Genomic DNA, 1,153,433 nt, shown 5'->3' on the forward strand with positions numbered 1-1,153,433 from the left:
AGCCCATAGCTGCGGTTTCAGGTGTGAGGCACAGCTAAATCATAGCAGATCTGAGATGGGACGTTGCTCTCGCTCCTCAGCCGGGTGCTTGTGAGCTTGTGCGGGTGCCTAAAAGTTAGATACCTGTAACCACAGAGCAAAACGAAAAGGTACTTCGGGACCTAGAAGGTCAGCAGAGACTACATGATATCAAACCCCAGGTGGGTTGAAGGTGGGACTCAGACTCCAAATCTTTTTTCTCCTCTTTATCCTCTCTGTCTGGTTCCTAATTCATTGCAAAGTAAATCAGTGTCACAGCTAAAACTCAGAGAAATGAACCATCATGTGTGCTTTGCACAGCAAACCCCCCCCCCAGTTTCTGCTCCAACCTGCCTGCCTTCCACGCCAGCCTGTTACACGAGGATTGCACCCCGTCATTCATCCTTCTGTCGTCACCGCTCATTTCAAGATAAACAAGTGTCACTTTGGTGAATGGCACAATCCTTCATTATTTTTCTAACCACTGCCAGCTGAATGTATCAGCCAGACTGTAACAGTGCTATCATTTATGGTACTATTGTTCTGCTCTTACGGTTCTTCTCAGCACTTTCAGGATAAATCTTTGTAGCCAATGCTTTTAGACAGAGGTCTAATAAAATGTTGGCGATCTCAAGGTTTTGCAAACACTATCTCTGCCAGAGGTTGGGGGTTTTTTTTGAGGAACTGACACTCTTTCAAAGTAAAAATGTATTTATTTTATCACCTAATTTCAGGCAGATGTGACCATCCACCACCCTCATCTTATTGAAATAAAGGGTGTTGTATTATAGCGTGTCCTGTAGCAATTGCTAGTATCTCCATGGCTGGTACGTATTATTAGTTACACTTTATCAGTGCTAAAAGAATGTGAGATACTGTGTTTGGGGATGATAAAGTGGCAGAAAACTGAAAATCTCAAAAAAATATTGAGCATTGGCACTCTCATATTTATAAAATTCTGGGTTTGCTAGTGATTCATAGTGAGACGTGGATGTGATATCTTTTCGTTGGGTATTGAGAAATACTAATTGCCTGTTATGGAATTCAACAGAATGCTGAAAACATCAGCTTTTGATCAGGATGGGAAAAAAACCACCAGAAAATATCCATGTCTGACTCACAAATGAGAATGGCAAGTTCAGAGAGGGATTGCTTTATTTCTCTCTTTTCATATTGTCAAAAAGTATTTACCTCACAAATGTGGCACCACCCAAATTCTCAAGAACACTTCTACCTCTTTTTGGACAACTCAATTTATTCATCTATTTATTTTTATTGAGATCAAACTAATGGGCATTGAAATAACCAAGATCCAAAATAGTGAGAGGATAGATTATTGTCACTGTAGCTCTGTGGAAGGACAGACCACATCTTAGAGGGTTGTTGGCTCTTTCAGACGGACTGATTGTGAGGATGCTGGGAGGATGCCGTGGAGAGACGACGGCCAGGTTTGGGGCCTGACTGGCGGGATGCTGGTACACAACGTGCTGGTGGAAGGACGTGGCCGAGGGAGGGAAAGGTGGGAGGAAGCCAAAAAAAGGAGGCAAAAACTATGAGTACGAACAAAGAAAACTGCTATCCAGTTGAGACAATAATAGCTACCAGCCCATAATGATATGCTGAGGCATTAGACAGAAGAGTTGAACCCTGCCAAGCCCAGCATCCAGCCCCTCTCAGAGTTCGTGTCCTTTGAAGGCCACCAACAATAACAGGTCCTGATCTGGCAGTGCCTCACACCTTGTCTTGTCCCTGGCATTCAGGCAGGACTAGGAAAAGAGAGACTGGTAGAATTTAATACTTATTTTCTACTTATTTGTAATTTTCTACTTATTTGTAAGTATTTTACAGATATTTTCCACAGGTGCAGTGCTTACACCTCTGGCATACGTCATCGCAGCAGCACAGCAGTATTGCTCTAACACCTGTACTTTTTTATTCTCACAGGTTCACAACTGGATGGTCATGGTGGAAAACTGGATTCAATCCGCAGGGATGACTCCGCTGTTCTATAGAAAGTGTTTTTGAGGCAGCTGTTTCCATGGTGTTTAAGCATTAAATACAGTAAGTGGGATTCCAGCAGCTCCTTGCAAGGCTGCTGGGCAGTCGCTGCAGCTAGGGGTTGAAAACATGTAAGGACTTTCATTCAGATGATGCTCAAAACTTTATAAAGCAAATGGAAAATAAATGCTAGTAAATCCATGATGTTTTTATGCATGATCCAGCACTACAGTCTGTTTAGTCTATGCATATGTCAAGACACATTTCACTAAACTCCAAAACTCTCTGTAGACAACTTTTTGCAATTGGATATATCTGCCTATTCTTTAAGCAACCTGCATAAAATATTTCCCCTTTCTTTCCTTCCTTCTGTTGATGCTTTTATTCTATGTTAGAAATGTTTTTTAACAAAATGTTAAGTGATGCTACTGCTACTATTGCAAATTGATATATGTGCTATAATGCAAACAGCCTGTGGGACAATCACTGTGCTTTTGACTACATTTTAAAGGCGTCACAGTGATTGTTAAGTAGGCCATTATGGATGTTCAACTTTTTAAAATGTATTGATTTAAATTATGTATGTTAATGCACCTATCAACATTACAAATGTAGTTTGTAGCAAACTACTCATAATATATGAATGATAAGCCATAAATAATAACTATGACTGCAAATTAAATTACTTGATTATGCTGCAAAGATACACTCTAATTTGGAATAGAAAACTACTTTGAAGTGGTTTCAGCAGCTGAAAATGCTTTTAGAGTAGCAGAGCTTTATGAGCCATAGTCTTTAAGTCAAGCATCAAACTTTCTGACGGATTTTGCCCAATAACCCGGTTTGTTGGGTATTGCTATGCCCTGAAAGCAATGGATGTGACAGACTGACAAAATAATGAGTGAAGACATTTGTTAACCAAGATATGGAAGCGCTTTAAATCAAAAACATGAATGCTTTTCTGATAGAAAGTGAACAACCATGGGATGAGTATCAGTGAGAGCTAAGCTCTTAGAAGGACCTTAATTTTGAGAGACGACACAGATGCAGTGTCTCCAAAGGAGTTACAGATACCCTTGGATTTTTTTAATATGCACAAAGAAATAATGGTATTATTAAAAAACCTTATAGCAGAATTTAGTATGAGGATCTGAATTACAAGCTGAGCAGAAATGCAATGCTTAAGCACTAGTCGCATCACGTCTTACATTGCTGGTATAGTAGATTAGATTCTGGATGAATTTCAATAGATAGAATAACCAAAAATGACTTACCAAACATGGACTTCTGTACCCAAAAGCTGCTTTGATAGTTTGCATGTACCTAAATGGAAAGGGATGAGGTTGTGGGAAAGTACTGGAGAGCTTGAGTGAGCAGTGAGCCTTTTCTGTACATCCCACGTGAAGTACTGCACCTGCCTTCAAATCAGACGGTCGAAACCCGGGAGCGTAAAGGCACCTGGTAACTGCTCAAGGCTTACCTGGAGCTCAGGGCAGCGGTAGCACTGCTGTGTGTCCATGAGGAGACCCCTTCTCAAACCTTCTTGGCCCTAAGGACTGCCGAGATACTTGCTGGGGCGTGTAGATCCCTTGGGGATTGTTACACAGTGTGACAGGGGTTTTTGTAATTCGTGAGCTTCTCATTCCGAGTCACCGTTAACACACACCAGGCAAGGGCAAACTAGCAGTGATTCATCTGGGCTGCCTGAGCAGTCAGATTTCTCATTACAAAGTGACAACAAATAGACATAATAAACAAAATATAAAAACCAACCCACTTTAAGAACTGTGGGTACTTCTAGCCATTTGGTGCATTTTTTTTGAAATTTTTTTTTCTAATCCAGTATCTCTAAATGTCCCAGCTATTACAATTTGTACATTTGCTGCTCTGAAGCCAATTACTAGACACTTTGGATGTGGGTTGTTGTGGGTTTTTTTCCTTTACTTCGGTAAATGCAAATGCTGGGAGGTGGTGTGATCATGCCTCATAAGATTTTGAAGCATTCAACAGTGCTTCAAGTAAATGGGACCTGTTTGATCACTCAGCTTGATATTATAAGTCATTCAACAGCATGATTTGTTTTTTTAATTATATTTTGATTTCTCCTCTGCAGGATCTGGTTGGGCAACGTTGGTTCCACAAAGGAACAAATCAGAAATTTGGAAAGCTTCATCATTTAACCATTTGTGGGTTGTAGTTTGGGCAGTTAAGATCATATGGGCAAGATACAGAAACAACTGGTGTGAAAGGAGGGAATGTGCAGCATGAACATATAGCACCGGCATGCTCTCCTGCTCCTTCCTCCTCACCAGCACGTGGGTGAGCTCCCCAGCTTCGTGTCCTTCCTCCTTCAGTGGCAGCACCCCAGGGTTCTTCTGTCCCATGAGGAGGGTAAGGAGGAAAACGGCCCTACGATCCTGATCCCCTTCTACAGCAACACAGGCACCTTTCCTCTCGCTGCCTCCTGCCATGCCGTATGGAAGCTTTGGTCTTCACCTTCACCATGGGATGAAAGAGATTAAAGAGGCAGAACAGATGCCTTAGGATACAACCTGCGGGTGTATCCCTGTTATACCGTTGGGGTCTTCATCTGCTTTCTCAGCAGCCATTGCAATTATAGATCATCACAGACACCAGCGGCCCCAGCAGCCAACCTGGTGTCCTGAGATTCCCCTCAAAAAAGTAGTGGTGTTTCAAGTAGTGCTTCCAGAGGAGAGCTTTGCCAGATGTCTGAATGCAGGTGCTCAGTCTCAACGTTCCCAAGGTGCAGTGTGCAGGTCACTGGTTGAAGTGTTATCCAGTGTGATTCTAATGCAAACACCCCAAATCTGTGCTCATTTTTTATTCTGGGACACAGCAGCACCACTTCCCTCCACTGTCATGCCCCACAAATTCCATGTTTTTTAATGCAGTCAGACTAGTGATGGGGGTGAAGAAAATAAAGATTTCAAATCTACATTCACACAAAGGAAAACATTTATTAAATATATGCACCTACTAATTTTGCCTTGCTGTTTCATTTCATTTGAATCATATTACTTTTACTATAAACTTTTCCATTCTTGGAGATGAGACATTGAGATCCCCTGGGAGAGCGTGTTTTAAGTCTCACTCAGCTGCTGAATGATGCAAGTTTTAGAAATATTGCAAATGACTCTAATATCGTCAGGCAGAGCTGCATAAGCCTGACATTGCAGATTTGCCTTACGTAAACCGTCAGCCTTTTAGATGCCCTGTGGCCCGTTTGCTATACATACCTACAGTGCCTGCCCATGGCGACGGTATCAACTTCAGCACAAGCTGGCTGAAAGGCAGAGCAGTGAACAGTTGCCTTTCTGAGGCAGTGCCAATTGCTCTACGCTGCAATATTGCATATTTTATCTCTAAGAAATGTGTTGCAGAGAAACCACTAAAACAATGTTTCAAAAACTTCAGTTTCAGCAGCTTTCCATGATGAAATTTTTATCCAGAACTGGTATCTTGCCTCTGTTGTTTGAGATCTGGAGGTAAATTAGATTGTTATAATGAAACCCCTAGTCTGTCAGACTGATGATGGGATTTCAGATCCACATTGACATAGATGAAGACATTTATGAGATTTGCAGTGACTAATATTGCCTCAGTCTCTCTTCATTTCTTTTGAATCATGTCAGTCGTACTGTGCCACAACAAGCTCCAAGAAATGTCATGGAGAAACATTTTTCTCCGTCTTTGAAATACATCACCCTAAAGTGCATTATCTTGGGACATTCCAGGAACCTAAGAGAATGCCGAATCCTAAATGTGGCTTGTTTTCTTGCTGTGCATAAGTGACACCTCTTGCCTGGCAGAGGCACCAGTAGTGCCTGTCCCTGGCCCAGGACCGAGGTCCCCCAGGTAAGGGCAGGCTTGACTTCAAGAGGAGGTAATGGCCACAGAGCAGGTGGTGCCTATGTTTACAAAGCAGCTTTTAAACCTAAATCTAAGCAGCTTTGTAATCTAAATTAGATCTCTAAGTTACCTAAATGTAGATATCAGGTGTCTACGTTTTAGATACAGAGAAATATATATATTCATTTATACTATTCAATTAGCATTTATATTTAAAACTTCCATTGATTTGAAAATGTGTTTTAAAAACAAGGTAACTATACTTTTTCTTTGATTCTTTCTTAGGAATTGAATGTCACTCTTCTCCACGACCTTTCGACTTCAATATTGATCAATACTGATCAACAAATTGTCATTTTTTCCCTACAATTACCAACAAACTGGTTTAGAGCCAGTTTAATCCAATAGCTGCCAGTTGCTAATGTGTTACACCTTGACTCATTCTGATAGTCTGATTTCCACCTGAAAAGATTCAAAATGGTAATATTATGGATCAAACAAATATTATTTACATTAACAAGATGCCTACTGAGGCATGATTAAGACAAGGAGAATTACTATCTTCTATAAAGTCAAAGATAATCTGTTCCTTTCTAAATAATCACAGCCTTTCCACTGCATTATGCAGAGGACTCATTCCCCCCACGTACTCTACCAAGCCTCCTATAGCTAGCTCACTCTCGGATATCCATTTGGTTTTAGTTTTGCACTTTGAAATGGAACGTCTCTCTGGGGACATTGAAAACCAAAACACTAAAAGGACATACATACTTACTGTTGTCAAAATGATAAATCTTTCTAATGGTCAGTCAAGCAGTCAGCACCCAAGACAAAGATAGTCTGTCCTTTAACAGATGAGGCTTACTGGATACATGGACAGCTATGCCGAAGGACCATCAGGAGTCACAAGAACCTGGAGTTTGTCTGTCCCTGAGGCGTGTGCAGATTTGGATCCTGTAACTTAGAGTTCACAAGCTCAAAGCTTCCACTGGATGACAGGGCATTTGTTCTTTGCCAGGTTCTTTGTCTAAGGATGGTAACCCCTCCACTTGCTTCAGCAGTCACTTGTCCTGCCCCAGCTGCAACATTCCTTCCTTTCTGTTCTGCTTTGTTCAAGGCCAGGTTGGATGGGGCTTTGGGCAACCTGGGCCAGTGGAGGGTGTCCCTGCCCATGGCAGGGGGGCTGGAACTAGATGATCTTTAAGGTCCCTTCCAACCCAAACCATTCTATGCTTCTATGATCTTCAATCTCTAAATGAAAGCTACCTTTCTCATTTCTCTGGGGTGACCTACCACATCACTAGCCTTATTCTATGCCAAAATATGGATTCCTTATTTTAAAAAGTAATCACTTTAAGAGCAATGACATATTCCATTACTGACCTTTTCTGGAGTCAAATAGGCTACATCTACATTGTGCAAGGGCTGAAGCTCCCAGGCTCTGTTTGGGGCTAATTTCCACACACATCTACTTTCCTTATCTCAACATGTGTCCTTGGAGCAGGGTCTGATGCAATTTACTGGTATTCTTAGGTGTGACTATTACAGAAAACACCTTTGTAGCTGAAAGTGAGACAACATTCGAGCCTAAATCATGCTCTAAACGCAACTCACCTCAACACAGAGATGAATGATAAATATTTGGAAGAGTTTATGAGTCGTCATTAAGACAGATAGTATGGGAAATAGTAAGATCTAGGACATAGTTAATGTTCAGTATGCTTAAACCAGAAGTATTTGTTTACATAGTGTGATTATTCAGTGGAATATATTGCCACAAAATTTTTGGAGGCCAAAATAAAAATAGTTTTTAAAAGCTATTGGATGAATTAATGAGCAAAAATGCCTTTCTTTCTCTTAAACACTGTGATCTACTACCATCTGAGTCATAAAATTCCTATGCCACAAATTGCCAGAAGCTTGGAAGACATACCATACTTGGAAGAAAAGTATCATTGCACACTTCCTGTGTTATTCTGTATTTCTTTCTTCAGAATTTGCTATTGACCCATGTTGATGGGAGATCAACCTGTTGTCTGAATATGGCTATTTTCAGTATGGATAGATTTTTTAGAAAGACCTTAAACTTCAGAGATCAGTAAAGATTCTAAGGAAGGGAAGTTGTTTTTTTAAAGACATGGATGCAAGAATACAAAATGTAGTATGTTGTGAAATCCTTATCTTTGTAAAACATGAAAAGAATGCAAATTGGAGCTTAAGCAAATAGAAACTGCTCTTAATGTCTTTGAAGATTGTGGATAGGTAGTTTTCAGTTGTATCTGTGCAGCATGGACCCCATGCAGCCACAACACAATTAGTAATGTATTTGCTTAATTAATTGATCTTGCCAAACTGCCAAAATGCTAAGTATTGAGCAAGTTAACTAAAAGCCTAAGGTAGCTTAGGGAATCTACAGTAATGGACTGTCTTTCTGTAACCTAGGTCCTGTGTTCCAACCCCAACAACCCCAGTAAAGGAATTTCATTATACTCAATGCGAATGTCATCATTTTGGATTAATTAATTTTTAAATGAGGCCCTTTGACACTACTTTATAATGTGAAAACTAGTTAGATGGCTGAAGTAAACTCAGTGTCATGGGTTGACCCTGGCTGGACACCAGGTGCCCCCCAAACCTGCTCTGTCACTGTCCTCCTCAGCTGGGCAGGGGAGACAAAATACAACAAAAGGCTCATGGGTCAAGATAAGGACAGGGAGATCACTCACTAATTACTGTCATGGGCAAACCAGACTCAACTCAGGAAAATTAATTTAATTTATTACCAATCAAATCAGAGTGGGGTAATGAGAAAATAAAGCCAAATCTAAAAACCCTTTCCCACCCCTCCCTTCTTCTTGAGCTCAACTGCACCCCTGATTTCTCTCCCTCCTCCCCTCCCAGCGGCACAGGGGGACGGGGAATGGGGGAAGCTTCTAGCAGCTTCTCACAGAAGCCACCCCTGTAGCCCCCCCCCGCTACCAAAACCTTGCCACACAAACCCATACGCTCAGTAATCCCTAATTTTATAAATGAAGGTTATAAAGGGCAGTTTCAAATCTATTTTTTTCTTTATCCTATTTTTCTGGTATTAACCAGGCTGTCCTTTGCAAAGCTCAACTGCATGGGCATTAAGAGTATGTGTTACCATTGCAAATAAATGCAGCAATCAAAAAAAGACCTTCACTTCTTCATCTACATCATATAAGCTCTGTGAGACAAAGATTCGTTTCTTGGTCACTTACTTCAACAGCACAATAGAACTTGAGTCCCAAATGGTTGTCGAAAATTATTCTAGGTGAGGAAAGTTTATTACATTTTTCTCTTAATTCTTTGCCCTTATGATATGGGATTCGACATCTGCAGTACTGAGTGCAGTCATGGTAATTCACATCTTTAAGAAACTCATTGTAAGGGTTCACCGACTCTGCTATTTTAAAATGATAGCAAATATCTGATTATGGACTATCCATTCTCTAAGCCTCTGGAAGAGTTTTTCCATGTCTCTAAACAACTCTATTTTACCCAGCTCTCCGTTCTTCTGTCTCCAAGATCAACCAACTGGATTAAAAATGTGGCTTTTAAAATATGTGTCTAACTGGCTGCTGTGTTATGTCTTTTCTTCTATAACAGAGAGAGAAAACATTGCAGTTTGAGTTAGAGGCAAGTTATGAAATCCCTGATGTGCAACAACTGTGTTCTATACGAGCTGAATGGTTTTGCCTGGTCACAAGACAGACAATAAAAAAGGAACAGCAGTGAAATTATCAGCTGGTGAAGGAGAACTTTTGGCTAAGAGGAAAGATCTCTTAAAGTACATTGTAGCCACCTCAAGGATTGACTAAAAAGACTAATAATGTATTCTAACTGCTTTTTATTTATTGTATTAAACCTATGCAGCAGCAGCAGATTGTCTGACCTGCGCGTGGGATTAGCTTCCAATGAAGCTCTTGTATTTCAGACTCCTAAAAGCAAAACCCACTTGACATCTGGGAGAAAAGGGCAACAAATATATTACAAAATGTAATGAACCCAATAGAAGTAAAGGTGAAAAATAATCATGTTACAAATGTCAATGGGTAGTTTAGGCTATTATAATATTACTTTATGCCTGCTTTTACTAGGGTATCATCACTGTTTTCAAGTGGGTTGCACCCGTGTAAAACTGGAAAACAGAGTACTGAGGCCACTTTAATTTATAATAGGACATAAATTATTTGGAGCTGAAATTCCACCAGTTTAATGGCACAGTGTCAAAAAGTTTAAGCTACATTCATGAAAAAATATAGATTTTTCTAACTATGTGCAAGCATTAGTGTGCTTTTATTCAAGTCTGTATTTGACACTATGTCAATAACCCATATGAAGAAAAAAGCACAGATTTTCTTGTGCTCAAAATCAAGTCCATCAATGTTACCAAACAATTAGACTCTAGTCTACCCCCATAAATCTGATCTGATGCCCTCCTGCCAGTCTAAGTTCAGTTTAACTCAGGACCACATAGCACCAAGCCACTGAGATCGACAATCCATATATTTTACAAAATGGAAAACGTGTACGCAACGCAGCTACTGGAATGTCTGAACTAGCCTCGTCACAGAGGACAAGGCGGCACAGTTAAACCTGTGTTTCACAAGTTCCCTTCTTGTCCCAAAAGCAGACTGGATGGCAAGCAGGATGCTCTGAGCTGGCCTTGTCTTGCTGCAAACGCTGAGGTGCACCAAGGTCACACCAAGCGGCAGCCAGGCAAGAGCAGGCAAGGCCAGGGAGAGCCAGTGCTCCCTGTAACGTGGGAAGTTTTGAGAGGGATGGAAACCGAATCCAGATCTCATAGACCACTACACTTCCTCACGCCTCATACTCGTGTAAGTATCCGAACAACACCGGTAAGTGACAGTTTTCAGGATTTAGCATAAACCACTGTTGCATCCAGGAGAAGGATCTCCTGAGTGCAGAGCTGGCACCTCAGTAAGGAGGCAGGGTGGCCAGGTCTGGCAGCTGTTAGCAGCTGGAAATTGATCTCACACTCACCCGAATTTTCCTCATTTTGTGCCATTCAATTAATTCTGAGCATTTTACTGGATTTACAAATTACTTCCTTCAGCACTTATTCAGAGAATTTTTTCCACCTAAAACACCTTGAACTATTGAAAATAGATCGAGTGCTTTTACCTCTCTCAAGTGGTGGTTGTTGGCATCAAACCGATATTAATGTTGACCATCCGAGCAAAAATAATATAGTTTTTGAAACCAAACTGAGAAGAAAAGAATGTGTGTTGGGGAGGGAGCAGGGGCATAATCAGTGCCTATAAATACATGTATGCAAATACAGGAAAAATAAAGACCTGCAGTGAGAAATTTACTTTGTTACTTTTCACAGCCTATATAGGAGAAACGTAAGATATATTATCAAAACATTTCCATTGATGTTGGCTGACTTCAATCCGGTCCATGAGCTATAAAGAAATTACTGCATTACGGACTGGGTCGCTATTGCACGCTGTCAGACACAGAGAGAAAGCCTGCATTGCCACTGCCCACACAGCATCTGCTGTGGGGGCAAAAATCTCCAGCTTCTAGTGCCAGCTATCAAAATACTTTAAACCATTCCAGATCTCAGGTGATCTAGTTAAGGGACGTCTTTTCATCCCCAGTATAGTGGGCTTGGGACCAGTGGCTGCCGAACATAAGAAGGAAAGGCTGAATGAATCACTGCGGTTGTAGGGCAAGGCTGGGGAAAACACCGCAAGGAGGGAAGGAAGCATCTCCTTCCTCCCAGCCATAGTCAGCAGCTATTGGCATAACTGCATTTGCTGACTTCTTTAAAAGTAGTTAATGCTGGGCATGGCTGATCTAAATAAAAAAATATTATTTTTACCACTAAGAGTATATGTAAATACTTCCCCCTTCATGCTAAGTTTTTGCAAATATAATCAGAAGTGTAATTTTGCTAATTGATATGATTGTCTTGCTTGGCTTGCTGTCACTCTATCTTCGCCCGTACAGTCTTGTGGGATGTAACCATTACTGCGTCGAGTGAACTTTGGTTTTAACAGCTTAAAGAATGGCAGGTGCTGCGAACTACACTGCAATTGCTGAAGCATCAGACACTGACAACGTATTTTTCTTTCCCTTTGTAAAGATGACATGGCTGGTAACTGGAAGGCTTGAGTGAGGAGTATCTCCCCAGAGCAGCAAGCAGGTATCCTATTTATTCTATTTCAGAACAGCCTGAAGAATGTCCAGCCTCCAGGAGCGGGTGACCCACAGCTCTTCTCCACCTTTCATGCCAATGACGAGCACGTGAGAGGCGAGCAGGGAAACCCTGCAGTCTTGCTAACAAGCTCTGAGTAATAAAACAACCTGAAATATAATCCATACTTAAATAGCTCCAGTGGGATATTTCACGTAGCATTAAAAAAAGGATAAGTAATTCCACATGCTACTCGGTTCTCACAGAGCGGCACCTCAATCACCAGTTCCTATGTTGGAACATCAAGACGCAGGCCCTCCTATAGCAGTTTGAATAATGGAAGAAGTGGCCTACATGAAGAATTAGGGTAAAAGGCTTTCTATTGATATACTTCCCAAAACCTTCAGGAACTGCTAGTAAAAGAGAAGTTAACTGATTTATTTTAAGGGGAGCTGTAAATGGAATTGCTGTCTTCCTTCTCACAGCTGAGGAGGCTCAGAAACACATTTGTTCATAGAGTCCTGATAAGCCTGATTGGAAATTAAGCTTGCAATGAAAATCTGGCAAGTTCGCCATTTTCCTGTCCCAGTATCTTCGTAACTTTTCCTGGTTTGCATGCCACCTCTTATGCCGCTGATGGCCAAGTTCCAGTTACTTCCTAAGTGACTTTTACAAACAGGCCTATTCCAGCTGTGTGGCATTCAATGACACGTTAGTATTTGCTGTAGTCCAGCCAATTTCTACACCTAGAACAAACCTAGATAGACTTTCCATCAGGAAAAAAACATCTGCCTTTAAAAAAGAAGAACTATTTTTTATGTTTTAACTGTGTTCTGCTAAAAATATTCCAGCTAGTAAAATATTCCCTCATGGCTATGAAAGCTACAATGCTCCTGTAGTCTTCAACATGTCTTAAGTAAATGACAGCTATGATTAATTAAGGCAAAACTGCATTGGGTAGGATGGTCACCTTCTGTACAATTAAGCAGAAATGTTCTGGTACAAAAGAAGAATCATGCTATTCCTGTTCTCCCAAGCTCTGCTGCAAATATAGGCTGACAGGTTAATAAAAGCATTTCTAAACAGTTGTAAGAAATCAGCCATCTGATTCAAGAATTCTGTTCCTCAGTTAACTTATTATTCAGCTACTGAAAACTTCATTTTCCCATCTGTGAGATGACAAAATCCAATGAAAACAATATTAATATTTATGTTCTAAATTGAAAAGGCTTTCAAAGCACATTCATGAAGTGGAAAATAAAACAGAAGTTGATCCAAAACTTTCTGGCATTTTACATACTTAAAATTTTTCATCCTTGCTGCCAGGATTTGTTGGCTTAAGAGCCAACAGGTTATATTTTACAGAAGTTATTAATATGGGTGGATAGTGATTTAACTTTTATATCATTTGAATCGTAAGTCTCTATTATATGGGTCAGTTAATTTTAACAACAGTTCATACTGTTAAGAATACATATTCCAAAATTTGCTACAGGTGGGAAAAAAAATATTTATTGAGGCTATTTTAAATGTTTCATGATAGTAGTGTTTACATCCTATATAAAGATCATTCAATAAAATGTGCATATGCACGCGTATCAGAGCTACTGGTAAAAATGATATGGATATGAAAATACTTTGGAATAACAGTGAACCTTCTTCTTTCCTACACAGGGTCTGATTTTTAATTAATCTTGTTGCTTTCTGATGGAACATGCGTAAAATCCAGTACCTTATGTTAACAATATTAACTTGACAATCATTAGAGGTAGCTGATGGAAATATTTTGTTTGAAACAATTTTGCAAGTCCTTATACATGGAATGCTTTGCCTGTATTGCAGTCTACCAACACTTCCCACTTCTCTCATCATATACCTGCTCAAAAATGTTTACATCAATACGTCCAACTGCAAAGATTACATGGAGTGTCACTCTAATGGTCTGCATTTACCCAGTGAGACAACATGCAAACCAGCAGCAACTTCTACACATTTTTTCCTCACATTCTTGTAACATCAACTGTCAGCCCAGGGTACATTTGTATTATTGCATTAGTTTGCAGTTCGAGAAACTCATCTTTGAGGCAAGAAGCATAGGCCCAGTGCAAAAATTGACTCACACTCAGCTCTCCAGGCCGTACAACTGGCCTAAAATATTTGGATCTTTGAATTCAAGCATACCTATCAACAGCAGCTCAGAAGCAGCCACAGTACTGCTGTGTGGTTGACACTATTTTTTTCCTTTCTGCAAATTGGAACTCCCTCCCTGCCCCCCACTGCACACAGCACCAGGCAGAAGAAACTCAACCCTTCGGTGACAGTTTCCATGTATAGAAGTGGGCGCAGTAAGGAAATTCAGGATGCTAACTCCTGAAAGTGATGAAATGATAATAAGAGATTTCTTTCAGAAAACTACTATAATTTCAAAGATTAATTTTGGTTTTAAATTGGGGAGAGGGAGTGGTGAAGCGTGTGTCTCTCCTTTGAGAGGGAAAGAGTGAGACATTTGGGTTTGGTTTTTTACTACGGGTCTCAGTAGTGATGCTCTGCTACCTTACTGTGAAAAGTACCTGCCATTTCTTCTTTATCTGAATTACTAAAGCTATTCGAATTTAACTTGTAGTGTATATTATTACCATATAAACCCAGCAAGATGAGAAGAGTAATTAGTGTTTATGCACATAAAAAAAAAAAAAAATCTAAATAATCCATGGCTGACCAGGGAACTAGGAGAGTGAAAATGTTCTCTGAAATATGTATCTCCCAGACAGTTCATTGGACTCACTGGATTGCAGTCGCTGTTTTTGAGGATAGAGGAATGCGCAATGGACTACAGCAGCTTCATTCCCCAAGTGGTGTGTGTTGTTTGTAGACACTCATTTTTTTACTGCTGTGACTTGGCACCATCATGTGGCCACATCCAGTTTGCTCAACTTAAGTAACAATTTACATAGAATAACATTTGTGATTAATTAATTAGAATTTACAACTTATTTCAGTCTATTTTTAGAAGGAGATGGTACATATCTTAAATATATGTTCACTAAATTCTTAACATATTGTCTTCCAATTGTCCTTTTTTCCCCCAAATCCATACTCATTTAACAATGGTTTTATTCACAATCTATAAATCAGAAGTTGCTAGGCTACAAAAATTAAAGACATTTTCAGTACTTGGTCTTGGTCCAAACTTTACCAATAGTATACAAAAATTATAATAATAATATAGACGACTATCCTTTTCCTCACTACAAGAGCTTTGAGAATTATTTGCAGGATTAAACAGGTCAGTATTTTCTGGTTTACATTAGAAATCCCAAAGGATTGACAACTTCAGTAAATCTCACAAGCATATTGGTTACATCATTTGATCCAAACAGGTACCGCACATAACAGGACAACTCCAGTTAGTCAGGTATTCCTTTTTGCAAAGTTTCAGGCTCAAAAGCAGAAGTTATCATGGGATGTAAATTTGTATTCTGGTATGCTTGCATGATGTTTTTTAGGTATGTATAAGACAGTTTTACCAAGTGTTAGTGTGTAAAAGGTCCAGAAGTAGAAATCTCCATACATTCAGGTTGCTTATACAGAGGCACAAATTTATGCTCACCAGACAAAAGATTGCTATCATTTACTTCAGAGTGGAATAATGAGAAACAGCAGCATAATTTACAGGAATATATTTTTGATATTTTTTTTGAAAATATATACATCTAGAGTACTTTCAATAATGAAATACAGTTCACCTTTTTTTTGAGTACAATAAAGCTAAATTTTATTCTGTCATTTTTATGATAAAATACATAATTTTAGCCAAAATACTGCATTGATATTCTTTAAAATATATACAAGCTATATACAAATATAAAATTACATTATAAATCTTTTAATTGCAGACAAAAATAATCTAAATATTTTGCAATAATGAATACATCCAGAGAGGTGTACCGTTTCTAAACAGACTGCAATAAAAGCAAATGAAATTTTTCAGATTCCTCAGGCTGAGGTAATGCCCACTTCTTCTTTACATACTGAATGTCTATCTGTCCAGATTCTTTAGCCAGAGCAATTCCTAACAATCCATTTGTTTTTTCTGGTTCTCCCAGTAAAGCCATAGTTACAACACTGAAATCAAAAGATCAGGGGAATGTTTTTTAATTGAGACAAAATGAATAGAAATTGGTGTTTTCAAACGTGGTTTTAGCAGGTTACTTGTAATTAACTAAATGATTCCTTTTTTCTGCTCATCACAGTCCAATATTCCTCACTGTTTCAAGTCCCAGCATGTTCTTTAGCTTTTCACCAGTTGCAATCATTTAATGCAAATATAACAAGCAATTCTTCCCCTGTTCATAGATCCCATCATCAATTGCTAATCCTGACTTAAAAATTTTTTCAAGCTTGCAAAAAATGAACTATGCTTTGTGGTATTTTCCAGTACAGTGTAAGAACTTTTGAAATTATATTATTTTCTCCCCAGACTAGCAGCACTTCGCTATAGTTTACAAGGCTACAAGGAAAACTTTTTGTTAGAGAGATATTCACCAAGACTAACTTAAGCCTAGGGAAGACAGAGTCCCCCAGTAGAGCTCCCATCAGGGAGGAAAGAGAATTCTCAAGACTGTAATTCAGAAAGGCCAAATTAAACTCCTTTTCTGCATCAATCTACAGGACATCCAGATCTCTGCACTGACTACAGAAACAGTACTGTGAGTCTTGGTGAACATGGGCTAGTCCAAAAATATTCTTATTTACTTTCTGACAATGAACACAATATATTTCTTTATACTGGTAACCATACTATATATAGGCATTTAAAAATGCTGTCCAACATATCTTGCCTATTTTAGGAGTTGATCATGATCCAGCAAAGCTTGAACTTAAGCAGCCCAGTGATTTTAGTGGGAACAAAATTCTTCTCGTCATATAAACAGCAGCTGCTCCATGTACAGACACCTGTCCCAACTGATAACGCTGTACCTGATTTTGATTTATACTAACATTATTTCTCCTTTATCAGACTGTATAAAATAGTAAATAAATAAGGATAAACTAAAATTTAGCTTATTATAGTCTCTTTCCACATCTCCAACTGTTTAAAAAATACAGTTAGAAAAGCAAATTCTTACTTACTTCTCTGATGGAACAGTCTGCTTTGCCACAGGCAACAAATCATTTTCCAGAAGATCCCAAATGTAAACATTAGATGATGCATCCAGGACAAAAAACACAGCGGGTCTTGTTAAAGCCCACTGCAGGGCAATAATTGGCTGGCCATTCGTGCTGTCATTCCACTGCATGAGGGGATACTCCGAAGTCATTTGGTGTAACCTAATACTTCCATCTGAACAGCCAACCTATATCACAGTCAAAAAGAACATACTTCCTGGCAACAAAACAAACTAAGCAGGATAAAAATTACAGTTCAATTCTTGAGAATATCAGGCATATAAATAAAACTAGTTATCTGACTCAAGTGGCACATATCTCTCATATCTCAGTCTATGGAGTATCTAGATTTTAACTTTCAATGTAAATTCTAGTTCCAAAGTAGTAACTCTGTACTGACCATACTAAAGTGATCCAAAGCACTAATCCTAAGATGAAGTCCCAATTTCCTGTTTTAAAAAAAGTGCTCAAACTATCACCTTCACTAGTACTATGATCCAGCACAACTTGACAGTAGCCTGAATCAGAGCGAGGTCAGAGCCTGGAGACCAATTCAGACAGCTACTTAGTGACACATGTCATCTCTAAAACCCAGAATAGCTTTCAGTAGGACGGGCTGTGCTTAACAGTATAATGATATTAAACTGATTCATAATGAACAGCTAAATCAAAGACAGGCACATGTCACTGCTTCCAGGTATTTCGTTATAACCTTTGTCTTGCCTAGTATAACATTTACAAGTTTGCTCTGATCCAGGTACAAAAGAAACTATTCTATGAAAACAGAAAATAACTTATTACCCTGGGCCATCTCTACATCAGGAAGACTTCCTAGAATTTTCAAATTATGATGACTTTTTACAGTGACTCTGTGAATTGTGCTGACACTGTGCTTACATTCAAAAGGACTCTGCAGATACCAACTTGTAGAAATCAGTATCACTCTAAATAAATGAATTCAGGAAAAAGGTAAGAACATCCACACTGGTAAAAGAAAGTTCTGACTGTGCAATGGTAACACAAAATATGTACACCGTAGCCAAACGCAATTCATTTTGTACCTCGGGCAATCTCAATGAAATCATGTAAATCATGGCAAATTTAGGAAGAAAGCGTTTTTTAAGAGAGGATCAAGTACAAATATATGCAGCGATAAGCAGACAGAAAATCCTACCAGAGTTAGATTCAACTCACTTTGAATAAACTTTCAAAAGGGAGACAAGTGGTGAGTCAATACGAAGTGCTGAGGTCAGATTTGAACACACCTGACCACAGATCAGAGGGATGTGTTCCCTCCAGGCATACCCTGAGGGGCTGTCAGCAGGCTACTGCAAAGCCGCAATATGGAGAGGAAAGGAAGGCAGGAATGCCCAGAGCTGCCCCACAGACCTTTCCTTACACAGCGATACAGGGATCTTGTCTCCGAAATTATTCTATCACTAAGAGATGCACGCTAAGAGTGAGAAACAGCTGAGGCTTCATTCACGGCAGAAGACCTGCTAGCAAAGCTGAATTTCAGTAAAAACAAAGAGTAAGTTATAAAGGTAATAGCTGAAGTGAAATTGCCATTTGTTTCTGTGAGCCAGATGCTCCACCTTTCACGTAAGCAAAGTCCTAACAACCACAACACAAGATTTGTTGCCACCCTTTGTGGCATGTCAGAATTAGTGAGGTAAATCAACTATCACATCTAGTTAAATATGTCAAATTAGAAATATTCCCTCCGTAAGAAATTAAAAAATGAAACTTGTATTAAAATGTTTTCATACCAAAAACAGTGGCTTTCCAAAAGGGGAGAAATCAATTGCATTGATGCTTATTGATCTTAGTCCGCTCTCCTGGGGTCTGAATAGCTTAGGAAAAACTCTTAAATCATGTCTTGTACCATGGCCTACCAGACCCTATGAACAATATAAAGAAAATTAATTAAACAAAAGAAAACAACATTTGCATTACAGTATTACAAGAAAAAGTTAAATAATTCACAGAGTTGTTACGTTAAAAGATCCTTAATAGCTAACAAATTTTAATAGCTAACAGATTTTAATAATAGTCTCCAATCATAAATTTTATATACAATCTACTGCTAAAATTCCAAGTAAATCGGGCAGCTTCCAAAACCAAAAAACAATGAAATTAATTTTACCATATTACTCACAATGTTTGTTCCGACAATGAAATGATTAGGATTAGAAGACAGAAATTTAATAGCCAGCGTTTGGGGCATTCTCTGGCGGACATCCTTTGGGAAAAGGCTAGGAAAAACATAAAGGTAGAAAATGACATAAATACAGGAAGTTGTCTCCTAAAGTCATGCAAGTACATAAAGAAAGTCTTGATCTAAAATATCTATGAATAGTTCTAGGAAAAGTGTGTATTAAAAAAAGCAACAAACAACTAATGAAAATGTTGTTAAATATATAACAGTAATTTAATAAAGTATAGGAAAAATTAGCTTTGTGAGATACACATGTAAAATCCGAGTGCCCCTGTTTTCTTACCTGTTACTCAATTCCATAGTAGAACTATGTACTAATTTCACTTTCCCTCCAGGAACTAAACCTGAAATTACATAAAATAATTGTTTAAACTGATTTAAGCATCCTGCATTAAGAAAGCACTATCATCAAATTAAAATCTAAGCTAAGAAAAAGGATACGTCAGAATTGTTTATTGTAGATATAGCTTTTAATATGTAAGAATCTTACATCATTTAGAACTATTTACTTCAGAATTCAAATCTGAAGAGTTGTAATCGATCAGAAATTAAAAAAAAAAAAGGAGGACAGAGAAAGGGAAGCACAATTATATGTTTTAGTTTTACGGTATGCATATAACATGATGCAATATCACTCTATAAAACCCAATTCTATTACTGGTGAAAATGTACATTTATGTCACTTGGGTCTTTGACAATGAATTATAACCATGAGAGACTGTAATAATGCTTCCATAAAGGTGGTCTATGTGACTTGTTACTAGGGAATAGCATAAATAATTGAAATCCTTCAAACACAAGTATTTTTTGAAGAGGAAAGAAATGAATGCTGGCAGCAGTAAAACTGTGTCAACAAGCAACCGTAACTTTAAAACGTACCTCTCCGCTGACATGATATCCAGCTTTAGCAGCTTAATATAGCCAGACATTGCACACGAGCTTATAAATTAGAAATTCTAGTTTGTTAGCATTACTTCATTGTTCATATACGTATTTTAAAATGTATCAGTTGTAATGTAAAATTAAAATACATGTAAATGTAAAATTAAAATTTAATCACGGCCTTTTCCAGTTAGGTAAGTAAGGGCTGAATGGACTTTGCTCTTTACTTTTTTCATGGAAACTTCTTTCCTCATGCTAAATGTATTGGGTCTAGCTGAGATGGAGTTAATTCTCCCCACAGCAGCCCTCATGGTGCTGTGCTGTGTATTGGTAGCTAGCAAACTGTTGATAACACACCAGTGTTTTGGCTACTACTGAGTAGTGCCAGCACACATCAAGGCTGTCTTTCCAACATTTCTTTTTCCCCAGCAGCACGCTGGGGGTGGGCAAGATCTTGGGAGGGGACACAGCTAGGACAGCTGACCCAAACTGACCAAAGAGATATTCCATACCATATGATGTCTGCTCAGCAATAAGAAACTGAGAATAGGGGGAGGAACAGGGCGGGGGCGTTCGTTGTTTTTTTTTACAATGTTTGTCTTCCGGAGTAAGGGGTAGGCATACTGAAGCCCTACTTCCCAGGAAGTGGCCGAACATCGCCTGCTGATGGGAAGTAGAGAATAATCTTTTGCTTTTTGCTTTGCTTCCGCGTGCGGCTTTTTTTGCTTTAGCTACATTAAACTGCCTTTATCTCGACCCACGAGTTTGGGGTTGGTTTTTTTTTCCATCCTCCTTTCTCCCCTCCCTGCCTTACTGAAGAGGGGAGTGATAGAGCGGCTCTGGTGGGCACCTGGCCCCCAGCCAGGCTCAACCCACCACACTAAATTAAGTACCTTACCCAAATGAGAACTTTCAGGACAATTATCAAAATAGAGATACGAGCAACAACGAAAGCACATAACAGATTTGGTTAAAACTCAAGAAAGAACAGGACAACCACGAGGGACATAAAATCTCATATTCTTTGGAAAAAAGCTGTTGAGGACACAGAAATCTGCTTTGACATTATAAGAAATGTGGTCATATGAGGTGGCAATCGCCAATACAGAATTAGCAGATGAGGTTCAGGTAGCAGTGAAAATAAGTCTCATGATACCTAACTAATAGCCCCAAATATTAGATATAAGTCCTATTGAGAAAGAATCTTTTCCTCAGTAATTTTGCCTTCTTCTAAACTATTTTTTGTCATCACTGATTCTTCCTCTCTCTTCTAACTTCATAATCTCAAAACTTAAGCACTTTATTCTACCTCTAATGTACAGTACTCACCTAAATCAGTTTGTGAACCGGCTACATCCACTTTTTGTAATTCAACAACTACCTGAAAAGTCAATATTTAACATTAATAAGCAATAAATATTTACCAGACTTCTAAAGTTTTTTAACTAGTTGTAATAACGTATAACTCTAAAAGAACATTTAGACAGGTAAATCTAACATTACAATGATTACAGGTAGATTGTCTATCCCCTGTCAATGCCTGCAATGTTAAAAGTAGCTTCACATTCCTGCTGGATGTTCCCTGCTGGAAAGCAGAATATGGGAAGTGACATTCTACGCTTAATCAGTATTTGGCATCTTGTTGGTTTGGTTGGTAAAAAACCCCAAACACCCAAATAAGGAATTGTAACACACTTCCTGTGCTTTTCAGTGTTCATGAAATAAAGGGTAGATCATTTGGCCTGAATCTGTTGCTACTTAAGTTACTTAGAGCTTTAAGGGACTTAACTAGTGATATCGAAAGGAAATACTTTTATCCCCTTATTATTCACTGAGCCATTCAGTTCCCCAAGCAAGATTAATTCAGATACAAACAAGTTCAACAGCTGGGCCAAAGCTGCATCACAAGGAGACTGAAAACATCCGACAGAAAGAAGAGTTGTCAGGACAGTAATTCGAACCATAGAATAGTTTGGGTCAGAAAGGACCTTTAAAGGTCATAGAATCACAGAATGGTTTGGGTTGGAAGGGACCTTAAAGATCATCTAGTTCCAACCCCCCTGCCATGGGCAGGGACACCCTCCACTAGACCAGGTTGCCCAAAGCCCCATCCAGCCTGGCCTTGAACACTTCCAGGGAGGGGGCAGCCACAACTTCTCTGGGCAACCTGTGCCAGCGCCTCACCACCCTCACAGCAAAGAATTTCTTCATAATATCTGATCTAAATCGACCCTCCTTCAGCTTAAGGCCATCACCCCTTGTCCTGCCACTACACTCCCTGATAAACAGTCCCTCACCAGCTTTCCTGTAGGCCCCTTCAGGTACTGGAAGGCTGCAATTAGATCTCCCCAGAGCTGCCTTTTCTCCAGGCTGAACAATCCCAACTCTCTCAGCCTGTCCTCACAGGAGAGGTGCTCCAGCCCTCTGATCAGCTTCGTGGCCTCCTCTGGACTCGCTCCAACAGCTCCATGTCTCTCCTGTACTAGGGCCCCCAGAGCTGGACGCAGTACTCCAGGTGGGGTCTCACAAGAGCGGAGCAGAGGGGCAGGATCACCTCCCTCGACCTGCTGGTCACACCTCTTTTGATGCAGCCCAGGACACGGTTGGCTTTCTGGGCTGCAAGCGCACACTGCCGGCTCATGCTGAGCTTCTCATCAGTCAATACCCCCAAGTCCTTCTCCTCAGGGCTGCTTTCAATCCATTCCCTGCCCAGCCAATAGTCGTGCTTGGGATTGCGCCGACCCACGTGCAGGACCTTGCACTTGCCTTTGTTGAACTTCATGCGGTTCACACGGGCCCACCTCTCCAGCCTGTCAAGGTCCCTCTGCATGGCATCCCTTCCCTCCAGCGTCTCGACCACACCACACAGCTTGGTGTCGTCGGCAAACTTGCTGAGGGTGCACTCAATCCCACTGTCCATGTCGCCGACAAAGATGTTAAATAGTGCCAGTCCCAGTACCGACCCCTGAGGAATGCCACTCGTCACTGTTCTCCACTTGGACATTGAGCCGTTGACCACAACTCTCTTGAGTGCGACCATCCAGCCAATTACTTATCCACCGAGTGGTCCATCCATCGAATCCATGTCTCTCCAGTTTAGACACAAGGATGTCATGTGAGACAGTGTCAAATGCCTTGCACAAGTCCAGGTAGATGACGTCAGTTGCCCTTCCCTTATCCACGGACGCTATAATCCCATCATAGAAGGCCACCAAGGTTGTCAGGCACGATTTGCCCTTAGTGAAGCCGTGTTGGCTGTCACCAATCACCTCCTTATTTTCCATGTGCCTGAGCACATGGTCTGCTCCAGAATCTTGCCAGGCACGGAGGTGAGACTGACCGGCCTGTAGTTCCCTGGGTCTTCCTTTTTACCCTTCTTAAAAATGGGGGTTATGTTTCCCCTTTTCCAGTCGGTGGGATCTTCACCGGACTGCCAGGACTTCCCAAATATGATGGAGAGTGGCTTGGCCACTTCATCTGCCAGTTCCCTCAAGACCCGCGAATGCATCTCACCAGGTCCCATGGGCTTATGCACCTTCAGGTTCCTTAGATATTCTCAAACCTGATCTTCTCCTACAGTGGGTGGTTCTGCATTCTCCCAGTCCCTGCCTTCTGCGACCTGGGCAGTGTGGCTCAAGCATTTGCCAGTGAAGACTGAGGCAAAGAAGTCGTTGAGTAACGGTCATCTAGTCCAACCTCCCCCTGCAATAAGCAGAGACATCTTCAACTCCATCACGTTGCTCAGAGCCCTGTCCAACCCGACCTTGAATGTTTCCAAGAATGGGGCATCTACCACCTTTCTGGGCAACCTGTTCCAGTGATTCACCACCCTCATCATAAAAAATTTCTTCGTTACATCTAGTCTAAATCTACCCTCTTCTAGTCGTAAAACCATTACCCTTTGTCCTATCGCAACACGCCATGCTAAAAGTTTGTCCCCATATTTTTAAAAGCCCCCTTTAAGTATTGAAAGGCTACTTTAAGGTCTCCCCGGAGCCTTCTCTTCTCCAGGCTGAACAACCCCAATTCTCTCAGCCTTTCCTCATAGGGGAGATGTTCCATCCTTCTGGTCATTTTTGTGGCCCTCCTCTGGATCAACTCTAACACGTCTGTGCCTTCCAGCCTTCCAGCACCTGAAGGGGACCACAGGAAAGCTGGAGAGGAACTATTTACAAGGGCCTGGAGTGATAGGACAAGGGGTAATGGCTTTAAGCTGAAGGAGGGGAGATTTAGATTAGATGTTAGAAAGAAATTCTTTACCTTGAGGGTGGTGAGGCACTGGAAGAGGTTGCTCAGAGAAGTTGCAGATGCCCCATCCCTGGAAGTGTTCAAGGCCAGGTTGGATGAGGCTTTGGGCAACCTGGTCTAGTAAAAGGTGTCCCTGCCCACGGCAGGCCAGGTTGGATGGGGCTTTGGGCAACTTGGTCTAGTAGAAGGTGTCCCTGCCCACAGCAGGGGGGTCAGAACTAGATGATCGTTGAGGTCCCTTTCAACTCAAACCAGTCTATGTTGTGGAGGACTGTGTCAAAGGCCTTACAGAAGTCCAGATAGATGACATCCGTAGCTCTTCCCTTGTCCACTGACGCAGTCACTCCATCATAGAAGCCCACTAGATTGGTCAGGCAAGACTTGTCCTTGGTGAAGTCATGCTGGCTGTCTCAAATCACCTCCCTGTTCTCCATGTGCCTTAGCATAGCTTCTAGGAGGATCTGTTCCATGATCTTCCAGGTACAGAGGTGAAGCTGACAGGTCAGTAGTTCCCAGGGCCCTCCTTTCTACTCTTTTCTAAAATGGGTGCAATGTTTCCCTTTTTCCAGTCACCGGGGACTTCACCTGACTACCATGTCTTTTCAAATGTCATAAAGAGTGGCTTGGCAACTACATCAGCCAATTCCCTCAGGACTCTGGGATGCATCTCGTCGGGTCCCATTGATTTATGTATGTTCAGGTTCCTCCAGTGGTCACGAACCTGTTCTTCTCTCACAGTGGGAAGGACTTTGCAGTCCCTGTCTTGTGGTGTATCTACTTGAGAGGTGTGGGAAGAGAGGTTGCCAGTGAAGACTGAAGCAAAAAAAAGTTGTGGAGCACCTCAGCCTTCTCCTTCTCTGTTACGACCAGTTTGCTAGTCTTGTTCATGGGGCACTACACTTTCTTTGACCTTCCTTTTCTGGCTGACATACGTGTAGAAGCCCTTCTTATTATTTTTTGCATCCCTTGCCAAGTTCAGCTCCAACCATGTGCCTGGCCTTCCTGACCCCATTCCTACACACCTGGGCAGTGTCCCTATACTCTTCCCAGGATACCTGTCCCTGTTTCCACTGCCTCTGCATTTCCTTCTTGATCTTTAGTTTGACAAGCAGGTCTTGACTCATCCATGTCGGTTTCTTGCCTTCCTTTCCTGATTTCTTACACCTGACAATTAAGAGCAACAGACCCAGTGCTTACCTGCCTGTCATATTTTAGGCAGGGTAATCTTATCCACAGATTTTCACATTTTGCCTCTTGACCATTTATTTTATATAAATCAGGAATGACATTTCTCACATACATTCAGTACAGTCTCTGACACCATTGTGATTCAAATAAAATAAGTGGGTGAAAGAGGACCCAGGTCTATTATTCAATTAATGTGAACATATTCCTATGAAGCAGAACTACTGATTGCCTGTTTTCATTAATTTATGTACCTGTTAATAGTTTTGCCTAAGGATAACTTCGTGGCATTAGGGAGTCAGGGCAAAAATTTTGAGGAGAATTCTAACAGAATGGCTAGTGTTGCTGTACTTTTCAGGGAGGAAATTCTCATCAGAAATCCCGGATTTGGGTTGGTATATTTGAAGAAGTATTTTATTATTCCAACACGTGATGCTCTCTCTTTTCATATGTATATTACTCACCCACATATTGAGGATTCCATTTTCATCCATTGAAGCTATCTGAAATGGAGGGCCTGACATTTCTATGGAAGGAATAATAACAATTTATATTCATACACTGAGCTTCATCCTGAACAATATCAAAGGTTAATCCTCTGAAACTTCTATGATCCTCTCAGCTTCATAAAAACCGGAAAGTGCCCTAATTCTACCAAAGAAGAAAAAGGCATGAAACTAGTATGTTGAGTTTGTCCTCCCAGACAGGCAGGTGATTTCTGTCTGCATCTTTTAAAGTGTCTGAATTCTGCATTGACTTTGGAACAGAAAATAAAGTGTAATAGATGAAATCTTGTAAAACCTGCAATATGCAGCACATTTCATCGGACTACTATGGATTTCAAAGTGAAAATCTGCAATGAGAGTAATAATGTCTCCTCTAGCGAACTGCCTGAGAATTTAGGGGCATAAGGATTAAAGTCTCTTTGCAAAGGCTGGTCATAAAAAAAATTAGGCAAAAGGCACAGGAAGAACCACCAAGTACAGTCCCACATTTTAAGTGCTTTCAGATATAAGCAAGTTGCTCTGCTGATTTGGACCGGGTTTTTCTGGACATTATAGAAGCACTAAGACTTATCTAAAGGCAGTTCTTGAGTGGTAACTTGTTTTATCATGGAAGAACAAAATATTGTCTTGAAAACAAACATTATAAGAAGCATGCACCCACACCTGATGTGAAACTGCAGTGAATGAACGTTACATAAAAATAAGAGCAGAAAAAAACATGAATGTTGCATGCAATTCATACTACAGACAACTTAAGAGGCAGAATAGAATTATAAACTGGATTTTGGCTATTATATATTTATTTTACTGGATATGTAAAGAAAGACTCAGACACAATGATGCTTTCAAGAGCAGTTGACATACCCTTCCGATAAGAGAAGCTTGAGAGCCCATAATTCTGATCAGTGTAAAGAGAGGTTGAGACAGGTTCCACTGCTAGTATAGGGGAGGTGTGGTTTACTGAGTTTAGAATGCCATCTGTAATTAAAGATAATGAAAAGTAAACACTGTATTATTTTCAACAAAACCAACAACAAAACCCTAATCACTTTTCCGCTTATAGGAGAATGATGATTGCAAAGAAAGAATGGCAAATAACGAACTCCATAAGAAATTACTTTGTAAAAGTCTGAAATACAATAATGCAAACTGTTCCCCAAATTAACAAAATACTACTAGATAAATCAATGTTTCACCATTTGTATTTACTTCTCATTTTCCAAATGACTGCTGCACCATTTATGCCAGTATACCAGACATTTCATTAAACCTGCCATTTCAGATTTACCATGAAAAGAATTATGTTAATTTCAAGCTCCATAAACTACAGAGGTAGAAATAAATCACTGCCTACTATAGAAAAGACAAAATTGAAGAAAAATTACTCTTACAAAGTATTATTTAATAGAAAGTAACTACCCTGAAACAAACAATTCACCACAAGAAAATATGTATTTATGCTTTAATAACATTTTAAAATAAATGTATATTTAATTTCAAAATGCATTCTTTCTCAGATACTCTTGATTCCTGAACTTTCCCTGTGCACTGATTTTAATCTCATTTAAGATTAAAGGCATAAAGCTTCCTAAGTACACAGCATTAAAACCCGCTTGTTTATATAAGCAACTACATGAAACTGTATACACACACTTGACTACTAGCCCACTGTGACACTTGACTACTAGCCCACTGTGCAACACACGATCAAGCATCTTTGATCTATTAAAAAAATTAAGTCTATCAACTACCAACTAATGTTTACTTTAACATGGCTACTGCAGTTAGACACATTTGTAAACAAAAGATGATTTTGTGCATGTGTGCAGCGGGTCTTTTTAGAAAAATAATATGTCGGTGTCAGTTAAATGGTAGCACTTGCACACACACACAAAAAAGGAAAAATACATAAAGGAGGACTTATTTTGCAATAATAAAATAATTTTTAAAAATATTGCTGTGTGTTATTTTTCACTCCAAGGTACAATACAGTGCCAAGAAAAATGGCACCAATTTTATAATTAAGATTGAGAAAAATCAAGGGTCAAACTGCTGGTACGTACACCTCATTCCCAATATCTCAACATACTACTACATGCATTGAAAACTTCAGTAAGATTAATGATTTCCTGCTCTATTTAAATTTGCAATGACAAACATTGGTATAGGCATAAAGATCCATTCCTTTCCATCAGATAAAATTGTAAGGATCTCATACACCAATCCAAACGCAGAGTGAAGTACTTTGTACTGAGTATCTCACATATCTAGAGATACTGAATCAGAGAGCTTTTGGGCCCCAAAGTTTAGTCACAGCTTCAGAATCCCTTAAATAAAAGAGTAAAAGTAACTGACTGCTAACTGTGGAAGTCGGAATTCAACTTACTCCATTACATAGATCACCTCTGACATTTAGCCTTCATAAACCACTTGTTTCCAATGATGTGATCCCCAAAATTATTCATATATGCTAAACTAATAGTACCATAAAAAGGACAGTTGTGTACGTGATGAAAATATGAGAAATTCCTAGATCTTATATTGCTACAATAATCGATAAATTGGCAATAAACAAGCACAATCCTGACTCAACTTTTAGTGTATCTAGACAGAATCCAGAAGTTACAGAAATGGAATTTTAGAAATGCATAAGGGTGAGATTCAGGCCAAAGATACAGACATTTACAATGCTATCTACATTTAAGACAGCTGTATAATATCTCTAAGTGAACTAAATCTAATCAACACAATCAATCCAGCTAACCATATACAGATATCTACATTAGGATGAGATGAATAGCTCTCTAGATCCCACAGACTAGCACCGCACTGATTCCAACAGAGGTTATGCATGCATACACTTCGATAGGTACCTTGCATGCAACCTCATAGAAACATCAAGACAGGTGACAATTTGTACAGATTTCAACCTTTAAATGACATTTGAAAAAGTGTGTTTTACAGTCTTAAATTACTTTGACTTTTTTAATACATCTTAATATGTGTGTTTAGATGTAGATAAAAAAGAAACGTAGGTTATATTAAGGGAAACGTAGGTTATATTAAGGGAAACGTAGGTTATATTAAGGGAAACGTAGGTTATATTAAGGGAGATAACATGATGAAAATTGATTAAGCTAATCATTTCAGTAGTTGAGTAGCCCATTTCAGTATTACAATGCTCCTTAGGTTCTACATCTTCTCCACCCCTCTATTCTCAGTGCTTGATGCGTATTCAGCTGGCTTACATTTCTTTACAGCTATTACTGATTGGTAATTTTTACTTGACTAAATACAATATCTGAACTGGATAAACTTGGCTACTGAGAAAGAGTGTTCTTAGCAGACTTAGTAGTGGAATTGTTTCACCGTCCACAAAATGACTAATCAGAATGCATAGATACTGACCAGTGGAAAATGTTGGAACTCTAAACGTCCAGGCAGTTTCACCGATCGTTATATGAGGGTGCATTCTTGAGTCTTCTCGAAGATCCCACACCAACAACGAACCATCTATTGTCCCAGCAAAAACTAATGTTGTTTTATTGGGACTAAAGCAGCAACATATCACCTGTTAAGCAGTAAAAAGATGCATAGTTGATATTATGAAAAAGACCAATGACTTCATAAGCCTGAAATATGTTTGATTTTCCTAGGCATGCAAATCCCGAAAAGACAGCTTAGAGGTGTTTGCGGCAGAAGGACAATTTATTTAAAAGGGAAGTACAATACCAGACTTTCAGTAAGCCTTTCCTTTTCAAGACAATTGTGTAATCTGCATCTGCCAACACAAAACTGAAGGAGGTGATTCAACTGTATGATGGGTAGAGATAAGTCCTGACAACATCTGAAACAGCTATTTTACTTCTGTTCACTATTCAACCAACAAATGGAGTAAAAATGAAAAAAAAACCAAACAAAATCACCTTCACTACATTCTAGTACTGGAGCATAAAATGGAATGAGAAAGTGTTTTGCTCACTAGGTTCAAATGTGTTTCTCAAAAGATCTTGCGGCAAGACTAGAAAACAAAATACACATAATAAAGCCACTTATTCAATGGGCAACTATACAATGCTATAAAAACATACCTCTGAGTCACATATTAAAACTTTCTGTGGACTGGAGGGCTGCCAGATGTTCCAGACGCATATGATGCTTTTTCTGTTCAGTAAAACAACACCTGCCTTTTCAGGTAATCCATGAACAGAAAGTAGTGTCTGCCTCTGAACTTGAGAGACATATAGGCAGGATATTTTTCGGTCTAAACCATTTAAAAAAAACCAAACAAAACAAACCACAAACAAACAAAGAAGAAAAATAAATAAAGAAGTCCCTGCAGATGAAGAAGCATATTTAGCTGCTATAGCAACATGCAAGGAAGCTAAGATGCAATTATGAAGAATAATTCTATTAACAGTGGGTTGCTTTTGATGCTATACAAGAAAAAAGGAGGGACTAGAGAAGGAATCAAAAAATGTAGAAGTAAGTAGAAAGCAAAAAGGAGAAGAGCCAGGAAGTTTATAGAATAATTATTCTGGACATAAAGCAAACCAATCTGATCTGATGTCAGTATATAGACTGAAAATTAAGCTAAATCTCAAACAGGAAACAGCACAGGCCAGGCTTTTCCTGTTTCATCTCATGTGTTCATGTTAGAATACGTATGGTTTTGTGTTATAATATGTCTTCCTGACATAATTACAAATGTTTTCTTTTTCATATTTCTTTTCATCTGAACTTTCACTGTTTATATAGGGAAGATACAGCTGCAGTGCAAATATATCAGCCTATATTCTTCCTGTTCAAAAACCTTGCTTTATTTGCACCTTTGGCCCTACTTTCAGCGTAAAGAGCCTAAACAAAATGACACCCCTTGGGATGGCCCTTCAACAACAGGGGCAAGAAATTACATCCAGAGCAGCCCTATATCATGCTAATCACTGGTTATATTTCTGGTTTCACAGCAACCAGGATGCTCTGATGTTCCGTATGCGAAACCAATCTGCAGAGTTACAACAAGATTAGAACAATTAAAAGCAAAGTGGGGTTTACATCATCTACATACCCTGAGATGTGCTCTTTGCGTTTCATTCATGACAAAGAACATGGTATTTTGCATAAGAAAGAAGAGCACACACTGTATAGTAAAAGGTGTAGAATAAAGTTCCCTTACCATGGAGGAATGGCTGGTTAGTATTCAACCGGGAACAGCTATCACTAATAGACAGACTGGTTTGTTGAGATCTTATTTTCCACGTGGATTCTGTTGCAACTTGATCTTCTTCTAGCAAAACAGCAATCACCTTTCAAACATAATTACATTTACAGAAATAAAAGGGTCGTCTTATCTTTCAGCTTTGCTATTTGTAGCTTTCTAAAGTATGTGGATTAATTTAATAAACCTTTATAACCTCTTGTTAATTTTATATCTTTGCAAGTACGGCTTTAGAGATGTAAAAGCTGCACAGCGCTGGTTCCATTCCTTTGCAGAGAGATGAATCTCACTGATAACAAGTATTACTTAAATTAGTCAGAACGAGTAGCGTAAGTGATATATCACACTGTATACTTATTCACACATCTCATAAGGGATATTAAGAGCGTAAAATGTACCTGGCAAGCAGACCGAAGGAAGTTTGCTAATCTTTGTGAATCAATTTTAGGTGTTAGAGCTCCATTCACTGACATATCCTGGCTATTTATGGGACCTAAGAGAAAACAAAAACCAAAACCAAACTTGAAGCTTCAAAAGGGAATCAATTAAGAAAACCGTAAGAATAATTTAATTTTTAAGCAAGATGAACGTGGCAGGAATCAACTTCTCTTCAGCAGCAATAACAGTATTGAAGAACAAGATCTGTTGGGGAATTGCATCTGCTGCCAACAGCAATCCAAGAGAAAGAAACTATTTCTGCTACTTATTCTCCACCCCCTCCACGACAAGATTCAGTGTGCCTATAGCTGTTTGCTACTGATGCAGCCTGCCACATTACAAATTCTGCCAATAGGTGGGTTTGAAAGAAAAAGTTTACAGGCATACATCCGTAAACGACTAAGATTAACATGTTCTTCACCTCCGGATACAAGGGCACTTTCTCCTGGATGCTGTGTCCATTTCTCCAATGTCTCAACTTCTTCAGTCTGAACGTCTCTCTCAAGATTGTCCTCGTTACACTGAACATATGCCTAAAGGAGAAAGATAAAGTGATCAATATATGTGCTAAGAATGACAGCACATAACTGAATAGAACTTAATCATTTTAAAACTGATGTGCCCAACCTCTTCTGTTTGTAAATTCAGACCTAAGCATACTGACACAGTGTCACTATTTTGTGCATGCACTCTTCACCACATTTTGCACAAGAGTGCTAGACCTACTGCAAAAATACAGAATGTCTTACATTATGCGTAAACACTAAACCCAGCATACCTGGGACAGTGAGCCACAAAGATATAGAAAGTACTTCACAAAATGGGGAAGGAACACAAGAGAGTCCTCTTCCAACACAGAAAGGAAATGGTCTGTGTGGCTAAAAAGTTTTGATATCATTGCTTTATGGTAATTAAGACTTAGAGATGAAAAATATTATTGTATTACTTTACTGTCCTATTAGCTTCAGTAACTTTCTTTTGTAAAGGAAATTATTTTCCAGAACAGGAATCAGCACTTTCAGGATTTAATACTACTACATATTTGTTACTCACCTGCTTAGTGTTCATTTTACCGAAATTCCTGATGTACATGTCGTACTCATTTACAGGAGGCAAATCCAACAAAGAAAAACTAACTGAGAAGTCCAGATCAATTAGCGGGAGAAGTTCTGAACTCCGTTTTCTTTAGAATGAATTACAAAAGAGAAAGAAAAAAGTGGTTAAGACCAAGTATTTGGCATTCCAAAAGAAAATCAGCCTGATTTTGTACAGTACCACAGATCTAACAATCCACTGATCTATGTGAATTGAAGCTGTATCAAAATTAATCGTTAAATAAAAACACATCAATAGAAATACATATAATACTGTTATGAGTTCTCACTTAATATTATACTGAGATAATTATCATATTTGAAAATGTAATACTGATTGCAAACAGCAAACTTACATGGTTTATTATAAAATAAACCCAAACTCTCAAAGCCTAGCACCATCATCTTGCCTAAGTATTCAAAAGCTGTTCTGTGAGGTAGCAGATGAATGTCACTTTTTTCCTATAGTTAGAGTGGTGATTAATTCTCCTAAACTCATTAATTTACAACATCTATATGTGTACATCTATAATGTACTGGTTTTGTTAGACTATTCAAATGTATTCTGAATGACCTTCATTGGTAATAGACTGCCTGAATTTGTACCACCAGGGAAACAAAAATAGCAGTAATCCTAAAATGTATTTTCAATATATACATGAAATAAATTCATTGCTGATTCATAACCTGTGGACATGAATATTGACCCCCTCAAAAGTAGGCCTCTCAAAAACATTAATTTGGACTACTGGACTTGATCTAAATTGTATGAAAATGAGTACTCAGGACTGAGATAGACTATGTATTTTCCCACTTGCATTTTTTGTTGAGAATAAGATTAGCACATTGTACAGTATTTGAGATACGTTAATCTCTTTGTACTACGCAATGCCAAATATTTCCATCTTCCTAAATTCTGTATCTGGAAAAAACCCCATCTGCCTTATCCAGCTTCCCTCAATCCTTTTACTTTCTGCCTACCTCAATTCTTAATTCTGCCATCTTTGCTCACAAATAAAACTATATTTTGATTCATAATTGGAAAACAAGTCTATATACTGTATCTTATTCTGACAAGATGCTAAAAACATTTATGGGATATTTCTTACTATCATTGACTACAAAGAGATTCCTAACGCTCCACTTGTATGGATGTGTGGATAATGAAAAAACAGTCAATTTTTGTCTCAATTTACACAACTATCTATCTGCTTTAATGTCATAAAGCTATTATTTTAAGAGTTAATTGCTTGAATTACATACAGATGTCTGCTTACAAGTTAATTCCATGGCCTCGCTATAGTACAGATTTCTTGGAAATGAGAAAATTTTTTGTCAGTTTTACCCTTTCTCTTTCTTGCACTTTAAGGGTTTTTTTTAATATCTTTAATATAAATGCAACCCAGATACAATTATGGATCTGTAGCAATTCCATATCTAAACTGTCTTCTAGATGTGTATTCTAGTTGCAATTTCTTCTTCGTAAGATGGTCCTTGTAAAGGGAAAAGACTACAGCAACATGAGCTGGAATTGCTCCTCCAGTATTTTAGGCTGGATTTTTCTTTACGCATAAGGACAATTTTCACATCTCTTTTTTTGCTACTTAATGACATCGATTCAGTTTTCTTATCAACATTTTATTTTTACTTCTACTTCCTAATACACCACTTCTTCACAGACATTGTGGGCACAGATTGCTGAGATCTAATTCAAATGTATGAAAGTTGCTTCCTAGTTACAAATCTTAATGATACATGCAGACAAATCCTTAAAATAAACTAATAAGCCTCATATTCATACAACTCCAAAGTGCCACAGCTTATTTATGGGATGCTTTCAGTCTATTTACTGGTAGAAATGTATTATCACAGCATTAATTTCCACAAACCCTTTCTCCTTCCATGAAAATTCTAGTTATCTTCACAGGCTATATACATTGTTAGCATGTACACAAAGTTATATACATAGTCATAATCAGTCATAGCACTTAATTAGGAGAGGCTGACAAACATTTCAGAAGGCAATTCTTCAGCGAGATGCCTCCCTGAATTTCTGCCCTGGTTTTGGCAGGGATAGAGTTACTCTTCTTCCTAGCAGCTGGTATAGTGCTGTGTTTTGGATTTAGGATGAGAACAACCTTGACAACACACTAATATTTTAGTTGTTGCCAAGCAGTCAAGGACTTTTCAGCTTCTCATACCGCCCTGCCAACAAGAAGGCGGAGGGTGCCCAAGAAGCTGGGAGGGGACACAGCTAGAACTGCTGACCCAAACCGGCCAAAGGAATATTCCATACCATAAGATGCCATGTTCTGTATACAGCTGGGGGTTGGCTGGGAGGTGGGGCAGCTCAGGAACTAGCTAAGCATTGGCTTTGGGTGGTGAAAAATTGTGCTGCTTATCACTTGTTTTGTATATTCTGTTATTATTATCATCATCTTCCTTTTCTGTCCTATTAAACTGTCTTTATCTCAACCCACAAGTTTTACTTTTTTTTTTTTTTCCATTTTTGTTTCTCTCTCCCATCTCACTGGCAGGGAGGGAGTGAGCAAATGGCTGTGTGGTTGTTTTAGCTCTGACCGGGTTCAACCATGACGATTTCCTAATCTGTCTCCACTGTCTACATGAACTCATGTAAAATTTGGGCATATAAATTTAGGCAAGGTGAATTAGACAGACTAGACAATAAAATCTCCTTTATGTGAAGATTAGCCACTGATGTGCAGTCATGGAGCAGTGGAATCTAGTATTACCAATAAAAATTAATATTCTTGCTTTATGCATCCAATTGATGTAACAGAAAATTGGAGATACATACAGTGCTTCAGATAAATCTGGAGCTCCTGGCAAGTTCCACAAGAAACAGGCATCAATTTGTTTCTGTAATACAGAGCTGTCTGAGATGTCTCCAATCTAGATCAATTTTAGATCAGTAATAATGTGATTTTACACCAACTGGTGTTACCCCTGAAAAGGAACATGCTATTTTGGCAACAGTATGTACCATATAGAGTCTTGATTATTTCAAGAAATTACAGTTCTGCCAAGTCCTGAGAGCAGCTAAAAGGCCTGCTCTTTAGTACTACAAGTCAATATCTAATTAAGTGACTGAAGAATCACACAAAGAGATTACAATCCTGGCAACTCATTCTGTAATAAAATGATACATATAAACTGTTATATAGATAAATTTCTGTCATAAAATGACATGTAGCAAAGCCTGTAAGTTTTATTTATTTATGAGCTAATTACTGTTAGCTTACAAAACAATATTTGACTCTAAAATCTTCAAGTTTATAAACTTCAAATATTTCAAATATAATGAAAAAAATTACATCTCACATAGTGAATTGCCATTTTGTGTGGATTACTTAAAATATACTTACTTCTGCTTACTAGCCATACTTCGGCTACTTTGTCGTTGGTTTGCCATTTGAAAATCCATGAATATTCCACAAAAAGAGTTTCTGACAGAAGGGTATTGCCTTTCTGTTATATTATAAAACATTGTTAGTGTTATAATTCACACTTTACAGTGCATTAAAATGTAAAGTAGTATGCTAAAAAGCAACAGATTTATTACAACACAGCTACTAAAAGTTACTAGTTCACACATTACACAACGTGCTTTAGCACAATTGTCAGTACAATAAGCTTCTTAACTTCGGTAATGAGCCAGCATTTTTCCCTTATTATGGTCCTTTACCAATCAATTCAAAATGACTGACCATTGTAATTTTTATTTTAGAAGACTATGATGCAGTAGTGCCTCTTTCTTTCTCCTGCCATTAGCAGGTCCCTTGTTCCCCTGTGTACAGTAAAACATTCTAAGACCAATTCTAAAAATCATATCAAATTCACACAGACTGCATCATGTGCATGCTACAGGTCTAAATAAGAATTCACCACTACAGCTAGAGAACCTCATCAACAGAAGCTTAACTGATGCCCCTGGATGAATAAGCGAGACATTGAAAATTGTTGCTTTAAAAGTCACAGTTAATAGAACAACTACAACATCTGATGTCATGTCAATTTTACTACCTTGCCTGGCTAGATGGTAGCTAATTGACCTTAATATCCAACTTCCAGTGAGGACCACTGGTCTTTCACTTCCTCAGCGGAAGACTGCCTTTTTAGAGAATACTTGTAAATGCTTTTAAACTTCAAAAATCATTACCAGAATGATCAACAACCATTTTAACCAAGCGAGATTAAAATTTCATTACAAAAAGTGTTGTGTAACTTACAACAAAGCAGTAAGTTCTACAATTCAGAATTTAAAAATCCGATCCTATATTACAATTCCATTCTGTTCATTAGATCTATAGCATTAATGGAATTCTTTCATTGATTCCATATTCTTTATTAGAAAAATAGTAATTGCATAAATCTTCTGCAAGAAGAAATTCATATTACAGTATATTGGTTCTGACTTAACTGAAAATACATTGATACTGTAAAGACTTACAGAAACTCCATGCTATTTTTCCATGACTGTACTAACTTTGTATGAACTAGAGTAAAAAGCTGTTCAAGATTCTTTTGCACAATGATTCTATACTGCCATTCATGTATGTGAAGAGTGCAAAGGGAAACCACAGTTCTAGTTAGTTAAATAAGTAGATCTGGTATTCACAGGTATCAGATCAACTGAATACAAGTCAATAATTCCATAGTCATACTTCAGAAAAAACCTGCATTTTAAAAGTGATACAGAACTATATATTTAAGTAGTGTCTGTATTTATCTCGCCTTCCCACCCAGAGCAGTGGCTTCAACTTTGCTTAAAAGAAACAGGCAAATTAATGTCACCGGAAGCCCCAGACTGTTCTAGCACTCCTCCAGTTTTCGAAATCCAGATTCTCATATCCTCCTCTTACCCAAAATAAGGCATATTAAATGTCAGTCTGTAAATTTTTATACTTCACATTTTCAATGATTAGTAATGCCTCTGAATCATTCTTTAGCAATGTGAAAGTTACAGTACTTACCCACAAATTTAAGTGACTCATCCAGAGGACCAGATTTCTGCCTTTAGGCAGAGTTCTAGAAAAAGTGGCCTGTTTACTCGTATATTGTATGTGTTACTCATACATTTAATAAAAAAAAAAAAAAAAAGGGACTGGTATCTAGTCACATACCCACGATTGGTTCCTTTTTTTCATTTTCAGTTTTCTTTGGCAGTGAAGTACAAATTCTATCATTTTCTGCACTAATTGCTCTTTGAATTTCTTCAATTTCTGATGTTCTGGAAAATGGAATCTCTCTTTGGTTTTCTTCTGCACCTCCTTCACCACTTTTGTCTTCATCATCATGAAAATCATCTTCATAATCCTTTAAAAGTAACAGGACTTTCAATAACTAATAAACATGAATTATAGATGTATTTTTCACGGTCTTTTTAAGAAATTACAAAATGCTGTCAAAATAAAAATAAAATTTTCATACAGATGGCTATAAATCCTCATTTTAAAATAACTGATAGAAAGAAAATGGCATGTCTTGATTGTGTGGTAATTTTAATCAAGAGAAGACAATCCCACAGTGTTTTTCTTCAGTGCCCAAAATAGATTCCTTTTTTTTAAAAAAAAAAAATCTTAAAGTAGTAACTATATGTTTAAGTACATTATGTGTTCTTTAAAGAAATAAAATTACAGCGTTCAGTGGCATAAATGCTTCATAGATGTATAAAGTTGTTTATTTGATAGTTTTAATTCAAGCTGCCCTTGAATGGCAGGCTCAAATTTACTAAACTATCACACTATCTGTTTGCAAGTCCATGCATAAGGCTCATACTTTGATAATTCTCTTAACCAAGACAATTGATTTCATGCTAAAATAATCACCTAACAAAAATTATATGAGTAAGTCTTAAATGTGCTCATTTCTCTCCACTGAATGGTAAAGGGCTACTATAGTAAACAGCTCAACAGTCAACATCACTCCTAATGTAAGTGGAAATGAATTCAACTTGGCTGAACAAAGATGTAGCTGGCTCAGCTAGCAATGAAAGCACATTCGACACACTCTTCCATCTTAGTAACTTTAAAGTAAACAAGAGAGAGCTAAAAATAACAGAGTTCAACTAAATTAGTGAAGGCACTGCTGCTTGTCAATACTTTTTTCTACAATACTTTTGCAATGAAAAACAACAAGGCTTTTTCCCCTCCTGAAACTGATTATTTGCTCTCATTATTTAAAAAAACAAAATCAGCATTTTTCACAGAAAACCATTTAAATAATTGAAATTGAGGAAGACAGAAAGAGCATCATGTGAAGACTTCAACTCAAAAGCAAAAGCTGGTTCCCAACCCCTGATGAAAAATAAGTAAATATATAGCAGAGAGTTTCTACATAACATTTTAGTTACTGATTATCTCCCGTTAGGCAAGTTAAGGTCACTGTCACCAAAAAAGAATAAGGAAAAAACATATAACATCCTGTAATTTTTATTTCAATAAATAAATATTTTTGATACTTGAGAATTATTTCAAAAAGACAATTGTATGCTTTTACTTACTTCAAAATCATCTTCATAATTTGCTGAAAAGTTATCAAATCCCATGTCTGAATTATAGATGCGTGTATCTCTCATTTCCTAAATGAGAAAAATAAATGAAACTGTTAAATAACCTTACAAAAAATAGAATCCTTATCTGCCAAATCTTAGCATAAAGATAGATGAATATTTCTAGATTTTCAAGCAAACATACAACAAATTCAGTTTAGGAATATAAATAAAAGTGTATTAACAAGTGATAACTATTGACTTAAAACAGTAATACAGGAAAACAAAACAGAACTCAACCCTATCTTGGGAAGACCAACTGTTTTCCCACCAGTATTTTTACTGGGAAAGACATAAAAACTGCTGTGTTGCCTATAATTTCAATAGTATACAGTAGCTCTTATGATGGGTGTAGCAATAAAATAAGACTCTTCTACTTTTTCGAGGATTAGACAAAATTATCCCTATACCTGAGTTATACTAGGGGGACTCAATCCGTTAACAAAATAGTGCAGATGTTGTAAGCAGAAAAAGAGAGATACAGATACAACAGGTAAATAAGATATTTTTATACATAAATAATTTTGCTAACATTGAATCCTCTACTGTATTTACACGGAATAAGATTTATGGCATTCCTGAAATAACTTCAAAGAAATTGCCTTTCTCTAGCTTATTGAACTTGATTAAAATAATGCCATTCAATTACCCAACATGTACCCAAAAGAAACATAAAGCTTAAAATGACACACACCAATCTATACAATCTTTAGTCGGCCTTTTCCTTCAATAGCGTCTTCAATTATCCTTCAATAGCATCTTCATTATCCATGTGTAAGGGATTTCAACAGATTTCAAAATGGAAATAAGTGTGAGGTTTTATGAAAATTATCTAGCATAATAGCACACCTATTACCTGCTTCTACATTTACCACCAAAGGATAGCAGCTGGTTGTCAAACGCCAAGTTAGGCACACTTTTGATCCTTTCATGACTATTCATGAGCTAGAGCCATCTAGTTTCCACAGAATACAGTAAATTCAAGAGTATTAAGGACATTATATAAGAATAAACAGCTCCTATGGATACCTTACATTTCAAAGTCCTCAGACTCCTAAAACTAGGACTACAGAACTTCTATCTTTCTGGTTGCCACTTTTTGTCATTTCTCAGATCAATCACAGAATCGTCGAATGGTTTGGGTTGGAAGGGATCATCTAGTTCCAACCCTCTGCCATGGGCAGGGACACCCTCTACTAGACCAGGTTGCCCAAAGCCCATCCAGCCTGGCCTTGAACACTTCCAGGGATGGGGCATCCACAACTCCTCTGGGCAACCTGTGCCAGTGCCTCACCACCCTCACAGTAAAGAATTTCTTCCAACTATCTATTTGAGCTAAATGCTAGCACTAAAGCAAAAATAATGGAAATGTATCAGAAATTGGAAGAAAAGAACAACAGAGGTCTTAGAACATCCTTGAAAGAAAAGTATTTCTGGCATGAAAATAGACAGGTTTTAACAGATATTAGTATGGTTTTGAAGGATACATGGCTAAAAGATATACGGCTGCCCATAACATGAGAATATGGAAAAGGATGTCTTCATTAGGTACTCCTACTTTCTCCTAGATCAGGACCATAATCCTACAACATTCCAAAATGGAATGTGGATTTTGGGGCATGGTTACGAATGGCTGAAAATATGATAAAATATTTTAAAACCTTTTCTGGTAAAGTTAGGCTGGCTGCACAGACTGGTCCAGACTTGCTGAAACCTTGGTTCTGTCTGCACCTGTCCATTTAAACATATAAATGTTTCCTTTTCTTATGGCAACTGTTTTAAGAGACATATATGAATGACATTGCTAGCTGCATTTTACTGGGCTTACACTACATACTGTTTGCCTATGTCAGCTGTTTATAGAAAGAAACAATATAGGTATGTGTAGATGATTCGTAGATGATTTATATTACACAAATATGTATTTCCACTCACTGAGAATTATTTTTAAAGCATAGAAGATACTGAAATACAGTTAAATAGATGGGTGCCTTCAACGTTTACCAAATTTATGCAGAATAAATCAATTTTCTAATGCTGTATCCAGAAAGAGAGGTTAGGACATACCTGAAGACCAATATACATAAATCTTATCTTATCTTAGAATGGTATTATATTGAAATACATATTGTAATTGTTATTAATCCCAAGAAAAACACAACATTAATTTCCAAAACCAAATAGTTTTACCTCTTGTCTTGGGTTCTTTTCCTCTTTTTCTATGAGTTTTCCTTTATCTTTTACAGTCCTGCTGAAAAAGAGAACATCAATTTTATTGATTAACTCAGAAGAAAGCACTAGTTTTGTTTTGGTTTTGTTTTCTGGTTTTTTTTGTTTGTTGGTTTTAGAAAAATAGGTCTTTTTCCCTGAAAAGGAAAAAATAGTTGAAAATTTCCAATAAACTCAAATATTGCTACAAATACTTTTATAAATCTCTATTTATGATATGAAATGATAATGAAAGAGCCAAGTGGTTAATCAGCTAAGAACTGCAAAAACCTTGTCCAAATGTAATGCCTATAATTGCATCAAAACAGAAGAAAAAGGAGGAAAAAAACCCCTATTAAAAACACATCTATTAGTTGTATTAATATCTGTGGCAAACTGGAGGTCAAGAACAGGTTGGTGTCATGTGCTCTAAAGCTATAGATCATAGACTAACATTCAAATCTGGTCTTTCATTCAGGGGTTTTATTTATGAGGACAATACAATCAGGGTCAGAGAGCAGGAGAAAATCAACAACCATTTCTGCTCCTTAACAATTTATTTGATTATTTTTAAGTAGAGTATTGGACTTTAAGAAGAGAATGTTCTGACTTTTACTTAAGAGGATATTCACATATACTGCTGTTGGGACTGACAAACATAGGAAAAGGCAACAATAAAAATTAACTCATAACATATCAGAATGATTTAACATCGACAGTGCTTGAGGCTGAACCAGGGTTTTGGGACATCCCGATAAACCATATTGCCTTCCTTGTCATTCAGAAATGGCTAACTCCTTTTCCCAGCTATGCACAAGCAATGACTCCCTCACAACACCTCATCAGCAACAGCTTCAAAATATAACCTGTATATTCCTCACTGCTTGATACAGTCGAGTGCTGCTGCTAGGAAGCACCCCAACATATTTATTCTGAAATATTTAATTTTTTCTTTTGTACAGGAATACACTTCCACAACAACAAATTCACTGTGACTAAACTGATCTGTCCTATGCTTAAGAAACAGTAGTAATACTTGTCCAATAGTGGTAGTGACTTCACTATCTCTGTCAGTGTCCCCAGCAGCCAGCATGCCAGTTTTCTATTTCGCTAGGAAGCTAAACTAGGGTTTAAGAATGAGAGTTGTGACTGACAACATACCCAGAAAGTTATACTTCAGAAATTTGTATAGGAATTTCACATGGCTGAAACATTAAAGAATGCAGAAAGAACCAGAATACATAGAGAACTTCTGTAAGATTTTATATTTGCTAGTAATAAAACTTAGAAATATCATCCTGAAATTTTACTGATCCTACTGAGGATGACCTGGACCTATGTAGTCCTATGGCAGTCCTATGTAGTTCATTATGAACCTTACACGTGTCAACATGACTGCATAGTGAATTTCCAGATGGTACAATACAGCATTTCTGCCTCCCAAACTAAATGCCCAGATTAATATATACGTAGTTGGCATGGACTGCAAAATATCTCTTTGCTATCCTAGGGTAGAAAAATATAATTGGAATACAAATACATACATTTTTATATGAATCCTCTTAAAGGCAAAACGCAGATTATTTTTTTAATTGCTATAGTATTGTGTATGAAAAAAATTATATTCACCCTAGATATTTGAGATCAAGAATTCATGCTTATTATTTTGGTGGTGACTGAATCTTAGTAGATACCATACAGTATATACTTATTTTAAATCTCTGAATTTACCTGACATGCTGATGGCTCATTTCTTCTTGAATCATCTCCTCTTTTTTGTACTCACTGTTCTGTAAAAGAAGCCACAATATTAATGTGTCAGAAATGCTGGGAGGAAATATGTAAATGAACCTGTATGAGTAGAACAGATATTAAAGAGTAAGAAAAGTTTCTAATGAACTATTTCAATGACACACACTATTTTTTTATCAGTCATTGCTTGTAAGAAGTTCTGTGTATGAACTAACATCAGAATAATCTCTGCCTTACAGATGTGGTAGGCAAAGTAAATAAACACCCATAAAAGATATGAACTTCTCCTGAAAATATTAAATACTTGGGAACAAAGTTTGGCTACATCCCTTTCTGCAATGCATTTCAGAAAGGAAACAAGAAGGGATCTTGAATTTTCTCCTTTGCTTAACAAAATCTTTTAATGTTTTACCAGAGTAAATTCCAGCTTTTTTATAGGATACCTTCAAATTAGTATATTAGTAAGAATGGTTAAGAAATGCTCTGGGACCAGTGTATACTGCTTAAATTGTGAGCCGAAACCACTTTCCTAAATAACCCCTAGGCGTGGCTGAAAAACTGATAGGCACTAAGGGCTGCAGCCAGCCTGTTTCACAGAATGAGATTTTAACAGCATGGACTGCAACAATTCACACCAGTTGGACCCAGGGACAGAGAACAGTCTCAGGCACTTTTAATCCCCAGTATAGGGACTTGACTCTTAAATTCCGTATTATGAAGGTTTGTCTATGTTTGAAAATGTATTCAATAGGTGGTTTAAGATAAAGGCACTTTTCTCTATCCATGAAAAAGAAACATAACTCTTGAGACAGAAGCATCAGCACGAGTGTATATATTCTGTAACAACTACTTGAGTAAATTTCCAAGGCAGTCAAACCTTGAGCAAGCTCCTGATAGACTTCTGAATTCTGCTGCAGAAATTCAGTTACAGAAATCACTTGTGGTGGGCCCCTACACTACACTGAAGATGCCTAGTATTTTCATTAGAAAATATATTTCTGAACTTTTCTTTGAGAAGCTTGTACATCTTCACTCTTTAGGCAGCAGAAGAAACTACCCAATACAGTCTGAATGGTTCTATGTTCCATAAAACTTATCTAATTTTAAGCGTTACAAATTACTATATATTTCTTCTCTCATTCTTGTAGAATGAATACTTGTAAAATGTCAAAGTTTTGATTAAGTCTCTAGATATAACATCATGCTCTGTATTACAAACATGAAAGATACTCTATGGCTTCAGAAGTAGAGGCAAAACCCATATATGTGGTGCCTACTTGTGAGGTAGACATCCATGCTCCATTTATAGGCAACATCGAAAACAGCTTCTATTAAAATTGTTTTTTTTTCTATAAAGGCAGTCAATACATTTTAATGGACCTCTAGCCTAATCTCATCTCCACTTCAAAGCGTTAGTAAAAATTTCAAGTCATAGCAGTAAAGAATTGTAAGAATAAAAGACATTTCTAACAAGTTTTCTAGCAGGTCCAGAGGAAGGCCATGAAGATGATCAAAGGGCTGGAGCACCTCTCCTATGAGGACAGGCTGAGAGAGTTGGGGTTGTTCAGCCTCGAGAAGAAAAGGCTCTGGGGAAACCTTAGAGCAGCCTGCCAGTACCTAAAGGGGCCTACAGGAAAGCTGGAGAGGGACTGTTTACAAGGGCCTGTAGTGATAGGGCAAGGGGTTATGGGATTAAACTAAAAAAAAAAAAAAGGGTACATTTAGATTACATGTTAAGAAATTCTTCTCTATGACGGTGGTGAGGCACTGGAACAGGTTGCCCAGAGAAGCTGTGGAGGCCCCCTCCCTGGAAGTGTTCAAGGCCAGGTTGGATGGGGCTTTGGGAAACCTGGTCTAGTGGAGGGTGTCCCTGCCCATGGCAGGGGGGTTGGAACTAGATGATCTTCAAGGTCCCTCCCAACCCAAACCATTCTATGATTCTATGATATAGACAAGTTTCTAGTTTAAATTTCATAGAATGAATCAGCTCTGGGTTAGGATACTTAAATGCAGATGTAGTATTTTAAACTATCACTTCAGCCTCAAATTTCAAAAAATGTTGACTTACAATCCTAGAATTTTTATTAGTCACCTTATCAATGATGATATATCAACAGTTAAAGTAAGTTATAAGGTAATGTTTTAAAATCTTAACAAAACTAACCCTTAGATCATGCTTCTTTCTTTCATTTTCTCTACTTTTTACTCTCTCATTAACTTCTGGTTGCCTTTCTTTGTCTCCATGCGAAGATACCTCTTTAGATCTCTTTGATTTATGTTTTTCTTCCTCTTCCTTTTCATAACGTTTATGACTTCTCTCTTTTGAAAGCCTATCTTTTCCTGGCCTAACAGAATGTTCTTTTTTTTCTCTGTGTCTTCTTTCTCCCTCTTTATCCAACTCTTGTTCTTTCTGAAATTTATGTACATGGTCACCTTCTTCAACTTTGTAGGCTAAAACTTTATCAATGCTCTTTTTGGTATCGTTATCCTAGAAAGAGAAAAATAACATTAAAGAGTTAGAAAGTTCTCCAAGACTGTCTCATCTTCACAAATTTATCCATTTTTGACCATTAGAATGATGGAGTTGTAAGTCTCTAATCTCCTTCTGTCATGTGGATCTTCCAGCCAGATTTTTTAAATCTCCTACAATGGCAAGTTTCAAATTATCGTATCACCTGAGATTCTGACATTTCTTCTGGGACATTGCGTACTTTGCTATAGAAAATTCTTTGGATTATGTTTTCTTCACACGAAAATTTAATTCTTTGTTTACTAGGTGGTCTAATATAAAATAGGATCTATATGTACCAATATCTTTGTAATTAACGTGTAAATAGCAGATGGAAAATTCTGATGTAGCTGTACAAAAATAAAGCTCTGTTTGCTATGCAAATTTTATTTTACTTTCACATTAAAAGAAGAATGAAATATGCCCTTAAAATAGAATGGCTCAGATATATTTTGTTGGTGTGTGTTTTGTACACTTGTGAGGACCTTACTATCTATGCATCTCTTGAATTTCTTGGGAACTGGAATCTGATCCAGTTTCTTCATTATTCTACAATTTTATCTTATTCCATTATGAGACATTTCGTTCCTTTCCCTTCCTTTACCTTCTTTTCTGTACGTCTTCTTTCTCGCTCTTCACTTCTTTTCTCCTCCTCTAGAAAATAAAAATATATGTATAAATCAATGAACAGATTTTATTATAGTCAAACTCTGTACATAATTAACTCTAGCATATAGAAAACAGTAATTCAGTGAAATGGGTTATAGAAAACATAAGAACTTTCCAAAAATAACTTAATATGCTGTTGAAATTCTCTCTCCAAAGCTGGTTACTCCTTTTCCTTTCCTAGTGAATCAAATCCTCTGTTCATAACTGTCTCGTGTAATGGTAAGAGTAATGATGACACATGCTACTAACTTCAGCAATCACCCTGCAACTTGGGGATTCAAATGATTCAAATGGATCACTCAGTAGAGAGTGTCTAGGCAGGAAGGGACTTACTCTCTTCAAGCCAACTGACCGACAAAACCAGTGACATTCAGCCTCTCCTCAGAGGAAGGGAAGCAAGCATCAAAATTTTTAGAAGTGCCAAAATAATAGGTTACCACAAGATTCCGAGAAGATACACATTTCAGTAGCTACTCAGACCTACCTGTCTTCATCCTCTGGGGGTATGGTTTCAGAGTATTTCTATCTAAATATCAAATATTTCAAAGTACAATGGCAACTCAAAGCAACTTACCCAAATGATGCCTGCTTTCTCTTCTTCTGTGATGTTCTTTATCTCGTCCTTCAAATGATTTCAGATTATATTGTGTATCTATTTGCTTTATCTCATGCCTTTTATGCTTTTTGTCTCGTTCCCTGTTGCTCTCCCTGTCTTTTGGTACGCTGTATCCTTCCTTCTCCAAACTTGACTCTTGAAGATTATCTTTGTATCTCTCTCTGTCTCCTTCTTTCTGGTGCTCTTTTCCCCTTTCTCTCTCTCTCATTTTATCCCTATCTCTTTCACCAGATTTAAATCTCTCTCTCTCTTTCGTTCTTTCCTTGCTCTTCCCTCTGTCTTTGCGTTCATGTTTATAAGTGCCTGCCTCATAAACAGACCTCTCTTTCTGCAGTTTCTTTTCTCTGTGCTTTTGGTCTTCATTTTGACTATCTGGTTGTGATGCCTGAAATAAAATTAAAAAAAAATGTATTATTATAATTCAGCAATCTATTTTGATATTGTATATTAATATGGGGAAAAAAATAGTGGATTGCTAACTATGAATTTAATTTCCCAAACTGTATCAAAATGCTGATATATTTCTAGGCTTACTTTGTAAAAGTAACATTATGTCTGTACTTATTGTAAAAAGACCTAATAAATGAAATAAATAATAAGCTGCATTTTCAATGTACTTGCAAAGAATTTGGTAAAAAAAAAAAATAAAAAAGTTACTGTGGAACTGTGCATTCTGTTTAGAGCTAGGTTGAAAAATTAACTAAGAATCTTAAAGCTGTTAGCTCACGTAGACAGAAGCTGTCATCTTGTAAAATATGTTACTGATATAAATGACAGATAACTGGGCATCCCACAACTGCCTTTAGAATAGATTAGCTTTTACTCGAACAGAAAACAGCATACAAAAACTGCAAAAGAAAGTTTTTGGCCTAGATCCCTTGAGCATGCAACTATTCTTATATTTTTCTAAAGTCATAAGACATTATATTTTAACCTTCCTGAAGCAAATAGCACACCTCCCACTGATTTCACTACATCCATGATTTCAGCTATTTACTCAATGCAGAACAAACAGAACTTGCTTTGATTATAGTCAATGAGTAAAGTGAATTAAACTTTATCCATCTGTTTCACAGAAATGAAAGTCCAACCACACCACTTCTGTTGGAACTAAAGCATTTCAACTCAAACTTGTTTGCTTTAGCCCACATGGAAATAGTGGAAATGTTATTGAATGGCTTAAAAATGCAAAGTACTTATACTGTAGCACTCGCACTGAAATAATGGGGAGCTTTGATAGAGAACTAGGTAATAGATTAACAAGTAGGATGCTTTAAGTTATCAGAGGACTAATGAAGATCTGCACAAGACATAGAAAAGAAGATACATATTGGAAAACATTTTAAAAAAATACAGCACAAAACTAATATGACTATCAGTGGTGTAACTGACTGGAGCCTGAATGCCTATTTGACCAGAGGATAAAGTAATTAACCTGTTTAAAAGTGCATAAGAAACACAATAGATGATGATAACAAATACAAAACATAATACACATGTAGGAAAGTGAGTAAGTATATATAAAGCAGAGCTGTAACTTGGATTTGGGTGGCCAGCAAGTGAGACCCCATTGTGTACTACGTGATTACCATAACAATGGTATTTTTCCCATTTACCTAATTAAGAAATCTGTAATCTTATATGACTTGTGTAGCTAGAAACAGTTGAGTGGACCAGCCTCTGGACACACTTGGACTAGACCAATTCCAGAACAGCCAGCTGTGGCAAGGAAGTTAGCAGCTACACATTAAAGATCTGTACAGTCTGTATTCAATGATGAAGATTTAAAGTGTCTGGTGTACCACAAAGCCTTAAAGAGTGATTATAGAATCTCACAAGGCAGAGTGGCTAGTAAAACAGGCAGTCAATCCTCTATGTTTAGACCATCAATAAATTCCACTTCTGTAAGGTAACTTAACATCAAAACTAATAGAAATAAAATAGTCACCCTAAGATGTTTCCTAAGTTCTTCAGATTTCCAAGTATCTTCTTTGGTTCTTCTCTAGAACAGAAAAGACAGCAAAAGACTAAGTAATCAATTTGCAGGGAAAAGTAAAAATTTAACAATTAATAGTTTTTCAAAGGAAAGGATCATGGTACATATGGCAAGTACCACTGACTTTTGTAATGTAAACATTAATTTGATTTAGCCCTAATGTGTATACTCACAGCATGCCTGACCTGACTGGACCTGCAAGAGGCCTGAAGCTTAGACTTCTGCTGGGTTATCCAGCTCTGTACGCACACAGTAACCAATTTTGAGGTTGATAACAGCGCATCCCTTCAAGATAGACTTAATATTGGTCTTCCAATGATGGACCAAATGGGTACACAGAGTCAGATCACTTTTGGAAAGTAATCAATGTATCATATCAATGTCATTAGGTTCAACCTCCTGCTCTATTATATCAGCTTCAAAGTCCTGGGCAGGCACTTATGTAGGTGAGGTTTTAATATCTCTGGAGTTTTTCTGGGCAACCTGGTTCTTGGGTTTGACCACTCTCAATTAAAAATGTTTTCCTTATAGTGAGTCATAATTTCCCTTGCTGACAGTTAGGGCCACTACCTTCTGTTCCCTTACCGTACGTCTTGGAGAAGAATTTGGCTCCATCTTTTCCACAGATCCTTTTCAGACACTTGAAGACAGCAGTTAGATCCCCTCTTAGTTTTCTTTTCTCTAGTCCAAACAGCCCCTTAGCCTCCTTCCCACGTACATCAGGGCTCTAGCCCCATAGCCATCTCAGTGCCTCACTCTAGAATCTCTTTAGTACCGAGGGCCTTAAAACCAGACATAGTACTGCAGACAGGGACTCACAAGTGTTGAGTAGGGGAGAAGTCTTCCTTACACCTACTAGCTGTGGTCTTCATGATGCACATAACCAGTATGCAGTTAACCATAAGCACCCGAAGAGCACCCTGATGACTTACGTTCAAGTTTCTGTCCATCAGGACCCCCAGATCCTTTTTCTGCAGAACCACTCACAGAGCCCATTCACACAGCAAACAGTAAATACAGTATTTTCCCCTCACTTGAGCCACCCAAACTCAGCTGGAAGAACTTTTCAGGGGATAAATAACATGGGCAAGCAGTGAATCTAAAGATACCGTGACAAATGTAATCCTTTTCTTTTTTTCATCACCAGGGATCTGACATAGCCACAACACATTTTTGTTAGACTTTTAAAAACTAGAAGTTAAAAATAGATTACTGTGCATTTCAATTGAGCCAAGGAAGCTTCTGGTTTAGTAATTGTATGCATCTCAAAAAATGCTGGCAGTATTCTTCAATCAACTGTCACTTAGTATTTAAAAATGTTTCAGCCTGTGTAAGTTGATTGCCATATGAAATATTTGCATGTAGCACTGAAGAAAAAAGATAATGAAAATAATCAGAGTATACATGGACATTGTTTCACTAGACTTCTCCCTAGTTAAATAGGTTATATTTCTTCTATCCTCATTTGCAAAGTTACTGCCCTTAACTGCTTGTCTGCTGCTAAATAAACTAAAAAAAAAACCAAACTAAAAAAACCAAAACATATTGTTTGAGACCACTACAGCAAATGAGGAATTTTAATCCACTGAATATTTTTAACTAGTTCATTGAAAGATGATGACTATATTCAAAGTGACCTCACTAGGCTACACTTATTCTCAAATTTAGACTTGGTAAAAGTTACTAAAGATTACGCTCATAAATATTTGAATGATTAGCTGTACTGGTGGGAAAAAACCACAAACATGATGCCCATTTTTTGCTAATTTATTATATGGAAGCAGCATTTTAATAGTATATTTTAATTTTTAATTATTCTACATGAAAAAAAATCTTGTCTTTTCAAACTTAGATTTTTTAGAAGAATGCAGTAGACTGGTAAACTTCATCTAAAGTCGATCAGAAGTACCAAGAAGGCAGCCTTTGTAACAAAAGTGCCCTTTAAGTTTTATTTTCTTCTAATCCTTAAAAAAGGCAAAAATGTACAAATATTTACTACTGCAGAAAGTCAGATGAGAAAGTAAAACAAAAGCTGATTTTCGTGAGTGAAGTTTTAACAAAGCCTAAGAAACTCAACAGAACTTGTGTGAGGGTAAGCTGGAAGGAAGAATATGGATAAGAAGAGAGTGCTGTATTATAGTCTCAAACAGTAACCTATTTAAAATCCCTAATATATATACATGATTATGTTCTAGGTTTAGACAATATTTAGGTACATATCAGCAAACAAAGAAAGAATGCTAATGATGTTAATAGCGTAAAACTAGTACAACCAATAGACAATATCAGATAAGGTAGTTTGAGATTTCTTTCAAAGCTGAGGCAAAAAGCATGCAGCAAACATTTAGAGACGATTCTCTAGTGCCCAGAAAGGTCCATTTGCCACTTTTCTGCGGTCTGCAGTTTTCATCACCACTATAATGTGTTACTTTTATATATGATGATTTTCCACTTACTTCTCTGCTTTTGCAGGAGACTAGCACAGAAATAAATAGAAAAAGATCTTCTATAAAGCTTAAATAAACTTAATACCTTTGAGATCACTGTCCCTCTGTAAGTAATCATTGTACACACAAAAAGAAATGTTTAAAACATTTAAAAGGTTTTATTTATCCAACTTTAAAAGGATTTATTGAAGTTTCTCACCCGTCTGCTAATTTAGAAGTCCTTACACACTCACTTAAATCCAGATTAAGATTATTTAAACCATGCTGGGGTTTAACTTAATTCATCCACCTGTGAGCAACATAAAAGGCCACAGATTTACTGAACTCAAATACTGCTATGAAAGTTTTTAACATTTAAGAATCTGTCCTTTAAACAATAAGTATGTTGCACTATGAAGTTAGTGGAACAGGAGGCCTTGCTACTTTAGACAAACTTTTCAAGAGAGGCCACTCACAACCAAGAAAGACTGGAGGTTTTCGGAACTTAATGTAAGTTTTTAACTAAGTTAAGGACTCAGTTAACTGATTACAAAGTAAAAGAAACACAGTAAAATGCCTGTAGTTTTTAAACCAGAGAAAAGCACTTTATTTTTTACATATAAATAATTATTTTCTTTCCAATATGAGCTGTCTATTTGAGAGCCCTCAAATACATAAACAGCATGAGTGATAGACTTGATTTGATAGCCTCCTTTTGCTGTTTCTATTCTTTCTCATCCAGTGTGGCTGTAGTACAACTGCCTCTGGGTCTTTCGCAGTGTTATACCAACACACCCGAAAAAATTTAGATCAAAGTTTAACTTTCCATCACAATTCACTGACCCACCTCTTTACAGTAAAAAGGTTATTGATGTAGCACAGTTACTGAAATGATATCCGAATGAAGGTTTTCAGTGGTCCTAACACACAATTTCACATGCCCTGCCCAGTCACTCTACTTCCTACTACACTCTACTCACTTCCTACTCCATTTTCTATTCAGCATGACCACAAAGTAATTAGCTGCAAAATCCAGATTCACACACACAACAGTAATAAAAGTGATTTCATAATTCTGCTCTTTCAAGTGACTATGTAACACAATAATTGATGTTAGCATGTCCGCATGGTTTCATTTCCTTTATTTTGGAGCTCTACAAACTTTCCATAATTTAACACCATCATGTAAAAGTTATGTGGGTTCCTAAAGGACTAAACCCCAACAACTAGCAGTTACAGAAGTATCAGTTGTTAAATATACTTTATCCACAATCTGAAGCATTAACAGCTTTGGATATTTTCATAAACCACCTATCCTCTCCTGCAGAAGGATCTGTGGCTGCTACTCCCCTAGCAGAAGGATGAGGCCGTAAGGACATCCTTACTACCGCTACTTGGGTGAGAGTTTCATCAGCCTGCTGACAAACCAAGGAGACTTGCGGTGCCCAGGGAGCGCCGTGGGGGTTCGCAGGGGCAGCAGAAAAAACACTAGGGCTGGCTCCTGCTTTTGCCCCCTCAGATTCCCTGGCTTAGTCAACGCCAGGGGACACGAGTGGAAGCAGCGAGACGCGGCCGCGTGAGGGGATCGTATGAGGTATAAAGGGCCGGGGGAGGCCGAGCAGACCCCGGCGCCTCCTCAGGGCCCTCCGGGAGGGGAGGGAAAGCGGACGTGCCCTTCGCGCGGTGTCCGCGGGGAGTCGGGCCTGGGCGGTACCGACAGGCTCTCCCGACTCCCCGGAGCCCCGACCGCTTCCCAGCGGCCCCTCACCTTGTCACCCTCCATGCCCGGGGCGGGCGGGGCGCCGCGACCCGCCTCTACCAGCCGCTCCGAGCGGGCAGGAAACCGCGGCGGCTGCGTCCGGGCCTGCCTAGCAACAGCCGGCCAGGGGGAAGCAGCCGATCGCCCGAGCGATGGATGAGCGCTGGGGCCCGCCGCGAGAGTGGGCGGGTGCTGCTTGCCGCACAGGATTGTGGGAAAGGGAGAGGCCGCCCGGCTGTGAGGTGAGGCCGGGTTGCCTTTCGTGGCGTGGGGGGATGGCGTCTGGCTATCTGCACCCCTTTCTCAGGCAGTCTGCGGCGCCTCCGGGACTGTAGGAAGGTTTTCTTCCTCGACCCGGTGCCCAGCTGGGTTTCCTCAGGTGGTGGAGGCGGCCTGGGGAGGGTTCGGACTCGCTGAGCACCCGCCTGTGAGGCGGGGACGGGGCGCTCACCCAGGCAGCCCTTCAAGCACCGTTGTTCTCCTGTTCACTGCTGACCTCTTATAGGCTAAGTGTACCATGAAACCATTCCTAATAGTAGCTGGTTTACTGTTAGTAATTCATGCAGGGTTACTTAGGAAAAAAATGTGAACAATAACTTAACCTGCCTTTTACCCAGATGTTAGGTAGAGGTAGGTATGAAGAATACCTGTAGAAATAAAAATGTTAATAATATTCCCACAGTATCAAATACCGGAGCTGTTTTCTGCAAGAAAGAGCAAGTGGCAGCTTACCAAACACGTGAAACAAACGTGACATAAACGATGATTGCCTGCAGGAAAGGCGTGTGCTATTTTCACAGCAAATGTTTACAGCCTATTAACACTTAAAAGAACGGGTGAAACATCCTCTTGGCACTTCTAACATTGCTATTTTTTTCCTTCTACAGTAAAAAGGTTAATATGTAACTGTTACTCGTAAAATTATTAATATTCATAGAAAACTGAGTACTGAGGAGAAAAAAAGGCAAAGGAAAAGGCATTCTTGCATTTGAGAAGCATTCTTGCCATAGTTTAACAGGAGTTTGTCATGCTGACCTCAGAGAGATAAAATTTAACCCCTTATACTTGGCCTTAAATAGGCAGTTGACAAATACATACAAAGCCTTGATACAGTTGCCTCCTATTCGTGTTTTCAGAATAGATTAAAAATGCTGTAGAAGCTGCTTCACTGTCGGGACTATGAAATATTTTCCTTTATGTAGCAGAAAAGCAAAGGCAAATGAAGCAAGCAATTAGGAGGGGAAAAATAAACAAACAACAAAGCCCTTATTAAAAAAAAGCAACAAACCACCATTAACTGTAAGTATGACCTTTAAGGGCTAAACTACATCCACTAAATATAAGCATCTATGGATATTGTAAACATTCTTATGAATTATTTAGATGTCTTTGGCAGAGCAATAATAACCTATAAGCATTCTATATCTTGTCCCTGCAGAGATAAAAATGCACTCACAAGCCATCTTGGATTAACTCAAAGAGCTTTTTAGCCAAAGTGGCAACAGTGTTATGAAGACATGGAACCAGGCATCTGCTTAGTAACGGATACTGTACAGAAATACTGTCCTACATATACATGCTGAAGGAGAAAAACTACCTTGAAGTACTCTAACTGAATTTTGGTTTTAACCACAATATAGCAAATACATATAACTAAAAGTGGCAAATGTGACAGTCATGGCAATGACTGGACAGAAGAAAAAGCTTTTTTTCAAGTTCTGGTCCTACTATCTACTCTTTAGAATATGCATAGGTATTTGTTACAAAAAAACCCAAACCAAACCAAAACAGTTTTGGCTGCCAATAGCTTTTTCTTACCCCTATTAGAGTATACTAGTCAGGCAGCTTTATAGCAAAATTACAGGTGTGGGAAGGCACCACTAGAGGGTTTGGAAAGAACTTTTCAAATCTTAAAGCCAGGGATCAAACTGAAGTTTAACTGCTGCATGAGAACACAAGCTAGAATAACACCTTTGGAATAGCAGAACTAAAATTTGTGCATGTTTAAGTGTTTCCACCATGTATTGAAATAAACTACAGTTTCTCACCAATGTAGTAGAAAAAATGAATACTTCAGTAGTTTTACTGGTTTTATAAAAACGGGTATTAGAATCACGTGAAGACAGGCAATGAAATGGCACATATCTGTTGTATTACTAGACAGCATAAAAGGATGCTGTAGCTTTTCTTGGAAAGAAAAGTGTTGTACACAAGGCTTTTGGTAGCCCTGGGAATTTTAATACAATTTTAGCTTCTACATACTTTTCTCTTGTCTGGCTTGGTACACATATCTTCTTCACTGGCACTGTTACCTGAAAAACAGGAATATAAAATAATTCACCTTTTTACATTATGTAGTGATGAGCTATTTTTTGTCTTTGGATGTTCCTCTAATCCTGTGAAGCAATTTTACTTTTTTCTCCACCTCTGTATGGAATGACACACCACAGCATTACACCAAAAAAATATTTGAAATATCACCCCTCATAGGGACAACATGGCACCCCTACACCATGATTAAAAATGATAATTCTTTTACTATTTAAAAAATACTTTTTTTTTTTTTGTATGAAGGAAGAGACTTGCTAGGATCTATGCTTCGTAGCTGTATTTTTTTCCATTTTTTAAACCATTTTCTGCTGAGGCCTTGTGAAGATCAGAAGAAACTCAAATATTATTATCAGCATAGGTTCATAAATGACTGTTCACAGTGTTCAAAATGCTTATGGTAGTCAGTCCTCTGGGTTCATAAATGGCAACAGCAAAAACGTGGATCTCTCAAGTAAACTTTGTGCCTTTAGTTTTCAACTATAACTTGTAAGAATCCCATGAGGGAAAAAAAAGGAGATGATGATTATTGTGAAAACTTACTAAGAAACACATTTTAGTGAAGAGTATTTATGTCTTCAGGAACAATAAATATTTGAGGATCTTATCATGAGAGTACCATTTATGCATTCAGTGAAACTGAAGCCAGATTGGGTGATAGCAGGGATCAGACACATTTGGTTTTGTTCCAAACAACAGAAACTCTCTGCACTGAACAGGTATAGTAGAATCTTCTGACTCTTCTTTGTGCTATATATCAGATAGTTAGACGCAGGCAGAAAATATTTGTGCTATATAGTAGATCGTCTGAAGCAGGTTGAGACAGCTGGATAAAATCAAACACAGAAGTAGTGAGTATTCCATCATAAGAATTTACTAGGATGAAACTTCATGTAAACTGTTTCCATTAATTATTCCAAAATGTTTAGGAAAAACCTCCTGAGTAAGCATTCTCAGATTTCTATTCAATAAAGATTTCTATTCAATAGTTAAAAACCTGTAGAAAGAAATATCAGACTGAAGGAATGCTGTTGGGTAAAATAAGGTATAATATCAAATTGTTCTTCAGGAAGATTAACTGCTACTGAAAATGGTCAAGAAACAACAATTAAAATTGCTTCTAAAACATTTTTTCTTGTGTGAAATCCAAAGAAGTCGGGGAAATTTAGATTTTCTTTTTCACCATATAAACTTCATTTTGCCAATTTTTCTCATCCTCAAGAACCCAGATGTATAAAAAAGATGTTTTGGGAAGTTATTCTGAAGAATAGTTTTGTATGTAGTGGAAAGAAAGCATCATGGCAAACTGATGCGATGCGAGGTAAAGATAAACATAGGATGACACCACTTCGACTCTGATGCAAGCTATTGAGTTTGAAAAAGCAAAAAAGTAATCCAGTAAAAGGAGGAACAAACACATACGGCTAAGAATGGGTATAAAGGAATACTGCAAGCAAAAAGTATTAAAATTCTAAGAATGCAACAGACTTCCAAAGCAGGATATGAAAAGAATAAGTATTGTCTAAATAAGATAAAGATAATCATGTCTGTAGTTGATAGAATTCACTATAGGATACTTGATGAAAAGCCAGTGTAATCTCTGTGCTATACGTGACTATCTTCAAGAATTCCTCATACATTGAAGACTGCTTTCATAAGTGTTAAAAAATAGGATCAGGAAATACGTGAATTAACAATTCCAAGACTCTGGGGAAAATTATTAAATGATTTATCAGCACCAAAAAGATTAGAATAAAGAACTTGTGTTTATGCAGAACATTTTATCAAAAACTTTATAATAGTAACTGACTCTAGTTTATCCCCTAGCAGCTGAGTTTATATCTTGATTTTAACAAGACTCTTTTGTCCTATTGTAACAGTGGCATGCTAATTTCATACCACCCGGTTTCTTCAGCAAAATACTGCGCGGGACCAAGGCAGTTATCTACAGAAGTTCTAAGAAGTCAGTGGTAACCTCTTTATCAGAGCTTTCTATTAATGTTACAGATAAATGCTATCAAATTAATGCTAGAATATCTTGTTTCTGTTTGTCTATTTGATTGGTGCAGTATCATCCACCTTTAGTTCTGATCAATCAAACTTCCATGGCAACTAATTAATTACTCCACCCAGGATCAATGCTAGACTGTCAGGCCTACAATTATGTGTTTGTCATCCTAAATGCTACTATGAGATTATTTTTTTACATTTAATACAGTCAGTATTAATACAGGGTACTCCTCTACAAATTCTATATCCAGCGCACTTGCAGAATACACACCGAGACATAGAGCAGAGTAAGACGCAGCATATGGTAAAGTGCTAGTTGGCAAATGTCATTTAATTCAATCACTTCTTTTTTCTCATTTTTAATTTTCATTTTGGTTTGTGGTATAGTTGCATTCTGCATCAGATACTGTGAAGCCAGCTAGGGAAGGAAAATGGAGCAATGGAGTCCAAGACTGAGAACAAAGGGCTTGAAAAAATGAGAAAATATTCATATTGGTTGTAATGGAGGGAGCCAACATACAATATGGGCATGTGTACTAGGTGTTAACTGAAATTCAGGAGTGAGGAGTTTACAGGAAAGTCTATATAAGCAAACTAAGTAATTAGAAGAGGAATACAATAAATGCAAAAACCCACCCACATTTACTGTAGTTTGACATTACTGGTATCCAAAGGGGTCACAGAGTCATTCTCGATACCCCCAGTTTAAGGTCACAAGCTTTTATAGGGTCTTACGCTGCTCTGCAGTCCCCTTGCTGTTACAGCCTGTAGGTGTTCTGAGTTCTCTAGAGGTAAAGATCCAAAGTAAGTAAATTGTCGTTTCAAAGCTTGGATTACCATATAGTTGTAAATCATTGATTTTGCTACTCCTTTTTTATATCATTTGGTCATTCTGAATTTTCATCCTGACTAACCTGATAATACAGGTGGAGAACACACTGTCAGTGGTGAAGAGCAACATGAGTCTATGGCCAGAAACTGGTTTCTTGAGAAAATGAAGTTTATTCAGCTTTCCTATTTGTCTGTTTGTACGTGTTTTTGTAACTTCTCAGTCTATTGGCTAAATTTGTTCTCCCCTCTTCCCTGCCTGCAAATACTAGCCTCAGTGTCCTAAAAATTTTGTGAAGATTGGCAGCTGAAGAGAGGAGAAAGGACCCTTGTTCCCACTAAGTGAAAGGTTGGCTATTTAAAGCCAAAAAGAAAAAAACCTCCTGGTAAATGCTGAGTTTAATCAGCAAGTGCGTACCAGCAAACTGATTAGCACACAGCTAACAACAGGCAACAGCTGCCTCTTTCAAAACTGGTGGTTACATAACAATTATTGAAAAGATAAAGGAATGGTAGGAGGAATGATGTGGGAACCAGGTGTTACCATGATAAAGGGATACAGGGCACAAGCCTGTTCCACAGATCAGGGTTGTGTAATCCCCAAGAGCCTGGATCTGGGTGCCACCCGAGGTATCCTCTATATTAACGAGATGACAGAGAGTCACCTTTGCTTGAGGATGCGTGAGCAAAGCCTTAGGAACACCTGTTGTAACCAAGGAGTGGAGTGACCTGCCTCTGGGTCCTCTGAGCCACTGATGGGTTGGTCCTTTAAAAATATCCCTCAGTAGAGAACAAAGACAAATACGAAGCTTGTTACTGAAGGATGTCACAGGTAGAAAGCACTCAGGCGCACAGGTGAGTGCAGAGAGTGGGGAGATGATGTGGTTTGCCCGTGAGGAAGCACACGCCAGCAGGGTGGCGGTCCCTAACGCCTTGGCAGCAGCCCGTTTCCTTGTTACCACCCTCTTCCCGCGGCACGCTGCCTCCTTGCTCCTGCGAGGCCAAGCAGCGGTGGCCGATGGCCGTTGCGGGCGGTTGGGCTGGCTGCCCCCAGGCGAAGCTGGGCCGGGGTTCCGAGGCGACGGGGGTCCCGGCGACAGTGAGGAGAGCTCGGCGGCCACGATCTCCTCCTGGCCCGGATGCCGTCGTGCGGGGCGAACCCGTGCTCCCTAGGGCAGGCCTGGAGGGGAAAAAGGAGAGAAAGTAACGACAGCTCGGGCCCGGCAGAGGGGAGGGGACTGCGAAACGCCCGGCTGCCCGCGGCGGGGGAAGGCGACAGAGCAGAGAGGGCGTTCGTGCCGGGCGCCAGTAGCGGTGGCTGGGGACGAGGCGCCTCCCCGCGGTGGCACGGCACAGCCCACCCCCCGCGGCACCACCCTCTCCGCCGCGGCGGCGGCAGTTTGGGCCGGGCTGCCCCGAACCCGGAAGCGGGAGGCGGTTGGTGTCGGTGCGCGGCGAGCGGGGCCGGGCGCAGGATGCGAGGCGCCGCTGCCGCCCTGCCCCCCTGCCCGCTCGCAGCCAGCGCCCGAGGAGCAGGAGGAGGAGCAGCAGCAGGAGGAGCGGCAGCAGTAGTAGGAGCCGCCGCTGCGATAGCATGAGCGGGGCCGCGGCTAAGCAGTCCCCTGGCGCGGGGTCCGCCACGGATCCTGCCGCCGCGGAGAAGGCGGCTGCTGGGGACTCGGTGCCGGAGCCGCCACCGCCGCTGCTGAGCGTAGACGTGACGGGTTTGGTGTCGCAGTTCGCGAGGAGCTTCGTGCTAATCTTCCCCGTGTATGTGCTGGGCTACCTGGGGCTGAGCTTCAGCTGGGTCCTCATCGCCCTGTGCGGGCTCTTCTGGATCCGCAGGCACCGCGGCGGCAAGACCTCCCGCCTGGGCCGGGCGCTCGCCTTCCTGGAGGACGAGGAGGAGGCGGTGCGGCTCAGCGTCTCCTCCGCAGATCTGCCTGCGTGGGTGAGTGGCCAACACCCTTCGGCGCTTCCGAGGGAGCACCCGCGCCCGGCGGGCAGCGCAGCCGCCGGGCGGGCTGGGGCCTGTCACCTCCCCGGGAGCTGTGTGACGCCCACCCCCGGGGCGGCCCTCTGCTCCCCGGGCCGTGGAGGAAGAGGCTCGCTACAGGCCGGAGCGCCTGGCGGGAGGGAGGGGGTGAGGACATGGCATCTCCCGCACCCCCAAGCTACTCGTCCCGGTTTGCCAGCCTCTTTAGAGACTTGGCGTCCAGCAGCGGGAGCCGCTTCGCCGGACGCGGGCGGGCCGAGGGACCCTCCGTCGGCCGGATCGCCTGTCCCCGCGGCCCGCCCGCCCTGGCGCGGCCACCTGGTCCGTTAGCACCCGCGGCAGCTGAGGCAGCCGCGCTGCCTCTGCCGTGCGGTGACAGCCCCGCGGCGCTGAACCTGTCATGGCCGGGGTTTCCCTCGCAGAAATAAACTTTACCTCAGGGTTTGGGGTTTTTTTTCCCCTCAGTGCCAGTGACACGCACGACTTGGATGTAGCTCAACGGCGCACAGATCTCACGACTCGGGCAGGAACCTTTTCTTAAAAAGTTGAAACTAGAGGCAGACAAAATCGGTATCTTAACGTTTTTATGTTTTTTAGTAAAGCGTTAGTTAATAGGGAATGACAGAAAAATGAGGTAGTGTTTCTGGCTGGTTTCAGGGTTGTGACGTGAGCACTAAGGTAAAGGGGCTTTGGTGACCTTATTTATGCATTGCTGTGGTTGGTTTTAAAAGCCTTTCTTCAAAAGCGGAGTTTTCCTTTGAAAGGTTCAGGCTTTCTAAAAAGTCTGTAGGGCTACTTTTTTTTTTTTTAGCTGAAACTCAGCTTCAAAGTTGAACACTTTTTCTGTGTAATTTTTACTTTGGAGGATTAACAATTTTTTAAATACAGCTGACAGCCAGCCACCCCACAGTGTCAGTGCTCATCCAGGCATCTGTACGCCCTTGTCTGCCCCGTGATCTGCTGTGCAGAGCTTGCTGCTCTCTCAGTCCCCATATCTGAAGCTTTGAGGGTTTGCTACATCTTTCCATGTTATTTCTTTGTTGACTGCTCTCCGCTCCTCAGTAACAGCCATCCACATCTCTGTTAGGTACTCTTTGCAGTGACTGTGCATTGAGCGGAGTGGCGATGATAATTATCCAAGTAGGTGTTTTCATGTGATCAAATTGCTATACCTGATGTGACCTGTCCCAGCTCTGCTAAGGAAGTTACAGGAATATAGTGTGCAGGTGTGAGATGGGAGTCTTTTTGACTCCTATTTCTTCATATCTTTTACTGAAGTTCTAGTGGAAGATAGTGTTTAAAAATAGGGACAGTGTTTAAAAGAGATGAGGTGATTTTAATACTTGGAGATGTGAGTCTTAAATAATGTGGTTAATAGCTCTTATGTTAGCTCTATGTTGTTTTGATGTTTTTTGGGTTTTTTTTTCTTTTCCCTGTAATCCTGCAGCCATATAATGGAAGTGCTCTGATTTGATGCATTTAAAATGAATTAATTGAAGCTAGATTTGTTGTGGAGGATTGTGTATAGTAACTATCTACTGGTTACTAAGCAGTAGATATTCAAGCTTAGTGCTGTGTGTAAATTTTATTTTAAGTCACGGTTTGTTACCTTTGATAAAATGGCAGTTCATTCCTGTGTGAAGTTGTCCAAATAACTGAAGATTTAGAAAGGGGCCTCTTGGCTGAAGTCAGAGGCAAAAAATCAGAGAGAGGAATGAGTGCTGGCTGCAACCACCTGCATATCCTATGGCGTTATGAGAAAGCAACTGATCAATACGCAGAGTTTCCCCAAAAGTGTGACCTTCTGATACACCGGTTGCAGATGTATTTAAAAATCACTATTGATTTTTTTAATTTTTTGTTTGTTTGGGTTTTTTTCCTCTTTGATTGTGTTCTTAAAATTTAAAAGTCTTGGTTCTTTTCTTTCTGCTGACATATATGCTATATTCTGGAAGTATCATGCTTCCAAATAAATGTAGCTTCCAGATGAAATACCATCTGGAAAACAGAAGCTTTTTGAGAACTGAAGGCCCACTTTAATCACAAGTGGTCTTCAATGTCTGCTGTCATAGTCATTAAGCTTTATGAGTCTTTTTGCTGCTTCCATAATGTGTCTTGGAAAACTACTATTCTCCTTCCTTCTGCTTTATGTGTGTTGTCTTGGAGATTCATGGATTTCAGTCGTATTTCAGATAAGAGCTACTAGATGGTATATCAAGCTTGACATCTCTTTAATAGGTATCGAGTTTATCCATCTCAATGTGAACTCCAAACTGGAGTATGTTCCCTTGGTTTCCAGTCAGGGAAATAAACTTCAAATTGCTTGAGTAGGACAGTGCTGTGTTTTAAACATAGGATTTTTTTAATTCTTCTGGGACTGAAACTGAGATGTAATAAACCATTTTTCAACTAAAATTATGTAACATCCCAAACATTTATTTGACATGTGGTATCTTTCTGGGCTCTTGATTGGAAAAGAACTGTAGCTGAGCAGCAGTGTATGTAAGGTGTGATTTCCTTCCCCCCTCCACCTAATTTGGGATTGATTGCTGCTTTAGTGGTTCACGTTAATTATTCAGTAATACTGCATTGAGTTATTTATTTTTAAGAAAGTGGTTATTGCAGGAGTAATGAATTAAGATTTTTCTGCTGGCAGTATGCTCAGTTACGATTTGAAAGTGATACTGTTATCCTATCACACTAGAGTTTGTAATGTTTCTTATTAGTTTCCTAAATTAGATTTACTTCCTCCATAAGCAGGTGGTTATACAATAGGAATATTACGTACTGTGCATGTAAAATGAATTAATTCAACAGGAATACAAGTTATGATATTTCAAATGTCAACACTGAATTATTTAAAAGAAATATGCATGTGCTAAAAAATATTTCGTTTACTGTCCTAAAAGAATAAGATCTGTACTCATAGACTTGCTAACAGGTAGTTATAGTTCTGCTGCATATTTGGAAGTTGTCACTGATTATATGGGGTGAGAGGGAGCAGAGGTGAGTGCTTTTCCAAGGCTTTTAAAACTAGGCAGCAACATTTACAATGAGAAAGGATTGGAGATCCTTTGGTCTTTAAATAAAGTCGACATTTCTCCTTTCTTAGCAACATTGTTATATACTAGATGTCATTCATCCCAATATAAAATACATTAAGACGCAAGCATATGTAAGCAAAGTGGCAATTTAAGTGTCATTACTTAAAGGAAACCAGGACTCTAAATTTTTAAAGGCCAGGTATCATGTTGCCTTTTATTTTTAAAACAGTAATGGAATTTTATAATCTAAGTGGTATAACAAATTTACTTTGTTCTTTCTCAGAACAACAAAAAAAAGTTAATCTGATTTTGCTCTTGTGGGAGTTTTTGGTTTCTTAATGTGACTTCTATAACATACCAACATACCATGTTTGACATCTTTTTGGATAAGTGAAACTTTGACTCCTGTTTTCTTGAACGTACAGATAAAAAGCCATGCTGAATTTCTTTCCCCAGATTAGTTGTAACTTTGGCCTGATATCAGGAGCTGTATCTGTGTGCAGTCTGTCAGTAGTCAGCAGGAGACCAAAATAGGAATAAATCTTAATGCTTTTAAATAATTGATTCTGAAAACAGATGTAGACAATTTTCTTTGTATCCCTAACCATGTGTTATACAGAAACTGAAATACTGTACATCATTGTGGTAAAAGTAATGCCATATTAAAGCACTAATTACAAGTCTACTGTAGCATTTTGGCTCCTACACACCTGTTTGAGTTTCTGCTCTAGTTTAGAGTGATTTTTAGGGTTTTGTTTTCTCATCTACTTAAGGTAAAATCTGCCTAAACCTAAACAGGTGTTGAGTCACCTTTTTAACGAAACCGATTTACAGTCCTATTGTAAAGAAATCTGGTAGGTCATCTTCCTCTTGGGAAACTACAAAATTCTTGCAGACTGCGAGTATTGTGAATTACCATTAAACTGCTATACGACCGCCACACCTAGAAGAGCGATTATGTCAGCAGGTACCCTTTTTACTAGATGCTGATGTATAGCTACAATAATCAATAAGAGTTATCAACCCATGTTTAGTTGAGTGTTTTTGCAATGGCGATGCTCAGTAAAGCATGACTTCAGTGGCAGTTGCATGTTTCTTAGTTGAATGTTGTATTGAATGTTGAACAAACTGCTGGTGTTTAAGGGATGAGGAACCATTCTGAGTAAAAGCAGACTTCAGAACATGTGTCTGAAAAAGGAAATTGTGATTTATAATTATGAAATTATTTGTATTTAGTCTTGTGTTAGAATAAATTATGCATATATACTTTCTTTGTTTCCCCAAGCTCTTCCATGAGCTTCTTGTCAAATATGCCAATTATGTGGTTAGAGCAATAAAACCTTTGGTATTTACTGATATTAGGAAGGCAGACCCAGTATGTTTGTGGAAGAAAAATGGTTACGTAGCTCTAACTGCAGGGTCATATCCTGTACCAAGTGATATCTGTAGGGGAGGTTGGAGTGGTTATGCTCTTGCAGGTATTTGATATGAAGATTTCTTAATGATGTAAAATCAAACTTGCTAACTGGATCTTAGATTGATAGTTCAGGGCAGGAATCTCCAAAGAATCCCTGCTGATGGGTGTTAAGTATGTACTCAGTAAACCCGATAAACAAGTGAACTTCTGCAATGCAATGTTTGTTTTTAATTCATACAGAACAAAAAGATCTTCCTCTTAACTTCTAATTATACCTTTGGTTAATGCTGTTATTATGTAGCTGTAGGAATTGTAGGTGGCTTTTTATACAACATAGTAAAATATGAAAAGGAAGGCCGTGAGGCATTGTGACGCATTCTTCTGATCCTTTCTCCAAATGTTAGTTGAGCGTGTTAGATTGAATTTACCGAGGGGTGATTTATAAGAAAAATTACTTCCATGTATGGCTACTTAATGCTAAGCTGGATCTAATCAGTTTATATGGTTAGTATTGCAGATGGCCATATACTCTAGGCTGCCAGCCTGCATCTGGAAAGTGTGAAGGGGTGTGAGTAAGAATAAAAAAATGACTTGTGAGTACTTAACAACTGAAGTCCATGTCCTTCTGCCTGATTATTTTTTTTCAAAACTGCCTTCTGTTCTAGGTGCCTTGTAGTGTACGTATACATACATATGTGAATTGTAGGTTGTGTGATTTTATTTTTTTTTAAGGAAGTTTAGTTTGGTTCAATATTAATTCTTGTAGTTGAGAAGATAACCTGGGTGACTTTCTAAGAGTACTCCATAGTTAGGAGACATGTAAATGATGGCTTTAGGAATGGAGAACCAAAGAAGGGAAAAAAATCCAACATGTATCTTGGACAATTGATCATATCTTTCTGTTTCTCAAATAAAGTTTTCAAATTTAGTGCATTAAAACTATGCTGAGGTGATGTCTCTCCCATAACACATTTTCTCACATAGTAATGTGGTAAACGTCACTATGTGATTCATGTGTAAAGATCTTTTACCACAATATTTATGGTGGAAGGCCACATGATGAACTGATGTTTATGAACATGATACCAGAATACTAAAGAAACATATTAACCTGAAAGTATTACTATGCTTCTTGAACTGGTTTTGGGTGCCACAGGCCTTCTAAATATATGTGTATAATACATTCTTTTTTCATGTAACAAATTGATATTACATAACAGTTATTACTGATTTTGGGGACTATGGCAAATGTGTTCTTGAAATGTGCTATTTGTCTGAATAATGAAGGAAAATGTGTACAAGTCTTTTTAGGTTTTTTTTCCTTAATTTTTATTTTAGTCTGTTAGTGTTGTTTCCATGCCTAAATAGTTTTGCATATAAGGGCTGGCCCAGCTTTAGCCATATTTGAAAACATTGGAGTCATAAAGATCTTGTAGGTAAAGACTGAGATTTTATGGAAGAAAAAACAGTCTAGAGTTAATCAGTCGACCTTTCCTGCCTCTTCCACAAGATTCTTCTCACTTTAAATTACTACTACTCTTTGATATTGTTGGCACATCACAGAGTGTGGTTGGATATGTGTTGTGCGATTTTTTTTTAAATTTTTTTTTTTTTTTTTTTTGGCACATGAGGGCCTGCTGGGAAATAGGAAGATGAATCAAAACACTTTCATTGTAGCTTTTAGTAATGAAAGCCTGTTCTGGAATTTTTAACTATTCAGAACAATTATTTGGTGTCCTGTTGTTGTTTTTTAAAATGAAAGAAGAGGCAACATTTTGTTTCTGGTAAGATAAAAATCTTTGACTTAAACTGCAATATAAATCAAATTATTTATCTCCCATTTATCAAATCATCACTAATTATAGCACTGAAAGGGTTTTCTAATTGCTGAAGTTGCCTTCAGCATAACTTCTTTCAAGCTTTACAACAATTTTGTGCTGACCAAATGCCTGTACTGAATCTGAGGTGTGGGTTTGTGGAAGCTGTTTTTAAAACTTACTTGAAAATATGAAGTTTTAAAAGAATACTAATTTTTAAATATAATCTGTAGTGTCTGAAACCAGTTTGTCAGAGCCTTACAGTAGTATATAAGATTCTGAAAGCAGCAGTTAATGATTATAAATTAACCTATGCCATTGATTTGGTATGTTTCAACATATAGATACAAGGGAATCAATAAAAGAGTATGATCTTTCTGAAAGGATTACAGAAATAAGAGATTTTGTATGAGACACTGGTGGTTTAGATACAGAGTTTTTTTGACCTGTGAAGTCTCATCTTTCTTTTTGTTTTTCCTTATTGTTGGACAATATAAATTAAATCTGATACTACCCTTTCCCAAGGAAGTTTAGAATGGATGCCCCACCAGCAGCTCTAGACCTTTTCTGTGGCCTAGCAGGGGCCAGCTTCTAACTTTTATGTATCACGCTTGACAGGCCAGCAGCATTTCAAATGTAGCATATGTAGAGCTGCTTTTGCATATTTGCTGGAAATACTGCACTGCTTCAAAGAAGAAAATTAAGTCCTTATCTCTGGCTGATGTTTGTGAATTCTTAATGAAGATAAAGGATGTACAGAGATGGAGTATTCAATGTAGAATCGAATGTGAATAAGAACAGTGGGGAAACAGTATTTTGATAGGAAGAGCAGAGAGTGTTTTTATTTTAAACAACTGTTTGACTTAAGTAAATTATGAAACTGAACTATTTAGGGAGGTCTGGCATTTTATCATTTGTATAACTTTTGGCTAATACTGCACTTTGATGTTTCTGGGTAAGATTTGTTTCAGTTGAATGAGGAGAGAGTTCTGTAAAGTTTAGAAGGAAAATGTTGGATGAGGAATAAGAGGGAAGAATCAAATCAAGAATTTGCTAAAAGTGACCATGTGTGAAATGGTGGAAGCTAGTTGCGTTTGACAGAGTTTGTAGTTGTCCAAGGTGGCATGAACTGACCCAGCTTCTTCTTCAGCCCCATCTGCCATGTGCTAAATGCTGTGTCCCATCTCCTCTTCAGTCCCATTGGTATGGGGCCTGGGAGAGGGAGGAAGAGAGGAGCTCCTCAGCTGCCTTGCAGTCATTTGATCCCCATCCCCAACCTCCTTCTAGTTTTTTATTCCCAATAGCTTCTACCAAGCTTCATGTCCCAATCTTTGTTAGACTGGTGGAGTTCTTTTCTTTGCAGTTTAAATGGTGCAGCCTTTGTTTTGTTTGGTTTTGTTCTATGTGTTTCCTGTGATACTGTTAAAATTTAGAAGAGCAGTGAGAGTTTTAAAGCTTCTTCCTACTAACGGTTCATAATTCATGAGAATATATAAATAGCATCCCTAAATCTTATTTGTAGGCTTTGTAGGCTTTTCTCTGCATTCAAATATGCTTATTGCAGTGAGAATCAGGGGGTTTAGTAGTTAAAGAGAATGATTCTGCAGTTTCAAAACAAAGTAAATGTGCACTCCTGACAAAAGGGTTGTTCTGCATCCAGTTGCATTTTCCCACTGCTTGCTTGTGCCAGCATTAGAATTTTCTTGGCCACCTAATTGTAAGTTTTTTGCCAGGTTTAGTGTTCAGCTGGATTAGTTCCTTGAGTTAGTTTACTGTGCAACCATGCAAGCGCTAGTGCCTACAAAAAGGAGGTTATGGAAGCCTGTGGTCAGGTTTAAAGTGAAATGGAACAATAGTCTGCATGAAGGGGACCTTCGTAGAAAGAAGTGGCAAATAAGATTGCCGAGGTGTCTTTCTGGGGAAACAACGTTGGAACTTGAACAGTTTATAATGTCAAGTTGCACGTTCAGGTTGTTTTATAACATTTCAACAAACCCGTTAACGTATTTAATCATCAGACATATAAACTCTCAGTACTTTGATCCAACATAAAAGTTGACCCTATTTTAGTGCATGGTTGGATCAGATGAGCTCCAGAGGTCCCTTCCAACCTGAATTATTCTATGAATTTTGGTTTTGTTTTAAGGTGTCATTTAAATTAGCTTTCAGTCTCCAGTTATGGCTTGCAAATGGTAAGAAACCTTTTCTGCATAAAATACCAGTATTTTCTTAACTGTTAAGTGTACTAGGAAAAAAAAAATATGGCTATCTTTAGAGAGGTGTTTTGTGGGAGGTAGTGAGAATTTTTAAGTCGTTCAGATGCCTGTCAGCTAAATAGCTAGTATTAAAATTGTGTGCAGCAAATTGTTAAAACATACAATTTTTCAAATGGAACTCCTGTTATAAATAACCTTTGGAAGAGGAGCGTTCCCATATAATGGGTCATTGCACAAAGTTTTGTCTGCTACACCCTGATATGACTACAAAATTTTCCTTAGGAGTTGAGAATTTGAAACAGGGCTAACGGTTTTCAGCTGAAGCTGTCTAGAATTATGTACCATGAAGTTGTTACTGGAAATACGAAACTAGTTTTACTTGGCTGAAAATAACTGTCATATGACAGACAAGCATTACATTGTCATTTGGCTGTCCTTATCGTATAGCAGCATGGGTCGAGTTTACATTAGTTCAATTGCAAGCTCTTTCACCTAAGAGATTTATATTTGCAATGTAAATTGCATACCTTTTTGCATCTGTTTTAATGAAGACTTTAATTGAGAGGGTGTAGTATAGACTCTAGCACTGTTGTTTTCATAACCTTTGTTTGCATTCCTTTGGTTAGATACTGGCTCATGTGAATTATCCAAATTGACTGAAATAGTTTCCTTCGGGAAAATTTTGCAAGATTTAACACTGATTGTGAATGTATTGACAATCCATTGTCTTGTATTCCCTCAGTGTCTATGTTAAGGTGGGAAGAAAGCGGGTGAATCTCTAAAAATGCAGAGTATTCCTGTTTAATTATTAAAAGTAACCACAAGATATGTTGAAGCATGAAGGTAGCTATAAAACATGAATTGTTCTGATTTGAATTAATTGTGCAGTATTATGATCCACACTTCTGCTCTTAAAGTTTGTGAGTGTTCATTTTTAAAATAGCTTACTAAAAAAAAAAAAAAGGATTGTGGAGAGGAAGACATTGGGAGGAGACAACATGGGACTGAAATGGAATTTACCAGCTCAGGAAGCTCACACTTGGCTTTATATTTAAGCATTATTACTGCTTCTTTGTAATGCATGGTTCTTCATGCCTTATTTCAGATCTGCATAGCTCGATATAGAAAAATCTACCTGTATTTTCTCAGATGCCCTTCTTCACATAGGATATTCTGTAGACTGTTTATCAGCTTTGAAAAACAATAGTGAACAAGTTTACAATTTTATATCCAAAAACCCAACAAGAACTCTTGTGGCGTTCTTCTGCAGGGAAGAGTGTTACAAGACATGCTCTGAGCTGTTAGTTTTTGTGCGGGCTTATAGAGCAAACTCTCAGGACTTGTTGGTAGTTTGCAAGTTTGGTCTGTCTGCATGTTTCAGGCAGACTGTTAGTGTAATGAATGTGTGATACTTCAAATGAGGAAATGTCTTTTCTTGATTTGTTAATATTTCCTAGTACAGTAAACTTGCTGTTCCAGAACTTTGAAAAAGTGTAATTTGTGTAGAGGCCAATCTCTTCCCTCCTCCCCCAGTCTATTGATTCATCTTGTTAGTTGTTGAACTAGAATGCTGAATTCTCTTGTATGTGTGGCTAGGAAGTTGTCTTAGTCTAGTAATCAATTTTATGAGGCAGACTATATTTTAAAATGCTGTGTTCCTCACCCAATGACTTTCTCCTAAAATACTTGAACTAGAAAAAGAATGCTTTTCTACCCACCCACCCACCCTCTGTCAGTTTAATGTCAAATAGCAGCAAGGAAATAAGAGAATGTTTCATGGGGGGAACAAAAAACTCAGTGTTCTGTCATTTGACTTGCATGTGATATAAGAATATTCAATAGGGATTGATATATTAGTTTAAATTGTAGTAATTTGTTCATAATAGTTTTTATTTTGCTTTATATTTTAGGGAAAATATTTGGGCCTTTGAAAGTTGTTGGTTTGTGGTTTGTTGTTTTTTGTTTTTTTTTGTTCTTTTTAGGGTGTGTTAGGTATGAGTAGGGTGTTGATCTGAATGTGCCTAAACTGTCCATGTTCTTTTGATAAAATTAGTTTTCTTATTTCTGTCTTGTTCATGTAAGTCTTTATAATGAGAATTAATTTTCTACTAAATTCGGCTATGCATAAAGCTTTTTTAAAAAGTTGCATATAATATGTGCTTGTGTTGTTTTCAGATCTTAACATAGATGTATGATAACAGAAAACATATTTGGCAACAATTGATTTTTTTCAGTTCAGTTGTGTTTTGAAAGTTTTGCAATTAGAGTCTGAAGTTTCTTTCCTATATGTGTCCTATCTTCCATGAGTTCTCTAAAGTAAATAACAAAAATGTTACCAATCTGTTCACTTTGTTACTTTGATTTACCAAAAAAAAAACCCCAATGAAGTTTGGGGCTTTTTTTTCCTTTTTAATTCATTAGAGTAATCCATTACACACAGAGTCATAGTAACAGCCTGAAAATAATTTGATTAGGAAAACACTTTTTTTACAAATCAATTTCTCATATAAGAATACAAACTTTAATTTTACTATATGAGAGATGAGGAACTACAAAAGTGTTCTTTTAAAACAGTAATTAAGGGTTAAGTGATTTGCTTCCAGAACATGCATGTTGTTATCGGTGTACCTGCTTCCTTTATATTGAATTTTTTGGTTTTCTGGTACAGCTTGGAAGGAAGTCTATTGTACTAGTAATACCATAACAATACTTCTGACAAAGCTGTCAGTGGAAGTACAAGTGTATATACCTGAAGTTAGGTATTTTTCCTTTTTTTTTTTTTTTTTTTTTTGCTAGTGCTTAAACCTCTGTTGGGTTTGGGGAGGAGGAGAATGTTGTTCTGAATGTTACACAGGAGTGGTGGGCAACTATGGTTGGCAGTTCTTCTTTGGGAATAAATGTAGACAGGACCACTAAGGCCTAATGGACAATTTTTGAAGATGTTCCAACACCTGGGAAATGGGTAATATGAAAACTCTATGGAATACCGGGTGATGGTCTGTGTTGGTTCTGGCTGAAGACATCCAAACTTTCATCTTCACTTTAAATGAGTGTGCTATTTGAGGTGTGGAATATTTGGCAGATATTTTCTAAACTTTTTTTTAGAGTAAGAAGTGGAGGCATTTGTTCTTGAAGTGAAACTCTGCCAAAGGGATGGAAGGGATTGTAGCTTTTACTTACAATTGCTTTAAAGCATTTGTCCTTGACTTAATAACATTGATTCACATCTGTGTCCTCAGAGCACAAGCTGAAAAACTATAGAATACCATTTAAGCTTCAATTTATTGAAAAGCAATAGAAATTTTATCTATTTGTCAGAGAGAGGAGATGAGTTCATCAGTGTTCCTAAAATTAATGGGTTTTAGGCTCTGACAAAACACTTTGGAATTTCCTCTGCTGTAAAGTTCTGATTCTTGATTCCCATGTAACACATAAGCTTCTAGTGTGGATGTAACGTGTAAGAACTTAGAAGGTCATTTGTGTTCTTGCTTGAGACTTGCAGTGCTTGGGGAAATGATTTCTCTGTCAACCCCAGTTGTCTTGCCGGTTTTCGTTTGTTCTAGTTTCTTCTTCCAACAATCAAAATGATGAGCTCCAGCTCTGCTTTCTGCTGCTGTGATTGTTTGCATTGCCAGGTACATGGAAAAAACATTCCTGTCTGTCGTACTCTAGCAAACACAGTGTAGAAGTAAAGCTGTTACATTGCAATCTCCCACTAAGTAAGTGAAATGGAAAAAACCTCTGATTTGGAGCAGCTCAGATTAGTCAATCTGATGTGAGATGTCACTATTTTAATAGAAAGTAACTATATAAGCTCCTGAGGATAAAAGAGAACATTGAGACGTTGAAATACATACTTCTGACTTTTAATTTTTTCCAGTATAGTTTACAAGTTACTTTTGATTGCATATGTTCTGATTAAATCATTTCCATAGGCAAATAGATCTTCAACTATTTAGTTAAAACCAAAGTCTTCAATTTCTGTAGTTTGGAAAAAAAAAAAGTGGTGTAGATGAATGTTAAGCTTGTTGTTTGATGTCCTAAAAACGTTTCAAATAAATACATTGAGCAGAGTCGGGACTGTATCGGATGCAGCAAATCATGCATGGCAACAAGAATGGTGGATTTGATTTCAACATCCCTTTGATACTGACAAGAAATAAAATCCTTGCTTTTTTTCCTCAGAGGCTAGTTGTACATGGAAAAGCCTTTATCAAATTCTTGAAAATAGTTTTTTCAGCTGGAATGATATAGTTGCAAGTTAACTGCTATTTATGCAAATCTCTGAAAATAACTGTGGCAGTTTACTCAGGGGGTTCGATTTCATTTTAACTGTCATCACTGCATTCTTCTAAACTCAAGTGATGTCTTTTGCAAGAAAGCTATTACATGTGATTAGGAGCTGCGTACAGATCTTAGACTGCTGAAAAAATCTGTTGTACTTGGGCTGGGATTCAGGCCTAAAACAACACAATCAACAGTAAAAGCTATTAAAAAAAATCTATTGCCAATTAGTGCACACAATAAAGTTTGCTGTAGCAAACTGAAATGTAGATTCATCCTACTGGACTTAGGCACCTCATTTCAGAGATGTAAGTCTGTTTCTGCCATCTGTCTTTAGTCAGTGGGAAGGGATAAGCTGAAATTTTTGCAGGAGGTCCCTTTTCTCTGTATAATAAGAACCTAAAGTAATGAGGTCACAACTTCACTGCCACTTTTTACATGCCTAAATTTAGCAAGGAATAATGTGGGCCACAGCTGTTAGATTTTAATTAATACATGTAGTAAATATTCTGTTGTAGAACTTCTAAAAAAAATTATTAACACTGTGCAGCAGCATCTGTTATAAAATCTTCTGAGAGTTTAGGACCTAATGGTGACTTGGCTGCATGTGCACAAACATGAACTTCTTCAAGAGAAGTGCAGGCTAAGGAGGGTTCTGCTTAGGAGCAGTCAAATAAAGTGGCATAGTTATTTTGGCATTGCCACGGGCAAGATTTCTTGAAGCTAGATTTTAGGGAACTGATCAACTTGGTGGTTGATTATTCACAGTTCAGGCAGTTGTCATTAATTGGCAGAAATTTCTTTCCACTTGTAGAATTAATATTCAGTTTCCTTTTAGGTACAAGATGTTTGCTTTCCACTTAGAGCTAGAATTTGCTGAACCTAAATTTAGGCGTAAGAGACTGAATTCATTGGAGATTTTCTTTATGATCAGTACAGACATCTCCAGAGAACTCTATCTGACCATAGGAGAAATGTTTCAAGATGTCACATGTATCTCTCCAAAGGCCCTTACTTCTATTAATGATAAAGCAGGTGTAGAATAACTAGATTATTCTTGCATAAGTAAAAGATAGAATTTTGAAAATTAGAGAAGAATAATTCAGCAATTGCAACTGCCTACTGATCACCAATATTTGAATCTTTAAAATTGGAAAACCTGTGAAATTGCTGTGAAGCCATATATAGGTAAAAAGGGGTGCTGAGATGTAAAAAGAGTCTTCCTGGTTTTGTGCAGTGCAACCAGGATCTAGTGGGTATGATCTGATTATCTCTGTTCCAGCTATACACTGTGCAAATATCCAAAGTGGGACAGTAGGTGTGGATTAAAATGTAGAAGTGGTGAGCTTAAGTATCAGTTATAAGTAACTCAATCTGTGCTTAATGTTATGATTCAATGTGTTTATAAAGTTACTTACTACTGCTGTCATTACTTAAAGTAGCAGTGATTTATGATGGCTATTTTTACTGCTAAATTTGGAAGTAGAAGAATATAGACTGATTGTAATGGTTGAGTTTGGGGTAAGAAATGTTCAAGGGATCTCCGAACGCTTGGGTTGTTTTCAACATTGATGATAACCAGTAATATGAGAGAAGAGGTTACAGATCTGTGCTGCATTTGTAAAAGGAAAAATATATCCAGCTCTTCTTTCTTCACTCTTGCTACCTCTCCATCCTGTCTATCAAACACCCAACAATTCCAGCAGTCTAATGCTGGAACGTTCCCCCTCTGCATCCAAGAAAATACTGAATCTTAATCACTCAGCTGCTTGCTACCCATCATTTGTTTGAAGGGCAGTAACTGCCTTTATACAAGGGCTAGTTTCAGTTGCGGGTAAACATCTTCATGCAAGCACTTGCTGAGCATAAGCAAAGCCTGTGTGTATAGAAACAAGTTTTTGTGGTTCGGGTTCAGCAACTATGCATACTTGATTGGGTTGGGCATGCTACCTGGAAGTACCTTGATGGTATTGTTGAACTTCTTTGGTATATACTCAAGATGGTAGTTTTTCCACTGTTTACTTTCCACTTAAGGGCTGGTTTTGTAACTGCTTATGTGAAACCTACAGTATATTCTTTCAAAAAATATAGGAACTCCTCTGTAAACATATGCAAATAAAATAAGTGAATTGACATTAAAAGCAGAGAAATTAAAATGGAGTTTCATTAAAGATATTTATGGCCAAACATTAAATTTCCCAAACAACAGGGGAAGGCAGATTCTTTAGTTTCCAGTATTGTTTCAAAAAATAGCTTAGCTTAGAAAGAAGATTTACGTTTTTTAGAGTTGATGATCACTTTCCCTGTTTTTTAAGATGGAAAAACTCTTCAACAGAGGCTGGAGAATGTTTTTCTGCAGAGCATTGTAAGACAACTATTTTGAAAGATGCTATCAATGATGGTTTGCAGTCATAACATGAGAGAAGGTGTCTGTGTCTGCAGGAAGCTGGAATCTCGGGGGATATTTCCTGGAACCAGGGCCTGCAGGATGAAGGGGTAGAGTGAAGGGGAGCATTGCATGCTCACAACTGGGCTTTTTATTTTTTTTTAGTCATTTGTATTTTTTTTATTTACTACTGATCTCTTAAAAGATGTTATCTTCTTGAAACATTTAAAAAAAAAAAAAAGTCAAATGTTGGTTTTAAACTCCAGATTTCCTATGTATAGCAGTACTTTTTTTTTTTTCCCCCCTCGGCTTTGTTGGTTTGTATAGAGTTGCATGGAAGGATAAGTGACTGAACAAATGTTGCTGTGTATGCAAGTCAAAGGATCAACAGGACTGTCAAATAACAAGGTGTGTTTTAACTAAAATGTTGCAGCATAGTAGTTGTGTTGAAGAAAAGGTACCGAATGCCCTTTGGCGCTCGTTTACTCATTTCCTTCAATGCCACTTGAGGGGCTTAATTTTCCTTTTTGCTGTGTGGACTTGATTATGTTGCAAACTCCAAGGTGTCTGCCAGGCAGTATTGATCTGTTTATGGATAATCGTAAAACTTGTAGTGCTGTGGATGGTGTATTTTTGGTATTGAATTCATTTTCTGATGAAAATTATTGTATGGTTCTAGAGAGACACTGCAAGCCCACTTTGTCCTCCTACTTGTTCTGTGTGCAGTCTATAACAGCATACTTCTGTAAGTGCGAAATTCTGTTTATTTAAATTTTTTACTATTTTTAATGAAAAGCAAAAATTTATCAGTGCCGTTTTTAAGTTTCAGTACTGGGTTGTCTATATATTTAATGTTATATTTGTCTTAGGCACTGTATCCACATTCCAGGGCATAACTGTATGTGTTGTGTCCACTTGCTGAAGGATTCTTCCTCTGAGCCTACTGAATTCATAGCAGTTTGGCAGCTGACTTGACTTGGACCAGGATTTTACCCACTTTTCTAGTTCCAGAATTAAAAAACCCTACAACTTTGCATTTATATATGAAAGCCTACTGCTTCTGACCTTCCCTCAATATTTTTCTCTTGGTGACTGTGTGGCTGACAGAAAGCATTGGTCTTGCAGGAGATTTGCAACTTGCTGGATGTTACACTGTATAGATGCCATATGTGTCAATCCCATAGCATAAGCATGCATGTTTTCCTCAGAGGATGCAGTTCCAGTAGTATCCTTTTCTTCTGCAGGTTTGATTTAAGTACACTTACTCCGCTTTTTCTAAAATAGCTTCTTGGATAAGAGGTGCTAAGCTCAGTCATGGGACACAGCTGAAAGATAGGCTATTGAAGCGGATCTGTGATTTGGATGGAGGAATTACAAGCTGTGGATGCAGATTGAAAGCATGCTTTTAAAACCTTTTCAATATGTCATGAAAATACCTTTTCTATTTCAAAACCAAGTGATGTTATTTGTGGGGATTTTTATTTGTGTTGAACTTTAGCTTGTGTCATTTGATGAAGATTTTTTTTCCTCTATCTTCCGTTGCTAAGACAGAGAGTCAAAATAGTAAGACTGATATTTAAGGATGAGGATAATAGTTAATTTAGTTGGGAGGCAGTCTGAGTTTTGGTTCCACCTTGTAACTCGAACATATGATGTAGCATACCTAAGTTTAGAAACTCGGTTTAGCAGAGAGTGCTTCAGTGTACTTCCTTAGCAACCCAGCCTACCAAAAACACACCAGAGCTGCCCTTCCTGGTCTGTACTGGGCAATGGTAGCAAACTCCATGGTTTTAAGGTGGAGTTTATAAACAGAAATAGGATAATGATGCCTGCAATTGCAGGGGATTGGAATTCAGTGGTCAGAGTGTTTTCTAGTTATTTCATTGGTCTTGTATTTTCAGCATGATCCTGTGTGAGGATAAGGGCTGCCCTAAAAATCTGGAGTATCGGTTTTGCCTTAAGTAAATTTATCTGATACAAGGGAATTTGTAAAACAGAATTAATATTTTCTTTCTTTTTTTTTTTCAAGGAGCTGAGTATTTTGGGGGAAGAAGGGGTGAAGGAGGGTGACAACAGCTGCTAAGTGTTACAGCCAGCCTTTGCAGAAGCTGAGAGCATAGTCAGAGAAGGATAACTCCATAGTACTACTTTGTTTTTTCTTTTCCTTAGACATCACTTCTGGTTGCTGTGTTAACTGGCCTTTGATCTCTAGTGCAGAAGTTTCTACGTTATGTGTTGCCAATGTGTGATATATTTTGAGTATCTTTTTCTAACAAATATCACCATACTGTATTCTGTGCTAAAATACAGTCCACTGGGGGGACAAAATTGCTCTAGAGAGGATAGAGAACAAATGTCATAAACCTTAGAAACTTTAGATTATTATTAGAAATACTGATCTTTGTATAAGAACATGGTATAAGAATCTGGTTAAATGCTTGGATGGAAGAACCAGAGAGTTACACATGTAAGCTCTTTGTCATCTGATACCTCATGCTATCAAGTTAACTAGGGCTTTCCTCCCCACCATTTGTTATCACTATGTTAACTGAGACCCAAATTAAATATTACCGTTCTTTTTGGTTTCACATTCTAATAATGTTCTGCTTTCTGTTACTTTCAGTATACTTTCAGAGAGAGTTTATCACTGAATATTTACAGGTTCAATAAAACTGCCGGACAGTCTGTCTATAGTCTTTATACTTTCTGGATTTTATATGGTAAGTTTCTAGTGTTTCAGCTAGAAATGATACAGGGGGATTTTAAAATGCATGTTATTCCTTGAATGATTTCTGATTATGTTTAAAAGTGTTTTAATACTAAGAATAAACTCCGGCAGGATAGTACTGGATGCAGTGCACTACATAGAAGTTACACACTTTTGCTGGTTTTAGGAGTCAGATTCAGTCAAAACATGAGTGTGCATATATTTTTTTTTTTAGTGTAAGAACTAAATAATAAGCATATAAGAGCTAAGTAATGAGCATATTCTACAGACTTGTTTGGCTTCTTAGGATGAAGGTTAACTCATCTTGAATTTGCATGCTCTGATACTGTATTTTAGCTTGAATACCACAGAGTTCTCCATTTTGCTCTTTTGTATTTTCAAGCACAAATTTGCAGTTTGCTCACCCTCAAACCAATAAAAAGTGAATGTCTTGCTAGAGTTCACATAGATCCGTTTCAAATCTATTGTAAGTTATAGGTTACATTTTAAAAAAGTAAGAAAGAAAAGAAAAAGATTAACCTGTAAAATTTGGGGTTCAGTAGTGGAGATGTTCCATGCTAAAATGCAGACATTGAGTCATAGATCACTTTACTCTTCAGTAATTAGCTGCTGGTAAGCCAGTTAAAGACAGGAAAGGACATTTGATCTGCCTGAGAAAGAGGACAGTCAGTCCTGCAGAAGGTGGTCTTTACTTCATAGAATCACAGAATGGTTTGTGTTGGAAGGGACCTTAAAGATCATCTAATTCCAACCCCCCTGCCATGGGCAGGGACACCCTCCACTAGACCAGGTTGCCCAAAGCCCCATCCAACCTGGCCTTGAACACTTCCAGGGAGGGGTGCATCCACAACTTTTCTGGGCAACCTGTTCCAGTGCCTCACCACCGTCACAGCAGAGAATTTCTTCCTTATATCTAGTTTAAATCTACCTTCTTTTAGTTTAAAGCCATTACCCTTTGTCCTGTCACTACTTACCCTTGTAAACAGTCCCTCTCCAGCTTTCCTGTAGGCCCCTTTAGGTACTGGCAGGCTGCTCTAAGGTCTCCCCGGAGCCTTTTCTTCTCGAGGCTGAACAATCGCAACTTTCTCAGCCTGTCCTCATAGGAGAGGTGCTCCACCCTTTGATCATCTTTGTAGCCCTCCTCTGGACTCACTCCAACAGCTCCATGTCTGTCTCAAACCCCAGAGCAGTACTGCAGACGGGGTCTCACGAGAGCAGAGTAGCGGGGAAGAATCACCTCCCTTGACCTGCTGGTCACGCTTCTTTTGATGCAGCCCAGGATCCGGTTGGCTTTCTGGGCTGCAAGTGCACACTGTTGGCTAATGTTGAGCTTTTCATCAACCAACACCCCCAAGTCTTTCTCCTCAGGGCTGCTCTCAATCCATTCTCCATCCAGCCTGTAGTTGTGCTTGGGATTGCCCTGACCCATGTGCAGGACCCTGCCCTCCCTTTAATCCTGACTCATAAGCTCTGGTTCAGCTCCTCATCCATCCCCAGGCAGAGCTCCATGCACTCCAGCTGGTCATTGACATAGAGGGCAACACCCTCTCCTTGTCTCCCCTGCCTGTCCTTCCTAAAGAGTCTGTATCCTTCCATTCCAGCACTCCAGTCATAGGAGCCATCCCACCATGTCTCTGTGATGCCGATGAGATCATAGCCCTGCAGGCATGCACACATCTCCAACTCCTCTTGTTTATTTCCCATTTTCATAGAGGCATTTAAGTTGGGCCCCAGTGAAGCTGATTGATGAGCTGGAGTGGCTGGAATTCCATGTGCTGCACTTCAGATGCTCTCCTGTTGACCTGTGGTCCTTCTCCCATCTCTGGGCATCTGTTGCTGGCACTGGCATCAAACTGGTAGGAGTGGGATGGATTGAGGTTCCCCTCCCTGGCAACTTTAGTTTAAAGCCCTCTTCTCCAGCTTGGCAAGCCTGCGACCAAAGATGCTCTTCTCCTTCTCTGACAGATGCATTCTGTCAGCCCCCAGTAGACCAGGTTTCTCAAAGTGAGTCCCATGGCCTAAGTAGCCGAACCCCTGGCTGTGGCACCAGCCCTGTAACCATTTTGACTCACCAAGTTCCACTGACCCTTTCGTACCCCTTCCTTTGACCAGGAGAATTGATGAAAAAACTACCTGTGCTCCAGAGTCCCTTACTGCTGCTCCCAGGGCTCTGAAATCCTTCTCGATGCTCCTCAGACTGCTCCTACCTGTATCACTGGTGCCTACGTGAAACAACAGCAGTGGATAATAGTAGACTGTACCAGGAGAGGCTTGGTAGTCTCTCAGTGGCATCCCTGATTTGAGTCCCTGGTAAGCAGCACACCTCGAGAGAGAGGGAGCATCAGGTCGGCAGATGGTGCCTCTGTACCTGTCAGAAGAGAGTTGCCTGCTATTATTACCCGTCACCTTCTCTTAGCTGTGCTGGTTGTCACATGGGGAGCAGACCGGGCTGCCTTACTCAGCTCCAGCCTCTCTCCTGATGTGGCGGGTCTTTCCTCTTCAGTCTGCAGAGTGGTGAGGTGGTTCTGCAAGGGCTCCTCAGGCTTTCGGGGGAAGTCTCTTCCTCCTGCTGGTCCTTGCCGTTGCAAGCTTCCATTCTTGTGTATTATGCCCACCCTCCATTCTGTGGGTGCTGATGGGGGAGTTTTTGGCTGTGGGTCCACTGCAGACTGTGCTTGGAACCAGCTATCTAACTCCTCAGCCTCCCTGATGTTACGTGGCCTTCTCACCACCTCCTGCAGCTCAGCCTGCTGCTGCAGGAGGTCCTCCCCCCTGGGCACACCTTCTGCAGGCAAGTCTGCCGCCTGTCCCTGACCCGGGAGAAAGGTCTGGGCACATCCTGCAGCCTGAGGTCTGCACTGCAGCCTCTCCTTCAGCAGCTCGGTCTGGGTGGAGGCATTGGCCACCTCTGGAGTAGATGGTGCAGATGCCCCAGCCAGAGCCCAGCTGTGCTCTCAGATGAGTGCCACCATTCTGCCTTGAGGATCAGGAAGGATGGGCACCCTTGACCTGTGCAGATGGTCACAGAACAGTGCCCAATTGCTGGCTTATGTGTACTTCAAGTCTCCCACTTGGCCAGTGGAATGCCCTTCCTTTGAAGAGACACCCTTCCTGCGTGCCCTCCCTTGCAGTGTACTTCTTAAACACTTATCTTTCTTAAAAATTGATGTCCATTTTAGTCTACACAGAATGCCTGCATGGTTCTCTTAGAGCGATTGGCTATGTAATATAGCAAGTGTTAACAGGAGTAAGATCTCCCTGCTCAAGGAACTTTTAGTGAATCGGAGCTCCTGACTACCAGGATTAGTAAAGTGGGTGGTGGGTCAGTAGAGTAAAAGGAGAAGAAACCGGTGTTTTAGTTTAGATAGCAACAGCAAGGATGGCTGACAATTTGGTGCAGAGCCCGGTGCTTCTTTTCATAGCTGTAGACAATTCAAAGGATAGCAAGTTGTGCTGTGACACTGGTTGTGTAAGCTATTTTGAAAGCTAATATTTAGCAATCCAGAAAGGAAAATTTTTCATCTGTTGACCATCAAGAGAGCAAGGCACTCTGGCACGCAGTGGAGTGGGAACATGGCTGGATCCTCAAGGGAGCTGAAAAGGAATTTGTTATACAGCCTTAAAATGTTTTTGAAATGTAACAAATTGAAAATAAGGTGCTAATGCCTTTATAAAATTTTTAAAACCTGAAAGCTTGAATTTCAAGGTATTAAGACTTTTTTTGGGAAAGGAGAAGAAGGAATGAGATTACTATTGAGACTAAAAGGGTGAAGTTGATAACGTGTCAAAAAGTAGTACTATGCAGGATTTTTTCAGTGAGTCATTACAGCTATGGTTCATGCTACACCTTTCAGCAGTTTAAACATTTAAAATCTGGGTTTCTGCTTTCAGTAATGATTGCAGTGCTTGTGGGAATTTGGAGATGTGCTAATGTGGGCCGTCATGAAATGTTTCATTTTTTTAAACTTTGGTTGCACTAGATGTCTATAACCTGGTGTGACAGCAAGACTTTAATCAGTATAAATCCAGTTTTTTATATTTTGCTTGTGTAGAGTGTTATGCTATTCAGTTTTTGATTTTTTTTTTTAACTCTGCTTGTCCTGGCCTTTCATTGGACATCAGCATTTAAAATATAATTGTTATTGCTGTGAATGCCCACTGAAAGTGAGTTTGGAAAAGAGCATCCTGCCGTCATAACAGTTGATAATGAAGTTTGATCTTCTGAATAAGGAAGTAGTGTAGATAAGAGCACTGTTGTAAATGTGGGTAGTAAGCGATCAAAATGTTAAACTTAAGTTCTTATGTTGCCTCACTTTAAGCAGTGCGCAAGGTCACTTCTGTTCCAGCTGACAATTTAGAAGAATGGCAAACTGTTAGATGAAGAATGCCTTGAAATATTTTTGTTAGGAGTCTTCCACTCCCTGTAAATGTGAAGACTGCTGTTTTTCAGTGAGTCTTTATTCTTGATGGGTTCTGAATATGGATATGAACTTCAACGTTGTAATTGAAGGATTGGCTCTTGGCAGGTCTGCCAGGCAGCAGACACCAGTCAGGTGTCGGGGAAAATTTATATACAGGTGACTTGTTAGGTCTTGGTGGACCTGCATGCTGAACATAATGATTGTGTTAGTCTGTGCATTGCTAGTATATCCAGTGATTTTGTGAGTGCTTTTAAATTTAAATCCCTTTATACGAAATACAAAGGATTTTTATTGTTATATTAAAAAGATTTTAAAAATTAAAATAAAAAGCCTAGCTATCAAACCGTGAGAAGTATAACTTCATTTCCTCAGTCTATTTATCATGATGATTTTTTTTCTTGTAGAGGAAGATTAAGGCAAGTTTAATCTTTTATTTAGTGAAATTAAGTTCTAAAGGCTGTATTTCTTGTTCTCAATAACTTGTTTTGAGTCCTAGGTATACTTCCTGTCAAATTTGACATGTTGTGCCACATTGCTGAAGTTCCTTGTTGGAAATCTCCCACTTTGGGAAGCAGAGATCTTGTTCTAGACGTGGTCCAGAAATCTTCATTAAATTCTAGAGAAAAATACTAGCTAGGTGTGAAAAATATGTGTCTCTGTGTCAGGATGTCAATCTTAAGTCAGAGGCTCTGCATGTGGATCCTTCAGAAAGTGGAAACCATTAAGGTTCCTGCAACTTCATGTCCCCGTATACCTTCTTTTTTTTTTTTTTTTTTTTGCTGTCCTGTCACAGTCCAAACTGACCACTGAAAACCTAACATCCTTTTCCAGCTGGAAAGTAGAAAAGAAGTGTGAAAAATTACAAGATCTTAAACTGCAGTGAGAATAAAGCAGTTTGGTTACAGAGTTGACTTCATTTCTATATTGAAGCCTGAGTTGCGATATATAGTACTAGTATACTAGTACTTGAAGGTAATTCTGAAATTAGGCAGCACTAGAAAATGAATCTGTGGTAGAGGACTGAAGGCTTAAAGGTTTCCCATTTAGAAAGAGATAACGGATGGGTAAAGGAAGCTGCGTGGTTCCCTCTAGCAGACAGAGTATGCTGTGTTTAGAGTATATTCTGCATCCAGATATGACAGAAACCCATGCCAATGTATTTCCAGATGTTTGGAAGGAAATTGTGTAACCGCTAGTGGTAAAGTGAGGGATATCTGGTTTATGGGTTGTTCTTCAGGTGATTAAGCCAGGATGCTTTTATAAGTTAGGGATGCTCGGCTTTTAATTTCTAGGCTGAATAGCTTTCCTCGAGTTGGGGTTGCAAAGGCTCAGTGTCAGGCTAGAAGTACCATTTCCCAGTTGCCTTACTAGCAGACTACTGTTCTGTCATTCTTCCAGAGCAGCTGCTTACAATGCCTATCCCGGAGGATTTTGTTATGGCAAGTTGCTGCTAAGTAGGAGGTTTCTGGGTAGCTTTGTATTGCAGCACGCTTGCTCCAGCTCAGCAAAAATAGCAGCACTTAGGCAAATTTTATCTAGTTTTTGTACTGGTGAGTCAAATTACTGAAAAGTAATGCAGTTCTTGACAAGCCTTGCTGCCAGTATGAGTGAAGCGTATTTAATAGATGTTGAAGTGAAAGATGTGCATGGAGAAAATGAAACTATTGTGCTTTGTAATGTCTCAGCACCCTGAATTCTGAATTGCATGACTGGCTTCTGGGCTGCCGTTTCAGTCGTATTAGAAATGTGGAGCCTCTTTTAGGCAGGGCTTTTCTTTTGCAAATAGAGCATTATTTTGCATTGCCAAAGCCATTTTTTTGCCACAGAAGGTGGGGGGGAATGTCCAGGTGAGGATATTCTGGTGGTATTGCAGGGCTGCAGAGGTATGGATTCTGAATCCAGAGCTACCACAACTTTAAGCTGATCAGATTTTTGCTAGGCTGCTGGCAAAAATTGGAGGATTGTTAATTTTCTAAGTGCTGTTCCAGTGAATTCTGTAATGAGAAGGAAAACGGAGGGACAACTTTTTCAATTACAGTCTTATATATGTATTTTATGAGATATGTGTTTTTTAAAAAATACATAAGAAAAGTAGTATCTTTGTATTATTTAAATGACAAACAGAGGCACATTTATGGTCATTGGTGAAATTAAAAAAAATTAAATATTTTGAATCTAATTTTATGTTTTAATTCTAGCACAGCAGAAAGGTTGGATGTGAGATCCCTCTGTATAGTTTGGGCTTTAGTTAAGTTCAACAGTGCATGTATGGGTGACAGTGACTTTTCTTACCATTTGCAGCATTTTACGAAGACCTTTTTTATGTTCATTTAGACTCACTTTGCAAAAACCAGCCTATTTCCTTGTCTCCTAGATATGCTATCTGCAAAAGTAGACATACCAGGACGTACCAGGATGCTGAAGTATCCTGTGTATGTGAGCTACTGTTTATTCCAGGTATAAACTGGTCAGTAAATTAGGCCGTTCTTTAGATCTTAAGAAGATGGGGAGAGGAACAGAGCTAACAGAAGCCTGTAATGAAATAAAACTTTCTATACCATATGAAGAATCTCAGTTTTATTATTTGAGGTATATTAATTCTATTATAGTAGCTTTCCTGTGTTAGTATTGAAACCCGGAGGTGTTGAAAAGCCGTTTGTTTCACTTTGTACAAGTGCCAACTTGTTTTGTGTTTAATTGCCATGTTGTTGAAAGAATTATTTTTCCCTTTGATGCTCACACTGACTCTGAAGCAGATAGCTTGTGAGGCAGTGGAGAATATGGTAGAGATGACACAGGGAAGCCTTGTGCTAAATAGCTGTCTATAATTTGTTGTGGTACCTCTTACGAATTGCTGAACTGATAGTGGCAGTTCACATGGGATGGAGATGTTTGGGCTGGTAGAATGTTTTAGGAACACCAAGTATGTGTTTCTAATACTGCTCTCGTCTCATAGGTGCAAATCTTACTCAAAGGGCATGTAATTCCTTTTTTTTTTTTTCCCCCCTTTTTAATTTTTAAAGGTTTATTTTGTTTTCCAATGTGTTGTCCAAGCACTTAAATGGCTTATGTTCCAGTTTATAAATAAATACAATCCTTAACCTTGCTTGGCATTACAACTGTTTCTTCCATGTAGATAGTTTCCACTTTTTCCAATATTTTCATTTTACTTTCAGGTTTTATAGTGATCAGAGAGCCATGACAATGACTCCAGGGCTCTTCCCACCTCCTCTGTCTCTGTCTCTGTATCTTACACTGTGTGTGTGTGTGTGTAGGGTTTTTTTTTCCACCCTCCCCTTAATTTTCTGATGTTTGATTTTTATTTGTTTGTTTATGGGCAATTACTATCAAAACCTGTACTGCTTATTTTACATAGCTTTTAATTTTAGGTTAGGCATACTGATATACACAGGTCCTTCTAACTACCGTTTTGTGAAGTACTGTGTGGGCTTTGATAGTGTATTCAACAAAACTGTTTTTTCTATATTCAGCCTGCTTCCAGGTCTTCCAGATGTTTCTGTTGAAAGACATTACATATGCAATACACCCTTAATGATTCTCAGTAAAACTGTTTCAAGAGTCCTTGCTTATTCCCCAGACTGAAAACGTACAGCATTTGTAATACTGAATATGAATTTTGCTGCGCAAAGGCTAATAATTTTAATATACTTAAGACTACAAACACAAAATCCATGCCAAAGCATGCTAAACAGAAGCAGAATCAGATTACCAAAAAATAATGGCAATAGTAGTTGTTTGTTAATTTAGTAGCAAGTGCCTGCGGTTAATTGCAGCATTTTTGAGGAACCCTAATTATGAACAATTTCACCTTCTCTTTCAGGAATACTGAATCCTGCAGTTCTGCAACAGTAAATATTTAGCGTATTTTTCCTTGTAATTCAAAAGATATGGGAACTACAGTATCTGGGGTTGAAGAAGTTGGGGAAAATTGCTGGGACTACCCTGGAAGTGGATTATTGAAATAAGAGAAGACAGCCTGGCTGCTCTGCTTTCCCTTCCAGCCCCCTCTGCTTTATCTCCTTTTAGAAAGGAGCGGTTGTCTGTGTTTGAGATAAACCTCCTCGGGTTATGACGAGTAGCAGAAGACTCTACATCCATTCCTCTCTGGAAGGGAACAAATACTTCACCTACCGCTGCTCCTTGTTTCTCCAGAGAGAGAGAGGGGATTGCTGGTTGGAATGCATGGGATTAAGCCATTAGCCCTGCTCAGCTCTGTTTTACCTAAAATGTCTTTAGGCCAGCCTGCTTTACCGGCTGGAAAACACTGGAGTGAATAGCTGTTAAATTGAGCTTGAGTACCACTGTATGACACTCTTTATTCTGTTCATGCTGGGATGCTTCTTCATTCTTTTAGTAAATTTCTCTGGCCTTTTTGAGTTACAAGTGTGGTGAGTTTAGACAAATTAATCTGGCAGTAATAATTCAAAGGATCATTTAATTTTAGTGTATCTCTCTTCAGCCACACCACCTAGCTTTAGGCTTAGTAGTTAAATAGCTGCTTATGCTGTGTGTTGAGAAGGCGATGTAGAGCACCGAAGTTGGGCTTCTGTTCTGAATTTCCTTTGGTGGGATGCTCTCTGCGTCCACTGATGATGTATGAACAGATTATGAAGACTAATTGAGATACCCTTTTATATGGCACTGGCATAGTTTCTTTACAATTTTCATCTGGAGCAACAAGTGCAAATAGAAGCAAACAGTGCAAGTAGAAGGAACTAGACATAAGCTACGTAACGTTGACTCAGACAAGTATCTGTTAAACATAGCTATTACAAGACATTATTTTTAATGTACTCTAAAATTAAATTCTCACCTTTAATTCTTGAGGGGAAATAGAAGGGGGGAAAAGCCAATATACAGTGGTGTGTGGGTTTTGTTTATTTTGGTTTTTGTGTGTTGGTTTTTGTGTTGGTTTTTTTTTAATCTAATCTGCTTTTATTGCTTCCTTATGAACTGTTTATTACAGCAAAGTGAGAAAGTGATTGGTTTGTATCAAAAAAAGTTTTCACTTTACTGCTATTAGCCAGAGTATTCCATAGTTTTGTACTTTCAATGTAGGTGCCATTTTTGTTTCAGTTCATGTAAGTAATACATAGCACCTGTGTACTGTGTTAATAGTAATCACTAAATAGAAGTTAAATATAACAAGGGTTGGCTGATAAATAGCTTTAAGGATGAAGAAGACTACAAAGAAAATTTTAAAAAGAAAAGTATTTTACAGTGAGGGGATCATTGAATACTAACAACTACTGTGCAATTTATATTTTAAAGTAGATTATTAATACCTGTAATTTGTGCTAAGAGCAATTCACCATTACTTCAGAAGGGTGTTGTAACTTCATTCTTCCTGATTTTTCTTGTCAATGCTTACTTTTAGTGACATTTATGTAGATATGTGAAACCTCCCTTATCTGAACAAAGAATTATATTTAAGGCATTATTATTATTACTACTACTTTGAAACTAATTTGATATCATTTGCTGATTACTGTTTGTTCAAAATTTCCCACCAGTCCTTAGTCTGTGGGGTTTGAGTTTACTGGTTATTACTCTTTGGCTAGCTTTGTTTCCTTAGAAAGATGCAGATGATTGGGCAGCAAACTGTTAATTTAGCCAATATGAAGAGCATATATAGAGAGTTTGAATAATAAAATAATTGTGGGTAAGAAATATTTCTGCTGTTACTACAGAAATAGGAGCTTGTTAGTGGTTGTTTTTTGTCCATGCTTTGTGTTATAATCTTCCAGGACAGAACAAGGGACTGTGTTCCTTGGGCTCTTTCTGGTATTTTATTGATCATTAAAAAAAAAAATGTGTTCTGAATTGAGTTTTTGATAGTGCAGGATACGAGCGCATCAGCAATAGGAAGTAAACATGACAGTTGTTTAGAGCCGAGCACAAGCAGTTATGTGAGAAAGCTGAATCGTGTTTTTAACGTGCAGAAACACATCTTTTGAGCACTTTCAAGTATTATGCAATATAACTTTTAATATTAGAACATTCCTGGAACATATAATATAATGGTTTTGGTGTTGAACATGGTCATTAGGGTATTTCTTGCAACAGTTCTCTCTAGTTATACTTTCCTTTGAATAATGAATAACTACGTCAAGTGGTTGAAATGAGCCAGTACTTTCCACACCTGCATGAGTAATTCAATAACGGAAACCAAGTGGAAAATGCTTTTAGTCTTTGACTGTCTGTGCTGAAATCTTGACTTTGTCTCTTTCTGTCATGCTTGTCTAATAGATTTTATACAGGAGTTAACAGATTTTGCATATCGGTTAGTCTGATTCCTGCTTCTGTTTCTGGCCATAAAATGTTTGTGCAGTTGCCTCGATGCTCTTGCGTCAGTCCTGACTGATCCTGAGTACCAACCTCCATCCCTCAGGCTTTCCCCAGTTGTCTTTGCATAAGACTATGTTTGATATCAAAAACTCTTAAAGCAAAATATAATGTTGCCATTAATATTGCAGTCTTGTATAGCAGGCTAAAAATGTATGGAATTAGTGAAGTGATAAATGTTTATGCCTTGTTTTCAGGCTACCTGGTTGTGGAGCATCTAAAGATTAAACAAAGCTCAACTTTTGATTCAAGGTTGACAGGATTAAAAATTTTGGAGTCTGGGAGATGGAAGATTGCATTCTTTTCTCTCTATGATGTCAGAGTAGACACTGAATACAACTGAATTATGTTAAAAGCGGAGCGAGTAGAAAAGCAAGGATGGAAAAGGGATGAGAAACAGGAATGGAAGATAAAATTAATTGTATTGTTTGTTGCCTACTAACACGTGCAATGGTAGAAGTAAACTAGGCCTGTATAATTAAAGAGTTGACCTAGTACTAACTCAAATAATGTTAAGAGCATGATAGGTGTGGCACACTAAAGGACAAGTAATTATTAAATCTGTGGAAAAATTAAGAGCCATGTCCTGTTAAGCAAGGCCTTAATAAAGACTGTACAGTAGATAACATATGCTAATTGATTAATTTTAAATGTCGCCTCTTGCTTGTTTCCCAACCTATCTCAAGTGATTCTGCCTAATTGAGGACTGAATGTGAAGGGTGGTTGATGAGTGCAAGAGAGAGACGGTACTGGTTTTATTCCAGTCAGATGTATTGAATGATGTCAGCCATTTGCATAGTGCGGGGAGCGTGGCCTATGCCTTGGGGAGTTTATACCCTAAATCTGGGAAGTTGGATCACTCTGTGGAGGAAGATGACTTTCATCTGGGCTGAAGTTACGTTTAGGATGAGAAGTCTTTCTCAGTCTTGTGTGACTGTCCTGTTGACATCAACTGGATACTTGCACAAAAGACTAAAAATGAATTGTGAACGTGGTAACTCTGTTACATCTTGCAGTACTCACAGCAGACGGGTTTGCTTTTGGTATTTCCATTAATTTTCTTTTCCTTTCCTCATCTTTGTGTTTAATTTGTTTCTTTTTAATTCATTTTGTTGCTGTTCATTACAATGGCTGTAGTTCATGTTCTCCCGTGTGGAAGAGCTCTTGAGTTCCCACCCTGCGAACATCACTGATCTCTCTCCTAAGCAAATCAGAATGAAATATTGATCCAGCATCATGCTTAAGAGATAAGTAATTATTGAGAATTGGCACATTTTCTGTCTGCAGATTCAGAAGGCAAATATTTTTATGAGAAAGATCAAAATGTTACTTATTAGCATTGGGGTTAACATAGTGTTTGTTCTTTTTGCTCCTTTAACTTTTTGACTGGAAGCAACTTAAGAATCCCTCAAGACAAAAATTGAGTGTAAGCTCTGTTCAGCTATAAATTCATCTACATACAGTAACTGCTTGTGTCGCAAAAAGAAAAAAAAAAGAGTAGTTTTTGGTTTTAAGAAAGAAAAAACCCCCCACCCAACCCTCTAAATACAGACTTCTAACATTCTACCCACCATAATTTTCTAGGAAAGTAATTCTAAATAAATACAATATGATGATATGGTTCCAAAACTGCTCCATCCATTATTAATAATTCTGTTCTTTGAACTCATTGTCATGGTTTAACCCCAGCCAGTAACGAAGCACCATGCAGCCACTCACTCAGCCCTGCCCCCAAGGGGATGGGGAGGAGAATGGAAAAAAAACTTGTGGGTTGAGATAAAGACCATTTAATAGGATAACAAAGGAAGAGAATAACAATGATAATAAAACAAGTGCTGCACAAATGCCAACTGCTCACTGCATGCAGGAAACCCTCCCTCTCCCCCCAAAGCCCAGCCTGTTTCCAAGCAGCGATCCCGCCTCCCAGCTCACTTCCCCAGTTCTATCCGGAGCGTGAGGCTATATGGCAGGGAATATCCCTTTGGCCAGTCTGGGTCAGCTGTCCTGGCTGCGCTCTCCAGCTTCTTCTGCACCTGGCAGGGTGTGAGAAGGTGGAAAGTCCTTGACTTGGTGTAGACATTACGACTACCCAGCAATGACAATAAACATCAGTGTGTTATCAACGTTATTCTCATACTAAATCCAGAACACAGCACTATACTGGCTACTAGAAAGAAAATTAACTATATCTCAGCTGAAACCAGGACGCTCGCTAAGTACAATAAATCCTATTGAATGTTTTTGTTACAGTCAAGTAGATCATTGGTCATTCTTGTACCAGTTTTGATAGATATATGATATACTTGAAAATAGTAATTTGAAAAAGATGGCAAGAGCCTTTCTTTTCACAGTGGAAGACAGCAGTATTTGCAATTGTTTAAGAATCTGTAAAAACCTATGGCTTACCTTAGTTATGGACCTGGGAATATTGAGAAAGGAACAGATGGGAGAAGTAACTGACAATATTGATTATGCTGTAGGGGCTGATCCTCCAGCATAGCTAAAACATGGATGCTTAGATGAAATTAGGGACTGCTCGGGAGGTGACTTGAGTATATTCAAGAATATGTTAATGCAAGAATTTAATAAAAACTAAACAAATCATGACTGGGCCTTGTTTTCAAATCCAACGTTGAAAATACAGTTTAAAAGTATGTATCTAACTGACTGTTCACATTTGGGATATATGCATAATAAAAATAACCAGTAGGCACTGCTGTTAAACCCAGTGGTACAATCTGTTATGCTATGAAGAGATTAAGACTTCGCAATTCAATTAAGTAGAGACATTGCTTCACGAAAGTCAGTATATGTAGGTCACAGTTTTTTAGTGTGTTCAAAGGCTCTTTGTGTTTCAGAAGTGTGATCTGCATCTCGTAGAAGCTGTTTGTTTCTAAAGACATGTTTAACTCTGCTTCTACTGAACTGCTTCAGGTTTTTGTTTTGGGTTTTTTTTGGTTTTTGTGTGTGTGTAAGATGTAAAGCTACTAACCATGCTCTCCTTCTGTGTCTGGAAAACTGTGTCTGTTCTTCCAGCATTTAATTGGTGTTTTCCTGTTGTAATGAGTACTTTATACCATCATACTTCTGTCTTTTACTGATTTCTGCAGTTGTTTAAGAAAAGACTAAAAATGTCTTCTGAAAGGCTTTTGGTGGAGCCTAAATCCATATTCCTGAGCTTCAGCTTCACCGATTAAATATTTCTAGCCATGATTTATTGATATTGCTAAAGATCTGGCATGAATGAAAGGAAGTAGAACTGCAGTCAGGACTCTGGCAATCATGTGTGTTGTGAAAAAAAAAAACAAACCCTGAAACATAGGAGGTAAATTTGGCTGGTGTTAGCTGTGTCAGCTATGCTTATTATTTATTTTTAGTTAGTTTATGGTGTTAAAGCAATACTTTATTCCAGATACCACTATTAAATATATGCTTGGGTTTTATCTGTGTAGTTCAGAAATGAGTTCCTATTTTATCGGCTTGAATTTTAGTATTCTTATCAAGAAGGTTAACTGCTTAATATGTTGTTCACTGTATACATTGCTCAAAGGGGGATCCCTAAGCTTTCCTGTATTATAAATGACTGGACAGGATTAACTAAAAAGTGTTTTGTATTTCTATTAATTTTTTTGTTTGATGTTTTTGGTTTTTTTTTTTTTCAGGTCCATTTTCCAGACACAGAGAGGGCAGAATGGCTCAACAAGGTAAGGGTAGTCGTTAGTATTGCTTCCAAATGCGAAGGGGATGGAGGGAAATCTGAGATAAAAAAAAAAAAAAGGCAAGAAACTGAGAACAGAATAGTTTTAACGTTCTGTGTTCTTTATACACTTGAAGCTTCTAGTTGTTGATCCAGTTAGTCATGAGAAAAATTAAATCTATTTTCATGATCTTGAAACTGTGAGTTTTGGAGAATGACTTTAAGTGGCATTAAAATAATGACAGCTATAATTGTGTGGAAGTCATAGCAGCTGTAAACACAGTCTTTTATGTTCTACTTGTCTGGGATACTTTCCAGTTACTGTAGGTTCCTGACCTACAATCCAAAAATAAATCAGTTTTGCAGTTTTGATTTGTGTGTGTGATAATCTAAGATATAGATCTATGTAGCTTTTTTTAAAAAAAATCTTTCATTCAAAGAGCATAGAAGAACATGAGTTAATTAGAAAATAGTGAGAAAAATAATACAGCATTTTTAGATGTGACAGTAAAATACTGGTTTTTTTTACATTTATAAACCTTATGCATGTATTTAAGAAATGCACTTGACTCATTTTTTTCCTGTTCTTCTCTTTACATGCAAATAAATTTAACCCAACAGTCAGCATCAGTGCCAAATGCATACACATCTGTGGGATCAAAGAAGAAAATTCTTAATATTTTTTTTCTCCTCCTCCAGTGCTTCAGATTTGTGCAAGCGTATAACACACACAAATTTTAAGAATTCCAGAAAGCTTTCCTGTATGTAAAAAGGAACCAGTTCTTATGTCTGTAATGAACTGTATAGAAAACTTGTATGTTTAAAACTTTGTCCAAAATTTTTTATATATGCCTTAAGGAATATTTTTACTTACATGTGAAGCTGTGTTCCATGTAGATTTCTTTCTTTTTTTTCTTTCCGTTTTTTTCCCCCCTCTTAGACTGTAAAACAGATGTGGCCTTTTATTTGCCAATTTATTGAGAAACTCTTCCGGGAGACCATAGAACCAGCAGTAAGAGGAGCAAACAACCACCTCAGTACCTTCAGTTTTACAAAGATTGATATTGGTCATCAGGTCAGTGTCTACTGAAGTTTTTCTAAGAGGCTCTGTCTCACATACTGTTTTCATGTAGCCTGTTTAAATATACACAAAAATATTTCTCGGTGACACTTGGTGGTAAGCCTGATTCTGGTTTCTGTTGTAACATTACAATAAAAACGTGTGTGGCTTTTTTAGCAGAGGCTTCATTTTTAATATTTTTTAATTTTTTTCCCTGGGGTCTCTGCTTCAGAAATTTGCCTGAGAATTGGGAGAAGACTCAAAAGTAGAGTAAATCCTAGTCATATGAAGAGCTTATAGCAACATGATTTTAAAACTGTTCATGTAATGCTTTATAGTAAGTGAGCAGGGACCATTTTCCTTTTCTTGCCAGATGATCAAAAGCAATTACCTTTCTTGTAAAAGATGAACTTTCAATCATATTATGTACAAAGTCCAGTGACAAGGCTGCTGGCTCAGCTTTCCAAAGAACCGCACATAACATAGTATCAAGGAGCAGATAGGTGTTTACTTATGTTCAGTCCCATGAAATAAGGAGTCATAGTATATAGCTCTTATGTGCCTGCAGAAGAGCCTGTTTTACCAGTCCAAGCTAAGAATAAGTTACCTCTGCTTGCAGTAAGTTCGGCACTACTTATTCTTACCTGCAGCAACCAGAGCTTTACTGCTGTTGAGATGTAGCTAAACAGCTTTTTTGTGAAGTTACCTTTTGTGTTTCTTTTGTTTGTCATAAACTGGATTTTAAGTAAGGGTTTTTTTTTCTTCTCCTCCCCCCCCCCCCAAATGTTAGGAAAACATTGGCAGAGCCCAGAGGGTTGTGACAAGTGGCACAGAGTCTCGTTGGAGGCCTGTAGCCAGTGGTGTGCCCCAGGGGTCAGTGCTGGGTCCCGTCTTGTTCAACATATTCATCAATGACCTGGACGAGGGGACAGAGTGTACCCTCAGCAAGTTTGCTGATGATACTAAACTGGGAGGAGTGGCCGACACACCAGAAGGCTGCACTGCCATTCAGCGAGACCTGGACAAGCTGGAGAGTTGGGCAGAGAGGAACCGTATGAAATTCAATACGGGCAAGTGTAGGGTCTTGCACCTGGGGAAGAATAACCCCAAGCACCAGTACAGGTTAGGGGTTGACCTGCTGGGAAGCAGCTCTGCAGAGAAGGACCTGGGAGTCCTTGGTGGACAACAAGCTGTCCATGAGCCAGCAGTGTGCCCTCGTGGCCAAGAAGGCCAATGGTATCCTGGGATGCATTAAGAAGAACATGGCCAGCAGGCTGAGGGAGGTTATCCTCCCCCTCTACTCTGCCCTGCTGTGAGGCCACATCTGGAGTTCTGTGTCCAGTCCTGGGCTTCCCAGTTCATGAAGGACAGGGAACCACTGGAGAGAGTCTAGCAGAGGGCAATGAGGATGATGAGGGGACTGGAGCATCTCTCATATGAGGAAAGACTGAGAGAGCTGGGTCTGTTTAGCCTGGAGAAGAGAAGACTGAGGGGGGATCTCATCAGTACTTAGAAATATCTAAAGGGCGGATGTCTAGAGGATGGGGCCAGACTCTTTTCAGTGGTGCCCAGTGACAGGACAAGGGGCAATGGGCACAAACTGGAACACAGGAAGTTCCATCTGAACATGAGGAAAAACTTTTTCACTTTGAGGGTGACCGAGCACTGGAACAGGCTGCCCGGAGAGGTTGTGGAGTCTCCTTCTCTGGAGAGATTCAAAACCCGCCTGGATGTGATCCTGTGCAACCTGCTCTAGGTGATCCTGCTCGAGCAGGGGGGTTGGACTAGATGATCTCCAGAGGTCCCTTCCAAGCCCTACCTTCTGGGATTCTGTGAAAACTGAAGTTTCAGGTGTGGTGGAGGGGAATTATTTTTCTCTCTTTGTGACTCTATTTCATAGATACTACTGTTCGTTTGGGCTTTTTCATGTTTGTTGGTTGGGTTTTTTTGGGTTTGTCCTTTTACATAGGGGCTCTGTCCTGCCCTAGATAAGCTTGTATTTGCAGACTGTAGAATAGCGTTCCTTTTAAGCCATATTAAATTTAAGTAGGGTTTAAATTAGCTTCCACACCTCTATATGCTTCTGTAGCTGGACTGAGTTACAGCTATTCTTACTTTATATTGCAGCATTGATTGAGTTGCATCCTGTGAGCTGCACAACCCCAAACACAGTGGGAATCTGACAGCAGTGAGATTTCCATTTTACTTAAATTACTAAAAAGCTGTAAATAGAAATATGGCAATTTTTCCAGAAAGGAAAAACTCAAAATGTCACAGGAGGTTGTACTAAGTAAGGTCATTGGTCGTCCTTTCGCACCTAGTATTTGATGAACGTTTGAGTCTTCTCGATGTTTGATGCATGTTATTTCCGTATGAGGGAGGGAGGGAGAGCGTGAGCACAGCGGTTTAAAGAGAGAGCATAGAGTGGTTGACACAACTTTTTGTGGGATTATGGATTATTTTCCATCCATTCCAACTAAATTCCACTTCAGGCAACTACATTTTTGGAAATAAATTTAGCTTGTTGTTTTAGTTGCACAGAAAATAATGCTTTGTCTGGGAGTGTTAGACATATACTAGTACAGAGAAATTAGATGTTTATTGGGGGGGAGAGGGAAAGCTTGATATTAAATCTTTGGTAAATCTTGAAATCTAGTGGTCTAAACCCAGGGTGATTGCCAGAAGGGTTGTGCTTGAGTGGATCCTAGCAAGGTAATTTTTACCCTTGAAATAACATTTTGAGCTAAATTGATAGCTTTGCTTCACACCTTTTGATAATGCTTATAGTAAATTCTTAACTTCAGGCATGAATGTTGTATATTCACCTTTATTTCAAAGTTAAGAGTTTAATATGGTATAGCTCAGTAGAAGGATCCAACTTTTACTCGCTTCATTCTTTCAGCCTCTGCGGATAAATGGTGTAAAAGTGTATACTGAAAATGTGGACAAAAGGCAGATCATTTTGGATCTTCAAATCAGGTAAACCTTATTATCATATTACGATGGTGCCCATGCTTTATTATATCTGCTTTGTTTGTTTTGGCAGTTATGTTGGCCTGAAAGGAGAAAAATTGCTTCATTACGCAAATGTAGTTAGTTCCAGTCGTGTATGAATGGAGGATGGAACTGTACAGTGTAAATAGCATTTATCTGAGGGAAACAGTATATCAACTGAGTGTGTCTGCGTCATTGCAGTAATGTTGGTTAATAAAAAAGTAATTTCCAAGGCTAAAACACTATCTTTGAAATTTTTTTCTAATGTATTTAAACTTTGCTATGAAGTTTAGTCTAGTTTAAAATTTAGGATGTAAGATGCTTGGGTTTTTTTACTTTTCTCAGTTACTTAGATTTTTTTTATAGAACGAGTGCTACTGAAGTACTTGTGCTCATACCACTAACTGAAGTAAATCTGTGTATTATATAATGCCAGAATGACTGTCCTCCGCTGCTTCAGGTTTCTTTGCCCTTTCGCCGTGACCCTTTTTATATAGGTTTATAAATAGATCTGCCAAACATTTGCCAAAGTCTTTCTCAACACAATCTGCAGTTACAGAGTTTTTTGAAAATTCAGGCAGTGAACCCAGCAATGTTGTTATATTTGACCATCATAGATATGTGTTACAGTGACTACTTTTGCCTGTTTGTAGCTTGTGGAAAGGCCAGATTTCTCAGTCACTGACAATCCAGCAAAGAGCAGCCTTCTGGGTTTCTTGTGCTTCCCTGGCAGTAACCAAAAGGGTAATCAGGCCTCTCAGGTTTTCTTTTTCAAAGTAATTTCCACTCCCAAGACGGCTTCTTCCATTTAAAGCAGAATTATTCTCACAGGAGTGGGAATCTAGTGTTTCTTTCTCTCTCTCTTTTTTTTTTTTTCCTCCTGCTCATATTGAAGTAGATTGGGACAGATAAACTTCAAAAGGACAATAGGTTTGTACAAAAATTTCAAGAACAATGTCCTGTTACCTAGACCTGAAGGAAATCTTTACCCATATGTCTCATTGCATTACATTGCAACCTACTTAAAGAAGTAATAATAGCTGGAGTAGAATCTGGTCTAAAAGGCTGAAATAAATTCCTTTAAATCACAATAATAGTGCTGAGTCAGCTAGGCACTCCTTTATCCCAACAGCCTGTCCCTACTGCTAGTGGCATAGGCTTCCAGGAAAGAAATGGAAACAGGAGAGCTATGGAGTGACTATCATAGCTTCTAGCAATTAAGGCTTAGACAAAACCACCATCAAAGGAAGTCCCATTTCATATTTAAGACTTGTCCTTGACAGCTTCTCATTGGGAAAGGGCTTTTTTACTTCTGCAAGTTTAAGAGGGGTAGTACCCCAGTATCAACTCTTACTGTTTGATTTTTTTTTTAATTTCTTTATTTTTTCATGTTCTCTAGAGATCCATCACTCTGATTATTTCAATAGTGACAGGAGGGAAGAATTAGAGTCTATGTAACAAATATTCTTGGCATGTTTAGATACAGAGTTATGTACAGATATCAACCCTAAAGTATTTCTTAGGAAATCAACTTTAGTTCATTTTTGCAAGATGATAAAGAACAGTCTTACTGCTGGAGAAGAGTCTGTCCTTTGGAGTATTTATCCCTGTAAATTTAATCTTCAGTTAAATTAGTTTGTTCTAAATTTAATTTATTTTTAAGTTTAAAGTTAGATGCTTTCTATATACCCTTCATTCCCTAAATACAGTTGAGAAGGAAAACAATCTCTCTGAGCATTCATAAGAATATCTGTACGAAGCCAAGCCCTGTGGGGGGCTATGGCAGGGAGGAGGGAAGGAAAGATTTTATGCTATTTATAGTTTTAATTTTTTTAAAGTACATTCATTCTTTTAATAATCTCCTTTTATCCTACTGTTTCACCATTGTGGCTTCTTTTAGCCCTTTCTACTCTCAGTTGTTTCTGACTGGGTATGTGCATTTGCTTTGGACCTTCTATACAGTACTTTTAAGTAGTTTCAATGTGTCTCCAAAACACTTCTTTAGTATTTTTTGCATCTTCCTTGAGGTTTTTTTTTGTTTTACTTTTAAGTTTAATTACAAAAGGAGTGCATTTGGGTTTAGTTTTTATTGTTTCTGCAAGGATATCAAGTGCATTATGATCATTGCTTTCAGAGTGTTTTTCAGAATCTTTTGAAACGGGTCCTATGCATCGCTTAGGATCCATTTAAGAACTCTACTCTTGTAAGCAGCTTGACTAGCTAATCCAGAAAGCAGTCATTGGAAAATGTATTTAAAGATTGAATTTCAGGACCACGTTTGCAAAGGGAGCACTTTACCTTACTTACTGTGAGCTTTATGTTAAAAAAATTGTCAAAACTCATGTTACAACTTAGAAGTCTAGTTTCTGGTGACAAAGATGTGCAAGAGGGGGAAAAAAGAAACAAAAACTACTTGAGCAAATGAAGATAAAGTCTAAATAAATAGAAATCTTACATTTGCTAATGTGCATGAATGTAGTAAACACTTAGGGAAAATTAAAGGTTATGGATCAACAGAAAACAAGATAAACTCTGTCAAATGAAATGTGAGTTGTAGTAAAGAAAGCCAAAAATGATTGAGAGATTGAGGAAATAATTGTTACTAGCATACAACTGAGTTTTTTCATCTTCTCATGACACAAAAAATAGAGGCACTAAAAGAAAGTTTTAGCCTGCAGATTTAAACACATGGAAATATTTTTTTTTTTCATGTGGCATACTTGAATGGAGAAACTTGCTACCATTGTACTGGCAGAAGACAGATGTAAAACTGGGGTCAAAAGACCTTCTAAAGAGCACCTAAAAATAATTAAGATAGTCCAAAGTACAGAATCACAGATCATTGTAATATGGCCCTATTCTTTGTTTTCCTTCTGGGTATCTTTTTTGGGCTACAGTGTCCACATAACAGTATACTGTGCTTCTCATCTGATTCAGTACAGCTGCTGTTATATTCTTACAAGACTGTCCTTAGTAAACTGTAGTCTATCTCAGTGATCTGTACATTACAGGGGTCGTAAATATTTCTGGGATATTATGATCTGAATGCATAGAATTTGCTTACTAAATGAGCATTCAAGTTGTATGTTATGTTACAGTGGAATTCTGTACAGCATCGACTGTTAATGGACGCAGCCAAATATCTTAGGGGATAAAACCATGTTTAACTTTATCATAAGGTTAAAAGTGTTGACCTATTGCCCTCAAATGCAGTTTGATACTATTTTTACTTCAATTTGTCATCATGTTGTTATGGATTTTCAAATGAGCATATTACTTCCCAGTCTTCATAACACAGATAGTTCTGATGCTATGAAGTGCCAAGATTGAGGTTTCAATTGCAGGTTTTAATTGACCTTGCTTCTCTGTGTCATGTTGTTATGCAATTATATATGTGTGTATTTATATATATATAGAGAGATATATACACACTATCTCTATATATAGTTAGATAGGTAAAAATAGAAATTACATCATTTTAAGTTGTATATTAAAAATTATATACCTATTTTTAAACTGTACAGTCACACAACATTCTTTCCGGGGAAAGCAATGGTCATCTTCCTTTCACATAGACCCCTGTCATGTTGTTGTCTTCCAGTTCCCCAAACTGGTCATTGTACGGAAATGATTCTGCATAGTGTTATCTTTTGAATAGTCCAAAATAAATTCCAGTGTTGAATGTTTCGAAGAATGTCTCAGGACTATTGTTTATTTCTGTTTAAGGGATTGATAAGATTTGTGTTTGCTTGAAATCCCATAGATAGCACCATCACACAGGAGGCTGCAGATGATTTGAGTAACGGATATCCTGAATGCAGCAACTCTCACCTTGGTTTTCTTTTGATAGTACCTTATGGACATCAGTTGTCAGGGGGGAGGGGGCAAGGATCCTGCTATTCTGCTCTTACTGTGAGAATAACTTATTTTATCTTGACTTGATCCTAAAATGGCCCCATGAGGAGAACAACTCCATTTTCTTCATAATTTCCCAGACGTTTCTGTAATAAAATTCCATCAGACTCCTTAACACAGCTGAACAGTTTTTCACTATGCGGCTAGGTCTGAGGAACCTGATGTGAGGACCCCTGGGCTCTACTGCAGAACCTGGAACAGGATGCCCTGTACAGGAAACAAATTCCCCTCCCTCCATAGCAGTATCTGGCCTTGTTTAAGCTGCCTTTTCTCCTCCCCACTTAGTTCCTTCTTCCATTTCCTTTAACTGGGCAGTCTGTTCAGAAGGCTCTTCAGATTTCATTTGTCTTTTTGTTATAACCTGTATCTTCTTAGCAGGTCTCCTTGTCCAACCAATGTCTCCCTATCTGTAGCTTGCTATTCAATCCATTGGCTTTTGGGTTTAACTCTCATTCTGTAGACTCATTGACCAATTCCGTTGCTAAATCAGAGTCTCAAGCTTTCTTCCTAAATTCCTTGTTGAGTCTTGGAATTAGTTTCTTTTCAGACCCAGTGTGGCTCACAATAGCAGCAGTTCTTGGAAAAGATCTGCTCAGATCTGCTGGTATATGCTTGACTTGCTGCTTTTCCTGAAGCTCCATGCTGCTAAAATCTGAGTCTGAGTTGTGTGCAATCAATCTTTTAGCTTTGTAGCATGAGCAAAATAGATGGGGTTTTTTTTACCATCTTCTACAAATCTATCTCTGAAATACAGGGCAGCATCTGCAAAATTTCAAGCCCTTGACCTTGCATCCCCAAGAATGGTATGCAAGAACCATTTGGGAAAAAATTGCATCATTTCTAATACATTACTTTCCAATTTGCTTCCCGCCTCCTCTCTCCCTTCAGAAAGAGCTCAACTGTTTTTGGCTTAAACCTTGCTTAGTGGATCATCCAACTCAGCATGCCCAGCTTACTGAATTTATAAATATGACTGGTTTTGCAAGTCTCTGAATATTTCAGACAACTTCGATTTTTAGCAAAATAACCATCTCCTGTCTAGTGCTTCTCATGAGTATAATAGATGAGAGTGGATTTGGGAACATGTACTATCAATGAAATCTATGTAACAGCTTTCCTGAAGTGGAGTATAAATTCTATGTCCATTATTTCCCAAAAGTACAGCTACCTGTGCGTTTTCTCTCGTGTGCTTCTGGAGATGATAACATACCTCTGTATTAATTTGAATGAATTTGATGACAGTGGTGATGTTTTGAGGGGGATGTAATTTTTTTAACAATCTTGACTTCGTTATGTAATGTAATGTTTTAACAAGCATTTTTTGTGTATAGAGTGAGATACAAAATAGATTGTCATGACAGTGCAAAAAAGAACTAACAGTGTATTGCAGTTTAGTCCATAAAAATGAAATGAATACTTTTTTGTTTTAGTTTTGTTGGAAACTGTGAAATTGATTTGGAGATCAAGAGATACTTCTGCAGAGCTGGTGTGAAAAGTATACAGGTGAAATTAAAATTTTTTCTTTTGATTTTGATACTGAGTCATCACTGAATCGTTGTTTTCTGATGAAATAGTTTATAAGAAAGAACCAGTAATTGTGTAGTTTTATTGCTTACTATTTTTTTTTCTCCGTTGCACAATATTGATATTGCATGATATTTCAGTAACATGACTTAACTGAAAGAGTAAATTCCTTTCCAGTGTAGGACTGTTTTAAATATATAACATTTTCTACTGGAAAAGATGGAGATAATTCCACATTCAAGCCAATGTTCATGTGGTGTGTAGGTTCGTAGAGGGAACATGGATCTTAAAATTTTGTTTTATTTAATAATTCAGTGTTAGATGCAATTATTATTAATAGCCTTGCCTTTTTATAGTTTCTCCAATTTCCTGAACTTTCTGATAACAGATCTGTCTAAAAAGGAAAAATAGTATGCTTTTTGTGTGTGTGTATGCCTTGACATACCTATAAGTATTTACCTACTTTTGTTCTAGTATCTGTGGATGCCATTCTATTAGTTTGTGCCACATTTGTGTACATTAAGCTGTATAAATAATCTACTTCTTATTTTTAGCAGAATTGCCATTAACATGACACAACATCATGTAGATGAATGTAATGAATTTGTAAGCCCAACTATTTAGTGCCTGTGATAATTTCTTTGGGTTTGGATGAGATGTAAAACTATACACACACACACACATATATATATATATATATAAAAAAACTATATATGTGTATATATATATAATTCTTGCATAATCAAAAATTTAATGAATTAGAACTATGAGCATTGCCAGTGAAAGAATTTTATTTAAAACCTGAACTAAAGTCAATTCATTTGCCTTTTTCCGTCCCTTTCCACAGATCCATGGCACTATGAGGGTTATCCTGGAACCACTAATTGGAGACATGCCCCTAATTGGAGCGCTATCCCTTTTTTTCCTTAGGAAACCTGTAAGTACTGTTATCTCTGTTTCTACTCTTTTTTTTAAGAGTGCTGGCAACAGCAGTCAGAAAACAATTGAGCAAGAATTAAGCAGCAAAAAGAGAGAATTTGGGAAATAGCTACCATTTGGTTAAACTTTCCTAGAAAAATAGTGGACAAATTTTATGAATACTAGAAGAAACCAAGATGAATAATTATTACCTTGGAATTGTGAAGTGTGTTTTGCAAGGCTGTCAAGTTTTTCTTACAAGCCTTCTGGATAAGGGAAGATCAATAGATACCATCTAAGTTGTTTGTAAAAAAGCTTTTGTTGCTGTGTCTCGTGACAGTCTGCAGGTAAGCATGGTCAGAGTTAAAATTCCACAAGATCTGTGCAAGGTTGTTTTGAAAACCAGGCTGATGTTACTGCAAATTAGAACCAGAATGAATGTATTAAGATTACCCGCTACAATGATTGAAGTTTTTACCTCAGATAGCAGGTGGGCAGTTTCCATTACATTTACCAACGACCCAAGTATGACAATGGATGAAGCACAGAGATGCAATTGGAATTCAAAGTGATCTCATGACAGTAGCAGAAGTTGGAAGGGGAGAGGGTGTCATGTAATTCCACTGGAGTATGTGCTAGGCCAAAGTGCACATTCGGGCAGGAATAATAGTGAAATAAAGGTAAGCCAACAAGGTCTTGCTGGTATAAAAATGATATAGCTAGACTGGCATGTGTAAACAGGAGGATAACCCACAAGATGCTTTCAGTTTTAGGCACAGCACTTCAACAAAGATACTGACTGGTTGGAGAGTGTCCAAAACAGGGAGATGAGAATAAACTTGACCCTCGAGGACAGACCAAAAGAGTGGGAATTGTTTAGTTTAGAGAAGACAGAGGAGAACACTAGTCTTCAAAAATGTGAAAGGCTCTTACAGACAAGAAACACACAATCTGTTATCCTATCTGCCATAGATATATGGAATAAAGAATCATAGCAAGGAAGATTCAGGCTGGACAAGGGGAATGAGGGAAGGCCTGAACGGTAGTGGTAGGGAAGCGCTGCAATAGGCTGCCTGGAGACACTGAATCTCTGTCACTGATGTCTTTTGAGAACAGATTGGGCCTGCAGCCATTAGGATTGACGTAAGTATAACTCTTCCAGAACCATTCACACAGATGGGCTCTTGAAGTTGTCAAGATTTAAGAGTTTCAGACTGTGCTAGGCCATAAATTACAAGTGTATGGGTTTACGACTTTGAAACAGTCTCAGACTGATCATCTTGGTTTCCTCAGCAGTATGTAACTCTAAAAAGGTGATTTAGTTTCAAGGTTTGGAGGGTGGGAGTGAATTCTTTACTTCAGCAGCTTTAGAAGGTGTGTTGTTATTTTCTTCAATGAAGTCACGTTCTTGTAACACAGTTCTTTTGAGCAAATGCCCTATGATAAATTTTTGCTAACTTGTTGAAAAGTTAGGTTTGTATGGGGGTTTATGTATGGCCTAGGAAAACTTATGCTGTCACAAGTGACAGCATATGTGGCTTGTTTCATCTGTCTAGAGAAACCATGTATGCTTGGGTAGAGGGAATGTAGACTTAAGTCTTAGTAAAACATGCAAGAATTTGGAAATGTTTTGTGGATAATTTAGTGAGGGTTTTTTGTAAAAATGAAATAGTTCATGCAAAACTGATAAAACATCATTGCTTTTATTTAGAAAAGGTTGGGGAAGTACATTGGGATGAACCAAATTTGGTTTTCCACATATTGCTTTGAAGCAAGTCTAAACATTAGGAGATGTCTGCTTAAGTTTTGTCTCATTTTTACCCTCTGGCTGAGCAGTATGAGTGTAGGGCATCTGTTAATGTTCATGTTTATGCTAACAAACTAAGCAGGGCCATGACAAGGATTGAACACTGCCTGAGGGTAGTCTGCACTGTGTAATTGTTAGTGTACTCTCTGATATTATTTTACTATTTAGTGCTGTCCCAAACAATTTCCAGACTCAGCACAGTGCCCAGCTCTTTAGGGGAACCATCCAACAAACAAGTTAAATGCAAACACTCTATTTTAGAGGAACAGGGAGAAGAGTTTAGCTGTGTGGACACAGCTTTACACTTTTTTCTGCAAGAATGACCTTTCTTCGCGTTGTACATGTGGTTTGTGTCGTCTCGGTTCTGTTTTGTATTCACTTGAGAAAGAAACCACTGTACAGTCCTTCTGCAGGAGCCGTTCTGATACACTTGGTGCCAGAGCCATAACCCGATGCAGTATGTGTGGACTGCTTTCCTGGGGTACCACCTCCTGCAGCTACTGCTGCTTAGTTGCTTTCTAGGGAAGAGTAGGAAAGCTGGCAGAGGACAGGGAGAGAAAGATCAGTAGCAGGTGTGCTCGTAAGCAGTTCCTGACACTTCCTCTGTTTCCTGGCATTGTGCTCTGGAGGCATTTGTCTGAACCTTTCATTTCTGGTACTCCCAGATACCTCTCCAGCCACTGTAGCTCCTGTACCAGTGCCCGGTCCTTTCTGTCCCTGATCCACTCTGTGTCATGTATTTGCAAAGTGCTTAACTCTGACAACTTGCACCTGAGACAGTAAACTGAAAGTGTATCAAATGAAACACCTCTTATTTGTGGTTGGTAGTTTTCTGAAATTTGGGAAAGACTTTGTCCAGAGTCATTTTGTGTACTGCTACCCCATGCCACTTTATTGGGGGTCTCGTTGACTTAGTGGGACAAAAAAGGATGGGAAGTAAACTAGAGTATGAAAATTAAAAAATCAACCCCTCCCCAAAAATATTCAATTACAGAAATATTAAAAGCATTTTTCACCCTCCTTTCATTTAAAAACTAAGTTAGAGGTCAAGGTCCGAGCAAACGCAAGGGTGGATTGTTCAAAAAATGTATCTTTGAATCAAGTTATTCCATAATTTTGAGAGTTATACATGGATGTTTAGTTTTTTCCAAGCAGACTTCTCTCCCCGCTGCAGTGTGTCGTCTTGGTGTTTATTTTTCTAACTTCCGTAGAAAAATGTAAAATAATGCTTATTATAGTAATAACTACATTCTGTCCTCTTACTAGAGAGCAAGTGGCTGCAGCCAAGGAAAGCTTTTCTTCAGTATTCTTGTTAGAAGAGAAGAGGAATTAGTTGGCAGCTAGCATTAGATTTTGTTCTCATATTTTCCAGTCTAAAGTAACTGGCAACAATTCCTCTTGCTCTGTATCATCTGTTTGCTGGCCTTAATGGCTATATAAGGCAACACTGCCTAAATTAATAGTTCCGAGCATACTTGTTTAATGAGTTTACCAGTCTCATATTTCTGAGTAATGCCTGAAGTTTTTGATGTTGCAAGAGATCGATCTTTATATTAAACTTTTAAAATACTGTCCTTTGTTGTTATTGTTGTGAAGAAGGTACTAATAGTTTCATCAGCTTATAAAGTATGTCCAACTATGTAAGAGATTTCAAGAGAGAGAAATATATGCATTCTGATGTTTTGAAGTAGTCTTAAATCTCTAAGCTTTGATGCTAGAGAGAAGTTAGCACTGTGTAAATAATCAGGATTTGTACGGGGTTTTGCATTACTTCTCATTATGTTAACATTATGTATATTTATCACATATTCTGCTTCTCTCTAGTTATTTCTTACTTTTAGAACAAAATATCATGTAGTTAATTATTTTGATTTTTGGTTCAGTTATAGAAGTGTGTACATGGCTTATAGCTGTACTGCAAATAGGTAATTTTCAAAAGCTTGTTTAGTGGCGTACTCAATATTGAAGGTGTGTTCTAACCTAACCCTTTTCTCTTTTTTTTTAAAAACAACAAAACGGACACATGAAAATACCAATACCATTGTTCTAAGAAAATAATGGAAACCAGGATGCCTTCCAGGAAAAGTGGACAGTTCTTCCAGAGCTCTCATTCTTATATTCACAGTTTTGCCCTCCACTTGCTGATTTGAGCACTGCTCTCCCTCTACTCACTTTACAGATTGGTTTTGTCTTGTAGTGTTGATTTATTTAATATTGGTTTAGTTTCATTTAATATTGGCTGCTTTTGGAAAATTCAGTGCTGGGTGTGACTTTCAAAATTATCAGTACTGATGAAAATTAGACTCAAAAGGAGTCTTGTACCAAGAATAAGCGTTAGTGAAATGGCCAGAAAAAAACCATGAAGTGCTTATGTAGAATGCAGAAGAATGTTGTTTTGGTTTGGCTTTAGTGGATTAAAAATGCCTTCAGAACGTACGAGACTGTTGGTATCTTTGCTTCAAAACTTTTTAACTTCTTTTAAAGGGGTTTGTGGAACACCTGAATAAATTCTGAAGCGAGGTACTGTTATAATAATATTCGTTAAGAGTTAATCTTGTTGCTTATAAAGTGAGAGTGTTTTGCACTGTTACTTTGTGTGCTTACAATTTGTTATAACTAGATTTTTGTAGTTTTTAATTTTAATAGCTTATGAGATGTTTTAAGGGCCATCACAGTTGGTGTTTCCAAAGTACCGTATTCTTCTCTCCCTGTGCCCTCCCATTCAGTGTTATTGTCTCTCTTACACCAGCGTTGAAGCTTCTGTTCCCGAAGGAAGCTGCTTAAGGGATGTAAGCTGGCACAGTATTAACCACAACAAGAAGCGACTGGTTTCCTATCCTTCAGATGTATTTTAGCATCTTGAGCTGGCTCACTGAGGAGGGTGAGGGTGTGAACCAAAATGCAGGACTGATAGAAGGGCAGAAAGCAGTAGGAAGTAGAGGGAATCGACTTGAACCATAGCTTTGAGTAGTTGACGCTATGGAGAATAGCGAGGTGCACTGCATTTTTGTAAGACCAACTGTGATCCTTCTGATCGCTTTAACTCAAAAACTTGCCTGCTCTCTTACCCCCACAACTATACATCTTATCTCTGAAGCAATCGACTCACTTAAATCTTTAGACAGTTACAACTGAAAAACTTACTGTTACACACAGTTCCTGAGCAGAGATATGCTGTGTTTCCTACAGCAGTGATGAAAACCAGTGTGATTTCTACTTTCTATTGTATAGTCAAGCCTTGTTTGAGAGGCTGAGCTTATTATACATTTCCCGGGGAAATACACTGGATAGTGTTACTTATTACATTATTACAATAATATTAGCACTTTAGCATTGTAGTAGTAATGGGCTATGCTCTACTAACAGACAACTTGTACTGTTTTTCTGCATGACCATTCACAAGTAGCAGAAGAAGGCATGTTAGTCCCCTCCTTGTAATAAATTTCTGAGAACACAACTTATCCCATGGAATTGTATCATCATGCCCTGTAGCAGAGCTTAAATTCGTCCTGCAGAAATCTTAGACTTCCATAACTTGATTAGCAGGAAGTTGTTCATCAACATTTTAAAATACTTTGTGGCTTCTTTTCTGAGAAATAGTAATGCTTATGACAGGCAAATCAAGCCACAAGCTTGGCAGTGTTTAGAGGCTGCCTTTTGTGCTGCTCTGAACTTCAGTTATGACCCTGTACATTCTACATTTCCAGTACATTCTTTTCCCTTTGTAAAGGCATCTAGGGTATTGAGGACCCCAAATGTGTAAAAAATACTCATCTGTTTTTAGCCTACCTTTTCCTAAAGGCTGCAGGGATATATATATATATATATTTAAAATGCTTTCAGTGTATGTCTTGCATTAGTTCTCGGTACAGAGCCATGATAAGACACAAATTTCTTGGCTTTCAGGGAGGAAACATAATTTGTTTTCACTACTCTGAGCAGAGGAAGAATTGAAAGAGCTTTGAGTAACATGACACACATACTACCTCATTGGAAAGTGTAACTGGTGTCTGAAATCCCACTCTAGGCCAGTGAACTGGCTGGTAAAAGTCTCTGCAAGGCCTGTCACCTCTCTTAGTTGCCGTGTGTTGTGGAAAGACCACGTTGTTTCTGGCTCCTGGCAGAGTTTCACTTGGTGACAAATCCTGAACACAGTCTTTCCAGTGCCCTGTTAGTTCTGCTGCAGAGAACCAGCTGGCATTCCCTGAATTTAGCTAAACTAAGAGAATTACGCATTGCTCAAAGTGGTGACAGAGAAGGAAATTATATTGTTAAGCTATTTTGGAGAATTTTTTAAGTATGGAATTTTTTTATATTCGGTGCTTCATAAAATGATTCATCAGCTGGCAGTCTTTTGCTTGTTCCCTTTTTCTCCATAGGACTCTTCAGTTCGTTAGGTTGGTGATGTTGCTTTAATATACTGTCAGAACCACAAGTTTGGGGGTAGTCATCTTCTCCAACAAGTCATGGCATGGTAATGCCGAAAATGTAAAATGAAAATCCTTGTTGTTTGGCTGGACTGACTGGAAGGGCTCCCTCTTGTGTATCAAGCAATACTGTAGATTTGACCACTTTATTCTCTGTCTACTGTGGGTTTGTCTGCTATTTCCATACTACTGCAGGTACAAGCTTTTTTGCCTGAACTTGGTGTTGCTTTCTGGAAAACTCTTCTCTTCTTAACGTTACAAAAAACCCTGTTTTATGCTGAAGTCTGATTATGTTTAGAAGCCAAAAGTGCAGACTTGAAACAACCTTATTGAGAGGAATGTGGGGGTGGTGGGAACACCAAAACAAACATGAAAAGAAAAAAGCATTTGCACCAATATCTGTAGCCTAAGATTAGAGAATGTGTGTTACTGCAGTGATGTTGGTGTGCTTCTTTACTGCTGGGCTCTCCTGGTAGAATTGGAAAGGAAACACTGTGGTGGGCAACCGTAGCAAATCCTGTCTGCAAGGAGAACTTACCTTCAAAGCCTAAAAAGTGACAGCTTGATTTATGCCAGGAGTTTGAAGGCTCGTATTCCTTCCAAAACATTTAATGACTTAAGATTTATTTGCAAAGCTTTTCTAATAATCCTGTAAAGTGCTTAGCCTTAATTATGTTTTTTTAATTTCTTAGCTCCAACTTTGAATGGAAAAGGATTTGTCTTTAACATTTCTGAAATTGAGCTCTGTCTTTTATATTTATTCCTGTACAATAAGTGGATGAATAGAAGTTTCTGATATTATATGAACTAATGGCATTTCTTGTCTAAATGGCCACTCTTAGTGGCACTGTTTTTTCAGTTTCTTTATGTAATTATGTTTTACATACTTCATGGTCTAAGGACTGATGACAGAATGAATTGGTAGCCTTGTATTTGAAAAGAGGTGTGTCATAAGCGAAGTATTGATAATGAGTTTGTACCATAGGCACTGTATGTGTTTCATATGTTGTGTTGCAACCTTTTGAAATGCTTTTTGGTCACTTAAATTGAAAACCTTTCAGTTCTCAGTGGTATCTCATAGGTTGTTCTTGGTTTTGGGTTGTGGCAGTTAATACAGAGACCACTATGGTGTATGTTTCAGTCTAGTGTAGATGTTTCTCAGTGCTGAATTTCAACATGCATTATGTTGCTCAATTCGGTTAAGTCTTTTTAGGAGACAGCACAGGACTTTGCCATGTTAACTGCTGTATGCAATATACCAAACAAAGCATGAAAACATCAAAAGGAAATGCAAATATTTTCTCATTTTCTATGTATTCTGAAAACATCAGTATGTAAACCTGTTAAATATGGGATGCAGGTATGACCACCTTAGGATAGGGACCACTTTTTTTGAGGTATTTATGGTGTGTATTTGCCTTCTAATTTACCTATGAATAATGAAAAAGGGAATAAATCATGTAATAAATTGAGTTCTTTGTCTTAAAACAGTATAAAATTACTTCTTCCTGAGCCTTGGTAGCCTACATAGATTTTTAAAGTGTGACATAACGTAATGTCAAAACTTGTGATTAGAACATGAGAACCGGCCTGGAAACACAAGTTGTAGTTAGTCTTATCAGCTACTACAAAGCTACTTGTATGTTATATTACTTAAACATTTGTGGGTATGCAGGATTGAGGTAGTAGTACAAAACCAAAATTATTCATGCCAAGTTGGACTTCATCCTGGTTCAGTTATTTCTTAACTTTTTTCAGATTTAAGATGAGCATGAGATTTGAGAGCATGTAATTTGCACAATTAATTTTCAAAAAGATCTGGGGTGTCCTGGTGGACAGAAAGGTGAACAGAAGTCAGCAATGTGGCCTTACAGCAAAGAAGGCCAAGAGCACCCTGGGCTGCCTTAGGAAGAGCATTGCCATCTGGTTGAGGGAGATAGATGATCTTTCCTCTCTGCACAGCGCTGGTGAGGCACATCTGGAGTGCTGAGTCCAGTGCTGGGCTCCCCAGTACAACAGACATGGACATGCCAGAGTGAGTCCAGTGGTGCACTTCACCAATGCTGTAAAGGCTAAAACAGAAGTGATACCAGCAACTAATGCTGGAAGTAATTTATCTTATTTATATTTATCTTTCTTTATGCCCTAAACTGCAAAAAGAAATTATTGCTATTTAGTAAAAAGTTCAGAATTCTGATACTTTTTTTTTTTCATTCTTCAACATACTATTTTCAGTGTCTGTTTGGGATATTGTGCTGAAAAGTAAATGAAAAGGAAAAATTAACTTTTCAATGAAACTTGTAAAATATGGTTTTAGAAATCTCGTTAAAAAAAAAAAATCAACCTGAGTTTTCACAGTAGCATCGATTGTGCAGAGAGCTCCTGTTGTTTCCTATAAGCTTAATTCTATGGCTTTAGAAATATGTTACATGTAGTTCAATGAAGTGTCTAAAGCTTTACATTTCAGTTCTCTCTACTGCTGCTACTTTATTGTGGATACTTTGGGAAAGTATTTTTTAAGGGTCAGAGCAAAACAATAAAAATTGTTGGGTTTTTTTTTCTGCTATCATCATTTCATCGTTATAGTATCTGTTGAAATATTGAATATAATTATATAATTTCTGGGCAAAAATCAGTATATGAAATGGATAGATAAAGGAAATACTCTGTAATTGGCAAGGGGGAAAGGGCAGATGCAAAGGCATAATTAAATACATACAACTGGCAGAAATTTATTGTTTACTGCATTTTAATCCACACAACATAAAATTACATGAAGTAAGAAAATGAATAGAACCAAACCATGAAGTTTAGCTGTCATTCTGAGAGCTCTTCTCTTCTGTCTGATGCTGTGATGACAGAATGAAAAATTGTTTTGACTTTGATTGATTCTTTCAGAGTCTGGGAAATGTGAATATCCTGAAGGGTTTAGAAAATTGCATTTAGAAGCAGCAAACAGATAAACTGCAATGATCTGTGTAAATTTATAATTATTTTGTTCTAAGTGCGTTAGTTTCTAATTATTGAAATGTAGCAGGTCTCCATTGGACTCCTTTTGGTTGATGGAGGTAGAAAAAAGCTTTTTGCAGTCATCCACTGGAGTTTAAGTTAGATGCCTAGATTAGAAGAGCCTCTGTTTCTGTTTTTCTCCTGCCTATACAGAGATACAGCAGTGTAATATGGTAAAAGAAAGAGGCTAAGAAAAATCTTGCAGCAGTTTTCTGAATGGATATCAGCAGGGACAGTGCTAAATTTTAAGCTTTCAATTGAAGTATGTAGGTTTATTCACCCTTCTGAATGGCATAGCTAGGAAGACGCTAATTTTATTCCCTGGATGGAACCAAATGTTTATTTTCTGTTGTAATATGTTCACAGACTCAGAATAGTTGAGGTTGGCAGGGACTTCTGGAAGTCATCTAGTCCAATCCCCTTGCTCAAGCAGGGTGACCTAGTGCTGGTTGCCCAGGACCGTGCCTAAATGGCTTTTGAACATCTCCAAAGGTGGAAACTCCACAACCTCTCTGGGCACCCTGTGCCATTGCTCAGGCACCCTCACTGTAGGAAAGTGTTTCCTGATGTCCAGAGGGCACCTCTCATGTTTCAGTTTGTGCTCGCTGCCTCTGGTCCTGTCACTGGGCACCACTGAGAAGAGCCTGGCTCTGTCGTCTTTGCGCCCTCCCTTCAGGTATTTATAGACATTAATAAGATCCCCGTGACCCTCTTCTTCTCTGGGCTAAACAGCCCCAGCTCTCAGCTTTGCTTATGGGGGAGATGCTCCAGTTCCTTAATCATCCTCATGGCCCTTCATTGGACTCTGTGCACAGACATGCTGGAGAGAGGAGCCCAGTACTGCAGGTGTGGCCTCACCAGTGCTGAGTAGAGGGGAAGGATCATCTCCCTCAGCCTGCTGGCAATGGTTTTCCTAATGCAGCCCAGGATAGCGTTAGCTGCCTGCGTGGTAAGGGCATGTTGCTGGCTCGCATAGATTCTTGCAGTACGTCCCATGATATGTCTTGCCTTTTTGTTTTGAAATATTCAGCTGTTAAATCTTACTACCTTTCCTGTTGAAAGGACAATGATTTTTTTCTGCTTAATTGTTTGTTACAGGTAGGCTAGGTGCTTCATAGATAACATTGTTGAAATATTTTGCCACCATTACAAAAGTGTATTAAGTAACAGTGCTCCTTACATAAGTGAATGTATTACGTGTGTGTAATGGTTTAGCCCCAGCTGGCAGCGAAGCGCCCCGTAGCCACTTACTCACTCCCCCTTGCAGTGGGATGAGGAGAATTGGAAGAAAAAGTTAAAACTGGTGGGTTGGGATAAGGACAGTTTACTGGGACAGCAAAGGAAGAGGAAAATAACAACAACAAACTAATAAAAGAATATACAAAGCGGGTAATACACAATGCAGTTTGCTCACCCCCGGTAGCCCGATGCCCAGCCTCTCCCCGAGCAGTGATCCCTCCTCCGCGGCCAGCTCCCCCCCTTATATACTGAGCATGACGTCATATGGTATGGAATATCCCTTTGGCTAGTTTGGTCAGCTATCCTGGCCGTGTCCTCTCCCTGCTGTTTGTGAAAATTAACTATCCCAACTGAAAACCTGGACAATGTGTTATCTTTAGTCAAAGTATTCACAAAGGAAATCATTAATTGAACTATTAATAGATCCTTTATTATAAAATGGTATGTGCTGGGGTTTTTTTTAATAGAAAATGAATGTAGGGGGACTGTTCTTGCCTGTTTGTGGAAAGATGCAATATACATTCTTTTAGAGATTTGTTGGTTTGTTTCAGCATTTAACTGAACCACCACAATTAGTTTCTTAACTGAGGAATCTCAAAATCCTTCTAACTTTTTTCATACAGTTATTCTTAGATTGGGTTAGTTGGATTTGGAAGCATGGTGGTGCTTTAGATTCGTTTGTTGCTTATATTCAATTAACTTCTGTGCAGTTATTAGACAGTTTTCAGTGAGAAGGGAGATAACAAAATTAACAGAACCAAGTTTCCTTATCTAAAATTAGAAGATTATAGAATTGAAAAGGACATTAGAAATTAGTCATTAGTGCCAGCAGCCCTGAAACAGAATTATACCTTTATAACCTTCATAGCATTTGTATGTCTAATATTCTGTAAAGATTTTTAGTGAAGGAAGTATGTATCATCTAGCAATGAGTGATCCCTATTAATTATTTCTGAGGATTTTTCTCACTTTGATACTTAATCCTGTTGATACCTTTCTTTGTTACTGCATCAATGGTAGAATGAATTTGTATCTTTGTCACTGAAAAGAGCCACCTCTGAGTTTGCAAGGTGTTGTCATGTCCTCCTTCCACCTTCTTAATCCCAATCCTTCATTCTTTCCATTGGTCATGTCTTCTCGATCTCTTATTTTCCTGATCTCAGATGGGATCTTCATCAGCTTATTATACTTGGCAAATTCATGTTGGTGATTGTTCATCTGTAACAGGTCTATGGTGAATATGAAAATATTTCTTCAGCAAATAAGACCACATTTCTTTATTTGATATTGGTTGTATGTAGTAGATAATATGTGCATGTGTATATTGGGGTGTGCATGTGTATACTAATATGTATCTGTGGAAAGGGGAGTTGTTTTTATTACTCTGTTTTAAAAACCATGGCTAAAAGTTATTTAGAATGGAAGAGGTTTTGGTTTTCTGTTTAAGATGATCCTGGAAACTGGTTATTAACCCTCCACTGATCAGAATCTATAGTGATCAGCTTTATTTCTTCAGTGTTGTGAATTCTAAATTGCTTTTCTGGTTTTCTTCTTTTTCTTTATTTTTTTTTCCCCTCCCTCTTTTCTCTGTAATTCACAGCTCTTGGAAATTAACTGGACTGGACTGACCAATCTTCTGGATGTTCCAGGACTGAAGTGAGTATACATAAAGCAGTGTTTGATATTCCTCCACCCCAGTAAACCCCAGAAAATCTGAAGACCATCAGCTAAATAATTTTAGGTAAAATGACTCTGAGTAGTTATCTCTAAATGTAGAATTACATGAAGTTGCTCAATATGCAGGAGATAGTGATTTCACTACATGTTAAAGTACATCAAAAGTATATCTAGTAGGTCTTGTTAAAAACATTTTGAAAAGATAATTTTTAATCTGCCTTTTTTAGTGTTCTCAGTCTTTCCAGATTTCCAGATTCTTGTGACTTTGCTATCTGTCATCTCCTAGGAAAGCAGAAAGACAAAAAGCCTTATTTTTCATGCCAGTGGGTTTACAACATTTTGGCTCATGGCTTTGTATGCTGATATATCTCTAGTTGCTTGTATAAAGGTAGTTAGAAATACCTTAAGATAGTAATCAAATTAAAAAAACTTCCTAATCTCTCCAAGTACTAAAGCTTTCAGTTTATTATGTGAAGATCAAATGGAGTAGCAAAAATGTTGACCATATATAGCTAGAAAAAAAAAATGCTTGGTTTTAGAGCTTTTCAAAATAGTACAAGATAAAACCCCAAAGAAAAAAGCAGAAGTAGAGGTGAAAACCAAGCTGCTTTGAATCATTGAAATCCTGATAAGCTCAAATCCATGTATATATTCATAATTATCAAGTTGTAATAGTTACCCAGGAGCTTTTGAATATTGAGACAATGGCTAAGGGGATAATGGCGGATCTGATACGCGCTTGGATTTTGTGACTAGTCCTTTTATTGAATCACAGACTCTCAAGAGCTGGCTGACTCCAGAATTATTTTTTCTTGTTTAAAAACAAGAGTTTGAATTTAGATTAAATTAATCCTTTAGTGCTCAATTGCATGACTGAACCAGTTTTTGCTTTACTTAGACGTATGAAGCCATTGCATGGAATCCCAGCTGAACAGTTTGAAATTAGAACTTGCACTAAGTAGGTTAATGGCTGCAAGAATTGCTTATGTTTCAAGCCCAGTTAAGACTGCCTCCGAAGAAAGAGGTCTTCTTGATGAGTAAGAAAATGGCTTCCAAAATACAGCTCCTGAGTAATAATTTGCTATTTTGACATAACACCAATAAATTTACTTTAGTACTTAAGCTTACTAGGCCCCTGAGATTCATATCCTGCTTGCTGCATATTTGCCTGACTGCAAATGCAAAACCTCAGATGCAAACAGTCTCGCTAAGTATTTCAAGTTTATGGTTTCCAGAGCAACCAGGCTTGGCCACATATGCATATAATGGTGCCATCTAGTTGGGGTATAGTTTCTATAGTAACTGTAACTGGGGTGACTCATGCTCTGCCTTACCAAGAGATTTCTCCAGTCCTGTATTTGTTTTTCTTTTCTGTATAGATAGTTTGTATATTTTGTTAGGACAGCTTGACATACTGTCGTTGTTAGAAACAATGATGAAAAAGAGATTGCTGCCACCACAGGTACCTTTTTCATCCTGTGGCTGTTGGCTGCACGCTAAACTACTTATTTGTACTCTGTTTGTAAATGTCTTCTGCTAAATGAATTTCTGCATTTGCTGCTGGAGAATTCCCTGTCAGCTGTTAACATCTTCCATTGCTCTTCATATATGATTCCACAAGGAGAAGGACACAAAAGTAATTCAGATTCCACCATTAGTATAGCTTACAGAGGAGTGGAATTCAAATCTCTATATGAGGAGGAGCCAGGCTGTGAGAATACTCCTGCTGTCAGGAGGGGATGTGGATGATGGGAAGATGAATTGTATTATGGTTGCTTGAGATACAGTAAAAATGCCCTCTGGAGTCAGAGATGTGCTGTCCCTGCAGTATGAATAAAGACAGTGAAGGAAAAATACATAGCTGCTTATCCTGTCACTAAAAATTCAGTAGAGCTAAATAGAGAGCAATGCAACAGAGTAGGTAACTGCCAATTATTTTTCTGCAACGAAATTGAGCTTTTGAAGACATTTACTATAATAAGCTATCTGAAGCATTTCACACTTCTCCCATTTTTGGGAACTGAAAAAATAATTGTACTTAGAATCAGTGACTTAGAGTTTTATGATCTTAAGCTTTTTATTGATGATGCATCAACAGAAGGATTTAAATTGATACATCTTTCTCTGTTGCTTGATCAGTGATTTGTCTCTGTTTTCCCTAGATTGGACCTCTGAGTTTAAGTAATAAAATGATAGAGATCATAATTTTTGTATTAATGAAGAATACTTTCCAGCTGGGAGCATCCCAGTTGGTTAATATTTGGTTAGATAAGTTTTAAACAGCTCAAAAGTGTCATGTTGTTTTAGAATTCATTTAATTTATTACTTAGTTACGATCTTCGGTGTTCTTTTTCAGCTCCCTATTTTTAAAGACAGAATATCTGCTCCCTCCTGAGTCCAGTTTGTTTGTGTAAAATTCTGTGACTTTCCATCAATGCTGGCTAATTTTTCCTATTCATTTGTCAGATGTTTTATTGAAATTCAAGCATTTGTGTTGGGATAAAATTGTGAGACTGACCTTTGGAACCTCAGGGTTAGGGTTCGGTCCTAGCATAAAGGACTGCAAATCCTCCCAGTGACTGGGCTGTCTTGTGCTTCAGGCTGTTTCTTTCTCTTATTTAAGGAGATTGCCTGTAGCTCCATGTGAATGTTAGTCAAGCTCTGAACCTTTTGCTAGTCTAGGATAGATTCATTTATGCCTATTGCTTATTTCATAATGTATGTGCTAAATACATAGAGAATATAAATACCAGAGAAGAGGACAATAACTTTTTTTTGAAGACAGCTCTGGTACCATTGCCTCCCTGGCACTGTTCGTTTGCTTTCTGTGCCCTAGGTCAGATAGTTTTCTCCATTAATTGTCTGCTCTTAAGGCACGTGCTTTTACTCAGCAGAAGGGCAGAGCTTTCTCTTCTTGCCGGGTAGGGACACTAACAAAAGCAGGTACAAAACAAATTTATCTGATCTCTGATGGAGATTTGTCATCAGACTTGTATTTTGAAAAGTGTGACTGTTGGTTTGTGTAGTTACCGTCACCTCAGCTTTTTTATTCTTTTCTTTTTAATGTTAAGACTGTTTGAGATGTTTATCTTAAATTTTTAAGTCAGCTCTTAACAAAATAATGGGTTTACTTTTCTTGGCTCATTTTAGAGAAAGCTTAGCACACAGAAGTTGAAAACCTGATGTTTAGCAAAATGGAACTGAAAAAGTTTGAAAAGCAACATGTGTTACAATGATGACTAAAGGAAGCTGCTTTTTTTTTCAAATAACATGATTATCTTCTTGTAGTAGTTGTCTCAAGAATTACTGAAAGGATAAATTTATAGGGTTCAGTGTTCTTGTAGAACAAAAACCTTTGTAAATATGCTTGGATAAGCTCTGCAAGAAAGGAAGGGGAATGAAGACTCCTCTTTAGATGTGAATTAACTCACAGAAGTGGAGAGGAAACTTTTCCTCTGAGCAAATTCTTAACATTGTCCACTACTGCTTCTTTCAGAGAATACACTGAGGTCTGCACAGACCTGTCCATTGATCTCGATGCAGCCTTGAGTTTCTTCTGCTCCTATTGTACTGGATGCCACTAAAAAGTCAGCCGTGTTCTATCATGTCTCATAGTTCATCTGGATTTACAGTGGAAGTGGGCAGCCAAGGGGATGCAGGCTGTACAGGTTGCAAATCTCTGGCATGAAAGATCAGCGTGAATTTGAAACAGGCCAGATGGTATTTAATGAGTTAATTCTGTTACGCATCTCTACCATAATTTGTTTATTGCACGCCACGAAATTTTCTTCCCAAATGAAAATGTAATACATATTAGATTTCGCTTCAGCTTTTGTGTTCGTATGCTAGCTGCTGAGTCAGAGCTACTCCCAACTGCAGATTCAGTCTTAGAAAAACTTCAGAATATCTCTAGTATTTTTATAATTTTCTCTCTGAGCCTTTGTATGTACCCCTAAACTCTTCCTGGATACTTGTTTTCCATAGTGAATTGTACTACTCCAATTCTGCCTTTTTGCCAACGCAGGCAGTGCAGGTAACCAGCGGCGTTGGTCTGAAAATGTACTGATTTGTTGTCAGTTCGGGCCCCAACTGGGGGAAATCTTCTTCTATTTTGTGCTTGTGGGGTGTGGGGTTTTTAGTGATTCATTGCCAATGTGATTGTACTGCCACTCCCCTTTTGCCAGAACAAAACCTGTTTTGCTGCCCTAGGCTGTGTTTTACTCGGCCAGGAGCACGTTTTCTTTGTGTTTCTGTTTTAAATGCGGGTCCTCCCAGCTCCAGAGGACAGCTTGTTTCATAACAATACAGGAATGGTTAGCCAAACTTTCAGGGACAGTTAAATCATTATTGAAATACAAAAGTAGATTAACAGTTAACATCTGCTTGGTTATATGCAATGCAGGCAAGAAAACTTATGCAATAGCCTTTTACCCTGGGTGGCTTCAAAAGGCGGGGGTGAGGGGGAACTTGTGGCAGGGAAATGAGAAATTTATATTCATCTCTGTGGTTTCTGCTATTCGGTGTCAGTTGGTTCCACCTGGTGGTCATTTTGGCAAGAATCCTTTATTTAAAAAAAACGTGTTTAAAAACCCAGATGTCTTCTACCCCTGCAAAAAGGCAAATGTTTTCTCCATTTAGGTTGTTGAGCAGCAAAAGGAGTATATTAGTGTGACATAACATGTTTAATTCTCATGAAGTAATCGAGGATTATTTTCTCCAACAGTGGCTTATCAGATACGATAATACTGGATATAATATCCAACTACCTGGTCCTTCCAAATAGGATTACAGTCCCCCTTGTCAGTGAAGTGCAGATTGCTCAGTTGCGGTTTCCTATACCAAAGGTAAGCATGTTTCTGTTAATACTAATAATTTGGCATTTAGGTTTTTTCTGTAGTAGTAACTGTTAAAGATACGCACATCTCTGTAAATGTCTAAATATAGTTATTGCAGTAGTACAAGTTATCGTGAACCCAGTCACTTGAAATATTTTATTTAGTTTATAAATAATTTCTGTGGAATTAATGTTTCATAATAATACCAAGAAGGATTTTTTTGTTTTGCTAGAATCTTAAACATATGACTTGTTAAAATATATTTCAACTGTATAGACTAAAAATTAAGTAGCACATGTTTTATATTATCACTGCAAATTATTGCTATATTATATTGCTCTTCATTTGAAAGTTGTTACTACTTATCGGTACTCACTTCCAGTAGCATGGCATTTTTAACTGGCGTGTTTCTGATTGTTGAGGACAGTTTTTCTTTTCAGGAATCTCTTGAGTTCTAGGTCTGCTGTGTATGTGGATCATCATTGATATCCCTCCATTTACAGGGTGTCCAGAGTTTCATGTTAAGGAAGTCACAATGGAAATTATAAAACATGTATTGCATAAATTGTGATGGCATGGAAGCTTTCAGATTATTACATAAACTCATCTTTTCCTTTTTTAGGGTGTTCTAAGGATACACTTTATTGAAGCTCAGGACCTGGAGGGGAAAGATACTTACCTAAAAGGGATTGTCAAAGGAAAGTCAGATCCTTATGGAATCATCCGTGTGGGCAACCAGATTTTCCAAAGCAAGGTCATCAAAGAAAATCTCAATCCAAAGTGGAATGAAGTTTATGAGGTATAAGCAATAAAAATACCTTGTTGTACATTCTGTAAAGTTGTCTTCTAAAATGTCTTTTGTTAAAAAAGATACTTTGAGGACTTCCTTTAGGACCTTCTTGATGTCTCTCTCTAAAAGCCCAAAGTTCTGTAGCAGAACAGACATTCTCCATTGATGTATATACTTTTTTATCTAGACTAAGCATCAGTAATTCTGAAAAGAAGTCTAGTATCTTAAAGCCAACATTATAGCTATTGTACTTGCTCTACTCGTTAAATTGCATCTTTTTTTAAAGCATTTGCTTATTGCTATGTTTCAATACAGAAAGGCACTGCTGTTCCATGTTTTACTACTACGATGCCATTTAACACAAAGCTAGTTAGTTTTACCATTGACAGTGCCATCTTACTGTACTTCCAGGCCTTAGTATATGAACATCCAGGACAGGAGCTAGAGATTGAGCTCTTTGATGAAGATCCAGATAAAGATGACTTCCTGGGAAGGTAAATGTTATGGAGAATATGTTTGTAGGTATTGAAAAGAAATGAAATATTTTGATGTGACTTCTTTTTTCCTTTTTGCATTTTATTGCAGTTGTAGTTCTGCTGTATTACTATATTTATAAATTAATTCTCTTTTCAAAATGGTGGTAGTAAGTAGTTCTGTAATATATTTCATATATGTAAATGTATGTATATAAAAATGCGCTTGTATGTGTATATACACATCTATATGCTTATATAGATTTTTTTTTTTTAAATAAGGTAAGTATTGTAGGTACCCAGGAAAAAAAAAGGGTAATTTTTTTTTTTTTTTTTTAAGGAATTGTACCCTACATGCTTTAATGTTTGTAAGCTAGTGCTAAGTCTTAATTATTTCTTCAGGCAAAGTTAATATAGCTTTATAACTGTGTATCTTCTTCATCTTCATAGTTTTTAAATGGCTAGCTCACAGTTTATTTTTCTCTAAGAGCTGATCCTAACTATTTGATTAAAGAAGAAAATTTGGTGTAATGCTTTTGCAAACATTACTTGCTCTTAGATTCCATAGGCCTACCTTTAGTGTTTACCCATAAACATTTCAGGGTTTTAGTCAGGTTCTTTCTCCAGTAATTTGTCACCTTTATTTCTTGCAGAGTTTTGGAGCTTCCCATTGTTGCTTTCCATACAGAGTAGAACTCCCTTATCTTTCCAGCTCCTTCTCTCTTAACAGGAGCAACAGTACCTACTTCTCTTCTCATTAAAATAAAGAAGTAGGTAGTACAAAGGCTTCTTTTCTTTGCACTTCCCTAATCTTACACTGAAGTGGTGGGGGGGGAAAGTGGCATAATATGTACATCAGGACTAATAAAATATAAAGCCACGACAAATGTTCATGCACTGGCATGCCGTTGTCTGCCCTGTTTAATTTTTAGCAGATTCCCTGGTACATTTTTAGCTTGTGTGAACTAGTGGTCTCCCAGACAATGCCAAAGCATGAATTCGGTCATAGCGTATGTCCAGGGGCTATTTCCAGTGGGCAGTTTGGATGTGGTCACTGGTTTGAGAGTTCGGTCGTATGTATGTGAGCCATATTGTGCCAGTTGCCCTCGTAGCTACAAAATGGGCTCTACTATAGGCATATTTTCTGTTATCCTGCATTCATCTTCATTCAGCCATTTCATTCCCTACTTCTTCCTCTCTTAGGGTCTAAAAGAACAGTATTCTGCTCTTTTGATCTCAGTGGAAGCCTGGATACTCAGCAAGCACAGGCTTGGGGTTTGAGTTCTGTGTTAGCTTTTTTACTTCTTGGCTAAAATACTGATTGGGTTTGTTTTTTCTCTTCTTTTTTTCTAGTTTGATGATAGATTTAATTGAAGTTGAAAAGGAGCGTCTTCTAGATGAGGTAAGTGTTCAGTAAGTTTTGAGTTAAAAAAACCCATACGTTGTATATGTAGTAGTTCTTGTATTATTATTTTTTCCCGGGGATAGTTCCTGCATGTGCATGAATAACCATAATGCTAGAACTAGATTCCCTGATGATCAGTACAGTGGTTTAAGGGACATCTGAATTGGTGAAATCCGAAGAATAATACCATTCTTCTTCTGTTTTGGGGTTTTAAGATTACTAGTATGTACATGCAAAAAACAGTAACGTGTATTTGGTGAGAGCTTTTTCTTGCAAGAGAATAGTTACTTGCCACGTTTAACTACTATTAGACTTAGCAGACTAGTTTTTGTTCTATACGTAAGAGAGCTTTTTATAGTGCTGTTGAGTTTGTACGTCCAGAACATCTTTACAGAACTTAAAGAATTCTCTTAATATTTTAAAAAAATGCTTTATAACATAGAGCTTTGTGTGGCTGGTTTTGATATTCTGTGTTGTAATATCTAGTGTGAAATAGGACATTTTAAACAGTGAATCAGATCTTTTCAGGTTGTGCAGACTTCAGTTCCATGAGATTTCTAGTAGAGCTTCCATTTCCTAAATGTCCTGAAAAGCCAGCTGCAATCATGTATTTGTTTGATGTCAGATTATTTCACGTTGTTTTGCTTAACTTTCAGTGGTTTACTTTGGATGAGGTATCCAAAGGAAAATTGCATTTAAAACTGGAATGGCTCACGTTGATGCCAACTGCTGAAAATCTAGACAAGGTATTAAAGGAACACGTTACTTTTATCCTAATCTTCATTGTTGTGGGGTGGTGTTTTGTTTTGATAAATTTGTAAGTAAGTGATTTAATTCTCTAGCTGTTGTGAATTTGGGTGAACCTGAACTGTTCCAAGCTATCTGTATTTAGAACTCTCAAACCAGTCATAACTGTCAATGTAGTCTTGTGGCATGGGATTTTAAAATGCTTCCGTTGTCCTCTTCTTTTCTCTTAATGTTATGGTTTGAGAATATCACCTAACATTTAATTAGCTTGGGAGATAAAGCTGGATATCATATTATAAACTGTCCAGTCTAAAAACAAAAAAAAAAAAGGAAATGGGGTGAAAATTTCCATAAAAATGGGTTTGATATATCTGTATGAGTCTTGAAAACTTACTACTTGTGCTTCATAGTATGCATTTGTGAATGTTTGCATTTTGGAGATGTTTTTAAAATATTTTTCAGGAACAGGACAGTAATAATAATATTATTTGATTTTTCAGAAAGGCTTACAGTATGTTTTTGGTTTAGGTGCTAACAAGCATTAGAGCTGATAAAGACCAAGCCAATGATGGGCTTTCTTCTGCATTGCTTATTCTCTATTTGGACTCAGCAAGAAACCTGCCCGTAAGTTATATTCTGGTGGATGCCCTTTTTCATGGGTGTCTCTTGCCTACTTTCAGCATGTCTTGCTTGGTAGTATGGCACACTGCTTTACTAACACACATTATGCCATGTTTTCTATACTTTCATTTCAAAACGTGTAATGTAAGGTCCACACTTCTAGTAGTATAGTATTATAGACGTATATGTAATAAAACATTACTCTTTAACCAGTGTGATTTTTCTTTAAAGACTGCTCCTTTCCTGGACTTGAAAGGCTGCATGTTTTTATTACACAGTGTTTTCCATAAATAGTATGGGATTAGCATGAGGAATGTTAAGGAACTAACTGGGGAAAGGCCCACTTCCTTGAGTTCAGGTAAACTTACTTGCTTTGGCTTAGGGTATCTGTGGTAGATTTGAAGGTACTAAAGTCCTCATTGTGAAGTGAATACTGTGCAGTTGATGTTACAGTGGCAGAATGCCTCTATGAGTTTTCTGTCAGGTTGTCATTTGGAGTATTGTTTATTTTCTGGTGCAAAACATAAAACCAAAAAAACTAATGGTTCTATCATTATATGGATTATACTATAGGACTGTGAAATAGCTTGTTTATGACAAGCACAGACTGTTTTGTAGTTTATTTCAGGTTGTTAAGTACTGTTCTTGGTTGTAAATGATAGCAGTAATAACGTAAACCCTACCATAAATAGGTATGTGAAGCATAACTCTGAGTTTTGCTGTTTTTCAGCATTGCTATTAGATGAGAAATTCTGGAAGTGATGACTGAAATACTAATCGGAGGATAAAGGTTTTTTTGTATGCATTTTGCAAATTTGTCCACTCATCTTAAATTTAAGTTAAAATGCTGCATCGGAGTGGTAACAAATAAAAGCTTAGTAGCCTAAACAATTTACATCACTGACTAGTGATTTCATGTCTGTTCCAGGGTGTACAGAGCAGTGTTTGGAAGTAGTATTTATGGGTTATTTTAAAAGCTAAAAAGATGCAGCTCATTTGGAATAGAGCCCTGCATTATCTTTTAAACCTCACTGTATTGAATTCAGGGGAATTCTGTAACTTAGCAGAAAAAGAGTAGAATTACTCTAGTACAGAGAAAGCAGAAGCAGAATAGAATGACGGTGTGCTTAACATCAGTTTCAGAATACTGCATTGCACAGAAAAAGTCCGTCTGCCATCTGTTTTGTGCGCTAGATTAAATTGAACCCATTTCTGTATTTTCTTGTTCAGCTACTGGATTTTACTCAAACTGTTACAAGTTTAATGTATTTGTTAAAATACACTAAAGCCTCTTACTTAAAATCAATAAAATTCTCTCATCCACAGTTTCCATTTTTTTTTTCCATACAGCTCTGCTTCCCTATATTAGATTAGCTTCTCCAGCAAATACTCAGAGGCTTTGTCATAAGTTTAGTTTTTTCCCTTCCTGTTTTAAACAAACATTCTGTGATATTTTCTCTCTCCATCAGAAAGGTTAGGCTGCAAGTCTTGAGTTCTACCTACTTTTGGGGACAGTATTTTAATTTCAGAATAGGATCCCAAATTTCTTATTGCTGTGTCTGATGGTCTGTCTACGGTACAAGATTGTCTGGGTGGGTTGAGAATAAGGATGGTCATAGTGTGGGACCAGTTTAACCTTCTTGGGTTTTTTGTTGGTTTTTTTGTTGTTGTTGTTGTACTCTACCAGTCCAGAAAAGTAGTTGCTACAAATGACTCAGTATTTAACTTCCAGTAATTTTCTTTCCAGAAATGTGTTATAAAGAATATGATAGAAAGTAACATTGAACACTTGAAAATTCCATTTACACATTTATAACAACAAAATAACATAATGCTGTATTAAATTCAAGTTGTCCAAAACCAGATACAAAAAGGCTTCACAGTTAGGTGGGGGAAAAAAATATCGTGAGAAGACTTCTTGATGTGGGAGAACTGAAAAGATTCTTATAGATTCTATAAAGGCAATGCTTAGACAATGTCATGGAGCTACTAGACAAACTGCAGTGAATTTTAGCAAATACAGCTTTTTATGACCATCTGATTTTAATATGGAACAACATTTACAAGACTAAACACGAAAGTCTGCTGGCTTCTCGTATGGTGTTCGTATTCACTGATAGTGGTCATGTAGTGTAATAGCAAAATAAATCGCTCTTTTGGAGTGCTTGTATTTATGGGGAACAAAAAGTTCAAAGAGAATGAGCTGTTAGAATTACACTGACCCTTATTAATAGTTTGGAAAACTTTGTCCACAACTTTAATGTTACAACTGAAATATTTTCTATATGAATAAGTACTTTTTATTACCTTCAAAATGGATTTCTTAAGTTAATGCTTATCACTGGTACATTTTAGATCTTGTCATCAGTCTTGTTTTCTTTGAGTTATAGAGGATAATTCCCCGCACAGGCATTTCTTTTGCACAGATGCATTGTAGTTGTGGGTTTCTGAGACACTGGGATGATTTATCTGAAACATGTTTCATGTGAAATAGAAATGGTGTAGAAGGCTGGTCTCTAAATTTCCTTAGATGGATCTGCCATAAGACTCTGAACCACCAAGAGGAAACTTGGAAAGTGGGTTAATATATTTGAATAATTAATTAAAAATAAAAATAAAAAAACTTTTCACCTTTCTGCACTGCAGAAAGTCATTTAAGAGATGAAGCTCTTTGTAATGACAAATATTGATTTACTTTTTGTTATCTGTTTTCTCTGGAATCCTTTGACTGTTTTCCTTAACTTTTTTGTGTAGTAAAGCTGCTTATGCATTCATTCTGCCACAATCCCATCACTCTGCTTTCTCCTTCCATTTCCATCTTCCTAAGAGTATCTACGAGGGAAACTTTGGGTGTGGATACTTAAAAGAGAGGAGAGCATCGGGACTAGTCTTTTGTGAAAACACTACCTCACTCTATAGAGCACTATTTGTGAGTTCTCTGGTATTATTTGTATTGTACTTTTTATCTGCCAGAGTGTGGATTAGTGCTACTAAAGCCACTCACTCTAGTGGAATGAGAGCATGCAATTTGTTTTGCTGCATGGTTTCAACAAGTGTGCATTGTTTTTGTGCTATTTTATTGCATTTTAAAGGCTACTTAAATTTCATTGATCAGCATATCATTGGGTAAGTAATGAACTTTTTATGATAAAAACCCAAGATAAGTTTGTTGTAAAAGCTCTTACATTTACCTTAAATTGCTGATTCATTGAGAAATAAAATGCATACTATGCTAGCACGCTGTGTGCTGGTGAATTGTTGCCTTTTATTGCAAAGAAACTAAATTAATAAATATTACAACCAACATCCCTGTAGTTTCTTTAAAAGGTGATGCACTCAATGTTTGTAAGAACTTGCAACCTCTCCACACTGGTTCAAGTATTGCTTTAAAAATGGGTGTGGTTCTTTGTGCTCCCCTAACTATCAATTCCCTTGTAAATTCTATTTCACTCCATGATGCTCCTTGTTTTGCAAATTCCCAAGCGGCTTTTCTTTTTTTCAAATTAGACTGTAGTTAGGAAAATCCAGGGTAGGGAGAACCACCAGTTAATATTTTTTGTTTGAATTTAATGTTACAAGATTATTGCAAACTAAAGAGCCTCTGGATATCTTACACGTAAATCTGTAAATACAACCTTAGTACCTTCAAAAAGAATGAGCATCTGTTCAGAATAAGAACTCTTTTGCCAGAGGGAGGTGGGTATGCCATTGTGGATGGTGTCGATAAATTTGTTGCTGGCTGGCTACTTTTGGCTTGTATCATAAACCTTGATTTAAAAACACCTTTTCCCCTACACTCCCCAAATCCCAACAAAACCCTCTTCTGTGGTCCTTTCAGTTAGTTTCTGTTTAGAAGTTCATTTTAAAGTCTCAAAAAAGTTACATCCATTACCAAATCTTGTTAAAATGTAATGAATAAGAAATGCAGTTCATAAGCTGTGGTTCAGTTATCTTGTTATTAAAACTGATACCAGCAACTGTTTCTTTTAGTTCTAAAAATAATAGTAATTTTAAAAAAATCAAAATGCTTGATAGAGTGTAGCCTTGATATTTTTGTTGTGCTTAGGGTCTTTGCATTAGGACATGTCATCTACAAATAACAGCATCTGTTTAGACATTAGACAAAGCTTTCCAACTCCCCAAAGTGACTTGAGAGTTAGGGTGGAACAGCAACCATTTTAAGATAACCAGGTCTGGATTTCCTGTAACAGCTCTTTTAACTGCCTGGTTCTGCAGTTGCAGGGGTGCTAGTCTTGCAGCCAGCAAGAGGATGAAATTTATGGCTGGAGGCCAGGAGAGAGGAGAGGACTGTAGTAGCCCAGAGATAACAGCTTCAGCAGTCATAAAACTGCATCTTGTTTTCAGGACATGTTTAAACGCAAGGTACTCTGCAAACATTTACACCTGCAAGTTCAGATATCTAATTGATGTGTAGAATGAGTTACTGGGGGGTGCGTGTGAGTGTTAAATAGGGGGGTCACTTTATATAGGGAGAGGAAAATCCAATGCCCTGAGCGCTGTCTGTTCCTTTCTAGACAGTTTTACTGACTGCTGCGAGCCTAGTTTCATGACACCTAATTCACACATTTACCTATCTAAATCTGATTTATAAGTTAAGTAGTATGATTAGTGTCAGTAGAATTTCTGAAGTGAGTAACGCTAATTTTATAAGTTATCATTAGTTCATAACAATTTTTCTTTTGGTGTCTGTAAAACATAAATTATCCATATTTTAAATCAGCTCTTACAGATCAGTGACTCTCTTCTGGTTATTAATTGAGGATGCACTCACAGATTTAGACTCTTCCAAAGCCCCATTTTAACCCCAAGCAAGACTTAATAAGTCAACAGAAGTAATGAGTCATAGTCCAAAGCATATTGAATTCGGATCTGGCTTAATAACAAAAAAGCTTGCTAGTTGCGGTGTAATTTATGGGTTTGTTATTAGGATTTACTGCAAATGTCACTGGCTGTTACAGAATACTAGCCTGACATCTGATGTATTCCACTGTATCAGTTACCAGTATAGTTCTTGGATACCCATCCCCTTTTCCTGTAACTGCAGAGACACTCGGAAGCATAGCAAGACCATTTTGTCACCCAAGGCAAGACCTTTTCTTGGCTTTTTATATTGAATACTCCCTTTTCTTCTCCTAGTCTCTTCCCGCCCAGCCTTTCAGCCTCCATCCTCATGGACCTGCAGTTCCTTCCCTTGAAACCTGAAGTCTGGCTTAAACATATTTGCCCCAGCTGATGTCCCTCTTGGCCTATCCTTGCTATGATTCCAGAGGAATTGAGACATGTTCAATATCCAGGAATCATTGGTTGCCTGCCTTTATAATTGATCACATAGGTTTGTTTTTAACTTTTAAAATTCTTTGAAATAATATAGGGGAAGAAAAGATGTGTACTGAATGTGCAGGTTCAAATGTGAAGGACAGATGGCCAGTAAGTTGAGGGGCAGTTTGGGGTCCAAAATGATGAATTGCAGATATGATCTGGAAATTTAAGGTACTTTTCCATAGAGGATGGTCATTGCACCCATATAAATATGGGGTGGAAGTAGTTGTCTGATGGGTAGCTCTGCAGAAACAGATCTGTAGTCGTGCTGTATCATGCTGTTACGAAAGAGAAGCACCATTCTGCATATAGAAAGAGGAGTGTAGCCTGTAAGATGTATGGACTAATCCTTCTGTTCTATTTAGCCATTGCTAAGGCCCTGATTTTGGCTGTAGCAATTTAAGATCTGGAGGACAGCAGTGATGATAATGAGAAAGCCAGTAAATGTGACTAGCCAGAGTAACTAGGATGAGTTTAGCCTTAGGAAGCAAAGATGGGGTTGAAAATGATGCAAGGCTGCTGCAAACAAATTGACTACTTCTTGTTTGTCAGAAAGTAAGAAACAGTGCTTAAAGTCCTGCAAGGAACATACCTGTTGGGCATGAAAAAACAATTTCTAATAAAAAGGATAGTTCAACATTAGGATTGATACGTCTAGGGATATTGTGCAGTCTCCATCTTTGGAGGTCTTTAAGTACAATAGTAAGTCTCTAACATATCAGATAAATAGCTGTGGAAGATTCCTTAATTTTATTTTAAGAAAAGTAATGGTTAAAAAAATCCCACAAACCCACCCAAACCTTACTTCTGGTTTTCAGCAGTGTCATCATATTGTGTGTTCGTTCTGAAACAGAAATCTTAAAGCTGAATGCCAGGAGTCTCCTCACATATATATTGGCCAACTTCAGGATAAGACATTCCAAAAGAAAATGTAAGAAAGTATTTCTGCATAAAGGTTAAATCTCTCTTCAAATTTTAGTCACTTGGATTTGAATTTCAGGAAAGCATTTCTTTTGGCAGAGTATTAATAATATCAATTCCTGTTCATAAACCTGCGTGTTTAAAAAGGCCATTACGCAATTTTTTTGTTGCCACACACTACAGCTTTTAAAGCAGAATTCTCCTTTGAAATAAAAATTTGTGCTTAAAGAAAAAGCCAGCCATAAGTATACTAACTTGAAGTCTGTTTTATTTCAAAACTGTATTTCTTGAAAATTTGCAAATTTTCTTCAACATTTCTGTACTTCACATGTGTCACTTCAAGCACAATACATTATTCTTAAAATAAAATTTAAAAATTTGCTTAATGGAAAGTAGTCAGAGGTTTTGTTCTGCTAAATCAGTTCAAATTCCTATTATTAGTGTATTTCCATGTCTTCATTCAACTAAGTAGTAGATGTTCATTCTAGTTAGCATGCAGTGTTTGTATCATTCATCTGCTGAAGATCATTTTATAATGATCTAAGCCCTATCAATACTTTTAGCATAGTAATTTCTCCCATAAAAGGACTCCTTCACATAATTACTTGACTTACCATCAGAGAAACTTCTATGTTGTGAAAATATACTTAGCCAAATTTAAAAAAGGTTCATTCAGAAGGCTGTCCGTAGGACATCAGGCATTCAATAAAACTTATTTTCTGAAGTTTCTTTATTATGGTAAAAAACACTGGTAAGGGAAATATAAGTGCACTGACAGTGAGTATACTAGTTTTAAAGCAGAATACAAACATTCAGAGAGGATGAGAAAAAAAAGGTTTTGTCATACTTTTTGTTGTTGTTGTCATGGTTCCTTCATTGTTTTGTTTGAAATATTCTTGGGGTTTTTTTACGTTGATTTTTTTCCTGCTTTGTCCTATGTCGTCATGTCATAATTAATTAACCTAGTGAAATTGCTTCATTGCATGACTTATTAACCCTTCCTATGTTCATTCTCTCCTGACTTAAAAGCATAATCCATTAGAATTTAACCCTGATGGCTTGAAGAAGGCTGCTGTTCAGAAAGCCCTAAAGGTAAAGCTGATATAGTTGTCCATTTAAGGTCACGAAAGTAATTGGAAATGCACAAATGCTTGCAACACTTCTCTTCCAACAGTGGATGGCATTTCTGTTGCCAGATATATATTTAGTGCAATTCCATTTTACTTAAGTTTGGTTTCAAGAAGCAGTCAAGGCATTGGTAAAATACTGTAGTCTGTGGTAATCTGAATTTTAGATCAATTGAGTGGATGTAGACTGCTTTAGAAGACTGGGAGGAAAAAATAGTCCTGAGAACTAATTAGAAGTAGCAACTAAAGAACAAAGCTGACATGAAAGCTAAACCATCTTTTACATACTGAGTGATACTTTATTGGTCAACTCTGAATGACTAACCAATAAAGTCAATCTCTGACATCTTTGAAATAATCTTGTTTCTGCTAGATGTTTTTAGAAGGCTTTACATCTTTTATATAAATGCTACATAAATTTAGCCCAGCTAAAGTAGACTTGAGGGGCAAACTTGGAAGGCGTAAGCCAAGTTCTCAGCTGGAAGAACTTGGACGAGAGGCAGTCTCTAATAGACTGTCAACAGCAAATCTGTCAGTGGCAGGTGTTAGAGGTGCATTACATGTGTGTGTACGTATTGCTGCCTATTTAGCAAGAATTAAAATTATTTATATTTACATATCAGCATAAGCAACAGAGTCTTTTTGTCAACTTCTGTAGTTTAATCATTTTATGCAGAAAAGGGAGTTTCGGGCACCTTTTTATGGACAAAGAAAAAAAATGAAACAAATTTCACCTACCATTTTTAAACACCATCAGTTGGAGTGTAATCTGACTTACTTTCTGTTCCTTAAACCTTTGTATTCTGTTGTCTTTGAGAGCTAAATATTTTCGATTAGAAATCATGAAAAAAAGAAATGCGGCGTTCATCCAAGAAAGGAGTGCTTTCTTAACAGCTTTTTTCCTAAAGGAAAGTATGGTTATAAGCAGTGTGTCACGTTAAAGTCAAGTAATATTAGTGGAAGTATGATGTCCAAAATGTAAGTTCAGACCCCAAAATACCTAAAATATGCACATTCTTAATTTAAAAATATAAAATATTTTAATCACTTGGTTCTAATTGTGACCTTACATGCATTAAGTAGATTTTAACTAACTTTCTGTTTACATACCCGATCTGTACAATTTCCTACATGGTAGAATTCCAATGTGTTATTAACCATGTATACGATATTTTCTAGGCCTTTTAAACTGCATTAACACCTGCTTGAGAGGATTAACTTTCATGTCTAACTTTTCTTTCTGACTTAAATTTTTGTTAGGTTAATTTAAAATTTGTGAAAGAAACAGGTAGTTGGGAATGTTCCTTTGTGTATGTAATTTGTTTCTAAACTGATGTTTATTTTCACAGTTTGACGTAATGCTATACACCTGGTGAGCAAGGCTCAGATATGGCAGATGGTTGATTCTCTAATAAAGAGTATTTGGTAAACTGTAGAAATATACATCAGGTACATTATAGCGCATATGCTTTCTCCCCAGCCTGGCAAGGGGGGAGTATCAATGCTCTGATATTATATCCAAATGAATACTACTGCACTGTAAATAAAGTGAGCTTACTGAGTTTGTGCTTTCTCCATATGTCCCATCTGCATGCAATATTCATTTTGCTTCATTACCTTTGGAGGTTGTAATGCTCATTAAAACAGAAGAATTTGCAGCTTAACAATTTAATTTGAAGAAAATGGAAAGGAGTCCGAAACTCCTGCTTATTTGCAGCATTTTGCTTCAGCATATTAGGGTGATGGGATGCCTTCATGTTAACGTGTTCACGAGTTACTAGCCAGTCTGCCATTCAAGCCTGTTGAATAAAATATTGAGAATAATAGCGTATAGTAGAATGCATATGATTTGTATTTTTAAGATTCAAAGATTCGAGAGGCTTTGCTTTAGTCTGAAGGCAAAGTTTTTGCTTTTTCTTTACCAGTCAGGAAAGAAAATAAACAGCAATCCCAACCCACTTGTTTTGCTGTCAGTTGGACACAAGGCACAGGAAAGTAAGGTAAGTTCCTCCTCTTTATACTTGGCTCTGTCTACAAACATTTGGTGGCTCTCTGTGCTTGGTGTTGGCTATTAAGGCATTGAGCAGATCCACTGCGCTAAAAGTTACCACCAGAACTGAAACTGCCAACAAGAAGCCAAGGATTGAATGGGTGCTTACTCAATTTAAACTGTCTGCGAGTAGAGACCAGGTTTTTAACTATTTGCAGATATCCTTCCATAGTAGGTTCTGATCTGCAACTGGGATTCCTACAGTAGTGATTATATAAATAACAGTGTGGGCAACCAGCAGACTTCAAAACACTGATCAAGATTTGAAAATTAACAGAACCACAGAGTTATAGAAATTCCCAGGTCAAATGGGACCACTGAGGATCATCTGCTTGAACCTTCTGTTTAAAGTAGGGCCTCAGATTAGCCAAAGTGCTGCTTAGCTCTCAGGAGCTCGAGGTTTAGCCAGGCTACTTTGTTGTTACATCTGCTGTTGTGTCCCCCCGCAATTAATAGGTTGCTGAAAGCAGTGAGATTTGGCAGCGAAATCTTCCACATGGGACTTTGAGATTAGAAGGAAAATTACTAGTTTCTGGGAGTTTCATTGAGTTAGTTCAGCCCTTATAGAGAAGTGCGAGAAGAGAGAGAATGTGCCAGTCTGAAGACCTTGCATTTGTTCATAAACTGGTATGAAGTAAAGGTTCTTCAGCAGGAGTTTTACTTTACATACAGTAGTGTTATAGCAAAACGTATTCTATTACATAGCCTGTGTATAATTTTATATGTCTTGAGTAGATCCCACTTGGCCTTTGTTTAACTATGTCAGGTTTCAGATATTAACTTTGCAAAGCCAAAATGAAAAATGTAGTCAACTCTTGACACAGACTTTACTAGACAGAAAACTTTTATAATTTGTATGCTTCCTGTTCTCTAACTTTAGATTCGATACAAGACCAATGAACCAGTATGGGAGGAAAACTTCACTTTCTTTGTACACAATCCCAAAAGACAAGATCTTGAAGTTGAGGTATGTTGTCTCACTCTCTTTAGATACCTTTGTTTTCTAAAACATTTCAGTAGTAACATTCAGACATTACAGGTGGTTATGAAACTGAGTATATTGTGAACACCATTAAGATTATACTTAAAGTCATTTTTAAGAGCAGACTATGAAATGTGTATTTACTTTTACTACTGAAAGGTAGAAAGACTATAACCAATCTCTCACCAGAAGATGATAGTTGATGGTTGTCTTACTTAAAACAAAGGAAAAAAAAAAGGGAAAAAAAGTAAATTTTGATACCTGTTTTGAATCTTAAGTCTTAACTGCTAGCAGAAATTGCTGTTACGTATGGCTGATCTGTTGCGTCTCTCATCCTAAGGAAGTCTTTGCTTTATTCAAACACTGTATCCCTTTACACTGCTGACATGTCATTTACATAGGTCAAAGAGACTGAAGTGTACATGAGTACTGTCCTAGTTACTATTCCTCTAACAGGTGTGGGAATTCATTTTCACATAGACCATTTGGAAACCTTGTAGTTATTTGATGAAGGGTCAGGTAGATGTAGATGTGATGGCTGGTTTTCTGTCTGCTTTTGCTGTAGATTGGGATGAAGAACCTAGGCATTGAGTATATTTGCTACTTTCTTCAATGTAAAGTAATCTTGTGATCAGGGAAATTTGGTTTAAGAATAAACTATCTTCAATATTGTTTGGGTTTTTTGCTTTTAATTAAAACTGTCATTTCCTTTTCTTTCTCTGAATTCTTACAAAGCAGATGATACAAAATGACTTAGCTTCTGTGTTCCTTCAGGTGAGGGACGAACAGCACCAGTGTTCTTTGGGGAACTTCAAATTGCCTCTGAGCCAGTTGCTGGAGAGTCAAGATTTAACTATGCATCAGCGGTTCCACCTGAGCAACTCCGGTCCAAACAGCACTATAAACATGAAGATTGCACTCAGGGTACTCTAAAACTTTTCCCGTTGTAAATACCTGAAAGCATATTTAAGATTATTGTGACTTCTGGTCTTGTAGCTTTATGAAGAAGATAGTATGTTTCCTTGGGTGTCACAATGCCATGTGTCCTTAGTTGTGGCAGTGCTATCAAGTGCACAAAGATAACCTCTAATTTAAATAAATTCTATTTCAAAACCAGAAATTTTTCTGAACAAAACAGTAATCAGCTGTATTAATTAAGACTGAGGCTCCCCATGGTTTTAGGTTTGGAAATCATGCGTAGAATCTGAATTCCTTCAAGTGTCTTATGACTCGTAGGCTACAGATCAGTGAAATCACCTTTGTCTTACAGAAATGGAACTGAGGTCATGATGGTTTAAAAATAATAAAGTTTATAGGGAAAGGAGGTACCTTTATAGTACTAGAAAAATTCAGACCAACTTTCAAGCACGTTAGAGTTTTGAAGATGAGATTTGCGTACCTGAAAGTTCGTTTGTCTTTTTCTCCAGCTAAACTATTTGGTTTAATAAGGTAGCATATCTCTTTGCGAACACTGTCAAACATCTGTTAACTTCTGCTATTTGGTCTTTTCTAAAGCATTTTCTTGCTTACTTGTCATTAATAAATGAAAATAAAAGAGAAAATAAGGACAGTGAGTGAGAAGAACTTGTGATGTAGGATTAAATTTCAAAAGATTAGAAGAAAAAACTTAGAGCTTTCCAGGTGACTAGAACTGCAAAGTAATTAGCACCTGCACCAGAAGCGTGTAGAGTATGGGAAGGAAATAATGAGGAGAATAATTCTAAATGAATGAGAATTTCACATTGTTTTATAGTTACTGCAGTTGCCACAAAGAAGGTGGAGCTGTGTTTTGCTGTGCAAAAGGTTTCCTGTTGTAGAGTGAATAAGTGTGAATAGTTTTGGTTCTGCATTAGTGTCTGAACTTAACACCTTGTCACCAACCAGTACTCTTGTAGAAACAATTTTTCCTGTTTTTTATACTGGAAAATAGTAATATTATATGTATATCTACTGTATCTAGATCCTTTCTCTTGAAAAGCAAGCAAGATCTCCAGATCATCAACACTCAGCCCAAGTAAAAAGGCCGTCTCTTTCCAAAGATGCAAGAAAATCATCTTTTAAGCCTCAGGTTCCTGTCTCACCACCACCTGATTCAAACAAGCCTGTTCCAGCTTCCCCAGTGACTGACAGTGAAAAAAAGACTGATACAGCTGAAAAAAGTCAGCCTCCCAACGCCAGCCCTCAGTGGCCAACAGATCTCAGCCGAAGTTCCTCAAGTCTTCATGCCTCTAACTTCTCTTATTCTCCCAGCCACCTCTCAGTCAAAGAACCCACTCCTAGCATAGCCTCGGACATATCTCTGCCTATTGCCACGCAGGAGCTACGGCAAAGACTACGACAGCTTGAAAAGTATGCTGTTAATTACTTGTTTTTGCAATACAGCTAAGTTGAGTTATAAAAAAGGTCATCAGTACAGCCAAAGAAAGAGTGCTTAGTTTGCATCTCAGTAATGTTTTTTTCCTCTTGCAGTTTGAGCCTGGCATTTGAAAATAAGTCTGTGGTTTTCTGCTTCCTCCCAGTACCTCAGTTAGGCAGATTCTGCAATTAGAAGTTACCTTAGCATTGCGATGATGTGCAGGATAAAGCCCGCCTTGTTCTCATAGCTACACTGTGTAGTGCTAAAAAGTGTGGGATGGCAAGAGGGAAGGATATTTTTCAATACATCATTAATCACTTTCATGCCAATAGCTGCCTGTTTCGCCACTAAATCTTATTATCATTAATATTAAGCCAATTAAGCTGAATATAGCTGGTCTTTTTAAATTACTCAGAGGGATAGTTGACTATAAAGAATGTTAAATGAAGTCAGTTACTACTCAGTTGAGGATTGCTGCAGCCATGCTTTCTTAAATTCTCTAATTTTTTTTTTTACTTGCCTTAATGGGCAGCTCTACTTACCAGTAAAGATAGCTGGGCAGCCATTCTGCTCTCAGAAGGAGAATGGAAACCATTAATTCCCTATTCATGTAGCTTCTCTGTGAATCTAAGTAGGAAGATTTACATTTCTTATTTGTAAGGGATTGAACCGATTCATCTTTTTCTCTGTCAGAGCTGATAGAATCAATAGAGCAATATGGATTGGAAGAAACCTCTGGAGGTTGGACAGCCCTCTGCTCAAAGCAAATCCCACTTCAAAGTTATATCAGGTTTCTTGGGCCTTCTCCAAAAAAGTTTTGAATATCTCCAAGGATGGAGATTCTATAAACTTTCTCAGCAATTCTGGTGCTTAATCACTCGACTGTGAAAACATGGGGGTTTTCGTATTTCCAGTTGGAATTTATCTTGCTGCAACCTGACTGTGGACTCTTGTTCTTTTATTGTGCACAGCCACAAGGAGTCTGACTCAGTCTACTCTACAATGTCTGTTTCAAGTAGTGAAAGACTGCAACTGAATCTGCTGTTGGCCGCCTTTTCCATTTGTACAAACCGTTTTCCTTCACCATCTGCTTGTGTGCTCCAGGCCCCCATTTATCTTTATGGTCCTCTGCTGTGTTGTCTTCAGTTTGTCAGCCTCTCTTCTGGCCCAAAACTGGGTTAGACTTTGTTAATTATGATAAATGTTGAAATACTACTCCTTATTTGATACACAAATTTCATACTTGCTCATTTGCTAAGAGTGGTAAAGCTACAGCTAAGGTGGTCCTTTATTGTAGGCCCCATGTTTTTAGGTGCTCTGATTTAATTTTTATTTATTTTAACTAAGAAAATACTGAACTGAAATGCTTCATTCTAGTTTTTAAAGTGAATGACTTGGGAATTTTAATGGAACATTCTGCAACTACTTTGCAGTAGCTATTCACAACAGAGGCACACCTTGAGGTTAAGATATCCTTCAGGTGGCTGAGAAATGCCATATACGGCATTTCTATGTGGAAACGGAAAATACTTACAGTCAGTTTACACAAACTAAAATAAGCATTTAATAGAGATGAGGGAACTCTGCAAATATTGGCCATTCTATAAAACAGAAATTCTTAATCCTGGTGCTTGCTTTTTATTTAAGCGTGACCTGGTTTGTAAATGTAAATTGATTCTAACCTTATTTTCAATGTGGCATGAGCTACACAAAATTAAAATGGCTGTGTTTCTACTGTGATTTGAGCTTTTAAGACAGTAAGTGGGTTTAAGTATCATTATTTTAAGCCAAGAATACTTATATTTCTATGTTAGAGAATTTAGAAAAGAATGAGCTGGTCTTCTCACTGGTTCCCGGCCATAGGTAAGAATGGCACATCATGGAGGTTTTCATTGCAGTTTGTATCATTATTCTTTCCAATTTCCTGGATACTGCTTTAACAGTTGTATTAGAGTAAGCGAGTTCTTTACTGATGATGGTTTTCAAAGTACTGAAGAGCAGCTGACCTCTAAACTAACAAGAATACCTAGCTTATTTTGGAGAGTAGAGCTGTTGGACAAGGAACCGAAGTACAAGAACTGATGAACATATGCTCATGTGCTAACATGTGCTCTCTTCTTGCACATTGGTCTAACGAAAAGTTAAATGGATGATACATGATTCCTGGGAAAACTACTCAGCATCTATTTTGGTTAGGTCTTACTTTAAATATGTGTTTTAAAAACTAAGCCTAGTGTTCTACTTTTCCTTGCAGTGGAACAACTCTGGGGCAGTCTCCATTAGGACAGATTCAGCTAACAATTCGTCATAGTTCACAAAGAAACAAACTGATTGTGGTAGTGCATTCCTGCAGGTGAGCAGAAAATATCAATTTCTTTGTAAACTTTGTCATATCTTGACTTATCCTCTTAAATTGGTTGTCTGGATGATCTTTGTTATTTTTAAAATAACATGCTGATTGTAATTATGTGTAAAAATAAAACCATACAGAGCTACACTCAGAATCAGTAAAAACTTTGTTGAAGATTTTGCTGTGATTTTGTATTTGTCTACTATGCCTCTGTCAGACTTTAAATGAAAAGGGCATGTAGATTTTTATCAGCAGTGTCTGAAAGCTATCTCTAAGAGACTGCATTTTTTGTGGAGTGACAAAAACGCATAACTTTTTTGAAAGCCATATCTAAACTTTGAATTGGAATTCAAGAAACATTGTATTCCTACCTCTGCTGTCTGCTCACCATTTATCTGATCTTGTAGAAGTCACCGCTTGGCCTTTTTTTTTTTTTTTTTAAGTTTCTTTGCCACTGCTTTTAGCTATGTGTTGTATCCCACACATCATACTTTGTGTGGGATGTCCCACAACTGATTCATGTACTAAATTAAGCGATAGTAGTGTAGACACTTATATTCAGCAATGTCTCATTTATTTTCTAAGTGTTTTTCCCTGTTTTTCACTGGTCACAGAAATCTAATAGCGTTTTCAGAAGAAGGATCCGATCCATACGTGCGAATGTATTTATTGCCTGATAAGAGACGATCAGGAAGAAGAAAAACACATGTGTCAAAGAAGACATTAAACCCAGTGTTTGATCAAATGTATGTTCTAAACTATGTGTAGTAGCTTGATATCATGTAATTACAAAGCTGTCAAATCAAGGTTTCTCAGCTTACCTGAGTGGGTGAGCTGTTGAAACTCCTAGTTGGCACCACCAGACTTGCTCATATTCTTCTGCTATAATAGCTCTTCCCATCCTTCTGTTCCCTGTTACCACTGTAGCCCTTCTTACTCTGTTACCAGCCACTTCTCTCTTATTTTCTGCCCTGTCCTATGTCAGTTACCTCCCCTTTGTGCTGGTAGCTAAGCAACAGTGTGCACTCTTCTGGCAGGTGAGTGCCTTTTAGCTGGGCAATGCTGTTGGTATCCCTTCCTGCCAGGAAGCATGTCGATTGTGACAGGCCGATTGCCTGGCTGATAGGTGCTGCCTTCTCAGGAGGACGAGCCAGACATGCATGATCAAATTGCTCAGTCAATCTCCTTGGTGACACTTCTCAGCATCCAGGGAGTCAGGAAATTCCCTCACAGGTTATATCCTTGCGCATAGGTTGGAAGCGGTGGAAGTTGTGCAACATTATGTTGCATAAAAATCCTTATCTTTGCACGCAGCTTTTTGATGGTAGTTTCCCTCACACATGCAACCCTTCCTCCCTCACCCATCACTTATCAATAAAGAAGACCTTTCTCTACAGACAGAAACTTGGCGAAAACAACACTTTAGTCCATTCTGTCCAAGCGAAATCTGTAAATCATTAGTTAGAGGCTCTTGTAGGTTTTCCTGGTACTGCAGCTCTCTCCTGTTTATTCCAGGTAATAGATCTGTTTTGCTGTGCCTTTCCAGGTAAAATGTATTGCTAAGTAATAAAGCTGTCTAAGAACTGTAGTGACAAATAATGTAGATTGTGGTATAATCATGCCCTCACTTTCTGTAAGTTTCAGATCTAGCAAACAAAACGTGTTCGTCCCTAAAAGCTGATAGGTTTCCTTGGTGTGCCAGGAAAGAAAAGGAGCTCTGGTTCTAGAGGACCGAGGATCAGTAAGACTGACCAGTCTTTCCCTTTTGGAGAACAGTGATACTGAGCTGTCAAGATAGTAGGATTCCTCATTCTCTTCTCTGTAGAGTTAGCAGTTGACCTTTGTTTTGTTTTGTTTGGTGTGTGTTTGTTTTGTTTTACCAGTGGCTTTTAGAGACTGAAGGTAACAGAAGTCTCAAGCATTTGGTGTTGAAATTGATCATAGTATTGAAGAAAAATTTTAGGCAGAACATTGGGATTTTTTCTTTATTTATCTCAGACCTCATTTTTTGTTTGGGGACGGGGATAGTTTGGTTATGATTTGAATTGTTGTTTAGCTGTAGGAACTGAACTTGCACTTTAGGTACAAAATTCTCTCTAAAGCATCACTTTGCCTGTCAGATTTGACTTCAGTGTTTCCCTGCCTGAAGTACAGAGAAGAACACTAGATGTTGCAGTGAAGAACAGTGGTGGTTTCTTGTCCAAAGATAAAGGGCTGCTTGGCAAAGTAAGTTGACAACAAGCAAATTCTGTTAATACAGCATGTTATTATATAAGACTAAAATCCTCTTGTGATAGGAGCTTGTTAGTGTTGACTGAAGCACCTGCTTCAGGCACAAAGTTTTTGAAAATTATAGATGGCTTAGATGTCAAGCTTCAGTAAGGGAAGGAACAAACTGCAGAGACTGACATCAAAAGATGAGGCAGTAACGTCTTCTAGAGAATGGTAATCATAGAACGGATTGGGTTGGGAGGGACCTTAAATCCCATCTAGTTCCAACCCCCCTGCCATGGGCAGGGACACCCTCCACTAGACCAGGTTGCCCAAAGCCCCATCCAACCTGGCCTTGAACACTTCCAGGGAGGGGGCATCCACAGCTTCTCTGGGCAACCTGTTCCAGTGCCTCACCATCCTCATAGTGAAGAATTTCTTCCTAATATCTAATTTAAATCTACCCTCCTTCAGCTTAAACCCATTCCCCCTTGTCCTGTCACTTACAAGCCCTTGTAAACAGTCCCTCACACATGAGATTTGGAGCATGCAAAAAAAGAATAATAATTTCCTACACCCTTGCAAATTGCCATGTTTGAGCTCTGTAAAGAGGAGGAGAGAGAGCAGAATCACGGTCAGTTCATGGTGAATGGTGTTCTTAATTTTCCTGTTTACTAGGAAGGCTGTTAGCATCAACATATCAGATGATTGCCATTGTCAAGATATGCCCTGGTCAGAATTTAAGCCTGTGAGGTGCTCTGGGACCGTATCACTAAAGGGTATAGGTTTTTAGGTCAAAAACAGCAACTTGAAACTTTACTACAAGTTGGGCAATTAGCTGTGATGACAAGGATGTAAAATACATTGTTTATTAATGGCATTACTTGTATTGTAGTTCATGGGATTGTCAGATTTGATCTTTAAAAGTCATAAAATGAAAGGCATACATAATGCATTCATTGCTAATTTAACTTTCCACAGTTACTAATACCTCTGGCATCTGAAGAACTTGCTAAAGGCTGGACCCAGTGGTAAGTGTAATATTTTCTTTATTAATCATAATAGTACATATTAATAACTGGTGTGTTAATAATGTAAAATGCTAAATGTAAGAAAAAATTCCTTTGTTTTTTTTTCATTTTCAGGTATGATTTAACAGAAGATGGTACAAGGCCACATGGTGCAAGTTAGGCCCATGGATACCGGGAATCCCCCATGCATAATTTTGCCAACCTTTATATCTTTTTAAAGTGTTGTTCTCACAGATGTACCAATATTATTTTTATAGCTTTACTGATTTAGTTCTTAGACACATCCCCAATAATTTTATAACACTTGGTCATTTTATGTAGACGTAGCCTCTCTCATTGTTAAACTTTGTATTTTAATTTGCTAAACAATTGTATGTGTTACTGTAATGTGCAATAGTACAGTAAAGTAACCTTTTGTGTTTAAATTGATCTTTGACAGCTGTACCTATTAGAAAGTGAAAAGATTATGTTCTGCTGTTTCCTTGCCTTGTTTTATATCTCACCAAGGTATACTGTACCATGTAAATATATACTATTTTTTTATAATTCTTTCATGCTGGTTCGAATTCAGAAGAAAATTAGATAAAGGATATAGATATTTTCTTCTAAATGCATGTTAATTTCTTCAGATGAATCTCTTTTGTCTTTGCAGCACAATGGTCTTAATCATTTTGTGATACTCTTCAAAAACAAACTGCAGAAAAAACATTTTTACTTTATTGTGTTTCTGGCCCAGTGTGGCTAGCTTAAAATGTACAAAACATTAACATTTTAATATTTATATATAAATGTATTATTGAAAAATCATGCTATAGAATATTATAAACAAAAATGAGAATTCTATAAATATTGTATAAATAGAGGATGAGGTCCATGAATCACCTGATTCTAAACCTGACTTTTCATTTGATGGAGTACACGTAACAAACAGTACAGCTTTATTATACAGGTCCACTTGGATTTTGTTATTTATTCCTAGACATGATACCTTTTGAAGGTATGAGGGCATGGATTTTTCTGTATTATGAACAAAATCTCGAACCGCTTAGACCACTGTCCTTACTGCCATGTTTCACTGATGTATAAGGTATACAAATCAGCTTGCAATGTAAGTTCATATAGTAGGCATATGTACGAGACGTTATTTTTATTACACAATACTGTGCTAAATAGTATATTATGCTTTACCTTCTGTAATACTAAAGTGGAACACCAATCAATAGGTAAGAAAGTGTGAAGCCAAGTTGAAACTGACTGTCTTTACAGTTGCTTCATTGCTACTTAGTGTGTTTGGTGCATGAGAAAAATGCACTTCAGTGGTCCACGCAGGTTCCTTGTGAAATACCGGCATTCTCCTGAAGCATTGCCATAGTCTGCTGCAGGACTACAGCAGTGATACCATTAGCACAAACTGATAAAAGTAGACAGTTGAGAGTTGAAGCGAGACTATCAGCCTAAACAGCTGAGCTCATAACTCTTAATTTTATGAATTCTGGGGAATTTTTTTGTATTCAGAACTGATTTTTCTTTTTCTGGTAAGTTTTTCTCAGACTGTTATAAAAACATGCATTAAGAATCCAAGAGAACAGTTCAGCTCTTTCAGAGCCAACACCCTCATTCTTGGATAAGTATGCAATTAGACAGACAAAGTATATTATTTAGCTAAGATTCTAGAATGATCTCTCAGCCAAGAAAGAATTTTAAAGCAGAATAACAAACTCCTGAAATTAGCTTTATTGTAAGATTACTGACAGAACCTTAATTCCAGATGTAGAATATGCCTACATGACTAGATGTACCAAAGTGCCTACCATAGATGTAGCTTTTTGTCTTTTTCAACTTTAAGAATTGACTCATTTCAGTTTGTCTAAGTTCAGTTTAACATGAACATTTGTCACGGATGAGTGTGACACGCACACATACACCTCTATACGGTGATGGCCTTCTTATTGCCACATTTTATACAAGATGATTTTAGCAAACAAATTTACGTTGTGAATTTTGCTGCTGTTACTTTCTGATGGATTGGGCAATAGAGAGAGGTTCTCTGTAAGAAAAGATTTCCATTTGAAGGCTTCACTCTATATTGGAATGTATGAGTATCTCTGTATATATACACACACACTCATTTCTTCATATAAAATGTAATATATAATAAAATATGTATTTTCTTTGCTAGCTCTCCATTAAAATGTTAAGAATGTAAAGACAGAGAATTATTGTTAATGCAATGAAAATGCAGAAAGCGAAAGCTGATCTAAATAAAGGAGGTCTAAGTGCAGCAGTTCAGCAGAATTATCTTTTGCCTTGGTTCAGCCCGAGGTAGAAGGACTTTTGCTGTACGTCCTGGCCCGTGACTCCCCAGAGTTTGATCCACCAAATCCACAGCCAACTGATTTGGTGCATCAAGTCTTAAGTGAAGTCTGGGGACAGATGTTAGAAGACTCTGCACTTAAACAAAAAAAAAGTGCACATTTTGTCTTCCAGAGTCTTGGAGGAGGGGGGGGAAAAAAGCTCTGTTTGGGTAAATGTGATATGATAGCATGAAGTGAATAACTGAATAAGTTTATAGGACAGGTTTCCAAAATAGCTCACAACCTAAAATTAGGGATAGGTTCTTAAGAGAGCCCTGTTCCCATTTAAAATTAAGAGATTGAATTGTCATTGTAATTCAGGAGCAGTAATTCCCACTGACTGTAATCAGCCCTGGATGCCAGACTCTTTAGAAATGTTCTCCTGAGTGAATTTGGATCAGAACATGACTGCCGAGATGAGATTGATTAGATGGTGGAAGCAAAGCTTTGTATCATAGTTACCAAATTCTGAGTGTGCTGTCTACATGGAAGTAGGAAGGCCGAATATAATTTTTCCTCTGGGCAAAAATTGCACCTCATTATCAAGTCAATGTATTCAATATCAACTGATAGCTTTTCATGTAGTTCTTGTTTATCCTGTGCCTTAAAATATGAACATATGAAGATGTTTAAGAAATGGCTAAAAATAAGCTTTGTTACCTGTATGTACCAACACGTGTTCTCTTCTATTGAAACTGATTTTAGAATTACTCTGCTTCACTGACAAGAAAACCAGCTTTCTTAAATATAGCAGTGGTATAACCCAAACTCAAATCAGCATGCATATCACTTGGATTTGGATTAAAAGAATTTTCATTTTATGTCTTGAATCCTTTATCAGAGCTGCAGCAAATGGTGAGAGTTGAAATGAGAACAAAGGGTAATCAATTTTGTACAGATTGCCTTTTTTGCTCATGTAATTCTACATTATGATGCATGTATTTATTCAATAAATGGTTCATATGGAAGTCAGTCTGTTGCTTCCCTCTATACATACACTCCCTTTTCCCCTCTTTTACGTATCGCTGTCCTATTTAGTGATGCAGCAAGGTGAATTTTTAAAATAGTCATGTGTGCTGACTGCTCTAACCTAAGTAACCTTGCTGTTAGGTGTGTAGGCAGATTTTGGGGTTTTACATGAGAGAAAGTGGAGTGAGAAGTACAGGATACTCCACTGGGGAATTCCTTACTTGTTGGTCTGGAACAGATTCACACATAAGAATTAGTAGGTCCTTTGTTGAACTTCAGTGTCTGAATTTTTTTTCTCTGAAAATGAATAATTGAACAAATTGTCATGATTGTAGCACTTACTCATCAATTGTCATGAACGATGTTTTCAAAAGGACCTAGAGCTGCATGTAATCACCTTAGATTTAGAACCAGCAGATTTTCATGTGTGGCAGTCTTTCCTGTACTTCCACCTGCTTGTTAAGGCAGATATCGCTAGAAACAACTATGTACTGCATAAATAAGAAAAGGGGTATCGGATCCTCTATCTATTACAGAAAAACAACCATAGAAATTACACTGTTTGCGTTAGCCATTATTTTTCAATTATTTATAATCCCATAATTAATTATGATACCTCTTCCCTTCAACAGCTGCAGCTTGTCTGAATTTCTAATAGTCAGTTTTCATCAGCCATAAATTAAAGCTGCAGAAGTTCCATCACCCAGTCGCTATCGCATTTAGAAGGGACCCCACTGGATGATTTTATTGATACTAACTACACAGTTATGTTCAGGTGTTTGGGGTTTTTTTTCTGTGGGAGATATCTTCCTTTTTTAGGGGAATAAAGGGCTTCTGCTAATCCACAGGAAGGCAGCTAAAGCCAAGTAAGAGCATGCCCATGTTCCTAGCTCCCTCATGGCAAGGTGCTTCTGGATGGCATGCTCCCTGGCAGCACCCGTGCTGATCAGGTGTCTGCGTCTTCCAGACTTGGATCAACATCAAACCTTCCAGTCAGTCCCGCAAGACAGGTGGTAACTGGATCAGCACCCACAACAGAATGCTGCCGAGGTATTCACAAAATCTTGTTAGAGAGCAGAAATAATTGTGTAAGACACCGGATGGATTGGGTATTAAGTTGATGGGCTCATCCACGCCTAGACTTACTAATATTTGCTGGACTGTTTAAACTGTTCGGAGCCATCATTTAGTTCATCCAGTCTCCACCTAAGAGCAGTGTTTGCCAATACAGTTACCAATACGGTTAATTCAGGTATTTTCTCAGCTAAGAATACAAAATTGGTTTCTGATGAGGTTTCTGTTTTAATCAGTATAATTATTTATATTCTCCCCCAAACAAACTGAATGTTGGATGGTGCCTTTGATATTTGGTAGAAAGAACCAAAACTTCAAATGGTCCCAGACCTATTTATGGCTGTAGCTGGTTGCTGAAGGAGTCTGTTTAATCACAAACGATGTTTTAATACATCTTAACAAAGTATCTAACTTTGTCATTGTATGCTCTCCCACTGATTGCTAATGCTAACTGTCAGGCTCTCAACAGTGTTCTCAGCCACCTTCCGAAAGATGTTATTTGAAAAATGCAAAGCAGCTCAAGTAAAAAAATCCACTTGTATTTCTTGCAGTGTTAGGCAGTGAATTTAGCTGCCAGATTAGATGGCAGCTCTGGGAGAAAAGCTCTCTAATCTGTATTCATGTGATAGATGTGATGCTCTGTGTTCTCACCGTCTGCAGGGCATATTGCTTGCCAGTCACCTACAGAGGAATCCAATTTGAGCAGACTACTGCATATCCATTTCCTCCGCTGCTCCCTAAGTGAAGCCAACCTCTCTTCCCCTGTTGTTTCTTGGAGTCCTCAGTGGCCGTAAATTTATTGCAAAGGAATTAAAGGCGAATAGTGACCATTCTTCCCTTTAAGATCCATACAGAAACAGGTTCATGGACAAAGCTAGTCAAGATTCCCTTTCCTGCCCGGGGTTGTGGTAGGGCTGGTTCTTGGATTGGGGTGGTTCTTGGCTCAGGGACAGCAGGGTCCTTTCCTGCCAGGACTTGAAAGCCCAACTGCCCTCAGAGCTGGGTGTGTACCACCTCGGCCTGGCTATAAGAAATGACATACAGAAGAAAGTTGTGAAGTCCCAGCACCCTGGCTGTCCTGTGATTTCATCCGTCAGGTGCGTGGTAAGAATCTGTTGTGGCACTGATGATCAGTTGTATTTATTCATTTTCTAAGCACAGTAGTTCCTTTCAGCAGGAGGTTGAACTGGATGACCTGCTGAGGCCCCTCTCAACGTGAAGTCTTCCATGACTCTTGAGTGCATTTTTTAATGCTAAAATAAGATCAATAAATGTACTGGAGCTCTTGGGCCCGTGCAGTAGGTCCTCCTGGGCATTTTGCTGCCTGACCCCAAGCTCTCAGAGACAGGCATGTAGCAACTTCAGCTGAGAGAAAAAAGGGGGCACATAGCAGGAAGATGCAAGCTTTCTTCACTCAGGGTGCAAAAATTGTGTAGTGATTAAAAATACAACTTGAGTTGCAATGTAGCTAATGCTAGCAAAGTGTCTGTAGGTACTCAGTGAAGGTCATTCATTTTACTGGATAACTGGGATGAGATCCCTGAAACAAAAAACTGGTGCGCGTGTTGAATGGTGGTTGTTTCCAGCACGGAATTTCAAATAAAGTTTTTTATTCTTGAGCTTAACACAAGCTAATGTGTTATTCTACAAACTCTCAGAGACTGACAACTGGAGCTCACCGAGCATTGCACAAAGATTAATAAAAAAATATTCTGCCAGACAGTTCCATGCAGACTCCAACTGATAGGCTGACGTCCCTAACGTATTTTGCATGGTTTTTTCCATTGCTATCTGGAACTTTGGTTCATGTTACCATGTTGTGATGTTTTCAACCTAGAATTGATAAGACCCTTTACCCATTTTTGCATGAATAGTGAAATGTTCTCTGAGCTACAGTAAATCTGATAACCACCGAACGGGTGCTCTATTGTAACTTTCAGCTGGATAAATTTCACGATCTGTGACAAGAGGATCCAAATGAAGAGCTCTGATTGTCTCTGGACTTGTCCTTCATACAGGTAATGAAAATTAAATTAAAAGTAATGAAAAGGCGTTAATGGAAATGGCTGGTCATGACTCATAGAATGGTATTTGTAGCAATGCTGGTTGTTTGTGTTTTAAATCATTAATTAATGTGCATGTGAAATAAGTTGGAGGTTTAAAATATTTAAGATGCGCTTTCTGAAAAGAGGTGTAAATCTTAGAGTTTAAGGCAATTTTGTTCTAGGTAATTTTTTCTTATTTATTTACTATGCTTTTTCAAGTTGAAATTACTAAAAATGTAAAAAAGCTTCATTTTTAGCATTTTTATAAAGCTTTTTCGTTTCACTTGTCTTTCACAATGAGACTTCTTGGATTTATGCTCATTGCTGCACAATTTTTGTTTTCTGAAGACACCATTATATTCCACTAGATGGTAGTGCAGACCTGATTCTGAAAAGCCTTTTTTGTTGCCTGTGCACTTTGTTTCTTGTACAAAAACGAAGTGGTCAGGAGTCCAGGCATCTGTGGGAGTGGAGCCTGAAGTCATCCTAGCTTAACAGCAGTGGAAAACGGGCACAGTCCCCCCCACACTCTGCTCTCCCTCTTTCCTCTGAGGCATGGGCGATACTGAAACAATCAAGTTTCATAATGGGAGTTAATAATATTGGGATTCAATTTGCCAAAATATTTTTGTAAAAGTTTCTAGTCGTGAGGCACTGGGGAAAGAAAACGACTGGTCCATGATTTGAGGAAAAGTGAAACTTCTCCTGGAAGATTAAGGTTCTAAGTTCACCATAATTGTCTCTATCAGAAATTTGCATAGTGTTTTGTGCCTAGGCAATTAGAGTTAATTATAGAACTCCCCTGAGGAGCTGACACAACTAGAAATTGCAAAAACTTGAAATTAATCAGAGGCAGGCAGGAGTGAAATTGCAGTTTAAGACATGGAGAAGGGCCTTGACCAGCACATTTGAAACATCATCATGCTTTAAGTATTTATTTTTACTGTTGGCTCAAGCATGAGGCTAGAAACTCAGGATATCCAAGAGTGAAAACCATCATGGAGCTGTACAATAAACACAGCGGGGAGAGGAGGCAAAGATCAAATCCTACTAAAAAAATATCTTACAAAACAGTTTTCCTTTGTTTAAGGACATGATCAGAAAATATTTGCCAAATCACATCGTCACAAGGTCAAACTGTCTGGTGCGCAGAAGAGGAACAATTCACAGGTATGTCTGAATGAGTGAACTTGTGAGCACTTCCAGGTGCCTGACTCCAGCCGCATCCCCCAGCCTGGCACCGCACAGAGCAGGTCCTACACCGAGCAGGCAGTGCACTTGTGCAGGTCCCCACTTGTCGGTTTTGCATGCAGGAAGCTGGACGTGCAGCCTGGAAGAAAAGTGCGATGGGCTTAGGTTAGGTTCCTGCTCTGGATCAGGAACACGGGGAACAGCCGTGTCTCAGCCTTGACAGAGCCAACACTGATGTGAGAGAAGTACACACTGGTATATTCTCCAACCAGTGTCAAGTACTTTGTGGTGTGTTTGTGTACACATGTACATACACATAGACATATGTGTGTATATATATATATAAACTAATATGGATGAGCAAATCATGCCCATTCTGATATTTATACAGTATTTTCATGTTTCATGCTAGACAGATGGAACAGAGATGGTGTCATATCTACATGATCCATGTCTATCACAATGAAACCTCTAAGAGCACTTGTAAAATTAATAACAACAGTATTTTTGTACTTTAGAAGCAATTCCCTGTCCATAAAGACTAGAATGAGAGCTGAAGGGAGACAGAACAATTACAAGACCTGTAAATTTGAGAAGTCCTGGCAGTCCGGCGAAGTTCCCGCCAACTGGAAGAGGGGGGACATAACCCCCATTTTTAAGAAGGGTAAAAAGGAAGACACAGGCCGGTCAGTCTCACCTCCGTGCCTGGCAAGATCAAGGAGCAGACCCTCCTGGAGACTATGCTCAGGCACATGGAAAACAAGGAGGTGATTGGTGACAGCCAACACGGCTTCACTAGGGGCAAATCGTGCCTGACAACCTTGGTGGCCTTCTGTGATGGGGTTATAGCGTCCATGGATAAGGGAAGGGCAACTGACGTCATCTACCTGGACTTGTGCAAGGCATTTGACACTGTCCCGCACGACATCCTTGTGTCTAAACTGGAGAGACATGGATTCAATGGATGGACCACTCGGTGGATAAGTAATTGGCTGGATGGTCGCAGTCAAGAGAGTTGTGGTCAATGGTTCAATGTCCAAGTGGAGAACGGTGATGAGTGGTGTTCCTCAGGGGTCGGTACTGGGACCGGCACTGTTCAACATCTTTGTCGGCAACATGGACAGTGGGATCGAGTGCACCCTCAGCAAGTTTGCCAACAACACCAAGCTGTGTGGTGTGGTCGAGACACTGGAGGGAAGGGATGCCATCCAGAGGGACCTTGACAGGCTGGAGAGGTGGGCCCGTGCGAACAGCATGAAGTTCAACAAAGGCAAGTGCAAGGTCCTGCACGTGGGTTGGTACAATCCCAAATACTGCCACAGGCTGGGCAGGGAATGGATTGAAAGCAGCCCTGAGGAGAAGGACTTGGGGGTATTGATTGATGAGAAGCTCAGCATGAGCCAGCAGTGTGTGCTTGCAGCCCAGAAAGCCAACCGTGTCCTGGGCTGCATCAAAAGAGGTGTGACCAGCAGGTCGAGGGAGGTGATCCTGCCCCTCTACTCCGCTCTTGTGAGACCCCACCTGGAGTACTGCGTCCAGCTCTGGGGGCCCCAGTACAGGAGAGACATGGAGCTGTTGGAGCGAGTCCAGAGGAGGCCACAAAGCTGATTGGAGGGCTGGAGCACCTCTCCTATGAGGACAGGCTGAGAGAGTTGGGATTGTTCAGCCTGGAGAAAAGAAGGCTCTGGGGAGATCTAATTGCAGCTTTCCAGTACCTGAAGGGGCCTACAGGAAAGCTGGTGAGGGACTGTTTATCAGGGGGTGTAGTGACAGGACAAGGGGGAATGGGTTCAAGCTGAAGGAGGGTCGATTTAGATTAGATATTAGAAAGAAATTCTTTACTGTTAGAGTGGTGAGGCACTGGAACAGGTTGCCCAGAGAGGTTGTGGATGCCCCATCCCTGGAAGTGTTTAAGACCAGGCTGGATGGGGCTTTGGGCAACGTGGTCTAGTGGAGGGTGTCCCTGCCCATGGCAGGGGGTTGGAACTAGATGGTCTTTGAGGTCCCTTCCAACCCTAACCATTCTATGATTCTATAAATCTGTAATAATTCAGAATATTAAATTTAATAGGGTTAAAGTAATCTAGACATGGCAGATGTAACTGGAGTGTTTTACATCTGAAACAAATTAACTAACAAACTAGTATTACACATTTCCTCATCGCTACACAATATTCTGAAAGATGTTAATGACTTTATACTAGAAAATGTTTGCTTTAGTTATCACCAAAAGTGATACTCCTTATATTTACAGTGGGATGGATTTAGCTATAAAATATTGTTATTGTGATTTCTTTTTGTGTTTTATAGCATTTCAGAAATTTTTCAATTTTCATGGTACTAATAGTTAGCAGAGTAAAATTTCTGTGATTTATAGCACTGTCTATAAGGAAAGAGGGATAACTGTAAGAGCATAATCATAAAGCAAATAATAACTATCTATTTTATAATGAAGCACAATAATACAACAAAATAAATAAAACTGCACTGTTTTCACGCCTTAAATTCGCCCTGGTATGGCTGAGCTGCAGGACACCCAGCAGTAGCGGCGAACTCCCACGGGGCGGCAGTTCAGTACTTTGACAGCACCTACAGCGACTCCAGGGAGTGGCTCTTCAGAAAAGCTTTTGCATTCCCTCTGCGCATTTTATTTCCTTATTTTTGTTTGAGTTAACAAGGATCATTTTTTTTTCTTCTGTAGTGAATGGGGTTTTTTTTTCTATTTAATCTCTTAAACTCGAAAATCGTTCCGTGTTAACATTAATAATTTAAAGGAAATAAGCAGTTTCACGGTCTAATCACACCAACCATTGAAAACTGACAGTTGCCTCTGAATAAAGGATGGCATGATTGGCAGCATTACCTTCCGGCAAGGGGAGATCTGGAGAAGTGGAATAGTGTGAAACTTCATCTCTCTCCCATGCTGTTCGGATTATTTATCAAAGCATGTGAAGATGAAAAAAAAAAAATCAAGGGAAATGAATGCATGTAAATTATTAACAGCCTGCCTCAGAGGATGAGCAGATTTCATGGATACTGTATTAACTGTAACAAATTTTATTATATATTCAAATGAAAAGAAATAGGAGTAACAATTCTAACGTGTTAGGAGATAATGTGTACAACCACCTCATCAGAAACTATTATCTAGAAAATAACATTGTAAATATGAAAAAAAGTCAACAAAGCATCTGACATTCAGGGAATTACTTGTTTATTTTTTACAAGTATTTATAATGTTGAATCACATAGGTTAAAATAGAATACATGCTATAGTCCAAACTATGATATTCTTGTGAGAGACATTTGTAATTGAGATCTCTTATACAGGCCACCAACAAGACTAAAGACTAGTTTATGAAGCGGTAGCACAAAAGCAAATCTTTATTTGCTGTTGCTCAGCAACCATCTGTGGAAGGACCATTTTTCATTTTTGCCTTAACTTGACTTGACAGGAAAATGATAATAAATATGAGATTATTATCACAGGGTATAGATTATTTTGAACAGATGAACAGATATGTCAAAAAGAGGCATGTAATTTGGTGCTCTTGAAAGGGAGAACATTAGAGAAACTGAAAATAGAGTTGTAGCTTCATTACTAGCTTGCAGTTCATGCACAATTCTTGAAAAAACCTACAAAACACTATTCTGCCTCTCTGGTTTCTCTATGTGGTCCTTTAAAATGAATCATTTGGTGTTATTCAGTCTGTTGTTATCCATGTCAACTTCTAGTTTCAACACTATGAAAAAATCATTCTGTGGTTGCTATGCAACACAAATTATAAGCTAAAATATGTTTTAGTTCGTTTGCTAAATGGGTATGTGCCTGACTAAATAAACAGTAACCAGGTGACTAATGTAGGATCTAATTAAAAGACTAATCAAGGTATTAATGAAATATTCAGTCCACACAAGACATAAATAAATCCATCACTTTGGATCTAAAATGGCAACGATTTTTAATATATGCAGAAAGGGAAGACATTATAACAATGTATAAATGTCAGTCTTCATACTTTTTTATTTGCTCTTACTATTCTACAAGTATGACGATAGCTCATACAAGTTATTTCAAGCAAACTGTACCACAGGCTTCTTGCACTTAGCTGAATACCTAACCTAAGAACTAAAGTCAGGTCCATAGGAGCTGAAACAACCCTAATTCTTCATCCTTCTTTACTGTACAGAGGCAAAATGCTCCCTTCTTCTGGTAAGTCTGCTTCTGGAAGTCAGGCTGTGACAGTGTGGGGATTAGGGTTGGAGGACACATGCTATTTCAAGTGACTATCCAGGGATCTGTCTGTCCTGGGACCTTCCTCTGTGGTTGCTAGTCGGTGGATGTTGGTAATTTGCTGGATTGCCCTTTCCACGCCTCAAAGGAGACAGGCCTTTGTCTAGATGGAAATATGATGTGGGGAGGTACGTGTGTTTGGCTTCAGGTGCAGACAAGGAGTGGCAGTGAACTGCTGGTGTGCAGTTACATTGCTCAGGAAGATGAGGTTTTGGCTGCTCACTCCTTCTGCCATGTTGTTCCTGCCTTGGGTACGTGTTCATCTCAATTATAACTTGTAAGTAATGTAACGCATTCTCCTACAGTGCCTACAGTACTTTCTATCTGGCACATATGTGTTTTAAAATCCAGTTATTTCAGAAGTTTCGCATGCATTCAGCTGATGATTCAGGAATTGAAACAGTTTGTGTCTTTCAGTAACATTAGTCATCTGTTATGTGCAATTTTTAAGCAATACAGAATAGCATTAATTTTATGGGCTAAGCATATAATAAACTCTTTTTCATCCTATAGTCTTCAAACTGTATAAACCCCTGGTAAATAGTTTACTCAAAAACTTTAAAAAATAAACCAGGAAAAGTCAGTAAGTCAAATATATATGGCAGAAAATGTGACAAGTCTTAATTTTGAATATAAACTAATACTTTGAGAGGTAGGATGATGAAAGAAGATTCTATGATAAAAATGAAAATATTAGCAAAAGATAGAAAAACTATTTTGAAAAGCAGTGAATTTTTACATATAATATTAAATAAAATCTGAACTACATCATGTTTTTAAAAATTACAATCCATAAAGGTCCAATCAGATGTGAGAACTTTTATGGAAATTATTGCTGGCTTGTGCTTGTTTGCATACTGCTCTTGCAGACTGAAAGTAAACGATTTCAGTCAAGCACCTACCTCAACAGCCAACAACACTGAGAAATATTATGCTATCGCAAATGCAAAATTGAAAGATATAAATTAAGCCCTTAACAAGACATATTTACTGGTTTTGGTTTGCAGAAGAGGTCAAATAAATTACACGATCTGAAAGCTGATTATGCTTAATTCAAGGAATTGAGCCCAACTATTTCCAAACACTGCAAAAGAAGTTTGAGAAGAAAAAAAAGCAGCTATTTCTTGATATATTAAAAAATCCTGAGTTATCAAAGTGTAAATATCATCTGGCTCCATAGTCTCCTGAAAGTTCTGGTTGAGTAGCCTGTTTAGAGCTTCATTGCTTTGGATGAAGAGTGCGTAATGCATGTACCATTCACCATAAGGATTAAATGCATAGCTGTCAATACTACAACAACATTCTTGAAGAAAAAAAGTCACCAGTGTAATCAAATGGATGATGTAGGCTTTGTAAGCTAGCAGAAATGTTTTTCTAAGAATAAATTTCCACATGACCCAAGATCCGTGGAAGAAGGCATACTGTTTCTTAAGCCTACACATGAATTAAGCTAAACATGTCTTCTCCCTGTTGGACGGCACTGAGACTTAAGAGAGCTACAGAAAGGTAACAGTAAGCTGGTACGTAGATTTACTCCCTGTCAGCCACCTGTGGGTAACTTCCTCCAGGGAAAGATGTGTAAGCAAGCCGGCCTTTGTTATAAGGTGAAAGCAGCAGAAAGTATCATTTCAGTGTAGCCAGATCTAAAACCGAGAACTCCTCACTAACGCCTGGGCTGCCGCTGCCCAGATGCGCCCGTTATTGGGCCTGTCCTCTCCAGGGAGATTTACTACCTAGCCTGTCTCCTCCATCCCAACTCCTCCGGTCCTTCTGCCACGCAGGCAGCAGCACCGTGTCCTTCCCCCCCTCCTCCATGAACGGTGGCCTGGGGACGGGGATAGCGGCGGTCTCGCCTGGAGGTAGCAGCGAGGAACCAAAACTCACCCAGGTATACAGGCGGCACCTGACTGAAAACAACTCTCCGCTTCCAACAAGGGCGAACGCCCCACTCGGACAAGCGCAAAACGGCGAAAACGTGGATTTTGAACACAGCCCCGTGTCGGGGCACCACACGCCGGGTTCACAGAGCCCCGGGCGGCCGCCACCTCCGGGACGCGGCCGCACCAAACCCCGCCCGCCGCGCGTGGCGGTGGCGGTTAGAGGGCGGGGCCAGCCCTGCGGCGCGCACCGGGGAGGGGGCAGGAGGCGAGCTCTCGCGAGACGGGAGTTCCGCGCCGTTCGCGCGTCCGCCCGCCCACGCTCAACGGCCGCCGCGGGAGAATTCGAAAGTGCTGGCAGCGCGCGTGGCGGCTGGCTGAGGTCTCGTCTCAGCGCCGCGTCAGCGAGTGCAGGCAGCGGGGCTCCGGCCGGGCAGCGGGGCTCGGGGGTGCTGTTCCGTCCGAGCCGCACCCGGGGCTGGCGCCTCTTCCGGCGGCGGGCATTCGTACGGACGGTTTTTTCCGTGGTCAGTGCTACTGAGAGGCTCAGGCTCTTCTCCTGCGTGTCAGTACGGGCCATCGCCGGGTTTGTTTCCCTCCTGTGCAGGCACCTCTGCGTCGTTGGAAACGTAACCCGTAGATCCATGAGGATTTCTTTCTGAGGAAGCGCTAGGTAAGCGGCCCGTCGGTCTTCCCACTTCCTCTTCTGCCGGCGGCGTACGGCGGCCTGTGGGGCCGTGCCGCGGGGCTGGCGGTAGCCCGGCAGGGGCCAGCCGCTGGCTGCTCCAGCACTGTTCCTGGGTCGGCACCCGCCCCGTTCCGTGGTAGGGTTTCACGCACGGTAAAGGCGATGTAAGGCAGTCTCCCAACTGCTGGGATGGGTAAAGTACGTCAGGAATCACCGAAGGTGGAAGGAATGCTTAGGTGCGTAAATTAAGTTCTTGGTGTCAGAAAGTGGCCTTGCCCTTTTCCCATAGTCTTCGCTTGACAAGAGAGAAAATGAGAGATTATTTTACTGCCCGTCAGTACCTTTCATTTAAGTAAATGCTCTCGTTGGGAATGACGGCTAGCTAAATAGGGCATATGTGCTGGATGTACTCTTTTAAAGTTCTTTTTAAAAATAAAAGTATCCATTAAAAACTTCTGGTTTAAGACTTGTTTAGTAAAAAAAAGAACTAAGAAGAAAGCATGCAAATACTGCACCCTCATGCTGTTATGAATCTAAATGCTGATTCAGATAACTGTAAAGTATTTTGGAGGAGAAAACATCTTTTGTGTGTAATTGTGTAGGTGAAGAATTTAAGTTCATACGTTCTAGGCTAAAAATGATCTTATTTTGAGATACAGTACTTTAATGCTTTGTTTTGTTTATAAAGCAAGGAAAAACAAGACCACAATGAAACGCGAAGCATTTCTACAAGTTGTGTCTAAGGAGTCAATTGAAGACTTCTTGCGTTATACTCAGAATCCTGTAAGTAAGCCATGATACACCTGCATGACTAACAGTATCTTTAGTCTGCTGTCAGTGCAGAATTTTGTAACACAGCGACAGAAGCTATTTCTCTGATACCTGCACATGTGATAGCAGAATTGCTGTAGAAAATAAGGTCAAGTGACACTTAGTGGAACACAGCTGGAAAGGTTGTAAAATCTGAAATTTTCCTATTTATAAACAAAATAATTTTGTAACACTTGGTTGTTGCATATACAGTTTACATTTTTTAAAAATGACTGTTTAGTACCATGGTAACACTAAAAAAAAAAATACTCATTTGATGTTGATGAAGTATTGTTTTTTTAAGTTTCAACTTATGAAAGAGTTTATCGCTGTGTAATGAATATGAGCTAATATACAAACATAGCAGAGACATGTTTCACCAGTATTTTTTCATTTGATGGTTTAGGTTGTCCACTTATTATTTAGTCTATGTGTAATTAGAATCATAGTATCGTTTAGATGGGAAAAGACCTTCAAGATCATCAAGTCCAACCGTTAACCTAACACTGCCAAGTCCACCACTAAACGGTATGCCTAAGCACCACATAGAAGCCTTTTAAATATCTCCAGGGATCGTGATTCAACTACTTCCCTGGTCAGCCTGTTCCAGTGCTTAACCCTTTTGGTGAAGAAATTTTTCCTAACATCCAATCTAAACCTCCTCTGGCAGAACTTGAGGCCATTTCCTCTTGTCCTATCACTTGTGACTTGGCAGAAGAGACCAACACCCACCTGGCTACAACCTCCTTTCAGGTAGTTGTAGAGAGCGATAAGGTCTCCCCTCAGCCTCCTTTTCTCCAGGCTAACCAACCCCAGTTCCCTCAGCCGCTCCTCATCAGACGTGTGCTCTCGACCCTTCACCAGCTTCATTGCCCTTCTCGGGACATGCTCCAGCACCTCAGTGTCCTTTTTGTAGTGAGAGGACCCAAACTGAACACAGTACTCAAGCTGCAGCCTCACCAGTGCCGAGTACAGGGGGACAATCATTTCCCTAAAAGCGGGAACGAGAACAAAAGCGGGAGGAGCAACAAATCAAATCCACTGAAATGTACTAATTAAAAGTTCATTCTCATGTTGTGTATAGGATATTGCATAGTAATCAGAAGTAATAATTTGCATTGTGGTATTTTCCACTAACCTTCAATTTGTCTGGTATTAAAATATACACAATTTCTCCTCAATGTCTTTTGCTAGCTTTAATAAATGATATTGTCAGGTTAGTATCTTAAGCTTTCTAATCGGTATTTTCCTGCTATTACCTGCATGAGCTAATTAACTGATGTAGCAGATGTGTTAAACCTATGATTTCTATGATAGAGTTTGTGTTCTATGTAATAAGTTTAGAAATGTTTGTGTCTCAAACATCAATGAATCTCTTTTTCCAAGAAATTTGCTAATTTTTTCATTTGCACTTCTGTATGTAATTATAGATGACAACTCTATTAACGGATTGCCTTTGCTTGTAGTTTCCTTCCCTTTTTTCCCCAAATTTAAACACTTTAACAAGAAACTAGGATAACATACAGTACTTGCAGCGTTTCCTTTTAGATTAATTTGGTCATGTTGTTTCTTCCATCTTCATGCAGTAATCTATCTTAACATGTCTTGGTCTATTTGGATTAAAAATTGTTTTTTCATCCTTTTATTTTTCATCACCAATTCACAAGAGTTGAGTGGCAACAGTTGAAAATATCTCTGGAAACTGTGTATCACTGCCTATAATGAGTATATTGATTAAAACTGTCTTCATACTTCCGTAGCATAAGAGGACATGAATATCCTGATTACTTTTTGATTGTCTAAGAGATCTGAGTTATTAATTTCAGTTTGAAACCTTCAGTGGTGGAGGGTGTTTGACCATGTCTTATCTTAGGATAAGGATCCTCATGTTGGGATCTCCTTTGAATAATTCTTGACTGCTTTTCTGGAGGAAGCTGTGGTAGTGTATTCTGTCCTTTAGAACTGGATGTATAAATGTAGAGAGAGGAAAGCATGATTAGAACCTCACTGCTTTCCTCAGTTTTCATATTATAACTTTGCCCTGCTTTTTCTACCTATTTTATACCTTAGCCTCAGAATTTGCCTTTTAAACTCTTTAAGTTCTGTTCTTATCATCACTACTTCTTTCAATGTATCTCATTTCTACACACCCCACCCTCCTTTAATTTTCCTTTTCCCTCCTCTCAATGTTTTGTTTCATTCACATCTTCTAAAATTCCAGGGGTTTGCGAATTTTCCTTCAAGGTTTGCCTGTGGCTTTTCACTTTTCTTTCTTTGTAATCTTTTTAAAATATTACCATATTGTGGTGCTGTTCATCGAAGTCTTTATCAGGTGCTGTTAAATTTTTCCACTAAATCCTGTTCCAATTCAAGAAAATACATTATTTCTTGGACAGGAAAAAAGGAATCACAGATATGACAATCATTCAATGACATCCTTTTTCCTCATAGGTTTTGGAATAGTTCTATCTCATATCATCCCAAAGAAAGATCAGAAAGCTCTGGTCTTATTATGGTTTCACTCTTTTTGTTCAGAACAGTACGATCTTAATATCCTGTCTTTTGGGTTTGTTTGAATTAGAGGGCTGCAGAACTCCTCCTGTGGCTTTGGGTTTATTGTATTTGTTTCCAGCTGTAGAATAGGATAGAATTTCTGCTATAAATATGTAACAGGATCTATCTTCTCATACCCTTCTGGGAACCTTCTCATACTTACTGCTGCTTCTTTCATTATTTTCTATTTTTCTATTTCCTTTCAACTTTTTTCTTTTCCTTCTTGATTCCTGTTTTATAGTGTATCTGCAAACTAAAAATATTTTTATTTCAAGATCATGGACATTCTCCCTCTTTCCTCCAAAGTGTTTTTGATCTGGTAAACCTTCACTTCAGTATTGCAAATTACATCTCAAAAATTATCTGTACTTCTTGGCTGTGTCTGTTTTTTCTTCTCATTTTTTCTCTGCATACTGCCTTTCATAGCAGGTTGCCTACCCTTCCTTGATGCTAACAGACCCTTTGTGTTTCTGAAGTAAAGCCTTCTAGCAAGGTTCTTCTGAGAAACTAGTTCACATCAGTCTCTTAGTGAAGTCTCTGTAAGGACTAATAGTGGCTTCCCATTCAGTAGAGCCAAGGAGAGAAGTATGGGGTTAATGTGCTCAGGAGTTAGGTTTGATGGGGGGCATTTAAAATAGTGTGATATGCAGAGCACTGTTCCATGCAGATTGTACTCCAAAATCTGTAGTGCTGTCCCTAAGGCTGTACTGACTGTTATGTTTCTAGTCCTTGCGTAAGGATTTTTTTTCTACAGCCATCATCAATCTATATTTAAGATAGGAAAGATATGATTAGGGACTTCAGTTCTGTGCACTCGTGAACTTCCTAGCTAAGGGTATGAAATTTTCTCCTTTGGGAACGAAGTATTTAGAACATGTGAGAGACAGAAGTTGATGTTATGGGGACATGATTTATGTTCAGTAGTGTTGCAATCAAGGGCTAAAGACTTTAGTCTAAAAAGAAGCACTCTTGTTTCACAGTAAAGAGTTAGGCCACAGGAATTTCTCGTGCTATTTTTTTAAAGAAATATAACTTCTAGAATGTTCTATAACTGCAGAGGAATGGAAAATAATCCTTAATGTAAAAAAAGCATTAATTTTAGGAAATATGATTATGAGATATAAGCCACTTCACTGATGTGGAATTGTGTGATATCTTCTGACCATTCACAGAAAAATACATTTAGTCCTTTTGACTTGAATGAACTACTTCAAGAATTGCCAAGAAAGCAAAAAGAAATACTATGGGAGAGGCTGACACAGCTATTGACAGAGACTTTGATGGACAACCCTGTGGAAGCATGGCAGAGGATTGAGGATGATGAAAGCAATGATGACATGGAAGTTGAGATAGTTCCAGAAATGGTAAAAATCTTTTAAAATAAAAATATGATGAGTATTTCATATTTTCCGAGAAATAAAATGAAATATTTTTATAGCAACTGAAAACATGCAAGGGTTATCAAACAAGGTTGGTCCCAAACGTCATATCCCTGCCCCATTCTTAACTGACTTCTTAACTATCATGCTTGGGTTGAGCTGAATTTATGATTGGTCTATACTATAAAAGATTAGATCTGCTGATAATTTTAATTATGAAAGATGGGACGTTTCACTAGACCTGAGTGGGCTTTTTGTTTGTCTTATTATAGTAAACAAATGTTGATCTCTCAGATGTTCTGTAAGTATCTGACATATACTATAAGAAAATCACTACCTGTTTTATTATGTCATTTTACTGAATGAAGATCATGAAATCTAGAATTGAATGCCCCTTCCACAAATTCTTATACAGAATTTCTGACTCAGACCCTCATATGCTACCTTCTGCACTGAGGTCCATGTGGTCTTGAGAATATTGGGGGAAATGGTTGTTTAATTTTGGAAGAAAAAAATGCAGTGGGAAAATCATTAGGGAGATCTAAAGGCTTGTAGAAAATCTGTCATAGGTAGGGAGGCCTATAGAATCATGTACCTGGATCTAAAGTCACCAGATCTACGTGGTTTTGGGTTGCACAAGACCCTGCTAGTTGAGGTCTTTTTAGTTCTGAAATGAATGTGTGTTTGAGTAGTTTTGTTGCAGGTGAAGTTTTTCATGGAGGAATGGATAGACGTGTACAGTCACAGAGTTACGTACTAGCTGGAGCTGAAAGACATTTTCAAACTTTTGAAATGGATGTACTTTAGAATCTATGCTTTTGCCCCTTCTTATTTGATAGGTTTTGGGTGCTGGTATACTGTTTGTTCAAAATGGAATCAAAATAACCATTCAGCTTTGCTCTCTGTTGCTAAGGTTTATTTCTTGTCATAATTATCTTCTGAGTATAAAACAAACTGCAAAATTGTTTCCTCGACATTGCTTTCTTTCAGAAACAAACTGTAGCTGTGATCCAAGGAGTGACAGCTGTAGTTACTGCTTCCATACCTGTAGTGGATGAAACTGCAAACTATAAAGCTCTTGTAGAATGTGCTTTTATCTTAAACGGTGCGTACTTATCCATATTAGAATACAGCATTATACTGGGGTTTTTTTTAGTGGATGAGTATACTAGGTTTTTGTTTGACCCGACTGGCCTATGGAACAGAATTTATGGGAGAAAAGTTGGTACTGATGCGAGTTCTTATTTATAAAGACAAAATTAAGGGAGCATTTACTTTAAAAATCAGGTATACAGTCTAAAAGTTGGAACTTAAATAGTTTTCTGTCTTCCAAATGTTCACCCAATGATAGATAACTTTCCTTATTGGTTGGGTTACAGTATTTTTAAGGCAAAACTTAAGATCATTGTTAACTTTTGTTCGTTGCTACCGATCCAAAAACTTGGCCAAAATCTTAGAGTTAACAAAGCTGCCTAAATACCGGTGGTGAAAATGAGGCATTAAGATCTGTAAATGTGGCAAGAGCTGGTTGACATTGTGTGAGGTATAGTTACTGTACTAATAGGCTGGTGTTTTACAGGAATAACTTGGTTCCTTGCAGTAAATAATTACTTTATTACTGTTGTAGGTATTCTTCCTGCATTACCTGAATCTGAAAAAATCCTACAGGGTGCTATCCAGCATGTATGTGAAATGTGGTGGGAGAAAGGACTGGAAGGGAAGGAGCAGCTAGGGAAGACTCTGTTTATCATTCTACTAAGAAAAAGCCTGAATAAAGCTGCTCTGGTATGCTGAAGCTATATTGACTTTTAGGTTACTATGGAATATTCCAAGAAAGATTATCCCTCCAAAATACCTGTTATTTCAAGTTAACTTGTTTTCTGCATTCTAGCACTTCTCAATTAATGAAACCTAGGATACATTTTGGTTACAAAGTGTCTTTTTGGTGTTGCTTCCATAAGCAACATGTTAAAATGTTGCCTTCTCCAGAACAAACAAAGATTTTTGGCATCAATTTCAGAACTGAACTGGGTTGTTGGGGTTTTTTTACGTCCTCTTTTTTTTACATCCTTTTTACATTCTTTCTTTTTATGTTCTTTTTTATTTCTTCACTCATTCGTAAAGTGCAGTGACTAAGGTTTAAATAGCAATTAACGCTTTTAATTCAGGTTTTAGGTAGTATGTTCAGCTACTCATTGAGACTTCTTATGTGAGAAGCTTCTTTTTCTGTTACTCTGTATCTCTCTAAAAATAACTTCTCTATTAATGTACTGAAATTCTTTTTTTTAAATGTGTGAGTTACTTAAGAGTATTGTGGCATACATCTTTTGCACTAACCCAATAAATATCTCCTTTACTTATTTCTTAGTTTTATTTTTCCCTGTTAAATGTTTTCATTGTATAAAGTTTCAAAAGTGGAAAAATATACTTTTCATCTATTTAGCATGAAAGCTTTCTTTCTGTACTTGAGCATGTCTTCAGTTGTGGGAAGTCAATATTTTTACAGTTACACATATTTTTTTATTTCTCCCAATCATGTGGTGAAAGTCAGTTAATTTTTGTAATTTTACAATCTGAAAATCTTCTACCTGTATCAATGCATTTAAAATCCATTATTTAAAATCCTTTAAATACTTCTTCATGTTAAATCTATACCTACTTCACTATAATGTGGGGTTTTTGTTTTGTTTTTTTTTTCCTGTCAGGGTGCAGATATAATTCGTCTATGGAATCTACATCAGACGTTACTTTGTTTTGACTATGATTCAGAGGATAGTAATGAAGTCAAGGACTTGTTGCTTCAGTGTTTTATGAGTGTAAAACACGTTAAAAAAGAAGAAGTAAGTAAACTTTTATCTTACTATGATTTTATGTGAGTGGGCTTTGGTTACTTTTAATGGTTTTGCATTGTCTTTTTTTACAGTACAGTAGGTAGCAATACAAGACAAATCAGCTCTGACTCCAAGTTATAAATGGTTGATATTTCTGTTTCATTTGGAAAACCCTTTATTCCTATTTCTGACATAAATATAAAAGTATATGTCTAAATCATCACTCAAGTTCTTGTATCCCGAGGTAATAAGAACCAAGTGCCTTACTTCTAGTGCATGTCCCTCAATACTTAAAACCATTCTCTGGTATAATTCTCTTCTTTTAGACCAGTTTTTCTTTTATTGGAGACAGATAACTGTAGCAAAATAATTTCCCTTCTAAATGATTCCATTTAGAAGATTGCATTGCCATAGTCTGTTTTAAAAGTAGCATAAGAAGAACTCAACTTTATAGCAAAATGAGAGTTATTGTATTTGACTACCTATAATTCTGTTGGTGAAGAATAGCTGTACTGTAGTTTTTAGTGTGCACCAAGATAGTAGTATCCAAGCTTTTTTCTTCTCGTTAGGTGACAAGACAACCTGACATTGGCTTTAAAGTTCTAACTGCTCCTTGCCTGTTTAAAATACATATATACCCTTTCATGGAATACATGAACTTCTGTCATAAAGTGAGCTCTGAGATTGCTGTATGATTGTGGCACTATGGGCATACGGGATTTTAAAAATGGTGTTAGGGAGTGAATTAGGTGAAATGTTTGATAGACCAGGTTTTGGATACCTGACACTAAGATTTTTTTTTTTGTTACTTGCACATTGTATTTTAAGATGTTTTAGTTTAGACTAAAATTGTGATGTACTCAGGTAATGGGTTTGCATGTGTGTTGGGTTTGCATGGCAAGGTTTTGGTAGTGGGGGCGGGTCTGCAGGGGTGGCTTCTGTGACAAGCTGCTAGAAGCTTCCCCTATGTTTGACAGAGCCAATGCCAGCTGGCTCCAAGACGGGCCCGCCGCTGGCCAAGGCCAAGCCCATCAGCACCTCTGTGATAACATATTTAAGAAGGAAAACAAAACAGTTAGAGAGAGCTTTTGCAGCCAGAGAGAGGAGTGAGAAGATGTAAGAAACTCTGCAGACACCAAGGTCAGTGCAGGAGGAGGAGGAGGAGGAGGAGGTGCTCCAGGTGCCAGAGCAGAGATCCCCCTGCAGCCCGTGGTGAAGACCATGGTGAAGCAGGCTGTCCCCCTGCAGCCCATGGAGGAAGGATGAGGGGGTGTAGAGATTCCACCTGCAGCCCATGGAGGAAGGATGAGGGGGTGTAGAGATTCCACCTGCAGCCCGTGGAGGACCCCACGCTGGAGCAGGTGGAGGCACCTGAAGGAGGCTGTGGCCCGTGGGAAGCCCACGCTGGAGCAAGTTCCTGGCAGGACCTGTGGACCCGTGGAGAGAGGAGCCCACGCCAGGGCAGGTTTGCTGGCAGGACTTGTGACCCTGTAGGGGACCCCACGCTTGGAGCAGTCTGCTCCTGAAGGTCTGCACCCCGGGGGAGAGACCACGCTGGAGCAGTTTGTGAAGGACTGTCTCCCATGAGAGGGACTCCATGCTGGAGCAGGGGAACGATGAGAGGAGTCCTCCCCGTGAGGATGAAGAAGCGGCAGAAACAACCTGTGATGAATTTACCGTAACCCCCATTCCCCGTCCCCCTGTGCCGCTGAGGGGGGCAGAGGTTGAAGCCAGGAGTGAAGTTGAGCCCGGGAAGATGGGAGGGGTGGGGGGAGGTGTTTTAAGACTTGATTTTCTCATCCCTCTACTCTGTTTTGCTTAGTAATAAATTAGATGAATTCCCTCTCTAAGTTCAGTCTGTTTTGCTTGTGACGATAATAAGTGAGTGATCTCTCCCTGTCCTTATCTCGACCCACAAGATTTTCGTTATACTTTTTAAGATGTTTTAGTTTTGACTAAAATTGTGATGTACTAAGGTAATGGGAAAGGAAGGAGAGAAACATGGGTGGAAAGAGGGAAGACAGGTAAGACTTTATTGACTGATTTTGCATTTGGTTTGATATCCTTGCAGTACTTAATTTTAGGTCATTTTTTGTCCTCTTGAAAAAGTGTGTACCCGTATGCGTTGTCACAGTAGTTAAAATGCCTTAGCTGTATTTGATTCCATATTCATTATTTTCTTCTGGTTTATTTGAATCCACTGCATCACTTGAATATTTCATATTCATATAGGCACACTAAATAACTGGGAATTATATATGTAAAATGAAACTGCTATCTAGGCTTCAGAAGCAATTTCTTGTAGTTTTTTTCTTCCACATCTTCTGAGTTTTTTTAGTATAACACATGTTAACTGCTACACGTAGAGTTTTTGAGAGAAAGTTTATGCCTTGAATCTTTGGGCAAAACATGGCCTTCAGTATGAAACTTTTTTTAAATTTTTTTTGGGGAAAAAAGCAGTAATAATCTGACTTGGTACTGAAACTTTCTTCTGCCATATCAAAACACATGCCCTTTGCTCCCCAAGAATATGCATATTTGGCAACACTTTGCACATTTACTTTTCCGCCCAAGCTTTTGTTCTTCCCTCCTCCTTGTGATTTCTGGTCTCTTGGCATTTAGTCTTTTTCATATGTCTAACTCTTTCTAGGTAGGTATAGAGAGTGCCTTACTGCATTCTTTGCTCTGGCATGATTATTAGTGATTTAAATTCTTAATCCTGTATCCTTAGCTTTATGGCTAGAAGGAGTGACTGAAAGTAGCAGCTCACAGCTGGGAGTTGAATTTGCATTCTGTTAGTCCATCCATTCCTTTCTGATAAAGGTGAAAAATCTAAACCACTGTTCACAAATATAGTCTCTGATTATGTCCAATCTTCTCATCAGTTCTTTCCATTGAATTGCTAGTATTGCCTGCCAGGCATCAATTCTGAGTGCTTAAAACTTTGGCTGGGCTTAGGGAGCTTTCTTAATTTCATAGAATACTTTCTTAATATTATTGATGTCTGTTTATTGGCCTAAACCTCTTTACAAAAAGCTACAAAGACTGTCAGCACAGCTGACAGATCCATAGACACTGTTGTCAGATTCAGTTCTGGACCTGACCTGCTTATAGATTATGATAGTGAGTAGAACTTGATAGAGTATCTCCCTTTTCAGGGCTTCCAAGGCCCTGAAAGAGCTTCAGGCTCTTCATCTCCAAGCCTGGTAAGCTCTGACATAATCAAGGATACTTCAGCTGTTCTCAGACTTTTTGCTAGTTTTAATCTGTACCTGTTTAGGAATGCCCTGGGTTTGTTTTTGTTGGTTTTTTTTTTCCCCCAAAAAAAAGGTTAACCATGGGAAGGAGAGGAAATAGTAGTTGTTCCTCCTAGTTCTTCTTCTGATTATTCCTAAGTAATGTTGCTGAGCATTCATGTTAGAATTACAGAGTTTGAGATTGGAAGGGACCTCGGGAGATCATCTAGTCCAACAGCCTTGCCCAAAGCAGAGTCAGCTAGAGCAGCGTTTTGAATATCTCCAAGGATGGAGATTCCACAGCCTTTCTGGGCAATATGCACCAGTGTTCAATCACCCTTACAGTGAAAGTAAAAAAAATAAAATTAAAATAAAATAAAAAATTCCTGATATTTAAGAGGCATTTCTTGTATTTCAATTTATACCATTGCCTTTTGTCCTATCACTGAGCACCACTGAGAAGAGTCTGTCACCATCGTCTGTCAGGTATTTATATACATTGATAATATTCCCCCATGCCTTCTCTTCCTCAGGCTAAACAAACCCAGCTCTTGCAGCCTCTCCTTTATGACACATGCTCCAGTCCCTTAATCTTTGTGGCCCTTCAGTGGACATGCTCCACCATGTCCGTGTCTCTGTTGTACTGGGGAGCCCAGCACTGGACTCAGCACTCCAGATGTGCCTCACCAGTGCTGTGCAGAGAGGATTGATCACCTCCCTCGACCTGCTGCCGATGCTTTTACTGGTGCAGCCCAGGAAGCAGTTGGCCTTTGTTGTAAGCTGTTGTGGTTTAGGCCCAGCCGGCAGCCACGTGGCCGCTCACTCACCCCTCCCCCAGTGGGATGGGGAGGAGAAGTATAACAAAAGGCTTGGGTCAAGATAAGGACAGGGAGAGATCACTCACTAATTATTGTCACGAGCAAAACAGACTGAACTTAGAGAGGAAATTCATCTAATTTATTACTAAGAAAACAGGGTAGAGGGATGAGAAAATCAAGTCTTAAAACACCTCCCCCCACCCCTCCCATCTTCCTGGGCTCAACTTCACTCCCGACTTCAACCTCCACCCCCCTCAGTGGCACAGGGGGACGGGGAATGGGGGTTACGGTCAGTTCAGCATACGTTGTCTCTACCCCTTCTTCCTCCTCAGGGGGAGGACTCCTCTCAATGTTCCCCTGCTCCAGCATGGAGTCTCTCACACGGGCTACAGGGGCTTCACAAACTGCTCCAGCGTGGTCTCTCCCCTGGGGTGCAGACCTTCAGGAGCAGACTGCTCCAGCGTGGGGTCCCCCACGGGGTCACAAGTCCTGCCAGCAAACCTGCCCTGGCGTGGGCTCCCCTCTTCATGGGTCCACCGGTCCTGCCAGGAACTTGCTCCAACGTGGGCTTCCCACGGGCCACAGCCTCCTTCAGGTGCCTCCACCTGCTCCAGCGTGGGGTCCTCCATGGGCTGCAGGTGGAATCTCTACACCCCCTCATCCTTCCTCCATGGGCTGCAGGGGGACAGCCTGCTTCACCATGGTCTTCACCACGGGCTGCAGGGGGATCTCTGCTCTGGCACCTGGAGAACCTCCTCCTCCTTCTGCACTGACCTTGGTGTCTGCAGAGTTTCTTACATCTTCTCACTCCTCTCTCTGGCTGCAAAAGCTCTCTCTAACTGTTTTGTTTTCCTTCTTAAATATGTTATCACAGAGGTGCTGATTGGCTTGGCCTTGGCCAGGGGCGGGCCCGTCTTGGAGCCGGCTGGCATTGGCTCTGTCAGACATAGGGGAAGCTTCTAGCAGCTTGTCACAGAAGCCACCCCTGTAGCGCCCCCCTCACTACCAAAACCTTGCCACACAAACCCAACACATAAGCACACATTGCTGATTTCTGTTCAACTTGTCAACACCAGTACCTTTTCTACAAAGCTGCTCTCTAGCTGATTGACTCCCAACTTGTCCTAGAGCATGAGGTTATTCTTTTCCAGGTGCAGGACTTTGCATATTCCTTTGTTCAACTTCATGAGATTCTTGTTGGCACATTTCTCCAGCTTGTCAAGGTGCCTCTGAACAGCAGCACAACTATCTAGTGTTATCAACAACTCCCGATGTGGCTGCAAAATTGCATGTACTTTTGACTCATAGTTAAACAGTTTTGGCTCCAGTACTTACCTCTGGGGTACGCCACTACTGTCTTGATTGTCCCACTCTACACTGCACTGGTGGGGTCCCACCTCGAGTACTGTGTGCAGTTTTGGTGCCTCAACACAAGGAGGACATTGGACTATTAGAGTGTGTCCAGACAGGGCAACCAAGATCGTGAAAGGTCTCAAGGGCAAGACTTACAATGTGTGGCTTAGGTCACTTGGTTTGTTCAGCTTGGAGAAGAGAAGGCTGAGGGGTGACCTCATTGCAGTCTACAACTTCCTCAAGGGGGGACAGTGGAGGGGGAGCTGCTGCTGATCATTATGGGTTCCTTCTAACTTGAGATATTCTATGATTCTAAGTCATAGGTTTTTTTCTGTCCTTTTCTTCCATTTTGAAAATGTCTTGCTAAGCTTAGTGCTATGTTTGAGTATTGCTTCAGTCAGGGAAGCTTTTTGTGTCATCCAACAAGGCACTTTCAGTTAGTGCAGTATTCTGCTATCACTTAGTTCACCCTTGCAATTTCTTCAGTAATCTGTCTAATTGGAGTTTATTTTAGTAGGAAGTGAACTTTCTTATGCCTCTGTTTACCAAGTTGTGGTGGGTTGACCTTGGCTAGCTGCCAGATGCCCTCCAAGCTGCGCGCTCACTCTCCATCTTCAGCTGGACGGGGGAAAGAAAAACTGACAAAAGGCTCGTGGGTCGAGATAAGGACAGGAGATGATAAAATATCTCACGTTGAAAGGGATCTATAAGGATCAAGTCCAGCTCCGTGGTCTTGCAGGATTATCTAAAACTAAACCATGTGACTAAGAGTGTCATCCTGATCCTCCCTGAATTCTAACAGGCGTGGTACCACGACCACTTCCCTCAGCCTTCTCTTCTGTAAGCTATACAAACCAAGATCACTCAGCAGTTACTGTCATGGCCAAAACAGACTTGACTTGGGGAAATTAATTTCATTTATTGACAATTAACAACAAAGTAGGATAATGAGAAATAAGAACAATCTTAAAACACCTTCCCTCCACCCCTCCCTTCTTCCCAGGCTCCACTTCACTCTGCACTTCTCTACCTCCTCCTCCCCCCAAGCAGTCCAGGGGGATGGGGAATGGGGGTTGCGGTCAGTTCATCACACGTTGTTTCTGCTACTTCTTCCTCCTCACGCTCTTCCCCTGCTGCAGTGTGGGGTCCCACCCATGGGAAATAGTTCTTCCCATGGGCTGCAGTTCTTCATGAACTGCTCCACCACAGGTTGTTTCCATGTGATACAGTCCATCAGGAATGGATTACTCCAGCGTGGATCCCCTGTGGGTCCACAGGTCCTGCCAGAAGACCCTCTCCAGGGGATCACAGCTTCCTTCAGGCCATGTCCATCTGCTCCAGTGTGGGGCCCTCCATGGGCTGCAGGTGAATATCTGCTCCACCATCAACCTCCATGAGCTGCAGGGGGACAGCCTGCCTCACCATGGTCTCCATGGGCTGCAAAGGAATCTGCTCTAGCACCTGGAGCACCTCCTCCTCCTTCTTCACTGACCTTGAAGAAGGTTAGTGTGTCTGCAGAGTTGTTTCTCTCACACGTTCTCACTCTCTTCCATGTGTTGTTGTGCAGCAGTTTTTCCCCCTTCTTAAATACGTTATCACAGAGGTGCTACCAACTGTCACCGATGGGCTTGGCCTTGGGCAGTGGCAGGTTTGTCTTGAAGCCATCTGGGACTGGCTCTGTTCAACAGAGGGGAAGCTTCTGGCATCATCTCACAGAAGTCACTCCTTTCCCCCACTACCAAAACCTTGCCATGTAAACCCAATACACAAATCACTTTACATCCTTGAGGATCCTAGTTCACAATAAGAGGGGAACCACAACCCATTCTGAAAAGACCCCAAGATAGGATTCAGTTAAATTAGGTCTGAAACCAATTTAGACATCTACACAGGAGCCTAATCTGCACAAGTCCTGGGAAGGATTTAACTGCTTAAGTATAAGTGAACGATCCATGCTGCATTAAATGGCCTAAGTTGCTTCAGACATCCACATGGGGCTGGCACGTAAAACACAGGATCTGTCATAGATCTCTGCCTTCTGGAAAACCATCTGAGTGTTTAAAATTGCTCCATGCTTGGGTAATGGCATACTGCGCCTAGTCAATGCAGTCAACAGAGCAATTCAGCTTCATAAAGAAGTTACTAAACAGCTAATCACCTGAATCACTCTACAGGCAATTAGCATCCTAGGGACTTAAATATCTGAATTGAGATGTCTCAGTTTGTGAGCTGAAATCCAACTTCAATATGTGAACTGCAGTACAGATCCAGAATGGTAACTGTCTAGGATTTTTCTAGCTCTGCAAGCAGGAGATTATTCAAACCATTTTCCTGTTGCTATGAAAGTATTATACTTCTGTTGCAAGTCCTTCTGTTTGGGATTTTGCATCCTGAGGAAGTTTAGTTCTAGTGACAACCCACCTCGTGTATTCTCTAGTTTCCCTGCCTGGCTCATTTTGCTAATGGTAGATTTCTTGTTGCAACATGTCTAACATGCCCCCAGTATCTGTGCCGGACCTTTTTCTTACTTTCTGTGTCTAATTCTAAAATGCTAATAGTCATACCAAATATCAATATGACGTATGAATTGCCTTGAGATGAAACTGAACTTCTATATATCAGGGATAATATTCCCTTTTAGTGTCTGCAGGCTTGTTCTACAGTCCTGAGAAAAGTATACCTAATTCTTTTTAGGGTACACATCCTAGAGTGTAGCTCCATAGCAGCTTAAGCTGATGGAACTCCAAGTTGCAATGATCCTGTGTTGCCATGGGTTAGCATTCCTATTTTCCTCTCCAGAGTATGAATGCTCAAGCAGCTCTGTCATGGGTTGATTGAAGGAGATAGCTGATCAGTTTTTTTCCTAATAAGATTATTTTTCAGCCAGATTAACTGCCTGAATTTGTTCATCATATGCAAGGCTGAAGGGGAGGGTCAGGAATGGACATGTACAATTTCATGGTCATGTAGTGATAGGATGAGGGGTAATGGCTTTAGGGTGAAGGAGGGGAGATTTAGATTAGGAAGAAATTCTTCACTGCGAGGGTGGTGAGGCACTGGAACAGGTTGCCCAGAGAGGTTGTGGAGGCCACGTCTCTGGAAGTGTTCAAGGCCAGGTTGGATGGGGCTTTGGGCAACCTGGTCTAGTGGAGGGTGTCCCTGCCCATGGCGGGGGGGTTGGAACTAGATGATCTTTGAGGTCCCTTCCAACCCAAACTACTCTGTGATTCTATGAATGCAGTATCCTGGTTCTAGATCAGACTAAACTGATATGAAATTGCCCATTTATGCTTTAATGCAAGATCAAGGAGTTCACTTTTTCTGTCTTCCTAGACTGTGCTATTCAACACAGAGTAATGTTTCTCAGAGGCTTATTTTCAGGCTGCATTAGTGGAGTGATCCTCTGAATTTATATCTCTCTGTGATTTCTGAAAACATTCTTGCTGAGGTGGGGTTTTCAATCAAACAGCTGGAGGGCCCTGCAGAGCATATATTATTGTGTTTTAGAGGTACCCTCTTCTTCCTTGCTAACCTTTTGTGTGTGTATACAACTGGCAAAGTCACATGTACTATGCCCACAAGCACAGCAGTACAAGATGCTCAACTCTCTGTTAATGCATTAGCCCCGAAAATGACAAGTTCACAATCTTATTCACCTATCTCCGGTTTACCTGTCATGCTACTGAAAATGTTGATAACAGTAATTGTTTCAGATCCATTGGTCACAAGCAGCAGATTGGAGGTACTTAATATCATTTTCAGGATCAGGGTCGATCTGTTGAAATCTAAGGCAAAAAAGAATTGGTTGAACTGCTGAAAGCTACTTTGTGACTTTTCTTCATCTGTCTTGCTGCTGGGATTGTAGTAGATGAGATGAGTTTGAGTTTGGCCTCATCTTTGCCTTGTTGAGGCAGGAGCTGTAGGTCAAGACTCCCTTGACCTTTGGGTTTGTCAGGGATGTTGATGGAAAAGTGCACCACTGTGACTCCAACATATGTTTTATACCACTGAAATTGGAGATAAGTGACTTTTTTCATTCAATTTTTTTCTTTCTTGGTAGAAGAAGCTCTCATTGACAACAGGAAGGATTCTATCAGACCTGTAGACAAGGGTCTTGACACTGTATTTAGCCTTTAGGTCTTGATTTTTATGATCTTCTGAATTACTTCTTGACCTGAGGGCATTTAAGCTATCAGTTCCACCAAAGGGCAGTTTCTGCCTATGTGCTTCCTTCCCTCTACCCATACTCTATGATATTCTAGCTCAAAGTGTGTCTGGCATTATCAGCGTTATTGTCTCTATTTTGTCATAGGTCTGACCCTAACTGTTGGTCCAGCTCTCAATGGAAGTGCCTTTGAACCTCTGCTAGTTGTTCAGTGCACCTTTTGAACTTCTGCCATTGTGCTCTTTACTATTGCATCTCCTTATTAATTTTCCTGATTTTTTTTTTTTTTTTGCTAGAAAGCTGACAGGTACAAAGGACTCTTGTAACTGGCTGACTTGCCCTTATGTATGATCAAACTTTTCAAAGTCTCAGAAGCTGGATGCCTTCATTTCATCAGTAAGATGAGCCAGAGTGAGGCTGTCTGTAGAGATGCTGTGCAAGGCTCTAATTCCATGGGCAGATCTTGCTGATTCCGGAAAAGCAAGGCCTTACTTCTTCCATCCACAGCCTTCCACTGCCTTTTCTTGCAAAAATTCCGTTGCTTATCATATTTGTCTTCACCATTTGTAACTTGCTAAAATGGAAGAAAACTAGTTCAGGAAAAAAACTGAATAGTTTCTTTTTCTGTTTTCATGAATTAAAGCAGCTCCAGGAGGTTTGCAGTATTACCTTTCATGAGGCAATAGGAAAGGAATTGTCGTTGCTAATCAGAACGTTTCTTCTCCTCGGTGGCCCAGCTGTTCTCTGTGACTTTGTTCAAAAATGTTTCCATATCCAAAGCTGGCAGAGTTGTTGTGCTATTTTATTTGTACGTTCACTGTCATTACAATGTCATCCTGGAATGGCATTGCACTTGACAGAGCTCTGATGGTGTGGCCTTGATGAGGGTCCTGAGTTGCACAGTCCCTTATTATGGGATACTACTTGAAGTCACACCAAAACAGAATGGACATTGAAAAAAATGCAGGCAGATATGTAATCCATATCTTCATTTGTTTTGTGTTTTCTCTTCAATATAAATAACAGTAATGCTTGAATTCGGTTTAAAAATTAAGAATCTTTTTTTTTTCTTGCAACAATCTCATCTATGTTTTTAAAATTAAAGGTGTAATTCCTTTTGACCTTTAAGCTCTGTATTTACTGATTTTTGAGGTGGCTCTTAAATTGGATATTCCTCTGGGGTTTGACTTTTTTTTTCTTTTTTCCTCTTTTTCCCTCCTAACAGGGAAGAAGATTCTTGAGCTTTTTGTTCAGCTGGAATGTAAACTTCATTAAAATGATACATGGAACTGTTAAAAACCAATTACAATATTTTCCAAGGTATGTATCACAGTTAGAGTTCTTAATGATTGTTAAGAGCTTGGCTAAAATCTTGTTTCATGCTCTAAAATACCTAGTATATTGATAAAATACATCAGAATCCAGAGATCTTCAAATGTGCTCGATATAAGTACTGTATTGTTACAGCAACTTCATTTAATAGTTGCTCTGCACATGCCTATGTGTACAATTATGGGTGTAGTAAAATGCTTATTTAGCATTAGCTAAAGCAAATGACTTTCATAAAAACTGTGCTGCCTTACTTGCAGTGTTTGTGTGAGAATTGCAGGTCCATTTCTGCTTCTGTAAGGTGTTTTTATTTTTTTCCTGTGAGCAACCTCTAATTTAATTTGGTAAGATTCTGTATAGAGACATTATAATAATAAGTGACTTACAGGAGCATAGCCTGAGAACTTAACTGCTGGATGAAAAACATAGATTTTTTTTCCCCTTTGATTATTCAGTAAAATATTACAGAAGTAGTTCTTCATATTAAAATCAGAGGCTTTCTAATGCTTTCAGTTAGAATAATGTATACCTGTACATCTTTATAAAGAATTTAAGGCATTCATTGTGAGATAAATGATAAAAAATTGTGCTAATGTTTTGACTTTTCCACCATAAGAGATATTTCCCATGGTTTTTTAATATGGCTTGGGTTCATTAATTAACAATTAACTTTATTTTTCTATAATTATCAGTGTAGACTTTAAAGTTATTTGCTGCTTCTAAAAATAATGTTGATGCACAGAAGTAAAATAATACTGGTACTTATCAAAAACTTCATGATATTACATTTATGAATTTTATATAGATATGGGTAGGATGCTTGCATGAAAGTGTTTCTCATATGTTAATACAGATCCTTGATGGAATACATTTCAGAAGTTTACTTCAGAGCCTGGAAGAAGGTGTCAGGAGAATTCTTAGAGGTAATACTATGCTCAAAATTTCATTTGGATAGTTTTGAATTGTAAGGTGGAGAAGATACATGACTTTTCAACCCTGGAAAGGCTCCTAAGCAAGCCTTAAGGAATTATTTCCCAAAGGAAAGGGCCTCCTTAGCATTGTCAAGGAATAAGAGCATGTCATACTTTGAATGTTTGCCCACTGTGATCAGCTTGGTTGCATCTAAACATCTTTAATTCTTCTGCTGAAATATTGATTCACGCAACCATGCATATACACAAAGATTTTTGTAAACATACTAGTTATCCGAGTTATTGAAACTTTTCTTCAGTATGTGCAAGTCTGTATATTTGATAGCTTAGATATTTGTCTAGTTTTTGTGGGTTTCCGTGGACACAATCAAGAGCATAATTTCAGCATCACAACAATGCTACAGCCAAATTTGAGATACCATGTAATTCTTATTTACCATGTGGAGGTGCTTTTGAATTCCAAACTTGGTTCTGAGAATCTGATTAATTGTATATTCTGAAATTTTGAAAATCAGTTTAAGCAGACAGAGGCCCCTAGCATGGAGAAATTTGGGCAGGCAGAAGCCAAGCAAAAAAATAATATCAAAGACTATTTTCAGTTGTTTGTTTCAGAGAAAAATATAAGTTGCTGCACAGCTGACAGTACTTATTATTGTTTTACTGTGTGTTAACAGTAGCATGTATGTGTTTTTACTGTAGATACTTGAACATAGCTGCATTCAGGATTTCATGCATCATGGAATCCATCTTCCCAAAAGTTCTTCTGTTCATTCTAAAGTTAGAGAGGTAAGTTCCTGTAAAGCATGACATGAACTAGTAGCGTCAGAATCAGATCAGTTACTATAAAGTAGAAAATTTCCATTTTATACTGAAATACTATAATAGATCTGGCTGGAATGGAATTACTTTTCTTCATAACAGCCCATATGGTGCTGTGTTTTGGATCTGTTGACTAAAACAGTGTTGATAACACAGCAGTGTTTTGGCTGTTGCTGAGCAGTACTTGCATGGTGTCAAGGCTTTCTCTTTCCTGCTCTGTTTCCCTAGCAAGTAGGGGATAAGCAAGAAGTTGAGAGGGGGGACAGCTGACCCAGCTGACCCAAACTGACCAAAGGGATATTACGTGCCATATAACAGCATGCTCAGCAATAAAAACTGAGGGAAGTGGATTTGGGGGAGATAGCCAGTGCTTTCTCTTCCAATTCTCTCCCTTACCCCACTGGGAGGGGAGCAAGTGGCTGTGTGGTGCTTAGCCGGTGACTGGGGCCAACCCACCACAGATACTTACTTAAAAAAAAGGTATATTCTGAGAAACTATTAGACCAAATTTTAGGAGGAACCTGCTTAGAGTTTTGCACCAGATTTGTCTTTGGTGCTCAAAAGTAGAAATAGAAGGGGATTTTTCAGAGTGCCAGAAATGGATTTTGCTGTCTGTTGTCTAAGTTTTTCTTTACCTAGAGAATTGACCTTTCCATAGCAGATCACAGGGACAAAAAGTCGTAAGCTCCTTGAGGCAAAATTAGTAGATGGGACTAGAACTAAACTTACTTTTTCTTTTTTTGTTATATATGGGGGTTTTGTATATATGTTTATAGGGAAAAGTCTAGATTCAGTTACAGATTCTAGTTGTCTATCTGTGGCTTTTATTCATGAACAAAACATTAGAAGCAGAATGAGAAGTGCACAAAGGTTTTAAGACAAGGCATTTGTATTTGATCTATGCCCTTTCACATCCCATGCTTTCCCCCAAATATATAGATACTGGAGTGTATATATGTGCAATATATAGATTGATATACCAATATACAATCCTGTGTTTGTTTGTTTTGATTTGAATTTTTGGATTTTGCTTTGTTTTTAATAAAATGTAAATAGATAACTCATACCTATAGCAGATTCCTTTGTCCTTTGATTCCTGGTTGACAAAGTAGACTTTTGACAGGGTGTTTCGTGTTTTTCAGACTCAGAAGCTTACGATCTTGAAAGAGGACAGTGGTATAAATAAATCTGTCTTTGAGTCATGAGGGGAGTGGGTCTCGGAATAAATTTGAATGGTGCGTTCTTTTTCAGTATGCAAGAATTTGATTTAATAGTGTCCTCTAGAATCCAGAAGTTCCTGTAGCAATTAGAAGAGTAACCAACCACAGTCATTCACTTGAGCAAAGTTTAGGCTCTTTTATTGAAAGAGTAGGGGAAAATGGGAAAGCAACACGTGCAACTCTTCTGAATTCAAAGTTCTGATTATAAAACCTATGTGCATTTTGCAAATACCTGATACTCACTGTTCTAATAAAATCTATTACAAAACAGTACTGATTTGCCATTAGTCCTGGGTTAGATTCGTCATTCTCATGTAGAATTAAGAGCTACATAGTCTCTTATAAATTCTATCATGTATTCAGTATATTTCAAAATCAAGGGAAAGGGATTCTTACCCTATAGCATTGTTTCTGTAGGTGCTATTCAGAGGCTTCCCTGCCTAGCCATAGCTGAAGTTTTCAGAGTTGCCACTAGAGGGGTCAACTTCTTTTCAACTGTGGTGTTTTGCGTGGAGGAATCCGATCAAGTTACATGATGTCCTTTCTCATATTCTGCTCTGGTCTTCTACTTTCCTTTTTCGTCTGCATAATTGAGATACAAAAATAAAAGGGGCTTTAGCTATCGAAGCACAGTTCTGAGTCAAAAGGGGTGCTGGTACTTGCTTTTCATCAATGCATACAAAATGTATTACGTTTGTAGATTTGTCTTTGGATAACTCCAGTTATCAAATAATATTCCTTTGTTCTTAACAGAGAAGTGGGTTATTTATCTGTAGTTGATAATTACATGGTTTCAAAGTATTTCTGCTAGTTACTTTAAAAATAGAGTTTTTTACTGTAACAAAAACTGAGTAGTTGCTGTGAAACTGACTCTCTAGCCATGATTTTATTTCAGTTGTAGATATTTATATAGATTTATTGATCTATAAAGTTATAAAATGTGATATTTATTAAATCAATTTCTTTTCTTATGATTTTTGAGATGGTTTAATAAAATATAGGGTCAATTAATCTGTCTAATTTTATCATTTTCCATAGAATGAAAAACTCTTTGGTCTTATATAAATGATGAAATGAGACAAATCCTGCACACTTCATGAATGTAAAGTACTGTTAAAAATGGTTTTTGGGATTGGTTTGTTTGTTTTTCTCAGGTGCTGAGTTATTTTCATAAACAAAGTAAAGTTCGTCAAGGAGTTGAAGAAATGCTCTATAGATTGTACCAACCTATCCTTTGGAGAGCACTGAAGGTGATTATCCTTTTGACAATATAGGACTATATTTCTCTGACTACTAAATTTTGGGTCCCTTCCACACGTTCTGTTTTTAATAATTGCTTTTAAAATAAAATGGCTATGGAAAAAAAAATCAGTGTGTTTAGCATCTCAGTTGTAGCAGAGTAACTTTGCAAGTTGTAATTAGGCATAGTTTTCACAACAATATTCTAATTTGTTAATATAATTTACTTCTAAAATTCAGTTTTGTTTACAGGTACACAGAGTGCTTTCCAGGTTGCAGTAGACAGTGGGGCTAACACTAAGTTTGTTCTTCTCATCTTCTCAATTTGGGAATTTTGTGTGATCTTGTATTCTGTTTTCCAAGTTCTTTATGGAATGATCAGTGCTTTATTGATCAAAGCCAGAAATGTTCAGAGGATGATTTAGTCCCATCTTCTGATTAATTACCAGCTTTAGAGTACAGCTCAATTAATTTATTAGAGTATTATTTTAGAAAACCTTTTATTCTAGTTTGATTGTATGTACAGACATTCATGCTATGGATGTGCTTTTAATCAAGCATTCAGAATGAAATTACTGACTTCTAGTACTTTTAAGGTGTGTTATGTTTTCCTGTGGATTGCATGCATAGACTAAAGGGTACCTACTGCAGTTTACCTACTCAGCTACGCTCTGTGATTAAGATGAGACTCCTTCTTTGTGAACAGCTTTTATTTCATCTAAGGTTATGAAATTGCTTCAGTGAGAGCATACACATACCATTTGTTACAGCCAAATTAAATGCCGTTTAACATTTACTGAAGTTTCATTTACTGATTGGTCATATAGCATCTTCTCTAGCCATGAGAAAAGTACTTAAAAATGGTTAAACATGAAAGTATTTAAAAAGCAACTTAAGTTGTTTAAAATGAATTTTGTGAGTTACAGGAAGGAGTTGAGAGCTGTTTGGTTTCAACAGAACCCTGTGGTAGAAGTGGGAAGATGGACAGACTCATTGCTAGAGCAGTATCTTGTCTGGTCTTACATTAAGGATTGGATCCCATCCCTTTAGAATTAATATAAACAAGAATCCTTCTGGATGTAACATAAATGTTCTCAGTGCAAGAGAATAACAGCTACAAAGCATGGCTTTCTTTAATGTCTATGTTTCTGTCTCTGAAAAGAATAGGGTTTTTAATTGACTTTTGATAGCATAGCAAAATTCCTGACTAGTGTCTCAGACAATTTCAGAGTGGTTAGCAAGACATGGCATTCCATTCTTAAGGGAGTTGCAATCTGTAAATGGAGGCTAGAAGTTCACTTTCCAAAGCCCAGGACTCAACTCAAATATAAGATTAGAGTACTTTGGAAGAACTTTCTGTCAAACTTTATTAAAGCTGCATAGATTTGTTTGAAGAAATGTAACAGAAAGGTTTGGCTTGAGGAAAAAAGGTTAATTATTGATTTGCAGCAAGACAGTGGGAGAAATTCCTGATCCCAGAAGTGGTTCAGATTTTTAACAGCTGCAATTGATAGTTATCACATCACTAATGGATCCATTGCTAGAACAAATCCAAATTTTAGGAAGGGTTTTTTTGGTTGGTTGGGGTTTTTTTCCTTGGTTGGTTGTTCTTTGTTTTTTGGGTTGGGGTTTTTTTTTGTCGTTTTTTTATCTTGACAGCTTCTACATGTGTAGTTAAGCACTTTAAGCTTAGATGTTAACAGGTGTATCAAAAAGATCATGGCGAATTTTTTTTAATACAGCAAAATAGTCTAACTGCTGGGAACATATATTTCAGAACAGTAAAGGGAGGATAGTAAAAAAATGAAAGCAGCAATTATATGAATCATGTAATGATTCAGTGCAAGGAAATATTCTGAATTCCAGATGATTCAATACCATATTTGTGATTGGTGAAAGGAAATACGTGACTGAACGTCAAAATTTGGCAATTTATTTTTGGATAGGCCACTGTCTTGCTGTGTGACTTTTGTATAGTTAATTTTTCTTTTTCATATCGTACTGCTGAAGTATTTGGCATTTTTAAGATAACTGTTGTGACTCAGAATCACCAGTAGTTTAAGATACAGAACTAAGAATGGAAACTTATAATTGTCCTTACTGGTATGGATTCTGCTCCAAAGCTTGAAATGTCAGTTTAATTTTAGATAACCAGTTTGATGCTCCTATTTTAGCCAGTGTACAAATCCCTAATTTAATATAGTGAAGAACAAATCTTGTTCCAGAACACTGGTTACAAAGCAGAAAGAGAACTCGTAGAAGGACCTCTGTACCCCTTCTTGCAGAAAGGAAAAATATTTCAGTTGTAAAAATACAAAGGATTCCACAACTGTTCATGTTGAAGCTACTTGATTTCATCTCTGAAAACTTTAAACTGAGAATACATATTTGTAATGCATAGTTCTTGGTTTCTTCTTAAATTGCTTGTTTTGCAAATACATAGATTGCACAAGCTTCCTTTGTGGCTTTTACTCACACATATTTTATAAGCCTTTATGCAACTTTAAGTTTTTATAATATAAGCCCCTATGTAACTTCTTCATCTTTTCTCATGTCTTTATTATGAAAAGTAAGTCTCATACAAACATAGCAGAGACAGTTGCGTGGTGATTGGTTGTTAGTATAAGAACCTATATAAATATAAAAATATGGATATTTATAGTTATTAAGCTATTTCTTATCAAGCTCAAAAAGTCAAGAACCACTCCTCCAGGAATTCAAGCTGTTAAAGGAAATGATTCCTTTAAAGCAGTGTGTTTAGTTTGTGGTTGGTTTTTTTATCATCCTACACTTTTAAACTAACTTTTACTGGGGAAAAAACAGTGTCTTAAATAAGTGGAAGTGAATTTCAGGACCTATAAGACCAGATGAAACTTATAAGAAAGATCTGAAAATTAACTGAACAAAAAATTAAAATCTTGTTTAAAAAGGTTCTGAAAGTTCCTCAGAATAGTACAAGCGTAGTGTAAAGAAACATCAGTCATTTAAATGACTGCAGGCTCCTCTTGCATGGAAAAGTGAGTGTGGAATAAAAATAGGATATGAATTTAAAGTCCTGGGTTCTACCTCTGTGAAGATATTTACTCTATTATGAGCTTGAATATGCAAATACATTTGGGATAAATTCCAATTAATTAAAGGCAGGAATTTAAACTGTGGGTACTCAGTTCAGAATTAAAGTCAGCTTAATGGAATTCAGTGTAATGAACTTAGAAATTTTATTTAAATTAACTTTCTGGAATGGCCATGGTATACAAGGTCTAGGTTATTGCACAAAAACATACTTGAATTAATTTTCAGATAAAATATTAGTGCAGAAGAGCTCTTTCACCCTGACTTCACATATTAGCTTGTTATGCATTAATTCTTCAACATAGACAAGCTCAAAGTGAAAGGATTTTCTACAGCTTCATAGGATTCAATTAAGAATTATAATCTTTTCACTTTTAGACTGTTTGTATTATCCATGATAAAGTAAACCACAAGTTCCTAACTAAAGAGTGTATATATGGGCGTTATTTGCCTTCATAGTATTAAATGTAGAATTGCTATTAATTTTGTTGGCTCGAAGAATTTAGAATTTGGTTCTACCCAGAGATGTGACCCACCATCCAGAAGGGAAATACAAAATAAATTATAAATGAAATAATTGTTGGTCATTTCTTTTGTGTTTTTCTGTTTTTATTTGCCATTAGTTTATTTAATTCTAAATATTACATGGTTATCCTCAAGTTTTTTTTCCCCTGCCTTTGATCTGAATGTCCCTTATGACAAGGGACAAAGAAAACTGGATGATTAGAATAGTCAGGAGATTTCCTTAACTATCTCCTAACCTGCGGTTAAAATTAAGTCTGCTTTGCTTGTGTCATTAGACTGTGTTTGTGTAGTCTAAAATATATACGTACACTTTTGTTTGTTTTAACTTGGACCCAAAATCTGAACAAACTTCTTCCTTCCAAGAGAAGTGAGCACAGACTCTTATCGTTGCACTGCTGTCTTTGGTAAATAATATGTAGTCTGATGGTTAGATTTCAGGTTTCTCCCTGAGATACCTTGCATTACATCTTTCCTTCATTTCATCGCCTGCTCTCTTCTATCCTCTAAGAGTCCACAGGGCCAATTATTTTTCACTGACTGAGTGTCTACACATACACTTGTTTCATTTTTCTTTACATTTGGGGCTCTACAACCAGCAAAATATATAGTGTAACAACACTGAAAACTATTACAAATGGTAAAATGTCTGAGGGTTATGAGGCTTGCCTTTGATTTTTGATGAGCTGCCTGGAGCTGAGAACATGGTCCTATTACTTATGTGCATAGATGCAGAACTGAATATGTTTATGTTGGATAAGTTACTCTCCAGGCTTGCTGGTACTTAGTTTTTAAATACTCTTCTCTTGAAGAAATAGGCTTGAGCTTTTCAATTAAATCACCTGTCTCTTGACAGGTAATTTAATTAATTCAATCTGCTTGAATTCAAGATTCTTGTATTCTGAAGAGAAGCTTTAAAGGTGACTAAGAGAAATCCCAACAGCTTTTAATTTATTCAGCATTACAGAGAGTAGAAGGGCTCTGACTGTGACTCTTCAGGATCATTGAAGCTGATATGCTTTGAAAGCTGATTGTACTAATATCTTAGGTTTTACTGGATGGGCAGAAATGTAAAAATACTAACTTGCTAAGTGTTTGGAGAGCAGTATTTGACAGGATATGCCTTTTGATATTAAAAGTCTACTTACTGAAAAAAATGTTTTCCTTCATTGTAACAGGCCAGAAACTCAGAAGTTCGATCAAATGCAGCATTTTTGTTTGTTGATGCTTTTCCTGTTCGTGATCCCAATTTTAACACTGAAGAGATGGACAATGAAATTCAGAAACAGTTTGAAGAACTTTTTGTAAGTTATAATGAAACTAAAATGTTAAAAATGAAACTTTCATCAAAACTAACTCAAAAAATAAGCTGTTGATGCAATAAAAATTTATGAAGTTTCAGGATAGTATTCATAGGCAAGTACAGGCCTGTGATGCAGAAAATACAAAAATTAAATAATATTTTAAATTTCTGTTATATGTTGACAACAGATGACGTGCATCATTTTCAACTCTGAGGAGGAAATAGTTGGGATTGTTATTCATTAATCTGTGAATGAAAGATGCTTTTGAAAGACTAGATGCATAAGTAATGGATCTTGATCCTTACTTAACCTAGGATTGGTTACATTTAATATGTAAGCATTCAATGGAAGTTCAGTACTGTATTACTAAATACTTCTGAAAAGAAGTTTAATGGAGATAAGAACCTAAAAAACTCTATACCCGTCTAGATGGGTGAGAATGAGCATAGTATTCTCATTAAGAAAATGTTTGGGAAATCCTGATTATGGTCTTTAAAAATATAAACATCAGATAATTGAATGAATTTCAAAGTTTTTATATTGTTGCATAGGAACAGTGGCCAGTGTAAACTCATATGTAAACAGAAGTCTAAATATTCTTAATTGTCACAGATGCAAGACTTAATGTGAGCTATTTTTTTTAAAAAAAATTTCAAAAATCCAATTAAAGAAATGGCTAATATTTGTCTTAATTTTGCTTCTGATTTAAATTTCCTAGTTTGCTTCATAAGAAAGTATCTTGAGGGAATATTAATATTACATTTCTTTCATAGTATCACAATTTGCATAATGATTAAAAGGTAGTGGAATGCTATTTGTTTATAATAGGTTAATGTCAAACGGCAGTGGAGTCACAATAATGCGTATACTCACATTATTATTCTTCTGTTTGCTTTAGAATCTCTTAGAAGATCCTCATCCAGTTGTCCGCTCTACAGGGATACTTGGAGTTACTCAGATAACATCCAAATACTGGGAGATGATTCCTCCAACAATTCTTGCTGATCTTTTAAAAAAACTAACTGGAGAGCTGACATGTGATGTAACATCTGCTGATGTTCGATGCTCTGTTTTTAAAGTAAATCTTTTTTTCTAAATTTAAAATCATTGTAATTTCTATATTTTACTTGATGCACACGTTTCTAGTATAGGCCACTTTAAGTCAAGGAAGTTACTTATTCTGCAAAATTACTTATGCAATAAAGTTCCTAATGCATGCAAGTTTTGCACACATTGTATAAAAGCCAAACATTTGGGATGAACAAATGCTGTTTAAAATAGTGACTGATTGGCTTTGTGACTTTCAACCCCTTCACAGAGTTTGGACCTGATAATTTAGTTATTTTAGCTGTTAGAAGTTATGCTTAGACTTGAAAATGTATGCAGGCAGGTTCCAGTATGTTTCTCTGTCACTGGTTTTAACCCATCCCTAGGCCTGCACAAGTATGTTATGATTTTGTACCCCACTTGGTGTTTCAGAGATTTGGATGAATGTAATTACATACTGTTTCTCTGGGAATGCTGGCCTCCCATGCATTGTTCAGTATGTTAGGATTAGTTCTACATCTACATCTTTCTGGCATCTGGTAAATAACTAATAGCCTGGACAGAAAAATTAACTCCTTAAGCAGTATCTTCACTTTAAAATACTGTGTATGTGTCAGTTCAGCCTTAATTTGGAGCTATCTTCGTGTTAATCCTCACTTGCTCCACTACAGCTGCGTGGGGGTCTATACTGGATAAGCAGAAAGTGCTGATTTAAAAATAACTTGGCAAAAAAAGATGTATTTTTAATCTGAAATCAGCAGTTTAGGGAGCTGGTATTTCTACCACAAAAAAGTACTTGACATCGTGTCATCAGGTAGAAGGCAAGACCGTGGCCTCAGTGTAGATCTGAAGCTGCTTCATGTGAAATGAGTTCACTGAACACAGTTCACTGGCAATATGAAATAACTGTAGAAATTTTTGCTAAAGAATATTACAGGAAAAATACGCATACATGGTGTCTGTCCCTACTTAATTTAAGCTTAGAAATGTCGTAGTCCGGTTCAACAATTTTTAGCTACCTCTTTTTCCAAATCTACTCTTTAAATTTTATTTTTTTTTTTTTTAGCATAATCTTTTTTCTTGCAGTGCCTACCGATAATTTTGGACAACAAACTAAGTCACCCATTACTGGAACAGCTCCTGCCAGCAGTCAAGCACAGTCTTCACGACAATTCAGAGAAAGTGCGAGTGGCTTTTGTTGATATGCTGCTGAAAATTAAGGCTACCAAGGCTGCTAAGGTAGGATAAGTGACACTTGATAAGTAGCAAGAAGGAGATAAAACCAAAGCATTTATTTAAAGAAGAAAGTACCTTTTGAGACTACTGCAGTATTCCTAAAAGGAAAAAAAATACATGCTCGATGTAGTTATACTCTCAACTTTAGTTTTTCCCCTCTTCATGTGTTTAAGCATATAACTGAGTTTATTTCTAAGACTTGTGCATTCTGTTGCTGTTAGTCACTTCTGTCCATTTTAAAGATTTTGATCCAAATGTAGGTAAGTAGTATAGAAGTACTTCTTTCCAGTGATTTTGTGAATTCTAATGAAATCATGATGTCCATGAAAAAACTTTAAAAATAAATAAAGAAATTCTGACCATTTCTGGTGAGCTTTCAGCCTTTCCATAGCTGTTCTTCACAGAAAAATTAACCATAGGAGATAGTACCATGTCTGGATATTACTACAGCTGAGATTTTATAGACATGCTAGAAAGTTTGCTTTTTTTGTTTAGCCAAGTACACTCTGCTCCTTTTCCTCCCACCCCCCCCCCCCATTTTTGACTAGCTTGGGACGATGAGTAGGTCCAGTGGCCTCCCCGTGCTTGCCTGTTTGTGGGGTTTTTTTCCGTGGCTGCTGCTACCACAAGCACCGAGCATCTGCTCAGACCTTTTTCTCGGCATGTTTCTGCCTTCCCTGCCCTCTCGTGGCCATGCCAGGACAGAGCAGTAGTTACAGCCACACTGCTTTCCCGCTGGTAGCTCAAGTCAGGACTCTCTCACCTTCTAAATGCTTTATGCCTTTACCAAATTGCTTTTTTAGTTTTATTTAACTTTTTTTTTTTGTGGGCGTGTCCTTCAGGCTTTTGGTTTCTTTTTTATAGTGATTTTGAATGAACTTTGTGTTCTGCTGTGGACTCTTATTTAGGGTGATACTGTCCAGCCTTAGGCATTATAGCATCTTTGAGCTCTTTCTCCACTCTCTGCTATTGATTGTTTCCTAATTTTAATTTTACATTTTATTTTAGTCATGGTTTTGTCTCTTGCTAAGCATAATTATTAGCACATGCTTATCTTGTGTTAGGCACATACGCTATATGAAGTCAGAGGTATGTATCTCTGTTGTTCAGGAGAGAATTAAATCAATGCTTGGTTTGTCAGATTTTTAAGGCTTCAGTGCTCAAGGAACACATCTGTCCCTAACACGAGAATTACCTGTTTGCCAAATGTGTGCATTCCAGCTTTGATGACAGGACCTCAAAGACATTATATTGAGATTAGACCGCCTCAGTACCTTCCAAATTCCCCAAAATATGCTCAGAAGAGAAGATAAATGTGAGGCAATTTTGGAATTGAGGGCTTTCAGCTTCTTGCATACAGGTTCAGGATAAGGACTACAGTAGTACAACAGCAAGTTTGGTACTTCCATAATACATACCTCAATAAACTGATTAGGCAAGTCCATAGACAATGCGAAATGGAGGCAAACTCTGCAAGTACAAGGTATTTTCATTCAGACTGTCAGCACAAAAAGTTTCCAGTAGGGTCCTAGTAGTGTTTGCAGATCTCCTGAGATTAACAATGCATAGCTGTACCTTTACTTAGATAGTTGGTTCTGGTTGTTAAGATTATTGGAGATAACTGGAGGAGACAATTCAGAGTTATAAATAAGTGGTAGTACTCTAAAGGATAGCCTTTTTCCTGACATTTCTGCTTCAGCAGATCCTAAAGCCAGGCTTTACCAGGTAAATCTGAGGGAGACTGGCAGAAGTATCACTGTGACACTGGACCTCACACTGATGGTGCCTCTGTGTTAGGAGATGTATCACTTGGTTCACAGAATTGGCAGAAACAAATCACAGAACTGTTGTTCTGAAAGTGTTGGACTCTGAAATCTTAATCATAATTTCTATCATATTCTTGTGTTGTTATTTTAAAAATATTCAACAAGCATATTCCCCATATAATCTGATTACGTGTCATTTTTACAATCTTATGTATTTTTTAATATTCATTTCTACATTATTCTGTAACCTCACAGGCACTCAGCACTTCTTCTTGTGCTGAGTTTTAACTCTTCATAAGATGTGATATACAAGTATGGTTAAAGGACTGGCATCTACTGTCGTGAATGGATTTGTTAATATCTGTTATCTGTATAGTAAAATTCAAACAAGCTTTTTTTAACTTGTATTCAACATCAACAATGCTTTAAATTGATTTTTTAATGTTGTTGCTTTGTGTACAGTCTTTTAAAAACAAAGTATTCATGCTGCTGTTAAATGTATAAAAAATTCTTGTTTGAAGTTTTTTGTCATTCAGTATGAAAGTACAAGCAAACAATCTTTTTGGCTTTCCTGAATTATTCTGAATTTGCTGCCATTAAAGACAGAGGAAAAAGATAATTCTTAACTTCAGGGATTTTTTTGGGCGATATTAGTTCATTCTTTAGGCATAATGGATATCTTTCATCGACTCTGTGCTTTATTTTTATAAGATTAAAAGATTCAAATCTTCTAAAGGAAGGATCAGGTTTACATAAAAGAAAAAAAATCCTAGTAAGTGTTAGATGTTTTGTCAGTAACTTCCTATTTATTTAAAAACTGTAATATATATCTCTGGTAAGTCCAGGGATTACTTTAATGCTTACTCCAAGGACCTTATTTTTATGATAATTTTAGTAAGGGTGCCCATAGTTTGAGATCACAGGGGACTCAGCTGCTGCAAATATTTCTACTCAAGAATAAAATAATATTTTTCAATGCCAAGACAACCTATTTTTGGCATTGATTTTTTTTTTTTTTGTTAAATCTGAAAGTGCACAACATAATTTAAGATCTTCTCACAAAAATTACAAATGTGAGTAGTATTACTGCTGGCATAACAAGCTGTTTATTCTTTCCGAATGTCATAGCCTTCAGTTACTGTGTTACAAATAAGCTAGAGCTCTGCTGACGATGGAATGCACTTATGGTTTGGGACGGTTTTGGAAAGGGTCTTGTTCTATACAGGTTTTTAGGATGTGTACCATACTTGTAGGTAGTTTGGTCCTACTTTGTCCTATGATGAGAATATGGCATATAAAGACAAATAATTATATTCTGTGATGATATCCTTGCAGGGTAAATATTTCTTCCTTATACCTGTGGAATTGCATTAGCATTGCAGGTATATTGAGCTGGAATTGCTTTAACCAGAATTTTACTGATCTATCAGAGATACTGGGAGATTTAGAGGTGCATCAGAACAGTAAAGTAGCGTTATTGCAGCTCAAGTAAATGCTGGTATTTTGGTAAACGTTAAAAATGCTTATGCTTTTCCGGTAAATGCTATTTATATTTATTGAGTCTTTTTGTGTATGAACAACGCTTCATACAACACTTAATAATGTGATTGGGTTTTCCTCTTTTTTTTTTAATTCCTTTAATATCTTTTTCTCTTTTTAAAAAGTTCTGGCAAATCTGTCCCATGGAGCATCTTCTGACTCGTCTTGAAGTTGATTCGCGGCCTGTGTCACGACGCATAGTGAATCTCTTATTCAACTCTTTCTTTCCCATTAACCAACCTGAGGATGTGTGGTGTGAGCGCTGTGTTACTCTAATCCAGATGAATTCAGCAGCAGCTAGAAAGTTCTATCAATATGCTTACGAATATACTGCCCCCACCAATATAGGTAAAGTGCAAAACCTTATGAGTCTGTGGAAATACTAATATCAAGCCATGTAATTGCTTTTTAAATTTTTTCTCTAACAGTGGTACATTGTTGCTAGATCTTTTGTTTTTACTATAATATTAGTTTGTACTTTTTGAAATTCTTGATGTTAGCAACGAACCCTGGTGACAACAGTCGTAAGCTTTTCAACAATGAAGAGACCAAAGCTTTTTGTTTCTGCTCTTAGGTGCTATGCTATTCTCTCTAGCTGGTGTCATTATTTGTTTTCTCTTTTCCCCTTTCTCCTCACACGTACCTTAAAACTATCTAAGAGAAATAAAAAACTCAAATCACTTGAGACACCAGGGTATTTTATGTGGAAGATTCTATAGCAGGTGAAAAATATTTATGTCTGATAACCTGATTATCTGACATTTGTGGATCAGTACTATTTTCAAGTTGCTCAGACAAAATGAAAAAGTCTTCCTTCCTATTAAAAACTTCAGAAACTTTCAGTGAAAAGGATATGTACTGCACAGAGTACAGTTATTGAACCAAGTAAAATTGGGAAAATTTTGTTTCAGAGGAGTTCTAGTACTATAACCACAAAGTAGTCAGCATGGAGTGACTTGGGTAAAATGCCCAAGCCATGGCCCCTTGACTGATCATATTACCTTGGAAAGGTAGTTTTGAAATAACATGTGCTAGTGTATTTCAGCTAGTCATGCTTCCACTAGAGTGGAGATGACCCTTTCACTTTTATCTAGAGCTAAGCTTCTCATTAAGGAGTGCAATGGTCAGGCTACCGCATCTTTTATAAATAATTGTAATTGACTTTTGAGGGAATGTGTTATTGAACATAGGGCATTAAATTAATAGCTATGCCAGATGAATGTAGGAGCTGTGGGAGCGGAGCTTCCTCTGATCCTGATCTGATAAGGTGATGGTTGGTTTTATTTTTGAGTAGACATTTTAACAATAAAATTATAGAACCTGGTGATAATATTGCCATTTGTTCATACTTGAGGATATAAAACATTTTCACGTTTTTTCCATTTCCTTTTAGCAGGAAATTTGGTATCTTTTTTCCTAGTTATTTCTGGTTCTGTTGCCTACTTTTCATACTGGCTTTCCAGCATTACACTTAGAAGCATTTACTAGCAACATTCTTAACAAATAGTAAATGTCTAATTTATTCTTCTATATTGAAATGTAGCTAAATTGATGCTTACTATTCGGCGCTGCTTGAATGCCTGCATCCAGAAAGCAATGAAAGAGAGTCTTCATGATAGTGACGATGATGATGAAGAAAGTGAAAAGGAGAATACAAGTGTAAGAAAGTCTACTTTATGATAAGTTCTGGTAACTTTTTTTCAGTGGTGCTTAATTTGAGACATAGGTAGTTAATGATACAACAGGAATCTGAAGGAAAGCACTTGGGCATTTCTGAAATTAGAAGGGGAGAAATGTCATTATGGTGTTTTCATGCCCTGCAATAGCAGAAATTTGGTGAAGTAGCTAGAATAAGATAGAAGGAATATGAATAGTACTCATATTTTAAATGAGGGCTTCCTTAATTCCAGTGTTAATTATAATTTGGTTTGATTCTGCAATTAAATTATTAAAAAAATTAACATTGCAGGATGACTCAAGTTATATATATAACGAATGATTTGTGGAGTTCATGTTCTACAACAAACATAATACCTTTGTGAAATGAATAGAAGGATTTTCATATTTTTGAAACCTTATTTTAACATAAGTTTATATCTGAGAATATAAAAGGTGGTATCACTAAGTGCTTGTATTTCAGGTGTTGAATAATGTATTGTCAATAAATGATGTGGCCAGCATGGCAAGTTTGTTGGAGATCACTGTCATTCTCTGGAGAAGTATTCACAAAGCACTAGATCACAATGAAGATGCCAAAGATTATGCTGTCAGAAAATTTGCTTCTGTACTTCCTGAATATTTTAAAGTATTTAAGGTAAAGAAAGCCTAGATTTTTCTGTAAGTGCTTAGCATTTTCTTCAGATGCGTTCATGTGTTATGTCTTTTATCTGTTTTCATGGCATTCAGTATTCTTCTTCATTGTTGCTATAAACCATAAACAATACCAAGTTTCTTGAAATTCCACAAATGGGTAGAAGCTACTCTCCAATTGCAATGTCTGACTGATGAACCATTATCTAAATAGTCAACACAGACATACTTATGCAATAAATTGCTCTCCTTGTAGTGTTTTTATAGGATTCCATTCTTTTGAATGTTTTTGGAACTTTTGGAAATCAATAACTGAAAATGTGTCATTGCAGAATAAATAGTGTAGATGAGAGTCCACATGTTTTTCTACCCGTTCTCTCTCAAACCCTTCCACCATCGCCACTTATTATGATCCAACTGCTGAAACAGACAGCTGAAGCAGCTGAGGCTCCTTTTTTGCTTTCTTGTGTTTAGTTTCTCTGATTTGATTCTACTCTCTAATGACCTTTTGATGCACTTATTTATTATTTGGGTTTGATATAAGCAATTCATTAAAATAGTAATTTTCACTCTCTTTGGTCTGTTTAATTGTTCTAGTGTTGTTCTTCAGGATGCTATCTTTTGATAGTGGCTAGTAATATCTGCTGCACCCTGCAGTGCATTTGGAAGGATTATCTACTGGACATCTTTTTTTTGTTTATGGCTTTTATGCTGAACTATAGTGAGTTATGCTGGCTGTTATCCTTAACAACATTCAAGTTTGCTTTAGATAATCAGGGAGTAGAAATCAATTCATTGCTACATAATATTCTCTCTCTACCCTGAAACAATTTGGAAGCTGTCAAAGACATTCCAAATCATTTTGGGTAGAGGATGTAACATCCTTCCCGAAAGGTTCAGACAAGATATCCAGCTTTAGCAAGCACCCTCTTTGACTTTGATATTCTTACAGTGAGTAAGCAGCTTGGATCTAAAAAGACCTGTCATCAGAGGCTTAGTTTCTAAAAGACTACATATTGAAACAGCATGTCTTTTTCCTGGAAAGCTACAAATATATTTTTAAATGTACTTTTAAAAATCATCTTTAAAAGGTTTTAGCTCTTCAAATGTCTAAATAGATAATAATTTCATTTGATTGTATTAATGAAGCTTGCACATACAGTTATACTATTTTTGAGGTCTTTAACATAGATTGGTTTCTATATAGTCCGAGTGAGACTGTGTCGTGGTCTAAACCTTGTATCATGATGAGTTGTAACAACTTATAGTGCATTTTACGTTACCATTGTTATATTAGCACCCTTTCCTTTAAAGTATTTTTTATAAATTTCTGATGTGAATGAATATTCAAGGCACTAGTTACTTGAGAGGAGTTAGATGGTGTCATGATTGTGCAATTAAATATTAGCCACTGTTGGAAAAAAGGTAAGTTATAGCTGTTATTTCTTTTGCAATGGTTATTAAGCTAATGGAGCCGTAATTATTCATGGCAATTGTACTGACAGTTTGTCAGAAAGCTGAATGATAAGGTAATTGATAATTGACCTCTGAGAATAGGATTCGGAAGTTTCAGATTGCAAGCCACATGTTGTTATGAGCTTCTTTCAGTTCCATGTCTGGTGAAAAAAGGGAAATCCTTAATTTGAGATAATGTAATCATACTTTTTTGCTACTCTCTTTAGTTTTGTGTGCATGTGTATATCTGTACATGTACATCATATAGCGTACTTTTTTTTATCCTAGGATGAGCGTTGCATGATACCGTTGGTTATTCTGGCATCCTTTATGCCCCCTGCTGCTATTCCTACATTCAGGTACTATTTTTAAATCCAAAATAGGAATGACAAGAAATCTCTTGTTGACTGTATTTCTTAATTTTTCACAATTTGATGTATTAAATGCCCGTTTGAATCAATTCATTAAACGAATTCAGTAAGTTAGTAAAAGCTGTGAGGTGCAAATATGCCTTTGAGCCATTGGTGAATCTTTTTTGGTATTATACTGGTTGATTTTCTTTGACTTATTTCTTCACTAATGGATGCAAAGCTAATGCATCTCTCTTTGGTTTTTTGTTTTCTTTTAAGCTGTGGTGTGATCTCCAGACTCAGAAATGTCGACAATGGAGCTGACCAAAGCAAATATTCTACCCTGATAGACTGCTTGTGTCGCTGGGGTCAAGTGGGACATATTATGGAATTAGCCTGTGATTGGTTGTCTGACACGCTCACCCCAAGAAAGGTGTGCATATGCATACTTCAAACAATTAAGGAATTGCTAGATTACGTAAAGGCATCATGCTTTTTTTAATAGAAGAAGCCTCTTTAATGTCATATTATTCTGCTTTGGAATTAGTTGTAAAGTAAGATACTAACAGTATTGTACTGGTTTTGTGCTTTCTTCTCATTTAGGGTATTAAAACATCTGAACGACGAGTACGTATCCATGTAACAGATGAATCGAAGCCAGAATTAGCAATTGATTACATTGAATATTTATTGACTCATCCTGTTAATCGTGGTTGCCTACTCTCTGTTCCTAAAAAGAAACTGAAGAAGCTTTTGAAAATTCTCAGTGCTGCAAAGGTAGTATTTTACTTACCATAAACAATGCTTATAAAAGTGTGCTTAACATCATATATTGCCTGAGTCAAATCAAAGGCCTGCAAGAATAAATAAATAAATAAGATTCATGGTCCTGTCTTCCTCTCTATAAAAAAGTTTTTCTTTTGATTTGTACTTCAAACAAATATTCTAAACTAGCAGTATATTAGTTCAGAATTGTTTATAGATGACATATTTTAACCAGCTTGTCATTTTTAGGTGTCTCTCAAAATTTTTGTGATGTGGTGTTGAGCATTTTTAAGGGACCTAACTTTTGGAATGTACATGAGAATGTCTGAAAATCAGTTATGGCATTGCAAAATGAAAGTAATTGAAAGTATGCGGTTTGGGGGTTTTTTAGGTTTTGTGGGGGTTTTTTTGGGTTTTTCGTTTTTGGTTTTTTTTAAATATTTTGTTTAAAGTTGTTGAGAAAAGAAACATTTGAAAGGATTTTCTGGAAAATATGAATGTAAACCTTGATATTTCAGGAGGTTCTTGGCTCAATTCTGAAAGCAACTGATGCAGGTTCTGACAGATGCAATCAAGCAACTGGCCTAAGAGCCTTCAGCCTCTTTTGCAGGTTGAGTATTCATCTTCAGAACAAGGTATGGTTATACCTTTTCAGTATAAGCTGGAATTATAGCTGATTTCATAAGGAAATTCCAAAAGAATTGGAAAGACAATTGGTAAACAACTGTTAATTTTTTTTCCAGTTTTCTGAAGAAGGAAAAGATTACCTCTCGCTTCTGAAGGAGACAGGTGCTTGGATAGAAAGTCAAGTTGTACCTTTTATACTAGCAAGCGATCAAGAGGATGGCATTTCAAAACACAGTAATGTTTCTGAATTAATTATCCAGGTTAGAGGTCTCTTATAATGTAAATCAAACTGCTGCCAATCTGAAAAGCCATATATGTAGCAGTTGTATACTGACAAACATAGTGCGCTGGAGTTTCTATAGCCCAGCAAGTGAATGAGCTAATGAAATAGTCCTGATTGTTCTGAGGTTATAGTTTTGTGGTTTTGCTATTCCTTTGATTGTGTAAAATCACACATATTTTTTTAAAGTGCTTTGAGTTTAATTATAACCTTTATATTTTATAAATATATAAATATAATTGCGCATACCTTAGCAATTAAATCAAGTAGTTGGAGTCAACAATACCTTGTTCTTCTCTAAACTTTTTTCACCAGCACATAGTATATATTCTGATCATATCTGTTGAAGTGAGTATGGAACATGTTTTGTGTTTCACTCTTGTGAAAAAGCCCATTCAATAAATGTCTAGTACAGCAGGTGATGTAACCTGGGTCTCCCAAATTTTAGGTTTCTAACAAGTAATTCTTGTCCCCAGTCTCTCATCCCATGTATTAAATAAAGGTAATGTTATGCTGTGAAATGGGCATGAAATGCTGTGAAAAGTACATTAACATAAAGTTAAGATTGTCACTGAGTCTCAGTTTTGAAAAGGAGAAGAAAATTAGTTGCTGAAAACAAGGGTGTAGTTATGTGGTATGCTAGCACTTAATAGCCTGTTCTGTAGTGTAGAAGGTCCTGGAAATGACATAGAATCACTGCAGCTGCATACATTGTGTTGAATAGCACAATAGATGACTTAGAGGACTGTGAAGGGAGTGTGATTATGAGAGAGGATTTAGATCTAATCATGTTTGCTTGCTTGCTTTCCTCCTTCCTTCCTTCCTTCCTTTACGCCAAAGTGGATTTTAGCATTGAGCTATGGGTCCTCTCGTATTTTGGTCAAGGGAAAGATTTGGACTGACTAGTCACAGTGTCCTTGAACAACCCAGCTCATGTATACATACACTGGTTAAAAATTCTCTACTCTGTCTATACATTAGTATTATAATAAGTTCAGTATGTGTCTCTGTAGGGAAAAGTTCTTTTTGTATGCTGTTTTTAATTTTGTTATTCAAGATAGGTGGAGATGTCATATTCTGCCTTGGTAAATGTTACGTATCAGTGCCTCTGATCTGAGCCCGAGTAAAAAAGATAAAGGATTTACTGCTTTTGAGTAACTGTGTTTACTGGAAGAAAGGGCAATGGAAGCATTTGGAGAAAGGCAACTCAGCTAAGATTACATGTTTTTATTATTTTTAGGTTTTACTGAATGGTTACTTTATATAAATTTGTTTCTTATATATTTTTTGCATCTCTTTTCTAGGCTTACCTGACAGTATGTAAAGATGTCATAATGGTTGGCCTTGGCAATCTCACCTTTCAAGCACAGCTTTTAGATATGGCTCTTTCAGTTATACAAACAGGTACAATGTTTTGTACTAACCTCAACATCTTCATATATACTTAGCTGACTTTTCTTATATTGACAGAACTCTTGCTTTTAGCATTTTGGAATCTGTTTCTCAGAAAATGGTGTTTACAGCCTATGCTAGCTAGTGCCAATAATGTGGTCAAAAGTCACAGCAGTTTTCAGAAAACTGAAAACAAGCAGAGAACCAACCCAGAACCATGACACTGCTGATAACTAAGGTTTCTTCCTTGCTCTTAGATTCCAGTTATTACTATATAATTCAGGGGGGTTCATATATATATATATATATATATATGTCAAGTGGGTTTTAACATATATATTAAAAAGTGATATATGTACATTTTTTTATATATATATCTATATATATCAGTATGCCTTAGGAGACAACATTGTAGCACTATTTAAATTTGGTTCACATTTGGAAGTTATGTCTACAGTATAGACAGAATTAGAGCTCAGTTCCTGAAGAAATCTACAGTTTTAATCCCTATACTTCAAGAATTGGAAGGAACACTGGATTTATACTTAAAATGTTGAACTGTATGAAAATTTCAGCAAAGGATGCTCAGAAACTAAATATATCATCTGCACTTGTGAACTATAGCTATTTATGGTATATAACTGAGTTTCATTCTAAGGTTGTATCTGAAGAATATTTCATTATAATTTTTATATCGTGGTATTTATCTCTTTCTCTAGAGAGAGGTGGCTTTTGTGCTCCAGTGTTACTGTATACTCTAAAAGAAATTATTGAAGCTTCTTTAACTCAGAATACTGAGACAGATGAAGTGGCAAATCTTTTCCATGCTGTACAGACCGTCTTCCAGAAAGCTTTAGAATGCGTGGCTCGTAGACTCAAGAAACAGCAGGAGGAAGGGATTCAGGTATCGTATTACACTTGAAATTGCTACCTAATGTGTAGATGAATCCATATTTTTTACACAAATATGTATAGGCACTTTGAGGTTTTATTCATCCGATTAAATTTTCAGTTAAACTTTCTAAATTTCCTCATTACCAATGCGGGGTTTTTTTATCCTTTGTTGGTCTCATCATGACAGAAAAACTAGTAAATTGGAGAACAATGGATTCTGTTACCGATGATCCTGAACTACCCTAGTACTCACAGGTTATTAATCGCATCTGCAATTAAATGAATTTTCTCAATCCAGAGCAAAGAATTTGATTGTATATATGATGATCTTGGGAGGGGGAAAAAATTGTTGTTGTTTTATTTATTTCTTTCAGCCTGAATTATATCAGCTTCAAAATATATCTGATGTCCTAAAGTTCTTCAAAACCTCCTATCTTCGCAGAAAAGTTAGCTTCTTGTATTGTATAGCTGAGACTAGATAGTAGTGAGATGAGTGGATCAATTCTGCTCAAGTCATCTAAAACTCTGATCTAATTTTCTTTGGTTTTAGTTGATTCATTCTATTCAAATGCCTCTTGGAGAATTCGTACATGCAGTCCAGTGCTGGCATTCATCTTGCCCAGCAGTTCACCAAGGTGTACTCTCTACTCTCCTGGCTGCAATAGTAGCAGAGATAAATTATGTGCTACAGAAGGTAAAGTTAATGCTGACTTTTTTCTTTTTTTTTTTTTTTTTAATACCTACTGCCTTTTAAATATTATGTTGGAAGAATAGAGCTATGTTAAGAAAGTGTGATCTTTGGTACTGCTGAGCAAGATTTTGTGTGTGTCAGCATGGAACAAACAGGAAATTTTATTTGCAATAATTTCATATTACAGTGCATCTCTCAGATTTATGAACACAGCTGTGTAAGAACAGAGTTGTCCTGATACCAGGTTCACTATCTGCCTCTGACAGAAGAGTTTAGAAATTAGGCAGTGTTGGAGATTAACGACATGGTTTTTGAGATGTTCTCTCTATGTGTATTTGTGCTGCATCTGGCTGGGAAGGAGTTAACTTTCTTCACAGTGGTCCCATGGTGCTATGGTTTAAATTTGTGTCTAAAACACAGCTGAGGGCACACCAGTTAGTTTTGGCTGTTGCTGAACACAGCCAAAGCTGTTGACCCAAACTGACCAAAGACCGATTCCATATCATATAATGTTGTGCTCAGCAATAAAAGCCCAGGAAAAGGAGGAGGAAGGAAGATCGTTCTAACTCACCTTACTTCGTCTCTCCCAGCAATAGAGAACTTGAGAAGTGAACCACTGATCTCTGAAAGATTCCAGTTTCCTATTCTTGGAACCATCTCAGAAGGTTCTGTAATCCTGTTCCAAAGCAGGCTGATGTCTTGCTTGGCACTGATCACTTCCACATTCTCTGCTTCAATACAGATCCATTTCTCATACCACATCTTTTTTCTTTTTTGGTTCCTCTGATTTTTGTCTAGAGGATTTCCAAATATCTGATCTGAGTTTCTTTGGAAAGTAAAGAAGGAAGCTCTAAAACTGAAAAGAACATATAGACAGAGGTTATTGTATGGGCTAAAAGTCCAAGGAATTATTACTGTCCTTGAAGGAGAAGGGTAACATTCTCAATGTGTGTTCCTAATGCATGTAGTATTAGGAGCAAATACGACTAGTAACACTGGAAGCTTTCAGAACTAACAAGAAAGAGCAGAGGTTCTTGAGCAGAGGCTGTATTCTTACTGTGGTTGCTGGATATGTCAGAAATAGAGCACGAAACGGTTGCCAGAAGGTACCAAGTACAACAGAGCTGCTCCTAAGATTCAGCGTTACAGAAGGAACTGAAACAATACAATCTCTGCAAATATTAACGTATCGGCTGAGGGGCTGTGGGATGAGAGCATGCTCTTTACAGATGCTGCAGAATAAAATTTTGTGGTCTTGAATGCTACTGCAGATTCAGTCATAGATTATGAATGTTCATTGCAGTAAGTCACCTCAGCTGGGGTTTTCCCTGTCCCCACGTTATTGTACTATAAATCAAATTTCAGTTCTAACTAAATACTTGCCATGCTATTCACAACTTGATACCAAAAAGAGCTGACACAGGGAATCAGGAAATCACTGTCACCTAAGTTATTTTTAGAAATGATGTATGCACACTTAAACTTGGAGACACAGAGGGTACTCATTTGTGTTTAGTAGGCTGTGCCTTTATAAATAGTGAGCAACAATGTAGTTCAATGAAACTTCTATTCAGAACATTTGGTGAATATTTGCCTTGGTACAAATACTGTTTATTTGTTTTAGTTTTAGCCTAATTTAAATTTGTTTATTTGTACAAAACACAATTGGATTAAGGCTATTCAAAGAACACACGTGAATGTTTCTTCTAATTATTTTAGGATAGGTCTTGGTTAGTATAATTATGGAAATACAAATTTGCTTTGATGTTTTCTGCATACTTATGTTTCTTGATCTACAACAGTTGTTGACTTTTTTCTTTTTTAGGCTTCCAGTGAAAAAGACTTAACTATACCAAAGACTATTTCAGACCTTCCTCCTCTTTCAAGCAGTTTAATGGCCATAATCATGAAGTCAGTTAATGTTGTCAGGTAAATGTTTCTATGTTAATTTGTCCAAGGTTGTTCCTAATGTAGAAGAGTTTATGTGCTGTCAAAGTTTTCTAAATTCAAATAAATTTTGAGGAACTAGTTGCTTACTAAATTTACCTGCACTACTTCCTAATCCCTTTTGCTTGACATATTGCTTGTAGGTATTGATTGCAAGGCTTAGTTCCATTTTTTTAACTGCTTCTAAGAGTGCTTCTTATTTACTAGACTGTTCATCTAAATGAGTTCTTTAATCATACATCTTGACTTGCTTCCTTCATAAGGTACTTATAAACGTTAGTCCCCTCAATATAGAGGAATTTATATGAGATAAAATATTTACCAGAAATAGCATCAATCCTTTAATTGAACATCTGCAATCAGGTGACAAAAGTACTATAGCTGTATTAAAATCACAAAATTCAAAATAGTTTTAAAGTATCTGAGCCCTAAAAGCCCCCAAAAGTAGGGTTACATCATTATTCTTTTTAAGACTTAAACTGTTGGGTTTTTTTTAATTTGCTATATTTAGTGGGTACTCTGACTATCTTCTAAAATTGTCACAAGTGAATTTCATTTTGCTCAGTTTGTTCAGATTCAGTTTTTATTTACATGACTATCCACACCAGATTTATGTTAAATGATCAAGGGGCTAATGTGTATTCCTTAGAAGTCCTATCATTCTCCATGACTTATCACAAGTAACTCCTATTCTTAACTTTTTCATCTGACAGGCATTGAATATCCATGTCTCTGCTGTCATGAGGGTTTTTTTTTCTTCTCAATCCTTCTCTAGTTCTAGTTGAACTTTTTAAAAAAGGACTACTTTTAAAGCTGTTTTCTTTTAGTAATCTGTATCGATAGGCTATTATCAGAGTCCAGTAGTAAATCATTATCTCAGAAATTCCATCCAATGCAAAAGCCTTTGACATTACAGAATCTGATGTGAGCTTCTATACTGTGAACACACAATCATCTTGCACCAGGTTCTGCAGTGTTGATTATGTTTTCAGTTACTAATTAGTCAATCTCTCGCACTGAATTTCAGTCCCCATATCAGCGATAATACTGAGTGACTTGGCAATATCTGACCAATTGTGTGAGTATCCTTTCCTTTAGTAGGGAACTATCTATATAGGAACCAATTACTTATCTCTTACTATTTTTTTCAGAACCTGAAGAGGTTTCATCTTTCTCAGCTCTCTGAAGCAATATTTGAGCTTCTACAAAGCTTATTTACTGAATCACTAGTGGAAGTTGGTTCTTTTCTTAACTGCATATTTCATTTTGATATCTTAGCACAATAAAAGCCTGAAGAACAATTAAAGTTGGAACTGGGTATTTATGGTGTTCAATTTTGGTAACAGATAATAATATTACCTAAGGTATTTTGATATATTTTGGGGAAAGTTAATGTACCTTCTACTGCTCTCAGCTTCCCCTTTAATTCTTCAGAGAGCATTTAGTTTTGTGCTCTGAGGAGTAGGAGGATTACAGATCCTGTCCATCTCCTGCTTTATCCCTCTTGTTCTTTTATTTTTCTTAGGTTTTGAGAATTGCTTCTGAGTTAATTTTGTTATTTTTACCATAAACACTATAATGACCAATTAGTGGTTTCATTCTGTAGGATTGCCTTATTCCATATTGCAGTTTAGATTGGTTTCTAGACCTCTTCCTTGACTCCCTTGTTTCATTTTTCTTAACTTGATATATGTCCCAAAACACCTCTAAAGTTTGTTGATAATACTATTATCTCTTGCTACAAGTGAGTCTCTTAAGATACATATAGAGTTAGTATTTATCTCAGACTTTACAACAAACAGTTGTTTTGGTTCTGTTAGTCCATCCATACTTTCAATATCTAAAATGTGTTTTGGAAGTGTTTTGGGGCTCTATTTAGTTATAAACGTTCTCTGCTGTTTTGTGATTAGAAACCCATCTATTTTAACTTTTATGAGATACGCATTTTAGACCAGAGTGTTAATTAAACTCCAGTTTGTAATCAGGCTATAAGTAGTAATAGTTTTAAAGGCATGAGTAGTTACCAACAATTCATTGGAGTCATATAAAGTATTTTTTTTAAACTAGAAATTGAAATTAGGAATTTCAATACAAATTTCATAAGTTAAATTCCAGTAGAACCAGTAGTTTTTTCATGGGATGGCTTCCCTAAAGTAGTCCATGAGCTCTTAATTTCTCTTAACAGCTACTTATTCTGTGCAGAAACTTTTTATTTTCTTCCCAAGCAATTTACCATTCTAACTCAGATATTCTCAGTTCCAGAAGCAGCATGTAGTCTTCAGTTACCCAATAACCACTGCTTTGTCCTGTGTGGTGTCTTTGAAGCTGTGGTGGCAGGGTAGCATAATCACAAACTTGTTCTGTTCAGTTCTGTCTTGAAAGAAACACGATTTATAACATATTTTTGCTTTATTTTTTCCTTAGCTCATTTTTAAGTGAATTAATGGAAAGCATTCTCTCTGAAGAAATTAAAGGGATTTTTAGTCTAACAGCCACTGTCTGCATTGTGATTATAATTAAAGGTCAGTAAAACCACTTTGGTCCAATTTTTTTTCTTTTTTTTTTTTATATGCTACATTTTGAAAGATGAGTTCTTATACAATTCAACAGGCACTTTTTCTCATCCTGTTAAGTTGTTATTTTTCTACAGGATTTAAGGTTATATCACTTGTAAATTATGTTGTTAAGCTTTGGACTTTCAATCTTTGTGTAGTGAGTTTAAAAATACAACTGTCTGCTAACTGATAGGGTTCATCTCTATTCTGATTTGCTGAAATACATTAATTATTAATGTAATTAATAATTAAACAGTAATTAATCCAGGACAGTGAAAATCTAATTTAATATCTAATCTTTCATTAAACAATCTTTTATGTTAAAAATATTTTACAAAAATATGCAGGTGGTGGTGATAAATCATTATTTTTGTCCAACTTTTCAACATAATCATATTTCAAATAGGAAAGCACAAAACTTCACTTCTAAAGGATATTGCTTCTGCTATTCAAAGGAAACTGATAACATGCAGGGATGCTGCCACAGAAGAATCTAGCAGCACTGAAAGGTAAATGGGCTGTGGGAAATGAGCACTAACCTCTCCTGTACCCCCTCTGCAATAATTTGCCGTGTTTTGTACTTACATAATACAGTTAGAGCATTCTGAATGATTGCAAGGTTTAAAATAGCAGGTAAAAAAATTGTGAGGTACTGAGCCCAGCACGGTATTAAATTTCCTGCACGTACATTTGCTGTGATTGCAATCTTTACATATTTAGTTTGGTTTTCACGTTGAATTTGAATGTGTTATGACTCGATCCTGTGTATTGCAGGGTTCAGTTCTGTTAGCAGCAGGTGCAGAACAAAGCAAGTAGTCTGCTATTTCTTACCACTAGAAGATTTTTCTCCCATGTTTTGGAATTAGGCATATGAATCCGTACCTATGCAGATGGTAAAAAATTTAACTGAATATAACAATGACTTTAAGACCTTTCCACAGGTGATTTTATTTTGCTCTTTGGTGTCATATCTGGTTGACTTTCAGGTCTTTTGGGATAAGTTTCTAGAAAGCGATGGGCTACATTGTATTTGCAATCTTTAAGATATAATGAATGCTTTAGCCTTAAGGGTTTCAAACTTGCTGAAGTCTAAAAATGTGTTAACATTTGATTTGTGCCTAGTTATTGAACTGCCCATGGAATTAGAAAATGTGCAAAGTAGACATTAAAAAGCACAAACATAGAATATGAAGAAAACAGACTATAGTTATGGACATTCATCTAAAAATACTGGGAAAGTTAGTAATGCACCACAGTGGCCTGAACATGCAGACACCCTTGCAATCTTTAATTCTTCAAATTGATGATCCTTACTGTTCAGTTAAACAATGGATGTAGAGCAGACAGAGTTTAAATTAAACACCAAACCAAGCTAAACGCCACTTCATTTTACTCAACAGTTTCTTGCGTGGCCCCTCAGACCTAAGCACACTTCCACAGCGTGTTCCTCTCAGGGATCGCTAGCCAGAGGCATGTTGTTCTCTGGCATTGTAATGACTAGACACAGACCTTTGTCGGCTGTGCAGTGACTGAATTGGTGCCACTCATTTAAAGCCAATACTAAAGTTATGAGATGCTACTGTACGAGAAGTAAGTCAAGGAGGCCACATGGGCTGCATCCCTTTCCTGTTGTCATACTTCACATCCTTAGAGTTTGCACTTGAGTTGGATCAAGAAGTTCAACAGCTAGACTAAGTGTTCTGGCAATAGTAGAACTTTGAGGGCTATACAGTAAATATCCATTGGGAATTGGTTCAGAAGTGCAAAAGGTAAATTGGATTTTTCTAGGGAAAAAACCCAACACAGAACACCTGATATTCAGGATAAGCGAGCAGCTGTGTTGTTGCTAACAAATATGCATTCATTCATTTAAATCTGCTATTATACCAGAGCCAAAAAGGTATTATGTAACTCTCTTTAAAGGGATATATAATCTTAAGAACTAGACTAGAAAGTTTTATGATATATATGAGCCACTGCAGTTGCGTACCATCAAAAATGAGATTTATTTAAAAAGAAAAAAAAAAGGAAAAAAAACCAGTGCACCCTTCACTTCCATTTCTTGTCTGACATAAGTAAATAGAAACCAGAAATTTTGCTGTCAAGACTTTGAATGGTTTCCACAGAGGACATTGTGCTCATGTAACATAAAATTGATAAAGAACCAATCTTATTAAAAAAAAAAATAAATCACTACATCATTACACTCTGCTTCCTGGGTAGATTGTTTTAATTAGTTGCTTGGCCACAAACAAATTTCTTTTGGTTGGGACCTAGCTTAGAAACTAAATCAAACAAAAATAAACAACAGACATTTTTTTTCCCCAATGAAATCATTTAACATTGGGTTGCCAAGTGTCCTACTAGAATATTTTGTAAAATAATAATAATGATCTGGAAAAGGTGAGCAGCAGAGTATCATGATTCAGTGTGCACTTATTTTAATCAAGACAGTAGAAAAGGCTGAGAAATTAAAGCAAATCTTAATGTGATTAAATAAATAGGCACATTAAAATGAGTAATTGCTGGCACTTGAGTGCACTACTGACTATAAATTTCAGTTAGAACACAGATAATTGCTTTATGAATCTATATGATCATCTCTGCCCAGTGAACAGGGACAAATCAACCTAGAAGTTGGGGCAGATGAAGAGCATAAGATGCTGCACAGTGTTTTAATTTTGTGATATATGAATGGCTCCCTTTGTATAATACAAAACCAAGACATAGTTGCAGATAAAATTGAAAGATTAGGAATATGAACATGATGATGGGAAGTATTTTTAATGAGAATTAGAATTGCAATATGATAACAAAATTCAGAAGTTATCACACAGCTTTGCAGAATTTGGGAGAATTCTTATTTGTACAAAAATGTTAGGAATTTTTTCTCTCCAGAAGGGTAAAAGAATTTGTGCTGAACAAAGGTTAGGAGGAACTTCTTCAATTATTAGGTTGTGCCTGACTAATTTAAAGCAGGCTTGCACTTTCTCAGACAAAATGTTGGACCAGGCTGGGCCTCCAAGTGTCTTCTGACATGCCATTTGTAGTGCTGTGGTACTAATGTGCTAATGTATAACTAAAAAGTGGTTATATACAGTCTGCAATGTGCCCTGTTGTTTGTAAACTATTTTATCATCTTAGTCTACTTACCAAACACCAAAATTTTAGTTACGGAATGCTGCAAGCTAGATCTCTGATCGTTATTTGAGCACAGTCTTATAACACGCAGTGCTGCACTGATGCGTGCTAAAATATATTAGTGGGGTTTTTAAACTCATACTTAATAGTATTATTACTTTTTGCTTCTGAATGCATTATCTTATAATAACTCCTTGAGGGATTATTTTATTTAATGCCCAGGTATACCAGGAAATAGTGACATTTTTTAATTTCCCAAGAGACTTGGCATTCTGTGCCAGCATCTTAAATTTAGACTTAGAAGTAATCTATTACATATTAGCAAAGAAAGAAAAAAGTAAAAATGCTGTCTGGTATAGTAATTAAAGTGCTGCCCTTAAACAAGGAAATGTTGCACTAATTCAGAAGCAAAACTTTGTTGTAATTTAGTCTTCCCTCTTCAGCTGAGTTAGCAGTTTCAGATGGCCCTGTGGGTCCATTATTTTAAAAATGCTGTTCAGTGCACTTAAAAATTCTGGACAACATATTGTATATTGAGAGAATTTCCTCAAGAGTAATGGCACACACATTCGTTTAGTTTATAAAATGCAAATATTTATGCCTAGCAAAAAAATGTGAATAAAGCTGTCAATGCAGTGATTTGGAGGCTAGAGAAAAATGTTCCATGCTCTATAAAACCAAATGTGCTATAGAAGAATACCTTTTACTTAATATTTTGTACTTACTTTAATTAGCAGTTTGATATATGGGTATTAGAATTTAAATTTAGCTAATGGCTGTGCTGAAAGATATTTCTTTAGTATTATCATTTAGCTAGCTTCCCAAACTCCTTATTGCACTCTCATTGCATCTGTAAATAATGAATCTTGAATTGTTTTGTAATATAACTTTCTGTATGATTTGTCTGCCACCGATCTAAAAGTTCACTACAAAGGTACCTGGTAAAACTGACTGAAATTTGTCTGTCTGGAGACGTGTACAGTTATTCTGAATGATGGCTTGCTGTCCAATGTGCGGCAGGTACATGGTCCCACATTACAGATCTGTTGTTTTATTAGCATTTAATTGTAACAAAATACAATTTATACAAAGTAGCATTGTGTCTAAACCCATAGTGCTTTAATTATACTAACGTTACAATACATTATATTACGCGCTTATTTTGACAGTTGAGTTCCATCATGGCTTGAAGGATATAGCATTATAAAGAGGAGCATGTGACGCACCCATGGTGGTGTGAAGTCAGGGAGCCCTAACATCCGATACACTGCTATGGAAATGCAGAGTTGTCTCTTGTATTTCAGGTCGTGGTGTCTTGTGATGATTGCCCTAACACATCATGATTAATGACTGACTAACCTTGCTTATTTTGGGGATCAGTCTAGGGCTATAATAATGAAAATATGGAGGAAAAAATGCTGGAGAAATACAAGTGACAGAATCTTTTACAAAAGGAGCATGAAGGATGAAGTTGGTAGTGGTTAACAGGGAAATAATGTTTTGACAGAAGACCAAAGTGCCCATTTTTGTCTTTTGAGGGTACTTTAGAGGAGTATTAGAAGTTGTGTGAGAATGCAACTACAAAGGCTAGGTGAGTGACTATGTCAGGGAATGCAAGAAAATGAAAAGGGCTTGCCAAATGGCAATTCCAGAGGTGGCCTTTGAGATTGTTTAGGGAGCACTGTGAGACAAAAGAGAGTCAGAAAGGGACTAAGATGGGCGTATATGTAGCTGAAGGAACCAGCTAGGATAAGATAGAAAGCTGAAGTTTGGAAAAAAATTGCCAGAGGTGAGGAGAAAAATTATGAAGACTGAAGAATGAGGGGGAAAGAAAGAAAGTAAAAGAATGAAAAATGGCCTTAGCATGAATTAGCGGTAAAGGATTTGACTATTTATTTTTGAAAAAAGAGTAAAAATGCAGTGAAGAAAACAAGTGGGTTCTTTAAGTAGATGATGAAATATTAGAAAATAGGATTGAATTGACATAGTAATTTAAACTGGCTTGCTGTAGATTACATTATAACTAGAGATGATCAGCAGAAAAATGGAAAAGTTGAAAGAAAAAACCCCAGCTATTTCAAAAGTAATTTGTAAAGGCACATTTAATATTTAAACTAATACGGAATACTTGTCAAAGAAATCCTGTGGTAGCTATACCCTGAGAATCAAATAGTCGAGGATGGATTCAGCATTTGGCATATCTAATCCTGTTGTCCATTGTTTTCTGCCATTTCAGAATCCTGTATGAGTCATCTCTGAGAATTTTGGATGAATTTTTGAATCCTTGACCATGTGGAAGCTTTTGTCATGAAAATTGAAAGAAGGAAGATGTATTTTTTTTTTTAAAGATTAACTTGTAAACTTATTAATAGTTAAAGTTTCTTTTCTGTTACTCTGTACATTTAAGGCAGGCAAAATGTATAAAAGTGTGTATAGAAATCATGTAATAGTAAAGATTATTCAAACAACTGTAAAGAGGTTATTCTGTATAAAAATGTCTTGGGGGGGAGGATGTAAAATCAGTATCTTTGTTTTTATAAAACAAATAATAATTGTATCTTATATGCTTTGAGATTGGGGTACCACGTAACCTCAGTCCCTGGGAAGACTGTAGAGCATATTCCTAGAGGTCATGGAAATGAATTTCATTTTGACACACGTGAAGGACAAGATGGTGATTGAGAACAGCCATCATGAATTCACCAGGGGCAAACTCCGCCTAACCGCCCTGATTTCCCTCCCTTTTGTGAAAGAAGAGAAGGCAGAGAATGTCATCTTTCCTGTCCTTAGCAAAGGTTTTTACACAAGCTTATATACTGGCCTTATAGCCCAATTGCAGAGAAGAGGACTGGAGGACTTAGGAGGTGGGTGGGAAACTGGCTGGACTATCAGACTTGATGAATAATGATGCTACAAACTCAGGTTGAAAGCTGGTTACTCGTAGCATTCCTCAGGGCAGGTACTGTTGCCAGTACTATTTAACATTTTCATTAAACGCTTGGGCAATGGGATGAAACGCAACCTCAGTGCACTGGTAGATGACACGAACTTGGGAGCTATGGTTGATATGCCGAGGGGTAGGGTTGTCCCATTCAATGGGATCCTGACAAGCTGGACTTAAGGATCAACAGATCTCATGACGTTCAACAAAGACACTTGTTGTTCTACCTGCAATGGAGTAATCCCGCATACCAGCATAGGCAAGTGCAGAAGGGCGATCTAATTGCTGTCTTCACCTACCTGGATGAGGATTAAGAAAAGACTTTCCTCAGAAGTACACGTGAAGACAATACGAGGCAACTGAAACAACTTGCAGCAAGATAAATTCCTGGACATAAGAGAAACATTTTCATTATGAGAGTGAATTGAAACTGGAAACAAACAGGAACAGGTTGCTCAGAAAAGCTGTAGAACATCTGTCCTTGGAGGTGTGCACAACTTGACTGACAAGGTCCTGACCGTTGTGTTGTAATTTTTGAAGTTAGCCCTGCTTGAGCCAGGTATTGGACCAGATAATCTCCTGAGCTTCCTCCCAACTGGAATATTCATGTGATTCAGTGACGAGTGTACTGGAGGAGAAATGCCTGAGCTATTAAACATATACTTGATGTATACAAGTTAAATTGTTTTATATTTAGCTATTTTTATAAATTAATACCAATGATGCAGATAATGCAGACATGTAAGCCACTTATTTAATTTCTTTAATGCAGCCAGATGCCGTCCTAAGACTAGTAATAGAATTCTGATTGCAGAATGTTATCTTGCCTTAACTGAGATATCTGTAAATTAGATGTCTAAGTTCATGGTAGGGTTTAACCCCAGCCAGCAACAGTACTGCACAGACGCTCGCTCACTCCCCCCCAGCGGGATAGGGGAAGAATTGTAAGGGTAAAAGTGAGAAAGAAATTTGTGGGTTGAGATAAAAACAGTTCAATAATTAAAAAGGAATAATAATAACCTAAAAATTGTGAGAAAAAGTGGAAAAAAATAACAGAGAGGAAAATAAAACTCGAGACAGACAAGTGATGCAAATGAAAACAACCAACTGATGCCAGTCCCCAAGCAGTGCCCCCCTCCCCCCCACCTCACCCCGAGCTTTATTGCTGACCATGACGTCATATGGTATGGGATACCCCTTTGGTCATTGGGGTCAGCTGTCCCAGCTGTGTCCCCTCCCAACTCCTTGTGCACCCCCAGCTACTGGCTGGTGGGGTGGGGTGAGAAGCAGAGAAGGCCTTGGCTCTGTGTGAGCACTGCTCAGCAGGAACGAAAGCATCAACGCTGGTTGCAGTACAAATCCGAACCACAGCCCCATGCTAGCTACTATGAAGAAAATTAACTCCATCGCAGCCAAACCCAGCGCAGCTCTAACACTATCTTTTTGTCTATTTTAGAAGGAGATCTAACAGGAATCCCCAGAAAATGTTTTAGCTGCAGACAAAAGTAGCATATGGTGACCAGTTTAGACCTTGATACCTAACGCTCGGTTACCTACAAGTAAGTGAGGTGATTTTCACTGTGTGTCTATGCAAATGGTTTATTGAGGTCTGCAATGTTACTGAGTGGCCCTGAAATGGAAATTAATAAATTTAGCCAAATTAAGAGAGACTCCTCACTCTTGATTAGGATTTGTGCACAGTGCTGTTCCCCCGCCTATCTAAACAGGCATCTACTGTGCTGGTTTTCTTTCTGTCATAAGAGATTGTCAGATTTTTTTTTCCCTAGTAGCTGCTCCGTCAAGTGCAATGAACTACCTTTATCCCACTTCACATCAAATTTTCTTCGCATAAAACTTCCCTACTGGATAAAAGCTTATTTAGCTGGAATGTTGATATTTAAAAGCAATCAAATTCTTAATAAAGAACTGTCAGGCTTTGCAGTATGTGTATGGAATCATGAATTCCGGAAGATTTACCTTATCCACAACAGTAGCCTGAGCCAAAAAGACTAATGCTGCCACAGCAGGCATCTGCAGATCTGCCAACTGTTTATCTATCAACATCTCTATAAAAACTGTGTTCTTTGGCCTTCGGTCTTCTACACCTGCTAACAGGCAGGTGTTCCAGTAATGACCTTTTAAATCTTCTGATTATACAAATTACTTAATGAATATGTAAATCACACTTTCTTTTTTTCTGCTTCTCAGTCTTTCAGTATTTGCTCATATTATTAGATTAGAAGAGAATCCAGATTTACTGCCTTGTTTCTCCTCAGTGTATAATACTGCTTTTTCCGTTTTCACTTTTCATGGAATACCTGTTACAGATCCATTGTGCCTGAGCCTGAAAGAAATAAAGGTAATATCAACATTAGAAATAGGCAGATTTCTTCTGGAGGAACTCAGAGATGAGACTGCTAGGAAGGGTAAGAAAATTTAAAGATAACCCTTTGGTGGTGGGTACTTAAGTGGTTCTCAAGAGCATTGAAATCATTTTGTTAGTTGTACAGCTGGTGTATAGATTTTAGCTCAAGTTCCAGTCCAGCTCTATTATAACTGCTCTGCCATATAGAGAAACATTGGCTTTCTGCAACACGAGCAATGATGTTCTTAGGATTCCTTCAGCCAAGGTCTGTCAGGGCTTTCTCCTCGGGTCTTTGTGGCAAATCTCACAAAAATACCACACGAGTTCTAGGTTTTACTTGCTGTTCTCATTGCAAATTAAGTCTTGCCAAAATGCTCAATCCTTACATTTTCCTTGTTTTGAAGATACAAACAAACAATATGTTCCTTAAGCTGAGTTACCTTTTGGAAACCTGTAAAACAGATTTGTTTCATCTTATTCATTGAAAGTGCTGTTGAGTGCTCTTGGGGAAGAGGGGTTGGTCTTGGGGTTTTGTCGTGGAATAAATTGGATAGTCAGCCAGCTGCACTGTCCTAACTGTATGTCTGAAAACTTCCCATCATTTTGAGACAGATCTGTTGAGATCTGTTCAACTTTTTCAGGAAGTTGAACTTGACCTTGATTAACAAACTTACTTGACATATGAAGAAGATAATGCCATTCTAAGATAGTCCTTGGAGCAATTTGCATGGGCAGTCACTGTTCATGTAAAACTGCCTGAAGAATAAATTTTCTGGTCACAGCTGTACCTGTAAGCGGCATGCCTATAGCTCTTCCCTTCGTGCATATATATTCAGTATAAATATTACTGAAGAAAGCAATAGCTTAAAACTATTTGCAGTAATCTTCTATGGTTTAATTTTATGTGTAGGGACTTGGTCCATTTTTTGATGACAATGTTAATTTGCTCTGTTGTCTGGCGGGAAACAAAGTCCAGCAGTCTTCCTTCTATCACAACTTCAAATTATGAGCTAAGGAGAAACCAGGAGATGCTCTTATGCTTCTTCCTCAGCAAATAAATGTCTTCAAGTATGGATCCAAGCACAGAAACTTTCAGGATTGCGAAGGAAAAGAAAAAATATGCCTTGCACCTGCTGTTTACTCCTATGATAGCGGCAACTCACTTTGCATTTAAACTCACGTGTGCTGCTGCTGTCAAGTCCTTTGAGGTCTTCTGACTTACAGAAGGAAATCAGAGAGACAAATTTTGATAAAATCTTTCACCTCACTTGATAAATGCTCAGCAAAGAACACGTACAATAGTGACTGCAATGCGAAATCGCGAGACACGCCAGCTACCTTGTTGTATTACTTCCTGATCTGGTCCAGTGCCTTGTGAAGCAAGACCATGGTGCAGCGTCCTGCCGTGTCTGTGCCGTGTCTGTACTACAGGAGTACCTGGAGTGGCAGCTGCCCATTCCAGAGAGAAGAGCATGGCTTAGGACTTAACGTCTTGACAATTAGCTGGTCAAGGGCAGCTTTCAGGAACAGCTGCAAAACTTTCCACCGACAGCCAGTAGTTCTCCAGTTCCATTAAGCCATTCAACTAGGCACAAATCTTGCCTAATCTACTTCAGATAAGACTTAGTCCTAGGCTCTGCGTCGTTGTATTGCTGCTTGTCTGAGCACGACCCTAGGCACAGCCCTAGGCTTCAAAAAGCCATCTGATTTTACCTTTAATTTATTCAGCAATCACTGGGATTTTTTCACTGGGGTAGGTTGTTCGGCACAGATGTGTCCTTGGTCGTCTCTAATAGCAGTGGGCCATTTTTTGTCTGTCCAGCTCCACATCACGGTTCTAGAGAAGCTGCAGAAATGATATGCGTTAGTCCTGAGGAAACATCAGCACTGGAAATTCACTCTCTGTTCTCTCTGTTAGCATTTTTTGAAAACAGTATCGCAGTAGGAGTTCCGTTACTATTATTTTCTTACTGCTTATTGCTCTAGGAAATAGAGGATGTTACCAACCTTTTTCTCCTGTGTCTTTTTTTTTAAACCTGAGGACTACCTTGTTTTCAGCAAAATAACTTGGTTCTCAGAGACTTTACACTTATTTCTTTCATGGTGCTTTTATTACTTCAGACTTCACATTGCTGAATTCTTATTATTTAAAGTTCTGGTCCTTTGTTCAATATTGCTGTCAACTTTGTCCCAGTTTCAAATATACGTTCAAATTTCATTAGTTTGTGCATAGTTTTTGTACTATCATTAATGAAAATATTAAATAAGGTGCCGTTCCAAAACATCATTAGTAATTCCTTTTCAGCCTGATCTATTTCCCTCTTCCGTTCAATTAGTTCCTTACCCATCTTACTATTCCTGTAATAATCCTTGTCTTGGGTTAATAATTTTTTTCTATGCTGCAGTAACAGATGCTTTGCTGTAAAGCCTTACATTTTAAGTAGGTACATTTTAGCGGCTCTTTCTGGAAAGGTACGTGAATGCTGTACAGCCATACGCCTACATCGAAGGACATAGAGGATAGAGCCAGCCCACCCCCTTTTGGGTTCTTTGCAATCAGTGTGCAATGACACACGCCTCCTGCCTTTTGGGGTAATTATTTAACACTTAGATAAACTGTTTGTGCTAGCTCAACCTTCATGTGAGTAAAGAATATTGATTTGGCTTTTTTTTCCTTTTGTTTCTTAATGTAACAATCCTCACTTACCGATTGCCTGAAATGGTACCTGAGTACCAGCTTACTAACAAGAAACGTAGGCTTTGTGCGCTGACCTTTGTGAAATCTCGCCATGCTTATTAAAAAAAGGCAAGTATTAGCAACTTTATAGTCTCGGAATAGCATCGAAAGGAAGAATACAGCATCTGTAAGACCCTATGAATCCAATTAGACCAATCTAAAAGAGTACTTAAAAAAAAAGTGAATCTAGTTCCTGCTGTAGGCTACTTAATGACAGTGTAACTGAAGTTCTCCCACTGCTCCATTGAAGGAAAAGCTCCTTTTATTGAGGGAGCTCGTTTTACTGATCACAATGGCAAAAGCAGTGTCCTTTCTTACACTGTTCTCTAAGACTGGACACTTCTAATACACGGTATAAAGAAAATTATTTTACTCTCAGTATTTTCTCAGTTCCACACAAAAAGAAGTTCTAAGGCTTGTCGTTTATTCAAAAGCGATCCTTTATTAAAAGTGACCATCCTTCATGACAAAAATAGTTACCTTTCTCTCACCCTCTGTCCCCAGATTCCCTCTCTTGGACCACTGCTCTTGATCTGCAGGATGCCTGTTTTCATGTGGCTGTCGGCTCACTCTGTGTAAAATACTTGTTGTACAGTGAAAGCCATTTCTGCCTTAGCCGGTCACAGAGCTGGGCAGGTGAATTTGCCCGCGTACAAGAGCTGCTAGGGGAATGTGCAGTTTGATGACCACAGCAGCCTGTCTTCAGGTGTTCCAATCCACTCTGGATTCCTGCAACAATATTCAAACTCAAGGACAGTAGCAAAAATGTCTGAGACTCATAATGCCTGGCCTATATACATCTAGGATGCAAGAATCTGATTTTTAAATGAAAAATTTAAACATGGGGTTACTAACTTTCAGTTTTTATCAGTTTTGGTTTTTTTTTTACTTTTTCACATCTGCTGTTGTCAGAATTTAAAAAGTCAAGGTTATGTCCAGACTGAAAAAAAAAGAAACATAAAACTAGTCCATCTGCAATGAAATTGAGAACTGTTTGATGGAAGAAAATGAGAGAACTTATCAAGGGATCTGGTTACAGCCCCCTGATTCGATCTGCGCTGGAATCAACAGCAATATTTGGCTCCTGAGCCATCCATCACAGGTCAGCCAGCCTCTGGGGAATTCTTATCTTCCCAGTTAGGATCATAGAGCCTTAAGCTGCCTGAACAGCACACAGAGATCAGGGAATCAAGCTTGCAGGTTTTAATTTATGAGTGTATCATGATCCATTGGTCGAACGCTTAAGAGCAGAGTTGTTTCAATGTGATCTAATACTAGAAAGCTCTCTGTGCTATCTGATGAAAAACTCTCCTGTGCAATTAGCACATCTGAGCAGGTGTGATGCTTTTGGCTCTGGAAATACATTGACTTTGTGGAAATATATATATATATATATATATATATATAAAAACGGGGGGGGGGGGGTGTTGAAATTATGGTGAGGAGGAAGAGGAGGATTCCTTTTGCACAAACCTATTGTGAAGACCATCTTTGTCCCTTTAGCTCTCAACTTTCCCATTGCAGTTCCAGATTAGGACAGCTTTTTTAGCTCTAATTTTATTCAGCTGCTAATGAATGAAAATGCCAGTTACAAGTTTATTTTTGTCTTAGTATTCTTTCTAACTGTGTTTAATGTAATTCTTGCAAGTAGAATTTTGTACCTTTGCCGCTTTCTCACGGTGATATTCCCTTTTTCATTGGTAATATAGGAGATGTAGTGATAACATACTAAATATCCATTGTAAACCTCAAAGCAAGAACCTTGTTCATCTGCCTTATGAACCATCTGGAGAAATTCGCCTTTCACAAGGTGGAACTTCCGCTCCGGGCAGTGGATTTCTTTTGAGCCCAGTGGGGCTCCCGAGAGTGGCTAGTAAAGGACGCAGGGGGCTGCGAGGGAAGGAACTCCTCGGGACAACCCCCGGTCGGACTGCCCTCCCCGTTCCTCGCCAGGCTACTCCTGTGTGCTGCTACTGCTCAGCCACCCCACCCCTTCACTCAATGAGTAGGAGGGACCCCGGCAGAGTATCTTTGCTTTCCCCCGGTTCCCTTTTTTTAATTTTTTTTACAGGCTGGGGCTGCCAACCTTATCACCATTTTCTCACACTGAGGAGGCTAGCTGTAGCTTAGGATGGCATAAGGAGATATGAATTTTTAAGCAGTAATATTTTTGCAATAGTGGTCTACTTTTTCAAAGTTGGTAGTTGCTCCTTGGTTTCACCAAAAGCAGCGCATCCAATTTATTAACACTATTGCATAAGAAAATAATTCTGTGTGACTCAACCCACTTAGTCATATACAGTAGAAGCTCTATTATACAGAGCAAAAAAGTTCACGGAAAATGCTCAGCCTAGGAGGAAGATTCCCTTGAGAAGTCAAGTAAGTGTTTTTGTTTGGTCTTTGATGCTCTATTGGAACACTCTGCACTACAACAGAGAGCAAAGGGAAGGCTTTTTAAAGTAGTGATTCAGAACAGAAAAAGAGCATCCTGTCTCTTCTATTATTCAACTTTAAATAGTTTCACCAAACCCTGTGACTATTCTTAACATAATCTTCTATTTACAAAGACACATAATGTAATTTCGGTGTAGTCCAAACAATGTTGCTTTCCCCAGCTGTCATTACCATGAACTTTCCCTACTTTTTTTTTTCCTGGTCACGGCATACCCTCAGTAACCTTCCTTTAAAAGAAACACATCACAGGCAATGGTCCAAGCAGTCTTCCACTCTGAGGTATCAGAATGCCTTGAGCAAGATTTTCCAGGTTTTTTACACTAGAAACTATGTACTTAATTTCTTTTTTTATTTTTTGCTATTCGAAATAACCCATGTCAGCAAGCATTAAGCTATAAAACTGAAGTGAAAATGATCTGAGCTCTGTTGTTCTTGCTCCATTCTGAGTTGCTATCATCACGTGCGTTGTTCAACTCTAGATTTCCTCCCAGTATATTTCTCAACGATACTCCAAGTTTATAGTCACACAACAGCTACAGCAAATTTTCTAGCCTCTAGGTCACCACCAGCTTGGCCTCTGCCTATTACAGTACGTAGGACAATAACGTCTCCTGGATAGGACATAGATAGAGGATGGGCTTAACCCAAAAGTGTATTAGGTCTTCAGGAATAAGCAGCCAAAGAGAGAGAGATATGTTGGAGAAAAAAATGGAGAGGAGCACAAGTGGCTTCTTGACTGTCTGCTGTCCCGCGCTTCCTCTCACATCACAGCAAGGGGCTGGAAAATGCGAGCATCCGCACTTCGCGCTTTGTGAAACCAGATCCTCCCTCACCTGTAACACTTCAAAGTGTGGTTTAAGAGCACTGCTAGAGCTGAAAAGTCAGGCACTCAGAAGTCAGGAGGTATCAAAATGAAGATGTGCACTGCTTTAACCTCACCTTTGATGACATGTCAAATAACACGATATCTTTAATTACATCAAGACAAGTTACTTAGTCCACACAAACTGTTCCCAGCTCAGTGCTCAGTCTGTATCTGCTCTATGGATGATTCAAACCCCTGGCTGTTGATGACACAACATTCAGTGCTTTTTCTCCACTCGTTGTTCATCATATAGCTCTACATTTAATCTGCTGCATGCTATTCATACCAAGCTCTGAGGACAAAACTGTAAACTTCCACAATGGCGTTACTATGGTACTATTCGCTGCAGTCCCAGAATTTCCCAATGATTCATGTATCTTTCCAGCTCCCTGTAGGTTTACTTATTGCCATTTTACAAATGTACGGTGAGACTAAGTTAAAAAATTTCTATGAATTTTGGGAACTCAGTATGAAATGTCACATTGTACAGCACTTGTCACCTCAAAGTACCCTTCTCCAGCTGCAGCTGTGGGTGCTAAGCACCCTCTGAAGCAGACTGCAGGTTCCCAAGTCAGACACAGAAAGTGAAGGGGACAGAACTAGAGCTCCCCGGCAGCTTTAATCGACTACAGACCTGTTCTTTCAGAATGACAAAGTGCATCAGTCTCATTCATCCTTTAATTTAGCACAAGAGGAGTGGGTATCTCAGGGGATTAGTTATCATTGCAAAATCCATTCACCAGGTATCAAATCTTACAGATTAGCAAAGATGGACAAAAATAGAATTTTTTAACTGTTTCTGACCTCCCTCCCATTAAAAGCACCTAATTAATTAAAAAAATTGTCTCCCTATTGACATTTCAAATCAATTTTGATCAATGGCAGCCAAATCTAATTATTGATCGCATACCTAGGGGTTTCAACCTGGTTTTTGAAGAACAAGAACCCATTCACAAAAAAACCAGTTATTAATGTCTAACCATTTAGTTTGGATCTACCATCGGATGGTATTTTTTTCAGCCATGCTGAGAACTCTAAACAGCCATGAAAATCAATAGGAATTCACATGGCTTTGATTTTGAGATCTTCCTCCGGTGGCGTCAAGATAGGTAAGTCACAGTTTAGCCTCTTGATCTGAGGTGACGGTGGGCGTTAGCAAGAAATCAGGCCTTTCTCAGTTTAAAGGGGCCAGCTCTAGTGCACGTCAGGCACCTGTGCTTGTTCTTATGGAGGCCATCCTTCTCCCAGTGAAGCCCAAATTCCCTTTGATAGCCTGGCACTAGACAGAAAGATGTCACAAGTGGCCTCCGCATGTGGATTCATCAGTTACTGTGTCCCCATCTTGAGACACCAAAAGTCTGTTCTTCACAGGTTCTGAACGTCCATACATCTCTACTTGCAGGTTGCTTCATGACACCTTTTCCTTCTCTTCCACCAGTTTTATTTCAAACACAGCTTCACCACCCTGTTTAATATAGATATTTGAACAAGTCAGCTGGAATTTTAAATGAAGCTCAAACAAATTTGGGTTCAGTCCAGACCTGCAAATGCCTACCATTTACAGAAGCTGCTCTCTCCGGCATCCCTAGCAAACCAGCAGAAGAGGTAATGGAAACTTTCCTCAGAAGCCCAAACTGCCACGCACGCTGAAGTGGCTGGTCTGCTACCAAGGGTTCCTACAGCCTTAGAAGTCAGCTCAAAGCAGGCTGCCCTGAGCACTCATATACACAGACGTTTAGGTCTTCGGTTAATGTAAGTCACAAGTAGAGTTTTCCATTAATGTAAGTCACATCTCCTGCTATTCTCACACGTAATTTTCTCGAGCTGCATTTCATCTCTTAGGCCCTGAACGCTATGTTTTAGGCTCCTTTCCAACTGCTCTTTCCAGCAACACATAAAAACCATTATCATTCAGTTACAGCATAGGGAATAAAAGACCAGCTCACAGCTTACCAGTCATAACTAAAATCAACCTACTTTTTTCTTTTCTTTTTTTTTTAAACTCTATCAGTCGTACAGCTGCACAGTTCTCAAGGATTTTTCCTTCTGGCTCCATGTTGAACTCCTGTTCCTTGGTGATGCAGAAGTATCTAGAGTAAAATTTTTAGCGTGCTCCAGAGTAAAGACATTCTCTAATACAATTTTGGAAACAAGAAGAAAAGGTTTAAAATAGCTGAAATCCAGAGTACATTAAAATATTATTCCTAGATTGCTAGGATTCCTAGATCCTATATTGCTGTGATATTCATAAAATAAATCCTACCACACTCTTGCATCAAGCAATCTGACATCTTCTAGACCTTGCAAATACTTATTTTCATGCTAAACTGAATTTAGTATGAATTAATTTAAAAATCTCAAAGGCTCTGCTAGTTTTATAGATACGAAATAACTAATACTGAAAATCAGTAATCTCTGTGTCAAATGCTAAAAACCTTCCAAGTACTTTTAATTATACTATGAAATGGTCAATAATTGAGACAGAAAGACCACAACCACTGCTGATATGACCTGGGGCTACACCTTTTAATACCAGTTAAAGATTTCCTCTTTTAGGAGCTTTCTATTCCTTTAATAAACATAGTGCCTGAATGTAGAATACAACCACCAAATCAAAATTTAAGTGAATATTTGTACTGCAATGGGGAGAGTTATATGACTTTAGCTCTCAGTAATCCTGGCTTCTGTACAGCTTCTCATCCTCTAAACACTCTTAGTGTGTCAGGCACTGGATGGCATTTTAGGCATATTGCTTATCAGTATTGCAGGGTAAAAGCCTTCATCCTTAACTGCTTTAAAATATTAACTATTTTAATTCTATATTTTGAAAAATGTGGACATGGAATAAGTGATATGTTTTCTCTTAATGAAAGGGTCAAATATACAGAGCAATATTACCATGCATGTATTTTTTCAACATACACAAATAGAAGAAACTACTTGTAAGTGCATAGTGCAAAATTTCTGTTAACTGTTTTGATACTTTTTAATCCCAAGAACTATGACAACCTCTACAATACAGTTGCAATACCCTCCCTCCATAATTTAAAAAGAAATCTTTCACTTTAAACTTTCCATCAACAATAGTGAATAAACAACATCAACATATTCCAGGATATGCAAGTGTGAATGGTTCTGCAGTCGCCATTCGAAGAGTGTCTTTGACAGATCATCCTGAAGAGACTCCAGTGCTTGTCAGCCTCCTAAAACGGAGTTTATGACTGCTCACACCAACAACATGCAAAGCGACAATCGGTACCGTTCCTCTTGTGACCATGGTACTCCAAGACGGGGCTCTAGAGATGGTTCTTCTAGCCTTATTTTTCACAGTCTTCTGAAAGAAGTCCTCAAATCACAAGCAAGTTGCAGGAGGATTACTGCTGCTCAGCCAGCTCTTTCCGCCCTCAAAGAAGCATGGTGAAGGTTACGTGTGCAGCACTGAGCCTCCAAAAGACTGCCTTTGTGTCTGAATATTTTACCTATGTCCTCTAAAGCCAGAAAATGTAAATAATAAAATAGTCTAAATTCTGCCTTGTCTGGGCATGGATACAGCACAAACCTCTCTCTCTCCTTCTCTCTTCTTTTGCCCATACACCCCCCCCCCCCCCATCTTAAAGCTCTGCCAAGATATCTAGGTTACTGAATCTTAGATAAACTGCCTGATAGATATTGTTCCCTGTGGATTTTGGACCCATTAACAGGACAAATGATCTGCAATTAATATGCTCAGGAGCTTTGATTTGGGGAGGGGGAAACAGGGGGGATAGGAGGGATCAGAGAAAGAAAGAAAATGAAGAAGGTAATTTTAATGCTTTTTTTTTTTTTTTAAGGATGTGTTTGCCTATGCAGGTAGACTGTACTTAGTATAGCTGGAACTGACCTTTTGTTCAGGCTCTTCTTTATACTTGGATAAACTGACAAATAGCTTGGTGATCTTTAGATGAAACATGCAGTTCTATCCTGTACAAATATACATATACAATTTCTACAATCATGCAGGTGTGCCCATGCTTGTGTATATAATTCCCATTTGTAATTAAAAACCAGACCTGCAAAGGCTTACAAACATGACCTCAGTAGCTAAGTACACAGTACAACACAGATGCTACCTTTATGTTTTGTACTCCTTATACTTAGCCTTTAACTGTCGTGTATTATTTTAATCCTGTTTACAACATCTTATTCCTATCACTTAATTACTTATATGTGTATAACTATTAAGAGTATTTCCCCTTTGTGTATTTTCATGCCTAAATTATTCTCTGGCAATGTTCTACTTCAACTGAATCCTACGTTTATCTTCTTTTTTAGCCCCACCTAATTTTTAGTTCATGTAATTTTGGCACCTTTTCTTCTTACATCTCTAAAAATTCTATCAAGTAAGTTTCCATCTTATTAATCATTACTCCTACTATTTCGTTCTAAACAGTATTAAATCAACAAAATAAATCCTATACTCACCTTCTTGCCTCTTCCATGCTATATTATTTCTGCCTACCAGTGTCTTTTCTAGCAGGGCTGTTTGCTTTTAATATAATCTTGAATGGCTCAGTGAAATTGAGAGAGAGAGAGAGGCTGACCTTATTGTCCAATGGTTAGATCATGTCCTTGAATCAACCAGAGTAAAAATTTGAACGTTTAAAATCTCAGGCCACGCAGGTGTCCTGGCTACTGGAATCATTTCTGGCCCTTTCTGGCCCTTACTAATGGATTTTTGATTAAAACATGTATGTTTCTCACAAAAAACCTTAGTCAGACAACACAGCATTTTCAATCAGAAAAATGTTTCCTTGAAAAACTCCCTTTCAGCTGTGGTTACCATGGATAGGGATGTAAATCTTTCATACATATGAAAATCATACAGATTATCCAGCTCTTCTTTCACTTTTCCTGGCATGTTTTCCACACCTATATGGTGTCATAAAAAGGCTCAGCTCCAGCAATTAAGGACATGCTAAACTTCAATGTTATTCACTGTGCTGAAATTTTCAGATCTATAATTTCCAATGTCATTCTTTCATATAGGCTCACATTCACCTCCAGACACCCTAGCAACGGCGAGCTGGTATTGTACCCTCTCAGCCACCATTCAGTATCTTTGGACTCCCTCACCAAAAAGATTTCAATATGCCCTCACAGAAATAACTTACCGATACCCTCTTCTATTCCTCTTTCGAAACTATCAAGTCCTGCAGTTTTGTTTGAGCCCCACAACATCCCTGACTTCATGAATGGAGTAATTTCTCTAGTCTTTCTAGGAATTTTCACAAATTACTTATACTCTTTAGGACTTCTTTTTCCACAGTTGAGAAACTTGTTGAAAACATGATAATAAAAACCACAATCAAAACAATCTCATAAGGTTGGTAGACCTAAACAGGGATGCTTAATTTATTAGACAAACTATTAAAAACCTTAGCACTGAGAAATGTCTTCAGAAAATGACTGTGAACCAGCAAGTAACCTGCATGTGTCATAACATGTTATTTACACCGTGATACTGTTATTCATCTAATTTACACACGGACTCAAGTCTTGGAGTTTTTACACAGCATTAACAAAATTCATTATACCTAATATCACTGACTTCAATCTGTCTGTTCCTGGGGCTTTAAGACAGATCTGTGTATCTTTGCTAGGTGCAGCCTACTATAAACTGTAAAATACAACCAGGTAGGGAATGCTTTCTACTTTCCAGTCCTAAGAATTGCTACTTGAGTTATTTCCAAATGCCCAATTCACGTACCAATTGACTCTCTACTCTTTCCTTGGCACCTTAGTCCTGTCTTTACTAACCTTGTGTACTCAAGGATTTCTTCCTGTCTTCGATGAATGCCCTTTCTCTCTTGATTTTTCACATTGCTTCACACGCATTTGAACAGATGTCATTATTTTACTAATCCTCTGCATGGAGTAGCTATAAGAATTTTAATTTCCTTTTAAAATCTGCATAGTATTTGATCATAAATTCACAGAAACTATGCAAATCATTCGCTGCAGAGCTGCAATGACTTCCAGTAATACCGCTGCTATTTTGTATTTTGACGAACAACTTGTTCTTTCGCTGTGCCTGCCATTTGCTCCTTTCTTACCTTCAGTTGTTTTGCAGTTCTCTGCTAATTCAGATGACCTTTTCCCTTGTTCCCACTACTAGCTTTTAAAGCCAGATGGTTTGCATAACACATGAAAATATACTAATTTATGTTTCAGCACTTTCATTTCTCATCTTGTCCTTTCCCTAGAATGCTTTTCCCTCCTTTTTTGGTTCTCCCCTTTCAGTGCTCAGATTTCTTTCAGAGTCATCCAAATTGATTTTCCTGAGGTAAAGGGACCTTTTGGGTTAGTGAAACCACTCCCCAGCAAGATATAAGCAACCATGTAACAGACCTCAAGGACAGAAATACTTGAAAAGACCATCCAACTCTTTTGCAAACCCTGGGCCAGCAAACACCATCCAGTATCTATCTATCTATCTATCTATTTTAATTTCTGTTTTCTGAATGAAGTATTGCCCTTTTTTGCATCTGAGTCACCAACCTTAACTGCAAAGAAAAGGAGGTGACTTTGCCCCAGCTCTGGAAGCCATGACTCCTTCTCCCCAGCCACAGAGGCTCACATTTTTCCCACAGAGCAAAACTGAGAGGACAAGAGAAGCCCACAACTGTCTGTCAGGGCTCCAGGAGCCCTAAGTGCCTCGTGTGGCACGCCAACCCCCCCCTCCCCGCCCCCGCCCAGCTCCCCTGCCCGGAGCCTGAGGCAAAGCTCCAACCTGTGCCCCCAGGCTTGGCTGAGCACCCCAAGGCAGGTCCCAGCTGGTCCCAACGTGGTGGCTGGACTCCTTGTGTCCACCTCAGTCTGGAAGTGAGCCTTGAGTGTGAGTCTGTCATGGCTGTACCTGGTTAAAGCCAGGGATGCAGCATGTATCCCATGTATACCTCAAGTATGACGAGGATCATGAGAATCTGAAACTTCAGGGAGGAAGAAAGCAGATGCCAGGGTGACAGAGGGGGCTGGGACCAGCCATCACTCACCATGGCATGGAGCTGGCTGTCCCAGTCAAAAACACATCCCCCACCAGGAGGCATGGCAGCCGCGCTGTTTCACCTCAATGACTGTGACTGCTGCGTTAAAGGCTAAATATTATTACAGCGTGTTTGTGAGAAAATGAGAGCCTAAGGAGGAGGGAGTCAAGGGGTTCATGCCTGAGACTCCTGCTCCCTCCCGGCAGCCCAGACGGAGCATTCTGGCTCACGTGGAGTGAATTCGGGACAGGAGGTGGAGGATGAACACGTCACCCATGCGGACGTCTCCCAGGCAAACACGCACACCTCAGCTGTGGGAGGTGTTTACCTGAGGGCTCATAAAATCCTTCAGGATGGCAAAGAATTTTATGTGGAAAACTCGGTTGTAAATAAACCACTACTTAGGAGGCCGCAGGGAGAATCCACCCACCTAACGTGTTTTTCAGGACAAACTTTGTCAGGGGCCGAATTGGTTTCACGCACAGGTGTGTGCAACAAGCACATTTAATAACTCCCTCCCCATTCTCAGCCATATTCAGGAGGGATTCAAGCAACAGCCTTTCGGGCGGCAAGGATCGCCCCCTGCCCCTCGCCCGGCGGCGCTGGGGTCGGGCAGTGCCCGGACGCTCACGGCTCGCTGAGGCGGAGCCTCCGTCAGGGCCGGTGACGGTTTGGGGCCGGGGAACATCCCTTGCTCTCACCCCGCCGGAGGAGGGGGCTGCTACCCCGCCATCCCGGCAGAGAGGGCAGAGATCTCGCCCGCGGCCGGGCGGCGAGCGGGGAGCTGGGGGGCGGCGCTGCGGAGCGGGAGCGAGCTGCCCCCCCGCCGCGCCTGCCGGGCGGGCGGGCCGGGCCGGGCCGGGCCGGGCCGGGGCGGGGCCGGCTCGGGGGCGGGCAGGCGGCGCTGGTCGCTGTCCTGGGTGTTGAATCTGCTGCGGCTGCCGCTCGCCGGAGCCGGAGAGCGGCTGCGGGAGGCGAAGGGCGGGCGGCATGGAGTGAGGGCTGGCGGCGGCGGGCAGGGGAGCGGGACAGCCGCCTGCGATGGGCCAGGCATGATGGGGGCGCTCGGCTCCGTCCTCCCGCTGCTGCTGCCGCCGCTGCTGCAGGTCCTCGCCGCCGCCCCGCGCAGCCAACCGCCCTCCGCCGGAGCCGCCGCCGAGGCGCGGATCGGTGAGTGGGGCGAGGGGCGGGAGGCGTGGGGCTGACGGGGAGCGGGGCCGCGCCGTCCCCTCGCTCCCTCGGCTGCTGCCCGAGAGCTTCCTCAGAGGCAGCTCGACAGGCCCCCGGCGGCCGCGCCCGCACGGCTGCCGGTGAGGGGCCCGTCGTTCGGTCCTTCACAACCGGCTCCCGCTGAGGGGCCCCGTCCTCCGGCTCCTTATGGCGCGGCTGCCCGCTGAGGGTCCCTGTCCCCTGCCCCGTCACGACCAGCTCCCGGCCCCTCGCACCTCCTGGGTCCCGCCTCTCCCCGCCGGCCCCCGGTCACCCTGAGGCCGGCTCAGGGCCCCAGCTACCTCAGCGGCGCGTCCCGGAGGGACCTCTGGGGCCACCTCCGAGGAGCCGGTCTCACCGAGTGTCCCCACATGCTGAAAACTTCCGCCGAGACAATCACGAGGCCCCTAAAGTCGAGGTACACGGGCAGGGAGTCACCAAAAATGCATCCAGCCTCCACCTATTTAACCCTCCTCCCAGTTTAGTGGATTCAGCCACAGAATCCCCAGGCCACAGCCCCCCAGATGCAGCCCAGCCTTCACTGGCGCCCACCCCAACTCATTCTGCTGGAGGTGGACGCACTGCTCTGGCTGCACTGGCTGCACTGCCTCCTGGTTAAGGCTGTTTCGGAGGTGTCTAAAAATACCCAGTGCTGCCCAGTGAAGACCATTAAACAGCCTCCTTCTTCTGAGACGTTCTCCAACCAACCCCTTCCTCTTTTAGAAGATACCATCTGCACTAAACATTCCCACCTGCTGAAATGACCCACACTAACATGAAGGGATCCTGAAAGCAAACTCTGTGTGTTGAAGATCAATGCTGTTCTCCGGTGCCACTCTCCCTGGCAGTCCTGCCCTTGCACTGAGACACTCATGACTGTATGCTCACCAGAATTATCTCCAATGGCACCTACTAATACAGTCGGTCTCATTTCACTTACAGTATCTTTCTGAAACTCACTTTAAGTCAAGAACGTCATAACTTGGATAATTTTCTATTTTTTTCCTGGTTTAATACCTACCTAGAGTGGTTATGGAGATCAGAGAGTGCAAGCTAAACTAGCTGTCCCTTAGAAGTCTTTTTTTCTAAGACAAAAAATAAAATTGCTTTAAGAAACAAAGGAAGCCTCCCACAGAAGTGTCAGTGCAGTCTTCCTCATGTACATTCTGTTTATTAAGGAGGAATTAAAATCAGCTGACCATGTTTTTAATGAGGCTTCAATCAAGTGGCAATAAAAATGAGCTATTAAATGCTTGCTACAGTGAAGGTAGTGATGCAAGGTTTTGAAGGAGAAACGGTTTGGACTGGATATATCCCTCCCTCCTGGTTGCTATAGATATAGACTGTTTCCCCTAATCTGCTGAGGAGAAAGCTGGCATAAAAATATTGAAAGTAATAGCTGTAATTTTTACCTTGAATAATGCAATAGGCTAGACACTGCTTTCAAACTAGTCAGATTTTGATTCTCTCTCCCTAAACATAAACTGCAAATCAGTCTGGGCCACAAAATATTTTTCAGCATGTTGTAGCTACAAACCAATGTTTGTGTGTTTGTCACTTCCCTGTGCTTCTGCCGCGGCAAGGATGCCTGCCTGACTGTCAAGGCTGTCCTTGCGCGGAAGGGAATGGGGGAAGAGCAGGCTTGATTTTACATAGTGAATCCAGTGGTCTGGGAGGTATAATTTGGAGGTATTTCAATAGCAAAAAACCAAATTGAGCCTTTCTGCTTCTTGCTGGGATAGGGAACTAACTGATATCTCATGGATTTCTGTGAAAGATGGGAAAGGATTTATTGTGTTTGAGAAGGTGCAGGGACATATTTACATTGCTGGAAGTGAAACAGTTTTAGCTGTCTCTTCCCTTAGAGTTCCTTTATTTCTTTTATTGACTAGTGTTTCAGATCTCATTAATCTTGAGTTCAAACTATTTATTATGATAGATTCTGTTCGATTTTAGACTACAATTTTTAGACACAATATGGAGATGCAACTGTAGTTTTACAAGGTATCTGAGTTCTGGGATTATCTGTGGTTATAGGTGGAAGATACTCATTTGGTTTCTTCCTGTGCACAGTCCCATTTTCTGTAATTGAAAATGGAACACAGATGCATTATAGACCTCTATAATATGTGCTGGAAACTGCTTTAAAAGCCATGTAATTCTAAAAAAAAAATAAAAATTTATTTGTTCCTGTTAGGTGTTTCAGAAAAATCTTCCTAAAAGCTGGTTCAGAAGTAGAAGTTCATGACCTTTACAATTTCATAGGATGTTTTCATCCAATTTAATTCTTTTCCTCTCTTTTTTTGGTCTACTTTTGTCTATGCTTTCCAATATAGTAATAATCTCCAAATGATGACCTATTTACTTTGTAACGTACTTAGAAACTTGTTTAAGAAATGGGAAGTTTCAAAGTTACAGTTAAATAAGATAAAAGATTTGGATTTGTGCTTCTTCTGCCTCTATAATTCATGAGGCTTTGTAGATTGTTGCGGTGGGAAGGTGTTTTTATAAGATGCTATTATCAACAAAAGCACATATTCTTCCATTTCTTGACATTTCAAGTAGCATTGTGAATGTGAACAACTGAGAAAAAGTATAGCCCTTTCCCTCTCTCTGTCTCTTGCCCAGGTTTAGCCCAGGAGAGAGATTCTGATCTTTTCCACAGAAAAAAATCAGCTGAGTACATAATAATGTTCATTAGTCTTTGATGAAACAGTAGGGCTGGGAGTTTAATATTCTAAATAAATATTTATTTGTTTATAAGACACAGTCCATTTAAGATAAAGGAACTTCTTTTTTAAAAGTGTTTTACAAAGTAATCATCTGTGAACAATATATTCTGATCATGTTTGCTAAATTCCACAGATTTGGGTTATTCTGCTCCTGTAGCGATGGTTGTATGGGTGGGTTTTTTTCAATGAGACATTTTCTTATTAGCAAATAATTATGCTGAGGAAGCAGTTAAACTTAAAATACCTTCCAATAAACACTAAGCAGTTACTTCAGTAAAAATTGCAGCTCCAACAATTAAAGTGTTTTCATGCAGTTGTACAGCTTTTTAAGTAGACACATCTCTTCAGAAAGTTGCAGCGGTATTTTATTTTCATATTAGATAGGCTGAGTAAGGTAGAGAACTTTGCAACAAAGTAAACTGTGAGGGTGGTTAATCACATTATTTCAGTCCTAAAATACCAATACTTTAGAGCAGAAGTCACCCTCATATGTATTAGAAAAGAGAGTGTGTGCTTGCTGCAGTGCCTTCACATTGACCTCTAATGTGTAAAATGATTCTTATAACCTTCAGTGAATATGAGTACAATTTTGCAATATAATTTGATCTTTTGTGCTGCATGCAATCCCATTTTTTTGGTCTGCATTTTCTTCTCAAATGAGTACATTAATATGCTGTGGTAATTTCTGGAAACAGCTGTTCCATGCACCATGTAAGGAAAAGTTCCCTCAAAGTTGTATTCAAATGATCATATGCAAAATTTTTGCAACTTGAATGCCTGTGAATTTAGTTTTTAACTAACTAACAAAAAGACAAGTCGGTCACATTTCAGCTTATAAACATGAAAGGTTCTTCTAAACCTGTGAGTTCCTGACACATACAGTGAGCAAAGACAGTGTCTTACATTTCACTAGGGCTTGAATACGGAAACTTTACTCAAAGACTTTTAAATAATGTTGCATGTTAATTGTAGTACTTTCACAAAGCACAGTCCGTATGTTTAACAGCTGAAAAAACAATTTTAGATATGAATTAGGAATTTCAAGTGGTGAAAGTTGAACAGAAGTAAGAAATTGCAAGGGCAGGGACTTAATTTACCATTGGTGGAAAGCATTTCTCCAGTGTTGATTCTTAAATTACAGGAGGATGAAATAAATAGTAGGACAGATGAAAAAATACAAAATTTTTTGCTTTTCATTCAGTGCTTCAAATACAATCTAAAGGAAGTAGTGATAAAGAGTTTTTATCTATGGGTATTTAATGGGGAATAGCAAAAAAATAGGTCTTGGTTCAGTTCTTGTTGGGTAGATGTTACCATAACAAAACTACCAGAAATTGTTCTCAGCCATCATTGTCAACTGTCCTGGAGAGCCATGAGGATGGAAATTTTGCTTCTTGCAGCAACTCTGAGCTAAGCTGAAGCTCACCAAAGGCAATGTCTACCTTCCCATTGACTTCAGTAGCATTTGGATCAAAATGCTGGTTGAGGGTTGTAGGAGACTGGCTGAGAAAGTAGGGGAATTACAGTGCTGCCATATGTTCAGTAGATCAAATTGTCTGACTTTCCAGTTACATTAATTTGGAACTTCTCATAGGCACTGAGGTATTTTGATAGAATCGTAGAGTCATAGAATGGTTTGGGTTGGAAGGGACCTGAAAGATCATCTAGTTCCAACCTCCCTGCCATGGGCAGGGACACCCTCCACTAGACCAGGTTGCCCAAAGCCCCATCCAACCTGGCCTTGAACGATTCCAGGGATGGGGCAGCCACAACCTCTCTGGGAAACCTGTTCCAGTGCCTCACCACTCTAACAGTCAAGAATTTCTTTCTAACATCTAATCTAAATCGACCCTCCTTCAGCTTGAACCCGTTACCCCTTGTCCTATCACTGCACTCCCTGATAAACAGTCCCTCTCCAGCTTTCCTGTAGGCCCCTTCAGGTACTGGAAAGCTGCAATTAGATCTCCCCAGAGCCTTCTTTTCTCCAGGCTGAACAACCCCAACTCTCTCAGCCTGTCCTCACAGGAGAGGTGCTCCAGCCCTCTGATCAGCTTTGTGGCCCTCCTCTGGACTCTCTCCAACAGCTCCATGTCTCTCCTGTACTGGGGCCCCCAGAGCTGGACGCAGTACTCCAGGTGGGGTCTCACAAGAGCGGAGTAGAGGGGCAGGATCACCTCCCTCGACCTGCTGGTCACACCTCTTTTGATGCAGCCCAGGACACGGTTGGCTTTCTGGGCTGCAAGCGCACACTGCTGGCTCATGCTGAGCTTCTCATCAATCAATACCCCCAAGTCCTTCTCCTCAGGGCTGCTTTCAATCCATTCCTCGCCCAGCCTGTAGTTGTGCTTGGGATTGCGCCAACCCACGTGCAGGACCTTGCACTTGCCTTTGTTGAACTTCATGTGGTTCTCACGGGCCCAGCTCTCCAGCCTGTCAAGGTCCCTCTGGATGGCATCTCTTCCTTCCAGCATGTTGACCACACCACACAGCTTGGTGTCGTCGGCAAACTTGCTGAGGGTGCACTCGATCCCACTGTCCATGTCGCCAACAAAGATGTTGAACAGTGCCGGTCCCAGTACTGACCCCTGAGGAACACCACTCATTACTGTTCTCCACTTGGACATTGAGCCGTTGACCACAACTCTCTTTGAGTGTGATCATCCAGCCAATTCCTTATCCACTGAGTGGTCCATCCATCGAATCCATGTCTCTCCAGTTTAGAGACAAGGATGTCATGTGAGACAGCGTCAAATGCTTTGCAGAAGTCCAAGTAGATGGTGTCTCTCACTCTTCCCTTGTCCACCAATGCTGTAACCCCATCATAGAAGGCCACTAAGTTTGTCAGGCACGATTTGCCATTAGTGAAGCCGTGCTGACTGTCACGAATCACCTCCTTATTTTCCATGAGCCTGAGCATAGTCTCCAGGAGGGTCTGCTCCTTGATCTTGCCAGGCACGGAGGTGAGACTGACCGGCCTGTAGTTCCCTGTGTCTTCCTTTTTACCCTTCTTAGAAATGGGGGTTATGTCCCCCCTCTTCCAGTTGGCGGGAACTTCGCCGGACTGCCAGGACTTCTCAAATATGATGGAGAGTGGCCTGGCCACTTCATCCACCAGTTCCCTCAAGATCCGTGGATGAATCTCATCGGGTCCCATGGGCTTGTGCACCTTCAGGTTCCTTAGATGGTCTTGAACCTGATCTTCTCCTGCAGTGGGCAGTTCTGCATTCTCCCAGTCCCACATTTTGATATGTTGATTTAATGTAATTATTGATGATGGAGTATAACTTATGATATAATGCTAGCAAATAAAAATATCAACAAAATAATGTAATTAAAACAGTGTTATGTGCTCAGAATGTGAATTATTCAGTGTAGGAAGCTGTATGCTTCTCTTTGTTGAAAGTATTTTTGTGTATTCTAGAAATGTTGCTTAAGTCATCAGTTATGTTAGAAAGCAACTTGAAAATAGCTTGGTATGAAAGCATGTCTATCTGTTAGTTCCATTGAATTAAAGGTAAGAATTTAATGGTTTTGGCATCATGCCATGACTGTTCTACAATACCCTTTTCTACAATGTCTTTTTACTATCTAACTTGTATTTGTGGAAAGTGTCAAATGGACAGGAAGTGAACTATTTCTCTGTCAGTAAAAGGAAGTCATTGCAGAGTGCTTTACAGGTTGCTCATAGGATGGGATTTCTAGGGAGATTTTTTTCCTTCTGTTTGGTTTACTGATTGAGAGAAAACAGACAAGACTTTGGAAATATAAGACCCTTTCTGCTTCCTACCTAGTGTACCCCAACATTTCTCTGTATTTGGTGAAATGAAAGAGAATATTTCTACTGTCTTCCTTCTTAGTTTGCTACCAATGAATCATACGAGTCCCAAACCCATCATCCAACACCGTCATCAGACCATGCCATCAGTCAGCCTACTGAGAGGAAATTAGGTTACTCCTAGTTGTTAGATACTGGAATACTTGGGCAGTTCTAAAATAGCAATGGGTAGTTAATGTTGACACCTTAATGATAAATAGGCAGTTGCCTGTGTACTTCATCACAGTGAACTGCAATGTTTATACACATCAGTGTGGAGAGACTGCCGTTACTGAGAAAAGGGCAACTGCATCCCTGAAGGCAGTGGAGCCCGCTGGTAAGCAGGCAGTTGAGATCTCCTGCGTCCATCAGATTTCCATTGGCTGGAATGAGAGCATAAGAATATGAGCTCAGATGTAGGCGATTACCATTGGTCATACGTATCCAAATCCATAAGAAGACCTGTGGAAGCCAAAAGGCAGTGTATATTCCAACTTCCTGAAAATTATATGTATTTTGGCTTCATCCCACTTACATTGTAGCCTAAAATTTAGATAAAATCTCTGAAGTTATTCTCACAAAATTAGTATATATAATGTCTTGCTAAAATCTGTGTTGGTGTTTACAGGTAGATTTAGGAGGGCATTCAATAAAGATTGGAGGAAAGATCAATTTGGGTTTGGTGACAAAATTTGCAAAGTAGGGAAAGTATCCGAGTCAAAGTCCACTGCTAGTCTCTGTCAAAGACAGGATGCTGAGCTGGATGTACATTTGTTTAGGCTTGGCCCAGTCACTCTTAATAAAATGAGGAAAGAGGTAGGTAATATTGTTGCTGGTGAAACAGTTTTATGTTTACAGATGAAGAATAAGCAGGTGAAGATGCCGATGAAGAGCATGTTTGCAGGGGAACAATCAAAAGAGGTGCCAAGGAATAGAGGCATGTTGGTAATGTGGATGTTTAAAAGAGGCAATGAGAGATGAAATGGTTAGTAGAAGTAAAATTATTAGAATTGGAGATCAGGAATGGAGATTAGTGAGTTGTATACAATCTGTAAAGATGTAAACTTAAGATTAGGTGGAGTTACTTCTTCTCATGAAAGAGACAGTCAAATGCAGCAGCAAAACTGAGATGTTCAATGGACCAGTTTGAGGCATGAGAAAATGAAGCAAGGTGACCAGAAGGAAAAGGGATTCACAAAATAGAAATATTCATTCATTCATTTAGGCCAAAGCTGTGGCTAATATGGAGTCAGGAAATGCATGTAGAATATGAGAAACTGCTCTGTGAATAGAAAGAATTTTTTTTTTTTAATGTAAAGGGTGGGATTCATCTAACTAAATGTAATTATTTGAGCTAATCACTCTAGGGTCCTTTTAGCCTATATCTAGTTTATAAATTTCCATTAATTTTACCCAACTGTACATATCTGACATAGGTCAGATAAATGTCTCCCTGAATGGGAGACACGTAGTATTGTCTTAGTATGTTTCTGGAAACAGCTGTTAATATGTTTCCCAGGCTAGGGTGAGTATCTGGCTCTAAATACGGTAGGTGTGGTAGGTACTACACCGTAGCTATTCGAAAATCAGTTGCTCTGGTTAAACTTGGGGAGAGGAAAGCACGTTTGGAGACTGATTCACCTGTCTTGACCCACTGAGGTGAGACTAATGAAGTAGCTTAAACTAAAGTTAGGTTGGTTGAGGGTCACCTACTACATTACTTCAAAACCACAGGCATGACTTTGAGATACATAGGTCTTGCAAGTAAGCTGTTTAGGAAGGTCCTGTGAGTAGTCAGGCAGGTTTGTCACATAAGGGACTGAAACAAGTGAGGTGGCTGAAGGATATTAGGAGTCCTGGAAAAACTTTCTCTGAGAAAGTCACCCTCTAGTAATCTCAAACAAATGAAGGTGACCTCTGAATGAGACAGAGGAGAAACCAGCATAACAGAATGAGCAAGTGAAGGGAAAAAATAGGTAAATGAACAGGAGGGCTGCAGGTAAGATAGACAAAAGGGAAGGTAGTCTGGTTTTGGAGAGCTGAAGGAAGGGGACCACAAGAGACTTACCAGTTTTGGACAGTCAAGAGAAAGCATGAAGGGCATGGATGTTAGTGTGTACATAGGGTTACTGAATTTTCTTACGGGAGTTTTAGGGGCTTTACTTGTGAGGGGGGGGTGGAAGGGGTCTATTTATATCTCAACCCTTTCATAGTGTCAATACACTATAGCATTCCCAGTAACACTATGCCATTCAGAACAGCTGTGCTCACCAAAAAATTAGGGAACTTTTTCCTGAAAAGATTACAGGGACTTTTAGCTTTATATAGTTTTTTCCTTTTGAGAAGGAATTTTTGAGAAGTAACGTAGCTTACTAAATTACCGCCTCTTACTGTTTTTTCCTATAGTTTCTTTCAATAAAACATACTTAAATACTAAACATTTTATTGATGCAGTTTCTCTGAACAGAGAGTTAGCACTTACCATTGCATACCTATTTTGCTTTAAACTAATATGTTGATAAAACAAGCTATTTTAAGGTATAACTAGAAGTTCTAGGGGAAGTACAGCTGGTTGTAGTGGGTGTAAGGTCTTTTCTTTCAGTCATACCTTAACAGCATGCAGTGATGGTTACGCAAGCTTGAAATCATAGCTAACAAGTACAAGGTAATGAAGAGAGCTATATGTGCCTCCCAAAATGTAATATACTTCCAGATGTCCTCATCTGGACAAACACACACTACGTATAATAATAAAATTACAAATTTCAACAAAAGGGAGGAAATATCTGGATACATGTAAAAAATCCATTTTTACCCGCTTGCCTCCAATTAATCTTTGAAGTCTCAGGTTTGAACCTCAACAAATTCTGCAAAATACCTTACAAAAATCAATCTTGGATGCTGAAAATGTGATAGATACTTTGGATTTCTGGCACACAGAAATCTTCTGCTCTCATTATTCTGCAGGAGGTAATTACCTGTCTGTCTGTTGCTGTCCTAAAAAAGCTAAGGATATTATAACCTCTTCTCTTGTTAATATTCTGCTCTGCACCAGGAGGGCTATCTTTTCTCTACAAACTTTTTTAGTTAGTTAATACAATTCAGTTAAACTCAGAACAGTTGTTTCAGACAACTGCTTTACTTCACCTGGAAGGTCATATCTCATCTTCAGGCCCAAGGAAGAGTTTGTGTGTTAAGAAATTATCTCTGTTTTTTGAACTATTATCAGGTGTCCTGGTTTCGGCAGGGATAGAGCTAATTTTCTTCCTAGCAGCTGGTACAGTGCTGTGTTTTGGATTTAGGATGAGAATAATGTTGATAACACACTGATGTTTTTAGTTGTTGCCAGACAGTCAAGGACTTTTCAGCTTCTCGTACTGCCCTGCCAAGGAGAAGGTGGGGGGCAACCAACAAGCTGGGAGGGGACACAGCCAGGACAGCTGGGCCAAACTGGCCAAACGGATATTCTGTACCATATGACATCATGCTCTGTATAAAACTGGGGGTTGGCTGGGAGGTGGAGTGGCTTGGGAACTAGCTGAGCATTAGCCTTGGGTGGTGAGAAATTGTGCTGTTCATCATTTGCTTTGTATATTATTATTATTATTATTATCCTTTTCTGTCTTATTAAACTGTCTTTATCTCAACCCATGACTTTTTTTTTTCCATTTTCCATTCTCTCCCACATCCCACTGGGAGGTGGGGGGGTGAGTGAACAGCTGTGTGGTTCTTTTAGCTGCTGGCCAGGTTAAACCACGACATCAGGCTGCAGCTTTGCAGTACAGAATGTTTAGCAATAACAAAAGTTTATGGCATTCCTGCCAGTGACTGCTTGATCTTGCCTGTGTAAAGGTTATTGGTTTGGCTGAAACAACAACAAAAAAATATCACCTAAACCACAGCCCTGCTTACAAGCAGTGAAAGCAGTGCTGGTATTAGTGCTGGTATCCATGAAATGGCAACAGGGAGATGAGTTTAGGGATAGGATTAGTTTATGCCACTATTGGTCCTGAGCTCTCTGTGGCATGAGACTTGTGTCCTTATAAAAGATAGTCTCCTATTAACCTGACCTCTCTTACAGAATTTTTTTGTAAAAGTTAGACATTAAATTCTCTTTACTCTTCAGTGCTGAATTAAAAATGTGTTGTCAAAGATTATAACCCTTGATTAATGCAGATAAATCACCACCAAAGAATGTGAATGTCTATTCTATTTTTTAAAGAATGCATACATTATGGTGTATTTCTCTTGGCAACATGATTTGTTATAATTTTAGTTTAGATTGTGGAATACTTTATATACTTGCTGTTTATATTTCAGCTTTATTTGATATCTGATATGATAGATGTTAGGCTATCAAATATCTTCAGTGAGCTATTACTCATAAAATCTTTCCTTTTCTAGATTTTAGCAGAGCTCAGTATTCTCAGTATGTCATCAGTATGTCGCCTTACTTACACTAGCAAAATATTATAACCAGCTTCCGTGACCTGGCCTCACCTCTCATCCCAGCTTCTCAGCTACTTTCATGGTATGACCCTGTGGATTATAGCAACTCCTTCCATTTGTTGGAGAAGGCTGTAGTTACCGATGACTATCCCACTTCTTACTTATGTCCTAAAGGAAGATAAAGAAGGAGGGGAAAAGGGAAATTTGGTTGTTATACATCTGTCATGACTTTCTGGAAATATCTGGATATTAATGAAGACAAGTTACCAAGGTAAATATCATCAAGCATTTAAGTAGGTGAACACATCTTGGAGTTAGCAACAATTGGCAGAGATAACCCCCCTCTAAATTCTTCAGCACAGGGTATTCCTTGTAGATATTTGATTGTTATTTGATCTATGTTCAAGAAATGTCTGGGGGTTTTTTTATCCTTGAAATCTGGGATCAGATTCTGCAATTTTCCCTTTCCTCAATTATGAAGTGAAATTTCAAGTTGGTAAAATATTCTTGTTAGTACTACCTATCTGGAGGTTTATTTTGGTCAAGTAGGTCAGCTCATAATTACAATTTATCAACATACATTATATGCAGGGGATGATTTCCAAGGACAAAGGGCAGCTATAACAATTGCATATTCAAAATAAATGCAAAAAAAGAAATTTTGAAGGAAAAAACAAAGTTAACTGATGCTATCTGGTGAATTTCCATCTTCAGAGCTGCAGAAAAATAAAACAATCATGTTCTTTGGGAGCAATCACTCACACTTTTAGACAGTATAAAATTTATAATGCTATAATCAAATAGCATTTAAAAAGCAGAATGGGAAGGTTGTTTTAGTAATATATCTGTTTGGTTTTGTGCCACCCAACCAAACAAAGATCTACCGTTGAGGGCTTTTTTTTTTTTTTTTTCCTGTCCATTTGCTTTTGTTTCTCTGAGTAACACCTGCTCTAATGAGTTTATAATCTGAAAGTAAATAACTGAGGAGGGAGGAGGAAATGGACACAGCACACATGCTTGAGAATAAACAGCTGTCAAATGGCTGACATTTTAGAAAATAGAACACACAGCTTTTATGAAAGATCTGATTCAGCTTGAATGAAGGAGCTGATCACACCCGGTTGTCAAACTTTCCCAATTAAAGAATTACTTGAGAGAATTTTAGTACAATACTTTTTATCATCTTCAGATTATGGAAGTATTTTCACAGTTTAGCAGCTAGGGAAGAGCTCTGACATGATCAGCTACCCGGTGATGGGGTGGCTACACAGGTTGTTAAAAGGGGCATGGTTGTGCTTCTTTCTCTGAACTTGCAGTTTAGGGAGGTTCGTGCCAGAAAGACTAAATTAAACAGTGGTGCATGTAAAGGGGGGATGAGCCTCACCTAAGCCTCTGCATGAAGCTGCCAGAATCTGAATTTGCGTGTACATATGTTTGGCCACCTAACGCTCCTTTAACAGGGTGGACTTCTTGTCATTCAATATCTTTCTTTTTGTCCATCCAGTATTAGAATAATACTAACTTGCTTTCAGGTGAGAGTTCGTCACTGCACAAGGAGACTGTGTTATCAACAGAAGTATATAAAATGCAGCATTTTATTAATAGCTTCGCCAGTTTTCCTGAAGTTTTTTTTTGTGTTTGGTGTAAATAAGGATGGTTGCAGATTCAGTTCCTTCTGATGTCACTGGTGTTAGTTCAGGGTTCCTGGATTTAAGGTGATTTAAGGCATCAAATATTTGAATAGGGCTTGCCTAGAGCTGGTTTTATAGAATATGTTTAGTTCTATGCAAGGCAGAGTACTAGAAAATAAATATTTGAACATTTTATTTCTAGTCAATTTGTCATTGTCTCTGTTGCAGTTTGGAAGATAGTCTTGGCTTGGGAGCACCCATATTTTCCTGCTCCTTGACAAAGATACTCTGCTTAACTCTTCTCAGTTGAGAGAATTCTTGCTAAAGGATTGGTTTTGGTGGTTTGGTGGTGTACCTAGATCTTGCAACCCTGATCCTGTAGAATGGGGTGTGAGCATTACTTTATTTGGGATTGTCACTCCCTGGAAAACAGAGGGTGCAGAGTTCTGTAGTTCGCCAGCCACACCTGAGTCACTCCTCAGTGTTAGACAATGTTCATGTACAAATGAAAAGGAACCAAGTATTCTACTCTATGCCAAGTTCAGTAAAACAACTATTATATAAAGAAATAGATGCAGAAAAAGATCACATAACATTCTTATACCTGTAATCCTGGTTTGGCTTCACAAAGCTGTCAGATTAACCCAATTATCAGAATGCTTAATGAAGTTTACTACAGACAGATCATTTTTGGTCAGTTTTCTTCCTGCAAAATGGGTACTGACTTGAGGTGAAGAATCTACCTTTCCACTGCGGTTTCTGTTGAGTGAAGACTCATTCATACCTGGGATTTTCTTCCACCTTCCAGTCCCTTCAGATCTTGTCAGCTGTGCTAACAGAACTCTGTTTGACCAGCTTCACCATTGCCATGTAACCTTTGGAAAGTCCTTCCCAATTGTGCAGATGTCAACTAAATGCCAAGCAAACCATTTACAGACTGCAGATACGACACTTCCTGAATACACATTAGGTTAAATACATAACTTTCTTATAAAGTAAGGCTTCAGAAATGAATTATATAAATGTGTATAAATGAAAGCAATGAATGCTGACAGAGACCAGATATGGAAAAGAAGAGGGAGAGAGAGTGTTAGGAATAGATGGCCTTTAAATGTGACAAGCTGGACATTAGTGTACTATTACTGTAATGCTGGAGTCAGTATACAACATCTCTTTTTCCTAGTCTTTGTAAGTAAAAAATCATTGAACTGGCAGCTTTGTTGGAAATAGAGTCATTTCATCATGTAGTTTGTTAATGCTAGTTCATTCCACTGTATTTTATGTTATATTTATTCAAAATCTATTTTAGTCACATTTCATTTTTGAATAACGTATGTCAGGTGTTATGATGATAGTTTTTTCACGTCATAAATCACAGGAGAGCTGTTTCTATAATAGTTTATTACCTAAAAGCTATGATTAAGTCTTTCTATTTAATTTTGGTTCTGATTACCAATGCAAATACTTAGGCATGTACCTGATTATAGGTAAGTGCTATTGTCACTTAGTAAAAACAGGACTGTTCACCCTTTTTGCTTTCAGCATGGGAAAAAATAGGGCACAGCAGTTTTGATTATACCTTGAGTTTTTGTAGAATCAGGACTTTTATTTTACTAATTTCTTTGGTAATTGAGCAGTTGAATGGCATCAAAATTTCACACACTAGAAAAGTCTGTAACAACGAACTTCATAGTACTGTCACCTGTGTATGTTTTTAGGGTTACTCGAAGAATTTGTGGCATTTCCAAATAAGATAATTAGAACAGTTTTTTTAAAAATGAAACTAGATAGGAATTCCTCAAATTACTTTGAATCTGCTATTTGGAGTGCCTTCTGCAATAATAATACTTTGTGTGTTTCATTTACTTTTTAAAAATTGATATGGCACACCACTTTAGGATGAGTTAGAAGCTTTGGTTTTCATTCTCCTCTGATGAATAGGTATCTGGTGACATCTGGGAAGGACTGTAAAAACCTACATTTGAGAAGATCCAAATTAACTGAACATTTCTCTGAAACCAGATTGGTGCCAAAAATCCACTAACTGATGCTTTACAACTGCATGAAAACTGAAAGACGTTGTTCCTCCTTTTCCGAAGATGATCCTCAGTATGCATATTGCCAGTTCTCCCCCCAGAAGAATGACTTTAACTCTGGACCTTAAAGATCAGCGAGAGAACACCAGATATCATGTAGTTATAGAGAAAATAAATATAAATTCCTGTTATAATCCCCAGGTGCCTCATGAATGATTTTTGTATTCACTCTGCAATTTCTCAGTTCATATATTATCTATGTGTAGTTATTCTCCATATGTGAGAAACTGGAAATAGCTTTTTATTCTTGGTCTCATCTCAGGAGGTGCAAACTTATATCTGCAAATATATATTTTTGCAAATCTAAGCTTTTTTTTTTTTAATGAAGATGGTATGTTGCTATAGGATAAAAAATTATTGGGAATTTTCCCTTAGAGGCAATTGAGAATTCTCGCCTCAGAAGAAAGACTACTGGGTGGTTAAGGGGAAAGAAAGTAGGACAGACCACAGCAAGTGAGAAGTCATTATGGAAATAGCTAAAAACTTTAGTTCACCTTTTCTGTTGCATTCTTACCCATGCTGAATATAAACTTGATTCCTCTGAAGAGCATACCTGTGTTTCTTAACTTGACCTACAACTCTTTTAAGATAGCGTTTAAATTTAAAGGGCTTATTAGGAAGATGTTACTGTAGCAACAGTAAAGTAATATTTTTCAGATTTGATAAAAAGCTTTAGTGTCCTTCTTGACTGAATCTTTTCCAGATTTCACAGTAAGAATTTTTTTCAGTGTCATATATGGTATTTGTGGAATGAATTATCAAAAAATAGTCAAGTGCCAAGAGGGAAAGGATAATTTCAGATAGTGACTTTTGTTTTTAAGAATCTTACCTACAGTAATATTTTGCCATTCCAGTATATGAGGCTTTAAAATATTAATAGAGTCATGATTTCCTTTTTCTGTGCATCTGCTGAGGCACACATCTCTGTTGGTGGTTCAACCCTCCGGGCTGGGATGAGGCCTCATAGTTCTGAGGGTTGTCTGACAGTGGCGGATGGCTGGCAAATGGGAAGGTCATACCAAGGTGAGTGTCGTGGTGCGTTGCCCCATTCTTACCCTCTTTCCCTCAGCAACTGCTACTGATCACTATCAGAGACAGATTTTGGTCTAATCTGATATGGCACTTTGTATGGTTTGCACCTAAGAAACTTTTACTAGAGCAAACAGAGTGAGCACAAATAGCATCCCTCTGAATAATGCCTGTGTTCCCCTATAGACTGATGGGGACAAGAGACTCGCTGTCCTGAGGATATTCTGGCTAACGATAGAACAGTTCTGAAGCGGGCAAATATTCTAGATGCAGATATACACAAACTTTCCTCAAAAGAAGAAAAACTTATAGTCACAATAATTGTGAATCAAAAATTATGCTAGTTTCTCATTAGGCCCTGAAACAATAATAGTCTATAAGAAACAAAATGAAGTAGATTTTTGCTAGTAAACTGTTAATACAGTGCTAAGTATTTTTTGCCACTGTGGGCAGAAAATACACTAGGTTAAATGTTTTTTTTTTTCTAGACTTGTGTTCCAGCCAGAAGTCTCTAGTCTATATTAAAGTGCTCCTGTTGGGTTCCCATAGCCATGGAAAGTATATAACTGACTTTGGTAGCAGGAAAAAAATACATGCATTTGCATTATATGTTGGGTTTCAGTATGGATGAGAAAGTGTGAATGGAAAGATACTACCTCAAGACAGAAAGCACATTTCAAGTATTATGGGCTTTTGAGCTGGATCATTCTACCCACCGAAGCAATACCATCACTTCAGCCTTTTACCTGTTGCAGAAGGCAGCAATTTAAGACTCCATAGCGGTTCTCATGTGAAAGTTGTTGGAATTACCTGGACTTTTGAGTAAGCGAATGTAAGTGGGATTGGGTGTGCCCTTCACCTAATTTCTTTGCTCTTGGCATTAGAAAGGAACAGCACAAGGATTTGTTTTACTTCTTGTTTTAAAGACTTGTTTTTTGATAATCAGTTACCCTTCCGTCTCATTTTGGAACAACGGCCCAGTACTATTCCAGAAGGATGTGTGCCATTTGTAGTATTACGGTTTCTGCAACAGTTGTGTAATGTGGAGGTTTTACGTGAGTACTGGTGAGATCCATCCCTATTCAGTTTATAAGAATTTGTGAACTACTAACCTTGAATACTGTATTTTGCACATAGAGAAATATATATATAATTCTCAGTATAAAACGGATTTTTTTCCCTCAAATGAGTGTGAAATTATAAAAGTGCACCATTGTGCATGACATCCATGTGAGAGGGAACATTAAATTGCAAGCAAGCTGAATTTAAAGAGAAAATATCTCTACAGTGCAAAAAAATGTAATTGAATAAAGTAGAAAGAGGTGCAGTGGGCATATATTTTACTGATTTATCATGATTTTATACCAGATTGGTGGATATTGTAACCTCAGCTGAACCTATTTTTTCATTGCTTTAGTTCACTTTCATAAATGAACAGTCTTAAAAAACAGTCAGGTGTGTAGACAAGCAAACAAAAGATGATAATATTGATGAGAAACACCATACAGCTTCAGGAAGATCCATTAATATTTTGTAATCTTGCAGTCAGTTAAAAGAAGTGTAACTTTTGAAGGCTTCTTTAAAAGAAGAAGGTGAGAGATTTTAATTAAAATGAAGGATCTTTGCTCTTTTTAATAGTACTTCTAGTTATCTGAACCTGTTGTATGTATGTTATTTGAACAATGACTGTGAGTTTTTGCTAGAAGAGCAAGAGATCTCAAATTGCTCCCAAGTGCAGTATGGCTATTAGATACCGTATAGCTGCTATTTTTAACCACTTGAGCCATTAGTTTTGTATGATTATTGGATTAAAATTCTAAGTGCAGTACAGATACTAAAGTTATGTTTTACAGGAGTCAACAGAACAGGGAAATAAATAGTATTTTGGGATGGTTCTGCCTCTATACCTTTTTTTTTTCTTTCACTCCTTAACTGCAGCAGAGGGTGTTCCTTGAAGACGTTTTAATTTTATCTGTTCAACATTTGGAATTTTTTTCTTATGGGAGCTTCTTATATTTCAACATTTGGTTTTGCTCCATATCATGACAAAAATAAAAAATAAGGATGTTTTAATACGATAAAACATTTTAAAAAAGTTATTTTTTGGACAAGGCAAAATACTGAAAAATTTTTTTTAAGGCACCAATGGACTTTGTCAGCCTGAACTGCCAGGTTTGTCAGCCTGAGGGCAGAGAGAAGGTTTTGCTACTCCTGACGCTAGAATATTTACCTTCAGATCGTCGTATGCCCATGATGGGCAGGAGGGAAATTGCTGGGCTACTGCTGTGCATCAGAGGTCCCAGCCTTGTCACTGGGTCGGGCTTCCTTATTCAGCTCATCCATGAGGCATTGCCACACTTTAGAAGGGGGATTTGAAACACTTGAAATCAAAGTCCCAATGTTCATATCTGGCTCAGATGCATTGCAGTGTCAAATTGACCCCAAATTAAATATTTTGATTCAATTAACTGGAATACTTTTTTTACAGTTTACCCAGTGAAGTGTTTCATTAGAAGTGTCTTGTAGAACCTCGTTTTTCTGAAAACTACATTTTTAATAGAAAGACCTGTTGACAGTCTTCAAACAGCTTTAGTTTATATAATGATCAGAATGTTCAGAGAAGTTAGTTGATTTTGGTTTAAAAAAAACCCCAAATAAAGCAATCTTTTAATTTTGCTTATGTAAGAGCAGAATGTGAGTGGAATTGTCATGGAAGTGCTATTTCTAAGCTTTTACTTCTCCTTCTTGAGGTATCAGCTGCTTGGTCTGGTTTTTTATAGCAGGGGAAAAAGCCTGATGCCTGTTTTCCAACTGTCTTCAAAGAATATGCTGGTTTCAATAAAATTGGTGTGGTTTTTATGTACTTTCAAAAGCTCCAGCTTTTTCAAAAGATAGAAAATGTGTAGATATCTGTCCTCTAGTGGAATCAGAGCAAAAATGGGTTCTGCTCATTTTTTTGATTATTTTCTAATCCCAGACAGACTGGAAATTATACCTATTGACAAACACTATGAGAAATAACAACTTTCAACAAATTCTTTTTCAGCTCTATCAATTTAGTAATTTTTCAGAAATTAGACTCTATTAGATTAGATATTTAAAATTCTAACCTTATTTTCTTTGTTTAATTATCCTTTTGGTAAGGAAAATTTTGACATTATTTTATTGAGAAACTTTTTGCAGGATAATTAGTTGTGGGGTGTGGAATTCATCTCGCTTTAGATGTCTGTATTTGAGTCAGTCACTCTGCAGCCCATTTATAGTCATTGCAGATATAGAGGCACTTATGGGACATAACTGATCTGATCTATTTTATGTGTCTGCTTCAGGATGAGGTGAATGGTACTCCAGGAACATTTGGCCAACCTAGATTTCCATCAACTGCAGAAGCAGCATGGTGTGAACAGAGACTGCGTTGTCGACAGAGAAGTGTAGAGGAGTATAAATTCCCATCCAAACTTTCTAATATATCTCTGTGAACATTTAAAAATTGAGATCTGCATCTTACCTTCAAATGGGATGATTTCCAAATCCTCTCTCTTAAGAGTACTTTGTAATGCTGAAGTTTATCATGTTTAGCAATGTCTCTGTTGTTCCTAAAACCCATATCACATAAAAGGCAAATATATTCTCTTGCAAAGTTTTTAAAACGTAAAGAACAATAGTAATAGGAACTCTGTAGAATGATAGCGTGGTCTTCCCTCTCTTGAAGTACATTTTAGCTCTACAGCAACGGAGTATATTATAGTTTGGGATTAAATGACATTATTGAAAAATCAATTCTTTTGAATTTTTTAAGTAATCTTGACTTCTTTATAGATTATTTTTTTTTGTTTGAAATAAAAAAAAAAAGATTTTCCCAAGTAAATTCTAAGTAACTCTAAACTGAAAAGATGCAGTTAAATTCTAGTTTGTTTCTAATCTCAAAGAATTGTTGGCCATGAAGAATAATCATGCAAATGTATCAGCAACAGACACTCCCGACTGAAAATATGTTCCTTCCTTCTTGTTTTACAGTATAACAGACTTCATGATTTTTTGATGATTATTTGCTTCATGATGCTTTTCTCGTATTCAGCATATTTTTATTTTGTCAGAGTACTAACTTGTTTTGGTATTGTGAAAAGTGCAGAGATACTTTTTAGGGATTTTTCTTTCACCTGTGTTCATTAAAAAACAAACCTTGTCTTTACATCTGATGTAGAGTACTTTATTTATAGAAATAATGTTGTTTTTTCAAATTTCTATAATGAACTATATAGTGCTTATTTATTTTATGTTGCCACCAAATGTGTTGGGAATTTTAAAGACCTTTGAAAAGATACACTTCCAGCCTGAAGGGGTTGACGAATTAGGTAGACAATATAATAAATGCAAGGATTTAGACGTTGCATAAATGAATAGTAATATAAAGATGGTTAACAATATGCTGTTTACATTAACTTCTTATGAAGTTCTGACAGTGAATGCTTTTCTGTAATAAGAAGAAAGATGTTTTAGTTCATTGGAGTAAGAGCGATATGTAGTTATTGTGTGCTGGCAACCCAAATTTCAGCTAGAGGGGCTGAAAAGTTGTCTGTAGATATGGGTAAGGTCCAAGAATTGGTTACACACAGGGACGTCTTCTATGATGGTCCATGACAGTCATGAAGGACTGCATTTTAAGCTAGGCATTGATAAATAAAGGAGAAGCTGTATCTTGGTTCAGAAAGGGAACTCCAAATGTATTAGCAGCATGAAAGGAAACAGTGAACAAGAATACAAGAAGTCGGAGGACTCAAGTTGTTTGAGTGTTGAAAGAGGAGGGGGTGACAGGAGAGAAGAGGAATATTAGGAAGCAGATTATGAAGGGCTTTGAATGTCAAGTGGTCATAGAACAGGATTTGATTTCTGTTTCCTGCTATGTGACATTAGGCAAATCATGACATTTCTCTATTTTTTATGAGCAGAAATTGTGGATAATGCTTGCATACCAAGTAGAGAACTATGGTGACACCTCTGGTATTGGCGCAATGCAAATAATATAAGATCCAATGCAATAAAAATCCTCTCTATACTTGTACAAAAAGCAGATTTTGAAACATGGAGGTTTGGACTGAGGAGAATTTGGGGAGTTTCCTTGATGGTAGCTTTGGAGTTCTGATAAAAGAAGGAAGTTGTTAAATTTGTCAAGAAAAAAGACATAATAAGTAATGGAAAAATAAAAGCTGAAGCTGAATAAATTGATGCTAAAAAATGAGTATTTTTAATCACTGGGATGATAAACCATTGAATTGATTCCAACGGGGTGTATGATGCAATACTTTTACTGAAACAGAAACTGTGGACTGATTGCAGTGACCACCTGATGCTACTTGATGACATTCTCTGATCTTTTTAATACAGAATGTGCTCACCATGGTCTTTACTGACCTTGAAATCTGCCAATCACACTTCTGTTTATCATCTCATACATTAGAGAGCATTACTATGCAATATATTCTGCATAGATTTTTCCTTCTTCACTGTTCCTGTACTTTTCATGCAATGTGAATGGTGGTACCTATTAATTCCACAGTAAAATGATTTTATGATGATTTTACGATTAAAACAAACCAATTTTTACTTATTCTAAATAGTGAGGTCTAAGAAAATCTAGCCAATCTTACCAGCATACAAAGACAAAAATGCTTACCAGCTTCAGTTAAAATCTTATTTGATTGCAAATTGTTGTTTTCCTTTAATGCATTTTGTAATGGGTTGACCTGTAGGAAGTTGGTATGGATGATGATTTTTTATTCATAATTTTTACATTGACTGCTTGTAGTCATATAAGTAAGCATATCTAAATGGTACTTACTATTTCTGTAAAAATTGCAGAAGCAAAGGATGGAGGTCCTCATTCTACAATAATGAATGCTAAACAGAAATATTTTTTCCCTTTGTACTGTTTTTAAGTTGATGTTTGAGGACTTGCTCCTGAAACATTCAAGTCAATAGGAACAAGATCAAATCCTGAAGTAGTGAAACAGAGAAATAATTTCTTAAATAAACATTCATCAGAATTCTTCCTAGTTCTTGCTTTTCATCTGGGCCAATCTTGGAGAAGAGTGGATTCTTCCAAGGACCGTTTTTCCCTGGAGGACCGTGGTTTTCATCTTCGCCAGCACTTTATACACTTTGCTAAAATCTTTCATTGTTGTTCTGTCTTAGTAATGTAGCCGCATGTCAAGCGGAGTTTCAACAGAACACCACCAGTGTGAGTTATTTACTGTCAAGATAGCACTAAGAGGAGACCATCTAGTTGTTTTACGGTGAGAACCAGAAAGAATGAGCGTTACCTTGTAGCACTCTATTACATGTCACTCATAGTGCTCAGTCTAAGTTGCTACATTTTGGGATAGACAGTGACATCCTCAAGATGTAACAATTTTCTCTGTGTGTGTGTGTGTGTGTAGCTATATACGGCTATGCTATTAATATTGAAATCCAATTCAGGGTTCTCACACATTCAGTAGTGCTCACAGCTACTCACCGTTTTCTTAAATACTCACTGCGTTACAGACACATGCACGCTGAAGTCTTCAGAGTTCTCTGTTGTGATTCACCACCAGTATTAGCATTACAGCCACCACTGGATTCTTCTACACTTGTCTGTTTAGTTCCCTCTGCAGTGTTTGCAGCCAGGTAATCCAACTATGGCTGGCTGATGTTATGGTAACTGGAAATGAAATTACACATAGAAAAATCTGACTAATCTGAATTTAAAATGTAGCAATAATAGCTTTTGACCCCAAAGCACTGAATGAATTTTTATTCTTTAGATGGAAAAAGGGATCATTATTCTTTTTGGCCTGGTATTTTGCTGCAGTGCAGCTTTCTATGCCTTCTTCTGCAGCTTTTCCTGGTGGTTTCTCACTGAAGATACAGAATGAATCCTGTGACTTCAGGTCAGTACAGGATCACACCCCAGTGGGCACTGTATCACTGGCTCATCTAGACTCTTTAGTTTTCTTATTTATTGCCAAAATCTACAACAAAGAAAAGGAAGCCAGCAGGTGTTCCACGTCTAGCACGGAGAGAAATGTATCTGAGCTTCTGTCTTGTAGCGTTCTGCAACTGCTGCAGAGATTTTAGGGAACAAGCAGAGGCTGACGTATGGTTGTGTTTAAAATATGAACAGAAAGTTTATTCAGACACTACTCTGTCCATTACTAGTTTTGATGATTAAACAATAGAATTTTCTTATTTTTTGAAATGGCTCCTAATGCTCACCCCCTGCTGTTGTCTTTAAGTTTCATACAAATGACAGGGAAAACAACTGGTAGAAAATACAGTAATAGTAAAACAATAAATAATAGCCATGACCATAGAAACATGAAAGGATCCCACCTGCCCTTAGTTTGTTTGAATTAGACTCTTATATGTAACAACAAAAGTATACCTAGAAAAAAAAAGAAAATGTATTTTTTAAGACATTTTCCTTGAAAATATCTGTGCTGTCAAGACAAATGGGATATGAGTCATGAGGAGGAGTGGTCTAATTTACATGCAGCTCATGTCATGTTTTGCAAGAATAGATTAAATGCTTTTCAGTAGCACTAAACTTTTCTTGTTGACAGCAGGAGCAATTGTGGTTTGCATAATAAAACTGGCAGTATAAAATAATTTCACCGTATTTTGCTTCCATTTTACAATGCAGGAATTTGTGTAACTGAAAGTGTCAATAAGGAGATAAATTACTGGCTTTCACTGTGAAAAAATAATAGTATGATTTTCTCATGGCAAAAGATACATCAGATATCTGTGAAAAAGTAAGACAAGAACAGCTATTTTTGAAGCAGCAGAGATTTCTTTTACTCCATATTCTTGCACATATTTTTTCTAGATATTGAAATGTTACAAATTTTTTTTAGCTATTGAAGTAATGAAGCTACTGAAATATTTTTGTCCTTTCAAAATTATTAAGAGATAGCTGTGATAGGGGGTACTTTAAGAGAGGCATGTCCTTATAGACTGAGAGTCTTAATGTATGGCCAGCTTCAGCTAGTCTGAGATAATGGTGCATAAGTGTCACAGCTGTTTTGCTAAATGACAAGAAATGCTGCAAACGAGCCAGAAAATGTTTAGACAGTGAAAGCAGCAGAGAAAGAATATATTCCATGATCACTAAAGAAGGCTGCTAGCTGATATCTGTAAGTGCATGACTGAAGCTACAGAAAATGCTATTATATGTCTGGTGATATATAGTATAGCTATTGGTAATGATCCACTTTGTAACTGTCATCCAAATACTGACCTACCTTTGTTACTCGGGGGCAGACAACTTGCTGGTTGTTTTCTGGGAAGGATTTTTTATTTTGGCTAGTAAGACTGATTCTTCCTTTCTTCTTCTTTTTTTTTTTTTTTTTTTGATTAAATGTTACCAGCAATGCAAAAAATGTCATCATTTAGAAATAATTGCATACCGTTTAGAAGGTCTTATGTTTTAGAAACCTAATGGACACACCTCAGTGCAATACAGACCTATGAAGCCAGCTTCACTGGCAACTGTGTGTTGATTCTGGATCTGAGAATTACTGAAATAGTGAGGGAATTGTCTTACTAGCAATGAGTTGGCAGATTTCCTCTCAGAATCATGGGGTAGTTTTAGTGAAGTTTTATCTGACATAGCGCACTGTCACAGCTCAACAAATGAAGGCTAGAAACATGTTGTGGGGCAGATTAGTATAGGAGAAAAAAGAAAACAAGAAAGTTTTTTAAAATCTAAATTATGAAAAACCTAAATCATGGACCATATGTGTATGCTTCTATCTATGTAATTAGGGAGATTTGAAAACTTTCCCTATCTAGCAGTTCTAGTCAACACTAGTGAATTAAATCCAAATTCTTACAAGATTTGCTTACCTATATCCAGAATAGAACTACCCTGGTGATGCATCTACCTGTGATGGAAAGCCCATGTTCTTGACAGGGATGTCACTCATTTCTAGAGGAGAGGTTTCTGATTCTATTAGTCAGGAGTTTGAGTAACTTAACATCATTCAAGGTTATATCACCTTATGTAGAACACAAGATTACGGGAGATGCAAAAGTAAGATTTAAAGGCGGGACATTGTTAGACTAGAATCTTCTGTATAAATTTGAGATATAAAACTGCTTTTACTGAAGCATAATAAAAGGCAGTGTGGCTAGAACAACATAAATTATTGGTGACTGAATTGTGACAAATTTATGTCAACCTGAAATTAAATTGTTTGATTTTTAAAGATGCTTTGTTCGATTCATTTTTTAGGAACAAATGCAAACATTTCATAAATAAGAACAAAAGAAAGGTGGAAATGAAGAGCTGGACTACCAAGGGGCTTTAGGCATAATTTCCCAAATGGTAGAGATGGTGCCTTCTGCCTCTCTCACCAGGCTACTCATCTGGCCCATTGTATTCTAAGCTCTAAAGATACTCAGAGTGAGTTGGTCCTGTTGAAGCATCCCCAGGTATTAAGGAGGGCATAGGACCAGCTGGTAGTCTGGATTGTCCACGGAAACTGGGTTGCAGGTCTTTTGTCTCAATGAGGCCGCAAGGGCATTTTTGCTTAAATTCCTCACATTGTCTTTGATAGACCTAACTGCTAAAGTGCAGTATAGCAAAGGACACCAGCCACTTTGCGCTTTCTCCATTGGGTCTATTAGTAAAATTCAGCTCAAATTACTGAAGTAATTGGACTTATGAAGCTGAGATTGCCTTGAAGTTCTATCTTTGGTGAATGAATCTTCAGTGAAAGAATTCACTAGATCTAGTATTTGAGAACAAGGGTTTTTTGTTGGTTGGTTGGTTGGTTTTGGGTTTTTTTTTCACTTTTAAATTGAGTAAGAAATCCATGCTTTTCATGCAGACAGTATTTCTGCCATGCAGCACTAGGATAAGATTCTAGGAGTATGGCCTAGGAGTACTACTCAGATAAGACAGTAATGGTTCATTTTGTCCAGGAGGGAGAATTACAAGCAGCTATCATTACTAGAGGCAGATATTTCCATTTGTCACAGTAATAGTAGCTATTTTTAACTGCTGACAGTTAACAATCCCCTGGAAAATGGAAACACCTATAGCCAGTAATTACAGCCTCTTCTCACCCTTCAGCCCTGGAGGATTCTAGCCCCTGCCAACAATTACAAAATCTGGCACTCCTGGACCGTGCTGTATATTAGGTTAAACCTAAGTAGCTGTCAGGAAGGGGAGATATCATGCCCAAGACAGACAACCAAAGTAGGGTTACGTTTCCAAAAAGTTTGAGAATTGCTGCTTTACTCAGTCCTAGAGGCATAGGTTGGAATGAGCTGTCAAATACAATTTTTCACAGACTATTGTTGAGTTTATATAATGAGGTGGAACCTACCTGCAGAACAGCATGAAGAAAGAGAAGATTAAAAGAGACATTGAGCTCCACTGGCTGAACTCAAACAAGAAAAAAGCTGAATGAGGTTTTTTATACACCTAGCTGAAAACTCTGTATCTAGGTATTATACAGGCTGGAATAGTAAAAGTCTGAGGTTTTGGGGTTTTTTTCCTTTTTCCAAAGCTTTATATGATAAAGTCAGAAATCCAATAATGGAACATTTGAGGTGGCCATTACAGAACACATTGCATCTTCTGCAGGTACACACAGTTTGCTGATGAGCTGGTAGCATGCACATATCAATTTGAGTGTGATGTCCAAGCTTGATGTTTAAGTAGATTTGCTTTATATTAAAAAGCAGGAATTTAATTGTATGCATATACAGTTTCTTCCAGTAAGTATGGCTTTTTTAGCTTCCAAGCAAGATTTTGCTACTCTCTGGAACTACAGTCATGCTTAATTGCAATGCTAATAGTAGTTTACCATCCCTGGAAAACAGATGTCAGTTTTCCAAGCATAAACAGTGCAGAAAGAGATACAAATGAAGGATGCAAATAGGTGAACAGTGCCTGGCTGGAGGAGCTATATCAGGTTGAGTGATTCATGAACATATACTGAAAGAATTTAATATGTGGTAGTCTGAATCAGTGATTTGTAAGAGATGACAGATGTAGCCAGAAACACCTTGCTAGATGAGGACTGAACATAGTGTTTCTGACCATCTGAAAGTGTTGTTATAAATGTCAACTACAGGCTATGTTTTCCTTCTGCTGCATATCTTTGTTCAGACAGTATGTACTCATCAATTATTCTGATTTGGATAAAACTGCAAGTGTCCATGTGCAATGTGGTTTCCTCTGTCTTTCTCTTCCTACAGGAAACATGCTCTTAATTCAAATATTTCCTGTCTTCTTGGAGTGAGGACCAGTGATAAGATGTAGAAAGCTAGAATTAGCAGGTTGGACTATCCATTCTCTTTTGCTACAGGAAAAAATTTATTAGATGGGTTTTGATACATTTTTATGGGTTGGTTTTGGTTTTTTTGGCTTTTTTTGGTTTTTTTTTTTTAAGAATAGGAAAAAAAGCAAAATGCAGTCTGTTGAGGTGTGAGACCTAATACAAAAGCAATATGAGACAGACTGTTTTGCATAGATTTTAGATTCTTACTTGACTGGCCAAAATCCCAAAAAAGTCTCCTGTGATTTAGTTTTAACTAGTTGGCAGATGTTGAATGATCTCAGCAAGTGTCTTTGTTGCTGTTCCGTAGTAAATATGTAGCAGACTGATTGTTTATAATCTTTATAATAGGGGATTTGTCAGTCTTTCTTTATTAACTGCAAAATGGATTAGAAGAATAGTAAGATTGCGCTGGTTCTCTTAGGAACCTAAGAGAGTTATATGCCCATCCTTATTGGGGATTTTAATGAAAAATATGTCTTCAGTGATTATATCAAAAATATCAAGACTACTGGCTCTGCCTCAGCCTTCTCTATTTCTCCTCATCCAACTAGATCATAGTACTCTCGCAGTTTCCACCCTTTCTAAAATTACTGGGAAATTACATTCATCTTTGGACAGAAAGTGCCGAGCATCTTACTAGAGCCAATTTATGATTTAAAGTCTGTTCTCACTGATGCAGTAGTAATGAAGATGCAGATCCGGCTGGGCAGATAGAAAAGGTTTATTTTTCCACAGATGTGTGCTTTTCCATCTCTTATCTTTACATGTTTTTTTCTTTTCAAGCTTTATTAGAAATGAGTTGAAAAGATCAACATTGACACACGTGATGTGTCCGTGATTCCAAACTGGAAACCATTTCTAGCTTCCTTGCTGTGGAATCACAATACTGTTCAGCTGAAAAAACCCCCTTCAAATAAGTCCAGTCAAATATAAAGCAGTTGCATGAGAAAATGTACATTTTAATGAACTGATTTTAAAACATCACATAGCAACTGGGAAAAAATACACAATTTAAAATGAAAAAGAAAAACTAAACCACAAATAGTCATTAGGCATATCTGATCAGTTAAAATGTACACATGTTGTGTTGGACCTAAAATGTGTACATGTAAAAAAAGTATATACAGTAAAAATAAAGAATCTGATAGACCAATCTGGATAAATCACATAGTTAACAGTAAAAGAGACATTCAAGATTCAGGTTTTTATTTCATCAATGTGAACGAATCATCCTGTGGTTCTCCTTTGCAATCTAAACCAGTTTGTCTTTCTTACCCGCTGCTGCTAATAGGAAAAAAATGTGTGTGGGAGTTCATTTATATGGTATAGTAAGAGAACAGAAGACAGGCAAAATAATTGATTAGAATGAATATAGTCCATTTTGCTCAGGAAATAGATAGCTCACAGTGAAACACCAGAGTAAAAACAGTGCTAAGACTGTCACACGAGTAAGGACACCCTGATTAACTGTTTATCTGAAGAGATATTCACAGTTTCAGCTCTTCCAAAGTAGCAGCTAAATATTATTGCTGATACATTGGTTCAGTGTTGTCTGGGAACACAGAAGATGGCTGACAGCCAATGTGGAGTAGAAAGTAAAACTGTTTTATTTACTGAGGTATTAAGCAAACTTCAGCAATCGTTGTTAATGCTCTGGATGATATCCAAGGCAGAAGACAGGAGTCCTGTTGGCTCAGGAGTATAAGGAAGCTTACTGGAAAATGGGAAGGTTAATGAAAAGACTTGACAAAAGGCTAGAGCGTTAGATGGAAGTTCAACAGCTTTTTTGTGAGACGTTCTTTTTTTTCTGAGAGGTTCTGACTTCTTTTGGAATACGGCACCATAGGATCGGGCCCATACCTACGTATTTATACTTTAAAAATAGATGAGAACTTTTAAGTATGTTTGAATGGTTGTATAAAAATCAATTTGAAATATACCTAAAAGACAAATATATCACAGACATATCCCCGACTTGGTCAACATTTTTGTTATAGTTCAAGGTAAATAAGACTTGAGGAAAGGCAGGTAAAGGTTGTATCTGTAATAAATTGGGAGCAGCCGGAGGGTTTTGTCAGCAATTTTCCACTTAAAAAACCCAAAACAAAAACTTGCAAAAATAATGAAGTTAGTGACCAAAACTCATGTGAAAATCTTGGAAATCCCATACCTTTTCCAGGCAGCCTGCAATGCTTGGAGTCTTTGAGGGAAAAAATAAGATTTATAGCTTTTATGTGCCCTAAAGTTGCACAGGTCATTTAAATGATTTGTGCAAAAAGTTTATGTGTGAATGCTGAAGGCAGCTCATGAAAACCATTTTGTTGCTAGTTCTCTTGATGAATACTTCTCTGAAGTGCTTCTGTACCACAGGAAGATCGTATACCACTAATTTAACTTATAGATGGTTTGAGGTGGATGAAATGAGCCCCGTCCCTTCAGAAAAACTGAACTGGTTTAAAGTTTCCTTTGGTTTTACCCAGCTGCCACAGAAAAATCTCTGAAATACATTTACATTCTATTTAAATTAGTTGCCATCCACTTCAGTAAACAGAACTCTACAAAATTCCTTAGCTTACAGAGGTTCAAAACCAATAAATGTTACATGATAAATTCTGAAATCTTTACAAAATAAATGTGTGTGAGGATTATTCTAGTAAGAACATACTAATACCTACACTACAAATTCCCAAAGGAACTTTTGTCGTACTCCTTTATTATTTTTAAGAACATTTTTGCTTGCTTTCCAGATGCTGTCATTCTGTTGCTTCTATTATATTACATTTTTTTTCTGTTCAGGATTTCAGCAATGCTATTAGGTACAGATTTACTTGAAGGGATGAAGGAGTCTGTACCCTCTACTTAATCCAGCCACTTCCATGTGATACCCATGTGCAGATATGCAGCTTCCTCAGTCAGGCGGGCTGCATTTGTTCCTGAAGCTGAAAGGAATATTGTTCTCTTATGTTGCTCTATTTACTTTAAAAGTTTAATTTACACTTAAGGAAAAAAGAAGGTTTTACTTGGAGTTTTTAATATGGATATTAGCTGTGATTTAGAATACTTTCCATGATTAGAAATATTAGAAGGTTAACGGGCAACTTTCTGTGAAGTTGCATGATATAGTTGCATACTATTGGCAATTGGATGAGATGATCTTTGAAATATTCTATTCTATTCTATTCTGTTCTGTTCTGTTCTGTTCTGTTCAACTGCTGAATATCTATTCCAGAATGCCTCAAACCACTTTAAGTAATGCAAATTTTGGAAGGACTAGAGAGAGGGCAAGTTCAGAACAGCAACAGTACTAAGAAGAGTGTGAAGGCAGCGGGACAATAGTAGGATAGAAAAGAATCTAATAAAAAAAAATAATTAAGATTGTAACAATATTGGAAAACAAATAGAAAAATCTACAAATATTAAGAAGAGAAGTGTTGATGTATATTACCACATCTCATTAAAATTGAGGAATATTTTTGCCTATGCGTTACTTCCTGAAAAAAGTTTTGCTTTTTCTTTTTCACAGTAATAGTATTACTGACACATTTCCTTCAGCTACATGAGATGCCATTTATTCTTAGCTGGAGGGCATAATAATTTATTTTCTTTGGCCATACTGCTCTATAGGCAAGCTATCTTCTGAGCTAAATAGGCTATTCTTAATCCTCTAAAAATTAGAAGGTATTTAATATTAAAACAGTCATGGAAGGGAAGTAGGTGTCAAAAGAAGTACCTTTCTATGACTGCAGTGAGAACAGAGGAGCAATATGGCAGAAAATAAGGGTTAGCGGTAATTATCTGCTAATGATGAAATCCTGTGCAAAACCTGCAAGCGAATGGAGTTACAGAATCATCAATACACATGAAAGGTCTTCTGTAGCTCATTAAATAAAAAACTAAAAATGAACTGAGAAATTGGTTCTTGAATTTGTGGCAAAACATCGTGATTACAGTCTGCACTAATAAACCAAATGTCTGACCCATTGTCTGACCCACAGTGACAGACTATAGACAATTAAACCAGAATTTATTAACTTCTGTATTTCACACAAACTGCCATCCTCATTTTTGAAAGTAGCACAGATTGATCACTGCATTGTGGAACAAATCCAATATAAAATCAAACTCTGAATAATTTATGACAGTGCTTGTAAGCCTATATTAAAAATCTCCTCAAGTATATAAGTCCTCCAAAGGCCAGAGAAAAATAATGAGTTTATATTTGTCTTATTTCTGCAGTGTAGACAGATTCTTCAGTGTATAATAAGAGACTATTCATAGCTCAAAATCACAGAAATGACTTTTTAAAATACAAAATTGCTAAATCTCTATCTTTTTTACAATATTTTAGTGATTTTTTTCCCAATTTTATCATAATGCTTGACTAAGACCAATGGTATTCCAAGCGGTTTCCTATTGTTATTGGCATATGTAGATTGAAAAGAACTGTTTAAATGAAACTTTATCAAATCCTCAAAAAATCCCCCAATATAAGTAGAAGTACTCCTCCTCCCATTAAATCTAGGGTATGTAGATCTCATTCTAGAATGGGCAGTCTAGCTATATGATAAGTTTCTAGTTATCTTACTGCCCAAATACAAACAGCATAATGAAAAAAGGATATAATACTAATTTTCCTGGTCAGATTAGAAGTACAGTTCTGATTCAGAATATATTTCACCAGTCATGTTGCCAGAAATGCACATCTGCCATTATGCTAATGAAATAAAACTATGTGGAGATGGCAGACTGAGCCATGATTGTCTTTGTGATTGTCACCATACAGTTTGCAGGTGAGATCCATGGCTATTTATTTAAGACTTATTGAAAATATGAATGTTTTACCAATAGGTTTCATATTTTTCTCCAGTCTTGGAAAAAAATTACTTATTGTTCTGTCTTCTCTGCCCCACCCGCCACCCAGAGTCAGTACAATTTTTCCATATTAAAAAGTTTGAGAGTCTAATTCATCATAGTGGTAAAGCCACTAATTCTCATGATGAACTTGGCTCTGTGCTTTGCTGTGAATTAGTGACAAAATTAGGGCAATTTAGGAACGCTGCCTAGTTCTGCCCTGCTGAATTCTGAAGAACACAAAAAGCAATAAGAATATTAGCAATAACCCCATTCCACTCCCCCAGGCCCTCAAAATTTTGCTGCTTGTCTATCTAAATTTCTCCTAGTTCCTTCTCCCTTTATTGTATTTGGAAAACAATATATAATTTCTGCTTGGAGCTGATAAAGATAAGGAAACCCCTTTGCTGGGGATATTAAGAGTTGCCCTCCCTCGCCTTTCTTTGGCCTGTGTTTAATATACAGAACCTGACAGAAAGACGAAATATCAGAAGGAGGAAGAAGAAGGGGAGAAGATGAAAAGAAGATATTGCACCCTCTGTTACTTTTGCTTATCAGGAAAACCTCTAATTTATCACCAGGTTTATTCATTGCTCTGAAAAATAAATGAAAACTTTCATTTAACATTCTTTTTCAATATAATAATAATTCTGGTGTTAAAGATTAGATTTCTGTGATCATAAGACTAACTTTTTTTAGACTGGATCGCAACTGACTTTGGAAACTCAAGAAAACCTTAAATTTCTCATGTTATGTGTCACCCTGTTGTTGAGTTCTGGAAGTTTGCTGCACTGCTCACATATATTTAATGTCTATTTTATGGTAATACATCTTATGAGCCAAAATGTGATATAGGCTTCTTAAATCCATTATTCAAAACTTACATTTCTGTCACTGCAGTAGATTTGTGGTGAGTAATTCCAGTATTTTGGAAAGTAGCCATCGGCTGAATGACTCAGAGCAAAGGGTTTTACACAAATGCAGATCATAACAGTATAAATTCTTTCATAAAAAGATTGAATCATTGACAGTAAATGCTCTCAATAAAGACATATTCCGAGAGCCCAATTAACAGGTTTTTTACATGGACTTTCTAATTTAATCTCGTTTTTGCATAAGTATTCTGCATTCTCCATAATAAACTTATGGACAAGAATAATGTGTTACTGTACGTGAAAGGACAGGATGGGCTTTAGAAAACCATTGAAACTTTCAGGTGGAGTAAATAATTAGATGCTTGCATTTAATGTTTCCATTTTTATTTGTAATGTCTTTGATAAAAAATTAGATAAGAACAACAGAATGGTGTGACAATGAAGTTGCTTTTGCAACAAAATGAGTTGGTGACTGTTCAGTCTTTTGAAGGGATGTTAAAAGGAAATAGATGTTGAAACAGAAATGAAATCGTGAAAATATGGAAAAATGTAGTAAAGTAAGAGACAAAACAGTATTTGTAAAAGCATTAAAAGACTGAACAGTTCATACCAAGTCCAGATCTCATAGTACATCTTCACATTTGAATTATAAGAGGAGTGCAAGTGGATAGAAAGTAACTTTTAAGTAGTAGTAAATAAAGGTGACAACTGAAGAAGACTAGGATTTTCTTAGTTTATATTTGTGTTCAGTTTGTCTCCATGAAGTCAATAGAACTAAACCAGTAGTAAAGATACTGGAGAAAAACTGGGAAGGCATGTTTTCGATTTAAGAATAGAAACTGTAGCTCTGAAGAAGAAAGCCTCTTTAGAAAAGGCATGTGAAAGAAGGAAAGCACTAGAAAGTACTAAAAAGGAAATTGCTAGACTCTTGGGAGATGCCTATTAATAAAGGAAAATGATTATAATCTCCATGTTTCCTGAAATGTTGCTGAGAGAGAAAAGAGAAAAAAAATTTGATTATATGATTGCAAACTCCAAACCTGCTTCTATCATAAAAGGTAAGATTGATACACACTATCTAAATAAAGTAGTTAAGAACAATAATGAAAGAAGCAAGAGCTTTTTGAGTGTATTTGTCTCTCAGATGATAAAAGCCAAGTGCTATTTCAGCAGAAGTAAAAGCCTGGATGAAGAATGGCTCAGAAAGAATCTGCCAGGGAACCGCAAAGGCAGGCTGCTCCCTGAAGGAAAGTCAGCCAGAGGCTGACGATGGTAACAGGGCTGGCAGAGGCAGTAGCCTCACCAACAAGGACCCAGTCCCACTGCACCTGAGCAAGGCGAGCAGGGCAGATCTGGAGACCTTAGCCAGGTTTAGCTGAGAGCCCAGGTCACTGGGCAAGTCCATAGTGATGAGAACAGCCTGAGATCAGGCTGGGATATTAAGTCTGAAGACCCTGGGGCAGGGTCTGGATCAGTAGGGTGCATGCCCAGGGATCAATACGGTGGCAACACAGCTGCAGCGCAGTTCAGGCTAGGGCCCAGGGTCTCAGCTTAACAGCAGCTCCCAGGAGACAGAGCAGGGAGCCCCCACTTCCAGCTCCTGTCCGTGCACTGGCCTCGAGCTTCTAGGAGGAGGGGAGGGAACTCAGGGCCCTGAAAGCATGACAGTGAAATGGTGACTTGCATAATGAAGAACTCACATATAAAATACATTATTTAGGTATAGAAGAGGATTGGGTGAAGGATAAAATCAGAATATCATAAGGCAACAGGTGATTTTTTAAATGTGTGGCAGAAGAGACAGATAACAGACCTAAGACAAGGAAAACCTTTCTCCCAGAAAAGTTACAGAAGAAAGGAAAGGGGTTAAAGGGAGGGCATGAGATAAACAAGCGTGTTGTTGAAGGAACAACTGATGTTTTCAAAAAGAGAACTGAAATCAGAGAAATATGAAGGGGCTGAGAATGAGAATAGTATAAGAAAAGCAGAAATGATATCTGAATTAGGCAAGAAAAGGCTGCAAAAATGTTGAGGACCAGAGCCAAAGAACTTGCTCACTGTTAGGACCACCTGTGCCAGTAATGCATGTAAATTAGTGTTTGGCTAAGTAATTTTGGTTTAGGCAAGAGTTTTCTGAACAAGGAGCAGGAAGAGTTAGGCAACTGATAGAAATGGGACTCAAGAGCATACAAGGCACCAAGACTGGAAATACATAGCAGTAATTAGGAGAGGAGAAGAAGCAACAGTCTAAACTCTCTGTCTTGTCTGGATTTGGGCACCTGTCTCAAAATGGCAGTTAAACTTCCATGTAGTTGAGACTGTAGGTCTTCACCTTTTTACATCGACACTTAAACTGTGCAAGTGAATTAAATAGGCACCTCTCAAAATATTTTTGTTAAGGGGTTTTTTAAGGTTGTCTTCTGAAACTCACATTGCCACCCCTCCACAGAAAGAGCCCACCACACTGAAGAGATGACTAAGTGATTTTTGAGTGATTTCTCCATTTTCAGAGAATGTCATTATGTCTTCAAGCTAAGAAAGGATAGAGAAAGCTACATCCCCAGGGAAGAAGACATACAATTACTTTGGGAAAAAAATCTTCAGTGAAATGTATCCATCAAGAGGTCTACTTCTCCTCACAGTTCCAGACTAAAAAAATCAACTGGCACCCAAACTGCATCATACTCTAGGAGCATGAGGTTACGTCTTTGTGAATAAACTAATCATGGACAGAATTCGGGCCTCAGCACAGATATATGATCATCCATACTGCTGAATTGTTAGCATGGTCATGTCCGTGGCAGAGTTCGGAGTGTTAAGTAAGCACTTTTCCAGACAATACCCAGGCAAGGATATATTGGAGGGATATATTACGGACCAAAGACCACTGCAAAGAGGCAAGTAGGATGCAGTTGCTCTCTTTTGGAGGGCAAGGAGATAGGAGTAGAGCGAGAGAAGTCAGCCAAATGGATGTGAGCCATGCTGTGCTAATCAATACCAGGGTGAGAGAACTGTTGCCGGCCCATTTCATTTATTTTCAGAAGCAGCCCGAAAGGACACGTCCCAGCATCCCAGGGTTATTTTGACATTTGAAGTTTGTGTATCATAAGACTGGCTAGCAAGTTTTTAATGGTGTAGGCATCAGCTTTGGTTGTGGTCAGGTAAGTAGGTCCTCCATTTAAAACCAGTCCTTTAAACAACGCTTCGTGTCAGTGATTACCTGCTGCCTGTATTGAGTCAGAGTTGCAGAATGTGCAAGCTTACTGGAGTAAGATAAGGAGTTTCAAAGAGTTAAAAGCCCAGTTCCCAGTGACTGCTAATGAGAGCTGAGAAGTCTAATCCTTTAGGTCTCTGAAAATCCTATCTGAAAATAAAAATTGGATGAAGTGTGGGATTTATTGGTTCTGACTAAAAAAAATGAATAGTAGCAGCAAGTTTTCAGACAAGCTGCAGACTGGAATAACAGAAGAGAAGTGGTATGAATTTTCTAACAAGACCTGTCAGTTTTCCTGTCCTTATTAAGAAGAACAGAACATCTGCAAATGGGTCAGACATGATCTTGAAAATAAGTCCTGAATCAATCAATTCAGCAAAGAACAAGCTGTACACATGATTTTGGTTTTGGCAAATCATCAAACAGCTATTAACTGGAAAGCTAAATGGGGTCAGCAATCAAAGCCTGGCTGGAAGATAATAAAATCATTAAAGCATTATAATATGCATTACTTAAATATGAATAGTCAAGGCACATTTGAATGATGTGTGGCAGGATTCAGCTACAGATTAAGATACCTATGGTGAGATGTCTCCATGTAGATGTCTATATGCGAATTAGTTATCCAAGCTCCCAAAATAATCTGTCAAGTCTAGAGAGCTTTTCAGCTGATCAGGTGTGGGTAGTTAAGTTGGAGTGAACTGAATAGCTGTTGGCTTTTGTGTCTACTGGTTACCTATCACTGCTATTTCATTCTTCATGAAGAATATGCCTTTAGTCAAGTTCGTGACAGGAAACTTCTGCAATGTTTGCATTATAAACAAAGAATTTAGGATTATTTCCAAATAATCACCATATTAACCGTTTCTTCAAGTTAAAATATATATCCCTTCACCGCAGTATCTGTATCCAGCTGAACTTCCATAACCATATGCTACAGAGAAATAATACCTGGAACTGAATAACACATACAACTTCTGTATCTATTTTTGGCTTCTATTTACTTCTGTGTAACCTTGGTCCTATTTTTAACTGTGGAACATCACTACCTGCCAGTGAACCTGATGAGAGCTGTTCTAGGTCAGTCAGGATCCATGCAGCCCCATACACTCTCTTTGCCTGTTGCCCATGGCGTTTACCTAAAAGAGTACAAAAGAATAGAACAAGCATATAGTCACATTTCTGTGGTATACTTTGCCAGCCTTCAGAAATTTTGAGCTCAAGGAGTCCTAAATCAAAGATTATATCACATTATTGGGCACTAATTTCTAGAGTTTTATAAGAGCCATTTTTTTAAAGAAGTGTGCTGTTACTTTATTTGATGTCCTGTGATTATTGTGGTTGAAGGGATGGTGAACTTAGTTCTTCCTATTCACTTTTTCCATGCTGCTTATGAATTTTTAAGCCTTCTGTCTTACCCCTCTCCCTCAGCTGGGGAACAAGCTGAATCTTTTCACTGGTTTTTTTTAGATTTATTTATTCGACCATAGCTGAGGACAGAGATGATGTTTTCATGGAATCTTGTATCATAAGTCCAAGATCTTGTTCCCTATTCATAACAGTTAGTTAGCAGGAGAAATGAGTTCCTAATCATCTAACCTCTATGTTGGCACACACCATTTCCATCCTAAGTGTGGTTAATCTAATCTTAGTTTGCACTAACAGCAAATAAACTTTGTAGGAAGCAGGTTAATAAAAGCAGTTTTTCACAATAATTGTGGTTCTACCTTTGGGACTTTGCTAAAATTGCAAAATATTTTGTAATCAAACCTTTCTAAGGGGAAGAAAATTAAGGATAACAAAGGTTTTCTAAATAAATAAGAAACAGATGTGGTTCCCTAGAAAACTCTTGCATTCAAGCTTCTTTAGTATTTTGTTCGTAATGTTAAAGTAAATCAGCTCTAAAATAAATAGTACTGTGGAGCAGAGGATACCGATGAACTACCTGAGTTTGGAGGGCAGTTCTACTGAAGTACAATTTTATAAGCATCAAGAGGAGTGGCAAATGAGAATAAAAGAAAATTGTTTAGAGTATGCTAAAACATCTTTTTAAATATAAAAGATCTGACATTTCTTACTCTAGTCGGACTGAAAACAAAATTTCAACTTGTGTCAATAGTAGCAAGAAACCTGTGGTTTATTTGTCCTATAGCAATATATACTCCACTGTGTATTTTCCTTTTTAAGACTATACAAATTGAGAATGTTATTCATTGGTTTTTGCTTAATTTCTATATTAGAGTAATAAAAAGAGCAGTTGTTCATGAGATTACACATAGATACTAATCCTAACTAAAAGCGATTAATGGGATATACTTTGAAAAATTAAATTAGAATTTAATGAAACGTGAAGATGCTGTTGCCTGAACTAGTATGGTTCTAAATCTCCAAATTATGCTGATAATTGGAAAAATTAAGAAACAGTAAGTGTGTGTTATTTGAGTAGAATTAGATTAATTGCTGTAGCTTGGAAAAGCCTGACACAGACAGAATGGTTGAGGTAAGAAAGATCATATAACTTCTGATGCTTTTGGATGGAAAGCAAATGGGAAAATAGTTCCGGCAAAATTTTGATCATAAATAAGCTAGCTTTTTAAGTGTAACAAAACAATATCAACATGAAAGTTATATTTTGCTTTGGAGATGCTAATTTTCTTTGTTTCATTATGCTTATGATTATAGTCATTAATATGAATAATAAAATGTCAATAAGATGATTGAAATGTGATTATAATTTTACATTTACATTAAAAAATGTGACAAAATCTAGAAAAGTTTTAGCCTAAAAATATCAATCCTTTCCTTTTTGGATTGATTTGCCATAATTTTTACTTTTCTTTCCACTGTTTGTTAGGCTTAATTAATCTTATTTTGTCTTCTTTTTGCCTAAGTAGCTAATTTTGCACATAGCCTGGAGCAGGGCCGGCAGCTTTGAAAGTAAATGTTTTAACTATGATGATATATACCAGTCGCATCTGAAGTGAGGTCGTCTGGGATTTTTTACCTCTCTTTTTGAGCTCTGGGTGAAGTTGGATCACCCCAGAGAGCATCACTGTGGCAGGATACCAGGTGCTCTCTGTCCTCCTTACCTGTCCCATCCCAAAAGATTCAGCTTTCTGCCTCTGCACCGTTACCTTTCATCATCGCAGGCCCTGAGTGACTGCTTTGATTTTCATTCTGCATAAAGTATGTTTTGATAGAATTTGGCCAATAATATTTGTTTCCACTGAGCTATAATAGTAATTCTGCATTAGATCTTAAGGAAAAAACTGCCTTCATTACAAAGTAGTATAAATTTTATATTTAGAGACTTTTTTTCCAAAGTGGAGATAAATCACAGTGACAAGTAAGAGCAGCTGAGATGTATTAGTGTGGAATAACTGATTACTTATTGGCAGACAGAGCAGTGATTTACTGGTGAGAAAAATTCCTCCTCTGTTCCTCTGACAATCACCAATAAATTACTGTGTCTTTTCCCTAACTTTAAATATTTACAAGCAGCCCAGGAGAAAAATGTATTCTCCATTCTCTGTACATATCTTCTGTGTCTTGTATTGTCACTTACTAAAGGTATTTTGACACAGTGCTATTTAGTATCTCTCAGAATCCACAGCTTAGACATCTCTGTCTTCTGTTCAGCTATATCACAAATAAGGTGACATGTTTCTGTTTCCTTTTAAATATGTCCCGTGGATGTGTTAAATTTAGTTGTTGAATTTAATGGAAACCCAGAGATGAGTTAAACCACTGACCTCCTGCAGCAAGCAGTTATCATTCATCTTGCAGTTTTGGCAATGTCACGTTCGGTTACTGAACTGCTTTCGAAGCCAAGCGCTCGGGACTCTTCACTGATAGGAATCGGAGTGGACAAAAAAGTAATTTCTTCTATCTACACTCCAGAATTTTAGAGCTTTATAAATGTGCTAATGCTGCCGCTCTAACTTGACTACTCAGGTTTCTACATTTGGAATCATGTTTAATTTTGACAGAAACTATGTGACCATTTGAAAATTTAATTTAGCACTTTAGTCAAATTTGATGCCTAGGTTGTAATTCATTTTATCATTCTGTTTCATACAATGCTTGTTCCTCTAATCCTGAATGCTTTTTATGCTGCTGTAGTTTTTCCACATCCAGTTACTTTTGCCATTGCTCGTAGTCTACATTTTAGAATGCCGTTCAAATACAGTTTTTAAAACATTATCTACTTTTCTGTGAAAGAATTTTTAATAATAGTTTCCAAACAGAAGTGGGGATAAGACATGCCATAATATGTTAGGAATTTAGAAATTTCTTTCTAATAAATAAAAAAGTAGAAATTATGTAAGTCTTAAAAGATTTGAATAGTCATAGCCACTCGGTATTGCAAAATTTGGAAAAAACTATGAGATGCTTCCTAAAATCAGGATACAATTTTTATGTACTCTAGATCATGTTTTACAGCTTTCTTCCATAATCTTGAGTGGTGGAAATTTTTTCTCAAAAATATTTTATTTTATTTTATTTTATTTTATTTTATTTTATTTTATTTATTTTTCATTGCTGGCAATAAAATCTGATGGATTGGCTGCACTAGTAATCATTTGTTTGTTCTGATTAAATCTAAAACCTCTTGGATAACTGTGATTTTTGCCTGATTTCTATGATGTATATAGGTGTTTCCAGAAACTGAAAGAAGGCATAGATCACATTCTACAATTAAAAAAAAAAAAAAAATTAGAGACAAAGCTTTTAATATTTTGGAACAGATGTCTGTTTTACATCAAATTTGTGCATTCATACAGGAGGGCTACAAGCTAGTGTAACTGAGAAGATTTTTATCTCTCAAAAAGTTTTCAGGTTTGAAACTTCTGACAAGTTAGTGTTTGAGCCAGGGAGTGTGCGGGGAGTGCTAGACAATCTTTTCAGGTTATTCGAAACAATAAAATTAATGTTACTTTACAGTGTATATGTATGTTTACTTTAACGTGAATGCCTATGGTTTTATATGTAGTCGCAAACTTGACAAAACTACACAGAGTAATGAAAATGCTCGGGATTAGGATTGTTTGCTCATCCTTTTGGACCTGTCACTGTCTTGAAAGAGTAACAGCAGCAGCTAAACTTATTCTAGACAAATGTATAACTGCTGCAAAGAATGACCTTGATTTGGAAACAGTTCGTTCAGCGTTGCTTGCTAGCCATAATGAAGCACAAGAAGCGGTCTGGAGTAAGGGATCTTTCCATGGAGCTCAGATCAGCCTGTGGCAGGCAGCAGGAAGGCGCAGGGCTTTCAGCAGAGATAAAGTCATTTGGAAGGAATACAGGTGCTGAGTTGAGCTTCAGTTTAGGTTTGGCCACAGCCTCCTGTCAAGGACCTGGAATAGTGCATCTGACCACTCTTCCTGCGGAATTCCAAGGTTTTTATAGGAAGCAAACTACAGAACAAAATAGTACTTTTCAGTTCTGGCAACAATATAAAAAGTATTAATCAGGGTAGTTCTATGTGCAATTTAAGCTGGCTCAAAGATACCCTGCTGCCAAACACGCGGTCCTGCTCGTCCACCTTCTACTGAGCCGGCAATCATTTCCTGCTCCCGCCGTGCTGCCCTCGCGCTGCCCCTTCCTCTGCTGCTTGGGAGAACTGATCCCAGCTAGAACTACCCGGGGCTGAAAGAGGCGGGAACGAACAGTCAGGGCTGTGATCATGGCGCTCTATGCCAGTATTAAGTGCTCATGGAATTGCTGTTTTCCAGAGGTTTTTTCCTTCTATCTATCTCTGCAGATAATGATGTCCTCTTCTTCCCGAGCCAGAGCCACAGTAAAATCTCCTCAAGGCTACTCATCATCAGCCAGCTACTATATTCTAGTGTCATAGCAAGATTTGCTCCAGGACAGGTATTTTTTTCTTAGAAAATGAAAGTAGCTGGAGCTGGTAATGGGTTGCAAATGACTCAATTAACTTGTCAGGTGTCAGAAGTTCAAGATGGTTGTCAGATCTAGTCACAATGAAATTTCTACCAGCTAGCAGGATTTTCTGCCAACAGTGTGTTTTTAAAAACTTTAATTACATATTCTTATTGTCTAAAACTATCAGGATTATTTTTATTTTGCCCTCTGTCCTTTTATCTCTTTTTACTGCTTTATCCTGGTTGTGGTTTCTCATATCTACAAGGCTGTTTTCAGGTATTTGTCAGATCGACAAATTGTCCGGATTTGTAACTCATAAAATCATAAAACTAATTAAAATACTGGTTTTGACTACAAGAAGGCAGAATGAAGAGAACAATCTAGCGAGCAGCACTACGATTTTAGCAGCGGCTTATTTAACTTTAGCCCAGAGCCTACACCTAAGGGGCTTTAACAACATGGTACTTGGCTTCAGGAGGAGGGATGCAGGGAAAATGGCAACACCACTCTGGCATGAGAAAACTAAGAAAACCAGCGTTAAAACGGCCTCCTAGTGAGAAACATTGAGTCAATGAACTTGGCTATCTTCTAAGAGCATTTCTGTGTTGAAAGTGGAGCCATATACTCCTGATGAATCATGCTGCATCTGTAGTATATCCACGTCCCGATGTGTCACATCAATAGGGGATTCAAAGAGAATGACAAGTAAAAGCAAGGAGTAACAGTGTGATGGAATGTAAGTAACGTTAGAGCGTCTCTTTTTTTTCCAACATGCTATTTAAGAGGTCTGTGCTTTGATGTATAATACAAAAGGGCACTAGTGGAGTGAAATGTGAAGGATGGGTAGGCGTTCATGATGTGCAAAATAGCAAGCTTGCTTTTAAATGGTTTGGCAAAGACCCAGCTGTGAAAAATAAGGCACTGTTGACAACTTGGAATCCCCCTAACTGTGATGTCCTTTCTCCTTGAGTAGTCTTAAAATTGAAATAGTGATATGCTTTTAGTTATGTGCGTTTGCCTTCTCGTTACTGAAAATAAGCTAGGAAAATTTTTATTAACTTATATAAGGAAAAGCTGAAGGAACGCTTTCAACTTGAAAATTATGTTTCCGTTTTTATACAATGAAGGTGTTTTATTTACGTGTATACCCGTTTTAAATAAGGAGTATTTACTGTGATTTTATTTTTGTTGCAACATTTTGTGACAAACCATGTTAATGTCTTTGCTGATGATCTCTTGCACTTCCTGGCATGTGCCCTTCATGTTGTTTTAGCTTAAATTATTGTATGTAGCTTCTAACTTCAGCTAGAAAATGTTTTTAAGAAATACATACGATCATTTGCTACTCAGTATTTTTAAAATGAAAGTACTCAACTGCTCTGCTACCTCAGTTTGTGGAATAAATGTTGTGATGTAGTTAGAAATCTAATTAAACTTTTAGATAGAAGGAAATGTTTTGTTATGTTTTGATCTGAAAGTGTTCTTCCCACTTTTATCTCCAAAATGGAATAACGCAATGAACCACCCAAGTGTAACTGCACACAACCTTTGCAGAAATAACCCTCCTTGCAGAAGGAAAGCCTGAAATCTGTTAAAGCCCGATGAGGGGACAGCATGGACTCCTGGAAATGAATTCCCAACTCAAGGTCTTCTACTGCTTTTAGCAAAGAGTATAGTCCTATAGGTTAAATGTTAAAGGCCTCTTCTGCAGAGCAGACGGCTGCTGATGCACAGGATTTGCTACAGTTGCAGATAATTAGATTTTTTTTTTCCTTTAAAACAAGAGTAAAGAAAACACATTCCCAAAATATGAAAATATTGCTTCTTAGCATTGTTCTGCATGTGCACACATAAAAAAGATAACCTGAGTTTTTAAAAGTGTGAATTTAAAGGGGATTTGTTGTGCCACATTTGTTACACACCCACTCTGTGTGGGCACTCAGAAGCGAAGTAATTTTCTTTGAGCTCAGCCTAACTAGTGAGTTAGCTTTTTTTCTCAGAATCACAGAGTGATTGAGGTTGACAGGGACCTCTGGAGGTCATCATGTCCAAGCCACTTGCTCAAGCAGGGCCACCTAGAACCCAGGACCACATCCAGATGGCTTTTGAGTACCTCTAAGAGAGGGAGATGCCACAACTTCTCTGGGCAACCTGTGCCAGTGCTGTCACCCTCACAGTAAAGAAGTGTTTCCTGATGTCCAGAGGGAACCGCCTGTGTTTCAGTTTGTGCCTATTGCCTCTCACTGGGCACCACTGAGAAGAGCCTGGCTCTGTCTTCTTTGCACTCTCTCTTCAGGTATTTGTACATATTAATGAGATCTTCCCCAGTCCTCCTCCTCCAGGCTAAACAGCCCCAGCTCTCTCCACTTTCCTCATAGGAGAGATACTCCAGTCCCTTAATCATCTTTGTGACCCTTCGCTGGACTCTCTCCAGCATGTCCATGTACCGAGGAGCCCGGCACTGGGTGTAGTACGCCAGGTGTGGCCTCACCAGTGCTGAATAGAGGGGAAGGATCACCCCTTCAACCTACTGGCAACACTCCTTGAACGTAGCTCAGGATACCGTTAGCCGCCTTTGTGGCATGGTTCTTATATGTGGCCAAGTCTTTGGCTGTAGCATTTGGCACTGTAAGCTGGAAAACACCTGTTTTAAATTGCTCCCTTTGCACACATACACTGTGGTAGTTTTTTAATTATGTACTCGGAGACCATTTTCCCACAGATCTCTCTCTCTCAATCAATCTCTGTTCAGCAAATAAGTCTTTATTTAAAGTTACATGGTCACATCCACCGCTCTCTAGCTTTCAGAAGTTTGATTTAATGAACACCTGGAACTTAAATTTACAGAAATGTTAATGTATAATTAAGGTGTATATTCTCTGAGGCATGCTTGGAAGGGGCTCACTGTTATGGGTTCTTCTCTGTATTGGAACTCCCACAAGTTACTTTAATGGAAATAATGACATGTTCTTCAAAAGGCTTCCTCGTGCTTTCCTGGCTTTGGGATTAGCCATCTGGTCTTCAGTCAAGTGCTGACTTCAGCCAGGCTGTGAGAACAGTAGGAGAATATGCCATTCATATCTGAACCGAAATAACTGCAGTTACCTGCATTGCTGATAATTCTGTGCAAATTACCTCTCTGGCTTTCCCAGGTTGGTGTTCAGTTATATATTGCTGAGGGCTGAGACTTGTGGGCTCTGTAGGACTTAGGACAATCCTTTGGATTCATTCTGAGAGGGAGCATCATTTCAGGTGCTTCTATTTATCCCTGTAACCACGAACACCTGAGGAGACTGCCCTTTCCTGTACTGCAGAGTAGCTCAATGGGATGAGCCTGGATGCATTTTCCTTGTTATTTGTCAGAGCAGCGGATGCTGCCTCAAAACGGCCCTGGTCTGAAGCCTGGTGGTTACACAATTATGGCAGCTGACTAGGAGACAGTGCTTTTTTCGTTAATGTCTTAATTACTTGTCTTCTGTAAAAGGGTCACTCAAACTGAGCTGTTGTTCATGGGGTCTTTATTATTGAAGAAAATTGTCCTTACTGCTGACTTGTACATATTTATACAAATGTAGAAGTTTTCTTTCCTAAAAGAGGAGTGGATAGTCTTTGCAGAAGGCATTGGTATACAATCTACCATCATGTTATCGCGCAAGAAATGCAAGTGTAGGAGTTGCAGGTGATTGTTCTGGTTATTTTGAATGGTGCCATGACAACTCTGGCGCTTGCTCGTAGAAAAAATTTCCTCCCTAAGGCAACTGGGCTGTCTGTAATGCATTCAATCTATACCTACTCCATTGCCCTTGTGCGCCGTGTTTTTGGGAGTTAACCTCCTGTGGTAATTTAAATATTTTGAAAATTGTTCCCCACTCTTTGCAGTGAGCTGAGTGGGAACAGGAAATTCAGTTTAAGCATATAGCAGCTGAGGGCTCAGAAGGCCTCTCAGACTCTTGGATGTCCTGTTGACCCTCCTCTTTATGGAAAAAGCGTGCTATAATCAAATGCAGATGTTATTGACCAGGTTGGGATTTGGGAGCAGTACACCTACATGCTAACAAAGTGCACTGGCTGAGGTAATTTATTGGGGTTCCAGTACACAATCTAGCACAAAAGAACCCGTAAAGAGATTCCTAGCAAATTAAGATGGTGGTGTTAAATGGCATATGGCAAATGTGCCCTCTACAGCCTTTTTTTGTAGAGGAAAAGATGTGTGCAGCAAGATGCATTGCTACCTGGCAATTTAAGAACTTACTAGGGTGACTGCTGAAGGCTTATTTAGGGTGTAGATATTTTAAATAACCTTGGATTCATTAAGCTTTTCTTTCTCTAGTAGAGCAGAGAACTTATCTCTTTATTTATTTATATATTAATTTTTGCTCTTGGCATGGAAAAGTAATTGAACCTATGGTATCTAACTTCTTGCACGCTAGAAAACTATATAGATTAATTAAACCAAGGTGAGCTTTAAATATTTCACTTAGAAAAAAATCAACACTAGGACCTTTTTTCTTTCAAAAGTCTCCTTGACTGGAAAATATATAGCGCAAAGTCTGTTTAAACATAGAAACCTGTGATAAGACGCTTTCTGACTTGTGCTCAAAGTATGTATATTATTAATCATCCTCAGTGTTTTGTTTCTGCTATTCTTAGCATGTGGCTTTGTTTCATTCAAGTAGTATATTGTCTGGGAGGATTATTTAGGAGGAAACTGTACAAGGTAATGAAAATATCTTTTAATTTTTATTTTAGAAACCAACCTTTGCATGAGAAAAATTGTAAGGTGCAAGGATTGCCCAAAACAAAATTGCTTGCATTTTGGTTATGTATTTATGAATACTAGAAATATGAGTTCAAGTAAAATCTTCCATTTTTCTGTTGTGTGTTTACCTCTCTTTGCATAGATGATGCGTGCCATGAAATGTGACCAGTGTGCAGGGAAGTCTGAAGGTAATGTAGCTGTAGGATGGAGAAAAGACCTTCAATACAGGTTTTTAACTGATAGTAAACTGAATTTTGTCTATTTTTATTTTATTTTTTTAATTCACTAAGAAGTAAAAGCAAATTCATTTTGTAAGCATTTCTTAAAAATCGTAAAACAATCTTCTGTAGCACTCGGGCTTCTTACACATTGACAGTTTGATTTTTGGTTTCGAGTATCTGGGTGCTTATGCTTTCTTCCAAAGCACTGAATAATACACTTGCTTTAATTTAGCACTCCTCCAGACTCCTTTTTTTGATTTGCTAATTTTTACTTTAGTACAATTTTTCTACTTTGGCTTCTGATCGCTTGTACACATTATTACAGGGAAGTTAAACGTCAAGAGTTTGTGCTCTGCTCTTTCTGTAAAGCAAGGTTCTCTCACAGTCTGCTTTGTTTTCTGTATTATGGCTGTCACCTTTAGTTTGCTCATGCTGTGTTTTCTGTTCCATTTCTTGTTTGTCGAGCATCCGGAACTTGTTCTTGTTATCCTAGTGGGGATCTGCACTGCTGATTAATAGCACAATTGGCTAAAACCAGGTGGAGTTCAAGCAGGCTGCATTTACTGATCATAATTTTTTTATGTCTTTTATCCAGTGTTCTCAAACGTAATTCTAATCAGATGACAAAAGACCACTAATACTCATGAACTGGATGAACCATTATATCATTTTCTTAAAGTCATCCTCTGCAGAATGAAAATTTCTTGTGTGTGTAACGGGGAAAGCACAAACATGGTAATCAGTTTAAATGTCGTCTACTGTTATTTTTCTGCCATCGGTGAGAGGCTCCAGCTGAGGGATGCTGTTGTGAGTGTTGTGAAGAGCAGCAGTTGCAAACATCTTTCATTCCTTGCAAACATCTTTTATTCCTTTCCAAAGTGGTAGACTTGCTTGCTTGTCTAATAAAACATAATGAGTTTTGGTTTCATTTGCAATTCTGAATTCTATTGAGCAAATGCATGTGTAATGAAGACACCAGTCATTATTTTGTTGCTTAGCTGGAAATATACATTCTGATACTTATTTATGGTTTTTCTAAATCCATGTGTAAGTTGTAATTATTCTTGCAATGAAGTTTACAGTTATGGTTGTCATTAATTATCATGTCGAAATCCGAGTACAAGCAACTGCAGGCAACTGTTATACCCCTTGGCATTTTTCTTCAGTATTACTACAGTTAGGTGCACTGTGCTGTTTTGTAGGATAAATTGTCTGTCCTAAAAGTGATAGACCTCTAGTGCACATTTATAAATATTACATGTTATGCTTTAGATGTAAACTGGCAGTATTAATTAATCCTCAGATGTATTGAAAAGATTCTACTGACATAAAACTTGTGAAGCAATTCAGAGGAAAACTGAGCACTTTTATAGGAGAGCAGGTGGCACAGGTTACGTAGCGAGTATAAAAAGTTTCTGTTCTTGCCCCCTTTTATCACATGCTGATACATTTCCAAAAGTTTCACCTCTAGAGTTTAAACTTTGCAAGTTTTGTTCTTTTCTGAAAGTTCATGTGCTTGGGAAAACTGTGGCAAGTCCTTTCAAATGTTTTAATTAGATGTATATGTTCATGTATTTGCGCACTGGAAAGGAAAAGTCAGAAATTTTACAGTACCTCAAAGAGTAGGAAAACCATAATATATGAACCATAGATTTTGTGTTTTCCTTTGGATGCACATTACTGCTGGATAAATGAAATATTTATTTATTTATTTATTATATTTTAAATTTAATTATTTTTGTAGTGATAGGACAAGGAGTAATGGCTTTAAACTGAAAGAGGGTAGGTTTGGATTAGACCTTAGGAAGAAATTCTTCACTGTGAGGGCAGTTGCCCAGAGAGGTTGTGGGTGCCCCCTCTCTGGAAGTGTTCAAGGCCAGGTTGGATGGGGCTTTGGGCAACCTGGTCTAGTGGAGGGTGTCCCTGCCCATGGCAGGAGGGTTGGAACTAGATGGGCTTTGAGGTCCCTTCCAACCCAAACCATTCTGTGATTTATGAAAATGCTCAAGTTGAAAATATTGTTCGGTGCATAAAGGAAGAAAATTTCATTAGCATGAAACATACTGTTAGTTGGGTATAATCTGTGCATGTTTGCATAACTTTCCTCACATCAACACCAAATACCCTACCCTATCTAAATCTCCTTGGCGTTTAGATCCCATAGGACTATCTCTGAATTTATTGGAAGTAAAAATTGCTGTTCGAAGGTAGAAAGATTAAATACACTGAAACCTGATTTCCAGCCTAGCCTAAATTCTAGTATTTGAACCTTTTATGCCTTAGCACTTATTTTATGACTGAAGAATAGGAAAACAATATTATCTTCACTTTACTGATGATCTAATTGAACTGTAATGAAGATGGTAGTGCTTTCTGGCCTGTAAAGTAGTTTTTCTTTTGCTGATGGCTTAAAAAAATAATTGTTTAACTATTATACATGGAAAAGGTAATGTACTGAGAAAGTAAAAGAAAAACAGGGAAGCATTTTGGTCTAACAGTACTGTATCAGATATGATAGGCTGAGAGGGTTGGGATTGTTCAGCCTGGAGAAAAGAAGGCTCCGGGGAGATCTAATTGCGGCTTACCAGTACCTGAAGGGGCCTACAGGAAAGATGGTGAGGGACTGTTTATCAGGGAGTGTAGTAATAGGACAAGTGGTAATGCGTTTAAGCTAAAAGAGGGTAGATTTAGATTAGATATTATGAAGAAATTCTTCACTATTAGAGTGGTGAGGCACTGGAACAGGTTGCCCAGAGAAGCTGTGGATGCCCCCTCCCTGGAAGTGTTCAAGGCCAGGTTGGATGGGGCTTTGGGCAACCTGGTCTAGCGGAGGGTGTCCCTGCCCATGGCAGGGGGGTTGGAACTAGATGATCTTTGAGGTCCCTTCCAACCCAAACCATTCTATGATTCTATGGTTCTACGATATTAGGAACCAGAAGGCCTAATGCATTAAACTAGAAGAAGAAAAAAACCAGTAATCCACTCCTGTATTTAAAAAAAAAATAAAAATAATAATAACAACTTTACCAAGTGTCAGTCTAGACACTTTTTCTGTTCTCCTGGAGTATTTTATACCATCTGTCTAGACTGTAAGATCTTTAAGGCAAAAAGATACACAAGTGGCACATAGACCATTGCTTACTTTTCACAACATCTGGCACACATCATATAACACATTTTCTTCTGCCTGTTAAAAGTAGATATTTATTTACCTGCCTGTCACAAGGGCTTTGAAGAGTCTCATGGAAGCCAAAAGAACAAATGAGCTCTGAAGGGGAATTGATACTTCTCAGATATCACAGTCCCGATACAGCCTCTAACTTTAGGTTTTTAAACATTGTGTTGCCACACACTGGAAAGGTTTTCCCTGAACATCTGCTGATGGCCACTTTCAGAGTCAGAATCCACGTCCAGAGAGAGGTCCCCTGATGCAAATGGCCAGCCTGATGTTCTTAAAACTTGCATCCTATGGGGGGACACATTAAGTTTCATGCTGGTGGTTTTATTGTGCTATTGGTGCCACCTCAGTTGACAAAATGGCAGCTGTCATAAAAGGGGAAGAAAAACATTCCATCTTCTGTTGCCTGTGTTTCCTTCTGCTGAGCTGAGGAGATATAAAAGAGCCCTTGGAGTATGGAAATTAAAAAAGTCTCAGCTGGAAATGGTCGATAGTGCTGCCTTCTACAGAGCAGAACAACAGGAAACAAAATGGGAGCAAAAAGTTCACTGTGAATAGCATACACAGAGTTAAGCTTGAACTGGGTCACATAACAGGAATTTATTCTTTTTTTCCTTCCTCATTATTTCCTTTGGCTTTGAATCATTTCCATTAAAAATGAAACTTCTTCAGTTAGTCGTCATAAATTAGTCATCCACCAATGTTTGAGGTATTGGCCCCAAGTGAACTAGCCTGCTACGGTAAAGTACAATTCAGATCCCGTGTAGCCTTGCTTTGTGAACCGGGCAAATGAGCTTGGATGCGGTCTCTGTTTCTTTGTGCTTGGATTCCAGCTGCTGTAACTAGTTATGGAGGGCTCATACGTTGCTGTTCTCTATAAGGACCTTACTGTGGAAAGTAACCTGCTGGTGCTGTTCCTTACATCTTTCTGACTGCGTGAAACATCCAGATCCTATCTAGCCATATTTATCTGCATGAAGCTGCAGAAGCTAGAAAGTCATCCCACGGTGTTTTAGCATATGTTGAAAAATGAAATACTGTCAAACTCCTACAGTACTTGAAATAGACTTGAAATAGCCTTACAGTTTTGCTCCTTCACACTTTTTCTGTAGAGATCATTCAGGGATTCAGATGCAGTGGGGCACAGAAATAGAGAATGAATCTCTCACTTGTCGAACTAAAAATTAACCTTCTGAACTAAGCTAGCTTTAGATAACTAATTGCACAGTATTAGAGCTTCTTTTTGTTCTGTGCAGAATGGATAATTCAATAAGCGATACTCAGGTTTATGTTTTGAAAAGAGAAAAGTCTAAAAATTTTGTATGAATGAGATCTCATCAGTTTTTAAGTTTGATTACTACCAGCATAGCTGATGGTCTAAAAATATGCTATTTGTTATTCTATCACACCTATTCAGTGTGTCTGGCAATGAAATTTTATGTTCTGATCAGCGGTATAAATCTGGAAAATAACATTCTCAGAGCAACAAGTGGGAGTTTGCCATTAATTTGAAGGTGGCAAAATTTCACTGCTCTGTGTACAGTTAAAACAACTTTAGAGATGGGAGAAATACTGAATATCAATGCCTTACCATAAACAGCTATGAAGCTGTCCATCCTGGTTTGAGGGTGGTGGGTGCTGTCCTGCTTGAATTTTGTAGTTCAATTATTTTATCTTTTGTTTGTGTGTGTGTGTGTGTGTATATATATATATATGTATGTGTTTGTGTGTGAGTTTGATGACAGTCTTCTCTACAGACTGGTTTGCTACCCCATGATTTTACAGTGATTAAACAGTAATGCAAGGAAGATTGAAGTTAATTTCCTTTATACTACTGTTCTTTAAGCAGCCAGCATAAAGTAGGGTAAACCCCATTAAAACAATTTCAGCTCTTATATTGGCTGCAGAAGTACAGAATGAGATTCTACCTCCCATTGTGTTGAAAAGAGAAAAAAAACCCCAAAACCAGCTAATGTTTCTAAATCATTGCCTTACTTCCACAGATGAACATTTTTAAGTTGGCAGATGAACATTTCTAGAATCAAAAATCTTAGTGCTCCCTGAGGGACTTTGTTAGTTTTCTAAACTGTCTTTTAAATACTGTTTAAGTATACATAACACACACAATGAAAAACTATAATCCCAAATACATAGGCTAGAGGCAGACCTGTGAGGAACGTTCTGATTTTTTCATGTATGCAATGATTATTTGAAACCATTCCTGGCTTTATTCAGTGGATGATTTGGGGGCTGCAGCTGTCTTGCTGAATATTCATTATGAAATGCTTGTATTTAAAAATAAACCCATTAGATTTGTTTTCTTCACACAAACTTGTCTTTCATTATGTGCCAGTGACCTGGCATGGTGACTGCATCTCGGAGCCTTAGGTGTCCATGGAAAATCTTCATGTTTTAGATTTATTTTTCTAAGAATATTCAATGATATTTAGATAATTTCAAGTGTTTTTAAGAATGGATCCTAAAAAATATAATGCAAAGTTATTTAGCTGTTTCCTACCTTCTCCTTTAAAAGGCAAGGTGGACCCACTTTCTCTTGTGCTACACTTCCATCTCTACCATAACACTTCCAGGCAAAATTGTGTGCCTTTCAGAGTGGAGTTTTTTCTGATTCACAGAGTTGCTTATAAATAACAGAAGGCATTCTGTGCGACTAAAGCAAAATATAGGGATGGGAAAACATATTTCTCTTTTTTCAAGTAGAAAGAAAGGTTAATTCACTTTTCTGTTCCTAGTTTAGTTGAGGAGCAGTATCCCTTCTGTAAGGCAGCAAGAGCTCTTTTCCAGTCTGCTTTAAGTCCTATTCCTGTTCTGAACATTTAGGATCCAGACTTGTTATTTCAAATATCAGTGAAGACTTGTCAGTGCCTATACCGGGAACAAAATATTCCCTTGGTGACTGTTGCACTCTGTATTGTGGGAATATGACCACCTGCAACACTGGAAAATGAGGCACGTAGGAGCAGGCAAGCAAAGGTTACAATGCCAACAGAACTAGTATCAAGTAGAGGCATTCAACAAACCTTAAAACCTCATGAAGAAGTTAAATACAGCGTACAGTGCCTCCTTTTTATTTCTTCCTTCCTCTTGAGTCCTTGTATCTTCTGAAGCTGTATTTTTCAAAGGTATTCAGACGATTGAGTCTCCACAAAATTACCAGTTTTGAAGAACTAGAGTTTTGTTTTTTGACATCTCAAAGAAGACAGTACAAGGGACTCATCTCAGGTAATTGTAGTACTTAGTTGACATTTACCTCTAAGATCACTACAGAGACACCTGCAAGACCAATTGACAGAAATAGGACTTTTATGGCATGGCTCACCTAAATTACTTAGAAAACAAGGCTGGATTCAGTTGCCTAAAGAAGGGCACCTTGTATTGTTTCAGGTGCTGTGGGTATTCTGCCTAACCTCCCTGACGCTCCAGAAAGGACTGAATCTCCCACAAGTTCTGTGCCTTATCTCTCAGTGCTGTGTGGGTATCTTAGTCTGTGGTATCTCAGCTTGCACTAGATGCCAATGTTTTGGCAACAAATTTCGTCACTATTTTAGTATAATAATAATTAAAAAAATCCTATGTATATAATACGTGTATAATATAGACGTTTGACATATGTATGTTCATACATGTGTAATACAGATATATAGCTGTAGTTTTCAAAGGTAAACATTGATTCTGTTTTGCAGTTTGGATGGCACTGATTGAAAATGGGAGGACTGACATGTAGCAGTTAGTAAGATTAGCAATCATCTTTGATCTGTAATTGCAACTGTGCAGTTAGTGCTTTTTATCTGCCATGCCTCCTACTGATACAGGTGGTACACATGCAGGAGCTTCTCAAGTAAAACATAATGTACGTTATTATTCTTAGAAAAAGGGAAGGTAGAAACTAAGCAGAAAATAACAAGAAACAAAAGCAAAGTACTTTTAGCTTCTCTTCCTCATAAAGGAAGAAACACACAGGAGGAAAATAGCTTCCATATTTTTAGGCATTTGTGAGTCACCTTAAATCTCCTAGGATATTTTAGTAAAAATTATATTAAAAAAGCTTCTCTGAAGTAATGAACCAGTAAGTTTTTCCTTCTGGTATATTTCACGGGTTTTTTTAACTTCTTCAGGGTATAGAAACAGTTATCCATCTGGGAATGCAAATGTTGTGAAGTGAGCTATGTGGATTGTAAAAGAAAAGAAGACTGGGTAATCTTTTTTGAGGCTGGCTGTTAGCATTCTGGAGTTATATATAGTTATGCAGTAAACTAGTTGTAGCAATAAAGGTGTTCACACATCTGGAAAGGTAGTGGCTGGAGGGGGATAATCCATAGCCTAAACTCACTCTCCTGCCCACAAGGTCCTTGTTGGTCAACTGTACAGTCCATGAGATGAGGTGCTATGGAGGTGTGGTGGAGATCTCAGAAGAGAACAGGTTAGAGCAAACTTATAGTGTCATCAAAGAACAACAACAAGGGAATCACATCCCCTGAGGAGGCTTTATTGACAGTGTGGGTAAAGGCTTGGGAGTTCTGAGATGATAAAAGGCTCTAGTACCAAGTTGTTTTGAAAGTGTACAGACACTTTTATATCTCTTTGTAAATAAAGCATTACAACTAAAAGGAGGAGTAAATGTAGATTTTCTATGTGTGTTCTACCTTTAACCCAGAAATTTCATGCTTAACATAAATTGCATGTTATTATATCATCAGATGTCAATGGACAGAGCTGCTGAATATAAGGAAAGTAAGGATTTTCTGGGAGATAGGGAGGATGCGGGTATGTTCACGTACTGTCAGCCACGAGCAGCCCTCTCCCATTCCATCACATTTGCACCCCATCCTCATACTCTGTTTAAATTGGGAAGACAAAGAGCTGGGTTACTGCGACGTAATACTCTAGCAGACTTGGGCCACTCTGTTTTTTCCTTGAACCTACACAGGTTAGCTTCATATTTTTAGCTATGAAAAATTGTTAAAGCTGTTTCTGTTGATTACACAGAAAGTAAGTGGTGCAAAGTATTTTTTGTTTTAGTTGTTCTGACTTTACATTAATAGCTAAAGGGAAGTTGAATTGATAGACAAAACCTCTTAGCTGTAAAAATCCTGAGGCTATCCTGAACCAAGTTCCTGCCAAGAGTCTGCCAGTGCACGTTTTTCAACAGCAGAATAACAATACAGCTCATATTCTGTGAACTCCATTTTTTTTTTTCCATGTCCCCCTCAGTGAAAATGTTCCAGGAAATTATACAAAAGGAAGAGAACTGTAGATACAGTGATCATTGGCCTGGTCCTTGACCTGATACTCTTCGACTGTCTGCAGGAAACTGAAGACACCTTCTCAAAAAGGGTAGTACTTGATGTGAATTTGATAGTTAAGCTTTATTCTCAGCAAAGCTAAATGAAGAGAAGTAGCTGTGCGTTGTTTCCTTGTACAGACTAGTGTGTAATAAGACATCACTCTTCCAGGTTTTGCATTTTTTGACATATCTTTTATGTAACTATTTCAGAGCTTTCAGACATTCTTGTTGCAATCTCTATTAGTTTGAAAGAACACTTCAAACGAAGTTGTGCTGTAAAAAAAAAAAAATTATTTACTCATTTGGGCATAATTTTAATAGTCTTGTTCCTGCACTTCTGCTGCATGATGTATAGCTTGTAGAACAGAGGATAAAGGTCACAAAGCTTTGTTTTGTTTGGGTGATTTATTTGCTGGTTTTTGTGCTTTTTAAAAGAGTCTTATAATTAGTATTTTTTGTAAACACTATATTGATGTACAAAACATTGCATACACATTGTTCTTTGATGTCTGCAGAGTATTAAATTCAGAAAAAAACACAAGATCAGATTTGTAAGATTTTCATCAAATAGAATGTCTCCAAGAATACTTTTAAAGATTATGGTTTAGTGATTTGGCTGAAGTTCAAATCCTGAAGGAAAAAAAAATATTTTTTTGAATAATACTGGTTCATTAAAATAACTTAAGAATTCTTAAGAAAGCTCCCATATGAGGTGCCAGACTGATTCTAAACCTCATTGAATATCATGTCTCACAGAATTATGCAAATGCCAGTCAACTTACAGTCAACTGTAGACTAAAGACTCATGTCTGGAACTTCATGAAATATTATCACCAAGCATTTCTGAAGGAAAAAAAAATAAAATCCAGTCTTGAATTAATGAAACTTTGGAATAGGCTTGCAAACTATCAATGGGATTATTGTAAAACAACTTCTGTTCTCAGGATGCCTGCAAGAAATGAGAGCCCCCTTCTGCTAAACTCTCTGAAATCCCACGGCAGCACTCCTGTAAAGTCAGTGGAACACGCTATCAGGAAAACTCAGGTCTGTTCTTTGCCAAAGAAAAAGAAGCCTCTGAAGTAAATTTTGGTAACTCCTTTGTGAAGTTACTATGCCTCATTCTTTTTTCATTGCGTAGGCTCTGGGCTAATTATTGTTACTAGTGAGAGGCCAGATTCAGCAGACACAGCCAGCTCTGGAGTTCAGAGCAGCGTTGTGGGGCAGTGGAGGAAGCTGGGAGGCAGTTTCCCATTGGTGAACAGTGATGAAAAATCCCCATTCCCTTCTCTTTTCATTATGTGCCTCCTACCTGGTAACTCTCAGGGCAAGGAATATCCACGACGGGATAGAGAGTGAGCACAGAGGAGGCTGTAATGGTGGGAATAAAGATTGCTGCAAGCAGTAAAAGGTATTTGGCTTTTTATAAGACATGCTGGTATGATGAAAAGTGTAGAAATTCAGTGCATATTTTTTTAAGATATGTTGCCTTCTGTATGGAATTTTTTTCAGCAAACATGATTTATAGACTTTGAGTGATGCTAAAGAAATGAAAACGTCCTTGACTTCAGTTGTCCGCCTAAGTTCAGATGGGAATATGAAAAATATGCAATAGTAGCATTCACTTGTTCTCAGAAGTGGATTGTTATCCTCAGGTGGATCATGATACAACTACAGTGTGCTACACATAACGTGCATAGTACAGGTTTTATGAGTTGTAACTGCAGTGTAATCACGCTGACTGCGGTTCCTGCTTAACCAAAAGGAATATGACAGAGGATGGACACAAGATTCAGACATACTTTTTCCTTACTTTATATATGCCTTATTTTCCCTCTCATTACAATCAAACTGTTAGATAAGTCAAACTCACAGTAAAAAGAAGCAATCTGAGCCAAGACTTGAAGAAGAATCTATCACTTCATTAGAAGTGTGTGTATAACAAGTCAAGAAAGAATGACAGGTAGTGCTCCTGAAGCCATATAGAATTTTGTACAACTTGTCACTTGAGGCTTGCAGGTCTCCTTGCCTGACACTTGGCCACTTCAGGGCCCTAACTACAATTCTTGTTCCCGCCATACTTTTCAGTCTCCTGCCACCACCGCACCCTGCTTCTCGGGGAATATAAACTCAAAAGCTCATGTACTGTAGGGTTCAGCGGCAGGCAAGGAGCTGTTTCACATTGTCTGTTGAAATCCCTGCCCTTTTTGAGAAGAGGTGGAGGCCATTGGCTTTACTTAAATCACCATTAAAAACCATACTCTTTAGGAAATGCTTGTTTGCATTGTACTGAATGCTTCCTAGTACCTTTATGCAGCTACTTCCTTTTCTTTAACGTTCAAAACATTTCTGTGAGATGTGGCGAAGTTTAATAAAGGCATACAAAGGTTATTATTTGTATTACAATGATCATTAGCACTCCAAACTTGACCAGATCTCCATTTTACCAACCACTTATAAACACATGATAACGATCATAAATTTTAGCATTTAACTAGACAAGACACACAAGATACAGAGGGAAAGTTGTGGTGAAATGATTTGCTGAGGCCAGCAGCAAAAATCAGGACCAAGACTAGAATTCCTAGAATTCCAGTCTGCTGGACTGTAGGCTGGAAACCTTGCTAGTAGGTCTGACTTAGAAGCAGCTTGGTATCTCCTCTTTATTCAGATATCAGGGGACATGCAACATTAACTATTTGCTAACATATTTTTCTTTTCTGTTCAATAAAAGTTCTAAATTTCTTACTCCTATTGCACAAGTTTTGCACAGCCACTTTGGAGGTTATTATTTACAGAAGAAAAATAACAAAGATAATAAACATGAACAAAAATCCTAGGCATTTTGGCCCTAATTCACAGACACTTTGATTCCATCAAAATCAATAGGCATTAGAGGCTAAGTTAATGAGAGCTGGTGACTATATGGCTGTAATATAGTAATGACTTTTGGCTTTCTTAATGGTGAAAGGCACCTACATAAACTCCTGAAGTCATCCGGGCTTCAGATTTTTTTTCCTAAATAAATCAATTTTCTCAAGGGCAGTTTTTCCTTGTTGTTTAAAGGAGTTTAACAGTTATATGAACTTCTAGAATCTGGGAGGTTTAGTCTTCTAATGATCTTTTTTTTTTTTTTTTTTTTCTAGAGAGAGAAAAATTGGCTTTGTGTACATTTTAGGAAGGAACCAGAATATGAATTCTGGTGCTACTCCACCTGCATCGTATTTGTCATGTTTCAGAATTATCTTTAATTTTCTTGGCTTCCTCCTCAAATTGCTTTAATCATTAGTCTTTTTCTTGACTACTTCTCTGATATGTGCCATTATGGTGCCTGCCTCTCAACAGCTATCCTGGGGAAAAAACCATCTCACTGGTATCACAGGGTAGGCAGAGCTACTTCACGGAGACAACGGCGTAATATATTCTGGGACAGCTGGTTCTAATGCTAGCCTCAGATACATCAGGGTGAGTCAGGAGTAATTAGAGACCAATTACTGGTCAAAATCAGGACCATTCACTCTCAGTTCTACATTTTCTTTGAAATTGGTGTAATTTCACAAAAGTAAGAAGTGGTGGATGATTTCACTCTGTAATGAACTTAAACTACTGTATAAAATGAGTTTTGAATCAATACAGGATAGATTTAATTCATTATCAGCGTAACAAAGTATTTTCCTAAGTCGGCTCCTCAACGTCAATCCCAAGACAGGAAAGTGGAGTGACGTCCCTGTACGCGGTTACATACACTACAAGTCCAACAGGACTTGAACAAAGCCACATGGTGCTGCACATTGATTAAATGTCAAGAGATAATTTGTACTGATTGGAACAGCTGAGTTCTTGGTAGCTCTTAACAAAAAATCTAGTACATAAAAATTTATAACATTATTTCATTTTTCTGTGGAAAGAGAAAAGTTTTGGTATCTTAGAATCATAGAATCATAGAATGGTTTGGGTTGGAAGGGACCTCAAAGATCATCTAGTTCCAACCCCCTGCCATGGGCAGGGACACCCTCCACTAGACCAGGTTGCCCAAAGCCCCATCCAGCCTGGTCTTAAACACTTCCAGGGATGGGGCATCCACAGCTTCTCTGGGCAACCTGTGCCAGTGAATTTCTTTCTAACATCTAATCTAAATCGACCCTCCTTCAGCTTAAACCCATTCCCCCTTGTCCTGTCACTGCACTCCCTGATAAACAGTCCCTCACCAGCTTTCCTGTAGGCCCCTTCAGGTACTGGAAAGCTGCAATTAGATCTCCCCAGAGCCTTCTTTTCTCCAGGCTGAACAATCCCAACTCTCTCAGCCTGTCCTCACAGGAGAGGTGCTCCAGCCCTCTGATCAGCTTTGTGGCCTCCTCTGGACTCTCTCCAACAGCTCCATGTCTCTCCTGTACTAGGGCCCCCAGAGCTGGACGCAGTACTCCAGGTGGGGTCTCACAAGAGCGGAGTAGAGGGGCAGGATCCCCTCCCTCGACCTGCTGGTCACACCTCTTTTGATGCAGCCCAGGACACGGTTGGCTTTCTGGGCTGCAAGCGCACACTGCTGGCTCATGTTGAGCTTCTCATCAATCAATACCCCCAAGTCCTTCTCCTCAGGGCTGCTTTCAATCCATTCTCCATCTTCACCAAATACTGTTAACTTTGATGTGCTACCAGTATTCTTGTATGACCTATTTCTCATAACTCTGTCCCATACTAGAGAATGCTGCAGCTTCATTTGCAATTCAGATTCCCAGGGTAAATTATATAGATAAATCTTGGTGCCACAGTCCATTGAATTTTACTTAATATTATTCTTTTTCCTTCAAGAACTTTAAGAGACTATGACTTTCTGCATTGACTTTCATTATTTTTCTCCAACACATGAATAATTAATGTGGATTACTCTAGACTGTTTAAACTTTTTATTACAGAAATTACCAAGTGTATATAATAGTGTCTCTTTCATGAGATGATCTCAGGTGATTTCAGCACTCTAAATAAACATTATAATGTGATTCAAAATTGCACAATAAAGGTATGAAGCTGTTTTTCCAAACACACTTCAAATACTAGCAATAATAGCAATTTGAAGTGTTTTCAATACGTAGCAGGCCTCAATACGGATACACAGAAACAGACAGATTCAGAGCACTGGTTGGGTCCTATTTGGAGCTCATCTGTTAATTGTAGCTCCCATATCCATGTCTGCCGTTGTCCAGGTTAGAATTATTTTCCTGCAATAAATGACTGTGGACTCTCCCCTTGCACTTCAGACTATAGAATTCTTTTTTTTCCTTCCCAAGTTGTTTTTGCCAAGTCCACATGATAATTTAACTGTGAAATAGAGATGGAGCAAAATGCAGTGTAACTGTCTAAGAAGAATGAGGAAGGGAAAAAGAAGGGATCGTATGTGACAGGTACTGGTCATACTGCAGCTGTTGGTACAGGAATTATTGGTTAAAAGATGCTGTACTGTTTTCTAAATAGAAAAGCCAATCATTCCAAAGAGGTCTTCTGCAAAAAATTGTTTCTGCCTTTGAAGTCTGCTCAAGACAGTGTTGGGAGAGGGGCATTACTCCTAAATATTGTGTAATTACTTACTTTTACAGGCGATATAACTGGATGAGAATTGCTGTGAATTCCAGATATGGTTTTTTAAGCACCAAGGAGATACTCATTAAGATTCTCTGGTGCTTGTTAGAGGAAAATGATAAACATATATCTTTTCCTTCCTTTCATTATGCTAATAATGGGAGCTTTCCCAAAATATGAGGCACAACTTTGAAGAACTGTTTTAAAAAAAACACTCTTGGAGACTCATTAGCTTCAGATGATGGGACATAAGCTTCTTCACCATCTAAGTGTTTTGGAAAATTTTGTCTGAAAGAACTGTTTTCCAAAGCATAAGGCATACTTCTTATTTCCTCTAGCTAATGGTTCATTACTTCTTTGACCCAGCCTGTCTTAACCCTGACTGTGCAAGAAGGCTAGAATTATGTTATAGTTGGGACTTCGAATTCACTCCCATTCTGCAGTTTTGTAAAACAAGTCCACAGGAACAGACTGACAGTTACTGATGGCTAAAATGAGGTTGACAGATATAATCATGACAGTAGTTCTTTCACAGAATAAATGACAGAGGCCGTTGAACTGCAGTGCCTGCTGGCCTTTTTGCAATAATATTGAGGAAAGCTTTGGGGGTAACATCGTACTCTGCTGTATGTAAGCCTCAGCGTTACCTTTTTAATATCTTATGGCTGTGAATAATGCTAGAAGGCTTTGATGCCCACAGATTTTGTGGGGAAGGATATTGTACAGACCATAACAGGTAAAAAAAATCAGGCTGCTTGTTGATGTATTTAAACAGCTAACAGAGTCAGTGGTGTTCAGCCCTCAAATTCTCTGTTAAGTGCAAAAAAAGTTTTTCTTAGTCACAGTTGTGATTTTAGTATGTGTTGGGTGATTTCAGTTTACTGCCCTGTAAGGAAATTAATTTTAGCAGCTGGTGACCAAAAGAAGATATTGAATCGCAGTTATTGAAGGCCTGGTCTGGATCTTTATGACATTTTCTATACAGCTTGTGAGGACTTCAATTAACAATTTCTAATTTTGAAGGAACAGATCATACATTTTATATTGTAGCAATGCTAATTTTGTCACGATGTTGGCTACCAACATGGCAAAGATCTTTTGTTTGGCGCTGCGCTACTTGAGCAAAATCACATTTGACCCCTCCTGCCACAGTTAATAGGTGCGGGTAAAAGATTTTGGTCTTGATCCTTGTTCTCCAATAATGGGTTTATCTGCAATTTTTTTATTTAAATGGAGAGCATGTTAGTGTTCAACGTAACTAAGTATTAGTGGAGCTACTTGTTTGCCAGATTATATCTGTGGTCCCCATTTGCTGTGTGAGCTAGTGGTGCTAAAGCAAGACTTGGAAAATGTAGCATTAAGAGAATTGTAATTTTTCAGGGGAGGCAATGCAAGTTCTTTTAATATTTACTGTGGAAAAATGACAAAAAGGCACCCCAAAACACACATTGCCTGTATCAGCCATGTTCATTCTGAGCCCTGCACAAATGCAAATGCTGTTCTAGAGCTTTCCTAGTGATGGTCTTTCCTTGTCTCTTTGCCTCATGAACTATTATTCCTGCTCACATCTTCAATTATTCTTAGTATTGACCTTTCCTCAGTGCTCCTCAGAAGAAAAGCCCTACATCATTGCAATCATGGCATTAGTAATCAGATAAGTTAGTAGTATTTTCACCACGAAGCAATTCCTTCCTTTAGTGGTGGACAAGCTCAGGCCTAATTACATGCAAAAGAAGACATGTAATAATTTTTTTTTTTCCTAAATGCAGAAAGGACAAAGTACAGCCCTTCCTTAGTGAGAAATAGTATCATACATCACAACATTTTGTACTATTTTGCCTATTTAGTCCGTCAATCCATACATGTTGAAGGGCAAGTGATATAAAGAAGGTAATCGAAGCACTAATATGTACTGTCATTGAGGCTTCAGGGACAAATCTTGGCTATAAATAATGACATATTCTCTTTTTGAATGAAAACTCTATTCCATGGTGAATTATTCTGGCTAGGGTCATATTTCAATACACAAAACTCAGTGTATGAAAAATGATTGAAAGAAAGAGTGATTCTGAGATGAAGAAGTGTTAACACCATATGGTAACGCTTATGGGAAATATTTCCTTACTTTAATTTGGAAACTTTTCATGTAAGAAATTGTACAGTCCTCCCGTTAACCACTGGAAGGATTTCTTTTGTCAGCTTTATGACTGTTAATTTGGATTACAGTAAGGCCTGGATTCCTCACCAGGGATCACTGCTTAGTTGTACTAGGCTTTGTACATGCACAGAACTAAAAAAAAAATTTTTAAAAAATCTGCCCTCAAGAGTTTACAGTCTTACAAAAACAGACACCTATTACATTCAAGGCACATAAAAGGTGGAGTAAAGGAAGAAGATCAATGCTCAGTACTTATTATGCTGTTATATATTTTTCTCACTTTCTCTCTTGGGAGAAAGAGGTCCGTTCGTTAGTATTATGTGATCCTTTAATATTATTTTTGACCAAATTTATTTACTTTTCTTTCATAGTTAAACTACTATTCCAAGCAGTGTTGATAAACCATCACAAATTCTGCTGTCTTGATAAAATGTCTTTTTCAGTGAAGAATATTCTGGATATCCTGAGAAAGAGAGAACATGGCTGAACCTACTCTACTCCTGAAAAGCTCAGAACAGAGAGAGCAAGATGGAGCAAATTCTGCCCCTCTCTCACCTCCTGTCTCTTTACCTCTCTCCTAGTCAACACACCAGAAAGGAGGTAGATGAGGAACGGTTCAGCATGCTGCAAGAGGGGGAGGGCACTTCCACAAAAGAGTGAGACTGGAGATCCAGAAATTTCCAGCAATCAATAACAATAAAAAGGTGTCAGACTTGCTGTTTACCTGCATGAGTGAAAGGAGAGCACATGGGTAGGAAGGTCAGTGCCCAAGTAGGGAATGCACGTGCTTGGGAGGGACAGAAAGGGGTGACATTGGTGGAACAATGGTTTCTTGGAGAGTAGAAGAGAACAGGTAGGAGTTAGAAATACACTTCTTGCAAAAAGAATGCAGGAGTTTGGAACAGAATTAAAAGAGAAACAGGAAAAAAATCAAAACAAAACAAAGGAAAAAGGGGCTTAAAAAGGAAAATTTAAAAATTAGGGCCAGGGAATATCCAAATTTATTATTAAAGTGAATGTTAAAATGAAACTAAAGTAAAGAAACAGTAGTTGATTTTTTACATGCAATTGAAAGGGTTTGAGTAATGAATAATACTCATGTTACACATGTATCTACACCTATAGCACCTATGTAACAACAGAGCAGGGAAATCAAGAGGAACTCTGCTTAAAATCCATGATCAGCTTAAAGTACATTTTTCCCAGCCCTACCTGCAATTTTTTTTTTTTAAGTCTAGGCTTGGTAGGCATATATGTACAGCAGATCAATAAGGATGTGTTGAACAGATCACAACTTTAGCGGACTGAAGAAAATTTTCTCTTCTCTATTAGTGAGAAGAATATGTCTCCATCAGATGACTTCTCTATTCAGTTTTCTGCAGGGAAACCATGTTTGACTTTTCCTACCAATCAGTTTGCTCGTTGTTATGCACTATCTTGACTTTTTTCAGTTAGTTAGAGCTATCCCGGTTGTGTGAGCTGAGCATTTTTTGTGTGAGGTTGGTATGGTCTGCAAGTGTGAAGAGACATGAATTGGTGCCATGGCGGTTGAATGAAGAGCATGAAAGGAAGAGGCAGAGAACCCCCAACAACAGAAAGGATTTAGGAGGTTTGTATTTTGCCAATTTCTGATTGACAAGAAAAACTTAGCTGTTCTTGCCTATTGTTTGTTTTCTTGTTTTGATGGTCATAAGGTCATTTTTGATAAAGAGGGGCTATGGCCTGGTATTTATGTCAGTTAATAATAAAAATGCTTACAGATTTTGGGCATTCTTAGAAGACACATTTAATGTATAATCATCGTGGGTTGGCTTACTGGGGGAAAGGACAGAGAAATAAACACAATGCAATCTGTCTGATTGGTGGATTTTTAAAAAATTATTTTCCTCATGAGTGAAGTACTACAGCCTTTCCTAGATGAAGTTCAAGTGACTTCAACTGGTGCCTGATTGTTGTAACTAACCTTCAGAGGCACCTCTTAAAAATTCAAATGAACAGATATTCTGGTGTGGTTTAAACTTTTCCCTATTTTGTCTTTAGGAAAGCAGAACTGCTGTATACCTCATGAAAGGAGGAAGGGAATAGTTTTATTAGTGTCTCATGAGAATAATATCTTGACAAAGACTTTTAAACTTTTAGGTGCCATACTTGAAGACTATTTTGTGATTATGTTGTGCTGATTGCCTGAGAAACAGTACTGGAGATGTGGGGCAGAGGGAGAGGAAAGGGAGGTAGATTTTGTGAGACCCTGTGAAATCTGCTTTCCTGGATAGTTAACAGAGAATACACCATGTAAATGTAATATATAGCATAGATGCCTGCCCTTATTTTAAGCAGTCATAAAATTAAAAAAACATTAACAAAAAGTGTGTATATTTGAGTGGGTTCAATACAAATGGTCCTCATACCTGACACAGTAGAATTGCAGGCTACTAAAGTCTGTGTTTGGCTTGAGGGATAAAGTTAGGTATTTACTTATTGTTCTTGAATTCTCTCTGAGATACCTATTTGGTGTACGGAAGTTCACTACGCTGGTTTATATTACACAGTCAGTCTGTGCTTTTCTGACCTGTAGTGAGCTCTACTCAGGTAAGCTCTCCTGGAATTCACTGTGGCAAATCATTGAGAAGATAGTTTGTAAGCACGTGATTTATGTCCGAGGAAGTCAGTGGACATACACCACACCTTTGCAAATCCTTATATTTAAGAATGTGAAAAAAAATAAATAAATTATCCATGTATATGGGATAATCCTTACTGCTGTATTAATTGGATTTCAAATAGCTCCACTATGTGTCAGGGAAGTACTCTCCCTATATTACGAGATGCACGGCATAGACTTGTGTGCCTTGGTTACATGGGGAGAGCATAATCGGCTGAACTTCTTGTAGGTGCTGGTGTACCTGTGCACAACTACGTCATTGCTCCAAATTTCTTTGCCACTAGATGTGGGGACCATATACATGTTAGTGAAAAGGTGATTCTTTCATGCAAGTTAAGAAATAAACCTGTATTTAAGTTCTAGGTTAAGCAAAGCAATATACGTGCACCTGTTCAGTTTTAGTCTCCGTCAACTACTTGAATACTTACATCGAGAATTTGTTATTTCAGGGCCACTGCATAAAGTAGGATTTGGGGTTTTGGGTGTTTTGGGTTTTTTTGCAGGGTTTGAAGGTATTGCATCAACAGTTTATGTGTTTTGGGAGAAGATCTCTTGTAGAGGGGTTGTTTGATAGAAAAAGAAATGTAATTCAGTTCATGCCTTATGGGATCAAAATTAAGCGCTTTTTGGAGACAATGCCACTTCAGTCTTCAGTGGTGACTTATTTACCCCCATTACTATTAGTAGGTAGATGATATTTAAAATGAAATATGATGCTTCTTAATGTCACAGAAAATAACACCAAAAGATAAATTTGTAATTAAATTAGCATATTGACTGGTTGGGTAAAATATGCCTAAGAATAAACTCTAGCAATAAATAGCTTGAAATACAATATTTTTCAAGGATTTTTGGAGGTCCTTGTAAGTCTGTTTTAGGGTAATCACAGATAGGTACAGTTTGTCATGCATTGACTTTATTAACTTGCTCTCCAAGACACAAGTTTTCAAGGCTAATTGTGTCAGATACCTTGCTGCAGTAAGCATAAAATAACTATTATTAAAAGAGAAACTAAAACATGATAAAATCAGTTTTCTTTTGTGCTTTTAATGGAAAATATATTAGGTGATAAAGCAAAATGTATCAAGCAAAATCAGAGTGCATTTCAGAGTTCTGTGCAGAGGTAGTGTGGCTGTTTATTTCTCTGTATCTGAACATACTCATTCTGTTCATCTCGAATCTGGGCTTTTCTGCTTCTGAGAATATCAGTACGCTATAGGATGGCCGACCTCTAGCAGGTGGCCATGGGCAGCAGGTGGCTGTGATCCAGCTCCTAGGTGCTTCAAAATCAGCAGGGTCTGGGTGAACCCAGGGTCACTGCTTTAATATGCCGCTCCACTAGAAACATTCCTGGTTGAAGCTTCTCATCTGATGCCTTTTGGATCTACAGCCCAGCCGCTGCAGGATGGGAAGTCAACTACAAAACTGCCTGTCGTCTTGCCATCACAAGGCACCTTCTGCAGTCCACAGACATTTCAGGCTTCTGGTTTTAAGTCTTTTGTGAACTCTCAGGAAAACAAGGCAGAAAGATTTAAACAGGGATTTTTCCTAACCATAAAAAATTTGATTTTAGAAGAGGTAATATTCCTGTTTTCAGAAATCTGAAGTTGAAGTATATCTTTCATTTTTCTGTTTTATATTAGCACTTGAAGTCTTTTACCTTCTTTTGTTTTCTGCAAGTGTTCTTTTTTTTAAGTGATCATTACTATGCTTTGAATTGGAGCTGCTCTTATGCTGTATACTCTGCGTTGATGTGTTTTGGTCACTGCCTGTCATCATTCTTATGTTCTTTATGAGTCATTATATAGTTAAGGCATCCTTCTGCTTTGCTCGGTCAGTACCAAGGCTGCAATCAGATATCTTCAGTGAGTTTGCGGACACTGTTTCAGGTCAAATGGCTGTTACAGTAGACTTGTCTGGAGCAAAATTATACGCATCTCAAATATGTCACGAACCACAGTTTGTGGATTGTGTACACACACACCTTTCTACCATACTTTCCTTGCAGAAGCTTTACTGGTCTGAAACTTCCTCTACCTTTCAAAAGCTACCAAATGTACATCCACAGCCTACTGGTGTGTAAGTAAAAGGACAAAAGAATGTTTTTATCGTTGTGCGTATTGTAGGCTTGCATTACCTCCTTAAGGTTACGTATATGTGGTCTTTGCAGGCAGGTGTGGGACAGATGTAAGGGACTCTGTTGGAGCTCCAGTATGCCTCCAATTCACGTAGATGTTCTTGCCTAGCTCAGACCTAGCACTGTGCTAATAAATCCTGCTGAGACACACAGTATATTAGTTCTGGCTTAATGATGTGCTAATACAGTTACCTGCTGAAAGGCTGTGCAGGCATACATAAGTCACTTTAGCCCCCTGAACTTTTCTTTTAGCAGGGTTAGGTCGCAGGTAATTCATAGGCAGAGAGTCTTGAGCCTTTCAGGTTTTTTGATAAGAATAGCCTACTTAATCCGTTTGACTCTCTGATGAATAGAGATGCTTGTACTCTGTGCTTCCATGGAGATAGGCACAGCTGGGGAGAGAGGACTTGCTCCTGTGTTTAGATGTGGTGAAGTTCCTGGCTGGTTTTTGATGCATAATGTGAAACTGTTCAAGATTGCTTAATTTCTATAACTCCCTGTGTCCATTTATAAACTTAAGGTACTTCTCAAAAAAGTTGAAAGGCTTAATTGTGAAACTCTGTTCTCTAGGACAGTTTCTGTGTTCAAAATACAGCCTCATTCCTTGGATTGTATCAAGTCCTGGCTCTTTATCTTTGTTAGAAAACAAAGTAAAGAAACTACTGGTTGGGCTAACAGAGTGCATGCCCTTAGCAGTAGCACAGTATTTCATGCTGCTTCTGTACTTGGTTCTTGTCCCCGTTCCTCATTGTGGAGTGACCAGAGCAGAGGTGCATCTTTCCCACTTCTCTGCTGCCCTCACGAATATCAGCAGTCCTTCATTTTATTCCAAGATAAAGGGGATAATAACTAGTGTCTCATTACCTGTTTAGGTGATGCTAGTAACAGGAGAACAGAGTACTTCATTTGTAAAGATGTGTCTAAGTGGATGAGCTGGGATTGCCAACCTGGATGCAGTTTCTGGGTGAGGTATGGGTCTGGCATAGCAGGGACCCATAAAGCACCATGCTTTGGAATAAATTTCCTGCTTTAAATGGAGGAAAAAAAAACCCAACCCTGACCCTAGGATATTTTTCAAAGACCTGTACTGATTTGTCAGTTGTCTCTGGAGGTATCACGGTGTTGGTATGGGTGGCTTAATTTTTAAGCCTTTCTCCAAAGAGTTAGTGCTCCTGATGATCTAGGCATGGTCTATGGCTGCACTTACTAAATCCAAGCCTAATTTGAGCAATTTATACCCGATTCCTAGGCTGGTCTCATTGCAGCAGAAGTATCTTGAGGAAACTCCTGATTTCTTGGTGTATATTTTTGTAGTGTGTTGCAGCATTACTGTGCTGTGGTATAATACCATATGCAAAATTGAGAGAATGTAAGGTTCCTCAAATTATTAAATGAGAGAGACATGCACTGAGAAAACTGAACCCTCAGTAGAAGAATGAGGGGGGAAAAAAGAACATCAAAAGTTATTCTGGACATAACCAGTTAATAAGATGTGCTGTCTAACCAGACTTGCTTCCATGTTCTTTACTTTCTGTACTGCCCAATTTAGACTTCTAAGGCCAACGAAATGTCTGACTCTTGCTGAGCATTTAATGGCCTGAGAGGTCTTCAGTCTGAGCTGATTATCCACAGTTTGAAACCTGTATTAATTTTTACCTTTCTATTGTGTTTTTAGGCTGCCTGTTTGAGGATGACCTTTGCAAATCTTTTGAAATCTGTGTAAATGGTAAGTCTTGAATGTTTTGTTTGCTGACTACTCTGTCCTCTACCTCGTAATTGCGATGTGGCTGATTCAATAAGCCATATCTATATATGAATGAGAAGGGGGGGGGGGGAAAGAGTACCAGTTATGACTATTCTGGTCAGCAGTTCGGGGAAATTTAATAGATTTTAAAAATATATAAATATTCTCTCAACCTTGAACAACATAATCTCCTTTTATGAGAAATAGATTGTAATTAAATTAAACACACTGAAGTATGCTAAAATTAATTTGTCTTAATACAGGGTGAAAATAACTGTCTTGTTATTTTCAGATTGTTCACCTTTTTAGAGGATGATCTTGAGTAATTATCAGTCTCCTTTTCTTCAAAAGGTTATTTATTAGAATAACAAAGGTCTCAAAGAAATACCACAATTGTTCTTGATTATGCTGTTTCCTTTTTTCTGTGATTTTGAACTATGCAGAAGGAGCTTTCTTCTGCTCTCCTTCAGAATTTCCTTTCAGTAAATAAAAAAAACCAACACAAATGTATGAATGAGTCTACTGGAATAGTACGAATGACTTTTCTGAGAATATTGTTGAAGATTGTTAATGTTCTATATGAAATCATTTAGGTCATGGTGAAGGACAGATCATGTTTAGAGAGAGATCTCTTGAAACAATTGCTGTTGTAAAATATGTACATTTGTAATTAGGGATATTTTTAAGTATTATATATGCAATTTCTCTTTGTAAATGTATGGTATAAGGAAGAAGTAGTTTTGTTTTCCATCAAACACAGGACCCAATAATGTGAGTCTATTTATATATAAACTTTAATATCCTAATTTAACAAACATTTGAGATTAAATTCTCAATATTGTCATACATCAGACAAATGCATGCAGGGGAGGGAATAAAACCAGAAATATGGTTGAGGAGTTCAGAGGAATTAAAATAGGTAAAAGGTTAGAAACAATGCCTTTATTAACATGTCTGAAGATAATTATTGTGTAAAATTGTTATTGGAAGTTGTTACAATAATATTCAAAAATTCTGCACTGACGCTTTCCATGATTTGACACCAGGAAGGGTAGTGGCAGTTTTCTACAGCTGTGCGTTTTGCTGACTACCAATGGTCTTCAGTGCCTAGGTGTAGTTTTCCCCAATGCAAGTATCTTTAATTGGGTTTTATGATAGGTCACCCTTATATCTGGCAGGCAATGTATAACAGGAGTTTATGCAACAGATGAGAGTAAAGAAGTATATGTACTTTAACTGACAGCAAAAAGTCTTCAATAAAGGTTACTTCATAGCTTCTTGCTCCACCTGTTTCCTTAATTGAAGATGCAGTTTTTAAAAACTCAACATGACTTTCATTAGAGTGCAAAATTAAACTATAGAAATCATATCTGAATTCAGAAAGGACTACTTCTGTAGATGTGCTCTTAATTTGGCATAACTGTAACTTAAGGAAAGGTCAGTAATGAATAAGCCAGTTGATCAATGATATTGCCTAATGGCTGATCTTAATTTAAAAAATACATGCAGGGTTTCTGCCAATGTGTTTAAAGTCATGGCAAAGTATTTCTTTTTTTTTTTTTTTTTTCCCCCTCCACTAACTGGGCAAATATTTTCTGGAGTGGATTTTAAATACTGTCCTTGATGCAAGTAAAAATACACTATTCTTGAGAAGATTAACAGAATCTTTGGAAGATCATACTTTGAAGTACTAAAATACTATCAGAATTTACTTTTTATATGTACCAGAAAAAGAGGGCCACTTGATTCTGAGCAGTCCTTCCCATTTTTCATGTCCAGTCTGCTTCTGGTTCAACTGTATCTCTGAAGTTCTTCAGAAATCCTGACATATTAAAATGCAAGTGCTTTGCTGGATTGAAAGCTCAGGAACTTGTCTGTGGAGGTCACTATGCTTGGGAGCAGAGCTTTGTGTATTGCAAGGTCACGGAAAGGTTTGCCTCCTTTGTTGTCACACAAGTGCCTGTTTCTGAAGTATAGTGTGAATGTGGGTAAGAAACAGCAGCTGCTTTTGGGCAGCATCTTTGAAGCATCTGTGATCTGCAGATCTGAGTCTGACTCCTGCAGGAAGGCTGGTAATTTTGATCTTTCTCTCAGCCTCCAGCAAAGGTAAGTGAACTGACTGCATTTTCAGAAATGAAACTGGGGTTGCCTATTGAAGACATAAGTATTTGCTATCTTGCGTCATGTTATCAACTCGGGACTTCAAGTACTCGTCATGCGTCAGACTCGTAAAAGGATAACCAGAACACCAGTAACGGAGCTGTTGCATAACTTTAAAATAAATGAGAAGGAAAGAATAGATTCTCTTAAAGAAGAGATTAAATACCTAAAAGATTTTGATAAGTCTTCATTTGTATGAATAAAAAAGGGATGTTAAAAGAAATTTATTTTATTGTTAAAAGCAGTATAATCCAGTTGTAAGATCTGATACAAACAGCATAACTATCAGTTGCATCACTTCCATCTGGTTAGGTCATATACCATTTTCGCAGTGCAAAGAACCTGCTGTAATAATGATTGTTGACTTTGCTGCTGCTTTCCCTCATCATAAAAAGGTCTCTCTTGGCTTCAGTGATGGGTTCTCACTTATGTTTGTTTAATAGCTCCAGCAGCGTTCATGCAATATTAATTTATTTCCATAAACCTTTTATCAGTTTTCTGAGCTGCACGGAGTCATCAAGTGGTTAAAAAGGAACATATTGTTTCATGTTTATTTTAATGGCATAAGAATAAGCCAGGCAAAAAAACTGAGTTAGCTTTCCTGGACTCTTCCTTTGCAAAGCTAGAACTTTGCGGGGTAAAGTGGCTTAGGCGTCGCTTATTTCACTTCTGCTACATCATTACCTCTATTTTACAGTTGAAGGAACTGAGATTTTTCACCCATCTAAAATGCTTGAAAGCTTGCAGCTAAACAACTTGATATGAAAGGTGATATGCTTATGAGCTGCAGACCCTAATAGAAAATAATCTGGCATGCTATAAGCTTGGAAATACTTGCTCCCTAATAAGAGCTGATAAGCTGCTACAGATGCCAAAGGAAGCAAATAACAGTGTCTTAATTAAACAAGTTATGTAGAAGGGAAAAGAATAATATAAGGAATAGAATTTGCAGTGAAGGTATGTGTAGTGACACAGCTGTGGGTAAAGAGGGATATGGCATTCACATGGTCACATACGTTTTGCTGTCTGGGTTTGAAGTTTAAGCAAATGAGTTTGCCTTTGTGTATATTTTTATTTTTTTGACCATTATGCCTAGAATGAGTTTGGGGGGGGGGAAAAAGGCATCAAGAAGGAATTTTTAGACTATCTCTGAGAGAGATATTCTTCACTTATCCTTGAATGCTCCTTGTATTTATATATGAAACCTAATACAGTTGGGTAAGTGGGAATATGTCATGTTCTGTTTTGCATTTTAAGTGATAAGTAAAGCAGTTCGTGTAAAACATCAGCTCACATAGCTTCCTCATTGGAAAGTTTAAACAAACTGGCTCCTCAAAGCAGCAAAGCAAAGACTAGTTCTTATCCTTTCTTATGAAATCATGCTGTTGAATTTGGGTAGTGCCACTGGGAAAGACACCATGTGGTATAGATAAAAGCATTCATTTCAAAATAACTATTCCTTATTGTCCTCATTCCTTCCTTTATTAAACTGTTTGAACTGCTCGTTTAGAAGGATGACATTCTTTCCTTTAGGTTTAATCTCCAGATATTTTGCTTCACAAAGAAGCTTTGTGCCGTGTTTTATCCGTGCGTGGATACCACGATATCTTTGCTCCTTATCAACAGAGCCTTTATAAATCAGGGCAGTTTTATTTATGAAAGATGTTGCGGCTGCAAGCCTCCTTCCTGCATGAAATCATAACAGGGTTCATGCAGACGAGATCAGATTGTAGAAAACAGCTCTGTGAGGCCAACCAAAAAAGTTAATTAAATACAGTCGTTGGCGCAGGGTGCATCATTAAGTCAAGCCTCACTGACAACCACTAAACCTCTCCTAGGAAGACACGGTCTAATGTCTGCAGTGGTGTTTGAAGATGCCGTGCCTCTGAAAGGCTGTATAAACAGCTATGCACAGCTGAATCAATATTGCTTTATGTATGCAAGCTGCACTTGTTAGGAGGGACTAAGGTTAGCATGGTGTGTCAAAGGCGTCCAAGCATTGCAGTACAAAGTCATGAGCCTTCCCAAGTTTGGATGTCTCCAGATAGTTCAGAATATTAATGTACTTTCTTCCACAGCCACAGAGCTCCTTGAACGTTTGGAATATAAGTGATTGCATGTGCTGGTGATGAGCCATAAATGGTAAACATGTGCTACAGATGATAAGGGAGAGGAGTCAGGATCCCTGAAATGGTTTCTTGAACTTAATGTGTTGTGCCAGGTTTTCCAGACCATTGCCTAGTAGGATGGAATTACAGGGGGAGATGCACCTCGGCATTGTTTAGCTAACAGATGTCTGCAGCTACATCTGCATTTGCAAGGCACTGCTCTTACAAAGGCTATCAAAACTTTGTCAAATGACACTATAAATCTGTGCCTAAGCTTTCCAAAGCCTTTCAGTAAGAATCAGTGCTTGTTATAACTCAACTCAAACTTCAAGGATAACACCAAGTGGAACATCTATATACTGTCGCTTTACTATATGTACAGAGAATTTCTGTGCTTTCCAAGGATGTGGGAATTCTTCACAAGTAACTGAAGTCCTAATACCACCCTATAAGGTAAACCTGATGTTGTAATTTCTAACCTGAATTCTGAGGTAAAAGGGAATATGTATACATGTAGAGTAAAAATTATTTGCCAATTATTTACATACAGGGATTTACTTTCAGTGGTTCTTCCATACCAGTTTAAGATGATCAAATTTTTTCAGAGACTTTAATTTTTTTTTTTAAAATATGCTTTGAAGAAGTATGTCAGAATCTGGTATGATACTTAAGAAGGAGCAAATTTTAAAATCTGCCATTGTATCATGGTATCCTGAAAACCCCACATCTTCAGAAGTATTTACAAAGTTCATTCAACTGAAATCAGGGATGAGTTACCGCCTAAATATTCTTGAGAATCTGTGGCTGTGAGGATGGGTGTCTTAAATAAGAAAACTTAATACACACTTTTTGAAATAATTCTGTGTTTGCACGTGGAAGTAAACACCAAGACTTGCTCATTCCCCACCCCGCACTTGTTCCCCGTTAGGTTACGTAACAGAATCATGTAATCAGAGCAAGTCAATGATATGGAGTTTGTTTGGGAGGGAGTCTCTGGTTCCCCATCGGCCTGTGTACTCGCTCTCCCCTAACGTCAGCTCCTGCTTCCTCTTGTCTTGTGAAGCTCTGAAGACACCTGTATTGGTGATGGTGTCAGACCTCGTCAGGATTAATGAGTGGAAGAGAAGTTGCAACGCATAACTAGGAGTATGAATGGTGAGAACGTAATGAAAGGGAGCGGGAGATGGTGACGGTAAAAATTTCAGAGTTTGTCAGCTCTACTCCAGCTAACCATGCCACTGCTTTGTAAATAAATTGTACCGTCTCGGTTTCTAAATGAGGGGGTCTGGTATGCAATTGAGTGTACACAGCCCACTGTTGGCTGACAGGAACACTTTGACAGCTGATGCTGAACACTTCTGAGCTATTTGAGGTAAAAGCACTGAGAGGAAAAATAACATTATAGTTTTACCATGAGGTTAAAAACAACAGGCCAGTGATGACTTTGTCTGCTTTACCTTGCAATAGAGTGTGGTGCTTTTTTTCTCTTCAAAGAAAAGACCCATCTATCTTCCAAACTGTCTATTTGTGTGTTGGTTTTTGTCTCAGTGTGGTGTTAAAATAGCTACCTGTGTGATAGTGGGGTAGAATTGTCTAGCACAACTGGCATTAAAACTGGAGTAGTGATCAAAGGTGAAGTTACAATCTTCTCCTGAGGAGAAGTCACTTAGCGTGATAACGTAACTATAGTTATTCACTATCCTAGCTGTCACTAAAAGCTTTATTGTGGGGGTTTTTTTTTTGTGGAGAATCTCAAGTTGTACCTCCTGCGGGGCACAAAACCATCGCTCAGACTTCACTGACAGCCTGCTGTCCAGCAGCAAGTGCGAGGCAAGTATGTACAATCATAAATCTACCACCAGCCGTAGGTAATCCTTTGTGTTTCTGTCCTGTGCTAGTAAATAAGTCTTGGAGCTGCTGAGCGTTGCAGTGTTATTTCATGTGGACAGACCTACTTTTAATTCCAGCTCAGGCAAGAATGCTGCTGTGTTGAAACTTTCATTTCTGTCTTAGCATTGTGACTTCTGGTAGTGTATTTTCTTGCTCCAGATATTAGCATTTGGTTTCACACAACCAGGGCAAGCACTGCAAGTAAAACTGTTTAATTGATGTATGTTTGAGAGATTTTTATTTTTTTTAATGGAGGGGATTTTGGTGTTTGAATCAAGACGTTTGGTTACAAGACTCCACCTCCCCGCTCATAGGCTGGGGAGGTGTGTGTGGGGGGGCTAGATTATTGAAGAATAAACTTTGGTATATCTTTCTCTGTTACCCAACTTGTGTATTTGCAGTGATAAAGTGGATGACTGTCAAAATCTAATGTAATGATCTGATTTTAAGTCAGACTGCAGTTCTGGAATTTTGGGATTTGCTATTTTTTGGGGAAAATATTCTGTATTCCTCCATTGAATATTTGAGTTGATATGGAGTCTTCACTCTTACAGTATGTGTGTGTATTTTTTATTACAAAAAATAGGCAAATCCCATTTGCTGTTTTTCTGGAACTTGTTCTATATACAATATAGGGTAACTTAGGAAATGTATTATACACTAGCATATTAAAATTTTCATGAAAATACATTTGGGTATTTGAGTAATTGTCTGTATTGTGTATCTTATTACTGTGCGGTGGACCCCTTCATTAACCCTTTTTGGGCAGGCTGTGTAGCAGCTGTTGGCACATTTGTTGGACATATTCAGAGATGTTCCCTATTTCATTATCTAATTACTCTTTTTTTTTTTTTTTGAGTGTAATTGTAACATTTGGGAGACCATGGAAAAGTACAGCCTGTCTGAAAAAAAGCGTTAGGGAGGCTCAGTAAAACTTGTGCCTGATGAATCATGAAACACAAGAGCCTGAAAAGGACAGCATGGTCTGTAGAGAAGAAGAGAACACCTAAGGATAATGTTCTGGCAACCAGGTGGAAAGCAAATTAATCCTGGTTTGGAGTGACACTGCAGCAGTGTGCCTCTGCTGAAAATCCATCATGCTTTCTCCCTTCCTTGTGTAAAGGGGCATTCAAAAGTGTTACGGTTTACTTTGTGATTAAGATGTTTGCATTGTGGCTTTTTAAAAATAGAATAATAAGGGGGGGTGGGTGTGTGTTTCTTTAAATTGTTCACCTCTATTAAAAAAAAAAAAAGCCCTCCAAACCTGCATAAACATTTTTATGAACAAAGAATAGTAATAAAAATTGTCAAAACAAGGGAGACGTGAAATGGGTGAGATTGGTGAGTTGGCAGTGACAGCCACCCAGTTGTATTGTGATTATTGGGCAACTCCAGATTTGAATGAGATGTGAATTTTTTTCGGGTGTTAAAAGGATATCTTTTACTTAGCGTGTTGGTTACTGATGCACTTTGTTTTTGGAATTACACATTCATAACTTTGGATCTACTTGCTTATTTTGGGCTTCACCTAATCTCTGTTAGGTGTGAAACCGATATTTGCCTTTGTCCCCTTGAATATCAATAAGTTAATATTGTTTCAGTGCAGCATTGGTTAACTGGGTTAATTGGATTAATTATTATCATTAATTATCAAGGTACTTTGGTAATTAACTGAGGTATTGACAAGAGTGTCTAAAAGAGGATAGACTAGAAAGCTTTGACCACGTTTCCTGCCTGAGAAAATTACATGCTTTTTTTTTTAATAATCATGCTTCTTGTATCTTTCTTTTTTATAACTTCAGTAATCCTGTGTATTGGTACATATGCTTAAAATATGGGATCATGAATCAGACTATATATTTTCAAAGTGTACCAATTTACAAGGCCATTAATGAATGACTCTTGACTATTCACTCTCTGCATTTTCTTGGGTGTGTGAAGGCAAAGCTGTAGATTTCCTAAATGTCTCCTGAATAAGATCCTTTTGGATATTTCTTTACAGTTAGAAGTTTCTCTGTGTTTAAATTGCCATACTTTTGTCCTGGTTGTTTTTGTTTTGTTCAAAAGTTCTGTCAAAAGTCCTCCCTGTTTGCTGGACAGACTGCGCATTGGTTGACTACTGTTGCATTACAATAATCACTTAATGAACAGCTTTTTGTTGCTGATTTCATAGTATTTGACAAGCACTAATAGGTTTTTGACTCTCAATCTGCCTTTAGACCATAAACATAATGGGAAAAAATTAGTAATTATGGTTTGCAGGGGGGAATGTAGTCCTGGCTAAGTAACCTCTCAAAGAATATCAGAGAACGGAGTAGCGAAACCTTATGACTTTTCACCTGAAAGTATATCTGCCTCACAGAGCAAAACTGATTGCAGTTTCTGCAAGACATAGTGAGTTTTTTGTCTGAAGATAACTTGTATGTGAAAATATATTCCCTAATAAATAACATCCATGATTTCATGTAAGAAGCTAAGGAGGAGGGAATTACTTTAATCTATAATATTCTAAGTGTGAGATGCAAGTTCATATGCACATGAAAAACATAAATATATAATATATATGAAAATAACTTTCAACGTCATTGTTCTGAACAGATGAACTAAACAGATACAACATTTGCTTTTTTTTATTATTAAATAAAGAATGTGAAAGTTATATCCCAAGTTGTGTACCTATTACTGGAAGTCCTTATTTTGGACTGGATTAGGTCCAAAGTAGAACATTTATTCAAAGAGCTGGAAAATATATACTTTCTCTTTATTCAGATGCTTAGAATTAATGTTCTGTAATAAAGAACAGTGGCAGGCTTTTTTGTTCTGTGCCCTCATTTAATAAAGAAGAAAAATCTGAAAGTGAACTAATTGTAGTACTGTTGATTAACAGGTAAAGACCTGTTAATGAAAAGTCATTCTCCATTATAAGCTGTTTGAAGCCTTTAATTTAAACAGAGTTTTCTTTCATACCCTACAACATCCATGGCAACAGCAACAAAAGTTGCTCTAGAAGTAGACAGAACAATACAATAAATAGTTTGGGACCATAAAATAGGTTTAATTTAGTCCTTTACTTAAATAACTTTGGCTGCTGGTCTGCATTAGTTGGGAAATATTTGGTTGCTTTAGCTGCTGTGTCAGCGTGTTCCTGTATTGGCTCTAAGGTAGGATCAGCATGGTTCCAGAAGGTTGGTAGCAGCAGACGATGTTAAGGGGAGAGTAAGGGAATACCACATTTAATGTTTGGACTCTAAACTCTTCAAGGGAAGATGCCTATCAAAAGGAAAATGTTTTGGTTCTTAATGTAATGCGTCAAATATTTGTGTTAATATTGAATTTGCAATATTATGACAAGGTTGAAAATGCGTACCTAATTTATTCTATTTAATCTTACCCTTTAAGATTGTATTTAGCCTTTCAACCGCATTATCTCACTGACTCTTTCAGAGATTAGACGGTACCATCATAGTTGTTTCCTGAAAGTAACAGAACAGGTAGGAATGAACAGTTGCACACTATGCAATTTCTCAATGGCAAGAATATCTTTTGTTAACTTCATCTGTTATTGAGCTGTAATTGATTCTTTCTCTATGGTGAACTCTATAATAGATGAGAGAGAGGTGCATTATCCAACCAGAAACTATATAATGTGCTGGTGATAGTGAAATAAAATGAGGATAGAGTTGAAAACTAGAATCATAGCATGGTTTGGGTTGGAAAGGACCTCAAAGATCATCTAGTTCCAACCCCCCTGCCATGGGCAGGGACACCCTCCACTAGACCACATTGCCCAAAGCTTCATCCAACCTGGCCTTGAACACTTCCAGGGAGGGGGCAGCCACAACCTCTCTGGGAAACCTGTTCCAGTGCCTCACCACTCTAATAGTAAAGAATTTCTTCCTAACATCTAATCTAAATCTACCCTCTTTTAGCTTAAACCCATTCCCCCTTGTCCTATCACTGCACTCCCTGATAAACAGTCCCTCACCATCTTTCCTGTAGGCCCCTTCAGGTACTGGAAAGAAACAATAAGGTCTCCCTGGAGCTTTCTCTTCTCCAGGCTGAACAACCCCAACTCTCTCAGCCTGTCCTCACAGGAGAGGTGCTCCAGCCCTCTGATCAGCTTCGTGGCCTCCTCTGGACTCGCTCCAACAGCTCCATGTCTCTCCTGTACTGGGGCCCCCAGAGCTGGACGCAGTACTCCAGGTGGGGTCTCACAAGAGCGGAGTAGAGGGGCAGAATCACCTCCCTCGACCTGCTGGTCACACCTCTTTTGATGCAGCCCAGGACACGGTTGGCTTTCTGGGCTGCAAGCGCACACTGCTGGCTCATGTTGAGCTTCTCATCAATCAATACCCCCAAGTCCTTCTCCTCAGGGCTGCTTTCAATCCATTCCCTGCCCAGCCTGTGGTTGTGCTTGGGATTGTGCCAACCCACGTGCAGGCCTTGTTGAACTTCATGCGGTTCGCACGGGCCCACCTCTCCAGCCTGTCAAGGTCCCTCTGCATGGCATCCCTTCCCTCCAGCGTCTTGACCACACCACACAGTTTGGTGTTGTCGGCAAACTTGCTGAGGGTGCACTCGATCCCACTGTCCATGTCGCCGACAAAGATGTTAAATAGTGCCAGTCCCAGTACCGACCCCTGAGGAACGCCGCTCATCACTGTTCTCCACTTGGACATTCAGCCGTTGACCACAACTCTTTGAGTGCGACCATCCAGCCAATTCCTTATCCACTGAGTGGTCCATCCATCGAATCCATGTCTCTCCAGTTTAGAGACAAGGATATCATGTGAGACAGTGTCAAATGCCTTGCACAAGTCCAGGTAGGTGATGTCTAGATGACTAATGAGGCCTTCCTTCGTATTTTTTCCTTTGTCCTGCAGTCCTCTTTTTTGACTCTATGTCATGATTCTGTATATTCCTGTGAAATTCAGATAAAAAGGGTCTTGGGGTAGACTGACAGTTAGATGGATGGATATTTGGTTGGTATGATTGCCAATAGTTTTATAGTATATTGGACACTTACAGAAGGCAACCTGCAGTACCCAGTCACAGTGGAAGTAGTTTAATTGGATTGAGGATTTCCAATATTAAATCCATTTGTTTCCTTTTGAGGTGGAGTGGTTTTCAGGGGAGTGTGGGGTGGTGGCATTTGTTTTGCCTTTAAACTTTAAATAATTTTCTAGCTTTAAGTAATAAACTTGATTGTTGCTTGTAGCTTTTGTGACAAACTCAAAACCTTTCCAAATTATAATAGTCTCCTGTTAGTCTGATTTCATCTCTCTTTCTAGGATGTTGTTTCATTTCCGTTCAATATTTAACTTCCAAGTTTGAGATGTAAAGATTTACTAGACTTCTACAATAATTAAGAGTTCCTACTTTACTGACAGCTTGCCTTCATTTTAATGGGATTTTGCTGATGGCTTTTGCTGGGTAATTTAACGGAACAAACTGTTCTTTAGCTATTAGAAAAGTTTCCTCTTGAATTTGTACCTATAATTTTGATTGCTTACATATGTTTGAATGATTGTGTTCTAAATATTTGGTTTTTAAATGAGGTAATCTTTTTTTTATTATTATTTTCAAGTCCTTCCACTTATTTTTTCCTTAGTTCAAAAATTTCTGTGAATGTTGTTTGGCTAAAAATGGGCCAGTATGTTCCACGAAACATAAGATAATGTAAAATTGATACACAGTTGAGAAATCTCAGTCCTATTGCATGTCTCATCCTTTTCACTCACTTTGGTTTTGTTATGGTAAACTTAATTTTAGATGCCAAACTTCCACCTAATGTTTTTGTTAAAAATGTTCAAATAAGTGTAATACTTAGATTTCCTTTTCTTTTAGTAGACCAGTCACTGTCTTTCTGCTCCTCCAGTTAGACCTCACAGATACAAGCATGTGAGTCAGAAATTATTATAACTGAAGAAATTAAAACCTCTGTAAGAAGTTTGGGCAAAAAAAAGAATCCTTGTTTCAGTGGAGGGTGGAGTGCTCGGTGGGAAAAGGTTGATGGACATGTTTAACATTGCAGTAGAAATTATAAATCCATGTTCACTAAAAAGGTAATCAGCCAGTTAGTGCCCATTTCAAGTCTCTAGATGTAATGCGTTTCCAGTTAGAAGTCACTCATCCTTGCTGGGCTTTATTTCAAATTATCTAAAAAGAGATTTACATTAGGACCCTAAAAGTGTGTTGTTTGATTCCCCCCCCCCCCCCAAGGGATTAGGTCATTGGGTAAAATTATCTTGTTATTTCATGAAATATTACCCTCCACAAATCATGCCAAAAAAGATTTACAGGTTTCAGTGTATTTTGTTGGCATGGTAAATAAGTTATGACCAGAATAGAGGTTAACAGCATATTTTCAGAATGGAAGACATCTGTAGCTTCAAAAACATTATTCCACCTCAAAAATCTACCACAAAGAATCTTTTTCTAGCCTCAGATGTCTCTTGGCCAACACACATTAACTAAAACTCAGTTCTGGAGATGCCATACTTTCTCAGGGCTGGAATGGCTTGTGAAGTTATTGTGATGGTTCCTTTCTGCTTTGCTTAAACAAGTAACCCACAAATGCAGATCAGCTTGTTCAAATAACACCTTATGATTTCCCTTCAGCTATGGGGAGAATGACTACATTATTTCATCACAGACCAAAGGAAATGATAGTTCAGAATTCTAGAGCTAAGGGCTTTATCATACATTTCATTCACATACAGTAGCACAGAGTAAATATTTCCCTCTTTTTAATCTGAAAGTCTCTACATGAGATATAAATGGGAAATGGGTATTCGTTAATTAAGCTGCAGTAAGTGCAAATTTCAGTGCCATTACAAGCTGCTTTTTTAGAAACCATGACAATGACATTAAGCATTTGCTAAACAAAATCTGCTCCTGTATGTCATGCAGTTTGCATCCTGTTTACTATTAAGAAGTTGTTGGCACAGGCAGAAGACATTTCATTAAAAACAATAAATAAACAGAATTTTCTTGGTCTGAAATCAGCTGTTTTCAGAAGTGTAGGTTTAGATGCAAAAAGAAGAGGTGGCATAAATAGTTTTCTTCCTACTTGCTTATGCCTAGCTTTTTATAAGCCGGTGCTTGTACATCAGCTGTTATAATTTTATGGAGCTGCAGCTCTCCTTACTATGTGAACCTGCACCTTCAAGCAGAGAAATACTTTCTAACCATGCGAAAGTACAAATCCGTTCCATCCTCACAAGGAAGGCTTACAAGAAGCCATTTGTACAGGTCTTCTGCAGGCCATGGGGGCCCATGGTTTCAGGTCCCTGTCTGCCTCACAGAGGTGGAAATGTTAAATCTTGCTCCCAGAAAAGCAGCCTGGGGTAATGTCTGCCCTCCCCATGGCAGCTGGTCATCTTGCAGTAACATGGGTGGAAATTATGCAGCCAGGAGAGGGTTTAATCCTCTTGCACAGAGTTTGGGATGCTCGCTTGGATGCCAGTACATATACTACAAAGAAACTTTTGGGATTTTAGAGGGAAAAAAAAAAATCCAGAGACATACTAAATCTCCTGAGGTTGAAAATTGTACGTAAGTAAATGGCTGTGAACTGCCTCTCGTCTTCAAAATGGTGTAAAACTTAGTTGGGTCCTCTGTCCATATCCCCTAGACTGTTCTTTATGTTGTTTCAACTACGCAGGAATTGCTCTGCAGTCTGTCACCCCCAGCTGAATTTTTTGCTGGGAAAAAAAAAAGCACATTCTGGCTATATAATCAATGACATAGTCTAAAACCACTCCATTAGAGGAGAAAAAATGCAAACAATGTGAGAAAACTCATCTCTCTGTTGTATAGAAAGATTATTATGATGATATGTGAAGTTTTCTTGGTGGAAAAATACAAATAAATGCAGGTCATTGATTTTAAAAAGCATTATCCTTTGCAAGACAAGGAGATTTTGTAGGCAGACTAACGTACTCGCAGAGGAGCAGAGCCATATGTCACTGCAGCAGGGTTGTCCTTTGGCTTGAATAAAATGAGAATGTGAAAGATTTTATTGCTTTGGGTGTTAATACTAGTTGTAATCAAGACGAAACAGAATTATCTACAATATCAGTGTGGGAGATACTGCAGTTCAAGTGGCAACAATTTTATGGGGGAACAGATTGATTTATTTCTACTTGTTTACTGTCTGTGCCCGTGAGCCGTGCTGTCTGCACGGCTGGGTCCGTGCTCCGCAGAGGTCTGTGAGTGGTGCGTGCCGAGCGGCTAACTCTCCCCCCCGCGAGCAGCTTCTCAGAAATGTCTTACACAATTGCACTGGAAGAAACTGTGAATAGTATTGATTAGTGGCCCTTTTCACAGAAGGTGGAGGAGAATCTGAGTAGGGCTTTAACCACCCATAATTTCATCATTTGCTGTTAACAATATCTGAATCAACTTCAGACTCAGCTGAAGAATGCCGCTCTTTCTGGCAAGGCTGAGCAGATGATAATGAGATATTCTGATTTCAGCTGCCCCTTACAGCAGTTTTGGTGCAGGGGACAGGATCAGCAAAAGTCGTGGTTTGCTGCTCTTTCAGCTGGGCCAGAGTAAGCTCTGTTCTCCGGAGCTCCTCAGCTCAGTGTTGTTCCAGGTCTGGCCATGCTGTCCTCACCGTATTGGAGTGGTCTGACCGTGACACGACGCTTTTTCTTCTTGGCATAGCCTGGGATGCCCTGTGTGAGCAGCGTTTGCTGCTTGAGGGAAGGAAAGCTGACTTGTATACAAATCAAGTGTGGGGATACTGAAAAGACGCTACATGGGGGGAGAGAGATGCCTTGGGACTGTGGAGAGAGCCTGGAGCTGTGAAAGAGAGGGAGGAAGAAGTTAGGGAATCCCAAAGGTGGTAAAAGGCTGGGGACACCTTGGTTGCCCTCAGCCCTCCTTCCTGTACATGCCCTCACACCCTCATCTTTCCTTCCCAGGGTGTCACCGAAAGTGAAATGGAGTTTTGCCTCCATGGCTGAGGGATCTCCTCGGCAGTGAAAGGAGCCTCAGAGCTGGGTGAGCAGAAGACATGACTCTGGGTACTTTTCAGGAAAGGACACCTATGGAGAAAGTGTGATGGTGGAGTGGTGTGGAGGCAGTGCAAATAACTCCCCCCCCCCCCCCCTTCATCAACACTGGGATAAAGAAGCAATTTCTGTTGGGATTAACTTGCATATTGTTTTCTGCAGCAGCCAGCTGGGTCAAAAGCACAGAAATTAAGTCTACCAGATCCCTACAGAGAAACCTTGGGCATTGTTTCTGTTGACACTCCCTTATACCTCCACTTCCATCCCCAAATCTGTTACTAACACAAATTAATATTAATCTCAAATATTTGTTCTTTTGATTCATAGGAGCCCTCCACACATCTTACTGTGCTAGGTCTTGACTTCTGAGTCAAATGTCAGCGTGTGTTAGTAGCCTAGGGAGTTCTAAAAGCTTGTTTGAACTTGAGAGATGTGTCATGTTTTGGTAAAGCAGCAACTTCGAAGAGAAAACAGTAAAAAATAGTACTTAATGAGGGTTATTGTATATATTCAGAAATATCATGTAAATATTATTTGCTGTAGGCATGCTTTGACTTTTATATTGGAAGCAATCCATAATTTCGTAGAGTTTAAAATATAGCAAATATTATTTTATTTTCAACTTTTTAAAAGAATATTTGATTTCAAAATAGGAAACCTGCCCTTTTTTTATGTGGGAAAAGTACAACGCTCTTGGGAAAATAATTTGTAGAGTTGGTCCCTAATTTTATTCTATGAGTCATTGTTTGGTCATTTGCATCAAGAGTGCTCGTGAGAGGAAAAGGTTGAAAGTCTTGGTTTACTTGAGGAGTGAGTTAGCTTCAGTGCCAGGGATCTGGAAGATCATATAAAAGATGCAGACATATAAGGGGAAGACAGTTCATTTTCCTGAATCTTCCATATTCTTTTGAGGTCTGATAACCTTATTCTTAGAGAAAGTTAAGTATGAAAAAATAGTAAATGAAATGCTTTGCCTAAAGTGAGAGTATAGGAAAGAACGTGTCAGAAAAGGCTGTAAGACACAGCACTTGCACGGACATCCCTCTTGTTCTGTAGGTGTTGTGAGAGTTCATTTTTTTTAATTTTTATAAAGCCAGTAGGCAGGTATAGCAGGTTAAGGTGTCTGGGTATCTCCAGTAATCACTGTGCCTGTTTTAACAGGTTTAATCTGTTATCGTTGTCTTGCCCTGCCCGACAGTGGTTCGACAGTAGCTGGATGAATTAGCTAATCTCTAAATCCCATTACTGTTTGTTTTGCCTGACGTGTTTGCTAGGTCGCTAGGGTAGGATGAAAGGAGCTAGCAGTGTAGAGCTGCAAGCCTGAGAGAGGCTTGATTGACAGCCTGACAATGTCAGGGTCATGATTGAAACTACTGCAAAGAGAAGCATAACTGGAGGAACATAATCTGTGATTCTGCAAAAAATACCATTACTTAAGTAGTAATGGGATCTGTCAAGGGTTGGTGCCAGTGTGATATGTGGAGTTGTGGATGGGTGCCATAATGGCAGTTCAATCAATATTGCGGGAAATTCTGAATGAATGGATAAAGCCAGATGCCAAGTTCCACTCCAGAATTACCTAATAGCCTTCTTCGTGTGTTGTCTGCCACCGCCATAACGATGGACGTGAAACTTGTAAGCAAGAATGTTACAGAGGTAAAGTCGCTGCTCTGTCAAGTTTTACTGTCTTAAAAATACTTGCTTACTCTGAGAGGAGCTCGAGTAACAATAACGTGGCTTAGAAAGTAGCTTTCAAATACCTGATGTATGTTCTCTTTTTTGTTCCTGAGAGATAATTGAATTATAAGATGCAGTGGCATTATGTATGATGGAAAGGAAATGCAAAGCAATTGTTTTGACTGAGATTAGTCTAGAAATACTAGTTAATTTGCCATTATTCAGCCATGTACTTTTTTCTGTTAAAATTAGTTGTCAGAGAATGGAAGAGAATTGGTGAAATTGGTGTGCAATAACAAGGAGTAAAAACATAATGGGGTGTGGAAAGCTGATGGATTCAGGACTGGTTTTGATAATAGGCAATAAAGGTAGCAAAGAATTTCATAGCTGCAGAAGATTCAGAGAATTTGATAGAGCTGGCAGATACAAGAGAGAAGAAAGAACACAAATATCAAGATTTGTAAAAGTAATTCAAGATGGCAAAGTTTTGCAGTATTGATGCGAATGCTTGCAACTTTGCAAGGCTTTGCTGTTTAGTGATTCAGTATCAGCCACAAGTGGCAGCAGTGACTGATACTTTTCGGTTTTTGTTTATAAGTATTTGGGCTCTCTTAGTGACACTGCTGTTAGGTCAGGAAAAAGTTTATTAGTTTGCTAATGTCTTAGAAGTAACTTGTTGAAATGCAATTTTTTTTTTTTTTGTGGCATGCCACCTCTCTTACCACAATGTTCATGTGTACCCTGTAAGCAACATAAACGTAGTCAAACATGATGTGTAAAAAGTCGTAAAGAAAATAGGTATTGAGATGTTCTCCTGCTATATGAAAGGAAAGTTGAAATTATGTCCGTATCTGTGATATAGTTTCTACAGGTTTTGAAAACTTGCATGCTTAAAATAAGCTGTTACCTGAATAATAAGAAGATATGGTCGGCTGATACAGCGCTCTCAATTCTGCCCTGTTTGTGCTGTTGTGGCTGGTATGCCCTTTCCAAATCCTAAGCTTTGCTTGAGATTCTTGGCTGCTCTCTCCAGCTTCCAGATACTCCCTCCCCAGTGTCTTCACAAGCAAAAGCAGACAGCTTGGCCAGTCTCAGGGGTGTCTGCCTTTTCCCTTCCCTTCCCTGGTCAGAAATATTGCTAATGTGAAAATTGCACTTGCTCTTTGCTGTTCCCTGAGCAGCGTAGCTGGATCATCTGGCTCGGAGTGTCTGTGGCTGATGCTGCCAGGATGACGTGGGTTTTCCTTTCTACTTTTGTACCCCATGAGGGTCCTGTGGGCTGCGCGGTCTGGTGGGCAGTATGACGGAAAGGGTTGCCTGTTGGGCTAGATACTCCTATAAAAACCTGTCTGGCCCATGGCGTGTGCCTCTGCCTTCACCTCAGGAATACCCTGGGTCTGGGTTAAGTAATCCTCTTGGTGCGTTCTGGAGGATCTGGGTATATGCCAGAAACAGCGTCCCCTCTGCCACTCTGAACAAGCGGCAGGAGAGAGCAAGGTATTCCCCCAGGCTTTCATCTTTTGGTTTGCGTGGAGAGAAGGTGGAATAAGATTGATTATGAAGCTGGGTTGTGTCTTCTGCTTGGCCAGAGGCATGCTAATGTTGGCCAGACGTAGTTTGCACGTGACCTTTGTGCAAATAGAAGGTGATCTGCCAGAGGCCATGTTGTAATATCTTATATGCTAACATCAAAAATCTGTGAGCACAGAGCTAAGGTGATACTGGGATTGAAACCCAGCTTAAGGAGTGTGTCCTTTCATAACACGGCTCCATATCCCACTAAGGATCTCTTCCCCAATGATCAGAAAATCCATAAACAGAAGAACAATCTCCATTTTTGTTCCAAGGAAGGTCCTTCTTGCCTTGTGACCTGGCAGAGGCCCAGACTTGCAGCCCACTGCTGAGTATGGTAGTGTGATTGCCAGGTGGGACAGAATATGTCTTTGGGGGTCTCGTGGATGAAGGCATTAATTTGGGTAGTGAAGTTCCTCCAGGCTGTGGCTGAGGCTGTGCCGCTGGTGCGAGGCGTCTCTCAGCTGTAGGTGATCCTGACCAGCTGGGAAATCCTCCCGTGGCTGGAGATGTGCCCGCAGCATGAGGCCGTTGTAGGTGCCCGGATATTTCCCCAGGCCCTTTCAGTGAAGAACAGGGCAGAAGTGGCTTTTTTTTTTTTTAAACCTGAAATTGAAAACTTTCCAAAAATACTTTTTTGCTGAATGTGCTTTGGGAGCATAATTTGGACCATAACTCTAACTACTGGTAGTCAATCCTTATGTCCCTTTTCGGGGACAGTTCTGATCCTTCTTCCCTTCTCCCATACAAAACCAGGTTTATTTTGCTGTAATAATCACAGATGCAGAAATAAGGAAGGTTCCATTTTTAGACAATCCAGGGGTATACAGTGCTCACTTCCAAGAGTATGGCTTTAACAAGCTAAATTATTTTTAAAGGAGAAATTATAACAGTATTTGCTATCTGGAAAATGCATAGCTAAAATGACTTGGTCTGTAATAAACTTATATATAGCGTCATAGTTATCTTGTATGTGATGAGAGTATTGTCTGGGGAGCAGTTGCAGCAGCAGAGCTACCCTGTTTGCTTTGCAGTTCTCTGCTGACCTGCTTATTAGATGACATTCTTATTAAACAGATGAATTTGAGCAAGGTGTTTAGGGGTACTGTTGCTACGGGTCTGTCAGCACTTTTTTGTTTTAAATGTTTTATGAATATACGCAAACTGTATTTTAAGCAGCTGCTCATCCTTGGTCAGTAACAAGGGAGAATACAGCCTTATACGATCAAAATGTTATGCTTTCTTTGCAATTTTGTATGAGAAATAGTTGTGAATAAAAGTGCTAAAATACATCAATTTTATCCATAATTAAAAGATTGTATTTTTTCAATGATGCATTTTTTCCAATTTATAGTATTTTTTGGGTATTAGTAGAAGGGAAATTATGACATAATTATTTAGTGGGGTTTTATTTCATACTTTTTTTCTGTATTTTTTAAATTATAATAGGACTACTTTTGTTAAAAGGGAATTGGCGTAGCAGTATTGTTGTATTGGAAAAAAAACCATTTAATTTTGAGAGAAAATTCTTAACTTCCCATGAAAATTAAAATAGCGAACAGTCTGTTCTCCTCCAGAATGAATTGCTCTCTCCTCCTGTTCCCTTTCATTAGTCCATCCTTGAGTTCTGACCTTTTCTTTTCCTGCATTAATGCAGCTCTGTCTCTTGACTCCCCACCAACCTCTCCCCCTCGTAGCCTGCTGCGGCAGGCATCCCTCAGAAGCAAGTGCAAGAGTGGATCGTACAGAAGCCACAGCTAGGTACCCAGATCTGCCCTCTCAACCTCATTGAAGGGTGCTGACAGGTAATGCTGATCAGAAAGCAGAATTCATAGTCTGTGGTAAATCCTGAAATTTCACAAGGAAAGGGAATTTTGAAACTCAAGTTTTAAAAACACAACGAGCCAGCCCCCTCTTCCCACAACTAATACAGCATCTTGGTTCAGTTTTTTGGAAGATGACTGACTTCTCCATTCTGAGGTTGTTTTCAATAGAAAAGCAACCTGTTGGAAGGCTGTGGAGCTGAGCTCTTAAAACTAGGATTGCTATAGCACGATGACGGTGTCACTAGCCTGAAGTGTTATGCTTCTATGGTAGCTGGAGCAGATGGTAGCTGGTAAATTCTTTTATTATACGGTGTGATGGGTGGTTACATATGCACTGTAGCTGGGGAAGCCTCTCAGTAATGCTTGTATACCTTAGAAAGTCTGTAGACAGTTTCATCTTAGTACTGATGTGTTATTTATTGGTAAGTCAGCATGAATAGGTGTAAATTACTTCGATGTTACATTGTGCTGACCCTGCTTATATCATAGATGAGCAGATGGTACGGAAAACATTTAATACTTGTGCCAGAGAAAGGCTACAAGACTGAAAAGTAAACCTTAGCCTGAAAGTCTTGGGCACGATGAGAGCTCACCGTTAACATCTCTGAGAGAGCTGGCCGGAGAACAGCCCGGGCATCGTGACTCCACAGCATCTTTTCTCAGGAGCCGCAAACCCTGCAGAAGACGTGGGCTTATGGGCAAGCACCGCCTTGCCAAAAGAGTTGGGGGAAAAACAACGGTGAGCTGTGACTGGTGTGTAGCAGTGTGAGGAGGCTATTAATTACCTCCTTGTCAATCAGTCGCAAGTGCAAGTGGAGTGGATTCAGGATGGTTACAGGTCATTTTGGGCTTGCCCTTTATTACCACTTTTTCCTTTTGTCTGCATGCAGTTGGATTTGGGAAAGGCAGGGAACGTGCTGTTGAGTGGGGAAGGCTGGTTCATCTTGATGCTCTGGTGTGGGAATTGGGTTTTCAGGTTTTGGGGTAAGGAATGCAGTTGATGCTTTTTTTTAGCAGTGTGCAGTGCTAAAGATCAAAATGTGGTTCTCTGACTAGCAGTCGGTTGCTAGGAGAGCACAAATATAACACAGAAATGAGCAATTTAATTCATACGCGTGCAAGTGTGTAATGGGACAGGTTTCTAGAGTACCTAAATATGTTTATCAAAAAATTGTTCAGGTGTATGTCAGCACAAAGTTATACCTGATATGACACATATAAATGAGCAGAGATATATTGTGTGCCATAATCGCTAGAGGTCCAACTCAATCACATACAGAACTGCAGGAGAATATTTACTTCTAAGGCTATCTGAATGGTAACCCCTGCTTGTACGTGCTCTTTGATGGCTGTATCCTGCTTTTTATCTTAGATGCTATAGTGGAAATCCACAAGGAAATGATATTCCTGAATTCATGAAAGCTTTTATTGAGCAAGAAATCAGTTCACACCCTCTACAGCCACAGATCAAGATGGCTAGTGATGAGCCTTCAACTATATTATGAATGGGGAAAGAATTCTATAGGGATAAAATATTTTGTGTCATAACGTGTAGGTACAAAGGACTGGGTTAAGGAGTGTAACCTATGTATTTTATTCTTTTTTTAGATGCTTGACCTTGCACGTAGAATTTCGAAGCACAATGCTGTGTTTCTGAGAGATGCTTTGAAAAGCAACAGCAGTCATGTTATATAGTAAATGCTTTAATTTCCAATGCTTGCTCTTTTTTAGCAGAAAAACACTTCTGCACTAAACGTAAATGCCTGACAGGTGGCGTTTCCATCTGAGCTCCTGACTTACTTCATAAATGACCGTACCTCTGAGGATTATAGATCAGCTAATCACCTAAGTATGTGGTTTCTGTTTATTGGAGAGGATGGGAAGGGGCATATTAATAAATTAAAACAGACTTGTGCAGATCTCAAAATTCCTTCGATAGGTGTTTTCAGCAGCAGTTGGAAAGGCAATTGTCACAACTGCACAGTGTGTCTAAAATTGGAGATGCTTTAAATATTAGTTTGGTTTGTAGCTGTTACTGGTTCACAATAAAAAAGTAATAGAGTAGCTGCTGAAATAAGCCTTTCATGTGTATTATGTTGTAGATTTGTACTATCCAATGCCATTGATTATGTAATTTGAAAGACTTCTATGCAAATATCTTTCAGGCGATCTCACATAATGAAACAGAATAGCTCTGTATGCACAAAAACATGACATGATCTGTGATGTGGCACAGACTAACAGATGAACATAGATTTATATACATTAAATACTTTGCTTTTCTTTGGACTTCTTGGTATTCAGCTAGTGATGCAGTTTGCTTTCTGAAACTTGAATCTTCTTGACAGTATAATGGCTGTTCTGATTTGGAACAAATCTGCTGTAGTAATTGTAAAAATTAGTCCTCTTCTGCGGTGATTTGGCAATGTTTTTCTTCTCATTGTTCTCCTACCATTTAGACCTTAATGAGAAGTGCAGTACTACTGACTGCTGGACACTTCTCCGAATGTTTGGAGACGTCCATAGTGTGAAGCAAAAACAACTTCAAAAGCATGTCCTGTTACAAATTTTTGATGAAAAGTAGTGTACAGTGTTGGAAGTTGACGTGGCATGGGATTGCTGTATTGCATATGAAGAAGAAAACTGTAGAGCAGAAGTAAGGAAGTGGGTTGCGCTTTTAGCACGAATAACGTACGTTTGTGAAGTCTTCTGTATTTTGTGAAAGAAATTTCAACACTCAGATTAAGCACTTTACCAGAATTCTGTGAATACTGTGATACATCTACTAATTTCAGACTTTCATTTAAATTTATGATCTACCTTTGCAAAGGAAACACACCAAATTATGCCTGCAACACATGAAACTTTTTATTTAATTTGTTTTATAGCAGAATGAAGCTGACCATGAGGTCTTGAACCTGGAACCTGTGCAGCTGCATAGTGTCATAGTGTTGTACTTGACCGAAGTAGGTCTTCTCAGGGGTGAGTTTCAGGGTGCAGTTTGCTATGGTTAAGCCAACCGGATTGGGACGACTCCTGTCTCTTCTCCCACTCCATCCATAAGCACTCGCTGCTTTCCTTGTGCCAGATCCGGGCATTTCTCTGGTTTCAGAGCCCTTGTTTCAGATCTGCTTTGGGTTTCAATAAATCTTCCTGGTGGGTAAGTAATGTGCCTGCATAATTATGTGAGGGAGGGAGACAGGCAGGCATCCATAGCAGACTGTTGGGGGAGAGGGAACTACTGTCTGCTGTCACCAATTTTGTCCTACCTATGATGCAAAGCAGCTTCCTTATTAGCTCAGTTCCAGAACTAGATTTTTTTTTTCCCCACGTTTTGTGGACATTTCAGTTTGTCTGGTCCTCACTGCAGGGTCTCTGTGCCATAGCCTCTGCTCCTACAATTCTGCAGCCTAATTCAAAATAATGGAGTTTAATGAACTTACTTGTCATCTGCTTTGTTCACGTGCTGCCAGGGGAAGTGTGGCTTTTTGACGTCGTCTTTTTTTTTTTCCTTTAGAATTTAAATAATAGAAATGAGCAGAGGGTCAAAAGCAAATTAATTTAATTCTGGCTTTTTCAGCGGGTGTAATTGAGAGAGTTGAGCAACAAAGCAAGTCTTTACCATCTTTTATTAAATGGATTTGAGTCAGTAACCTGAAACACAGTTTTAGTTGGGAACATATGGAAAAGCACATCCTTATCTGTAGTAACAATGTATTTTAACTGGATTGTAGATTCTTCACAGAATAAGCTTGTGCCTTTAATGATAGCATTAGGAAATAAATAGTTGTGCTGTTAAAAACAAATCTAGCTACTTTCAATAAGAGATACATTTTTCTAAAACTGATTTTATCAATTGAAACAGAAAGAATGCACAAAAATAATCTCTTTTGCAGGAGTTGAGCTTTTTGTTTGGAAACAACATGTTGGATTAAACTTTCTCTATTTTGAAAGAATGTGGATATTTAATATTTGCTAGACATAGAATTATTTTTTTAAAGATTTGGATTTACATACTTGAAATGGAGGATACTTGAAATACTTTTGAAATTCTTTACCTCAAGTCTTCCCAGTCCTAGAAGAAGACAAAAGAAGACAAAACAACGTGTGCTATTCTGTCCATGTAACAAGTGTTGGATTTGTGGCACTCCTTTGAAGGCTTTATGGGGCTTCCAATCTCTAAAATCACATCCTGATTTTAAAGAGATTATCCAAAGTTGTAATTAAATTGCATAACCATTTTGGTGTGGTTGACTTACTGTAAGGTGTGCTGTGTAGGAGGTGTGTAGCTACTTAGCTGAATACTTTTGTCTTGCAATGCATAGGCTTGTAAAGGTGCAAGTTCAAGTTCAGAACTGGAACTCATAGGAAAATGCTGCTTGTCTGGAATTCGGGCAAAGAAATGGCCCTGAAACTTTGGCCAAACTTCAAAGTGAAGCTTCAGTAGTTGGAATAGGTAAATATATATTTTTAAACTGAATTTTGAGTTTTCATTTGGATTCATAAGAGAGTTTCTGGGGCAGCTGATCAGAAAGGATTCAGGCTACTTTGCAGAGCTGGGTTCAGCTGAATGCCTCCTATGGGGAATGAAAAGAGAAACCCATCTATATCCAGGTCTTCACTGATCTTGCTGCTACCTGCAACTGTGTTCTAGTTGGGATTTTCACATGCCATATGTAGGGATGATTATTTCTGTTCCTTAAATGTTGGACGAGGCTCATCAGAGCACTTGAACACTTCTGGTTTATGGCAAAGGCCTTTAAGTTCCAATATGACGATATGATGAAAAACTCAAAGTCCAGTTGCCTCGGTGTGGGAAGTGCTGAGCTGTGCAATGGCTCAAACTCTTGACGCCTTCAGTAGACTCTGGATCTCTTAATAATGGTGTAAGACACCCCTGCCAAAAAATAAATGTTAAGTCTTGACAAGTATTTACAGGCCTGTAGTCATTAGGCTTTTCTGGAATTACTTGTGCTTTTCTGAAATTAACTTTCTCATAATTTAATAAATAAATAAAATCTTGCCAGTAATGCAGGGGGCAGCAATGCCAAGGCACAGCCCTTCTGGACTTAAAGGGTCAGCTTTTTCTCTCTTTTTTTTTTTTTTTTTTTGGGGGGGGGGGTTGGGGGTGGCGAGGTGGGTGTACCTACTGACAACAGAAAAGTGCAGGTGTACAATATCATAATTACATTTAGCAAGCTTTGCATATTGAATGACCAGGTGTGGGAAATGAAGGGGAAAAAAACCCAACACCAAACCCCAACAAATTTATTTATATATATAAAAATGTATATGTATGCAAATATAAAAAAGTAGACATTTTCATTAAGATATTGAAGCTCAGACTAAAAAAATCCTTCTTGATTTGTCCTTCCTTATTCAATGAATTAAGCTCCTGTATTGTAGCTTTTTTTTTCTTCACAAACATATAGCAAAAAGCTCAGGTTCATGCATAACTTAAGAGGGCAGGGATGACGCTGAGCCAGAGCTTAGTTCTGCTTTATTGATAACAGAGCTGACAGTTAAGAACAAATCTACCGAGTGTAATTGCAAATCCTTTACCCAAGCAGCATGCTGAACATCTGCAATGGAATTGGCACCTAAATTAAAGTTAAGCATTAGTTTAAGTTCTCAGAAAGCAAATTAGGAAGCTAACTAGATCTGTAATTGCAACAGAGGTTGTAATGAACACAAAGCTGGACTTGGGAATTCATTTGGGTTTTTAATTCAATAGTAAGCAATTGTAAACATGCTAATTTGCAGGTATGGAATGTGTTTATGTAAATGAATAATCAACATATATTGCACATCTTGCGCACTTGTATGTTTTCACTATTTATATAGCTACAGCAGCTACAACAGGAGCTCCAGTCGTGTAGTAGATGCAATACAAGCAGAAGAGAAATGAGCTTCCTTGCCTGCTTCCTGTGGCAATAAAAAACCAAAAAGAGACAGACAGGGACTGTGAGGATGTAGAAAGTATACACAAAAATAACAATGATCATCTATTATCCAGGTTACTGAATACATTGATGTGAATGTACAATTGTTAAAAACAGAATGCAAGTCCATACAGTTTTTGTTGATTTTTCTTAATTTCTGCTCTTTAATATATTTAAATTAAATGTTGATTAAATTAAAATACTAATTACAGTATTTGAATTTATTAATGAAGTTAAATATATTTTTCCAGTTGTGCAGAATGTAATTATCCTCTCACGCTCTGTGCTTTCTCTTGCCTTCCAAGATCTCTTGTGAAGGAAAAAAAAATATCTGTAATGTCACCCTTGTTATTAAGGGAACAATAAATCCTTAAGAGATATGAGGGCATGAATCTGGTGTAACTATTGCGGGGGGACGGGGGGATCTAGCCATGGTATGAGTTGATTTAACAGATAGATACGTACATCTATTTTTATTTTTTTTTAATAATAGCATAAAGCTAAAAGACTGTAAAGGAGCTAGCAAAGAAAGTAGGGATATGGCTTGTTTGATTTGGCCTTGTTCTCAGCCAGAGTCGACCAATATCAAACTAGTCATGAACTGTTTTGTAAAGTAGGGTTCAGCTTTATTCAGTTTTAAAAATGATTAGGAAAAAATATATAATTTCTTCCCTAAAAATAAATAATCTGCCCACAAGGAGTGGGCAGAATGGTTTTTGATGAGGATATGGCTGCTTTTGTGCTTTCAAGAAAAAATTGTTTTGGAGCACCCAAATGTAAAGATGTACTTCTGGAAGGGGAGAATGCATGCTGTACGAAACAGGGAAGAACAGTCTCCCAAACCACTCCTCTGTAATGGATATAGGTGGAAAACAACTTCACATAGGTTTTACTCTGGTATCATGGCAAAAATCTTAATATTATTCATGATGTGAGAACAAAGACTAACTTGGGGATGTAGAGGCTGTCTTTCATTTAACTTTCAAGGATAATGGTAAGGCCACTATGAGAATGTTGCAGAAAACTGTCATGCCAGTGTTTAAAATGATTGTCAAAAATTGGAATGGGGACTGAAGAGAGTAGCTGAAATAATTTTAGGTTCGAGAAAATGTTAAGGCACATGAGACTCGTTCAATTTATCAAAGAATATTGTGGGATTGCATGACTACAGTGTGATAGTATTTTAATGCTCAGCAAGTACCATGCACTAGATCCTCTTCAAAGCGAGAAGACAGTTGTAATGTGAACTGGTGGGCAAAAACTGAAAGTAGATAATAAATTATTTGTCACTTGCTTCAAGGGAAGACCTGGGGAACTACAGGGTGGTCACTCTCACATCTGTGTCCAGCAACATCATGGAGTATATCCTCCTGGAAACTATGCTAAGGAACATGCAAAATAAGGAGATGATTGGTGACAGCCAACATGGCTTCACTAAGGGCAAATTGTGCCTAACAAATTTGGTGGCCTTCTGTGACAGGGTTACAGCATTGGTGGATAAGGGAAGAGCAACTGAGGTCATCTGCCTGGACTTGTGCAAAACATTTGACACTGTCCCATATGACATCCTTGTGTCTAAATTGGAGAGAGATGGATTTGATGGATGGACCATTTGGTGGATAAGGAATTGGCTGGACAGCCACACTCAAAGAGTTGTGGTTAACGGCTCGATGACCAGTGGAGACCAGTGACGAGTGGTGTTCCTCAGGGGTCGGTACTGGGACCGGCGCTGTTCAACATCTTTGTCGGCAACAGGGACAGCGGGATTGAGTGCACTCTCAGCAAGTTTGCCCATGACACTAGGCTTTTGGTGTGGTTGACATGCTGGAGGGAAGAGGTGCCATCCCGAGGGACCTTGACAGGCTTGAGAGGTTGTGAGGCACTGGAACAGGTTGCCCAGAGAAGTTGTGGATGCCCCATCCCTGGAAGTGTTCAAGATCAGGCTGGATGGGGCTTTGAGCAGCCTGGTCTAGTGGAGGGTGTCCCTGCCCGTGGCAGAGGGACTGGAACTAGATGATCTTTGAGGTCCCTTCCAACCCAAACCATTCTATGAAATAAGCCTGATTGTCTTTTTGGTTTTGACTGTTTTTTAATTGAATGTGTTTTTTCTGTAGCATTGGGTAGTTAATATGAAGAGAGGAATGAAGCTGAAGGCTGAGAGGCATGACCAGTTTGGTTAAACGGCCAAATGATCTCTTCTGGCCTGAACTCTGGCTTTTCAGTTTTTATAAAGCAATGAGCAGTTTGGGTCACTTGCTGTATCAGTGCATAGGAGCACTCAGACTGCAATCCAGGAATAAAAGTTTCTGTAAATGCAGTAAAGGACATCTGGAGTATAATTTGAGAACCAGACAAATCATGCTCTGCCCTTTCTGGCCTGTTTCTGAAGTGCATGCAACTGTGGGGACACAGCTTGTCATGGTGGAGTTTAAGCCATCGCTAACATTTTAGCCTTAATCAGATCTGACCATCTCAGATCTAAATAACCCAATTCCTAGGGCAGGAACTGTCGTAGTCATTGTAACCCTGCCATTACTAGCAGAGCTGCACTTTATAATGATGGTGGCGGGGGAGGATTTTCATTAAAAAGTCCTAAGCAGAGAAGGTTTGAGAGACTGAGAGAATTTGATCCTGGGTCACTTTCCAAATTAATTCTTGGTTCACTGCTTGCTTTGTAGGGAGCATTTCTTCCATGGGCAACAGTCTAATGCCTCACTTTTGGAGGCATTCTAGTCAGGTTTCTTAATTAATCGTTTCTGCTTTAATTTTGTCGCAGAATAATTTATGGGTTTATTTCAGCTTTCTTAGACCGTTTACCATGTATGTTATCTATGATAGCCATTCCTAGCCTAGTCCATCCAATTGCACTTCTTTTTGAAAAGAAATTGGCCCTGAAGAGAATATGCTTCCAGAACATCAATGGTATCAGCAAGGCACAATCTGACATTCGAATTTAAAAACCATCTTCTCTAACAGTTAACAAAGTAGATGTCTGTGTGTTTAATTTCCTTTGCAAAACTAGTCATTGGCTTTTGAAATTTTTCATTAGATCTAATGGGTGAATTGCTCTCTCTTTTTCCTTTGGGTACTATATATGGTTTTAAGTTTATGGTTGTTCTGCAAATTTGTGATAAGTACTTGGACTGTCCTGATGATGACAGTTACTTCAATTTACTGTTCAAATTACTGAGTTGAATAGGGAGTGAGAAACAGAAAGAGAACTTCTAAGTTTATAAGGTTTGATCCAATGCTTATTGAAGTTGAAACCTACCCCAAGCATTATGAAATAACAGTGTATTTTTGGGAATGGCTTGTCTTCTCCTTTGGCCCAAAGCAGGATTGCGGTCAGTATATTCATGTCAGCATATGGGGGGGCTGAAGGATGAAGTCTCTGCTTCAGAGACACGTAGAGGGACATTCATCAGGTTTAACCTTAGGTATTTGCAGTTTGGATGTCAGTCTACGAGCTAGTTGCCTAAAATTTTCCCATGTAGTTGAGAGTAAAATAGGTGTTTTTAGGTGACAACTGATCTAACATACTTCAGGTCTCTTCTGTAAGAGGAGATAAATTGTTCCCTTAAATACATATCTGCAAAAGAAGTAGATAGGATGACTAGGTCTGCTCTATATATGAAGCCTACTTTTAACCATGTGAATCCCATCCATGCCGTCTTGGATAGTGGCCAGTTTCTGGTACTGGCAGGCAAAAAACCAGATCTGGCAGGTACAAAGTACCTAATGCAGTCAGCACTCCCCAGGATAACCGCCGTCCCCTTCCTTTGATTGTCTGAAAGTGAAATTGAAAACCTACCCACTGTGAAGGAAACTTGCTTTAATTAGGTAAAGCAAGTACCAATAATATTGGGTAGGTCAACAACAAAACTTGGTGTAGCCTTGGCCAAGGATTCTGATACTACAAGAAGCCAGGGAGGATAGACTTTTGCTGGCACTAGTAGCTGTCACCTTGTACCCTTCCCTTCTCAAACCATGGTTGATTAGACATGCCAACAGTTTAAAAAATGTCAGCAGGAACATCCAGAAGTACAGTGGAAGTTCTTATTAACTCTTAGGAGAAGCACGATAATTACTAAGCTACAGACTGCACTGAGTGAAGACAGACTTTCCCTTTTGCTAAAGCCATTGTATAGAAAAGACGACAAGATTTGCAGAGCTGGAAAAAGAGGACAAGAGAGAACAGGATTGTACTTTTGTGGTTATGCTGTGATTGAATCCTGTTCCCGAGATTATGTCAAATTTTCACTGAGTAGCTACTGAACGTACAATGCATTAACAATCTTGGGAGCAGAAGATGGAAATGATAATTGCACACTTTCCAGTCGAATATCCTATTAGGGTGCAGAGTTGTGCTTTTCCTTTGCTCTCTTACTGGCTCTATGCAGCTTTTCTATTCATTGGCATGGCTTCAGCAAAAAGGAGAGTTGTCCCAGCCCCTCTTAAAGCCTAATAGCTAGGGACTAGCCAGTCATATGGCAGATACAGGAGTGAACCCTCTTCAGACTGAAGAACTTAGGCTTTTCATTTCCTGAGCACAAGTGCTAGTCAGTAGGCTACATATGTGTGTACTTATATATAATATATATATAAAAATATGTGCATAAATGTAAGTCCTTGACAGTTCCTACTAGCCAAGAGCTGGTTTTTAGAAAGGTACTGAGTGTACCCTCACTTTGAGTATTTGGATCCAGTTGGTGCTCTCAACACACTGAGTACGCTGGGCTCCTGGCTTCTTCAGAGGCAGTTCCAGTTTGTTACCAAGAATGATGGGAGTAGGGATCATGGTTTTTTAAAGCAGAGAAATACAGGGTGTTACTGGTATTTTCCGGGCATTGACTGGACTTTCAATTGCAGTCTGGCTCCTGGTGAATTAGTATAGATGATTTATGCTAACACACAGAAGCAGAAATGCAAGCACTCATAGAGTCTTCAGGTCAATCAGGGTGACACTCGCGCTGCGTTTACATGAAGATGTATGTTGTGGTTTTGATGATCTGGTTATTCCTATTGGGGTACGCGGTGATCTGATTTCTTACCGAATGCGGGTTAAGAGCAATTTAACAGTTAAAATACTCCCCCTCAGACGGAAGGGCTTAGACTGTGTGGTGGTAGACGTTTTTTATCCTGAGGTTATCAATGTTTTTTGCAATGCATTTTACGTTTTAACATAAATACAACTACTATTTTATTTTCTGCTACTTTGTCCTGCCTCACAGACAAATACGCAATGCACCAGGTGACACTCTTTTAAATGAACTATGTAAAGCTAGAAAAGGGAATATATTTTCCTTTTAGTGACAACACACAATGCTTTTATGATGGAGTTTTCATTTGTTCCCAGGTGACTGTTATTGATGCAAAGTGAATAAGTTCAAGGACACTTGATGATGGAACAAGGAGCTGTGTTCCACATACCATGCTAAAATTTATTCCTGAGTAGAGCGGTGCCTTATTTTGGGATTGCTCAGCAGACCGATTTGGATGTTGGCGAATGTATATAGCTGATTCAAAAGTCTTTTCTTAGTTTTAGTTAAAGAGCAGCAATTAAGACACCTAGTAGCACATTTGTTTATGAATCATTGGGCTTTATCATCACTAAATACACTGGCATCAGTATTGTGGGAATTGCAGCTACTCGTAAGTGGGTTTGTTGAAAATTTGTTGTGCAAATACTGAAATATTTTATGGAAAGCTGTTTGATTTTCCTGGCTAGCCTAAATAATTTCATATTTTGAAAGTGACTGGATTTAACCTTAACTACTTGGTTGGCATTGTACTGGGATCTGTTCAGAAATCTGTGCCAGATCATGCGTTTTAAAAAAAATCACTTCCAGTGAGTCTTTAGGCATTGTATTTCTGGCTTTGTTTGCTTAGTTGATAACACTTTGGCTTACAAACCACCTGAGGATGTGGCTGCTTTGAAGCTGCTGAACACAAACCCATGATCTTGCACTTGGGACTAGAGCGCATGGCCAGGTGAGGCCACCAGACCTGGAATCGTACCAGGTAAAGATAGGGCCAGCTCCTGTATCTCGGGGACTGCAGGTGACCACATCCCTACACCCCTTAGGAAGGTGAGCAAAGTCGTCACGGGTTATATTCGTCTCCTGATGGAAGATAAAAGGAAGCTCAGCCGCCTGTACTTCGATGACTGTTGTCATCTTAGCCAGCGCTAGAACTGGGAGCTGGTTGTGTGCCACCCTGCAGCTGGGATTGACGAGCAGCGCCTGTGGCTGGCTGTAACAAATTTGCATCCTTCTTTGGAGATATTTTATGCAAGAAATGAGGGAAATCTTTTAGTTTACTAAATTGTAGTAGGGAATTGAAGTATGTGGTCAATAGCAAGTAACACACAGGGCTCTGTTTCTGCGTACCATAGGAATGTCTCTCAGATCTTGAGCTATATTTATGTATTAATTTCATTTCCTGCTCTTTAAATTTTACATGAGCTTAATGTGCTTACAAGTTAATTGAAAATGTATTGCCAAGTTATATTAAGTTACGTGGGGGCAGTTAAATTACATGTTGAGATCCTCTTGTTAAAGGTGATCAGAACATCTTTTCTGACAACCCCCTGCCCCCTGTATTTTCAGCGAGGTTAGTTACGCTACAAAGAACCTGTTTTCTACAGAAAGGAGCTCCATTCAAAAACCAGCTGGATACGTTGTCAGACAACAGAATAGGTTTCGGTTAAAAAAGAAAACCAAACAAAAAAGGCCAGAATTGGGATTTCAGTTTATGCTACTGCTATTGATTGATATGCTCGTATTTCAAATACGATACATAGGAATATAATACTTCTGTTGGAAAAAAGATAGTTAGAAGGTGATTCGGTATGGCATGTTTGCATTTATGAGAAATAGAACAACAGCTAGTTGAAAAAAATGAAGAACCAGAAGAATGAATGAAAACCTTTTAGGCCAACTGATGCATTCTCTCACATGTGGGGCGTTTCTAGAAAAACTTTAATTTAGCATCATGTGAATTTAGCATCTCCCAGTCAGACTTTGCTTAATCTGGTTGTCAGAACAGTAATGGACCACTGCAATATGGATGCTTCCTGACTGCAACAGTAGGAGCTTTGTTAAGAGTGGTTTTTTGCTATTGTTCTGGTTGGCAAGCTGAGCTTTTCTGTTGGGATAACGTTTCTCATGCTCAGCACAGCCAGTGTTTTACATGAGGTAGTCCTTTTCATTGGGAATGGACATCATGGGCACTACTATTCAGGTAGCAAATAGCAGTAATTTGCACATAGGTTTGTGTGTATATGTCAGATATCTTTAAAATTCCGTTGGAGAAAAATACTTGTATACTGATGAATATTATGTATATTTTCTATTACATATTTCATCTCGAGAATGAATGATCTTAAATGTAGTTATGCAAACCTTGCCGACCCAGTTACTTCCCTGAGAAAAGGGCTAGTTGCACAGCAGAGTATGTGAAGTATACTTTACCCAAAGAGCTTTTACAAACTCTATATGCTTATTTGTAATGAGCTAAACAACCTAATATCAACCAGCAACTAACTTGGCTTTAAATGTTTAAATATTTAACTCTTTTCAGATACTGAATTTTTGCACAATGATTATTTTATTACTGCTGTTCTGCCGTATGTTTTACTTGTATATTAAGCTTTCATTTCATATATTTTAATTCTTTTTAAAACTTTGATTTTATTTTAACAGGTTTTTTTTGCCTAAGCTGGAATATCAATAAATGCACAAATGAATTATTACTTAGTGTTACACTTAATATCCCAGAAAGCATGCATATATCTTTTATGATATTATCAACTTGTCAAATGCGCAGAGGCTGTCTGATATGGTTACTGTTATTAATAAAGACCATAATATGAAATTGCATTGACAAATGCACACAGTTTCCAAAGGGAAACCACTTAAATTAACATTCAACATCCAGTACTTCAGTTATATGACGTATTTGATGCTAGCTAGCTTTTACGTATTGACATACATTTTTATTTAACTTTTACCTGGAAATGTCAGGAGAAGAGTTCAGGGAAAACAGAAGAGAGATTTTAATTAATCTTGCTCACGGTGGGATGCAAGCATTGTTTCAGTTTCAAATTAGAGCAGTGCTCGCTCAGGCATGCACTGCTAATATGTTATAATTAAGGACTTGTAGAGCAAGGAAAAATTAATGGACAGCATCTCTAATAATGATGCTGTACTTGATTCCTGAGTTGCATTACAGCAGAGGGAATCAATATGGCCTCATGGTTCATCTGCCATTTGCCTTTGCTTCAGATTGCTCTGTGTGCGTGTGGGGAGTTAAAATTTATACGGGTGTGTGTATATGATTAAAAGTCACCAAAGGCCAGAAGCTATAGAAGGTATAGAGATTTCCTGTATATGTATGGTCATTAAATAATCAAAAGCTACTTTTAAAAGTCTAGATATACGCTTGTGTTTGATGTTTTGCTGTAAGAGGAAATTTAGCGCACTTATAAAGCTTTTGTCATCTTATATCCCGAGGTTTAATAATGGACTAAAATATTCCCTACAAAAGCCTTATTCTCGTAAAGAATCCTGTGCATTATAATTTTATAGGTAGACAGCTGGAAGGAATATTGGTTGTGGAAACTACTGATATGAGGAGGACTAGTTTTATCACTTTTGCTATTTCCCTTGGTCTATCACAAGTCAAAATCAAACTGTTACTTCACAGGTATATACTTAAAATTGTAATCATTAGCTACGTTACAGAAATAATAAAAAATTACTGTAGAGAAGATAATTCAGGTAGGTGATGTTTCATGGAAGTCCCAGAAATGGATTTATAGGCATGACAATTGTAACAAGAGGGATCCACTTTGACTTGCCATGCGGAAGGTTATTTAAATCATTGATCTCTTGGGTTTTGTTCAGATTTTTAAAATAATAGCTAACTGACTGGAAGCATTTCTTCTTGTTTAAAAAGCTTCTTCCGAGAAGCATGCTCATGTTCTGTTCGTATTATGGATCTGAGGATGGCATTGCTGCTGTGAAGGTGGGAAGCTACCTCGGTTTGAATTATCAACGGAGTATCTGAAATTGCTGCGACCAGATGGTTAGTAGCTCCTGCTCCATCTACTTGTGAAAAGAGATTGTCAGACCTTGTTTTGGTGGTGATTCATCCCTGACTGATAGTTTTACATAATTATATCATTCTCTGCCTAACATGAATCTGATATTTTTGTGCTATGGGATAAACACATCTTTCATGGCAAAAAAAAAAAAAATTATAAACTTGCAGTTTAACTTGCATCCAAGGATTTCCAAACATTTTACAAACTTTACATACATTAGGACTTGTAACAATATCTCTTTTAAGAAAAAATAAAATAGACCTTAAATAAGACATCTAAGGCTGGTAAGAGTCTGAATCGACCATACAAATTGAACTTCGAAGACTTGTTGATTCTTGATATCTACTTGTACAGGACTTCACAGAAAATGTAGCATTAAAAAACCCCCACCAAACAACCCACAAAAAAACCCCCCAGAAAACTAATGAGCAAAATAAACTTGCTATGAAGTGAGTTTATAGAACTTTTGCTTCTATGATCAGTTGTATGTATATAAAAAGAGGGTTAAAAGGGTTAGCAATTTGTTCGCCTAGCATTAGAGAGGAATCAGGAGGAACAGATTCCTTCTTGCACCAGTATAGTGTTAAGCCTGTAAGGGGCCTATCTGAGTTCCAATGACAGGATTCAACTAGCGTGGCAGGCCTAAAAGCTGTTGTCTGATAGCTCTGCGGAAATAATCTGTGAGATCCCCATTTAAGCAACATCAGAGCAGAATGAGATTCTTGCTGTTCAGTGTTCCTTAGCCATTTTGGGTGGTGGTGACATGCAATAAAGTGTGATTTTTTTTTTTTTTTGTAAATTTTTTTTGGGGGTGGGGTGGGGATATATTATCTCCAGAAAAGCTATGTTATGCATAAAGTTATTTTCCATAGCAAGATATCAAGTTCTCGGTTAATCTGAAAGAGTTGTCAGTGCAAACAATCCAGGTATCTGTTGATGTTTACTGTTTCTCTTCCACCCCACCCTCCACAAAAGACACACCGTGATAAAGCTGCCTCTTAAGAATGTGTATGTACAAACCCAGTATTTTGGCAATACCTACCAAATCATAAATGCAGCACAGCAGTGTCAATCTAGAGTGAAATCCTCAATGTACTGAAATCGAAACAAACAGAACTTGTGCTAATTATTGTACAATTCTCATCCCTGTTTTGGAAACTCAATAGTCTCCTGCAGTTTGAGGCTTCCCTTGAAGTGTTCGATCCTGCCTTTTTATTGGAAGAAACTTTTAATCCTACCAATTTCGACTTTCATATTTACCTCATTTATTTGTTTGTTTCATAGCCTGCATAAATGTGATGATGCAGGGCTTATAGGAGACAACTTCTAAGGATCTTCAGAAAATAAAGTGTACCAGCATTCTCTTATGCAACTTCTTTGATTCTCCAAATACTGATTTTTTTTTTTTTCTTTTTTACATGACTGTTTTGTGGTAAGAGAATTCAAAGCTGTTTGAATGGCTTTAGTATTATAATGCCTATTATCTTTTCACTAAAGATAAGGTCTGATTTTTGATGCAAAATTTGTTAAAGTCACCTAGGTTTGTAGATGCTTATCTGTAAACATATTCTAAAGCCTACTAAATCATTTAAATTCCTCACCTTAATCTTAATGTATTTTTTGTAAGTCCTCCATTACTGCCTTAGAGAATCTCTCCTACGTACCATAACTCTGAGAGCTATCTCCCAGTCTAGTAACACATGACTGAGGTGCTTCAGGAATTTTGTGCTAGGATAAGTGGAGCAGAAAGCTCAGCCAGATTTCCCCTCAATCTACTGTCTGCTGTTGAACTGGAATGTGAGTTTGCATTTAGGCTCTATGGAGCCTTAGAAACTGTATATATTATTTTACTAAAACTCATGCATTGTAAAGCTATGATAATGCTGATTCATGTAGGTAACCCCTTACAATCCCAAAAATTCTCATCAGGAAGTGTCATGTGAGCCAACAATTCCATATCTTGTACTGCACGGCTATTATTTCTACCTATAGTATCTCACATTTCTCCCTATTGAATCATGTCCCTTTTTTTATGCCATTTTCCAATTTGTCAAGATTATTTTGATTCCAGTCTTGTTCTCTAGGGGCTTGAAAGAAGCTGCAGGCCCCATGTTGTGTGCAGACAAATGTCACATTTAATAAGTAGTCACTCTCTTCTATCATCTAAATGATTAACGAAATTACTGAATAAATACTACTAGACCCAGGACAGACCCTCTGCAGAATCCTACTTGATAACATCCTTTTTTGACATGCTGTTTTGACAGTTATCCATTGATAGGTCTAAATGTGGTTTTCAAAACAGCTTTACCCATTTTAAAAAGGGTTCATCTAGACTTGCTAATGAAAATGTCATGTGAGAGAGTACCAAAAGCCCTGTCTACTGACTCTTCCTTTCACACAAGGGCTTTTATGCTGTCATGGAGAAAATCGACTCGATTCAGCAGTCTGTTCTTTAAAAATCCATGTTGACAATACTTATGTAATCTGTCCTATCTTCTAGGTGCTTTTTATTTGCGCCAGTGTTTTTCTGGGAGTTCAGTTTAAACAGAGTAGTCCACATTTCCCCAACTTGAATTTTCTCTCATTCTGAAGATATGTAGTTGGGTTTACTTTTTCCAACCTGCTTGAGCCACACTTCTTTCCCATGAGTCCTCATAAAAATAAGTGCTCTAAATTTCCTCTAGTGTGCTTTCTAAGAATGAGTTTCATCAGGCCTGTGACTTGAAAATGTGGAATTTGGTTAAATGCTCACTTACCTTCTTCTAGCTTCCAATTTCTTCTTTTTCCTAGTGTATCGTGACTAATTGCCTGATCACAGTTCTCTTTCTAATGCAAAATGAAGCCCAAGTAATTTGAATGTTTTGTCATGGTCATCTATTGATAATTCTCCTGAGTAACATGCAGTTCTTATTTTCAGTATACTTATTTTTCTGCGGGGGAAAAAAACCCCAGAGAAATCCATGCATTGCCTAATGATTTTAAAACAACCTATGTATTTTTCATGCAATGTAACTATGATGACTTTTATTTGTGAACCAACTGCAGGATTTTTTACCTTTTCGTTCCTCTATTTCTTTCCCTGCTAAGTTCTGCAGAAAATTGTACAAATATTTTCAGTCTATGTGGGCCTCTCTTGTCACTTTTCTCCACATATTATACGTGAACCGTCTTCTGAGGGACCGCAGGTGATCTACCAACCGTAGACAGAGAAACTGGGGAGGATTGAGCCATCTATTTTCTGTCCGTTTTGATACTATTTCTGTGTCTTTATGGCATATCCTTTTTACCCACTCCATTATGTTATGTGCTATACTTCAATCTTTCTGACTTTTGTCCCACTGTGCTCTTGCTATTTTTATATTCCTGCTTACTAACTTCCAAAGTGGTTTGTTTTGAAGAGCTCGTGATTTATCCACCTACCAGATCTCTAGGCACAGTGAAAATGGTCTTTCCAGGATCCAGCCTTCGCTTCATCCTTTTTCTCTTATGAAGCATTCAGGACCTTTGCCATTTTACCATCTTTTGCACCCATAGCTCCCTTGGCAGCTCTTGAAAAGCCCTTTCTTTTCTGCCAGAACGAGCTGATGGGGGTTTGCCTCTCTTGCTTTTTCCAGCTTTTACCTGCTTTTATGTAAATAGATAGCCCAGTGTCCTGCTGCATTCTGCTTCCAACCAGCATTTGGTAGTTCTCTCCTACTTTGTACTTAGTCTTCTCTTTTTTTTTTTTTTATGGTGTAGTTGATGATAAAATGTATTAGAAACCTATAAAATGTTGTTCAGTGGTGTACCTAAACATACAAGTATATGCCTACAGAAACGTATATGTCTATACAAAGTGCAAACCAACTGCAATGAGAATGTTGCTGTTTTGCACTCGGAATTGGCAACGGTCAGTACCTGCTTTGCACCACTAAGTGTTACTTGAAGACTGTATATTTTCATGATGTCTAGCCAAGTTTTATCAATTACAATGAATGTAAAGAGTTAAACACTAAGTCAATGTCTTGGTTTCTTTTTAAAAAACAACCACTTTTTTGTAGAAAAGGTTGTATGCTGACAATTTGCCTTCCTCTGAGTATTTTGGTTTGTGTTTTCAATACAATTTCTATACAGCTGAGTGAGGTATAAATCATTTTACAGTAAAAACTGAGATTGTCCTCTTGAAATGTTACAGGATTTTTACAGCACAAAAATATTTTGGGATTTCTGGTAAAAACTATAGTTTTCGAATAACCTCCTTATTTGGGCAAAGTCACATAACAAAAAATTATTTTTTTTATTAAAACCAGTAACTTGGTTACATTCTACAGATTGTTTTTCTTCTCTAGGTGAAGGGAAATGCCTTAAGTGTTCAGTTTTCTTCCCACTCTTTTAATGATATACAGAAGAGAAAAATTAGGAAAAAAAATAATTTAAATAGGGATGTCAAGGACAGAGACTTTATTCAACTTTCCACTGATACTGCTTACCTATGGTATTTCTATTCCTATAATCCCTGCGTATTAGCATTTGGATTTATGTGTATATCCTCTGCATCGGCTGCCAATAGCCCTGCTTGTATAGAATAAACGCATTTTTGCTGCAGCAAAGCCTCTTTTGGCTCTTTCATTTTATTTTCTTGCTGGTTTGCAGTTGAACACATTTCTGAGGTACCAGATGGCCAGGTATTAAATGCATAAAGTGCATTATTTCCTCCTTTCCTCCCTGCAGCAGTCTGTTTCTGTTTAGCTATGCAAATAGGAGTAGTTGAGATTAAAAGCAGGAGTTGCAGCTGATATAAACCCCAATAAAATCAGGTGGCATTGAATATCTTTGAAAAGTAACCAACTTTTGACATTTTTAAGCTGCTTAGAATAGTGTTAAGCAAAATTGTTGGCTGAAGAGACTATTTCTTCATTGTGTGTTTCATGCTGACTAGAGGGAGCGGGGAGTTTGGAGGAAAAGCTCTTCTTTAGTTGGCAATAACATCCGTTACCAGCGAGCTGGGGGGTGATTCAACATCAGTGTGATGGATTGTGAGAGAGAAGTCACTCTCAGCTGTTAATGAGTTGAGGAGAATTTTAGCACGGCAATGAAGAATATGTAGGGAGTTCAAATAGTTAACTGTGCTGCTTTGGGCTTGACATGGTAAGGCTACGGTAAGAAACTATTATTCCCTTATGCTGATTTAAAAACCTTGTGAAATGCAGATAAAACTAACTCCTCCTAAGACGAGCAGTGGCTCATCTTATCTAATATCCAGAGTTAAGCCTTATATAAATAGGGTGCATCTGAATGGCAGGTACGTATAGATAACATATGGGTTTCTGGTGTTTTATAACTTAGTTCTCAAAGAGAAAGTAGTAGAGTGTTTTTGCGGACATGCTTTAAGCTTGTCTCGATAGGCAAAGTCACATAATATTCCAGCTTTGCCAGGTAACCTGTATCCTCGGCCCTTTTCCTTTTTTGGGTTAAAGTTGTAGATTGCCTTTTAGCTCTTAAGATTTTGCAAGTAAGACAATGTACTATAGAGAGAAAAAAAATGTAATAACTAAGATTTTTAAGGTATCTTGATCTTTCATAAAAAAATATGAGGTATAACTTTTTATGACTCTCTCTATATCCAAATATCTGAGGTGAATTTCACAGGCTTCTGTATATTATTACTGTTTCCAAAATATTTTAGTTCATCTCAGGGAGGTGCCCCTGTAAAATATGGGGCTTGCTTTATACAGCCATGGAGGTTGTAGTATACAGGACTACTGAAATTACTTGTGACCTTGCCTGTCATTCGTTTGTGAATGTAGCAGCAACATTAATCAAAATGTACTCATTGGAGGATTTTCATCTATAGCATACCGCTCCCATAACTCTTCCTCTCTTTTTCCTAGTGTCAGCAAGATCTGACATTTTTAGAGCAGATGTGTAATTTCTGCAAATATTTGTAATTCACTCCAGCCAGGGTCAACCCACCACACCATCACATAAGATGCTATGATATTCAGGCTTTAATATGGACAACATTTTATGGCTGTTGTGGGCTTGACCTCAATTTATTAGCAAAATAATTTTTTGAATACTAGCACAGAAGCTTTATAATACAAAATATTTAAGTCTCCCATACTAAGTTGGGTTAGTGATCTGTCATAAAATAGCAAACAATACCTTTTAGTCCATGAGAATTACTCTGTGGAAATGCTGGAGCGTAGGATCTTGAGTCAAGTTGATGCATAAATCCTACTGATTTCCCCAAAGTCAAAATATCACCTGCTGTCTCTCTCACCCTAGTGCCGGTCGTGCTTGGCTGTGAGACCTCAAGCACCATGCTCTTTTTGAATCCTGCTTCTGATGATAATGTGACCAGGCTGATGGCGTATTGCTTCTCATCATATGTGTTTGTCCCAGCACCTCTTCTCTGTACGCTAAATTATGTCACGGAATTTCATTCTTATTTTCTCAGAAAAGTAGGTCAAGAGTAGGTACGTCCCTGTTGTCATCCACAGTTCACACTGATGGAAGGAAATCTCTTAGCATCTCTCTAATACATTGTTATTCTAAGATTCATCTCTTGCGCTCTCTTTCTTTGCAAAGAGCAAAATCTGAAATTTCTAATGTAGTTCTGTATTAAGCAGCAGTGTTAAAATTTGTTTCTTTAGGAGTTTACTCAGGAAAATAAGTGAGTTCATTACTGTACAAGAAATCCTTGTGAGGATAGCCTTGTGATAAGAAAGGTAGGAAACGTGAATGGAAAGCCATCTGGTCCGTGCCACTACCCCTGAGGATACGTCTGTGCAGACTGGAGCGACTGTTGTGGAAAGAGTGTGTTCCAAACAGTCCTGCTGGATTGTTTCTCCGTGTGCCCTACCTGTTCCTTGACCGTAGGTCTGGGGCGCCTGGTGTGAAACACTGCTGGGGACGTTACAGCTTCGCGGTCGTGCCGCCAGTCAGTTCCTTTGAAATGTGAACAAACAAACAAAAAATACTATAAAGCTTAGTTTATTGTTCTCTGCGGTCATGGACGTATGTTTTGCATATACGTCGAATCATACATTGTGAAAAAGGGTATTAGGTTCAAATATTGTCTTGCGCTCTCTTGTATAACCTCAGCCCCTCTCCCACAAGAGGGAGACAGAAAATGTGATCAAATCAAAGGAGGAAAGCATCTGGTGTGAGGAAACCCTAATTAGCAAGCAACTTTACCATTCCTGAGGAAACAAAATTTGCAGAATGAGTAAATATCAATAGTGTGGGACCATTTGGTATGACAGAATGTTTTCTTCTAAAGGAGAGAGAAAGAGACTGTGTAAATGTGATTGTAGATTTTTTGAAGCAAGGCAAAATGTTTCTCAGCTAGATTCTGGCTGAGTTTATGTTCGCGCATAATGTGGTGCAGTTGGAACAGACCTACCAAGCAAAACACTTGATATGCAAACCTGACATCCAGGCTTACATGGATTTCAGGAGGTGCTTTCCCTTGGAAGACCTCTAGCCCGATCCCGGGACTGACCACCACTAGTGCTCATTTCCTTCAAAAGGCTGAATGCGAGCGCTCCGCTATGGAAACCAATGTGTGTTCAGTGAGGGCGAAGCAGAGGTTTGCTGCAAAAAACATGACTCGTGTGAAAGAAAATACCGCTGTAAATACACCTTCCTCCTGCCATTTTTTTAAGTCTTTATGCCAAAGATTGTGTTTGATGTGAAATCTCATATGGAAACCCTGTCCAAACTCAGGTTTTGTCTGATATATGTTTCCTAGGATGAAATCAAAGGATTTTCTCAGAGAGAAAAGCAATGGAGTTGGTAGTGCTATGCTAAAACCATATTCCATTACTGAAATGCTTAGCAAATTCTGAAATATATAAATGAATATAAGACCGTTTTGTAGAAAAAGAAGGCTGAAGAGATGAAGTCCAGTTTGTTTGGGTATTTTTTTAAAGCTGCTTACACAGGGAGCAGTGCTGACAATCTCCCCTAAAACAGAGCAGTCCTATCTATCCATTCATCTGCAGAAGTGCTCTCAATACCAAATTATTATTGATGGTCACTGCTACATTTCTCAGTTCCTGGGGTTTTTTGTTGTTAATGGTATGTTTTTCAGCAGTGGTCCTCCTTCTCGGGATTATTGATTGGTGCCTGCAATCAGAGCTGCACTGCTTTCTGCAACGCTGTCTTCAGCTGCTTCTGCTTTTTTTCTGCAGGTTTGTACATGAACAGCCTGATTTCATCTTAACCTTTATCATCTTTTGCGAACAGCCTGTGCAGGCACTGCAGCAGCAGGGACCTGAGATTCTGGTAGATCATCCAGAGTTTTCTTTTTTTTAATTTTTATTTTCCCAACTTCTTAAATCTTCATCAGGAATAAAACCAAAGCTAAACAAACCAAAAACCCCTTCCAGTGCAATAAAATTGTGAATGATCTGAGAAAACTGACATGAAATGAGAACATGTACTTCCTTTTCTTGTTCCATCTATTGCTACATGGACTAATGACAAAGTTGTTTTGCTCCCCAATGGAAAGATAAGAACAGAAGATTACTAGGAAGGTGACAGTGTTTTGTTCTCCCTCCTTCAATACTATGTCTGCAAAAAAGAGTAGCTCTGCATAGTTGACACAAGCAGCAGAGGAGTAACAATTCTGCTAGAACAGGAAAAAGAAAAGTCAGAAACCATTTAAGTGAGATGATTAGAGATTGCCTCACCCTATTTCCAGGTGCTTTGCAGTGAAATTTATTCAATCCAGTCTTAGAGTAGCAATCTTAGAGAATTCATAGAGAGGATCTGGTGTTCTGGGAAAAATAAAGGGTAGCATAGAGGTAACTCAAAAAAAAAAGGAGGATGCAAGATAGGGAGAGGATGCATTCTCAGCTTAACAAATTTCTGGGAAAAGGCTGGAATATGTGTACTTCATCTGTGTGTTAATAAGCATCTACCTGGTTTAAAAAAAAAAGTAACAAACAAAACTTGGATTTGTCAAAAAAACCCCAAAATGATTTCATTTGACCTAACTTCTTCCTTTGACAGGGTAACAAGCCACAGGGCTAAACATACACAGTAAACATGATTAAATCATGACTTTAAGGAGAATTTTGATACTCACATTCTCACAAGCAATTTGTACTGATCCTGTCCATATGAAAGTTCCTAACCTGGTACATGCATCACTAAGGGAGCAAAACCCCACTCCAGGATGGGATGTGGTGCTGGTGGAGACCTGGTGGGCAGCAGGATTGCCTGGTTTTGCCTGTGCTGATCCTTTCACGCTGCGACTCCAGTAAATGCCTCCATGGGGGCAGCTGCTGACCAGCCGTGTCTGCTTGTTTGGAGATGCTTATCTGGTGCTTTTCAATGTTTTCATAATGATTTACATGATACAGCTGAGAGTGTGCTTATGAAATCTGCTGGTGATATACAAGCCAGGAGGGCCTGTCAACATGTTCAAGGACAGGCTTGAAACCCATAATGACTTAAAAAAAAATAAAAAAATGGAGAAATGGCTTGAAATAAATGCAGTGCAATCCAGTAAAGTGTAAAGTGCCACACTTATCTGTAGTGTACCCCACATGGAAAGGGGTAGGCTAGATAAGAAGCAGAAAATGCTCTGGGATATAAAATGCGTTGCAAGCTATGCTTGAGTCGGTCCCATCATCATATCACACAAATATCAAGTGTCCTATTGGTATGTTTAAGGGGGAATGTTATATCAAACATATGGGAGATAATAATTGTACTCCAGTCAGCACTTTTGTGAAGCTTATTCTGGAGAAATGCCCGGTTTTGGTGCTGAAATGGGCCCATTCGGAGTGATGTAGGAGTAATGTGAGGAAAGACCACTGAAAGAATTGGAGTTCTGAAAGAGAGAAGCCTGAGAGGAAAGAAAAAAGGTCCCCCTGTACTGAGAACAAAACCTTGTAGTTTGTAGAAAGCATGAGTAAAAATTTCCAAAACCTACAGGCATTGAGTATGGAAATAGATTCCTGGTTTAGGGATTTTTGCTCCTGCCTGGAGGTGGGTGATGGGCTGTCTGATCTCACGAGGTCTGAAAGTACATCCCATTTTTCCTGAGATACCAGCTTGCCTGGGTGGAGACCTCAGAGAATCGAGAGCCAGAGGAACTGTGTAGAAAAGACAAAAAATGGAAGCAAAATATGTTCAGCTTCCCAGGACTTTAATCTTTGAGTAGAGAAAGACACAGGTGCAACTAAATGATAGGCAGTAACTAAAATGTGCCAGAATACAAGGGTATGCTGTGCTCTACCATCTGTTATATTAGTTACGATTCTCATTGCAGCATCCTTCAGGCCTCGCTCTTGCAAAGGATTTTGCCTGCCTACACACTCATCTTGTATGCCAGCCTCAAGCTTTAAATTGTCTTTAAACTTTGAGACATGAAAGTTTTTTGTCACTTTGGTCTTCTATATTGCAAATCGTTTGAGGTATCATATGGCTTGTGGGGAAGTATTTGGATGGTATAGAAACCTTCCAGATAAAACGGTTCTTATAGGATGCCTGTTCTTGTAGCGTCTCCCTCGTCCATTCTAAACTGATGTCTCCAGTAATGTAAATCTAATTTTCTAGGCACTCACATTTTTATTCACCATTGTCACCACGGGTCCTATTCAGTTGGATGCTCCAGCTTTGACTATGGGATTAATCTTGCCTAATTTTAGCAATTTAGAGGCTTAGGTATTTAGCCTAAACAACTCTAGGCTTCTCCGCCATGTGGTGGATGGCAATAGGTGCCTCTGGACAAGGAGGAGGATTTAGTCATTAATGTTGAAGGAAAGGACTTTGTGTCTGGAAAGAAAGGGGACTAAAAGCTTTGATGACAAAAGAATGGGGAAGTGTGATTTGTCTTTGATGTGGAAAGTGTCTATTTTTTATAAATTTTCTGATGTATATATGTGGTTTGTTAGTTGATGAAAAAAGATGAGAAACAACTGAGGAGCTTTTATAATATAATTTTGTTTTAACTTAGTCATACATATATTTGAAGGATATTATGACTTATTAAGACATAATTAAGTCATTATTCTTACTGTGATGTGAATGCAAATGGAACTGCATTGAATAGAGTAGCTACTTGTATTTTGTTGTGTGATCACGTATACAACCTGTGATTGAGTTGTTACTGTGTAAATAAGCTAGATGGAAGATAAAGCAATGTCAAAAAATAGCTTTTACATTCTCTTTCCCCCAAATTTCCTCACGACAGCTGTAGTTTAATCTTTTTCTCTGCTACATCAGAGTCTGGAAGAGCTTGTCTGACTTTTGTAGGTAGAAGTTACAGAAGATGAAGCCTATCCATGGACTTTCTGTTTATTTCTATTCACGTGCGAACAGTTTGCGTATTATTTAGGGAGGAAAGTAAACTGCTAGGCCTTTACTTTGCATAGTGTAGAAGTGTACTTAGCATAGTCTCAGGTGACCAGCAAGGTCGGTGAAGTTTAATGGGGATTAGTGTGATCCAACTTTGTAACTGAAATCTGGTTTTTAGCTGCTGCCCCATAAATTGCTATATAGCCATACAGGTATAAAATTTGTCTGTTTATGGGAAGAAGCATTGATTTCATTTTTGCATGGTAGAGATGTGAATAGTTCTTGCGTGATCTTACATGTACGTATCAGCAAGTTTTACTTGTAGATTTTGGTTGTGGAATAGTAATTGGTATTTTTGCCTTTGAAAGAAAAGCTTGTTGACAAGTCGTAGATGGAAATATGCAAAATATTTCCCATAAGGTACTTTTAATATGCTTTGCTCTTAATGAAATACATCTTAGCTTCATATTTACTTCTTGGCTTTTATTCATGATTTCTGTGATTAATCTATATGAAAAGCATGGTAAAGTTTGGACTCTTGCAGTCCAAGACCTACTGTCACTATGAAAAGGTCCATAATTGTTGGAAGGGATTTGGGACAACTTCCCATTCCCTTTTGGAGGCTGCCATCTTGTGTTCTGAAGTCAAAATTGCCATTACCGTTATCTCACTTGCCACTTAAAATGGCTTTTGAATTGCGAGCACAGTGTGGATAAATACTGCAGTATTTACCCGAAAGTGCAGACAGTCCGATACACTCCCATAGTCATTCTTTTGTCTTAAAGCAATGTGATCCTAAAACTCTTTGAAGAATGTTTACTCTGAAACCCATTGCTGGTCATTGAGAAGACAACTGATATGAAGAGCTTTGCAACAGACTGTTGGATTTGATACTGAAAGATCATTTTCTTGTAGATTTTCCATGAGACTGCTGGCAATATTCTTCTTGTAAAGTTCTTACTTGGAGTTAAGAGTGAGGCATGCAGGATTTGATATTAAAGAACACATTTTTGGGCTACCTCTTCCAACTTTCTCCATGACTTTGTCTTCAAAAATGTTTAAATTTAAAAGTAAAAATTCAACTGCAGATTCAAAATTCACTAAGGTTCTTCTATTTTATTGTTTTAGACTTGCTTCCAGTTTTAGGCTAACTCTGTCTTCTGCAATATTTTCTTGTGTGAAAAGTTGAACGAGCAAACACAAAGGTTCTGTCATGTTTACTAGTAGATTATCAAATTGGGATCTTTCAGAGCTTTGGGGGTCAGGGAGGACCTGTCATGAGGCCCCAAATCTAAGAATGCAGTAGATTTGTATCTTCTGCCGTTTACTGGCAAAGGTGATAAGCAATCTTCTTCACTTTGTAGCATGAAGTGAGTTACGTTTGGAATAAATTTAACATCAGGGAAAACGTTTAGGGGAGTTTTCAGTGTCTCACATACACAAAAATGAAAGCCAGGGCTGGACTTTTGAAAGTTGATGTGAACAGGAAGCTTTTGGTTTTTTGCAGACATCAGAACTGATTGGCACTATGCTTCTTGATAATAGTGCTATATTTTCCCAATCTCTTTAAAGAGCGAGTTAAGAGGAACTTTGCTGAAATATCTGCTGCCTATCTTTCTGAAATGAAATTCAAAGTGATATTTGGAAATTCACTTCAAAGTGGTATTTTCCCCACCCGTCAGGATGTAAGGACTCTGAATTATTTTTGATTCACGTACTAGGAAAAAAGAAAGTATATGTGCTACACTCAGTGAAGAGGTGTTGCAATTGTTCTTGATTCATCCATGCTCACGATACAGGTATAATTTTAACACAACTGCTCCAGTGTATGATGTGCTTTTATGATGCTTTGCTTATTATGTAAAGCCTTTCATGTTTATTTTTAGCACGAATTTACACTGGGCTGAACATGAAAACATATTTAATATTATGGTCTGTATTCTCAATCATTAAATAAATTAAACCTGCTTGAAGCAATCAACGGCAGGTAACGGAAAAGCAATGCATTTCAATTGTGAAACCATTAGGAAGCATGTGAGACTGCTTGAATGCAAATTTAAACCAATCACTGAATTATGAATAAAACATAACCAAAAAGCAGTTAGAAAAGCTACTGTTTCTAGGGCTAGTATATAGACTCTACTGTTGCTTTTAGGGTAATCTGTGTAATTGTTAAGGTTCACTGAAGGAAAGAAGGAGAAAACAGTTCACAGTGCCAATTTGTGTACATCCATAAGCCAGTGAAGCAAAGCAGACTTTTTTTTTGAGAAAGTCAAGTAAAATGCACCATTGTTTATTAACAAAAAACCAAAAAACAAAACCAAAGGAATGAACGTCCCACTTGGTTTGAGTTCTAGAAATGACTCTACTGTTGAAGGTCTGCCTGTTCCTGTGTTGCTGCAAGATCCCAAAGGGCCAGCTGAAATCCAGGATGCGTTTGTTTATCCAAACATAGCAACTTTCAAGCCTAGTTAAACAAGAAAACTAGGGCTTGCAATGCTGGAAAATCAGTAGCTTGTCAATGGTGCTGTGTAAAATGAAGTTGCAATTGTAGATACAAACACAGGACATGTTGAAAGCTGGTACTTTCCTACCACACCGTCAAATATTGCCGTATGCGTTAAAGGTGCAGATCTGTTATCATCAAAAGTACCGGCAACAGCAAAAAGTCCCTAGGCTTGCTGTTATGCTGGCAGTCCTAGCAGATGGAAGAAAATTGCAGTCATGTATCACTCTTAAAGACAATGCTAAAGGAGAAGCTGCCACAAGGTGCCATCTTCAGATATCAGGGGAAGGGATGGATGACATTGTAATTAATTTAAGACTACTGTTGGGCTGCCTCAAATTGGTTAAGCTGGTGCCTTATTAAAGCAGAGAGCAGTGCGCGATGCTTTCCAAGGAAGAAGCAAGAGGAAATGAGTAGTAGTCTGGAAAAATGAAAGCTGCTCTAGAGGCTATTGGCTCCCGTTAATTCCAGTTGGGTAAATCCAGAAACAGATTTTTCTGCTGGGGAAAAAGATTCTTACTACCAGCTGAACATATCTAGGGAGCCTGTTGCTAAATGACTGAAACTATGTTACGTGACAAATACTGCAAAAGGACTGACCGGGGGTATAGTTAACATTTTCCTCAAGTTCAAGAGAAGAAACTTCATTTCTTTGGATTAACTAAAATACAGGAATTGTTCAACTGACTGAACTTGCTGAATTCTTATCCTTGTGCAAAACCTAGAAAAAAGCTATTCTTCTTATCATTATTCGGAAATGACTATAAATTTGTTCTTTCAGTGAGTAGCAGTTTTTCCTCAGCCAAAGCCAAAAGATCTTGTCTGCAGTATCAGTTACTACTTTGTCTTTTTTTTCTTTCAGCGGCAGAGAGATGCAGCAATTTTAATGTGAAAAGTCTTCAGTTTCGTAGGTAGAGAACAAGGTAGAAATGAAACCAAACTCAGGCTGTGACTTGATCCAGCAAGAGAGATGTGTCTCAACTGTTGTTTCAACAGACATGCTAAAATTACATGGCCTAATAAAAAAAGTAGACTTCATGATTTCAGTGAGGATCAAAAGCATCAAGATGAAATCTTGTAATATTCCTTTCCAAGGGGGAAAAGTGTGTCTAAAATCTCTCTTGGAGTCTGTGATGAGGGCACTCTCAGCTTGCTAAAAAAAAAGATATAAGTATGATCCAGTAATCTTTGGTTAAAGAAACAAAGTTGTGGCTACTTTTTCTGAACTTCTAAAGTTCAGAAAATTTCCCCCAGACTTCCTTCCCACATTTCCTCCCTGTGGAACATCAGGCTGCTGTGGCAGGAGCAAAAGGAGAGGGATGGAGACACAAACTGCAGCATCCTGGAGTCTCCCCATCGCAGTGCTGTAAGTAAGCAGAAGAGTGCTGTAAGTAGAGAGCTGGGTAAACTGGTGAGCGGCCGTTTCTGATAATTCCTAGGCTGTTGCTAATCCTGTGACTGCAGGAATAACATCCCCACGCAAGGCTATGGGACCAAGGAAGGCAAACATCCCTGTAAGCAAACTCTTCTTTTAGGGCGCACATTGCCTTAGTTCAATAATTTATCAAGTGACTCTCTCCAAGTTACTCTGTCTCTTGAATACCTGTTAGTGGTAGTAAACACCTTGAAAAGAAAAGGAAAAATAAAATACCTCCTGAGATGACTTTCTGCCTGACGGCAAGAAGCGCTCTTTGATGCGAGTGCGCTGCTAGTTCGTTCTCTGTAGCATCCTGGTTCATTCTCCAAAATGAAGTTAGCATCCTGCTTTTCCTTTGCGTTGTGTGCAGACAATGTGTTCCTGGAACAGGAGGCCTGAAGATTTGTCTGATAGAGCTTTCCATCTGTGGGATTGTGTGCTCGGAGGCGCATCACGCTGTAATTTTGCTGTAAGACCAGCACAAGGGGATGTCCCACCTGCCACGAACTGACTGATGATACTGTTTAAAAATGCAGCTGAGTCTTCTTTTCCAACGAGGTATAAACTGCAACTATTTTTGTAGCTCTTAAGAGATTATAATGTGGAAATGAGTAGCACTAAAGCTACTCATAATTCTTACAGTGTTTAAGGCTTTTCACAACGTCGTGTAAGCTTCTGCCGGTGAGACCCTGCATGTAATTGGCACTTCTTCGGCAAATGCAACAGAACGCGGGCAGCAGAGGATTCAGCTGGTTAGAGGCTTTCACCAGCATCTGGGGAATTTGCAAAGCCGGTGAAATTATCAGGTGTTCTTTCTGCCATCCTGTGGCAGTACCGATATACTGCAAAGGGCCGATCTTGGCAAGTTTTGCTTAAACATGGACTACAGTGTGATGCTGGGGCCGTAATAAATCATGCCCTGATCCTTGTTTTGAATGGAGCTGTCGTTATTCCTGGTGTCATTCCATGCGACGCGTACTCAAAGGTGTGAAATGAATAATATAGAGAGATGGAGTTTTTTCCCCTGTATATGCAATTTAGCATACACTGCTGCTGGCTGCAATTGTTATTTGCTAGTGAGCAAACAATGATATTTATTGTGCTCCCTGGAGAAAAATGCAAAGGGAATTTCTTCTGAATACTGCTCTCTGGATTGTTATATATTCTTGACATATTTCTGAAATAAAAATGAGTTATATCAACTATTAATGTGTAAAATTAAAAAACCCACAGCTGGTTACTACTTCATACACTTAAAAGTAATTAATGTTTAGCTTTTACTTTAAAAAGAATAATTTTAATGGAATTTCTGGAAAGAAATTATCTTTGGTTTTGAATTCCCAGATAAGCCAGCATTATTACAGTGTTTTCATCTTTCTGCCCTGGAATGGCTAATTTCTGTAAATTATCTTCATGACAGCTAGATAAAATTTGAATTTTTAATGACATTTAATGCATAATGACGATACACCTTAAATTAGACCTCAGAACTTAAATTTCTTAACACCTCTGTGGCATAAACTCAAAACATATATAATGAAAACATGAAGTGCAGATGATTTTGTTCACCAATTACTGTTTTCTTAAAGACATTTCTGTGAGTTGAAATTGTATGAGTGGAAGAGCCTGGAGCAGAAAGAAAGTGTTTGTCAGGCACTACCAATGTAAATGAAGTAGATTAGTGAACTGTCTCAATGCAAAGAAACCTAATCTCCATCCTTAAAAACTAATTTTAACTTTTTTAAGGCTGCAAATTATACCTCTCTTTATGGATGATGGTGTTAGGAAGAAATTCTTTACTGTTAGAGTGGTGAGGCACTGGAACAGGTTGCCCAGAGAGGTTGTGGATGCCCCATCCCTGGAAGTGTTCAAGGCCAGGTTGGATGGGGCTTTGGGCAACGTGGTCTAGTGGAGGGTGTCCCTGCCCATGGCAGGGGGGTTGGAACTAGATGGTCTTTGAGGTCCCTTCCAACCCAAACCATTCTGTGATTCTATGGTTCTGTGGCTACGCATGTACTTTGGTGCTCTCCTAGGAGAAGTGTTCAACTTTCTGGGGGAGAGGTTGTGCACACTAAATATTAAAGCAGATTTGTGATGTAACCTTGGAGAGATCATTCCATGTTCTGTGGCGCAGAGACTCTGTGACACATATGGCACATGGATGGCACGTGGATGCCGCTCCAGGATTTCCCTTACTGCAGGTTGGCCTGGTTTTACGTGGCATGGACAGGTCTTCGTTCTGGTGTACTTGGTGCAACCGTTTCAGTTTGTTCCAGGTGTGTGGTCTCCTGAATGACTTTGGTTTTCCAAGTCTTTTTATGTAACTTGGATTACATCATTTCTAAATGGAAAATTTATCTCGAAAGATTTTTCCAGCCCATAAGAAATGTGAAGCTTTCCAGTCTTGTTAACCACCTTACTATTTACTATAGAGGCATGATGAAACTATACAGATAGAGCAATTTTAAATTGAGGCAAATTCTGGGTATAGAATAGAAGCAGTAAAATACAAACAAAACAAAACTGTGGCTGAATACATTCCTTCATTCTGTATTCCTTATATTTAGATATTTGTAATTGGACCTATATATGTCTTAACTGGGCATTTGACCCTTTATTTTCTACCATTCACTACAAAACTAAATGATTTAAGAATGTTATAGTCTTTGAGGCCTAGGTACCTATATAGGTTTATACCTCAGTATATTCATCCTGTTTGTTTGAACTAAGTCACAAGTTACTTTCTGTTGGGTGGATACAAATGATATTTCTATTTTCAGCAAGGCCATTCTGGAAGAGTGAATTGTTTCTCTGGTTTACGAAACCTATCTATACCCATGACCCGTTCATAGTTTAAATATGTATATATGTGCATTGGGCTTTATGTAACAGTGTGTTTTGTACAGCAGAGGGAGTATTTTGTCAGGAATAGCGAAGGCTATTTGTCACTGCGTCACTGAGTACTTGGCACATCACCGGCTTTAGCAAGACATGCTATGTCTTTTTATCAGAAACAATCAGGCACTAGCATGTTAAACAGTATACAAGTGCAGAGGTTGGATGGGATAAGCTTTGAGTTACTGAAACCTTTCATTTTGTCAGCTTGTACAGAATAGATATAAGTTTTTCTGAAAATGGAGTGGGAAATGGATATGCATGTTAAGGATGAAATGTTCAGTTGTTATCAGTATTTATCTTTTCTATGGACTGGGATTTTTAAATGTTCTTTATGAATTAATTACTTTTGAACAAGATTTCTCCTCTTTCTGTTCCCTAAATCAGTATTTCCTAATGGCTAAGGTTTTGTGCTCTTTGTGACTTTTATGTCTTTGTGTATAAGTCTACAACAGTCCAATACCTAGTGGACTTTATGGCATTTGCCACTTTTCTGCTGGAGTTAAAATGCTGTATTTTGGGCATTGGTAGGAGGTCTAAACTGCACAATGAGAGATGTGAACAATCCTCTGAATATTCTTCAATTCATGGTTAAAGGAAACAAACAAAAAATTTAAAAAGGATTTACAATGAACAGGTTGAGCAGCAGGAAGGAGTGGGACCAAATTAATCTCAATATTCTTGTTACTTATTTTATTAGCACGTTGCCCAGGATTTCAAGTTGTAGTTCAGTATCTTTTGTACAAGACAGCTATTAAGTAAAACCCCCAAAGAACTCTTTGCTGATGCTATTACAGAAGAGGTGTTCATTTACAGCCTAGTAACCACAAAGGTAAATTGACTTTAAATTGATGATGTCTTTCTGCCTTGTCCCTGTGCTCCCCTCATCAAAACTGATTGTTTAATTCTATTGGAATTCTAGGGAACAAGCTGTCATTGTAGCTCTGTTTATTGTGTTTGGGTGGTTGTGTGGTTTTTTGTTGCTGGGTTTTTATTTATTTATTTTATTAGAAGCTATAATTTGTACTTTCAAATCTTTATACTGGTATCAACTGCCGGTTAGAAAAGAAAGTGGATACAGTATGCTAATGGCTTAAAATGTTAACTCACATTTCTGTTATTTCACATTTCCTATTGGAGTTTCTTTTGAAAACCAGATTTATTGTTACCTGGCATCACACAAAGAACTGGACAAAACTACTGTCCTTAGCAGAAGGCTCTTGGCAATTCAGCCTCATTGCAGAAGCGTGTGTCAGCAATGCAGGGCTCAAATCCTGGTGGAGTTTATTAAGTCTTCATTCCTGTAAGTCAGGCTGCTTTTAGAGATGTGTCGAAACAAGATGTGTTCCGTTCTGTGGTGATGTGAGAGACCTCACCTTGCCTTTTTATGTCAAAGATATTTTTTTTTTTTATAAGAAGATAGCTGAGTTAAAGATACAGAGAAAACTTCTCCACTGAATAAATAGGAAGCTTCCTGGCTACCTCACGCACAAAAATTTTGTTGACTCCTCTACGTATATTTTATGTAAAAGCATTGATTTTCCTTTTATACTGAATGTCAAACAGTTTCTTCTTCCCCGTGCGATGCAGATCACTCTATTACCTGGTTGAATCCAGCTGGTGCACAAGTCTCGTCTGCAACTGCACCCAGACTTGGGACCTAGCGTGCTTCCAGGGCAGCTGGCTCCGGTCCCAGCTCACTTGTCATTTCTAGTTCGGGCTCTGTAAGGCTTCTCGTTGACACAGATTTGCTATCGGCTTTTGCATCTGAAACAACAAAGACAAACTCTCCTAAGCCTAGAAACTTGTGGTAAGACATCCCGAGGTTTCTCAGCTAACTGTGCTCAATACTCCATCGCAGTACAGGAACTCTGATTTACACTATAGCAGTTTTGAGACCTGCCTTGCCAACAGAATAAGAAACCTTTTGTTTTGCACTAGCTGTTACTCAAAGCTGGTCTTTAGGAAAAACGGTAGAAGTCTGGACCTTCTCTCTAGCCTTTACTTACCTTCTTTTGTTTCTTGGGGCCTACTGAGTGTGGCATGTGCCTGGTGAGATGACTGTAGCCACCATGGACTCCAGTCTGGGGATACTTGTTCCCCTCAGTCCAACTTCTCTCTGTAGCACGATTTGTGGTCTAGTGGTGGAATTTCCCATTTAAAGGAAGATCTCAGCGCATAGACATGTTAATCCTTCATTTTGATGTCCTCGATAGATGAAGTGAGACAGTGCAGTGCATCATGCCATTTTCTCAGAATAATACATCCATTTCTCATGGTTTTGTTTACAACTTTGAATACAGCGTGAGGCAGAGATCCCTGAGCTACTGCTGAATAATCTAGCTCCAGAACCCAGAAGCAGCAGAGCGCTATCAGTATGGTGCTGTACTGGGAATAATTAGCCTTGCTTGAGAGGCAGGCCTAATTAGCCCGTGCACAATGTTGCTCTAATGAGGTTATATTCTCTCTGAGACCTCAGCTAATATCCCTGCATGGTGCTGTATAAACGTGCTACTTTGGCTAGCTCTGACATGGTGTTGCATCGCACTGGTAAATATGCATTTGAAAGGGTAAATGGGAGTCCAGAAAGAACTTCCCCCCCCCCCCCCTTTTTTTTTTCGTTTGGTTTGCTTATCATTTGCAAGGGTATCGTATGTATATCTGTGGGGCACTATGCTGTCATCCTTGCTCACCAGGAGCATCCTACTGAAAGCAGTGGAGCCACTTGCTTATAATTCACTTGGAAAAGAGCTGTGTCATTCAAGGTCTTAAAGTTTTAGACTTACAAAAATGTTACTTTTCATAGACATATTTATAAAAGTGACTGGCTTATAATCATGTAAGTTATCCGATCTCTATTAACATGCCTCAGTTGCAGCAACAGACTTTACTTCTCTTTTTTAATTCTGTCAAAATGTTAGACAGATGTGGTTTAGCCAATTAAAAAACTTCCATTAATTTTTCTTGTGCCAAGTTGAGAAGTGTTGCTGCTGACCTAGTCTCAGTGCAGCCTGTCTTTCATCATTGTTTTCAGTTTTTAGTCCTGTGGAGTCCTCCTGTTCTCCATAACTTTCTGGCACAGACTTGTAGAAAATACGTCTGCTTAAGTGCCTATTGATTATGGGATTAATTTGTGCTTCTTTTTCAGCATTGTTGAGACTCATTCGGTTTCAACTTTGGTTTCATAAATTTTTTTCCCTCCATTACTAATACACGCGTCTAAAATATTTAAAACTAGTCCCAACGCACGTGAAATGAAGTGCCCTGAACGATGTGATGACCCAAGCAAGCCCCAGATATTTACCTTGTGAATTTCTAAAGCTGTAATTGGGCAAAGTGAGACATTTGGTACTGGAACACATCTATGCCCTAAGGCTGAAAGCTTCCCGCGCAGCAAACGGCACAGGCACGGCACCAGCCAGAGCGCTGGGCACCGTCCAGGTTGTGGGTGCTTAGCTTCCCACCAAGCTGTCCAGCCATTGCCACCCAGATAATTGACTCTGAGAATAAAGCCAGCAAAATCATTTCAGAAGGGCAGGGAGGAAGGTAATACTTTTCTCTCCCTTTGTCAAGCTCTCTATCCACTTTGTGGAAAATGTCATAAAACTTGTGGCTTCCACTGAAGTGCTGATTGCCCTGGACCAGTCCAGTCACCTCCTCTCACCCGTGTGGAAGTGACACTGCTGCTGGTCCCGGCGCTAAGAGAACCAGGGTTTGGGGTTTTTTTTGGCCCTTGTAAAAAAATGTCTCCTTTCATGTGTGCACAGATTAGTAGCATCCCTACAAAAGCTGGTCTTGTATGAAGAATGAACTCGGATTTTATGTGAGAAGGGCAGCCAGGGACATTAAGAAAAGAGTGTGACAATGCCTTAACATGGCAGTGTCTGAGATGCGGGGGCTGCTTTTTTCTTTTTTCTGTTGTTGTATTAGACACCACAAGTAGAATTATGCGGTGTTTGCAACGAAGAATTGATGAACAATGGGAAAGTAAAACACAAAGTGGAAGCGATCATGAAATAAGCCTTGTCCTGGCTTTGTGGCTCAGCTTACAAATTCTGGGTTTATCAGTTAGCAATGCAGTAGTTTGTCAAATGGAATACTTTTTTCCCCCCGAATAATTTTTTTGTAATGTCACTTGAGAAGAATTTTATAAACTAAAGTTTTAGACAGGGAAATGGAAACTCACCATGACTGCATACTCCATGACTGAGACGCAAATACTGAGGGCAGACTTACACTGTGAGAATGATTTTAAAGAATATAGACTCCAATATACAGTACTACTTACGCTGAATGATATGATCTCTTTGGTGGTTTATGAAAATGTTTACCTACTATTAAACTATTATTAAGAAAAATTGATTCCATGTTCTCCATTGTAATTCTTGCTTTAATGTGGAAGGAATTTTATAAAGTACCAGTATAAAATATTATAATCCTTTGTGTCTGGATATAAAAGGAAGCTATGAAATACCTTCTCACATAGTGAGCATAGTTGCAATCTTTGAGTTTCTCCTGTTACATTTATTGAATATTTTGATGTTGGTCTTCCAGTGCATATTTGTATAAATTCTTACTGGTTTCACTGGGGATCACTGTGAAAGGAAGAAATGTGGATTCTGAAGCACAAAAATATTGCTCTTCTTCAATATTTCTGTCTATTCTTATTCAAGTGTGGTTTTTTCTGTACATCCAAAGTTGTTTTATGTGTCTTTTATCTCAAATACTTAAACCCTTCTGAGATTTTCTTTCATTCTTTTCTTGGTCTATTTGATTATGTTTTATGTCTGTTTTCAAGGATAATTTTCATCTAAAAAAAGCCATGGTGTCTTAGTATGAAACATGATTTATTTATTTTATTGTTGATAATATCATTTGGGAATTCAGTCACACACTGAGTGCACCTTGCCAGAATATTAATTTCCTACAAACATGAGAGCAAACAGTGATATGTACTGTACATTTTGATCGTGAGATTAAGTGAATTTAGTTTACTGCAGAATGGAATATTGCTCCACAATTGTCATTTGGTTTCTTCCTGTTGATTACCATATTTAGATCTAGAAGGAAGCTTTTCACAGGAAAAAAGCTGGAGAAGGTATGAGAGAGAGATTTCAGGGTTGGGGAAAAGAGGGGAGTTGCTCAGTAATTTTCTTATGTGGGAACTAAGCATGTTAAATATTTCAGTATTCACTTTAAAAGCAAATTAGATCATACAAATCACTATACTTTTGATCTGTTTCAAAGGCTACAGACATTTTCAGACTTTTATTCACCAGCTGCCCCAGCGTGTTCATTGTCCAGGTACTAAAACCTCTATATTGAGTTCGAAGGTTTTTAAAATTTAAAGTTGAGTCTTGCTGGGGAGATGCCGGCTAGCATTCACAAGGCAGGGGAGTGGCTTAGGTTGCAGTGTACAATCTGAAGTAAGTCTGCACATAACTGCATTCCCACTATATCTCCCAGCACCTCAACAGAAATGTTATATTGCAAATCGTTTTGATATCCTACCAGGTGATGAAAGGTTTGATGCTGAGTTTCCATGAGAGCTCAGTGGGAACAGTAACCGGGAATGACATGGGTGTGTATCAGTGAACTGGGAGAAGAAATTTACCCAGCAGAGCACCATGCAAAGAACTGTCTTTACTAAAAATAGGATCTACTGAGCTGTAGAAATCTGAGGTAGGTAAGCTCCAGATAAAAATATAATAACAACAAATTACGGATCACCTGATTGCGCTCATCCATAATTCTGCTGCCAAGAAGAGGAGACGGGCTTCTCATACTAAATCTTGTAGGTCACTTTGCTCACACAGGAATTCTCAATCCGCTGCAGGCATCGAGCATTTGTGGTCGTGCTCCAAAACTTCCAGGCTGTGCAGGATGTTATTCTTCTACGAGTCCACTCCGTCAAATCACCATGGGTTATCCTTAGCAGAATACGCTGTCCTGTCCTCAGAGAGGGAATGGAGGTGTGCTGTTGCCACGTGCTCCTTGTGTCTCCAGCCGTAGAGCGGCTTCCTCTCAAAGGGATGCTTATGTTAACATCATTTTCTGCAAAAGCTCATAATTCTTGGTGACAAGCTAAAATTCAGCTCAGAGACACACGGTAGCCAGAGACTGTTTCTAGACCATTTTAAGGCTGAAGTTGTTAACTGAATTGGTGAGGAAACTTGTGAATGGCAGTGAAGGAGATGAAGCAAGATTTCTGGTAGTTGACTGAGTTACGTGGCTGGTGCCGGTAGCCTTGGGATAATTGACAGAAGCCTTTGTGTACTGGACAGTTGGGTGTAAAACTGGAGTGGATATGAGCTGAGTGTAGATGTGCATTGTGGATACTTTTGCCAAAGCTAAGAATAAACTGGATGTAGCTCTAAGGCTAGCCCTACAATGAAAGCTCTACTTAGAAAATCACATATGAATCTGGTAATTGGAAGAGGAAAGGGAATCAGCCAGGACGTAGGAATCATGGAACTAGATTAAGAACTATAGTGATCAACTCTGAAACTCAACTAAGTTGTTATAGGTTGATCTCCTCTGCTTTCTCCTTTTTCTTTTCTCATTTTGTTTGTGCTTTTTTGCTTTTGGAGCAGACTCAAAGGAAATGTGTCAAACTCATGGCAAGACCAGTCTGGAGTATCTCAGCCAGCTGAAGGGAAGCAGTTCCCCAGAACTTGCATCTTGTTCAACACTTTAAACTTCTGCTCTGGGCATAGTAACAAAACTTCAGAAAGCTAGAAAAAACCCTACCAGTTGCATCTTTTGAGTCTTGCCCAGTGGTTACCCTTTGGATTTTGAACTGAGTTAATGATTTTTCCAATGTATATGTCTCTCTTTTTTACACAGGAAATTTTTGTAAATAAAAGTACTAAACACAGAAGAATAATCAGAGACAGCCCGTTCTTCCTGTCAGTCAGTGTATGTTGCAATTTTTAGATTAACATTTAGAATTCCATTATTTAAGTCAATCATTCAGATCTTTGTTAGTTTTGGTATCTAGTCTTAAACCTCATCTAAAGAAACTGAGGAAAATTAGCATAGCTTCTTTTAGGAACCGTTTCAGCACTGTATATTCTTATTTTGATTTGATCTACAGGAATACTTTTATAAATAATATATGTATTACATAGATATAAAAATAGATAATTTCATAAAGTATATAGCCAGAAGGGTGGTCTCATGGTTGGATGAAGGAATGTCTCATAATTCAGCACAAATTTGTGACCTGTCGCATTACTTAATATCTTAAAAATTTAAAAAGTTCCACAGTCTGGTGTTCTCCATTTTTCAACTAGAGAATTAATTGAACTGACAAGGTATGAGGAAAGCATTATAAATCTTTTTCTAATGAACCTACATGTCTGAAGCTTAGACTGAAAGCTATAGGCATAGGTTTGACTTCATCTTGGCAATGTATTTGCTAGTATTCTGCTGCAGCCACTTCTTTTAAAGTTGGTATTTTGCATGTAGTATCTTATATACATATAGATCATAAGGATGCCATGCCAATCTTTGCGCTCTGTACAGGAGTACATAAAAAATGCAAGGCAGTAGAGCAAATCTTTAGCAGAATGGCTGGCTAGTAGAATTCCAACAAGAAATAATTTCCTTTCTTCTACTAATAGTATTTTATGTACACTCGAAATATATATTCAACCTTGTTTTTTTCTTTATTTTTTTTTTCCTTGGAAAGTGGTGGTTCTAGCATTTTTACCTGTAAAATTTAGACATGTTTTGAAATAAAGCATCCCAGGCAGACATGATTTTTTTTTTTCTTTTCTGTGAATAGCAGATGTCATAAATTACTGGCCATACTTGTGTCTGTTGTCATCAGTTTGACTAACACTATGTGGTTATATGAAAATGTTTGCAGCTACTGAATGAAACCAGCTTATTTTCTTACCATAAGGATTTTGAGGAAAATAGAGAAAGATAACTGTATCACTAGTGAGCTGTTGGCTTTGTATGGAATTAATTACTGCTTTTTAAATATAAAATATGGCACTTTTATGCCAAAGTCTTTTTAATGCCAACAATCAAAAAAATTCCATTTATGAAACAACTATGTTGTTTCACTGTTGATGCCTTCAAATCTACTGGAAGCTATATCCCCACTTCAATTCAAGTAGCGAAATGGCAAATTTAATTTGTGCAAGAAAGTAGACCCATTAGATTTTACACTTGTGGGTTTTTTTATGGCACTATGTGAAATAAATAAAATTATGCTGAATGTCGTATTTTCTTTAGGATAGAAGAGGATGAAAGAAAAGTGATGGAAATCTGTTAAATATTCAGTAATGCTATTTAGGCTGCTAAATTCTTGGTGAATTCTTGACAGTGAAAGTCCATAACTGTACAACTGTGGTTTCAAAAAGCTAGGATTTTTTCTGAACATTTTACTAAGTCTCTATAGAGGAATGAGTTATAGCATCCTGATTTTTGTCCTGAATCTTAATACAGATTTAGCATTTTGGAAGCATATCCTACTCAGTCCTGCCCACGCTCCCTCTATCTTCCCTCTGTGGAAATACTCTGCAAGTACAAACTGCACGGGGTTGTGTTCACGTGTTGTCTGCTCCGAGTGGCTGCAGAAATGCAGATGTGTTATCCCATATGCTTCGTGAAACCATTAACAGCTAAGAAGCCCCCAACCTGAATACGCTTTCCAAATAGCAATTTAAAGAATAGTCAGAGGGGAGCAAGAGGATTAATTCAGGTGAACATTCATATCTAGGACTGCAGAAAATTCTGGTTATTTGCGGGGCGGGGGAGGGGATCTCAGTAGTACCACAGCAGTTTACTTTCAGTAAAGAACAGTCAAAAGCAAGATGTAACTGCATGGGCAAGAAGAGTCAGGGGCAGAAAAGTCAAGGGCAAAACATAAAACTTACACTCAGATCTTTTCTCTTACCACTTTCATTTTCTTTCTTACCTTAGAAAAGCTTTCAGACCATGGAAGCCACTTCTTCTCTCTTTTTCATGATTCCTGAGCTGGCTTTTCTCAAGGTAGTTAGGCTGGTGTGATGAGAAGCACTGCTTCTGGTGGGAAATATTTCTTTTGTGCATATTAATCTCACGATGTCTGTGCACAGCATTCCACTTGTGTTTTGTTTGGTTCTGTTCGTCTTCCCATTCCTTTTTCTCACCCTCACTGCTCTTTGGGGAAAAGCAGCAACAGCAAAACCCTGTGCACTTGTTTATCTCCTGGCTTATAAAATTATTTAATCATTGGAAATTAACAGTTGCCCAACGATGCTTATTGGAAAGTGGCAATGTAGTAAACCCTTCCTGAGCGAGGTAAAGGCTATACAGGAAAAGCAGAGTTTCAGTAGTGTTTTCCATTGAGTTGCAGTACTGGCGCTCTCCTAGCTACCACACCTTTCATTAAGAGCAGTTTAAATTTAGGAGAATTATTTTGATCATCAGAGAGGTCTCCTAATTACCAGAGCTTAATTCTGATAATTAAGGTCAAACTCATTAAGACAAAAAATCCTGAAGAAAAAAAAAAAAAAAAGAAAAAGAAAAATGCAACTCTGCTGCTTAAACTCCAAAATTTAGAATTTCCAGAATTCTTCTATTTCATACCCATATGCAATGTCATGAAAGTCGATCACGCTTGCTGATCCTGCTGATATAGTTTGGGGTGAACAGAACAATTTCTTTATTAAATCAACTAGAAAGCCAATCTCTATCAAAGTGATTTTTGCATGCTGTGCTACTGTGACTGCTTAGTGTGAAGACCCCGACGCATTTCAGCACAGAGTCTAGTTAGACCCTCACGCAGATCCCACAGTCACGTTGAACGTGAACACTGCTCTTTGGTGAGCGAGTTTGGTTTGAGGGCTGGTACGATAACTTCTGGCTGTCAAGGTCTAACATTCTCAGGAGAGGGAATTGTAATAAACAGCGTAAAGTCAAATAGATGTCCTGGGTGCTTTGCTGTAATGAATATCGAGAAGAAGCATAGTTAAACAGTTCCCAAATCCACTTTATGCACTGCTGACCTGCTTTTTTTCCTCGGAGATGTTTACTTACTAGGTATGCACCATGGTCCGAATCCATTTCCCTGCCAACATAAAACTGCAAAGTCTGTTTAAATTAAATAGGTAACAATAATGACATTGCTTTGTTTCAAAACCACAGAGAGTTTTAGAAAGTTAATGTTTATAGCCCTGGCTTACAAACCAGTTTAATAGATGTACAATCTTAAATTTAAAAACTACTTTTTATTTTCTTTCAAGTATTTGTATATTGTTGATGAAACCAAGACATTTGCCCTTTCGAAAGATGATCAGGTGTGTAAATCTAGTTACCCAACACAAATGTTAGCAGATGTGTATGTTGATACCAGTTGGGCTGAAAGAAAATATCTTTGAGAGACAATTTTTCTGTTAACATTAGAGTTCTGGTTTTCACATGAAGACATTTAACATATTCCCATAGGTCATATTTGTCCTCCATGTCTATTCATATAAATATAAATCACTTCTTACCCTTTAGGATGATGTCACAAGTTATATTTATTATCTAACATTCAGAAGTGACTTATTTTGGGCATGAGTGGGAGAGAGAATTGCAGTTTTCTACCCTGTGGCCTCATACCTGAAAGAGGTTGAGAATCAGTGGACCAGATCCCCAAAAGCACTTCACGTGACCAGACCTGTGCTTATGGAAGTCCACATTCAAATAGTTATTTGAACGTAAGCACTGAGGGTGTCTCTTTGTGCTCAAGGAATAGTACCTATTCCATATTTCTTTTTATTTTTGTCTGTGTATACTGCACACCATGTCCACGCTCTATGCTGAATACATAATTATTAATTTGCTCTCAAGTGTTTCAACGTCAATCACTACTCTACTATTTACATCTTTCAACAAGATTAATGAGTTTACTCAATGGGGGAAAGTGATATTTCACCAATTGGGAAATTGGACACTAGGGAGAATAAGGCTGAAACTGTCAACACCGAGCATGGACAAACAAGTATTTTTTTTTTATTTTTATTTTTTCAGTCCCTGAGGCTTATAGGTACATTAAATGAGAGTGGGTTTCCACAAAAAACCGCTCTTGGAGTTTAGAATGATCATCTACTATATTCTGATCTCACTGCAAAGTGTAGAATTATTTTGTTTTATTTATTTTTTAAAAAGTATTTGCATATGAGGCTGCACAGGAAACTGAACTGCTAAATCAGCTGCTTGTGTGACAGTTTCCCTGCCAGGAGCTGCAACCAGACCCAGCAGCACTGCTGAAGGCGATACTGGACTGCACGACGATGACAGTGATGCGCTCCAGGGCGCGTTCCCCAGCACGTGCTGGACCAGCCACCCTGGCACATCAGAAGGGAGCTCCAGATGGAGGATTCGGCCATCCAGGTCTCAGGCTGTATAGACTGCCTAGTGCCTCTGCTGGGGCTGGCAATGATGTTGGCCTTCACGGTGAGAGACGTGCTCAGATTGAGACAGCAAAGGAGCTGTAGGAGATGCTGTGCAGCCGATGGAGATGAGCAGGGTTTTTGCAGAGAATGTGCAGGACAAAAGCCCAAGCCCTGCATTGCAGGCAAGGAGGAATGGCTCGAGGGATGGCTCAAGGGATGGCTGCACCTTAATGAGTGGAGGCTGGAGGCTCCTAAGATGGGGGAGGTTGAAAACTTGCGATTTCCAGGAGGAGGAAGGCTCTTTATCTATTTGCAGAGGTACCCTTACAGAAGAGATACAGGACTATGGTAAGAGGTGAAGGGGATCTGATTCCCTCTGGGGAGACATCAGCTAAGCCTGAACCACTTAAAAGCACCAATAGGAAATTCATCCCATCTTCTCATCTCTAGGATCCTCAAAGGGTGGTTCGGTGAGTATGGTGCTCGGACATGCACACCGGCTGTGCGCAGAGTCTGGGGCGGCTGATAGTGTCTCTTCATTTGGGTTCAAAACCTTGCCTGCTTGCTTCTGCCTTGCCAGTGAGGACCGTGTTGTTAGAGGAGAAACGTGGCTTTAGCAAATGGAAAAGGTGTGGTCAGGAACCATTTTTGGACAGGTCACTTGGCTGATCTGCTTCATTCAGCGTCTCTGTTCACTGTCTCTCTGTATATAACCTGGACCTCTATGTTATATGAGACTTTTGAGAACAAATTCCACGTTTCCTTACTAGTAAACTTTTCAGTTTGAACTGTGCACACATATGACACAAAACATATAACAGAAAATTTGAAATGCATGTAACTGGCCTCATGAGCGAGCTTTGTAATTATATTGAGGTCCTTTCTTTGCCGTGTTGATTGCTTTTTGAGCTATCTTTGAAGTATCAAGAGTTTGTTTATCCATTTGCACTCATATGCATCATCGTTCTCCTCTTTCTTATCTTATTATTGATACTTATCTGAGATGTTTTCAGGCAAAATAAGAGATTCAGTGTCCTTTATCCTGAAGAACAGGCAATATTTTCTCCAAAGGTTGAATGTATTCATAAAGTATACTAACATTGCAGAACCAAAGGGCATCCTCTTAGAAAGTCATAAGCGGCAAGTGACTGGTTTATTTTTATTGCACATGCATACTGTCTCAATTTCTTGAAGTTTTGATAATTTCTAGATCCTGAAAACATGGTTTTTCCTTCTGTGTTGTCTAATACATCTGTGTTTTGCCAGTTTCTCTGACTTCGGTGTTACGGCAAGCATTCTTTCTCATTTTTTATTGTTGAATAAAATGTCACTGGGTGGTGAATCCATGCTTAATTCATACCATGTTATAACTTAACAGTATTATTATGAACCAGTGCCCAGCTCTAAAAGCTTTCTCATTGTGATATTAATTCTTACTAGTTTGTTTTTTGAGAGCTAACAGTTATATGTCTAGCCATAAACATTGATGCGATCGGGTTGAACTCAACCATTAGACTTTGGCTCATTTATCTCATCTCCTGTCCTATGTCCAGCAAAAATAGTTTTATTATATATAATTGCCTATTGGTAACACTTATGGGGGAATCAGCATGGCTCCTCCTCATAATAACATGGCCTGAATAACCACGGAGAGGAATGCAAGAGTAAACAGTGTGTGTGAATGGAATACTCGAAATGGCCTGAGAGGATGTTTGCCTAAAAACTGGTAGTGCTATAGTGCTAAAGCAGAAAGTAAAAAGAATAAAGTTTGCTGAACAGAACTATCAGCTTGTTTAAATGGTAACCGGGGAGTTACGCAGAGACTTTGGAGAGCTTAAAAAAAGCCTGAGCCCCAGATGGTGCATCCTCCCTGACAGAGGCTGTGGGTATCCAGCGCTGCTGGCACCCACCTTGGGGATTCACCGCTGGCTCTGGGAGATCTTCTTCACTGCCTGCAAATTATTCAACCAAAGACAGCAGGACAGGTGGGCACAGAGCTGGAGCCCCCACATCTCCCAAAGGAGGTGCTTATAAGTGGGAACCTGCACCCCAGAAGAGGGAGGTCCTCGTACGCTGCCTGTGAGTAGGCTGTGTGTGCGCGCAGCCAACTGTGTGAATGTGGCCACGGGGATTAGAAGTTTTGGGAACTAGCAGTAGAAGGGTGTTTAGACAATTGTAAGCATTTGCTATCATTATGTAAGTGCCTGGTATTGTGGTTTATCTGTTCTTTTGCTGATATTGATCCTGAATGTATAGCTCACTGATTGCCAGTTAATTACATACCATTAATAAATCAATAAACCACTTCAACCCTGATTTCATTTAAACCATGTGACTTGGCCAATTTTTTCCTGTGACAACACTGTATGTAAAATTGAGGTAAAGGAAAATAATATCTCCAGAAAATATATAATGAATGCCTACTTTATTTAGCACATTGTTTTAGGTCATGTGTTTTTTTAGCATGCGTGTTGTGAGAGAACTCCCTCGGTGTGGCTATTTTCATAAACTCAATATAAAATAGCCATAGTCTTTCTTTCCATTTAGAAGTTTTGATCCTTAATCAAAAGTCTAATCTTTCATAGTATTTTAGCATCTGTTGTCTTGTTTCAACCACATTTCCATTAAAACTTCAAGAGCCTCTTTGAATTGGAAAGCACACCTGGGAACATGCTATTCTGATCACTCTGTGTTGATAGCCATAATGACTTTCTGCAACATCTCGGTCTAAGCCACAGCTCTGGCAATCACTGTCTACCTTTTGTCTGAAATTGGATGATTTAAAAACAAAGAAAAAAGAATCCTATTGGTATTTATAGTACCTGATGATAGACTTTGCGCTTTTACCAGGTGAATTACACACCCAACACGTCTGTGTCTGTAGCTGGTTTGCATATCATATGTTAATAAAATTGAAAAGTGTTTTGTTGGTCAAGGTTATATATAAAGGCCAAAGCACCAGGAAGGCATTCAAAATGTATTTACTTTCTAATTATATATGCTATTTTCAAATACCTAGAGCTTAGGATTACAGCATTAATGGCTATTTTGAACTTTTACTGCTGTTAGTGGCATTGTGCTTTGTGTTTCAGCTATGTAACTCTCATTCGTGCTGTGATTTTTTTTCTCTGGTGGGGTGATGTTCAGAGATCCCTCTGAGACAGTGTTGCGTAGAGAACTGCTTCATTAAATTTGTCAGTTCTAGCTTTAAATGAGTGTCTTGAAAATTAATTCGACTCTAGGATAAGAAAATGCTTTTAGATATGTAGTTCATAAGGACTGTTTCTTCAGGTGAGTAAAGCTAAAGGCATTGACACATGCGTGTTTTGCTGTCTCCAGCTAATGACTTGTAAAGGATGAGAAGAATATGGGAATTCTAATGTTCATTGCTAGTGATAAATTATACCCATTAAATAATTACAATAAAGTGTATCAACTTATGTAAAACCTCTCTCAGAAAATACCAGAGTAATTTTTGGTATATAAAAGGCTCCTGTCGCTCATCTGCAGGCTGTGACTTCAAACTGAACTAATGAATTAGAGGGGCAAGGTCTAGAAGGAGAAGCAGGTTTCAATGCTTATTAGGCATATATATGCAAAAAAAAAAAAAAATGCACACACTTTGGGATGGATGTTTAAGCAGTTTTAGAGAACAAAACATATAGAGTTAAAATATTATTCAGAGGTAAGCTGGAATTGTACCCTCATAGATGCTGTCATTTTGCTTAACGTTTGCCCTTTAGCTAGTGGAAGCTATCTTCCTAAAAAAGTTGCAGGTTATTTGGAAAATTGAGAACAACGCATGCAGGTGAAATTCTTGTCAGCAGGGTGCTTTTGCTACTGCAAACCTTCAGACTTGATTTAATAGTAGTCTGCCCAGAAAATTAGCTTCACTCTGGACGGTGTAACATTGACATGTACTAAGAAAAAGTCTGCTGTGTTTAATTTTATGACCTCAACTGGCTATTGCTTGTACATCAGCAGATTAATCTATAATCAGGAGCACTTAGAAGTTCTTTCCATTATTGGGTGTTTTGTGACCACTGTGGTGGCTGCTGCGTTCTTGCATCCCACATCACAAATTCAGCACAACCTTTTAGACTAATTGGCAAGATGATCCAGAGCTTCACGGGTTGTGGAAGTAGAACTGCCCTTCGATGACACCGGGAATAAACTCAGACTTGAGGCAGGCTGGTGGATAGTTGTACAAAGAGGGCTTTCTTTAGCTCTGTAGAAAGCTGGAAGCTTGTACTCAGGTCTGCCCAATAATTTCTGAAACGCTTCACAAAGTTGCAGCTCCTGCACGCTGCAATGTGGACTTGGAAGATGGTTTCTGGGGACTGCGCAGAGAAGTCTGCGTGTTGATAGATGTTGTATTCATCTTGGCAGGAGCTATTCAAACTTAATTATTTGTATAAACTATGAGCGTTTTTATAAAGCTAATAAATGGTTGTTATGGCTCAATGCAGATGGCATCAGTAGCTGGTTTTGGGCTTATGAAATGCATATATGTATTTCTATAGATAACGTTTCTCGGAGTTTAACAAACTATTAGAAAGAGCATTACGGAAGATTTGTATGCTGTATACATATTTCTGAGACCTGAATTCTGCCCTTGGGGAATTGACACTGCTACTGCTCAAAGGAGAAGCTATCAAGGGAAAAAATATTGAAAATCCAAACATGAGCAAATAAGAGATGTTTTATTTCCCCTTCCCCCTTTTCCATTTGCAAAAGATTGAAAAATAACTGATATTGCAACCGTAGTGGCAGAAGCCACTGAGAAGAAAAAAGATCTGAGAAAAAGCAAATAATATTAGTGCTTTGCTTTGTATTATATCTTCATCCTAACCTGCTGGAATTACAGTTGTATTGTGGCTCTGACAATGGCAGGGTTGTTTTTCTCCTAGATTAATGTTATTTTTCTTTCAGTTGTTGTTACAGGCTATAAATTGCATATATTTGCAAATTTTCTGTAAGGTACTGCCAGAGCAACTGGAAATATATTTTTATATTGCATGTAATTGCTGTTATTTTGGATTTCCTCGCCCTATAACCTGAGTAGATTCTAGATCCCATATATGAATATTTCTTATATTTAGAGATTAATTTTCACTCTGTCCCTAGAAGATAAACAAAGAACATGCAAGAGAAGAATCATTTACTGCATATTCAATTAGCTGAGAACTTTGAATTTTCATGAGAATATTTCTCCCCATTTCAAACACTATATCAAAAGGCCTTGGTCCTGCATGTTTGTTACTTGGTCAATACAGATTATTTCCCGTTCTGAATCTTTGTGTGTTGAGAACTCATACATTTGTGTAACAAAATGCACAAATTGGTTTGGTCGTAATTACTTGGTGGTTTGCAATCTTAGAGTAATGAGGTGAAAGTATATGTTTTTTCCTGAGGTACAGTTGTTGCCACAAGAGCTGTACAATAAATGGATTTTGTGGCAGGACCTGGGCATTTTTTGCCGTACGGAGCAATATTCCTTACTGTCAGCCCTTAGTTACGGTTTACTGCTCACTGATTTGGAATTAGTCAGCGCCTCATCGAAAGCCTTGATTCAGCAATCGCAAGTGGGAATCTGTGTGATGTTTTGTTGGTTTTAAAGGGCCTTTGCACAAACACAGGAATTTATCAGCACAATCTGATTAGAAGATTTAGGGCATAAGAAAAAAAGATGCCTGCTATAGAAAGGAAAAACTCAAGGAACTACGATTGGGGTAATTTTAAGTACACTTCTTACTGGTTTAGTTACAGAAAAGAAAACTTTTTTTTTTTTGCCGGCGGCCTCGTCAGCTTCCATGTTAAATAATTCTCCGGTACTCTGTTCCTATTGCACACTGTAGATTGAAACCCAGTGTGAATAAATAAATGACAAGTCAGATGGTATCTGTTTTAATCCAGGGCGCTAGAAATAGAGACATGACTTTTAATGCAGGTGCAGGCACAGCCCCTGGCCAGAAAGGCTATATCAGCTCCTGCTGCTTTTTTTGCTCCCCCTGCCCCTCTTTCCCATGAATAGAGTCATGATGGAAATTGTGCCACAGCTACGTCTTCGCTTGGGTGATTTGTCCTCTTTTGGCTGCTACTGAGTAATTCTGGGATGCAGACAGAGAGCACATCCCAAATGAATGTTGCTAACCTATGTGTCACACCACGTGCTCAGAAAACGACTGTCGCAAAATGTTCACTTTCATTGAGGGCCTTAAAGTCATTGGAAATCTAATGATAAATATTTAGTTACTATATATTCTACAGTCAAGGGCTCGCAGTCATTAAAATCTTCAAAAATGCCTCAAATCTATGTTTAAAAATATTACAACATGAAGATCTGGCATCTCTCATTTATAGAGGTCAGTATCTCTTTTGGATGGTCGCTATCTGCAGCATCCAGCTTAGCAGACCCACCAAGAAGCTGATTTAAAAGCTTTTCATTTTTACACATAGGTAGTAGTTGCTGGTGCTGGACCAAGATGTCCAAAACTGCTGTGATTTGAATGTTAGCCTGCGTTATGGTAAGAGTACAATGTATTTGTAGCTATGCTGTTCTGTATGTATGCAATACATAATGTATGTTTCTGTAGACAATATCATATCTCATTAATAGATACATAAAATATCGTATGTCAGCATTACTGTGGCAGATGTGTTGAAAAGGTTGAGCCTGCTTATCAGGCTTACATATAAATATTTTGATTCTGAATCTATCACAGGGATACAGGGAGAGTGTGCAGGGATCCAATGAGTGTGTGGAGCACGGCGGTATCCTTGGTAAAGTATAAAATTGCTTCTTGAGATTTCTGGTACTAAAATAACCAACCAGTATTTCTGAATGCCAAACTACACAGAAAATATCCAGAAGGCCAGATATTAGAAAATCCCTTTTATCTGAGAAAGCAGCCTTCACTTCTTATAAGTCTTGGCTCACTGATGTTACCGGTAGCGGAAGCAGAAACAGAGCTGTACTGCTGTTGAAAAACCGATTTAAAGGCAGAAAACAAAACGCTTATCTTCCGGGGGGTGACAGAGTATTTTCTTTTCCAGTTGCCCCTCTCCATTTTGTTTGTAGGTATGGAAATTGTTCAGGAATAGATGGTAGCCGAGGTGAGTGCATGTGTTGATGTGCAAGGCACCATATCCTTTGCTTGACCGTGCTTGTGATCTGGTCTTGAGTCCCAGCTGGTTTCCCAAGACCTTTCCAAGGGCAACCAAGCCTGAATTCTCCACAGCGCTGCTGTTCCACTTTCGCCGGCCCTTGGCAGGAATGCAGTGCTCATAATGAATTTAGGGTCAAATTACAAAGTCCTTATTAAACTAGACTGCACTGGTTGCACTGCATTGTGAGTAGTTAGCTAGAGAAAAAAAGTTTTTATGAGCTCTTGCTTTAATATTTTCCTTTCTTAGTATGAGGTCCCCATCCTCACCCTGACTGCCAGTTTTCAGGTCCCAGGTTTTTTTTTTTTTTTGCATTTTGGGATCTAAAGCTGAGGAGCACACAGAGAAGTTCATTCAGTATATTCACATATCTGATGCAAATAGATTTTTAAGTTAATTAGCAGATGGCTTTTCAGTTCCTCAGGAGTGCCTGATTTAGCAACTTTGCATTCATGTGAGTGATCCCATTGACTTCAGTGGGAGGCTGCATGAAAGGCTGTACGCTCAGGAGCCTTTTGCCAGCAGCTGGCAGAACTTAGAAGGGTATTTCCTCCGGTCTTTTCTGCAGATATGAAAATAAAAAGATATCTGTATCCAAAAGGCAACGCGCTAGAAATCTCTACACCTTCCTGAGCTCGGTGTCTCTGTCAGCCTATTGTCTGCTGTCGAGAATGAGACTGCTGGCGGGAGGGAAGCACAAAAAAGCGGCGTAACACTTGTGGGCTCTACCAGTGGTAGACCTGTGAGTTAGGACAGGATGTTGACTCTGGTATCTTTTTCTTTCTCCTCTTTAGAAGCCTCAGGCCCCCTTTGGGAGCGCTGTCTATATGCTATTAAGCAGTAAAAGCATATGTTAATAGCATCTTTCTTTTTGTTCCTCGGAGAGATTGACAAGTTCTATCTGGCATACACAGAAGTGCTATAGTGTGGGAGAAATTGGAAATAGAAAGGCGGGGGGAGGGACCGACTTCTTTAGAGTTACAGTCCTCCTATCCCAAGACCTGCCAAAGTGGCCATCTTGTTGTTCGTGGGCTCCAGACGGAGAATCGTCTGCCCGAACTTACAGAATCGCTCCTCTCTTTCAACATCACAGGCACAATGCTGCCTGTGTCAGAGCCGGAGGCAAACCTAAATAGCTGTAGATATATAAAGGAACAAAGTGAAGGAGTCTTTTGAAGCCCAGAAACCACTTTGAATAATTTAGGGATCTTCCTTCTCCTCCTACTGTTTTCACTGGCAGTTTAGATGTATGGATTCAGTGGCTTAGTTTCTCAGAAAGAAGGCAGAGGTTGGGTGAATGAAACGACTCAAGTTTGGTTTTGTCTCTAGTTCATTATGCACAGCCTCTTTCTCCCCCTGTTGGAAATAACCAGCTTTTTCTGAAGATTTTAGGTATTTATGAATTATGAAAAACACTTAACATAAAGTTGTGGGTTGGTTTTGGTTTGTTTTTTTTTTCTTCCCCCCCCGAATGTGTTTACTGAAATGGTGCTGAGCTCTCGGCAAGTGAGTTTATGACTACAGATTTGCATTTTGCAGTTTCATGCAAATGTCTTATTTCTTGTGAAATACCTTTACTTACAAGGTGTATTTTGTACTTAAAATTAATAATCTGTCTTTTACTGAAGAAAGTGAGAATACTTTTGGGAAAAAGGCTCACAGAGGTTTGAAATATTCATGAAGGTCTAAAAATGACTACTGACTTTTGTTTACTATAGATTGCATTGGCTTTCACAGCGATGAGAATTGGCTTTTAAAAGAGAAACCCAAATCCCTCTGAACGCTTCATTTTGGGAAGGAGGGGGAGAACAGACCCTGTCTGATGATTTGTTTTCATGAGATGTCTGCATTAGCTCTCAAATTACAGAGCTGATTCGATGGAAAATTGCAAGAGGCTGCTCATTTGTGACTGACCCTGCCATCTAACAAGAAGATAGACCTTAGGCATAATTGGGTTGATGCTGATTTGATCGCACACAAAAAAAAGCTTAAAATAAGTCTTAGATCTGCAGAAGCAAGGCAATGCTCCGTCCTTAAATTGCCCCTTTTGTTGGTTGTCACAGGATTGTGCTACACTGGATGACTGCTTATTAGAAATCGTATGCCTTGTTCAGTGGATTGAGGATAAAGTTATTTTTATTGATGCTCTGTGCAACTACATTTTATAGGTATGTTTGGGGAAAGTATTTACCCAACGTCCTACCCCAAGAAATGCCACGTACCTTACACTGTGTAACTTGAGTGGAAGCCATAAATCCAGTGAGATTAGACTCCCTGAAAACTTGTCACCAACGCATTTTTTTTTAAGCAGCCTTGCATTAGCAACAGGGAAGATATCGGATTTGGCTGATGAAGGTAACACGAATCTTGAATAGTTTACGGGGAATTGATATTACGGATTTGTTTCCCTTTTCACTGGAAATCCAGGAATGCATGAGACCACAAACAGAGCGTGTGTCTGGGAAGGAAACACAGTGCTTATTTCACTGTATACTGTATACATCTTGGAAGACAGATCTGGATATTCTATGTTACCACGTAGATATGAAGATGGCCAGCATAATCTGGAAGCCCTGTGTGGGGGCAGGGCTGGCTTTATAAAGCAGAGAACGAGTGAGGGCTGGGAAATCTGTGAGATGTGTTAATTCTGCACCTCTCCAAGCTGGTCTTCGCTGCTCCCGTGGAGTACGGCCAGCCAATTAAACTGCCGCCACTCAGCCACCGGGTCTTGCTCGGACGCCCATGTGGATGCAGAGGATTGTAATTTGCAACTGCCCATACAGGTGAAAATTTTATCCAAACACCCTGCTGCTTAAGGACCTAGATTTCATGCTTCCAAAAAGGTTCTTAATTATTTGGGAGGCTCGCTACTTGTGCTAGTAATGACCTTGCAGAACGACATTTTGCGTGAGGTTGAGAGTGTTTAGCTCAGAGATCTGATTAGAGATGTATACAAACAAAACATTCCTGTAAACATAAACAGATATTTCAAACAGCTATTATTTTGAGTCCTTATATATTGCAACGGAGATTTTTTGGGTTCAGTCTAACAACAGTGCTGCAAATAAGTTTCAACTGTGTTTGAGCACAGTTGCGGCAAGCATTGCTGTGTTTGTGACAGACTCCTCCCTTTGATAAGGGAGTAAAATTGCATGGCTGAGTTAAGCCCTCTGAAAATAAGGGCTTACAATGAATAAAACACCAATGTACTGTACCCCTTTAATTACCATAGTTCTAAGACAGCATAGTTATAACATGTAATTAAATTTCATTGTATAAATGGAACATGGGCTGTGGTAGGCACATCTTTCATCTTTTGATGTATAATGACATTCAAAATATTCTCTAGTACTCAGTTGATAAACAACTTGAAGAGTCAGGGTCTACAGAGTAGCTTGTTTGATTTTAAATTTGTAAGATTGGCACGTGGTCTCTTTTGACGATACTGCATTCTGATGTGATCCATTTATCTAATGTCATTAACAGTACACGCTGAATGTACAATTAAGCTTGAAACTGTCAATGTCAGTGGCTGTTAAAAAAGGGTTGATAAAAATGAGAAGAGGAACCGCTGTTTTGTAATAAGCATCTGTGTTGCTTTTAAGTCAAGAAAAAAAAATCAATGAATTTCAATATATTGCTGTCTTCATTGCCAATGTAATTCAATAAATATGTTAATTCACTTTTCTGAACACTGAAGAGAGTTGAGAGCTTTTTGTGTCATTTATTTTTGTCAGTTCTGTTTTTCATGTTGGTTTTTTGTTTTAGTTAGACTTCCAGCTTAAGTCTAGTAATAAAAATACTATTAAATTGAAATAGAGAGGAAATATTCTATATCTCAGATTTGTAACAAACCATGGGATTTTTTTCTCTGTTTGCTGGCTTGCTATTTCAAAGATAACAAGCAAAGAACGAATGTATGCTTTCATCATTAACAATTCTCTTCCTGCTAGAACAAAAAAGGAGCACTTCGAGGTTCAACAAACAATACAACTTTCAGTCCGCATGCAAATTTCAGTGCAGAAATTTCTTCCCAACCACATTGCTGGTCTCTACCATGAAACATGATAGATAGACTTCATATATTTTAATCCTATTTAGAAATTTGCATGTTCTGTACTTGCATGAATCAAATCTGAAACATTTCTTTAAGAACTTTTTGACATAATTTCATTTTTTGGTAGCGAATTATATAAACGGATATGAGAAATACCTGTATTTCTACAATACTTCTACAATTGTTCTCTTGTTTTGTAATAGTTACATCTGTTTGCTGAAGAAAGTATTAAAATATTGTTAAGTGCAACCATAGAGGAAAGGCACAGAAATCATGCTAACTCCTGTAATAACTTTTGCTGTTGTGGTTTCCAGAAGAACTAGTAGGTGTGCAAGTACTGGAAAGGAGATGCCGACTCGTGAGTGTGCAAGCTCCTGCGTGTCTTGCCAACAGCTCGGTTGCTGTATTTTGGAAAAGACGGAGAGGTGATTGCTGAGTGCGTAGGAAAGAGTGCCTCTGTTAGAAGCACAGAGTGCTCTTAAGGGGCATCTACGTATCAGATTTTTCTTTTACCCTGTGAAATCTGTTGAGAGATGCCGTTGTTATTGCATCAGACGTCTTCTGATTCTTCTCCCTTAATACTTTCCTCATAATCTTCTAAATAAGAGCCAAGAAACTTAATATAATGATCAGAATATATATATATATATATATTTCTTTTGCCTAGTTAATGGCTGTGGCTGCTCAGACCATGTGTTACTAAAATATCTGTCTGGAAGTAGTTATTCAAAACGTGGCCTTGTACATGGACAGATCTACAAACAAAGCTTCTGTTCATAAAATTACCCTCACCAGTTAATATTCCAGGTAATAAAGTAGCAACAGATTTTTCATGCTGATGAAAGTTTTCAAAGGAGACAATCTTATGCCTCTGTTAATACTTTGCCTTGATTTTTATAAGATTGATGTTAACTGAGATGAGTAATCATTAGCAAAAATGAAATTACTATAACTAAAGTAAAACCCATTTAAGGGACTTGACGCTGAATAATCTCCATCACAGTCACAGTTTGCTGAAAGAACTGGCACACAACAGCAAGTATCCTGAACGCAGCAACAGAGACTGGAGAAAAGATAGTACTGCCTATATTTAAAACGCAGAGAGTATGAGGCAGGAAAATGCAAGCCTGTAAATCTGATCCAAGTTAAATGGGAAGAAAACAGTATAAATCTACCCAAGGTGCATCATACCAGTGGCCTGAAAAGGTTTTCTTGGTTTTGTCCTGTTGCATTTTTGAAGGAGAGCTGATTTTCTAGATAGGAAATGGTGGCAATGGCATCAACTGGACTTCAGTAAAGCACTTGGTTGGTCTGCATAAGAAAAGTTATTTAAATTTCAGAGTACATGAGAGGAATTGTAAAATGAATAAAATGTCTTAATAGAACATGGCAATGGGTGGTACTGATGAGAGAAGTACTTGCACTGAGTTTTGTAAAAGAATTTCTGAAGAATTGGTTTTGTAAAAGATCTCACTTTATATTTTTATTAGTGACTTTAGGACAAATATTAAGATAATGCTGACAGAAAACTGAACTACTTTCTTGATAAAAAGAGAAGAGGAATATTATGCTAAAAAGAACATGTAGCTCTGACAAGTAGAATGATAGAATCATATGAGGAGTACGAAGTGAAAGGTCGTGCAGTCAAGGTCTAAAAGCTTGTCGGTTAGAACATTCTCAGTTGGAAATGGCAGAGGAAGAGAAGGGCCTGAATGTGTTTTTCAGCTGTGGGATGATTGCGCATCCTTACTATGATTTTACCATGAAAGACCATGGACAATTTTAGTATGCCTCTCTAGGCACGTGGAGGCAGGGATAAACAAGTAGCAGTGTATATAGCCTTAACGAGATCACCTGGAATACTCATATCCACATTTTCTTTCAAATGTATTGAAGAAGATTTAGTTGAAACTGGAGTGTGTGCAGAAAAAAAAGACTGGTAATAAGATTAGAGAATGAAGTCTCTCATCAGTGAGGAAACTAGAGGAGGATATCCTATTTAGCCTTGCAGATTAAGCTGGAGGGATGATACCTGATGATGCAGCTGATATCTGTAAGTATGTTATTGATAAAATACCAGGGAGAGAAAAAAACTATTTAAGCTAAAGGCCAGTATTAGCATGAGAACAGATAGGTACTAATGACTCATGGGTAGCTTCAGAATCAGACTTAGAGGAACCTTCCAAGACTGGGCTCTGGAGCCTGCCTTTCAGGTAGAAACTTTGAAGGAAAAAGTGAGAAATGTCTTGAAGATGAAGTTTGATATATTTTTATCAGAGGAATTGCGTGATGTGCAACATATATTACAGGTAGTTCCTTTCATTCTTCTTATCCTATACTTGGCTTTAAACTCAGTTGCCATGCTGTCTGTTACACAAAATCCCACTTCTGTTAATGGTCTCAGATGCTTGTGAGATGCATAAGTGTTTTGAGAAAAAAAATCTTAAGAAAATCAATATCCGCTGCTGTTTATGCCGTGTGCTTAAGAGTACGTGGCTATATGGGCTACGAATGACCAGGGACCACTGTCTGGCCCAGCACAGAGTGGTCCCTCTCTGGTCGACAGGCAGACAGATATGCACTGCCTTCTGTAAGTGCGCCTTGAAATGTTGTGGCTCATGAGCTATCCACATGGTGAGCGTGGAAGAGTTATTAGTTGGGACAGAACCGTGCCAAGACCGTTCCAGCGTTACCGGTGCAGGCCACGTACCGGTGCCCAGGAGGATTCCGTAGCGTGGTTTAGTTTACCAGCGCGTACGGAGCCATTGGGCGCTCTGAGGCTGGGGCTGTGGCTTCATGAGCATGTGAAATATAAATTGTATTGCTATGTTATCTGTGATGTAAAGCAATAGATCAAACATTAATCTACTGTAGAATGAAACAAAAAATTTTGTTTCTTAAAAGCTTGCTAAACTGCCACTGAATGGATTTCTGAAAGGTTTTTGCTGTTTGTCCTTGATTCCCCTTTATTGAATGAAAGAAAATCAATAATATGCTGAACAATAAGATTTTTGTAAGAGGTTGATAATTTGAAAAATAGGGGATTTTTAATTTGAAGTTTTATTTTTAATTTGAAGTTTTAGCAAATTTAGAATCTCTGTGTTTAGACATGTAATTTCAGATTTTTTTTCATCTTGAATACAGGCTCAGAATGTATTAGGCTTGTTTCTTATAAATAGTACAGGTTTTAATTCCTTTTTCTGTTTTACCAGTTACCTCAGGCTTTATGTTCTTTGTATTCATTTTCAAATAAGCACCTTTGCCCTTCTCCCTTATATCCCCCATGTTTGACAGAAGCTGTTTGTAACCATTCATAAGCCAACTTAAAGCTGTCCTTCAGATTCCTTCTTGAAATTCTCCTCCGGGAAGCATACAAAGTATATTCAGGGAACTGGACTGTGTTTAGTATTTCTTGTCGTTCTGGCTGGTATTGCCAAGCTCTTACTTGTGTATCCATGTCTGAATGCCATAAATACTCATTTATGAATGTAATCTCCTTGGGGGGAGAGTTTTTTAAATTATTATTTTATTTTATATGTATATATAATATTACAATATAATATATGTATGCACATATAAAATATGGTTATACATAAGTATATACAGATGGATTTTTTGTTGTATATTTGCATTTCAAACATATTCTCAGAACAATTATTGAGGACGCTAGGCACTACTGTGATATCAATAATTAAAACTACTGGTGTAAAAGGCATACTGGAAGACTTGTGGATCTTATAGCACATGTTCCTTTCCTTTGGTTCTTGGTGCTATTTAATATATGCCTGGTACCTTCAAGGACAGTACTGTATGCAAATTTTTGACTTTGTGTATAGTATGATCCATCTGTGACTTGCGCTTTGTTTTGATTTATTTCAGTTCTGACTTTAACCACCATATTTTGACATTTACCCATTCCCTGAAATGGATGCACTGATGGCCATTATTAAATAAGTCTCATGTTAAATAAAACTATGAAGCTTGTATTTTTAGCTGTAATTTTTTTCTATAACAGATTATAATTTTTTACCATTATTTGAAAACAATATGATTATTTGAAGGAATGTCCTCGTGTTCTGTATTTCACATTCACTTATAGTATCAAATGCTCAGACCAATGGATCCTGTTAAATCAAGAATAAACACTTGATACATAAGTATGGTGTATCCAACTGATTCAGCTGTAGCGGGTACTTCTCTCTGAAGTGATTTAAAAATTAACTGTTAGAAATTGACTATGATACAAATCACAGAAAACCAGTTCTGTTTTTCTAAGAATAAAAATAAGACTTGAAAATGTATTTCAGTATACTTAAATAACTATATTTAAGAACACCCCGCTTAATGGTAGGAAATTAACAGTCATTTTATTCATTTGGAATAGAAATGCCTTCAACCTTTTAGGGAAAGCAAGAGCAAATTACAGCCAAATTTTCATTTCACAAGTCATCTTCATCCAGGATAAGCCAGGGCCCCAAGGTCAATTCTTCAATTTGGTATCCTATTTCCATAATGTTATTCTGCAGTGTACTTTCATTATTACTGGAGCAGTGCTCGCTTTCCTATTAGTTTTATAAATGGCTATGTTAATGCCTTTTTGCAGACAAAACCACCTTTTGTTAATATCCCAGTGGATTTCTTAAGGATTAAAATATATTTTTAAGCAGCCATTGGTTCTATTTATATTTTTTCATTGATGATTAGCCCTTGTCACCTACCCAAAAGTGGCATTGTTCAAACAGAGATCGAAGCAGTTTTTAAGAAGATATGTTGAGTGATTGGCTTGACTGACAGAAAAGAAATAATTAGAAGCGGAAAATTCTAAGAATCTTTGTAAAATTTAGTAATAGCTAAAGCAATGCAACAGTAGGAAAAAAGAAAAAAAAAGGGTGAGGGGGAAAATGTATTCTGGCCAGGGAATAGCCTTTTGTTAAGGCATGGAGTTCTACAGATAAAACTGTTTTCTTTGTCTTTCCTGTACTGTTAGTAGTGATAAGGTACCAGTTCAGCTCAGCTGCGGTATAGCTTTTTTATCCCTAAAAACTCGCCAGTTTTGTTTTAGATATTTACTTCTACAGTTGTAATATGTACATAAATTAATACATTTAATATCATATCCAGGACAAAAATGGATGGAAAATGTCTGCAGTGTTCAATAGTGTACATCCTTGCTAGGAGGATTTGTGTTTACTGCACAGCCAAGTATTGAGTAAGAAGTTCTCCTCAGACCTTAGATACAGTGGAAAATACCAGTTCTTGGGAGCCATATCAATGATTTATTTATTTTTTTCCTGGAGTGTCTTTTGATAGGAGTATAAGTGATTTATATACATAAAATATAAATTTATTAAAGAAAGTATGGTGAAAGGAGTTATTGATTGATTACCTTGATTTTCCTTAGTCTACTTATCTTGTAAACGCTGTACAAACATTTTAGTAAATATACAACAAAATTCAGTTCACAGTAGCATAGTATTCTGTTTTGCTTTGAATGTTAGAATAGAATATTTCAGTTGGAAGCAACCTGCAATGATCATCTAGTCCAACTGCCTGACCACTTCAGGGCTGACCAAGTTGAAGCACGTTGTTAAGGGCATTGTCCAAATGCCTCTGAAACCCTGACAGGCTTGGGGCACTGAGTGCCTCTCTAGGAAGCCTGTTCCAGTGTTTGACCACCCTCTCAGTAAAGAAATGTTTCCTCACGTCCCATCTGAACCTCCCTAGGTGCAGCTTTGACCCATTCCCACATGTGCTATCACTGGATCCCAGGGAGAAGAGCTCAGCACCTCCCTCTCCACATCCCCTCCTCAGGAAGCCGTAGAGAGCAATGAGGTCGCCCCTCAGCCTCATTTTCTACAAGTCTTAGATACTACTAAAATCCTTATCTGCTCTTCATAGGACATTCCTTCCAGCCTTCTCACCAGCTTTGTTGCCCTCCTCTGGACACATTCAAGGACCTTCAGGTCCTTCTTAAACTGTGGGGCCCAGCACTGCACACAGTACTCAAGGTGAGGCCGCACCAGCACTGAATAATCCCCTCTTTTGACTGGCTGGTTATTCTGTGTTAGGTCCAACTTAATATGTTTATGAAGTGAATTTTTGTACCAGAAGGTATGTCCTAAAAGAAACTTTATCTGTCTGAGAACAGTTGTCGAAAAAACTACGTTTAATTTCTGAAATCAGACTGATAAATGTTTGATACCTGACCTGCTGCAGCTGGAATAAAACAAGTGGGCTTAGTACCATCAAGACAGAGAGGGGTCCTTTGGCTTTGCTCAGCATAGCTGCTTCTTATGTTTTAATCAGGTCTTTTTAAAAAGAGAAACTTTTCTCAAATTTTTTTTTTTTTGGTACATCCTGACATATTTTTAGGTCTTGGAGACATATGGTCTAGTAATTTGTCATGGCGCTTAAGCACCTCTGACACGTTACCTCTGATGAAGTTATTTAGGTTGAAATTTTCAAACTTGAATGCTTAAATATGAGTATGTATAACAATATGACAACTTAATAGCAATCTGCTGAGTATGGTTTGCTGTTGTGACGATGGCAACTTGGGATAAGCACACACTTAAAAACAAACAAACCAACCCCCCCCTAAAAAACTCCCCCCAAAATCACAACAAAACAAAAAGAAGAGCATTTTTCTTTTAGTACCTAACACTAATTCAGGTTTCCAAGGTATACCGTACTCTGATTTGGAGCAAAGTTCAGAGGTCCTTGAAGCGGTGGAGACTTGAACTAGCATCCCACACTGTATGGATGGAACCAGTTTAGATCCTAAACATATTTGCATAGTCTCAGAAAGGCTTATTAACACATGTGAAGGAGAGCACTATTGTAGTTAAATTGCTTCTAGACCTGCTCTGCATGCGTTTAGCTAACTCCAGTGCACCTACTTTTTGGGCTTTCCCCATGTCCTGTTCCTAGCCAGGTGCTGGTGTAAACATCTGCTATTGGAGATATGCTCTAGGTTCACCTGACCTCAGTTTAGACATTCTGCTGAGTGCGAGTTAAGAATTAACGGTGTCTCCAAAATCAATATAGAAAGGCACTTTTGCAGAGTGTAATCCACCCTACCTAAAATATGAAATATTTTCTAAATGTACTCCCCTCTCTCCTTCTCTTTTGGGGAGTCTCCTCTTGGAGACTTTCCCCATAGTGTTCTTTATTTCTTCTGAAAATTTCCATAGGTCTTGTGGCTTCCAGTGTATACATGCTGTCTATTAGTTAAGATACTTTATATTAAAAACTGTCAAAGAAAGGAAAGCAATTTCATACGGTTCCCAAATTAATGACAGTCTGCTTGCACATTGGTTGCTTTCTGTTGGCATCTGGGTCCTAGTACAGACTGCCATTCTTAATCATATTTTAATTTTCAAATAAATTGCTTTCATTATCCTTTCATTTACAATACCATGTGTGCATTACTGCTCATTAATGTTTGTCATCTACTTTGCTGAGACTGGGTTTTTAAATAGCCATGGTTGCAATGCAGTAATTAAAGATGATCCATGTTGGTTTTGTAGAAATTATTCTGAAGCCTTCTTACCAAAAGGAGAGGAAAAAAAAAAAAAAAAAAAGGAAATCCAAACCGGAGTGCTGTTGAAATCAATTCCTTAAATGTATGGAAGCAGCTTAGCATAAGTGCTTTGCCTGTAGGTAAAAAGAAAGCATTTCTAATGGTTCTACTAGAATGAGGCCTAATGATGGATCTGTATGGGAACTATATTCCTCTGTAATTACTGACAGGCCTCTTGTTTTTGAATATAAGACTTTATACTTGATATAAACTAAGATTATCTTTTTCATATTGCTTTGCAAATATTTTATTCCAATATCTGCTTAGCGTTGTGAGCTTCTCTTCAGCCAATTTCTTCCCTCTTTTTTCCACTCTAGATACCAAACCCATGAAAGGACTAAAACAACATGACAGGCATTTTAAAATTACAGTTTTGGAACAGAATCCCTGTGGGATAGAAGTCAAAACAGTAGCAGTAACCTCTGCCCTGATTTTGGCCTAGCCATCTTCCCTAGGTTGTACATCATAATATGGAAACGCGTCCTGTATCTGCACTTGCAGTTAGCATTTGCTTGCCTGTGACAGAGCCTGTATGACTGATTTTATGCACGCACACAATTGTGGATCTCCATACCTGTGCCTATCCGATACTTTTATTCCTTTGCTCCTTAAGCGTATGTGCTCAGCTTTGACAATCTGGCCCTTGGGGATCCTGATGTGAGTGTTCAAAAGTAATCTCGCTACTGATGTGGCATAGGTGTGAAGGGACAATTATAAATTATTCAAAGAGAAATTTAAATGGATTTTTGAGCTATGATACTCTTTATGAACTGCTAGAGAATTAGTTGTTTTTCTTGCACTAATATTTCAAGAAGCAACTTCAGGTGATGGGTACATCCTAGCATAACAGTGTTTGGCCCCAATAGTTGGTGCACTCTTCTTGATGGGACTTGAAACTTGAGTCCTGCAATGACCTGCAGTGCTTCTGTGTCACACTGCGTGGTCATGGCTGAAGAGGCCTCTCATTTATATCAGGCTACATTTGGTTCTGAGATGAAAAGATGAAATACATTCTGCTTCTTTCAGTCTATGCCATCATTTGCTCTTAGTGAACCTGGTCACCTCTCCATGATTAAGATCTTAACACTCTCTCCCTGGCTCAGAGCAAAAAGCAAAAGTCTTAAGAACCAAAATTATTGACATTCCCAGTTTTTTTCTACAGTTTATGTATCTTCATGGAAGAATAGTGAAGGGAATACATTTGGAAATATGAAACCGTAGTGAAGGGAATATATTTGGAAATATATTTTTTTTGGGGTGTTGTCACGCTCTGGTTAAAATAATGCTCTATAAATTATTCAAATAATTTCATAGACTCATAGAATCTTTGAGGTTGGAAAAGACCTCTAAGATCATCAAGTCCAATCATCAGATAGATTCATATTGGTAATAAATTTATAAATGTACTTAGTTCAGTGATAGAAGAAAACTCAACACCTCTATTTCAACCTTCTCTTACGTTGTTATTGTACTTAAGCAAGTTGAACTAGGTGTAACACCTCCTCTTAGTGTCCATTAGCTGAAGAGCCAAGCTGGGTGAAAACTGATAGTAGCACCTCAGCTAAGGTTGAATCCACACATTTTTTGGAGTTTGTTCTTTTGTTATGCCTGATCCATTCATCAAAGCCTTGTGACTTTATTCATATCAAGGCATGTATCTGTTTGATTTAATGACTTAGATTTTAGTTTAGCCAAATCACCTTCAGCATGTACCCCTCTCTCTTTGTTAGCTCTGGAGGAAACCTGTAGCAACCACACTCCTAACTTACCTGTCGAATCTCATATGCAAGGTTTGGTGAGCTGAATCAGATTTAAAAACACTTTTTCCTAAAACTCAGGCCATTTAGTATGAAAAGAAACATTGCCTTTATTTGTTGTTAGAAACAATACTTTCTCTCATTTGAAATTTCTCTCTTCTCATCAGTAGTGAAAAATGGAAGGAGATGAGTAGGTGGAGAAGTTGATAACCCTCTAGGTCATCTAAATACATTGCCTAGATAAAACTACAGGTTTACTAGTGAGAGTGTGGTGAGCTTTAGGAGTCTATCTCCGAAGTTATTTTTCACTGAAAGAAGGCTGACAATTATGCCTTTGTGAAATGAATTCGTCAAGTGCATCCTGAACGTAAGAGAGCCCGTAGCCATGTCACGCTGTTTCATGATCACATAAGACATTTCAACCTAAGCGCAATCAGTACTTTGAAATCACATCTGCCTAGGAAACTTCAGTGCCAAAGAAAGGTGTGTTTCTGCTTCAGTAGATGATCTTCATCCTATGAGCTCCATATTACAGCACAGCTTTAAAATTTCCTGAAGGGCATGATATGATACTTGCAGCATTTTGCAACTGCTTTTATTTTTTTCAGGTTTTTCTAAAATTGTGGAAAAGCAAGACACCCATGGAACACTCAGGCTGCAGCAGAGAGAACTGCTTAAGCAAATGGTTATTTTTAAGCATGGAAATATTCCCAGTAGCATCTGGGAGGCTTGCAATGAATGTAAATTTAGGCATGTGCTTAACAGTAACTGAATGCATTGGAGTTTGTGCAGAAAGAGACTGGGTAATGACATCCTTCAGAAGTACTTGCAACCTCAAATGCTTATACGTATTTGCCTTAAATCCAAAGCTGAACCTGGTGTGAAAGACAGAGAATTCCATGAGTGTAAAATTTATTGCAGGATATTCCTGCCATTTTCTGGGCATGGGTAAACATATCAAAGAAAACTTTGAGGGGTCATAGCTCTCTGAATATCAGGACTTTGGGATGGTTAGTCATTCTTTGGGGTGGAACAAAGGTAAACAAATATATTTCCTAATTTGGGTGGTGTATCATTAGGTTCTCTGATCCAGTGAATATGTCTAAGCATATTCTCTTATTTACTAGTTTTTCTTGTGATAGGTAATGATATAATTCCGTATATGCTGATTATAACATGCAAATACGATGACAGTTACAATTCATCATAGTTCTGGATGGCCCCAGATTTAAATTTTAGTAACCAGATATTCAGAAAAGATGATTATACTAAAAAAAAAAAGTCATAATCAAAAGAGATACAATAAGGCTTTGCTATCCCTGTTCCAGTATGTGAAGAGTATCAATATTCGAACAGAAAATCAGAATCTCTGCAGAGATGAAGTCAGGAGAGAGAAGTAGTAATACTGTTAAAGAAATGTAATGTTGTCAGTTTTGCATAGATTGTCTTATGCTGGTCATGGTTATCAAGGTTTGAGGAATATCCCACCTGCTGTGAGAAGACATCCCGCAACACATTGAAGCTGCTGCAATAGCTTTAGAATAAGCAGCGAACGCTTGCTTTTCAGTAATGTAATAGGGATTTGCGCAACCCTTGTCTCTCTGTATAAGAGGTATCAGTAATGTCGGTGAATTGCTGAGGACCTGCCAACAATGTTAAAAAAAAATCTTGTTTATGTAGATATATTTTTCTGTTTGTTTTGTGATATTAAAATAAGCAGAGCAGAAAATGATAGATGATTTTTTTTTTTTTTTGAAGTAACAGTCACTGTCCAGATAAGGTGAGGGCTAAAAGATTTCTCTTCTTCGTACCACATAATATGCCATTTTCATTTTGTGCTGCTTATAACCCTGAGTGTCACAGCTTTCTATTCTAGTCTGAATAGTCAATGAAACATTATGAAGCCGATAAGAAAAGCTGGTCCCCGTTACTTGGCAACGGCTGTTAAGCAGAGCTGAGTGCTGTTGATTGAGGAGATTAGCTGCCATAGATAAACCTCCTCTTTTTGCTGCCCTGCTGCTTATCTTTCTACCCATAACAAGTTGCACCAAATATGACAGCAGTCAGTGGTTTAGGCAGAATATGAACTTTGCGGCAAATGAAGTTTGTGCAAAAGACTTAGGGTGCCGACTTTAAAATCTTGAATTTATTAAAATTTGTAGGTTGTTTTCTGAACTGTCCTTTCTTGACTTCAGGGTGAACATTTTTATTTGAAAGGGTGATGCTCCAGATGTGAGAGAAAAGGGCTGTCCTGTTCCTGCCTGTTCCATTCATAAACACTGAAAATAGCAGCAAATATTTTTAACAGTTGTCTGTGGCTCCTGTTCTTAGTGACACTGAAGAAATATTAAATACACTCTAAAATTACTGCATTACTAAATATGCAGATCTTGGATTAAAAGATAAAAAAATGACTATTTTGGTTGCTTTCTTTGGGAGAAAATGCTATTGTAGATTAAACAAAAATGTCTGGATACATTGAAAATTGTTTATATCTGTACATGGCATGGAAATCTTTCTAGATCTGGAATAGCCAAGTTAAATTTCATCAGAAAAGCATTTTGTTGGCTGGCACATTGGAACTGAAACACAGCTAGGGATAGAAGGTGGTGGCTATTTCCTTCCTCAGGATTCACATTTCTTTTGCCTCTCACATTTTTAAAATGTTGGTTTCTCCCTGTGCTTTCATTAGTGAGCGTGCAGTTCTGTTTCCGTTTGTGCCTTTGGAGAAGTCTTTGGTGATGTCCATACCACCACCCTGGAGCTGCTCTCCCTTTGCAAACCTTTCTGCTGGCCAGACCGGGAGCGTCGGCTTGGCGGGTTGAGTAACCGGGGCATGGCAAAGCGCTGGCAGAAGCGTGAAACTCTGAGGTGACATGCTTAAGAAAAGTAATGTCTGTGCAGAGATCCGGGTGAATAGTTATCCATCTAATAAGTGTCATATGTTCAGCATTATTGTTTAAATGAGTGTTGGTATTTTCAGTAATGCAGCAGAAGCTTCAGAATAATAGATTTTGGGTAGAGGCATTTTCCTTCTCTTAGGATTGCAATCCTTTTTGTTAGCTCTATCAAAGCCATACTAAAAAAAAAAAAAAAAAAAAAAAAGTGATTATTTCTGCCTGGAAGAAGAAGAGACAACACAGATATACGATCTTCTGTGTAGTTTTGTTATCCCAAGAAAGAATCTAGCACTTCATAAGCAATATAATATGAGGGAGAAATTTAGAAAGATACAGAATGGTGCTCATTAGAAAAATATTATTTCAGGGGGGTTTTTTTGCTGATCCTGTAGTCCTGACTTTCAAAGTTGTGTGTTTGGTTTTTTTTTTTTTTTATTTTGCATCTTTAATGATTTCTTCCTTTTGTAGCATGAATACTTTGTTCAAAATTATTCTTATTTATTCTGTCTCCTTTTAAGAAGTACATATGCTGAGCATACAACTTCTGTACTTAACCACTCAAATTGCAGAATCTGAAGCTGTAAGCAGCTTAAATTCTGTCCCCAAATTCCAGTTAAATAATGGCTTTTAATTGTATACACTGTTTTAAAAAGCACATTACAACTTCTAATTATGCTCAAATGTAAAATATTTCCTGTGAGTTGTATGTATTCTGGGAATAAAATAGGAAGCAATTTAGGGTTGCACATTTCACATGCATTTAGGGGTCTCCGCACCTGTTGCAAAAGCAGAAAAATGCTGCTTTTCAGATCCAATCTTATCATAATTTCAGGCATTACAAGCCTTACAAGTTGTTACAGTTCATACCACACAAAACTGGGCAGAATTAAATACTTCTGCGACTGCTCCCAGTCCTGTTCCAGCTCCCTGTTCCCATATCATCTCATCTGTCTGCGGGCTTGCTCAGAGACAAAAGATCATCCTCTATTCGGAAGACTTCTGCGCTGGAAAAGACATTTCACCGTAAGGCTTTTTCCAGCCCGTAGATAATCTCTTTGGCTTCTCTCAATGTCCTTTCCAAAATTTATCACTGATTTTCAAATTTGGACACCAGAACTCTGTATTCCCACAGCGACCTCGTCAATGCTGCATACTGAATGACATCACCTCCTTATTCCAACTTTTTGCTGTCATGTTCATATATCCACAAACCTTATTAGTGCTTGTGCTCCGGTGGTGTCTCAGACTGAACGCTTGGGTCTGAACCAAGCAAGGAGGACTGTAATGTCTTGTGCCCTTCACCTATCGCCGTTAGCAAAGCTACAGGTGATGCTCAGGGTCTGTCACACGCCGGGGGGACAGTGGTATCCAGACCTCTAATTCATTGTGATAGAAATAATTTTTCCGAATGCAGCTTCTGATGGGTGATCCTAGGTACGTAACATCATATTTAGCTATTTTAAAGCACAGTTTGCTTGAAAACCGTCAGGTTTTTCACGCTTTCCAGACTGTTCAGCAGAAACTGTTAGCATCCCTCTGTCAAAGTTTGAGGTGAGGTTCTTGGCTGTTCCAGTGCCCATGTGTAAACTGCCAGAGGCAGCTCGATGTGCCGTGGCTGCTTACAGGCATGCCGATATTTCGTACTCGAGCAAGGTGCAGAGATTCCTGAGACAGCTCCAAACAGTTTTAATCAGTCCACAGGGTGCAGCAGTCTGTGAAGTTACCCTAGTTTATAAGGGTTCCCCTCCCCTTCCTAAAAGAATGCATTTAAAATTTCTGCTGATGTGTTCAGGTTTGTATAACATAATTTTTCATAATTTTTGTAATACTTTGCAGCTAGGGAACAAGATGGAGATCTTTATTACTATAATTTCATGCATGTCTGAAGTCAATTCCCTTTAGAAATAAATTCAGTAGCTCAGATTACAGAAGTAATCTGCTGTCTCAATAAATATTGTCCCGCAAAGATCTAGAAAGCTTCAAGTTGGGCAAAGGTCACAAACAAAGCAAGTTTGCTCCAGCTATTGGATACTGCATCTGATGAATATGAATGGAATGGTCATTAGTCATGTTTTCATGAGAACACTGTCTCCTGCAAACCCGTAATAACTAACTCTTAAAATACAAGCTCTTGGCACTTAGACAGCACAAGTTAAAACTTTCACTACTTTGTTTTTAATACAAAATGAAAATTACTGCAGAAATCCATTTTGCTGAACGTGTTTCCTTGCGGAGTTATTTTTGCCTTGGGAATACAGATGCAAGAGCAGCTACAGTCTGATCACACAGTGAAGACACTGCCAGCACCAAAGTGGTTCTTGGCACCAACCGAAAACGTAATGGGGATCCTTGAAGTGACTGAAGTACATCTCGGTGATACTTGGAAAATTAGTGTGCATAAATAAGCATTAGTATATTTGCATCTCATTGCTTCCATAAATAAATTCTTAGTCCCTCCAGTAACCTCTGTTCATAAATGCATATTGAGTAAAAAAAATTGTTCATGTTTCATCATTCCCCATTGCTCTGGCTTAATTTTAAACAGTGCAAGCAATAGGAGCTCCATTACTCTTCCAGGAGGGAGTTGAACAGCTTCAGAGTAGTTTCTCCCTGCTTGAAACTTGTTCTGATTCAGAGTGTTCATTTTTGTCTTTTCACTCCATTTCTCCCAATAATGTCATAAATAATTAATCAACCAGGTTGCATAAACTTTTAGTCTTTTCCCATAAAGAATCAGGTAGTTCAGTGCTTAAGGATCTATGTGGCTACCTCCTTTCATTCCTTTTTCTCTGAACTTCCCTAGTCTATTCATATCTTTCAAGTAATGATGGGGTCAGAATTTGGTGCAATATTCTTTCTTCTGGAAAAAAGAAATAGCTTTTTCTAGATAGGGGGAGGTACATGGCTCAGATTTCTCATTTATAAGATAGCGATGTGTGGTATAAGCTTGCATGTTAATCTTGCAGTCCAATGACTAAATATGCTAAAGAAAAAGAGATAGCTTTATTGCAAGCCTACTAATATTTGACTTATACTTGAATTTAAAGTGTTTTTCCTCTTGGAGGAGGATTTATATGTTTGTCTTTCCTTTCTTTTCTCTTTAGTACCAGTACTGACAAGAAAAGAGAGTTACTGTTCAGGTGATTCTGATTGTGAGCTCTTTTTTCTGAGAGACATCATAGCTAATATGAAATACGTAGTTTTGCTTAGAAAAGTCCTCTTAATATATCACAGTTAGAGCTTCTTGGGTTTTTGTCAAAGGCTTTCTCAAGTCTGGATCGGTCCCTTTGATCTGAAGTAGAGGCAGATAGTTTCCGTGGCTTACAGACTGTAGCGGTCATCTGGCTGTGGAAGATGTTGCTTCAGTCACCACTTTGTCGTGCTTTCTTGTCCTCATCGTGGAGCCAAGCCCCATAGCTTTCACTCCATGTAGTTACCGAGGCTGTGGAAAATTCTCTGGGAAGTATCAAGTTATTCAAGCATTATTCAACTGGAACATTAGCTCTAGCAGCAAAAATTTAAGACTTGCTTTCTTTTCATCTCTACTTTTTCCTTTCCTGAAACTCCCTCCTGCCCTTTCGTCCCAAGGCCCAGCTGTTATTTCTGGGGCTGGGAGGCCTACGGACGACCTGTTAAAACTGAGGTTCATTTCTGCGCTCTGAATTGCAGAAAGTAGGCATTGAAATCTGGACCTCTCATTCTCTTAGCTGAATAACTTAACTTAGGGGCTTTTTGGAAGCAGGCAGCACTTCTTTTCATAGCGAGCCTGCTCGCCTCTTGCTTTGTTAAACTGTAGCTAGATTTTCCCGGTCCTTTCCTTCCCTCCTTTTGCTGTACTCAAGAGAGAGCAGGATTTTTTGGTTACTTTCTCTACAATTTACATATTTCTGTTGTAACTTAAGAAAACCTCACAAGCGAAAGTGTGCGTAATATTTTGCGACTGTACAATCCACCACTTAAATTAGCAGGTTAGCACAGAAATGGGTCCCAGAATGATATTTTCCCTCTGTTGAAGGTTATATCTTTTTTTGATGAAGGCAGAACAGAGTCCTCCAGAGCTTGCTCTCAGAATTACTCCTCGAGACAAGGGGACCGTAAGCCCCAGCGGAGCTATTTGCTCTCGGACGTGCCTCGGGATGATTTGGAGCTTTGCAAATCCCAGCCCTATCACAGTGTTTGCCCAACAGCTAACTAATGCCGCTGTTAATGTGAACTTTTATCTTTTAATACGAGCACTTTCGTAATCACTAACAAGCCATCCAGTTCTTTCAGTAAGCAGAAATATTCTGGGGTTTTAGGTTTTGGTTGGTTTTTTTTTGTGGTTGAAAGCAGACTGGCCATCCACTTTCTTCCTTAAATATCTGTGTCCAAAGAGGTGAGGAAAGGCATTAAATGTTGTTGGAGTCCTTTTAGGGGGCTGTGAGGTGGTTTGGCTTGCAGCAGAGTTTACAAAGTTACCTTTGCCTTCCAGAGGAAGAGTGTATGTACTGGGCTGTTAGTAAGAGTATCCACTGCATGGTATTTTCTTGTTGGATAAGAAAAAAAATTTTCAAGTTTAGAACACCTTATGCTATTGTTTTCTGTATCTTATGGTGTTTCCATTAAATCTACAAGATAAATCTACAAAAATAAGCTTTGTGTTTTATTTACAGTTGAGAATTTACTTTTCTTGCATAATGTTTTGTGCCTTACACGCTAGCAAAAGCAGACTACCACCACAATTTTAAAACAATCTGTACGCACTTTGCTTACTTGTCTTAACAGTGCGTTACTGCTAGAAGCAAACAGCTTAGCCTATTTATTTATTTATTTAATTTATCATATTTCTTAATTTTAAATAACTGCCTTAAAAACTTCCATGGGCCTATCAGCCGTTAGGATGGGGAAGCCCGGGGGTGGCTGTAACTGCATAGCTGTGTGTTCCAGCTGAAGGCAAACGGATGTGAAAGCAATAAATTTAGGTGGCGAACAGCGTGTGCTCCGGGACCGATCCCTCAGCACGAAGCTGTCTGCTAGATGCCACTATTACTGCTCTGAAACGGAAATGACCCAGGACTGCTGCACAGAGAGAAGCACAATAAAATGGTAAAAAGGTTTTAAAAGTTTAACCTGGAGAGATTGCCTCCTAGGAAGGCTGCAGTCTCCGAGGAGCGCTGCAGGTTTGCAGTGCCGTTAACTGTGAGTGCAAGCGGCAGCTTTTGCTGACAAACTGCTGCAGCGAGACTTGTAAGCAGTTGCTGTTTGAAAGCATTGGAGTAATATTTTCAAAACATTGCATGGCAAATGGCACTGTAGAAGCCACTGTTGCTCCACCTGTATGATCTCTACCTCGTTTGTCAGGAGAATTTAAAAGTAGAGGTATAAATTATGAACAAATCTTTTTTTAATAAATGGAATATTAAAAACACACTGTATGCTGAAGAGCTTGCTTGTAAAAGTTGAAAGTGCATTTGTGGACTCTGTCTTCTGGACTAAGCCTCCTGGTATGCAACTTAATGTCCTCTTCAAAGAACTGTAACATTTAAATTTATTTATTTATTTATTTATTTATTTATTTAACAGAATTTTGAAAACAAACACCATACTGGAGAGAAATAGCAGGGAGAGAGGAGTAAAATACTTTAACAATCTCCTTCACAGTTCCTAAAACATTAAACGTCTGTGACCTTGAAGTCCAGTACCATGAGACTTTTGAGATGCAAATATTACGCTTCCCATTGGAAAATGATTTAATCTTTCCAGTAGGCAACTCGGGCTCTGACCTTGGGTTGTGAGACATCAAGCATTGGCCTTTTCATTAGACCTGGACTACTCTTGGACCTTACAACACCAACAGCTAGGGTAAGGAGTGTGAAGTAATGTCCATATTCCATGAGAAGAAAGAATCCTTTCCTTTCAGCAGGTTGGCTTGCTGAAGAACGATGCCCACTGAAAACTGCAGAAACATTAGAGGAAGTTCACGGATGAACTGCAAGAGCAGAAACGGTACCGTCAAAGGCGGCAGCAGGTGCCATTGGACACACTGCTGGGTCTGTGGACTTTCTTGTTTACATGACAACGCAGGAACAAAGCATGATGCCTTCGATCTGGGGCAAAACTTATGTTTCATACAAAGCTCTACTTTACAGGGTTTTTTAACAAATGTCGGGTAATTAGAGCAAGGAAGCTGAAGCATTGGTCAAGCCATGTATGCAAATATTGTCACTGTCTGGAGAGCTGCTTCCTTTCCGGCTGCTGTAGGAAGTTTGAAGAGCAGAACTGGGTGCTTCAAAGCATCTGTTTGAAGGCCCCTTTGCAAAGGTCACTTGTCAGCACCACGTGAAAATTTCACTGCATGTAGATCTAAATAATTAATTACTGCAGAACACAATCTTTTAATTTACATCTGTCAAGCTTTCACCAGCCTGCAGACAAATTCCAGTGTCTCTACGAGTCCTCATAGTTTTGCTCAGTAGCACTATACGTTCAACAAGAACTCATCCTTTTTTTGTTGCTGTTCAAAACTGTGCCAAGTCTTGTATACAACTTAGTTTCGATTGTCCGATTAGCCAGACTTGGTGATTCCAGAGTGGCATATGTTTCTCTAGCTAAGGACAGCTCATTATGCACTGGGGTTTTTTTTTGTAGGAAATGCTACTTAAAAAGAATTGAATGAATCGGCTGCCCACAAGTATCCTTGCCTTCAAGGTGAAGGCAGTCACTCGGTGCAAGTTTCTGAAGACTTTTTAGTACTTGTTAAGCATGTGATGTCTGTCTACCTTACCAAGTGTACATATTGGAGCAATCAACTGTTCAAAACTGTTTCAAACTATAGTTTTTTGTGCTCTCCTTTTACATAATTCAGTACCTAGATGTCAGTCATGAATGTAATGTGGTGTTTCCTTCCTCAGTAGCTAACAGAGGTCATAGATATCCACTAATTCATGGCAAATGGGTAATAATAATGAATTAAGATGGGAGTTTTCTGTTTGCTTCTAAACTTCTCTCAAAAATCACCCTTTCAGAACTTGTGTTTTGACTTGTTCATGGCTTAATCTATCAGTTATAATTTTTTTCACTAGAAGTTGATAAATATTCAGTGTAAATACGTGTACTGTGCTTCAGGGTGCAGTTTCTAATAAAAGAGGTTCATCTGCCACTGTTTGAGATTTTATTGGGCACCTGGGTTACATTAAATTTGTGTCTTTTAATCTTAGCATCTAACTTTGTAATATATATTTGTCAGAATTCAAGATTTTAAATAGCGGCTTGTAAAAAGTTACGCTTGCATTTTTTTTCTCAAATATTAAACCTATTAGCAAAATAGCCAAATACATAAAGAAGCATCTCACTGTCTCCTTGGGTATATTATTCTTCTGTTTTAGTCTCTTCTTTGGAAACAAATGTGGAAGCCGTCTAAAAGTCAACATTACCATGCTGTTAACACAGATGTTTGCAGGTCTAAGTATAACTTATAAGATGCTACTATGGAAATTTCAGATACTACTTTTTGCTAACGGTTAGCAAACGATAGCGCTTTAATAGCAACCATATGTGTATATTGATCGGTTGTCTCAACCTTCCCTCATTCTGGGCATGTGTAAAGAGCAGATGTCTTTGGCATATTACGTTCCTTCTCAGAATATAATTTTAATCAAAGTTCAGAATGAACACAGTCTTAACGGCTATAGGCACACAGTGGATGGCTGTTATTAAAGCATCACTCATGCTTTGAACTTCCTCTGCCGTATGACATTTGCTGTAAAATCTGGGAGCTTTTCCATTTTCCGTTTTGCTTCATGACAGCTTTGGGAAATTTGCTCATTGGAGGCTTTGAGAGGTCGAATGGGTCCACAACAGGGTGCTCGGACACCGACACACTGCAACAGCCCCCCATCGCCCTGCGCTGGGGTGGGTGCAGCTGGTCTGGAAAGACACACAGTGTATTTACTCACTGTAAAGATCACAGTGCTTTGGGGTAGTCCATGGCAGACTAAGCTGGACAGTTTTTAAACATTAGCTGTAATTTAAGTGGAAATGAGGTTTGTGCTGGACCAAAGCTGTTTCTGAATTTAGGCCATATCGGTCAAAAAGATTTCTTGGAAAGAAAAACAGGGGGAACTTTTACAAAAGTTTTTTTTTGTAAAATCACTCTCCCCTGCCTTTCCCCACCCCCCCCACCCCCCCCATCCTATGAATTTTAAGAAGGTCTAATTAAAAGGTACCCTGAAAATTGAATACTCAACCTGAATTTAATTTTTTTTAGGTTTTAAATCTTGCCACAGAAACCTTGCAATCAAATAAAAAATAAAAAACCCAAGCAAAGCAATCCCAACCAAAAAAACCCCCAAACAAATAGAAAAGCCTAGGAAAATTCCTACTTTTTTTTTAAGAAAAGCTACTGAACTGAACTATGAAATCTACTATTTGCACAACTCCAGTCCAACTGTAATCCCCACTATAAAGACCCTCTGTATTTTGGAGATGGTATTTGCCAACCGCTCCTTGGGGCATACTACTCCTTCTCCACTCTCCTCGGACTGCATTTAGCGGAGCAGAGCGCTATTTGTGAGTGCAGCCTCTTCAAAGCTTATAATGCCCATATTTCAAGTACAAAAGCCAAAATAACTTGCAGTTTCTCCCTAAGCAGTCGCAGTGGTTTTGGATAGATGGTATAATGCAGCTCAGCTCATGTGCTAATTGCTAATTTTAGAATTTAAATAGGTTTTGTTCTATTCAAAGGCAGTAGGCTAAAGGTTTCTGGAAACTCTGGGTTTAGGGAAAAAAAAAATAGGTGTCTCTTAGAGTTTGTGAGTGAATTAGCTTTTGCATCCTTTGAGATATCTTTAAATGTTACTTCATACAAAAAACTTTAATTCATGCTGAATGTGTATCTTTTATGGACTGTAAAATAAGATTATAAATATTTTTTAAGGTGCATTATCTTTAAAAAATCATGGAATATTAATTGTGTATATAAACACAGATTTTGTCCTAATCATTTGTAGCCAGTAACGGTGGTATTCCAAAGTAGAGCTGGCTATTTCCAGTCATGTTTCATTTTGTACAATCTTGTTCCTAAGCGCTAAAATGTTCTGTTCCTTTCTGAATCAGGACCTTATTTATTCCTGTTATCCATCCATTTACAAGTGACTGATATTTATATACTTTGCTTATTTCCAACGGCAACAGGTTTTTAAATGGAGATGAATATTTTAATCTGCTGTTAGGCTGCTTTATACATTATATGGCAGAAAACCAAACCAGATCTGTGTATGAGGTTTCTAAATCAAACCCAGTTTCCAACAACAAAATTAGACTTGGAGGTAAGTTTTTAATTTGGATTAACTTAATGTGGCAGTTGCAAGTGACAGGAGGATTGGAAAGGCAAAGAAAGCAAAAGTTGGCTAATTTCAATGAGGTATTTGTGTTTAACAGGGCAGGCTAATAATGCCCTTTTTCTGCATCCTGGATTGGTTTATTTTCTTTTATGCCATTATTTGTGTTTAGTGAACAGCTGGGCCAGTAGTTCCCATTTGGAGTCTTTTAGGTCTGTGAAGTAGCAGAGAAAGTAACGGGCGTTTGCAAATTAATACTTACCGTTATTTTCTGCTAATCTGATGTAGCTATCCTTTTTGAGCAGAGATGTAATATCAGAGCAGAAGTAATTACTGTGTTAAAACTACTACTGCAGTAGAATATTTTGCTAATTAAACTTGTTGCATTTAAATTGCTTCCTTTGGATCACTATATAGAAGAGAACTGTTTTGAACAATAAATGAAACCACTTTCTTTCTCGGAGGCCTAGAATTGCAGATGGTCAGATTGTATGTGAAGCACCTAGGCTCTGAATTAGTCTTTTGTACGAAAGAGAGAAAGGTAATTTGAATGTTTGAACTCCCTGTTCCTCCCACACATACACAGGAAGCTTGTCTCAAAATGGACAATTCTCTAAATAAAGACTAATAAGAAGCTAAATTAATTAGAAGGTGTGATTTGAAAAGACATTGATGAGAAGAGTCTGTCATTTTAGACAAATGGAATGGAGCTAAATAAATTAGGCCACATTAATATCTCATTGTTCCGTGAGCAGCTTTCTTTTATTGCATTCGTTAGAGGGTACTTCTTGAAATGAGCCTTTGCTAGCCATTACGGATTCAGTTCTCATTTACCAAAGCCTAACACACAGCTCCTGCATTAAAAGTGTTTCAGCAAATCCTCATAGTTTCTGCAAATTAATATTTATATTTCTGGATGCTGCACTTTTCATCTGCAACAGAGTAGGCACTGAACATTATTTTTTTTTTTTTTTTTTTTCCCACTGAATTGTCAGTAAAGAAGTCTTACATCAAAAGATTTGGGAGGCAGAAGTCTGAAATTACTTTATAAAATAAACTGTATGCATAACTTGTACTGTAGAATCTTCCTCCAACTAATATTCTTTCCAGTATTTATTTATTTTGATAGAAAATACCCTGCTTCATGACTTTCAGTAGTCCTTTGATAGCTTTTTAAAGTGTCTTTTAAAAGGTTCCTTCAGTATATAATTAGGATACATTGGAAATGCATATCTCCTCACGCATTTCTTCCTCTCAGAAAATGAAACGTATATTTTCCCTTTTCTTTTTCTTTCTCCTGCAGATGGAATATTTGGGAGATGTCAGCGAATGCCAGTAATAGACACCTATAAATATGACATTTCACCCCCTGTTCTTCAGCGCCTAAGGATCATCCTGGAGAAGCTCTCACACAGAGGTATAGTAAAAACTCTGGAGCAGGGTTACTTGCACGGGGGGGGGGGTTATAATTATTTTGTGCTCCTTCTGAGGTGACGTCTTCAGGGGTTTTTGAACGCAGCGTGTTTCAGGCCCGGTAGTGCAGACTTTATAAAATAAAAGATTTGACTCACTGAATCTGCAACGAGGACTTGGCAAAGCAATTTCAGGAGAGGTGCTTCCTCCCTATGTAGTGTAGATCTGTGACCGACACTCAATACAATCAAATTTTAGCATCTGGGAATGCTGGTGCCATACAAATAAATCAGCAGGAAAGAAAAATAATTTACTATGTATACTTTTGCACCACAGCATATTTCAGGGTGCATGGACAGAAAACACACAACTTGTAGTGATCTAGAAACAGTTCTTAACTTTCTCATTAATTCAGATAAGTAGAACTGCTCTGATTTCATTACAAGCTGCATCTACTGTGTTGCTATTAATTTTTATTCAGCTTTCTGAAGTTAATCTCTCTGTTCTCTCCAAAGCCAGAAAGGATGTTCTAGCTTCTGAATGGCATAACTTGAACTAACAAATCAAAACTTGGATAAAGTGAAAGCCAATACGGTGAAAAAACTTTAGGTATTAATACATGAAATATACATATTGCCTCTGTTGTCGATAGCCACAGGACCAAGAAATCTTTGTAATCTAAGTTGTTCCAAGAGGATTGTTGGAATGGTTAATTTTGCACTGGCATCGTATGTGTGTGTGTTCCTAAATATTTTCCAGTCGCAATCTCAATTGCAAACTAGTAATACTGTATTAGCACAATGCTGGTTTAACTATGAGAAAAAATGGATTTCTTGCAAGTTCATGACTATACTTAGAGGCTGGGCTTCTAGTTTAGAAACCACTGATTTAGAGGATTCAAAACATTTCCAGGGATTTATTTCCTGTCCAGCAGCCCTTCTAAATGAAGCAAACTCGGCAAAACTTGATTGTAGTAAGTCCTGGCTGATTAACAGTGGCATGTGAATAGTACTTGTGGATCTTTCACTTAGCATTTTGTAAAGGCTAAGTTATGCAAGCAAAATTATGAAAAGACTATTTCATCAGGGCCACGTTCTATGCGTGGGAAAGCTAGTATCTGCTCTCTGAATACACTGAAGAAGGGGGGGGAAATTCATCTAAGACACCTAAAATGCTATCTGAATTGATCATGCTTGCATGGACAGCCAGCACTCATTTACATCGCCTGAATATCGGTGATGAGTCCTATGTAAAGCGTCCTCCGTGGGGATGTCAGAGGTGAGAGACCCATGACCTGCTGGAGGGACACATGTAGAGGCTGATGAGATACCCCAGGCCATCTCAAATGATGCTTACCTGTCTCCATCTCCCTGACTACTGTAAGATTTTGATTAGTTCAGCTGAATAGAGGTGACTTCCCCCTGCTAAGGGCTTCTCTGATCAACAAACCAACCCTTCCCAGGATCTCTGTTATCAGCAAGCCACCTCCCTGGATGTACCTGTTGCAGTAAACTGCAGTATGCTTCTTTTAAGAAAACTTGGGCATTGAAGTTTGGACTTGTCTCATACTTTTTCAGAGCAAGAGAATGACAAGGGGCACACAGATTGAAACTGTGGTGGAGAATGAAAGCACTTTTGCTGTTATCTTTTCTTACTTATGACATTGAGGTGCATACACAAATATGTATATGCTTTGAACCGATACAAAACTTTTGCAGGCAGTTTTCGTGGCCTGTGGGTATCCCAGTGAAGAGAATCTTAAATATATCTGTAAAAGATAATAGAATGCTAGAATGCTCTTGTTCAAATGATTGATGTGATAAAATCAGGGGTTTTTTTTTTTTTTTTTCTTTTTTTTTTCCTCAGTATCCTTGGCAAATTCTAAAGTGTTTAGTGAGGACAGAAATATGGAAATAATAGAATCAATACAGGCTATCAGATTAATGGATTACTGACATCAGGTTTCTCAGAGAAAACTCTGCTGTTTGCTAGTGCTATCAGATGTATTACATCCAGCCCTTAGGTCATGTTTTCTGGCCGCGATGGTCACTTGCACAGTTAATGCTGTTCTCCTGGAAATTGTGTGCAAAATATCATGACCATTTCTGCAGTATAGATAAGCAAGGCATTGTCAAGATGACACAAATGTTTCAGGTGACCTCAAGAAAGGGCTTGATTTTTTCAGAGGTTTTATTTCCTTTATCTGTGTAATACCTTGTTGTTCTTGGCCTCTCCAAAAGAGTACTGGCTAGCTCCACTTGGTGATGCCCACCTTCCTTGGAAAGGATAGGGGACAGCATCTGTTCTCTCCTTTTTGTAAGCAGCAGGACAAGTTGCTCGTGGAAGGCTATATAGTAGGTCCCATGATAAGCAAAATTTTTAGTAATGTCTATATTGAACACTTTCTATTTTTATTAGATGTATATACGGTTAAGGACCAGATATTTTAGAGGTTATAAACTTGAGTGGTTTTCTAGGTTCATATTTATTTATTTTTCTAATGTGGCTTGGTTTTTTTTTTTTTTTTGTTTCCTTCCTGATGTCTTCTTGCAGTATTACTCATCTGTTACTTTTTCTAGCAATATTCTGTTGAGATCTATTTCCATAAAATTAAAAAAAAAAAAATCCATAGAAAGCCTCATAAAATTTATGTCCCCTTTCTTTCCCATATGCTGATCACTTCTAAGCAATACCTATATTTGAATCAAGATCCAAATGGAAGATTGTATGGTCAGGTGCTATAAAACAAAGGACAACATGATATGAATAGCAAATATAATTTGTGATTCTGCCAGCTCAAAATGTTTGCTGCAATACGGAAGCATATGACAGAGGCTTAGATGAGTGACACACCTGATGATAATCTGTTTAATGAAGGACTTGGACTAAAATTGAATTCAGGATGCATAATGATATAGTTTTTATGTCTTCTTTACACATGGAGTCTACCTTCATCTACACTATCTACCAGTAGATTGACGATAGAAACTAATGCCTTGGCATATTAGATAGTTTCCCACAAAGAAATGATCTGTTAGCATTCAAATACCCTTGTTCTTGGCATTTTCACTCACACTGTCCTTGAATCAGTCAAATCCTTCAAAATACCCTTCATGTAGAAGATTTTCAGAAGATTTAGTTTTTATAAATGTGACTGTATGGGAAAAGCCCTTCTCACGGTTGGTGAAACCTGATGAATCAGCTTCCGAAGTTGGTAGTGCTATAATTTATAATTTATGAGGAGCTGAAACATTTCTCATTGTCTGATAAACAGGACAATCAAAAGCATGCTGTTTACTTAGGACTAAATCATTGGAAAAGGGAAATGAAGGAAGTATCAGCACAGAGGGGTGAATGAGTAGTGCCTGAAGGAAATGGAAATACTTATCCATATGGTTGGTCTTCTGTGTCCTCTTGTCCAACTTGGGAGAAGATACTTCTTGAAATATACCAAGAATGATAAATCATCTATGCACTTTCCTGTTTGAGCTTAAATATACAATATACTCTCTCTTTTTTTTTTACCTAAATGGATTAAATAGGCTATAAAATGTTTTATTTTCTTCTTGTCCCGACAGTACTATCATGAAAGCAAAGTGATTGCATCACTAAGATTCTTAGCAAGATTATGGAAACAGTTTCACACTGATGATTGACCTATAAGATTAGAAGCATGGAAAACGAGATAGGAGGACTAATTGTGGTACATTATAACTCAAGCGTGAATACATAAATAGTACTTGAAATATCAACATAAGCAATAATAAAAGAGATCAGTGGTACTTCTCAATTTGCTTACTCCAAGAGGAAGTCACATTTGTTTCATAGAAGAGTTTCTAACCAGTGGTTCAGACCAGGTGATAACATGGTGCTAAGTCTGGGAAAGTGCAGCCGCCATGGCAGTGAGCATTACTTGAAGAAAGAGCTCAGAGATGAAGCCTGGAGGACACGCTTTCTTAAAGACATCAGAACAAGGGTATTTGCGCTGGGTCACAAGAAAAACCCATCTGACTTTGGATTCTGCCTCTGGCAGTGGCTACTGTGCCTATTTAGGGAAAAAAGGTAAGGAAAGTTCAAGCATACAGACGCATTTTGCAGGGTTTGTACCTCCTCGGCGTTATATGGTTGGTGGCATATGGTTATCCCGAGCTAGAAGTCATATTTTTGTGTTTGCTGTGTTCCCGGTGGACACTGTTTCTCACACAGTCCGAAAGGACACTGTGTATTAGAAACAAGGCACATTAGACTAATAATCGGTAGTTTAGCTTCTGTCTCCTGTTTTACTTAAATTTTCACTTAATTACAGATGTTGCCCCGTTACTGCAGGAACCGTACAGCATGCCTATTTGGAAAACAGTTTTGTTTATGTAAGTTGGAGTCATTACTAAATGATTCCTGAGCATGCTTGTTGCTACTTAATTTTTGCTATAAGACCTTCTTGTTCTAAACTTTACTTTCAAGGAAAGCAATTTCTTTTACACTATTATGATGAAAGTCCTTTTAAGGTATTTTAATATCAACACTGTTATTAGGAGAACCAAAAAGAACAGAATACACCTTTAAATTCATTTAGCTCAAGTCAGCAAGATATTCTTGGGAGGCTCATTGGCTGTGGAAATAGGCAACAGATTTACAGACTATTTGAAAAAAAACAGCCCTTTTTTCCTCGTTTGTCTTCTTTGCAACCCAGTAAGCTCTAGACAGGGAGAAAAAAAAATGTTAGTTCTAAATTAATTTTAACCAGTTAAGTGTAAGGTGATTAATATAACTTTTCTAGAAATAATTTTATACTCTTACAGCAAATTTGTTTTAAAAACTAAAATGATTTACAATCAGTTAACTTGAAAATTGAAATGAATGTGACTTGTCACATGCAGCTTGTGAATTACGAAAGAGTTGCTAAATATTTCAGTCAGGACTATTTTTCAAGGCAAAGTATCATTTGTTACTGCAACGAAGGTAACGGACTTGAAAGTAAACCTTTATAAGCTCAGTTTTGAAATAAACTTAGAAGGAATAATGCAGTTCTTGCATTTGCAAGGTGATTATCACATCATTATGGAGGTATATGGAAGGCTGAAAACAAGAGAGGTAGGAGAAAGCAGGTTTTTCTTTAAATTCAAATATTGATATAAAGGAAGGCAAACTCTTCTTTCGGCCTTCAGGAAAAAAATATGGTTTTACCTGGATAGAGCAATGCGTTTACATCAAATTTGCTCCAGACATCTGTGTAGTTAGCAAATTCTTTTCCTAGATGGCTGCTGAAGCCAGGAATTGAAGCATAAACCCCATGACATGCTACACTGGAGGAACTCGACTGGGACTGGATGTGTTTACCTTCTCCTGGTATCACTGTCACGCTGCCTTAACTTTTTGGCTCAATGAACAATAACGCACTGAAAAGGTTGCAAAAAATTCCTGCCTTTGTTAAGTGCTAAAGCACCACTGATATTTTTTGGTCTTCAAAACCTAAATAGAACTTTAGAAACTGAGTTTCAGAAAAAGTAAGAAGTTTTATTTTATAAAGCAGCAGAAAGAATACACTTTGAAATCCCTTTTTGAACACCTGGATTAGTTCGTGTATGTTGCACAGCACATATTTTTTTTTTTTCTGTTTGGTTCCTTGTATGTTTGGACATATGTTCCTTATGTTCAGACATAATGTGATGTGGCATTGACTTGTTCTTTGCCATACAAGACATCTATGAAAAATGTTCTTTCCAGGAAACTGGTATTTATGAAGAATGTATTTGCATTACAAAAATTGATTATAGGAGCAAAGCAGATTCTATGTATTGTGGGAACAATATTTGAAAGTACAGAAGAAAACTTTTTAATATATATTTAGTTTTATCTGTGTTCACAACACCGTTGTATAAAACTTTTTGATTTTGCATTGTTTCAATATTGGTTTTTTGTGAGATAGGTATGTCAACCCTATGGCATCATGTTCCTTTTGTTTAAAAAGAATGATCAATCAGAGATTTTACTTGTGTTTTTGATAACATAACACATTAACTAATATGTTTGATAGAAAGGAGAAAAGGTCTGCGTGTCTCTTTGTCTCATGTTTCTGTCAACTAGCAGTGACAATTGCCAGCTGGGATCAGAATGTATGAAATTCTTTGTGGCCCAGATAACTTTACAGCTTTTCTTCCAAAGGAAACACAGTGATAATATAACACAAATATCAAGGGCTGTCGATAAATTCCTGCTTTGCTTCCTTTGTTTCGAAGATCTCTGTGGCACCTCGTGGATTTTAACATCTGCGTTAATGCTTAGTCTTTTCCATGAAGCGCTCTGTGCTGCCTCTTCCACAGTTTGTTCTCTTTCTGATCTTTGAAATTCGGAGAGCGTCTCTGTTTCTTCCTCCTGTGGAAGAAACCAAAGATGTCTCTTGTTCCCGTTGGACTTCACTGAGCAAGCTCGCCAGGCCTCCTCGGGATGGCCTTGTTCTCAGCAGCAGACTGAGCAACAGCTCAACAGCAGAAAGTCTTTGTATTTGGGTTATTCATTAACATGCTGCCCTGTTAATGATGTCACATGCGGCTCTGAACTTTGTTCTTATTCTCTTAGATCATCCTTTAAAAAAAATTAACACCTTCCACAGGACCATTGAACTGGGCATACACTGGGCTTGAAGTGATATGGGTACATGATATGGTTTTAAAACACACTTGAAAACACAGCAATGAAATTGCAGTTCATTATCAGTTGTTCCCACACTTGGAATGTCAGCAAATATCAATTCAAGCATGAGATTACTTCTTTAGCTGCTGTATTCTCTAATAACGCTACTTTTGGAAACTGTGAATAACAATATAGCATATACAAACTAATTATGCCATTTTGTACCATTAATCTATAATTATAGCACATTTACATATTCCACATAAGACCATTTTTTATCATTGCACTACCAGTGTTTTCCTCCTTACTTGTTTTTTACTAGGGAATTTGTTTTCCTTTTCTATTTCTATATTCCTTGCATTTCTTTATCTACAGATTTTATCTCTATCTACATTGCCTCAAATTCTTTTAAGATATCAACTCTTAATGACACCTAGTGTTTGACATATTTTTAGCTTGATAATAGGTACTCTAAATTCTGAAACATTTAGACTTACTTTTTGAAAATCATGGTTTTAATCTTATTCATACAAAACCTCAATAAGTAGATCGTGTCCCCCACAGTACACAATGGTATGACTGAAATTTAGTTGGTTTGGTAATCAGTATGAATTCCCACAAAGGTAGGTTTTTTCCCTTTGCTATACACAAAAAATACATATGTATATATGTACACACACACAAATGCTATTTTTGCTTAAAATTTTTTCTTTCTTTATTTTACAGCTTTGTCAGAATGTTTCTGACAAATCGACCAGTTTCCCACAAAGGCTGGTTGAGATTAAATCTCTTTTTTAATTCCATGTATGTTTTCTTTCATGCTGATTCTTAGCATATACTCATTGCATTTCACAAGTTTCTGTTTTGTTTTGCTGGTTCGTATGTGTATGGTCATGGATAGATAGTGCAGTTCACGATAATAAAATTGTACTTTCCCTTGCTTGTCATTTGGACACTTGTCCAGTGCTCAGTTTCTCTTTTGCAGCTTCTCACAGTATTAAAATTGCAAAAAGGACTTTCCCCCCATTTTGAGTCTTTTATTCCTATTGCTGTCTGGTTTCTAATTAAGCATTGCACAGACCTGCACTGCATATTTAACTAAAGCGTCCCCAATATTTTAGCAAGACTTTGAATATTCCTCCTGTGTTTGACGTAGCATACGTCAAACACATAGCTATTAAACCACTTCTTTTTTCTTTACCCCATTTTGGGGTTTGTGTGGGGGTTTTTTTAATGCGGGGTTTTTTCACATTTCTTTAGCGTGGTCAGATAATTGCTTTTCTTTTTCTTATTTTACCTGTGAGCTATCCAGCAATGCAAAACCTCTGACTCAGAAAGAAAGTGTAAGGCTGCGGAGTCTGCAGTATGTTAGAAACTTACTTTTTTGTCCCTTTTAGTTTTTTGTAGCTCCACCTGCTTTTCTGAAGAGGCAAAATTCCTGCCTGAGCATCCTCTGGTGGTTTGGTGCATTCCTAGAAAGCTGTGTTGAGTCTTTAGATGCTACTTCATCTTCACTATTCTATTACTTTTTTTCTTTGATAAAAACATTCTGTTAGAGATGGAAGCACACTCTGTCCATCTATCACTCTCCCTTCTAGTAGTTTTTCATATGTGTTCCCAGTTCCAACACCATTTGACCAGACCAGTTCTAAAGTCTTTTCACTTGCCTACTGTCTTGCTATAAGTAAGGGGTAGAGAAGGAAAGAGAGCATCTGTACCAAAAGCAAAATCAGCTCTCAGAACAATGGAGAAAAACAATGCCATCTAACAGTACTTACTTAAATTCAAAGAATAGTTTATGAAAGAGGTAGTGTGGCCCAAGGAGCTAAAAAAATAATAAAATAGAATTTATTCTAATAGTCTGTATTGGACTACATTAAGAGAATAGGAAGCAGTTCAAAGGAGAGTATTATCCCCCTCTACTCAGAAGCAGTGTGGCCACATCTAGATTATTTGTCCATTTTTTGATCCAATACCTTGAACTGGAGTTCAGTAAAAAAATTGAGACACTGAAGAAAGTCCACCAGACTTTAGAACTCCAGCTCAGCTATTTCAAGTAGTTTGATGAGTTTCAGGTCTTTCCATGTAAACTCTAACAGTACTATGCTCATTTCTGATAATATTATTAATAGCGACATTCAATATAGTGTCAAACATCAAGCTTTTCATTTTGTATATAGTTATTAGGTTTTGGCAGGCATCCAGCTAATAGTCGCACTCAAGATGTTAGAGGGACTTATTATTAGCCAATACTGCAAAAAAAATGTAAAAAACCCCTCCTAAATCAAAACTCTACGTGATCAAAAGGTCAGTTATTTTGTTCAGCAACATACCTTTTCTCTTTGTAACTTTTCATGAGATAGGTCGGTTCTCTGTAAAATTTCTGCTTTCCCATTTAAGCAGCAGTGTAAATATATAAGCAAGATATAATTTAAAAAAAAAAAAAAAAAGACACCTCCTTTAATCTCCTATGTTTTCTACCCCCCAAATGTTAGCTGGAAGAGCAGCACTTCCCTGCTTCCGTGGGGTCTCCCTGCTGTTACCCACCCGCCCTCACCCCTGCATGGGGGAAGCACGTGGGCAGTGGTCTCCTGCGCACAGACCTGAGCTGATCACTTGATATACGGAGCCCTGTGAAGCTTCGCTTCACTTGTCTCTGAGGTCATTTCTAGGCAGCGTCCCCACTCTCAGGCTCCCAGCCTCCTTCATCTCCTGCAGGTTGCTTGCTGCTCCTATAAGCACGTTTTTCCATACAGCACATTCACGGAGTGCCAGCAACCTCTTCTTATCTAGGAGGAGGGTTGGTGCAATAAAGGCAAAATTTTAAAGGTTTAGACTTTTCCCCTTTGAAGAATAATACTTAGACTCTTCAAGCAATATTTGAGATTCATCATCCATAAATTTCTAACCTGATAGGTTTATTATGTTTATCCTCATTTCCAGAAAAAACTCTACATATACTAACTTTAATGAGTGTCACCATGCGCTGAAAGGATTTGCTAAGGTCAGTTCTATGTGACTTGGGCCAGTTACTCCCAGTGGAAAAAGAAACAGAGATTAAAAAATTCATTAAGTTTAAAATTGTTCACCTAAACACTTCATAAAATATTTATGAATAATGAATACGTTTACAGAAGTCAGAAAGAAATTGGAAACAATTTATAAATAGAAGAAGAGTTCGACTCACCATCTAATGAAATCATAATGAATAAGTCAATCAGCCTCACATAGGAAGGAAAATGCATTATCTTATGTTTTGAGTTATAGTTCTGACATTACCACTAATCTTCACTGGAAAATCTCTGCAAGACCGGGCATTAGCATGTGTTTGCATATATGTGAGAGAGATGGTGACAAAACATTCTTCCCTTTCCTTCTGTCGAAGTGAATTTTGTTCGGACACTGCCTGCAGGCTTGAGAAGAGGGCAGTGAATGCTCAGAAAGCAATACACTGATTTAGAATTTAAAATTAAAATGTTCATCGACACTAAAAGCTTCTTACTAACATCTTATTAACCTGTGAGGTAATTCCACCAGTCAATAAATACAAATGGAATGAGGTCCTATGTGTGAGTTGCTTAAAATGGGAGAATTTTCTTAAAGCTGAGAATAGCATTAGAAAGACTGGATACCAAATTCAATTCAGAAATGAGGAAAATATGCTTGAACCCATCTCAGTGGAACGCAGCTTTTTCTCCCTTGTGGCCAGTGCAAAACCTGTCTTTTTTTAAATTTTAATTAAAACTTAGATTAGTTATGATCATCTAATCTTTCCTTTGCACTGCAGTGGCTGATCACTACGTATAAGTATCCAAAGTTTAATCTACTTCTGGTCCTCCTAGATTTGACAGTCTAATTAACTGCTTAACTTTAGCACTTATTATATAAGAAATCCCACTTCATGTTTTGGTAAGATTTTAGATAAAATTGGTCACTTACCTGTTCTGCTGAAATCTTTCTGAATAATTATATTGTTTCATCTTTATTACTGCATTCATCTGCTTTAGGAACCAACAGATTTCCTTCCTCCATTATGCTAAAAATTTTTTTTGAAGGCTCAGCCAAGCGTTGATAGTAAAGCATTACCGACATCGTACTGAGCCATCTTAAAGATATACCTTCAGTATCAAAATTAGTATATAAAAATATGTGAACATAAAAAAAAATGTTCTAAAGCTAGTGGCTTGTTGTTTATAAAATCCACTCTATTTTTCTCTCTAGGAGTGGTGGCCTAACAGCATGAGCAAATACCTCTCTGTTGTTTCTCATACGTGACCTCGCCCTTCTCCGTGTTGGCCTGTTCTTCAGTTTTCTTCTGTCTAGGACTCTGCCCTTCACCTCATACCAGGTTCCTTGTGACTATTTTTTCTCCTTTGAACTTTGGGAAGAGATGACAATCTCTTATTCTTACGCTACCAGCTAATCATCACAGAAAACTCTAGCACAAGTCTACTGTCTCTTCTTAAAGAAGCAGATCTTTTTCCTTCTGCCACTTGGCTCAATGTGTACTTGAGGCAGGTGATCCACATTCTGTTAATGCCAGCGCATATTATCTGGATGGAGATGTTATTTCCACTACTCTTAGCAACTCTGTTGACAGTAAGCTTAAATTTGCTCTACCGGGGTACATCTCAACTCTAAAAAAAATTTACAGGGTTGCAAATTTGAAAAATTGTTAATCCTCCAACCCTCTCACTCCCCCCATGTTGTGGTCTAACCCCAGTCAGCAGCTAAGATCCACGCAGACGCTTGCTCACTCTCCTCCAGTGGGATGGGGGAGACAGTCAGAAGGGTTAAAGTGAGAAAACTTGTGGGTGGAGATAAAGGCAGTTTAATAGGGAAAGCAAAAGCCGCACAACAGCAAAGCAAACCCAGGAATTCATTCCCCACTTCCCATGGCAGGCAGGTGTTCAGCCATCCCCAGGACAGCAGGGCTCCATCACACGTAATGGTGACTTGGGAAGACAAACGCCATCACTCCCAAAATCCCCGCTTCCTTCTTCTTCCCCCAGCTTTATATGCTGAGCATGACATCATATGGTATGGGATATCCCTTTGGTCATTGGGGTCAGCTGTCCCAGCTGTGTCCCCTCCCAACTCCTTGTGCACCCCCAGCTGCTGGCTGGTGGGGTGGGGTGAGAAGCAGAGAAGGCCTTGGCTCTGTGTGAGCACTGCTCAGCAGGAACGAAAACATCCCTGGGTCATCAACGCTGTCTGCAGCACAAATCCAAAGCACAGCCCCGTACCAGCTACTATGAAGAAAATCAACTCTAGCCCAGCCAAACCCAGCACGGTCCACACCCCCATCCCATTCTTAATGGTAGTGAGTCCCAAGACGGTGCTTCAAAGACTCTACCACCCTGGGTTGACTCTGCTCTTGCTGAACTGAAAATGTGAGCTCCGATTGTGTGGATGGCATCTGTCTCACACGGCCATGAGTCTACAGTCTCCGTCTACTGTGGCTCTCTCTATAAACAGTAGAGAAACAGGCACTCCTAGGGCGTGATTCAGCTTTGTAATTTTGGGCAGCTGTAGGATGAAGTGAATCATATCCTACATTTCACTGACCATATTGCTTAGCTTTCCATTGACTAGGGAGTCCACGGCTGATCTCCTCTGCTGTTTCGTTTAGTCACATGAATTTTGTCCTTTGTGTCTCACTGAATGCGATATTTAAGTTCAGCCGTGTTCCAGGCCCTGTGGAGAGGTGTTTAGAGGAATTAAGTTGTACTTTAAGGATAAGTAGCTTCTGGTACAGCTCTAATAGTCTTATACGGACACAGACTGAACAGAACCTGAGAAACAATTTGAAATTCCCAGTACCAGTGTCACTGAAAAAAACCCAACTTTGCTGCGGTTTGCCCTGGCCTATATTCTTGCAACACTTTAATTATTTTTTCTGAAATCCTCTGGGTACTCATCAGTTATCCATGTAGCAGCATAAACTAATCAGTGCTCAAATTCTGACCTTTGTTGAATAGCAGGCGCTCAGGCAATTTCTAATCCTGCTGTATTTTTTTGGCATGAACTTTTTTGTGCAACTAATGCTAGAACAGATCCTGGATTTATCTTTAACTTCAGTTTGACAGGTCATAGTACAGGCCCTTTCCTGACCACTGATGGTATGAACTCATCTTCATTGGAAGGTAGTTCAGCTTTTAGTCTTGAGAATATTCTTGTGATCTTAAAATTTCTGTTATTTTATACTTCACCAGCTTTCTTTAAACTAGGGACAAGATAAACCTGTTTATATGTCTTTTATTTTCTAGTGACTCCATGTCACATAGTATTATTTTCCATTTTCCTTAAAACAATACTTCAAAACTATGCAGTAGATCAACTTGGATCTTTCACAATATTCAATGGTTTTTGTGGGGAAAAAACCCTATCGGATGTTCATAAATTTCACAAATGCTGTAGTAACAGATCTGTTGGAATAGGAAAACTGCAATATTTTCCCTCTTATAAAGAAAGTAAGTCTGGAATGTCTTTATTTGATACTATTTCATTAATTTCAAAATACAGCACCCATCTCTGTGTTAGTCATTCTTTGCTAAGGCTACTGAAAGCATCAATTTTTATAATAAACCTTGCCATTTGAGAGGCTTTCACCTCCCTGCTGTTTTACTGAGCAAGTTGCAGCTGAGGGTGGGTGATGCTGAGAAGGAAATGGCATTGATTTTCTACATTTTGTCGTACAGGAGTATTTGGGATGTTTCTCTTTATTTTTATTTTTCTTTTTCAAGGGTTCAAAAAAATTGGAACAAAAGTACTCAGAAGTACAAGTCTAGAACTGTGAAATCAAAGCATGCCTGAAAAAAATTCAAATGCCCTTATTTTCTGGAGGATTTGTGCTGACGCAGTGAGAGGCTGGATGGGCTAGATTTTCTGGACTGCGTTTTACAACAGTACAACCGCTTGAGAGATCATAGGGCAAGAATTACGAGTCTCTTGGTTCCCCACGTGGATGACTGAGCAACAGGCCAACAAACTCTTCCCTTGAAATGAAACTTCTTGCAGAAGTGTAACAATATTCATTCCAGGAAGCAGCATGTAATTAAATCAGTATGACCTTTTGTTACTGCGCTACTAATGACTAATGGCATAGACAGTGCTTTCCTTAAGAACAAGATACAAGTGTAATAACTTTATTTATTTTTACTGATATTATTTTATCTATTTTTGAAGATTTTTTAACCTGATTTCTCTTTTAAGTTTTCTACCTGCATAAATAATTTCGCAACTGTATCTACATAGAGGTCTGATTAGCTGACTGTGTGTCCTCCGACAATGTTTTTAGGTGAGTTGGTGAATTGCTTTTACAGGCAATTCTAGGTATGAAAATCAGGCACGATGTCAGAAACCAGGTGAAACCTTTCAAAAGAGTCAGAGCATTTATAACCTTTTATAAGAATTTCCAAAACATCCAACATCACCCTGTGTAGATGCTGCAACTTTAGCGGTGCAATAAAGAGCGAGCAGCAGGTGGAGCTTGCATATTGATTTTTGCACTGCAGGACATTGAATCCCACAAAGCAGAATTTAAACAAAATACAGGAACACTGAGAGTAGTGTCACCAGTCCTGAGATGGGAGAAAATATCCCGAGGCTATTATGCGTGTTATAAGTGGTAGTATGGACTTAGAATTTTCTTCTTGGTGGTGCTTGCTGTATTACTCAATACTTTGAATAATGATTCTTATATTTTCCATGTGCTCTTTCAATTTTTGGAGGATTCATCAGGTGTCTGCATCTACTTTTGAAAGAAAAGATATTGATCTGAGGTTGAATCACAGATACATAGAGAATAATCAACAATCGGTATCCTTACCTGCTTTGCTAGGACTCTGATTAATGGATTTAAGTTCAGTATTTCTAGGTGTAGCTCTCATATTAAGCACAGTCCTTTGCTGCACAAGTGATGCTTATTTTCTTTAAGATTTCTGAAATGCATGCTACAGCTTCTATAAATAAGAGATTTAAGGAACTTTAGATCAAATTAAAGTGGATTCTTCATCTCCAGGCTGCAGAATTGCTCAGCTTTCTTTCGTTGTTAGTTAGGCAATAAAATGTCAATCACTGCAGAGTGTCTGTATGTTTATAGGCTGCGGTGCTGGAAGGAAGCTAATTTTTATTAGTGGTTTTACTGTAGTTGGACCACATACAGTGAGTGAGCTATATTTATTCATTCCATCAGAACTGGTCTTATACAACACCAGTTAAGGTTACATGGCTCTTTGTGCCAGTAATTATTTTGTAACTCATAGCTTTAGAATTGTGAAAATTACATTATCAACCTCAGTAATCATTTTCATTAACCTCTGTAGCTATTTGCTTTGTGTACAAGTTAAAGATGAAGGGCCATTGGGACTTTGGCGATTTGCTTCAATTGTCCCCATTACATCCAGTGTTTCTGATATCGAGCGTTGAGAACTTGACCTGCAGGAGGAGTATTCAAAGAGAGTCTTTGAGCTGCTTGAATGACTCAATTCTGTTTCGCTTCCCTACTTAACACAGGGTGCAGAATAAAACCCAACTTGTTTTCATGCATTGGGAAAGTGGGGTGAAAACTTTGTCAGAAGATACCTGGAAGATGCAAAAAGCACAGTTCCATCATGTCGCTGGCATTTTTAGTTACAGGCGAGCTTTGTCCGAAATAAGCTTTTATTCTTATTACCCTATGGCAACAAAATACTGCTTTGAAGTTTTACATTTGTTCCTGCCCTCCCCTTTAAGCCATTAGGTCTGCTAACATATTTCTGCAGACTGAAAGAACAAATCCAGAAGCAATTGTCTGTTGTAACCACCTAGCAAGTCTGGATAGGCATAAACCCCCATTGCTCTGGGCTGTAAATGATGATGAAGTGCAGTATTAGCTCACTGAGATGATTCATCTAGCTGAACATCCTCCTCTGACAGTGATCGGTAGCAGATATTTAGGGTAAGAGTGTAAGAGACAGAGCAAGTGTAGAGTAAGCTTTTCCCTTGTACGACTTCTGACAGTGGTTTAGGGACTTCACGATTCTTGTATATTACTAAGGAAAAACTATTTGTAATACATAGAAGCAACTAAAATACTAATGTTACAGCAAAGAAGTCATGACCTATAATGAAATAGGAGGAAAGACGAGTAATAATTGCAGCTAGTCAGCACAGATGGTGTTCCCTTAAAAGTCCTTTGTAGATCAGTGAGGTTCAGTCTCTCTCTCAAATTCAGTCTATGAATATTAGACACATTTTTTTTGGAATATTGCCTTTCCTCAAGCAAAAAATCCTTATTATTCATAGTGACTTGAGTTCTCTCAAGAAAATGATATGGCATATTCCTGGGATAGCTGTCCTGTTTTTCATTAAAATGACTTCTACAATAGTTGATAGTTTCTTCTTTCGGCCAGGGCTTCCAAAGCTCATTATGAACACCCCTTGGCATCCCTCAAACAAGCCTGAGTTATTCTGAAGTAGAGCCACAGTTGGAAAAAGTTCTGCATTTCCAAGGACAAACATTGCAGTGGTGCCAGAGCCCAGGGAGAGCACGCTACTCCCCTGCCCGCTCCACCAGAGCACGCTTTCTCCTTAATTCTAATTACTGCAGCACGGTGTGCAGGAAACCTGGATCTACTGCTTTATCCTGATGGTTTTTTGCCTATCAGGAGTAAAGGTTGGTTTTCTTAATAAATGAAGCTAAGTGGTTTCTTGAAGTCACATTTCTAACTGATGAAATGCGTGCTAGCGGTACGTTTCATAGGAGGCTTGCGTTAGGTTTTCACAATAACAAGCCACTGGGCAACTGTCCCGCCCTCACTTTTCGTGATATCACATGGACATTTCCATGATATGTTCTGTTTTCTTACTTTGGCTGTATCACCACTGATTCTCGTTATGAATTTTTCATACATCATGTGTTTATGCTTTTAATGGAAAGGGAAAACATCAGCACCTTCTGGTTTGGGTAGTGAAACAGATGGACTGATTTCGCTGAAATGATGACGTTGTGGAAAAGTACAAGAAAGTTTAAGAGCAAAAATGAATCTGCCATGGATCCATTTCAAATCCTGTTTTGGCACCCCAAGATTAACTATGATCCAGCTGTGGAAAGGGCCCAATTATTTGCCCCTTAATCTTTTGCAAACTGAGTTCCTGGAAGCTGCGTTCCATCTGCCTTGAAATCTGTGTGTTGGCTTAACGTTCACTAGGAAACGCTACAGCCTCTAAAGATGGACAGCTTTGGGATTCAGAGTGACTATGCCATATGATACATCATTTGACTGTTAGACAAGCTGTTTCTTTATGGACAGTATACTTAGTAGATAATCTAATAGGTCCATTTACCCTTTAATTTCTTACATTGCTGTTAATTAGTATCAAATTCTGGCTGCATTGAAACACTGCAGTTGGCCCCATCTCCCGTTGCTGAATCTGGGATCAAGTTTCGTTTTTAATGTTCTATAGTGAATTTTCATTACTATGGAAGAAAAAAGGATTTTTTACTACACCAAAAAAAAAAAAAGATTGATTTTTTTTCTTTTTCTATATTTTTTTTTCTTTCTGTATAGAAGCAGAGTCAAGGCTGGAGCTTAGGGAGAATATTCTTTGGAGTCTAATATTAGCAGAAAAGTGGTGTTGTGATCCTGCCAGACAAAGCGTGCCAGTGTACTCTAAATGCTGCCCCAAAACACTTCAGCAGGATCTGGGCTTGCTGTGTCTTCCTCACCTATGTTCTGTTTGCGGTCATTGCAGTGGGGTGTTATTTTGGACAAGATGCCTTTTTAAGCCACTTTTGGGTTATCCACTAACTCTCTAGAAAGCTGGCTACCTGTAGTAAGCATAGATTGTAACAGATGCTCTTCTAAAAGTATTTTCACCAGATTTTTGCCCTATGAATTTTTGAAGAAGCTGAGCTCACTGAAGAACGGGACTTGCTGCTGGCGTACTCTGCCTCAACTCCGCTCAGAGAAATGATACAGAAGGTGACATCAATTCACTCGCTGCTGTCTGCAGCAGAGCGCGCACATCTCAATGGAAGGCACCTGGGTATCTCTTTGGTCTAAGGAAGTGCGTTAAGGATCTCTATCCCTTGTCCTCAGAGACCCCAAAAATGTTCAGGATCCCCTGAAAATAGGTTACCAGGCAAATCATGCAAAACTGAATTAGCTTTAGTATTTTGCTTCTGTGTTTGCGTTGAAGAAGCATGTTTATCTAAATGGGGCAGCGTAAACATGAAACAAAGTGGTTGGGCTTAATTGTAAAATTTATGTAAAAAATCATAACTGTCAAAGACTTAAAAGGTTCGGCATCTGCTGTATCATATACTGCCTGACTGTGGGGAGATTCAGGGCAGCATATTCCAGAAAAGCAGCAATAAGATAAAGGCACGATTGAAGTTAGAATCCTTCCTTTGTATCTGAGAAGGTTTACACTTAAGACTAACACGTCACCAAGTCCACCTATGTTTCCCTCCCCCCAGCTCCCTCCTCCCCCAGTTTTAAGGCTTTCTCCCATTTAACATGTGGGGTTTTTTTGTTTGTTTTTCTACTACAGTGAAATCTGACCACATTTTAATTTTCAGTATCTGTTTTCTCTATCTCTGGTAGATAAAGAATAATGTTATCCTCATTTTACAGAAGCGACGTGGAAGGACTGAAGGGTCAGGTTCACAGAGATATGTAAATGTTTATATTTCCATTGATTTCAGTGGCAAGTCTCCTACCTATATAAGATGCTTAAATATGTTTTTGGTTATGAACCTTAGTGATTAGCCGAGATTTTGCAGGAAATCAGTAGTGGCACAGGGATCTGAACCCTTTAGTGTTCTTTGAGTTCATCTTTTTTGTTGTGTGCTTGCTGGGATTATGTGAAGTCTAAGCCTTCCATTCTCACCACGCTGGTTTTAGCATAATGGGACAGGGGTGGAGAAAGCTGCTTTGATAGCTGTTTGCCTTGGGCATTATAAAACAGAATTGACTTTAAAAAGGCATTTACAAGTGACTTAATGCTTGCAGGGAGATGGCCACTGCTGTTGGATCAAAAGTTAGAGGAGATACAGCTTCAGGACAGAAGTAAAATCTCTCTGTACTGTTAAAAGAATCAGTATCAGAAGAATTGGAGAGAGGGTGAGGGGAAAGGACAGAGAAGGTAAAAGTAATAGTTTCTGAATATTTATAACCTCTTTTGTGCTATTACACAATTGCAAACAAAGGAGGTGGAGCCTGTGTTCATAATTAAACTCTAATCTCCAGGTCAGAGGCTAAGGTGACCTGTCTGCGCTATCTGCTTTTCAGGACAACATATGGTGTGATTGATATTGGCCCTACAGAACAATCCTCATACAGCTGTGATGATGGGGATGTGAATATAATATCCGTTCTCCAGGGAAAACTCTAAATTTAACATTGGGGGATAATGTGAATACAGTATCAATAAAAAGATATTGCTGCTATTTTTGTCACTTGTGCGCTGACACTCGCAGTATTGGCAATAACGTGCAGGTCAAAACACCTTCCAAAATGTGATGAAGAACTGTTGCTCTATTCTTCGGTTTCACCAACTGGGAACACAGATCTGATTTTAAAATAAATAAATAAGGTCGCTTGCTTCTACTTTGATGTAAGGGCTGTTGATACGGTAACAAAGGTTACTTGAATTAATTCTGGAGAGGAATGTAAATACCAAAATGTAGGATAGCAGGGTAATTATATTGATAGTTATAGTAAGGGTATTTTCTTCCCCTGCCTGAAACAAAATAGTCTTTTCTGTGTTAAATATAAAAAGAAAGAATAAAGGAGAAGCTGTGTAAAAAACAATACAGAAAAAATAGTGACCAAAATGTGTACAAAGCTGCCTGCTACCAAACGTATGGTCTCTGAATTCAAGAAGGTAATACATGATGCAATCTTACTGATTTAGACTGAGGTTGACTTGCTCCTAAAAATAGCAATTTTTAAGTCCTTTTTATCTTGAAGGATAAAATGAAAGATAATTACTTATTCACTATCTATATCTTTATAATGCTTCCATTTCTGTGATGAACTTTTGTGAAGCAGACTTTTCTTGTGTATTAGGCAGATATTTTTATTTAAAACCATGAGCGCAAAATTAAATAAATAAATTCAAAACCATAGAATTGTGATTCTTTTAACCAAACTCTACAGTATTATCATAGTGCTTAGGAGCTCTACTTGCGGACTTTGTTTTGGTTATTACAGTGTAGAATCAGTACAGACAGCTTGTGGAGAACCTGCAGGTTAAGAGACAACAGAAGGACCCTTAAAGACCACCAGCACATAGGGAAACTATGAAACAGCATGGGTCAGTGTGTAGACAGCAATTTTGCTATGGCAGGAGCCCTGCGGAGATGAGGAGAGGGTGATATGTCTTTGCATGAACAATACACTCTGTCAAGACTTGAACGTACAGCTGTAGGCAAGAATGTTAGATACCTCGAGTCTGATACATAGAAAGGCATTTTTCCCAGTTCAATGGCTGCTGTACTTTCCAAACGATTGGTGAAAGGAAATCAGTGGGTTATACCTGGGGGTTCGGGCTCGTTTTTCTTTCCATTGAAAGTGCGGAAGAAAACTGAGAACTTAGCTGGGTATTTTAATGGTGAAAATTCAATACTGCAGCCTCATTACCATTCTGTTACGGATTCCCTTCATCCGATATCCTGATATTACCACTTACAGCAGTGAAATTGTTTCAGTTTATTAAACTAAGTGTTTAATAATGTTTAGTTGGAGAAAATCAAAAGTGCATGCTAATGTCACTGTATTGACAACCCTTCATCCTCGCCGCTGAACTGCCCGTATTTCTGTTCCGTTCAATGGGAGGTTCTCTAAATGTTTGAGGCTGAAGCGGCAGCGAAGACATTTCTGTCAGGTTGCTGCTGCTTAATTAGACAATGTTGCTTTCAACAATTCCGCCCAATAGTTGTACTCTTTAAATAACAGGCTTTTCCAGTGACTTGTGTACGTTGTCACTTGCGGATCATGGTCTCCAGTCTGAGTTATTTCTAAAAACTCAGTACATAGACATACACAACGATTTTAAAAGTCTCCTTTTCAGTTAGAAAACTGGAAGTATAAAGAAGAGTTTTAGTTTGCCTACTTTTGTAATGTGTTTGCACATATTTTTTAGAAATAAAATTTATATGCTGCTAACTAATTGGCTGCGGCTTGATTGACAGACCAAAATATTTTTAACTGCAAATCCTAAATCTAATTTAAATCTGATTTCATCTGTTCTAAAGAAGCTTGACTGATTAAAGGCATTTCATTTCATTGCCATGCAGTGGATGTGATCCTGGTGCCACATTTTATTAGCTGGCTTTTCAAGGCCAGCCGTGGAAGTGAAACCTGTCGTCCTGACGGGAGACAGAAAGTTACGTAGCCTTCTGAGTATAAAGTATTAGTGTCTCACCCACAAACAGCGATGACAAAATATGAAGAATAAGACAGCTTAGTGCCCCATCTCCTTTAAAAATACACCTTGAAACTATCTAAATAAAAGTTATCATCATCATAAGGGCGAGTGTCAAGATAACATCTATCGGAAGAACAAATGTTTGAGAGTGGCGATGGTAAGAATGCAAGTGTCTCATCTCTGGCCCAGCCAGCCTGGTGATCTGAAGTCGCTTATTGTCATATGATCTGGGCAGTATGGAAGAAGTTGAAGTTAATATCAGTTTGAGTGATGTATGCTTTGGAAGAAGAGGTAATATGATTTTTGTAATAGCTGATATACTTGCAAAAAAATGGACAACTTTCTGATGTGTCAGCTTTTCTTCAAAAGTAGGAAGGACGGGCGTTGAACGGGCACAGGACCTGAGCTGATGTGCCCCTAGATGGAGACATATTGTCAAGGCGTTTCAGGATGTATGCTTTGCTGTTTCCCATGCACTAATTCTTTCATGGGTGAGATTTTAGCCTTTAATGTTGACAGTCTGTTAGAAGTCACATGAATCTTTCTGGGGGAGAACAAAATGGCTCTGTGTAACTGTCGGGAAAAAAGTTTCTGTACATGGAATAATAATGCAAATTGCAAATGGATCAAAGAAATGTACTGGTCCATATAAATCTGTGTACTTTGTTCAGGAAAGTGGGAAAATTCCTGTTCCTTATTGGGTCATTTAAGTCAGTATCTTATTTTTGGCAGTGCCAGTGCAAGATATGTGAAGGAGACGTTGGAGGTTCTGTAGATGCTGTAATTTAGACATTTCCCCCTCCTGTGTTAACTAGCAGTGGAACGGTGCTGCAGGGCAGAGCTCTCCTACGTTACAAAGGAAGTCTGTTGCTCCTGTCCAGTGCAACTTTGGATATCTTTTTATTTACTCAAACAAATACCTAATGTTTACTCTCCTGCTGGGATATCCTTGAAGTCAGATCTCAGTGAGCCCCTCTCAATTATTGTTTGCCGGATGTGATTTTTTGTTCTTTTTTTTTAACATAGTATTGCAAGGGCTGGCACTGCCTGCCCATTGCATTAGTTCAGCTCAGTCCTTCAGTAATTTTTCAACTTCTGAGCCAATTTGACAGAAAGGCAAGGTCTCAAATACATTCAGTATCTAGGAGCTTTGTGGAAATTGGTAGCTGGGTCAAGGAGAGACTCTGAAGTGAACACTCCTACAGAGGGAGAGACTACTAAATATTTGGGTGATGTGTTTGGCTGGGTGACACACAGATATTTTAAAACCACCCACAGGATGCAGGGAGGCACCTGAAAGAGAATGATCATTTTAGAAGAATGAGAGGACCAAGTAAAGGCGAGAAATAGAGATACTGGGGGAGGAGCTGTGGTGACATAAGGAGAACGGGTCAGAATTGTAAGAGAAAGCGGCAGAGAACCCTTGAAGGGAGTTGGCATTTCTGTGGAGGTGGGACAAGTACCTGAAGGAAAATAGGCTTCATTAGTGTTTATTCTTGCTTGAAGAGTAACTTCTAAAATATACTGTTAAATATATGTTCATATTCTACATTCTGAGACAGTTTACTCCCCTTTGTAACTGGTCCTACTTTATAACATTTCCTCTGACTCCCTCCTCTCCCCCAGGCTGTGAGGAGCTGTTCCAGTCTTTCTCCATGAAGCTGCTCTGTTTCTTTCATCCCTCTCATTGTCTCTGGTGTTCAGCCTGTTCTGCCTTTGGTTTTAGACAAGCAGGGCAAAACTGCTCAGAGTATTTAGTGAGGGTATTCAGAGTTTTTAATGTGTTGGGACTAGTAACAGCCTTCCCGTGCTCCTCAGCATTTTTTTTATTGTCCATAGCTGCAAACTGAGAAGTTTTCCATTTATTTACACACACACACCCCCTGCCTTCTCCCCCACCCCCGGCAAAAAGAACAGAATTGAGTTGGTTCCCAGAAAGTATAGTGCTAGATTATTCTCTCCAATGTATAAAAAATTGCATTTTTCAGCAGTGAACTGTATTCTCACACTCCCACACATTGTCAAGAACCTAATTCTTCACAATGTTCTCTGATTTTGCTTAATCTGAGGATATTTATTAGCTTGTGAATATATCCATACCACCTGTCACACTTCCTTTATAGACCATTATTAAATAATGCAAAGATCCTAAGGGACCTTGTACGTAAGCAAGAGCGCTGAAATAGATTCATTATTTATATCATTACAATTGCGAGAGGAAAAGGGAATTCTCCTTACTGCCATTTTTAACTTAAATATCAACATTTTACATAACACAAGTGTTTATTGGTAGCAAGTGAAAAATGTATTGATGGAAATGTTTAAGATAAACGGCGGGGAGGAAATGCTTGCATGGGACTAAATGTGATTAGAATATTTTTGGTCGCTTCTCTCCTGAATTTATGTTCTGGAAATCAAAGTCATAACTACGTACAGTCCAAAGAAAGGGGTAGGTAACAAGCATGTGGCATTCACACCGAGTGTTTGTAGGAGGTGGTGGACGCTCCCCCTTCTCCCCAAGCTGCCCAGGTCGCCTTTTATTGCCTTTGCTGAGATTGTCCTGCGCGAGGAAACCTCCTGGAAATGGATAATGGTAGGAGTTTCCCGACCAGTACAACTGCAACGGAGATCCAGTGTGCCAGCGGGAAAGGGGAATTTAACCCCTATTCATATAGCTCCTTTCTTATCAAATGAAGATGTGCTGTGAGAAACAGAATACATTTGACACTGTATTTACCATTCATGTCTACTATGAACAGAATTATTTTATAGACAGACACATTGTTCTCTCACGTATTAATTTTTTTAAATGCATTTCACTTCTGCTGACAAGCCATTAAAATTCAACATTTAAATGTCACACTTTGGCATGTAATTTGCTGTCATGAAAACAACTATGGATTTATTTTCTGGTGAGATTCTCATTAAGTATTGAGTAATATGTCAAAACCAAAAAGTGTCGTAATTTCTTAAAAGGGGGAAAAGGAGAAATCCCAAAATGGTATGGAATAATAAAAATTGCCTGCATCGATAGGAAGAGATTCAACAGCATTGGCTATTTTTTTTTCAGTATAGAAAAGGCAATATAATTGTTCTGGTAGGTTGCAGTTTTGATATAATTCTGAATAGGTCAAGCCAATAAAAATGTAAGAGTTAATTATTGAAGCCGAGTTCAGTCAATTCTTGAATGGGAGACCACCAGTGATAAACTGAAGATGCTATACAAAGTAGCTGTTTTGTTGCTGTTCCTTTTTATCTTTTTTCTTCTTTCTGAGGCTGTTTAAACATTAAACCCATCAGCCTGCATGGCTTTAAAGAGGAGTGTGCTGTTTCAGGCACAGATGCCACTGTGGAGCATAATGCCTTGATCCCCTCTGGATTTTAAAGATGATAGACACCTTTTGCAAGAAGAAGAATATAAATTTCGGTGACTGACACAAACTTAATTTGGACAATTTTCTTTCCTAAATTCCTCCCACACCCGTATAAAATCCATTATACTTATTTAATCGTTGTCCTTATCAGATGTTCAGTTTTCCTTTATACTATCAGACAGGCACTGTATTCCAGCCCACATAGGGCAACATATTAATCTCAGATAAAAAAAAAAAAAGCTACAATTTTCCAGTGCTTTCATACTAAAAGTTGTCGGTAAGAGTAATAAAAATTATGGTATGCTCAATACTTTTTGATTTAGTAATATTTTTGAAAATCTAGCCAAAAGCTTATTTTTCATTCCCACATTATCCATAGAAATTGCTTTATTCCTTTCATTTTCTTAACACTAAAATATATATGAAGTGAAACCAAATAGCATATTTGTTATTTCAAAGTATTTTCACTGTAAACTATTTTCCATGATGTGCAATAACATATTTAATAACAGAGAATGTGATTACTTTCTTAGATAAATGTTATATTATCTTCCAGGCTTCTCTAAAATTCCCCCCCAAGTGATTTCTCATTTTTTTTCTCTTCTGTTTTTCTTTTTTTTTTACTGGAAGCTCTAACAATATGTGTAGATTCGGTGTGGCTAAGCCACAGATTTTCACATGAAAAGTACTTTGAAAGATTTTTAGTAACATTTTCTTTCTGTCAGGTTACCCTTTCTTTCAAACAGTTCTTTCAGAAATTCTGTTAAAATGTGTGTGTCTAGTGCCAAGAGCATCAGATACAGGCAGGGATGGGCAAGCGTTCAAAATGACCTGTCATTGCGAGAGGGAAGTGGTAAAGAACATTATGCTGCTTCGAAAGAAACCTATCTGTGCTAAAGACTATAAGAGCTCCTGTACTGAATAATGGGGAAAAAATTGCACATCTAAAAAAATTTTAAATGCAATTGTGAGTTTTATTTGGGATATAGAATATTTTTTAGAAATAAAATCAATATGATGGCAATGGTTGTTACAGAAAACTCCCAACCCGAATTTTGCTTTTAAAAGTCCTTCCACACTCTGTTGCAGAAATCAAATATTAAACAGAGAACAAAACCTGTCTTGTGTAAGGAAAGATGCCTGCATTATACAGGCACGTCAGCTGCCGGTTGAGATGGGGCCCAGGGATTCGGCACCAAGGGCGCTAACCTCGTTACTGCAGGCAAAGAGGCAATCATGTAACTCTACGAAGAAGTTATAATTGTTAAAGGAGTTAATGAACAAAGCTTCTTCCCAAGGCCTCATTGGCATCCTGGTTGCTTTTACAGCAAAATCACGTTGCAGTTCTAGCAACGCTCGTGTTCTTTGAGACCCAAGACTGCAACTGGCTGAACAGAGAGAGAGATACATGAAGGGGAGAAAGTGTTATACTCTGCTTCTAACAAAGGAAGAGAAATATGGTAAACTGAGAGTGAGAGCTGGAAAGCACCTGATCCCCTTCTTAATCAGACCTCCGGTCAAGGCAGGCTCACCTGGACGGGATGCTCTGCCTGGCGCAGAAGGGCGGGCAAGGCGAGCAGCAGCGGGGGGCTGTGTGAAATCTCACCATGGTTGTGGTAGGCAATTGGGCTGCAAGGCTTATGGGGTGAATTCATCAGGGAAAACTGATCTGCATGATGGCCTCCATTTAGAGCCCGTCAGAGACCAAACCATGCTATGGCAGGTAGAAACAGCGTAGTAAGAATTTACCTAATAGCATAAATAGCAAATAAAACAGCACAATAAAGTAAATAGCTACCATTAAGAGTATTTCAATTTACCTTCCCTTTTTCATTGTTCCTACTGAAGACAGAAGTTCAGAGTTTTAATCTATTTCTTTTCCCTTTTGCTGTTCATCTGGGTTTCAGAAAAGGTGAGATTAGTGCAGGAAGGAGAAAATTCAGTGTCCTCTTGTGCTTGCTATAAATACCATTTAAGCAAAAACACTGTTAAGAACACTCTCTTCCTACATCTGGTTCCTGATTTTCCTTCCCTATGCTGCCACAGAGATGAATACACAAATATTTTTATTAACAGGTCACCAGGTTCAGCTTTCAGCATACTCGGCCACTTCGAGTGAGTGAATCCAGGTAGAAATTGTAATGTTAAAATAATTAGTTAAAAATTTCCAAGATGTTTTTGTCTTTGTTAGAGAAGAAGAGTATGCTTTTATGTCTTTGCATCCTGGTTAGCACTGAACAAGATAGCTTGGATAGGATTCAATATGACTGTGTCGGCATAGTGCTCTTCCTGGATTAATTAGCCCTACTAAGCTCTACAGGGCTTTGTTTTGTCCACATTATAGCTTTACCAGTGCCAATTTAAGTATCTCTTCATGTTAATCCATTTGCTCTGTAGATACACTATTTATGGCCAATTTTAGAATCTCACTTTTATGGCTTTTTTTTGGCATTAAAAATGCCAAACCCTTATGTTAAACTTCTAGCATATTTTTCATGTATCAGCTTTGTGCTTACCCTGTTTAGTATATTTACTTTAGTTTTGCTTAATTTTAATGATTTCATCGTAGTCATCATTAGAAGTAGAGTGGGTTGTGCATTATTGCTTAAATAGATATCGAAACAAGTCCTGTGTGTATGGACTTCCTGCTATAAACTAGCTTAAAAAGTGAAATGCTTATCAACTTCACTACTCTTCTTCTCTTTTCACAAAGGCAATATTTTGCTTTTATTTATAGCTTATCATGGGATTCTTACCAGTTAGAGTACAATATAATTTGCATGCAAGGAACCCTTATAAGGCCAATATCTTCAAATTTACCATAAGCATCAGTTGTCTGGTTCATGTCCCTGAGGATTTTTTTTTCATTTGATGTGATAGTGAGTTTACATGTAAGAGCTTTATTTGCCTTTTATTTACTGGCAATTTTCTAGGCTTTAAGATTTGTCACCCATTTCTATATGGACCGTCCAGTTTACAACAACCTGCTTACCAAAATCTCTGCCTTTGCAGCTGGTTTCAGTAGAGAAACTTTGTTTTCCAAATTAGTGAATTGATGTTTTAGTATTTTGGATGACCTACGTAATCCTCCTTCACCATCTCTGGTGAGTAGATAATTCAAGGTTTAGCTTCCCTTTAAAACACCTCTTTTTGCCACTCCCAGCTATAAACGAATGGGCTAGCGTTGGGTGCTTCCTCATAAATGCCCTTTAAATGGGAAATGAGGGGTAAATTAGCCTTAAATCACCCTGTGCACAAGTAAGAATTTTACCTAGTAGATTTGGGAGGAATTAAACTGAGAGGCAAAGATAAAGAGATATTTTATTTTTTGTAGAAGAGTGATGAAAAAGAAGTTTTGCCACTGATAAGTGTTGTTCTGTCCCTATCTCCAAGGACTATGATGTTATTGCTAGATAATTGATCCAAGCCTTTGCACTGCCCATCGTGGATCTGAAGTGCTCACCAGGGAGATGCTCTGATTAGAGGCAGAGCCCTTTTACTTTTCACAGAACGTTCTGCATCCCCAAACACCACCTCTTTCCTCCCATTTACATGGCATAGACTGATAGTTAGTGCTGTCTAAATGCTGCAAATGAGCTTCTTGCTACACTAACAGTTTCTAGGAGTCATAGATTATATTCCTGGGCCTAAAGCTGTTTTCTGCATCCATCATCAATACCATTAAATGGTAGTTCATCTAATCTGCCTTAAGGGACACAAGTGAATTTTGTCAAGGTACTCTCAGACAAATGATTGTACAATATACATTATTTCTCCACAGCTATTTATAAATACATTTTAAAGAAAAAAAAAGTACTGTGGGAAAACCGATTGGCTTCACAAGAAGTAACAAATGAACATCGCATTAGCGGCAAAACATCGCATTCGTTCAACAGCTGTGCAAGCCATCAGGCACTGCCACATGAACGTCACGTTCAAATTTTACCTCTACACCCATGTGTGTCTAAATGCACACATGATAATGTCTCTAACTGCACGAACACCTATACAATTTTAGTATTTTACGGTCTCGATTCAGAACTAGACATTTATTTCCTCAGCCGAGCAGTTTGGCCGATTCAGATGCCTGGGATTGAGCGTGGCCTTGTTTCTGAAAGGCACGGGGTAACTTCAGTCAGAGCGAAGAACGCCAGCTCCCTTCAGAAGCAACTTGTCATTTTGCAGGAGGGAGCCTCAATGCCTTACACTAAATTATAGAAATCTGTGTCAGGAAAAAAGGCTCTCTTCTCCCATGGGCATGGCAATAAAGTAAATATATCTAAACAAGTTCTTTGAAACATTCCAAAGACTTTTCTGCAAGATCATACATTGTTAGATGAAAGAACTGCTCCATGCCAGGTTTTTTTTTTTTTTTTTTCAAAGATTTACTAGTAAGATCAAATCCAAAACCAAATTGCTTTCAGTACAAGATAGTGTGGTGGATCATTTTCTGCCTTATTTTCTATTTTCAGACCTCAATTTTTCAGCTTTAGTACTGTTCCAAAGAGTGAAGCATGCACATAAAAGGAAAGGTGGGATTTTGTTTTTCTCTTGAAATGCCAATTAGGGTACTGAAATTCTTTTTAAGAAAGAAAAAGAGAATAATCTTAGAACCCCAAACCTAGAAAACAGGATTCCAAAAGGAATTGTTATCCTGTGAAATGGGGACAAGGTAAAAGCCCAGAACAGAAATTATTATGTAAGAGAAAGGAGTGTATGTGGTTCTGTTTCCTACTGATTTTTTTTAACTGAGGCAAATTTTTGAGGGCTAAGCACATGGAAAGGAATGGAAGAAATCCAGAGAAATGTACGAGTCTGATGGGGATTTAAGCTTCACATTGGTCATTGTTTAAAATTGTCTTTGAAAGTATTTTCCCTGAAATGGATTGGATGACTGTCATATTTAAGCACCCTGTGCATTTACAATGTGATGCACTGGGAAGGCAGTTACAATTCCATTAATAAGTTCGGCTGTTTTCTTAAATTTTGAGTAATGTGGCAAAATGTGCCATTTTTTTATCTTAACTTGGAATAAAAGAACTAAAGAATGTCATAAAAGCAGTATTGAGCGAGAGCAAATTGCAGGACAACAGATTTAGAGTAGAACTAATCAAATACCAGAATTTCTCATCGGTGAGAAATTCTAACATTTGAAAGACGTTGTCTTGGGCATGTGGATTGATGTATGGAGGGAAATTTTGATCATTCATAAATAAATTCTATATAATTTATTATTTTAGAGCTCCTAGAGGCTTGAGAAGCACCATCTACTTGAAGTCCTCAGAGTTTCAGCTCCTGTGGATTGAAGAATTGCCAGGATTGCCTGGCTCTCTGCTGGCAGGCTGCAGGTCCCTGGGCTTCTTGTCTAGTTTTTCTTCCTAGGCAAATGGGTAGGAAAGCAGGTTGCTGTGAAATATTTTCCAGAATGTTTTCTAAACAGAGCCCCTGTCTCTGGAAAGTTCTAAGCTAATCCATGATTCAAATCACACCTCCTTTTGAGCAGTCACTCTTGTCTACTCAAAGCTAACAGCAGTACAATAAAGCTATGGGCTTTGCTTTTCCAACTTTTTTTTTTTTTTTTTCCCCTCATTATGTGGAATTGTCTCATTAGGCATCTTACAGATCTAAATCTGAAATATTCTCTAATAGCACTGAGGAATTACCCCGGGTATGTTATACCTCCCTGATAGAAGTCACTGCTTCAGATGAGATGGAAAGAGGAGACTGTTTGTTGAAATGGTGAGGGAAAGCATTTGTGTGAGGGAGCATTGAACTCTGAATTGCATTAATATTGGTTAAACTACTTTGTCTGGATATTGAGCAAAACAGATAACATCCTGTATGGCTTGGGGATGTATTAGAAAGAATGATCATACTCTAGTATGGCCAGTGATCATCTGATGATTGCCCTTGTGATTTTCTGGTAAATTTGATGCAGTGCAATTAGATTTTCAGTGACCTGGGTGTGGGTCATGTCTCTGCGGTTATTTGGATTGTCAGAGTTACTCTTACGTGGCAGTATTTGATAACAGTTAAACTAGTTCTGTGAACCACTGTGATTACTTTCTGCCTTTGATTAGCAGGAGGAATGTCTTCCTGTGACAATATTCAGAGATCTACCTGAAGTTTAACATCTTATGGTGCTATTTTTCACCAGCAAAGAGTTCATAATCTCCATTGAAACAATAATGATTCCAAAGTTTTGTTTCAGACTTTAAGATACTTAAAATGAAAAAAATGAAAAATCAGTTGTCATTATTCATGATGCCAAGCTGTCATACAGGTACATCAATGGAAAATATGTGATTGTATTATTTTTTGAAAGTCAAGAGAACAACAAGGCTAAATGAGATTAAAACCCCCCATTGATTTACAGTGATTTTTAACATTCTTCTCTGTTTTCCTATTGAGATGGATAGGATAATGTTCATAATTTTGCAAAGAATAAGATAAAATAAGCTTACTAGATAATGAAGGAAGTGGTAGCTTATTTCCATCAGTGGTCAATAAATAGTGGTAAGTAAATAGTGAACAGTAAATAGTGTTTATTTTTGCATGATGGTGGGATCCCCTTGTGTTAAACATGATACAAACATACAATGAGAGATTGTTCCTCCCCTATTGACTGAATCTAAGAAAACTATATAACAAATAATGGTAGAAGCCATAACAGTGATGTTCCAACAGCCCCCAGATAGTCAGTGGTGCTATCAGACACACTACCCTGGTCAGTAATACTTGATCAATGAACGGCAGCATCCCTCCTGTTAGTCCCTATTTGAGATCTCAATCAGAGGTTTCATAAAAAACCAGCCTGATGACAATCCTGGTTTTGTACTTTCTGCAAGGTTATGTTCCCAGCTAATAATACGATGTTCTTTTGATTCCCCAAAGGATAATTGTCATGGAGTTCAAGTTGTCAAAACATATTATTAGGATTGTTGGAGGAAGAATATAAAGCTTTGAATAATCATTAGGTGAAGCTGGCAAAGATATGTACGTGTTTCAGTGCAGAAGGTGGGAGATGATGATAGAGAACAGTCAGACAGGACACTTGAGTAAGGCTGTTTGCTATATGCCCCTTTCTAAGGATGCTGTGAATCATCTTAGCACATCATGACCTCTGATGATGTAACTCCTCTCTGCTGTTGCTGTATGCTGTTGGTGACTTCAGCGCAGTGGAGAGCCAGGCTGGATTACTGTGAGTGACTGCGTTGCAGAGGGAACTACTTGGTTTGGGTCAAGGATAATAAAAACATATGAAGACAAAGCTTCTTACTTGCAAATGGGACTTGGAGAGAAACGTTGCTTTTGAATTGTTCAGTAGAAAGAATTAGGATTACAGTGGGTTGAATTGCTGTGAGTTTACCATTTATGTGACTAAGGTGGATTGCTTTGTACTGTCAATGTGCAGAAGATGCTGCTGAACCTGAGGCTGGCTAGGTGTTGTTGGACAGTTTAGATTTTTGCAATCACTCTGGCATCAATGGACTCTTCAAGTATCGCTACCTACTTGAATTTCAGTCAAAACTTCAGTAATTATTAGAGCTCCTCTTCTGATTATCAGTAGTTTTCTTCTGTTGTCTATTTCCTTTCTGAATGAACTTCTTTGTAGTCTTTGTACCAATCAATACTGCGGAGACTTAAAAAAAGGGAAGAGGAACTGAACATAATGCCAGTAATCAGAAGGGTTGTTGTATACAAAAGGGATGAAAAATAGTTTCCTCTCCATGATCCATATGATAGAATCCTCCTTTGTGTTCCTCTGCTTTGATCTTAGTATGAACTGGAGAGTTGGAGGTGAGAAGTTAGTGACAAGCATGCTGAGCTACCACACACTGTCCATTACCTCTGTGAAGGAAAAGAAAGCCTAAAAGGCTTTGACCCCAAACTGTAAGATACATTTTTCAGACCTACCGGGCCTTTCTGTTCTGTATTGTTGGGATCATTTCCTACTGAGGCAGATACAGCCAGAGAAAAGAACCAATGTTTTCAAATACGTTACACTGCCTTTATTGCTGCTTCTGTGCATTGAGGTGACTGCTTGGAGGAAATTGGTGATAAGTTGAGAAACTTTTACTGGTGTCTTGCTGGGACACTAAGGTTCAGTTCCCCTGATCTCTCTTGGTTCAAGGCAGTCAGGAAAATAGTGCAAAAAAGTAGGGATATTCAAAGGGACGGATGTTTGACAACTTCAGAAAAGTAACTGAAGTGAACAAGACTGTGGTCTAGATTTCATAGTGATAATTCCTTATAGTATACACGATTTAGTGTGTGCATACTAGACAGTTACTAAAGGCCATAAGATTTACTCTGCAGGCTACACACTGTTTATCAAGAGAAAATCTGAGCTACTTAGCACAGAACCGTGATTGAGAATCAGGGAAATGGAGAAACAAAACAGGATCTAAAAGTTGTAGCACTATAATTTGGAGCAGGACGGCTGTTTTGAGCAGTCACACCGTGAGCAGAAAAGAAAGCAGGGTCTGAGAATAGCCCACTCTTGCACATCTATGGGAAGGAACCTGCAAAATGGGGTGAGGAGAAGAGAATAAAATTTCCTTTGACATGGAAACTGTGATGAGAATTTTGGGCTGAACATGTTGGGGAAGGGAGAGGACAGAAAGTTATTTCTTGGAAAATGCTCATTTAACTCAGAGTTAAATGAGACCCTTTTACAGAACTGACATCCCAACCAACTGAATTAAAGGCAATCTGTATGTTAAAGAAGTCAAGAATATAAACAGGGGGGAGGGCGAGATAAGATATTTCAAACACTTTAACAATTACCCTGAAACTAGATTAGAGTGGAATCCAAAGAGAGATCTTTTATCCTCTGTGGAGCAGTACGAGTAATTCTTGTTTTCATTAAAAGTTTTCATTTTTTTAATGATGTTACATTTGCATTTTTCCCCCCCTAAAAGATAAGAGTTGATTAACAGTGCAGTGAGTTTTACTTCTGTCTTCTTACCAAAGTTCTGAAAATTTTATGGATTTGCCTCTTCAGCCGCTTTTGGCTGGTTCAAAGGCCAGGTGCTGTGTTCAGATTGAACAACAGGGAGAAAGATAAAGTGCTGAAGGTAATTTTGTGTCCTTATGTTTGTGCTGGCTGAGTATTTACATCTTCCTTTGTCTGCGATGTAGCTTAGAGTAGCCTCAGAGCTGCCCCCATTTGTGTTGAGGAGATGACATTTCCCAAGGGACTGGGTGTCAGCTGTGTGCTGTCAGGGCACTCCCTACACTGGTTTTCTATCTTTTTTTCCCTAATGTGTACTATCTGAGAAATTTCTGCCAACTGAAGGGAGTCATAAGCCAGAAAAGGATTTGTCAGAGAGTCTTAGGTAGCTTTGCATCAGATTGGATGAACCATCCAGTCTGTGTTTTTATTACCTTGTTAACACACTGTTAATTTACTGTCTAGAACATAAAAGCTAGCACAAGTTGGGAAATAAGAAGGAACCACACAGTTTTGATCTCCACCTCGCTTCCTTTCAACCTTTTTGACCTGATAGAAACCATTTGGAGTTTGAGAACAGACTGGATAACCTTGCTTGCAGCATTAGCAAATACATCAGCCAGTTGTTGTGACATTATGTACTTTACCGTCCCTTCAGAAATGAAGTTCAAGTGAAACAAATGTTGGAAAAAGACATATGGCTTATGGGGACAGGTTTACTCTCTAGTGAAAAGTAAAGTTATTAAATGAGCAGTGCCTGCCAATTGCAGAAAAGTTGGCAAGGATATGTTGGCACTGTATTTTTTTTTTTTATTTATTATTTAAAAGGCCTCATGCAGGACTTCTGAGTACGGCTTTAAAATGCTAGGCAGTGTATGAACATACAGGGTCAGTGCAGAAATTATGTGTTGTGTTATGAGCAGGAAGAATATGAGACTACAAAAACCTCTCAGAAAAATTGGTAGATATAGTAATGAAAAGATCTCACCTTAATAGATTAGAAAACCCTTTTTTAAAGATTAAAGCTGTGTACAAGGAGAGAACTACTTGTCTAATCTTTTCTGAAGTCACAGCAGAGAGCATTCCTTATTCTTCATAGTAGTTCTTATACAAAGTTGGTCGATTAGCGCGGGAAAAAAGCAACCAGGCAATTGAAATTTTTTATTTTCTTAGGAACAATTGTCCTAAAAATCCAGAATAATTAGGTTAGTTTTGGAATGGTTGAAGAAACTTAGATCAATAAAGAAATCCATCACATTTCCAAAGTATGATCTAGCAGCTAGTGCAAAGGGATCCCAATGCACACGATAGCAGGTACTCTCGTTAAGAATCCAGTTTATCATTAACGAGAGTCAGATGTACGTATTTATCCCAGGGAGCTCTTGCTTACCAAAATCCAAACCGCTTTCAGACTAACACACTGAAGTAATACTTGATTCTTCTGAATCTCTGGATAAAGCTGACAGAATAAAAATAAATATTCTTTTCAAAAATTAAATGGTTCTCTAGATAGATACTCTCTACAATATTAGTGGTATAACATGTTTAATATTTTTAACATAATAGTTCACTGAAACTACCATGTTTTCCTGGAAAGAAATTTTCAAGCAGGCAATAACCTGTAAAGTAAAAGCATGCGGAGGCAACTTTGCCTCGGGAAGTTGTAACTGGTATCCCACCCAGCCACTTTCCTGGCTTTGGATCTGCAGGGGATGTTCAGCACCGCTGAAGGGCCACGAGCCAGGCGTGTAGTCACCCACTGGGACACCCAGGATCACTCCGTTGGCATCAGGCCACGGGAGCTGCGGTGGCTAAGTGTGGTGATCTCAATATGGTGCTCATACTCTTAGAAAATGTTGCACTTTGTCTTTTATTTCAATGTGTTGCAAATACTAAACCCTGTATTTTTTTCCTCATGTTCATTTGACTTTATTTGAATCTCTGATACGCTATTCCCAGACATTTTTGTACCTTGTGAAATATTTATTTCACTTATCATATTTTTATGCTAAAATTTTTCGGGGGGGGGGGAGAAATTCTAGTGCTGAGCTTCTGTGTAAAAATAACACGATCATATGGTTTGTAGTTCACTTTTAAACGTGTTGGAAAGGGTTGCTTTTGTACAGGGGAAGCTTCAGCTCTTTTGCAAAGCCAGAGCCTTCACTTTCAGTGGAACGAAATGTATCAACAGCGGAGGAAACCGAGTCCTATTTAAAACTGAAAGCCTACTAGATGGGACAAAACCCCTGCATTTTTAAAGGGGGGAAGAAGGGGGGAGAAAGCCATTCATGAGAAGTATAAAATGTAATTTTGTTTTAAAGCTCACTAAAAGCTATATAGGTCATGAAGACAATCAGTCTTTTATTCTTTGAAATAATTCACATTACAGCCCTATGTATTACCACCCTTATCACAGAAAAGCCTTTAGATTTGTGTTGGCAGATAATTACAAATTGATTTCTGGACCCTCATTTTGACAATGGTTTTGAAAACCTTTTCTTTTTTTTCCCTTTTTTAAAAGCCTCTTATGATTTCTCCTGCATCATACTGAAGAAGTACTGTCATGATGAGCTGGCCAGGTGTACTAACCATTTATACAAAAGACCCGTAGAGTACAAGACCCAAAATATTCTGGAAATGAGCTGTGAAATGCTGCAGGTAACTGCAGTATACTTAATTTACATCCATCTTCATCTTTCATATCATTCAAACTTGAAATAATTTTACAAATAGATGGTAATTTAACAAATGAGTAACCTAAAATTTTACAATCAGCAGCTTGGTCCTTTCACTAGCAACTGAACCCTGGGGTTTCCTTGTGTTTTTCCAGCATTTAACACTGTCAAAAAGACTTCAGGAACCAAAAGGCTTAACGCTTTATTGCTCATATTTACCCTTATGGGGTCAAGTCTGTCTCCGAAGCTGCCATTGAGTGATTACCAAAGTCTTGCGCTGAAAATTTAGTTTGCGGTCTAAGACTTATTCTACAGGTAGTAGCCAAGTGTAGAGCAATAATCCCTGCCTTTAGGAGTCTACAGTTTAAAGCTCAGCGTGCTACAGCTGAAAAACACATTTAGGTAAGGTTGATGGGTAGGAAGGGAGAAGATGAGTAACAAAAATAACTAGTTGTCTTGGCATAGATGTGCTGCGTGCTCAATCTGCGGTCAATTGGTGACAGCAAGCGCAGTAATCGCTACTCGCCACCTGCTCAGCTGTGCTATTTTTAACGTATAACTGAATGACAGCAGTAGTGGGGTTTTTTAATTGTTTATTATTCCAGAGAATTACATAGCGTTATCTCAGCATTTGGGATACATCTAAAGGATTCACAGCGCTAAGAATATCCTAGGCACGCAGGTACGTGAAGTAGCCTGTATGACATGCAGTAAACACTGACATAGAGTAACTGGAGGCTAAATTGAAATTTTTTAGTATTACAGAGTTTATTGATTTGGGTTTGAGTTGTTTTCCTTTCTAACTCGGAGTTAATGTATTATTAAAATGTTTGCAGAACATCAAGCATGATACCATTTTTCTTAGGTTTATTTTTCTTTCAGGGGGAAGAAAAAAATATCTTTCAGATATGTGGGAACAGTGGCCATTAGCTTTAGCTAATAACCCACGTGCATGCCTTTAAAGTACAATTTTTTTTTCTACAACTCCCAGAAGGATGTAATTTGTAAACAGTATTAAGAAATGCATATGAAGTGCCACTGTCTTCAATAATCTGTAACTCTCAAGGGAAGATACATTTTGATGGTGCTTCTTGTTGAGCTTGAACCTGAATCTGAATGTTACAAAATTTACTTTTCTTTCCCTGTTCTTTATTTCTTTCCTGTGTATTTATAAGTCATTTCTTCCATTAACCATTTCACCTTCCTTTTACATTTCAACATTCTGTTTTCTAGTCTGCTTTGGATAAAGAAAATGTTCCACTTTAAAACAAAATAGAAAAAAAAATTCTTTAAAATGATCAGTGGAATACACAAAATTATATGAAATAAAAATAACAAACCCCCTAACTTTTTGTGTAATTAAAATAATTCAGGAAAGCAGGATGTGAGCAGGTTGAGAGGCACTTTTCATTTCTCAGGGGCAGATCCTTAGCTGGAATTAATTATCAGAGTTCCATTTATTTCAATGGGCATTTAACAATTCACACAGCTTGGAATCTGCCTCTTCATTTCCTCCCTTTTTTAAGAGTATCTGTCACTTTTGTCTGTCCTCCGTTCTTTTCTGTGCCAGAACATTTGTGTTTGTGCGTATGTTTGTATGTGTGTGAATGACACTTGCTATAAGCAATCTTTATTTTTTCTAGACAAGACAGGTTAGGATTCTTCTGGAGTATCACTAATTTGTCTCCATGAGGATGTTGCTGTCCTGTGGCTGACATGAGCTGCCGCTATAGACGTGCCAGCAAAAAGCAGGAATTTATGCCTGCATTTAAAGTATTTAAAACTGGGGAAAGGAATACGAGAGAACAATTGAGGAATGAGGGAAAAGGCAATTAAGAATATATTCTTCCCTTATCAGAAAAGAGATGTTGTAAGTGACATAGCGCTTTTTTTTCTTTTTTCTTTTTTCTTTTTTTTTTTTTTAAATTAAAGAATACCATTTGAAATGAACAGGATTCACATTTTCTGAATTCAATGGTGTGTGTTCCGCTGTGGACATGTATCAATAGAGGAGGGATTGTATATACTGCCTAATCCTGCTCAAGTCTCTCCGCCTCTCAGTCCGAGGGAAGAGAGCAGTATGGCTCGGGCTGTGCAGAGTGATATTCTTTTGGACCAGTTTCTATGCTCTCGTAATGCAAATGCAGAGATTCATTTCTTCCCTGTAAAGCCAATGCGCAGACAATATTGCAGAACAAACCTTTCCTTACACAAAGGTTATTTTCTCTCTGGAGCATTCCCTTTTTTACTGAAAGGCATTGTAGACTAGAAATTCTCTGAGAGTTCATGACACCCTGAGAGCCTTCCTTTCAGAGACAAGCTGTATAATAATAATGCGGTGACAGAAAAATCGAGGAGAGGTGGCTTTCTCTGATAGAGAATTTGCCTTTAATTCTACCCTGAAGAGATTGCAATGGAGCACCAACCTTTGTTCTTACTGTAGTGCTTCACTGCTACACCAGCCATTTGTTAAATGGGAAGTAATTGAGGTTGAAAAAGAATTGAATGAATAAAGCTTTTGGCAGGGAAGGGGAGGAGGCAAAGTACGGGTTAAAGGTTATTCCTTGCAGAAATTTCATAAAATGAGAGGTAATGCGGCTTTTGAGCTAGAATTGTTGGTGCGTTTGGAGGGGGTTTGCGGAAGAGAGAGAGAAGAGCAGGGCGGGGGGGGGGAGGGTTAACCGAACCTGTGGAAGCACAATGAGAATAATAAACTAGCATCAAATATTCAGCTTTGTGGCATTTTATTGATTATATTAGAAATTTCACCCTGAGATGTGCAGCCTTGGCCATCTCTCTTGGTGAGCGGAGAGCAGAGGAGGAGGAACTGAGGAGGAGTTAGGAAGTAGTCATGCAGACGCCCCTTAGAAGCTTTCCTATCCAAGAAATGTTTTAGCATTGCTGGAAGTTGCATTTGCTGCTTCCAGGGGAATGAATGGGCTGCACGTTTTGGTGCCTTCCTGAATTCTGGGGTTCTGGTAATTTGAAAAATAACGATGATTTTTTTTCTGTTATGAACTTGTATCTGCTTTCAGACTTCCTCCTTCACACTGACGAAACATTTTTCCCTCCTTCCACCTTCCTCCCCTCCCCGAAGAAAAAAAGTCTGTCATGAAAGTTAATCTTATGTCATTTTGGGCCTGGGGACTCTGGGGACAGACAGAAAGGATTTATATCCCTGACAGAGCCTGTTTTGAATAAAATATCACCATTATGGAAGCATTAATGTACTTCCATCTAGTGTGCTTTCCATACTGTATTGCAGTTATTGGAATTTTTTTGTTAATTCTTGTCTTTGTGATGCAAATGTGTATAAAAATATGCGTTCTTTATTTTGTGCAGTATTATTTTGTGTTATTCTAATGCACATTGAATTGTGCAAAACACAAGGTCTAAAGAGTTTTGCTCAAAAGAAATTGATTTTTAAGGACCTTTGGTTTTGATATGTGCATGTTATTTTCATACGTGGCCTTTACGTTTCTACATGATGAAGCTGATAATTTGCTATGCCTTGGAAAGTCTGGCTTTGCATATATTTAATATATGAACACTGCTCCTTATTTGGATAGAAGGGTGCTTTCCATGCCCAAAATAATAATGAGACTTAAGTAAGATTGCTTTTAGTGAAATTCCTTAGGGCTAGATGCTGGCTCAATTCTCATCCACAACTTTGTCAATAAGTTGGAGATACACATATACTGGCTACCAGTAAAAAAACTTCCAGATGACTTATAGACAATTGGAATTGAGAATAGTAATTAAGTCCTACCAGAGAATTCAGGATGATTGCCAACACGGGCCATTCAAACGAAAAGTGTAGAAGGAGAATGCAGGCTGGGGGTTGCAGTTAGGATACCTGTTCTCTTGAGGGCTTGTAGGAAGGTGTTAGGGTCGTAGCAGGCAAGCAGCTCGTCAGGGCTTTCTGTGAAAGCTGGGGCCAAGAAGGCTAATGTGGATCTTGGATATACAGATTAGACCAGTGACTTAGAGAGGGGGAAGTGATTGTCTCTCTACACATTGCATTAGTCAGGCAGCTACTGCAATACCACGTTCGGGTTTGTGTCCACATTTGTTTGAATTATGTCAGCGAATTGAAGAAGGTAAACGAATGGGCCCGAAAAATAATTTTGAGAAATGCCTTTTAGTAAGAAACTTAGAGCTCCATCTGTTCTGCTTTTCTCAAAGAAAGAGAGCCGATGTGTTTACAGTGCAGAAGGGCCCTGATGTGTCGAAGGTACTGGTCACCAGAAGCCTCTATACTCTAGCAGAGAAAGACAAGATTTGACTGAAGTAGTCTGGAAGCTGAATCCAGATGAATTCAAATGGGAAAGTAGAAACAAACAAACAGCAAAAGAAGCAACCTTAATCACAGAGTAATACTTCATGGAAAATGAAAGTCAAGATACTGATTTTTTCCAGCTCGAATAAGGCAGCCCTCAGCACAATATCACTATTGCCAAACTTGCTAAATAAATGGAGAACAGCCCAAAGGATTATTCTCTGTTGACAGAATATCATCACCAGTACATTCTGAGAAGATCTAGACTCAAATTTTGACTCTTACAGTAATCACTCATAATACCAGACTAGCAGCCGCTAGCACTGATAAATACGATACTTTATTGTTGTGTACAAGCAGGACTGTAACAACCAGAGTGAACAGCTTACTCCATACTACTGGAGCTTCGCTCTTCTCTTTGCCTTTGGATTTAACCTCTTGGGACAGTTTGGGAAGGCTTACATTGTCCAGGAAAGGTGTTTGGATTCTTGCAATGGGGCTGGTGCTCCAGCTCGCGTCCAACACTACAGCTTCACCCAGGTAAACAGGAAAGTAAGGGTTACTGCAGTGTCTGCAAGATACTAAACCAAAGATTACCTTAGTGTATCTCGGCTGCCAATTTAATAGAAACATCTTCTTAACATGTAGTGTTCAGCAGTCCCTACATCACACCGCAGTCAGCAGGTCTGAGCATGAACCTTCGCACGAGTCCAGATAGCTGGTTACGTGCCCGCTCGCAAACGGTCCGTGCAGGGGCTCGAGCAGCCGAGGTCTGTCATCGCGTCCTGCTGCTTCTAGCAAGGCTGAACTCAGAGGAACTGTTATTAAAAAAACCTCACGAATTGCTCGCAGCTGAAAGAACTTTTAAAATTGGGGTTAGCAGGTAGATATAAAAAGTGTTAATTCTGTAAGTAATCTGTTACAATTAGAAATCATCATTAATTAAACACACTCATTTACAGAATGAGGTATTTTCTTTGTGGCACATCCGGGTGTTCTCTTTACTTATATTTTTATTACTTGCAATTACAATTTATTACTTTCCATAAAAATGATAATTTTCAGGCATCCTAAGTTAAATGAATGATTCAATAATTTAAAACTGAGTATTTGTTATCTTTTAGGACTGCGAAAATGAATTGCATATTGTTGAATTTAAAATGCCAGTCTTGTGGATAAATCAGTCCCTGGGGAAGCTGTGAGCAGAACTGTCACAAAGAGAGAAGGGGAGAGGTTGCAGGCTACAGATATTTACTTCTCTTATATTTATGGCCTGATAGTCAGAGAGGCTGAGCGTTTGAAGATTCAACTGAAGTGAATCGAGTTGAAGGTGCTTCCCAAAAATCAAATCTTCATATATATGTTCGCAGTTGACTGGAGGGGAAGAAAAGTTAAAGCAGAGAAATATAGGCAGGGAGAAGACTCAGGCATGAGAGGAGTCCGAGTTGTGTGAAGTTAAACGCGGGCTGCTTTTTCCTATCTCAAGAGATCAGAGATTCCCTTTCTGTCTGAGTGGAAAATTGCATGCAGGTTTCGGAGAGAAACGATCTGCTGTCCTGGAGCCAGGGACACTGTTCGACAGCCTGGACTTCACCCTGTTCCTATGACTTGTACTCCTTACGCCGGAGGGTTCGATGCTGTAGCGTCCTTAGGGGTGGCAGGCAGTGTATAAAGGCAGGGTGCTGCGTTACTAACAGCGGCATCACTTCAGTTACTCATTTGCAGGGATTGCCCTGCCTTTCCTGACCTCTTTGCTGATGATTTTAGGAGGGGGGGGAAATGGGGTGCATATATGCACACAGAGCAGTTTCGCTGAATTTGGTGGAAACAGGACCGGTTCCTGTGTAATTTGTGCAAATTCATTTTGGTGAGGCGGTTTTTTTTCTCAAACCCTTGAGCTGACCCAAAATGTTACAAGTCAGATACTTTGTCATTATGATGTTTAGTGTAAAACTCAAGAAGTCAAGTATCATATAATAGGTGATAATGAAGACGTTTTAGCATGATGATACATGAGCTCTTACTTTCTGGTGATCTAAACGCACACGCACACACACATATGTATTTAATCTCTGTGTTGTTTCTCAGTTCAGGATCACATATTCAGGATTTTTACTTTGATCTTTAAGAAAAAAGGAAAGCTGAGGCTTTTGGCAAGGGCTGGGAAGGTAGCAAAACTAATCACTGAGGGGCTTGAATACGAAAACTAGCCTTGTGTCTCCACCTTTGTCTAGAAGAGGAAGTGAGATTTTTATCAAGCATGGATGCTGTCGTCTCCTTTGTTGAAAAGAGAATAAATATCCTGCCTAAATTCTTAAAAAAAAAAAAAAATTACTTCAGCTTTATCTGAAAAATGTACTTTATTCCCTTTTCAAATTAGTCATTTCTGCTACGCATGGCATCTCCTGCCATTCAGTACCTTAATTGAAACTGTAATAATTGATGCCACCTTTACATATTTATTTCCTGTAGAAATAGTTTACACAGAGTCACAGACTCGGTAGATAAAAATAGCATTCTGGTCATGGGCTCCTCGACTCGCTGTGATGATAAAAGTGATTTCCTGTTAAACAGACAGCCCAGGACCACACTCGCACATGCGTGAAGCTTCTGATTTACAGGGGTGCTTAGCACCCTGAACTCCAGTTTAATTCAGTGGGAGCTTTAGCACCGATAAATTCAAGTCAAGTATGTGTTTGAACGTATTTTATATACTGTGTGACAGGTTCTGATTATTTTCATTGTTGGATAAACTCAAGCCTGCATTTTTTACCCCTTATTAAGTACTTTGTGGTGTTTCTCATGCTTATATAAACTATTAGGAAAAAACACAAAAGCAATTCCCCTTCCCCCAAAGCTCCTGCCCTTCTTGTTCTATAGGTGTTTGCTTTAACGCAAACAATAGCATAAGGTACGGAATATTATTGAAACCAGTTCGGCAGTGTTTATCAGTGGTCCGTCAGACTTAGCCAAGTGGCACAGGTTTCCTGTATTGTGACCAAGCTCAGCAATTGCTTAGAGACTTATACCTGTTTTCAATAGCGCAGACCTCGGAGCCACAGAAAATTCCTGAGACATCAGTGTTTATGATAATTAGGTATATACACAGTGAATGTGAGACAATCAAGTGGTCATATGCATGAGTGAGCTGATACACAGAAGATACAATATCATTAACCACTGGAATATCCATGTCCAAGTAAGAAAAACACCAGGACAATTAACGAGCAGGGTTACACACAAGAGGTCTTATTATTGCCCAGAACTGTATCATATTCTCTGTGTGTGTTATACACAATAGTTATGATTAATAAAAATAATAACAAAAAACCTTCTGAGGACTGCAAATCAAACATTCAGAAGGTAGACAAACGTAATTCTGGCATTTCCTGCGCTGCCTTAATTCAGCGTCTTTGTGCTGGTGTGTTACAGTGCAGTGTCTGATTATATGATCGCATACTATTTTTTTCCACATAATCCCGGCATCGTTTAGTGCATGAAGAGAACCTATTCTTTGGATCACCTGGGATCTGAAATAGCTCCATTTGCAAGCTGATAGTTTAAACTCCTAGCAACCCAGACATGCCTACATAACCACCAAGCTTATCTAAGGTCTTCTGTCTCAGGAAATAAATTAACCCATTCGATCCCAATAGCTAACCATGAAAAAGAAGAGAAATCAAGTCACACATGATTTTTATTTAAAAGCACAGCAGTTATTTACTGTTTTTCTACAATTTGAAGTCTCATTAATCCCTTAAATATTTATTGGCAGTAGGGTGTGAACATCGACGAGTAGGATGTCATCATAAATGGATTGCTGTCTTATTTTGTTCCCATTGAAAACTGTATTTTTTATTTATTGTTATGAAAAAGAAATAATTCCATGTCAGACTCAGACTGCTGTATGGAATACAGGAGCACAACTGCCTTTCTGGGAACATGTTAAATCAAAGCAGGGTCTGTTCCTGAACTGAGATTTTTTAATAGCAAATGCAAGTGGGTTTGAAACTCTAGTTACTGCGAATGCAGGAGGGAAGGAATGTGTTACAGTATCTTCTTCTGAGCTGTATTTTGAGAGAGAGTCTGCATGAGTCGTCAAAGGTGCCTGTGTGAGATGTGACCTTTTCAGTTCGTATTTATTATGTCTTCCCAAATACACACCGTAGCTGTACAGTGCCTGTCAACATTACATTTGGTGAAACTGGTTCTCTGAAGGGAAGAGTTCTCTTTCAATCCTTAAATACTCCCCTTCTGAATCTGGTCCTGAAAAAGAGAAAAACACCATGAAGAAAATTGTAAGAAGGAGAGGAAAAAATATGTTTAAACATTCTTTCCCCCCTTTCTTTTCCAAAATCCTTCCTCCTGTTATCTCATACTTCTCCTTGTGTTATTCTTTGTTATTTCACTTTGTTCTTCTGAGGGCTTTTTTAATAAATGAAGTGCAAGTATCCCATCTCCAGCAAAACACAGTGCATTGATACCATGCTGTATGTACAGTGCCTACTGCAGCTCCTTTCCCAGAAGTGGCTCAGCCGTAGCACCGGGTTGTTGCTGCCCGTGCTGATCATGGAAGAAGGCATCAAAACATTTTCAGCCTTCCCAATACTTTTGGTGTATTTGGTGTCTCTTCCAAACTCTCAAGGCTGTAATTGTAGCCCTTCAGCTCTTGCTGGTGATGGGTGTCTACAGCAGGGTGAACACAGAGAGATCAGAGCCATGGAGAAGAAATAATGAAATGTATATTAAACCCATTGAAAACATGGAAAATATTCTGTAGTATAACCCTAGCTACCTGATCAACGTGCCACCCTCTTTCAACATAATGGATGAAAACCCTTGTGACATATGCTGGTTCAGTGAAGAATTGTCTCAAAGCTGAATTCAATAACATTGTCCTTTCTGAATTAAACGGGGCATTCCCCACTCTCTCTGCAATTAAAAAACCAACCAAACAAAACAACCATTAAGTGTAAATACGGGATATGACAATCTATGAAGTGAGTAGTTAGGATTGGATTGGTGTTGATTCTGAACAGGAACATTTTGAAAACTAGCTTTTAACAAATGCTGGTCAGTAGTGTGAAAACTTATTTCATATATCCGAATGCCAGAAAGGGAATCATGTCAGATGGTCTGATTTGTGTCATTGCAGCTTCTCATATCTTTCAGTTACATCAGGCTATCAAAATCTTCAACAACTGTGCAGTGGGTCTTTATAGTAGTACGCCCTTCCTAAATCCCCTCAGGTGGGCTGGATCTCATCTTGTCTAGAGCAGCCTCATCTATCTTACTGCTTTGCACTGCTGCGGACAGGGTGGAACAGTTCTGAGCACAACTGGACTCTCATCAAGGCCTTTGGGCAATCCCATAATGTTTCTAATAAATCAAAATAAACTGGCCAGCTGCTCTTTCATGTCCTCTCATTGTGCTGTATGTCTTGTTTGAAATGGGAGAAAGTCTTTTATGGATTGACTATTTTGGCAGGGAAACAAAAATAGCCTCCGGACCCCTCAGGTAGCAAGTCTGGGTGACGGGAAAGCAGCTGGCGGGGTTTAAGCTTGTGGATGGCTGGAGGAGCTACAGGAGTGCTGGAGGAAGAAGGAATTGTACAGGAACACAAGTTCTTGATCTTGCACTGCGCATCCTCTACAGCGTGGTGCCAACAGGAGGGCCAGAGGTACCTTCTGTTGAAGGAACCCTTCCTGCTCTGCACAGACAACACCTGAGAATGGGGAGACCAATGTACTGGCTAAGATTTACAGCCTGCATGGCTTTGCTCTTTTTATTTATCTGTTATTCATCCATGAAAGAGTGGCAATTGACTGTCTAAAACATCCTCCATAGTCCTCACGGGTGTTCTTCAAATGGGGTGTTGGTGCAGATAAGTAAGCAGCAGCATCTGTACATGAAATGCTCCGTGGGCCTCACCGTTCTTTGCTTTGCATGGACTTCACGCCGTTGTGGCGATATGGGGTGGAGATTAGACCGCTCTTATTTTCTTATGTATGAATCAGCAGATAGTCCTGTTTTTCGTCTCTCATTGAGGAACTGGAAAAAATAAATAAGGTCGAAAGTAAACATTCCCAAACTTCTTTTTTGTGTTCTGACTTTCTGCAAAAATTTCTGCAGGTCTAACAGCTGTATAATGTATAAATCATTATAAACAAGGCTTGAAAGGAGCTTCACTGTTTATACTATAGCTTCCCTGCCCTTTAGCAGTGATGAAAACTGAAAATACCAGTGCATCTTGAATTCAAAGGAGAAAAAAAAATAGATGAGAGATCACAAAGGGGTAACGTGGTTCAGCTAGACTCAGCGTTTGGAATATTAAGCAGATTTGACCCATGCTGAGAAGAGTCTGAAGAGCAAATTCTTCTCAGCACCATCTCTTATGTCAGGACCCTGATTAACAAAGACATTTAAATAATGTCACTGCACTTCATACAATTTGAGCCTATTTTCTCTTTTGTATAGCTTGTGAATGTAATTTTTTTTTTTTACTTGCCATATTTGACCTCTGTCTCCTAATAGTGGCAGGCAATGATACTTTGAATTATTATGCTGAATATAAATGTAAGCTTCAAAACTAACAAAGCTTTTGTTCCTTTCCTGATGAAAGCACAATTTTGCAGTTGCTTTAAATATTATAGCTCTAAGTCTGCCGTTGCTCCTTCTACTAAGGATTTCTCAGTGAATTCATTAGAAGTGTCTGTTTTCATAGCCTGGCTTGTACAAATAAGAAGCAGGGATTTGAAAGTTCAGGGTGTATCTTGCTGTGCTTAAGCTGCAGCAGTGTTACATATGCTGAACCTGTTTTTATGTCACTAGTGAGGAATAATGCAAGCTGAACTCTAAATTCCCTCATTAGAGGTTTAAGTCTCTAAGGCTAAAACTAAGGCTAAGTTTTGATATTTGTTAACAGAATCCTGTGTGAATTAATATTTTCCAGGGGGCATACAGAATTTTGAAAGAACAATTCTAGAAAGATAAAGGTAAGGAAAAGCCACATGTGTTTTCCAGGCATGTGAAAATAATTTCAAGGGTCAGTGGCTTCGCAGTTGGAATTAACAACATGGTAACAGAAAGAGGAAGAGGAAAAGGCGACTGCAGTTTCATGTTTTTGCGTAGCGCGGAGAACAGCGATGTTCAGAATGAAATAATGATGCTTCTGGAAATACTGGCTTTTTCTTTTCATTACACAGTTATATATATTTTTTTAAAAAAACCTTCTTAATCAGATCTGTTTCTAGACGGAGAAGGGATGGAGGAGAAATGCATGGACTAACTGTGTCAGGTCTATTTCAAGCTGTATCTAGAGATTCAGGGTACAGCAAACTTCCCATGATGATGATTTCACCTTTCAAGTGGTTTTCTACCTTTCTGTTTTTGGAAGAATGGAACTAAAACTACTGCTCATTTGATTGATATATCTGAAAATGGAAGTGATTTTAGTGAGAACCTGTTCTTCCCTTACCGAGTATCTAAATCAGAGTTTGCCCAAAGCCTCTGTGCTACATTTCGAGGTAGTCTGAACTGTAGTGAGTGACTGCCAACTGTCCAGATGGAAAGGCTAAATCAGGCAGCAAATGAATGTGGGATTGCCTCTGCAAAAAATAACATTTTTCAATTGTTTTGCAGATTAGGAACCCGTCATACTTCATCTCTGTCATACAACCCTAAACATTTTGTAGGGAGATACAGGGAGGAGAGTGAAAAATATAAAATGACTAAACACATCCCTATGTAATAGAAAATTGTATCTTAGATTTCATTGCAATCCATGCTACAAACAGGTTGTGTTTCTTCCCTCAAGCCTTATTCTAACCCCTTAATTCATTGCACTTAGGAAACATTAAAAATTTCCCCAAATTATTCCAAATCAAGGCTATTGATTATAATTGTGTGGGATTAAAGCCACAAAGACTGAGAAGATAGAGAGAATTATTTCTTCCTTCCAACAGGTTCTCACTTCCTTGTCGCATAGCCAAAGAGAGTTGGTGACAGGGCAGCTTTCCAGCATCTTGACACCTGGCTTTGAGTGGTTTTCAAACGGGGGTCTAGAATCTTTCCTCTCATCAATTGAGATATCTTCAGGGTTGGAGGTTGAAATGGAAGACTCTTGGCATTACACGTTTGGAAATTTTGTACAATGTGTGATGCTTTTGCCAATATTTAGTGGCTGGCATGTAATCTAAGTCTCCTGCAAAGATCCAAAATATCCTGCTATTGCATTACAATAACTATTTAACAAAGCGTACAGCAATTAGAGAAAAAGAAGTGGTATGTGCTTAAGCATTTTTTATAAGCTTTACAAATCACTGTGTGTTGACATGAAACTCAAATATAAGTTGTGAGAGGAGTGGGTTTATCTTTTATTTAGAATAAAGCAATGCAGTAATGTAATAATCACATTTTCTAAAGTCTAATGGAGCACAATAAACCTCTTCATACCAACTACAACATACTGTCCCCAGGGATGTTACTAAGTAGAGTAAAATTGCTGACTTCTTAGGTTATTCATCCTACCTGTGCATCTATCAATATTACTATAAAGAATGGGAAAGGATTAGAACCACTTTTTTTTTTTTTTTTTTTTTTTTTTTTGTGAATGAGCTTTATTTAACGCAGAAATAAAAAGCAACAAAGTGTCTCAATCATTTTGTCCTCTTTTTTTCCTGGATGTGTGCTTGAGAAGTCATTTTTTGGTCATCATCACCATCTAGGCTGTGGTTTTTTGTTTGCTTTTGAACTATTCCCATTTCAAAGCCAGTTTTCTATTCTGAGGCAATTAGCAGCCTGGCAGCCATCAATGGATGGAGACTGGTTTTGGGGGGTTTTTTACTGTGATGAATTCTTCTAGCAGTAAGCAGAAGGTCTCGATTTGAATCAATGGGGTTTTTTCCATTTCAATTCATGTTTTATCAGTGAATATTGCCCCAAGATTTCATCTACCATTAAAACGTCATTTCTATGACAAGGTCTACCAATTATTTTCTGTTTAATTAACATGTTCAGCACCATTTGGGAGTGAAACAAGTGCAAGTTTTGCTAAAAAGAAGAGAAATACTGGTTCTGGACGGTGAGGAAGGTGCACTGAAGATAGGCAGTGGTAAAATCAGGAGAGCCACACTTCCAATTTCTCCCCTGAAGAAACGATCCTTATAAGAGGAGTGAGCAAGCGCTGCTGCATCTCGGACTCTCTGCGGCTGGGAGGGTGAAGGGTGCTGCTCTCTCAAGGACAGGGCCTCTCTGTTGCTGGATCTTCATGGATTCTCTTTTTCTGGCCCCTTTCCTTGCACTGTGCTGACAGCATTTCCCCTCGAGTGGATTCCCCTAACACTGAGAAATCCGCCATGGGCAAAAAGGCGATATAGCTGCAGCTCTGCCATAGAAACATGGCATTATACTAAGCCAGCTGACATGCTCTTGAAGAATACTATTTGCTGTATAATTCAGAACCCTGAATAGACTACCCCACACTCTTTTAAAGCATGGCTGTTACAAAACCAGCTGGAAATTGAGGACGTTGCAACGCTTTCCTTGGAAGAGCATTTGGGTTGAGCCATGTCAGGCATGGCAGCAAATCTGGACTGTGCCGCTTAGTAGAGCAGCTCCGCTCTTTGGAGATGGGCATCCCACTGACACCGAGCAGACTCTTCCACAATTCACTGGCGGCATTCAAGAAGTCAGAGGAGATATAAATTTTTTTACTGTACTGCTCAGTGCTTGTATTTCATTTCTCTTTCAACTTGAAGATATAATAAAAAAATGGAATTATAATTCAGAAAATGAAGGATGCATACTTAGGAAACACAAATAAATACATAGCACATAGTATTGCCTGATGTTAGGCCAGAATAGTTTCTAAATTTTGTTAGAATTAGGTATTGTAACTCTATATTTTTATTTATTTATTTATTTTGTATTGAGATTTATTTCAAAAGGTGCCTAATGTGATACTAAAACCACGTGAAAATCAACTGATTGCTTTTGGGTAGCATATGGAAGACCACTGCAAAATATTCCAGTGCAGACTGGAAGTAAGTTAACGGGCTTTGCAGTAGCGTATTTCACACCGCTTTACAATGCAAGTCTAAACAAGCAACAGACAAGCTTTCCTGTTTGTATTTAGCTCTTGCATTTAGAGCAACTTTTCCTTTCTTTCCTGGGTGCTTCTGGTCATTGCACGTGTGTTACACTGCGTGTGTTTCTGAACAGGTTTTTACAGTTTGGACTCAAATCCAAACATGTGAATTCTTCAAGGGCAAAGGCAGCATCACTTGTCATTGATTCTGCTGAGCATTTAAAAAGAAGTGACATTTACCAGGGCTTGTTTTGAAGATTTATAAATGCAATATAGATTTGGCAAGAATAGCTGCTTCAATAAATGTTGTGCTGTAGCATGTAAGCATGGGCTTTACCACCAGCGGATTCACTAGCACTTTGTCATCCAAGTAAAAATAAATATTCAATAAACAATTTATTAGGGATGTGAGTTCACTTCTGCTTCATTCCACTTGGAAAGACTTGACATCTGTTGCCTACAGAGTGTTATTAAGGACACAATGAAATGAAGACAAATTAATTGTGGAATTGTCAAAACTGTATCAGGGAAACTTTCCCTGGCTAACAAAAATAATGCAAAGAATAATAGGAGAGGGGATATATCTAGGCTGTGAGGGTGTTTGTATGATAGCTAGGGATAACTGGATCATAATACCTGACTAGAAACTATTCTTTCATGGGACTGACTTTTGTTGTAGCTGAAGTGCTTTGCATTGCTCAGGTGGCATTTGAAGAACTTACGCTAAAAGTAAATGGGATTTACAACTATTAGGATCCTCATTTGGACTACCAGATTTGTGTGACATGGCATTAATGTGAATGATAACAGGAGTAATAAAAAAATTACCCACTGCTTCCTATTCCTGTTAGCAATGCAAGACCAGGAAACAGGAGGAGAGTGGGAAAAGGTCTGGTTTAGCTTTGTCAGTACAATAGTTACGTGAGTTCCCATTCAGGAGCATTTTCTGCACCCGTTCATCCAACCACATCCTGCAAAGCCCCACACCATCGAAGGCTACACAAAGAATTGGGGCAAAACCTGTTCTGGGCAACAATCTAGCTAAACGTCACCAGTACCGATGGGGAGAAAGGTTTATTGTAGCGTGTTTATCCACACAGAATAACCCGACAAAATAACCTGCTCAGTCTCTAGGAGGGGCACAGAAAATAAGCAGCCCTGCTTCTCTGTCAGGTACCGCTGGGGGAATCCCGGGTGGCGTTTGAACGTGCGGGAGAGGCGATTCGGCCGCAGGGATGCCCGGTGACCGCAGCACGCCTTGCAGCGTTGGTGCTGGGGCAGCCGCAGTCTGGTGTGCTGAGACAGTCCTGTTTAGCCTCGACTGTAGTGCGGAACCACAGATCATGTAACACATCGCATACAGACAAAATGTATAAACACTGGGAATCACAGATCATATAAAACATCACATACACACAAAATGTATAAACACTGCAGTCAGCAAGACACATTTTTTTCTAAATACAGAATGGATGGGGAAAGAGACTTAATTGGTTTTGATGACTTATCAATGTGGCATAGGAGTATCTTTGCTGTAACCTTGGAAATCTTGACCAATTCTAATCTACTTTCAAGCAACCAGGATGATCAGAAACACTGAATACGTTTAACTTTTAAAAATGTAAAAGATTCAAGGGCATGCCTTGGTACCACATCTAGCGAAATGAATCAAACCTGACTAACTGCTAAATATAATGTGAAGTACAAAAGTTACAGTCTTATTGGGCTGTCAGGACAGCCTTCTTCAGTTTACACCTTTGAGCTTTTGGCATTTAGTTAAGAAGTAACTGATAGAAGGAAATATTTTCTTTATATGTCATATAATGTAAGTAGAGCAAAATCTATATCTATAAATTTAGTTTATCTTATATGTAAACTTAGAAGTAAATGGGGAATAGGCATAGCAAATTAACAATAAATTGTTGAATTTGCAATGCCCCATGTTTCTGTTTTACTTGTTGTAGTAAATAAACCAAGTTAATCCTAAGTTCTAGTTTACTCCTTGCAACAAATACTCCTAAAGTGTAAAATAAAATTATTGTTTCTCTAGAAAAAAAGAGAGTATTTTTTTCTGTTTGAAAGTGCTAACAGATGAAGGCCAGATTTGTAACATTTAAAATTTTCAATAGTTTATTCAGTCATTGCTCTTTGCTTTCCAAGATTTGTGCCTTTTTGGGGCCACAGTAGCAAACATTTTCTTTCTGATATTAGGAACAGCTAAGGAGGAGTGTATGAAGCTCTAGGACACCTTAGCTCTCGGATACATTTACTGGCACGTTTGCTCCTAATTTCATTACTAATGAGCAGCAATCCGGTCAATGAAACAGATCTTACATTTAATAACAATACACTTGTAAAATACATGTGGTAGTCTGGCTTTTTAATTTTGTGTCTTTTGTTGTAAATTAGCTTAAACTGCTATCAGAGCAATCTGATTGATTGCTGCAGGTTTCATCTATCACGACTGTTACAAACAGAGGAATAACGCTGCTGATAATTAAGGCTGCATTACATTTTCCATGTATATATACATCTATTGGAGTAGTTTATAGATGAATAGAATAATCAATGTTCTCCTCTTATTACATTTATGCCTCTCTTAAGAGAATTAATATGCAGGTTTTGTTTTCTTAACATGGGAGAAAAATGCATGTGACATTTAACCAGGATACCCTGAGGAAGTGGAAAATAAGGCACACAAATGTTCCACCACATCAAAAGTATGGTAATAGGTAGCAGTCGATTATCTAGAAATATATCACTATTTCTTAAAGCTGGCAGCCACTGATCAGAAGACTTATATTCTGTAACAGTACTAAGTGAAAGACAGAAAGATGAGCTATACTACCAATGTTTTTGAAATGCTTTAACATTATTGCTGGTTCACTTCGGTGTTTGCTCTAACGGAGGTTTGCTGCTTTCTATGCCATGCCAAAATGGACGACTTTCTGGAATGAACGGTATTTTTGAAAGTACGTTCACTTCCTTGACAGTAGTTGGTAGTCTTTAAATAGTAGAAATACACTGAAGTTAAGAAAAAAAAGCAACTACCTGCCACTTAGTTAATGACACGGTAGAGTCGCAGTAGTTCCTGGTGGGCTGGTTTTTGTCACTGTTTCTCGTTTATGCCAGCCCTGTCCTACAATATTTGAATGCCTCACAAAATGCAGTACACCTTTAACCCCTGAAATTGCGATTTATTACATCCGTGTTGAAGATAGAGAAGCGAATCAAAGAGTTTCTGTCGCATTACAAGTTGAAGGGCAGATTCGAAAGAAGGCAAACGTGCTTTCGGTCCGCCCTCCTGTGGCTTGCTCCCCTGGGGCTCAGCCTGCAGGTCCAGGCCACATCTCAAACCACGGGCTGTGCCCAGAGGAGGTTCTCTCTGGTTCGTATTGAGCGCAGTGGGTACAGCAGGTCTGCGCAATTAATGTTAGACTTTGGTGGCATGAAGTTAGTGGAGTTATTTCAGAAGATTTTGGCTGAGTGTAGAGCACGCAAAGGTAAAATTGCTCCCAAGAATGATGGAAATTTTATATTCCCTCTATATGTTTTATTTCAGTGTTATGTCATTATGACATACTTTGAAGCTTTTTTTTTAATGTCAGAGTTTTCAGTAAATGATGTTTAAACATAGCATCACTTGGTGGTTATGAGCAAAAAATGGAGTTTTTTGAATGAAGTGATGTGTTATGAATGGACATCAGCTGGAACTGTGCTCACATAGACTCAAGTTTTAGTGACTTTCAGTTCATATCTGATTGTTCCAGCTCTTCCAGTGTAAACATTTTAATTAATTGACCATCTTGCTCAAAAACTAATTCAGAGATTCAAAAAAATTCTGCTTTTCAATAGCATTGTGGTACATTGTGGTGAGATTGAATCAGAGCTCATATCATGGCATATTTTAAATATTCAGAGAGATCAACCCCAGAAGGCAGTAAAGAAGCTAGAAAGAACTAGAAATCAGAGTGCGTGCAGCTGACAAAGCATCAATGTGAATCCATGAATCAGCATTACATGAATTGTCCAAAAATATTATTAAAGCTCACTGAGGTATTAACTCTATGAAACAAGGGAGGGAAAATGAACATCAGGTAGGAAATCATGTCAGTCAGAGCTTCTCTCACTAAATCCTTTTCATTGTTGGCTAAAATAAGTCAAATAATCTCATTTTTACCCATGGACACCAGCTAAATACGTGGGCTGTGTTTACACTGTACCTTAGCTGACAGGTGGTACTGTAATTTGTTAATTATAATTGGCCTGTAAATCAGAGCCCTGAGATGCAAAGACTAAAAATGCTTAAATGAAAAAAATTATCTGTCATGCAATGTACAGTAAGGTGCATTACATCCTCCGTTGCAATTGTCAGAAGGTCAAAGCCCAAAAAAGTTTAGGCGCAAAAGAGAATAGAAAAAAAAAGATAATTCAAATGCTCCTTTGGCTGAAAATGCTACGTTGCCTTTCAGGGTCACATGAATTCACAGTGTTTATTTTCTGTACCGGGGGTGGGGGGGTGTGAATTGAAACTGAAACCTGAGGAGCACTGTTCAGGTTTTTGGGGAGCAGTGTGACCTGCCGATTGTTCATCTTTGCTTCAGGCAAAGTGCCTTGGCTAGCGTACCTCCCTGGAAAACTCCCAGCTTTCAGCCACCAAGGTCTTTACAAGGTTCCTATGGGAACCCTAACTTCTGCAACTGCTGTGCTTTTATTAATAATAATAGCAACAATAACAATTATTGTTATTGCTGTTGTTATTGCTGTAGAAAGACTGTACAAATGCATGCAATATATGGCCTCTTCCTGGAGGAATTTACAGTCCAAGAGAAATGGCTTAAAAGTGGAAAATGGAAGGTATGGTTCCACACAAACTATAGATGGACTTTCTGCCTCTCGTTTAAAATAAAAAAAAATTACCTTTTTTCTGCTTTAATTTGCATTGCACTTGATGCAGGACAGAGCATGATGAGCAGGAGACCAGAGGTCCTTGCTAGAGAAATGTACGTCGTCTACCCCTGCGTGATACACTGTGAACATCCTGCAGAAGCCCTTGCTCTGGCTCGTTCTAACCTTCCCTCGGTACCGTTGGTACAACCGTCCGTACGTCAGCCTTAAAGACTTCCGTTCAGAACCAAATGTGGAGATGCATTTGCATCCGCAGCCTTTGCTGTGCCGCCCACTTTGGCACTCCCGTGTATGAACCTTGCGTGTGGGATTGAAAGCACTCCTCTGACAGCTGAAAATTGATTTTTCACAAACGTCAACGAGAGTTCAGCACTTACATAAAATGGGTGTGAGAACCACTATGCAGAGCTGAAAGAACAGTTCTGCTCGTAGGCATTTAAAAATACATGAAGAACTGTAGATCTGAGATGAATTTGCTAGAATATGTGTAAGCTGTATATCCACTTAATTTTCTATACTTATTTAAGTGCCAGGACATTTCTGACCAATTCTACATTGTTACAGGTGATGTTTTAATTCCCAGACTGAAGGCACTTCAAAAGTCCTTTCCCAGGAACTATATTTTTCATGACAATAAGGCTGTCATCCTGCAGTTAGAAAGAAATGAAATGGATAAAATAAAATGAGAAGTAAGACCTGCTGATTTTATATGCATTGTTAACTACTATTTGGACAATATCTCCATTCTTAGCATTGTACAGTCTAGCATTACAACCAATTTCTGCATACTAAAGAGATCCTGCATTATGAGATGAGAGAACGAAAGTTTAGAGTGGTGTAAGACATCTTGGAAAGGAATAATAAGATAGAAAAAGGAGAAGGGAACAGAGAAATGAAAGATATTTTGACAGAAAACAAAAGATCGCCACTTCCTATTCTAAAAGGAGATTGCAGAGGATTAATGTAGTAGAGCGAGCCGTTTTGCAGCGTAGAACTAATGTCAGGCTTTGGGGGTTAAATCTGGAACAGTCACGTGCACTTTGATGTGATTGTCAGCTAACACAGGTGAGTTCACAGCTCGGTGAAACAAGCCAAGCAGTCTCGTCTTTATTTTAGTACCACTATTTTGGGTGCATGTGAATATTTCCTCATGTTCATGAAAACTCTTTGGGCTGACAGCACTGAGGAAATGTCTGTGCATAGTCCAGGGTCAGGAGGAAATGTAGGAATAGAAGGTGCCTTTACTCACCGTATATTACAGTCGATTGAGTTTTTTACAAACATGTCACAGCCTAGACACCGTGGAGAGCCATTCAAGTTAAAGATGTAACTGACCATGAGTAAAATTATGGTTGAACATTAATATAAAGTTGTAACCACACAAAAAGCCCCCTTTTGCATATCTTAGTTCCTAAAAAACATTTCTGTGAATGGAACTATCTGCTTTCAGGTTGAAGGTCATCAATTTGTGACCAGGATTATATGACATGGTGAATAGGATTTATCTCAAGGATTTTGGGAAGTCTTTTTTTTGTGTATCCATTCTGTTCTAGTCTTTGGAAAGTAGCCTCTTCTAGTTGGAAGTTAGATGATGTATTTTGCATTAGCATGCTATTCTTTTATTACTATCAACTCCAGAGGCAGAAAAATCTCATGTAACACTTACAAACTTTCTCTTGTATAAACCAATTATTTGTAACTGTCTACAAGAGCTGAAATAAAGGTAAGGAAACATTGCATACTAAGTCCTGTGAGAGCATTTTATAATCTCCTTAGCAAATGAAGCACTCATTTGGCTTTTTCAGATAATAGGAATTCCAAAAAACTGAAGAGAAAAGCCTTGCCTCCACCTTCTGGGATAGTTACTTAGAGTAAATTAAAATCAGAGCTGTAAGAAGATCATGCTGGTAATTTAATTCTGTGGAGATTATCACTTTTATGCATAATAAAACAATATATGAAAATTTGAAACCATAATCCTTAGACAGCCATTTCATCTGTTCATTCAAATGGAAGCTCTTTGCCTGGGAGTGAGTGAATCGCTGCTGAATGCAGCGACTGAAATTTTTGCATATTATAGAGAAGATCCTACTAGAAGCTCCAAAACAGGGCAAGAAACTCACTGATGCAAATCTGTTACTCAGCACTGCTGCCAGGGAATGCAGTGGGAAAGGGAAGGAAACAAAAGCTCCTGAGGATTTCCAGGAGAAGATGACCACAGTTCCTCTTGAAATGGATTGAACAGGAGCGGTGGTGACTGCCTGTAACTCCCAGTTGTTTCTTCAAATGAAGTCTGTACCAGATTTTATTTTCATCTACAAGACAATACAATGTTTGATCAGAGCAAACAAATTTAGAGTAAATTTTCATGGAAGTGTACTGCAAAACTATCTTGGCAGATTTTCTTCTGATTTTGTAGAAACCATCTTTAGTCACAATTTTCAGAACAGATGAATGTTCCAAGCCAAAGATACAGAGGAATTAAAGGTGCACCAATTTATAGGAAAAGCTGGTAGTAAGCTTAACTGTGCAGAGGTGGGTTTAACTTCTCTATTACTATTTTTACCATTAACCTGCCATTGCAAGTTGTATTGCAAAATTGCTTTTGGAAGAAGTTTGAGTTTTCTTTTATTGTAACAGAAAACATCAGGATTTTGTCTTTTGCCTCCATTCTTAGGTAGAAAATATAGCAATTGAAAGAATTAATTTTGATATACACACAGCAGCCTCAGCATTGAAGCTGCAATTTTGACTTAGCCAGTACAGAAATATGTGAACATTACTGGATATGTCCTTGAGCTCTGAAAAGGGAGGTTTGGGATGAGAACAAGTGCAGCTCCTCCAGAGAATATGGAAAGGCAGCCTGCAGAAAGGCAAGTCTGTATGTTGACCTGTCTGTTGTGAAAATAGGGAAGAAAGCCAATCATTCCCAATTCTGCAGACATTCTGACAGCTAAAGTAGGCATTAACAATTTGCAACACATGGCATGGGGCATGAAAGTCTCTGAGCTCTACAACTGAGAGTTTCCTGGCTGAAATGAAGTAGCAGTTGAAGGTAGCTCAGAGAAAAAACTATTTTATCCTACATTGCGTAGGGACAAAACAGATAACATTACAAAAACTGGGGAAAAAATAATGTCACAACTCAAAAATAGTAACATGTTCTGGCTTCAAGTCTGAATACTTCTGAGGGTTTTTGGCCTTTATACAGGGATTGTCTTGACAAAGAAGGATCAGGGTTTAGTATATAGATTTCTGCTGATATAATCTCCTTGCTTTGAATGGACTTGGCATGTAAAAATAGTTTTATTGCCAAACTATTGATGCAGAACTAATAATTTTGGATTTTGATTGGCACAAGACCTGGAAGAGTCTCACGGTGTTATCCTGTCAGATGCAGGTTTTGCTGGACTTGCCTGCAGAGCCCAGCTCAGCCTCAGTCGGGCTGGTTGGGAAAAGGGTCGGGAATATGAGCAGGAAGTTTTGCGCGGCCAAACATTTGGGCAATGAGAACTGTTCTTGCTTTACAGGACTTAAATCAGACTTTGCAAAGTTAAAAAGATGTTATTTTTCCTGCCTAGGCCTTCAGAGGGAGTGAAGATTATTTGTATGATTCTGAATTAGAATAAGTTGAGATAGAGAAGTAGCAGATGAATGGTTTCAACAGTTGCTAATACAATTTATATATATTAAAGATGTGATCAGGTGTATTTGGAGAGGCATCAAGTTTCCCAAGATGGAAAACAGAGTCGAAACCACAGGAAAGGATGCCATTACTTAGAAAAACTGAACAGCCAAGGGAAGAAAATACATATTTGAATTTTGATTATTTCTAATAATTCTGTGTAATTGGTATAGCAGCAAAGTCAATTAAAGGTTAAATTGTGTGATAAATGTGAAAGCAGCTTCAACTTTACTTTTGGAGACAGAAGCTAGTATTATCTTCACCAGTGTGATTCTGTGAAAACTGGTTTCTTCACTATTTACACTGCTTGCTTTATATTTGATTTCAATTAATAAAATAATTCTTAGACATATACTCTCTGTTGACATAGTCATTGCTAAGTGTTGAACGTAGTGGGGACCTACTCCATAATAATTTAATTATTATTTTTGTAGTTGTGGGTAATAATAATAATAAATTGTACTGTGGAAAAAAAAGATCCAGGGAGATCCCTGATCATTAATAAGGAAAGACCAGGTTGTATCTGGAGCACCTGCATTGGTTTTGATGTGCAGGTTGGGTTTACTAAAGGTATAATGTCTTGTCTTCGCTGTCGCTACGCTAGCATTCCTTTTTCACAGACATTTAGGTTATAGAGTTTCAATTAAAAAAAAAAAAAAGAAGAAGAATTAAACCTTGGGCTCTGACATGAATGAAAATTGCTACTTTTTGTGGGGAAAGTTTGTACCAATGGCTTTTTTCATGGGGACTCACTATCACCAGTGCTCTTCAGCTGAAAGAAATTTTATATCTGCTGCTGCTGTTGTTGTTGTCATCATATTTGCGTCACTTGAGTGACAGCCTCCTCCTCTCTTGGCATTGTCCATCTGTGGGAGTCCAGGGTTGGGAGATGTAGGTCCTGGGCAGCCCTGCAGCAGGGGGGATGGATGGTTAATCAAGGGTTGGGCGTCCCCCCGTACCGCTCCCCGTTAGTGACATGGAAGTAATGCGTGTACAAGAGCACGGCTGTGATCCTGCTCAGCCAGTGGAGATAAATTGTAATAATTGGGTGGTGAGGCAGGAGCTGGTGCTGGGTGTGACGGCAGAGACAAAGGGAACAGGAAATCACCATACGGCGTCATATGCCCCTTCTCAACCTTAATTTTGATTGCAGCTGTCAGCGTGGCATTATGGCACTTGAATGCGGTGTTTTATTGAGCTCAGTGTGTGGGAGAGATTTTTTTGAAACCGAAACAATGCCGGAAAATGATTGACATAAGGTTAGATTTAGACACGTTGCAGTTCCTGAGATAGTTGCACAAGAAACAGCAACATTAACTTATTAATGAGGGGATTTTTGAATGAGTTAAAATTTACATTTTTCATCCATGGCTTGTTCTAACTCTTATCTGAGTTAGAAGTGCTAGGAGATACATTCAAGAGGGCATATGCCCTTAACTCTAGTTTCTTAAGCTCTATAACAAGTATTCTAGTTTCATCTATTTACTCTCCTTTAACGCCACAGCTGTGTTCTTTTACAGTATTAAGGATGATATACTTGTACTGGTTTGAAATACATTATGAGAAAATGTTAAAATCGCACTGCAGGAGAAAAAAATATACCAAACTTAACAAAAGATAGACCATTATTATGACCAGTGAGAACTGAGATTGCAATGGTGTCTTATGGTCTTTTACCAAAAACATGGTTTTATGGAAGCATGAAAACATACCTAACTATTGACCCCTCTGTCTGCAGCCGTATATGTTCCTCAGGATTGAGAGAGAGAAATTTCCTGTCTGTATGCAAATACTGCAGCTAAACTCTCCTTGCTTTAATTCAAACACAACTCTTCAAAGTAATTCTGTGTATTTTTCTTCAAAGTTTATGTTATTTATTGTGTAATCTTTAGCCGCTAATAGGGCTAGTATTGGCTTAGAGTTACAAAGTGAAACTGTAGTTATTTTGGATATGTAGTTCATACGTTAATAGTTTTATAGCTATGCTAATGATTTAAAAATATATGTATTTTAGCTGGATTTTTTTGTTGTGCATTCTTTTAAACTTGAATGTTATCTTAGTTTTTTCTCCTGCATGAGTTTATGAATCAAATACAAGTGTGTAGTATTAGGCAACAGAGAAGTAAACTTGAAAATGTATATATATAAGCTTTCACATAAAAATCATTTTAATAACACTACACCAAAATAATCATAGGTGCACGGTGACTCATTTTGTGTGTATTCGCATAAGAACATGTTCTGAGCAGCCTTAGACTGAGATTTGTGGGATGATTTGAATTCATCTGCTTACACGGCACATTTGAAAATGTTAAAATTCGTATTTGAAAAGGATGAATGAGAAGTAAAAATCACTTGGAGATTCTTCCCCCTCCCAAGGGTCTGGAGTCCTTTACTGTAGCCATTAACATCTAACATGATTTCAGGTGAAGGGTTTCCTCAGAAACTTGAGTAACATTTTTATTTAAGAAAGAGAGAAAGAAGGAGCAAAAGCAGAGTGGAACCATGACGTGTCAAAGAGCTTTTTTGTCTGTCTTTGTGCATACTGACATTGGTTCTAGACTGTTTATTATTATTTTAATTAATTAAAAAAAATGAAGTTTGGGATGCAGTCCACCTAAATCTTGCCTAAAAAGGGACTTTATTTCCTAAAACTTGTCTAAATCCCAGACAACAGCACAGTTTGAAGACTTCTTAGGCCTGTCTAATCTTATACCTGACTTCTTTAAGTATCTCCTCCTTCGGCTTAAAATCTGATAAATAATTTTACTTCTGCATGCTCAGAGCAGTCTGCTTTGGCAGAATGGACAAATCTCCTATTGAGACTTGGGGTTTTTTTATTTGATTCTGGGCTTAAGTAAAAAGACAATGAACTCTATCTCAATACAGTAGAAAAATCTGAAGAACACAGCCCTTTTTTTTAATACCCTAGTGGATAAAGCACTCATCCAAAGGTGGCCAAGTTCTGGGTTCCGCCGAGACCGATGATGCTTTACTTGCATCCTAAGAGACTGCCTATAGCAAAAAATCTGATGTTGTCTGCAAATGGTGATGAAGTTTATAACGTCTGTATGAAATAGGGACAGAACCAGAAATCCACCTTCGGAGGCTGATTCTACCAACCAGATACATCCCATTCCACCTGGTGCTAGAGAGGATTTTTCTTTGGGTGGTTTCTTGCAGGAACGTATTAGCAGGATAACCATATCTGGAACTTTTATCAATATTCATTTTCAGTGTTTTACTGTGCATGGTGTAAAAGCAGACATTCTCTTCAATTACGTGATATTTAGTTATTAGATAATAACAGATAATTGCATGGGCAAGTTCTATGAACTAAAGTGTTACCGTAACATCTAAAATCTATGAATCGGGTAACAATTATGTTTGGAGTTATATCATTATTTCAAGTATAATTACCATGAGATTGGCAGTCCATGTAATTAATGAGTAATCACTGGAATTTGCCTTCATAGTTGCACCTCCCCCTTGTAAAGTTCTTTGTCACAACATTTAAGTATAAAGATAACATAAATGGACCTCCACATGTGTTACACTAAAACTTACAATACTTATTTCCACTGCAGTATTAGCTTCTTAATGTTCTACAAGCATAGTTTCATGGAGAAAACATCATCTACTCTCTTTCTTCCATCGTAAGGAAAGTTTGAGTAACAAAATTTCATACAGAATAGAAGAATCTGTAATTCACTCTTGGGTTTCAGTTGAACAAAGCTTCTTTTTACTGTTTTAATATTGTTTAGCTAGGACACATTTTTGCTTAACTTTCATGTTATTAAATACTGGGTTTGCTTGTTTCTTTGTTTTTCACTATTTATCAGGTTTTACCTGGCGAGATGATTATATGCAGCATGTTATTGGTCAGGAACTCTCAACCATTCACAAAATCCACAACAGACGGACGGATATATTTGCATCTGAAGGATCTGACACAGGAAGGTAAGTCTTCCATTATGTTTTTGCCTGGTAGGTTTTTGGGAGGGTTTGCAAACAGATTAGCACTAAAACTGAATTAAACAGTCATACAACAGCACTGAAAACACCAGTAGGAAAACAGCAGACAGAATGAATGAAAACCCTCAACCCTGTTCTTCTGATTATCATTGAGTTAAGAAAATATGCCTTCTATTGTTGATGTAGGTGTCAGAATTCAAAACATCAGGTCTTTTATCCAGTCTATGCAGTGTCTAGTCTCAGTTTAGCCAGCTCTACTTATGACTGGCTTAAAAAGGCAGGCTTAAACAGTAGGTCATCCATAGGAGACTTTTTTCTCTGGAATAAGCCAAAAAAAAGAAACAAAAGGAAATATTGAATGACATTCTGAGCAACTAATTATATTTTCAAATATATATTCTTCCAAAACAAAGCTGTAATTGATTCGAAGTCCATAGATTCTCAGCTTTAGTTGTAAAATTTGTCCAGGAAGGAGAGATTCATGCAAGTTTCCACGGCAGAAAACAAAGTTGGAACATTTCTGTCTATTCTTTCCATTATAGAACCCATTTTCCTCTCGGCTTTAAAGATACTGAGGGGTGACTTAGCAGTTATTGGTGGCAAGAAACACAACATCTATAATTCTGTAGAGTGAAATGGATGTAGGACCTGCAATTATATCATCTTCATATACAGATACACTTATAAATATACTCTTTTATCTGGTCTATTCTGTCCTACAGGCTTTTAAGTGCAACTCAACCGCACAAACCCCAGAAGGAAATTTTAAAATGCATAAAATTTTAGGAATGTTAAAAATGGTAAATTTTGCTTTGTCCTACATGTTTTTAAGAAATATAATCTCAAAATTAGTGAAATAAAAGGAAAGTGCTTTTTGTTAGAAAACTTTCTTTATAGTGGGAGAAAGCTTGAACTTCTAACCTTGATGGGCAAGACATTGAATGTTGGACTTTAAATCTTCATACACTGCAGTATGTGGTTTGTGTATACTGCAAAACCATTTCTTTCCTAGGTTGCTCTTTTACGGAAATAAAAATTTTGTGTAATTGATACTGCCCAGTGGCTTCAGCTGTGTTTGCCTCAGTTTGCTTTGTTTAAATTCGTAGAATTTTACCCTGTATTTCAGATATTTGCTGGTTCAAAAGCTTTCCTTACAATCACAGCACCATACATTTCAGGACTACAGTAAGGTAGAAACGTAACTTCTAAAGAAGATACTGATCTGTAGACTATCATAAAAGTGATAATGACACGTGGTTGAATCCATAAACATGTTTTCACTGCTTAGGTGCACAAAATGCCATTGTTGTATGGATTACTCTCTGTACATTATTTTGAATATCTTCTGGGGTTTTTTTTGTTTTTTGGTTTTTTTTTGGTTTTTTTAGAACAAATGCATCTAAAACTTTTATTCATGACAGTAAGATAAAATAGGCCAGCTATCCATGAGATGAAGACTATATTCTGCAGTGTTCCAGATTCATAGTTATATAAAAATAAAATATATAAGAAGATAAAAAAATAATTTCACTTTTAGGTGAGAACAGATGATCACTTTTAAAAGTTCCTGTTGTGATCAGGTTTGAGCTGTTTTATATTTTTAACTAGAACTATACATAAAAAAAAATTACCCATTTTGTATATTGACACTTTAGGAACATCAGAATTTCAAATGTGTTCCACTTATAGCAGTTCCTATTGTGGATAGATTTTCTGAAGTTACCAAGCTGTGCTTCTGAAAGCATTATCTTATGTGCCAACAGTTTAAAGCATTAATTGATTTTTCTGGTTGTCCATTTGCAATATATTCTGTAGGTCAGAGAACAGTAGGAACTTTTTCTCTGACATCTTGTAGATTCTGATAAAGTTTGCAATATGCTCGGTGTGTTCAATGCGCTTGCTAAAATCTTATCAGATAATATTAAATAATTAAAAACCCCACAACTTAGTGTAGGTATCTAATTATCAAAGAAACATTATGGCAGGAAGACCTTTTATTAAGGGTAAAGTGTGTAATAAGACAATATGAAGTCATACTAATGAGTCATTAATCCCCACAGAGCTAGTGAGAGCAAGAAAATAGACTCAGATACTTGAAAGGTAAATTGACTTAGGCTAAATTAGTGCGTACAAAACCTGACGGAACAGAAGACATGGATTTAATCTTAAAAAAATGCTGAAACTGGGAGCTTGATTTCAAGATGAAAGTTCTTTCTTTGGTGGCTAACTGGAGTGTACGTGGTATTTCCTGGGCCCTTATTAAATTTCAAAAAAAGCCTCACTCTTTAAAGAGGATCCAAGATAAAGGAAAAAAGTCCATTCTGCACACAGGGAATAAATGTCAGTTGTGTTCATCGGTGCAATTAGGCAAAACCACAAACGTTTCCAGCAAACTTCAATGTATGAAATGGAGTATAGCATTATTTCTATAATAAAACCATCATTAAGTCAGTAATAAGATTCTCACAGCATTTCAAAGGGAGAAACTTTATTCTAAAAAGTGTGGTATCTATTAATTGAGAGCATTCCAGAAAAGCATAATATCTGAGGTGCAGCGATTTAGATATTTCCACAGAAAAGCTTCTAAAGTTCTGGGTTTTGTAGGAAATATATAATTATTTCTTTGGATAAATAATTGTATATGTTATTGTCTTTGTACTCTGGAGTTCATTGTAGGCAAGGTCCTTTTTCAGAACAAATTAAAACTGGAAATACTTCCAAATAAATGCACAATAAGAACTCAGCTGACAGTCATTTCTCCTACTTACCAGGTGCTTTTATATATTTGTCTTTCATCCATTTTCCAATATCACTTTGTCAAATTTAAAAGAAATATTTTAACTCAGTTGCAATAATAGCTCGTTTAATGCATTTTACTTTCTGTGTTAATGTGAACATCAGTGATATACTGGTGAAAAAAAATTTAAAAAATCTCTCAGCTGTATTTGTAGGATTTAATTAAAGTTCTCTTCAAATGAAATGTAATGTTTTGTTAGACTTTTACATTTTAATTGTTCAAAAGTTTATATCATAAAATATTACATCTAATGTGGAATTTGAGGGCAATTCCTGTCTCCTTAAGAAAAATGAGAAACCTTAGACCCCAGATTTTACTTCTACCGCCAGCGTGAGTGATCATATACTGTAAATAATGTCTTGAAAGACTAACCTAAATATTGTCTTTTATCTGTGCATTCAGTTCCCATTAGCTCCAGTGGAAATCCTCAGAGCAGAATTTGGTTCATTATTTCCATTTTCCCTTTCATAGAATCATAGAATGGTTTGGGTTGGAAGGGACCTTTAAGCCCATCTGGTTCCAATCCCCCTGCCATGGGGGGACCCATGGAGGGACCCTCCACTAGACCAGGTTGCCCAAAGCCCCATCCAACCTGGCCTTGAGCATTTCCGGGGATGGGGCCTCCTCAACCTGTCAGAGCAACCTGTGCCAGTGCCTCACCATCCTCACAGCAGAGAATTTCTTCATGACATCTAATCTAAATCTCCCCTCTTTTAGTTTAAACCCATTCCCCCCCCTGTCCTGTCACTCCATGCCTTTGTAAACAGTCCCTCTCCAGCTTTCCTGTAGGCCCCTTCAGGTACTGGAAGGCTACTCTAAAGTCTCCCCAGAGCATTCTCTTCTCCAGGCTTAACAACCCCAACTCTCAGCCTGTCATCATAGGAGAGGTGCTCCAGCCCTCTCATCATCTTTGTTGCCTCCTCTGGACTTGCTCCAACAGCCTGATGTGTTTCTTGTAGTGGGGACCCCAGAGCTGGATGCACTACTCCAGGTGAGGTCTCACAAGAGCAGAGTAGAGGGGCAGAATCCCCTCCCTCGACCTGCTGGTCACACCTCTTTTGATGCAGCCCAAGACACGGTTGGCTTTCTGGGCTGCAAGTGCACACTGCTGGCTCATGTTGAGCTTCTCATCAATCAATACCCCCAAGTCCTTCTCCTTAGGGCTGCTTTCAGTCCATTCCTCGCCCAGCCTGTAGCTGTGCCTGGGATTGCCCCAACCCATGTGCAAGACCTTTCACTTGGCCTTGTTGAACTTCATGAGGTTCACAGAGGCCCACCTCTCCAGCCTGTCAAGGTCCCTCTGGATGGCATCCCTTCCCTCCAACGTGTCGACCCCACCACACAGCTTGGTGTCCTGGGCAAACTTGCTGAAAGTGAACTCGATCCCACTGTCCATGTCACTGACAACAGCGCTGGTCCCAATACCAACCCCTGAGGAATGTCAGTCGTCACTGGTCTCCACTCGGACATTGAGTCATTGACCGCAATTCATCCAGCCAGTTCCTTATCCACCAAGTATCCCATCCATCAAATCCATGTCTCTCCAATCTAGAGACGAGGATGTCGTGTGGGACAGTGTCAAATGCTTTGCACAAGTCCAGGTAGATGCCATCAGTTGCTCTTCCCCTATCCACCAACACTGTAAGCCCGTCATAGAAGGCCACCAAGTTTGTCAGGAACAATTTACCCTTAGTGAAGCCATGTTGGCTGTCACCAATCACCTCCTTATTTTCCATGTGCCAAAGAATAGTTTCCAGGAGGATCTGGTCCATGATCCTGCCAGGCACAGAGATGAGACTGACCTGTCTGTAGTTCCCTGGGTCTTCTTTTACTCCCTTTTTAAAAATGGGGGTTATGTTTCCCCTTCTCCAGTCGGTGGGAACTTCACCAGACTGCCAGGACTTCTCAAATATGATGGATAGTGGCTTAGCAACTTCATCTGCCAGTTCCTTCAGGACCCGTGTATGTATCTCATCTCATGGACTTGTTCACCTTCAGGTTCCTCAGATGGACTTGAACCTGATCTTCTCCTACAGTGACAGTCCTTTCTTTCTCCCAGTTCCTGGTTTTGCCTTCTGCAACTTGGGGAGTGTGGCTAGAGCACTTGCTGGTGAGGACTGAGGCAAAAAAGTTGTTGAGTATCTCAGCCTTGTCCATATCGTTGGTAACAGGTCTCCCATATCATTCCAGAGAGGGCCCACATTTTCCCTCATCTTCCTTTTATCACTGACATACCTATAGAAACTTTTCTTGTTGCCCTTGACATCCCTGGCCAGATTTAATTCTATCAGGGTTTTGGCTTTTCTAACCTGATCCCTGGCTGCTCGAACAGTTTCTCGGTATTCCTCCTAGGCTACCTGTCCTTGCTTCCACCCTCTATGGGCTTCCTTTTTGCGTTTGAGTTTGCCCAGGAGCTCCTCATTCATCCATGCAGGCCTCTGGGTGGTTTTCCCTGACTTCCACTTTGTTGGGATGCATTGCTCCTGAGCTTGGAGGAGGTGATCCTTGAATAGTAACCAGCTTTCTTGGGCCCCTCTTCCCTCCAGGGCTTTGTCCCATGGTACTCTACCAAGCAGATCCCTGAAGAGGGCAAAGTCTGTTCTCCTGAAGTCCAAGGTAGCTTGATGTGCACCCTCCTCACTGTCCTGAGGTTCTTGAACTCCACCATTTCATGGTCACTGCAGCCAAGGCTGCCCTTGAGCTTCACATTCCCCACCAGCCTCTCCTTGTTGGTGAGAACAAAGTCTAGCATGGCACCTCTCCTCATTGGCTCCTCTATCACTTTGAGAAGGAAGTTATCATCAACACATTCCAGGAATCTTCTGCATTTCTTGTGCCCTGCTATGTTGCACCTCCAACAGGTATTGGGGTGGTCGAAGTCCCTCATGAGACCCAGGGCTTGCGAATGTGAGGCTGCTCTTATCTGTCTATAGAGTGCCTCATCTGCTCGGTCTCCCTGGTCAGGTGGCCTGTAGCAGACCCCACTATAGTGTCACCTGTCCCTGCCCTCCCTTTAATCCTGACTCATAAGCTCTCGTTCAGCTCCTCATCCGTCTCCAGGCAGAGCTCCATGCACTCCAGCTGATCATTGACATAAAGGGCGACACCCCCTCCTCATCTCCCCTTGCCGTCCTTCCTAAAGTGCCTGTATCCTTCCATTCCAGCACTCCAGTCATAGGAGCCATCCCATCATGTCTCTGTGATGCTGATGAGATCGTAGCCCTGCAGGTGTGCGTGTCTCCAACTCCTCTTGTTTGTTCCCCATGCTACGTGTGTTTGCATTGGGGCATTTAAGTTGGGCCCCGATGAAGCTGACTGACTGGATGGAGTGGCTGGAATTCCTTTGTGCTTCAGGTGCTCTCCTGCTGACCTGTGGTCTTTCTCCTGGCTCTGAGCACCTATTGCTGTCAGTGGCATCAAATTGGTAGGAGTGGGATAGACTGAGGTTCCCCTCCCCTGGCAACTTTAGTTTAAAGCCCTCTTCTCCCTTTCTTTTAAAAGTTAGTGAAGAAAGGAGAAGATAGGTGTTCAAATTAATTGCTGAATGAAAGATGAGTGTTTGAAAGTGGGATACCTTCTGTGATGAGCACCTCTTTGGATTAGTTCTCTGCTGAAGCAGAAAGCATACTGCCCAGCTGTTTCTAAAACTGCAGAACAGTTTTAATCTGTATTTAAGTTGAAAAGGGGGTGGATATTGTTACCTGCACATCCACCCTCCATCATAAGGAAGAATTTACATCTCTGAAATAAGAGAAAAATATGAATAGCATGACAAGGAAGCAAGATTTATGGTGAATTATATCAAGATTGCTATAGAGTTCTGTGTAGTAAACCTTCATTTTCCTAGAGTTCGTGTGCCTGATGGGTAGGTGGTTGTTTTACGCTGGGGAGAGATCCAGGGCGTTTCTGGTACTTCAAAGTAAGCAACCCTGCGAGCGCTATTGGTTGCAATGCCACCGCAGCAAATTAGATTATTAATTACATTTATTGGCATTAAATTAGTTGGGACACGCATTTGATACAACTGTGAGCATGGAAGGAAGTCTGTTACTTTGTGCATAAAGTAATTTAATTAAACCCAAGATTTGGAAAATGAGATGATGGTACTCTCTCAAGCTGTGCCCCCAAATAAGCACCATGAGGTGGGCTGGTAGAATAAAATTTTGCTTACAGTGGCACGGAGATGTTGAATGTCAAACGAAGCCTCATCTCCCTGGGCTGGAAAGCTCTTCCAACTGGAATTGTTCTTCACTGAAGAAGTGTGTGAGCATGTGGGTAGGAAATGGTGACACCAGAAAGGTGATTTGCCTCAAAACAATGTCACTCACAGGGAAGGAAGCAGACTGGGAACCCTTTCTCTGCTTTCTTACACAAGGAATGAAATAGTTACTGGTGTTGACATTTAAATTATCGTCATCATTGACACGTTGTTGAGATAGATGTGGAGAGCTGGTTATAATTCAGATTCATTGCACACAGCATCCTGAATCCCATATAAACACCTCTACACTGCTGTTGCTTAATCACATTTTTAGCTTTTCTTTGCAAACGTCACCGAGATCTGTTTAAAACAGTCAGGGAATACCGCTGTTCTGTATATTCCAGGCACATGAGAAGATCAGAAGAGATACTTTTTCCATCTCATTATTCCTTTTTTAAGCCTTTTGCTGGAGCTGCCTTGCTCTGTTATTTCTGCACATCCAGTAGTCTCACTATATTCTGTAAATTGGTTCAGGGCCAAATTGGTGTTGAATCTTATCATCATCCAGCAATTTTTTTAAATCTTAGAACCATCTCATATTTCTTTGGGGTGCAATTTAATCATGCATATTTTCTTTTTGCAAGCATTTTCTTTTCTTCTGAATATGGCTTTTGCTTGATGTAGGCATTTTATTTGATTTACTGTTGGATCATTAACTTTGATTCATGCAATAAATTGTTAATAATGCAAGATTTTTTGGCTGCTTTTGCTGAAACATTGAATTTTTTATACTTTTGTGGCTGCTAAGCTTTTGCGTGACTTTTTTGTTATGTGTGGAACTAACTTCAGTGGTTTGCAGTATAAACCAGTGCCTTTTTAGTTGGGTAGTTTGCACATTGTACAGGCTGGTAACTTTCTTTTCCTTGCTTTTGCTGTGCAGGACTTTGGGACAGAATGCAGATAATAAAAGAAATTATGATCTGGAAAATGATGTGAACTTGGCCAAGTATCTTCAGCAATATCTTAAATATCTCGATATTCTCTCCCAGTCTGCAGCTACAAATTTGTATCCGAGGAAGACAAATGACAAAGCTTCTGTCAAGGTAGTATTTTTAATGTGATTCCTGCATTCTGTGATTTTGGCTTCATTCTTCTCTGAATTCTCCTTATTTTTCAATTTTCCCTTCTCTCCTGAGACCAGACATTTTTTTCTTATTGCCTCCTCCAGGTGATTATCATAACTGCACTAACCAAGTTCTCTCCAAATGAGTTGGGCCAGCTTCAGCATTGTAAATGATAGAGCTCTGCTAATTTGGAGCATTTTACCTTACTTAGGGACAGATTGTATGTGAGGGAGGAGGTAGAGTGGGATAAAGGTTGTAACATCTTTACTGGCTGATCTGAAACCCTTCTTACAGCATCTGAACTGCTCCTCTCCAAAAAGCTGATGGAACTACGCTGTGAATTCTTGCTGGTGTTCATGGTGCCTAGAGTACAATTAATATGATCTTTGCACAAATTTTGATAATGGATCTGATGAATTGTGCCTCAACATTTCCTACTTCTTATTGATCATAAGGGAAACTATCATGACCAATTAAGGCTTATACGTATACATTATAAATATACATATAGCTAGGAAGATAAATCACACCCATTAAATCTTGAGTATTGGCTATGTTAAAAAAACAGACAAATGCCCGATTCAGAACTAAACCAATTTTTTTTCTGGAGCTTGATAAATTTATAAAAATGATAGGATGAAGGTGTTGAGTATGACAGGCTCTTACAGCCCTACATCTTTTGCTGAAAAAAATATGTTTTTAAAGACATTCTATTATTTTAAAGAAACAGACTGCTCTTATAGGGATCCTTTCAAAAAATTGGTATAGGCTGTTTGCATGAATACAGTGTAAATGCAACAACCTTAGCTAAAAGATATACTGAAGTTTTTGGAAAAAAAATCAGGCAAGAAAATATAGTGTCAAAGCCAAACTGCTGGTCGAGGAACCAGCTCAGAGACACAGAACTACTGCAGTGTATCTGCAACAGCAGCTCCCAACAACAGTATCAGTTGTATCAACTGTTCAGTCATGGTATAGCTGCAATGTTATTATTCTTGTCAGAAGCTGCAAATTTCCAGTTTCACTGACTGGCATATATAACGTATGATTTATGGTGTATGTCATTAGGTGTTCCTGTGGGGTAAGAGAAACTTGCAGGCAGCGGCAAGGCAGCTTTCAGGATGGATGAGTGACCACCTTCGTGGTACTTTTCCTCCACTTTCTACTCATGGGTGCTGCCTGCAGTGAGGATGCCCTGCTTTGAGTCACTGGCTTTCAGAGACAGGAAAACTTGCTTGAGAAGTATTTCAGTGGGTCTGGTACTGTCATGCAAGTTCATAAATAATCCATATGGCTGAGACCTTCTGTGGGGAAGCCTGCTGTGATAACACCACCCACCAACCTTATCGAGTGTTGCCATGGAGATGGGTACTCTGAAGCCTGGGGGAGTGGGATAAAGAGGAGAAAATCTGGAAATGAAGCATGTATAGGAGCAAACTGTACACTTCTATTTACTAAGGAGCATTTTAAAACAACCGACTTTGTTAGACGTGCTACCTACAATTTAAAATAAAATTAAAAAAAAAAAAAAGAAAATTATCTTAAAAATTAGTAATCAGTCATGAATTTTAAATTGTCCTGGAGGTGTTTCCCTGTCCTCTGCAAATCAAATGCAACTGCTATTCTTTAAAAAGAAAGAGGAGGAACACTGTGTTTGTAGCTTGATTCATTGGGTTATTAGTGGAATAACATTTAAACAAAAGAGAAACCAGAATTTTTGCTACTCCAGGATGCAGAGAAAAAGTGAAATTTAATGATTTCAAAAGAGTAGGAAAGACAGTAACTGCAGGAGCTGCATTTAATATGGTCATGCCACTTGAAATTGAAAATGTCTGCCTTATGCACTATAACTGCATGCTTCAACAAAATTTTGGTACTTTATTTTGTTACTTCATATATGGATAAATTATGAACCTACATTAAATAATTGTAGCAAGCTCTTACCTTTATAACTTTCTTGCACTTTTCTGTTTAAAAATAAAGGTAAGACAGAAGTCCCTTACCCTACTTAAACTTAGAATTGCAGCTTTTGGGCCTTTGCCCTTCTTAAAAATAATTTTCTTTCAAGTATATATTTACCTCAGTAACTTCATTCTTGCTGTCGGTGAATAAGAGATGTGACACTACCCTGGTTGCTTTGATACCTTATATGCTGTGAAGTATAGCTGAATCTTGCAGAAATTTAGTGCTTCTAGGCAGACTTCCTGAGGGAATTCTGATTTGTTCCAAAATTGTCATCAGAGGACTCTGGCAAAGAGTAAAAGAAAGGAAGAAAAAAGACAAATAGGATTTAAAATATTCGCTAGACTCCAAAAGTGTTATTTAGTGTCTTAAATATTTTTAATCAAACTGTTTTACAAACTCTTGGTCTTTAGTTTTCCTACTATCTTCCACGTGTATTATCAGAATAAAACTACAGAGCTTCAAAATTACCAAGTAGAGAGCACACATACAGTTATGCATAAAGTTTTTAAAAAAGACACCTTATAAGCAAAACTGAAACCAGGTAACTCTCTTCCTATTTCTCTTGTTCAAGCAACTGTCAGCCTGAGGCTTGATCCAACAGTGCCCGAAATAACACTTAAATCACGTGATGGACCAAAATTCCTACAATGTCTACCATGTATTGCAAGAGCAATCTCTGAGTGATTTTTGAAGCACTTTAAGTTCATCACTAACTTGGAATTTTTTCTCGGTATTTAGACAGTATCTGTTGCAGTTTGTAATCTAGCCAGTTGATAATGACTCTGCCAGTGGATAAATAGCAGTAAGTCAGAAGATTTGGTGAGTCTGTTTCCTGAGGATTACAGTTGTAAAGAACATTTCACTGTAGTTCAGCCGAAAACAGTTGTTCAGAAAATGGGCACTTGGTGGCATTTGTTACTTAAGCATTAGCTAGTGGTTTTCTGGTTTTGGGGTTTTTTTCCCTCACCTGGGCATAATGAAGGTTTTACCATTCACAAAATGCTGTGTTATCAGTATTGGTGATTCCTTTCTACCAAAGCTGGACTTAGTATGGAAAATAACATATAGCCAGGCACATATACATAGTGAGAAAGCTTGGTTTATCTCATCTAGTTATCAGGCAAGAAATGCAGAGGCTTCAAATCACATGTGAATTCCCCTGCTCTTCTCCCCTCCAGTTAGAGCAGACCCTTCTCTTACAGAAAAAACCCCAAAACAAAACCCCTGAAAATCCCGCTATACCATTGACATTCCTACAGAAACTGAGAAGCAGAATTTTGTGGCATTCGAAGGGACAGCAGATAGCTGATATTACTAACGGCGGTCAGCTGTGAAGGGAGAGCTTGCTTGCTTAGCTGCTGATGGCAGCCCTGCTGGTGAGCACCGGGTGAGCATTTGCATAGCAGGGGCATGTGGGAAGCCTGGAGAAAATCTTTAAATAATGGAGGTGGAAAAAGCAAAAAAAAAAAAAAAAGAAGCTATGTCCACAGCAGCCGTTACAATAAAATAAAAAGATGCAGCAAAAATGATCAGTGTGGAAACAAATACGCCTCTTGTCTACTTTTCACCAGCCATTAGCTAAGGCAGTGAGGAATGATCTTATGTTATAGTTTTTTAAAAAGTCCCAATGCCTCCAGTTGAATAGTTATATGTGATTTCAATTACACTTCTTTCAGCTAACCAAGAATAATTTTTAGTTGTCATAGAAAGAGAAAAGATTTGAAATGTGATCCAAATATACTTAAGTCTCAAAATCAGAAAGATAATAAAAAATTACTCAGCTGAAACTACTTATTTATTTCTCAAACTAGCTAGCATTTTTACATATTCTCATGCCTTTTGGTAGCCTGACTTGTGAATTTTTTTAATGCCCCAGGCTGGCAAAAGTGCAGTGCTCCACGCTGGGACGAGATGGCCCATGGGGCTCCTCTTGGAAACCTTCTAGGCTGTAGGAATAAGGAACTTGCCTGTGAAACTTATGCTACTGCTGCCTTTCTTCTTGCAGGGGTCTCTGGTTTATGGTTTAGGGTTTTAGGGCTAGAAGATGTGTGTAATTGCTCATATTCCTTCCCCCTGACTTGCCCTCTGAGGTCTTCTGGCGTGTGTCCTACTTGCTGCTAAGGTCTTCTTCAAGCTGGTGTGCCATTCAGGCCCTAGTACGTAGTGTAGGGAGGAAGAAAAAAATTGTCTTGGAGTCCTCAAGGAGTTTCATCCATTTTCTGCTGTTTCTCTTTCTTTGGTTTTTAATCACTTGCCTTAATTTTCAAGGTAAACTTTATGTATAAATACTGTGATTGCAGAAATCTCTGAGTCTCGGGTATTCTTACAAGTTTTAAAGCAAAGACTTTGGAAAAAACCCAGAATCTTTACATCAAAGAGGTTGCTAATAAAGTTAAAAGTCTTTGCAGAATCATGAAGGGAAAAACAGATAAAGCGACTAGTTAGTGGCAGAGGGGTATGGCTGGTTGTTAGATCAGCAGTACAGTGGTGCTGAAAGGGGAGAAGGTGCAAATAAAAACAGTTTGCTGGAATCTCAAAGAGTACGAAGGTTAGACAGGACATTTGGAAAGCTTATATTTTAGTCCTCGGCACAAGAGGGACCCTTCCACCTCTTTTCCCCTCTCACATTCAGGGAAGAGTACTCTTAGCTTTGCTGGGTTTAAAATCAATTGTTTGATGCTTTGTAATTGATGTCCTGAAAGAAATGGAATGTGTGATAATTTTTAAAATGGATTATTATTTATTTTAGAAAATTTGAGTGCACAACTGCTCAAAGATGTACTCTGAACTTATCTTCAAATAATAATTACTGTGATTAACTAGTAAGAAATTACTCAGTCATTGCTCATTTTAATCTGGAGCTTTAATTAAAAAAATCAGGACCCTTATTTATCTGGCACTGATTAAAATACAGTGCTGAATGAAGATCATCAGAAATTGATTTGGTGGCTGACCGCTGAAAAGTCAAAAACCTTTCTGCAATGTATACATTTAAACTCTGCTTATATAAATATAAAATTTAATATTTCATATAGGTGGGATTATGTGTAAGTAAGAAAAATGTAATTCACTCTGTGCATAAACACTTTCATAAAAATATCAGGAATAATTCATAAAAGAGTGTCTCCCTGAAGCTACAGAATTGCCCATCTATCGGCATATCTGTGCAGCAACCGTTAGAGTAATACCTGAATGTCTCAGAAGTGCTTATTTATTTACCTCATGTCATTACGAAGTAGGGAGGAACTAATATCCCTATTTCTCAGACAGGTTAGATAGCTTTTCTGAGGTTGTGCAAGAATTTTGTAGTAGAGCGTAGACTAAAAGTTAAGCCTCAAATCCCAGATAAGTATTTCATGGAACCATAGAATCACAGAATGGTTTGGGTTGGAAGGGACCTCAAAGCCCATCTAGTTCCAACCCCCCTGCCATGGGCAGGGACACCCTCCACTAGACCAGGTTGCCCAGAGCCCCATCCAACCTGGCCTTGAACACTTCCAGGGATGGGACATCTACAGCTTCTCTGGGCATCTTCATCTTTTGGATCATTCTCCCCTCTATGGTTCTTTTCAGTAAAATAGAAATATTAAAGTCCTCGAAGAAAGAAAATCGACTCCCAAACCCAACAAAAAACAAAACCCAGTAAGCACTGGAGCAGAATTCATTTGACCAAATAAAGAAGTTTGTATTGGTGCAAGTCAGCCTAAAGTCATTTTATGATCAGTGGAAGGAATTTCCAAGCTGTGATCCATCCATTCTAATTTAATTATATAAAATTAGACATGGTAAATTCTATCCTGTTTGCCATCCTGCATGAATCTGGTGTAGATAGCAATTTTTTCTGGGAGGACCAGTATCCATAAATTTGAAGATCTAATAGAATCATGGCTACAAAGTCTAGTAAAATTACAATTAGGTTGTTTGTGGCATAAATACATGGTATGGCGACCTAACGTGATCTCTTATTTGATTTTTAAGCTTAATAATTTGGCAAGTGAAAATTCTAGTGCCAGTATCATGCTCTTTAAGTCTTCAGTCTATCACCTACCTTTACCTACAACCTATCAGTTTATGTACGATGTAGTGACAGAATTTTCATATTTAACATAGAAATCATAATTTCCCTTATCACACAGCTATCTTGTAAAGATTAATTATTTGTACAATGATTTGAAGATACAAGTGCTGTAGAAATATTATAAATGATGTGTGTCAGACCTGGAGGCTTATTTAAAAGTTCAATTCATTAATTGCTAGTAATTCCCAGATGGGCAATTCCCACATAGGTTAAAATCTCAAATACTGACTAGACAATAAGATTTGCTTCTTTTTCAGACTTTTCCCCATCCCCATCAACTCTTTATTTGCCAAATAACATATGCTTGGAGGTTTTGTTTCTGTCATTTCTCCTGCAAGCTTGCTATTTTTCTTGCAAATATTTACTCATTGTACTTCAGTACACTAGTCTTGGTAAACAGAAGATCATGGAACTGGTACAAATTTTAAAGTGTATTGCATATGTATTTTTTAGATCATACTCCTCAAATGACAGGGTAGAGTTCACAAAAATTTAAACTTATTTTACCTAGCCTTTGTGTGCAGGTGTTGGAGTATACATTTCAGACAGTGCAACAACCTTTTTTTTTTTCTGAAGGGAAAAAACCCTCACCTTACCTTTTGCAGTTGTCCAGGAAATGGTTGGTTGCTTTCAATGGGGTTGTAGAGCAATGTCATAGACATGGATCCTGCAGATTGCTGTCCACTTGCATTTCTTTGAGCAAAAGTAGTCTCTAGCTTCATATGTTAGAGTTATATATATTGAATTGGTGATTATGTGCTCAGCTTTTGGCAGATGAAGATCTTCATGTTTCTATGTAAATCATTTTTAGATAATGAGTTAGCTCAATATACCAGCATATGCCTACAGAAAATGTGTTTAAACATCATTCGCGAAACCTTAAGTAACAGACTTATTGACATATGAGCAAACTGTTCTCAGACAAGGGAAGCTGACAAACCCTGGTATATCCATCAGCACTGATGGCCATGCTGCACAATTTCTACCATCCACTGGGGGATGACTGTCTCTTTTTGGTTCCTGTTAGTAATGTTAGGGAGCTGCTGAACCCCGTAGACTAGCAGAGGTAAAGCTGCCTCAGCTCCATGTCCTCACATCTAGCTGGTAGCCAGGAGGAGCAGGTAGTGCCAATAGGCACCGCAGGACCCATGGTCCAACTATGGTTGTTGGCAATTGCTACCACCATACGCACACACAGGTGCACAGGACCGAGAGCTCCTCACCCAGAATAATAGTTAGAAATGGAGTTCATTGAGAAGTCAAGACAGATTGTGGTGATCAGACACAAAGCATGGTCAGACAAGTATACTGGCCAGCCTGCTTACATGCTACCAGTCCCTTTTACTCCCTTTTCCTGCTGTTTTACCACAACTGTTCCCCAATCCATTTTGATCCCTCCCTCTCTGATCCTTTCTCTAGACATCCCATAATATGCCTTGTACAATGACAAGATGCTTTTCTTGGCATCCCATAAAGAGCCCACACTCCTGTAGGCAGTTACACCTTCATTCTGCAGGGTGATCCAGAGACCTTCTCCCATTGACCCAACTGGTGGGTGGCACTCCTGGACATCATGGCTGAAGGGGCACTGTGATGAGCTTGGACTGGGGGCCCTTGGCATTGATCAAGTTATTGGGGTTCATCCACGTGTCATTTTTTTCTGCTCCTTTGTGTGTGATGACACGTGAGGTTATCATGTAACTCAGTGTGTAAAACTAACATTTCTGGTTTTCATGAGCTCATGATGAATGTCAAGGAAAGGCAATCCAGCACTCCTTTTGCACCAAAGGAAATACTTTAGAAACTTTGGTTTAACTCATAGGATGGAGGTTTGTCAGAAACAGAGAGAACAACCAGCAGTTAGTTATGAAGACTAAAGCTAGCACGTTCCTCAGCAGTATAAGAAACGGCAACTAACAATAAAAATTATTCATGCAGGAGAAGGTTGAAGGGTAGGCATGCAGCTAAGAGCATCCCAAATGAGACTAAAAACGGCTGGCAACATTTGAGACTTTGAAGTGAATTTCTTATATAGTAACTTATACATGAAAGAAACCAAGGTATTTATCCTCTCTCTCTTTATTCTTTTGTTTAGGAGGGTTGTTTTGTTTGAGAGTGGTAGAATATGCTGTTCACAATCAAATCTCTGTCAACCGAAATTACAGCAGTGTAGATTATTGAATGATATACAGTCAGACCCCAGACAGTCCTGTTAGGCTGCAGTCTCACAACCAGAATTATGAAGCAAAGTCATCACTAGTTTTGATCAAAGGAGACTCTGAGGACCCCTTTTGCTTGATCAAGCTTTTGACACTGCAAACTACAGGGTGTTAATTAACAATCTTTGCCATCTTTACTTCTCTGATGTAGTTCTTAAATGGTTTCAAAGACATTGTAATTCTTAGGAAGAAAATAGGAGATAGTTACAGAAAATTATTAGTGAAATAGTAGGTCAGATGAGATGACTGTAATGGTGCTTGTTGCCTTAAGCCTGTGAATCTGTCAAAAAAGCCATGGGCTGATGCTGTCCCATCGCTGCAGGAGGCACTGGTTTGGCTTTACCACTTTCTGGGTTCTGAATTAATCTTCCAAGTTCTTGGTTTTGATGCAGTGATTTCTTGCATGGTGTAATATCATTATATCTGTAGCATGGGAAAGGGTCATTATCAGCTGGTAGAAAAGATTTTTCTCCACTATTGCTCAGAAAATTGTATTTTTCCATTGGCTTTTACCTATTACTTCCAGTCAAACCTAACACTGAATTTGGTGCAGAGTGTGTAACATCACGTCTACAGCACATAGAGGCTTGCGAAGTGTAGATGCCCCCTTTCAGCTAGCTTGAAGCTAGCTGGAAGCCTGTTAAGATATCCTCCTGACCATGCAGCAGTGTGTAGGAGCAGCAACTCACTGGATGAAAGAAGTAAGCTTTGTTAGCATAGGGCTGGCTACTTCAGCTCTGAGGCTGTAAGCACACAGCTGTACTGCTTACTCAGCTCCATCCCAGGGACTTTTGCACTGTAATCCACTCCACGACACCAGTTCGGTCCTCAGGTTTCATTGTTGGCTGGATTTCTCTCAAAGTAAAGGTAAATCGAGGTGTACAGTTTCGCAGCCCACACTCTGATCTGGCAATCAGGCAGTGCCACTTGTGCTCCTGTTTCGTTAGAGGTTCACGAGTACGTGGTATTTCCCACATAGTGAGTTTACGTGAGGCAAGCGTGTGTGGTTCGCAAAGCGTCTGGACTGCTTCTGGTAGAAAAAGCTGAACTTCTTTCACTCCACACAGTGAGTTAAAGCATGAGATCATTTCATTTCTGGTAGCCTTTGGAAACTTTTCTTTTATCCCACCATTGATGAGGGAGGGCCTGGTTCCAGTGTTTGGTGTGGTTTTCTTTTCTAGTTTCGGAGAGTATACTGCCACTATCTCAAACAGGGACAGTAAATTAAGTGTTGTAGGTGGAATCATGGTCCAACCATATTTAGGTGGTAGCAAACATGAATTAATATCTGAAAATACATCAAAGAGAAAAAGCTAAATGAAATTGAGGAAGATTTCTTCTTTATGCATTCCTAAGGGATTTCTGTTAGCTCTATTTGCCTTTAAAATTTAGCAAATGTATCCTCAAGATTTTGTCATAAATTTAATTCCATTTCTTCTGCGTTTGGGCAAAACATTCAAATCAATCTACCCCTTAGTGGATAAATTGAATAGTATTTATCTGTGCGTGGGGTTGTATGTATCCAATCTTGCTCCCTTTTTAATTCTTTTTTTAAAGAAAACATATAGTCCATAGACTTGCACAGTGCATCTGCAGGGTGTAATTAAATGTGCCCTTCTGTGAACTTTCATGCAGAAAATGTCAGTTACTTACATACCTAAACCATACAAGACATTGCCCTAACAATTCCATCTTCAGAAAGGTTAGTGTGTGGGTTTTTTTGATAATGTGTGAATTATTGAGATAGCTTATTTGAAAGGTGGTGAAGAAGAGGAAAATCCTGTGCAGATGGAGAAATAAGATTTTTTTAAACTGAGTTTTTTAACAATTCAGAGTACTTTTTTAAGATGTTGTATCAGTGAGATGAGATAATTGAACGGTATCTTACCTATTAAAAAAAAGTTGTTCCTGATAGTAACAGGGACTGGTATTCGAACCCTATTCAGAATAAACCATCTGCTAACTAGAGTATTTTTTCTTAGTGCCACACATTTCATTTAATGTTTGTCTTTTTTTTTTTCCCCATTACTGGCAGGACTTCATATAAATCCAGTTTAATCAATGCAGAAATTAATTTTCTTTTCAAAATTTTTCTGGTCCCCATTTCCCTCTGCTTCTCCATAATGTTGGTATCTTCTCCAAAGGCACCAACAAGGGAATTTACAGATTCTTCTTTTCACTGACCATGAATTATGCCATTTAACTTTGAAGTAAGTCAAACTAGCAATGTCCGTGTTCAGGAGGTTAGATTGCAAAAACACTTCAAATAATCTTATCACAGTGCTCTGGAAATTGTTATTAATAAATTAAGATGTAAATTGTCCCTGGATTCTAAACTACATATAACAGATATTTTTCTCCTATCTTTTACTGTAAAAGATATATATGGTTTTTTCCCTTGCCCCTTAGCACAAACCCATAGTCTAGGGTTGTATTTTTCCATGCTGCAATTTTACTTGGATTTCAATTTCCATATTTCAGTTGCACATAATTTTTGGTGCCGTATTTTGTTTGAGACGAGGCAGGAGGGCTGAGGAAGGGAAATTTTTCTCCTCCAGGTTGAGGATTGCCATGCCATACAGCTGTGAGACCCCTTTAATTAAGTCAGACTAAGCTACATCAGATGGGCTGATATCTGAGTGCACGGTGAAGGCAGCTGAGCTGTCGGTGCTGTACTTTAATTAGAACTTTTAATATTTCATCCCTTACTAACCGAAGTGTGACCTGTCAAGCTGCTGAGAGGCTGCCCCTTCTTGATAGAGGTGCAGCTCTGAGCCCAGGGCTGGCACTTACTTATATCCAATTCGTGTACAATCACTTGGTGGTTTTATTGTGTTTTCTTTCTTGATGTGCTTGTTGTCTGCAAGGGCAGGAAATCGCAGTTCTGTTAATGTTAAAGGATGGTTGGACTTGTTAAATAGCTCATCAAAAGCCAGCCCATGTCTCCTGACCCTAATCTTTCACAAGTGGTTTGAGCGTCTAGCAGTTTGGCTCCCCCTAAGACCTGATTTATTACTAAGGCTTTAGAGGCAAAAGAGGCAGCTGGATTTAGGACAGAGATCCAGCGGAGCTGACAGTGTCTTTCCATGGTTGAAGGGGGAATGTCCTCTTCCCCCCATCATGTTTCTCCCTTTCCCAGCTCCCTGTTCTTCCTTCCATTGTCCCCAGAAGGTTCTCCAAAAGGTGTCAAGGTAGGGACCACAGGGATAGGAAAGGGAGATGGCAGTGTATGTGAATTCTCTGCAAACTACTTGGTGTGTCTGGGACTGCTTTGTGTCATCCTCCGCAGTTCCTTCTAGGGAGTAAGTATTATTAAAGAGTTAATTAGCCCATGCAAAGACCCGTTGAAATTGAGAGATAAATACATAGGACTAGTAGTTTTTCACATCTTGGATTTGCTATTAAGTATGTAAACAGCGTACAACTTGTATTTTGACGACTGGCTCCCCTCTTGGTGTTGATGAGAGCAGTGCATACCCTGCAGCTGGTGCACTGAACCGGAGCTACATTGCTGGTTGTTTGATAGTTCCCAGGGGACATGAAAATATTTCATACACAAAGCTGCTTGATCTCTAGCTCTGTATTCTTTGACACTGTTTTACTCTAGCCGAATTTCTTGGCATTAACAAAACATGTTTCTATGTTAAAGACCACCTGCAGAAGTCATCTTGTGTTGGTGGATCACAAGACGAAGAAGCCAAAGTGCCTTTTCTTCTGTAATAAAGTTGTATAAGCCACAAATCTACAAATCATGATATGGAATCATGGATTGAACCTCTTCAGTCATTTCTCATGGGGAAGATAACCCTCTTGGAAAGCAAGGGTTATGTATGTATATTATAAAATCAACTGACTCTTATCAGAAGAAATAAAATTGTTCAGATTGAGAGCAAAATTATTGTCCATAAATAAAGAGCTAGATAAAATATAAAAGTTTTTATTCATCTCTGGAAGAGCTTATCAGCCTTACTTATTTTGCCTTTACAAAGTCCATTAGGAAATATATAAATAATGATTTTTCTGGACGAATTCTACTAATTGCTCTCCTCTGGGGTGTATAGTTTCTGCACTCCGTATGTATTTTGCAGCTCTTTCTGTCCTAAACCATTCTGCTATTAGAGCACAGGGACAGTAGTGATCCAGTATAATTCATGGCAGTGAGAGCTGAAATAATCCCTGTCCTAAATTTCCCATGTTGTAATTTAATTTGTATGACAGTTTAACCAAGAAACCACAGCTGAGAAGCAGGACCCATTCTTCAACATACGTACAGCATGTGATGCAGCTTCAGCAAAGTATCCTGAAGGAATTGTAAACAAAGAATCTAATTGGAATAATTTTGAATATAAGTAAATCTCTCAGGTCAAATTTGTATTTAGTAAGGAATGAAGGAAAAGGCCTTTTTGAAATGATTACGGAGGGTGGAACTGGTTTGTTAAAAACAAAAAATCCTGCCTTCAGCTTGTGATCATAACAAAAAACATCTCTAGGATTAAACTATAGTAAATGTAATACTAAGTAATTTTTTTTTTTATGTGTTGGAGAGAGTACTTAAGGAGAATTTAGAATTTTTCCTCAAAACTAAATTTCATCATAAACAAAAGGTCAATGAAAACAGATGTTGTCTTATGATACTAGATTCCCAATCGATGCATCCTTGAAAACCTGAAACTAAAAGTAGAGAAACCTAGCAGCAGCCCGAATTTTCCACTTTTCTTCCCAGCAGTTTTTCAATGAAAACATGGTTTTAGCATGATTAAACATTTTATTCATTCTCGTTTAGTTTGCTATGTTGTTTTACTTAAAAATCAAGGAATTCAAAACCAATTTATTGGCTGTTGTTGTATTTCTTTATACTGTCAAAGGACATGTTGATTAGAGATTTAATTTAGGGAAAAAAATCAAAGATTAATGAAATATTTTATTTTTTAAATAAAAAATATTTTATATATACAAAGGAATTGTTTTGTTTTCTCAGTGTTCTTTAAAAATGGCATTTTTGTTTTGACTTGCCATTTTTTGGTAAGTTACCTGAAAAAAAAAAAAAAGTTATTCTTAGAAGACTAGTAAAAAACAGTGGGAAAGTGGCTTTACAAAATTTTCTTTGTCCAGCTGAATACAAATAGTGCATACATAGTTAACATCAAGTTTGGATTTTATCATTCTCTAATCTCCTTCTCTTTCTTTTTAATAATCTAATAAACTGTTTCACAAAATTTGTACTAAAGTGGTAGTGCCTCTTCAAAGCTAACTTACCAGTTTGAGGTTTGCAGTCTACCTACGCATTACAGATTCCTATTGTTTTCCTGATTGGTAAAACACAAAGGGTTATGCTTGTGATTCCTGCATAACAAAAATGTCAGAGCAATAATGACTCAGTCCTTTTTTCCACTTTCTACTCTCTCTAGACCTACATCTATAATGATCCTGTCAGGTACTACATGACGCAAAAACCCAAAGAAAGAGCACCTCCTTTGGCCCATGCATCAACGTCCCACCAACAGCATGCTGAAAATCTCCGTGGGAGGACCTTCAACCAGCCTCAGCCAGACAAGTTCTCGCCAGAGTCACAAATGGGGCTTGACCAAAAAACTCTGATGGCTGCACTGCACACGTACATCACTCAGAACTTGTCAGCACAAAGCAATGATAAAAGCTCTCACAGCAGGACTAAAGGGTCTCACAATTATGCTGATAGATTCTACTCTTCGCAAGTCAGTCCTTTTGATGAAACCTTTGCCAAAGGAAAAGCAGAAGATTTTAAAATGAAGAAGCCGTTCCAGCCAGGACCTGCGTCTGGAGTGCTGGGGCCAACCCCTGAGATGCTGAATCATAAATCTGCTTCCCAGGATGATCCAAAGGACCCTCTGAGTGTAGTGGATGGTAAAGTTGATCTTTACTTATTTTAACTTATCTGAAGTTTCCCTCATGTTCACTGAACATTTTGGAGAAAAAGGAAAAGAAAATTAGACATTCTGATATATCTCCTACTATTGGCATATTTATATCTACCATAATACACACAGTAATAATGTTCACCATTTTAACTACTCTTTCCCTGCAAACATCTACCCACATTCTTCAACCCACCTTCCATATGCATGCAGAAATATATGGCACTCAGTAAGACGTAGCATTTATGTAACTTGTTATATTTTCAAAGCATTTTACAAACAACACGTAATTATGGGTATATCTTTGCTGTCAAATCTGTTTTTATACATGCATCCCACACTATATATAGGTAATACAGAAATGCCTGGGTTTGTTCCATTTCTCTGTATTTAACTAGAAATTCAAAGGCCATGGGTAAAATTCAGAGTTGGACACAGAAATTAACACTGAGATAAATTTTGGCGCAGAACACAGAGAGGGGAGGAGTCTGTCAGTCACGGATAGGTGGACGCAAGAACCTGGGGTTACAGCTAGTTTTGGCTGGGCAGTCTATAACAAACAACCTTTTGCTGGATTTTCATCTTTTTTTTTTTTTTTTTTTTTTTGTTAATGCTGCTTAATTATGAGCAGATCCTGATTTCTTTTGTGTGTGATAGTTTGACAAATATTTAAATTCAGATGGAGTGTAACATCTCACGGGATACTGTGATATATTTTAAGTGGCCCGTTGTAAGACAAGATGGGTATTCACATCATGGCTGGGGATTGGGTAGAGTTTAGAAAATAACTCTCATTCACTTTATTGTTTCTTTAATCTAACTATTGCTGTTATTACAGTGATTCGGAATGCCTGAAAAATGAAAGAATTGATCCTCAGCTATTGCCAAGCAGTTACAGCTGTTACACTGTAGTCAGCATTATCCCAATGGGTTTTGGTGATATGTAAGAGGAAGAGGGTTCCTTTGAATCCTTTCTGTAGTTATTATCATCCATAAAGTTTAATGTTCTTTGATTTGTTTTGTTTGGGGGTTTTTGTTTGTTTTTTCTTTTCTTTTTTTTTTTTTTTTAAACAGAACACACAGAAATGTCAAAGTTGCAGCAGAGGAAAGATAAAGCTTGCAATCTAAAGGATACTCAGAAGTGAAAGCATTCTTGGTATGGTGCCCAGAGATAATAGGTTTCAAAGAACGCACTATAATGTAAAATCAAATCCAGGTGGCACTGTAAGTCTCCTGCACAGGTTAGACAATTTTGATGCTAGACTCAAAACAAACTAGGCACATGCTGGTTTCATTATCCTCCAGCTGTTCCACTTCACCTTTCCTGGTAGGAGCCAACGGGGAAAAAAATGCTTAACACTTAGAGGGAATAACATGTTTCACAATTCATTGGGTTGTACTGCTTTGACTTCACATACATAATGTGCCCTGTAGGAACTTCTTCCATTGCATTAGCTTTTAAATGTTGCATAGACATAAAATTATGAATCGTTTGAGTAGGAAATAATATCGTTTCCTTTTTATTTTTGAGCCACTAAATATTCCCATAAGGAAGTGGTGAGGACAGATCCCAGCATATTTGTTGTTTAAAGTGCTCTCCATTGGAGCGATGATGGTTTGGATTCAGGTTTGCCAGGCTGACCACGCCATCTCTTTCTGCTTTTAACCTGTCTCCGATCTCTCTGGTGCTTCAGGATTTTTGTACACTTGTGGGTTGTTTCTCTCTCACACTTTCTAAACCACCGAACTGCTCAAAAACTGGAAAGCGTGGGGTCATGTGAGCTCAGTTCTCTGCTGCATCTGATACAGGATTAGACAGAGGAACTTGACTGGGATAACAATCCAGAAGGTACTGAGCAGATTAGCACTGAGAATTGCTGCAAAACAGTGGCAGGTAAATTAGCTAACAAGGCACCCTGAGGGAGAAATACAAGAGAAGGAAATGTGGAGCTATTTTTCCATCAGATTTGGAAACTATTACCTCTAGGAGTAGCATGATGTGCGTGGGTACTGCGTTTGTAGTCACTGTGCAATAGCAGAATTGTTAATGTCTTCTGCACCAGCTGTATTTAGAATTTGGTTCAGTTTTAAGCAATTTGTTCTCGTCTACTAATTTTTGGTGTATTAAATATTACAGAACACATCTCTCCATTGCTTTGGAAAGGTCACAAAATTAGTAATTCAGATGTCTTTTTTCAAAAAAACAACAAGGTTCCATGTTTATAGAGGGAAGATATTTTAATACGTCCTCTGACTTGCAAAACTGTAGTCACCATTCTGTATGGTGCTCAGCTGCTGAGGATATCTAATATGCTCAGTAGGGTGATGGGGTAGAAGAAGACAGGCCACCCTGTGGGACTGCTAGGGAAGTTACTGCTGCCATACCATCCAGTTGTCTGGTAAGCTGGCTTTGTGTCAATGGAGTATGGAGCACGATTTATACGCTGTACGTTAAAAAGCTGTTTTCCCTTGCTAAGCTGCTGTTGTTACCTACTAGGGGAATTCTACTCATCCAGTTGATATTAAAAATTACTTCATCTAAGATATATGTGCCTTTAATGTCATCATGGTTGCAAGGCAACTATAAAAGGCAACTTGCCTTCCTCAGTTTGGAAGTTGGAGCTGAGGGAGAAATCTGGTTTGCAGTACGGGCCCTGGGAAACATGGCTGAGCGTTCCTGATTCTGTTTAGAAGGGGTCAGTGGGAGGGTATAAAGGCTGTGCACAGGTACATGCATGTTCGAGTACATGTGCTGCTTAAGTGATGTGCCACTGCAGTATCCATCTGCTTTTTGGTCTTTCTCCAAAAATATCTTCTGATTTTAATAAATTCATAATAATTTCTTTAAATTACCCAAAAGTGTTTGTAAATAGATGCACTGATATTTATTTGTGTATCAGCCTTATCCAATAATATGCAAATGATATACAAGCATGGTCAAGTGCCATAAAAAGAAGTGGAAACATCCATATTTAGCATGGACACCTATTAACATCATATCAGTGACCTCATGAAGTTAGCAAGGCTCTTTATGTAGACCTCCATTTCACCAGGCTGTTATAGACATTTTGGTGACTGTTCCTCCTGCTACACTGAACTCAGGATGCTTCTCATACCTGTTGGCTTTGGTTATCACCTTTGGCCCTTGACCAATCTATAATGGGTTTATTTAATGAACCAGGAGGACCTGTCGTGAGCCTGTTAGCGTTACCTGGAGTAGGGCCTGTGACCACACTTTCTCATGTGATTCCCCACCCTGTTCCCCCATTTCCATTTTATTTGAGATTGAGACTGCTTTGTTATTGACCATGAACCTGTGGAAGTAGACTGGAGAGATAAGACTTGGGAAGATAATAGATACAAAGAAAAGTCAGTTTGGAAAAAAATTGAATGGAATGGAAATGGCAAGGCTATATTGACTGCATGTTGTTGAGTATCTTAGCAGTTGGTCTTGACAGCTGGCTGTGAAACAATTGAAATAAACAAAAATCTGATAGTTTTACATGAACATAGCTCTTTTAAATATATATGTCCTGAAATATAATTCTCTTTTAAGATTTCTGTTCAAACATTGCTGTAATGGCTAGTCACTAGCTTAAATAAAATTTAACAGGCAAATGCAGATGCAAATTATTTTTCTGAGGCTCAAAATTTGCTTTCACCTTGGAAACCTCAGGGTTTTTTCAGCCACTTTTGACTTGAATCTGCTGCCGAATTCCTGTAATTCGAACTAGCTTTTTTATCATAAATGAATGAACATTGTTTGTACAACTTTTGCTCAGTGTAGCAATTGCTTTTACGGTGTTCCATTTGCTGGAATTTGCTTGAAACACCGTCCTATGCATTTTGCTATAAACTTCATAGTATTTGTAACCACTCTTTTGATGTATTTTAAGAATCTTAGTCCCATATTCAGAAAATAGATAAACTTTCAGGACTCTAAGTAACATTAGCACTGAGTAAATTTGAAAATATGAGAGTCTAAATTTTGAAAAAATAGTCCTACTAGGCCTGTGGTTTTGAATTTTTTTCATAAATCCAATTTCTTGGTAAGATGTTTCCTAATAGCTTGAAAATCACAGTAACTGAATGACATTCTTCTCAATGTGTTGTGGCTAGAAACCAGGGGTTCTAAGTCAAGGGAAAAGAAATGTGGTTTCTGTTCTGAAGTTGAACAAATCAAAAATGCTTCAAAAATATAGTAGGAAAGTGAGCGAGTGATCCTAAAGCAGCCAGTATCATTTAATAGTTAGAAAACTCATCTGCATTGTGGGAAAGTCATGTTCAAGGCTCTAATCAGCTGGCTGTTTTGGGCATGTTCTCTCTTCTTTTGCCTAGAATTGAATGTTAATGAGTTATATTTGTGTGACTTAGAAACCTTTCGTTCTTGGCATAGATGTTTTCTAAGGCCATTCGACATTTACAAGAGGTTTAGAAACGCAGAGGTGGCTTCTTGATCTGCACTAAAACTTATTATGAATATTTGTAAATATTATTCCACATGATTGCAAAAACCTTCAAAATCTCCTTCATAGATTGTTAGCTGCTGCACATCATAAGTTATTCATATCAATGGATAAATGGCAAAAACTCTTGAAAAAGAGAGTCCCTGAAGTCATCACAGTTTTCATTCTTTTGTAGATGCACTGATGTCAGGTAATCAAATGGTGTTCCAAGAACACCTTTTCCTACTGTGATGTGCCTTGCAATGTGTCTTTGTACATTTAGCAGAAAAGTTTTAGTTTTGATTTGGAACTGACATTTATTCTGTCTTGTCTTTGCTGACTTTATTAGCTCTGCTTCAATAATTTAGGTTTTTCCGTCAGGTTATTGTCCGATAGTTCTATAAAACATAAGAAGAGAAATGATACCTAAGCAGACACAAGGCTTCTGTGGTAATCTGACAGGGCTGATATTTCCTACAGCTTAATTTCCTGCATTGCTGCTATGTGTAACATTTTCTCCTAATGGCCATCTTCTAGGCAGCTGTTGTGCTTCTTGAAAAAGTTTCTTGAATTCAGTGCGATCAAGTCTAGTGAAAACTTTTATTGCAGTTTGGATCAATTTGATCTTGTAGATTACTTTTCTAAACAAAAGCATTTGGTCATTATGTTTTTACTATATTATTAAATTCATAACAGGGGATGGATACAATACAAAGAAATGTGGAAAGTATTCAATGTTTTCTGTGAGATTAAGTCTTTGGCAGTTGTTACTGAACACATCTGCTTTCCTGTACTAAGCACTCTGCTATTTCAGTATAGTACCATCATCTTTCTTGGCTGCCACAGTTTGAAGCAGCATCAGAGATTTATCATATTTACTGATAGTCACACTTAAGTGCATTTAAAACTATGCTTTTGTATGTTAATTTCAAAAGTTCACCACATACAACCTCAGCTGAATTTTGTAATGAAATCAGGAGAATTATGTAATATTATCATGGTGGATTATTGGAAAGATGTATCCTTTTAACCTGGAAAAGTACATCAAGAACCACCTTCCCCACGTGTCAAACCCCTCTGACTCACAGTAAACCTACTATTTAAATGGCTTAAGTTATCTTGGTTTATATGACTAATTAGTTTAGAGAAAATGGCATTAGTTTAGTTGGTGAATTATGGGGCAGGTTGGAGGAAATTAATCTCTGCCTTGAGATGACATTGAGAAGCTGATGGTCAGCTGCAGGCTCTAACCTCTTCAGCTAACACTGTGGGGTCCAAAACATGACAGATGTGTCCAAGGTCTTGGCCTCTTTTCCCAACAACAAATAATCCTTGATTCTTGTCTCTCTGTAAAATCACAGATGTTCTGCTGCCTCTTCCCTGGAGCAAAACAGTCCCTAACTACTTCTCCTTCTTCTTTCCTAGTCTATATTCCTTCCTCCTTTGCTGTAAGAAGCAAACCCTTCTCTTTAGCCCCTTTCCTAGTAGAGTTTTCCCCTTTGCACACCTACATTTTAATTCACCTTTATATAAGCCTAAAAGCTGACAGCAGTCCCAAAGTCTTGTTTACAGATGATGATGAACGTGTCCAACCACAGGGCTTAACAGGGAGAATGTTACTATAAGAAAAATAGTTGGATGTTGCCTTCAAACTGCTTATAAATAAATTCATACATTCAACAGAGATTTAAAAGCAGTCCATACCTTCCTTTTCTTACACAATACTATCTATGCGAAAGAGTTTTCATGCTTCCATGCATACGCATATGTATGCTAAATTCCTGATCAGCACAGAATCATAGAATGGTTTGGATTGCAGGGGACCTTAAAGATGATCTAGTTCCACGCCCCTGTCATGCACAGGGACACCCTCCTCTAGACCAGGTTGCCCAAAGCCCCATCCAACCTGGCCTTGAACACTTTCAGGGATGGGGCCTCCACAACTTCTCTGGGCAACCTGTGCCAGTGCCTCACCATCCTCACAGCAGAGAATTTCTTCAAAATATCTGATCTAAATCTCCCCTCTTTCAGTTTAAAGCCATTCCCCCTTGTCCTATGACTTCATGCCCTTGTAAACAGTCCCTCTCCAGCTTTCCTGTAGGCCCCTTTAGGTACTGGAAGGCTACTCTAAAGTCTCCCTGGAGCCTTCTCTTCTCCAGGCTGAACAACCCCAACTCTCTCAGCCTGTCTTCACAGGAGAGGTGTTCTGGCCCTCTCATCATCTTTGTTGCCTCCTCTGGACTTGCTCCAACAGCCTGATGTGTTTCTTGTAGTGGGGACCCCAGAGCTGGATGCAGTACTCCAGGTGGGTTCTCACGAGAGCGGAGTAGAGGGGCAGAATCCCCTCCCTCGACCTGCTGGTCACACCTCTTTTGATGCAGCCCAGAATACGGTTGGCTGTCTGGGCTGCAAGCGCACACTGCCATCTCATGTTGAGCTTGTCATCAACCAACACCCCCAAGTCCTTCTCCTCAGGGCTGCTTTCAGTCCATTCCTCGCCCAGCCTGTAGCTGTGCCTGGGATTGCCCCAACCCATGTGCAAGACCTTTCACTTGGCCTTGTTGAACTTCATGAGGTTCACAGAGGCCCACCTCTCCAAGGCCCCTCTGGATGGCATCCCTTCCCTCCAGTGTGTCAACCACACAACACAGCTTGGTTGCTGAGGGTGCGCTCAATCCCACTGTTCATATCACTGACAAATATGTTAAGGGAGGGGAGTCATAAAACAGCTTGGTGGGCATCTGACATCCAGCCAAGGTTAACCTACCACAGGCATGATTGAAGATGGTTTCATTATGCTAAAGAAAGCCCTACATTTAGTGTCTCGTACTCCAATGGACATTAGGCTGAGTTTTGCAGAGTTGTACAGAATGGTGCTGAAGGATATACGCAGTCAGAAAAGTACCTTCTCTAAGAGCTGTTATATCTTCTAACTCACCTTTAATATCCATTGTCCTTGAGTTTTCTCATCTTTTTTCACATCAAGGTTGGGTTTTTTTAGTGGTTGTTTGGGGTTTTTTTTTCTTCCCCAAAATATAAGTCCATTTGCTTTTCCTGACCTTGAATGTCATCTTAATATTTCTTTCCTCAAAGTTACTCATAAAACATTCATAGCTGACAAACCAAAACAGAAAAGTTCACTTTTGACAAAATATATATTTTCCAAGAGAAACCAATACAATTTAGAAGGTTTGTCCATTACATATCCATGTATGTATTGGACATATATCCATATTCACTTCCAATTTTAGAGGAGCTTTTTAATTTAAAGACAACTATATTATTTTTCTCCAGAACTCTATAGAGCAGTCACCAAATAAACCTTACCTCTAATAAACAGTAGTGTTGTTTGTGCTCTCTTAGTGCAGCTACAAAAAAGCTAAGCTACTGTAACACTTGTCTTCAGTGTTTTCAGTCGGTTTTGACTAGGCAACAACACTCTTTGTGCAAAGAAAAAGTGACAATTCTATACCCCTCTCTCTAGGTCAACTTGCTGGGTTGTAGTGGCATACATGCCACAGTGCCTGACACCAATTCACCTTGTCATAAACTCTAACATCCATTTATAATACTGTGTTCTCTGTAAAGATGGCAGCATGAATGCGTATGTGCTTTTTGGGAAGACAGACGCTTTCCATGAAGGAAAAGATATCTTTTAGGAAAAATGAAAGATACTGATACAAGCACATGTGCTTCATGTATGCAGCTAAATCTTGTGCTTATGTTGTTTTGTGATCCAGAGACGCTTATTAAAGATGTGCTGAAGGACCTAGAGAAACACCAGGTGAACGTGGAGAATCTCAGCTCGACAGAACTGGATGAGATTGCTGATACTATCGCCAATGCAATTCAAACAGTTGGCATTCAGGAAGAAATGGAACAAGATGCTGGAAAAACTAGAGAAGCACAAATGAAGGAAGGAGATGCTCAAGGAAGGGCAGAGATTCAGACTGGATTAATGGAAAACAGTGTTAACGTACCAGGTATTAATTCTAAGAGTTAAGTACAGCACAAGATAGCTACCCTAATTTTCCTTTATTGTTTCACATTAGTGCTAAACTTTTAAAAATCAGTTTTAAAGAGGACAGGAGGAAAATTTTCTCTATTTAGTTCTGGTGGACTTGGCAGTGCTAGGTTGATGGTTGGACTTGGTGATCTTAAAGGTTTTTTCGAACCTAAATGATTCTGTGTTTCTATGTTTTTTCCCTGAAGGCTGTAGAATTTTGGCTGTGTTGTTTTCTTTTTACATCAGAAACTTTATTTATCAAAAATGCATCTGTTTGTGAACCCTTGGTTTTCAAGCTTCACAAACAAGATAAACCTACACATCCAATTATATTGAAATACAAATTGCTTTATGCTGTGTGATCTAATTTCCCTTTCTTGAAAATGTGATGTTTAAGCAAAATGATAATGAAAAATGATTATATTCCAAGAAGGTATTTTGAAATATGTGGGGGAAAATTGTGTTTTACAGATACTCATTCTTTAATGTACCACAGTTACTTGCAGAAGAAAATCTTAAGACAGGTATGGGTAGAAAACTACTCATTCCCTTTCCTGCTTAGGGAAATAAAAGAGTTGTTATGGTTATTTGCTTCTGTCTGGACACGTATTTTCCTGGTGATGCAGATTCAGGAGATACAGTAATAGCCATTAATGAGTTGATACCACAGTGGGACATAAGTTACCATGTACCCATTCTCTATTTTAGGAATGTGATGATATCTAAGACAGCAAAAACATATTGTATGTGGCAAACAGTGATTTTAACTTACTGTCTTTTTTTCATGGTGATATATTGAAATGCTTAGTGGTTAGTGATATTCTGGTTATTTTAATTGCCAATTCTTTGTATAGATTAAAATGAGCAGACTTGAGGGTTTGTCCTGAATCATGCTGGGGGAGATGAATGAGATTCAGTTCATAAACCAAAAAGCCAGCATTGTTTGACTGAGGTTAATGATGTGACTGCATATCATCAGTGTAGTTAAACTGTAACATGTTTTTGCTGCATGATATCTATAGAAATAAGTCTTTTCATTCTACCACAATGTGTATGAGGGGTGTATATGTTTCCTTTTTCTTTAATGTAAATGTCAGCTAGAACCATTGTATTGTTTTTTTCTTAGATATTGATAAACTGATATGAAGATTGGACACTTAATTAGCAAAATAACACTATTACATTGGCCCTTGAAGTACACTGTCTATTGATCTTGCATTAATTTGCTATCGAAGTGGGGTTAGAATAATGATACTGAATTATAAAGTGCTCTTTACTCTGCCCTTTCAGCTTTGATGTCTTAATGTTTAAATTGCATGAAAAGGCCACCACTACAAAGCAGTCTATAAGCGGTGTTTGTTTCATACGTGATGGTTTCCCTTCATAACTATGTATCTGTGCTTTTCATATCCTACAGACAACGGAGTGCGTGAAACCAGTGCCAAAACTGATAAAGAGGTAGAGTACCAGTATTTTAACAGAACAAGTATTCCATCTCAGAAGATCAGGTTTATGTGCAGCGAAGGTCAAAACCACATTTCTGAAACATAAGAATCGTTTTGTGTCTTGTGTTGATATAATTCATTAGCACAGCATACGCATATTGTTGTTGATACTCTGAAATATTGAATGAATATTTGTTTAAAACTTAAGCAAAATGAGTGTGTGGTTCAAGAAACAAAAATCAAGTCCTGCTATGCCTCTCTCACAGTTGTAAATAGACAGAATTCATAACAGATCCCAAAGTTCAGAGAAATTCAGGCTTTCACTCTGGTTAGTAAATTTTGAGTGTTGAGATGTTCTGTTGAAAACACCCTTCTTTCACCTTCCTTTGGCTCTTAGTTCTGGGCAATGTAAGCATCCTTGCTCAGATAATCTCTCTGGTTTTCAGAAGCAGATGAGCAAACATATTCCCTCTGATGGCACCTGTTTGTGGGAGGGTTCAGAATTCCCTGTTTCTTATAGTCTGCCATTCTTTACCATTAATTCTTCCAAATTGCTGAATATCAGAGATATTTCAAAAGCTCTAGGCATTTCATCTCGTACTCTAGGTGGTAACATCAAATTTGGGTTTGTAATCCAGATTGTTTTTTACAATATTCCTCATGAGCTTTGAATCATATCCTATATACTTACGTCCTATATTCAGCCATTTTTGAGGTATATTCATCTTTCTTTTTTGGGTTGCATGGAGCAGAAAAATCTCAAAGAAATATTTTTTTAAAAACTGCCATGAAACTTCTCCTACTATATACTCTATCAAAAGCTAACACCGCAGGACTCATAAATGGACAAACCCTCTTGTGTTCACATCCCTTTAGTAGCAACCCTTCTACCAAGCAAGGAAAACACACAAGTGGACAAATTGGCAGGAGTTTCAACCACCCACATGAAATTCTTCAGAGAATGAAGCATTGCATTCACATTAGATTTACAGAGGATCCCATGTATAGATTTCTTAGTGACAGTTGGAATAGGGGATGTGACAGAAAAGAATATATTGTGACACAGAGCACAAAGTTCCCATTAGCCATCATCTCCTCCCAAATGCTTGGCTGAAATAAACTTACACAATGGAACTAGGTAACGAATTGTTCCAGGCATGTGGTTTGAATTTCCTCATTTGTTTATTGTTTTGATTTATTAGACAGACTTCTCCTGTGACCATATATTTATTTAGCTTAGTGGATCACTCACAGTTGGTTACAATTTCTAGAGATAAATAAGCGAAATATAATTTGTCACACAATAGCTCTTCCCTTTCCTGCATTATGACTTGTGACACTGCATGTTTCCAGTCCTAAAACTTAAGCATATTGATGGATATTTCTATTATTTCTTCTTTTCATTAACGTATTTAATAACAAAGTTTTATTATCAATACTTAAACACACAGATACATAAAAATGAACACTATGAAAATGCCATCAGCATTTTCTTCTAGCTGTTCAAGACAGGGAAAAGGCTATCCAGATTCTGTGATGTTTGAAGAAAAAACTAACTGTTAAGCATAGAATTTCTTCACCCTTCTTAAAAAATTGAAAAATACATTGGCATAATTTAATGTTATTTTATTACTACTGAATGGACATTATGTTCTTACGTAATCTTGCACCATTTAGAAATTAAGAAAATGACCGTATGGCATTTGTGTGAATAGCTTCTACTGTATCAATAAGAGTTTGAAATATTATATCCAGCTTTGGCTCAGTATAACATTCCTGTGTTTAGTTTTAAAAATAATAATATTCTTTTAATACAGGAGAAGGCTGAAAAACTACTTAACTTCTTGAATGAGAACGCATTACCCGAAAATATGCCTAAAGACCTTATACCTGAAGAATCTGCTAAGACAGAAACCAAGAAATCTGAAGACACTGACTCTTCTTCCTCAGAAGAAATAAATGCTGGTGTGGAAAATGTAAAAAGTGAGACTTTCTCAAGGGAACTGACAGCTGCAAAGAACAGTGAACCTGACTCCAAAGACCCAAGCGAGACCCGCTACTGGATTAAGAACGCTTTAATGCAGGATGGAAACTCCTATGAAGAGCCTCAGAAAAATATGGGACAAGGCTTACAACTTGAAGTGAAGTCTTCTGAGGAGAAAGAATACGGCTATATTGTGACAGTGAAAGAGTAAGTACAGCAGCCAATTTGAATGGCATTTTTAACTGGAGAAAAGATAAAGTCATTGCACCTAATGAAATATGAATGTACAAGACGAAAATGCCACAGGCCTGATTTTTAATACATCTGAAACTGTTTGGAACCTGTTCAGTACTTTGATGAAAATACAAGAAAACAGTTCCATCTTCTTACAGTTGCCTTTCCTCCAATGCGGAAGATATTTAGTTTGTAGCTCTTTTACTCAGACCTCTATCTTCTCATGTTCCAGTGACCTTCCAATATGTCAGTAAGTGTGCTTGTGGTTAGGATGTGGGCTTTAAATATTTGACTTGAAAGTAGCCTAAATATCAACGCCTGAGTCATTCTTTCAAAAAATGACACACAGTAATAAAGCACAATATTTTCTCTGTGATTTCATTTTGATCTGAAAGTAACACATATAGGAATCCAAACACCACATATGCAGCTAGTTTAGAAAGAAAGACCTAATGATTTCAGGTCATGTCACTAATGAATTTGACATTTAATGCTATACTTTCAAAAGACAGCTTTTTTCCCCTAGTGATACACAGTTTATTAAAGGAACATTTGGGAGTTTAGAATGATGTGGGCACTTTTATATCCTTTTTCCCCCTGTGAGAACAATGTTATATTTGCTTAGCAATCCCGACTCATCTTCTGTGAGAAATTGGGAATTTCTAGGATGGGCTTACAAACATCTACCCAGCATTATAGAGAAACTGAGACAGAACTTCTGTAGCATGGATTGATTCTTTTTTATTAATGGAATCGAAGGCAATAGGATTGTGAAGGATTCTTGGTTTTACCACACCGTGTTGCTTTGAAATGCATGTGGCTGGGTATCAGAGGACAGCTTCTTGTTTGCCTTCTCCCAGGGGCTACACTTGAGAAAGACGGGATCACGAAGAAAGGATGCTATTTGGGGGGGAAAGAGATTTTATACAGTGCATGGAGGGACAGACAGAAGAAAGGAGAGTGAAAACTGAGACTCAGCAGCCTGCAAACGTCAGAGACAGACAGAGACAGACAGAGACTTCTCAGAAAGTAGGGAACAAACACCCACTCCTCAGAGATAATGGAAGGAATAAATGATTTGAAGTCCTCATACTTCTGTAACTTGTCTGTGTGTCAATAACCAATGTTAATCATTATTTAATGGCTAAGTGCTTTGGATTAATTAACCAGTTTTAAAATGCTTTTGCAATTACACTTTCCAATTGTTTTCCTGTAACGTTCATTTTTGTTGACTGGTTCGTGTAGCAGGCTCACTATTCTCAAGAGCCAACTCCAGGAGAAAGCCAGTTATTAGAAAGCAATAAGTTTTTTGTCTAGGTCGTACCTTAGTCCTTCAGGCAGGCTACATTTCTGTTTGCTTTTTGCCAAGGGGGCACTCAGGAGTCTCCTTCTGCATTTTTGAAACCAGTCTTACCAGAAAATGATGGGATACCCTAGTTTCACAACACCTCTTGGTTCCTGCCTATGGATGCTATGTGAAGCAGTAGAATCTAGTTTTTCCCCAGCTCAGTGCTACTTCCCCCAGGCCTTTTAACTCACATCAGTCTGGAAGGCGCCTTTATATCCAACAGTATCTTAATGACACCATTTCCCTTGACCATCCAAACTTATTTGGCTCATAAATTCTCTAAAAGCTTGGAGCTTTCACAGTTCTGTGTAAGGGGAGACGTTCTGACTTTCAGTCTTCACAGCAAGTAGATTCTTCACTGTGTCATCTTATCTGGTTTTCTTCCAAGCTAGTCCCCTGCTGATGGGTTTTCTCCAAATTCTGTCTATTATTGTTCAATAAAACTTGCTGAATAGGGTCGTTTGTCCAAAGATTCTTGGTCCTAGAGGACTCCACATACACAAGTATAATTTAGCATAGATTTGTTCAGCTTCTTTATTATTTTCAGTACTAGAAAGACAAAAAGTACTTTTCTTGTATACTGATTATTACAGTTTTAGTAACTTTTGGACAAGATGCTTTTAGATAAACATTGGGATGTTGTTAAAAATGCTCAGAAATAATGAGAAAAAAATTTGCAAAGAGTTAGATGAAACTACTTCAAATGGTTTGAAATAAAAAAATACGTTTATCAAAACAATTTTAGTTTTTAATGGTAACCAGCTCACTACCTAAAGCATGTGCTATCTGTATTCAGCAAACTTAACTGATAACTCCTCACTACATTCTTAGCAATTTGAGTACAATTAGATGTCATCTTCTCCAAAGTCACTGCAGAGAAAAAGATAATAAACTTCCATGCTTGTTTTCAGTTCCTAATCTAGAATGAGTTATCTGTTAACGATAGTTAGCTGATTGAGTTGAACTACAGTAAAATTCCTTTTGTACCAGGATTATGTTGTATTCTCTCTGCAGCAAACAGATTTTGGTTCAGGATTCTTAGCCAGTACCATAACTGTTCAGTGATTTGACCCTCATCAGCATTTCAACTCAAAAATACACTGATTTAATTTTTGTTGTTGTTGTTAAACTTGTTTGTTTTGAATAGATCTATCTGAAATAAGAGTAAAATGAAGACCCCATATTTTGCAAAACAAAATTTATATATTCTGGAATTTTATAAGAATAACAAAACCTGTTCAGGAAATTCCATGTGCTAAAAATTGACTTGTCCACTCCACAGGAACAGTGAAACACTTTCTACAGTATTTGAGGGATCTGTTGTGTACTAGTATTTCCCACAACCATTTCTTTAGTACATAAACTGGCCTTAGAGAGCAATTGGATCAGTGTAGTCGAGAGTTTCAGTAAGGACTTATTTTCATGAATGTTGCTGTAATTGCATTTTTTCTTATAGAATCACAGAATGGTTTGGGTTGGAAGGGACCTCAAAGATCATCTAGTTCCAACCCCCCTGCCACGGGCAGGGACACCCTCCACTAGGCCAGGTTGCCCAAAGCCCCATCCAACCTGGCCTTGAACACTTCCAGGGATGGGGCCTCCACAACCTCTCTGGGCAACCTGTGCCAGTGCCTCACCACTCTAACAGTAAAGAATTTCTTTCTAACATCTAATCTAAATCGACCCTCCTTCAGCTTAAACCCATAACCCCTTGACCTATCACTCCATGCCCTTGTAAACAGTCCCTCTCCAGCTTTCCTGTAGGCCCCTTTAGGTACTGGCAGGTTGCTATAAGGTGTCCCCGGAGCCTTTTCTTCTCCAGGCTGAACAACCCCAACTCTCTCAGCCTGTCCTCACAGGAGAAGTGCTCCAGCCCTCTGATCATTTCTTGCGGGAGAGAGGATAGAGAAAGGGATGTTTGTTAACTATCACTGCAAAGAAGAGAAATTTTAATGTCATTTAAGGAACATTTCTTTAGTAGACTTCTTGCATCATTAAGTTTTTGTACTAAAAATCTTACTGGCTGTTTGCAGTAAATAAATAGTATTAATAAATGGCTTAGGTGCATGCTGCAGATTTATATATAACTGTACATGCATGTTATATTCATGCAGTGGAGTAAAGGGACTGGAACTATTCCTAGTCAGATCTTTAATCTATGTCAGTCTAAAATTACTCCTGTTTGAGAGGTGATTGTAGTCTGTAAGTACTCAAGAAATTGATTTCACAACTGATCTTTGATATTTTGTGTTTAGATCTTTATGCTTTTTTAAAGTTCTCAATTTTAAGTAGAGAGGAAGCTGGACCTAAGGGTAGGCATGAAATATATCTTTCTAACAACATGAGTGTTAGTCAGATTCATATGTGAAGTATCTTTCTTGCAGCAAGTAGCACATTTAAGATTATAAACCTAAAATTATGATTTAGGTGGGGTTTCTTAGTCCACTCTTAACTTCTGCACACAAAATTAAATACCAAAAATAAACCATGAGAGGTACTTATTTATTTTCCAATACTACTATGTATGTTTTTCTTCTTCCTCCATAAACCAATAACTCATCATTTCAACCCATCAATTTTTATTGGCCACAATTTTTTTTTTTTTTTTTTTTTTTTGAGCAGCAAAGCTTCATTTTTAAAGCTGAAACAGTGGTCTTTTGGTGAGAAAGGGAAGTAGTCCAACATATTTGTACACTGGGGATAATAGCTTGAGTTCTTTTCACCTTCTGATCCGAAAATGGAACTGAAAAGATTATACTCGGTGGTATAGTTGACAGATGTCAGGGGTGATCCATTCACTATTAGATTCTCAGGCTTCCATGGCTTTGCAAGTGTGACCCAAGGAGATATTAAGACTGCTTCAGTGAACTCCTAAGATGCCAGCTTTTAATTGTGCCACAAAGCAAAGATAAACATTTCCATGTAATACTTGAAGAAAAGATTTGTGATAGTTTAAAGACTTGTCAAAACGGCAGTCTGATTGTCAATGGCAAGAACAATAGGTCACTCCTGCTGCGTTTGCTGAGTGACCTTTCAGATGGTTGGAGCAGTGCAATCCATACCAATCCATAATATCCATCAGCGCTAAGCTTCGGAATGAATTGACAGTTTCAGTGTAGAAAATTGTCCAGCAAATCCTCCACTGTGCTGCTTCAGCACTTTATTATGCTGAGAAACCAATCAAACTGGGTGATTTACTTTGTTTACTCTTTTCTCCTTCAAAAAAATTGGTATTCTACCACTGTAGGATTTGTGTGAAAGAGGTTTGTTTCTTTCTCGTGTAACTGCTTTGAACTGTTTCTACTAATTTTAGCTCTGAAATTCTAAAGTTATCTTAGAAAACAAAGTTATCTACAGAATGTTATTTTAATTTGTTTGCTACTTTGGCCGTAATTATTAAATACCTTTCCTTTACAGTGGGGAAACATCAGTGTGAGCTCTGAGATCAGAGAAGTCTTTGGATCAAAGAACTCATCCTATTTTCTGAACTTCTAGTTCTTCAAGTATGAAAAACTTTCATTTAGTTACAAATAATGCCAACACTACAGTTTGTCTGGCAGGATATGCTCTAAGCTGAGGGCCAAGATCCCTCAATCAAAATATTTAAACAATGTTTAGCCTCCTTAGTCCGTCATGAGGAAACCCAAAGCCTGACTTTCCAGAACATGTAGTTCCTACCACCTCCAGTACAACGAAACGCAAGCTGCTGCATGCTCAGCAGCTTAAATACTCATTCTGGTGTGCAATTTCTTAAATATGAGATTTGGTAGTTAGATTTAAATGCACTAAGAAAAAATCCTCATTTGAGACTAGAAAGTTTGTCCTTTACACTGCTTATCACAGTCTTTTGAGCTTTTAAGTGAAGTCTGTCTTTTCTGAAGCCATGCTTGGACGCCCAGTGCAGAGGAATCTGTCCTGTGTAGTCATTTATCATAACGCATGTGCTTGAAGTTTTTTGCATGAATCCAAGATCACAGACAGCTCACGGCAGCTGTGTTAGCCTGTGAGCCAATTTCTGACATTGTTGTATTAGTCAGTTCCTGGATATTTGGTGTTTTGTCATATCTTAACTCTCAATTCCAGACTATGTAAAATTATGTAGGCTGTAAATCTGTTCACAACATGTTGACTTAATTGGATCATACATGCATTTCTGTACTTTTAATTTGAGGTAGCTGGTATTCTGCTCAGATGCTGCGAAAAAGCTGAAAATGGATCTTGTGTTCATGGTATAAAATTGCTATGGAATATGATTAGTCTGACCCATTGAACGTGTTGAAGGGTTAGGTTAATTCCAGATGCTTGATATTATTTCTCCACCTTTACCAAGGTGATAAACCATACCGCTTTGCATATAATGATTACTTTCTGCAGGATGGTGTTCAGGTTAGGACTCTGAATCTGGGTTACACAGAACTCATGGTTTATTCCCCAAGTTTTCTGTTTTCCAGGCAAGTCATTAAAGCATTGTATTTTTATAATCTTCATTATTTGTTTCCCCTGCCAGGTTAAAATATTTGGTGCATTTTATTTGCATTTAAAAATTAAATTTAAAATAAATAGGAGAAAATTAATCACAATATCTACAGCAATGAAACAGGGCTGATTGATAGGTTTTATTGTTCTTTGTTACTGGAAGGTCTTGATGTTTCTTAGAAGCTGAGCTTTTGTATTCTATGTGACTCTTCAGCTCTTTTTTAGAAAATAAAAACAAAATGTTCTTGTCCTTTAATACATATATACAAACAGAAACACTGATTTGACCTTCTCTGCATATCTCAATGTCCTCTTAGTAATTGTTATTCTACCTGCAAGCGTGCTTTATCAAGGCAAAAAGGATTTGTGCATATTCTTCACTTAACTTCTACAGCTAGCTTTAAAAAACTAAAAGAAATTATAACATACATAAACCAGAAAAACTCTTGCTACTGAAGTCTGTTAAAATCAGCAAGGAACAGCATTGCTCACATTAAAAAAAGGTTAAATGTAAAATTTTTATCCCCCACTTTGTCACTTTCCCTAGCAGTCTCTGCCCTTGTATAAGTAAGTTCCATAAATGTCCATCATTGATTTTAAAGCCAGAAGTTTTGCTTCTGTTAACATAGCTTGACTCCCTGCCTAAATAACCAGATGGCAAATACCTGCCTATGAATTTATCCAGTAGAGACAATTCTGTCATTGTGTCTCAGCGCCATAACTGGTGGAGAGACGTCATTCTAGAATCTTCCTTGGCTAAGTTTTCACATGTAATTATTCACACTCTCTAGAGTTTTCTAGACATAAAATAATTTTTCTCTCTTTAGTCCTCCAGATTCCTTGTGATACTTAGAAAGTGACAGAGATCATATCCCCCAGATTATTGCTTCAATGCCTTAATTCTGATATTATACATCCCATAGGAAAATGGTATTTCATACATCTTATTCTTGAACAAGAAAATAAGAGGAAAATAGCAGTTACTGTAGCTTTGCCATAGAGAACAATATTGTATTTTTATTTCAATAGGAGAGTTCAGCATTGAATATTTTGAATTTTTTCTTATTTGTTGTATGTGCAGGGATAAGATGATCATCTGTTGTACTTCTGTTTCCCTTGGCTTTTGTGTTTCCAAAATCTATTGAAATATATTATCCTAGAATATGATTCTCACCTGCTGATGTAGATCATTTTACAAGAGAAGTTTGCTTCCAAGGGTCCATCTTTCCCTCCTCTTAAGACTTCACTTCCCCAGATGTTTTCCTCTGCTTTCTATCAGGACTAGCTCTGCATTTTTACTTCTAGAGGAACATCCAGAGCAAAACTTTGAATTGATGTAGCCGGTGCCCAGCCAATCCGTCACACTAGCAACAATAATGGCAAGGAATCACTCTGGTCACTTGAATTGATGAAAGGCAATGGGTAATTGTAGGAGTGCGCCTGGAATCCCCAGCAGCGCCCCAAGGACTAGCTCACAGTTGTATCTCTCCACGTAGCTGAACAGATGTGGCTGTTGGCCTGGTTTCCCAGAACAGACACTCCCAGGCATTCCCATCTCTGTCTTTCCATGCCTTCCGTGCCACATCAGCATCCCTTTGTCGGGTCTTTCAGGAGAGCAGCGGATGCAGGTACTCCACAACCGCTCTGTGAGCAGGTTCAGGTTACTCTGCTGTCTCCAGGCTACAGACCTTGAGTTGCCGAGGCTGCACATCATTACTTATCCAGGAACTAGGGATGGGACTGGGAGCTGTGCTTTGTTTTTATAAACAGTGGTAGTCAGTAAAACCCTGAGATCCTGCAATATCTCACAGTACCATTGGTCAATAGGTGTATCACAGTGTTTTTCAGGTAATTGCCATGTAGTTCATTATAAAAGAGTGATGAATTTTAAGCTTTTGAAATGAGTGAGAAGGAGAAAGTAAAAAATCAGGATTCCTGGAAATGCAGCAAACTGAATCATAATGCAGTTTATTATCTACCAGTACTTTTCATCAGTGCTGTTCTGTCCAGTCCTGGGAAGCTTAGATATAAAAATGCCACCATTTAATTTTCATGCCTGAAAATTTTTTGGAATTTCTTAACTCGAATAACATGTACACAATGTAAACGCTTGACCACTACAAATTAGAATGAAAAATTTTAATCTCACTCTAAATCATTATTTCACACAAATGAATTTTTGTAAGTAGAAAGTCAGTGAGGACTAATTCAGAACGCAGAGAATAAATTGGAACAGAGAAAATATTTTGATTTTTCTTTCAAGTAGATATTCTGGCTTTCCACTGGCACTTGTTTGAAGAAGGTATGCCACAATCTAAAGACTAGGTATATCTGCTATAGAAATGAAATTAGAGTTAGTTTCTTAATAGCATGGAAAATGATTTTTATAAAAAGTCAGGTTTAAAACCTTTGAAGTTTGGATCTCTTACAGAAATTTTTGTGTTTCTTTAACTTCTTTCTTTTAACACCAGGTTGTTGGATATTCTTTGTCATTTTTAATTTAAACAATTTGCATTATAAATTGGTCCAGGCTTTAAGCTGCCCTGAAGGAAGAAGGAAGATATGAAGGAAAGGAAAGAATGAAAAGTCAGAAGTGCATTAAAATGTGTATCATCAGTTGTCTTCAATCTCCTTTCTTAATTACTTGTATGAAGGACTAATTTGATATGAAAGAACAACTTTGTATTTTCAAGGCTTTTTTGCATCAGAGATTCGGGGTTTGTGGCGGGTGGACTCCAGCGCTGTATCTAACATTCAGCATAAAATGCATTAGGGAGTACTTTGGTGGGGTCCATTTCAGTCTCAGAAAGGAGGATATCACAATTACGGCACCAATTATTGCTATTATTTCCATGCTTCTGCTAGGGACAAGGCATCTGTATGAATTTGTTGCTATTAACCCAGCTGGAGGCACTGTGTGTTTGAAGTAATGCAAGTACAGGCTGGCACAGTGTCACACTTCCATTATAACTCTAGAGAGTTGATCCTTCTCGACTTCTCTATCACTCTCATGTATCCATGATGTCGTTATCTCCTCTGACCTTCATAGCCTGACCACTGCCATTGATTTTTACCAAGTGTCATCTGTGTTACAAATTGGTCTGGACTTGAATCTGGCTGTATTAAGGGGTTTAAATTCACACTTACTGGGAAAAGAGGGAAAAAATTACAGAAAGTGGGAATTTGCTGAGCTGTCAAAACATAAGTAAGTTTAAAAAGGTTTTATGGCTAATAAAGCCTTTGAGGAAACAAGCATAGAAAAATGAAACCAGACTCCAATGCAATAAAATTGCAGTGTCCTTAAAATGATTACAGTAACAGTGCTGTGAAGTCAGGCAGCTCTCAAACAATCCGGTGGGTAGCTTTGTGCCCAGAAGTTATTTGGTTGCTTTCACGAATCCTGAATAAATGTGAACCATTTAAAAAAATAATCATTATTTAAACTAAATTTAAGGCACCACGTTCAAACCAAATTAAATCCATTTAGGGCTGAACTACATTCCTTCTCTAAGTCTTTACTGGGGACGTGGGCTTCAAGATGTATGAAACTACACTGAAACACGTACAAAAGACTCAAACTCAGACAAGGAAGGCTGTTGTAACGCCATGGACTTGAAACATCAGTGCCCAGGACTTTCACTATAGATTATCGGATGAGTTACTCTCAGGGGCACTTCCAGACAAGAGAAATAAATACAATTTTGGCATCTAAATGTTTTTTTTTGGCTTGGTAGGCTCAGAAAGAATTTAATGGAAACACTATAAATTACTTTGATATTAAAACATTCCCAGTAGTCCTTGCTATGCCACTTACCTCCTCTGTGACCTGAAGCAAACTTCTCTAATGTCTCCAGTGTATGGATAATGTGCATCTCTCTTGTGATGAGTGAGACTTCCCTTGTGTCTAGAAAAAGTGAAGTAGGAGTTGAAGAAGACTCAATTCAATAGCTTGCTATTGGTCGTTGCCAACCTGATGAGAATGGGAGAGTCATGTCACTGTGTTACTATGTCTTCTCTGACGTGCCGTGTGCTACCTAAGGTGGCAGGAGCACTTACTCCTTCCATGGGGCACATGTAGCTGACACCATACACCATTTATTCCCTCCTCAGAGAAATGTGACGTCTTTGCTCCAGATTGCAGGGTTCGTGATTCAGATGTTGGTAGCTGGCAGCTAAATCAGCCAGGTTTGGTAAGTGACCTTTCAGATCAGTGAAGAGTGGTGTTGCTGTACTAGAAAGTACCGTGAAGCCAAATTACAGGAGACAGTGGGAAGAGGGGAGTGAAAATCTCTTGAGGAACCTTGGTAAAGCTACGTCTGGTTATTTTGATGGCATCAGCAGCTCTTCCATAGTTCAGTTACTACTGACATTTGCACACAAAGAGGTTCACATCCTTCTATTTCATACTTCAGTAACTGAGTTTCCCATTATGTTGCTTGTTAAAATATTTACTAATCTTAGCAGGAAAAATAAATAAATAAATAAGAGTAAAGAGAAAAGGAAAAAAAAACCCACAACCCTGTGTCCTTTAAATAAAAGCTTTCCTCGTATTGTTTTCAGCTTTTCTGAGCTGAAGAAGTGCTGTGATCACAGACTCTGAGACCATATCAATGATAAGCTACTATTCACATTTTAAATCTTGGCTATTTATATCTGAAGGCCACTGAGCCTCGGCCAGGAGGCAGTGTCAGGGACCCTCTCTTCTCCTTCACAGCACCACCATGCCTGGAAGACCCTCAGGAGTGAAGCACCTTCTGATGAGATACATCAGACTCTTCCAGAAGACAAGCTGCTGTTGCAGCAAAACCACAAGTTGTATCTCCCCTTCAAATCAACAGGAGATAAATGGGATGCTCTTCATACTGATTTTAAGGAGAGTGAGTCACAGAGCAAGGGCCAGGGTGTCACTGCAGATTAAGAACTGGTTATGAGATAGGAGGGAAAGATTCGTCATGAACTGCTGCTTCTCAGCGTGTAGAGAGATTAGTGGTACCCCATGGGCAAATTGTCTCTGTTAGGAAGAACTATGGAGGATTTAGAAAAATTCCAGATGGATTTAAATACATTGAGGGATTAAGGAGCACAATGGTAGATGAAATTCAGCTGGAATAAGTGTGACAGAATAATAGACATTAACAAAAATAGTCCTTTTGGGGAAGAAAAAAAAACATATATTCTGAAAACTCCTCATGGTCTGGGCTCTGAGGCTGTGGAAAATTTTGAAGAAAAGATTTGCTGTGTTTAGATACATGAATCCTGCCCTTGGTACGGTAGCACGTATTTTCAGACTTGAAAATTTAAAAGAAGGCATGCAAATCCTGAAGTAGGTGCCCCGTTTCCCTGCCGTGTATTTCTAAAACAGAAACTAGTCTAATATATATCACTGAGGTCAAGAGTTCAGCAGGAGACTTTTTTAAGAGAGAGATTTTTATAAATAATTAGCATATACATAATCACATTAACTAATTGTTGTAGAATTATACATTAATCTTATTTATTTATTTTCAGAAGGAATATTCTTGCTTCTGGGTATGAGGCACAAGGGACTGATTTCTGATCTCTGCCTGTTCTTTGCCTAGGCTGGAGTGCAGGGGGTGCGCGTGGAAATAGAGTGCATGGCTGAGATTGTCACCCCAATCTGGAAACATAGTGTTCATGTGTTTCATGAGGTTCATGTCAGGATAAGAAGGCACCCTTCTTGTATCTGACCACTGGAGTCTGATACTGAATCAGTTAGAATGTGGTCTTTTTGTGTGTAATATTCTCATTTATTTGGTCAGGTGTCCCTAGTACTCCGGGGATAGAATATGGATGTTTTGCTAATTTTGACTGGGCTTTGGGCAACTGCCTGAATACTGGCAATTTCATAGCAACCCCATGCCTTTTAAGTTTTTCCTCAGGGAAACTTAACTGCTTAACTACTTTTTTAACATCTTTCTTTCTTGATTTTCAGCAGTGCGAATACAAGACCCAAAAAAATTAAAGAACTATTGGTTTTTGTCTGTCACAGCATTGTTTTTCCCAGAGCAGACTGTTCCTTAGGTAGTCCTTACAGAGATGTATCTCAGCTAAACATTTCTCTTGCCCTCCTTCAGAACTTTTCTAGAATTATCTCGGACTTTATTTCTTAAGTCTTATTTTTGGACTCTCCTGTATTTACTGCTGGCTTAAGAAAATCAGGCAGTAGCATGTCTGAGATGGTTTAAAATAACCTCCAGTCTTGTGCTGGTGACTACTGCTGAGAACTGACTCAAGGTCTGGGGTTAGTCTGTACTGCTGGGGATGTGCTCCCTTCAGCAATTGCTCTTCTCGCTCCTCCTTGATCCCAGCAGCAGGAACTGGAAATTGCTTTCCCCCTCTTTACCCTTTTCTCTAGACTGCTTTTAGCAGGCAGAGCAGTCATAGCTGGTATGCGCCAGCCCCTTGCCCACGGAGAGGCAGCGCTCAAGTCCTGGCATTCCGGCTCTTCCGCTTCTCCTTGCCAGGCAATGCAGTGAGAGTGGAGATACGGTGTGAAAGGAAGCAGGCCTGAGACTGGCCCATGAAGGTGGGTGGTTAAAAGTGCTGCAGCTACTATCACCTGTTCAAAGGGACCCCCTCTACTGGATTTAATCTTTTTCATTCGTTAGAGCTAATAATAAGCAGACAGACTGTTCCTAGCATATCTGTAAGCCATTTTAAAGAAGCTCTGCAACACCTCCATACACCTCAGAGTCTCATTGCTCAGCCTGAACCCTGTGACAAATATACCTGCTCTTTTCCAGGCACGGAGGGAGGATGGCAGCTTGTGCTGGAGCTGGCCGGGCTGCTCCTCCCACCTCCCCATCAGCAGGGAGTTTGCCTGCAGTCTGGTCAATGCCCATGCTGCTGCCAAATGGTTTTAGCAGCTAGAGAAAACTAGTCCTCAACCTTGTTCATCCTAAAGTTGACCTCTTTATTTGACTCTCTAAAGCATTCCATATGGTATTCCAGACCCGTATTTCTGAACTTTGATTATGCTTTTTTAAGGTTTAGCTTTTTATCTACAGTACTAAGGAGACTGTGCTGCACATTAAGAAAGTGATACTGTTATAGACTGTTGCCTTGTCAATGAGGGGAAGCCAATTTGATGTCAATGCACATAGACATTATTGAAAAATAGCCAGGTGGAACTTTCTTAAACATTTTTTTTTAAACTATGGAATGCATCTTTCTTAAAATTCAGTGTTTAAAAAAACTAGAGGAAAAAATGTATCTAAGAGCAGTACTAAAAAAAAAAAAGAAAATCTTCAACATGAAAGACGCTCCTATGTGTGCCTACTAAGTGGATGACTGTTAAAAAATTTTAGATATAAACACTAAAAACAAATACAGAGTTAGGGAGGACCAGCAAAATTGGCTTTGTCAGCTCAAGGCTCAGATTAGCTTCTAGAGTAAAGTACCACCACTAGAAGACACTGATCTTTGGTCAACCCATGCAGGCAATTGTCAGACTAGGTCTTCTAGTAGATTATTTTTGCTAATGTGGATCTGTGGGGTAAAGAGCCAACTGAGAAAGAATCTTAAGGTTCTAACCCAACACTTTCACCTGCAGGGTGTAATCTGCATGTACCTCTCATTGATTAATAAAAGTTGATTGCTAAAATTAAATTCTTCAACAGATTTAGTCCATTCAGCTTCTATTTTCAAGAGCGCTGGGTATCTGTCTTGTTATCCATGTGGTTAATACCTTTTCCCTTTAAGGCACATTTCTAGGTTTAAAGCTGAAATGTGGTTATTTCAGAATATAAGGTGAAACTCAAACTGCCTCATTTAGGTGCCAAACTTAGAGCTGCTGGATGCTGCACGTCTTCCCCAAGGATGGGGATGTCATCCACTTCATTTGGCATCATTGAGCTCCCCAAGAGACAAGTGAAGACATACCCACACAGGGAGTTAGGCACCTCCTTTCCTCCACTGATTACAAGGGACTTTTGGAGACTCCAGAAGGCAGCCCAGACTGCAAGGTATCTCCTTGTTTCACTTACACATGCCAAACAAGCAGGATATTCTGGGATTGAGTGTGTCTAGTGCTCCTCTGCTGAAAGGCACCATGTGTATTATCTTCTGCCTGTCTTCTGCTTTTTACTGCAGGGGTTAGGAAGTGAAGCAGGAGATGGAAGAGATCTTACTGAAGTTAGTCTGAGCAGTTTTAACTCCCACATCCTAGGAGAGTGCTCTGTGTACCATCCCAGAGGGATAGCACTGTCCATCATCCTCTTGATGGCCAGGTGGTTCATCTTCAGGCATAAAAGCAACAGAGGAAGATAGACAATATGCAAGAGAGAACATGACTCTTAACTTGCAGCACTCAGGAGGAAGGAAGACTGCGGGTCCAAACTTAGTTTTTGAGCATGTGTGCATTTTACATTAGTGAATACTGAAAGTGTTTTTGAAGTAAACATTAGTCTAAATAAAAAATATCTCCTCCCCTAAAGTCCTAGGTGCTGGGTTCGGGTTCTGCCTTCCTCTGGTTGAGATGTGGATTCAATACTATTCAAGCTGAAGACCAGTGTAGCCAAACTTTTGAACCGTCTCCAGGGAAAATAGGTGGAGTGGAGATGCCACTGTGCTTCAGTTTGGATAGCAGAAGAGAGCCTGAGTGTGAGTGGCATTTACGTCCCCAGAAAATGCACTTTCTGATACTGTCAGGAGGACTGTATTTAAGCGCTCAGGAGGCTTTCAGGCTGTAGAGAAATGCCTTGCAATTTTAGTGCATTGCTCAGCGCTCTTAAAAATGGGGAAACTGGCCTTCACTGCCTGTGTCCCAATTTAAGCAAATTTTAGGTGGATTGAACCCTACCTTACTTAAGATTTCACTGGAGATTAGACTGACATTCAGGTTTAAGGAGTGCAATTCCCAATGTCAGGCCTATTTCTGTACTGTAGATTATTCTTCATTTTTGCAGAAAATGATTCAATTGAACTAATCTGACAGGGCTGACTGGATGTCCATTATAGTGCTGCATTACAATTGCTAAACAGAGTATTGGAAGGGCACTAGGTACAGTCTGGTAAAGACAATACATAATTTGAATGACGGCACTAAGGGAGCATTTCAGAGTTCAGTAAGTGGGTTTCCGAAGACACTTGGCAATTGGGAGGAGGAAAAGCAAATGAGAGCAACTGCTTGGGAGACTGACATAACCTCAGCGTAACATTGAGCTACATGTTGCTCTCCTTGGGCTGGGAGCAGGTTTGGCAAATGCTAGCAATCAAGCCATCTGTATAACTGGATCCGATTTTTCACTACCAAAATGGATCAATTTATGAGATTGTTTTGACAGGCATGTTGGGAAATACAGAACATATAGTTTTCATCATTGTTTACTTCTGTTTTTCCTCTTGTTCCCTTTGACATTGCCCACTGGCTTTTATTAGTGTTTGAGCTCCGTTTAGCTCGGCATGCAGAGCTGACCATGCTGCCAGTGTCGCTCCCCGCAGAACTCCTCCTGTTCCTTCATTTACATGTTTCCTTCTTGTTCTTTAACCAGAAGGGGAAGCTTTGAACCTTGAATGCATAAATCATTAGGTCCAGGTCAAAAATAGACAATCCATTATTCAAAGTGATTGTTCTAACTCATCAGCTCTGTAGTTTATCTTGGGAATTTCTTGGAAACGTGGCATTCATTTGTAGCATTGTTTGGATAATTGCAACATGAAGCTGAACTGATCTTGAGATCAGCATCCAATATTCAGCACTACTTTTGTTGGAATGGTCTAACTGGCCACTTGTGAGGCATGTCTGCTCCATAAGACTCTTGCCTCCTACTCCATTTGCCAACAGCAGGCATTTAGCAAGACTACTAACTTACCAGTGACGGAGAAGTTATCTTCACCTGGATCCAGGCGCTCTAAACCCAGTCATATCCTCTGTGCTGAAGAAGTTTGGAACAACATTTTTGGTAGGGGAATAAGGGAAGTTTTTATTATAACTAAAAGTTAATTTTCGGCTTGTATGATCTTTACTACTACAACATCTTCTCCATATTTGGTAGGGAGAAATATGTATATAGCCTTTAGGGACAGCCAATAGTTCTGCTTTTTCTATTCTTAGATCTAGAAGGTATGCAAGTCCAACAATAATAGTATTTTATATAACAATATTAGGCATCTGAAAAAGAAACTTGGTATCATTGTCTTCGTTTTACAGATGGTAAAATTGAGGGCAATGATAGGCCTCTTCCAGATGAAGACATATTTTGTTCCTTATTCATAATTCGTTCAGCAATGGATATTCTCTCACTTATGTATAAAACCACTGAAGACAGTGGGATTGTACAGACAGATTTAAAAAAATGGCTAGCGAATTCTATACATTTTGTAGCAGTGACTGAGAAGAAAATCACTTAATGTGATTGTTTTAAGTTGTGATGACTTTCTGGAAAGAGATTTTAGAAATTACTCCTCATCGCTGTATTTTTCTTGTAAACTGAGTAAATGAAAAGTTAAATCTTTAATAGACAATAGCAGAGGAAGATTATAATCCAATGTTCTATTATTTAAATTACCTCTGTAAGTGGATTGTTCCTTAAAATATTTCTGTTTTCGGCTCCCTCACTGTGAGGGATTTACATATTGGAATACACAGAATATTATTTTCACCAGGCAATCTAATTTTCCTGTATTCAATGTCCAGGACACTTTGTGGACACATTTTAACAAACAATTACAGAAAGCTGGACTCCCAAATCTGCTCCTGAGCATTTAAATGGATTACACTAATTTTCAGAAGTGCTCAGCAGCTTACATTAAAGTTAAGAGATATTTATTCCTGTACTTTCATTTCAAATTTATCTCTAAATGATAGAGCTATATAGCTTAGATCTGCTTTTTGTTTTGGTTTGTTTTGTTTGTTTGTTTGTGGGGGGTTTTTTGTTTGTTTGTTTGTTTTGTTAGACAAAACTCCTGATGAAGTTATAGGCAGCTGATTAGCTCATGATTATTTTAGCTCAGACAAGGAGGTATGGATTGGACTATTTATTTTTCACACGGTTAAAACAGATAAGGAAGCTTTCATGGTTATGTCATGATGTTAAATCATGACATCAGAGTCTTGCACTGAACTGGGGAGTCATTTCATCTGAAGGGATAATGTAGTACTACCATATAACATTGGCTATTTTTAGCAGAGTTATAAGCCATATGCTCCAGGAGGTATAGCTAGTTTAGTGCAAAAGTGCCCTGAAAAGTGATATTAAACAAAAGCAGCAGTGAAATATTTTGCAGATGACACTCTGCCTGACTTTAAAACTATATATGTTTACATACAGCTCAAAAGAAATATTTATATTTCATTCTCCATTTATTTTTTCATTGTCATTAACCTGTCAAAAAAAGTATATTCTACAAATAATATCAGATAGAGATTGGCATCTGAGTGAGACAGAGTTCTGCTACTGGTTCGGTAGGGTCTGAATCCGTCAACTGAAAAATAATATTTAGGCTAGCACTCACAGATAGAGATGGCTTTAGAAGATAATGCAATGGAAGAAAGTTACATGAATTTTCTATACTTTCTGACTCTCTTTTCATCTTCCAAGCTGTAGAGAACTGGGGCTTTAAACCTAAAAAGGACTCCAAAAGAATTATTTTAAACTATGAGATGTATCACATTTTGGTTTAGCTGCTATTATCCTATCTTAGCACAGTTAACTTGAAGGAAGATGCAAAAGAGAGATCTACTGAAAGTGAAATGAGAGGAAGCCCAAAGTTAGCACTATCTCAGTATCTCAGCATCTCAGCTGGCAACAGCTATGTCATCTGCAAAAAGGTGTTATGCCATCCAACAGTTTATTCTTCCTAAGACCAAATTCTAGATCAAAGGTGATCAGAAACCTTCAAGTTAATCAAAAAATGGAGTGGTAATATCAAGAAGGACTGTTAAAGACACTGCAGGAGTCATTAATTTTCTTTGGCAGAAGAAGGGTGAGCCAACCTTAAGAGAACCCACAAAGCATAAATAGCATCCATGGGTAAGCCTTTTGTTGCTCTTCTCTTTTCCAGTACATGCTTTGTATCTCTGAGGCCTATGTAAGTTTTGATTTCTCTTTTAAGGGTTCACCACTACTGGTGTACTAAAATGTCTTATCCCAGGCTCCCGAAAGCACTTTTGGGTTGGACCTGTGTTGTAGCATGTCTGGCAACTGAGGGGCCATAGCCCAGAGACTCACTCTGTGCTGTGCTGCTCCGAGTGAATTGGACCCAGCAAGAACTGTCACCAAAAAGGGATGCCCCTCTCTCCTCCCCCACTGTAGGGAACTGAAATGACCATCTTGGCACTCAGATTAATTAATGAGAACCTTATCCCCACCCTTAGCTTTCCTCCAACTCTTTGGCCTTGATAAAATAGTTTCATCATCAAAGTTGTCTAAAGAGTCTTCTTTCTGCTGTTACAATTTCCGTCTGGAGTATTTCACTATCTGTTCCTTATCTGAACCACTATTTTTTGTCTCTCGTAGTCTATGTAACACTTTTCTTTGAATTAATTCCATAGTTGTTGAACCCTCACAATCAATAGATGAATCATATTCATTAAAAAAAACCCCCAAAAACCCAAAAAACCACTCCATAATACAGAAACCTCTTCCCATGTAGGACTGAATCAAGCAAGCTGAAAACCAAGCATAGTATGTGAAAGATCACAAACAGTGGCTGTTCCACGAGTACTGTGTGCTTGCACTGAGGATGTGTGGGAGGACCACGGGCAGGAGGATAGGTGATGTTTGCAAGTTGTCTTCTGGTAACAGTCCTTGTATAAACCTGAAATCAGATGGGTGATGTGTGTGTAGGGTGCTGTGGCAGTGTAGGCTAGTTTGCTTAACACCGTGCTGGTGGGAACGGTGTACTCTCTCTGTGTAAACAAAGCTGAAGGCAGTCGCTGTACAAGTACGAGCCATGCAACACTGAGCAACGCTACAGAAAAGCAAAGCAGAAAGAGAGTGTGGGGAATGATGTTCTGGCATTTTTAGAGAAAGGTTTTGAATATTCAACTCTCCTACAGTACAACCGTCACAGAACTGTAATAAACAGTACTAGTATGTATCAATGCTAAGAAGTTGGAAAACTTATATTGGAAAATATCATGATATAAATTAATCATTCTTAATGTGAATCATCAGATGTGCTAGTGTGATCAATAATAGTACTGGTACCAAAGGGTCCAGGTTCTGCAGCTTTCCTGTTTGTGAACCTGTGTGTTTTGGTTTGGTATTGGATGAGAGTTGCTAAGACCACTCCTGGATGCTCAGGCTTGCAAAAGAATGGTCTTTCAGACCATTTTCTCTCCCATTTTGTCTCCAGCATTCAAATGCTCTGATTACATCCCGCATTACTGTTACTACATTGGCTTGCAGCAGCATACCTTGTTTTTGAAGTTGGAGAATGCTTTTTCAGGGGAGGAGGGCTAAGCAGGGAGTAGGAGGTTGAGCTTTTACAAATGACACTCCCTTGGTAAATAATGACACCAATGTACGCAGCAGACTCTGCCTGTGCCGCTGCATAGACTTGCTATTACAGTAAAAGCCCACTTGCTGACACCGATCATTTCCATAAAATTTAAGCCAACATCTTTGGGAGAAAAGATTTAATTAACACATAAGCCCCTGAGTCACTATGACAATCTGCTTTCATAGTGATGGGAATAATCACATTTCTACCCACTGTCAGTCCTTGAAATATAGGGATTTTATGAATAATCTATACTACATTTTTTTCCTTACAGAAACAATCAGATTCTTTTGTTACTTTCACACAAGAACATTTCTGTCTTAGACATCTAGAAAACCCCTAAATTTATCTGGTGCCTTGAGGGGCTACCTCTGCTTGTGTGACAGGAGGTCTCCTGAGCATTTTGGGTTAGTAGCATGAAGGGAGGCTAGGCAATTCCATCCTAACTGAGATCCACATGAGACATCCCATTATTTAAATAGAGGTGCCCTTAGGGCAGCGTATGCAGAACCCAGTGCAATAAATAAATAAATAAATAAATAAATAATAAGCAAACAGCGTTCACTGCAGACAATAAATAAAATTGTGGCAATGATTACCATGATATAGAATTAGATTCAAAAACTTTCACTGTGAAGCAGAAATAATAACCTAGGTACAGAGCTTTGAAAAAATCTTTTTTTCCTCTTAGTCCAGCTGAAAAGATCATGTCTCACAGTACATACTTTTTTTGACACCTCCTTCTCCTACTTGTTATAAATCCTGAAGGAAAAAATACAGAACCTTTTTTCCCCTGGGTCAGTATCATCAAAGTTGTTGCTGATTTACTGTGGCATAAGTTAGATAAGTATCAAGCTTGTAAGGTTTAATTTTATGATCTTTGGGGCTTTAACAATGTTGAGGATAATTCTATAATCACAATTTAGACAAAGAATGTTGTATCTCTTGCTCTCACTGGACATTGCTATATCATTTCCTTATCTTTTTACTTCCTTAATACTTTTGTATTTGGTTCCACAGTACTGAACAACAACTAAACAAGGTATGATCGGTATATTAGGGACAGAATGTTTTAAATGCGTCTTTAGAGTTGTAGTAACTGTAATAACCTGAAATTGTTGCAAATATAAATTTTGCATCTAGATAACTGCTTTTTTAAATTATTGCAGTCCTCTTGTGTTAGGCCTGATTGCAACGTGTTTTCTAAATTAAAAAATGTAAATGTGGCATTGACAAAGGTTAAAAAGATTTAAAGTGGGTTCTGTCAGCAGTGCATGCACACACCAAACTAAATCCTATGTATCTAATCAGTGTCCTCTGGATTGTGTGCCTTGCTCCATTGTTTACTCTCAAATCCATAATAATTTTGTATCCTTTCACTGGGCGAAGGTTCATTTTAAAAACTAATGAATTTAAAAATATGCTTTTCCCTTGTCCATTTTATACTGTGCCTGCAATTTGACTTTCATTGTTTGTTTCCCTCCTTGTCTCGTCAATCCTTTTCTCTCTTTCTGTCCTTTTACTTTATTACATTTTTTATTGAGGACTGAGATGAACTGGTTGCTGCATCATGGGCCCATTACACTTCCTAACAATTCCATTTACACCTTATTGTTTGTCTTATTGCTGGAAAATTCAGGTGATTCATCATGCCTGAAGAAGCACCTGATCCCAATTCCCTTGATATCACGATCACTATGTGACAGGAATACAGTTAGTGGTGGCTTTCAGACTCTAAGAGGCCAAAGTGATAACTCTTTTGGGACTTTTAGCCTCTCAAGTATTGATGAGTTCCATTTTCGTAATGCTCTGTTTTCTTGCTCCCTTTCAACAGCGCCCTGAGTGTGGAACAGGGCTTGGAGTTAATAAAGGAAGTGGCAGATCTCCTGAAGCTGCAGATGAGTGCCTTCGATGATGTCAAGTACGTACGTGGAATTCGCCCCTTTTTATTTTATTGGATTTCTCATTCTTTTTTGAATAGTTTGTCTTTCAAGGAAATATCTATTCTTTAATGCCAAAAATTAATGAAAGTGTGTGAGAGACAAAAAAGAATATCGTGATGATCTTTATAATGTCCCCTACACACGGGAACAAATTATTTTGAAAGAATTATAGACACAAATTTTCCTATGCTTCCGTAGGGAAAAATAGTCTGTTCAAAGTGCTGTAAAAATATTACCAACCTTATTTAACAGTTTCTAGGTAAGGAAAGTCTTGTGAAGGGTCATTATACCCAGCATTGCTGAGGGGGAAAATGACGTCAGAGATGGACAAGAACTGGAGTCCCTGGCTTTGAGTCTGGCACGTGGCACACTAGGTCGTGCCGCTTGGTCAGCTACTCATTTAACAAGTCACAGGGAGTTCAGCTATGTTGAGCTACTGTTTTTCTTCATATGATTCATACTTATGAATGGTCTGCATGTTCATCTCCTGAACTAGGAGGTTATGAATTGCCATGTCCAGTAAAAATTTTTAGATTGGGGATTTTCTGAAATAATTTTGGTAGGAACATTTACTTCACAAATCTTAGTTCTTCCTTCGTAAAATGGAAAATAAAAATAGTTTGATAGAAAAGTAATGGAAAAGAAGGGTCAGCTGTGGGAGGTTTTTGACAGCTTGCTGGAAAGAAGTCACATCTTGGCGCACAGAAAATAGCTGATATCTGGGTAGCATCCAGTTCCTGCCTATGTTTCAGAGGGTTTGGGGCTGCTTGTTTTGGCCCAGGAGTCAGGTTGCTGAAGTGCAGCATCTTTCTCAGCCTCACTTGTGCTGCCATCAGCTTTGGTTTAACCTTCAGTTCCAGCAAATCTAATTCATTGTTTAATACTGTGTTTTAAGCCATAGTCTGAAGATGTTTCATCTTTAGTGGAAGTGCTTATTATTATTTGGAAAACAAATTCTACCTCTTTTGTTACTGTATTTGTAGGGAGAAATACATTACTGGTGAGAAAATCTTTTTAGAAATCTGACAAATACCAGGCATATTGGCTTTAGTTGTTTAGAAGGAAAATATTCCCATATTTTGTTTGCTAGAATAATTCTTTGTATTGCTGAAAGTATTTTTGCTTGTATTTTATGAAATGTATTTTTTATAAAAAATGATTTTTGAAATTACAAAAAATGACAATATTATATGGTCTTCCTTGTAAAGAGAATTTGCAACCTTGACTTTGAATACTAGCAGATAAAGTCTGCTGCACATTTAAAGGGGTAATCCCATGGAACAATTTCTCTGCTGGAATCAACGGGTTCTGCTTCATTAATTTCATTCATTTACAGTACAAGAGCACTTTCACCTACCTTTCTAATTGTTAACATAAAGCTTTTTCGTTATTTTTTATCATTTGATAAGTCACAACAACGTTGCAATTGGCAGGTTTTAGATTCATTCTCTGATGAAAAATATCCCTCCAGTGATATAGCTAGCTATGAACAGCCTTTTCTTTTTTTGAATGTGTGACATTAGGGAAGCTGGTTATTTTGTGTCTATTAATATGCAGTCGTATGGCTGTACCGAAAGTACTTGTATTATATGGTCAGTATTTTAAAAGTGTGTTTTGAATGATAGTAACTCCAAACAGGACCAAGCATTCTGTCTATCAGCACAAACACGGTCTTTGGCTTTTAAAAAGGTCAAAAAATCTGTGAAAGATTATCCCAAATCTGAAGTTAGTGAAGAATTCATCCGTAATAAATTTTCTTTACTCAAGAAAATGAGATGCTTTGACTCAGGTTAAACCCATGAAATGCTAAAGAAATGTGGAGCTGGCCAGTACATATAGCAGTAGTAGAGGCTTTAGAAAAAGGTCTCACCAAGCAAAGAATTAACACTTTTTGGATTTGTTCTTTTGTCATCACTACACAGCCATCATTGGAAAACCGTATGAATTTGAAGGCTCAGGTTAGCTTCTGAGTGGCGTCGCAGAGAGGGGGTTCAGAAAAGACTCGATGTCGTGGTTATTCCTAATCCACTTCTGACATATGAAAGTGTGAGAATGAGACCTCTCAGGAAATATGCTTTTTACTTGCCCTAAGGCATCATGGGTCATTCAAATTATTTTATTTTACTGGCAACTAAAAGTAGTCTTTTTCTTAGGTATTCAGTTTTCTAAAAATTCTACTTTGAACTTTGACCTGAGTATTAGCTTGGTGTAAAATTCTCAGTTCTCTCTTTTCCCACCAAGAATGGTAAGAAAGTAATAATGTAGGCCTGAATTTTTTAGACCATTGCAAAGATTTCAGAGTAAAGACATGTTAAGGAGAATCACAGGGCTAATTTGAGAGTATAGACAAAGCCATCGCGTTCAACAGGAATAGTGTATGAAGAACTGAGGAGAGAGGGTGAGTTCTTCTAAAGTTCTTTAAATTCTCAGTTAAGAGTTACTTGTCCTTTTCTTTGAAAAAAATTGGCTTTAAAGGTACTGCTTCACAAATACATTACTACCTTTAGTTTTGTCTACAAATATCTTTTGTTCTTCCCTATATTTTTAGTTTTTCCTGTGCTTTGGAGTTTAGTAAGTGAACAATTGCTTTTGCCATGGATTCCTACCCATTCCAGTGTTAGTTCTTATTTAGTTGATGCATGGTAGTAATCAGCTTATTTTATCTTTTCTTGTTCACAATCCTGCCAACTTTAACCGATGGCCTGCAATTCATAGTATAGCCTCAGGCTTGGCTCCCAGAGCATTCAGTCCACTTCTGCAGTTGGTTTGTTGTCAAGTTTCCATTCACATAAACTTTACTCGCCCTGTGAAACAGATGAGTGGGAATAGATTTGGGAAATTCATAATTAGAAATATTTCAGTGTTGAAGAAGAGATCCAACATGTTAGCTGTCACTTTTGGATACAGCCTGAATCTTTATGGAAGTAATAGTTATGCTTAATATGTTTTGTTAATGGTTATGTAGCTGTCAAATAAATTCCATTATTTCTTATTACATCATTAGAGACCATTAAAAGGATATTAGCATGCTGATGTAATTATACAAGCAGACGTAAAATGACTATAGTTATGATTTTATAATCTAATTATGGGTGTCCAATGCCCCTGGTGATTGATTGTTGGACTGGTATCATGGATTGAAGTCAGATGGGTGGTAGTGTTAGGAGGGTTTCTATTTATTAAAAAAAATAATAATTTTACCACTCTGAAATCTGCAACATTGACCTTCTTCATGTAATTACAGTTCTTCACATATTATAGAGTGAGCTTACAAACACAAGAGACTATCAAGAAACATCCAAATATAATAAAAATGCTAAAATCTGTAAGCTAAACTGTAAGAGTAGTGGAAAGGACACTCAGAGTCTATAGGCAAAGCCATTGAATTAGAACATGCATGACTTATTTGGTTTCTGATGAGAATACAAATTATTTCTGAATTTTTATTTAATGTTCTCATACTTGGGGTATTTACCGAGAACTCTGCTAAAGGGAGATTTTCAGCTCTAAGCTTAGCTGAATACCTTTGTATGGAAAGAAAACAGATTATTCTGATTTTATAGTATTTCAGACTGCATATCCTACCATTCTCAGCCTCCAGTTAAGAGTGAGATTTTTGGCTGAATATTACATTCTCTGATGGATGCTGCCGTAGTACTGATTTTTTTCGTTTCCATCTTATTTCTCTCTTTAGCCTTATATGATTTTCCCTATTGCCACTGATGATCTTTTGCTCTAGGTGTCTCTTTTTTCCCCATTTTTTTCTACTGCTTTGGCTGCCTCCACCCGTTCATCTTAATGGGCTTCTTTGTCATTTTTGCCTTCTAGCATACCTAAACTCAGTACTCAAAGAAATATCCATTCAGCAAACGCGATGCCAACAAGGATGCCCACTTCCATATCTAATTTTCCAGTGGAAAACCTGTAGCAGAGCACTCTATATTCATTCCATAAAATGACATTAATCTCCATCTGCTGCTGTTGTTTTGAAGTGTAACAATAATTGCCTACATAAGCATATAATCTATATATATAATGTTGGGGATGAACAAGATACTTATGCTAAATTTCAAATGCTAATATAAATAGATTTTTTTTCAAGTTGAAAAAGCTGATTCTGATTATCTAATATAATGTCCTGGATTGCAAAGCCATAAAACTTAACTAATATTCCCTTATGATATACGGTTGGTTCCATCGATACCGTACATCCAAAGCTAAGTTAAAGACCACTTCACTGATCTTGCAGAGTCTAAAGTTAAAACTCCCAGGCCTTCGGCTGGTTCTTCACCTTTCACCTGACTGCTCTCCCTACCCACACTGAGACTAGAGGTGAATTCAGTGTTTTCCTTGAATAGTTTATTAAATGACAAATGAAAATTCAGGCTAACTGAAGGTATGTGTGGAAACTGTATGGAGGCTTTAGCTGAAAACTACCTTTCAAAATTTGTAGAGGCCACAGCAGGGAGGTTTCACATTTTAAAAATAAAATACTATAATTTTTAAATTCAAAGTAATGGCTAATTTCAAAATTTAACTAAGTTTAGCTTATAGGGAAAATGCTTTTATTTTGGTGATAAGAATTAAAAAAAATTATTTTGGACTGAATTCAAGCCATTATTTTCTTTTTTTTTTTCTTTCTTTTTTCTTCTAACCAAAAATATCAATCTTTTGATAAAGACTAATTATGATATAGTCTTGAAATATTACTTCATATCTATGTATTTTTCTACAGCCTTATTCCATATGCAGGAAATAAAATGCTCAGCTAATGAGCAGCTCTTCAATATTTCATTTTATTCTCATTGTTCAATGTGTGGCTTCAGGATTTATTTATTGCACATTATTCAAATCCTGCTTTGAGGTCAGAAAATCCATTTCCTTTTGGTTTACTTTGTTTTGTTTTTTCTTATGGCTTTTCTTACACTATCAAAATGCTTGACTAACATGAACTGATATACTTAACTCACATGAGCTATGAGGTATTATTAGGACCATACGGAGCTGGAGTTATGCATGAAGAAATTAAAGTCAAAGCATTTGCTAATATGAGGTGTCCAGTCTGATGTCTCAGAGTATACCTTATTCGACCTCTTCTGTAAAGAACTTCACTTATTGAGACAGAGATCCCTGTGGCTTCAGTTACCATTCTGAGTGTTCAGCAGTCCCAGAATTCAACTCTGAGTTTAGACAGTGCTACTTGGTCTGTAAAACAAATTGCCTGAAATAACTTTGCTTCAAATGAATTGTGTCTGAATCCGAGGCAGAACTGGATGGTACCAGCAGAATTCAAAGTAACATTAGAACCTTTAAATCTTCATAGTTCCATACCGTATTTCTAACATACTTCCTGAAGTCTGATAAAAATGAAGTTGAGGCCCCTGGAAATATTGGTCTTCTGTACTGCTTGACCACCATTTATCCTTGGATGTCAGAGATCCTATTGAAATAACACTTTGAAAAGAGAGACTGTGTATCTAGATATGAAGTAAATCAAGATTGATTTTTCCTGTTATAATGTAGTATGTCTTTAGTGTCAACTATCTTTTTTACATATTTTTATGTAAACAATGATCTGACAAGAGCTTGAATTTGGAAGGTTTATCATGAGGACAGCTACAAGCACATACTTTAAATATCTGTTTCCAAGTAGAAAGAGGGGTTAGAGACACTTTCCACCTCCTTTTCAAAGAAAAGGCCTTAGATGACCAAACAATATCTATCATTATCCTTGGTTTTAGGAAGGGCTGAAACGGTTGGGCTGGAATAAATACAATTTGAAAAGCCAGCCAACCATCCCAGTGAAAAGAACTTGAACTGAGGAAGATGTCTGAAAATCAAACCAAGTGGGGAAAGTTTGGAGAAGCTTTAAACGTGTTCAAATCGGAAGTGTTGGGCCGGCAGACTGATGAGTGGAGCTCCCAGCCTCACCTATTATCAACATGTGCATTGGCTGTAGTGTCCTAATCATGCTATATAGGTTTTGTTCATTGTTTGTCATGTTATTTTTCTAACACCTGAAAAATTCAATCAGCCGGTTAATCACATTCAGTCATCCAGAACCTAAACACTAGAACAGTACTTGGTATTTTCACTTCATCATGCTGATGGATTATGACATGTGGTGTATGTATGCTTTAAATGTGAACATCTCAGGAAATTTTTGGTAGCTTGAGAGGCAGGATAGTGTGAAGGAGGATTATTTAACCACTGAGCAGTAGTGGGACAGGTAGCACAGTGTCTTGTAAGGTTTGTATCTGCAAACTTCCCTCTACTGTACAGATTCTCCATGATTCCTTTCATTCCTCCATTGTGATTAATCTTTTCTTCTGTTGTATGTTGAACACCTGTGGATTAATATTCTTGCCAAGTTTTTTCCTACATTGGCAGATTCTGGATTCTGCCATCTATGCCATTTAGATTCACTGAGCGGAATGTTTTAATATTGTGCTTATGAAAAAACATATAGTCCATCCTGCACTCCTTAAGGTGCTGTACTATAAACTAGCAATAGATTGATTTTTCATTTCCATTCCATTTATTGTCCAGAAATTAAGCAACATTTTTATTTCAATTTGAACTGTGCTATGCTTAGTTGGTCTCAATAAAAAGATATACCTTTCAAAAAAGTTTAGCAATATTTGTCATCTGTTGTTTGATTTTAAATAGCAAACCAACAGGCTAAACCTATTTGGCATAACCTTGTTTAAAATGTTATAAAAGCATAACTCAGAAATAATGGAACCACTTTTATTCAAACTTGACTTCTTCCACAGATTTAATGAGTCTGGAAAACAAATTGTCTGAAAAATGTAGTGCTGTAACTCATTGCATGCAGGCTTTTATAAGAAATTACATTGTGTTTTCTGGTATGTATTGTCTTATTTGACAACTAATTTGTAATATAAAGATACATCAATTTTTAAAGGAATGAGGATAAGGAAACAAAAATAAGGTGGAAGTTTCAGCTATGCATTCCTTTACTTAAAAATGAGTGATTTCTCGACCTCAGCATTACATTAGTCTTGTGGCTTTTTCCCCTAAGGAACAATATATTTTGTGTGCTTTTCTTTAATAAATGTGCATATAACCAAGATCATTTTGCCTTCTCCACTGTAACTTTCCTGCTAGAAAAATATAAAAATACATTCAAATAACAAGAAGGATTTTGGCCTGCAGCATTTTATGAATTCTAGGTGACAAAACAGAAAGGCTATAAAAATCTAGGGAGACTCTTATAAATAAAAACGTACAAAGTTTGGCTTTCCATTTCATCTCATTAAATCAGAGGATTTGCACCTTTGTAATCAAAAGCAGAGTGAAATCCAGTGTTATAGGTACATTTCCATGTACTCATGGGTCCCTACTCAAGAGAAGGTTCTTATAGATAAGTGAGCTTCTGAAGTTTATCTGTCTTAACTTCGTATTTCTCTGCTACTCATCCCTCTGTGTGACTAAGAATGCCATCATATTCCTTTTTTTAATAAAAGTAAAGTTCATAACATTATAGGGTAGGCAGGATGTACTCTTTTGTTTCAAGCAAGTCACTGAATATGTGCCATTGCATTTAATTTATATAACATTTCACATATTATTAACAGGTAATCATTCCTTTCCTACAGATGGGTAAATTGAAACTTGAGAAGTTTGCTTGATTTTCCCTAAGACGGTACAGAACTTGGTGACAGATAGGAGAATAGAAACAAAACTGTTTCTCACTCTTGAACTAAAGCTTGGTCCACAATTAGAGTCATAGAATCACAGAATACCAGGTTGGAAGGGACCTCAAGGATCATCTGGTCCAACCTTTCTTGGCAAAAGCTCTGTCTGGACAAAAGCACCGTTTAGACAAGATGGCCCAGCACCCCGTCCAGCTGAATCTTTAAAGTGTCCAATGTTGGGGAACCCGCCACTTCCCTGGGGAGATTATTCCAGTTGCTGATTGTTCTCATTGTGAAAAAGTTTCCTCTAGAGTGCAGTCAGAATATCCCCAGGAGTAACTTGCACCCATTACCCTCATCTTTTCCATGTGACTCCTTGTAAAAAGGGAGTCTCCATCTTTGTAGCCACTCTTTAAGTACTGGAACATGGTGATGAGGTCTCCCCTAAGCCTTCTTTTCTCAAGGCTGAACAAACCCGATTCTCTCAGCCTTTCCTCATATGGCAGGCTTCCCAGTCCTTGGATCAGCCCGGTGCCCCTTCTCTGGACCCTCTCCAGCCTAATAATAACTAATATTAAAAATAGAAAAACATTATCATGTAGAGATTTCTTTAAAAGAGCTGTGCCTTATAAGAAATATACAAAATTAATCTGATGTCCATGTTTTTCTTGATCCTTCTGCCCTTGACCACCTAATTCTCCTATGTACACAAACACACACTTTTTTCCTCTCTGTCACCTGGATCGGTGGTTGGATTGCACGAATATTACAGACCTCCAACCGAGCTGAAAAAGGTAAATAATTCTTCTGCACATTTTTTTTACATCCTAGAGAGTAAGTATTGCATATCCAGGCCTATGAGCTGCACCACGACCTGCCTGTGGAAAGGCAGTCAGAGCAAATATACATCTGTAGGTGCGACCAAAAGAGCTCAGTAAATTCCACTTGCAGTGCCGCCTTTGCAAAGAAAATGTCTCTGCCTCACAGCTGGCAGTGGAAGCTCAAGAACAAATCTCCTAGCTGGTCTCCCAGAGCTAAAGGAGAAGCAAACAGGTTCTCAAGAGGGCAAGCAGGAGGGCTCTGGCTGTAGCACTCTGAGCTTCGCAGCTTTTTGAATTGAGGATGTAGCAAAGTTTGGGGTTTTTGGTCTTTAGTTGTGCTGCCTAATCCTCGTCAAAGAAATTTGTGTCCTATCTGGCTCCTATCAAAGCTATGAGTATGCCGAACCTTTACCTCTGCAAAAGTCCTAACACGAGTCATGCTCTTCATTAATTATTAAAAGCCGCTTGTGCAAACTGAGCATAAGGTGACTATCATTCCAGTAGACAAATTTTACATGTGATTCTATTAACAACACAGGTGTGCAGAGGGTGAGGAGACCTGCAGTCTGTAAAATGTGTTGAATGCTTACAGGCTAAAAATTTAAACTGTCTGCTGTTTGTGTACCAGGGAGACTACTAAAAGGTATAAAGAAGAAGAAGGGAAATATAAATAGAATAGAATTTATTTTTTTAAAAAATAGAACTTTTTTATCCTTTAGCTTAATCTTTGTGAAGAGAAAGAAAAAATCACTGTGCATTTAAGCAGCATTTTGGGACCATTTTCCCACTCTCTCAGCGTCTAAACACTTTTGCTGTAAAAAATGATAGCACTTGTATGGCTTGTTCTTTTAAATACTGTAATTAAGAACCTTATTTGCATGGCAGGCAAAGCTGGCAACTTTCATGTACTCAGCATGGTGAAAATGTCAAGTTTCATGGCTTGTGACAGATTAATAGAAAAATTATTTTTAAACTCTGCAAATTATTCATAGATATTGAGTAATCATCAGAAGTTGCGTTTTGTGAAGAATAAAAATAGGACAAACTGAGTGTAGCATCAATCTCTAAATTGAGCGCTGTCTGTTTTTTAAATCATTTAAATTGTAGGCTTAGAAAAATAATCTTCACCTGAGATGAAGCGAGTTGTAAAATCTTTAAAATACTCTTTCATCGTCTTTTGCACTGTAAATTAGTATCAGTGTACTTAGCACAATCTTGATGCATATAGATTAAATGATTAATATAAAATTAATGATAAATGTAAAATAATTAAAAGTCCATTATTTGGTTTTGGTTGGTATCAGAGATCCACCAAACATGGACTCCTGTTGTTGGAAAGCATCCCTTTTGCAGCAGTCATCCCTTTTCCGTGACTTTTGAAATTATTCTAATGACAGTAGGGCATCAGAATACACTTCGTTATTTGGACACCTTGTAGTGCCCTCTGCTCTTCCCCTGAAACGATGCTCCATGAAGTCACTCCACAGCCCTGATCATTTCAGGGGGAGAAAAGAGGGCAGTACACGGTGTCCAAATAATTACCTGATTTATGAAGGCTGTAGATGTCGCTTGCAGAGGTAGTTCTGAGCTGCCACCATCAAATCCAGACCTGAGTTTTGTTTCCACGTAGTTACATTTGGAAGATGTGATTGGTCTGAAACTGTCAGTCTATCTAATCTTCGCGGTCTATCTGTTACACCTCACCCGGCTGCATGGTGTAAACCACTCTAATGAAATGCAAGTGGTGATAGAAAATCGGCCACTAACTGGTGAGCACTGCAATCAATGTCTTTCCCCTAGCAGGGAGTTTGCATTTTCCATCCTCAGTACTTGGTCATTGTCAGGCATAAGGCGTGATGTCAGTACAAGGAATCTTTAACTTTCTCTCTCCGTGCTAGCTATATGTTTAGTACAGGAGCACATTTCTGTAGGCAAGGTTGCAAACAGTTCATGCTTGGTGTGGATAAAGGATATAAATATGAACAGAGGATACATTTTCGGCTGTATTGCAGCACGTTGTGGAACACTGTCAATCTGCAGTTTAAGGCGCAGGTTAAGAGTTTCCAGAAAAGGGCTCAAGAAGCTCAATTTGCTAAAACAAAAAAAAGATTTTTTCATTGATCACTGGCTGTAAGTACATACATGTCAATAGAAATGTGAGAATACATACAGCTATACATTGACATTTGGTCAGTTCAGGTGCAAAACGAAGGAAATCTTTGAACAGTAAAGTTATTGAAGAGTGAAAGATATGTGCCTTTTTAGTATTAAGTCTGGGTGATGATCAATATTCTCTACTCCACAGTTCAGGGAAGTTATTTTGTAGTAGGTCGGCACAATACCTCCTTCTCAGATTTCCCGAATCTCTGAAGTTTAGTCAGGTACCTGCTTATGTAATAGAAATACAGTATGGCGCAATGCTTCGCAAAATAAATTTTGGTCAATATTTCAGGTCAAAAATGTTGGTGAAACCTGAATCAAGTGGTCAATGGATTTACAGCTGTTCTGAGTACCAAAAGGAGAACAAAATAGCCAGTGTACAACTCTTAATCCATTTATGTATTCTATGACAAAAGCCAGCTGCAATTTTCTGCCTTTGCTCTGTAAATCATGTCGCATAAACATACCGTATTACAAAAATGCCTCTCTTAATCATGTGCTTTTTCCCATTAATTTGATTTGACATCAGTATGTTTATATACCTATATACATATAATATATAACACAGTTACAGCAGTATAAGCATTTTAATTTTTCCAGAATCGAGAAGGAGAGAAAGTGGCTTCAGTGCAATATAAACAATGGACATAAGCTTCAAATTCCTAAACACAGTAAGCACAGAAATGTGTACACATTGCAAGTCATTAGTTCAAGCCCACCAAACATTTCCTGAGACAATTACCTTCGCTGCTATAAAATTTACTTTGCACAATCCTCTGGAGCGTTACTAATTGCTTTTCTTAACCTCCAGAGATTAAAGGATTTTGAAATGAACATATAGACAAGTAGTGACTCTAATTTCAAATCTAAGCTTTATTAAGGCAAGCTCTGTTTTACGAAATAGGGTCATTAAGAGAATGTTTAATGTTGGAAATATCCAATCCTAATCTCCTCGTCTTCCTCCAGTCTTGAGAAATTGCACTCTGCCTGTGTTTTTTTAAAAATACGGTGCGACCTCAACTCATTTCCATCTGGCATCAGCTCTATGTCTCATCTTCAAGGATACACATAACCATGTTGGCACTTGTTTCTCAAATCCTTTTCCACTAGGGGGTATGATAGACTGTGACTGTATTTCACAGTAAACCTGTATGATATTGTAATACTAAAGTGTACACACAGGAGGGAGAAGAACAGGCATGCAAAGCTTGGTGCATAATTTATGGAGATTTAAATCCTGTCATTCATAAATATAATTATAACCTACGGCTTGAAAGTGATATGGACCTTGCCATATTGATCATGCTCCAGCTCTGTTTATTCAGATCATTCATTTGTTGACAGGCAAAATATAATAAGAATGTTGTTAGTCAGTAAAACAATTAATGAAAGGAAATACTTCTATTTTACACAAAGAATATTGTTTGTTTCTGTGCATGTTGTGCACCCTCCCACCTTCAGATGGGAAGTATAAACCCAAGGGGAGGGGATATTATTAAATCAGCAATCAACCTTCAAGTCATTTTGGTATAAACACTGTAATTATTTCATCTCTAGTAAACAGAATATAAGACAACAGCACATAAGGGTGACAATTTGCAATATGCTTTGAATGTCTTTGTTAAAAAAACCCCTATTATGGCTGAAGGCAACGTTATTGAAATTAAAAAAAAAAGCAGAAGTTGTGACAGCCAACAGAGGGGGTAATTAGTCAGTAAATTTCAAGTAATAAATTTAGCAGGTCATTGCAACAGACATTACAGTTTGCGTGGGGAGAAGTCACTGTTTATTAGCCTTGAAGCCAGACCTGCTTACCTTGATTCAAAAAAAAAAAAAAAATCATAACAAAGCATTAGAAAAAAAAGATAAGTGCGATTATAATAGTACAGTCCAGATGCCTTCTAAAACTCACCATCTTCTCTTATTGAGGTGGGCGTAAGTTCACTTAAGTCAGGAGAGTCAACTACAAATTTACATAGGTGGAATTGTAGTAGCATACAGTTTAGGGGGGAAAAAAGAAACAAAAAACCCTGATATAAAATATTGTCTTTCTAGATGAAAAGTGCTGCAACCTAACATTTTTAATCTCGGTTGCACCAGATGCATGTCTTAGATGTAGTTTACATTTCAGCCTGGGCATTGTGGTTTGCATTTTTTACCTGCGCGGCTGGCTGAGTGCTGGCGTGATGCAACCTGCCAGCCGGGAGGGATGCCTCCACTAACTGGCAGCCCGCTCCCCGGTCTGTGGGAATGGCTTGTTTGCAATTCATCAGGTCATAAACAATCATGCGCAATTCGGCGAGCCTCCATATTTAGAGTGATGTAAAGACAATTGCCATTAATATTAGCTAGGCTTCCGAGGGTTTGACAGCCACACACAAAAAAGCAGTCTCATCTATCTAATTTAAAGTTCCCGGTTAGGAAGTATCAGGGGTGCATTTTATACATCTTAGAACCTTTTCTCAGGCTACTTGCCCTCTTGTTAAAAAGTCTTTTAAAAAATATCTTTGCAGTCAGATAATTACTGGTTTTGTTTAAATGTTCTCGTCCAACACATAATGAACAGCGAGGAATTCCCCAAAGGGCATCCATTGTTATTGAAATGTTTATTTATTGAGTGCTTTTGCCAGAAGCCCCCCATGAGAAAAATCTCATTTTATGAGCTCCTGAAGCAGTCAGTTCCCAAAACATCGACCAGAAATGCAATTTTGACCAAGTAATCTCAAGGTCTTTTGTTTGCTTTTAAATAAACAGCAGAATACCAATGTGCAAAAAGTTGTGACGAGAGCTGCTTTATTTTCTGTATTTTGTAGATATTCCTGCTGAAGCTGTGCTTATGTGGTGCTCAGGTGATTCCTTAACGTTCAAGCATTCAATTGCTACAGTAGAGAAAAACAATATCCCACATAGCAATATATGAGGGGATGTTTTAAATTATTCTGAGATTTCTTCTTTCCTGCAAAAGAATGGTGTTAACCCAATGTCATCCCACTCACATAAGGAATTTTTTTCCCCACCCTGTTTTTTCCTCTTTATTTCCCTACATTTTCTCTTCAGCCGTGAGGAGAAGTGACAGTGGTTGTGGCAACGCGTACGTGGGCACGACTCGGATCCTGTCGTGTTCCTGGATTATCCAGGTGGAGTCACTAGAGAATAGTGCGATGGTCCCTGCCAGGCTCACTCCTCTGAAATCCCTGCTTCTCGCTGCCTGGGCTGGATCACTGAAATGATCCAGTTTTAATTTCTCTGATTTTAATGATGCCATGAAGTGCATAGCTGCAGTGAGTGGGGCAGGAGGACAGCTGAGGGGGCAGTGAGCTCTGGGCCGGAGACAGAAGCAGAAAACACATCCAAGGGAAGGAGGGCAGGAAATTTTCTATGTCTTTGCTGATAAAGCTGAAGTGTAACTACGCTGTGCTTGAAAGTTTGTGTTGGTTCCAGGTTCTCAGCTATAATGGAATATGCAGCATAGATTTGGGGTAATATCTAAAGCTGTTTTTTCACCCTGTCCTTGTCACGGTACAGCTGTGTACTGGGTTGGTGCCTGCTCGTATTTAAAGCAGACTGCTAATTACACTGTAAATGTCTGAGCAGCCAGAGGAGAATCACCATTTCTCTTAGGCTGGTGTTGCAGAAGGAAGGACAGTGTAACATTAGTTCTACTCAGCGTATGGTATCATGAAACTCCCAGGTGCCTTTTACGGTTGATTATCTCAGTGTTAGTGACAGAATCGGGGAATGGCCTGAATTTTTGTAAAGCAATTATCTCAAAAAAAATATACTTTGCAATTGTTGAGTATTATAACCTAAAATATTATTTAAATGATGCTGATAAATGCATTATAATTGCCTAACATTATTAAAAGACATTTCTTGCTCATTAATGAGTTGACATTGGGAGTTTCCTATAGCAATAAAATCTCTCTGCTTTCTTTTTCTTGCCCTCCCCGCCCCCCTCCAAAGAGTATTTAGAGAAAAATGATTGATTAATCACAGTTCCTATTAACTCCAGAATAAAATGTGAACGGTGCATGCTTTGCTAGTAAAAGACTGAAAGGACATTTCTTAGTCTTAGTCTGATTCCCTTTGTGACCTCAAAGCAAAGTCTTATGGTTAATAATATTTTTTTTCTTCCTGAAATAGAAAAAAGTTTAAAGGTATTTCTGTCTAGGATATATGTAAAGCAATTAAGAACACCTCATTAAGTGCTCTCCGTTGTATGAATGCAAAATATTAACATGTTAGTAAAAGAATAATTTAATGCTTCATTTCAAGCCCTGCAACAAAAAATATTTTTCAAGTTATTTCTTTTATGCAGCAATTTTCCAGACTTCATTCTCTCCTAAGTCACAGCTATAGGAGGTCAAAGCATGTTACATGTATAGTTCCAGCCAATGTACTTCACTCTTTAAGCAGAGGTGTTATTCAAAGTATAAATGTAATTCTTTTCACTGATTATATGAATAATAGAAACTTAGGAACTCAAAATACATAGTATGTAAGTTAACTTTTATAACAGTGCCCATTTTTGTCTTGGTTGAGCCCTTGCACTCTTCTCCTCTGTAAATTATTACATTATTGTTTCTATAGTCTCTTGTTACCTGTAAATTTTCTTTAAAAATACATGTATTGTATTTGTGCGTGTATTTTTCTTATGTTTTTTTCATATATATATGTACTTTAGTATAGTTTTAAGGATATCAGAAGTGAGACTTCTTTATTCCTTTCATCAGATGTGCATGCAAGTTAGATATTATTGGGATGGGTGGAGAATGAAAGCAACACTACATTTATGGATTTATTTTTCTTTAAAAATACACAATGAAAAATTTTTGTGAAATCCTGAATGCTTTGCCATTCTTCGTCTGGCTAATCAGTACCTTCCTCTGCCTCGTAGATTTTAATGCCATAAAGGACCATCACACTACACCCAAAAATGTCATCACAGAGTCAATCATTTCCATTCATAAGTTATTCAAAGAGCTAATTACTTCTGTTGTTAAAAGATAAATACTTTGTGGTATCTTTCTGGTCAAAAGCAGCCATTGGATCAGATATATCCAAAATCTTTTCCCCACACATGTTCTTGCAGAACATGATCAAGATAAATATTTTGAGTTTATTGTCCCTCTAACTTACAGTCATGACAAGAGGACTAAGCTTGTATTGATGTTAGGCATATAAATTTTGAAACTACATGTAATCTTCTCTGGATGCTGATTTCCAGTGATGTATTTGGAGAATAACAATCTCAGTGCCTCCATTTTGCCATTTTCATAATAGGAATGGTACTTACAGGAGTGTTCTGAAGTTTAGTTAATGTCATTGAAATGCTTTCAGACAGGCACAAGATTCACACAAGAAACCACCAGAGTTATAAAAATGTATGCAAATGTAGCTAATGAAGCAAAAGGAAGAGGGCTAAATGGTGTCTTAATAGTTTCTCCTTAAAAACCTATTTTGATAAGCAATATTATGCCATGTCTCTTGATTATGAATCTTACGTTTTTTAATAATCTCTTCCAGCGTGCTGGGACCAGCTGTGACCTTCAGAGTGCACTCAAACCTCCAAAACATTTCAACTGCAGATGTTGCCAAAGCAGCAGGTAAGACTCCCTGTCCTCCATTCCCGAACTGTGACCTCCCACACGTCCGTTTAGCGGGCAGTAGCACTGCAAACAGCACAGAGACATGCTATTCTCCCAGAAGACTGACATTTAAGGAAGGAGACAGTCAAGAGGTAAGTGGCACATATGGACAATTGAAGAGTAACATCTCTGAGTCAATTAAAACTGCCCGCGACTTCCTTGCTGGTCGAGGAAATGGATTAAATGGAGACTTGTAGTCAAGGCCTAGCATGGTGAAAAACTCTTCAGTGTTGTCATGAACTCAAGAAAACAGATTGGTTATTTGCAAATAGCTTTTCCAATACTTTTTTTTCAGGGGACAAAAATGTTATTACATGTTAGCCTTAGCTTCTGGATAAAAAGATGGTAGAAATATACCTTTGTCGGTGTGGTGTTTAGGCAATTGAAATGACAAGTTAATCTTGAGAATAAACATTGTATTTCTGGAGCTAAGCTGCTTCTGAGTAAGTAGCACTGTTCCCAGGACTCCTGTTGGCTTCTTGTCGACTTGGCTACTAACTGTATTATGGAGTTGCTGACTGCAAGAAATAATTTCTCCAAAGTAACCAATTGATATCTGATTTGCTCCCAAATTAGCCAGTTGATAGCATTTAGAAATTATGACTAAATAAGTTGCAATGTTGCTTGAAAATAGAAACAAACAAAAAAATCATTTAAATAAACACTAGGAGCCCAAAACTGTCCATTAACTTCCCCTTTTGCTTCACCATGGATGAATTTAGTTATAGAAAGAACTACAGTAGTTCCCATGCCAGAACTTTCCTTTGCAGGACCCATTGGAGATGGGTCTTGTTAACTGGTGGTTAGCGAGTAGCAAACAGGATACCATTTTGCCTAAAAGTGTTTAACATGCCAAACCCACATACGATCAAAATTAAGAAATTACAATAATTATTGAATTATGGGACAGCTGAATGTGTATGATGTACCTGGGAAAAATTCATGTGGCTTTTTTATAGCAATGTCCTGTCTTGTAAACCTGTTGAATCTCTCTGAAGGGATCAACAAACATGATGCAGCTGGTAGAGCCTGCCTGGGTTGCCAAAGAATTTTGACAACGCCTTTCACTAGAAGTTTCTGAGGAAACTAATTGTTTCTTAGAATGTGGAATATGGAACGTGAAAATGGTGGATCAGTAATTAGTTGAGAGGCAAGAAACAGGGATTAGGAATAAATTACTAGTTTTCTAAAAGGCTAGAGAGAGTAGAAAGCTGCAAGGATCTCTGCTGGGACTGTGGCATTCAACATATTATAAATGAGAGAAATGTATAAAAACCTTACCAGACTGAGCGACTGGACTCAAAATGGCACATTAAATTCATTGTAAATTAGTGTAAAAAATGCACATGGAGAAAAAAATAGCTTTACATATGAAGTTATAGGCCTAAATAGACCGTTACTGCTCTGGAGTAAGAACTTAGTGTAGTGATAGGTAATTTAATGAAAATAACAATTCCATTACCAGTTGAACAAAGAAAGTGTTTTTAAGAATTATTTGGAAAGGAACAGAAAACAGAACAATATAATTTTCTTTGTGTAAATCTATCCCTTGACTGTATTTAAATACGACATACAGTTCTGCTTCTCATACATCAGAGGTGTTGGAAACTCCATTTGAAATGGAAAGATTCAGAGAAAGGCAGAATGCATGACTGTAAGTATGGAATATCTTCCATATAACAAATGGTGAAAAACAGCAGGAGTCTTTATTTTGGAAAAGAAAGATGAATATGGTACAAAAAAGGTCTGTCAAGTCCAGAGTGACATAGTGAATGTGGACAGGATTGTGCAGTGGCTTTTACAATGCAAGAACAGACAAAACTGGCAGAAGATGGAAATCAGAATGCAGTTTGTAGCTACGCCTGTTGTGTACATGTGTTCAAAAATTTACAAGTTCATGGAATCAACATCTGCTGAAATTTAGCAAGTCCACAGAAACCTTGTCAAGTTCAGGATGTTCCTGATGTACCTTGGGCTGTTCCTAGCAAGTTACTCTGAAATGGATAAATGTTGTGACTAGTTTATTTCAGCAAAACTAAGAAATAACATTAGGTTCTTTTCTTATCACTGGGATCAAAGTAGTTGTTTTCGACTTTCTTAACTTAAATTTTATTTCTGACAAAGTAGGGAAGTTCTGGGCACAAAAAAATATCACCCTAGAGGAAGTTCTACAGATTCACTAGCTTAAATTAATCTTTTGTATTGCAATTTTATCTACTCAATATATTCATATCCCAGTTATTTCCTAACTTCTGTTTGTTTAGTACATTAAAATTTTCAGGTTTTGATGGCTGCAGACAGAGGTTTGTAGGAGTCTTACATCAGCCTCTCTCATGGCCATAGGATTGTGATAACTAAACCTTGTGTTTGCCTTCTACAAAAAACCCCCACAATTCTATCCAGCCGTCAAACATTTTAAATTAAAAAAGTATAGCATAATTCTTTTCTAACCAATAAGTAAGGCTGCAGTAGTTTGTCAATGTACTCGCTAATCAGTTCATTTATTTTAAGCAAACTTCTTACTTGCAGGTCTCTAAAGCCAAAAATAAATTCAGTTAAAAGATCAACAGCAGTATATACTTACATAAGAATTTTTTTCAGGGCTTTAGTTGTAATTAGAAATTTTAAAAGTCAACAGTGTCTTGAAGAAAAGCATTCCAAAAACTTAATTTACCAAAAGAAACCAAAGCAGAACAAATCAAGGCATACTTCCAGGGCAGACGCATGTAAATGCGCTACTCCATGGTGTACTGGTAATAGGTAAATTGACATCCATCCAGGAACTCTGAAAGAAGATCTTGTTTATAGAAAATTAATAGACCAAACTGACAGAAGAATTTCACTGTCCATCACATCCTTAGAAATGAAAAGTATTTAGAAACTGAGGTAATCAGATGCCATAGTAATTATGGGAGCGTAAATTATCCAGATTTGCAAAAGGAATCTATTTCTGCAGCTGTTATGTACATGCACGTCTCGCTGATATCCGCAGGAACAGTTTCAGTGCAGCAGTTGATCTTATTATTCATGTCGTGTATATTTTTGTAACCAAAATGGATAAACTCTCCTTGCATTATTTAGGTTTAAATATAGGGAACTATATTTAAAGTTTTCCATCCTCCCCTGGGGAGTTTGACAAATGTGCAGGTTAGAGAAGGCATGGGACTCTTTAGCAACGATGCAAACAGATTAAAGACTTAGAATATCTACTAAAAAATAGAGATATAGAAGTATGATAATTAAAATTGTTTCCTATGTTTTCTCGGAGTTCAAGATCTGTTCTTGGTGTGCAAGAGATCCAGCTTGAGGAGAGATCGAGTTCTCTAAAATCCTTCAGCCACGTTCTTGCTGATAAAACTTGTTTTCTAGTAATCCACAGTTCCAATTCTGGGTAAATGTTTTGATTACTTTTTTTTTGCAGTTTCTGGGGCTACATAACTATATGGGAAAGCTGACAAAAAAGTAATTTAAAATTGGGTATAGCTTGCTTTCTCACATTAACAATACCTGTATTTGCTCTTTGATTACAGAGCAGAAGGACAGCCAACGTTTTGCCAGCGTTGCATACTTTGACGTTCATAATACAGAACATACCTTGCATCAAGTAGCTGTCCTCTGGCCTATTTCTGGTTAATAAGTCAGGCTCAATGGTGCAGTTTAATTTCATCTCAACATTTTGAAGAAATAAACTTTCTCTAGACATAGATGACCTGCTCTAGAAGTAATTACACTTGGCACATGACATCATTTAGACAAATGAATGTGGATTTCATTTCTTTTCAGTTTAAAGGTTAGGAGAAATCTAACAGAGAACAATTATCAGTAAGATAACTCTATTTATATAAAATTGCAATATAGTCAGTATAGTAATGAATAATGAGTTTGATTTCATGCAGCTTTATAGGTAATGCAGAATCCCACCATTTATACAAAGACATGTAAAGTAACAGTGATAATTAGAAAGAGGAATCTTATGAAGTTCCCTAACAGAGTTTTAGCATCAGATGGCTGTAATGATCACATATATACTGCACACATGAAAAAGATGTATGATAGAAGAGTCTTCTGCACATTTAGCTTAGATGGTATGAAATAAGAGCATTTGCTTATGGGTAGCTGCAGCCTTTCACTGGTTAGAATCATGCTTACTTTTTTTTTTTTTTGGTATTGTATTAAAATGCAACAGTTTAGGTGTTGTAAAAAATGGGCACAGTAAAGCAAAGAGATGTATGAATAATGTAGGCATATTAGTGATAGGGACAGGTAGCACAGCAAAAGGCAATGCGTCACCAGATATTAGAGAATTAACAGGTCCTGTGTGCAGGTTCTTGTGTCTAAGGTATATTGTGATATACACCATTATAGCAAGTCAGAAATCTTGATTTCATTTTTTAAAATATTAATTTTTAAGATATAGTAGAATATAAAGAAAATTGTTGTTGTTGCTGTTGTTTGGTTTGGTTTGGTTTTGGTTTAGTCTTGGTTTGCTGGGGGTTTTTTTACTGCTCTGTTGCCCTGCTGGTGAAACCTGCGTTTTCACAATGTGCATGGTTTGATAGGAACCATTAATCATGACTTAGAGAGTAGAGTGTTGAATCATATAACCTTCTTGTCTAAAAGTTATTTCTCTGCCAGCTTTCTAATTCTGAAAAAATGAATTGAAACGTTAATTCTGCTGAAAAAAAAACCCCACAAATGCAAAAATACTATATTATCATTAAAATATAGCTGTATATCAAGCTAATTTGTATAAAGATACTGCCTCAGAAGTATTGAAATATGTTAAAAATGCATATAGAATTAGATATAATTTATATCTATACAATACATATAATTTCTATATTTCAAACATACAAATGCATAAGGATGTTTTAAACAACTGCAAATGATTAAATTTGTAAACTTACAGATTTTGAGATTTGACACCTACAAATTTTGGTCATGTCCCAGTGGTGATGAAATATCCATGGCAACAAATATTGCAATAGAACTCTTTGACATTGAAACTGAATATTTTTGCTAAAATTGGCAGCTCTAAACAGAAAAACCCATGATCCTTAGCTTTTAGCATTAAACAGTCCTTTTGAGATGAAAAGGGTACTTCAACACCCTTAGAGTTAACTTACCTTGTCTAGTGATTTAAGCTGATGGCATCTTATTGGTTTGGAGTGGTCCAAGATGTTATAGCTTTAATCTTAATTAGGATGTCTAAATGGCCAGTCATATTAGTGATCCTGGATTCAGTTGGTGAAGAAGGTCTTTATGCCTTATTCTGCCTCCAATATGTTTCTTTTGCTAGACAGATCTGAGCTGTATTTACAGGCGTCAAAACTTACTCTTCTAAATATGTAGGCTTAAGTATGTAAATCAGTGGTCCAATTTCAAAGGCTCTTGGTTCCCATCACACCCTACAAACCTTTAATGATCTTGGATAGTTAGCAGGCTTGAAATACAGAATTTTCTGAAGAATGACCAAGAAATTTAAATTTCAAAGCCATGTCAGACAGTGAAGCACCCCACCTGCATTAGAAAAAATGATTCCAGGTTCTTCTTCAACTTTGGAAGTACTGATGAGGAACCTGCCTTACACAGTCACTGCAGAAATCTGTTTATTGCTCCCATTTCATAAGCATATTCAGTAGAATCGCAGTTTTGTCAGACATCCAACTGGGGCCCTGTTAAAAAGAGCTGAGACTCTGATCATATTTTGATTTTCTCACAAATTCAGTGCTATAAATATCCATTATTAATATAATTTAAAACACCTAACTATGAAAGTACAAATGATCAGTTAAATCTATAACGCCTAGATGCAATTTTAGCTGTTTGCAGCAATTGTTTATATTAGCCTTCAGTATAATTGAAATATACATTAGCAAATTAGATGTAAGTCTAAAATATTGCAGATAAAATATATGACTGTTCTCTTGTATTCTAGTCATGAAATGTAGTCCTCTTTTTATTGGTCAAAAGGGGTTATCTTTCCAGTTTACTGCATAATAGAAATACATCTAATAAAAACCACATTTATGAAATACCTCTATAAAGCTTGCACACCTCTTAATTTCATGGTCTGAAATTTGGCAAAATGAGGCACAGAAGGAAGATAATTTACTCAACATCAGAGAATCAATTGATGAGGATCTGGTACACAACTTAAATTGACTGTTCATTTCTAGGAACACTGCAGAAGCTCACTCCGCTTTCTAGCCAATAAGTATTGACCATACCAACATTGTTGACAGAAACATGGTAACTCTATATTATTACCCAGTATTAGCAAGAAAAGTTTTCTAGGAGGTTCTCAGGAGAACGAAGGAGAAAGAACTATCTTCAGATTTATCTTCATATAATATAAATATCTTCATATAATAAAGCTACATGAAATGTGTAAAGAACGTATAAATGTAGAGAAGGGACACTAGGAGAAGGAACAACAGAACAATGAAAAATAAATCATCAACTGCAAGAATAAGATTACGCAAAGTTTTATTTAGCTATCCATGTATTTAGTTGAAAGCATATTTAAAATAATCGATATTACTGACTCATGTCTTATGAGCATTATGGTCTCATGGAGGAATTTGAACAAAACCTGGGAAACATCATTTAACGTAGGGAGTTTGTGATTTGCTCTCTCTGATCATTTCAATTTGTGATTAAACTCTGCCTGGCCTTTTTTTCTTTTTAGACCAATGTTGGTTAATTGTTAGATGTTCTTTGCATAATATATTTCACTGAACTAAGTGTGATCAAGGAATTTATTATTCCTTGCACTGCTTCATTTGTTGACACAATGAAATTCGGCAGTGACCGTTGTGTGGTTTTGGTGATGGCAACATCCATCTTCTTTTTCATGGTGACTGTCAGTGCAGGAGATATGAGTTCTATATCATCAGAAGCAGGAAACGTCAATTTCTGGAAAAAGGTCTTCCTCTTCTCCAAGAGGAAGGACAAGAAGTCCTTGTTCTTTCTAAATGGCTATAAACAGCCTTGGTTGTCTTGTTGATTTTTGGCATAATCTTGGCATGTCTTGTGAGAAGTCTCAGAAAGATGAACTCTGTTGCTTCAGTCACAAACATGTGTGTGCTGGCATATTGTCTTGGTTTCCTTTTGCTGCCCCACAACCCCAAGCAATAACGGTTGTTTTGAAAATATTGATTGGCCAGTCATTGTCAGATTCATAATTCAGCTGTGATGAAGTGAACAGAACGAGATGAAAGTCTATAGCTGAATTCCTTCCCTCTATCTAGAATTTTGCAGACCGTGCAATTAGATGTCTTTCTCTCTGAGACAGTAACAAACAGTGTGCCTATGAATAATTTGAAGTTCATCTTTGAAGTGAACTGACAGCTTCTATGTCGGAAACTTTGAACAACGTAGCCAGGAGGCTGTGAGGTCCATCTGATATCACTTGCTGTTGCCCTGGTTTAAGGAGGATTACAATTTTTTGGTCTCTAATGTGAAATGTAAAAGTTTGACAGCTCTTTTTCTGTTGCTAGCTCTCTTAAGTCTTTCGGTGCAAATCCTGATTTCTTCTGCTCAAGCCTCCTTAGTTCACATTGTCCTTTTTCACCTCTCGACCCCTCTGTAGTGGATCAATTCCCTTTCACCCACCGTATCCTCAAATCTATCTGAAGTATTTTCCTCACATCCTTCCATTGCTGAATAAAGGATGTCATTATATTTTTGAAGTATTATTCAGAATCTGAACTGTCTCCTGCACTACCAAATGTCTGATACAATGATTAATGAATTTTTGACATGGCATTTCCTTCCCACCTTGTTCTTCTGTTGAAAAATGGAACGAGTTTTAGCAGTTGTGATGGGTTCTACCATTCAGTAAATGTGCCTCAGTCCTGAAGAACAGCAAACATCTTTGGTTATGACTCTTCTCCAATTATTTTCTTCTAATTATGATATTCATTGCTGTGATTAGTAAAGATGGACTTTTTTTAACGTACACCTCTCTCCTCTAAGAATAACTGTGAGTTATGTAATTTTAGAAAGAAATCTTTTTGCTTTAAACCCACTTTCCGTTGTAACAGAAAACTTCAGAACTTCATTCTGTTCACCCTGTAAAGTGATGTAATCTATTCCAGCAGCAACCTCTAAATCAAGCTTCTTAACTATTGGGAACTCTAAAGCTTGTTAATCATTTTCTAGAATTGGGGAGAAAAACAAGAGCTAAGTAGCATTATATTAGCCAATGTTCTTTAATTAAAGCAATGATTTTCATGTGATTACATTCTGATGCCTCTTATTAAACACCCGTTCATAGAAATCCATCAGGTTGGTATTACAGTAATATAAAGATAAGCACACCATTGATGTAGTACATATGTTAATATTTTAGAATACAATAGTTGGTACCTGAACCAGTTATATCAAAGGGCCAGTGGAAAGACCAGAACTGACACTTCGAAAAATGTATAGCTGCAAAGATTGATTTGCAGCTACTCGTGTGTTTCTGTTAGTTGCTTTTTCTGAAATCTATAGGCAGGCCTATGAAGACAGGTAAAGTAATACCTCTGTTAAAGTAATTTATGTCATGGTTTAAAGGTTAATAGTGATTTTAAAGTTGACTTTTTTAAAGAGCCCTCTGGTAACATAACTAAATGCATTGTAACAGTGAGGGTAGAATTCATCTAACCCAGTTGCAGCTGTCTAAAGGTTAGGCATTTATTCCAAACTAGTTGTCTAGATTGCCTCTACATTCAAAGAAAAAAAGATGGATTGTATGAACTGACACTTTTCATAGGTGGCTAAAGGTAGGTGAGAAAAAGCCAACACTAATATCCACAGAAATGTATAGATATTGCTAATGATAGGACTGCCATACATAAATACTGCAGATAAATCCAGGGAGATTGGTTGAAGTCAGGATTGTAGAAATTACTGCAGTGTAAAGCTTTCAGGATCTTCCTGTAGTCCCTGCTTGGTAACATATTCAAAAATATTTTTTTTGTTGCTAGATCTCTTAAAACCTTCTGGTGCAAATCCTGATTTCTTCTGGTTAGGCCTCCTTCATTGTCCTTTGGTAAGATAGTCAAAGCTCTTTAAGAATTCAAAATCAATTTAAGATTGAGTAAATTCACAAAGATTTCAAGTTTGACAAATATTACCATGGGTAATATTATTAAACAACCAAATTCCTGCAGTCAGCTTGGTCAAACCTACAGCTATGCGAGATGAAACTCATGTAGTTGAAGCGCAAAGTTGTTTTCTTTTTAATTCCAAGAAATCTCCCAATACATTTTTGATTATGGAAATGAAAAGTCTTTTCCCATATTCAACTTGCTACATATTTCCTTTCACAGATGTTTCAAACTGACCTGTGTATTTTAAAAGGACTGTTTTCAGCTGATGTCAATCAACAAATAGCTGCACTGAATGTGTGATTGGAACAAAACGGTATAATTTTTTGTATAGCAGCAGTACTGTGGGTTCCCACTGTGAACATGGTATCAAAATGTCCCTGTACATATTTGAGAAGTTAATTTCATTCTGATTTAAAGCAAAGTGAGCAGAAATCCCCAAACCCAAGACAACCTACTTAATGTCATATTTCATCATACTGTTTAACAAAATCGCTGCTATTTAGAATTTTTATGATAAGCAACAGATTTTCCAGGAAAATGGAAATATATATGCAATATGGTATATATAACCATAATACTTACAATTCCAGACATCTTTAAATGTTCTAGTCCTTTAATAAAGTTTTGTGTATTTTTGTGCAATAAACTTAAGAGACTTTCTCTGTTCACAGCAGATCCTGAGCATATTAAACCAAATTATTTAGGAATGCTACATTAAGAAGAAATCTGGTAAGGCAGGTACATAAAAGGCAGCATTTATGTAACAAATAGGTAAGCTGATCTAATATTTCTAATATTTTTTGGTGAATATGTACCTTTTTAGGTAAGCATAAATAAGGGAATTAAAGAAACCCTACTTTAGGTTAGGATAGTATTGTAACCTAACCTTTACCTGGAAAAGAACAGTGAGTACATTTTTTCCTACCCATTAGACAGACTGATTATAACTTTTCACAATGTGGAACAACAAGATGAACATAACAATTTTAAACTATGCATGTAAATAAACACTAGGCACCATGTGGAACAGGGGCTAATGTTCTATTTTAGTTGGTACAAACAGGAAAATGTTCTTTATCTGATGTAACTAAATAGCCTATTTTTAATATATGAAATTGGATGATTAGCAATCTTGTGATTGTAAGTGATAGCTTCCATATCAGCCAAATAATAAAAAATTGTGAGGGAGAGCAGTTCTACTTCAGGGCTTTATGAAAAATAGCTGTTATTTAAAGCACAAGAGAAAAACACAAAATCAATTACACACAGAATCATCTTAGAATCAGGCTGTCATCTCTTTTTGCTGGAGAAAAGTAATAACAGAAAAAGGCACTTCTCCAGAAGCACGGTGTTTTGGTAACAGTGTGTAGGGGCTGCTGACCCGAACCTGGTGGCAAACTGTTCTCTCGGTAGAACACGATTTATGGGATGACATCTTGGGAAGGAGGCACAAACATGACCTGGGATAAAAGGGCAGGTGGAGGGGTTTTGGCTGACAAAGGCTTAGTTAGGAGGTCCGGAGGATTCACGTATCGTTTGTCTTGAAAGTAGCCACTTGCGTGACCTTCTACTGCTGATAGCTTGTGGAGGAATGTACCTGAGAGGGGAAATAATGAGCTCTTGACAGTGGGACAAGGAGTTATTTAAGAGCTTTGGGAGAGTTTTTGAAGAGAAGTTTTTTGGCCATGCTCACGAGGCCACACTTGTCAGCACTATTCAGTCCTGAATTTTAGCATTGCCTTCATTTTGAGCAATCTTTCTTCTATGGATTGAAGTCTGCTTCAGCAGCTGCTGCTGCTACCTGATAGCCCGCACAGTTGTTAGGGAATGTTGTGCCTACAAGGCAAGCGATTTGATTTTCATGAATTGTTTGTTTTCTGGACTACCTCTGGTCAAAGAAGGTTTGGGGTTTTTTTCCCCTGAGCTTTCCTGAACTCCAGATATCCATCCTGACATGCAAGATAAGATGGACTCAGATTTATAGACCTTTGATCTTGTACTTATTTGGAGATGATGTTTTCCGCTGTCTGACAAAAATTGTATGCAGAATTTAAAGACTAATGACCATTCTAATAATCTACAAACACTTAATCTTTCTAGTATTATCTAGTCTTCAGGAAAGCATGTTAAATCCCTTTGTTCTCTTTAGAAAACATTTGCCATAAATTTGAACATTCTGGATTAAGAGAAATTGTATGGCTTTACGTTGGCTGAAGTCAAAAGATGTGCTAGATTTAATCTCTTCATAGATTTTCAAGAAGTACCTGTAAATTTTCTGTGCCTCTATTTTCTTAACCGTAAATCTGAAATATGAATAGAAAAAAGGCTTTTTATGAAAAGAAAAAAAAGCTATAACATAATGATTTTTTAAGATAATTCAAAGGATAGGCAGTATGGTCTTCTATAGTATACTTATGATCATTTGTTCCTGTGCTGCTTCTGCTGCTTTTTTTGTATTTTTTTTCCTGGTCGCATCAATGCAACAAAATCAAGATGACAGCAATCGTAAACCCATTTTGGTTGAAAGATCCATCTAGTGGTTTATTTAGCCTGTTCCCCAGAATTGTGATGGGATTGGCTGGCAGGAGATCATATAGCTAATATTTGATAGTCTATTAAAAAAAAGAAAGACAGATGAGAAAAATGTGTATGCCAAAATCCAGAGGGTGCCTCTTGGCAAAGTTTTATAGACATTTTAGATCAGTAACAAGAAAAGGTAGGTAGCTACACCCCATTACTCCTTCCTAAACAGCCAGGTAATTACTTTTGGCATTTTGACAAGTGTTTGCTGGAGTGAAGGTCAAAGCTGTCAGCAGAGAAGATCTATGCTAATCTGCTCAGCTGGAGAAGACTCAGGTAGCTAATGTTTTGTAATTAGAAGTTGTGGAACCCAGTTTTCAGTGTAGTTTTGTGCTGAGCATAAGCGAACTAATAATAAGAGTAATTTCATTTATCTTAGTTTACAGAATTGGCTAAATGGATGCGATAAGTAAGCATACAATCTGAAATTGGAGAAATATGGGAAAACTGATATTGTGGTACAAATGAAATATATATTTATATGCACATACATGTGTGTGTGGTTATATATACATACATATACATTACATGTATATATTATATATGTGTGTGTGTTTGGCTATACATATACACAGAGATGCATAGCGCTAATGCTTCTAATTTACGCTGAAAAATATTAATCAAAAAAATCAAAGAAAAAAAGAAGAAAACATGTATTTATTGTACTTGATAATGGTGAAAAATTTTGCTGGAAATTTCATTGGCAAAAATTCAATGCATGTGAAAACTTCCCACTTTTCTTGTGGGAGTTATTAATATCACTTCATCCAGCAATACTCTATGAATCGATTCCTAGAATAGATTTTAAATTGATAAAGTACTTTAGCAAAATATAAGAAAATAAGCAAAACTCATCCTCCCAAATAAATATACCAAATCAATTATGAAAACAATGAAGATTTTTATAAAAAGTATAATTTGTTTTATAACATTCTACCCCTTCATGGCATTGTATTCCTGTTTTTATCCAGCTAAAATAAAAATGACTTTTCTGCCTTATCGTGCTATTCTTTGTGCTACAGGAAGCGTGTGTCTGTGTACATATATAAAAGACAGAAAGAGAAAAACAGGGAGTTTTTCAGAGGAGCTCAAAGTGTTCTGCTGTGCTCCCAAATCCCAGCTGGGACCTCAAGTCTGCAGTGATTTCACACAGCTTTAACTGTTCGTTCCCTCTGATTTTGCTTCTTGAACTGAAATACCTAATATAGGTATATGGTGACCATGAAATTCTTACCATGCATGGAGAAAGAATGCAGACCTTCAAAAAGTAATGGTTTTGGACAGACTGGTATGTACCGTGGAAATGCAGGTCAGGATTTGATGGCCTAATCCCAGACCTAGACCTAATAAGATAAAGTTGCAGTGTTTCCGCGATTGCAGTTGGAGCTGGACCAGACCCCCAAAGTAGCAGCAGTTGAAAAGGACCATTTTTTTGCTGAGTCATTTTTAATTTGATCAGCTCTGCCAGACAAACTGTTGAACTGTCACCAACAAAGAGTCACAGGGATGCAGCACTGATGAAAATATTCCTCTAATTCTTTTTAACTACAAGTAATCCAGAGCATGTAGCTAAATAGAAGAAAAAAAGAAAAAAAGAAAAAAAAAAAAAGATAAAGGTTTGAATCTAGTTCTAAAGAACTAGTAGGTCCATCTGAAATATAGACTTTAATTGCGAAAAGGATGCTTTTTTTCTTCTGGATTTCATGATTAGGCTTTTATAGGAGGCTGTTAAATCTTTTTCAATTGCTATATCATTGTAGGCAACCCAGAACATGAATGATTTTGGAGAGAGATCAGAAAGTGCTTGCTTTCCCCCCCTGCCCATCCTTCCTTCTCTGAATGGATTTTGTGCATTATATTATTCTTTCTGACATTTCTTTCCTTGGCATTTTTCCTCTTCAGGGGAATCATCACATATTCATTCTCTTCTTTCATTGCCATTTAACAACTTGAGGGTATATTCTCTACCCATGTGCAGCGATATAGCTGTGAAACTCACATTAACATTAATGGCAAATGTGCAGCTAAAATCAACCACACTGGGTGTAGTTACTACCCTTGGCTGTAAAATGGATTGGCAAGTTCAAACAGGAATTATTTCCACTTAAGAACTGAGAATTCAACTGGGTTATTACATTATTTTATTTTGAATTTAAAGTATTTTAACATTAATTTTTTAATGTTTCAATTTGAGAAATCTACCTGCTGCAGGTAGATTTTATGTTACACCATAATGCTTGCAAAGTTAGGTGACATTCTAAGCAAGTAAGCTATTTTTCACTTGGCAGTTCCCAGTACGATACTTTCTATAAGCCTTAGGAAAATATGTTAACAAACATTATTTGATAGTAAGTTAATATTTTGTTAACTTAACTCTAAAGAATCAGATGCTCCTCTCAGGTTTTCTGGTTTAACCAAGGATGGATTTGAAAGCTTGCAATGATTTTCTTAGTCCTTCTGCAATTCTGCTTTTCTGTTCTGGTCCCTTTTCCTCTCATATTCCAGCCATAGCTCTTTTTCGTACTGGCAGCAGAGCTCTCATGGGATAACTAAACATCCGAAGTCAGCAGAGTGGACAAAAAAGAGCTGAAAGCTGGGAGATGTGGAGAGCCAAGAATATCAGAGGTACAGGTAGCTTCTTCCAGAAGCGACAGTATGGATGAGGAAGCTGATCCTCTCCTGTTGTTATGAAACTGGTGATGAGGCAGAGTTTGCATATTTATCTCATTTTTTCCTCATATTGCTTCAATTTCCTTGACTCTGCCAGAGTGAATAAGTGCATCCATCTTTCACATTATATTGGTTTCTTGGTGTGTTGCTTGTAGGTAAACAGTATCAGAGAGTTTAAGAACTCTAGTTTGGTGTCTTCTGTTATACTTTTATACTGATAGCTGTTATATACTGATGGCTGTTGCACTGCAAGCAATCATAAATGTTAGAATTGGCATATATGTATGTGTAGAGGCATATGTATCAAAATTAATTATAACTTGCCCTTAAGAGTTTTAAACAAACTTAGTGGAGTATTGCCATACAGTCAAATAAATCTTTGCTTTAGACAGAAGGCAGTGGGTATCTAAGACTCCTCATTCCAAAAGATGTTTACATCTCAGATTTCTTCACTAAGAAAAAGAAAAAAGTGTAAATGGAAGCTATCAAGACAGAATGGTTAGCAACACAGCAGACAGCCCACAGTATGTTTTTACTATCACATGTATGCTTTTAAGTTCAAATTCTGGTACCCGTAGGAATAAGTTTAATTTAGTTCTTGGTGTATATCTAGTAATGGCTATCAGCTTTTCACAGAATGTACGTGCTGCTAGCGAGCATCCTTCATCCCTCTAGTTCCTCTTCTGTATGAACACAAGCAATTCACACACGTTCGTTAAACCACTGTTAGTGGTTGGTATCACAAGAGGTGAATCTGACTTTGGGGTAGATCCCCGTAGAGATGTGAATGCTACTGTTGGCGAAGCCCTACCCTCATCCAGGCAGTTCTGTGGGAGGGGTTGTTTGGGTTGATACTTACACTTATTAAAGTTAGATAGTACATTTATACATTTTATATTTAAAGATACTCTGCACTCTTCCCACACCTTTATCTCATTAAAGAGGTAATACCTGGAAGGCAACGTACATATTTTAAAAAGAAAAACAGTGAAACCAGTTATATCTGATTTCCATAGTCTTCCTTTTGAACACTGTTGGAAATACAATAGATGGCTAAAGGAACCACATATGGCCATACATATAGAAATGAACTCCAGTAAAACAACACTTTTTACAGATTTTAAATGTACTATGTCTTTCTCTGTATAGTTCTCAAATTCTTTTTTTCATGTCTGAACTTCAGTCATAAGAAAATACAAGGAATTCCATCAGATTTCCATTCTTCACTATTTTATTCGGAAACAGTTGTATCTGACAGAATGCAAAAAAGTCACATTGAAATAGTATGATCTTAAATGTTTTTATATTAGTAACAAATTTGTGCATTCTGCACTTTTAGTGAATCTTCTATTCACGGATCTTAGAGAGTTCTCGAATGTGTTGCAGAACACGCAGATGGGTTCTGCCCTTGCGCTCAGAGAGGTGGAAGTCATAGGTCTCCGCCAGTGTGCCATTGAGCCGCAGCTATTGCAGTCACTCTTTCAGCATCACTTTTGAGAGGCTGGTATTTATCATCATAAATCAAAATGTCTATGACTTATGGTGAAATAGTTATTTTTAATTCTGAAAGTTGTCCAAATTGCCTAAAATATTGTCGTACAGAATCTCTGACAGTAAACGTACACAGAGGTAGATCATACTTGCTTAAAATATCTTCCATGTTTTATTTTTAAGGATGTTTTAAATTTTCAAAATGCCATATATCTGTGGGGCTGACAGTTTTCTTTTCTCTAGGAAGATTTTTGGGAAGATTATATGAATAAAAATTCACTTTAATATTTCAGATTTCTGAATCCTGAATGAGGATTGCCAAATTTAGGTATGACATTTATTTTGATTGTTAGCTTAACTCCTGTGACAGGATTTTTGTGTACAGAAATGAAAGAGTTTCTCTGCACTTGACATGTCATAAACCAATCAAACTTTTCATAAGTATGCTTGGCTAGTTCATCTGTTATCCTAACCCTGGAATATTTCTTTTGAAAAGATTGCAAGTGAAAACATGACATTCTAATTTCCTTTTTTATTAATGTTATTATTTTAGTTTATGAACATTCTTTGCTGCTTTCTAACATCTGCTCCATTTTTAATTTTTTAGGGCATAATTTCCCACATTTTAATAGAAGACATTTCTTTTTATCTGTAATTAAATCCGTAACTTGTTATTCTCAGAAGGTTATTATGGATTGTGACTTGACTGTTACAAAAAATTAATGACTTAAAGAGGCTCCTAATATCAATTTAGTATAAGGATTTAATTTATTATTCAATAATTTTGTATTCATTGTAATAGCAGTAATCATTATGAACTCATTGGGTAGGTATGAGAATGTCACGCACACTATATTTCCATAGGAATTCAGTTCGTTAGTCATCTTTAGCAAAACATAAAATGCTATTCATACATTGATGCTGTCACTTGTTTCTCTTTATAATTCTATGCCTGTTATTTTACGTAAATATCTTCATATGTATAAGCTGTACTGGAATTTAAATTTTTCAATACATGTATAAACTCCCTTGTCTGTCCTTATGGCAACAGAAATTTTGCTGTTTTAAGTCAAGATAGCTTCACTCAACTCTAATTTTTATTTCAACACTAATTAATGTATTAATCAGAACATATGTAATTTTCCATTTTAAAATGAGAATTAATATTTTATATTAATTAATATTGTATATTTTAAAGTGTCCAGAATAGAATTGCAATGGCCTTTTTTTCCCCATAAATGCCTCAGATAATTCATTCTTAACTGTTCCATATTTCTAAGACTGCATCCCTTGACTGGTAAACAATTCTGCTCATGTTAAAAATGAGTTAACTGAATGACTTAGAAAAAAACAAGTTGTGTTTAGCATCGAGTGAACTAATTACAGTAGCTGCCTTGCAGCTCAATGTTGAATTGGAGTTGTCCTTCTGTGCACGGACCCAATCAGTCATGGTCAGTATTATGTCAGCTAACTCAATTCTTTGTAATCAAATTTAAACGTACGAGTGGATTTCATCTCCTGTAACTCAGGTGTCTGTCTTTTAGATACTTTAAGTGTAAGCTAGTCAACCTCGGCTCCCTTTACAATCAGTTGAATGTAATAAGTGCTTCCAGAGGGTAATTCATTTCATCCCATGAGAGATGTCTGTCTCATCTGAATCTTCTATATCTCATCTGTTTCATACGTGTCTATCACACTTATGATTGGTGTCTAAGAAAGGTCGAGTATGTATAATTCCCTTGAGGATCCTGGTGTTCTCCATTAACTACAACAGGAGTCTTGCTTAAATTTAGAGCCAACCAGGATCTCCCAAAGAAAGCATATCCCTTAGATCTCTCTCAAGCACCTTTAGAGCACATTTCAGAATTAATATGGGCATAGAAATCTGTTACTGAGGGACAGGCAGCACTTTTTGGAGCAAGGTATTTCTGCCTTCCCTTGTGCAGAGAAGATGGGATGCAGCTCACTAAACAGCGTGGTCTGGTACCAGTTTGGGCACTGAGCAATGCCCTCTGTGGCTGCCAAATGCTGCTTCAGAAAAGTGTTCATTTCTCATGGCCATGTGTCACCTCTGCCAGTCCCATGCTGATATCTTAGGTGTTTAGGTCACCTCAAAGGGCATGTGCTGCTGTATTTAGTCAACAGAACAAATAAGTGGGGGCAAAGAGGAAAGGGCAACATTTTGTTGGCCACGGCTTTTTAAAGTTATACCTGTTTTGCCTGTACTTCTGTCTGTGCACATGACATAAGGTCAAGGATGACTGTGAGGCAGTGAAAATGTTCTTCAATAGTTGTGTAGCCTATTTATCACGTCAGATTTCTTAACGTATGAAAGGGCTTGATCTCAGCTTGCTTGAATCTTAGGAGACTTCCAGCCCTACGCAGTTGAGCTGTGACTCTTTCCTTTCAATTAGGATGTTATTGAATTGTTAATGAAGTTCATAATTGCAAATTCCCTGGAAGACATTGACCTCCTAAGCACCACAACTGTGACATATGTTTTGAATTTTAAACTTTGTTTTTATTTATGGAAACCCTTACTCTTTATTAAGGAAATGTGGGATTCTTCCAATTCTTTAAAAATTAAAGAAAACAGTCTGAGGGTAGAAATCACAGACATAACTACATATCTGGAGATGACTGTTGGTGGTTAGGTAGATAATAGGGTTCACCTGCATACGTTTGCTTTTATGTTTTGTCATTACAGTATTCCTTAGTTTTAATGGCTTTTTAATTCTGAGCATCCTGGATGTTCAATAGGAAGGTTTATTCTACTTCAGCGCACATCTACCTTCTGCTAAGTGCAAACTCCATTCACTTAAAAATAATTAAGTAGTAAGTAGACTTAATAACATTCTTGCTTTCAAATTCTAAGAAAAACCCGAACAAAAACTGAGCTATCCTTACAGAAATGACTGCTGCAGTTTCAGTGCTTCTCTTGCGGTCATTGGCTTTGACTCTGCTCCGAGGCTACCATTTTCTGCCAAGAAATGACAATTTGTGATGGAAGTAAAGTCACCAGTTTGCACATCAGTGCATAAGAACAGCAGGCCTTTTTGAAAGAGATTTTCTGGTAGGTTGCAATTGGTATTGAAATTAATTTCTTTTAAAGGCTAGTTTGGTTCTAATATAAACTGTCACTTGTTTTTACTTTTCTCCCCAACTCTGTCTTCCTCTCTACCTCTGCAGAAGCTCTTTGCATTATTGAAGCCCCTGGTTTTACAAAATTGCCTAATGTAGATAAATAATACTGTTAACTACACAAACTGCATGTGTATAAATAAATCTCTAACTGGCTGACAAGAACAGCAAAACACAACAGTGGAACTTGAAATTCAACACACATGCATTCCTAAAATTCTCCTCTCGGCCTGCTCCTGATTGCTGGTAAAGGCTCTTGTGGTTTTCAAACAGAAACAATCCTTATTTTCTTCTTTCTCGACAATATTTATAGCAAGGGCATCCTTTCAGGGATTAACTAGCCTGTAATTTGAGCCTCTGCTCGTCATCACACTGTAGCCTTCCCATCGTGTTTGTTTGTCCTTTTAGGAGAGACTTTGGTTTGCCTATATCTCCTTTCCTGAATACTGAAGAAAATTTGGGTACAAGGCATGCTGCTAAGACAACTGTTCTTACTTCATTACGAACCTGCCGGAGGAGCGTGTCTAGGCCAGCCTGTGTTAGGGAGACCTTCTGGAGGTCTCGGGTAGGCACACGATAGCTAAAAAAACCCTTCGAAGTATAATGACTTCATCATTTCCTGCACACAGCCCAGTCCATTTCACCTTGTATGATTAGATATATGATCAAATGTATTTTGGCACAAAATGAGATGAACTGTTTGCTTAAGCAATGGGGAAAGTTCCAGTGTATCTGTTAACAGATTTCTAGTCTTGCTATTGCAAGATACAGTCAGGATGTGCAGCAGTGGAGCTGCTTGAAACAATTATCATTATTCACTTGTAACTAATTAATAAATTAATTTCTTCCTTGGGAAGTGTATATCCTTCATATGTTCATCTCTGCTAGAAGTTTCCCAACATGTTTTAGCTTTGCCTTGCCTTTTGTTGGAACCATTACCTCATTGCAGTTTGGACTTGGTTAAAAAAAAAAAAAAAAAGAAAGAAAAAAAATCATTAAATTTGAGGAGTGAGGGAAAGTGGTGTTCTACTTGGAACAGAATATTTAAGCATACGTAATTTTATCAGCCCTTAAACTTAGACCGTTAGCCTCCTTAAGCATGCAATCAATGTCTTCTCATTTTTATTTGTACCACTTCCTAATCAAATAATCTACTATGTTATTAAACAATCTTTTTCATTATTTTAAGAATAATTTCCATTTTAGTTGTGTTATGAATAAAAACGTCAAAAAATCCCATTTTGGACGTATCTTAGCAGCTTTAAATGTCATTGCCTTTAAAAAATAGGGAAAAAGCCATATGCTCCTAAATCACAGATGTGTTTTTTGTCACTTTTACTCAATGTGATTTTCAATTTTTCAGTATTTTCCTGTGATTTTTCTCAGCTTTAATAGGGAGAATATTACATGCATTGTTGGTTGAATTGTGACTGAATCATTTCCCTATTACAGACAGAGTCAAAAAGTCACCAGCTGAAAAATTTATACACTCTCTGAAAAGTACACCGTATGATTTTTATGGCACTGATTGTGAAGAGAAACAAATTATACAGCTTATACAAGTGAAAGATGTTTTTGTCTAATGAAGTTTTTTGGGAGGGAAATTCTCTTTTACATACAGTAATCTATATTTTGATTGTAGATAAACTGAAATGATATATTTTTAAACCACAGGCCAGGCCCCCCCTACCCCCAAGAGGGGGCATTTCACGCGGTACTTGGCTCAGAAAGGTAAATACTTAGTTGTGGATGTATATATGTAAGTGTCTACATTTGACCTACATATTGACACTCATAGTGATGGTGGGATTCATTTGCCTGATGGAGACATCTGGGGCCACTGGAGATGCTGTAGCTGTCTAAGATACTTGCCTGGGACATCACTTTTGGGGGGGTCCGCATCTTTCTGGAGGCCATACAGGATAACCAACAGCACTTACAAGGGCACTAGACACTCAGGTATCTAAGTTTGCTCCAGGTTTCTCATCAATCTGCAGTCAGTAGAGCCAAGAGAGCTATTCAGCTGGACAAGAATCTGGAGGCCATACAGGATAACCAACAGCACTTACAAGGGCACTAGACACTCAGGTATCTAAGTTTGCTCCAGGTTTCTCATCAATCTGCAGTCAGCAGAGCCAAGAGAGCTATTCAGCTGGACAAGAATTGGTGACCACTTCAGGGAGATCTGAATAGCCCTCCTATCTGTATGAGCTTCGGCCTTTATTAACTACTTTGGGAGCTTAGGCAACCAACTGGTGTGTAGGCATGTCTGTGCAGGCGCTTAGGTTTACATGGCTTAACTGGAGAGCTGAATTCCACCCATAGCTTCCACTGGATTTGATGGCCTAACACTCTTAATACTTCTCAGTTCTGAGCACCAAAAGAGCTGGCAATATTTATTCAGTGTAGGTCTTGCTTCGTTTTTCCGCAGAAACCGTGTGAGATGCCCTTCTGATTGCAAGTTAGTCTTAAACCAAACTTGGGGAAATAAAGTAATTATTTTTTGTTAAAATAAGAACTTTCTATTAATAATTAAAACATCAGTAGTTGCTTGGTGTTACTAGTGATACATTTTCATAAAGGGATAGGCTTCATTTTTAGGAAGCAAAAAAGAAATTAAAAGTTTCCTGCAGGTGTTTTTTCTCTATGATTGTCCAGTAACAATTTTTGTACTTTTATTAAGCATCTGTACCTGGCTTCCAGCAAAGATAAAATAAATGGGTAGGCAGTCGATTTGAATTCACTAAAATAACAGTTTTCCCCTTGCTGTAGCATTTGAAAATTTTACATCACTTATCACTGTCAGTATTATAACATCATCCCTTTGACAGCAATTAGAGCTATAACAATAAATTTCTGTTTTCAATTTCTTTTAGAACATTCACAATTCAGATTGCTATTAATACAGACTGAAGGTTGTGATGTAGATTCAAACTTGTTAAAAACATTTCTTCACTTTCGGGATTAAAATTAAACTACATTTAATTCTGCCAATATTAAATCTGGCAAAGAAACATTCTAAATTGCTGATTTTAGATATTGGAAAATGCAGAAATCTGTTTGAAATTTTTTATATATTAAATCAAGTAACAGAACCAGTACATGGATTTAATACCAACCACTGATACATATCAATTATTTAGATTAAATGAGACCTGCGGTTTTTGTAATGTCAATAAAAAGATGTCATTTCATTGTCCTGATATTTCTATTATTTCACTATTTTAATATCCTAAATTTATTTTGAAATGCCCCTCAATCACATTTCTTATTTCAGACTTTTGCTTGAGTTATGTAGTTCATCCTTCTGTATTAGAATATACAGAAGATTGAGGCGCTGCAATGGTAATATGCAATTTGATAGATTATCTCTCCCTTAGGAGACACACCACTGCTCTGCAGAAAATATCTCCATGCTATGTATTGTTCCTCCCATTGCTCCTCTGGTCTGTGCGAAATCAGAAGCACCTGACACGGATCAAATTAAACTACATGTTTATTTACATGTGGGACATCATTAAAGTTGAGCTTGAGGTGGCCTCTTGTTTTTTCTGCCATGCTCAGTGGTAGCCTAATCCAATTTTCCATTGAAGTCACCGAAAAGGCTTGACTTCACCCCGAATTGTTTGTGACTGTCAAATGTATCTAGTCATATACAGGGATTTCTGTCTTTTGCTCTACCACTACTTGCTACTGTCCTGATGTGTTCACTCCCTCTGGGAATCCACAATGCAAATCTGTATAATCAGTCCTCTTGATTAATTTCTACAGATGAAAGCTCAGTCTCCTCTCAGAAATGCACTTCGTCAGGATGAAGATACAAATTCACTGTTTTCCTCTGCCTTAGGGCGTTTGAACCCATCTCCTTAATCAAGGTGCTAGTAAAGTATTGGAAGGAGATTCTCAGCCTTTCCTCCAGACGCTGTTAGACTTTGCATGGAATAATTGAACCTTCACTGACCTAGAGTGCACGAGAGCAGAAGGGAACACTGCACTGCAGCCTAGTATGTGGGCGCTCCCCAGGAGTTGCGTGACTCATCTCCAAGACCTTCCTTCATTGCATATTTAATGTAAATTAGTGAACTAGTCGTTGGAGAAAGAACTGAAACTGGGTCTTCCCTTTGCTGGTTGAGAACAGTAGCTACAACATCCACTTTGTGAATCCAGTCCTTTATGATTGACCTCAATAATTTTTCCACTTTTGGGGGATTAATTTGATCTACCTGACAACAGTGTAATTTCTTCTACTGTTTCATAATGTGTGCTAGCATGAATGCATCTTTAGAGGTTTTGGTTGGAACCATATCATCCATGCTTCACCTGGGGTGCACTTTGCTTGTTTGTTTTTCAGTTGCAAGGAAGGTCAAAAAGTAATGAATAAATGTCAAGAAAGATCACTTATGAGAACTGGATGCTCTGCATAATAAACATTAGCACATGTTTAACAAAAAATTTCCTCCAGTAGAAGTCATTCCCATATTAATTTAATCCTGCTGTCTAAGATAATACAATCTCTTTGAAACAGTCTCGATTCTTAGTGCATAGGGACCTTTTCTGGATCAGAGGCCAAATTTCCATTACCTGATGAGCTAATCTGACGTGACAGCCTCATATGCAGATGGGGAATCTCTTGTCAATAGTTTTCTTCAGAGACAAAGAGAGACAAATGTCTATATTCATTCTCTCACTTCATGCATGAGTAACATTACCTTTCTGTCTCCCTTTCACTCTGTCTTTATTCAGGTAGTCGTTGAGAATTTAAATATAAGCTTTTGTGTTTCTGAGTTAGCTTATGCATGCAAAGCTGTTTACAGAAGACTGGCATCCTTGTCTGTTTGTTTAAGTACAGTATGTATTTTGACATGTAAATTTACGTGAGGCATATTTAATCAGTCACAATGATATGCTAATTGGATTCCAGTATGAACTGCATAAAAACAGCATTTGGAAAAAAAATTATGAAGGGAACTTATTACCAGCTGAGACACTTTCTAATCAGTATTATGTGTCATCAAAATGCACAAAGATAAAAGTGATAGATTTTCAGGACTTTTGTAACCAATAAAGAAAATCTGAACTGAAAAAAAAAAAAAATCTTTCTCCAAAGGAGCGACCTGAAAGTTAGAAAACAGCAACTGAAATCCATAAATTAGAACACCAAAAATACCTGAAATGCCTCTGCCGGTTTTGGATGTTGTTCACTGGCATAATTTGTGTTCTGATAAGGTTATAGGTTGATCATGTCTCCAAAAGAGCAGTGACATTTAGACTTCAGCTCTGTCTGCCCTGGGGATTAGCTCAAGTATTTTGAATACAGTTGTGGGGTTTTTTAATGTATGTTTTTATAAGCAAATCTCTAACTTGTTCAAGGGCAAGTGGTTCACTGAAGTAAAAGCAAACCATGTCAGTGTAAACCAGCTACTATATGTGCATAGGTATAAACCTACAGCACTCTCCTGTTCCTTTTCTGGCCATTTGCCACTGATGCCTGAATTTCCCTGGTAGCGAAAGTTTTAAAGCTGATAGGTTTTATCCTTTTTGTTTGTTTGTTTGTTTGTTTAAATATACTCTAGGGGCTGTTCTTTGGTGATCACATCGTACTACTTCTCATTTTAATTTCTGTTTCTTCTGTGGACGGCTATACTTAGGTGTTTTCTAGCATACCACAACATATGAATAAGTTTAGGTTCCTTGACTGGTTCACTACTCATTTCCGGGCTTTACTGAAAATGATCTTGGTTTGTAATATTTTACTTAGATTTTGACTGCACCAGAAACAGTCAATTACAAACATAGATAAAGCCATAATCTCTCCAAATTAGGGATTTATCTCTGAAGGGAAAAGTAAGCATTTTCTCTGAATATAGTCAAAACAGGGAGTGAGGAAGCCGTGAAAATTATGTAAAACATGTAAATTATGAGCTGGAAGCCACCTATAGCTAGCCAGTGGGGGAAAATGGACGAATGGAGTATCTCGGTTTCTTGCTTCAGTAGAGTTTAGCTAACTGGATTGAACTGAAAATTAGATTTACTGAGGATCCTGGGAACAGAGCTCTTTCTGAGGGTAAACAGAAGGGCGGAAGGAAGAAACCAAAAAGCGCATTTCTCAGCATCCACACATATCATACCATGGGGAGACTGGAAACCATAATTTTCCCAGCCTTGAAGCTGACTCTGAAGAGCAGACTACTGGGCATTTACAGGTGAAAAGAAGGGGAAAGGAAAAGGTCTTTCCTCTCGCTGCTGTGGAAACCTGCCCCACGCGCGTCTGAGAGCTGAGCAGCGCTGGGTCCAGGAGTGAGCAGCCTGACGGCAGCCAGGCGCTGGCCTGGTGGTTGGGGCTCTGAGGGTAGAACAGGAAAGACTTCAGAAATTTGATTATTGTATGTACTATTTTTTCACCTTTCAGTGATGATGGAGCGTAACAATATGTAGACACTCTGGCAGGAAGGGATCTTTTTTCTTCACTGTCGGGTGCCCAACTACTAAGCTGGGAGGGAACGTGAGATTTGAATGTACTTGTGGTTCCTCCCACATCCAATCTTACATTCATATCGCAAGTAATTTATGTATGTCTATGTTGGATCAGACTTCAATATGTGTTTCAGTTCAGGTGAACATATATGCAGCCTTTGTAGTAATGACTCAGTTATAATTAGAGGGACGCAAGGAAGAGCCTTTCCTTATATACTAAGAGAGAAGAAGGAAGAGAGTTGGTGCTTCTGTGCTTTTGTGGTTCAGGGAACCACACTTAGTGCTTTCTGGCAATAACAATAATATCTTGTGCTGATAGAAGAATAAATATTTATGTGTATGTTATAATTATTATTCTAAAATTTTATTTTTCTTGTTGTTGCCTTAATTTACTCATTACCCATACATGTGTTAGGAAAATAAAAGCCTATTTGAAATCTGAAATAGGGAAGTAATTATTTTAATTGGTTAAGATGAAATATTTTAAAAGTTACCTAGTTGAACTGATGTGAATTTCGCTGTAGATGCTATTATTTTGTTTACAGTAGCTCAGTTGTTTGCTTTTTTGTGGCTGAGGTCAGACAGACTGAGAGGACAGTAAGCGTATGGTGGTCTCCTCACGATCCTCCACATATTAAACTCATTCAGTTTGACACACACCTTTAATTTAACCAGTGCCATTTGTGTGACCTTAGTGAAGTCCCTTAGATCTTCCTTCAAGTGGGAAAAATAACAGCAGGGCTAACACAGAAAGAAAGTTTTCTGAGCTTTGATAAAGTTTGCAAAGAGCTGCGCGATTCTCAGAGGAGAAGAGTTCTGAAGCTGAAACTGCGTAACACGTGGGGTGATGAAAACCACGTCTCCAGTTGCACAGCTGCTTAATATATACCAGTAATTGGCTTTTATTTCATATTCCTCACTGTCTCGGAGCAACGTTAGTAAATAGGTACATTTCTTTGCTCACAGTAGTCTGTATGGTGCTCCTGTACCCGGTGTATCAGCCTTCTGAGGAGGCAGGAAAGTATGCGCTGCTTCTGCGTGCCACAGAACATGGGGAAGGTTTACTGCACAATTTAATATTTTGTGGTGAAGATTCTGGATGTCCTTCAGCATAGGCGAAGGCAGAACATGTGTGCATTTTTTCACTTGAAATGTGAGGATGCTTAAGGCATGGAAAATTGCACATCATGTGTGCATGTATAATGTATGGAAAATATATTTTACCATTTGGATCTTACTGAGATTTCCACAGCATGGTAATAGCACAAAATTGCTCAGGCTTCTACGTATTCAACACCCTTGCTTCAGCTTCTGCATATTTGTTGCCTGCCTGCAATCTTATTAAAATCTCTGTGTGTGTCACGCTATAGTTTTCTGAACTGTAAGTAGTATTTTAAATGTTTCCATTGATGGATTGTGTCTAGATAAGTGGCATTGATATGTAACATAATCTTTTAATGACGTTTGATGTTCTTATTATTCTGTAAATCAATTATTATGTTATCCATAAATATTTCTCTGTAGAGTCTGCAGTGTCCTTTTAGAATAAGGTAATGATTCCCAATAGTTACACCTCCATGCTAGGTCACAGAGTGCGCACAGAATGCTTGGAGTTGCAGGCAGCTCCAAAGATCCTTCACCAGTTCCCTTCCCGGTGCCAAGAGAAGGTCTATGGCTGGCTTGTGCTCAGACTCCTTGCAATTCATATTTGCCTTAGCAGGAAGGCTTTGGGTCACCTAGTCTGGGCTGTCAGCGAGAGCAATGGGGATAGAAAGAATGCCAGGACTTCCTCAGTTTAAGTACAAGGCAGCGTACCTAACTACTGACATAAGAAATATATTGCAAATTTGGAAGGAAAGCTGTATCAGGATACAAAATGTGCAGGGACAGTACGAGTCCCATGGTGAATTTTGTGGAGTTTAAGTTTCAAGTTTTTATATGTTAAAGCGAGCTGACAGTCAAATCAGATTAGTGCACCATGCAAGGCAATGTCAGTGAGATATGATTGAAATTCCAGTTCTGCACAGGAAAAGGAATACAGAATGCAGAATAAAACCAACAAAACATATATAAACAAGTAATAAAATATGCAATACAGTAGGGGAAATATGATAGACTTACAATGGATACAGTGACATGCTGAGTGAGGTTAGAAAGGCTGTCCCCTGTCTGGATGAATTGTCACATCTATGCTTTTTGACCCCATTAATGACTGTTTGATGGAGCCAGGCAGTCAGGGAACCTGTGAGAAGTAACAGCTTGGTCCTGAGCACTGCTGAAAGACTTGACTGAAAATTTTTCTCTCACTGAACTGCTCTGTAACAGAAACCATGCGTTACTTAGATTCAACGTGCCAGCACATGTACAAAAATCCACTATTCCTGTGCTTAATTTCAAAAACAGAAAATGCATTAAGTGGTAAGAAACATAGTTAAAAACATACTAAAAGGGCTGTGAAAAATGTTGTATATGCTCAAGTTCTATGGAGATTATTTAAAGACATCGTATTAGGAACTCCAGCCAAATTCACGCCACTTAGTAAAAAAAAATGGAGTACCAAAATCAAGCCAGCATGGTAAAACAGAATGAAAATGGAAGTTACTACAAGATATGTCAAAAAATCTGAGGTATGTTCAAGAGAGAAAAATAGAAAGGATGGTAATGGAAAGTGAAAAAAAGATTGGACAAACAACTTGCAAAATTCTTGAAAACGAATAATAAATAATTTTTTAATTAATTGGAGGCAGGAAGCCTTTCACAGAGTCCATAGTTTCAACGGTGTTGAAAAATAGATTCAAGAAAAGGACACAGTAAGTGAAAAAAAAAAAGTGAATTTTATAAAGCTATGCTCGCAATTCAAGTATTTAGCAAGGTTTCTATGAAAGAATCCCTCTCTATGGGAAACTTGTCAGACAATATCTGAAATTGAATCTATGGAACAAATAGACAAAATGAAGAGTAATTTCCATGGCCATGTTTAACCATGGCCAGAAGATACTTGCTCAAAATCATTCAAACAACTCTCCAGAATGAAATAGCCGAGGCAGTAGGTGTGATGGGAAAGCCATATCGTAACAGACTGCAAGATGGTAAATATAATAGATATATTTAATAATATGATGTTTGTAGAAAAGGCCACAGAGAAGATTGACAGAAATGACAAATAACTAAACCCAATGTCTATATTGGATAAATCAGTATAAATTATTCTAAGTACTAAATTAGTGGACACATGGGTGTGTATGGCATATTAGGAATGGCTCGACTTTTGAAAAGGAAAGTCCTGCCTCTCAACTTCAGGCCCTTGAATTCAGTAAGAGGCGTGCGTAGGAGGGAGATACCATTGATATGGTTCCCATGGAATTCCAAAAGACTTTCAACAATATCTCTCAACAAAGCAGCTAAGTTGCTCTGGGATAATGGGGAGGTCTTCACACGGATAAATAGTCAGTAAAAAGAGAGGCAGCAGAGGGTAAGAATAAATGTTCCATTTTCACAATGCAGAGATGTCACCAGCTGAATTCCACAGAGGTTTGTGCTCTTCAACAGATTCATAAATGATCTGTAAAAAGGACAGAATAGCTTGCTGAGGATTTTGAGATATTCAAGATATTCAAGACAAGGGCTGACTGTGTAACACTGAAGAAGGACGTATGAGTGACTGGGCAATAAATTAACAGATGAAATTCAATTTTTATAAACGTTATGTGATACTTAGGGGTGAAAAAATTCTCGGTCCTAACGTTACATATACAGTGATGGACACTGAGCTAACTGTAAGTACTCAGGAATGACATTTGAGGTTATAATGTATAGTTCTATGAAAATGCCAGTTCAGTGCTCAATAGCAGTAATGAAAGCAAATTAGACGTTAGGGAAGCAAAGAGAGGGAAAAAAAACCCCAGAAAACATCATTATGTCATTGTTACAAAACCATATCGTGCCTGCATCCCTAAACGCATGAAGCTCTGCTCCCCTCCTTTCCGAAAGGTATATTATTATGGGCAAAGACATAGAGAGGCGTGACAAGGAAGATCAAAGGTATGGAACATCTGGTGTACAGGGAAAGATTAAATAGAATAGGAGTCTGTTTAAAGTGATATGACTGATGGGAAGATATGACAGAGGTCTGTAAAATCATGACTGGCATGGAGTAGTTGTGTAGGATTTGAATATTTCCTCTGTCTTCTGAACAGGAACTAGGGGCCATCAATTTTATTATGTTTTATATAGCAAATAGTCCTAACATTGTGTATACTGTGTCCTCAGCGCTAACTATTGGGAAACAAGCTGACAACAAGCAGAAAAATGGGGTTTTCCAAACAATGCAGTATCAAACTGGCAAAGTCCTTGCCAAAGTTTGTTGTGAATACTAAGCTTTATGTGGACTAAAAAAACCTGATGCACTAATTAGTGTAAGAAAAATCCATTGATTGCTAAAACACAAAACACCACCTCTGGCTCAGAAATGCCCTGACTTATTTTACAGCACTGTTCTGGAAAATGCTTCTACCAGTCTCCCGTTCTGCGTAGGCTTCCCTAAGTATTTAGGATTAGTCACTGTTAGAGACAGGGTTTTAAGCAAATTATTGGTGCCATCAATTTTTTCATCAGGTGGTAGACTTACCATATTCTGCCTTTTTTTAGCTTTTTACCACTGTGTTATTGTGTTGGGGCTCTGTATTTAAGGGATATTTGCATTTGCAGCGTGGTATCATAATAACAATTTAGACTAATTAGTAAGTCCTTAGGTGCTCCTAACAGAACAATGGTATCTTGAATGCTAGTGGTTCTGATTTATTTCTACTTGAATTTATCTGAAATCAATGAAGTAACAATGGTAGTAAAGTCTGCTTTAGGACATTTTTTTTCCTCCATTGGTTTCAAAGACCGAGATGTTACAGAGATGTGAATGTCAAAGCTACATCAAATAGAGTAGCCACAACACAGTTATATATTTCCAAATCATCTGACAAGCACATGTGGCAGAGAAAGAGTATGTGCCGAGAACACATTGGAGGATAAACACCAGCGATAATTGGAGAGGAAGGAATTTTGGAGCCTTCCAGTTTGTGCTGGCAGATGGGGCAGAACATTTGTCTTAGGATACTTAATACAAAAATAGACATTAAAATTATGTTGCTTTTCCTACTTAAGACAAATCATATGCTACCTTTTTTCCATGGAAAGTATCATATGTTGAAGAAAAAATAGAATAAATTAGTATTTGATTATACATTTTTTATATGTGTGTTTCCTGGCTGTGAAAATTTCATTTACCCTTCTTTAAAAGAATGATAAGGCTTCCTGAGTGCACCAGCCCCAGTCTCCTTAAATCAAAACTTCTTTTGGGCCAGATGAAGTGTTTGGTTTAATTGGACCATACGCCAAGGTATTCAGAGAGGAGATGAGAACTGAAAACAATTGGATGCTAGTCCAAGGGAGTAATAAAAAGCCCAAGGGTGTAGCTACGGTTCTATGAGTCCAAAACCGTGAGTATTAATTGCTGCAATTTTATTTAATAATAATACTTAGATTTTGAATAGATTTATAGGTTTTTTAGCTATAGATTATAGTTTTGTTAAGGATAACACTTGATCTAGTCTGTTGTAAAAGCGTCAAAATTCTTGTTTGATGCATAGAGCTGCTGCAAATGAGAGAGTATGGGTGAAGAGCATTTTTTCAAAGACCTTTCCTAATTTAAAATTATAGAAAGACCACTGAAGGTCCTTTTATGCTTGAAACAAAGGATTTGTCCTGAAATCGTTGGTGGAATGGTGGAACAACTTCTGAGCTATGCTCTGTTGTCTGAGTGGTGGACAAAGAGATCGTATCTCTCATTGACACTAAAAATTACAACTTACAAAAAAGTTCTGTTCTTTGGCACTGACACAAGGGTGCAGAAAACAGTTGCCACAGGCAGTGGAAAGGTTATGCTAAAGCTGCTGAAGAAAAGCTACAAGAGGCTTCAAAATAATGTGAAGTTACATGCTATTTTAACTTACTGAAAGAAGTCACAAACACACAGAAAATCTTCCATAAAACCAGGAGTGCCAGAGCTCATGTCTTGGGACTTCCCCTAATAAAAACTGACTACCTCTTTAGACTCTAGAGATACGTGATTTGTGTTTGTATGAATCAGTGTACTAGCCATAATTATTAATAATATTTAGTATTCAGGCTTGAAGTGGAGTATACATGGATGTAAGAGAGAGTTTAATTAAGTATGATAAATACTAACTTTGGAGAGAGAAGATAACAGTGAGCATTCTTGTATAGTAAATACTTTAAATCTTAGTTAAGTTTCTGATTTTAGATGTAGAACATTTGGGTTTTATTAACTTTCAGCTAGCTGGTTCTATTTTTACTTATCTTGGGTGAAATACAAACAAAATACCCATTTTAGGTGTTCGAGGCACACACCTGTAGGAAACATTGATCTGGGAAAGACACCAGAGACAAGGCATCATCCCTTCACAGTCACATCTACAAGAAGCAGCAGCTCCTCGGTGCTAACTAATGCAGAGGCCCATGCCCAGGCCCCCTTATTCTGAGAAGGGGCAAGCCAGGCCTTTCAGGTTTCATTCCTGAGGCTTACCAAAAGCAGAATTGTTCTGTCTAACCTGGCCTTCACGTTTAATCTCTCTGTTGGTTCATTTTGTATGTTGATTCCTGTCTGGACATGGATTAGTGGGCTCTTGGGAAGATGTTCAAGACCCCAGAATTCAGGCCACCTTGTTCATATGGCTAAATTAGCAGGACAGTCTCCTTATGTAGACCCCAGACTGAGAGAAGATTCCCCAGAGGACAATTTGGAGCATTTAAGTTAAGATACGGCTCTGATTCACCCTGTGTAGGAGGTTCTTTCTTTCCATTCTCTTACAGAGGTCTTTGGAAAATTAGCCTCTTCATATAGGCACCACAAGTTAGATGCCTAAAATTAATCAGTTGTCCGGTGGTGAAATGCAGGTTTGTGACACATAAGATAGTAGTTACTTTCTTATTTTTACCCTGGTTTTGCTAATAGACACTCAGAACTGTAAGCATCATCTGAGTGTGCTGTTTCCAGCCCACACGTGAGGGTTACAAGAGCACATCAGTAGGGCAACACAGAATTTTGTGCTGCCCCTGCCTGGACTTCACCTCTTCTCCGGTATTTCGTAAGTCTTTGTAACAGCAATCAGCGAATACACTTGTAAAACTTTTTCTTTTTTTTCCTTCCTTTTTAACGTAAAGCTACTCTGACCACATTAATGCAGTATTTCCCGAGTGCTAAAACTGGAAGGCTGCACATTCCCAGTGGTATTGTGTTGTGGCTGGGAACCTGACGTTCCTTCCTTTCATTTAGTTTTAAATTAGAAGCAATGTGAGCCAGTTTATGTAAAAATGTTTTAATTAACAAGACCCAGATGCAGCATCAGAAGTTCTAGTGGAATTTAAAAAAATATACCTAGGATTTAGTCCTCTAAATAGTAGGTGGTTTAGAGCTATCTAAATTCCTCTAGTGTAATGCAGGCTAGTTCTGTAGTTGCTGCCTTGCTGCCTTTTTTTTTTTTTTTTATAGTAAGTTATGCTAGGCCATGATAATTTAAAACCATGGCAACTAGAAGTGGTGATTTGCATGTTTGCATGACAATGCGATCGTGTTATCTCTGGAGATAACGCACATAACACACATAGTGGAACTGCTCTACCTAAATCTATAAAGCGGGATGGAGGAAGTGGAGGGGGATCACCTCTGTTGCTGCAGGAATCACGTGTAAGGAGTGAAGTTATCTTTTCCCCTTGGGTGAATTGGAAGGTCAAGAAACCTATACATGTATGTGACTTCACTTTCTGATTCCCTATATTCAAATACTGATCTCAACAACAGCTTCCATGGACATCATTGGGAAGTAAAAAATTCCTCAAACTCTTCCTTTTCTCTGGATTCCTCTGTCCTCACATGTGAAGAAGGTACCACTAGAAAATATGTCCTACTATTGATATAACTTTCTGCTCAAATGATTGCCAGAGGATACTTGGAGACAAAATCAAGTAATCGAATATGAAACTGAAATTTTTAGTTTCAGTTTTAAGAGCGAGTTTGAAACCAGCCCTGGCTCTAGCATCGTTCCCTTTTCCTCCATAGTGTAACGGAAGCTGTACTAGGTGACTGCTTTGATTAATTTATGCTTAAATCCGGCATATATTTGGCACAACTGACTGCAGGGTAACCTTCAATAGATTAAATCAGCCTTCCCAAATAGGAACCAGAAACTCTCACGGCAGCAGTGAATCTCTCTGCCATGAATTCTAAAGACGAATAGCAAGAGCAGGGTATGATTTTTTTTTTTTTTCTCATTAATGGTGGAACAAACAGAAAAAGGTCCCTTGAAAGTTAAAGCTTAGCTACTGCAGAGTGTTCTCATGTATTATGAGTGAGAAACAAAGGAAACTGAGAAACTTCAAAGCTTCCTGTGGCATTCAGAGCTTTCCATCTTCAAAGCACCTCTCTCTTTTGTAGTTCTGCTCTGGGTTTAATTAATATGTTTTAAATATTGTAACTGTAAACAGCGTCATCTTTGTTTTCTACCCAGTTCTTTTTCAGAGTAATTTAAATTATTTTATGAAGCTATCTGTCATCTTTACTTAGTGCCTCTTAACCTCTTTTCTTTTACAAATGAGTAGTCACCTCCAGTTGAGATTAAAACAACATTGGAAGGGGGTGTATGTGCATGTGAAGCAGTCCAGAAAAAAAAAAAATATTGCTTTGCCTGCCTTTTATCTGCAGTATCTAAAGTAAAAATAGACATAACCCTCTCAGTTCATGTATTAGCAAGATTTTAATATTTTAAGATGGAAAAGAGAGATTTAGTAGTTATAATGTATACTTTTTCCTTAAGAAAGCTAATTCTAGACAACTGCATGAGAACAAAAATGTGTGAAAATTACACATCTGCATACTTGGAGGCTTACTCTTTTATTCATCCTGTCATTAAATTTTTTCACATGCATTTTTGGGATTTGGAGATGGAGGAGAAAGAGAAGAGAGGTAGGCTAGAGAAAGCATAACATTTTGTGTCTTATTAAGCTATTTTTGTCAGTGGAGACTTAAGAAGTTTTACCGATTAAAGTCATATATTTCTTCCCTTACAATATGTTTTCAGTTCTTTCTTTAAAATATTCATTGATGAGAAAAGGTAAAACATAATATTGAGGAAATGTCATTTCACCAATTAGGCAAAATACCGCCCTGTAGTTAACACTACTTAGTTGTATGAGTCTAAGTGAACTCTTCTACAGAAATATCACAATACTCAGCATTTTTATATTTTTTCTGTGCTGTGTTCACTAACAATAGAAAGAAGAGGGAAAAAAAGCTAGTGAGGTAACTTGAGGAAAAACATGAACATATTTTTCAGCGCTGGTGGGTGATGAGAATGCAGTTGTGCTCTCTGACCGGGAGTCTCAGTTTCCAGTGTTATTCCTGCCCCCAGTCACACGATTGAGATCATGCCACACTTGAGGCAGAGAAGAGGCATTTTTAATGCCTGTGCAGCATGATCTCAGTCTCTCAGCTTTCCAAAACGTAATCCTTCCTGCCCTCCAGAATGTAAAAGAACTCAAGTCAGAGGGCACTGAAGCTAATGAAAGCTTTCCCTTTGACATCCCTGGCCCTCAGTTCAGGCTTAAAGCACACAATGATTGCTGCTACCTTTAATTCCTTTTTAAGTCTTCTTTTCAAATCATGACTCATCTCTTCCCTCTCCCGACATCTGAATATCCACCATTATGGCTTAATCTTGCCCCAACGCATGTAAATGGGAGGTTCCCCAGCACCTCCAAAGGAGCAGGATCAAATTTGAAATGCGCTTTAAGGGGTGGTAGTAGTCCCATTGCTGAAACAGGCTCGCTGTTGTCTTCCCATGGCAATAATTTGTATAATATTCATATCTGCAAAGTTGGGGGGACAGGGGACTTTGTGTTGTGCAAAAAACCAAACACTTCTGTGTTTTAAAATTTCTGTGTTTGTACGTGCGAGTAGACAGTGAATATTAACTTTATGTCAACATTACTGCAAAGAATGGAAGAAACACATACTGAAAATGTAATGTATAAATATACCAAAATCAATCATTGTTTACCAGACTTGTGTCAGGCAAGCTCTTATTAGTCCTACCTGCTCCTGCAGTGTTTTAAGGAAGATATAAATGGATACTACAAACTCAACACATGTTTCTATTACTAATGCAAAATAAAATAACACACGTATTCTAAGCTGGGCTTGCTTTGTGAATGTCATTTATTCACAATTTGATTATTCTGTCTTTCCAGTTACACAGCATCTGTTTTGTATTCATCTCTTGCATCTTACTGCACGCTTCATGCAGGCCTTATTCAGCCCTTCCATTTTAATTCTTCTTCTAGGTTAAGGCTCTTTTTCTATCTTTTTTTTTTTTTTTAATATATTCTGTATTTGTGATGGATGCTCTATTTTCCTTTTTCCTTTCTCTTATCTTAAAAACTTCTTTCCTGTAAATCTTTTTCCCTTCATTTCTGTTATTGTCTAATTTTCTGGTTCCCCAACTCCCTATTTTTGCTGATATTTTCTGATCCTTCCTTTCTCGTAATCCATTTTTCCTTATCTTTCTTTCTACATCCCTGTCTCTTTACGTCCCCTATGCCCACTCTTTCCTCTCTTGGATCTTGTTCTTGTCTTTTTTGCTGGCTGACTGTCATTCAAAATACTGCAGTAACATAACAAGAAGATCCCCTGAGACTCCATGAAAAATCCTGCGAAAGCAGCTGTTCTTGTGATGTGTTCAGCAGGAAAAGTGCACAGAAAAGTCTAGTTGGACCTGGGCCCCAAATTATGATGCCGGTGAACTGTCCCTTGTAGTTTTTTCTTCAGGGTCTAAGGATGGAAAGGGACGTTCTTTCCAGTCCTGACTTGCCCGTCTCCCTAACTATGATTTAGAGCACTATGTTCAGGACTTTGGCTTGCCATCAGAAATATTCTCCCAGTAAATTTTTGCAAAGATTTGGTCTGGGGTTATTTGTGTGTGTGGTTTGTTTGGTATCTTTTTAGGGGAAACGTGATTTAAATCATATTTAAATCATAAAATATAACTTCTTTCAAATTTTAAATGCCATTTTGAAGTTTTGCTTGATATCAATTCGTTAATTTAGCTAAGGCCTTCAACAATTTCTGAATTTAAAAATGGATAACAGAAAAGAAACCACTGTAGCAACATTTTTTGCATGCAATTCCACAGCAAAATGTATGCTTTCTGTCTATTTGTGCACTTCTATGTTAGATTATAAATAAAAACATGTCTAATAAAGAGAGAATCCTAACTTTAAAGATACAAATTTAAATGTGCCCAGAAGGATGTCATGTTCCTAGGATATCATCAGCGTTATAAAAGGTAATGGCTAGTATCAATTATAACTGGAAACCTTTCTTTGTGATTGAATTATGCTTGTCCTTGTGCCAGCCATACATAATTGGGGTACTGTATCCAGTAGAAAATAATAATTCCTATTGTTATCATGTTTATAAATAAATAAATGTCAGTGAAGAAAACCCCCCTGCCATTACATACATTTTTGGTGGAATTAGTATGGGGCTTTTTTTTTTTTTTTTTTACATTCTACTAAATATATATAATCTTTACATTTTTATATGGCTGTATGTTATACAGTTGGCGATGATGCTTGGGACAGGAGTAGTTGGGTTATTTTTCCTTAAAAGAAGAACTTACTTGCAGGTGAACCATAACCTATTTTTAAAAGTCTACTAAATCCTTACCTAATATTTTGGTAGAAAGATAAAAGAGGAAGCATTTCATTTATCTGAGAACAGCTCATCGTTGTTAGAAGATTTCAGCTCTCAGGCTAGTGTGTAAGAATCGTCTGCTTGTGTGTGTTTGACTGGAAGTCGATGTTTCTGTGCTACTAAGTCAAATGAGTGTTTCCCTGTGAATGCATGTATTTGGCAGCTTCTTATCAGAGACTGTGCAATATTTCAGTTTAGTCTGCAAGTTCTTACTCACACAATAATCTTTTCGATACTAATACTGTTAATTAAGAATGTTTCTGTACAAATGGCTGGTAGATCTCAATCGGAATGAACAGATGAACATAAGGATAACGGCTATCTTCTGAAACTTTTGCATTTGTCAGTCATTTCCACATCACTCAATAATACTACACAAGTTAGGTAAGAATTGCAAAATATCGTAGTCTAAATAGCAAAATATATGCAAAATATTTTTCAGTGCCATCTGAGGGTCTCAGATTTTTCTCATGTTCATTACTGCACATGTAAAGTCACTCATAAAATATTGCATAAATTGTTGTGATTTCATTCTCTGGTGCAAGATCTGGTCCATAAAAAACATTATCTTCGTGTGTTATGGTAGTTTTCTAAGGAAGCAGGGCTACACAGAACAAAGACGTTCATTTCAGTTGTTAAGTTTTGAGTCTAGGAACTACTCTTTGTCCATCTCAGTTAAAGACATGGTAGGAAAATGTGGAAATAAAAATAAAACATTGGGACTTTAATCCAAGCTACGAATGTAAATGTTATGATCTCTTGTGACCTTTCCATTCTTTCCTTCCTTTGTTAGTTAAATACATTTTCCTTGCATTCTTCTTTTGCCTTTGCCTCCCTTACTCTGTGAATTTCAGTATGTTTCAATATTAGAAGAATTCCCAATTATTTGCCTCAAATCAATCATTTGACATTCCTAGGTATTAGAATCAGTGGAATTTGCATGATAGATTTCTCTGGCATACCTGTTTGGGAACCAAGCAGGTTAAGACTCTATTTTTCTTCGTTTTTCACAATATGGTACTTTTTCCAGGTATATTATTCAAGTAGGAAAAAAATAGATCATCACTAAAAGCTATTTTCTTGGTAGCTACAAGAACAAATAAGTCATATCGTCTATATCTCTTCAGTTCAGAAGTAATTTGAGGTACTTGTATTGAACTCAGTGATACCGATTCTATAATTTTATCTAAATAGGCACTAACTTCAGATGAAACTATGAAAGCTAAATAATGCATACGCATCAGAAAGCACACTGTGCCCTTTCTATCTTCCCCAGCCCTCTGGTTTCTATCTAAATCAATATCTGTGTACTGCTGTGATGGCTCACAGCACGACGTGCATTTGGCATACTGAAACTGTTACATGCTTTAAAGCAACACGGGATCTTTTGGAAAGGCACTTTTTCCCTCAAAATGCTACTGCCAATAAAGCCCCATATAAATGGTCAATAACGACCAATTGCTTCCATTACAGAAGTCACTGAAATGGAATAGTAACCCATACAACAGAAAATAAACTGAAAGGAAATTTTTCTTCTGGATCCATAGGAAGTTTTCTGTTTCACTAATCCAGAAAGCTTAACTTTGGTAATATATGCTTCTCTATATATTTTTGCATTTCTTTCTGGTCTTTATCTCTGCTATTATATGATATTTTTTTTTTCCCCACAACATACTGCATCCCTTCTAGAAATAAATGGGTTTGGTTTGCCGAAATTTTTTAGTCCTTGGCTTTTTTTTGTCGTTGTTTTTGGTTATTGGGGTTTTTTACCTTTTTTGGGGGGGTAAAGTATTGGATAAATATCCATATCCACAGCAGCAATTTAATTTTGAGCCATCATTAAAGGTACAGTTACAGATCCATTCCTTTACCCAACAGCACTCCTGGAAATATAAGTGAGAAAATTTGAATTATTATATTCAGTACTAGAAATGAAAACAGGGAAATAAAATGTAATGGCTGGTGACATGTCTTACAAGATGCTGCGACAGAAATATTAGCCAGTGTCTGAAATCGAGGGATTGATGAGGGCTTCCTAATTGGTATGTGGTTATGTTTATTTCTGCCAGGGCTGAAAATGTATGGAAGACAGAACAAGCCTTAAAATGGCCCCGCTGGCAAAATATGATAGTTATATCACCAGGAGATGAAATGCTTCCCGGGTAGCAGCTTTGTAAAAGGTGAAATAGGTTTGTTTCCTCCTTTTTAAGTCTTCCTGGGGTGGATTAAAAGGTAGCTATTAAAACTCAGAGCATTTCTCAAATAATGACTCAACTGCTATGATATTTCTCTACTTTGACAGGGCATGGGTTTTGTATATAACTTTAGGTTTCAGGTACAAACCTGTGAGTTAGAACAACTTGTTTTCTGTGGTCCAGATTTTGAATAACCAGTCCTGGCTATTCAAAAAGTATCCCACTCTGACTATGTCTCCAAGAGGACAAGTTTCATCTTTCAAGCTTGGCCACAGCCGATGTGCAGATCCAGTGCTCTGGGAACAGACAGTTTTCTTCTGCTCTAATTTCCCTGGGGAGGGCTGTGATCCCCACTTCTACCCAGGCTGGGATATAGTAGAACACGGGGGAGGTGATAACACTTTATCGGTATGCGTTTATTCCCAAATTCTGGGAAGCCCTAGGAAACATCAAACTTCAGCCAATTTGTGCTTACACTAGGGTAGTGGAACTGTAGGTTAGACTTTATTATAGTCTTGAAAAGAAAATTGAGGTCTGTGAGTTCAAAGGTAGAAATGTTGCCTTAAACTTTCTTCTTGTAATTTGTGCTGACAAAGTGAAGGTATTTTTTTGTCGTATACAAAGGTCAATCAATACACTAAATGTACCATACATCTCTTTTGTTTCTACTTTCAAAATCTTAGGACCATTGTTGGGAAATGCATTTGCAACTCTTGAGCAACCACTCTAGCAATCATGACTGTACACTGTGCTGTTATTTGAGAAGGTATCTTTAAAAAGAATGAGAAAAAAGAAAGAAAATGGTGAAAGGGAATTGTTTGTGCTTTTGGCTTTCTTTTTAGTTTCTATATCTGTTTTTAGTATGCTATTTAAACACTATGCATTTCCATTCTTTCATTCCGATGACATTACTAATCTTTCATCGATAGTTTTGGGGAGACTAGAATGAAAAAAAATACTCTTTGTTTGTATAATTAACATTACAGATTTGCTAACTAGAGTAGTTCTGAATCTACACTAAGAATTCCTAGTTTATGTGTCATACATTTCGCTCTTCTAAGTCCAAAACGTGTTACATGATGTTATACAAGATATGGTACAGCTATATAAGATAGCTACAATTATGTTTAACCAATGTATTTTAACTGAATCTATTATAAATTAGATAAAAATGTCTAAAGGTACCTTCTAAAATTAGGTCGAAGCTTTTCAATGCAAATGTTAACCTTCAATAGTAACACCTGAACAAATACATTTCCAACTTAATTATTGAGTTTCTCTATGGTCCTTGTTGCAAAGCCTGGTTTATTTTGCCTTCGTTATCTCACCTGACTGTTTCAGCCCTGTGAATCCATATGTTCGCAGTGAATCCAGCCAGCCAAATCACCAGGCTTGTCACGTGTGCTGGCAGACCCCTGTAGTCACCTCAGGTTGGGCTTGGTGCGTCCTCTCCTGCTCAAAGCTGGTTTGTTCCTCAATCTTCATGTTTGCAGGGATGTCTGAGCTGACTACCCCTCTCCCCTCCATCATCCCATAGCTGCAGGTCAGCACTGTATTGCTTTTTATACGGTTTTATATACCCAGGGAGGGAAATAATGTTTCTGCCTTTCAGTCACTTGATAAATGACATGGTCTTCATGGATCATATGCATATCAGCTTACTTTTGCCTTGATAACCGTACCATTTGGAGTAATGAAAGGCATAACAGTAATACAAGTCTAGGAACACAGATTAAGGGATGTTCTTGCATCCCCTCTTTTCATTTACTTATAATCCACAAGTGAAATTCTTCTTTTTCTGAGAGAAATAAAGCTTTTCTATCCAGTGAGTGAATGTTACAAACTCTGCTTGTGGAAGCCTTGCAGGAATAAACCAGGGCTTTATTTTCCTGTATTACCTTACATCGGTGTAAAAGATTATTTTGGAAACCTAAGGAATACTTTACTGCTTTGTGTTGTAAATTATACTATTCAGACTCATCCTGGAGTTTGATTTTACTCTCTGGGGAGGTTTCAATGACCCGCAGAGAAAGAGCTGCTCCTCTTTGCACTAGGATTATGAGAACTTTTTAGAGATACAAGTACTACACGCATATACACAATAACATGGGTCAGATTAAAAATCCAAACACTTCCTGATTCAAAAAATATTTCTCAAGGTATACAGCCTTCAGCTCTTCTTTATAATTTGATGTCCAGTAGTTTTTTGAAGGAGTTACATAACTTATCAAATTAATTACTCTGACACATATTGGACATAATCTTATAATTCAGAAAATGTAATTGTTACTCCATGTAAATCAGAATTCAGGAGAAGCAGAGACAACATGTCAATGGGATTCGCCTTGGGCCAGCAGAGTGTCTGGGTATTCTACTTGCCATGTTTATTGTGGTTATATCATGCTATATTTTGTAACCTTACGAGACTACAACCCTTAGAGCTACCATAGCATCTGGACTTTGAGTCAAGACCAGTTATATCAACTGTGTGTAGAAGTCTGTTGAAAGTGTCTCTGTTAGTAGAAGGACAGGTAGGATACTACTGACTCATGCTGATGTGGCTCCAGCTCTGCGATACTTGCGTTCCGAATGCTTGTTGGCAAAATGACAGTGAGTTTTCTTTCCATATCATTTCTATCCAAATTTCAGTGATTTTATTGGCTGTGGCTTGCAGAATGCCACATTCATATCTCCATTCATCTCTCTGTAGACAGCGCTTATTTTTAGTGCTGCGGTCGCCATGGTACCTGGGAGGGAGAAAACATTTCTGTATAATAATAACTTGGAGAAGTTCCCTGTTAACATAGTAAAGATTGTCATCTGTGATATCACATCTTAAAAGTAGCAACACGGAGTAGAAAATAATAAAAAATCAACAATCCAGATTTCCAGTATACTCAGAATGCATTTCTACTACCAGTTGTGTATAACCCTACTTTATTATGATGGGATTGCAAACTCTGGAGCAAGGTGAAGAAGCATCAGGGTTCCAGCAATAGAAAATAATAGTGTTATTTGATTTATCTGTGTCCTAGATATTATTGTAGCCACGCCTTTCTCAGAGTTCTTTAGGAGGATGGGACGTCTCTTCCTAAGTTGGCTCACTAAGGTGAATTATTTTCTGGTTTTGAATCCTTTCTACGACGCCTGTAAAAGCCCGGCTAACTCATATCAAGAACTAGGAGCAGTATATCCCCAGCCAGGTGGAAAAGGCAAGTGTGTTCAAGGATAATCAACAGTGTCACAAAAACCTTGCCCAGTTATCATTTTAATGATTTTTATGTTTTCATTCTCACCTTTTTCATCGTTTCTTGTCTTTTTAATGTCAAACAGTCTTCAAGGAAGAGATCATCCATCCTTCTGCATGTTTATTGAGCACAAGTATACTCTGAATGTGATGGTAACTATCTATTTCTGCATTATAATTTTAAATGGCTGGATTTCTGTGGGTCTTGTGTGATGTGCAAAACAGCATTTTCATATTTGGAAAAAAAACCAAACAACCCAAAAGCAAAAAGCAACAAAATACCGTGTCTGAAAAATGATCTGTTTGAAAGATTCCAGTTCTAATCTCAGTGATCTTCTGGCCTAAATTATTTCCTTGGGTATATTACCCTGAGCATATCAATTCTTCCCAGGTGGTCAATTAAGCCTTGGGAAATGTCCTGCATCCTACTTATTATAACTGTAAACCGATAATTTGTAATACTTGCTTTATGTTCTAAGCCTCATAGTTGCCTTCTGTTGCCAAGTAGCCTTATTCAAAAGTGGTGAGTTTCCTTATACCATGATACTGGACTGCTGTTCATGAAATCATTTTAAAGCGATGTTTCTTTCTCAAGAACCAGAGGATTTGTTGCTCATCTATCTACAGGGATACAAGGCAGATCACAATTTTGTCATTCATTGCAAAGCTGTCTTTTTTCCTAATAGCCTCCACACTTCCAACAATTTCCAGCAATCTGATAGCTTGTTTGCAGAGATAATCAGTCAGATTTTTCAAGGCTTTATAATCTTCAGTAACAATTGTGTTTTGTTATCCTTTGATCATTATCTCGATTACTTTAATTTTTCTCTTTCTATTTAAGCCCAAGATCCAAGGTCTTCAAATTTATACATTGCAACAATTGAAATCTAAATGATTTCTGGCCACTTTTGAATAGCTGCTAAGTTCTTGCAAAACAAATTTTACAAATCTATATCTTTTAACATTATGGACAATGGAAGTGAGCAGACCTGCAGTAAATTCCTGATTAGAAGATAACTCTGGAGAGAATTCAAATCTTTAGCTATCCAAGGTGTATATGCTGGTGGTGTTGGATGCCTTTAGCATCCTGTGAATCAACCCAAGAATATGAAAAGCTCAAGTAAATAAATACACAAAAGAATGGAGAGAAGCATGTCATTTAGACGCAGTTCATTTCTGACACGACCCATCTGTCTTCCAATGCGCATGAAAACTTGTCCCTTCTAATAACCATTTTATCAAGTCTGACAGAGTTTCTGTTGCTGTCTTAATGCTGTACCGATCTGGGCTAAGCACACCCTGGCAGCAGTTGCGATTCAAATTTGTATTTTGTCTTTTGCTGGAAAATAGATGATTGATTGCCAGTGCAGTTCAGAAACACATGGGCCATTCATTCCTGGCTAGTTTGCTTCATGCACTTTCTACAATTGTCACTGTTTCCCTCAGTTCTTATTATAGAGCAAATCATTCCCTTGCCCCTCATCCTGCTGTGCATTCAAGGTTCCCAGCTGTCCTCATTTTCTCTATTCTTTTAGGAAAATCTCTTCAAGAATCTGCTCTTCAATGCCTTTTCCTAATTTTCTGTGGTTTTAGGATCTCTTGTAGTGCAAACCCACATGGGATATGGTCATTTGCATTATTCAACCCTATTATCTTGTTACTTTAAGCCATGCCACTTTCAATTGAAGTTGTCTAGTGTATTACTCTAGTTGTGGTTATTCTTTGCCGCGTTTACTTTGATCCTCTTCTCTAAATGCAACATTTGAAAACCCTCTCTGCCTGATGCTTTTCTTCTTTTCCTAAGTGTCATGTACGTGTGATTGCTGACCACAAAATACATTAGTTTAGCAAATATTTGTGCTCTCCAAATGTTTGTCGTGCTGCATGCTTTGTCTTCTAAAAGACAAAGGTACAGGCATAGAGATAATTTTATGACAAACTACTTGATGACAGGAGATTTTCTATCTGTTTCCAATTCTACGTGACTGACACAATTAAGGAAAGAGAGGCACAGAAATTATCTGCAGAACAGGAAAGACCATACTTCTTTTTCTCATAAAGATTCAACAAAGTATTGATTAAAGTTTCCCAAGCACTTTGGGACTCCCAGAAGTATTGTGGTCTTTATCACACCTGAAGACAGCTGAACCTACTTAGTCTAATGTCCTTAGGACCTTGTTTTATTTGTCATCGCCGTTTAATTTAATTTGTCACAGGAAACAATTAGCTAAGTATACTCAAGGTACTTTGTACTTCCCAGTGGATGAGATAGTGGTGGTGGTAGTGGCAGTGTCTGTGGTTTAGTGGTAGAGTTAATGGCAACATTTTAAGGTGTTCTTTCTGTCTAAATATTCACCAGGTCCATATCAGAAAAGTAATCACATAGTTTTATCTAATGATTCAATTTTAATGTCTCATTTACAGGAGAAAAAGGTAGAAAAACCATTTTATTTTGTCTTTTTCCATATTGAGAAATCTTTGAGGAAAAAATAAAATTCAAATAAAATGTTACTGTTTCTAGGTACTGCCCTACCATCAAAATCTTTGTTGAAGGGTTTCATTTAACTACTTTTTCTAAATATTTCTCATTAAGGCCTCCCCTAACTGAGGTGAGTTTTACCCTTGAAGAAATAAGGCTTAACTTATGGGGAGGTCTTGATACAAAATCCTTTTGCCTGCCCTTTCCTGTACTGAATTATAATACTTGAAAATAAAATATATTTAAACTCTTTTTAAAAGAAGATACTACACCTTTGGACCAGTTAGACATAAGGTCCTCTTCATAAGCCCCTCTTCAGGCTAAAGCATTCCCTAATCCTGTCAGCAATCTGGGGTCTTATGTATTGGACTCTCCTGCTGTTTGTAAAGCATCTAGTAAACCTCTCCATAAATATACATTATCCAATTTTCTTTAGGACTTTGGATCCAAGCATTTTCCGTCCTCATCCCTAATTTTCCTTTGGACTGATTCACTCAGCAACCTTCCTACTCATTGATATCTTTACTAGTCTCTTTTACCAGGAGGATTTTCATTTGAGTTGAGTAGGTTATACTTCTCTTTGTTTTGTAGCAAACGTATATTTTCTTAAAAAAAATAAATTTAAAAAGTCGCTGTTTAGTATTTGTTAACAATAATTTGATTGCTTTCCTTGTTACCTATATCTAATTTCCCCGATTCCTTATGTCTCCCAAAATTCAGAAGGGTGTACTAAGGTCTGCATTTTCTTTTGCTGTAAAAATTTATGGGCTATTTTAATACAGATTAGCGAAAGTGCAATACCAAAGCACTGTAGGTGGTAAAACCCAGTTATCATTTGTATGATTAGTTTCACCTTGTAGCCATGTCTCTGAAAAATGCAATTAACAGTTTCATATTCAGCATAGCTGGCTTTTATTCCTGCTGCATGGTGTGCAACATTTGCATCATAAAAAAAACCCTAATTGGTAAACACAGCCTTGCCAGATTCTCGGCAATTCACCCAATTCTCGTAACGTTAATTGGCTCAGCTTCAACACACATTGGATGGGTTTTCAAAGGCAGCCGCAGATTAGAGAGCTTGCAAGCACTTGTGTTTCACAGTACTGACTCCAAGGAGACTGAGGGAGGAAAAAAAAATATTTTAAATTAATGCTGAATGCAGGCGAGCTCTCTTGTCCAATGGTTGCCATGGAAACTGTTTTGTCTGCTAATCTGATAGCAGAGTGTATGTTTATTGGTACACATCTCTAATGACCTTCAGAGACTAAACTCAGCTGGAAAGTAGTATTCTACCACTGTGGTCAGAGACAGCAGCTAAGTGATTACATCCTAAACTCTATTATTGTAGCTTTTACTGTTGTGGGGGTTTTTTCCCTTCATTATTGGGGTTCCCTGCTACGCGTTGCCCCAAAAATGACAATATGCAGCGCTTAGATGCATATCTTTGGTAACAGATAGTGTGTCAGATACAGTATGTAAAGTTTTTATGGCGAGGTCTTTAAACTGCAAATTCTTGTATTGCTGAGCTGAAGGAATTCATCACTTTTCAGTCTCTAATAATGGGTTAATTCAAAATAGCTGTGATTCTAAAAAAAAAAAGAAAAAAGAAAAAAGAAAAAGAAATTTAATATGATGTGTTATCCTGGAAAAATGGGGGCAAACACAATATTTCTCTTCTTGATGAACAAACTCATTTAGACTCAATCTTTTAAACCTGAATAACGTTGCTTCTCATACCATTCGAACAGGTAATTCTCAAAATTCAGGTGTTATGCCTTTAAGTCCGAAACATTAATTATAGCTGCTTTGCTGACAGTTTTTAATTTTGTAATAATATTATGCAAACATATTATTGGAACAATTTCTAGAAGCATACAAAACCAAATTGTGTCCTAATTAACCAAGCAATCTTTCTTTAAATCTGGGGGTGTACGAGTGTTGACTCTGCCTTAATTACCAGCACTGCATGCATGGATGCCGTACGATAGCCAATTAATACAGGGCCTGTCAGGCTCACACAGAGAAGGATTGTGGGTTTGTTTTCAAATCCCACAGACCAAATGGCACCTCAGCCTCGCGCAGACTGTTCACATCAACCTCCGCCAGGTATCATTTCGGCCTTTACGAATGAAGCGTTAACTGGTCGAAATCCTTGGCTTTGAGGTATAGTAAATGGGAAGGTGGTGCATGGGCATCGCCGAGGTGGTGCATCTCCTGCCTCTCGGGCGCGAGGGCCGTGCAGCGCGGAGCCTACGGGAGAGTGCGAGATGCAGGAGGGGGGCTGGCTGCTCCTCGGGCCCTTGCCGGTCCTTGAGGTTTGCTGCTTCTTGCCTAGAAGAGAAGTGGGAAATCTCCTGCCACACTTGTCCTCCTGCCCTGCGAGCTGTCCGTGGGCAGGAGCTGCTCACAGCACCTCCTCGCCTGCTCCTGGGCTTCCCGTGCAGGGGAATGCAGGCTCCAAAGGTAGAGAGACCCAACAGAGAAACACCTGAGGAGTAAAGAGAAAATAAAGAGAGTTAAGGGACAGTAGAGAAGATGAAAACAGGCAAGGAAAAGAAGCTGAGCTAGGAAACAAAAAATTACTCTGCAGTAATTCAGAAGTGATTTAAATACCTACATCCACCTCCACCATTCGAGTGAGTGGGAATGGTGAAGGCCACCAGAAAGAACGATCGCGAAACAGAGGAAAAATTGTAGAGGAGACAAAGGGAACTGTTATTAAACAGGGCAAACAATCTGCATTATTTTGCCTACCAAGGATGTTAAAAGTTTGATTTCCTCACTTTAAAATCTTTGATTTGAAAGTTTTGATCCTTCTCATTAATGAAGAAATAAGATAATTAGCATACGGGGAGCTATGTCCCTGCTATCCTGAGTCCCTCTGTTCTTTTATTATTATTATCAGAGCTTAGGACACATCGGAAACACCACAGATCTGCAAACCTTCCTAGCAGCCTTCAAATCTGTAAATTTTACCAAGCAGCACCAGCCTAAACCTATGGTGTCCCGCCGCACCTCTCCCACGGGGCTGCATCGCCAGCTTCCTGGGGAAAAGGGATGAAACCTCCGTCCGTACTAAGGTATCAGGAGTTTCCTCAGCCGAGCTGCAGACACGTTTATGTCAGATCTTCAAACTGAGTTAGTGCAGAGAATTTCTATTCAAACCTTTCCAGGAATGAGCTTTCAATCCCTCCTTGTCATTCCCCTCCTGTTCTCCCTTGCCAAAATTTGGTCATTCGGTATGGTATCAAATCACCTTGTCCTCAGAATGCTTTGCTTCTAGGCTTGGCCGTCTCCCCTTTCCAAGCTTCGTTCTTTAAAATGAAATAAATTGGAGATTAATAGAAACCCTTCTTTTAGTTTCATCTATATTAGCTGTTATTTTCTTTTGAAAATACCAATCCCTGCATTTTATGAATTTGATTTGAACCGTTGGCTGCAGCTGCTTCAGCCTTACAGAGCGGTGTGCTAACGCTGCAGCGGGTGCAATTCAAAGCTCTTTATTTGTGCAAGGGCTTCAGGAAGAGACCCTGCTATGTGTTATTGGAACAAACCAGGTATTTTTATGCAGGAGTTTGATTCTTCTCTCAATGAGATAGAAAAATTCATAAAGTAAAGGCTAGACTGATTTTTTTTTTTAATCTTTTTGAAGTTCTGCTGACCTTCTTTACAAGAGTTGACTTAGGTTCACAAAAACAAAAATCTTCAAATCACTGTCAGGTACTTCTCTTGCACCAATTAAGGTATTTATCTTCATATATATTTAAAAAAATAATGACAGTGCTTTCTGTTCTCCTGTATGAAGAGTATCTAATACCCTCAGTTTATCCAGAAATTGATTTATTTATTTTTTTTTAATTGGAAGAAAGGCATTTCATTATCATTATTTCTTGAATGCGGTCCTCCAGTCTGGTCCTGAAAGGTGCTTATGAACTCTGATTTTTTTTTTCCCCTAAATTACCAGCTTGTTAATGATCAGACACTTTGTACCTAAGTAAGGAGTGCAGATAGCGCTACTTAGGCTGTTCAAACCAAATTTCTACATCTCCTTTAGGCTCCCAATCCCAAGGCGAGCAAAGTCAATTGAAAATCTGCAGTGAGAAAGAACAAAGTTCTAAATTGTCCCGTTTCTCTTAGTTATGGTTTGTTCTGAAAAGGCTTCTTTTTAAAAAAACAACCCATTGGCCGTTTTCTGCTTGAAAAGCATGGTTATAGGAAATGTAATATTTGCACTTTAAAAGAGATAAGGGAGCAGAAATGGAAAGCTGAGTTTTGTCCCCTGAAATAGAAAGGGATATATGTGAGTATTAGTGCTTTTTACAGTTTTCAAAACTGTATATTATGTCTCAGTAACAAAATCTTTCCTTAGTATCTGACTCTAAAATCTGTCTATACCATGTCTAGATTGCTGTACATACTTACGCTAATGTTAATCGAACAGATCACAGTTGAACTACTTTTTAAATATAAGGACGCTTGCATCAAAATGCACTGAAAACATACTGAAGTTCCAGCCTTATGTTTTTATAGAAGATAAATAAAGTAGATCAGAATGAAAGCATGATTAACTCTTTATTTGATACAAAATATTTTTTAAAGTGTTTTTTACAGAGCATTCCCAGCATTTTCAATTTTCAGACTGATCAGAAGAAAAAAAAAACATATTTCAAATTTCACAATTCTTTTTTTTTTCCTTTTTCATGTCTGATATACAAAAGTAAAGAAGCATTTCTGTGAAAGAATTTATGTAAAACTTGTTATTTATTCTTATTCTTGTGCACGGATGTGTTGACACAACTGATTTCACTCTTTCAGCAGTTCAGGTTTTTTATAGAATTCTATAGTGTCTGGGGAGGGAAAGAAAGAATCTTTTTTTAGTCTGCCTGAATAATCTGTGTTGGATATTGCCCATCATCTTAATGTATATAAAGAATTTGATTTATTTTTGCTTATGTTTGGTAGATTGATAGCCATCATTGAAACTGAGTCATCTGTTTGACTGTCATTTGCTTTGGTTAGTGATGGTAATTATTTCTAGAAATCTAATTAGAGTAACTTTTCTATAGCTAACTTGCAACCCAGTTTATCTATAGAGACAAAATATAATCTGTAGAAGGGCATTAGGTCTTTTTTTATATTTTATATACTGGGGTGGGTTGGTTTTTTTTTTCACACAGAAGACCCAAAATAACATATCCTTTTTGTTTTACCCATATTGAATGAAAAGACATTATGACTGCTTCCTTCCAGGAGTACTCGAGTAGTTTTTTCGTCCCTCGCTACCCTGATAACTGCTTCTGTGGTAGTGAATCACCAGTGAGTCATTATCATCAGTTAGAGAGTGCTTTACTGATTTTGTCCAACTAATGCATGGGTTTTCTGCTGCCTTTCTGTGCAGGGGTGAGTTAGCTAATCATTACAACACCCTCAGAGTAGGTAAATACCACAGGTATCAACCTCGTAATTGTTTCAGGGAAAAGCGAGATGTCCTGTAATAATTTGAGAGAGATGCAGAAGTTAAACTCAAGAGAATCTGTCTTAAGAATGTGTCTGACCTCCACCTGCGTTCTAACATGTCTGTTTAGTCTTCTATTTACTTTCCCAAATTTTTTGCAAATACCTTACCAAAAATAATGGCTTGTGAAATAAGAAATAAATAAATCTTTTTTTCTTCTGATTCCAGTATTTTAGGATACTATGTAATGATATGGAGGGCTAAATTTCCCCAGAATCTCATTCTTAAGCATGTGCTTAACTTCAGACTATTGAAGTAAATCATGCATATCCACTGCTAAATACACACGGACTTTTGGACAATTGTGTGACAGAAAAAAAAAAGACAAATAATTATTTCACTTTTTTCTTCATGCGGCACTGCTATTCTCAGTACTTTCTCCATTACTTTCTCACGGGTTGTGTCAGACTGTTTCATGTTCTACAGTTTTTGCTGATTCCTCTTTGCAATACAAAGGAGTAGTTAAGGCTATATCAGTGTAGGATAAATCTTCCAACAATTAAATTGTGTTTTCAGGACTTGAATTGACTCCTGTAGAGAATTTCAAAAGGAACTCATTTCCAAATAATTCCACCTACATTTTCCTTGTTTTACATAGACTCTTAAGATAAAAAGAAAATCTTTGTGTTTTCTTGACCTTTATCTAAACAAGGCAAAGCATTTGACATATATACTGAAATGAAAATGCAGATGAAACCTGAAATTCTTTTCTTCTCACTACACTCCATATAGACATAACATCATGTGTGGTTTCAACATAAAATTTGCTTGAGAAGCAAATTCAGACTCAAACCTTTGCCTATATATAGATACATACACAGAAGAATAAGCTCAGCATGAGAAAATGGTCCTACCCTTTAAATATTCTGTTTAAATTTCCTTTTGTTAAAGATGTCATTCTCTGTAATAGAAAATGGATAAATTAGTGGTGTTTATTTCCAGTGCAACTTGGGTAACTATGTCCTTTAATTCTGTAATCTCTATTTTTAAAAATATGAACAAATGATCACATAAGTCCAGCCCTTACATAGGAAACTTCCATTACTTTATGACTTCAAAATTTCTAAAATATATTAACCTGTCGCCTAACAGTGAGAGGGCTGTTTCATGGAAATTCTTACATGTTCTCCTTCATTCAAAACTTATTCTACCAAACAGCTCAATTCAACGATGTCACTGTTTGCACAGTTATCTTCAAAGCTGATCCTCCTCTCAAACAAGAAGCCTATTTTGAATTTAGAGTATAAAATATTCCCATTAAAATTCATGGAATTTGGCTTATCTATATTGTTCTGAACATTTGGCATTTTCAATAATATAGTAACCTCCACAAAAGGCAAGATAGATGAAGAGTAATGCCAAAATGTCGAGATTATGCTGATTCTTCCACTCTGTCATCACACTACACAAATACTGTAGACAAGTTACTGCAAAGCTAAAGGGCCACACAACATGAGAAAACTACAGAAATATAAATATATGCAATAATTCAGAATCTATGACATGCATATTCTGTTGACATATATATGGAAATATCCATACAGAAACAAAATTAGTTTCTTACTAATTTTTGTTAGTAAAATGTCACCTTTTATTCATGTTATTTCAGATAGCCCCTGAAGTTCACCTCAGAATGCATTTCTGGTTCTCTATCCCCAACTCGGTGTATTGAATGGAAATACAAGTTTACTCTTCTCTCAGATCATCTCCTGACCCTACAGCTCCTAGATTTCACTGTTTCCCCAGTAGATCTGACTTATTTGCAACCCCTCCACTTGGAGACACTGGCAGCATCCAAATCAGGACTTGAAAGCCATTTATAATTTGTTTAGGACAAAATCATGTCAGAGGAGAGAGACAGTTTTAAACTTAGACTTCATCTAATTTTTCCCCAACCTGAACCCAAGAATGAGCCGTGCCTTTGGACACTCTTTTCAGAGTCCTCGTCCCTTTGTCTCTTTGCCAACCTGCCAATCCGGATTGCCTTCAACAGGGCTTCCCCTCTCATCTCACAGTTCCTCTAATTCAAACACTTTGCTGTCTGAGCTTGACAAGGCAAGTTTGTGTCCTCCTTGGATGTCTCTCAATTGGTAGTTTAGTACATCATGCTAGAGTCTCTTCTTGCCATTGCATTGGCACACAGCTTGCTTTTTCAATCACTGCCAGTATAGGCTTGGTCTACAAAACTCAATATACAGTAACTTCTTTCACTGATCTGGACAAGTACAGTTTTCATAAAATTGTTGCATCTAGCATTCATTCCAGTACTTGATGTCAGCTCCACTGTCACAGATGTACTCCTCAATGATATGTTATAGTGCTCCAACCTTGCACTTTAAAAAGCTTTATTTGGTTTGTAAATATTTATTTAGTGATCAAAGTCTGAAAGTAGCTTTCCTTTCCGATTTTGGGGTTATTTTTTCTCTGTCTAAAGAAGGTTTCACAGTGAAATGCCACTTCTAATCTGATTTTCTGTGTCTAGAGTATATTTTATTAACCCTTTTTTATTTTCTTCAGTGATAGATTAGTAAATTCCAAAGTAGCTTAGAAACATTGCTTAGTGACCTTTTTGTTCTTTGCATTTTTTGAGGGGAAATCAACAAAAGACAACAATAGTAACCTTTCCATATTCATTACCATAAGCTGCACTGACCTTAAGAAGCAGTCTTATGATTCCACACTTGTATACAGGGTATGGCTGCTGTGCTGATTTCAAGAACTTGACAATTTTTCTCTTCTTCGGGCTGTGAGGGACAAAGAAATTAGGTATATTCTATTACCTGTGCATTTGCACAGGATGGAATGACAGGTGAATCTCCCAAACCTTATATTGTGAGAGTAACCTTTTCTGAATATTTCCTCAAAAATGAACTTTGAGGTGATATTAAGTATGAAAGTTTAAAGGTGTCTTAGAAATCTGGTAAGAACAGAATCACTTTCATTATTGGTTTTGATTTATTTAAAAATAGGCTTATTGTTATTTGTATCTAATTTTTGAGACAATGAAAATGAATTTTTAAAAAATAATCTTTTCTTTCCCTTCCCTAGAGAGGAGGGTAGGCCGAATGAGGAGTATTAGTGTTTAAAGGGCAAAGGAAAAATAGAAAGTTTGTGTAAGCTCGGCCATCGATGAACCTACATTATTGGAGTAAGCTTGATTTCTGCAGTTTCTTGATATTTGACCTTGATAGCTTAATTACTGTTGCTGCTAAACTCTACATTGTTTTCTGGGAGATTTTCTGAAAGAAAAAAGGAGAACAGAAAATAAAAAATAAAATTAATACGTGTAACTTGTAGGTTTATCTGGCAAAATCAAAATAATTTCTAGTTCATAAAGAATTAAGTCATGATAAAACTATTGTATTCTATATTGAGCAGTCCGGTGGGTTTAGGAATATATTACTTGGTGATAATTTAAGACAAAATTGTCAAAAAAACGGCAAACCTATATTCTGGCAAAACTCTGAACTCCCTGTCCTCTCCGTCCTGAATGACCTGAAAAATTACTACGTGCCTGTTTTCCTGCCTACCAACACACAATCCTTTTCTAGATTATTAATGAATCTATTAAATAGCCAGGGACCTAGAAAGTTACCACAAGATGCCCTGTCATTAACCTTTCACCACGATAAAAACACACTATTTAATCATATTCTTTGTTTTTTCTCTTCTGGCCATTTGTTGGTCTGGGGCAGTGTTTTCCTCTTCATAACTCTTTACCTATACTCATCGCTTATAAGGGACCTTGAAAAATTGTTTCGGTAATCTGAATAAAATATGTCAAAAGATTCTTCTTTATTCACTGTTTTATCAACCTATCACAAGGTTTCTAAGGTTGTAGCCCTAAGACATATTTTCTTCAGCACTAAACCAAAATTTAAGAAGATCTTGCTTGTTTTTTCTGTTATGACACTATCACTGCTGCCTCTGTAGTAAACACAACTGTTTGTGGAGCTAGGTCGTACAGTCTGATTGAAGCCATTGAAGATGGCTTTTCTAGAAAATAGAACATAGAGCTATAGTCTAAGAGACAAGATATGGCGTTTCTTCACAGGAACAGCGCTGATTAGCCCCTTTATTATCTTCATCTTCCAAGTGTTTTGTTTTTCTGATTTGAACTGTCATTCACATCCACTGGTCAGTAATTCCCCGGAGTGATTCTGTAGCTCTGGATTGATTTTAAATACAGCTGCAGTGTGCCGCGAGCATCAGAAGCAGCAGAGAGAGTGTATTTTATAAACATTTCCGATAACTTGTAGATGAGCTTTTTCAAAAGCTTTGGATGCTTGCTACTTGTTCTAGATAGCCTAGCACCTCTGTATTGATAGTATTTCATCTTAATTATGGGAAAGGAGCAAGCGTCTCCTGTTCCACTAAGGAATGTTTGGCTTCTCAGATGGACCTTTCTCTTCCTTAATTGCTTCATTAACTTTTGATGGTCTTGAGCAAATTTTTCTCATTCTCCTCATTCTGATATCCTCAATATATTTCTTATTTGGTTTTCATGTCAAAATCATTTTAGACTCAGGGTTTCCACTTTCAGAGTGTTGGATGTAGCTTATACTTCCATTGTGACTCTACCAAACACTTTAGTTCAAAATTTTAATTAATTTCCATCTAACTTAACTGGCCTCTTGGATCTTGCTATTAAGAACGTATTCTTGTCTTCCTGCTTTCTTCATCATCCATTTTGATACCCTCTTAATTTTTCTCTGAGTAGTACCATTCCTTCCTGGGGATTTTATTTCATTTCTGTTTTTCAAATTCTTATTAGCCTTTGGGCTATCGTTCCTCCAGAATTTCTCCTTTGAAAGTTCAATAACACTTCTGGTGCTCTTTTGCTAAAAATACCCTACAGACTGTATCTAGAATGGGGTTGTCTGTGGAAGGACCATAGGAACAACAAAACGCTATCATTAGCAATGCTGCATCTTTAATTTCTCTGACTTAATGAAATAAACTCTCCTTTGCTTTTTATGTTCGTTGATGGGAGAAAAAGAAACAAAAATCTGTCAGACAAGTAATTCCATTTTTACAAGATTATTTACCATTAAAAAGCAAAAGTGCAGCACAATAATGCTAAGCCTTGGGTTCTCTTTGATCGAGGAAATCCTGTGTCCTACACCAATTCCATTAAAATGCGATCTCTTCTGCGTACTGGAGCAATATGAACAGCCCCTCATCACCAGAGGGTGTGATAATAGTGTCATCCCTAAAGTTCATCAGAGTGAACTCTAGTTAGAAATTAGTAGTCCCTCTGTAAGCCAAAGCAATGGAAGTACCTCCAAAGAACGATTCATATATTCTGTTTTACAATTCATATATTCTACTTTAGACATTTTTTTTAAACACCACTTCTGGAGCTGCCTGCCTGCCTCCAGCAGCTATAGAGAGAGCCTAAATAACAGACACGTAGGTGGCAAAGTTAGGTGTGATCCGTCCCGCCGTTACTGTCATTTTGGGATCCAGGAAAACCTGCAGCTCCCGGTACCACCACCGGCCCCTCGGGCAGTTCCCGCTGTGTCCATGGCTTCTGTGGCAGACGGGAAGAGGGGCAGGATTTTCCCCATAGATGTTTTATGCTATGGATCTAAAAAGGTCACGATGTTATATCTGTTTCTTAAATGTTTTTTGCTAGATATCTGTAAAGGTCATGTTTCACCGCAGCCTGAGGTGTCTGTCCTAACCGGGGAACTGTGTTAGCCTGTTTCTATTCCCAATCTGTCATAAAATACATGCTAAAGCATAAGTTGTGTACTTAGTTATATAAATGTAAACTCTGCTGTTCTGAAAACTTAATGAATCCAATTACTTCCAAAATGTTGATAGGTATTCTGCATTCATGAAGCGTTGCTGGTGGCTCTCACTTTTTTGGGTGTTCTACTGTGATGTCTTGTGACTATGTGATAATTTCAGCTATTTTTTCAGGAAAAATGTCTCCAGTTATCAAGGCTTCTTTCAAATAAACACTTGCAACATTTTGCATTGCGTAAATTTTAGATGCTGAGCCATCAGCTACGCCAAGATTTTTTCGCTGTTCTGGGTTCAGAAAGGATAAAACCAAGATCTCTAGCTGGGGACTGGTTCTCATTTTTCTGCCCTTCATAGAAACATTTAATGAATCCATGTTAATGGCACTTTTGGAAAGGCATCTGTAAAGCCTCTTGACTGCTCATGTTCTGATTCTTGAGAGGTCGCCTCATGAAAAGTCTACAGGGGATGTGAGAAAACTGCTATTTTCTTGTTATCATTGCCATCACGGAGGATGTTAGCTTTTGCTACATTGAATTTCAGACTTTCCTTTTGTTTGGGTTTGTATGCATGGTGGGAATGGGGATGTAACCATAACTTCTCATACAACCTAGCTTCAACTTGAGAGGAAAAAAATCATTATAATTACCACCTACTAATAATTCTATCATATTTTGTGGCATTGAGAATATACTTATAAAGCCCGATGAACTCTCACTGTAAAGGGCCAGTGCTGTAGTTCCACTAGCTGAATTTTATCAAATGCAAGGAGGAGCAGCAGCAGGCTCCGAGAGAGTAATTGCAAACAGTAGATCTTTCCCTTGATTTGATAGTATGGATTGGATAATTTTCCAAATCACTAATTCCTCAGTGCAGCATACAGCACAGGTGGCTGCTGCTGACTCAAGCCTGCAAAGAGTCACAAAGCTGACTTGTTCGCAGCATTGCTGCTGCTGCATATGTTGGTATAAAATACACAACTTACTCCTAAGGAGGAGAAAGAATGAGAAATGATAACATTAAATCAATAATCTTTATTTGACCCCTTTTATCTTTGTTCAGCTCAGTAGCACAAGAAAATGAAAGCAATGGGTTTTTTTGAGAAATTTGGATAGCAGAGAGCGCTCAGGCACCATGAAAGTAATTTCATATCTGGAGATGAGCTGTGAAAGCAGCTTTTCTGTTTATTTGAAGGATAGAGCAGAGAGGCCCAATATGACCAGGAGCGGTTTGAAAACAGCAGAAAGGAGTAGCTGCACGTTTTTCTCTAAGTGTCTTAAATCTCTTTCAGCTTAGGAAACCGATCTCTTGAGGAGGCATTAAATATGGCACACATCTTCAACCTGCTAAAGGGTGGTAGCACTGCCATCATTAGCTACGAGTTTATTTTGGTAGCATGCAGAGATCAGATTGTATAATTACTGCACTGGCTCTTGCAATATGTTATTGGCTCAAACCTTGGCAGACACACAGTAGCTGAGCAGACTGATCAGGTTCAGCCCCAAATAGTCTGATTTTTCAGGATATGCAAGCCATATGACACACAAAAAACAAGGAGTTTAAAACTTTTTACAAATATCGGATACAAAAGGAAAGATATTTTTTTCCTCTCTCTCCCCCACCACAGCACCCTTCTCTCATTATTGTAGACCCAATACCTGAGTATTACCACCCCCAGAACAAGCATATTTCGTAATAGAATGTGGAGCTCACAGTCCAGCCACATTATTATCGTTACCTTTATGGTCATCGCTAAATGAATGACAGCAGTTTACGGGCCGGATAGGGAAATATTTGCATGTGGATAAGGAATGCCTGCTGTACTTTTTGACCACTACTTAAAATCTTCCTGTCGCAATATGGTCATGAATTAGTCTAAAGGGAAGTGGAAAAGGCCAAAGCAAAAACTCCTACCAGCTGAGACTATTTAACCTACCATCTGTTTCTGAACTGCCGACTAGCCTCTAGTTACAGAGGAAGCTGCCATCCAGTTAACCTTACCGAGCAGCGTACGTCTGGACTTTGACTAATGGAGGCAGAAAAGGAAGAAAAGCATAGATTTTAACTTCTGTGCTTCTTTTCATTGAGAGCTTATAGTCCGGAATGCCCTTATGAAAGTAAAATTGTAGCAGCAGCAGAACTGAGGTTTTCTCATGGTGCTGTGTATTGCGGATTCTGTGCGAGTATGGAATGTGCTGTATTATGATGTCAAGCACGTGGGAAGACTGTACATCCAAAGCAGCCTTGTTCTGAGCCGGTAAGATTATTTCTTATAACTGTGTTATTAGCAAATTTTTCAAACATCTCTTTTGTTTAGCAGCTTCGCTCTTACATTACTTTGCCTTCCAGTTAATTTATTGGCTCTGAGAGCGCTGCAGCTTGGATTTGATCTCACCAGACGGTGCTAGCTAAACATCATCATAGATGGTCTGCAAATGGAAAGGGGACCTAATGTGTTGAAGTAAATATTCCTAGTAATTCTGTAGGTGGCACTCTTTGCTCTACATCAGTCTTCAATCCAGACCCTTATACAGCGCTGATTGTTTTCTATGCAAGATACCAGGACCGGTATCTTTGTCTACATCCAATTTCAGTAGGCAGACTCTATGTAATGATACTTTTAGAGTCTGCTGTATAATCTCTACTTGCTGTCCTAGATTATCACATTGCATTGCTGTGTGCCTCTAAACTCTTAATGGTTTGTGGTGGTGAAGGTGGTGATATTCATTCTGCATTATTTCTTTTATGATAATGGGTACACGCACAGTTTTACTGAACATGAAAATTAGTGGGTTAATTATTACTGTTGTTACAATTATTAACAGGAGCTCTGGGTTGAGTTCTGCTATTTTGGCTCACACCGAGTGGTAGCTGAAATAATCCCGTTGACGTCAGCGAGGTAATTCAGAAAGGACGGTTCAGCCTGGTGGGGAGTGAGGATGGCTGATTCTGCTCCAGTGCTAGGAGGCTGTCAGCTCTGAGAAGTTAAATCTTGGACTGTTGTCACAGACTTGAGCAGTTTCCCAGGCTGAACAAGGAGTGGGATGTCTTTCCTCACAACTGAGCATTGTCAGACCATACATGACAGAGTAACAGCTGCATCGTGCTTGGTGTTTCCAAGAAAGGATAGTCTTTAAAAGAAGTCTTACCTTTTCATCAACACCTTGCTCAGATTATGGGAAGAAAGAGGCTGGAGATGGCATTTCCTTTATAAAGAAAAATAATAATAAATAGGTGAGTTGGGAATGAGACAGTTTCTCCCCCTGCTAACGGCTCAGTCCTCCTTGCAACACAAAACCCCTTGTTTGTGAAGTTTCTGGGGAGTGAATTCTGACATTTCAGCCCACTTACCACATCTGAGATACAAGACCTTAACTATCTAGCCTTAGTTGAAGGGAATGCCTGAAAGGAGAAACCATGGGTGCGTGCCTTCGTGAACTAGTAACAATTTTATCAACGCACGGACATCAAGAGATGTGAGACACTGATGCCACCTCAAAGGCTTCCAGCTTGTTAGCCTTTCACACTCCTATTAGGATGCTCCTAGTCTAGCTCATTGGGTAAATTCGGTAATTGTCTTTAAGAGATGTATAGAAACCTGAAAGGTGGCTGTCAGCAGAGCATTAGAAGCTGCAGGCTGGTTAGTAAAAGGAGCAGAGAGAAGCTGAACAAAGCGAAACCTTTACCTGCAGCCACAAATCTTTTAAAACCCCTCCCCTGTTTTGGGCAGCTTTTAAAGCATTTACTGTAGTAATTATGTATGCATACCAATGTAAATGAACTTTCAGAATAGCTGTTTCAACCATAGATGCAACAGAGATCTTTAGGCAAATATGATAAATAAAATTAGATTGTATATTTCTAAAGAGAGAGATGGGAAAACATGCATGGCACAATACGCTGGCCCGAATTATACCTTCATGGAATTGCATTGTGGAGTGAAATAGTCTTATCACTCCTGAGACGAATCAGATTAATAAGCAAGTAGAGAAAAATTTTTTTTTTTTAATTAAGCGTCCAAATGATTAGCAAATATAGAAATTCAGAATGGAGATGTAGAAGATACTTGCACAGATCTAACTGGGGAAAATCTGCTTTTTTGAAAGATTTTAGAAGGTAGGAATTTCCTCTTTATCTTGACTGAGTAGAGTTTTCCTTCTTATGTTTTCTGCAAAGATGAAAATTCATGTACTGAAGTCTTATTTATGTTATATCTTCTAGTTTGCTGGTTTAAAGCTCTTCTGTAATTTGTACAGTCTCTTATTATATTTCAAATATAATAAAAGCAGAAAATTCAGATGAAATTTACCTAATTGATTTTCTATTTCTTAAATAAAGGTAATAACAATATGCATAAAGCTCTAAAATAAAACACCTATCATTTTATAGGTATTGCCTAATGCTACCTACTCGTCTGATTCATCCCATTCGTTCCACTCTTGTTGACATTATTTAATATTTTTCTGCTTAAGAAATCATACTGAAATAGCTTCTACTTCTAGAACTATTCCTGGAGAGGCAGGTTTTGGCCCCCAGTTTTAAGTCTCAGCTAATCAAGGCTACAGACGTGGATTACTGGCTATATAACATGGTTTATTTGATTGTTCTTCATAGGTCCACTTGTATATGACAAATTCAACTTAAATGAGCCTGAATAAGAGCTACTGAATGCAGGGTCCTGAATATATGCACTGAGATCTTTGACTGTCCTACTCATAAATGCGTGTTCACTTTTTGCATGGCATGGTCTTGCCTGTAACGTAGCATGAGATAGCTGGTTGTACTTGCAGTGCTGAGAAAATAATACACGAGCGTAATGCTCACTGCCTTCACTGAACACAGAGATGAGGTAATTTTAGAAAATTTCTCCCAAGGGCCTGGAGAGCCTAGCCTATCTTTTAATCACAGGATTAAAGAACAACAAGATTATAGTTAGACCAAATAAGAACTAATGGAAAAGGTTTGGCTTGATATTGCTGGGTGATCTCACCCTCCTTTCCCTCTGGACCCCTGCAGGAAGAATTTCTAAGTAGAATGTGGGTGACCTTGTCCTCACCTCTTCCCAGTTTCCTTTGAACTGGGCTTTGGAGTTGAGGTGGTTAGGATGGTTTTCTTCCAGGAGACGATGGCTCCACATAGGCCCTGGGGAGTTTCTGTCAGCCTTCACAGCCACATGAACCACAGGCAACTTTTTTCTCGGAGTGGCTCTCCTTTTCCCTCCCAAGTGCTTGGGACCCCAGCCGTGTGCCAGCCAAGACCCACCTGCACGGGGCTTTGGCTCCACTGTTTGCAGCTCAGCTAAGCTGGTTAAAGTTAAAACTCATGGCAAAAATCCATGCATTCCTCTTCATGCTGACTTCATACCATGGCCAGGCACAAAAACTGTTCCCTTGGGTCTGTAAGGTGATATTGGGTATCGCATCAGCGTCAGTCTTTCTGTCTCCTCAGTAAATCACAATGCAATTACTGAAAGTATTTTGGGATGAGTTGAGAGGCAGAAGTTTTCTGGACTGTTTTACCCTGGTCAAACGAGGGAATGGTGTAACACGTGCAATTTATTTTCAAGAGGAGTTTAAGAAGCACTTCTGAACCAAAAGAAAGTCCTATTAAAGCTTGGCTGACAGCACTCATATCCTTGCAGTATTCAAATCAGTTTGTTCATCTGGAGAAAGACATCTGTTAGGACTTGTGCACTGAGAAAATCTGAGCTTATCAGGCATGAAAAATAACATACAATTGGAAGAAAAACCAGATTTGTGAAGTTGATAGGTTTTGTTTACCAAACTACAATGTTATGTACAAAGAATTTTTTTAACTTGGTTCTGCATGCTGTGTAATATAACATGACATTTCTGTATATGACAGCAGAAGATTCAGCACTCGAACTTCTCACAGCATGACTCAACACCTTCTGACAACTCAGCAAATAACAACAACAAAAAAAAGTATCTTTAATCAATTCCTTTACCCAGTAATCTCAGTTGCAATCATATAGAATTACCCGTTAGTCTCAACTGGGATCACACAAAATCACTCCAAGTCTTTCATGACTTCATATTCAACTTTTTCCACCAGAAAAAAAAAATATATATATATATGCAGCTAATGAAAAGGTAAACTGCCTGTGTACACATTGACATAAATGTCAAATTTTAATGATTGCCCTCTTTGAACTTTGGACAACTCGTACATACTGTGGGATCCTGCATAGGAAACAGTAAATGTCATCAAGACGGGGCATGGGATGTAATATATTATAATAAAAGGCCAAATGACTTGAAAGTCAGGTTTTCTTGCATTTTTTATGAAAGAAAAATTGACCCATTTTTGTGAAAGATGTCACTAAGTCATGGTATAATTTTTGTTGCAAAATTGAAGTCAGTGACCGAGACTTGTGTTCCTAGAGACAGCTAGACACTTTTGGAAATGCTTCTCCTAATTAAAAGATACTGGCTGATTCAACCAAAAATGCTTTCATCTTTCATCCTGTAGAAATTGGTACATGGCCATGAAAACTGATTTTTTTTTTTCCTCTTTCTCTCTGAGCTTTTGCAGACTTCAGCTGCAGTATGAAAACAGACTATATTTTTGGCTGAGACAAGACCCTTCTGTTGAAAATAGCTTTGATGTCTAGGAAAGGATAGTGGATGCGTCTCTGCGTTTGACATTTTTCTTGAAATAAAATCAAAGAAAATCTTTATTTCACTGCCTCTGACTTTTATATATATATATAATGTATATATGTATTTGGCAAAGAACGAAGAACTAAAAGACAAACAGATTCCTTTGAATTTTAACTTTTTTCCTACCTTTAATGATAATTATTAATGCTCTCTTGCAAAGCACCTCACTCTAAGAAAATACATGGTAGTAATTAGTGTAAGCCAAGCAGCTAATCTAACATGTCATTTATTTTACATTATCAAAAAGATTCAAATTTTAAAATGGGAATTAAACATAAATAAATCTAAATTCTGCATTAGGTCAATCCCTGGACATGACTAAATACATAAATTGGTGTTTCTGTTGTTGTAGTATCAGTTGTCCTCCTAAAATAGTATTTTTTTTCTTGAAGTCAGAATTATAGCAGGGTTAATTTAATTCATGTAAAAATGCATAAGCAGTAAGATTTTGGAATTTGAAGACATCCCCCCTTTGTTTCACATACTGTGAGTACACAAGCATCAGTGGGTACAAGGGAAAAAGGAGGAGGGATCAAACGCAATATTAATACTTTCTGAATTCCTTGTCATGAAATCCACAGCAAAACACAGCAAATTGGCCATGAACATTGGAAAATTGTGCGCAGGATGCTCATTTTTGGAGTTTGCCCTCTGTTTTAGATTGTAATATATATGAAATTGCTGTGCAAAGAGAAGAAGAAAGAATGTGACACAGAGCAGCAGGGAGCCTGTTTAAAACCACAGTTCAAGCCTCCCACGGTGGTACAGTTTGGTTGTGCAGGGAGAGGAAGCCGTCCTGTAGCCTTTCCTCGTGAATCCAAGCAACAAAAAGGGCATGACAGAACCGCAGGCTTGATTTCAGTGCCAGGGGCTCAGCAGAAGCAGATCTCTTGGCTTGGCACCCTTCTCCTTGACAGGAGCAAATCGAGTTATCCTGACTTCCCTGCGGGGTAGACAAGCTCCAGAAGTGTACGGGCTGGTCTTGCAGCAGCAGCTGAGCACTTGGAGCAAATTAGGATGTCGAGTCATAGCAGTGACTTCCCATCACGCCGCCGGCCCTGGTGGGGAGAGTGCCCAAAGGCAGGGTGCTGGAAGAGGGGAGGTGCATGGAGATTTTGAGGACCAAGCGGGCATGAAAGCAAAGTAGGGGAGCCAAGATCTCCTCAAGGATGGCTCAATGTGTTATGATTTTCTTCAGTCTCTTGCCCCATTCCTTAAAAGTAATTATTCTTCATCTGCTGCTCTCAGATTCTTACTTGCCACTATTGGTAGCATATGTGGAACCGGCAGCATATGTGGGACTGGACACGCGGGCACACCAGAGATAGCTGTGCAGCGTGTGCAATTCTCACAGGCATATAGTGATACCCTGTATCATAGGCTCTGCTAACGTGCAAGCCAAACTTCACACTAAATAATGGTAAATGATTTTGACAGGAGTGGGAAAACAGATGCTGGTTTCAGAACCAACCCCAATGACTCATTTCTTTATCATTCCATATTGCTGAAAACTTTGCCACAGAACGAACTCCTGTGGAAAGTAATGCTTGCAAAATTAAGAGAATTCTTCTTAATTTTTGTTCATTAAAGTTTTCTGGTAATAATTGCCTGTCCGTATTATCTGGTAGTAAATTAGCTGCCATCAGGCTTGACAAAGTACAGTGGAATATCTGTAGGTTCATTCTGTTCATGTTCCTGTTCAGGGTCAGTTCAGTTCAGATGGTCTATGCAGATGGTACCGTTTACTTTTTAAGAAACAGCCAACACAAAAGGAGAATGTTAAATGAATTCCAGAATTAAAAATCCATGCACACATATTATCATGTGAGACTACTATGTTCATTTTCCGTTTGATAGTCTCATAGTTCTTTTACTGAAATTAAAAGTTTGCATTTTGAATAGGTTTTGTTTCAAAATAACCCTTCCTCCCCAAAACATAGGAAATATAGTTAATCAAACACAGACATATAGGCAGAGAATTTCAAAGATTCCTACAGTGGAAGGTAATAGGTATCTAGGAAGATACAGTTAGCATGCCAGAATAGTTTAGTAGTTTAGGGGAGGAATTAGGTGTGCAGAATGCAATTAAACCAAAGGGGTTCAGCAGAAATTCAGGGCCAAGGTCTCCAGTATCAGCAAAAAATACCCAGGGTCACTCCGGACTACACAGCGGTCAGGAGCTCTCGAACCTTGCACGAAAGATGGCACTTCCATTGCTGTGCTCTTCATTAGCATCTTCCTGAGGCATTGACTGCAGGGACGGTTATCTGTTATTTTTGGCAACGTTTTGTTTTTCTTTAAGATATACCACTCAAGTCCCACTTCAGTGCCTCCTTATCTGAAGAAATCTATTTCCAGTCTCTTTTTATAGGGAAGTAAAATGCTCACCAAGGTGTTAATTTCATAGTTCTAAAAGTTATTGTACATTTAAGATAAATTGCAAATTAAATCATTCTGCAGTTATATTAAAGGTCCATAGCAGGATTCGCTATTTTTTCTTAATATTTTACCACTTAATTGCAGGTAAATGGCTTGGCCTAATACATCTCAGTAAAGTATAGCCCTATTTACAAACAGTTTGGTTAAATATTAATGATGAACAGTACACAAAAGCTATTTACAAAACAGTGAATAAAAAATTCTTCCTTCAACTCCACTTTGTAATACTGAGCTTCTAAAAATATTTCAATACATTCACCATCCTCCACATTAAGAATTGCTGCTTAATGTTCCTATGTAAACGTCACGTAAAAAAGGAAATCTGCTGTCATTTTGCACTGAGTATCAGCTTTAGTATTAAAAGATTTGAAGAGCTGAACTTTCTGATTGTCATGCAGGCTTAATTCATGCATGAAATGACTGTGCTTGCTCATGTTGTAGGACTATATGCATACTGAGATCCTCCTAACGCTGTCTACACCTGCACCTTGAGACACAACACTGCTTTTTGTACTCCAGCAGACCCTCAGGGCTGCAGCCACGATGGACCCAAGAGGTGCAGGTGTATGGGATGATGGTAGTCCTTGAATTCAGGAGCTTTTGTGTCCAACTAGAAAAGAGAAACAAGAAGTGGGCAAACAAACAAACAAAAAAAAGTCCTCGTTGTGCTGCTGAGAAGCAGAGTTATGTAGAGGCTGTGTCCAGACTTCAGAGTAGGGCAGGCTGCTCCCATCCCCCAGTATTTCAGATTTGAGTCGTAGCCTGAATACTTGGTAGTTCTTTTCTGCACCAGTTTTGTGGGTTTCCTTCCCTTGGAAACCAAGGCATTCCTTGTGGACTGATGAGTATCCACGGTTCATTTTATCAAATGAAGTCAAATCTCCCTAGTGCAGTGTTTTCTCTTCACATGTATCTAAAATAATGTGACAGCTTCTGTTAAGGAGCTTGGGCACTTGCACATCAGGATTTTCTATATATCAATCCAGACATTTATCAGATTGTAGCACTATTCTGGGAAACCTATCTTAAGAAATTACTTTAGTGAAAACAAAAATTAATTGCTTTACTGAGATAGATAGGTTGCTGATTTGCTGTGTCTGCAAGTACCTCTGCTTGGTTTCACAAGTCAAGAAGTTGCCTAAAGGAATGGCTCACAGTATGTCTTTCTTAAGACTGATGTCCATATGCTGGAATTTTGTATTTGCTCATTGCAAATACTTCCTCATTCCTTGTTGACTGGAATGGAAGTTTCCCAAACGCTCTCTGTCCTGCTGGTGGTAAGACTGAAGTCAGAGGTAGGTGTGGGGGCCTTCAGCATGCTCACCTGAGGGGGAACCACAATTTTCCCTCCCTACTCCACAGGTAGCTCCTGCTGAAAGCGATGGTGGAAGGAGCAGCAAGAGCAAAGGCTCAGGAGCTCTGGCTCTGCCACGGTCATCGATTGGTGTTGCAGTAGTGTACAGAGCCAGGGCTCTGCTGTGCTGCGCAATGCATAAACATGACAGAGCAATGGCTCTCGTGAGTTGTACGGAAGTGCTCTCTCCTTTTTACTACTAATTCAGTATGGGGGTGGGGGTCCTTCCTGCATTATATGCTACTCTTGGTCCCCAAAGTGTTCAGTGGTAGAAGACAATGTTGTTTCATGTTATTTTCACCTACTATATCTGTGATGGACCCGTACAAAACTATTCATCTGCATTAAGGCTGTTCTTGCTGTGCATTTACTGCCATAAGTAATTGTATGGTTTTCTCAGATTACCCTCTGCTTTTTCCTTTTCTGCCTTTCTTAAAATCTTCTTGTTGTGCCATGTGTTTTCTAAGGTGTTTGCCAAATCATTATCATCATCATTCCTCTTGTACTCTATCAGGTGCATTAGGAAGAATCTTGATGGTATTGTGCAAAGAAATCTTGTGTTTCTCTATATTCCTACAACAATTACCAAAATGTAATCGTAATGCTCATTGGGGACTGTAGTCATTAAAATGATACAAACAGGTACCACAAAGCAACAAAGGATTTCAATAAGTGAGTCTTTTTGGTCTAGTGAGAGCAAAAAAATATAGGTATTAGAGCTTTATATCTTTATAAATATTATATATATATATATATATATATATATTTATACTCTGTCCGGGAGTTTAAAATTGGTTTTTTCTATCCCCAGAAAAACATTTTTGGATGAAAGAAGCATCCTGGTACTTAGATCAAAAATCAAAGAAATCTATTTATCTGGATCTGACTCTGTCTGTTAAAAAGCTAGTTTGGATCCTGGAAGGAATTCTACCTCTTGTTCATGGACCATTCATTGCTTGCAAGGTGATCGGCCAAATTAAAAATAGCCCATGTACTTCTGATTTCCTGATACTCAAATGGAACTCAGTGAGGAGGCTCTTTTAAATGTTTATTTGAAATCAAAGTATTATTAAATATGTAATTGCTTCAGAAATTACCCTGTTGAATATTTAAAACCAGTTGTTTCCAAAATATCTCACTAGGGCTCTAAGATAGGAGGTGGCTAGTCATTTTTCACTTCCCTTACCATGTTTTGGTCTGCTCAAAATCATGCATGTATGTACATCTCCATGAGAATTAAGAGAAATACCATCTACTTTTAAAGTGGGAACTGTATTTTCTTCTTAGTATTAATCAGATGCTTGGAGAGATACATATATCATATCTTGAAATACATGCTTGGCTGAAGGATTTCAGTTGACTGTTGCACTGTTCACTTTATTTTGTTGTCATACAACCTCAGGATTAAAATGCTGTTTTAACTGAGGCGTGAACATCAGAGGGCTTCATTGACTTGGGTAGGGGTAGCAGAATGCAGACTCATTGAACTCTTTTTTTTTTCCTCAATATTGAATTGCTTTATGTAATGTCTTCCTGATAATCTATGAAAATCATGTCTACATTTACTCACGATTATTTAACATGTATCTTTTGTTCTGATGTGATCCAAAATAAGTGCAGTCATAAACTACTATACAGAAGCAAGTAATGTTAGGTTAAATCTTCACATAGTATAAACTGCCACAACTCAAACGATTTCAGTGAGTCTGTGACAATTTATGCCGGCTGGAATTTGGAAGGAGCAATTTGTACCCCTGCTTGCTCCTAAGGTCCAAGTTACAATTTTTACTGGGCTCTGATCAGGAAAGTTTAGAATGAAGATATAAAAGATTAGGAATGTTTAATTTATTCAGCATGTAGATTTAGGGTTGGTAATTTTTATGAATAAATTCTTAAATATTTTTTCCTCTTCTGGCTAATCTTCTCTAGGCCGAACACTGGAATTCATCAAGAGAGCATACTTTCAATCTCTTGTTTGCTTTTCTTTTCTTCTCATGCTCTAAGTAAAAGTTACTTTTATTTCCCTTAGTGATTGAAATAATTTTCTTTGCTGTACTAAACTGGTTTTGTATTTCATAATTTGCATGCAAATCTAGTGAAAATACTTTGACAAAATATAAACCTCATGAATGAAACTGGTTTAAATTTTAGAAAGCAGGCACGTTGTCCTGAAATTTTGAAGCTACATATTTGCGTTCTCGCAGGCAATCAAATTTAAAACGTACCTTAAAGCCTATCTTCTCTCCCAGTGTAACACCTGAACTTACTGCTCAAATGGGCTGGCTCAGTTCATTATAGGAAACTTGCATTTTAACTTGATTCCATTATTTGCTGATATATGATCTTCTCTGTGGCCTGTAATACATTTTGGCAAAGCGAGTGTCAGCTATAGCAGGTATCAGAAAATACAGGGTGAACAGTAAAACAAGGCATTCAGCAGTAATCTTTCCCACAGCTTAGTATGCAGATTTTGTAAGCAAAGCCATGACCTCGTCACAATATTCATTTCTTTCATGGCTTTCATATAATAGGGAAGTTAGTAACAAGATAGGATTTCCCTGCATTGCATTTTCCTTATCATAACTCCAAGCTGTAGCGAATTGCCAAAGTATCCCCAGTTACTTTCTTCTTCCAACTGAATATGTTTGTATTAATAGGAAAGAGCAGTTCTTGCCCTCTTTTTCAATCGGTGTGAGTATGGGTGGGCGGCCTCTGTGCAGGTACAACAGTCAGCTGGGTCATTCCTCGGGTTCACCTGGTCACACGTCCTGTCCCGGATTTGGCACACGTGGTGGTGGAGTTGCCCAGTTCAGATAAGCAGTGAGGTAAAAGCCAAGCTCCCGGGCAGACCTCAGCCTGCCCAACCCACCTCGTGAAGCAGCTGAGGTTTAACACCCTCTGAGCTCATGAACCGAGAAGTGGATGTCCTTGGGCATTGGCTGCTCAGCCGTGCTCTTCCTGAGTGAATGACTGAGACAGTGGGGTCCTGTCCAGATACCAAGTGGGTATGTATGTTCTCCCCACAGGAACATCTAGTTTTTGTAGAGCTAGGTGAGGCAGGCCTGTTTCTGAGGACAATCTTGCATGCAGCCTTTCCAGGCACTGGAGCCACATCTGAAAGTTCATTCCAAGCCACATCAATCTGGACATTCATTCCCAAATCCAAGGCATTAAACTTCATCAGATTCCACCTCTTCTACACCTGTATGAAACATGGGTTTAGATTCGAAATCCCTTTCATCTTTGGCTTAAGTTAGAAACAGGAGAGGTGGTAGGTGCCTGAACTCCTCTTCTTCACATAAAACCTACAACACACATTCAAATCTGAAAAGAACAAAATCAAGCCCACACAGAAACTCCATAATGCCAGGACTAAGCTTGCTACTGCAAAACTTAATTTGGCCCCTTTGAGTGCAAGCACTCTGACATTCTTTTAAAAATGAATACTGTTTTTTCCACATGACCCTGCTTCATTGGCAGTTAGCTTGTGTTTCTTTCCATTCTCTTCATGTATTATGTGGCCCCAGGGCTTTCCTTACCACACATCATTCAAAACCTGCACTGAATACAAAATTATTGGTTGCTTCGTTGTTCCCACGGCTATCATACCTGAATGCCTCACACACAGTAATGAAATTACCTGCATAATACCCTGGCCATTCACGGTTTTGTTATCCTTACTTCACAGGTGATGGACAGAGGCACAGGGAGACAAAGAACAAAAAAGTTGACAATGTATCAGCTAACTTCTAAATAATATTTTTTTCATAGTCTCCATAATTTTAATCAATTTTGATGTGTGTATAAATACAGTTTTAATCTATATCAATTGCAGCTATAAGTGTTCAATAGCTCAGCTCAATTGTCTTGTATGAAGGCCAGAAAATGAGGAACATCAAATTAATGGTCATCTCTGGGATATGTGAAGTGATTTGTCCAACATCACATAGGAACTCTGTGGCAGATCCAGAAATGGAATTCAGTTCTTCAGTGGCAGCTGCCTTAACCATTAAATCTTATTTTCTCGTTCTGTAGTCCCTTGCTGGTTCATTATATACCTTCCAGTTCCTGAAACAAATGAGGCAGAGAGAAATGAAAGCCTCATTCACTACATAAACCTGATTCATTCCCAGAATACCATTTCTCAGAATACCATCCACAGTGCACACAAAAAGAGCTGCAGCTATGCCATGGAAAAATAGTCTGTGATCACATAATTGAAGATGGTTTCATAGCAGACATGTTCAAGAGGTCCAAATTGAGTTGCATAAGCGATTTTAATCTGGTATTTCTTACCTCGTGAATACCTGAATTTGAATGGAGTCCTTAGTAATTATTTTCAATACTTTGAAAAGAAATAGTAAAACAGAATTTCTGCTCTGTTGAACAATACTTACCTTAAGCTTAGATGATCAGAATTTATATCTTCATCTTTATAGTACAGACAACTAGCACCTGAGCTCTTAAAGAAAACATTATTCATAGATGGCTACTTAACTTTTATGAGAGTCAATCACTAGAGTAAAAACAAAGTGCACCTTCTTTTCACAGAAAAACCGTAAAGTACTAAATCTCTACCTTCGCATATATAGAGGGGACTTTGGTGTATGCAGGGAAGACCCATCAATTCCTGTATGTCTAGGCTCTCTTTCTGACTTTGCATACCGGTTTGTCCCTTTACCGTGCACATGTTTTGCACATTCTCCACTGATTTTTTTGCTATCATACACTTCAGAACAGAGTATTTTTCTGTGGCTGGGTGTATTTATGGGTTAGCAGGTTGAAAGAACTGATAAAAGAACAGACAATCGAAGGACTGAACTATGCAGACACTACAAGTGATAACCGTGTCTGGAGAATAGGAAGAGCACTGAATTGAGCTGAAGTGCTTTTAGAGTGTTGAAGACCTTCAGCAGGCTGGAATGCAGAGGACAGCTGATGAAATTGGGCAATCAGGTGAGGGTTCCCACTGTTATTCTTGCCAAAGGGATCCAGGGTGTCTATTTCTTGACCAGAAAATCGGAGATACTCACTGGGCAAATATCCCAGGCTACCTCAGTGTATTTTGAAGTTCACCTCAAAATAACTCCAGGTGATGTATGCAGCAGCCCGCTGCAAGCTTGTACTCCCCGTGCTTTGACTCTTGACTCTTTGGAGTCAGGTTACATATACATTGACTTTTTTTTTTTTTTGAGTGAGACAAAGTATATTGGTGGATCAAATTTCTCTGTGAATTTGTTGTTCTTAGCGAATCACTGTTGGGCATGAAGCATACGCTCTTAGGTCCAGATTTGTCTGCCATTTTCCACGGTGCTCTGTGAGCAGTTCTAATGCCGCAGTGCAGAGGCTAAAAGTCAATGAGGAGTCAGGCTCGGCATGGATACTATTGCTTTCCTAAAGAATTTTGGCTTAGCTTTCTCACTTTGCTTGTTAGTACATTTTTCAGTTTCCGGCTGCTTGGTCAGGAGCCAAAATTTCACCTCCTGTTACACGCTGCTGTAGGGGAAGGGTAATTCCTGTGGCTTTGGCAGGTGCCGATAACTTCTGCAGGGAAGTAGCTTTTGCGAAGGCGTATTGTGACAGGGAGCGTTGCTCTATAATTCATTCCGATCCCATTTGCCTATCATAATTCAGCTGTGCAGGACCAGCTCATTTGAAATAGCCTCTCGTTTGTTAGCTATTAGTGCATGTCAGATGGCAAAAGAAGCTATGGCTTGTTTGCATATTGTATATTTTCCCTCAACTTACTGGATTTCTCAGTTTGACTACTGCGGCTGTAGCTCAGATGCAAAGACGATTTCTTTTACATTTTCTGGTAGCTCTTAATAACCTTATTGTTTTGTTTTTTTTTTAAACAGAGTTTCTCCTGATTTATGCTCAAGGATTAAAACCACATTGGTCTTGATTTCTGCTGTGCTTTTGACATCTGTTTTGTTGGTTGTAATCCGCCCACAAAAGTTTTTAGAATGTAAAATAAAATTAGCAAAAGTTTATTTTCAACTTGTTTTAAAAAATTACCATAGCTTCAAGCCTCTTTTAGGGCTTGGTTCTGGTCTAATTAGAATTATTTTTTTTTATTTCCCTTTAGGATATGTACTATAAATTGTTTATAAATCATGAGGAAAATGAATGGTTTGCATAGAAATTAATTCTGTCCCCAGGGAAGAGCTAACACAGACATAAGCCCCTGACACAGCCCCCAACACTTATGTCCACTCAAGTCCTATTTTGAAGATGCTGTGAAAAGAAGTAGATGATGTTCTGGTTGATTTTTCAGGAATAAAACTAATCTTATCTAGGAGTAGGGTTTATCAATCTGAGGTCCACAGATTGCAAAAAAAGAAGGAAAAGAAAGCACACTTTCTCACATGTAAGTAAATACAAATTTAGAATAACTACAGATGCAAAGTTTTACCTATTTTTCATGTTTTTAAGTGAAAACCATTGTGATGATTCTGTACAGGGCGAAACAAGATACTTTCTTTAGAAATTGTTTGAATCATTTCTAAAGATATTTAATTGTATTTTAATTTCAAAAGATTATGAAATGCAAGACTAGGGACAGCAGTTGGGCAGACAGGTCGTGCAGGCATGTTACTGTTAGATCTGCATGAGCCCGTGCAGTTGACAGCAGAAGCCGTACAGTCAGCCTGTTCCCTCAGGATCAGAATCTGGCCCTGAAAGGTCAACAACAGAAAGCACATTCATCAGCTCCAAAATAATGAGTCTTCCCCTGTCTTTATTATTCTACCTTTGTCTGACTGGTATCTATGGTAAAACGTTTCTACGTTTACAGTAATGGCCACCTCAGAGCCTGGTTCTTACATAAACTTTGTGCTAGTTTACCATGCTATTATTTATAAAACCTGTAATCCTTCCCATTGGATTATTGCAGGTTCTAGTCATTGATTCTCTGGAGGTTTGGTTAGTTTAGCCTGTCAGCATGTTCAAAACTGTGGGGAGCACGCTGTCGTGCAGAAGGTATATTGCTCAAGGCCAAATGCAAATGTTCTGGTTTGCATACACTCCCAAAGGTTTTAATTGCTGGAGCAAGGCCTCGCACTTAATGAACAAGTATTGGCAAAGCTCACATCTGGAATAGCTAGTTATGTTACTCTTTGTGGGAAAAAAACTAATAAAAAAAATCAGTCTTTTCAGGGTTTTTTTTCAAACTTTCAAAGAATTCCTTTGGTTGGTTGGAGCTATGTTTCTATTTACTCAGTTGCAAAAGTAATCATAGCTGTTCTCTATTGAATGCCACACATCTTGAAAGATTTTATAAGATGCTTTATATGCCATTAAAAAACTGTGTGAAACATTTCTTAGGGACTAAATTTTTTAAGTAATTCAATATTCATAATGAGGATGAGAGTAAGAAATGGTTTAGTAAAATTAGTAGTAAGCTGGGCTGTCCAAGGCTCTATGCAAATCCAAGCTTGATGTCACCACTACTTTTCTTGAGGTTGTGGTGTCAAGAGACTAAGGGTGGGAATGATTATTATTCAACATTGCAGGTAGAAATACTGAGCTGTTAGGTCAAGGTTATGTGGTTCAGTCTGGGGCAGAGCAGGGAATGAGACTCCTGAGAGCTTCTGAATCCAGGTCCACATTTTAACCACCACAGCTCCTTGATATGATACCGTGATTGTCTGATACATTTTGTCCTGCAATCAAAATGAAGGAATAATTACTCATTTAGAGACTGTTTCCTACAGTGACGAACTGAATGAAATCAAAGAGGAGACATGCAAAAATCCTTAATCCAAGTCTTGGGTTTGAGGGACTCTTTATTCAAGCCATGATGAGTTATGAAAATTAATCGGAAAGCTAATGATTATTATTATTTTTATCTGAGATGAAAAGCCAGAAGTAAATTTTGAATGTTGCTTAGATGTGGTGTTCTGTTTATAGCCCTGGAAATTTCTTACCAATTAAAGGTGATCCCAGAAGTGCACAGAGAAGCAAGACCTTCATTCTCAGTGTTCCATTAGGTTGTTAATTAGCCATAATGTTTATGACTTTCTAAAGCAAGTTGCTGGAACGGGCTTAGGGTAACATTCACGTTCTTTTGTGTCCTGGCAGTTTATAAATTGCAGCTTTCTGTAAGGTATATCAAAGTGTAAGACTTCACAGAAGAATGTAATGAATATAATTTGTTAAGGAAAAATTCAGATTAAAACATATGTATTTATTCTGTTAAATATACATGTGCCAAATAATTTTTTGTGCTTGCAGTTGAGTGGGAAAGGACAAATTTCTGGTTAAATCTATGCAAGGACAACTTGAGCTTATTGCCGGTATTTGTGAAACGGTTTTATTTTTTGTCTCAGCTAACTCTGCATGTTGGGGTGTATTTTTTTAATTTCTCTTGTGACCTCTCCATATTTCTTAAATTACTCCTTTTTCTAATTAAAGAAATACATATAGGGAGGAGGGGGAGTGTGTGACATTTTTTATGAAGAGCAAAGCAGTTCTTAGTCCTGATATGATACATTTCAAATTTTTGAAAGTAAATGTATTTTTTAAAATATTGAAGTGGAATAGATTTATTTTTTTATTTGCACAGATTGTTCAAAAATTCAAAACCTTTTAAACACTGTTAAAAATATCTGGTTTATTTTTTTGGAAAAAACCTTATAGCACAAATTTTATTTAATCAATAAAGCAAGAGCTCCTAGAACAGCTATGTAGCTATTTTTGGTGATGTTTAGTGAAAGGGTGACAGCACTGACCTTTAGAGTGTTTGTCGAGTATGAGCGAAGTGCTTGAACCGTTCACTCTAGTGATGTAAAGCTGCCAAGAATATAACCTATGAGAAGAGGTGCAAGTACAGTAATAATTCTTTATAGACCTAAGGTTTTCTTTTAATGCTGTGTGTGTTTATCCTTTCTTTTCCTATCACATGTCTACTGACGGTATAGTTCATGTGTGACCTGCATCATAGTATGCCAAAATAAAAGCCGAACTGCATGGTAGTACACTAATCTACAGCATGGAGTTGGGCTCATGTAATTTAAATTATGGCCAGAGGTAATAAAAATTCCTATTTCTAGTTTATAAGGGAACAACATGAACCCTAACAGCTGTAGAACAGTTCACAAGAGACAATTTACCCACAGATGTGCTGAGGCTGGTTTATAATGTATGATGAGCTGTCACAGGCTGGACTTCTCATTTTTAGATTGTCCTATATTTCTGTTGGTAAAGTTAATAGTAGAATAGGACTGTCACTATTCCAGATAGGACTACATAAATGTAGTGGGTACCAATCTGAAAATATACAGATAAAAATATACGTCTTGAGAAAAAATTAACCTATCAACGTGATAGTTGAATGGAATATACACATTTTCACATTCTGAAGTACTGTCAGGACTGAAAGAAATTTTAGCGAAAGGGGAAATTTCTAAAATATGAGAAGCTTAAGAGAGATTGTATTTAGATTTGACTGAAAACCAAATACTGGTCCTTCTGAAGGCAGCAATCAAAATGTTGTCTTAGACTTCAGAGAGAAGAGGTTAACCGTAAATACATTTGTTTCAAGAAAACATGCAACTGGGACAGACATCTGAATGGCAAAAAGAACTAAAATGCTTTCAAGAGAGAATGAAGAAGCAAGTATTTTAATCGCTGTAAGGAGACAGGTAACTCAGACTCGCACAGTCCTGCTTCACCATAGAGTTAGCAAAGTGCAAAGCGCATTGGAAAGAAATTAAGAATTCAACAGGACATAAATGGGCAGCATAATAGAAAATAATTAAATATAGATTTGGGGCAAGAAAGATCAAACTTTTAAAAGTGAGCTTTCTATTTGAGTAATTGAGATGAAAATTATTTTTTTTGTTACCTGGTTGGTCTCATCTCTGTTTTAATCATTTCACAAAATTCTTTTAAGATCCCCTCTTCCTTCTCCCTCGGCTAGGTCAGTGTAAAAATGAATCAGCATTCAGCAAAATAGCTGCAAAAGTCCATAAAGAAAAAAGGAACAATAACTTCCTGCTTTCATGTAACACCTTTCATCCTGTAGCCTCCCCAAATCTTTTTATGTTAAGATAAACTCTTCTGTGATTCTGTGATTCTAAGATGTCCTTTGACTCACCAGCTCTCAGGTGGAAAGCTACGGGGTTAAAGTGCGTAGTAACAACTGTCCAAAATTCCAGGCCAGAAACAGAAACAAATCCCCTTCCTTTTGCTTAGTAGTGAGAATTTTGGTAAGCAGAATGTAATCAGTCAAACTGGAATTTGGCTGTAACATTTGGGATGGTGCCCAATAATTTTGTACTTATTCTGGGACACTGTTGCAAAAAAACACCTTGAGATCTTTGATAATGATAAATGGTGAGCGCTTGGCTTTAAGGGCCTTTTTCTTCAGTCAAGGAAATCAGCTAAGCCTTAGCATCTGGCATTAAATCTCATTCAAATTATCATGCTTCAGGAGGTGTGTCCTGAAACTACGGGGGGACATTGATTCTGTGGGGACTCACAGCAGGAGAATATTTAGCAAGGGTGGAAGTAAGTTTGGGCAGGAAGTCCCAAAGGATGGATTGACCCAGATCTTTGGTTACCAAGGTGGGAAAAGCTGGGGGTGGGAACTGGCAGTTGGCTGAAGAGTTTAATTCCTCTCAGTAGGGTCTTTGCCAACCATGCTTTGCTTCTGGCTAGGAAGATGCCATCTTCTGAATTGCTGGTATCACTCCTTGTAACTTACAGACTTAAAGTAACCGTAACTTACCATTGTGAAGAATGAAGCGCTGTCTACAGTCTGGCAGTGACAAGTGTCTGCACTGATAAATGCAAAACAAGCAATTGTCTAGGTTGGCCTGCTGTAAGTATCTTTACAGAACGTGAGGGCGTCACTACCAAAAAATTCAGCAATATTTTATGCAAGGTAGCTGGCCAGTGAGCATCAGCCTCTGAAATACTCTTGAAGAAAAGGTTTTGTCCCTTGTGAAGGAGAATTAACAAGTAGAAAAAGAATAAAGCCATAAAGGCAGTAGTGACAGATCAGGGGGGTGAATGAATCTTAAACACTATACATATTTCTTTTCCACCAAGGGATTCTTATGGCGTAACAGTATTTTTCATCTCTAATCACTGGTGCTGCGTGTCAGTATCTCTTATTCCTTTCCCGATTTGAGTGACACAGTGTGATATGTCTAATGACAACTAGAACAAATTTCAGTAATGAGGTCACCTTGGGCCTGTATTACTGTCTGACTGCTGTTTTCCATAGAAATTATTTGTGAAAGCAGACCACATGCTCTGCATAACTTCCTCTGCTTTACTGAGAGTGACGAAAGGGAGATATGTTAAAACTTGCAAGGTGCAGATGGTTTGCATTGATCTATTCCTGATTTTGAGCTGTAAATTGATATGTAATGAGAAAGCTGCCACTTTGGTCCCTAGAAAAAAAGTTTATGGTTTGGTTGAATTGCTTAACTTTTCTTTATAAATGTAAAATCATGGAGATTTTAACTGACGATGGGCAAACATATGCCAGCAAGGAAAATAATAAGTGTTTGAAAGATGAACCAAATGAAAATGTGAAGTCAAAAACCTAACTTTGCCTCCAGCTCAAGTTGAACTGAGATTTTGGAAAATAGTGCAGGAAAGTAATGATTCTAAGAGACTGGGAAATAGCAAGAGCCATGTTAGAACTTCTCTAATTATAGTAAAATTCCACTGCTTGCTACAACGCAATATGAAGCCTATTAAAAAAAGTGAAGTATTTCTGCTTCTAGTGTGTCACAGAAAAGCGATTGTTTAGAAATTTTGCTCGTTGTTCCCAACAGAGAGGAAAGAACTACTGTCAAATCTGCAGAGACTATGGTGGTCTCAGGACATCATTCTGTTGTCCACCATGCAGGAGTAAATCAGGAATGTTTGAACAGCAATATCATCTAATTTAGATTGGATTAATTCCAAAGACTACAAGGGATTTGAATTGAAGTAATGTAGAGGAGGTCGGAATACATCTACTGGATATGCACTAGTTTTCATCCTATGAACATCAGTTGAGTAATGTTATTCACCCTACGAACAGGATTTTTGTGGGGCTACTCATAAAGATATTCTCCTGTGTGCAAGATCAGGTTTTAATTATTTTAACTAGATTCACGGGAATGTAAGGAATGATGAGTGAATAAATATATGGATTCAAAATAGCACTTTATTGAGGAAAGGTCCGATGAAGAGACAATATGTATTTGAAAATATTTTTTTGTGTTACTAGAATATTTTGGTGTGTATTTAGAGTCCAGTACAAAAGAACAATTTCAGCTGTCCTTGTGGCTTTGACAGGAATCCCCTGCAACTATTTTTTCTTCCAGACAGTGATAAATAGCAAACTCCTGTCCTTTACAGCGCCACTGTTCTCTCATTATTAAATAAGGTGGTGCTGAAACAACAAACTGTGTAATGTTTGCGCGAGAATCCCCACGAGAAAACTAGCCATTTATCTAAAAAATCTGCACCATTTCTCATGAATTGACTGATCATTGTTTTATTAGTTAATGGATTTCATTACATATGCCTGTGCATTTCAAATTCACAATACACTTACAGAGCTACATAAAGATGATCACCAGGCCAGGAATCAAATTATAACTAAATCAATACATTGATCAGAAAGAACATTTCTAAATTAGCTCAATTAAGGTGTTTTTTCTAGTGCATGGGCTTATAAAAATCCATGCAAAGCTTACACTGACTGCTTACTGCCTTCCACAGAGAGGTGTAAAATATTCCCTAGATTGAAAACTTTTTCCTGAAAACTAATCCTGAGAGTTTTGATGGTTCCTTGCAACACTCATGCTTATTGAGGCTAATTGGTCCTGATTCTGTTCTCTGATTTATAGTTAGTCAGAGGGTCAAATTAATTGAAATCAATGGAGCTATACCAGTACGAGATGTTCTGATCTCATATTAAATGCTATGAAGGCAAAATCAAATCCAGTGTTTTCTCATCTGTAATTCCATTAATTCAGAAAATCAGTGTTCTTTGAAATGTGTTACTGTTTTTACTAGTACTAAGACATTGAAGGGAAAAGAGCTGCTTTTTTTTTTTTTTTACATGCCATACATTGTGAATGTACTCTTTTATTGTCTGTTTTCTGATTCTTGTATTTTAGTGTCAATCACTGCTTTGGTTTGGAAAGATCTCTCAGATCTATTAACTCAGAGCCTCACCTGGTGTAAACAGACAGTATCCTGCTGACAGTTGGTATGGCCTTCGATTTTACTGTAACTATTTTATACACTTTTTCCAAGGGATCACCCCTCAATATTTGCTGGAAAACTTGTGACTCAAGTCATATTTAATTTACGCAAACTGTATCCCAGAATTGAGTTAAAAATTGAACAGCAAAATTAAAAATGTATTGAACTTCTCCTTCTCTTGGATGTTGGCCTGTAACTTCTAGAAAGTAGACATATGTAGCTAAGGCATACTGCTGATGACAACATCTTCCCCATCAACTTGGGTGTCATTTTCAGTTCTTTTCCCTTGTTCTTTTTTTCATCTATAGAGTGTGCATAAGTTTTGCTGACTCTCCAACATTTTCTCTTTGCATCTGCTCTCAGTCCTGGCCAACTCAAACATAACTCCAACATACACCAAGTGTAGCTGTTAGGTTTGTTATTGTAGCTTGTGATTTGACCATTTCAATACTCTCTCTAGGTATCGCTACAGGCTTCCTTAGTTCCATTACAGATTTATAATTCTTGATCTTGTCATCCCTATTTACCTGATTGTGTTCTTTTTTCTTTCATGTAATAATGTTATATTGTATTCCTTACAACCTTATTCATCTGGCTTTCTCTGGACTATATGCAGTCATGCTTCTTACTTCTTTACTTTAGTAATCTTCCAAGTAAGATTTCTAGTCTTCTTCCTGTAAAGCTAAATGACTAAAATTAAGCTTCCAAATCCACATTTAGATCCACAGTAAAAAAATCTTTTTCTTCTGAAGAGCTGTGTACTTGTAGTGCCCAAGGAAATCAAGACTACAGAAGGCAGGTGAACAATTTTCTCTTGCTTCTTGCTAATTAGAAATAAAATATTTCAATGTGGTAAAATTTACTTTCTTGAGAGTTAATTTTGCAGCATAATGCTAGATTAAGAATTGTTGGCAATGTGACTTGTAAACAGTGACTTGACTGCAGCATTCTCAGAATCCCAAACATTATATGCCCTACAATCTACATTATGATGGTGTAGTTGTTCTTCCCAGGGTCTAGTTTGTGTGAGAGAGAATTGATGCCAGCTAAGAAATTTCGGCTAAGGCTCTTATACGGTTGAAAGCATCATCGGAATATCTTTAATTTCTGTGGCATTAGACTGAATTTCAGAATGCATCCCTCAGTTCAGCTGTTTTCAGTTCTCTAATGAAATATTCAGCATATCTTTCGGAGGATCGTCCACCCCTTGCAGAAAGATATGCAGAATGGAGGTAACATAAGTATTTTATGTAGGTTATGTAGGCTTCTTATTTTGGAACTTATGCCATCCTACTCCTACCAAATATTAAACATCTGACTTAAATGCTCGTTGTGTTTCCACTATTGCAGGAAGGAGTAAACTGCCCTCTGAAGGCGTCTCCCTCACTGTAGAGTCCAGACAGCTCACACTTTATTCCTCTCCCACCCACAGGTGTCTGATGCTTTTTGAAATGGTACTTGATACTTGCACATGAATTGTCAGGTATGACACAGGACATAGAGAAGATCTGTGCCTTTCTGCAGTTACTGCAAGAGGCCGAAGCACACAAGGGCATCTTAGACAGCACTAGATATCAGTGAGTAAGCAGTCTAAACTGTAGTTTAGACTGGAGATGGGGTTCACCCTAGACATGCCTGCACGTAAAACTGTTTACACTTCTGCTACAGTCAAAACAGTCACTTGTGTTATCTGGACTTAGTGTAGGTATCTACCTTATATAAATGCAATAGCTCTTTTGACTCCCTTGGCCTTGTTGACTGGATCAATGTCTAGGTCACAGGTAGACACCTGGTTTTGGGTGTCAGGTTTTAATCTGAGAGTTGACTCCCATGCTGGAAGTAAACTTTTAGATTCCATCTTTGATGTTTAGTTACCTGAAGAACTAGGTGTTGCATTATGAATTTACTTGGTTTATAGATTGTCTAATTTTATAACTGCCTTTACCACACAGGAAACGACTATGTTTGTCTGTACTGCCAGGTACATACTTTTTATACTGCTGAATAAGACATGGACATGGAGAGCAGTCTTGATCAGTAGATCACTGACTGTTGGGGTCACTGCATTGCGTATCTGCTAACATGATCCAGAGCATAATTCTGGCCCATCCCAACTAGGATTTTTCACCAGTCCCTGAGTATGGCTCAAGGAACGGTGAACTCCAAGGTCCATTACCTGTAGGTAACAAGACTACACCAGATTTTGCTTTCTTTATAACCCTCCAGCACTTTCTCTGAAGGCTTTGTGGCATCAAATACCCTGTACATGCCCTCATAGTGTACTCCAGGGAAATCAGCATACACGGTTTTCGTGCAATGGAAATATTTCTCTGGTGAGCTACAACACAGCCCTTATTGCAGATGTCTTGAATCCCTCCCTGCAAACATTAAATAATTATGCCTTATGGTCATAAAGTAGTGCAAGGGCTCAGAGGACGCCCATGGCCAAGTGTGGTGTAGAGCAGAAGGGGCCTCAAGACCGGAGCTCAGTCACTGGCCATGTTTTATTTAGCACTATTGGAGTAGCCATAGTTACGAGAACTGAAGGATTAGGATTCTTAGGATTTGTAAGAGTATTATTGTTTGAAAAGAGATTTGATGGACAAGAGGTGGTAAATAGTAAGTTTGAGTTATAAATAGAGCATAGATGTTAAAATGCTAAATGATACTGGGCGGAGAGTTGGTAAAGCGAACCACTTAATGTAAAAATTTGATGAAGTGTAGACTGCAGGACAAAATAAAAACAGGCAAGGGAGATTTTGTTGACTGTAGAAGATTGGGATAGAAAGCTTTACTTTGTGAAGAAAAAGGTGGGAAGTTATCGACTGTTTTCCTGGTACAGTGAGGGAGGTCGGAACAGTGGGAAATGTTGGCTGTTTTTACATTATAGTCTTGATGGAAGTGGAAGAGTTGGGGTCCCAGGAGGTCCATGTTAGAGCTGAATAGTCCCGGTAAAAATCAGAAGGCTAAAGAACATTGCTGATTCACTAAATCCCCAAAGTTGACTTCTCTTAATAAAGTTATAGTCGCACAGCTGTAGTACTGAATGTTTCTTGTATTTTCCCCTGATCAGTTAATACAACCAAGGAACATATGTGGGGCAATTATCTCTGATTTTGGTTCTAAGGCAGTAAAAAAGAAAGCTTTTTGTGCTATATATTAAGAAAGAAAGCAGGCAAGCATAGATCCCTCTATTGGAATACAGTTCTTATTTTGAAAAGGTCATCAAAATTCAGCATCATTAGGCTATTTCTAGAATATCAAGGAAAATTATATGATACATTTGTTGAGAAATTTTCTCATAGATACCAAAGCCACGAATGATTAAAACCAAATCTGAACTAGAGGGAACGAACAAAAAAATCTCATTCTATCCCTCGGTGAGAAATAATGTTATGGACAGTTTGAATGGCCATGAATGTTAAGAAATTATTTGAATATCAAGGGGAATTACAAACACTAACTTATAATACTACACTGTATTCCTAATGATTTTAAAACATACTTACTGCTCTTAGGCTCGACAGAAACAGGAGTTTTGCTTGCTGCTGTGTTCACAGGGGCTTATATTGTTCTTAAATGATTGAGTAATCTTTGCTTGAAATTCAGGATTGGTTTGAACTCTTTATTTTTCAGTGTGGTTCAAAACATTTCTTGAGTTTCTGACCATTCCTGCATACCGGGAATAACTGAGGCCACAATATCTGAACCAGCAGCACCCGTTGCATATTTTGTTGGTTGTTTTAAAATTCACTAATCAACAGTGAAAGTCTAAGCTCCTTAGCACACTGATCAGGAGCAGGGGCTGCATGACATGTCCACATCTCATATCCTTCAAACCTAAAAAGGAATGGTCAGGGAGATCTAATTATAAATGTGTCATTCTGTATTTACTTTAAAAGAAAAGCTCATTGAAGGACTCTTAATGTAGATGACAAGTGAACAAACTGAAATGTACCCCAAGCTGATTGCTACCAGAGAGATTACAGGATTAAAGGAGCTGTGTTGCTTTTCTCATTGTCTCTCAAGAAAAAAAATCTTGAAAAAAATCCACCACGTAATATATTTCTTTAGCCTTTCACATTGTATTTCTAATGATAGAAAGGTATTTAATATTTAAGGGAAGCATTATAGTTTGGGTTAATGAACACAGATAACGCAAATCTTCTTCCTTTCCTGTATTATTTTCCTATTGTTATATTGTTAGCATTATTCATTTTGAGGGAAGCATAACTAGACACTAACTGCAGGATACATGTTCCCATACATAGTGCATCTCTGAATAGTTCGGTCTGGTGTGAGGAACTCGTTTTCATCCAGTTACTCTGCAATGCAGCTCTCTCTTTTTATTTTCTTAACATAGGTCCTGGCTTTCTCCCAGGGGGAGAAGTCCGAATTTTTTTCTATCTTTGTTAAAGGTCTAAAAAATTACTCCTCATTTCCCCCTCTGATTTAACCCTTGCACAAAAATTGGTAAGGTTTAATCGAAGACACCATCTTCTTTTCAGCTACAGGCACTGGCTCGGATTCTCTCTGGAGCCAGGATACGCTATTTCCGAAGGGGCTGAAAGCAGCTCCGCGGGGGAACGCGCGGCAGCGGCCCCCAGCTCCAAGGCTTTGCTGCTGTTCGTGCATCACACCCCTTCTGGAGAGTAAAACACCCTGCGAGGGCCTGAGTTCCTCTGCCACCGTTTCCTTCTCTCCATGCTGCCCCTCAGCTGCGCACTGTCCCTGTGGGAACACTCAGCCCTGTTTATTTGCATTTTCATGTCCTTGAATACCGGACAGCAATGCAGCGTATCGCACATTGATTCTGGCTTTCATCTTTTCGAGTGCGGGTATTATTTGTTATATTTCAGGTGCCAGTATGAGTGATTGTCATCCACAGACAGATGTGCTTTTGAGGTAGCAAAAAAAAAAAAAGATTGACATGACTTTTGACATGATTTTTGTCAAGACTTTAGCATGCCATTTGCTGGAATACCTAGTCTAATGAATACCTTTTACTCCTCTGAGATGTGCAATCTAATGTTATGCTATCTTTTTTCCTCTTTGATATCTAAATGTCAATCATCAGTGGGAAAATTATGTTAGTGAATAGGTAGCATGCAATTTATCCCATAGAAATTAAATATCTATCTGGGTTAGTGAAAAGAGTCTTTTCCATACCCAAATGTAATTTCTGCATATAATTTTGTGCTTGCCAAAATCTCATTTGCACATATGGAACATTGTTTTTATAAGTCATCTTGGAGTGAGTGTTTAATACATGTGGTGTTATTTTAAAAATAATTTTGAACATGTGCTGCTAACAAAGGGAAAGTTACTGCCAGCAGTAGAATTAAGGCTTCTTGTTTCCCCAGGGAGTGCTCTGACCATTGAGTTAAACTAGTAGCTATTGGAGCCTGAGGCAAGAAAAGCCTTGCTGTTTCACCATGGACTTTCTTACAACAATGAAACACTTTTTTTTTTTTTTTAATTCATTTGGGGGTTTTGTCTTAATGCAGATCCGAAATGTACTGTTTTTCAGCTGATGCTAAAAATTCTGATACTTTACAGTCATTTAATGCTGAATTATGGTGGAAATACTATTGAGGTACTCATAAAGAACTCCTTGTTTACCATAAATTATTTCATCATGACTAATCCTATCATAAGAAATTCCAGAGAGCTAATAATGACTTTCAGAACTTCAAAGCGTGACAAAAAAAAAAAAAAAAAAATCATTATGCCTTACTAGATATGCTTCAAAACATCAACAAACATTTTATTGTATGTTCTGCGGTATTTTGTTTGTGCAAAAGAAACAGTGAAGCTTTTCAAATTAAATTTCTGCTCAGTTTGGAGAGTGTGAATGGTCACCAACTTTATCTGAGAAGGGTCAGAAAGACAAACTTTTTAAATTCATAGCTAGAGACATGTTGGGGCTGACTGATCCTTCCTTTTTTTTTTTTTTAAATTTAATTTCTAAGGATAAGCAACATGAATTTCGGCTGAATAAAGGCAGAAGAAAAATTGCCCCTCTGCAGGATGGGAGGGTTTGGCTTTATACATATGGAGTTTTATGTTTCAAAGGCAAAGAAAAGGAGGTGACAGAGCTGTCTGTGTTGTACCAACTGAGCCAGGAGACTGGGTCACAGCGTGGTCAGTGGGTGTCTGAACCTTGGCAAAAGCACATGTGAAATGCGTAGCTTTCTCCAAACATTATCGCTGTTTGCTACCTAAGATAAAACAAGAGTCTGCTGAGGGATTTAGTATTTCCAGGCAAACAGTGAGGTCTCATCCATTCATCATCTTGCCTACTCGACAACTTTTCACCTCTTCTGACCAGGGAATCAATCACATTATAATTAGGCTATTTGACGCTGTTATTGCAATATAAGCAGTGCCTAAGACTACCATAAAATTGCATATTAATGCAGAAATCACAAGAGACAAACTACCTTTGTGATTCAGTAAATGTAGCTGCTTTGGCTATAGCAGATCAATAATACTAGAAGAAATTTGGCTTTAGCTTCTAAAATACCACTTAGAGAATCAAATTGGGAGGCTTTCCACAAGGGATTTATCTAAACTTTTCTTAAGTCATCACAGTTCACAACTGTGGGAGGGAAACATTTTCTCTAGCAGTAAATGTATAGTGAAAACCTTTTAACAGTAGTGCTTGGGATGGGTGCGAATACATATGCAGAGATGTACACATAAATGCAAATATATGTGTTATAGCTTTAAATAATTTACTACAACCAGATACAAATAGTTTCTTTAAAAATTTCTCTTTAAGCAAGAAAACTAGTAATCTGTGCAGACTGCGGGTAATTCATACCTGAACGTGTGTATGTGGAAGTTTTCCATGTGTTGTATGCATTCCAGAAAGCATTGAACTACCTGTACCAAGGGAGAGAGAAAACAATCCCCACTATATATAAAACTGTCTACATGACCTTGGCTACTTAAATAGTTAGTAGACATTTGATCAAAAAATAAAATTTCTTCTTCAGGGAAATACCAATATTTTAACTTCCTTTCAATCTGCATTGAATTAAAAAAATCGCAACTTAAAGAAGAAATTCCAAGAAGAAATTTTGAAGTAAATATATTTGTAAACAGCTAGACCACTGTTACTAAAAATTTCATTTCAGCAATGTCAAAACAGTTCAGCCTGACAATCTCAGCACATTAGAATATAATATTGAATTATAGGAAACAATATTGCATTATTTAGAAATTAAGTTTTAAAACAAGCGCAAATAGAAATATAAATAGAACAAGATTGTACCATCAGGACAAAATCAAGTAAGAAAGCCCAATGTTCCATTTTTATTTGAAGCATTTAAATTTTTCTGTCAAATGCTATAAAAATCAACATGTTCACTTAAAACTTTCCATTTCAATGTAACGGTGTTTCCTGATGGAGGATGGTTCTTTGGAAAAATGTTACCAGCTCTATCAGATAAATGCTTTGAGATAGGCACTCGTCTCTGAAAAGGACCATTAATTTTGCAGGTGACAATTCCTGCAGTAAAGGAATAAGGTAGACAAGGATTGACGTTACTTTGTCGAGGGAGAATCCAGATAACTTCTTCCTTTTAAAAGAGAAAGAGACCGTACATTTGTTTGCTTCAGTAAGTTGGCTGCAGCTTCATTTTGGGCGGGAGAGAAGAGAAAATTGGATCGAGTGAATGCGTGTGAGACACAGTGTGTGTGTATATGTGTCTCCCTGTGCGTCTCTCAGTGGTCGTAATACTGTTAGGGCTAGAGGGGGGTTGTGTGTTTTTCCACTATCGTGCTATTGTCTTAATATTTTAGCAAAACAGGGAGAAGGTTTTGAATGACTCATGCTCAGAGACACAGCTGCCTGGCAAACCTGGAAAACTAGTGACTGTGAACTCAGTCCCTCTCTGAATGAAGCCGATCTCTCATACAAATTTTCCATTTCCTATTCCATCCTGATGATGTAATTTCTGTAGCTTTTCCCTGACTGATGAAAGAGAAATGCTCAACATCCTTGTCGTTTACCCCACTGTTCCTCCATTCATAAAACCCTGTACCCCTGTAGGTGGACAGATCTTTCAATTCATGCGCATGTGGAAGAGGGGAAAGTACTTTGAAGAGAAAAACTAATATGCATAAAAGTGGTCTCCAGAGTATATTTTCGAAGAAGTGCTCAAATTCACACACAACTTTGGTTAATGGAATTTCTGCACCTATCCCCCCTGGACGGCTTTTGAAATGTACTCTGTTTATGAGCAGCTAATTAAATGTGCTTTCTGGTATGCAGGTAATTAGTTGTTTTTAACAATTATTCAGGTGCTGTAAGTAAAAAGTAACGATGAATTTTAATATTAAAATGTTGACTCTCTTTCCCACATTGAAATACGTTTGCTGTATGCTAAAAGGCAGGTGCCACCATCTTTCCAATTTGGCAGTCAAATAACCAAGAGAAAGGAAAATACATTGCTATTTTTTGGAAGTGTCAGCCTTAAAGCTCTAATCCAAAACCCAGTGGATTTAACAGACCCGGGTTTAGATCAGAACTTGAGTTGTTATAATTGTAGACATTCCATTTAAAAAATATGCATATGTACGTATACGCATGTGCGCACACACACTCTCTCTCAGCTTGAACTTAATCAAGAAAAATGTTCTTTGGTTTATGAGGTCAGATTAGACGATCATAGTGGTCCCATCTGGCTTTACAATCCAGGAGGTTAATTTATTGATACAACTGAAAAATAATGTATAACTGTGCAAAATTAAATTTGATATATGAAGACTGATAGCTGCTAAATAGAAAAGGTAAATGAAATTTCATTAATAGTGACAGGAAGTCAGAGTTATTTGTTCTTTTAAATTTTATTTTCCTTATCACCAGAAAGTGTATTCTCATGGTGATGGTTTGAGGCTTTTTCTTTAACTTCTATTTACTTCATTTTCATACTAGCTCTTGTTACTTCAGCAAAGAAGCTCTTCGTATTTTTCAGTCTTTACAAGGTCTGCATGTGCTCCAGTAATTGTGAGGAATTTCGACAAATAGAGAAAAAAACTTGTTTTGCCTAATTTGTGTTGTCATCTCATGTATCTTTAAAAAAGAATGAATACCATCTATGCTGCCTAAATTAACATTTATGTAAAATAAACATTTGTGTGTCTGTCAGGGCTGCTGCACCATGTTGTTCTGTAGAAGGCAAAGGCAAACTCAGCTTGAGGCTTAAATGGCACCACTGGATGCTGTGCTTCGCCTCACACTGCAAAGTAATCAGCGTTTCTTGGTGATTCCATCCTATTACTCCAATTAGTGGGGGTTTGTCCCATAATTACTCTCTATTTAGGTTGAATGCCTTTCTTATTCTCAAAGAACAGTCTAGCATCTTCACATTCTGTTTCAGACCCAGTAAATCAAAATAGCCAAGCCCAGAGTTGGCTAACACAAATGGCTCGCGTATGTCACTAATACCTTGTCTAGGACGAATTAACAATCCTTGAAGGCTATAAATGATTTTAAAATACATTTCATGGGACCCAAAATTGCATTTTGGAGAGTGATGAGGTAACACTCAAAGTTTTGCCCGGCCCAGGGGAACGGAGGGTCTGCCCTCAGTGGAGGGTAGAGCCAAACACGTCCCTACTTCTTCACAGCTGCTCTTTATCCATAAGCTGGTTTTTGTGGTTGATTTTTGTTAGCATTCTGTTATTATTATGGTGATAGTTAGAGAAGAACAAAATTTGCAATTGGCAGCAATAACAGCTAGTTATTCACTGTATATCCTTCCTATGGTGGGACCAGAAGAGACAAAAGCACGGCTTCCTACAGATGAGGACTTCTGGTGAAGGAAAAGCAATCCTGGGGAGCTCTTTCATTTCTGGTGGAAAGGAACAATTGGAGCCACTGTGGTTTTGGGCTATTAACAGTTATGTGGTGAAGTATCCTGAATCTAACCTCGTCAAAGGCTTTATTAGGAGCACTGGAATCCTGTTCTGCCCCGTTTAACTTGACATATTATCAGAGTTCCTCAATACTAGGGCTCATGAAAGGAAAAATAGAAATAAGATTTTGTGTTTCAGAATGAAATGTACTTTTGTGCAATAGCATCATACTGCTGACTTATTTTCAAGTTTTTGATGTGTTTTTTGCTACACTGGTGCTGTGAAGCCGGGCTTCTTCCTACAGTGTCTTGGATGCTGAAATTTGAAGGTGTATCATGACCAAGAAGTTGAAGACACCTATTATTGCTAAGCGTGTTCTCTTTACTGGTGATACTGCACTGAAAAGTGAGAAACACATTTTTGCACATCCACAAATCCATTCATTTTATCATGGCAGGCAGTGAGGTTGGTCAGGCATGTTTTACCTTTGGTGAATTCCTCCTGACTCTTCCCAGTTACCTTCTTCTCCTTCATACGCCTAAAAGCACTTTCCAAGAGGACTATTGAAGTTACAGTATAATCCTTTTCATACTGAAAGACAAGCTCCTCCTTAGTTAATAGAAATATTTGTAGTATTTTTAACTTCAAAAGACTGTTTAAACATTTTTCATTGTACTTACCTGTGAGAAATAATGTCATAAACTGTAGAACGTCTCACTCCAACATTGCTGACACTGAACCTTTCTTTCCTATTCACTCCTACTTTCCCAACCTCATTCTGTTAGATCACAAATATATTTTTTTAATTGATCTGATTGCATACAATTAAAAAAAAAAAAAATCCCAAAACCTATTTCCCCGGTTCAGGTTTCCAGATTTGTTTATGTTCTTGTTCTTTTGCATTGCTGACTGTTGCTATAATGTTTGTTACTTCTGGTTTTGTGACATACTTTGCAGAGTGACTGAGTTCTCTGATGATCAAATATTTTATAAAGCCACTTGCAAACAGCCAGAAGTTCCTATTGCCTGTTTGGTTAACTAAACCCAATACTTAGGGGAAGGAGAGCATCCCTGGGAAGGTTTTGCAAGTTATTGTAGAAACGACATATCATGTTTAATCTGTGAGGTCAGCTGAGCCTTGATGCCTCACACATTTTCAAATCGATCCTAAGCACCTGTAAGTAGATCTGTAAACCTATTCCTTTGAAGTATATTGCCATGAGAAAGAGCTATATTACTGTGACTTTAGGAGCGCCTTTACTCCCACTGCAGTGCAAAGGATATCCACATGAATACTTAAGTGGGAGGTTGAAATTGGAATTGTATGGTTCACAGCATTTCACTTTAGAGGGACTAAAAAGCGTCCTTCTCTCTGTACAGTTTTTTTAATTTTCCTTTGCTGAGTATCACTTGGCCTTTAGTTAACTGAAGGCTTTTTAGGCTGCTGGAAATAAAATATCAAATTAGGTTCAAATAGCTGCCTTTTTATCCTGGCAGCTGCAGCTGGCTTCCTCTCACCTGGAACCTCTTTTAACTTGACACTAGGGGGAAAAAACTCTTCCCCCAAACCTCATATAATAACTTTTCCACATTTATCTGCTTTTGTGTTCTGTGGGGGATGTCATCCCTAGGATGTGAGGTCAGGGGATGAAGCATGAAAGCATATACCCCGCTGGAGAGTGCAGAAAGTGCTGCTCCTCAGCACCACTCAGTGCAAGCCACTGAAAAAGAGGTAGATGGCAGCCAGGTCTTGGCGATGGGGGTGTCCCATGGGCCACCAGCAACCAGCAGGACACAGCCACCACTGCTGCATGTGGTCCCTGGAAGCTATTCCCACACTGCCACTGATCACTGCTCTTCCAGGCTGCTGAATTTGCTCCCTGTCCAAGAAATGCTGAAGAACCTTTTTGTTGTCCTCTCCATTTGCCACAAACATCTTTCTGTTCTCAAACAAATTAATCCTCTACCTTTACCAGTTTCCACTGGGAGGTAACAATGCCCACAACCCAGTATCTTCCATTTAAAGCAGGTTCAGAGAGTTTGTTCCGAATGTCACTGTTTTTGTTTTTGTGCTCCTGTTTTTCTTACATATTAGATTTCTCACCAAAGTCCCAGCTGTTTTCTCTTATCCTTTCTCTATGATTTTACAATAAAGAAGCTGATGATGAAGCACGATCCTATCAGACATGTGGCAATCAGCGCACAAGAACTGAAGTGCTGGTTCTCCAGTGTGCTTTACTGGCAAAGCCATTTCTTTCACTTTAATCAGTATTTTTATTGGCTTTTTCATCTTCACTGAAGCTTATTGGACTCTGCAGTTCTAACAAATGCAGGTTGTTACAAGGGCATGCAGAAGTGCATTTTTTTACGTGTCCCATAGGAAGAAACACAGAAGGGATTGCTCAGTTGATTGCAGAGATAGGGAAGTGGTGCATGACTATTCGGAGTGGATGTTATGATTTGTCTGGTTAACTCTGATGCCAGCTGAGATTGCCATGATGACTAGAGGTGCAACTCCCAGAAGGTCAACCTTCACTTGAGCCGTTCCTGTAATGGACTTACAATATATTTTTGTGTTAAGACTTGGCTCCGTTTGAACTCTGCACTGATTGAATTACTTGATGAGGAGCAGCAAACGCAATGATTCCTCTTAGGAGTTTGTGTTTGATAGCACCCCAATCTCTAATTTACTGTGTGCATGTGCTAGAATGCAAATCATTCTCACAGGGCTGTATAATCAGTGTTTATCCTGGCCTGTTATTTGAATAAGTACATTATGTGATGACTCTGATTTTATAATTTTCTATTTTTTTATTAAAATAATAGCTCTTTTCCTTAGCTAAATTGAAACTTGGGGCTCCTAGAAATGACCTATTAGCCAGTATTTTCTTCTTCAAATGACTTTTTAAAACCTATCTTTGCTATCACACATCTTTTCTGTATGGTAATATTCTTATAGTTCTGATCCTTAAAGATGTGAGAGAAGGAGGGACTCTAATGATGAAAATACTTTTTTTTTGGACCCACTGTTATAGCTAGAAAAAGCAAGTAAACTGTAAAATCCAGTGAACAAAAGCTGTTGCCTTCTTTTACAAATTGTGTCTCATAACATATGTGTCAACATAAATCACTTACCAGTGGGCAGGTTGGGGACAGATGAATATGGATGGTGTTTACAATTCTTCTTTTGTAATAATAAAAAATAATGATGAGTATATTTGACTGTACTTTGCTCCATCCTTCTAAGTCACTTTTTTGTTTCACAGTATGAAGCACATTTATCTGCCATAATCTGAACATCAAAAGTTAGACATATAAGTCTGAGTCACTTTATATTCCCTTCTAGTCAGTACAGAGAGGTAGATACCTATGTTTGCCTTATTTTCAGATAGGTATCCAGGATATGTCAGAGCTTTTCCTTCTAGATCTACATATGCAGCTTTTCCAGTTAGGGTTTGGGGTTTTTTTGTCTTTGCATCACTTAGCACAACAGGGTATTGGATCTGAATGCAATAGTAATAGTTGGTGGTGGCAACGTCTTTAAGAAAGAAATGAAACAGTCGCTAGAAAACATCCAAATTTAAAATGTCAGCCAGGTAATTATTAGTTAGGGGCAGTCTTCACATGTGGTCTCTTTATTTCTTGCTCGTGGGCTTGAAACTTGCAATCTGCGAATAAACGTGCTTGCCTTGATCACTGCTGGCTTTCTCCTTCTGCCACTCCACACATCCTCTGTTCAGTGCTGGGGTACTGCCGGACACACTTATAACTCATGCAAAAGCTTGGATCAAAGGTGATCCACGGAAAGCAAAGAGACAGAGCCCTAAGCTCTGATGATTCCAGGTTTTCTTTACATCTTCTTCTGAGTTTGGAAAGCACAGTATGTTGGTACTCTAAGTGTGCGTTCAGGCTAATGCTAGTAAGTGAAAGCATGCAACCTGGGTGTTTGAGGTGTAAAGCTTGATCTTTGGGGAAGCGTTTAGAAATCCATAGCATTTATATTTTGATACTAGAATATTCTTTGAAGCAAAGAATTAAATACTGTGACAGATACAGATTAAATACTGATCCAAGCAATGTTGCACTTTGGGTTGAAGTAGTAGCAGTAAAATTACAAAAGCTTTTAGGAAGTGTTAGATGATCTGTGCAAGATACGTTTCATCCACATAACTGAAAAACATGGACAAGTAAGCAGACTAGTGGGATTTCTAAAATAATGAACAGATACCAGAATAACTAATAAGAAATAAGGCCAAATTTTGTCATGTGGTGAATCACCTTGTTCTGACAAAGTGCTCAGCAACCCATCATTTTGAGTCGATGATTTTATGTGACTGTGAAAGTAGTTAACATTAATTTAAATCATAGAATCTTACAAGCTCCATCACTTTTTTAAAGGAATAAATAGTGATTGTGGCAAATGCAGAAGGAAAGAATTCCTGGCCTAATTTAACATAAGATCAGAACAGGACAACTTTACCACTCACAGCTATCTCCAATACCTTGTGTTTCTCTCCCAGCAGTATCGGACAGGATGCTTACATTTTAAATGGCTATGGTTATGTCCTAGAAACACACTTTTAGTGACTCTTCCTTTCTTCCGTATTTTTAGAACTAGAGATAGTATTTACTTTATTAACTGTATTTTTTAAGTTTAAAGTGGAATTATTCAGAGCTAGTGATATCTTTTCTCTTATGTATGTTCACCATTTACCTCACTGGACTTTAAAATCATTTACATCCAGCCTATTCTCCTATAATACAATTAAATCACATTGCTAGAAGGTGAATTAGCTAAAAGAGATTTGAGATTTTTATTCCATTTCTACAATATTTTTCTCCATTTGTTGGCCAGCTTTCTGTGTAAATTTGAAAAATGCAGCATCGTAAGTCAAGAAAAACTAGCAATGCTGCTAAGGCCAGAGTCGTGTACCTGAAAATATATGACCTGTGGATATTTTTTTTAAAACTCTGGTGATTTTCTGGGATAAATAATTTACATGCCCATGAAATGTATTCATAGAGCTTCTTGCACTACTTTGCCTTCATACAACCCTAAGATTTGAAAATAGGTTTGTCCTGTCAAGAGGTTCATCCTCATTATCTATTCAAAGAGAATGATATTTCTGAGAGAGTAAACACAATAGATAATTAGTTTTTTACTTTTTTCTATGCATACCCATTAGCTCGCTTCCTTTGCCCCTCTTGGCTGTGTGCTGATTACTTGGGATACATCACTAAGTAATATCCCACAATTGCAGCTCCCTGAACAGATACGTAGGATAGTATTTAGTGACCCAGCTCAGGTACAAGAAGCAGGTCGATTACGTTATGGTGTTTTGAACTGATTTACCCATCTTCTCCGCAGGGCTAATTAGCCCAGACAAAGTGCCAGGTTAAATGGTTCTGCCACCCAACGTAGCCTGTTAAAAGATACCTCACATATCTCTGCTTGCTGCCAAATTTGCTATGAGAAGTCACCTGGGCTACCAGCTTCCCACAAAGTCCTGCTGGGGCCTTTGAGCAGCTATGGAGAACCAGGCTTGCAGAGGAGCCGAGCCACGCTGAGCTGCTTGGCTATAGCACACTTCTGGTTGACCAAAAGCCTCTCAGCTGCCCAGGGGTTGCGTACTGGGTAATGTCACATTCCCTGTTCAAACAGATATGTGCTTTACAACACCTGCTGATTTTCAGCCCAATTTTACATGAGCTATCCTTTCATATATGCATATAGACATTTTTTCCCTTAGAGATTGTGCTACCAAAGTGTAGGTGTTAGTATGCAACAATGATAAATATCTGTGTTTCTGTATTGTGTGTATTTTTGTTGAATAAAAGTTGTGTGTATGGGATATCTTTGTGGTTAGAAAAGGATATGAAGTGTTTGAAATACTAGGGTAGCAAAATGGCCATATCAGGGCAAGACACGGCAGGCAGTTTCCTGTGGCAAACATGTAATTTCTGTTGTCATTAGTGGCAGTTACATATCTGCTGTAAGAGGACAGTAGTTCCTTGAGAAGTACATTCCCTGCAATGTAACATTGCATATTCTGCACCAAATTACACCTCAGCACTTCAGGTGTTCTTCGATTCAGGAAAAATAAAACATTCAAATTGCTGAAGACAATTTCATTGTGATCTTTACTCTCTGAAGGAAGAAAAAAACCTTCAAACCTCTATAACATTATAAACATGATGCATTTTCTAATTCTTCTCTTTGCCATCTGTACCAAAAAAAAAAAAAAAAAAAAAAAAAAAGAACAATCAAACTGTTCCCACTGGTAAGCAAAATAATAACAGGAAGCATAGGATGGGTGATAAAGCGAATATTATATTTTGCTTTTCTAAATGTAGACTGCTTGACATGCATGTATAGCAGCAATTTTTTTAAATGGAAATGCTTGATGTTGGCAGTGTAAATATACTTACATGTGAAGCATTTGAATGATATAACCCAAACCATTCTGTTCTCACTACTTCCAGCAGGAGACCATTCCGCAATCTAATAGATCCCACCTTTAGGAATTATTCTTTTTTTCTTGAACTTATCTTAATTCTTCTTATCTGAATTGCACCCCACTAGCATGTAGAAATCTCTATGGACTTCATGAGATAATTCCTCTTCTTAGTTATTTATATCCTACGAATCACTAGCCAAGGTTCTGCTTTCCCAAACCCACCTCATGTTACCTTCCTTTGCTGCTTGAGGTAGGACCTTTTGCTCCTTCCCCCTCGGGCTCATCCATTCAGGCACAGATTCAGCAGTCAGGCAGAAAATGGGGTGGAGGCAAGGTCTGAAGGGGACTGGTGTTTACAAAGTAAAGGCAAAGCAGAAGATCAGTATGGAACCAGTTCCTGCTTGGTCCACAAGGAGGGCTCCATATAGTTTCCTCTAGAACCAGCAGTGCTTTGCATTCTGGAGATATACAGAATTCCCAACTGTTTATTTTACAGGTTTAAATAAAGAGAAAATATTATTTTGTTTTACAGGTCATTTACCTATCCTTTTTGAGTAGCTACTTATACAGCAGTTCTCCAAGTGTTTAGTCCTGACCATCTAATGAAAAGGCTATGGGAACCACTAGAAAATTAAGGGTCACATGGTGATAACTTTAATGATACAGTCATTTCTCAGAAATGCTTTAATGACTTCTAGGAAAACTTCAAGTAAAGAAAGACTAAAGGAGTAATACTTTTGCAATTATTTGATGTCCTCAGAAGAAAAAAAAATAGTAGTTGTAATAAATAAATAAGCAGATAGAGTTATTCAAAATGAGAAAAAATTCATCTCAGATTCTGACCCTGCATTTTCTAGTAATAAGGTCTATCAGCAGAGAAGGAGTTACCAAATCTAAAGCCTTTAAGATTAAGGAAAGACTTAAAGAGTTGAGATCAAAAACCCTGGAGCTTTGGTTCCTGAAGACCGAAAGATTTTTTTCAGTGGACTGAATACTTGTTTGAAGACTTTGAAATGCTATGAGATGAGATAATGCTGTAAGACCACAAGAGCTCTGAGGCCTCAGACATCATTGCCTTTGCTTTTTTGGGTCATTTGCCTGGATTAATTTATAGTATGCTGCACTTAAAAAAATCTTAAAATTCTCCCAGGAAATATCTTTAAGTTAGAAAGATTAAAGTCCATGATGCCCAAAATATGATGAACTACAAAAATTTATTTAAAGCTCTTCAGAAAGGCAAGATGGAAAAATGCTGTGAAGCAGTGAAACTTAGAGTGCAATTCTGGGTGGACTCAATCTCACCAGGATGAAACAGATTGCTTCTGGAGAGCGTCCAGCAAAGGGCTACAAAGATGATTAAGGGAGTGGAGCATCTCTCTTATGACAAAAGGCTGAGAGCTGGGCCTGTTTAGCCTGGAGAAGAGAAGACTGAGGGGGGATCTCATCAATAGTTATAACTATCTAAAGGACAAGTGTCAAGAGGATGGGGCCAGACTCTTTTCAGTGGTGCCCGGTGACAGGACCAGGGGCAATGGGCACAAACTGGAACACAGGAAGTTCCATCTCAATATGAGGAAAACTTCTTCACTCTGAGGGTGACCGAGCACTGGAACAGGCTGCCCAGAGAGGTTGTGGAGTCTCCTTCTCTGCAGATATTCAAAACCTGCCTGGACGCGATCCTGTGCAACCTGGGCTAGGTGATTCTGCATTAGCAGGGGGGTTGGACAAAATGACCTCCAGAGGTCACTTCCAACCCCTAACATTCTGAGATTCTATGATTTTCCAAAATTTAGACACTAGTCATGATAGCATAATGTTTCATTGATTTGATTCTCTCCTCCCTCACATCTAATTTATAGCTGTGCAGCTGATATGACTTAGAAGCAAATACCTTGCGGAAACTGTAAATGACACCATACGGTGCCAAGGTATGGACTATTGCAATTTATGAGCCAGAACATTGAACCAAAGTGGGACTGCAGTCAGAATTAAGGAACATGTTCACAAGGAGGAGGTTTTTAAGGCAAAAGGAGCCTATCCCAGGCCAGTACCCTTGTACAATGTAGATAAGTTACACAGGGAACCTGCTGCTGCAGCCTCATGATTCTTCCTAGGCACAGGATTCTCTGAATGCAGTCCAAACACACTTGTTTTTAATCTAGAAGGAAAAGTGGAAATCCAGATAGTTAAATCATGTTTCTGTACTCATATCAATATATAATTGTACTAAACATATGCTAATTAGTGATGATGAAATAAGGAAGTTCAAGGTTTTAAGGGGAATGAGGAGGAAGACATGTACCAGGCCCTGAACTTCAGGAGATCGGACTTTGGCTTTTCAGGAAAATTGTAGGCAAGATCCTGTGAGGGGCAACTCTAAAGAAAAAAACAGCTCAAGACAGCTGGCAGGTCTTTAGGGACAGAAAGCACAAGAACGCTCTTTCCTGGTACTCCGGAAAATAAGATGTACCAGGAAAATGGCTTGGTAAGTCAGGACTGAGTTCCAGTGCAAAAAGGGTTTATACAGGCAGGACAGGCTTGAAGGAAGAATACAGAAAATATAGAGAGCCCAGGACAGTGCTAGGAAAGTCAGTCTTCACTGGAGTTCAAACTGGCAAGGGGCATCAAGGGCAACAAGAAGACCTTCTACCATTGCATTAAAAGTAAAAGAAAAAAAAAAAAAGAGGAAAACATGGGCACACTTCTGAACGGGGCAGGTGATTTAGTGACAGCAAATGCAGATAGGCAGAATTGCTCATTATTGTCTTTGTGACCTGCAGCAAAAAGATCTCCCACGCTTATATATGCAGAGAGAGTTTTCAAGCAGAGAAACTACAATCTATGATAGTAGAAGACAATTGAGTCAAAGATCTCTTAAGAAATCTTCACACAGGGGAGGTCATGGGTCAAGATGGATGTGTAGAAGGGTGCTCAGAAAGGTAGCTGATATTACAGAAAGGCCACTCTATCTTCTTTGAAAGTTGTGAAGAATGGGCGTTAAGGTTGGAGAAAAGCCAGTGTTGCACCCATCTTCAGAAAGAGCCAGGAGTGCTCCAGGAAACTAGAGGCTGGTCAGCTTCACTTTGATCCCTGAGAAAATTATGGAGTGTATTCTCTTGGAAGCTATTACTACTGGGCACATGAAGGACAAGATGATGACTGGGACTAGCCAGCATGGATTAATCAAGGGCTAATCATGCCTGACCAACCTTATTGCCTTCTACAATGAAATTACAAGCTCTGTGGATAAGCAGAGAACAGTGGTTGTTATCTACTTTGACCTAAACAAGACTTTTGACATGATCTCCCGTAGCATCCATGAATTCAAGTTCAGACATTTCAGTCTCAATGAGTGGATTAGTAGTACAAGGGTGAAAAACTGCCTGAATTGTTGGAATCAAAGGGAACTAATTAATGGTTTGTACTCTGCCTGGAGGCCTGTTATGAGTGGAATAATATTGTGCAACTGGCAATATTTGCTAGAAAAGCAGAAAATGTGACAACCAGGAGACAGTGTTGGAATTCATGACCAAGATGTACCCCTGTGACAGTGCATTGCCTGGCTGTCTAGATGTTTGCTCATATTTGAGAAAACAAAACTACTTCCTTCAAGAAAGAAATAGGAAATGAAGGTGGGAGACTTACTGCAACGTTGGATTTTTTGCAGCATGCAGGGAGAGAAGTAAAGGGGTCTTTAATATGCAGGTGTACCTAGAGACTCTTGGCATAGTGACTCTGACAGGACACTTCAAACCTGTCCTGTGAGGATTCCTTAGGGAGCATATTAGGGTGAGCATGATGAGGGAGACATGTCAGAGATAGGAGCAAAGTATGAGGTGATGTGCGGACTACAGGTAGTGCTCCAAGACAGAGCCATCCAGGAGGAGGATCTGAGGCATAGGAAAGGCCTCAGACCATGGCAGAGTTTCCTAGTATTTCATGGTTCCTACAGGAGTTTAAAAGGAAAAGACAGAAACCCAATGCATCATCATCCTTCTTTTTCCTTTTGGTGATGTACTAAGGCTCACTTAAGGATGAATCTTCTAAATATGTATCAATTTCCTCTCAGAAATCTAAAAAATTCCTCTCCCACCGCTCAACTCCATCATAATGACCTGTGGTACATGGGCTTCCATTTTAACATTATCATCTTTCCTTGACCAACAGAGCACAATTTGGAGTTTGTTGTAAAAGGTCCTGTTTCAGATGATGAATAGTCCACAGCATCCATCCAAAAACTGTCACTGCTTACCGGAAAGATGTTTCTGAATACACTGTTCCTACTGTCCAAGTGTCAGGAGTCATGGCCATAGGTCACGTTCTCAGTCCTTAGCATGTCTTCCTGAAATGTAAGAATAATCCAAACCACAGAAGTTTTGATCTCAATGAAGAAATGGCAAAATTTCTACTCCACATAACGATGGCAGGATTTTCCTTTCAGATCTAGAAATAAAAGACCCTGAAGATGTCAATCTTTCAATGGGTTTAAACTACTGAGGAGGCTAGTAGCAGTTTAGCTGTGGTGGACTAGTGCACTGTTGTGGTGACACGGCAGACCTGCCAAACTCCCTAGGTTACCCCTGGCTTAGCTGTGTTTGCACCACACTCCAGTTTTTTACACTGAAGTAATCATATCCATAGAGAAATATAAATATTGCATATTTAATAACGTTTTTTAAAAAAGTATTAATGACAATCTGTAAAGAAAATAAATAGAACTAAGAAAATAGAAAAGAGACAGATGAAGAATGAGTATGAAGCTATTTCCCTTGCTACAAGAGTCTTACTTCTGCCTTGCACTATAGTAGGGCAAGTTGAGAACCTGTAATTACGCTCACTGACAGGCTGTCTTGTGAAACAAGCATTTGATCGTGATCATCCTTGACAAAGATATAGGGCACAAGCACCCATGGACGCCTAATTTATGGATTTTTATCTTGTTTTATAAACTGTCTGTAGGGTTAAATTGCTGAATAGGAAATGCAAAGTGAGCTGGAGACAAGGTATTTGAAAAGCAGAACTCAAGGAAGACTAATAATAACCATAGACTGAGAAGATCAGAGAGCTAAAAGACTACTTCAGCTAAATAAACAAGGAAGCCTCTGACCTCTCTGAAATCCAGTAAGCTGGTTATCAGTCTAAGAAATACAGTTGCTTTATCAGCTAATTTTTAAATGGGCCCAAAGTACCAAGTACAACAAATTGTTAGATGTATTTATAATAAAGAACCCTTCAGCTAATCTATGATTTTATTGTTGTGCACTGATTGCTGCTGTTTTCTCAAAGGTGGCTTCTCCTTTTCCCAAAAGAGTTTCCTTTACCTTTCTTCAGAAAAAGGCTGTTAGCTGAGATTAAAAAAAAAAAAAGATGGCGTTGTATTTAGTCCAGCTGATTTCTTTGGCTCTATAATTTTATTTTACTTTTATTTATTTCTTTTTATCCTGAACACACACACACACACACACCCCCATGGTAGTGTTTGGTTACAAATTTGAGGCTAGGATGAACAAGTTAAACTGCCAGTATTTATAGAAATATTATATTTTTCACTGCTGAACCATGGGATGAAATGTAGCGTCACTGAGTTTGGCTTCAGGACAGTGAGGAATTTCCATTTCTGGCAGTAGGCTGCTGGGTGACTTGTGGCAAATCGCTTTTATCTCACTATTTCACAACTTTCCCCATCTCATACGGAAGACAAAGACTTTTACTGACGCAGGTATTACTGTATAAAGGGGATGTCTCTATGTTATGCAATCTCTTTCCAATCACGAAATAGAAGCAGCTCGGTGTGACTTTTATGTCTCACTGAAATTGATGCACAGCAGTTATATTTTGAGTGAATTGAACTGAATGCCTATGAAAATGTGACCCTATAAAATCAACAGGGTAAGGTTCCCATTTGACAGTGCTCATATGGAGCACGACAGTGAAATCAGTGAGGCACAAAACAGTTATGACCTCACACCAAGATTCAGCCCTGAATCAAAGTCTGAATTACGACCTAAGAATTATGCACAGAAAACTATTCTTCAAATTAGGTCTCACAAAGCCATAACACCAAGCTGTTTGGAGAGAACTTACAAACACGTAAAAGAATTTCATATAAATTCATATTTATATTTGTATACTGTTATTATAACTACAAATTATTCAGACACCTTTGCTCTCATCAGCCGGGTAACCAACGCCGTGCCTAACCAATGCTCAAACAAAACTGCAAAACAGGAAAAAATGCAATCTCAGTAGGGAAAATAACCTTTTTGCAGAGTTGAATTCCTAATAAAGTGAGATTAATTGGGCTGTATTTAGATGCAGGGATGCACAGGGATGGCTTCAGCTATGGGACACAGCAGACATGCTCTGATAGCTTTAGCTTCAAAATGTGAAACGTTATGTATGGCTCCTACTCATTAATTCTGCCAAGGGCTATCATTGCCATGGCAGATCAACAGATTGGGGCATGTGTCCAGCCCGTCCCCCGTCACTGCCGGGCCCAGGGAGGGCAGAGCGTGCCAAGATGCAGCATTTCACCTTGGCAGCTCAGACACAAGCACATATTCCACTCTACAGTAGTAACTTCTGTGAAAGGAGTACCAGCTGCAGCTATTATTAGCAACATCTTAGGTTGCCCCCTAGACTTTGCCAGGGAGCTTGCCTGTCTGTAGATCAGATGCTAATTATATGAATAGTGGCAAGAATTGTATTAGTTAGAAAAAGCTATTTTAAAATACATTTGAAGCAAAAGCTAATAATGGAAGAAAAAAACCTTTTTACTCTGAAAGTAAAAAATAAAAAAATTGTTGAACATATGTGCACTGTTCCCTTCCATACCGGTGTATCTTCAGCTCACGAAAAAGAAAGACAATTTTTTACAGTGTCTCAATTCCAGATAAAGACTACTCCAAACAGATTCAGGTAAATCACCAAATCAAATTATATTTCCTTTATTATAATCCTAAACATGCTTTGGATATTTGGAAAGAGTTGCATGGAAAACTTTTTGGAGGGGTTATTGAGTTTTGAGGGGGGAGGGGGTTGATAACCAAATAGAAACAAGACAAACTTTGATTTGGTAAATACCTAAAGAACAAATTTTTTATTTTCTCACATCTCCTTGCATTATTTCTATTTAAACTAGGTATTTGGTTTCAATTTTGCTTTAAGCTCTGTTCCAGCCTTTTCAGCAATTAGGTCTAGAAAAATTCAAAACAAATGATAATCAAAGTAAAAACATAAAATGTTTTTCACCTCAAACAATGGTTTTGGGGTTTTTTGGATTTTTTTTTTTCATTATGTTTAACCAAAATGTCTAGCTGGACTTAATCCGGAAAACTTAACCCAGCTCCAGTCTGGAGCAAGAGGGCTCAGTGATATAATTAATATGGGGCTTGTGTAGGTCAGTGCAGAATGGAGTTTAGTAACTGTCCCAGGTCTCCTTCTTCTTTGGACCAGTTATGGAGAGTTTTCATCACTAAAAAATGAGAAATTGTTAATGGAAAAAGTTTTTAAATTACTTATGTTGCCAGATGTGTCTGACCCCACTTATTTCCGCAGGCTTCATGGGTTTAGGTTTGTTGGCTTGGTTTTGTCCTAACTAGATATAACGTTTGAAATATACATTTATATTGAAAGTACTGTCCTAATAGCCACATGTCCAGATGTCATTTGGAGAAAGAAATCCGAATACCTCATACCATGCAGAGAGTATTCTTAGTTTCCCTTTTTGCCGTCATGATACACATTATTATCTAGCACCTAGGTTTAAAATGGGATCAGCTTCTTGAATATGACAAGAAACTCTTGATTTTACTACAAGTAAAAGAATGAAAATGGTGCTTTTGAAAATCAATATTAATTAATAATTAAAATAAAAGCTGCAAGTATGAAAAAAGACCTAATGCCAAAGTTAAATTCAATGGCAAATTTAATTGCTTTGTGGCTTGTCTAAGGCTGAAGACATGTTGTATAATATTAACCAGTAGAAAAAATAGGTTATTTAAGTATGTTAGCTTAAATGATGTTAAAAAAGAAGCCTCTGCCTACTCTATAAAAGATATTTCAAAGTAGTTTCTTTTTCACAGTCTACTGAGGATTGTAAATACAAGAAATATTTGTAGTTTTTATAATCTCTCTTGTCTGAAAGCCCAATGTGTCATATATCTGTATCTGCATTACTACCCTGTTTGCTGATAACAAGCATAATGATAGAATAACTTGTATGTCCTTCTCAAATATAACATTTTAGTTAAAGCAGGATTTAAACTCATTTGGGGTCAGTTCAAACTTTCATTGGATCTGCTAAATATTCAAGGTAAAGGAAGCCTTTCAAAATATGAAATCAATACATGCATTTTGTGGCATCAGATGGTTGGTCCTCCTTTGATGCTGCTCTGCTCTTCTATCCCAAGTACTTCATGTTCCACACCAAAGGCGACACTTCACTTTGAACAACTGGAGTTCAAACTGTGCATAGAAAACATATTTAGATACTCTGAGTGCTTTTCCCTTCAGATGTATTAGGCTTTATAAAAATGCTATTTTCCTTTAACACTACCGCTGCTGAAATAATAATTTTAAAATGTGGCATAGTATATTTTAAGTACATAGTAAAATTGCACAAGTAATAATATGGTAGTTTAAAAGAATAAGGTGGATACAGTACTATGATCGATATGATAATGGCATTGTATTTATACATTGTCATTACCAAATAAGTGGTATATTTTGATGCCTTTTAATGAATTGTCAACAGTGCCTCCAGTTTGACTGAGATAGGCCTATGTCCTTAAAGTATTGTAACTACTAATATAATTTCCATGAAGTAATACAGTGCTATATTTAAAAGTTAATTTTATATTAATTATTATTTAAGTATTAATATCTTTGGATTTAATTTAAAGATCGTAATTGAATGCAAGGTTATAATGCTTTATTAATGTCTATTATTTAGTGTTATTTATAATATCAAACATCTTGTTGATATTTTTAAATAAGAAAATAGATGGGTAGATCATTATACAGTGTGAAATTAGGAAAATGAGAGAGATGCATCTTCTCCCTGTTATCTCTGTTTCTGTTCCTTCCTTTATTGCATTTTGTTTCACGAGATATTGAAGATCTAATGAATATTCAAATATATGCTAATCCTATTCCAGCACCATACATCATACACACAGAACACATACACTTTACATATAATTACATCCTACATATATCTCTATTTCACAAGACCTTGGTGCTTTTAGCCATTATAGATGAGGTTTTGCAGGAATTGCATTCCTAACTTGACCCAAGAAATTGTCCAGATACAAAATTACAGAACATCTAATTAAGTTGGCTATCAAAACCAAGAGATGCAGCAACCTGTTAATTATCCTGCATTCATCTCCTCAGCGATCCTACATGTGAAAAACACGGCTCCTTTCTCCTTCATAGCTTCACTTGCAAGACAGCAGGACATTCAGATTCTCATTCAACCTTTGGTGAAACTAATTGCTCAAAATCGCTCATTTTTTACATGTGGCACAATGTTACCTGAAGGAGCATCAACTCTTCCTGCTATGTGACAATGTAATATAGAGAGCTGTGCGCTTTTCCTGGTGCCTCCATTTATATGAATTCCCACACCAACCAACTCCTTTCAGGATAACCCTGGAGGCACTTGTTCCTCCTGATAATTTGTCAACTATGTTCAGCAAACTTTTTTTGGGGAGGAAGTTTTTTATAGATCTTATCAGAAATTAATCAACACTTATTCCTATAATACATAAAATTCTGCTTTCTTTTTCTTTTTTCAAATGAAAATATAAAAAACTGTAGCATTCCATTATTTTGAAAACAGACTGCTGAGTACTGAATGAAACAATCCATATATTAAAATATTTAATATAACATAATTACAGCACAAAAAAACAATTTAATAATTCAGGAAAAAAGATACTATAGTCTGTACCTAGTAAAAACTATCCCTGATGTTTTAAAATTAACAAACTATTTTACAACTATCATTTTAAGTCTTGTATTCTCTTGCTAGATTAAGTCAGTCTTACCACTCTATGTCAGTATTACTCACTCCTACATTATATACTAGATTATATAAAACTATAGAAATATATGGATGGAGAAAAAATACTGAACTTTTTTTAGGAGAAAACCCAAAATTGATTTTGAGTTTGAAACTGCCATCTCAGAATTATGGGAAAACACCACGGTAGAATTTTACCCTTCATGTTACAGTCTGGGTGACTAAAACTGAGGTTAGCAGAGACATCCCCTTCTTTCCATCTTGATTTTTTACCCATTAATTCGATATCCCCCTTCCTTGTGAGATCACCTACCTGTTTCTGTATCACGCACATCAGTTCCTTGAATCTTTGCTGCAACCCCCAACTGCTTTTGACATATCATGGCTGCACATCAAATGGATGCTGACATTTTATTTACATGTGAATGATGTCTTTCTGAGAGAGGATGAAGTGCTCTCTGGAAGTGCCTCTCTCTCTCTATCAGCTATAGGGAAAGTAGGCAAGAAGCTTTTACTAAATGCCTAATTTTCAGATGTCTAAAACTGCATTATGAAACCACCTTTGGAATACTGATTGTAAAATACAGGGAGTAGCTAAACCTAATCTGAAGTCCTGGGTAGTTTTTCCTTTACCCTCATCCCTCTTTGTTTCCGAGGGTCCATCTCTCTTCCTCCTCTGCTTTTGTGTCTATCATCTGCCTCGTGTTGTGCCAGCCGTAAAACTTTAATCACCTGCCATTTATGCAGTGACATTACACTGCTTCAGGAAAAGACCTTTCTTCATACCTGAAGAACACTGCATATTATTCCTTTTCTGCCTTTTTTTTTTTTTTGCCTGTTCTAATATTATTGTTTTCTCTAAAAACACTTACCTTTGATTTTTTTCATTATTCACATAATGTTCCATTTTTTTAATCTTTTCAATCCCTCCCATTTTGCTGTCATAACCTAGTTCAGCTCTGTTGTGATGACCATGCAGATTTGCATGCCACAAAAACTAAGCAACAGAGCTCAAATTTTAGTTTGTTTTGAATTTTCCCAAATTTCTGTGTTTCTCTTCTTCACTCCCCTCCAGTGCTTGCGGGCCATGATTCATCAGCTGAACTGAAGCCTTAAAGTGCTTTGCTGCATAAGAACAAACCGAACCAGATATAAAAATGCTTTGCTGAACGCAGGTCTGAGAGATGATGGTACTCTTGAGGACAGCAGCCTTTCCTCATAAAAACATGCAGTACCTATTTCGAGGAAGGGTTTGTCAGTATTTCAGAAATGTCAGGATGGAATTATACAGTCTCTTGTGAAGAATCGCTGTCTTTGAAGATGTTATATGTATTTATAATCATAGAAAAATTTAAGTTGGAAGGGACCTCTGGAGGTCATTGGGTCCAACAACCAATGTAAAGCAGTGCCAAATCTGAAATTTGGCTTCTTGAGGCCCTGCTCCGCCTGAATTATGAAAAATCTCAACGAATAAAGATTTTACAGCCTCTCAGGGCAGCATGTCCCAGTGCTCAACCATCACTTACTCACTAAAGAAATAGGTTTTTCCTTCTGTCCACCAGAATTTCCTTTGTAGTAATTTGCCTTGAGTCCTTTTGGTATGAGTCTCTGTGAAACTCCCGCTCCATCTTTTTTATAATCCTGCCCAAGCAGCAGTCAGCAGCAGCTAAATCACCATTCCGACTTCTCTTTCCCCATGCTCCAGTCCCTTTGGTGGCCCTTCCCTGCTCTGTCTCCGGTTTGCTGATGTCTTTGTGGTGCTGGAGACCCAGAACTGGACATAAAGAACCTGAAACTATTACATGAGTCAGCCACCAGGCAAAAAATCAGTAGCTGCAAAACACTGCATCGGGCTAAATAAAGCAAAATGCTGGTAAAGTTCCGCAAAGATGAGGAAGAACCAGACAGAAATGCCCTCCATCCCCACAGTGTACAGCAACGCAACAGAAGGGCACCAGGGAAATTCAAATTATGAAACATTCTTGATGAAATATTAATAAAACCATACTATGGTCTTAATTGCTATAATTTAACACCCTTTATGGTATAAATATTTTAGAAACATGGTAAAATGGAACATTAAGAAGGGGTCAAGGGATAATAATATACATTAATCTTGATTGGCGGAGATGTATACCTCATACTTAATTTATGTTTATACTACCATTCTGTATTCATTTTTGAAGAGCAGTGGGTGGAATAAGTTAGATGTATGTATCTTATATAGAGACATACATGTTATGTGTGCACATGTAGATTATTGTAGGCATTTATAAAGTAAGTAAAGGGCTCCGGCATATGAGAGAGAGATATATATAAAGGAATTTTAAAATGCTTTCACAAGAGCATCATCTCCTTTAGAAATCAGTCACGGATCCAACAGTCTACAAAAGCAAGGGGGTCAGGAAATATGCAAACCACTTTCTCACAAAATTCTTTCCTGAGGAAGTCATTATGTGTACTGCCCTTGTAACAGCCACCTTTCTTTTTCAGTGGCAAATATTTCTTTTAAGGCTGGTTTCCCTATATTGGCATCAAGGGGAAGCTCTGGAAACAAGCCTGCGCTACGGCCACGCTGTCGGGGAGGGGAGAGCGCTGCAAGGATGGCTTCGTGCACAGCCTTAGGTGCACTTTAAAGCCTGTCTTGGTAGGAGAAGGTCTGCCTGCCAAATAGAGCAGTCAGGGAGAAGTCAGAAAACATTTCACTGAGCTTTTAACTCTCCTATAGATTTTCACCCCGTAAGGAAGCTATTGTGCTAATTTTTGCAGAAAATAGCATGCAGAAATTGCTTGAAATTGCTGGCACTCTAATAGTGACCTATGCCCATGTATGCATAAAGCGGATAGGCATTTCATTTACATTTATCGTAAATTGTATGCAGTAATGATTTCTATGTGTTAAATTGCATAATCCATACAAGTCTGACAGTCTCATAAAGGCTGTGGGCCGATGTCCTCTGTCGAATGCATCAGTGCCAATGAAGGAGGTTATCGTACCCTTGACAGAGGTTACGGCTGTCTTGTATCTGCTGGTGGAACTGCTCCTGTGATCACTCTCTAAACCACGTCAGTCAGAATTTACCAGGTAAGCTCAAATAGTTTAAATAGCAGATTTTTTTGCCAGTGATGCACATTTTGCCAAAAAAAAATTATAAGGGGCTACAAGAGTGTGTAGCTGGCATTTTGATGGACAGTAAACTTTTACCAGAAGGGCTAGCTCCTGATACACAGTATTGGTCCACAGCCTCTTACGCTGTCAATTCATCTATATTCTTTAGTTCTAGTATTTCTGCAGTTGCTTATGATTTCTTAAAAAAAAAAAAAAACCAGCATGACAGAAATGCTTTTCTTTCTGAATGTAGGATTGTCCCACAAAGTGCACAGAGACCCAAGATACAGAATGGCATTTTGCCCAACGAGAGGTTTATAATCTGATTTATAATCCACTTGTATTGAACGGGCACCAGAGGGAGTGGGACAGTCCAAGTATCCTTTTCTACACTTTCTAGCGATGTCCTAAAAAATGTTTCATAGCGTTGTTAGAGGAGAGATGGTGCCAGCAGAAACTCATGCCAGTAAGTGCTGAGCTAAGCCTACCGCAGAAGAGAGACCGTTCCATCACACCAATTACAGAAAAGGAGAGCTTTGCCTTTGCTTCCAGCGCTTCTGGGAGAGCCGATCCGAGTGCCCTTTCCTGCCATTTCTCCTTATTTTAAACCCTGCCAATAAGTCTCTTCTGCTCCTCTAAACAGTGAAATGGTGCAAGTGTTGCACCTTTTCAAGGATTTATAAGGCTAGGTGATCACATCACTCTCTGTGCCAAAAATTAAGAGAAAGAATGTTGTGTGGATGGATGCTGCTTTGATATTCTGCTGTCACGTTGCCTAGTATCAGTTCCTCATTATCTGTACTCTTCTCTGCAGCCACTTACTGTCTCCAGTTGTTTGGCAGATATAAACTCTTTTGCACAGGAATCACCTTGTAGTTGTGTGTTTGCACATTGCCTTTCCCATGACGATCTGGCCACGAGAAAAATTTGTAGGTGATGTAGTAATAACCGTCATAATTTGAGTATCCCCAGAATATGCAAAGTATCTATTCTGCACACACGTAGAACTTTCCTGTGAAATCCTTCTCATTCTCATCAAATGTGCATCCTTGCACACACGCACATGCACATGCAAATTCTGTAAATGCATTTAAGGCCCAGTTATCTCTGTAGACAAACATTTATCTTCCTTATTTTGCACTTCACCCATCCCATAATGCTTTTTTTATTATATGATTAAAGTGTATATATTCTTTAAAAACTATTGGGCCTATATTTCTGAACTATAAGCAGGCTTCACTGATTCTTCCACTTTTTTGCTGATTTTAAAGAAATTCTTTTAAAGGTAGCAAAGTAGCCTTCAACGTTTTCATTAAGGTGGAATTATGAAAAATTATTGTGAGAAATGATGGGCAAGTTAACATTGTCCCTATTCACTCTCACCTGAAAGCTTTATTGTGACTCCTGTTACTAGTGGCATCCTTGGTAATAAATATTTTCATTTTATTCTGAGGCCCAGCAAATAGATTTTTTGTTAGTGAATGACCTTGTGCATTAACTGTGTTATTCATGATTTAGTGAGCCAGTCAGTTGAAATATCGCTAATGTTTTCCCAACTCAGTCTTGTTACATTTGTGCCACGAAGATGACATTAAGTGTAGTTGTAGATGAATAACAAATAACATGGCTTTAAGTTGTGTTTTGGATCATTAAAGAAATGAACCTACAGGGTACTGTTTTATTAACTGGGGAAATGACTGAAAAAAAAAATGACAGTTCTTGAATGTGTATTTATTAAAAGTAACAGTTTGGCATGCTGAGAATTAGTGGTAGTGCCCCTTAAATTTTTCATATACCAGTGGAAACACACCACAGTGTCCATCCAAAGATTTTGACAGATTTTAAATAAGAGTACGAATAATTCATACATTTCAAGCTGTTTATATGACAAGACTCAAAGTGGTGCAAGTAGGAGAATGCTAAAAAAGCACAGCATAACAAAGATGAGGATTAATAATTAGAGGCCAATATGTGTATTTTTAAATATTATATATTATAATATCACAGAGGGTCAGCGTACTTTCCAGGGAGACCCTCGGGAAGCGTGGATCGCTTCTTTAAAAGTGGAGTAACTCTTGGTTTTCTTTTCCTGAGTCCCTTGGTTTGTTTTATGTTAAAATATAACAGAAGCTATAGAAAAAGTAGCTGGTGAGCTTCTGGAGAGACGGTTTAGTCCTTTCCCTTGCCTCAATAACTATTGTACAGTTACTATAGAATACCACACAAGGTCAGTTAAATTCCAGCTAACAGGGTTTCCTGAATTTCTACAAAGCTACAACCATAAGTAGCAACTTCTGAATCACTTCAATGGTTCTTTCTGCTAATAAACCACTCCAGTTAATTTTGCTAGAAAAGCGAGAACAAGGGAGAAAATTGTATTTTAGATGCTACTATTCCTGGACACTAGGTAGGTAAGTATTTTTGTTCCTATTAGATGGAGATGGTCATAGAAGCTTATAATTTTTCTACTTTTTCTAAAGCATTGGAAAGACAAGGAATGGATCTTATGTAAAGTTTTTTTTTTTTAAAGAGAACAGACGGTTCTTATTTCAAAATACTAAAACACAAAAAGGACATGCAGTGGATATCCTGAGGGATCAAAATGAAGTATATGGAAGGAGAGAATATACAAATAGAAGCAACAAGCAGATACAAGACTAGAATACATAGCTACCCTTGAAAAGCCGAGTAACTGCTATTATCTGCATAACTGCTATGTTTGGTTTTTTGGTAGTATTTTCATCACAAGAAAATTGAAGCAATCTGTTGAATTCTTGACTATAAATAAAAGAAGGCAGCAAAACTGTTCATTTATAATGCTATTCCAAAAACCTGTCTATTTAAACGGAAATAAAAGAAGCTGTGGCCTTAAGCTCATTTTACGGAGTGTTACTTTCCACAGTGTTGTTAAGGTGAGGAGGCAAAGACTTCCCTGCACTAAGAAGGGCCGAGAGAGGTCCAGGTGGTCCTTCTTACCCACCCATCCCGTGGGACCACAAATCTTGCCTTCTAATTTGTAAATGTTAAGACTGAACATATGATGCTGAACTTTAATGTTAAGCTAACTGGGACTTTAAAAGTTCATCTAGACATTAGCAATCAGCCCAGAGAGAAGCTTGCTGAGAAAAATTGTGTGGCCTTGCACTGGTAGTCACGCCACTTTGGTCTACTTGAATGTATTCTGCTCTAGCTTCAGCTCCGCATGCTGCAGGTTGTTTTATATGAGTTTTCTGTACAGAGCTGAAACTTGTCAAAGGATATTTATGTGAACAAATTTTGATGTGAAAGGTGGAATGACACTTCTTTTTTCATTTTCTGGTGACACTGGCTGAATTGGTACACCTTTAGCTATAAATAATGGATAAGTGTTTTAAGTATGCAAGGAAATCAGTACACATACATGCGCTGCACTCCATCAAGTAATGGTCAGTATTGAATTGTCACTGTTAAAATGGTCAATAGTATTAAAAATTGTCACTGCTAAGAATTCATTGAAATATATTCTATATTTGTAAAACACATATAGGCAAGACATAGTTATTTTTGCTGTTAGTACTCAAAACTTTTCTGTTGGTGGACATTGACTTCCTTATATTATTTAGGAGAATATTGTTGAGAATGGGTTTCTGAAGCTGTACAAGAAAGTATTTAGAAGAGATAAAGGTTTTTCATTTCTACAGTTTTAATTCATATAAACCAGTTGTGATCATACCAGACCCATAACAGAACCATCACATTGACACCACGCCTTGAAAAATCCCCTCTGTAGCCATGGCATTGTCTATAGGCCTGATTTACTGCTGAAGTATTTTGGAGCTTGTATACATATGTTTCATAGAAGGGTATGACTGGGGGGGGGAAGAAAAAAAGAGGATTGGTTGACCCAACAGGCCTTTCCAGATCTATATTTATATATGATGGATCCCACCATTAACAAAAATGCTCCAGCAAAATACAGAAATGTTATTGCATATATCCCAGACTCTTTCACTACAATTTAAATATCACATTTTAGAATAGCAGTGTGCTTATTTTAAAGGACAGTTGAGGGAAAACATACAATTGAGCAACTATTTATTAAATAAGTAAAAGTAAATCAATGCAAGCCGTCAGGCAGAAACAATGTGTTTGAAATACATACCTCATCTATTCTAACGTGAGCTACGTGAGGTCCTGATGTATCACCTCTTTGCTGCTCCGTCGTTGAATATTAGCTGACCACGGGACATTAGAGATGTGGGAGGTAGATGATTTAGAGAGTGGAAAGTGGTGTTGTTTTAGTGAATGAGTTTAAAAAAATATACAGCTCTTGCCAGCTACTCAAGTAGGGGCCAATTTTACGGCAGTGTGCAGTGCTGCTATTTGCCTGACAAATGGATTTTGTGTGGTTTTTTTGAACAGAATTAAAGACAAACAGAGATGGAAAATACCTTGATTGTGTGCATGGAGATTTGGCTATCTTGCACCAAAAACTGTGAGAGTGCAAAGTGCACTGGGAGTGGTGAGCATGGCCTGAATTTCCATCTGCTGGTTTTATGCGCTAGAGCAGGTTGTAAAGGATGTGTGCCCTCAAAATTGCTGGAAATGCAAACAATATTTTAAATTACTCCAGGCAGCAAGGTACTGCATCTGAACAGATTGAAAGCTGAAATGTTGATATCAGAAATTAAATTAATGCACGTGAGATTGAAACAATATCTAATTAAAATAATTTGAAAAATTACTTGAAAATTGAATATGACATAATATTTAGCAGGCTGTCGCTACTACAGCTACGCAGTTTTGACTTTTCTGCAACCATTTTCATTCCAGGCCTGGCTGCCAGTTAACTAAAAATTACACATGATCTCATGCCATCACCCAGTAAAGATTGGAAGACAAAATACCTTTTGCCCGCAACCTGTGTACTTGTCCTTCACTAATGTAAATGTAAACGGGACCCTTCTTGTCCTTGCATCTGGCCGCTTGAGTTAGTCATTTTTGTTTCAAACTGGAGTATTTTGAATGCTCATGTTGTGGTTTTGACTTATTTACTTGTAGCCTGATGCTACTCCTGCCCAGGGAGAGGAGTTACAGATTGACAGGCTGTAGCTGCAGGAGCAAGTGCCCAGGGCTGGGCACAGGGTCTCCACACACCACGCTGTAGGCGTATGCCAAAGTCAGGGAGAGTTTATCTTGTATTCCAGAAAGTCTCTTCTTCTGAACATGGCCATACCCAAGTATCTAATTCACGGTTCATTATGTACTTTTTAACTTTCAACAAAGGAAAGTGAATGAGGTGGGAAAAACCTATGTAACATCAGGTTCTTCTGCAGGGAAAAGTCTTAGAGAGCGTTGAACAATGGTGTGCTTTTCCTCTGTCCCGTTCTCATTTCGTGGTGTGAATGCCTCAGCAGTTTCAGGAGGTGCATTGACTGTGCAAAGGCAGGTTTACTCTGGGACTGTGGTGTTCGCAACAGGGAGAGACACCAAATATTATGGGAATCCATTTTCATTCAATTGCAAGGGACGAAAGTTTTAGTATCTGCTATGTATATGTATGGCACAGTGTGTGGGTCTGCCAAACATAAAGGCGGTCTTTCTGGTTCACCCTATGAAGAAGCTTTCAATTTAATTGTAGGGGAGGAGAAAGAAAAGACTAACTTGATGTAATTAAATTCAACATCTGCTTATCACAGATTTGGGAAACTTGTTAAAAATTTTAAAGCTGTAATAAACATTTACCATGTCTCTGGCTTTCCCTTCCTCCTTTTCCATTTGCTTTCCTCAAAGAGGGGATAATAAATGAAATTCTTCTGAATGTGACTCTATGAAAGGAGCTTTGCAGCAAGCTGAGGGGAAGACGACGGTTGTTGGAGAATTCACCTGACAGCCTACAGTAAATCTGAATTAATTGCCCTCCATCACTTTATTGACTGGAGGTCCAGTCAGTATAGTTAGTGAGTCTAGGGCATGAATTGGCTCATTCTAAAAAGAGCATGTAATAGAGGTCAGGGGAATTATATGTCTGTAAGTACTTTTTTTTCTACATTTAATTAAATACAGCACACCCTCAAAGTCAGATTCACAGCAGAAAAATAAGGTTTCCTTGTGAGTGATGCCACCTTCCAACAAATACTTGCCATATTTAAGGATAGTTTCTTCTCTGGAACAGGTAAATGGATTGAAAGCAGCCCTGAGAAGAGGGACTTGGGGATATTGATTGATGAGAAGCTCAACATGAGCCGGCAGTGTGCACTTGCAGCCCAGAAAGCCAACCGTGTCCTGGGCTGCACCAAAAGAGGTGTGACCAGCAGGTCGAGGGAGGTGATCCTGCCCCTCTGCTCCGCTCTTGTGAGACCCCACCTGGAGTACTGCGTCCAGCTCTGGGGGCCCCAGTACAGGAGAGACATGGAGCTGTTGGATTGAGTCCAGAGGAGGGACACGAAACTGATCAGAGGGCTGGAGCACCTCTCCTATGAGGACAGGCTGAGAGTTGGGGTTGCTCAGCCTGGAGAAGAGAAGGCTCCGGGGAGACCTTATAACACCCTTCCAGTACCTAAAGGGGCCTACAGGAAAGCTGGAGAGGGACTGTTTATCAGGGAGTGTAGTGACAGGACAAGGGGGAATGGGTTTAAGCTGAAGGAGGGTCGATTTAGATGAGATATAAGTAAGAAGTTCTTCCCTGTGAGGGTGGTGAGGCACTGGAACAGGTTGCCCAGAGAAGCTGTGGATGCCCCATCCCTGGAAGTGTTCAAGGCCAGGTTGGATGGGGCTTTGGGCAACCTGGTCTAGTGGAGGGTGTCCCTGCCCATGGCAGGGGGGTTGGAACTAGATGATCTTTGAGGTCCCTTCCAACCCAAACCATTCTGTGATTCTATGATTCTAAGACTATGAACAGTGACAGTCTCTACCCTTTAACACTCAGTAACACCCTCATCGTGCTCTCTAATAGACCAAAGCCATTAAGTTGTCCCCATTGTAATTTAGATCACAGAAGAGACTTCCACAGATTCTTTCAGGTTAAAATAACTGGTATACAGAGAGTAGGCAAAATTATTCCACTGTAGCTACGTGCTTAATTATATGGAATACTGCATAAATTGTCAAGTGCAAAGAATTATTCTGATAAATTAAAATACTAATTAAATAGGCTATTGCAGAATTTTGAGAACATTATAGGGCTCCGCTTCTTCAGGTAATTTGCATATCCTTCATCTAGTGAATTTAATTTAAAGGCCTCCTTTTTTGTGTGTTTGGAAGCCCTTTTTGTTTCACTGGAAGATTAAAAAAGGGATTTATATGTTGCTAACTGGGTTGGGGTGGGGGGTTTTTTGCTTTTTTTTTGAATAGCTGTTTTTATTATGCCTCTTTGCTGATGAGTTTGTCAGTTCTCCATTAGTATTTCAGGACTTTAAACTGTGGCTGTAAAAAAATCAACTTTGATGAAATGTGCAATATACCATGTTACCCAGTGTTATAATTTCCAGTTCATAAAATTTGCAACAGTAACATCATCTGCTGTATATTTGTATTGAAATAAAAGGTAGCAGGTAGTACACTAAAATATTTTTAAAAAAATTAGGCCAATTTTCAAAGGATTAGTAGCTTGTTCTTAATATCTGAATTCATTTTTGCACCACTTCTTCCTCATCTATCTATAGGCTATTGACTATGTTTTATTGTCCTAAATTCTCAGTTATAGTTATGCATAGAAAAAGTTAAGCAGTTATATTCACTGTTCAGCAGCTTGAAGCAGCTGCTTGATATGAAGCTGATGCTTCAGCTTCAGCACCACAGTTTTTGACAGAATTTCTTGACCTTCCTGAACTGCTTGTGGCGTTCAAGGTTAGCTAAAATATGTTCCTCTACACGCCTGGAGTGAACATGCCAGAGACTGTCTGCTGTGTCGCTCTCTCCACAATCTGATAGTGCCTGGGCTTGACCATTTTCAGGTTATGATTTAATCAGTAACACATCGTGCCTTCATGCCTCCTAATTTTGGCAGGGCTTACGTTAGCATGACTGTCAGAGCTGTCCTTTGTGTTTTAGCCAATATCAAGGGGGAAAGCAGGGTGTTAAGTAAACTTTTTTTTGTTTTTTAATATCAAAGCTTCAATAATTAAAGTCTGCAGGAAACCTATAGAAAGGAGGTCAAATATCTAATAGTAATTATAAAATTCAGAGATTCAGCAGACCCAATATTTTCTATTAACTGCTCATGTGGTAGGAAATTACACACTGGGATTTAAGCCTTGTTGTTTACTTATACCCATTTATTTTGCAGCCACTCTGCTGTGCAGTTTGCTTTATCCTAAGATACCAAAAAATTATTTCTTGGACCATTCAGTTTCTTTGGAGGAGGCTGTGGAGCTTTGAGTTTTTATAAATCTTCTAAATTTTTGCATTTGGTAGAAATCTGCCTTTGATGTGTATGCTGGGTGTGAGGAGGTCAGTGTGGTGGCATGGCACACTTTTGCAATGAAATAGCACATCCGAAAGGGAGAATGCTGTTACATGACATGGCAGGTCATCAGCCATCGGTGAAGCAATATAGTCCAGAATCCATCTCAAGGCTGAAAATCAAGCTTATTGGCAAAGATTTGCTTATTTTTTTTGGAAATTCATGCTGCACAACATATACAACACAGTGAAAAGGTAGCCTCAGATCGCATAGTGCAGGCAACTCTTCCCATGTGGTCCCTGTGACTCTGGGTGGAATAAACACGTTTGTGAATGTGTAAAGCACAACATAAGTATTAAGTATGTGATCATACGGGTTTTAGGCTGTCATCCAGCAAAATATGCGTTTAGGCTTTCTTAGCTTGGGACTCCATCTTCCTCTCTGCTTAGTTGGTAGCATATTGAAAAGACGCAAAACCAAACCTGTGTGGGTCTAAAAGGTGGAGAGCTTTCCTCTCCGTTTCAATCATGGGCAATATTTATCCCTTGCTGAAGGCAGTCAGGAAAGTTTCATTGTATTAGAATTGCTTGAGGTTTCACTTCTTGAGTCTTTGCACACACAAACTCTTACAAAAATCTTTCCACATTTTGGATATATGAGGTGAGATTGAGCCCTAATGATATGACTCACTTCTGAAATAAATGTGAGTCATTTGTGTTGCACTTTGGACAAACTAAATAAAGTATCAGTTCACAAGAATATTGTTTCTGAGAGTTGTCTGCTACAATCTGAACTGTTTTGAAGATGTTTTGAATGGCAACAATTAAAGAGTATTTTTCACAAATGAAAGAAAAATATATTCATTCCTTTCAGTATTTTAATGCAAATTTACAGCATACAATATGTTCTAGCACACTTCTTGTCCTTTCTGGTAGGAATGTTTCCTTTAGGCAACTTAAACTGAGAAGCTGAGTCTATGCAAACTGTGTCCGTAATCAGAGGAAAGAGATAGGTGCCTGCAGATGTGTGTAAGATAAGTGGGATGACTCATCGTATTAAATGTCCATCCCTTTCCGTTGACTGAAGAGAGAACCTAGATGACTCACTTGGATTACATAGTCAATGACTAGACTAGACAGCTAAAGGGAGGAGAGTTTTACTAGGCTGGAAGGCTTCGTTTCTACTCATAAATAAATCAAGCCAGGTGCCTGGGTTTTGGACATGAGTCCAACTGACACAGTTTACAACTAGAAGGTTAAAGTCTTCCTATCCAAAATGGGATGAACTTACCCATACCCCCAGCTGTGAATAATCTCATCCTTGTGCTGTCCCCAGAACTGTGGTTGGGCATTGTTTTGTGAGAACAATAGTGGGCAAAGGCCAAAATCATGTGAAGAACATAGTAATGATGTAAAAGTATGGGCAATGGTAGGACGGTGCTCAAATTCATGCCCTGGACATGTTTGGGTTGCAAGTATAGATGTAGTCCCAGTGATTACTACCTCTATTTTGCATTTAGCTGTTTTATGCTGGATTATTTTTGTTTTGAATGCTTTTACTGATATAGATGCTGATAAATAGGAAAAAAATGAATTAAAAAAAAAAAAACCAAAAAAACCATTGTGCATTGCATCCTGATGCCATGAAATAAACTGTTTACTTCACCTGCTAGGCAAGAGTTTGTATTTGTTGTGAAATGCTGTTGTAGTGGTAAGCTGCTGCCCCGCTCTTCACTGCAAGGAAGACAGTAGGAAGTTTCCAAACGTATTGTGTATATGTGTTAAATGTTTGTGATACTATGTATACAAGGGATCTAGAATTAGTTTAGCTTTCTTTTTCACATTGTAATGAAAAATTAATGGCATACCTGTGCATTCAAAAAACTGACTAGTAGAGTAGTTATCAGGGAAAGATATTCCATAGATGCCATAGGTAGGAACTGTCATGAGTTTATTGATGGAGGAAAGAAGGTTGGTTATATTGTAAATGCTGCAATATCATGCATATTCCAGCTTTCCTGTAACTCTCTCAATCTTAATTTTCCTTACAGCCATCAACAAAGAGAAACTTGAAAAAACAACTGGACTGAAAATTCTGCAGACTGGTGTGGGGGAGGTAAGTGGCTTGGGGGCATTTTAAATTCTCAAAAACATTTTAATTGTTGGGGTTTTTTTAAGAAATCCTGGAGCTCGTGAACGTTTGTGAGCTACCAGTCTGATAGCGCTAAGGGCCTTTTTATGATACAGTTGCATCTGTCAAAATACAATCTGCTGCATAAATAGCACTGTATCCCACAGAGAAAAAAAATACCATCCTTATGAGAAAAGTACAGCCAGCTTTAAGAAATGCAGTTTTTTGCTTTGTTGTATCACAGGAACAAAATCCCTAAAGATGAGCACAGCAACTGAAGTTGTCGTATTATTCCCCTTGGTTTTAATGCCGTGCTATCTCATCTAGATCAATGAAAGTTTAAATTTGGGGTAAAGAGTCCTCGGATGTTAGAGAGAATCTGACAGTGAATGACTTGCTTATTTTGGATGTAACTTGAAACATAAATAAAACATGTGTCTGTTATTATGGTGATATCACTAAGCAAAAACTCCACTAAGCAGTTCATCATTTATTAATAAAGATGATGCTATCTGCTAAGAACCTTGTATGAACTACAGTTGATTGCTAATTCTCGTGCTAATTTTGTGTACACAGTTATCTTTTTTTTGCCTTTTCATTTAAGTAATTTTGATAGTGGTGAATGCTCACAGGGCTAGACAAATGCCTTTTTCTTGTGATTGCATTATTCTTAGCATTAAGAATAATGAATTACTAACTTACAATATACTGAAGGAATTTTTTGCTCTTTTACTGATTTTCATTTTTTATATTTCTAATTTTTATCAGTTCATGCCTAAGAACTTAACTTGCCAGGATTTCTGAGGTTCTTTGTGTAACTTTATTCACATTATTAAAAGACTTGGTCCTGAAGAGGTACCAACACTGAGACCTGCTGAGACGCTCAGGGTCAAAGCTGTAAGAATTAGAGCTTGGAAACAAACATAGGTGAAATCATTAGAAAGTGAAAGCCGCATCTCTCCTTAACTGGAGCTGATTTAACTAGTTGAGGTTCTCAAGGGTGCATAACCTCAAGAGCTGGGAAGTGTATCCTGGAGCATGGCTGTGCACCTCAGGCTGTGTCCTGACTTCGAGCGAGAGTGAAGCTTGCGTTTGTGCTATCCACAAGCCCTGGTTTCTACTAAATAACAGGAGAACCAGGACTGTGGCATAGTCTATGGAAGCCACATTCAGTAAAATTTTACCCAATGTGACTCCTCATGCTCATGAAATACCTCCAGGTATTTTGTCCGATCCCAGTCATTGAATGGATTCCAGTTTGCTTCAAAGTCAGCTGGACAATGGAAGCCCACCTCACTTCCAATGCTCACTGTTAAATGAATTGTTATCTTATATGTGGCTGATGGAGAAAGAAAGAACTTCTGGATATTTGAAATGCAAGAAGTTGTCACCTGTCAAATGCATCATTAATCCTCATTGTAGTAACGGGGTTGTTGTAATCATCGTAGTCTAAGGATGTACTAGAGATCTAGCCTCCAGGACTATTTCGCTTTTTTTAAGACCAGCTAATAGAACTGGAAAAATGGACAAGTTCTTAGGCTAGAGATCTCCCCAGTCTGGTTCTTGTGCTTGGTTTAGTAAAAGTCATTGCGGAACTCATCTCTCATATATTTAGACTATCATAGCTCTTAAAAAAACTGGTGATACTACTTGAATTAATAAAGACTTTGACAGAAGGTGGTGCTTTACACTCTGCCAAATATGTATTTTAAGAAGGCAAAAAGTGAAAATGTATTAACTGAAGGGAAGCAGACATTTTGGCCTAAATATATTCCAGGTTACATCTGAGATAGCAGCAGCGAAAGAACCAAGTAGTTTGAAACGTTAAGGTGATGGAAGAGCATTTATTCAGCTGCTTAATATTTTGTTGGATGTGAATTCTCCCAGCTGTGTACATTCCCCTTTCTGAGTCTTATCAGATATGATTGTATACATAATGAATACATTTCTGCAGTCTCACCTACATGAAAAATAATGGAGTGCTGTAACCAAGCTGTTTCTTTGTTGATAGGGTATCAGATTCAGGCTATTTCAGGTTAAATCTAACTATGTTAATCCAGTTTTGCAGGTTGTTTTTTTTATTCACCCTGGTGTTTAACAGCGTTAAAATAATAGTACATATTTTAACATAATGAAGCAGCCTTCTGTAGAATAAGGATTTCTTTTTCTTCACACTGTAGGAATGGAATTATATGTAACGGTAACTGTAAATCAAAGTCAAGATGCTTAAACCAAAAGTACTTAGGAAAACTCTAGTTTCAGAATGAGAAATGGCCTTTTTGTTTGGACAGTAGGTCAGATTCATGACCAAGTTAATGGATATACAATCTTCACTTGAAGGACTGTAAAATAAAAAGGATTGATTTTGCATGGCATGTTTCATATCTGAAATAGTTCAAGAGAAATATAGCTGAGATAGTAGTGGCAAATGGAGCAGCTGTGTAAACAAATGCAGGAACTGTTCTAAGCTCAGCAATAATTCATGTATTGCTCTGGACAGTGGAATCTGGTTTAGGTGTTAAACTATGATAACAGGATTTGTGCCTCAGTAAGAAATGTGCAGACACCAATGACTACCCAGGCCTTGGGTGCGGTAGAAGGAAACTCTCTTTCTCTGTGGAGAAAAGAAATGCTTCTCAGAGCTCCTCAATCTCTCACTTTCTATCTCAAGAAAAGCATTTCAAAAGCAACAACAGATTTTAAAATTCACACCAAGCTTACTGAGCCGTTCAGTCAAGTCCGGGGAGGGCTGATGAATTACTTTTATGTCACTGCATAAACACGTGCTGTGTAGTCATTAACAACATGGGTCTGGAGTCTACCAGAGCTACAATACAGTTCTTCATCTTTATGTCATGTAAAAGATTTCCACAGCTTCAGTGAGTTTTTTGGATAGAGCTGAGGTTAGCTGCATTGTGTCAATGTAGGGCAGGCTCTACTTTAGCAAAATTAAAAACTAGTTCCGAAGCTGCAACGTCAAAAGCTGCTCGTGTGTCAGGATGTTGACTTAAAAGTTCTACATGTTTCATGGGAAGCTTTGGATGATATAGTGCAAAGCATTGTCTGGAATGTGGGTAAGCAGAGCTTCTTTCAGGTCACTGGAGAACAGCAGACCTTTGCTGGTACTTCCACAGTGCATCCACCTCAACATCTAACATTTGCCAGCAGAATATTCAATGGTCCAGGGATCCAGAGCTGGATTGGAGTTTGATGTGCTGTGTATCACTCTTAAAGTGCTAATTATTTTGGCACCTATCTTGTTTGTAAGAAAGCTGTTATACCAGAAGAAGACCAGGAATAACTCTGCTGCAGAGAAAACCAGTGTTGACATTGAAATCCTGAGGATGTGTGCATTGCTGCAGTACTGACTACCTCTGGAATTATATTTCCTGAGACATTTATTTTCTATTTGGAGTTTTCCAGCACCTATAACAGCTCTAAAACTCCTATACAGCAGCCCTCCAAGATTTGTTTGAGTCATTGTCATTCATGATGTTTGTGCCACAAAAATTCATCATGAGCTTTTCATACCTTGTTGGTTATTCAGATACAGTGAAGCTGCTGTTGTCTTTGAGGTATTTTCTTTTGATGTCCCATACATGAAATAAATCTCTGAAGTCCTAAGGTCATCTTCAGAAGTTCAAGAAGCTCCAATAGTTCAGTGTATGTGAGGGTACATATGTAAGTGTTGTGTTATCTAGGCGTATATTTGCATAGTAGTGGTAAAGAGGCGTAGTACTGGTAAAAAAAGATGAAGAGCTAAACAGCATTTAAGCAGGACTCATAACTCTGTTCTCCTATCTCCCAACTTGAGGTGGACCATTGCATTTTGCAGAAATAAGAGTTGAACTTGTTGCTCTGCATGGCTGAGCCCCCCTGCGAGATCTTGGGGACAGCATTTGTTCTCGCAGGGAGGGAAAGCCCCAGCTGAGTTCAGGATTCAGCAGGGCTGGGAGCCCCAGTCCCATGCAAACATTAGTCCAACTGCACTTGTACCCAGGAGCTGCTCTCCAGCCCAAGGGAGCTCAGCAGGAACCATCAACCACAGCCCCGCACAGAGGTCACTGAGTAACCTGGAATTCCTTCCACATCCTTTAGGAACTTAACCACTTCTTTGTCTTCACGTAAGCACTTTTGAATTATTATAAAAGTGCAGTATTTTTCAGTTCCACGCTGGGCTTGGATGGGACTGGAGTTTGTCTGGTTCAAGTCCAGCTCCAGTTTAAGAAAATTTCAAATAATTGTTCAAATGCAGTTACTATGGCATGAAAAAATAACTCTTTGTTCTGCTTTTAGCTGAAATTTGTTTTAATCAACAATTTCAGAATAACAGGTCAGGCTCAAGAAAGTGTAATGATTCAAATCAGGTTTTGGAGGCTAAAAGTCTGTGATTTGAATAATGAATGATCTGAATCAAGTCCTGAAACAAACAGAGGGAATGGCACCGTTTCTGTCTTGAACTGGTAAAACAGCACCTACTCCGGAATACATTATTTTAAATTAACTCTTTCAATTTCCCAGTAGGGCTGCACAAAAGACACTTAGCACTGGAATTGTAACTTTGTTTGTAGGATTCGAATCATGGTTCTCATATGGCAGACATAAGAATTAGAATAGATTTCTAAACCAAATGGAAATAACCCAAAATATATGTGAAATGAACACTTTGCTGTACCTCTAGATGTTCTAAAATAGACCACTAATATTTTGACATGTTTCAGGATATTCTCATTTATAGATATTTTGATAGGTGTAGAATTATGTTGATGTTGCATAAAGTGATGTTAATACAATAAAGAAATCTGCATTTTAAATTCTAGTGAAGGTAGATGACATGATCAGACAGACTTTCCAGAGATGCACAAGCCTTTTTGAGGCAGGAGTCAGATTTGCAACTTATTATCTTCCTTAATGTTGCCAAATTTTGTCATTAATGTCTGTATATCCAGATTTTACCCAGAATTATATTGGAAATCCATAAAAAATTGGAGCGAGTGCAGAACTTCGCAAATCATTTGCAATTGCTGAAGAATAAGGTGTCAGCTTTTTTCTGATCTTCTCCAATGACTAGCTAGAGTGGTAAGGGTTAGCTTTTGGCTTATAAAGACCAAATTAGCCTGGGATCTACTCCAGTTGCCTTGTTTACAGTGACATCTTGGCAATCAGCAAACACTCCTGATCCGGAGCAGATATTGCGCCTAAAGGTACACTGGGATAGGAAGGGACGCTGTACCCAAGATCATGTAGATAAGGTAGCTCTGATGCTGACCACAGTGTAGGAATACCAGCTGTACATGCGTAAATACTCAAGGTTTAGTGCAAGTCACAGGTAAGATTTTCAACTTCCGTTGAAACCCACCCTCCTCTTACTTAGAACTAATTAGGCTGAAGCCAAGGACAGGTGCATACGAGGGAATACACCTTTCCATTACAGTGCAGGCATTCTTACACCAGGGGACACCAGGGAGAGCTTTCACCGTGAGCCTGCTTTCAGCATCTTTTCCTACAAACCCCATGGCTTAGCGATCAACAAGTTCATTTTTTCCTGTTACATGATATCTGGGATGGGAGATCTTGCAGACAGCTCTCGCTGGTGGCTTTTGCTGATCGCTGCGGCTGTGCCGATTAGCAGTTGAGCAGAGATTTCCAGGAGGACAGTGTTGTGGAGCAACTTACGTTGCTATGGGCAAGGCATGTGTCAGGTCACAGATGGCCTCTTTGCTTTAAGGCATGTAACTTTAAAGCTATATATACAAATTAGAAAAATGATCATTAAACGAAAAACTTTAAGGAGTACAACCCTAGAAATATCCTTGGTGAAGGCACAATGAGGAAGATTCACTTTATTCCACACACACGTGTTATAGATTCTGAAGCTGTGTAACCGTTAAAAATTCATAGATTATATTTTACATAGAATGCTGCTAGTAATATACTACTTTTATGGAGTTTTACTGACAGTGAATAATATCTCAGTATTACAGTTTTGTGAGTATACATGTATAGTAAAGTGATGCTAATCAGAAGTTAGTCATACAGTAGCGTTTAGAAGTAATGCTTCAAGAGCTTTAAGGAATAAAGCCAAACAGAACATTAAATTTCTCCAAAGAGAATGATGGAGCTCTATGGCTCATTTATTTAAGATCTTGTATGTTTTCACAAAATGCATTTTAGCTAATATTTAGAGATAATGTTATTGCTATTTATTAACTATTCATTATGGTACATAGCCCACTAGAGGGCTGCTTTTCAAATAAATTGCATCCAGAGTGTTAATAAACGGCAAAATAAAAACAAAAAATATGCAGCATGAATATGTATATTATTTTACCACATTATTTTGTCATATACCTTCTGTGACTGCATGTTATATACAGAACATACTAAAACAATATAAATCATGGCCCCAACTCTGCAAACATTTAGAATATGCGTAGCTTTAAGTATATAGCTAGATTTCCTTTTAAGCTGCTGATAAGTTTAGAGTTAAAGAGATGCCTGGATGCTACTAAGACTGTCTTCTGTCACTTATCACACCGTCTGTGGTTGTGGAGGGGCAAAGTTCCAATGTTTATCCCCTGTACTTGATTTGAATATTGCATAGCAGAGGTATTTTGACATCTGAATGACAGGTCACAGCTTCAGTTTGGAAATCAGGTGTCAGCAGTAATTTCTTTTCTTGTGCTCTGATTGTGACAATGCCCTCCACCTTCTTTACAAATTTTTAAAGAACACGACAAGGAAATGAGGAGATTATAATGTTAAGAAAAATACAACAAACCTGATTTTCAGAGACAACTATCAGTGTATAATGATTTATGTTTTCCCCCTGAAACAGTATAAAAAGCACAAGTATTCAAGTGTCATGTTGGTTCATGAATTCCTTTACAGTAGCACTACGTGATTTAAAGGAGCAGAAGTGCCAAGTGATGTGGCAGTTGCCATGGCAACTACAGCAATTCAATTTTTATTCAGTATCATGTAAAATGAAACAAGATACGGTTTGCCTTGTGGCTTCAGGAACTTAGCATTCTACCGGTGTTGTTCCTTTTTGTCTTTTTTAACATTGTTCCGTTAAAAAAGTAGCATGTCTTAGGTTTAGGGATTTGTCTTGGTGTTAGGCCGTGTCATGCCATTGTTCTTAAAGCAGAGTTTCCCTTACAAACCATTATAGATCTGTAGAGAAAAGGGATTTAGATACTAGCACTGACTACATAAAGCAAACTGCTGGGTAATTCTGCTTAAAAATCAATGTTATTATCTACCCTAAGATTTGGCAGCCTGCATTTGATATATTCGTACAGAAGATATGCAGGATCTTTACATAGGAGAACGTGATTGTTTGTACTAGATATCTTACTGATTCATGAAATTCAGCATCCTCCCTCTACCAGCAGCCAGTTCATTATGACTCAAAGGAAAACAAAATCTTCAGTGGTGTAATGGGTCAGCTGGGGAAGCTGTAGATTAAGATTAAATTCTGTTTAACTGTCTGAAGTTTGAGTGATAGAGCTGGTCAGAAATTGTGAGAAGGCAGATTCTTCCACCTTCAGAGGCAAGAGCTTGATCCTGGCAAGAATTTCAAGCAATCGCAAACACAGATCTAACTATTTGAGGAGAGGAAGAGGTGGTAGATCCCAGTCACTCAGCCCTCTCTCTAGCAGTCCCTGGACAGCAAATGTTCCCCTCCAGGTCACCATGGAAAGCCACTCGCCAGGACCTCTGCTCTCGTTCTGTAAGCAAGGAGAGTGTCTTGGGCTGATTCAAGCTGTGAGGCATCCAGCACTTCTGTATGAATACCTGGCATCAAGGGCCTTGTAGCTACATCAGCACTGGTAAAAGAAACAAGAACAGGGCACAGAGCCTGGCATGGTCCCACAGTTGCGCCAGGGGAAGTTTAGATTGGATATTAGGAAATATTTCTTCACCGAAAGGGTTGTCAATCGCTGGAACAGGCTGCCCAGGGAAGTGGTGGAGTTTCCATCCCTGGAGGTATTTAAAAGATGTGCTGATGTGGTGTTGGGGACATGGTTTAGTGGTGGACTTGGCAGTGCTAGGGTAACAGTTGGACTTGATGATCTTAAAGGTCTTTTCCAACCTAAACGATTCTGTGATTCTATAATTCTATTCGTCTGTACTGTTAAATTGTTGGCGTGGTCACTCACATTGTGTCCTGTGCCAACTAATACTCTTCTAGACTGCTTTGCTTCTAAGTCTAACAAAGATCCAGGCCAGGGACCTTTCACAGCAGGCAGCTTTAATGTGGTTGGAGCACAGGTGTTAAAGCATGTGTTTTCCTCAGAATTAAACTTCAACTGCAGGTAGTGACTTTTTGTTTTCCCTCCTATCTAGTTACAAGAATTGCTGTGCCATTTATTGTAGGCTTTTAAGTACTAGGCTGCAAAACTGAAGATCTGATCTGCTTTCTGGGAAGGCTGGAGGTTTGGTAGCACATTCTCATTCATCCTGCCCAGAATAGTGTTGCACCTGTACATCACTAAGTTTCCGCCCTTGGGGGCAACATTGCTGTAGTGCTGCTGCATGTCCATCACTTCAGCGTTCTTCAGAATGCGAGGCTTTATGTGCTATGCATATCAAATCATATTTTAGTCAGAATATTTTTAACAAGATTCTATATTTAAGCATGAGGATTCTGTTTAAATTAGTTTTGTTGACGATCAGCTTTGTTTCTTTTTCCATGAACCAGCCAGATTTATCCTGATGAGTTCGCTTTAAGAGTTAGGTAGGCGGATGTTTGAGTTGCTTTGCCTAAGCATAGTTTTAGTTTTGTTTGCACTTTGACTGGTATCAAAGGGAAATGTTGGGGGTTTATAAATAGAATTGCAAACCTACGTAACTGAATTTATAACTCAAAGCTTTTGAGAAACAGCAATGAAATGGCTCGAGAACTGCAGAGTGTCACCGATAGGTCCCTATTTTCACTGCACATGGTGCAGGTAGGTGTCTCTGATTCGCATTGTTGGGCATTAGGCACAAGCATCGAGGCGACCACTGATCCTTTATAGCTATATACTGCAGGTCCAGTCCATTTCAGTGAAGAATTATATGTGTCTGTGTACTGCACGCCAAGACCTGGATAGGGCGTGAGCACAGCACTTTGGCACGCGTGAAAACAGCTCCTGGGCCGGTATGACTGCTTTTAGCGCCATGGATAGACCTATCAGAGAGAGGTTTTTCAATGTGATCTGAGCATATCAAGTGTCTGAGTATCAGAACCTGTGACAAGGAAAAGGGCCATGATTCTATGCCATGGGCAAATAACCTAGCCCATTAATGCCCGAGGACCATTGCGGCCGACAACGGTTCACCGTGCACTTTGCTCTTGCAAAGGGATGTCATTTTGTGAACTATTTACCTCTCTGGCTCTTTCCTTTTAGCAGGTAGCGTAATAATTTCACTTTACAAACATCAGTGCTGTTTTTATGATGTGTATCTCACTTGATTGTTAAACTGTTATTTTACAGATCTTTACTAAGTGAACGCAAACAAATTCTGGTCCTCAAAGCTCTGCTAATGCGCAATGTTCGAATTTTAATTTCCAGTCCATCTTAGATTACGGTGATGAAAAACAACATTTAATCCCTCGTTAACACATGAATAAGCGGAAACTGTCATTTCCCACCAAACAATAACGGGATTATCTCAAGAACTGTCAGTTTATGTGAAAACATTATGTTGCCCAAATTTTCATAAAAATTAGCAGTGGGTAATATTCAAGATCAGAGCAATGGAAAGAGGGAAATCTGCATTCATGGTAATAAATATTCATATTTGTCTGCTCAGGAGATGAAAATCTAATCAAGGGGCTATTGATGCACTGGATTTTTTATTTTTTTTAAAACCAAGATGTTTCATCTAAATTGGGTTTGATATGGAAATTAGTCTCACTCCAAGTCCTCCAGGCCATGAGCATGCTGGGATAACGCTGGAGGTGTCCAGTACATCAGATGTTGCTGCTGGTATCTGCTTCTACAGACAACAAACACAATAAAATAAAATAAAAAATTGACAACATCTCAAGGGTCAAGCTCCCAGTGGCTTAGGGTGTTGTGGGGGGTTTTTTTCCCCCTAAACATTTTAATTTTATCCCAGTTAAATCCTCAGTACTGCAGGGTTAAAATTGTCGGCTTTTTTTGCTTTTGTTGACAATTACCATAAATCAGAAGACACTCTGCATGAAGCTTAATGAAATATGTATGATCTAAAAATGGGAAGAAGATAAGTGCAGTATGTTGCTTTAGGGTTTTGTGCGTGTATCTATGTATCTGTGCGTGCGTACACACAACGTGAAGAGCTAACTTCTATTTTGTGTGCTGTGCACTAAATGGAAGAGTCAGGCAGCTACCAACTGGAGAACATATGAACCATAAAAAACACATATGAATAAAATGTATCATAGGTCATCCAAAAGTGAGAGTAGCAGGTTTTCTATATCAGTTAATATGTTCAATTGATACACCTCTCTGTTCAAATATACAGTTAGAAATATTTCTTGATACTTTTGTCTACACTAGTACAAAAATCTGGTCCATCCTCAAAGAAACGTTTGCCTTTACATCATCATCATCATCTTTATTGTTCTTGTTTTTGTTATTATTATTGTTATCAGTTATACATAATCTCTTACCCTTCCTTGTACTTGTTGGGAGTTTTATGACCTCTTTTTAAAATTTAACATGTCATTAAGGTCCTGATCTTACAAATAACCACACACACATATATATGTATATTCATATATATATTCATATATATACATATATATATGAGTACACCCTTTCGTGGAAGGGTATTGTGTTTTCTGAGATCTGCCTAGCAGAGTTGTGAGTGCTGCTGGACATTAGACGGTTTCACCTAGTTACTGATCGCTGTGCACGCACAATCAATGTGTGACTCCGTCCTTTTAAAACTCAAAATACCATCAGTGAGTTTATTTAATTCCTGGAGAAATTGTCGTATAAAAGGTATCTTTTTTAGATTTCAAACTGGACAAAAGTCATATCAGCAGCATTCAGCTATATTGCCTGTAGCAGGAGAGAGCAGAAAGCAAAGATAAGCAGAGACTGCTCTGAAAGAAAGGATATTCCTACTGACCAAGAAAAGAGAATAGCTAGAATACAAACATTGCTTGTTGAGGAAGTTGCATCCTTTCGTTATCAAATCTGTACCAAATAGAAATATGGAGATATGGCTTCTACTGTTTCACAATTCCAGTAATTTGTGCAGTAAATCATTGAAAGGCAAGTATAAGCAGCCTGCAGAGTGTGGTGTGCATGTATTGGCAGACCTGATATCTTTTACTGTACAATCTGTGCTGGCATCTTTGACCAAAATTTTTTGCGGAGACTTTATCTTCCTAATCAACTCCTTTGCCAAACTTAAAAAAAAAAAAAAAAAAAAAAAAAAAAAGAAAAAGGAAAGAAATGCATGTAGCATATATCACAGATGGGTGTTCAGCATCACACAGGTGTCTGGCACACAGGCGCCAGATAATGTAAGGTAGTTAGATATTTTCTGGGAAATCCCATTATTTGTTCCTAAAAGAAAGAGGTGCCAGTTCTTCTAGTGCTACCTGCACTAACAAGATGTACACCTGAGAGTATAAATGGCCTCTCTTAAACTGTTACCCATTTGACCGAAGTGGTGCTTAGACCAGAGCTGCCTTTTTTCTCTTTGCCTTCTCCTAAGGCACTAAACTGACTCTGTGAAGTTCATGGTGTTCTGCGGCAGAACAGCAGCAGTCTGCACTGCGGTTAGGCAGTACTACTTGATCCAAGTTCTTCTTCATTCGCTTCACCTTCTTACACGTTTTGCTATTAATTTTAATGTAAATAATAACTATTTCATCATGGAGGAAATTGGGAATCCTTCCTATATAACAAGTAACTTTGGCTACAATAGGTGAATATTTAGGGAAAGAAAAGACTAAATCAGTTATAGAAGCTTCTACTGAAATGCTGGTTTGAGCTTGTCTTAAGTAGAGGGATTATGATGATGATCTATTGATTAGAGAAGCATTAAGCTTACATTACGTACATCTCAAGGTAGCATCTGGAGATAAGCAATGCAGTGCTACTTGTAAGCAATATATCCACTACAGTGTGAGTACTCACACCACTGACCTCTGCAACCTATTTTAGCTGTTTAAGGTACTTCGTATTAAGTAATGTCCTTAGGTTCTTGCCACAGGTAAGGAAGAGGCTTCAGGTGCTTCATGGCCCTTGGCTGTGGTCCTGGGTCCCATTTCCAGTCACCTTTTTGCAGGGAGCTGCTACTTCACACTACTGAAGTATCACAGGCAGCTTCAGGATGTGCGCTCTCATTTTTTCCCACAAAAGTACAGTGTACACACCTAGCAGCGCTCAGCAGGATATGGTTGTGTGCTGCAGAGCTTTTTGACATTGTGGAGCATTGCCGGTTTCTGATTTGGATGAAATCAAGTCTTTCCCCAGTTTTTCATGATAGAAGCACAACAACTTGAGGTGTAGGTCCTCATGCAGAAGGAGGGAGACCCTGATTTTCTGCACTGCTCTTCTATATGGGCTAAACCTCATCAGCTACACTGGGTAGTAGCCTCCTGGAATTGTTTCATTTTATGTAGATATTTTAATATTCCAGATAGACAAGAGAACCTGGGACAAGTAGGTGTTCAACACAGCTCCTTGTTCATACCAAGATCCTTGTTCTGAGTCAAGCAGATGAAGGCTTGAACGTTTCCCATAGGAGTGCTCTGACCCTAAAGTGTGAACTTTAACCAAAAATCATGTCTTTGACATGAAAAAAAAAAAAAAAATCCCTATTCAAAGTTTCCCTAAAACTTGAGTGGATCTATGAAAAAATTCATGCTGTAGCAAATTGATTTTTCTTTGCACAAATCATTTAATTGAAAAAAGGCTGAGTAGTTTTGATTAACAGGTGCATTATAGTAATTTTTTCTAGACAGGATTGGGATCTCACTAGGTACCTGCCCACACATAGAGTGACAGGAAAACTGCCTTTGAGCGATTACAGATAATCACTCAAAAAGACAAGATTAGAAAAGAAAGGGAATAAAAATCATCATTTTTCTTATTTACAAATAAGGATCTGAGTTATAAAGATATTAAATGAAATTGTCCAAATTTGAAAATAAGCCTTTTTGAAATTTGGGATTGGACCCAAAGCCTGATCCAATGCCTGAACCAGATGCTCACCTCTCCTGCCCATTAGTATGCAATTCCAGGAGCATCAGGATGAAAGCTTATCTTCAGACTTGACTTAACAAAATGTTTTAATAATCCTAGCTGTGAAATGCTAGGAGCTGATCTTGGATTTTACAATAAGAGACAAAGTGGTTGTGATACTGTATGGTATGTAAATTATATGCAAAGTATATTGGCATGCAAATTTGAATGCTAAAAGGAAAATCATTCTTTTCTAAATGAGAGAAGAGAGTTTTTCACCCATAAAAAACAGAATCTGCCAATAAAATTTTTTAAACAAATTGACAGGATTTCATTACATTTTAAAACATATTTGTCTTATCATGCAAAATAATTTTGTCTCTTTTCTAAACAAGCTCAATTGCTTTACTTTGCTGATACCAAGTAGGCAAAAATGCTAAAAGCCTGTCAGATAACTAAGGTCTTATGAGGATGCCATAATATAAAAAAAAAATGATTATTAATGTGTGAAATTTTGAATTGTCTTTTCAAGACTTTGGTCTTTTGGATTCAACAGTCGAAGCTTGGAGCCGATCTAGGTGTTGTCTGTGACCTTGTTGGTCAGTAACATCCACAGTGGCTAACACCATGTTGTTCCTGCTCTTTTATATCCATTAAACAAGGAAATGTTCCTCTGTCTATTGCCATGGTGAACTTTGGAAACACTAATGGGCGGATGTAGAATATTTCAGGAATAGGTAATATTCATAGGGTATGACAAGATGCACCTGGTTGTCTCTCTGGCTCACCAATAACACAATGTGCCATTAAGCATATTTTGTTAGCTGCGACAAGAGAAAGCAGAGCAATGGAAGCTGTGTCTGCTGTCTTTTCTCTGTTTTATCTTTTTCATTTTGAGCTTGAGTTTTGTGCCAGACTAATAGCCGATGGCAATGGGCTGGGGAAATGAAACTTTCGCTAAGATTAGGGAATGTGCAGAAAACAATGTGTGAAATCCTGATTTGACAAGGATGAACAGACTGGTGAGGGCACAGAGACATTTTGCGAAGTGAAACCATATTTGTACCCAACGTGTCTAGAAAAAACCTATAACAACCGAGGTGGCAAAAGATCCCACCCAGGAGACAATAGAATGACATCCTCATTATACCAGCCAGAGAATAAAGGAGGTGTGGAGTTTGTTCTGCCCTTTTCAATTACTGGCAGCTTATATTAATTTATGGTGGTGGAGCGATGTGTGTGTTGTTGTGCTCTGGGGTGATTATCCTTGTGAGACTGTAAGTTCAACAGTTGTCATGCAATTTGGAGTTGCAGGCTGGCAATTTTCGTAATTGAATCTCAGGAAATAAACAAAATATGGCAACTTGATACATTTCAAGTAATTAAATTTCTGCTGAAATTTCTGCTTCATCCTGGGGACTCCCAAATTTGCTCAGCCAAATTCTGTCTCTGGTTAGGAATGCAAATAACCTCCAAGAAACAGAAGAAGGCAGCCACCTTTATTATATACAGTGGCACAGCAATATATTGAATTGGCAGCTGCCCTTAATTTAAAACATGGTCTTAGAAACCTGCCATCAGACCACAAGTCAGGAGAGCAGACTGAAAAATTGTGTCAGCTGTGTTTTTTCTGGCTCAGGAGATGTGGAACCACAGAATTCCTCTGTTGTAAAATTACTTGTTTGCAGGGTATTAATTCTCCTACCCAGCCCATTCAGGCTGTAAAGTTTTCAGAGCAAGGTCTCTTCCTTGCTGCGTGCCCAATGTCTTATACCTTTATTGTTAATTACCATGAGGTAGCAGGTACAGGGAACGACCAGGCTAGATTCCCTCATGCTAAATACTTGACAGATTAGCAAATACCGAGAGGTTTGCTGGGTCATTTTCCTGTGAAAATGAATGATCCAATCGAGTTATTTCTTTGGTTCAATCCTGTCCATCTTCAGAAATTGTACACCAGCTCTGTTTCATGGGACACTGGAGGAGCAGGCAATTGCATGCATGCAGTTTCCAGGCTCCCAGTTCATAAGACCGGTTCTGGCTTTTTCCAGAGCCTTGAAAGCCTGGCTCACAGTTTCCAAGACTTCCCTGCACCCTTACCTGCCCCAGTGAGATGGGACCCCAATGATTAGAAAGATCTATTAGTAGCTAACATTATCCACCCCTAACTTAGTTGTACAGACACTTAATTGAATCATCTGTGATAGGAGTGTAGTTAACTGAGCTCTATAATCAGTATAGTCCAGCTATAACTGGAATTGCCTTTTATTTCTCACCAGTGATTACAGGGAAAGCCAAAGGCTAGGGCTGCATAGTTAAATGAGATTTAGTTTAAAAGCTAAGATTGAATAGGTTGGATCTTCAACAGATCTGAGGTCTCAAGATGATTCTGTCATATAACTAACTAGGTAAATTTGGGATATCACAATCTGTAGTGCTGGCTGAAGATGTGAATGGTAGAAAAAATGTTCACTCAACTCCATGTTGGTCTGATAAGCCTGTCCTAGGGATTCCCAAGTGTGATCTTCAACCATTTGTAGCCATCCTTGACTGTCTGAGCACTGTTCATGGAGTGCATGAGCACACTGAACTTGAACAGTTGGATAATCAAATCCCAGCAGGCCTCGTAGCCCTTGTGCACTTCTAAGAGGCCGTTATTAGGCCTGTCCTACACTCCATGTCCCCAAGATTAGGTTGAGGTGATTTCCTGAAGTGGGGCTGCTGTTTAAGAGTTTCCCTGGAAAGAGACTGAGTGCGAGGGGACATGAAAGCTCCTGTCAGGCCTGGACTGTGTTATTCGGGGCGAGGCTGGATCCTGATGGCCCCGTGGTTAACTTACCTTGCAGGGCAACCCTTTGAGACCCACTGACCCATGCAGTGAATAGTCTGTAGTCTACATTAGTTTCATAGCTGATCCCACCAGAGAAAGTAGTACTACTACCTTCTAGTAGCCTGAAGCCCTCTCTTTAAAGGCAACGAGTTCCCTAATATTAAACTTCTGAACACAAAGACAATAAAGATTTCATTCTTTTTTGGCTGGTGTTGAAAAGTGGCATGAGGTCAGCCATGCTGACAGGGCACTTTGCAAGAAAAGAGGAAGGTGTCTGCTATAACTAAAGGATGTTGCCTTCTTTTCTTTTCCTTTTTACTTTGTGTTAAAGATGTATGACTTCCCAGTCAGCGCAGCTTGCAACGCGCCTTTGTTTTCCAAATTAGAAAAACAAAACAAGCTGTTTCTCAATATAGTTGTCGGGCAGTTTGTTGCATCAAGCTGTGAGCAATGTATGCCATGGAAGGAGCCCTGGCTGACGCCAGCAGAGTAGATGTGTGATTGGGATACAAAAATAGTCATGCCACTTGGAGTGTATGCAAACAACTGTGTTCCACTTCTGGTAGTGCAGAAACCCCTGGTGTGTCCCCTAACCTCAAAGCTAACTCAGAAGAAAAATATATTAATGTTGTCATTTCTTATTTTGTTCTTTCTTTCATTGCTTGCTCACCCCTTCCTAGGGGATGATAGGTAGTCTCGTGTTGGAGGACAGAGTGCTTACCATGAAGACAAAGTCCAGTTGCAAACCTGTGCCTGTAGGTAGATGCTGCAGTCTCCATGTAAACTCACACAGAGGAGCGAGGCTGGCTGAGCTGTGCCCACACCAAACCTGGAGCCTCCTGTGTTTGAACAGTTGGGTTGTCTGGATCAGCCAGAAGAGGGAGACAATTCACACACACTGTAAAAATCATAAGTTTAGAAGGGTGAAATAGCTTTGAATTTATCTTAATTCCTTTTAAATACTTTCCTTGAGAGTGTCTGATTTTCCAGCGTAAGGAATAATATTAAGACTCATTGTTAGAGATACAGCAAGTCTTTTTGCTAAAATAGCTTGCAGAGTATATACTATACTGAATGCTAGACAGTTGGGTAAAAAAAAAAATCAAACCTATTATTTTCTGCCAGCGGTTTCCATGTAGTTCTTCATATTAGGGATGTCTTTTTCTTTTCTGTTTTGTTTTTAGTCTTGTTTTTATTTTATTTGGAACAAGTGAGACGGTATATTTCCTCAAAAACTGTTTAGTGAATTGGCTTAGCATTCATTTTTATTTAATATTAACTTGGTGAACCAAAATAAATAAAAAAAAATGCTCAAATAGAATTGAATTTCAGGTTTCTATCAAACACATAACTGTGATAGTGTGAAATAGAGAGTAAAAAATATTAAAAAAATGTAAAAGGGCAACACTGCTCATATACTGCCAGTAGGTATCTGTTCCTCATTGATTTTCAGAGTCAGCTTCCAGTCATCTGACTCTTCACAGCTTATGAAATATAATGCAGTATATGAAAATAAATCAGTCTGAGAACTCAGGATTCCAGCGTGCAGCATTATGATGTCAAGGGTAAATGAACCCATTGAAAAAGCAACAAATGCACTTCAGTGATTGCATTTTTTTTAGATTTTATCAGCTAGCATGCAGATTTCATCTGTCTAAACACAATGTAGTCAGCATTTATCTCCTATAAAATCAGTCAAAACAGAAACTCCTATGTAATCAGTTTGACTCAGAGATGGTTTTGGTGGTGGTGGTGGTGGAGGGAATCACTTTTCTCTAGTAATTCTCAGGCTGCCAATGCACACATCTTATCAGGGGTTACCTAGCAACTGTATACTGCCATTAGTTGAAGTATAGTGATTAGTTAATAGCCCATGACTTCACGTGTTACTTTTTTTACAATTATATGCAAGTATTTAGCATTTGATTTCTTCTGAAAACCCCTTCTCCTACAGAAATTTATATCAGGTCAGATCATGACTGGTGCTTATGCCTCCAGTGGGTAGTTAGCGTGGCAAGTGCTTCCTTTCCTCCACCTTCCCCATCATGTTTTTTGTCTTCCAGGCTACAACTTAAGCACGTTACCCAGAGAAAATTATGAAGTGTCAAAAAGAGATCAGTGCAATTTCCTGGAACTTTGTTTATATTTTAAATTTTACCTGGGAATTACGTGAAGAACTGACTGCTCACTTCTCCCATGTGACACTAGGACCAGGCAAGAGGAAAGACCTCTCAGATGCAGCAGTGTCACAGGGGCACGTTCATGACCCACTATTTCAGGTTTTACGACATGGTATAAATGGCAGGTGACTGCCACATGCTTAGCTCGAGTATTCAGCAGCACTTGAGTGTTTTGATGCAAAACTTCACATAGTATTTTTCCTCAGGCTATTTTTTTACCTTTTTTTTAACTTATAACTTTGTACTAAAAACATGCAATTCTTTTTTCACAATAAGTGCTCTTGTTTGCAAAGATCTGTTAGCTTTGAGCATAAGATTTTCATCTAATACCTAACAAATCCTCCCTCTCTTCTGTATGATGGCTTTGTGAAATTTGGAAGGGCACATTCCCTAGCCTGGCAGGAAAAGCAGATGTTAGTACTACCCGGGTGAACCAGACATCCATCAGATGTGCAGCATTTGGTTCTGGGTGAAACCTGTAGCCCAAAAGAGGGACAGGAGTGGACTGACAGCTATGCCTTATTCTTCCTGCGGCCCGAATAACTGTGACTGTAATTCCCGTCCCTGGTCACCTGCAAGGTTGTTTCTGAGAAGTGTGGTCAAGTTTCTCCACATTGCTGTCATATTTCAAAGCCTGCTGGTTCCTGGAAGCATCTGGAGAATCAACCACAAAATCATGAAAATGTCTGAAGGGACCCTGGAGTCACCTTGTCCCATCTCCTGCTCAAAGCAGGGTGGTTGCCCACACCGTATCAGGCGGGTTTCCTTTCTGTACTGGTGATTCCAGCTCCAGTGTAAGGACTAATTTTTGAAGGCAGAAGGAAAAGGGTGGAATTCTACCTTACCTGTAAGAAAACTACTTGTGCAATCTGGCCTCATGCCTTTTCCGAGGAATGCTGTCATTTTCATGGCTTTCTCTATACCTTAGGGACTGGTTGGTGTGAGCTAGTTGACAAACAAATTTAAAGTTCCCTGCAGCTATTTTCCCTCTGTGAATCACCAGGGGCTTTGGATGAGTGTGCTGCGGTGTTGTTTGGCCCTAGAGAAACTTTTAGAATTGATTGGAATTGTTCTGGACACAGTCGCTACCAGACCTTATTCCCCTGTGTCTGCTTCCAGCTCTGAAGAAGATCAGGACCATGTGCCTACAACAGTTCTGATTGAAAATGCAGTGAAATCAATGGAAGAATTGCTTTGATTTAGGTCTTACACAAATGCATTAGCATCATTAGAATGCAAGATAAAGCATAGATAGTAGAAAGTCTACTACACCCCACTGTCCTGCATACAAGAGAAAGACAAGGAAAATGAGGAGCTTCTCCATAGTCCCCCACTCCCTTGGGTTTACTTTCGCCACCTAATTCCAAGCCAAAACCACCACTGGGCAAATTTCCCAAAACGAAGAGTGCAGCCTTGCTCTCCACCATGCTACTCAGCAGAGCTGGCCCCTTTGGAAGGCAGTGGTGTGGCTGTCCATTGCATTGCCATGGTCTCTGGTCTCTCCAGGGATCCTCCTGAGACTTTTCTAGTGTGGACTCATTGAATACAACCTCAGTCTGACTTTTAAATACCCACCACATAGCCTTTGCTATTCTTAAAAGCGTGGATTAAGTTTTGTATAACTAGCTTCAGATTCATGACTTTCTGAAAGCTTGAACAAATTGTAGTTAGTATCTCATGGACCTTCATAAGCTATTCTTACAGGCACAGGCAAGAGAAGGCAAAGCTTTGTTCTCTTTGTATTTTTTAGTGGGACTTGGTCTGCTACTAACAGTGATGAGGACAATGTAAATTCATAAAGAGATAAACGTACAAAGTAACTGTGAACTCAGAATAAAAATATATTACAAGTTTTATATAAACTTTATGCTCCTACTGTAATTCCTATTCCATGCACTACATATATCTATGCATCACATAAGCCTAATTCATATCGACACATATAAGTTAGTTAAAGAACAATCTATTTATAGTTTAGTAAAATTTGAAGTCCTTTATGGGTGCAAAGGTTGAATGTTGGTAATTGTAACAGAACGATAATTACCATTGAGTAGTATCTAGTCATCTTAAGCTTTGATCTCATTAATAGGGTCAGATTTTGTTACTGTTGGAAAGGACACTTTAAAAGATAGCTGCTGTGATTTCTGAATAGAGATCGTAGAGGTTGGATAAGAACGTCACAATGATTTATGTGACTTCTGAGATATTTTATCGTACAGTATTAAATATAAACTGCAGGTACAACAGATGGATTTTGCCATACAATCCATTTATGCTTCATTCTGTAATGTGTAGTTATCACTGCACGTGTACAAGATGTTTTGTCTTGCAGAAGACGTTTTTCTAAAGGATTGCAGCAGGATTTGTGCTGTCATTTATTAAACAGCAACCCCAGACCACAGAGTGGTGTTACACCGTGGCAGCTGCTCTTCTTCACAAAACCAGCATTTTTCATGTGGCTGACTTTCTCTCAGTCAGCTCCACAGCAACTTTAAATCATTCATGTCCTTTTCTTTTGAGGGGGAAATGTAGCTGGAGATTGACTTAAGGACCATTTCAGCATGCTTGGGTCTCTCTTAAAGAAGTACCATGTTCATTTGTAAAGTGGTTGATCAGTGCAGTGAAAGGAGCTGTTGCTACGTCCCTGTTTCATTAGCTTTTTAACTGACTGTACTGGAAGTGAGCCCTGCTTGAAAGTACAGGGAGGTGGTTTGCTTCTGGTCTCATCAAAAGCAGCTTTCAAGCAGCAGCAGGGAGATATACGAAGTTATTTGTTAGATTACACTGATAAGAATGAAATCAAAACTGGGACCAAAGACTCCTGTACCTTATTCCCATGTTCAGATACCCTTTTTAATTCTTTCCTAATAAATGGCTATCAAATCTTAGCAGGCATATTTGGAGTTACTAACGACATTTTGAAGGGAACGTCCCTGTCATCCTCAGGAGAGTGCGCACAGCCCTGGGCCATGTGCAGGAGGAGCACTGCCTTGTTATTTGAGTGACAACTTCACATGCATGGCTCTTTTGGCCCTGGTTATATTATTTTTCAATCTGATGTGAGTATATTATTTAACACTGACTGCATCGAGTGTTTTTAGCTCCAAGAAGAGTATTTTACTGCATGTTTGATTCTCTTTTATTGCCACATTTCACTGTCAACAAAAGCTTTGAATTGAGAACTTCTGCATCCATTGGCATTGGGTAACACCAGGTTTCATGCCCTTCCTTTAGACACCTGTTTTACCAACCTGAGCACCTAAGTGGATAATTTTGAGAATAGAGCCTGTATATCCAATATATATCCTATATATCCTCTAAAAACCATCCTAGATACAAATGACAGCTAAATAACAAGTGTTTTATCTGAAGTCTGTATCAATCATGCACTCTGACACAAATGCTTGTCTGGCGTGAGCGGCATCTGCCCCTGACATCCTCATCTCACGTTCACTGGTGAGCTCTCTGTGGTCTCCCGTTTGGAAGTTGTATTCCCTGTAGAAGGATTTGTCTCAGGTTAAACTACCTGTGAGATCACTAACTCTGTCTCCATCCTAGTGGTAAATTCCTAACAATTTCTGCCAACCCTCAGTATCAGCAATGATGTTTAATGAAAATCTTACAGTATTAAAACTACATTGTTTTGGCATGGGTGGTGATGAGTCAGAATACAGCCCTGGACCATACCGTTAACCTATCAAATAAAGAATTCCTACTGGAGACATCCCTGATTGTAGAGTTTTTTACTTTTGCTTTCTCTTTTAATCCAAAGGAGTAAACTTTGGGATTTGTCCGAACTGGTATTCCTGTTGAAGTGAAAGATGAACGAGTTTGCATTCAGGCTTGGAGTTTATTTTCTACAGGGTTCTTACAGATCTTACAATAAGGTATTTTAAAGTAGGCTTCTCTAAATATATAATCTCATTTTGCAGGTCACACTACAAAGATTTTTCCTCCCATGGCATTTATTCTCCCTGATAGTTTCATTCTGTTGTTGTGTAACTCAATCCATCATTTACATATGCCCAACGTGAAAAAGAGAGCTAGATGTGGACACTACCAGTATTTTAACAGAGGTTTTGTTTGACTCAATGGAAAATGAATGAATACTCAAAAGTTTAAAATATACAACAGGTAATCAGGAAACTTCTATCAGTAAGTGGCCATTGTGATAAATTTGTTTTCATAATTTGTGAAGACTTGACAGTGGCTTCTATGTATCATCTTTTAGGCATCTGCTTTCAGCCTTGTTCTACAGTATGTATTTAAATACTACATTTAAATACTATGTTTTGCACCATCGGTGCAAAATTGGCACATAGCCTAGCAAAAGACAGAGTGTCTCTATTCTCCGCTCCGTGAATGTAACAGAGTGGAAGCTACTGGCTCACACCAGTTACTCTACAGAAACTGTGATTGAATTCTGGTCTGTGGAGCAGGTACGAGACAAACTTAGTGCTTCTGCCTGGAAGGGATGCTGAGCAGCTGGCAAGCTATGCACCAGAGCTTTATGGTGCAGGTCTGAGCACAGAAGATGAAAATAAAAGCTTAAAATGACCATTGCAAAACAGAGTTAACCAAAGCTGCCTGCAGCCTCAGCGGTGACACTCCCTGAACTTCTAATGCTGGGGCATGTCAGCGTACACTGACTCCAGCTCAGCCTCGGTTTTCACCCAACCTGCTAATGGAAAGAGCGTGTGTGATTACTGACTCAGGGAGTAGGTATTTGCTCTGCTTCCTGCAGTTCAGTAGTTAGTGTTTAAAAACACACTATTTTAATAATAATTTAAAAAAAAAAAAAGAGAGAGAGAGGGAGAGTATCCACTGGGAATAAACATTATCCCTTAATTTCTAAAAATAATTATAATATGCATCTTAAAATTCAGAAGAGTGTGGCTCATGAATAGGAAAGTAATTTCATGATTTAAATGCTGATGGTACAGCTAGAAAGCAACTGAAGTACATTATACACCAACCTAAGATTCTCATATTTTTCTGTAATATCAGTTCAGCATTAGCAACACTAAGCCACCTGCTCTTTCTTTAATAGAGCATGAGTTATTAAGACCAATGTTTTAAATTATCTTTATGCTCTAATAGAAAGGATCTAGTTTCTTAATTTAAGAAGTGATGTAGTTTACCTGCTTTACTTGGCATATTAATTATTAAGTCACTGTCTGAGTGTCATTTAAGATTAAATCATGCTGAATTGCTTTGAAAAATACAAACAATCAGGAGAGATGGGTTTAAGGGACAACTTAGATGAAAGCAATTAGCATACACTAAAGCAGATCATGACTTGGGGGGGTAAGAGCAGTCTTGTGGCCACGGTTAAGCACTTGTAGTTGGGGAATTCAGAAATGCTTTTGAGCTGTGCTAAAAACTTTATTTTCAACTCTTATCAAGGCTTTTACAACTAGAGTTTCAAAAGTACTTTTTAATTTTGAATTGTTTACATTTGGGGCTCGGTGTTTAGCATGTGTCCCTGTGATTTGATTTTCAAAGCTAGTGAACACTCAAAGCTACAATCTGAATCAGGTGAGACTCAGCATTTTTGAAAATGCAGCTTTATTTTTGTAACTTTACAGCATAAATTACTTATACAGTAAATTGTGGGTTTCGGGTAGAAATTTCAGTAATTTGTTTTTCCATCTCATGCATTACCTAGTCATTACCATTTAAGAATTAATTCACTTATATTTTTATTTTGTTTTTAAAAGGTTAGCTCAAGATGAAATGGTAGCTTTTCTGATTATAAAATATCAAATTGGAAATTTTGAGAATGTAATAAATTTTATGAAAAGGAAAATTAATTAATCTGACTGTTTCTGTGTGTTGGCAATGGCTCTGATGCCTAGAAAAGAGTTGTGCTGAGAAATTTCCTTTCAATTCTAGAAGTAGAATTTTCTCGATGTTGCATTTTTGGCAAGACAAATTCATCAAGATGAGGGAGTTAATTTTTCTTGAATTTATGGATGGTCAGAGCAAAGCATAATTCTATCAAATTTCTTGGATACCTTTGTGTCATGTTGCAGGATGTGGATAAGGAGACAGACAACCACTACAGAACTGCAGGAACAATTGCTTTGTTGGCTGAGCCTTTCCTTACACTACTTTCTCAAGGGAATGCTCAGTTGTTATGCTTGGGAGTTAATATTGAATTCAAGCTCCCCTTGATAAAGCAACCAAATCTCCACCCATACCATCATTTGAAAATTCAGATATCCTGGCCTTTTTACTAGGCAAGGTCAAGGTCAATGCATTAAAACTTTCTTTAAATCTTCTTAACATTTTTAACTTGGAAGCAGTTGCGGTAGTTCTGACTAAACTAGAGATTCCCAAGCTTCAGTATATGAAGGCAATTTAAATGGGATGCTCTACAGTGTGAAGTGCAGTAGTAGGTATGCCCCCTCTGCTTAGAGGCATGAATAGATGCACTCACATCATGGGATGCCAGAGCACGTTTTAGATCAGGTGGTGTCAGCAGAAGAGCTCAAGATCCTTCAGCCTTCAACCTAAATTCCACCACATCAGAGAATGGAGACAACGAGAGAATCATCACACAGCCAATGGGAGTGCAAGTGTCATGACTTGCTTCTCCAGCTAGTCTTATATCCTTCTCCACGTACCCACTAATGGTTGCTGCCACAAGCAGAGTGTTGAACTACATGCATTTTTGGTCTAACACAATATGGTCACTCCTGGTTTTGGAATCATAGAATCATTGAATGGCTAGGGTTGGAAGGGACCATCCAGTTCCAACCCCCCTGCCATGGGCAGGGACACCCTCCACTAGACCAGGTTGCCCAAAGCCCCATCCAACCTGACCTTGAACACTTCCAGGGATGGGGCCTCCACAACCTCTCTGGGCAACTTGTTCCAGTGCCTCACCACTCTAACAGTAAAGAATTTCTTTCTAACATCTAATCTAAAGATTTAAAGACTGAGAAATCCACAACCTGAGTTTTCTTTGGTAATTAATAGTTTCTATTGCTGATCAGATCCCATTATTGTAGATAAATGTTTATGTCATCTGTGCAAATGCAGGAAAAGACACCACTTATCTTGCAGCATTCAAAATAGACATTTGCTAGAGATTTAAATGGTTTAAACTATATCTTCCTTGTCTCCGAGTATCACCTCTGTCCGTGTCCAGCAGAGTGAGCAACAATAAATCTTATTAGTGACCCAAACTGTGATTTCAAAGGACTGCAGAAGTCCAACTCTATGCAAAATCAGACAAGGCATACCTTTGCTCTCAGTGGTGAAGTTTAGTGAAGTCATTACTATGCCAAATCAAACTATGATCCTGTCCAGGCCTCCCAGCAACCTTGTGCCACTGACTTCACTGGGATGACAGGCAGTTGCTGTCTCACACAGTGGGTCACAGACCTCCAACAACAGCAAAATAGTAAATGAGTGATCTAGAAATGTCAAAAAATAGTGTAAAAGACTCTAGCTTCCACCAAAAACAATTCCAAACTCACAGAAGGAAGAAAATGCACTGCAAAAAAATCACAGTTTTCTGAAAAAATTTTGGATTCTCTCTGGGGCAAGAGGCAGCCCTGGGGCCTCGACGCCTGGATGTGATGGTCCTGTTCACTCTGGTGCCGCTCTGTCGATACATGAGAATGAAGCTGCAGCAACCAGTGGCTGACTCAGGCTGGATTCAGGGACCCCGCAGCTTATCCGGTGTGGCTCTTGTTACCCACCCTCACTCTTGACATACAGCTATCTGCAAACACCATTTTCACGTGTGATACTAATTCTGCCCATCTTATAGCGACCATCACTGCCACGGTGTGAGTGCTCCCAGCCATTAATGAAGTGATGCTGGGAACCCCTCTGAGGCGCAGCCAAGTATTATAATCACTCTTACAGCTGGGAGCTGGAGCGTAGAAATGAACTGTGAGCGTCTCTAAGCCCACATGGAAAGCCAGCAACAGACTTGAGAATTGGCTTCATTTCTTCTCAGTCTCATTTCTGTACCTTCTTTGCTTTGTTCTGTTTTGTTCTTTTTGCTTACTTTGCTCCTTTCCCCAGCTGAGCGTTATCTGGGTGCGAAGGGAGGAGTTGTGCTGAGAGCTGCACTGCCCACGAACAGCTCAAGTGCCGGAGCACCATGGCTCATAGACCTTGTGGGAACCCAGCCTCTGCCAAACTTCTCATAGAAAGGGCTTACATTTCTAACAGTGGCACATTTTACAAGGAATCATTCTTTTTTTTTTTTTTTAGTTTAAAAATCTCTAATTTACTAGCCATGCCATTTTTAAAGCTTCTACCTGAGCTACTCACCTGTCTCCTCTTACTATAGCATCCAGCTACCTGAAAGTCTTGAAGGCATTGCTTTTCTGAGAGTCCATCAAGCCAGGGAAGTAACGTGTATCCATCAATTACAAATGGAGAATCGAGTCACAGAGAGGCTGTGTTAGCCCTGAGGATGCATTTGGTGGCCCAGGTCTCCCCAGTCCTAAGCCAGCCCCCTCACCACTGGACCATCCTCTCAGCCCTTCCTTGAAGGCTGTTGAATTATGGGACTCTGCTGTCATGAAAAACCCCAATGCTTTCATCCATCCTTCCATCCGTCATGCACTGCTATCGCATCTAGCAGCAGATGCACACATTTGAACCATATGAGAAAAAAAAAAAAAGGAACAAAGACCAATGTTTACCATAGGATGGTTTGAAATCTTTGTAGTTGGCAACTAAATCAAAGGAATGCTTATGTTTTGATGTACAGCAGTCTTAAATCATTTGTAATTTTCTATCACCTCCTTTTATCAACAAATTAACATCTTGGTATATAAGATCATCAGTAAATTAGCAATCAGCACCAGAACACAAATTTATTTTTTAATGTGTGTACAAAACAAAGGACAATTGATAATATGTGGTGTAGCATTTTACATTTTAAAGAGAAAATAAAAATATTTATATATGTTAACATATTTGCTAATTTATTCTGGCACCTGCAATTGGTGAATTTCTCTAGGCTTTGTGTCATTTTGATGTATGTGCTGTCCAAACTCTTTCCCTTGCAAAGAGTCTTCTGTTTTCATGAACAAGAGGGGAGGATGGGAGCTATAGGAAGGAAAAGGAAACACATCTACATCTCTCTCAAGGAAAATGTAATATTAAAACCCCACTAATTTCAGAGATAAATTCTATGTGTAAGGTGAGGGTATTTCCTGTAAACAAAGCAAAGTAATAGTTTAGCATGGATTTAGAGCTAACGTCTAAAATTGCAGATCAAATCCTCCTCCCCCCAACAATCATTAATTCATTAATCCTTGAAACCATCACTGCATTGTTTTCTGGTAATTATACACACCTCATATGCTGGCTTTTTAAGACATTAATTGCATGATTAGTTTTATGATTTCTTCTGATTACCAATTAAGTTACCTTTTTCTCTTTTTTTGTATTTCATACATACCATTAGACTTTATAGTGCTTCTTTTTTAATTTCTCACCTAGCAGGGGTTCTCACACATTCGAAGACTGCATTATCCACTCAATAAACAGAGAGAGAGTTTAATTTTCTGTGTAAAGTATTGCTGTGGACTTGGAAGGATGATGTTTCAGATATTATGCTATCAAGAGTGACATTTAATTTTACAGGGAAAAAAATCTTGTTTTTCCCTGTCATAACAATGTTCACAGAGCATGATTTTAAAGATGTGCAGAGACCAAATCAAGTGATTCTGTCTGTTGGCTTAGCTGAAGTTGTCACATCTTCCTTTTTTGCCCAACATGTATTGCCAGCTGGTCCTCGATTCTATTAGTGTAATTTCTTGTATAGAGTTCTCTGGGTCTGTGCATATATATATATATATATATATAAAAGTAGCATCCCATATATCATAAATCAGGTACACATGCACGATGCTTTCAAGGACTGAGGAAAAAAATGATCAGTGAGACTACAAGTTTGACTAGAACTGGATTTCCAAATCCTCAATATAACTGTATCCCAATTCTCGTGTAGCCTGTGTCCTTCAGATGCTGAGAAATCTCAACTTTTTTAATACACATTTGGCTTTCAGCAAATGAGACTTCTGTCAACCGCAATGGCAATATGCTAATGCCTATACACATTAGAGTGAAGCTCGTGTAGGTGTTTTTAAAGACTTAGAGATGAGAATATTGCACAAAACACAGAAATACAAAACTGGTTTTTACTCTCCGTATTGCGTGGACAACAGCTGTGTATGTCGGTACGTCTTTCTTTTTGCGAACATGTTTGTATGCTTGGTATACCAAATATTTGTGTGGGATTCATATACATATTCTGCATCACCTTTGTAGTGTAAAAGCAATTATATTTAATAATCAACACCAGACAAGATGTCTAAATGGAAATTTATTGAGAAAAGCCTTTATGTAAAGGAAACATGGAACTGACTCATAGACGTTCTTGAAGGGAATAATACAGTCTATAGTATATTGTGTGGTTTTAAGACAATCTGGTATCGATTTAAATGAGTACACACTTCCAATTTCCTGACAGCTATGTCAGGTCAGAGAACAGAAAGACTCTGGGAATTGCAAGGTAACTCTAATTGGACCACCACAGAAAATAAATTCCCAAGTTTGCTGTTGATTCTTAAAATGCTTGCTTGCCAAAGCTGTACTATGGTTCTCTAGTAGGGAAAAAAATGTCCACAGTGTACCATATGCTGTTCTACAAGCACCCTGCGGACAGCAAGTCAGCATGGGCAAATGTGCAAAATTGAAGGTGTTCCTGTAATAACAAGTAAGGACACTTCCAGCTCTATGAAAGCTGCAATTTTTATTTATTTTTTTTATAAATTATAGGAAAAGAATATCAGGTTCTCTGATTAACTTTTATTTTTCTGTCATAGTTTTCCTTTTTAAGAGATCTTTTAAATCTGTTTCATTTGGTCCTGCTTTGTATTGAAAAATACATGAGGCAGCAGCAAAGTCTGTCAGTCCAGAAAACAGAAGAATCCAGGAGTGTGGGTGCTGGTTGTCACTGGCCCGACAAGGTCAGGAATGGATCTGCAGTGCCTAGAGCTTGCCATTGCCTTTAGTTACAACTGACAGTAGCTTGAATATTACTAACCAGGTGCATTTGTCTTTGATCTCTTTAGAAGAATTTTTAGGCATAATCTGCATATTTCACTCATCTTTTATATTGAATAACCAATATGAATAGGGGGTAAAAAAAAAAAAACATAATTATGACTTGCTCTTGTATAAAGCTTTTATTGGCAACAAGGCAAACAGGATGCTCTTGAAGATACATTCAGCATTTTTCCCAAAAGATATTTAGAACTTTTTTTTTTTTAAATTTTTTAAATTCTGTTTCTTCTTTCCAAAACTGTCCAAATCATTGTTTGTCTTTCCAAAGGCTGAGGCCATGACAAATACATGCGTTCACTGTAGGGAGACAGTGCCTACAGTCTATCCCTCCTTCTCTTCTGGCACTCTGAGAAAAACTTGCGCCTTCATTCCTAAATTGAGGTGTTTAGAAGTCAATAGATCTACTTTATTTATAGCATTTCATGGTTTGAATTAAATATAGGATTAAATGGTGATCCCTCTTACAACTTTACAGCACTGTGTGCAGATACATTCCTAGGCATCGAGGACTATCTCCAAATAAAAAAAAAAAAAAAAACCAACACCAAAACCCGATAAGTAAATTAATACAATTAACAAAATAAATCGATAGCCAGTTTGCTTAATATAGAAAAAAGATATATTATACATCCTTTCCTGTGACAGGCATTATCCCCAGTGGTTTTAAAATCAGAGTGACAGTGTATTTCAGAAAGAAGAATAATAAAAAAGGAAATTATTCTGCATAGTACTTATGTCAACTGGGTGATGATGGGCATCAAGGACTGCCCCAAGGCCTGTAACCTGTGAAGCATCTCTGTCTGCATCCACATATTTCCTGTTCTTATCATGTGAGAAACGAAGTTGTTTGCAGCTCGGATTTAACACAGAAACGCTGCCCCACGGCGTGGCTGGGATGCTGCGGCAACACGGGCGTCTGCATTGCGCTGCCGCTGCTCGGAGCCACTAGAACCCCGTCAGCCTCACTCGCCCCTTTGCCCACTTTCCTTGTGCCTACGAGCCTCCTGAGCAAATTCCTCAGTCTTTACCACTGACCCGATGTGTGCCCTTGGATAAGTTGCCTAGCACCTCTTCTTCTGTAAACCAGCCGTGTATGCGGACAGTATCAGGAGGATGATATAGGCTAAGCCACAATAACAGTACTGTGCCGAAAGTGTTTAGTGCTGAGACAATGACTTACTGCCCTCAGAGAATGCTACGAGTTTTAGAAGTTTCATTGCTATATCAGAGAAGGTGCTTTCAGAGCAATATAGCACATCCTCGAAACTAGAAAGTACAGACAAGCAGCATGAAAATACTGTCAACACACTCTCTGATAGCCTCCAGCCTTGTTTTAATAGAAGCATGAATAAATGAACCTGTAACAATTCCAGATATTCCTCATCTTGCAGATTGATGGAACCCAAAACTTTGACAAAAGTTTAATAATATTCAAATAGTCATTTGAACAATGTGTTTTCATCCTCTCGCACTTCCTGCACCTGTGGGTTTAGTTTTCACTGGATACATGAAGTGCTGAAAGTGTCACGAGAGGCTTTTCTCTTCCTACAATCATCTGCAGTTGCACGTTGTGTAAGCCCAGGAGGTTTGGATAAGCGAATGTGTGGGTCTTTTTCAAATCGAACTGCACCTCCAGAATTTCAGTTTGCCCAGTTTGTTCATTCAAATCCATGTTTAAATTGGGAACAAAACTATCTCCAATTTACAGAAATGTAGCCATCCATAGCAGCCCGAATGGATTAGGATTGCTGCATCCGAGAAGTCCATTAGTGGACTGTAAAGTACAGCGCCAGTATAAGCCATTTCAAAAAGTACAGCTGCCTCTGATCAACCTAAAAAGAAATCCTCTTACTTCTGAAAATGCAACATAAAAATGCACAGCAGGCTACAGGCCAGATATGTAACCTTTTTTTAAAAGTGGAGTTTAACCCATAAGGGTTATCATTCACTATTAAATTTCTGTTATTCTACTATTCTTGATACTGGCCCAATTTAAATGGGTGCCGAAGGCCACAATGGACATCATCTCATCCACTTCTCTCTCTTGAAGCATCCAAGAAACTTGATGCATTTTTGCTGGCCCCATGTACCATGTACTGACCTCCCGTCACTGAACTGCACGGAAGCATGGCACGCCGCCGGCCAAGTCCAGGCACCCAATGACAGGAACCAAAGAGCAGGCAACCCTGGACAACCGTTGTAATGAGGGATGTCAGAATTAGAATACCAGTATGAAATTTCTCATTTCTTTGATCATAAGAAGGGGCAAACTAGCCAGCCTGCTTACTCTTGCAACATATTCCTTTCTTTGTTGCAATGTTCTTTTGTTGCAAGGGATGGACCACTAAGGAAGTCATCCCAGCCTGAGTTGCGTGGGTTTGCCACGAAAGGCTGGTTTTCCTCGGTGGGCTTCCTCCATTTTTCACGCTCGTCAGAGGATGAGGTCCTAACCAGCACTGAGGAGCAAGGGGTCTGATGGGCAGGATGTGAGGCAGATATACAGTAACATCTGCTTTCTGTCTGCATCAACATCCAAACCTAAACCCCCTGGTCCATGTCTGATTGTTCAAGCATGAGTAAAACAGTTTTTGTTGCTGGTATCAGTCAGAGTGGAAGGACATAATTTCATGGCATAAACTACTGTATCCTACAGCCTCTGTGGAAGTTGTGAACCCAAGCACAGTACCCATCATATACTCTGGAGCGGAAAGCCAAGTGGTTCAGTTTTGGAAAATACGGGGGCAGCTGTCGAAGTGGCAGGACTGAAATGTCACAACAAGCTGCTCTAGTCAGGCAGCTCATTTGAGATCCTTTGTCTCCTACCTCCATTTTCAGTAAAGTAATCTTGAAAACTTGTTTCTGAAGACAAGATCCCTATTTATAGGGAAAGTTGTTGCTTTTTTACATTTTGCAGGAGCAATCTTTCATATCAAAATTTGTTTGATATGGAAATATTGTATACTTGCTGCTTTAAAGACCACCTACGTGCCCACCAAGTTTCTGAATTAACAGTAAAAATCTATAGGCTTTTGTGCACAAACTCATCTTTTTAGCATGCACCTGCTTAAGCAATTTCTTTGAAAACAGCATACTTGGATTTTTGGGTTTTGCCTATAAATAGCTTTGCTTTGTAGGATGCAGTTTATTACAGTCTCTTTTAAAATACATTTCTAAGGGGAAATATGTAGTTGTCCTTATTAAAAATGAATTATACACATCAAAATTAAAGTTGTTTGCAATAACACAACATTCTTCTGCATCTTGTGCTAACATCAGCACAATCAGTGGAAAACATAAAAGCAGATATCCCATACACATTTGAAATTACAATTACAGTGTCGGGGGAGGGGCTCTTTTAAGTCAGACGTTTTTTCCTGAGAACAAGACTGATTTTCTTAAAGACTTGTGTTTCCCACAGACCCCTGGCTCCAGCACATACCTCTGAATTAGCTTTGGAGCAGAAGGCTGCAGGAGGAGGAAGTCCTGCCTCACACATTGGGAGATACCATGAGGCTGCCTAAAATTACAAAATATACTACGAATTTTTTTTTTTTTTTTAAAATCTGTTAAATAATAATTATATCGTTATCTTTGTATCACTTTGGAGACACAAAATACTTTTTCCTACTGGCATTAGCTTTTTTAGATTTTTTTTAAAGTGTTTTGCAGAAAAAACTGACTCCTAGGGCTATTAAAATAACCCTTTGTGAATATAGTTTGTGTTTTTCTGCAGTCAATCAGGAGACTGTGTTCCAGGAGAACTTGATAGATCCATGCTACTTTTTTTAGTTTCTCACAAAAATGATTTAAAGTTATAGATTGGATAAGATCTGAAAGATCTGAGAAAGTTAGGTGATGTGATGATTGGGTTGTATCTTCATAATCGAGTATTCTCTAGTAATCTAGTAAACTTGTAGCAGTGATTCAGAATCTTGGACTATTAGTCCTTCGATTCACATCGTTTTCATGACACAAACGGCAGTCAATAGCTGACAGACTACTTAGTAGCACTGATGTTTAAGGTTCATCTCTGTCTTTGAATGGGTGTTTGAGGTGTACATGGGCATCTGAGAAGGCGGCTTTTATGTAATGTTATCTTAGTGGGACCTTAGTATTTTTTTCCTTTAATGTTTTTCTCATTTCTAGACTGTCATTAAAATATTTCAGCTTCCCAGCAGTACTGGATAAGTAAGCCTATGATCTAGTGTTGATAGACACATCAAAGTTAATCGCAGTCTTAATTTAAAAGAGATAACCCAGAAAGCATAACCAATGAATAGAAAGCAAGGTTTGCACCTATTTTGAACTGAAAATCATAAATCCATTATCATATTTATACTAAAGACCAGACTGATATCAGGGCCCCACAAAACTCATGAAGTTTCCTTTTTTATTTTGGGACTGACATAAGTAGAGGTTGATGCTCACACATACTCCAGTCCTCCTTTAAGCTAGCTGTCTCTCCCTGAAAGCTTAACAGAAAATTACGACAACTGCACTTCCTAAATTAATGCACTTGAATATGAAACGCTGCAGCACATGAGCTCACAACTGTAGCCAGTGCACTTATATTGAATATTTGCTCTTTTTTTTAAGTTGTTTTTTAAGTTGTTTTTTAAGTTTTTCTGCTTTTGGAAGCAGAACAGAGGATACATTTGTGTGCTGTGTGTTTTCTCTTTGGAAGATAAAAGACACTTTTGATGGAGGTACAGACTGTCTTCATCCATGGTAACATGCAAGGTATGGTGAAAAGTTGTCCCATACAAGCATTTTGAAATTTCTTTCTTAGGTATTTTGTTTACAGCTTATACCTAGAGGCAGGTTGGACAGCGTTACCAACCATGAAAGTTTCTTGGCACTTCCCGTTAGAAATTTCAGCTGCAAACTTTAATCATTTGAAAATTTCTAGCATCTACTCTCTGCCTCTGGCTGAATCTTCTTAGGAAAATTACAGCGCAAACAACTCAGTCATTTCTGAAACTGCACTGTAGAAAATTAACCTTAAACCAATGTCAAAAAAAAGTCATGGTGCTTTTTTTCTTTCAACTGTCCCAGTGATCCATCCCTCTTACCTTGCTTGGTGCTGATGGGTAGTGGAAGCCACATGACAAGGATTTATCTTTTGCTCTTTTTCATGGAAATCCAGGAAATCTTTTCCAAAGTACTTATAAATCTGTGTACGTGTGCGGTCTGCACATGCCCTGCATAAACCTGCAGCATTTGGGCATCTGAATTCACCAGGGAATCTATCCCCATGGATGGACAGATCGAGATCCATAGGATGGACAAAAAGCTTGTAGAGAGCTTGTGGACCATCATCTGCAGAGTTTCTTACAAACTGCATGACCAGGGTGAGAGGTAGAAGAGGTCCTTTCTAAACAAATTAAGGAAGCGTCTGTAACACAGAAGTGGTTAACAGAGGGGACTTTAACCTCCCTGACATTTGCTGCATCAGCAATGCCACAGGACACAGCAGTCAAGAAGATTTTGGAAGGGTGTCAGAGATGACTTCTTGGTACTGAAACTATGTCCAGGGCCAACCAGAGGTGATACACACCTGGGTCTGCAGAAGAAGTGACTGGGGAAGCTATGTCCAAGACTACTATGGAGAGAAACCTCTTAGCAGAGGGTTCCTGGACTGGGTAGGTGAAGGACAAGGAGCTGGGAAAAAAGATGGGTTCAGATTTGGAAAACAGTTGTCACAAAAGCTTCGCCTAGAGTACCTGCCTTCACCTTGTGGTCTGAAGTCACTGGTTTTTGTCCGAGAGTGCCCCTGAATCAGTACAGGGATGTGGAACCAATGGTAACACCTCCACTCTCCTACACTACTCATACTTTATTCTAGTAACCCAAATGGTAGAGGTCTGGATGATGGATATTAAGTTATGTGATGAGCTATCTTGGTGTCAGTATGAAGACGTGTATTCAAATTACAGAGGGTAAGGTTGTGGTTTTTTTGTAAATCAAAATCTTGTGGATGTAATTTTTTATTCTGACAAAAATATTTTCTTTGCAAAAAAATGCAAAGTTAAGCCCTCAAAATTTAACACCTGACTTATATTGTTTGTGCATCCTTAATTTGTCCCATTTTTCCATGTATATTAAGGTAGGATGTTTAATTACAGAATCCCGCTTCATTTATATGCAGAAAGGTCAGGTCTGGCAATGAACTAGGACTATGCGGGAAAGTAAATGATTAAGAGGCCCCTACCTCATTTGTTAAGTCAGAAAGTATAGAGCCAATGAGACAGGATAGTATCTTGGTTTAACCAGCAAAATTTCTTTTGTTTTTACCTGAGAGTCTTTATATGTAGTTAGGTAATTTTCTTACACCAGTTTTGTCAGACATTGCCATCTCTTTCTCATTTTCTGGGTGTACAAGACCTGTGTAGGGCATGACCCATAGTTTTCGTGAGCACTTACACAGCAAATGTATGAACTGGAGAGGGGGTGTGAATATATGAAATACCACAAAATACAGCAACAGCTCAAACTGGGTACCCAAAATTAATGAGTACTTTTTGTCATAAATCTCTCTGTGCCTCAAATCCGCTTTTTACAGAGGGAACAATACCCACTCATGTCCTAGGCAGGATATGAAATTCATTAAAATTTTGGAGTGTTTGTATGCTGGAATAATGAGTACCAAAGAAGGAAATGAAAATATTGAAAATTATTAATCTGTTCTTACAGCTGACGTCTGTCATCACAGAAGGCTTTTTGTAATGTGAAGTAAATAAGGCAAATGGCCAAATGCCAATATAGACACAAAAACCACTGGCCACTCTGTGCCCTGAGTGAAGAGGAGTCTTCTAGAAAAACACAAATTCAAACTACATGTTCGAGGCAAGATTGAGTTGAGTATACAACCTTAATCCTGGCTTTTCCTGACATCTGGAGTGCTTGGTTTTCCAGCCTCGGTCCAGTAATTAAAAAAGGCTTCCCAGGAAGGCTGCTCCAGCTGAGAGCAGCAGGTAAGTCCCACGAGACACTAAAAAACTCTTCCGTTGGGGCATACGAGTTGACTTAACCTGCACCCCAGACACAGGACGCAAAGTCAAGTCCCTCCTTCCCATTGCAGCACTTGAGCCACGTGCTTGGCCCCTCCGGGCTGTGCGCTGAACTGAATGCTGTCATGTCTTTGTTCCAGTAAATACTTTATAGAAAATACTTCAACATTCATCAGGGCAGAGATGGAAATGTCTCCCTGGAGACTGCCACAACTACTAAGCTACAGTGTGATGCTCATTACTTTCTGGCCCGATGAATATTTAATTTGGCCATGCAAAAGAGAAGAGTTTCAAGAGAATGGACTGAGAGAGGCCTCAGTGGGGAACCCCAGCTCTGGTGGCTTCAGCCGTCCGGCCGGAGGGATGAGTCCTGATCCCTTAGGGGAGGAGCTGTTTGATCAAGGTAGGGGCCCACATCATATAGACAGCTGCTCTAATTACTGAGCTACCAGATGAAAAGGGGCACTATCATCCTGTCCTTGTCCTCTGAAAAGACCAAACCTCCTTTGCTTATCAAAAGAAAGGGTTTAGCTACGTGAACCCTAAATGCAAATAAGCGCCTCTGTGCAAACGAGTCCCTGAATGAGGCAGGGCTGAAGCCATATCCAAGTATTTGACATCTACAGGCTAGGCTGGGCAGATCCAGTGAGGAGGTTGCTGTGAACCCTTTGGTCTGGCCTTTTTCTTACCCCAGAATGCCTAATTCAGAGTTGGGGAAAGCCCTCGGCAGCACGGTGCCTGAGAGGCAGTTGTTGCAGTCACACTACCAAACTCCCTTGGGTTACTCTAGCCCAATGAAAAAAAAAAAAAAGGGATATTTAGGGATGGCAAGATGTAGTCCACGTGTTGTGAGGTAGCATCTGCAGGGAAATCTGCATAATCTCAGAGGAAAGCTTTTCATTAATGTAAAATACAAGGTTGCTCCTGAGAAACCTTCTCTGAAGTGTGTTTAAACTATGCACTTCAAAGCATGCCGGTGCTTCTGTGAGCCTCAGCGTCACAAGAAACCTTCCCATAAATACAAAGCAAGAGAAAATCTCCAAAGTAATATATGGAAATAAAAGGAAAGGCTGTTTGCTCCTTTTGCATGAATGCACCTGACTTTGACACAAGAAAAGAAACAGTAGACAGAAGCAGCTCAAAGCTCCCAGTTGCAGCTCTTTTATAGTAATAACAAAATATGGGGTTTAGCCAAAACTAAACTTTCCCCATCAATTCAGTCTTCTGTTTTCTTGCTCATGACCTGCCCAGCCCGTATCCCAGAGCATCGTACATGTCAGTGCTTTAAAATGCTGTAGATGTACCCTTCTCAAGCTAGCTGAGTGCTAACAGTAGGTGGAGGTACAATCCAATTGTTCTGTAGTGTTTCCAAACATTCTGAAGCCAGCCTGACTTGCTATTAATTTTAATTAAGCCTTGCAATAAAAACCAACAGAACAGTGGAAAGCCTGAGCAAAAATAAATGTATAGGTCATGCCTTTAGTTCCCTTTATGCAGTAATCTGATAGCTTGTTTTGGCATCGCAGGTGGAATACACAGACCTAAGTTTAATCTCTTTTGTTTGTTTTGCTCTCAAAAATCATGCCTTCTGCTTTTCGTTTGCCTCAGCGAAAGAAAATTATAACAAAAGGAAGATAGTTTTGAAACCAGTTCAAGCATCAGCATACAAGCAGATTTAAAAAATATATCAGCTTATTCAAGGTTCCTAGTTTGTGCATCTTATTTTTTAAAGGAAAGGCAATAGGAAATGCTGACATTCTTTTAATTAAACTTTTACCATAGCCGGATTTGAAAGGATTTCTCTGATCTATGCGTCCTGAAAGTTGAAACAAAACACTAACTGTCTGTCTTTGTGGCTCTAAATTTTGGAGAATGAAGGGTACAACCAGTTTTTTGCTCATGCAGTTACACCTACTTTGCTCCCCAGGCAGTACGCAGTGAGAGTTGATGGGCACTAGCAAGAACTTTTAATCATATTTTTTAAGTGCTCCCAGACATGCAAATCTGTAGAAAGGGCAAAATGCCACCCCTGGGAGCGGTACCCCTGAAGACTTTATGTCTGTCCGTTTTGATTGTACCTGCTGCCCAGGTTTTCAGATCTTTGCAAGCTCAATGTTTTAAAATTCACCTTCATCTTTTTCACTCACAACCAGTCTCATCCAGGGAACCATGTCAGGAAACAATAGTTTTCTTCTTTTAAAATCAGAATGATATCCTATTTGTGCCATGGCACTGCCTCTCCTGCTGGAAGCCTCCAGAACTACAAAACCAGGAAATCCAGGCAGCACTAGACTGAGGGGTGGCAGAAAGATTAATGTGGGTTAAGGTGCAGGGAAGCGCTTTTCTAGGAATAATTCTGTTTTCTGAAGGTAGTTGCCATTTTGCTTTGTGCTTTTATGCAATTTGTTGTACATAGCATTTATCCTGTCCTCCTTTTCATGCTTATGAAATGTTTGATGATAAATATAGCTTGGTTTATCCCTAGATCTCCAGCAGTGTCATAAAGAAGCTCTAACTAGAGGTAAAGATATAAGGAAAATAAAGCGATGAAGTTACTAGGCACACAGCAGATGGGTGAATACGTTATGGAGGTACCTGTAGGTCCTGGAAATTATTTGCTCCTCTCAGTAGCATCTCCCAATTTGTGATTCCTTATTCCCATGGCGAAATGGTCAGATATGTCACAAAACATTATATTAAGATGACAAAAATGATAGTTAATGGAAAGCTATTTTAAAAAGGCTGTGTCTTTCATATCATTACTTTGATGAACTCGATTTTCAGAAGAAAACACCAGTACACCAGAAATTCACAGTGAACTTTAGGGAAGATGCAATTACCTCTCATTTGAAAAGTAAGTCACATATGTTTCACCAGGGTTTTTAAATCTCACATCAGATAATTGCTACTGCTGGAAAATATCTGTCTTTCAGTGCTGCATATCAAATTCATCCTACTTATAGGACTTCTTTCATTAATAATTGCATTAAAATATCACCCCACTCATGTTCTAAAGCAGCACTCAAAACTTAGCAATTACTGAATTTTTAATTACATGATTTTGTTATTTCTTCACTGTCTTTAAGTTCTTTGCTTATGCCCATGAAAACTGGGGGGGGGGGGGGGAAAGCATTGAATGAAAGAGCACATGGAGCTTTTGTGTAGATATTTCTATGTGCCTGCCTTTCATATAACAAATTGAATCCTACATGAACAAAGAGACAGCCACATCTAGCCAGCACCAGGCTTCTAGAAATTTATGGTGTGGTCTGCCGTAACCCTAAATCCTAATAATGAGATACGTTACTTCCAGCAACTACGTATTGTGTATTGCATCGGTTGGTAGCACATTTTGATATCAGAACCCCACACTTACGCAACCTGCCAGAGGTCCTTAGTGCCCCTGCAAAGCAGAAGGGAACCTGATTTCAAGTGAATTCAGTTGATCCTTGCTGTCGTATGTGATTACCCATTTTCTAGCACTGTGTATATTACTGCAATGTAGCAAATAATGATAATTCATAGTACTTCTCTCTCATCAGTACAAACTCTGCTTACCTTAGGCTTTGTCTCTATAGGAAAGTACTTCTTTAGTCACATCGATAATTTATATCCGTATGTTTGAAACAGCATGAGCCATTTCAGGATCCTTGAGTTCAATTTTACAGGGTGTCAAGTTTGTTTCAACTTGCATGCAGGGGAATTCAGCTAAACCAAAAAAAGACTTGGAAGAGCATAAGGGTGTTCAACACACAGGTTTCATTAGCTTGATTCCCTCAGTCTAGATCTATGCAGTAGGCTACAGAGGTTCAACTTTACTTTCTAGGCGATGTCTTATAAAGCGGAGGCTGTGACTTTGCCAGGGGTCTGATCCCGCAGCCCCGTAAGATCCGGCGCAGAGAGCAGAGAGCACCAAACCTGTGTTGTCACTTTGGTGAGCTTTTTTCCCTCCTTCATTTATTTTGCTGATAGCCATCAATAATAGTTTCAGTGTACGCTGCCACTGTGTACCTACCTGTGCCCTGGGCTGCGGATGTGCTTGTAAATTGAAAGATTTCTGACATGATAGACTGTATTTTAACGGTAATTAGAGCATACGGTGGCATCAAATCTTAATAGAAACAACTCTATTGCAAAGATTTCAGGCTGCCAGTACTGGAAATCTGACATTTATGCAGGCTTTGTGTTGTTTGAAGCTACTGGCCATTATAGCTGAATTGCTATGCGGCTCCGCTCAGCCATTCTGTTTCCCAAAGGTGTTTCAAGAGCATGAAGCCATTTCTTTTCCTCTTTTTGTTTGTTTGTTTGTAAAGGGCCTAGTGAGTTATGTAGCTTTCCCTGGGAAATAAAAAGACTTGCAAACGTAACACTTATTCCTCCCTGACATTTAAAATCTATGTGTTGGTGGTTAAACATTTAGTTACATGGCTATTTTTCTAATGAACTACCTCACTTAAAAATGAACTCTAAAATGCCAGTCTGCCTTAACAGCTATATTACGGTCAAATTCCCTGGTGAAGTATGTGTAGCTTGCTGACTTCAGTGGGAGCAACATACATCTGAGGGCAAAATTTGTCTCATGGATGGATTGATTGTCAGATGTTTGGTACTATGTGCCAGATATTCAAAGGCGCTTAGCTCCCAGCAACTCCTGTAATGAGACCTCCGGCTGAATGTTCACAGTCTTTTTGTGACTCTCACATACAATGTGGAAATAAAAATGGGCCTGAGTCCTTATGTTCAATGGGAAGTAATTTATTCTCAGGAGAAGTCCCAATGTGTATCTAGATCCTATTGAGATGATTAAGTACTTATTAACATGCGTAAGAGTTACAGATTACAGCATTCTGTTGACTATTTGAAAAAAATCAGGAGGCACGATTTATATAAAAGTGAATGGGCAGAGATAGGAGGAGCAGGCAGCATTCATTAGAGACGCGGACCGCACCGGGGTCCCTGGGAGCCTGTGTTTGTCAAGCTTGAGGTGTGGTTTTTAAATGGCACCATTGGTTTTGTGAATGCCACTTTACACTTGCAACTAATCGTGCCCGCCATTTTGATCTGACAAGCTACCCTGCTTTACCTCAGCTTTTTCTTGTGGGCAGTAAAACTCACTTGCAGAATTAGAATGCAATTTAAGAGTAAATTTAAGAGAGAATATTGTTTTCCAATCAGATTCTGTTGTCAAGACTTATTTTCTCTCCAGACTACCCCACTATCAGCAAGACACCTACATTTTCCTTCCTCAGGTTTACAGTTTGGGGAATGCACCCCAGGGTACTTTGTACTGGTTTCCAGCTGCCTTTCGAGGTCACAGTTTCTGCCACATTTCATGAGAGGTCTGAGGAGTGAGACAACCCATGGCTAGAAAGTAAGGTTGTGATCCCCCCACCAAGTGCTGGTGATGCTCTACAAGACTGAGCCCCAGGCCTGAGCTGTCTGCTTCAGATTTAGCCTAAGAACAGTATTCAGGCTCTGAGGTGTGAGCTGTGTTTTGAAAATGTTTCCACATACATTGAACATGTTGAGCAGTTGTTTAGAGTAGACCTTTTCAATTATAGGCGTCTATCAGACCTACCACCCAAATTGAATAGCAGGGCATTTTTGACATTTTGGACTTGTAAATTAACTTACTTGCTTGATGGTGAACATTTATTATTTTTTTGTTGGTAGAAAACCGGCACACATTGATCATTAGTTTCATTTTGAGTCTAGTCATCATCCATTTGTCAAATGAGATGTCACTTGTACGTTCGTTGATGGAGTCATGCAAATTTGTGAGCCAGTCAGTCTTACACTGGAAGCAGCTTACACAAGAGAGAGGGTTTTTCCACAGTAAAAGTCATTCACACACTCTTATGAACAATCTCATTGATAATCTAAGATAAAAACATACGATTCCTTATCTTGAGCTAGCGATAATGTAATCAAAGCTGTTGAACATAAGATCTTGAAGTTCAACAGGTTTGGATTTAACTGAAGATGTGTGTGTTTATGCACACACAATTATACAAGGCTGCATTATATCCCATGATTTCGAGTTAAATACCTTGAATTGAGAAGGCATCTGACATTTGTGTATCTTTTTATCGTATTATATGTATATATATACATGTCATAAAGAAATTCAGAGACCTACAAATCTCATGTCACACAACCACAGACCATATTATATCAGTCCCTTGTGAATTTGGCTCAGTTTATACTGGACATAAAGGCTAGGGCTTTCGAAAATCAAAAGAGTATCATGTGGTTGTTAGGAGACTTAAATTAGCCACACATACGGTCAGGGAGAAAGATGCATAGATCTGGGCAACAGCTGAGCATATTATTTCAGAGTTTAAGAATAACAAAAGAGGCCATCATAAAACCTTAGAGACCTAACTTCAAAACAAAATTATTAATAGCCAAGAGGGTAAAAGCTTTAGTGAAATTCGGAATCCAGTTCTAAATAGGATCTCCACTTCAAGAATGAATAATAGATGGAGTCCAACTGTTCTGTGGTTGAGCACAAATTAGTGATTCATTGATTGTAATCAAAAGCAGCTGCTTGTAATCAAAGCATAGGTTTTGATAGGTCATTATCAAATGATATGCTAATTTTCTATGTATATAAAGAGCAGAGATGGAGCTTGTCAAGAAAGGTCTTGATGATGCAAAATACAGATTTTGTGAGAAGTTTACCTCAGTGCTTTCTTTCTTATCTGTCCTTTTTCCTAGTCAGTATGTTCTGTCTCCATAATTAGTTTGAGTTTTGTGGCAGCTTATTGGAAATGTCACCAACATCTGGGTTGATGCAGCACAACACCATAATGCACTAGAGGAATAAAGCAGGTCTTAGCCCTTCCTTTTATAGTTTTTAACTCTCAATGAATGCTCCTTCCTATGGACATAAATTTTTGAGTCCCAATTTTGCTAAGTGCTTAGGCAAGTATTTTCAAATTCACCTGTTTTAAGTTAAAAGACCTAAGTAAATGGCAATAGTTAGCCAGCAACAGTTAGTGAATGAGAATTACAGCTATCCAGAAACTAAAAATCAGATCACTATTTAAGTGCTTAAATTCATACACACATTTGGAAGTACCTGGCCCTCAGGTCTCATAGTCTCGAAGTTACCTGGGACAAAGCTCCATGCAAAATTAGTTCTTCTAGTGGTATCCAAGATCCCATATTTAATCACAAAACATCTTTAAAGTCCAAAATCTCCATGGCATACTTCCACCCTTTGGGAAAAGAGATATTATTTTGCCTATTCATTGCTAGGAAGGGATTGTTAGTGTCAGGTGGGTATCTGGCTATCTCCTTGCTTGCTCTGAAGCAGCCCTATGAGCCAGAACGTCATTCTCCGGGTTTGAGCTTGACTGTGGAACTGAAACAGAGCAGGTGAGAAGGCCAAAAAGGACAGTTTCAGTTCCCTAGTCTGACTTCACAACAAAGTAGCCAATTCAGTGGAAATTAGGCCAAGTTCAGCGTATTTCAAAAGGAGACTGTAACTGTTCCTTTTTACCATACTTTCCATTTGCCATTTATCCTGGCGTTTGCAATCTGTAGTTATTGTTCACTCCCTAGCTGCTTTAAGATGCTCAAGAGGATTTTTCCATATCAATACAACAAGGATTTTTCCATTTCAGTATAGGCAGGAGAGTAACAGTTTTTAGCCTCAAGCCTTGCTTCTGTAAACCGTTCCCTATGTCATTGCTAGACAGTCTTGCTGTGGCTGCTATTTAAATTGATTTGGAAACTAAAGCTGCTACACCTCTGTAACAAAACTGTCAAGTTGAGCTAGTGACCACTGGATAAATATTAGAATAATATGAATATGGTGGCAAACAGACAGCTCTCAGGCATGCTGTTGCCTCTCAGTCCAGCTCATAAAGTGTGCTGTTTCTAGAAGCGCTGGCAACTTGGCACATTACATTGGACTTCTTCTGTGCCATGATTTTTTGTAACTGGTGTGATTTTTACTTTGGGGATGCTTTCATTTAAGTATTTCTAATATCAAGACATGGCTGCAATGTGATGTCTGCTGTAAAGAGGAAATTCCAGCACCCTTGCACTGACACGTAGCTACATGGTGCATGTCTGACCTCTGAGACTAGATTTGCAGAATAAATGGTTGAAAGGCTTAAGAGGGAAGTTCTGTCCTTCCAGTTGCAGGATTTTGCACCCAGGGCACTGAAAGACCTGTCCCGTAGTCATAAAGGGGACCAGTGGCTGAGGCATTGGTACTGTCATGTGAGCATCATACCAGCATCCCCCATTACCTACGGTAATCTACTGCCCCTTCCCAGCCCTGTTGTGGCAGAACATAACCACAGCTGGTCTTCAGCATCTTTGTAGTGAGTAAACACCTCTCTAGTTCTGTAACTAGTACAAATAGTGTAATGAGCATTTCCAGCTTGTCCTCAGCTTTTCCCCTGAAAACATCCCAGGCCTTGGAACCATTCTCACCCATCAACATGTGCTTATAAAGCAAACGCAGTTTAGATTATGCCGTGGTTTCTGGATGGAAAACCACAGGAAAACAGAGGATTCTTTTCTCACTAATCATGGGTATTGTAAGAAAGACAGAAAGAGCGAGCAAAAATACTGAAAGCTGTTCCCATAGGCTAGGTGGGATTCTTTCATTTTCCCTTTTACAGAACAGGAGATAGTTTTATTCAGTGAGGCAATTTAAGGTGACTATTGCTAAATTGTGCATGTGTTAAAATAATCCCCTCACTTATATCATGTTTGAATTTGGCCCACTATGTATAAATGTAGATCGACAGACAACAGCAATATCACAAAAATATGTGAAATCTCAGAGCTAAATGTCTTTGGTTTTTGCTGACCATACTCTCTGTCTTCATCAGAAATATGGCATGATCTAAAGGCCAGTTAATTGTTTATATTATTTGTAAGAGCTTAAAGATATCAGTATATAATTAATATTATATTTTTAGAATGGTTGTTGTGTGAGGTTTTAATTTTTGGACAGTATGACTGGGGACAGTCTTAGGTTAATTCAATATGGTATTTCCAAAATGTACCAGTAAATACACACACAAAAAAATATTCATGAAAATTTTTCAAAGTAGAAAAAAAAGTTTAATGTAGTTATCCTGTCTTCTCACACCTGGCTCTCCACTGAATACTTCTCACTTTTTACTCTCTTATAGCAAGTTAGGGGTCTGATTGTCTAACTCTGTGAAAACTAGATAGTTTAGTTCCTTCTGTTGTGTCCTTCAGAGGCTAATATGGAGAAAACAGAACCATCATTCAGTCAAAACTGAAATTTTGCTCTTCCAGAGTCCACAAGACAGGCAAGGCATAGAGAAAGATGGGGAGAGGGGATGAAGCCCTTGCTGCTGAGATGTGAGGAACAGATATGGAAACAGTGTACACCAACCTTCACCCCATCAGGAGTCACATCCTAAATTTTTCCCTTCTGGACCACCGTGGTGGCAGCCAGCCTGGATGGTCAGTGCTTTGCCACGGTCAAAGTGGGCAGAGAAACCAAAGGACATTTATTACCTCTAGCAGTGGCTGACTTTGCTGGCTTTGCCTATATGTAAGACAAAAATGTATACTACCATAAAGAATAAATAAGAAACATAAATTTGACTTAAAAATAACATTACCTTTCTTTCTTACAAAGGTTTTCTTTGAAAAAAGAGAAGATAAATGATACCATGTCTCTTATTTTTCCAGTCTCAGCCATAAGCCATTATAATTGCTTGAGCAAAGGTGAGCAGCGAGCCAAACCAAGCCGAGCATTGTGGCATCCTGTTCTGCTGACTGATGTATTGTTATCTGAAGTGTTGCATACCTCATTATGTGCAGTTAATAAAGTAGTATTGTGGGCAGATCTGCAGTGCCCTCAGATCTATGGAGCAGGTTAAAAAGTAGACCAGCACTTAAAGGTTGTGAAGCAGAGAAAACGATCTACAGAATTCACAGTGAATAGCAATGCATGCCTTCCATCACTCTGTGTTGCCCCCCTGTTTTCTGCTCTTAACCGCAGCCAAAACAGCCATTCTCTTTTTTTTTTTCCTCCGTACATATTCACCTTCGTGCATTTCTTCATCTGTTTGTGGGATTGTATTCAAATATTCACACTGGGACCACAAGGCTAAAAGGTCATTTTCATTTTCTAGGTGAAATTGTCTTCGTAATAAACAGGGGAAGTTAAAAGTTATACCTAACTTCAAAGAAGGAGCAAAACATTTCTTATCAAACTGGAATTTGATAAAAAGTATACTACATTTCTAGAACACAGCATTTCTTTAGTTATTAGAGAGGCTGTGGACGGAAAAAAAGACAGAAATTTTAACAATTTTCACACACTTCAAATAGAGTGATTTCATGTAAAGGTTGCAACAGAAAATTCAGAGCTTTCCACATCCTAAAAAGAAATGCTTTAAGAAAGTAGAATAAACAAATAAGCCCAGGAGAATTTTAGTTGATAGGATCCCATGTCTACTGCTGTTGAGGACACGCCAGTTATCAGAAGGTTAGTAGCATGGTCAGGGTGTGTTGGGAGATGTTGGTTTTGTCTCCTTGGACACTTCAGCTCTAAACTTCCCTCTCTGTATGTAATACGCTTTTACACCATCTGCATGCATGAAAGTGCGGAAGGGGACGGGGAAACTCCCGCAGCAGAACTCGGCAGCACTCAGATGCTCACAGCCTCTCCGTCCCCACGCACCTCGGTGTGGCCCTCGCTGTAGGCTTTGACATCCTCTGCCTGTGCAAAGCACGTGCTCTCACTGGTGCTAATTAGTATGGCAGACGAGTTGGAGTTTTGCCTCTGTTTTTACTGCAGTCCCTTTGAGGAGCACATGTGCCCCTCCTACACGCTGAACACTGAACACTCACTGATCAATAAGCTCCAGCAAGTCTAGATGTTTTCAGACTTTGGGCCACCAAAACACGTCTAAAAGGAGCAAGTTCATACGTGCTGTGAGCTATCCAAGTCTTTGAAACCGCGAAGGGTTTGTAGTTCACAAAAAAATATTTTAGGGATTCAAGTTGAAAAGTTTGGAGCCACCAGTTGGATCCAGAAACTTAAAATGGTCAAAAAGGGATACTGGAAGAAAAGAGGAGGATTTGTGGAACAAATATGAAAAAAAAAAAATTCTCTCAACTATTCCTTTATTTAGAGGAAGATGAGCCTTAGTTACCAACTTCTTGTTTGTCCTACAGGCCTCCTTTGTGGAGCAAAAAATGGGTAAGGCATAGGCAATCAGTTAAACAGAGCTAAATTAAAATTGTTGACAAAAAATCATAATGTGCATTTGATTATTCAGCTTCGGTGAAACAAATATTTAGGGCAGCATTCAAGCTTTCATTGTTTTTATGACCAGTATGTTTGCTGCCATGAACTCAATCACGGCACAATAGGAGGTGAGACTAAATGGTTTGACACATAACAAGTAATCATGATAAAAGAATTGACACTCTACGCAGTGCAGAGGCTGCTACATTTTTAAATGCAAAATTAATTTCAAGATTGATTGAAGTCTTCTCCCTTTCTTCTAGCAATGGAATTAGCATGTTATCGTGGGCCTTCTGCAGCTCTTTGTCGAGTGTACAGCATCTGCAGTGAGTTCAGCAGTGTTTAGAATGCATTTAGATTTGAGCTTTAGAATAACCTTTGCGAATACTTTTCCCCCTTGAAAGTCTGCAGTGAATTTGATACAGGAGATGGAGGAGGAAAAGGAGGAGGAGCTGGCATTAGAACTTCAGGGGATACTGAAGGATTCTGTTTTTCCAGGGCCCAGGTAAATTGCTGGAGAATTAGCATGCAGCTCATGCCATTTGTCTGAACGTGACCTTGAGAGGACACCGTCTTTCTGGTTTGAGGGGGGTAATTTTGTTTCAGGCACTTGTCAATCTTATGGCTGTTTCTCCAAAAGCAAGCAAGCGTGCTGAAGGAAATGTGTGACAGTGCTGAGAGGTGGCCCGCAAAACTGTAAGGGTTGATTATTAATTGAGACTGCATCCAAAGCTGCAATGCTACGATGCAAAATTATTTCTGTTGGTTTTGTGGGGGATTATGTTTGCTGGGCTAGCGCAGTTCAGGTCTTACACACAGGATTATTCACAAACAAAAGAAATCATCTATACATGGCAGTCCACACTGGTTTTGCAAGTCTTCTTGCTAAGGGCACTGATGAATCCACGCTTGCTGGAGGGCTGTGTTGGAACAGATTTGTGTTAATCAAGATGATTTTTTTGGCTCTTGGGTATTGCTATGGTCTTAACTAAATCAGACTTGTAGGGCACTCCTAATTGCTTCACTAGCTTCAATATGCAGCCACAAATGAAAACGGTCTGCCCTAATTCCTATGTTGAATATCAACAAGTTGTGAAGTGTTTGTGTGTGAGAGAGCGAGCTGGCATTATCTGGATGGCCGCTGCTGGCAGGAGATTAGCTCGAGGCTGCAGGGGCACCACCGCGAGGGAAGTTTCCCCATCATTGTCTTTGGTATGCTAATGCTCTTGTTCATTACATTAACTCTAGCATTGCAATTAAAAATAAGAAGAAAGAGAGTAGCAATAAATAGTGCCATGTTTTAAATACTGAGTTATAATACATCCTAAATCTGCTATCCCTTATCAGTGAAAACTCAGATTAACCAAAATCTGCTAGCGTTTACTCATGCTGGGAGAACATTTTCTCTGGATTTCAATAATTTTCCCAAATTGGATATATTTCTTTGTACTTCAGTAGGACTATAACAGGGCTGCATGTAGAATGAAGATCTTACCATTTCAATGATATGACCAACAGAAGATATTCTTTAAGGTCTGTTCAGCTTAATTTTACCACAAGTCCTGAGAAACGAGCACTGGGAAGCTGAGAACTGAGCACGGGGAAGGTGTGCACTGGGCAACTTAGGACACCACCAGGTTCCACCAACAGGGTAGGACCCACACGGAGGAGCTGGCAGGCGATGTGAACCCACGTGTCTCCGGTGCAAAACCAGAGGGTTAATATAAACCACTGATCCTGGGCACTAAAGCTTTGGATTTAACACTGAAGCTGCTGAGGTTCAGACACATTTCCTTCTGCCACTTCTGTCACAGACAGGTAGTCTCAGCAGGACGGAGGAGACCCCTGGCAAGAGTTGCATCTTCACCCCCTCAACGGAATTTCCCTCACTTTTCATATCACTTTTCATTTTCACTGTGAAAAAAAATGACTATCAGGAGCTACACCCTTACTGCAAGGAGTACTTCTACTGGTAATTAAGATTCTTGTAGGGGTGATGCACAGTCAGGTGTGGCTTCTTCAGATGACTTCCCGTTTGCCAGGAGGCAGGACATGGATGCAGAGGTACTTACTGCAGAACCAGTGCATGGCAGCTTGGCATGTTGGGAAGTGAGCTGAGGTCCCAGCCAGGCACTTCTGGATGTTTTACCCAAAATAAATAATAATTAAAATAAATGCAGTTATAAAACAGTCAGAAATTTACTTTGAAAGCCCAGTAAAAACCTAGAATTAATACTTAGGTTTAAGCACCACAGGTGGTACACTTTATGGGACTAGTAAAAAATTTTCCATTTAAATTGTTTTAAAAGATGTTTTTAAAGGATTTATAATGGAAGATAGTTTCAAATAATTATTTGAATTCAAGGTTTTTTAAAAAAAATCGGCTTTGAAATGTTGAGATGTACACTTGGGCATGTTTCATAGCTGCACTACCATTTTTTTCTGAAATTTAAAAGTCTATTTTAGAACTTAAAAACTGCCCAAATGGCAATGAATCATTGCAAATTATTTAAATAAAGTGTTTACATTTATTCAAATAATTTCTTAAAATTTGCTATAGGGCAAAATTCAGATTGTTGGTTTTGATCCAATGAATACAATTCAATTTTTTAAATCCTTTAATTTTCCACAGGGCAAGAAAGATTGTTTCCAGCTCAGCTCTTCTGGTTTGTGTGTGATATAGCAAAGAATCAAGTACTGAAAAAAGTTAAAGCAATTTAGGGCACTATTTTCTTACTTACTAATAGCATCTTCACTGCAAATCAAGCCTGAACTCCAAGTGAGTCCCCCTGTGCCTAAATTTTCTTTAGAACTTCCGTAATGTTGAAGTGAAATCTGTACCTTTCTAACCACTTGAATGGGAGCAGTATTTTACCCGCACTAACTGGGCCAGTGAGGCATTGGAATAATCAGTAGCTTATGCTTAGTTCAGCAATAATAATTTCAATTATATACGGATAATTCTTTTGTATTCATAAAGACAACTCTAAGCCTTTAAAATCAGGCAATCTGTATTTACTAGTTTGAAGCTATTTCAATTTTATCTTTTACTTTTGAATTATCATTATACAATTATCTCTCCCCATGAAAATTCTTTTCTGTGTTCATTGAACATTGAAGAGCAATATGTTTCCATTTGAAAAGTCTTAGCATTCCAGATGAAAATAGATCCATTAATTACTGTTTTTTCCCCAAATTAATTTCATCTAACTGCCTCTATATAGGTCTCTGCCTGTATTGTACTACTTGGATTTAGTTGTAGGGAATAAATAAAAACAAAAGATCAAGACATTTAATGCATAAGGAGAAATGGCAGCACCATCTACCGTTATGGTTGCCTAAAACTTCCAGAATAAGACCGGTTTTGCATTTTTCTATAAATAAACCTTAACTTCTTCAACCTGAACTCTTTGCTACAAATAATTTTTCAGGCTGAATTTCATCAAAAAATAATGAATCTATTTGGGTGATCTTAGAATCATAGAATTGCCCAGGTTGGAAAGGACCTCGAAACATCACCTGGTCCAACCTTTCATGGGAAAGGGAGCCCAGATGAGATTATCTGGCACCCTGTCCAATCACATATTGAAACCCTCCAGTGATGGGGACTCCACCCTGTCCCTGGGGAGCTTGTTCCAGTGAATGCTTGTTCTTACTGTAAAAAATTTCTTTCTTATATTGAGATGAAACCTCTCCCACTGCAACTTGTACCCATTGCCACTTCTCTTCTCCATGTGGCCTCTTGTGAAGAGAGCGCCTCGGCCCTCTCTGTAGCCACCCTTTAAGTACTGGAATACTGCAATGAGGTGCCCCCTGAGCCTTGTCTTCTCCAGGGAGAAAAGACCTTACTCCTCAGTCTTTCCTCACGGGGCAGGTTCTCCAGATCTTTCATCATCTTTGTGGCCTTCCTTTGGACCATCTCCAGTCTGTCCACATCTTTCTTGAATTAAGGGGACCACAACGGAACACAGTACTCCAGAAGCATCAGCAAATGCTGAGAGTGCTTTCAAACCCATCATCCAGATCATTTATGAAGATGTTGAACAGCATGGGGCCTAATATTGATCCCTAGGGGACCCCACTTGTGACAAGCTGATACTTTCCAGGAATACAATTAACTGGGTAGGTTACAGAAAAGCTACCACAATTGAGCAAACCAAAAGCATGTTCAGGTCCTTCACAGCAGTCATTCCCATAAATACTCTGACTTCATGGATAATGCAGGTGTGGTGGGTTGACCCTGGCTGGAGGCCAGGTGCCCACTGGAGCTGTTCTATCACTCCCCCTCCTTAACTAGACAGGGAGAAAAAGTATAGAAAAAGTATAACGAAAATCTTGTGGGTCAAGATAAGGGCAGGGAGAGATCACTCACTTATTATTGTCACGAGCAAAACAGACTGAACTTAGAGAGGGAATTCATCTAATTTATTACTAGGCAAAACAGAGTAGAGGAATGAGAAATAAAATCAAATCTTAAAACACCTCCCCAAACCCCTCCCATCTTCCCGGGCTCAACTTCACTCCCGGCTTCAACCTCCGCCCCCCTCAGCGGCACAGGAGGATGGGGAATGGGGATTACGGTCAGTTCATCTCACAGTGTTTCTGCCGCCTCTTCATCCTCAGGGGGAGGACTCCTCTCATCGTTCCCCTGCTCCAGCATGGAGTCCCTCCCATGGGAGACAGTCCTTCACAAACTTCTCCAACGTGAGTCTCTCCCACGGGCTACAGTCCTTCATGAACTGCTCTAGCGTTGTCTCTTCCATGGGGTGCAGACCTTCAGGAGCAGACTGCTCCAGTGTGGGTCCCCCACGAGGTCACAAGTCCTGCCAGCAAACCTGCTCTGGTGTGGGCTCCTCTCTCCATGGGTCCACAGGTCCTGCCAGGAGCTTGCTCCAGCATGGGCTTCCCACAGGGCCACAGCCTCCTTCAGGTGCCTCCACCTGCTCCAGCGTGGGGTCCTCCATGGGCTGCAGGTGGAATCTCTACACCCCCTCATCCTTCCTCCATGGGCTGCAGGGGGACAGCCTGCTTCACCATGGTCTTCACCACGGGCTGCAGGGGGATCTCTGCTCCGGCGCCTGGAGCTCCTCCTCCTCCTTCTTCTGCACTGACCTTGGTGTCTGCAGAGTTTCTTACATCTTCTCACTCCTGTCTCTGGCTGCAAAAGCTCTCTCTAACTGTTTTTTTCCTTCTTAAATATGTTATCACAGAGGCGCTGATTAGCTTGGCCTTGGCCAGTGTTAGGTCCGTCTTGGAGCCGGCTGGCATTGGCTCTATCAGACACAGGGGAAGCTTCTAGCAGCTTCTCACAGAAGCCACCCCTGTAGCCTCCCCCTCCACCACTACCAAAACCTTGCCATGCAAACCCAACACAGAGGGTTACCTTCTCTCACTTTGTCCCCAAGGCTTAGGCCAAAAACTAAATAGTGAAGATAAAATATTCAGCAGTTGCTCATTCAGAGAGCACCAGCTGAGGACTTTGTGAAAAAATGGTTTGCGATCATGTAATTAATGACAGTAGCAAAAATACATATTCATGAGATAGACAGATTCTGGTATTTCCTAATTTTTGAGTGCTTGTAACTGTAATCTTAGTATTTAAAACATTTCTTCTGTGTAGTGCATCAGTAAGGGTGGACAACAGAAGGCACAACTGACTCCCAAACCTGCTGCTTCTAAGAGGCTTCCCCGGCTTCTGGGCACCAAAACCAGCCAAAAGCACCTTTTTGTCTTTCCAACAGGGAAGTCAGTCCATGAGGACTATCCCTTCTGAGGAAAGTTAAAGGGAAGAGGTTCGTGGGTTTTTTACCCCGTGATCCAATTCTCAGAGAGTTGGGTTTCTTACCACTTGCATGTGAGTTATCCTACAGATATAGGTAATGTTAAGAATTCAGAAATTAGAATTGTAAAAGACTATCTAAAGCATTTAAAAAACAAATGTGGGATGGCTGTCACCAGATTTATTTTCATTAATGAATGGCTTTAAATATCTAATAAAGGTCTCTTCAGATCTTAATCACGCCAACTCTCTTTATTCAGACTTGCATATTCTCTCCACAATAGTTAGTTCAGTTGTAGTAAAGACAAAGTACTAGAAACACAAAGCATGTAAATAAAATTCCTGCATGTCCTTCAGAAACTGCCTGTGCAGCCTGCAATTTCTAGGGCAAAGGTTTGATGTCTGATGCTTCCAGTGAAGTTTGAAACTGAAACAAACCCTGGCTCCTGTGGAGAAGAAAATGTGTTGAGGAAGTTTGTCCTTTTTAATCAGAGCACCTAAGAAAAAGTGTTAGATCTAAAATATATAGGTTTTGTCAGAACAAGCTTCTATAAAAATCCAAGCTAAAAAAAATGTTTCTGTGATTTTTTAATAAGATTTACATTGGAATATAAGGTTTTAGAGGACTGTTTCTCAATGTTACCAACCTAGACAGAGCAGTACAGGAACCAGGAAACCAGGATGGTTTAGATTTGACTAAGTTAAAAATATGATAGATTGACTTTTTAGCTGAGGAAATGCAGAAACACAATATGTACCAAAATAATTATTTTCAAAGTATTATTATAAAAATATTTTGTTATTAAACAGTTTCATTCTATTTTACTTAGAAACAGAGCCTGCCCTAGTTTCTGTGGTTGTTTGCTACACTATTTTTGACTATATTCAAATTTTCAATAATTCCCAGAGGCAGGTCTCCCAACAGACCATCCACCGTGAATTTCCTGTTATATCATTGGTTTATTATATTGAAATAAACATTGCAAGGGCTTTTTCAGTGGATTAAATGTTTTTAAGAAAGGACTACTTCAAGGTAGTATCTTGTGATATATATTAGGGCTTTCGCACACACACGTGCTTGCAAGTGTGTGTGCATGTATGTAAATGCATACATAAAATCTTCTGGGAAGACAGCATCTCATTAATGCTCTTAAATCCTAGAGAGATGAGTGCATGCCAGTGCTACAAATTTATCTAAAAGAAGAGAACTGACAGTATTGTACCAAACTCTACAAAAAAAGGATTAAGATCAGGGGCAGTAGCCATGGAAGTAAAGGTGAACCTTTCCATCGGATTCACTAAATGTCTGCTATGGCTGTCCCTAAGACAATATTATGTATTTATTGTATCATTTGTAAAAGTTTGGAACATGTATGATATCATATAGAAACATGAGGGGGGAAAAAAAAAAAATTACCTATGTATGAATATTTGGTCTGTCTTTGAGCTCCCTTGAACTCATGGCTGCTGAGAGTTAGTAATTTTGTCAGCAGTTTCAGTATTTGATGCCTAAAGGTAGGCAATTACATTTTGTACTTGAGTTTCAAATATCCTGTGAAAATCATGTGATTTATTTAAGTGCTTTTTGGTGAACTTAGCCCAATTTCTGTTACGCATGCTGGAATGGCTAGCATTCTTCAAAAGTTTGTCTCAGAATTAATAGGTGTATGCAAACGCGTATTTTGATCTGCTCAGGTTTTGTGTTCCTGCTTCTTTTAATGGGTACTCAAACATCATCTATAACCTTTTGTCCATCTCCTTCTCCACAGGGCTATATTTATAAATGGTTTCACCTTTAATATGGCCCTGCTTTCCTATTTTAGAGAACAGAAATGACTTATCAGCCTGGTAGCAGATCCTTATTTTGTCTGCCTCCCACAATCCATCAGGAGAGGGTTAAGAAAAGGACCAGTTATCTCATAGCAGTCAAATTCTTTGTACATCATTGAGTTTTACATTGAACATCTCTGTGTGCTGTCAGCTGCAGAGAAGGAAGATTACACTGTGTGTCTGCTACATGAATACCCTGTAAATACTGCTTCAGTGCGAAAGGCAGATTTCTAATCAGCTATGAAATAAACAGAAACTGCTAGTTATTTTAGCATTCAAATAGTCAAATTTGGTTGCTTTAATGCACAACAGCAATTTACTTAATATATTAACAGCCATCTAATAGCACAGCAGACAAAGTATCCAAAGGAGTAAAACGAACCCCACAAATGAGAGAGGTTATGAAAATATTTAACAAGAACAGTCCTACATCCTGGGCTGCTCACCAGTGTTTACAGTGCAAACAACTTTTTTTCAACGTGTAAATGATTTTGAATCACTGATCCCCAAGTTGGTGGGGGATAAGGATAGTAGGGATGGGGAGATGCAAGATTGTTTGGGGTTTTATGTTTGTTTTCTTCCAAGACAATCTTAAACACCATCTTTCCAGGCACCACTGAATACAGCTGAAGCAAAAGCTTTTACCTAGTTCAATAGGAAAGAACAGCATAACGGGGAAAGTGAAGATTTGATATTTTTAAAACGTCAGGCTGCATCTTTGTAAGCATACACACGTTGCAGGTCAGCTGCTTATGGAAAAGGCAATGTGGGGTGCAATCACTAACCAGTTTTGAATTTATCTTGCCACCTAAAGCATGTCTGTATACAAAAATACGTAAGGGTCTAGTAAATTCTAGAGGAGAAAAAATATGAATGAGAGTAGTGAAGGTTTCTTGCAGGATGCTGTTATATCTTCTGAGAAATGTCAGGGATCTTTATGAACTGATGGAACATTTGCAAAATGACAGCAAATGGGCAGATCTCTCATTCTGCTGCTGGTGGGGATCGTGATAGTACAGCCTGCATGGGACTTTGTTTTCAGAGTTAGACACAGAAACAAATCCAAACTTCATAATTAGGGCATAACCCAAATCCCAGGCTTTTAAAAGCCTCTAACTCCACTGTTTGTGATGTTTCCCTAAAGACTCAATACTGACCGATAGCTGAAATCTGAATGCTGGCCATAGGGGGCTTTTGCAAATAACGGCCCTTGTAACGTCCATAGCACAACAAACAGCCTTGCTACTACAGACTTACTGTTTCGCAGATTCCCCTTTCCTGTGGCACAGGCAAATATTATTGTTTAAAAATTCGTGTAGACCCTTAATAATGTGCCACAAAGAAATCGTTTTAAACTTCACAGAGAAAATATCAGCTTCTATACAAAATGATCAGGGTTTGCAAGTGATACGAACTAGCAGAGTGACACAGCCATCGTGACGGTTTTATGTCACTTCGGTTTAATACAAAGAAAATTCTGCATGTCAGCAGCTATTCTTTGACAGTTTTGTTGTTATTTCTTCCATTTTTCATTTCAATACAGAGGGAGCCTTCAAACTTTTTAGATATTTTGGTTGCCTCCATTTTATACGCAACACTGAAAAGTGTCTGCTTACAGACGGGAACGCCGTCCTTCCTGACGAATGCGATGCTCTCTTGGGGCACAGGGATTTGCATTCACTTCCCAGCGCTGTTACTGCCCTGCTCGTCACCACAGGTTTGCTGCACGGTGGCTGCGTCCGTGGTGCGAACAATAGGTCTAGGTCGGTGTCTTTAAATTAAATGAGTGGAAAACGCAGCTTAGGTATTGTGGATTAATTTTTGATCCCCATTCTTTAAAAAATGCAAACTTGCAAATGCCAGAGACTCTGAAAAAATTGATTTTTTTTTTTAGGTATCTAGTTTCTCCTACTGCTACCAATTTGAATTCTACACGTACTTTAAAAATTGTACTTCTTCAAATATTGGGCATGGCATTTTATTCCAGCCTGGCCCATAAGGAAAAAAAGTGCTTTGAACTCTTAACCAGGACATTTTAAGAAGGAAAGAGGGGAAGAATTCTTTCATTCTTGAAATCTGGAATCTTTTATTTTTTGTCTGAGCTTTGAATTACTGGTTTGGGGTTTTTTTATTTCTCTTTTAATGAAAGTGTTGTGGGGAGAAAAAAAAAAAAGAGCGTCCTTTCTAGTATGTGACATAAAAAAATAATAAGTGAAACTGAAAATAGGTGGAAGAAATAAAACCTATTTTGGTCTTAGCTTTCTCTTGCTTCAGTTTTCCATCAGTGTAACTCCAGCCTAGCCTGGGCAATGGTAGTCACATTAGAATTAGCTTTTCGTAAACGCATTTGTGAAAACACTTGTTTCTTCAACTTGTATAGAATTAAACTACACTATTTTCTTCTATACATATTCATTTGTTTTCTTCTAGACCTATTTGTTAGAGACTGAGGTCCTAAAATTGCTAATCAAACCTTCTCTCAGACACAGATATACACTGACTGGATCCAATAAAGGTCAGGGTTTACATGGGAAAATAATTTACAATTTAGACACATTTACAATTTTTTTTTTTATTTTCAGGGTAATAACACCCATATATTTTAAATAATAAGTAAACTCCGACCATGCGACTGACTTTGCAATGTACGCTAGCTCCAGGCTCGGAGTCAGCTGCAGATCTGGAGCCTTGTTTTGTATTTTCAAAACAGTAAGCACCCCATTTCCCACAGTAGCATATAGGAAAACTGGCTCCTCTGCTTTGGTCTGTTCAACCGCAGATAAGCAAGTCCTTCCAACTTTAAACTAATAAAAATTTGAATTGTTGCCAAAAGATGTGTTAAAAGTACAATAGGAAGTCTAAAAATCAAAATACATCATTCATTCCCTCTGGGATGGATTCCTGATGCTCAAAGGCTTCATTTCAATCCCAAAGTAAATATGAGCACCTTTGAATAGCTGTGTACCATCTTTTGAAGTTATTCTTATAAAATAAAAAAAAAAAAAGAAGAAAACTTTTCTTACTATGCTGTATCCTCAAATCTTATTAATCAATAAAGCCTTAAAGTGGCAAGTCAGTCACATCCTCCCGCTAGGGTAAATGATGGTTTAAACCCTTTCTAAAAATTGCTTCCTTTTTTCCTCTCTTCTCCATCATAACATTTGTTTTGTTACAGGCTGCAAATGTGCTTTTCTGACTGCACTTTGTCACCCACAGATTCCACTGCACAGTGGGTGGAGAGCTGGGGATTTGTGTTCTGTTTTCATGCAGAGCTGTGCATTAAAAAATCTGCTGCTGCTGTTGTATTGTGAGCGAAACATCTTACCAAAACAGATTAATGATAGTCTTTCCAATCTAAATAAAACTAAATAAACTGACCTGATTACTTTTTATTCAAAAAAATAAGAATACAAAGAGAAAAGAGAAAAAAAGAAGGCAAAAAGCTTAAATCTATGATGATTCCTATGAACATGTATTTGGTTGTGGTTCCATTTATAATAAACTAAAGTCTAGTCCTTTAATGAGGAGACAAGAGGCATCAATGGTGCCCCTTGTTATTAGTTCAACTTTTCATTATGTGTAATTCTGCCCTGTATAATGAAATCAGATTATGTGTGAAAAATGAAGCAATGCTATACTGAAATGCAGTGTGAAGGTCAAATGTGGATTTTGTAGCTGTGGGAGAGTAAGAGACAACTCATTTTTTGAATAGGCCAAGCAAAATATTTCTGATTCTGAAATACAATTCAAGAGGGAGATAAAAGGAACAAGAAAAGAGAAGTGTAGCTCGAACACTCAAAAAGAAAACAAGGAACTGGAAAATATCGTTTCCTAAGACAACCTCTGACACAGAGCTTGATTCCAGTCTCTATCTCTCCTTCTTCTGTTTTGTTTTGTGTACACAGGGAATCACGATACTCATCAAGGGTCTGGGTCAGGCCCCTAGAGTTGTGAATGAAAACACATCCGCTGCCTGTAGTGGTAGCTCCACATTCAGTGCGTCCAGAGACTCATGCGTATTTATAAGCAGATTGCTCCTGGATTAATTTTTATTATTTAGAGGTGAAAAATGTCATACTGGTGCTCAGGAAGTGAAATTATATGACAATATTGGCTCAGCATTTAAATGTTTAAATTCTGTGCGGCGCACTTTAAGTGAAACGTAGACATTCTGAGAATGATTCTGGAATTAATCAAATACCATCGATGTGATTGGTATGGATTTAACACATTCAAAACACAGTTTTGTGAGTTTCCTTTTTCTTTCTTTTCCAAAATTTTAATTTTGCAAAAGTGCAGGAAAAATTGAAAACCTCTGATTTTAATATTGTTGAATGTAGTAGAAAACTGATAAAAAATACAACTTATTTCTAAATAATTATTTCATGATGGAAATGGTTAAAATATGCAAGCGTTACTACGAATTATCTAGCTTGCTGTAGCAAATTCTCACCTTCTGTGAAATTGATGCTTCTGCTCAGAAAACAAAAAAAATCTAAATGCACTCACAATAAAGACTGCAGTTCTGTTTAAATTTAGAGAAGATAATTATGTAGTTTAGAAATAATTCCAAAGGATTGCACAAGCAAGACACGAACTGGAAACTCTGAGTCTGGGAACCCGCAACCCACAGACTGTGAAGAACACAGGTTCAGATATAGATCTTTGTCCTGGACTGTCCTTTGTTCGTAAACCCCAGGAAAGGTCAATCCCCATTTTGATCTTTGAAAGCGAAAAATAAGCCATATCCCTCTGCCAGCCCAGGCTTTCCTTCGATTCACCCTCTCTGGCCACAGCTGTCTTCACTTTGGAACGGTCCATAGGGCTGCCGCTCTTCTTCCAAGCTACTCGTTACGTGCAGATGTTGGGGTGTCACAGTCTCAGTGGGAGAACACAGACTCCATGTGCCTCCCACAAAAGGTTGAAGTTTCATCTGTTTTCCATCTAAGTCAGAAGAATATGACTCTTTTAAAGGGATGTAAATTCTGGTAAGGCATCAATAACTGAATTATTTTATTTTTACTGGTATTGATGTCTCAATTTAGTTCATATTTTGTAACAGACTTTCTTAAATGCTTGCCTTGTGCTCTAACAAAGTCGTCTTTTTCTGTCCATTAGTGGTTTATTACCTTTTGATGAAGTAAGTGTGAGAGAACAAGATGATTTCATATTTAATGTTGTAAGTTGTTAAACTAATGCTGACTTTCAGAGAGGAATTAGTGGGTTTTGTCTCTAGTTTACATATTATTTTCAGTTTGTGAGGGACTTTGAGATCTTTTAGATGACAGGAAATATATAAAAGTGAGTTTTATTATGCAGATAAGCAGAATAGAACTTAAAAATGTTTTCACACAATCCCACACAATTTCATGTGTTAATACGAAGAACTTGTAAATTGTCAGCACTAACAAAATAATTTGCTGAGCGACCTCTTTAGGACAGCTAGGTATTACTGAGATATTCATTTTTGCTCTGTAAATACAAGTGTATGTAAAGAAACATCTATGTCACCAGATATTGCTGCAGAAGTGACATTTCTCTGTTGAAATTGTCAGTTTAAAAAGGTGTTCCAGTTTTTAATCTTAAATAAGATCAAAATAAAAAAAAAACACAATAGAGAAATGACTACTACTGTTGATTGCGTTTCAGTCCCCAAAGTAAACCAAAACTCACTTTAGTAGGTAAAGATGAATATCATGGATTTGAGGGTATTGGGAGCTTTGCCAATTTTTTAATTAAAGTATGGGGAGTCACACACAAAGCTTCAGGAAACAGTGGGAGAAGAGGAGCGTAGGCTGCTCCATTCCATGCAGCTTACACTCCTCCATGGGGGAATGCTGGTTTCCAGCAAAGACTTTGTTTATGCGAGAGCTTACCTTTCCTTGACCTGAGCTTGTCAGTTCAGTCTGAAATGGAAGACTCTTTATCAGAATGTCTGATTAATTGTATGTCATAATGTCTAATTCAGCAGTTGACTTTAGCTGTCACTTAGCCAAGTTGACCCCAAACTGAACAGCAACTTCTTGGGCAACTAATATTATACTAGTTCAAAACGAAACACTGCTAAAGAAAGATTCTCATTCTGGCAAAGATATAATTAGCTAGTTTATTTGTTTGCAGGCTTCACTTGTTGTGTTGTATGCTTTACTAAAAAGAGATTAATTGCAAGCTGGAGTGCTTTCTCCTGGCTCTAATCTCTCCAAGGCAGAAGGCTACTTCCCTTTCCCTTGGCGGAACTGAGGACACCGAACCTCAGAAAGCCTTTGAGTGAAGCACATCAGGGTCAGGAACTGCAAACAGGAGCCTGCACAGCAAGGGTAGAGTAGGAGAGATGCTTGGGAAGAGCAGGGGGCCTGCCCACCGCAGGGACAGTAAGTGTATAGAGACTTCCCCATGTGTCCAGAGGTGAGTGTCAGGGTTGGTTTGACCTAGTAAGGCACTGAAAGTTACCGTTTCCAAAAATCCTCCTTTCACCATTGCTGGGTTTTCACTACATAATGAGTTGTTATTGCATTCAGGTTTAGTATTTTGTGCTGTCATAGAAATTAGTCTTGAAAAATGAGAACTTCTTGATATCTCTGCTCGCCTTGGAGAAAAGGTGGTCCTTGTCCTCACAAGGCTCTGGCTGCCTGGAGGTCCCATCACATTTATCTTCAGTGTGAAGTCGTAAGTCGTAGAATTGTAGAATCGTTTAGGTTGGAAAAGATCTTTAAGATCATCAAGTCCACCCATAAACCTAACACTCCAAAGGCCACCGCTAAACCATGTCCCTAAGCACCACATCTACATGTCTTTTAAATATCTCCAGAGATGGTGACTTAACCACCTCCCTGGGTAGCCTGTTCCAATGCCTGACAGCCCTTTTGGTGAAGAAATTTTTCCTAATATCCAATCTAAACCTCCCCTGGTGCAACTTGAAGTTATTTCCAAAGCTACCTAGCTCAGAGATGCAAAAGTCTTCCTTTTGGAGCAAAAGGGGACAAGCTAGCTCTGGACAACTTCATTTAGATATTGTCTTGTTGACCTTATTTCTGGTTCCACGTACCAGGTTGGGCTGGCTGTGTGAATGGTTACATGAGGGAGGCTCCAGGCCTAGAAGGGTACAGGGATCTCACAGGGCTTTGAAGTCCTCGACTCTAGTTTAGGAACAGCAGATAAAGCAAGTTAGAGGTTGATGCCTTGTCTTGGAGAACCAGGTGGTCCACACTGGAGCTGACTCTGAACTTGACAACATTACACTAGGCTTTCTCAAGTGGGGTGGAATGTATATGTATTTAGTACTGGGTTTATTTCTCTTACAGGAATAGATTGAGAACCCCATGAAGATGGGTCCAGTTTGTCTGGAAAGTAGCCCAGAGTTCTTAATTTTATTGATTCACACTCAACAGTGCAAAGCCTACAGTTACTGAGTCTTGGCAGCACTTAAAAAGGCTGACGCGTATTGTCATTTCCATAGCATCGGCTATCCTAATTGGCAAGGTTTACATGGTCCACCTAATCCTGTGTTTTTGTGATTACTTAACTTCAGGACCATAGCTCTATGAAAGCTTCTGGGACTGAAAATTGCTAATCTTGCATGACATGCTAGAGTATAATAGTTCTTTGTGAAGTCCTAATCCAGTGCTTCTTGTACGATGATCATAATAGAGCAGTGTTGGAGAGGGCAGAGGGCTCTAGAGTGAAGGGGCTCTGTTTTACTGAATGCAGAGTTCTTATCTCTCAGAATTCACCTATTTCCCAAAGCCAGAAAGCAGCAAAATGTTTCTCCAAGGTTTTTATCAGGCATCACTTGGTGTTTAAATGATTATAAGCATGTTATGAAAATTGATCTGTTCTCAACTTGCTTTATAGTTGGAACTAAATCATTATTGATTTCATATTTTTATATTAAATTATATATCACAGCTTTAAAGTGCCGAATGCATGAATAAATAGAACCCATTTTTAAAGTGAGTTGTTACATGTATTCTCCCAGAAGGTGGCAGCTGGGGAGCTCATACTACTAAGTAGTACACTCAGGCTACTACAGTATGAATACTCTGTGTAGAGGAGTAAAAAGGGGGAACTACACCGCCACACGCCATTCACATCATAAAGCTTGAACTGGGAGTTGCATCAGAATGCTGTCCTGAACATTTTTAATTGTATGAACATCTTTTTCCACAGAAAAAGGATAAAATCAGAATTTTTAAGATATCTATTTTTATTTGGTTTATATGTATATATAAAATATATATGTACACGTATAAAATAAATAGATATGAAGGAAGCCAAAGGTGTCTGCAGAGGGAAGACATGGGAAGCCAAGGCAAAGTAGAGTGGGGTAGCTCTAGGCGGCAGAAGTCCAAAGAGGACACCAGTGTGGCTGGTGGGTCTGGGTTGAGAGGCTCCAGCGTCAGGTCATAGACCTTCTGTCAGAGGGCAGACAGATGCGTGGTGATCCAAAATGGTCAGAACAAACTGAGATGTAAAAGCGGGGAGAGCAGGTGCCTGTCATGGTGGTAGATGCAAATTCCTGCAGAATTTTCAGAATGAGAGGTTGTTTTTTCTTTTTTTTTGGACTGACTCTTGAAACTAAAGGAAAGTTTGTTTGAAATGATGACACGGTATGTGTGAGAAAGTGGGCGGCAGCTCCCAAAATCTGAAAAGCTGGGACTCGCCGAGGTCAGAAGGAATTTTGCAGCTGTTGAGACTGCAGGCAGCTCAGTGATTATATAGTGTGGTAGTCTGACTTTTCCTTCTTCTGTGTGTATTTTGAGTCAGTCTTGAAGCACTTGCGGCTTTACAGAGATGGCTGTCCTTTCCTGGAGTAACACCTGATCACGTTTTCTTTAGAATGCCTTTTAAAAAATTGAAAATGCAGTATTTCATTGTTTGTGGGGGAAAAAATTCTTCACACAGAATAAGGGGGGGGGGGTGTTAATTAAAAATATAACCAAAAAGGTTGTTATTTCTGAAGGAGTGAGCTATGTATTTAGCAAATTAGATTAAACCTTCTCTGCTAGATCAGTTTCTTGAACATTTAAAAGTGTGAGCAACAGAAAGTGTAGCTGTTTCAGAAATAATTATGAAAGGTCCAGCAGAACAGTCTTTGCTATGCATCAAAATGAGAAAAATACATTTCAACGGCCATTTCTAGCCCCTTCAAGCATATGTTAGCCGGAGATATGAAATACGAAGTTTTGACAGATATTGTGTACTTAAATAAAAATGTCATGCATTTTTGTGCACTGAAAATAATATTAAAAAAATGACCTTGCTTGTGATGAGCAGCTCTGGTGTTGCTGGAATATTAGGGTGAGCTTTGAGAACGGTTTTGTATAAACAAAGCTATATGAAAAGATTTGCTAAATCAGAGGCAATAGCTTCAAATTCTGGTTTCATTTGTCCTCCCTCTTTATTAAGAACAATTATAATTAACAGTTTCTGCTGGAGACTCTCAATTTTAGCTTTAAACCTTCACAGGAATCTCCAGAAGAGCACAACTGTTCTCCGTTCTATGAAATTTAATTGACTTTAACACAGTTCCTGCTAATAAAATAGAAAAGTAATATATCAGTAGGTGTCCTCCCTTGTTGCTTTCTCTTATTACAGCAATCCCACGTTGGACTGCGAGCACAATTTGATTCGCAAGTAAATCAGGAACAGTTTCTTAAAGGGCGATTTGTGAGGCACACCACTGCTGCAGAAAGTAGCTTTGATTAGTGAGTAGTTGACATCCTTTCCTGGAAAACCTCAGGTTACAGGGAGCATTTTGCAGTACTTCAGGTGGAGAAATTAAAAGGCTATTGATCTCTTGTTCGTTAACAATCTTATTACACTTTTGCTAGACTGGCTGCCTAATGCCCTGTCAAAATTCACGCTTGGCTGCCTGTCATACATCTGCATACTTTCCAGCATCAGCCCTGTAGGATAATATGACATTTTTTACTTTCTGTCTCAAACTGTTGTGCAATCTTGTCCTGTGATATTTACACTTATCTAGAAGCAGTTGCATATCAGCACTTAGTGAGAGACTCCCTAGGCACACTTGAGTTGTACAAATGTTAGGGCCCCACACTTACAATAAATATTCTAACACTCATACAGTATTAATAATACAAATTCATAATATTTATAATACATCCCAGGGGAGAGGAAGGGAGGCTCGCTTGAGTGTATTACACATAATTTCAAAAAGATTTGGAAACAGCTGCTTTCTTTCCTAGCTCGTGGCAGCTGATGGATGCTGCTGCCGTTGGAGACGGTGCTGTCTGACATCAGGTAATATATGTGCTGCCGAGGAGCTACAGCATCCCTCGGGATACAGGGAGCCTCGTGGCACGGTCGTTCAGTGTGATCCAATGCAAGTGCAAGTCATTAGCGCTGTAAGAATAGCAGCTGTAGGAAAGCCAGTACACCCATTGCCAAATCCAATGGCAATTTCGCTTCTAAAAGTTCGTTGGAAGAAAACGGTTTGTGAGTCAAACCTGTTGAAAAATACTGTGTCATTCTTATTTCCCCAAGGAAGATAAATTGCACTTCGATCAATGACAAATCAGAAACATCAGTCACTTTTGAGAGCAAAATCTTTGTGAGCACATGCCATATTTTTATTCTGAGTTCTATCAGACAAACCCAAACCTTAGCTCTGCTGCCCTTACAGTAACGGTACAGTAACCAGTGAAATGTCCCGTCAACAATCAGGATTAGGGTTTATGGAAAAGATGCTAAATGGGGTTAGGGCTTCAATCCTTTGAAAAGCCTAGCCTAAGTCTGCGTGAGGTTTCAGCTTCTAAAGGCTGGTATGATCACAAGCATTCAGAGCATCTGCTAGGTGACCCAGGAGGAGACAGTGGTCTGTATAAGCACAAGCAGTGAACAAATTCATACGTTCTACCATCTCAAAACACCTGCCCCTTTCAGTTTACAGAAAGGCTTTGTAGTCAGGATAGCAATATGCATTCTGGCCTTCTCTAACCTAATTAAAATTGGTTTATCAGGTTTGCAGAGTACTTTAAAATAAAAGGTGTTCTGCTAGCTACGCTCCAATTGGCTGCGTGCTGGTTCTTGTCCCTAGGCCAGGCCGTAGCTCAAGGACGTCTTGTTAAGTCCACCTGCAGGTAGTTTTAGACGTTTTAGCTTTTTTATTTCGACCACCTCATGTTCCTCCTAATCCCCCCATTATGCATTACTGTGTGCTTTTTAAGTAGGAAGAGTTGATGCTGCATTATTTTTAGCTAAGCTCAGAGGGTCCAGGTTAGGGTTTTATTTGATAACGGTTAGGATGCAGCAGCTGAGTGACTTTGTCAAAGAGGTCTTTCAAAAAACACCAAAATGCAGTCCGTGATATTTAGTTACTTGAGAAAAATTCTAAACTATAGGAAACCCAGCAAAAGTAGCTGTAGCTCCTGGGATATCAATGACATCGTAACCTAATTAATATATCATTGTGTATAAGCATCACAGGTGAGAACGAAACCAATGCCTTTATAATATCTTGTGACTATGCTCACATGGGTTGCTCACATGAGTTGCACTGGCTCAGTCTTCTGTATTAAAATTGTAGCTGCATTTTGATAGGGATTTAACATGTATAGAAAATATTTCTATGTAACTCGATTATATGTAACTATTTGGCAGTAACTAGCAGCTAACTCTAAAGCAAAGTAGATTGATTTGGCTGTTGTTATTGGGGGAGCTGGATTTCTTTGGGAGCCACAATATGCAGAGGTCTTCCCAAAATATCAATGAATTTCCAGCCTACCAACTGAATTGAGTTTGGTACAAAGGTTCTGCAAAGTTCTGTTTGCCCTTCCTCCTAAAAGAGTATAAACATCTGTAAATGTTTATAAAGTGTGTATAAATCTTTTAAAAAGAGGATAAAGCATATAAATGTAGTCTCTCTCCATTTTTTTTCTTTTGTGAAGGGGCAAGGGCTGATTCACTCATCCAGTTAGTTTTTCAGAGAGGCTTTGGACAGGGAGAAGGAAAGGGAGAAAGTTTCCATAGGTGAAGAGGAGGATGTTGATTTTTCTTTTGCCATTTTTACTGTATTGCAGGGTGGGAATTACTTAGCTGGAAATAATCAAGACACCAAGATAACGGTGTCTTAATGCAAAATGCATTAAAAAGCCCCATTTCTGCTGCGTTTAAAGGACACGGTTCAGAGAAAATGTCTGAGCATTCTTTTTGTCTGGACCATCATGACACAGTGCTCCACCACTGTGGAGACTGGGAACCACCCATGCAGTTCCACTGCCCAAATCCCAGAAGCAGGAGTGCAGCAGACGCTGCTCCTGCAAGCACCAATGTTGAATGTTCTTTTCTGGGCTGGCAGAGGATGAGAGCATAAAGGTGGGGGGGAAAAAAAAAAAAAAAAAGGTTTTATGCCCAAACTGAACAAGTGTAGAAAGGTGGTATTATTTGTAGCACCTACCATAGGCGTGTGTGTGTGCGCGCCATCACAAATCACTGAAAGGATTACTTAATCAGACAGCTGAAAAGGGAAAACCTGTACCTGGCTTTCAGCATAGTGATGGTCCTGGAAATGCCTTTATATCTCCTCAGATTTATCACTGGGAAAGTCCCTTTACTCTCATTTTCTGCTAGTCTCAGGGCTTGGTTCTTAATGCAGCCCTATAAAAACACAAACCTGTAATACATCCCTGATTTCAGCTGTAAAAGGCTTTTGTTCCTATAGTGGCCTCCCCTTGCTGAAAATCTGCTCTGTGTGAGCTTTCTCAGTGTGTAATTACTTGAGGATCTATAGGTAAGACTTTTCAGTACTTAAATAACTAGTATATGAAAACTCCATGGTGAGGCCTTTCATAAATCAGAGGAGGCTTTGGTACAATTGATTTGATGATGCAGTTCACTCTAGGGGCTGTGGATGGTGGAGTCTAATGAAGAATATTGAAAAGGTTACAGAACTTTCTCTTGCTTTATGTGCTTTTTGTCTTGAGGCTGATGCCCGAATGGTAGAAACAGCCAAGTTACTAAACCCCACATAACCCCATTCAGTTCTATTTAAAATACCAATCTCTTTAATTTTGTTTCAAAACACACATTTGTCACGTTTTTTCTTTCAGCAGTGTAAAAATTATTGTTTCTGGCTAACCAGTACTGGTTTCTGTTTCTCACACTAACTAATGTTTTTTCTCGTGCACTTACTGCAAAAATCCAATTTAGACCTGTGCTGTACTAAAGGTGTGCATGAAAGAACATACTACTCAGAAATACTTTGGCTGCTGTTTCTTATTTCTAATGTTTTCCTCCCATCTTCCCTCCCGTGCAAGGAGTTAGCCCAGCTTGCCGGAGTTCTGCATTGCATTGTAAGGGCAACATTTGCAGCAAAATGGGTAACAGTAAACAATTTTCAACATGGCATTTTAGCTTGAAATTCTCTGAAGGCTTCTTATTTCTCTGTTAAGAGAGAGCAAGCACAGTGTTATTCTAGATTGGGCCGGTGTTCCCACAAAAACTCAGTGCAGCCCTTTCTGTGGAGGGCAGGGCGTGTAACTCAGCAAGCCTGCAGGCAGCAAAGCTTTCCCCTAGTGCACGTGTTTGGTCCTTGCAGAATTATATGTTTGGAATTAAATAAAATATACAGTAATGCTAACTTGAATGTCTTAATTTGGTCAAAAAGGACTCATATTTCCTTCAATCCTTCCTTTCTTGTTTTTGGTTTGTTATTTTCAAGCTAGCAGAAAAGACTAAGGCTGTCTTATTCTGATTTGGTTAAAGAAACCTTCAGCTAGCAGCGATAAGCTTATGGCACAAAGGCACATGCCATTGCACTCATACTGCTTTTATATAGCAATCACGTTGTGCCAGAAGTAATAATGTCTTGGTAAGCTAATTTCAAAATGATGATAATGACATTGATCTCCTTTCTAAAGTGCTTTGAGATTTACTGATGAATGTCTCGATGCAAGAAATAGATATAAATTATCATCAAAAGCATTCATGTACAGAAACTCCAAAGAAAATTATCAGAAAATTTAAGTTCCAAAGTTCAGTACTGCTATGGAAATTCTCTGTGCTGCCGTTACCAGCAGCAGAGGGTGAAGATGAAAACGCGCAAGGCCAGCGCAGTAACCCTGTGTGTGAGCCCCCCCTGCTGCCCGTGACTGCCAGCGCCGGGCCAGCCTCCCCCCCGGTCCCCGCAGAGCTTAGTTAGGGGGTTTCAGGAGAAGCAAGGTTGGGGGGTGCATAGTGGTTGGGATGAGGATTAAATCTGCTCAAGAGAGATGTCAAACTGGGAAAGGATACTTTTTTTTTTTTTTGCTTTCACCCAAAACTCTAAAATATGTTTCTAAGAAAGGAAGATTCGACAAACCTTATTAAAGCTAATAATATTGTTTGCACGTTGTAACTATTATTTTCAGAATTTCGTCAAATGTAAACCAGTATTCGAAATACGCATATCCCTTTGCATTTATGCAACTTTAACAGAAATTTTTAATTTCACTGTTTTTTAAAATCTTAGCAGAGATTATTTTTAATGCAACGTTTCAAATAGCAAAGATTTTTGTAATGAAAGTGCAGGTGTAAGGATTTATACTCTGCAGCCGTGCAGCTTCTTTGCTCATTTTCACCTGCTCAGCAGGAGACGAGAGTGGGAGTGAGTGCTACAACAAGAACTACAGCACATTATACCTTTTGTGCAAAAGTATCGATATCTAGGCAAGGCAGTGGAGGATCAAGTCCCCTGGGAGGTAGCCAGGAAAACAGACATAATCCAAAAGTTGTGCTCCTTCAGTTGAAGTGAGAGGTGGGCTGCTCATGAAAATTATCTTTCAGACTAGATATAAAATTTAGCGTATATGGTTAGAAATGAGACCGTGACACATTTTGCAGTGCTTGGATGTGCTGTTTTATAACTGATGCCAATATGAGGCACAGTACAAGCGTAAATGCTCTGGTTTGGTAATTTTGCAGAATTACTATTTGTTTGTGATTTTGCCTTCCTGGTTTAATTTGTAATATGTGCTGAAGAAAAAATAATTTCTCATTTCAATCAAGACACGAAGGAGATTGGAAGGAATCCCATATATAAGTAGATCTGTATTTCTGTCTGTCTGCTCTGACATCTAACATCTGTCCACTGATTTGGTATGAATGAACTACTGTAGAAGAGCTACAAATGAATCAACATAGTTAGATGGGCAAAGAAATGATAAACCACTTACTTTATTTGAACAATGAAAAGCCAATGGAAGGAGGAAAATACAGAGCTAGGTTGCCCACTGCTGAGACTGATGAGCTGCAATGTTAACGATGTAGGGATGGTGATGGCGCATTTGGGGTAGGAACATGAAACTGGGAAGACCGTAGGAAGTGAAGCAAAAATCAGTCTGCTGGCATGCAGTAACAAAGTGCTGTCCTTCCTGGGAAGCCAGTCCTGAACTTCTGTGTCATTCCCTGAAGGCTAGAGACCTTACCTGGAGTTTAGAGACTTTGGGATTGGCTGAGGGCACTGTGGGAGAACAAGGTAAAGCTTGTTCAACGATCAGCTTTAAAATAAAAAAAATAGGTCACTTAAGGTTACATTCTCAGAGGGACTCTATAGACATTCAAGACAAACCATACGCTGTTAAACTGTGAAAGTGATTACGTTGTACCTGCCTAAGATAGCCCTGGAAATGCTGTTTTAAAGTAGACTTCACATCTTCTTCCAAAGAATTGTGTAGGTTTGCTCTAAATTGTTAAATAGTTCCTGTGAATCAGTTTGAAAGCTGCTGAACTTCAGCAGTGTTTGAACATGTGGAATGCTTACGTAGCCTTCCAGATGAAAAGGACATTATGGGTTTTATCTGAAAGTCAATGGTAATATTAGTCAAGACTTGTGGGCTTTGGCTTAGACTAAGCTGTTGTTTATAAGTAGTCAAAATAAGGAAATGACTGCCATTGCTCGGCAAAATTCAGCACTCTTGTACGACTTAGGAACCCCTTCATGGCTTCACTAACATAGATACCAAATATGAGGTCAAGGTTCTATAATCTCCTTCAGATGTATCTGCTGTTAGCTGAAAGCCCTGAAACTTTCATGATGTGAAACTTGTGGCAATAAAGTGTCAAGCTGTCACACGTAAAACTTTCAGCAAATTGGGAATCCATCACAACTGCTTAAGAAAAGTCTTTGAAGGCTACTGTTGACCTTGGATTTATAACTGTCATGTTTTTGACATTCCCTTTCTTATTTAAGGTGTATATTCACTTTGCACTGTCTTCATCACAAATACAAGATGAGATTGATGAGACCCATCCATTAATTCCAGCTTTTTTTCGTGACACATGTCTTACGCATCTCCTGTCCCATCTCCAGCCTGTGCTTTTCATATTAAGTAATAGTCTGAACTTGCATAAAAGCACTTGACTGGCAGAGATACAAGGGGAACTTGGTCTTTCTAGATAATATAGCATAACCTCTTGATTTTTAAATGTGATTCAGGGATGAAAAGTGGTGATATTTCTATTTACTCACTGAAAGTCATTGGAACTTGTGCTAAATTTAAAGTAGTACCTAACCCCTTTGAAGGACTGGGCTCAGAGTCCTCATTGCCTTGTCAGATTAAGTCTCCAGTAATCTGTGACTTGATTCCCATCCTGTTTCACACCCAGATAATAATTTTTAATTCAGCATTGTTATTCCTCTTCTAAACTTGTCTCGGGCATCTATCCTGAAGCCTCAGCAATTAGATAAGATAACTGAGCTGAAACAAGAGTCCTTCTTCTGTTGAACCTGCTGCAGGACACACTGTAGCACGTGCCCATAAGGAAAATCTGGAAACAACACAAACAATACAAAGACCAGAAAGAAAATAATAAAAATAAAAAGGAGGTATCTTCTTTATCTTAGCCAAATCCTGAAATAAACCTAATTTGCTGACACCCTCATCTTAATCACGCTGCAGAATCTGAAGGACACTTCTGGGATAGGTTTAGTAAAGGGTTAAGGGTACAGTGAATCTGCCGGTTTTGCTTTCTGACCTGTCAGTAAATACTTTTTTGTAAAGGCTGATGGGAAGCAACCGCTGTGCTGTCAGTGAGCTAGACATGCTGGTCGTGGCACAACCTGCTAGGACGCTGAGCAGATAAAACGCTGGTTTTAGGAACACGTTCTTTACCCTTCTCTTAGGTGAAATAAGGAAATCCTGGCTGACCAGAGGACAAAGAAGATGAGCATAGGGAAATTGCTTTTATGTCACCTCGGTTCATCTGTTTGATATTTTTCTGCAAAGAGTTAAACAAAGCCTTTAGAGGAGGGAGAGGGGAACTGGAACAAGGGAAATCAAGCACAGCCTGGGAGGGATCACTGGTGATAACAACAGGGCTGCTGTTAATTGGGGAAGCCCTTTAGCCTGGCTCGATCCAGCCTGGCAAATTGTAATCTTTCCAGTCTGAACCTATAATTGCATAAACACTAAACCACGTAAATGTCCGGGTAATGGCATGAGGCTGGGGGCTTACAGAGCTGCCAGAAGTGGCCAGGCCTTAGCAAAAGAGACCCCGAGAGCGTGCTGCAGTTTTGCATCTTGCAGATAGAAAACTGTATAGAGGGTTAGGAAAGGAGAAACATATATCTACGCCTTTATTGTATTTAACCCCATTGACATGCTGTACACAGTTGGTGAATAAACACTGCTCTGTTCTCATAAATTTTGTTTGTTTGGTTGGTTGGTTTTTGGTTTTTGGTTTTTTTACTCATCAAAGAGGTTTTAAAAATGCCAGATAGAGTAGTAATCCATACTAACATAATGTGGAGAGCTGGTAGCTCCTGCTCTGACAACCAGACTAGCCACTGGCTGTGGAAACCAGGCTGGTAAATGAGGACAAGCAAAAGAAGAGGTAACTATGATATCAGGACAGTTTAGGTGTTGGGGTTTTTTCCTAGGTGTGTTCCTATGGACACTTAAGCTATATTTAATTTTAGGGAATCTCACAAGATTTTTTTTTTAGAGGAAAAATGGATACTGCCCTCCCTTTGCCTCAGTTGTTATGTAAACAAAGCAAAAGATGTTTTACTCAGCAAAGGAGTGACTTTATAGATGCAATTAATTTTGTTTCTTAAAGTACATTTTCCAGAGGTTTTGGACATCCTTACGTAGTTTAAAAGGAAGAAAGGAGATGGGTGGTGCAGTAAAGAAAGAAATAAGAGGAAAGTATATATCCATTACGGACATAGTACCATAGCGCTAATCCTGCCATTGGATGTTTGTGCAGGACCCAGGGTTTGCGCCTGTTCAGAACCACAGGATAACAGTCAAAAAGTATTGTGCTTTGTTGTGTTTGTAGACTGCACCTGAGAGATTTATTTTTTTTTCCCTCCCCCTAATTTGGACACTCTGTCTCGAGGCTGTTGGCTTTGGTGAGCCAGCCAAGCTCTGCCTGAGCTGAATGCTGGGTGTTGTATGTGTGCATAAGCACGCAGCAAAAGCTTAGTTATTGTCTATATTATCTCTGTGCACTGGGCTGTGATTTTTCATTTCGTAGCTCTGTCACAAATTGGTGTGCTTGAACTGGCGACACAAAGGAAAGGATTTGGACACATATTGGCATGGGTTTCATTAGCCACTGCACTGCCCTGGTCTGAGCTGCTTTTACAGATAAATCCTGTATTCTTACCCCAGAAGTAGGCAACGGAATAATTCTTTAGGGGTGTATTTTGTGTAATCTCCATATGGGAACAGTCACATCTTATTTCATTTTACAACAGGCGCTTTGTTCTGCTAAATGCCTTCCTTTCCAGGGAGGTGGGAAAGAGGAAAATAGCTTTTCTTTGGTTTTTAACCTTTGCTACATGTCTATGTCAAGTTACAGAATCACTAAATAGATTTGCAACCCGCAACCCCTGCTTTGGTTTAGCTGCAACTCTTCTGGCCGTTGTTTTGATGCCCTTCAGCTTCCATAATTTCAGTGGAAAAGAAGGGCTCCTAATACCTTGTAGGATTTTTGGGGGCAGGCCAAGTGAAAAGTTGATGTCACAACAGGAGGTTTTCCAGCATGGGGCAAGTCAGAGAAGCTGAACATCCTGATTGATAGGACAAGAACATGGAAAAGGCATCATGAAATTATTGAGCTGCCTGCCCAGAATCTGAAGTGCTTTGGATGTTCGTCACATCTCAACTCTCAGCTATTTTTACTCTCTCTGGTCATTTTTTTTTTTTTTTTTTTTTTAGCACAAAGGCCGTATTTATTGTGTTTGTGCGGATATTAACACAATTCCAGAGACAGCACAAATTGGGAGCTCTGAGGCTGCGTTTCTGTGGACGTTGCTCTTGGCATCAAAGGCAGCATGAGCTGTTCCCGCTCTTCTCCTCTTCAACTCCATCTGTTTATTCCATTTATCTCCAACTGTTCACTCCAGGGGTGGCTCCTCAGTTGTGCCATTGCCACTTTTTTCAGGACTACAGATGAACTGGTTGACCTCAGCTGAATTAAAAATATGCTCAGTCTTTTTTTTCTTTTTTTTAATTCTTTAACAGGATTAGTTGTGGGTTGAGTTTCTGAATCTAGTTCCCCACAAGGCTGCACAGACAAATGGAATAGCAGGACTGAGGGACGAGGGCAGGAAGAAAGAATCACGTTGGCCTGTTTCACATCCCAGAAATGTGTCCTGAAAGTGTGACCTGAAGCACAGTCAAGTGGCAGGACCAAGACAGTCATTACGAGCCTTGTGCCTGAGACCTTCGCTTCCCTTATCAGGATGATTAGAGATAATATGGGACCACACTGTGCTTTCTGATGCATTCTTAACAACCTCCGCAGAACTGCGGAGAAGGTGAATGGGTATTTAAGGATGGAGCTTGGCTTATTGTTAGGTTCAGCTTTTAAAATGCCTTCCCCCCTTCTATGGGATATATTCCAATTCCTCTTTATTTATATCCAGTACTTTGTGAGGTTGCCTTTATCATCTGATTGTTATCCCCTTCCCAGCCATGTAGGAACAAATTTTGGCTTTCTTTGCTGGCTCACCTTTTAACTTCTCTTGTTCCTGTGCTGTTTGTCTTTTCACACTGAATACTGATGAGGTACTATTTGGTCTGTCTTCGGCAGTCATTTTCTGGGTAATTTCTTTAAGCAGCAAACACTAATTCCTCCCACTCTTTAAAGCGCCATATGGGATCAGATTACCAGATTAAGCATGAATCCATTTTTGGATGGCATTTCTGTCCCATGCTAATTGTATTAAAATTATTGACTATCTGGCCGAAAATACTGCCTTCTAAAGACTGACACGCAGCTATTTTCAGGCCAGAACAAGAAGGGCAAAGGGCCGTTTTCAAATGCTGTTTCTAACATCTTTATCACAAAGTTTGCAGTTATGCGAACATATTGCCAACTGGATTGCATTTGTTCATGTTAACAGGCACTGCTACAAATGCAAAAATATGGGTTTTAGCAGTTATTCTCCTAAGAAACATTTCCAATCCCAGCTGACACAGGCAATAATTTTGAAAGATCTTGTGGGGGACCTCAGCAAGAGAATGCAGCCCTAGAGATTACTGTCATCGTTCAAACAGTAAAGTTGCACGCATTTTAGGAGCAGATGATGGTTCACAGGCTGATATTTGATGGCCTTAACAGAGCTGGATGTTTGTTAAAAGAACTGGTATGAGGAACATGTTTAAAGGAATAATACTGTTTTCCCGGATGAATATTTCTGATGCATTAATACGTAGTGGGTGGACTGGGTTTGATAGTCGGGGAGAAGCAGCCTGGTAGTAACTGTTTCTCTTGCCAATTTTATGTTTATTTGGCGAGGCTGAGTAATGCATGGCTCAATGGCATGGTTCCTGCTCTGGAGACAATTTGTACTATATTTAGTCTGTAGATGAAAGGCAGCTGCCTGATTTCCACACCCAACCCATTGGCTCTCCTCTCCCCTTCCCAATAGGCGTTATGGTGCAGTGTATGGGAATTCCTTCACACTGGAGGCTTCTGGGGGACAAGGGACTACTCCATCAGCCAAAAATGGTATAAACGAGATTTAAAATCATTAGCATGGCTCCTGCCATTACGCTCTCAGCAGATATTGTAAACTTGCAGGATTTGATTCATCGTTTGCATTGGTGTAAAATTGGCCGTGACTGCCAAAAAACAATTGACTGTTCCTTCACAGCTGTTTTCTAATTACATTAGAATACTGCAGTGTCTAATGCAGCCGCTCAGCCATGGTGTGGACCTGCCTTCTCCCAGAGGGACCTTTCCAGAGCAGCAACACTTGCTTTGAGATTAAATCTATAGCACGGGTGGCTTGTACACAGGTAGCGGTGACTCTTCAGTCATAGCCAATTCGTTTCTTTCCTGGGAAGCCATCCCGCAGGACGGCCGACTACAGAGAAGTCAGGGTTTAGAAAAATAACACTGAAAACATCAAGTCATCTCACATCATGCTGGCATGCAGCCCAGAAGCTTGTAAAAATGCAACTTCATCAAACAAAAAGGTGTTACCGGAAAAGGAACGGAACAGAAAAGAAAATGCCTTCCTGGCTCTGACTTGTGACGTTCCTGTATTTCATATGCTACATGCCGCTCTTGTTACCCTGTCTCCAGTGGGATCTGATAGAACTGGAAGAGTTGCGGAAAAGGTGATAGACTGAGTGGAGGAATTGAACAGTTTCTCTCTACAAGCAGAGACTGAATGCACCAAATTTCTTCCCCCTGGGGAAAGAGGAGTCTCACGATGCACATAATACTATGAACAAGGTGTAACAAGGTGTACAAAATTATGAATGACACAGAGGATGCAGAGAGAAGATGATCATCCCTTGTAACCACAGAACAAGAAGTAGGGGCACCCTGAAATTGCCAGGGAGCAGGAAAGCACTTCTTCCTAGTGCAAAATAAATTGAGGATTTCATTGCTACAAGATGTTCTGGATACCACATGTTTAAAGAGGTTTAAGAAATGATTAGACAAATTGAAGACAGAAAGATGCATCAAAGGTTATTAAATGCAATGGTCTGGATACAACTTCCAGTTCAGGAAAATGCAAAGTCTTCGACTGACAGAAACTAGAAGATTACGTTAGGGAAATATCATCTTACAGCTTTGGGCTAAATGAGGACGGATTAGTAAAAGGATCATTTTTCAGCTTTCTTCAGTTCTGTGGATATTTTACACGCTTTCTTTCCTGAGAATGAACCACCGAGACTCAAGCTTGGAAAACTGTATTATTATTATTATTATTATTATTATTATTATTATTATTATTATTATTATTATTTTAATACCTTTCACAGCTTTCTGAAGGGAAGAGGTTCCCTTCTGGTAGCCTTCCCTCCACTCACGCCCTGCTTCAGCGTGTGCTCTGCTGGTAAACCTCAAGAAACACAAACTTGTTTTCCCTCTCCCCATCTTTCTGGCTCCTCAGACAGCTGGTTTGGGTTTGGTTTGCTATCATGCTCCCTTACATTCTTTCTGTTAGGCTGAGGCTTCTCGGAAGGCAACTTGAGGCAGGAATAGGCATATTTAGCTCAGGCAAGAGCTAAAAAGCAGTTATACTGGCTCAAGTAGCAAACACCAAGGGGGACAACTCTAGAGTTGGTCAACTGTGAGGGAAGATTTACTTGTTCAGTAGCCCAGGTGCCTTTTCCCTAGGGCGAAGGAGAAATGTCCATACAGTGTGGTCTGGCTGCTTTTTTTTCCTCTCCTCTTTTTATCTTTTCTCCTTTTTTTTTTCCTCCTTTTTTTTTCCCTCTCTCCTCTTTTTCCAAGGCAAAGACAGAATAAAAACATCTTAACCTATGGAGTTATTTGTCTGCAGGTAGTGTTTGGTTATGTCCTGAGTTTCTATTTAAGTAACAAAGAAGTTACCATCTTTTTTATGGTTGAAAAGATAATGAGGAGGCAAATTAAGTGTAAAACAACAAGACAAGACTATATGAGTCAGAAGATGGTCTAAAACAAGAGAGAAGCAGACTGCCTTCATTGCAGTGATGAGTTACTCGATGTCCAGTTAGGATGGTATTGCCTCTTTTACTGCTAAGGAAGACTTTAAGGAGAGAGGTAGATTGTATTAATATATATATAATATTTTATACATATAGTATAAAATAATTTATATAACACAACTGGCTGCTACCATCCACTGCTGTTGTTTTAGCATAGCTGGGAAAGAGCAAAGCACAAAGATCCGCACAAAAGTCATTCTCTGGCATCACTAAAGCTATTTTAAAACATATATGTGTTGTACCTCTTGCTACTTACTGAATCACATGAAGATACCAAACAGAGAGCCTAAAGATCGCTTGTGCATATTTATTCTTTTTCTTGTCTGTAAATAACATATATGAGAAAAATCACATCTCTTATTTGAGGAACATGATTAAGAAGCTTAACAACATTTTCCCTGAAATAAAACATTTGATAGAGCATGATTTAAAGAATTCTAGATATGCTTAATGATGTGATGGAAAGAGTAACCCGAGTTAGTTTTCTAAAGGCTTTCAATATCCTCTGGGTTGTGTCAACAAAGATGATTCATATTCCCTACTAAAAATAATTTGAAATGGAAGGTGGGTGTTTGTTTTTCCTCCTGTCCTACAGAGATTATTGTAGAGGATGGCACAGTAGCTGTCATGTGAGAGAACTAAATACTAGGAGCAAGTAAAATGGCTTGACTTAGTCCATCATTTCTACTGAAGTGATTAAACTGTTTATAATGGGAAGGTGAGGAAAAAAATCCCTAATTCTACATGTATAAATACCCTAGAGCCTCTACTTAGAATAGTGCTTCAGTGCTTGCTTATTGGTTTCAGGAGAGACGACTCCTGCTCTTTGTCATTCCCATAGCTCGCTGGTTAACCTGGCCGTCTGCTGAATTTGGGGGCCGCAGGCTGGCAGACTCACCAGTGCTTATAAGAAGTGGAAATCTTATGCAAACCTAATTTTTGGAAACACACAAATATGGAGAGCTGCAGCTAGTGACATCCCAAAAAGTACCTCACTCTGAACACTGAATATTGCCCCAGGGGTGGGAGGAAGACTGCTGGCGTCCTTTTAAAGAGCTGCTGTTTGGAACAGAGGGGTTAAAAGGGAGAAGTACGATGCACAAGGGCTTTGGATAATACAAAACAATTTGCATCTGGGCTTGTTGCTGCTAATGATGGAGATGACCCCGTTTCTCTCGAGCAATAGAAGGTCCTTTGATGTTTCTCCTTCTCATTGACAAAAAGAAAAGTGAAGTCCTAGCTCTGGAATTTTACCTGGTGAGGTGGAACTGGGTAACAGACACTTACACCAGCTTCGACAGGATCCCAAGAGGACACACGATCCAGTGCGGTATAAATATCTAAACCGATAGCTAAAACCAGTGTCACTTAGGCATATGGGCTGTTGAAATGCACTAGACCTTCAAAGAAATAAAACTGTAATTTCCAGAGACAGAAAATGGGATAGATTGGCAAGATCTGGCATTTTTATGCCACTTTTAAATTTTTATATGTTTTTCAGATCAATGGGTTTTTTTATCCACTATACATATGAATTACATCTGAATTTTCCAGCCCAGACATGTTACTTACTTGAAATGAGACCTGAACCTGACTGGTAAATTCGTACTACAATTTTTGTTTATTTTTCTGTCCAAGAGAATCATGAATGTAAGCAGGGTCATCCTACCTTCTGGAGAAATTATTCAGTGGAAACAGGAGGCGTACACCTAACATTCTTCTAAAAGTATTTAAACTATCAAACAAGAGAAAACCATAATTCGCATATGTTGTTGGTGTTATGTTAGGAATAAATAGCAGATTTGTTTCACTTGTAATTTCATCAATATAAGGGAAAAGTTACAACCAATTTTTGTTTTTTAATTATAATTATGATGTGTTATTATTTTTAGGGTTTCAAATGTATATAGAGTCTCTTGTAAGATAGGGAAAAAGCTGATCTCTTGCCCCAGGAACAGCTAACAAGTATAAAGCAGAAAATGGAATTCACAGAGGACATTGAGTGGGAGATACATGAGAAGGATATATCCAGATGACCACAACATTTTTAAACATCTTTGTTTTCTATTGTTTCTTGCAGATGAGATAGACAGCTTCATCCTTTGGAGAAAATTGCTATAATAAGGAAAGTGTCTGGGAGTAGAAGTAGGATGTCGTGCAGATGCTGTGGAAGGAACCTGGGAGAAAACACAGCGAGGGCAAAGAGGCTGCTTTCGGCAGTAGGGTAGGGAGGATGGGAGCAGTCACAAAGCGGTCAAAGGTCCACGATAGGAACAAGCACAGATGAAATTCGTTTTGCTGTATTGTGATTCAGAGTCATCTCTTTCAGCAGTAAAATTCTGGAAGGTAGGGGGAGGGAGGTGGTTCTCTGAATCTGGAAGATTATTCACTGAAAATCTCCTGCGTTGATGAATTCTCCCCGCTATCCTGCATGCACTTCATAATTTTACAGACAGCATAAGACATAGTAACAGCATGACCCCTGGGGTCTACTGAATAGCCACAAATAAAAGTTGAGACATTAAACCTCATACAGTACTGTAAGAAAACCAAAGCAGGAGATTAGAAAATCATCATTTTTAAGTAGTGGTGATATTATCCTAAAAATGGAACCATGTTACAAAAAAATACAAAGGTCTTTGTCATTTTTAAATCCTACATTCAAAATGTAGGTATGAAGTCAGACAAGCAGTTCTTTACAGAATTTATGGTTTGATGAGTTTTAAGTGACTGATGAATGCTTTGTCCCTACATATGTTCTCGTGCACTTAAGAAACAACTAGAATTCCCACTGACACCCAGACCTCTCACAGAGATACCTTTCAGGGCTCTTTGTAGTTTTTAGGCTGTATTACCCATTAAGCTGTTTTTCAGTACCAATGAATATGCTCATCTTCTGGGGCTGTTCCAATAGGTATTTAGATTCCTATTCACTACTAGGGATATTCAAATGTGCAAATCAATTGATCACACATCATCTTTTAAAGAGACTCCAGGTTTGGGGTACATCTGGCTTTTCACCCTCAAAGGGCATGCCATCAAGGGCACTTGTTTTTAGAAGGTGCTTAGCCCAACATGTGAAAATCAGTACCTTTTGTAATTATTTTTTTTTTGAGCACACAGAAGTAATTTTTCTGAAGAATAATTTTGAAGACTAGGCTGAAAGATTATCCTTTGAATATTAAAGCAATTAAAATCCAAGAATATGCTTGCTTTTGTTTGCTGTAGTAAGTTTTCAGCTTACCACTGGAACTGCATGAATACTGAATGCTAACATTTATGTTCATGACTGCTAAAAGTATATATGGCTCTACAGAATAACGTTTGGTATCAATATTATATGCCTTCTCACTTTCTGTTAGAGAATGGATAATTTAGGTCTAACTTGAAAGAGCACTTGGCTCCAGTGATTCTGATAATTGAAATGTATGAGAATTCTGTTTAAATACAAATCTAATCAGGATATCGCTGGTTGCCCAAGTGGAATTCAGAGCGCTCTAATACTTTGATCTATGAAGGTCTTTTCTAACAGGAAGGGGAATTAGTCTTGGTTGCTAAACAAACCAAGTTTGCTTTCTTTTATTTTCCTTTGCCTCTGACGTTTGTTTCTGTTTGAAGATCTCTCCAGTTTTATTCATTTTGGTTTTCCTCTCTTTGTATTCACTTCAAATGCCCTCTCTTCCGATTCTTCTGTGTGATTCCTCAGATCCCTTCTTTCCATGGCAGTGACCTGCTACTGCTGTCTCACTCCGGTCTTGCAAAAATCTCAGCAGCAACATTATTTTAGAATAATAGAAGGCAGATGCTTTATTATAACTGTAAAATTGAGCCAGTTCGAACTGTGCAAGAAGTGCAGTCTCAGCAGCACTGGGTCTGGCCACTGGGTAGATTAGTATCTGGGAAATTCCTTTTTTGGGGCAGAGTACCAGGATGCCAGATCCACAGCTAGCCAAAACCGATGACCTCCAAATCCACAACATCCAGAAGGAAATAAACTCAGATTTCTTGACAGTCTGTTCTTTGGCTTGCATTGCTTCCATGTGACTAATGTGTCCCTGCATTATATTGTAGAAGTCTTTGCTCATCGTTATGTTTCTTTTGTCAGAGGGTCCATCACACCACACTTCACTAAAATACCCTACATTTGTTAATGACATCTCTTACTTGATGCCTGTATCACTGAAGTGACAAAAAGGCTTTACACTTGTGCTAGCAATTCCCATTTATGGGAAGAGAAGGATAATTCAATGGCTGTGATGCTTTCCATTATTCAGAATGACATAAAATTAGTTCCCTGCTCTATCGCAGCTTTTCAGTGCAGCTTGCTCTCTTTGACCCAAATTTACAAGGCCCCAATTTTGCCAAAGTCCCCGTGTCTGCTACTTGCTCTTGACTGACAACTTCTTATCAACCTAGACCTTCTGATGGATATTCAATAAAAGGGGAGAACCAAGTCAGAACTACAAATGAGAGCGGATATTTCCTTGCCTTCTATGTTGGGGTGCGTCTATACGGACAACCCGCTGCTATGTTAGACGTAATCAGATTAGCTGAGACTGAGTTAGGGGTTTAAGTGGAATTCAGGTCATTTGATTCTCATCTTATAGTTGTATAAACGTGGTGGTGGTGTTATTACTTTATTACAGTGTAAGTACATACTGTGCCACCTTTCCTTCTCTTCCACCTGCTGTACTGACACAGTTTGTGGACTTTTCCAGTGAACCAAATTGGAGAATTTAGCCTTATGTGGAAACGTCAGTTTTCTTGACAGGGCTTCAATCTTCCATGTAGCTATAGCACATCAGTCTGCTGGCACCAGATTACTTTCTTGCCATATAGATACATTCTAAGTTAGAAGATAAGGGAGTTGTATCTGTGTCATAAATAGTTTGAATTCTGCAGTTCCCTGCTCTATGTTGTTTGGGGTTTCTCGGGTTTTTTTTTTTTCACTTTACACCAAGATTTCCCGGTTCCTCAGCCAGCTAAGGCAGATGTATATCAAGGAGGTATACTAATGGAGACAAGTCAGATCTTAAACCTAGATTTCTCTTGTTTTCCTTGTTATCACTTGTGCCTCATAGTTACACCATATTACTGTCACTACCGGCAGACTTCTAGTTCAGTTTACCTGAGCTGTTGGGGGGGGGGGGGCGTGTAAGGTTTACGGCATAGTTTGACTAGCACCGTTTTAATGTCTGTGTCAATAGGGCCTTAATCACACTGAAATCTCTGGATCTCTCAGATTTACCAGGAGTTCTCCAAGGAAATCAGAATTGCAAAGGCTGGAGAAAGCCCCAGAGGCTTTCCAACTTAATTAGGAGTGAACTCCTTCCCTGTAAATGAAGTGGTTCTTTAAAATGACTTGGAGTCTCCATTGGCATCTTCTGACAGTGCTATGATGAAGTACAAAATATTATTAGAATGATGTTCCCCTCTTGTGACACTCTCTCTCTCATATATCTTATGGAAATAGCCATACTTTGTGAGTACCCATAGCATTATTTTTCTTGCACTGAGACAGAGTAAAAAAAAAAAAAAAAAGGTAAAATAGGTTTTAAAACACTGCAAAATAACAGATCTCTGTAGCATTACAGTCTGGACTTTTCTATTTTTAAATACAACATTGTGAATGTGAAACAATCATTGATAGAACAGCTCTTTAATGAATGGATGAGACAAAATTATTTGTAATAGTGTTAATCCTATAAAGTGTCACCGTCTTGCTATATTACACATTTAAATGACACTGCTGTAAAAAGCAAATGGTACATTCTAATATTTACTGTTTTATTAAACACCTTTATCTGCAAAGAAGATGTGATTTTCCACTCTGATCAGGTATTCCTAGGTGCTCACGAAATTCTTAAAAAGCTATTTTCCTCCAGGTTAACTGAGCAACACCAAATTTGAAGTAATGACAGATAAACTTGAGACAAGCACAAGACAAGCAGTTCGCATTCTTCAAAATTTTCTCTAAACCCTCTTATTTATGGCTGATTTCTCTATTATTCTTCCTCCCGTGTCATTTAGCAAGCAAAATATTGCCTAACCTTCTATTTATGTATCATAAATCACACACAGTAGCACTGAAACACAGTTTTTCTGCTTAATTCAAAATGGGCCAGAGTCTGCTTATGTCTCACCGGAGAAAGCATGAAATAGCTGTGTAACATTGCTGAAATCACTGGGATTTATACCGATGTTGGGGCCCTTGCTTCTAGTACATTACTTTCTGCTTGGAGAAACTTTAAAATGTGAAATGTTTTGTGCATTAATCCAATCATCACAGTCAAGTCTGGTAAATATTTTAGATAGAGATTCTGCTCTGAGGCAGAAAAAGGCCAATGAAAATCTACCTAAAGGAACTTGTAACACCGCCGATGGATGTATGGAAAGACAGATACAGGGCCGGATTATTTTCCTCAAGTTACTCCTGATGTTTGGGCTAGAGTAATTGAGAGGAATCAGTCCTGACGTTGTTTTTTGGTTTGGGTTTTTTTCCTATGCTTTTCTTCATTTATTTCAACAATAGATGGGAAGCCCGAGAAAAGGGAAAATGTGCAAGTTGCTGCCATTGGGTGCTGTTAACTGCGGGCACTGGGCATTTTGCAGAGTAGATTATTATCCAGTTTTATAATTAATTCCTTTTACAACAAAGCCCTTTCTGAATATTCTAGGTTCTCTTTTGCAGCGCTGTCATAGATATTTTAATTCTGTGCATAATTTGGTGATGCCCAGCTGCAAAAAATCAAGGAGGCCTCCATCTCAAATTTGGCCCCAAAGTGCCACCGCGGATGTTCTGCAGTCAAGCTAGTGATCCACTAATGAGTCTCTTCCAACTATTGATTCTTTTCTTGAATCAAAGCTGCTGGAAAACTAAGATTAAACAGGGGTTTAAGTGCGAAATATAAAGGAATCTTACGGTCTGCTTCTGAAATAACACCGAATTGTACAGGAGGCTCCTCTGCTCTCTCCATGCAGTTGTGCAGAGAAGGAGAAATTACTTGCTTATTTCAGGGCAGGGGTGTTTTAATAAAAAGAGAAGAATGAAACAGGGCGAGTTTAGCCATTATTGCTTTGATTGCTGCTGGCTCATTAGCATTGGCCACGCTCCTTCAGATTAGCAGTAATTAAACTGTGAAATCAGACCGATTGCCTTAAGCTGAGACACCATACCAGGCTGTCAAGAGAAATCACAGGGGATAAATCAAGGGCCCTGTGCATCTCGGATCACCCTTGGCATGGGCAAGAGTGTGAGAAGCGGAATAATGAGGACATTCAGTTTTTTGTATCTATCTGGTGAACTCTCGGCAGACAAGCTTTGGAAGCGTTGTCATGACGATGACAACAGCAAGGATAAACTCTTACTCCCACTAGCTGTGGTTAATGAAGATGATAATGAAAAATTATGCCAACATTACTGCAATTTTTTTATGCCGACTGGCACTTGTAACCTTACGCCTAATGACACAACACAATAGTGACAGTAATTGTGCATTGATAAATGCGGTAAAGATGCTGAAAAAATGTCTGACTCAAAGATATACAAGTTTAGTTAGCTGAGTAATTTCTTCCAATAAGCATTTGCTTTGTTCTTTGAACTCTCACTAGGTGGTTTTGGACTGTGCATGCCAAAAACCATCTCTAATCACTTTTCATTGTTTACTAAAGAATAGGCCCAGCAATTAAAGCAAAGAGCGCCTGTGTTTTATTTCTTCTAAGCAGAACAAATGTGATCAAGATAAATAACAGTAATAAAACAACAATACTTTTTACAAATTCTGAATGGGTTTACAAATTTAGTGTTTGTTTAACTGCTGGTTTCTGGGACGTCCAGTTTGTCCCACTCAAAATGTAAAGCTTTGGTGGATAAATCTCCAATTACATTATGTAATGGCTGTCTCACCCCTCCCATTGCACCTGCCTAAATGCCACCATTTATTCAGACTGCATTAGCGCTTACGTAAGTGTCTTTTTCAACCACAGCTCCTAAAGCATTGCACATGGGGAAGGATTTATAGATAGATAGATAAACTGAGGGTGTGGTTTAACGATATAATTAAACCACTGTAAAAACTTTCTTCTGTCCTAAGCCAGCCACATGCTTCGATTTTCTTTCTTGCATTAAGCTCGTGATCAATCATGGCGAACCAGTTCAGGATGCCAAATGGGCAAAAACCCGTTCACTTCCTATTTTTTGTAGTCTTTTACCAGTTCAACTCCCTGATCCAGATGAGGGCTACTGATGGGGCAAGAGAAGCAGCAAGAGCATGTAGGCAGAAATGGCAGTGAAAGCCAGCCTAACCAAAACCTCAAGTCCCACCTGGAAGCATGAAGGGCACGTGTGACTTCGGGGAGGGATCTGCACTTGAAACTCTCGCTGCCTTCCAGTTAAGCGCTACAGGACCATAATCCTGAAACGGCTTGTGGAGGCTGTTCAAAAAGTGCGAACACTGCAAACAGTGGCAGCCACCAGTGCTTTTGCAAACACATCTCATGGTGATTCCCAAAGGGCCACGCGGCATGTCAGGAATCCCTCCTGCTCCCCAGGCCACCCGCTTCCCACTGCTGAAAGGTTGATGTCGTTTCAACAAGCAAGCATGATACAGACAATACAGAACAGCAAACTCTTTCAATTTATGTAGTGGATTCCAACTCCACTGAAATCCAGCATCCACGCTCTCACTTTAGAAGCCACAGCACTTGGCTTTAAAGAATAGCCCGATTGAATGTGTGAGTATGCTGCAGCACAATAACCTCTCTGGGATTAGACAAATAAATGCAAATGAATCATTTAATGCAAACAAATCACCTAGAGGAGTAAGTGTTATTTTATTTACTCCAAAACTACCTAAAAGAATAGCTCTTTTGATAGCTTTAGTAAAGTGTTTGGGGTTTTTTCTATGTAAAGTTCTACTGTTGCTCACCAATGGCCTCATTCCATCAAAGCTTTAGAAATCTAGATTGTCGGATGTGGGATTTTTTTTTGTTCAATCAGTGTTTGTTTTGTTTTGTTTGTTTTTACGAAAAAAAGATTAATCACAGAGCATTTGGAGGTGTATCAGATATATGAGGGTTTCTCCTTGACTAAGTGGTATTTGTCTCTTCAGTTCTTGAAAGGCAGTATTAAGACAGCACGGTAGTGTTTGTGATTCATGGTTGCAATTCTCTTTTTATTGCTGAACACCAGCAGTGAATAGGAGCTGCAGAAGGACACATTTCCAATTACTCTATCTCAGAGTTCTCCATTGCTTCTTAACAGAGACTTCTCTATCTCTGAAAGTGAGTGTAATGCAAAAGTTTATTAAAAAAAAAAAAGAAGATAGAGATATATATGTACACCCACGCATACACCAGAGAAAGATTTCTTTGCTCTTTCAGCTACGTTCTGTCTTAGAGTTGACTCAGTCTCTGCCACCTTCTTGCCACTCTTCTCACTAGATGATTAAGGACAATTTAACCATTAGAGACAGGTATTACATGAAGCAGTGCCCAAAGAATATTGAATGTTGTTTGGGAAGAGATGACACAACCCCTGAATCCTGAGTGGTGGTCTCCTTGCACAGCATGACAGAAACGGCTTATCAAAGCAAGATCATAGCTCCCTCAGCATGCAATACGTGTGTGTGGACATCCAAGTAGGAAATGGAGAGACTGATTTCTGTTTCCTGAAGAGGAATTTTTTTCTGGACTATGGTATTTAGTCCTTTATGATTTTGGGACCTTATACTGTAGTAGGACGGACCAAACTCTGTTACCTCTGCAGGGGCAGAGCTTGATGCAACTCAGATGGAATTTCTGTCCCATCAACAGTTATTTGACTTTTTCTTCACGTAAGGGGGGGGGGGGGGGGAAGAAGAACAAAAGCCTCAATTACATTATCCTTGAGCATCTTTAACCTTTATCAGCACTAATTTTAAGAGAGAGATTTTTAAAAAGCGAGACAGGAAAAAAATCTAAATACACCGTCTAAACATTAACACAGGGCACAGCTCCCAAACTGACAGAAAAATCAGTGCTGGGGAGAAGTCTGGAATAAAGGATCAAAAGCCAACACACTCTCTGAGGAAACAGTACAGAGCACCATGCACTAAACGATTTTGATTTAAAGCATTTTAAAAGAAAACTCCATTTACTTTAGAGACTGGCAAAAGTTTATACATTCATGAATGAGTTCTTTATGTATTTAAGAGAGATGACAACAGACAAAGGGAATATTTGATGAATGTTCAGGCAAGATTCTGAAAGTCAGAGATCATTGAGAGAGGACAGAAGGTTTTGGCTTTTTCTTACAGTGGCTGCATCTGTTTGGGACTTTGTGTTTCCATTCTGTGTGCTGGAATTGTGATAGAACCAGAAAAGGTATTTGGGAGCTGACTGAGGAACTTAAAAAATACAAAAGGCTTAGGAAAGCTATGGCTCACATCCTTTCATAGCTTCCTTTTCATCTTGCCCTGTAATGGAGGACCCTGGCTAAAATTAGCAGCTAGCAGAGACAGGACAGTTGTAGAGAAACAAGGCTGTGACTTGAATTCATTGAAGGAACAAGTGGGAGAGAAAACTGAAGTAGTTTTGATACATTTTTGTTTTCCCATCTTTTGTTTTTAAGGCTTTCGATGGAGGTATTTCTTTCAACTCTGCCCTGTATCAGGGTCATCAAAAAAAAGACTGGACACCTGTACTTCAAGGGCGTCACTTTGCAGCCTGATATCTCAGCAGTTTGAAGGGGCTGTGTGAGATATGGGCCCACATTTTAGTTTGCCCTTCTGTCCAGGGGCAGTAACTTTGGCAGAAGGATGGGAAAAAGTAACCGAGAGCAGTAACATCTAAACCACCTCAGCAAAATTTGCTGGAGTTCATCTGTTACAACCCATCTTTTCTGCTAAATCAGTAAATCTTGAGGTTTCAGAGAAAGTTCTTAATTATTTGTGATGGAGTTTAGTTTGCAGAAGAATAGGAGACCATACAACAAATACTGCAGGTAGATTTTTTAATATGATGACCAGTATTCAGAGGTATTCAGATCCTCTCTTGGTGGACAAAGTGATTATTTCTTATTTTAAAACATTCCTTATGACTTACTTCAAATACACAGAAGGCAGAGTTGCTGGTGAATGGATTATGTTAATGAAGCATCATGGCACTAATGGGAGCGGGTTACCAGACTTTAGGTCTCTACAGTAGCCTAAGAACCAAAGGCTGTAGCTGGACAGTAGCAAGAGGGGTCTCGGTGCTTTGCTGAAAAAGGCGCAACCAGGTGACACAAATCAGTGGCTACACCACACTGTACCAGCTCAAAACTGCTAACAAGTAGATCATATTCCTGGCTGAACTGATGTCAGCAGACCTTATGCTAGATTAAGTAACATTTGCCCATGACAGAGTTTTACTGCATTGGCCGTTGTTGTCACACAGGCCTTTTCTTCTGACCCGCCTTCTGTTCTCACGATGTAATCACTGGAGTCACTGCACAAGGATGTTCTTGCCCCTCTTGCAATGTAAGTTCAATGCAAGTCACTCCACCTAGTGCTACAGCATCATCTGGATGTTACACCATCTTTTTCAGTAATCTGGATAGGTGTTTTTTCTACCCAATCCAGCAAGGCACCAACCTTTCTTTGACTTTTTCTGTCTTGGGCTGGCGGGAGTAGTTGCACGTCAATGTGTGGGATACCTCTGAAATGAGGAAGATATGATTATTATGGCCTTCTCTTTCTGTGGTGTGGACCCGTGCCTATTAGCAGGGCAGGTAGTCCTCGTGTCCCTTCGTGATCCAGGACAGCGGAGGGTAGGCAGAAGTCACAGTGCAGGACAAGTATTGAGGTTGTAAAAGGTTTCGCACAAGCTACGTGTGGAGGACAAGCCACATCGGCAAGCTCCTACCAGTAGCCAAACTGGAAATCAGGAACACACCAACATCCTGTACCTTAGGCCTCAGTTGAGAGCGTGAAATAACTGTAAGCCCCTCTGTGCTTGTCCAGGGTATGTCAAGGGCAGGGATGGCAGCAGAGGAGGGGTGTCCTGTGCACGCTGTGCTAGGGCTTGAAAAAACGTTCTGAAACTCACTATCTTTATCAGTCAGACATCATGGGGGTGAGGAACCTCCTCCATGGCCGCTCCCCTGCCACAAAGAGTGACTGTTGCTTTGGCAATGGAACACCTGTGCTCCCGCTGCTGCAAATGAGGTCATTCAGGGCTGCCGTGATGGTGCCGAGATGCCGTTGCCAACATGGCAGCACCTCGTCTCAGACACAGCGGGCAGCAGGAGCTGGGAGCCACTCAAAACAGCTCACGGCTGGCACCCGGCGATCTGCAGGGAGGGCAAGCGGTGGCCAAGCTGGCAGGCAGTCTAGGATGTCAGCACCATGCCCGAGGCTCATGCCACCGTGTAAAACCCTTCCGCGGATTTGCACATTTGGCCGCGGCCATGCAGAGCGTGGCTGTGTTACCAGAGCCACGAGCCCTCTCTGGCCTCCTCCCGTATCGGGCTGCTTGCCCACTGTCAGCGCTGACTTTGGACATAGGGGAACAAACAAAACAGTAACTTTCAGTGAGACTTAAGCTTTGCTTACGCTTCAAAGTTTTTCATCTTAAAGTAAAAAGGCAGCTCCGTAGGGCTTAGATGCATCTGTTTTGGTAGAAAGGTTTGGGCAGGAATTGCTTACTCCTTCCCTTGTGATTCCAGGCTGCTTACCCTCTGTTTCTTTCATCCATATCACGCACTCCATATTACACCTAACATTTAGAAATCTAATAGTAATTCTTACTATTTAAGGTATATTTAATGTTCAGGTTACTCTATTAATTTAACTTTCCAACACTCTCCATCATGTGACTTACATGACCCCTGTGAACTTTTATATCAAAACTTCTGTATCGGTGGAGATGCCCAGACAAACATGGCAAGTTCCTGTCACCCCACAGAAATTGGACAACTGTGTTATGCTTCTGAAATGTAACTTTGCAGACAAACAAGAAATCATGATGAAAATTATAGTTTATTGGTTTATATTAATTGACTCCAATGATAATGCTTTTGCAAAGCTGATTTCTTGTTTTCTCTTATCTCAAATTTCTTTCTCCTTCTTCTAGCAGAAATAGATGTACAGAGACATTACAATGACATATTGTTATTTCATATTCTGGAAACCACCTTAGATTTTTAGTTGTTATAAATGCTGCAGGACTGAAGTTGTAAATCAATTTAAGTCAGTGATAGCTTTGCCATTAACTTCACACATATCAGGATTTTGTCGAGCTGTTCCTAATGTGTTTGAGTCAGATTTTCTGTATTATTTATGCTGTTCCATATTTAGGAGTACCACACACACACAGACGCACACACACAAAATAAAAATATTAAGTCATAAGTTAACCTTGAGAAGGCAGTATACCAATATAAAAAGTATGCGTTGTCCTCTCTGTTTTGTTTTCCCCTATTGAAACTGCCCCTTCCTTCAAGAAGAACTCCGCTGGTTTAGTGGAGGTTTCCAGCCAGCCCATTGTAGGAGAGCACACAGACCTCTGCCCACTGATAGCCAACAACTTATTTAAAAAGTCATCTAGATCTGCCCTATGAGACTATTTGCATGGCTAGAATTAAGCAGGTGTACCAATGCATGGAAGGTTAGGTCCATCGGGGTGGGTTTGCTCCATTTTAGCTGGTTTCATTCTTGTAACGTCTTTCCGGAGTCCAGCACCAGAACTAAAATCTCAGACTTGGAGTTTCTTTTGGCAAGGGTTTTACTGCTTTCTAAAGTGGGCAGTGTGTTGCTTAAAATAGCCACTTTCCAACACTAATAGTAGTTACCGATGAGGTGTCAGTTAAAAAAAATATATATATATGTAATTGCAGCATTGGTCAGTTGATGCTGTTGGCAAAAAATGTCAAAACTACACATTGCCTTGTAGTTTTCTGCCTCTGAATTAATCACCCCGGGCTTCCTTTACAGTCAGCAGAGAGAAACAGGCACTTTTCAGATGATTCTTCTGGCCTATTTTAGATATCTAGTTTAGGACAAGGTGAACTGCAGCCTGGAAGTGTCTATTTCTCATTGCTGATTATAAAAGGAGTCTAGACATCTCCCAGAGAAGTAGGCAGCCAGATTGCAGATGTTTTTATTTGGCATTGTGTGTCTTCATGTGGCATGGGTGACTAAAAAGGCTTCTAAGCTCTATTTTGTTAGAATTATTCCAGTACAGTAAATTTAAGCCTCACTACTGAAAATGAGAGATCTTTTTATAGGTTATTATTTTGTAGATAGCAATTAACCACTCAGAAGAGCTGCTAGTTTTGACACGCACACACTCAGCCACTTCATGCTTTAATGTTAAATTATATTTGACATTTAATTTAAGCTCATATTGCCTTCATTCAAAAATAAACCCTACTGCATTAGTAGTGAGAAGGTGGAAGGATAATTTTTCTCCCCAAATTCACACTCGGTGAAATCTAAACTGATTTTTCATGCTTAGTTTTTTTAAGTATATTATAAGCATTCTTCTGAATATAAGTCTGTACAATTGCTTCTCAGACGTGAGGGAAAGAAATCAATGCATCTATCTTAGTAAGCAATTACAACTTAAAAATGCATTTTTAATAGGTGTTTTGAAGGCTGCACATACTGTGAGGTTTGTTGCCCCTTCGAACCGATTGTAATCAGAAGCAAAATAAACTATTATTTGTTGGGCTTAAAGCAGCACTGATTTTGTGGTTGTACCAGTGCGTAATGTGATCTCTTTAGCTCTTATAAATTAAGCAGAATGAAGACTTAGCTGACTGACACACAGGTAGTAGCAGGGTACTGGAGGAGGTTCTGCCTGGTGTCCTGCCCGCGATGTTTATCCTACCTGAGTGGGAACAGAGATCTGTCCCACCGGGTCTCTGCTACGAGGCTGGACCCGAAAGGAGGCCAGAGGGACCTTGCTTCTTCCTCAGTATGGTCTGGCTAGTGTGAGCCATAACTCAGTGCTTTACTTTGCAGGCTCTCTTTCAGTCCATGGGTGCATCCCTCTTGCTCTCAAAAGAGCCAGGCCATGCTTTACACCTATCTACCTTTTAATTCATAGCTATGCACGCCACAAAAAATGTTGCCATTCCAGGTAAAGAAGCAGAATCTCTCCTCTCCGGAGCACCACAGCACCACTGAGTCAAGTTTGAAGTTGGTGTGCTGAACGCTGGTTTCTGTGAGAGACCATGGGACACTTAGGAGCATAGTTTATTGAGCCACATTAGAACTAGGCCATCTACATTCTCTTCATTGTTTAGCCCTTCAGCCCACCTTGGCTGCTTCAGGCTTTCTGTGCACACCATGGCAAAGACCTGCAGGGAAAACTGAAGTCTCCAGCAGCGGTGGAACTATTACCGGCAAGGTTTGTGGTCATAGGAAGTGGATGGTGATTATTCAATGGAGCTGCTCAGCCCTGGGAATGGCTTTACTCAAACATTTTCAATGACCATGAGTCTCTGGATCTTCTAAACAGAAACAAAACAAACAAAAAAAACCCCACCAAAATTAGAACCTTCCAACATCAAATAAGCCAATGCAACTACAGCTTCTCTGCACATTTGTCTTTGCTGTTAAATTGAGCGATTTATCCACCTTGCAAAAGACATTAGCATTAAGGGACATAGTCTTTCTCAGATGTAATTCATTATTAATCTTAATGGGATTATGCTTCAAAGACCACTAAATGCACATCTTCAAAGTACTTAAATTACTCCCTATTATTACTTCTGACAATAAAATAAATAAAGCTTAGTTAAATTCTACATGCTAAACCCAAATTACTTTTTTCTTTTCACTGTGCCAACCAAAGGAAAACAGACCATTCAAAAAAAACCACCAAACCCCAAACCTTCCACTCAAAACCTTAAGGTTTTAATGGATTGTGATTAACAAATAATCATAAAACCAGGTTGAAGACATTTGAAAACACATTTTTTCATTGTAAATGTATGCAGCATCAAAAGTATGATTACAGTGAGAGAAGAATAAATATTTAACATCAAACAAATTTCTTTATTAATACAATTACATGGTGCAAAATGCATTTCCTAATATTGCTTTAAAATAAATTTTTAAAATTCATATTGTGCAGCTAGCATTATCAACAACAGAATTTAGATAATAGGTAAATAGCTCTTTGGGTGACATTTGCTTTAAAAACAGCAGTGAAAGCCAAAATTTCCATTTGTCTCTGTTTTCTAATGCAAATTCTTCATAAGCTTTGCACAGAATAAACATGTTCAAGCTGTGCCCTGGCTATATGGAGTTGTGTGACAGGGAGACTTTCTGATGTTCACGCTAATTGCATTGGAGCTGGACTCTTCCTAGGGGTCCACTAGGTCACTGCACAGTCACGCGGAGGGAGAAAAGAGAATATCTTGGACAAATGATGTAGAACATTGCTGCAGATAGATTTGCCAGATGGTCAGGTTATCCCCAGACAGCTCCGGGCTGGGGTACATGTCAATCGCCCATGCTGTGGTACCTCCTCACCTGCAGCCACTACCTCCTGCCCACCTGTCTGGGTCCCTTTGACACTCCCTTCCCTGGTACTTTGGGCCTGAATTGAGGAGCAAGCATGTTCAGGGCATAAAAGAAACATATTTGCTTTCAGAAACAACAAGATTAGGGCTCAGGGTTTGTGCTGCCCCAGCTCAAATCCTGTCCAATCTCGTCCTTCTTTGCTACAAGCTGAAAGAGGCTCCACCACTCTGTCAGTGCATGGTCCAGCTCTGTATTTCACAGGTTGTTCAGAAACAGAGTGATCTTCTTCAGCCTTTTAGCAAGTCTCCATGACATGTTATTTAATTCTGCACTCCACTTTAGGGAGGCTTCAAGAAGTGTCATCTCCTGGCAGTGGGGAGATATACCATCTACCAGGAGGGTTCATCTCTGTTGGGGCATCTGTCATCCAAGCTATGGTCCAGCTCAGGGACTGTTCTTTCAGGCTTCCTCTGCTTATGGAGGCCTTAAAACTTCATCTTTCCCTCCATGCCTGGGGCACTGCTTGCTCTGTGGTGTCTCTAACCCATATAAAAGACACGTATGCTGTTGGCTGGGGTGCGGGTTGTTTCACTCTGGCTGCCCCCTTTTGTCCCCCTTCAGTTACTCCAGTGGGCTCTGTGGGTTCCCTGTTGCCTTCCCTCTCACAGAGTGCTGGGGGTCACGTCCTTCTCACCACTGCCATCATCTCTCTGACTAGGAGGCAGGTAATTTGGAAAGGTACTACCTTAAACTTTATTGGGAAACACTCATACAGGGATATTGCTGTTCTGGAAGATGTCCATTGGTGCCATCAGTCAGTTCTTTGGCATTCAAGCAATTGCAGAGGTACTTGAAGCAGTGGTTCTACTAAGCAGATGGTAGGAGTCCCACCTTTCAGATTCCCCCTCCCCCTAATAAATACAGTTGATTATAAATGTTGATGATGATTTTCCCCTGGCTACCTGAGAACATAAAACCAACTTTCTTGGACTGTGTAAGTCTGTGTCCAACTGCAGGCAACAGTAGGATGAAGTAAGGTCGGTGTGTAGTGACACTTTGCTGATGTATTTCCCCAGCTTTCAGTGATTTGCAGTCCGGGGACTTCCCGAACCACAGATGGTATCTTTGTGTTTAATAGCCTTTGATACCTTTTTCTTCCTTCGACTTGCCTCCAACATTCCCCTTGAAATTGTGGAGGAGAGCAGATGTGCCATGCCCAAAATTCATCATGTTACATTCAATAAAAAAAAATTACACTGAGCAGAGTGTAGAGTCTCCCAGTCTCACCAAGTTTCTTCTATTATACGTGTACAGTAGTCAGGGCTCTCAAACTTGGTGGAAGCAGATGCAGCAAGCTGTAATCTGATTCAGTTTGTCATGATTGGGACACAGGTGGTCCTGCCTGTCGGTTGAACTCAGTTGAATCAGAGTGAAAGAAGAAGTCAAGAGAAATCTTGACAAACAAGACCAGAACTGGAGAAGTCATGAAAGAGTCAAACCAGGGGCAAGGCAGGATCCTGCTATGAGGTGAGGATTTCAGATACCAGAAAGATAGGATGAGCCCTGGGAACAAATGCAGGCAGTGCAGGAACAAACATGAGGATGACAGCATTGAAGACAGGACAAGATGTAAAATGCAAGGACAGATGAACAGGGCTACCTGCAAGAGGAAGTATCAGCGTCTGAAGCTAGCGGTCAAGGCATCATCAGGTTTCAAAGCAGGACACAAATTCCTGGGGTGATCTTCACACAGATACTTGGTTCATGTTTTTCTGCTAGGTTAAAATTGTGTTTGGGTGATGCCCACCCAACTTAGTAGAGAGTGACTGGCCACCTGGAAAGATGTGTCAGCCCCAGCTGGGCAATAGGTTGTTACTCACTGTCCTTACACACAGCCTTTATGCTTAAGTAAATCCTCATTGATCTGGAGCGCAGATTTGTCTTTAGAGCTGTGGCTTCAATGGGGTTTCCAGCTACAAGCCCACACGTGTAATTGTTGCAATCGAGCTAGGCAGCAAGGCTTGTATTTAAGCATTAACATAGGTATAATTCTCCAAATACTCATCACCTCATGCCTCAAGTTAGGATGAGTTGCATGTGCGATCCAGCTCTTTAAATCAGGAAGTCGAGCACGTTTGTGTGAGTTTTGGTGCTGAGACCAGACTGCTGAGGTTGAACAGTTTGAGTATGGCACATGAGGCTTGTCTCTGTTTACACAGAATTTATCTGAACCCAGTGACTTAAAATGTTGTAGTAAATGTATTAAACCATCCAAATGCATCTATTAGGAGCTGCTTGTGCCAAGGCTGAATGGAAGTATTTAAAATTTTCACGGATGCCTGTGCAGACTTAGGAACACAGTTGCAGTGGCTGAAGTCAATGTAAAAGAATATGTCAAAGTGTGCCCAATATAGAGGACATTTGGGTTTTTTAAAAAATACTTTACAATTCTACTTTGTAAAGTTTAAGAAAATTTATTTTTATTGTACATTTATTTTTTTATTTTGCCACATTTTAGCTGCAGTATGAAAAAAAGAATTTTGGTCTGCTGTACCAGCTTTGTTATATTATAAGCGATTCCTGGGAGGGAAGTAGGTCCCAATACAAACATCAAAACAGGACTGTTTTGTGTCAGGTCATCTAAGAATTTTCATTTTACAACATAGAGAGAGTATAACTGAGGTGTCAAAACCACAGAGGGGAAAATTGATGTTAAAGAGCTTCGGTGAAAGTTCTGTATTTATTTTAGACAAATGGAAATGTGCACCATGACAGCATAGAGCTGAACTGCTCTTGGACATAGGATTGTTAACAAGTTTGAAAAAACTGCATCATTAGGAAGACAAGAACTAGGCAAGTAGGATCTAGCTTTCTTATTTCTGGATATTTATGACTTCTATAAATGTTAGAGGCCAAATAACTGACTTTTATTGGTAATAGCCTGAACTGTATTACAATGTGTATATGTAGTTGTTACGGCAATATATCAGCAAGCTGGCACGTCAGGTCAGACCTGGTTATATGGATTATAATGAGGTAATATGCAGGCTCAGGAGTTCTCTTCGGATAGGGCCCTTTGTGTCCTTTTCTTATAAATCATGTGTATATACATATATATATATATATATATATATAGTCAACTGCTATGATGAGTAACTGTAAAAGATTTAATCCAGCAAGACACTTAGCATCTTCAGCACCAATGCAATCACTATTCAATAAGTAGAAACTAAAAAAGATACTTTTCTCCTACAAAAAAATTCTTTTCTGATATATGCCTCCTCTAGAGCACATAATGATGAGCCAACAGTGCAAGAATTTTACGCAGCTTCGTTACAATTGTGCCATATTGTGGTCTATGCTGTAGTTTTGCTGTTATTTCAAGGGACAGGGCAATTAAGATTGTTCACCTCTGTCTTTTAAGATTGCTCCTCTCCACTGCTAAAGACAGCCTACTCCAGTAAAGCCATCCATACGCTGAAGTTTTTCTATACTGATTCTTTCCACATTAGTATTTTCAGTCCACACTTAAATGTTTCTGATGAGAAAGTGCACATATACTTCGCAGTGCTTCAAAACCTATGGTTCTGATGCAGTCACTTGTATTTTAGCACTGCATAACTTCTTTGATTTGTTACTTCTAAGATCTTCCACTGCGTAATGCCAGGAAGCCTTACCTGCTGGAACTTGCGGTCCTTTCTTAGAAATGCTGTAAGAAACACAGACGCTGTCTTTGTGCCTTAGTGTTTCATACTTTTGGGGTATAGGAGCTGAATGCTTTCATTTTAAAAATGCCTAGGTCTAAATGAGCAAGCTTTCAGATAAAATCAGTATAGAAAGCCACATGATCAGAAACACAGTTTCTACAGTATCTAGCCAAGTGAAAGAAATTCCACAGATGTTTGAGAAGAGTGGGACTGCCAGTGTATTGGACCATACGGGTACGGTCGTGAGTAGTCGATGTAACCTTTGGGCTTAGAGTTCAATACCACATCCTATGCAGGAGGGAAGGCTGACAGAAAAGACTAGAGGCTATTAAAGGAGGAGAATTCCTCCGTTTCTGTTTGTCTTGATATCTATAGAATTGAGGATAGATCCAGCAGACCCAGTTGATGGATGATTGCACCTGAAAGAATTTGAGAAGCAAGCCATTTTATTATAAAGAAATACTTTGTCTCCAGTGATAAACCACACTCAATGCAACTGTCGGTCTTAAAAAAAATTTTACAGCTCCTGATCTAGAGCAATCTAGACTTCTCATTTCTAATTATATATGTTCAAAGTACACCGTATCTATACAGTTTAAAATTAAGATAGATTTTAAATCTAAAAATAAAGATGAGGTTTTGAATAGTCTCAGAAAAGAACAAGTTATTTCCAGAGCTCATTCAACTTTTATGATCACTTCCATGTAATAAATGAAAGTTGTCCTAAAAATACTGATGTACCATTACCTAATTAAACTATTCCATGCAGAACAACCTCAGAAGCCTGGATGCTTCTAGATTTAATCTCTAATAAATGTATCTTTCCACAGATAGAGCAGGGAGTTAGGAAAATACCTGATTTTAAAAAGACTGAAATTATACTGTTTCTCATGCTAATACAGCTCAGTCAGTATGGATGAAAACAGAACAGGTAAACTCAAAAAAGAGGGAATTTGTCTTCTTGCCACAGGCTTTCATTTGCATTCCGGTTGAACCTATTTTGAAGATTTTTTTGTGGATCTAGTGAACTCTTGTATGGAGCCATGTAGAGGTGTGAATTTCAGAAATGTCTGGAGGGGTCAGTGGAATGAGGACATCTTTCCTGGGAACACGATTCAACCTTTCTCAAGGACTAGACAGAGGAGACTCAGTATCTGGTTATGTGGTGCAAATCGCCATGTTTAACTTGCACTTTGAATCAGGTTCCCTCTGCGATCCTATGGGCTGTTCACAGAAAGGATGGGCGTGGGGCAAAAATTCTCCCAGAAGAAAATGAGCTGCACCTTGGTGTAAAGGTTACCTGGCTGATTTCTGCTAAACTTTGCCCTCGCTTAGCCACGGACTCTTGAAAGGAGGTGTGAAAACACCCGGGGAAGGCATCACTGTTACCACCAAGCTGGCAAGGTGCTCGCCAGCTCACTTGCAGGTGACACGGCACCAAGTGGGACGTCACCCTGGGCGAGCTACCACGTCCAGCCACGCCGTGTGGTCCCTCTGGCCTCTCATGCGCTGTGCAGGAGAGAGCAGGTCTGGCCCTTGGCACCTGCACACCTGAAAGAGAAGGTGTGCCTCCTAATCACAACCTGCAAGGATAGTGCTACGGTTCTTTTAATTTTAATTTATACTGTGTTTATAAGTAGTCAATAGCAGGCAAGGATTAACACTCAAAACAGCATATGCTGGTTGATTGTTAGGAGTAATGCTATTAAAAAGTGATAGTGCTCAAGCTATAAATGGATGCAATTTAATGGATAGTATTAGTAGCGGAGCTGTTCAGCTGAAGCCATGGCTAAAGGGACTGTTTTAATAACTTTCTAATTACATCTGTATAAGCTGGGTCACTTAGCAGTAAACTGACAGGTTTACATTTCCTTATATACTAGGTATTGCTCTGTGTATTAGCCCTACACTAGAATTGCAAATAGAAAATAATTGGGTTGCTTTTTAGCCTCCCCAAATGGTTTAAATTAATGGCAGTGCAGATCAACACAATGCCTTCATGTGTGTGATTTTAACCTTCATTGATTTCCTCAGTTCCAGGGCAGCATGACATTGGCTAGAAAACCGTGCTGGTGTGATGGCTGTAAAGCCAAGCGGTGAAAGGAGGTTTACGCAACATCACATTAGTTCCTGGTATTCAAGAGCACACGTTATAGAAAACTGAAGGCTCCGTTCTCCACCTTATAAGCGTTTGGTATTATTCCTTAGGGCAGAGAAATTTAGTATCATTCTGTTTCTGAACGGCTGGCAGTGGCTTTGCACAAAGGTTTGAAAACTCTGAAGAAAATCCGATGCCCGGCTGAGATGCATCAGGCGAGTTTTCAGCTAGGATAAACGGGAAGGCGGGAGTGGCTTCAAACAAACAGGTTTGCGGAGGCTTCTACCTAACATCTTCCACATATAGCACACTTTAAATTTTATTAATTGCAGTCGTGCCTGTTACCATGACAGCTAGGTGCTGCAATTACCTCACACCTCGGGGAATTTCATGCTTAGCACAGCATTTGGCGTTTACTTCCTTATATTTTGCTTTTATTTTGCAACTTTTTTGTACTTTGGGGAAGTATTGTAGGAAGCGGAGAAGTGCGATGAAAGAAAAATGCATCTTTATAATCCCAAGGCACCGCAAGCCCTCTGTAGCCGTGGCCTGAGGAAACAATGAAATGTAATGATCTCTGCGGGGATGAAATGCAGTGACTGCGGCTGGTTTTCTCCTTTACCAGCGCCCAGGATGGGCAGGACTCACTGAGAAGAGCTCCTCAGCGAGAGGAACATGCTGCACCACAAAGTGACTTTGACAACAAGCTTTACGGGGTGAAAGCCACAACACCCTCACCCAGAGGGATCAGCCTGAGGTCTAGCTGTGAGCTTCCGTGTGATCTAGGCATTTCACTTTGGGGAAAGGCCACAGCAAAAAACCTGTATTTAGGAAGAATGTCCTTTTTGATGGGGATGCCCTTGAGTTGGAGAGCTGGTTGCCGTGACCAGGTGTGCCGGGCACAGGGGGTATCAGAGCAGGACAGGGACTGGAGTGCTGGGAATCCTGAGACAGACGTGAAGGAGAAGGGAGGAGGCTCACACACAGTGCTTGAGAAAATACATCTGTTAATCCCTTCTTTAAGGTGTTAAGCAGGCTCAGCTGTCATGCAAGCCTTGTGCTGGTGATCCACTACAGCGTACTTTTTCTGGAAGTAGCCGATTTGAAGCTCACTTACGGTACGATATTGCTTCAAAGAGCAGTGTAAACAGAGATATCGGCTAGGCAACATCCCCTGGGCAAACTTGAACCCTTTTGACTGAAGCTGTGGATTCAGACATTTACACCCAACCAGTAATAGTTCATGGATCAAGTTTCCCACCTGATGTAGCAGCAGTGCCATTTTATTTGAGTCTGTCAGCATTTTCACATCATAAACCTCAATGCTGCAGTATATCTCAGCTGTTTCTAATCCCTGAGAGCTGAGACTTGGCATATAAATTGCTAACCCATATATTAATTTGAATAGAGGAGGATAAAGCTATGTCTAAGTTATGCAACAAATTCTATTGATTTTTATTTCAGTTACAGATGCGGTCTCTGCCAAACTCTTGTAAAATATGTTTTACATGAATTGGTATCTTTTATATTGTTTTTAAATGTTTTTGAAATAGCTATTATGTTTACACCAAATAAGCTTTAGCTAATATTCTTTTTTGTACAACATTACTCCCTAATATTAGAATGGCATCCGTGAACCAAATGCAGGTCCTTTGGCTTTGGTCTTGTTCTTAATTTATGTAAAGGTTTGATAGAACTTTATTTTGAATCTTAAAGCCATGTATTACAGTATTTGCTAACAAAAATGCACATCTTGGCAAGAGGCAGAAAGATTATTATTGTTCAAATGCCACAGCATTCAAATGTCGGAGAGGTTTCTAACAGCATTAACAAAAATACATTTATTTTAATCTTGGGTATTTACAGAAGAATGTTGGTTATGTTTTCGACCTTAATCCCATTGCTGGTACAAATTTATTTACCTGTGTGCTGAGAGGGGGCTCAATTGATTCTTTCTTAAAAAGGGAGGGGGGGGAAATCCCTGGCAGATAGAAAATAACCTCCAGCAAACAGAAATGATGTACCTAGGATATGCAAAACATAAGTGCACTCCATCCTCTGTGTAATACTGCACTCACATGATAGCTTGACAAAATCAAATTTACTTCACCTGCCTTCTAATGAATTTTGAACATTCAAAAGAGATAGTGCTATTGTAGCTGGAGTGAATAATATTTGGTATATTGGTATATACCGGTCCAGAAGTCAATGAGTCTTCTCATGACTAGGGAGTTTTTACTGAGATGTTAATTCAAACTTCAAAATTGTGAGACAAGTCAGATTCTCTGCTGATTTAAATCAACTCAGTGCTTTCTCTTCCCCCCTTCAACCCCTACTGCCTAGATAGACTATCAAGAAATAGTGATGTTCAGCCAATAAAACACAAGTCAAAGTCTTTGGAGATGAGCTGTCAAGTAATTAGTGATCCTGAGCTCAGGGCACTGTTACTTAGCAACTTCTGAGAATGGATTAACCTTCCGTGGGCATCCCTTGCACTGCACGTATAACAGGATCGCTTCTTATGCTTGTTCATATAGTCAGGTATAAGTTTCCTACAGATCAGTCAGAGATTTCCCTGAAAGAAATATATGCATTGCGTTGCATTGCACATGCAGTGACCTGGGTGCGTTTGAGATAAACCGAGCAGCAGTATCAGCACAGCATAGTTGATCTGCCCACGTGCTATAATGCAGATGTACATCAAACACCTTTTCCATGGATAGATCAACTGTATAGCGCCTAATCCAGGGTTTCACTATTATAATCATTCATAGTTCAATGTATTTTAATATACGTAGCAATATATTTGTTATAGCACACAGAACACAATAGGCTGGCACACGTGCAGTGAGTTTTTCTCTGAGATTTCCAGGCAATGCTTTGGTCAATCTCACAGCTTTTTAAAACTCCTCAACAATAAGCCAAATTCCCCTTTCTTCTTCTGCACAAAAGAGAGTAAACTTTGAGAAGTCTAAATACTTGGGAAACTTTGTTAGACAATAGAGTGTAATGTGGAGACTCCTTTTGAAATGACACTCACCTGTAGGTAAGTGTTGTCTGTTATTTTGTGATCTGTTCTTCTCATGTAAATACAAAATCTCCATGAATATTAATAGTAGTTTCCTGTGAATTGTCTAAACAGGAAAGAACAGACACTATAAAAAACAATTCATTTGACGTGACTGGTAAAAGACCTTATGTTGTAGAAAATTGTCAGAACCGTTCTTTATCCCTCTGAACAAAATTACTGCTTTCACAATTGCTGTACTTTTTATTATCTTTTGTGTAAATAGTTCCATTCACCATGTTAACTTTCATACTTAGCATTATATAGGATCACAGAAATGGTGATCGGAAGGGACACGAGCAGGTCTAGGCCAACCTCCAGCTCAAACCACAGCTACTGCCAACACAGTTTCAGGTCAGCCGTGGCATGGTCCTCCTAAATCTTGAAAACCCCCAGGGGTGGAGATTCCACAGCCTCTTTGGGCTCTCTTCATCTCCCAGGCCACAGCTGATGACCGTTGTCCTCAACATGTCATCTAACACTGCTGCAAAGAGCTTGGCTCTGCCACCTTTGTAACTAACCCTCAGGTAGCTGTGGACTGCTATAGATTGCCTCTTTGCCAGATGTACAGTAAACTTAGAGTATGAGCATTTGCTTAATATGCTTTTTGTTCGTGTGTTATTCCTAGCCTGTCCGATTGCTGTGTATGCTCTACTCAAACCACTAAGGGGGAATTTTCTTTTAGTACAGCTTGCTCCCACAGTTTCCTGTACTACATCTTTTCTGGTGCATGTGGGGAGCAGCAGGCTGAAAGCATCTGTACTATGAAAAGGTTCCTCCACCCTCTGATGCCTGATTTCAGTAGGTGGAGAGAAAGATTTCAATGATAGCAAAGGGTAAGACTGGGCCCAGGTTGTAAATGATCTGCAAGTTAAGACGACAACCACAGTAATATTTTGCTCATCTGTTTTGGCACAGAAACAGTCAAGAAAGATTAGGCTCAAAGGCTTCGTGCATTTATTTTTTCCCCCACTTTCATTAACCTGGGATGGCCAGCAGGTGATAGCAATTTATGCAAATCCTTCTCTCTATAAAACATTTTACCTTTTGACAATAGGCAACCGAGCAGATGACACGGCTACAGACAAGAGGGTTTTGAAGACCCAATTTAAAATCTGAGCTACCATATTTTTTTCAAAAGCTTTTCTAAGGATAAGATAAGAGTGTAATCCCTTAGTTTGGTGCAAATGTTTTAAGACTTTGTGTTTCTAAAATCCAATTTGAATTAGCCCTGAACTTTTAAGCTGTTTATGTCTACTGAACCAAAAGACACCATGTGATGCATATAATAGAAAGTATTGTATAGACTCTCTTTTTCTCCTCCCCTTCTGACACTGGTGTATAGTATTTGCCAAGAAAATCATCCAAAAGCAAAATGTCGTAACTTTAGAAAAAGAAGACGCTAGTCCTTTTGCAGCAAAGGACTTACAAAGCCTCCTTTTCCTTAGGCGTCTCTAGGCTTATAATTTATTAGGAACTCTTGCCACCAAATATGCTTAGGATGAACTTGACATTGTGTGTGAAATTATTTCCTATAGCATGTTGTATAAAATGTTTCCTGATACTCATAATGGCTTGGACAAGTCTGCTGCATCTTTGGGAATCAGCGCTTTGGGAATCTGCATGCTAATGTGACTTGTGAGAGGAGGGTACATCAGATAATGAGATGTTGACTTACTCTCATTTCAAATCATGCATTATTTAAGAAATGAGAGGAAGAGGTTGGGCAAACTGTCATGAATTTCTTTGCTCCCAACATCAGCCTGCCTATACTTTTACCCGAAATAGTTATCTTTATCAATGGTTGCATACTTTCAGAATTTATCATTAATTCTTTTCAGATGTCCTCATACTTTGGGCCTTGGAGTATTTTACCTATTTGTGATTTAGATTATTTCTTTAGATACCACAGGGATTTAATGAGATGTGTCCTTTTTTAGCCTTAACTCACCAATGTACTTAGAATAATACGTGTTGGTAGGGAGTTTGCAAAGGACAGGGAATAGTAGTCCTTTGGTTATGACAGTAGCACAGTAGTCACGAGGCTGAGATGCAAATGTTGTGACTAGGCAAACCCTATAAAATGGCACAAGCTTCCCATTCTGACAAGTTTAGAACCTGTGCTTCTGGGTGTATTGTTTGGGTGTCCACTGTCTCAGAGAAATTCCCCATGCAGGTTACATGTTCAGTGAGTAGGAGGGCTTGCGTATGTATTAGATCCTCCATAAAACTAGGACGCTGAGCACGGAACTGCCTAAGAGGGGCAAAGAGAAATAAGCCGAATATCTCTCAGGAAACACAGAAAATCAGATCTGGATGGGAATTAAAACCCTGAACCTTATTCTGCTAGTAGCTTTTTACCTACCAGCCAGTTTTCAAGAAAAATAAAAATCAAACAGCAGCAGTTGGAGACAATGACAATGGCCAATGCCTTATCTCCTGTCCTGTAGATCCCCAAGGATACGGGACAACCAGATTCAATTTCCATGCTTTGGGAGCTATACTGACATGCCCTGGTAGATGTTGTAACTCACCGGAGCATTCTCAGATGTGTTCTTTCAGGCTGTCCTATTAAAGTTGTTGCATCGTGCATGGAATAATTAAATATGTATCATAAAATTGTAGAATTATTGTTTGGCTTGGAAGGGACCTTTAAAGATCATCTAGTTCCACCGCCACTTGCTGTGGGCAGGGACAACTTTCACTAGAGCAGGTTGCCCAAAGACCCATCCAACCTGGCCTTGAACACTTCCAGGGAGGGGGCATCCACAACTTCTCGGAGCAACCTGTGCCAGTGCCTCACCAACCTCATCATAAAGAATTTCTTCCCCATATCTAACGTAAATCTACCCTCTTTTAGTTGAAAACCATTGCCCCTTGTCCTACCACTACAGTTCCTAGTAAAAAACCTTTCTCTGTCTTTCTTAAATGCCATCTTTAAGTATCGAAAGGCCACAATAAAGTCTCCCTGAAGCTTTCTGTTCTCCAGGCTGGACAACCCCAATCCTCTCAGCCTGTCTTCACAGGAGAGGTGCTCCAGCCCCCTGATCTGTATGTGTCCATTGCTAAACAAGTATACAAATAACCAGACCAGCGTAAGGTATAAGAAAACTGGCAGCAGTGCCTTTGGGCAATAGTGGGATATATAATATCCCAATAGTGGGATCTTCCCTGAGCATTTAGGTTGTTTCAAAGCAAATTTAATTTATTTCCCCATTAATGACAATGTAGACCCTATCCTAGGTTGCACCAAATCCCTTTTAAAAGGTGCAAAGATCCTCACAGCAGACTATAATGAACACACCTGCCATCTGCTCCCTACATCTGTAGGTGATGCTTATATTCAAGGGCTAGTACCTGTTACAGCTATTTTGGATTAAACTGCAGAGATGACCTAAAAATGGTGGCTTAACAAAAGAGGCACTTAGAGCAAATGGATAATCGAGAAAGCTTTATTTACAGGGTATCAGGCCATTATATTAATGTTTTAAATATCTGGCTTTTTGTCTCATTCATCTGTGCTTGAGTGGGAAAAAATCCATAATAAGTGTAGCTTCCTAATGAAAATAGTACGAACAAGAAAAATCTTCTTAGCTTTAAAAGTAAATGTCACGATCTATGTAAAAGTTAGTCTTTTGATACTGTTTGCGAGACCAACATCTTATTGAATTACCTCTGTGCTACTTTTCCACTCTCTAAACCCCACTCTTCAAAGCTTTATGGCTGCACATTGCTGTGTGAATAGGCTTATGGATGCTATGAACTCTTAACAAAAAATCCATTATAATGATACTTTGCTGTTTCAGGGATATTCACTGTATAACAATCCTAATGGTTTGGGTGAAGTAATAGGTATGGAAATGCTGGGTAGAAGATCGCTTCTCCCTACTTGAGCTCCTATATGAAAGGTTCTGGCTCTAGTTATTGATGATCCAACCACCTGCAGCACTTAAACTTGCTTTTTATTTTTGTCCCCAGCAGTAGTCCTATTGCATTCAGTAGGACTGCATACATGATTAATCTGATCAAGGTCTAATTAGTGAAAGAAGTGCAGCCAATGGTGCTGTAGACAGAAGGCTGTGCCCTGAGCCTGTCTTCCAGTCCCATTTTTAACCCCTGTACCTTACCCATGCGCCCACACAGGCATGAGCCTGGATGTCTCTGTGTGCAGAATGTTATTCTGAACAAGTATTTACATCCAGATGTAAATTAGTTTCATATTTTGAGTCCTCTGAAGAACCAGACTAAAACTATCCATTTTGATTCTAGACTATTTCAGAGGCTCAATCAGGAACATTTGGTGAATGCAGAGATCCCTTTCAAGGGGAAAAGTAGCAAGTGAATATTTATTTACCCCGCTTTTAAAACAACAGGAACATCTTCAGTCAGCAGTTAAGGGCTTTATTTCTCCATGAAGTGATTAAAGAGCAAAGCTGCTCTGGTCGTGGGTGTAGTCACCGGAGAAAGAGCGAGATGTGTCTCCTCAGAACATTTCAGCCCACAGCCAGCGTTGCCCTGTAGAGCAGACCCATTACTTCCTGTAGCCCAAATAGCCTAGAGAAACTAATTACCCAATTTAACCAGCCAAGGAAGGTGCCTCAGGTTGGATAATCTCCAGCTTTCAGGTGTTTTGCTGCTGAGCTCTATTACAAATGCACGCTGATGGTAATGATTATTTGCAATATTTAGCCGTATGTGTTTTGCAGAATAAAGAGCAGTGATTGAGCTTTGGGGTCTTTTTTTGTTAAGACAGCCACAGTTTGATGTGTCAAAGATGCCTTTGTCACATTTTTCTAATGTGACAGGGTTATAAAAGGCATTTAAGTTCTTGGGGAATTATTGAATGAATACTTTAAAGATATAGTTTTCTATAAATATTGGTACTGTTTAAAAAATATTCCCACCCAAATTTTGATCATCAAACTCCAAATCATCATGCAGATATTAATGAGTTGAAGTAGGTGAGCACGGGGAGTAAACTGGAGAACTGGTAGATGAAGTCAGAAAGTACGAGTGTATGTAACGTGGATAAACGCACTGAGATTGACTCCACAAATCATGCTGTTCGTGAAAATGCTGGTGAGTCCTCAAAGCATTGCAAATTTTTGTGGGCACTGAAAAGTCATATTAAGTGAATATTCATGATTCAGTGTTGACAGTGACTTTCCTTCCAACATTTGAAATATTTCACTCAGTCAGTCAGGATGAAGAAAATAATACTGTGTTAATTAAATGCCAAACTAAATGACACAAATAGCAAGTATGTAATAATTAAAAGGAAAAGTTCGCATAGTAGTTCAGATAAAATTTTTCAGATTCTGAATATTTGGCAAATATTTATGAATTATAAATGAACAGCTAGAAAATTAATTATTGACTTGTGAATTATTTACTAACCAGAACAGATGTTAAAGTTCTGCATTATTTATTATGACGCATTTATTTCAGTGCTGAATATAATCTATGAAGATAATAGCGATATTATAACTGTATTATTTAAACAGGTTGATCAGTTGTAATTATTATCCCTATTTAACAGGGAAGTCAACTAAAAAACACAGGAAGGGAGATTTTCAAAGGACCCAAGGGGTGGAGTTGCACAAGTCTAATGAAAATTAATGAGCCTTGCATTTCTGAATCCCTCTGGTGCTTATGAAAAATCTTTCACAGGGAGGTTAAAGTGCATGCCCAGGAGAAGTCAAGAGTTAGCAATAGAGCCTGGGAGTTCTGGTCCCTACTTAAATTTCGTGGTGATTATATGCAAAGTCCCCTCTGTTTTGGGGCTGGGGTTTTTTTTCATGAGACTGGAATGTAAGAGTCTCATTAGACACCAGGCTTTCCTAGCTAGACCAAGCAGTTCATCCCTCTGACCAGCCTGCAGGTAACAAATTAATTGTCCAGATATTCATATATTTGGGATTTGCCTACTAATTCATGTGTCTCTATTTTTTTCTCTTTCTCCCCAAGACTACATTGAAACAAGAGGTTGTTCTTGTTGTTGTTGTTGTTTAATGAAACTAACTATCCCTTAGCAGCTATCTCATTAAACTCTAGATTTTTCATGTCTTATGGGTAGAGCTGAGATAGATTGTCTGACTTCGCATATCCATGGCCTATTATAAGGTCCTAGGAAGATCATGAAATTGCAGTGTTGGCACTACAATGATATGAGTGAACTTTGAGCCATTCTGAAGAACAGTTAGAATATACCTCCCTCCCCAAAAAACCCCAAACCAAACCAAACCGGATTATTTTTTGCCCCTTATCATTCTGGTTTGGGCATTTTTCACAAAGCCACCTTTGTTTATTCCTGCTTTATGGCCCTTGTTACAGGAATCAGTCTGAACATCTGTCTATCGGCTGTGATATTTAAATTAACTGCATTGTGCCCTCTTGCTTGTTTTTAAGCCAGGGTAAAAACACTTGGATGTCATGTTTAATTTAATTTTATTTTTCCAGTGCCTGGTCTGATTTTCAGCTTCTGGAGAGCAGTATTGTATCGAAGTCTTGCAGTGAGCTTGGAGATCTGACCCAATAGTCAGTGAGTTCATGCTACTTCTGTTAGCTAGAAATCCACACAATCTGGAGGCAGGTCTCTTTTGGTGGTCCCAAGGGGAAGTCACACCTTATTCAAAAAGAATATGCTACTTGTGAATACCTACCTATACCTTTTCAGCTTGGGGAATAAAGAAAAAGATGGAAAATGGCTATGGTAGCACAAGGAAACCTGTATACATTTTTTTTTCCTTCTGGTTTGTATTCAGCCGTGTAGGGAAACAGATGTTACAAGCGTGGCAATTTATACAGCAACTTTTGGCTAAAGACTTGAATGCATCTTATAAATTTTAATGAATTGAACTCTACAACAGCCTTGTGAGGGACTGAAGTTCTGCTGTGTCCATTTTACAAATAAGAAAACTCAGGAACTGATAAATGTAATGACTTGCAAAAGATTATACCAAGTGTTGTGGACAGACATGGGAAGAAAACTAGAAACTCTATGCCCACTTATCACTTCACCTTCCCAAGGTCCAAAAATGTATGAAAATCTGTAGAGCAGCTTTGCTGTCATTGTTAGCTCTGGAGAGCTTTGTATGCTGCTCTGATGAGATCTGGCACGAGTCTGAAGATGGAGATCACCCTGTCCTCTTCTCGCTCGTGCTCTCATCTCTGTCTGCCCCATTGTATGCCAAAAAATATTTCAGTTTGAAATTTGAGTATTATGTACTAAAAATAAATTGTTTAATTTGGGGATGAGCACCTTGGAGGATTCGGAGAGGGCTGATAAGCCCTGTAGTTTGTGGTTGTCTCCCTCACCTGGAGCAGGTACACTGACACCAGCCCCAGTCATGGATTTATTGGTCCAGCTGGTGAGATGGTTTTCTGCCAATGTGATTTTCCTTGTGTGGCCAGGCCATGAGAGGATGAACAGGGCTTTCCATGAAGGTGTCTTAACCTGCCCCCAGTCAGGCATCTTGATTTCTCCTCTTAGTGGCCCAATCAGCCCATAAAATCCACAGTTCCCCTCCCATCTGCCCAAATCCTCCCAGCTAGCAGCTCTAGCCTATCCCTACCATTAAAAGCCTGTGATACCAACTGTGTTGAAAATCCTCTAGGCTTTAAAATAAACCTTCTGTTATTGTTGTCGTGCTGACGATCTTATTAGGCAAATGTAAGAAAATAAATGTTTGCATCTTTTATTTTTCTCTTTTACTTCAGTTGTTTAAAAAAAAATCCCATGTTTCCTTTAAAATTAAATTGAGGCCTATTCTTATTGAAATGAGATGCATAAATCATTCTGCCAGGACAAGTTGTTCAGATCTGATCATCACAAAACCTAATAATAATAACCCGGTATATAGAAATTAGTGTGAGCACACATTTTCTACTGTGAGGGGCAAAAAGTGATCTATAACAAGAAAAAATACTCTGTTGGGATCCTTTTTAATAAAGAAAAGCAGCAAGCCACTGGAGAGGTGTTAAAGTCAAAGCACATCTTAGTCACAGAGTTTATAGCTGAATTCCAACAAAAGAGATGTTAAAGTATGGGTTGTCTTCCTGTAAGTAAAATCTGCAGCACCTCACGTACTTCATAGCCATTGTGAGTTTTGCTGACAAATAGATTCGTATTAATATTTTAAATTAATGTATAAGTAAGAGTGCTTGATTTTCTTCAGTGATATAGCATCCAGCAGTTCTGTGGATGATGAATGTCCTGCTCTTAGAAGCTTGAGACCTGACACTCTGAGCAAAAACGCATAATGCAGCTGCTGCCCCTGAAATCTGGGGGCAAATGCAGCGCAGGATTTAGGAGCCTGTAGTGAGAAGTGCTTACATCCAACATTTCAATCCAACTTCTCTCACATCTCTTTGTCTCAGTTACTGCCTGCTGCTACACACATTTCACTGTGATTATGAAGGTCTTGTAGAACTTGGCTTTGGATTCTTCAGTGGTCACGCACGGAGATCGAGCCTGGTGAGAGCAGCCCAGTGCCCGGCTCCAGCCGGCCCCTGGGGACCTGGGCTTTCCCCCAGGACACACCGTGCTCTGGGAGAGCTTGTCTGCGGCAGCCGAGAGCACGGCACCTGCTCTGAAGCTCTGCATTTATAAGAAAATATCAACTTTTATAACTGCACCAGCTGCAATGATTTGTGTCATCCACATCAGGTGTCTCTGCAAGGCCTGGCTGGCCTGCTTGCCCTGTGATGGTCAAGGAGGTGGTGATGAGCTCCGAGAGCTTGGAGATGTGCCAAGGCACAGCCTGGTACCAGCCGGGCCCAAGCTCTCCTCGCTCCACCCTTACACAGTTTTCCAATGCATGAGCCTCAGCACGTGACAAGAAATCAAGTCTAGGTCTGAGCATGGGCTGAGAGCTTCTTTTGGAGGCATGAAGGATGGCACCAAGGTGATCTTTAGTTCTCTGCTCCAAGCGCATGGGTGTGCAGGGAGAAGGAGCGGGCTGGAGGCTATGGACTCTGCCTTCAGCCCTGCTGCCTCCCGTGTTCAGCACCATGTTAATCTCAGGTGTGTGAGTTCCTGGAAGTCGTGATCCGCCTCCCCCTGACCGGCACCACGCCTGCTTCCAGCAACCTTCCTTCTCTTCTGCAAAAAGGCACAGCTCGAATATCAGGGAGCCCTCCCCTGGCCAGACACCGTAAGGGAGCAAGAAGGAAGGAGTGCCCCCCAGCAATGAGCACGCTGGAGGGGAAGCACAGCATCGCTCTTCAGATCTGCAATTAGCAGTGACCTGCTGATGCAGGGGAGCGACGGCAGCTGATGTACCGACACTGTCAGTCTGGGCACGTTTCTTTAGCGTGCAGCTGAGGAACACGGTTGCTCAGCCTGTTTTCTCCATTCAGGGAGCTCACCCTCGAAAATTATGATTTGTAATTGTAGCCCTAAACCATACACTGTAACTGTGAAATAGTACAGTCGCCTGATTTCTTCTCCCATAAAAAGAACTTTGGATTTATTCCCTTTCTCAGTCACTGGAAAGCAATTTATAGCATTCTTGTTCTCTAGCTCTTGATTACAATGAGGTCCAGCTCTCTGGCCAAATGCAGAGTTTATTTTGTTCAACATCCATTTTGTTAAATGTGTTAACAAATTGCAATCAAAACTGTATTTTGTTAATACACTCTTAAGAAATTCTTTTCCCCTCCTTACCACGTGTCATCAGTGAGACGTACACAACCAGGACTAAAGCCAAACTTTTGCGTCTCTTCATTTAATTTTGTAATGGGGTCTAAAGCAACAGAGCCTTCTTAGTCTTAGATCCATGGTCTTCTCTTTAAACTCTTTTCTACACAGCAATAGAGAGCAAAAGTCAGGGCTCCGTGGGAAACCCACAGAAAGGAAGCAGCTTAAAAATAAATAATGGTCTTGATGATATGTTTGGTCTTCTGCTCATTATCCTTCAGGTAGGTGAATTGCCTTTCAAAATCCAAAGTGGTATGGAGAAGTTGTTTCAAAGATGTACATGGTGAGGCAGAATGGGCACTGCAAAGAGAAAATAGAAGCTGGTCTGATATTAGGGCAAAGAGGCAGAGCTTGTTCCTAAGCATCTCCCCTCTACTGCTCCATCAGCTGAAGGAACCTGGGCTATGGAGTAAACACTGTGGCAGAACCAAAGTGCTACTAAGGAGACTGGATAATATGCTGCATTTTAGCCCAACTGTGCATTTATTGCAGGCAACCAAGTGCAACAGGGAAATTCCTTGTAGAACAGCCCAATTTCAACCAAGAATCCTCGTGAAAAAAGTGCCAGATCAAAAGATTTGGATCAGAAGTAATTTGCAACCTTACTCCATCTCTCATTTGCATGGCGGACGAATGCTCAAACTTGTGAAGAGTGTGCAGGATTCATAGGTTGTCCCACACAGATAAGACAGGAGAGCTTTAGTCATCTTTCTGAGACATTTCCCCTTTTGAGGGACCACTCACCTAGCATCACCCTAATTAAAAGTGAAAGGGGGCTCTCTAAAAAGAAGCTTCATGTTCTTCTTTTAATGGACTTGTGTCGTATTCCTATCCTGGAGAAGTGGTCTTTCTATAGAGGTTGGGAGGAATCAATACGCAGCCACTCTTCTGCTGCTTCGATGCCGGAGAGTGTTTGGGGAGCTGCCTTCCCCAGCCCTGCAGCTGATTGAAACCTGCGGAGTGTCACGAAGCAACTGGAGTGGGCCAAGATCCAGCCCTCATCCATGTATGAGATAAACTGCTGTAGAAAGATATCATTTTTCTTTGTCATACATATGATAGTCATGTTTCCAAACCCTGCAATTTCAAAATTGTTTAATTTTCATATAATGGTAATCATAGTTATTACACTACTCTATGTTATGTCTAGGGGGAAAAATGAGTGGGAAATTTGTTCTGCATGAAACTACCAGATTGAGGTATACAGCAGACACATGAGCTGGTGTCTATAATAATTTACCCACTGACTGCATCTTAAACTTCCTATCTGTTCTATCATACTCTTAATTAAACCCTAAGTAATTTAAAGCTTCGAGGTGGACTACTGTTTTATTTCTAGCCATGGTGCATGGAAGTGTGATTCATACGTGTGAATAAAAATAGATGAGGACAGACCTTCCCCAGTGTAAACTGTTACAGCTCCAGCGACTTGTCTTTTGGAGACAAAACCGGAGAAGTGGCATAGAGATTTTTGTCACGATTTTAGGGCGAGCCGTGTTACTCATATGTGGCAAAGCTGCCGGACAGTGCAGGGCTGAACCTCAGGCCTTTGTGTTGGTCCCATTTCATATTTGTTCCTATCTAAAGGCAGATGAATGCTGGGGTGAACATGGAGAAATTCTCACAATAGAGAACGTAAATGCATCCTGCTGAAGAAAGAAGGTGAGGAGGTCTGCTAATGAAACTAGCACCTCCCTTTAGCAAATCTCACACTTCACATAAAAATAGCCTGTGCTCAGATGTGTGGTCAGCGGGGAGCGCTCTGCCAGGGCAGCTTCAGCACGTTAATCACCTACCTTTGCCATCCAGATGCAAAGTCCAGCTCTCAGGGGCACCCTGTAATGTCATGGCCCTTAGTCCAGCTCTCAGGGGCACCCTGTAATGTCATGGCCCTGAGTCCATAACCCAATACATGTGTTTTGCTGATCCAGGCAACGTTGAACAACTCGGGTTTGAAACAAACAGATCTATTTCTATGTGAAACTCCTTTTGTGGCACCGAATCTAAACATAATTACCAAAGATTTAAAATCACCTTCCAGCTGAAAACTTGCCACGATATGCCTGTGTTTCCTATCCAAACCTGTCCCTGCACTCTGTGCCGTCGATGGTATGCTTCTGCCTCTTGCTCCATGCCGACTGAGCAAAGCCTTTTATCCGTGTGGCTGGGGCACAGTTCGGGCTAAATGCGGGAGATTCGTGAGATCGGTGCTGGTGAAAAATGATATCTAAATATTTTCAAAACCTGCTCTTTCTTTTTAGAAATAATACAAAATTAAATCAGAAGCAAGATATCAAAGATACCTCAGTTACAGCTGTACTATGTGCTGCCCCTCCTGGTTTTAAGAGGGAAAATATTACATGTGTTTATCTTTCTGATTGACAGGAAATTTATAATCAAAATCTAAAAGTTAATTTAAAATGTGATGTTACTTCCAGAATGTGTTTTTCCGTTGGTGTCTTCTACGTATATCTGTCCTGATACTGCACCTCTCCTCACCTTCGCGTAATCTCAGTTTCATTCCTTGCGTGTATTATTCTTTTTCCATGTCATTCAGTTGAAGTGGGAACAGAAAACACAATTCTGACAGCAAAAAACTAAAAGTATATTTTAATGATCAGAGTATGATGATTATATAAATTAATAAGTGGCCAAAAAATTGATAAAATATTGTATTTGAAATTTCTCTTTAATATGGGAAATGTTTGCAGCATTTTTGACAAATTTAAATACTCAGCAGAAACTGGGTATAGGAAGAATATATATTATTTGGTGGTTTTTTTAACTGGATTTATTGTTTCTCTTATAACTGTCCTTCAATGTTTATTTCTCTTTCTGAATATGTGACAAACAGGAGGGAAAATGGAGGAAGGATAAAAAAGGAGGAAATAGGACTAAGCAGGAATGGGAGGACTTCTGCCACTAAAAATTCAGAAGCGAATTTCTAAGACTCCTTGCATTAAGAAAATGAAAGAAATAAAACATTTCTATAAGAGCCTGCAGAACAAAAATTAGTTCAAATTTGTTGTTTTTCCTCATTTTCAGGTTGGCTTTACTACAAAGAAAATGAGAAAACTGTCTTTATTATCATTAATCTGGTTCCACTCAGCCATGCCATTTATCTACAGCAGAGCCAGTAATGCAAAGGGAAGGCACAATGCCTTTATATTATTATCTCCTCTAAATATGCAAGAGTTTACGAATAAACTATTTATCAGCTTTCTTTGTGACCAATTCTGAATTTTCTTTAAATTTGCATTATTATTACTTGCGGAGCACCTTCCACTTTGACTCCAGCATATTTTCTTCTGCTTCCATATGATCAAAGTGTCTTATGCAGATGGAGCTGCTTCTACTCTGCCAAAATCTGTCAGAGTTTGCCAGCTATCCCACGGAAGAAGGATGGAGTAGGAAAGTATGTGAGATTAATGTTATACTACAGATTGGCACAAAGAAATGGAAATTGACTGATATAGCACAGTATCTTAGCCTTGATTAGTATAAATTAGGAAATTTCTCGATTTAAAATTTTCTTACTTTATGATACAACATTAAAATTCTCTCTGTGTGTGGAGAATGTCTGCACTCTGTCTCATTTCAGACACTTTTCTTCCCATTCATCTTGTCTACTACCATGTAAATATGTATTCAAAGTTATTCTTCCTCTCTGACTAGCTTTTGCTGGTGTTTCTCACATTCCGTGTGTTTTGTCACTCTTGATTTTTGTTCTCTCCCTCCTCAATCAGGTGTTTGAACAAGAAACAACAGTGTTCAAGTTTTCTCTGGGGATGTAAAACAGAGCAAGATAAAATCAAAAGTTGGGTCATGTCGTGATACATATTTACTGAGACAAAAACATCTCTGTCTTTGCAAGAGTGTATGTTTATGGCTATATTTTTAAACTAATGACTCACTGGATATGTTGCATTTTTTAATGGTGCATGAGTAATGCCTGGGAGTCTGTATTTAAATGTGAGGGAAATCTTGACATTTTTAAAGGGAATTCTCCGGTGTTGTTTCTATGGTAACTTTTCTAAAGAGATCATATTTGTTTCAGTTGATTTTTAATTGTGATCAACAGTAGAGTAATGAATATATTGAACGTGAAAGAAAAGACATTATATTTGTTATGAGCCCTTTCAGACCAGCAGGAGACCAAAGAACCAGGCGCACCTCGCTTAAGCCCTTAACTAGTGGCCTAAAGGACTTTCTGTGGCTCTTGGACTTGGGTTTTTGGAAGCAAGAAAGCAGGGTGAAGGGCACAAGCGTGAATCAGGGAGCACAGGTAGCGGGGTTACAGCAAAGTAGTCCCCAGTAGTGCCAGGTCAAGTGTTTGGCTTCGTGAAACAGAAGACAGGAGAGTCAATCCCAAGGCTTAACTTAGTTAAAGGAACAAAGCTATTAAAAATAGTGAGCTAGAGATAATGACGAAGGAAAATTAAGAACTTAAAGAATGCCTTCACATGACCTTTTCTCAATCTTCTCCATTTGCTCGAAGGGCTGAACAGCAGAATGTTTTTATTAATCATAGCTATAACTCTAAAAACTTCCAGTACATTTACGTTCTAAACAACGCAATACTTTAAGGCATAGTTTCCCTTCTCCTGCAAAGTCAGGCCCTCATGTGCTTCTGTCCTACAAGCAGGACTAGGGAGTAGGAAAAGGTGTAAGCTTTGATCGTGGCACTTATTTCCTGGCCTCTGAGGTGCTCAGGGGAGAGTTACACTTTCATGCACAAAGCAATAGATCCAAGCGCCAAGCCTGCAGCTCTTCCCTGGGTGTGCTTAACGTCCATCCTGACATCCCCATGGTGCCTTCAGGAGCTCTGAGGACAGGGTCAGAGGGGGGCTGGAAGGACTTCCAGAGGACGTTTCTCCATAAGTACTGTTTCTCATTAATTTCCTTGAATTCACAAGGAAATGAAACTCATAAAACTTAGGAGCAGCTATGCTGGACAGCATCCAGTTCATTGTGGAAAACCAAATTCTACATGTAGTTTGGGACAGTGAACTCCTAAGTTTTCCTGAGCTCTGTGTTTGAAAGGGTTGTATCATTAGTATTACTGACAATTTAAAATCTGATATTGAATTAAGAGAAATCTTTTAGATTTATTGGAAAACTTTCTGAACAAAGTTATCATACACAGAGTGAGTGACTAAAAGGCGAGAAGAGTGAAGGTCTTTTCTTTCAAAAGCCTGAGCAAATCACAAAAACCAGTGATAAACAGATCTTTTCAGGAGCTCTGACTTTCCCTCTGCAATTAGCTCTGCCTGAGAGGCTTGTCAGCATGTGTTTTATCAAGCTTTGGCCTGACCCCTTCATTCCTTGCCCTTCCAAAACTCTGATGAAGTTATGGGACTCCAATGACAGCCATGTGGACGTAGCTCTCAGTGCCACTTCTAAGACCACTGTTTAAGGATGAAAGCTTCTGTTCGTATAAATCAGCACTCTTGCTCTTCTTCCATTTGAAAAAAAAAGAGACTTCAGTGATAATTGCGTCAAACACGAAGTGTCTGAGTACCGGTAAAACCTTATGGCACCTACATTTAGTGTAAATTGACATACCTGTGTCCATAAAGCAGTGACTCTAAAGTCTTACTGGTTTAAATGGAATTTTAAATCTATATTTAGAAAAACTTTGTTTTGAAATTGATTGAAAAAAACTCTAATGAGTGTCTGCATGCATGCTTCATTACATGCAAAACGCAAAACATAGGACAAGTACTTTTTTCAACAATCTTTCTGATTTCATATGTAGTCTGAAGGCATAAATTTAAAGCACGTATTTTAAAATGACTGTGTGATACATTCATTTTAGCATGCTGTCACACATAATTATTTATCTAGGTTTTATAGCTTCTGGTTGCATAAACCGATGTAGTCACCTTCCTGTTTCTACTTCTAGAAAAGGCAAAATTTTTCAATGTTCTTGAATACTTGTATGACTCAGAGAAGAAAAGGGACTTTCTGAAAGTTATCTAGTCTCTACCCTCCTTCCTTTAAGTGTCAAGGTCTTCTTTCTCCTTTTGGTAAGTGTTCATATGCTTTCAGAAATCCATTTATATTAAGAATGCCACGCACATAGTGCTACTTCCTTTAGTGACCAAGGGCCTTCTCCCAGCCAAGGGGCATTTTGTCATTTCTTCAGTAGGAAGAGAAAAAGAAGAGGGAAACCCTGGCAAATTGCTTTCTAAAATAAAAATCGGGGTGGGAGCAGAGGTGGTGTCTTTATTAGATATAGTGAAAGTATAAGAAGGATTTTACTGGGTGTCTGGCATCTTTGCCAAATTATCAGTTAAAGCCCAGCTCCAGGACCAGTATTACTGGTGATAATATTACTGGGGATTGCTAACGCTGCTCAGACTTCCACTGTTTCTACGTGTCACAACATAAAAGCAAGACCCTTATCAGGGACCCCAAAGCCACGGCAGCACCAGCTAGAAATCTTAAATAAGGTGGACTGCTACTGGTGCATGAACGTCAGGTGGTCTAAAACAGCACTCTGTAATACTGACAATTGCTAAAACTTCATATACCAATTAAACTGATGACTTAATATGTTTTCATAAGAGGCATTGCTGTGTTTTCCACAAAGATGGTCTTTCTCTGCAGTCAGAAATGGAAGATCAGTGTAAAAAGAAACTCGATGGCACATAAGAACTTTGTAAGCCATCTGCTTTAGAACTTTAAACTATTTACAAAAGCATTTTGTTATTTTGAATTTATAATACAAACAATTTAAAACTAATAAAAATGTTCTAACATCAGATTCAGGTAGGTTGGAAGTGAATTTCGATCGATATAATGAAGGACAATTTTCTAATGTAATCTATGTTTGTCCTGAGGCTACCGGTATTAGAAGATAAGATAGAAAGAGCAATATTTGTGTCAAAGGCAGAAAAAACACATCTTGATTTAAGATCTCATACGGATTTGCAGCACTGGCTACTATTCTGAAAATACTTTTTCAGATGTAAACTGTACTAGTTTGTTTTCATCTCAGGAAAGAGGAAATAAATACCCTTTTCACAACAATATTAAAATAGCACTTTAACAAAACTAATCTGCTGACGTTGTAGTAGAGAAAACTGACACCTAACACTTCTCTGAATTCTTGGCACATACAGTACTGATGCGTAAAATAAGTGCAGCATTTCAATGATAGCCACATTTTATTATAACAAGATCACGGTGTAAAATCATGCATTTCTCAGAGTGTGTCACCATTAAACAGGTTTTGAGTTGGCATCTTGATAGAAGCTTCTTAATCAGGCTTTCATAATAACAGTATTTAGTCTCATCTTAAAACTTAAATTGATATTTTTATCTATATTCTGTGAATATAAACCTAATCACACTGCAATTAAGGTTTCAATATTGCAAGTGTTTTTTTGTGAAATATTGATTTACATAAAGCCTGACCCTGAAAATATTTACTATTGTGTTCCAGTTGCTATTCTGATTAGTTCTGCTGATTTATAATGAATTTGTCAGATTGAGGTGGGCAGGATTGGGCCCTGAATTACAGAGCGACTCAAACTGTTCTGAAACATATAAAGGACATATTTCAAAACACCAGCTGTGACTCCCCAGGTATTTTGAAACTTTTTCTTCAATATTTAGTTTTCCTTCAGCTGCTGCTGCTGCTTAAATATTTGAAGGATGGAATTATTATTGAATTAGGTAGAATGACACTTCTTTTGAAATAACTGCTAACAAGACTGCCTCTGTCTTGTCCTGTGGTTTATATCAAGAAAAAGGTTCACCTGCAAATCTAGAACATCTGATTAAAAGCACAATTCATCCAGTTGCTTTGTAATATTTTGGCTGTGGATCAGTATGCATCACAGGCAAGTGGATCGGAGAAATCTAACAGGGTTTTTTGAATTTACCTGGAAAAATGTAATCATAGAAAATCTTCATTTGTTTAAAATGTCCATAAAGGCACCCAGTTTTCTATCACTGATTACCTTTACAAGCAATATGTTATCAGAATGCCACTTTTGCAGAGCTGTATCAGCCTCCTGAAGGCTGAGCTGACCTTTTCAGACAGTTGGACCTCGTTTCACTAATGGGAACCCACAAACATTTCTGCATCTCTTTCCTATTTAAAAATAAACAGTCAAAAGGGCCAATGTGAAAAGAGCACTAATCAATAGAAAAAAATCACATTCAAGTTTGTTTGATTTGATGAAGCATGGAACTATTTTATTTATTGAAACTGTATTAATGTAATTAAAATAAATGGAAAATGCACTCTTTAATTAATATTTTAAGCTGTCTCTGAAGACTAGTATGCAGCTTGAATGTAGTTATCATTTTTTAAATGCAAGACAGATTAATTAGATTCAAATCTTAGCCAGAATGAAATAATTTTCTTAATAAAGCTAAGAGCTCTAGAATTTGCTTAGAAGTAGAAAGTGTCTGGTGTTGATCCTCACAGATGAGCATGAGAAGATAAGATGTAAAACTGAGTGAAGTTTAGTGGTTAAAATACAGCTAAATCCATTTTCAATTTATGGTCCTAGAAGTCGGTTTTATTTATAAAAAAAGTGTGGTGTTTTCAAGACATGGGTGTTCTGCCCCTTTCTTAATACAGGTATTCCTAAAATTAAGGTAATTTGAAAAAAAAAATGTGTATAGGAAGTTAATATTTGGAAAAGACTTTCCGTTCATAGGAGTGAAGGAAATTCAACTTTGATCTTAAGATCTTCACGGACAGAAAATCTGTGGAAAATCCTCTGCAACATGTTTGGATTTGTGTTTAAGGAACAAGGCTGCGAAGGATGTTAGCTAAAACTTTTAAACAAAATAACAAATGAGATTAAATGGCATTTTAGCTTGATCATCCATCCTTTAAAAGAATGAAAAACTATTTCATGCTATACATCGTGCATGCATTTGCAGAAAGAAGTGACTAAACTTAAAATTGCAGACAGATTTGTAGTCAGAAATCAAGGCAAGAAGGTCAGTGTGGTTTTCAGCATCCACTTATGAAGAACAGATTTTTAGGGAGTCCTAGCAAACATCGCTGGTTGTCAGACAAGAGGTTTGTTCCGTGCCAACTGGAAATATCTCAGCATCATTCTCATTGAAATCGCAAGATCTAGAATATTTTTAGTTTAGGTATAGTTCAAATACAGCTCTTGAATGTAGATGAATGTTAACGCAAATCTTCAAAATACTGGTATTTTAGATGCGCTAAAAACAGAGAAACTGTCTCAAAGCCATTTTTACTTTCGATTTCAAGCGTTTTCCAAGAAAAAGACATGAAACTTTCTACAAATTTTATACTGAAATGCTGCTGATGTCACATTTTTGTTTTCCTATTTACAAATGCATTAAATTGTGAGAAAATGTATTTATATCACCGAAATGTAAGTTATTCAATTGAAAATGAAATTTTACCAAGTACCAGTAAGTCAGCTGTGAGTAACACTACTATGAAAACTTTAAAAACAGTTTTTAAATTTTAAATTAGTAAACTATTGAAAATTATTTCTTCTATCAGGCAACACATCCTACATTTTTAATGAAGAGCACATTAAATCATCTGTGTTTAAATAACTTCTTCCCTGTGACATAACTCTCAAAGATATTTGCCATCCCTTCACAGGTTGTATTTAGCACATGATAAAGGTAATGAAAATTACATAAAAATGGAAAGTATTTTAAGTTTCACTACAAAATTCTCAAAATTTCACTGTTAAAATATGTATTTTAAACCGTATTTTGCTGTCTCTTGACACTTTTGGCCAGTCAATTTAATGTTCAACCAGTTCAGCACTTGACAGTTGTGAAAAGATGCAATATTTGCCCGGGAAATCATAATTAATATATTTGTAAATAAGAAATATAAACTGCAAAGCTAATGGAAGTATTTATCAGACAGTTCATTAGAAGGATCAATATGCAAACACACGTGTCCTTTTAATGAAATCTCTTGGCAGGTTCATTTATCTTTCAACTTAAGCAGTACAGGTTAGGAAGCAGATTATATATGCTATGGCTCTTACCGGGGCAGGATAGCATTAGACGAAGAAGAGCGGTATCGGGCTGACAGACTGACAAAGACAGACGTTGATACCGTGCACTAAAAATGTGGCTGATTAAGTGTTTGGAGAAGCCAAGTTTCTGTTAATCTGTGGGAACATGAGGGATTTTCCGTGAGCAGAAGCCAGGTAGGAGCGTGAGGAGAACCTGTTCTCCCCAGAAACCTTATTGTCAAAACTGATGTAAACAGCATCTTCCTAAATCTGAAATGGGAAGGGTCGGTGCGCGTGTGTGGCTGTCGGGGGGGTGAGGTATGGCACAACTACTCTGCGCTAGCTGAGTACGGCAGAACCACCCTGAGCAGGAGATGGTGATGACACTTTCGGCGCTGTCCTATAGGTTGAAGTGTCGCTGTGGGGCGGGGGGGATGCTCTGGGGATACAGGCTGCCCTGGCCCTTCTTTGCCTTCCCAGACGGGCTCGTCCTTAGCAAGGCGCGGGGCTTCAGAGGGGCGCTGGGAGCCGGAATCCGGGCCGGGGGGGAAGAGGGTGAAAAAGGGAAAGCTGCATGCGTGCTGCAGTGTCACCGGGAAAGCCGCGGGGACCCCGAGCCGCCCGCTCCCGCCGGGAAAGCACAGGCCGCCGGGGCCGGGCGGGCTGCAGCGGGCCGTGCCCCCGCCGGCTGCCGGTGCGGCGGAGGTGTGGGGAAGGAGGCGGCCCGGTCCGCCCCGTCCGTCCCGTCCTGTCCCATCCCATCCCATCCCACCGCAGCACGCCGCCCCCTCCGCACCGTCCCGCCGCCGGCGGGGCCGCCCCGCGGCTGGGGAGCGGGGCGGGAGGGGGGGTGTCCCCCTCGGGGGGGGGGGGGGGCGGGGAGCAGCTCCCCCTCCGTGATTTGCGTCTGTCTCGGCTCTGGAGGGTTTTGCCCGGGGGGGGCGCGCAGGGACTGTCGCCGCCCGAGCTACGGGAGGCTGGGGCACGGCGGCGGGGGCGGGGGGGGGCGGGCCTGCTGGGGGCTGCGGAGGGGAAGGGGAAAAAGAAGGGGAAAGAGAAGGAGAAGGAAAAGGGAAAGGGGAAGGGAGGGTGCCCCCTCCGCCGCCAGACGAGAGCCAGCTCTGCCCTGCCTGCAGGGGCAATGGGACACAATGGGGAGGGGGAGGCGGCAGGGCGCTTCGTCGTGGGGAGGTCTGAAGGGGCTTCCCAAGGACCTGTCACCTGCACCCAGCAGCCCCCTCCTTGCTCCCCGCTCGTTCTTGTCCCGCTCCCGCAGCCGGGGCACTCCGCGGGCAGATGCTTCGGGGGTGCCCCCGCAGCCTGTTTGGCGGCGGCGTGCTGTAATTTGCGGGGGACGGGGAAGACCGCGGGGTCCGTTTCGTTGTAAGGGTCGGTGCTGCCCCGGGCACCTGCGCGGAAAAGCGGCTTTAACTCCGGAGTTAGGGGTGTGCAGCGCCGGGCACAGCGCGGCCCCGCTCGCCCGCACCGGCACCGCACCCGCGCTCAGCAATCCCTGCCGTGATTTATTTAACCGGGCTCCGCCACTGTCCCACGGCTGGTCGCAGCACACTGCTTCTTCCTAATTTCGTCCGTCATTTGGAGAACCAGGACAGGAGGGGGAAAAGTTTGGACCTCCTATGCTTGACAGTGTGTGATGTTTTGGGATTTTTTACGGAGGAAAGTCTTTTCAGGAAGAAACGTTACGGGGTTATTTGCTGTATTGTCATGCAAATGATCTTTACGTTTTCCTTGCTGTCCTTGTTTGATTTTATTTTTGGCTTTCTGTCATTGTTCTACCCTCCGCTTCCATCTTGCAAGAGTGACACGAAAAAAAAAAAAAAAAGATGAGAGGACGCGTAAAAAACCAACCAAAAAAAAAGAAAAAAACCCCCACATCCACAACAGAAACCCCAAACAGCTTTTCCGAATGAGTGACACAGCCCGTGTCCATTCATTGCCTCACTCCGGCGAAGGGTTTCTGAACAGCCCAGACCTCCTTAGCCAATTGCTGCCAGCAACATGTGGAGGGGAGGCATCGCTATAGCAACCGGTGGATGGGCCATGTGCGGCAGCCGGCAGGGGCTGCGAGCGGCCCGATATAAGGAGGGCAGCGCCGGGGCGCGCCGGCATCCTCCACCCGCGCCCGCGCCCCGCGGGGACCGCCGGGCCGCCCGGGGACGCCGGCTCCCCCCGCCGCGCCGGGAGGCGGCAGCGGGCTGCGAGGAGCGGTTGTGCCTGCCGCCGCCTTTGTCTCCGCTGAGGAGGAGAAGGGGGGGGAGGTGAAGGGGGGGGAGAGGGGGGAAGTTTTGGCACCGGAGGAGGATTGCTAGAGCCCGCCGAGGTGCGCTGAGCCCTCCCGGGGAGGAGCCCGTCCCGGCACGCCGGCTGCGGCGCCATGGCAGCAGGTAAATGCGGCGGAGGACCGGGGGGTGGGAGCGCCGTGTTTCGAGGCGGCCCGGCGGGGGCTCGCGTGGGAGCCGTGTGCGCGGCGTGGGCCGGAGGAGCGGGGTGTGGGGGCGGGCGGGATGGGGGATAGCCGCCGCCCGGGCCGGGTCTCCGCGAAGGAGCTTGAGCGGCAGGAGGGGCGGAGGGAGGGCCGCTTCGCCTCCTCCCGGGCTCCGCGGACGCGGCTCCGACAGCCCCGGGCGCCGAGCGGTGCCCCAGGCATGGCCCCTGGACTCGGGGCCGTCGGACAGGAGAGGGTCGAAAGCGCAGCGGGCCCGGCGGGGCGAGGCCGTGCCCCTCCCGCTCCCCTCGGCCCGCTCACGGCTCGGGGCCCCGAGGACGGGGCTCCCCGCGGCGGGTGCGCGGAGGCGGCGACCGGAGCCCCATCCCCGGGCGGGGGCGGCCTGGGAGCCGCAGGGCCCTGCCCGGCTGCCTGCGAGACGGGGCGGCTGCTCCGCTGACGGGGCCTCGGGCTGTGCCGGCGTGTTTCCGAGAGACGGCTCGCTTGTTGGCACTCGGTTTTAAGGGCGCTTTATCTAATCCCTAAATTATGTGCCTTCAGCATCAGCATTAGATCAGCGCTGGCACTACGGCTTGTGTTTCTCTTGCTTGCTGAAGATATTTGATTAAGCTCGGCTATCACTGACCGTCCTCTTGGCTCGGGCTCTGACACTTTGTGACTTGGACCTGCTGAGTCCCTCTATTTATCTGTTTCACTCTGGCTTACAAAGCCTGGGCTGAGGATGAAACCTGCTTCCTGGTGCTCCCATTCTGCTGCTTTCCCCTAATTGCTCCTGAGTCCTTAGAGATGGGAATTGAAGTTTCTTCACCATGGTGTCTCCGCGCCCTCGTCTTCGTGCTGCCACCCCAGAGGCGCACTGCGCGGCTTCAGGCAGGACGGGCAGCGCTTCTCCGGCTCCGGCTCACCTACCTCCTCCACAGGCATGGATGTGGCTGTCCAGTTTCCTGAGTCATGTGTTATCCCTACAGCGTCTCAGTGATGCTGTAGGCTTTTGTGCCGTACCCTTTAACTAAATGCTGATCTTAAAAAAAAAAAAATCCTCAGGAGAATCTTGAAGCTCCTTAAATTTCCTCTTTCGCAACCTTATTCCTTCCATGCCACAAACTTCTTTGGGGTTCTTGGACATTTTGGCGTTTCGGCATCACCTTGTAGTGGGATTCAGGATAACAGCTATAGTTTCTTGTAACTCTAACCAGAGACTTCACTTCTGTTTGCCTTTAGGAAGCCAGAAGAAAATATCTACCATTGATCAAGGGATCTTTGAACTCGCTGAATTCTTGATTGTATTCAGTCATTGTTCGTGGTATTAATCCTACTAAAAGGTATAGAGACGCTCCAGAGTGCTTTGTGGTGTTGAAGGTTGTGGAAAGATCATTGTACCCCTACAGATGAATAGATCTGTGGCTCTTGCAGTGACCTTTCTCAGTGATTTGAATAAGCTGCAGTTCCCAGAAATCCATCTGCCTTTTGTGTTTGTCGATTTGTCTAATCTTTCTGACCCCTAAAAGAAGCAAAAAGTACCTTCCCATCCGATTTCATCCTCCCGAGTAAAAGCGTTAAATTGACCTCATTTCAGGTGATGAACTGACATCTGCTGAAAGTGATCCTGGCATCAGGCGAGCTTTCTGGGGGGGTTGTGAAGGGGGAGGCAGGGGACAGCGGCCCCAGAAACCTCTTACTAACTCTAAAGATAGTACCTTAAAACACCAACAAGTAGCCCGGACCATACAGCTTGGGAGCGCAGTGCTAAACACAGGAAACATTGTACGCGCTGAAGGTGAACGTCCCCAGGCCCTGCTGCCCCAATCTAACCTGGCTGGGAGCGCAACGTAGGGGAGGAGAAGCAGGAACCAAAACCGAGGGAGATGCTGCTTTCCCTCCTGTTTGCTTTCTTATTTTACTGAAGGAAAAAAATCTGTAGGTTTCCTGGGGACAGATCAGGCTCCTCCTGATGTGAAGTGTTTCTCTGGTTTTCTAGTAATCTATCAAAACTTAACCAGCATAGAGTATCTCAAGCTATGTCGCAGATAACCTTAAGGAGGGAAATTACTAGGAGTGAATTTAAGTTTAGATTTATTTAAGCGAGCAGACATACACAGATGTGTGTATATATATGAATACATATTTTATATATATCTCTCTCTCCATGCACACCCACACACATCCCTTTCTTCATGCTTTCTATGTTAAGGAAATAATACACATCTCCTTTATGGTTTGTTTTACTGTCAGTGGCTGCAGCTATTAGCAAAGGATCCTCCTAAAAAACCCCTGATGAACTAAAACTTATTTTAGTGAAGTTTATTTTTAAGAATAATGATTTTCTTGTAGAATTCTTTTCTTCTGCCTAGGCACTTTTTTCACTCCTTGAATGGCAGATTTGCAAGTACAATTTCATCTGCACAGAGGAACAATAGCTTTCAGTTGCACAAAGGATTTCTCCCACCCTGAATCCAAACCACAATGCCTCTTGCTCTGATAATAGCTTCTGAAAAGATTTTGTAATGCACAGAATTAATACATGATTATTTCCACCTCGCTTCTCTCATTTATTAGATTCTATAGTGAATTCCAAATTAAAAATAGCACCTCTTGAGTTTTTAACGTTCTAATATTTTGAAACAAATCATATTCTGAAGTTCATCTTTTTGCCCATGTTTACTAAGAAATCTGCATTTTTTAATTGTTGCTCAGAAGCAAAACTGTCTACTATAAATGTAAAAATCCAGGCATGCAAAAATTGCAAAAAATTGTAATGTCAAGTTGTTTTAAAATGAATTGGAGTGCAAATATTTTGCAAACTGGATGAGGTCGGGTGCAGTAACTGGCAAACTGGGTTTTAAATCAGGAATACATTTTCAAATTTATGAAGCAAAACAAAACCTCAACTTCAGTTAGAGTTTTGCTTCAGCAAGGACCAGAGTCAGGCCCTGTGTCCTAAAGGAAATAATGAAGTGTGATTCTGCTGAGGCATCTGGAAGGTGAGCTTTCACATCACTACATGGGGAGCTCCTCTCTGCTCTTACAAAGACTTCCTTCCACACTTCCAACATAGGTGTGAGAACTTATTTACATGAAAGTGTACATTAAATATTTACTGACATTTGCCTGGAATTCGTTTGAAATGTCGGCTGTTCTGCTGCATCATGGGATGACACTGCAGAACGGGACACTGCTCTTTGATTAGAACAGTGATTTGTGACTCCAGCGCTATGGCTGCTCTAGTTACTGACTCACTTTTGGGTATATGTAAAATGTGTGCTGTCGAGGGACCGGGAAAGCCTACATGAGATCAGATCCTAAGCATTTTTTCTTCCCTTTAAAAAAAAAAGATACAGCCCCTGACAGAAGCAGGTACTTCAAGCAAACATTGTTGAGTCTAAGTGGTAGGTGTAATGTTGTTCTGAGACAGGGTAAATCTTTGCCTTCTGGCATTTAAGCTCAGGCCGGGTCCTTTAAAAGCAAGGAAAGGCTGGCTGAACATCTCCAAACCTGCTGTATTTAGAGTCACTTCCTAAGCCATCCATTTAGGAATTAGTTGGTTTTCCTTCACTGGGACTCCGTGATACTACACAGTTTTCCAAAGAGAAAATAATTCAGAGGAATGTCAATATATTCTGTTATATAAAGTTTAAAAAATGCATAGTTATATGTATCTGAGTTTTAATATTTAATTATGTGTAATTTATGTGGTCTATTTATTTGTTAAGCCTTGGGGGGGGGAGGTGATTTGTTTTTCTTGTTATGCAACAGCTATTGTTCCCCTTCCACCCCAGGCACACACACCATGGCAGCCCCAGCCAGCACAGGGAGAGGTGTTCTGCTTTAAAAGACATCCGACTGTAAATGTCAAATTCATAAATATTTAAACATTTTTCTTTCAATTTCAAGTCAAGTCTGACAGGACGCCTCTAATTAACCCTGGGCTTCGTTTCAGGCTGGGGCCTTATTGCAGGGAAGAATCGGGGGGTTTAGGTGAGGTGGGGAAATCAGTGCTCCTGGCTGGAGGCGGGGTGGGGGGAGAGGAGGGAACTGGTAACTAACTCGTCGGATTAATTTTTACCCGTTTCGTAATTCGATGTTTGGACAGACGTCAAGCAGGATGAAAGGGCAGCGGGTTTCTCCAGCTGAGTTGGGGGCAGCGGGGACCGTTTCCTGAAGGTCTCCTGATGGAGCACTCCCGGGGGGGGCCGGGCCCCGCTGCCCTCTGTGGCGCCGGGTGTCCCCAGCCCGGAGCCGGGCGGCGGGGCTTCGCCGGCGGCTTTCCCCGGCGGCGTATGCGGGGTCGCGCAGCCGGCAGCAGCCACCGGGGTGTTTCCCGGGGGCGGCGTGGGGGCCGGCCGAGGTGGCTCTAAGCCCCAACCCCCCCGGAGGCAGGGAGGGGAGAGGGGAACCCTCCGCGCCCCGACGGCAGCGGCTGGTGAAGCGGAAGGAAGGAAGGCGCGGGGAGAAGGACCGGCCGCCCCGCGGCAGAGCCCCTGTCCCTTCCCCGCCAGCCGCTCCGACGTGGCGGGCACCGCCGGGCAATGGCCGTGCCCCTCCGCCCCTTCCCTCCCGCTGCGGGGCCGCCATCCCCTTCCAGGGCCCGGGGGGTCGGGCAGGCGTTGGCGCCGGTCCCCGTCCACGGGTCGGGTGTTTGCGAGCCTTCGCCTGCCTGGAGCGCATCGCTAGGGGCACGGGTGCACTGGCTCCCCACGGAAGATGCTTACCGAGGTGTAAACAATGCTGAACACCCCACGCAGGTTTCAAACTCTTCCCCGTGTTTCACGTTCCTGGGTGTAGCCGTGCGCTGGGGACGTGCGGGGTGTCTTCTTTTGTTAAGGGCAGCCGGCTCCGGGCTGGCAGCTGCGGGGAAGTTGGAAGCAACATCTGAAATCACTATAACTACAGGGGGAGAAAGGCAAGCACGCCCTTTCTGTCCCCCGTGTTTACTCGGGGCGTTTGACAGCACTTTGCTCCCATCATTTTCATTGTTTCTCTCGCATAGTAGCCCTTTCCCCCGGTGCTTGTGCGGCTCTTTCACACGGCAACCGGGGAAGGAAAATCGTTTAAAACCGTGGTTGAGAAAGCACAGGGAGAACAGATTGCGGAGAAGTGCCCGAAACTGCCCGTCAGCCTCTTCCTTCCCGGCAGCGGCGATGCCCTGCGCGCTCCCGGGGTCCGAGGCGGGAAGCGGGGCTGGTCCGCGGGGGGTCCCGGGGGGCGGGAGGAGCGGGGGGCGGCTCGTCCCTGCCTCGCTGATGGGAGACCAAACACCGCGGCGAGGCGGATTAACGTCCCGGGGCGCAGCGCTCGGGGAGGGGGCGCCGGCACTTTCGCGGGAGCTGCCTATTTACATGCAGATTGCGACCTCTGGCCCCGAGGGGACGGCGGCCTTTCACGGAGATGCTAATGGCAGAGCGGAGCAGCCCTTTACCCCCCCCGGGCCCCCGGGGCCGAGGCGGCGGGAGCTGCGAGCAGGCGGCGGCTGCCGTCGGTGCTGCCCCTCCTGGGTCTCCTTTGCAAGCCCCCCCCCTTCCCCCGCCCGGTGCGGAGGGCGGGCAGCGGTGCGGGCCGAGGCCGCGCTCCCCCCGCTACGGCCGGGGCAGGTGCCCAGCTGGGGCACGGAGCGGGGGGGGGGGCGCGGGGAGGCGGCCCCGGAGCTCCCCCCTGGGGCCGGGGCGGTGGGTTGGGGGGGGGGTGTGCAGCCCCATCCCCCTGGTGGCTGTTGGGATTTGGAGGAGGGGCCGGCTGCGGTTTAGCGGAGGGGAGGCGGGGAGGCGGCGGGTCCGGCGGTGGCTGCGCGGGCGCGGAGGCGGGCGGCACATGCCTGGCCTCGGCGAGCCCTGCGCCCGCCCCCCGCCGCCCGGGGTTTACAAACCCGGCAATCCTCCTCCGCTCGGCGCATCCAGGCAAGAAAATCCGGGAGTCTTATTGAACCTGCATTTCCATTAACTCAGCCTCAGCCCCGGCTAATCCGCAGCACTGAAGGCAAGGAGGCTAATTAATGACAAGCTTTTACAGTCAAGACCAGCGATAATTGCTTTGGTGGCCTTTATGATTACAAGATAAAAATGGACCGGGCCTGACATAAGAGCCACTGTGTACACTGCAAGACAGGAGGAAATTAAGAGCTGGCTAGCTGAATACGGAGCAGAAAATTACTAATAGAGGAGAGATAATGAATAGGCCGGCTAGGCATTCATGGGGAAAAATCCATTTTGTTACCACGCGAAATTAGGTGGTGGAAAGGAGTTTGCTAATTGTTCTCATCTTGTAGCAACCAGGACTGAGGCAGGGGCGTGCTTTTCAATTCATTTCCCTGGTAATTGTGAAAGGGGGAATGCAGGCCAAATGAGTCTTGCTGCAATTTGCGCGCCTGGTCTTTTCATTTTCATGTTGCGTTTTTAATTGTTGCTAATATAGCTTATAATGAAGCTAATGAGGGGAAATTATTGTACAACTTTTTAGCACATGGAGACAAGTGAAATGCACTAGAAGGATTCTTTCCTATTGCTGCAAAAATAATAGTAATCTGGAGGAGTTTGAAACTATCGGGCTTTTTTATCCTTTTCCTTCTACAACAGACAAAAGGAAGGACCGCCACCTACTTTTTTTTTTTTTCGTCTCTGTTGTTCCTTGTTTTATTTTTCACTCCAAGAAAAAAATAATCGGATTTTCCCTTGCTGCCCCCCTCGCAGCCCCTGGCCCTGGATGCGGTCCGGCGGGGGGGGGGGGGTGCGGAGCTGCGGGGCGCGCCGCGGTGCTTGCGCGCAGCCAGCGCGCCCGCCTCCGCCTTTCGGTAGTTAAATGCAAGCCGCGGGGAGGGGAGGGGATGGAGGGGGGCATGTCAGCAGTGCTGTCCCTGCCCGTTCGTTTGCCTCCATCCTCGGCTGAAAGTTAGCGCTGCCGGGTGTTTCCCCCGACGGGGTCTTCCCCCTCCGCGCTCCTCCGCCACCGCGCAACTCAGGCGCTGCCTCTCTCTCCTCCCCTGCAGAAAAGCAACATCCCGCCGCTCCCGCAGCGCGGGGAAGAGGCAGAGTCCGCCAAATTCCTCCTCCTCACCCTCCTCTCCCTCGCCTGCATCGCCGGGGTCCTGGCGGCGTCGGGGGTCGCCTACTGCCTCCGCCACCGCGCCCACCACCGGCTGAAGGAGAAGCTCTCGGCCCTGGGGGCTGACGCCGGCTCCGACGCCCCCGCTGCTTATCAGGTAAGGACCAAGCTTTCCTCCTCCGGCCCTGCTCCCCAGGGGTGCCCCGCAGACCCCGGGGGGACCCTGCTCGTATTGGGAGCCGAGGGGGTGGGTTTGTTTCCGACGCTGTCCCCCTCCACCCACCCTCCCTTGCTCCATTCATATTCCCGCGGATTCACTGGAGCAGCTTTTTACTGCTGGGTGTTAATCTTGGCTATTCTGGTAGTCGCTGTAAATGCGTGCCTAATTAGAAACATAAAAAAAAAAAAAGCCCTTGCCATTGAAATTCTCTGAAAAATAACATTAATATCCATAATCTGTCACCCTTGCCACTATTAATAAGGAAAAATCTTTAACGTTTATGAGGAATGGATTGCACGGTTATCTGAAGATGTCTCTCTTTTTGAGTAATCGACTTCTTCAGGGTCTGATATGAAAAGAGCCTTTGACCCGATCTGTTGCCACCTTCTGCCATTATTCAGATAAAATGAAATCTAATGCTGATAGATGGGGAGGTAAACCAGGACTGGTTCTGGGAGAACAATGGTAGCAGATACGTACCCAGTAATATGGGAGGACTGCGCTCAGATTTCCTGAAATAAATCAGAAACCTCAGGCTTTCTCTTTCGGTTTCAAAAGTGTTGGGTGGAGGGACACTCTGCATCTTCCTGAAGTTTGTTTTAGATCGTGGCACTTATTTCTTGGTGTGTTATTGCTGTGGTAATGCATGTGTTATGGTCATAAACCACACAGCTCTGGTCTGCTATCCTAAAATATTTGGAGTGTGACCAGGAAAAAGAATTTAAGAATGTGTAAACATTGTTGCTGTAGCATCCGTGTCTGCTTGTGCACCCATAGGGTCTCGCTAATGGCACTCTTCTGTCAAGTTTTATTTTACCTTCTTGTTCTGCTTAGGATCAGACATTATAGCCTTTCTGTATTCTGGAGCTGAGATAGATTCAGATTGGCAGCTGGGAGTCATACGGGAATAAACTCATATTTCCTCGCAAAGTTTGGGTCTGCCTGTACCTCTTACATGTTAAAGATGTAATGTATTAAGTACATCTCCACAGGCTGGGTCCAGGGAGATTTTAGTACAGAATGATAAATATGAATGTTTCTGTAACAATTAGTATCTTCAGGAACAGTTTCGTTTTTCAATTTAATTGGAATGTTTACTGAAAAAAAAAATTACATCTTTAAATTTAACGACTTCCACAGCACGAGAGAGCGAGAGCAAGAGCATTTCCAGTGGAAAAAAGGAGTGTCCTCCAGGATCAAGTCTGAACAAAACAGCAGTTTGTCAGATCAGTTTTGTTGGCCAAAGCGACCGTGGCCATAAATATTTTTGTTTGGTTTTAACAGAGAACATGCTGTTGGCTTACTTAAACCACAGAAGCAATAGGTAGTCTTTTTCTTCCCTTAAACATGAATATAAGAATTCTTAATTTTTAAAAAAAGCCCTCCAGGTTCCAAAATCACACTTGAAACTGAATTTGTGATAATTAACAGGACAATCTTCCTACTGACAGCTCTAATTAATAGTATCTGTAATTAAAATCGTGCCCTTCCAGCAGGAAAATTGTTTGAATTTCTTGGAGTGACCTTTTTTGCCATTTCTCCTGGGAGTATAGTGGTTAAGTTGATATTGATTTTATAATGAGCTCTGGTTTGTTTAATAAGAATGTGTAATCCAGACACTAAATGAAATGTGTGCTTCATTTCTTCTTCCCAGATTTATATGTATTTTAAAATCTTCCCAGTTAGATCCGAGAGTGACATTTTCTGTTTAAAAACAACAACAACGCTTCGAGGATGCTGCTCAGTTTTTCAATAGCAAGACTGTATTAATATTCTTTGTTCCAGACCTTTGGGCCCAGTCCTAACCACCTGACTTCTTAAACATTTCCATTGGTTTTTCAGGGGAACCGTAGTCATGAGTGGGAGGAAGAATGTTTTTCCTTACATACAAAGGTTTCTAAGGGCTTGACTCTCCTCCCGTGGAAGTAAGTGGGAATTTTGCCATTTGTTTCAATGGCAGCAGTAGGAGGCCCCAGTATAGGCAGACAAAATACTCGGGCAGTTTTGATGCTGCTAAGTAGCGTGTTATCAAAATGATTCGCTGAGCCCGGTTCTGTATATATTAAACTATTCACGTGGATTTGAAGAGAAATAGGATTGAGCCCTATTCGCATCGTCAAAATCCCCTTATGTTGAGCTGCGTTAAATGTAATGGATATCTGGTGTGATGCATGTTTTGGATAAGATCAATTAGGTCTTGGAAAAGCATCAATTATCTTTTTCCTCATCTTCTCTGATACTCATAGGGGAATAATGTAACCCATATACACAGAGGAAGAAAAAGGCAGATTGGTTTGAAAATTGTACCTACTTTGTTCTCTTCTGTTAAATGTTTCCCAAGTATCTACTCAGTTAACTCAGTGTATTTTAAAAATCTGAAATATTTCAGCAGCTGCTGCCACTAGACTTTAAAGCACGGTACTCCAATATGTGGCTGCTTACAGCTTAAGTGACAATTCAGATTTATTTTTTTTAATTTGAAAGGGGAAAAATTGGTTGGTATAAAAGGGCCTGGTGGCCCAATGTGATTCAGAGAGAACTCTGAAATATCACTTCGATTCACATGCTTCTCAAAATGTCAGTGGTTTATATCTTCACATAAACAAGACTGACCTAAATTTCCAAGATTTAGCAGAAGCATTTTTCATCCTAACCCAGTTCAGCCAGGAGAGTTCATTTGGGGTTTTATTCCCTTCTTTACTCCCCCCGTGAACTTCAAAGAGTTTTTTCCCACAGCTGCTGTTCTGAGTTCTTGGGGTTTTTTATGGTTTGGGGTTTATTTTTGTTTGGGGTTTTTTTTTTCCTTTCTCGTTTGCACAGTGAAATACCAGCTTGAGAAGGGGAAAACAGACAAACCGTATTGTCAGGGAAATAGCAGCTTGGCTGCTAAGTCTCCCCCCCCGCACCGGAGGCGTAGTGCCTGTCGTGCAACGTCACTCTCCCTCGGGCACTCACCTGCTAGCACGAGCAGTTCTTGTGTGAGCGCGCTTACCTACTAGCACAAGTATTTCTTGTGTAAGTGCAGGTAGCAGTGACCAGGCTTAGGCAGGACAACCAATACTGTTTAAAAGTTGAAGCAGGCAAATAAAATCTCTGCGGTGCCTTTGATAAGCTGCCGAACGGCCCGATGCCACTCAGAGAGGCTGCGGTGTGAGTCTGGCTCTTCAGGTGTTTGGTAAGGCAAGCAGCTGGCCTTCAAAGTGCTCAGGTAGGGGCTGGGAGACCAAACCCTATTTAAAGACTGGGTAACACTAGGAAGGGTAGAGAGGCAATTGCAACTTCGTTTATCTTTGAATCGCTAAACAACTAAATTATAGGCTGGTGTAATTAGACAGTGGCTAAGGAGCTTTTCAAAATTAATGGAAGGAGCGTGTCTCGGAAAATGTTGCATGTGCCCAAAACGCATTTTGTACATAAAGGCGGAGAATTTTTGCGTACCTTTTAAAGACGTCTCCTGTCCTTTCAAATCACACGTGTAATGATTAGATAAGTCAACGTTAGCATTCAGGGATGACTAAAAAGAGGTTCTTACTGCCTCCGCGGTGCCCCTGCGCATGCGCACACCTGCACCCGTGTTTTTAATTGTTGCTCGAGTTGCTTTGATCTTCTTTGAAAAGCAAGTTTAGCATTCTGCAAGCCCACTCTCTGGTCCGGGAGATTAGGGCCGAAGCGTTTTAGGAATTTTCAAGAGACACTCTTTGATTTATTTCACAACACTGAGCAGATTTTTCTTCATGCACTTTGAAGCCTGTAGAACATAACCCAGAGAAAAACGGGCATTCAGACGTCAGGGGAGGGCTGCAAACAGGGCCACTAAGTGCACATCTTACTTGTCACCGCTCCCATTAGCGAGCAATTTATTAATGTAATGAGTGTATGTTAGAGACTGCTACTATTTAGGGATGCTCTGTTTGATTCAGGGTGATGTATTTGTGAGTCCAGCTGAACCCTGGCTTTTGACCCCTGTGTGGGGAACGCTGGGTTGTGCGAGATGTTAAATCATCAGCATATTTTACACTTTGTGCTGCAGAACTTTACTTGGAGCGTGGTCTTCTGCATCACTGATAATGCTCTGCAAAACGTTGGCCATAATGGAATTTAAAGGCAAAAGCTAAAATGCACTGAAGCTGGCTTCAGAAAGCCTGCCTTTAATATTTTATGTCAATAATGTTCTTTTTTAATTTTCCTTCATCTCAGCCAACAGAACTTCCTTTAAAAAGCAAGGGGGCAAAGACCAAGCAGTTTGCAATGAAGTTCCTTCTTAAACAGCCTGAAGTATTCAAGGTTACATGAGCCGTGCACTGTCAGTGCAGCTGGATTACATCATCAGCTGTTTTAAAAACTTGTTCAAATAACTTGATTTGGCAGGCATATAATTGTAAATTATATGTTAAATTCTACATTATTACATGTATTATATTATATATAAATTATATATTCCTTTGTCAAATGCAGTCTTATTAATTGCATGATCCTTCTGGATTCAAAGCCACTGAAAACTTCTCTGTGCTTTTAAAGATTTGATCCTGCTGGTATTTTTGATTAGAGGTGTTGAGAACACAGTATTTACAACAATTGCAATAAACATTTTGCTGTAAATATTTTAAAAGGCTCCAACTGAAAGAATCCACTGGAAACACACTCTCTACTTAACCATCCTGCCTATTTTGTGTCTTTAAATACAGATAATTCATTACCTCTAATATGGCTTCATATTTTACACTCTAGACTAACTTTCATAAGCAAACATGTTATTATAGTATTAGACCTTAATGTTATAGTAACACCGTCTATCAACTCCTTAGAAAGTTATGAATGAAGTCGAATGAAAAAAACCTGGGGTTAATCAGTACCGTGAAGTATTACCTCATAGCTAGGTAAAACTGTTGCATTTTCAAGGACCCTCCCTACACTTAAGCAAAAAAGAGATCACTGAGGACAAAGTGCATGCAGTTACACAAGTATTTAGTAGATGTTTCAGTAAGGAATACATTTAGTAAGGATTTTGGATAGATTAAAATTTTGCCTTAAGGCTGAAGGCTCCAAAGGGCTTGCTCGTGTTTTCTTCTGGGAAAACAAAGGACATAATGTGTTTTTAATCTTTTGTTTCCCTGCGTCCTTATTAAAAGAGAAAAGAAAAGGTCATCTCACGTGACTGTGTAGAGCAGCAGGACAAACTGTAATTGCGATAAAACATACGCGGGGAGGTACATGTATTAGAAGAGTCATTCTTGTCCATTTAAGTCTGCTTATTGTATATTATGTAACAATTTTCTCTTCAAATAAATTCTGGGGAACCGGCAGGTACATTGTATGTAATGTTGTTACATAAATCACTGGACTTTAAGAAGAGACAGTTTTCACGATGTACAAAACCTGTATTCTGCACGGTAGTCGTGCACAGCAGTCACGGGGGAGAAGGGGGAGGTGGGGAGTGTGTCCAGGTGACTAGAAGAGAGCTCACCTCGTGTTTGAACACTGCCCCAAGTCAGACAGTGGATGGCCAAAGCAGAATCAGGCAAAACAGGAGGTGTACAAATATGGATTTAACTTTTAATCTGTTTTTATCTGATTAGTGTTCAGAGCAATCCCCAATTCCTGTGGTGCAGTGGACTATGTAATTCCTTAACCTTGCTTCCTGTGGTAGCCGTAAGATTGAGTTGAATGGTAGTAATGTTCAAAATAGCATTTCAAAATACTGTATGAATTTATAAATCAGCAGAAATTTATCAAGCATGCCTGTTTGATAAATTGGGATAGAAATAAATAAATAGGGGTATGTTTGCTAACATACCCCTAACATTTAAAATCAACTTAAAAATACTGCTTAATGACAAATGCGTATTTCAAGTGCTGGAGCTCGACGGCACGGATTTCAGAGGACACTTCAGGAAATGTGTATTTGAGCTTGTCGTGTCCGTCTGCGAGGAGCAGCGCTCTCCCATCGCCTCCCTCCCTGCTCTGCCCAGAGCTCCAGCACGGGCAGCCCCGTGGGAACCGCGCTGGCTGTGTGCGAGGGGTTTATTGGGCTTCTTATGAATGGCCCTCTTCCAAGATTTTCTTCTTGGAGAAAATAACTTTTGTAAATTACTCAGTGTTGGGGAAATGAACTTGCCCTGACCAGAGGAAGGTTTTACGTCTGCAGCCCAGGTCCTGGGCTGCTGTGGCAGTGGCAGTGCAGCAACACTTTTGAGTAAAATACTCTTTACATTAGGGCGGGAAGGTGGAGAGGGAATTTTTTGCAGGCATGGAAGGAAATGAGTAGACACGCAGCTCCTGGAGTGCTTGGATGAGAAGGTGCCATGTGGGTTTAGGTTTGAGTAATATAAACCATCTTTTTCGAGTAGTTGGCTGTTTATCTGCGTATGACTAGTGCAAAGTGGCAGAGAGAAGGTGATGTCGACCCTCTCCCCTTCCCTGGCTTCGTTTATTTTTCCCCTGTCCAAAGAATAGGGTCTTTGAGCTCAGTGTTTTGTGGAATAAGGATAAACATGCTCCAAGCATCATCTTGCAGTATAATTTCTGTGTATTTCGGATGTGAGAAAATGCTAAGAAAAAAAATAGTAGGAGGGGAAATTAACTTAGTGACTCATTTTTAATTACTGGGAAATCCAGAGTCCTTACCCAAACAGGCATTTCTTAGAAATGTGCTGGAGATGCTCTGGACTCGCAGGCTGCATCTCGCCTGGTAAATTAAACCAGTAGATTGTTCGGATGGCCCTGGCACCGTTTCAGGCCAAGCCACCCTACTTTCCCCCAAACAGTTTCTCAGCACAATTAGCACAGGCCAAGAAAAAGACACATAGTCGTTCACCAGGCGGTTTTCTTAATAGTTTGACTTTCACCACCCCATTTTAGAGGGCGAGAATTACTGTTGCTTTACCTGCCCTAACTCTCCATCCCGGACCGCTGAGGTTTGGGCTCCCGCTCCCGCGCATCCCACTCCCACGCATCCCGCTCCTGCTTCAGAGCCCCTTCCACTCGTCCCTGCTGCACCAGGGCTTTTTGCCAGCTGAGCGTGGGCTGGTTCTGGATAAGTACAATGGATTGTCTCCCTCTGGTAAATTGATTACGTCCCAGTGCCTGTACGTTATAAAGAAGCCAAAGATAACCACAGCCTTGCCTAATGGGCTGGAGAGTATTTGATCTGCAGTCCCAGGCAGTACATCATCTCAAGTGTCCTGATTTCTTTCTGGAATAACTATACTGTCTTCAGAGGCATTTTTTTCTGATGTAATGTAGAGGATAATCAGGCCTGTCTTTCCTACACACTTCTGCCCTTTTTTCTGTTTCAGGATTTTCCTTTTTCTTTTGGAGCAGCTCTGTTATCATGTTTCAGGTTTGACACATTTTTCTATTGTATATTCTCCGAACGCTCAGCAGCTAACACTGCGATCTGGCTTGCTGAGCCTTTCATATTCCCTCAGAGTGCTGCACTAGAAGAAAAAAATACATTTTTTAAAGTTTTTAACTGGGAAGTTTTTTTTTACTTGCAGAACAAATCTTGTATCAGGGTCATGTTCCCTGGAAGAGAGGAGAAGTTAATTTTGTGTACGTAAACAACTGTTGTAGCTGACATTTGTCGGTTCTTGTAGGACCGCGTTGCCTGCGAGCAGGAACAGGTTGCAGTTTATTCTCTCGAGTCTGTAAGGTATATAAAAAGCATTCTTCTTAGTGCTTTCTTCTGGGTACGTCTGCTCATCCTGCACATGGGTCTCACATGGTGGGCAGTGAAAGGGGAGTGGGGGATGCAGCGTCGCTTCCTTTCTCCTTCTCTGTGCGGGCAGGGAAGACATGCTGTGCAGGTCCACGGCCTGCCCAAAGCCCCCAAGATCTCAGCTTCAGAGATCTCTCGTCCTTCCTGCGCTGTGTGCTTGTGCTTAGCCTTGGTGAAGGCTTTGAAGCTGACCACAGTCCCCTAAGGTTTTACCCTGGTAAATCCGTACGGACTTGGCTGTTTTGTGGGACAGATGAACAAAAGCAGGTTTCAAATCCTCAAATTTCCTCTGCCTGTAGCTCTGTTGTGCCGCTCTTGCAGGGAAGCAGATGTTGCAAAGTTGAATATTCTGGGGGGACTGTGATGTTTTCGCTCGTTTTATTGTGATATTAACTGTAAGAGAAGTTTGGGTAGAGCAGACTGGAGCTCTCCTGGGGTCATGCTGCTCAGCTGCTCCAGTCTTCCCAAAGGCACAAGTGAGAAGCGGCGTCTCGAACAGCCCCGGGAGCGTGTGTGCCACGTGAGGGCAGGGGGACCCATGGATGGCCTGCGTGCAGGGCTACAGAGAGGTGGATGTTGAGAATGTGATTTGTGTTGACTGGGCAAGAAGCCTCATTTCATTCCTCTCAACAGGGACAAAGCTGCAGCTCCAGGGACAAGGACCTCATGTCCAAGTTGTTTTCCTTTTCATATATTTACATGCACAACAGAGATCTCAGTACTTTATAGCAGTTCAAAGAACTGTAAAAGAAAATGTGAGTGATTTCATGCACACCACCAAGGTACAGTAAAGGACTGAGACAACTCGGCTGATACCTTTGTAGGGTGATTTTTGCTGTTCCATGCTCTCACAGCACCAGTGTACGTCACTGCGGGGACATTCCTGCGGCTCTTCATCTTCCAGTTCAGGTTCTCAGCTTTCAGCATCCGGATCCAGTTTTCATCACTTGCAGTCTTACAAAACAACTGTAAGACATAAGAAGAGGACTTTAAAAGAACACTCCTAGAAGTTAAATCTTTCAAAGAACCGAAATGAATTTGAGGGGGATGGGAGAGAACAGCTTTTGAATTGGAGAAAATCAGATTTTGAGTAGGTGGCTTATCCAAAGGAGAAGATGCATGAGGTTTTCTCTAAGCTTTGCTGACCAGTTTCTAGACTTGTTGCTAAAGACAAAGGAGTGATGTTTTATTGATGTTTGCTTGGGATGACTGCATTCTGAACGAGCAAAGATTTTGATCAGGGAAATGGTTTGTTAAATTTTTTATATTTCAGACTGATAAAATCCTATTCATTTTTGGTGCAGTTTTTATTTTTCTGTTTTCCTGCCTAGCTAACATAGTTGCAGGCTTCTTGATGATTCCTACTTTTTCCTTCTATATAGGACTGCTGCTGCTTTGCAGTACTGTGTTCTGGCAGCATCTCACAGATCTCAGAAGTGGCCGATCTCTCTCTCCAAAGTGGGAACAGCTCATCGTTAATGATAAAACTCAATTTTGGTACTGAGTTTACATGTTTACCTTGGCTGATTACAGCCACCCCCTTTCCCCTCATCAAATATTACCTAACTTGGAGATTTATGCATTTTGTGCAGGTGGGAAGCCTTTTCTTTGGCCATGCTGTCTGACAACAGCAGAGGTATGTGGTTTGGAGTGGGCTGCAGTAGAGCCGTAACTACCAACCCTACCCATTTTCTAGTACTGCTGGTCTGAACATCCCCCTAATCTTCAAAAATGTATTGGGCAGAATATTCACATGTCAGAGAAATACTGATCTTTCCCACTATCTGTGATTAGAAGAACGAGGGAAAGATGACAAGGAAAAATTCCGTATGCTGCTGCTTTTCTGACAGCGTGGGGAAAAGAAACTTGGATTTTACCTTTTCCCAGCTTCTCAACTGGAGTTCATCCTGGCTTCCTGTGAAAGAAAAATGCCTCATGTGGAGTGAGAAGGGGTGATCTGCTGGAAGAGGTTTCGCTGCAGTGGATCACAGCAAAAGGTGCCAGTGGTTGGCTATCCACGCAAGATTGGATGAAGATTAATGTAGTTTTGGGAGCAAGAACAATCTACATATGTAAATTCATGTTATTTAGTGAAATTATGTCATACAGCATCTCCCCTCTGTACTCTGGGGAAATAATATGTACAGTAAAATAGGAATGTGAGCATGTAAATTCCATATACTGTCACCCACAAGAGTGAAATAAAGAGCTGCAATTCCTAATTAACCTCACTGGAAAGCTCTTGGGTGTGAAGTTAAAACATACAGAAGGGTTGCCTAGCAAGCTGTTCCAAATTTCAGCTTCTTTTTTGAAGGTCTGGGTCAACCCAATGGCTCTCCAGGCATTGTTGACTAGTAATTTTGTTTGCTTGTTTGAGGGCTTTACAAGTTAATTAAGTATAAATCAATGCTTGAGGCTTCTGTGAGTGCTGGTCACTCCATCTCCAAAGGAACGCTGCAGAAATAGAGAGAGTGAGGAAAAGGTGACAAGAATGATTAAGGGCAGGGAAAACTCATATGAAGAGAGGTTGAAAAAAACAGATTATTTCTTCTAAAACAGTAACAAGTAGCAGTATGTTGTTGACGCACAAGATGTTAGCAAGAATCTCTAAAACCAAAGAAGCACGTGAGGAAAAATATTCCAGGTAATGAAATAGCTGATGGTGTTTTGGAAGATGTCTGTAACTTCGTGCCCCAGGTCTTAAAATAATAAAAAATTAAGATGTGACCGGTTTAGGAATGTACCTACCTTGTATGTGTTCTCCTGCGCTGTTCCCGTGGTGCTTCTTACAGCCAAACCGGTGCTTGGTGGAGAGGTCCGAGGGTGGTGCAGCAACCCCTGTGCTTGCATGAGCTGGCAAGGGAAACCCAGGAGCTTCAGCAATGGCCAAGGAAAAAGTTCTTTTCTTTGAAAGCAAACACAGACGTTAATTCCTTGCTGCTGCTGCGGGGTATTTATTGGAAGCAGTGCCACGGGGCAGGTTGGGGATGGTGGGGAGGTCTACAGCTCTTCTCCGGGTGGGCAGTGCCGGGGCACAACCGTGGTCCAGTTGAGAGCATGGTCATAGAGGCAGGGAAAGCCCAAGAGAAATGCGTGTTTTCGCTGTTGTTGCTCTTTTTTCCAAAATATGAAGTCTCCCTGTATCTCTGACCATCAGTACTGAGGATTAAACCCCTCTCAGGTTTTCCAGTATCTCCTGTAGCACTAATAAAGGGAATGTGTAGAAATATTGACCAACATTTTTAATCCTTGAAGACTTCTGTGGTGCGTGATAGAAAGAATCTGGCCTCAGAGACACAAAGGGACTCACACATACTATTTTTTCCCATAGTTTAGTAGAGCGTCTCTGTATTACCAAAAATTTGGCTCATAATAACCTGCTCTAAGTAGCAACTTTGTGTTTTATTTTACGCTGTTTCCTTGTTCACAAAAGTTGCATTTGTTCTTCCTAGCAGAGTTAAAGAGTGATTTCATTTCTATTTTCGGTGGGGAATGGGTGGAAAGCAATGACTTTAGTTTTCAAATCAGGAGAGGGTAATGACTGGCAATTTCAACTGTCATGATAGATGATGTTATGAAAAAAAAAATTGTCGCTGATGGCCATTCTTGATAAATACTTCCTTATCCCAGCATCACCTCTTACGTGTATAGCCACCTTCTATGAAAAAGAAAAAAGTATTTGAGCTTTTTAGAAGTTTCTAGGGCTTCTTTTTGTGTTGTTCTGCCTGATTTTAGTACCTCTGTTACCATGAACGCAGTTGCAGAGACTTAAGGAGAAGCAATAATAATCATTGCAATGGGGTAAAATAACATTTTGAGACACAAACTTGTGGCTCTATGTTTGTTTCTTTCTGAGGCAGAAGTGCATGCCGAGTCCTGCTGGCGAGCTGGGGATTCTTATTTCTAGCCGAAACGATCTCCCATTTTCAGTCCTGCAGGGCAATAAAATAGTGGACTACGCAGCCCTAATGTATAGCTTTCCTGAGAAACTACAGCTGCCTTGGGACTGCATTTTTTGCCTGCTTTGGGCCCCAGGCGACTATAAAAGCTGGGAGTGGAAAAGGAAACATTTGTGGCAGTTATCCTTTAGAGCGCTGGCATCTGCTGGAAGCTGGTCGAGCTTTGGGTGGGTTAGACAGAGTCAAAATACGTGATGAATTTGCGCATGGTTCTGCATGGCCTTTCAGGTTAATTCAGTCGTTACTACGGCTTGTTTGTAACCCATACTGTGCTGTATGGCTCTCGCTGTGCTAGCAGTGAATTTACTGTGTAAATTCGTGTTAAGAAGCAGCTGTGCCCTCATGTGCATGTATTTGAGTTAAGATGAACAAAATATGGAAAAGGTGAAGTTTGCTTTGTACGTGATTTTTCTCTGTCCTAGTTACTCCTTAAGAAATTTTTCATCTCCCAGCTTGATACTTAGCGTATACTTGTCAAATGCTAGATGCAACCACAGCTGAAATACGGGAAATGCGATTTAGAAACCAGCTTTGGTTGAAAACACCAAATTTTTTTTTTCTTTTTTTTCCTTTTATTTGTGGCAGGTAGGTAAACCTCATATCCTGCTGCTTCCAGAATTAACAGCCGTCTGAATTGCAGGACCAGCAATGCTCAGACAGTCAGGGACATCCTGAGAAAAACTTGGGTGCTTTTACACCAGTAGGTCTCAGGTGACTTCAGGGCTATGGTTTGCAGCTCTTTCCTATTAGAGATAGTCCCTGGTTTCCTTGGAAGTGTCCAGATAGACTCTTTAAATCCGGAGAGAAAGCACCATGATGTCATTATGACCATGATGTCAATATACAGGGAAAGTATCAGTTCAAATCAGTTTAAAGAAACATGAACGTTTTTCATATATCTTTTCTCTGTGAGGTCCAGTGTACTGCAGTCACGTTAAGTTTGTTTCAGAAAACTCTTCCCTCTTTTAGAAATTAAGGATATAAGCTATCTATCATACTCACTCACGCTGTCCTGTTTGGAGTGATCTCTTGTATTTTTGTATAGGAAAAAAATCCCCAAGTAAAGTAACCTAAACATGGTCTTCCAATTGCACTGATGCTCTGGAAAGCAGTATTGTCTCCAAAGATGCAGTGCTTTCCTGGCATAGCCAGCAGGGAAAACGCACTGCCGTTATTTCAGGGAAATACCATTAGAGCTGTGCTGTCACGTTGTCCTTGGAGACACAAGCCACGTAAAAGACCTCTCTCTCCTCCAGGAGCTTCTGGGCTATGTAGATGTCTACCTCGCTGATGGGAGGTTACTGAAAGAATTAAAGTAAGAATATTTCCGTAAGCTGTATTGCATAGTCAGGGTCTCTGGTTCTGTGCAAGCCAGAAATTTTCACATCTACTGGACTTCTGGAGATGTGTGCAAGACCATGATGGGTTTTTGTTTGTTTGATCGGGTAGGATAAGACTGTGCAAATGCTTGAATATAAAGAGAGAGAATAAACCAAATCAATACAAATAAAGGAGAAGTCATTTTCCCTATCAAGATAGCCACATTTTCTTTGCCTTTCCCCTCCTACACGGCCTCTGCTTTCTTTGTGTACATGAAGAAAGGGGAATCATAATTATACGAGTCACCACCAGGAAACACTCGCCATGCTAAAATAATTGAAATTTTAAATTTCACAGACCGTAATAAAAATTGGGGTTTTGTTAGGAAAATGAGTCTCGAGCCTGTGTTTGACTGCAATGCTCTCAAAGAGAAACGGCAGCCCTGCCTGTTAGGTCATTTAAAAACCAAACAAAGCAAAACCCCTACACCGAGACTCAGAGTTGTATCCTGATGTACAGAGGGCGGTGCAGTACGAGGGCAGATTATAAACTGAATATGAAAACATATTTATCTGGACAGACTAAGGCTGTATTGACAATCAGATAAATACATTTTACTTTCTTCTTTTTTTTTTTTTTCTCCCAAGATGAATCACATACAAGTCCAGATAAATGTGAATTGTACGGAGTATGGGTATGTAATGATACGTTTGATGCTGTGTCTCTCAAAATATTACTCTCAAACATTTTTCCAATATCTCCCTTTGTCCCTTTTCTGAAGGCACACTGATCTCAGTAGTTGCCTTTTCTGGCAAGGATAGAAAATATATGTACAAATATTCCACATACGTAAACAGCTCTTTTACTCCTGGACAAAAAGTATGCTAAAATGAAAGTAAAGCTTGAAAGTATGTTTCAATAACTCAGAAATAAATGGTAATAAAGCTGTAATTATCCCCAAAGCTACAAACACAGTAAATAAGTTAAAGTTAAATTTATAACACCTGCAAGCATATTAAGTATGCAAAAGCAAAACAAAGGCAGCCAAATGACTTTAGCTTCACCCTGTAGTAACACTAAGCAAATTTAGTTAGAGAATAATGATGTTTGTAGTCCTAGATTCATTTGTTTAAAAAATTGAGCTTACCTTATTTTTTTTCATTTTTTAAATCTCACTGTGCTATGACTGCATCCATAGCAGAACAGTTAAATCCATGCTGTACAGGCAGACCTCGGCTCATCCTGTGAATAATGCCTCCTTAATTTAAAGAAAAGTGAGGTTACTATTTAATTAAATGTATTAAAGCTGAGAAGAAAAGCATTTTTAGAGATCTTATTCTTCCATACCTAGCATATAAAAGGTTACATATATTCTTAGTTTTCATTATGTATTTTGTTATAAAGTATAGCCTTGAATCCTTTAGAATTAATAGTCAGCATTTTTAATTTTAAATTGCTACAAAACAATTTTGGTTTGCATGTAAAATGAATACAGTGTTATTGTGATCATGCCTGCTTAAGCAGATTTGTTTCTGATATAGAATATTAGGCAGGTCAGGTTGAAAGGGCTTGCTGTACACTCAGCTCTCATTTTTAATAAACAGTGATTTCTTTGTGTAATGTCTCTGCATTTTCATAATAATTGTATACCATGGAAGGGTTTATTCTTTCTTATTTTTTGTTAATTCTGAAAATAACTGTGCCACACTTGTTTCTGGACTAGCTCAGGTGATTTTCATTTGAATTTGTTAAGCAAAAGATTTTTAAAAGTGTGGAAATGTCAGGCCTATTTCCTGGACTTTATTTTTGGAATTATGTAAATTTGGGCATCGGTTACAAAAATAGATTATTTTCATTACTATATAGTAATGAAATTGTATTTCTTTTTCTAAATAAACTGGAAAGTTGGAATTTCCCTCAGATCCCAGGTTCCTGTTAAGCAGATTTGAGATGAATGTGACTGGGGGAGAAGAGCAGTATTTTACATACGAAGCTATTTTCATTTACTTTGGACTGAACAGCTTCATTTATAATGTGCCAGGCACCAGCTCAATGACAGCAATTCACGTGCCGTGGTCGGTGGCTGGACACAAACTACCTGAAGATAATGCATAATGCATTTGCATTAAGTAGGTATATTTTAATAAACAGCAACATCCTTACTGGAGGCAGCTTTGAGGTGGAGTGGCTCATCTTTAAGAGTAATGAGTGGAAAGGCGAGGTGCATGTTGGCCATCTCTTAACTGGGATGCTCAGGTCAGATCTTCTGCCTGTAACGTGCCACCCTGTGGTTTTCAAATTCCATTTTTGCAAGTAAAACAATGGAAAATATTCAATATTGATCATTCAAGCCTCAGTTCCAGCTGGTTTTAGTTCCATGCTTCTCTATACTCTTAGTCCTTATGAGGGTATATACATAGATTTCTCTCCAAAACCAAGCATTTTAGTAAACTATGTGGTCTTAATGGATCTTCCAGATACCTCCTGTATTAGTTGAACTTACAGAATCGTAGAATCATAGAATTGTTTGGGTTGGAAGGGACCTCAAAGATCATCTAGTTCCAACCCCCGGACACCCCCCACTAGACCAGGTTGCTGGAAGATAAAAATTGGTCTTCCATCAACTTCCATCAAGACCAACTTGATGGAAGATAAAAATTTCTCCAAATTACCATTTGCTGTCTTGCCCTTCTGTGATGCTGATGGCTGCGGTGCATCATGAAGCCAAGTGGCAGCAAATGCCGCTGCTGTCACCGGCTGGGGACCTCCAGAAGAGGTGGTTGAACACTTCTGGTGGTAGCATGTTGCATCTCTAAACCAGCCCTGGACACGTATCTGTGGAGTTCGTTTCTGAACAGACTTGATGCCTCCTTGGTTGAGAGGAGAGTTTCTTACTCATCTCTTCAAGTTCAGAGACCCGTCTAACAAAGCTTAGGTTAGGCTGGCTCTCCATCCGTGTGGGTTGTTGTCCATTAGGCGCAACAAGTCTCTTAATGCCCTTCTTTACATGTGGGTAAGCTACATCTGTGCTGCAGTGTGGTTCACTCACAAGTGGGCTGTATGGATTTGAAAATCCATTTGTTGTACCTGAGGAAATAATTGTTGCTTCGTGCTTCTCCCTGTCTCTGTGCGGACAATCAAGTATTAGGAACGCTTTAAAACCTCATTGGAAGAGGTCCAGGGGTTTTCTGAGAATCCTGTTTATGGTTTGTTTAAGGTTATCAATTACGTCTCAAATAAAAAGCTCTCTACAGATGATCATTGTGCTGTACTTTGAACTCATTTAACTGGACATTATTTACAGAATATTTATCTTGGTTATGGCAGTTTTTGTCACACAGCGATATTACTTTTCCATTATATACTGCATGTGACCACCACATAAGTTTGATAATAAATGTTGGGAAATAAAAAACAGAGTAAGTGCCGCAGTATGATAGCAATTCCCATGTGATGGGAAATAATGTCATAAACTTCAAATTACCTTTTAAATAAATGTTTACGTCCAACCCATCCATTAGATCATAGCCCGAAGGGTCAGGAGGATCATTTCTTCATATTTCACTGTATGCATTATGATTGCTTTTTTAGGTGTAAATGATGTTTTTAAATGAAGAATGGCACTCGAACTATACACAAACAACGGCTAGACATTACTGAGTCGCAGTACGGCAGAAATAGCCTCAGCCACTCTGCTAAATATAGAAGTGCAGCAGTAAATTGAATTCATTCTTAGAAAATATTTTTAATGGTGTGCACGCTGAGACGACACAGAAATACAGCTTGTGTCATTCTCACAGTTTGGAGCTTTGACATTTTAGTCAAGTTTAAATTCTAATTGTGGTTTGGTAGATGGCTGATTTGCTAAATACTTCTGAGAGTAAGGAGTTCGGAGAGTGGGGAAGAGCATACCTGAGCGTGCAGAGAAGTGTGCAGGTAGCAGATACCATATTAACCAGGGTCTTCACCACCTAGGGCTTTGTGTGCTTGTGAAGTGATGCCACCTCTGTAAGTGCCCAGGGAAGGTGTTTCCATGCGAGCACTGAACACCCCACACGCTGACACCCCGCGTGTCCCAATGCCTTTCATAGGAAGGGACCAGGGCTGCCCATCTCAAGGGTGAAGCAAAACCAGGTCCCACATTTAGACGTTTCGCTGCTCTGAGCTGGACCTCCCTAGTCCGTATGTCCCAGAGGAACCCATCTGGCTCCCCAAAATGCCCCAGGCGTCAAAGCTTTTATAAGCGGTGATGTTAACTGTGTTATCCCTGGAGCGCTACACTGAAAAACCAAACCAGAGTCAAAATGGTTGGGCTCACAGAGAGGTGGCTTTGAAGAAGCAGAAGCTGTCGGTGTCCTGAGGCTGATGACGTGCACGTGGGGATGGGGCAGGTTCCTCAGCCTGGGCCGGGCTGGCTGGGAGTGGGGGAAGGAGGAGCTGTCAAGGGCCGTTAGACCAATCTGGAAATAAATTCATATAAGAACTTTCTGTTTACAGGCAGGGGAAAACCCATTGTCTTGGAGATTTAAAACACCAATCAAGAAATTCAGTGGTGTTTTTGCTGCAACTATGATTTGACCTTCCTGTTTACATTAACCGTGTTTTATGGCAGCGTGCAGTGACGTGGTTGCTTTGTTTAAAGCATTTGACAGTTAAAGCAGTTCTGGGAATAATTGTTTTGGTTCTGTATATGTCAGGAAAGAAATGTGTTAATATTTGAAAGCAGGTTACATTTTTTTAGAAACTTACTTATATTTGTTGTGTTTCTCAACCTTACCTTCTTCCACGAGGACCATGAACACATTAAACTTAGTTTTAAAACATTTCTTAGTAACATATTAAATACTTTATGTCCAAAACATTCTTTTTACTTGGAGGTTAATCTCCTCTAGAACCAGTTAGCTATAATATTGCTTCTTTTGTCATTATCATTTGCGTAAAAATGGTATATTAATTTCTCAGAGTTCACTTGATCCTGATTCTTTTTTGTTAGCAGAGGTCTATAATCCTTTCCACAGCAACCACTTGTAAAAGCGGAGGATTATGACTTGAGGCAGGATATGAGCAGCAGGAACAGATCAACTTAAAAACAAAGATCCTGTTTGAGTACAAATGCTATTGTTAGCACAGAGTTGGGGTGAGTCAAGTGGCAGGATGTCTATGAGAATATAATAAATTCGTATCTACGCCACATGGCACGCTAGCCAGAAGACACATCCTTTTAGCAGTTATGTGATAGACTGCATATTTTTATACCTTTACTTATTATACTTTTGCCTAGTCCAATAAACCATTCCCTCTGAGAATGGCTGATATTTAAACATCTGAACAGCTTTTTGGTTTTCTGTAGATTTATTTTTCTGTCTAAAAAGTTTCCGCACTGTTATACTTTTCCCAAAATCTGCTAAAAGCAAGGATTTGAAATTACACTACTACAAGGTCGTTCTGAGGTTATTAATAGCCATTTTGAACTATTGCTATCTTTTCTTATGACGTGTGTGATCCTTCAGAGAAAAGGAGAAGGAGAGATTTTTTTCTTTGTCCCTATATTTTAAAAAAACCACATTTTTTCTTTTATTAAAAAGTCTTGCATTTAATACTAATAGTTTAACTGACCTGCGTAACACTAATATATGTGACTCTATTTCAAAGTATTTTTGAAGTTTAATTTTTTTCCCTAATATTTTTCCTGTTAAGGTCAATAGGAAGTATGAAAGTACAAAGTGACAGAAAACATTCTAGTCAAATGTGGAAAGGACCCTATTTTTTGTAAAAATTTTAAAAAATTCTTACATGGCATGGACGAAAATAATAAATATACAAAACGCAGCGATGGAGTCAGGTAGCAATTTTATTTGAGACGGTCTGTACAGTTATTCCAACAACTGACACCACATATAAGGAGTAATCTGTGCTTCCCAAACTTCTGGTGACTGTATTTTTGTAACAGGCAACAAAATATATCCTGTTTATATATGATACGAATCTTGTCTCAATGTATAGGCATATATATATTTTTATATATATATATTATGTATTACACACCATAAAATATTAAAATGCCACATAAGCATCCCTAATGGCAAGTCAAACAGAAGCTTTGGGAGAAGAAGACGTTTGAAGGGGTCTTTAATCATTGCCATGCGGTGGCAAGAGGAGACTCAACAGAATGGTTTCAGTGGGTTTGTCTGAATGCTTGCGACTGCATGGGGTAGGATCCCTCTTCAGCGTGGTAAAGTTTGCGAGGTTAGAAAAACCCCAACATAGTCTTAAAGTTATGTTTCCAACCCCTGTCTGAAAAGGAGATTTTATTGCACTTGATCTATGGAGTTTTTCAGATCATCCTACTGATGGCACTTGGGCTGCAACTATATTATCAATAAATAAGAAAACAGAAGCCATGGCATTTCAATAGTATGAATTCCTCAGACTGTATTATTTTGTTAGCCTGAGGCAAGAGACTGTGCTCTTAGTACTCGTCTGTGCAGAATGAGTAATCTGAGACAAATGTGTAGCCGCACCACGTGTGCAATATGTCCAGACACTATGGACTAGCTGGTCTTGCTGTGCGCCACAGGCGGCCAAGTATTTCTCATGGACAATAGACATATGTTAAAAAATGATAATTTTATTATACTGTCTGGGATTTCACCACACATAACTGAATCACATACTGATTCTAAAAGCATTATAAGAATGACGGTGTAACTATGGGTCTGTTTATCCCATTAGAGTCAGAATTTTATACTGTAAGGAGTCGGTTTTACCAGCAGGATTTTCTGTTACCTAACCAGAAATCTGTATTTTTACGTGAATTCTATGCATGGGAGCAACTGAAAATATGTATTCCCGGTGCGATCTAGTTCAGCGTTTTAACATGGCTCGCATTAGCGTGTGTGATAGCTTGAATTTTCTTTCTTCGCCAAAGCTGCTTAAACAATACAGTGACAGATTTCTGGTTTTATTCTTCGTTAATGTCATTCCTCATCCTCTCTGCCCCACATCAGGGAGGAAGTGTTGTGAGTTTGCTATTTTAATGAAGAGAAATGAGGCATCTATCAACTAGGATTTATACTGGAGAGCACATCAATTCGGTTGCCTTGAGCTTGCTGAGTTTGCATATCCAGGGCCAAGCAGCGCTCTCAATTACTCCCGTGCAACCCCATTAACTTCAGGAGGTTGCGCAGTTCAAAAGTGGCTTCGCAGAACGCGGGGCGATATTAAGGGGAAAAAAGGATGTCTGATAGAGGAGTCAGCTCCAAAATACTATTTTTGGTTATCTAAAAGGAGATGTGCGTACAGTCATAATTACACTTTTGAAAGGTTGGGGTAGTCATCGTATAGTAATTTCATTGAGTATCTCTTTGTAGATGTGCAGACAGCCTCCTAACAGAGCTCCTAACAGAGCAGACAGCCTCCCAAAAATCACTGCAGTGAGGGGGAAAACACTTCCAGCCCTGGAAACATATTGTAAATCATATGTCTTTAATAGACTGTATCCTGTAATTACTCTTAACCGTAGGTTCCTTCTGCCTTTTTCTCTCTCCAGGAGCTATGCCGTCAGCGCATGGCAGTGAAAACCTCTGATCGCCCGGAGCCCCTGCACGCTTCTCGAATAAATAGTGTTTCTTCACAATTTAGCGATGGGCCCGCTCCCAGCCCCTCGGCCCGGAGCAGCACGTCGTCCTGGTGCGAGGAGCCAGTCCAGTCCAACATGGACATCTCCACCGGTCACATGATCTTGGTAAGGCGTTTTTGTCTTCACGGCACGAGAAATGGCATCAGAATTTCAGGTACCTGCTCAGCTTTAGGAAAGAGAGAACTTTTGAAGAAAGGGAAGCTGTCTTTTCACAGGTAAAAAACATGCCTGAGCTTTGCTGGTAATCTTAGCTTTGTACAATTAAAACTAAAGGGATTTTTATTTCCAGTTCTTTTTCATTATATTGGGGTTTTTTTCCTCTCTGGGGAACATTCTTTTATCGTGGACATACGAATTGTTTGCGTGCTTGCTTTGAAAAAGATAAGCCCTGTGTTGTCCTTTTGTTCTATTAATTTACGTTCACCTCAGCTTGGACAGCTGAAGAAAACTGCTAAATTCCTGATCAGCTTGCTGCTTTTTCTCATGTATCTTTAGTGTGTGGAGGTATCTGAGCCGAGAAGGCGACAGAGTATTAGTGGTACGGAACAATTTATTTTCAATTACTCTTAGAAAAGGGAACTGAATTTTGAGCCTAGCCTGAATTTTGTTTTCCTTGACTGGATTTCTTCCAAGCTGGAAAAAATATATAATATTGATGGAGTCTGCACTGGAAAACTTGGGTTACTTCCAAACATGACTTGCGACCAGTATCAGTGTAGAAGATGGACACGTGAAGATCGATCTGTGTGTCTGTAAGAAACGGCTTTAGCAGCCCAAGACACACAGGGTCCAGCGACTGGGACTTGCTGCAGGTGGTTTCTGTCTCTCTGGTCGTGTCCTGCTGGGAGAGCTGTGGAGTAATCCCCCATTTTTTTGTGCTTTATTTTCCTCCTCCTTTAAATATTTGCTGTCTTGGTAGAGAGCATTGAAATTAACTAAGAAGAAGTTAGATGATGGTGAAGATGATGAGTCAGGTGCTATTTTGCTTTCTGTATTTCATTTCTGCTATTTCTTATTACGGTTGATCTAAAGTAAACGCCCTTTCCAGCTGGTAGTGTTGCCGTGCTTTTGGAAACTTCCCTGTTGATTTCTTTACGGGCTGCTGAGAAGACTCATCAGTGGCGTTTCTCAGAAGAAAATTTCTCTCCACCATGCCATACTTCTGGGTCATAATTTTTCCCCTTCTTTCTCTCTTTTTCTGGACTTATATTTGAAAGTACTATTTTCTCAGATATTTTTCAAGTTCTTATAAGCCACCTCACCTAATGGAGAATGGAACGAAGGCAGGCAAAACCCATAGAGCTGATTTGACCTCAGCCAAGTTCCTGACCTCCTTCAGCCTTGGCCAGGTCAGCTATAAAACTGAGCAAAAGCAGGGCAGGTTTACAAACCAGATGCTTCATCAGAGTATGTCATCCTGAGTAAATACTTCTGCCTCTGCCCCTGCCTATTCCCCCCCCCCCCCCCCCCCCAAAAAAGGAGTTAATTAAGTATTATGTTAAAATCTGGTATAACAAGTGCAGTTTGGAATGATTGCTCCCATGACACAAAAACATTTGTCGTAGTTTTTACTGTCCTACTTTTGCCTAACCAGAATTAAAATTCACTTGATTTCCTTTCACAGTTATCTGAAATGCTTGGGGAAAGGTTCTAAGGCAATATATTTGTATGGAAATAAAAGCAAAATTTCCTACATAGATGGAAATAGGCATTTAATATTTGCAAACAGTTTCAACTACTTTAAATTGAGCAAAATTGTTTCCAATTATATTATTGGGGAAAATAAAAAAATCACAAAATCAAGCTTGAAGGAGGGAAAGTTGCATATGGGAACCACTTACTCTGGCTCTGGGAATCTCTGCAAAATTGCAAGAAAGAGTTGTCTTCATATGGCGATAAATAAACTTAAAAAAAATGGTCAGATTGGTCAAGACCACTGTTACGGTGTTCAGTGTTCGTAATTCAGTCAATCCTGTTTAACCCTGAATGAACTCGTACATATGTTAGCTCTCTAACAGCATGTGTTAGGTCTTAGATGGTGAGGGTTCAGAGAAGGGTAAAAGAAATGCTGTAGTGCCTTGAGAGTACAAACCACACAGAGAGAGTAAAAGCAGTTGATTTGTTTAGTCTAAACTGAACAAACACAAATCAGTGATTCAGGGGAGTCTGCCTATGTGCTTCGAAATACAGGCTGGGGAAAAATTGTTCTTAATAGACGCGGATGATACAATTAGGAAGAAAATATGGGTTAGAATCGAACGGATGCATTTAGCCTGGATCTCAGGGCAAGCCTAATAGGAGGGTCAGGCAGGCAGTGGGATGTTTACTTAAGGGAAGTGGTTAAACCGTAAATTCAAGATTTGCTGAAGGCAAAGCTAGGTTAGGTTTACATGGGAAGATCAGCATCGCTCAGCTACAGCACTGAAGCAGATGATTGGACTTGATCAGAAATGCTCATGTTTGGTGTCACCATGGGTCACACTGAAACCGGAGAGCTGACCCAATTTATGTGTTGCTCAAAAATAAATGCATATATTTGTAATAGCTTATTTGCTTGAATTTCTCTCCCTCTGGAGATGCTGTGGTGTGTTGGACTTCAGCAGTAGAAGAGGCTCGCCTGAGGTGAGCTTTCCTTCCCCTTGCCCTGCAGCTACAAGTCGAGGAGAGCGAGGGGCCACTTTGCACCTTTTATACCGTTCGATACAAGAAGTTTTCCAGTTCTTCCTATTTCCTGCTGCCACAGTCCTCTTATCTTTTAAATTTGGTAGATATTTTCAGGGAAAAATATCTCAGTGTCTAAAAAAGCAATGAGAAACATTAGCGAGGGGCCTAGTAAGAATGGCAAATACCATCTGCTTTGCAGGGTAAATGCACTTAGAGCTCTGTAAATGTGTTTTTCAGCTCCACATTGTGCAGCGAAGTAGCAGTTAGCTGAGCGAAGGATCCTTGGTCTTTATTGTTCATAGGTGCCAGGATCTCCCCAGAGAAAATAAAACAATGGCTTGCTGTATAAAGTGGCATCAGGAAATATTTTATTTTGATTTATAAGCAGAATAAATCTTTAACGAAAGTAGCTTAGAAGATACGTGTCTGTGACTGCTGAATGACTCTGTGTAGTCTCGCTGAGAGGTGGCGTTGGTCAGAAACGTTTCTGCAATGCTGTTTAATTTGGTGGAAAATGCTAGCAGGTCATACCTGAGGTGATATCCAAGCCACCTCTCAGGTTTGGTTTTATTGGAGTTTGCGGTTAGCCACAGGTACTGTTTTCTTGAAGAACTTGCTACTTGTGGTTAGTCCATCGTTTATGGAGTCCATCTCAAGGTCTGGAGAAGCCAGTAATCTTCCAAACCCATGTGGCTGTGGGGCAGTCTCCTCACCTGGACTGAAACCAGTCTTTCAAAGAGAAAAATCCTGCATTTCTGCCACTTTCCTGTGCAGCCAAGACAGTGTCTCTGCACTGCTGACAGTAGCATGAGATAGTTGGTGCTGTTGGCAGGAGGAAGCAGGGAGGACTCAGGAGGCCCAGAAGGACAGCGATAACAACATTCAGAGCTTTTTTTTTTCCCTTTTTCACGTTCTTTTTCCTCACATTTATAGCAGGAGGATGGCCCATATGGCACTTTTTGATTCTGTCTTTCTAAAAGATCCAAGCACTTTGAAAACTGTAATTAGAGGAGCATGTTTTATGCAGTCGTGTTTGTGGTGCTGACTGGCTGGTTGCAGCATGAGAAACAACAAAGAAGTGCCCTCATTTCAGTCACTGTTCGTTTTGCAAGAAAACAATTGTTTTTTGGAAGGTCACAGCGAGGAAAAAAGTAGGAACTTGGAAGTATATTTCCATCCGCTTTATTCACATATGTACATTATATTTCAAGTGCCAAGAGAAGTCTTAATTAAGTGCAATGTGTCCCTTTGCAGTCCAGCAAGATAACCAAGGGGGTTTGAAGGTGTCCAGGAGAGATTTAGTCTCCCTGCCTTGGGCTCCTGACATTTACCTACTCAAGCGTTGACTTGAGTCCATAAACTTCCCTTCCAGTTGGTGAAGTGAGTGGGTGACTACGAAGGTCTCCAGAGAATTAGGCAGAGAGGATTTCTCTTGGGAGGTTTCTTCTTGTGCCTGCAGTGTCCCATTGACATCTGCAGCATAGATGAAGGAGTCTGGGTTGTTCGTGCGGAAGCACAAGTTCAGCACGTAAGTTACGTAGATAGGACCCCACATCTGCTTCATGTATTGCCATGCTTGTTTGGTTAAAATAATTATAACCTTTTATGAGTTTTTAAATGAAGAACAGTACTGCAAGAAGGGAGTGTGTGCTTTTGGTGATAACATTTTGAAGTTGTTATCTGAATACCCTATATGAGAGGGAATTTGCAGAAGCAGAAGCGATTTTCTGTGTTTTGAGGTTTTTTTCCCTGTAAAGACAGACGTGCAAAATTTGGAGCATTATACATAAATTAGAATTTCAGAAAGTGTGAATTTCCAAAAGGTCCTCTGCAGTACTTGTTTAAACTGAAAGTCTGAAGATTCTTCTCCCTGAGAGTATGAAACTGCTGTATGTATTGGAAATAATAATAATAGTCTGTGATTGTGCGTACTGTACTTTTCAGAAGGAGAACAAAGTTTCTTAACTGGGCTGAATGAGGCAGTGGGAGGAAATGAACTAGAGACTGAAATCCAGGGCCTCACGTGCAGGAGGTGTAAGTCCATTTGATCCCCTTGTCTTTGGCAATTCGCCTGCAAAACCAAAAAGGACTTTCTCCGTAGAGAAGTGAAGGATGGCCTCATGTGAGAACTTTGTGTCAAAAGAAGGTTCTGGAACAGGTTGTGTCCCAGAAGGTGGGCACCTGTGAGCACCTCCTGGGACAGAGACCTGCTGCTGGGAAATCAGTCAAACCCAGGATGCTGAATTTTGCACCCAGTTTAGCTTTGATGCTGAATCCATGGCAGGGTTGCTGTGGGACTGAGAAGGGTAACGAGCAGGGAATAGTTTCCAACGTTGAACCTGGGTTTTTTGATAACGCTGGTATCCTGTAGTCTCCTCATAGTAACTTTTTGGTGGTTTCTAAGCAATTTTCCCTTGCTCTCATTTTTTAAAATAAACTCTGTTTGAAATGAACTTTATGGGGTAGCTGTTACAGATTTTCTTTTAATTGAATGTGGAAGAGTGGGGGGATTGTGTGACAGAAGACACTTTCGAACAAGAAGAAATATTTGTTAAATCCTGCATCACATTTTGCTGAAATCCCTTGATTTTATTCTTAAAGCTGCAATAAAAGCATGAACAAAAGGCATCTAAACACACTTTTCTCAATAAATAGAGAAACTCCAGCATGTGAGGACCGATAGCGCTGTGCTAGATGCAGGTGTACTTTCCACCTTGAGCTTAATCCATATAACCACAAAACATTTCCTGAGCGAAGGAGCGTGATGCACGGTACATGAGTGCGGTGCACCACCCAGGGACACGTGCCACGGGAGTGATTAATGCCAGCAGGGACAAAGGGGAGGACTGCAGGTACGGAAAAGAAGGTCTTTGTCACAATTATAGTGTGTTTGATTATTTAGTGGGTTGTAATTTTTTTTTTTCTTTTTCCACCATTTCCTTCTACCACCATTAATTTCTCTTTAGCTCTTTATGAATTTCAAGAACACAAATAATCTGTTTAAAAAAGCTTACAACCGTGAAAATGAAGAAAAAAATCCTTCCTCACAGGGGAAGGGAAACAAGTCAGTGGCAAAGTTTAGCTAAAAGCATAAACTCCTTACACATGTGCTAAGTGGATCTAAATCCCAACTTATCTTGCAGCTGCGCCAGTGTAAATAGTTGTAGGAGTCTCATGAAGTCTAAGTCCCAAGAAGGCTCTGGCCCTAAAGGCCATTTCATCGCGAACAGTCGGATGAGGGGAGTCACAAGGGAAAAGGCTGTTGTGTATCGCATTACTCAGGGACAAGATAACCAATATCCCAAAAAGACATAAATACTATGGATGGGAAAATCTTTACCCCTCTCTCCCTGAGTTGTCGTACTTTTAGGGAGAAGTGGAGCTGGTTGCCTCCTGAAAGATCTTCTGCTGATGAAATGGTGTTTATCCCTTCATTTTAGGGGTTTTTTCCTCCCTAAATGTTTAAGATATTTTGAAACATTTGCCTCTGTTTGTTTAAAGCTAGGACTTGAGATATAGGAACAAAGAAAAGCTGCAAAGAAAAGTGCAAAAAATCTCATTGCATATGAAAACAGCTCTGCTAATAGAGCCATAAATCTAATAAATGAATGTATGTACTACATAGATTTCATCAATAAAACTCAGAAAAAATATTCATGAACAGGTTACCCTTTGATTCTTCTATTTTTATTTGTTTCATGTTCAGTTGCCTCCCTTTTTCTATATTAATCTTGTTGAATGAGCCTTAGGAAATAACAACAATTACAGAGTCGGTATTAAATCAAGAAAAACATTCCTCTTGAACATAGTATGAAATTAATTTCAAAATCTTTTTTTTTTTTCCTAAATTATTCCCTGTCAGTTGTTTTCCCCAAATGTATTCATGATTAGAAATAACTTCCCAAATTTCTGTGACTACATCTTGGTCTGTCGTTTCACTGTGAGGTGTTTATTCGAGCTTTGTCTAAGCTGCTTTGGTTGAACACTTTTAACCACCTTGTATCATTCCCTAAGGCTTTTAGTAGAAAGATGAAGAAAACATTTCTATTAATATTCTAGAGTACTAATTTTAAAAGCATTACATTGGGAGAAGTATATGACACAAAACTAGCTTATGCAACTATGTGCACAAAGTAAAAAGAAAGGATCATTGCTGTGGCTGAAACAGAACTTAGTGGTTATCTGAACTTTCTTCTGTTTCTCCCAGCTTTTTTCCATTTCTAGAGAACATCCAGGTAACATCAAGGCAAGCAAATAGCAAGAGATGCTAGGAGGTCATTTAATGAAAAAGGTCTGGGTTTTGATACTTCAGATTAAAGCCAAGGGATGTTACTGGGTCCTCAGCTGCTTCCGAGAGGCTCATTAGTGGCAGAAACCAGAGATGAACGCTTGTCCAGGAGGCTACTGGTCTTGTCTTGTGGCTCCAAATGCATCCTCGGTAATGAAGTGCTCTTTGCTGTATTCGTCCTATTGTCCATGCTCACATCATGCATGAAGTCGTTAATAACTCATTGTAGCAAATGTAGCAGTTAATCATATTTTGGATTGTAACAGGTGGAAATGCCTGTTTACAAGGAGAAGGATACTAGAAAGAGGGTGGTTCAGGAAGACTTCTCAGGCAGGAGGCCCAAGATGATAATACATGTTGTACAGTATTTCTGAGCTGGTGGCAGAGTTCAGGCGTGAGAAGGAAGTGAGTTTTGACTCACCTCCTTGATAAAGAAATGGCTCATGCAGGTTGCCAGACATGGTGCACCACTAAGATCAAATGACATGTGGTAAATGGGACTACAGCTTCAGAGCCCCTGAAAACATCTAACAGTTCAGGATGAAACTGGGACTTGCTTCATGGTACTGACAAAGAGCGGACATGGCACTGGCACTGTGTTTTTGCACTGTTAGACCAGTTGAGGTTTAAGATACCCAGGAGAACTCCAGTGGTATTTCGGAGAGCTCTTCACGTGGGCTACACCAGCAGAAGTTCTTGGAAGTGCTCTGGCTAAGATGCTACTGGCAATGAAGGCAGCTTGATCCCTCCATTGATTCAACAAAGGCGGTTTATTGTCATCTTCAGGGCAAGATAAAAAAAAAATTATACTTTTCTTTCTGCAATTCTTTCTGGGATGAGGCCTTAACTTGGCAATGTTTTGTGAGTAAGGTATCAGAATTTGGGTGGTATTTGGAAAATTTAATGTGTAGGACACAGACAGAATGCTCCTGTGATGATCAAATTTTGCATATGCACCCACAACGCAGCTGTGGAAACATTTTTAAATAAGGAGATAAGCATTAAAATAATCTGTGAAGTTCGCCTGTGGGTGACATAGTATTTGCTGTTCCATAAAAGAGGACTATGTTACTTTTTGGTCAAAACCAGATAATGTGAAAGTCTACTACCCTCAAATATTCCACACTTCCCCCCGCCAGCATGCCTTTATAAAATATGAGAGAATTTCTCTCTTTTGTATGACTCTTCTTTTGTTTCAGACTAGAGTAATATCTTTTCATTTTTTCTAGTTGGTAGCTCTCCCTCGATGCTGTCGTGTGTCCCTCATCCTCTTGTCCTAAACTTCTGTGCTAATGCTGCTTTAGGTTGCCCAGCTGGGCAAGAAAACCATATTCATAGCTGGGGAAAATTACAGGTTGCCTCTTGTTTCTGGCTGCTTGCTGTGCCGTTGCGTTGAACAAAGAATAGAAGGGAGGGGTGACGAGCTCTTCACAAGCATCACCTCCTTCAAGTGTGACCTGTTCCTGCTCTGGGAATTATTCTCTGCCCTTTTCTTTTTGGAATGACTATGAGGACTGGAGTCCAGGTCCTAAAATGTTTCTGTCCTTGGTCTGGTTATAGTAAATCCATCAATGCCTGTTGAAGACGGCTGGTTTCTGGATTTGACGTGTCTTCAAAAAATATTTCTCTGACTATGTATCACAACTGCATTATTTTTAAGATGACTTACGTGAAGGTTTGTCTCCTTCTGACCGGGCTGTTTGTACTATCTAAAATATTCCCGTGAACATCCGATAACCCTGCTGCTCATAGCAACTGAGCTCCAGTAGCTGCCAGAGGGGGGTGAATTGAAGCACATTTCTGTACTTCTTTTATTAAATATGTGCGCATGCAACACATTTCTTTAAAGAAAATAAACAAAAAATGACAATGCCTCCTTGTTGGATACATTATATTTATACTCTGAGCGTTGAAGAGTCTGGCAATTATAAAGTTGTTTAAGCATTTTTGTGTTAAAATTAAAAAGGTACTGAAATCAAGAAAACAAATACAGACCGTTATTTAGTACTGACTAGTTCTTACATTCTTTTCATATTTAAGTGGACTTTAGCTGGTTGCAAATAAAAATACTAAAGGACTAGCAATGCGCACCATGATTTGTGTTCTTGCTGTCATCCAAATTCACAGAAAGAAGGAAACATATTAAAGAAATTTGATAAGACCAGGTGGTCTGAGTGAATAATTTCACTTTCATTAACATATTCCCCTTATTAACTCTGTAATTAATTGTACATAGCTAAGGAAAGCTATGGAAATTGCATTTTGAGATGTATCAAAGCTGACTTTATGCTTCAGACTTCCATGCAATTTACTATTAATGAAGCAAGAGATGGAGGCCCCAAATCTATAATTATTACTTACTATTTGAATGACAAGCAAAGAATTTTATCAGCACAGTTTCAAATGAAAGGGGATTAGCAGCTAATGTTGAAATTGTTAATCTTTCTTATTAAAATAATTTTGACGAGAGTGTTTAGCCTGAAAGAGGTTTCTGGAACATCATTTACCATTAAAACAGCTATTTTCTGAAGCTCAGTATGAATTTGTCTAAGTTTGACAGCAGGGTGCAAATATTTTTTAAATGAATGAATATTTTATGGGAGCTAAGGCTGTTCATGTGTGAGCTGATGCCGAGCTGCTTGCTGTGTGCATATTCCTGGAATGTGTAGCAGGATGGTAGTTCAATATCCATCTCACCAAAGTGAAGATGTCTACTGAGATAACAACGGAAAAAAGCTACAGCAGAAAGATCTGAGATTTGAAATTGCACCAAGGCTGTATATGCACACAAGTGATGGCAGGTGGGGGAGCCCGGTCAGAATCAGGCCCTAGATCTTGTCGATATTTTTATGACACAGAAAATGCCTATAATTATGTTTGGTAACAGTGTTACTTTGTGTTTAGACAGGCCTTCTTACCCCTTTAAATGGTATAATATTTTCATTTTTCATCTATTTTTGTTAGAGTCATGTACCTCGATATGAGTATTCAGTGGTGGATGCTTTATACCCCCATGTATGCTTGTGTACAAATGCCATGTACAGCAACGGTATCCTCGTATAAGTATAGATAAATATTTGTGAGCAGAGGTATAATATACACATATTTTAAGTGTTAATGAAAAACTACTTGGCATTTTAAATTTTGAAACTTTTCCTTACAATATTTGCAGTTCTCATCTCTTACCGGAGTGTACAAATGAAGCTGACAAGGCTGTTTTCGCTCCTCAGGATGAGGAAATTGCAAATATATAGTGACATAAGTGGTGAAAAGCAAAGCAGTGATAATTTACAAAATTTAATTTGCAGTGGTCTCAGTCACATAAGTACTGGAGGAGATGTATGTTAAAGAACACTATTAATTTGCCTGTGTCCCATTATAGAAAAAAGCTAATGTAAGAGATGTCACGTCTTTGCCAGTGACAAATCTTACCAGCAGAATAGATAGAGATCATTGAAATGCTTTGAATAAGACATTATTTGCGTGAGTAAATGGACTTTGTATAAATATACCATCAACACAACAGCCCCCCGTGTACCTGCTCCGACATGAGGTAGGGACGTTGGGAGTGATGGCCTTTGTCTTCCCAAGTCACCATTACGTGTGATGGAGCCCGGCTGTCCTGGGGATGGCTGAACACCTGCCTGCCATGGGAAGTGGGGAATGAGTTCCTGGGTTTGCTTTGCTTGTGTGTGTGGCTTTTGCTTTACCTATTAAACTGTCTTTATCTCAACCCATGAGTTTTCTCACTTTTACTCTTCTGATTCTCTCCCCCATCCCACACGGGAGGGGAATGAGCGAGCGGCTGCATGGGGCTGAGCTGCTGGCTGGGGTAAAACCACGACAATATCGTTATCTTGGCTTTTTAGTCCAGGAAGCTCAGGCACAGGCAAGGAACTGTCTTGACCAAGACTAACCTTAAGATCAGATGCAGAGCCAGGAGTGGACCCCCATTCTCTGGCGTACCAGTGCTCCGCTCTCACAGCTAATCATATGGGCTTTAACAGCAAAAGGATGGTATTGAAGGATAATATTTTTGCCCTTTTTTGTCCCTCATTAGTCTTTTTTAAGACATGAAAGTATGACATGAAAGTATAAAGGAGTTCTGCACCTGGGTTTGTCAGATCTGACTCTGCGAGTTTAGTTTTGGCCTCGTTATCTAAGAGCAAACTGTTCCATACTGGGGGAGCTGGCTGAAACACATTAACTACACGTTGGAAGAGCTGGTGAAAACCAAACTGAGGGTGCGCAGTCTATAGTTAGCTACCTCTACGATGGAAAAGGATGCCATCTACTCATTTTTTGAGACTCTTCTGAATTGGTAACAGTTTTCTTCAAGAATGTATTCCCAATCTGCCAGATCCTTAGCCATCGCACACATGCACACATGCACTGAATTTTAGGTCCTTTATTTTGCTTTCTCCTTCTGTTTAGCAGTCAGCAGTACTTGTACTGTCTACTCAAAACTACTACTGTCACTCTCTCGATGTTTTCTCCTTGGTTCAGCATGTGAAGGGAAATGTTCCAAGGAAAAGAAACAGCACACGAGGAAATATTGACAGCTACCAGTTAGGACCAAAATTTGCCTCTTTCCATAGCATTTTCTTCTTTTGCTATATTCTGGTTTTTGGTTTTCTGATTTTCTTTCTTTGCAGTACAATGTCTTTTTCATCATTTCACTTCTTTGTTGGCCTCCACACTCTGTTCTTGGCTTCTTTTTCTGTCTTCTTTCACATTGTCTTTCCCTTGTTCTTATTTTGCTCTCTGTCACTTCAAATACTCTCGTCTGTGGATTACGCCAGTGTTCCTCAAACTTCTTTAAAGTGTTATCCCTTACTGGCTTCCATGGAAACCCAAGAGTCCCAGGAGTAGGTAGGATGTCTCCAGCTTACACATTTCTAAACCCTTTCTACCATCACTTCACAATCCCTTTGAACGCTTTCATGAGAAAAATATTTGAGAATCACTGAGCTAGGCCAACCTCAGCTGAAAATCCCACGGAGCATAGATAAAAGGTTACCTAAAAATGGGACACTGCCTCTAGATTTGGGAGCTGGGTGCATCTTTCTCATGGCCGGCATTGCTCAGTCTCCTGCTACATGTTGGCTTGGCTTTGGCTGAGTGTGACATGGAAAGGGTAGGGCAGGAGTCAGGCATGTCTTCTCCCAGTCATCTCCACTAAGTCCTGAAAGTACATCTGTGCAGAAAGAGTTTATTCACTGCTTGCTGTCCTCACTGGCAGTTACTGTAATGGGTGGCTTCTCTGCAGTTTGCAGTGTGCAAACATGGAACTTCCTAGGTCAGGGATGTGGTTCCGAAATGGTCGTGAGTGTGAGGATTTGACCATTGAAGATGTTTGTGGAGTTTGAAGTTTCCTGTCTCTGGCCGTTACGGGACTTTTCTAAGGAAAAGGCTGATTATCCAGTCTGTTCTTTCCCTGCTTTTTCTCACAGGTGACTGTGTGTTCACTTGTGCTTCTGCATATTCTGTCTCTGGGCTGTGGATATAGCATGGCTCGCAAGACCTCTTGGATTTCGTATTGCATATTCTCAACTTTCACACAAACCTCTCTGTGTGTTTGTGTACAAACTCTCACTATTAATTTTAATACTCTATTTTTTTGTGTGGGTTTGGTTTGGGTTTTTTTTCCAAAACCACTGAAAAGCAGAGGGGTTTTCCTTTATAAGTCATGATTTGCTCCTGAAGAAGCACCTTTTCACTTTTATTCACATCTTTAAGAAGAGTAGTAACAGTATTACTGCTTATCCCTTTGCTCTAGTAGGGATGTTATGTCTGTAGAAATAATATTTTCCTTTCTGTCCTCAAGATGGTCACTGTCTAGCAGAGGCATAATTCGCCAGACTACCTATAAATCACATCATGTGCTCTATCACTTTGATGTACTTGGTCATGGTTGCCTGGGTTTTCCTAGTCTCATTATCTCTGAAGAACTTGACCACGCTTGAAGAGAAGATTATTTTTAAACATGATGTTTTCAGAATTCTATATTTATCTCTTGGTAATTTTTATATATAGTAAATGAAGATGACTGTACAAGTACTCCAAAAAGAAACACAGACTTTAATTCATTAAAATCTAAATTTGCAAATACAGTACCCAACTGGGAACCCAAATTTAGATACTTAATTGAGTTAGCGGGGCTTGGAGAGGAAGAAGGCAGGGAGTTTGGTTTTGTGTTTTCAGCTAGGTAATTAGTGTGCAGTAATATATTTTTAAAGTTTTCATTTCAGACATAAAACATCATTGGCAGGCATATAAATGAATCACAAATATGTCTTGGATTGTGGTATGATGTTCAAACCATTAGTGAGAAGATAAAGTGAGATGAAGGGGTCATCTGAAACATTCGTTTTATGTTTAAGAAGAAAATATCAGTTTCCTGTGAGAATGGAATTGGGTGTCAGTATTTGTCACAAAGAGTCAAAGGACTTGATTTGTATATTTTTTTTGCAGTTTCTCTGCTACTTTTTATTCAGCCGTGTAACTTGTGCTTTTGCTTTTTAACAAAGCTACCAGAAGCACTTCCCAAAATGTCTCAGCTGACGAATTCAGCTGACACTGTCCTTGGCGTCAGTTCCTGTACTGCAGAGTTGTCTTTAATGGAGAGGTTTGGGGGTTTTTTTTGTTTTGGATTTATTTTTGGTTTTAAGAAATGTCACAACATATCCCATGCTGCGAAACAGCAGTATTTGGCTAAGAGGTCTAGTTCCCCATCTTTTGAAATAACATACTTCCTTTATTTAAAGGCTATTTATTATTAAAGATTGTTATTGTGAAAGCTACCATAAGAAGTACAGGAAGACTGGAAAGATTTTGGCTAATTCATCTTTTAAATCTTTATTATTTAGTTTGGTATGTCTTATATAAACAGAATCTAACATGAATAAATTAAATTCCTCTACTCATCAAGCAATTAAACCCTATACTTCTAAACAAAACCCCCAAACCTAAACCTGTTCCACTTCCATTAGAGTCAGAACGACTGGAATGCTCTAATGACAAAATGTTATCGGGTACGGATTCATGAACGTTGCACGACCTTTAGCCCTGTCTATAAACCCGATCATGGGAAAAGGTAAAAACAACGGTCAAGAAGACTGAGTACTGAATTTCCCTGCAAAATAAGTGGTTTAGGAGTGTATTCTGTGACCCCGGGAAATTCACTTCAAAGTTTCTGCCCTTTCGTTTCCCATCTGTGAAACAGCAACGATACTCGCCTCCCCTGCAGAAGTAACGCGTGTACTTTCAGACGGTTGGACAGAAGGAGCTATAGAAATACGGAGATTGTAAGGGAGCAAATTATATTCCTTTTATGGTAATCATCTTCTCCTTTTTGTTGAGGTTTATTTAAAGCAAAGTAATTGCAGGGGTGAAACTTCATAGGCGTAATTTAGATTTCAAGAAGGGGGGTAAGGAGGAGGAGGTGGTTGTATTTTAAGACCTAGAAGACACCTTTAAGTGGCTGATAATCCTTGAGAAGGGATTCTTTGTAGAGTGAATTTCTTTATCTTCTGCTATATTTAGAGAGCCAGGTAGCGTAAATATTCCATAATTAAGCATTCTAATATTTTTTTTAATGTTTAATTTCTTAGCTACGTTTCCTTTCAAAAGCATACCCACCTCCACCGCTCCCGATTCGAGCAATATTTAGCATCACATGTATTTTCCAAGACTTCCTCCAGAGCTGAAAACCTGCGTCAGTCCACACCAGGTTGTATCCAGCCATTTCACTGGGATTTCACTGAGCACCTTTGGCAGCTGGGAGCTGTAAGAAAAGGGATTAGCGAGTGTTTGTCTGACACATACTGATCCCAGCACCTGCTGATTGGATTGAAGTAATCCTTTTACAAGTTACAAAACTCTATTATCAGAGCATTAAGAGAGGGGGGGAGGCAGTGATGTACACTACATCAAGGGTATATTAATTTGGGTAAACAGAACATCGATTGCCATGTAATGTACTTGTGAATTGCAGTCGTTCTTGCAAAAGTCGCACGATAGTCCAGTTTGAATAGATAATGTACACTGCTCATGCAAAGATGATGCGTCTCTAGAAACCCAAGAACAATCATTTAAAATTATTTCAGATGCATGCTTAAAGCACGACTGTGCTCTCTGTGTACATGCTTAGTTGTTTACAATAATCTTTACATCTAAAAATATAAAATTGAAACTATGGGATGTCATTTTTAATTGTTGGCTGACAGCACCATGGAAGTTAATTTATTTCCTAATAATACAACCTATTTGAAACAATCTAGGGATATTATTCTCAACCAGGCTGAATAGTTGCTTTGCCACAGAATTGCCTCCCTCTGTTGTTGTTTTTTTTTCCTTTTGTTTTAGTTTTCCTTCATCGCCTACCATATTATGTATGATAGTGTTTTATGCCAAATCACTAGTAAAGCTTCATAGTAATTTTCAATACTTAATTGAAAAGGCTTCAAAACTGTGCTTTTCACTGGTGTAATCAGGTACTAATAAATAGGAGAAAAATTAGATCAAAACACATTATGGTAGTAATATGGCTCCAAACACTGAGGAGGAAAAATATTTTCTCACTGTATTTTATAAAGACAAAATACAAATTCCCAGGTTTTTATTTCCTAGATTTTTTCATTTGTGGTTACCTTAGACAGTTCTTGCTGATATGATGAGGACAAGTTAGAAAAGAGAAAGGAGCCTCCAGCCCGAAACAACTGACTAATCAGATGATGAAATCCTGGCTCCGGTAAAGTCAGGAGTGTTGCCACTGACAGTGGTGGATGCAGAACGCTCCCCAGGAGTCAAAGTATGTGAGATTTTATAGCCAGATGTAAATTTACTGAGATTTCTTACACATATGAGTTCTGTGAGATACTGTCATGTAGTTACCACAACAGAATTTTTATTTTATATATAAATATATATAAACTTTATATATATATATATGTAAAAACTCAATGTAACTAGCCCAATAAAGCCACACTTCTCTACAGTTAATGTTGAAAAGTTGATTTGCCATGTTAGGACTAAAGCTAGTGTTTTTAACAACCGTAATGGAGTGACATTTCAGAGATGGAGCTGGTCTTGGTAACAGCTATGGGCGCTGCATTATTGGGGGTTGGTTGGATCACAGCATCAGAAACATCTACAGTGCTTCAACCAAACTATAACTATTGGAGAAAACTGATTTTCTTAATACGTTAGTCGATTGAAAGACTTAAATTGGTTGAGATATAGTGCATTTTTAAGGTCTGCTTTGTTTAGGAAGAAAGGTAGGAAAGGAATGGGCATAGTTTGGCTCTGCTCCTGTGTTTTCTTCTACATGGGGCACCACTGAGAGCATTCCTCATGGAAATGTGTGGTGAGCTTCCAGCCCTCAGTCTCTGCAAGAACACCATGGCAGCTCAGAGGGAAAGACCGACCTTCTGTCAACAAGGAAGAGCCCAAAGTAACTTCAGTATTACTGTGAAACTGTGTAAGGAGATGTCAGAAATGCTTAGAAAATGTGAAGAAATATTGTGGTGCTCTTCTAATTGTGACACATCTCAAGGAGCTTTATTTGAGCAGAGCTGGACAAGTATGGGTGCACCAAAATAGAAGAATAAAGTAATCATCATTTTATGAAAGAGGAGTGGGAGGAAGGAAAGAGGAGAAGAGAAATTAACCTTTCTATTACTATTCCCTGAGTCCAGACTCCAGCCCTAGAAAATAATGGAACACATATTAAAAAAGAAATTGCTGATTATCTAGCGAGAGATTTTCCAAGGGCATAAAAGGGAGATAAGTGTGAGGGTCTCATTGAAGAGGATGGGGAAGGCTGGAGCCTTTCTTTTGTGCATTTGCTAATCTCCTCCATCCTTACCATTGGGTAGCTGCACAATGAGTAAGAATGTGCATAATTTTATAAAGAATAAATCTTGCCTGGACAAACTTGATTGCTTTTTATTTAACTAAAATTACAAAACCGATAGATGAAGTGAAAACAACAGATGTAATATATCCAAATTTTAATGAAGCCTTGAAACTTTCTCATGAATAGTTAATTGAAAAATTAATGTCAATTTTTTAGAAGACCATTATGTGGATTGAAATGTGGCTACAGGATGATATACAAAGAGTAGTGATCAAAAGCTATGTATGGGAGTGTCTGGCAGAGTACGGGAATTACAGGTAGATCCAATTATATTTAACTTTTCAAATAATGATCTGGAAGTGGATGGAAGTGACTTAATGACTTTTACAAGTGGTATCACACTATAAATTTCTGCACAGAAGTGATGATGGGGGACTAATTCAAAAGTTGGAAAACCTTAGACCTGAAAATACAGACAACAACTAAAGTTAAATTACCTTTGAAGAAAAGAGTCACAAGAAGAGATGTCTATAGTTTGCACAGATCCATTAATTCATGATCTGTGAAGCCACTGAAATACGTACAAGCGGAAATTATACAGAACAGCAATATTCTGTGTAAGCAGACTAGGTTTGAAATAATGGATTGGTGACAATGGGTAGCAAATTAAGCTTGCAATAGAAAAGCAGTACTATTGACATTGGAGTATTTCCAGGAATACAACGTATAGAGCGGTTTGTGTCCTGAGGAATAGTCATGAACTGTGTTTTAAGCTGCTTCTTTAGATACAGGGCACCTAAATGTTAGCAAAGTTTCTTAGTGATGTACAAGAAACAAGACATTATTTGAAGGCCTGGAAATGGGTAATCAGATAGGTGTCTCCTGTCTCTAGCTTCTGTAGCACTGCCGGTAACATGAGTGGGAACAGAAAAATTTACTGTGAAGCTGCTAATGACAAGGTATTAAGCCAGAAAAAAGGAAGGAGAAAATCATGTGCTGTATTGAAAGTAAATTGGATTTGCATAGAAAAGTTTTCCTCTTACATACAGTCCATGCAATATGTACTGAAGAAGATGAAGTTTAAACAGAATAGCAAAAATGCTGGGGTGTCCTGTGCCACAACAATGTAACCTACAAGTTAGCAAGGATCAAAGGCAAAAAAGCCTTTACTTAAGTCAATTAGAGAGAATAACAAACCAAATTGTTTCAAGTATGGTCGTTTAGCATGCAATTTGCTAATAATAGTGCATAATCTGCTAATAATAGCTGAGGCCAATTCTCTCCTCTCCAGATTCCATCAGAGGAGGCCAGAGAGGCACCGTGGCACTGCCTGGTCCTCTGCACCTCTGGAACGAGCAGCAGTGGTTTGGAAGCAGCGGCTCTCACGCTGTTAGGTGAAAGGTGTGGATTCGAGTGCTCACCGTTCACGAGGATTAAGATAATGTCCCATCCACTTCTTCAGCTGACATTTGAGATTCGATTAGAGCTGTCGAGGTCTGTCAATTTAACAATTGCCCATCTTTTCATTAAAAGAGACATCCTCAGCCATGGAAAGAGTGTCTAATCAAGTACAGTACTAGAAGTATGTTGTCAAAAATAATTCCTTTTTGTGATAGCTGAACATCAGCTAATAAAATAGGTGTTTTTAAAACAACTGTCTTGACGGATGCAAACCGTACTATCTCTGAAGAAAGTATTTGCAGATTGATCAGACAATTAGAATTTAATTGTTATATTTGTTAACCTTAATTTAGTCGCAGAGCACACGCTGGATGCCACTCCTTGAGTAAAGAAAAACAAGGTGGTTTGACATCGAATTACACCATCAAGCAAGCACTCAGGAAGCTTTACCAAAGCCAAACCAGGCTGCTGTGCTCTGTCTTTTTGTGCTCTGTGTTTGTTTAAACACTGGCATATACTTGAGATTACAGGACTTGTTTTGATGTGGACATATTGGTGAGACCAGACCTCTACCTTTTTCAGCAGGCTTTGAGGAGCATTACCACAACAGTGGTGACAACCTCTGTTTATTCTGCCTGCTGCTCTGGGACAAGGAAAATCATGCGCGTGTTTGACATGTTGGTAATGAATTTATTTTATACCAGGCAAATGCTGCAGAATGTCTCATGAAAACATCCTAATTAAGGAGTGGATTTGAGTAGACATACAATCTCTAAAATATCAGAAGTTCCACTCAATTTAATGTACATCCAGCAGGTCCCAAGGGAGTGTTTCAAAATCACTAAGCTTCTGTTTAGCAAAATGGGGATGAGCATAGGGGCTCTGAAGGACTGTAAATGAAAGATTACTTAACTCCGAGGGAATTGTCTGACTTCTGAATGTTTTAAAGCAAGCTTCTTTCCCGGTAGCTTTTTTAACCGTGTGTAAAGCAGATGTTCATGTTGTGCAGCGCCTGCCGCAGGTTCATTCAAATAGTCAAACACCTTTTCAAGATCTATCAAGAAGTGCCCTGTGAATCTGATCTATGCGATGCAGGTGTCGAGACCACATGAAAAGTGGTTGTCTGGCTAAAGTAAAGATTTCAGTGTGCTTTCATTTGAACATTCATTTCTCTTTACACTCAGGATTCCCTGAAAAAGGAAAGGGTTTAGGTTCCCTTGAAAAAGGGACTGTTTACAAGGGCATGGAGTGACAGGACAAGGCGCAATGGCTTTAAGCTGAAGGAGGTTAGATTTAGATTAGATATTGTGGTGGGTTGACCCTGGCTGGGGCCAGGTGCCCACCAGAGCCGCTCTCTCACTCCCCTCATTCACTAAACAGGGGAGAAAAGGCATAACGAAATGCTTGTAGGTCGAGATAAGGACAGGGAGAGATCACTCACTAGTTATCGTCACGAGCAAAACAGACCGAACTTAGAGAGGGAATTCATCTACATTATTACTAAGCAAAACAGAGTAGAGGAATGAGAAATAAAATCAAATCTTAAAACACCTCCCCCCACCGCTCCCATCTTCCCAGGCTCAACTTCACTCCCAGCTTCAACCTCCATCCCCTCAGCGGCACAGGGGGACGGGGAATGGGGGTTACGGTCAGTTCATCTCACGGTGTTTCTGCCGCTTCTTCATCCTCAGGGGGAGGACTCCTCTCATCGTTCCCCTGCTCCAGCATGGAGTCCCTCTCATGGGAGACAGTCCTTCACGAACTGCTCCAGCATGAGTCTCTCCCCCGGGGTGCAGACCTTCAGGAGCAAACTGCTCCAGCGTGGGTCCCCCATGGGGTCACAAGTCCTGCCAGCAAACCTGCCCTGGCGTGGGCTCCTCTCTCCATGGGTCCACAGGTCCTGCCAGGAGCTTGCTCCAGCGTGGGCTTCCCACGGGCCACAGCCTCCTTCAGGTGCCTCCACCTGCTCCAGCATGGGGTCCTCCACGGGCTGCAGGTGGAATCTCTACACCCCCTCATCCTTCCTCCATGGGCTGCAGGGGGACAGCCTGCTTCACCATGGTCTTCACCACGGGCTGCAGGGGGATCTCTGCTCCGGCGCCTGGAGCACCTCCTCCCCCTCCTTCTGCACTGACCTTGGTGTCTGCAGAGTTTCTTACATCTTCTCACTCCTCTCTCTGGCTGCAAAAGCTCTCCCTAACTGTGTTTTTTTTCTTCTTAAATATGTTATCACAGAGGTGCTGATTGGCTTGGCCTTGGCCAGCGGCGGGTCCATCTTGGAGCCGGCTGGCATTGGCTCTATCAGACACAGGGGAAGCTTCTAGCAGCTTCTCACAGAAGCCACCCCTGTAGCACCCCGCTACCAAAACCTTGCCACGCAAACCCAACACAGATATTAGGAAGAAATTCTTCCCTGTGAGGGTGGTGAGGCACTGGAACAGGTTGCCCAGAGAAGCTGTGGATGCCCCATCCCTGGAAGTGTTCAAGGCCAGGCTGGATGGGGCTTTGGGCAACCTGGCCTAGTGGAGGGTGTCCCTGCCCATGGCAGGGGGGTTGGAACTAGATGATCTTTGAGGTCCTTTCCAACCCAAACCATTCTGTGATTCTATGAAGGTAAAAGTAAAAAGAGTATCCCTTTTTAAAGAAAGATGAGTTATTTAAAAATTCATGTGCACTAAAAGCAATCAAATTACCTTAACTGTGTCACGTTTGATGATTTAAAAAGAGAATAAAATGTCTTTTTAAAATACAATCCTTGAAATCATCAAATAGACAAGTTGGAGCCAACAGAAAGCTCCTTGCTACATACAGCCCTGCCTTAGGAATCAAATGTTTACGGCTCTTTTCCTACAGCTTTGTGGATCTCTCAGTATTTTGGAGATAGTCAGTGTTGGCAGATCTGTGTATCTGCATAAAATGTCCCTGAAGTCTATGGGACATTGGTGATGGGCATGTCAAAATGAATCAGATTATAAAACTGTGGTTTAAAATGGGAAGATGCTACGGGCTGGTCCTTGACTGCCCAGTCTCTGCCTGCCGCATGCTAAACAGCTGCTCTGAAGCCAGGCATCTTGGCTCAGCGTTACTGTAAGATTTTGCTAGTTTTTTTCCCTTTGCCTCATAAAAATTCTAATATACCAACTATTCTCTGCTCAGGAGGGATTATCTTTATTTTTATCATGTTCAGTATACATGTCCAGGCACAGATTTACTAGGAGAAAAGAACGGGATCTTTAGCCTCCCTCCTTTCCCCAGCAGCAATAGCCTTTTGTCAAGGACAAGCAAACTATCAGAGGATGGTTTCCTCTCATTAACTGGCAGGTTAAGGCTGGGAACATGGTGGCTGATGCACTGCCCTAACACATGATGGGGCCACGCGGCTCTCCCAGCTCCCCATCCGTCAGGTCACGGCTCCGTCCACTGCGATGCTTTTTCCTTCATTATAGAAAAGAAACAATCACACAGTAGGTGTTTTGATTGTATCTAGGCCACCACTATTACTTACCTCCTATAGAACCCTTTCTTCTAACCCGATATATTGCTATGTCCTTAAAGGAATGCTTTCTGGAAGCGTCGCTTCTTGAATTGCCTTTCAGTAACAGGTTTGATTTACAAACCTTGTGTAAAGACGCACGCACCCGACAAACCCTGCACAAAACAAAGCTGTGTGTCGGGGCTCTTTTGTAACCGAAAACCCGTTCAAGCTGCAAGAGAGAGCAGTATCCTGCCTCGCTGGTCGGGTGGGAAGCGCGGCGGAGCGACAGCTTTAGCGGAGCTCCCATTTGGCGGAAGACAAGCTGCAAGCTTTTTGCACCTTCTGTTAAACCTGCTGAGAGGGCAGGAGAGCCTTTCTTCTTTTAAAGCGTGTTTGGGAAGAACTATTCAACATAACGGCGATTGCCTTTGGAAAAGGTTTTCTAAGCAATTAAACTGCTTTTTATACTTCTCACTGATTCCTTTCCAGGAGTTTTTTCTAGACAAGTGTTGCTACGGATTGGGTTGTATTGGTGCTCCAGCAGGAACCGTGTTGACTGATGTTTGGGCCAGAGACACCCACAGCTCTGCTCCCTAATCCCTGTCCACACCTTAAGCCTGTCCCCTAACCAGTCTGTCCTTTTTTTAACCTGTTTAAGTACGTTAACTTCAACCTACCTTGTAAAGGTAGTATGGAGTTTAATTTACAAATATGTACTGGGCATAATGTGAGATTATTCTGTAGTTTACTGTAGGAGAAGATGACGGGCTCTGAAAGGTAATTTCACTGTATAAGTAGGCTTACGGTACCAAGTGATCGCTTTCTTAATTTTCCTGTTAAAGGGAAGGGAAAATTTGTTTTTCCCCACCCTTCCTACTTTGTACTCTCTTCCTCTCACCTGCTTGGACGATTTTCAGGTCCGTGGGGTGAAGGAATAGGGTTTTAGTTCACTTCTGGCAACCTTTTGGAACTGAATTCCCGATCCACTGCTGTACTGAATCTCTGGCCGTGGGACATCTGCAAAAACTTAAGACCTGCACCGATATACTCCGATGGGCCGTCATTCCTACCACAGCCGGCTAATTTTTCTTTGGTGATGCTTCTCCTAACACTGTCGACTTTACTAAATGCCAGGTACAATCTTTAGCAATGTATATTAATATTAATTAACAGCACCTTCTCAGTTCAAGGCCCTCTCTGTGCCAGTTCATGTGCAGGATGAGTTCCTAACGACCCGGTACTTGAGCCATGACGCTTCAGCCTGGCAATTTTTAAATTCTCCTCAGCAGCTGTATTGTTGCTGTGACTTGCAAATGTGCTTGAACTTCAGTTTTAAAAGCCTTCAACTTGACGTGAGCTGTTGTTGTAGTAAGTGATTTTTATCAATGTACTTTTGTTTCTTTTTCATTGCCTGATGAAAGAGAGATTTGGGCTTACATTTTCTAGGTACTGAAGAAGAAATAGTTTTCTCCTGCAGCTCAGTAGCTGGGGGGTTCAAGCGTTTCTCCTCTGTTAGCACTGGTATGTGTTAGTGTTCTCATTTTGTATAGCACAAATAAGCTTGAAGTTAGCTGCGAGACTGAATGTGTTTTGTCCCCAAAGCTCAGGATTCCTGTGCTTTCCATCCCGAGATACACCCTTTCAGCTTAGCTTTGAGCCTAGCTAAGTCAATGCTTAAGACACTATTCTTTTCATTCCAGTCCTACATGGAAGATCATCTGAAAAACAAGAATCGTCTGGAGAAAGAGTGGGAAGCTCTGTGTGCTTATCAGGCTGAACCCAATGCCACCACCGTCGCACAGCAGGAGGACAATATCCAGAAGAATCGCTCCCGGGCTGTAGTACCATGTATGTACACTTTAATCTGGATGATTGCATTTTAAGTTCTTGATACTTTTCTCAATATCCTTTACACAGTGGTTTGAAACTACAAATGGCAGGCAAACAGAATACAGAGTAGCTCATAGGTGTACTAGAAAACTGTAGCTACAGCTACGGGCTGGGTGTGTGTTCTGTTGTCATATCAGACAGTTTATCTTCTTATAAGTTGCATATATATTACAAAAATGCACAACTCTGTCACACAGCACTGCTGCTGCAGCTGTGCTGTCTCATGAAATTCAATAGCCAGAGTGTTTTTCAATGCTGGAATATACTTTCTGTGTAAGAGTGGCATCTGTAGCCATTCAACAGAAAGAAGTTTGGCTTGTGTTTAGACAAGTTGGTATCATGTCCATCCAACAGTAATACCAGCAGTCTATAATCAGAGCTAGATGATCTGTTTGTCAGATACTCAGCTGTACTGAATGAGCCCCTTTAGGCTTCAGTGGATAAGCTTGCAAACTGGCTTCTCTCTCTGTGAGGCTTAGGATAAAAAGAGAAAAAGAAAAAAAGAAAAAAAAAATAAAGCAGCCAGTGTTTATATTCCTAGAATCTGCTCTTTTCTGTAAGCAGCCACCTTTCGGAGCTTGAAATAAAAGCAACATATTTTTCCTATGCAAATGTATGTAACTCATAGATTACATTGGTAATCTGTGGCCACACATTTTATTAAGCAACCAATGAAACAAAACTGAAACTGAGAATATATTCATAGTCCACAGCAAAAAAAATGCTCTCAATCAGTGTGCCCACAATCCAGCTGGGTAGCTTGGCAAACACATATAGCTATTTTAATTTTTAAAGTGCCCTGAAAACATTAATTTTCCCTATGAGAGCCTTGAGTAAGTACTATTCCTCCTTTAGAAATGGGGAAGTGACAGGTAACACGTTAAGTAAATGTCAGAGCTAGATTTAGAGTGAAGATTCTTTGGAAGTACAGGATAATTTAACTGAGCCCATCAGTCCTTGCATATGTGCTTCAGCAGGATTTGGCTCTCTTGTTTAGGTAGAGGCTCTTTTTGCAATACTTTGCTGCTTAGGAGAGGAGTACAGTAGTTTGGCTATATTAATTCTCCTGAGTAAATATGGTGCTGGTCGAAAGCCTTTAGGGGCAACAGCTACAGTTTGCTGGCTTCCATGTGTTTTGGGATCAGGTCTGTTGAAAAGTTCTGGAGAAGTCACCATGAAAGTTAAAGGAGTGCAAAACTTCTGTGCTCTTTTCCATCCTGAAAAAATAGCATTTAATCGACGTGATAGGAAGTGAAAATTGCTCCGTGATAATGTGTATTGATCCAGGTTAACCTTCCTGCTTAAAGTGTTCTTTTCAGTGTGGACTTAGAGTCACACCATCTTAAGCTGTTCCAGGTCCCTGCTCATAAATTAAGCCAGATTGTTTCTGGTTGCTGCCTTGGAGACAGCATGGGAGCTACAGGTGTTGCCAGAAGTTGATGCTGGTTATTCAGTCGACGTAGGAAACATGCCTGCGTGATACAGCGAGCAATAGCGTAGGGACCCTCAGACCAGACCATTCTAGCTCTGAATCCAGAAGTAACTGCTGCAGCAGTGCTAAAGAGCAGAGATTCTTAGCTTGGGTGTCACGCCACACTAGAGAGCTGACCTATTTTCGGAGCTCAGATAGTCTGCCTGTTTTCATCATATTGTACCATGTGGATGAATCAGCCCACACCGCTCAGCCTTCAGTTGACAAGTCTCTGCCATTGCTTCTTCCGCGGCATCTTGTTATGCCTGTTCTTCCCATCGCTGAGTCTAGACCGAATCAGTACTATCCAGGAAGGTATTTGGACATGGACAGGGTGGCTCCAATTTATCTGAAGCTTTAATTAGAAGTATTTTAGCACATTTAAAATCCCTTAGTACTTTTAGAAGAGTAAAATGCTATTTTTTTGGCTTTGTTACAATTTGGAAACTTCTGTTATAGCTATTAGTGCACTGGGAACTTTCCTTTTTGACTGAATTGCACAAAATTACCTGCCCTCACTTTCTGAAGTTGCTATGCACTGGTAAACAGCTATCATGTTGTACCCTTAAAACTACTTCGGTGATAGGTGGAAAATGTGACATTGAGTTTAAACAATATTACATTTTGATAAGGTGATGGTTATTGTAGACTCTTAAGATTAGACTGAGATGAGAAAGAGCCCAGTTTGCCCACTTTTTTTTGACTATGCTTGACATTAAACCTATAGCAAAAAGTCACAGATTTGCTTCATAATACATTAAGAAGCAAAGCTGATATGCTTTTGATATGCTACAAAGTTGTTAGGCTACATTCAAAGTATTCTCACAGAGTGAAGCCTTGTTAGCATTTCCTTACCCCTTTCATATTCATAATCACCTTGACAAGGTAGAACAAGATTGCCAATTCATGTAAAAGATTTCATCTTAGGAAAGCTTCAAAGAAGCTTTAATATCATGTTGTATTTACTTTGCATTTTCTGTTCTTAACCAGTCTTAAAATAATATGGTATTTTTTACTGATTACATAACTTATGTAATTTCTAGATTAACATTACCTTTAATCTCACAATTTTGTCATATCTTATACATATCTTCTCTATTTACAAAAAACTTCTAAAATACTTGGTAGCAGAACACCTTGAGCTGCACTTAATTAATTACTAGCTAAAACATTCTAGAATTGAAGTAACTGGGACTTTCTAGATTAACAAAACTGTATCCTTTTATCCAACCAACAAACAGGTTGCTGTAACTTAGGGCAACGGGATACGTTCTTTTCTGTATGAACACATAAGCAGCTCAATTTGTTGGCATTAAAAAAAAAAGCTTTCCAGACTTTATATTCTCTTCTTGCATCTCTGCAAAATAAAACCATCTCAAGAGGGTCAATACTGTATGTTGTTATTTATGTACACCATAGAAACATATAGCTATTTTAAACATTTGGCAAACAACTTTTTGCAGTGAACGTCTGTCACAAGCTGCCTACCGTAGCTGTCCATGGGTCATATTACTTACCTCTGTGCTTTGATTTTCCTCCAAAGGAAAGCAAAGCATTTGGGGGCAGAGTGTGCGCCCAGCTCTGAGGCGTGCGTGCAGTGAGAGCACAGCCAGGGGATGTGCACCGAGGGCAGGAGCACCTCAGTAGAGGTACTTGCTCTGGGTGTGTGCATTATCCATATCAGTAATGCACGTACAAATAGTGCTCTGGAATAAATCAACTTGATTTCAGTTCAGATCTAAGAAGAGTTCCGTTTTGTGCAAATAATCTGTGGGCAAAATAATGATAATCAACAAATTAAGATTCTTCACAGTCTTCAGACTGCTCCACTTTTCCTCCTTAGTAGTTCTGCACTTTCTTACTTCAGTGTAGTTCTGTATAGTGCTTTGTATGGAACAAAAAATCAGTCTAAATCTAGACGGAAGAGAATGATGATCCGGGAAGAATGTGCTAGGTTGATTGTTGTGAGATTCGCTCTGCTCTGTGATGCCCAGATTCAGACAACCCAAAGTCACCCGTACTCCTTGTGTCCAGTCTGTTGGTTCTGTTCCTTCAGAAGTATCTGACTAAAAGGAAACAGAAGATAGGAATTAGGTAAAACGTGAGTCGTCTTTTTCCAAACTTGCAATCCTCATCTGAAAAATGAAAAAGTAATGTATCTTCATTAAGTTGCAGGGCCACTGTGAGATAAAGAGAAGACTACGAGATGGCATACTACTGTACTATTGGTCACCATTTAAAGAATCCAGATAGACAGGACATTTTGCACTCAACTCAGTTGTTTAAACACAGGAATCTAGTGCTGTTTGAGATGCCTGAAGTATTCAAGGTACCCATGCAGAGTTAGTAGGTATAACACAGGCTCTATGGGAGACTGGTGCCCTCCTAGCCTGAGTGTCCTTGGGGCACCTCAGATACCACTAGAAACCTACAGTGAGGCATTGAATCAAATTCTCTGGGCAGGATTCTGTGAAATTGTACATTAAGATGCCTAAATGTAAGTGTTTCCATGTAGCTGCCTCCACGTGAGCCAGGTGTCAAAGCACCCCTTACAGCCCATGAAGAGCTAATCAGTGCAGTGGCATCAAGAGAGCTGTGCAATCACCAAAAGTAGGTTTTTGGTTTACAGTGAAATGAATAGCTGTAGGATGCTCTCGGATATCCCATGTGAGCTTTCAGGTGCTGGGCCAAAAGGATGCAAGTCTTTAGGTCTTGTGTCATATCTGTTGTCTTTGTGCAATGTCTCATCTACAGTTTCTCACATGGTATGACGTGTTCATGTTTAGCCAATTAAATCAAACATCATTAACTGTAACCTAGTCAACATGAAGGTTTCTCAGTCTATAAATTGAGTTCGTATATACTGCAAACTCATGTGTGTTTGCTTTATATTTTATCCTTTATCCTCTAGCTTTTATGCTTTATAATTTATACTTTATATAAAATCCAACATTGTGCTGTATTTCTCCTCAGCTATAGGTTAGTACTAGCTTTCTGGTTTAGGAAGCCTCTCTCTGCCACACATATCCATCTATTCGTTTTGCTTTTCTTTCAGCTGTGGCTTGGCTGGAGCAATAGAAATGCAAAGTAGTTCAGCATTCAGCAGTAGCTATTGTAGATATCTGAAATGATGACGAGTAGCTTGGCCAGATTGCAGCAGCATTTGTCTTTTTTCTCACTTCCTTATTACTGTCCCTCTCCTCTCCTATTTCTTCATTCATCTTTCTTTCCCACTTTTTAGATTGATCTTATATATCTTCCTTTTCTGTCATCCCCTTCCCTCCTTTTATTTCCTGCTTCTCTTGCTTCTCTCTCCTTGCTTCTAACATAATCAATATGCAGTTTACAAAAAAAAGAAAAAACTTGCGCAGTCGGCATTTTCCCCATAGTTCCTTATTTTGGCATAAGAAACTGGTGTCTATGGTATTCTTTTTCTTTTTTTCTTCTTTTTCTGCCTGTTTCTGAAGAGCTATTATGATAGTTCCTAGAAGCTTTGAGGTGATACCAGGCACAGACAAGCACAATCTGTTCATTGTCAATATGAACACTTGATGCTGCCACTGAAGCTCACATGGGTACAAACTCTTGATATATGCAGAAAACATACGTACAACCTTTTTTACACACTTTTTTTTTTTTCTGAGCGCAAATATGAAGTCTCACTGCCTTTTCACGACTAAAGCCTTAACATGTCTCACCCTCTGATAAATCCTCCAAGACAGCAGGATAATGATATGGCGCATTAAATTATAGGGGCTGGATAAAACATTATTTAAAAAAAAAAAAAAAGATCCTGAAGTTGCTGATAGAATCATAGAATCGTTTAAGTTGGAAAAGACCTTTAAGATCATCAAGTCCCAGCACTGCCAAGTCTACCACTAAACCATGTCCCTAAGCACCTAAGTGTCATATCTATATGTCTTTTAAATACCTCCAGGGATGGTGACTTAACCACTTCCCTGGGCAGCCTGTTCCAGTGCTTGACAACCCTTTCAGTGAAGACATTTTCCCTAACATCCAATCTAAACCTCCCCTGACACAACTTGACACCATTTCCTCTTGTCCTATCACTTGTGACTTGGCAGAAGAGACCAACACCCACCTGGCTACAACCTCCTGTCAGGTAGTTGTAGAGAGCGATAAGGTCTCCTCTCAGCCTCCTTTTCTCCAGGCTAACCAACCCCAGTTCCCTCAGCCGCTCCTCATCAGACTTGTGCTCCAGACCCTTCGCCAGCTTCGTTGCTCTTCTCTGGACATGCTCCAGCACCTCAGTGTCCTCTTTGTAGTGAGGGGCCCAAAACTGAACACAGTACTCAAGTTGCAGCCTCACCAGTGGTGAGTACAGGGGGACGATCACTTCCCTGCTCCTGCTGCCCACACTATTTCTGATACAAGCCAGGGTGCTATTGGCTGCCTTGGCCACCTGGGCACACTGCTGGCTCATATTCAGCCAGCTATTGACCAACACCCCCATGTCCTTTTCTGCCAGGCAGCTTTCCAGCCACTCTTTCCCAAGCCTGTAGTGTTGCCTGGGGTTGTTGTGACCCAAGTGCAGGACCTGGCACTTGGTCTTGTGGAACCTCACAGAGTTGTCCTCAGCCCATGGATCCAGCCTGTCCAAATCCATCTGCAGAGCCTTCCTACCCTCAAGCAGATCAACGCTCCCGCCCAAGTTGGTGTCATCTGCAAACCTATTGAGGGTGCACTCAATCACCTTGTCCAGATCATTGATAAAGATATTATGATAAAGATAATTGAAAATAAAGATAAAGATAATGAAGTTCTGGATGCCCCATCACTGGAAGTGTTCAAGATCAGGTTGGATGGGGCTTTGGGCAACCTGGTCTAATGGACAGTGTCCCTGCCCATGGCAGGGGGCTTGGAACTAGATGGTCTTTAAGTTCCCTTTCCAAATCAGGCCATTCTATGATTCTGTATTAAACAGAACTGGCCCCAATACTTAACCTTGGGGAACACCACTCATGACCAGCTGCCAACTGGATTTAACTCCATTCACCACCACTCTTTGGGCCCGATCATCCAGCCAGTTTTTTACCCAGCAAAGAATATGCCCATCCAAGCCATGAGCAGCCAGTTTCCCCAGGAGAATGCTGTGGGAGATGGTGTCAAAGGCTTTACTAACTCTGGATAAACAACATCCACAGCCTTTCCCTCATCCACCAAGTGGGTCACCTTATTACAGAAGGAGATCAGGTTAGGCAAGCAGGACCTGCCTTTCATGAACCCATGCTGACTGGGCTTGATCACCTGGTTGTCCTACATGTGCTGCGCGATGGCACTCAAGATCTGCTCCATAACCTTCCCTGGCACTGAGGTCAGACTGATAGGCTTGTAGTTCTCCAGATCCTCCTTCTGGCCCTTCTAGTAGATGGGCGCCACATTGGCTAACCTCCAGCCAACTGGGACCTCCTCACTTAACCAGGACCTCCGGTAAATGATGGAAAGTGGCTTGGTGAGCACTTCCACCAGCTCACTCAGCACCCTTGGGTGAATCCCATCTGGCCCCATAGACTTGTGCATGTCTAAGTGGTGTAGCAGGTGTGCTGACCAATTCCCCTTGGGTTATGGGGGCTTCATTCTGCTCCCTGTCCCTGTCTTCCAGCTCAGGGGCTGGGTACCCGGAGAACAGCTGGTTTTACTGCTAAAGATTTAGGCAAAGAAGGCATTAAGTACCTCAGCCTTTTCCTCATCATCTATCACTATGTTCCCCCCCTACATCCAATAAAGGATGGAGATTCTCCTTAGCCCTCCTTTTGTTGCTAATGTATTTATAGAAACATTTTTTATCATCTTTTACGGCAGTAGCCAGATTAAGTTCTAGCTGGCCTCTGGCTCTTCTGATTTTCTTCCTTCATAACCTCTTGACATCGTTGTAGTCCTCCTGAGTTGCCTGCCTCTTCTTCCAAAGGCCATAAACTCTCCTTTTTTTCCTGAGTTCCAGCCAAAGCTCTGTCTTCTTCCCTGCCAGCTCATCTTTCAGCACATGGGGACAGCCTGCTCCTGTGCCTTTAAGATTTCCTTCTTGAAGAATGTCCAGCCTTCCTGGACCCCTTTGCCTTTCAGGACTGCCTCAGAGGGGACTCTATCAACCAGTTTCCTAAACAGGTCAAAGTCTGCCCCTTGTAAGTCCAAGGTAGCACTTCTGCTGGCCCCCGCTCCTTACTTCAAGAATTAAACTCTATCATTTCATGATTGCTATGCCCAAGACTGCCTTCAACCATCACATCACCCACAAATCCTCTGTTCACAAACAGCAGGTGCAGTGGGGCACCTTCCCTAGTTGGCTCACTCACCACCTGTGTCAGGAAGTTATCTTCCGCATACTCCAGGAAGCTCCTGGACTGTTTCCTCTCTGCAGTATTGTATTTCCAGCAGTCATCTGGTAAGGTGAAGTCCCCCACGAGAACAAGGGCTAGCGACTGTGAGACTTCTCCCAGCTACTTATACAACATTTTGTTTGCCTCTTCATCCTGGTTGAGTGATCTATAACAGACTCCCACCATGATATCTGCATTGTTGACCTTCCCTCTGATTCTTACCCATAAACACTCAACCTTATAATCGCCACCATTAAGCTCGAGACCATCAAAACACTCCCTAACATACGGGGCTACCCCTCTGCCTCTCCTTCCTTGCCTATCCCTCCTGAAGAGTGTATAGCCATCCATTGCAGCGCTCTTGTGGACCCACAAGAAGTGGGTCCGGTCTGCATATCAGGCTTTCTGTTCCCTTCAGGAGTCTCCTATGACAATGACACGACTTTTTTTTCTTTATGGTAGGAAGCAGTTTTGACACAGGGCATAGGCCATCTTAACCTCGGCGACACCTCCAAACTAGATGAACCATCGTACTTGTTATTCGGTTCCACTGGCAGAATGTCATACCTGTTATGCCATGGCACCTGGGAAGGTGGGGTAGTCACAGGGCAGACACCCTGCTGCGCTGGGCAGGAACTTGTCGCCATTGCCCCCTATCCCACCTGGGTGGCAGCGTCTCCCCACCGGAGCTTGGTCTGGGAAGCTGTGTCAGTCGTGGTGGGTGCAGAGCTGAGAGAGGCCATGGCTTTCTGCCGGCTGGACACCATTGCTCCCTGGTGGAGCTGGCAGAGCTCCAGTGCCCTTCCTGCATGTCCTTCTGAGCGACCTGCCGCACAAAGTGCCACACTGCGCCCTCGCTGACGCACCACGTCCTGTTTGCCCACCCTGCTGGCGGTGCTCCTGGTTGGTGGTGCTCCCCAAGGGCTTCTTTTATATGAACTGACACTTGACTTTTATTGGAGAGTCATGCTGTCACGCTGACATCTGTTTGCTAAACACTGATGAATCACTGTCTGCTCTCTCTCCCTCATCCATTTGAAAACATTTCACACATTTTCTTTGGTGATTAGTTCAAACACTTTTGCTATCCAATGAATGGGGCTTATCCTGAGCGCTTACTTAGCCTAAGATATGCGAGAGACCACATTTAGTGTGTGTAACCTGCACATCTCCTGCATAGCCAAAAGGTTTCAGAGCTGTACTTCTTCAAACACTCTGTGATGATGCTCATTATAAAGCTTCCTATCAAAAATCTTGGATAGCCCCAAGATCTCAGATGCCACAAGCTCATTTTTATGTTTCGGATTTTTTTGTGCAGTGGTGCCAGAGTACAGTGGAAGTGAATAATGGGCATGAACACATTCCCCTTCTCGTCTTCTTCATCCTTCTATTGTGTGGAAAACTTATCAGAGAAAATAATTTTATGTGAATAGTAAAGAATGGCTCTTCATTCATTTGACATGACTTGTTCACCTCTAATCTTATTCCAGGAGAAGGTTGTTCGCATTGGTGGGTTAAATATTGCTGATGAGATTGAGTGACTGTTATAAACAGCACTCACACAAGCACCCCTTTGTCTTGCTCACTATTGAACTATCATGACTGGGGAATAAACCGAAGCAGAGCCCAAACCCTCTGTCTCTACTTTCTGTGTGGTACTTACAAAGTTTGATAATTCATTTATTGTTCCGTATTATTAAAATAATGATTGGTACTTAATAGTTTAAAAAGCGAACTTGTAATTCTGCTGTTATGAATGGTGTCACAGGTCACTAGACAAGATACAAAGAGGGACAGGGTGTATTCCTGTACTCTTATTTTGTCTATTTGAATAATTGGTGGAAAGATCCTCTCAAAACATCAATATCCATGTTCAGCTGTAGAGGGTTACAGAAAGGGCAGCTCCACGACCTCTCACCACAATATACGGTGCAGGGCGGGTTTGCTGAGAAGTGTAAATTGTGCTGGTGATGTATCAGGTACAGGCGGTTTGAGATTCCTATGTAAAGACTTAGACATCCCTCACATAAATTATCTCCATGTGGTTTGGTCTTTCTTTCTTTAGTCAATGTAAAGAAATGGACACTTCTCCAGTGCAATTTGGCCTGTTTGAGACAGCTAAATCAGGATGAGATGATTCATGACATAGAAATATTTCTTTTCTCTTAGCAGAAAGTGAGTCTAGGTGACTGGAAGAGATGCAGACTTCTGCATTGTCACTGTCTAAATACAGAGAAATAAACCCCATCCATTTCTTATGTCCTGAAGTGAAAAAAAAAAAAAGACTAGAGTTTGGGCTGTACCAGCTCTAAACATAACTGAGCTAGCACCAGTAAAAATGCAAATTAAAAAGTGTTAAAAGAATCTTGACGATGGGCAAACAACATGAGTAAGTTTCCTATGTCCAGAGCTGCTGTTTTCTCTACTAGTGGTGTCTGAACTAGCTACATTTCATGGCAGCACTGTAAGATACCTGTATGTGCTCCAGTCGTGCTTTTAGGTGCAGTTGTTACTGGCATTTCCTCTCTCCCACGATCATCTCCACGTCATATCGCGTCCCCACGTCACTGGCGTAGCACGAAACGGCACTGGTCTTTGATCAGGACAGATTAACTTACTGTCCAGCTCTCAGCTGTACTTCGATGTTCCTGCTGTTCGTTTTATAGAGCAGCCAGGTGGACAATGTCCATCACCTTACTTCTTCCATGACCCTGCAAACACAGGAGTGTTTTCTACAATACTGTTTTTTTCTACTTATTTGCCTAGTTTAAATCTTAAACTCCCTGAGCAGTAGAGATTCCCCTTTTTTCTATGAGAGGTTGTAGCACGTTATGATGCCTCTCATGAAGACATGCTTTCTGATGCTCAGCCTCCGAAATATCTTAGTGCTTCATTCCTGAGTCGGGCTGTGGCATGGTGGTTGTATCAAGGCTGTGCTAGGTTGGGAGTCAGAGGGAAATACCATTTCTGATATTTACCATTTGCTTGTCTTGAAATACACATTAATTTGAGTTTGAATTGTTTAACTTGAAATGGGTAGAATACTTGTATAGAAACTTTGTTCTCTTATTTTCTCCTTTGCAGATGATCATTCCAGGATATGTCTGAAAGGTGAAAATAGCCACGACAATTCAGACTACATCAATGCTAGCCCAATTGTAAGTATCGTAACCTATGAGAAATAACCCAAATAGTCAGTCCCTGTCTTTCCTTCTTGTTAAAATATGCTAACTTGAGGCACCTCACTGCTCAGGTTGCGCAACCTCAGGTTGTGAGCACCTCACAATTCTGATGTTTCAGGCTGTCCTTTCAAACTGAAGAGAAATAAATCTTCTACGTGTGCATGCAATACCCTTGAAGTTTATGTACTAAGAAAACAAAGTCAGTAGATAGTTGTCGTTCTACTTTGTAATGCTGTCAGGTTTTCTGTACTTTCACCTGCTCTAAGTGAACATGCTTTAGTAGAAGGGTTGGACTAGATGATTTCCAGAGGTCTCTTCAAACCCCTATCATTCTGTGATATTATTTACGGATTATCAAATTCAATGATATACCCTTAGCAGAGCTTTTCCTTCTCTGAGGAGGTAAAACTTGCTTGGTCTTTTTTGCTTTGTCCTACTAGCTACAGTCGTAGGAGGAATGGTTTCTGTAGGCATGGAGAGCTGAGCTCCACGGATTTCTGAACAACTTCTGCATCAGGACGTGGCATTTCCTCCTCCCTTTCTTCCTCTGTTGCCCTACAGATGCGTAGCTTGGTGGTTCTGTAGCTCTCCCAGTTCTTCTCTGAGCTTGCTCTTTTGAAAGCAAGAACAAGATCCCTTACCACTCGTGTATTCATTCAAACTGCAAAATAGGTCAATCCGGTTTCTGGCTCCAAATACTCCAGCATGGCCCAGCTGTTTTTGCTCAGCCTACGCAAGCTGAATGTGAATCCTTTCTTGTCTGTGAGAGGTGATAGGGAGAAAGGGTCTCGCTTTTTAGACACAAAAAGGTATGGTGGAGCCAGTAGCATTACTCTGTCGTGGCCTCTCAGTGGTGGTGTCATGATACCTGTCTGAATGGGGAAAAAGGCACGGTGTCCTTAACCCCTGGGAGGCTGCTAGTATTGGAGTCGCTTTTACTCACGGTTCTTATTCACATTAATTAGGCACTAAAATGTTATTATAGGGAAACTTTAGGAGAAAGAACTTAGGATGGGGAATTAGATCTCGCTGCAGTGGGCTGTGTAAGCCATTACTGGCTCATTTTCCTGAGGAGTATCACTCCCCCAGTTAAATCACTTTGTGTGGGCAAGGCAGCTGACAATTTGCAACAGCATGAAATTACAGGCTGCTTCCTTCCAATGTTGTTGACAGTACTTTTTTTCTTTAAAAAAACCCCACAACTACATAGAAACTGTTCTCTGATCTTTGTTTGTGTTACTTTCAGCAGAGTTCAAAAGCTTAATTTCCTTGAAAAAAAAGTTCAATTTGAAGAGTTAAAAAATAAACAGAACCCAACAAACATCTTCAGGATGGTTTTGTCTTTGGCTTAGGGTGGAGGGTAAACCAAAGCACCAGCTCACTTCAGGGACTACCTGCTGGCATTTTAGGAGACAGAGTAGATGTGCACAGGTTAGAGCAGGTTTTGGACTACTTTTAAGTATGTCTCTGACTAGACCAAGCTTAGCTAGCCCCAGGATCAGTACATCATCAGAGTAACTTGGCATTCCAAGGAATACATATCCTGCTTATAAAATCATGCACAGTGGCCCAGCTCCAGGGCCCCAGTGCTCTTTTTGCCTGTCTTCAGGGCACATTCAGTGAGTTAAGTTTGGTCAAGCCATAATTTGATAGTAGAAGCTGAGAGGTTTTGTGGTGAGCACCGGAGCAAGAGGTGTTAACTGGAAGTGAGATATTGTATTCTTGTAAGAGCTTGATTGTACTTCACATGACTACGGCATGGTGCAGAAGTGGAATTACAGCACGTGTAGACAGAGCTAAGCCACGTTGAGCATTGGCAGCAGTACAGATGTGGTGTTTTTACCAAATAACTAAGATGGGCTTCTGCAACCTGCCCCAAAGTCTGTGTAGACACAGCTTAACTGTACGCAGATTTCTTGGGGGGGGGGGATAAATTCTCGCATGTGTGTATATGTCTGTTGCAGTTGTAATTCTGGTAATTAATTACACTGATGAGAAAAATATTAGATTAGGTAGTGTTGGGGTGGAGAGGCAGAACCAAGGTATCCCATTGGCGTAACTGGGAAGAGATTTTCTTTGTCAGGGTGCCCAAAGCTAGTGCAGGCAGAGGCTGCTTCCACAGCTTTAACTCTTACGGTTTTACAGGGGCTTGTAATCTTGCTTTTCCATCCAGCACTTAAGGGTGTTTTCTTCTGGAAAGTTAGAAGGTATTTCTTTTTTGTAGCTTTCCCAAACTCAGGAGTGTTATCCAATAAAACAAGTCACACTGATGAAGCAAAATTCTTACGGTTGTCTCTATATCTCTTACAGAAATATTTCTACGCTCAGAGATAAGTGGGTGCACAAGGGTTTCATCGGGGTGGGACAAGCACCCAGTATCTTGCATAGCCATGAAATACTGCCAGGAGAAACTCTTGAGTTCCTCTTCATCGTGGTAGGATAGGGACCCTACTGTGTGGGAAGGAGTGCCACAGCCCACGCTTGGGTAGGTGACCTGTTATTCCAAGGAAAGAGATGCTCCGGACGGTTTTGTGAGTTTGTTTCACTAAGTCAACAGCATTTTGCTGTTTCGAAAGCAACAGAGAAAATGTGTGTTTCCTGAAGGTGATGCAGTGGGAGGTTGGTAGGAGGAAATCACTACTTTCCAAGCCCATGCTTTGGAAAGTTTCCCTGCAAACTGTTTCATTTAAAGACAAATTAAATATCTTCAGGTTAGCATAAATGTATTTGTTAATCTGGTGTAGTTTTCATATAATGAGGTAGAATATAGCAGTGGCAGAGACATTCAGTCTCTGTTCTCCCCACCTCAGAAGCCTACTGGAATATTATATTGGGCGCTTGATCCTGCAATATTTACTGTGGCTGTACAGCTCTTGCAGCCTGAGCTGGGCACACATGCTATTACTACTGCTGTTTATTTGAGATCTTTTCTGTTAGCAGACACACACTTAATCAACATCTTTGTAAGCGTACAGTGGATGTGGAGTACCAGTAAGTCTGCCTTTATTCGCTCTTGCAAAAATCCTACCATTTCTTTCCTTCAGAGTGTTGCCTTTCAACTTAAATAACCTCAGTAATTATCATGTCAATACAGTGATGTTCCTGGTGCGTTTGCGCCTTGCAGCGCTTGGGTTAGGAGCGAGCATTGTAGCGAGCTGCAAGATGGGCATTCATAGCACGGGATCAGTATGGTCTGAACTGACTGGAAGAGGATTTTTCCTCTCTGCGCGTGTGAGCTGTCTGGTGAAGGAAGAGTATAAAATAAAGTAATTATTTTTGAGCTTCGGAAAGGGAGGCTTCCAGTCGTGTACATGCCGCTGGGTATCTCCAGCTTCGGGGTCAGTGGTCCAGTCTCCAGCTGGGGCTCACTCAACCTTAACTTAAGTCTAAATGAGTGCAGCAGTACACCGTAAAAAAATCCCTGTGCTAGACAATGAGCTGGCCACCTGCCCACATGTTTCTTCCTTTTAAAAAATGCTACCCCCCTCAAGACCTCCTTTCCATCCAATATGTTGTGAAAACTGGGGTTAGATTGATGGCCTAACCACGGCTGGGAGTGGGTAAGGAGAATCAGCAGAGATTTAGTCCAAGTTCTTCCCGTAGGTCTTTAACTTCACTGTAGCGTGAGGCCAGGCAAAATGAGTCCTTAGGAGAATTTGCAGGGTAAAAGTGGGGTAGAAATCTGTTTCCCTCCTCTCTGAAATAACATAAAGTACTATGATAATAACTCTGCTATCGGCAGCTGAATGAAAGGCTTGCAATTACAGCACAAGGAGACCCTGACTGTGCAGAATAAAACTGTGATAATTACATCTGTCATATTTGTACTTAGTCCTCATTAAATTTCGGGAAAATCATCCAGTAGTAAATAATGTGCAATCTTTGCTTTTAAATCAGAGGTCATGAAAGTAAATGGGAATTCTGTTTTTCCTCATAGGGTGTCTGAGAGAGAAAAAATCCCATCAACTACATTTAAAAAACTCAGTTTGCTTATTATTGAAGACACCAGACTGGGGAATGTCATTAGCATGACAGTTTGTTCAAACACAGCATACAAATTTCATCACCAAGAATAGACTCTGAAATTCATAATGGCATTCACAACCAGATTTACTTTTTTCATTCCATTAGGGGTTTTAAAGGAAGGATTTAAAAAGTGTTTTAAATTTTAATTCAAACATGAAGATGAGGACTAACCTACCTTTTTAATTTTAAAGCTGAGATGAGTGTGATTACAAAGTTCATCTGCATTTGCTGGATATGCTTTCTTTTACATAAACAAATATTTTTTTTTTACTTTTAGTTACTGTCTCTACTCCGTGTAATAAATGCATGTATGAAAGTAGATTTTATTGGCATTATAAACATATTAAATCTGGAAACTACCCAGCAGTTTGAATCCATACAAATTTTTAAGGTGTTAATCGGAGTTCAACTTCTTTCCGTCATACTTAGTCTACACTGGATCTCATTCTGATCTCGTATGACTTAGGAATATTTCAGCTGGACTCAGAGGATTTAGATCAAGGTAAATATGGTATGACTGAGACCACATCTCACCCAGCATCTTTCTGTGTGGAAAGTAAGGATCTGACAAGCTGAGAGGGAAGGTAAAGGGCAGGAATGAATCGGTGTATCATTTACACAAGACTTCAAAATGGTCATTGGTGCCTATTGACACTTCTACTTCAGTTTACAGTTTTAGCAGACTACTAAACAAGAATCTGTATGTACCACTCTCAAGTCCAAATACAATAAATTTGAGGATTTACTCCCAGAATGTATTGATTCTGCTGTATTTTATCAGCCTTATCAGTGAAATCATGCAGCAGCACGATCTCTGTCTAAAAACTCAACAAAATTCAGAGTTCTTCAGGGAATCCTTGCAAAGTCCTACAATAAGGCAACTGCATAGTAGAACTCTTGAAGGAAAAACTAGCTTTTATTCTCTAGTAGAGCAAAGGTGGAATTGTGGTCTGATATTAATTTAACAAAGGTGCAACTAATTGTGATACTGTGTTCTTTATATATTTTCCTACTTTAAGATACTGTAAGTCAACAAATATTACAAAACCCTGTAGAAAAACACAAGTCATGCCACTAAAATTTTCTGTAGCTTTTCTTTTCCACCAAGAAATCTGAATGCTCCTCCTTTTGTTTCCATTCAGATTTGGTATTGGTAGTGATGGAAATCACCACAGCCAATTGCACGGTCAGTCGTGGTAATCCTTGATCCTTTTCTTTCCTTAATACAAAATCACGGAAAACTAGATTGAAACATTCTCACCAGACTTGCCTTTGTTGTACTGCAGCAGAAAACGAGAATTCCACCATAGCAGAACAGTTGTAATAATTGCAGCTTTTTCTTTCCAAAAATGACTGTGCGATCCAGTTCTGATGTAAGCCTTGTGAACTTTGTGTTTTGATGGGGACACAGAGGGGAAAAACTTGTTCTTTTTGAAGAATTACTATTAGGGTGATTTCTGAAGGTTGTTCCGATGTAAAATGTTAGCAAACAGACAATTTTTTGTTTTAATACTTGATAGTATGAAGCCTGCTGTTCTCAATTCTTCTCTGGAGAATACATTTTCTGTTTTATTTTCGTGAAGTGAGAAATCTGAGGGATCCTTGAAAGAAGATAATGACTACTGACATAAAAAAAAAGCCTTTTACTTGGTCCTTGATTAGTTAGTTTAAACCCCATTACTGACTTTATTTCTTTATTCAAACTTTTGTTAACTTTGATAGATTAAGATGCTGTTGGTGTTCTTTGTGACCTGGAGAGAATAAAAAAGAACGTAACAAAAACATTCAAGAACCGTCCCTTGCAGTCACCTACTCACATTAAATTGAATGTGACCAGAGTACTGATTTCTCAGACTTTTCTTGAAATATGTGGCCTTTAAAACAGTACATATAATAGAAAATTGATGAAACCAGGAATTTCATTTAATTAGTTTAATCTTTGCTCTTATTTTTGTTCAGTTAAAGATCATTTAATAGTGTGATAGGACTTTCTGCCATCTTCTATTTGCTCCAAGCAAGAAGAGTTTCTGCTCATAATTGTTTTCTGTGCAACACAATGTGCTTGGAATGTAATAATTGTAATTGTCTTTTGAATTATTGTTAAACTGCTGATACACTTCACTACTCTGTGCTTATTGTAATGTTTGCCACGTTCCAACAGCACCTTTGTGACAGAGGTTGATTAATGCTGAAATGCCAAGATTGGCCTATTCCTGATTTATCAGCTGAATGTTGAGAATTATTTCCTCCATGACAGCGCTATTTGCATCATCCTTGATTTCTTCTGCCTTTGTTTTCTGGCATGCCTACCTACAAAAGGATTTAGTTTAAGAAGAAATTAAAAGTAAATTAATATTTTTCTGAAGTTGGGGTATTCACTGTTGGTTACATTTCCAAGTCAGGCTCTCGCCTGTGAGACAAGTGACATCATTTTCAAGTGGATGCAGCCTACAACAGTTTCCACTGGGAGCAGCCAGTCCTCTTCGGTGCAGGTCAATTTTTCTAAGCTAAGATTTTTAGTTCCAGCATAGGAAAGCATTTAAGCACATGATTAAATCCTACAGATCTCTATGGGATTCAAAACAAAACAACAACAGAAATTATTTCAACCATAATGGAGCAAAAAAACCCTTTAAGCCTGACTTTGCTTAATCACATTTGCTGTTGTTTTCAGCTGTGTTTAGTTCAGTGTCTCAATTCTTACAAAGACAAAAAAACGTTCCCATTTTGAAATGGTTCCTAAGGGGTTTTTTGCTAATACTGCTTCCTGAAGAAAGCTAGTTTTTCCCTGATCTCAAAATACCCAGTTGTAAATGTCCTGCTATCAGAATTGCTTTTGTCAAAAGGCAAAGAAAACAAGGTTGAAATTTGTTGTGAGCAATTGCTTGTTGTGAAGAGTTATTTGCTGATCAGAGAAGCATCTCAATGAAGTTCAGAATAAAATGATGGTATTATAGACATCCTGGTCAAGGTTTTTTATAACTATGGGTGGTGAATCAGAAGTCAGCTTTTATTCTAAATGGATTCAGTGACTTCATTTTACCTGTGTTGTGTTGTCATGGAGAATTTTAATGTTAAGTCCGGCTTAATTATACATCAGAAAATTAGAAACATAAAAGTATTCTCTTCCTTTTTGCAACATTCATCATATTGTTGTTCTGTTAGAATAACTTACATCTGTTCTTTTATGGTTCTTCCCTCTTTTATGTTGCACATAATTATGAGGTGCCTTCTTTTACACTGACATGTACCATCACTGAAAATTTTGATAGGCTATGAATAAATTCAGTAGATGCCTGTTAATGCAAATGTGAATCGCATTCATTCTTATTCAGATCTTTACTTATAGAACAGAATTGTGTATTGAGACAAATTCTGCCTTCAGCTACATGGGTATAAGTTAACTCTCGGCGACTTCAGTGTCACTGAGTCACACCCACAAATCTGAGAGCTGAACTGGGTCTCTTTTCTTTATGTTCAGTTTTGTCTCGCCCAGTTCAGGGTTAGAATGAGTTTGTTTGTTTGTTAATCCTATCAGCAGATCTTCTTTTTCAGCAGAATGGGTCCTAAGATTTAGAACCAAGAAAACCACCCATCAGTTCGAAAACATTCATTGTAACACTCTAATCCTATTTACTCTTGATGGCTTTGTTTCTTAGATTCTTTATTTTTTGTGCTCAGTGAATTTTCTGCTCCTTGAATTAAATGTAATAATTAAGGTCTTTAAGCAGAACGTCCTCTATTGAGGCCAAATCCATGCATTTAGATAAATCAGCTAACCAGAAAAAGCCAGAAACTGAATTTGTTCCCCATTTTTGCTGTTTTTTAGTTACATGTGCCCTTGACTGGCACAGTGGAAATGGAGAACATATTTAGATGTGTGGAGCATTCTTAACACTCAGTGTAGAAAAATGTTTCAAATGGCTCCTAGGTTGCTATGAAACCACGAGTACTGATCTCAAATAAATGCCTTTGTCAACCCCCATAAATGATCTTACACTGCATATCGAGGACATAGGACATTGCTCGTCATGTGTGCTCGTATTCATCTGGTAGCATCAGTCTTTTGTGGAAAAAGTTCTCCTCTGACTTTAGAAATAAAATTCTTTGCTTGCCAATAAAGGATGGAGGGACATGACAGTCCTTTAGGAAGTCCCTTGTTTCTGCCCTCGCATACTTTCTGTCTCTAACACAGCAAGGGATTTTCTTTTAAATAAATCCAGTCTGTGTTCTCTTTTTGTATTCCAGATGGACCATGACCCCCGAAACCCTGCATATATTGCCACCCAGGGCCCTCTACCTGCTACTGTCGCTGACTTCTGGCAGGTAAGTTAAACATCTCTCTGAAAATGGAATTTATGTTACAAGTCAATTGTTTTCCTGTGCTTCTGGAAATGTAAGGTGTATAAAAATATGTTGTGCTTGAGTCGCAATAGGTGGAAAAACCTTGGTTCAAATGTCTTCATAAAATCTAGTACATGGATATTCAAGCCATTTATGTATATGACAAGCTCTGCTAAAGAACAGTTGATCTGGAAATTATATTGAAAACCTTAGGCCACAGTATTCATATTTTAGTGCCAGGTCTCCGTAATTAAACTACTGCCAAGGACTGGATGATTTTCAGAGGGCCTGACCTTCTTAAGAGTGTAGGCAGAATTCATTGTCACTCTCCAGATCAAAAAGAACCTAACACTATGTGCCATGAATTTTTCCATTGAAACCTACCTCTCACATGTCCCAGTTCCCCAAAATGCTTAAATACTTATGTATTTTCCATATCACAGGTAGTTGAGTTAAAGGCTAAGTTAAGACCCTGCTGCATAAAGTTAAGTAGGTGCCTAATATTTTGCAGGATGGGGGCTAAAGGCAGTAGTTACTGATGCACAAATACGAGTTTATTTTTTTTTTATGTGCTCGTGCAGCTCTGAGATTTAGACATACACGCACCGCCAGGCTAGGTGTGCGCGATTGTGTGACGGATGTGCTGCGTTAGGTGTTCCTTTGTAAGTGTAAAAGTGTGCCTGGAAGCCTACTGAAGCTCTTTGGGGAGGAGGCCAACTGGGGCTTATTATCAACACGAACATATGGTTTTATTTTTTTGTTTTGCATTATGAATTTAGAAACATTTGTTCTGAAGATAAAGAATATCTATGTAAAAATTTCGGAAGTGTCATTGTATTTTAGGAGCTTGCATCAGCTGATATCATCGTCTCTCTCCATCTGCATCACTTGGGCTATGATTAGAAAGTGTTAACTGATCCCTATTGAAGGCACTTTTCATGTCACAATTTCCTACTGTTTCTGATGAGGAATCGGGACATTTTCAAAAAGTTTGTTTGATTTTGAGTGCCTAGATATTTAAATGCTCAGTCTGAGATATTTTGGGACTGGTTTGTAGAAGTGCAGAGCAAATGCTTTCTGCTTGAAGTCAGTTGAACTGTTGGTCTGGCTTAAATTTTCAAGTAACTTGTAATTTTTGTCTTCACTATTTGGCAGTTAGACACAATTGAGAAGGCTTATCTTTTTTTCCTTGGCAGGTGGATTCCTTATCACACGCATGATACTTGAAAATGTGTTTCTTAAGTTAAACAGGCAAAATCAAATACCACATTAGTTATTCTGTAATTATATTCTATGATTCCTAAGGCACAGGGTTTTTAATGGTATATTTTTGCATATTTGTATATTTATATTTTGCATGTTTTTACCTGTAACTGTACCTTCACATATTGAAAAGAAGTATGTTCTCATTTTTAAAGGACACTTTGTATAATCATTGCTGCTAACGCAGAAATCAGAAATAATCATACAAACATAGCATGAAAGATGTATTTTGCTCTTCTCCTATTCCAACTTGAACAGTTAGGCAACCTGTTTGCACAGACACAGAGGCTAGAACCGAAACGTCATCTCTTTGTTCTGTGATCAAATCTCTTTAATTCCAAGTTCGTACTCAAAAGGTCTCTTTCTTGACTTTCTTTCTTCATGCTATTTGCGACAGGAGAGTCTTCACTGTCCTTCTGCTCTTTTTAGGTATTTCTCCTCCCAATTATCCGTCAGTGAAAGTTCACTCCATGTCCCCACCAGATGTGCTGTAAACATCTCCACCATTTGGCAACCATGGTTCAGCTTCTGCTCAAGTGTGGCTATGTGTCCATTTTTGATGCGATATTCTTTTATTGTTTTCTTCTATTAGATGCCATAGAAAAGTTCATTTCTTATTTATTTTGATATTGTCTGTCACTTCAACGTAACAATCTACCTATGTCAGATTGGTCCATCACCCTTCCTACAGATCACATGTCAATGTGCTGGTTCCTGTCCCAAGCTTTTTACGTGGCCCAGGGTATCAACCAGGTGTAATAAACAGCCCAAGAGAGACTGACTCCGCACAGAACACCGCATCCGTAGCTGCTGAAATGTAGTAGGTCCATTGTACAAGTCAAAAGCCATGGCTTGAAGTTGTTGCGGTTTATGTCCAGATGCAGGAGCAAAGTTTACATCCATTTTTTCACCTAATAGTACCTATTTTAAGTTAAAGCAGGGAAACGTGAACTTGCTATGGAAAATAGAGTATTAACTCTGGTCAGGGCAGAATCCTTTGATGTTTACTTGAATACAGTTTTCTGTAGTTTATACAGACCATGGTGCTGCCACCAGGGATTGTTTAAAGATTCAATTATTCATTCCTGATACATCTTCTCAGTGGTTCTCCTCCCTCTCCCTCCTCCACTTATACCAGCTGTTGCTGTGTTGCTTTTTCCCCCTTTTGTGCTCAGTGAAGCAGTTCTCTGACTGATAGTGAGAAGAGTGACTGACTCCAGAGAGACCTGGGACTATTCTGCTGTTCCTTCTCTAAATGCACAATGTCATGCTTTAGCAAGTCCAGCAGAAACTCTTGGAGCTTGGCATCACCTTCTATGGCAATTTTTACTAGATGTATTGGTTCCTATTTTTGCAGAGACTTAGCTGGTAAGACTCCCAAAAGCCTAGTTGCATAGTGGGCATCTGCCACTCCGTTTTATGTTGGCTGAAAGGCTACCCCAGCAAGAAACTCTTATAATTGTTTCCAGTCCTGTAGGCATTTCAAGATGATTTCTAGAAAACATTTGTCTACAAAGCATTTGTTTTACTTGAAAGTGTAAGACAGCTTTCTTGGCATTTACAACACAGCTGATATCTGTAATGAAATCCGAACTGCTCCTGATTTGTCCTGACTCTCTAGATTTCATGGTCAAATTCCAGAGACACAGTTTCTAAACCTAGTTTCCCTTAAACTTGCATTAGATTCTTCCACCCATCAGTGACTATGTCTACATTAGCAAGCAGTGTGGAATAGATTTGTAGGGTGTCACAGTACTTAGTCTGTAGGTTTTACTTTAGATCAACTGGTCAGTGGTCCGATAGACCAAATGCCTCTTGGTGAGGAACAAGGCTACAGATGTGGCTGGAGAAAGCTTCTTCCAAAAGAAACTCAGTTCCTGAGCTCTAAAGTCTGTTGCTCTTCATGTCTGTCATCCACATGATCATGTGGTCACATCCATTATCTCTATTTAAGACCAAACAGATGATTTAGTTTTGGATAATTTTTTTCCTAGTTTTATTGGCAGGCCCCTCTAAAACCTGCTACATTGATCCAGTGCCCAGTATTTTTGTGCAAACGCTATTAGACACTCAGCAATCAAACTCCCATTTACTGTTTTCAAGTTGCCCAGATCTGAACAAAGATCGTGGCTAGCTCAGTGTCTTCTCTTTCCCAAACTGGGCAAAGCTTTTTGATAAAGCATTGATGATGCTTTGTCTAGGCTTATCTTGTTTAGCATGCTTGCTACTGGTGAGCAGATCTATGCGTAGTACTGCTATGGGACTGGAGGGAGGCCAGTTTCAGTCATCTCTCTAGTGACCACTTAGACGATTATGTCCTCTTTGGTAAGGTGAGGAAGAAGGGCAGGTAGTGTTCTTCAGCACCATCTATCTTGGGTCCCAAGAGCTGGCCGGTAGACTCAGCATTTTCTGTACATCTTTCTATTCATTCGGGTTTTCATGTTGACCTGAGAGAGATTAGCTTTTTGTTTTTGTTTCAAAGTTGCAGTTTTTGAGCTGGAGATAGTCCAAACTCCTGTATGTTGGTCATTTTCAAGTGCTGTTGAAACAAATTTTGTATATGTTGTAAAAATAATAATGGTAAAAAAGGCAAGAGTCTTACTCTGGCTTTTCTAATGGTGTAAGGCCACTTCCAGGCATGAACTTCTCACAGTTGTCTGTGTCCCTCCAGTTTACTTCTCCAGCTCTTTGTAGTCTTGGCATAGCTCGTCTAAGTCAGCAAGTGCCAAGTTAGTTCCAACTTTCTTGGCTTACCTATTTCTTTGAAAACTTTCTAGCCTGCAGGAGTTGTGTTGTCAGTCATCTCATTGATCTGTTTTGCCACAGGGCTTCCTAATCTGTCTGGATACTCTGTGTTTGCGGCTCAAGCAGAGATTTCATCTCTGCCTGAATGTCATCTCTTAGACCGCTCTGGAAATTTTCCAGCTACTACTTTAATTAATTTTGAAAAGCCTCCAGCTGATTTAAGTCTTCTTTTAATTTCATCTGGTCTTGTTTTCATCTCTTTTTACCAATTACTATTTCTGAGAGTTACCTCCTTCATTGATTCTATTTTAGTTCAGTGGGAATTCCACCTCACGATTCCCTTTCTTGAAAACTGGATGCCTCTCCTCACATGGTATTAATCCATTTTTACCTGAGTGGTTAAACAATTTGCCAGGTCTGTGGGTTGTTTTCTTCTCAGCTGGAAAAAGAATTCATCCTCAGGATAGGGTTTGCTTTGATATAGTTCCATTTTATTTACAAAGAAAGTACAGAGTTTTATTTCCTTGAACAAAGGCAGAATAAAATAACAGGCAATAACTTCTTTTTTCCAAACCTCATTCACCCAGTGTTTTACCCCCAACCTCTCTTTCAGCTTTTCTTCTACCAGGATCACAATGCTAGTTTGTCGAGCTGTGCTGGTGGTTTCTTTATTCCTTTTACACATTTTTGCTGCTTATCTGGATTAATCATCTTGCCTTGATTAATGCCTCTCTCTCTGCATTAAGCATATCAGTTTCTAGAGAAACTCATGGGTCCATATGCTTCACGTTTCTCTCGTTTTTGATGATAACTTCTGTAATTTCAGTTATCAGGCTCCATAAAAGAGTTTGCTTGTTTCTTACATTTATCGTGAATGAAAGGTGATGATTTTGTCCAGCAGCTTCAGTGAGATTTCACTCAGCTCTTTCACATAACACTATTAAAATTCAACATCTCTTTGAACATAATTCAAAAGAAAGAGGATGTAGAACATTTCTGATCTATAACAAGTTTTCGCAGCAGGAGTTCCATGTTGTGAATAATTCTGGAGGCATAAAATTTTATTATTTTCCGTATGTGCTGGGTTATAATTCCATGAAGTATTTGACATGAAGTACATGTCTTAACTTGCAAAGTATTCTAAGAAGCAAGGGATGATAATATGCAAAAAACTGTTCCTAGGAGTTAGAATATTTAGAACCAACCGTCTTTGCACTGAAAAATTGTTCTTAATTAAGCCAGGTTTATAAATTGCGTGTCTGCTAAGGTTTGTTGTCTCCAAACGGAGATTTCTGTAGGAGGCCATAATTTTTCCCTCTGGAAAACACCCCACATTATGCCTTGCTTTCATAAGTCTACCCACATTTGCCCTTCTTTCCCCTCCCCCTTTTTAGAGTAAAGCACACTTGCATGTTTTTTATTTTATCGTATTAAGTGAAATAGACGGGGGGGGATCAGGCAATTCCAAGTGGCTTAAGAGGATGTGCTTCTTAGTTGCCTTAGAAAATCAAATCACGTGATATATATTTATTTATTTAAGAATTTTTTGTCTTTCTGTGATGTCCTCCCTCCATGACCAAGATAGTTAAGAAGTGTATGAACATTATATAACTTCTACAGAAGGAGTAGAGGAATATAATTTTCCTCATTTTGCAGATGCTTAATAAGGTTCAAAGCACCTACAACAGTAAGCCATGAGATTAAATACAGTCAACACTTGTAGTTTGGACCAGAAAATTCAGGCTTTTGCTGGAGTAGATCTGTAGCTCAAGCTAGATAGTTCCCCAGACGCCTTAGTCCCTGGAGGGCTCCAGTCTGGCAAGGGTGACAGAGCAGACACCACTCATGAGCACCACTGAGTGGGACACAGGACCAGGAAGGCAGACTTCAGGTGCTGCCCCTCTGTGGTTAGGATGCTCCTCTAGGAAGCGAGAAGGAGCTTCATCCTACATGTTCTGCATCAAACATGCGCTTTTCATTACCCCATCTTTCCTCCACTATTTGCCAATACATGAAATATTCTTGAAATTGGGAATGCTCTTCACCGTTTTTGTTAAAGCAGGGCATCTATTGCCGGCAAACGGAAGGAAAGCCCACTGGAGTGGAGGTTTACAGCGTTGCGATTATGGGGAGTGGGGACACCTCCTCTCTGCTCCTTTGATTATTTTCTGTTTTTATTGCAAGACTATTAAATGTAAAGTGCAGAAAGAGCCCCAAGAATAAAGACCAGAGCCCTAATCCGAGCCAGGGAGTTCGGTTGCCATTTGCTCTTCGTTGCCCTCAGTCCTGCATTTCTTAATTTAAAAATATTTTTCGAATAATTTTTCTCTACCCATATTAGGAATATATTATCAGTTCAAAAACTGACCATTGTTCTCTTCCCAGATCACACCAGCATGTTAAGAACCCAATTCCTGAGTTGCAGTCTTCAGGACATGATAAATCTTTGCATGTCTGTTTGGCAGCACTTGCTTTTCTCTTCCAGTTTTTGAATTCAACAAAAGAAATACAAAATACTCTCAGTTGATTGTTTCCTATGTCAAAAGGATTAGTCATCAGTGATCTCCAAGGGCAAATCCCAGTGGGCAGAAGACCATGTCCCTGTAGCTGAATGAGTCTCCCTGCAAAATCGGTGTTCCAAGCCCATGGGCTGAGTAAGAACAACTGTACCAAACCCTCCCCTCCTCTAATTGCTGGTTTCTGCGCTCCCAGTTCAGCATGTTTTGTGAGTGCTGAAATTAATTTACAGGCTAAATTATTTTTCTGCATTTTGTTCTTCTGTGCAGAACACAGTGCTTTCAAGCAGTCTTGATTCCCAAGTTTTATTTTCCTTGCCTGGAATGGGACTTCCTGCATGTCTAATCAGTTCTCACCTTCAGAAAGAAGAGCAGATGAAAAGCGACACAAAGCAATTCAATGTGTAAAATATGCATATTTTAATTTAATAAAAGAAAAACAGCAAGGGAGAGATAGGCACAGAACAGTAGCCCCTAGAGCTCTAGTAACTTGTCAAGCCACGTGAAATAAATACAGCATTAGGAATTCCATAGGCGTTCAGTAAAGAAGTGTGCGTTTACCATGCTTACTTCTAATTATGGCTCCAGTTGGAGAAAGTACTTAGAAGTGGTCCTTTGAAAATTTCTGTCCCTTTATTGTTTAGGTTCCACCTTTCCAATACTGAAGTGACAAGCTAATTACTGGTGATTTTGGTGAACTGTCCCTCCTTAATGTGGTTTTGCCAGCACTGCAATACTAAGTAGTGCTCATATTTAAATTATTTAATTATAAGGCTTGAGTTAGGAGTCTACTGAGAAGCATAAGAGCAGTTTATGTCTCTCTGAGAAAGCAGAAGGTATTGCAACACATACAGTCATCTTGAGTTTGCCTTTCCCATTGACTTCCAAACAAGCGTTGCTGCAAGAGCAGGGACATAACACATGGAGCCAGTCTGACAACCACGTATTTATATATGGTCCTCTCTGAAGCCGTCGTTTCAACTGCAAGAGTCAGATATTTTTTAATTAAATACAGATTGTTGATGGTTAATTTTTCAACCTACAGATTTGCTTAGCTGTCTGGCACAGCCATGGCTTTGCAAATGGCAATTCTGACTTTGCCAGATTTGACCCATTTCATATCAAAATGATAAGTCATTTTCAACCAAAATGTTTTGCAAAAAAGGTTGCTTTTTGACTGGTATACATTGTGAAGTTCTAGTTGATAACAAAAATCTAAATTCCCCCCCCAGTATTTTGGGGTTTTTTTCAGTTAAAAGATCCCCCTCCCTCTTTTTTTAACCCATTAAAACATTGGGGTTTGGTTTTAAAATATTCTAGAAAATACCGTTTTCTGACTACAATACAGTGTTTCCTGTTTCCAATGGAGAACTTGAAAGAAGTCACAGTTGAGTTAATTACTTTCAAGAGATGTAATGGGATGAATATTGCCTGATCCAGCAAGGGTTAGTACCTTGCTTTGTTCTTGTTTTCGGAGTTGTGTTTATTCGTGTTGAGTTTTGATTATCATTAGAAACGATTTTTGTTTGCTTGTTTGTCTGTTTTTCCAAATAGCATTTACCAACTATTTGGGACGCCTAAAAGACTGAAAAGGAGAATTCTTTAGTTTACTGGAGATCTCTCCCAGAAAGCAGCTGGTGTGATTAGCCTGTTATTTTTAGTGAACAGGCTGGACTTAACTGATTATCCCATCTATTTTCTACATTTAAATCATCACATTTTAGAAAGTTCTCCACTAGTCCCCGTTAAAAGAAGAGTGTCTGGTCGGAGCACGTCTTGTCATTTCCCCATCACTAAACTGAAGAAGAAAATAACTGAAAAGGGGGTTTGGGGGGGTCATTCATTATAAAAAGAAGCTTAGAAATGATTAAATGTCTGAAAAAAATAAAGGGATTCATATTAACCATTTTATTTACAAGCTAGCAAATAAGGGAATTTTAAAACACAAGCTTTCAAAAACTGGTGTTTTATTGGATTTGTGGCAGTGTTGTGGCACCGATTCTCCTATTTGTGGCTTTATTTTTCTCCTTACCTGAAAAACCAATTCTCTGCTCCTTTGCAAGTAATTCGTACTAAATATAGTTCATCCCAATGCGGAAGTCCTTTGTATGGGACTGGCACGCTAGATAACCACAGCATGAGGTCTCTACACATGGTGGATTTCATCAACAGGGAATCCTGCGGATGTCAAACGCACTGCTCATCTTTGGGTTGTAGGATTCAGCCTTTAATTTGCAATAAATGGAGAGGGATGGTGTTATTCTTGTCTAAGAAATGTTTTTGAGAATGATGCATGCAGCAGAACCTCATTAAAAATCATTAACATGTTACTCTCTAGGCATATAGGCTGAAGGTAGACATGTCACACAAAATTACACACTTCCCTTTCCAGCAAAGCGTGCATTGCAGAGCTCTGCAGTGAGCTCCTCTACGTAACTCAGACTTTATGGCTTCCATTCAGAAGACTCCATTCAACATTTCTTCTTCTCGTGGAAGTATTACCATAAATTACAAATATGAAACCGCCTGTGCTAAGTGATCTTAATAAGTTTAGTTTTATGTATTATATGTATTATATAATGTGTGTGTGTATATATATATAAAAATATTTTTTAATATGTTTAGTTTTTATAGGCACTTAGAGTCTAAGGCTTAATTTTGCTGGGGTCTACCTGAAAAGAAAAACTTCTAACCTAAGCACCTTATATTCTGTTTATTCTTATATCACACACATATTAACTTACTTTCAATTGTGCAAGCATACAAAGTTCAGAATTCCGCGAAATACTGCAAATTTGCAATTGAACCTCCTCCTTTATTCTCCAAGCCCAGCTGAAATGTCTCTTTGGCAACCAGAGGCACCTCTCCGAAGGCTGTTTTGGATTGTGCAGACCAGCTCTGTGCTACCTGTTCCTTCATCAGTGACAAAGACACACTCCTTGGGGCCAGTTTCTAGCACGTGGCCATGTCTGGAAGCTCTGAGCGCAGCAAAGAGTTAGGTGTTGGGAGATGTGGCTTCTGGAAATCCCATCACCACAGTAAAGATGGGGCGGTGAACAAGCAACAACATAAAACTCTGTGAACTGCCTCTGAATCGCTGCGCTTCTGTGTGGTTTGGAAAGAAATCCAGATAACAACCTGACGGTCTAATATTTAAGTTATCAAGGAAACAAAGAAAATGCTGTAGTCCCGCAGTCATGGGCTGTGAGTCTTAGTGAAAATCCCGTCTCACCGGTAAGCACAGGAGATGCAGTGACAACCGCTTGTAACGGGGATGACGGCACTAGATTGTATTGCCTTCTTGATTTAGTAGATTTGACTTCTACATTTTCACACAATGACCTAAAAGAAATATTATACCCCAGAGTAACTTTGAAATTGTTTGTTTAAATTAACTTTCATTTGGATTTATGCTTAATGAAATCTTCAGAGATGCAGACAGCCCCTCTCTAATGAAATGCCGTGTCTTTGAACCAATGAACGGGGTTGCCAAACTGTAAGGATTCCTCTCTAAACGAGTGGGCTTTTATAATGTTACACTTGGGTGGCACAAGCAGAGTGCTAGATGATTAGTTTATAGTCTAGATCATTGTATTTTTATTACACTCATAAAAACTGTGTTTCTCCTCATTTTCGTAATGGCTTCAATGAGCTTCTATACCTTCTAGAGGCACATTAAATCGTTATGTGATGAAAGTACTGATTTAGTGGGGCTAGTTTTAAAGATACATGTTTGGAATTCTTATCTTAGTCTGCTTGCTGACTAAAAAAGGTGAAACTACGTTAGAATGAATGAAAGCTGTATCATCTTCCTTACAGACAAAGAAGGTTCCCAGCTGTGGCCTAAAACAAATGCAATACAAAAAAGACACAAATGATAAATCTGCATCTGTCTCTCAAATAAATTGTCTGTCAACATAAAGTATTTTTTGCCGGTTTTGTGGCATTGTGAGTTTTTAGCAGGAGGATGAGTGGATTACAGATATTTTTAGTTAAAATCTTTTTAAGGCGGGGAAAGAAGATAAGATTATTTTTATTCGTTACATTCAACTGTAATTTTTCCCCACTTCTGTTCAAAATTATAAATAACCCTATTCTGTGCAAACCCTAGATTGATTTCTGTAAATAATTCTAAGCTGGTTTTAAAAGTTGTTTTAATTATGTTGCTAAATGAAAAAAAAAAAAGGAAGAAAAATGTTATTTGTTTCTCTACATGCAAGCTATTCTTAAAAGAGAAGACAACATCATTATCCATGAATGGGAAACCTTTTTATTTGATATGTAATTAAAAAAAATAATCCTTGAATTGAATGTATCATCTCATCTTTGCACAGTTTAGACAAAGGCCTTTTTTGTTTACAAAATTTACATGTCAATACAGTTGCTTATAAATATTTCTGTGAAATAAACATAACCCTTCACAAAAAGAGCAGTTTCCTCTTCATTCAGTAATTTTATATGCTAGCAAAAAGACAATGAAAGTTGTATGCAAATATAACATCAATGTACAGCATAATAATAACAACAGTTTTTAGTGATTATGCTGCTTGGTATTAATTCATAGGAGCCTTTTTGTTTAGCCATGGGCTGTGTTTGGAACAGAGATACGCCAGACCAGAGCATCTCTGCTTGCTCTGCTGTTTGTGGGAGACATCCACAAATCCTTTAGTTGAGGATGCGCTGGGTTCCTGTATCCTGCTCTGTAGCTGGTCCGAATTATTAAGTGCTCATGCTGGTAGTGAAGATAGATAGAGTGTTTTCCTCTCTTCCTGCTGTACCTCTGCTCAGCACACGGTCTGCAGCAGGAGTTGGACTGTCCTTCTACCTCCAGACAAAAAAAAAAGAAAAAAAAAAAAAAGGAAAGTTAAAGGGGAAAAGAGAGAAAAGAGAAGGGAGGGGAGGCATGGAAGAAAGAATGGAAAAAAGGGAAAGGAAAGGAAAGGAAAGGAAAGAGGAAAGAGGAAAGAGGAAAGAGGAAAGAGGAAAGAGGAAAGAGGAAAGGAAAGGAAAGGAAAGGAAAGGAAAGGAAAGGAAAGGAAAGGAAAGGAAAGGAAAGGAAAGGGGAAAGATGAAAGAAGGAAAGATAAAGGAAAGATAAAGAATACAGAAGGAAAACCAAAAAAAAGGAAGAAAGGAAGGAGGAAGAAGGAACAGAAAGTAATACACATTTGCAACAAATCTTTTGTAAATGTGCTTTTGGAGGGATGATTTCTCCATCTGAAATGTTTCTGGAAAAACAGATTTGGGTTGGATTTTCCCTGCCTTTTTCTTTTCACTGTTGTGCAGATGCAACTTTTACGATTGTTTCAGCAATGCAGCGGTTTAGTAGCTTTTGCTATGTGGCAAACGGTGAAAAGAAAGAAGGTTGAGGACACAAACAGGTTTCAGTACAAGCAACTTTACTAGGTCCATGCTGTTTAGTATTAAGTATCAAATCCCAAATAGTTGTGGGTTCTGCAAGCACCGTTCAGTGTTCCCTTTGTGGGTCTAAAAGTTTGACAGAAAAGCAGCTGAACACGGTACCAGGAACGAGGAGAGATTTTGTGGAAGACCCAAATTGAAATCGCTGGAAATTCTTTAATATTTCATGGACGCCTGCAAAATATGGTGCCAGTTTATTCAGGGATTTGAAAGCAGCTGCAGAGTAAAAGTGTCTAATGAAAATGAAATAAATTTCCTGTGAATGGAATAAATTTTGATTGTGTGTCTGAGTGCAGTAATTATACATGTCACGCAGTAATTAGGCAGTCACAATGTGGCCACGGTGTCTTTCTTTGTCTGCAGATGGTCTGGGAGAACGGCTGTGTCGTTATTGTCATGCTGACACCCCTCGCGGAAAACGGAGTCAAACAGTGCTACCACTATTGGCCAGACGAAGGGTCAAACCTCTACCACATCTATGAGGTACCTAAACAAAATACCGGGTTGTGAACGTGACAGTAAGTGTACGGCTTGATTTCATGTGGGGCAAAATGATGTTTAAGCCGATCTAACCTGGAGGTCGAGCTGAGGGCTCTTCAGTACACCGGGTGTGCCTTTGGGTAGTTCTAGATACAGAAAAAATTCAAGCGCAGTTTTAATAGCAAGGTAGTTTCCGCGGAATAAAATCTAGTGAATAATGAGCCGAGTATTACAATGAAAAAAAGGACAACAATTTTGGTTTTCAAACAGTTTGGCAAGTGGTTGAAATATGAAACCGCATATTTATATTTTATAGGAAAATAGTATTTTTAGAAATAGTGAATTTTGCTTTAGGAAAGCCATACATATATCTTTGTAGAAGAGCCTCTATATAGCTGCAGTAATTAACGCTATCTATTTTTAACTCTTGCCTAAGTCACAACAACAAATACATATTTTTATATTCTGCTTTACATTTCTAGCCCAAAATATCGTATCAACAGTTTTGTTGCAATGTAACATTGACAATGGCTGTCAGATTTTTCCAGTTGTCCAGCCGAGTAGAGAAAGAAAATAATACCACAATGCCAAACACTAACAATAGGAAAAAGTGAAGAAATACAGTTATTTAAACCAAAATGTGAACAAACTTTTTTTCTGAGAAGATGAACTCGGCAAAGAAGCTGCATTTTTTAATGCTTATTTTTCTCCATAGCAGAAGAAACTGACTTTTCACTTCTCCTGCGAATTAATCTCTGAGATTTTGAAGACTTCTGAGAGTGACCTGGGCAATGCATTACGGGCATTTCCAAATAGAGAGCAACTGGCAGTCTAACATATTTTCAGGCCATGTCTTTTGTATTCATATAACCATATAAAGTTTCAATTTAGCGATTTTTTTCCTTTTGCATTAAAACTGTCGGGAATTTTTTTCTGTTTTCAATAAAATAGCGGTGGCAGCTAACACTTTCCTGACACCACCACTGATTGCTAAATAAAAAAATATTTTCCCAGCACTGCCCAATTTACTAATAAAAATAAAACCTCCATGCAATTTCTTTATCCCCGATATCTTACACCTGCAAACCTGAAGATGTGGGTTACGACCAAAATTGCTGATCTCCCTTTGTTCTTTCCTGCGGGGTGTAGGTAAACCTTGTCTCTGAGCACATCTGGTGCGAGGATTTCCTTGTGAGGAGCTTCTACCTGAAGAACCTGCAGACGAACGAGACCCGCACAGTGACCCAGTTCCACTTCCTCAGCTGGAATGATCAGAGGGTTCCTGCTTCCACCAGATCACTTCTGGATTTCCGCAGGTAAAGCACAAAGTATGACAGTTCATTTAAGACGATACAGACCTGAGGAACTAAACTTGTCCTTTTAATTGTCCTTTAACTATTTCGTATTTGAAAGGGGGGTCCTCAGCCTGTGATGCCACAACGCTAAACTAACACACAAATCTGCCGTAGGTTGATGTTTAGTGTTGTCTCGCACATAGATGTTGCCTGGTTTTAAAACATGCTCATTTCCCATTTAGAGATCGACACCTTTCTTCCCTTTGTACAGCTCTTCAGTGCTTCTGTGTTTCTTTGTTTTCCAAGTATTTATCCATTCTGCAACTTCCAGGCTTTTTGTGTGGCTCCCCTATGATCCTTATTGCAGGAATCTCACATATAAATTATGTAGGATGAGCATGCTTGAAAAAAAAAAAAAATCACGATGGAGTCATGATAATAACAGCATTCCCGTGGGAGCATTTGCTCATAAGGATCAAACAGTGAGGACTCTAGACTTTCTTTGGCTGCAGAAAGGTGGAAATTTGAGAAAGCAGATGAAAATGTTGACAAAGCATACCCTCTGGAATTTTAAAGAAAGTCAACGTGGCTTTAAAATACAAATATACAGAGGCAAAACCTGTGAAAGTCCGCACCACCTTCTCTAATGTTTGCTGTGTCTATCTAAATTTTAATTTGAAAATTAAAGCCATGCATGATAAATACTGGAGTGAAATAATCTTCATTTGATTGCAAACCGTGCCCAGTGCATCGTGTGTAGGTGTTAGCGTGTATCAGCTAATCCACAGCGATGCGCTTATGACTAATGAAAAGAATCTCCGGGAGGTTTGGGGAGTTGGTTCTCAATCTGCAAGCGGCCGGTGGGATCGCGTGTTTTCCTCTCTGTACTACAATATTATCTACAACCCCCTGAAGTGATTATAAGGGGCTCAGTGCTCAAAAGGTCCAAACTTGTTTCTTTCAATAAGTGCTGGGAGCTCTGACTGATGCCGGTCGGAGTTAACGCATCTGCACCTGAGGGGAGAAGCTGGCTTATATCCAACGGGAGCTGGTTGCGCAGTTGTCTGTTGGCAAAATTTTACCCTTAAAAATTTAGGACTAAATGCCACCCTTCATCCATCAGTATTCTTGTAGGTATTGCAAGGCTTTTCAAAGCAGAGAGTCGTCTCACACGGTGCAGGTCAAGTAACGGAGTACAGCTAGGAATTATGGCTAGGTAAAAATATAAGGATACGCTACAGAGTCGCAACGCAAAAGCAATAGCAGAGGAAGGAAGCACGGCCATAGGATGGAGATGAAATTGTAATTGAATTTTCAAGGTTTTCTCCTCTGAGTTCAAACTGAAATGTGATATTTATAGGTTGATTTCCCTTTGGTTGTGATACTGTGGAAGTTGCCTGTAGTGAATTTCTGTAGTGAAAATTCTGACCTGGTTCCATTAAGCCGTGCGAGGCTGCAGCACAGAGCCAACAGAGCGTCCAATTTTGCCCTTTTTGAAGTTAGTGGGAAATTTGCTAGCAATTGTAACTAGACTCTAAATGAGCCTGTACAGCCAGGACATCTGAAGTTCGGAGCACCTCGACTCCGATTTGCTTCAGTACAAATTGAGGTCCCTGCGGGAGCTGCAGGATTAGGTCTACAGTAAGTCGCGGTTCACCTCGCCAAGAAAGCACTGCTTAGAGTGACATTGTGTAAGGGTTAAATAGCCATGTTGAAGAAGTGTTGTGCAATACCTTGAAAAAGAAAAATTATAACTAGATGAGAAGAGTAGTGGAGCTGCCATTCTTTGTATTTAAAGCCAGTATGGGAATGAACCTGTTAAGATTTAATTGAATTCTGAGTGTTCATTTAATATGTATTCACAGTCCAGTGTAGGGTACTGTAATCATTTGCTACGTGCGGATTTTGTACAATGAACTCATAATACTGAATGCATAGTAAAATTCCGCCTGAAAAGGAATTTTGGCATGCACAATAGCTGGTCTATGAATCTCAGTTTTCTTGGTCATCTGATGTTGCTGGTTTTTTAACGACAAAAAAAGTAATGCACTGTTGCTGAAATAATGTATTTGGAATTCGTTTATACAATACATGTTTTGCACCCGAAGCTTCCTATTTAAAGTACAAACTCTGCTGAATTACGACAGCTGAGTCATAAAGCCCCCAGAATAAACATCTGACAGCGCTACCATAGTCGTAGTAGGGTAGTGCTAGGAAGGGGCTGCTCTCATTTCTTTTAATCTATGTTTTTATGTGCATTCAGTGTGTTTGTATATATATATGGATATGTGTGTATATTTATATATTCACATACATATATGAAATTAAGCATATACATAACCAACCCTCTATTTTTTATAATTCATCACCAAGAAAAATTGGATTCCCAAAATTACCTTGCCCAGAGTCTGTGGAAATATGGACCTTAAAATTTTTATTGAAGTAAATTTTGCAAGTCTCTTTGAAAACGGAAAGCTTACATTTTTCTGTGCATCAGACAGTGTTTTAGATGATTTTGCATTTAGCAGATACATTAAACCTTGCGGAATAATCTATCATACGTTCATAATGTAGGTGTAAATTGCCAAAAAGAGATTATTCTTTATATTTAAAAAAATCTGTGCAAAAGACAGTCCCTAAGAGGTGAGGCTACTACAGAAACCACTGGTCAGTCTTAAATGCTTCTGGAGTCCTAATTTCATTTTGAACAATAGACCAATCATTATTGCTCTGGACTAGCTTGTTAGTCATGCACTGATATGTGTAATTAAATATTTCTTGAGCCCAGAGGGAGCACATTTACACTTTAAAGAGGGACTGCTAAGCTAAAAGATAATTAGCATCACATGTGAGGGCTTTGCTTAAAATATATATCTATTATGCTATCACTTCTCGCTGTGTGCAATGGCATTTACTAACACTGCTCACTTTAAAAATGGACAAATTCTTATTTTGCCAGCTAATTAGCGGTTGCCAGTGTCATTTTTGTGATGTTGCAGCTAGTAATATGAGCCCAGTTGCATAGTCACAAAAGTGATCATTGGAAACTGTGACTCTGCTGCAGGGACAATGTGGGAAACCCCTTTTCTGAGCCTCTAACGACCTCTGACCTTTGCTTGCTGATGGTTTGCATGATGATTTCTTTTTCACTCAATGAGCCAAGGGTTGGTTTGTATTACTAATCATTCTTTCTAAGTTAATTCTTCCTGTATATGTGTATATATATAAAAGATATATTTTCTTCAACATTCAAGAACTTTGCTTACTGATGAATTTTCAGCTCACTCTCATTAGCCAGAACTAAGAATGAAATGAGATGTTGCTGCACTTCTAAATATTTTCATAAACTATATATAGACAAAGCTATGAACCAGCTGGATTGAAACCCTTTGCTTTAATGTGTTTTCTGAAATGTGTGATAATGAAAATGTTTGAAACGCCTTCAATAAAACTGACAAACATAAGGTGTCTTTCCCTAACATGTGTCTCTGGCTGTCTGATTTACTGGGAGGTCTGATTTACTGATAGGTTTAGATCAAGTTTGGCATTGAAATTCTATTAGGACTTTGGTAGGTGGCTAGTCACAACATGCAAATATCATATTAGTGGTGCCATACAAGGAACAAAGGAACCACACAAGCAGAAAAAGAAATGGTAAATACCCCTCTGCAGTTATTAGCTTTTATTTAGTGCTTTAAATGCAGAACCGACTCTTTAGCAATGCACGTGATGGGGGGTGGGGGCATGATGACCAGCTGCACACAGGAGAATGCAGCCTGACTGTATCAGATGTTGTTACAGACATTTCAAATATCATTTACTATACAATACAAACAATAAATACCAGGCTTTATGTTGTGTAGAAGGAGTTGATCCTCAAATATGACCATCAAGAATTGAATGATTCATTCATGTGAAAACCCTACTGCAGCTTAAGTCATTGAAGTTCTGCTTGGTAGTGCCTGCATATATATATACGTTTATGGACATATAAATGGTTCGTTTAACTTCTAAACTCAGGTGCTTCTCAATGACTTACCACTTATTTCATAGAACGTTGTTCCACTGCATTAATTACTTACATTCAAGGAATATAAGTAGACACAGAATGTCTCTGCATTCACTTCAGTAAGCAAAAGAGTAAGAATTGTCAAAAATTCCTGAATTCTGTTGTTTAAAGGGAATCATTACAAGAACTTATTATCAAGTTTGGTTAGAATTTGGAATAATAAAAAGCAGAATGTGAAAACACGGTTTCATGCGACATCACCAATATCTCCGTAGCCTGTTTGGGTTGAGTTCCAGGTGTCCCGACTCCCTGTCAGATTTAGGAATTTAGGCATCTTCGGGCTATACTGTAAGCAATGTTTAAAGATATATGCATGTTTTCACAGCACAGATGTTAGTGAATAGATGAACAGCCAAGAACTAAATGATTCAGTAGGTTACTTATGCTTTAAAATTCATAATAACATCGTACCACAGTTGCCAAATTCCAGCAGCTCACTTCAGTTTAGCAGTCAGGATCCTGTGTAACATTTGCGCTGAGCTGGGGACCGTTTGAGGGTCTGGGCACCCTTGGAAGCTGCCCTGCGAAATGGTTTTATAGGAGACCTTCTAGCTCCAGTAAACTCAATCATCTCGTCAAGGAAACTGAATGAAAGGGTTTGATTTCTTGAAGCAATGCTTTCTCATTCTAGCCTTTATTCAGCTTGCCTTGTTAACATATGTGTGCATATTTTATGGTTTTTGGGGCCTGTAACATACTTGACATGCAAAATATATCCTAGAGCAGAAGAGGGGGTTTGGGATTTTGGTTTTTGTAAGGCAATTTAAATAGATTTCAACCAATTTTGTGGGCTCTATTCTTAGACTGAGTATCTTGGTTTGCTTCAGCACTAGTTAATTCCTTCATTGAGTTTGCATATCAGCAGACCTGTTCTATAGCTGTACTTCTGTTGATTGACTTCTCATATATTCTCTTGCCACTGAGAATGTTTAACCAGGAAGCTGGAGAAGACAATAATGCATAAATATTAAATACATGAGACTTCAGCACTAAAAAACAAAGCAGTAAAGCTTACTGATGGTTTTAGTTATTTTTACCACAATAGATTACATTTTAGAATTTTGTGAGCAGCCCTTCAGGCAATTTGTTATGTGCCTTTCTGGGGAGAACTGGTTTTACAAATCAGCACAGATTGTACAGAGTAGACTGGAATAGCCATTTTTAACTTTGGCTTCAGTTTGATGCCCCTCAATATTTCTTTAAGCAAGCTCATGAACTCAAAGTTGGCTTTGAAATTAAAGCATCTCATGATATCTTTGTTTTGGAGCTAAGGCATGAGATATTTGAGAAAAGAGATGATTTATTTTACCTAGCCAATAGCAATAATGGGCTGTTTTCTGGGATTTCTACAGCAGCAAAGCAGGAGCAAACTTTAAACAAGATTATGTATGTAACAACTGCTTGTTATATTAGGAAATTATCAATCTGACCGTTTCTTTAAAGACTGCAATATTTGCTTTTTCTTGTTGCTTATTTTTGACAGGTGGCTAAAGAAACACTATGTAATATGCTTAATTAATTTTTTGTGTCTGTTTTATTTCAGAAAAGTAAACAAGTGCTACAGGGGTCGCTCTTGTCCAGTAGTTGTTCATTGCAGGCAAGTACAATTTCTAAAATAGCTTTAGAGAGATTTGTATGTGTAAGAATTTAATATAGATATAAACAAAATGGGCAAATTAAAGCTTTAGATGAATCACTAAACAGATAGTAAGGTAGGCTGAGGGTATTAAATATAATTCAACTGGGTTTAAATGCTAATTAATACTTAGGATCTGTTTTCATAATAAAATTATCCTTTCCTATGATTTCGTAGATGTTGTGTCATGACTTAACAATGTATGGCCACCCTTTCCAATATAAGTAGCACTTCAATTTCATAAATCTCTTTCAAAATGGTAGTGGTTCCTTGCATTGCCTCCCAGTTTAGTCTATTTTATTAACAGTTATGTTTTATTTCTTCTTCACTTGCTTTTAGTGATCATGGTAAGAAGAGGGCAATGCCAGGGAGTGGAAACCTACCCAGAAATTGAGTAATCCTTTAAGCACAGATTATCTTTAGGCCTGACAGTCTGATAGATGCACATGAAAGCTATTGGGCAGGTCAATGGAAAACTTTACCGTAATAACGTTAACATTTGGGTTTTGCCATTGGAGGTTCTGTGTTATAAGGAGAACGTTGCACTTATTAATGGACAATATTCTTGTAGATAAGGAAGATAGAAAACCAGCTCTCCTAAGAGGCAGGTTGTTTGATATGTGGCACTCCACTTTGGGTGGGAATGAGGAGGGAGGGGACGTGTTTCTCACATGTGGCTCAGCAGAGTCACCTTCCGTGGGACGCGAGGAGGCCCTCTGCAGAGGTGAATGCTCTGGAGCAGGCTGGTTTGCCTTGCCTTCAGGAAGCCTGAGAAAAGAAACTTTTGATGTGGAACGAAGAGCCTTCAAGGTTCTTGCTCTTCCTTTACTGTGATAGATGGATAGTAGTTTTTGGTTTTATTGGGCCTGATCACTGCCTTGTCTCTCATTATTCAGCTTAACTAATAAGATTGTGTCTTTGTTCCCTTCATAGACATAGCAAAAAAAATTTATTACTATTACCTCCTTTTCTCTAAGCAGTGATCTAGTAACTGAAAGAAAAAACCCTCTGTCTACAGAGACTTAACAAAAATTAAGTTTCATAGCCTGCCAGTAAACAGAATGTAATAACGTGCTTCACGCTGTTCTGTTATTTTTCCTTTCATTAATTCTTGTACACAAATTGAGCTATCAATAAAAATAATGGCTTAATTAATAAAACTACATACCAGTCTAATTGGTCACACATGCACCTTTGTAAAAATTTTGGGGAGGGAAAGAAAAAAAGCTTTTACTTAAAGTCTTAATTATGTTTGCTAACAGCAGCTCTAAAAGAGCATCACGCTGGCAATTACACGTTGCTCTCTGAAAGGGACACAAGCTGCATTCAGATTAGGGAGCTTCCCCCCTCCCGAGGCTTGGTCTCACATCTCTAAGGAAGGGCTGACGATACACAAAAGTTAAAGCTGCTGCTCAGGAATTGCATGATAATATTTTTTCTGGTTGTTGCAACTAAGGAAGAATTAAAGGGAAACGTAAAAGAAAAAAGAAATCACTTGTGATGTCTAGTGAAGAAAGATCGCAGTCCCCCAGTAATCAAATATTTTGGTTCTCGGACAGGTCTCGGTGTACATTCCCTGTGACCGCTGTGTTTAAATGCAATCTGCAACATTTGGGGACCATTCTGGATAATGTTCTGGTCTAGTTTATTCCGATCTCATATACAAGTGACTATAAGCTCATTTTATGACACTTTTTGAACAGAAATGGTATCCTGGTTTAGGGTTACTGACTTTTCCACTGTTGTTTATAATGCTTTTATTGCATAAACACAACTTGGCTTAAAAACTCAAAACAAATCTCTGTTATCCATGCAGGCTAATAGTTAATTTTCCACGAACAGCTTGTGTTAATTCAGTGCAAGCTTTCTCTCCTCTCTCAGTACCGTACTTTAGCCGCTCGTTCTGTCCTGTCTCCTCATGTGTAACTATAACATTAAGGGCAGGTACCTTCATGTTGAGTCCAGATGCACATTGATAGGCTATATCTTTTTCTTTTTCCCTTTCTGTTGGCAGCGATGGTGCGGGAAGAAGTGGAACCTACATTCTAATTGACATGGTTCTCAATAAAATGGCCAAAGGTGAGAATCGAAAGGCTTGTTACTTCCTCGGTACTGAAAGATGTGCTTGTGTTGCCATGACAACGCGGGGAGCAATATTCACAGAAAATCTGAGAATAAATTAGAGGCAAATTGTACTCTTTCCTGAACGTTCTTAAGTTTTATTTTCATAGCAATTTCAAACAACAAACGTGAACGCAAATGCTTTGTGAATGAGCAGGTATCTTTTGTGCTGTTGAGAAGTATTTGATTTTTTAACTTTATCATTTAAAATAGTTATTACAGTTTTTAGAAGAAGATACTGTGGGGCTGTGCAATCCTTATTAAGTGGTGACATGAGTTAGGTCCTTGGCTGCTTCATGACTGTTGCCCAGTCCCCTGTCACTTACTCAGCCATGATGGTCAAACGCAATTACTTTTCTTGTTGTGGCTGCCCATTGCCACCAAAGTTCCTAGAAGAGCTGGTACCAGACGGGGCCCCATGTGCTGCGCAAATTTGTCTCTTAGGAGGAAAAAGACTGCAGTGAGCGGGTCAGAGGACTGAAAATAAATCAGCTAATCTGCCACAGTCTGTTCAATATTGAAAAAAATATTTAACTTTTCTGTTCCTTAGTTTCCTTGTCTGTGAGATGCAATTTTATGAAGTGGGAAATCATCTGCAACATAAATATATACTGTTGTTTGTTTAAAATGAAGTCTATAGATTTTCTACAGATTGAGACTATTCCTTTACTTCTTGTTGATCAGTAAATGGTTCATGGTGGGAAGTACTTGAGATACCCTGAAATAATCTTTGTATGTTAGAACTAAACCAAAGTTTTACCACTGATACTGTCTTTAAAAGGAAGGAGGGTAAAAGCAGGCATGTAAACCTGACCATATATTGAAAAGACATAATGGTAACATTATTCATATATTGTACCCCTGCCCCGTGCCTTTGGTCGTGTGTGTATCACAATTTCATAGAACTGCATTTTCAGAGGAAGAGAAATCTTGTGAGCTTGAAAATAAATATTAGTTATTTGTCTTTCTTAAGCTGAGTACTTAAGCTACCTTGATCTGGCATTATGCACATACTTTAAGGTAAAAGGATTAATTGTAAAAACATATATTAATTTATATAGAGAAACTACATTTAGTTCTTTGAGTTCTAATCACTTTACAGTTTTTTTAAAATCTTCTAACATAGATGCATTTTTGTATGTAGTTTAAAAATACACTCCATGTCTTGCAGTCATCTATTGCATCCTGCGTATCCCAGCCCTGTGGGACACAGTGGCATCCTGGCCCTTTACAAAGAAGAGTTTAGCGTTTTTTTCCTCTCCATATTCCGACTGTTAACATGTCTCGTCAAACACGGACTTAATTTTCTGCCCACAAGCATCCTGTGGAACTTGCTGCTAATGTTAAAAGAAGTTGTGTGTTTGCCTTCTCCTTAGCACTGTACTGAAAATAAATTTTTTTAATGGGATGAGGTTAGTTTTTCACGCTCATTGGAAAATAGGTTTTCACTCTGAGAAGGAATATGGAGGTATTTCCAATGCTTGTTACATGCCACATGAAAACCTTGTCTTTTAAAAATAGAAGCAATGGTACATCGTAAAATTAATGTAGACCTTTGTTAGGTATTTGTTCGGCTCATTTCAGTCATCAGCAATGAGAAGCCGTAATGAAAACTAGATTTAAAGTATATGCAATTTAGTCGCATAAAGAAGTAAATGAGAAGTATTTTCTAGCTTGGGGCTTTCAGCCACTTAAGGGAGGGTTGACTTTGTTGTAAAAGCACTGAAGAATGCCATTTATTGACTCCATTGTACCATGTAATGTCAAATTCCATTTTAAGTGTGGGCTTAGCGCTTCACAATACCAGACAAGTCATGTGAAACTGGCCAGAGAAAGGCGTCACAGGGCTTTTTGGAGATCGGTCACCCCCATTTTGTTCTTGACCTGCTCCCCTATGCCCATGGGGGTGTGCAACGCGAAATCCCCTGACCTGGTGCTTTGGCTGGGGTTTAAATGAAAGATCAAAGGGCAGAGCGGGCATCTCAGCCCTGCTGAGGTGGGCCTTTCCCAGGCTGTCACACTGTGCGGCCGCCAAAGGTTTTGTTCGGGCGGGAACCGAGGCCCAGCCTGTGCGGCCGGGGCCCTCTTTGTCTGGCCTGAGAAGCTGGAGGCCCAGGTTGAGGATCCAATGTTCATCAAATGATCAAAGGCCTGAAGCCCTGGACATGAAATCTTTCTTTCCATTTCCTTTTCTTAGAGAATGAATTGCACGAGTGGCAAAGAATGCCCTTTCCAAAGCTTTTATGTGGAGTGCGAGGGCTAACTTCAGAGTCCTTCAGTGCTAAACATAAAAATGTAAGTGCACTTTCAATCTGGGCCCAGCTGCAAGGCCAGCATCTAGTAACATTTCTTTCAAAAAGGCTTTTAAGGATTAAGGCCTTCAGTCTTTCAAAAAAAAAAAAAAAAAACCAAAAAAACCCGGGACTTTTAAGAATAAACTTAGAATAATTTGAGTTTCTTGTTCCACTGTCTGGTTTATTAGAAAGTAGACAATAATGCATTTTTAAATCAAAGTAAATAGAGGAGTACTTAGTTTCGGCAGTGGGAAAGTAGAAAGCAATCAATAACTGCCTTGGCTCTTTAGTAGGGTTTTTAATAGGGTAGGTTGAGAAAAGGAGCTCCTTTTTCATGTAATGATTTACTTCCCTGCATTCTCTTAGACAGTTAACTGTAAATGCCTTTGTCATTTGCAATTTCTTCTCCTACTGCTCATTGAATTACTGCTAATACTTAGTCTATTAAACACATTATAAATTCATATCTTCTAGTATCTTGCCTGTTGCCATCCCTCATATTATTTTAGATGCTGGAAACCACCAGCAAGGGACCTGTTCCTAAAGCCTAAAGCAGGGGAAAAGGAAACAGGTTGGGGAGGATTTTGTGCTTGACACCCACCATGTCAGCCTGGTGGCCCCAAGCCCTTCAAGAAAGCAGGAATGAAATTTAAAAAAAAAAAGGCAAAGCGCCCTATTTGAGTGCGCTTGCGGGACGGTAACAGTTGTACCAAGGGTGGAAGTGTCCCTTCGGGGTTATGCAGGCGGGAGCACACGGGAGAGCTCGCAGGGAGCTTGCCGGAGCCCTTGCTCAGCAACCAGCGTCCCGGCCCCCAGCTGCCTGTGAGAGCCACGGCCTGCGGGACTCCCTCCGGCTCTGCACAGCAGCAGGAAGGATTTCCTGTTGGGTCGGGGCTTAATGAATTTCACTATCCTCTGTACAGTAAATGTAATGACTGCATCTGTGCATTCACTCCAAACAGCCACATTAAATAATCTTATTAGATACTGGAACAGAGAACAACGGTGTCTATTCAGTGCTATCATTCCGGTGTCATGGCAGCAGAAAGTTTTAAGTGCAAGTGTATCCTTTTGTTTAGTTGTTCCAGTAACTTAGTGCTGCTATTTATCATGTAGTTTATTATTGTAATTGTTTTTCTTGCTAGATTCGTCTGCAGAGACCCTGATCCTATACCCATCAAAGTAATAACAAAAATGAAACGGTGTTGAATCTGCCCTTACAGTAGCACGTTTAAATACTATTTAACGTGATTTAAGTATGATGATTAATTAACTATGATACTCTTTTTACATGGTTGTTACAATTTTAAGACAGTTACCCAGTCACCTCTCATTTCCCCATCAGACAGCTTAGGACAAGCTTTAGTTTTGAGTGAGAAGTTGAGAAGTGATTTATTTCAACTCCATGTGCACTTCCATGATTTAAATAAATACAGAAAATGATAATGGATTGTTTTTGTAGATAACAATGCTTGCTGGATTTTTGACAGAGACTGTTTTTCTGAGGCTGATTTCTGCTGAGAATTTCAACGTTCTTGATGTATTTACAAGTTTTATCCTTTGTGACTGGGGAGGATAAAATGATTTTGATTTAGTCTACTTGATATTCCTTCCTCACCCCAAACTCACAGTAACTCAGAGCTGATCAGGTTGTTTTCTTTTTGTGTGATCTAGAGAAAAGTTGAGAATTTTCTCATTTCTTGTCTTTCCTGCAGGCTTATTGTAGTGACTAAAAGTTTGATATATTGCAAGACATTTTTATTGAGTGTTTCTGGCACGAAAAAGAAAAAAAATGAGATTATGAGTCTTCCCACTTTCATTTTTCTGAACTGAGAGGCTTGGATAGTGTAGAAAATAGTTTGATTTTTAGATATTAATCCAACCAGCAGCTGCTTGGGGTTTGCTGACCATCCATTTTCTTGTGTTTGAACTAGCTGGAACGAGATGAGTCAAAGGGAAGGCAAATACGAATTTTAAAATCCTTTTAAAGTATTGATTTCCAAATTCTAAAACCCAGCAAAAAGATTCGATTTAGCAAAGCCGAACCAACGGTTTATTCTCTCGCATTCAAAAGCTTGGATTATAATTGATGAGCACACGGCTCTGGCCTGGGCTGGCTGCGGAGGTTATCTCCCCAAGTCCTTTCCTTGCCCCCGCTACCCTATTGTCTGAGGGTCTTGTGAGTCAGCTCCTGAGCAGATGCAGTTTATACCGTGACATTTTAAGGCAAAACAAAAGATTCCTTAATTCGCCTTCTGACTCATCGTGATCAAATGATTTTGGCTAATCTGAACCCTTGCTGAGGTTTCGCTTATCTGCTGTGTGGATTTAACAATCATAATGAAGTTGTGTGGTTAGCTCCTCTCTGAAGGGATTTTATGAAAGAAAATGCTTGCCCATATTCCTGTTAAAATGGATTCAATCTGCTTATTTTTGAGTCCTTATGCAAAGTCTGAGAAAATTCTATTGTTCCGTTGCACTGATACAAGTGTAGAGCAGACTACTTCTGACATGTTTTTGGTGAACGAGGGAATATTTCAGCCCAGGATCCAGATTCTCCCATGAAAATAAAACTTAACGTACTACATGTCATACAGTAGTTGAGAGAATATGTAGTGTAAAAGAAAGATTACTTTTTTTTAACTGGTATTTAATGGTAAGAGGGCAAGAAGTGGGATTAGAAATAGGTGGTATTCTGGAGAAAAAATTATGGCAGAAAAATTTAGGACTTAAAAATTTAATTGTTTTCATGTTCTAAGTTTGAATCGATCACGTTGCTGGTCTTTGAGATTTAGGTGGGATACATTATTATCTCCAGGAAAAAGGAAAAAAAATGAAAGCTGGTAAAGCAAAAAAATTAGGTTTTGCTTTGTGCGCTATTGTGCTATCCGCAGGACTGCCTCAGTTCTCAGCAGTAATAATGCTAACCACGTCAATCTGAAATGTTGCTGTTTCAATTTCTGAAGGAATTTCTTAGTGTCCGTGTAAACATATAATATGTTATAAGGCCGAGTTTTCAAATGAGCTGCATTTATGTATTGTAACTTTTATGTAATGAGTTACCCTGGAAACACAATTAGGCAAATAGCGCTCATTCTTGCAACCTTTCCCAGAAGATAATTAATCACAATGAGAGCTGGGCCCCCAGCTACACGCAAAAGTGTATAGGGAATGTATAGGACATTTTTTTACGGTCCAGCCTGTGATGCTGAGGGAACTCTCACTATTTAGAACAAGCTGTTTAAAATGGTGTTTATTTCCTTTGCAAAACACATTTTGATGTATAAGTCTTTAAAGCCTTTGACACATTATAGACACTATAGACTCATCAATTAATAGTTCATAAAATGAAGATACAAAAGTAGCGTGTTCTACAAGCTCCTGTTCTGAAATGAATTAGTGACCATGGGGAAGGTGGTGTTGGTTGATGTTTCCTAATGTATGTTGCATGGACTGCATTTTTAGATGGTTTCCTTTATGGCATGTAGAGATTTCAAACAGAAAGTGAACAAGTTATTGGTGTGATTTCTTTGGCTTTTTTCCTTTTTATATAGTTTAGTGTTCAGGGATTACTCTAAAAGAGCCATATTTCTTGAGTTATTTGCTGTTATGGGGATTTTATTGGAAAAGAATTGGGACTAGGAAATTGTGGTGGAAAGCAACCCTAATTATTCAGGGTTTGGGGCAAATGAATTGTGAAGAAAGACTGATCAGACATGGGCTATTCCTTGGGAAAGGGAGCGCGAAGGGGGGTCCCCATAGAGCGTTAGAAGACCCTGAAAGGAATGTATTGATGTCAGTAAGCAGCTTGAGATAGTGACTAATTTGAAAACAAGAGGTCATTGACTGAAACTAAGGAGGAGACAAGCAGATAAGGAATTTGGGCGGCATTTTTTCACACAATGGGTAGGTTAGAATATGGAAAAGTGGAAAAGCTGGTCATAGAAGTACTGTGCTATCAGTTCAAGAAGCAGCTGGGCAAATGTTTGGAAAAGGAGGTTTATATATAGAGTAAAGAACTACTTTTTTTGTCGCTAATCTCATGCAGCAGTCCATAGAAGGATTTGAAGAGAAGTGTTTAATTGACCAGATGGTAGTCTTCTGGCCGTAAAGGGTACAATGTATATTACCTAACTAAAGTGTAATTATTCTGCAACTTCTATAGCTGGACCAGTTTAGTCACTTTTAAGGATAAACTCCATTAAAGAATGAATCTGTAATAGTTGCATCTTTTATTCAGGTCACTCCATGTACTGTCTTGTGAAAGCATTGCCACCTACGTGCAACGTAAAATGAAAGTAATGTAAAATGTAGCTCTTACAATTTAATAGATGCATGTGGGCGAGCTACTTCTGTGTCCCCTGTAAAGAAAATTCATGTTTTCCAAAGGGGACTCCAAGATGTTTCAGGGCAAACTGAGGTGTGTTTTCAGAAATGTAATGTTTGCAGTCTTAACTTTGCTCATGTTTGATTCAGCACGTGGAGATGAACTGCCTTTCAGGTAATTCACCAGCGGTTTCTGGAAGAAGTATTAAAAGAAGCAAATTGTGTAGAACTCTATGGAAGCTGATACTGGGGAACACCTCTAAGTAGGCAGTAGCAGCACATCCACAGTTCTTGCTATCATTACCCTTTGCATGTGCACGTGTGTGTGCTTGTGCATGGACGTGTAAGTTAAATTTAGATGCACACACTGTTATTTTCTAGAGTGACCATAGCTGATTATGGAATATCTTACCCCATATGGAATACAACTCATTAACTTCTATTTTTTGCATGTAGTAATTTAGATGTGTTCCTTTTACTTTTAACTTCTGAGGAGGTTGGGGGAAATCTAGATGTAAAAGAGGAACAATTCCTATATGGCATAGAATGTGATAGGAGCTATTCTCATGCATAGTGGAAGTGAGGAAGGATTGGGCCTGAAATTAGCATCCATTTGCATTCAGTTACAGTGAGTGGTTTCTGCATGTTTTTTTCTGCATTGACAAAGGATATTAGCTTAAAAACTGACATGTTGGTAGTGAATTTCCATCTCTACAAGACTGCTGAAATCAGTGTAAGCTTAGAAACATTATTTTCCTGTAGCAGTTTTTAAAATATTAAGCTATTCCTAGGTGTTCCATCTTCAGTATCACCTTCCTTTGGATTGTGTACTGACAAAGCCACATCACTTACATTTATAACATGCAGTTTTCAAGTATTAATATTAAATGTGTAAACAATAACACATTTTGTAATGTATACGCTGTTGTGTGTATGACTGTCACAATAATTTTCATTGCTTCACTTTTATTAAAGTACTCCCTTCTCCATTTATATGCTTGCTTTGCCCATTGGGGTTTTTTGTTGTGGTTGTTTTGTGGGGGGGGGGTTAATAAAAGTAGTGAAATTTTAGTTTGGGTCATTGTTAGGTGTATAGAAGCACTTAGGTATTTTGTCTGAAATTACGAACAGTTCACAGATTCAAGTATACATTGGGTCCATCCCTAACTATGTACATGCACGCACACAGATTTTGTTCATCTCAGAGAAAGAATAAGCTTTTAATGAAAATGCCAGCCTGAATACATTTATCTTTTTTGTTATCTTTAAAAGTGTGTCCCTCACTAGGTTTTTGCTGATGCTTTTCTCTTTCCGTGAAAAGCATCAAATGATCTTCCTGGCCAATAGCAGAACTCCAGCAGCTACAGCAGCAGCAATCTGGATAACTACAAATGAAAATTGCTTTTATTTTTGTGGTTTCTAGCTGTTGTTCAGCTGTCTTTTTTAACTCTAATATTTACAAGTGTTTTTATTTAATGGACACTCAGACAATGCAAGTTGAAGCAAGAAAATACTCTTGTTTCTTTGCAGCAGAGCACTCTACAACCAGCAGTTACTCTTACAAAGTGTTTTTTGCTTCCATGGCCTTCCCCACACTATACTGCAACTGGTTTATCCTTCCATTGCGGTTCCATGTTGCTTTTCCTTTTGCCATTTCCATCAAGATTGCCAAACTAGGGGGTGAAGAACAAGGGAAAGGCAACGGACACAAAACACAGATCTCAAACACCGTTAGATTTGGCAGATTCTAACATTCAGGAGCCTGAAACTGCAGTGCATAAACTCAAATCTTTTCAACCCAGGTTCATTTCGGCTAACTTTAGCCATATAAAGCACCTAGCGTTAAGCATCTCACCTAACCTAGTTGTCTAGGTCTCCTCAGTCATCAATGGAGAATGATACGCACCTCTGGAGGATAATTCTCAGGCAAATGAATTGCCCATCAGAGCTTCCCTTCTCTCTCTTAGCTGTTGGGAGAGGAGATGACTAACTCCAATTCGAACTTCAAGGATGGCTGGAGTAGATGAGATGAGTCTGGGCCTTTGAGACTAAGCTAGTTAGTAAATATTACTGGTATGCCATTAAAACTAATGGTCAGTGAAGAAGTGGTGTTACACTCCCCCCAGTTATGACCCTTTCTTCTTTAATCAGATTGAGTTTGCCCCTCATATGGTGTGATTAAATGTTTCACTGCAACATTAAGTACTCAATGGGGCAAACACTTGCTGGAGCAGCTACGTGAGCTGTCCTTTAGAAGTTGTCAGTGGGAAGCTGGAGGCATCTAGGGCTTTAGGAGCATTGCAGATCTATAGCATATCTGTGCTATGTCCAGCTAGCTTGGGCATTGGAAACAACATAGCTATGACAGTGTAATAGTCCATGAGTGCTGATTTACCCTCCTAACTCCCCAGAGAGCCCCCTCCTGTTTCTATACAGTATCCCACCAGCAGTATAGATGGGCCCTTTTTGCGTATTAGGCTCCTGGCAGACCTGGATCTAGTTACTGGCTGTCCTTCTTTAGGAGGTTTCTGTCCTTGGGTCTCTACAGTTCACTGTCTACCTCCTTGCTAAGGCAAAGCTGACCCACAGAAAAGGGCCAGAAAATGTTGTACTAAACCCAAGACAGCCTATTTGTCAGAGTCCTCACGCAGGGAGGGAAGAAAAGCAGCATAAAGCTGCTGTGCCCAACTTTGCTTTGACCATGAAGCATCACTTTTAGTCATGAGTCATGCAGCCATCACCCAAACATGAAAATCACTTGTATTCTTCCTAAACACAGACACGCTGTGATGAGACAGCTGATTGTCCTTGCTGACACTGTATTTTTGCCCTTATTTTCTTTCTCGCATGTATTTTTGCTATTTCATAATATTACAAGTGATTCTTCCACGGCGTTCCCGACTGCCTGCAAATACTGCACCGTGCGTGACTGAGGCTAAAAGGCTGCCGATCAGCAGCATCTTGCAAATATTAATTGGATCTTTCTCAGCTTCTAGCAACGGCAGTGGAAAGAGCTGTATTAGAGACTCTTCCTTCGAGATTTTAATAAGCTAGTTTTTAATCTGACCTAACAAGTTCCTTTGCCCTTCAAGGCCTAATTCAAAATCTATACAATATAATAAATATAAAAAGATGCATTAAGCGGGCAATATCTGACTAGAATGAAACTGAATACTTATTGCCGCAAAAAGAAAGGCACTTGACAGGTCATTTCTGTATTCCCCTTAGTAATCCTTTTCTTTCTGTTGGGATAAATGCTTATTCCCACACAGATCATCATCATCTCCTTAAGGAGAAATGGTAACAGTGCTAATAAACCCACATTTACAACCGCTCAGCATGACTCCTACATCATATATTCAGCTTTGTGATCACTTTATGATCAAGAGGAACAGAGAGAGGGCTGAGAATAGTGCAAAGGGTACTCAGGAAAAAAATAAGAGTATCTATCTAGGTCCTCACGTCTCTAGTGTCCAAGTACCTTGTAATCATTAATGGATTTGCCTTCAGAACAACTTAGTAGGTAGGAAAAAGATGGTTCATTTTGTAAATGATGGTGTGAAACAAAAGGTGAATTTAATGATTTAACCAAAGTGGTGCAGGAAGTCAGAGTCTCAGTCTGGAAGAGAATTCAAATGTATCTAAACATAGCAACCTAATGACCAAGCCATCCTTTAGGACTCACAGTAACAAATTTATAGCCGTTCTGCAGAGTTATAGTCGTAGCTTTTTGAGGATATATGCCGGTAGATCTGAAAGTTGTTCCAAGCTAGAAAAATCCTTTTTAATTTAATATTTATGAGTGAGATGTATTTGTGAAACATCGCAAAGAAAACTCTTCAGTTTGGGTTATTTAAAAAGAAACCCCCCACAAATAACTGCTTTGATGAAGTATTTAAGGATCATTTTATTTTTATAAATACACAGAAAATTCAGAGCATCTAGAATCTAAAATATTCCTTTTAATACAGTCCTTTAATATAAAATTCTATCAGTCTCACAGAATCTACACTGCACTTTTCATTAGCAATGAATATTATAGAACTTTTGACTTTGCTTTCAGTGCAAGTATGTTCAAGCCTATTACACAAAAATAAAATCTCAAAGCTTGCCTTCATTAAGCCAAAATTTTCATACATTTCTGTAACAAATGCTGGTTGTTCTTAGGAAAAAAAAAAAAAAAACCCACACATTTTTAGATGCACAGGCTCTGTAGTGTGCTGAACCTGAAAACCACTTTTTAATGATGTACCTTCATTTTGTCTTCCCAGCCGATACATTAAAAGATGTTACCCCTCTTGACAAACTTTGTCCGTCATATTCCTGTACCATCGCAGCACCAGCAATGCTGCTACAATGTGGAAGGGATTATCCTCCACCGAGCGTTTCTCATGTGTCTTGTGCTGATCAGAATGGGTCCCCTGCCATGTTTAGGGGGAGGAGAAGAGAGGGAAGATTTCAATATTATAGTCATAAAACTAGCATTAGGTAATTCATAATGGTTTTAAATATTGCGAGCTGCTGCTGGTCACCTCACGGAGCCTACTGCAGCAGAATTTGGCTAGCTTATTATTTATTGCAGGAGGAAAAGGGAATTCAACTTACACCCGTGTTTCTATGACATGCTGGATACTCCACTTATGCAACCATCTAAGGGCAAACACTTTAACCCCTTGAGATCCGCTAATCAGGAGCACCAGCTGTTAAGTGCCAGCACGCATCCTGCATCGGTGCCTACGGGGAGAGAAAGGGTTGAAAAGGATATGACCCTAAACTTCAGAAACCGCTTCTCTCCTTGGGGGCAAAATATCATTCGGCTTGCATCTTCTCTTGTTTTCTTTTAGTTTATCCAGTTAATGTTCCTGATGTGGGTTGTTGTGCACTCACTGTGAATGCTTCAAGCCTTCAGGAAGATGATGATAGTTAATTACTGAAGTTAAAATCTGCCTTGCACTGGTGTGGAAGTGCTCGCGGAGGTATTTACTCAGCTAGCTCGCTGAGCTGCTGAGGGCAGGGGGAAGGCTGGTCGTATGTGGCTCACAGTGAATTACTACAAATGCATGTTCTGTGTAAAAAAAAAAAACCATTGCACAGTCATTTTTCACAATACTGCCGGTGCAACATTAGCTCAGTCTCACACTAAGTTACATTTGTACGTTCATTTGAAACAAGCAATGAAATGCAATGTGAAAAAGGAACCTGTCACAAACAGAAACCAAATTTATCTCCTACAGAGTAAAATACAGTCGAAAGGTGAAAAGGCAGTTCTTTATTCTTTAAACGCTCCCTCTTTTACCCCCTTCTTTATTTTCTGAAACCAGTAGCACTGTTAAGCAGACAGATACATATTGGTGGGGAGAAAAGATGGAAAATACTGCCCTTTCGACACACTTTGTGTTCTCTTTCTCAATTATCAGTGCTCTCCAGCCTAGCATTTTTAACCCTTCCAGTAACGGGGTATCCTTGGAATCATTGCGTCAAATTCTTCCCACTTTGACTCTAAACCACAGCATCAAATTTAGTTTGTATGTGGGCTTTCCAGATAAGCAATGTTTCAAATACCTTAGCAGTGTCTGGATATTTTGCAGCCATCTCAGTAAAAGCATGAGTTGACCCTAATGTCCTTAGATGCAATATCCCTCTCTCCCAATGTCATGTAGCATATGCTGTATTTTTTGTCACCTGAAATGGCTCAAAAGCATAAATAAAGTATTACTGGGTACTGTAGAATGTTATGCCATACTGTTGTACCCTCAGATTAAAGAAAAAGCCTCAGCGTGGTGAAGATGATGTTGAATTTGTGTCATATTTCAACAAAATAATTCCAAAGGGAGTTGAAAGCTCACGCTGCAGTTAAACACTGAGTTCCTGTCACCTGTGAATGCAGGTTGGGTTCAGACCTCCCTCTGTGTCTTGAAAAATCTCTTCCTTTGTCCGTCTCTGTCACTGGAGAACTTTCTACAGACTATCGTTGCACACATCAGTGGAATTCAGAGCTGAATTTACATAATGTAACAGCAATCTAGCATAAGTTTGAACAGAAAAAAAGCCCTCGTCACAAAATGAGATTTAATAGTGGACTAGCAATATATATTTAAACTCATTTGTTTTAGGCACAGTAAGGGAATAGATGCAGAACGTGTAGTGGTGGATGCGGGGGAGGAAGAGAGGTTTGCTCATGTAGAGAGGAAACAAGTCATGCTGGCTTTATCCTATGCCATTGATTTCATCCTTTTTCCTGTGAATTTTCTTTTTCCAAGATATTTTTCTTGCAAAACAGCTGCCCATCTTTGCAACACTAAGTTCTGTTGACCAGCCTCTCTAGGCACTTAGGTAGTTCACATCACCATAGTGTCAGAGGCATTCAGAAATGAGAAGAAAGGAGGTAGCAAACCAACCTGTGCCTCTGCTTCACCTCGCCTCTAACCCCCCGGCCTCTGAACAAGGCACATGCTTTTGGCAAAATCATATTTTGCTGTCCTTTTCCTTTTAATTACCTGTGGCTGAGGACATCAAAAGTGCTTGTGATGATGTACTGATCACAAACCATGGGCTGGGGGACACTGATCAGTAAAAACTGATGTTTCAGGGATTTCTATTGATAAAACATTTCAAAACAAGTTTCCCATTAAGCACACTGGCCCACTAGGACTATTCCTGTGTTCCAGTGCAAGCATATGCTTTGCTGTTTTGCTAAATCAGGATTTTATAATCAGGCGTTGTTCATACTATTAGGCATGTCATTCCATTAATGATGATAAAAAAGCAAGCATCAGTCCGCTAGTAAATGCCTGCAATCTGCATCACAGAAATGGAGGAATTAACTCTTTCAAAGGGAAGCTCAGAAGCCCATCTGGCCATTAAAGAGTGTTCTTAGGTCTTGTCATGAACCTTTTCCCTGCACCTAATATGCTACTGAGTTGGCCTGAGGCTAGAGCAGTTTCAAATCAAGCCCATCCCTCACTCGAGGGGGGACGTACATGTTTGCGGCCATGGGAAGCCCATGTGGCACTTCAGCTTGCCAGCTCTGCCGGGAGGATCTCCAGGTTCATCCTTGCAGCACACCTGGGAGGCCAGCTCAGGACTATGGTTAACCTCATCCATGGATGTTGGTGTCTTAAATTTTTCTCGTATCTTAATTTCTGAAAAACAAAATTCCTCTTACGTTGAGCCAGGATGCTACTGGGGCATTTTAATTCCTGGTAATCTAATGAGGCCACAAGTACGGCTGTAAAGCCTGTGCGGCACTCGCACAACTCTGCTCCCATGGACGTCTGTGGTGGAATAGGAAATTCCCACCTAATTGCACATGCACGAGTGAGACTAAACACTGAAATGAGCTACTGTGTCACACCATTGCGAGGGTTTACAAAGAGTGCACCTTCATGATGCTTGCCAGATGTACTGCCACTGCAAAATCTGCAACAGACTTAAGGTATAATTACTGTCACTGTTATCAGACTTTACAGCACGTGTGAGTATGTATCGCTTTGCTCTGTTGTAAGGAGGTTGGGGGTTTTTATTTTAAAATAAAACTTTCTATTTTTTTCCAAAGCTCATCCCTGTAAATTCCTGTACAGTGCAGGGAGGGGGGGAGGAAGCAGAAGCCGTACAATGCCCCAACCCATGGTAATTAGCAAAAATATCTGTCAGATGCCTTTTCTAAGTTGTCACTGTTACATTTACTGAATGAATTCAATTTCTGATATAGCTGAAGAATGTATTTTTATCAATATGAAGAACATATTGCAAATCAATTATTCTTCTAAAGCTGATGTTATTTTTAAATATTTTCTCATGTATTTTATCAAAGGAAACCAAGTTAAATCATTTACTATTAGTTGCTTTTCTGAATTTTTTAAAAGATGGGCCTGAGTTGTAAAGTTCAGTTGGGTAAATGAGGAGGTGCATGATGTTTACATTGACATGAACCTAATTACAGTTAGATTTAAGCCCTTAAATTACAAGAGTTGTAAGAAGAGTGGTAAGCATTGGGTCCAATACCCCAAATCCAGTCCTGGGAACTAAACAAGTATACGTTCTAGATGTGTACAAGTGAGCTATTGCAGCAGCAACACATTAGGTGCGTGGCTACCGAATTTGGCACTGAGACCCCTGGGAATAGTTGGAGAGATTTAAACTCCCCCAGAAGGAAGTCCTGATTGGCAAAGGCTGGGCCAGGAGACTCCTAGGGCCAAGCAATAGGAATCAATTGTCAAATTGCGCATCACAGGGCCACGATCTTCTTCAGAGCACACCATTGAGTATCTTTTAAAATGGAGCAGATTTCAGAATTGTAGCTGATCCCCGTCCTTGATAAACCAGCTAATGATAAAAGTTGATGTACAAAAGCAGGGAAACCTGAGGTCAGCATCTTCCTAAGCTTCAGAGGCTGCAGCCCCACGACTGCCCCAGAAGAATGTATGAACATCCAGGGCAGCAGGGGATAGGGGAGCGGAGATGGGACAGTCACACTTGGGCCCGGGTGACCGTCTGCCCGATGCTTTGGTGCTGTGTGATGTTCCTGCAAGATGCAGAAGGGGACAGATGTGAGAGAGACAACTGAATTTCTCAGCTCAAAGGGCTTTCAACTGGGCTTCTACTCTTGGAGTTCATACAGGGACTAACAGGATCCTAATTTCCTCTCAATGCCTTCAAAAAACATGTATCTGATTAGGCACTTAAGGAAAATGAGGAGGATGGTTTTGAAACATCTCAAACTGGAGAAAATTAAGGAGGAAATCTGCATCAACCGTGTCCCCTTTGGTTCTCTAGGCTCTGGGTTATAAGGTGAGAGGCACAAGGACTTGCTTTGCTCTCCACAGATCATGGTAGAAAAGAGAGCACCTCCATTTGCAGAGAGGAAGGGAGCCAGTCCCCACAAGAGTTAGGCTCCGCGTGCCCGTTTTCTGCATCCCGGTGCTGCCAATCACTACACGGCAGCGATGTCCAGACATCCAACATAAAACCTAAAGAAAATGCCATGGATTTTCCAGCTGAAACGGTGATCGTGCAGTGAGATGGTCTGGCAGGTCCTGAACTAGGGAGCCACAGACAGCTTTTCTGGATCTCAGCTGCAGGTGACAAAAGTTCACCTCAGTCTTGTGTTAACAACATAAATCTTCGTGTGGTTCAGGCCCTTAATTCAGTGCATACTCTTAGAAGTGACAAAGGGGCACTCGGCGGCATTGACACGATGGACCCTTAGGTTCTGCAAAATATATTCTGCTCGAGGTGCAGAGGCATTTTCAAGAATTTGTTTTTCTCTGGCTTTTCTTGAATTAATGTTAATAAAAGCTGCCCCAACCTCTTATTTTTCTATATGAACACAAAAATTGCAGCTGCCTGCCAAGTCTGCTGAGAGATGGATGTAATAATTTTCAATTGGACTGTTAGCCCAAAGGGAACCCGATAGCAAGAGATTGACAGATGCAGCATGGATTATCTTGTGCTCTGAACTCAGCCCAATTTGTGGTTTGTTGCAGGTGCTAAAGAGATTGATATTGCTGCTACCCTGGAGCACTTGAGGGACCAGAGACCAGGCATGGTCCAGACAAAGGTACTGTCAGTAAATCCACTGGGATTTTAAATACATTAAAGGTCTTTCACAGTAGTTGTTTTCATGACAGAAGAGAGAGGGTATGACCTAATTTAACGCAGGTCGCTTGCTGATTACTCTGTTTGGCTCCCTACCAACTGAGGTTTATTTATGCTGAAGATTTATCTCGGCTACTTTCTTTGGTGTTTACTGCTCTTTCTTGTAACATCTCCAACATCTATCTTGATTACCATATATGAAGGGCAGTCAAGACAACAATCTATAGCTTACTAAAGAAAATGTGCATTTGAAAGAATGTTCTTGCTTTCATCCTGAAATATGGATTATTTTCTTAGAGAATCTGTGCTTAACTGTGCATGTAATATTTTCTTAAAAGCTTCAAGTCATTAAAGAGAATGTAACTGCTGCATTTGATTTGTTTTCTGAAAAATAAGGTTTTGAATTAAAGGAAATGTAGTTTTGTAAGAAATCGAGTCATTTTTAGCATCTTTGAACAGAAGAGCTTACACCGTGCCTAAAGCCACGTCCTTTATGGATGTAGCATGGTGACTATATTTGTACCCCTTGGTGAGGTGAGCATCTTACTCTGTGGTTCCTGTCAGTTGTAATAGTTTTGAAATTTTTCCACAGTGTGGAACTTTTAAAGATGGTTGATGGTGTGAGTGCAATCCCTTAAATTAGAAATGAAACTTTCTACTGTTAACAATTTCAGTGATGTGTGGAATGATATTTTGGGTTATTTGCTGCAAGTTAAGAGCTGCAAATATGACAATAAAGAAACTCATTCATGACATGGAGACCAAATAAATCCGTACATGACATTGTAAAATATTGAATAAGATCGAATAGCCCAAACTGAGTAACGAGAGCAACGTGATAGCACTCTGTCTTGCCAAGCTGGAACTGATAGGAAAGTCTGCAGCATTTAGGGAGCTGAAATTGCTGAGGGACAAAGGTGAAATAAATGGGAATCATTGGTTCATAGCTTTTCTTGAATCTCTTCCCAATCATTTTATCTTCCCACTAATACTAGGAGAAGTGGTGCTGGAGAACAGTTGGGGGGATGTTAATTATTATTTACCAATTAAATAAGTGCATGAAGAATAAAGATGAGCCAGTCAAAGCTAACTAATCTTTATCTGCAAGTAAGACATAAAATTGCACAAAGCTTTCTTCTGCTTTGATTATTCAGACTGGGAAAAAAATGCGTATAGCACACAATATCCAGTGTCATATATATTTACTGTGAGGAAAGATGCAAGTCCTGAACTACTCTGTAAATGCATCCAAAATATATGGCAGCTCTGTAGAAATATAGAGCTCAGATTCCAGTTTTGCTCTGAGGGCAGAGAAATTACAGCTTGTTAACTTCAACATAAGAAAAACATAGCTCCAGAACCAAAGAATTATGTAAACAACTTCTCTTACTTAGCAGAAATACTCACCCAGGTCCCACGAAAATCTCGCTCAAGACATGTTTTTCCCCTCCAAACATTTCTGTGGAAGAGCTCCAGAAAAGAAATGTATCCTGTGTTTTCATCCAGGATGAAAAATTTTCTCAGGATATTGCTTATCTCTCCTCTTGCTCCTTCTTCCATCATTGTCATTTTCTCAAAACCACCCAAATCACTTATTCAAGCTAATGTCTTGCAAATTATAAATATCTGGTTACATGCTAGCAATGCACGATCCCCAGAGAATTTTTCTGATGGATTTAAACAAACCCCTGTGCTTTCCCAACTGAATACAAATGAGGAATATTAGACTCTTGGAGTAATTTAAAACAATGGATTAAAAGTCAGGTTAGAAATGCCAATTACAGAATATCCCTAGGCAAAATAAACACCAACGTACTTCAGCAATGTTATTGCGTTTCCAGCAGGCAGCGCTCCACATTTTCAATAAGCATGTGAAAGATTTGTTTGCAACATTTTGTCTTCTGGAAGGGATCTTTAATTCAGAAGCACTGTATATAATAAATGGTAATGAAATTATCATAACGACATTCTGCATTTCTGAGAAACATAATACAGGGTTCATGGTTTTGTTGGTTTTTTTCAGGGGAATCATAAAATAGAATTGATATGCCACACGTGAGAGGAAAAAGCAATGAAGGAGGAAGCGTATTCTCTGTGATGGGAAAAATATATATTTCCTTTTTTTCCTCTCTCCTTCTATATCTTTCCTCTCACAATCTAAAATATTTAGCTAAGGTTCCTTATTGTGTCGCATATGTTACATGTACTCAGTTTGTTTTCCTGGGAATTTTTATTTGTAGACTTGATATAGCTTACTATTTTTTATTAAATATATTCTTGTCACCTCTGCACTGACACTACAAAATACCTGTCCAGCTCTGTTTTCTAGGCACAGCTAGATGTTAAAATTCATCTCCAGTCAATCCTGTATATGCGAATAGCATGTGTGAATGACAGTGTAGCTGTGCAAAACAACAAACTGAGCTCCTTTAAAAATTACTGCAATTAATTTGATCTGTGATTGTTCTCATGGAAAGGTGTGGGAGATGCGTAAAGGCTTGTCTTTGGAGGGGGTGATACACATCAATGGAAGCTGCACTATCTGCATTTCACCTCTGCGTATTATGCAGAAGGAAGGAGGGGGAAGAGCTCAGCTGCGCCATCCCAGAAAGACCGAGTCCTCGCACATCTCGTGTGTCTGCTCACTGTCCCCTTTACTGCAGCGTTTCACAGCCAGCTTTGAGCTCTGGCTGTAAAGATTATACTTTGTAAGTTGTTTTGCCTCGGTAATTTAGGGTCACACCTAATGTTAGCTGGTGGCCTCCACTTGAACTTGTCTCCAAAATCCATGTCTGAACTTTGGAGTTCATGTTGATCAGTCCACGGTCCTCGGGCGAGAGCAATGACGCCCTGTGCTCATGTGGGGGGTACCCCTCCGTGAGGGGTAAAGGCACTCGCAGCTCAGATGGTCTCCAGCCTGACAGATCTTCACAATAAGGTGAACACATCTCGGACCAACAAAGTTAAAGGGCAGATTTGCTCAGTGAATAACTTTAGAGTAATATGTTATTTTCAGGAATGGGACTAATATTAAAGTATTGTAGTCCCCGATCTTTCAAGCTCTTCCTGACTATAAAATACTCAGATGAAGAGCACATTAGGTAGCCTCATTACCATGGGCAGCTTCCTTTCTTCCGAATGGACGCCCACATCTTGGAAGAGGCATCTGCACATCTCTGAAACTTGGCTGCATCACCGTGTCAACCCCATCATGCTCAGATCAGCCTCTTCTGTTGTGTTCCCCGTGCTCCAAGGACTGGCAGCGATGGGGACCAGCTGTCCTGCTCACGTCTGAGCACCCGCTTTGCCCCTCTCCTGCCAGCCCCAGGATCTTCCACCCTGCCCAGGCTGCTCCACAGGTCTCTCACCTCGCAGGGCTGCCCTGATGGGGTCCAGCAGCTGATGACTCTTCCTGTCAAGGCTCTTTTTTCCCAGAGGCAAGCACTTCTTGTACATCAGCCCAAATTTCCTGAAGCTTTTTGAGCTGCTACAGTCACTCGGTTTGGTCCTGGACCAGTCTGTCCAGATGAATGCCCTCTGCTTCCACTGCCCTCCAGCTCTTCTCACACATTCAACGAGTTAACTCCAGTTAAAATACAGCTGATGCTCCAGGGTGGCCACCAGCATTTCCAGTCTTTTCTTTAATTGCAGAGACCTTGGGGAGTCCGGGGAAGCATAGGCGGGCATATGCAGCATTTTCTGTTCCTAATGATGATGAGTCTTACTCTTTAGGGTGAATTGATGTCTGATTAAAAACTATTGGCTTCAGTCCAGCAAATGTACAAGGTTGCCACTTTGACAGCAGCAAGCAGACAGCAAAATTCTTGAATGTCAGTGTGTCTGAGAAATTATTCTGAGTTTTGTTCTTCTTTTTCTGCTCAGGAACTGTGCCATCATTACTTCTTTCTGAGGCATCTCCACATGGGAGATGACTCTGCAGTGGGGCAAGACAAGGCAGAGAAGACTGGCACCAAATTGCAGGAATTAGAAGTCAGCCGTCTTTCTGATCTATGAGTTACACATCTGTGGTTTGTTCTTTCATCCTTCCTGCAGATTTCTGCAGTAAAGCGAAACACTGTGGAAAATTAATGCTACCAGTCCAGTAATCACCTTTTGGGACTGGCTGTGTTCTGCAGCCATCCACCACTGCTGCGTACATACGAGCAGCCATCCCGCACAGCGCCTGGCAGGGCAAACTGAGGGGCTGGAGGTACCTACCAGACCACCAATTTCCTAATTGGAGACACAGGTAGTATCCCAGCAGTGGTCTCAGGGTACTTTGCAGGATGCATCTCAGACCTCCATTCTCAGAGTTGGTTCTTCAATGACTTTTGATCCTGGCTGGCTTAAACCACTGTAGTACTTACAGAAAATCCAGAAACTTCTCCACAGTCCTTGTCTGGTGTCCTTCATTTGCCCATATTCTGAGTAAACTGCCCACATTTCTTTTCACATCTGAAAAGTTGCAAACACCAAGTCATCCTGTCGGATATTTCAGTAAGCTAAATTTCTGAGAAGAATTACGTTCTTAGAAAATATAACACTGGTTAACCTTGAGGAAGTAAAGCTCTTTCATCCTGTGGGACTACACAGTTCAGGAGTGTGTTAGGGTCACACATAGATGAGGTGGCCATTCATGGCTGTGTCCTTCACACCTCTGGCAACCCAGTGCAGAAGCCTGTTAGTAATTCTGGATTTATGCTTACAATGAATTAATAGCAGAGAAAAGCCTTCCCACGTATTTATTAAATTGAAGTGGTCTAAACATTGTTAGGTAATTTGTGGGTGCAGAAAGGCCATTAAAAAGGAAGGCTGAAAAAGGACAATAACAGGTAAACCAAAAAGCAGATACTGTTTTATGGAATAGATAGAAGGTGAGGGGATATTTATTCTAGCTGATTTCAACTAGAAGCAGTCCTGAGAAAAGCCAAAGGCTCTGCTTTGCAGCATCTCACCTATTTCATATCTCAATTATGTTAACAAGTTTCCATCTCTGTGTCAGAAGGAAATGACGGGTGATCAACTAGTCCCAAACCCTTCCGACCACGCAATTGCAATACATCATTGTGTCCCAATAGCTTAGTTTCTGCCACCAACATTTTTCTCCATTAAAATGACTCCGGCTTCAAGATGCTGTCAAACATGTTATATGGCATCAATAATCCCAGAACATTTTGTTCCTTTCTGTTGCAGTGTACAGTTCTTCCTGCATATTCATATTTTTAACAACGTCTTGAGGATGCTTGGCTGCAGAACAGTGCGCCAGGCTTTTGGAAAGTGTTTTGTTTTATTATTCAGAGTATGCGTTTGTTCTCTCTGCAGGAGCAGTTTGAGTTTGCTTTGACGGCGGTTGCAGAGGAGGTGAATGCAATACTCAAGGCACTTCCCCAGTGAGCGGCTCAGTCTCCCGAAGGTTCCCGCAGGATACGTCCCTCGTTTTCCTCATCCTCAGTCCCTGTGAATGTTCTTGGAAACCATGACCTGACTTAACTGTGTATCTTCTGTTGTAACCACATAGTGATAGGGTCCTTACAAACTCCTTTAGCTGGTAAAAGTTCAACAGTTAAAATGTGTAGTCTGTTTTTTGGGGTTTTAAACAGATTTTTAAGAGTACATTGAAGCCTCGGATTAAGTGACAGAACAATCCATCTAATTCCTTTCACATCCTCAAAGCCCTGAATGTCACACTTTGAAAGCACACATTCATGTTCTTAATAGCAAATATACAGTATTGTAGGTAATTAGTGCAGTCAATATAGTCTCAGAAAACAGTGTTCTGTTATATTTTGTAACTTCTCAAAGGCTGAATAAGAGTGGGGGGCCTGAAGAGGATGGGGATTGTTCCTATACAATGCCGAGCAAGAGCACGAAACAGCGCCGAGGGTGTGAGTAAACACAGGTCCAGGCTCTGGCAAAGAGAGCCTGCACCTTCTCGTGCTGGGCTTTGGCAGGCGGATGGTTTCTTAACTGTTGTTTACTTTTCAGCTTTGTGCCATGAATGGATGAAAATCTGAACTATAAGTAAATAGGCCTGCACAGTTGTTGCAACTGGGGAGAACAAGTTGGTCACATTAATGGGAACCCAGGGGATAACGAGCACAACTCTGACCGTGTACCTACCACTGACAGCGCGGAAAAGGAGAGCCTAGACTCAGCTCAGGTGATGGGGAAGGGCCCTGTCAGCAGTCAGGTAAATGTCCGGAGCTGTTATGGAAAGAGATTGTTGATTTTATGGGATTACTGAGGAAGAAAATGAGACTCTCCTCTTTATATTTTTGCATTTCCCTCTGTAAAACTGTGCTGTGCCATCCTTTTTAGCCAGGAAAATATATTTCTGTAAAAGCCTGGCTGAAGGAGAAATCTCCAATCCGCATTTTATGATTCTCATCGGGTTTGTCTGATCCAGACGTTCATTGCACCTTTCTGCAGAGGCTCTGCTCGCTCCTTGTTCTGAATGATAGCTGTTTCAACTAACCATTAAGGGATAAAGAAGCACATGGGTTGAATTTCAGAGATTCTTGTGTTCTCAAAACCCTAATGCCTACTGTTGCAAAGTAATGCTAAAATATGTCTGTAAATGGTTTGGTTATGCAATCTTGCTTACGTGAATTCACAGGTTTAGTTGTGGTACTGTTCTACAGGAATTGAAATTGCTGATAGAAGGTACTCTGATATGTTTGAATGAGGGGCCGGAGAGTAAAATTATCAAAGGTTCCTAAGTGATCTAGGCTCTTAATTTCATTTTCAAAAGTGAATAGTTGGATGCTTTTTCATATGTTCTCCTACATCTCCGTCATTTAAGAATTTTGGGGTGGTTTTTTTCCAAAATCTTAACAGTGTTGTGTGCTTGAAACCATATTAGGCTAATTGTATGACTTCAGCACTGGAAAATATATCTTTGAATTTAATTTGGGAAGGGGAAGCTTTTATAAACTTCTAATCAGTGAAATGTTAAAGATACAATATCGTAGAGTTTTGCTGGCACAGAGGTAACAGGCATCTATCAAAATCAACCATGTTGCAATTTTGTGTTGTAGGTGTGGCTATTGGTGATTTCTTCTTTTTAGCAATTAAAGAGTTATATAAAAAAAAAAAAGCAGAAGGCTTGTTACTTTTCGCCATACATTTTTGTATGCTTTACTTGGTATGTGCTGTTGCTTAATTTGTGCATCCCATTACTATGGCAGTACAGAGCAGTTACTGCAGATGCCATCATCCTCTTAAGTACACATACTGTACATTAAGCCACATGTTTATTTTATGGCCTAAGCATTTTAGAGCTTTCCTAGCAATAACTAAAAAAACTAATGGAGTATGAATGAGAAAATTGCCTTTTTCATTTGATAATTTAGGTTTAACAGGATTCTTTTATTACTTTAGCTAACACGAAATTGCAGATCAGGGCAGATGAGATCAGTTTGAGCAGTATCAGCAAGTGTTTGAAGTAGATTTACTGTGAGCCATGTACTGCAGCTTTCTGAAACTACAGGTAGTTATATCCAAACAAACTGTCCAAAGAATCAAAATTAGGGCATCCTAAGCCAAGCCCTCTGATTATCGGGTAGAATTATTTCCCCGTGCAAGATGCTGTGCCATTGCCTACTGGCTAATAGGTGTTTAGCACAGGTTTCTGCCCTGGGATTCATTAGCGTTCGCCTTCTGACCGTCGCTGTGCATACCACAAACATGGCTGACGAGCCTTTCGTTTGCACTTCAGGAATATTTTTTAATTGTTCTTTTGCAAATATTTGCATTTCATAATAGCGATTTCAGGGTGATCCCTATTCATTCGCAAGCAGCTGAGTGTAGGACTTAAATATTGGTCTTCATGCTTCAGAGTTTATTTAGCGTAGATTAGAGGGCATTAATCTTCCCCAAGGCTAATGGGGCAGGGATATATTGTTTTATTCATACTTGTAGACCAGTTTACACAACAGAAAGATGCAGTCTTACTCAGAGGGTTGGAGTATATCCCACTGAATGTCATTGACAATCCTGTTATTTCAGCCGTGTTTTGTACAGTTCTTCCACAAAGAGGTGCCAGCCTTATTCTGTTGACTGTAAACTGTCATGCAGAGTATTTCATCTGTGCAGGTAGCATATTATTTACACCTCTCAATAAATGCCCTACTTCTGGGGGTGATAATTTGCTTCAGGACCTATTAGTGAAATGCAGGTTTCAGTTGTACCAGGGCGATCCGGAGGGGTTTGACAATCCATTTCCCGGGAAGATGCCAAAGCCATGGATGAAGCCACAGAGATGAATGTCTCATGCAGGGCAGGAATTTCTTTACCCTTTTCACTGCAGTTGTGCAGTGAATCCTTGTGATTTGGCAAAGGATGTTGTTCAGGCCACCCCCGGCCACTTGCGCTGGACGTGGGACCTGCCCCGTGTTCACTGGCAGGTTGAGTTGAGCTTCTTCCTGGAAGCCAGGATCACCTGAGAGCCCAGAGTCAGATGAGACCCACAGCCCTTCCCTGTTCAATATTCTGCTTGGTCTTTAGTAAACGGATTGCGATTGAAGCTTGGGCTGGTGCCTGACATGTAGCCATAAACAGCATGTGCTTAATATTGACCATCCTCATGTTCCTGATAAAGACAAATTGAGTCTATAGGTGCTGTTTGTGTGGTTGAATCTTTAAATGACATTTAGCGGGGGAGCTGCAGGAGGGCGATTTAACCCCAGAGCTCACATCCTGAACGGTCTAAGCCTGTGGCAGAGGGACAAAACCCCATTTTCCCATGGGAACAGCACCAAGCATGGCTGCTGACCCCGAGCCTGGCACCAGTGACTGGGACCAGACTCCACGCTCATGTAGTCCCAGCGGGTGCAGCCATGAAGGATGGAGAGGTGGTTGTCACCAGTATTGATAGTTCATAGGAGTAACAGCACAGTCACCCTTCCCAGCACACGGGGTGGGATTCGGAGGGACGGAGGGACAGGACAGCGTTGTTCCCCAAAGCCTAGATCCTCAAGGTTCAGCCCTAGCCACAAGGGAAACAGTGCGGGGTTTGCTGTTGGCTTCACGTGTTTCAGGTGTGAGCTCTAACTATTGCTCTTGACCATCGTCTGTGGGACCTGGTGCATCCCAGGTAACATCCAGCAGAAGTCCTTGGCAACTGTGAGGCCAAGAAGGAATTTCAGCAGAAAATCCCATATCCAAATCTCAATCCAATAGCAAAACAAGCAAGATTATTTTTATAGACGCTACTAAACATTTAAAACATTTAAAATATTTTTTAAATCTACACCAATGACTAAACCTCGTTCCTGTCTCTAGCATGCATGCAGAACCAATCTCCATCCATCCCCAAGGGAATGACAGCTATAGTACCTGTAAGGAGTTCATGCTTTATTAGTCAAGTGGAACATTAATAAAACCCAGCCCACTTCATAATTTCCAGAATAGTCATTAATTAAAAAAACCCTGTTTATTGGAATAGAAAACAAGTATTTGATTAGCTTTGTTACAGAACAATAGCTCTCCTGATTTTTATTCTGCATATTTTATTCTTTGTTTAGAAAATTCTCTTAAGAAGCAGTTGAGATAATTCGCTTTTTAAAACTGTACAGTTTCTATGGTTTTGCTTTTTAAATGAGAGTACACTTTGTAGATTTGATTATTATATTTTTCGGTTAAGATTACATTGGGCATTACAAAAGCATTCCCCACCACAGTGAAAAGAAAGCTATCCTGTTGGTTTATTGTAAAAGAAAAAAAAATAATTAAAACAAAATTGCAGAGCTGTGGCATATTCAATCCAATTAGAGCATGACTCTTTACTACTCTTCATTTACCACATTAGAAATAAAACAAAGTTACACCAGCAAGATTTCATTTGAAGCTGTTCTTGCATGCTGTTTGTACTGTATTTGATGGCATAATATTGTTTTGTTTACAACCTTTTCTTTCTTGTCATTCTATTATATTCTTTATATGTATATAGTTTAAAAAAAAAAAAGATTATACAAAGTATTTTGTTCTACCTCTGTAAAAATCATATTTGTGAATAAAGTCACATTGTCTGTGGAGTACGGTACCGTGAATACAGCATTACCAGCTGGTGCTTGGCTTTTATTTGGGGGTGGGAGCGGAACCTCCCCCCGTTGCTGGAGAGCTGGATTCTGAATATCCGAGGTGGGCACGCGGGGCTGACAAAAGGGGCACCAGCGTCCTGCTGACGGCTTTGAGGTCCGTGTTTAATCTGCTCTGAGCATAAGAGGCTGCAGCCACCTCTGGCTTGGGTGTGCGGCCGGGAATGTCGCGGCTTCCAACGCCGCCATCGAGGCAGACTCCTGTGTTCAGACCAGAAAGCGAAGCAGGCAAAAAAAATGACTAAATTTCAGCGACCCTCCTTGTACAACCGGGACGTGAAAAAATTTGGCCTATAGCATGTGTCACGTAGTGTACAAGTTAACAAATGGAATAGATGATACCCTCTTGCAGGAAAATTAAAGGCGGGAAAATGTTTTTGGGGAGGAAATGGTGGTGGATCAGAGCATCACATAATGTGTCGTATGGGCTGCCCAAGGATTTATAGTTTTAAAATAGTAGCAGGATTCATAGAAGGATTTGAATGGGTAATGGAAAATACTCACTGTTATATTAAATAAGGTTAAGAGGAATAAAAGTGTAAGGTTCCCACATAAGCACAGCATAAAATAACCAGTCTTTTCCCTGGGTGATAGGAAGCAATTTTCCCATAAGCACTGTCCATTATATGAAGGTTTGTATCTGTCCATGAAATATCCATTGTTAGCTGTTATCAGAGGCAGTCTTTAGGATTAGACAGCCCTAGTGTGGCAATTTTCATGGTCCTGTATTGTGTGTTAAAATTTAACTTGTGTTTTGAAGAAGACTTAAAATAGTTTGCCGCTTACCTGGAAATAACTAGAAAAATGTAAATAGAAAGGTAGAAACCATCCTGGTCCAGCTCACTCCCTTCCTATCAGAAGAATCACATTTTACATTCTTTAACCTTGTTTATGTAGTTGCGTGTTTTAATATCTACGCCTTTCTCAGTGTAAGAAGGTGACTTTCATCTTGGAAGGAAAATATATGCACCATTATAGCTATTTTCCTGGTGGTGTAATTTAGGAGGTCTTTCATCTCCAAGATAGCTTTCTGAAGCCTCTGGTAACATCAGATGGAGGACAAAAAGAGGAATACATTTAACTGTATAACTACTGGAGCATTATGTATCTTCTGGGCAAACATGGAAGCCATCAGTTGTGCATACATTGATTCATGCGGCCAGCGCTTGCTTTTGCTTCGTGCTGCACAGATACACACGGCCTCGCTCTCTGCAGCGCTCCGGCTGCAGGCTAGTGTCTCAGCTGCTGCCAAGGGGCATTGCTTTTTGTTGCTGTTACTCTTGGGTTCGTATTTATGGCTCCAGCTCATTATCAGTACGGCAGACTGGGTATTGGCTTCTGGTAGGGCTCGGGAAAGAGCTGGGTTGGAGCATCGGCTAGCAGTATCGGGAGCGTGAATCCCAGCAGCAGCATGCAGGAGCTCCTGGTGCCAGCCTGGCCACAGCATCCTCGGCACACCTAAATACTCATGTTGCACAACCCATGGGGTGGTAACACACCTCCTCCGAGCCTGAGATGTTCACGTTTTTGGGGAAGCAGGAGGAAAGAGGACTCAGCAAACTGGGGCAGCGGAGGAAAGAGCTGCCCGTCTGCTGCCCCGCTTGGTGCCAGCGCGAAAGGAGAGACTTGCTTCTGCTCCCAGCTGAACTACTGCAGTCCCTCGCACAGTATAAAACCCAGGAACTTTTCAAGTTGGTCAAAGTTTCTCAGGGTTTTACTTTTAGAACTTGTTGTAAAACTTCAGGAGTGATGGGATTGGTATTTCTGTTTTGCATGCTGAGCAAATACAAAGAACTATACACCCACGGGGAGGGGTAACCAGTAGGCTGTGTTTATTCTTGGTTTAGTGATAGGGCCGGCACATTGTGTGCTTGAGACAACTGATTCCTTGGGGAAATTATTCTCACTGCAGTGGAGTTAAGCCAAAAATTAATTTCTTCCCTTGAGAATGCACCAGTTATCCCCCACACGCAGGTAAATCAGCAATACACAAAAAACCAAATGCTCTACATGGATGACCATTCTGGGAGATACAGACTTAAACTAAGTTTTGCGTTATATGACTGATGTATTTGCCCTGCACCAGATTTTTTTTCCTGCAGGAGCTTTGGCTACAGTTTTCAAAGACACAGGAATTTGTTACTCTATCTTTTCCAGCAGCGGTTAGAGGTGAGATTCATCTTAACCAACCTCTGAGTAGCTTTTGCATGGACTTCTACAGACGAGCTGCTCATCATGAGTTTCCTTTGCAGTCAATGAAGGAAAATAAGCATTTTTTAAGGTGTGATTTATCTGATCTAGTTTGGATGTCTACTGTACAGGTGACTCATCCTATTCACCCCACACCCTGAAACAGTTCCAAAGTTTAACTACGCATTAGGTAGAAAAGCATTTCCTTTTGATACTGTAAACCCATTCCTTCATAACTGCATTGGATCACTTGTGAGATAAAGGGAAGTAATTTCTGATTTTGTACACCATGAATTTATAGACCTCCTTATCCTATTCCTCCTCAGTTTTTCCTCTTCCACACTGAAGACTCATTTCTCCTCCTACAGAAGTTGTCCCGTGCCTTTGATCACCTTTGCTACCCCTCACCCTACCTTTTCCATTTCTGTTTCTGCTACGCCTGCTCTGAAGTACCTGGGGGCCAGGCTGTGGTTCACTGTCACCTAGTGATGTTTTCTTCTTTTTTTTTTTTCTTTGGAATTTCTAACACTCCATTGCCCGTCTCCACTGTTGAGCACTGAGCTGGCATTCGCAGACCAAATTTGCAGCAATACAAACCCTTCTCTTCAGGGCAATAGCTTGCCCAGAGGTCATCACTATGTCTTTATTGTTAGGGATTTATTTCATGTTGTGTGCTACTTTATGTTTATCATCAGTGATTTCGTCTGCCATCTTCACAGTCCTGCATTATCACAAGATGTCTCCATGACACTTCACAGTTACTTTTGTTTTTACAACCCTAGATAATACGTGTCATCCACGCTCTGCCACCACACTATCACCTCCTCCTTTTTCACATTGTTTGTATTGGGGAGTCACCACCACTGAAAAAACTCTCCCTTTCTTCACAGCCTGTTTCTTATCTTTTAACCACTCATTAATCCACAAACGAACTTCCCCCTAATCCCACGGCAGCTCAGTTTCTGTAAGAACCTTTCATGAGACAGCCTTTGCCAAATGCTTTTAGGAAAGCCAAATACATGATAGGAAGTAAGTCACCCACATCAACGTGCTCACTGATTCCTTCAAAGCCTCTTAGTAGGCTTTTGGGACATGACTTCCCCTTGCAAAAGCCATGTTGCTTCTCCCTCCCCTTTACACCATCAGCTATTTAGGATCTAGATGTGAGGGGGTGGATGCAGCTTATACAGTAAGACACTAAAACGGCTTTGGTATCCTTCTGGAGTCAGTGGAGAGCTACTGAATGGACTTTGAAATGGAGCTCTGCAGCTTAGCTAGTCCAACCCCCCACTCAACACAGCACTTAAAGCACATCGCTCAGGGTCGTTTCCAGATGAGTTTTGAGTATCTGCAGAGATGCAGATTCCTCTGAGTCCTCTTTGTGAAAAATACATTTTCAAAACCTAATTGAAATTTCCCTTGACGCAGATTGATTGCTAGTTAGCTTCCCAAAAGGAGACGCCTACACTTGGACAGCCAAATCCATCTCTAGGCTCCATCGACAAGGTTGTCATTTACTGTAGTGGACGCTCAGGCATGTAGCACACATGAAGGCATTTACATTTAAGTGTCTTAACCCATGAGCTGAATCCCACCCTCTGGGCAGGATTCAGTGCTTGTTTTAAGTGTTCGATGTCCCTGCAGATGCCGTGGAGATCCTGCCTAGCCTCCCGCGCTCATGCCAAATGGCTGAGAGTCTGAAGTCTTGTGTTTTGTTTGCCAGCCCTATGCCCGTGGCTAAATCTCCTGAGGTGCCTCAAGTGACGTTGGGTGCCTACATTCAGGGAACTGAATCCCACATCATGCGTCTACCAGTTGGATTCTGTAGCTTCTACTGAAATTCGAGGTATGGGAGGGAATTTCACAGGACAGTAGTTTCCCAGATATAACCCACCACTCCCAAACTGGCAGCAGCTTTTGAAAACCCTCATTATACCTGTTTGTACATCCATCAATACTGGATTCAAGGTGGGCAGACAGCGTTGCTTGAGCGTGCACACCCAAGCCCAGGCACGAGATGCAGCGATGACTGCAGCAGGGCACAACTGGAGAGTGGCCTTTATGCTGGGTAGCACTTAGGGGCTTTGTGGACCTCACAGCCAGTGACAGCATTGTGTGGGAGCATAGGCACGGTTACTTTCCAGCACAAGAGGGGAAAAGTGGCCAAAACCATGGTATTTAGACTCTTGAGTTAATGTAAAAAAAACCCCTAGTGAACAGCAGTGTTCTAGTAGCACTTGTTTCTAAATGTGGCATCCATTTCCTTCATGCAGGAAATCTGCTCCATTTTCCAGTAGATTTCATTTCTGTTGTTCAAGTTAGAAATGTTTGTTCCTGCGTATGGATATTACGATAGAGAGTGAGCATGAGCAAGACCAGTTCTTGCGGTGTCACTGATGCTACACCTAATCTGTTGGGCAGAAGCCAAAGTGGACCCAGAGCTTTGCAATCTGAGGCTGAAAGGAAACCAGTGCTCTAATGAGTGGCTGAAGGGGAAAAACAAACCACCACTTTTTCCAGAATTACCTTTTGATTATTTATAGATTTGTTTCCATGAGCAGGAACACATATCTCTTTTTGAAAAGGGAGATTAATTTAACATCTGGTGTGTCTAGCCATGCATGGTTGAAGGAGCTGGGTAAGTGACATGACTCAACGAGATGTTCCTTACAGAACAGAAGGTCTTTAGCATTGATTTTTTTATCTGTTCTACTGTTCATTCTAAGTAGAGCCCACTTTTTTTTTTTTTTTTTAAAAAAGATATTATAGAAGTGTGCAGGTTTTGACTGGGATAGAGTTTATTTTCTTCATAGTAGCTAGCATGGGGCTGTGCTTTGAATTTGTGCTGCAACCAGTGTTGATGACCCAGGGATGTTTTTGTTACTGCTGAGCAGCGCTCACACAGAGCCAAGGCCTTCTCTGCTTCTCACCCCACCCCACCAGCCAGTAGCTGGGGGTGCACAAGGAGTTGGGAGGGGACATAGCCGGGACAGCTGACCCCAGCTGACTAAAGGGATATCCCATACCATATGATGTCATGCTCAGCAGTAAAACTATAGGTGAGGTTGGGGGACAACAATGCTGCTTGGGGACTGGCTGGGCATCGGTTGATTGGTGGTAAGCAATTGTTTTCATTTGCATCCCTTGTCTTTCTTGGGTTTTATTTCTCTCTCTTTGATATTTTCCTTTTCCTTACATTTTTTTCCCAATTATTAAACTGTTTTTATCACAACCCATGAGTTTTCTCATTTTTACGCTTCTAATTCTCCCCCCATCCCACCGGGGGAAGAGTGAGGAAGTGGCTGCATGGGGCTTAGTTGCCAGCTGGGGTTAAACCACAACAAGAGGCTGAAGTGACAATCTGGGATCTATGGGATTCATTTGAAATGAATTACATTTCCGCCCATCCCATATACTTCGATTGCAAAGAGCCACCAGACAGGCAACCAAGCCAAACTGTGTTCCTAAGCAGTTAGGTAGGACTTGGCCTTCCTTGCAGTCTTAGCACTGAGCCTTTTGGAGAAACCCTTAGGTTATGTCTGTTATGTTAAATTACCTTCTTTATTTTCTCTGAAGTTGAGGGAGTAAAGACACTCTAACTAAACATGATGAGATAATGACTTGGGAAAGAAAACATTTTTGATGCACTGCTGGCTTGCACACTTTCAGGTGTTTTGTTCTGAAAGATTTCATTATAGCTGTGTTTGCTGAACACTCTATACCATGTCCTGCTTGGAATCTCAGTTGTGCCAAACTCCTGCCCTGCTCGACTTCCACCTCTCTTAATCCCCACGGCCAAGATGCCAAATGGAGATGGACATGGTTTGTAGGCTGGTGCCCCTCTGACATGAGAGTGTAAGGCATAAGAATAGAAATGTCGAAGGTAAAAATGCTGTTAACATGCTTCCTGCATGAAAATGTGAGTCCTTGCTCTACAGAAGAGAGGTTACAGCAATAACCCCATATCATGACATTCGCCAAGAAGCGGGATTGATGGACACCTTTGTAGTGATCTGCCAGTGTTGGCATCTCACAGCCTGGGCATTTTCCAGTCTCTAATGATCTTGTTCTTCTCAGTAAGAAAACAAAAGGTGTTCTTCATTGGTGCTGTAGGTATTTATCCTGGGAGACCTCCACAGCTCTTCCTTTTCTGTATTCACCCAAACCTGCTTTTCTGTAAGTTGCACAAAACCACATAAATATCCACAAAGCTCCTTTTTAGCAGAATGTTGGCTTCTAAAAGCTTTCACAATTTTCCTTGGTGAATCCCAGTCCTGTAAAAGCAGGACTTATGTAAATGACAAGCACAAACAGCCCTGCCATACATAACCAGTGCTATTCCCCCCATCCTAAAGCAGACTCCTGCTGCTATATATGCAAGTCTGGCTGGGTCTGACCAGCATGAGTCACTGAGACCATCACATTTTAAAGGTTTGTTCTGAATAGATGGCTGATCCTGCATGTGTTACACTATTTCTAATGTATGTCAATTAATTCACAATTTAATGCTGGCTGAAAATGCCATTATAGCTTTTACTTTTGGCATCTGTGAAAGCTCATTTAATATTATTAAGTTTTTTAAGTCAGGGAAAAGTAATTTAATTAGTTGTCTGAGTTTCCCTTTAATGTACAGTGAGATATGGAGTGTTGAGCAAGAGGGAAAGGAAGCACCAGGATCTTGATAAATTCCTCCTGCCCATACCCAGGATCAGGGAATGCCTGGTGCCTCTGGGCAGGTTAGACCTTCCAGGAGATGACAGATAACAGCACAGCAGTATACCACTAACAGATATTTCTATAAACCCTCTAATAAATATTCACTCACAAACACACATACACACTTTCCTCTCCCCATCACATCTGCTCCCCAACCCATCAGTCTGTAGTGCAGGCACAGAGGGTGGGATTTGCTTCCCCTAATCCAGCCGGCTAAAAAATTAAGTGGTAGTCTCCACTAATCCTTTCGGCTTCCTCCCAAATCAGCAGAGAGAGATAAGCAGTGGTAAATTATTTAGCCCAGAACTGTTTGGGGGCTGAAAGTGGAAAAATACTGTTCCCAGTGGAAAATGCAGGCTGGGTGTTAGGTAGGCAGGACATTACTGAAATAGCCTCTCTTGCAGAAGGAAAGCATCACAAGATGTGGAAGGACTCCCACCTGTCTATGGGCTGTAGGTCTCCACAGAAAGTTGCCAGTCCCCAGCGTTCCCAGGGTTTTGGACAGTGAAACCACATCTCTTACGGCAGCGCTGCACTGCCAACAGGCAACTGCTAGACCCAGCTCCCACAAACCCTCCTTGATGTGCCAGGAGGACTGCAGCAAACAGCTGAGAGTGGGGATTGCCCATGTATAGGCTAAGTTCGTGCAAGAATTATGAATAATAGACATTTTGAAGTTGCATAGGAGAAAAACCCATGACTTTTGTTTTTCTTTTTTAGCCAGAGACTATGAAAACAATACCAGACAGTGTTCCAGCTCTTAGGGTTGTCCCACGTGCTGTGACACAAGTTTGTTCTTCTGCCATCTTCAAACTTAAGTTTGCCAGGTATTCATGGTGGGAGTGCAGGTGGTGGACAGTACCTCTGGGGTCTTGAACCAGAGCTGAGAATCTGCCCTGACATGGTGGGAAATGGCTCAGAAATAGATGGGGATGGAAGGCATCCTATCTTTAATAAGTTGAAAACCACCTGAGTGATGTCGAGGCCATATGGGTTAGTAGCCTGTCCACACCGGAGACACAGAATCACCTCCTGGCCCAACTTCAACCAAAGTCCAGCCTTCTTTTGACCACATTTCAGCCAAAATTTCACCCTTGTTCAACCTTTAGGTGCAGGATGTGGCATGTTGGACCACGGGGGAGCCTATGCCACTCAGTTTGTGCCCAGGTTGAATCAATGGAGGAGCTTTTTGCACCGTATCAGAGTAAGCAGCTCCTGATCTGAGGAAGGACAAAGGTGCGGGTTTTTTTCATGGTGCACTGTGGTCCCTCCTGACCTCAAAGGCTCTGAGACGGGGCAGCAGCCCTTGAGCAGAGCAGCATCAGAGCTAAGCAATGACCTGCCCTCTTACAGCACTGAGCACAGGAGGAAGGAGAGACCAGCACCAATGAAGCTGAGCAGGGATTTCTTTCCCTGCCTCACCTCCACATGAGGTATGCTGATAACCCCATCATTTTGTGAATGACAAGATCTTCTGCCCCTAGAGAGAGGGGCATAAATTCATTAGCCAAATGAAGGGCTTGGAGGTGAATCATGACAGGCCTGGTAATCTGATAAAAAGGAATGTTTCTTTATTAAAATACAAATGGAAAGCTTTATTATTATTATTTAAAAAGCCTGTCTTGCTCCCTGAAAGGCCAGCAGCTAAAGGATGTGGTACAGATCACTTTTGTTGGCTCTGGGAAGAAGTGAGCTATGGAAAGGAGGGGACAAGACAGGTTTACACTTTTCACCTGGCTGGTCTGGAGGCTTTACTGCTCCTGTTCCTTATGTCTTTCCTCCTTCCTGTCCACCAGGCTACTACAGTCTGGTGTACTTTCCTTCCTTATTTGACTTAACAAAAATAGCTCCGCTGTCTCTGAACACCTTCTGGCACTTGAAGGGCAACAAAATGAGTTTGTAGTGCCTTCTTAAATTTCTTCTTGATATTTTAATTTTTTTTTTTAAGCTTTCCTTATTTTTGAAAATACGTTTTGTTGGACAGTTGCAACTAATAGGACTGCTCCTGTGACTTCTGACTGCATGGTTATGTTAACTTCTCTGTTAATACAGTGAGTTTTTCCCACTGTGAACCACACCTTGCCTGCAGATGTTTATCTGTGCAACTATCTCTGGAGCTGTGATTATATATATATATCTCACAGGTCTATGTATACATAAACAACAACACTGAAAAAAAAAAAAAAAGAAAAAAACAGGAGCACAGCTATGTGGATAGCCAACAGATGGATATGTGTACCTCCAGACGTTTGTGCTGGATAAAATAGCGTCACAGCACTCCTACCAGGCACATGTTCACTTACTCATGGTTGGGAATCTATAGCTTTTGGTGTAGGAGACATCCACCCCTTCGCTACCATCTTGGCTCTGCCAGGAGTTGGGATTCATTTTGTCTCTACTGGTGTCTCTGCACCTGGTTGGCAGCAGTGCCTCTCCCACCAGTTGCCTCCAACACAAGGTGGTTCTAACTGGTAGGAAACTGCAAACCTGATAGCCTCCCAGTAAGATCTCTCTCATTGTAGCTGTGATTTTTTATGTGTTTAAATTAATAAAAATAAATTAATTAATAAAAATAAATTAATAAAAATGAGGTGGTTAGGGACAAAGTTCGAAAGAGGAAGTCAGTAAATTTGGTTTCCTAATGGAACTTCAAGGATAAACAAATACTTTTATTGTGCCACATATAAAATAGGGATGATGATGTTCATTTTTGTTGAGTACTGAGATGTGCATGCATTCACATTTGGTGAATGGAGTTAAATCCAGCTGGTGGCTGGTCACAAGTGGTGTTCCCCAGGGCTCAGTATTTGGGCCGGTTCTCTTTATTATCTTCATCAACTATCTGGACGAGGGAATTGAGTGCACCCTCAATGAGTTTGCAGGCAATACCAAGCTGGGTGGTAGTGTTGGTCTGCTTGAGGGTAGGAAGGCTCTGCAGACGGATTTGGACAGGCTGGATCCATGGGCTGAGGACAACTCTGTGAGGTTCCACAAGACCAAGTGCCGGGTCCTGCACTTGGGTCACAACAACCCCAGGCAACACTACAGGCTTGGGAAAGAGTGGCTGGAAAGCTGCCTGGCAGAAAAGGACATGGGGGTGTTGGTCAATAGCTGGCTGAACATGAGCCAGCAGTGTGCCCAGGTGGCCAAGGCAGCCAATAGCACCCTGGCTTGTATCAGAAATAGTGTGGCCAGCAGGAGCAGGGCAGTGATCGTCCCCCTGTACTCACCACTGGTGAGGCTGCAACTTGAGTACTGTGTTCAGTTTTGGGCCCCTCACTACAAAGAGGACATTGAGCTGCTGGAGCGTGTCCAGAGAAGAGCAACGAAGCTGGCGAAGGGTCTGGAGCACAAGCCTTATGAGGAGCGGCTGAGGGAACTGGGGTTGGTTAGCCTGGAGAAAAGGAGGCTGAGGGGAGACCTTATCGCTCTCTACAACTACCTGACAGGAGGTTGTAGCCAGGTGGGTGTTGGTCTCTTCTGCCAAGTCACAAGTGATAGGACAAGAGGAAATGGTGTCAAGTTGTGTCAGGGGAGGTTTAGATTGGATGTTAGGGAAAATGTCTTCACTGAAAGGGTTGTCAAGCACTGGAACAGGCTGCCCAGGGAAGTGGTTAAGTCACCATCCCTGGAGGTATTTAACAGACATGTAGATGTGGTGCTTGGGGATATAGTTTAGTGGTGGACTTGGCAGTGCTAGGGTAACGCTTGGACTTGATGATCTTAAAGGTCTTTTCCAACCTAAACGGTTCTATGATTCTGTGACAGTGGCACAATCTGCAGTTGGTTCTTTTTTCTCCCTTGTGTGGCTATACAGAGTGGGTCAGGGTGCAAAATACAAAGTCAAGATACCTGAGTTGCTATAAGGATCCCTGGAACTAATTTAAGAAATAATAGGAAAATTTTAAATTGGAGTTTTGAAAAAAATTGAAAATGTCCGCTTTCCGACTAGCTTGAGAGTCACCTGCACAACTGACAGATTTCTTTTGAAAAAATCCAATATTTGGTGAATAAATCAATTGAAAAAATTTTCACTGAAAATTTGCTCTTCAGGACCCTCTGGTTCAAAGGACCCTTTCCTGAGGCCTGGCTACCCCAGACGGAGACTTTAGCCCAGTCCCCACAGCTTCTGGTCTGAGAAAGAAACTCTCCATTTTTACTTTTCATTGCATAAAAATTCAGGCTGTATTCTGTGCATTTGCCACCTGCTGGGTTCTGAAGGAAAAAAATCATCACCTACCATGACCAAAAACATTTAATCACAAAATCGCCTCAGCCTTTAAGGAGCTTCATGGCTGCAGAGATAGTCACAAATACTTTGCCTACCATTAGCCTTAAAGACAAAAACTAGAAGATATTTCAGAACCCAAATGGGTGTTCAAAAGATTGTGATAGATGTCATTTTAAGCATCCTTATCCTTGGGGCTTCAGTCCTAATGGTTTCATGGCTGGGGGTCGAAACATGTCCCCTGGTTTCCTGTCCCACACTGAGAATCTTGTGTCACCTGCCATGTCCCAACAGGACAGGCCAGCAGTGGGCATTAAACACACCAACGAATTGTTCACGTCCATAGCTGGCTGCTGGGAGGACCATACCCTAAGCAGGACCTGCATGAGTTTTTCTCGTTGCATCCTCCCGAGGAAGGTCTCGGGGTTGTTGGCCCTGCCAACAGACACAACAGGGCAGACACAGCCCTGCCAGGTGAGCCCAGGGCTGTGTGTGCCCCCCCAGACGTCTCCTTCTGAAGGGACTTGTGCAGCCCAGCGCTGCTGGCGTGCTAGTGCTTCGCCGTGAGCACAGCAGGCAGTGGGGGATACTCTTTACACCACCCTCCATCTAACGCATCATCAGATGCATTTGCTGTTTATTTCTTTCTTTTTCTGAATGTTTAAGAGAAGGTCTAGGATTCACTACAGAACTCACTGCCTTCGGAGCAGGCAGGATGAAGAGCTTTATTACTCCAGATCCAATCCTGACACCACCTCGTCCCACAGAAGGGACGTTACGTGTCCTATTCCTACCCAGCCACCCTGCACGAGTGCACTGGCCTCTGCCCCCACGCAGGTTTGGGATATCGGACTCTTTTGTCTCACCAGCCTCTGCCTGACCTGGCTGCCTGCCGAAAGCCCACGTGCTCAAGCCCTGCCTGTGTATGTCGGGTAATCCTTCCTCTCCCTCCTCAGGACGGCGTGCACTTGCACGTGCTAATTCCTTCGCAGTCAGCGCGTGGAAAGTCGCCCCTGCCAGCTGCAGGGACTGAAGTCCTTCATCTGCAGCAGAGGGACAGGAGCACTGGTCGCAAGGGTAGGAGGAGGCTGCCCTGCCTCTGAAGGCAATCCGCTCTCCTTCAGCCCTCACCCGGGCGATGCTGATGGATAATACTGCGGCACTGTGGGAGGTATTCACACCAGCCTCTTCGTGTGTCTAAATTACAGGCCTAAATTAGCAGCCTGAAGTTATTAGCTCATCAGTGGTTGGAGGTAAATGCTCTGGCTGGATCCTGCGTCTAGGAGCAAACCTGCTCCCATTGCCGCAGAGGGAGCCGAGATCTCACCTGCGGCATTTAACCGAGACACCGAATTTTGTGTGAACGGCGCTCCTCTCTCAGAGGGAGGTGAGCCTTGGCACGTCCCTGCTGGTCCCCTGACCAGCTCACGTTGGCTTTGCCGGCCTCAGTCCCTCCCCGGGGAGCGCAGGGGCAAGCCAGGCTGCACCGCTGGGTTATTAGAGTGGGAGAATGAATAATTTTCACAGATTCAGTTAGGAGCTTTCAGACAAATTGCTAAGACATATCAAATGTATGTGACAGAAGACTAAAAGGTGAAACTCTGAAAACATAAAATTATTCTTGCTCTTAGCTCCCCTGGGCCTTACCCAGCAAATGCTTGACTTGGCTTTTCCATATAACGCTACTGGTTTCAGGAATAATGCTCACACTGTGTTGTATAGAATCGGGTCCTTATTTTATCCATCTGCATTTCTCCTCTAATTTATCGACTTTTCCAGTTCTGATGATTAGGTCAGGCAGTGTCACATGCTTCAAGTACTGAGGCCAATTAACACTCTTTCTGGGTGACCGGGATTGCTGATCGATTAAGCTGCTCCATCCCACTGAGATTCCTTGCTGTTGCAAAGGCAGACACATGGTCATACAAAATACATTGAAATAGAATTAATGAAAAGGCAGGTCTGAATGACAGTCGAAATGTTTTTTTATTTCTGGGAAGAACCCAAGGAGGGGTTTATTGAACTACTTTTCTCAGCACCTTGAAAGAAATAACAGCTGTTATTAAAAAGAAAGCTTTTTGGGGAGGAGGGAGGAATTCAGCAAAATGGATAGAACCAGCTAAAATAACTTCTGAACCAAATATCCACCTTCCTTCCAGAAAATGCTGAAAGTGGGAAATCACAGCACTAATAAAATTGAGGCTTATTCTAGAAGGTATCCACATTTTACATACTCCCATCTACCCAGGAAAGATGCATTTTTAAACAGTATTCCAAAGCTATACAGCTCACACTCCTCAATTTTTCAACACCCAAACCAAAATGAAATTAACTGGCTATAAGCATGTACATGACCCTAAAGAGTTGCACTGACAATTTGTCTTTCTGGAAATCCAACCCACATTCCAGCTTGCATGATGCTACGAGGGACAAGAGTCTGCTGGATATCCTTGCAATGGGTAAGAGGGGCGGTGGAGAAATGGAGAGGGGCTTTTGCTTGCTGGAGGAGGTGACTCTCCACCCACGCGGTACTGTCCCTTTCTGGGAGTGGATCAGACCAGCATGACCTAGCATCAGAGACACCTCTTGGGCATCGATTCAGTTTTTCTCACTCCCAGCCAGAATAGCTAAAAAGCAATCCACATCATTCATTGCATAAAAAGCAAACTCACAGCATTTTCCTGACTAAATACATCTTCAAAAGAGCACTAGGCAGTTGAAAAGTCAGCAAACACCTCAACACAAGTGAAACTTGGGTGAATAGCCCTGCTAACTTCTAGTCTGCATCAGAAACAGAGTTCATGTGTGTGGTGAGTCACCCACGCAGAGCCGAGGCCAGCACGATGGTAGAGAGGGGAGCTGAATCACCGGATGACGGCAGCTTTTATCAGCTTTTTCAGGTAGCTGGAGCCTCAGGCCCCTCAGAGAAGCTCAGCATAGGCACTCTACCACATTTCACATTAAATAATGCTCGACTTTCCATTTTCTCTTTTGTAAACTGCCAAGAGATACTTCTCTGACACTAATGCGAGCTGAGCTGACACTGAGGTTTACAGCTTCTGAAAAAAAAATAATTGGTGAGGGTGCAGTCAGAACTGGGGCTTAGGAAAGGCAGAGCAAAGCCATAGTGAAAGGCAGGCAGAGGGTCTCTCCTCCAGAGCAGGGGTCTGGGAGCACCAGCGTGGGAGAAACAACACACAGGACATTTGCATTTTCCTTTCAGTTGAAAACTGTGATTTAGCCAGGGCAGCCATAATGTCTCCAGCTCAGATCAGCACCCTTTATACCCGGCACAAACCCACCACAAGAGTCTGCTCCAAAGGTTGAAGCCTAACTGGACAAGTTAAGGATGAAAGGAGCTGAATGACTCATTTAGCTGAAGGTTAATGTAGCAAGCCTGAAGAGGTTCCCAGTCTGATAGGCTGGGCTTGCATAGCAGAACATCCTTCTGTGGGACAAGGTCCTGTTCCTAGTCTTGACTCATCCTGGGATTTGCATGCATGGCAAACCCTGTCTCAACCTGGCTGAAGATCTGACAGGGCTCTGTGTATGCAAAGTATCCTGTTAGCACCACTAAACATTTGGATGTAACAGCCCCAAACAGACCATTGTGAAAACAGGATTGTGTCATCTCCAAGCTTTCTCTTGGGTATGCGGACAATTTCCCTTGTGATCTATACCTTCTGGCTCCTTGGCTCAGATGGTCTCTAACGCCAATCAATTCATCAGCTTTCTGCAAAAAGAGTAATTTTGGAAAGCTGAAACATGGTCTTAATTAACATGCTATTGTGGTTAATCTGTTTTACCAATCCCTTAATACAGAGAATCAATAGTTACAGACATCAAAGTTGATGAGTTCCCTCATAGGAGAAGAAAAATCGATAAAACATAGATGGTTACACTTCTCAAAGCTGCAAATTAAAAACAATGAGTTCCACTAAACCTTACCACAAGGTGAAAACTGCTTGCATTTTAACCCAGTGTATAGCTGGCTCCCAGGCCAAAATTGTTACACAGTCCTTTGAGCATCAGGGGGATAGTGACAACTGCCTTCAGAACATCCTCGTTTGAACTGCACCTCAGTGCATAACTCGGCGGATTTGCAAAGGTAATAATATTTTTCCTAGTACAGACCATCCAATTGTAGGTGGCCATGGCAGTTATCTAGATACAACAGTAGAAACACTCAGCCTTGCAGACTTGTTGATAAAATTTACCAGGCACAGTATTAACTGGCCTTACCTGACTTTTACTGTGATTGATGAAACTAAGATGTGAATCATAAGGTACTTACCTGTCAAAAAATTCTCTGCCATAAAGTATAATATTTTTCCATTTCAAAGTATGCATGAAAGATTTATCCCCACAATAATTTGATGACTTCTTTAAAATTCTACAGCCTGAAAAAAATTGAGACCTGGCCAACTTCTGCTTGCCTTGGTGGAGTGGAAACCCAGCCACTGGGGGGTAAGAGCTTCCCCCATCTTTGTAGGTGGTTGTTACGATCTAAGTTCAGTGGCTCTTGAGTTGGTCATCTGTATAGGGGTTGCTCCATTGCCTCTGATAGATATATGAGAGAAAATGGCCACATCACTCAGTAAAATGTTTTCTCATCGCAGATTATTTGCGTGGCTGTTCCTGATGTTGCTAGCGGGTAGGATAACTTCAGGAGGTCTAACTCACATGGCATACTGATGGGATCCATAGAAATATTAGATATGATGGAACTGCCCACCCATTAGGGAACGTCCTTTCAGATATGGAGCCTAAAACAAATCTCGACAGATACCTCCTTAGACGTTCTTGCAAAAGCTATGCATTAGCCTCAAAATAGCATTCAAACAAAGCCCATGTTTTGTCATAGCAACCACCTGACTTTGCATCAGAGAAGTCACTACCTTGTTCTTGTGTGAGGGTACAATAACGTGACACACATGTGGAGACAAGTTGAGCTGCCAAAACTTGTGAGCTCAAGCTGCGAGTCCTTCAGCTCCTCCAGGGACTACTTGCGCAAGGTGTGTCGGTGAGACATGCAGCTGGGCACAGCCAACGGGACAGCTTTAGTGTGTAAGGGAGGAAAGGGGCTTCTCCCAGCCTGCAGGGAATATGCAGGAATTGAGGCTTACTGCCTGTGTCTAATCACGTTTAATTTTACACTTAAAATTTATTTTATGATTCTTTTGTCTACAGGTCTGTTACAAAAGGCTAACAAAATACTGATACTTCTAAGACAATCTGAATATTGGAGCATTTATTGTGGGGGAGAGTTCTGGCTCTGCGAAGACAAATAGCCATTGACCAGCAACTTGCAGTTTCAGTGCCAAAGTCTTACTTCATTCCTTGTAGCCTCTCTATGCTAAAAGCCGTTTCCATCTGGTACTTACAGCTCCCAGAAAAGAGGACTTGATCAGGCAAGTTTATTTATGGGCCATCCAACGGGACACAAGGAGTCTGATGGTACCTTTCCTTGGATATCGGCATTGGCATGAGCCCTTTGGGTGTGAAACCATCAGATCAGAGCACAATTTACCATAAAGGTCTAGGTTGTAGCAAGCACAGTTTCTTCCTTATGCTTGATATTTCTCATATAGTAATATTGCATTTTTTTAGCCTTTAAGGTTTTTATATTTTCCTTGCAGAATAAATTTTACAGAGGGGCCCGAAAGCCAACCAAGAATAGAGTAAGGAATACTGGGTCAGAGTAGTAGTCAATCCCTGCTCAGAAGAGCTTTTACAATCTCAAATACCATTGTTTAAGCCTTTATTTATAGCTATAGCTGTCTGAACACGTCTTTCAGTTAGGAAGCTGAGCAAGCAGGTACCTCCTCTGTAAAGGAAAAGCAGTCTTCGGGGTCTCTGAGCAAATAACTGAGTTCATGGTTGGGATTCTTGCTGCTGCACGTGGGGCATCCGAGTTGACGTAGCTTTTGGTACATGTCTGCCTGCCTGCTTCGGGGAGGACACGCAGGGTAGGTAAGGTGCACCACCGTGAATCCAGTTATCAGAGTAGTCCCTTCGCTGTACATCTCCTGTTATCGCAACTTCTGTGTCAGAAACATTCTCTTCCAATTTTCTGATAAATCCTGACTGCTGCTGGCCTGAGTTACTGATGTGACTTTTCACCTTTTGAGCAGGTCCTTCCCAAAGTAGTCTGGTTTACTGGACTTGTATACAGATTCTGGTTTTAGTGAAACTTCAGTACTCCGTGCCTTGATCCACGACGTTATTTCCTGTGCTCCTACAGAGACTGTCGTCATCGTGACAGCATTTGAACAGGGAGTCCCAAATTGTCTAGCTCATGGGACTGTGTTGTCACTGGGGGAATCATAGATGTCCAAAGTGGAAAAAAAGAAAAGGAAAAAAAAAAAAAAAGAAAAGAAAAAAAAGAGTTAAATATCATTCCTCCTGGCACTAGGGACCAAATTCCCAAATGATTTTTGTAAAGCACCCTCCATAATATCTGTTTCTCCATCTGATTAAAATCCCTTATTTGTTTAAAAATAAGTCTCATTCTTTCAGTTTTCTGAAAATATTCACACTTCTAGCTGAGATGCTGCTAATTGGTGACATCTTTGTATTCTGAGTCTTACTCATTCCTCATCAAATAGAAGAGTCAGGCTTCACTGATTCTTTGTGTTGGTGTTAAAAGATTTACGCGCTGGACGTAACTTCACCGTCTTATGAAAAACAGAGCTTGCATTTTTTTTTCCCTTAATGTGCATAAGATTTTGAAGGTCATTTCCTGCTAGGGCTCTTGACTTGCTTATTACCATTTTCATATGTTTCTGTTTTCTTTCTATGGCATCCTCTTTACAACAACCGAGAGAAGAAGGTGCGTAATGTAAAGGTCTGCTGGTGAAACAAAGTCACATCCAGGAATAATTGGTCCCCAATCCACTGCCGTAATCTATGTGGGCAGGATGCAGTTCCATTAGGAGTCTGTGTGTAGGACAAACCTGTGAATAAACCCAGGGAAATCAATGACTTCTGGTGAGTTAAATTCATTTACAAGAACAGGACTTGCATATGGGATGGGAGTGACAGCACATATAGGATGAAATCCTGGCCCTGTCCGTGTTAAGGATGGGAGTTTTGAGTCAGTAGTTTAGATTCCATTCATGGTTTGTTGTTTTCCTCCCTCCAAGTTTTAAAGCCATGCAATTATTTGCACAAGCAGAACACAACTGACAAATTCAATAAGGCAAGTTTTTGATAAAGGTCTTTTGCTAATTTAGTACCAGACTTGGAAAAAAAAATATATAGCCTTAGGTTGTTGAGATTAATGAAGTACATTTTGGAGGTGTCCTGAACTGGATGCATTAGCAAATGTGTCTTAGCCGAGAAAGCACCAGCAGACAGATCAAGCAAGATGCTTGATTTAGGCACTCCGACAACTTAAGAGCAGCTGAGGAGCCAGAAGTAAATAAAGCCACAGTGCAACAGGGATGTGATGGGCTGCTAATTGCTGCGGGTTGAGCAGATACCGAGCACCCTACATGGAAAGAGAAAGAAAATGGGAAATCCCTCCAGAAGGCACCAGGCTGACACTGCCTCTGTACAGTAGAGCATGGATGAGCAAGCCACCTCTCATTATCACTTCCATCTCTCACGCTGGGTTTTGTAGTGTGATAAAGAATTAGGTTTAGCAAATTAGGTAAGGGAAAGGGAATTTGGAAATGACACCCCCGATGATTGATGATACTAATAAGTATCGTGCCAAGGAGATCCCCTTCCCCCATCAAACAGGGCACATGCATGCACAGCCTTGCACACTGAACATAAACATCACTGTATACAACATATATTGAGGTATTTAGAGAGGGGAAATAAAAAATGTACAAAAAAACCTTTATTCATGCAATATCTGTACAATGCTGCTAAATATACACACACTATTCATCTAAGTAGAAGCATGCAAAGAAGTACACAATTTATATGCACAGAAATACGCACATTTCAAAAATCCCCCTGCATACATATCTCCCTTTACGAAAAGATAACGGAACCAAACCATGACAGATGATTGTTAATCTCGTGCTGCAGGAAAGTCTAGTTCAGTTCCCTGTTTTTGCTTCATTTGAAGCAAAATTCAAAACTTTCCCCTGAGGGGAAGGTGTTCTGCAGAGGAAATCTCTTTTTCTTCAGCCTGTTCATTCAAACAGGGAGAACTGGGGGTAGGGTTATGGTAGGATGTGGGAGAAGGAGGTGTACTTCTCTGCTTCAAAGGATTCAGAGTAAAATTTGAACCTATCACACATCAGTGCTTTAACCACTGAGCTGTATGGGGCTGCCAGGATGGCAAGACTGGCAGGTATAGAAATGAATATATGACCATACTTGTCCCCAGGCTGTCCACCGGGTGAGCCACAGCTCACCTAACCATCTTCCCAGGGTGTTTCCAAGGCACTGGAGAGTCAAGTGTGGAAATTCTCACTTTGAGGATCTGTCTTCAGGTCCTGTTTTAGCTTGAGCTGGAGCTCTTAGCAGCTTCTCAGCTATGGACAGCATCTGTATTCAGGCACCTTGGACACACACAAGAGTGTGAGGAAGCGTAATAATATTTTTGTGACTGCAATAGCACCCAGCTGGTAGATTTGGGTGCTGAAGGATACCTAAATACGCTTTGAAGAGGTGGACCTCTGTTGCTATGGTGATGAGAACAGTATAAAAAGCTACATGGAATAAAATATTGTATTTAAATAGATTCATGGAGATCTACAAGTTTGGGGTTTTGGGGGTTTTTTTTCTCCATGCACACTGATGTGTGCCTGCTGTAGCTTCAGTCTGCTTCTTTGGTTTGATGCACAGGATTAGGTGAAATGGCAGTGCACTGTTTGCTCTCCAGGCAGCAGTCAGCCCATATGGTCAAAGACTTGCCGTACAGTGAAAACTGGAAATGCTACTTTTGCCCACACATCAGGAATGTGTTAATCACATAGGAAGTAACTGGTGAGTGGTGCTAGAAGGCATTTGAAAGATGGTGTAGATGTCTGTGTGTGTGCGTTGACAGCAGACTTCTTTGTTGCAGACTAAATTGGGGGCTATTGCTACATGGATGGCTGCAAGCCTGAGACTTCACTTCCAAAGTCCAGTAACAGTAAAATTAATGCTGATTTCTTTCCTCAGGGTATTTCCTTCTCTCTTGCTAACATTTTAATCCAGAGCACTACCACTGTCAAGAGCTGGATGGGGCTCCCCACACACAGCAGGTCCTTGGTCTCTATAAGAATCATTTTAGAGCATAAAAAGACTTTGTTCTGCTGTCAGCTGAGAGGCAGCTTTTCACCACCTTAGCATGCCGAGTCTCCTTCCAGCAGGTTCTTTCTGAAGTTACCCCCAGCTCTTTGTACCATGACAGGAGACTCACAGTCGGTCTATTCATATGTAATGGCAAACACACAGCTCTTTGTCTTATAGCAGCATATGGATACAATTCTTCCAGTCTTCTGGCGCATTGTTTTTTAGAGCAAAACTTTTGCTCTCAGATGTTTTAGTTCTAGTCTCCTAGTCTGGCTTGGCCACATTTCAGAAGCCCAGAACTGTGTTTGTGCTACAGATAACAGCTACAAAAATGCCCAGAACTGTCTAAATCACAGAATCACAGAAATGTTGGTTGGAACGGACATCTGGAGGTCTCTAGTCTCCATCTTCCTACTCAGCTGGACTATCACCCACATGGGACCGGGTCTGTGGCTTTGTGTAGCTGAGACTTGCAAAACTCAAAAGATGGAGGTTGCACAACCTTGCCGGTGAGCTCTTCCACTGCTGTGCCCTCCTGCTGAGACATATTTTGCTAATGTTCAAACTGAAATCCCAAATTGCATCTTGTGGTCTTTGCTGTTCTTATAGTGCCTAGCACTAACAAGAAGGATTTTGGTCTTCCATCTTTGTAGCTGCCCATCAAGCCATCATAGTTACAAGTTTGTCCTTTAGCCTCCTCTCCTCAAAAGCAGAACAAGTCCAACTCCCTCAGCTGCTCCTTGTGAGCCATGAACTCCTGTCCTTGTGTCATTTTGGTAGTCCTCTGTTAGACCCAGTGTAGTTTCTTCCTATCCCTTTTCAGCTGGGGGCCCGAACCAGACACAATATCCCAGATGGGATCTCACCAGAGCCCAGTACTCTGCTTATTGCTGGCCAGCAGCTGGACATCAAGCCATCAATTACTCCTCTTTGAGAAGTGTCAGTAAAACTGTTCTTCTGAATTGCTTTAAGGATCCTGTGAAACTCTGCCACTGTCATACCTGAGTCCTCTTACTGCAGCTGGGAGAGCTTCAGGACAGAGAGCATCAACGCAATGGTCAGCTTTATCATAGAGGAACATGAGGGTGGGAAACCAGCCTTGCACCCGAGTACCCTGCCATGCAGAGGAATGGCCACCTTCAAGTCAGATGTCTCAGCTCCCCATACAACACCCGAGAGCAGCAGAAGCCCGAATGCCATATATCTGTAACCCACCATCCACCCCAACCAGGGAGTCAGCAAAACCATGGAGGTCTCAAGGTGGAGACAATTCCCTGTTAGTTGCACAGAAATGGCAAGGACTGATGGGCCCACACAACTAAATCTTTTTAAGGCTTAAGACCCAACAAGGTGGTACCCCCAAACCGTTCCTTCATGAAACCTGGTGGCACCTAAAAATCTGCGGGCATCACAGCCAATGTTCCTGAGGCAACTAATCTTACATTTTTAGATGTGCCCACAAGTTTCTCAGTTTTAACAGGTCTGAGCAGTTCAACATCTATTTTGGACACAACTCCTGTTGCTATCCACAAATTAGGCATCTGTCTTGCATGCAGGGGAGCCTAAGCTAGTAATTCAGGGGCAAAAGACCAGATGATACACAGAGAGAAAGACAGTGAATAACCGGCGAAGTCTACTGTGAGAACTCACTGCCAGTCCCCTGTCAGTGTCCCTGCAGATCTTCTCTTTTTCAGGATATTGGCTGCCTGTGACATTTTTTCTTCATCCAACATTCAAATTAGAGTGATCAGAGGCTGACCCGCAGAGTCTAGTTCATCATGAATTTCTTCCTACTGATTACATAAATAATCACAGGAAGGAAAGTGCCTTTTACATTAATACACCATTGCACAAGCTTTTGTAAGAACATAAGGAGAAGTATGTTGAGTGGTAAAGCCATGCTTGAATTGTCTTATTTATCTTGTGAGTCTAAAGGCCTGTCATCTGCAAAGTGACACAGCTGTCTGTTTAACCTAAACTCATCTCCATTTTGTAACCTATTAATGCATTTGGAGTGCTTGAGTAAACAACAGTACTTAGCACTGATGTTCCTCATGATACTACTTTCTCTGGGTGAGTCTGTATATTTTGTACCTTTTTTTTTTTTTTTTTTAGGGATTAATAACAGAATTGTGGGCAAATTTAAGGGATTAGGATGGGATTCTTTCTTAAACAAAAGAAATGTGCAAAAGCAAAGGAATAGGCAACCTGTCATGCAAATCAAAACTATGGGGTCAAGTAGAAAATAGATCTGGAATTGCCTAGAGGAATATGATGAAAAGAGGCCCAGATATGTGAAAACATGACAAAGGTAAGGTTGTTGGCTTTCTGCATTCAAGAAAATACAGCGACTGTACTGTAAGGTCACAGTGATGGAAAAATCTGCCTTTTGGGTGACCCACCTCATCTTTGGTCTTCAAGGACAGATGGGCAAATGCAGCACAGAAGTTCCTTGATCTCAGTTAGTGAAACTTCTGAAATAAACTCTCCCAATTTCATCTTAATGACTGATGATTGAAGGTCATAGGAAAGGAGATTGGAGTCTCCGTGTTTGGTTGTACAGTTGGGGTAGTAAATAGAGAAAATGAGTCACAAGCTCTAATATTAAACATAGATGTCTTCACACTTCCCAGAAATTTGTCTCTGTACCTAAGCTCTGGAACCACTCAGCCAGCTGGCACAAGAGCCTGAGACACCTTTTGAGCACTCTTTCATGTCACCGTGGCAGAAGTTTCCTCTGTTCCCTTCTCTTCTGGCACAGTTACGGAGTCTGCTTGTGGCTGGCCAGAGTCTCTTCAAGCTTCAGATCTGTGTTCAGCATCGCAGCTGGGTCCTGCTGCTACCAGAGCTAATTAGAGCCCTGCAGGTCACTGCCTTCATGAAGATGTTTTTGTTGTTCTGGTACTGAGTACCCTGTTCGTTTGCTACTGGCACTTATCCTGCTTTCAGGACAGAGCCCTAAAGCTCCAAGACACCAGTGAAGACAGACTCTGGGTACAATAATTAGGCTCAAACACAGAAGGAAAGCAGTCCATTTTCTCCTGCCACAGCCAGCATCACTTCTTAGGTCCTTTCTCTCCCCCATCCCAGATTGCTTTGTGGTATGTGCAATGGTAGCATGCTCTAATAAGGCATTAGGGTCTAGTTTCTTGCATCCAGGATAGATATGGAGCCCTGTCGGAAGGGTTGTGGGGTGGGTCACACATCTATTCACCTCCAAGGGTGAAGTTTCACAGGCAGATACGGAAGCTCGCAGCCCACTGCTCTGGGGGGCAGCCCCCATCCCTGTGCACCCCCCCCCCGCACTGCTGCAGCACTGCCTCATCATGTCCCTCGCATTGGCTCAGCGAGGAATACAGTCAGTCAGATCAGCTCACTAATCTAAAGTTTCATTTCTTCTTTTCTTTCCCCATGTTGGTCTTCTGCCTCTTTAACGATACAGACTGGATGCTAAGAGCTCCAAAGAGCTGAGTGAATGCAAGGGGAACAGTCAGACCACAGGATCCACGGTGAGGAGACTACGCTTTTGCAGCTGTAAGGCTGAGCTCTCCCACAAAAACCTTATCCCAAGCACCTGGGCTGTCACTCACAAAGGAAAATGGGCTCTGGTCTTAAAATCTTCTTGAGAACATTTAACATTAAAAACCTGCATGCACTAAGCAAAGATCCAGCCCGAAAGGGAAATGTTGCACCCTTCCATACAGTGTTTGTGGTACCCTGTTAAGGCTGTTACACTTATCTGCCGTACCTTACATCAAGAAAATGGACATTATTGCATCCTAAGCACAGGTAAAAGCAGCCAAAGACTAGCAAGGAAGGAGAAGCTCTCTCTTTTCTGTATAAATTGTGGAGCCTTTAGGTATGCAGTGAATGTCCAAAGAGGAAATGTTACAGCAACGGTAAAACAAGAGAGACACTTTCTTCTGCAGGCGTATGGATTAGGCTGATGACAACACTGTTATCTGGTTAGGTAAGGAACAAATCCCATTCTCAAAGAGACAAATGTGAAATGCTGTTTTGCTGATCGGCTTCAGTGATACTTATCAAGAGTTATATCACTGCAGCATCTAGAATTAGGCCCTTTGTGCTTAATTTTCAGGGAAGGTAAAAACCTTTTTGAATAATCAAAATATGTGAATATGGATCTCATATTGTGCTGGAGCCTCTGGAACTAGATTCACTGAGGTGCTGGAGGTGTCTAACTGCTGTTCTGTGTGCTAACTTCCAAAACAGCTACCCTCCAGACATCCTTGGTGCCTAAATTACATAGATACCAATGCTCTCCCCGCCTCTACAGAAATCCCCATGGCACCTGAATTTCAGCTGCTGCTGCTCCCTATCTCCGGCTCACAAATCAAACATTCCCCTGCTTGCTGTGCTCATGGGACCTGAGCTATTCCATGCTGCAATAAAGACATAAATATTCATTAGGTCACAGGGAACAAGGAACCGTAAAGAGTTGATTCTGCAGCCTTGGAGCTGGATCCTTACCTGCACTGGGGAAGAGGCAGGGCTGGGTCCCTTAGTCTGTGAATATTGAATTACCAATGCAAAGGAAATTGGAAATAACTGTTACGGGATTGACCGAGACAATGACATCCTATCTCGCTCAGTACCCCACTGGTAGGAAGTCTCCAGAAAGAGGGGAAATCTGGCTGTGAGTTTCTGTCCCAAAACAGCCAGAGCAGGGATTTGATCTCAAGGATTATCCCAAGAACCGGTGCATAGCAGTGTTTGACCATGTTTTGTCAAGAAGCAGGAAGGCGGGGGGAAAGCAGGTTCCAAGTGTGGCTGCAGGTGAAACAGATGTCAAGCAACTTAGAGTCATCAAATTTTAGGTGAAGTCTATCTGTGCAAGGCCAGTGCCATGGCACCTGGCAAACTTTGCTAGTAGAAACTTTGGTATTTAGGGATTAGGGGAGAGGAGAGAGTTAGAGAATTTACATTTGGACTTAGAACATAAAATGGCTGTTAGTATCCTGAGCTGTCCTTGTAAATCCAGCCCCAAGGCTGTTGCTGATTTTTTTTTTTTCTAAGTTAGTGTTTTTAACCACTTGCTCCTTCTCTCCAGGATTTTCTGAAAATAGTAAGAATAAAAATATGGAGGAAAAAACCCACAAGATCCGAACACCAGATGGGGCAGAGCCAGCAGCGCACAATGATCACTCTCTCCCCTGACTGTACGGCAGGCAGTTATCAATGTCAGCCTAATTCCCCGTCTCTGCTCTTCTGATATCAGCTAAACAAAAGGGGCCAAGCAGATCCCTGGTGTGACTCCAAGGAAGTTGTTTCAGCTACCTCAGGCACGGGTTTGCACAGTACCCTTACCAGTGCAGTCCGTGCTAATGTTTGGGAATCTCCCCGGCTGGATCTGCGCCTGGTCCATGGTCTGGACCGAGTATCTGTCTGTCACTGCATTTCTCCACTTGTCTTTTGGATTCCTATGAAATATAGTCTTGCCTCTTTTGTTAACCTCTGTCTTCCAGTTTTTGTCTGCCTCGTGAATTCTGCCTAATTAGGAACCTTTCAAATTCCCTTGTGGCCTCGAGTTTTCTCATGCAGAATTTGGAATTAGTGCATTTTTGTGGCTAGTTTTCAGGGCCAGGTTCATGCTTTTAAAGTGCTAAAATAGCAATTAGCAATACTTTGCACTTCCATACTATTTTTTTTTCCTTTGGGGATCTCAAAGCACTTTATAAGTGGTGATTAATTAAGATTCAACATTTTGAGGGGAGGAATGTATAGGGACAACTTTATTTTCCACTGTAGGAATGCAGCCATCTCTGGGAAGACAGTAACAACTGGTTTAAGAGAGTTTCCACAACATAGGTAATACCAGAGGGCAGTTTTTAAGCTAGAAAATAAAAACAATGCAATACCCAGTTGAATGTGTAAGAGACATTTCTAGAATTAGAATGAAATTACACAAATGAATTTTAACTACGATGTCAAGTTCAGCCCTTCTCCCACCCGAGGCCAGAAATGCAGCTTCATGTCTTGTACAGAAACAACCAGCCCGGATAACGGACTTCCACAGGGCACTTGGGCCTTACGGCTCCCCACACATCGTGCTGGGACTCGGGTTTGGTCCTAAATCGAGAGGAAATAGTGCCACCTACTGAACCACCGGCCCCACCAGCGACCAGCGCTCAGGGGTGATTCCCAGCCAGACGCAGCAGTGATACGCACGCCCAACATGTAAAATCCATCGTGTTTGCTAAGTGATGTATACACAACGCACATACAGAGAGAGAGAGAGACGGGCAACAGAAGAGTCAGTATGCCAGAAAAGATGCAGACTTGGGCTTGTGTAATTATACCACTTTTGTATTACGGTGACAAGAACAGATCTGAGCACGGACCGAAGCACCAGCTGGAAGCTGCATATTTCGGGGCCCCACGGTAGCCAGCAGTCGTGTCTTGCCTGTGCTCCCATAGTCTTCAGAATATTAATGAAGGAAAGAGTGTTTATTATTTTTAACACTTCTTCTCCCTACAAGGATAGTATTAATGATGTAAGGAAGTAAACAATTCACTGAGCCACAGAGCTCTAACAGTTATTAATTTCCAAGGAACTATCCTCACACCAATCTAGGAACTGGAACATTGGAGGATGGTGTGAATAAATATGAACACAGACACACTCTGGTTTACAAATATCAGACACTGGTCCAGTTTGTCAAAACTGTTCCATTTCAACAGTCACGTATTTGGATGTTGACAGTTAAATCCACGCAGGTTTAGCCGAATGTTGCCCAGGCTCTTTGCTGCAGTCGCTGGTGCAGGTGGCATGGTTGGGGCTACCGATCCTAAAGCAACCCAAGTGTTGGCAAACAGGCACCTCCACCCTGCCACAGTTTCCAGGAGAGGAGTCAGGACTTCTGATGGCTGATGAGTGCCTGGCTGCTGGCTGCTGCCTGGTTCCCTCCTGCTTGCTGTCTCTTCCACATGGCTCTTGACAGATTGGCTGTACCATGGCTTGGCTTGAAAGGAAGAGTTGGTGACTGCTCTTGTCCAGGATACAAGGTGGTCTGCTGATCAGGGCACTCTAGAGATCTGGGAAATGGGAGAACATTTCTCCCTCCAACGGAAGAAAGCTGAGAGCTAGATATTCCCCATCCTAAGTCAGTGCTCTAACTAGTGCCACATAGTTCAAAACATAAGAAATGGCACCATCCAGTGCTAGATTCCTGTCTTTAGGAAAGGGTGATGAAGCAGATTTCAAAGGCATGAAGACAACTAACACTTGCAGGGGTTCCCCTCTACTTTCCTTACACCTTACAAGGGAGACAGGAGCAACCTCCACAAGTCTTTATAGTTGCTTATGCCTTTGCATTAACTGGCAAAGAGATTTAGGTAGCTGTATACCTCTCTTGTTCCCTCTTCCCAGGCCCCTAAAATTTCAGCCATGCATGCAAATTAGACCAACTGGGTTCAGGCTGCTGGCAGTACTCCTCATTACCCCTTTGTTGTAACCCATCAGGTCTTTTTGTGCAGTGCCAGGAGGACCAGACCTCAGAGAGCTCTGCAAAATCCAGGCAGAAAGGTGCATTTTGGGATCAGCTCTCAGCAGAGCTTAAGATCACAACACCAGCTCAAGGCTGATCCTTACTACAGGTAAAAGTCAATTCTGAAAAAGCAAAGAGGAGATTTAGAGGAAGGGTGTAGGAAAAGCTGGGAGACACCAGTTTGGGGGAAGACTGCTTCTCTAAGCTCTCTCTGGGCTACTGGACCATCTTCCTGAACGCTTCATGAGTGGGGAACAGGAGATGCTGGACCAGGTGAGAGAGGGAAGGGACAGGCCTGGGAAGGTGGGCTGGACTTGCTACTTCAGTTGTTGCTGAGGAGGCAAGCAGGGACCTGACCCCCAGAATAGTAACTGTTGTCTCCTACAGTCTCTGCCAGCAGCTGTGCAGACAGAGACTGGCCAGACTGGGGACTGAGGCAGCGCTACGCCACGTACCTTGTCCAAGCGAGGCAGTCTGCCAGCCCCTGCGGCTGCAAGGAGCCACCAACTGTGCCTGTCTGTAAAGGTGGTCCTGGAGAAAAGAAGACAGAGGGTTAAGTTTCTATCTTGGAGCACAATTTTTTCCCAAAAGCTCTGTGTTGGTGCAGAGATTCATCTTGCTGGAGCCTTATGGAGGCACAGGACCTTCCTAAGGAAGCTCACTGTGCACCGTGGCAGCTATCCTTTTCAACCACCACTGTCTGAGCTCGCATTATCGACCTGGTGGGAAGGGAATTCAATTTTTCTGAAAGGGAATGGCTGGTTTCATTTTCTTATATATGAATCCACATTCGATTGCAAGCTGTTTGTACATGGTACTGAGCACAGAGGCCCTAATCCTCACCAAAGCCCCTGGGTGTGCCTTCACTACAGGAACAAATAAAAATAGTGATTGCATTAGGTATCCATTCATCAAACCCGGGTACCGTCTAAGGATGCTGCTTCTCACTGTCCCTCTGTAGAGCATTATCTTCCAAAACAAAAATAATTTCAAATAATAATATAAGTTTCAGTTTGCTCAAAGCCAGACACTCATAAGGGCAGGCTGTCAACTTTCTAGCACCAATTAATGTATTGATAAAGCTTCTGGAGTAGTGACATTAACAGCATCTTCTTACAAAGATACCTGCAGGTAATATCAACCCAATTACTATTGAATCTGAGGTGGGGGAATGGGTGAGCCTGCCTTAACAAAATTAGCAAGATACATTGAATTATTTCTACCAATATGGAAACTTATATAAGAGCGAAGCACTGAGTGAGACATATTTGTCTTTGTTGAGCAAAGCTGAAGCACAGATGTTCCTCAGGCCATTCTGGCCCATGTTGGTGATATATTCAGAGCTCTGGATGTTTCAAGTAAATACATCCTCCGCCACACTCCTTCTGCTGTCCCTACTGATTTGGATTAAAGGAACAGACCCTTGAAGCGAAGAGATACCCACCGACAGAAAGGTGATTTATATCTGAAACACCACAGCCAGGGAGGAGGCTTAGCACCAAGGTGGGACATCAAAAGAAGATGCTTTTACCAAGGTATGGATTGGCACAAACCCTTCATCCACTTTCACTCCTGTAGCAAAACCCAGTGGCCAAACCAGTGTTTAACATCTTTTGGACGTACTCCCATCAATTCAGAGATGTTAGCTTCAGGGTGACGAGAGTGGGGAATGTGATCAGACAGGAACAGTCACAGGGCATTTCAGTGTAAACAAAGGGAAACGATGCTGGATGAGAGAAATTTGGGATGTGTCCATCTTAGCCCTACGTGGCAGATGCTTCTGCTCTCAAAATCTGAATGTACCCTTTAAACAGAGCTTTTAAAATCCTAATGTGCCCCAACCATGCTCTGTCACTTTTTCACTTAATCCCTATATATATATACACACACACACACACACACACACACGTATGCATGTATATACATATATAAATATATATATATTATTATTAAGTGACCTATTAAAAACCAAAGGAGCAAACACCACACACGGTGAACAATCCTACTCAGAGACATTGCTTTCACTGTTTCACTTGCTTTGGTAGATTGTTATATTGTGCAGTGATATCTTCTCACTGTTTTCTCTTAATTATCCTTAATTCTATTAAACAGACAAACATCAACTGCAAATAATGCATGCTTAATTATGCAGTGTTGGTGGTTGATACTGTATTAGCATCAGCTTTTCTTTTAATATTTTGGCAGCACACAAATGAAACTGCTACAATATATTTAAACAGCCTCTATCAGAGTAATGGTCATGAAACCATCATATGCACAGTCGCCTCAACTCTGCCCATAGAAGGCCAGCAGGGATGGTGAAAGGGAGCAGCTCCCATCCCAAATGAGCTTCCAGATGCCCTTGCTTGATATGGATCTGATGGCAGGAGGCTAGCAAACGGTTGCCAGGTGACCCTGGAGATAGGCGGGAAGTGCCTTCATGCAACACAAAACAATCATTTTCAAAATACAGCAAAAATTCTCTGGGTTTTGTCATCATTATTATTTGTAATCGCTTCTGAGGATGGAGAAGGCTTGTCAGACCAGATGGGACCAGCATATATAATGAATGACACAGTACATTGCACAGGAACCAGAAGTAGCTGAGAGCAATAGGGCCCCAGGACTGTCACTATTGCATTAGTGACAAACAGATCCACAGGGAAGTCAGTAAAAGATGCAGCCATTTTCACAAAGACATTGCAAAGATGCCACACGGTGAACAGTATTTTTCACCTGCGAACAGAAAAAGTCTGGTACAGCGACCACTGGAGCCATTCTATACCTGTGCCATGGTAGGCTTGGTCTGGACCTCCAAGGGTCTAGGATCTTCTTCAGATTTGCTTTATGTGGTGTATTTGCCACAGAACCTGAAATTAAAACCAGAATCATTTGTTTTACATTGAACATTCCCAGGAACAGATTTAGGTGTAAAAACTTTGTGAGATGGCATTTATTTTGCTGGGTGCTTTACTTTGCTTTATTGTCTTTATTTTCTTTTCCATCTACATACTGCCTGCGCAGAAATGGTACATTTTCCTGTCGTTACGCAACAGCTAAAACAGATCCATGAGCCATGTCCCCATTTCGGAGGCCACAAAACACCTCAGGATGGCCCTGTGCTTCAGCCTTTCCCTTGGCAACCTCTCATCACTTGCCAGCATCCAGGCAATGAGAAGCACTGAACTATTCCTAGGCTGGATGGCAGTGGGCCCAAAGGATGGTTGGAAGTAACTAGATAGGATGAGACTTTTACAGTGAATTGGTCAGACTGTTCCAAGTAGATTTGTCCACGTGCTAATTTACAGGAGTAAATACTGCTTGAAGACATTGCATTTGCTCAGACTGAGATTATGAAGAGGATTTGGACCTTAACCCATTGAGTACATACCATACCAAACATAACATGCCAGATGCAGTTCTCCTTCCAGACCCATCGAAAACACTTTAAAGGGGTTGGGCAAAATAAGTCTCAAGCTAGTGCTGGCCTGCTTGGGTGTGAGTTTGGACTAGGTGGTCTCCCAAGGCCTTTTTCAGTGTGAATGATGCTGGGACAGTGAAGCGATGAGAAAGAAACCTGGACTTGAAGGTCTTGAAGCATCCTAAGGCTCATACTGCCGAAAGTGCCAGGAGGAGAGACGCCCTTCTTTGCTGTCTTCATACAGTGGCCACTAACCAGATCGGTTAAGAGCTTAAAGCAGCTTCATGGTGCAGAAGCAGCTCCCTGCATTAACATGGCTGAGTCACACAGGCCAGAGACAACCTTCCGCTAACGCAGGACTGGCACAAAAGCTGAATAATGAAGGGAAGCTTACGCTGCTGCTGCCGCCTTTACTCTGGGACTCGTTTTATTCTTGCAAGCTCTCAGGCAGTCACCATTCATGCACAGGTGCAACCATAAAGGGGCCAAATGTGGAAGGCAGGGTGTGACTAAGCCCAAAAATGAGCGACACAAATGCATTATTCATGCAGAAAGCTTACAATGCTCTGCGATTTCTTTCAGAGCAGATCACTCCACTATCAACATCGGCTACACGATTCTTTATTTCTGACACCTGCCTTTGTTTCTTTTCCACCTCGGAAGCGAGGTGACCTGGGTATTCGCATGAAATGTTTGCTCGGGCCAAATTTCCCAGCAATGCCGGGTAACTCCCCGGGACTGCAAGGGAGCAGCAGTGACACCAGTGGCAACGGGGTCCAGCCGTCTTATGCCGTCTGCCCCTCTGAGCGCAGGAGTCTGTGCATTGCCAGGATCTGTGCTGGAGAAATGTATTAGAGGAAAAGAAGGGTAGAAAAATGAGAGAGGAAGAGGAGAACGGAGAAAGTAAAAAGGGAAGGTGAGGACGGGAAGAGAGAGGAACTTCCAATCAACATAAAAAAAGCTGGAAGCTTGACTTCGTTGTTGAAAATAATAGGGTTTTTAACAGTTAAAAGGTTTTAAAAGGTCATTATGCATTTAGCAGCAAAAGAGCAATATGAATTTCTAAGCAGCAACATCTGGAAGATCAAAAGAAATCATACTTCAATCAACATGAAAATCTCTGCTCATTACACGCAATCATATTTAGTTATTAATAGACACCGGCTAGACACTGACATTTTACACATTTCATCCTATGATGCGCCAGGGACACTTCTGGCATTTAGTTTATCATTTTCATCAGTGTCATGGAAAGAGTGACCGATATGACCCTAAAAAATCTCACACTGTCAGTCATCGTAAGTGAATTTATCAACACATACAAAATCGGAATCCACATGAGAGTTTTAACTGTTTGCATACTAAATTACTTCATTCTTCATGCTTCAAAAAAAAATTCAGTTTTGCATAATAAATAATGATAAGGGCCAGCAGACAATTATATAGGTGGAAACAGTATGCAAAATACTTAGAATTCAAATTTGTTGTGTGAATATATCCAGAAGTTGCTTAAGTAATCAGCTTGGCGGCTGTATTACCCATTGTTAGAGCTTAATACAAAAGCTCTTCAGCTTATATTAAAAGCAGCCCAACTTAAAGTGCAGTTGGCACATGTCCTGTTAGTATTTTTCTTTTGTTAGACAGCTTCCAACTGATTCAGATGCGCAATTAGGTCAATATTAAAATTAAATGGTCTGTTGTTTTAATTCAGAAAATGAAGAGTTCTTTGGGAGGAAGGAGTCAGTCCAAAAATACTGTTGACTCCAACACAAGCACAAAAGGAGAGTTGTAATCCAGCAGCCCTAGCCTAAACCTCTACGTTGCGGTGTGAGAGGGAAGGCTCTTAACGGAGAATGGTTTGCTAAACTGGCATATTCGATTTCATGACTGATTATTGAGTGTAATAATTGTGTCGAAAAAATAATGAGAGTGGGTTTCTTTCTAGTTTTACCAATCACTATGGCAAACATGCTGAGACGCTTCAGACAGAAATGTGATTTTACTTCTAATGACAATTATTTTTGGACTGAATTGTAATTTAGTTCGTTAATTAGATCTGTCACTGCATTTTCTAACTCGGTTATTGCATCCTTTGATGATTTTACCAGAATTATACTTCTATTTCTGCCACTTTGCATTCTATGCTTTAATAATTCTTCAGACAAATATGCTAGGCAGTTGATTACATTTTGTGGCAGCCGTAATGTAAACCCTCTCCTGTGTTACATTGATTCAAAAATCATGCTGATCACTGAACCAACAAGCTAGGCCAATACCGCTCTGAGCAAGTGAACTATTCAGAGGAATTCAGCCAGGGACAGATTGTGGACATGCTTTTTTAGTTATTAAATGGATATAAACAGTTACAAGCAATCATAAATGAAAACAAGATTAAAAAAAAAAAAAACACAAAAAACCCCCCACCTTGAATGTCCTAAAATTCATTTCATTATTGGCAAAATGAGATCTTAACTACTAAATGATTTCAAGGCAAGTTGGCATGGGGTTATTATATATTAATGAGCTCACAGATTTTTTTAAAGATCTTGCCATTTTGACAACTTTAAAAATTAGAATGTTTTTATGTGAGTTCTGGCTTTTTGCTGACCCAAAACTGTGGGTGTAGTTAGAAATTCACTTTTGGAATAAAGACAGTATAATCAAAAGAGTCACATCCAAAAAATCTCCAGCTCTTCCAAGCTACCGATTCCTCCAAGCCTCGCTATGTATCCAGACATCTGCCAGTCAGGTGCTGTGTGACGTGGATCACAACACAAAATCCTGATTCTGAAAATACCCACCACTAAACATAGCCTTTACGGCAGCGGGCACTAGGCTCTGCTAGGTTGTAATTTCGTGGCCTGCCCTGAACAGGCGACGGCTTGTAGCTGCCCTGCAGCGGGGGCAGAACGGGGAATCATCACAGCTTCCCTCCTCTCTTTGCTTGCTCAAAGGAGAAACATTTGCTGTGCTTCTTTTCCTGGAATTAAACTGCTTCTTTTCTCTGTCTTGTAAGAGAGGGATCACGGAGCCAGTACTCCACAGATTACCTAATTCTGCCTGCCATTTTCTTATCCAGTTCGGTCCCATCCCTAAGAAAATGTCTTTGATTGATAGAAGATTTTTATTAAACATATTCAGATTGTGTGATTTTTAATGGCAGTTTAAGAGCATTTTAATGTTTATTGTTGTACTGGATTTTTTCAGAGTAACTGTGCAGTGTCCTAGGAAGATATCCTGTGATCCAGAATTCGGCCATTTGGCTTTCTGGATGCTATGAATTTCCTAGTAGTGCATTACAGGACTTCCAGGGACCAGCTAATCACTTCCCAATAGTCTTCCTCCTGCATTTGATTTAATTCATCCAAGTGGGCTCAATTTTCAATCCACTAACCAACAGCACAGGGTAAAAATATTTGTAATTTTAATAGTTAATTTGTAATTATTTCTTAACCTCCGTGGATTTCTTTTCTGTAAGTGGATGCTTTCTTGAAATGTTGGGCTGCAAAACAGAAATGGGTATTGCTTTAAAAGGCTCTATAAGACCTGGAAAATGGAGCAATGCTCATGTAGCAGGCCAGTGCTCGGAAAGGCCTTGCTGGGGTAGGAAGGAACGCAGCCCCACGGGGAGGCTGTGTATTACTTTATAATCCAGGCACTGCTACTGAGCACTAATTCTCTTTGTATAAATCTTCTCCCGTATGTTTCTGAATCATAAAAGTGTACTTGCAAATAACTAGGCTTTATAATAATAGATTTGAATTGGATTTGTTAAAAATTCCAAGGATCTGAGTAAAAATAGCCAAGAATTCCTTATAGTGGTGCTTTCCAGACTTGAGGCATGCACCCCAAGCAGGAAATGCTGGTGGGGATGAGCTCATGGGCTTGAAAGTTGAGTTGCAAGAGAGGACGTCTGGGAATTTCTGCCTTATCGTCTCCACAGATTTTTGTAATGTTGTCATGGTTTAATTTTGGCAATTTACCTCCTCTACTACAAATGTAGTTAAAAAACTAAGAGAGTATTCGCTCATGGTGGTTTTTTTTGAACTAGGGTTTTTCTACCCTCGTAAATATGCCGTGCAAAATACTAATACTTTAATGCCTACTGTGCTCAGTGGAGAGGGGAGAGAGGGGAAAAAAGAGAGTGGTTAAACAGGCACAATAGAGAAAGTTAAAGCACATGGATATGTGGAAAAGGTGGGACATTTGGCCAATTATTGCAAAATTAGACACTTTGAACAAAACAAAGCTGTTTGTTAAAAGTATAAAGCTGTAGGAGCACCATATGAGCAGGGCAGGGCGGGGGTGGGTTTGAAAGGACATGGCAGAAAAAAGAATCACTGATCTTATAACGACCACTATTTATACCCGCTTATAACTTTGCAAAATCTGATGCAGAACTTTAGGGAGAGGGAGCAGTAAGAGAGCACCCTTGTATTGCAGTAATGCCAGCGGTGTTCCTTGGAAGTAGCAGGGTGGTGGCCCTTGTCCCCAGAATTGCTTTCCTCCTGCATGCTCTGCCCCAGACACTGGTAGGGCACAGCAAAGAACTGACTAATTCAGTGAAGGCTGGACATGTCCTTCTCCTGGGAGACAAAAAAGCCCTGAGAAATCCTGGGGCATGGCATCCCCACTGGGTCAGTAATTGAGTGGAAGAGGGGAGGAGGGGGAAAGGAGAAAGAGGGGTGTCAGGCAAGCAGAAAAGCAAAGGAGCGAAAGCGATTGCCTCTCAGCACATAAATTGCCCTCTGACATCTGGTCAGGATGCTTGTAGAGCAGTAGGGTTCAGGCAGGTAAAAAAACCCAGACTGATGGAGGCCTGAAGCAAGGCAAGGTGGGCTAGCTGTGGGAGGACTGTCAGAAGGGATGTAGTCACTCTGAAATAGAGATGCCTCCGCACAAAACTTGTACCAGTGCAACTCATTCCAAAACAGAGTCATGCTGCTTCCAAAGTGGTTTAATTAAAGCAGAATCAAAATGTCAGCTTAAAAAAAGAAAAAAAAAAAGAAAAAGAAAAGAAAAGAACTTTTGTATGAGGACACAAGGCAGCTGATGCCAAAAAACAAAAGTTACAGGGGAGGGGGAAAAAAAATCCCAACATTTCCATGTTGCCAAAGACCTTTCTCACTGGAGGGAATTTCAGTTGAATAGTTGCCACTGCCGGCAGCTGGAGTTGCAAACTGAGCAGGGGAGCAGCGGGGTTCTCATTCTCTCGCCTTGCTGACCGAGGGCTCTGACAATCCAGCTCATTATTTTCAAAGGCGCAGCTCAAAGCAGTAGGCCCAGCTCTTGCTGGGTCCACATTAGTCCATTTACAGCATTTGTACCAGCCAGTGACCGGGATTCCGGCAGGGACCGAGATAAAAACCATCTCGGAAAGGAGGTTTGGCAAACGGCAGTGTTGAAAAGCACTTCTGTTTTCACCATGCAGGGGGAATTCGATGAGAAATCCAGCACAAGGTTGCACCCAGCTGTGGTTATGGGGGGGCAATGCAAGGGGTGGAAGGAGAGAGTTTTACCCTGAGAGGAGAAGCCATAGGTGCCCTTCTTCCACTGAACATTAGCGGCAGGTTTATGGACATCCACAGGCGCTTTGGAAGGGGGATTGGGGAAACCGAACTTGTGATTGCTGCTTTTGCCCCAGTCAGCCTTGGGCATCTGAGCAGTTCCTTAGCTGCAAAGCAGCACCCAACTTTACTCACTCTCATGCAGACCGCAGACAAAAGTTCAGGGAGCAGCTCAGGAGCTGGTTTTGGAAACGGCACCTCAATGACAGACTGGGCCAAGTCAGCTCATGACAAGAAGAAACTCAGAAAACCTGCAACAAAGGCGGCTATTTTTGTTAGACGTTGTTACAGCTTGTCTAGTCTAAAAACAACAGTAAATAAAATCTAGCAAAATTTCCGCTGAGAAATTTCACTGTGGAGCAAATTTTCATGCCTGAGTTATAAACCAAATGAATTCACAATGCTACAATGAAAATAATAGTAAAATCCATACTACAATAGTGCTATTGGGAATCTCTAATTCTGGTAGATATTCTTGCCTTTGTCTTGTTACGGTTCCTTTCTTCCCAAGCCAGAAATAAATATATAAGTTAAATGGAATAAAAATGCCCACCTAATTGTGCAGATGCATAGTTAATTAATCACTTAATTTAACCCACTTAGCTTCAATAGGAAAGAAATGTAATCTGACAGTCAAAGCAGCAATATTTTTCCATTCACTCTAGTGTTTGAAAACATCTACATTTTTTAAATAGCGCCTGCATTCAATAGATTGATGTTAATGTTTGTGCTTAATTTGGTTTTAGAAAGGTTATATAACATTTAATAGGTAAAGCATGCACCCTGGGTAAAAATAACAGTGCCATTATGCATCTGGTAAATATTAACAAATTTTATTACAAACAAATATATATATTTGTGGATAGATAGATTGGAGAGCTAGTTAGCTGAGAAAATTTGCTTTGGGCTGAAACTTGATCAAAAAAATTACGTGCTTATGACTCCAGAGTACACACTGCTACAAAACATTGCATTGTGTGGTTCGTTATATTTTAAATCTAAGATTCCCATGTTAATGGCTCTCCAGTATGCATTAACATAATGCAGCATTAAACAAGCTATGCTACACTGCCTCCACAATGCCTTTCTGTCCATCAGTGGGGAGCTGGGCACTGGGGACCTGATCTGTAGCTCTGTGCAGCCAAAGGCTGATCTGCTTCTTTTCACTTGCTTTCCAGTCACCTACAGAAGGAGGTGGCACCTGCGCCCCGACGGAGCACTCACGTTTAGCACCGCTGAGCAGGCTGTGCTGGTCTTGCTGCGCCTCTTGCTCAACACACGCTATCCATATATAATGGTAAAGGCGGCTCAATCTGATTCAGGGGGCAGGGAAAATGGAGATTTGGCCTTGAGGATGAAGGATCAGGGCCAGGTTGCTGGATCCATGCCCACCATCGAAGGCTTGGGGCTGAATTTACCAATCCTGATACTGCCAGGGATGGCAGCAAGCACACCTTCTCCAAGAGCTGTGTCTTTCTTACCCCAAATGGTAGCTACTGCCCTCAACACCTTATACACTGTCGGCAGCAGTGGCAGATCTGCTCTCCAAGGCCTCTGGACCGTGACTCGTATACAGCATGCTACAGCCCTGCTTGTTTTGTCTGCTCCTAGAAGTGGCCCTGTTTGAGGGAAGAAAGAAAAGCTGGGACCCAAATACTTAGCATGCACAGCCCACGAGTCTAAGTTGCATACACACGCATTGCATCGGGGTGGTTTCCAAAACAGAAGAAAATGAGGGATATTGGGAACTATTAAAAAGGTCAGTAACGAAATCCTGCGCCGTATATTCAAGGGAGACTTTTGGGAAAGACTTAAGGAAAACTTTCAAGCAAAGCTCAGAGCAATTACTGACATACTCAAACATAAGTATGTGCTTAAATCTTGGACTAGGTCCAAAGTTGTCAAGAAATAATATCTGTAATAATGCAGACTGCATGCCTCTGCATAAACTATATTGAGCTACTATATTTGAGGGCAAACCTGCTATGGTACAATGTACTTGTTTACAGATATGCACTCACATTCATATCTATATAAACACATGTACATATATATGCACACTATATATAAGTGCACGACATCTACAATCTAAAGAGCATAAGATGCTTTGAACATAACATTCATGACTTAGATTGTTTACTCTGAGCTTTACAGATAATGGATTTTTATCTCACTAGTAGCTCTGGAAAAATGTCATTGAAATAACTGTGTCCCATTCCAAACTGGTTTGTTAGTTATCAGCAAACAGAGAAATATTTTAAACATCATTCTATGAAGTAAAACAAAATGCTTCATATATCAAAATAATTTCTTTTCATTTTGATGTTTAGAATTTAAAACTTTTTTGAAATAAATTTTCATGCCATTCCTAGCTGAAATGTACTTTCCAATAAAAAAATAGAATATACATTCCTGACAGTATTAAAAAGAAGCACACTTTCTATGAAATTAGAAAAAAAATTATCTTGGTGAGATAAAATTTGTTTTGAAGTAAATATTTAGTATCACAGAATCTTCCTGGTTCACCAGAAATTTTACATAAAATAGTTCTGTCTTTTGGGCCCAGCATCTGGTTCCTGTTGTAATTTTGAAGTTGTAGACAGATTGGAGGAAGTTTAAGATATGTCCCCAGTCCCCCAATCTTTTTTTGTACAATTATATACTTTGTGCTGTTGGGGTAGGAGACAGTAGGGGAGGGATTACATATGTAATAAATGGTATTTGGGCTGCATTAGTGCTGGGAAATGAAATATTTGCTTTGGCAATGAATGTATTAATGATAGGAAAAAAGTGAGAGTCATTACTTGTCCACAGCATAGCAAACTATTTTGCTGAACGTGCTTCTGACATGCATCATGGCCAACGAGTTCCTGCAGGTTTTCTCCATCCAGATTTGCCTTCGTCCAGAAGACAATTCAGCAAACCCAGCGGGTGAGCACGTCCACAGCCATGGCAAAGAGGCTGCTACCTGCGCGCTGCCACACCACCGCAGGGAGGGGAGGGATAACCAGGTGTGGCCCAGCTCTCCCTGGGATGCTGCCCCTGCATCTGGCTCTTCTCCTCCCACCTTCACTGAGCAATGAGGGAAAATGGAAGGGTAGAAAAGGAAGATCCACTGCTGTGGCTACTGTGACCTACTAAAAGCTGTTAATCTCTTGCCTCACACATACTGATGTCACATTTGTCAGAGGCATCCTTCTCCTAGGACAAAAATTGGGGCCCATGGTTAGTCCTGGCACTGCTGGGGTCGCCAGCTGCCTGAAGCCAATAGAGTGTGACAGTCCCAGGTCCAGGGAGCTGAGAAGGAAACTGGCCTTCAGGAGCCGGAGACAGGTGCAGAAAATCAAAGAAAATCATTATTGCCTAAACATATAGCAATAGAATTTAATGAATATCCAGCTGAGAAGATAAGCATGAGCATGTGGAAGAAACCCTGAGCAGTAAATAACAAGGACAGAAAGGCCAGGCTATGCTATGATTTGTTTAATCAGAAATATAATGGGTGACGGTGAAGGAAAAGGTCTTGCCAGTAACGCACTATAGCTGGATCCCTAGTGAGGCATAAGCTTTACTCTCAGAAAGTCTTTCTTGAAAAATAAATTCATATTGGCTTGAATATGGGCATTGTCACACAGAGTGACAACTGGCTGAGTAGCTGTAAACAAAACGTAATGATAAATGACACTGCATCAGGTCGGTGTGTCTGCGTGGAAGTGACGGCCAACGAGACACCACCGAGAAGAGGCTGGAGCTGTCACAGAGCTAGCCCGGTTTTATTTAACATCTTTGCTAATGATCTGGAAAAGGAAGGAGAAATGCACAGTATTTACTTCATTTGATTTTCAAGAAAAGAGGCAAGACTCTCACCTGCTCCTGGGAGACCCCTAATATCAAAGCACTGTTATCCTACTGTCTGCAGAGAGATGGATTGCTCCGAGGCTGCGCAGGCGATTGTTTGAGAAAGCGCCCGATGGTGGAGGTGGTGGCAGCAATACAAAAGAATATGTAGCAATTATCTGCCTGGCGAGGGGGCTGTACAGGAGCAATCCAGCTCTTGACGTAAGCAAAATGCAGTACAGCCGATAAATAAATCTCTGTGTGTCGAGGGGGAGTGTTTTCAATAAACCTGCAGGGATTTTTGCTCCAAATTATTTTAAGCATCCATGATATTTCCATGAGGGATTTCTTATCTCCTCCTTCCATTGTCAGCAGGTTCATTCACCTCGCAAAAATATGAGTAAAGAGAAAGAGGTGAGATGGCATTCATTACCTGAATGTTGAGGTTTTACATGACAAGGGGGAAGAGTACCAAGAAGGACATTTGAGTGGGCAGACCAAAGGAGGAGCAGAGGCGGAGAAAGGGATTGGTGCGGGTCAGGCAGAGATCCCACAAAATATGCTAAAGCAAAAGGGAAAAGGACTGTTTTCTTTCTGCCTTTTAGATGAAGGCAGGCCTGGCTCTGCTATGTCCTGCACACCTTGTTGCCAAAAACAGAGCAACGCTGTTTAAATGAGAGAGGGAATACCTCAAGACAGGGAAAATAGAGTAAATAGCAGACAAAAAGATAAAGTCACAAATAAACCCTTTGTGGTGGGGGAAGGGATAACCCCTCCACACCATGGCAGGCCCAAGGGATTGAGATTGCTTTGGTCCATTCCTGTGGCTAGAGGAAAGGGGGAAAAAAGCAAGTAAGCTCTGCTGGATTTCTCCTATGCTGCGTCTGATTTCTCTCATTCATACAGAAGATGGCTCTTCGTAGGCTGCTCAAGAAGCAGATCATCTAACCACCCCCCCTTACTTCTTGATCATTTCTGCTGTATTGTGTAGGTGGTGCTATTGTCAGATGCTGAAAGCCATCAGGATTTGAGGAAGAAAGAGACAGAGCAAGGCAAGGAAAATGAAAACAAATTATTAGTAATTTCTTCAGGAATTCAGCAAGTGACTGTAGAAAATAGTGCAGGTCTGCGTTTTTGTGCAGGTTTTGGCAAACTGAGCGTACCATTGCCTTTTCTCAATTTTGTCTTATTTTTCTAAAGGTATTTTTAAAAGTTCTCTTCCCTTTACTGATACACTATAAGCCAGGAAATAATATCTCCATGCACAGCGGAGTCCTGCCATTTCATTGCAACGTGCAGGGGGAGGTATGTCGTTGCTGAAGATCAGTACGCTTGCAATACCTTGAATATTGAAGCTGACAGGTGGGGGGATGTTCCCAACAGCCTGAGTCACATCCTCAGGTTGCACAAGCAGAGCGATGGCTGAGGTGAATTGACATTGTTTCATGGGAATCAGTCTTCTTGTCCCCACACCTGCCCTGAAAGCTGGAAATGATGGACTTTTAAGGAATGTCACTCTATATGTTTGGATGAGAAAGATGAATTCATAGGGGCTGCTGGAGTACAAATAATTAATAAAGATGACAAACAGTGTGTCTAGTAACTGTTTCAGCCAAGGAACATCAAGCATCAGTATGCAATGGCCTTTTAAACAAATCTTTTCATATTGCCATCATAAAATAAAATTACTTTTTAAAAGGTTATTTCCCTCAGCTCTGAGTGGTATAAATACAATAAGATTTCATGACTTTAGACATGTGGTACTGTCCAGAGCAGGCTGTTCTCTATCACCAAGATGACAAAATTTGGCTAGCAAAAGTGGAAACACAGCAGGTAACAACCCAGCAGAGGCAGGCTGATGAAACTATTTCATTCTGCGCTGTGACCCATGTTACAACAGAAAAATATATCAGGTTGTTGTTCTCTCCTTGTGATCCAAAAGAAAGAGAGAGTTGTCGTGCCTCCCTGAGACACAGTCACGACCCCGGGTCAAGAATTACTGCCACGATGGTCTAATAAAACTCTCCTCTTTGACTATGGCAATCAGATCACGCTGGGAAACTTCCACCTCTCTTGTCATAAGAGATTCAACAGTCAGAATTCAATCCTATTCCTATTCAAGGGCAAAGATGCCACTGGCATCAATACGAGCAGCACTGGTATGAAAGGGTTCAAATGTCAAGTGTGTATTTGCAGAAACTGATTCCGCTGAAGACTATGCAGATATTATTATGCTTCTCTCTTCCCCATTGCTCTCCTTTTATATTATCTAAGGCAAAGTGCCCACAGAGGACACAGATGCACTCTATTAGATGTAGAGTGACTATTGTTAAAAATATCCTCTCTAATACCAACTACATATTTACTCCTTTGTAACCTCATCAACTGTGACACTATGTAATTACAGATTGTTCAAGAGTCTTGTCTGCCCACTCACTGCCAGAATGAAAAACAACTAAAGAAAACATAAAAAGCAAAACAGACAACTGAGCATGAGCCCTCCACCATGTTCCCAAGAGGCTCAGTAACCGAATATACACTCCACATCTCAGGGGAGATAATGCCCATCTACTGCATTCTCCTCCTCAGCAAGACTCCTTTACTACACTAAAGTTGCTAACAGAAGAAAATGGCAACATGTGGGAAACTAAAGGTTAGACAATCAACATGGATGAGTCACTTTTAATTTTATTTCTGTTGCACAAGCTTTCAAAAAAAGTCTGTTTTTTTCTGGGTAATGATCTCTTCTCTCATGTTGTGTTGGTGGACCCAGTGCTATGCCAGGACACCGAGAAGTGCCGTCCCTGTTGCACAAATCTCAGTCTTTGTCCTGTAATCAGCTCCGCATGGGCAGAGCATCAGTACATGCAGAGCTCTGCTGAGTTTTGGGAGTTCTGCATGGATGAGACAATCTTCCCATGCAGATCAAGGATTGAGAGTTGGGCTTAAGAGAGAAAAAAACAAAAGGATAAAACCCACTGTGAAATACTGGGTAATTTTTTAAAATGTAATATAGCAGGTGTTTAGTTATTACCCTGGAAATAAGGCACGAACATTTTCATGACTCATATTTGTGCTTTAGTTAAATTCTCTCTTCCATGCTATAGCTGTAATTTAAAACATTTGCTTCATCCTGAGAGAAAAAAAAATGAAGATGTTTGAAATAAATCACTGCTTCAAAATTTACCCCCATAAGGTACACACAGAAACTACACCACTGGCAAATGTTGAATTCTGATCGTCATTCCTCCTTGGGGAAGAGCTGTACTCACCTTCTTATTTTGGATCCCTTGTTCCTTCTGCACTAAATGCTTTGATCTAGTCAGCTATAAATAGTTTATGTTACAGTCCCACAAGCTTGCTGGGATGGGGACTGCATTACATCTTTATCCTAATCTAGTGATGTCCTAGACTGGTAGGTCTATCTTGATGTTTTCATAATGTAAAAGTGAAGTGCTAATTAAATATATTAATAACTGAATGGGCAGGGTGAGAAACTAGACCTTGACAGAAGATTGGTAGTGAAATTTTTACTGTTCCTTTATGTTTTATATAGACTTGCTAAGTTAAGTGGTTGGGGTTTTCTGTGATTTCACTGTGACTCTGCTCCCCACCCAAGGTTTGGAGGACACAAAGCACCATAGAGGATGCTACGGGTTATCGCTGCTTTAGCCAATGTTCCTTAACATCCAAGTGCATATTTTTTAAAGCACCTTCTACGTCCTCAAATGATATAAAGCACAGTAGCTCCACTGACTGGAAATGACCTCACTGGAGGTTGGCTGATTTACGTCAGGTGTGGTGCAGGACAGAGCATTGCTTTGCAAACATTTAGTGTCAGTATTGTAGAAATGATGTGACAGCCTGTTTGAGGGGAGGCTAGGAATCTTTAGCAGAGATTTGCTTTTCAAGAAAAAATGCCTCTTCCAAATACACAAACAGTGATCAATCACCAAGCGATTCCTTTTGAACCTCTTCTTTTTCTTTCCTAGATAATTTCTTCCTCTTCCCTCATCACTTGCTAGAAGACAGTGTTGGTTTCTGACCATGCAGCATCTAGAAGAAAGGAAGCTCTGTAAGGGAGATTGGGGGAAAGCAAGAGTTGGGAAGTGCTTTTTAGAGGCTGAATTTCAGGTAAGTTATAGAATGACTCTATCGGTTTATATAGGTATCTCCTGGTGGAAAAGATACCTAATGAAGGACTTTCAATCTTGTTGACAAAAGCTTGGACAAGACTGAATGGTTGAAAGTTGAAGTTAGACAAATTCAACCTTGAAACAAGATGTAATTTTCTTGCAGACAGGGTAATTAAACACTAAAAGATTATCAGTGAAGGTGAGGGTCTCACTACTGGCTGGAGGCTTCAAGGCAATACCATACACCTTCCTAAAAGATGTGGTTTAATACAGCCTCAGAGCAAGGCAGGATAGGAAGGATTCCCTCTCCCTGTCATGCACAACTGGCCAAATGGAGATGACTAGGGGTTTGGATATTGGGATTTTCTGTTTATTTGCCTGTTTGAGTGTGGTTGGTTTTTTTCAGAATTACAGACTTGCCATAATTGAGAAGAAAGCACCAAAAAAACTAGATCTGTGTTCTGAACAGATAAAGACAAATGTTCCTAGATACTAGGTTTTTATTTCTGGCTTACATGCACAGAATCATATTGATTGGCAGATTTAAGATTGGAAAGAATTTCTCAGGTCTAATTGGAAAGAAATTAGTTAAAAGATGGGAGAAGGTATTACTTTCACTAATTGTAGTCAATTAGGCGTGTCCCATTTAATAAACTCTCCATCATCACTGGGGCCTCACGCATACTTGGCACTATAGCTTGTTCTTTCTGTTCTATGCCTGTGGCATGCAATTATTACCCCTGAAGACATAAAATCCTTAATCTAACTAAAATCATCGTGCTGAAAATATATGTGAATCATGTGAAACTGAGTAGACTGTGTCATACAGGAGATCAAACTAGATGATCTTATGGTGCTTTCCTAGATTAGAGGAAATTACTCTTAAGAAATCAAGGCTCAATGTTGTTTCCATTGATCACAATATGAGTTTTGATACCATTGACAACAAAATTCCTATAAATTCAAAGCTAGCATAGCCAGATTCAAACATGTCAACTTTGCTAACAGCTGCAAGTTCAAGACCTTCTTGGAAAGCTCAAACAATACACAACGCAGCAGCCCACTGCATTACACAGGATTTGATGAAGGGGAATTGGAGCTTTGGCTTGCAAATAAGCTGAGTAACATTAACTATTACACACTAATTATCTACGCTACTTTTATTCACACAACCAGCTACCATATCAATGTTTCTGCAACATGGGCACTTACTCCTTATGAAACGTCCATAATTCTGGTATCATTGTCCTTTCTCCAGAAAGATCCTATCCATCATGGTACCTTTTCTTCCCAGGCTGTACATAATAGAAGCTATTTGTAATCCAGTAGAATTATGTCATATGGGATCCACATCCAAAGTCCCATTATTCCTCTTATGTCATTGTTTTATCTCAGTTTTGGATAAATGGCAACATTTTGACCTATTCTATTTGACCACAGAACATGGACAAAACAGCGTGCTGTGTCACTGTGGTAATCACTGCAAATACACAGTGGTTTCTGGACATGTATTAGACATCTCACTGCCGGCTGGCTTCAGCTTCCCAAGTCAGCTGCCAGCTGACTTGGAAAGCTGCGGCAGCTACCAAGCTGCTTTTCAAGCAATTTCTGCAGCTACACTTGCAGTGATCCTACCAACAGCTGCTGTTAGGAAGGGAAAGCCAGTAACCAGTTGCTTTGGAGTAACTGTTCTTGGCTCATTCAGAAAAAGGCTCTTTCCAGGCTCAGAAACAAGTTGTGTGTGTAAGAGGACTGTGCAGCAGACAGTAAAGACCGACATCTCTGAGATGCTTCAACGTGATACAGAGCTCTTTTGAAGGAGACATAAAGTGAGTTTCCTGAAGAGCCTGGATCACCACAACTCATCATGACAGCATATTGTTTTGGGTGTTGTGATCCCAACACACATACATTTAGGACGTGGGTTTGTCTCAACCTAAGGAAGACAGAACTTAATAAATCAGATTAATTACATGCAAAAAGGGCCTGTTTATCTCCAATGCCTGGGCTTACTAGGGTTGCCGTAGATGTCTCGTCTGTAAACCTCTAACATACAATGAGATAAATCCCTTCTCCATGAAGGTGAAGGTCTGGATCCCTAGTAGATGGCATCACATTGGCTCTTCTTTCTTCATTTTGAAGGATGATTACTCTGCAAACAGGACTAATTCTGAAACCCTGCCTTGGTCTAAGTAAAAAACTCTGTGGCACCAGCAGTGTCCTGGTCTCTCTCTTCCCAATCTATAGCTCCCAATATCCACTATTCAAACAATAAAACTGTGAAAACATACTTGTATATTATGACAGCTTTTTAATGAGTAAGCGTCATCAGTTTGACCAACGCTCTGGCTGAGCTTAGAGACTGTACTAAAGAAGTTTGTTTCCTAGTGCTGTGTCATAAAAAATGTATACACTATATCCCACTGCATGTTACCAGCATGCACGTTAGGAAGTCCATTGCACAGTGTTATATTAGAATTTTTTTCTCTGGTACAAAACATAGCATTCAAGGACTAAATATGCATTTAGAGGATCCCTGAAAATGCAAAGAGATGGTAATACCATCAGTAAGGAAAGAGTCAAACCATGCTGTTAACCTTCAAAATTCTGAACAATCATTGCAAAATTCTTTATATTTCACAGCAGACTTGGTGCACATCTATGGGACATTTACAGGAAATTCAGGTACAGAAAGTGCCTATTATGTGTCTAAACTTACAGGGCCAAGCTGCTTTGCTGTTCATTCCAGAGTGGATGTCTACATTCTTCTAATTTCGCGGCACCTTACTGGGGGCATTTTGTCAAGAAGTATCAGCACATATCACGTTAGTTCTCCTGAATCGGATCCTCTGCTTCCTAGTCACATGAAATAGTGCCCCATCCTCCATGAAAGGGCTACCTATAGAAAGGTTCATCAAGCTATTAACCTGCCCACAATCTGGTCCTGTTTCTTCAGAAGTTTCACCTGCCAATTGAACGTTGTAGCAAGAGGTACAACTCCCTTAACTGGTGACAAGGTACACTCACCACCCACCATCTAAACGCTCCAGAATAGCACACCAAAGTGCTCTAAGGCAAGGTGTGCAAGATGGAAACTGGTCTGACACAGGTACTATTAAGTGCTGTGGCAGAAAAACAAGGGGTGAAGAAAGATCCTTGTTGTCATGGAAAGTTAAAAAAAACAGCAGTTGCCCACTATTTTCTTCACCTTCAAAGCCTGGCGCTGAGCCCACGTCTCCCAGGAGCAGGATTTGCACTGAAATCCCAACCTTTAGCAAATCTGATGGGGAATATTAGAAAGACCAAAGAGGGTATGTTTTGAAAAACTCCCAGCAATCCCACAGAGGTGAGCCCGCATGGGCCACATTCGTGTCTGGGAAGCTAGAGGAAGCCCAGGGATAGATTAAAATGGACTCACCATATCCTTGTTCATACTAATAACAAGAGCTGCCTGTCTTAGGGTTTGCTAACAGAGTGTTCCCAGTGCCCTTGACCTGAAACTCACTTTACTTTTGACATTTCCTGAGCAGCTGGCATTAAACAGTGGGTTTCTTTATCTGGGCTGCGATACTCTGCTTTATCCTTTGTTGATTCTCATCAGCTTCATGATACTATACAACGTTTGTGGATTAATGTAAACTCTATGAAGATTACTGATAGCATACACCAGCTGAAATTGCTTCAGCAGAAAATGTTTTAAATTATAGAAGGATCTTTGCAAAGAATATGTTTGTGCTAAACCACTATTTTAAAACTATTATTGTTAAAAATGCAAAGCTTTTTTATTGTTTATATAGTCCTTAATAGAAAAGGAGCCTTGGAAAGTTTTCATTCTTTTTAAGTAAATTGAAAGAAGCCCTTTGCTTCTAAAAGAAACTTCTACTGAAACAATAACATAGAAAATTTGGAAAAAGAAAAATATAACTTTGATATCTTCTGTGGAAATAGATTTGATTTTTTTTTTCAATCAGATGCTACAGATAAAAAAGGGGAAAAAATTACTTCCTCTCCTTCCCTTCTCATAACCACTCCTGCTTTCTGAAGATTGCCTCCTGCTCCACCGTGGCCACACACCAAGCTCCCACTCATCATGCACCAAAAAGTTCCCTTTCTTCATTCAACTCTTTCCTTAAGAGCTGCTGCTTTTATGAAAGCTTCCTGCATCATTCTTCTCCCTGTTGATGGCTCCAGACCTTCTTGCACTTGAACTATTGTCCAGTATATATTGTATCTGTTTGAGTCAGGTTGTTAGGTCTATACCACAAAGGCCTCCAGCCCCTCCTTTGCCCCTCAGCACACAAACACAGCAAAGGGAATTATAAAATCTTAATCAGGAAAACACAGCAAGGTTCCTCCTGAGGAGTTGCCTACAAAATGTCCCGGGGGAGATGCAAGGCTCACTGGAGTTGAGATCTCTCTGCCCTACAAGTTTGAAGCACTCTTCTAGGGAAGTTAGGACCGATGCGTGAAGGCAAAAGTTGTGCTGCCGACATTGTTACGTTGCCCAGCTCTACTAAGACTTTTCCACAACCTGGCAGCATAGCTACAAAAAGAGCTATGCTGCTGCTGGTTGAATTTGTTGTGCCTCCTCAATAGAAAGCATGGAGAGATACTGAGGCCATTTATAGCACTGGAAATATGTATTTGTTTAAATTGCATATGCGCTTAAGAAGTCATTTGCTGCCTCTTTGCTGACTATTTCAGCTGTTCCAAATCTCATGGTGCATGCTGTATTTATATAGATGTGGGAATAATCATCTTCCAATGGGTTAGGCATAGAGTATTATATACAAAAATAAAGGTCACTAAATGAAAAGTTTAAAACAGAGTTATTGGGTTCACAAAAACATGACATACATTTCCTGCAAGTACAAACTGTTAACATTTTTTTTTTCATTTGAATGTATGTAGCATGGAACCACTGTCACAAAAAAAGCCCAAATTTAACACATCCATATACACAAATGTTAATACTGTGTTTTCAGCAAACTGCATCTCAGACATTTCTGAGCTTTAAGCATCATTGGGTCTCTAATGACACATCTATAGCCTGGATTTTTTTTTAATGGAGTTCGATGAATGCTCTGTCAAGAATGGGTGGGATAGGCAATACAGTTTTGCCTTAACCATTTTCTTCAATAGAAAACATTTTAGTAATAGAAAATAATAAAACATATGGGCCATTGCAGCTGAAGCTCTTAGGGACTAACTGATGGCTGGAGTTGAGCGTGTTTTCTACTCCTGTATGCAGTGTTTCACAGACTGTCTTCATTTTTTTTTCAGTGCTCATTGTTTTTTACACAACAGAAAATTTTGTTTAATAATCCTAGAACTAAGGTATCATTCTACTCTGGCTCACAGGTGGGTCAGATACATTTCATCTCAGAGGTCTTGCTTAAGTCATTTACTTCTCCCTGAGGAAGAGCCATGAACCAGTCAGGATTTTAGGTGTAAAAAGCCCAAATTCCACAATATAAAATCTGTAGAAATTTGTCTAATTGCTCAGTCATTTCCTTGCTGAGTAAATTGCTTAGTGTGCAGTTGCCTTAAAATCAGGGCTTTGAGGAGGAGTGGGGCTGCCTCGTCCCCCACATTGGTCATGAACCTTCAAGGCATGAAGAGCTCTCTTCTGCGATCAATGTTTGGACAGCTGAGGATGCCCACACTTGGCTGAGTCTGGCCAAAATGACACAAGCTTAAATCTGACTCAAAATAAGGATCAGGCTCATTATTTTCTCTAAAATTAGTAATTTTTCAATTCACATTTGTCCACAGAGGTTTGACACAGAAAGGATTGAAATAATTTATCATCAGTATGAAAAAAACCCCCACCAAAACTAAACTCTGCATGAGCACAAGAGAGGTGTCTTTTCTGACACCAGTATTCATTAGGTATAGGAAAATATAATTTCTGTAGCATAACAGCCACTGTACTTCTTAATAGATGAAGATTGGGGAAATTAAATGAATTGTAGCAACCTGTTTATTCAGGTATGAAGCATCAGAGGCTTTGTTCATCTGGAGGGTTCCAGCTGGGGAGTGATCTGTGGGTAACAACATCCACTTTTGCACTTGTGTGAAGCAGGCATGTTATAGATGTGGCACTCACAGGGAACCTCTCTTCAGCCGAAGGCTATTGAAACCATTAATGAAGGCCTGAACTGCACAAACTACACCGACAGAAGGTCTTAGGTCATATTTGGGCAAAGACATCTTTTACGAGGCAAGAAAAGCCAGGGCACTGGCCGGCCTGGCTGCTGGATTCCTCCAGCTCCATCATGCTCCAAGGGGACAATTTCCTCTCCAACTGTTAGAAAATACCACTTCTGGTGTTTGTATCCTATTTTGTCTCTGAACCAAAGAGGGGGAAAAAAATAATACCCCAATGGGTCACAGAGTTCAGTGAAAATCCTACAAGCTTTTCCTGAACAAATAACAGATAGTGACCTCTGGCCCTGTCTTTGCATAAGAATTAACATCAGTATTCAGGAGTCACTGCTGTGACTGGGGACGACGCAAATGCCAGATTCTGATTTAAAACTCAGGGGTTTTTTTCTTTTTTTTTTATTTTTTTAATATTTTTTTTTAAGAACCCAGAAGAAAAGAGGGGCCTTGCAGCTCATCTGCATTACAGATCAGGCCTCTTTGAGAAAATCAACCATCCATAATTCATTACATGTTTCCTGCAGGGCCTGGAGACGGCCGAGGCCCTAGCAACAGAGTCATAGCAACAGCAGCCAGCCTCAGCCAATCGGCGACCACCTTTCTGATTCCGCTTAGCCAATCCGGCAGGGCGGCAGAGACGGAGGCGCCGTCGCCCAACGGGCAGCGCTGCCTGGCGCGCAGCCGGCCGCGAGGCTGCGCGAGGCGGTTCCGATAACGGCCGGTCTGGCGGCGGAGGGCGGGTGGTGGTGGTAGTGGTGGTAGTGGTAGTGGTGGTAGGCCGGGGCTGTGCAGGGGAGGCGGCTTCAGTTGTTTTGTGGGAATTAGGTAATTTTCAAAGTCTATCCAGCCAAACCTTAACAGTGTGTGTTGACACTAAAAGACGCGGTGGTTTTTTATCAGTAGAAAGTGGAATAATGAGTTAATTTTTGCGGCAGACAAGCGTATATGTTCTAAAACGCTTGTACATTGAGGAGGGCTTTCCTGAGAAAAAATGTCTTGTACCTGCCTGGCACAAAACCTACACAAATACCTTTTTTTTCCTAGTAAAGATTCTTAAATGCAAGTAGTTACATAATTCGAAAAACATGATCTTGTTTGTCTTTATGAAGCAGAAATACACTGCTTCAATTCACTTCAATACTCTGTAACTGAGATTACTTTTGAAAGAATCAGCTTAAAAATTGGATTATTTTTTTCCTCAGTTGCACTCTACAACAATAATTACTGTTTTGTGACTTTGCCCTTCCATGCCAATAGCTTGTCTTACCTCACACGACACAGTCATTGTTCTCAAATGACATACGGGAGAACAAAGAAAAATGCAGGAAGTGTGGAAACAGAATAGTTGCTAAAACAATCAAAAAATCTGCTGTAGTAGAAGCTGTACTTGGAAACAAAAGTGCAGAAAGCATTGAGCTTTCTCACATGCAATTCTTTTGTGAAGTTTTGTTAACTGGCGTAAAGTCACAGTACTGCTACACACATAAAAATGTGTAATTTCCTTTCTTTGAGGGGGAGGAAAGGTATTGAGCTTTCTTTAGATTAAATAAGAATAGTGAAGCCAGAAAAGCTCATTGATCTCTAAAGGCACGTGATGGTGGCTTACTGCAACCATCACATTCTGTAAAATAACATTTTTCTCAGAACATCATAAGGAAATAATTGTTTTTGCAACATTTGTATTTAATGCAAATTTAAAAAAAAATACTTGATGTCCATGTATATGCGGGTACAGAGGTCTATAAATCCTAGTATAAAACTATATCTTTTATCATTTATCTTTGGGGGAAATGAAAAGCAGTCATTTATCCAAACCTGAACATTACACTTGAAGCCAAGATACTGTAGGTTATCTAAGTAAGCGTTTCACCCCTCAACCTAAAAGCTGACCCCAAATTCCACTCTAATGCATATGTTGCTCAGATAGTGAAAGCGGAGATTAGAAGATTTGCTATGGATGCTTCAAAGTACATTTTGGGACCCAGTGCCCCGTATTGAACTTTAACAGATGATGCATAAATTGACTAAAGCCGTGAAGGCTGCCAGAGGAAGATTGAAAAATACATCCCAATCTCCCTTCATATATTTTATAAAATGTTGCAAACTATCTGCTTTGTCAAGGCTATGCCTTCTGAGATTCCACAGATGAAAAAATACCGTATCACTAACTTTCCTGATCTGACAAATAGCTGAGAACTGTGCTGTATCATTCATTTCTTTCAACAAATTAGTAGGACTAATTACTATGTTTTCTGTTTGGAAGTGGCAGTTTTCCCTTGTTTGAAGAGAAGCCATGTTAAGATTTTTACAGCCATATTTTGCAGCAGTTAAAACCCAAAATCAAAATGTTTATTTCACTTGTAAAAAAACCAAAACAACAACAAGTGGTCAAAATGAATTTGAAAATATAATTACTGACTGTAAATCAAAATTTGTATTTTTTTCTTGGCAAGAAAGATCAATTTAGCAATTTCATATTTTGTTTGCAGTTAGACACAAATGAAGATTTGAATGTCAGGCCTATGACTGTTCATTAAAATCATTTAATGAAGCCAGTGGTCTGCATAGTTAAAAATAATAAATTGCCTTCCAGGATGGTTAAGTTGTCCCATACCTTTATCCTTAACTTTGACAGATTCAACGTAGGGCTGGAGGCATGCTCGCTCTGAAAGGCACACTGCTCTCTAATGAGCTGTTACAATCCTACAATTTAAGCTAATGAATTTCTTATCCTCTTACGTGGATAAAAGTTTCTGTTAGAAGTCAAAAGATCTCCGCTTTTTAAGTGGATTTGTACTTTGCATTTGGGGAGGGAGGGCAGGAAAGGATACTACAATGACTGAAATTCATTGTGGTGTTCTTAACAAGCAGCGCTGTGTGGCAATAACGAAATCATCACGATTAATAAAGAATCCTCGCATGCTCAGTTTGAAGTGTGGAACGCTGTGAGGCAGAGCCAAAGATCCACGAGCACGGGTGGAAATTGGAGCTCATGCTTGAATGAGTCCAGTAAATCTGTGCAGGAGCGCGGATCCTGTTCCCCCTCACATCCCGGAATGACTCTGGGTGTGGGCAGAAGGCTCAGAGCTGCGCGGAGGACCAGCCTCCCACCTATATGCAACCCAGTGTGTGGAATAATATGTCATTCCTATTTGCAAAGGCTAAATCCCTCATTTGTAAGGGGGGTCATCTGAAGCACTGGTGAATGGCATCAGTCCAGAACTCCATGGTGGTAAGGTGCTGTAGAATAACGATATCGCACTCTTACACGGGGATCTCAAAGCATTTTGTAGCCATTTACTGCCCAAGCCTCACAGCGTCACAGAGAGATATTTCACCTAGGGCATAAAAACTATGTTGTTCCACATCTAAGTGCTACTGCTTCTGTGAAACAATGTGCTATCTCAAGAGCTGGATGGGAAAGTCCTGAAGTATTTCAGTACGCTGAAACGTGCAGACTGCGATCGCAGTACCAGGGGTCAACATCTGCCCTAAGAGAATCTGTTCTGACTTTGCAGAGGAAGTGGGGAGGAGGAGAACAAAAAGAAAGAACTCTCGACTACAATTTGTTCTCCTGCAAATGGTCTTGGAGTGTGTCAAAAGAAGCCTTGAATCTTGCTAAGCAGTTCACGTGGAGGCTCTGGGTGCACGTTAAAATTTCATGCTGCCGAATTAGTTTCCCTACTCAGCCAGTCTTACGAGTACATAGAAAGTCTGCACATCCTTTTTGAGCAGCTTGCTGTTCCTGTTGTTTAAAAAAGTGAGGGCTGAAATTGTAGGATGCCTTTACAATGTAAAAGTGTGTTTTCTACATTAATCTCAGGGCCAATTTCTTGTTCCAAGGTAAGAAACTACCCAATGCCTCGTTTGTGCTTTGGTGGTGGCAAAGACTAGCTCATTAACTTCAATGGGAACTGCAAACCCCTATGTCTGAACAAAATTTGGCCCCAAGACTTGAAAGAATCAGATCACCTGTGAAAAGGTAGCTCTTGACAAGGACTCGTAATTCCACATTAGCTCCTTAAAGGCCTTCCCAGAGACTAATGTACAGACAGAAGCCTGGTTGTGTCCTGACTCAAAGCACATGAAATTCAGCCAGAACACTTGCATTATTTCAAAGGATTCAGATCAGGCCCTAAAGGAGTCACCTGCAGCAGTCCAAACCCCAAACAACAAGCAGGATAGGTGTTTTTATTTATCATTTTCTGTCTGATGACACAGAACCTGAATTTTCCAGTGTATTTCACATGATCCTTGCTTTCTTGCAGTGCTCCACTGGACCTTAGTATTTTCCCCAAATTTAGGGCAGCATCACCAAAACCTCCAAGTGGCTCAAAACCTATACTTCAGCATTTCACTTCTCTTTGGATTTTAAAGCTTTGCTCAGCTAATTCTACCATCCCCCAGCAGCCTAAAAAATCCTCAGAAAAACCCCCTAGGAACTGCCCTTTTGTTATTTTCTCTTTCCGAAAGGGGCCCAGGTAGTGACTTGTGAGTTCCCTCTATACAAAGCGGAGAGAGGAAAAAAGAACTAATCTCCCCTGCCCCCCGTGTGCGAGAGAAAGCAAGCGTGCAGGAGAGCGTGTGCGTCTGCAGCGAGAGCAGGGCTGGGGCAGGGGATGACCTCCGGCTGCCTATCCGCCACAAAGGGACCGTGGCATTGACACAGCCTCACTGCGCTCCTTCGGAGGGGACAGATTGAGAGGAAGTGACCCTTGGTGCCCCCCTTCTGCAGGGGACCTTGTGAAATAACTGTTGCTCTTCTCTTCCTTCCTACCTCGGGTGGGTCAAAGAAATTAACCATGAGAAATCTCCCTCTTACTTCGTTATTCGGAGAGCAAGAAAAAAAGAGACTTTTTCCTTGAAAGGGATGAGGAGGAAGTGTAGAGGTGCTAACCTTGACGATTTACTTCTGTCTTGGGAAACTCAGAGTGGTTCCAAAACCGAGCCACAGGGTTCATGGATGGCAGGGCAGCGAGCAGCAGCTCCGGGTGAGGCTGTGTGAGTCTATCTGGGCTTGTTTTCTAAGAGGACTCAAAAAATGATCTGTGCAGCTCCATTCCCAAGAACCAGGAACATCAGGAGGTTCAGAGCTGTTCAACACCACTCCCTAATGGCATCTGATTAATTCCTAGTGAAACCCAGACATGGGAGGAGAAAGCAGGATCCTGAGGTCTGTGGGAAGGAGAAGGCTGGTTCAGGGAAAAGAAAAGGGAGCAGAAGGCCCACTTCTCAGCTGTGTGAGCAATCTCTTCCCATTCCTGCCGAGGTTCACAAAGTGTCAAACCTTGAACCTGAGGCCAGTCCTGACTAGGTTTGAGCATCAAGGTAAACATTTCATGCACAGCCCTCATTCCCGTGTCTTGGCTGTTGAGGGGCAGTAGGCAAAGCGTATGGACTCAGTCTCTCCCTTCCCTCTTCAAAGGAGTTTTAAAAGTCTCTCAGATGCACTTGGAGTGAGTTGGGGAGGGAGGGAATGACCTTTGGATTCTCCTTCCAGAAGGAACCTGAGAAAATGACCTTTTGGCCCTGAGCTCCGCGGGGGCTCGGGAGAGGTCGGGAGGAATGACTCTTGGTCCAATCTTGCTCTCCACAGGGGCTGGGGGAGGGAGGGGGAAAGAGAAAGAACTCCAGGAATATGCGATCACGGGAATTTTTGTCTTCTTCTGAAAAAGGGGCATGTTTACTTCATAGCCCCTGTAAGAAAAATAACCTGCCACTGAGAAACAAGCAAGTCCATTTCAAGCAAGAAAGACCTGCAACTCAGTGACCTAGAAATCAAGGCAGAAAGTAAAAGCTAATAAATAAATAAATAAGTAAATAAAATAATCAGGGATGTTGCGCAAAATCAAGGGGTGCCCTCTGAAGAGGTGTAATCAAGGCTCTGAGCCATCAGTTATAATGGTTTTGATTAAAGAAAGCTGTGCAGAAGTAATCTCTTTTATTTTTAAATGGCCTGATTTTCCCTCGCTACTCTCTTGGAGGCTGAACCTAGAACAACTTGAAGGAGGACATGAAATGTTCAGTAAAAAAAGGCAAGTGAAAAGGTATGCATTTAACAAAAAAGAAAACCCTCATCTATTTAAGTTACTTTAGGGTTTTGATGGCACACATTAAAATTGGCTGAAAATAGCAACGCTTTAGTAAAATAAAAACATGAAAGACCTTCCAAATCCTGGCTGATCAAGCCACACAGTTCTGCATTTCTTCCACAAACCTGCAATATAATTACAGGAGCAGTTGTCAGGCTGAGCTGGGGTTGGGGCTCATCATATGCTGCGTACCTAGAAGCATGAGGGGTTTTATTTATTCTGTGTATTCTTCACCGTGTAAAAAATTTAAAATAAAAACTTCCTTCCTACAAACTTCATATTTATTCACAATTTTGAACTTCTTCACTTGTTTCCATTTTAGCTGAAAGCTTCTTTAACTCTGAAAGTCTTCTGTTCTTATATAGGGTCAAACACATTGTCTTTGCTTGATAAATAAAGACAAATAGTAGAAAAGAACCTCAAAAGAATCACAGCTGGGGTGGGAGGGGAGGGAGGTTTACATTTTCTTCCTCAAGAAGGTCAGATGTTTATTCAAGCCTATCCAAGCCTTTTGAACAGAGCATGGGCTGTGCTGGAAGTCTCCTGAGAACAGTGTTTCCTGGAGAATGGAAGGGATAGCTGTCTTCAGAACAGCCGGCCACAGAGTGCTCTGCTGGTGTAGAGTCTGGCAGTGCCGAAGGTGCACCGAAATACAAGGTGCAGAAATGTTGCCGATTTCCAAAGCGGTTATTTGAACGCAGTCAGCTGAGTCCTGATAATAAGCTGCAACGTGGCAGCGAGAATGAAGTGTGCATTATTTGCTGCCAGTTGTGCTCTGCCCAGCACTGAGAGTTGCTCCCAGATGACTTACATGTTGGAAGTGGGGGAGGTTGTGTCTTTACCTAGGGTTTTGTACATCAACATTTTTAGTCACGGTGGTTTTTACGAGAACTTTGAAACATGATTATCAATGCTCAGCTCTTTCCCTTTTTTTTTTTTATTTTTTTTAAAATAAGTTGCATAAAATATTGGAGCCTAGAAAAGCAAAGGAAGCCAAAACTTCTACTAAGTGCCAACTTTGGTTTGGTAAGTTACATGTTTCAGTGGGTCCAGTCGCTGTTGAAAACCGGCCTCAACTTCACTTGCCTCTGGTCAAATTTTTGGGAGGATAAAACAACTGTTTGCGGTTTGACGCCTTTTGATGCTTCAGGCTCATGACTGTGTTACTGTCACATTCCAAGCTTGACATACAGACTGATATACACAGAAAGAGGTTAAGTTTTCATGAAAAAAACCCAACTCAACAAACATTGTGTAATTTGGCCTACAAAAAGCATCAGCATCACATTTACAACATGGCAGAGCTGTTTAAAGCTGAGCATCTTAATACTGATTCATGGAGGATGACTGTGAACAGGAGCACAGGCAAGATGCTGATGTCCTCTTCGGAAAGGCAGGCAGCAGCATTAGACAGTGCCTGCAGCCACAGCTTCCTCTGCAAGGACTAGGAGCTGGAAATACTGCTCTCCTGATAAAATACAAGAACCCAAACAGACCTGCAAAGTACGATTTTTGTAGAGGCTTGGAAATTATCTTTGGCCACGATGAATGGGCAAAAGCTTATTGTGTCCTCCAATCCCAACTCATAATTAACATTTGATTTCTAAAAGTGTGGCAATCTTGTATGTTCTTTTCAGTAACAGCATGTGTTCTCTATTCAAGGGAAATCAAAGTTGTATGAGGTTTACATTTCAGCAGCGTGCTTCAGAGAAGGAATTTAGCCATCCAAAGAAGAGCTACTTTTAAATAATATTAAGATAACAAGAAAGTCATGGAACAGAGGACCAAATGAAGTTACATTCCTCACCTGCTAAAATTACTCTCTTAATATGCCATCTGTTGCCTTAGCTTCTAAGGTCTGGAGGTAAAATAAGCAATGGTCTAAAATAAAGCCACTTAAGCCATTTGTGAGGAATAATGTAATGGCACTCGTGGCCTTGCCCGTATCTGGACCATCGCTTTCCCAAACCCCAGCTATCGGGGCGCATCCTACCCAGCAGCCATGTGGCACTTTTTCTGCTGGGAGAAAATTTTAGATCCTTTCAAAAAACTTTTTATAAGATATTAATGCACTGATACGCTTCCTGTTCTGAGTGACAGTTATGGTAAAGCACCCCAGGAGTCATTTATAAGGCCTGTGGTACCCTAAGGCACCTTGGTTATCTCTGCATAATGCGCCATGCTGTGTAGGTACACCTTTGTGCTGCTCTTCAGGAGAAAAATCTACTCTTTTACCCACGAGGAGAAGCTAGGCAAAATTTGATTTATCCAGAAATAATGTCTTTTTTTGTCCTCTTCAGGTAGCAGTTGTTTAGGTAGTAGTAAAAGACCTCTTTTGCAAGATGTACAAAGAAGGAAAAAAATAGTCACCTCTAAGGTACACAGTCACTTTAAACAAACTAGATTTCACCCTCTAATTTCTCACATCAACGTGTTATACAAATGCACTGGACAAATCCCCATGTTTATTAAAGGTGGAGAAGTTGCTTGGTGTGTCACCTACAAAGCTAAGACCTGGCTTCAGCTGATAGTTCTCCTCTTGCTTTGTGTTTCAGCCTTGGTCAGTCTGTGTCAACTCTTTACAAGTTATGCTGGGATCCCTGGAGCTCACATCCCATCTAGATGAAATGTAAATCCACTGAGTTTTTGCCATCGATGATTGAAAAATGCGTTTAGTAGGTTATTATTAAGTGAGAAAAGGCAATGTGTGACCAAAATCCACGCCTTTGAAGTCAGTGAGGTTCTTTCTTTGAATATTGCTGAGCCGTGGTTGTAAGTAGATGTGCGTTTGTGTGAACAAGATGGAAAATAATAGGAAATCACAGTAGCGTAGGGACAGAAATACAACCACAACTGTTATACAGGGCTTGGTTGCCATGCCCTTGGCATTTGGTTTTTGCGAAAATACCACTGAACAATGCCCCTTTGCTGGGTGTGTGTTATAGCACATACTAACACAAAAAGGGGAGGAGGCATTCAATGACACATTCTGATTAATTGGTTAACAGGAGCTTCTCCATACTCATTACAGCTATTCAGCCATATCACTTTCTAAATCTGAAGACACAATTTTATCTGAGAGTCCATATGGCTTATCAGGAAACTGTGCATATAGAAAACTACCACAATCCTGAACCAAGATAATATTTATCTAATAGACCATAACAGCTTGGAAAGAGTCAATATGGTCTCTCATTTGAGCACGCATTTTGATATGCATTCTACCTATCCAAACACAAGTCATTTACATTGCAAGCTATCTGCCTGGTAAATCCATGTTTAGGTAATTCTTGTAACGGTGGATTTTTTTTACAAGAGAGATTATAAAGATCACTTGAATGTATTGTAGTCCGTGGACTAATTTGGAAATTACTGAGTATTTGCCTGATAGACTGTAATGGACTCTGGTGGAGCTGTTGGCTTTTATCAGCTAAACCCATATTTTGATATGTAAGCAAATTTGAAAAAGCAAAATATTTGCAGAATAATCAGCCAGGCTGCTCTGTCTGACTTGCAGCATCCTGCCTGCTTTGAGTCACCGGGTTGATGAAAGGAGCGGACTATCTGCTACCAGGGCCCAGATCTGGCAGAAACGAGCCATTACCGTAAATTCTCTCTTATCCCTTCAACTCAGAGAAGCCCAGGAGTATGAAGAGCAGATTGCTGAGGGTTGATGGCTGAGTAGAAAGTGGAGAGGTAACCCTGCTCACCTAATCCCACACAGCTCTGCAGAGAATATCCTGTGGTGAAGCCATACCCACCCTGGGAGTCCTGAGTGGGTCCCTGGCTGTGTGTTCAGAGAGCCTTTAACAGTGTAGGTAAATAGGCTTAATCTTCCACTCTCTCTGTAGTTTCTGTTCTGTTTTCCCTCTGTTGGAAAAGCAAAGGAAAATAAAGAGAAAAATGGAGAGAAAGCAGGGAGCGTTGGAATATGGAAAAAGAAAATTAGCAACAAGACATTGTTTAGGTTTTATTTCAGAGTTTGGATGCTGTTCAAAGTGAAGGATCAGAACATTTCAAAGAACAGAGGTTTTCATGAAAAAGACACTTAAAGAGAATCTTTTTGTCAGATTTTTTTTTTTTTTAGGCAACATTTTTGCAAACCACGACCAAGGAAAAGTAAGCCTTCCTGAGGAGGGACTGTCCAAAGTCACAGGGTGGCCCCTCAGCATAAGCTCCGAGAGCCTACAGTAAGAGGGATGAAGGTGTCTGTCCTCTTCACTGAATGTAGAGGGACCCCACGTGGCTGGTGTAGACTATGTGTCTGCTTCCTAAATGACTCGGAGACTAAACCTACTCAAATTCTGCTTTTTCACCAAATCCTGTCATTGAATAAAAAAGGAAAAGCAGCCAGGCAGTACCAGCCATTCCAGCAATTTTCTGTAAGTTATCAAAGCAAATCTCCCCATATATCAAGGCTGACAATCATTTTAATTAAATTTATTTCAATGATGTGTTTATACCATCTCCAAGTCATTTGGTGGCATTTCCAGAAGAGGCAGGAGGTGCTAACACTGCGTGGAACAAAGAGAGGGTTACTCTGTGTTGTAAGCAGAGAGCAAGTGACCTTGTGTGCTAGAGTTTTGGTAGGTCTTGATGCAACTGTGCATAGACTTGTAGTTATTACCATCATGAGACATCTATGAAGTCAGCCACACAATACTAAAATTAAAATTCTGATAAATAACGTAAACTGAAGTGCAAATTTTTATCAGATCTCACTTTTCTGCAGGAGTACCAGTCAAATGGCAGTTGACATAGTGCCAATAAAATAGTATAGTGAAAGTATTTAATTTTCTTGAAAATGCATTTAGATTTGATTATTGAGGGTCTGTCATCAGTTGTTAAGCCACTAGAACAGGTATCAAGATCTAATAGAATGACTACGTTACCCAAACTCTTCCAAATAAATAAAAATAATCCATATTCCATCGAAGCTATTGAAGAAGCAAGTTCCTGAGTAGTAGAAATGAAGGCGGCATGAAGAATTGAAGATTCTTAGAGGTTGCACTAATCACTGCAGCTTTGCCTTGGGTTTTAAGAAGAGGATTAAAAAGGAATATACGGAAAAGAAACGGGCCTATTTCTGCCCTGCCATGTCTTGCCCATCTTGCAAAGTGAATGAGAGGAGAAAATGGGCCTTTCCCTAGTATCCCCCACTTATGTTGATGCAGTATAAGGGTATCTAGGAAGCCCCAAGCTTGTTACCGTGTATTCTGCATGCTAAGTAAGCATGCTATATTTAATTTCCATTGCAACAGCAACAAGGATTCAACAGTGCACCTCTCCGAGGCTTCCGACATACCTCCCTATGTTGTCCATCACCTACCAGCCTCAGGCCTTGCTCTTCCTCACTTCCTGCTGCCATCAAATCAGTGATAGTTGTGTCTGATATCCTCAACAGTACTCCTATCCCAAGCCCATCTCTGACCATCTCATGTTGTGGTCTTGAGCCGTATGCGTAGCTTTTGTCTCAGCAAAGTAAACATACGCATATTTCTAATCATAGAATAATTCTAAGCGTAGCCATCACATTATCCCTGTTTTAAGGAGGAGTGGTTTCAGACAAACAGGTACTAAGTTCAGGAAAGCAGTGTTCGCCATCAGTGAGACCGGTCCATGCGTGAAGCATGCATTTAAGTGCTTTGCAGAATCACCTACGTGCCTCAGTTTCCCTGTTATCACTGGGGGAGATGCCATTTACTCGCATCACGGGTGCGTGGTGAGCTCCCACTGATCGTATGCTCATAATGCGCTTGGAAAAATGCCACTAGCTTTTCCAAAGGTCTGAATTGCCTGTCTTTAATTTTAACTGGTTTCGTTCATAACCTCCAACGTTCTTTCCCTGTAGAGCGTGTCTGTGCGTGATTTCTTTATCGGTAAAATTGAAATCCATCGGGAAAGTTCCCGAATAACAAAATGCAGCACTCCAGCCTCCTGGAGTTTAATTATATTTGGATGCCCACCCCTGCTTCAGTGACTCTTTCAGAGGTTCCCACTCACAGCTGCAGCTAAGTGGGCACATCTTAAGGTGACAGATTGAGAATATATGTTCAAGTACATATATAAGTGTATATATAGTTTTCCATTCCTCCTTTGTTTCTCCCTGATGTTAAAATCACACACTTGCAATTTAAACCCCAACATACATTGTTATTTCAAAAAAATGAAAGCATTGCTCATCTTCATCCCTCACCTTTCACAGAATTTCACACATTATTTGCCTGCTTGCTCACCCTCATTCCTGCTTTGACAAGGGTCTCTCACAAAGCTAGTGATCCTCTTCTTTCACCATCTCCTTGTCAGCCCAGAAGTATTTCCCGCACCACAGCATCCCCATCTAAGTCTAAACTGACAGTTGACTATGAAAGCTTCAGATCCAAATCAAACTTTGTGACACGACCGATATGTTCCTCATAAGGCTCTGTGGAGTCTCATGGCTTGTATGACATTATATTTACCTGAAAAATTCAGAGTCCAGTCAATACTGTAAAGTTTACAGCACTGCACTGGCGGGGGGAAGCCATGATTCTGGGCTTACATTTTTAAATGTGTTCGCTTCAGCCACACTTGTGCCGCTTTTGTGTTCACTTTCTTTGAATATTCATGTGATTAAATTCTGTGTCCATTAACATTCACAGAAAGTGAACCTCGGAGCTGCACATACATTTGCAGAAGCAGCACTTTACATTTGCACACTTAGGTATTCATAGCTAAAAGCACTCGCTTGAGGAACAAAATCACTACCATTTAGCCCACCAGTCCCATTCAAAACTGTTTATTACCCACAAAGAACTGATATTTGATCCTGCTATAGAGATTTTTTTGCTTGCTCATAGACAAAATTGTGTATTTAAATAATCCAAGGAAATCACCACTTTCCATAGATTTGTGCAAGTAGAAGGAAAGCTTAGACAGATTATGTATTATAAAGTATTTGTTCAGAATTTGGATGCTCCTGCCACAAAAGCGTGACCTCGTGTAGATGCTAGTGGTATAGAAACTACGACACACAGCTGAGCAGATACAGGCTTTTCAGCAGAGATGTTACACATCCACCTGACACAGTTAATTAAAATGTCACTTCTATAGGAGTAAAGGGAGATGAATGTGAGCCAAACAGCTGAGCAGAGAATTTTGTTTTGCCTTTGAGCAATTCACTGTAATTTTGTTTAAACACAGGGTGGGGTTTTTTCCCATTGTATTGATCAATATAAAGCTACAAAATTTACCCTAAAAAACCACTAGCATATTCAAACCATTTTCTTCACAACTTACATTTATTGATCTTAAACTTTTCAGCCCATTTGGCGTGGTGGCCTGGCACACTAACACCAGTGCAAAGACCCCTCTTGATTTCAGTGGGAGTTAGAACAATCCTGCCGGGAGGGTGTTTAGCATCAAATTCTGTACGAAGTGATGACGTGGGGTTAAGTCATCCTCCGTCAGGGTATATGAAGTAGCATGTGGTTTGTTGAAAATGTAGCTTAAATGCAAATGCTAAATTGGCCCAAATGTCAGGAGCGCATTGATGATGTGTGTTGATGGCACAAAGCTGGGAGGCGTTCCCAAACAGAGAATTGGTATGTTGAAGAGAGGGAATTACATGACACTTTGGACTGAAATAGGGTGAAATTCATTCAAGGTGTAAAATACTAACTGATGCGTCTGGAACTAACACCCGAAACGCCTCCTGTAAGGTGGGAGCTCATCACTGGGAAATGTCTGAAAGGTCATGAGCTGATCATAGGGCAGCTGCAAGCCACCAGCCTGGGGCACTTGTGAGAAGACTGTCTTCAGTTATACCAGGACTAATATTGCTAGGAGAGCTAAGGATGTATTAAGCTAAGTATTGTGATGTGGTGGGCTGATCTAATGACTCGTACTGCCTTGAAAATGGAGACGTGAGTCTTGTGCACTTTCCCTGCTCTCAGCCGCATGCTCCCTTTCTGTCCTGTGCACCACCTCTAGCTTTCCTCACACCCTTCTCATGGTCTTCTGCTGGCTGTCAGTCCGGTCTCCTGTAATTTTTAGTAACCAAGGAAAAAAAATTTTTTTTGCGGAGTTAATGAGCTGCGTCTATTTGCAGAGGGATGCAGAGAGACCCAGATCTGCCATGTGATAAATGACAAGAACATGCAGCAGGGAGCAGAGGTGGAGGAAAGGGAAAGGAGTAGTCCTTCTTCTACTGGGAAGTGGCTGTTAGGTCAGTGCATCCCATTTTGGGAAAACTGCTGCCATAATGTCACGTAAGGTTTTGTCTGGGTAGGAGCTGATCTGAAACATTGCATACGCTGATGGTCGCACAGGGGTGGAACTTTCGGTGGTATCTTTGCAGAGCAGCCAGAGAAAGGGTGTTCAGACCACCTCGCTGCCCTGCAGAGATGCTCCTGGGGAAGTCAGAGGTTGGGAGTTGCTTGCCAGTTGAAAAATATATACTGCAAGGTGGCAGCCTCTGTGAGAGACTTATTCCTATATCTCTAGTCTGTGATAGCACCTCGTCAACAAGAAGCATACAGCATCCTACCTCCAGGAAGTCTTAGACTCCCCAGAGTCTGGCGTGCCAGCACACAAGTGCTGCAAACACTGTTATATGGTCCTTTTCCTAAACCTATTAGGGGTTTTTTTCCCCTCTACTGGAAATCTGGTCCAGAATCTGATTCCTCTACTCAGTAAAAATCTACCGATTTTCAGCTAAGTGTATTTAAGACCAGTGTACGCAGGGGATCAAGTAAACTCCGTAGCAAAACAAGAGAGAAGGCAATTAGCAAGATATATGGCCAGGCTCTTAGCTACCACGTTGAAAGCAAATGGTCACAAGGAAGCAAATACAAAAGGCAAATCTACTTAGGGATGGCAACCAACCTTCAGCACCTAGACTCCCCAAGAGCCTTTTCAGCTGCCAGACCTGGGAATCAAGAGCTCCTGGAGACACCCTGGCTTCCAAATGACTCCCCCCATTTCCACTTCTACTTGTATTGCTGGGGTTGTACCAGCTTCAGGAGCTGGTGACCTCGTTTTCATCCAATAACCCCTCCCTGGGCATCCCTTCCCCATCAGGATCTTTCATCTACAGCCATTTGCCCGTCTTTGTCAGAGGGGTTTTGGCAGACGCCCCGGAAATGTAAGCGATCTTGGTAACTCGGGCAGGACTCAAATCTGGAGCAGTGAGCGGGTCTCAGCATCCTTTAAGCGATGCCCAGAGGGATGCAGCACAGTGATGAGGAGCGCGAGGGACCGTGTCTGACCCGTGCAGTGCTGCTCAAGAGAGCCAGGAGCATGAGCAAAACATGAAGGACAAGGAGTTTTCTGTATTTCAGAAAAAGAACAGGGAAATAGGTCTGGAAAACAGCTGGAGGTGTAAGAGGAGGGCTGTGAGAACCGGATGATTTATGTGTATGTACACATGAGAGAATGAGAAACAAAGTTTCAGACTGGTAATTGGTTTGGAGTTTTTATTGATTATAAATTGAAACTCCAAGCTATAATTAATAACCTGAGCCTGGACCGTACCCGCTATACAGAGCTGCTAACACATCTCTATAAAATGTCTTGCGAGGCAGTAGCTAGACATAAATTCTGTGAAGCTTATGATTTCCAGCGTGTTACCAACTTTCTGTAAAGATGGTCCATTATTATAAAACATGGCAGCAGACGTGGCCATGAAATGCTGCTTGGAAATGTCTTTTCCAGCAACTATTTTCACTTTTTGTGTAACCTTTTTAAGGTTCCTGTGGCCCATTTCCCCCACCTTCCCCTTTGTTCTTGAATAAAATAAACGGAATAGTCATATGTGAAAGAATGTTCAAAGACCATTAATGCTATATCTTAATTTCTGTGTTTATGTCATAATTCAGTCATCTTGCTTTGGAGTCAGTGATTTATACCCATGGCTGAAAATTCCTTTTGGGCTTGGGGCTGTGTGATTTGGGCTGAGTTGGCATTGCCATGTTTTGACTTTGTGGATGGGTTTATTTTATGCAAAATTCTTTTGACTTGACAGGCCTAAAAAGGGGGCAAAAGCACCCAAATGCTTTTATCTCTTCTCTTACCCATGACTTCAACAATAATATAATAATTTTCATTTTAAAGTGCACTAATGCCATTTTAATCATTTATTGAGCAACTAACATAATACAAAGGGAAGAATGAAATGGAATATTTGTGGCTGCAGAGACAGATATCATTATTCAAGGGTAGAAGCATGTGAAAGGGTAAAGGGGGTTTAAAGAGATACTCTTTTGTTGTACTTAACACTGATAAATGACATACAAGTCAGGATAACAGGGCAGAGCTCCTGTCAGGGAGACAATGATAAATGTGGAGGCTGGGACAGAAGGGTCCACTAAACAGAAATCTGTATATGACACGTTGTACATTTGATAGACTTGTCTGCATGGTCTGACTAAGCCACAAAGCGTTCCTCTTGGCTCGAATTATGGCCCTCGAGCACATCTTATACAATCACTGAGCTCATGTTTGTTTTCCCATTTTCATATGGCAGCAAAGATCAATTCCCCTTAATCAGTGCAACACACAAGGCTAAAAACAGTGAGGAAAAATGTTCTTATACGAATATAATTGATATCTCTTTCAGGCTAATCATTGTATTATATGAAACAGAATTATTACTGCTGTCTCAAAAAGAAAACCCACCTCCTTTTAAAAAAATGCCCACCATCAGCCTGTTAATCAAAAGATCAGTTTAAGAGAAAACAAAATCCCCAATTATTCCTTCTTTATGAATAAAACAGAACATCTGCGATTCATGCATTAAGCTTCCTACATCCCATGCTCCGATGCAACATGACCCGTACTGCTCAAATGTCCTCAGCGTCAAAGACAAAGACGGAGGAGTGGAGACAGCCAGAAAAGGCATTCATGTCCTCGAGAAGCAATTTTAACACTTCACAAAGAAAAAAAAAAAAAATCCAAGCATACACTCGTGTAACATTCACTGTACCCTCTTAACAGATGACTAAGGCTTGTGCTTTCAATAGGAGGAACGTGCGTGAAGGGTAAGGGTGATAGCAGGCAAGAACACAAAGGGAGACAGAATGAAAGTAATCCAGCAAGACTGGTGGAAGATTGGAGGCTGATGGTCAGTCCCTTTTGGATTCCTTTAAGCACACAGACGTTTATACTGGCATATACTCCCAGTCGCACTGAGCGCTGCGAGTCTGGTGTCGTAGTGGAGAACTGCCAAGTCCTAGGTGGAAACGCTTTCTCCGTTAGAGCGGGTTATGAACATAGCGAGTATCATCTCATACCTCAGGTGAAGCTACCGTACGTATGCCTGTGGGTACCAGTATGTGCTGACACAGCCTGACAGAAGTGAGTGGCAAGGGCAGCGTTGAAACCTGAATTTCAAAGCTATGCAGCTTCATAGCTACAAGTGCAGGTGCCTGAGCGCCAGTTCAGAGCCACCTTATGGTACGCTGGCTGCTTTTGTCCCTTCCCATCGCTGGTACAGTCCCAGGAGGGACGTAGCAACTGCAGAGGCACATCTGCGCTCCATGCCATGACCACTTCTCGCTTAGTGAATTTAGGACTGGGAAAGCAGATGGGGCAAAGCCTAGTCCCCCTCTCCAGCACTGTGCAAAGGAGACAGCAGCGCAGGAATCTGTGCTCCCTTTTCTGCTGCAGACTCCCTGCTTCCAAAGTCTGCTGGGACTGTGGGAGGGACCAGCGATGGCGCTGTCAAAAACGATTTATAGGGAAAAAATGTTGGAGGCCTTCCACATAGGTGGCTTCACTTTCCAAGCACTCACTAAGTTCAGGAACAGGTTCTCCAACCTGTTCTGAAGAGGAGATGGGGCAGAGACTATCTCTACAGCCACACAACTGAGCAGAAATCCCAGGGAAGGATCCCTGCGAGGGTGGCCAACCCCAAGTCCCTCTGGTCAGTTATCGGTGCGGGAAGGATATGACCCACGGATTTTAACACGGTGAGGTCAGGTGGCTGGGTGCCCACAGAAAAGCTGCAGACTGGGAGGAATCTTCAAAAGAAGCAAGTCCCTTAAATAAATTGTGGTGCGTTTGGGACCACTGCTGTACAGAAGCTACGTTTAACACTAATATAATACAAGCTCAGCACTGTGCTGACATACTAATTGCCTCTGCTACGATCCACTCACACCCTTTGCCTCTGGATCTGATACGTGCCCCGTACACTGGAAGCAGTGGGAGGAAAGCATGTACTTGTTTTTAATGTGACTTGCCTCCTCACTGCAGCTCAATAACACTAGCTCTTGTGGTGGGAAGGGCTTGTTTACCCGCCTGTGTTTGCACGCGTACGCTGGCACGTTCTGCATCGCATCGGTACTGCGAAGTCAGTAAGCAACAAGGGTCTGTATGTCCCCAAAATGGCCTAGAAAATACCCTGGCAAATGGATGGGAGCCCCTTCAAAGCATCCCTTTTCATAACGTGTTGCCTTGGCACCGCGGCTAGAACTGGGTCAGTCTAAATAGATTGGTTTGGGGAGGAAAGAGGAAGAAAGGAGGAAAATAATATGCTGTCTCCCACACGCTGCTTTCTGTCTTAATTTGTTATCTTTTGTAATGCAGCTAACAGCATCCTGATACAGAAATCTCCTGCAAGTCCCTGGAATCAAATAGTGCATTAAAATAACAGACCTCACATTCATGATATTCGGTATATTACGAGAGTTTCTCCAACTAAAATGCAGTTCTACTATTGACTCTGAATGTTGATTTCAGGCTAGAAAAGTTGACACTTCAGGATGGAATGAGTGAAAGATACGCTGCATGTTCCTTTTTTCACTATTACAGTACCTTTTTTGTATTAAAATAGTAAAAATGGAAGAATTTATTGTGTTAGCTGTTTGCTACATTTACCTTGGTTTTCCCACTTTATTCTTGTATTTTTTTAACAAGAAAAGAACTGAAATAAACTCTAAGGGGGTTTTTTGAAGACGAAAAGTCTACTCAATAGCAATGTAAAATGCAAATTAAATATTTGTTTAGTGTTTAGTCATTCCACAGAGACTAGAAGAAATTCTTCATCACAACCACTATGCTGACCTTCACATCAAATTAGAAAGTTTTAGTGTTTATGTGGAACCATATACATTGTCCCTATAAGCGATTGTAAAGAAGAGATGAATATTTTACAGCGATTGCAATTTGCTTCAAGGATCATTTTGTGAGATATCTGCTCACTGAAGACTACAATTTACCTTTTTACAATTTCATTTAATGATCTGACATTTGAGACACTTCCTAATTAATTCTGTCTCTGCCTAAGCCAGCTGTGATAAATATAACCTGTGCATACAGGATTACATTGTCGCTTTTAGAAAATACATCCAACAAGAAAAGGTGACGCTTTCATGATAGGACATTCATATCAACCGTATCGTAAATGATGAAACTCTTACTGTTAATCTGGAGTAGCTACGGTACTAAATAGCTTGTGTGAAAAGGCTACACTGAGTAAGGGTGGGAGCATAGACTGATTCTTTACAGAACATTTTTCGTGGTAAAAGTTGGGGTTTAGCACACAAAAACAGTTATTTCAGAGTCTGGCATTTGGAGGATGCTCGTTTATAAAAAGCTCGCTACCCAAAATAGTTCCCATTTTGAGCGCATCCGCACGGCAGCGGTCAATGCGAGGCAATCCGTGGTTAAAGAAGTCGCCTTACACAAATGGTCTGCGGCAAATCAGCGATGGGTCATTTTTAAAATGGCTTTATAAGCAGTAGCTGTTGAGCTATTTAGAGACAACTGGACCACCAGACAGATCAGACTCCTCGATAACTGTGTACACTTAGCCATGGAGCTTGCTTATTAATCACCAAATGAAAAAACATTTTTAAATCTGAAAAACATTCCTGGATACTGCCCTAAAATTATGCACTGCAAGTTCAAACTTTTTCCTTGCATTTTTACTTCCAGGTAAATATTCTAAGGGTTTTTTTCTCTTTTTGTTCGGTAAATTAAAGCAGGGATGTGACAGGGCAGGTTTACATGCCACAGAAGTTGCGGGGCGAGTCCATTAAAAATCTCTAGAATAAGATTATAACAGATCTTGAGCTGTTTATTATTTGCTATATACCAGATCATGCTGTGGAGGAAATAGTAATTGTAACAACTGGAATCAGTCTAATACTTCTAAGTTTCTGTTTCTATGGTGACTTTAATAAATATTCTTTTCAAGATAAAATTAGATGCTCAGGAACATAAACGTTTCCTGCCTTCTGTTTCAGGCAAAAATAGAATTGTATGTGCACAGAGAGATGTTTTAGACACATTTGGCATGTTTTCCCCAGATTGCCACTTTCTCAGTGACTATTATATTTTTACGGAAAAGTGGTGGATATCCATAAATATTAGTTTATTTAGCTTAGAAAAAAATTGTGGTTTGGCAAGAGTCAGCTTGCAATAACAGGAGTAGACTTGATGTGGAAAAGGGAAACTCTGCAGCTCCCAGCGACCCGGTATGAGAGGATTTCAGCTTTGCTATGACCTTCACTCCCGAAAACCCACAGCAGCAAGAGGAGCAGCCTGGCCATCAGAGATGACTTGGTTGCCTAAATGTGTCTGGTGGCTGCAGACTGTGCTACGAGTGTTCGTGGCCCGGTCTTGCAGCCTTTGCTTGGGTGAGTTGGCCTCACTTCAGCACACGGTGGGCTGCAAATTGGGCTGTGCAGGAGCAGGCCTGCTGATGTCCCCCCATGAAGTTCTGAGTTCTAGCGCTAGTCCGAAGTGACCCAGAAGCATTTGTTCCTTTCTTTCTTTTCCTCCGATGTCTAGGGAACTAATAACTTTAGGTGGTGTTAGGTCTTTGATTTTTAACCAGAAATAATTTGTAAGCAGCAAAATAACGCCTCTGTTTGGAGTCTTCCATCGAAGACGGAGCAGGAGCAGGCAGGGCTGGAAGCGCCGGAGCAGGTTGCAGCTGGTTTTAGTTTTGTAGTGGAGGTGTCCCTCCAGTGGCTTCTCCAGAAAATGCAGCGTGGAAGAAGAAGCTGGTGGTTTATACCGCTGCCTGAAATGAGGTGTTCTCACGTCTCCTGAAGCTAACGACATGCCTTATTACCTTAGAAAAAATGGCAATGAATTAAGCAAACTGATGTCAACATTTACGGCTCCTAAAGGAGTTCACAACATCCAACTGAGAGGCAGTTTAGGCATGTCCTTCTCTTTAATGAGAAAGAGTGAGTACCCTCCATATTCATCCTTATATGTATTTATGTCTCCTCCATTCTTGGAGTCCTAATAACAAACCCCTGAATGCGATTCTTACCCCAAAGAGTTTACAATCAAAGTGTAAGAAAAAGTATAAAGGAAATATGGAAAATCATGAACAAGTATATCATTTAGTATAATATACTCTTGCAAAGTCTGTGTAACATCAAAGGTGGGTTGGGTTGTTTTTTTTTCTTAAGTCTTATGGCAAAGGAGAATTTAAATAAGAGCTTTGAAGGCAGGTAGTGATGTAGATTTGCGGCTGTTTGCAAGATGTCTCTCCCAAGCCCAAGGACCTGATGGAAGAAAGTATAAGGGTGCTTGTTGGAAATTTTAACAATGGGATGATGGCACCCCAGCAGGGAGTAACCGCCTTGACAGGCAACAAAAGCTGATGCAGACGGTAAGGAACCGGCCGAGCTGTGCCCTGAGAGCCAAAGCAAGAACCTTATGCTCAGTGTATTTGAGAAAAAGGTGTCAGCGTGGAAAAAGAAAGGTGAGAGGCGATCCAGGCTAGAGAATGACCTTTGATAGCCCGTGTGTAGGAGCAGGGTAGGATTTAATTTCTCAAGGGCAATGGGGAGGAACCTGCAAGGATCTAGATGCGAAACACGGGGTGTCTGGAGGGGAGATGTACCTGCGTGCATTGCTAGGAAGGATTGGCTATTAGAGAAGTCAGCAGTCAAGAACTGAGCTATCAGTAATCACAGCTTGGCTAAATCCCCGCTAATATGATGGCCAGGCTGGGAGCGTGAGTGACAGCCAGAATAGGGTTATCACCTGCCATGATGAGGAAAGGATGTAGAAAGAAGGAAACATCGTGAGGAAAGATTAAAAACTGAACCAAAACCGATGGCTGGGCAGTCACCAAGACATGCCAGGATTTTGGGCTGGACAGCAAAGGCAGGGTTCAGGTCCTGCTTAGGACACAGCAGTCAAGGTGTCTGCCAGGGTGGCAGTGTGTAGGGCCCCGTGACAGTCAATGTCAGTGATCACTGGAGCTCAGAGGGCAAGTCAGCTGGCCAAAGGTAGGTCAGTACTTTAGGATGAGCTCAAATATTCCTGAGAGTCAAGGGATTGCATTGGCTAGAGCTCCACAGACTGCAGTAGGCACTTAGACAGCAGAGTCCATGGAGACACCTCCCTGCAGGTGCTTGCCACCCAAGGAACCCAGTAATTCAGGGTTGTCAGCACTGAGAGAATACTGGACCTGGGGATCAAGGCCAATGATGCCCCAGAGAAGGATGGAAAGAGAGCTGAGAAAAGAACAAATGGACGTATAAAAGGAGAATCAGTAGAGGACAATGTCTTGCATGGAGCAGGACCAATTTTGTACTGAAGTATTTGGTTCTAGTTCAGCAGAGCTTTAGCTATAAGAGGTACTAAATGCTTGTTTACTTTTATAATTTTATGTACCCTGAGTGAGAATTTTTTGAATCCTCTGTGGACTTTTTTGAAAGGTAGCTTTTTTCTTTGTTTATCTACATTGTAGATTTAAAACAGACACTTGAAGACAGAGACGCTATGTTCTCATCACAGCAGGACCCATCGCTGGCCAGGTGAGAGAAATTTCATCCACAGTTCGGCAAAGCACATTGTATGCAACTTAAAGATTAGTCCCTCCTAAAGCCAGGAAACAATTCACACACCTCAGTACATCTAAACACTTGGTTTTAACCAGAATCACAGAAAATTACTCATTTAAATACTACCAGGGATTTTAAGTCTCACTGACTTTTACAGCACTTGAATTTTTACCATTTAACATTAAAATACAAGCATTATGATCTTTATTTTTAGATGTGGTTTTACTTTGCTATAGAGCTGCTTAATTCTCTGCCATATCTGGAATGACATTTGCCATGGATGTCGGCCAATAAGTTGGTGAAAGTTTTTCTGGTTCCCTGGAAACCTTCCCTAACATCCCACCCTGCCCAAAGTTTAGACAATGACACATCTCAGCGTTACATACTTCCCATGCTTCAGTTCTGAATGTATTTTTCCCTTTTGCATATGAAGAAGAGCTGACATAGCCTAGATCGGCTTTTGAGACATTCTTGGAATAGTCAAGATGCTCTGTGTTTAAGAGAAATATTTATTTTACAGTTCACAGCCAAGGGCAGCTGGCCTGGCTCAGAACCCATCGACTCCATCGGGAATTGGCTCGGGCTGATAGGAGCTGCTCTCAGCCAGACAACACATACATGACCGACCAAAAGTGTAAACCTGAGAACTGGAGGAATTGTGCTACCGGCTAATAAAAAAAAAATGAGCTTATATAGATAACACAAAGCGAACAATGTTTGGCCTGCAATTTTAAGAGGATTTACCTTTGCTCAAGCCTTAAACAGTTTAGAGAGCCACTGAAATGCAGATCTGGGCCCCAGTCCAGTGCTCCCTGGGAACAGAAGAAGACACGTATCAGCATCATCGAGTACCAGGCTCCAACCTAAGACACCGAAGCGGAGGATAAGCAGCCCCCGTAGCAACACTTCCGAAGTGAGAGCACTCAAAATGAAAGGAATTAAAATCAGAATACAAGTTGTTTTACTGTAAAAAAACCAACCCACAGTATAATAACTACTCCCTAAGAATATTCTTCAGGCTCTTTCTCCATGTAGACAAGTCCTCCAGCACTTCCTCAGGCTATCAGAGAGATTTCCATCAGATTTCCTGGTTTCCAGGCTTTTTGCACTGTCTCCTGTTTGCGGAGCATCTGTTTCTTCCTAAATAAGCAGGACTTACTCCTGCTGGCATTATCCCTTTTAAACATAAAATAACACGGGTCGACCAATAACAAACAGATGTGATATATGATATATCATAAACCGTAACAGCAACATCTCTCTTCAGCCCAGGAGGGTTATTTAATTCATCAGGTTTAACAAGTCTTCAAGCAGTTTATGACACGTACTGATTCATGCAATCTAAATGCAGCTGTGTCATTAATATCAGATAAATCTTTCTAAGCAAGAATCTATGCTTTCACAGAAAAAAAATGGTATCTGTGCTACACCAAAGGCTCATGTTTCAGCAAATAAATTCAATTGGGATTTAGGCTAGTAGTTTTAAATAAAATTATCCTACACCAAAAGCAAGTTTAATGCATTCTAATATTAGTTCTGCTCCTGTGCTGGGTCAGTAGGAAGGTGCTGAGATCGTGCAAAGAGTAACTAGCTCCCACAAGAAACCGCGCAGACAGATTGGTATTTGGGAGCGTCATGCTAATAGTGTGATTTTATTCCCAGTTTGTGAAATCTGTAACCCGTACTTAGCAATAAAGCCTAGACAGAAGACGTATTACAAGTAAAGAGAGACAACATGATACTTGAATTAATAATACAGTGGTTTCCAGCCAGGGGTCAAGGTCAAAGAGCATATTGATAGCGAGATCAGCAGCCGTTAGTTTCATGTGCCTATGTCTTGTCCACAGCCATACGTTATGCTGAAGGAACCACGTATACATCAGGAGCAGACTGATGAGAGCTTCTGGCAATGCTCCAAAAGCAGGCTATGAGGAGCAAATGACAGTTGGGAACTGGCAAATTTCCGGTTTTCTTCTAAGTTTTTAAAACATGAATGGATTTTCTGGGGGGTGAGGGAGGTACCAGTAAAATATTTCCCTGGCATCAGAATTATTCATCTGAAATAATTCAAGGAAGGCAGCAGTAGTCTACAAAATCCCAGTTAGAAGAATTTTTAAAACAGGAAAACTAGGCAGAGTAGGGATTATGGTCACTGTACTAACAATATAGAACAATACACGCATGTTTATTTTGAAAGCTTATCCTTAGCACAAGTCATAATAAAATGCCTGAAGCTAAATGTGTAAACTTGCAAAGATGTGGAATCCATTTTAACCACATATTGAGCAATGAATTCTTTACTACAGCTAGCCTCCATACAGCCATATGTAGATTGACAGAGTCCTTGAATGCTATTTGATAAAAAAAAATATTCATACACTGAGGCAATTGTATTTAGAAGTCTTGAGGTTAAAAAAGGGGTGATGTACATTCAAACCGGATGGATATGATAGAGTCATAGAATCACAGAATGGTTTGGGCTGGAAAGGACCTCAAAGATCATCTAGTTCCAACCCCCCTGCCATGGGCAGGGACACCCTCCACTAGACCAGGTTGCCCAGAGCCCCATCCAGCCTGGCCGTGAACACTTCCTTTCTATGATTCTATGTTTCAATGACACTGTCAGGTTTAGCCAAGGAAGGGTGGTGGCTGAAGCCTGGGTCAGTAAACTTTAAGCTTTGGCATTGGAATTGCTTTCTTATCTCTTTGTGCCCTACCCATAAGAATGAGATAAGTTTTTCTCCAGCTGGTAATAGAGTGGCAAGGAAAATTAAAAAAAAAAAAATAGAAAAAGAAAGGGAGACAGTTAAACAGTGGCAAAGGCTTTATAACCAAAAGCTAGACAGACAGAGACACGTTACCTCAACAGCACCAGCATGTGAGGCTGAAAAAGAGAGAGAAAATTGTGTCTGTCCTGGAATTACTAACTTTTAGAAGAGTGAGTTGAAAGTCCAGAAGCAGACTCCAAATTAATCTGTTCTCTCTTTAGGGGAAAAACTGGTTAAAGGCACAAAGCAGATGGTGGGAGCAGAGCTGAGTCACAGTGTGATGGTGAAGGCCCAGTCACCGAACACGCAGTGCACCAGCAGGTCTGAAGATGGGCAAGTGAAGATGCCCAGTTATGCTGCCCTGGCACAGTTTACTATAATATGTATTTAGGAGCCATATAATATGAAAGGCAAGGGACGCACTGAGTGGAGATGAGCTTGTCTGTGCCACCTGAAAGCTGCCACCAACCCAACCTGAGAAGCTTCAGGAATGAAGAAGAGAGGGCTGGAGCTGGACTGAGCCTAGAGGAGATGGCACCTGGAAGGACCTCATAAAGAAGAAGAGGATGAGAGCAATGAGGTAACTTGGGCCAGAGCCGAGGACTATACAGCAGTAATGTAATCAATCCCCTCCCCTCCATGCTTAAAGTCAACTACACGCTTGAGCAAGGTACACTCTGAAAAGCTGAAGGCTCAGTGAAAAAAAATTGAGTTTTAATGAAGAATCATAATCATTTATTCACATCCAGCAATAATTTGCCCAGTCTCTGCCACTTGTAGATACAGTCACATTGTCTTGCGGTGGCAGGGAGGCGGCATGGTGGGCGAGCACGGTGCTCCTAGCATGGAGCAAACAAGCTTGTACCACGTTCTCACGGCAGAGGCTGTGCTGATGTGAGTATGCTCAGAGCATGCCTGGTATTTTTGGAAGCCTGAGCAGATTCAAAATAGCTGAGTGCTGATGTGGCTGGGATCAGGAGCCCAGGGCAGAGGGGATTAGGAGGCAGGATTCATGGTAGTGTAGCTGCTTCCAGCTCTCCTGTATTAGGCAGAGTCCAGCACCCTTCGTCACCAATGTCCTTTCCTTCTCACAGCCAGGCCAGCTCACTCTCATGTTCAGCACCGTGGGACATGGGTCTTCATAAATTTAACCAAAGGTATAAATGTTTCACACTGCCTTTGAGGTCACTGTGCAAAGCGGAGCAGTTTTATAATTCTTAAAGTTGATGAACGTAGAAGGAGAATGTAGGCACTGGACCTAATGAAAAGGCATTACCTTAGGGACGGTATTGTGTACATTTTTTCTTCCAATCTTTGCCACAGTTGGAAGCGGGGAAAAAAACAAACCCAAAACCCCACCACTTTCTGTTTAAGTTGCTGTAAAAATCCATGTGTGCTTTGATAGGAGATAGCCTAATCCTCTTCTTGCTTGAGTGGTCTCTCCAATTTCTGCCGTAGATATGACAAGTCCCTTCGGGTTTATGGTGAGGGATTTTTTTTTTAGACTTTTTTCTTTTGCTCTACTGATTTTACCTCAAGGGAAATCACTGAGATTTTTTTTCCACAAGCAGTAGCTTCTTATTTATTTAGCTAAACTATCTAATTCCATTAAAGGTAGCTGGTTTGGGGGCTTTTTTAAATGTTGCTCCTTTTGCTCTGGATTCTTGAGTTCTGACAGCATCTTTTTACCACAGCAGTTGGCTTGGATAGTTAGGGTTACATTAGGTTTGTCTAACAAGCGGGAAAATATATTTAAACCCCTCACAGAGGACAGTTACAGGGTCTGTTCCACTCCAGTGGGATTCACGTCCAGCGTGCTGGGGGCAGAGCTGAAGGAAAGCCGGAAGAGAACCAGTTACGTTGCTTTTGCACTAACCCACGCCCCGAAGATGTGAGTACCTACAAAAGGGCAGGTTACAAATGCAGAAGGTAAACAACTGAAGGAGTTTAATAACTTTTCCTATGATGGATGTGCTGAATTTTCCCTCTAAATCAAGAAGGTATTTTCCCATAGCCCTGCTCTGTGCCACATCCCAGGGTGGTGGACATCATAGCAGAGGAACAGCTGGATGAAGAGTTATAGGCTGAATTATGCCAAAGGGCAGGAATGTGTTGTTCCTCCAGATGCCATTTAAGCTGTTCATGGGATAAACTAATTACATTTAGTTGTGTGGATGGAAGTGAAATAAAACCCCTTATCTCTGGGAAAGCCCTCAGATATGGCTGTGGTAGCACAAATACTTGCACCTCAAATACAATTAGGCAGAATGAGAGGGGATGCAACGAGAGCCACCGGCAGAAGGGTGGAGCAGGGCACTTAGCAGACCTCACCCATCTCCATCTCTGGTGTGTCTAGATTTCAGGGAGAGAGAAAACTGTGTTGTCTCAGTATTGGTAGAAAGAGGGAGTACTCTGTAGGGCTGGATTTAATTTTTATAAGCTACAAGACTGTTTAATCTGTATTGCTCCACATTATTTCTCTGTGTGCTCGCCTTGTGAAACAGCATGATTGAGTTCCTGGTCTGAAGAATTAATGAGCTAAATGGATTGAACGAAGTGCGAGAGAAAGGGATTAAATTGCCTTATTTTATACATGGGGAACAGAGAGATAGGCTGACTGGTAACCATTTTAAGATTGACTCAAGAAGGCAGGAGCAGAGTCAAGAACTGCATGCAGATACTCTAAGTCCCAGACTACTCTCTTAACCATGAAAGCCACCTTCTCAAGAGCAGAGTTATGTTTGTAATGTGGCCATGCGTCATACATCAAACCACTTTCTGCCTCCAGCCCACCCTCACTCCAGCAAATTTCCAACTTTGAACTTCATAGGGCTGATTCCTCCAGCAAAAATTGTGCTTCCAGATTAATACGCTTTGCAGCCCCAAATGTTCAGGATTTGCAGAAAACCAGAAGGACTCTAAAGAAGAAATAGTGACAGATTTTTTACAAAGCTGATAAATACTAGGCTAATGTGCTAGGAAATTGAGCTGTATCAAAATGAGAATGAGGTAGCTTACAAAGTAGAAAGCTCCTGGCTGATGCCGAAAAGCTGCTTGAGTAACGGTTTAAATTTGATGAGAGAGTCAGGAACACAACAACCTCTAGGGTGAAAGCAGAGCACTGCTTTATTTATGAAGTCAGAAACCTGACAGGAGTACATTAAGCTTAGTGGAGCAAAGCTCCTTCTAGGCTCATAAACGATAGCAGGATTTTGGGGTTTGCTATTGGAGTTAAGTCATCACAGTAAAGTGCTCCACATTTGGAGCAATACAAATTAGTTGGCGAAGACTGCTTTAAGGTACTGTGGGTTGATGGGATTCCTTCACCACTGCACTTGCAAGGATGCATCATGATTTAATTCACTGAGTATCTGTATATATTAGTGCAAATAGCACAGCAACTGCCAGGGCTAAATTAAGGAATAGTTAGTTCCATTCAGAAAAGCATTGTGCACTCCATGACGTATAATTTAAATAGGAAGATGTTTTCAGGATCTTTCACAGGACACATCCTGATATTGTCATCAGATTATGACCAGATTCCAAGGTAGCAGCATATTAGTTCTGTTACCTGGCTATTCTGTTTCCCAATCAAAGTAAAATATCCTTTAGGAGTGAGATTCAGTGTGTTGATACACATAGCAATAGCTTATTTATGTGACATATGTGAAGCCTTAAACAAGTCCAGAATTTTACCTCTGTGTTGGTATCATTAACGTATAACACCTCTTTAAGTTCTTGTGTCATCATCCCAGTAAAGGTACTTATCACTAGAAATATAGTGCTTAAGCTCACAGTGCTGAATCCTGCACCAATAGCCAGGTAAATGCACACAAATACGTCCTCCCTGAAGCGGGACAGCAGGAAAAGCTGCACCTGCAATAAGTACATCCACGTGACAAAAATCCCAGACAGAAGGAAAGAGCCTGATATAAAAAGTATGGTATTTATTTTAAGTTAATCTTCAAAGTACAAGAATACAGCTGTGTCCTGGGGCTCTAACTTCAGATAAGGAAACAAAACCGTGCACTCCCTTTGACAGCTCTCTATCTCTATCCAGCTCTTGCAAGTCGAAGAAATAAACTACACCAAAGTCCCTTTAACAACAGTGCAATTATATTTATCAAAGTCTGTATAATTACAGCTACCCTGGCAGCTGTATTTATTCTGTTTTACCCACCGAAAGCCATTCCTTGTAGCTAACGCAGCACAAGCCCTGTGTTTAGTCCTGGCCAGAGATGGTCCTACCTGTGTAAAGACATTGCAGCCAGACAGGTGGTTGCTGGGAAGAAGTTGCTGTTTGAAGAACTGAGTAAACTGAAGTACCTTCTGTAAGAAGTGATGCTTAAAAAAGATAATTATTCCAGTTGTGGCTGGGTGTTTCTCTATGAGATACACTCTGGATTTGTCATGAGATCATAATTTCAATGCAGGCATCATTAAGTGACATTATATGGCCTCATGTAATGTAGCAGATCAGATTTTCATAATAAATCTCTCGACCATAACACAAAGGCTGCTTCCCTGCAGCTAAATTGGTCCATTTTTTGTTATCATCAGTGTTGTGGGATTTTAATAATAAATCCTCAGTGTTGTCCATCATCTCTCAAGTGAGGGAAGGGAAGCGATAGCAGGTGCTCAATGGTTGGCTTTCCCCTTCCTCCTCCTCCCTCCAGCATCGCTGTTGTCCAGGATGTGTCCTTCCCTGCCAACGTGCTTAACTTCACACCTACTCAACTGCGTTCCACATAGGCATCAAACCTTAACAAGACAACAGATGTTTTCTTTATCATCATCTTTAAAAAAATTCTTAATAAAAGCTGAGATTAAAAAATATGTATTATAAATTGCTCCACAGCACTAGACAAACAGCCTTCACACTCCAAAGGTAAAAGCCTTATTTCAAGAAAGCAAGCGCTCTGACGGCAAGACACAGACCACTATCGATTGCTGCTCTCATAAATCACATTTATTTTCCAAATAATAGGAAGATTCATTGTTTTCTGCCAAGCAGTGTCACCTGGTAATAGAAGCCAGTCAAAGCAACAGTAATTTTCACACCATAAAAACAGTATCAAGCCTGTTCACTGAGTAGGATGAATGCTATTGATCAGGGGGAAAAAACAAATATAAAAACAGAAGACAAAAGCAAAGAAATTAAGTAATGATGTATCGGGTGTGTAATGAAAGGTCTGTTAACATTTCCATTATTCAGCTTCCCTCCCCAGATGTCTCCTCTCAAGCGTTCACAGCCCCACTAGGAAACCTTCTCCTCAAACCAGGGCTGCAAGGGGTTAATGGTGCGAGACCGACACTGTAGAGAAGGGGAATTCAAACCGTGGTATAAAAATGAAGGGAAAGGTCCTACCCTGGTCTCTGCCCGTTGATACAGTAAAGCCCCAGAGCTTTTCACTGAATTGACTTTTTCGGCTGCAGAGGGATGTAGGGCTACAGGGCTGGGGACTGCTGAAGAGTCACAGTCAGGAGAAGCCACAGGGCTGTGGGACAGGAGGTGTGTATACCTGCCCTGAGTCATCCCCTGCGTGAGGGGCTAGAAACTACAGCTCGCCCCACTGAGTCCACTCGTAGTCAAAATAAATAGCACACAAGAAAAGTTGAACATATAAATCCTTATTCTCAAAATTTACTTAAACTTTTACCAAACCTCCCCCTCACCCACCATAGAATCACAGAATGGTTTGGGTTGGAAGGGACCTCAAAGACCATCTAGTTCCAACCCCCCTGCCATGGGCAGGGACACCCTCCACTAGACCAGGTTGCCCAAAGCCCCATCCAGCCTGGCCTTGAACACTTCCAGGGAGGGGGCATCCACAGCTTCTCTGGGCAATCTGTTCCAGTGCCTCACTGCCCTCACAGTAAAGAATTTCTTCCTAATATCTAATCTAAATCGACCCTCCTTCAGCTTAAAGCCATTCCCCCTTGTCCTGTCGCTCCTTTGTAAACAGTCCCTCTCCAGCTTTCCTGCAGGCCCCTTTAGGTACTGGCAGGCTGCTCTAAGGTCTCCCTGGAGCTTTCTCTTCTCCAGGCTGAACAACCCCAACTCTGTCAGCCTGTCCTCATAGAAGAAGCATATATATCACCATAGCAGATCATATACACCAGACACTTCCAGACTGCCCGGCTGAGTGGCTGTTTGCTTGTGCAGCCTTGGCAAATCCATGGGCATTTCAGCAGGAGGCAAAGCAGTTGGCTGAAGGTCTCACCAGACCAGTGTGGAGAGTCCCACTCCAGTGGTGGAGAGGGACTGAAACCCATTGGTCTCTGCCAGTTCCATCATCCATATCCCATAGACACAATTTCATACCCAGGGTTGGTGTGATGTCCTGAAGGGTCGTCTTCTTAATGATCATCAGCTATGCAGCCAGCAATAATGGAAATTAAAAGCCTACCTTGAAAACACTTTTAGTTTTTCTGCCTGTGTCTGGGCATCTGTCAGTCTCTGGATTAAATTAAGTATAGGACCAGCCTCTAACCTTCTGACTTTCCAAATCATGCTTTCATATTCTCAGTTCTACAGCAGCAGCAGGCGGCAATGGCATCATCACCCTCTTCTAGTCAATGCCAGCAGAAAGTAGCCCTAAACTAAAGATAATCTCACAAACTTTCCCCTCTGCTGGAAGAGACAATCTTGTCCTGATGACTGGGAGTTCCTGAGCGAGGTTAACCCTTGGTAACAGGAGACTGATGACTTTTCTGGGTGGAAAATAGATTCTGAGGCAGCTCGTTGTTACCAGCTTAAACAAAACATTGCTACACCACTGACCTAAACCTATCTGCTAACTAGCCTAGGAAAAACTTAATAATCTCTGCATGAACCAGCGGTTGTTTCATAATTGGGCTGGTAGAAACACCTATAGCTCTCTAGCTTTCTCAGCTGACACATCACAATAAAACATGATATGAGGTGACTCATTACCATCATGTTCTATCACATCCCATCTCCTAATGCAACCTGAGACTTACATTACACGAGATGAATAATATTTTCCTAAGTATTCATGATAGAAAAATCTGTGGTTCCAAGGGAAGTCATTTTGTTGATTAAAAATCTGCCACCACCAAACCTGAATCCTGCTGAGAAAGAGGAGGCCATGGGCTCAGGTGCATCCAAAAAAAACCTTCCTGCAAACCGCAGCAGGGCTATCTGCTGGAGCAGAGGCACAGCGAGCAGAGGTTACCTGTCACTTGAGCCTGTGTCTGCACTCAGATGGAAAACATATCGGGCAAAATCATAGTTAAAGTGGAGCTGGATCTGAACCAGAACTGCAGAGCCAGACACACTCTGAGCTTTGACAGATCCTGACACAACCTTTTGGCGGGGGTTGGATCAATAGGCCAATTTTGACTTTGCACCTTAAGAATCAGTGTTTGACATCCTGCACCCTCCCATCTCTCTGGATCCTCCCTACCTACCGTCACTGATGTTTCCTCATAACTAACTCTGAGCCATTTAAGATTTCAAATGACGTCAGTGACCCTAAAACCCAGTAAGCGAACACTTGCGGACAGCTGTCCCTGCAGAAAAGATGCTGAGGGGAATAGGGAAAGTCACAGCCCAGATTTCTACAGTTCAGGAGATCATCTGCATATTGGACAAAAAGGGGTTGGAAGTAGAAAAGCTGTTGTGCTGCCAGGGGCAGCGCTGCAGAAATCAGAGACACGTGGAGTCGCACTGCCCACGTCTCCATGCGCTGCCTGCAGGAATGTGTCACACCAAGAGCAAGGTGTCTTCCCAAGGTTACCAGACCCATCTCCCTGGTTGGCAGGGATCAAACAGCCAACACCGGTTTCCCATGGGAGCAGGCAAACCGGCACTGGCAACACCGGGCGCTTATAAAGAAAGCACTTACTCCACAGTCCGTGTGCTGCCAGCCAAGCAGTTACCAACAGTTAGTGCTTGCAGCCCCAGGAACAACGAGCGGCGCCAGGAGCTGTGCCTGAGTCAGGAGGTGTGCGTCCCGTCAGCCGCCAAGGAATGCCCCGTGACGCAGTTTTGGCTGAGGGGGCAGGAAGGTGGGTGAAGGTGTGTGGGACCATGCTCCAGAGATACCATCACTGCCATGAGCTCATGCATTCTCATTGCAGAGCCCATGAGAGCCTGCTGAGACTGAGGGCATCAGAGCTGAGTCTCAAGCGTTGGTCTGCTCTTCCTGCACCCTGGGTTTTGCATGGCCTTTTTCTGTCAGACTGATAACGGGGTATTAGCAAGTTGCTCAAATGTTAGTTGTGCTCATCTGGGCGGTCATCACAATTTATGGAGCTGAGCAACAGCCACTGTTTGATGAGCTTTCCTAATGTAACTGAGAGGGTGAGCAAAGGTAGGAAAAGGCTTTTCTGGGAGGAATGGTTCAATACACTGGGCCTCCGCAGCCATAAAAGATTTAACCAAAGGCTGGCCTGAGCAAAACGTGTAATATCATGAGTGGCATGGAAAAGGTGAAGGAGGATGCGGTGTTCACCGTCTCTTCCAATGTCAGGATGGAGGAGGGGAGGAAACCAAAGGAAGGTGTAGGATAGAGGTTTAAAACACAGGGGCTATCTCATTACCCAACTGAGTGAAATGAGGAATCCCTTGCCTTAGGACACTGGGCGTTGAGCAGTTTTCTAGGTTAAGAGGCAATTGAACAAGTCAATGGAAAAAAATACTGGACAACAGATACACCAGTTCTGGATCCAGGAGCCTCTGACCCACAGAGTGCTGCAGCTGGGAAAACATTCTGGTGAGGTATAATTACACGCTTAGCCTGTTCCCATGCTCTCCTCTAGGCATCCACCATTAGTCATTATCAAAGACAGGACAGTGGGCCAGGTAGCTGACAAATCATTTTTATGGGTATGAAGCGTGACTCACAGCGCTGGGAAGGCTCTAGTGCTGGTTACCTCCTCGCCTTGAATCCCGAAGCGGTAAAGCCAATGTTGTCACAACACTACCAGTATGGCAGGTTGTGGCTTGTATCTGCTGCCAGGATCAAGTCATGCACCTTTGGTGAGTGTCCCTTCCAGGTGCCGTGGGAAGCGTCTGCTTAGTGCTCCTTAATGTCTCCTTAGAGCTCCTTCCCTTCCTCAGCTCTGAGCAGGCAGTCTACTAAAGCGTCAAACTATCTCTAGGTCTCATGTAGCAATAGGCAACCAGCACTGCTCAGCTTAACATATTAAACCATCCAAAGATGTCACACACTGGGACTCCAAAAATCGGGCAAAAGCATGTATTTCGTAAGTTTTAACCTAATACATTTAAGAGGAGTATTTGCATACTGGCTTTGGTGTGACCTAGCATTTTGCACCTTTAGGTTTCATCTTTAAAACCTGGAAGTAAATTTTGCTTTTTAAGTTAAAGAAATTTTCCCAATTGCAACTCTCTAATACCGAGATAATGTAAAGATAACACCTGCCGTATCATAAGACTCCATTAAATTACAATCACCGGCAGCCTAAAGAGCAAGCGAGTCACTCTGCATTGACTGAAGGATGAGCGCTTCCCAAACAAGGGATGGAAAACATTATGTGTGCTGTTTAAGTAGAAAGGTGCACGCGCTTGCCAATGGAAACAGACACTGAGGAGATGCAATTAAACATCCAGCCAGTGCAGTTAGGTCCCGTTCTTTCCTTGGAGACATCCTAGAAAATCTGTGACCACTTCCAGGCAGACATGGAGGCCTTTTCCTGATATCAAAGCATTCAGACTCTTTCTAAGAGGATGCGTTTTGACCTTCCTCTTGCGCTCCCTTCTTGCTTTTTGGGCTGGTTTCGCAGAGACGAGATGAGGCCTTCTGGAAGAGGCAGAAGGAAAGTCTGGGATGCTTGATGCTGTGGCTCAAGATGTGCCAAATGACATGAGCAGTCTCTGCTTGTTGTGATGACAGCAGCAAGGTAACTTACCCCATGCTTGGAAACGTCATCTCGGGTCAGCTCAGCCACTTTGGAAGTGCTGCTCCCGCTGTCAGTAGTTAACAGCTGGTGGCTAAGAGGACACCAACAAGGTACTTAAAGCTGACACTTCCCAACATCCCACTTCATCCTTTTTGGCTAGAAAAACTTGTGAGAAGTCAAAGTGTGCTCACACAGGGCAGCTGAATTGATCACAGTTTCAAATATGAGCATTTATTAAAATTGAGCATCTGTCTGTGGCTTTAAGTGCCCTGTTTGAATTCTCATCAGTGGAGAGGAAAATTGCCTCGCTTCGCCTCGAGTTTTCAGTGCTACGGGTAGCAATGAGCAAAGTTTTGCAAATAATGTTAAAAACTCTCTTAAGACCAGACTCCAACTTGCTCATTGGGAAGAGAATTAAATATACCTAATCGCGGGCAGTCGTATCATCCACCCCATCAATATGTGAGTTACAGGGGAGCAAGGTGCTCCCCAGGCAAGGTACCACGAGAGAGCACTAAAACATGAGCTCAGTTTGGACATAAAGGGGCAGGACTGCACACAAAGAAATGTAACTGAGATCTGAAATGCAGGAAGGACTAACCTGTGCCTCCCAGGAATAAACAGTCCTGTGCAACTGGCACACAAAACGAAGGGGGAAAATGGAATTAATATATTTCTGTATAGGCAGAAAAACCCAATGACATTCCATATGGTAACAAGCTAATCCTACCACCTGATAGGCACCGGTTTGGTGACACATGTCTAGGAACATTCCTGAAGAACAAGTGTGTACAAGTCACACATTTCAGATGTGGTTGGGGAAACGCAATTCAGTGCTTCCCTAATGACTACTGTACATTTTCCAGGTATCTGACTCTTCTTTTAAGAAGCATCTTTTTGATGTGTTATTTCAACAAATAAATACAAAGTATCATGAGATGGTTCTGAAATTTGGGGGGCGGGGGGAAGTAAATCTCTGTAAAGGCAGCCAAGCTAACAGAGAAAAAACTGAGTTTTGTGTTACCTCTAGAAGCAGGATTTACAGGTCTGCAGGCTGCTTATGGAGGTGGGCAGCAGCACTGAGCAGAGACTGGGCAAAAACTTCAAAAATACATTTTTATCATTTTGACACCTACGCTCTCTGAGATCATTTATTTAGGATCGAAGTCTGGCCAAACCTTAGTTTAAAGAGCAGGCTGTGCACGTCTCTAAAAGGTGTGGCAAAACAACTGAATTTAAACCATTTTCATAGTGGCAGCTTCCAAGTGAGGAGCAGGATCCCTTATCTGTCCATATTTTGCTTGGTTGTGATTGTGTCCCATTATCTTGAGATTAAAATGATACACTGAAAACAAAACAATTTTATTATGCTGTTACTCAACTCGCTGTGTGTTCTCTACCCTAATAATTTAATTTTCTTATGGGATACTAAAAGGGATTGAAAACACCTTGGGTCTCTGAGCCCAGGTATCTGCTCTGTAAAGATACGTTTTGCGATACACTTTATAAATCACATCAGGTCTGTATTTAAACTAGCTCTGTTTCTGTCCTCAGCTCTTCCACAGGAGTGTTGCAGGATGGTCAGGAATCTTTCTCCAACTTTCACAATACATTTATTCACAGCCACGCTTGGGCCAGCATCATCTGTTATCAGTTGTGGTGTCTCACACCCACCTGCATTTTTCCTGTCCCGACACATACTTTAAGTAACCGTATCATCATGCAGCCTTCACCTTTGGCAGATGGATGCACCGGGATACAAAGACCTCACATACGTGCCTGCTCATACATACGTGGCAGACGTGGCACCACGCTACGCCCAGGCTCACAACCCTGCTTCACGGCGCTCAGTTAAACGGTGACCTTTCAGTTAGAATCCAAATGCAATTAGGCTGAAGGAAGGAATGGCCGTGGGCCCACGTTTCTTGCTTGGGTAGATTCTAGGTAGTTATAGGAAAGATTATGCCCGTGGTTCCCTCCTCCAGGGACTCTGTGGTTCCCAGGAGTTTCTCCCCGCAGGAAGCACAGGGTGTAGGAGCCCAGCTGCAAGCTTGCCAGCACCTTTCCAGTGGGATAAGGATGCTCTTGGTAAGACAGGCTTCCTAACTAATTCAGAGCCTACCTTCAGGTTTCCTAACTCATTAATGCTTTATCCCCCTCCTTCAAGCCTAACACAGGGATGAGACTCAGGAAGATATTTCCGTACCAAATCCTGGTCTGCTCTAACTCTTCAAGGCACATTCTTGATCCGGAGCCACTCTGTCCTGTGACGTGAGGCAGCTCACAGCGCTGGGACAGCCCGGGGGAGACCAGCCCTACGCTGGCGTCACCTCTCCCTTCCTCCACTTCTCCTGCTTTTCCAAAGCATGCACCATTTTCCTAACAAATAAGGAGCACTAATAGTTTAAAATTCGCATATGTACAGGGGGACCCTTCTCCCAGAGTATGGAGAGCGTACTAAATGGGATGCAATTCCAAGTGTTGTGTATTATCTAGCATGAATGTTCCTCGCACAGCGAATGTGCAAGCTCCGTTTGAGGTATACCCTCCTTACAGTGATGATTCCAGCCAGAACAAACCCCCATCTTCCAGTAGCAGCCGTTTGACACAGGGACCGTATCGACTTGCTCATGGATTTAGCAAAAGAAATAACTTGGTATGCTTGTGGGCGTTTTGTGAATGCAGACTCTCTCCCTTGTACTTACAGCCTAAACTTTAATTGAAGCTAAACATGAACGACTGATGCCAGCTCCAGTCTACAGTACAATGCAAGAAGACAAAGCATAAAGGAGAATTTTCTTTATTTTTAAATATTAGTAACACTGCACAAAACAAAAAAGTGGTACTTAAGTGACAGAAAACCTGTACTCAGTCTTATTTCATATTAACCATAATTTAAATACCCTAACAGAGTTCACGTACGGTTATATGTTTGTGTAGGGTTACACTGGGTAACGTAAGCATTTGAAGCTAAACCGTTCAGATACCAGAGACACCAGAACTTGTTATATCAAACCACGCTAGAACGCAGACTTGATTTTTCTGTTTAGCTTCTTCCTTACACCATTATGTGCATTCCCACATCTTCTAAACCTTAGGATGAATGAGTTTCTCCAGGAACTGTGGACTTTCAATATTGCCAGGTTTAAGTCTGTTACATCAACAACATATTGGCAAGAGGAAGACAAAAGAAATGAAACAAAACCATAAGCCGATAACTCCTACCTGGAGGTTAAAAAGAAGAGGCAACATACTGACAAGAAACATGCAGGTAAATGCTTAAGGCAACAGAAGGGCTCTGGACAAACTGAAAGGTTAAGAGAAGCAATGTGTCATGCACATGAGACAGGTATGGGAAGCAAGGAAGTAATCGTGTGAGAAAATACATATTTCTTTTAAATTGAAGACATCTTTTCAAGCTAAAAAAAAAAATATAGTCCTGCAATAAAACCAATGCAAAATGCTTTCATACATAAAGGTGTAAGTTCTTTGCAGAAACAAGCTGATAAAATCTTATACGGATGCTGAAAAAAATGTTTATTATCTAAAACCTACTCAGCAGAAACAAAGAGCAGTTTTAAAGTAGCACTTAGATCATTTGTCTCTAGGTTCTGAAAATAAACTTTTAAAATAAGGAATGATTTCACTAAATGATTCATCGGGAGTCAACTATGCTTAAGGAAATCAGTAGGAGTGCTTACAGGAGACCATCATTACACTAAGTTTCTTAAAATCAGAGAATATAACTTCATGATACAATTTAAAATCAAGGAATATTTTAATAGCAGGGACAAACCTTTGCTGCCCAACTTGGGGGAAAAAAAACCAAACCCCACCATAAAAGTCACTTATTAAGCTTGCATAAATGACCCTATAAGAGCTCGTGTCTCAAACCCATTCCCCATGACATGAGTGAACAGGACTCTTCTTTCAACGGGCCTGATGTTGATGCCGGAGTGACCAAACAAACAGGCATTTGCACAACCCTTTATATCCTACAAAACAAATAAAGAAACACTAGACTAGAGTCGTTTTAGTCCCAGGGAAGGAAGAGGTAAGAAATTCTGTAACACTTTCCAATCTTCAAACATAACACACTTCTAACCAGGATCAGCCTCGTTCGAATTCCCTAACCTGACTGGCAAGAAAGCCACTCGGTGAAACTAAAAAGAATAACATAGTGCAATTTTAGTACAGTTTTAAACATGAGTTACTTCCTTGCTAGCAGTGTGAACAATCAAAAATTATACAGAAAAGAGGTGTGCTCAAATGTAACATTAAGTTGTCGTTATTATAAAGGTATTGGCATAGCAGAGAAGTCCATTTTAGTAACTCCCTTTGGTTGACTTCTTCTTCTTCTGTTCCTCTCTCTGCTTCTGCTTCCTCCTCTTGCTGCCTTCTTTGTGTCCTGAGGAAACATGGCTTGTAAAACACCATTCACAGCATTCACAGACTTTTCCCTCTAGCAAAAGCACATGTTCTCTGAATGGTTTAAGGAATCTTAAAGGAAAGGTCTGGCTTTCTAATGTGGTTCTACTATATCCCCAGTTCTACTACATCCCTTACACAGGATAGAAAGAAAACACTATCAATCTTTGAAGCTTGAAAAGATCCGGAGAACTTTCAACAGACTTCAAAGCCATTCAGGAAAAGCTTCAAAATTAGAGCACATGCAAAACCAGAGTAATTTTCAAACTGGAAGCAATAAATAAGACTTATACAGCAGGAACTATTTAAGTACTGGCGTTTCCTGCTCACAGCAGTCAGAGTTACCACGATATTTGCATTTCCATTTTAAGACTAAGGAATGCTGAGAACCTGAGTAAATAAGGTGCTCGGTCTTTACCAATATACATTTTATATCCAGGTCATCAGCCTGCTCATGCTTAACTATGCACCATAAGTTGTATTCTACTGCAGCTCCAATGGTACATGGAAGTATTGAGTTCAAGCAACAATTATTTGCTACGGGTTCAGTAGGCACAAGCTTCCAGCCACGTGATCATCATCTCGATGAATCCCTCCCCACTCCCCCCCCAAAAAAATGCGTGAAAAACAGTTCTTGCTCTGCATCTCGTTCTTTCCTCCAAACTTGCAGTAAAACGCAACTTGCCAGCAGACTTGCACGGACAGCAAACTGCGCAGAACCAACACCACATCTACCCAAGTGCGCTTATGAATCTAAACTCACAGCTAGCAAACGTTTCCCTCGGATAATCATTCTGAGATAGCTGGAGGGATCTTTTAGCTCAGCGGTGCTCTGCCACTGGGAATCAGCACAATCCAGTGAAGGGGGCCAGCACGGAGCGGAGGAGCCCTGGAAGCCAGCTGAGAGACAGGGCTGGCAGTCAGAGGAACGGCCGAGGAAGGGCTCAGCTCCGCCTGTCTGCACGTCTGTTTCTTTCCCCATTCTGTCTGCCCGCAGGCAGATGTTGCCCTGAGGAAGCTGTGTCACCATCACACCTGGTTCTCCATCAATTTAGCACCAATGGCAAAATGAAGATGGGAAAAGGAAGCGGTGGGAGGTCAGAGGAGTACGAAGCCACGCTGTGGCTGAAGTTTGCCCCTAATCAGAGCTCCTCCCAAGCGCGGTTAGGGCTGTGCCCACGGCAGAACTGCAGTTCTTCAGTTTAAGACTTGGGGAAAACCACGAGATAGTCTTTGGGCTAAATCACTTGAGACGTTATCAAAAGCTTGTGCGTTAGAGGAAATACACTCCCTTGTAGCAAAGGAAAACTGTTTCTAGGTTATCATTCGAGCTCCTACGCTGTATCAACAGCATGACTTCATCTTTTGCAATCATCTGAGTCAAGAAGCAGGATATTTATTTAGAAATTATGCCATGAGTGATTAGCCTGCAGAAAGTTAGAGTGGAAACCAGTTTTATTGTTTAAGGAAGAGAAAAATTGGCAGTGCTTTGCAGAATTGCAATGACGCTGTGTTTTCCCTGCACCCTGCCACCCTCCTGAGCTACAATCCTGTCCCCGGGGGCATCGCGTGGACATCTCCCTAATTAAGAACTCCATCCATTAAGTTCACTTCAATGTCAGCCCCTCGGTTACCTATACATTGTCAAAAATAGGATCCCTTGGCATTTAATTTACTGCTCTAAGGGACAAATCCCAGAAGGGCTCAAGCATCTCTTTGCTTTCCCACAGAGGCCAACGGAGGCGGAAGAGACGTGCTGACTCTTGAGAATCAGTCATCCGAAGGGTGTTATTCAAAGGATTCTTCCCTTTACTGGAGGGAAAAACAGCATCATATCAGCCGATCAGAACTAGTTCATGTAATAACTATGAAACATTAACACAGATATTTGGGAAAGGAGCATTAAACTCTAACAGGTTATTAGCTTCATAATTTTCTCATTTTTCATTCTCAAAACACTGTCAGTATTTTTAAAAGGCTTCCACATACAGGCATGATTGCATTTGATACTGGTATTTTATATCACAATTTTTTTTTTCAACAGTCCATTTTCTTCAAATCTTTGAGATTTTGAAAGCAATTCTAGCAAGTCTTCCTTAAAAATACTGTGAGTCGATGTAAATAATGACTTGAAATGAATGCCACATAATTCATTGCCTTCTAAATGAAACAACTCAAATGTTAAAATAATGTGGTATGAAGATATTTAGGCATTTGACAACATGGTCTCCTACCAGCCTCTGGAATGATAAGGGTGAAAAGTGGAAATCTTTCAAGTGTTATCACTGACACACAGAAACAGATTGGCCAAAGTAGGAGATAAGGCACAAATGCAGAGTATTCCTCAAGAGAAAACTGCCAGCTCTTTTCTGTTTCGAGCTTGCTGTGATAAATAATTTCACTCTCGACCATTTCCTTTTCTGCTGCCACCTAAGAAGAAAGGATAGGTCAAACTTTGCCAGTCTGTTAGCACCAGTGATGCTATGCTGGGTGATAATGGCCAAAAACCTAATCCGGACAAGTGAAGCAGCTCCTAGTAAAAAGTGCACACTAAAGACGTAACCCTTTGGTGCTTATTTCACTTGAATACTTCAACCAGCACTAATTAAAAGCATATTTAGCTGCCTTGGTTACCAGACTAGCCTCAAAGTCACAAGAGAACAAAATCTGAATTAGAAAGCAGCAGCCCCGTTACTATTTGATTAATCTGCCGTGAATCTGTGTCCTGGTGGGTCACCAGCATCACGAAGCAGTCACGGAGGCTTCCCATCGTTAGTGCCTGGCTGAACTGGCTTAGGCAAACAGCTCTGGCCTTGGAGATGGGGTTTTCAAACTTCTACTCTTAGAAGCAATTGTTAGGTATCTAAAGTCTAGAAATGTGTTACATTAAGATAGAGCGTCTTAGGGAAGGGTGGGGGGAGAATAGGTTACTGAGAGCTTCCCCAAGCTTTGGCATTTGGAAACAGATTCACTCATATGCAGAGAGATATCAGCCTGACTTGGTACATTCTTGCTTTCATCAGCTGCCAGGAGCAGAGATGGATGAAGCAAGAATCCACACCATTTGGAATTACACCTGGTTTACAACCTGGATAATTCTTGTCTAAAACGAACAGCGTGTGCTGACCCACTCTTACCATTTCATCCTTCTCTCTTCTATTTCCAGAAGAACCATAAAGAGCACAGAAGCTATTCCATATTTCAAAACGCTACTGAAGGCTGAAACCAACTTCCAACAATGCTTAGTAGCAACTCTCTCAGCCACTCAGCAAGGACCAAAACAAATTGGGAAGCCTCTCTGCTGGGTCCCAGATTGTATTTCCTTCTGGCTTTCTACTTCTCTGCCATCTGCACCTCCCAACATCACGGGTTTGTTCAGTCACCGACTATAAAACTTGTCACGTTCTTGGGAGGCAGCTGCAAGGGAGGTGTGCACATCGAGCGATTGATCCAAACGAACAAGTGTCCTGGGGAAAACACTCCTCCCCAACCCATCTGTGGTGTCCTACTTCTTCCTGCCCTGCCTGACACCTGCCTGCTCTACCAGGATGCAGAGAGCAGCCACGGGTCTGCTCCACCTTCCTTCTGCCAGCACAGGAGAGCGTAGGCGTCAGCAGAAGGAAACAGGGTGTTCAGTCACGACCGACAGTTAACACACAGGATTTCTGCTTGTCGACACACTTCAGTCAGTAACAAAAGCCATGGCCTGATTTTTGTAGAACATCTCCTGAAGAGGTGAAGACTTCGGAGGAGTCTCCTTCCACTTTCAGGCTCTGAAGCACTGAGGTTGGGGGTGAGAGGGATTCATGGTTTCTGCTCAAGTCCCAGAGAAAATGGTTTTCAAGATCTACTAAATTTTGCTAAGATTGCAGCCATTCTTTTGCCCTGCTTCAAACCAGCCAAGCAGTCATGGCTCCAATACGTGCACAGAGCTTTAACAGGGCAGCGGGGCACGTGCACGTTGGGTTCTGTAGTGCAATTTCTAATTTTCTGCTCTTAAAAATACCTCTTTACTCAAAACAATAAATTGCTATTTCAAAGGCAGCTAGCTTACCTCTGAGTTACAGCCACCATCTGTTATTTTAGACTGACCACATTTGCATATGCCATTACACAAATTGACCCCAGATCACAGCTTCAGTATAATTTCATGCGTGTGACTCAATTTACAATTACAGCTTTAGAGTGCACTTTCACGTTCCCTCCTTTCAGCCCCAGCCGCTGCCCAACACACACCACGATTTGACCTACTAATTCACGGCATCCACAGCTCCTGCCCGTGCCACAGAGCATCGCAGAGAGAGAACCCACCTTTACGTAAAGACCTGAGGTGACAAAACATCCCACCCTGTCTAGGTATGCCGCTCCACTATTTAATTATCCGCAATGTTAAATTCAAGGGGCGAGTTCTCCAGTTTCACTGGCCAACCCAGTGATGTAATTCCAACTTTGATGTTTTAGGGGACTGAAAAGCGTGAGCAACTTACCGGGGCCTGCCTTCGTGCTTGCTCACCGTACTATTTTCATTACCAATTCTGCCTAGAATTGCTACAAGAACATACCAAGCCAGATACAACCTGCTTGCCTGCTATTAATTAAGGTAATACTATTACCAAATAGAGGCCAAGGTTTTACTCCCACATGGCAAGCAAAAGCTTGCAAGGCTACGCAGCCTTGGAAGCCCTTCCGTGTGCAACCCAGCCACCTTCTACGGGAAGCAAATGGGCAACGGGATGCTCTCATACTGGCAGCCAAAAAAAACATGCGTGAAGGCAGCTCTGGCTAAGCCAGGGAGCAACCAGCCAGCCTCCAGGTCCACCACCCAATCTTCCCACTCCCTGACATCCTCTGAAGAGTACGGCTGTTACCCCGTCCCACTCGCGCACAGTTACAGCCAGGGGACGTGGAGCAAAGGGAGAGTGAATTCCCTCCCATCTCCGCACCTCCAGCATTCCTCACGTGTTAGGTTTCCGCAGAAAACGGTGGCTTTGCTTTCCTTTCTCTTTCCATTACATGCCCAAATACAAGTATGTGAGAGAATTATAAAGTAATTAGTTGGGATAACCAAGCACATTGATTTTACTAGTTAGTAATGTGTAACGCGGGAAACTTTATGTCGGTAAAAAGAACAGAACCTCATTAAAGTTGTAATAAAGTACAAATAGCTCAACTTTCCAGCAGAGGAATCCATGCCAGGAAAGGATAGAGATTAGTTAAGCTAGTTCTTTTAAAGTAGTTTCCTTTTCAGGGATGCCAGTGGGTGAAAATGCAGCAAAAATGAATTATTATTAATGTTGTAAGTTTTAGGTTAATGCAAGCTATTCCATTCAAAAGGAAGAGCAAACCTTGCAATATTATCTTGCAAATAACAATCTTTCATACCACATATTTTTCAATATTTTAACAAACATTTCAACCATTCTTGCTAGATAAAGGTCAAAACTCTCAAATCCAGAGTAGTTTTTTAGGGGTAATTACCACTACCCCTACCATTAACGGCTGCAACCCCCAGGTCTCTGCTGGCATTAATACCACTTTGATACAGCTTGCGCACCACCAGTCAGCCATACATCATACCGTCAGGCAGCGCATTCCTTGTAGTATCTGAATTCTTATTAAAAAATTACTTGGGTGGAGCTAGAGCACTGTTGGAGATACACAGCGACTTCAGAGTACAAGTTTTATTCTAAAGGCTGTTACGAAACCAGGAACAGTATAAAACCCCGAGCAATTTCTACTAAAGCACAAAGTGTCAATGTTAGATGGAGAATCAAATTTAACTTTTTTTTTTTTTTTAATTAAAACCCCACTGCAATGACTGCAAATCCTGACTAAGGGAAGACTCATCTCACCTCTGGATATTTTTTGCCAGGTTTAAACGAGTTGGCCAGCCTTTCTCCTTGGGTTCTGAGACAGGCAGCCGCTCCTAGAGCCATTCCCACCGAACCTCTTTGCTTTCATTTCAATTTGCTTCAGACTTACAGATTAAAACTCAAACATTCCCACTTTTAGAGCTGGGAAAAAGAAGCCATTTCACTGCAGCGTACAACTGAGGATTTGCTTGAGGTGCCCTAACTGGGACAACATCTAAAACTGCCCCGCAGCCTCACCGTCAAGGGCTAAATGCCAGCAGTGGCAAAACCACCCAATTTGAGGTGGAACGGCGCCTGGTTTGAGGCCGTTGAACTTTATTTTCCACTGAAGTGAGTGGGCTTTGGACCAAGGCAGAAAAAGATGCTATTCTTTCCCAACGCTGGCCCGTGTAAGCACGGCAGCTGTTGCAGTGATCAATGAGAAGCCAAGCGGGAGCGAGTAAGTGGTCTGTATAATCACAGAGCTGCGCCAGTGAAGCCTGCTTGCTGGGCAAGGCAGTTGGCAGAGGTGAACACCCATGAAGGAGAACGGCGTTATTGGTCAGGGCTCGTGCACAAACTTCCCAGGGAGGGATTAAGACACTCACGTAGGTTTTTATGACTGACTCGACCAGTCCTTCAGCAGCCCTGTCCATCAGAGGAACAGCAGGCAAAATATTTAAAGCAATAGTAAAATCTTAGTCTTACTGCAATCAAATTTTCACCCTGGATCTTTTATGGCAACTCACAAGCTACTGGTAGAAGAGAGGATTTTGTGATTGTGCAAATACTTCTGGAAATTCATTTTAATTGCAAACTTGTGTCTTGGACCATAAATAGATTCACGGCAAAAAGCCCTAAGCAATCTTAAAAATTGCTCCAAAATTTGCATGGTGCATGTCAAATTCAGATGCACTTTGGAGATCACTGCAAAGTATTGTTATGGTTGCAGAGAACCTCAAGTCTCCAAATGCAGAGCCAAGGTTTTGTTTTGCCGGCTATAGACACAGGAGACAAAACCTGTAACCCTTGCGTGGCAGATTTCAGGACATCGGCCCAGAGGTTACGTTCAGGCTTCTGCAGAGAAATTTTAAACTTTTTTTTTTTTTTTTTTTTTTTTTTTTTTAAGAAAAGATTCAACTTAGCCATCCACAGAGAGACAAAACTTCCAACAACTGATCGGGAAGACATTTATCTGAATGCTTCTATTTTTTCAAGCTGTCATCCCACATGATATCTTTAGATCTTCGGTACAGATGACAGCGTTAGATTTAAAGGCTCATAAACGCAGCAGAAGTTGGTACAGCACTGGGAGTACGTGAGCGCATGTTTCGGGGTACAGTGCATGTTTTTTGTGCGCTCTGTTTACCCTGAAGAGCCTCATACTTCCTCACACTTCCCAGCACTTCACGTAATTCAGCACTACTGAGAAGGGCCCTTGGTTTGGGCATCCAAGTAGAAAGGCATCTTCATGATTCAGAAAAACCTGTCCTGGCAGTCCTGGATGATCTTTGACCACAGGTTCAAATTAAATCAAGTAGTTATGAGGACTTGGTTGTCCCAGATAGCCTCTGGACTGTACTGCTGAAACATTACAGGCAGGAAATACATCAAAGGACTAATTACTTCCAAAAATAACCAGGACAATCACCACACTTCTGCATTCGCCTGAACGGTCTTAGCCCTCGCTATTACGATTTAGGTTCCTAAAATTGCACCTTCCAGAAATAATATCAAGTTGCTGAACTACTTTGGCAAGGAAGCCAAGCACAATTTAAGTAAATGAATGTGCAAAGTATTGTGATTAGTTACTCTCTAAAAGGCCTTCACTTTTAAGAACAAAGAGCATAGGCACTTCAGCATAACAAAATTTTCCCTGGATCCTTGAATATCCCAGGGCATTTGTGAATCTAGACTAAATGGAAGAGCAGAGCTAATGCAGGATAAAGGCACACGAGCTGCTGTTTATTATCTACCGGGGAACTAAGATTAGGTCAACACACAGCAACAACCTCTTCCTTGGCGTTTTGGTTTTGGCTTTTGACTAGCTGATGAATCCTTTTCTGCGCATTTCTCATCAACATGCTTGTGCACACCTGATAAATAAAAAGGGGTCTCCAAGCTGCTTGTAACCCGGCTTCTATCTTGTTCTTCCACCTCATCGCTATTATAATGATAGGCATATTTGGGGGAACTGGCAGGCTTGTGAGACTTCAGCAGGCGAGGGTTGGTCGGCTGGAAAGGCAGGGCGTGTTGTCCTCTCCGTCTGCACTCCTCGGCAAAGGCTTCCTCATCCGCCTCACCTGAAAAAGCAAAGAGTGCAAGAAAAGTCAGCTGCACCCAATACACTTAAATTTAGCCTGAAAAAATCCTCAAAACTGGACTAAAACTTGGGTGTCACTAAACTATGGCCTTGGCTGTGGTTAGCTCACAGATACTGCTGTCTACCTGAGATCAGGGAGTGTCCAGAGCAGAAAGCTCCATCCATGGCCTCTCACCACACTGGAGCCACCCAAAAAAGTCAGCTAGATATGACAACTCTGAGGCCACTGCTTCCTTTTTCCCAAAAGACAGGGTGAGCAAGCCGAGACATGGCCCTGGATAAACTTTCTGTCCTGTGCAGAGCATGTCATCTCCTCCCACCTCACCTGGACTGTCTGCCTAGGAAGGGTTGGCCATGGTCAAGGAAAAGCTATAGAGGAAGGAGGGAGAAATACCCAAGATGGCTACAGGGATGGTGGGAGAAAAACAAAGCCAACGTGGGTTCAGAGGGGCTGGATTTTGGACATCTGTAAGTGGAAGGGTGGTAGAGAAGCATGAAAGATCACATGAAGATGGGAAATGGGGCTGAGTACGTAAGAGGTAAGCACAGTCCAGGGGGCAAGGCAGGCACGTACAGCAAAGGTGAATGAACGCAATGGGAATAGCAACCCAATGTTTCCAAAAATTAGTATGAAAGATGAGGTATTCCAGTCATACTCATGGTATTTTGCAGATGACGCTTTCCTTTGCTGCAGAAACTGTAACAGTATCAATGCTGCAAAGCAGAGAAATCAGCTACCGTAACACAAAAAATCCCCCAGCAAAACCACACATCAAAAAGCAAACAGTAAGACAACAAATAAAAAAGCCAAAGATTTCAACGGGGAAAATAAGAAAAGAAAAAAAAAAAAAGAAAGAAAAAAAAAAGAGAAGAAAGGTGTGTACCACATTTGTCTCTTAAAGGCTTTTTAAAGTTTCATTAATTCAATTACTTAAGTACTTTTAATAGAGCTGATGAAATATGGCATCATTTTATTTGCATCAAAAGTGGTGTGTCACATTCTGGAAGTTTTTCCCGGGATGTGCCCGGCATCAGCTGCTTAGGGAGGGGTGTGCTCTCTCAGCTAATGCCTGTGCTCTTAGTTCATGGCTGGAAAATGCTTTGAAGATGGAGAAAGCACCACGTATGCAGTAGTAACAAGAGCAGTAATACCCCGTTCGTTGTGTGCACCAAACCACCAACAGTTTCAAACAAAACAGGTTGCGTCGTCTTTACCTTGTGATCGTGCATGGGGAGATGCTTCTGAGGGCACAAGGGAAAGGAGGCAAGGTATGTTTAAAAAGTCATTTCACAGTGTAACGTGGCACCCGAGGCCTCGCAGGAGAAGAGGACTCCAAGACGTGCCTCACATCTCCCCGCCGTGCGTTCGAGCACCGGCTGTGCGTGGATCTTACACCGGGGACCCGTTTCCCCAGGTTGTTAGACGCCCATTTCCCCCGCACAACACTCACGGTTCGTTACCCTGGCGTCTCCTGCACTTCCGAAGGCACAAGCAAACAAGACAAAACCACAAGTGAAGATAACACCAAGGACGGGTCTTTTCCCCTCGCGTGGGGCACAGCGCTCTAGCTACGAGAGGCGGTGGACAAGGAAAAGCTGGGAAAACGTTCAGATGCAGAATTGCCGGCATTTCCCATAAGAAGCTACAGGATTTTACAAGCTATACCAACAATACTGAAGCATGTCTCAGTCTCACGATACCAGGTCTATGAAGGTGAAGCCTATAAAATGCCAGGAGTAAAAAAAAAAAAAAAAAGAAAAGCATAGAAAACCCACATACACCAGTTGCACGTACAAAAAACAGTCAAGAGAGTTCACTTCCTAACAAATCATGGTGCACCAGAAATAGGTGATTCCTCCCCTCTCATGGAAACACAAACTGCACTGCTTTCTTTTTGATATGCAGAGTCTTGCATATTTAAAATTTATATTGCAAGCAGATGCAGGACGGAGAAACGTGCTGAGACCATTCTTGAAGCTCTGTGTGTGTGTGTGCATCGCAGACACACCCCAACCAGACGTACTAACGCTTAACGCAGTTAAGTATTAAACCAGATGCTCTACACACACCCCAACAAATTACCCCAACTACGCTAGCGATCAATCCCGACACCTTTAGTCCAGTTCAGCTGGTGTGAAAGGCACAGTTTAACATTGGAAGAATTCTAAATAATCTTGCTCCTCCCTGGTGACGTACCCGCAGCATCGTTGCGGGCTGGCCCTCTTGCACCCTGATGCCTCCTTGATCTGCTGCTGGAAGCGACCGCTCCCGCAGAGCTCCTGTGCTTTGGAGCTGAGCTGTGCCACCAGCCCCACAACGCCGAGCACCTAATGAAGTTGCAGAAAGATCTTCCAGCAGGCACTCACTGCTTGAGTCCAACTTAAAATAAGATATAAAAACACAGAAGGCATTCCATACTCCCAACTTTCCAATTAAACCAACTGCAATCTAGAGAAGAGGCAGGAGATCTTGTCCTGCTTTATCAAATCCCATGAGAGCTGTTCAGCTCCTGAGGGTTCAAGCATGGCTCTGACTCTGGGAAGTGATGGTACCTGCCTGTTTACACACCTCCTGTGAGTTTTGGGAGAAGTCCTTCCAACTACGCCACTTTTTGTGAAAAGTCACAATACACCTCCCCAAGGTGCTTTGCCTGGGGTGTCCTCCAACTGTGGCTCGTCTGCAAGTGGCCCAGAGCAAGGACTGTCCCTCAGATCCACACACCCTCCTCCAGCAGGGTTCATAGTTCAATTGCTCCATGAAACATGATGCATCAACAAAAAAAACAAAAACAAAAACAAAAACAAAACCACAAAAAAACCCCCACAAACCAAAAAAACCACCCCACCTTCAAAAATGATCCAGAACTAACCCCCAAAGCTGGACCCTGCACTGCATCATCACATTGGCTGAATGTTTTGTAGCAGCCCAACAAACCCAGGAGAGCCCTGGCTGTGCTTGGTGCTGCCGGCACGCTGCCTGCCTGCTGCCTGCTGCCTGCTCTGCCAGCACACTGCCTGCCTGCTGCCTGCTCTGCCAGCACCATTCTGAGACGCGGGACCCAGCTGCTCCTGCTTGGGGTTTCTCTCTGCAACGCAGCTGCGGCTGAAGCACAAGGAAAGGGCACGCGGCTGAGGGTGGGAATGAGGATGAGATGCTTAGAGACCGTCCGCTGAGAACTAGCGGTGAAGGGGCTGTTTGCAAACTGGTTCAAACCCAGCCTGTGCCCCAAGAGAGGCGGCAATCCGTGCTAAAACCTAGAACACAAGTCCTCAGTTTGGGACTCAGGGAACAAGCAGCCCTTTGGAAGTTTGTGTTAAACCTTTCCTCATAAGGGCCCCAACTTTCTGTCATCAAGGATTTGTAATGAGCATTTTTGCTAAGCTGAGCTGACCTGCGTTATGCTGCAAGAAAATTCCCTCTTAAGCTGCCACGGACATTATTCTGCTGTTTGGGGTGTGCTGTGAAAGCGTCAGCACACCAGAGGGGCTGCATCTGTATGCCACAAAACATAATACAGTGGCAACTGAAGTCGAATACTTTATTAACTTTGATTAGACTACAAAGTTACCGAGTTTTCCTCCAGAAGAATAATTTGTGCTTCCTATTGCTGGGCTGCGCAGACCTGTCCCCATCTGTCCTTCGCCCCATGGTAGGGCCCTGGGGGGATGCAGAGCTGCTCCCCACCACTACGCGGGCAGCACATTTTGCAGGTAAATCATAGAATCATAGAATGGTTTGGGTTGGAGGGGACCTTTAAAGGCCATATAGTCCAACATCCCCCAGCAATGGGCAAGGACATCTTCATCTAGATCAGGTTGCTCAGAGTCCTGTCCAGTCTGACCTTGAATGTTTCCAGGGATGGGGCAACCTGTGCCAGTGTTTCACCACCCTCATCGTAAAACGTGTCTTCCTTTATCTAGTCTGAATCTCCCCTCTTTTAGTTTAAAACCATTACCCCTTGTCCTATCGTAGCAGGCCATACTAAAAAGTCTGTCTCCATCTTTCTCATAAGCCCCCTTTAAGTACTGAAAGGATTAAATCCATCTCAATCACCCAGAGTCATTCGGTTTTCCATCTCCCCCAAGGTAAAGACAAGTTTTAGTTCAACAAATAGACCCCCAAAAGCTGTCCAAACTTTTTCCCCTTTACGAGTTGCGGGAGAGCAGGATGGCACCCCAAATTAGTTAGATGTCGTAACATCACGTCGGCTGTGATTCTAATATTGAATTGAATGCAGTGCTGTGCACGGTATGAGCCATCAGAACCTTCCTCTGATCATCTATCTATAGCACCCCTTGCAAAGCCAGACTAAAGTGTAATTTGCATCAACTGTTTTCTCTTGTTCTACATATTTAAACATATTTGAAACATTCGAGCCAGACTCTGAATAAAGCAGGCTGTACCAATGGTAAATATGAGACCTGAAAGGAGTTTACTCTGGGGATAGTCAGTCACACAGGGCATCACCACCAAAAAGTGGTTAAACATGGCTGGAGCTAAGTCAGCAGTGATGTTGGTCCTGGAAAAGGCTTTTAGGAGGACAGCTGGTATGGACGGGGGGTCCATAGCTGAGTTCAGAGCTGGAATATCTACTTGAGAAGCAACTTTTGGGGTGCTCCAGCTTTAACCAGCCCTCGGTTCCTCCCTTCTTGCCACCTCCCGTGCCTCCAAGCCAGCACACCCACGTGAGAGTCTGGGCATATGCACCATGAACCCAAGCAGGAGACTGACCTGGGTTAAAAATAACACTCGGTTCTGTGAGCTTATTTTTAACCCGGCTCAGTGCCTGGCTCCAGCTCATCGTGCAGCCGCCCCAGCTGGGGCAGGGAAGGGGGCAATTATCCGGGGCTGCTGGAATCAGCATCCAGATTACAGCATTAAGAAAAAGGTTTTATTCTACTAATGCAAATAATAATTAAAAACCTTGCGGTTATTTCACTTGCAAAACCAGTCTGGAGAAGTTACATTTCTAAGGGTTAATTCTGAAAATGAGGGATTCAGCATTACTAGTAACATTTAAAAACAATAATTAAAGTTTGGTGTTTGGGTGCACCAGGTCCTCCCAAATGAAAAGCAGCTTCTTGGGAAAAAGAAATTAAAGACAAGCTGTAGCATCCTAAGAAGTTGCATTAGGACCAAAACCTGCCTTCTGCTCTGAGCAAGAAGGGCTGAAAAATAATTTCTCATAGCAAAGTGCTGCTGTGCGAAAGGGGAAAATATGGATCCTTTAACCTGTAATTAACCAGTAGAGGGCAATATTGCCTATCGTGAGGGGCAACGTGATCAGAAAAGTCACTGCCAACTTGTATTTATTCGTAATACATCCATTTTATGTGTCTACGGCAAACCGTGAGTACAGTTCTTGGACAAGGTGGGCGCTTTGGGGGAGCCACCAGCTACACCAAGGGGTCCTTGGGTGCTCCTGGAAAATGGAGATAACGCACGGGAATAAAACCACTAAGGCAGAGGATATTCCAGGTGAGGTGGGACAGGTAAGTCAAGGACTACTTCTCAAAAGAGCAGCCCTGCATGAGCTAGCATTATTACTTTGTGTTACGTTTAAGTAACATCCGTGTACATCCTGGAATTGAACTGAAATCCTACCAGGAATCAGCAGCAATTAATGACAAGATAGTAATTAACAGAACCATGCCGAACAAACCAGGGTAAACATCCTGAGGATATCAAACCACTGATTTACATTTACCATGTCACTTCCCGTGCAGGAGGAAGCGGAGCCTTCATGGTTCCCGCACGGCAGCCCTACTGCTTGCGTGCTATTTTCTTACACACCTAACCCCCTCCAAAAAAAAACCCCAACCAAACCATGTATCAGGGGTTTCCCCTGTATTAAGAAACAAAAGGTAGGTGCACCGGTTTGCTCAGTGCCGAGGAAGACTTCCCGAGGCTACAAACGCACAGCCCTTCCCGTAACCAGCACCAGGAGAAGATGCACCTGGTGAGGGACGCCTGGCTTTAGCTAATGACACAAGACAGTCCGAGCTAAAGCTCCAGCCAGCCCGTTGTCCAAGGGCAACTTGCAGGAAACTTACTCCATTTAAATCTTTCTCGAATGATGGCCAGCAAAGTGTCTAATACATTAAGACTTTGGAGTTAAGAGGTGGTGTATTTTCAGAAGCTCAGAGCAAGACATGGTATTGCTGCTTCTAGAGAGGACTAGGAAGCATTTATTGAAATTGCTGAGGACCATGTTAGTCTGGGCTGATTCTGACTGACGGCAAAAAAAGAGTGCAAAAGGAAAGAGCTTTGCTTGATTTTTTCCCCCCTCCTATTACAAGGACTTGGAATTTACCCCGCGCCTACGGAAGGCACTGGAGTTTCTGATGACTCAACGCTGCTGCCGGGGAGAGCCGAGCTGTGAAGGAGCAACCCAAAGAGAAAGGAAAAAAAAAAAAATCCCCGTTTAAATACACTTATCTGAAGTGGATATCCCTATGATCTTTGTAATCTGTTGATAAGATTTTTGTACTGAAAAGCTTTTCTGCTGTTACAGCAGCTCTGGTATGAATCTTTACCTTAGCAGAAGATACTAGGGTTCTTCTAAGACTCAAGTCCGACATTTGCTGGTAATCTCATACTTTAGAGGAACCCACTGGAGCCAAGAACTTATTTACTGGAAATGACCTGTCTATAGGCCTGGATGACCCTGGGCTGAAAAATTCCTGGAGATTAACTAGTTCTTTTGTTTCTTCTTTTAAAAGCTCCCTATCTAATACATTATAGCACAGAGAAAACGTCAGGAGACCAAGTAACTCTACTAAAACATAGAAGTGGTCTAATTTGGGGGACCAAGCTTGAAAGGTGTTTTCAGAAAGATGCCAAATCATCACAGTTTCTTTTAATTTCTGTTGGGAGCGAGGGATACTCATAAGATACCAAGCCCGGGGTATTTTACAAACCCGCATGTGCGCACACACACCCCCTGCTCCTGAAACTGTGGGCAAATGCTCAGCCAAGAAAATACTCTCTCATCATTACTGGAGGCTATGTTGAGCAAGTTCTTCTGATTAATTGTTCTTAAACTTGTTTCTAAATGCCAGGAAACACTAATACCGCGACGCTTAACAGCAGGAGTTACAAAACCCACTTTCAGGCTGTGCTCTCTCAGGTTTGTCAGACTCGAGAGAAACTAAAATTTGCATCGAGTCCTCTTTGGAAAATGTCACTGGCTGAGTTTGACAGTGACAGCCTTTAAAAATCTCTCTCCTGCTATTTGATGTGATGCTTATAAGAAAAAGCAGCCATTTTAAAATCTACTGATAAAAAAAATGCAAGTAATCTTGAAAGCCAAAAGAGCCTGAAATCACTCAGAAACTATCCGGGGAATGCCGGAGCAGCTGCCCCATCCGCACCACCACTTCTAGGGGCAGAGCTCTTGTAAACAGTAAAGGGAGTTTATTTCAACACTGAAGTTTATCAGCTAAAGCACAGGATGAAGGACGACGTTTTGAGTCATCTCGCACAAATCAGTGGCTTTCACCAATTATTGGCAAAAATTTTTTCTTCCGGAGCAATTGCACATTCCTCGGTGCTGCTGAGAGCCCAAGGAGATTCGGGGTTTCCTCTGGTGCAGCAAACTGATGTGTCCCCGAGACCTCCCTCCTGCAAAATGCTGGCAAATACTTAGCCAGAGTGGCACCCAGAGGGCTCAGCTGGTCCGAAACCAAAGACGTCGTCAGGTCTCAATCCGCACCCTCTGCGGAAACCTGCTTCCGTCTCCTTCCTCATCCTCTGCCCACCTCACACCCTGCGCTGCGTCCGACTGCACAGCTCTGCTGTCACCAATGTCACCGCGCTCAGACGTGCATTATGTCTCCCTGCTCCAACTCAAAACCTCGTATTATACAAGTTTATAACCTGGGGGATTTGGGCCACGCTTTCCCAGGCCAGGACCAGCACTGCTATTTCCTCTGCCATGGGAGACGGGCATTTCCCGCGAGGGGGAAAAACAAGCCCACGAGCGGCAGGAAACAGCAGGGGAGGTGGTGGTGAAGTCCTGGGAAGTGATGGGGGGAAAAAAAGGAGGTGGGATTTGGGAAAAAGGACAGAGACTGATGGAGTGACTCTTGCAGTGCTATTTCTGTCCTGGGAGAGCCATGGCTGCAGCACGTCCAGTATCCGGGCAAGGGCAGGGCTCAAAACCTTTTGCTCAACGCACATAGCAATCCTCTGCCTGCCTGGCTTCCAAAGCTGGCAATGGACTTGCCCCTTTTATTTTTACCCTTGTATCCAGCTGCTCCGGTGCCAGCTCACGCTGTTCCTACCCAGCCCGTACCCCTGTGGCGCAGGGCAGGGAAAGCCCCACGTCGGGTCCGCTCACCCTCCCTGCCCCGCAGCAGCTCCTCTAGAAAGCTCAGCCTCTCCATTCTCTTCTTTTTTTTTTAGCCATCCGGATTTTACCTGCCACCCCCATACACACCCAAGAGCCCCATTATATGCTGCATTCAGCCCAGCGTGTACCAACACGACTCCTGCATTCCCAACACATCCAGTTACTCCGGGCGACGACGTTTCGCCACAAAGACACCCCATCCGCAACAAATTGGGAAAATTAAATGAGGTTACACCATACACTAACTGCAGCGGCGTTGCAAATGGGCACTTTGAAAGGAGATGTCACCGTGCCGTTCCCCTGAGCGGCTAAACGGGGATCGATGGCTAAAGCTGTTTGACGGCGCCGAGCTCCGCAGTCCGACGTATAGACAGGGGAGTTGCTGAAAGAGCCCGGATCTACCTCCTCCCTGCCAAACCTTACTCATCAGAAGTTCTTTTAAAGCCCGATGAACGGCCCTATGTGAAATTTGAGGCCAGAGAGAAGTGCAGGCTGAGCACATCCAGGCTTCTGCGGTCATTTTGCGTCTTTTGAAACACGTACATATTAGGCCGACTGCTCTCATCTTAAAGATTTGGGATGTGGGAAACGCGAATGGCAGGAGGTAACAGAAATCCCCACGTTTCCAGCAAACAGAGAGATGACCCCATTTGCATGCTGCTGCTCAAAGTGAATTTTATTAATTTTAAAAGACTTTATCACACAGGGGTCTTTTATTCATTTCGAAAGGAAGCAAAGAGCAAAGAATGAGCTGCGCAGCTTGACAGATATACATACAAATTAGCAAGATTTCAAGCTCAGCGTTTGAGCAAATGGACCTGATTAAAAAAAAAACCAAAATACACAACAACAAAAAACCACCCCACACAGCAATTGAGATTACTTAGAAGACAATTCTTTCTACATTTTTCAGGGTCACGTCAGATCTCTACCATCGTTTCCTGCAAGCCACGCTGTATGCCGCTACGTTGCAGTGCTGTCAGTCAGACCCCCTTAAAAAGTTGCACCAGGGGCTCCTACTCTTGGGGCTTCTCTCCTCAACACACTCCCTACGCAACACGTAGGTGAGACGGGGCTCAGGTCCCAGCAACTGTCTCCCTCTCTTACGTGGCCCCTCTTCCTCCAAAATTGGCATCACTGACATCAAAATGGGTTCAATACTCGGAGGTTCTTTTCATCTCGCCTACATTTCAACCTCAGACAAAAATGCCTGCAGGTTTTATCTCCACCATGAGGAAGCCTCGCAGTGCACGTTTCACTTTGAAATTGGATTTGAAGTGCAAAACAAAATACTGAGAAAAAAAGAGAGCCATCCCTTACGATGCTATTTACTCATTACTAGAGGAAAACAAATCAACAAACAAAAAATATCCACAGCGCAACTACACGCAGCCCAGCCAGTTCCTCCATCGCGTACCCAGACACCTTCCACCAGCATTTCCTCTCTCCTTGTGCCCGAGCAGAGCCCCATGGACCTTCGCGCCTCTCACACTTGCGCTCCAAAACCTCCCAGTGCCGGACGAAGCAGCCCTTTCGCTGCCCCGAAAGACAAAACTTTTGCTTTGTGCCTTCAACCCTCCTAGGAGTTACCACCACCAGGTGAAGAAAAATGGGCTTCTAATTAGAAAACTCTTCAGACAGCAAGCGGAGGAAAAGTCCTCTTCGACTTTCCCAAGGAACAGACCTTTAACTCAGTAGTTTTTAAGAGCTGTAAAGTATCAAGATGACACCTTTTATTTCCATTAGTTGCCCTCACTAAAAGGAGTAACTCCAGAGCAGTTTGTTGCATATTTTTCCATTGATTATCAGCTTTAAATTAGTCTTCAAAACCTTCATGTACAGCAAATCCAGATTACCATAAGAGAAAAAAATTATATATAAAGCAAAAAGCCATGCTGTTAAATTTAAAAAGAAAAGAATCTCATGAGTGGCTTCAGAAAAATGAGATGACTTCCCCAGCTGTTTCGTCAACACTTCCATAGTAATTTGGCTAAAGTACAAAATCACCAAGTTTATATTTTCATCAAATGGCTATTAGCGCTGTTGAAATCTCACAGACACAAGACAGCAAGAGCAAACTCCATGTTTTATATTGCACTGCCCGCGCTCAGTTTGTAAGCTCTCATCTTTTCAGGTGAATCATTTGAAAAATATTCTCCCTTCCACCCTAAGCCTTAAATACGACAGTAGGGGTTTCACATATTAATTACAAAAAAGGAAGACATATCTGCTCTCTCCAGATACACCCCGCAACGCGCCGTTCATTCCTCATCCGTTCCTGCATTACGAGGACTAGGGCAAGCAAATCCCAGCCCCCAGTGCCCGCGCACATCCCTGATTCGCAGAGCTCCAGGTACAAAGACCACCATCTCTTAATCGACCCTGAACGTGACACGTGCCCGGAGTAGCAGGAGGTCTCTCCTGACAGCTCAGTAGGTTTTATGAACCTTCACCACAAAACCCAGTCCTATTTTTGACATCTTCCTGACAACATGAGCGCTAAGCTGTTAGCTGATGTTCTCTTCGATAACGTTGACAGGCTAATGAGGAGTCTGAATTTGAAAAAAACAGTGTTTGAAGTTGATGTTCAGTACTAATTTTGACCAAATACTGCAATTTAATTAGGAGCCTATACCTCCCAAGCTGTACCCCTTGTTGTTGTTCAGCATCTCCAATCCACCAGGGAACTTTCAAAGTTTCCAAACGATCTTTTTTCCCCCATTCATAGTCAAGCTCTTCAGCCTGTGCCTTAACCCCCCCCAGTTCAGGAATACAAGTAATTTTTCAAATCCAAGACCTATCAATAACTAAATGTTCATACGCACAAATGTATACGCACACATTTATACATACATACATTTATGCACACAAAAAGAAATTGCTCTGTGTATACCGCTCAAACTGAAGTGCTGACCAAAATAACCAATAAATGGAGAGCACAGAAATTAAGATTTTCTCAATTAAAAAAAAAAAAAAAACAAACCAAACGCCAAACCAGAAACATGACTATGACCCAACAATAACAATACTTACAATTATCTTTTGTGCCTGGCAACAGTATTGTCAGTCAGTTTATATGCTCCATCTGCAGAGATCCAGTGGGAACAGGGAACGTTTTACCAAGAGAGCTTTGTGAGTTTTGGAAACAGAAGGAGAGTTTGAACAGCGACATTAGTACCCGCTTGTGAACTCAACACGGCCAGGCATCTCCTGGGAAGGCCACCCCAGAGCTGCCCATGCCTGGAGCGATGGCCGTTCCTCTCCTACGTTGCCGCAGCAGCACCATCCCACCTTCTCCTTGTTTTAACGCACCTCTGAGATCCATGGGATGAAGCACCAAGGACAATAACAACTCTTTCCAAGCACAACCTCTGGGGCCAAAGCAAAAATGGGGGGGACCAGTGTTTAAGAGGTACCACAAAGGCAGAGAAATTGGAACGCGCCACATGCCAGATGGGAGCAAAGAGCACCTGAATGGCTGCTGGCCCTCGGTGGAGGCATCCATGGAAGGGATGCGCCCACTGAAACTTCAGGACAGGACAAAAACTCAACACCTGAAGTTACTGTAACGAGCTTCTGCTCAAAATCACCTGGCGTACGCACATACTCACATCTCCTTTAATTCCGTAATGGCAATGAAAGCTTTTTTAAATATTGAAGTGACTATTTGTCAGCAGACTCATTATACCATGGTATAAATATTTGAAAAACTTTCATCAAAACTGCAGAGGTTCAAACTGTTTAAATACAAAGACAAATTTGTACTACTGGCAGACCAAAGTGCAGGATCCAGCAAAGCTAATCCACCTCCCTCTTCAACACCAGCTAACTCAAAACCTTCTCAGAAACACTTGCTAAGAGTTCTACTAAGTTTGAAGATGTCAAACTTTGTTTATGCTACAGCATTTCTCCTGGGCCTTGTAAGATCATTATTGCTCCCCTTGCGGGGTTGAAAACATCCTGCAGTCAGCACTGTGATATCGAAAGGAAACCTAGAACAGATGCACAACAGATAAGACCACATTTGTTATCATGCAAGTCAGTGACTGACATAAAAAGTCCCAGACTTTGCACTTTGAGAACATTTCATCACTTTCCAATTACAATTCCGGCCTGAACTCTTGGTATTGGATACAACCCGGTATCTCTGTAGAAACAATCTCCTTTTACAGTAATTTTAAAAAATACTAAAAAAGGAGTTAACTGTTTTTCTAAAGAAAAAGTTGCTAAGTCAAGACTGAGTGGTGGACTGGAGACAAAATTTCAGCAGACAATGGAGTCATTTCACCTTCCGGGTGGTGGGGTCTGTTGGCAGAAGCCATCAAAGCACTGTACTACTATCGAGACGATAAACCGATAAATAAAACCACGCTGTTGTAACACTAATATACTGGACATTGATGACAGTTCATTTAGGACCTCAGTGTCCAGCTTTATCACAATTTCAACTGAAAACCTGGAGGGCCTACGTTTTAAGGGAAGATTAACCAGAACTGCCACAAAAATAGAAAACTGGAGAGGCTCTGACCTCTGTCAGCAATATACCACCTAACCTACGTTAAAGCTGTACCTCAAGCGGCTAGCTTGGCTCTGTGCACTTACAGGCAACCCCGGAGACACCGATAATTTGGGGAATTTTCCCGCCACACCCAAAACCACAAGAGTTTGCTGAATCTGGAGCCCGGTGTGAACAAAGGGTCGTCTGCTGCCTTCAGGAGAAGCGGGGAGGTGTAAGGCAAAATCCCCCTCAAACAGCTCTCGGTTTTAAAAAAAAAAAAAAAAAAAAAAAAGGTTTTCCACTATTGGAAACTATTCTGTCCAGGACAACGAGCACCTCCCCTGCAACGGAGCACACAGCATGGGCATGCACTCAGCTGCGTGATTTATGCTATGAAAAGGGTTACCAGGGATGTAGTCATCTCCTTCTATAAACATTTCGGGAGCAAAGTGCACACGTGATCTCAGAGCAAGTGCTAGAAGAGAGGGAGGAGTGGAAACCATGTAAGAGTAATCAATTACTCTTTTTTGTTCATCAAGAGCAGGGAGGCTTAAACACCTGTGTCTTTGTAGAAAAATGTTTTATTTCCTCGAGTTAGGCTTCTTGTTTTCAGGAGTTACTGCAAGAAGCATCCTCTCGATTATTCACTGCATTAGAAAGCACTTAAAATTCACCTCCTGTTCTATGACACTTTTCAAGACAGAGTTGTATTTGTTAATAAAGAAATTATTAACGGCTACAAAACCGCTATGGGTAGGATTCAGGACAAACTACTGGTTTCTTTTAACCTTTCAAACAGGACTATCTTCCAATTCTTTTTTCAAGATGGATCAAAAGTCATAGAATCACAGAATGGTTTGGGCTGGAAGGGACCTTAAATCCCATCTAGTTCCAACCCCCCTGCCATGGGCAGGGACACCCTCCACTAGACCAGGTTGCCCAAAGCCCCATCCAGCCTGGGACTGGAAATGGTTTAGACAGCCCCCCCTGCAATAGATACTGCAAGTTATACACCCTAGAGTAGCCGCTGGCATTGACATCTCAAAAATAGGAATATGCATAGAAAAGTTCACGTAATTTTCTCTTTACTTAGCAGTGGTAAAAACTATCATCTACTCTGCCATTTTCTACCTGATTCTCTAGAGAAACTGCTGTGTTTCGCCCAAGAACACGTGGTATGGCTCTCCCAGTGATGTAACAGGGGACGCGAGCTGTACAGTGAACAGAATTGCATTTCCTAACTCTGAAATAGGTTCCACATGGGATGTGACTCGAAAATTTTGAAGCTCTTTGGAAAATATGGATTAAAAAAGATATAATTCTTTTTCCTTCCCAAGTTACAGCTCTGAGGCATTTAAAAATAACTAGTTTTGAAGTGATTTTCTGCTAACAAACAGTCACCACATACAAGGTGTACACTGGGTATATACTTTGCCAACTACAGAAAGATTTCTGTGCAGCACTTCTTTTAAGGCAGCAAAGGGCAGAGCAGTACGGCACGTACACTTGTTTGCTTTTCCGTTAACAAGTTTCCTTGTCGCTGCAGCTGCGTCTGTCCTGGTGAAGCTGGGCTGCTTTGACTCCGCTGCAAGGCAAAAGCCTCACAGCTTTTATCATTTGTATAGAAAGGAGACTGCGCAAAAGCTATTTTAAGAGCTGAATATTTAGATCTCAAAATATGCTTAATTTGACTGCAGAACTAAGACTTACATCTGGAGTTCCAGCACTCTCCAAGCAGGGTACCTTCCCCAGATAATTAGGAAGGATCCAGAGATAGCAGGACTTCACCATAAGAGAGTTTATGTTTTGGGTTTGTTCCAAACTATGTTTTATGGTTATATGACCCAAATGCTGCTGAGTTATAATTCCAGGCATTTGCCTGTCCACAAGCTTCTCCTAGAAATAAACTTGATTAACAAATGCAGCTCTGGGTGTACACAAAACCCAGATAAGCGTCCCCAGCCAGTTTTTTCACGCACATAAGCCCTGTAGGAGACGCTTCTCCAGCTGTTCCCTGTAGAAATATTTTTGTGACGTATTGCACTCTCAGGCATTTAGCACACCACCAAAGACGATCCAACGAACAAAAAGCCAGGCTTTTTTCATCGCAGTAACTCAAAATTCAACACACACGTATTGCTATCCACGTAAGGTTTAACACGTACTAAAAATAAAAACTTTACATCGTTAAAACGCCCACATTTAAGAAAATTAATAGTTCATTTTGCCAAATGAATATCATAACATTACATTCATTAATAAGAGACCTCCTAATCTTTCTCTCAGGAGCTGAAATTAGGCTCTCTCAAGCTCTGCAGTCTGTCCTCGGTGAGAAGACAGGAGATGCACAAGGGCTCGCTGCAACGCAAATTCCAAACCAGATTCCCTGGGACAGCCCTCACGGCCCTGGCCCTGGTTCCTCCTCCTCACTAAACACCCAATTTGTCCGCTACAATAAAGCAACTACTTACCTTAATAGATCCAGAATGTCTTCTCCCACATGAAGTCCACTCTCGGCACCCACACATCCCGAACTGGATGCTTTAGGGCAAGAGTCATCATGCCCCAGATGCACGCGTTGTCTCCTTTCTTCCCAGCTACCCTGCTTCCCCAGCCTCCCCGACAAGGCGGCCCTGCACGCAGCCCCAGCCATCCCTCAAATTCTTTCATCACGAAAGCACCCCCAAGTCTCCAAAGCACAGTAAGAGAACATGTCATGTGCATTAACATCAACACATCAGGGGAGGGAGGGAAGAAGCGAAGACTCTGACTATGAAGAAAGGCCTGAAGGAACACTGCACCCTACGGTCCGTCTCAATCCGTGCCCCAGGCTCCTGGGTTTCCACTACTTCTCTGTAAAGCCCAAACACTCGCTTCTCACTAAACCACATTTTTCAGAAAGCTAGTCTTTTAAGACACTAAAAGTTGGGAGAAACTACTTCTCTTGGCAGGTTCTCCCAACAGTTAATCACCCATGTGTTAAAACTGCATGTTTATCTTCGCATCTGAATTTGTCTAGCCTTATACAAATGTTTATACCCTTCTTCCAAACAAGGTGACCTTTAATATGAACAGTTTTATCTTAGTGGCGTACACATTTTTTTTAGAATCAAACTGGAATTTGGCACACCAGCCGCAAGCTGCAGAAGCACCTCCCTTGCCGACGCTGGCAGGGAACCAAGGCTCTGCAGCAGCACTGAGCTTGCGCCGGCAGGGAACAGGCAGGGTGAAGAGGAGACACGGGCAAATGCCCACTGCTTCTGCATTCACTGTGGTAACCCGTGATCGGGTTTTCCTGATGAGGAAGGTAAGGGCCAAACGAGGCAAAAAGTCCTTGAAATTTGTCAACAGCACAAACCAGGCTGTGTTGGTTTCCTGCTTCTCCCCTACTGGCCTCATGGCCTGCAACTTCCATTGCAATGAAGCTTATCAAAGATGTCAAGATTTGCCATTCTTCTTGGGGCTAAAAGCCCAGAAAAAGACGGAAGTAGCACTAGAGGTATTGACTCAAAGAAACGCTTTGGTGATTGTTCTAACTCAGAGGGTGAATCTTCCCCCAGTTAAAAATCTTCTACCTCTCTGCACTCATTCAGGAGCCCAAAGACTGCGGGCAGAGGTTCGTGAACATTACTCACACTTGCAGGCAATACCAGATGCATCCAAAACAGCTTAAAGTGAACTTCTAGCTCTCTAGTGCTCTCCTCAACATCCAGCTCCCAGTCTGTATGGAAGAGCTGAACAACGCCCTTTCGTTAGTGAAGCGCAGTATGCTTGGCGGTAAGGACCTGACTGCACTTCCCATAAGCACCCAGCAGTAAGAAATGTATACGTTGAGATTATCAGACTAATTCTGGGAGGTGTCTGAGTGACTACTTAACAGGCATGTCCACATAAGTCAAAGTACCAAAGTGCCTTCTGATGAGAGGCAGCATTAGTACCGAAAGCCAAAGACAAAATGCCTGGTTCTCTTCTTTCGGCTATGACCAAAGGAAAGGCTGAGTCTTGGCCACGTGATTTTTCTCCATTTTCCTCCAGAAATACTTCCATAGGGAAGTCCAAAACAGTGTTAAAACACCATAGTCTAGCTCACTTTGGAAGAATGGTGGAGAGTGATACTACAGAATATGTCCTTTCACAAAAGCGAGACGTGGTACGCCGTTGCTATGTAAGACAAACATCGCAAAAGGATGGCAAATTCAGATTTAGTTTCTGTACTGGGTTTTGTGCTGCTCAGAGTAGAAGGCAGCCTCCAACTACACGCCTAGGAAAAAAGATTTCCAGAGGTGGCTATGGTGACAGTTACGCAAATGTGTGACAAATAAGCGAGTTAATCTTACTCTATGTATCAGTTACAAAGACTAACACAGACGCATGTATCTATGGAGAGACACCAAAACACTGCTGGATCTGCCCAGCTTCTCCACCAGCTGTGTCAAAGCCTCTGCAAGCTTAGGATTTCTTCTTCCAGGTAAACTCCTCTCCTGGACCACATTTTAATCAAGCTTGTGACTACAACAATCTTACTCCAGAGCTGCTGCTTTGCATCTGTTCAAGCAACTGTTACAGACACAGCCAAAATAATACTCTCTTCTGGCCATCAGGAACGTCCGTTCCACAACCCGCGTTCTATGACCAGTCTGGATTCCTCTCCCATACCCATTGGTAACTCATTCCAATAAATTTAAAAACAAGAAACAATGCAGGAGATTTCATATTTGATTTTTAAGAGTCAATAAAAGGAGGAATTGAAGCCTCTTCAATGTACCATGTCATTTGTTACACCACGTAAAAACTAGCATCCTTACTGTAGTCTTTACAAACTAGGTGTTAATATTTAATCCCTCTCAGAATTAACATTTGGGTGTATGAAAGGATTTAGCTTTATTTTGAGCACTGGTAAATTAGCAGCTACAGGGTTGGTTTTTTTCTATTTTTTTGAAGTTCATTCGAAGTTGGCTGCATTGAAAAGAGCTCTCATCTGTAATTCGGTATAAAGGGTAAGTTACAGGGCAAAGTTTTAAGAGTTATTGCTGTAAGCCTCTAAAAATCAATTTTCTTGATTGTCAATTTTAAGTTAAGCTCAAAAATGATCTATTTTTAGTCATTTTAAAATGAACCCACTGAGCTGGCATTATTTAAAAAGCCAGAGAACTAAAGAGACAATTCTACCTAATAGCATCCTTCTAATAAAACTTTTTACTTATCTTCTGAATTAAATACACTTTAATCCCCACCATTACATCTCAAAGCTGACATCTCAGACAGAAGTTTTTAGCTTCCTTTACTTGGAAGATAATTAGCACTTTGGCCGCCAGTGCAATCTACCTCACACCAAGACTTCAGAACTTTCAGATTTGGGTACTATCCCATCCAAACAACTGCCTGTATTTTAGAAACAGCAAATATGACAGGGGACATAGTACTCATGGGGGTTTTCAATTAACTTTCTACCAGCTGTCCTAAGATACCACCTAACCCAGTGCTAACTCTGCCAGAACACAGTTTTCAGAGAAGTTTCAATGAGTTTCAATCAGCAGTCAGCTTGCACAGGATCAGGGTTATGGCTCATACGGTCACAGCATTTTTTTTCTCTTTTAATCTGACAGCAGCATCTCAAAAGTGAGGCTTCCTGTTTTGTGAATGCATGAGCAGAGTATAAACCAACCATCCTCAGCTCTAACTTTTCAGAAGCGCACTTCACTCAACAACCAACTCCAGTTGAGGTATTTTTTTCCAAAACCAAAGCAGATCAAGCAGTAAACCCACTATAATGATGAATTCAAAAGGTATAGTTCGTAAGAAAATAAATTTGCTTCATTCCATCACTATCACAACATAAGGACCATTTCAGCCTTTCGGGTGGAAGATAAAAAGCTTTTTACGTAGGCAACCACTTGAAGAGAAGCAGTAACAAGAAGAAAACCCAAACTGTCTATGTTGAGTACTACATAAAGCAAGTTTGTAGTCACAATTCAGTCCCAAAGTAAACAAGACCAGAGGGAGCAGACAGTGCAAACAAGGTTCCTTTTCTTGCGTTAAACTTTCAAAGTCCGGGTTACTGCTGAATGGAGATTACTGATATCTGTATTGCAACTACCTTGACTTAAAAATAAGCCCAAATACTAAGACGTCCAAAAATCACGACCAAATAGAAGGGTTTTCCAAAAGCACTTTTGAAATCCTGCATGTAAAGGTTAACAGGAATTCTAATACTGAGTGCAAGTATAGCATTAGTGCTTTTGAACAGCTCTCTGACCACAAGCATCGTACAGCTGTAGCTTTCATTTTGCAATGCAGCCATCTCAGTGGTAAACACTACCCTGGTGCAGTCACAGATTATACTAAGGCAAAGTAGGAAACAGGCTCACTTTTCACACAGAAGAAAATTCAGGAACAGAACTCACATTTCCAAAGATAAAATCTAACTTTATCACTAGACTGTCCCAGAGATGGCCTGAAACACCGAAGCACAGCTAAATACAAAAGACAGAACTCCACTCCACTCACACCCAACGCCAACACGCTGAAGGAGAAAACAAACAGGACAGCCAAACACGAACACTGACAGATATAAAACCCTTGGGCTTGTTTAGAGATGATGGGGGGGGTTAAGTCTTTACCAATCTTGTTTTCAGCATTCTAAGACTCAGTCCATCAATTAACCACAAGCTGGTAACAGTATACATCTTACAAATGTTACGTACACTTACTCCACAGAGCAGCTTTGCCACTTATACCACAAAACAACGCTTGTCATTCCCAATGGAGAAGGTATTGCAAAGAACCGAGAACTACAAAAGGTTCAGCAATTTTGAAGTGTGAAGCATTCTAAGGCAAAATCCCAAACTTCTTCAGTAAAGCCAAGTGAAAGGGGTAGGTGCCATGCAACCTAAAGACAGACTTGTGTTACAGTGTATTGCATTGAAATTACGGCCATGCACAAGAGACCAACAAGAGGTTGCACCCAGAAAAAGCATTACAAAGTTCTTGTATTCTACCAAGGAACTTTGAGGCAGAGCGTGAAAGGAAGTGACTTAGCAGGTTCAAAAACTCCATCCTAGTTTTTCCAAACCACTGGAGGAAGTTCAAATTAAACTGGACGGTGACTCCCTGAGCATTCAAAATTAATCCCTCCTGTATGAAGAAAGGGTACTTTTAATCAAACAGCACCTGTTTGTGAAAGCTACCTCATCCCACTGCACATTTTATGCCTAACATCTGCTAGAATTAAGAACCTTTTCTGTTAAGTATTTCGTGCTATTTTGGCCAAAATTTAAGTTTGAGGAAATTTGCTGCCCTCGATGATCCATTACTTCCAGTGAGTAGGTTCTGTACATATGTGTAATTTACATATTAGTAAGGAACAATATAAAAATTTTCAGAGAAACCTACTAAGTTTCAGCAGCACAGTTAAAGTCTAAATATATAATACATAATAGGAAGAAATTAAATTGGATCCACAGTAAACAAAGAATGAGGATTCATTTTGTGTAAAAATGAAGTTGGATGTAGGAATAAGGAGCAGTACTGTTTTTAAAAAAAAAAACAAACCTGTGTTCTACATATTGAAACAGGTGGAGACTATTAGGCTTAGGTCAAGTATATGAAGGTGACAATATTTTATCCCTGGAACTGCCAGTCCAATTGTACACTTGGACCAAGCCCACATATCCATCCAGTTCAACCACCAGACTATTCAAATGCTGGTGTCTGGGTATCCACTACTACTGTAGAAATCTTTACTGATGAATTCTGCCTTCTGCCAACTCCTTTCTTCTTGTCTGTTTTTGTGTTTTGCCAGTTTCTACAAAGAAAGTGCAGCACTGCCATTTAATGCTGCATTTTGTCCAGCTCTGACAATAACCAGCTTCGGGGATCTGAAGGCAGCAAGGGACAATACAAACCACTGTATTTTCAGCAAATTTACAGTGTTAAAAGATTTCATTACAAAACCCTGGAGTGAACAGTTTGTATGGAACACTGTGAGAAGGACCACACTTTTCCAGGTAAGATCTAAGGCAAGCACATGGGTATACATTTGCTGCTAGCAGCTATGCTATCATAATTGTGTTCTTAACTTGAGCTAGGTAATTTAAACGTTAAAGAAGATTACCTGGGATTAAAATAGAGTGTGAAGTTTGGCAGCTTAACGTAAAACCTATGGGTATCCACAGGAAGGAATTCAAACTCAGCTCCAGATTGTCCTAATTTTATTTGAGTTGGTTAACCAATTTTGAAGCACTTTTTACAGTTACATAACTTAAAGGAGCACATTGTGTCCTATAAATATAAATTAACATTTTTAATAACTCAAGACATCACGACAAAGCCAGATCTTGAAATAAATTGTCTGTTTAGTTATCTGGATCAAGAAGGAACATACATGGGGAAGGAAAAAACAGCATTGACAAGAAAACACTGTTTAGTTCTAAATGGAGTTTGTGCTTCTACACCAAAATGACAACACTGAAGTAACAGGAACTCTGCAAAGAACTTGAAAAGGTACATAACTTCTATAGCCCCAAAACCAAAGTACATATTTGTTTCTTCTGCCTGTTATTTTGTTTGGTTCTATGAAATTAGCATTTATGGTAGAGGAACAAGTGTTAAGATATACTAACTTTGCTGCAAATATGAATTCTGTTGTAGCGGTTTGTTAAGATTGTTGGTTTGGGTTAAGTTGACTTGGTTTTCCTGCATGATAAACACGAGCAAATCTTTTCAATGTCTTGAATAATCAACGCATTTGTTAGTACAAAGCTGTTGGTGTTCAGCTAGAAGGCATTAAGTGATCATTTGAAAACACCATGCTTTTTTTATTTTTTAATAAACACTAAGCCACCCTAAAGAATTTGGTGAAGGCCGGATGTTCAAAGCTGGTGCACAGATAAAAACTGCACATCCATGATTTATGCATGAAATTACTCAGAGCCTGGCAGGTGTTAACATATGCCAATACTTATTTGCATGCTTTCTCTATGACATACAGAAATCAAGTCATCTTTCACTAAACGTTGAAAATCTGGTCTTAGCTACAAATCAACACTTCACTCCATTAATTTAACAAAAGGCATTCATCCATTTTTTTTATTTTTGGTTGATGAGTAAAAATAAGAGATATTTTAAGCCTAATAATTCTGTACAAATCTTCTCCAAAGCAATGTTTGTTCTCAAAATAAGCAAAAAAATCTTACTGTTCAGAAAAACTTTTTTAAATATTAAATATTTTGCTGTATATTTATGTTCACTACAGATTATTTTTGGAGGCAATCTCAGAACTTAAAGCTTTAGAAAACTTTTTTTATTTTTAAACAGAGGGAGTTATTTCAGGCCTAGACAAAAAAATTTATGTATTAGGGCAAAAGATGGAGTTAGAGAGTCAGCCTCTGAATGCTTCTTAAAAATAGGTGCTTCAGATACAGATTTAGAAAAGAAATTAAATATCATGTTTTCAGTCACACTGAAGAAAACATCTGCAAAGAAAAAAGGCCCTCATCCTCATCCTTAAGACTGAAGAAAAAAGTGGTAGGGGGAAAAAAAAGGCAAAAAAAAAAAGCACTGTTTTCCCAAGTTGCCCAAATCACACACAGACACAAGAGGGTTACAAATGCCATTCATGAAAGAATGCACCACAAACATCAGCATTTATTCATTTTGAATTTTTTTTTTTTTTTTTTAGCAAATGACAAAAGACCCAGCTCACTGGCTTCACTTTTGTTTACCTTTTGCTTACATTACACATTTAAACATTTGTCAAAACTTACTAAGTTGTCTGCATTCATGCACAACTAGAAAACATCCTTAATTTATTTAAACCAGAAATGCATTACCAGAAATGTATTAACATTGTTTACTACTAAACATTTAAAAAAAAGTTGAAATTATTAAAAAGGTTATCCTGGAAATGTTAACTTCACAGCAGACTTAAACTACTAATTGGCTCACATTTCAAACAAATTGGAAAAAGCAAGATTCATGCTAGTGTTAGTGTACATCTCGCCCTAGCACTACTGAAGGATCATGGTTCACCTTGATCATATATAATAAAAAGAAAAGTGCATACAGAAATTTACAACAATTTTCAGGACAAAAAATGGTCCAATTGATGTGGTCCCAACAATTAACTCAAAAGTCTATGACAAATACGAGCTTCGGTGAGCTATTTATACTACTTAAGATTAAGTACGCATATACAGAAAGTTGAGTTCGTTTGGAATCTTCAAAAAATGTTCCTGTCAATCCTCAAATGGTGGCTGTTATAGCTTAAAATTTCTGTTAAATGCGTGCGTTGAATTACTTGTTATCCAAGCGTAGCAGCTGCTCCTTACCATTTATTGTTAGCGACCTTAACTGGCCATCTTCTTCAACTTCTACTCTCTCTTGTCCATTCTCAACAATTCTGTAGGACAAAACACAGAGTTAGCCTTTTTCAAGCTCAGTAAGCAGTTTGAAAATATACACCAGACCTAGGTTTTTAGATAACGAACTACAACAGAGCACTGCCTGCTTAATGCAACTGTAGTTGGCAAGCTTTCGTATTTAACAGCGCAGAAGCTGTAACTAGTAACCATCTGTGTCTCGTCCCCGCCACTGATCTTGCTTATTCACAGGAGGAAAATTGCTTTCTGGAAGTTTGAATCCTCCAGTTTGTAGAGTTCACAGTTACAGCTGTCACCTGAGATGCTGTCACAGTTATACCAACAGTACGCACTATTATCGAGAACTAAACGTCTTTCGACAGATTAACTGTACAATCTTGATGTTACATTTAGTACCAACCCCATTTGTTAAATGCATAATATTCTAGATCCGATCACAATTTTGCATGATGTAAGGCACGCAAGACAGTCTTTAATCCACTCTTAATTTGATCAAAGCATTTGATCTCATTTGGAGATCTATGGAGACCTACTGTATATCAAGTTTATGACTAGCATGTACTAGGCAAAATTTAAGTATCTATCCCTGACTGGAAGGAGATATTATTAGAGCTCTGTAGGGTTTGGGGGTTTTCATTTCTTTTAGAAATGAGAAGATAAGGAATGTTTAAATTCTTTTTAGAACATTTAATTTATGCCTCAATTTTAACTATCTGGGAATTCTCTCATGATTCAAATGAGGAAACCACGTGAAGGAATATAATTTTCTTTGGAGATCAGACTTACTGAAGAGAATACACCCAAATTAAAAACAGAGGGAATGGCTTCTTGCCTGAAGCAAACTATTACGCAGAGAAGATTTTCATTGGGTATGCTGGGATATGAATCTTCTTTAGACTCAGCTCCCTTGTGGGGAGACATTTTACAAAGTAACAGGACTTCTCAGATACAGTAAATGTGTGTTTCCTAGATGTGGCTCATCACATTTCTTGGTTCTCCCCCTGCTTTCTAAATACAACAACAGATACGACAGCAGCATACCTCATTTAGCCTATTTTTTTAATATTAAAATAAACATGGTGCCTTATCTTCTTTTGCATAATCACTTTCTTTGGTCTCTCTCACTTGGTACAATTCCCTCAAAAGTGGGCAGTTTTCAGATTTTTCTGACATACACTCACAGAAAAATATCATGACCATGCCAACGCATGATGACAAAGGCTGTCTTTAACTGGTCAGGATCTCCCCAGTAAAACAGGACACAGAAGAACATTGCACTTTGAAGTATGGGAGACAAGTTACTGAACAAAAAATTCAGTTCTCCCTTGCTTTTCCATGAATTTAAGTACTGAAATTACATTCAATTACTTGTTCAGTACTGCTATAAACTTATCAATCATAATGTTCCATGTAGGTTACTCTATGGCTAACTAAAATTTAGGTTTCCCAGATACAATGATTTCTCCATCACAAGCATGAAATAGTGAGAAGGTGTGCTGTGTACAGGACTTGAAGATTCACTTTCCAACAAAAAGGAAAAAGTTTTCTCCAAAGCAGGTTCAGTCACTTATTTCACTTAACAGATAAAAAAAAGTTACTTTTGCACAAAAACTTAACTTCACTCAAACACTACCTAGGAAAGCAAACTAAAGCAGATGTTAGGGAAAACTGGTTCATGTTCCACAATGTTACAAGCTTCACAATCGACCAAGAGTACTTTCTCCTTCCAGAAGCTCAAGCTGACTTGGCAGACTGTAGTCAAGGACCATAATAAAAGATGCATCGCTACACAGGAGATTCTGAAGGCCTGGAAGAGCTCCATTGCTAGGTCCCTTTCAAACAGCAAACAAGTTGCAACCTTCATTTTTCATCAGTGCAGTTCTGAAAGCATGTCTTACACATCTGAACCCTCCTTGACTATCAAGAGTTTAGGCAAAAACACCATCTTCCCCATTTTCACATGTAACTCAGCAGTGCCAAGAAGAGTCAGAGAACCCAATAAAACTTTTAAATTCTTTTTTTAAGCATTCAGAGAAATACAAGCACAATGATGACCACAACATCAAAAGTAAAAATATATTTACACACATTTCACTATATTTGTTTTTATATACATATATTTATATGCATGTATTTATAGCTATATATGTCTCTACGTATAGTTTCATACAAAAATATTTATATCACTTACCTCTTTGTAGTAATTTTTCTGCCATTAACTATTTTAGTTGAGGTTGATACTGATTTGAAATTACCCATTCCACCACCACCAAATGACGTAGAGGAGAACGAAGTAAGGCCTCCGTGTCCCAGTGAACCAAACGAAGTAAAACCTATTGGGAAAGAAGGTATTTGACAAAAAAAAAGTTATTTTTGCATGACTGTGGGATCCAAATTTATCAGCTACTCAGATGACATCCTAGCTTTGGGATGGCCTTAGCTGGTTGCATCAACACAGCATCAGTGACTGATGGCATTAAAAAGCAGTGTGAGAATAAAAACCTGGCTCCAGCCCCATCAACTTCTTCCGTATGGACCCATAGCTCAAATTCCAAATGCACAGCATTGTCAAAAAAATTTGTCACAACCTCTCCTGAAGAAAAGGCACTCTGGCCTGTCTGCTGAACTCAACCATTACATCATTCTTTCCACTCAAGGTAAAGCTAGTAACTTTAATGAGTCTGGTTTTTTCCTTTAATGTAGATGTTGGGATGCCCTGAGTTAGCAGACGGAATAAGTTTTGTATCACTAACATCCCAACTAATACCCAGAATCCTAACGCTTGAAAGGATGCCGACTACCAGCAGCTCTCGGCAACCTCTGAAATACAGAGGTCAGCATTCAAATTGACTACCCCAGAAGTAATACTGAGTAGTACCATGGGGTTTAGGTGCACATCACCCCCAACCCTTAAAAGGATATGGAACAAAAATAATTCTAAAGCTGTGAAGAAACTGTAGAACCAAAATTAAAACCACAAAAAGTTCTACCTCTTAGAGGTCTCTACTTTTAATAACCTTTCAGGTAAGCCAAATACTGTAGCTATGGCTTTATTTACATTCAGACCTTACAGAGTGGCATAAAATAAAATAAAACAGAACAAAACAAAATAAAATACAATACTTTGGAATTTCACAAATTAAGGCAGCATCTTTTAAAAAAAGTATTTATCAGCTTCTTATATTGAGAACTTTTGTGAATCAAAACTGCATTCCCTGTTGAACGTTTTGATATTTACCTGTGTCAAATGAAGAAAAACCACTTCCAAAAGCAGGGAATCCACTAAAGGCAGAGAAAAATGATCCACCACCTCTGCTTCTGCTTCCCCTTGGACCCCGCCTGCTCCCGAAGAAGTCCTCAAAAGGGTCCTCTACAAAACAGAACACAACATTTAAGAGGTCAATATTACTGAGGGATTTGTCAGTGTTTAAGAGGCATTTGAACAATGCCCTTCATAACATGCTTTAACCTGGTCAGTCCTGAAGTGGTCTGGCAGTTGGACTAGATGATCATTGTAGATCCCTTCCAAATGAAAGTCTATTCTATTCTGTATTTAATCATTAGGGATTCTTCATTAAAAAAATAGATTTCCTGTTACAGATTAGATTCTTCCTTTGAAATATTTGATGCTACTGAGCTAAACAGTCCACTAAAAAGGGAATTCCTATGCTCCTTCCAGACTAAATTCTGTCTCACTTTTGGACTTAAAAATAATTATAAAAAGCAGCTGATTTCCTTATTTTAGCTGTTTAATATTAAAATCCAGTAAAACTAATGTAAACACAGTTTTCAGTATAATAGAATTGGCAAGAGCTACAGAACTAGTACTATTTCCACCACATGCTCATATAGCATAATACACTGTAGGTATGATAAAAAATGTACTTAGTATTTATTTGAAGTGATCTACATCCAGTCAGTTAGCATTTGACAAATTTAACACTCCTCAGATGCATAATCATAATCTCTACACACCAAGTCACCGTAAGGCAAATCCTTCAGCTGTTCTACAGGACTCTCTGTTGTCAGATTAAGGTTTTCCAAGGTGCAAAATTAAGAGTAGCACTACAGACAAATTAAACTCTTAGAATTTGAATTTAACAAATCTTACAGTATTGCACACAGGTACCTGAACTTTCTAGCTTATTTCTATTTAAGATCTATTGTGGATCACCATGATGAGGTCTCTGAAAAGTAACTTCCAGATAGGTTGTATCAATTATTGAAATATAAAAACAGCAGCCAGGGATTGATGACTCATAATCTTAAAGTGTTCAAAGTGTTTATTTTAGCACTTGTCACATTAGGTACTTCAAACACTGATTCTGAAGCACTTTTAGACAAAGTATTGAGGTTTACACACAGAATCCCAAAGAGGCATTTAGTCCCTACCAAGGAGGAGGAAGAGGGGAGAAATAGAGAAAGGGGGTCATGCATAAAATGCTATTTCAAATTCAAGTACAACTGTTATGTCATTCAGAACAGCTGCTGTTCCATCCTCATCAGGAAGACAATAGCCTCTTTCAAAAAAAAAAAAAAAAAAGGAAAAAAGAAAAGAGGGATGGAGGTGGATGAACACACCAGACATATACAAGCAATACATATTTACTTTATCACATTTTCCTAAAAATAGTTATTAGTAGAGTTATCTGGAAACTGTTTTTCACTAGTGTTCTTAAAGAACAACATATGAAATTGTAATCATCTAACAGATACTCAATAAACATAACACCTGCATTAAAATCAGAAGAGTTTAGGAACTTCAACCGCTCTCTCCATCAATCACAACTCTCCCAGAATGAGCATTATACAGTACCAACAATTTTACCAAGTTTTACAAGTGGGGACTCAATACTGAAAGATAAACACTGAAACACTGCTCAGAATAAGCTCTTACTGAAAAATGCAAAAACTGGTGATAGCAGCAATAGAAGTATGAAAGCAAGGACAACTCTTACAACTGCGTGACTGTTCAGAACTACAAACAGACAAAGTGAAGGTCAGAAACACAGTATTTACTCCACCTCTGGTACTCCCACAAAAATCCGAGCTGATTTATGATAAGTCACCAAGTCAATGAAATAGTGACAATACTAAAGCAAGCGATATGATAATAAAAAGATATTAGTTACCTTCTGGTTTATGTGCGATTACTTAACAGAAGTGAAAACATCACAATGTATTTATGCTGAACAAAGGCAGCCACTGAGCTTCAGACATCAGCAAAGACATAAAATGCCAAGAACAACAACAAAATAACCCTAGCCTTCCCCTAGCTTTTACAGTTATTGAATAAACAAGACAGGACCAAACTTTTCTCTTACATACACTAAACAAGCAAGTGGTAAGATTTTTTTTTTCCTGCATTGGGTGTTTTTTCATTTTGTGCTTTTTTAATGTAGAACAAGTTTTCTTAAACATAAAGATGACCTGTTATTACCTTTAAAACAACAGAAACGAAACCAACGCTTGGGCATGAAAATATGGGAACCTACCACTAAAATTACTATTTCTAGAACAAGCACTACGCCCATTTAAAAAAGGTGATTTTTTTCAGACTAGCATATCAGCTAGCAAGCAAAGCCACTGGAGTTAATTGTTTCGTAGTCCAATTTATTCTCACTAGAGTGACTCATAAGTTAGTTATGAAGGTCATTCACTCACGTGTACAAATGATCTATATTATATTACTCCCACTGTTAAGCTTTCTATTTATAGTCCATTTTTTCTTGTTACCTGGAGTTCAAATAAAAACAAAGCAACCTACCATGTAAGCTTTGAGTTTTTAATCCTCCGCAGTACATCAGCCTATTCTGCAAGTGAATCTCTCCTCCCTGGCACAACAGCAGCAGAAATGCAAAGGTTTTTAAGGAAGGATCACAGCATCTCCCAGAGATCGCTGCTATCAACCCAGGTTCTAAATGGATTATCGCCTACTAGCCACAAAAAAACCTCACCGAGACCTGGACATGCCTTATTAGCCTTTGGCAACGCTACACATCAAAGAAAGAGGTCAGCGCTCCACATTAGCTAGTGTTCTAGCCTCGGGTGATTTCAGTTAGCAGCCCTGCTAATAATCCTTCAGTGCTCTTCCTATAATTCTCTCCAGTAAGATACTCCAACCAGTCTTCTGCAGTAGACTGCAGAATGCTCAGCAAGATGGATTATGCACAGACAGGAAAATGGGTAGGACTTCCCTGAGGGAGTTTTTCTTACTATCCTGACAGCTGTCCAGGTACAGCATGCAGAAAAAAAATGCCAAAAACATGCAGGAGAGAAGGCAGCAGGAAGCTTCTGCATTATCATCTGTTGTATCCACCACCAAAAACACATTAATATAGCAACCTCACAACTACCCAGACTCTGTTTATGCTTTTAGTCCCTAAATCAGGATGATTAATAGTACCACTCAGCAAAATACTAACATTTCAGCCTGGTAGGTCTATTTTTGTGATTTAGCAGAACCTTCCCATGCACGACAAACTTTTCACATAGATGGCTTTTTCTGAACAGTTCAAATGCAGTGAATATCACAATATCGGAGTGTTGGGGTTTTTTAATGACTCTTATTGATAGTCATTATAGTGCAACTCACAATCTGTGTAATTTTCTTACTGAATGTTAGAAGCATATCAGATCAACAAAACTAAGCAGTAGAAACACAAACGTGAAGGCCTTTCTAAAAAGAGAAAATACTATGTGAGTAATATAAAACTGAAAAGCTTCAGAAAACCAAAATGTTAGACCAGTGGTACTTCAGAATATCAGTATTTATCTCCTTTTTGGAGATAAACCCAGTTTATTCTAATCTGGGTATTACCAGCAGTTTATGGGAGGACACAGTATCAGATTCAGTTTCAACAGAAATGTTGGAGCATAACTGGGACACGAAGCTTGTGGTGCTGTCAAAAAAGCAAAGATCAAGAAAGAACAAAAGGTGAGAAATGTCAAGGAAGCCAGCAAGACAGACTTCTAGGCTATCAACAACAGACGATGACATGGAGCTTTTGGGGGAAAAAGCAAATGCTTAAGCAAGGAACTCGTGGTAACCTGTTCCCAAGAGAGACACAACGAAAGACTCTTGCTGTTACTAGGTAGGAAGAGTGCAGTTACAGAAGCCAAAAAGTTAATGTGAAGGTGGGAACACAAAACCCTCCGCAACACAAAAGACTGTATACTAACAAACACACCTCAAAATAATTACGTTAGAGGTAGTATTTCCAAAATAATTTATTTGGAAAAATCTTTGCCAATTCAAACACGGTGACTGTCTCATTCCTCTGGCTAAACCAGCTCACTGTGAACCATGGAATACTACCTTGCTTTTCTGCAGTCACAAAGAAAGAATTTAACCTCAAAAGTCAAAACTATACTGCATATCTTTCTGCAGTGCAAAATGAGGTAGGGTATCATCCCTGCCCCCCTCAGGAGCCCTCAGCTCTAACACAGAAACAGGATTTTCTCACTTTCAGCAATGTAATCCAATTGCAGAATACTACTTGAAAGATGTGATCACTCTTTCCTGTCTCATGATCATGAAACCAAATGACAAGTTGCATGAATTCATTGATCCAAAGAAAACACTGACAGCATTTGTATTGTTAGCTTTCTGTTGCATCCATGAGCTAATCTGGGTCAGTATTGGCAAGACTGGCCTATCTGAAAGAAAACCAGTGGGAAAGCACCACACAATAGGCTAAGGGAGGAAAGGGAGCAAAAACCAGAATACCTACATTTGAAGCAGTCCACAATTCAGTTATATTTCATGAAATTCATTAAATCTAATCCATTAACTGAAATCATCACGATACACTATAAAGCGCCACATTTCCTATGGCAGTCACTTCTACTGTGACACTTGTACCCCAGCAGCTGCTTGGGGAACCTGATCAGGAACTGAGCAGCTGAAAAGAGCATCTCCAGATGAAAGCAAGTTCAGCTACATCAATTCTTTGCTAGGGTTCACAGTGCAACCATAAAAGCAACTGTGCTGGTTACAAGGAAGACAGCAGGAAGAAGTGCCCAAGGGTCAAAAGCAGCACAGGAAGGTGCTTTCAGCCGTAGTACGACCCTATCCCTGATGAAAGCGTTGAGCACGTTCCAGTGCAATGCCATCATTCACCTCCAGGAAATCAAGTGTTGAGATAAATGGTGCACTGTCAGCAAATGTTCTCACATGCACACACTGCTGCAGCCAGAGATGTTGATAATCTTACAGGGACAGCATGCAAAGGAACATTACCCTGTAAAAACAGGATCACTGCTCAGTCACCACTCACTGGGCTACTTCCCCAACCAGTCAACATTCTTTCCTTTGTTCTTTGCAGTCTGAGCCACGCTATTGCCTCTGCCAAAACATGACACACGAGCCAAATGCCCTTATTGCAGATGCAGGAGGATGACACTGTAGCTGCAACACACTGAGCAGAGTAATGCTGAAAGGCTGCTCAGCCCCTACATATGGAGGCAGTCAAACTCAACGGCACTGAGTATTCCAGTCTGCAGTGTTTCAATAAGCAAAGGCAGTACAGGCTGCCTGTCTGCCATCATTTCTTTGTATCAAAAGCACACTGTACATTACTTTATAGATCATGCCAGAAGAGAGTCTGAAATGCTGGTCTAAATAACGTGTTTGTGCAAAGGGCTATAGATGTATGATACATACAATAAAACAGAATTCTTGGAGTAGGTGTTTCTAACTTGTCTCCTATTTGAAAAAAGTTTCAAATACGCAGATTTGCAGTCAATACACAGAGAAGCTCATGCTACAGCTCTGGATTGTACCCAGGCACAAAAAAGCCTATCATCAGAACTGGGCAGGCCACAGAAACCTGTAAGCACTTTTACATGAAAATTTTTTTCTTCCTTAACTACAAAATAAACATACTGTTGATGCCACTTACTCAGAAGAGACACTAAGATGCTGTTGCAAGCACTGTTGATTCACCTGCCTAGAGTGTTTCAGCATGGTCTTTTATAATTGCTCACTTCCACAAATTAGATGCCAAACAGATGTTTACCCCACTGATTTAAGAACATTTACCAGCAGAAACATTTGAAAGTCTTTTTAATGATATATAGCAGAGATCCTGGAATTAGTAATTTTCTAGAAAAAGGAGACTTAAAACATTACCTTTGAATGCCATCTATACCATAATTACAAATATGCTAGAGTACAGCAAGTCCAACTCTAATCAGTATTTCAATATTTCTCAAACAGCTGCCAAATGTTCAGGCACACCTTAAAAATGGAGGAATCTTCCACTACCATTGTGTGACCTGTTCTCCTTGTGCTATGTTCAGCATTTGTCCTCTGACCAATTTAACCTGCTAGTCGTACAAGAAAAAAGCAAAACCAAACCATTTTCTTGGAGACTAACACCCTGAACTGGCTTGAGATGCCCAAGATTAACTTCCTCTTTGGCCAGTGTGCTATCAAACAGCTTCTCAATGCATTTAACAGGACATTAGTCAAAGATTGACATTTTAAGACTAACATGAGAATTTGGAACAAGGCCTCCTCCCTTCCAGCAGCAGAAGCTATATATTAGTTTAGCTGCCCATGGAGCCACAGAATTACGTATTCCTGTTTGATAATGCTGTCTGGGTGAGACAATTCCTGTGTTTCAGACTTTCTTTGAACCAATCAAGTTATTTCTGAAAAATTCACAGTAGTGAGATTTGGACCATTCAGTGGACACTTCTGATCCAAGACTTACGAAATACAACTGTGCACGTTCATACCAAAGCAATGAATGCACATGCTAATTAATCTCTGAGCACTTCATAAATATCAAAAGCTGCAAGTTTATGTCCACAAAAAGACTAATTACAAAGGGGACAGTGTTGTGCAAGATAGCTTTAATTGAAAGCCACCTCCATTTTAAGTTTTAAGAACCCATTTGACTAACAAATGGATTTTGCATTAGAACACCTAAGCATCATAACTATCAGAACGGGACTACATGTGGATTAAAACCATGATCTCACTCTTACTCAAATCTTCAGCCCCAGCAAGACAACCTTCTGTCCTTGAGATGAAATGACAGATGAAGCTATCCCATTCCTAAACAACACCCTAAAACACAGATCATGTAGAATAGAGTTTGCATTGATTACTGCACATAGATTTTCCTCTTTCCTGTCAGGTGAAGACTCTCTGGCCTGGATACTTAAAATAACTCACTATACTTTTCCAGAATGCTTATGCTTTATTTTATGTAATTGATACTAGTCAAGCTGCTGTAATTCTGTTGTTTGATGGAACCAAACTACATACCATATAACTAGCTAGTTGATGTTCTCTGTGACAAATATTTATATCTAATTAGCCATATAAAGATGTTAAGTTTAACTTTACCTTTGGTTTCCAAGAGCGCAGATATTTAAATACCGCATAAACGAGGTATATGGGTTTATATGCATCATCTGGTATTAAATTTAAAGACAACCTGAATTCTACTTCACAAACTAAGAAAAATATTTAAGATATTTATTAAATACCATCTCAGCAGGTACACTGAGAATACTAAAGTGTTCAGGAACTACAGCAAAACTGACAGGATTATAATCTATGTGGAAAGAGATTATGGAAACAAACTTCTCTTCGACAAAGTCTAGAGAAGGTATCCATCTAGAGCAACTTATCACATTATTAACACATTCTACTGCAGAGAAAAGCATGGTTCCTTGTGAGATTCATTTGACTAGACATACAGGCATCTAAAGCTGTTTGAAGTGCTCTGAAACATCCTGTCTAGCTTCTAGACATGGCTAGAAGCTGGTCTGCTGTAGGTCCCGAGTTGTGTTTTCCAGCCCATAGAGAAATTACCCTAAACCACCTCAAATTTCACCAAGTGTGTATCTGAGATGCTCAAGTATGTGAAGCTAAATGTATATGAAGTGATGACCTAACTACTTAAGGAGCTGTTTGAACTACTAAATTGCCTGTTAGGCAATGTTGTGTTCTTGTGATATCCCCTACATCTTTCAATTAATTCCTCACTGATAATCCCTTCCAACACATAACCCGTTCCTGAAGTGAGAATCTGAAAAGCCTAAGTCAATTCTTTAACAGCCTAGAATCAGTCAAGCATTTTTGCCTACACCAAAACCCATCAGTTCGTTCCTTCGCAATGCCTGAAGTAGTAGTCTTTAAATTAATGACTACGTCTCCATTACCAGTGTTAACATTGGGGACCTTCCCTCACTATGAACTGTTAAAATACAGCAAAGGAATGTCCTTGAAAAGTTTACAAGTAGAAAACAAACAAAAGACTACATTGAACACAAATAAACCGAATCAAGGCAAGCACCATATATAAATTAAGTAGGCTACTGTTTAAGTATAAAACAAACTTATTGAATTGAGAAATCAATCCCTCTTAATAGTAAACATTCAGTTCTAATGTCAAAGGACAGTCAAAGAATAGAAGAGGTATATGGTACAGAGTGCTGAATAGCAGTTAAGCAGATATTGATAGTCCAAGGCAGTACTTTCGCAATACAAAGAGTAGTACTGCATAGGAAGCATCACCTTTTCTTTTATTTCTGTTATAAGGATTATCATCCATCTGTATGTCAAAGATATTGAAAAGTATCACTGGAAGAGCTTGCTAGGAAAAAGTAGATTCTGCTGAAACAAGATGTCACAGAAAGCAAGCCCGCGTCTCAAAAGCTAAGAGAGCTGCTGTTCTATTATCAAAGTTTTAAAAACTACTGGCCTTTGTACACCCTTATTTTTACAAACAATTTGACTGCAAATCAGTGAAGGGAAATTGTGACTGGCTGAGTTAATTCCGGTGCAACACATAGCGCATAACATTAACTTTGCTCCGCTTGGAAGTGTTCAGAGCTGTCTTCAACAGTATTATAAAGTTTCATTTCAGAAGTCTGAAGGGACTCATCGGTCAAAAAAAAAAATCACTGCAGAAGTCTTCATATATTCTCCTCTTTTCTACAGATGAATAAAGATACCTCTGTTTATAAAGAAAACTTTCTGTAACTGCAGTAGTAGTGTAACACAGCTCAGTGAAGTTTAATAGATTCAATTCATAGCACAGTTTTAGAAATTCTTCACATCCATAAATTTACAGGGATTATGCATCTGAATACTGCTCTTCACCTATTCAATGGCAATCAGGATATACAGTCCCACCTCCATTCTGTGGGCTTCACTACATGCCACTTCAAACTATATAAGAAGTGCAAAAATTTTGAAGTATTTATTCAATTTCATCTTTGATTCCTCTAGTGTACATTTTTAGAAAGCATGACCTCAGTCCTTATTCATTTCCTTATAAAACCAATTATAACCTGAGTCGCTCCTTAAAAAGTCACTGGTTCCACAGAAAATTAATGAAGAAGTTGAAAAAACTGTCCCACCAGTGTTTCAACACAGCAGAATCTACAAAGGCTCTAGTTCACCAATACAAATATTCATGTTATACATACAATGCTACTGCTTGCTTTTGGCATTAGTAAAGGTACTACATTCAGCTGAAAGCACCCATATTTTCACGTTGTAGTACCTAAACATTCACATGAATATTGCAGAGATTGTTGTGAACACTTTTTATAGAAAGTTGTGGAAGAATTGTGTTGAGTTACACTTTCCCATATTAGAGAACGTCTTAAGCATTTAATTAATTTTTTTTTCCCCAAAAAAAAGAGGTGTTCCTTTTGAAGCCTTCTGACTAAAAAAATTACAAGAGCTTTGACTCAGAATCCAAAGCTCAACACAAGTTTTAGGACTCTGATCACTGCCACTATCACAGGAAGTGGAGGCAGCTTTGAAACTGTTTTCATCAACTGGAACACACGTAACACTGCTGACAGTACCAGAGCCTTACTCTGCAACATGCGGAGCCTGCACCACATTACTCGTATCTTAAATCTGACAATGACCCTGATCAAAACATGAGGTAGATAACCTGTTTTTGAATAAATAAATAAATTGGGGTGCTGAGCAAGGGGAGAATGCTTTTGGAAGCATGTCTCGATATCATCGGTGCAGAGGTATGTTTTAAAGTCCACTGTTTCCACAGGGTAAGATGCATCACTAGTCCTGTACAGGAGAGGCTAAAGTAGCCGCAATACCCCAGGAAACCTTTGGCAGTAGTGGTCCCTCCATTTGATAAGCTAGATAGCTCTAAGCACTATACTGTACAGCCTTCCAAGGATTCCAAAAGGTAAGTCCTCAGGTTGTTTTTAAGCCCATGGCTATTTAACATGCAGAACTTAATCACAGCTTTAAGGTTAGTCATGAACACTGACATTTTTAGAGACAGCAAGTTAAATGTTTTGTGCTGATGAAGTAAATATAATCAAAATCAAGACTATGTCAGTCTCCCAGAAGCTAGAACATGCCTTACCTATACAATTTGCTCTAAAGATACCTGATTGAGAACCAACTATTTATTTAAAGTATCATAGATTCAAAAATAAACAAAATAGCACCTCGCTAGCTTCCTACTCAACATCTTGCTCAGATTTTTCTAGGTTTTCTACCACTCAATCACAGAATGGTTGAGGCTGGCAGGTCATCTGGTCCAATCCCCTGCTCAAGAAGGGCCACCTAGAGCAGGTTGCCCAGGACCACATCCAGATAGCTTCTGAGTATTTCCAAACACGGAGACTCCACAACCTCTCTGGACAATCTGCTCTAATGCTCAGTCACCCTCAAAGTAGAAAAGTGTTGCCTTAATTTTAGGCAGAACCTCCCATGATTCTGTTTGTGCCCACCGCCTCTTGTCCTGCCACTGGGCACCACTGACAACAGCCTGGCTCCATCTTGTTTACACTCTCCCTTCACATATATTTTGATGAGACCCCCACTCTGAGCTTTCTCTATGCCAAACAATTTCAGCTGTCTCAGCCTCTTCCTCATGTGAGAGATGCTCCAGCCCCTTATTTGTCTTAGTGGCACTTCACTGGACTCTATCCAGTAGCTCTGTCTCTTGTACTGGGGAACCCAGTGGACGTAGCTCCAGATGTGGCCTAACCAGTGCTGAGATCACTCATCTCATCTAAACTGAAATCTTCATTCAGTATTCCTTAAGATTCTGCTGCTGCTGCTGCAGGAACAGTGAAGAAGTTGCATCTTGCTAGTTCAGTTCCCATTTCACCCATCAGTATTTTGCTAGATGCTTCCTCCAATCTGCCCTTTATTACTCCTGCTGACTTCCCACTGGATCTAATTGCTCAAGTTCAGCTGCTTATCCTTTATGAGATTCTTCCTCTAGCTACTCATCTAATTCATCAACTAACCTTCTGCTGAATTCAACCTCTAGCCCTTTAACCCTTTTTCTAATCCTTCATTAGTCATCCAACAACTGATGATCCCTGAATAGCAAACTAAAGATATAATTAAAATCTGAGGCAAATTAGCCCCTTAATGCTGCCAGCAAAGATAAAAAAATTACCTTTAAAAATATTAAAACATTTACATAATTATAGAGATTAATCAATAACAAGGCAATGAATAGGAAGAGAGCTTTGTTCTTCAAGTATACTTCTTGCAGTTTTCAATATGGGATGTTTTACTGTCTCTAATTAAATACTGAACACAGGATCTGATCTGCTTTGTATGTCACAGCATTTTATACAGTAGAACATAGAGAAATTGAGTAAGAACTCCAGCACCTCTGGAAAGACATTCAATACACTAAAGCAAGCAACATCACATCCCAAAAGACCATTAGCAGCACTATGGTAAAAAAAAAAAAAAAAAAAAGATTACTTTGACAACTTTATCACAGATTGCTTCCTTTAACTAAATGAAGCATCCAAGCTCAAGAACTATTTATCTGAGCCTTTAGCAACTCTATCCCCCAAGCAAACACATGACATGAATTTGGGAGAGTGTCTAGATTATGTATGCAACTGTTCTTATTTTGATACAAGAAAATCATTTCTGCTAAGACACAAGTTCACACTGAGAGCTATGTTGTAACAGTTACAGTTAACCTGTCCAGTTCAGAAGCTCTCAAAGCTACATTAAGTATTTACAAATTGAAAGAGATCAAATTCAACAGACTAAGTTCACCAGGTCAAATTCTAGAGAGGGAATTCCAGTGTATACTTTTTCTGTTGAATGTTACTTCCTTCCAACCTACAGAGACATAGAAGCCACAATTTTACGTTTTTTTAAACCAAGCCTTCCAACAAAACATGAATTGGCAAGCCATATGTGTTCTGTACTATCAAATAAACCGAGAACAAACAGGTAGGAAACAAACATTTTAAATATAACACAAAATACCAATTGTTTACCTCCAATTTTCAGAGCTATTTCTAATAAAGCTGCATTAGCTATGTTTGTTTTGTAAAAGTAAAGCTTTAGCTGCACTTTAGATATGCATAACTAAAACCAGTGGATTACTTACCAAAGAAGTCAAATGAAAAGGGGTCCCTTCCACCAAAAAACTCCCTAAAGACATCTTCTGGGTTACGGAATGTAAATCCAAATTCAAATGGATTATCGTGATGATTTCCACCTACAAAAAGAAGTTAAATTTCAATTACCCTCACACATTCTTCCTAACAAGAAAGTTCAGGCCTATATGATATTTGAATCATTTAGAAATATAAACACATTTCTAAAATTTCTCTTTCCTTTCAGGTATCGCTCAAGTTAAATACACACAATACTTTTTATAACTAATTCTTTTCTCCGTTTCCAGATACCAGTAATACTTTTTACAACAATTAGAAAAATTGTAAAAAACAATTGTAATTTCAATTTTCAGATTACATTTTAGGCCTTAGTAAAGGCATTTACAGATTCCCATCTTAAAAAGAAAGCTGCAGAAAATGGCTTTCCACCAGAATAGAGAAAGCAAAGAACTGATAGTTGTCAACATACCTCCGCCTCCATTTATTAAGCCTTCTTTTCCGTATCTGTCATAGATGTCACGTTTTTTAGCTACAATAGAAGTAGCACATCATGTCAGTAAATAGGTACACTGAATTTGGAGAAAACCAAAAAGACTTAACTCAGACTTAACAGCTAAACTTCTTCTCAAAGCTAGTTTAGTTAAGAAAGTTCTGGCATGTAACTGGTGAACATTTTTGTTGAGGAATGCCAAAGCGGTGTAGGTTCTGAAGAACAGGTACTAAACTTTAGACTTACTACCATTCAGTTGCAGAACCTCAGGTCCTGTTGTGTCAAAAAAAATTCTGATACAAGGACAAACTTCACAAGGAAGCTTGCCTTTCAACAGAATACTGCAGTCTTCATCTTTATCTAAGTACTATGGAAAGCTTTAGGTTGTAAAAGACCTCTGAAATTTAACCTTCTCTTCCAAACAAGTCTAATCTCAAAACTTGCCTGGATAAAGCCCTGATCTCAATCAATCTTCAAGAGGAGAAGATTCCACAGTCTCTCTGGAAAACAGTCCCAGTGCTCAAGCATTCTCATCGTAAGCATTTTCTTCCTTCTATCCAACCAGAATTTCCCTTGTTGCAAACCTTGACTATTGCCTCTTTCCCTTTTATTGCATAAGACTAAGCCCATTGCAACAGACATGTGAGAAAGGAAGGACAGCATTCGCGTGAGTGACTGCAAAACCTCTCAAATTAATTATAATCACTTCTAGTTCAATAAAGGGGAATGATGTTAAAGTGCCATTGAAGGATTTGACTCAAACTGCTTGTTCTCTATTACTTTATGAGACCTGGAACAGCTCACTCTTACTTTCACTGCAGACCAGTCTTCCAGTATCCATGAGAAAGGGAAGAAAAAAATAGATCTACGTTACTACATAAGATCAGACTGTGCTGTTGGTACTGGAAGGGAACCTAAAGAGCTTAAAGAGGCAGATATTCTGCTTATTCTGCTTGCACTGGTGTGAAAGCATCAGCCAAAAAACAGTCAGGGCATCCAAGCTTGGACTCTTAACATGCTATTCCCACTGGAATCTCCTCAGTGAAAGACATTTTTGAAATTTCAATAGCATCAATGAAAGAACATGCAGTTACCTCAAACAGCTGCTGAAAAGTAAAATAATTCTAACAGGAATTAAAATTTTATATACTGGTCATCATGTACAAATAACAGAAACTTGCAATAGACTCACACACACACGCACAGAGCAAAGCTTAGTACATTACCCGTACTGCCTTTCTAAAAAACAATATTTAAAGAAAGGAAGTTAACCCACCCACCAATGAAAAATGACCAAAGCAGTAAGGTAGACAAACTGTCAGAAGAAGCAGGAAACAGAGAGGAAGACCTGAGGACTCAAAGCCCGAAGTTCATCTTGAAAAATATAACGTTCTTGAAACCACAAGGGAAGTGTATTCTATGATCACCCAATTTCAATATTCCTTGCTTATGTAACCCCTTGCAAAACTATTCTTCTGCCAAAAATCTGTCTTCATTCAAGCCTGCAACAGTGTCAGAAGACTTCATTAAGTCTGCAGGACAGCTGATTGCCTCTCAACCACAGGGCTCAGGAGTCAGATACCTGTGCTGTACAAACAATTACTAAGAAACCAGTAACTTAGGATTTGGTCTAGATCCAAAAACAGGCAGCATTTTTAGAAAGTGTTCTGAAATTCTAGCAGTGTACTGTTTCCGAAGAACTTAAAGATCTGTATAACAACCAGACCTGTACCCTATTTTTATCTTGCTCAAAAAAATTGCGTAAGAAGGTTAAAGTACTCTAGAAGACAAGCATACAATGAACTGCCCATAAATTAAGTTCTGTTTCTCCCATGTCAATTAAGTATCAAAACCAACCACAGAAACAGAGTGTACAAGACTGCAGCTTGATAAACCAGGCCAAATTCTGAAAGGTAATCTAGATGCTGCTAGTGCTTTAAATATAGCTTTCCCATGCTCGCTGGTCCCACGTGAAATCAAGGACACTTCAGAAATAGCATATAGACAGCTGCAGTCAATTACAGGGGAAACTAATCAAAGTAGCTGAAATCGCTTTGTTATGATTCAGGCTGCTTTTGCCAGAACACTAGCAAAAGTTAATGATATTTTTCAAGCAAAAAGATACGGGTGAACTACAAGCTGAATTCCTGCACCATATGGGTCACGCTAAGCAACCATTGCAGAACAATTCTAAATATAAACATTCTCCTCAGTATCACAGTTGACTGAATTTATGGAATTCACCCAAACACAATACAAAATTTGAGCAAGGTTTACAGTACGCTTGGGCTTTGTCAAGATTAGTTTACTGTTACAAGAACTAGAAGCAGCAGGCCCAGCAGTAGATACTTCAGAGTTTGTCTAGCCTGATTTTTATTGGATAAGCACAATAATTCCACTATACTGATGATAACATTGGCTTTACCTCCTAAGATAAAATCAATTTTGGTATTCACAGATATCTCTTCAGAAGTTTCTGAAGAGGGCCTGGCAAACATAGGATTTCAATTTCTAGAAGGAAATTGGATTGGTTGTTCATCTAGAGAGATCCTGAATTTTTTGTTCCAAAATTTCTGCTTATTGTGTCTTATCTGCAAGCTTCTTTTTCTCTCCTTGAATTAATTCCTTCTCCAAGGAAGTAATTGAGTTGGATGGTAAACCAAAGTTACCATCTCCCTTTAAAGGATCATACATCAGCATTTTCAGTCTGATACCCAGACCAGAGACCTGCAGTTCAAGAACCCTGTTAAAATACCTACCATCTGACAACACTTCATAGGCCTCAGCTACTTGTTTAAATTGCCGTTCTGCCTCTTCTTTATTGTCTGGATTTTTATCAGGGTGCCATTTTAATGCCAATTTCCGATACCTAAATGAAAAGAAAACAAAGGGTATTTTACTCTGAAATGAAGGAATATGCTATACATATAAACACAAAATGTTTCAAACAAGTTGTCAGGGATTAAAGTATTTAGAAATTCCCCAGTGTTTTGTATCTTGCATCTAGACCAGTACCGACAGATTCTGCAATACACAAAGAACCATCTTTGGTTTAAAAAAAAAAAAGAAAGAAAAAAGTGGGTTTGGGGTTCTTCAGCTTTTTCGAGATTATTCCTCTGCATTTCTGATGATCAACATCTGGCAGGTCTAGGCAAAACATTCCATAACATTTCTGCTATGGGCTTTTCCTTAGAGGTCCATAATTGAATATTCAACACTACAACCAACCATGGGAAGCATCAAGAGTACTCTTCTGGTACAGGCAAAGACCATAAAGCTCCAAGAGTGCCCTGATACCAAACTGTGCCAGCATCCTAACATCAGTGGCTTCTTTGTCTGCTACACCTCCACACAACTATCATCAAATGAAATATTTTAGGCAAAGTGTTCATAACTACTTAGAGGGGCAAAGCTAAGCTTGCACTTAGGTTGATTTGGAGTGTTTTTCTGCTTTTCATCATACAAGATCACAGTTCAAACATTTCAGTTGACAAGGTTGTATGTGTAGGAATTTCCAAAAGAACAAGGGAGCTAAAAAACATAAAGCAAGCTTCCATGCGCTAGTGCAATTTGATTAACTAATTTCAGGCATCTAGGAGAGAAGGCAAGAGAGAAACACAGTATTTCCAGGTCACCTGAAATTGCAATTTATTGTCAAACAGTTTTGGTATAATAGAAATGTGTACTACAGAAATATTTCCTCCCAATTGTCTGTTGAAAAGTAAATGGTATCTTCTGAAAATGTTACAAATGCCCATCTTAAAACAGCACATAACAGTAAATCTAAACAAAGAACTGTATTTAATTCATTTGAACACTCCTAATTTAAACAGTTGTGCGGTTTTTTTAATAGTAACAGATGTTCAATCCATCAAAATCTAAGCACAGAAACTAGACCTCATGTTAAGAAAGAGCTCTTATCTAAAAACACAGCGTGCCAAATACTTGTTAATAACTTTGAAAAAGCACCTCTGCAAGTGGAGGGGAAGACTAGTTACTGCAATTCAGCCACAGAGGGCCTGTCACCACCTGTACCATACCAAGTTTGGAGGCACACTTGTATGGAAATGTATTTAACAGTGATCAAAAACCAGTGACTGACGGCATTTTCACTTTAGCAGCACTCAGGATTCTTTTCCAAATTTCATAAAAATGAGCAAATGCTTTTTCTTCAGAACACTACTTCTCTGTTAGCAAAGGTATCACCTCAGATGACTACTACTCATCCTAGTATTGACAACAAAGTGAGGATCCAGAAACGATGTAATTATTTTTGTTCCTTAAAATACGTAACTTATCTTACATATATTCCAGTGACACTTACGCTTTTTTAATATCTTCTGCTGAGGCATGTTTTTGCACTCCCAGAACTTCATAGTAATCCACCATGTTTCAGTAGTTGTCTTGTTAACAACAGCTGAGTCTTTCAAGTCCTGTAACAACAAAAACTTGTAAATTAAGCTTGTCCAGTAATGCTACTTCATAAAAGCCAGGTACGAGCCTAGTATCTTCCAGTACCAAACCTAATCTGAGAGCGCAGCTTGTTTATAGAAATTTGAGTGTTCCAAAAACCAAAAAATAAACCCACTTTATTTTAGGTTGACAGATGAAACAATTATTTTGATTCTGGTTTTTGTTTATGTTCTTTAATCCCACTGTAACACAGTGCACAGACACAGGTAAACAGCAGGTTCCTGAAACAAATTAGACTGAAAAGCTAGATTTAATCAGTATATTAAGAAGAGTATGCACAGTAGGTCACCATTTCGATATGTACATTAATAACTAATGCAAAAGAAACCACATATCATATTCACTTTATGTCATCTCTGACACCTATGTCATATCTTAAGCACATATGAGAATAAACAAAGGGCCACACCTTCCATTCAGAACATTACTTCCACTGAGATGCTCCCTTCAAAAAAGCAACATATGTGCAGGTCTTAAAAATCTAAAATTCCACCTATAGTTTCCAATAAGCCTTTCTTGTACTCAAACCTTGAGGAAAATTCACATATTGCCAAAGCTACTGAATTCCATTTACGTCCTTTATGTTCACCAACATAAAGTACACAGCCAGGCAAGATTGCCCAAACTGTATGGTTAACCAACCAACTCAAGTAGAGGCACCTTGTGTTTCTTAGTATAAGAGAATAGTTTTCACAAGAGTCCTAAGAAACCAAGTTAAAAGTATTTATCCTATTCAAATACTGGCAGTTTCTTGACAACATTAGAGGATAGTTACAAAGAACAGTTCTACTAACCATTACTTTAACTAAATGACTGCTAAGATTAAAGAATCTTTCTAAAGACATCAAGAACATTTCATCTCTTCATGCAAAGGCTTATTCTCCCCACCACTGTAACAAGTCTCCGTTCTGGCAAAATTTCCAACCACCTTTCCGTCCTACCACTGCTGCTGGTTCCTTTCAACTTTTATGAACAAGGCAACACTGACCTTTTCAATGACTTATCAATTCATCGCAGGCAAAGTCACCCAAATATAGTTAGAACAGAATAATACAGCAAGGTATTAGTCACATTTTCTTATTTCATGCATCAAGAACAAAAATTCATTGAAATAACTTTTTTTTATCCCTCAAGTCATTCAGTGTTTTTCATTTCAGCCCAAGCAGAGTCTCATTGTCATGTTCTTTCATATAAATGCTGAAAGAATCAAGCATGAGATAGCCCAGCGAAATATTCTGAAATTAATTTATTGTACTAGTATTACATGTATCTTTCAACATCCTGGGATACCACCATTAGAGACTTCCTTTTAAAATAAATTGGTACATCTTCAAAATACGTTTCTGTTGTAGGTTAAAGCTTAATTAACTTTAATTAGGGATGTGGTTACACGCATATTTCCTCAGATGGCAAAACCAGTTTAAGAGATACCTTGCCACACTACCTCCCCCCTCCAAACTACTTATAGAAGTAAATGTATTGGAGAAGCTATATGTTTTTAAGACTGGAGTGGTTTTAGCAATCTAGTTAACCATACAGTCCCACAAACAATTACAAAATTCAAGTGCAGCAGGTAAACAGACCTCTAATTGACTTTGCCCTTTGAAGAAGCCTTCAAACTGGAAAAAAAATAATAGTAAGGGTATAGCTAATATTGTGACCAACACCAAAGGAAGCTGGGAGACACGCATTAAAAAGAACATTAAGAATGCCAATACTAATATAGTAATGGCAGGGTTCAACATGTAAACATATAGATTACCAAAAATATCCCAGAATATTTGCTATCAACTAGCCTCACCAGTTTTGCTGTTTCCCAAACAACAACTAGGAGAACAGCTCTATGAATACACAGGTGAGGAGCATGATTAGCATGGGTTAAGTATGTTATCAAATCCTGTAGCCAATCCTTATGAATAATAGCATATATGAAACACATTGTTTACAGAAAGAAATCAGAAGGGGGGAAGCTAGTATGAGTCAAGCTTCAGGCTAGAGGTCAGAATCCCTCCTAACAAGAGATACTAGCCTAAAACCAGTGAACTAACAGCAGGAAGCCACAACACGTAAGAGCACGTACCATACTGCTACGTGTTTTTTTCATATTATCCTTTTTTTCTTAAATTCAAGACTTGCATTAGCACTCCTCTCAATTTAGGCAGGTATCTTAGAGGTAAAATTCAAAACCCAAGCTTCTAGCAGGAATAAACAGGTAGGAAAAGCAACTTAAATCTAAAAAAAAAATAAATCACATCTTTTCCTAGAGATCTTTGCGCACACTGGTAATCATATTGATTTCAATATATATTTCTTTAAACACTAGCTGTTTAAAAACAGTGCTGCAAGTTCAGACTCCATACATATACCAGTATATCCTAAACAACAGAAGCCTGAAGTTGGTACCAAAAATGAGTGCTGTGGCAACATGACTAGTGCTTACTAGATTACTCTGACCCTAAAAAGCAACTCCTCCAAGAACAGAGGAATTACTTGTTTCAAAGAAATGTCTGGGGCTTGCACATTCTATCTTTTGTGTGTTATTGTTCAGCTTCTACTTGCCACTGATATAAAGTCTGGAATTAAGACAAGCCAGTAGCTCTCTAACAAAAACAAAATGTTTATATTCTCCTTCTCTTAATCAAACATTTGGGTGATGGTAAGAGCTAATCTCCAATTAATCATTATTTCTATCTGCTTGTTACCATAAAGCATAAACTGCACTGCTGCAATTTGAGGTCTCATAGGAACTTTTTCTTGTGCGCAAAATGGCTTTAGCAATATTTACATGAAGAAAATTATTCATCTACACCTTTTTTTTTTTTCTGTCCAGGTTAAGCAAAACATCTAAAACTATGGATATTTAGCCCCTTAAAAATACATGGATTTTTGCTCAACATCCAGTAAGAGAAAAAAAGCAAAACCAAACAAGCACTCATGAACTAGAAAAGACATCTGCGTCCTATCTTTCCAAGAAAAAAAAATATTTAAAATATTCACTCAAGAAAACAACCAACAACTTACAAAAAACAGAAAACAGCTGATAAAACTACTGATTTTATTTTTTTTAAAGGCTGGTAGAAATCTGCATGGTCAAAATGCCTAGATGAGTCAAAGCAGCAAACTATATACCTTCCTGCAAAAGGAAATCTCAACCATCCCAACCAAAATGACATGACAAAAATCTTCTTCCAACCCCAAATCTGTCAAACAATTTGTCTTCAAATACCCAAGCAAGCCTCATTAACTAAGCACTCAAGGGTTTTTTTCCAAAGCCACAAGGAAGCCAGCCCACATTAGCTAATTTCCCGCTTCCAACCACAGAAAAAACTTCAAAGTCTTGAGAGAAAAAAACAAGCAAAAAAACTCCAGATGAAAGAAGTTTTTTCATGGCCTTTGTGTTTGCTTGCAAAAATCTACAGTTACTTGTGTTCATAATTGCACTATGTTTATAGGATGCTATCAGCTGCTCTGTCTCCTTCGGAGGATGAACAAATCTAACACCCAAACGTTCATGTGCACTGGAAGTTTCCACAGCTTATAGATTTCTCAGTCATCACAGGAGAAGCCCTGAATGCTCGTACTGACACAAGGCAGCTGACAGGAGTAGAAGACCAGGCTGGAGATCTGCCTCTTACAGCACAGCCCAAAGCTAGATCAGTTTAGAGTTACCTTGAAACTCAGCTCATAAACTCTCTTTACAGCAAAGTCCTCAGCTACATAAAAGGCATGAGAAGAATTAAAGACAGATAGATATGTAGAGAGCTATAAACTTTTATAACATCAGATGACAAAGAAAAAAAAAAAACATAATCAGATGTACGACCTGCAGGGATGACAAAGCAGCACTCCTAACTAAATACGGAAGGCAGGAAGGTATCCAAACAAGAAATCCTTAAATTAGTCAGAAGGGAATTCAGACAGCAAGGGGCATGTGACCTTTGCAGTCAGCCTAGTCAGAAAGTGTTATCTATTTCTGTCCATGAAGCAACAGGGCAGCACAAAGAGTCCTGAAAGATGCCAGAATAGCTCAAGCTTAGCGACTAGTGCAGTCACCTGGGTAGAGCGAGATGGAGTTCCAAATTCCTTATTCATGCAATTCACAGAAGCAGCCAGTCATCAACATCCTGTGCAACTTGCACAGCCATCCAATTCCTCTACCCACCTGCCCTCTATGAACGTATCTGAAGGATTGCATCCTGGGGCAACACAGGAAGAATACCCTGTTCAGCTTGAGCTTGCATCTGACCTACTTAACAGCAACTGAGCAATTTAGAGATGCCTCTGGTATGTTAATACATGATGCACACACTCAAGGATCTTTGGGAATTGCAACCTGTGATTAAAAAAATATTATTTTCCACATTCCAAGAGTTTTTATTAGAAAGCAGTATACCAGCCAGACCTGATGACATTTTAGACTCCTTCAAAATATGAACAAGACTACGGTAGCATTAATACTGTTGTGGATCCAGGGCCATACAAAGAATGGCAAGCAACACACACACTTCTGAAGTTTTCTACTATTTCTTAATTTGATTTTTATATAGCTAAGACACCTCTGCTAAGATTTTTATTATTTCCAGTACAGTAAGTTCAGAGATATATACACAAATATTTTCAGTCTTAAAGTAACAAACTTCAGATGAAGTTCAGTCACTTCATTTGCTTACAAGCTACAGATTTCAAATATAATCCATGAATTGTAATTACTTGCCTGTATTTCTCCAAGTTACCTATCTAAAAAGAAGAAGCGTAAATAAAAATCAACCATAAAGCACTATTTGCCAAGGCATCCAAGACACATATGTATCAGTGGCTCAAGGAGTTCTCACTGGCTTGAAGAGGTCACTGCCTTTAACACACAGATACTGGTTATAGAAACTGCCTTCTGGTGTCATCCTATGCCCTAACACAAAAAAGAAAAATCTCAGAGCACAACTCTTCAGAGCAGAACACCACTCAGACAACAATCAAATGCATTTTACCTAGTACAACTCAGCAACACAGAAAGCTACACAAGTCCCAAAACCTTGGCCAAATCTGTAACAAAATGAAAAGATCTTTGTCAGTTCTAGCAACAATATCTGGGATACGTCATATGGAACTGAGCTGAGAACACGAGCGGTCTCTTGGCTGTACTAGCAACAGTCCACTGTGCTGGTGCTGTACAAGTGCTAACATAAAAACTCCCACACTATATACCAGAAAGTCTTTGTAAGAGGAAATCAAGAATGCTAAGGAACCAAAAGAAAGTTTCCTTAATTCTGATGAGTGCAATAATACAGAGCAAGAAAATCTGTATGAAGTTTGTGATTAATTAATCTGACAAATACATTTAAACAATGCACCAACATTACATTTTTCTTCCCACTGATATATGCACAGTGTGATAAGGATTAAGGTATATGAAAAACCTCAATACTTTTAACTTCTACTCACCTCAGCCTAGAAAAGTTGTCACAGTTTAACTTCACAGGTTCCTGAAATTTATTGTTTCAAGGAAAAATGTAAATTTACCATATAATTGAAGTTAATAAAATGTACTTAAATAGCAATGTTTATACTCATTACATTAATACTACCACAGCACCCCCATGAAATGAATCTAATAAAACGAACATTCCAAAAAGCTTAATCTCATGTTTACACCAAACATCCTGTTTCTCTGTTAGAAAACAGTGGATTTGAGTACAGTGATTATTACATGAGAGGATGCTGTTCATACAGGGGAAGAGCCAGCCAGGCTGACTGCTCTACCTTACAGTTCAGGTTCTAGCAAAAAAAAAAGAAAAGAAAAAAAAAGAAAAAACCCAACCACAACCAAAAGAGCCACCTGTACAGGGTCACTCACTCCCTCAAGGCAAGAAGTTCTAAAGAACCCCAAGGAGAGCTACAGGGCTTTCTTGTCCGTATTACTGTCTGGCACCTGGAAAGCCTGTAGAGGGCAACAAGTAAGAAACCATTAAAAAACAATTAACCTACCAAAAATGGAAACAGAATAAATCTAAAATCTTCATCTGTGACAGAAATGTAAACTAGCTAACAAAAACTGGAAAAGGAAGTAGCTCAGTGAATAGGCTACCCTCACACCCTTGGCTGGTTCCCTACTGCTTATCTGTCTGATCTATGAGCATGCCTTAAATCAAGGGGTACTTATTCACGATCTCGCCTTAAAGCAAAGGGACATTTTTCCAAAACACAAAAACTCAGGTATCCAAATTTGGAATTGTGTCATACAAATATCTGGAACACTGGCACCCTCTAAAAACTAACCATAAAAGGCTATTTTATACAAAGTAAAAATATTTCTAACTCATTTTAAAAAATGTATGATCTGTGTTTGATTAAGTGATTAAAACCAGTGAAAACCTCAACGGGCAAAGATCGGATCCAGAAAGTTTTAGCCAAATAATCACATGCAACCAGATGATCCTTCAGGGAAAAGAAAATAGTTTAAAGTTTCTACACACTTCCCCAAAGTAGTTTTTTGAGTCATGATAGTTTTACTTAAGCCAACCAGCAAAAAAAAAGTCACATTAAAGTAAACGCCAATTTCTTTTTCAGAACAGCGATGACAGGCTGTCATAGAGTCAGGCTAAGTTTTAAGGCAAAATAATTTCTTCTAATCAAAAGAATTGAAGTTTTAACAAAAACTGGCTGCAGTGTAGCTATGAATGGCTTCAGGCTTATTATATAAGCTATAAGATCCTTGTTAAGTGCGGGGGTCTGATTAACATCAGTGGGATTTCAGTACTTATTCAGAACAAACAGAAAACATAAGTGAAACCTACAACTAGTAACTGTAGGAGTGAAATTCATATGCATTAATTATTTCTTCCCTAGCAGTTAAATAAACAGAAGCAGAATAATGCTTTCATTAAGTCTAAACTTAAAAAAAATAGTCTAACATCCAAACATAGTATTTAATTCAAAAGCAAAGGAAATATAATTTAAACTTACTAATATCATCAACTATAGTTTTAATTTAAATCTACCTTGAAATAAACAATCATCATATATAAGATCCTACAAGTTTTGACAAAGCAAAGCAATTTCTCACTAATCCTTCCATTCCTTGAATAAATCAAGAGAAAGGAAAAGCTGTTGACAGAAAATGTTTTCAGCACACAGCCAACCAGGTTCTTTATAAAGGCTATTATAGAAATGGAGCACTTCCTACTGAAGAAGCAAACACTAGAATACTAAACCTCACAGAACTTAGTTGAAAACCAAGGCAATACATTCCCTTTAAAACATGGTCTGCTCAAGCCTGGAAGTCCAGTGTATTGACATGATCGAGATGCACTACCTTCTCCAGCCAGCAGCACAAGAGTTGAACACAGCTAACACTGGTGGCTGCACTTGGCCAGTTCAACCTGGTGTGACATTTCAGTCAATTCCAGGCTAGAACTTCAATGCCTCTGGACTCAACAGTAACATGCAATCGTCACCCTCATCCCACACGACCTCAGCTCAATTGTGCCAGTGTATTAAGCACAAATGTACAGATGTAAGAGTCCTGAAAGTTTTACAGTTTAAAAAAAAAAAAAAAAGCACCACACCAGGTATTTCTTTCCAGAGTACAGTCCAAATATTATTAGGAACTCATATATCCTTGTTATTGACACAATCTAAGTTGTCTCTTCCCTCCACATACTTTCCAAAATTTCTAGTGGATGAAAGACAGAATACAGTAGGCAGCAAAAAATGTATATATCTATTAAAAAAACTAAATAGTAACATATTATCCCTCCAACTAAAAATTTTGTGTTACACAACAGTGAAGCCTTGCATGCTTTCCCTCACAATGCAGCCAAGATAAGTTAGCAAACTGCATCACTCTAGGAAAGACAGAATACCAGAGAGAAAAGCCCTTTTGGTAAGGAAAGCACAAGTGCTAAAAAGACAAATCTGATGAAGAATGAGGGGAACTTTGCAGTTTACAGATAGAGAAATTATTGACATTGCAGTTTCAACAGTACTTTCAGTAAAAGTGGAAATTTAAATTTCCCCTCCAATGTCTGAGATTATTTAAGAAAATTTAATCCTAAATTAATTTGCATTTCAAACAGTCTCTTGTTCTCCACAAAAGGCAGCATGAGAGCCAGAAAGGGGAAACAAAGTTAGACCAGTATTGTGTACTAGTTAGCATTTTGGTTGTTTAAAATTAAAAAAAAAAAAGTAATCACAGAGACAAGATCTGTAAATACATTTACTCACTGGTCCAAACAAATCTTCTTTGACAACATAATCCAGCAAACTAAATGGTACTTTAACCACCAGGCTCTTGATCATCAGCTGAACATAAAATCCCTCCTAACTGGAGTACAAGGCGTAAACAAAAATCAGGGTCAGCGGACAGCAGTAACTGCAACCTCAGAGGACCAGACAGCAGAGCCTAGTTCCATTCCAGCTGTTCCCCCTGCATGTCAACACCTTGTTCTTATCACTTTCTGACACTTTACATCCTAAAAACTCAGGGCTTGATAACTGATTGACTATGCGATGTCACAAACTTGACCATTTGCACGTTAGCATTGTTATAAATTTAGCTTCTGTGATGTTACTGTGCCCAAATAAGAACCAACCAAGCAGTTTATTACTACCAGAATTCAAAATAAATTTGCTCAGTATTTTGAGTAATCTTTTCTAATGCCTTCATTAGAATGGCTCAATCCTGCACTACTGGTTTTCAGCAGCTGACAACAACACTGACAGTAAAACTCTGATACAGCATAAAGTGTTGCTACAAAACAGGAACACTGGTCATAAATAACTTTGCTTCCCAACTTGCCACCCTCTCAGAAGCCCAGGAAATGCTGACGACAAACTACACCCCTTACCCGCCAGTGACAGTTTTCAACTCAGCTTGGAACTGGCAACAGCAAGTTCAAAACACCTGACCACTACAGCCTTCACCCACAACAAACCTTACTACAGACCCTACTCTGAGTTAATAAACATGGAACAGAATTTAAGTAAACCACTTCTGTCAGGGAAAAAAAGATACGCTGCAAAGAAAAGGACTTGAAGTAAAAGGTCTGTTCAACACATTCAAGAGTGAATGGTGAACTGAGGCTCTCCCTCACCTTTTTGTAACTGAAACCACTGCAAGAAGTGGAAATGCGGATTTTTGTTTTTTCCCCCTAGGCCTTCTCTGCTTGCGGCGAACAGGAGACCAACTCGATCGGGGATCGCATGGCCCGGGATCCCAAACTGTATCTCCTCCGCTCCGAGTTACGGGATAAGCCACTGCGCCCGGGGGCGGCTCCTTCGCTGCCCGCCCCCAAGTGCCGGAGATCCCCGCCGCCCACTCCGCTCCCAGCGCGCCCCACGCAAACCCCGTTCCGGCCGCGCCAGGGCCGCCGCCATGCACTTCCCCAACGGCTGGGAAGGAAACCCCGAAGCTGGCAGCACTCCCGGCTCCCTGCGGGGGACACTCCACCGCCGGTCCTCCAGCGCGCAGCATGGCGGCGCCGGCCCAGGCCTCCGCCAAGCCGCGCCGGCAGGCCCCGTTACCAGCAACACCGTTGCTAAGAACCGCGGCCTGGCCCAGAAACCGGCGCCCCCTCCCGCTCGCTCCCCCCCCCCCCACCCTTCCCCTCACAAGGCCGAACGAGGCGAGGCCCGTCCCGGAGCGGTCTCCCCCCCACCCGAACACTCACCCGCCCCGGTGCCTCCGCAGCGCGGCCGCCACCCTCCCCACCAGCAGCCCGGCACAACGGCAACGGCGGCAGCTCGCCTCAGCCGCAAACAGGAAGCTCCGTCAACGCGCGACGTCACTTCCGTTCGCTGTTTCCGGAAGTTTCTCGAACTGCGTGCTGCCTCCCCATATCCCCCGCTTGCCGCGCGCAAGCAGAGCCCGCCCCCTACCGGCGGCCGGCGGCGCTGCAGCGGGGACGGGGGCGGGGTTTCGGGCCTCGAGCGCCGGTCGCCTTCCCTGTCACACAGCCGCGGCCGGGCCGCCGCCCGCACCGGAGCCGCCTCCCGCGGCTTCCGCCGGCCTTCACTGGCCTTCCCCGGCCTCTCCGGGCGCTGGCTCCCTCGGAGCACCGTCGTTCCCCCCGTCCCGGGGTTTCTAAGCCCCCAGAGGCAGGCCGTCGGGTGGTAAATCTCCTCGCGTTCCTCTGAGGGAAAAAAAAAAAAAGAAAAAGGTGATATGCAGGTGTGCTGCTGGGGGAAAAGGAGGAGAAAAGTAATAATACTTTAAAACAACACTCTTTGACTCACTCACTTGGCTGCTAGAAGTGAGAAGACAAAATTTCTTCCCCCACGTGCGCCTTTATTTTAGTCTTAAAAATTGTAACCCTCGCGCCTAATTCTTTTGAGGCCAGATTCGTGGTTTTCCAGCTGGCACCTGCACAGATTCCTTGTGCTGTGTGAATCTATTTAAGCATCCTTTGGGTTATATTTGAGTATGTGGTTTTCCGAGTGTCATGGCTGAGAGCAAAGTATAAGCAGCCAAGTTATTATTCTATTTTAAAAAATTGGACTTTATCCATGATTTAAATTGCTGTAAAATTATATTTCTTGCCCTTTAGTTAAAAAGCTGGAGGAGGCATTGATTTATAGATCACCAAGGTGAAATTAGAGTTTCCACACTAAAATGTGTCCTCCTCAAATGAAGTCAATTAAAAGGCTACTCATTATTTTAGGGGTGTTTATGCAGGAGTGGGATCAGTTCAAAAAGACAAAAGCAAGCTTGGAGTAAGGCAGAGGAGAACCCGATACAAATCAGCAAGGCAAGAAGTTGGATAGCCCTAAGGATAGGCTTGGTGCTTTGGGGGAAACACAAGCTTCAAAAGAAATATTGTTTTGTGAGATTTGATGCTAAATTGTGGTCATGGAAACAAGTCTTTAAAATTAGATCAAAGAGACACCCTGCACCATTATAGCTTCTCATCAGCAAGTAGCTGTGAAGTCCAAGTTGTTGATCCACCTGGGAAAATAAAAGATGACTGGCTCTTTCTACAAGGAATGGTTGCAAACCTCAGAGGATTCCCAGCCTAGCAAGTCAAGCATCAGGTCAGTACTGTGTAGTTTGGGAGGAGATCATAAAAAATTCCAATTGAACGCTTTAAACATTTCTTGATTTGGAAGTAAAAAGGGTTTTCCTCAACCTTTCATAATCGATGACAGGTGAGAACAAGGTATGAAATCCTTTGGTCTTTTAAAAATCTCACCTGCAGTAAACAAGCTAGAAGCAGTGCACAAGGCAGCTACTTTGCTTTAATTGCTTACAGAGTGGATTTTAATATAAAGTTAAGGTACGATGGATGCCAACCATAAAATTTTGTATTTATCCACACAAGCAGAACAGCAGCAAAGAAGCGTAATTCCGTATGGAATTACAGGGTTGAAATTGCATTACTGTCTACACCGATGCAACCAGGACCACTGCTGCTCTAACACAACTGTTGTACAGTGATAGCATTGCATTAATTTGCCCCTAGATTTTCTAACACTGTTCTGACTCTAGACTGTGTAGCTCTCCATTAGCATTCTTCAGATAGAGGAATAATGTTTGGGAAGGCTTATGCTTGTCTTTGTCTTAGAAGTGGGATATGAACACATTTCCTGAGACTTTGCAGAGCACGTGGTTTGCACAGCCACCAATGACAAATACCATTTATTGGGGCACCTTATTTTTTTAACTTATTGTCATGGTTTAACCTGTCCGGCAGCTAAAACAACCACACAGCTGTTTGCTACTTCCCCCCCACAGTGGGATGGGGGAAGAGAATCAAAAAGAAAAAAAGGTAAAAGTCGTGGGTTGAGGTAAAGACAGTTTAATAGGACAGAAAAAGAAGATAATAATAATGATAATGATGATAATAGAATATACAAAACATGTGATGCACAGCACAATTTCTCACCACTCGAAGCTGATGCTCAGCTAGTTCCTGAGCCGTGCCACCTCCCGGCCACCCCCCAATTATATACTGGGCATGACATCATATGGTATGGAATATCCCTTTAGCCATTTTGGGTCAGCTGTCCCGGCTGTGCCCCCTTCCAGCTTCTTGGTTGTCCCCCACCTTCTCGTTGGCAGGGCAGTATGAGAAGATGAAAAGTCCTTGACTGCCTGGCAACAAAATATTAGTGTGTTATAAACATTATTCTCATCCTAAATCCAAAACACAGCACTATACCAGCTGCTAGGAAAAAAATTAACTGTATCCCTGCCAAAACCAGGACACTTATTATCTTTGATAGCTCAGATTATCTACCACTGAACAATAACAAGAAGTATTTGTTTTTTTAAGTTTGTTTATGTTGTGCACTTGATATTTAATTTTGTGTTCTCTGGGTTACAGGGAAAGGCAGGGGATTGCAATAAATACGGCACATGGCAAAGCCAGCCAGAAGGGGTACTGTGGAGTGGACTGAAGAACACACTGCACAGATCCAGGTGAGTGTGCAAAGACAGTATCCCCAAAACTCCTGTAGTGAAACAACGTGACCCCAGCTTGTCCCCACCAGACCTGAGCTGGCTTCTGCAGAGCCATTTACATGGTTGTCCCCAGCGCTTCAGTTCTGAGAGATTTCACTACCTCAGGCTTGTAAACATGGGGTTTGGTCAACTCTGGAGCTGCACCCAGGCAGAAGCCGATCTCACTGACTTCGCAGGAGGCAGCTCAGGTTGGCACAGAGTGCTGCTGGACCTCCATGGACTTGGTGACATTCAGAAACAAGGGACAGAGGTAGCAGCTAAGGGATTTCTACTTCTATCTCAAGGGCTTAGGAGTGGGGGAAGTAACTCCAGAGACTCCAGGCTGAGGTTGCCTCTAACACAGCATCCATCAGACTGCTCAGCTCCTACCAGAGGAAGAAGTCTCTGCCTCCCTCCTGTGGTTCAAGCTCCCTCTGACCAAGCATTCCACCAGAAGTCATCCTGACAAGGTTTAACCCCATGCATTTTTTCATGCACAGTGGGTGACAAGTTAACAGTAACTTGGGGAGCGCAAGACTAGCAGGATGAATCTATAAAAACATTAACAGTGACACATTTTTACCCCTTTTGATCAGCTTCCTGTAGAATTTAAGAGAGAAATATAAGGTAGTTTCAAAAACATAGACACTCATGGTCTTGCTTTCCTGGTTTCTGTTTGTTTTCTGATCAGAAACTGTGAAGGAAACACTGCTTTCGTGCTGCTCTGCCCAGTGTTCTTGTTGCCTTAGCCCAGTATGGCAGCACATCCGCCTCGTACCCCTCCAGATCTTCAGCAGGTCAGCTAAGCCTCTAAGAGTCTTCAGGCTAACGTGGTCTAACCTGTACATGCCTGGGCAAAGTCTCTGCTTCTCCCAGATCACCCAAACCTCCAATAGATATTGTGGCAATGATTACTTTCCTTTTAAGAGTAGCACTCTGATAAACAGTTTTCGTAACTATAGTCAGGTACTGCTGAACCACCTTTTTACCCCCCTTTCTCTCATTGAAGTTACATAGTTCAAGTCCCACAGGACAGGACTGACTAGATCCCCAAGAATTAACTAAAATTCTTCTGACTCATGGTTTGACATGATCTGTATATTTGGTTACACTCATTTCAGTTAAGATTTCTCAGAATTATTTTAAAACTTCAGTGTTACTCATATTTAGATGTCTTACAATAGTCTGAAAGTCCTTAAAACTGCCCACATCAGTGTTTTCCATGCCACAGAAGGATCTTGCAGTCTCTGTGTAAAACATTAACAGATAAACAAGAGGGGGAACTGCACAAGGTAGAGAGCCAAAACCACCTTCCTCCTCATCAGAGGTAATGTCACGGGAAAGATTTTAGAGGCAGGACTCACAGAAGGAAGTAACATGTTTAATTAGATCTACTTATAGGACTAATAAAACAGAAAAGCTTTTAGATTCAGAAAACCTTCTTCAAAGGTATTTGCAAAAGCATAAAGTAAAAGCGTTCTATGTTTTTATGACTAGCTGCTTGCAGCAAAAGCCTGGAATGTTGTGTTAAAGAGCATGAAATCTGCTGTTGCTGGCAGAGTATCAACGTTCCAATAACAAAAGCTGATAAAGTCTGGTGGGTCTGTCGAAGCTGGTATCAAAGACCCAGGCAGACCTGGGCTGGTATCCAAGTGCTGAGTCAGAATAAACTCTGTTATCGAAGGATCTTCACTGTTCAAGAATTTTCAGCTCTCACCTGGGAATGTGAGGCAAAGGTCTGGTTTCACTTCAAGTAACATCAGCTGTCTAAAAGTTAAGCATCTAGTTTAAGGCCTCCGACTACGAAGACAGAAGAGGAGGGGGCACCTCCAGGGAACAATTTATTCCCCACACTTTGGAGATGTATTTTGGTAAAGAACCGCCCTCAGGAGCTCTGTCTATGCGTCACCTCTTTCATCGGAAGAGCCTCGACAACCGCCTTACAGATGCCTGAAGTTAAGTGAGATGAATTCAGGCCTAACTGGTAGCTATAACCTAATGATGGAAATAATGTGGCAGCATTCCAGGAGGTATTAGCAATTCACATAGTTCCCAGATTCTTTTTTTTAATAATTTTTTATGACTTATGGAGGTCAATTTTGAAAAGCCCATCAGAACACAAGAAATGCTTAAAAATGCTGCATTAGAGAGATATTAATATTAGTCTCTCTGATGTGCTAATGGCTGCAGCCTTCCCGGCCTGCTGCTCTGGCCTGCTGCTTAATGCATCCAGTTTTTCTATTTACAGATTTACAGATGCTATTTTTGGTATCAGCAAAGAATATGAGCATATGTATCAAAGATTGTTCTCACATCATTTAATTATAGTACTACTGGCAAAGTAATTCTGGAAAGTGCCACTTAATTAAATATAAGCATTAACTTTCTGCTGATAGCTTATCAGAAACAATTAGACTTGAAATATGGGCAATACACCTAATGTTTAAAACTTTAAGTAGAAGCATTAAAAGCACAAAATAACCAATTTTCATTAGCATTCTCCAGAGTTTTTCTGCCAAGCACAACCTCCATTTCCATTGGTATGGTCCTTCTTAGGTAATCAAGAGGCTGCAAGTTTATCTAGACTCCTCTTTGTAACCAAAAGCTTGAGCCAAGTGGATGTTTTGAAAGTGGTTAAAACATTTCCGGATAGCTGGTGGTTTTGCCAATTCCTCGTGAAGTATCAGACATATTCTATTGATTATTCGGGGTGTGCAGACAACAACCTAAGAACTGTTGTGGGCAGTCGGAAGATCTCACACCTTATGGCAAGTGCTTATTCCTTGCAAGGACAGCTTGATCAGCATTTATGTTCATTAACTTGATCAGGGATATGCCAATGCCAAATATTAGTTAATTCTATGTAATTTTTCATCAATAGCCAGATAGATCTAATGGATAATTAGACCTAAAACATCTCTGCAGAACTTTGAGCTCCGGTGCTGTTTGCCTGAAAGCACAGAGGGGAAAAACAGTAAGCAGAGCTGTAATGAAAAGAATTATTCTTAATCAAAGATACAAGGGCCAGAAGGAACTAATTTCTTCAGAAGGTGTGTTTGACAACATACAGCAAAACAACATAGCAACTGATGAGAGATGCTTTTCCTAGATCTAACATTTGGGTAAGCAGAAGTAGCAAGATGATCTGAAATAACACCATCTGGTGAATGCCTGTTTCTTTCTTCAGCAATCAAGAGCTATGTGTAACAATAAACAGAGAATAAAATAGAAATAATGCAAAACTACTTTTTAGTCAAATGTTATACAGAATGAACTAACAGCTGCTCTGGGAATGCAGAAAAGAATGATCTTAAATATAGTAGGACATTTGAGCAAGCCGTTCCTACAAAAACATTAACAAATGCTGCAAACAGAATGTACGTTTTCTTCAGAACCACAGACAGGTAAACTTAGTCCGTAGCCATGATTTAACAATCACACAAGAGTTCATCGCTTGACAATGTGAATTCCAGCCCGCAGGACATCTGCACGTGCTTTTACGTACAAGCAGTCCCATTGGTGCCTGTCAGAATTCCCACATTTCTCCTGTCTGGCATGCTTTGCTGCATTGCACCTAGCACTGGGCTACCCAGCCTTTGTAGAAGACAGCCAAATTACAGGGGTTTGCCTGAGACGTTGCACTTCTAGATGTTTGATGCTGTTGTTGGAGGAAGAAGTGGATACACGCTTAGGTGAATTCACATTTAGCATTAGTCCTATGGTTTTTGCATCAATGTTTAGCATTGTATCTACAAAAAGTTGTGAAAATAACTCAATTTTTACTGAGTCTGTTATTTTGCAGTTGGTAATAGGTTTGCAAAATCCTCAGAAAGACAAAGCAGCACTGAAAGTTGAAAAAGCAAAGCCACAAAATCTTAAATCCAACCTCACCTGGTAAGTGCCATTTATTAACAACTACGGGCATCTACAGGCACCTGGCAAGGAAGAGAATTAGTGTGGTCTGCGCAGTCCCAAGTCTCATCAAGGTCCACTAAAGGTATTCTGAAGATACCTCTGCATTCACCAACAAGCAAGTCAGAGAGAAAGATGATGAAGGTTTTGGAGGAGAGGCTGAGAGCGCTGGGCTTGTTCAGCCTGGAGAAGGCTCAGATTCATAGAATCACAGAATGGTTTGGGTTGGAAGGGACCTTAGACCGTCTAATTCCAACCCCCCTGCCATGGGCAGGGACACCCTCCACTAGACCAGGTTGCCCAAAGCCCCATCCAGCCTGGCCTTGAACGCTTCCAAGGAGGGGGCCCATCCACAGCTTCTCTGGGCAACCTGTGCCAGTGCCTCACCACCCACACAGGGAAGAATTTCTTCCCAATATCTAAACTAAATCTCCCCTCCTTCAGCTTAAACCCATTCCCCCTTGTCCTGTCACTGCATGCCCTTGTAAACAGTCCCTCTCCAGCTTTCCTGTAGGCCCCTTTAGGTACTGGCAGGCTGCTATAAGGTCTCCCTGGAGCTTTCTCTTCTCCAGGCTGAACAACCCCAACTCTCTCAGCCTGTCCTCATAGGAGAGGTGCTCCAGCCCTCTGATCATCTTTATGTCCTCTGGACTCCTCTTAGTACTGCCCAGTGACAGGACAAGAGGCAATGGGCACAAACTGGAATACAAGAAATAGCATTTAAACCTGAATGTTTTATTGTAAAGGTAATTGATCACTGGAGCACATTGCCCAGAGAAGTTGAGGAGTCTCCATCCACAAGACATTCAAAACTCCACGGGGCAAGGTCCCGAGCAACCTGCTGTAGTGACCCTGCTTTGAGCCAAGGGTTAGACTAGGTGATCTCCAGACGTTCCCGCTGACCTCAGCCATTCTGCGTTCTTTTGCATGGATTCAACTGGTATGTCATAATCACTCTCTGCCATGTGTTGTCTCTCTACACATATGGGAAATTTTATGAGCTGTCCAGACTACCAGATACATACTGAAAACCAGGCAAAATATCTGGGCATTCATGTTGTAGTCATGCTATGAATTATGAAGTGCCCTACAAGAGGGGCTTTCTGTAATTTCCTGTTTACCACATTTTTAGTGGCAGATAAGCATGAAGTATGTATGGTGCTAGTTTTAAGTATTCCAAAATAAACATGCACAATACTCATTTTATCAATGCTATTGTGGGACTAAAAGTGTATTGAGCAATGAAAACACTAGAAAAGCACAGGGAAGCAGATAATTGTAATTATCAAAGGAGATAAAAATTAAATTACACCTTCAGAGGGGCCTACATATGCGCTAAAATTCCAGAAGCTGAAAGACATGTTTTTGTAGGTGTTTACTGATGGAGTAGCATTCTGCACTACGAATTACAGCTTCTCCTATTTTGATCCAAGGAGGGAGTTTTGCACTTTCCCAAGATTCTGAAGTTTTTTTCAAAGCATGTCAGTGACCTCAGCTACGCTGTGTGAAAGGCACACAGAAACAAAGCTAAGCCTTTTAGTTGCGGTTTGACTGACAGAGTGAGAACTTCAGAGCTCGAAAACTCAAGTTACACATCACCCAGAAGCAGCAGTAACTTCAACGAACAGTTAATATTAAGTTCCCCTTTAGAACCGATTCAGTACTAGCGATCTTTAGCAAGAGAATACCAAATTTACTGGGGAAAAAAAAAAAAGAAAACAATATTTCTACAAAGTTTCAAGAAAACTCAAATTATTTTATTCACAAAAGCAGAAGTCAATAAAAATATAGATATCCTGATCAGTTTTACAGACCACGTTCATTTCTTCTCTCCTTCACTGACAGGCAAAGCATCATGAAAAAAAAATAGTAACAAGCATTTACATCACAAACCATTATTAACACAGATTCATGTATATGAGCAAATGTTTTAAAGTTTTTTTGCATATAATTATAAATACAAATAAAATTACAGCTCCAACAAAACATTCCAAGAAAAACAGCTCTTGTTTTTTTCCTTTTTGTTTCTGTGCTGTACTGTTTTTCAATGGTGAAGATAGTATGTGCTGTCTCACTGGCATTTAACAAATAGTTTTTGGTTTAAACTGAAATTTAGCATGAGCTCACTCCACTCCTTAAGTGTTTTCTCTGAATTCCAAACACCTTTATAGATCACATTAGGATGTTTGTGCTAGATTACTCAAGTGATGCCAAAAAAACTGTGCGCATTGCTACTAAGAGCATCAGGAAGCGCCTTTTTTTTTTTTTTAAATTACAGAGCACCTCACACAAAAATAATGGAAGATATCCTTGTTGTCCAAATCAAACTTCTGTCAGCTCCATGTTTACATGTGCAGCTGGAGCCAAATCCTTCCTCTTTTGTAGACATAAATTCTCCCTGGAAATCATGAGCAAGTTTTGTGAAATTTATGCAAGTCTGGCTTTCAAGACCGTGATGGAAGACAACTGAGCTTAAGAAACATGGCCAAACATTTCTGGTTTGTTTTGTTGTTGTTGTGACTAAACCCACATCTGGAAAATTCTCACCGACATAAACAGACCAAGTGGTAATTTTATTTTTTTTTATTCCGCTTTTATGCCTTTTAACTTCGGAGAGATGAAGAATTTGTGACCCCCTCCATCATAAAGATAAACCCTGACAAAAATGTTTTTACAACAGTTTACAAGGTTATAAAACAAATATTATTTGAAAACAAAACACAAACAGAAAATGCTGTCATTTTTCAAAAAACAAGTACTGAACTAGGAGGACAAAACACTGAAGTACAGAAATTGACTTTAAGGATGGGTTGTATTGCACAGAAAACAACTCCAAACCCATCATTATTACTGCCGTAATTCTGAGGATCAAAATCTACAATAGAATTTCAGGTTACTTGCATGCAAAGTGCTTCCTGTCTCTGCCTACCTAAACCCTGGGAGCATCACAACTGGAAGAGAGTTTGCTCTTTTTTTAAAAAACAGAAAATCCACGTTCATATATAAACAATGCTTGCTACGTAAGAGCTACGAGAGATCATTTAGACTGCCGAGCTCCTCAAGACATGACTAACTATATCTATATTATTTCTCATACCTTTATCTCCTGTTCCTTAAAATATTCAGCAATAAATCACTGAAAAGCAAGGACTCATGCTTCATCCTGACTATAGGAAAGCAGCTGGCAGTCTGAACTGAAAGCCCTTGTTGCCAAAGGAAAGCCCTACCCCCTTTCTTATTGCCATCCGGATACTGGCGGTGCTGTGAGCTGTTGCAGCACAGATTTTCAACTGACTTCCTACAGAATGAAACCTAGGCTACAATCTCACTGACTGGAGTATGTCAGAATTTCATCCCTAATGTACAGAATATACAAAACAAGATCACTGAGTACTATATACTGAAGAAATAGAGTCAGAGTATTTTCAGCAAACTCAAATTCTCTACTGAAGTCTTCTGCGACTGTGTGATTCTTGTAATTACATGACCACACCTACTGCAGCTCACACTTCCCCCCAGCCTACCCTCTGGGTTGAACTTGCGCTCACGGTAACAGCCAGGAATAGCGTGCACTGTCTCCTTTTACAAAAGCAGAAAGCATACATTACTACTAGTCATGATTACTTGGCGTGACTCCAACACAATCTTCAAAATACGAAGATTTAATAGAAAATTTAAATTTAATTTTACAAAATACAGATACAACACTACCCAATGTAGCAAAATAATGGAATTGAAAAATAACTTCAAAATATTTAAAGCATTCGGTTCTAAAATAAATAATGCTATCTAAAAGAAGTGTTCAGGTTTTGCGATTAGGAGGAGGCAGTTCCACTATTACTGATCTCTTTTTCAACTTCTTTACAAGTTCCATAATTTATGTAGAAAAATATACAAGAAAAAAATTTTAGGATAAAGAATAGATTGGGTATGTAACATTTAACATAAATAAAAAGCCTAAAGCAAAACCAAAAAGAAAACCAATCATTTTATTTCTGTACATAAAGACTACAAATAGTATTTTAACACTTCATTTATTACCCAAATTAAGAAATTATACATTTTTATATGGTTACTAGTAAACATCTTAAAATCACTCAGTTTCCCCACATTTAAAAGGATATTGCTGGTTACTGCTTATTAAATCTGATATCCAACAGAGTTTCCAGTAACAGCAAAGTATTTTTTTGCATAAGAGATGAATACAAGTTTGATTGTAAATTTTGATGTTCTAAAATATAAAACTAAAGTTCAGAGGGATGAACTTATGAATCTTACAGTTTGAACTATAGTTCCTTTTTTAAATTGACTGCAGTTTGCATATGGATACCCAATGATGTGCCTACTACTAGAGGATCAGTTCCTTCCATACGAAAGCAAGTTTTTTCCCAGGTATCAAATTATATTAAGCAGCATATTCCCACCTACTTTTCTTAGCAGAAATATTGCAGGCAGATGGATATAAAAGCTGTTAATCACAAAAAAAAAATAATTTGACTACTGTCTACGGCACAGATATGGTATTTAAGATGGAAAGAAATGATAGGGAAAAGGAATGTGAACACCACAGGCTTCAAATATAAAAGATAAAGCCTGCTAACTTTGGTTCAAATAATTTTAATAGTTGTTACATGTATATTTTTCCGAAGTGATGACTTTTGTATGTACTGTTTATACAACAGGAGTCTGATACATTTAAAAAAAAAAAAATCTGTACAGGCACAAAAGACAGAAACAGAACAGAGGAAAGATGGATAGTCACATCCATTTACGACAGTGTTCAAGTGATAATGATGCAGCCAAAGGTTGAACTTAAAATAATGCAAATCTGATTTCTCCAAGGTATTTCAGAAAGCACAAATGGACTATTATAAATGTTTTATCTCAGTGCCTACCATCTTGAGGGAAGGTAGTACAGAACAAAATCAGTTCTGCAACAACTATGATTTGTAAACAATTCTACATTGTAAGTAAAAGATGTTAGGTTATCGGTAACGAGCTTTTTCATCCTCTCAGTTCTGGGATATCTGCAAACATCTGCTTCACTTCCATCTAAAAGATTAACTACAGGATGTTAGCCCTGTCTCATCCCAATGCACTGCATGGTACACAACTTTTATTGCCAGTTTGTGAAATTACTTATGTTTGAACAGCACAAAGCCAAAGCTTCATCTTTGGTTAATTTCACTGAGATGTCACTGTTCTTTAAATGTGCTCTTTCTTCGCATAAACACAGAAAACAGCCACACCACACACGGCATTCAGTGTTTTGAATCATAAAGCAGTGTCAATGTAATATTAATTCATGAAAGCTAACTAAGAAATTGTGTTTAAAAATGAAACCTATTTGAGGGCATTTGATAAGACACAAGAGCTGCAGAAATCTAGACAGAATTCCCTTAAAACTGCTTGGGTATGGGTGCTGCTGATAGAGTAGGCACTGGTTAGTTCCTCTGCACATCATCCAAGTAAGCATCGGTTCGACTCAGCTTAGTTCAAATCCAGCAGCACATTCAATAGCATAAAGAAGCTTGCTTCGCATCAGATTTTCGTCATAAAACTCAGGAAGCTTCAGCAAGTTCATGCAGGTACTGGCAGTAGGTAGCCTGTCTAAATCAGATCCTCCATTGTGAATGCAAAATGCAGGATATAACTCCTGAAAAATGCAACAGGGGAAAAAAAACCACATCAAAAAATACATACAAGCCAAAACCTACCCCATAACAGCTGGCACAGCTGTCTAAGAAATAAATAAGATTAAAATCTGTCCCAACGACACATTCAAATGGCATCTTCTTTCATTCCTGGTGGCCCCCAAAGCACTCTTCAATTGTGTAGTGCCTCCATCTACCTTGTCCCCACCAAGATCCATTCATTTGCAAAACACAAAGCAATTAATTTGGTTCTAAGGAAAAAATAAGAATTTGATATTGCTCTATTCTGCAAATTTATGATGCTACAAAAACAGTGAAATACAAAATTGAAAAAAAAGCAGAGCTGCATGCAAGAAATTTGTTGTTGTGTTTGGGAGAAACAAGTGGGATTCACAACTTCAGAGTCTCCTTACAAAGCCTCCAAAACGCCCAGGGATGCTGTTCACTCTGTAGGAACTGGAAAATGATGGGTTCCTGCTACACGCAAGGTTTCTGCCAGTGACAGTGACGTACATGCTGAACACAGGGAACTACAGAGCACTAGCAGTAACAGACGTACATGGAAGATGATGTTCTGTCCTGTTTGAATGACATATAATACTTGTCATCCTATAATGACATGGCATCTTCTGAGAATTATCCTTTCTGGTTTTCTCTTTCCAGGCAGGGAAGACTTGCTTTCTGTATACACAAAAATCCCAAGAAAGGCAATTTTGCTCTAGCTAATGAATTGATGTGTTACGCCAATTCTATCCACAAATTCTCTACTTGTCATGTTACAGTGATGCTCTGAGGAGAAAGAGGACGAATGAGTGACCAGATCCAAATACAAATTATAGTACTACACCAATTTCTTTGTGACATCCAAAAAAAAAAATTCCAAACAAATAAATGATCCATGATCAAACACACCCTTTCAGTCTTTTCCTTCTAGAGCTTTAGTTTGTTAGCATACCCCAACACAGAATATAAATTCTTCTAGTAGATGAACTTCAAGCCATCATTTTCCTTCTACTCGCAATATACAATGATCGTTTCTGTGTTAAAATCAACTGTCTGATACAATGCTAAAGGCATTTCTTGCCCTAAAGGGATTTCTGTCTAAACTAATCTTTCAGCAAGCCTACAATTTATGAATGTCAAGACAAACAGTACTAAAGACTTTAGTGGATCTGTTCATGTGTAAGATTAAGCAAGTATTTACATTACTGTGGTCTAGAACTCCAAATCAAGAGGTACTTTATATTCTCCAAATAAAGATCTAAAGTCATTTAAAGCAATTACACTCCGTGTTTCTTCCCAGAGTAATTATGAAGTTACTCAGCTGTTATTGGGATGATACTGATGTGCATAGTGACTCTGTAATGACATAAACTTGTCAGACACTGATTATTCTGATATAATAACCATTGATCTGAGGAACAGATTTTTAAGACATTTTGTATGTAATATTTAATTGTTTTAGTAAAATCTTCCAATTTCTTCTGAGAAAGAGTATACTGAAAAAGATACTTATTTGTTACTTCTAAAGCACTGCTTTGGCTGGCAAGGAAGTATTCATTTTATCAAATGCTTGCCTGAGGTAAAGCAGTTCTGATTTTAGAAACTGGGAAAAAAAAGTCCCAGCTCCAAAGGCAGAAGGTCAATTAGATTCTAACCTAAATTACTGTTCAAATGGAGGCCTTAAAAAGTATTTCATGGCTAAAATGCTGCATTTTTAGTGTTCCTTTCATAATGCTAATTGAATTCCTCTACTTTAGCTTTAAAAATGGAAAAATGAAGTTCTAAATTGAAATGTCATGCCAAGGGCACCATTTGTTGCATAATTAAATACTGTACAGCGGGAAACTGCAATAGTTTGGAAGTGGAAAGTATCATCAATTTATTATGTGACCTGATTGGAACTTAACAATTTTCAACCACGCTTTAATGATTTTTTTTTTTTTGTCCGTAACAATCACATTTATTAAACTTATTAAACTTTAATTAGCTTTAGTAAATGTTATTCTGAGTCTGAATCTGGCAGTGAGAGTTTAAAATTTTTAAACGATGCAAAGCTAGGCTGTGCTATCTATAAGCTATGAATGTCAAGACATTTCTGTATCTTAAATTAACATGCACTAACTTTAAGAAATTGCTTTATGTTGTGGAACCATCACAAAGACAAGATTTCAGAGTGAGAACCAGAAATTGTGTTCCTCTCAGAAAAATGTAGTACCCATATTAAAACTGTAAACAAATGTTGAAGATGGCTTGTGTTAACGTCTACCATCAACATATTCAGGCAGTTATTTGGCTGGTAATATTCAGCACCCCTGAGGCTTTTCACTCTTCACCTTGAAAGCTCTAAACCACACAGTCAGCGGCCACCAATACATTATTGATGATGACAATACCAATTACCCACTTCCTTTTCAGGCAAACGTTTCCTGACAAACCCCTGGTTTGTTGGTAAATCCACGTTAAGAAGATACTACTGCAAGCACCATGCGCGTATTGACCTAACTCCCGCTCGGCGCTGCCCAGCAAGGCAGCAGTAATGCCTTTTCACTCTGCTTTCTGTTGCCAAGACTGTCACATGCGGCTGAGCTTGCAAGTCCGTTGTACAGCAAATTCATCTTTTAACTTATTGAAAAATTTGATGATGATTTTACTTCCATTTTTCCCTAGCCAAGTATCTTAAAGTCAGTTTGTGGCCTATCTCCCGTACACACACAAACTTCAGCTTTCCACATTTGGCTTCACTACATCCTGTTTCTGCTGTGTCACTATCAGCCTAAGTATTTTTAGACTTTTGATTCACTTCCTCCATCTCTTCAAATGTCATGCTGGCTACCTCAAAGCTGGGTAGCTACATCTGCATTTCCTGCTCTCCCCTTGTAATTAAAAAGGATGACAACAAAGGGAGACTTCTCTTCACTTTGTTCCCGCACAATTGTTTCCCAGTTCTCCCTTGGTTACATGACTGATACACACTGTTCTATCTCAGTTTCATCCCACAGTTTTCTAATTGTTCATCCCACTGTCCTATAAAATCTTGTTTGTTGCTAGAGTACTGTACCGTGATATTCACATGCACTTGGACAGTTTAAGAGAAATGCTTGCAGGCTTTTAAATAATCAGTGAACACCCTAGATAGGATTCATGTGATTAAGCAGCCATCTCCGTTGTCTCCATATCCAAATCTAGTCACCCCGGACACTCTTTACTGTTACAGGGGATCTAGTTAGTATGTTTTGTGGAGTCTAAGACATGATTCGTTTCATCCTGAAGCAGACACATGGAACAGTCAGACAAATTACCAACTGAAAGTGCCAACTCCTCTCCTCAGTGCCTACAGAAGGGGTGTGGATGAGCTATAGATGATAGATATTGAAGATGGAGGCTACACTGCCTACTCATATGCTAACAGCACCACACAGCACATGCTCCAGCAGCTGAAGGGGTTATGCAGAGGGTGAGACTGCACAGGGGCTACAGAGCGATGGTACCAAAGAGAGGTGTAAGTGATCACACCCGTATCAGCTTCAGCTTATAAAGAAATAGGAAAATAAACAAAAGGATTGAAAAGGAAAGAGGAGGTGAAGTTGCAGCATAAGGGGACAGACGGAAGTCAAGGGCAAAGGGCCATGCTTCCCTGCGGAATGTGGCACTAACAACAACTCTTCCACTTCAAAAATCACTCTGCAGCCTGAAAAAAAACAAGCTGTTTAAGCTACTGGGAGTATTCTTTCGTCACCTCTAGCAACTGATACACGCACCACTGTGTGACAACCCACACACGCTTTTATATATTTTAAATCATTCAAGTGTCAGAGGGCTGTGTCTGAGACCACTGTGATTTCAATACTGGAGTGTCATCTTGTTTGTTTTCCAGAGGAAAACTGTATTTATAAAAAAGCAAATCATCAAAAGTTTAAGAATTCTGGAATTAATTCTGTTTAATTCAATAAGAGAAAAACAATGGTAAATACTATAAAGCTCTAAGTTGTGTGTGCGGAAGAGGAAGGTGGAGGTTTCATTTTTTACTTCTGACATCTTTATCATGTGTCACACATCACAGGAAAAAGCCCAGTTCCTAGAGCTGAGAAATCCTTCTAGCATTTGCCATTCAGGTATTTTTTTAAATGCTGATAAAAAACCCAAATGAACCCCCTCACAGAAAAAAACCCACCAGAATGAACTTTCATAGTAATGCTTCAGGAAAAAATTGTGCAAAATTCCACGTATGTTGTTTCTATCTCCAGACTATTATGTGTATCTGAATTCCTTGTTCCTATATAAAATATTAGTATCTGTGCCTGAAGTATTTCTATAATGAGAAAATGTTCATTCAACACCACTTAATATACAAAACAGCTACTAAACCTTTAGGACTTAGACAATACCTGCATTCATTTCCTATGGGTTCATCTACCTATTTTACCTAATATGTGTAGGAAACTAGTTACTATCCATTGCTAATTAAATATCATACCACAGTACCTTATAATGTGAAAATTTACTACGTACATGTACTCAAATTTTGTTTAGCAACAAATCTTATTCTTACTTGTAAGGAACTAGATGATGCAATGCCTGTATTTGTTCCACATAAACCCACCTTTGCATCAATTTTACTAAATAGTACAACAGTAAACCACTGTACTAAAGGGGATGGTGTTTGCTATGAAGCAATTTATTCTTTTATTTTCTTACAGAAAAGCATTGGATATTCCCACATTTTAGAGGAAATGAAGTCCATGGCTGGTTCTTAGCCTGCATTTTGCAGCCCAGCTGAAACTCATGGGTAGAATATCCCCAGAACTTAAGTTTCAGAACATCTTCAACTTGCCTCAACCTCTCCTTCGTTTTATAAGCAGTGGACAAAAGTTTTCTTCATACTTAAGCTTCACTGTAAATAGCAATCTAAAGATAGCAGCAAAATACTTCGGTACAAGGGTAATCAGCTGTGACCCTATATGCAAATAAATGGTAACTAGAGGGAAACACAATACATCTCCCCCTTCAAATGGTTAATTTAAGAGGTTCAAATTGAATAGCTGCTTTTATATCCTAAATCCTCTTTTGCCTGATTTAAAAGACATTATTCTTAACTCAAACTGTTCCTTCAACCTGGTAGCAATACTGCTTCCATACAGTAACAGGAAACAGCAGCAAGGTTCTTCCCTGACAAAGAGTAAGTGCTCTAACCAATGTGTCTGTAGGCTTATCACATTTTGCAGTTAAAATAGCAAACAACAGAACAACATTTCATTAAATATTTTAAAACTCTACTCATTATAATGCAAACATTGAAGCTGTTTCTGTACTCACAGAGGAACACTCTTCTCAAATTGTAAAACCCTACAGACAAGAAAAGCTTGTATCATCATCTGAGTATTTACAAAAACTTGCCAGAAGTCGGTAAGACATATACCTTAAACCCCAGAAGAGGCGGTCGAGAGCAGCTGGTTACAAACTTGAGTAGCTTGCGTTTCTCTTCATCAGTGAAGCTTTCTACAACTCTCCAGAATATTTTAATTACAGGATGGTCTGCTGTGTAGCCACCTATAATGAGATTTAAATGACTTATAGGTAGAATAGTTTTATGTAAGAAATAAATTCTTCAGAAAACCTAGCATCAATCTTGAAAAGCTTGGGGAAAACATCATAACCAGCAGGCTTCCACTGCTGACTTCCGGCATCTATAGATCTCTTTGATCGCTGCGTTTTGAGTTTCTCATTCATTGCTTACCTATGGCTACGATTTCCCTCAGCTTCTTAACTGCAGTTTTCTTCACTGAATCCTATTTGTTTATTTTAAATTAATTTTATTTAGTTTAGCATTTACCTAGTCACTTTGGATTGCTGCCTTTTACTCCTAGAGTTTGCAAAATCTGCAAGACTCAGGATGTTATTTAATGAATCAACTTACCTTGAGGTAAGCTCAGATGTGAACTGATGATATAGTAGCTACTTTTTGATTACATTCATGACAAATGCAGGGAAAAATGAAGAAAGATACCTTGCATTTCTCACAAGGAAAAAATATGAGCTTTCTCTTCAGTCTGTCTGAGAAATGGAAAGTATCTGAACATGGTGGGAGAAATAACTATCCCAGTCATTTGCAGACTTATTTTCAAGGCAACCAGACACAACCATTGAATGACGTCCATTTAGAAAAAGAATTACGTGTCCTCTAATTATCTGGCTATAAACTTGTATTTAAGTGTGCAAATAAAATAAGTTCATAGCGTACCTGTATTTCCCAGCATTTATGAAACTAGGTTGCAATTCTACCCAATCTTCTGAAATTCAGGCCCGTCTAGAGAGTTTGGCCAAAGTTAACAACCAAAGTTAACAAGAATGACCCTACAACTTTTATTTAAAAACTCGGATAAAAAGCAAGTTTATTTATTACTGAGTCAGTCATAATCGATTTTTTTAATTTCAGTAAAATATGCTTACCTGAATAGTTTGTGAAAGATTTAAGGTCATCCAAACTAATAGGAACCTGGGCACCAGAAATCAGAACCTAACAGTGAAGGAAATTAGACAGTTAGATTATAGGGAAAAATTAGCATTTATTTCTGTTTAAAGCAATTGTTTTCTGCAGTTTTTAGCAGAAGTACCTGTATTTCCTGTTGATCAAACATTCGGAGCCATTCAAGATTCACAACATTGGCCAGTCCCTGACGGAAGGCAAGGCAATGCTGTCGAATTTGTTTGTTTAACCTGTAGTCTGCCACCAGATGGATGTATGCAATTCGGTTAGCGCTGGTAACAGGAATGTCTTTTCCGCCTGGCTTCAGCTCAACCACCTAGAAACATAACAATTTGCATCGTCTTGGTAAACTTTAATTCTGTGTGCTGTAACTGTAAAATTGAACTGCAAAACCTTCTAGTAAGTGATACATGTTTTTGAAGTTTACTAGAATATACTCAACAATATTCACCTCAAATTAAAAATTACAACATGTTCCAAAGGTAAGGGGGTTTCTGATTACTCATAAGAGCACATTCTATGGCATCCAGTTTTTAGACCTAGACCTCCAGCTGCTAATGCATCTGACCGCATGGCCCCATGGTTTATTACTAGAAAGAGGATTCGGCAAAGTCAGAGCTCTGTTATAGGAGACAGTGTCTAACGCTAAATTCACCTCTGCGATTCAGACCGAACCTGAGGTGACAATCTTCCCCTTAGCGAGCTCACCCCTAGCTTCACCACTGGATTAGGAAAGCTGTGCTTGACTGACTGGGCTCTTCTCTAACTATTTGGTGATCATGAATTCTGCAGGATCACATTATGACAAAAGCAATGTCTGCTGAGTCAAAATTAAGATTCTGATACAAGCCTAATTTACAGAATGATAAGCATTCACAATTCCTACTGTTGAATATCCAAGTTATACATGCTCACTACTTTCAACAAAAGTAACAACAGCAAAAAAATCAAGCCTAAACCTTGTTTTTCTACTGAGAAGCTTACCTGTTGTCTTTCAAGTAAATCGAGATTTTTTTTAATGAAAAACCCCAAACCCAAAGATACTGTAATTGCATTAAGATATAAACCAGGATCAATGGTAGTTGTTAGTACAATGCTAATGACCTTTACATATTCTACTTTTTACTACATGAGGTTAATTTTGTTGAGTAGCAGCCCAACTGGAAGGGATTATTAGAGTATTAAGAGGAGGATTAAAAAAGCCTGAAAAGCTGAAACACTGTCACCTTCTGAGCCCTTTCAAAAAAATGTTTGTTTTTCTATACTCTGGAGTCAACAAATTTTAAAATTTTTTTTAAACAACTGTGCATTTCAGTCTGTGGTTATGATCACATCTTTAAAGCACAGTGAATTCAACATGTGAATTACTTCTTTTGTAACACACTACCTAATAATGTGAGCTGTTCTAGTACTAAGCAAAATGAAACATGGTAAGATTAAAAATTCACAGTGCTTTTGAGTATTCAGATTTTTACTTGATTCATAGTTTTTTTTAAGGCCAAAAGAGAACATTAAGATCTGTTAATCTGACCTCCCAGACAACACAGGCCAGAGGATTCTGTCTAGAGATTCCTGTATTTAACTCAATAAATCTATAGATGAGTTAGAGCACATTTTTTAGAGAGACAGGCAATCCTGGTGTAAAGACTCTATGTGATGGAGTATTTACCACTCTCCTTGATAAGCTAGAACAACCTGAGTTACAATAAGTGTTAAAAATATGTCTCACTTCCCACTTTAATCCTTCAGCTGCAAGCATCTTGCTTTTCTACGCCCGCACTAAAAAAACCCTCATCAGTACTCCACCATGTCTGTGTGCAGATAGTACTGACTATGCTTAAATCCGGCCGCTCCGGGGGGGGGGGGGGGTAGTGGCAGTACCTGGTGCTACTGACTAGCCTGAGGGTGAGGATGTTTTTACTGGTAAAGTCCACAAGGAGTATCAGTAGAACTATGGGACATGTTCCACACCATGGTGGAAACATCTGATGGGAAGGGGCCCTGTGCTGCTAAGCTCTCTTCTCTGCTACTGCAGGCAACACCATGGTCTAGAAATACACTGTGTTTCATCCCTCTGTAGCAGTTTTACTATTGTCACTGGAAAGTTAGTCAATAATTGGATTCATCTAATGATTAGAAACATTCTAATTTCCACTTTGAGTCCAATAAGTTTGATCATAGCCATTGTTCTTACTTAAGTATTGTCCCATAGATTAATCAGCTCTTTCCTTTCCTCTCTATTATATCCATGATGTATTGCTTATGGGCAACAACTTCATTAATCTTCCCAGAGACTTTTTCACTGAACTAAAGTAAAAGTCAGGTTCCTTTAATTTCCTCCTACAAAACACCCTTTCACAAAGCCTAACAAGATGAGAAAGCTTTCTCTTATTATTTAAATTCCTGTCCTCTTTAGTGTTACAGGATCAGAGCTATCAATGATGTTCCACATGAACAATCATTGTTAAGACCTCAACATTACTAATACTTTACTACCTGCCCAGTTACAAATTTTCCCTGTTTGTTGTGCCTAACTGCATCATTACTTGTTCTTTTGTCCTACTTCACCAAATAAAATTCCTTTCTTTGAGGCAAGGACACACTGAATTTGGCCATATTAAAACATAGTTGTATCACTTAACTCATCAAGATTCTATTAGGAATACGGACACCAACAATAAACTAATAGTTATTATTCCATTTGTGTATAGTAATTTCTGTGAGCTCATTATTTACCCAAAAAGATGCTTGAACTGATTTCCTTCCCTAAAAAGGGAACTACTGGCAGGGCGTTCTAGAAAACTGCTGTGTTTTAAGATTCCTTCCAGTACTACCTGAAGTAAAACATCTAACCTTCCCTGCAGGGCAGCAAACAGAGATCAGGACACAGATTCATTTATGCTTCTGTTTGCATTATAATAGTATTGTCTCCACAGTAGCCTAAGGATGTTGGGAAAGCTTTATTCATTGTACAATAAAAGCTATTCTCTCTCCCTGTAATGTTCTTCCTGCCAATCAGAGAAAAAAAATGTGTTGTACCCTTTCTGACCACTAATTTTAGGAAATAGGAATTTATTTTTTTAAAATCATATTTATCCTTTTATTTTTATATTTTAAAGTAGCAAACCTTGACTTCTGATCCAGCAACACTTCTGTAGCTCCCCTTCCTCCCCACAACCCTGCAGTGCCACAAGTAAGACTACAGCTTTCAGTTAACCAAATTTCCTGGGGTTTTCCTGTGATCTAACTATTCCTCTTCATAGTCTGTCAATGTGACATTAATTCTACCACTATTTTGTCAAAGTATCATCACAGTCTGAAACAGAAGGGCTAATGTAGCAGGAATAATAAATATATTATGCCATAAAGGCTAAGAAGGATGTAAAACAGAAGACAGCAACACCTGGTAGGAGTAAAACTATAGCAAATGTCGATGCAGTTCACTTTTTACTCATTCAATGTTTTCATGGTGCTTTAAAGGAACTGTTGTAGAATTCCCACTTAATTCTAAACGTCAGGAATGACTGTTGAAGAGTTCCTTTTCAAAAAGGCCCCAACACAATTTATTACATCTTAAAAGATTTATCAGTTTGCATTTTTATTTTTATCCATCCAATTTTCGCCACTAGATGGTGCAAGGTAGCAACACAGGTGACACAGGATGGGCAAGAATAGACAACTACTCAAAACGTGCAGACTTATTTTTATTTTGTAGATCTAAGTTTAAGCAAAAAAAATTTTTAAGTGATTATCAAAATCACGTATTTTAAAAGCAATCAAATCATATATATTATTTAGATGAGTATTCAGATCATTCAGACAATACCATGAAAAACAGAATTTGTTTCCATACTCAGAGAGTATGTCTTCAAAATGAAGGGGAAATATCAAAATGGGATATAAAAGTCCCATATTTTTAAAAATCTGCAAGAAAAAGTGCTTTGCATTTTTTAGTACTGTGGACAGAACTATTGGATTAGGCCTCTGACTGAAGGTTAGATATACTCAGAACTACAGTTGCAAGCACTTACAGTTTTTTTTGCTATAAATTCAATTATATGTTTCTGCAAGTAAAAAAAATGCAGTCAACTTACATTTATTTTCTTATTTAAGAAAACCACCACAGTTTGTAAAAAAAGAAAAAAGCAAATACTTTTTGTATGGCTGCAGTTCAAGTGAATGGTTCAGACAATCAGTTATTATAGCTACTATTTTGAACATTATCATTAGCATCATAATAAAATGAATACACACCAAAAATCAAGAAAACAGTGAATAACACAGTATTCAAGCAGAATTCAGGGGATTTATCTTCTGGCTTGTTGGTAATAATCTGTCATGCAAAGTTGCTCTGTAATGTGATTACAGGCAGACAACGACAAGTCTCTGCTGGCAGACAAACAATGCTAGCTGCTGCTCACACAGATCTGGCAGTGGCAGCTTCTTCCCAAACTGCTGGAGAAAAAGGGAATATTTAGGGGCTAACGTGGGAAATATTTTAGAGAAGAATAAGGGACCTGTCATCTAGGTATTCTTTTTTCGTGTCTGAAGACATAAGACCAGTGCAATTTCAAAAACCACTCTTACAGATAGTCAAGAACTCTTGCAAACTTGGTTTTAGAACAGATGAAAAGATCTTTTATCTTGGACTCTGATCACTTTTTTTTCACATCACCCCTACAGTTTTTCCCCATTCTGAAAATAAATAGATAAAGGCTTGCTTTCTTTCCCTGTCATCTGCCTTCCAGATGTTGAGGCAGGAGTTCCAGGTAGCAAATTGCATTTGAATGCCTAAGAATGCATTTGCTCTAAGTATTATAAATCTGCCTGAGAAGGATCAGCCTCAACTCAAATATTTTGTTTCTGCAAAACCTCAAGTATCATTCATCTAAGCCACTGTATCCTACTAAAGAAGTTGCCAAGACAGAAACTTTCAGAATTATTTTTAAGGCTTCAAAATTGTCTCTCAGGGAAATTTAAAGGCAAAGAACTCTCCTTGAGTGAGTCAACATATTGTCAGTAACAGCGATGGCATTCACATCTGTTTCCAAAACCAAAGCGGGTGTCCTGTCACCAACCTCTATACAATATGGATTTCATAGAAACTGCTGCCATACATATTGTAGTGCTTTTCTGTGGATTTGTGCTGCTACACTTTATTTATGGAGTCTTCTGATTATGGAGTTTTCTCATATTGAACTGTTCCAACCCATGTAATCTCAAGAATCAATGTCTGAGAAGACTGGCTGGAGTACAGAATCTCACATTTTTGAAGGAAGAGCAATACATACTTGAATCTTCCCCTCTTCCCTTGGGCAGCCACCAAACTCACTTTCCTCATTGAGAGGGAGCGGGGAGAGAGGTTAGTCTGAAGAGAGGAGATATTTTCTTGAATTTGTTAACCTTACACTTATTTTATTATAAGCATTTTATAACCATTTTATCACCACCTGATCTACAACATAAAAGGAAAAATAAAATCAATACACACAGCTACTTGAAGGCACCTGTAACTAGAGGCTGACATTCTTTTGAGACTTTTTTTACAGGCCACGAACAGTTGAAGTCTAGGCTGGTATCACTGCATTAGATAGTTCTTTATCAAAACCTAAAGCTATTTGGGGTTGGAAGATAAGGTTGATGGCATAGCTCCCCTAATTATCAGGTCTAATGTGCAAATTATTAAGTACCTTTTTCAACTTCTGGTGAATGCACTTTGACAATAGTTTAATGGGATCTAAAAGCACATTACAGGACTGGGATCAATACGCTGATAATAGAATTTCCACCTTCCACTACTGACAGAGGCAATAGAGCCCCTTTTGAATGTGTCTTTCATTGCAGATAATGCTTTTGTGCCACAATTGCTGGATGGACACTGTCATGAGGATAGCTATTTACAATGGTAGATTTATGATGCATTTATTGGCCACTAATTTATTAGACACTAAAGTGGTTGTTTAGCTGAAAACTAGAGATAATGTACATTCAACATAAGGAGTGCAAATTAAGCTCTTTTTCCAAAGTGGATTAGCCTTACCTTGACACAATTAATTAGTATGCAATGGTTACACAAGTCAAACACCAGACAAAATGTATTTATCTATATGAGGTTTTATTTATCTGTATGAGGTTTATTAAGGTAATGAAATGAAGTATAAAAAGTAACTTGTTGCATTAAAACACAGAAGACTAACAAGAACCAATTAGCTCTGTTGAACTACGCTAACATGCAATCTCATTAAAAGATAGTTAATATTTCACGGATGCAGTGTTCTCTCTCCAAGTATAAACATAATAAACCAGAATCAGAATATTTCATTTAACTTACATTTCATTTAGTTACTCAGAAACTCATTATAATAGTTAATTTTCCTTTTAAAGTTATGCCGAACAATTAAAAATAAAAAAATCTTGATACTACTAGCCATAGCCCTCAGAGAACTGTAACAAACAAATTAAGCTTCTTAGGAAGAACGCACTTTTTCCAAGTTTTGGTTGCAGTAGTTAGAGCTGGCAACACCTCTAACTTGGATCTCCTTTTATGTTATTTCTGAGCTATTTCTCTTTTCTATGTCCTTCTACCTCACTTGCTGAGGTAGGTTCTAACTTGTGCGGCTAATTTTTGAGGACATACAGAGTAGATGTATAAAGTATGGAAAGCAAAACCTCTCCAGAAAATATTATTTCATTTTTAATTAGAGACTAAACTGGATTTGCATTAGCTGCAATCAACAAAACTATTACTTTAAGTGCATTTGACTGATTGGCTTTAGAATACAAACTACAGACTATTTCTTTCCCCCTAGAAAATCCTAGGTTGTACTGGAAACTACCATCTTGTGTGCTTTGCAACCTAGTAGCCAAATACACAGATACTATAGAACTCCATTCCCTATCAGTCACTTAACAGCACATGCCACAACAGAGCAGGTGCTCTACTGTACAATCTCGTACAACAGAGTAGGTGCTCTAAGAACGTGCTTCTGATACATCTGTATCACGTGCCTTTCGTTCAAGTTTTTGAGTGCTTTTCTGAAGACGCTGCAGGTCAGAAGTTTTCACATAGGGAGTGCAACCCAGGGGAAAAAATGACATATGGCATATAAGTAATGTTTCATATTAAACATATCAGGCAATTGTTGACTCTCCCTTTCAGTATGATTCAGGAACCCCAAACCTGAGAATACTATTTTAGAATTGCAATGCAATCCAGGTTTTAGGGTCTTCCAAAATGACAGGAAATTAATGACAGAAGAGTAAAGATAAAGTCCAAGCCTGATGCCATTAAAGCAGAAGTCTTGGGCATCGAACTTCCTAGGATTTAAGCAGCAGTAGAGAACTCAATCTGACAATTTCCAGGACTAGCTGCTGCATCTCAGTGGTGCTGCTGCTTCTGTGAGATGTGCATAGTCCCAAGACTCCCTGACCAACAGGCTAACTAACACAGGAGAACTGCTTACCCTCTTTTATAGTCTCTCTCTCTCCCAGAAGAAACAAGGCTGAATTTGGATGCTGCTGCATGTCACGATGTGGTCAGGCCTACTTCTTGATCCAATTATTAAATACCATAATCAAATATAAGACCACCATACATCATACACAATTTTAAATCCTCAAAAATGAAAGAGGAAGCATGACAAAAGACTTGAAGGCAATTAACCGACTTAGCACACAAGGACATTTATTTTCTACTATAAGTGATCTTTAGTACTCACAACAGAGCAAATAAAAGCCATAATCAAATTATATAGTACAATTGCATTAAAAACTCATACTTAAGACCTAACTAACTGGCCCTAACTAACAGCTTTTTAGAAGCACTGAGCACCCACTTCTCCTCTCTGACTCACCTGGTGTCTCAGCCCCTCAAAAAATAAAAAAAAAGTATTTAAAAAAAATTAAGGCCTGATTTCAGGCCCTCTACTTTGAAAGTTACAGCAAAAGGAGACAACGCTTATCTCTCAAGAAAGGGTCATTATTATTTAAAACCATTCTGATTTCTACTCTGATTCCAAAACTAGGTAGTACTTCTATAGTTTACATAGCATCTAACTTTTGCAGTTATTTGAAGTGCAATTAAACAACATAAAACATTTTGTTGAAGAAATTGTCTCCAGCAATAGAACTTTTCACGTATGACTTGCAAAATAATCAGTATAGTTTACTTAAAAGACCAGACCTTTAAGTCATCATCAAAAGTTGTTTTTTTTAAGTACACGATTAGTTATTGCCTACTCAAATATTGAGTCTGAATCCCTATGATGCCTCACAACACACAGCACCTCTAACAGTTGTTTCCCATCACTTTTAAATTAAAAAATTAATTAGTAATGGGAAGGTAGTAATGATTCATCAGTCATACATTAAAAAAAAAAAAGGAAAAGCCATTCTTACCTGTGCTTCCCCAAGGTCATTATTTACCACAGTGAAGTTTAAACCAAGTTCTTCCACATCCCCTTCATAGCTCTTGAGAAAAAGCAAATTTTTGTACATTTCTGGATCTAATGAAGCTAAATGATGAATGTCAACATCAGCGCTTGTCCCCAGTAATTTTGAGAGGAAAAAACTAGCGAACGGCAGCTCCACCAGCATATTTTCATAAAGAGCCTGAAAAACAAAGCAATTAAAAGCACATTATATTTTTGTGCGTCTGGGAATTCTGAAGGCTACTGTCTATTTCTCAACTTTTTGATAACTCCTTAATTTGGTGCCTGAATAGGACCTTACCTGTCAATAATATTCTTGTCTGAAGTATGACAGCAAACAGGAAGCGTATCAATTGCATAGGTTGGCAAGAAAAGCAAAGTTTTCTAAAGGACAACGCAACTACATCAAGAATGTCTTCCAAAAAAAGTTGGCATCTCTACTTCCATTAGCATCGTCACAAGCAATATTTTTTCATTCATATCTACTGCTACATGTAAAATAGTCTGCTCCTTTAAAATAACTATATAAGCCCAATACCTTTTAAACTAATCCAAACAATCTATTTCTCTTGCATGTTATACAGATTCATCGCTGCGTATTTTTGGTGAATTCTACTGCTTAATGGCATCAAACGATCCTATTTCCAAGCTGAGAGCTTATCAGTTATGACTGTATCATACGTCCAGTCCTTCCTATGCCTGACATTGTTACACCCGTCAAAAGATTACTGAACCAAAAATGAGCAGTCATGAAAAATGCATTTTTACTGTAAACTGAGTGTTTCTTCAAGAATTTTCAAAAATGCACAAAACTCCAGCAACAGCATTCTCAGCTGATCTACAGTATGACCTCATTTTGATACAGCACAGAGCAGCTTTGTGTATTTTTCATACAATAAGTAACAACTTCTTGTTGAATGGAAGAAAAAAGTACTTATGGTAGCTCTTAAAAGAAGGAGAGATGGAAACTTCACAGCTAGAAAGAGAATGCATGACATCATTTAGAGAAAGCCTACATGACTAAAGGAAAAATAAAAGACTGTTGCTTTTAAAAAAACATTCCTGGAACATGCTGTCTGTGCATAGCCTTTCCTATTGTCCAGCTTGTTTGCCACATCAGCATCTCTAACAATGACAACCAAATCTTGACAGTATCATTCATATCACTGCCAGGATGATCAGAAAAGGCATCATCAACGTAACATCATTGTTTGTTCTCTTTTTACTCTTCAAAAGCAGCAGTTTGGCATTACCTAATTCCTCCATAATCTGCTGCAAACTTAGAAAAGGAAGCACAATGAGCAAAAAAAGGAAAAAAGAAGAATAAATGTAGCTGTAATAACTCAAAGATATTCCCACAAAAGACGTTAAGAAAAATATACACAATTCCTTAAACTTTTGAAAGAACATTTCTATGAGGTGAGTTAGACCTTGCAGAAAGAATTGAGAATAACGAGTTCAAAGCCAAAGGGTGCATTATATTTAGAGCTATATGATTTATTCAAGGTGTAGAAGTCGAAATCCTCATTTGTATAGTTGACTTTAAAAGCAAACTAGGGGGATAAATCATTAATTTGCAATGTATAAGGTCAGTGTTTGCTGTTCCTGCATTAGTAACAATAAAGCTATTGTAATTCCTTAAATATATCAAAGCTACTCGAATTTAAAATGGAATTCCATCTATGACTCATAAAATGTAAATGTAGAGGTGTAATTTTTTACACAAGGCAGGTTTAAGCCTTTAGAGCATTTAATATACAAGGACTAATAAATGATAGCACTAAAAACTATGATCACATCAGCTAAATGGATTATAAATTAAATTTCCATAATGCATGCAACTGAAATACAAATGTAGACATAAATCAAGGTATTTTCTAAACACAGGTTAATTACACAAATTCAAAACCTGTCTATTTTTATGCAAAATAATCCACTTAGCATTTTTCAAACTGGTCTTAAGTCTTAGCCACTTGCAACACTTGATCCTAGAAGCCTATCAATAATTCCCTGTCAGGAAAAAACAGCAATAGGTATATTGAAGAAACTTGTATGTTATTTTTCAACTGTCTGTCTTTTATGAGTGTTTATTGCTAGAAATTGTGCCAAAATGATTTGAAATAAAAAGGATTAATTATAGTAGAAGCTTTTTAATATAAGTGAGTGCAGCTGCAATGCAATTAATGCAAATTGTGACGCTATCGGGAAAATAAATGTGAACAACATCACTGGCTATTTCTGTTTGCTGCCAAATAACTTCAGTAATTTACTACATTAAGAATCAATAAAAAAATAATGCATTTCAAATGCATCACTATTAATCTTCGGGTAGTTCCAAAGTGAACATTTATAACTTCATCTAAAAACTATATAAAGCATTTTTAAATAAACTAAATTGTGCAACTTGAGAATAACTTTAATTACTACTTCTTCTCTTAGCTATGTGATTGCAATATTAAGAACAAAGTATTTTTGGAAACAAGGCAAACTAATTAGTTCAAAAGTCAAGCTATCCTAACAAAGTTAAAAAATGCACTAAAACTCTCGTAAATAAAATTATGATAAACTCTGGGTTTTTTTCAAAGAGGTAAAGTATACCATTACAGCTCCAGTGCTGTACAGAGATGCTGAGAACTGCTCAGTACCATGGCATATGACTAAATAAACTGAAACTTTATCTTTCAGTTTCAATCTAATTTCCGCATTTCTCAGTCAGCATAAAACTGATTAAAGTACTTGTTGCTGCCAAAAGATGTGATCGCACCCATTCCTGCCAGAGCCATGAAACAAAGCAGCTTGCTGATTCAACTGGGTTGGTTTGCAAATTATGTGTTTGGGGTGTTTGTTGGGGAAAGGGATTGTTTGAGGTTGAACTTTCTCTCAAATCAGAATCAGATCCAGCTCATGGCTCTGGCTGAAACTGGGTAGGAACAGCAAGACCATTTGTTTCAACGGCAGCACAGCCTTACAGCAGCCAGTTGCCCATGGCAGTCCACCCTGACGGGTACTTTTCTTACTGCAGCTAATCTAATGGCCGAAAGGGGAGGTTCACTCCTTCCCTCTTTTCCCTTAGTGTCTTGGGGAGCTATAAGTTTTAACCTTAGTTTTCTGCCCGCTCAACTCTTTGTACTGACCTTCTGCAAAAACATAAAGGAAGCAGGACCCCAGCAGTGACAGGCAGGGCAATGAGATGACCGCCTTACAGAGGTAACCAGCTGTCAGATTGACCTAGTTGCAGTATGAAGCAGCACAGTTTGAATACACCATTGAAAGTACTTTAATACAATATAAGGTCACACTCTCTCACAGCAGCGGTCCTTTTTTTCTTCCAGCAGCCAACAAGCAGCAACACTGATGGAAGAAGTGGCTGGCTCTTGGAGGGAGGTGACTTCTGTTTGACTGTCAGTCAGAAGTTCCTGTTCATACACCGCTTCAAGAGATCAAAGCCAGCAAGCTTAACCAATACATATTTTAAAACTAATCTCATCTCAAACTTCCAGTACTCTCACCCTTTGGCAAGTTTCCTTTAACTCCTGTGGTCATGACCTATGGGACCGATGCCATTCTATGATGAATTCTGAGAGTTCATGGTCCCAACTTTCCTATCTAACGAGCCCCTTACTTGACTTCATTGCCTCTATCCTGCAGTCCCATAAACTGCAGTTGACTTACATAAAGCAAAAAATCCAGATAGGAAGTCATGAAAGGAGCAATTGGTGGTCACATATGACGCTAGACTTCTAGTTTCTAATGTTAATTTGAGGGGGCACCAAACAAACACCTTAATAGAGCCTATATACCTCTGCCTCCTCGAAAGGCTGGGAGTATTAACATTCCACTTTCATGGAGGAGCAGTTTGCAGATGCCAGCTTGGGGCAAGAGGCTAGTCTGAAGCAGGTATGTCTACATCAAGGGCAATCACACAAGCACTGTAATGCTCGTTGGGTGACGCATTCCCAGTAGCCGAACAGTTATGTCTGCTGAAAGAGCCAACCTGGATTTCCCAGCACTATCCCAAACGCATGTAGGTTAGGGATGCTCTTTAAACAAAGTCATGACATCTCTAGATAACCTTTAAAATAACTTAAAAGCTGCTGAAACAACTAAACAAAACAAAGCAAACAAGCAAATCTGTTTTTCGGTAACAAATTATTTTTGGTACTCTTCATCCCAGTGTTTTCCCAATTATCTCAAGATGCCTTGGCTAGCCTTGTGGGCTTTTTTCCTTGGTTTGGGGTTTTTTTTGGTTTGGTTTGTTGTTGGTTTTTTTTTTTTTTAAATAAATGGTTAAAAAGTGCGGGTTTTTTCTGGTTAAAAGGCAAAGAGCAATCATTTCACTATGGCAGAAGTAGTATTCAGTAAAAGGAACTTTATACACCTCCCTCTCCCTCTGTGTGTGAATGCCTGTAGACCACACCAAAATAATAAAAACAAGCAAAATAACAGAAAGCCTACTGTGGTTAACAGGTTTTGACCTCACACACACAAAGCATGCAGTCTGAAGTCTATTGTTTCTCTTTTAAGTGATATTACTTGCGATTACAATATAGTTCAAATATAACTGACTGCAACATGGACTAGCCACAAAAGCCTTTACTCAATTCAGTGACACAGATCACAACTTGGTCATCTAAAGTGAAAACTATTATGTTCAGATACTTAGAAATATACAGAATGCATTCATGAATCACCTATGATGTGGGGGGAACAAGAAACAGTTCTTTAAAGCAAGCAACTTTCAGAATATAGGTATGCAATTAGTAGCTTTAATATATAACAGAAGGATCTCAGCTGGAAGGACAACTGTATACAGTACATAGTAAGAAAGGAAGAAAAATGACAGTTCTCTGGGCAAGGAGGATTTTTTTTTCTTGTTTTCAACATAATGAGAATAGTATCTGACTGGATTATACATGGTAACTATCACAATATTATTTAAGCACTACTTGGTCACACGAGGCACTGTTCAGGTATGACCCCAAGATTTAGGAAACGGCTCTTTAGAAAGAAAAGCCTTTGTACCATGTTTTAAAACTGGACAAAATCTAGTCTAGTCATTTCAGACAAATTAGCTGTATATAGTAGAGGTTACATGAGTATTACAATGTGCTGAGTAAGGTTCAAATTGTGTAAACAAATTCACAGATAAACCAAGTAAACCTCCCTGACTGTGAGGCAGCTTTAGTGCCTTTACTTACACTTTCGGGTCTACAATTCTCTCATTATTTCAACTAAAATCTTTCTTAAGAAAAATAATTAATCAGACATTGGTCCTACTTTCCATTAATCCTTTAGAACCCAGAACTGTACTTTAAACCCTAAACAATGCTAAAGTCTACCCCGAGAAAGACACACGGCTTATGGGCTGAGGCAGTAAATGACTGGGCTTAAATTCAGTTATTTCCCTCATCAGCCCCCAAGACCGTAACCCTTTCTATTTCAGTCATTTTAAACAGTTACTATTAAATAATACTTAGCACTTACAGAGTGCAATAGATCTTCAAAGCTGTACAGAATCATTAATAAAAATGATAGAAAAATAGCAAAACCATTAGAACTTCCTTCTACCTTATTATTTATATCCTAGAAATATCTCACACTCACAAAGCTTTTGGGGCCAGCAAAGCCTTTTCTACCCTAACGAAAAAGATAAAACTAAAAATATAAGTTACATTAAAATTAACACATACTCGTCTTTTTGAAGCATTTTTAAAGCTAGCATTTTGTAATTTTAAGATAAAATAATTTCTTATAGATATACGTAATAATGCACTTTAAAGTGAGCAAAAACAAATTGGTATTGTTCCTAATGCCAATATGATGAAATAAAACTATCAGGGCTGTGTCACAATGCAATACGTCTGCTATCTGGTAGCTTTAAGTCGCAGTTCTCTGACCTCTACAACAGAAGAGACATCTAGATGTATTTGTATCACCATCATAATGGAAAATCTGGTACATTATCTTCCCTATATGACTGCGAAAATTCATAGTGCATTTTTTGTTCAAATATTGGATGTCTTTTCTGTCTTTTTAAAAAGTAGGAGTCCAAAATTCCACAGCTAGAAACCTGTAATTAGGCTTCTGAGAGAGCTTTATTAACACTCCTTGCAACAGTGCTAGTAGTATCCTTAGATTTTTTCCAGAAAAAATAAAACCTTTTGTAAACTGGTTTTACTTCTGATTTCCCACTTACTGGGAATTTGAAGGTCAGTAAGTACAAGTTCATACAAGTTCCAGAGCTCTGGGGTAGCAGACTCAGATGTGAGGGGCCTGCCTGCCAAGTTTGCTGCAGTGAGTGTAAATACCTGAAACAGATTGCAGGTGTGGGATAAGCACAAAACAAACTCATGACTGACTCATGAACATATTACCATAAAAAGGTAGGGATTCATTTCCAAAACCACCATTGGAGCATATCAAGTATAATGACCTTGAGTTAATTTTTAATTTAAAAATGGAAAGTCATGCTAGTATTTTTATTCTAAGAATTCAGGATATATTTAATTCTACTACAAGAATTTTTATTACCAAATAGAGTGCTTCAGAAATGTTGGTACTTGCAGAAAACCATCATTTCATCAGCTTGGTACTTTCTTTCTCTTTTAATAGGAACAGTTATCTCTAACTTACGCCATGTAGATGATATAAATTGCCATCAATGTCATTTGGGGGTTTTCAGGGACGGAAGAGGGAAGGACTAGAGGTACCTGTGGATGCACTGGATAATATTGTTATCACCCACTACTGAAATTCCAGCAAAGGCTTAATAGATTTTTCTCAAATTTAAACATAATTTAGTAAGAACTGGAGATAAAAGGAGGACAACTCCTCCTTATTTAAGTTCTAATCTTCTGAAAAACTGAAACATTTACTACTATATAACTAACCTCTGGATACACTTCTAAGATAAATCTGTACTTTAATAGCAGTGAAACCAGTCATTTTCTAAGACAGTTCAAACAGAATAAAGAATTTCAGTAAATATTCCAAACCTAATTGATTAAAATGGACATAGGTGTTCCTAACTGTGAAAAAAGATCAGGATACCATTACCAAACACTCTAACTGTTTATTTATTCCCTGTCTAGGAACCTGATTTAGAGGCAATAAAATGCAATCAGTACACAAACCAGAAGCAGGAATCATCTGCTAATGGAACTTTTAATTGAGGAGTGACCACTGACATGAGGTAATTCTTTCCACGCAGAACTCTTGCGGAGACCTCTATGCACTTTATCACGGTAAACAATCACTAACATATGCATTAAAGAAAATTTAAATACATTATGACCCAATAAATATCACAATCCATCAATACACACTTTTCCTTCCTAAAGATTTAGAGTTAAAATACCACATTTCAGTAGTCTTTTAGTGCTAGACATATATTTACAAGGTTAGTACTAATGTAGCATTTTGTAATCAAAAGATAATTGGTTATGTTAAATGAACCAGTACACAAAGGAATTGTCAAGCTGAAAAAAGGTGTCAGAAAATAGATTCAGATTAGTTTACATCTACATTCATAAATCATGACATAACTTCCATAAGGCATCAATTTCGCTCTCTTATGATTGTGTTTCTGCACTCTAAGTGTATAATTAAAAGAGCATGCCACTTCACATAGTAAATTCCTGTTTTGATTCCATTTTGGATGATTCAGGATTTTCTGAGACAAATAACTAACTTGCTTTTAAGCAAAATGTCGAGTCTAAACAAAATCATGTGCAGGGTAACTGAAATTAATACAACAAAAGGTTATACAAATTACCTCCTCTTCATATCGGTATCACTAATTCTATACCTACCTTTCTAGGTACTAGTAGTATCAATTGTGGCTACAGCACAAATCAATTAAGAGTGTATTGATTTAAGCCAAGCCAAAGTGGATCTTAATTAAACAGACAATAAGCAAAGGGAAAGTGTAGCCCAAAAATCAGAAGAAAAAAAACAAAAAACACCCTTCAACAGTCAGAGAAACAGGAAGAGCAGCAGTGCAATGCTTGATGCACCATTCTATAAAATATTCAAGTATACAAAACCCAGTTCTCATTGTAGAGTTTTATTGCTTTGTTTTCTCTCTGCAAGCTTGTGGCACAAAGAGGGCACACAAATATGTTACTAGAAACATTTGCTTGAAGGTTTTAACTCCATATGTGCAGCTTATTAATGATTTAAGAGTTTAGGATCTGATCCAGATCTTGCTGTGAAGACTCCCACTGATTCCATCCATTTTAGATAAGGCCCCAGGATGATTAAGAACTACTTTAGTTTTTCCACAAAATGGATACAGTAGACACTGCTAATCTTAGAATTGTACCTTCCATACAGGAATAATATCTCACACAACAAATCATCTATCACAGCTCTATTCAGAGTTACAAACTGGAACCACAAGGCACACTCTCCAAGATACAGAAAAATAATCTAATCAGTAATTTTAACAGTCCCACATTCACTACTAGGGTAGTAAGATTTGTATTTAATCTACTATTACCCTCTTAACATTTCATTTTACCAAAAGACATATTTTATAACCTTTTTTAATTATATATTTTTAACAACATTTAGATACATGCATAGAACAGTCCGTTGCATCTTAAATCAGTACAGTAACCTATAAAAAGTCATATGAAAATAAACAACTTAAACCTTTATCAATTTAATATCCACCAGGCCGCACAAATTACTGACCTCCTATATAACATTAAGTACTAATGACCAAAGACTAAACCTAGATTGTCTCATCTATCTATCATCAAAATAATGCTAAAATTAAAAATAATACATTCTCTTTGCTCTGTCCTTGCTGCTTCTTCTATCAAAGTTCTTTATTCGGATTCATAAAGGAGGGACTCAGTTCAAAACACCACATTTTATTCTTTATACTGCCTTCCCAACCATTTAAGACAAAAGCTATGTCTTGGCAAAACAAATCTTTTCTGAAAACCTTAGTGTCTTCCAAGGACCGCAGATTCTATTGCTTAGGAAAAGAGACTTAATATTGTATTTCAGAGATAGTGCATATGTTCTTCAGCAATGTGAATGCCTGACTCACTAGTGCTCTTCAATATGGTAGAATACAAGAAGAGAAATGGAGATGGTCTAATTCAGTATAACCAAAAATCTCTAATGGCAGAAAGAGTTACTTTGTTAAAGGCACAAAGACAATCATTGCAAAACATAGTATATCCAAGAACTAGCAGGTTTATGTCAAAAAGGAAGAGGAGGAAACCATAAGAATTATCATTCTAATCTTTCTATGGACTGCCTGCCTTCTTAAACTAATGCTGATACTTCATGAAATTTAAGTAAATTATCATAAGAATTAGCTACTTGATGTCAAATAATTCCAAATGCAAAGAATGTCCTTTTCCACATCTGTCACATTAACATCACGGAATAAATGCAAATGTAAGCTGGAAATGGAGAAAGATGATATGATATGGTATACTAGACTGAGTTTAGGCCTGAACATGAAGTTCAGATCTTAATTCTCTATCTGTCACTGTTCCACTGGTCGCTGTTTCTGTTGAAATGGTTAACCAGCATTTCCCACTTTCCAGGTTTGCAGCAGAGCATTCAAGAATCAGCATGGAGAAAATCCTCATTTAAGATTCTTAGGCGTTGCTTCCAAACTTCCCCTCTCTGGCTATGCTGCTTCAAGTTTTGGCAGCCTGTTAAGAGAGCAACTTTTGTGTTCTGAGCCTAGTCCGCTACACTGCCAAAGCTGCAGCAGGAAAGTCTGGCAGCACTAAAAACCTTTCCACGTGCAGAACTACTGCATTTAGAAAGGAAGTTAAACCAAATCGGGTGCCTCCCCACAGCCCAATCCTACCTACTGTGAGAGCAAAAGGATTACAGTGTCACATCCATACTTCTGGGACACCACATGGGACAAGAAGACTCTACTTTCCAGAACGGACAACAAAGAGAAATGCGGGCTAGAACACCTCTGTCCGAACGTCCCCAAGAGCCCAGGACACCCTTAGCTCTCAAGCAAAGCCTGGGACTCAAAGTCACTGCTGTGCTTCCAGTGGGGGAAACAGAAAGGTTCAAGTTTCAAACCCTGCTGGTGGTGGGAGACTGCTACCCAAGGTGTGTGTGGTAAGCTGAGCTGTTACTATTAAGGAAGAAAAAGGAAAATGCTTAAAAGGCAGCAATGTTAAAATAATATTTACATTACAGAGTAAAGTCGCTGAAAGTTGAGAAATGTAAACTTTGGAAGTGTTTGAGTAGCTGTTGTTTAAGCAAACTCATTTCTGTCTTTTTTTTTTTTAAGAATGATTTCAGACAACATATGCAATTACACAATCACATGGTATTATTTCTACAAGACCTTTTGCTCATTCAGTGATCAGTAAAAGCTACATGGACAGTCATGCAGTTTGTATAGTAAATAAATTTCAATTTTTTTCACTAACTACAAAACTATACCCCAAATAGTCAATAATTTATCTAGGGTTAAAATAATTTAAATTTTTAGATACAATATTTTTAAAGGTAAGTTTTAAATTTTCAGATGTTTCTACTTCTGAACTCACCAATAAACACAGAAGATGTCAAGCTGTTAGAAACTTCCCGATGAGAAGAAAAACTGACTTAGATGTAAATCTATGGTACTGAAAGTTAAATGCATTTGGATATTAGTATAAAATGGTTACCAAGAGACAGAGAATTTCTATAAATTATTATATTTTAATGTATTTGTTTTCTGATAACATTGAAACTTCTTACGTGAGAGTTTTTGGTGGCAGCGGCCTTTACATACTGGTCTCCACAAATAAGAAATTGCTGTGGATGCCTGATTGCTTCCTTTGCATTATATCTATTTTGTTTACAAAGGGGCTTTTAATAATCCACTATTGCTCTCAAATAACCTTGTGCAAAGCATAAAATGGACACATTTTCAAAAACAGGTGAGTGAGTATTCAATAACTTAACCGAGACCACAATACTGGCAGGTTTTGAATAGTATGGTCGTGCCTTATCTTTCTGTTTAATTCATCAAGTCTCTAAATACACTACTAAAAAGGTGTCTGTGCACCTGGGTAGGGGTAATTATTAAATAACACTGTCAATTCTTACCTTATGTAAACATACTGCAAATACAAAAACAATTTATGCTTTCAAAATGTTAAATAATAGATCCTATGATTTTAAAAAGTCAAAACCAAAACTATGCTTGCAGCACGCTATGGGAGGTAAAACATATTTCACAACTTCTGTCTTTATGCTAGTATTTGAAACCCAATTACAGAAGGCAATGTGTTCTTTTGACAGAAGAAATTAAAGATTCAAAATTACAATCTTTTTTTGAAAAAAATGCTTCAAACTTCCCCTCAACAATTGAGCCCTGCCTTATTCCTCGATAAACACTAAACATTTTTGGAGTGAAGTAACTTCCTTGCAATACCACAGCAGTATAACTTCCCCACTCCAAAAATCTATAGATGCAGAAAGAAAATGAAGCCTTGGATACATAACATAGGTCACAATTACAAACTACTGTATTAGTACTGAATCCATCTCCCATTAAGAGCAGGAACATCCTTCAAAGATTATATTATTGAAATGGCCGATTTGAAATTTTCATTATTTAACAAGTTTGGATATTGCAATAGCTAGGATGCATTAGCAGACAATTTGCCTACAAAGTGGCAGTTTAATCTAAATCAGCTGACTGGCAACTCTAAAGAACAGCACTCTGTCTCAACAACTCAAGTTTGCCAACAACATCCTCTTAAACCATTTTCAGCTACACTAAAAGAACATCCAACTATATGTTAAATCTCATTGCACGTCAGCAGGATTTTAGCCTCCAAAATAATTCAGGCAGTTAAACAGGACTTTTACATCTTACATACATTCAGGTTTAAATAGCTGAGTAGCAACCAATACATTCTTTTCTGAAATGGAATTTGTATTCCAAGCTTTGTTTCACAATTATTAGCTTTACAAAAATTATTTCAAGGACTTAGAAGGAAATAGCCTCAGTATTAAACATGACCATAAAAGAAAATTTAACGTAATGAATGTTTGTAATGGTTTCTCTCTTTTTTTTCCTCACCTCCACCCCCATTTTTCATCTAGCTCAACAAGTGTGTATTAGTTTTTGAACGTTCACAACACCAAAATACCAAGCACTAAAACTCAAGAAAGAATCAAAATGTGTGAAAAAACAAGCAGAATAAGTGAAAGTTAATTTGCATATGGCTCTGAAGTATGGTAAACGCTCATGGCAAATTTTAAATGCTTACAAGAATTGTATACCTCATACAACTAAAAACTGACTGTTCTGAAAATATTAATTTCATATATTCTAAATTATGACAATTTAACTGCAGTCAAATTCCAGAAAGCTTTGCATTAAAAATCACCATAAGCAGAGTAGCTCTATTGGCTTCAATCAACTTAACTTTAAGCAAGAAGATAAACACAGAAGCAGACATGCACACTTTGCTCAACTGGCAGTCATGCTATCTCAAATTCTCTGTATTTCTGAAGTAACTTATTAAAATGAACGAGAAATTTGGGTGATGCGTGGAAATAATGTTCAGATCCAGCATCTGGAAGTTAATTTTCCTCAACTCTAGGAAAATCATCATCATTTCCCGTCTACTCCTATCTAAAAAGGAAAAAAACAAAAACCAAACCCAAACATTGCTGAATAATTTCAGTACTGCTACAGCTTTATATTATACAACTCTGTTTTTACCTTTCCAAGCATTCTTCCAAGGAAGTAGTAATGCCGGGCATAAGAGTCTCCAACGAGCATCTGTGCAGCAGGGTTGGGGTAAAGAAGTCCCTCGTTGGTGGTCTTAAAAAATCCCTGGTTAGGGTTAAATCCTGATTTAAGTAGTTCATTCAGAAACTCTCTGAAAATTCCACCACCATCAATGCCAGCTTCATCAAGACCATGTGCATTAAGTAAGTGAACACGAATGCGCTTTTTTAGGTCAGGTTCTGCAGAGAAAAGAGAAACAAACTCAAAGGCAACTATCTGCTTGAATTTTGTTTGGATAAAAACACGTGGCTATATATACCAATGTATCTACACTAATTTTATATAAAACGTGAACTAGTAAATAGTAGTGTAGCAAAAATCTATTACTGGCTTGAATTTTGGGATATTCAGTATATGAACCTCACTTTGTACAAGGGGTCTTGCTTCCTCTACACTAGTAGGGGAAGGAAAAAACCTACAAAATATTTTAAGAATAATTTGAAAATTCTATTTATATAAAACATTGTGAATGCAAGGTTCAACATCCTCCTGTCTGAAGGAACCGCTAATAAGCACTGCATTCCCTTAGAGGGGTGACTGTTAAGCTACACCATTAAATAATATTCTTTGAAATTGAACTTAATATTTTGGATACTTTGGACTCCTTGCTATGTCATGTAATTCCAGTGAGCAAGGCATGGTAAAGACGGAACATGTTCTGAAGGCAGGCGTTCTGCTTGTTTCACAGAATGGTGCTACCTGAGCGAGCAAGCAGTAGTTAGTCCTTGAACCATGTATAAGTAACAGGGAAGGAGGGCCTGTTTGTTCAATTCACTGAAAGCTTCCAAAGATCTAACTATATACACAGCTTTTACTTGATCCCTTGCATTGACTACACTCATGTGCCAGCAAAAGCAACCAGTAATAAACCAGTAACAATAAAGCCTTCTACTGCTTCTATCTGCTACAAACACAGACATTATGGATGGACAGCTGATGTTCATGAACAAATCTTCAGCAACTTGTAGCAACAGAGTTTCTCCTGAACCACTGAGTGTCTTACACTTTCCCGTCAGTGGTTGCCTCTACACCTACTAGTAACTTCCCAGTCTTATCACAAGTTTCACATTCAGTTATTTTTAAAAATTACCCATTAGTTCTTCATTCAAGTGAAATGCTCTCCTGCATTAAAATTCTGCTGGCTGGAAATACAGGATGGCTGTTTTTATCCACAGGCACTGCAATAGGTCCACTATCTCATGCCATTCAAAACAAGAAAATAGAACATGTGCACTGGTAAGAAAGAGAAAGTCTCATGCATACAGGCATGCTTTGCCTGGAGACTCCCAAGATAGTAAGCATTAATGTTAAAGCTCCAATATATGGTAATGTTGGTTTAATGCTTTTTGGAGCCTTATGAAGAAAATCAGTTATTTTTCTCTTCTTCCATGTACTGATAACCAGATTTATAGGAAGGAAGGAAAAATGGTTCTAAAACAAATTCGCATGTCAAAACAGGTGACCAGGTAGAGGTGGACTCCAAATTAGTGCAACCTCTGAAAAAAGAGCGTTCAATTTTATGACTCATATTGCCAGAATGATAACTAAACTGTTACTGAAATCCACTAGAGGCTATTATGGACTATGCTGAAAATTCCAGTTACAGGGGAGGAAAAAAAATTGAGAAATGCTTGCCCATTATTCATTATATGATAACCAAACAAAGATTCAAATCCACAAGAACCAAAGTAGCACATTTCTGCTACTCCAAGCTTGTTTTCTTAATGATCTCAGTTAACATACAGAAACATTAACTTTGAACAGCTGTCTTCTCCAGGGACAGCAGAAAAACTGGATTCCTCTTCCAAATCAATGTTCTTCGCTCTCTCCTGATCAATTCTAGGACCTCATCTATCATCTTTTTGATCTCCCAGATCGATTTTCATCAATTCAGTCTATAGTCTGCAAATTGTCTCTCTTGCAATTTTCAGGAATTTCTTCTTTTCTGCTCTCCCACGTGGTGTCTGATCTACTCCAGAACTAAAATTATTTTAAAAAATTATACTGTCTCAGAATATCAGCTTTTTTAAAAAAGGTCCAACCTTCTAATTTAGTCTTTATTGATGTTAAATAGCACTAGTACAGTACTAGATAGCACTGTGTATATAATGTGTGTGGATATGTGTGTGCATACACATGGTGTATCATGAACACATGCAGAAAAACAGTTTTTCAGACTTAAATGGCCAACTATCACTATGGCTTCTCTGTACCTGCAAATGAGACATAAATCTTCACCTAGAGATTGCTCTACTTCCAGTTGCTTGCTACAAGCTTACTGGGTTCTCCCTTGTCATCATTTTATGAGTAATTTTCTTCTTAAGAAAAGGCCGAAAATGCTATCTGAAACTATATACATGTATACGCAGATAAATTTTGTATTAATACAAAAGCTCTTTTAGCTGAATAGAAAGCTTGACAGAATCACAGAACACCTCAGGTTGGAAGAATCACAGAATGGTTTGTGAGCTATGTTCTTGCTAATACAGCCTGGTATGCAGTTAGCTTCCATCTCATCATGGGGAACTTTTTAGTAGTTCAATTTTTTGTCCACTGGGAACCACAGGGTCCTTTACTGAAAACAGTTTTCTACTGGTCAGTGCTTGGTCTCTACAGCCACCATGGGGTTAATTACAGCCCAGGTACAGGATTTTCCTGTGGTCTTTCCTAAACTTCATGAGGCTTCTGTAAGCCCTTTTCTTCAGTCCGCTGAGGGCCATCTGAGTGGCAACCTGATCTTCAAGTATACTATTCCCCTCAATTTCATATTGCCTGTGACCTCACTAAAGGCGGAATACATCCCAGTACCCAGATTGTCAGACTAGATTAAGTTTAGGAAACATGCGTTCTAGAACTGCTTTCATAGTTTAACAAAACTACATTAAGTCAAAATGTGGTCTTCACAGAAAAATGTTTCTCTTAAAGCTATCTTCTTATAAACAAATAGGTTGACTTGCTTGTTACTTGACACTGCATTATTCAAAAGCTTAGACTGCAGTTTCTGAATTGTATATTCATACATTTGGGGGAGAGGGAGGGGGAACACAACAGACTCAACTTTTTCTGTTTTCTAATTCCATTTCATCTTTCTCTTTTTAAGAACCCAGTTAATGACTCATCCTAAACTTAGTACGATGAAACTATTCCCAGCCACTAGGAAAGATGCTAAACAGTCAATTGCACGTATAATCTCCAGATGATTATACAGTGGCATCTCCTCATTAGCTTTTAAAACTTTCCAAAACCAGGAGAATTTAATTTGTACTTAATTAAAACAAAAAGTCTAAATGTATCTCTTATAGGTAGGTACAGTTTTAAACAAAGGTATTGAAATACAAAATGCTATTTATAAATAGAAGAGTATCTTTAATACTATGAGAGTAAAAGAAATTAAGAAAAGGCATGATCTCCAGTAATTTTATACTAATCAAGAATACCAACACCTCTTCTTCCTCTCTAAACTAGGCAGCTCTCCAGGAGGGAACTTACATGGCACAGCAGGTGAGATTCACATCGCAAACCTCAAGTATTTGGCAAATACTCTTTTTATATGCAACAATACCATATAACTAATAAGGACTTTATTTTGGCAGGTTTTATCTACATTAGAATTTTGGCTTCTAGAGTAGCTGCTCTCACACAAATTCACACTAAGGTATTTAGATTGATTTAAATCAATGTGATAAAAAATATACTACTACATACTATCACTACAAAGTGCACTGCATTATCCTTATAAGCCACACTGTACTTAGCAAATCCTGTGCAGTCTAGATATTTTTGTTGACGTGGATTACCAAAGCAGTTATTATACAATGAACTACACAGAAAAATATACTAAGTACAGTTATTTGGACAAGTAAATGGGAAGAAAAGCCCCATAAAAGTGGGTTTGAACTAAGGAATGGCATGTTAAAGAGAATGAGACTGCAATTATCAGAAATAATGTGATTTGATGAGAATTACGTAAAAACGGAGGAAATTTGTAAGGACTGTCACACCTCAGAGCTGATATACTAACATCCTACTCAAGTAAGCAAATATGTAACTACATGGTAAGAATGGTTGAATGTTATTAAGATGATGATGATAATTGTAAGCCTACCATTTTCAGGAGAAAGTTTATCATAAGCATCTTCATAAATATAATTTCTTCTGATAGTGACATTAATTCCATCCAAAAATGGCCCATCTCCTTGAACTTCTTGTTTATCTGCATAGATCAGCCTTTGAAAAATCTGTTAAAGTGAGTGAAAAGAGAAATTATGTCATTGTGCAGATCTAAATATTCAATGAGACATGGTTATTCACTACTATTACTGTCCTTTGAGTTGCTTCTGGGCACTCACTTTCAAGTGATTTGTCTTCTCTCTCACTGAGCTGCAGAAACATAATACAGAGCCATGTGCTAGAGGAGGAAAGGAAAGGGGACAGACATGCAAAAAACTTTTTTGTGCTAAGATAGCATCCTCAATTCTTTCTACATAAAGAGGCACATCTACAGATACTGTGCCAGTGATTCCAGTTTCCTCTCCCTAACTTTCAGGGTTCTGAAATGCAAAGTAGTTAAAAACAAAGGGGAAAGTCACACGAGTATTTTGCACACCCAGAGGCAATCCTCAATACTAGTAAACAATTGTTGTCATTTTTGTAATGCTTAGGAACTTTCCCAGTAATCATAAATTAGGTATCAGTTCTCTCAGGAGCTCAGTGCGCAAATAATTCAAAGCAAAATAGTGGATAGCACTGCCATATTAAACAAAGAACCAGGGCATCATACCAATTCAAAAAAATAATGCCAGCTGAAGTGCAAATTGAACTTCACGTTGTCTTTTGGAAGTCTTCACAAAAGGAACTTGTTACAGTTCACCCGAAGAGAAACCGTAACTAACTGTGTTTCTATGCCAAGATGTAGCATGGGAGGGAGTTGCCTAATGTATAATAATGTTCAATATACCCTTCAATCCAGGGAGTGTCTGTTTACCACATCCTCTCTCACATCATCTCCATATTCAATAAATAGTCTAGCACATTTTCCAAGGGCTTTAATCTCCCAGTAATATCACAGACTGCTTTCTTAACTAGGAAGATTAAGTAAGAGTCTCCAGGGATGTTTAAAAACAACAAATTTACCATGAAAGAGGAAAATCTGACAACAGCAGACAAAGCTAGAGTAAGGTCCCCAAACTACTGTTTGTATGGACAACTATAGCTAGTGGAGAAGATGCTCTCCAACCAGGAGGATTATAGTGTAGACAAAGCCAGATTCTGCCCTAAGGTACACAGCAGGAAGACAAGGAAAACAGTCATAAGCTGCAGAAAGAGAAACGCTGAATGGACATAAAGGAAAAAGAAAAAATCATAATGACAGTGATTAAGTATCAGAAGAGGTTACATGAAGACTTTGTGAAATCTCCATCTCTAGAGACAGTCAAAACTCCATGTGGACAAGTCCTTGAGCATCCTGATCCAACTCTGAAGTTATTCCTGTATGAGGAAGGATGTGGACTACAGTAGCTCCAGAGGTCCCTTCTTAGCTAAGTTTTGCTACGGTTTATGACATCAAGACACATAGCCACAGACACCTCCTTTTTATGTACAAGGCATGAAAATATGCTCACCACCATTCTCTTTCCTGAAGCATGGCTAGATATGGTTTATTAACTATTGCTACACAACACTCCATGGAAAGAATCGTTTGGAGGTGCATCTCATAGCAAAATTGTTCTTGATACAGAGTGTGGCCTCCTACATAATCCAACGTTCATGCATATGTTAGTCCTGAAAATAAGAACCCTAACGTGTAACTGAAGCATTTACAGTGACTTCAGACTAACACATGGAAAAGTAAGCAATGCTGACTGAGGTACACACCACAGGAAGTAACATCACTATGGGTAAGCTGATGAAAGCACAGCTTAAGTAAGTGAGAACCAAGGCATTTGATACAAATTGGATTCACTACCTCACACAGGTAAATATCAGATTGAAAGGTGCACATCAGTGTGTCTTAAGGCTAAAAAGGGTAACATCCCCCAGGGTCAGAAGGCTGAAGAGCCTACCATGAAACTGGACACAGTGAGTGCTTGTAAGAGTATCTAATACCTGATGATTAAACGCAAAAACCTCATGAAGAAGTCAGAAAATGAAGAGCGTGGCCAGCAGGTCGAGGGAGGTTATCCTCCCCCTCTACTCTGCCCTGCTAAGTTCTGGAGTTCTGTGTCCAGTTCAAGAAACACAAGGAACTACTGGAGAAAGTCCAGCGGAGGGCAATGAGGATGATGAGGGGACTGGAGCATCTCTCATATGAGGAAAGACTGAGAGAGCTGGGTCTGTTTAGCCTGGAGAAGAGAAGACTGAGGGGGGATCTCATCAATACTTAGAAATATCTAAAGGGCAGATGTCAAGAGGATGAGGCCAGACTCTTTTCAGCGGTGCCCAGTGACAGGACAAGGGGCAATGGGCACAAACTGGAACACAGGAAGTTCCATCTGAACATGAGGAGAAACTTCTTCACTTTGAGGGTGACCGAGCACTGGAACAGGTTGCCCAGAGAGGTTGTGGCGTCTCCTTCTCTGGAGAGATTCAAAACCCGCTTGGACGCGATCCTGTGCGACCTGCTCTAGGTGATCCTGCTTTAGCAGGGGGGTTTGACTAGATGATCTCCAGAGGTCCCTTCCAAGCCCTACCTTCTGGGATTCTGTGATTAAATTATAGCATAATAGATAGCAAGTGGAAGAAAAAACAAAACAAACAAAAAAACCCCAAATCATTATAAGGTATCTTCTTCCCTTATTGCAAGTTGTTTTGCAGGGGCAGTGGGAGACTCTGGAAGGATGCTGACTCCCAATATTACACAAAAAGGACCAGACTTGGTCTACAAAGCAGTATAAGAGGATCTCCTCTCCGAAATATAAAAGTTCAGTCTATAGCTTTATCCTTCTCTCCAAGTTCTCATCCAATTGTTATGATTTCAGGTTTTGGGATAAAACCAACCAAGGTTTTACAAATTCCAGAAACTCAAAATATGTGCATCTCAAAATAACTTGAAGAAGTCCAGAGGTTTTAGACAGTGATTAAATCGTGATGTAGAGATCCCTGCTTGAGGTCACTTCCAATTGTTTCCCTGTAACCCTAGTGCAATATTGCCATACGGTATTAAGTTGTTTTGTTGGAACAACTGTTTCATAGAAGCCTGGAAAAAACACTCCTTTTCTACCAAAGCTGTCACTGTCCTTTTTGACTATAACTGATTTACCTTCCCTATGGAACTATTCTTCATTCGCTTGATGGTGTCTTGCAACTTAATGTTTCCAAGACAATTTAGGGAGCAGTTTAAGTAATTGATACTGTTGACAACAAAGGCAGTTCAGAAAACAAAAAAAATTATGGATAACAGAATAATAGCTTTTAAATAAATATACAATGCAAAATGAGGTAAGTAATAGAACTAACAATTACATATTTAAAATCTAGAAAACATTCAAAAGCAAATAGCACAAGAATCTCTCTATTAAAGTTCAGCTACTCAGCTATAAATGCAGAAATTTAATTGCTAGGCGTTATTTCCCCAAAATGGACATCCATCATCTCATTCTGAGTAAATCCACCCACTGCACAAGTCTCCAGTCTTGACCTTGCAATCTGTTTATTACAGATACACAACTAGTTAGTACTCTGCTTGCCACAAGAGGGTGCAATCATGTAGATCATGTAGATCAATCAGGACTGCAGTTTATAATAAACACACAACTGCTCTCATATCTTCAAATACACGTTTTTAATTTTAATGTAATTATTATAAAGGACAATAAAACTAGTAAAAAAAGAGAAAAGTAATTAATTTCAAATGTTCAGCTGTCACGTGAGTACTGAAACAAATGGTATGGCTTGTCATATCCTTCTGCAGGGAAACAATCCAGTTTCTACTTAGCTAAGTGCTCTTTTTACACTTACTGACAACAAAAAACTAAAAAAAAAAAAAAACAAACCCAATCAAAAAACCCCCACCCTACAACCTGCATATTAAATTAGAAATTAGGTACCTTTACTCTTTCTTCAAAAGGAACTACAAAAGGTAGCTCTGTCAGAATCGCAAGCTGTCGTTCTTCAGATACGGAAAGAGGTGCTGGTTCCAAACCCACTTAAAATAGAAATAATAATTTTAAGAATTTGGGAAAGAATTTTTTTTTTTTTAAACACAGTTTATTTTGTATCAAGTGACTCAGTTTACTTTGTACAAAAATACATACATTGAAATAGTTTTATTACTAAACGGTCACACTTCGAACGAGCCACCTTCTCGAAAAAAGACTCCAGAACCTGGACTATCTATAGACCATGTTACAAAACTGAAGTAAATGCTTCACGTTACTACACAGTCTGGAAGTTTATGATCACAGTTTCAAGTTTTTCCTTTAGCTCCTACCTGTGATGACTAGCATCCTGCTGCCCTTCTGCAATTGGACATCACTTCAATGTTTTTTGGTTTGTTTGGTTTTGGTTTGTTTTTTTTAATTCCTCAAAGCACTTTAAGTAGGGATATTTTAAGCACCAATTAACATGATGTGACCCAAAACATCATTAAACTTGATGTACATTAATTTGGGGCAGGTTTCAATGTTGCAAGCCTTTGGAATTTCTGATAAAATGCTTATCTGATTACCCTTAGTTTACTTAGTAAACATTTTTAATTAAAGTCAATGTATGCAGCCTATTAAGCTAAGGGTTAAAAGCATTTTAAATAAAAAGTGCATGTACAGCAAAGGTAAACTACTACATGACTTCGACAGTTCAATTATTCCAGTCAATTAGTCAATTTTATCTGCATTTCTCCATCACAGCTTCTTTCTTTAAAGAGAAATATGGGATGGAGTCATCAATACAGAGGGCATTTAGAACTCAGGAGTCTGCCATTTAAGTAAATGAAAAAGCGCAAATAAACATGACCATATGTGATTCAGCAGTACTTTCATGCTAATTGGCTTTAACCCATATGGAGTCAAGAGGGATTAAACGAGTCATGTGCACATTGTTACCTGCTTGTTTTCACACATTCATGTTGACTGCACTTTTTTTAGCCTGATTTCATATGAAAATGAGTTTTACATGAACACACTGTGCCATCTTTCCTCACCATCTTGCCTCCAACACACCTTTTGAGCTAATCAGCTGAATTTTAACTTTAATAGAGAAAAGGAGATTCAAAAGTACTAGCTTTTGTGAAAATTTTCAACTGGATAAAGAAGAGAAATTCCTGTAGTGACCTGATTACAGAAACAGCAAGGAGAGCTCAGTTATCTGCTCTCTTCAGTGTGTTGGCTTGTCTGACAGCCAGCAAAACGAGGGCACATAGCTGCTCCACAGCAGCCACAGCACATGCATTCTTTATTCACCAACTGCCCAGACCAAGGCATCTAATGAAACTGAGGGAACTGGTGCTATTATGGGAAGGAAGACGAGGGACTGTATGTACAAGGGGAAGGAGACTAGCAGACTTGCAGCATAGAGGAGAAGCTGGGAGTAATCAATGTGGAACAGGTCTGACAGTGGAGAACATCAAGACAGTATAGCTGTCAAGAGCCATGTAGGTCAATGGAAGAAACAGGGATTACTGATGCAGAGTCCATAAGGCATACAGGAGACGAGCCTGTTGAAGCCTGGCAATTTGTGCTAAAATATCTGCTTTTAAGATTTTATATTATCAAACACTGAAAAATTATTCAATTCAAACTTCCGAGGAGCACTTAGAACTGGACCAACTAGCTGTCATCTGGCAACTAGACTAATGAGGAAATCAAAGTAAACTTACACCATCATAGCTATTCAAATAAAAAAATATCATTATAAGTCCTTAGGTTTCAGCCTTGGACAAAGCCTTTAATTTTGTACAACTCTATAGCAGCATTCAAAGGCTACAGTCTTCTCTAAGTGATCTACTGTATCTGGCTAAGATATTCAAGGAAATTACATCATCTTGAAAGATAGTATGGACTCTTGTAGATGAATCATTTTGCTGCTTAAAGGTCCCATTTTTAATTCATTATTAAATCTTCACAAGTGTTAGTCACTTAATGATTATTTTACCTGAGTGTAGCAAGGTAAAATTCTAGAATAGTGAAGATACAAAGGTATGAAAAGCTGAAAGAAACAAAACTGTCTACATGAGAAATTATATTGGCACAACTAAACTAGTGTAAATTTCGCCTGATTGCTAAGTTGGTCCAATTCTCTCATCTTTCTTTGGAAGTTCCGTGAAATCCAGGTATTTTGAGTAATTCAAGGGGTTAAGTTTCTGCTTTATCTAATTAGAGACAATATTTATAAACAGTAATTAATACTTATCATGGTACATAAAGCTTGTTTGTAACAGTTTAATATATAATAAAGGAGTTTCTTTATAGTATACAGTAAAAACAAAACCTCAATATTTTGTATCTTCTGCAATTTTTATTAATTTTGTATCTTATGCAACTGCCTTTTACACATATTAATACATCTATTTTTAACACTTATTATTTGTCCACTTCATCATTTCCTCTCATCAATGCCAGCAGAAGCTTGGGGAAAGATACATTAAATACTCTAAAAGACATACACACACGTGTATGCAAATACATATTTTTTTAAAATATCTGAAACAAAATTATGGAAGATTGTCTTGCTTTTGGCTATCATTAGGACTTTTATACAAAATACTCAACTGAGGTCTACAAGAGGTAGATTTTCTTTGCATTAGGCAAACTGTTATTTTGGCTTAGTAAAGCAAAAACTGCATAGACAGTATCTTACCATCCAAAGTAGATTGCAATGGTCCTATTCTTCCCATCCTTCTGACTCTCCAGACATGTCTAGCAGATGGCACATACAGCTGTGTAACCTAATAAATAAACGGTATTTTACAGTTAAACATTATCTAATTACATATTACAATTTAGTATTACATAGTAAATACATAAAATTGTCACATCAAAGAGTGTGTCTGAATGCCTAAGTATCTTAATTTCTAATCTCTCCTCCTTATACTTGTGCCTTAAGGCTGAGCTGCAAAATTAACAATGGAATATAAAGTTGATGTATCATTTAAAAATACCACGAAATGTTACATTAAATTCTGATATTTAAGATACTACAGAAGCTAGTTTGAGTTTGGACATGCCACATAAATTCTGTTTACTTTGTATTGAGAATCAAGTTAGCATCACAGATTAAGACTACTACTACTACTTTCTTTAAGGTGTGTAGGCACTATTTCCTAAGAACTATAAAGAAATGTCACACAGAGAAATGGAAGTCTTGAACACAAGGCAAGCAAATGTGCAATCATCAAAAATAAACAGAGTTCACTGTTAACTATTTTGTGCAAAATTTCCAACGGTTAAGACATCTAATAGTGCAAGGAATTCTATCTGAGGTGTCACTGGCTTCTTAAGATCCAAGTTTTCAATGATTCAAAGGATGTACTTGCAACACTCAGTTTTCTTTTGCATGCACATACACACTTTTTAAGCTCAATGTCTTTTTTTTTCCTTCCAAAAGCTCTGAGAAGGGGGGGGGGGGAAGTAATTTCTAGGTGAGATAAGTACAGAAAATGCTACTGAATTTTCTTTTATTTTGAAAAATAATTTTGAGGGGGTTTTCCCCCACTATTGAGCAATTCTTTTATTTAGCATTTTGATTATGGGAAGTACTTAAAATAACTAGAAAATAAAATGCAACAAAATGCTACCAGATTTTCAGTTCTCCTCTGCTATAAATGCAGATGACTTACACTGTTGCACTGTAGAGTGGGTTCTACTTTATGGATTGGAAATTTGATTTAACATGAAAGTTTCTTAACAGATGCAAGACTTTCACATTAGAGAAAAGCAGCACTACTCCAGGTTTTAAAACACACTAAATCTGTGCAATGTCAACATCATTGATACTGTCAGGAATCATACACTTTACCATTGAAACTTTGGCACCTGTAAGGCTACATGGAAAAAGGATATTACTCTTACCTTATCTGCTTTAATGTTTTCTTGTTCTGAGAGCCAGTGATTTGGTGGGCAAAAATTTCTCCTTGTATCTCTAGATTTCAACATTTTCACTAAGTTTGTGATGACCTACATGTCAGAAACACATACATTCAATACACATTTAGCACTGTGCATGAAATTATGTAATACACAAGCAAAAACTTCAGAAAACTCTTTCAGTAATGTATGAAATTATTAGTTATGTTTAACTTATAAAAACTTGCTCTTATACTTAAATACCTTCGAATGTAAGTAATTGTGGTTCTCTTGTAAGTCATCCAAAAAATTGGCTTATTAAAGTCTCATTCCAAAACTTAAGAACTATGACTACCTACGCCTAGGTAATCCGAGGACTACCCTGCACGCCTAAAAAGTTCAGGGAAGCCTAAACAAATCCTTACTAGCATTAAACTACTTAAAGAAAGTAACACCTAACCAAGTCATTTATACAATGGTCTTTTATATAAATTTTCATTTCTTTTTTGCTTATATAGGTTTTCAGAAATTAAACATGCGAATAGATATACATTTTAGAAGAGAGAGCTACAGAGATATTCTTTACTACCTCTCATTCCAAAACTGAGATTCTGAAGAATCTGGCTGATTTGTGAGTTTTCTTTGTCCACACGGACGAAGATTCTTAAATTTCTGTGCATCACTTTTCAAGGAAAATGCTCCACAGAAGAATGGAACTTTTACTTATCATCTCAAGACAAAGGTCACGTGTATCACTCCACACTAGGCAAGTCTGAGTGATCAACTAATAAACAGTGGGTATTTCTGCCTGTAGCCAATAAACTTAACTAACTAACCAGCACAAGATCACATGAGGTGCTCCTTAATGGCCAAACTGTACAAACACCAACATCAGCTTCAGAAAGTACAGAAAGAGAAGGCAAAAGCATTAAATTGGCTGCAAAGCCTAACAGCAAGTTACACTTCTAAAGTACCTGCAAGATTGACTGATTGCTGCATTAACAATTTCCCACTGAAAGTATTTCGTCAGAGGAATCGTGTGTGTGCTGATGATATCACCTCACCAGACACTGAGGTGATTACCCATGTGAAAAAACAAATGCTGATATTTTTAAGGGTAAGGGTCTACATCTGAAGAAAGACACTATAGGCTCCCTTTATTGTCAATTAGTATCTTGTCAGCATTTTCAAAGCTAGCTAGAGAAGAAAGATCACCTCATCCAGAAGTAGCTAACAATTTATCCAATTAATTGTACCCTCAAAGTTCTTGTTGCTATTAGAACAGATCCTCGTGTGACTAGCTCAGTTGTTTATGCTGTATACGTCCATACTTAGCTAAACTTTACTATCAGATTGTTAAAGGATCCAATATATTGGATTCAGAAAGTAAAATCACTCCTGAGAAGCCCCCAGCCCAAACATGCCTGAGAGCAGATTTCAAGATGACCATTTCATTATGTTTAATTCATTTTTATTCTCAAGGAGCTCCAGTGATGAAAGGTAATTCTGTCATTATTCTAACCAGTCAGAAAATGAGAAAACTGAATAGATAACTAGTTTATGTTCATCTTCATTAAAAAAAAATTAGGAAGGCTGAGAAAAATGCTAATGATGGTCACTAGGGCGTCTCTGCAATTTTGATATTCTTCTTGGCAGTTTCCTCCAATCCAGGGGGGGTGGGGAAAAAAAGGAAGTAGAGATATCAAGCTAACAACTACTCCATCTCAAGCACAATTGTCACACTTGGTCACATGCCTTCTCTCCAAAGCAGAACCAACTTAGCCCAACACTACATAAAACATAATTAAGTGAAATCAATAGAATATTAAATTACTAGCCTAAAAGATGTTATCACTTCTAACACGGAAGAGCCATGTGTTTTGCAACTCAGAACTACAGCACTTGAAAAATGAATAGAAAAAAAACATACACAAAGCTTTTCTGAAGTAATCTGCTAAAAGACACTCTTAAAGGGCAGGTGTCAACAGTAACAAAGAGTTTAATGGACCTTCTAAAGGATTCTGTGTCTAGGTGCTATACAAAAGACCTTTTAAGATCCAGTTTGTAAAGTAAGTCTTGAATAAAGGCAGAACAAAGAAGAATGCTATTAAGGGAACTGTCTGATTACACAGGAATTTTCATCACCTTGCCCTTATAAAATTCAGTGCAGGTTAGATGAATCACTGAAGCTCTGTGGTCCCATTATATACTTAAGAAAAAAGGAGGGGGGAGGAAATCAGAAAAAAAATTATCCACATGAAGATCATGTGAATAAAATATTTTACAAGCAGTTAAAGAATCCTTAAAGGAAGCTGAATCAAATTATAGGTGAGATTGGAAAGCTTCAGGAAAGACTCAATGCTGTGTACAGTAGTCTTCTCGATGAGATGAACTTGAGCTGTGTTGAACTTTTACCTGTAACAATATGTTTCTGAAGAAGTAAACAAGGGAAACCTTGTTATTAGCTACTTTTTTGGGTAGAACCAGAGCCTTCAAGATACCCTCAAGATCTACATTTGTAATTCAGCTAATGGAAGACAATCCTGATTCCTAAAAAAAGGTAAGGGTACACAGAGTTTAGACAGTTCCACTATGAGTTTAATTCCTGCCAAAGCTGGGACCGAGTAACTTGGGATTTTAGAACTTTATGAATGACAGCAAAACACAATCAAATTCACCTGAAATGTAAGAAGCTTATAAAAATACTGATTATACATGAAAAACTACAGCAGAAATAGAAAACGGCATGATATAAACCACATATATGAATATACCCCTAGAATGCTGTCCTTCTTAGAAAAATAGACATATTGGGGGTTTCACTTGTGACCTTTAAATTGAAAGTTTATTTGGCAATTTAAAGACAAGTAATTAAATTAAATTGTGCAAACATATATTAGATCAATCCATGCAAATTACAAATTCAGTGGTGCATTAGGACTGTATTCAATGCAATCAAAACATTATCAGTTACCCTCACTGCTATTAATGCTTATGCTCATAAGTGAAATGTGTTGTAAAATCAGGCAGAATAGGCTGGATAGAGGCTATCTTAGACTTGTAGAATGAATAAGCATTCCTTAATTAGCCCATCAGGTTAAGTGCAAGCCTTAATGGGCCTTTCCTAAAGTCTAGCGTGACATCTTTCTCTAAACATGGCCAAGAAGAAAGTTCCATTAGCAATATTAATACAAGCTTAGTTGATCATTTTCATTCAATTAACTTCTTTCAATTAAATAGATAGCTTGACAAAAGCAGTGATAAAAGACCTGAAGGGACAGCTGATGACTCGAACTGAACATTAGTGTGCGAGAGGTCGCCAGTATTAAACAGACTGTAAATCTAGCATTCAATTTGGAAAATGCATTTCTTCTGCTCCCACTTCTTTAATGAGCAATTTTAGCTGACTAGATGTGTTTGCTGCAGAATTTTCATGACAAGTCAAGTACTCTTTTTTTTCCAGCAACAGTTATATTAGGTTTTTTCCTGCCAACGTTTTCAGCTTCTCTTAACTCATGTCTTAGGTAGGATGCCATGGATAAAACTAGCAGAAATACATTGGTAGATATCCAGAAAGAACATACATTAAGTTTACATTTGCTAAGCCAGATTCACCATCCCATTAGTATTCCAGCAAACTGAAAAGGAGTAATACCAACGTATTTTAGAACACCACCAATGAAACCCATGCAGCATAGTACCAATTTAGTGAAGCCTCTAAGAACTTGAGTAATCATATGATTCAGTTAGAATTTTACACCTACATAAAGTTATAATGACAAGCTTAAGTACCTTGCTGAATGGGAGTCCGAGTTAAAACCTGTATTCTATACAGTAACTTTTTTATAAATAGGATGAGCTGGAAAATTAGAGTTGCCAGAAGCAAAAAAAAAAAAAAATTGTTATCGGAATTTAATTACTCAAAGTTTAGCATACATGCAAAAAAGCAACTTTCCCAAACCCATATTCCTTTTAACAACTGCATTAGAAGTATAATTAGAAGAAAAAACAAAACAAAACATTAATCTCATATCTTCAGCAGAAGCTTGAAAATTTTATTTAAATTTGTTCTGAAATTTGACACAATTTACCTTGAATAACTGAATCCACCTTTTTTGTTCCGTCTGTATACATTGCTGCATTTCTGTATTTTTTGTTACTCCAACACTTCTAAATGCTGCAATATACTCCTCACGAACCTCTGGTTTTGTTTCTGGGTAAGCCAACTTTATTATTCCTAAGCATGCATCTCGAAGGCAGCGTGATAATATTACAAGCTCTTCTAGTGTAAAAGGCATCATTGATGATTGTCTTTGACCTACAACTACATAAAACACAAGTCTAAGTTTCTTTAAATGACTTTTTCTTAATTGTTTTCTTATTAAAACCCCACTTATTTGATTGTAACTCTAATATTCACACACAAAATCTAAAGGTAGAGAAAAGAAACATCACCCAAAAAGAGAATGAGTACACATTTATAAAGCTAGGGTTCCGACAGTGCCGACCATCTTTTTTGTTTTTTCCTCCTCTTTTTTCTAACTGCAATCACCATGAAAGAGCCAGCTGACAGCCGGGTGCTCAAGAGACTATCAGCAAGTCAGCCCAGAAGAGCCTTCCCCACAGATGTCAGCAAATCGTTGCCCAGGGAACTCGTAGCCTTACACAAAAACATTTTGCAAAGCACTGCTATTTAGTATGCTTGAAACTCACCTTCTATTGGATCACCAAAGAATTCATTATCGTGAATGGAAATAAGTGAATGACTAAACAGAGAACTAAAAAGGTAGAAGAGAGGGATAATTCGACTAGAATCTTCTAAAGACATTGGAGAGCCTCTTGAAATCACTTGAAGGAGTGGCACCATAGACCTTAAAATATAAAAAGCGAAATTAAAGAGATGGTTAATTAAATACTCTAAAAAAAAGTATTAACTTCAGCATTCTAGTAAAAATATATAGTAGTAGCTCCTACAGCAAAATAAGTGCAGCACGCTCAGTCAGTAACTATTATTTCCCATTCTTGCAAAACATGTTTACTCGGTAAGTTCCTGTCACTATAATATCTCAGTGTCTTGATATATAAGCTTTGGAGTTAACTGTTACAGACTGCAGATACCTTCTGGTTTAGAAGAGACACACAAAGCAAAGAGAGTAACTAATCTGTATGTCAGCACAGAACAAATCTGTAGGTTCAATGCCTCAGATCCTGGGAACGTGCTTCTGCCACCATCAATTCCTGGACTAGTCAAAGTGTATGAGATAAAACTCACATACTTGGGATGAAGTACTTGGGGCTTTGGTGTTTGTTATATTCATGCTAGTGAACACTCCAAAAACTACAAAACAGCCACCTTGTTTTAAATAAATATTTTATTTATTTACCTGTACTTATTTACAACTGCCCAATTCCCAAGATTTTGCTCGGTTTTATGAAATCATAGGAGCTAAGTAATCATTACAGTTCTGTTTTCAATCATCTTATACGAGCACTGTCAAACCACCAATTGTCTCATTCTTTTTTCACTAGCTATGCTCCATTTTAACAAAGACACAGTTCCAGAAATGGTATAATACATACCCTGTAATCATTCGTGTAGTCATTGAAGATATCAAATACCAAAGATGCCTCAGGAATCTGGCATTAAAGGCTAAACTATAAAGAAGCCTGCAAGAGGAAGTTCAAATAAGTTGTGTCTTCCAAAATACTGTATTCACAAAACACAATGCTTCTATAAGAACCTTCCTGTCACGCATTTCTTAAACATTAACAATTCAAATTTATTTCTTCAAGATGGAGGTTCTTATTCTAACCGAATCTGGTGAAAGCCCCAAAGCTGAAAAACAAGCATATAAATCCTTATACCTAAAATACAGTTTTCATTAACTCAGCAACAAACCACATGATACAGACCCAAGTTTGAATTATTCCACAGAATTAAACACACATTAAATAAAAATAGCTAACGCTCAGAGTTATTTATCAGGGACTTTTTAAAATTCTAATATAGAAAACCACACCAGCTAGTTAACAGGTCACTTCTAACATCAGCAAACATAGCAATTTTTGTGAAAATATATTCCGCATGGCAGATATAAATACAACATCAATGGAACAATGTCTGCCAGGACAGCTACCCATACACTAATCCATCTGTAGAAAGAAAATGGTTTATACACCTGTAAAAATAAATGTGTACATTCATGAGTCAGTTATATACAGGACTGACCTTAACCACATTATTTCAGACAAGATTACAGCACAATAAACTTTTTACAGAAGTGAGAAATAAAAAGCTTCCTGGAATTAAAAGGTCTCCCCCAGCCTATTTTTTGCCCTGCAGAAAGCAACACACATGACAAACATCACTGGAAACAATTAATGTCTTTGGGGAAACCAAACAGGATTTGACTGGCTAAACTGTCATTTTTCAGCTATTGAAGAACTATATGCAGTTAGCTATCCTAAATGCCACTTTCCTAGGTCTTCCATTTACTATTAGAATAAATAAGGTTACACAGATACTCAGGTCCACATCTGCTCTCCATGGTCAATAACCACATAATATCAAAATTCCCTGTGACCATGCATACAAGAGGTAGGAGGCTGGGAAATGAGAGCAGGGAGTGCAGAAGTCCTGCTGCCTGAAAAACCAATATTTATTACAGACCACATGGATAAACTAAAGTTTGCCAGATGGCAAAAGGACAGGAAGGAGACATTAAGGAAAAAAGTAAAATACCAGTAATCACTTAAAAATATTTGAAAACTGTTTAAGCAGCAATTCATTTAAAGACATCAAACCGAAAAAAAAAAACCCACAAGAAAACCTACACACCCACTCACAAACAAATACTGCATTGTGCCATATGCATCTGGGTCCTCGCTTACTAGCTGCTGAAGCCCTGCGGGCTCTTTTTGCTGCCTTCACTAAAGTACAGCCTCTCTCACGCATCCACACAGCCAGTCCCTTCTTCAGGCTCTCATTTCACATGCCTTCACAAGGAGCTGCATGAGGACAAAGTAGCATTAGGAAGGGCAGAACTCTGCACTCAACAGAAAGGACAGAGTTTCACAGGCACTGGGAGTTTTGGAAACAGAATGGGGGCATGCAGAAGAAGGGAAAGTGAAATCCAAGCAACCTCTGGTTTGCGATGTGTCTTTGCTGAAATATCACCCCACTTGTTTCAAAACCTTTGAATATTAAACACTAGATCAGCACCTTAAAAAGAGTCGGGAGCCTCACATATTCCGGAGAAGTTGCATGTTGGTGATCATTACTAAGTTTGAGTCAAATTTGAAGCAACTGTAGCTAAAGCCAGTTCAAGATAAGTTTTATGGCAAAATTAAGTTCTACTTTAAATATGTGGAATTTCTGAAAAAAATTCAACCTAAATTTGATACATGAGAATTCTACTTCCTTATAAAGTGACATTATTTTGACATTTGGGTAGAAATTATGCATTATCATGTAAGGGCAGGCTTATTATATCTAGCTAATTTAGAATAAGGATTTGTATTTTAACGTTTAAATATCTGAATGATAGCTCAGATGTCTTGGTTTCTGAAATGAGAAATTTCCTCAGTGACCTTCAGTTTTCAGTCTCCTATTTGAAATGAAAAGTAATTTGGCACAGTGCCGTTAGGGCTTCCAAGTAAAAACTTGTTAATTTTACAATCATCCCTGGAAATTATGTAATAGTTTTAGCAGAAATGAACAAACATTATGGACACTGAACCTATCATAATGTAATTCATTTTTTTCATTCTAGCGAGATTCAGCAATAATGAAGGGAAAAAAGGACAAACCTTAAGAGCTTATAATAATAACCTTTGTCTAAGTTTTAGCCATTTTTATTCCATATCCGTGATTCAGGCAGTCAATTGTAGCAACTGCTATAGTTCATGGCTCGATTCCAGAAATGCTGAACGTATTCAGCTTTCACATTTCCCTTCCCTGAAAATCTGGTTAAATACAGAAATGCAAATTTGGTAGAAGATTTTATCATACAGTCTATTTTGTCAATATGAAATACCTACGCAGTATGACGCAGATGAATTCAACAATTTTAAAGTTTCCATACTGTTACCAGAAAATAAACAGGAAACTGCAAACTAAACACAGAAGGGTGAATTAGACCTTGTGTTACCAAAATTTTACATCACTAGATTCACCTGAAATATAATCCATAGAGAAAGGAATAACAGCAGAAACAACCTACTATCCACCCACTCCAAATACAAAAAATGGCTTTCAAAGTAGAAAATAACAATTGTAACAAAAAAAGAAACACTTGAAAAATCATCTCTCTGCAAAATTCAAGAAATTGGTTGTACTAAGAAGTTTCAAAATTTTTGGCTTCACATTGAACAAGTGTGAAAACATGAAAAACATGAAAAAGGCTAAAAAATTTAAATTAAAAAATGAAGAAGTAAAAATACCAACTTTGAGAATTAAAATACATCAAAATCTACCTGATTTGGTCATCATCTTTGGCAGAGAAAAGGCGTGTCTGCTAAAAACCAGCATTTCCAGATAGAACTACATTAAAAATACACAGCACAAGATAATAATTCCTGATAAACTGCAGAACATTACAGGGGTAGCTTATATATTCTGAAGACGAAGCATTATCATAATCCACAAAGTTTAGAGATCAGTTAATATAATGCTTGAGCATCCATACAATCTTGATCGCTTTTTCTTTTAAAGAAAAAAACCACAAGAACACTAGAAATCAAAAAGATTATCAAATTTTACATAAAAGAGAAATAATGTTTAATCTAAATCAGAGGTTTTATTTTTCAATGTTTGTACTATTCTAAAAACAAACCAAATGGCTAAAGTTTAAACCTTGGGTGTTTACCCATCCCATCTGGTGGTTCTGCTTTTTCTTGAAAAAAATCTCACTGCATACCAACAACTTCTTCATTATGAGATCATTATACATGGTTTTATATAATGGATTCATTAAATAGATTTTCTGTAAAGTTCAATATTCAGATTTAGGACTGTAGTTTGGGAGAAGACTCATTTTCAACTACCAGAAAGGATAAGCTCCTTTCAAGTGGAAAAACACACGCTGTCTCAGCCACAGGCTGTGATAGAGTTAAATTCACTCCAGTGATTTCTGTTAAGTATCTATTTTAATCATACCAAATTGAATTATCTGCTCCCAGAAGTAAGTACATAACAATCATTTATTTAGAACCTTGTTTCTCTCCATAGGTATCTAATTGTCCGCAAAGGCCGCATGATTTATGTGTACTTGCCAGAATGGTATTTTGGGCACCTCTGGTTTTAAAAAAAAGTGTCAAATTCCTCCTGCGCAATGGGACAGATTAAATGACCCATTAGGCTTAATTTACCTGAGGCACCACTACAAGTTAATTAGTTAAAGGCAAGATTTTCAGTCTAGGTCATAAATTGGGCCCAGTTTCCCACTGAGACCATTTAAGTTAATGAAGAGAATACACTAGAATGAGAGGAGCTCATACAGTCTGCGAAAGGTCACTGCTGCCAGGGCAGCGGATTTTGACACTTCAGAACTGCAAGGTGTCACAGGTACGAGACAGCATGCAAAGCCATCGTTAAATGAACTACACTGCTCTTTAGGCTTCTTTATGCTTCTGCCTCTCTTGGTATTGGACCAAGAATGCAAAGCAAAGCTTAAAAAAAACCAAAAACAAACAAACAAAAACCCCAACAAACTTCATATATGACCATACTGGTTTTAAGAAAAACACAACAGTGTAAGAACATTCCCTAAAGAATTACTAAAATAGCCTCATGTAAAGGCTAAGTATCTTTAGCACATGTATGAAGACAGGCTGCTCACATTACACCAGAATGTCAGTTTTCCAAACAATTTTCAACCACAGGTTAAGATTAGCAATGTTATGTTAATTGAATACTAGTGATGTATGGTCACTATGAAACTGTTAAACCAAGAATAGCAATTTCTCTGGGGCACTGATCAGACAGCTAATAGTGACTGAAGTCCCAGTACAAGCACAGTTCCCGTGTCACTGTTTAATATTAAGCCGTAGTGATGATCTGACGTCTATGGTATTAAATTATGCCCTTAAATATTTTGCAGAAACAGAATTTACTAGTTATTTAAAGTATACTTTTGATGAACAAGTCTTGAAAATCTCTTTACAATAAAAACTACATTCCAAGTCTCATGTTTTCTCTTTTGGTTGGTTTTGTTTTGGTTTTTTAGTTTGGGGGTTTTTTTCCTTTGTTTTTTGGTTTGTTTTTTGGTTTTGTTTTGTTTTGTTTTTTTTTTAACAACTGCATTCAATAATATATATTAACTTTACAGTGAAATGATGAAACCCCTGCCCTGTGGAAAACAAGCATAATTCCCAATGACATCACTACAATCGGGATTTTATTCTATATCTCTCATCTGGTTTACTGAACACTAGCTACAGCTAGGTTTTTCCTGTCTTGTGGCCTTTTTCTTTAATTGGGCTTGAATGCATCTTTCCAGAGCATACTCAGAATTTATCAAAATTCCTAACGACTAATCCACAGCAATGTGCTTTTCCAGTAATCCACCTTTGAGTCCCACCACTCTTGCCACAGAATCAAAAAGGAACCGTAGAGGCTTGCTCCTTCTGTTCAAAATTACATTGTACTTTTGGGTACCTTATTCTGTTCTCTCTTGGTCTCTGTTGCAAAACCAAAGAAACTACTGAGCTAATACAGCGACACCAATGTTCCTAACACCATGTATCATCATCCTCAGTCAAATCAAAGACGTACTGAGAAGCCACAAGAAGAAAAAACATTCAGCATGACAGTAAGTTTCTTATTTTTTCACAAAGGAAAAAAACCTCAGAACTATTAAAACAATACAGACATTTGTTTCCTCCCTTCCAAAGCCTGGGTTAACCTTAGCCTAATTTTCTTTACAGTTCTTGAAAAGTTATTTTCAGTTATTACTCTCTTTATTTAGCATCCTACTTTGTAGATTTGCAGTCTTTATGTTTTTAATTGTAATTAATTTTCTATTATACTCATAAATGCTGTTAAATAATCAAAGTTTTTGTAACAACTTCTTCTATCTTTTAAACCATTTGACCCACTTTGTTTCTGAACAGAAACTAAAAGAGCATTTTTGAGCTCTCAGAATATATTAAAAATAATTTTAAATAAATTATTTCAGCTTAACTATTTCTACATGGTTTAATTAAATAGATACTTTTAAATTACTTAACAGAGTAGTGTTAGTTTCAAAACAAGTGCAGCATCTTTCAAAAGACTATCATTAAATTCGACAAAATCATCAGGCAATTAAAAAATCATCAGGCAATTAAAAAAGTGGAAATTAACGATGAAAAAATCTTTTAATTGTCTTTTGAAATGGCACAATGTTTACTACCTTTAAAATAACATTAAATGTCCTTTGAAAAACACCCACAAAGAATGTTTAAAATAGCTACTTGGTAACTTAGCCCATGTCTAAAACACGCTGAGAACAGGACAAAACACTGACACCTCCCGACACGATGATGCCTGGCAAACCCAACACCTATGACCGACTTGGAAGTCAGAATTGTTAATTAAATGTCTACCTTAATTTACCAAACACGTGTATGAATTAACTTCATTTTCACCATGAAAGAAATTCCGTTGGTGTTACTGACACAAATTTTAGTATCTCTGCTACTTATTTCTAAAATTGGTAAATTCAACTATTCTGGAGCTATTCAAAAGCTAAAATTTGTAGATTGCTTTTCATTATAAGGTGCTGAGCAGAACTTTCCCAACTCCTGAATTTATCCAACGTGTAACTAGCTTGTTATCACAAAAAATTGCAAAGACCCAATATAGCTTCTCAGAGGAAATAGATGCTATACTCGTACAATTAGTTCTCTGTGACTTCTTTATTCGTTAAACACCCTGTTCCACACGGTTCACCAGCAAACCTCAAGTCAAAGCAGTGATGCATTTAAACTCAGTAATTACTATCCAAGGACACGTAGTACTACTTGCAACAATAAAGCGGGCATACTAATTCAACTGCTGCTATGATCTCCAGGTCTCACATCCTGCTCTAATGCAATTAGTCTACAAAGAACTAATTACCCTAATCGAACAATCACAGTTTCACTGACATCTTACTTCCTCTAACGGCTATAAACACCATTGGGCTAAGATAGCACCTAATTAGTTTTCTGTATCACTGTTTACAATGCAGTTTGAATTGATTATGTTTAGAACATTCCCTAAATACTTACTTTACTACCAGCAACTACATACTTATTCAAAACTACTTGAACCAGAACAGTGTTAATACTTATGAGTCTTAGTCTGATAATAAAAAGATCAAAAATCTTCTTCCATTGTTACTGACATTTGTGGTTTGCAGTCTTTGTAAAGGAATGCTGTACAAATGAACAAGACTTTTACCTCCATCTCAGGTACCAAAGCCCTTCCCAAACAACACTGACTTTCAATAGTCAGGAATCAGTTTCAATTTGTAGCAAGAGAGATTTTGGCTCTATATTAAAGGGGGTAGAGAATGGTTTCAGTGCTCAGCTTGCTGGAGAGACTGTGGAATCCATATCACTGAAAGTTTTAAAAACAAGCTAGATAAACTTCTGCTAGAATGACACTTAACACTGCCTCTGAGCAAGGGGACAAACTCCTTTCATGAATCTTTGCAATCCCTGTTTGTGTGTGATTTTCTGATCACAAACACTACCTGTTCCATAGTCCTCAACGTGGTCGTAGGATACTAACTTATTTGCAACTCACTAAACCAACCAAGACCTTACACTTTTGGATTCAGTGATTACTCCAGAGAGTGCACAATGAACAAGAAGAAAAGTAAGAAACAGAATGAATCCACTCTTCGGTTTGCCTGGAATTATTAGGTGAATTCTGAATTTCTTATTTATTTAAGCTTATCATAAAAGAAAACACAGAAAAAAAACCCACAGTGTATTTAAAACAAGTCTATGTAAAAAACAATTTTAGGTGTACTACAGTTCAACATCACTATTATTTATACTTGCCTGACTTTTGGCACCATCATTCGGTGTTGTACCATTAGCGTGTGGCAGATCGATGCCATCAGGGTAAAGACCTCTTCACTAGCTGAATCTCTCCAAACCATATTCAGGAGAGTGTTTGTCTGCTGCTTTGTATCCAATTTCTTTAGACACTCCTCAGTTATGTACTGAACTGATATTCTCCCATCACCCTACCAACATATCAAAGAAAAAATTGCTTTAAGTCTTTTTAATGATCAAGTATCCCCTTTTTAAAAAAATACTTCAGAATTTTACCAGAACATTAAGTTTTCTTGTACAATAATTAAAACATAAGCACATATGTATATCCCACTAGCATTGTTAAAAGTATCAGACCCAAGAGCCAACTTAAATCCCTAGGAAGGCAACTGTTGGGTTGTGGTATCAATCTTTTCGCCACCAGTGGGAAAGACTCCCTTTCACGTAAGCATGTTCTGCAACGCTTGGATACAATAAAGCAAGATTATTCACTGGCACAAAATACGCAAATAGTCACCTCTTCCCCACTGACAGTCAGCCAACATTGGACACGAAATTCAGAAATGGATGTCTACTGTAAGTTCACTCACAAGCAGCATTTTCACATTCATAACCCATGGGTTAACAAACAAAAGAACTTCAGGGTGGCTAATACACGTGTTTGGGTAGTACCAGAAGTGTAGCAAGAGGAGTGCTTTCTCTTCGCAAAGAACTGGGTTGAGCTCAACCATTTCCTTATTTCCTCTCTGTCTTGCCCCCAACAGAGCAAAGCAGTCTGGCTCGTTGAAGGATACAAGTTATTCAATTATGAAATTTTAAGAAAGAGGGGTTCACCTCTCACTTTTTTTTTTTTATTTTTTGGTAAGACAGGCACGCATGAAAATACGGAATACATAAAAAACTCACAAGAGAAACACATGAAAAGCCTATTGCGATAAATAGTATTATGTATTAAAGTCTCAGAGCAGATTTTCTTTTATTTACAAACCACTGTAAGCTACCTATGAACATACATTTCTGCTTTGTTTTTACCTAATCACCTCATAAACATCATCAATATCTCTAAATCACAAGTAGAATCTGCCAATATTTACATCATATACAGTGTGTGTAGGGCAGGCAAATTAAGTATTTTATTCACATTATCTTGGTTAAGATTTCACAGTAACACACTGCATCTAAAAATGCACAGGTAAAAGGTTGCACGTACTCCCCAACAGTATGGCTCTTTACAAGAGGTTACTCTAAATATCTAGGTCTTAAAAACGCTGCATCTTTCTGAAATGTACATTACCTTACATGAAACATAAGTAGGCATTATAAGAACAGTATCTCTTAGAAGAGCTGGCATGCTTTTGCTTTCAGCACTAAAGAAAATGCCAGGAAGCCTCAGAATGCCTGAGACAGACAGAAATTCAGAAAAGCCAGAAATCCAGAATTCCCAGCTCAGCGTAGGGAGGTAAAATAATCTATGAGACTTTTTTTTTTTTTAAATGAACCCTAAAAATGGTGAAATTTCACACATTCCAGAAGGAAAGACTGCACACCACACAGGTCCTTTGAATGGCAGTGTCTTTTGAGAGACTATATAAAGGCCAGTGAGAAACTGTTGAATTTACATCTCTCCAACTTTTGTTGTTCAAAGCCTTGATTCGTGTTAAGAGGTTAAAGTTAGCATGGATTTATCTTACTGGTGGAAATTTAAACTATAGTGAAAAGTTCTATTTATGCTACAGTCTCTATACATTATTATACAAAGCAGGTGTTCCCCCTTTGAGGGTTTTCACGGTAGTGAATATATTTAAATACAGAGCTAATTCTATAGGGTAAAGACTGTAGTTGAGCTTACAATATTTCTGTGAGGAAAAAAATGAAAATACCAAGTTGGAAGATCAGACTGGTATGTTTCATGGTATCTTAGCATCATCATGGACTTAAAAAGAATACAGAGAGTAAAACAGTCTCTGTAAAATACAAATTTAAAGCAGGGAAGTTTAAACTCTTTGTTAAATAAAAGCTCTGTCCTTCAGAAGACACACTATCTGTATTTTAAGATTTCTTACTATAATAAGGGTTTTGTTTGTTGATTTTTTGTTTTGTTTTTAATGTAAGCAACCAGTTCTATTTGCTTACAGTGAGCAGGCATCTATTTCTAAGTAGTAAACACGCTCCCTTCTACATGTCGCTATAAGAATATTGGACTTACGGTGATCATGTTTTTGCCTATATTTGCTTCTGCTGTAATACAAATTCATTCAAACAAATTCTGTACTGCTTACTGGTGCAGCTGTCATTTTACTGATCTCTTCATCCTCATCTTCAGAATCACTGTTTGCATCTTGACAATTTGAACCAGCCATAGACACAGGCAGCTGAGAGAGAAAAGTTTGGAGTACCCTCAAATACACAAGAAGTCCTTCCTCTGAAAGGGATCCTATAGCACATACATTGAAATAAAAGATCATTAGCCAGATCACACTGTAATATAAACTTTTACCAGAAATACCTGACTGAAAGACATTATGCCAAATCTTCCCAAATAAGGTATATTTTTTACTGAAAAGGTTAAGAACAGCTAGTAAAACAGATCTCTCCAATACTTGTATCCACAAACTGTGCTTTTTGCTTTGCAATGAGCCACATCATGGAAATACATGACATATTAACTCAAATATGAAAAAAAATGAATTAGCCATTTAGCTTTCTCACCCAAATATGTTTCTCCAACTGTTAACACAAAGTAAAACAGCCATGGGGCTTGATCACTTCTTCTCGAACATCCACCTTCTGCTAATAATAGTGCATTCAGAAAGAGCTCATAAGGGAAAATGGTCTGCACATCAGCAAGCGCTGGAATGATGAAATGGAATATCTGATCTGTAAAAGGTGCTGCCAGAAACTCCTCTGTGAAGGCTGCAAAAATCTGCTGCCTGCAATGAAGAAAAATTGTCTTTATAGAAAATACAGGCAAAATTTCCCACAATTAGATCCATGGAATAATAGATCAATTTGCAAGTTTAAACACATCCATCAAGAAGACTGCAAAGATGTGCTCCATTAATCCTGTGCTAATAAACCAAATTTCTCATATTTCTCAAAAATGGACTTCTTATACTACATCCTTTTCCTGATGATCTTACATGTAATTTTATCCTTTAAACTTTCCACGAACTCACAGAAAACTATTCTGAAGTTAAAGTCATTGGTTATAATCTTAAAATAAAAAATAAATCATAAAAGCTTAATTAGTCTTTTTCCCCAAAAAAATACTATTTTAACAAAAAACACTGTTACATGCAACACAACCAGAGTTTGATTTTCTTGTTCCATCTTTCTACATACCTGACTCTTTCTTCTTGTAAGCTATGACTTAGTTATTTCTCTTCATAAACCTCAGCTCCTCTGTCACAAAGTTCTTTTTATCTCTAAAATTCTTTTCATCTGCCTTTAACTGCATACTGCTCATCTACATTTTTCTCCACCTATGTTCCTATGTATTGTGATATCTGCTATTCTCTGTGCTCTGTTTACTGTAGTCTTCAGCATTTTATTGCTTTTTTCTTAAACACATCTAGAACTACATTGTTTCATCAACATACAGCATTACAAAAAAAATCATTACTATTGCAAATAAATCAAACCGCACTAAAAGAATAGCTAAGCACTCGACAACAACAAATTCTGCCCCTCTGACAATGACAACTGAGTATACAAATATCTAATATGACCTTTATTTACCTTGCACCCTCTGGACAGGAGCTATATGTAAAGTGCAATGGCTTCAGAACATTCTCCAGAAGTATTTTTGCAATAGGAACTCGAGAAACATCAGAATACTCAATACTCGAGGGAAGCTTATTGTTAATTAACAAATAAAGCGACTTGTAGTAGCCTGCAAATAAGAAATATCACTTTTTAAATACAATATTATTTTTCTTCTCTTCCTTATAAAACAAATTATATACTTAACATTTTTAACTTGAAAAAAACCCTTTACAATTCATTGCATGACACTTTACTTCAGAACACATTTTACAACAGTCAAAGTCACATTAACAGGACATACCAGCAACCTCTTTGGAAACATCACTTTATAAAATCAGAGATAGATAATTGCAGTCAGCGTCAGTCTGATTTTCAAAGAGCGGTTGCTCCTGCTGCTGAAGTCAATAATTTGATTCTTTAAAACAATGACCTATGAAAAACATGTTCTTTTCTCCTGTGAGTGACTCTAATCGTGTTTTTGACAGTTGTCCTTCCACCCTTTCAGAAATGATGAATTTTGCCCTCTACTCCAAAACATGACCATATCATACAGGTAAAAGTCCTGTTGGTAGAATGTCTCAATTCTACAAACACCTTGGCTTAGCAGGCTGAAGAATACAATTACCATTCCCAAAACAAGGATCTCTCAACCAGTAATAAAATGCATTATCACCCAAGCCATAAAGATGAGTAGAGGGCAATCTATTTTTGTCTCACTAAAGTACAAATGGAATCACGTGATTTCATTCTTCTTAAACCAACTTCCTCTTGCTCAATGAACTCCTAAACTAAGACACAAGTTCCACTACTACAGGAACCACTGTACATGCATAAATAGTATTGCATCACTAAGAGGTCCAGTTTAAGACCCAGTTTAAGTACCTTAGCAATGCTGACATGACACACATGGGCAACAAATTATATGCAAAAACATATACTAATAAAAGCTGATTACGGATTCTTTACAACTTAACCATCATAAATGATTAGGAGACAGAACATTTGCAGTTGCACACCACCACTTCTTTTTGTTTTGATTATAAGTGATCAGAAAGCTGATTTTATCAAGATGTTAGATCATTAATTTTAGTAAAAAACCTTTCATGTATCAGTTGTGAGGACTGAGTATTATACTAAAAGAACAAAGCATAACGTATTGAAGTATTTTGGAATATATACTTATTATACAGTAAGCAATGAGACAAACACAAATACTTCTATAGTTTTAGTTATGCCTGGCAAGTAAAATAAATGTGCTACAATGTCATTTTTTTTCCCCTCATAGTGACTTCAACATGAAGTAGGTAAAACCAAATCCTTAAACAGGGTAAAACAGCCTAGTCCACTGAATGTAGTTTAAAACTTACTAACATAGAATCATTCCAACAATTAACTAACAAACTGGAAGGTGCTCTTTTTATGTTTTATACCAATGAAGCCAGATCAGAGATGCTTATTTCATCATTTTTTTGGTTTTTCTCCCCATCCACAAGTCTTGGAAACTCAAACTACAGTATCAGAAAAGCAAATTAATTTTTTCACACACTCCCAGAGTAATAAAGTTTCTTCAAGACAAAACATAACTTTGGTGGTAACTACACAATTCATTAACTTTCAGTGTGTTTGCACAGGTGTAACATTGCAGTTTAGCAAACAGTTTTGCTGATGATGGTACAAGGGAAATAAAAGCTAAGTCACCATCTCTTTGCTAAGGCGCCTCTAGTGTTAGCAGGATGAAAAGGTAATGCCAATTTACGATAATAATGAGTACTGCAAAACAATGCCCAACTTTTACGCAACTAAAGCTTAGATCTGCCACTGTGTGTGTACACATGTACATGTGTGTGTCAACAGCTACTGGAGTAAAACTTCTGTTAGGTAATATCCACCCACTCTTAAAATGTACGGTAAAAGTGTATATAAGTAATTTGGTAGAATACTTAGTTTATAAACAGAATTTCCAGAGTAATTTCTCAAGCAGTGATCTAATTACAAGCAAAATATCCATTCAATGTATAGGTTAGCATATGGAGCACTTAATTCATCGTGTTTGTGGTAAAGGCAGAATGTGATTAAATGACATGATCTTCAGGTATTACACATTGTGTTTCATTTTTTAGTATTTCCCAGAACTTCTAGTGCCTAGCTACTCACCTTTTTGAATCATGTAGTGCAAAATTTGTTCAATTACTGATGTCACATAGCTGACATCTTGTAAAACAGGCAAATACGTATTCTCAGATGAAAATACCTCAAGCATTCTCATAGGAAGTGCAACATTCAGACTGTCATCACTGCAATTTTGCAATAGCCTATAAACAAAATGAAATCAAAATTATTTAGCAAGGTATTTCTCTTATTTCACTACAAGAATATGCACACTGATTTAAAAATAAAACTACAAAAAAAACCCCACAACTTTTCACATTCACCTTAAAATAACTTATTTCTACTTGGTTTCCAAGTGCTCTCAGTAGTTTAGCTACATCTTTTTTTGGCACCTTTATAATACTAATTCCTGATTTTAGGATTTCTATGAATATAGCAATCTCTCTTTAAATCCTAGTAAATTCTTGCTTTCAATGACTTGACAGTTTGGAGGTCCACTGCATGAACTGGAAGACAGACAAAGAATAATGCATGTTTTTCCAACATGCGTTACTACCCATATTAAAAATGAAGTCATGAAAGCCACAGAGCAATATGGGCTCGGAACAAATGCTGGGGAACGTCAAACATATAACTAAAACAATATGTCCTTGATTACAGATTGAAATATTGAAAATACAACCATCCCCATCCCTTTAGCAAACTGCTTATGAAACAACTACCAGGAACCCCAGAAATGGTGACAATTAAGAGCCTGCATAGAATTAAAAGGATTTGTTAGTACGAGATGTACATAGGCATAGTTGCCCTAACAACGTGCTTTCATTCCCAGCCATTCAGAAAGATGGGACCTATCAGCAAAAACTATTTTGACACCATAGCTAAGACACTAAACAGAAAAAAAGATACTCTGACAACAAGACCTTTTTTGCAGATGTAGCTACAATCAAACTACCATTTCTTGCTAAGATATTACGGTCACCTTTTTTACCATAGCATCAAAAGCTACAGCTTCTCATGAATCTGAACTTATCCCATGGAAACTCTTTCACAGCTACCTGTCCCACTGCTCGCTTTCTGGGCTTTTGCAGAAAATTAAAGTAGCTCAGAAAGCAAGTACAGACACCCATCACTGTGCCGCTAAGATGAAGTTAAGAGCAGCTTCTTCCTCCATTCTCCCTACACATATAGGCAGGGACAGCTCTTCCACTCCTTTTGCTTTCCCACATCACCCAGTCAGGAAGGGAGAGTGGGAATACTAACAGGGCTGCATTTACAAAACCACAAATTCAACTGTAGTGAAAATGTGCAATTCAATCCAGTGACACCACAGCTGTGTTCCACTGTACGGGAACTTTGAAGCCCACTGCTCAAGTTGTCTTTAGTATCTGGTGTCACTGTTTATTATACACTCAGTATACACAATTATAGGAACACAAGGTTCAGTGACTTGAATGAAACAATTTTTTAAAAAAAAATCTCAAGATTAAAAGGAAAAAAAACCACCTATTTTAAAGCTCTGGAGAGTATAACTAGTTCCTATTATTGATAAGGGCAAATATATTGTTTTCTAAAACAATAGCTGTCAGCTATTCAAGTCACCTTTATAGATTTATCTTCCTGTGATCCTCCCAGGACCCTCCCACTACAAATAATAAAGGTACTGCTGAAGCCAGTAATGTAACTGCTTAACATGCCTTAAATTCAAAACAAAGTGTGAGGAAAGGCATCTTAAATAAAATTAGTTTTAAAACAAAATATATCCAATGCACATGCTTGGAACATTAGTCTAACTTGGAAAATACCTTCTAATCACTATCAGTTCCTGAGAAAACCTTCCAGTTTCCACAATATTGCTAATGATATCGCTATAAGCAAACAGTTAAGAACGCAAGCCTATCCCTAGGCAGGGCATCCCTTAAGCATATGTTGAACTTGAAAGTCAATGGAGCTTAAGAACTTTCCATTGTTCTTACATAGGAACAAGTATCTTATACCATGGCCTACATAAATATTTAATATAAACAGTCCTCTCCATAAAATAAATTTACATTTAATACTTCATCTGCTGCAAAAAGAAACAAACAAGTGCCCAATATAATTTCTGAACATTTTCACACACAGAAAAAAAGACTTTACCTGCAACAGAGCCCCAACAGTCTTTTTATTTGGAATAAGCAAGTTACTCTGTCTGGACCATCCAATTGCTTAACAAACTGAGAACTCTGTTTAATTAAATTCTGACACATCCATACCTGGGAAAAAATATGCACAAGTTTACTGTTTATAACAAGTTATACTATTTATTGCAACACAGACAGCAATATTTCAATCCTGTTCTGGATACCTCTGAAGGACTTAAAAAACCACAAGACAATCATGTTCAGCTGAGAAAAAAAAAGTGTTACACAACACAAACTACATGACTGCTAGTACTAAACTTTCAAAGTTAAGACTGAATTACATTTACAAATAACTTTACTCTTGCAACAAATGTATCTGTTAATTTTTTGTTTTTAAATAGCCATAATTCTTTAACATCCGTTATCAATACCCCCTATGAATCATACCTACATGTACATTTGGGAAGTTTGCAGTGACTTTGCAACTGATATGTCAGTATTATTGACCAGTGAGGAAAACAAAAGCCCAAACACCTTACGAATGACCAGAGGGCTAAATGGAAAATATTGTTTTAAAATTAAGTTCTAATAGAAGTGTATTATTTTTAATAAATTACGGTGAGTAACACACAGGATTTTGAGACTTCATTTCACAGATTTTGTGTATGTACATATAAAAATCTAAATTTAAAGTTACATCTTTCTAAACAAAAAACAGCAAAGTGCAGGCCAGCAAAAGCCAGAATTCTTAAATGAATTTACTGAAGTGGTCAAGGCCTTATTTGCATCCCTTCAAAATCTTTTAAGTGAAAGAGTACTTCAAAAATGCATGAAATAAAAGTACTATGGATCAAAGTATGTAATAGTACTCACCAAACGCTTAGAATCCTCATTCTGTCTATAGAAAAAGAGTAACTGACGAACTAAGAGAGTCAAATTAGCTCCATTAGCAGTGGAAAACGTTCCTCCAGATTGGGCCAAATTAGCACAGTGATCAAATTCACTTCTTTGGATAGAGTACTTGAAAATTAAAAATTAAGACATGCATCAACACATCAATAATGGTTATGAGTTAAAACAGAGATGTAAAATTTTAAAAACCTCATTTCAGTTTCCCATCCAAAGTGGTAGCAAAGTAGTAGCAAACTAGTAAAATGAATACAACACATTTGTTAAGAGACCAAAACATACATACAATATCACAGTTAAAGCCATAATTGCTTTCTGTAATCCAAAAAGTACCCATTGCAACAAATCTGTTGATTTTCAAGTAAAGAATATCACATGAAACATTTTCATCCAGTTTACTCCAATATTAGTGAATTTAAATAAATACAACTCTTTCTTAGAATAATCTACCCAACAGCAGCTTAGAAAGAACATCTTTTTGACTCCAACTAACACCTTAGTCATATCGGGGAAAAAAAAAGTTCCACTGGTGTGTGAAACCTGCTGATACCCAACTGTTTTCATATGCTTTATCAGATAAAAAAACCAGCCCATAATCCCACTGTCACATACATGCTTCATGGAATAAACATCCATCTACTAAAATATTGAGGTTCAAATGAAAACGTCAAGAGGGAAAAAACTTGCACTTTCTGGACACACACAATACTCAAAAAGGCGAAAATTTTTCAATGGAATTATTTATTATTACAAAGCCTCATTTTCAGCAAAACTGGTTTAGATCATTCTAAATAAATAAGTACTTACTTGATGTTTTCTGTCTCTGTACCCTCTTACAAATGACTGGATTATTATTGCATTTTTCAGCCTCCGTCTTTCTTCCTGTAAAACAAAGCAAGAAAATTGAAATCAACGTTGTGGAAGTGACTCTAATTTCTACAATTTTATCAAATATATTTGTATTCAAAAGGTATTTTTTTAATGAAAATTAAGAACTAATCAGTAGTAAAATAAAGTGCTTGAAGGCTTGCATCCAATACACATAGAGGGAGAAAGCTTTTTATGGTTTTAAGTGTAAATTTACCATTAAGATATTGCTAAAGAATTTTTAATACTCAGTAAGTACATAATGCTACAGAAATCAAAACAAACACATTTGTATTTTATTAGACAAAGTTTTAATACTAAAATTTTGAAGAATTCATCAATTCAATGACACCATTCCTCTTTCTGCATAGATCAGCTAACACTGAAGACCTGCTTATTTGTTCCCATTCAAATAATATATCAGTATTATGAGGCTGGTGCAGTTTAGATGTGGCAGGGGGCGGGGGGGGGAACAGCAAAAAAAACCCCAAAACATTATTTGGAGACAATATTGCTTCCAAAAGGAAAATGAAGCTTAATGCTTTAAGCCCAGGAGCACAATATGGAAATTAATAAAAATTCTTGCTCTTTCAACCAGACATATAAAGTAGTCATTTTATGATGTCTTCCTCAGTAGCTACAAAGAGTAGTTAAAATCTTCCCTTCACAACAGCTCACTTTGAGGAACTGAAAGTCAGTTTGCTTCAGGTACTATTGAAAGAGTACTCAGTGAGTCCCCTGACAATACCCTCAGCATATCCCATCATAATGAATATCTAAGGGAAGTGGCTACTGTAATTAGGTTTCTAATAAAGTCCATATAGTTTCTTATGGGATGAAAGAGGGAAGTAAATAAAACAGTTGCTCATGAACCTAGAGCTACAAAGCAGTGGTTGAGGAAGGGAAAGTAGGAAGATCAAGAGCAAAAATCAGAGAAGCCTGCTTTGAGAAGAGAAATTTTAACCTCAACAATCCTTGAACTATAATGAGGCCATAATTCTGAAGGTCACCAAGCAAAACAAACCACCAGAATGTTTTTTTATACATTTCATTAAAATACATTTGGGAAAGTTCACATAAACTTTCAGCTCACAAAAACTTGATTACTAATTGTGCCATAAAGGCACATCTCACTTAAGAACTTAACCTGAACTGACCAGAGAAACACCAGGTGAATTTGCTATTCAATGCCTACTTTATTATTCTTGGAAACCCTGGTTCCTAAAGCAATTTCTCAGAATAAGTATATACTTGAAAGAATCTAATTACTTCTAAAGCATGGACGAAAATGAAAATTTTGATAGGCCAAAGGCTATTTTTCTCTCCAAAGTATCTAACAGTAAAAGTGCAAAATATGGGGGCAAGCAGGAGAGAGTTTCAATTACAGAGAGGCACTCTCTCTTAATAATCATAATGTAATGCGCACCTAAAAAGTAGATAAGTTCTCCTTTTCTTTAGATACAGGCTTTATCCTACAATGCGTAATTGTCAGCTAGCAATGCGTAACTGCAAAGGTTTTAAGTCTGAGGTCATGGCTAAGATTCTGCTACAGGCATTTTTTTGAAAGCCATAACTGATTTTATGCTCAGAGGAGTAATTTGTTTTGTGAGAATCTGATATATGCCACAGAAAATTTTTGTGTGCATGTGTGTAGGTATACAGAGATGAGTATATGACTCTGCATCAGCTTTGCAGCAGACAGGATTAAGCAACCAAATGGGTTATTTCAATATATGGCAAAAAGTTTATGAAGGGCAAAAAAAGTCTTTTTGTGTATGCTGATTAAGGACTTACTGGTCATAACTTTGATTCATAACACAGCATTCCGAACTAACTGGTGAAATCCTAGTAACTTCATACTTAAACTTGGTCTGTAATTATACATCCAGGTTAGAAAAAAAAAAAGCCAAAACTGTCCTCAGACACAGAGAAGCCACTGCAGAACCTGTATTTAATCTAGCAAGGGCCAAACACACCTTCAAGGGGCAAACCGCTCTGTTGTCTTGATTAGCATGAAAACTACATAAATAATTTTTAAGACCAAAATTACTTCTACTCATATCAGAGGGGAAAAAACATATGACAAAATGAACATATTCATTTTAATTCCATATTACTAAATTTTGTTTTCATATTGCCAAATATATTCATGTTTTACAACTGGTATTTTTCCTTTTAATGCCTATTCCTCCTTTGCATTATTCCAGACTGAATTATCCATAGCAGTAAGCTTCAATCTCAAACCAGTGTTAAGATTTCCTAAAGCCTCACGCATCAGCCGCACAACTGCTTCTCACTGGTCCTCAGTTATCAGGTGATTTCAAAGCACTTTAGGATGCATTCAAGTATCATTGTTCTGATTCTACCTCTGCAGAACTGAGGCACACACTGGGGAAGTGAATTGCTGAAAGTCATCCAACAAACCATAGCAGAACCAGGAGCAGAAGACACTTTGCTGAGACCAACCCATAGTAAAAGATTACGGACAAGGCAAAAAATGCAATTTACTATGCAAACACTTGTCTCTTCGCAACAAAGACTAGATCAAATGAGCACCAAAATAAAAGGAAAGCAGTGTGTGTTTAACTACCTTCCTCTGAGATGACAATACCTTCTGGGAAGCATCTTAAAAGCAGTCAAATGGTTTGTCAATTCTAGTACACTGGAAGACTATGTAGAACTTGTAAACTGAAACAAAACATTCCTGAACTAAGTATGACTGCAGCAGCAGAATAAAGTACTTTGGACTGTAAATGTTACTACATCAAAGAAAAATCCAGTGTGCGTGCAAACGCTTACAGTCTACTTTACCTCTCGTTTTCTCCTTTCTTCCTGAGTACGATGCAGGAGAGAAGCCTTTTCTTCCTATAAAGCACAATGAAAGATTCGATTGCATTTTCATTCAAATACATGATTCAAATACGTTCATGATATTTAATCTAGACTTCACTTTGGGGATTGTTCATAAAATGTAATACATAAAACACTGGAGAACAGGAAGTGTTAATCATTTTCTGCTCTTACAAACACATGTAACACAGCCCTCTCAAAAGCATAGTGATGGAGGGAAGCGACATAAAAAGGCAAGGGACAGGCAAAGAGCAGCCAGCTGTACTGATCCTTGTCCAGGTTTGTGTTCTCAGCATCCCAATAATCTAGGCAAACATCATCCATTTACAAATGGGGGAGCTGAAACATAATAGGGTCCCAATCCTACCAGGTAGTACCAAATGTTTATTGAGTGTTTTCCTTGTTGGGAGTGTATTTAAATCACTGGCCCAGGTGCTTAGAGCAAGTTGTGGCATGTTCAAAGTAATCACATACTGTTCCAAAGCCCCATGCTTTTGTCTAACTTGCAAAACACCATTAAGCTCTTATATTTACTTATCCTTTTCCTCAAAACCTGTCTGGAAAAGATAACAAAACAGGCTTATATAACATAAATGGTAGGAATTATTTCTTTTAAAATTTTGACTTCTTCACTCAAATTAAGGCTACAAACTGAAACTTTCAGGACAGTGATCTCCAAAATAGAGAAAAAGAAAAGAATGCTAAAGTATTCATGAGGCATCTGAAGGACAATACCATTACAATAAATATCTGTGCATTAGCTTTTAAACCACAATCTTAAATCAGTACACACAGATTACAAAATATGAACATAACTTTATTTGCAAGAATCTCTCACTGGATGGTTCTGAGTGGCTTCCAAGGAAATATACAAAATAATTTCTTTTTGATGCAGAGTATTCTGCTCCCACTGCAGACAGTAAGAGTTGAAAGTACCCTGGCACCTTTCCAAATCCAGTCTAAAACGGACAATAGATTTAAGGAAACTATTTTTTTTTTGCTTCTACAACATATTAACTATGCCCTTATTAGTCTAGAGAAGTTAAGGAAAAAAAAAAAACAACACACACTTAAGCTGAAAATGTATTATATCTAAATATATAAAAATAAATTTGAAGTTGGCAAACAAATGCTTATAAAATATTTAACCACATTTAAAACAACTGTGCTGGAATATTTTCAACATCTATATGCAGATACAAAAACTGATGGCAAAAAACTCTTCCGCATTTCTTTTTTGATTATACAGAGGAAGCAAGGTCATGAATCTTCTAGCTTCTTTAGGATAGAAAATACTTTAACACAGACCACCAAGAGAGAATGAAAAAAGAAAAACATAGATGCAAAAAAGGAATTTAAAATTGGATTTGTATGTCAGATCATTTACTGGAGCAAGCACAAAGAAAGAAAAATCCCACAAGAAGGTTAACCATCTTTTCCTCTAAAGACAGTATTTATGGCCAAAGACACCACTAACTACAGCTATTGCCCTCTAAAGACAGGGGTTTTTCCATGTGTTAAACACAGTATAAACAAGTCATAACAAAATCCATACATAAGATGATGTATCTCCACTCAAGCAAAAGGAAATGCTCCAGGTTTGCTTGGTAATGTGAGGCAAGAGATTCTGACCTCACACACACACAAAAGACAAAATAATGTACTAAATTAAGAAATAACCAACAGATGGCTTATAGTTTCAGGACTTTTTTTAATAGATTACTACTTTTTCAACAGCTGATACCCAATGCATTAAAGAAGTTAGTAAAATGCTCCTATTGAAAAGTGATCAGAGTGACATCTCTTCAATGTGCTTGGAGAGTTTCATTCTCCAGGAAGTACCATATAAAGAGCATTTCTGCTTAGAAGCAATATTGCTGAATTTGTCCTTACACTTCAGAGCGGATTGAAAGAGAAGGCAAATGAACATACAGAAAAGGGAAGACAATTGCTACATGTGAGTGGAGAAGAGAATGGTACAAAAAATACAAACACACAATCCAAGTAGATAAAGGAAAATAAGCAGCCAGAGGGCTTATCAGAAAGGGGCGGGGGGGATAAGAGGGTAGTGTATTCTCATGTAGCGTATCACCAGCTTTGCACTGATCAGGAATCAGGTCTCTTTGAAGTGAGCACTTTTTAAACCAATCCACTTTTTAAAAAAATAACAAAATTCTAAGGTTTTAGCCAATGTCACATACTTGCTTTGAGTATTTGTAAAGAAAAACACCAACTTGTTAAAGTATAAATTAAATACAATAGAGGAATTGTTTTGAGACAAACAATAAAATATTCAGGTAAGTACATCCCACCTTTAAAAAATTACTACAGGTCAAATAATATTGTTGTTCTTGTTCACAAAACAAATATAGATCAGAAACATAAAGGAATGGAATCATAACTATGACTAAAGAATATATTTAATACAATTCAAGAAAAATATCTCTCAGTTGTTCAACGCAACTAGATTACACTGTCTCTTCAGAAATTAAAACATAACAGCAAATACGCAATAGAAAATAAACCTGCTGTGGGAAAGAGATGAAAAAACTATGAAATAATATTCACCTATAAAGGGCATTCTAACAAAATAATTTCTTAAAGACAGCTAACTGCAGAGTCATCTCTAAAATCCTCCCTGCCTTGCCTCTTAATAATCAGAACAGTGAAAAAGAGCTAAACTCAGTAGCTGTTCCTCTGTGGATGGTTGTGAATGACAACAGCATTACAGTAAGTGAGGTACATTTGACAACTCCCATCAACACGGTCACATGACTGCTGACAACTACAGCCGCTGTTCCACCACCTCTTCCTGCCTACAGCCAGAGGCACCCACAGTATGATATCATCTAACACTAACTTCAAAGATCACACTTAGCTCATTCCTACTACCCATCTCCCTTGCCTTGCTTCTGTGATGGTCATGCTATCTTCTTTCTTCACCTGCCAGACAGCAGGTATCAAGTCTACCTATTAAGGCAGGCAGGCAGACATTTTAGGGGCAATGAAACATCAGCATCTTGATTCCTTCAACCCTAACTCAAAAAGAGCAAAAAGCCATTTACTGACTCGAATTCCAGACACTTTCTATGATGAAGTCTTCCTTCTTCAGGAGCTTGACCTCTGAAGTGCACAACAGGGAATACACTGTTTGGTACAACCTTTAGCATACTACTAGCAGTCCCTTTCCCGTCCACTCCTTCCTCCAACAGAAGTTATTGGTAAAAACGACCAACTGCGATCTCTGAGACGCAAGCTGCAGCACTACAAAAAGCTCGGTTTTAGAAGTTTTCTTCACCAAATGCATGAGGCACATCACAAAGAAACAAGAAAGCAAAGACACAGTATGTGACAGCAAAACGTAATGTGACATCATGGATGCTGACTCAAAGAGTAAAACAGAAGGGGGAAGAGGTGAAAACAAGGAAGCAGATGGAGGAGGGTATACAGAAAGGAAAGCTTGTGACTACCATCAAAGAAATGTTAATATTTGAAATGTTAACTTACACATCAGGATAAAACTGGTATGTACCCTACTATTCATCACAGCAAAGTTCAAAGTCACACCACTGCTGTAACAGACCAGTTGATGAGAACAGCCGCATCTCACAGTGTAACAATGTCAATGTCAGTCCTTCAAAAACTCCAATTAAATACATAATGAAATAAAATGTGAATTAAAACTGCTTTCTTGCCCTCATTTTGCTGAAATACACTATTTTGTTGCAAAAGTACGTTTACACAACTCCTAGCCTTTACATATCCTAGACAAGGACTGAAAAACATCAATGTACCAATTACATTTCTTTTTGCCCTGCATTTTAATACTCTGCATTGAGAGTGAGTCACTTGGCTCAAAATTGAGTTTCAGGGGGGAAAAAAAAAATTTTTTTTTTTTTTTCAAATACTCCTAGTATATGTTGACTCTTTTCAAATCTGAAATTGAACACTCCTGGACAGTCATATTAATCACGCCATCTTAGCTCCACGCAAGTAAATTTAAAACCAAAGTATGCTAGATGCAAAGCGAAACTGAGTAATTATTTTCAAGTACTGTCTAAACAGTGTGCACATTTAAAAAAATACGTTGATACAAAACAATTAAATATTATTAATAAATGTTTGAAATTTATTTATATAGCACAGGGGTTTATTTTCTTTCTTTAGTTGAGAATACTATTCTGTTTAACATCACAACAGATCATGCAAAGTACAAGGCATAACTTTTAGGAAATTTTCATGGAAAAACAAATAAGCACTTGATCTTTTAACCTTTGGGCACAATTATAAAATCTTGTATGGTTTACATCTACAAAACCCAGGAACTTGTATCTTTTTACTTTCCTTAAAAAGAGAAACATGACTTTTCAGCTGAATTTAGCTTGAACCACGTAAACATCAATAATAACTCCCAAATCAAATGAAGTGACCTAAGCAATTTACATAGTAAAATTCTTTTCAACAGAAGTATTTAATAAGTCCAACAAATAAAAGGAAGATTTTGTGGCATTGATTTGTAGAGAACAAAGGTGGACACTGGGAAACATCCCCCTCCAAAGTGGTTCTCAACAATGTTTCTAGTTCCTGACATTATTTTAGACAAGATGAAAGGCCAATTGGCTTTTCTGAATATTAAAAGAAATTAGCATTTTAAAAGACTCACAAAGTCTTGAACTGAACCTCAACAATTTAAATTCCACTGGACACACAGCTCAGCCAGCCTGAGTAAAACAAAATCAGCAGCTTGAAAAATTCTGCTTTAAAACAGTTTGCAACTCTTCATATCTTTTATTATTTACATCATGATTAAGTTCATACAAGGAGAAGACCATCTTCCAGTAGAAAGTATTTTCAAGTACTTAAAATATGCCCAGGAAGTGGCATTTGACCAGTGAAAGCCTGGCCTCACTGACATCAATGTCACATGCTTGCTAGAAAACATCTTGGCATTTTCGCCCAAATTTTGCTGTATGATGTATGGATTATTTGGAAACACCTTTATCACAGTAGCTACACAAAGCCACACAGTGGAACCAGGACTTGACTGGAGGCTCTAGAGGCCAAACGAAATGCAAACAAGTTGCTCTTAAATTTACTCTCAGTTTGCCTGGATTATGATTTTTAAGATGTACCTTGTACACATCATTGCAGTTGAGTGACTTTTCATTTTCTCAGAAACAAGCAGGGGGGGGAAAAAAAATCTATAAAAGCAGAAATTTTTGTTTTGAATTTGAGAAAACAGCACATAACTGAAAATAACAGTGTAATCATCACTGTCAGCTAACTACAACTCCATCATTTGTAGCTTCCTTTCAAATGAGGAGAATTTTAAATGTCACCAAGAAGGAAAAAATCCACAATAATCTAGTATGCATTAATTATATAGCTTCCTACTGATAGACAGTCATTATTTTACAACATGATGGTCTCATCATATTTCCATGCCACAGATCTGAAATTCAAAGAGTATTTCAAGACTTAGACTTTGACATTTCGATGTTTTGGACAAAGCACAGTTCTGACTCAGAATGAGGTACGTACTTGCATAAGGATCTACGTCATGCGCCTTATGGGACAAAGGTTTTATAGAGCAAAGCAGTGCAATTCTTTCCCACCATTCAAAAATACATTGTAAATTTGTAATCTAGAAATCCTGTACTATAGGATCTCAATCAATCGAGAAGAGAGAAACAAAAGTATTTTTTAAATCTATGCCATCATTGCTTAAATCCTAAAGACATCTATCACCGTAAGCAATCCCAACCCTCTCATACGCTGGCAATCTTACAGCCTACTGGTTTTAAATCATTAATTTTTATTCCATGAGAAGTTACTTCCTGTGTAGAATACAGACGACAAAGAACAAACAAGGTGCTTCTAGAGTTCTACCTCCGCACTTCGGCTGAGAGCTGGGGGCAAAAAAATACAGGAATCTAATGCTTAGTATTATGATATTAATTTAAGAAAGCGTATCAGTAACTACTGAAATAAAATATAAACAAACTTTGTAAATCAAAGATCTTTGAATATTAAAAATGTCCATATTAAAAGAAATTAAAGAAACTTTTTAAAATACAGATGGAGTCATCACTAATTGTTCATTAGTGTTAACAATTAGTAATTTTCCATGTCTTCCACAAAAACAAAAACAAAACCAAATTCAATTAAGCTGGTTTCACTTTCACCACAATGCTAACTCATCTGTATTACAAATTCCTGAAAAGGAAGAGTTTTTTTTTTTTAAAAAATCATCTCATTTTGTATTATAACTTAAAAACACTCTATTTTAAATAGTCTTGGGATTTATAAAAGCATGGTTTATCTAACTCAAGTGATACTGTAAATTTGACCTAATATTCTCTTAACCTTTTTTCCTGTTGAAGGCTTACAAGATGTCATTAATACATATTATAACCGAAATAAGTAATTTGGAGCTACAAAGCTCCTTGTACACCTCAGTACAGGCATGGATGTACTAAAGGACTGGTAACTCATGTTTTTCTTAACACTGGTAAAATTAATAATGGAACACTGGGCCTGACCTTACCAAATCAAGCTGACATAGTTGAACTGATTCTGCACTACGCCACCAAGAGCCCAACTTTATGATAAAATTAGTGAAACCTGCCAGCTGCTACCAGAAGGCATGGTGACACTCCACCCTGAAGAATTATGTTCACTATACGGGACACAAAGGACGAGGTGGGAACCACCCAGGTGAAGGACCATCTGTTTCAGTCCACTGCACAGTTAGATTGGGCTAACTCAATTTGAACTGCACCCCAAACCAACTCTTCATGTACACCTCTTTTTCCCTGTCTGACACACCACAGAAATTCTGCAGCCACAGCCTTTTAGGCAACAACTGCTGTCCTGTACAAAAAGTCTGTGAGTAATTCAAGATGTTCCTGTATTGAACTCCAATAACTGTATTCATTTTTGGAGGCTATTTTACTTGAGAAGTAAAAAAAAATACATTTTGCCAGTAATAATTAAAACTAAAATGGAAAATAACTTTTGAAGAACCTCATAGAGCAAGGAATCATGTTTCATAAAGTGACAATAAGCACACCCAAAAAATAAATTAAAAAAACCTCCCACAAAAATAAACTTAGTGCATTGTAAATAAAACACAGTATCTATACCCTCAAAGAAATACAACTAATCCAAATAATCCAAACGAATCACCAGATTTTTGAAAGTAGATACGGAGGGAAAAGTCCCAACACTGACAATACCACCTATACTTTTACATTATCTACAATGCAATATTAAAATGTTACAATAATGTTCTGAAAGGATTGGTCAAAAGGATAGTCATTTTGAGAACATTAACTTTGTGACCTATGATTTTAACAAAAATAAGTGGTATTTAAAGAATACTTTTTTGGCAAAAGGTTTGGTTGGACTGAAGTGCCTCTCTACAGCATCCGCAATTCAGACCATCGTAACACACATGAACATAAGATGCAGATAGTATAAAACAAACCCTGAAAGTCTCCACTTTTATCATTCAAAAATGCCGTAAAAGTTAGTGGTGAGAAAGCACACTAGATTCGGTACCTTCCTAACTGCCACAAGTCCCCCGGTGATATTTCTATCACTGTGCCTACACTGCCAGGACCGCTTACGAGGCCTAAGGAAACCCTACAGACAGACACTGCAATGTCAGACAGGGTGTCAACACATGACTGATGACCAGCCTGGTTACATTTTGCAGCTGAAGTTATATTAGCAGAACAACTTTTTGAATACTCAGGTTTGCTGATGGTTTATTTTGGTGTAGTTGTATCCACATCAGGAAGATGACGCTAACGTCTTTAGCACTGACTATCTCCTCAAACCAGAGTCCCTGCTTTCATACTGGGAGGGTTTTGCTAATGCAGCTGTACAGGTGCAACATTTGGGAAACTGCCCCAAATTGGGTACAGAGTTACTCTTAGCATTAAGCAGCCTGCATTACAGATTCTACCAGTATTTCTGAGTCATGCTTTATTCCACCAAAGGAATCAAAACAGGCAGTACTAAGCATCCAGTTAACTAATAGAGCATTGCAGAGGTGCAGGGATAGAACTACACTGTATCTTTCTAAAATTATACACATTGGGGAGGGCGAGGGGGTTTGTCAAAGAACAGTTCCCCACCCCCCCATGCACAAAAAGCTGAAAGGAAATATTTTACAATTCAGTCTTCTGTAAAACTGAAGCCTATAGGTATGAGAAACATGATCACAAGGAGCCTGTGATGTGAGATAACGAGAAGCTCGTGGAAACCACATGAGCCACCTCTGCTGTAATATGTTTACATAAAAGTTCAGGCAAACTGCATTTTTAGAAGTAATTCTTAGTACTGCTTAAATAAATTCTTTCATTAGTACTGTACATAGTTTCTGAAAATAAACAGCTATTTCAAGGGCATTCTACAATGCCCATGTAACTATGACATCCAAAGCTGTGACTGATTTGCACTGATGCAGCACACGCACTTCAGTATACCAATGTAAAATAAGAAAATCTGTGGACCAGTCAGTATCAATCTGATCAGGAAATACTGCCTCTGTATTGGACACAGTGAAGGTTATGCATCAATTTCAGTTTCCACTTCCTTTACCTTTTAATATTTGCCCTTGGAAATTTATACCTGTATAACATTAATAATAAATTTGTCTCATATAATTCAAATAGATAGAATTCTGCTGAACTTTCATGAAGAAATCAGTAGGTATAGATATTATGACAGTTGTTTACCTCTGTAGAAGGAAACATGTTCTGCAAGTAACACTATTAGCAAGTCAGTGTTAAAAGTTGCACAGTACCTAAAGTGTACAACTAAGGACCAGGGTATGTTCTGCCAATTCCTAATTCAACTGGAATATATTTATTGTATTTTTGACTCCTGTAATGCCACTGTATGTAGTCGAACAAACAGAAACATCTTAAGATAAACAGAACGTGATTCAGATGAAAAGCTGCACAATTTAAATACAGTTCTGTTACACTCTCTTTAATAAATTATGTAAGACTTCACACCAAAATGCAAACTTCACTGCGATTTTAATAACACATAGTGCAGTATTTTAGCTCTAGTTTCCTAACTGTACTGCCAAACCTTAAAAGTTTCAGAGAACCAAACTTGTTTACAGTGCACAATAGCAAAAACTTAAGACTTAGTTTTACCCCATTAAGATTCAAAAATACTAATTAGCTTCACACACAATTATGTCCAATGACGATATGGGGAATCAATATTTTAGCAGTGAATCCTTACAAATCAGGCCACTTCTAAAAATACTTTGTCCTTTCTCTTGTTCTTCGGTATTTCTGTGCCCTTCAGTGCTTGACTAAACATTTGACTACCCTGTCCAATCAGCAAGACCTAAATAAACCATTTCGCTTCTTTTCCATCAATAAATACAAGGATATTCAATCGTCTGGTACAGCAGACAATTAACTGCTAGTCACCCTGCACACGACAAATTGACTGAACCTAAACTTGACAGAGAAAAGCTAAACCTGTGACCCGGCAACCCTCCCTCACGTGGATGAAGCCTCCCCCAGCAATTTGCATTGATCTCGGGTTGTGTAAGGCTCTTCTCCCCCATCTCTCCAGGGAGGGGGGACCAGGCAAGGCTTTTCCTTTGGAGAGAAACGACAAGAGGTCTCCGAGTCCTTCCCTCCTTCACCCCGGGAGCCCTAGAGACGAACAGCTCAGGAGGTGCTACCAGCCACAACAAGCCGGATTGTTTTCAGGGTAGATGAGCTAAGAAGACATTTCCTTGCTTCCCACAATTCTTACTACACTACAAGCCTGGGAGGGTGTGTGTGGCCTGATTTTTTTTTTTTAAAAAAAACACCAAAAAACCACAGAGCCAGCGAGATCAGAGACAAACACATCATCAGGAGGGGAGGATTTTTTTCCCCTCTATTAAACCTTAGTCATAGCTGCACCCATTTTTGAAGGCCCAACGGTAAAAATAACGATAAGGCGGCAAGGCAGGCAGAGGACGAGGGAAACCGAGACACAAACGCGGAGACAGGCGGCATTTCTTACCTTCCTACTCGCTCCTCCGAGGGACACCTTGGGCCTTGTTTTGAAATCCCCTTCAAAGCTAAACATGTTTACAGCTTATCCCATCTAGAGTGGGGTCCGGCCCCCCCGAGCTCACCCCGCTAAGGGGGCGCCGGCCGGTCGGCAGAGGCGAGCGGAGGGGCCGCCGCCGGCCCCGGGGAGGCACAAACCCCAAGGGCTGGCACCCCGCGGCCCGCCCGCCGCCGGGGAGCTCCGCGCCGCCCCCGCCGCCCGCCCCCCCCCCGGGGCTGCTTCCCTCACAGCGGCCCGGCTTTCCCCCCCCTCCCCTCCCCGCCTTCCCCGCCTCGCGGCCTTCGCTTCCCCGATCGCCCCCTCTCTGACCGGCGGCGACGGCTGAGTGTAGTGGGAGGGAGGAGGAGGAGGAGGGAGGGAGGGAGCGGAGGAGGGGGCTGGCGGGGCTGCTTCACTTGCACTGAGGGAGCAGCCGGCTGTGCGAAGAAGATGGCCGCCGCCCGCAGCCTCCCCAGCGCGCTCCCGAACGACCGGGCGCGGCGGCGCGCGCGTCGCCCGCAGTCGCCGGGGCCGCGCCACCCGTGCGCGCCGCCCCTCGGCCTCCGCGGGGGCGCGCCTCGGGTCACGGCGGCCCCAGCGCAGGGACGGTGGGTCGCGGCCGCCTCTCCTCGGCTGCCATCGCCGCCAGGCCCCGCCGCCTGTCAGACCCGCCGAGCCCTGACCGCCGCCCGGGCCTGCCTCCGCATTTCCCGGGCCTAACGACCGGCTTGTCCCCCCGCTCGGTGCAGCCAGCTGTCTCACAGCCCTGACCGGTGTCCGGTTTGTCCCAGCTACGTTTTTTTATCGTAAAACTTCTTTCCCATTTCGAGTATGAGCTTCACGTGGGTGTACTGGCGCATTTGGAGCTGGAGCCGTTGTACTGCCTCCGGCCCAGCCAGGCCGCACCGAGGATGGGGCCTGAGCTGAGGGTCCCGCTTGGCCTGGGCACAGGGCTGCCGGTGCGCTGTGGTATCCTTTTTGTAGGATAAGTATATGATAGACGTTACCTCATTGCAAAGACTTCATGATCAGTCCGGAGACCAGACACTGAACACGCAAGTACAGGCTTCTTTGCTTACACAGGTGTGAAAATCCACGTAAGAGAGTTCCTGGTGCGAGTGGGGTCTGCATGGGATCAGGGCCTCAATGAAGAATAGAAAGAGAAAAGGGCTGTAATACAAAACCAGCAGACCTGAATGGTCAAACTACACCTGCTCCTTTATTTTATATTTCTTAGCCTGTTCTCCTGCTGTGATTGCATCCTTCCAGCTACAGAAGTGATACGGATGACAGCAATCACAAAAAGCAGTCATTCAGTCTGCAGCTGTGAGGTGGTAGATAAATATAGGTGGCCAAATCCAGCTTTCATTTCCTTCAGTGGAAATTCGATTGAGCCCTAACTTGTGAATTCTCACATTGGCGTATCACAACAAACAAAGGGCAAGGATCCATGTCAGGAGACGATGTATGCGCTTTGCAGCTGGAGGCCACAATACCATTTAACTGTTGCCAAGCTGACTGACAAATGAAATATCTGTCGAGATTTCTTTGGATTTGGATGATTCAGAAAAGTCTAAATTTTAAAAGGTCAGACTTTTCCGACTTTTCTTAAGGGAACAAGTGCTTGGCAAGAGTGAACATTAGCCCTGCATTTCCTGACATAACATAGTTTCAGTACAAGCAAGCCTGGCCTCCTATAAATACTGTTTACGAATGCAGTTGAGGTTTAGGGCATTGTGAAATACCACGTCAAATGTTCGTTCATGGTTTCAACACGTTGCATTGCTGATGTAATACCACACCACTCTGTTTGGGAGTGACAGCAAGTTTTTTTTTCCAAGCGTGACAGCATTCTTTTCAAGTGGACTTAAGCCTTGATAAACTTTGTAAATCTCATGCAGAAAAGGGCTAGTCTAAGTGTCCCTAGCAGTTAATTTTTTTATTTTCATTGGTGCAGACGTGAGCTATTAGGTCATGAGTTTGTGCCAAATTTTTAATAGTAGTAAAGCCAACTTAGGAATCCAATCCCTCCTCATGTAAGAAGCCAAACAGATGTGAATCTGCAGAGAGAGAGGTTTTATGGAGTAGGTTTGGACTGATACACGTTTGATAGGTTCCAGCTCCAACATCAGAAGGACACAAGATCCTCTGCTGACCCTGGCTGTTACCTTCTGAAGAAGTAGTTGGTAAATGACCTTTGAGAAGTTTTAATGATTTGCATGTGCCCCTAGAGGCCACTCCAGGTGTAATTTTATTAAATCAAAACTTGTATAACAGAATAAACTGAGTGCTTGTATCTTGAATATGATAAGTTTACAGAAGGGTAAAAGAAGCTGTAAATGTGTTTTATATTTATTTTTTAGGACAAAATATACATTTATATCACAGTGGAGAAAATATACAAAAGTCAGAAAATACAGTGTCACTTAGTCAAAAAGTCAGAGCGGAGGCTGGTTTAATATTCTCAGGGAGCAGCAAGAGCAAGGCTGCTCCATGAAGGAAGATGAGTGTGTGCCAAGCATGACCCAGCACAGGCCATGCCCTCCACAGTCAGGGCGTAATCCCACAGGATCCAAACACCGTGGGCAGAGCCTGGCTATGGTTACACCAACAGCCCCAGGCAGCACGAGGGGATGAGTCCGGAGGGTCCAGCCAGGAGCAGAGGACAGTGCTATGACGTAGGTTCAAGGTCCATCCAGGAGGCAGGGCTGGGGACAGGTATGCCTGAGCTTAGATGGATGGATGAGCAGTGGGGTGAGTGAGTGGGGTTCCAGCTGAAGCTGTTCAGGGCAATTAAGTCCTGTCAGTGCATTCAGAGCCCCGACAAACATCTACTCAAGGATCTAGGAATATTGCTATTGTATATATGCTGTGTTAACACCCACCTGCCATACACAGTTTCCCATCTTTCTCATGTCCTTCTTATTGCATGTTCCATGAGATTTTTTGCTTTCTCTTAATCATGGCTCTCTGCCTTTTGATTGTTCCTTCTTCCCTCTGCAGGCATATGTACACATTGTTTCCAGGTACAGCTGGACTGCAGAAGTCCAATTGTTCATCAGACTGCAGTCTGTTAAAAAGATGTCATTACTCAACATTTTCTTCACTCCCCACAATCAATATCAATCTTTTCTACTTTGTATTTGAAATCAGGTATGTAGGGCCTGTATATGTGTATGTACACATCTGTATATGTGAGAATCACCAATGACGTATTCCATTTCCAAGAAAAGTAATTTATTTTCAGAATTTTTGTTAATAAACAAAGGTGGCTGTGAGCATGAATGTCCTGGGGAATTAAAACCGAAGAATCCTAGAAATACAGGTGTAGGACTGACCTCTAGTCCCTCCCCGTGCTCTAAGAAAAGAATCAATAGTACATATAAATTATGTCTAAATACATATATCTCTAAGTATATGTTGCTCTTAAGCACCTTTCACACATCAGTACTGAATATAGTTTAGGTAAACCACTGCAAACTGGGAAGTTCAACAATGTGCCTAGCTGTTCACAACAGAAAGTCGTGGATTTTCTCCTAGCATCCAATTTATATTTCCATCCTTCTGTTGTGCAAGTAAAATCTATATCATAACTTACATGTATAGTGAACCAGTCTCAACGTGTTTTACGTCGCCTCTGAGATGTCTGGTAAGTTTGATAGTCTGTATTGCTTTTTCCTTCCAAATGTCGAACAGAGAGGGAGACATTGGAGGAGACTGTGCCTGAGCAGAAGTACACTTAAGTTCTATGCATAGAATGGGGATAAGTTTTCAGAGGTTGTGCAAATACCTTCTTTTTCTTGTAAATTCACGCCATAGAAATTAAAACAGCAACACAAAGATAGTCACATTTGTCAAAAATATGGGCAAATTGTGATTCAATCCACATTATAGAGAAACTTATTTATAGATTCTCTCCTGGGCCTGCCTCTTGGTACCAAAGGACAGGAAGTATTTGTGGTTCATATTTGAATATGGTAAGATGGTGCTCCCTGACCTTGTTTTTCCTTTTTCACTATGAGTGACTCAGAGCAAAACCATCTTCTACATATTGCTTATTGACACCTTGGTACTGAGCAGAAGAAAACCAGGAATGCAGATTTGTTGGGGAGCAATAATGAAAAGAGAAAATATTTCCCTCCCAACAGTGATGAAGATCTTGAGTTCATGTTGTGCTATGTGGTAAGGATAACATTACTGTGGTGACTTAAGAAGTTTTAAAATTATGGAGCTACTGCTACCTTACTGTAAGTAGACTGTCACACTGCCTCTGTCAGGGACAGATTTTATATTTTTTGTAAACACTCTTTCTACATATTAAAAAGATCAATGGTATTTAAAAAGAAAATAAATATTATACACACTGGTTTTACCCTTTGAATGAGCACCATTTTACATCTACAATCTTTTCTATTGTCAAACTAATCCCCAAACAATTTAACTTCTGATGCATTGTCCTTCTGGTCCCACTCTGTGCATATATTCCTTATTTAGACAGGGTAAGCAATCAAGAGTATGTTTGGCAATTGCTCAGTATTGTAGGGTATGGTGGCCAAATTGTCACCATCTAACCATTACTTTCCATTCCCTGAGCAATTATAATAAAGTGTCCTAAACTTTTATGCTGACTTGCTGAACTCAGGCAAAAATCTAAGATACGCTGACAGCGCCTCATTATGTGCTACATTACTTCCCAAGATGCAGAAACATTTTTTACAAGAGTGCATAATAAATGAACAGTAAATAAGTTAGAAATACTTTAATTTACAGGAGATGAGGCTTGAGATTAGTCCAAATGCTGTGATAGGCCAATATCTGATTTCTAGTAACGCTTTAGTAAGGTTTGCTGTCATAGGGACGGATGGTAGGAGGCAGTTTATTTTTTTAAATTTATTTACTCTGAGTAAAACACTGAAAATTAAATCTGTTCTATCAGAGAAGATACTGGCAAGACTGTAATGTAAAAAGCACTTCACTTAAGAACTTCCTTTAGTTAAACCAGAGTGCCAACAGACACTGCCAAGGAATGAAGACATTTTATTTAAAATTACACTGGCAAGAGACCATCAAATTATCCTTAACATTTTCATTAAATTGAGATACAGATATAGTTAGGGTAGTAAATCTTTTCAATACAAGGAGTTTATTCCTGAGCCAAGGCCAGATTCAGCAGTAATTGTAGGAACTATTAAGACCTAAAGCCTCATCTACATTACCAAAACAACTGTTCAAGGCTTTAGCCCACTTTTGAAAAATGGACAGGATCCATCCTGTACTACAGAGCTGATCAAATCAGCAAACTACAGTGGTGCATTTGGATCTGGGGGTCTGTCTGGGGTGATCATTCCATGATCTGTTGGCTTGGTTCAATGAGATTTTTGGGGGGTTCCATTAGAAATCTGTGAATATCTATAGGATGTCTGCAGTCAGTGCTCTCAAGGCTGTAAAACAGTCAGACAAGTGGTACGTTTCATAATACTGACACCTTGCTCCTCTATAGGAGTGTCAAGCTGAAGAGACTAAGGAACCTTATATCCCTAGTTTCTAAGATGAAAAAGTTATCACCCTGTGGGCTCAGGTCCCTTATAAGATCGACATAGCAAAATTTCCCCCCCAGAGATTCCTCCATTTAATTCACAGCTTCTGATTGAACAAGATCATTTATTTATTTTAGGCATCCAGTCTTCTGAGCAGTGTGGGGGTAAGGGCTTATTACAGTTTTATAGCTATAATTATGAGACAATATTATGTTACTTGGCAAGTGTTAGTTAACTGTAATTCCTAGTTTGTTTTCTGGGGTTAAAAATTCTAAACATATTTAATTCCAATAGTAGTGCTGCACAAATGTTCAGCTAAATAATAAAGATTAGGATGTTCTTTTCCAAAACTGCCTAAAAACTTAAGTATCAATTTATTTTAATAGGAATGGAGCGTCCAGGATCCTTAAATGTCTTTGAAAGCCCAATTGCAAAGAATAATTGCCCTCAAGTGAGCACAAATATAACTTCATATTTACCTTTGTTATCTTTGGCTCACCTTTAATATACCTGGAAGCTTTCCCTATATATAAGCATTATAAAAAATGCCATTCCAAGCAAATTCCAACATGCTGATTTTATGCTGACAGAAACATGTGCTATGGGCCAGTACACATCTAGCTCTTGTTAAAACGTGTTCCACTTCATTTCCTATTTAAATTGGTTGGAGTATTTTCACCTTCCCTTGGTGCCCATGTAAACAAGAGCCTTATCAAAGTCAAATCTTTCATGTGGCTTGAGGAAAACCAGACCAGATTATTTCTGTGGATTAGGTCACCTGAACTGCCTTGTGATCCATAAAACGCATACACACATGCACACTTATATGTGTATGTATTAATATATGGATATATGGAAGTGTTCTCTTGCAGAAGTTCTCAGAATAATTTAAAGAGGTCCTTCATAACAAATTACAAATGTTAAAGGTCTTGAATATCTGAAGAAGATCCCAGTACATCCCAACCTATGTTCATTAAGGGTGAACACTCAAATGGGTTGTTTAGTGTACAGGGCTTTGGCTCTTGTAACAGTGAAAAAAATTAATGAAAACACATGCCAATGCCATGCCCACTCAGAAGGTAAGTTTTCACTGACCAGCTCTTATGAGACGGAAGTGGAAACATTGGAAGTTAAAGGCAGCTAATAAGCTCATATTGTGAAGACTCATCCAAAAATTATTTAAGGGGCACAAATTGTGATCTTATGGAAAGTAATTAAGAGAAAGCAAGGAAAAAATAAAGAAAACAACCAGAAACCAATTCAGATAATCAAGAGGAAAAAATAGTATTCTGATATTTTAAATTATTATGAAGAATTTATTACCGCTATGCTGTGGAATCCTAGAAGATTGTTCTCATTTACCTCGTTACATAATTCAGGTTATTCAGATTAATTTTCTGCATGGGTGTATTAGCTTAGTCCTAAATGAGCTATATAGGTTCTTTTATAAACTTAGATTTTGCGCTGCTCAGATCCATTAATTTAGCTTTGCAGCTGATAAAAATCAGTATGGTTACACAGAACTCAGTAGAGGTGAAGACAATTTAGGCTGCCTTAGAATAAAGTTCCTGAATTTTACTCCTACCTACTCTTATATTTCTTTATGGGTGAGATCAGTGTAATGTAATTTTAGCTGTCTAAATATTAGGCATCTAGCCTAACCTCTTAATATAGACCTCTCAACACAGAGAGGCACTTCCTTGCTCTTCTAAACTCCTCTCTCATAGTGGATTCAGCTCACTGGATGCGTTTATTGACTGAAAGTCCGTGATGAGATTAGGCACTTGCCACATGCACGACTGAAGTTGGCTGGGGTGAGTTCACCCTCCATGTGACTAAAGACAAGCCACATAATAAAGACATTTATCCTTCATCCATAAAGATGGAGCAATGATGCTTAGACACTTCTAAACAGACTTTAAGACCTAAATGACAAATGAGCAATAAAATTGATCAGGATTGTTATTAGTGTCACAGAAGGATATTGAGAAAAGTGCCAGAGACTGTTGAATAATTCCCATTTTACTTTGGTTCTGATTCTAAAGGTTGTAGTTAGCATCTCCTCCTGTGGAAGAACATAGAAATGACATTTGTCTTTTGATCTCTGCCAGTAAATTCAGATTTTCAGAATACCATTAGGAGGAGATGAAGATGCCACAGCCAGGATTCAGGAGAGGTAGTTTAAATGCCCAGCACTTCCACTAACCTCTTATGTAATCATAATCAAGTAAGCCAGCTAGAAAGCATCTTTGCAGAGAAGGACCGGGTGTCCTCCTAGGCAAGAAGTTGAATGAGTCAGCAGTGTGCCCTTGCAGCAAAGCAAGCCAACCATGTAGCAAGCTATATGAACTAGAGCGTAGACAGCAGGTTGATGGAAGTGATTGTTTTTGTTTGGCACTTAAGAGTCTGCATCTGGAGAGCAGCATGCAATTTGGGGCTCCTCGTGGCAGGACAGAAATTGAGATACTGGAGCAAGTCCATCAGAGGACCAACAAGATGTTGAAGGACTGAACTGTATGATACAAAAAGAGGCTGAAAGAATTAGATTTGTTCAGCCTTGAGACAAGAAGCTGACGGAAAGACCTTACTGCAGTTTATAACTATCTAATGGCAGTGTATAGAGAAGGTGGAACCAGACTTCTCTTGAGGTAATGTACACAAGTTGCAGCCAAGAGGCGATGGACACAAGTTGCAATGAGGGACATTTGAGTATTTTCAACTAGGTGTTATGAAGAAAATTTTCATGGTGGAGGTGGTCAAACACTGGAACAGGACCCAGATAGGTACCTTGTGAAACCTCCATCCTTGGGGACATTCAAATGTAAACTGCACAGGGTGCCGAGTAATCTGTTGCTCTCCTTTGCACAGGGGAGATGAACAAAGTCCACAGTTCCCTTCCAACCTCAGCTGTTGTCTGATTCTGCGATTCAGTTCACCTAACTAATAGCTATAGTGTGATCATTCACATCTGAGCTGGTTACTCTGGGTTCCCTTTGACATCAGTGTTGTGACTCATCCAACGTTGACTTTAAGATGAGATGTACCAGCCCATGCTCAGTATTATTGCTCAATTGCTGAGATGGTCCCTTCTAAGCCACAATGACTTAGTCATATCAGTCCCACACTCTTTCCCTCTCTTTCACATTTGTAAAGCAGAGATACTCCTACCTCAGTATTTTTTTGAAGTAACAGATGCGTTAATATTTTAGCCTCACTCAGAAACTGTGATGTTGGCTGCTATATATGGAAAGAGAAAAAAAGAAAGGAAGTCTTCCAGATGATGACAGCACTGTGGCTCCCTCCTCTCCTAAGCAATGCCAACAATAATTTTAAAAAAGCCTTTTATCTTCAAATGTATTTCAGAGCCACTTCAGAGTGCGAAGAGCTTCTTAACATACGAACTTTCAGATGGCTGGGTTGAAGAAAATATGGAGCTTTAGTTTAAACAATTAGAGCCCATTTTGCTAATCAATTTTCGTCAGGCGCCTAGAAACATTTGTCATGATCAGATTCCAAATTGTCTTGAACACTATGAACTAATGACCTTTTATCAGTCCAGTTTGGGGCACTCTGATACATCCCTGCTCAAATTAAATAAATCACAAACCTTAATTAGCAAAGACTGGCATGACTGCAAAAGCAATGAATTAGTTTGTACACTATCTGAGAGATCACAAACGTACAGTAGTTACAATTAATGGATTTAATTTTAAATGCTGGAGCTCCTGCATGAAAGTGCCCAAGAAGTCCATCTTGGCATTCTTATTACTCTTTAATTATAATTGATGTACCTGGGAAAGATGTCAGCAGTATACATTTTAATACAGGTGCTAGTCTCCCTTAAGAGCTCGCAGTCCTTGCTGGAAACAGTCAATGATATGCAACAAGATTTTGATGAAATCCAAATTTATTAGGGTTATTAAAAGCCATTAATTATTTGGCACTGTAGAGATGTAATATGGAACTATTTTTTTAACAGACAGCTTTATATATTTAAGTTTGAGAATTGAGGTTTATTTTTAGTTTGAAATACTTCTGTCCCTGTTGGCCCCCTCCTGCCATTCCTGTTTCTTGTGTATTTCTCTCTTTTTTTCCCTCCTTAGGCTGAGCTCTTATTTTTCAAGTAGATATTTCCATCTATTTTCCGTGCTTTTTTCCAGCCTCAAGAGAAGTCTTCACTGCTCCACTATCACTGTTCTTGTGTGAAGCAGCTCCCAGGAGGTTAAACCAGCAATGAACGGATAGTCAAGTCTAAAAAATAAAGTCAGCTAACATCAGCAGAAGATAAATCCATCTTCTTTAAAATGACATCAAGTCCACTGGCATTGTTTGAGGTGTCAAGCTTGATGTGAACATAAGTGGCCTGATAATTAAATATTTTCCAAGGGTAGTCCTCTACTTCCCTCCATCCCACATGCAGCCCAGCAAGCAGGGTTGACACCAAGCACAGACAAAGTCAATAGCTGCCTAGGGCAACCCTCTGTCAAGGGCAGGACAACAGCTCTGCTCTCACTGTGCACTTCCGTGTGCCATCTGCAGAACAAGGCTGGGGCTTCTGCCTCTGCAGGAGGGCATAGGACCTAAAAAGTGGCAGCAACGAGGGAGGGGGTGGACAGTCCCAAAAGTAGACAGCATTGCCCCAACCCTGTCTGCCTTCTGAGAAGCAGTGGCAAGGTCAGCTCAGCTGGGATCTGCATCCCACTCTCCCTCCCACCTTGGTCCTTCCACCTTCTCCAAGCTGGCTGGACCACACTCCCAGCCCTTCATCCCGAGGGTGCTCCTGCCCAGTTCATCAAATCTCCCTGTGAGACGCTCTGTCCTCTTCCTGAGTTTAAAAGAAATATTTATTCTCCAGCTGACTCTCATAATTACAGCACAAACCTTATGATAATTTGTCCTTCTCTTACTGCCTCAACTTCTGGAGTTATTAGACTATAGGAAAACTGCAGCAGTCAGTTAAAGAGGAAAATTAATTTTCTGGTTCAAAGACTGGAAATGGCAAGTAGGTGAGTCCTGAAGGCTCATAAAAAACAAAAGGCAATTAAAATTAATCCCATATGGATTTCGTCATTGACTTTACAAAAGGTTTGTCATTGACTTTAATGCAGCCAGAATTTTCTTGATTCCTTTTAAAAAAGCGGGGCTTTTTTTAAGGATGGATCATGATTATTGGGGTCTGATTCGTCATTTTTTAATATTTAGGGTTGACAGTAAAATATTTTATGGAACTGTGAAACACACTGGTATGACCATTTGCTAAATTTTGTGTATTATGCATCTCTGGAGCACAAACCTATAATTTAAAAATTAAATCATGTAGATCAAATAACAGAAATAACATCTAAACTGTGTTTTGTACTAATTATATACTAATTTTCATCAGTTCAATTTTCTATGCTTACCAGTTAGTCCCTACAGCAATTGAAGTCATTAACAGTGATTAATGGTAGAGAATCAAAACAAAGTACTTTTAACTGAGGAATGGAAACATGCCTACAAGCTTTGCTTGCTTTGTACTATCTGGTACGCTAGTCTTAAGAAAATAAATATTTTGGCCAGATAAGAGCATTGGTTTGGTCTCTTCCGGAAAACAGGACACACAATGTGATCCATTTGCCTCTGCAGAGATCCATACACTTTGGATGTAGGACTTGAAAAGGCATCCTGCATCATGTACTCCGGTCCCCTGCTACCACAGGCTCCGTACATACAATCCTTCACACAAATTCATGGAGCTCCATCCTGGGAACACTTGGGCTGTTTGAAGTAGAAACGCATGGGTTTCCCCTTCAGGAATTTGGCCAATCTCTGTTTGAGTCCATTTATCCTTTTGGCCTCTGTAGCATCCTCCAAGAGCAGAATCCTGTTGCTGCATGCCTATAAATGCTCTGTGTGTGAAAAAGTAACATCTTCTGTTTGTTTTAAGTTTTTAACTTGAGTGTTTATTGCTTGTCCCTCAGTGTTTATGCCTTTCCCATTTTCCTGATGAGTCATTAAAAGCTGTTGCAGAATCTGACTGATATGGAGCCTAAACCCCTTCTAATTTCTAGCCCAACTCTGTTCATGGTCAGTTTATATCCATTTGTTCTTGCAGCAGCATTGGCCTCTGTCTTATCTGGTTGAGTGTTGATAGACAAAATCTTCTTTCTGCCCTGTCAAGTTTTGCTAGGCTGAGGAAGCCTTGCTCTGCTGAGTTAGGTGAGGTTGCCAGAAACAGGCTGAGTTAATCTATCAGCCTCTCGCCGGTGAAAGGCATGATCCTTGATTTTATTCTCCTCCTCCTCTCTCTTCTGGCCATATGTATGTTTCCTGTGCAACCGGTTCTGGCTCTTGTCTGACCTTTCAGTTTAGCTGATTAAAACAGCAGAAAAATAGCCCAGCGTAAAACACGAAGACTTTTCTTCTGGTTTAGTGAACAGGATCAGTTCGGCAGGTGGTCCAAGGTAGACTGGTTCAGGCCACCTCCAGGAACCACACCAACTGTGTCTTCTTGTAAGTTCATCATCCTACTAGCCCTCCTTCACACTTCTTGTCAACATAGCTGACCAGAGCTGGGTGCTGGGTTGCAGAGCAGGTCTCCACTGTTACAGTGAAACTTTCACTCTTTGAAGGACTTCTGTAAATGCATCATTTCCATTTACTTTTCTCATCTCTGCATAACGTTGTTGTCTCCAAATAGTCCTGGTATTCACTGATATATCCTGATCTTCCTTTTCCTCATTTTCAGTTGATGAGTTCAATTTACAGCAGAAGTTACTCTGATGCTTCCCCTAAGGCAGGTCACTTCTAAATGATGAACTTTGGTCTCAGCTTTGGATTCCAGTACTTTTGGTTATTCAGTACTTTCTTTCTGATGGACATTCAGATTCACTTCAGTATTGACAGTGCCTCTCAACTCGTCCCTATTGGCAAATTCTTCATCCGTGTATCACAGTCACAGAAGTACAGGGCTGTGGTTTGGATTTGTGCTGCAACCAGTGTTGATGACCCAGGGATGTTTTCGTCACTGCTGAGCAGTGCTGACACAGAGCCAAGGCCTTCTCTGCTTCTCACCCCACCCCACCAGCCAGTAGCTGGGGGTGCACAAGGAGTTGGGAGGGGACACAGCCGGGACAGCTGACCCCAGTGACCAAAGGGATATACCATACCATGTGATGTCATGCTCAGCATATAAAGCTGGGGGGAAGAAGGAGGAAGGGGGGGATGTTTGGAGTGATGGCGTTTGTCTTCCCAAGTCACCATTACGTGTGATGGAGCCCTGCTGTCCTGGAGATGGCTGAACACCTGCCTGCCATGGGAAGTGGGGAATGAATTCCTGCATTTGCTTTGCTTGTGTGTGCGGCTTTTGCTTTACCTATTAAACTGTCTTTATCTCAACCCACGAGTTTTCTCTCTTTTAGTCTTCCGATTCTCTCCCCCATCCTGCCAGGGAGAGTGAGTGAGCAGCTGCATGGGGCTTGGTTGTCAGCTGGGGCTAAACCACAACAACAGATTTAATGCCATCAATTACTGTAGTCCTCTTGTTATTTTCATTTGTTCATATGAAGCTTTTTAAATAGGATTTGTTTCTAGGGTAGACTATCTTTGGAAGGCTTCCTGGAAATAGTATATTTTAAAGCTAACTTTAAGTGAATAGAAGGTCATGAATTTGTTTCAGAAGGAGACTGGCTCATGCATCTGATCTCCTTATTGATTACAACTGGTATTAATAATTTTCAGGTGACTATGCTAAAGGATTTTAGGAAGTTTATTGTTATTTATTTTGCAGCTAAATCCCCTGTCTCGACTTTAATTATTTTTAAATTACAATGATGTGGCGTGTTTAACATGGTTGGGAGTCACCAGGTAGTATACCACAGATAATCTTCAATTATACCTTCAGATAATCTTCAATATTTACCTGACTATAGAGATAGAACAATGAGATCTTGAATATTAGCTTGTTGGTGGTTGTAACGAAGCTATTTTTAGGAACTGTCATGATAAAGTTTGATCTTTCTTCCTGCCTCTGCACCAAACTGACATATTTCCCAGGTAAAGCTCCTGTCCTCTGGAGCCACACAAGCAAAAGCACCATGTGATGCAAAAAAATATACAGCCTTTGATACGTATTTGTTGGCCTTGCACTGTCCACTATCTGTCTAGTATGCAAGACTGAAAAGGGAACCAAATTTTACAGATATATTTAACTTTAGAACTCAAGGAAAACTGTTTACTTAGCTTCAGAGTGTTGCTGCTAGAATGACAGTTTTGCAGAGCAGACTCATGCTGTACTTAATATGCTAGCAATATGTTACTGCTAATCGTTAATTTACTAAATAAAATATCTCTGCTAACAATTTCCCAAGACTTGACATCTTTTGTAGATTGTATTTTGGTTTTAAGAACATTAATATCAAGAAGTCCAATAGCAAGGCCTCATGGAAAGTAACATTTTCCATAGCATAACCCTGGTATCTCAAAAAAAAATTATAGCTAAATGAATGCAGAGAAAGTATAATTATATTCAAAAAGCAGTTATTGCTGTACTTGCATTAACCTTGCAAGTCTCATGCCTAAAATGTCTATATAATGTATTTAACCTTGCGTTTGATAGTGAAATATGATGAACAGGTTACTGTAGCAAAGTGAGGAAGATGATCAGGAAATGCTCGCCTGCTAGAGCGTGCGTGATCAAATGCTGCAACACTAAAACAAGAAATATGGCTGTAAAAACATACAACGTGACAGATAAGGAAAAACAAGGCAAGAGGGAGAAATGTCAAGAACTCAAGTTATTTTGATCATGGTGGATCATCTGGACACTTCCTGAAATTGGCCTTTCGCTGTTTTTGAAAAAGTAATAAAAAGCAGCCAAACTTTTGAGAATTTGGGTCTAATAGATACAAGAGCGAGTGAAAGCTGAAATTATTTATTACCCTGAGGAGTCGAGGCAGAGACTGCATCGTTTGCCCAAGATCAGGTAGGAATGCACTAGCAGAGATCAACAGAATTTGGTGTGGATTTCTTTGTGTCCTCTTTCCTGTAAACGGGCTGGGCTGCAAGCATGTACTTTAGCATGAAAGTTTAACTTATAAAGCAGAAAATGCTGTCAGTAGTTTTGCAGTGAGGTTATCTGTTGTTCATGTTCATTGTTCATGTTCAAACATGATTTAATCCTACATTGATTCTATTTGTCAACATTTTACTTTTCATTGTTAATCCATGATCCTTCAAAAACGCTCAGGTTATTGATGTTCAAGGAACCAAGTGACAAATACTCTCGGAATTAAAAGAAAATAGGCATATGGCTGGTATTTACAGCAAAGTTAGCTGATGTCATCATTGAAATGTAAGTTAGAGTCATAGTCAAGTCCACACACAGAGATTTTTAATCTGAGTGAGATAATGCCTTGAACTCAAGCTGACTGAGCCCCTGGAGGGCTTCTCACAAATCCTCGGTGAGCCCAAAAAAAAAAAAGTTCTTCCATGTGCACTAGGAATGGAGTTGCTGAACAGGTCAGCTTTTACCAGTGCTGTGAATTAGAAAACTCAGCTTCGTCAGGCAAATTAATAAATGCGGAACAATACAGACACAATTTGACAGTTAGTTCACTGTGTAAGTCAATTCAAGTGAAGCTAGCTCAAAAAAAGCCTAAAGGAAAATAAATTGTGTTACCTCTGTAGTGATGATACTACTAAGACTAAATTAATTCATAGCAGTTATGGACATTGATGTCTCCTAGTATCAGACCATAGTGGGCAAATGGTGCAGTTTTCTATCATCCAAAAGAAGTAGAATGTTCATGTTTAATATTTGAGCATTAAAACCGGATGTAGTTTAGTTTAGCTATTCAAATTTTGCATCATTCCTTTACAGTTAGTAGTCATCTTGTGCTGAAAAAAAATTCCAAGAATTGTCATGTTATTTATCTTGTGCATTTAATTTCTATGACAAGATGACAAATATAGTTTTGGAGGCACTGCTTAATATGAAACCATCAAAACATCTCACCGTTAAAGGTTTCATTGAGATATGCCCTTAAAGCAGGAATTTAGGTATTTTTGTACTACAGAAAGTTATAGTTGACTAAGTTTTCTGAAAATTTACAAGTGCCTTTGTCGAACAGCTTATACAATATAAGAAATCAACATAGTTCTTTTAGAGGTTTCATTGTTTTTCTATTTATTAGTAGTAGTATGATGAGATTTTGGTCATGTTCACCCGGTACTGACACCTTCATATGAAAAGCAGTGTTAAAGGTAAAAAATACAACATTTCAGAGATTTACTGCTGTGAAATCTGGCTACTAGACTAGCAAAACAAAGATAGAAAGTACCTTCCAGTTGTTTGAATCTCCTAATGTAGCATCTCTTATTCCTTAGATTTACTGTTCCTTTTTAATTATGTTCATGGCAGTAGCAGTATGCTATTTTTAAATTTTGGCAGTTTAAAAATCTTATGAATTTGGGGAAAGATTGAAAGTTGGTTCAGTAATATCTTTTTGGGCCTTGCCTCTGCAATCTGCAGATCATCATGTGAGTATTGTCATTTAATGTTCCACTGATTATTATTTTAGAAGAAACATTGTCTAATGTGACAAATGGATCTGATCACAAATGGACTTGAAATTTGGAGGATTAATGGATTTGATGACAAATACTTAAAAGGCAGCCCAGCACTTAGGTTTGCACGGACATTTGCATTTAAAATAGGAATGAAATTATTTTCTAATATATGAATAATAAGATGTCTCTGTCCCAAAGTCTTAGTCATAGGAAACAAAAAACATTAGCTGAAAATGTTAGATAAAGCCATTACATTATGTTCTAACCATTTTAAAGCAGTTCCTTTGGAAAATTTTGTTGGCAAATAAAGTTCTTCCTTGGATCTGTCTAACAATAGTTTCTGAAGTCTGTAGGTTGAAAAATTACCCATTTGTAGATTATTCTAAAATCTAGGACATGGACTATTTCAAGGTTTACTAATGTGTAAATGTTGGCTTTAATAGAGTCACCACAGTTTTACGTTCCAGAGCTTGCCATATAACACTCTTCCCAAAATGTATCTGTTGTAAATTACTTTCCAAATTAGTTTGTCATAAAGTTTTTTTCATGGCAAATATTGCGTCATACCATTGATTTTGTATTAATTCTGATGAAGAGTAAGCTATGCACTGTATTTCTCCAGGACAAATCACACAGAGAACAGCAGAGATAACATATTTTATCAGAGGAGTAACTTCAGCTTTGCCAGTTGAGTGATTCAGCATTTTGCTGAGTTATAAACTCATCTCCTGCAGGGTGAGAGTCTCTTGGCCAAAGCATCCCCCCACTAAGGCCCCATCGCTGCAGTCTGAGCCCCAAACTTGCCCTTTTTCTGTCTCCCTGCCATTCTGCCAGCTCCTAGAGCAAGGGGCTCCATGGGAATTGCAGCTTTCGAAGTCACAGCTCCCACGGCTCTGGAGAAAAGCTTGAAATGCCAATCGACCAAGGATGATCAGCAGCACTCAACTATTTATGGATGTTGTTATCATTTTTAAGCCATGCAGGGTCTTGCAAGAGCTCTTTCAGAGTGACCCAGTTTGATGTCTTCCTCCATTCCCGTGTGCGGGGAATTCTCCCACAGCGGTTCAAACCCATCGTTGCCGCTTCAATGCACCAACCTGATATAGCAGCTCCAGGGCCATGGTGAAGATGCTCAACCACAGGTTTGAAGGCCAGAGTACCGTGAGAAATGGATCTGGCCCCATGTAACTGAACCCAAGAAAATCCACCAGCGATCCCACAGCAATCCCACACCTTCCCCTGAACAATTGCTTACTCCATGGTACTGGGAGGCTGGTGCCAAAAGCTCACACAGTCACACAGTGGCTTCTTCCAGGTAAGCCATTTTAGGTGTGTATGATCTCTGACTATTGTACAAATCATTCTGTGGATGTAAGAGTTACAGTAACATGTATAACCATGCACACAGAGAGAGAAAAGTAGGAGGAAATGGGATGGAACAGCCTGAATATGGGCCAGGAATTACCCCTTTACAGGACAAAGATGACCTGAATTTTTTTCTTTTAAACTGAGCTTGTATCCTTTTTTTGCTTCTTCATGACATTCAAGGAAGACCTGAAATCTGTTGCATTTATGGAGTCTGGGCTTCACGAAAAATTTTTTTAGGGTATGCTTTCATTTCTTTTTTAGGACTTCTTCAGCCAGCTCTTGGCTGGACCAGAAACCTGTGGTGCCTTGCAGCTGGCAAGTTGGAACATCACAAGAGACAAGAGACTGACAGCTGTGGAGATGATCAGTCAGATGGTTTCCATAGGACTTCTGGGTGGTTTTGTTTTTAACGGCTGCTTCATTTCAGTTGCTGACATTTGGGATATAAGACATCAGCTCTCTCTTCTGGCGACAGAATACTCCCACCCTGACACCTGTGACCAGAGAAATCACAGCACACACCTTCCGAGTTACTCAACCCCACCTAGGAAAAACAGAAGTGACCACGATACAAAACCTCTGATAATTTTACAGCATTAATGAAGTAGTTATTTAAGAAATGAGACAAACACTTCAGGTGTTCTTTATAAAGGCCTATAGTGAAAGACACAACCTCTCCTTAAGAGTCATTTTCATGTTGCTTTTAAAGCACAAGATAGAGCAATTGGGTGTTCTGAAAGAAGGGAAAACCTTAAAGACCCCCCATGGCAGGGGGGTTGGAACTAGATGATCTTTAAGGTCCCTTCCAGCCCAAACCATTCCATGATTCTATGAAATTATAGGGGACAATTTAACAACCAAACCAGTTATGATTAATACTCCGTATTTTTGTATTTCCTAATTCTCATAGAGGAAACTTCACATTACACAAATGTCTGATGAAAGATGGCCATCAGCTGGAGTTTTCTGCTCCTCACCAACATGATTTTACATGGAGAAGATTAAATTGGCTGACTTCACAGCCCTATTTCCTCTTTAGCTCATTGCTCCATTCACTCGGACACTGCCCACCATTTGCTAACGTTAGAGCCAGGAAATTCCCTGCAAAAGCAAACAAGAATGACATGTGAGGAGTCCCACAAAACCCTTTTCTCAAAAAAATCCTTATTAAAATTCTTTTTAAAAGCATTAAATGTATTCCTCACTGATGCAAAAATATAGACAAAGAGCAGTGCGGTATCAGTATTCATGCACAG

General features: G+C 39.2%; 6 protein-coding genes and 1 long non-coding RNA gene across 15 annotated transcripts; 3 read left to right on the forward strand and 4 right to left on the reverse strand.

Moving 5' to 3' along the window:
* Window positions 1-15,868: 15,868 nt before the first annotated feature.
* DYNC2I1 (dynein 2 intermediate chain 1) lies at window positions 15,869-53,669 on the reverse strand. Of its 2 annotated transcripts, none has more exons than XM_054817059.1 (24): window positions 49,941-50,013; window positions 49,308-49,361; window positions 47,318-47,744; window positions 46,679-46,728; window positions 45,730-46,053; window positions 43,545-43,603; window positions 41,796-41,853; window positions 39,558-39,635; window positions 38,179-38,371; window positions 36,421-36,523; window positions 32,994-33,123; window positions 32,362-32,473; window positions 31,901-31,995; window positions 31,461-31,590; window positions 30,376-30,548; window positions 29,693-29,855; window positions 27,149-27,262; window positions 26,243-26,304; window positions 21,675-21,726; window positions 19,747-19,807; window positions 19,404-19,500; window positions 19,015-19,146; window positions 17,210-17,433; window positions 15,869-16,201 (listed from the first exon to the last, which is right to left on the reverse strand). In XM_054817059.1, exons 1-24 carry the CDS (start codon window positions 49,968-49,970, stop codon window positions 16,030-16,032), a joined length of 3,093 nt encoding a protein of 1,030 aa, XP_054673034.1. In that variant the 5' UTR covers window positions 49,971-50,013; the 3' UTR covers window positions 15,869-16,029. The 2 variants fall into 2 exon arrangements, with proteins under 2 accessions (XP_054673034.1, XP_054673035.1); XM_054817060.1 differs by lacking the exon at window positions 49,941-50,013 and adding an exon at window positions 53,550-53,669 and having other exon boundaries at window positions 15,870-16,201.
* Window positions 53,670-56,267: 2,598 nt separating this feature from the next.
* Window positions 56,268-60,629, reverse strand: LOC129203100 (uncharacterized). The gene is made up of 2 exons (XR_008575912.1): window positions 60,493-60,629; window positions 56,268-59,886 (listed from the first exon to the last, which is right to left on the reverse strand). It is a non-coding gene; the product is annotated as an uncharacterized LOC129203100 (long non-coding RNA).
* ESYT2 (extended synaptotagmin 2) lies at window positions 60,031-146,213 on the forward strand. Of its 2 annotated transcripts, XM_054817061.1 has the most exons (23): window positions 60,031-60,657; window positions 93,044-93,085; window positions 94,019-94,153; window positions 97,041-97,117; window positions 102,478-102,550; window positions 103,419-103,508; window positions 115,572-115,627; window positions 120,372-120,492; window positions 121,106-121,282; window positions 121,685-121,767; window positions 123,100-123,148; window positions 123,808-123,897; window positions 124,427-124,522; window positions 131,810-131,872; window positions 133,833-133,907; window positions 134,838-134,924; window positions 135,714-135,863; window positions 136,900-137,288; window positions 139,550-139,648; window positions 140,260-140,391; window positions 141,766-141,871; window positions 142,838-142,887; window positions 143,002-146,213. In XM_054817061.1, the coding sequence occupies exons 1-23, from the start codon at window positions 60,301-60,303 to the stop codon at window positions 143,045-143,047; spliced, it is 2,643 nt and encodes an 880-aa protein (XP_054673036.1). In that variant the 5' UTR covers window positions 60,031-60,300; the 3' UTR covers window positions 143,048-146,213. The 2 variants fall into 2 exon arrangements, with proteins under 2 accessions (XP_054673036.1, XP_054673038.1); XM_054817063.1 differs by lacking the exon at window positions 131,810-131,872 and having other exon boundaries at window positions 60,038-60,657.
* A 10,861-nt stretch (window positions 146,214-157,074) lies between these two features.
* NCAPG2 (non-SMC condensin II complex subunit G2) lies at window positions 157,075-210,557 on the forward strand. Its single transcript, XM_054817055.1, has 28 exons — window positions 157,075-157,364; window positions 158,068-158,162; window positions 161,915-162,106; window positions 163,112-163,226; window positions 163,749-163,906; window positions 164,827-164,961; window positions 175,750-175,844; window positions 176,707-176,776; window positions 177,485-177,571; window positions 179,979-180,074; window positions 184,836-184,961; window positions 185,860-186,039; window positions 187,095-187,247; window positions 190,675-190,897; window positions 192,093-192,208; window positions 192,690-192,863; window positions 194,603-194,673; window positions 194,944-195,097; window positions 195,268-195,441; window positions 195,948-196,064; window positions 196,173-196,316; window positions 197,641-197,740; window positions 198,448-198,632; window positions 199,173-199,316; window positions 201,139-201,242; window positions 203,685-203,782; window positions 204,222-204,324; window positions 209,193-210,557. The coding sequence occupies exons 2-28, from the start codon at window positions 158,088-158,090 to the stop codon at window positions 209,242-209,244; spliced, it is 3,441 nt and encodes a 1,146-aa protein (XP_054673030.1). The 5' UTR covers window positions 157,075-157,364; window positions 158,068-158,087; the 3' UTR covers window positions 209,245-210,557.
* Window positions 210,558-226,213: 15,656 nt separating this feature from the next.
* PTPRN2 (protein tyrosine phosphatase receptor type N2) lies at window positions 226,214-891,542 on the forward strand. Of its 3 annotated transcripts, XM_054817056.1 has the most exons (23): window positions 226,214-226,510; window positions 296,129-296,179; window positions 395,079-395,192; window positions 458,043-458,160; window positions 466,114-466,276; window positions 479,968-480,442; window positions 488,639-488,881; window positions 490,322-490,362; window positions 492,167-492,540; window positions 513,693-513,779; window positions 529,970-530,049; window positions 650,145-650,209; window positions 782,835-783,047; window positions 803,656-803,850; window positions 827,133-827,280; window positions 838,216-838,289; window positions 846,588-846,665; window positions 858,992-859,111; window positions 860,258-860,424; window positions 866,016-866,069; window positions 868,123-868,187; window positions 884,335-884,408; window positions 889,769-891,542. In XM_054817056.1, the coding sequence occupies exons 1-23, from the start codon at window positions 226,393-226,395 to the stop codon at window positions 889,838-889,840; spliced, it is 3,189 nt and encodes a 1,062-aa protein (XP_054673031.1). In that variant the 5' UTR covers window positions 226,214-226,392; the 3' UTR covers window positions 889,841-891,542. The 3 variants fall into 3 exon arrangements, with proteins under 3 accessions (XP_054673031.1, XP_054673033.1, XP_054673032.1); XM_054817058.1 differs by lacking the exon at window positions 782,835-783,047; XM_054817057.1 differs by lacking the exons at window positions 884,335-884,408; window positions 889,769-891,542 and adding an exon at window positions 869,401-875,773.
* Window positions 891,543-983,882: 92,340 nt separating this feature from the next.
* On the reverse strand, window positions 983,883-1,047,084 carry DNAJB6 (DnaJ heat shock protein family (Hsp40) member B6). 4 transcript variants are annotated; one of them, XM_054814121.1, is made up of 10 exons: window positions 1,046,957-1,047,084; window positions 1,037,143-1,037,251; window positions 1,035,578-1,035,687; window positions 1,032,798-1,032,857; window positions 1,032,319-1,032,429; window positions 1,020,171-1,020,302; window positions 1,019,124-1,019,265; window positions 1,016,882-1,016,952; window positions 993,475-993,681; window positions 983,883-985,506 (listed from the first exon to the last, which is right to left on the reverse strand). In XM_054814121.1, exons 2-10 carry the CDS (start codon window positions 1,037,205-1,037,207, stop codon window positions 985,424-985,426), a joined length of 981 nt encoding a protein of 326 aa, XP_054670096.1. In that variant the 5' UTR covers window positions 1,037,208-1,037,251; window positions 1,046,957-1,047,084; the 3' UTR covers window positions 983,883-985,423. The 4 variants fall into 4 exon arrangements, with proteins under 4 accessions (XP_054670096.1, XP_054670097.1, XP_054670095.1 ...); XM_054814122.1 differs by lacking the exon at window positions 1,046,957-1,047,084 and adding an exon at window positions 1,046,381-1,046,585; XM_054814120.1 differs by having other exon boundaries at window positions 985,436-993,681; window positions 1,046,957-1,047,015.
* An 8,287-nt stretch (window positions 1,047,085-1,055,371) lies between these two features.
* On the reverse strand, window positions 1,055,372-1,134,982 carry UBE3C (ubiquitin protein ligase E3C). 2 transcript variants are annotated; one of them, XM_054814311.1, is made up of 23 exons: window positions 1,134,695-1,134,980; window positions 1,124,606-1,124,659; window positions 1,121,735-1,121,809; window positions 1,120,892-1,121,038; window positions 1,120,035-1,120,150; window positions 1,117,941-1,118,098; window positions 1,115,760-1,115,913; window positions 1,114,731-1,114,951; window positions 1,114,301-1,114,455; window positions 1,112,025-1,112,212; window positions 1,104,573-1,104,659; window positions 1,103,706-1,103,863; window positions 1,103,084-1,103,316; window positions 1,098,999-1,099,103; window positions 1,097,788-1,097,875; window positions 1,095,042-1,095,139; window positions 1,091,102-1,091,234; window positions 1,086,928-1,087,175; window positions 1,074,175-1,074,387; window positions 1,065,905-1,066,093; window positions 1,065,741-1,065,807; window positions 1,064,710-1,064,840; window positions 1,055,372-1,059,292 (listed from the first exon to the last, which is right to left on the reverse strand). In XM_054814311.1, exons 1-23 carry the CDS (start codon window positions 1,134,758-1,134,760, stop codon window positions 1,059,122-1,059,124), a joined length of 3,255 nt encoding a protein of 1,084 aa, XP_054670286.1. In that variant the 5' UTR covers window positions 1,134,761-1,134,980; the 3' UTR covers window positions 1,055,372-1,059,121. The 2 variants fall into 2 exon arrangements, with proteins under 2 accessions (XP_054670286.1, XP_054670287.1); XM_054814312.1 differs by lacking the exons at window positions 1,055,372-1,059,292; window positions 1,064,710-1,064,840; window positions 1,065,741-1,065,807 and adding an exon at window positions 1,071,069-1,071,145 and having other exon boundaries at window positions 1,065,935-1,066,093; window positions 1,134,695-1,134,982.
* Between the last annotated feature and the right edge of the window lie 18,451 nt (window positions 1,134,983-1,153,433).

Source organism: Grus americana, chromosome 2 (assembly GCF_028858705.1).
Source record: "Grus americana isolate bGruAme1 chromosome 2, bGruAme1.mat, whole genome shotgun sequence".
Taxonomy (NCBI): Eukaryota; Metazoa; Chordata; class Aves; order Gruiformes; family Gruidae; genus Grus; species Grus americana.

Bases quoted from the DNA above. Each gene is read 5' to 3' on its own strand.
- DNAJB6 (XM_054814120.1), bottom strand. From the start codon at position 1,037,207: ATGGTGGATTACTATGAAGTTCTGGGAGTGCAAAAACATGCCTCAGCA. The intron at 1,020,303-1,032,318 runs GTAAGTAATCCA...TCTGTTTTGTAG, and splicing joins CTTTTCATTTGACTTCTTTG to AGGACCCTTTTGAGGACTTC. The intron at 1,019,266-1,020,170 runs GTAAATATCAAA...CTTTCCCAATAG, and splicing joins TTTTTCTTCATTTGACACAG to GTTTTACTTCGTTTGGTTCA.
- UBE3C (XM_054814311.1), bottom strand. From the start codon at position 1,134,760: ATGTTTAGCTTTGAAGGGGATTTCAAAACAAGGCCCAAGGTGTCCCTC. The intron at 1,114,952-1,115,759 runs GTAAATAAAGGT...TCTTCATTGCAG, and splicing joins TCCTGTCCAGAGGGTGCAAG to GCAGCAGATTTTTGCAGCCT. The intron at 1,064,841-1,065,740 runs GTAAGCATATTT...ATCTCATTATAG, and splicing joins ATCTTTCACAAACTATTCAG to GTGGCTACACAGCAGACCAT.
- PTPRN2 (XM_054817056.1), top strand. From the start codon at position 226,393: ATGATGGGGGCGCTCGGCTCCGTCCTCCCGCTGCTGCTGCCGCCGCTG. The intron at 513,780-529,969 runs GTACGTACGTGG...AATCTCTTCCAG, and splicing joins AGTGCCTTCGATGATGTCAA to CGTGCTGGGACCAGCTGTGA. The intron at 859,112-860,257 runs GTACCTAAACAA...TGCGGGGTGTAG, and splicing joins ACCTCTACCACATCTATGAG to GTAAACCTTGTCTCTGAGCA.
- DYNC2I1 (XM_054817059.1), bottom strand. From the start codon at position 49,970: ATGGAGCCAAATTCTTCTCCAAGACGTACG. The intron at 38,372-39,557 runs GTAAGTAAAAGC...TTACTTTTAAAG, and splicing joins ATTATGAAGATGATTTTGAA to GATTATGAAGATGATTTTCA. The intron at 32,474-32,993 runs GTGAGTAACAAA...TTTCTCCTTTAG, and splicing joins GTAAAATGAACACTAAGCAG to GCATATGTTCAGTGTAACGA.
- ESYT2 (XM_054817061.1), top strand. From the start codon at position 60,301: ATGAGCGGGGCCGCGGCTAAGCAGTCCCCTGGCGCGGGGTCCGCCACG. The intron at 121,283-121,684 runs GTATAAGCAATA...CTGTACTTCCAG, and splicing joins AGTGGAATGAAGTTTATGAG to GCCTTAGTATATGAACATCC. The intron at 140,392-141,765 runs GTATGTTCTAAA...TTTGCCTGTCAG, and splicing joins AACCCAGTGTTTGATCAAAT to ATTTGACTTCAGTGTTTCCC.
- NCAPG2 (XM_054817055.1), top strand. From the start codon at position 158,088: ATGAAACGCGAAGCATTTCTACAAGTTGTGTCTAAGGAGTCAATTGAA. The intron at 162,107-163,111 runs GTAAAAATCTTT...GCTTTCTTTCAG, and splicing joins TTGAGATAGTTCCAGAAATG to AAACAAACTGTAGCTGTGAT. The intron at 184,962-185,859 runs GTAAGTTATAAT...TGTTTGCTTTAG, and splicing joins AACAGTTTGAAGAACTTTTT to AATCTCTTAGAAGATCCTCA.